This window comes from Fusarium solani (assembly GCF_023522795.1).
Source record: "Fusarium solani strain SB1 chromosome Unknown bctg00000015, whole genome shotgun sequence".
Lineage (NCBI taxonomy): Eukaryota > Fungi > Ascomycota > Sordariomycetes > Hypocreales > Nectriaceae > Fusarium > Fusarium solani.
This window is the reverse complement of record NW_027072143.1, coordinates 126,475-1,089,785: the sequence shown is the minus strand read 5'-3', so window position 1 is coordinate 1,089,785 and position 963,311 is coordinate 126,475. Positions and strand designations below refer to the sequence as shown.

Here is a 963,311-nt window from a genome sequence, read left to right as displayed (position 1 = left end):
CATTTAGTATTTTGTAAGGCCTCTCCAGATGTCGACTAGTGGATGGGAATTGGAGCCATCGCTCCCTACATCAGCTGTACCCACAAATCGGCGAGCTCCTTCGTTGCACGGCGGTATCTCTCGGATAAAGGCCTATAACTAACACGTAATGTTGCTTTGGGTAGGTAGCTCTCCAAACATGCATCTCTATTTCCGACATCTTGTGGCCGGAGAGGACCTACGTCCTATTATCGGCCTCTGCGCTGTGTCCTGTGGCGGACGTGACCTGTCATGGCCTTGGGGCACGGCACACGGCGAGCTTGTGGTAGGGTAGAATAGGGCGGCGAGGGAAGACAATTTACTGAACTGTTGACAATACTTCAAGTGTCGAGGGAGGTTCGAGTTCGTGGCTTGATAGCTCAAGTGTGCGCGAGCTTTATCGTGATTGTGCCGCCATGGCTCATGGACTACCTAGAGCTGACATGAGAGTCGATGAGCTCGAGCCAAATGACCTGAGAGTCGTTTAGGTCAAGGCTCCTGTTCGTGGTAAAACGTACCATTACGTGGGGCCTGTCCAGACAATAAACCACCACTTGCGACAATCTTCCTGTTCCATAGGTCCCCGGACCAAGCCTTCGGTTAGTGATGTCAGATCCTCTTCTTCAAGTCCTCGTGATACCAGGTCATCGCGCCAGACGTGCTCGGCTTCGGCAAAAGCAGCACAACAGGCCTACCAAGCGCATATTCCTTGAGAAGCGTTGCGGAGGACGTCAAGGAATTGGCCGAATCGATCGTAAAGAGCAAGGGGATTATCTTGGGGGGTCATTTTTGGGATGGTGCTGTTGCCTGGCGCACCGCCATGTGGTTTTCCAAGCTGTTGCAGGGCAACTTCAGCATCCATCCTCCATTCACCCCGCCTTCATCGACCTTTAACTCCCTGGATGACGCTTCTCAGAGCAAGGGGCTCGGGAGTCGGAGACACCAGCTGCAGTTCAGAGGTATGGCGCTCGAAGAATAGATCAAGGACAGGGAGCAAGTTGGACAGTTTCTGAATGCCATGTTTGGAGGGGTCGGGGCTGAAGGTCAGGCCGGATTCGACCGCACAAGCAGCGCTGAAAAGCCCAAGGGCGCTTATTGGCGGAGTAGCTATCTGACTTGAACTGAGCTCAAGCCCTCATCGTAAGCTGTTCAGGTCGGGGTCGAGGTGTTTGGTTTAACGGTGGATTCTAGCTGTGGTTACGAGATGTGATGATGCTACAGTCAAGTTGAGCGAGGTCCATAAAGTGTGTTTTAATATCGCACGACAGAATGACGCCAATGCGGAACATGTGTCACACGTGGTAAGTATTATTCGCGACAGATTTCACCAAACACCCGCAGCACTCAATACGCCAGCCTAGTTCACATTCCTGTCTCCATTTTGGCCAATAGCAAGAAGGAGCACGGATAAGGTGACTGAAAACGGGGACTCAAGGGCCATCTTTCGCCGACTGGGAAGAAAAGAAGAGGTGACTCGACGCAATCATGAGCTGACAGTTAATCTGCGGAGTGTTCCTGATGTCTCACAGAGAGGATATCCGGGCTTTACATTGCAAGTGGGCAGATAGTGCCTACCTTACGCTGACTATAGAGTTCATTAATTTACTTTGAGGTCCGAATTTGGTATGTAAGATGTGAGACACAAAGGGCTTTACGTCTCCACATCGTATGCTAAATTCAACCAAGAAAGCCTTGCCCGTCATGAGCCAAAATCGGGCAGGAGTGGTGGGTCAACGGATAGGGAGGAGCGATTTGGATGTGACGGTATGGCGTGGACGTGACGGTGCGGTGTGGACGTGACGGGGTGATTATAAACGACGGGTGCGACCGTGCTACGTGGGAACCGTCAGGGACGGCGGGGTTCTGCCTACGAAGATCACAGAGGGACGGCGGAGAATAGGGACTAGAATATTACTACGGAGTGTATATAGGGATGGGAGGAAAGCAAGTAAGAAGAAGAGAAGATAGAAAGACGAAGAAAAGAAGACGGAAAAGAAAACCAAAAAGGACATAAAAAAGAAAACAAAGAAAACAAAGAAAACAAGAAAATAAAATATAAAACAAAACAAAGAAAACAAAACAAAACGGAAAGAAACAAAAGAAGACGGAAAAAGACGAAAAGCAAAGAAGAGAAAAAGAGAAAGAGGCACGTCCACTCTAGTGTCAACTTTGAACAGAGTCCGTGATCATAGACAGCCCACGTTAGCACTGGCAGTCGACTCTTCAACACATCCAGTCAACGTGGGCATCTGGTTGGGTATCGGCAGTCGACTATTCAACACGTCCGATTGACACCCACACTGGCACTGGCAGTCGACTCTTCAACACATCCAGTCAACGTGGGCATCTGGTTGGGTATCGGCAGTCGACTATTCAACACATCCGATGGTTGTAAGTACCCGCTCTAACTTCGACCTGGGGAATAAATAGACTATTCGACAGGTCAAAGTGGGCATCCAGGTAAGCAAGCTCAACTGAACAAGCTCAACTGGCCAATGCAGTAATGCAAGGGCATGGCCAGATGAGGCTCAACTGCACAGGGCATCCAGGCCAGGCTCAACAATGCAAGGGCATCCAGAATGAGGCTCATGCTGAACAATGCAAAAGGGCAATGCGTTGTCGCAAGGGCATCCAGATGAAGCTCAACTGAACAAATAAAAAGTGGCCAATGCGTTGTCGCAAGGGCATCCAGATGAGGCTCAACTGAACAGTAAAATGGCCAATGCGTTGTCGCAAGGGCATCCAGATGAGGCTCAACTGAACAGTAAAATGGCCAATGCGTTGTCGCAAGGGCATCCAGATGAAGCTCAACTGAACAGTAAAATGGCCAATGCGTTGTCGCAAGGGCATCCAGATGATGCTCAACTGAACAGTCAACTGGCCACAAATACATCGCAAGTGGCCAATGAAGCTCAACTGAACAAATAAAAAGTGGCCAATGCGTTGTCGCAAGGGCATCCAGATGAGAAGGCTCAACTGAACCATGAAGCTTTGCTGAGAAAGTCTTCACCAGGACCTGTTAGAATGGCCAAGTGCATCAGTGCATTGTTGTTGCAATGGCGTCCAGATGAGCAAGAGCTCAGCTGAACCATGGAGCTTCCTTGCAAGAGTCTTCACCAGGACCTGTCAGAATGGCCAAAGCATAGTTCGCAAGGGCATCCAGATGAAGCTCAACTGAACAAATAAAAAGTGGCCAATGCGTTGTTGCAAGGGCATCCAGATGAGAAGGCTCAACTGAACCATGAAGCTTTGCTGAGAAAGTCTTCACCAGGACCTGTTAGAATGGCCAGTGCATCAGTGCCTTGTTGTTGCAATGGCGTCCAGCTGAGCAATAGCTCAGCTGAACCATGGAGCTTCCTTGGAAGAGTCTTCACCAGGACCTGTCAGAATGGCCAAAGCATAGTTGCAGTGGCATCCAGATGAGCAAGCTCAACTGAACAATAAAATGGCCAATGCATTGTTGCAAGGGCATCCAGATGAGAAGACTCAACTGAACCATGAAGCTTTGCTGAGAAAGTCTTCACCAGGACCTGTTAGAATGGCCAATGCAACAATGCCTTGTTGCAATGGCATCCAGCTGAGCAATAAAGCTCAGCTGAACCATGAAGCTCGGCTAGGAAGGTCTCCACCAGGATTTGTCGATAGACCTCCAAGGCTGAAGCTTTGCTGCCAAAGTCTTCCCCACGGATGAGTCAGAGTGGATATCCACTATAGGACATCGCGTGCTGAGACGGCCTTACGGCCGACCCCCCGCCTCGTCCATCTAGCTTCGGCTTTGTCAATCATGGTCAGTGCCGACTTCCATCGACTGCTGCCGTCCTGTCCCTCCGCCGAAAATCTAGATCTCGACTTTGTTTACTTGTGCAACGCCCCTTCGAACGAGCCAGTGACGTGGGACGCGCCTCAGTTTTGGGTCATTCGAGCTTTGTTGCGTAAACCCCGTCTTCCAACACCCCTCGCCAAGCCCGTGGCCCGGTGAGGGTGTGTTGAAGGAGAAGAAGAAGAAAAAGCAGGAGTGAGGAGAGGACGATGGGCGGAAATTTAAATGCACGTCGACGTTGCACTGGAAGACATCACCCATCTTAGCTAAGCAGCTTGGAAACCGTCCGAAATCGTCCCTTTACACGCAGAGTCTCCCAGAGGCCTTGTTAGGCCGTTCTGCTTGGGCCTGCCCTGTGCAGCTCATCGCTGTCAAACGGCCATCAAAGGCCGTTTGGCTGCCCGGCCCGCAGGTCTTTGCACTCTCCATCAAGAAGAGCCAGAATAGGCCGTGCCACCACCCCCTGCCATCCCATGCCACCCCCGGCCCTCCTGCCCGGTCTTCCTGCCCCGCTTCATCCACCGAGTCCCCGCTTCATCCACCGACTCCCCGCTTCCGCCAAAGAAGCCTTAAACGGCCCTCCCATTCACAGCGGCGGCCATCGCTGTCTTCAACGCTCCACCCTACCAGAGAGAGCCAATAGTTGGGAGAGACACGCATGCATGTTCATCGCTACAGGGTAGGGATCCCGTCTCGATCAATCTTTATTCCCTTTGGGCCGCCAAAGCCGTCCTTCTTCACCGTCGACACTCACCATCGACATCGACACAGTACCGGTATCTGCCAGCACTACCGGTATTTACCATCGTGCCTGTCACTCATCCTTAATTTTTTTCGCTGCCAAAAACCGAAGCACAACCCGGATACCAGTCGCGTGATTGAGGGACAAGCCCGCTGAGACCGCACCTGCACCTACCTAGCCTACGTCTGTTCTCCAACGTCGATTTTAGCTCCCCCCTGTCTCATCACGTGGCCATCCGCAACATGCGAGTGATGCGAGTGATGCAAGTGATGCATGACGCAAGCCGCCATGTCCGTGTTCGGCCCTAGAGCATCGGGGATTTACTACGTACTCATCGCGACAGCAAAAGTGGGGTATGCCTCTAAGAAGGAAGAGGGAAAGCGCCGAGTGACAAGGGAAAGAAAGCTGAGAGAGCCCAAGAGCCAGCGAGGGTCAGCGAGAGTCAACCAGACGGATTCAGGCCGTCTGCCAGCCTTCTCGGCCAACCCGGCGGCCAACCCGGAGATTGCTCATGCAGCAGAGTCAGGTACCCGTTGGCTCATATGGGGCTGTGGCGAACTGTCCCGTCCTCATTTCAATCCACCCCGCCTGGCTGTCCAAGCCCAAAGCCACAACTCGCCCAATTAGTCCGTGGACCTGTGTAATGTTCTGCTTAGCGTTTTTGTTCTTCTGGGTTGCTTGGCCCTGATCGTACCAGACGGTAACTTCACTCTTACCCGTTGCCAGTGTCGAAAGCGTATCATACTGTCCGAATACCATCGCCTACCCTATATCTAGAGGAAGGATGAAAAAAAAAAAAAAAAAAAAAAAAACGATCCCTCCTAAAAACCTAAAATAATGGACCGGTCCACTCTGAGTGGACCATCTTGTCGAAGACACCAATCAAGACGAGGGTAGATGAATAACCTGCAGCACATTCAACTATCATCGTAACGAACTAAACGTCGGCGGACCATCGGGGATGAGCTTCAATGCCTCTTCTGCTTTGTCTTGCCTTGGTACTGCCCCATTGTAATCTTGCCTTAGACGATAACCGGGCCAACAAGACGGGCGATCGAAATGATAATCGGCAAGCCCTTTTGACAGCGGCGGCGGTGTTCCTAAATTTGCCAGGCTAAACACAGGCCGGCGACGTGGAAGAGTGCAGTCAAGCGCGGACTGTCCGGAATGGACCGCAGCCGTCCGTTGCAGCAGGCACGCTCTCCTGGTGGAGAAGCGGGGAAGAGGGTGGCGGTCCCACTAAGAGGAACCTGATCCAACAAAAAGAACTGTTTTTGATAACAACACGCATAGCCATCCACGGAGCCCTGTTCTCAAAGAAAAGTATCATTCGAAATCTGGAAGAGGCTTGCTCCTGGTGGCCTATGTCGGTAATTAGAAATCACCCCCTCGCTTCAGAACTCGGCCTTATAGTTGTGGATAAGACCGCAAGGACCGTACAAATGACTGTAGGCAGCGCAACCCCCCCTCTTCTTCTCTCCCTTAATCAACTACATTCTACACGACCTGGAAACACCATATTACGGCTAGCCGAACGGTGCGCAAGAGAAAGGCGATGGAAAAACTTCAACTCTCGCAGAAACTACAACACTATGCCTATGCTGCCTTTTATAATACCGACGGGTTCTGGGATGGCTTCGTCCGTGCCCCTGACGGCGAGCTGCCGTCAGAAGCAAGCGAAATTGTACGTGCAAGTCGACGTATAGAGAGGCTCTGATACACAGCTAATGGCGGCGATACAGATTCGAAACATTCTTAGAAGACAGCTCGTGATTCCTAGCACGTTAGCTCGACGCCCCGCCAAGAAAGGAAAACAAGTTGTAAAGACAAAGGCCTACAAAGTACAGAAACAGACCGTAGAGCGAAATCTACTATCTAAAAGCCCAGAAGTGCATGCTCATCAAGAGCTGCACACCTCTCAGGCTCCCGATCAACACGATCACAAGGAGCGAGTCGGGAAGCACGGGTCCGGACAGCCCAGTGTTTACGGTGGCCAGTCCGCCTGACAATCGCGGCAACGGCGTCGCGGCGTGTCGGAATAAGTGGAAGCTTCCCGATTAGTTTCACAACTTACTGTTCAAGTCCTAAATTTAACAGAGGATGAAGTGCGGGATGGAAGTACAGAGGATCTAGACTCAGTAGACTCCCCCACCTCAGCAATCATTGTCACGAGCATATCAATGATGCCGAGTACACCCAGCGCCTAGGTGTTGCCCTCTTCGCGATTTCACCACACATACACTATATATATATGTGTGTGTGTGTGTATATTAATCTTTTAAATTTTCAAGTTTTATTTTTCAAATTGCTTTCGTCTTGTACATTATGCTATCTCACCTTTCCCATCTACACACTTCAGACCCTTGACGTCGTGTTTTTTCGGGCCGCTCCCAATAGCCTCAAGCCTGGCAATAAAGTGTTTAATCAAACGTGTCATAACCCTCATTTCAAAGACCGACTTCATTTTGGCCTTTTTGCGCCATGTTTGTTGCTCCTATGACAGCTGCGTCCTGCGACGTCGCTGTTGCTGCTACCCTATTGTTCAAAACGGCGACATTTGGTCTACAAACACGGTCTGCAACAGGAATAATTGGTACATATATTATCACCACATCCTGACATCAAGTCCTTCTTATCACAGAACCAACATGTGCGGCAAAGAATCCAGCCTCGACGCCTTCGTCAGGGGTGCCGAGTTTGGGGCCGTCACCAGCTCCAGCGCCTTCGGGACGAGGGGTATAAGGTTAGACTCGTCGATATAGCCTCCGACTACGATAGCGTGTGGTACTGGAACCGATACCCGGGAGCCCGTGTCGACAGCGCCGTGCCACACCATGAGTCTTCTGGTCCAGAGCTTTGGTGTGGATGGAACTGGAGGCAGCGGTTTCCCGGCACCGCAGAGATTCGAGGCTACCTACTTCTCATATGTCGCGGACGAGTGGTGCATCCGGAAACACACTGATTTCAACACGTACATCTCTAAGGTTGTTTGGGATGAGCAAAGTAGGAGATGGACTATCGAGAGCAAGTACAAGAAGAGATAGGTTGTGCCGTATTTCCTCTTGAATACTGGCTTTGCGGCCGAGAGACAAATTCTTGACTGGAAAGGGATCAACAAGTTCCGTGGCAGCTGTTTTCACCCTTCTTGCTAGCCGGCGGAGGAGCCGGACCGAGAAAGAGTGGGAGTTTGATCCTGTCGTCTGCGCAAAGGGGTTCAATATGTACCATCCCCGGAGGTCCGATGCAAATAGACATCAGCGGCATATCGGGCCGGAAACTCGCAGATAAAGGGAAGAGCGGCGCCAAAACGTGCCTTGGTATGGCTGTCGCTGGTTTTCCCAACATGCTCTTCATCTACAGACTGCAGACGCCCACAGCGCTCTGCAATGGGCTGAGCTGCGCCGAGTCCCAGGGTGAGTTTATCGTTATAGCATTGAATAAATTGTAAAAACAGCATCTCGCCCGAATGGAAGGTAATGAAGACGCCGAGGCTGAATGGAAGGGAGGGGCGGGTGTTCGTGAGATTGCCAATGCAGCTCTTCTACACAGCGCCAAGTCGGTATGCCACGAGATTCACACATCCTTTCAGAGAGAGTTTGAGCATGACTGATCTCTTTCCTAGTGGTATATGGGAGATATGTCCTAGGAAAACCGCGCGAGACCCTGATCTACCTTTGGCGGTGTTCTAACGTACAATAAACCCTTGTCCTCAATCAGGAGCATCGCCGCATCCTGCCCCACAATTTGCTATGCTCGACCCATTGGATTTGCGCGTATCTAGGTAACAACCACTAGGCTCCCATCAGTTGTTACGCATAAAAAGGGCCCGTTAGTAGGAATGTAGTTAACGGCCCAAACAGGGCGTCGCCAACGGCCGGAACAAGACATGACAGACATGAACGGCACTTTCCTCGCCCGTCCTATTTTGATGTTAATAAGGGCACTGGCGACACTGGCCTCCCGGTTACCGGAACAGGTGGCTGCTTAGCAGGGTGGGGGGTCGCATACGTGGCAGGGCGACGGCTTGAACTGTCACGGGAGTCTTAAAGCCAGAACTTGCCGCATGCAAGGGATAGGGTGTGTGTTGACAAGTCCATGGCCCTTCCGCTGCTGTACGTAGGTAGAATTAAAGCTCTTCCTTATGGAGCCTCCCCAAGGCCTGTGTAATCCTTGAATAAACCCTGAAAGCACAAGGTATAGTAGGGTAACTAGGTGATTGGCTGGAATGATGTATTGTGCCCAGAACCTACCCACTAGGCCCCGTTCATGCCAAGTCGCGTTGCGCTTCAACAATGTCGGGTTTTGGCCGTCTGCAATATGCCCATTTATTCGTCTTTGTGGCCCCGGCATAAAAGCTCTGGTTTTCTTACCGTCCAAACCATTATTCCCTATCTTCTCCCTCTCGACGGCACTCTCAGTGTGCCTGGTGTGTTCCATTGACTGACTGGATCGTCCTTTGCTATGTTTCATGCACCTCAGAGCAAGGCAACTTTCTCAGGATGCGCGCGAGACTCGTGCCATTTTGCTTCTCCGTCATCGTTACATCCTTGGTTTTGACCAAGTTGATTCATTTATCCGTCCATGCTCGGACCGTGCCGATGGTTGACTTTGGCCGCTTCTTACCCTCGCTACTACTACCCGATGTCGCGATCATTGGATTGTCGCGTCTCATAATGCGACGCAGCAAGACGGCTATTGCGAAGGTGGGCCGCTTGACGGCATGTCTATTTTCGTACGTCGTTCACAACCCTGCTTTGACTACTATCTGTTGATAGGCAACCAGCCTTGTTCTCTTAGGTGCTGCGTCGTCACAACTGGGCTTCTTCTACAAGACCGGCAGCGAGTTCAAGTGGACGGACGCCCAAAGATATGCCCGCGACAAAGATGGCCTCAGGATTTTGCTCAACGAGGTGGATGCTGCCCTCGCAGCCGGCCTTCTTGTTGTCACCGTGTCCTGGTTTGTCGGGGAAAGCGCGTACAGAGCCACTGGCGCACTGTTGGCCATGACTGGCATGCCCATTTTGAACAGTAGGTGGTAACCGCTTTCCTGCCTAGCATATCACACGTTGCCGAGCCGGAGCTGACGTTTGTTGAGTCTTACAACTCCTCAATAGCATAGAGATCCACTCTTATTCTCGCTACGTCAGAAGGTTACCTCAATCAGACGATCCAGACTGCGAATCCAGCCGCGACGACAGTTTCCATGCAGCACCAAGACGTCCGACTTTTGAATGTAGAGGCGGTCCGAGGGGTGCTTCTCGCAGAGGAAGCTGCTGGGTTTGGTCCGTCCTAGCATATTCAACGCTGACGGCCATCTATCGTCCATCATCGCCGTACTCTATGATGGCAGAGACGCTCCCCGTGGTGATACTAGACAGCCTCAGGTCGGCGGCGGATGGCTGCGGCGATACACAGGCTACACGCGACGGAAACCCGTGGCCTTTCCCGGACCTTGTAGAAGAGTCGAGGTGGGAAAGCCCCCGAGAACGTTTCAGAGGGTGGGCGCCAGGAAGCAACAGCGGTGGTGTGTGGCAGTATCGACAGCGCCGCCCTCCATGGCTGCCAGAAGTATCGCCCTCCGGCTTTTCCAAGTGGCCTTCGAAGAACTCGACGCAAGAAAATGCCAAAGAGGCTAGCGGCGGTGACGGCCGCAGCTGCCGCGGCGAACAATATGATGGCAGATTCTATAACCCTGTCGGTGATCCGCTCAAGATCACGAACCATGACAGCGAAATCCTGAGCGCGTTGAAGCCTGCGTTTACTAGCGGATCCGTCAGGATTAGGCACGTCGTGCTCATCATGCTGGAGAGCTATCGCGAGGAGCTCTTTCCTCTGCAGCAGGGCTCCGATGTTCATCGGATGATCGCGAGATCTCATGGGCGCAGAGACGACGATGATGAAGTCAATGAAAGGCTTTCCCATATATGCCCGATCGCCGAAAAGATCACGGGCAAGTCTGGACGCTGGAAGAGAAGGGACGGTACAAATTTCGGTCAGGTGCCTACCCCGGAGTGGAACGACACAACGCAGCATGGATTCGGCGGTATCAACGTGGTCGGCGGCCTGACGACGGCCTCCCTCTCCCTCAAGAGCATGACCGCCATCCTCTGCGGGGTCTGGCCCCTGCCGGTCGACAACTTTGAAGAGTCGGAGGCACAGAGCTACCAGCCTTGCATACCCCAGATCCTGCACCTCTTCAACCAACTCAAGGAGAACGAGTCGACGGACGACTTCTTGGAGCAGCAGTGGCTGTCTGCATTCTTCCAATCCGTGACTGACAGGTACGACCGGCAGGACAAATTCGATGGCAAGATTGGCTTCGACCACATTGTCACCAGGAAGCGGCTCGAGCAGGACGCCAAAGAAAGCACCATCTTGGAGAAGATCAACTACTTTGGATACCCCGAGACGACACTGAGACCTCACATTCGCGATTACATCGAGAAAGTACTGGCACAACGCAGGCGGATGTTCCTCTCCCACTTCACCAGCACCACCCATCACCCCTGGGGAGTGCCGAGGGCCTTCCAATCTACGGAGTACGTCAACACGCACGGGCCGATGGCATGGCACGGCGATTTCAACAGCTATCTCAACGCCATGCGATTCACCGACAAGTGGCTAGGCGAGCTGCTGCAGACCTTTGATGATTACGGCATCGCCGACGAGACGCTGTTCGTCTTCGTCGGGGACCACGGCCAGGCGTTCAAGGAAGACGTCGCCTCCAAGACGGGGACCTACCAGAACGGCCACATCAGCAATTTTCGCGTGCCCATCACCTTCAGACACCCTCGTATCCCCCGGGTGCAGTACAATGCCCTCGCCACCTCTCTGTCCATCCTCCCGACGATTCTTGACCTCCTGGTCAGTACCGGCTCGCTCAACGGCAAAGATGCGGTCGTGGCATCCGACCTCATCCAGGATTATGAGGGTCAATCATTCATCCGACCGTACAGGGATACTCACAACGGCCGGCGCGCTTGGAACTTTGGCATCATCAACAGCGGGGCTAGCATGCTCTCCGTAACGTCCGCAGATGCCCCCTGGAGGCTTGTGATGCCTCTGGACCAGGGTTCCCGATACCGACTCACCGACTTGAAGAGCGACCCGCTCGAGCTCGAGCCTCTTGAGAAGTGGTCCATGGGCGAGCTGGCATCCGAAGCAGGATCAAGGCATGGCGTGAATGCATCACGATGGGCCGTCGAGGCGGAGGCGGTGGCTCGTTGGTGGGCTGCAGAACGCAAGCGTCTCTGGGGCTACAAGCCTGGATAGTAATGGGGGAGGAGGGGAGGGTGAGGTGAACGAGGTGGCATCGTCAGTACCTGTGCATGTGAGGAGTGCCAATAATGCGCAGCCCCGCCAAGCGTAGCTGCGAGCTGGACTCCTGAACGTGCATTATGGGGTGGAAAGGTGGAAATGCTCAAAAAGTCTGGACGTCTCGAGTTTGCGTCTGCGTCTGTGGTGGTGAAAATACCGCTGATTTAGCGGGACTGCCGGGCCTGTCCAATCGACAACGTTCCGACGGGAACGAAAATTCTCCCCCGCTGCAGCACGCACATTGATTGGCTGACGGCGATTGGGGCCGATTCCGCAGTTATTGACCATCCAAGCGCAGCGTAGGTAGTCATGCGCCTAACGCCTCAAGACAGTAGTGAAGTTTGAATGAAGCTTTGAGGCTAGTTGTTTTATGGGGTTGATTGCTTCCGAGGGCTCGTGTTCAGGCATGCCTCATTCTCTTTGTCAAACATTCCAGGGCTATCGCTATGCGTGATGTGGCGGAGCCTACCAGAAGATGGGTCGCGTTCTCGGAGCAGGGCGGCGGCAGGCCCGTTCTTTCGCTAGCTTCCTGATGCATCTGAGCACAGCCTTGTTAGAACGACAGGACTTGTTTAAAAAGGTGAACCGTCTTACAGATCTGTTACCTTTTCTCTTCTACCCTTTTCCAAATTATTTAGCCAACTTATTTGTTTGAAACAATCAGGCATCCATCCGGCCCAGAGCCGCTTCTATCCTACTCTACAGACAGATTCGAAAACAACATGTGTGGCTCGTCGCAACCCAAGTCGCAGGTATCTAAAATGAATCTTTTAGCTGAAACCAAAGGCAAGAAAAATGGTCCTGGCAATCCCGGAAGGCGACCTGGGGGTCTGAAGGGTGACAGAAGTCGAATTTGCAAGAGAAGAAAACCAAAGGCCGCGCGGTGCCGGGCTACGGGTTCGAGGCGTCACTCTACACCGAGCTGCAGAACATCTGACACCGCTGACACCGCTGAAGAGGCGTCATCAGAGGCAGAGACGGAGATCCCGGATTCGGAATCAGACACATCAACGGATGTCATTCCATGCACTCAAGATGCACCTTCCTTGGTCTCTGTTGGCCATGAGAAGCATCATGAAGAGACATCGAATCTAGGACGACTGGTTGGTGTCTATAGCACCGTAGAGGTATGCTTAGATGATCATGTTGACGAAAAAAGTAGATGAAAGCTAACTGCGTTTCGACCCATCAGGTGATGCTTCACGTTGACGAGCAAACTGGAGTGCAGACAACTACAATGCTGTCAGCCTGTGGTGGATTTTACGTCAGATATAAAACCCCAGGGTGCAAGCGATGAAACGAGAATAGCGGGTTTCTTATGAACGACACACAGGCTGGGTTTATTGCCGGAAAGAAGCGCAACCTGCTTGTACAGAGATAGTAAAGTACCTAACTCCTGTTGGAAACACCGGTAGACTCTCGTTTATCATCTCAATCTGCATTAGCGTCAAGTAAGATCTGTGACATTCCAAATTCCAGCCCTTGGAGGAGCAGGTGCGGATGAGCTTGGTGGAATCGTATCAGGGCAGTATCAATGTTTTATTTCTTTCATTTCTTTCATTTCTATCAACTACTTATTTGCCCCCTTCTGACGGCCCATTGTTTCAAGGCCGCTGGCTGTCAGTGGCAAGCCACGTATATTGAGCTCCCGTACAAGCAGCACAGCGCTCTCGGGCACATGCCCAAGAAAGTCATCTCCTACCGACTGCCTTGACTGAGGCGAGGAGGATAGAAAGTGGGAGTGCACAAAGTCAAAGCAATGCAATAGTCCGCGGTGTTGACGTAAGCACCGCACTTTGTCCTCATTAAATATCGGCGAGTTCAGTGTTTCCAGTAGCTGGGATAAGACCCCACTGTGAATCCTGGCACCCTTCCGTAGAAGTAGTGCAGCAAGGCATTTATTCGTGTGGCCAATCGAAAGGACCATCTGCAGAAGACCATCGAGAAAGCAAGCCCGTTGCCTAGCGAAACGGACGGAGCTGCTGCGGTCCCAAGGCCCAGACCTGTCAACCAATTCTAAGAGTCTTCCTAGCGCAAGGACTTGTTGATTTTTATGGACTGGCGACGCTCGCTGCGTTGCGATTAGAGCGGCGAGCTCGATAATATCGTCGATACTTAGGATCTCGCTCACGAGCATGGAACCGGAGTCGAGCATCCATAGAATAGAGACAAAGGCGTGGTTTCGGCACAACTGCCTCATCGCTGGCATCGCCTGGGCTCCCATGCCCAGCAGAGTACGGATCATCTGTTCCCTCCTGTGGCAAACAGACAGAACCAGTGGCGTACATCCATAGCCAACATCAGCGTTGACGTCCAGACCGTCCTGTTCAACGATGACTCTCACAAGACATACCAGGTCTCTTCGTACAGCCGCCTTGAAGGCTTCGAGGTTTGGAGGGCGGAGGCCTATGGAGGCACCGCGCCGGACGAGTAGGATCGCTGTTGACTCTTGGTGGCTGACGATCGCTTCCATAAGCGGTGTTTTCTTGGAGGTGTCCGTATTCCCGGGCCGTCGGGTGGCAGGCCATGATCGAGGAGAAAAGACATGACATTGCCACGCCCCCTCCTAGCTGCCAAGCGCAGAGGGGAGTGGAGGGTCGCGTCGAGATTATACAGGGATAGAGGGTGATATTTCCGGGCATCCTGGCAGCGCTTGAAGTCTGCCCCATTCGCCTTGGCGGTCGCTAAGATTGCCAGGGCGTCACACTCGTCGCGGCTGTGAACAATGGCGTGGAAGACGGAGGAACATCGGTAGTTCTCGACGTCGTTTCTGTAGAGGATGGGGATGCAGATTTCGCAAAGGCGGCGGCATGAGCGGGAAAGCGACGCTTGGCTGCCGAGCGGGCATAGCTCTGCAATCATGCAGACAAGTTCTTGCGGCAATGAGAGGATCATGGCAAGGTACGGTGGATAGAGCCTTTGTGCTGTTTGTCGGGATGAAGGAGCTGATGGCAACGTGTGGAAGCTTTCAAATCGTCGCGAGTAGAAGGTAGCTGTTCTACATGCAACAAGGTGTGGATTGAAGGTGTAGAAGGGGGACATTGGCCGGCTGGCAGGATCACTTGTCATTTTCAACACGGGATTCGTTGGTGCTTAGCTCAATCGAGAGGAAGGATTGCAGTTTTGGACAAGGCGACAATGCGGCGAAAAAAGAGTGGTGTCGATCGACTGCCTGGTAGTAGCGGCGCAGCCCGAACAGGACGGTATCTTGTCAGTGGTCTACAAATATCACATCGGCCGTTTGTGCGGAGATCTGATGCCGTGATAGCGCCTAACTGATAGCATTTTTGGGCGGTATAGGTGTTGCCTGGGATGTAAAGTGTAGGAGGATGCAGGTGTGATCGATTGTCAAACGCTTATGGCGGATCTACCTTAAGTCACTGGCTTGTCCAGTGCTGGCCCATTGGACAGACGGTCGAAAAGGCGAGAAAAAAATAATAAAAAAAATGAACGAATCAAATCCTTAGCTGTAATCCGTGCTTTTGCAACTTGATTGTAATCACCGACCCCCTTCGTCTTCTACCACGGGAACCTACTATCCATTGGAGGTGGCAAGGAGGTAGCTGGGGCGGGATAAGCCTAGTCAACATTGTCGGCTATTTCCATGGCTAGGCTTCAGCAGAGGGCCAATACTTTCGGAAACACGAGAAGAGGAGGGCCGCAGGATACCCATAGACGCACAACTACACTCAGCCGATCTCTTCAGGCGCGATTGAACTACATGGTCTAGACTCTTCTTATAACCTTCTGACCTCCTTAGTCGTCCTCCGCTCTTTCAAGAATCACCGTGAAGTGCCTCAGAGTATCCGCTTCTTTCACAATTCGGAGACCGCGGCTGATGGTGAGTCGCCGTCCGTAGATGTCGATGAGAGCTTTAGCCACAACGTCCAGCTGATCATTCCCGTAAACTCTTCTTGGGATCGCAAGGCGCATGAACTCAGCCCTCGCGTAGCGATTGTGCCCCGTTGTTGGATCTCGGTCATTCATCAGGGTGCCGATCTCCACGCCTCGCACACCGCTCTCGAGATAAAGCTCCACCGCCAGTATTTGCGCCACGAACTCTTCCCTAGGGACAAGAGGCAGAAAGGCGGCTGCGTCGATGACGATCGCGTGGCCGCCTACTGGCTGCTGGATCGGAATTTTGGCGTCTATGAGCTTGCGGCCGAGCCGCTGGACTTGTCCAACTCGGGAGCGTAGATGATCCGCACAGGTGGCTTCGCCGAGGCCTACGGCCAATGCCTCCATGTCTCGGCCAGCCATTCCGCCATACTTTGTGTAGCCCTCAAACAGGATGACGTTTTCAGAGGCACGCTCGAACCAATCCCGGTCTCTCATCGCCAGGAAGCCTCCAATATTCACCATCCCGTCCTTTTTCCCGCTCATGATCATCGCATCCGCATACTGGTACATTTGCGCAATGATTTCTTCAATGGTTTTCTCCGCGTAACCAGGCTCGCGTTGTTGAATGAACCATGCGTTCTCGGAAAACCGTGCGGAGTCGAAAACTACAGGAACGCCGTACGCACGAGCTAGAGCCTTGACGCGGCGCATGTTGCCGATCGAGACCGGCTGCCCGCCGGTCTTGTTGCAGGTGACCGTGACGAGGACGAAAGGGACGTTGTTGGGCTGGGCCGCGAGGATATCCTCAAGCTTCTGGATGTCGAGATTGCCCTTGAAGGGATGGGGTTGGTCGATGCAGAATGCCTCATCAATGGGGCAATCGATGGCGGTGGCTTGTTGGCATTCAATGTGGGCTCGTGTGGTGTCGAAGTGGGAGTTTCCAGGCACGACGTTGTTTCTCTCGACGATCCGGGAGAACAGAACGTGCTCGGCAGCACGGCCCTGGTGGACGGGAAGGACGTATTTGAATCCGAACAGCTGCTCGACTTTGTCTCTGAGCCTGGAAAACGACGAGGACCCTGCATACGTCTCATCGCCAATCATCAATGCCGCCCATTGGCGGTCGCTCATGGCGCCGGTACCGCTGTCTGTGAGAAGGTCAATGAAGACTTGGTCGCTTTCGAGACCGAAGAGGTTGTAGTTAGCTTTACGGATCCAGTCCTCGCGTTGTTTTCTCGTGCTACGCCAAATCCGCTCGACCATCTTGACACGCCAGCTTGCTGGCAGCAGATCATGCTGAGACATGTTTGCGGCGAGCGGAGTGGATGCTTGCGACTCTCGCTTTGTATTGTTGATGGCAGAAGTTAGGTTGGTCCGTGGATAGTTTACAATAAGCTTGGGAAACAAAAGTTGGAAGAAGACGATGCAGCTGCATTGCGGCCTGCGTATATGTAGGTGGTCTTTTGTTTTGGAACGCGGAAATAGTCTACGGCTGTCCTTGGTGCATAAGAGGTAAGAAAAAGACAGTAGTTCCTCCCAGTAGGAGTCAATAAATATAACAACAAAGGCCAATTCATGTCGCGAAGAGGGTTACCTATTTTGTCCGGCCACGGTTCAGACGAGAGTGGGTAGAGTCGTTACTTGGATCGTTTCCTATCCAATACAAGACTTTTTTGGAGGGAGATATTGCTTTTTTTTTTAAACTACATTTGAATTTCACAAGCCATTTCTCGCGCCTATCACTACACCAGATGCGTCTATCGTTGCGATTAAGAGGTAACAGACTGGGTGTGGCGCCTCGCTAACATGTGCACTAGACCGGCTCTGACGCTTTGCCACCGCCATCTTCGAAAGCCAATAATGCGCGAGATATTTCCTTTATAGACGCAAAGCGAGTATTTCTACGGTAAATAGCGTATCAAATATCATTCTTCTTATGGATCTGATGAGATGCCAACAAATCTCATCAATGTAGGGGCTTTGTACTATTGTGGATGAAGCCGGTGAATGAAAGCTCGCCGAAAACAATGGAAACCGATAGCTCAGGCAATGAAGGTTTGGGTCTCGCTGGCACTCCAATACAATTTTGCGAGGCGGCTATTTCTCAGCTGCTCAGGCTGTAGACACGTCTCGTGTGTTAAACAAACTTGATATGTCTTGCGTAGAATCTAAGCATCTGCAATCAAGATGTCAGATCATGATTTTGATTTTTTGGGATGTTTTTTGAACCAACCTGTTGAGGACACCTTCTATAGACCTCTTCTCTATCATGCTCGGAAACTTGGCCATTTGGCCACTTGAGGAAGACATAGTACTTCTTCGTCGACTCGTCAAACTCCATATGGTCGATATCTGAGTAACTCCATTCAACATCATGCTCGTTCGATGTGTTTTTGACTTCGTGAGCCGAAGAAAGCTGGTTCAGAGACTGTTTTTGTGATCGAGTTCTCATATCTCTGGATATCTTAATGGCGATGCAAGCTGGGTTTTCAAATCTTGACTTTTTTTTACTTTTATTCTTTTTTTTTTTGGGGGGGGGGGGGGGTGTTAGGGATAAATGTTGCCGGATCTTTCCTCGTTTGAACCCCTTCCTTAAGCAAGCAGTAAAAGGTCCCTGATTGGCTCTTGAGGGCTAATTTCTCGCCAAATTTCATCCCTTGATTTGGTTACAAGTATGGACAAAGACGGCGTGTCTGGCATTGGCACAACCCAGCCTGGACTTGCGAGGTAGAGTCTTTCGTACGGTCAGCCCTGCTTAGTGTAACTTCATACCACCGGACTTTACGATTTAAACTCTCAAGGAATTAAATCATTAATACATACACTTATGACCACACACATATTGCTGAGCGGATACGAAAAGTAAACTTGATAAACCCACTAGCCGCTTGTATTACATGAACATGGCCAGGCAAGACGAGAATGATAGCATGTAAGGCGATCCAGGCTTCATGTCGCAGATTATCTTCTATGGATATTCAGACTAACTCGCAGCAGATACGCAGTCGATTCCATTCAGGATCATTTCGTTGATGAATATGTGGGACTTCACCATTTTCTTCTTCATTTCCGCACTTCCTACGTCAGACCCGCCTCCAAAGTTGAGACACGCCTGTTCGGCGGCCGCAATACCCTCGCAAGAAGAGAAAAAGTCCCCTTCTATCCGGAACAACAAAATCTCTATCATGGCCTGTCTGTACAGAACTGACATGTTCAAGGGCAAAACACATTTCCAAGTAAAATGGCAAGGCCATAAGAGTAAGAAGGAATGGACGTGGGAACCTGAGGAAAACCTCAGGCAAGTTTCCTGCTGTCCATGACTAGGTTACGTTCGGCTGATGATGGAACTCACCCGATAGAGTTGCAGGTGACACGCTTATTCGGACTTATTTCAAGAGCCTTGCTCAAAGATCTAAAAGAGTTCAAAAATCTGCGAAAAATTTTCATACTCCACGCAGCCGGAACAAATACGCACGTGGTCCTACAGGCCAAGGTTCACGCCACCATTCTCTCCCGAATCACGTTCCGGGCCAGAAATGGAGACCTCCTGCTGGGGACTGGGAACATCATATCCTTACAATTGATGGCTGTGACGAAGATGACACTGGAAGCCTTGTGGTTTACATCACTTGGTCTGGAGGTCAGAAGACCAAGCATGCAGCTGGCGTGCTTTACAGGAAGTGCCCACAAAAGGTTCTACAGCCCCAACTGGCCCTGAACAGTATACCGCAACAGTTCTAACAGAGCCAGATGCTTCGTTTCTTTGAACAATTTGTCCAAATGTCATGAAACATACTCTAACGCGCGCTTTTCTCGCCTCTTCTTCATCCATGAATCGTCGGCACTGAAGAGGGATTTGCTTCCATCTTGCTTTGGACAAGTTGTACCTAGTCTAGGCGATGAGACTTTGGCTAGAGCTTCAACATTTGCGTCTGATCAACATGCTGGGATGTATGGCAGTGTATTGACATCGCACGTTGATATGGAGCGCCCTGGTATCCCACAATCGATAGCTATAAGGATCAATTAAACACGACTTGATCGTCCAAAATGCACGTTGTCTTGATCATGATAATAGTGATAAAGACAGCATTGGATGTCAACAATTCTGTAGCGGTAGGTAATTCACGACTGGCCCGCTACCTTGGTTTGAAAAATAGGTCGGTACCCAACAAAGTCGAAATGGCTTTTTTCGGATCAAGTCCATTAATGTCCCTGTGATTATGTTTCGTAATAGAAGCCTAGAGTCGGTGTAGAGCTTAAACTATAAAATGACGTATCCAAGAAAGCCGAGATAGATTTTATTGTCTCTGTTAGTCGTTATTGTTGACTATCTCATTTGCAGCCTTTTATTTCATTGAGAAACCCTGCTCTATACACGCACCTAACTACACCATAATAATATCCCCTCTGATGGAACCGGTCGAGCTTAGTAACCACCATTCGACGAGCCGGATGATGGACCTGGCCCCTCAGCACGGGCTACATAATCATCGCGGTTCGTCAGATGATACGTCTCCTGCTCAGTCTTATCAGGCGGTTCGTCCACTTCCCAAAAGCCAAGAGCCTAACTCGGCTTCGAACAGAATCAAGTCAGAGGCTAAAAGCGCAATGGAGTGTGGTCCATGCAGCCTGAGCCCAAGCATGCAAGACAAAATTGTCAGAATGGGCCAAGACCTGGACGCCTTGAAGAGCACCATTTATCATATGCAAGGTGTACAAGACGCACAGAACAAGATCATAGGAAGACTCTTGTTAATGCAAAGACGAGGGTCAAAAGCTAAGGGGTCACTCAAGGACGAAACCGGAGGGTAACAAAGACGTCCGATTGCAGGTGGTGGACAATTGGGTAGCTTTATCCCTGGCTGGGAAGCAAGAAGGGATCGGTTCCTGCCGCATTACCGTAGTGTCTTTATCGGTTGGCGGGGTGGGAAAATGTTCGGATGTTCAGAATTGGCCATCTACTCTGGCAGAATCAAGACGCTAAAAGCGAGGCGGCATCCCGCAGAAGACCTAGTTGAAGTCAAATATCCTGAGCATGACATTTTTTATCCCTTGTTTCCGTTCCTATCACGAATCTGTATGATCTATACTACAGCAACCACAGAAGACTGACCTAAGAATAGATCCAAAGTGAAAGAAAGAAAGACGCCTAGGCTACAGAAGAAAGAGAGAAACACGGAAGGGTAGCCGTATGATGCTACTACTCCACACGGAAGGAAGCAACGGGCCAATGTACAGCATGGACGAAACGCGTCTCCTCGCTAGCTGCAGGGAGAAGCTTGCGGCGCATATTGGTAAGCAGAGAACCTCCAGAACATGGAATATTCACGCTGATAGGACCAAGAGCAGAGAACCGGGGTTAAGATAGAACCCGCTAGGGTTCGCCTAGTAACGATGCAGAGTGATGCCTATACTTGGGTCTACACAACTGAAGTCGCACACCTCTTTTCCAAGGATTTGGTCGACCACGGAGTCACAGCGTATCAACGACTCTATCTGGAGGTGGGACAGAGTTTTCACGCAGTGACATTTACGAACAAGGCCACTGTCATCAGTCAAGCTAGTTCCGCTCCCTACGTTTTGTCGGGCGGCCTGCTAACTCACAATATTTCGACGGCCCAGTTGGAGACAATGAAGCGCAAAGACCTGATTCAATACGCCTCACACATGGTTCAACAGCTATCCCAGATGGAGGAGAAGGCCGCTGTCGAAGCTGCCGCGATGGCGCGCATGCAGCAAGATGTGAAAAAACTGCACCACGAAAACGAACGTCTTGCCCAGGAAGTCAGACAGCAGTCGGAAGATGCAAGGCACCATCGCGACTTCTACTACAGGCTTCTGGAGACCACATGCCAGTTGAAGTCATCAGTAGAGGAGATTCAACAAGACTATATGAGAACCATCGACACTAGAATGTTCCCCAAAGATGAGTTCTCGATTTATTAAAGCCTCTGATCGTACAAGGTTGCATCAGCCTCACAATACCACGACAACAAAGTACCTACCCTGAACGCGGCTGGTGGAGCGCCGAGAATCTGTGGAGATCCATGCAACACGAGGCCTAGACAGCTTGAGGGATCTTTACGCGAGGCCAAGAAGACACAAAAAGCTCGGACTTAGAAATATATCCGCTCATTGCTATGGAGGAGGAACATGGTGTCTATAGTGATGAGGATAGTGCACTGGTTTATTAGAACCGACTTATTTTTTTTTTGTCATTTTCTTATGTACAAAAAATAACACCTGCTGTGGTGCCATCACGTTCTGAACAGAAAGTCTCAAGCATCCATAATTCTTTATGTTGAGGCCAAATTAGGCTATCCCTAACGATCTCTTATTCATGTCTGTTATCTCAAGAGAGAAATCATACAGCAGACAACGAACCCTGACTGATCCATAAGACACCTCGTGACATGTCATCTGAGGGGTAAAACGGAGGCTTGCAAACTAATCACCCGCCCAAAGCTATACTTGGCGTAAACAAAATGGGTGGTCTAGACACCTAGAGTGGTGATGACATTCACGTCTGTACTAGACTGGCTGTGCACACTGCCTACACCTTACGGAATTACAGTAACAGCACTCGAAGAAGAGACCGCACTCTGTAGTCTCACAAGTAGGGCAGATCCACTCCGCTAAGCATCCATTGGCCTTGATCATCCATGAATGCTCCGTTTCCTGTCTGGCAGAGCAATCGCTGTGCGGCCGTTCTGTAGTCGCAGTCAAAGCAGGTTGACTTGGCTCTGGTCGGTATGGAATATATGGATCATTTTCTGGTGGATGTTCTGCATTGTGGTGGCATTCGCAGCAACTATGTATCTTGTACTGTATTGTATTCATGACCCCTGGACCAAAGAGTCGTACATGTACTTGGACTCGTCAACTTGGCGGCACAACAGGTCACACAAGCGGCGGCGGAAAAGTAAAAGTAGAGTTTCTATTGAATATTTATAGCTTAACTAAAGCGCTTATTACGACCGCGACGTACGCACTTTTGTGTTTCACAACAAAATACCTTCTATCCTATATAGGGCGGTCCGACGTTCACAGAACCAGCCAAGATTTGAATACCGCCATGTTACCGCTTTTGCGTTACACTGGTCAATATCGGATAGAGATGAAAGAATTCTGTGTATTATTCATGCAAAAACATCTCTTTGGGCTGTTTCCTGCCAGTGGTTGGTGACCACTGTGCCTACAGCCATTCTAGGACGACTTGAGTAGGTCTACGTAGGAGACAGGTTTTGTACAGTGCCGACCACTTCCAGAGGCCTGGGCTGTATGTTTAGTAGATTCGTTCTTTGAAGTATGGCCGTGCTTGATGACACGTGACAGTGACAACCATCTTTGACAAGGCGGGGTAGATTACCACAGTCTTGTCATAGAACAAAACGCACTGTTGAGAAGCCACAACAGCCAGACTTCCTCTATCTTACAAAATCAAATGGCTGTTAAGTTAGCAAGAGGCCGAGAAACGCGGTACTCACAGTCTAGGGTAGCCTTGGATACATGAATAACCTGAAACCGTCCGTCTTTGAGGCCGCCACTAGGCTTTCAAGTTGATGATAAGCTGGCGTCCCATTAATCTTTATCTTGCTGGCCTGTCCTATCTTACGGGCCAGAGGTGTCAGACAGTACGTGTATTCGGTCCATTGGTTGAATCAGTGTATTCGTGTTGTGTTCGTGTTCTCCTGGAGTATCTGCCCCTGAAGGACCTGCTTTTAATCTTAGGATCCTTGACCCACACGTGACACCTGTGACGGTCGAGGTTCCCAACGTAGTAAACCGTAACCGAATAGGTTTATGTTGGCAGTTGTGACGGGGCGTAACGTACTGAGCGTAGGGTGGCGAATCACGTCTGATAATATCAAGAAGTATTCTTGAGTAATCAAGTTGTATTGAAAGCTGAGGTAGCGAGAGTGTCTGTCTAAGGGATGTTGTGTGGTTTTTTATAGGCAGGGTCTGGGGAGCATCTCACGATGCCCATCGTGAGATAGTGTTACATTCTCACTTGCCCGGAGTGAGAAAATGGGTCCCGCTCACTCGCACCGAGTGAGCGGAATACGTTGATCCGTGCCGTGTGGCGACACGCATTCGATCGCGGCATGGGCCGTGACAACACCCCACATATTCAACAAGAGGATCAGTTGAATCCGGTTTACGTGGTCTATCAAAGTCCCCAAACAACTACTGGTTTAAAGTATTTGCTTTGCAGCATGTATTTCTAACTTGAACTAGTTATAGCCATTTCGAAGAATCGCAGTGAGGCACCAAAATTTTTATGTTCGGTTTCACCCAAGTACTTCTAATAGTGTCATTCTAAAGGCTTGCTTTTCATCACTCACTTTTTTTTTTCAACCAACCTTTGTCACTCACCTTTCATCGCCCGCATTTTATCGCCCGTTTTATCTACATCTTTCTCACCGTTTCTCTACGCACCTTGGCATTTTCATTCCGCATCTCTCTGTATCACCTGTCTAATGTTACATCGTCCTGTCTACTGTCGCAGAACGCAACCACCACTGTATCACGACGCAGATGCTGATCTAGAGCTTCTTGTTTCCTTCGTAACGCAACCTTTTTGAGTTCAGTTGGGGAAAAATTTCGCTCTTGACTCAGCTGATGCAATGATGACAAGGCGAGGAATCGGGGAATGAACTTGGAGATTTGCCCGTACCTCTGACCCAGAGGCGTTAATGGTGAAGGGAGCTTACGTGGATGGCTGACGTGTATAGCAGAAAGTCGTCGTGTGAGACTATGACAATCAAAGTGAGGCATCTCACGTAAAGAAGGAGTTGAGAATCACAGACACTAAGTCTCTATGCACGAGTTCCTGATCATGTATCTTAACGATTTGCCCTTCCTCAACTGGGCCTCAGTTAGAATGGTAGTGGGTAAAAATCCGAAAGCCTAGGATGGCGAAGTTCGACAAGTTGCTCAACGTGACTAGCGGGTATAGGATTCTTTTGAGCCGAGCAAAGATCACAATGGGAATCTCTCCAACAACATTGATTTATGTTATGCAACAAACCCCCCACCATAGCAACCGAGGGATAAGTTCAACGTTATATTCCACTCGACTCCCCGTACACAACTCCCTCAGGGTTTAGCGCAGCCCGTGTCGCTCTGTCTCTCTGCCACACACTCAAACCTCACAACAGATATCCGCCTCCAGCGGGCATGGCAACTGCAGCAGGCAGGCACGCTGTCTCAACGCTGCCCAGTCTCAAATAATGTCTGGTGGCAAAAGTGGCTAACGAAGCTGCAAAATCTTAGTGATCCTAATTCAACTCATGGGAAGAGTCTGGATTATTCTTGATTCAAGTCGCCGGCATCAAGAGCGCCGCAGAGATGAAATCGAACCAGCAACTCCGGCTTTCGCCAGAATGTTAGCAGTTTCACCTGCCCAAACCAAACCAGATTCTTATCGACCAGTTCCCAGTCGTACGAGTACACCATGGCGGCGAGGATTATCTTGGCCTCGAGATATGCCAGGTTGACGCCCAAGCAGGCACGAGGCCCAAGAGAAAACGGGCGGCTAGCCTCCTTGATACTCCCAGAACCGTCTCCGATCCAACGATTGGGATTGAATCTATCCGGGTCGGGAAAGTTTCGCGTATCGCGAGACATGACAAAGTTGTCGACCGATACTTCCGTGCCAGGCGGGACATAGCGACCACTCACCGTCGCACCGGGACACGTCCGTGGAAGGCCGAGCGGGACTGGAGGAAATAGGCGGAGACCCTCCTCAACCACGGCGTGAAGATACGGGAGCTTCCTAGTGGAATCTCCATCGATCTCACCCCTGGCCGAGAAGGAAGATCTCACCTCGCGCTGCAGTTTCTTCAGCGCTGTAGGCGTTGTTAGTAGGTAGTAAGTTACTCCGGCTAGGAAAGTTGCCGTCGTTTCCGATCCGTCCAGCAGCAAGATCTTGGCCTGCTCCGCCAGCTGGTCCTTGTTGAAGCTGCCGCGGCGGAGGATGTGGGCGAAGAAATCCTCACGCTTGCTTGGATTGCTCATCGCGATGCGCTGGGCGACCTTGTCTTTCGTCAGCCTCTCGTGAAGGCTGACAGTCGCTCTAACGTCACTGGGCATGAGCCAAGAGAGAAAAGACTCAGGAATGGATAGTCGTTTGGCCGCCTGGAGCAGAGTGAAATGCCTCGTGAATTCCAGGATGAGCGAGACGTAAATATCTGGTTTCCAATTGGCGACAGACTTGAAAGATTCTCCAAACGTAAGCTCGCCTACGGCTGTTAGCCCTTCGCTCCTCGCATCAGTGGCACATCTTACCAATGATATCAAATGTGAGCCAATTGTACACAGTCGACATGTCGATGCCTCCACTCCCCCGGCTACCGTACTTGCCAATCTGCTCGACAAAGAGCCAAACGTGGCTCCGAATAATGTCCTCGCTCTCTCTCAGGGCTTTCGCGCTGAAGGCGTGAGAGAGGGATCGTCGCTGCGCGCGGTGCTGCTCGGGGTCGATGGTGAAAACGATGTCTGGGTGCACGACAGACGGGCCTCGATCGTAAAAGACTCTGCTCTTGAGGAATGGTTTCTTATCCCCGACAGCGTGGCCGTAGATGTCTTTGTAGGCTTGTGGAGTATTGAAGCTTAGCTCGTTGGGTGCAATCCTGACCACATCGCCGTATTTATCATGCGCCCGCCTCATGTCGAATGGATAGTTTCCTCCCACCCAGGCTCGGATGAACCAGAGCTGCGTCGTCCTGAATTAGCATCCGGTTTGCCTGGTCAAACATTGGTTCCGGCTCACCTGACTGCATGCTGCAAGCTTTGGACCGGGATATCCAGCAAGAGGGTGAAAGCAAATGCGATAGATGGCCAAAGCCAAGAACGAGAACCCTGCCTGTCGAATGGGAAAGGTTATTACGACAGATACGAGGGGAGTTGGGCCGTCTGGCGTACCGTTGTGAGCAAAAAGACAAGACCTAGAAGGACGGAACTCTGAGTGAGAATGGGTTGAAGAAAACCATTGTCCAAGACGATTCGAGACATTGCCAGTGCGACCGACCTACAAATCAAATTACCCAGTCTGTAGTTCCTTTGTTTAACTTGGAGAGCTTGAGCCTTCCAAGCGAGCCGAGGACTGCGGACATCTTATGTACCCTTCTGTGGATTGAGGAAGGGGTGACTTCTTAATACAGGACTGGCTGAAAATTGGCCGCTCGTTAATGAAGACTTTCGAGGCCTTTGCGGACCGGTCATGGATGAATGTGCCGTTAGTAGTCCCCGGAGATACTGTACTTGTGCCTGGCTGAATTACCGAACGCTACTTGTAAAGCATGTGCTTTGGAGTAAGTCCATCTACGGACGGAGTCCGTAATCTGCCGTTCACTTGACCTAGAGTAAGCCATCTGAGTTATCCGGCTCATGGCTCCCTGCCGTCCATGCGGGTAATGACACTACGCTGCCGCACACGTACGCAATGAGTTCGATGAGCGAGTGCGCAGTCTTTGTCCCAACTGTGTATGATAACCGGGAAAGGGGGATAATGGGTAATGAGGCGAGTCAAGAATCTATTTAAAGATCTTGCCCGAATTCAAATGTCAGCACTACCGACACTGAGGTGGTGTGATGTGCTACTTTGTAGGTGCATGCACTGGTGATGGCATTTTAATTCCCAAAAACTCTACATAAATTCAAAACCTAGCAACATCTTCATCTTGCAATCAGGGTGCTCTAACCTAGCCTCGTGGAGGCTTGCTCTGCTGGCTCTGGCTGTTCTGTCCATAAGATTGGTGGACCGTATTGCCGTTTCCAAAGGTAAGCCCTTACATGTTGCCCCGGTTGACACCCATCTGAACTCTGTCGTTCGTGGCCGTCGTGAAGTTGATTCCCTTTAGCTCTACATGGTCCTCCATTGTCTGAGAAGCCGCCTTCTGTAGGCGAGGATCGACGTCCCCAGTGGCCTCCAGAAGCGTCTTGAGACTGTCACCAATGGTCTCGGATTTGCTGTGGCTCAGTTCATCGAGTTTTCCCTCCAAGCCGACGGCGTTCTCGAGCTCCGCAATGAGGCCCAACAGCTTCATCGTGAGAGCTTCGCATTGTTCCTTTTTATACAAAGCCCATTTGGCGCCGCGGATACCGGCTGTGACTTGGCGACATCTTTTGTCGACGATATCGCGAATCTTGGCCTTAAGGCGCTGGAACTTTGGCCGAATATCGTCGTCATCATCCAAGTCCATGTCACTCCCATGGACTTCCAGTTCGCAGACTCTTTTTGGGCCTTCTTTAGAGCGTCATTGATGTTGCGCAGTATCTCTGTAATGGCTTCTGCTTCATCATTGATGGCAAGAGCCGACTGTCATTTCTGGGAAGCCCCGTCGTTAAGCTTGGCTTCATGCTTAGGGTTTAGACCGACAGCCTCTCCCCAGCGCGACAGTCTGAGTTGGATGATAGCAAGCTTAGTCTGATACAGGCCGGCTCCGCCCTCAAAGGTTCGGGCGACTTGTATGAAGTCGAATGCTTGGAGCGCTGTAGAAAAAAGATAAGAATCTGCGAGATGGGGTCCGGCGACATGATGATAATGTTGCTGGTCTGACAGATGGGTGTTTTGGGTCCATGCCAGCACGCATGCTCGCATTCTGGAGTTGTTCAAGGCGATCGCCAACAACGTCAAGCTATACGGCCGCCACCAGCCGAAGGCTGATATACTACAGCTTGTCTATGACTGGTTGTCTAACGAGCAGAATAGCAAATGGCTCATGATTCTGGACAGCTCCGATGACTATAACGTGTTATACGGCACAACTGGAAACACCGACAACGGGCGGCCTATGGCAGCGTACCTCCCACAGAGCCAGAATGGATCCATCATCCTTACCACCCGTAACAAGGCCTTGGCTTCCAGAATGACCGGTGCTCACGAAAATATAATCGAAATTGGCTTTGTGACACAGAAAGAGGCCCTGTTGCTTTTAGAGAACAGACTTGGCTCTTTCTCAGATGTGGACTTGGCAGCTGATCTTGTCAGGGTACTTGATCATATCCCGCTTGCTACAGTAGACACGAGGGCTAGAAGAGAGTCATTATATATACAAGCCCAGTTCAGTTTGTGGCTACCATGGTCCTGGGGAGTGCCAATCTGATCTTGATTCGGCTCTGTATCACACGTAGCGGCCAAGATAGAGATGCAGGATATACAGCCAAGCTGGCTGCGTAGTGCTCAAAATCGGACTTTTTAGGCCACTCCTCATTACAGTGAAGGAACAAGGTATAGACGCACCACTTCTGCAGCTTTTTTTAGGCACTTTATCGGTGTTGAAGGTAGCGGGACGGCATGGCGCGTGACCAGGTCTTTGTGAGATGCGAGGCCAACCACTGAGCTACTGAGATAAGGGCTGGGCACACCTACGGATGGGCCAACGCCCATTTCCGAACTTTTAGCTAGTGGGATAGCCAAACATATCATGAGCCAACGGGTAACGGCAAAAAACAGTGTCTCTAGTTTTCTGGACGACCGGGTACTTCGGACGCCTTTCCAACCTACTTATAAATAGCCGTTCAAAGCTCGTGCTGGATCCTAGGACAGGACTCGTTTCATTTCTTTAATCTTTGGTCGCTGAAAGAAAGTGGCCGAAATCTTTTTCACGCCACTGTTGCAAAACGCTCCGAATCTTGTGTTGCCGGTGAGAAGGCCTAACGTCATGTTTCACTCTAAGGCAATTCTCGGCCAAGAGCTCTGGAACAGCCACCTCGACATATTGGCCCCTGCATCCGAAAAAGAGATCTCCCTGCATTATGCGAGAGCAAGGTCGCTATGTCGTCACAGCGGTGCGTACAAGATCTTCATGCTGTGCTGTGCCCACTTAGGTACTAACTCAGTTATCTGACAGGCTTGTCGTTGCACGACATCAAGAACTTGACGCAGAAGTTCTGGGATTTTCATTTTGATCGTGAGTCTCAGATTCCATGGCTTGATTTGCATTTTAGTCTAACGATGTCGTGAAGTGGTTGCCGCCCGCGACATGACGGCTTTCATCATTGCCACGATCCACATAAATCTTTGCATTGGGACGCTAGGCTCTTTTTTCGAAGAGCGCCCCGACCTACATAACTTGCTCGACAGGCTTTTGAATTTTGACGTATGCGGCGAATTCATGCTCACTGAGGTCGGGCATGGGCTGGATGCTCGCAACTTGGAAACAACCGCGACCCTGCGGGCCGATGGCTCCTTCGATCTCCACACCCCTCACGCAGCAGCGTCAAAGGCAATGCCACCGACGACACCGTGCTGCGGCATACCTCGAGTTGCCGTAGTCTTTGCTCGCCTGATGGTAGGCGGGAAGAGCCACGGTGTCAAGCCTTTCATCGTGTTTCTCAGTGACGCGGGGACGATGCGGCCCGGAATCACGTCGCGGATCCTACCTACGAGACCAGGAACCAAGCCGCTGGATCATTCCATCACAACCTTTGATCATGTCCGTCTACCCCCGGATGCACTGCTCGGTTCTTTCTCCAAGCCAAAGAGTGAGCGCACTGAGTTCTTGCGTCAGATTTGGCGCGTCTCGGTCGGTACTTTGTCACTCTCCATCATGGGCATCTCTGCCATCAGGGTGGGAACGCGCATAGCTGCCGTCTACAGCGAGCGAAGGACTATCACGGCTGCTGATGGACGCTCCACTACGCCAATCATGAGTTTCAGCACTCAACAACGCTCGATCGTCGAGGGGTGGGTCCAGGGTAAAGTCCTGACCGCGTTTGCTCGCTGGACCGTGGATATGTGCCCTGACCCTACTGATGCGACGCAGCATGCGCTGGCAACGATTTTCAAAGCGACGGTCATCAAAGCTGCACGGCTTCTGGGTGACCTTGCTGAGAGGTGTGGCTGGCAAGGCCTGTTTGCGTACAATCAAATAAGTGAGCTGGCACTGACCTTCCAGGGCAACTGTATTGCCGAGGGGGATACATTGGTTTTATGTATACGTATGCACTTGGACATAACTCAGTTCTTCGTCCCAGGTCCTAGCTAATCTCTCTTGTAGGTTTAGTATCCGAGCTTCTTGGAGGGAAATTCAGGTTACCACGACCGCGAAATGAACTGACGGCTTTGGCACAATACGAACAAGAGCTGGTGGAAGGCCTTCGTGCAAGACTAGTTGAGATTGGAGGATATGGAGAGCATCGCGGTCCAGCTTTCGATCGGCACATCCTCCCTCGATGTCGGCCACTGGTTGAGGCGATCGGTCACCGCATGGCGTACGAGGCTGCCGAGCACTCCGGAGTTGCCCCGGACGTGCTCGAGCTGTACGGGCGCATGTGTGCTGACGGAGATCAAAGGTATTCACTTGGAGAAAAGCTTTGGAGCGGGCCCAGTGAAAAATTAGCGCCATCTGATGATCCATACGGCACTGTTTTGGCACAGATCAGAGCGGAGTCAGCATGTGGATCCGAGCTAGACGACTACGTCACGGCGCCCATCATGTCAGACGAGGCGTGGGTCGATTTTATCGACAGCCTGCGTGTATTCAGCCATCCAAAGGATACTAGAAGTAACTGGTCCAAGCTGTAGATTACCTTGTCGAGACCTGTACTTTCAACGGCCGTGAAGGAGCATTAGGTAGAGAATACAAAGGAATATTGGCCACAGAGTATTGTTGGCGTTCAACGAAGTACGTAGAAACACTACATACCGTAAGATCTCGCGAAATTCGAACAAAGTGGCGTCCTTATATTTCCACTCTTAGCCGCCTTACCTCTTAATCTAATTGGCTAACTTCTTTCCGGTTATTTCCAAAAGATCTGACTCATCAATTACTGTAAGCTGATTCGATAGCATAGCCAGCTGGCTTGCATTAGCCTGCATTAACTTGCATTAGTTGAACTTAGTTTTGTTCGAATTTCGCGAGATCTTACGGTAGTATGTGTCACATCAAAGATACTAGTAACAACCTCGTTCAGCAACAATGGAGCCCAAGGCGAGGTCGGGTCGATGTAACAACAATATTGGCACTGAGATCAGAGCTCTGAGAGAGCCAGGCTGGCCCAGGGCTCTGGCTTGCCTGGGCTTGGCTTGGGTCTGCTCGATACCTTACGAGACCTACCGGTACTAAAGCTGCTGCAAGGAGTGGGCAGACCGTCCGTTGCGAGCTCCACAGCGTGCCAGTATCTTTTGGGGAAAAGCCTGCCTTTTAGAGTCAGAATCTGGGCTTGTGCCAGTGGACTGCACTGCCAAGCGTGTCGATATCTCGAAGCTGGTCGACGACACTCGGCCATATTGGAGATTGCTAGTACATCCGAGAGTGTATTGAGAATCATTTCTACTACCATGGGCATCTACCTATTCCTTAACGCCTGCTACCCCTTGGTGGTGACCTCGCCCAGACGTTGCCTCCTCCCGTGACCTATGTGTGTTCTTCTGAATATTGTCTGTTACCCACCTACTCCTGCACGTATCCTGTATTCAAGACATCCAGCTTGGAAAACCCCTCCCACACCGTCGTTAAAATCTTTGCCTAGAGATAGGTGAGCTTTTTGCCGTTGTGCAATAGGATGATGAACATACAGCGCGCCCAGATAGTCTGATAAAAGACAGTTGCGCATGACGGGCCCTGGGATCCAAACGGACTCCTCATCTCTTGTGGGTCACCAACGCAATCTTTCACCCAACAGATAGAATACTCATACTCGACATCCCACAGATCCTTTTCCAAGCTCAAGAGGCACTCGTCACCAGCTTTCATGAGTCCTTTGGTGGCTGACCTGCCACACCAAGCCTCTGCAGTCATGCTGACTCGCGTGCCATAGACCTTAGCGTTGCCGGCCAAGACCTTGGTATCGTAACAGACGATATCTGACGGGCTGGTTTGAGCGGCCGAGGTTGTCGTTATCGTCTTTGTCTGGCTTCTTGTCAATGCTGACGTCAGTAATGTTGTTTTAGTGTCTGTAGAGGACGTTGTGGATGCTTTTGTGGTATACTGAGTGTATAGAGCAGTGCTCGAGGCGGCAGTCGTTTCCACGACAGAAGACGCGAGCGACGTCATCCCAGTTTGCGTGCCCGATCCCACATTCGTCGTATCTGGCTTGGATGCGAGATTGCTCCTTGTAGCGGATTCTGCTGTAGAAGTTTCCCGACCTGTTGGTTTCTGAGTTGCGGATGTAACCGACACCGTAGTTGAAGGTGTGACTGAAGTTGCCGAGTACGTGGCTGTCTCCATCGTACCTGTCCCCATCGTGTCAGTGTTTGATGCAGTTCCTGACGGTACTGTCGCATGTTTGGCCGTAGAGGAATCGCACGACCGATCCATGCTCCGGTCTGATGTTTCTTCTGACTCTTTCGAGACTGATGTTGTCGGCGGGGCTGTACTTAGCGTGGTCTCGCCACTGATGCTGGCCGAAGTGATCGGCGACGTGGCCGTTGTTCCCGTCTTTTTGGAATCTTTGATCGATGCTGTGCCCGAGGTAGAGATAAACGAAGTTGATGTTGTCTTTCCTTGTCGACTTTCCAACGTGGCGGCCGGTGAGTCTGTCACAGAAGAGTGGTCAGACCTTGTGCTCGTGCCGACATACGCTGACGTTTCCATCGACGCTGTCGAAGCCGCAGCAGATCCCTCACCATCTGTAGTGGAGACTCTCGCGGGCAGACCAGTGGACCCTTGACTTCTATTAGCTATTGATGCAGTTGTCTCTCTGGTTTCCATAGTACCAGTTCCTGAAGTCTCTACGTCGTCTGATGCCGACGTCTGTGAAGATCCTGCGGTACCGCCTGTTGGAAGCGAGCCCTGCGCTTGGCTTGATGGTTGGGTGGTTGGTCGCGTTGTGGATGTAACACCTGATTTAGCGATCGACTCATCCGACGATCCGGCCGTCGGTTTGCCCGTTGGGTCAGGGCGTATTTCCGACTCCGACACTGATTCTCGCATCGAGCTATGTGAGGCGGAGTCGATGGCTGTAGGAATTGGTTGTCTTGACAGGCTCGCGCCCAGGCCAGATGGGAGCTGAGACGTGTAGGATGTGCCAGCCTCAGTCTTAGTTTTTTCTTTGTCCTTCACTATACTGGTTGATAGATGCTGTGACTTGGGATACTGCGAGGTGGATGGGAATGCGGTGCTAACCAAACGATCAATTGTCGAGGTGGTCGCGCTGTATGGAGCATGTTCGATCTCGAGCAAAGGTGGACAGTCGTTTGTCCATGCACCAGAAAACTGCGGTACCCTATATGGCACGTTGTAGGGTACATGAGGATAGATGTCGTCAATGTCTACAGCCGGATTGAGAACCTCGATCTCTAGGCGGGTTACTCCCAGCTCTCTCATCACTATAGCAAACTCCTGGCCCTCTTCGGGTTCCCATATTCCATTATCCCAGTTGCATAAGGCGTAGGCCAATGGGGCCCAGCAGGTGAGAATGTAAAATTTCATTGCCTAGCTTAGCTCAAGGCGACACGGCGATTGCGCCCTGAGGTACAAGTGTGCTGGCCTGGTATATAGAGTATTTCTAGAGATGCGAAGCCTATGTTGGACTCTGAGGAGGACTGATTGGGACCCTTCTAGCCCCGATACCCTGTGAGCCTTTTCTAGACTGCCTTGGGAAGGAGGTTGGATTTAGCCTGGGTTAACATGGCAGATGTAGGCCATTGCATCATGTACTCCAGCAGTCGTTTAGAGGTTAGTCAGTTCTTACCAAGCGTCTCGTTTTTGCTCAAAAGATCACGTCACAGAGAAAAGCCTGATAGCGTCCTCTGGTTCTGGGTTCATTTTGGTGCTCATCTTGACACGCACATGCAGTTTTAGCAACATCTGACTCTAACGTCCAACGTTAGGCCGGTTTCCAAAGACACCAGCCATCATATACGCCGCGATTACAGTGATCCGCGTTCTGCGGTAGATCCTCAGAGACGCTGATGCGTTAGGAAGAATAGCAGACGTGGGGCGATCTTCATCAAGTGCAACTTTCCGATAAGACTGGCCTTGCACAGTAACACAGCCCACAGAGGTGTCTGCTTTATTTGAAAGTCTTGAATATATTACACTAGTCGGTCTTGTTTTATGAAACTTAGTAGAACATATGTCTTCGAACCAGCATGTTACCCATTCTTATGCCTTATCTTGTCCTGGCAACCAGCCCCTGACCCTCAGGCCTGAACAGGACACAAAGATACAGACAGACCCCGTCACCTTCTTTTGTGTTTTCACCCAATCCAGAATCTATGAATCACCCGATTTTACTTTAATCCGGTTAACGCAACGTCCACATAAATCGCCCAGTGGCTATGATGCCGGTTAATCTGGGTGACGCTCAGAAGGACTCGCATAGATGCTAGACGTTATCTAAAGGCGGAACGAGCTACCACACGCCTTCCCCAGTGCAGATTGAGGCGATGAATCGACGATAAGTGACAATCAGGCCTTCCGACTCCTATATCAGTTCATCAAATTGTCCCTCGGGGGCTAGTTTACCTGTTGGCGGCTTAGTGACGGAGCCGGTGATGGCGCCGGAGACCGCTTGAAGCGGCCTGACGACAGCTTGGAAAAATAGTGTAGTACTTCTGAGTGGAATCCAAAGCTGCGCTGGGCGCGCTCGGGACCATCCTTAATAGATGGCATGATGCTAGATTTCCCACCCTTGTTTCGGCCAATTCCGCTGCCGCGAGATAATCTGATGCAACGGCAATTCTTAGAGACCATCTTGCCTCAAGATCAAAATGCTCGGCCGTGCACATCGTCTTGTTCGGGGAATATGGGGCCCTAAATACCTGTAAGTGACCATGATTTGGCCGCGTTGGTCCCATCACTCGGATACTGCTGTACACTAGATAGCCGAGGACAGGGGAGAAAAATACAAGGAGAGTTAGAAGAAAAGCAAACGGCTGTCCAATGCGTTGCCTCACAATTTAGTTTTGAAGACCCTGATAATCTCACGATGGTACAGTATTGACCACTTTCATCTTCCTCTTCTACGATAACCTTTGTCGCTTAGAAGTGTCTCCACACAGTACTGATTACCCGACCTGTACAACCGTGCACATTAAGATCAAGCCTCGTGAAGCTTTGACCGTAGATTCCAGCAATTTTTGGTACTACAAGGCCGGGCTTGGGTAATGGCCCGGATGAAGCATGGGGGTACCAGGACGGATAACTCCCACTGTGAACTTGTACCCACCCACCCACACTTGGTCCCTGGCCATCAGGTATCTTTGGTACTCAAAGATACCTACCCGTTGGCCCGCCGTAAAGGGGCCTCAACTCCTGATGCGACAGACCGATCAAATGGAATTCACAGACAATGACCGAGCTAAAAATCACCGGTTTTGTACCTATGCCGAGATTATTCTTATCCAAATTAACCTGGTCAGTTGTGACGTGTAAAAAGCCGATTTGGTCAGTTACTGGCGGGGTGATTTACGGCCCTTCTTATTTTAGCCTGCCGTTGGCTGACGGCTGAAATGGCCAGGCGATGGTCGTAGGTCCACGCAAGTAAACAACAAGGTACTTGCAAAGTCCTGTTTTGGAGGTGCGGGCTCAGAAGACCTTCAATTGCGTGCCCTTGGCCGATGGCCGAAATAAGCTCTATCCGGCCAACAAGGGGTAGAGGTTGTGAGTATATAAGAGCCAAGGAAGAAGTCAAGACTTTTCAATCTCAACACACAAGCAACTCTACCAAGCAACTTCAGAATGGCCTCTAGTCAAGCTCAAGGGGTTGGTACAAAGCAAGAGCCGATGGATGACGTTGGAATGAGCGGAACCGAACCAGGTGGGGGGCAAAATGGAACTCCTCCCGCCGAAGATGGCAAAAACCCGTCAAGCGGGGGGCAAAATGGAACTCCTCCCACCGAAGATGGCAAAAACCCGCCAAGCGGGGATAAACAGCCACCCCCAAGCCAACCGTCCACCGGCCAAACACCCGCCGAACCGGGTCCTCCTAGTGGTGGAGGAGAAGGAGAAGGAGGAACCGACGCTCCTAACTCGAATGGGGAAAACCAATCACCCCCAGACAAAGATTCCTACCCTGAAACAGACCCTGACCAAGGCGATTCGGGAAAAAAGGCTTCCCCCTTGAATGCAGGGGGTATCAATTGGTTTAAGTCCGACTCCAACGGAAGTTCTCATGGAAACAAGAGGCAGCGGCCAGATTCGACGGAGATCGACAACTCCAACCAAAGCAAGCCCCTTTTCAAAGCAGGAGATGGTCTTTTCAACTACCGCGCTCCGTCTCACCTTCATAGCGACTTTGATGAAGACCTTCACGGGGATCTAATAGGGAGACAGGAGCCCCCCGTTAACATGAAAACTCTGGAACTGGTGAAGCGTGGCAAGACGCCAATGTATCTCAACCAGTTCGTTGAGGGTAACGCACGCATATTACGGATTCAGCCGATGAGGGACAATGAATTCTTCGAAGCAGGGAAGGAGCCCCTTACTTCTGACCATCCCCAAACCCAGGGTTACAAGAAATATTGGCGTGATGTGTACGACATACTGGGCGTAGCGATACCTGGCGATGAAAACAACCCATGGGAAACTTTGGCTAAGATTGACCCGGAGAATTCTGATGCATTTGAGTGTCCAATGAGCCTCTTCATCCTCATTCAGTGGAAGGACAACTCGACCTCATTTGTGAGTCGTCAATGGTGGCGCAACAATTACGTGCCGAAGTACATGCCATCAGCAGAGAAGCGAAAGACCTACTCCATCCGATCCACCGACTCTGTTGGTGGATATCGACAGAATAACAACGGATTCAAGGACTACAGGCTCCTGAAGTGGGCTGTGAAATACGAAAAAAAGTACTGGGAAGCCAAAAATCCGGGCCAAGCATTCCACAGTGGCCGAGACAAGTCGCCGTCTCCGATTGATGACGATATTGCCGGGCTTCGAGAGGCAACAATGCCGCCTGGAACAGTGCCTCCCAATGGCGTTCGAGAGGCAACAGTGTCGCCTGGAACGGCGCCTCCCAATACGAATATCGGCGTTCGAGACACAATTGAGCCTCTACTATCGCAGAACCCCACCACTCAGTACTACCCCCAGGTCCCCCCTCAGCTAACCCCTCAGCTATCCAACGCTCAGGCCGCTCAGCTACTCGCTCAGCTACCCCCTCATGTCCTCGCTCAGCTGCTCGCTCAGGCGCCCTACTCTCAACAACAGCCCCGTTCACTCAATTCACAGCAACTTCAAGCTGTTTCTGCAGCGTAAAGGTCTGAGAAAGCTGACGGGCAAGCGCCCTCGTCAACATCAGTATCACAACGGCACAGCCTGACAGGCCATCTGCCAGACAGCCATTCCGACCAGTAAGAGGACGGGGAAACAATTACATATGCAAGTTTGTTTTGTACGTTGTGTTACCAGCTAGCGCTTGGAAAACGCGGGGATGGTTGGGTTACTTTTCATTTCTATTTTGTTTGATTTTTTCCCTTACAAACACTCCTTAGAACCCTACGTGACTACTAGCTATCACGCCTGTAAATATTTGAGTTTTTCATTACTATCTGCGCCACTTTCAATTCAAGACTGGTGTATACCCCGAAGATAATTCATCCTGTGACGTTCACTGTTAACTTGCCACTTGTGTAGAATCCTCATTGATCAATCCTGCATCTACCATGAGAAAGAGGTAAGCCGCAGGAGTTGGAGATTACAGATATTAAGTCTAGAACATTAATGTTTCCTGATAGTAAGAATTTCATTTAGTAGTAATATGCTTGCTCCTGAGCTAGACAACATCCGTGACACCAATCCCACGACAACTTTGGATATCTTTGTAGCATTGTCCGAGCTACTGCAGATCGAGATGTCTTGATAGATTGTTCGGTACCCTCTGTACCTATCTGCTAAGCTTGACGTTTTTGCGGCCTGGATCGCCAAGGAGTGGCCTAATGAGCATACATCGACACCGCACCGAGAGCTATTCCGACGCGCCAGAGTTCTTGGTAGTGTTGACGTTGCAAATATATTTCGATGTAAAAGTTCGCAAGTTCAATTCATCAACCTAGCCTATTAGTAATATATGCGCAGGCCCGCATGGTGGTATTTCCATGTCCCGCTCTTCTGTGTGTGACAGCAATATTTCGCGATTTTGGTCTACTCAGTCGGATCTCACGCAAGCGGATGGATGGGATTTGCCATCAAGCCAGTGCAAAAATTTGACGATTTCGGTGTCCAATCTCCGTGATGTGAGCTGAACCATTACGGGGTCTCCATCGTTGGGCCAAAGTGGAGGCTTGGTTGGCTCATTTGGCCATTTACGTCCAGCACTTCAGCACAGACCGAACGACACAGGCCCTCCACAGCCGTTTTTGGCTCTCGAAAAGCTTGAGAAGCGGTACAGTCCCACACAGTTCAACATTGTCATATACAATGCGTACAACATATATATACGCACGTGCTAGCAGGCTGCAAATATAGGTATTCCAGACATCTCGGCTGTTGAATGAGGCAATCATTCTTCCTCCAGCTCCGCCACCCTAGAGCCACCATCCATATTTTGCTCTTTCGCCAGCCCTCATCCTCGACAAGCAGGGATCTGAAGACAGCCTGGATTTTATCAAATTTACATGTCCCGTTGTCATGCCGCGGGGCGCTGTGCACTCTATGAAGGAAAGAGCTGCTACGAACTGGCTGTCCAGAGCCGACTGGAGCCATCTTCAACTGGAGGCACAGACACAATACCTTATGATTTGCTCAGTCTACCTCTTGATCTTTGCCTATCATACGCGCCGCAGTCTTCCGGTTTATCGTGCCAATTCAAGTCAGAAAAGGTCTATGGCGTTGGCTCTGCATATACTGGCAGGAGCATTCGAGCTTACACGATACTACGCTCGAGCAGTGAAAGGGCCGGTCCTGCCAGATATCGCGGACACCGCTGCCTGTTTCGCTCACTCTCTCACCACTCTCATCCTCTCAAGGACACTGTTACGAGGTGACAAGACAACAAGGGCATCGTACCAGGCCCCTGCGCTGATGCGGCCGCTGCTCGCGTTGATTGCTATCAGCTACGAGAACGCCTTCATCCACGAGGCTTCAGTCAATCTTCTTCATGCCTTTCTCTACACCCGGTTGATCATTTTCCTAGCCAAAAGGATTGGAATGAATAGGGTCCAGTCATCCGCCACAGTGTACGCTCATGCGGTTTTTCTAGGCGCTGTTGTGGCCATCCATTACTCTGGTCTTCCAGGAGGTGTCCCCATATATATCGGGGCGGTCGGCGTCGTGATGGTCTTCAATCATCGTATGACTGCTGCTCTGTCCTATTCAGCAGAGTCGGAGCAATATTCACGGGACATTACAAGTCAATCAATCAGCAGACACATTGGGCAGGAAGGGATCAAGTCAGCATTTGGACAAGCTCTCATGCGGGTGTCCTTGTGGATAGGGCTGGTCGATATTGAGACTATCAAAGTACAAGATCGTTTTTCCATGACATCTTCATGGGCGGGCGACGAGTACATCGAATCGAGAACTAACGGACGAGGACAAGTGGTTCAGGCAAAAGTTAAATAGTATAGTGGCCGACGCGCGAGGTTGCAAAGCAACGAGACATTGCTGGAGAGAGGGCAATGGTGTGTATTGCCCGGAACTAGAAGAGGCGCTAGAGGCAAAGCGCGTCTTATTCATTCATCTCTATTGAACCATATCACTACTGGCTGACGCATGGGTATAAGAGGCCGGCCTTCGTCGCTTCTATAGATAGAATCAAGCAGCGCAATCGAATTTCTTCTGATCACACCTTCTCTTGCGCAACTAGCCTATCGATAGACCTGCCTGAACACTGAATGCTTCCCACTCCTCATACGGTAACCTAGTATTACCTAGCATAGCTCACGAATACGAACCCGCCGTGCTATACGTCGAGGTATGACCATATCAAAGAGGCTAAGAAATAAGCTAAGGAAGAAATATCAATATCACCGGTATTGACATGGTGTGAAAGAAGTCGTGGAACTCTCAGTGATAGACTAGACAGTGATACTGTGTCTAAGAGACCATATTTACCGCGGGTACAATGACGTCAATAGATGTTTGAAGGCGCATTGACATTACGTGTTGTACCTGAGGCGGCCCCTCCCTCGACATGCGCTTACGAGCTATCTGATGGCTTCTGTTTTTTTACGGAGCTCGTTGTGTTACGCAGGGCCAAACGAGGACAACATATTCATGCGGGTAGCTGGCAAGTATCCACGCCAATTCCAGTGTTCTCTGATAAGGTTGAGAATTCCTGTAGTCACATCATGGCGGCCATGGTGCAATTGGTGGAGGTATTAGCGCTCAATTCCATCGCTCTGATGTTAGCTAGAACGTGGAGCAAATCAAGCGCCCATTTTCAGAGTATTTGACTCAATGTACTCTGTAGGTACCATTCAGCCGTCATCCTATGTCCGCCCCACCCCCTGCATCTCATTATGGCGGAAGAGCCGATAAAAGCTGCCAACAACATCAGGCCTCGCTGTAGCTCCCGGCTTGGACATGGAGTCCTTTGTTATTTACGTTTTTTGTTCGAACTAGGCTGTCGGGATCCCATGCTATTCAAAACGGTAGGAATCCAAGGCCGGATGGCGAAATTGTCAAAGAAGGCTGTCGCGCCATGGGAGGCACCGTGGTATCGTAATGAGGCTTGATACTTCAAAGTCCCGCTCAAATCATCCCCGTCTTTCACTAGTTGTAGTTCCTCTCCATGAATCTGAAGTAGAGGTCTCCATTTTCTCTGCCCCTTCGCAAAGGGCTCCTCATCACCTCAAAACGTCAGCTAGCACTCATGGATCACGGACAGAACCAACAAAGCAACACCCAAAGCCATCAATGTCGCGACGAGGTCTTGGCTGAAAGCAGAAATCACGAGGTACAGGCGGTCATTTCTTATCAGCTATCGCTCCAGACAGAAAGCCTCTATCGTGAAGAGATCCTTCAACATCTGGAGTACATGCAGGTGTGTGCTGGGTGAAAGGGGTCGTTCACTTTCACCGTAGCTGACCAAGGCTAGGATATCACTCTACCAGATGCTGCTATGGTTGCAGCGCAGAAGGAAATCACATGGTCTACGCGATCACGCCTCATTGACTTTCTTGTCGGAGCCCACGGCCACCTTGGTCTCGCGCCTCAGGCTCTTTTCCTCTCCATCAACCTCGTTGACCGGTACTGCTCAAGGAGGAAGGTTCTTCGGGGCCACTATTGGCTACTGGGAAGTGCTTCCCTTTTGATTGCTTCGAAATACGGCGACAAGAGGCCCGGCGACACGAGACGGAATCATCCGTCAATCCGGGAAATAAGTGGGTTATGCTGCGGCGTCTTCAATGCGGCAACAATTGCCCAGATGGAAATGTCCGTTCTCAACACACTCGATTGGGTCGTTGGTCACCCCACGGTCGATTGCTTCGTGGAAATGCTGCTGTTGGGGGTAGAGCGCGATGAGGAATTCAAGAACATGGTAGCCTACATTTGCGAAATTGCCCTCTACCACCACGAATTTGTGTCTACCAAGCCCTCTATTGTAGCTGAGGCTTCTTTGTTGCTCGCACAGGAGGTTCTGCAGCAGGATGCAACATCGCGTGTGGGCACAAGTGACCTCGTACGCGGGACGCTGAAGACTTTGTCAGCACACCTTCGCCATCCCCGGCCCGTTCTCGAGCACAAGTTTTCGACACCCAAGCGATCCAGAGTAGCGCAGTTGCTTCTTAATTTTTGTCACCAGCATACACGATAAGGAATGTGAAGGGAGGGGCTGTGTCTTGTACTTGATTACCTAGGTAGAGCCGCACATGAAACTATGATGTCGTTCTCAAGCTTTCCTTATCTTTTTGCGTCGGGGCTTGGCGGTAGGCTCATCTCGGATTGCCCGACGCCGGACTACTGGTCTACGAGTGGCTATCGTACTAAACCGAGATCAGTCTAGATGGGGTCTTAGATTGCGCACTCATAGCCTCGTCACCTTGCCTTTGCCTTGGCGTAGGTATCGATTATTACTTTATTATTATTACAGTTAACCCATCAAGGGCCGGGCTTCAACTACAACAAAGAGTACATTATCAACACATCATAGCATCATATCCCAATGCTAACAGTGGTTATTAATATCTGCAATGATGATAAGAAGACATCAGCCACTACAGCAAAAAACACAAGTCATTAGTCCATGACGGCATCAAAACCCAATACCGTAAAACACCATAATCGGTATCGATCTACACTAGAATAACGTGGGAAGAGCAGACACGCAAGTGCACTTAGGAGCCACTTATCTGCCTCTACTATCCCCCGTCAATTGTTCGTGACCGCGGTGGCAATGAAGACGGGTCATGTGGTCCCGAAAGTAGTAAACGCGGTTGATGTGATCGCGGTGAGCAAGCCGTGAGTTTGAATCACGAAATGAACCACCGTATCAACCCATCGGTCCGGCTATGGATGTAAAGATATGGAAAGTGAGGCGCGAGGCCTGGCAGCGCCTGACCCAAAATGTCTAGCCAATCTCAGACCATTCTATCAATCCTAACAAGAATTGATTGAGGCACAAGCCTCTGGCAGCGAGTGGTGTGATATGGATGCTCAAAGTATCCTATCGAGTATGTCGCATTTTAGGCTTTCTCGAACCGGCTACGCAGGGAAAGCCCCCTGTGCTGCGCCCTTTTTTGTCGCCTTTTATGGAGTAGACGGCCGGCCAGTGTCGTAGATTTGAGGCAACTTTGAGCCGAGGACGCATTGTAAGCCAAGTTAGTTCTGGCCACAGGCTACTTTATAACTGGGAACTGTTCTCGCCTCAAAACTTCAACAATTCAGCTCCTATAAGCCTTTATCGAAATGCGTGTGGAGTCGCACCGCGCCAGTGCTGTTGCGTACCTATATGCTGTAGTTCCACTGCTAGCTTCACTCGCACCTGAAGGGCATGACGCCAGCAACATTAACCAGGGCTCACGACTGAAGCTATACCGCATGCTGATATCTTTAAGAGAGGAAGAGGCATACTGGTTCATTCTAGGTCAGGCTTGGGCTTGTGGAGCCATGGAGACCGCCATACTTCTACATGACTCTCCCGCCAAGATACGACTAGCGATTCTGGGTGGAATGGAGAAAGCCAAGTACTCTGAGATAATTGAGTTGTTCACTCGGATTGAAAGGCACAGAAAGCTGAACGATCCACACGGCATTTATCCCTCAGTTGTTACAGGAAGCCTTCTGAGTGGATTGCTAGCAACGGGTTTGCAAGACGTTTGCTATCTATGTAAGAGGAGTTTCGATAAGGAAGGTGACGACGTTGTATGGAAAAAGTGCAAGGCACATTGGATGCATGTCAGATGTTTTAAACATGAGGTTTGGGGGGGCGGCATGCCATTGTTCGGCCCTTGCGGCTGTGCTGAGGATGTTTCGTAAGGCCCTCACAATTTTACTAGCGATCCATGTTTATAGACGTTGACGCGGCCTGCCTCACTATGAGAATAACCAGGGTTTGCTCTTTGCTTTAGAGCCAAGCCCCAAAATTCTAACGGAGGTTACATCGCGCCGTGTGAACCATGTGGGAGCTCCTACCGGTATCTCAACATTAGCAATAGCTACCTCAGTGCTTATTAGGTACATCTGCAAGATTTGTTCAGTCGTACAATACTGGCCACGTAAAATGGAAGTATAAATAACATTTATAAGCTCAATATAGAGGTTGGTGTTTACGCCCACGTCCTTGCTCTCGCGCAGTACAATCTACCTATCGACGGGAACGGCTCTGACTCAGTCATTTACCCCCAGGCGGATAACAAATAGCTGCGAGAAGGCTTTGGCTCGGTGTCTTTTTTCCATATGATGATGAGTTCCAACATGAACATAACAGAGCACATACAGTAGCTTCTGATCAAATGTGCCGGATTTGCTTCATATCGGACAAGAGGAGCAGATCTTTTTTCATTATCAAAAAAGGGAAGAGAATGTCCATTTTAGGCCATGCTAGTAATTGAACCGAAGGAATGCAGCGAAAAGTTGAATCCATACCCATACGGTTCTCACTGTCACCATATCTGGGCATCTGAGTTGACTTATGAATTTAGATCTGGTTACCCAACTCAAATGCCCAGAGTACAGTGTGACCGTCACATAATTGAAGATTAGAGCTGCAGCTACAGTTGTGCATATGCCCCCTCCTCTACCTATTGTCTCTTTCCAGAAAGGTGGCGGAGACTTGAGATACGTGTAAGTGCTTTCCAGGTCAGTAGGGAGACAAAACTGGGCTATTCAAGAGACTGCGTCGGGTGCTACGCAGCCGTAATCGCCACATCATGTTCGACCACCAAATTAGGCTTATGCACAGTGGTTTCCATGGTGTGGTCAACGTATGCCATTTCGTTAGGTACATACAACAGAAGCCATATACTTACTGTTTTGTGACCTCGGGATGACCCCAGGGACGAAAATCTAACATTGCGCTCCTCATGGTGAGGACGTCCGCTTCAAGCCACAACTGTATACACATGTTCCTGCAACGGACGGGCACATGGTGAAGATGGAATGTGTTTTACTACTGTAGTCTCCGATCGGCTGTAGGCTATCATAATAGCCATAAACAGACCTAATATAGCACCTTCAGGTGTTGTAATGCAGAGCCAGAAACGACAGAAAGCTCAAATCAGGCCTTCTTGCCGCTTTTCGTAGGATGCGTATATAAACACAGGCAGCCGCATGGATTATTGATAAAGCAACTTACCACAGCAAAGCACTTTCATACGGCCATGGCTCCAAAACGGGGCTTAGACCCAGAAGATGATACTGGAGGCTTCCCTGTGCAAAAGAGGCGGATGACTGAGCTTCTCGCTGCCCTGTCAGACCTAGGGAAAACAAACGACACAAAGGTTAATCAAACTGATTTTGTAGAACATCATAAGCCTCAGGCTAATAGTACGGTCAACTCTTCGCGTCGTAAGCGACCTGCTCGAGACATAGAAGAAAGCTCTCTGCCAGAGCGTGAAGCCAAACGACCAGCACTTAATGAGACTCACCCGAAGGTTCTCAACTACAAGAATAGAGTGAAGATCTATCAGATTCTTCAGAAATGCACGGACTTGGACGACTTCTACAATATCTTGAATGAGGCTCATAAGTCTGGCGAGATGACGTTAGCTCAGGTCCTTCATGTCTCTCCTCCAACCATGCGCTTCAAGGCCCTGGAGCAGCTAAAGCCAGAATGGGGCAAAAGATTGATACGGATGATCACCGACATTGAACATGAAAAAGAGCATGAGGATCCTAGATGTCTCCTTCCTACAGTCGTTACTGAATTATTTCTTGACACTCTGTCCATTTCCAACGCCAATATGCGAGGAAAGGACATCTTATGCGTCATATGCAACAGAGGGTTCTGCGAAAAGAATGTAGAAAAGGTCGATATCGAGGAGGTGATTTGGAAAGACTGTGGAAATCATCTGATGCATACCGAATGTTTCAGGAGCAAAGTCCGTAAAGGCGGTATGCCCCACGCTGGCCTATGCCCATGTGTTGGAGTCTGATATGAGTTCTGCGAACACTCCTTAGAGCTTGGAAGAGAGTTTTCCAGGCGATAGGCGGCTGAGGTACTCGTTAATACCATAGCAAGGAATGGAAGAGGACTGCATGGAACGAAACTAGCTAGGTACCGGTATCTGTCCCGTTGTCTCAGTTCTTATAGTGATTATCGAAAGATGGTTCCAGCTTCATGCCCGCGAAAGACAGCTCTGGGTGATCTAGGTGACATTCCAATCCGACACAGTTCGTATCGGTTACCTCTTGGCATTGTCTTCAAGCTCTATGGTAACTTGGTGGTAGTTATGCTAGATGTAACTATCCTTCGATGAATCATTCTATAGTCATCTTCCGCTGTCTACGACTTGATAACATGCTCATCGACCCGGCCGCCATGGTGTATATTTCTCCAGTGATCCGTCCACTTCCAAGAGCCCTGCATGATGGCTGCATAAGCAGTACATACGAGCACAAATCCGGGTCTACCCTCTACGGTTTACCCGATACCGTAGTTCAAAGGCCGCACAGCGAACATTCAAGACGACCCCCAGCCAAACCGCGCCCAACGTCATCGTTAGCCTCCGATGGATTGAAAGGATAGCATGCTCTAGTAGCTCTGGAAGCATCGCTTCAAAGGATCAATCACTGTTATATGGCATGTCCTACACATCCATGGTCGATTCCTTGGTCTACTAGTCGGTCGCCGTTGGATGGGTACTTTTTTATTCGTCGAGGGCTGCAGGCCCCCGTTATCCGTAGTGTCAACGGCACTCGAAATCTGTAGGATATGATTCTATGGTGCTATGATGTGTTGATAACGTGTTCTTTGTTATAGTTGAAGCCCGGCCCTGGATGGGATAACTGAGCCAGAAGACAGACACTCGTAATCAATGTTTTAAGCCAAGTGCATGGTAATTCGGAACTCTGGCTGGCCGGCAGAATGGTACCAGACACCAAGTCCCGCTATGAGCAAGAACAGCCTGATGGTTCCCGGTTGCCCCAGCCGTTTACGGGCTAACCCATCAATGAAGCCCTGGAATAAAGGGCCACTCCAGTATCATTTTAGAGCCCGTTGCAGTCTGACATAAGAACGGACAGCTTTGGCGGTTCTCGAGCCTCAATTCTATGCAGTGATCCCCTTTAGCGTCATAGCCTACATCGGCCAATTGGGAAAACATCGTTAAAGACTGTTCGGCAGAGGCGACGGGGAATAGACGCAGGTGGCACGGGTCACTATGGATCACTGGGCGGGGTTGATTTTAGGGTTAGACGGCAAATGAGCCTTCAATACCTGTTTGCTAGAGGTCATCTGTTCAAAGCAGACTAGAGTAGCGCGGCCCAAAGCACCTCTAGACGACTCCACATGTAAAAGGGAGTAGTTTTATTGGGGTTGCCTCACGTGATGACCACACTGCACAATAGACTTCCCGGCTCGGAAGGTTCACTGAGGGGTTTTCTTCCCTCCTGCAACTGCCTCACGGGGAGTCAATTGCTCGCCTCGGCAGGTGTCTCGTCATCTCTCACGCAGTCAAGACTCGACTTTCACCCGCCCCACCTTCCCTCTGTATATAGCACTACTACAATATACAGACACTTGCCTCCCTACGAGGGAGCGCGGACGGGCCCTCTCTGACGCTGCGGTCTAACACGCTTACGCATAAGACCGCAGTGACAGGTGACCCGTTGCGGCCAAACTACACACACTCTGTCCCTCTTGACTGCGTGAGGTCACCAATAAAAGAGTATTTTGATCGTTTTGGACACACTTTATCCCAGGCGTCCCAGCACCAATCCCAACATGACCTCACGTTCTATTTAACCCCTACTCCTCGCCCTTCCTCCCGTCCCTCTTTTCCTTCTAACGCGCTCCTACTAGGCAAAGGTTTTGGTGAGAGGTATTGGTAGTTGGCACAACGACATTTGAATAGCCCAAGCCACTGGCCCTTTCCGAGGGAAGCCATGAACAAAATCGAGATCCTTTCAGTATCAGGGGAGGAGCAGCGTGGCAATAATCAATGAAACTGGCGCTACCTATAATTGACAAACTCGGCACCAGATGCGTGACGCAGGAGGACGGCCTTATAATCATCGACCAACCGATATACCGAAGAGGCTGACCATCTTTAAAGAAACCGGTCGCAGTTCTGCAACAACAACAGCTTCCGCAGCACCATAGAAAGTATAATCGCAATTGATCACCCGTTCCCATAGTAATTTGACCGTTCGATGGCAAAAGGCAGAGACTAGACGTCCTACAATCGTTCAAGCTGATAGAGCCGCGAGGCCCTCAAATATTGTTTTGTTCTTTTTTATTTCACTTCGTCTCTGCTTTTCTCTTTGTTCCTTTCTATTTTCCCCTTCTTTGGCTTCTTCTTACTTTCCGTTTACTTCATTTCTAATTTCTTTTCATTCCGATTTGGATGTGAGAGATGCGAGTCTCAGCCAATGAGGTGTGCGAATGCAATCGTGAGAGGAAGACGTGGTGTTATTCTGAGCCGGCTGGCTCGCGGACCTAAAGGGCCCACCGAGCCCGAGGCTCCACGTGACCATATGGATCACGTGGTACCCCCAAGATGCCTCTTTCACGCATCAGATTTCTTCCACCCCCATCCTATACGGCTTGGTTCCCCATAGAATCGATAGAAGCCTTCGAGGCAGTTAAAGCACCTACCGTAATTACTACAATAGCGATTATGGCCCAATCTTTTGCCCCATGGCGCAGTGGCTAACGTGCCCGCAGCTATAAGCCTATGACTGCCGCTACATGCCCGACTTTGCGCAAGCGAAGGTGTCTCACTGCTTCTTTTCCCATTCCTTAATTTCTTTCTCTTACCTCTCACCCTTCCTACAGGTAGCGCACAGTCGGCGACCTCGGAGTCCTTGCTCTCCCAGACGCTGTACATTAATTCGCATCTCGAATCGCGAGGTGCTATGTAGACCGCCTTGTTCTGCGTGGTTGTGTCTGATAAAATAAAAAGGGTTGGCACCTCAGAAGTCTGTTGGGTCCATATTTCAACAGTGTCAGACTACGGGATCGGCTGGCGACTCAACTCGTAACGTATGAACTTCTTCACCCCACCAGGAAATACCTGCGCTATTCTCTTTTTTGGCCACACCTAGCCTTTCTTTATTATTGTCTTCAATGACGGGTCTACGAGAGACCGTCAGCCACAATAGCCAAAAACACAGCCATTAATACATGACGACATCAAAGCCCAATACCATAAAACACCGTAACCTAACTATTTTGACTTCTATGGCAATAGCCATAGAGAATCAGAGGGAAAGGTGCGTATTCTGTACAAGATGACACCTTGTCCTCACAGAGGATAAATGCCCTGCGTTGCTTCTCTGGCTGGCCACCGACACCTTCATCTTCATCCTTATCTTGTCTGTCAGAATGACCGCTACAATTAGGGGTTGGTGGCAGAGTTCTGCTAATGGGATGAAGTAATCGGACTGGTGTCGATGGCGGAGACCGTTGACGAAGTCAAGCCGGGTAGGAAAAGTGAATCGCTTGCAGGAAAAGGCGCATTATGGTTCACAATGGACCTGAAAACAGGGCACTTAACCTCTCAGCCTTCCCACAATGGCTCAAGCCGGCATACTTCCGATCGTCTCATTTGCGTCTCTGTGTTGTGTGTAGCTGACCTCTGATTTCGGTATGGGAAAGCCAATATGGACAGCGTCCTGTACTGATTGTCAAACAGAACTAGCGAAAAACGGTAGCATACACTCGAACTCTTCCCAAGTGGCTATATGGTGTGGCCGACCCACCTCCGGAGCTGCCCCCAGTATACCGGCTTGTAAAGAACTGTTTAGGTTTACCTAATGCTTAACGCTCATTGGGACTTGGGGTGGCCTCGTCGGTCGTTCAGTCCACCATAAGTATCTTTGTTTCGAAACAGCCTATGATAGCTATGCAGGGATACTATTGTTTGAAAGTCGATTTTTGTCTCCTCGCATCCTACCTCAACCGTTGACGACGCCTTATTATAGCCTTAATGATGTCTTGTTTTGGGCGCTTACCACGCCTTGTTTCGGCCGTTCGTCATGTTCTCGGTAATGGATCTTTCATACGTGCACCTCTACACTCTCACCTCACTCCCTGCTTGACTTTCCAACGGCCTTCTTCAGCCAATACTGCTGGGTGTCTATTAGAGACTCAGAGTACCCTAATGTTGGACTCTCTTTGAGTCGGTGGTACGTCACAAGTTTACATGACTCATCTGCTGCACAGGTATAAAATCTTGCAAAGCGAGCTGGGCCACTTGGATTGGAAAACCCGTACTTGGGTCATTAAGTCCAAAGTTGATGTATGCCGAACTTTGTTTGGCAACTCGCCGAGATGTTGCATTCAAGCTACCTGATCCTCGCCGTACTCCTGATGCAGCTAGGTATGAGTCTTCTACTGCAGACAGCAGAAAGACTAAAAAAAGGCCACTGTGTTACATAGCATTCGGATATGATGGTACAGTATGGTGTGTTGATAATGTGTTCTTTGTTATAGTTGAAGCCCGGCCCTTGATGGGTTAACTGAGCCAGAAGACCGTAATAGGACTAAGTTAGTTTCATCCACATAACTTAACACAGAACAAAATATCTAATAAAGGAGCAGAAGGAAATCTCTTCGGGTCGCCACCTCCGTCTTACACCTGCCCGCTTAACAACCGATGCCAGGGAGTTTGCCCAAGAACACGCCAAACTATTAGCAAGCGACAAAACGTCAGATCACGAGGCTATATGGCTGGGGCCTTATTCCCACTAGGGATAAAGCCCCTCGAGGCATTAGACACGACGCGTGTGAATGGTTCCTTCAGCGTAGCCATCACGCCGCGTGGAGGAAGGGCCGCGGCTCGACGAGCGCAGACCTTAGAAGGACTTCAATCGACAAGCCAGTTCAGGTAATAGCAACATCATAGCCATAGCCGACCCGCCAGAGCTCGAGACCTCGCGACACAACCCGGCTACCGACATGCAGATAGCTCTCCAGGGCATCACCGGGAAAAACCGCACCACCCTCGAAGGCAAAATCAAGGCCACCAAACAACTTTGCCGCCGGATCAACAACACTGCCACCTAGTTCATCAGAAGGCCCTCAGCTAAACTCGCTCCTGCGCCATAAACACAACCCAAACAAAGGCCAGACAACATAAGCTTTGGTGGCTTAAGTCACGACATCCGAATTTGTATCAGACTCAAGGAAGAGCCCCCAGCACACGCCAGTGCTAGAGTGGCACAGTACGTCAACCCAAACGCTGGTCACAGGATGTAGCTACTGGGTCCCAGGGCGCTGACACCACGGACCAGACCTAATCCGAGGGTAAATCATGACCCAAACTGGTCTTTAACCGATCGGTATACGAACCTCACGACAGGACACACCGGATGAACCAACAAATACGGTTCTGGTCTCTGCCCTCAATCGACCACAATGATGTTCCCAGTTTCTTGGCACTGGCTAATATGTCCGTTTTATCGAGAGAGCCTGCCCATCCCCTAATGTGAAAGATGCTCGGACCTCCACCCACGCGACACGACGATGCCAGCACGAAGAGAGATGCAAAGGATACAAGAACTCCGTCACGAGGAAGAGTGCAGGTCAGTTCAATGTGCAAGCCATGCAAAAGAGACGTCTCGTCACCTAGCTCTTGATGGCCAATCTCCCTCCTCTCGTGCCTCGGCAAGGGACCCGAAAGACTCATTGCTCGGTGGACCACGTATGCCCCTGTCACCTGCAGCGTCCTACACCCTAACTAGATTGGTGCCTTCCCCAAACGCCCGGCTGTTGATCTCGCCGCTGCCGTCATATATGTGGTCGCATAGGCTGTGATGATCGGGAAGGTCGGGCAAGTCGTGACTATGGCCACCACGGACGTACAGGGGGGTCATCAATGCGGTTATGAGGAATAAGATGACACCTTGACAATAGGAGACACTGACGAAGGACACACCGCTCAACTGTGGGCTTACCTAGGGGTTCCTCGTGTCACCAATCTTTATCTATATCCAACTGATCTGCTTCGTCGGAGACATAGAGGGAGTCCCAGACTAATAGGTCATACATCGCCCCAGCCGCACAGCTCTGATGCACAGGCAGTCTTCTGGCTCAGTTAACCCATCAAGGGCCAGACTTCAACTATAACAAAGAACATATTATTTAACATCTACTTTGCCCGTCAGGCTGTGTTCCGTGAGCCATGAATGTATTAACTACGGCAATCATCTGAGCAATGGACTTGCCTTCCTTCTTTAGGGATGCCTTTGAAGCTAAGTCCTAGAAATGCTCGTCCACCACGAGCGCAAGCTGGGAGAGACGTCAGCTGGGCTCTCTACTTCTCGATTTACATTTCCCTAGACGACATCCTGAACCGTCAACTCAGCCCCCTCATTCTCTTGGTGGACGGTGGTTTGATATTCCCTAAGTCCCTTGTCGTTCAAATTTGTTCTTGGCATTCGCTCGTATCCTCCTTCCTGGACGCTTACGGCAGGTGGGTACTGCAAAGTACTTCGCGCCGGTTCTTCTGCTAAGCTCGCCGTTGAGTTGGTTGCAGCGAACACTGCACGCGTTTCCTCCGCGGTAGTGGCATATCGACATCGCAGACGCAAACTACCCGTCAATAGCATGGCAAGATCAAGTAGCACAAAGCCATAAGAAATAATCTAGCTCGTTAGTATCCGGTCCACAACGTTCGTCAGGGTAGTCTCACGAGCATTTCCGCATAGATTGAGGTCGACCATGGCCTAGCCAGACGAATCCCGAATGCTACACAGGTGACCCCAAGAACGGTGGCTTGCATCATCATACACAAAAGAGGCCCCGATCTCTCTATTGTATCCCTCAGAACCTTTCCCCATTCCCATGTAAGCCAGGCACGGTAAGCGCCGGCGGGAAGGACGATAAAAAAGATTCCCACTTTGGCAAACCAGATGCTCAAGATAGCGCCAAAAGTCAGACCGCCGGCAGTGCAAAGCCCCAATAGGTGCAGCCTGGAGAACGCATCTTGCTGAGGGTTTCTCGAGCTAATGAGCCATAAACACTGCCCGCCTCTTAGTATACCAACTACATACGTTTGGTGTATGGTTTGACGTACCTCTCTCAGCATACTTAGGAGAGCCGGCGTGGTACTGAAGGCAATCGCCCAGGTGCCCCCTTGAATGAAGGTCAGAACCGCCCATGCAGTCATCACACAAATTCCCAGAAAGACGAACGCGAGTGCAAGGCTCCTAAAGTATCGCGGGTGTTTCTGGAAAAATGTTGCGGACGCATCGAATAGCCGACCCTGCTTCACAAATCGAGATTGTTTGGGCCAATGGCTATTCTTGGGCGGAGGAGATGTAAAATACAGAAACCAGATGTAGTAGGAAGTTGTGCCAAGAGTGACAGCGAGTGGACCAAGGAGGATATACATTGCGATCAGGTGGCTTCTTGTCGGGTTCATGATGCGTTCGTTCGAGAATATGGAATCGTTCGTGTTGAACACGAAGACTTGGTGGCACTTGGGGGCTTTATATAAGCCTTCCTCGCTACCCAGGCTGTTGTACCAGCTCGCCCACGGCATTCCGTGAGAAAACCGGACGTCTGCCGGCTCTACGACCTGTGTGGGTCCTCCCTTACCTATATCGCTTACCCACATCGCGTGGCGCGACTTGGTCGGAGAAACCTCGCGAGTCTAGTCCAGAAATACCGGCTGGGTGGCCCATTTCAGGTCGAGTCTCTTTGCGCAAGGTCAGGATGCAAACAAGCGCCGTGTTGGCTGGAGCTGTGTTCATTGGACTACAGCAAACTTCCATGAGCTAAATTTTCAATAGTGCTGGGGACGCGGGTCCTGGGAAACACCGATTTGACCTAGAGCATACCATGGGCCATCTCCCTGTTAGGCACCATAAAGGAGAGTTGCGTAATGCGGCAATGCTGAAACCTGACTCTTTACTTGGCAAAATAACTTCATCGTCTGATAGGTATGAATGACCGACGTACCGTCAACTTGGCAATTTGGCTCTTGACTTGGAGGTTGTCGGTTCCCTCGGGTGATTTAGTGTTTGGAAAGTAATTTCACTAGCAAACTTACCCATAGGATCAGCATCTTATGCGTCTCTTGTTCTGGTGGGCGGTGGAGCCGTAGCTGGCTACTCTCTTCGAATATGCGGCCATCCCAGCATGAGATCGAGGTGAGCGAGTTGAATAACTGAACCCGGTGGAAGAAGACGTCGGCCGTTTCCTCCTTCAATTATGACTGTAGTGGTGGCATCTAATATTTGACCAAAGCATTGCTAGCTAAGTTTCGATCGCGTGCAGAGCTCGGAAAGCCCACCAGCATGACAAAGGCGGGGCCCTAAGGCTACTCTCTGTAGGTGCCTAATATCTTCATTTGGTGAGATCGTGGTAAACAGGTTCAAGTGATTCCAGCCGTGTGGAGAACCGGAGCTGCCGTGCTTCAAGAAGCTGGGTGACGTGGTCTTTCATTCTCTTTAAGATGTCAATAGTTTGATAGTAGGTCTTTAGATGGTTGATTCTAGGGTGGTCATCGAGTCAATCTGGGCTATTAAGCTCAAGCATGAGTGGCACCGTCTTTTTCATGACCCCCTCACACAGCTCACACGATTCACTAGTTGATACATCTTGTCCACCGGATGTGCAAATGAATTGGGTTGATTGCCACTCTGTGCCGACTTTTCAGGGCCCGACGGCTATATCCCATGTTTATCCGGGCCCTATCGTGGATTCTCCAGGTACAGCGCAGGGCGCTGTCTACCCATTGCCCTGGCAAGCTCCAAATAAGTCCATCCTTCAGTACTGAATGTTAGGTCAGATCTTGCACCTTCGTCTCGAAGGAGGCCAATGATTTCTATGGCCTGCTCCGACGGTAGGGCCAAGACGTAAATAGTTGGCGTGGCTCCTTCAGTGCCTTCGACATCCGGCTCAACATGATATTCGTCAATTATTCTCGTGGTTTCCTTGGTCGAGCCTCTTCCTGCCGCAGCGTGAAGAGCGTTGACACCGCTGCAGTTGCTGGGATGCGCCCCCTGTCTGAATAGGACAACTGCCATTCCAAGATTACGAAACCATAGCAAGAGAAATAGGGCCGTCAGGCCGGGGTATTCAGGAAGTTCGTTGACGTCTGAAAATTTGAGGAAGATGGCGAGGAGATCGATGCGACCATAGACGGCGGCGAGCTGAAGCGGCCTAACATAGATGGTCTTTTCAGATTCGGGCCTGTCTCTATCAAAGACGAGCCCTTTCGAGAAGTTATGAAGGGGCAGCACAACAATTTGCTTTGTGGTGGTTCTTTAAACGCTGGTCCAGTTCCTCAGCTCCTCCTCCGGTTGTCCAGTGATGGCGATCAGTGTTTCGGGCTCCTTGTATAGACCATTCATGATGACTGAGAAAAGAAAACGTTTGCAGTCCATCTTGTCTGATTGTACTGACTCAGTGGGTCCGGTTTGGGTGTCGTCGGAGTTGGAGGCATGTTTCTGAGAATGAAGGGGGAAAGAGATGGACATGGTGAGATTTCGAAGGGAAGCCTATCTAGATATTTATGTGCTATGTAACTAAGCCCCTAGACAGGCTCGTAACTATTCCGGTCTCAGAGCCGTGGAATGACATGGGACCTCCGACTTCAGCATTTGAGAAGGCCAGAGCCTTGCTTTCAAATGCCAAAGTCGGCGGTCTCTTGCCAGACCCCGGAGAATAAAGGGCGTACTAATGACTAGCCGGCAGTCCAGTGGGGAAAAATAGAGATAAGAAGCGATGTCGGGTCACATTACAGTGGAGAGTAGATTACCAAATAGCAAAGTTAATCCTACACTTATCCCTCTTGCATCCGCATAAAAGGTACAGTCAGCGCCCATTCCTTGATATCAGAAGCAGTACCTCCATGACCGTCTCGCCCATATTTAAACTTCAAGTCACGATGATGACACAAGCCCTAGATTTTATGAAGCTACCCCTGAAATACGCTGCATGATATGGATCCTGACGCTTCCCAGCGCTCGAGTCATCACTATACGCATGGAGATCAGGGATTCATTCCTCTTCAGTGTCCCAATACCTCCTGCGATGCACATCTGCCAAGAATCTCGCCGAGAGGCACTCAAGACCTTGACGCTCTTTGATCCCGCCGCGTCCAGTGGATTCGGACCTATTTACCTGGACCCGAAACACGACATCATCCACCTCGACATGCATGATCGTTTCGCGGTTGTCAGCAAACTCTTCCCTCAGCTCAATTACATGCACACAATCGCCTTTCCTCTCGACGCCATGTATACCTGGCCTTGGCGTAAAGGCCCTCCGGAGCCTTGCTTCCGAGGTATGAGAAAGCTACTGTTATTCGAACGCGAGACGGCCACTGCTCAAAAAGAAGAGCGCTGCCACATTGATATTAAGCTATTGTCGGCGGGCTGGGACTATGGACTATGGAAATCCCCGTGGAGGATCTTCATTGAGAAACACCAGCCATTTGGTGATTGCGTGCCAGAGATCCAGTTTGTTGTTGTCAAATGTAGCTGAGGGCACGACCAGCCAAAACGGCATCTATTTACCGTATTCTGTTATGTAAGCCTAATCAAACGAGGCAAACAATACACTTCCATCCGCCTTTTCACAGGACTCTTCACTCTGTTTTCATTTTTCATTCCGGTGCTTTTTCTTCTCCCCCCCCCCCAATATAGGGTTGCCCATTCTGAACTTATCCTCGAGCTCAATGCCTGTCCTGACGTTGTGGTCCATGATTCTTGACACCGCCACTTATTGGCGATATGTGCTGACAAGCTAATGTCTGAAGTCCTAAGAGAGTCGAGAACTCATGGCTAACAGAGGCCAGGGGGAGCAGGCGTTATATGAACTTGAGAATCGTCATGGGCTAAAGAATCAGCAAGCATATATATGTTACCGTCTCGTCTGCGGAAGCCTCTATGTGACAACATACAGCCCTCAAATAGTGGACCTATCAAGGCTGTCTAGCGGTAAATTGGAGCTCTGAGGAAAGCAGCTCGGCATGCTGTAGATATCTGTTGTCAGACTGAAAGGCGATACAGAATCAGGGTGAACATGCTGACTCGATTCCTGGCCGTAGAAATGCGTCGGCTCGAAACACCGAGGGTCGCTAAGAGTTATCGGAGGAATTACGGCCGCTGCCGGCATGGCGATAGTCCATAGAGAGCCAGGTACTGCCGTCGAATCAGACCCCGAGGGGCTCCATAGGGAGGATTCCCGACCACCCGGCTGAGCGACCTGTGCGAAGGTATTCATCCCGCCGCCGTAGGCCACCCCCTCCATTCGCACGCTTATGTTGCGCGTAAACTCATCAAACTCCTCAACATAACCTGGTGGACTCCTCAAGGGTTAGCTCTTGCTCAACAACATTAAATGATTCTATACAAACATAATGACGCGACTGTCTGGCACAGCATCGTTGTTGACCACGTGGCTCGGCTCTTCTACAAACCACGGCTGAGGACCGGTTGAAATTGGAATACAATCTGTGCCAGATGTGGTTGACCGGCAAAGCGTAGACTCCCCAAGCTTGTCTGATAGATTGCTGTAGCCGGGGAGGGTAAGTTTCATGCTACCATCAACTTCGGCAACTGACGCATCATATGTTGCTGCCGGTCCTGCCAGAGTCCCCCAAAGAGCAGAAGGGTACTGGCCAGGAGACTGCTGTATTTCATGCGGCATGGTTTGTGTAAGCGGTGTTAAATGCTGATCAACGACCTTTGAAGTTATCGGCCGGCTATCGACAATGCTCATGCTAGATGAGTTCTGACTGTGTGGTGGGTAATAGCATGGCCTTCCTGATTTGTTGCATCCGCTGCAATTTGGACGCGCTCTGTTACACTAGGGGATAGCTCGAGTCAGAAGATGCCGTCGGGAACATAGTAAACAAGGAAGACGACCTCCGCTCACCTTTTTCTTTCGCCTTCTGCATTCGGAGCAAACACTGAGGTTACGTTTACGGCGTATTGTTCTTCGTAGCGAATAGGAGCATGCTCGCCTCAGCTGGTCACATCGCCTACAAGTCGGGCGCACCATATCGCACTAGAGGTGGGAAATGTTAGAAGCCACATCCGAGAAATCTTGAAGGAGGGTTATATTGTGAGAACTCTGTAGCCTTACTTTGACTTTATGTGCTCTGCAGTAGGCGCAGTGTTTATCATCTCGTAGCAGCCCAGTCTTGTTTTCTCCGCGTAACAGCTCTAGTGCATCGCACTAGAATAGGAGAGATGATTGTAAACTGGCGTTCGGGATTTATCACTGGGGAAAATACTGCGTTTGCTTACATTGGCTTGTTCATCCACATTCGAGCTCTGGTCCGGATGCGTGTCGGGCGATCCGCCAGTACTCGGTGACGTTGTATCCAGTTCCGGCAAACCAAGGGCGCCGACCGTTGTCGGTCCGGACCGACTAGTTGCTGCGATGGCGTACCAAGGTTCCGAAACCAACTCGAGAGTTCTTGGACATCCATCTCTGGGTCCCACGACCTTTGATTCTGGCCGGATGTGCTCTCCGACTGGTTCTCCACAGGTATTTGCCATGAATTCACCAAGTCGTCGATAGTAAAGCTTGAACCCCAAGGGCTCGGAAGCGGACGTGAAGGTCATCTTGTCGGTTGAAGGATTGTTTGTAAGGGTTGACTGTGCACTGGAGACTATCCATCATCATACAATGAGGCCCTTTTTATACTTGATGGATCGAGTCCCATTCCCTCTCCTATCTCCCCCTCTCCTCTTCTCCCCACCCTCCTAACAGGCCCAGGCACAGAGGCCTTACCAAATATGCGCGTGTCCCCCGCCAACATACCCATCGGCGCTGCATGTTTCAGGGGGATATCTTTTCATCAATGCTGAGAGAGGCTTCATGTGCAGCGCCCCTCAGAAAAGCAAGCTTTGATGGTAACTGGCGAATGCTTAGGATGACTCGATGGTGAGCCAGGTCTGCCAGATACTCTTTCTCCGCTGTGACAGTGATATTATGCTCGCTCCATCTATTCTGCATTCCCACGCAGCAAACTGACGCTCTTTTCCATTCCTAAACCCCCAATTACACATTGTGATACACATGAATGATGAATGTGACGAGGTTTTGCACAGGATCGGCATCACCTCACCTGCGGGGGCGCAGGCACACTTTCCGGTGATAATGGAACCCAACGACCTAGCCAATTTCTGGAGAGTTTTGCCCCCCTCCAACAGAGATGCCAACTGTTTGGAGCTAGGCGGTTCCTCTCAGGACTCCACCCCTCATCAGGACGCGCTCATACCTCTTAGAGATTGTTAAGAATGCAGTGATGGAATCCAATGGGATGCGAGTGTCGCGTCGAAAGCAGACCATCAAAGTGCTAGGACTTTGCGGGAAATCAGAAACTGGTCAATCAATCAGTACTATAGCCAACCGGAGACAAAATAGTGCCACTGGGGTTCAGGATCATCCCCCTGAACGCGGAGTTGCAAAGACAACAACGAGATACTGATGCATGCATCGTCCTCACACCAGCCGGATGGAGGAACCCCCACGTATCTGATCTCCATCCTGTTTACGACTTTCACCCCCAAGCCTCATCGAACCGCAATGACCTCAGAGTAAATGAAGACAAACGAGTGAGTTTGCAGCCGCGCTCCGTTGAGTAAAGCAGAATTCTCATTTGCAAATGCCGTAGCAGCGCTCTCGCCTTCATCTACCACTCTCCTCTTGAGGAAGTTTTACTCAACGCAAGCTTATGGTATGTATAGTTCTCTAATGCCCACTCAAGCTCACAGCTTTTCGTCGTCAGAGCCTTTATCTTAAGCACAGTCGTCAGAAAAGTCTAGGCAAAGCTAACTATGGCAGGCGATTGGTCGAGCTATGGCTGCTGTCGACGCTACGACTGCTGCGGTCTGCCCGAATCGAAGATGTCGTTGGCTGTCAAGGAAGTGATATGGGGCTTGATCGATGTCACAATGAAAAACAGGATTGAAAGAAATGATGGTGGCGCGATGAGAATCAAAGCCAGTTGCAGTTGGCATTCGACGGATAGAAAGTCAAAAATGAGGCGGGTGGCGGGTGCATCAGCATAGTCAACTGAAGCATGTTCTATCCAATCAGCACACTCTTCTGGCGACCCAGAAGGTCGGCAAATCCCTAAATGATTGGCTGTCTCAAGCATGGTGAAACCTTTTTTTTTTTTCTTGCTCAATCTCTCGCCTTTTCGGAGAGGTGTATCACACCGAGCGCACTTGAAGTGCCAGAAGGTTAGTTAAAGAATAACGAGTAGCAGTAGTTAGTTAATTAATTTGTATCAATTTGTGTCTAAAGCACCTGTACTCCTTCTCATATATTTTTGCTCGAAGCAAGCAGCCCGATTATTAATTATCAAGTGTCGATGTCCCATGTCTCGTTGAGATCATGTCTATAACACCTTGTGGTCGACCCTCTCCTCCCCTCCCCCAACCAACGTATGTATATTTTTGTCTAAGGGCCAATCAGCCCGTAGGGTCCGACCTGCTAGGGAACAAAACATACTTTTACGATCCTTCACCATTCACCAAGCAACATCCGCGGGCGCTGTACGGGAGCTCATACTTGGACGTTCAATATGCTGAAATGAACATCAGGCGGCTGATGCCGGCCATGGTCAACATCGTCAGCGGTTGAACTGATGGAACAGGAACATTGCCACGAAGGGCCCTGACAGGAGGCATTAATAAGAGAAGCATGTAGAATACCGAGCACGCAAAGAGTCGAAGGCAGATGAAGGAGATGAGTAAATTGACAAAGCTGATTGCTGGGTAATATGACAGGTGTCACGGTCGCTGTCAAGATCAGGTCGTTCATTCAATAGTGTCACACGGATAGGGCCTATCCGAAGGATCAAACACACAGAAGTCTCAGCTCTGGCAGCAGACTTTAACTATAAAAGAGTAACCTTTAGACCCTCATTAGATACTGTAGAAAGATAAAGAGTCATTCCAAAATTCGTTCCGGGCAAGAACTTCAACTACGGAAGCACAATCCTCGGCTCTTTTTTTTTTTTTTTCTTTCGTCCTTTCCCTCTTTCTTCCCCTTTGTGCCGTAAGTACGAGAAACGGAAAAGGTGCCGGGGGGGCAAATAGTTTGTCTAAGATTAGGAGGAAACCGTCTGCGGAGAACATTGGCGTATTAAGGCCATCGTAAAATCAAGAGCCTGATGTGCCCCCCAAGGAAATATATAAATCAACAACTTCGCAACGCGATGACAGCTAGACAATACGGTTTTTGAGTTTACGAACCCTAACCCCATCTTCCTTGCAGATCGACCATGATGAAATCTAAAGGGCATTCAGCGCATGGTGCTACAAATAACAGCAAATCTAGGCCAACTAAAGGCTCTTTGTCTAATGCAGCCCGGGTTGGAATTATTATCGCCGGAATCATCTTTAGTCTTCTGTTAATCACATTCTGCTATTATGCGGTCAAAGGTTAGTCGATAACCCGTCGGAAGGTTTTTGAACTCCGATATAGCATGGCAATTAGGTACTGAGACAATAGCATAGAGCGGCGCCGTGCGCGTGACGAACAAGACACCTTCAGTTGGCACAAAGTGATTCGTAAGACGTTACGTGCTGCCATCTGTCTTTGGGTGTTTCTCCCGGTTTATACCGCGCATAAACGACGCAAAGCAGCCAAGGTTGGGTCGTGACAAAGTAAGCTCTAAAAGAAGTCTGAATGCTCTCATTTCCCACGCTTTCCCATGCAATTGCCTAAATAGAGGGGCAACGAAATAGAGTCTGGAGAGAGGGCTTTCTAAGTTGCTCTTGAGAGTATCTTCATCCAGCGCCTGGCTTTTATGGGATCGATTATAACTGTAGTACTGTCCATAGTTGGCAAATAAGTGATAACTATACCATTCAAATCCTACTATGAAGCACGTGGGAACAAAAGACACCATCTAATACAGTTTTATACAATTCGTTGCGCGATGGGTAGATGGAACCCCTCCGGGTCTGGATGCGTACACCTGAAGTATCGTTTGATCTCTGGCGACCGATTATCATGGTCTCAATCCTCCTCAGATACTAGAGTGGATAAGCAATCTACGTCATCTCGCAACTAAGAGCCCAGAATACATATTTTGTTCGGCAGGTTTTCAGGGTTGGAATGGGGTTGACCCTTGTTGTGGTCAGCATATGTCGGACCCGAACTTCACACTAACAGGTGTGGCTATATGTTATTTCATTCCCAGCCACTCTACTGTGAAAGCCTCGTTCCAAGTAGACTATCTAGATATGAGCGCACAGAATGTCATTCGGAAGGGAAATCGGACGGCTCGGCAATACCGATTTTTACGGCCAAATAGAGGCCTTGCGATCTCGCATTCTGCTCATATTGTCCTATTCCCGCCTATTCCCGCCTATTCCACGTCCAAAGTATGATAAAATACCAAACAGTGGCCCGCCTGGAGAATGAAAGAACCCAGAAAGCTGCCATTGGCAAGTGGTCGGGTCTGCACAATAAATCGTTGTGAATCTTTCGTTGCTCGACATGTCAACACTTGTTGATCCCTCTGAGCCATCCGCGCCACACCTGCTTAACGTTCAAGACCGACTTAGGACTCTACAAGAGTCGTTCAACTCGCTTAACAACGATTGGGAAAATGCTCGATCGTTAAACGACTTTATGTTGAATACATGCTCATTAAACAGAGCCACAACGCGTCCCGTATCGGAATCGGTGTTACTTGAGCGAAGAGACACGATAGCAGAAACTATAGTCTTCATGGAGGATCTGGGTTTCCGTTTGTTCTGCGTTCAACAACAGGCATATGATATGGAATGGGAGGGGGAAAGTGAAGACCAAACCACCCAGAAGCTTGACAGCCAATTCAATGAAATATCGGACATCATGGCACAAGTGAAGAAAAGCACCGAATCGTTGCATATTGAGACAAACGCCATGATCGAAAAAATAGTCAAGTGGATGATGCCATAGCAATATTACATCGTTTCTCAGGCCTCGAACTGGAAAGTACTGAAGCCGATAGATGGTAGCATTTTCCACATCAACGGCCCAAGGCAGGGTAGGACGTTTCGTGCCAGAGGGATTGTAACCACACCTTGTGGATGATTATTACGTATAATAGAGACCTTAGATGTTTTTGTAATAGATCTAGGAGCCAAATATCTCATACAGACCTAGTATGCCTCTAATAGCCCCGTTGTAAGAGAAAGCTCTCATTTCTCAAACAGCCCGAGGAAAATATCCAGCCCCTAACTCAGCTGCTTGTGACATCGAGGTTCAGTGATTCTAGGATTATTTTTACCCCATATTAAGCCGTCGTAAGCCGTAATTCACCGTCCCGTCTTTGTCATTAGTGAAGATCGCTATCAGGGTCAACCCTGACCCCGCCGGCCAGTTCGCCCAGTCAGCCTTCGAAAACGGCCACGCGGGGACATTTTTACAGCCTCATTTTTCTTTATTGTTGTTACAACACTTCTTTACAATGATCAGTAGCCTGGGGGGTTTCAAAATGTGGTCACATGGTTGGCCATTCTGCCGCGTTCTCGGTAAACTTCCGGTGGCTTTCATCAAGACACTACCTTGTGGTGGCTGTAGATCAGTTACTCTACAATACCCTGGCTCGTGGCTTGTACCTTGTGGTCGATAGTGGGGGGCGCCTCGCCAAAATATCTCTACCTACTGACGATGCCAAAACGGAGCAACTCATGCCGCGAATCCATCGTTCTCGGCTGTGAAGACATCTGGATCATCTCGCCCATATGGCACCATCGCAAATCCTTGATTTGCGAAAGAGTAGGTACATAGTGCTCACGGGTATCAAACTCGATCAAGAACGAGTCATTGTCTTGGGCAGAGCGAAAAGTCCATTCCTCCCTGTTGTCAGACGCTGTTATAAACCGAAATCCGCGAGTGACGTATTTTTCTACGGCATTTTCCGCCCTTTGATGGACAGCTTCAGGAACGTGCCAGCGAAATGCTCTCTTCCCTGATGCGAGACGGTAATACAGATGTAAAGCGACATGCTTGCTCAGCATGCACTGCACATGGCTTCCGTAGAAGGACAAAATGCTCCCAAACACCGTCTGCGATAAGCCATCGGTGATGGAGGTCATTCGACGATCGATTGTTCCGATCACTAACTGGACGGACACCGCACTTCCGTTCCGATGGGCCGTGCCAGAGAGAACCTTCGACACGGCATTCTCGGGATATCCATGGGTGATCTCTTCGTGCGGCTGCAGAAGAGTCACACGGCCGCCCTCCCGTATGAAGATGGGAACGAGGTCCCCCATCCAGCCGACCGAACCGTTCTCGCGAACGTGCATTGTCATATCCCTCAATGCTGGGTACATGTAGCGGACGCTATTGATCACTATCCGCTGCTCCACCGACCATGAACTTTTGTTAAAGAATGCCTCATAGGCGATAGAAATGATCTGGTTCTGGTTTAAGATCACTTCTGACTTCTGTCTCAAATGTCGAGCGGCCGACTCGAGACTGGATTCAAACCGCACACCCGACTTCTCCAGGGCATTCTTGACTGCTATGATCGATGGCAGGATAGGGGGCACATAAAAATCCCAATCGGAATCGTTTGTGGAAGACCCCGGAACAAAGTATTCCAGAGCTCTAGACCCGGAAAGCACTGCACCGTGTCTTGCCATCACCTCCAATAACTCGGGACTGTCGGCAAAAGGGCCCGTGCTTTGGAGGTATCGAGACGGATCGATGCGTTCAGCCAGAACCGGCAAGAGGTCATGTGTTGCGCGCTTCAGGGATACAACGTCTGCGATTGGCAAGAGACCAACGAGGTGCAGGATAATCTCGTTCGGTAGCAGCTCGAAGAGTCCCGTTGGTGTCTCTATCATCTTGATTGAACGGCAAAGCGGGATAGGTTGGTTACGACAAGGCCCGAGAACCGTTGGCACCCGGTCGTTCCCTATGACACTTGTTTCAGGTTATATGGGTTTCCCAAACTCGGCATTACCTAAAAGTCAACGAGACTCGGGCTTGTGTAAGCTTCCATGATACGCTTTTCAGATCTGAGCCTGCCCGCTTTATAGGGGGGCTTCCTCTTTCCGGATAGCGCATCCAAATTTGGCCGGGACTCAAAATGGTAATTGCGCGTCTCTACTGAAGCGGGCGAAATAGTATTAGAGTCCAAGGTCTTCACCGTAGATTAAGAGACCAATATTGGTATACTTAGTGACCAACTCACAACACGCAAGTAGGCAACGTCGCGCGCAAATAGCCAGACCACAGATCTCCATCCAAATGTGATGGATCAGACACCATTCTGGGTTGTGCCAAAGGACCGAAATAGGACTGTGTCTTATTTGTCCCAGTGTAGTCTAGGCCATGCGAGCGGCCTATTCATGGCTGCATAGCTCCTTTTATACATACTATTACTTCGCCAAGGGATTGTCCACCGACGCACTGGCAACTATACATTCCCACATAAGGGCCGATACTTTCGCAATGAACCCCGACGCTTCTGTCGTGCCGGGGGGTACTAAGAGCATCACTTCGTACAAAGGGAAAGGCAGAATAGACAAGAATGAGTCGCCGCAGATGTCAGTAGACCGTATATGGGCGAGATTCTCTAAACAGGAGTTTACTCAAGTTGTCAACGTCAGTCCTTCCGACGCGAACCCGGGCGCCCTCAATATTGCTCAGTCGAACAGGTTGCTACAAGATGATTATGCCCGAGCCGCAGCGGAATGTAGAAGAAAAGTCGAAAAGATTGTTGGTGAATGCAAGCGCGTCAATATGCGATATCGTGACTTGACCTGGGATCTGGTAAGTCCACCTTCTCCCTTGGCTCACCAACGCTGACTAACATTGCCTTAGGACTGGGACTTGAAGCGCGAGAGAGACTGTTTGAATGGTTTATGTGAAGAAAACTAGGACTTGAGCGTCGTGTCTCCGTCAAGCTCGGAGGGAAAAGTACGCAAGGCCGTCAAGCGAATCCACGAGATATTCGAGCAGCCCACATTCATGGAACGCATTCAGGGTGGCGACATTACACAGGGCAACTTGAGCGACTGCTGGTTGATGACGGGCTTAGTTGCTCTTGCCAACATCCCCGCCGCTGTCAAGCGGACCTGCGTTAGCTACAACACGACGGTCGGCGTCTACGGGTTCGTCTTTTACCGAGACGGGGAGTGGATATACTCCATCATTGATGACAAGCTGTACCTCAAATCACCCTGCTGGGACTCTCCGAGTACGCAGAGAGATCTGTTGGAACGAGTCGGCCAAGACGGCACCGAGAAGCTGTATCGGAAAACGTACCAGACAGGATCCAAATCTCTCTTCTTTGCCCGATGCAGAGATCAAAACGAGACCTGGGTCCCTCTCATCGAGAAGGCGTACGCGAAAGCGCACGGCGACTATTCTTCTCTTGCCGGTGGCTGGACCGGCGAAGGCTTGGAGGACCTGACCGGCGGTGTCACCACGGAACTGGCCACCTCTGATATCCTCGATACAGACCTGTTCTGGCACAGGGAAATGTCCAAAGTCAACCAAGACTTTCTCTTCGGCGCATCCACTGGCTACCTAGAAAACGGAAAGGGTGAGCGCGACGGCATCGCCGAGGCCCATGCCTACATCGTCCTGGAAGCGCGTTCACTGAAGAATGGCCAACGTTTGGTCAAGTTGCGCAACCCTTGGGGCGATGCTCGCAAAGGCATCTGGGAAGGTCCCTGGAGCGATGGCTCCAAGGAATGGACCAGAGAGGTTCAGGACGAGCTCGGCCACAAGTTCGGCGCCGACTCGGCCTTTTGGATTTCGTATGACGATCTCATGCGCAAGTTCTCCCTCCTCGAAGGACCCGTCTATTTCAAGACCCTGACTGGCGGTGCTGTCAGCGCTGGGTGAGCGTGGACGTCCCTTGGAAGGCCAGCTTCCAGGAACGGTTTCGCATCAAGGTGACGCAAAGCTCACCTCTCGTGGTTGTAGTATCGCAACTGGATCGCCGCTATTTTAGGGGACTGCACGGCCAGTACTCTTTCCGCCTGCACTTCCGCCTTCATTCCCAAGATAGCCCTGATGCCGATAGTTTTATTGCCCGGTCTCACGGCAACTACTTGATGAATCGGTCAGTGTCTGTGGACATCCCCGACATCTCACCAGGAACGTACCTCGTCTACCTGAAAGTGGCGGGCGAAAGAGACCATTCAGCAAAGTCGATCGAAGAGGTTATCCGGCAAGCATGCCTTGAGAGGATTGAGAAGGACAAGCTTATCCAAGTGGGCCATGCCTACAACCTAGCTCATGGAAAAGCTTCGCTCTATTTGAATAAGGTTGCCAAGCTGCGTCAAGACAAATCTTCAAAAAAAGCGTCCGAAAACCGACTAAGAGAGCGTCGTCGGCAATGGGCGAAACGCCGTGCTAGGCGCCACGCTACGAAGAAACAAAAGAAGAAGAACCTAGACAAATGTCGGCGGCGAGGTCTGGAGCCTGAGCCAGCCATTCCCGATGGCCAACGGAGCGGGGTGGGAGAAGTTGGCCTTGAAGGAAGAAGTCATTTCATCCAAACAGGAGGGGCCATAGAAGTGGAGAGCAATGCCAAATGCCCCGGGAGTATCGTCCTGAATGAGGGGCTCAAAACGAGCAGCAATAGCGACAAGATCTCGGCGGAAGATTTGCATACCGGTAGTTCCCAGCACATCACCCTGCAGAAGCTCTCGTTGCGGTGCGCCAGTGAAAAGGAAGGAAAACCCTCCGTCGTAGATGGTGTTGCTGGCAGAAGCCCAAGTCAACTGAGAAGAAAATGGGCTTGGTCGAGGAGACAAGAAGCGTCATCGTCGCAGATTCGTCCGCGCCAGTCTGTCGGAGAAAGCCATAGCGTCAGATCTCTGTACAGGACTGGAGATGGAGTACAATCCTTACACGACGCGTCGGAGGGCTCTTCGGACTCTCCGGTGGACGATTAGGAAGCGCTATACAGCAGTGACGACATGACCCATGAACCAAGAGACGATGACATTGGCAAGCCTTCATGGGCGGCAGCGCACCCTCGTCAAAAGAGACAGAGACAGCACAAGTTCAGTGAATCTTCGAGCGATGATCTTTACGACTCGGATGAAGAGGAGTCGTCTGATCCATGGAATGCAGTTTGCACTGTTGGCATCAGGGTATACTCGAAAGATCGAGACTTGGTCCTCCTGACGGTTGAGGATGGCATTCTGCTGGAAGAAGTACGGACGAAGCGGATTGTGTAGGTAGTGAATACACTTATTTTCGAAGAGCATGGTCTTTGGTAAGGATGTTGCCGACTGACTGCATGAGTATATCGACGTCCTGCAGGTCAGGGTAGCTACTCGCGTGAGGCTCCTAGTCAAATCAGGAGCCGCCAACCAATTTGTCATTTCGTCAGCCAACCCACCCAAAAATCTAAAGTCCACTCCTTGTCGATGTCGTCGATCTTGAAATTTACACTCGGTGGCACGCTGCTCGAGTTTGGGTTGTCTGGCGCAGATACTCCACCGCTACGAGATGTGTACGGAGACCTTCTCCGAACTTGTCGTCCTTCTTCACCAACTATAAGGAAAAGCTACACGCCCCGATCCGGCTCGGCAAACTCTCCCAGCATACCTTGGATGCAACTATGAGGACATCTCTAGACATCCAGAGTCAGAGAAGGCTTGAGAGAAATTGTTCGATGTCGATGCCGACTTCAATGAAAAGATCAAATATCGACTGCTGACTCCTTACGGCTGGTGAGCAACCAGCACTAGGAATACTTACGAATCCACCTCCCATGTATTCTAATCGATTTGGTGCCCCAGATGTAATTGTGTCAATTTCCTCGTTTTCTTATGATGTATCTACAAAACCGCCCGGTGATTTCCAGACACAACTCTCTCGACGCCGTAGGGATGTATTGTTAAAACAAAAATGGGGTTACCCCAGAAGACTGTTGAGACTTATACTTCAACATGTATGTATGTATCCCTTGAGTTGTGTTGAACCTCCCGGCCGTACCAGGCCCCACATGCCCACCATCTTCTAGGAGGTACATGGGTGGAACCTCGTGATAGAATGGGAACGTGAGCAGTGTGATGTAGCGATTTGTAACTCGAGAGATTGCTGGTACTTCTATCACAGGCTGAAATAGGGGGGCGACAAGTATCTTTTGATTGACGCATTTTAATTGGCTACACCTCCTTGCCGCGACCTAGCGGGAGGTTCAACACAGCTCAAGGGATAGTTTGACGCTTCAAAAATGATTCTGAGACGTTTTAGTCTAAGGTTACTGTCTAGCTGGTCTTGAAGGTAGCAGTTATGAAATGTACGACGAGGAATCCGGCCAAGCCTACTTGGGACGAAACTATGGCAAGTTCCAAGGGTGCCGAGTGGGAATGTCAATCAGAAAACCCTTATCCAACGTCCTAACGCGGATCTGGCCATTATCGGGCAGCTCTCTACCTTGTCCGCAGATGCTCACCCAGTAAAGTGGATTGAGGACGATTCGGCCACTCCTCAACTCGAGTGGCCAGTCACATATAAGGCAGACCCTTGCTCTAAGACATTAACATCGTCGCCGGGCCAGGACACGTCAATTCCCCATGATTCCAGAGGTCGACCCGCATCTAGCCCCGAGCTGGTGCGCATATTGTCTCGAATGTGATGTTCTCACAAGAGCGCAATGGAAACTTTGGGGTTTTCAAATGCGATACGTTACTGAGTCTGGAGGAGACAACGGTAGACCATCTAAAACATCCACGCGGTGTGATAAATGCGCCTCACGTTCGCGTAGCTCGGCCACACAGTCAGATCTGCTAGATATACGTGAAATTGCGAATTCCCCCCGCCAATCTGAGCGACATTGTACAGATCAAGATTGCTGCAGCCAGGGCAGGGCTCACGGCTTCGACCTCGCGGGTTGTGTCTGTGCTGCCTCGAGGCGGTGAGACAGAAATGTCGAGCCCGGTTGTACTTCAGGCAGCAGCCGTAGCTGCAGAAGATCTCTGGGCAGTGCATAACTGCAGAGGTCGGTCACGCAGCATGAAGCTACGGAAGGCAAAGGGTGATTGAGGCCCTATATATTGAGGGCCTGAGAGGGCCCAAGTGGTCGAGTAGCTGGCGGCTGCTGGTGTTGTCTGGGCAGCCGGGGCTGCCGAGGTCGGTCGTACGGGAAGTCGAAAGCTCGCGAAGCCGGAAAGTTGATGCTCAAAGAAGCCGGAAATACTACATAGAAAAGAGCGCCTAAAGGCGATGCCAAGAGTTCGCGAAGCTCAGTGTCGTTGGGGACAGGCGTCACAGAGAAAGGTCAACTCTGAATCCCTCTCTTTTGGCATCTGGTAGAGTTCCGTTAGTTCTGCAACGGCGCTTGCTGCCATTTTGGCCTGCAAATATTTTTGCCCTAGCAGAACGCTAACAGCGGGTGCCAAGGAAAAATTTTAACAGGAGAGAGTTGGGCAGCAGGTCAGGTGGTAGAGTAATCGAACCAGGGGGCAAGAATGACAGAACATTTCCTTAAACTGCTAGCGTTGCAATGCTTCAAAACATCAATCGATTCGTGCCCACGTTAGTCTCTTTCATCGAATCTGACTTAGCTTCGCAGTCTGTGCTACGGGACCGAATACCTGGCGGAGCGTAAAGCGCGAGCCCCCGTTCTCGTTGATTGATGATATCCTACGTGGTTACAGTCGTGTGTGCAGTTATGCCCGAATACTGAATGGCGGGGCCCCAGTACGGTTGCATATTACCACATGGGTGACAAAACCCTTTTGGGAAGCCTCAACCATGTTAAAATACTTAGTAATTTTGTGGACCCTTGCAAGACTACAGTACTGCACACTATCCGGAAGGTATCTCTCCATTTCGATGGCATCTCCACTAGGGAATATGTCGTGATAATTCCTGGTGACGCGTCACAATTTTTTCACTCACTCACTCACTCACACATACACACCAGCATCAATACCCAGCCCATCGCCACCTCGTAGCAGTCATGGGCTATCCCCATCCATTCCCCAAGTAAGCTCGGGTCTATCCATCATGAGATTGTGTGACTGACCTTGTCTTGTTCGTAGATATGCCCGATCACGTCCTATCGCAGATATGTCCCGATGTTCCGAAGACCGTGGCCCCTAAATCGTACCAACGGAGCCACGATTTCATCCGCGATAGCTACCCAGGGTCCAATCTTTGTCCATATTGCGGCAGACGTTGGCCCACGAGCATCCCCATCCTCGACAGCTCGCCAGTCCCGTTTCGAGACGTTGAGACAGCCTCCACCTCCTCCGCTATACAGTCTATCGACCTAACAGCCTCTGATCGTTCCACGCCCTCACAGACGATCTTCACCGGCTCTGGAGACGGCCCTGGCCGTATCCTCGCAGCATCGCGGCCCTCAGCCGTGTATCGAGATGCCAAACTTACCCAGAGTCGGATCGCGAGGGGCATGAGGGCGAGCTCGTCGCAACTCAGTGAGGCTGTGGCTAAACAGAGCCAAAACAAGAGCAGACGGAAGATCTCGATGCGTCTCACTGTCTTCCTTGCGAGGCCTGACCCATGGGAAATACTAGACGAAGACGAGGAGCCCTAGTGGTCTTTGGCTAGAGAGCTGCTGAAGGTCGCTTTGCGCCCCTTCGTCGATGAGGAACCATCTTTACCTGTCCACTTCTGGTTCGACAGCATCTTCTTCCCTCAGTTCAAGGACAAGCCTGCCCTCTCTTCTGTTCTTCAATTCGACAAGAGACTCGTTCAGAACGCCCATATTAAAGAGGGTATCACGGAGCTGAGCGACCTCGACTGGGAGAGACAGACAGTCGCAGAGCTTTTCGGCGAGGACTGCCCTTTTCGTTTCAGTAAAACAGAGGGCAGATATCTCCTTTTCCTTGTTTTCTATGAGCCATTGCCTCCTCGACCACAAGTCCCGGCCCCTCGTCATATCAAGACGGCGAGGTCAGCCGTAAAGCCGTTCAAGAAGGAGAAGGGAATCAAGAAAGAGTTAGTCAAGACTGAGGTGAAGGTACAGCCAGCCTTATTAATCGGGAGCGAGTTCAACTCGCCCTCCTTGAGCCCCTCTCTGAGCCCAGTTCTACCTCCTTCGAGAGCTAGCGCAGAAGACCAGATCGAGGTTATTACTAGCGACGTGGACGAGACCCGCGCGGGTCAGAAACGGGCTCGAGACTCTATAAGCTCAGCACTCTCGGTAGAGGCAGAGGATGAGGAGCTCTCGGCTGACCCTGCCTTCACTGCCCATGGTCCCGCTGCTGGAACCCGAGGAGTTGATACGAGGAGGCCAAGTAGTCGGCATCCTCGTAAACAGACGAGGAAATAGTAGTTACTCTAGCTCAAGGTGACCCAGGTCCCCCATCAGCTCGTCCACACTATTGATAATATCGCCGGGTAGCTCAGTTCCGGAGAGGCTATTGTTAATAGGCTCAAGGTAGTTCTGCTCGAGGAGCTGAAGCTAAAGCATTGTCAGCTAGCTTTTGAGTGCGATGGAGTACTTCTTTACGTACGAATCTCTCTTGCCCTCCAACTGGACTCTCTGGGATGCTCAGCACCGGACTTGCCCCGCAGTCGAGATGAACCTGAATCTTGTCTCTAAGCCGTAAGTAGATCGCGAGGTGTGGCCGCTTATGATCAAGCTCCCCATCTAGCTGACCATCGAACTGAAGATCCCGGAGCTATTGATCACACCAGTCCGTTGTTATTGGGTCAAGCAGATCGTCTATATCGATAGAATCGACAGCGGTCATCATCTGGGCAAGCCCATCTCGAGCCGCAGGCCCTAGATGGACTGCCCAGTTCTCCACTTCGCTTGTATTATACAGATCCATCGGGATCCCGGCGACGAGATGCTCCCTATTCTTCTGTGGCCGGATGCGATGGCCGTTCCACATCTCCGTGAAGTCCGCAACCTCTTGACGGATCATGGGTCCATAGAGAGCATACATCGCGATCTGGTGAGCAAGACGGTTTGGTTGGAAGAGGCCGCTATCAATCAGCTCGTGTGAGAACGCGATCCAGCGCTGACTGACACCTTTGAGTAGCTTTTCCCACCAAGACTCGATCCGTTGGTTAGATGTGCTTGGGCCCCAGATATGACAGGAGCTCAGTCTCGCTCCCTGCCTGTGGACTCGTTGGTCGTTATCCTCGGTGGTATACCGAAGCTCTGTCTGATCAAGGTCGGCGAGAATCGCCTGGGCTCCGGCCCAAAGAGGAGTCTCGATACCATGATCCGAGCGGGTGAAAAGGGGGCGGACCCCTGAGTACGACACAGTCCGTAGAAACTGTTTGAGTGAACTCAGCGCAGTCATGTTCCCCCCGCCGACATATATCCAGATGATGGCTCTCGAGTACGTGTCGATACAGGCGTAGATAGAGAAGCCGAAGTTCTTGAGCTTCTCGTACCCATCGAGAGACCACATAAAGTTAGGCCCAGGAACCTGGAAGTTCTTCCGGTGCTTCCAATCAGCAAGGCGTCTTTGTTCGGCCCGCTTCTTCCACTCTGGGTTCGTTTGGTACTCGCGATATAAGGTATTCTGGCCGACAAGGACGCCGGCACGGATGCGGACGTAATGGTATAGATACCCCCTGCCAAATCCTCTGATGCTTGAAGACTGACGGTCGTCTTGGAAGAGGAACTCTCTCGCTTTTTGAATAGCTTCCTGTCGTTCAGCCAGATCTCGGAAGCGCCGCTTCATGCCATGCTTCAGACGATACTCCTGTACAGTCCGCTCGGAGATCTCGATGCCGCGTCGCTTGAGATCACGGACGATGGAAGTGTCGCTATATCCGTATCGGTAGAAGTAGCCTTTGATCAGCTCGACGAAGGTGTTGGTATCAATCTTTGAGTGAAGGGGGGAGTACTCCTGGCCACCCCATTCCGCTAACCTCCTTTTCAGGGTTCTGACGTCGAGTACGTGCCCATCGTCGCGGAGATGGGCACATATAGTGTCAATGGATAGTCCTTCTCGCCGCTGCTCGAGGATCAAGTCCTTGACGCGCTCCAAGTCCTTACGGGGCCTCGGCATTGTGCGAGACGCAGACCAGGGGGTCGAGATCGTGGTAGAGGTCGGAGTTCATACCTCCTTCCAAGGCTTCCAGCTGCAATATCCCGCCCCCTCTGAACCGGCATTATCGGAGCTTCGGCGCCGATGGAATGGCATCAGCACCGCTTGGTATGGCATCAGCTCTGCTACATTAAAAACAGTGCGCTATCATATCAATACTGTAGCCCTATATAAAAACGCCTAAAGCCTATGTGCGAAATAGCTCCAGTCATTTTCGTACATGGTTTTGTCACCCATGTGGTAATGTGCGACCGTACCCCAGCGCAGAGCCGAAGCCTCTCGGATCAATGCTCATCCGCGGCACCCCACCTCGTCAACGATGTCAGGCTAGCTGGCCATCGATTTCCCGCTTTTCTCTTTCTCTAACCTCTCTATGTGCGCTTGTCGACTAGCCTCTATAGACACCAGCAGTTCTCGAAAAGCGCATGAATACCTGGTGTGGCCGGCTTGGAGGTTTGTGTCGCCTTATACGATACGCGCCCTGTCATGGGGATTTGAGATCATATAAGGAAGCCCCGCTTTTGCGCCACCACCTGAATCGATTGTTTATTTGGACTCGATAGCTTCTAGGCTTCAGCCCAGGTATATTCCTAACCGCTGCCAAGTGTTGAAGAGGATGACTCACAATAGGCGAAGCAATCTTGGGTCATCACAGTCAGGAGAGTGGCTCTGCAGTCCAACGGGATGCAGAAACAGAAAAAACAGCGAGCTGGCTCGCGGATCAAGAGAATCACTCAGCAGCGTAAGCGTCGGCTGCAACTAAACAACGAACTCTACAAAGTGGGTGCTTTGAAGGGCACAAGTCAGCCACCGCCCCAAGGCGATCCCAGCAGACATGTTTACATATATTTTGTGAACAGTAGCAGATACTGTCTGCAGGATGGCAACCGAAAGGAAGTTTGTTGGGAGAACGTCGAATTTAGAAAAGGATATGCGGCTACGAATCTGGGAGAATTGGCGGGCCTGGTGATTGGAAAGATAGTGAACCGGACTGAAAAGGAGTACATTTGGGGCGAAGTATAAGTCATCATCTCCGGCCACCTAGGTAGCGGGTACCTAGATGGAGACGGATATGTTTGAGATTAGCGATAGCCAGCATACGTCCCCAAGCTACGCGGCAAAGCCAGTCCAGTCAGCGCCCGCGTAATATTATGCAAATTATTTCTGGAAACGGATGGCCTTTGACTGGTCACCAGCCAAGGACCTGTTAGCAGAGGAAGTTTTACTACCCAAAGCACAAATTCTAGACTTTCGCCCGTGGGCGGCATGTGGAAGCATGTCTCGCTCGTGATCTTCCTTCCTCTGTCGTTTCATGTGTTGGCCGACTTCGAACTAGCTGTTGCCGGCCCTGGAAGAGAAGAAGCACTGACATGCGACTCTCGCGATCCACGGTAGTTTGGGAGTGAACTGTGGACATCCTATCGTTGATGATCCTGCATTGTCTGGGTTGATGAACATCGAGGCCGCACACTTCAGTCAATCCAGCCTTGCTGCGGCAGGGCAAGCACGGGTTCGGTGGTTGGTGGATGCTACTCACTGCTATTTCAACCTGGTCTGATTTCGTAGTATTTTGGGGGCTTTCTGTATTATTCGAGCCCACCTGGCTCGGCGGTGGCTCAGGATTGGGAACCGGTTGTTACGCAGCATGCATCATTTACTCGACTGCTGGAGAGATCAGTGTGGCTAGTCAAAGCAAATCCATGGCGTCAAAGGAGGAATGGCGATCAGCAGGTTAACAGCGGTCGACATCATCCTTGCATCTCTATACAAACACAAGGCAGTCGCACCGGTCACAGTTCTCACGCATGCCCTCTTCATGAAACGACATCTAGGTGATACTAAATTGGGTAAATTGGCAACTACCTCCGCTTTCCTAACCAAGAGCCCCTTTTCCTAATCAGTGACTCTTCCAGATAGTCATCGCCGGACGGAAGGGCCCCCCCCCCCCCAATAAGCGAGTACCCTTGGCCAAGCCTGAGCTTCAGAGTAAAGTCTCGGGCTCTTGACCTACAATGGCATCACCTTGATGCCGCTCTTTCGCTGCATCTTCCCGTTTGTCACGCTGCTGATCGTCGTGGCTGCCGTCGAAGAGCTGCCAGCCTTGCGGCCGGAGTCAGTACACTTCCGCTTTGCCACTCCACCCGTCCAGTTCTTGCCGATCCGTTTCTTACTCCCCGAACATTGCACGTTACCTTCACAGCTCCCGTCGGACATCCTCGGCCATTTGACTAGCCTGCTGCCAGTCGCCCCGTCTTCCGATACTTGAATCGACAACATCAGCTTCCGCTGTCCTGAGAGAAACAGGCGGTGTGTCGCTCCGAGTTTCAGGTACTGGATTGCCATGCCGTGATTCCCAACGTGGTTGTTCTCATCGAATGCCTTCTCGGCGGACAGTTTGTCGATAACTCGGATGAGCTCATGCTTCTTAAGGCTCCTTGCCATGCCATACCAGTTGTCCGAGAGATGAGCCGCATAGGGCGGATACTTCTTCCCCATCAGGATGTCGGCGCATTGCACCGCTGTAATCCGGCCCTGTGCCTGGACGACGCGGATGGCAGCAATCGCGTGCTCGGAAAAGTCCTGCTGCTCAAAGATCAAGCCCGCCTTGCAGTTGTCACACGTCCTGCGACACTGTCCTGCGGTGAATTCCTCGCCGAAATACCGAAGAATTTCAGCGCGCCGGCAATCAGACCTGTTGTCGCAGAACGCTGTGACACGGTTCAGCATAGACATCTGCCGCTCCTTCTGTTCCTTGCTCCCTTCGCCGTCGGCGATCAGCTTCTTCAAAACCCTTATATCCCCCTTGCCGTAGAAGAGAATGCAGTCCGACGGGTTGCCGTCTCGACCTGCGCGACCAGTCTCCTGGTAGTATCCTTCCAAGCTCTTTGGAAGTCCATGATGCATGACGAATCTCACATCCGGCTTGTCTATGCCCATACCGAACGCAACAGTAGCAACGACAACCTTGACCTGACCCCTTTGCCAGCCATCCTGCACCTCTACCTTTTCCCGAGGGTCCACGTGTGCATGGTAATGCCTGGCCATTATCCCCTGTTTCGTCAGGCTCTCCGCAACCTTCTCTGCATTCTTCCGAGAGATGGTGTAAACAATCCCGCTCTGATTCCGGTATTGCAGTCTGATCAGCGAGGCAATGCTGTCTATCGTCTTATTGTTTGTCGTCTTTGGGCGAACTTCGTAATACAGGTTTGGGCGATTGAAGCTCTGCGAAAACGTTTGGCACCTGTCCATCCCGAGATTGTGCCTAATGTCGGCGATGACATTCTGTGTTGCCGTTGCTGTGAGAGCCATGACCGGCACGCCAGGGTATCTCTGGCGGACCTGGCCCAGAGCCTTGTAGTCTGGTCGGAAATCGTGGCCCCATTGACTGATGCAGTGGGCCTCATCAATGACGATGCGCGCAAGCTTGCCTCTGCCATGCAGAGTTTGCATCCCATTGTTGAAAGCAGTGCTCTTGCTGACCATCTCGGGCGTAACATACAGGAGCTCAACATGATGCTCCGGGATTCCCTCCTCGAACGCAGCCATCACTTGCCTCTTGTATTCGGCAGAGCACTCGCCATGGAACGCGACAGCCTGAATGCCCAGCCTTTTCATGTGGTCGACCTGATCCTGCATCAAGCTGAGCAGCGGCGACACCACTATGGTGACACCCTGAGTCTTGCCAGTCTTGGCAACAGCCGGTAATTGATAGCACAGGGACTTGCCGCCACCCGTTGGCATCAGCACGAAGGCATCTTTACCCCCCAATGTGGCATTGATCGCCTCAAGCTGGTTATGACGGAACTCTTCCATTCCGAACCGGTCTTTGAGCATCCTTCGGACTTCAGGTGACCATGGGTGATTCATCAGCTCAGCAGGGATTGATCCTGGCGCCACCGAAGGCAGTGCCTTCCTCAACGTGGCTCGAGACCCTGCAACAACTCCGCCGTTGGTAAATGTCTCCGACTCCGAGTAGGCTTCTCCAAAGTCTTGCGAGACGGGAGCATGGGTCTGACGAGCCTCGTAATCTTGTGCAAAAGCAAGCATCTCCTCGTCGTCGTTAAATTCGCCGAATTCAACGCCGTCGGGGAGGTGATGTATCGCCTGAGGCCTCGTCTGACTATCCGGTACCAAGTTGCCAGAAGCTTTAGACACCGGCTGGGGCTGAGGTTCACCCAGATCGAAGAAGCCGTCATCATCAGCATCCAGCCCTCCTGCATCCACAAGCATGGAGTTCACCGCCGAGGGCGTCGTTGCCGGCTCTGGCCGGCATGGTGCACCCGTCTCTCTTGCCGGTATGGCATCCTTCGACGCCACAGGCGCTGGCACGGTGACGCTGTCCTGAAGCATGTGCTGACCGCCCATCACGACCGATGGTGCAGGAGGGGCGCCGGAGGTTGGTTCCCGGAAGGTCTCAAGGAAGCCAGCTACGTCCAGCCCACTACCATCGATTGTTTCGACAAGGCCCTGTTCCACCGCATGGATTTCATCAGTGAGGTCGTCAAGTCGAACCTCGTCCCCATCTGTGTCAAGGCCTTGGACGTAGGCCTGGGTAATGGTTTGGGCAAGCTCTTCACGATTCCTACAAAGCGCCCTGTACTCATCCGCCGTCGCAGCGAGATCCCTGATGGCCTTCTGTTGTCGTAACAATCGCTCCTTTTCCGACTTGACCTCGCTTCTTTTTTCCTTCGGCCAGCGTTCGCTCATCGCTTTCATGAACTTTGCACCGTTTTGCTCAATGAGCTTGTCCATCAACTCATTCCATCTGGTCAGGGCCGACGGTTCCGAGCTCAGCTGATACAGAAGAGCCGGCACTCGACTCGACTGGGAAGGGGGTTTACGGGGACGCTCGGCGGACGAACCCCCGGAGGTCGCCTCGGTGGTCTGCGAGCTGCTGCTTGTCGCCACGGCGTGCCCTCTGGAAGCCGCATTTGCAGGACATGTTTGGCATTGTGAGGGTGAAGCAACGTCTGCCAGGGCCCGAGGCACGGGTATCGGCGCTATGTGCGTACCCGATTCTGTTGTGCTAGTCGTGGGGATCTCCAAGAGAGCGATCGAGCTATTGTCAGGAGGCGTCATCAAAAACTTGTCGCGGGGCTCGGGAATGAACGGTTCATCCCTGCCATCTGTGAGCTGTGGAAGCGATCGAGTCTGATGAACGGTGTCGGAAGCTTCCGATCTTGTATCAGAGCTTTCCAAAGAGCTTGATGCTTTCTTTGCGGAAGGTCGGGTGCCAGTGATGGGCACCGTCTCCTGCTGGGATTGTCGCTCGCGGGCAAACTGACCGTGCACACGTCTTGACGGCGATGCTATGGCATCTGAGTCCTCCTCGCTGACGGGTAGAATTTCGGCCGAAAGAGGATGTTTGCTCCCATCGCGGGTTCGGTGTGTTTCCGTGCGGCACGATCCGCCGCCTCTTCCACATTTTCCAGATTGACCTCGAGGGCTCGGAGCAGGGGGAGAGGTACCGAGAAGCTGATAGATGTCTGGAAAGTCGCCCGAATCGCTCGATTCTTTCACGCCACTCCCTTTGCCCCGCCCGTCTTTACCGCTCGACGCGGCTGGCTTTGGTCGAGATGCGCAATCTTTGCCCCAGAGTTTCCCATCGCTGCCGAACGATAGCGAGCCGGAGGAGGCAATGGTGTGATAGGGAAGGCCCAGGTACGCCACACCGTCGGCGTTGAGGTCGCCGGACTCGGAGCTTCTCGCGCGAAGCGGTCGGGTCGGGGTCGGGGTCGGGGTCGGGGCCGGAGTCGGGTTCTTGGGTGAGGCGCCTTGCGCATGTGTCTTGCCAAGATCCGACCTCGATGTGCCTGGACCCTAAGTCAACATGGATTGTCTCTGCAGCACCTGTGCACTTACCGAGATTGGCGCGTTGGGTAGGAGTATCTTGTCGGGCTGAGCGATCAGCGGCGATGGAGATAGGAGCGAGAAACTGATGGGATCTTGAAATAAGACGAGGCTTCCTAGATTTCGAACTCGACACCAGGCGGGTCATGGTGTGTCGCCCTCCGATATCACCTCGTCCGTATCTCGAAAGCCGGCCCCGAGCTGGCCTGGTCCATTGGACGTGGTCGACGCGCCGTCGTTCGAGCACGTTCCGTCGTCGGGTCGATTTTGACAGCCCAGTACGAAAGCCTCGTTGTTCTTAGCAGTATGTACTAACGTGCATGTATGGTTTGTCTCGGCCATCTTCTCGCCACCCAGGCAGCCATCAGGGTGGTGTTGCCTAGCGCGTCACGTGTCAGCTCCTTTGGCAAGTACAGTCACGCCCAGGCTTGACAGGCCGCTTCGCGCACCTCTGCCAGCTCATGCCTCGACCATGTCGAGGGCATTTCCAATAAAAACTATTGTCTCTGATGGTCATTGGCAACCTTTGACTAAAATTTTATCAGATTGATTGGATTGATGCTCTATATCATCTTTCCGTGGGTTGTGGCTCAGTAATCGACCTGCGTGCTTCAAGAATACCCGCACTTTCGACACCAGCCAACCAACGAACGCACTATTCCTGTTCATTGTTTCTACCTAGTGTTCTTGCCCTTCTGGCACGCTCAGTGCGACCGACCCATCTCAATTCTCTCGAGGGCGTCCAGGACCGGGGCGGGCTCTGGACCAACTTTGTTGTACCTGGTCGAAGGCCCAGAACGAACAAACCCTAAAACGGCTAGCCCCTTAGCCACAAAGCTCAACAAGGAGGGACTCAGGCGAGAGCCCGATAGATACCTAGCCTTTTACAATTGTAGCTCATGTAAACAAAATTGTCGTCTTCGTCCGTCACCACTGGGTCGCAAGTCGAGAACCTCTGATGGACGAAGCTAATGCCCGACAGAGCCCGTCGCGAATTCAATATGCTATGTTGCTTTGTCTAACATGCATATGAGGTGGCATGAGTTGCAGCGAACCAGTGAGGTGGGATTCGGACTCCAATCCCCACAATGGCTGAAATGGGGCAGCGGGAGGTGCGAACCTGCTACTATTTCAACCACTTCAAAGAGACAACGAGAACGAGATTTTCCATTACCGTTCCGCCTTGCCTCCGCCAAGACGGAAGGGGTGGTTAGTATGGGCAAGCTTCCATTGTCTCACTGGCACATGCCGTCGACCAAAACGCACAGTGTAGTCGAGATGAGCTTGGCGACAAGCCTTGGGCCATCAGTCGGCCGGTTTTCCGAGCATAGCCTCTACGGATCTTGGGTTTGGCCAACAAGACCCCCGAAACCAGCATCCGATCTGGTAGGATAGTGGAAGTGATTCATGGGAATACTATAGCCCAATGTTGACGAGACATCCGGCACGGACATATCGGGGTGGCGTTGTCGATGAGAGTCGTCTTCTATCAATAGCTCAGGTGCAGTATCTAGATGACACAGCCCTATGTATGGCACCGCCTGGCCAGGGTTGTGTCGTGAATGAGTTTGGGAAGACGTTGATGTGTTGAGATTCATTGTTTAACGGATCAATGGCTATTCCGATCCATTGGTGGCGAGGATGTGGATGTCTTCTTGTCAATAGTTTCAGGTGGTTAACATCAATCTTTTCTTCTTCTTTAATACAACACAATATGCTCATTTCAACATGATGGCTGTCCGACTGCAGGAGGAACGTTGGAAGGAAGCGACCGTCCATATGCTGGACTGGGTTGAGCAGGCTGTCTTAGTTCCCACAAGGAGAAGCTACCCGCCGAAGCACTGGCAACAGACTCTTCCCTGCTTTCCTACGGGGACGCAACGCCAGAGACGACGGTAGGGAGAGGCGCAGACGTCCGAAGCGCCAGATCACGCTGAAGGGACCGAGCAGCCTCGTCGGGGGAGCGCGTGAAACGGAGCGTCGACGTTGGATCGGACGGAGCTTCCGCGGCGGAGTGCAAGTAACTAGAAATGCCGTCATCGCTGATACCATGCCAGGTTAAAAGGCATCGAAGTTGATGGTTCTCTTCCGAGACTCTTCTGGCCGCTCGCTGAATGTCGCAAGAGGCCTCAATTCCTTGGAGCTCGTGGGCGCCAACTCGCTGCTCGAGCTCCAGAAGATACTCCCTCCTCCGAGCTCGCGACCTCCTCTGATTGTGTCTTATCCGAGCAAGATTGTCATTCTATGGAGACGATGTCAATGTTGGCGAAACACGACAAGTGGTGGTTGGATCAAAGTAGGCCACATACTGCCAGTGTCGACATTGAGCCGTCCAGTGTACTAAAAAGGATGACTGGAAGAGAACGCACAAAGTTGCAGCGTACGTAAATCAGGCTGGGGTTCTTGTGATGGCAGTGGACGTTGGTAAGGACGCAGAGTTGGGAGAGTTTGAAAATGACGTTGAACGCGTTTGTCCTTTTTACCGGGTAGTTGAAAAATAGAGGTTCTCGGCAACTCACAGGGTTGCCAGCATCGCTGTCACATTGAACCGTTGTGAGGCCTTAAAGGGAGGCTTTCTTGGCAGCGATGTTGGATATGTGGGGGGCAACGATGGTGTAGGATGGGGCGACATCAGCAGATGATGGGCTTTGAAGTGACGCTCTGATTGATGCCTTTCTTTTTTTTTTTTTTTCCCTAGTGCCATTGTCTTTCACAGTGGCCGGCGCCCGCTACAGAGGCGCCCGGACGCGCAACTCTGGCCACAACACAACACAACTGCAGAGATCCGAGGCTGGAACAAAACGAATGGGAGAGAGTCTGGGCTTTCCCTTTGTGGTCGGGATTAAGACGGCGGAAGTGTAATTGGCTTAGCGTATCCAGCGGCCCTATGAGATTAGTTCTCCTGGGCGTAATAAAACTACCTACCTACCAACTTCCCGCTAGATATGCAAAGAAGCAGAGAACCCCGATAATATACTATACCCAGTACACGAGTCAATCTCCATCTTGCGCGACGTTTTGAACTTCATGATCCATTGAATTCATCCCACGTAAACAACTGCTTGCCCCCGCACGTTCAAAGATAGCTGTTTTTTCTGCTTACGTAAAAATTTTAATTGACCGAGGCTCGAGAACATGTCGCGATGGGGGATATGTCCTCGCCGAATGCCGTGAGTTGCGACGAGCGAACTGACTTTGCTGCGTTGTCGCTCCCAGCAGAGCAGGGGGCAGTGATAAGGCCCATTCCACTTTCCGAGAAGGTATTGCCGCCCTGGAACGCCATGGGATGCCAGTCCATATGACTAACGTGCAGCGTAGCCCGCAGTAGTCGAGGAACGCAACGGCGAGATAGAATTCCGCGTCGTCAACAACGATGGTGAGCGGGAGAGTGTCATCATCCTGAGCGGGTTGAAATGCGTTTTCCAAAAGCAGCTACCGGAAATGCCAAAGACCTACATCGCGCGTCTCGTCTACGACAGAGCACACGTGTCCATCGCCATCATGAGGAGGCGATTGGAAGTAGTGGGAGGCATCACGTACCGGCCGTTCGAGGACCGCGGGTTTGCCGAGATTGCCTTTTGCGCCGTCTTGTCGGATGAGCAGATCAAGGGATACGGAACACACCTCATGTCGCACCTGAAGGACTACATCAAAGCATCATCGAATATGATGCATCTTCTGACCTATGCCGACGACTCGGCCATCGGCTATTTCAAGAAACAGGGCTTCACAAAGGACATCACGTTGGATGAGTCGGTTTGGAAGGGGTGCATCAAAGACTATCAGGGCGGGGCTCTCATGCAGTGCTCCCTGCTCCCAAGGATCCGCTACCTGGAGCTGGGCCGCATGCTCTTGAAGCAGAAGGCATGTGTCCAGGCCAAGATACAGGCTCTTAGCAAGAGCGACGTGGTTCATCAGCCTCCCAAACAGTGGGAGAACGGTGTCATCCCCATCGACCCCCTATCCATCGACGCGATCCGGGCGTCGGGCTGGTCACCGGAGGTGGACGAGCTGATGAGACAATCGCGTCACAGGCCGAGCTACAGGCAGCTGTCGCGTCTTCTGAGTGACCTGCAGAAACACGAATCATCGTGGCCATTCCTCCAGCCTGTCAGCAAAGACGACGTCGCCGATTACTATGAAGCCATCAAGGAACCTATGGATCTTAGAACTATGGAGGCCAGGTTGGAGGCGAAGCAGTACATGGCGCCTAAAGATTTCATTAAAGATGCTCAGCTCATCTTTGAAAACTGTCGGCGATTCAATGATGAGAGTTCTCCGTATGTGAAGTGCGCCAACAGGTTGGAGAGGTACATGTGGGAGCAGATACGTACGATCCCGGAATGGTCACATCTGGAGTAGTATGATGGTATGGATTGGCTAGCAAGAGATGCCATGGTAAAATTTGGCCATCTTTGAGTCTGTAGGCGTGGACTACGGTGTACCCGTTTCTTCTTTTTCTGAGGTAACTGAACTAATCTAGGTTGATATTGATTTGGTACTAACGTGAGGTCAGGTTGATCACACTGGGAGGGCTAGTCTTACAGAGTCGCGATTCGATTTATGTTTGAATGCTGCCTATTTATTTTATATCAATACTCGTGAACCCGTGATACCGATCGCAAGATGTTCCCAACTGTATATCTATACGTTATCTAGATGAATACTAGCTCGTACTAGTAATAGTGAGTTGCCTGGCGCAGGGTCGACGCGACAACGTGACGGCCCAAGACGGCCGTTTCACTTTCCACTGGTTGCAGGTTGTTCTATATTTGCTATCCCCGTTCCAAACACAGCAGTTGGGTACGGGGTTCTACGGGAACCGCGCCAACTGTCTTAATCCACAAATGGGCACCTCCCTGATGGGCACTGCAACAACCACCGAGGCACCCACCTAAGTCTCAAGGTCCTAGGCGGAATCACATAGGATGGAAACCCACAGGAGACTCTCATAGAGAAGGACGGAGCGATCGTGGACTCAGATATGACGGTGTCTATATTAGGCTGATATCATCTGTGGACATGGCCTGCTTCTGCGTTAATGGGAGCATCAAGTTTGTAGCTTGCGGTTGGTAACGAGGTTTCCACCGCCGCAACCAGAGAATCCTGTGCTAGAAAGCTACCCACAGTTCCAAGCAGTGCGCCAGCTTGTGGATCATTTCAACTCCTCTGCTCTGTTAGCTTGAAATACTTGCAGGTAACACGATTACGGCTGACAGCTGGTTATGTGCTAACATTTTGTATGCTAAATCTTATCCTCCAAAGGCTCCACTACTAAGCGCCAGTTTGTATGTGCAGGCCATCTATGTTTCGTCTCGTTCCTACAAAGGTTGCATTACGGCTAGTGAGAGTTCACACCATGGTAGATTCGTGGGCAGGCCAGTTACCTTGATGCCGCAGAGGCCATTTTTTCGCCGTTCGACGCGGCCCCAAAATGTCCCAAAAAAAAAAAAAAAAAAAAAAATTAAAAAATTGAGCTTGGGTGCTCGACAAGGCCGCACAGAGTCGTCAATCAACCAGAAAACCTTCCCGTTGGAGCCAGGGTAAGATTCGTTTATCCTTCACAAACAACCGCAATCGCCCTGCCACGGCCAGTTCCGGACCATCCCGAATCGATTTCGCGGTGCCAACTAGAGACACGAAAACTATATCAACCCGACGCTGCTCCTCAATCAGCTAGATCTCTCATTAGCTTTGTCGCCCACCTTGATTCATCAGCATTCCCCAGGTCTCTCAACACAGCTTGGTTGCGAAGTTACAGTCCAACATCATGATGCTACCGGTCTGTCCACGAAGCCTCCAGAAAGGTGAACCTATACAAACGCCATGGTCCACTCATGTCGTCGTCAAGGAGATCCTCGTAACCACCCAGGTGGGCAATTTGACCTTTTACGGTGTCCGTGCCGAGACCCAAGACTCCTACCCTTGGGACTGGCTGAGCACAGAAAGCCTTCTCTGGGTTTTTGACGATGGAACAGGTCCTCGGATGTGGCAGCATCCGGCTCAACCAGTGCCGTACAGTTTTCAGGAGCCAGAAAATAACTTGGAGCGTATCGTAGGCCATTACGAGTCGAGGAGCGGGGAATGCTACGTTGCGGTCAAATGGAAGAACTGCTTGTCACCAACGTGGGAATTGGAGGAGAACATGGGCTGTCTTGCTGACGCCCTCACGTGCTATTTCAATAACATTTCAGACCAGAGCTGGGCCGAGTAGGCCGTGGAAGGGTGTTTCTCAGCGTTATGCTGGTTTTCTCGAAAAAAAAAAAAAAAAAAAAAAATTTGTTCCATATGCTGCCAGAAGCTCTGGAACGAGGGCATCGGGATGTAGAAATCGCCCTTAATGAACGTGCACAACAAATAAGAACGCACTGGAACTCACGCCACGGCAGTTCCCAAAAAGTTCTGAGCAGTGGGGCCAATAACATGGTAATCAAGTATCATGTTGCAATGTAACTCATACGATGTGTAACGGTGCACCTAAGCCGTCACGTCACAGGGCAAAAGATTGGGCTATAATCGCCATTGTAGCATTTACAGAAGGTGATTCAGCTGTCTATAGGGGCTTGTAGTGCTGTTGCGGGGGACCATGCCGTAATAGATCCAATCTCCTGGATCACGGCTCACATCGCGATACCCAAACACCACCGCCAGTACATAGTGCACACTTATTGCACTCTCTTATGTAGTAGCTACCTCAGCTATCAATACATCTTGGTTACACTCAATATCTTCAACACATTACCAGACGTGACTTATACCCCCTCGCTCAGGGCAACGCAACCCGATCCTCCGCCAACACAAACCCAGCACGACCGGTTTATCCCTTGGGAAATCACCACGATCGTCACGGCACTCGCTTGTCTGTTGCACTGGCTTATCACGCACGTTATATAGAATTCTAAGCTATTGCAGGCTTAAATTGGAAGATGAAGAATTTCTTTAATATCTTATTTTAAGGTACAAATATAAGTGCGGCACTCCCTTGACTGCGGCGCTCGCTTGTTAAGTACATTAGTTTGTTACAACCAATATATTAACACATCTAAGACGCGATCCAAATTTGCCTATCCTTGCGCTGGGAAAAAAGGTACCGCAGAGATGTTGATGCCGTCCTCGCGCGAGTCGCGATTTGGCTTGCTGAAATTATCGAGAAAAAGCGTAATTCATCACTGCCGCGTTCTTCCTTGTCAGCACCGCCTCTCCGCTGGGAGATGACACTCTTGGGAGAGGCAGGGCATACAGTAGCACTGCATGGCTTTGATTTCTAGATTCGGTGTGTTCTAATAGAGGAATGGTTCACCACTGAGCTTCTATAGTGTCATTCTACTCCTTTACCTTCCCTTCGTTCAATCCGCCGGATAAAGCGAGGCCCCTGGCCTTTCTTACCAGCTGTAAAAAACCAAAGTCCAACGTCCGGCGTGTCCTGCAGCCTGCCTTCAATCATAACTTTCAGAGCCATTGCGCGGCAACGTCACTGCCAGCTAGGTTTGCCGTGAATAACTAGGTACTTGCCGTACTTGCTTGGGCTGATCATCCGGGGAAGAAGGCCATGGGCCGGGAACATGCTAGAAAAGGCCAGCGTAGGGAGGCTCATGATCAAAATATCGATACTAAAGAAGCTTATGAAGTCGGTTTCATTCCTTATGTCACGATTTGACATGAACAGGCCCTCTGACTGCCAGGCATGAGAGCAATAAGCCCATGCCGACTTGAACTGAAACAAGTCTTTTCCATTGGCCCTTGAATTTTGAATGAATCTTGACATATTGTCTAATTTAGGACCTAGAAGCGCGTATTGCTGAGCGTAAACTGGCTGGATTTGATCCTGATGCGGGTAAAGTCCCTTTTGAGGCCATGGGGACGGTGGAATTCACGTAGGCGCTCGGCAGGGTCATTTCATTCCGTCACAACTCAAATATACTGATGCGTACTACAATATCTACATGAGAAGATAGATAGGAGCGTAATTAATTGACTGATAATACCAAGACAATTTTTCTTTTACTCCCGACCGAAAAAAAAAAAAAAAAAAAATTCTCCGATACAAGGCATCTAAACCCCTTGTCAAGATGAATACATGGGAGCCCAGAGAGGGGTTATTGGGATGTCCTGCGGCCGCGTCGGTTTTGAGTGGGAGGCATGTCAAATTCCCCTTCGTCTGGCCAGGCACTCGGCAAAGAGTCATCATTCATTGGCCCTTCATCCCGGAAGCAATGTTGCGGTATCTGGAGTTGGGGTAGTCAAGCCAGTTTTCGGTTTGATCGATCGATCCAAGGGATCTGAAGCTGGTCCCCACCAGCGACTCGGGCCCTGTTTTATCGCCCGAGGCCTCCCAGAACATGGTGCCCCCCAATCCCGCGTGCTTGACATATGCAACCTTAGCCTGAACGGCCTGAGGTGAGTCGTAGGAGATGAGCTCGCGCGTGGTAGCATCGTAGCTGTATGAGGCTTGCGCGATGTCGTCATAGAACGTTTCCCCTCCCTGCTTAGGCAGAACCTTGTACTCCCAAATACCACCCTCCCAATTGCCAGGTCCCGAATTAGGCAGGCCGACGCCGGAATAGGGCTCGCCGAGGCCCGAGGTTGCTTGGAATGAGCGACCGTAGGCCGGCATGCCAAGAATGATCTTTTCGGCCGGTATGCCGCCGTCTAGATATGCCTGAACGGCATCGTGCGTATTGAAAGGGGTGGAGCCGGGTAGGCCCGAGTTCTTGTAGAGGTTGGAAGTATGACTAGCGACGGAACCGAGGTGCAGGTAGTCGTAGCTCATGAGGTTAACGTAGTCAAGGACTTGGGCGAGCGCAGGAAAATCAAGCTTCCCATAGTGCCCAGGACCCGCTGGTGCGGCAATAGAGAGAAGGAAGTGATGGCCAGGAGCAAATTCAGCGGCATAAGAGTCAAGCTCTTCGCGCACAGCCCTGAGAAGCAGAGTGAGGCTGGCCGCTTCAGTCTCATCCTTGGGATACTCCCAGTCGATGTCTATGCCGTCGAAGCCCCAGTCCTTCATAAGGGTGACGGCAGACTTTGCAAACGTAGAGCGACCCTCGGCGGTGTTGGCAGCTTCGAAGCTTCCCGCCTGTGACCATGTCCAGCCACCAATGGAAAGCATGACCTTGAGGTTTCGATTGGCCATTTTGAGGAGATAGAGCTGCTTGACACATCCATAAGCATTGTCGTCTCCCTCATTCCATGCTACGCGGAGGCATCATAATACACGTTAGCGAATGAAGAAAACAGGATGTGCAGTCAAAGTGTGGAGGGCAAGCCTGAGGACGGGCGGAGTCCTCATGTGGGTGAGGGTTATAGATGGCAGACGATAAAGTGGAAAAAGTAGGAAAGGCTAGACAGGTATCTGGAAGCCTACGGAGCGTAACTTACAGTCGTTTTCATAGTGTTTCTCCAAGTCGGCGTAGCTGTCTGCTGTGTAGCTAGAGGCAACAAAAGTCAGATGCTCATACCCTTGAGTATTTTATACGGGACGTACACTGTTCCATTGGTTCCAACATTCATGAATGCGTAGAGAACGTGCGTCAGAGCTGAAGCAGGAAGATCGTGAGGTTGAAAGTTGCGTTGATAAATACCCCTGCCATCAAGCTTGGTCAGCCTGCTTCTTAGTCTAGTGTGTACGGTACCGCTTGACTATGCAGCCCGCCAACGTCATTCGCCGTCTCCGCCTAGTTTCCTTTGAGCAACGATCTATCATCACATCCATGCGCAAGGTCACTTTCCCTAGGACGAGTCATCATTGAGCACCTACCAGTTGACGAAGTAAACAGCGTTTACATAGCTGACGTCACGCTCGGAAAGACCAGCTCTTCGGGATGGCAAAAGGTCATCTGCGTGCCCAGTACCAAATAGGACTTGAAGAATCACGGTCCAGGCTATCGTCCTAAAGTTTGTCAGCCTCATGACTGCCATTGTGATTTCTCGTGAGATGGCGAGATGCAGCGTAGGGTTTAAAGCGCTCGGCTAGGGTGGGCTCTCTCGTTCATCTATATTATAGCTCAAAAGAATTCCGGCCTTTTTGTGGCGCTGACGGACATGAGGAGATTCCAACCCCGGGGCGGCCGTTTATAGTCGTTTCATAGAGTCTGGAGAGCACGACGTTTTGGATCGCCCGAGAACAGCATAAACACGGCGGTACTTGGATCTTTCGTCGGCTCACTGTTGTTTGTACTCGATAGCAAGATGAAGCGGATGTCTGGTTTGTCAAGTGCCGCACGCTAGAAGCAGGCTCGGTTACATCCAAAGGTAGAATTCTTTGGAGACTGGAGCTCTACCCTAAATCAGCGACATCAACTCGTGTTAGTGGATTGTTCAAGGGCCCTGAATTCTGTGCGTGATAAAAAAAAAGTCACGTCTTTGAGCGGATGAGCAGTGCGGGAAATCTTTGCCATCGAAAAGAAATGTTAACGATGGCTGTAGGCCTTTTTCGTCTTTTCTTTCTTTCTTTCTTTCTTTCTTTCTTTCTTTCTTTCTTTCTTTCTTTCTTTCTTTCTTTCTTTTTTACTTTCGAGAGTGCCAACGAGTGTGTCTATATACCTATGTAAGGAGCTCCTTACAGTCATGTGTCACTTGAGCCTTTCAACAACAACATGACCTGTTCAACACTCAGCAGCAGATTAGCCCAAGGCGGCAGAGACTGAACTCTGGAAACAGAAATAGATTTAGTCTGCTTGAGTTGAGTTTCTGAGATATTCGAAATTTTCGAATCCCCCATAGATAGGTAACGATACATCATAGCGCTAAGATGACGGTATATATTCTGCTCCCTAAAACTATGGCTTCATCCTACAAGACGCACCCCTGTCTATAGTCTGACACGATCAAACTGCATCTGATCCGGAGGACACAGGTCAAACGATACGACACCCTTTTCATCAAGAGAAGCGCCGCGGTTACACATGGAAACGTGGCGAGTGCCCCTCGCCGTCTGACGAACCTCCCAATCGCTTACCCCAAGATGATCCTTAGGTATCCACACAGTAGGCCGCCGAGCACGTAGGGCTCTGTGTTCAAATGCAGTGCGGACGAGCATATCTCTCATACATTCAGGCACATCTTCCAACCTTGTGGGAAGCTCGGAATATTCTGCAGTATCAGCGGCCACCTCAAGGTATCTGCGACTGGTGACTTTGTCGCTCAGGCTGCAGGCCTCGTCATTGACGTTGCACTCGGCAACGCGATGCTCCTGGGTGGATGAACCCCGGCGCAGCGTTTCTTTCAAGTAATCGCTCCCTTCTATTGGCAGATGATGGAAGAGAGGTGCAAAAGCTCTGTTGAGCCAGACCTGGTAGAGGACTGTAGAAGTGAATAGCAGAATCATGATCACGCCCTGCGCCGTGCAAGCGTGCCTCCCATCTTCGTCCTTCACTATGAAGAAGAGACCGGCGAGGCAGAGCTCCATCACGTACACACCAGTGAAGGTCTGATTGAGCGCGCGGGGTAGAGCACCCCTCCGGTGTCGTAGTCAGACTGGTAGACGTAGAATATCATGTACCGCTGAGCGGCCCAGAGAAGGGCGAAGGTGAGAATAGCAAAGGCAGATATGAGGGGAGAAATGATACAATACGTCAGGGCGATACACGCAAAGTTTGTGTAGGCAGGGAAAACCGCGCTCCATCTGACAGAGACAGGGCTAGTATGACGGAGCCATTTGGCACGAGGTGTTGAATCGAGCAGCGGCCCAAGAACGTAGCGTGTGATAAGAGCGCCTACCTGCAGGAGCGTCGCGGAGCTGGCTGAGAGCGACTGCAGGATCATGTAGGAGAAGAAGTAGTTGGCCGCCTTAGGCAGATTTCTAGACAGCATGTCGAGCACGTCTCTTGCTCTTTGCAGCTCTCCCACGTTGGCTGCCAATTCGTCGATCGACGCCGTAAAGAAGGAGGCGATGGAGACGACGAGGAAGATCTGGATATACAGAAAGACGAAGTAGAATCTCTGGACGAACTCATCCCTTAACGCGTGGGTCTTGACGCCCTTGAACTCGGCCAGGAGTTCCAGGAACAGCGGCAAGAGGTAGAGGAGAAGTGCCAGCAGTATGGTAGGCAGGAGGCCTGCGAATGCTTGGACGGCCGTTCTGAGCATCTGTCTGTCCTCCAAAAGCGACTCCCAGCGGCTCCCCTCGACAAGCTGGTCGATTTGGCTCAGAGCTCCCGTCCAGGCCACGGGAATGGACCAAAGCGAGATCATGGCGAGCAGAATGCCGTACGCCGCCATCGATCGGAACCAACTCGCCCGGTAGGATTGGCCCAGATTGGCCCAGATGACTCCCTTGGGACAGAAACCGATGATCCTGGGGTCATCTGCCCAGGGAGACGGATAATCTCGCTCTGGCAGGCCATGTGAGCTGCCACCTGGGTATTGAATTGGATGAATGCCGAGTCCAGGAGCGGAAAGCGATCTTCTGGATTCTTCTGCAGCAGTTCGATTTCCGAGTTCATAGCATCCAGCTGCTCTCGGCACCAGTCTATGGTGTCGACCCTCTTCGAGAATGGCGCGATCCCGGGAAGCCATGGCAAGCCAAAGAGCGGCAGCCGATGGGAGGGTCGGTCGTCTCTGCTCAGGATCTCCCACCAAGGCCATACCTTGTCATGTTTCTCGCAGTCGGTGCCGCCGCCGCCACCGCCGCCATCACCAGAGTCTCTCAAGGCTAATTTCCCTTGCTTCTCGGAATCCATACGACTGAGGCCTGGAACTCGGGGCATACGACACCCAGACGCCGATTTCGACCTTCCGTACCTGCTGGTTGCGACTTCCAAGACGCCGTCAGGTCTCAACACCGGTTTTCCAGCTTTTCTCCACGCCCGTTGTGTAGCCTTTATAAGGAGGGTTTCGGCCTCTTCGAGCTTACGATGGACTGCATCGCGGCGGTCAATCTTCTCTGCCAAAGAGGAGAGGTCTCTATTCACCCATACGTTCTTCACCCCGCCAGGAAACAGGAAGAATAGGTCCCGCAGCTTTTCTCTGGAGCACAGCGAAGCGGGGATTGAATTTACTAAGATGGTCCTTGCCGAAGGCTTGGCTCGGTGGTCGGCGCTCGTGAGGTAGCTCTGCCGCACCTCTACGTACCTCTTCAACTCGTGAAAGAAGATGAAGCAGACCCATGCCACGGCGACCACAGACAGTGAGAGGTGCGCCCAGTAGCGATGCGTGCTTGTCGGCTGCACATTTCCCCACGCCAATGTGTCCAACCCAGTGGTACGGTCTGGACGCCCGCCCGTCGAGTTTCCCCCTCCGTCCGAGTTGAGCTGGCTACCCCGTCCACCGATATAATTCAATGGTACCAGCACCGGTATCACCACTACGGCAATTGGGAAGAAGATAGCGAGCAGAGTCTGGAGGTATCGGAGGAAGAAGTACGCATCAAGCCCACACCTCTTTATTGTGTCTTCGTCACGCACGTTCCACAGCCACTTGACGGTGGTGACAAACCCGTAGCGTTGCCGTTCCGGCCGTTCGTGCGGGGGGGCTAGATATAATTTTGACTTGCTGATTGCGCGTATCAGTATGTTGTGTGGTCCCAGGTGGAAGCGAGCGAACTCACAAAATACGGGCTAGATAGTTTCTGAGGAATAGAAACAAAAGGAACTGGATGAGGAAGATGACAGATCCGCTGCCGACGGCGGTGAGGAAGCTAACAACGCCGATGCCTTGGTCGTTTTGCGCGCCACCAGGCAGTCTGTCACCCGCAGCTCTAGCAACGAGAAGAGCACCTGGAGATACTAGTTCTATCATATGTACGAAGCCTTTGATGCTGATGCGGCTGTCGCCTTCCGCCCTCGTGGTGCGTAGGGGCGACCAGGCACGAGGTGCAGTTGGTCCTGGGTGCCACAGATCTTAAGTATTTACATGCTCTGAATTTTCCATCCCCCTGGCCGAATTCTACTCAACTTCGGCGTTGGTCTAAATTTCTGCGTCCTTTGTCAGACCCGTCGGCTAGTATGTAGGAAGCATGGGACCTAGGGTTGCCCAAGATTGAAATACTATGAGGTCTTGAAAACCTACAAAGACGTTAGATTAGCAGGTCTATTTCGTACCAAGATACAACGGCCATTTCAGTCCCAAAACTCGAAGCAAGGTACACTGTCGCTACTGACGTAGTGTAGCAGAGAGATGTTTCACGCCCTGGCTTACGGGATCGGAGGTTGCTGTTGCTTTGTTGAAGTCGAGACGTTGAAGAGTAGTCACCATTGCCATGGGGCAGGCTTTGTTCTCCGAAACTAGAGTGAGACTAAATTGATGCCGAATTTTATTTTATTTTATTTTTTTGGTCTCTTATTTCTTCATCGGTAAATCCTACTGGCGGAGGATACTATTTAATCTGATCAATCGGGGGTCCCGGATCCACAAACTCAAAGCTTCCGCCCTTCGTCTCTCTCTCTCCCTCTTGCTCCACAACAACCAGTAGCCTAGGGCCTTCAACACCTAAAAGCAGGCCATATAATGAGCGATGGTGCAATTGTAGTCATTACGAGACCTGATTCTTCTTCCGTGATGATTGTGGTAGCTCCATGTAGGATACACGCCTAGATTCGAAGCAAATAGATGTATAATGTCTTCTGCGTTTGCACGTAGAAGCCTGTGCCAGGAGGGGGTTTTGCTACGCGATAGCTATCGATCCCTCGGGAAGGCTTCTCGGCTTGGCTCAATAGAGGCTCCAACTCAGTAGTCTGCAACGCTTTCTGGTACACGCGGCGAATATCGAATAAGCTGCGTACTGGACGGTCGAGAGGTTCACCGTCAATATGAATGGTCTTCACCCCACGTCGAGTGAGTTGAACATCAGTAACTCTCACTGAAATATGAAGAGTGTCATGGTGTGCTTTACTCATGTTGAAATGTATGCCGTGATGTGTTAGAAGTGTGTGGTTTGAGCGGCGCGAGGACTGGTATTTATCAGAGTGTGTCGATGTGAAGCGTCGAGGCTCGTATCGGCGTAACTATTTAGCACCTGGCCAAATTAGGCGGCTTGCTTCGTCAAAGTCGATGGGGGATACAATGGGCTATATTTAGAGTCGAAGATGAATGTCCAACACTCTCGCTCCAGCGATTCTATGTTGGAAATATTACGCAGGGGTGCTGAATACAGGCATAGATTGAACTTGATTATTATTGTTGAGATGAGAGTTCTTCTCGGGTTTATATCTCTAAATGATTCCATCTAGGACTTTGAACTCTAAGTCTAGGACTTTCAGACTGATGGTCTTAATCCTGAAGGGAAGGGGGATCCTCGGATTTCCAACAAGACCTATACATGGCTCAGTCCAGATTCCATATCATCTCCAGCTCCTCCACCATAGCTATTGCCTCTTTGAAACCCTGTCTGTTTCTGATATAGACCGCACCTAGCTCATAATCATATGTTACACCGTAGCGATTGAGCGCAGAGAGCCAGCAGTCTTTCAACGTCACCCCGTGAACTTGGGGCATCTGCTCGATTTTCTTCAACAGCGTCGTCCAACTAACCTTGTCATCCATCACCACTTCCCGAAGACTGATTTCCTCCAGTGTTGATTGATGGCGGAGAAGTAAGCCAGCCAGTTCCGATTCGGTGACTTCCAACCGGGCTAATTCCAGTTTCCGTAGCTGGGGGATTGACAATATGCTGTAAAGACATGGAGAAATAGTTTGGAGATCGAAGTCATTGCTGAAGGCCAAAGAAAAGTGCGCCAGGTGAGGAAAAAGACCAATGAAACGGGCAAGATTCTGACTCCAGGTAGGGGCGGAATCATTCTCCTCGGAGGTCTTCTCAAACGGTGGAGAAGCAAGTAACTTTAGAGTCGTAAGACTGGTGATGTCACTGCGACTCTCGGACTGCGCCATATGCCCCGGTGGCAAGTCGAGCAGGTGGAAGCCGATTGGGGACTTGGTCTGGGGCTTATCTTCCTGACCAAGGTAGATGCACAATTCCTCCAGAGGAAGCTTGCTTGCATTTGCAGCCGTAAGCATGACATGCAACACATGCTTCACAAACCGTTCGCTACCAGCATCGTCATAACCTAGGCCTCTGTCGAGTTCACCTATTTCCCTTTCCAACCGCGCGGCGCCCCAAGGAATGCATGCATCGGTCAGGAGGAGTGTTGTGCAGTTGCTGAGGCGACTCATGGCTCGTCCAAGTGCTTCGACATCCGGGCCTGATAGAAAGTCCTCTTGGGCATCGAAGTTTCGACGATATGTAGTTGCATAGGATTGGTTGAGGATGTCGTCGTCATCATCATCATCGTCATCCTCTGGCCACATACTAAGCTCCCCGCTAGGCCACAAGTCAAGCCCATCCGAGTCGGAGTATCCAGCCATAACGCTCCAGAGGCTTTGGCTTTCCCTCAAGTCATCTTCTGGTTCCGGGAAGTGATCGGTGCAGAGTCCCAACGTGCGCACTTCCGGCCCCAACAAGGGGTGTTCTGAGATGTGGATAAGCGTGTTCAAGCTTTCCTTTTCAAGCATTACATAACGCGTCTGGAAGTATGTACGCGCGAATCGACTAAAAGTCTTTGCATTTATATCTCGACACGTTTGTCGGAACGCACGGAAGTCATCGGCGGAGAGGTATCCTGGTATTAACTGGATAGTCTCCACCGGAAGCGATAGGAGGGTAGTCATAACCTGCGATGGGCGTGAGGAGTCGAGAAACATTGATCAAAACAAAGTCGAGCAAATTGGCTGGCGTTTGCGCGCCACGCGTTCTTCTTATGGTCTAAGCCGGTCTCGTCGCCTTGTTCAGTGCCCCTGACCGGGGTATCCCGAACTTTACATGCAAAATGAGGGGGTGGGCTTCAGGAGCGGGCACGGCAAGACCCACGTGAATTGGGGCAGGACACCAGTGTGGCTAACAGACCGACCGTCTGACAGACCATCTTCAGACCGCAGACCGACCGACCGGCAATTGTCATCAGACCGACAGACCGGAGCTGCTGGTCGGATTGGGTGGTCTGATTTGGTCTGGGTTAGGGGTTTCCAGGGCTCCCATTGGCCGACTCAGCCTTGGCGCACCCGTATCAGTCCCACTCTTTTTGCGGGTTCGAGTTCGCAGCGCCAAATTAAGTGGGGCATGGCAAAGGTAGCCAATGAGGGCATCAGAAAATCAGACCTAGACCGACCAGGTTGCTAACCCAGACAGACCTAGACCGACAGACCGAAGCGACCGGTCTGGGTCGGTCGGTCTGTTAGCCACACTGCAGGACACTTGGTTTTTATCAAGCTATACACAGCATAGAGCTACATCTAGGCCAAAAGGAATAGAAGATCGTAATTATATGATTGATACCACGAAGATCATCTTTCTCGTTCCTGACCAGGAAACTCGCAGCAGAAGGCCTCCGTCGCGCTGTGAAGAAGAGAGCATGGTCTGAGCGCAGGGGACTGCTTGCAGCTGCGCAGGCAATGCCAAGAGCTGACCTTCCCAGGATGCTCGTCTCAATCACAGCCAGGAGAAGATCTGATCAGAAGCCATTCCAGCGCATGATCAATGATGGGATCAATGATGGGTTTAGGTTGTCGGTTTTCGGTTGTGTTTGGAAGGGCTCAGCCAACGAACAGTCTCCACTCGGCGAGCGCAGTCCTTGCTGAGCAGCACTGCTGCTCTTTGAATGGTGCATGATATGATAAGATAAGATAAGATAAACTATATGCGGAGGAAAACGCGGCCATTCACAGTCAACGACGGATCAAAGCTTTGCCGGGGGTTGCCCGGTCCAGTTGCTAGCCAGAAACACGACATGGCATAAACACGACCTCCGCTCTTTCTTGGTTTCACTGAACGTGTCCCATCCGGCCATGAGAAATGAATTACAGTCCAAGGTCATTGAGGACAACCCTATTGGAAATGGCCTCGACGTCTTTCGTGCGTCTTTTGGTTCGATATGCGAAGGCGCAGGTGTCTCCTGCTGTGCAGACGCGTTAGAGGAACTTGACCAAGAAGGTGTGGCGCCCAACACTTTGTTGCAGCACTCCTCTAACTAGCCTCTAGATCTTCGAAATCTCACGCTCCCTCTCCTTTTCGCTCTACAAAGCCATACGGCCTCGGGCTTGCTCCTCACAAACACCGGTCGTGGCACCCTCCGAAGCGATCTCCTCAGACTCATTTCCGCTGCCGCCTCCGACGACTTTGACTTCGACCGCGTCAAACCTCTCCTGAAATCAGCCCTCGCTAGCGAACCTGATACCCTAATCTGGGATGAAGTCTACGTCGCCGTTACCGAATCCACCCCGCCCCCCCGATCGATAGCCTCGTCCCTCCAACAGACCCCATGGCTGCGCAACACAAGCAGCTTCGCAAACTCGTCCGAGCACCGCAAATACGTGGACGACGTGCTGAAAGAGGAGCTTGGGTCTATGTATGTCGGGCTCCGTCACTTTCATAACACGTACTTTGGAGGCGTGGTCGGCCTTGACGCAGTTTCCGAGGCGTTCTTTGACCAGTGCGTCGAAGGCAGCGATCCACTCTTTGAGGACGGTTGGAAGGGATGGCCCGAGAACGCGAACCAGGACGACGTGCTGAGCTGGTTTGCCGACTTCAGCGACAAGCTAGCGGCATTCGCGGACAGCCACGGGTCAATCTCGACGCATCAACATCGACGACGGCCTCTTGCCCAGCCCAACAAGCCAATTCAAGGTTCCACCGGAGAGCGCAAGCTGGACGTCGGTTTCGTCAAGGACACGAAGGCTGGAAAAGACTCGCGGTGCCACTGGTCGCAGATCTTGGTGCCTGGAGAGCTGAAGAGCAACCCATCCGCCGACAAAGCCTCGATGGCGTGGCTTGACCTGGGGAGGTACGCGAGGGAAGTGCTTACTGCGCAGGACACGCGTCGCTTCGTCTTAGGCTTTACCATCTGCGGGTCCCTCATGAGGGTATGGGCGTTTGACCGGCTCGAGGGCATCGCATCGGAGCAGTTCGACATTAACAAAGATGGGCGTCAGTTTGTGTCCACGATCCTTGGCTTTCTCTGGATGAACGAGGAGCAGCTAGGGTTCGACCCGACGATTATGACGGAAAACGGGGAGCGCTTCATCGAGGTCAACCGGAATGGTTCGACCGAGCGGATCATCATCGACAAGAAGATGCAGCGGGCACCTTGCATAGCTGGTCGAGCGACGACATGTTGGAAAGCCCACCCCGAAGGACAGCCGGAGATGCTGCTTGTCATTAAGGATTCGTGGCAGTATCCGGAACGAGATGAAGAAGGCGAACTGCTACGCGAGGTGACTGACAAGGGTGTCGTTAACGTAGCTCGGTACTATCACCACGAGACGGTCCAGATTCACGGGGAAGATGATGACATCCGGAATAACGTTCGAAGGGGGCTGGACATTACGCAAGCTGCAAACTACCGTCCGGAACGACCAATGCGGCGGAGCAACGTCGCGTCCGGCACATCGAGAGGGGATCGCGGCAGAGCCGGTGCCAGCAGGAAGCGGTCATCTAGCCAAATCGGTGCTCCTCTTCCTTCTAGCAAGCGGTCCTGTTCTGTGTCTCCAACAAAGGCCGCCAGCATAGTACCAAACCGGGTACATCGGCGTCTCATTGTCCGAGACTATGGAATGCCCATCTACAAGGCAAGCTCCCGGTTGGCTCTGCTTGCTGCGTTTGAGCGCTGCATCGAGGGACATGAGTCTCTGCACCGGGCAGGCTTGCTTCACCGAGACGTCTCGATCAACAATCTCATGATCAACGAGGATGACGACAATCCGTCGTGGCCTGCTTTTGTGATCGACCTTGACCTGGCCATCAAAGAGTCGCGAGAGGCTGCGTCAGGGGCAAAGGGGAAAACGGGAACACGGGCTTTCATGGCAATCGGGGCGCTACTGGGCGAGCAGCATTCCTTTATGCACGATCTCGAGTCGTTCTTCTGGGTGCTGTTCTGGATATGCATCCACTACAACGGGCCAGGCGAGGATAGAGTCGTCCAAGAGTTCGATAAGTGGAACTACGTTGATACTGGAGAACTGGCAAACCTAAAGAAAGGGCAAGTATCCCATGAAGGTGATTTCATCAAAACTGTAGAGGAGAATTTCACATCATATTATCAGCCTTTAGTACCTTGGGTCAATAGGTTGCGGAAGGTAGTGTTTCCGAATGGTGGGAGGTGGGAGAGAGAGGATAAAGGTCAGTATACTCGGGTGAGGGAGATCCTCGAGCAGGCGGGACGGGACCCAAAGGTGTTGGGCGATGAGGGGGGCACTGTACGCTTGTAGCGCAAAGATAGGGCGACCACATATCAAGAATATAGCACATGTCATGGGCGAGGATTACAACCATCGTGAATAGCTTCACGGTCAGCGTGAACGCCACACCATAACTAGCATCTGGCAACAGCCTGCTGCCTGTGAGATCGGCAGACTGAACACAGGTATGAGAGACTGACTCTCATCCCTCCTTTAGATAGAATGTCAAGCGCTCATTTGATCCTCACGGCTCATCAGTACCTGCGACAGCACACAGTAGCAGCACAACGAGCGTGATTCGCTATAGCAAGATGGTGCAGATAGCCATAGCTCTGTCTATCGTGAGCTCTAATTTTCTCTCATTAGATGTGTGTATGTTCTAGGTTGAGTCAGGGTTGGAAGTCGATCGTATAGATCGATCGATTCACAGGGCAGTATCTCCTGGCGGAGGCCATCCAAGAGCTGGAAAACCTCCGAAGCCAAGGGTGGGAGCTACAGTTCCGCTGGATCCCAGCGCATATCGGCGTACCTGGCAACGAAGCGGCAGACCAAGCAGCAAAAGAAGCTGCCGGGTATGACGCGGCCACAGGGGCACGCTGCGGACCACAAATCGAACCCGATACACTACGAATCCTAATGGCAACCACAAAACTCACCGTCCGTCAGGCCATGCAAGACGAGTGGGCGACGGCTTGGGGCTTAGCCAAGCATGGCAGAGAACTATACAAGCTCGGGGTACGGCCAGGAAAAGCGACACTCGACAAGCACCAGGGGATGCACCGAGCCATCAGCTCAGTGATCACCCAGATGCGTACCGGCAAGATCGCCCTCCGGGCCTATCTAAGCGCCATCAACAAAGCCGAGACCGACCAATGCCAGTGCGGTCGCGGACCCCAAACAGTACGACACATCCTGCTCGAATGCAGGAACTGGATAGAGGAACGACAAGAGATGTGGGCAGGCAAGCAACCATGCGTGGACATCAAGAAGATTCTCTGTAAATCGTCAATGGCAGTACAAGCAGCAAAGATGCTACTCACGACGGGGCTGCTCGGACAGTTCCAAGCAGTCCCGACCACAGTCCTCAACACATAAAGTCGACGAGCGAATTCGGTAAACAGAAGGAAAGGAGGGCCGAGAGGCCCGACACGTGCATAGATACAGAACAGATAAGTAGGCTAGCAGTAGAGGTATCCAGACTCGGGCAGAGGGGGAAGCAGCTCTGTAAGGACACCAGTTGACCAGACGGAGAGTCCTGACAGAAGAGGCTTCCTGCTGAAGCAAGAAGCGGGAACACCTGTATTGTAGTCTGTACGCTGCATAGCTGCCACTAGGGCGGCTGGGACAGTCTATGAATAAAACAAACAAACAAACAAACAAACAAACAAACAAACAAACAAACGATCGATCGATTCATATCGAGCGTCACCTTCAATCGGTCGATATCGATTGACGATCAAATCGATCACTGCTGGTCTTCATTCTTCATCGTCCCTATCTACGGTTATCCTGCCCACCAATTGAAGTACTTGCCTCTAATTATCCCCCTTCAGGAGGCTAAGAGGAAGAGTCGGCTGATAAGTACCGGCTTTGTTCCACGAACGAAGGCACGAGGCGTGGGAGACCATTTGCTTCCTTTTCTACCTAGGGGCGGCAAAGGATCTTGTCGTTGGGGATGGTTTGTGCACATACGCTGAGCTTGCAAGGGGTATGGGGAAGGATTGGCTGGCAGACAAGCGTGAGGAGGTGTCAGACGATGCCTCTAGTCGCACGATGGACTTTGAATAGCTTGGATCTCGCTAGGATGACTGAATTTGAACTTGATTCCCTTATTATCTCAGATGAAGAGAAGTCAGAATTCAGAATTGTCAATTTCCCATGAGATCTAGCAACTCCGCCACCGAGATAGGTTTGATGCGTGAGCTTATGCAGCGCCAGCGAGCTTGAACGGTCCTCGTCAACTCAGCCAGCTATATCTCTCCCGGGACATTGAACCAATAGACCCTTCTATCAATTGTTGACGGACCTCGCTTCGCACCTGTAGACTCGGCATATTTCGATACCGTCGACGGTATAGCACCAGTTCATGCGATATTGGTTTCAGGATTGTAAACGGGCCGGGGTCTGCAACTCCACAGGAATGATCGACTTCTTCCTTGACGGTGGAAGCGTCCTTCTCGTCTTGCGTTTGCGGAGTGATAGAGGCAGGAGCGGATACAGTATTGGGTGACGTGGCGGCGTTTTGAGGTCCTGGCCAAGCATTGATACCCCTCAACCGAAGCGGGCTGCGCAGTGATTGAGGCCAGCTGGGCTCAGCATCGGTTTCAGAGGTGAATATGGTCAGATGAGAGCCAGTTGTTTGTGAGTTGGGAGACGCGAGTAACTAAACACCAAGTAAAGCAACCATATCAGTTGATTCTACAAACTATCTGTTTTTGGGCTCCCACTTCCCTCAGTTATTGTCAACAATCGAGAAGTAAGTTAGCGAGAATAAAACAAGTCAAGTTAAACCAGCCTTTGTGGCCAGATGACCAACTTTTCTTTATACCTCTCTTACCGAGGTATTGAAACCTAATGCAACGGGCTCGTGCCACCGTTTTCGGCGTTTCGCGCGTCCCCTGAGTCCATAGAGGGCGGTAGCATAGGGGAGTCGTCGGCGGGGACATAGTCGCTGGCGGAATATTCTTCCAAACATACTCCACTGGGGAATCGGCAGTAGTCTTTGCCACCTCGGTGACGACAATCGGCCTTTTGGCAGACGTGCCCATATACGCAGTTAGCCTTCCTGCACCCGCCGCGCCTAGGGCACGGGACCGAGCGCGCGAGGCACTCGAGGGCCGGCTTGAGCTCCTCAGCGATTGGGTTGTGCTCGTACTTGCAGTCGTCATTTTCGCAGGCGCCAGACAGCTGCTTATTGTTGCAGAACCTCTTCTCGGCGGATAACGCCTTGAGTCGCTGGATGGAGTCGGCGGAAGGGGTGGGCAGTAAGGCGTCGAGGCGGTCGCCAACGCGGTTGATGGCGACAAAGCCTTCCGGGATACCTTCCCTCTTGGGCAGTGATTCGATATTGCCCTTAGAGAGGGAGTTGCTGGAGCCGCGGCGCCAGTCGCTGTCGAGGTTTCTATCCGGCCTTGGGCCATCACCGATAGAAGGAGGCGACGGGGTGCTGTTCTGGCTCGTATGAGACGAAGTTTTGGTATCGATATGGGCCAGTCGGCAGCTGTTTCCATATCGGCATTTGCCGAGGCTGTAAAACTGACAGACGGCATTGCCATCGTTGCTGGCGGTTCCCCCGTTAGACGGGTTCTTAGATGCCAGGTTGAGTTTGGTGGATGGGTTGTTGCGCTTGCTCTGAGATGAAGCAGCGTAGGTGAGGGGAGTCTGGCGGAAGACGCCGTGTAGTTCCTCAATGTTCATGCCGAGCTTCTCAAACTCCTTGTGGAAGAGCAGGCTCGGAGTGCGGATCAGGGTAAACCTATCTTGGTCACCCCTATAGGGAGTAAGATCCGAGACATAGCCCACGTCGTGGCAGGCGGCAAAGTAGATGTGCTTGCACTGGGCATTGTCGGCGTAGAGGCGGAGGATAGCTTTGAGCTTGAAGTCGGCATTTTCTTTTAGTTCGCCGGCGTCGACAAAGTCGGCGAGGCCATAAGATCTGTTGAAGCCCGCGACAAAGGACGAGAGGGAACGCTTTTCGACACCGCAGAGCCCGTTCTTCCAGAGGGACTTGGACAAGCCCACGAGGTTAGCGTAGACGCGCACCATGACCTCGCAGCTTTCGAGTCCTTTGCGGCGGAGGCTTCTCTTGACGCTGTCGACGAGTTGCTTCACAGCTCTGCTGCCGCCCTCTTCTCCCTTTTCTCCCACGCCGACAAAGTGTTCGTCAAAGACATAGCCGTCTCCGTCAATGACGACGAGGGCGAAAGGGTTGCGCTCCTGGCCGCGGGCGAGCTGCTTGTATCGCTCTCTTCCCTCGCGCTCCTCTTCGTAGTCGCTCTTCAGGCGGCGGTAGTCTTCAATGAGGACCTGATACTGGTCCAGGATCTCGGAGAGGGAATCATTGCTCCGATACGCGGCAAGCTTGTTAGCCGCCCTGTTGATCGTTTCATCAGGAAGCATGGTCGCGACAGAATACCGGTACCCTTGGCGATCGGCCCCGCATCGCCGGTTGATGCGCAACTAATCTCACAATCTCGACGAGATGAATGCTGTCGCAAGTATGCGCAGTTGATGATGCTCTGCTAGAAATGCCCAGGGAGAGAGACAAGATGACGATGTCGTCGCTGCTGATGCAGTGTTCGGGACAAAGGCTGCCTGACAACGAGGTGAGAAGAACAGGGGAGCCGATAAGTTCGTGGTACCCGCGAAGTTAAAATTTCGCGGGTATCGCGAAAATGACTAAGCACCGTCGCCGTAGCGGCCCCTCATATAGACACGACCGGTCGTGCCGTTAAGATCACGTGACTTTCGACACGGCCGGCCGTGCCAATAAGATCCGTTATGTAAGCACGATTTGTGTGTGAACAAGCGATAACCCTCTTCTCTTCAATCTACAGAAACAACATCGATTCATACAATTAAATAGATATGTGATTTGCTGTGTATACAGCTCTTCAGTCTGTAGTATGTCACCTATTGGCAGCGCACCAGTCTGCCCAGGGCCGCGAAGAACATACAATACCTACACTCGCATCATCCGACCACCACAGGTCAATAGGTATTAAGTGAATCACTTCAATGCGTGCAATATATAAAGAAGCCCTCTTCCCCTTGAAGAGCCCTTCTTTCCCTCGTCAAACAGTATCGCAAAGATGTATAACCGCAACCAAAGTCAGCGTCAAAACCCTCAAGACTTCCCCATCTTTGTTGACAATACGGCAACTCCAGCAGGGGCAGTCTATCCTTCAAATGCGAATATACCGGCCACTTTACACCCTGTTGCTAACAATCAGCAACGAGAGCGGCGCCCCAATGATCCTTACCCAGCAACCAACCCTCTACATATGCTCCATTGGTGGGTTCAACATACCTTGCCAAATGATCCAACTACCTCCAATGCCCTCTATGCCCAGGATCCTCAAGCCCTTGTGAGAGCCCAGAATACTCAGTATCTTCCTCAGGGGGCTCCTATTGCTGTGATCCAACGCCCATGGGGATATCAGGTTGAGGGAGAATGGCACGTTGCGTATTGGGATCAACGGCTTCAGCAACGGCAACAGCGTGCCAATCCTAATATTAATCCCCTCTGGAGTACACTCAACCTTCAGGCTATGGATCAGTCATATCGGAATCAGCAAATTGTGGTCCCAGGCACGAATTGGCCTTCGCCGGCTATAGGGATGACTACCTATCTGCCAACAATTGCACGTTTAGAGAATGCAGGGGTTCACGTCGCGAATGTTGACCAAAATGGCTATATTCAGTGGTATTGGCAGGGAAGGCAGTGATCTCTTTGGCATTGGTAGGTCTTTTGCTCTTTTAATTAACGGCTACTCGGCCAAATGAACCCAACATTGCAACTCAGTCACAACTCTATTAAATCGAGCCATTAGGTCATAATAAATATACTCGGAAATTCGCTTTTTCTTTCTCCGTGCAATAATACATACCAATTACATTTTCCATCAATCCTGCAAATGTTACAGGGGGGGTTCCCGCTTCTATACCGTTCCTCCTGTAATTCGAGGTCCCTTTCACAAGCATCCCAGATATGCTGCATCCCTCGCCGCTGTACGAAGGGCTGCCCTGCCCTCTCTTTCTCAACACTCTGTTCAACCCGTTCATTCTCAGCTTTATCCCAATCAAGATAACTCTCCTTCTCCTCCCTGGTCCACTCTCTGATGCCATTTCTCTCCCTGCAATGCCTCCCCATTTGCTTGTAGTCAAGGCACCAGTCAAGCTCTGCTTTGGAGTAACGCATAGGTAGCTTCATGGCCTTCCGGTATTGTTGATTAGTCTTGATGGCTCCCTGAGGCAATGTAGCATATCAGGCCTCCCGTGCTTCTTTGTATCGTTGGAAGATAGCACGAGGGTCATCAGCTCGCAAGGCAGGAACTGCTGTTGTACGTGCTGCAGTAACAGTTGCTGGTCCAGCTGCTAGAGGAGATAGTATACGAGTTGCCGTCTGTATTGTCGTATGTGTTGTTGTAATTGCTATAGTCTCAGATACTATAGAAGACCCTGACGGAGACGACGGGGACAATGAGCGGGTCACAGAGCGAGTAGATGTGTGTGTTGTTGTATGTTTTGTTGTAGAGGTGTCGGTAGAAGCCTGCAACAGATGTTCGTAACGCAAGGGGCATGCTTTCGACCTCATGTTGTGGCCTTGCTGGTGACATCTCGAACACTTTGGTGGTGCCTTTGGTTGTAATGCTTTCTCAACAGCTTCGAATGCACAAGGCTCACGCTGTGTGCTTGTTGGTGGCAGCGTTGAACTAGCTGCTAGGTGGTCGAACTGCTTTCGAGGCTCAATGAGAAGCTGGGGGCTTCCTGAGCGTTGGAGGTACCAATGTGAATGGAAATGATGTAGTAGAAGGGGCTGATACTCGTCCAGTAAAGGTTTCAGGCTATGAGCACAAGGTAGACCAAGAGTCTTAGTAAAGACCCCTGTACACGCAGGATGCTGTCTTGATAGTCGTTGCCGTTGGGCCTCAACCCTCCGCAGGGCTTCATGTGATATCCAACCACGGATGTTGCTATACAATGCCCCGGATAGCTGAAGAGGTATGGTGATATGCTGCCTGGCTTGGTTTGCCTTGAGCTCGGCCAGCTGATTTGCCAGAACAAGCTTGATGGTCCTCCAGGCCTCGAAGAGGTCAACTTGCGATGTTTTCAGGTGACCTTTGATGAGATTGTGAATGCCTTCGGCCCGTGATGTCACATATTGCTCGAAGTGAAGGTATTGATTAGCCCACGCCTTCACAAACCTCTCTTTGTAGAGATCTAGCCAGGTCTCCATGATATAGCCCACCTCGTTGATATGGCCAGGGATGTAACGGTCCTTGAACTTCTCAAGCCTCTCGTTGTAGATATCTTCAGTCGGTGAGGCTACAATCTCATGCCAAGAGTCGTAGAATTCCTTCCACTCTTTCTGCCCTTGAGGATCGTTTTTATCCTGAGTAAATGCGGGCATACAATAGGTCAGGACCGCTTTGTTGATATGCCATAGGCATAGCATCGGGGTTGACTGAGGGAAGCAAGAGGGAGAGGAAACAGCATTCATACAAGCAAGGCAGCGATCTGTAAGTATTACAGAGGGAAGGGCTGCTCCATGAAGCTCATACATATACCGTAAACGCTCAAGAGCCCAGATGAAGTCATGCTCTTCCTCGCCGCTGAGGAATGCAAATGCAATACAGAAGGATCGTTGACAAGCATCAACACCAACTATATCGAGAAGAGGCATCTTATACTTATTGGTCTTATATGTGCAGTCCAATATAAGCACTTCAGGGTACAGTTTGAGGTACGCAAGTGACGCAGGATGTGCAAACAATACTGCTGTAACCCTGCTACTCTCGTCGAGGCGTATTTGGCTCCAGAAGCCCTCACTCTTGAGCTGATCATTAAGGGCATGCATGTTGCTTTGACCTTTGGCAAGGTTTCGCTTGCCCTGTGCAATGCAATTGTAGATATCTTGCTGCGTAGCAATTGTATCCGAGTTCATACGTAGGTATGACATAATCTCCTTTGGTGCAACGCAGGCACTGGAGAGTTGTTGGACTGTTGATTGATCCAAGGATGAGAGCTGACGATGTATTGGATGTGCCACTTGACTGAAGCTTGGTTCGTGATTGTGTTGCTTGAAGTCAGCCCCGGAACGATGCCTCAGACTCCATATAGTCCCGCATCGGCTCTCCTTTGCCATGACAGAGAAGAGGCATCCTGTACGACGTGATACAGTCTGCCGTTGGGGATTCTTTGAGGGACGGGCATACCCTCCGCGGTCACAGCCGAAGATGACTCCAATTCTTTGATTGGAGGTCTTGGAAGACCTCCAGGATGTAAAGGCATAGCCTCGTGGCGCTGCCCAAGCATTGATCGCTGTATGTAGTTCCTCCCGTGAGTTGTAGTTGCCTTCAGGAGGAAGAACATCATCAGGGAAGCGGCGGGAACCCTCAATTGGGTTCATTATAGTAAAAGAAAGGCGCGATAAGTTGAATTGGTGCTGTGTTGAGCTAATGCTGTAGAAGCGGTTGATCATTGAATTGGCACTGAAGCTGTTGACCGTTCAATTGATGCTACAAAAGCTGGTGGTCGCCGAATTGATGGCACATGGGCTTTTGATGGTTGATTTGAAGCTATTGATCGTTGAATTAAAGCCACAGAAGTGTCAGACACGCGTGTTCGTATAATAATGGGGACAGATGGTTAGAAGATGGAGAAGTGAGAATGATTGTTTTAGGATAATGATCATGTCTGTGACTGATCTGTAGATGTGTTATCTCCTTGTTTTTTGTTCTCCCCCTCGTCTCTATATCTGAAGAGGCGAGGCCAAGATACTAGATCTGCTGATCCTGCAACAGGTCTATAACGCTGTTCAGACAATTCATGTATCACCGTGAGACATCTTCCCTTGAGGTAGCTGCCTGTGTAGCACCATTATGCATGCCACTTCTCCAACAAGAAGCTGTTGAGCGTTGAATTGAAGCCGCAGAAGGTATTGATCGTTGAATTGATGTGCCAATTTGAGGTTTGGAACCCCTTTCCGTGCTTATATAACGGATCTTATTGGCACGGCCGGCCGTGTCGAAAGTCACGTGATCTTAACGGCACGACCGGTCGTGTCTATATGAGGGGCCCGCCGTAGCGATTTTCAACCACTGACCTGGCGGCCTGCGCCACGACGCGGTTACCTGTTGTTGTGTGACGCAGGGATGCTGAGTGCACTTGACAAAAAGGTAGTTCTTGTTGTGGTGATTGTAATTATTCTCAGTTAAGTTTCTATGATCTCAATAAGAGGCCCTTTGGGGCCTTATATCTTTGAATGATCCCATCTAGGACTTTGAACCACTAGGAATTGATCCAGGCACCGCCGGCGGTGTGATTATAATCCGTTATGTAAGCATGATAGTTACGTGGGGAACCTGTATAGGCACGGCCCCGTACACTGCACGGGGCGGCCAATACATGGGCACCTGAGGTGCCCAAATAACCTTGGGCATCCCCCCTAGGGAACGTCATATAATTGGCTCGAGACTCCCCACACCATGACAAGGCAATAAAGCCTCAGCCGACCTTCATGACTCGTACCGCTGGTACAACAGCACTAACACCTAATGACATATATCAAGACATCAAATTCTGCGTGGATTCAACAATACCATCATTGATACATGGAGTTGGTGTTGAATTGAAACGAAACGGATATGGGCCAAAGAATATAGTCACTTTCTATTTTAATAGCCGAAATATTTTGAGCGGTGAATTGGCACATATGCGCTGTGCTCTTGCTCCTCACATTTGAATCTGTTTTGATCCTGCGCAGGCCGGTGTGTTCCTCGTCGATCTATAGAATCGTGCTCACGGCCAAATCATGTGTTCAAGACTTTAACTGCCGAATAACTCACACTTAAACTGCAGCAGTATCTTGAATTAAAAACTTTTTTCTTTCTCTCTTTCCTTTCTCATCAGTCCAGCAACAGCTCTCCAAAGTAGCCCCAAACCGTCTGTTGTATGTTATGTATTGGTTCCACGCTTAGTCAGGCGGCGCACCTGGGTGCGCAACTTTATTTGGGCACCTAGGTGCCCATGTATTGGCCGCCACGGTGGAATGGATGGATATGGATCCATTATGGATGTGAATCCACAATGTGGAAAGGATTTCCACATACCGGGGAAGGGAGTAAGTCCCGTGCAAAACTCAACCCCTGACAAATCGCCATTATTCCCTCCAAGGCTCTGCCAGTCTATGATCCAACTACCGATCAATCCTGCACGTAGCCAACTGCGTAAAGTCTGGCGGTAGCGAGTAGCATCATCGGAACAGCTGAACGGCCATTCCAGGTGCTAGACAGGGGACCAAAGTACAGGTATGCGTTGTCTTAGACCTGGTATATTAGTTGGTGTGCACTTCGGACTCAACCTATTAACTAGGGGCTCGGCGGTATTTGTAAAATCTCGGCTAAGATTTAAGGAATATCCACTGCATTCCACAATTTCCATATGTGGCCGGCTGCTGTGGAGTGGTAGTAAATCCACAACAGGGTCTGATGGAATGGAGTGTATTTGATATGGATCCATATGTGAATCCATATGTGGGTTTTCGTGGAGTGGCTTTGAACCCCGTGTGCTCCCGAGAAGCTAAAGGCTTTTGTCGCTCCTACCCTCGCCCGCAGTATCAGGGAATCAAGGCAAGGCTTCGCTTATTGTTGATTAGTATGCTTCCACCATTTGTTGTCGAATTGCGCAGTGATGCTGGGTGTGCTTGATAAAATCAAGGTTATTATTATTATTGTCATGGTGAGAGCTCCCTAGGGGTTTATATCCCATGCGATTCCATCTAGGACTTTCAACTTTCAATCTAGGACTTTGTGATGTGACCCTGAAGTGAGGGGGAAGCTCCCAATTATTCCAACAAGATATGGGATCTGTTCTTTAAAGACTACGAATGGTTGAATAAAGCACGCGAGAGCGGCCATCCGCCTATCCTAGTAGGAAAAGGCTTGAAGAGGATGTATCATGGCAGAATCAAAGGCTGGGAAAGAGAGCATTTATGTCTTCTTTGTGAAGGTTATGAGGATCTTAGGCTATTTAAGAAATGCCTGCAACCACATTTCCTGCATACACACGGAAGAATGGTGACATACGACTACGCCTTCGAAGCTCATCAGATCACGTTGAATGCATCGTGCGCTTTCAACGCCAACCTCGCAGACCCAGTCCTTACAAGGTGGCCGGAACGGCTAAGCGAGCTCATATCTCGAGAGCGGCAGTCATCATACCTTATCTACGGCGAAAAGAGAATAAGGGGCGCCCAAGTTTTTGGCCTAGGAAAGAACCTCCAAGCGGACGAGTCAGTTGCGCGGATATGTAAAATCATGATAGACTCCAAGGATGGTAAGCGGTTTAGTTGTCTAGTTTGCAGCCAGCCTCCTTGGCTTTTTACCCAAAATCAGTCATCTTACACTTTTGAATATGCGGACGACTATGATGAGATTTACCGAAGGCATATTCTGAAAAAGCTCAAGGAATACAACGAAGGCCCACGAACGAGAAAGTGCGAAGCGTGCACGATGAAAGGCGATGAAACTTTTGACCGCCTTTGAATTATATGTTTAGTCAAGTGATAATTTCATAGTCTATATACCACATCCTTTCATTTGCAAAACACCATTAGCATGTGTACTACTAAGAGATCAACGCAATCTCTAGTCAAATTCGCAAAAAAAAACTCCGAGACTTGGTATCCAATGGATCCGCATCCGCCGATATCAGTTATTGGATGCCGGGCGTTGTAGAATTATAGACGCAGCCACAAGGTTCTACCAGTCGTCACTTAGCATTTCCATGCCCATGCAGTTGTTGCGCCCCTCTAGATCCTCACAAATAGTTCCATAATCTCTGCGTTGCATGCCACCCTCGTCGCTACCTCCCATGTTAATTGCTTGGGAGGATACCCGACCCGATCTTCTAGCTCAGTCAACCTATCAAGGGCCGGGCTTGCACTATAACAAAGAACGCGTTGTCAATATATCATAGCACTATATCCCAATGCCAACACAGTGGACTTTCTTTAGTCTTCCTGCTTCCTGCAGTTAAAGACTCATGCCTAACTACATCATAAAAGGATAATCAACCTCTCTGCTTTGATCTCTATACGAAAAATAAGACAGAATTATCCCTTTCTATCTTCTAAACATATTTGTAATTTCTCAACGCGATGCCGAGAACCACGATCGTTCGGTTGTATAAGTCTAGCCACGCTATCCGCTACCGCTAGGTTTAGGAACCAGCACCGCCTCCTTCGTCCCCTCTCTCCACCGGCGATAGATCACCTGCACGAGAATACACAATTGTACTTATTTCGCGATATCGACACATCAAGGTCTGCCAACGAGCAGGTCATCAAGCCAGGCGACTACATCGACTCGCTGAAGGGTAAGATATTTAGACAGTAGCATATGAACTGGTTCGCGGACACCGGATGACTGAGGCATAAGACAAACTTGAAGCGATTGGCAATGGATTGTAAAGGGAAAGAGCCAAAGAGCCCTGCTCATAGCCTGAGTTCTAATCTAACCTTGAACTAAAGAATACTAACTGACATCAAGCCAAACGGCGACCCGCATGCGCCTTAGTCTATTGTCGGGGCCGTGATAGATTTGCTCGCCATCGAACCTCTCATATTTGGTCACAGAGTGGGTCATGAAGCGACCCGAGCCCTCTGCCATGCCCCGTACTGCATTGCATCCGCTCCGCCATCCCTTTGCGTCTCTGAATGCGAGCGGACCCTACGTGGTCTAGCCTATGTATCCCCTAGTAGCCCTGGGCCTTTCCCACCCCTGCCCGCAGCTGGTATACTACGCACCCGATGCGAATCGCTCCCCCACTACCACCCTGGCCTGGTCATAATTATCAGCAAGTTGCAGAGGGAAGCGAGCAGCGCACTTACATTGCTTCCAATTTTCGGTCATGATCGCGTAGCATGAGTCTTTATCATACCATAACGGCGAAAAGATATCTCGGTCAGGCCCGTCGCAGCCAAAGCTCCAAAAAACGGAATACTCGTACAACACCTTGTTGTGACGACCTATTCCGACCAGGCGATGGTCTCCGTTGCCCATCGACAAAGAAGAGTGGTTATTGCACCATTCTTTTGCCGTCTCGCTTACGCCTTCCTCACTTGTACCTTTGGAGTTTTCCGTATCGGCTTCATTAAAACAGCTTCGAGGCTGGATCCCCTTATTTGGGTCAGTCGTCGTAGTTGTTGTCGCCTGGCTTGTTGATATCAGAGTGCTTATCTGCTTCGTTTTCGTAGTCAGCGTAGTCAGTGGGCTCTTAAGTAATGTTCCTGTGCCTTGGCTTGAAGCTGGGGTGACGGCGGTTGATGACGCTCCGCTTCCCGTCGTCCCTAACTTAGATGGCTGTGTTGTTCCCCCCTCCCCTGTACTCGTTGTCAAGGTAACTGATAGAGCCGTGGATGGTATGCTTATAGCAGACGAGCTGGAGGAAGACGTTGCTTCGCTCGTCTCTTCTGTCTTAGTGTCCGCGGTAGATCCATTCTCGGTTGTGAGGGCGGACGAAGAGCCCGTTGACCCTTGCGTCCTGCGGCTCGTTGTCGTGGCGGCCTTGCTGGAGACGGCGGGCATATCAGAGGACGTGCTCGTTGCCATCTCGGTCGAGCCTTGTGGCTTCTCCGATGCATAGGTGCTTTTGGGTGGCGTGGATGGACTGCTCGTCGGCTCAGAGCTGGAAGGGCCTGCCGTAGACTGCGCCGCTGGCGGCAGAGATCCAGTCTTGATCTGATGTGCGCTGGAGCCTCGCGAAGGGTACTGGGATGCGCCAGAGATGAGGGTCGAGCTGGTAACTATGGCCTCGGACTTCACTGCCGCAGGGGATGAAGCCGCCGGCGTTGTGGTCGCCGATAGCTGGAGGGTTGGTGGACAGCCCGTCAACCACGTAGCCGAGTACTTGGGTTTCTCATAGGGCACAGTATACAATTTGTTTGGGAAAATATTATCTATATTCTCCTTGGGATTTAAACGTTCCACATCCTCACGACTGATGCCCAGCTCGTTGATCACTAGACCGAAATATTCCCCTGACTTTGGGGTCCAATGCCCGTACTGAAACGAGCAAGCGCGGACGAGAGAGAAATACGTGAAGATATAGAATAGTATCATGATTTTGTCTTCTCCAGGAGTCCATGGGGCAGCCAGCCTACCGAGATACTTATATAGCAGGCCCGAACAGGCAGCATGGCGATAAACAGACGCCTCAGCACAAGCTCACTGGGCCGCCAGCGGCAGCTTTGGTTGTATATGGCTATAATCGGCATTGCCGGTGATTTTTTTCCACTTCTATTGCGCCTGGGATCCCTTACAACCGCAATAGCAATCACCCCCTCGAATGGGCCGGGCGGGCCAGCCGTGTATGGCCCTTGAGGGTGGGGGAGACGCCAGAATCGGCCGAAGCCATGAAGCTCACTCCGTAGCCGACACCGGGGCTCGGCACGCTGATCGTGCAACAACAGCCGCTCTGTTCAAGGGCTCGAATAAGTAAGGGGGGGTGGCTTTGGAGCAACCCGACGGAAATGATAGCCGTAATACAACCGAAGCTTGCAACAAAGAAGTATGCCCAGTGATTTCAATAAGATGAAGTATAGATCTCAGAAAGGGAGGTATGGCTAATTTGACGATTGAGCTCGTGGTTATGTGGCCTATAGGCTATATACGATCTGTTTCTATAGAAGTCAGCTGAAGGCGTACGCTTGGATTTTGAGATAGCCTGACACAATTCATCCAGCTTGAAACCACTGACGCTACCCCCGAGCTTGGATGAAAGGTTCTTGGCCTGTTCAATAAACTACTTATACCAGCTGCTGAGAAAGAGTCAATTATTGGCTTATTGCTTCACTATCAAAACAGTCGGGTAAGAAATGTCGGTCAAATATGGTTAGTTAAGCTAGCAGGTCGCTTATGCGCCGAGAGCACTGAAGGAGTGTTATTCAAATTGTTGGCAGATGCGAGGAATGTTGCAAACGTGGACTTGCACTATGTTGGAGAGAATGGATGGATTACCATGCCATGGGCCAGTGGTTCGGGTTGGTGATTCTTCGAAGCCATTCTCGCCCTGGCGCAACATCGCAATGTGGATCTTTTGGCTCAGTTGACCCATCGAGGGCCGGGCTTCAACTATAATAAAGAATACATTGTCAACACATCATAGCGTCATGACCCAATGCTAACGCAGTGTCCTTTTTTAACCTTCTACTGCCGGCAGTAGAAGAGTCATACCTAGCTGGATTATGATGAAAGGTTAAGCCTCTCATAGGGTATTTAACTTTGCCTGCTTTAACCTCCGTACGAGAAACAAGAGAGAATTTTCCATCTTCCAAAGACTACAGTCTCTCAAGACAATGTCTGCCAACACAATGCCTGCGAGAACCACAATCAATCAGGGAAGAACGGTCACTCGGCCGTACGACATTGACGCCGCCGCCGAGTACAGGGACCAACCACCTCTCCCTCCTGCCCTCTTCGAACAAAAGAAACATCAAATCAAGCACAATACGGAATCTCTCTCTATTTATAATAGAGATACGACAATCAGGCTCCATGAGCAGCGGGCCGTGCTTCAGCCAGTCGACTATACAACCCGTTCGCCCCGATAAACTTTCACTTTTCTCTTTCTCACTCTGTTCACTAGAAAAACCATCCCTTTCGGCCTTCGTAGACTACATGACTTCTTACCTAATAGACACACCAACCTAACAAGGCGGCGAAGCCAAGCTACTAGATAAGATCATTCAAAAAGTCGTGGTAAACACTTCTCTATGACCATACAATATCAACCATCACTCCTCACGACACCCCTGCCAAGCGCTTTGCATCTCCTGTAAAGTTAGCTTCTCATAGAGACACCGCCGGTGGTGCAAATATGATCATTTAAGTGGCATATATATGAGAGAGAGGTATCCTCTCCCCCATCTCGAGAGACAGCATTCATATATGTAGTTAAGAAGAGTAAATGATTCACCAGCGCTGTGTGAGAAATGCATTGTATTTACAAAAATGGAAATATGGGGCAGAAATGCTACACGGTGATTGGTCAGAAGGGGAAATGCAATGCAGTTCTGGCGTGCATTCTCGAGTAGCGAAGACCACCACAAAGGGGCGTAGAATGTCGACTCAAAAATGGTGTATTGTGATAACTCAGGCGAAGTCTATCTTTGCGAGCACTCGGTACTCTACAAAATCCTCACCATTGATGGTAATACTATTCCCCTGTGACACCAACATGCCGTTGAGGTGCTCATTTTCCCGGCGAGTATAATCAACACCGCCGTAGCTCTTAATATCCTCAGGCTTGCACTGACCATTTTTGTTTTGTTCTGGCTTAGCATTCGCCTTACGTCCATGACGGGATTTATGTCTCGAGTTCCCAGATCCCAGTAGTGAATCTGACGCAGTTTCGCAAGGTCTACTGGAGGCTTTGGTGCCACTTGGACCCTCATAATTCCACTCACTGATATGCTTCACAGACTGTCCGCGACCGCAAAAATGATCATCGATATGGTCACATCGTTTGGTCCATGCTTTCTCCAGATCGTTGATGCCGCTGATCTCGATCACCCTGATGCAAAAGCCGCACCAGAATCTATTATCGCGATTGCAGTCTTTCTCAGCCTGGCAATGCTGGAGGCTCTCGTGTCTCTTCCAGTCATCTTTGCTGCCAAAGTTTCTTTGACAGTTGAAGAACGTACAACTCCATGGCTTTGCATGTCTCTTCAGATGTTTCCTAAGAGTGCGTGTAAGTAGAGCAAAGGAGGGCTTGTTGGTGCTGGGCAGTGCCTACTTGAGCATGCATTTTCTGGGCAACTTCTTCTGGCAAACTGTACATCCATGCATTTGCTTTCGGCTCGTACTAAATAGCACATTCTGTGTTGAGGCATCACTCTTGGATCCGGCAGAGTAATCTTTCAGGTGGCCTTTGGTGCGGGGTTTGGGTGTCCTATCGACGATCTGTTTCGGAGACTCTAAGGTTGAACTGACTGAGTCCTCCAAAGATTGTACTGGAGGAGCTAATATCTCTTCAAATGTGCCATCTGCATGAGCCATCCTGACATCAGGTTGATAAGATTCCTGATTGTTTGGGCCCTGAGAACCAGACGCATGCATAGGTAGTTGATAATTCTGTGGCATTTCCTCTACGGGCATTGCTTCGGTGCCGCCTCGCATTTCAGATCCAGAAGAATCATTGCCGGCTCTAGGGAATTTCTGTTGGATCGGGTTCGATGTTTGCCAACGAGTAGAGGGGATGGAAAGACGGTCCAGATCACATAATGGAGGTTTACTAGAACCGGTGAGCACGAATTGGGGAGATGGGTCAGTAGGCTTCAACATACCGACAATCATACATACTGAGATCCTCATCAGCATCATACTTTTTTCCATGAATTCGAAGCAGGTGCTGACGGAAGTTATCGGCTCTTGACCAGGCCTTGTGCTCCATCGTACAGCCGTTAAAATTGCACTTGTACAGGCAACCTCCGACTGAGAAATCCTTATGGACACCCCTCCTGTGCCTGTCGAGGTCCCCCTGAGAGGGGAAGCCTTTTCCCCACAGGCATCCCTCAACAGTACATGTGAACGGTAGGATATGCCTGAGCATATGTTTTCTGAGGACGTTTAGCGAGCCAGTCTCTGGGGTGTAGTGCGATGGTCATTTGACTGACCTTAACCTCGACTTGGACGGGTTGTCTTTTCCGCATTGGTCACAGCGGTGGCTGTTCGAATGCTCGTGGGAGGGCAGTTGTGGTTCCATGATGAAATTCTCCCCTAGTCCCAGCCAGACGACTGGAGCTTGACGGATGCTAAGATTCGTAGGCCGATCTTGGGAAATTAGGTCTATGGCCCAGTCGATTGAAAGATTTGGAGGATACACCGCGGTCTGGATACCGTCATCCATTAACAACTGTGTTTTGTTGTTGGGGCTGACGGTCTCTCGGACTTGTCACGGCAAATGACAAGAAAGAGGATATGCTAGGTGACTAGGTGGAGGTGTTAGCTTTATGACACTTTATGGAAATCATGTTACAAACAGCCCATACCGACACGAGGAACCGAGAAACGAAGAACAAGAATATTCTAATATTCAACCCCTGCTATAGGACGAGAAATTCACGCACGAGAATGGGCGATTGGGGTCGTGGAAGGTGGCCAAGAATAAGAAAGCAGAAGGCGGTTAGTTACTTATAGTTCTATATCAGAGTCAGCCTGAGAGCTTGACCATGGGGTCCCTGTGGGGTCAAGCAGGAGCTTAGAAAGCATTGATGGGTGTTAGATGCGTGGTGTTAAGATGGATCCCTGCATGAGGCAAGGGGAGTCGGATAAGAACAGGAGAGGCGATTAAGTGGGGGTGTAATGAAAGAAGTGTCCGAACTTGAACATGGATGTGCGACTCTAGGGAGTGTCTGACAATTAGTCGATGAGGGAAGGGAGGATGGCGTATATGGCAGTGGGACGATCGTAGTATTCCCAAGGGATAACCCGGCCGTGCTGGGTTTACGTTGGCAGGGGATCAGTCGAGTACTCTGAAGCAGCGGGTGTAAGTCACGTCTAGTAATGTGCTGAAGGTGTTGAGTATAACCAACTTATATTAATATCTAGGGTAGCTGGTACATAAGAAAGTGCTAATGAGTGTGTTTTATATATTTGGGCTGGCTCACGGTGAGTTGTGAGCAGCATCGTGAGTCCTGCTGAGACTCACGGTACGTACCGGCCCAGAGCGTGAGTCGTTAGTTGATTGGAGGATCTTGTGGGTCGCACGTGATCCCGGCGGTTTTCATAACCGGTGCCGTGACAGGTAGACCCGGCGAAGGGCCTGTTGGCTCACCCTAGGGATCTGAATCCGAAGGACCTACGATTCCTAAGCTAAGTAATATGCAATCGTAATTGTATTACCTTGATGCCTGATATCGCCTTGTGGGAAGAGCACTAGCCTGAAACTTCGCGTAGACCTGCTGCTAGTTTTGCGGTACTAAAAACGTCGATGATGACATACTGTCGCAGGGTAGGCATGATCTTCACGGCCTCATGAAGCAACTGCGTTAGTAATCTAGCCGTATGCTTCAAGTAACTCTGCGGGATGGAACACCCCGCACAAGGGACAACTTCAGACAACAATCAATCAACACACTGCTGCTGCCCATTATCGTTTACCTGACCCTTGATCCTTTTAGCACGCTCAGTGCGACACATACTCTTAGAAGTATCTATCGCAACTAAATCTTAGGTTAGTGCCTTCCTGTGGGCACCCGATGCTAAAGTTATCATCAGCTATTAGATAAACCAGAGACATAGCAAAGGCCTTATGCACTCACCATGTAGTACCAGTTTCATATTCATAACATCCGCTCAAGGCAAGATAATTACTAGCATCACCTTTTATGAACTGTATTACCTGCTGTCCGGCCTCCGTGACGACTCCGGTTGCTTGATGTCCTGTGGTAGTAGGAACCTTCACCCCATTATCCATGCCGGGCTCTAGATTAAAAGCTAGGCAGTGGAAGTGGCAGAGCGATGTACTGAGGACCTTGACTAAAATCTTACCCTCGTTCGGCTTCGGCATCTCCACATCGTTTCGTCTTTTTTCGCCAGCCCAAGCTTCTGCCCATTGTAGCCGTTGCTTGGTTGTTTCTTTTAATATAGGTATTCGCTGCGTAGCCCTCCATTTGTGACCTTAAAGTGCGCAGACAACTCGCTTGGTTGTCGTACGCGATATTTGACCACCTAACGCGCCACCTAACGCGCCACCTAACGCGCCATATGTGATCTTGCGGTCTTTTTTAAGTAACACAATAACGTACTTAATATCAGAAGGTGTAAGCCTCTTTGGCCGGCTTTCACGGGACTTCTTTTGGACCATGCCATCTTACTTCCGGTACGTTACAGTCTTAAACGTAGTTGATGGTGTTGCATTGAACTCTCGCGCCAAATCGCGATGGATTCTTCCCTTAGATATCTCATTAAAAATAAGGGCTCTTTGGACCTCATTGAGTTCATGGTTTTGTCGTCAATTTACGCTTATAGCGGCACCAAAAATAGGCTGTGAACACGCCATTTGAGGAAAGTGTGCAAGGTTGAAGTGCAACGCGTGTCGAAGGGCGACGGGCCGGATTACGCGGTGTCAGGTTTTGTTCGCAGACTTTTGGACCGGAATCTTTATTGTAGCTCTGAAGACCCAATCACCGTCCAAGATGTTGGGCTAACTTCCCATGGTAATGCCACTGTAATTGGCTACGAAGTCGGAAGCTTGTTCGCGGCCAGAGACCCTGTAGGGCACGGATGTAACGGATCCTAGTTGGGCTCCTACCCACTATCGTCTCTTTTCAGAATCACCCGCGCAGCTTGATAAATTATCCGGGCAGTGCAGTCGGAGGCGAGTCATACATGCACAGCTAGCTGTGCGTTTAAGACCACGTGACCTTTTGCACAGCTAGCTGTGCAGATAAGATCCGTTATGTAAGCCCGATTTGGTGTAACACCTCAAACTGGCACACCAATTCAAGGATCAACAGCTTCTGTGGCTTCAATTCAGCGATCAATAGCATCAATTCAACGACTCACAGCCTCTGTGGCTTCAGTCCGACGACCAACAGCTTCTGTGGCATCGATTGAACGAGCAATAGCTTCTGCGGCATTAATTGAACGATGTGACGGGAGCGTCCGGAGTGCTGGACCCAGGGTGGGGCCGATACATAGCTATGCGCACGGGGCAGGCCACAGGGACTGTCATACGCGTCTACGCGTCCACGCGCCTGCCCGCATTCTCTCTTTCCTCTCCATCGTAGTATTCTCGCAATACAGTGGCATTACCTCTTGAGTTGATCTCATCTGGCCCGTGACAAACGACCAGCAAATTCTGTGGCATCAATTCAACTTGCCGCGCCTTTCTTCTGCTATAATGAACCCAATTGAGGGCCCCCGTTGCTTCCCTAGTGATGCCCTTCCTCCTCAACACGACTACAACTCACTAGAGGACCTACGTGTAGCAATCAATGCTTGGGCAGCGCCACGAGGCTATGCCTTTGTGGTCTTGAGGTCTTGGAAGACCACCACTGGAAGAACTGGAATTATCTTCGGCTGTGACCGAGGAGGGCGCCCTCCTGACACAAAGAAACGGCAACGGCAACGGCAAACTGTATCACGTCGTACGGGATGCCTCTTCTCTGTGATTGCAATGGAGAGCCTATGCAAGACTACATGGAGTGTAAGGCATCGCCCTCTGGAAGGCTCTGATCAGCATAATCACGAACCAAGCCTCAGTCAACTGGCACATCCAACACATCGTCAGCTATCATCCTCGGATAGGTCAACAGTCCAACAACTCGCCAATGCCGGCGTTGCGCCAAAGGAGATTCGATCATACTTGCGTATGAACTCAGATACACTTGCTACACAGCAAGATATCTATAATTGCATTGCACGGGGCAAAAGAGACCTTACCAGAGGTCAAAGCAATATGCATGCCCTTAGTGATCAGCTCAAGAGTGAGGGCTTCTGGAGTCAAATACGCCTTGACGAGAGCAGCAGAGTTACAGCAGTGTTATTTGCACATCCTACGTCACTGGCATACCTCAAACTGTACCCTGAAGTGCTCATCTTGGACTGCACATACAAGACCAATAAGTATAAGATGCCTCTTCTCGATATAGTTGGCGTTGATGCTTGTCAGCGATCCTTCTGTATCGCATTTGCATTCCTCAGCGGCGAGGAAGAGCATGACTTCATCTGGGCTCTTGAGCGTTTACGGTATATGTATGAGCTTCATGGAGCAGCCCTTCCCTCTGTGATACTTACAGATCGCTGCCTTGCTTGTATGAATGCTGTTTCCTCTCCCTCTTGCTTCCCTCAGTCAACCGCGATGCTATGCTTATGGCATATCAACAAAGCGGTCCTGACCTATTGTATGCCCGCATTCACTCGGGATAAAAACGATCCTCAAGGGCAGAAAGAGTGGAAGGAATTCTACGACTCTTGGCATGAGATTGTAGCCTCACCGACTGAGGATATCTACAACGAGAGGCTTGAGAAGTTCAAGCAGCGTTACATCCCTGGCCATATCAACGAGGTGGGCTATATCATGGAGACCTGGCTAGATCTCTACAAAGAGAGGTTTGTGAAGGCGTGGGTTAACCAATACCTTCACTTCGAGCAATATGTGACATCACGGGGCGAAGGCATTCACAATCTCATCAAAGGTCACCTGAAAACATCGCAAGTTGACCTCTTCGAGGCCTGGAGGATCATCAAGCTCGTTCTGGTAAATCAGCTTGCCGAGCTCAAGGCAAACCAAGCCAGGCAGCATATCAGCATACCCCTTCAGCTATCTGGGGCATTGTATAGCAACATCCGTGGTTGGATATCACATGAAGCCCTGCGGAAGGTTGAGGCTCAACGGCAACGACTATCAAGAGAACATCCTACGTGTACAGGGGTCTTCACTAAGACTCTTGGTCTGCCTTGTGCTCATAGCCTGAAGCCTTTACTGGACGAGTATCAGCCCCTTCTACTACATCATTTCCATTCACATTGGCATCTCAAACGCTCAGGAAGCCCCCAGGTTCTCATTGAGCCTCGCAAGCAGTTCGACCGTCTAGCAGCTAGTTCAACGCTGCCACCAACAAGCACACAGTGTGAGCCTAATGCATTTGAAGCTGTTGAGAAAGCAGTACAACCAAAGGCACCGCCAAAGTGTTCGAGATGTCACCAGCAAGGCCACAACATGAGGTCTAAAGCATGCCCCTTACGTTACGAACATCTATTGCAGGCTTCTGCACAAACCTCTACAACAACGCATACAACAACACACACATCTACTCGCTCTATAACCCGCTCATTATCCCCGTCATCCCCATCAGGATCCTCTACAATATCCGAGATTATAGCCATTACAACAACACATACAACAACACGTAGAGCAACTCGTATACTATCTCCTCCAGCAGCCATACCAGCAACTATTACTACAGCAAATGAAAGAGCAGTGCCTGCATTACGAGTTGATGACCCCCTTGCTATCTTCCAAAGATACAAAGAAGCACGAGAGGCCTGGTATGCTACATTGCCTCGGGGGGGCATCAAGACCAATCAACAATACCGGAAGGCCATGAAGCTACCTATGCGTTACCCCAAAGCAGAGCTTGACTGGTGCCTTGACTACAAGCAAATGGGGAGGCACTGCAAAGAGGGAAATAGCACCAGGGAGTGGACCAGGGAGGAGAAGGAGAGTTATCTTGATTGGGATAAAGTTGAGAATGAACGGGTTGAACAGAGTGTTGAGAAAGAGAGGGCAGGGCAGCCCTTCATACAGCAGCGAGGGATGCAGCATATCTGGGATGCTTGTGAAAGAGATCGCGAATTACAGGAGGCATGTTATGGAGGCGGGAACCCCCCCTAAGAACATTTGCAGGATTGATGGAAAATACGATTGGTATGTATCATTGCATAGAGAAAAAAATAGGCGGTTTTCCGAGTATATTTATTGTGACCTAATCGCTCGATTTAATAGAGTTGTGACTGAGTTGCAATGTTGGGTTCATTTGGCCAAGTAGCCGTCAATTGAAAGAGCGAAAGACCTACCAATGCCAAAGAGATCACTGCCTTCCCTGCCAATACCACTGAACATAGCCATTTTGATCAGCATTCGCTACGTGAACCCCTGCATTCTCTAAACGTGCAATTGTTGGCAGATAGGTAGTCATTCCTACCGCCGGTGAAGGCCAATTCGTGCCCGGGACCGCAATTTGCTGATTCCGATATGATTGGTCCATAGCCTGAAGGTTGAGGGTACTCCAGAGGGGATTGATATCAGGATTGGCACGCTGTTGCCGTTGCTGAAGCCGTTGATCCCAATGCGCAACGTGCCACTCACCCTCAACCTGATATCCCCATGGGCGTTGGATCACAGCAACAGGAGCCCCCTGAGGAAGATACTGAGTATTCTGGGCTCTCACAAGGGCTTGAGGATTCTGGGCATAGAGGGCATTGGCGGTAGTTGGATCATTTGGCAAGGTATGTTGAACCCACCAATGGAGCATATGTAGAGGGTTGGTTGCTGGCCAGGGATCATTGGGGCGCCGCTCTCGCTGCTGATTGTTAGCAACGGGGTGTAAAGTGGCCGGTATAATCGTATTTAAAGGATAGGCTCCCGCTGCTGGCGTTGCCGTATTATCCATAAAAATGGGGAAGTCTTGAGGGTTCTGACGCTGACTGGTTGCGGTTGTACATCTTTGCGATACTGCCTGATGAAGGAAAGAAGGGCTCTTCAAGGGGAAGAGGGCTTCTTTATATATTGCACGCATTGAAGTGATTCACTTGTTCGGTACCGTATAGACTTGTGGTGTTTGGATGATGTGAGTGTAGGCATTATACGTTCTTCACGGCCCTGGGAAGACTGGTGCACTGCCAATAGGTGATATACTACAGACTGAAGAGCTGTATATACAGCAAGTCACATATCTCTTTAATTGTATGAATTGATGTTGTTTCCGTGGATCAAAGAGAAGAGGGTTATCGCTTGTTCACACACACACAAATCGGGCTTACATAACGGATCTTATCTGCACAGCTAGCTGTGCAAAAAGTCACGTGGTCTTAAACGCACAGCTAGCTGTGCATGTATGACTCGCCGCAGTCGGAGGCTTGCTGACATCAGCTCAGTCAGCGTCCCCCCTCCCCCGGGGGGAATGGGTTGACCCTGTCAGGGCAAAAACTCAAAGCTGCCCTACATTGCCTAAAGAAGACTGGCCTTATAAGACTACCAGAGTCAAAGCTGCTCCTTGCGGTCTCACGGCCTTTATCAGACCTTCAGAGAGTCAAGTTGGTCTTCTTCAGTTGCCGCTTGCTTAAACCTCAAACCATTACCGCACGCAGCGACCAAGATTTCGTCAGTCATCAGAAACAACTTCTAGATAACCTCGCTAGGCGTATCTGGTTTCGGCGCGCGGTTTCATTCTGGAGTTGGTCGGACTCCCTCTCTACAGTTGTCGTTGACTCGCTAGCGATGGCGAAGGGCTCGAAGAAGCGCATACGACGTTCGTTGCGTGCGATGGCTCTATTTGGCCTGGCCATCCCTCACTGAGTTGATGTGATCTGATGGATGAGAGGAAATGAATTCTAGAAATGGCACTATGCGATCGAAAAACAAAAGGCTGTTGTGAATCAATAAATTGTCCACCAAATCCGCTCCACGCGTCAGACCCAGCGTAGCGAGGAAGGGTCGGTCGATTGGGGGAAGATGCACCGATCTTTTCCCTGGCCATCATGCTCCCGAATTGGAGGCTGCAGCCCGGGGACGGGGCAGAGCGCGAGACGCCCAGTGAGTGAGTGTTAATTCATTACCAGGAAAAAGTAAAAAAACCGGCTCGGCATACCGGATAGTCCTTTGACCGATTGACGGATTAGGTGATGGGCTGGCTTGACTAGAAGCACCGGTCGCGTCTGTCTGTGCGTGCACTACACCTTCCCTCTCCTTCCGACGATTCGATGGCCAAAAGCTCACCGGACTACAAAAACTCTATTTTCAGGAGAAGGAGAACCGGGAGCAGACCGAGGAGCAACGGAGACAAGCCGAAGATGAAGCGAGACTGGACAGAGAACGCAACCGACCGACGGGAATTCATTCTCGCGATCGCTGAAAGTTGAAACGCCGTCACGCACGACCACAGGGAACATTCCTGCTCCTACGGGCAAGTACTGTCCGACTCGGCTTCGACCATGGGCGGACTGCCTTGCCCAACAACAATCTGTTTACGACTCCGTGCGCAACTACCTATAGCCGGCCGAGGGACCTCAACTACGATTATTCCCACCTCTGAATACGCTTAAGGAGTTCGCGAGGCGGTTCACCCTTCGGCCCATCAGCAACGAGTAAGCCGGCAGAGGAAGATGAGCGGCTCCCCGCTGTTGATGCCATGGCCGTCACGCAACCGACAATTTCATTGAATGGTTACTCAATGATTTTGCATGCCGCCTTCTTGCCGTCTTATTCTTCCCACATTCTTAATTCTATTAGCCTTGCAGCCCTTGCTGTCTTTGGCCGCTGAAGAATGCACACCGACGGGGATTCACGAAGTCACCGACGGCTGGAATCGATCATGCCACTCCACTTGGTAGGATAAGCTTCATCCACTGCTATCACAAGGTAAGAAAGAGATACGAATACCATCGCAGTGTGAAAAGCATCCGGACTATGGCCAGTCTCGGTATCAAAACCCTTCTTGACCCGATGACGACGAAGCCAGCACCACGTCCGCCGACGCCGTCCAGGTAATGGGCGAAGTCATAAAGATCATCAGAAACCTTTCCTAAGACTCCTAAATCATCACGACAGCTAAATAGAACCATGCTCAGGAGGTTACAGGACTGATACTTATAACTCTGACTGCCACAGGGCGAAGATTGAGGTGGGGATTGAGGTGGGGGTAGAGATGACACGAGCCAAAGGCGTCGTGCACAAGTACTCACGAGCGCTGGAGGGATGACCTCCATTTCTCCCACCCTAGACCATTCCTCAGTCCTGCGTGAAAACACTGGAAGCCGTTTACACAACAGCATCCACCCTAGACCAAAAAGGGTTGCGTCCTGTTTTTTTTTTTTTTCTTCTAATCGACCGTCCCCCATTGTGCTCATCCTTTCCAACGTGGGCGGCAACGGGGCCGATCGAGGTTTGAGGCCGGAGTTGTCGGGAAAAATGTTCTTCGAGAGGGCGGGATCGACCACCGGTATGGATCAATCTTCGCTCCCTAACCCCCGTCCATCTTGACGCAGTCTAACCCTAGATGGGCCGGGAGATGTCCCCTGGACTAGCCTCTGCCCTGCAAATAGGAGTGGTTGCTGGAGGCCTCGTCATCCCCCGAATGGCCGGTACTAAACCCCCCTTGGCTCAGCTGAAAATCGCCGGGGTGGATTCTTCCCAAGCTTTACCGAGCTGCCGGGCAATGCCTTCCGGTGTGCTGAGGAAAATGGGCCGGTTTTGTTTCTGAACTTATCATTTCCGTTTGACGAAGGATTGCGGGTAGAATCGACGTCGACACGTCTTCCATCGCATTCTCTCCTTGCCGTCGGATGGGATCTTGTTTGAGGTGCGGCCATGCTACAATGATGAAATCCCTCCCAAAGTCTAATCACTGACTCCTGAATCAGAGGGCATCACCACGCTCTCAGTTTACGTTTATCCAAGTTGCGCGCCGGCCGCTCTACCCACATCTATCAGCATGGCGAACGCGGGCGAAAGCACCGAACGATACCTCAAACCATCCTCTGTTAAACGCGTCTGGCGCTTCGCTCCCGCCTATAGAGGCCGCTGCTGTTGTGTCGTGAAGCTCTATTTGTTGATGTCGAGCCGGATTGAAAAGTTTGAGCGTGCTGAGCGACGAATATGGGAAGCAATGCACAGAAATCAGGAGGGATTTGAAGAGTACATGGAAAACAACTTGACACTGGAGAAGCTACGGCGGCAACGTCAGGCGGCTGTCACCGCGGCCCTCAGACAGGTACCAAAAGCGGAAAACAAGCGTGGCAGAGACCGCTATCGTGCATTCAAGAGTATTCGGAGATTAGTGAGAGCTATCAAAGAGTCTGACGCTGTCTACTCCAGTGGCCTACTGATGGACGCGGACAATCTTGGAATCGAGATTTTTGGTTCTGGAAAGGCGGCTCAGATGTGATCATTTTGTGGAATGGATCCTGGAGGTCGTTTCGTGGGCGCAGTGGGAATAAAGGCAGCACCTTGACGCGTTCATTGCATGTGTCTGCTTAGCGTTCGCTAGAGATTTGTTGAAATGTTTCTCACAGTCTCCCAATTCCTAGCTGAGAGTAATCCCGATCAGATTGAAGGTTCTATACACGTTGTTGTTCGTGTTCAGCCATGTCGAGTGCTAGGTATCTGCTGTCTCGTGGCACATGCCACAACCTGCGGCCACCCGTGAGCTGCGACAGGCGTCGGCCAAGCCAACTGTCGACAAGTGGAGGTGCCTTTGTCCCGCTATTAGGATAATGATGTGAAGTATGGTGCCGTGCTTCCCTGCACGCCGCACACCTGAAGGAGTACTTCTGGGAGCAACGTTGTCTTTTTTTCGCCATCATCTTGACTTTTTCGTTCGTAGGTATCTTGGACAGCGTGATTCGATGGTGTCTCCTACTCGCACGAGCGTTGATGTTGGTTGGACTCCAGATGGGTGATTTGCCGATGATGCGCAGAGTGAGGGCACGACAGGGTTTTCATCGTTTGTCCTGGGGCAGGCCGACTCTGTGTGGCCGATTGCCAGACTTGTTTCGCATCGCCGCATTTTGGTAGTAAACCTTGAAAGTCGAGTGTCTGATGGCAGAACAGGAGGAGTGAGGGAATGATGAATGATGGAGACGGGGCAACTTGGTCGTTTGTCGTGGCGAATGTAATTGCAAAGCCCGGGTAGACGGTGAGCCGGTTTTCGCTGCGAGATGTTGGTCACCAGGCGTTGCGATGCAGTGATTACGACAAAAGGCGATGGTTGGAGTGCTCTGAATGTTCAGGTCTCAACCAAGATCGAAAACTATGACTCTCAACAGCGGCCCCTGATCCTGTAATGTACCGGTACCCACCGCTGGCCTCGCAGCAGGACCGTTGGCGCTACATCAAACAAGCCTTGGCCTCAAAGCATCTCTGGCAACAAACTACGGGAGGACCTAGTATACCAACAAGGACATCTCATCGCCTGGCATGTGTGCGTGTGAGTGTGTGTGACACATCCTGACCCGCTTCCCTCCCATGGCGGTGACGTGTTGCCAAGTTCGTGTTGAAGCAAAGCCATATCCCTCCGAGTCAGTGGTCATGATCGCTCGGGCGTATCATCTCACTAGCCCAAGCATAACCCGCGGAGCCCAGGGCGATACCACCGTGCATCTAGCTCGAGTACTCTTTCCTATTTAGACAGAGCTGAGAGGCTTTGCCCGCAGCGGGCCAAACGGAACATTTCCCTTGGCACTTGCAGGTCCGGATTATGAAAAGTTTCAGGTCACGCCGTCGTAAAATGGTGGCGGGCACCTCTCTGACGGGCACCTCCCAAGGTGGTGTTTGGCAAACACCTCTGCTGGGCGAACAAGTGCGCCGGAGCAGAAGAAGGCACTGGCACCCTGCGTTTGCTGTAAACAGGAGTACCCATACCGCAATTTCCTCATGCAGCAAGGTAGGTACCTCCTTACGAAACTCCGCTTGCAACCTGCACTCCGATCCGCCATCCTCTCCTCCTGCCCGGGATATTCTGGCTCCATGGCGAGGGCACATCTCCCTTGTTCAGAGATCCTAGCCGATACTGTCTTTCACACACACCCAGTCCGTCAGTGGAGGGGCTGGTTGTAGCGAGCACGGGCTCGGGTCTCCTACCAACGCCGGGTCCTGCACCACAACGAAGTACAGGAGCTGGCCCAACCTCCCTTGGCGAACACCCCTTTGACAAGGATTCAAACTCGGGCTAGACAGAGTAGAGCTGGAAATGACAGCATGACCTTTTCTGGAGCTTGCGCGCGCTCTGACGAGGGCCGGGGAGGGGTGCGGGTGAGTTCTCATGCCGGGGGCAGGCGTACTCCTGGAGAACTGGAAGATGATCCAACCAAGCGTGGCTCAGACTCCACACACGCCTTGCACTGAGTACCCTGAGGTGATGACGGTGTCCCTTGCCCACCGTCGCGAATCGCTGTGGGTGTCTGTTCTCCCCGCCAGCCTCGTTCGTACCCCCTGGCGTGCAGCGTCAACACCCGGTGCTTCAAGTTACCCCGCATCACAAAGACGGAGACACTGTATAATAGGGATGGGTGTGTATGCAACACGGCTGTGTGTTGATCCGCCTTGTAATGACGACGAAGTCCTGCCTTGTGAGGCGACATTTCTACAACGCTACCCACTAGATATAAGGCTGCTATACAAGTAAACAAAGTAGTTATAAGATAACCACGCTAAATCAGGGTATTTTGTTCACTTTTTCTGCTTCCTATGGTTATATAGGCGCACTATGATGACCTTGAACTGCTTTCCTACTTTTCTCTATCCAGCCAGCCGCAGTGTAGACATTGCCAAAGTGATAATTGTTACGGCAATGGCCTCTTAGGTCACGAGAAGCTAGGTAGGCGAAATGGCTGTATTATGGCTGAAGCTTGCTAAGATCAAATATAATGGTGGCCATGGCGAAAGATAAAGGATTCCTTTGTGACACCCCGCCGAAAGGGCCGCGGCATGTAAGCCGTTTCGCGGGCCCGAACAAAGCCGCGTAACAATAGTAAAGAAAGCAGCCTTGAATATGCTCTCAAATATTATAGGCTCTAGGAAATCGCTAACCAGAAGCTATAATCTTGTAGATAAGAATAAACGCCGAAATCCTCTGCTACAAGAGCAACCTAACCGTTGCACCATAGGTAAAAGATGGAGCACCATAGGTAAAAGATGGAGCTACAGCCATTATGATAGCTATAACCGTTTTAGGGCCTGTTGTTACTACGGGGAACTAACCGTAACACCTACAACCAAATCTCTACAAGCTTCCCTTACCTCAATTATATATACAAGACGAGTTAACTCGCAATAGCTACCTTTATACATCATCTCTGGCCAGGAATACTAGGGGATAAATAGCGTATTTACAATAATTTAACACATCAAGTGTTCCATATTAAGCGTCTTCGAGTAAACGTCACACCTTTTTCTCTTATCTTAATAGCTCAATGCGCCATGATATTTCACGGCATCAAGATTAAACGTTTATAAACCTAGTGATAGAGGACCCATACTCAGGCTGGTACCAATTCAAACCCAAGTCGAAAGGGGAAAAAGCAAATAAGACATCCGAATGATTGGATAGGGATAATCTAATTAAGAGGCCATTTTGCTTACTTTCCTCCTTTCGACTTGAACCCGAATTGATTGCAGCCTAGCTTATACTCGACTGCTTGCATTTGACTGGTCACTAGTCAAAATAATACGAGACTAGCAGCAAGATCAGCGAATATAGCTTAATAATCTCACACCAATCTAGGTAGCTTCAAATAGGCTAAATAGATAGCCAACAAATCGCTTGCATGTGATGCGATTTTTCGCACTAGCCATAGCGAGCAGCGAGCCCGTCCGCGATTGGATGAGTGGCGTAAGGGGAGTAACAGGGGATCCGCTCTAGTGCGATCTGTCTCCGCAACTCCAGAGCAGATCCTCCAATTGTGTTTGCCCTTTATGACAGGGATAGCCAGTTCGCACCGCAAGTTTACTGGGTTGTCCGTGGCCAACTGACTGCGACGCACCGTGTACATTGCCAGGCGACTGCACACTGCTTCGATACCCGCCAGCCAGGACAAGAAACGGGCTGGTACCGACCGCAGAACTTGTGATTCTCTTCGATGGATGCGTGTCCCACATGGCCAGCTCGTCCTCCAGGGCGCCGACCAACACTGCAAGCGAAGGGAACTCCAATACCCCGCCAACAAACCACCCCCGGGGCCGATGAAGCCTTGCTACGCCGCGCTTACCTTGGAACTTTCAAAAAGTTTTCGAACAGACTTGAAATTTACAAGAAGCTAACCTGCAGAGCAAGGATCGTGCGTCTTGCACCGAGGGACAATCCACAGTCCCATGAGCAATGTTGATGCCCCTGCAGTATGGTCAGACAAGTATCTTATTTAAAGCGTCGTTTCCCTCGTCCCTGGTCTCTTCTCGTTGCTAATATAGATTGTGCGGTCGCGACGCTGCGGCTCGCTAGCAATGCCACCCGGCCGAGGTTCCAGAACTCTATCTACAGTTCGACCTACAGCATCGTCGCTGCCAATGCTTCACCCAGTGCGTCTGGGGAGAAGCAGGAAAGGCGGAGAAAGACCTCGCGGCCCAGGGGTCTCCAACGAAGCGACGGCACGGTGGTACCAGAGAGGCCCACGGGTATCACCTGCCGTTCCAGCCGGGCTTGCCCTGCATCCCAGTTCGTGCGGGTCAGACACGACCATCTTGTCACGTAGGTACCGCCTGCCGTTGGAGAAACGTGAGAAGAGGACAGGTGACAGCCACTGCATTGGCGGGCAGGAGGAGGTGGTGGCGGGAACAAATCGGGTTGAGTCATTGCTGCCCCAATTGTGACACTTGTTGGCGCTACACCTCTCCATGCCGTGCGGCAGGGGTGGTTGCTGGAGACGGTTGCCTTGCGAGGGTTTCCCTTCACCAACCTATTGGCCCAAGTAATAGCAAAGGCAAACGCCACAGAAGCCTGCATCCATACGAGCGGCCGGGCGTGCTCAAGGGGCTTGGTTGGCGAGACACCCAACGCGTCTGGGATGGGCCCTTCTACAGTTTGACGCGGACACGGACATGCATGGACAACTGGATAATGATATCCGATATGACGAAAAGGAATGGGCTTCTCTCGCCCTGCTCTTCGCACGCGCCTCGTAACGGGAGCTGGCGAGAACCGTGCTTCCTCGTCCTATCGTTCGCCTTGGTTTCAGACCGCAGCCTGACGCCTGTTGCCTGTTGCCTGCTCAGATGGCGGAGGCCGTAGTATCGTCTTCATTTCAACCGTCGACCGTCTGACACACAGCTACAAATATGGCATCTACCGTCTCACCAGGACGGCCAAATACACCCTCTGCCAATATCGACAGCATTTTGTAAGCCCCAAGCCTCCTTAATGACCCTCTTGCGGCCAGCCCCTTCCACCAACGTAACTGCGATCATGGCTACATCTTGCAACTGTACCAGTTTCGACTACAAGGGGCAGATTCTTGGTACGCTCCATTCCGCTTCTTTGCTTCCCTGGTCCCCATATCCCAGATCATCTCTTTGCTGATATTGAATTTTTTTCTTCTTCCAGTAAACTGCCGCAGTATCTATAGCCATGGTTCTCAGTTCAGCATCCTCACCCGGCGCGGCGAGACTGATCACCTCCAAGCCTTCGTGCTGAAGACAGAGAATGGAGAGCGTTCTATGATCCTGTCGGCCGCGGCCCATGACGCCCAAGGCGCGATCAAGGCTCTCCACGATAATTCGGCGAGTGCCGTTGACCGGTACATTGCCTGCCACGGCTACATCGTCCCCCCAGCACCGTTCTTCAGTCTCTGTCTGGCCTGGGTGGCAGTGACGCGAGACCAGAAGGCGTCTACGATACATCGGACACCGAGCCGTCCGGGTCCGCAACGGATGACTCAGACGACGGTATGGAACGCGGTATTGCCCGCCGAGGTCGTCAACGTGGTCGTGGGGCTGCCGAGCAGTGGGAGCCCGCCGCCATCAGCACACCGAGAAACTTGCCCGACAGCCAGTCCTGTATCGCCCTGCAACTTCCGGATGGTATGGCCCTCAGCCACTGCCAATGCCTACGCCTGTGCAGATGCAAGTTCAGCCCGCCCGCCCTCCAGTCATGGCAGGAGTGTCGCCTCCTCCCGGCCCACCAGTTTCTCATCCGTCTACCGGACAGAGTGTCTATGTCGCATTCCTCAACATCCACTGGTTTGGCAATGGCAAGAAGAGCATGGTTGCGAACACAGTGCCAACTAAGCAGTCACTGGTTCGGCTCGCCATCAATGAAACCCGGATACAGCCCCTGACCTTTGCCGACGAGGAGGCAGATTATCCTCTCAGAAGTCATGACAGACCCAATGCGCAAACCATAGTCCGCAGGGTGACGCTAGGCGATAAGAAGTTTGAGGTATCGGCCTTAGGTAACGACCTGAGTGCATCAGCTCAACCACCAGTTCCAGACGGGCTCGCCGGCGCCCGGGTCATTTGGGCACACTCTGACGCTGCAGTCTAACACGCTTACGTATAAGACCGCAGTGACAGATGACCCGTTGCGGCCAGACTATACACACTCTGTCCCTCTTCACTTCGTGAGGTCACCAATAAAGCGGTCATATGATTTGTCAGTAGAAGGGCGCCTAACAGTAAACCACAAATGTGCTTGGCTTACTTGAGGGTTGATCGATAACTCATCTGATGGGTAAACACCATCCGCTTGATAATTTACGTGTGACCCTCGATTGCGCCCAGAAACAGTCAGCGACAGGTGGTTTCTTGCCAAGGCGAAAGGATATCTAGATTCTGAATCTCACATAGAAGTTCGATAAGGATAGACGAAATCGAACAAGCATGGAGCCTCGCTTCTGGTCCATCAGACTTGGCCATGATTCTAGAGTTGCCACACAAAGTAGAGATAGGGGGGAGGGGTATCTCCTATACTGATGTACGGACGGCTTCACAGTATAGCAGGTATGAGAGGTGTCTGAGGTTAGTTCTCGACGAGTTTCTTGAGAATTGCAGCGCTTGCCAAGCAATCGGCTCCATTTATTATTCCCGCTTCTCCAGCGCAGGCCGTGTTGAGTTGGCGATCCGAGAGTTGTTAGAGGGCTACCACTGTGTTCGGGATCATTATGAACGGTAACATGTCTTTTCCTGCAGCTCACTTTTTCGGCCCTCCTTGACTCCGTCAACTGATTTGCTTTGCCACCTCTGCCACCGACACTGGCCCGGCCCGACTCACTCCAAATTGGAAAGGCTGGAGTAGATCTCAGCGCTGTTTACCTCGGTGCCCAGACTAGTGGCCCGCCAGTTCGGCCTGCCAGTTCGGCCTGCCATATATCCTAAACACGCCCTCTCTGCCGATTTACTCAATCACCCTCTACTGCAGCCATGTTTTACGCCAGCAGATAACTGACCATCGGGGTGCTGAAGAGTCACCCCGTTTCAAACCATTCAGATCATCCTCAACGGTCTTCATATTTGATCTAAGCTCTATTTTGAAACGGCGATAATGGACCATCGTCCTTGCTCGGTATATGAGGATATTCTTCTTGTCATCAATGATGTCTCTAGAAGAGGGCATCAGCCACAATAGCAAAAGACACAGTTATCAACACATGACGGCGTCAAAACCCAATACCGTAACACACCATAACATGGGAATATTACTATACTCACACCACCTCAGTTGTTGAACGCCGGGCACCCTTGTCAGTGACACAAGTAACGCGGTGGCCACAAAACAGGCCCTCCAACCAGGCGTTTCGGACGGTTCGCGAGTCCCATTTGGACGCCAGTGCCGCAAGATGAGGCTGCAACAATGGGCCCCCTGCCGCTTCTGCCCAGTAGAAACCCACAAACAGAGTGCCCAAGCTAGGGACCGGATTACACCTGCAGCCTTGGGCAAGGATCACAGGACAACGACGCCCAATATAGGCCCCCCCAAAGCCACAGGTGTAGTGTGTGGGGCCAGGCCTTGCTCGGCACAACTTAAGGCATTTCCCTCTCTCTGTTGGAGATCACAAGTGTGAGGCGACCAAGGCGGTGGCAAAGTACGGAAGAAGGAGGAACATTCTACAAGAGGTCGTGCCTGTACATAAACAGTGGTTCCCCTACCGCATTTTTAGAATGAATTAAGCAATATGTATCTTCTCATTTCAACACTCTCCCCAACGAAGCCCTTGCACTAGCTTCATCCAAAGAACATGACCCGGCGGATTCCATCATGCTGCCGGGGGATCACTTCCCCCGACCAACCACCAACTCCAAAGGAGGAACCCGACAGTAAAACGACATCTACCATCCGTCAGATACCATTCACGCCCGGCGCGGGCCTTACACGCGAATCATCTCAACCCCCGCCCCCTGCCAACTCGGCCGGCATCAAACGGGAGCGGTCTGGGCAACCCGGGACCCATGCCCGGAACCAAAGTTTCCGCGGCTCGCAGAGCTCGTGGTACGGATACAGTTCGGAGGATGACTTGGATAGCAGTTCTTCGACTAGTGGCAGCGATTCTGACGACAGTTCATGTAGCGATAGCGAGCATTCCTCGCCAGGCGCCGCCCAAGAATACGTTTTGCCACACGACCACCGGTTTCAGAGCTCTAGGCCGGAGCTTGTAAAGTCCGCCCTGGATTCTCTGGATGCTTGGATGAAATCCGCACGATATGTTCTACCGCCTGACGATAGGCTGCCCCCCGGAAGCGACTCCGGATATTACACTGGAAGGAGGGCGACGGCGGCGACGACAGCATCGACGGGTTCGTCGCAGTCTCCCCCGGTCGGATACTTCCACCTGGCATGCCCATTCTACGTTTACAACCCGGCCAGATACCAGCAATGCTTGCTGCAATACGACCTGCGGTCCATCGAAGACGTTATCCGTCATCTTAGGCGTCACCACATGAAGCCCCCTTACTGCCCCCGTTGCTCTCAGACTTTTGACACACTGTCCAGCCGGGACAGCCACATCTTGGAGAGAACGTGTGACCTTCGTGACCTACAGCCCATTGAAGGTATCAACTTCTACCAAGAGTCAAAGTTGAAACGACGAGATAAAATCTATCTCAACGAGGCAAAGCGCTGGCGACGCATCTATGCCACCGCCTTTCCCAACTCAGACCTTCCTCGTTCCCCATACCTAGACAGAGGCTGTGGGAAGGCGGTTTCCATGGCCCGAGACTTCTGGAGGGTAAATGGTCGACTCTGCGTTTCCCAATTTCTAGAGCGCAGCGGGTTTATTGGCGGGGAGGACGAGAGGGATAGGCTTGCGGAAGAGGCATTATGCAATTTGGCACTGGAGGATATGGTCCGCGTGATAGTCTGACGCTATGGCTATTGATATGAGGGCTTTGACAGGGCGAATAATACAGATAGGTAATTGAACTCATGATTTTCAGGCCCCTAGTAATCCGCAGGATTATGGTTATGAGCTACCTACGGATGGCAGAGTGCGACAGTTGGACCTCCGTATCACGGACGAGGCGCAGCATGCTCCACCTTCACATACCCTTGCTGATCCAGCCAGCCCGCCAGTCAGCCTTGTCTCTTCTGGCTTCCCTACTTAAGTCAAGAAGCCTTCCCGTTCATGTGGCTCTCTCTGTCTTGCTTATTCTTAGGCACATAGGAATCATCTCTGTTTGCTAAATATTCCTGCGCCCCGACTCACGCTCATCACATAATATATTCGTCAACAAAGACTAGGCGCCTTTCAGCCGGCGGCTGCGTTGGTCTGTGAGTCCGGGTCGGATGCGGTGTGATTCTCGGTGCCGGCTGGAACTGCCTGCTCATGGGATCCGGATCCGAGCTATGACAGGGAGGAATCGACCACAGTCTGCTTCTTCCTCCCAGCATGTCCAGCAAATGGCGTCAGACAATACAGCGCGCCGTCTTCAGAGCTCCTACTTGATGAATCACCGCCTGCCTCAGCAGTGTGAGCTGGGGTTCTGCCTCGACATACTCCTTCCCGCCCCAGATCTCTCCGTTCCCGGCCCAAGGCACCATGCACGAGTGGACTGCCGTCTTGCCCGGTGCGAGGTAACACTTGTGACGCTTGTGGCGAAGGATGGATGCTTTTCGCAATGGTCTCGTTGACGAAGGAGGCAACGCGATTCCTGAGTTGGTTGACGATGGGGATAACATCAACCAACTGTAGCGGGCCTTTTCTTCGTGCTTTGCCACGACCTGTTCGCGCGCGTGACGTTGACTCACTTGTCTGCTCCTGGACGATTGCCTCAATAACATCAAGCGACTTTTGCATCCATCGTATCGAAATTTCATCCACCATTCCATCCGACGGGCTTCAGCAAACAGAGTGGCGCGATCCAGTGCTGGAGCGCCGGGCTCAGACATGTTGGCGGGTGTGCTGGGTAGCTAGTGGAAAACAATGAGTGAAAGGGATGCGGCTCGATAGCAGTCTTAAGTATATTATACCTCTAAAATATATCCAAGCAAAGGGCACCCTAATCTCTAAAACTAGCCAGCACCCCGCGATATGTATGAGCAAACCCACTCTCAGTCTGGGATTACAAGCGGACGGTCGTGTGCGAAGCGCGCCTCTCATTATTCTCACTAGGTAGATCTTCCCCTTGTTCTTTAAAGGCTCATTGGCTCCTTCCCCTTCTCTCCCCGATGATGAACAGCTCTATGCCGATTAAGATCGTATCGTCTTGCATATGTCTTGCTACACTGTCCACACGGCAACCTCACCTTTCGATGGACAGAATTTTTGTGATCCTTGAGATCACAACTTTTATTGAATGCTTCGACACACTCGTCACACTCGTCGCATTGAAATCTCTTCCCATGAGCGCTATTTATATCTCGCTTGCAGCCACAAACGTCCACAAACGTCTGGGAAGAAGACTGGGAGGGAATTTCTTGAGGAGATTCCAGCCAGGATGGCTGCTGTCCGGGGGGGCAGATGGGTTAGGTGGCAATGAGTGAATGAAATGTCGTTGCTGAGACATTGCTGGGGGCGTTCTTCCCAGGCTGATACTAACAACGCAGGTTCGCTAAGGCAGTCCATCGCCTTGCGCGGTTAACTCCATCGAGAAATTTGATTGCAGTCGAGGCCAGTCACTTGCTGGGAAGGCAGCGTTCGCTCCACGACCCTGGTCCTGGTCGACATCTTTGATCTCGAGAGTCGCTGCCAGTTCGGATATATCTTGCTGCTCTCGAGTATTGCGTGTTCTGGCCCCCTTTCCTTCAAACTCTTGCTTGTAGGCCCTGCGAAATGGCCTACCGCTGACGGGGGCAGGGGTAAGTGACCGCCTGTCTTCTTCACCGGCGAGCGTCGTGCAGGATCCAGCATCTCCGTCGTCGGAGAGTGCAGTTTCGGGAGGGTCAACCATTAGGGAGTCGTTCAGTAGGTGGTCTGGGCGACCTGAGTGCTGGTATGGTACCATGGCCGAGGCCTCCTTGGAATAGTCGAGCTCAGATGTCAACCTGATATTGTCGTCTCCAGCTGTCAACCGGTAGCGGTGATGAGGGGGCCCGTTCGTCGAACATGGTGAAGCCGTTGGACCTGCTTGCCGGGGAGAGCGAGCCGGAGAAGGTTCTGGGTTGAGGACGTAGCTGAGGGGATTCGACTTGTAGCGAGTGTTCTCGATAACTTCCTGAGCTTTATTATGTGGCAGAACCCCTGATTCTGCCCCTGACAGCATCTGGCTTTCTGGTTCGTCTCTAGGATTCTGGCTCTGACTGCTGTCTTCTACCCCGGGAGTCGTTGTTGCTTCGGATGCGTTCTGCCTTCGGGTTTTCTGTCTTTTGTGTCTTTCCCCACGCCGTAGTTCACGTTTCCTCTTAAGGCTGGGTTGTTGATTAGTGGGTTCGGGAAGCAAGTCGTGATACTCGTCGTCGCCGTTGTTGTTGGGTTGCTGGTCAATGGGCTCAGTCGATGCATGGGTGGTCAGAAATTCTCTGCCAGTTGGTTGCGTGATCCTCCCTGGAGCAAGATGTTTCGTATTGGCTCGCATCCGCCCATTTTTGGCGATCTCAGCCTCCAAGCTTTTCCCATGGTGTTCTATGCAGTGCCTCCGTAGATTATCGCGCCTTGTAAATATTTTCTCACAGCCCGGAGCGTCGCACGAAAGGGATCGACACGGATGCCCTTCTGAGCAGCGTAATATTTGTGGGCAACGGCGTAGTGACGGACCATGTCTATCTCCTCTGCCTTTCTCACCTCGCAGTTTGGGTCTGCTTTGCAGCTGATGGGCTTCTCGTGAGTCTTGACATGCCGGCTGGAAGACCCGTGTTAGTCGAGGAATCACGTTAGAGGTAGCTATCTCACTTGTGTTCTCGAGTTTTTTTGAACTTTCTTCCGCAATACTTGCATATCTTCTCCTGTGCCACAGCTGATGGGGAGTTCATTATTTCTTTCAAAGGAGCAATATCGGGAAACCTGCTTGGTAAGCTGCTGGCAGAACTCCTCTTGGTTGGCCTCCTATTCTCCCTGCCTGCGTTGGAACTCGACTCGATCGAACTGGGTCTGGAAGAGGCAGCTATACCGCATGGCGCTGTGGCAGGTAAGTCGCATTTGCCACTGTTTACAGGCTGCGGGTTGGTGACTCCGTCGGCGTCTTGCTCCCGGCCGTGGCGAAGAGAGGGTTCGTTTGGATACGGTGAATTCGTTCGACCTGCTTGCCGGGGAAAGCAAGCCCGAGAAAGTTCATATGTATGATATGAGTCGTCGGTGAGAGCGGGCGTCAAGAATTCACTGAATGGCGCTGTTGCTGCCAGGTTGAGGCGAGCTGGCCTGCGAGCCCCCATGGCAGGTTGTTGGGGTTGATAATATAGTTGATCCCTTGATTCTGCCTCCGATGGCATTTGCTTTGCTGGTTCCGCTCCATGATAGTCTTCGTCGCCGCCTCCGGAGCTAGGGGTTATCGTGGTAGTTTCGTTCTGCCTGGTGGCCCTAACGTGTACCCCCAGACTATGTTTCTCAAGACCCTCGGATGTTTTGTAGGAGTTGGCACACTTGTCGCACGCAAACGCTTGTCCCCTATGACGGTTGCGGTCATGACCGTAAAGAGATTTAGGGTTTGCGAAGTCCTTATCACACGCGTCACAATGAGGTATTTGTCTGTGATCGCCTGTCTTATGCTGCCAAAGTTTTGAGTAGGTCGGGAACCTCGTCGTACACAGAGTACACTTCCATCCATTGTGTGATACCTTATGCGACACGAGTGCTGAGTAGGTTAAAAGCTTCTTCCCACACTCACATGCATGTGGAAGGCCGCTGTGGTCTTTTTTATGCTTCCAAAGGACTCTGCGGTCCGGAAAATTCTGGCCACCAGTGTCACAAATATAACTTCCGGTATTGGTACGCGGAAGCGGGCGACCACGGCCACTTGGACGACCACTCGGCTTTGCCTGGCGGTCAAGGGGTTTCTTTGAGACTTGGGCGAAATTCCTCTGCTGGGCCATGATGTGTCTGAGCATGAAGAGTCTCTTGAGGGCGCGGTTGTTGCTGGCGGTTTAAGCTCGCCGATGCGGGTTGGCCTTGTCCGGGCTTGCTGAGGATCCGAAATGGCAGGATCAATAGGAATATTGTCTTCTAGCGAAAGTCCGAGTTTGGTCGGGTGTCATGATGGCAACGGGACTTGGGTTGTTGAGAGCAGCGCTTGGGTCCCACCATCTGTCTCTGGGGACACCTGCGTTTTCATAGAATCACCGGGCCTTGACAGGGGCACCATGATCCGTGGATGCAATGATCTGCAGGCCCTTCAACTGGTGGGACCTGCGTCAACTTTCTTTTAGCGCGGAACACAGAGATGAGCAGTCATGCCGACCCCACTGCACTAGGCGATATGGTGGTGAGGCTCCAAATTGGCGTGCGAGCTAGCATATATTACTGGATGGCGAGGATCAGCCCAGTACGCTAATGCAGCTCAGAAAGAATGTGAGACAGGGTAGGCAAGCGCACTGGCGATTTCAGCAGGCTCGTGGGGCGCCCGGATATGGTCGGCTAGGCGGCCATAATAATGGTATTGGAAACTGGCTTCCTACAGCAATTCCAGTGGCTCGACACGAAAGTCATTATGGAAGATCACTCCAAATGGGCCAAAGGCCTTGCCGCCGTCAAGGTCGCGAGAGCGGCCAGGGAACTGGCAAGGAAACTCGCACACGTCAAAGACATGCTGCCAGCAACCAGACCACCATCATCGCTGATGGATTTACGCCTGGCCAGGCGCCAATAATGCTCCATCGTGTGTGAGGCATCCAGTACAACCTTCTGTCACAGACGCAATGTCGGGCCCATATCCCGACTACGCAGGAAGCCTTTTCCTTGGACGACAGCGAACTGTGGAAGGGAGGAACAGGGATCACACAGGTGCAGGAGCCAACTGTCAGAAAGTCACCACTGAGCCAGAAAGCGTAGCGCGCCACTTTAGTCAGTGGTGTTTCCCTTATTGCCTACTAAGTCGCCAATTCAACACCAGCAGGCAAGAGTCATTGCAGTACGCCACAGGGCAGCGGTCCCTGGGGGATCAACCGCCCCTTGGCGATACAGTGGATCGAGGGATGAGAAACCTACTGGAAAACTGAGAAAGCCGGGCAAGCTTTGGTATCTGGTATCGACGCGAGAAAACTGGGGGCAATCGGCCAGGGTGAGACTCAGAGGGTCTGCATTTGTTCACACTGTATGTCAGGGGGTCCAGCCTCTGGTGGGAAGAGGCACCCACCACAGTATCTAAGCAACTGTCACTATACTCCAACGCGAGAGCGCTAGGGCCAGTGGCGCAGCGTGGCCCCTTTGGGGCCCCTAGAAGGCGTAATGAATACAACAACAATGCAGCTATGGCTAACCTTCATTTCTTCCTTTTGCATTCGAACCAGGGAAACCCCCCCCCGGAAATATGTCCGCGAGGCGCAACTTATCCAGAAACGAAACGTCCTTCCAAAATGCCCAAGCCTTTGAGAAACTCGCACCCCCAGAGCCCCGACGTAGCACACTCATGCATTCACCTCAGCTGCGGAGTGTGTAACGGCTTGGCTGGGTAGAGGGGAGGCAAAGTTCAAAGTACCTAATGATGCACCTTCCATTTCCCATGTCCCCATCACCGCCCAACATGTCATCGAGCAGCACCATCTTAAGAATAATCTCTACGGATCCGAGCTTTGAGTCCTTGTTACACTGAGGCGGCGATGTCATCCCGTCTAAAGGCCGAATTTTTACCAGACATTCGCACGCTGCGAGCATGGCAAATCTTACACAAAAAGAGCCACTTCCATACGTTTACAGCGCGATACCATCACCCTCTCCTGCCTGATCCATGAACTTTCGGCAATTCCAGACGATTTACGAGACGTTAACGATCTTGCTAGACAAACAACATGGGAGATGAAACCCCCCCCGGATGCGACACACCCCACAGAATCATGACTGAGGAAAACGATGCGGGACTCTTACAGGGCGGCGACCGACACTTTACATAATGGCAGATCACTACCCTTTCTCCTACTCATATAGCAAGTCTAATAGAATCTCCCTCCTCTTCTTCGGCTGGGCCTATATTCTCTGTATGACCCTGCGAGAGAGAAGCAGCACATTTCGATGTGTTACTCAGGCAACATTTCTGCACTTCCTGATCATCAGCATCCACTCGGATGGCAAAAGCTCACGGTAGACGTCATACACGCTTCTGAAGAAGAGTTCCGTTGGTGGACTTCTCTCATCTCCCCAGGCTCGGGATGGTGATCTGCCAGCAGGAAACGGCCCGTACGAGCTGTTGCGTACGCTGGCAATATTGAGGTCCGACTTGCAGTATAGGTCCTATCGTTGGCATCGCCGAATCCAAGCCCCCCGTTAAGCAGCCAGACAGTGTAATTTCTCTCTAAATTCGCTTCCAGAAAAAATCTTGGTAACGAAATCCCTTGGCTCTCGCTGTGGCTTTGATATCCCCCCACACAACCAGGCGGTCTCGATGGTCGAACTATTAAGGATATTCTTACCATGCGAAATACTCCAGTAGCTTCTCTTTCGAACATCGAATGGAGTACAGCAACTTGTCTCGTTGCATGACACTCAGCTCCAACCCCACCTTCCTGTCGTTGATGCTTTGGGCGGTTTTCTAGGAGCGAGGGCCGGAGTGAAACCTGGTTAGTCATTAGTGTTATCTGATAATTGATATAGTTAAACCTTTGATTAACCAAGGCGGGCTCGAGATGCCAAGTTATGTTCTTGCGCCCGGCCGACCGAACGTTTCTCCTCTATGGTTTGGCATTGCCGCCTGTGGGCAGACCAGGACGATCTTTGCCATTGGACCCTGCCTCCAGAGTCTTGACACCCCGATATCGAAAGGCCGATACCGAAAGTTGCATTTTGGACAGGTTCTCCGCAGTCGTTCATGGACCTACATTGGTGAGGAGCTTATCTAGAATCAGGAGACCATGTTGCTCAAGCAGACGCATAGCGGTTTCGCCACGAGTGCTGGGATGTTGAACTAGAAGGCGCTCATTTGAAAATATATTTGCTCACATCCTTGGGCTGAAGGGCTGGTAGACCTAGAAATGGACGAAAACAACAAGACTGATTCGAGCTCTGGCTCCAGTTGGAGCTCTTCTCATTGTCGTACTAAGCTAGCCAAGGACTGGTTTATGAACACAGACGCCAAGTGTATGTAATCCCATTAAGCAAGGTAAAAACTAGCATATTATGGGCCTTGCTATTTCACTGTCACGACAAAGACCATTGGCAAAACCTAAGAAGCCCATTGACAGTTCTGTTGGGAAACGGGAGTTGCACATTGGATTTGTGAATGATCCTCGAGCTGGAACAGCTCAAGATGCCACTGGTCAAAGATACTCGTGCCAGGAGAGCTTAATAGCAGCACGTCCGCCGACAAAACTTCAGAGGCATGACTTGATCTTGGGAAGTACGCGAGGAAAGTGCTCGCTGCCAAGGACACTTGTCGTTTCGTCTTGGGCTTTACTATCTAGGTATCTCTCAACAATAGCCAGCCAGCCGTCAAGGTACAAGACGCACAAGACGGTGGCTAGAAGTCTGAGACACAGGCTACGCGATACGATGATTGGCACGTGTCTTCATCAACCCAGACAGAGATCTTCCAGAGAACTATTCAATCCTATCCCTCGGGATTCTTTTATCCGGCCGCTCGCTCAGGCCAAGGCATGACCATCGATCGGCAACCATGGCAGCAGCCTCCCTGTTGATCTGATGGCGCTGATTGCTGGGATTGTTGTAGCCAGAACGGCCGAAGGGGGCAGTGGGGGGTGCAAGGGTGAAGATGAGTGTAGCCATTGTCGGTGTTGACGCTGAAGCAGCTGTTTGTTGAGGAATAACATATGGGTTGCTAAGAAGCTTTATAGGTGTGTCTCATAAGAGCGACGTCTAGGCGAATTGTTAGACACCAGATATCAAAAATAAAATGCACCAAGGCAGATGATAAGAAGGACAGTGGCAGCCGCAAGAAGTGGAGGATGACAGGGGATCAAATGAAGAATGGACACCTGTTTATTGCGAACGACGGACTGAGTGGTCGCAAGTCTCAATTCAGGTATAACAGCCAAGAACTACGCTTTCAATATCTATCCAGGGGCCGTATTTGCCCGCCATCTGAAAAGAGAATGCGCCGGCTGTATAAGGCCAATCTATATCCTCTCACCACAGGACACACAGTCAGTTTCGTCCCATCGTGAAGTGTTCTAAAATGACCGGCGGTTTCCTATATATATGTACCTCCTCAGACTTACCCCAACAATCGCTACCTCTCTTCAGAGTGGATCGAACGCCAATCTAACTTCATCCTGTTTTCAAATTACAGGTTTGGCAGATGGTGCCTCACAGACTCGGCTAGCTATTGGGGGTAGTATGATGATTAGCAGCAAGCGAAGTCTTAACTGGGCCTCGTTTGGTCAAAGGTAGGAGCAATGAAGCCTCCGGCTTCAGGAGCACACACCCACTCAGTTTCCCTTGATCACAAAGGCTCGACAACAAGCCTAGCTTGCTAACCCACGAGACGAACAGGCTTTTATTGTACCCCTTGGCGGGGCTGGGGACGAGATTGAGGGAATGGCTGGCTTTGACTAATAAGTTCATTCCTCCTGTTCTATTCATCTTGCGGCTAATGCTTCTGACTTAGCGATACGAGTTTATAAATCCTGCCTTCTACTAAAGAGTGATATATTCTATTGATCACCACACTCAATAGATGCTCTCGCGTGGCCCGTCTATTTTTTATTTATTTTTCCTCCACGTTCAATCATCTTCATATTTGATTTTCACCCCTTTCGTTGTTGAAAGTGAAATTATTCTTCTCGGACCTCTTCTGCGGTGTCTTAGCCTCTATTACCACTGTGAGGTAAAGAGAAAAGATCTAATGTGACCAATAAGATATTCCCGTCTCTCCCTAAGCGGTCAAGTGTCACAATTAGAAATGGACCGGTTAAGAGGCAATCCAGCATTCATGATATCACCAAGCAAGTCAAGATAAGGAAACGATAGTAGGTTTTATCAAGATCCAGTATCCCTAACGACACGGCGACTGACCTCCCATTAGTTTCCTGTGACTCAACGGTCTTGTTATCGAAACGCAAGAGAGTAGGCATGCCAAGTCTCGTTATCCCCTGAAGTTTCCCCAATAGATAAGATCCAATCTTGTTGCTGTGGGGGTCTCTTCTTACGTGACGGGTCCCGGTTAGTATTCGTAATGTCGTTCAAGACCTGTCCGTCTTCCCGGCTCTTCCAAAATTAGTCATCCCCAGATCGGTTCGTCTCCGTTCAATCATGACTATTTCAGCAGGAACCTCGGATGTAGATAAACAGGCAGATACATGGGGCTGGTCGGTTTTCTATTTCAAGACACCCCATTTTACCAAATAGCAGCATGTTTTTACACCATCCCATCGGACATCGTCGGAGACAGATTGGAGGTGAGCGTACCCTATATCATGACACTGGAGGATACTTCATATGCCCTGGTGCCTCTAACTTCCCAAGTCGCGATTTACAGCCATACTGGTGAGTTCTTCCATGCACGCAACATGGCCGCCGTAGATCACGCTACAGGATTCTTAACGCAACAGGGCTGAACCTGCTTGGGCAAGTTTAGGTCTGGTAACACAAAGTCAAGTAGGTTAGGTTAGGTGTGCCTTCCCCCAAGTCTCTGATCCTTATATGTTCCATATCTTACTAGGCTCGACCCAAAATGAGACCATAGTGACGGTCAATTTTTTGCTCTTCTTTTTGCTGTTTTGGAGCATAGAATATGGAAGGACCACTCAGGCACCCTTTCCTTCGGCAGGGTGGATTCGGTGCTTACTGAGCAACATCTCACCTCGGGCTCAGGTAGTCGACCAAAACCGCCTAGAGGACTCATCAGAAATTTAAGGTACCTCCAAATCCACAGGCGCGTTTTCCAAGAGCGAGAGTAAGACATTAAGCAAGAACTTGTCAGGTAACTGTTAGTGAGCGCAGTAATGGGGCAGCGATGATGGTAAGCCTCTGCACTCTGGGCAAGCCTGTAATTATTCAGGTGGGATGTGAAGATCATCAGGATATTTGCAATGACCAGCAGCCATCAAATCTAACATTCACACCTTCATCGAAAGCCAATGCCAGGAATTCGGACCCAAAGGTTGCCACTGTCCTTGATTATTAGGCCTTCAGCGAATCTGGCCCTCAGTACAATAACCCCCATCGCTCGCTTTGAAGGAGAAAATGACCACCTTCATGAGCAACATGTTAAAACTTCTTTCCTAACACGAATATTGTGAGGCTGGTAAATATCATGTATTATCATGCTACATGGGATCCCAACTTGATACTAAAAGCTGATCTTCACAGGCTTCGGCGAGGGCTGCAAGGGTGGGTTGTTCATATCCTGCTCTGGCAGTAACGTCTCAGCCCCCCGATCTAGTCGCTTTCGAGACCTACAACTTCCCTTGGTGAGTACAACTTGTTAACAACGTCTTAGTCGTAACGGGGGACCTAACCGCAACCTGCCACCTTCCTGTGGCCAGGGCTGCTTAGAGTCATCGTCTTTTGCACTGCACAGGCATACCGAACAGACAGCAGTGTACTGGCGCGTCCATCTAAGTGGTTGCCAACACTAGTGAGTTTCACTCGGCTCCTCAGTTTCGCTGCTTGCGACGACGCTGTTTTTAGTTCCCTAAATCTTCATAGGGCACCACAGAACAAGATCAAACTTAGTCAAGTCCTCATCCATTGTTTACCTAAAGCCTCATCCTAAATATAAAAGCGATAGCGATCAGTGGTTCTTTTCTCAACTGCCCTCAGCAGACATGGTAGTCTCACCAATAACACCTCTGACCTCGACGCTATCCTTGGATAGCTCAACCCGCGAGTCAACGCTATGGGTGCCCTAAGTACTAGTCCCTGTTCTGCAAAAGAGATTGCCACAGCAAATCTATCAACCAGACAGCAACTGCTTCTACTTCTTCCTCTACTAGCACGCGGGGGTTTCGCCAATGTATTTCCCGTCTCAATAACTAATTGCACATATAGATCCTCTCCCTTGGTCGAATGAACATATCATCGCTAATTCTTGGATAATAGTTCTCTAGAGGCTTTAACAGGAAGCATTTAGACGGCCTGTTTTCTATATAGGCGGCTTCAGCGTTCATTTAGCACTCACGTATTTTAGGGGCATGGGCGATAAAGGTAAGGCGTTTACAGGCTTACCCCTCTGGTAACATCTCTTCTCCCATCTTGAGCCCAAATAGATTGCCAATCATCTTTACATTGGCAAGGTTCAACTATATAGGTACTGGCTTCCAAGTCTATAATCACCCATCTTCCTGAAAAGCAGCTGAATCTAAAGAAGTCTGTTGACCCTCACTTTTTATCACTCTTACTCTCAGAAACGCACTTCCAGCACCTGTCAGAAACCAATAATTACGTTGCAGAAATATCTTGGTATTTATTCTTCACCAACGCGATCGGGGCCTCAACAGGTTAGCAACCCTATCACGGACACTACCTTTTTAAAGTCGACCATCACGATGTATATTAGTGACCAGCAAAAACGTATCGGGAAGATACAACGAGAGGAAGAGGGCGTAGAGCCTGGAGCCGGTTATATGCTTCTCACACAGCGTCAGCCTACAAGTTCTTCTTAACCAATAGTGAGAAGCCATATTTGAACATCGTGACAGAGAGCACCGCCACCAGATTCGCTCTGTCCGCTCTATTTTTGTTCTAGAGATCAATATGTCGAAGAAGTGACCGCGTTTGAATTATGAATCCGACGCCAACAGCATCACAAAGGAGTCATGGTTCAATAAGTGGTTCCAACACAAAGGTGAGGACAAGCACGATTGATCTGTGGACGCACAACGCTATCGTATAACCGAACTACTCAGTTGGAAGACCGGCAGCGCCATGGTAGATATATAATTATCGCAGAAGGTCGGAAACTCTATATAGGATGCCGATTACGCCTCGAAGCCCATCAGCTAATAGACTAATCCACTCTCGCTGGCAGCAATGATGCCGTCATTTTCAACCTCTCGTCGCCACAAACCAGTAGCTAAGCCGATGCTTGTGATGGCTAGGCAAGTCCATACTACCATCGACCTTTGCCGCCAATAACCCTCTCATGCAAATCATCACCACAATCACGGCCTTGCCCGCCATGCTCTTCGCAGCTTCAGCAACGCGCATCATTTATCAATTCTATCACTCAAATATCCAGAGAGAAGAAGGTTCTAAGGAGCCGGTCTCACACGCCAATGCGGCAACGCGAGGCATCACAGAAACGGCTCTCTTAGCCTTCCCTCAAGCTAGAACAAACCTCCGCGGCCTCTAGGCCGGAAATTAGCCCGCTTTCTAATATCCCGACTTTCCTTGACATGAGCTTTCTGAATTTTGCCATTGCCTCTCCTTCTCGCCAGTGGCCGTGCTTCACGCCGCTCAGTCTTGAGCGAGTTGCTGGTTGGGGGCGGCGATGTCGAACTTTCCTCCACATGCTCTTCTTTCACAATGCGGCCGCAGAAATAGCCCTCTTTCTCCAAATACCTTGCAAGAGTCTGCCCGGGATGGGGTTTCTGCCCAAAACCAAACCATGTGCCTGTTGCGCCGGCTATCGTCAGCAACTCGCGGCCCGGGATTTCGAGCGTTTTGCCCTCCTCCATCCAGAATGTGGTGTCTATCTCACTATCGAGGAGGAGGTTTAGAATCATGAGGTCCTGGCTAGATATGCTAGTGCTGTTGGCTACCGCACAAATCTTGATAGCTGCCTCAATAGTGTTGAGTCCTGGTTGAATAGGGTAAGTGCCGAAGGCGTACAGGCCCCATGGACATAAAAACCATGAACTCGGTTGGAGGACCCAGGTTAATTTCCGAGTCGCGGAATCAACGTTCTGCAGGGTCGCTAGCCTCAAAGTCTCGACTCGAACCTGTTTATCATTGTTCACCTGAAGGTCTTGAGCGAGGCTTGCGTGATCTAGCAGTTGGCGGGATAGGCGACCTGGACGGCTGAATTCCCCGATAATAAGGAAGATCCTTTCACGAATAGTCCATTCTCTGCGGAAGCTCATACCCTGTCCCTGGGTGTGTATAAGCCCTTGATCGTGACATGTGTGCTAGAAAAGTACCATGATAAATTGGCTAAGGGTGTCGGCAGGTTGGCCGACGTCTGCGTAGTGGGACTTTGGTCTTTATCATCGATGGTGCAGAGGCCGGTGAGGTGGAAGAGAAGGAAATTCAAGGAAGACGAAGGATTGATGGAAGGTGGTTTATGCGAGGTGTGGGTAGGATAATCCTGATGTCCTCCCACTCAGGGCGAAGTATTGGTGAGGGGGAAGAGGAAGAGGAAGAGGAAATGCCAGAGTGGGAGGACAGCGAGTTTATATACCTGCGACACACAGGGTCTCTGGTGGGATCACCTGTTAGTTTTAGTCATCGATTCTACAGCCCTCACCCCCTTGACGGCTGGGAGCTAGTCCTTACAGTCACCACCCTCACTGATACAGGCATGGTCGAGTCGTAAAATGACAACCCCCACGAACTGCCCCAAGGCCCAGCTGATGCCTACAGGGGACTGTTGATCTAAAGACCGAGAACAAGCTCATGGCAGAAACTCTTCAGAGTTGTCGGGTCTCGTAGAATACCCTTTTCCCATTAGAGGCTTTGGTACCTCTGGGATGGGAGCGACCGTTGAAGCACGACGAGAATGGTCACAGTGCCAGCACCACCAATAGGTGCTCAATGAGATGACAACTACTGCTGGGTGACCCGGCTCGGGCGACGCGATTGGAGCGAGACGATTAAAGGAGTTGCGGTTAGGGTGCGAAGTCCTCATACCAACTTCCACAAGCCCCAACCCCTTTCTCGTCACCGTAAGGTGCGGGTGAGGCTGCGAGCCATCCGGTCACAGAGCCGGTTTTTCCGAACCCAAGACGCCAACAGAGCAAATCAGGGGCTCTAGGCCGTAGCAGATTGATTTGGGCACATGATGCTTGTCACCGGGTTGTCATGGCACGCAATTCGGGCTTATAAAGAAGCCGTATTAGATGGGGATGATGACTAGCCCTCGTGAATTGTACCTCCCAAATCGTATGGGGAGTGTGGTGGTCATTTCTTCGACCCGCCTACAGTCAGATATTCAAAGCCTGCCATGTTCAAAGAAGCCCAGGCCGTGACCCTCACCATCTGCGGCAACGGATCAAGGCAAGGCGGTCGTAACGAACGGGAGGTGCGGCATGCTCGACTTGCGCCTTGCCTGGGTGCTGCTTCCACACTTCCATGACCATCAACATGTCGCCCACGTTTTTCTATCTACCAATTGGTAGACCAATTGGTCCACCCATGTGCTTCTTTGAGCAGACGCCTTAGGTTTGTGATTACTGGCGCTGGGGTCGACGCAGACAACAGTGTAACAAAGATTGGCGAATAGGCGAGACGTGTAGACTCAAGTTCGTCTACAAGACCAAATCAGAACCCGGTACGTGCAAGCTCTGTAGCGACACCGAGAAGAAGCAGCGTCGGTCGGACAAGATGAACCGTGACGTCGAGCGTTGGCAGCGCGATGGCAATCGAAAGGCTACTGTTGAACGAACATGCGATGAGATGCTTGCTTTGATGAACGCAGTCAGTCGGATGAAAGTCAAGTACGAAAGAGAAGTCAAGATTGCTGAGATGATGTAATGCCCACGAGGCGTTCCGAGCCGAGACCAATGATGCACCAAGATCAAAACGTGGTCAACACTTGGCGGCGCCAACGGTGACGATGGCTCTCCAGGACAACTCCGGGAAGCCCGTGGACTGTGGAAAGTCATGGCCAAGAGCATGGATGCAAAGTAAGGCAGAGTGAAATCGAATGGCTCTCATCGGGGCACTTTTCATCATGATATCAGTCTCCTACCCCTTGGACGGCACAACAACCTCCCTTTCCTTCTCTGTTTTTCATTGTCTGTTCAAGAAGACGGACAGGCCCAATGCTCCTACACATGCTTCCGTCAGTCTGGACTAGTCTTGACTACCGGTACAACTTCTTCCAATTTCCCCTAATCAGCTAGATTCTAATACACATTTCATCCCAGGGCCTATCAAATATATAAATCTCTCATTACCACGCTGTCATCAATCCCAGAGTTCACGTCGCAACGTCTGCTGAGTCCTTCCCACTCCAACGCTGTCTCTTGGCGACATGGGCAGGCTCGTCTGCTGGTTCTTCCCCGAGGCTGCTCTTAGCCACCTTCCGTTTTCCTGTTACGTTCCTTGATTCCTCCGGAGCCCTCCTCCAAGTTTCCATCTCGTCAGCGTTGAAGACGCCAACGACATCTTGCCCAAAGGCCTTGCCGAGCCGCTCTCGAAGACCCAGGAAAGGCCATGATGGAACGCTTGGTGTATTCGATCTTGAAACCGGGCATGGCCGCGCCGCTGTCATCCGGTAACGCCTTGAATGGGTCGTGAAATTTGCGCAAGAATTCTTTCGTCATGTGTGCTGTGTATACGATGAACGCGGACGTGGCTGTGTCGTGTATGAGGATTTGCAGCTTGACATCCTTGAGGCTGGAGGATGGAAGGCGCCCCCTTCGGTTAAGACGACGCTTTTGCATATCCCTGGACGATAAGTGAGGGTAGAAATGGCTTTGGGCCATGGCGAGGAAGACACCCGCAAGGTACGGATCGCGCCTGGAGCTTGATGGCACGAGCTTGCGAGCGTTTACTTCCTGAAGACGGGCTACCGGATCGTTTACAGTTCCTCGAGGCCCAGATCTGACGCGCAAACAGCGGTTTCGAGAAGCGGCAAGTTGAACCATGTCGATATAGCAGATCATCCGAGGTCTGTTTCGGCTCGAGATGGGACAAGATTGGGAAGAGAGGGCGTCCGAGGTCAAGTTCCACATGAGCTCCGGGGTCGCCACATCGAGAAAGGTGGAGGTGCCGACATGAAGACTAAGCCCAACTGAACAAGACGGCTGGCTGAATGTGTTGGGCCAAAGTGTTTCAAAGACTGACCCGATAGCGCCAGTGACCAAGGCTCGCTCTGAATCGGGAGGAGCTTCCTGTATGCGCGTGAGCTTATGGATAAGCTCACGCGCGGTCGGCGAGGGGTCAAGATGTCTGCTTGACAATAGTGCGCTCGAAGAGGAAACTGGCCGAGGTGTGTCGCAAGGAGAAAGTTCCTGCCATCGGACGTCGAGAAGGTTCGTGTGAAAGTCGGTCCATTGATTGGGAGGCACGAACAGCCGGATTCCTTTATGTTCATGGAGGATATCATACAATGAGCCCCTACCCGCTCTATGGATTCGAGACCGTCGCTTCTCCCGCCGAAGAGGAACCAGTTTCTGCGGCGCACATGGCGTTGAGCTGGGGGATGCGCTGTCCAAGGTTTCGATTGGAGTCGGACATGTTGTCGACGAGGCTACCATGTCTTTAGTGACGCAATGGTTAATGAGGCTGCCGTCGTTACTGCCGCGATGCAGATTGCAGATGTGTCTGCGCATGAAGAATGAAGGACGAGCTCTCTCGTTGCGTTTCCGCTTTGTCGTGATGTATTGCTTCGGTTTATCTTGACACTGACATGATGCGTCTGCCCTACATATATGCACTCAACAAAGACGCGTCGCCAGACTGTCGTTGTGGGCGAAATAGACGCGAAACCGACGCGAGCTTATGAATGGGGCCGTTGGTTGGAGGGAAGGTTATGTGCCAAGAGGTCGGCCTAGACGCCACTGGGAGGACACAGAGGCTTCGTAGACGCAAGCCATAGGGTCGCATCTGTGCTCGTGGGAAAAGAAGAAAAACCTATAGGAGGGAACCTTCCAACACTTCCACGAAGGATCTAGCAGGTACAGTAATCGGCGCAGGGACAGGGTTCGTTATGCAACGAACCATGCCATCTACCATGTCAAAAGGGCTGATAAATGACAAATTTACGAGGGCATGGGAGGAGCAGAGTACCTGACCGGTAACAGGAACAGGAAAGCCTCGATACTGAATACGGTAATGCCTAACCCCACGTCGTGGCGTGGTCGATCCCAGAACCCCGCGCCATAGAGTACCCTAGAGCAACCAGAAGCAAGCCTGAGCGCCAAGGTCACTTCTTTGTCAAAAGGCTATGTACACAAGGGGGCGGGGGCCTCGGAGCAACTGAATAAAAATAATATATCTAATAGGAGCGCGGAATACATATATTTACATGTAGATGTGGCCTAATCCGATTAAAGTAAGAGAGTTTAAGACTCTAAATAAGGCTAAAGCTTTTAATAGCACGTAGCTGTGATAGGCGGGTATGCCTTAATAAATATAATTAATAATTAAGAACTAACTTAACTTATAATATAGTCTATGATTTAATATAAACCTTAGATAAGTAAATAATATAAAGTATTACTTATAAGTTTTATTTTTTATATTATAGATTTTTTAATAATAAATAAAAATACTTAAAGAGTTTTATAAGGAATTAAATTATAATTAATATATATAATAAGTAAGCGATATAGATGTATAAGTAATATGCTTTTTATTATCTCTTTACAAGTTATCAATATAAAAATACTATAAACTGTTTAATTAATTAAAATTACTTATTATATTTTTCCTTAGATATCTTAATTACTACTTAATATATTCTTATATTATAATTAGTCTTACTATAATATTATAATACTTAGTACCTAGTTATACTAACCTCTTTTAATTATTACCTTAATACTCTTTTCTATTATAATAGCTTAAAATAAAGCATAAAGGGTTAGAAAGAACTTAGTCTTTAAAATATATATTATAAAATATCTAATTAAATACTTTATTTCTTTCTTATTAGCTTTCTTAAGTATGCTAAAGTGTTTAATATTAAGTAGCTATAATAAATAAAAATAAAAGAAAATAATATTAAAAGATGGTTTAACCTTATAAGATACCTATAAGATACCTAAAGGTGGATTAGCTATAAAGTTAAACAATTTTTTAATAAAGCTAGATAATCTTATTATACTAGTAATATTTCTTAAATTTAATAAAATAATAACTTTTATAATTATTAAGAATTAAGAGATAATAGTAATTATTTAATTACTTAGCTATAAATAAGTTAAAGTATTTAAACTACTTAAGACTAGTCTTATTATTAGTCTAGCTATTTTAAGTTATTATAATTACTTAATTACCTAAAAGGTTACTTTCTTAGTATTAATTAGCGAGGTAGTATTAGCCTATATTAATAATAAGTAATATAATTAATTAGCTATTTATATTAATTACTTACATTACTCTAATTTATACTAAGTTTCTAAGCTATATTACTTTTAACTTTAAATACCTATCTAAGCCTACAATATTTATTTTACTTAGAATTATACCTATAAAAAAAAGCTAGTCTGATTAAAGTTATAAATAATATTTAATTAGATATTACACTTTATACTTATATTTAATATAAGCAGGGTTGTGATTTAGTTACTTTAGTCTTAGTCAAGGGCTGACTTTAGTTACCTTAGTCTTAGTTAAAGGCTGACTTTAGTCAGGCTATTTTAGTCTGACTAAGACTAAGACTAAGGATTTTTTAGTTAGACTAAAAAGTCATATCTTTAGTTACTATATAAATTACTTATTTATTAAAAAAATAACTTATATTAATTATAAATACTTAAATAACCTTATTAAACGTATATTAGTAGTATTCTTATAAAAGATATATATTGTATATTATAATAAAGATTTTTTCTTAATTTTATATAGCTTAATAAGCGCTATATAATTCAATTAAAAATTATATATCTTAAAAGCTTTAATTTGGCTCTTAAAAGAGCACTTAGATAGAAAATACTATAATTAAGCTAAAAAGACCTCTTTGTATAAGTAAAAAAAACTATAAAATAATTAAAAATATAAAAGATATATATTATATAATAACCCTAACCCTAATTAGATTTTCGAAATTATATAATACAATTAAGAATTTTGTATTATAGGGAGAAATACTTTTTTGAATTGTAATAATTTTTAGAGGCTTAGTAAGTAAGAATAAATATGCCTATAAAATAATCTTACCTTTTTATTATATATAAAAATTATAACCCTAGGGTTATAGTACTTAATTAGCGCTATATAATTTAATTGAGACTTATATGTCTTAAAAGCTCTAATTTAACTCTTAGAAGAGCATTAAGATAGAAAATATTATAACTAAGCTAAAAATACCCTATTTTTCTTAATAAAAAAGAGTACAATATAATTTAAATTATAAAGAATATATATTACGTAATAACCCTGACCCTAAATAGCTTTTGAGATTAATATAATAAAAATAAGACTTTTTTATTAAAATAAGTCTTATAATAATAGTAATACTAGGGAAAAATGCTCTTTTAAATTTTAATAATTTTAAAGGCTTAGTAAGAGAAAAATAAATATAAGTATAAAATAGTCTTACTTTTTTTAAATATATAAAGATTATAGCCCTAGGGTTATTATACTCAATTAGTACTATATAAATTATATAAAACTTATATCTCTTAAAAGCTTTAATTTAGCTCTCAGAAGAGTACTTAGATAAGAAAAGCTATAATTAACTTAAGAAAATAGCTACAATGGTAAAAAAAAGATACATAAATACTATTTATAAGATAATTATTAATATAAGCTTAATAAGCTTATTTAAGTAATTATAATTAATATAAGTGATGTTTTAAATAAATAAATAATTTATATAGTGACTAAATATATGAATTTTAGTCTGACTAAAACATTCTTAGTCTTAGTCTTAGTTACTATTTAGTCTGACTAAAAATTCTTATTAATAAATAGCTATTGACATTAGTCTGACTAAAATCTTTAGTTAAAAAAATAAGGTGACTTTAGTTAGACTAAGACTAAAAAATCACTGACTTTTTAGTGATAACTATTCTTAGTTAATTAGTTAGTGAATTAATCACTGACTAAGTCACAACCCTGAGTATGAGTATAAATTAGTTATAAATAATAATTAGATATTTATATTTAGCTTTTTAATAGTTATATATTTAATATATAATTATTTTAAGCTCTGAGCTTTACTTAATAAAGTTTAAAGCATAATGTATACTAATTAGTAACTTACTATAGTTAGTAAGTAATTAATTACTTAGTTATTTTATAGTATAAAGCTAAAAGGGAAATCCTTAAAAACAGAAGTAAAGAATAAGCTAAATAGAAATCTATTGTTTCAGATTAAATGGTTTTTATAATTTAGGGATAATAGTAAATTAAGCTTAAATACTATGCTAGGGCTAATATAGTCTTGGTTTACAAACCTAATAAGACTTTATAGCCTTTATGATACTTAGGTTTAAGTTATTTTAAAGAGCATAAAGGGTTAAAAAGCTTTTAGCCTTAATATTTAAGTTAAATATTTTTATTAATTAAGAATAGATTAATTAAATAAAAAGTTAAATGTAAGAGAGAAATGTATAATACGTATTTATTTATAGATCTTACTTATTATATTTATTAGCCTAAGGTAATTTATATAAGTATTTTTAATATTTTTTAAATAATTAAAGATTATATATTATAGATATAAAAAAATAATACTATTTAATATATTAAATAAAAAACCTTTTTTATTATCTAATTAATTTATAATTGCTATAAACTTTTTATATATAATTAATTACTTATAGAAATTACTTTAAGTTAATTATTAATATTAATAAAAATAGTTTCTTTATATAATAGCTTATATATATATTTAAATAATTTTTTATAATCTTTAAACTATTTATTAGCTTAGTAATTTATAAGATATTTTAAATATTATTAGAAAAAGTATTATTTATTTATTTTTATTTATTTTTATTTATTTTTATTTATTTTTATTTATTTTTATTTATTTTTATTTATTTTTATTTATTTTTTTTTTTTTTAGTTTTATATTTTAAAAGTATAAGTTTTAATTATGTTTAAATAATAAAATTAAGGATAGATTATATTATTATTATATTATACTTATCTATTTAATCTAGACTTATGATATCTCTATGTTTTAAGTATATATAAAAAAAGGCCTCTAGGGAAAGAAACTTATATATAATATATTATTATAGCATATATATATTAGGTATAGAGTTTTTATTATATACGTATTTATATATATCCCTATAAGTTATTTTAAAAGAGTAATAAAACTGAGATTAAAAATTAAATAAATTAATTTAAGATATAATTTTATTAATTATATTAATTCTTATATTTATTATTAATTTATATTAAAAAGGCTTAAAATAGTTAATTTATTTTTTAAAGATAATTTATTATAATATTAGCTGATAAATAATAATTAGTTATAATCTTATTTTATATCTTAATTTATATCTTAGTTTATATCTTAGTTTAAATCTTTAAAGATTTTTACCTTAAGAGAATTTAATAAGGTATTCCTTAAGTTATATTTTTTTATAAATAATAAAATAAATAAGTATTTTAAAAAATAAAGCGTAGTTTTAATTTCTTTAAGTTAAATTTATTTTAGTTATTTATTAAAAAGAAATTGAAGAGCTATAAAAAAATAGGCCTTAGTAATAAATTTATGAATAAAATGTTAAATATAAGCTAAATCTTTATTATATATATAAATTTATTTTATTTAATATTATATAATAAGGTAGTTATAAAAATTAAAAATACTTTTATATATATAACATTTAGCTAGAATTATTTTAAGTAATTATTACTTTTAAATATATATTATTTCTTTATATTAATAATTGAATATATAATATTAAGAATTAAAAGTTTTAAATATTATAGGTTTATTTAAAAGAATTAGCTCTTAGAGTTATCATGAGATATATATGAATATAAAAAGTAATAATATTAAGGCTTAATATTAAATTAAAGCTTAACAATATATAAATATTTATAAAGGTAATTAATTAATTGTATTTAACTCAATCTATAATATAAATATCTTAGTAGATATAAGTATATATAATAATTAGTTTTCTTTTTAATATTAGGTTTTTTATTATTTTATAATTTTTAAATACCTAAAGATATTAAGTTTATTTTTATATTAATATAAATTTTTATTAAAATTCTTAATATACTTAAAACTATTTATAAAGAGGTTAAATTTTAATTTAATTAATTAATTAAGATAGATATTATTAAGATAATTAATAATTATATATATAAATTATATTATTTTAAGCTTTTAAAGTTCTTAATATTAAGATTATTATAATATTAATTAAGATATTTTATTTCTTATTCTACTTAATAGAAAATAATAAAGTATTACTAATATATTATAAAATATATTAATATGGATTAAATTAAAATATATTAAAGAAATTTATTCAGAAAGTAATATATAAAATAATAAGTAAGTAATTTAGACTACATACTTTATATAGCTTTATAACTTAATTAATTAAAGGGATTAAAATCTAAGACGTTATTATATTATAATATTAAAAAAATTAAGATATAATATTAATTTTTATTAAAATTATAATATAAAATATAAAATATTAATTTTAAACTATTAATATATATTATAATTATAACTTAATTTATAGAGTCTTATTATATTATTATATAATATCTAATAAACAGATTAAGTTAAATTAAAATATTAAGATTTTAAATATAAATATATTAAATAATATAAGTCTTAATTATTAAGTAATATAAAAAGTAAAAATATATAAGATAAAGTTTAAAGCTATTATTTAAGTAATTTAATAAATTTCATAAATTATATAAGAAAAGAAATTTATATAAAATATAATTCATAAGAAATATCTTAATGAGTATTTTAATTTTTATAAAGAATTTAATTACATAAGACTTAAAACTTATATAGGTTTATAATAATCAAAATAAAAATAAAAATAACTGTATTATATATATAAGATTACTTAAATATTATTTCCAAATTTAAAAAATACAAAAATATTTTTATATTAGATATTTAGTAAAAGATATAGTTATTATATAATATAAAAAGTATTAATAAAGTAATAATATATAAGTAAATAACAAAATAATAAAGTTTTTAGGCTTTTTTAAAAAAAGTATATATATAGTAAAATAAAATATAAAAAACGCATAGTTTTTTATAATTATTAAAGCTATAAAAGAGAAATAAACTTAGGGAGATATATTAAGATAATATTAACTTAATTTTATAATAACCTTGAATAAAATAAAATATATAAACTTTTTATATATATATAGGCCTATTATATATATAGTATTAAAAAGGGGCAATTTAATATAAATTATAATAAAAATATAAGCTTTTTAAAAAAGAAATAATATATGTATTTATAAAAAATAAAAAAATAAAAAATTTTAATTAAACTTAAAACTTTATATAACTTATTATTATTATTATGATTTTTACTCATATTAATTAATTATATAAAGATATTAAAAAATAAAATAAAAATATGATAATTAATTTTACAAATAATTTAAATTTATTAAGAATATTAAATATATTAAAATAATATGAAAATTAAGTTTAATATATTGTATAAGTTAAAACTATATTAATTATCTTAGTATATTTTATAAATATAATAAAATTATTAATAAACTTAGTATAATATTTTAAACTTTCTTTAAGTAATAAACTTTATTATTAAAAATAACTTAATATTAATTTATAATAAAACTAATAATATAAGTAATATAAAAAGATAATAAAAATTTTTTATAAATAACTTATTTAATATAATATTATTATATTTATAAATTAAAACTTATATGTTTTTATAAGAGGCTAATAAGGTAATAAGGGTTATAAATAATATAAATATAAATAATATATATATAATAAGAGATAATTAAGAGAGAAATAATAAAGAGAGAATTATTAAAAAAAATCTTTTATTATAATACTTAAGAGTATATATATATAAGAAATATTTATATTTTATTAATTATTTATTTTTAATTTTAATATATTCCTTAAGTGTATTTTATTTTTATATTTTTTTTTATATTGAATATTAAGTAAAAATATAAAGAATACGTATAATAGCCTATATGTACTAATATTAATTAAAAACCTTTTAAGTTTCAGGATAAAATATTCCTTAATACTAAAATATTAATTAATTAAACTTTAACTTTAAATCATAATATTTTTTTTAATTATTTCTTCTTTAATTAAATATAATTTAAATAATAAAATTTTATATTTTAAACAAGACCCTTATATTAAAATAGCTTTTTAATTTAAGATATAATTAATATAAAATACAACTTATAAGACTTATAATAAATATTAACAACTTTATTAATGTTAAATAAAGTTTTAAAAGGATATCTTATAATTAACTAACATGTCGCTATATAATTATAAATATAATTATATTAAGAGATGAGCTTATTAATGTTATAAATTAGAAAAGGATTAATTTTAAGAGATAATATTAGAAAATATTAACTTAAATAATATTAATTATAAGACTTAATATACAATTTTAGTGGTAATAACAATCTTAAGGGCTAATTAAAGAAACTTATTTAATTTATTATATTATATACATATCTTAATATATAAAATATATATATATGTTAATAATTTTAATAATAAATATTTAATTTAAATATATTAAGTATTATTAAATTAAATATGAATTATACTTTAAAATTCTTTATTAAGGATTAGGTTTTTTATAATTATCTTTTATTTTATTAATATAACTTAATATAAGAGCTTTATGTTTATAACGATTAATAAGTAAAGAAAATATAGTATAAAGCTTATAATTAATATATATACAATTATTAATTAAATAATATACCTTATATTAAAGAAACTATTTTTAAGTTTAAAAATATATAAAAATAATTTAGAACATATTATAGATATAAAATAGTTTTTATAACTTTTACTTATAATCCCGGAAATTTAAATTAATAGTTCAAATATAAATAACTAATTACTTAATTATATTTATAACCCTAAGAGGCTATGTATTAATCATAATATTAATTATATATTTATTTGTATCTTTAAATTTACTTAGTAACATTAAACCTTAATATATGAATATAAATATTATATTTGTAAATTGATAATTCTTTATAATAAATATATTAATTTTATATTATTCAGCCCCGTAATGTTACATATTGTAATGTAATAAAAAAATATACATAAAGGAAATCTTAAAGGATATATTTTATATTATATATATTTTAAAATATACTCTTTTTTTAGGTTTTTATTATAATTTAAGTATAAAATATAAAACTAAAAAACTTATTGAAATAATTAAGATTATATTTCTTATCTTACATACATTAATCTTAAATATAAATATATAGCTATAAAGCTTAATAGTAACTAAAAGAGAGATTAAACCTTCAAGGTTCAAAGATTTTATAGATAGTTATTATAGCTACTTCTTAATTTAAATAGTTTAAGAAAAAAAATAAAAAGTATTAAAATAAGTTTTTAAAATTAAGTCTTAATGGCTTAAAATATATTAAAATATTTGAATAAAGTTAAATTAAATTCCCTCATAAATATTTTAAAAAAAAATCTAATTATAAAGTAAAAAGTTATAATAATAATAAGAGTTAATTTATGAAATATCTGTTAATATATAAATATTGACAAAAGTATAATAAAATATCAAGTATTTAAGGTTAATATAAATAGGGAATTAATAAGATAATAATTATAATAAGATTAATTATAATGGAAGGATATATAGAGTAATAATTAAGATACTAAGGTAAGAATATAATATATAATATTAATTAATACAATGATTTTTAATTATTTTTATTATAATACTTATGTTAAAAAAATACTTATATTATATATTTATATATCTATATTACTTACTTATTAGATATATGTTTTTTATTATTTGAATTAATAATATGCTTTGGTTATACTTATTACCTTAGTTATTATAGATAAGATAATATAAACCTTTTTTTAAAGTATAATTAAGATTTCTTTTATTAATAAAAATTTATTATATTTAATTTAGTAAGGTAAATTCATAAAAAAAAAGATACTAAATAAGGTTTTAGAATAATATGAATAAACTATAAGAAGTAATCTTAAAGAATTTAAATTAATCTATATATATATTTAAATTAAAGGTATTAATCTTAAAAGTATTATAATTATTATTTTAAATCTAAAAATAAATATTATTTTAATTAGGCTTAAATTTTATTATAATTTATTAATAATTTATTTTTAATAAATATTTAATTTATTAAGAGGCTACCATATATATATAAACGTATATATACATATATATTATAATATAATATATTAAAATAATATAATATTAATATAAATATATATATCTAAATTACTAATATTATACAAGCTTTTTTATAATACTCTACATAAATTATATTTATTAAAAGTATTTTTTAAATTATTTGTTATAATTAATAATATTAAGAGAATAATAGTTTTTAATTAATAATTATATTATAACTATTTTCTTTTAAAATAATTAGGTTAACTTATAATTTTAATCTTTAAGCTTTTAAATTAATTTTTTATCTAAGTTATAAAAAAAATAATTTATAATTTTTTTAAATTTTTTACTAAGGCCTTATAAAGTATATATTACTATATGAAATATTTTATTAATACTTTATAAAGTCTTTAAGGGTTTTATAAGTATTTAAGTTTAATTCTACTTTAATTATTTATTAAAAAGAAATTAAAGAATTATAAGCTAATAAATAAATCTTGATTTTACTTAAAACTTTAATTTATTTAATTTTTTATAATAACTTAGCTTTAATAATTTAAGATATTCTTATATATATAAGAGATAACTAAGGTTATCTTAATTAATTATTAACATCAATAATACTTTATATTTTTATAGTTAATTATTTTTTATTTATAAAGACTAAGATTTTAATATAAATACTAAAAGATATAATATCAACCTATAAAAGAAATCTTAAACATTTAATTATACAGATGAATTATAATATATTATATATATTATATAAAAATATTCTTAATTAGTTATAATTCAAAGATTAATAATAATAAAGACCTTTTTATTTAATAAATTGTATTTGAATATTAAATTAATAAATAAAAAAATAACCTATATGGTAAATAAATAAATAAATTAAGAAATAAAATTAAAATAAAACTAAGATTTGAGAAATATTTTATTAATATAACCTTTAATAAAGTTTTATACTATAAAAAGATAAATATAATACATAATTATATAAAATTACTAAATAATCTTTTATTAATAATTTTAAAAGTATATATTAAAATAATATTAAATACATCAAGTATATAAAAATTAGATAATTAATATTATAATAAATAATTAATAGCCTTACTTAGTTATAAATTAGCTTTATTAAGATTTATATAATAGTATATTTTAGTATTATATATTTAATAATAATATATTTTTATATTATATAATTAATAATAATATTTATTAAATATTAGTTAAATTACATTATACTACTTAATTCTTTAATTATTTAAGCTAATATAATAATCTAAATATTTATTTATATAAATTTTATTTTTATTATAAAAGCTAAGTAATAAAAAAACTAATAAGCTATTGCTTTTATATAAGGTATTTCCCTTAGAGATTAAGTTTACATTTACTTCTAATATTTTAAAAATATTAAATTAATATTATTTGTATTATTAATAATTTATATTAAGATATAAATTATTTTATGTAAACTATTTTAGCTTATAAATATGATTTCTTTTTTTTTAAATGAATATATTTTAATTATAAAAGCTTCCTGAGGATCTCTTATAAGATATTAAGTAAAAGAAGTGAAATTTATATATTATATAATTACTTAGTAAATTATTATTTTTAATATTATTTATAAGAATAAATATTAATTTCAGATTAATTATATAATATAATAATTAAATCTATTACTTTTTATTAAATATTAAATATAATATATATCTATATTATTTTATTTTATATTATAACAATTTAATATATAATTATAAGTTAATAGAAAAAGAATTATAATTAAATATAAAATATGATTATAAGCTTTTTATTTAATTACTTTTAAATTTATTATTACTATATTATAAATCCTGATTAGAAAAATAATATAATTTATTATTAACCTTAATAGATTTAATTAATTAACTTTTAGCAATTATATATATTTAAAAAAGATACTATTCTTAATTAGATATATATTAGACATAATAAAAATTTAAATAATAATACTTATTTATTTTTATTTTTTTTAATAAATTAAGGTATCTTAATATTAATTAATAATAATTAAGATTCAAAATGCTATTATTAAGTGTTTAATAATTAGTTTTTTTATATTTATTTTAAATTAAGTATTAACTAAGTAAAGTTATAAAAAAAACCAAGTTAATAGGAGAATAATTAAATAATATATCTTATAATTAATTATATAAGTATTATTATTTAATTATATACATAATATAATATTAATCTTATAAATTTTATTTAAAGTAAAATTAAAAAAAGGTTATGCTTTAATATCAAAAGTGTTATAAATATTTCTTATAAAGAAATAAAATTATATATTAACAACTTAATATTATTAATTAAGATTTAATATATTATAAAATATAAAGATATTAAGATTAAAAAAACTAAAATAATTTACTTATAGTGATTTAATTTGAGATAAGAATTCTTTTATAAGTAAGATTATAAGATGTTTCTTTATATGTATTAAATATATAGGTTTAATTCTTACTTATTTAATATATAATTTTAATATAATTTTTATATCAAATATTATGCTTTTATATTAATTTATCTTAAGTTAATTCTTAAGATTAGTACTTATAGCTTCTTAGGCTAATACAAAATAATTATACCTAAGTAGCCTTTAATAGTTCTTAAATTACTTATTAATAAATAAAATTTCTTTAATAATTTACTAATTTTATTTTTTATTACTTAAAGTTAAAAATGTTTATATTACTTTTTTATTAGTTAAAAATATATTAATATATATTTATTGTATATCTAATTTTCTCTATACTAAATATATCTTTATCTCTTTGATTAATTTTATACATCGTTTTATTTTAAAAAGGCTTAAAAGGATCTTCTTGGCTTATTATTAATATTATGTTATAAGACCTCTAATATCTCTTAAGAGTATTATATTTTTTTTAATTTCTTTACCTTACTTTAATATTAAAATCTTCCGTAAGTTTTAGAATTTTTATTAAAAGTTTATGCTTATGATATAACAATTAGAAGCCCTTTATGTTTACACTTAGACGTAATAAAAATAAAAACACATTATGATTATATATAAATTAGTAATAAAAGAAATATCTTAATAATTAAAAATTACTTTTTACTCTGTAATTAGTAGTGTATATTAAAACATTTTATTCTTAATATAGGCTAAAGTTAATACCTTTGTCAAGGCTATCTTAGGTATTTGAATTTAAGTAATAAATACTTAATAATAATTTATTATATACTTAGTATAATAACTTTATCACAAAGAGTAAAAATAAGCTATAAGATAATAAGAACTTTTAATAAGAATTAAAATCTTAAAGTATTACGCCTATTACTTAGGACTCTTTAGCAAATTTTAAATTTAATCTATTATTAAGTACTTATTAAGGTTATTAAAGACCTATAAGGTAAATTAGCCCGCTAAGTATATAAGCTATTAGCCTTGAAATTTATTATTAAATAATACATAATAGTAAAAAATCTTATATATAACGTATTGAAAAAAAAATAAACTATACAAATAGAGAGTTTTCTTATAGAGATGTTTTAATTATATATATAAACATTGAATTTAATATATAAACTTTTATTAATAGTTTAATAAAATATTATTACTCTTAAGGATAAGGCTATTATATACTTAATATATATATATATATAATTAAGGTTAGAATAAGGGTCCCCTTTATATTTTATAAAGACGCGCTATAAAGCTTTATTAATGATCTCATACTTATTATTATGACTCAATATTAAAGATTAAGAGAAGTAAAGGGTAATGCTTTAAAAATTATTAAGTAACTAAGTAACTTTAAATGAGTCTTTAGGTACTTCTTTATACTTAAGGTTAGTATTTTAAAATAGGATAATTTATATTTAATTATTAAAGACCTTAGAAATATAATACTATTCTTTTTATAACCTTTATAAACACTTAAGATATTAATTAAAAATCTATAAGTCTAAGAGTATTAATATTAAGTATTTATATAAAGGCCTAAAGAATTGTTAAAAGATATAAGGATTGTATTATTAATAACCTTAACTAATTATATTATAAAAAGAAATTAATTATCTGAGAGTAAAATATATTAAGAGTAAAGATTTTTTATTACTATTCTAATAACCTAAGAGTAAGGTATATATGTTGATATGTATAAACCTTAGTTTTTTGTAATAATTTAGTAATAAAATTACTATTAATATTAGTAATTACCATTATGTAACCTTATTAGCTACCTTTTTACTTACCTTATAGCTAATTAAACGAGGAGTTATTATATGTTAGATATAATAATTTAGCTAAGATATTATATAATTAGGTATATATATAATTAACTGCTATATGGGCAAATTAATTAAATTAATGTATTTACATTATAAGGTAAGGCCTAGGGAGGTAGATATAAATAGAAAGGAAATAAGGGCTAAGTATATAACTTAAGATTTATATATAGGGTTATATAATAATTAATATAATTACTAACATAAGCTTATTAAAGATATTGAAAGAGAGGTAATATTTAGCTAAATTATTATTATTATATATATAATTATATTTATGTTTTATAAATATACATTTATATTTCATAAGCTTATTAATTTATAATATAGTAAGAATTCTTTTTATATTAGTAAAATAATTATCTTAAAATAAGCTAAAATGTTATAAAGAAAAATACTATTATTAATTATTTAATAATAATTTATATTAAATACCCTTCTTATATTATTACTTATAAGGTCTCTTTTAAAATAATATTATTATAATAAAAGGGATTTCTTTAAGTTATAAAAGGCTTTTTAGAGTTTTAAGACTTTACTTAGCTTTTAATACGACCTTAATATCTGTATAAATATATCTTTGTCTAATAAGGTATATAGATATAAACACATTAATTTTATTCTATTTAAAGTATTTTATAATTAAATTAATTAATAATAATAATTAAGGTCTTAAATAATATAATTCTTAATATAATACTAGATATATCTCTTTTATCTTAATTTATTAATTTTTAAGAATTATAAGATATATTTTAATCTTAAGAAATTTAGTATATTTATTTAATTTATAAATCTATAGCTAATAATACGTTAAGACTTAATAGCTTTTTATTATTAGTCTTAAGACTTTTATTTATAAGTTTAATTATTTATAGCTTTCTTAGCCTTATAAATTATAGTTTAATATAAATAACTTTTTGTATTTATCTAAAAGCTAAGAAATTACTTTAACAGCCTCTAATATATATTAATATTCAGTTATCTTTTATTAATAAATATAAAGCTTTTTATACCTCTCTTAAGGACTTTTTATTTATTTATATCTAAAAAGTAAATTATATTTTCTCTTAATAATAATAACTTAAAATTAATTAGGCCTTTAAATATCTTTTATTAAATATTTTTCTAATACTTTAAAGACTAAAAGGTCCTTAAGAGAAATAGTATATTATAAAAGAGATATATATATATTTTATTAAAAATATTTTTACCTTTTTATATATATATTTTTCTTATTATATTTCTTTATATTTAGGCTAATAACCTAAGTATAAATAAGTATTACTAATAAAGAAGTAAATAGTATAAAGAGAACGTTAAATTTGGCTAATATTTATTATATTTATTTTAAGAGGTTTTTCTTTTTATACTTTTTTCAATTAATTTTAAAAAATGGCCTCGAGGTATTTTTGTTTTAATTACATTTTAATTTACTAATTCTATTAGGTTTTTTATTTAATACTTAGGTAATTTATTAGCTTAAGCCTTTTTATTTTATTATAAGCTCTTAGATTTATTTTTAAATTACCTTAAGAGCTTTTTTAAGGAAATTATCTCTTAAGGACTTAATTTAGCTATTCAAGAATTATTTTTGATTTAATATGATATCTCTTATTATAATTATCTCTTTATGAAATAAATTTTATATATAAAAAGAACTAATTAAGGCATAATTAATAAAAAAATCTATTTATATTTAGAAGGCTTATCTTTAAAAGTAATTTTATTATAATTAAGTATTGATAATAAGGGTATATCTCATGTAGCTAAATGCGTATAGGTATAAAAGATCTAATTTAATTATAGTTTTGATGTATTAATAAATATAAAAGACTTTATATAATAATTTCTTTCTTCTTTAAATTAAGAGTATATAATTATATAAGTAAATTATTACTTAGAGGTAGATATTTATAATCTTATTACTATATTTAAAGATCTTTACCTTAAGAGAGTATTATACCTCTAGGAGCTTTAAGACTTTTCTTATTATTAAGAGAATAATACTTATATAGTAATTTATAATATAGTAATCTTATAAATAATCTAAGACTTTATTTATAAGAATCTAAACAAAAGTATACCTCTTATAACCTTGAATTATTAAGTAAAAATCTATAATACTATATTTTTTTAGTTTTATTTTCTTTATTAATTCTCTAAGGCTTTTTTAAATTATTTACTAATCGTTTATTATATTATATATATTATAATTAATTATAATAATCCTTTTTAGGCCCTTAGGGCTATGTAATTATAGTTTTATACCCCTTAAGGTATTTACTACGTAATAAAAAACCTATAGCCCTAAGCGCCTTGGGTATTAATATTATATAAAAAAATCTCCTTTAAGGAATCTTTATATTAAGTAATTTATATATTTATATTTTCTTTTTATAAAAAGAAATATTATATTAAATATAAATATAACTTAATTAAGGTAATATAATTGAGTTATTTCTTAATACTTTAAGACTTATTATTTATATCTTTCTTTTATGTCTTTAAGAGAGCTATTATTTATTTTTCTTAGGTTATTTTTATTTAGTCTTATATCTTATTAAAAGCCTTATTTTCTTAGCTTACTAAAAAAAATTAAATTAATAATAAGATAAATATATAAAGTAATATTATAAAACTTTAGCCTTTTTATTAAGTTATTTATACCTTTTAGGCTGATAATAATATCTTTATAATTATTTACTAATATTTAGCTTGTCTCTAATTAAAAGAAATCTCTTATTAAGATAGCTTATAGGTTTTTAAGCCTTATGATATCTCTAAAGATATATAATATTACCATAGAGTTAAATAATATATTATTTCTTTAAGGGTAATACTTAACGACTAATAAGGCTATCTCTTAACTATATGAGTTAATAAGTTATAATTAAGTTAACCCTTTTAGCTTAATTTTTTATATTTAATTAACTAAGATATTTAACTTATATTTAAAAATCTTTTTTTATACGTCTTTTTAATAAATATTTAACTTATATTTCTTATATCTCTTCTTAAAAAATGTAGTATAATAATTAGCTAAGAGATATAAAAGGTTATATATTAAATTAAATACCTTAGCTACCTTAGCTATTTACTCTTATCTTTAGCCTCTTGGTGTTTTTTTTATATTTTTTAACATAATTCTTAGGTAATTCTTTTATTATTTAGGCTTATTAATTTCTTTTGAGTTATTTTTATTTATTCTTATGAATACTTTATATACTATTATTTTTTTAATAACCCCTTAATATTATCAAGAGCTTAATTTATATCTATCTTTTATCTTATTAATTATATTATATTATTGTATATTTTACTTATTAATAATTTAAAATAAGGTTAATTAATTTTAATAAGGGTTCATTAAGTAACTCTTATATACGTACCTTTTAGGCCTTTTATTTTTTAGTTATAGCCATTTAGAAGAATTCTTTATATAAAGACTTTACTTAATTCATAAATATATTATTAGGTAAATAATAATAATAAATAAATAACTTACTAATTATCTTATAGATTTAATTTTAAATCTTCATATCCTTTTTTTAAGGTTTTTAGGTTTAAATAAAAAATATTTATATAAGATCTAAAGAGAGTTATAAGCCTAGAGATTAATTAGTAAGAAATTTATAATTTTATTAACTCTTTAATTATTATTTATATTAGCCCTTAAGACAGAATTTTCTTCTTAAAGGGTATTATTAAAATCTTATATTAATAAGTTTTTTTTTATAATTATAAACTTAATTATTAGGCTTTTCTTTTATATTTTATATATTTAATTTTATACAAAGGTTTAATAAGAAGCTAAGCTTATTCTTAATAAGCGTGTTAATATAAATCTATAAATTATATTTTTTTACCTTTATCTTAAAAATATTAAATTAAATAATTTAATTATTATTAAAAGTTAATTTTATATTTATATTCATTATTATTACTTAAGGGGTAATTAATACAAAGTTTTTAATTTAATATTTTATTTATTAATTATGAATTAGTATCTAAAATTCTTAATTATTATAAATTAAGGCTATTTATATAACTTACCTCAATTTATATATCTTACTTATATTCTTATTTGTAATACTAATAACTTTTTCCTTTTTAAGCTATAATATAGCCTTTTGAATTAAGCCTAGTTTTTTATAAAGCTAGAGATTACTTAGCTAGTTATTTATATATATAATTACCCTTTAAGTTATTATATAAAGTCCTATTAAATTAAATCTTATGTAATAGCTTAGCGGGTAATTACATATATAAATAGCTAGCTAGGTAATCTCTAGCTTTATGATAAACAAGGCTTAATTAAGAAGGCTATATTATAGCCTAAAAGAAAAAAAGATATTAGTATTAAGAATAATAATAAAAATAATACATATAAATTAAGGTAATTTATATAAATAGCCTTAATTTATAATACTTAGAAATCTTATCTATTAATTAATAATTAATAATCAAGATATTAGATTAAAAATTTTTATTAATTATTCCTTAAGTAATAATAAGAAATATAAATATACAACAAATTCTTAATAATAATTAAATTACTGAGTTTAATATCCTTTAGGTAAAAATAAAAAACTAAGATTTATAGGCTTATATTAACCCTCTTATTAAGAATAAGCCTAGCGTTTTATTAAACCCTTTTATAAAATTAAATATATTAAATATAAAAAAAAAGTTTAAAAATTAAGTTTATAATTATAAAAAAAAACTATGTTTATATAAGAGTTTAATAGTATTTTTTAAAAAGAAAAAATTTTTAAGAGCTAATATAAATAATAATTAAAGTGCTAATAAGATTATAAATCTCTTAGTAATTAATTCTCTAAACTTATAACTCTCTTTAGATCTTATATAAATATTTTTAATCTAAATCTAAAAACCTTAAAAAAAGGATATAAAAATTTAAAATTAAATCTATAAGATAATTAATAAGTTATTTATTTTTTAATAATATTTAATTAATAATATACTTATAAACTAAATAAAATCTTTATATAAAGAATTCTCTATAATAATTATAAATAAGAAATAAAAGACTTAAAAGGTATGTAAGAGCTACTTAATAAAGGCTTATTAAAGCTATTTAATCTTTTTTTAAGTTATTAGTAAGTAAATTATAAAGTAATATAATATAATTAATAAGCTAAAAGATATAAGCTTTTAAGAAATTAAAAAATTAAATTAATAATTCTTAGATTTCTTTAAAGCCTTATATTTATTACTTTTTAAATTATATATTCCTATTTATATTATAATAAAAAAGAATAAGAAAATAAAAACTTATAATTATTTTTATAATTATACATATAAAAATAAGCCTTTAATAACCTTAAGAAATCCTTATAGAAAAAGGAAGTAATATATAAAATATTTGTAAAAGTAAATGAGTTAAAGGAAATTAATAAACTTAAATAATAATAAAAGTTACATAAGATTTATTTTAAAGAGCTAAAAAGGAGCTTAAAAGGCTAGAAATAAAATTAAATAAGTAAAATACTTAATATATAATCTCTTATATCTCTTAGCTAATTAGTATAATATATTCCCTGAGAAAAGATATAAGAGATATAAATTAAATACCTATTAAAAAGAGGTAATAAAACAAATCTTTTTAATATAAATAACTTAATTAATTAAATATAAAAGATTAAGCTAAAAGGGTTAACTTAATCATAACTTATTAGCTCTTATGATTAAGGGGCTAACTTAATTATATCTTATTAGCTCTTATAATTAAGAGGGTATCTTATTAAATACTAAGTATTACTTTTTAAAGGATAATATATTATTTAATTCTAAGGTAATATTATATATCTTTAAAAATACCTTAAGGCTTAAGAATTTATAAATTACGTTAATAAAAGTCTTTTTTTTAATTAGATATAAGCTAAATAGTAATAAATAGCTATAAAGATACTAATATTAACTTAAAAGATATGAATAATTTAATAAAAAGAGTAAAACTTTATAATATTACTTTATATATTTACTGTATTATTGATTTAATTTCTGTTATCAAGCTAAGAAAGTAAGGCTTTAAATAAGATATAAAGCTAAGTGAGAATTACTTAAGAAAAGTAAATAATAACCCTCTTAAAGAAATAAAAAGAATCTATAAATAATAAGTCTAAAAATATTAAGAAGTAGCTTAATTATATTAGCTTAATTAAGCTATGCTTATAACTAATAAGGTATCTTCCTTTTTTTATAACAAAAGATATAAATATATAAATTACTTAATATAAAAATTAATCAAAGAAGATTTTTTTACATAATATTAATACTTAAGGCACCTAGGGCTAAAGGTTTTTTATTAATTAATAATTACCTTAAGAGGTATAAAATTATAATTAAATAATAACCTTAAGGACTTAAAAAAGATTATTATAATCAATTATAAGATATATAATATAATAAAAGCCTAATAAATAATTTAGAAAACTTTTAAAAATTAATAAAAAAATAAAATTAAGGGAATATATTATTATAAACTTGTATTTAATTATATAAGATTATAAGAAACATATCTTTATTTAAATCTTTATAAATAAAGCCTTAAGTTATTTATAAGATTATTATACTGTAGATTATTATATAAGTATTTTCTTCTTAGTAATAAGAAAATTCTCAAAGCTCTTAGAGGTATAATACTCACTTAAGGTAGAAATCTTTAAGTATGATAATAAGATTATAAAAGTTTACCCTTAAGTAATAATTTACTTATAAGAGAGAGAAATATATTATAACCCTTTGATGTTTAATACTTAGGTATTAAATAATAAAGCTAAGAGGGCTAAGGTAATAATTATATAAAAAAGTAAAAATACTAAAAATAAAAACTAAGCTTTTAAAATATCTCTAGCTAGAGATAATAAAGGTAATAACTTATTAATATAAGTATATACCCTTAATTTAAAAAAAGAAATTATTATATGAAATCTCTTACATTTATTAATACTTAAAAAATATAATAAAATTAGATTTTTTATACATATAAGTATTTAATTATAATATATATATTTTTATTATTAATATTTAGTTATAATAAAATTATTTTTAAAAAAAAACTTTTTAAATATAAATAAGTTTTTTTTATTCATTTTACCTTAAGGAACTTTTTTTATATATAAAATTTATTTTATAAAAAAGCAATTGTAATAAGAGGTATTATATTTAATAAGAAATAATTTTTTAATAATTAAATTAAAACCCTAAGAGATAACTATTTTAAAAACAAACTTTAAGGTAATTTAAAAATAAGTCTAAGAGCTTATAGTAAATTAAAGAACCTTAAGCTAAGTAATTATCTAAGTATTAAATAAAAAACTTAATTAGATTAATAAATTAAAATATAATCAAAAAGAAAAAATATCTTAAGGCCCCTTTATAAAATTAATAAAAGAATTATAAAAAAAGAGACCTCTTAAATAAAAATAATATATATTAGCTAAGTTTAGAATCCTTTTTATATTATTTAATTCCCCATTAATAACATTTATTTATATCTAGGCTATTAGCCTAAATATAAAAAGCCATAATAAAGAAAATATATATAAGAAAAATAAAAATATTTTTTAGAAGATATATATAAATTTCTCCTTTAATATAATATTTCTCTTAAAGACTTTTTAATCCTTAAAATATTGTAAGAATACTTATTAAAAAATACTGAAAGGCCTAGCTAATTATAAGTTATTATTATTAAAAAGAAATATAACTTACCCTCTAGATATAAATAAATAAAAAATCCCTAAGAGAGATATAAAAAGCCTTATATTTATTATTAAAACATAACTTAATATTAATATATATTAAAAGCTATTAAAATAATTTCTTAGTTTTATTATACATAATGTACTTGATAAGTGAGCTGTACACTTTGAAATTTCTTAGTATTTATACCTTATTTTAAGGTCTTATAAGCTTAGATCTTAAACTAAGGTTTCTTGAAAAATCTAAGTTATATAAATGATCTTTTAGGATTTTTTAAAAAATTACTTTGTAAGTGATTTAAGAATTTCTTATTCGCACTGCTTTTTTTTTTTAGTTTTTTATATTTAAAAATTAAAGAGATTTTTTAAAAATCTTAAAAAATTATAAGCTTCTCACTTTTTTAGTTAGAATTATAAAAATACTCCTTGTAAATCTACAATTATTTAATATTAGGTTTTAGAGATTTAAGGTATATAATCTTTAGGTGCACAGTAAAGGGGTACAGCTCACTTGCGTGTACAGCTCACTTATCAAGTACGTTATATAATTTATAAGGCTAAGAAGATATACCATTAAAGCTATAAATAATTAAATTGCTAAGTAAAAATCTTAAGGCCAATAATAAAAGGCTATTAAGTCCTAAGATATTACGAGGTAAATATCTATAAATTAAATAAATATAATAAATTCGTTAAGATTAAAATATACCTTATAGTTTATAAGAATGAATAAATTAAAAATAAAAGAGATATATATATTAGTATCTTAATAAATATATTATTTAAGACCTTAGTAGCTATTATTAATTAATTTAATTATAAGATATTTTAATATAATATAATTAATACCTTTATATATACCTTATTAAATAAGGATAGATTTATAGAGATATTAAGAGGGTATTAACAGATAACTAAGGTCTTAAAACTCTAAAAAGCCTTTTATATCTTAAAGAGATCTCTTTTATTATAATAATCGTACTTTAAGAGAAGCCTTATGAGTAATAATATAAAAAATATAATTAATAAAAACTATTATTAAATAATTATTAATATTATTTTATTCTTATATATAAATAATTATATTTTTTAATATTTAAAATATAAATAAGAAAAAATAAAAAAATTAATAAAACATTTATAAAAATTATATTATTTTTTTAAAAAAAAACCTCCCTTTTATTAATTCCTAGGGATAAATATAATAGATGACTAAAAGAATTATTAGCTATACCTCTTTTAAGTTATATATATTAATAAGATGTATTATTTTCTCTTTAATACATTATCGTAATTTAAGATAATTATCTTAATAATATAAAAAGTATTCTTATTATATTACAAATTCATAAGCCTAAAAAATATTAATTTATACTTATCAAAAGTAAATATAATTATACATATAATAATAATAACTTAGCTGAATATTACTTTTGTAATAAATAAGCTTATAAGATTTAACTAAAACCTAGGCCCTTAATATTATGAGGCTATTAATTACGTCTTATGATATTTATTTTAAGTTAGGGATTATACCTTCAGGTTTAAAATAAACTAAAAATTTAAGAAAGATATATTTCTTACAGCTATTAATATTAATTTTATTAATAATATAAAAAATAAAAAAAGCTTTTAAGTATTTATTATAAGGCTATTTGAAGAAATAATTACTTAAAAAATAAATAAATAAAATATAATTATAATATTAATTATTAAGGTAAAGTTATTAGCTTTCTTTTAAGTTATTAAAAAAAACATTTTTGTTAGTTATTTATTTTCTTTTCTCAAGGTTAACCTTATAAGATTAGCTACTTAATAAGGCTTAATAATCATAATTAAAATTATAATCTAATATAATAATTAATACATAATTTATTTTATTAAAAAAAACTAAAATAATTATATATAAACCTAAATTATATAAATATATATAATTATTAATTAACGTAAAAAATTAAAAAAAAAAGAATTAAAATAAAATATATACTATTAAATAAATTTATTATTAATAGCTTAATAAAGGTTCTTTTATTAAATAAATTTAGATATCTTTATATTTAATTTAGCTTAAAAGATATCTTAATAAGGCTATAAAGAGAAAACGGTTAAGCCTTAGTAAATAAATACAAGATAAAAACGTAAAAAGGCATTAATTTTTATAACTTATAGATTTAACTAAGAGGCGTAATAACAAAAGTATATCCCTAGGCTATTAAGCTACTTAGCTAAATATATAAATTGAAGAAATAAGTTAATAAAGATTATTAACTTAGGGCTTAAAAAAAAACTTTTTAGTAATATTAATTAATACCTTTAAGAAGATTATACTAAGTAATTATATAAAAAATATAAGATGTATTATAAAATTATTATAAAAAGAGAATGAAGCTAATTTATATGAATAATAAGAGATAAAAACTTAAAAATAATAAATAGAAAATAATTAATTAGTTACTTAATAATAAGGCTAAAGGCGTATAATATTTATTAGCTATAAGAAAATAAATATAAAATATTAAGAGATTAGTAAAAAGATTATTAGCTTAGGGATTATTATTATTTTTATTAATTTAATACTACTAAGTTAAATAACCTGTAAGGGTAAGGCCTAAAATAGCTTACTTATAAATATCATAAATAAAAGGCTTCTTAATATATAAGATAAAATAATTAAGTATTAAATTATCTTAATAATTAATTAGACATTAACTAAATTTAAGGCTAATATTAAGAATAAGCTTATTTATATTAATCTCCTTAAGATAAGAGGTATTTTTATAAGTATTTAAATATAAGATAATTTCTATAAGTATATAAGTTAACAAGCTATTAGCTATATATAATAAAATAATAATTATTACTTAAGACTTAATCTTAGAAAGAAAAAGATTAATATTTACTTGGAGGGATTTAAATTAAAATAACTAAATATTAAGAAAAAAAAATATATATTAATTATATAAAGAAAAGTATTAATAATTAATATAAGAAAGCTAACTCTTAGAGAATTATTTTGTTTTTTAATATAGCTTTACTTAAAATATATAAAATAAAAGTAATTAGCTATTTACAGATTAAGTTTTAAGTTAACTTATAAATAATTAAGGTAAATATTATATACTTGACTTAATAATAAAACTAATTAGTATTAAAAAAATGTATTATTTTTAAAAATCCTTTATAGCCTTTTAATATATCTAAGTTATATATATTAACTACCTAATTACTGTTATAATTCTGAGTTACTTAAAAAGGCTAAAATTACTTTTATTATTCTTATAAAGTGGCATTTAATTAAATTAATAATAAATATAAATAAATAATTAATTAATATATATTTAGCTAATTAATTAATAATATATTAAGAATTATAGTAATTACTTTTTATAAAGACTTTTAATTAAATAATAAAAATAATGCAATTTATACCTATTAACATACCTTTTAATATAATTAAAATAACTTTATTAAAAAGGTCTATAAGCCTTATAAAGGCATAAAAAGTATTCATAATAAGCTGTAAGAAATAATATTTAATAAAGCCTTTTAAAATATTATATAAAATAAAAACCTTAATAATCTAAAATACATTAAACTTATAATTTTTAATTATAATATTTTTTTTATTTAGTTTTTTTTTATTTAATCATAATATTAATAAAAAGATTAATTGTATTAAAAAAAAGCTATTTTTATTTAAGTCCTTAAAAGAAGCTTAAAGAAAAAGAAGTATTATTATAAATATAGTTTTTTTAAAGATATATAAGATAATAATTAATATAAGTAAGCTTATAATTTAATTAATAATTAATTTATTAATTAATTAACTAAGATTAATTATAATTAAAAAATTATTAATTTTTTAATTAATTATTATTTAATTAAATTTATTTTATAATTTTAACTAAGGATTTTTATTAAACTAAAGTTAATAGCTATTTATAACTAAGAATTTTTAGTTAGACTAAAAAATAACCAAGGCTAAGACTAAGCTTTTTCAATTAGAGTAAAATATTAATCTTTAGTTAGTTAAAGAAAATAACTTATTTTAATAGTAATTACTTATATAAGTTTATTAGGTCTATATAAGTAACCTTTATATAAGGAATATATATATAACTCTATATAAAGCTAATTAGCTTGATTTTATGTAGCTTAATAAGTCTTATAAAAAGTATTTAAAGATTATATATCTTTAAAGCTCTAATTAAACTCTTAAAAGAGCACTAAGATAAAAACTACTATAATTAAGCTAAGAAAGCCCCTTTTTATAAATAAAAAAAGATATAATCTAACTTAAATTATAATAAATATATATTACATAGTAACCCTAACTATAGGCTTTTATTAAAACAGTTATAATTAAGATAAGATGTTTTATTATAATATATCTTATTATAATAGTAATGATATAAAAAAATACTTTGTTAAATTTTAATTAAATATAGAGGCTTAATAGGCATAAATAAAGATCGCTATAAAATATCTTTACTTTATATATATATATATATAAATAATAACCTTAGGGTTACCTTACTTGATAAATATTATATAAATTAATTAAAAATTATATATCTTAAAAGTTCTAATTTAACTCTTAAAAAAGCACTAAGATAAAAAAAGTTATAATTAGCCTAAAAAATAATTATAATAATAATAAAAAGATATATATACATTCTTTATATAAATAGATATAGATTATATAATTACTATAAAGTAACTATTTTATATTTTATTTAATGTAAATATTTATTATTACTAATATTATTTTTAATCTCAATAGGCTCTTCTATAGTAATATTATTCCTTTCCTTTGCTTTTAGCTCTTTTTAATACTCTTAGTTATTAATATCTTTATTAACTAATTTAACAACTAGGCTATTGAAGTCCTAAATTTCCTAGGTATTTTATAAAATTCGCTATTTTATTTATTTAAAAGAAGTTTAATTTCTATTTTTAATAATAATATTATTAGAAATAAAAAAATCCTTTTTGTAGTAATATAAATAGCTAAACAAAACCTGGTTAAAATAAATAAAATAAAAAACTTAGTAATATTTAGTTTCTATTATAATAAAATATTATTGTATTTATAATAAATATAATTTAAGTTATATAAGTTAAGGTTAGGGCTAAGGCTATAAATACCTTTTATTGTATTTTATTTCTAGTTAAGTATATATTATATTCCTTAGTTTTATTCAACTTATTAATATATAGCTCTTTATTAAAGTCTACTTATATATATCTAAAAAAAAAGACATTATAAATACAATTAGTATTTAACTTATTAATAGATTAAGTAAGCTCTAGATAGCCTTTTTTAGCCTTAATCTTACTATATATATTTTAATTAATATATATATACTAGATAAATAAATAAATATTTTTTAAAGGAATTTTAAATATAAATTTTATTTACTTTTTATAATTTTACTTAAAAAGTATAAGTATATAGTTATTTATATTAAAAAAAATAATATAATTTCTTAAAAGGCTTAAAATAGGCTAGTTTACACTTAGTGTTTAAGAGGGTTTTAAGGATAAAAGCCCTATTTAAATTAAATTAGTATATATATATATATAATTAATAATAAATAAAAAAGAATTACTTATTTACCTTTTTATAAATTAATGAAAGTAAGCTTATTAAGGTACTCTTTTTTTAGCTTTTTTATAATATTTAAGATATTATTAAAATAATTAATATAATAGCCCTATAAATAAATTAATAGTAAATATATAAATAATATATAATAAAATATTTACTTTATTAGGCAATTTCAATTTTTTTTATAAAGTTTTCTTTTATTTTTTTAAGGTTATTAAATAATTTATAAATATATAATAACCCTTTATATATAATTTAAAAAAGCTTGCCTTATAGCTTAATAAAAGCTTTTAAAAAGACTTATAAAATAAATTTTAAGTCTTTTAAAGTAGAAATATCTAAGAGTTCTGAGAGAATTTATAAAAAATTAATAAATATAAAATAAAAAACAACCGTTTTATTTATTATATTAGATCTCTTATAATTATAATTATACAAAATATAAGTTTTTAATTTATTATTAATAATATATAACAACTCAAATTCTTAATAAACCTAAGTAATATAATAAAAATAAGATATCTTATTAACAATATACCTAATAAAAATATAATTAAGATTAATAATAAAATAATTTAATTTAATAATATAAATTAAAGAAAGAGATATATTAAAAGATTAAAATAAAAAGATTATAAGAATTAATAGGTATTAAGAAAAGACTCTTATAATATGATATTAACTTAGGTATTAAATAATTTAAGCTTATAGTAAAGATAAAATAAAATAAGCCTGTAAGAAAAATTAATAAAATAAAAGAAATAAAAGTATTTTAGCCTAGGTCTCAAGGGTATAAAAGCCTAAGAGAATACTTAGATATTATTAGGTTTTACTTAAAGGCCCTTTAATAAAAGAAGCTATTTATAGATAATAATAATAATATTAAGGTAATGCCCTTTATACTAAAGAAGTATATTAGCTTAGACCCTATATAATAGCTTAGAGGAGAATTATATATATAAATAGCTAGCTAAGTAATTTCTAGCTTTATAATAAATTAGGCCAAATTAAAAAGGCTATAGTATAGCCTAAAAGGGAAAAAGGGATTATTATTAAAAATAATAACAAAAGTAATATATATAAATTAAGGTAATTTATATAAATAGCCCTAATTTATAATAGGTCTAATCTAATAATTATAAGCTAATTATTATAGCCTAAGATAGGCCTAGGCTATATAATATATAGCCTTATTATACCTAATTAATTAAAGAAAAAATTAAGTTATTTACTGTTATAATTATAAGTTAATATATAATACTTATTAAGATTATTATAAGTAGGCTTACTTAGCTTATTATAACCTTAATAAGCTATTCAATATATAATATATAATTATTTATATTTTTTTATATAATAATTACTTTAATTATGAATATAATTTAATTATATTTATTTAAATTTTCTTATATAATAATTACCTTAGCTATTAAAATACTTTAATTATATTTAATACCTTAAGTATATTATTAGATTTAATTTATACCCTCCTATTTAAGATAATACTAATAACCCTTTATTAATATAAACCCTAATATAATTAATTTATCTCTTAGAAAATATTTAATTTTATATGATTTAAAAAATTATAATTATAATAAAATTATTAAAATTAAAATTAAAATTAATTTTATATTAATTTTAAAATAATTTAATTTATTAATTAATTATACAACTATATATTTTATAAATTATTTTATTTATTTTTATTTTTTCTTAAGCAATTAAATTTTTTAATTTAAATTATAAAACGGTTGTTTTTATCTTTTAAAATCACCTTATTTCGCTTTTACCCCCTGAGGGTGGCCTAAGTGCAAACATTGATTCCAGACACTTCACGCTCTCGTCAACCGTAATATTACTCGGGCGGGGCCACTTTAGAACACAGGCTCGTAAAGCTCACCTGCAGCTTTCCAAATTCCCTCCGCATTCTTACTGGTAAGAGAGCCCTATCGCGTGTCTGCCGTAATATAATTGTCCCCCGGTGTTGCTGTTAGGGCCGTCTGGTTGATCCTAGGCACTTTGAAAGCATCTCATCGCTTAGGATTTCAGGGGGTGACGCACTGAAGACGGTACATAGCCTGGTCATTTTGAGACTGCTAGATGCATACCGAAGCACAATTGGACGTGCTTCCTGCACAACTTTCCCAGACACATCCTTGTTTCACTATTCAGCCACAGTGTTATGCATATTTATGAGTTACTTAGCTAGTAGCATATCTTTGTCCCGCACCGCGCCGCGCCACACAGGACCAGTTTCGCACACCCTCCCTGGTCTTACTAAAACACGGCGCAGGTGGTAATTTACTCTTGTTTGTGTAGACGCTTCCTCCCTCCCCTCACCCCTAGGAGGTGGAGGGGGGAGGTTAAGGTATAAGCATGTATTCCCAAGAAGTACCTGCCTTAGACGCTATTACACGGTTACGCAATAGAAAATAATTAACGCAAGTAAACCAAGCCAGGCAGTGCTGGCCACTCAACAGACCTCTGCGTAAGCCCAAAGCGAGCTAGCTACCGCCTAGGTTCTCCTCCTCCTTTTCTGTCACGGCCTCGGCCGCGACAGGCGGTTGGCCCCGGCAGAATCTCTCTGTATCACCTAGGGCCAATAGGGATACCGGGTGATGGGCCAGCTAGCCTGACGAATCACAGGAGGAGCGATGGAGCGACCAGCAGCGACGGCTTGAAGCATCAACGCTCCCAGCGCTCCCGGGGAACAGCACGAAGTGTATAGAACACCCTCACTTGCATTTTCCTATGTACCAGCTACCTCAGCTATCAATACAACTTGGTTACACTCAATACCCTTGAGCACATTACCAGACGTGACGTATACCCCGTTCAAGACAACGCCAGTATCCCCTGCCAACATAAACCCAGCACGACCGGTTTATCCCTTGGGAATAATACGATCGTCACAATTATATTCCATTGCTGTTCTCAGTTCGGTGTGCACTGCCAAATTCATACTCATTATAGGCGCTCGAACTATGAACCACTACGATATACTCATTGATGAAACACCTCACTCTAGTCTAGGTCTTATCACTGTGGGTATTCGGTTGCTCTTCCGTGCACTGCTTTCAGCCTTATAAGCTGATCATATATCACGGGGATATATGGTTAAGGCAAAGGCTAGAAGGGTAATACTCTATTGGGACGCACAGTAGATCACTATACAAACAACAGGCTAGACATATCTAATGCGAATGCAGAGTCCAGGGGGCTTGAGCTAAGCCGTGCCCAATTTCAAGACTAAAGGAGTCCAGAACGGATGTTATGGAAATGGGCACCGTGGTCGGACAGATGGGATTTTCACGCTTTCACCGTGGCCATAAATAGCTCTTACAGTAGTGCTTATATGAAGGCACTCCTGCCTATTCAACATTCCGTGTTCGATTTTAATGGATTACAAATATGACTTTGAAGAAACTCTGGGTCTTGACTTTGGCCGGCTAGCAAAGTGGGATAAGGCCTGGGGCGTCCTCGTCGGGGACTTCCCTAATCCTATGAGGAAGGCAGGGGACATGGGCTCTTATTAGGGCTCAAGCGAGCAAACGTAAGACTCCAACGCCCATAAGAAGCCCGTCCCCAGACATAGGATGGGACACCGTTGGGAAGCTGCTTGCATGAGCCTTAGGAGTCTCAGTAAGCACCTATGATGTCCGTGGAGTTTTCACATGAATTTACCATTGGTTTTTTAGACAATAAAGATTTTGATAGTTGGTGTTTTGATTATCTGCGGTATAAATAAGATTCCCATGATGAATAAGCAGGAGATGGGCCCGCGGTTTCTCATCAGTCGACAGAACGGGGAAGGGGTAAACCATAGGATTTCGGTGCTTCTGGAGGAGTTGCCTAAAGATTAGGCCCGGTAAAATTATCTTTCCTCTTAGGTATACTCTGGTTCTATTCTGGGCCCGGGGGGAGGGGGGTGTGGAGGCGGGAGAAATTACCCGTTAAGACAATGCCATTGATATCCTTCGAGGTTTCGGAACGCTGCTCAGCTAAGGGAATATGTCTCTCTACTTATACGTTGAAGTGTATTGTATGAGAAATGTCGTGCACATAAAGAGATAGCCAAACTCTTAGCGAGATGGCTGTAAAAGAAGCTGATGTATCCCACTGTGCCTCTTTACGTAGAGACTATCCATCAATATCTTACAGAACTTGATCATATAATATATCAAGGGATAGTTTGTTCTCCCTGAATAGCATGCCACGGTCATGAAATGGTCTCAATGCCGTTATTACGATAAAATCTCTGTCTATGTTATATTATGCCCTATGATGCTAAAGTCGCATCTTGCAAGCCATAGTCTTGAGATGAAGCAGGGAAGGTATATTTTCTAAGATAAAGATGGAATGAAGGTAGTAGATATTATAATCTAGCTGAGGAGTAGAGGGCCATGCACGTATGGCAGATATGATGCTTGTGTCTATGACTTGGAATGTTGAAATGAGAAGATGCAGGTTGCTTCAATTCATATCTCAAAGTGAAGTAGGGGAACCACTATTTATGTACAGGCACGATTTCTTGTAGAATGTTCCTCCTTCTTCCACACCTTGCCACCGACTTGGTCGCCTCACACTTGTGATCTCCAACATGGAAACCTAGATATATGATCGGCCTGGTTCCCCTGATGCTCTTGGACTATAACGCTGGCCGATTGCCCAGCCTTTGACGCCTTCCTCGTCATGCCATCAAGAAGTCCAGTCCAGTATTATGTGGTGCTAGATCTATAGCCATCCGATCCAGCACCAACAAGATTCATGCCGCTTTAATAAACTATATAGCATATAGTTAAGCAGTGAAGCAAGAACAAATAGACCTAGGAGAGTTATAGACGCGCGAGTTGCAGCCTAGCCATACCACGAGTATAGTCAACAAGACGAAAATGCTAGCCCCCGAGGCGAGTATGCCAACATGGAACGATAAAGGCATAATAAAGCTGGAATAAATCCTAACACTTTTATCTACAATCGGTTCTTATCTTCATAGAGGTGCTTACCTAGAGAGGCGCCGTAGGTACACCTGGAACCATACTTCCCGCTGGTCAACTTCTTAGTCCACCGTAGCTGCAATGCTTCTCTGACCTTGCACTCCTCATCGTTCTGTTCCGTCTTCCGGCCCCTCATTTTTTTTTGTTACATCCTCATAGCATTACTAGACAGCATTCGTTCGGTCTGGAATGCCTTGTCCCATGTTTGGACAGCAGACACGAACTTGTCTGAGATGTCTTCTTTACTCTACTCTGCGCTGCCTAGGAAAGTCGAGGCCACCAGCTATAAAGATGGAAAATCTTTCCCAGACCGTGACTCTTGCGGTTCTCACGTTACAGACTTTCCGGACCTGGAGGGAAGTAAGCAACTTCGAATATGTACCTCCTATCTCCAGCCTGCCGACAGGACTGGCGTCCTGCATCGCAGGGCAGACCAATTATATCACTCACCTGAGAGCCTCCCGACGATTGGGCATAATGGGGTTCTCCATACACCATCTAAGGTGCTATGAGATATGCATTACTTACTTGGCGTCCATCAGTGCGTGATGAAGCTACCCGTTTTGGACAGAATTCAGGTACTACGAACTCTCGCATAAGATCGGTAAAAATAACTAATTGTACTAGAAATAAAAGAAATATAATTGAAAGAACTCAGGTCGGCTATTTTTGGAGGGATATGAGTAATTTTGGCATGTTTTGTCTAGTTCTATCTAGACCAGATGAAAAGTAAGAGCCACAAGATAGGGGGTAATAAATCACCCTTCGAATAAAATCTTTTTAATGGGCAGTTAGACTATAGGGTTGCCTTAGACTTGATGAAATATGCACACGAAGTTCTGGATTTCTTTGTGGGAGCTTCGCCAAAGCACTCGCGCCTGTCCCACGATTTTTCGCTTTTGACGGATCGAGCTGCAAAGCTGCCAGGTGTGCAAGCCTGGGGATGTCAAACCGCATCTGAATGAATGAGAATCAGCTTTGTTGTTTTGTTGGGTTTGTTTGTATTGTATTAATTTCGGTGCCTTGACTTTTTTCATGTCTTCTATTCGCCGCGTAGCCTTTCTTCGGGTCCAAATATAGAGGCCTTGTGTGAAAGCGGTAATTTGTTGCCTCAAAAGGTATCGTGAGTACATTGAAGAGTTTGCTTTCATGGTATCCTAATCTACTAATCCCAATAGATTTAAGTGTCTGAAGCCCTGTCGGACACATTGAGCGGGCTGAGTATCCCCTGAGGCTCATGATAGTCGGTGACAGCTGAACCGAGCTGGCAGCCGGAAAGAATGATGTACGAACCTCTGAATAAGACAATACTGAGCAAAATAGCTCTGACCGGGGCGCAATAGGCAGGATGGATAGCAGGCATAGGTTGAATCACACTTTTTCTACTCTGTACTCTGTATTGAAGGGAGGATCCGCATGCCTCAAATGAGTCTTGATCTTGTGGTCAAATGTTACACAGCCCCGCTCCAAGTTTTCTTATTCAAAACTTGAACACTCCTACAACAATCACTATTTATACCCCAAAAGTGCCCAGATCGACTGAAGGACAGTATCAAAGAATGCCTTTGGTTTCTCCTTTCCAATATACGCCCATTCATTCACATCCATTGGCTGCGTCTTCATATCATATCCGGCTGCCTTAATAATGGAGAAATACTCTGCAATCTGTTCTTTTGAAGGGTGCGGAAATTTCTCAACTATCTCGCGTTAGAATAGGAAGCCCGCATGTGCTACTAAATGATCCCACCTTGATCTGCGAGGTATTCGAACTTCGCCCTGAGTGCAAGCGGAGCTTCTTCCTGGCTTTGTTTCAGTCGACTATAGTGGGTCGGCATCAAACACCATCCTCGCGTGTTCATCAAAGTTTCGTTATGAGAAAGGTATGCCGTTTCATCCATGCTGGCAATTGGGAAGAAAGAAGTCGGCAGAAAGTTAGAAGTGGGCGACTACGTTGACCAGTCGATGATTGGGAGGGTAATGGGTAGTTGTTTAGGATGAGAATGGGGATGCAGTCGCCCTTTTCCTGCCTTTTTATGCCGTGCGTCTAGGCCCTTCAAGCCACCTTTTTGTTTCTCATACAATTATGAGTTAAGCGAGTCTGCAGTAGTTTGCAGCTCGTCAGCTGCGTCACCCATGGTCCGGGACAACAGCGAAGGCAATACTGCCACCGTGTTACCTCGGGTATTGGTTGGAACTCGGCAGTTTTCCCCACAACCGAGTGTGAGTGGGCTCGCATGGCAAGCGCTTCGCTGTTGTGAAATGATAGGTCAACTGGTACTTGCTTAAGCGCCTCACGACCGACGGAATTTGGGACTTTGGGCGACAACAATGGCGAGAAGGGGCAACAATGCAAGAAGTGAGGCAACAAAAAGCAACAGAAGGCAACGGGGAGATAACATGGGTGGCTCGGAGCCTAGTGGGAAATGAAAGGTTATCAGAGGTGCCAGGATGTTGGCGGTGCACCATTGGACTAGCCCTTGTTGTTGTTGATGCATATCCAGTGCCGAGTATCAGAGCTTTACCGTTTAGTGGCAGCACTTGAAGCAATAGATCAGCAAATCCAAGGATCAAACGGTGGTCTCAAAGGACCCGCGTGTTGGATGGAGTGGGTGATGAAAAATAGGTCGATGGGCCCTCCATCGCTAGTTCGCCAGATGGACTCCGTCTTCTGGCTCAGTTATCCCATCAGGTTCAGGCACGAGAGCGAATTGGACACATTGAGCTAACCGGGTGCCACCGGACGTTGATGACAGTCGATTACTACCTGAACCGACCGTACAGCCCACACGAGTCTCTCAAGTCAATGATGCTGGATAAGCCCGCTGTGGTCTGGGCGAAGCAGCGAGGAGAGCGTTTATCCTCCTCGAAAGCAAGTGCTTGCAGGGTAAGGTGAACGATCCAGGCAAAATGAATATCGATGCAACAAGAAGAAGTGTAGTTTGAATCATTATGCTTCTAGAACACACTTTATCTTCAAAGGACGGTTCATACTACCCGGCCCCAGTCCGTAGACTTAGGGTAGGAGAAATCACAAAACACTCCTCAGCCGACCACCTACTATAGCTCACAGTACTCTCTGCGGTATGTTGGGCTTCTGGCTTGAGTCCTAATCGTATATCCACTTTCTCCTATCTCGCAAGTGCTTTGGAACTTCTTTCGAGGCCTTTAACTGTACTTCGAGCCACTTTTGAAACTCTTCTTCAGTAGGGCCTGGCAGGCTCCAAACTGTCTCACATTAGAAGACAGTCTATTTACGTTGTTTTGTGACCTTACGTATGGCTTGAAGCTCATTCGCCTTTGCAATCGATGTAGGATTCTCCGAAGCATACGCAAAATCTAGCGAGAGTTGGGCATCTGCGGTAACGCGCTGCTGCAGATGGAACCCCAAAGAATTCTTCGTGTTCACGAGGGTCTTTTGATCAAACATGGTGGATGTTTCAGCGAAATGAGAATCGAGAAAATAGTAGGCAAAGGAGGCCAGGAAATGAGAGATGCAGTGTGTGCCCTATTGGGATGAGAACAGGGGCAGAACAGCAATTTATAGCGCGAATCTAAGCTCTCCAGGCCACGGCCGGGGTCCGAAGACAGTTACATCATGGTTCTGTTTAACACATGTAGCCTTTCTATGGCTACGCAAAACAGAAGTCAAAGCTGACGATTGAGTCAAGCGGGTCAATATTGTAGTCTGCTGCCTATCAACTGCAGCACCCACGATCCAGGACACTAGCGAAGGCAATGCTTCCACCGTGGTACCTCGAGTATTGATTGGAACTAGGTAGTACCCCCCATAGCCGAGTGTGAGCAGGCTCGCATGGCAAGCGCTTCGCTGTTGTGAAATGATAGGTCAACTGGTACTTGCTTAAGCGCCTCACGACCGACGGAATTTGGGACTTTGGGCGACAACAATAGCGAGAAGGGACAACAATGCAAGAAGCGAGGCAACAGAAGGCAACGGCGAGATAGCATGGGTGGTTCGGAGCCTGGTGGGAAATGAAAGGTTATGAGAGGTGCCAGGATGTTGACGGTACGTCAGTGGGCCAGTCCTCATTGTTGAAGAGCATCCATTGCCGGGTATCGTCATCTTACTATTCCGAGGCATGTAGTGGATCAGTGGACCCAGGGTGAAGAGCCAGCATGTTGCATGGAGTGAAATAAGTCGATGAATCCCCAAGCGCCTCCATCATTGGCTCACCAGACTGACTCAATTGTGCCTAAAGGTTCGGGAGGCTTGATAAGCGCCCGTCTAAGGCACGATTCGAGGTGGGCCAACATGCGTCTTGCGTATGTGCCATTCCGCGGCATCAAATGGGCCGAGGCCGAGTTTGCAAGTACGTAGTGGGCGGGTAAGTCTTGCTACGGCCCGTGGAGGGTTTGATGTGGATCAAGTGTGAGAGCTTTGGTGGCCACGAATTTCTTCGGCGACTTCTCACAATGGAAAGTCTACCCCCGTAGCAGACACCGGCAAAACCGGAGAGGCTGGGAGGCACTCACCGGTCTTTGTCAAACCAAGGATGAACAGCGCTTGGCCTGAATCGCCTAAAGGGGCCTTTCCATTCTTGGTTTACGATGCAGCCATGCTACTGTACAGTACACCTCGATAGCGGCAGCCACATGATCGAAAAGGGGCGGACGGCGGGTGACCTGATCCACTTCTCTCCTCTGGCTTCAAGACGAGATTAGATGTTGGCCTGGGCAAGCTTCCCCCGTGTCACCTCTCATGCTCTCAACCGAGCCGATTCATGCAAGTCTCCTGCCTACATACTTCGTGCTTTCCAGCCCCTGCAGGCTTGGTAGCGCGACGCCGTTCGGGGAAATGTCGAGGAGGTAGGGGCATGACTGGTCAGCTTGACAGATGAGGTGTGGGAGGGCGGGCTTGACTAAGGTCGGCTGAAACCCGCCATCTCCCCGAGTCATACCATGCGGCTGATAACAGTGTGCTCGGATCCTTGGGGGCCTCAACCGCAATTGTAAGAGATCACCATCGCAAGCGGCAACGGGGCACATGTTTGATTTGGGTAAGCTAGACCGTCGACGCTGAGCCTTATTCACCTAAGCAAGGGAGCCTGCTTTAGCTGCCAGGTCACTTTAATTATGAGGCCAACGACCGAACAGGCTGTCCCTATGTGAGTCATGTATCTGCATCCTCCCACAGAAAGTCGCGATTTTCGCCCTTGCTCCGAGACCCCGGCGTGGAGGCAATCAGTGCACGGACTCTGACTAGGGGCGTGATGCCTGCCTTGGCGCTGTTTTCAATACCGCCGAGTCTTCTGACCCAGGGACTTCCTTCTGCTGGGTCTGGAGCGTGAGTCGGTGGCGAGTCGATCATTGGTCAAGGGAGCTAGATATGGAGACGAGTTGCTCAGTGAGCGGCTGTCACATATACAGACTATCCTCCAACTTGACCTGTTTTCTTCCTCTATCTGCACGCACATGCACTCGAACTCAACATGCCTTGCATATATGATAAAATCTCTTACACCGATGAGCCTCGACGCCCTCCTGGCTCGCAGTTCGGTGCTCCGCTGAATATGAATGCATGCCCCTGTCTTCCATTGCGAGTGATCCCATTTGCCAGATATCCCGGGCATGTACCTAACGCAGGTGCTAGAGCCAGATAACGAAATCAGCATTCAAGGAGAGCCGGGCCTGACGGAGATCTCGCTGTTACCAAAACTCGGAAAGGAGGTTTGTTAGGCAAGGAGAACCAGGGTCCCGACGAGGGGCGCCGCCGGATTGATGAACGAACGTGCGGATAGCAAGGCAACTGCATAACCCCTTTGCTTTTTATCTGCAGCCTTTGTTCATATTATGGCGAGGTCGCTTGCTCCGGGAAACACGGCACACCTCGCTAGACATCGATGGCTACATTACATGGGACCCATCTCATCAACGGACAGATCGCCCACTTTTTCTACGCCAACGGACAGATCGCCCACTTTTTTTACGCCAACGAAGGAACTGCCCACTTCTTTTACGCCAACGAAGGAACTGCCCACCTTTTTTTACGCCAACGGACAGATCAATCCACAACCTAATTTTCACGTCGGCCGACCCATGAGCCCCTTTTCACATTTCTCACCAACAGGCCATTCCCCACCCACACAGTGCTCATCGAGAATTAAGTACAGCCGTTGCACCCTCTCTCATCTCATTGGTACCCCGAGCCGAGTTAGGGCTCAGGGAATTGGCTGTGGAGTGCCGACGATTCACCATGGGCCTTACCGTCAGCAGCTCTGTGCGGGCAGTGAAGTGCGCAAGGTTAGTAATATCCCCTTGCATAAACGGAGCCTATCCTGAGCTTTAACCTGGAACGTTAATGTGACCCTCGGCAATGAGTCTGGAGATATGAGTCGAAACTCCCCGTGCTTTTATGGACACGTCAACACAAACGGGTTTCCCGCAGGGCCTAACGCAGCGCGGGAGAGACTGCAGCTAGTCTGCCTACACGGCTCCGCTACCCAGTAGCCCAATAAAAATGTTTGTGGGCGGCACTGGTTGCCGCCGCAAAGACTTTCAAGTAGCAGACGCTTTGGCTATTGCTCCATCACTGATTTCCGGCGAAGATATTCATGGGGTCAGGTGATGTTCTGACGCCGATACTGTCGTCTCTGTACCAAGCACGTCAGGCGTCGAAGACAGATGTGTGTTGGTGCATTTGCCGAAGGATCGAGCACTGCGAGGGTTGGGACTCGAGGGGGTGCTAACGCTACCCAGCTAGTATTCAATATGGCTATCTAGAAAGCTGGTGAGTGGACGGAGGAGACAAGATAGCGCTCCCCAGGGCTGTATATGATGCTCCCTTGTGTTGATCGTTTCGTTCCTGTTTGGGGGGCTCAGCTCTAAGATAGAATGAAGATGTCCAAATGAGCCAGCAGCAACCGTTTCTATGAACCCCCTTGCCAAAGCCCAAACATTTTCTTCCGTCATCAAAGTTTCCCGGTGAATCTCGCTCGGGCTGTTACTGATGGCCGCGGAAGGGTTTGTGCGCTCAATGCCTTTGGAGATGCTTGTTGGGTTGCCCAGACGGATAGTATTGCCTCTTTGCATCCAGAGCATAACATTACATCGGTTATTTGCACCCAGGGCTCTAGATTCTCTGTCGAGGGCAGCAAGGCTGCTATGGGATCTTGGCGATGTGGCTGACGGCTCACTCTGCTCAGGGAATCACGGCGGTCCATCTGATTAGCGTTGTGGACTGTGTTCAGATGAGAAGCCTTATCGGAGAATAGGGTAGACTACGGCTCTAGGCATGTCAGGCCGAAACTAAAGCAATCTGGCGCCGGTGGCCGAGTGGATTCAACTGATGTCTCGGTGTTGGTTTAGTTTATTGCGATGAATCGAGCGGGAAACTACTCTTGTTTCTTCTAGCGAATAAGAAGGCATTGTTATTGTCGTCAATGAAGGCCCCAAAAGAGGCCATCAGGCACATAGCAAAAAGACATGGTCATAGGAAGACGCATATTCAGAGTCAGGATCGGACGCAATGTCTCAAATGCAACAGGATAACAGGATGATACAACAGCCGCCTCAATGATGGCTTTGCTGCTGAGCAGGCCCTCTGTCCAAGATACTTTGGTGCTTATTTTCTATGAACAAGAGCAATTGGGCTGACTAACTTGAATCATGAATACTACCCCTGAGCTAAAAGTGACCTGTGTATCGCCTATAGCCGGAGGAAACACATCTCTGAGTGGGCGCAGTTTATTCCGTACCTCAGGCGACTGATGAGTGACTGACTTATCATACTTCGCCTTGGACACCCTCGGCGCTGGGCTCCCCGTCGTCAAGCTTGGTGGCACCCTTCTTGCCCATGCCCCTCCAGGAACTCATCGCCCTCCATGATAGTGTGGAGCTCAAGACCAGAGTCCTTGGAGTAGACCCGGATGCCAACGATGCCGACGGCATTCCATGGAGCAGGCGCCCCCTCTTCTTCGGTCTCGTCGTCGTCCTGGACTGCTGCTTGTTTATAGGGAATGCCGTGAGGCTTTGAAACTCTCTCATTGGCCAAGTGGACAACCTCCCAGTCCTCAACGGGAGAGTCTGAGGACTCGTCGGCGGAATTATAAGCAGGTCGCGCCCTGACAGGCAGGGGATCTTCCTCTTCAAAGAGACCAGGTGTTGCCCCGTCGATCGGACGCACCTCTTGCTTGTTCCTAGCGGCCCCATCCACAGATTCCACCGGCTTTGGGGTCAAGTGCGGTGAGCTAGTCGAGATAGACACTGCACCAGCAGTTTCAGCCTTAAGATTCTCAGAATACCCGGGGGTCTGTGATGTACGTACCTTAACAGGCCGACCCCACTCCTGCTGGAGAGGGGGTGACGAAACCCGTAAATCCGTCGAAACCGTAAATGCCTCATACAAACTTGCACGCGCACAACTCAACCAAATCGATTCCAATCAATTCGACATTTTGCATACTGAATTTCCAGTAAGTGAAGTTATTATGACCCAAGTTTCAGCGAAGTCCAGGCAGGCTGCGGCGCGGGCTGCGCGCGCCTATCTAGCCGGTGCGGGGTTCACGAAGACGACTCGGCGGAGCCCTTCACGCCCCTACAGCATTGAAGACGTTGCGAGGCTGCACAACGCCAACAAGCCTCTAACTGTGAAGTATCTATATCTCCTGAAAGCAGGAAAGCCGCTCCCTTCAGAGAAGAAGCGGCCTGCTAAGGGAGGACGGCCTGGGGCACTCACAGCCGCCGAGGAACGTGCCCTCATCGAGTTTATCCGTTCAGTCGAGAACTGTGCATTCCAGGTTACAGAAGCCTGCATCCTCAATTATGCCTGCTTCCTAAGGAAACACCGAGTTGGAGTGTCTGCGGCTCCGGTCTCGTCAGCTTGGGCTCGCCGGTTTAAGAAGCGGCATCCGGAGATTCAGTGTACCAAGCCGAAGGTCAAGGAGATCACCCGTGCCGGTGCAGAGCTCGATATCGAGAGAATGGACCTTTGGTATGACAACCTCGAGAGGACGATGAAAGAGAAAGATATTGTGCCTCGCAATTTCTGGAATTTCGACGAGTCTCCCTTGAAAATCGGTTGGGTTGACGACTGCCCGAGAATCTATTCCATCCGCAAGAGGAAGAAGTCTCGACCCGTGAGCTTCCAACCCGGCAACAAGGAGTCATTTACAGCGGTGGATGCCATCAGCGCCGCAGGGCTCGCTATCCCTTCATTCCTTATATTCCAGGCGAAATCGCTGCTCGAGGAATATGCCTTTGCAAACATCGATGACGAAGTCGTTCTGACGCACACGGAGACCGGCTTTAATAACCACCATCGTGCGTTCCAGTGGATACAACACTTCAACCGTCATTCCTTCTCTCGGAGCAGTGATTTTGACGGTTTCACTATCGAAACCTGGTTCGGATATAACGCCGATCTCACGAGAACTTCCTGGACCGAAGACATCGCCTTCAGGGCATCCAAGATGACACGGAAGTCGGCCCCGGTGCACAGGCTGCTTCTAATGGATGGGTTTTCCGCTCATGAAGATCCTGACTTTCTCTGGTACTGCAAGATGTTCGATATCACCGCCTTCCAGCTTCCCAGTCATACGAGTCACCTCACACAACCTCTTGACGTTGGAGTCTATCAGCACCTCAAAAAGGAACAACACAATGCTCTTACAGACTTCATCATCGGCGGCGGACTTCGGATGACACGTTTTGAGTTCCTTAATATGTGGGATCGTATGTATCGAGCTGCCTTCCTGTCCTGTCACATCTACACGGGCTTCCAGAAGTCAGGGTTATGGCCACCGAATAGAGAAGTAGTTCTCGCATCGCTACGGCAAGCAGCTAAGGATATCGAGGAGCCGATGTTCCCTAAGCTAATCCATCCAGTTACGCCGAGAAAAGCAAAGAAGGACCTCGCCTCTATCCGTCATAAGTTCACCGACTTCAGTAGCCCTACCAGGGCCAAAATCGAGCATGCCGAAGCCGCCTTGGACTACGCTATCGTCGCCAAGTTATCACATCAGAGGCTCGTTAGTCTCCAACGGGAGCGCATCCGCATTCATGCCCTGAGAACGCATACACTTCGACGGGTACCGAATCCAACCGACAGCGCCCTCTCCTTCGCCGAGATTCGAGAGAGAGTAACAGACCGAGCTCATGACGACTGGATTAAGGAGTTTAAGAGGCAGACTAAGGATCAGAATGCATGGATGCAAGAACTACGAGAACAGGAATCAACACGAGGAAATCCAACTACTCCAGCTCTCCGCGGTCGAGCGGCAGCTCGAGCAAAGGCAGCCCGAGCACTCGAAGAAGCACAACGACTAGAGGAGCAACGCCGAGCTCTGCTCACGAACGAGGAGCTCGAGGCCCAGGAACGTTTCTACTTGGAATGGCTTCAAGCTGACGAGGAAAGGCGTTCCCTGTTATATACAACAAGCCCAAAGAGCTTGGTTGACTCCATCCCCGAGATCGACACTTGGAGGGATGAACAGACTGCCCGCCGAGAGGCAGTGGAGGCTGCCGCCGGTGCCGAGGACGTTATTGTAGTTCAAGATCTTCCTTCCTCGCCGGGTGATTTTCTCTCGGTAGAGTCATCGCCGGAATTGCCTCCTTTACCCGACGACGAGTCAATGGATGAGGATGAGGTTGAGATCTTCACACAGCCACGGGTTGAAGGAACAACCGCAGTTATTTTAAATATTTCTCAGAGGCCATTTGCGATCGTAAGAGACGTTGAAGATGACCCTCAACTACATGAAGTCAATTACGGAGGATGGGGCTACAATCGCATGCCAACTCGCTACGACGATGCGCCTGAAGGCGGCGAAATTGAGGCCACCCCGGACGTCAGGATTGCTGCGCCGGGGTCGCAGCGACGGAACCGCCGACCGGCGCAGGTTGGCTACAACACAACCAGAAGTAAATGAAGTTCGTTCAAAGTGGGGATATCATTTATCCAAATTCTCAGATACATGCAGGTATTTTCATTTTAATTGTAGCATGCGAATTGATCGAATTGTGGTACAAAATAGTTATGTAAGGTATTTACGGTTTCGACGGATTTACGGGTTTCGTCACCCCCTCTCCAGCAGGAGTGGGGTCGGCCTGTTAAGGTACGTACATCACAGACCCCCGGGTACCTGGAGACTTCAATGGAATCCAGGACATCCTTGTCGGCACCAGGCTTGGTCTCAGCACCATTGAATGCCTCGCCCTCCGACTCGCCGTCAGCCTCCTCCACCGCCTCAGAAACCTTGGCTTCAGCCTTAGTAAGCCTCTTCTTCATCTCAGCCCTCTCGGCCTTCACCTCGGCAATGTACTCCTCGTCTAGGCGAAGCTGCTCGGCTTCCCAGGCCTCACGACGCCTCTGCTTCTTGAAAGCGCGCCCTCTGGTCCGGCGCAGATCCCAACTGAGGCGGCGCTTTTTCTGTCGGCACTCAGAGGCCTTCTCCCCGCGGCGCTTGATGAGCTCATTTATGTAACTCTTTGCCTTGCTCTGAGCCAGATCATGTGAGTGGCCGACCTGGACAAGCTTCTTGTTCTGATCCCTATTGTGGCACTCGCGCTTGACAACTTCCTCGACGGAACAGACATTAATGTCTCGCTTGGCAGTAACCTTGAGATGAACAACATAGTTGCCTGCAGGGAGTTCTGGAAGTTCCACTGACACCGATCTGTGCATGACATAGTGGCCATGGGGTCTCGCAATGTAGTCCTCAGCATCGGGGCTATCCTCTTTGTGAAGCCGAAAATTTAGATGGAATGAGTATTGTCCCCAGAGGCCGGCGTAGTACCGTCTATCGAGTTGGGACAGAACCAGGAAAAGGGGTGAGTTCTTGGTCAACTTGAACTGGAACCTCTTATAGTACTCTTCCTTCCATGGTATGTCGACGGCAATCCAGCGCTGACAGCATCGCCAGTCGAGGCCACGGAAACGTCGCATGCAATCGAGGTGGGTAAATGTTTTCATGAAGTCCTCGTACGACATCCAGAAGACAGAGTCGCTCCCAGGCGTATGGCCGAGCTCCTCAAGGACCTGGATTGTCCACTCCTTAGAACCATCACTCCAGGACCCTTTCCAGGTACCTTCGCCAACCTTGCCTCGAGGATCCCGGAGTTTCACCAAGCGTTCTCCAGATTCGAGCTTTCGAGCATCCATAACGACGTAGCTATGTGCTTCCAAGATACCATCGGACCGAACGTGCCTGCCTCCCAGATAATCTGTTGAGGCACCAAAAAAAAACTCGTCATTGGCTCTGGACATCTTATCCCAAAACCTGTCCCTGTTGAGGATGCTGGACATCTGCAGCCCGGTGGAGACATTGCCTGAGAGGTCTTCTAAGCCCTCGCTCATCCAGCCGTCAGACAAAGACGCATAGTCCCCGTGAGCTTTAGCATAGGCCTTCTCCATCAGTGGGACCCAGGTCTCGTTCTGGTCCCTACACCGGGCAAAGAAGAGCGCCTTAGAGTCGGTTTGGTAGGTTTTTCGATACACATCCTCGTTATCCTCATGGCCAATCTGCTCTAGGAGGTGTCGCTGGATGTTGGGAGGGTTCCAGTTGGCTGACTTGAGGTAGAGCTTGTCGTCAATGATGGTTTGGATCCACTCGCCGTCTCTGTAGAACACGAAGCCGTAGATGCCAACCTCGGTATCGTAGGCGACGCAGATGCGCTTCAGTTCATCTGGAGCATTGCCAAGAGCTGTCAGAGCGCCCATGATCCAGCAGTTGCTTAGATTTCCTTGTTGGACGTCGCCGCCATTCACATTCTTCATGAAGGTGGGGTTGTCGAAAATCTCAGGGACTCGCTTGACAGATCTGGGGGTCAAGGCTGAGGGGGAAAGAAGTGTATCCCTGTCGAGCTTAAAGCGCTGTGAACCAAGGCTATTCAAGTAATGGCCCTCCTTCTGTTCGAGGTCTTGTTCCTATCGCAGTTAGCAGAGGCATCCATTGTGTGCAGTATTCTATCTTACCAAAATCCAATCGTTGTCATCGTATCTCATGCCCGCTCTCTTGCATTCTTCGGCCCGCTTCTGCACTATACGCCTACACTTCTCCGCAGTGCGCTTGTACGCGTCCGCCAGCAACTCATTCGATTGACAATAATCAGCCGCACTGAGCGAGAGGAATCTAGAGGGGAGGACGGCAAGAGGTTTTCCAGGGTGGCGGCTGAAAAATCCATCCCAGGTGCGGTCGATGGAGGCCTGAGGCGAAAGTCTCTTCTTTCTCTTCTCTCGCTCGTTATTTCTGGTGATAGTGACGGTGGACTGCATTCGAGGGCGCCCAGAGCCATCTGACTCCTCCGACGAGCTATGACTGTGCATGTCGTAAGCCGTAGGAAAAAAAAGTTGGTGGCCCGGGAGAGGGTGTGATTCTGCTTAGGAGAAAGAAGAGCAGGTGAGGGAGCCAGTCGTAAATGGCTCTCTATACCTGACGCTTTTCCCTCTCGCAGATGGATTATTTGTCAGGGGTGAAGGGGCAATAGCCGACACCAAGTTGCAGGGGGCCTCATAATCTTGTCGATGCCAAGCGGCGGTGAATCCGGGTTTTCAGCCCTCATTCTGAAGGCATGGGGAACCTTGCAAGGCGCCTGCATTCGCGCCGACCACACAAATTTTACATGACAGTGCATTAATGTATGCACGATTGAGTCAGGCTCACTGCGCGTCACTCTAAACATTACTTTGGGTGGAGTACATCGCTGCCGTTCTCGTCGCGCAGATGCTACTTAGTTATCTCTTCCCTCTCTTGTTGACCCTTGGCGGCTGAGTGTTGGGTCCTTCACTCAGCCGCATAATGCAGGGGGCCGTACTTGGCCGGCATTGCTCTGCACAACAATGGCAAACACGCCCTTTGGCAATGCGTAACCCTTATTATATATGCTGGCTCTCAGCCCCTCAAAGTCATGTCTAGGACAACCTGGCACATTTCGCGCTCGACTGTCGCTGACTCATACCCTTCCGCCAAGGCTGAGACATAACCAAAAAAGGAACCACGATGCCTCACTCGCAGCATGACGAAGATGCTCCCAACATCACCGGCGGCCCTGATGCCCCCGTGACGCTTCTCACCGATTCCCTTGAGAAGCCATCGCTCGACGATCGTGACTACCGCATCATTCGCCTCGACAATGAGCTCGAGGCTCTTCTCGTCCACGAACCCGAGAGCGACAAGGCCAGCGCAGCCCTTGACGTCAATGTGGGAAACTTCAGTGACGAGTCCGATATTCCGGGCATGGCCCATGCGGTCGAACACGTAAGCCCACACCTTCGATGCCCTCAATTCCCTCTAGCGCACTGGCTAACGTCTCTGCTTCTACCTATAGCTCCTTTTTATGGGTACCGAGAAATTCCCAATTGAGAATGAATACGGTCAGTATTTGTCTGCTCATTCGGGAAGCTACAATGCCTACACCGGCCCGACCTCGACCAACTACTTCTTCGATGTCGCCGCCAAGCCAGCCAACGACCAGGATCCTTCAGACAGCAACCCTTCTCCCTTGCGCGAAGCCCTGGACCGATTCGCGCAGTTTTTTATCGAGCCGCTCTTCCTCCCCAGCACGTTGGATAGAGAGCTGAAGGCTGTCGATTCCGAGAACAAGAAGAACCTCCAGAATGACACCTGGCGGTTGCATCAGCTCGAGAAATCTTTGTCGAATCCCAATCATCCCTTCTGCCACTTTTCGACAGGCAACTTTGAGGTTCTCAAGACCCTCCCTGAGGCTCGTGGTATCAATGTGCGAGACAAGTTCATCGAGTTTCATGCCAAACACTACTCGGCCAACCGCATGAAGTTGGTTGTCCTGGGCCGCGAACCGCTTGACGTTCTCCAGAAATGGGTCGTGGAGTTTTTCTCTCCCATCGTCAACAAGAAGCTGCCACCAAACAGATGGCCCGGAGAGCTTCCATTCAGAGAGCCCGATCTCGGCATGCAATGCTTTGCAAAGCCTGTCATGGACTCGCGGGAGCTGAACCTTTACTTCCCCTTCATTGACGAGCAGTTCATGTTTGCCAGCCAGCCCAGCAGGTACATCAGTCACCTCATTGGACACGGGGGTCCTGGAAGCATCATGTCGTATATCAAGTCCAAGGGCTGGGCAAACAGCCTTAGCGCAGATGCCTATCCTGTCTCCCCTGGCACTCCCGGCATCTTTGACGTCCAGGTTCGCTTGACGGAAGAGGCACGCCATTTTCACATTCTGTTTATAACCAAGTAGTGCTAACATGACGCAGGGCCTTAAGAACTATCCTGAAATCGTCAAGATTTTCTTCCAGTACATTACCCTCCTTCGCGAGTCTCCGCCCCAGGAATGGATCTTCCAGGAGCAAAAGGGAATGGCGGACGTGGATTTCAAATTTAAGCAAAAGAAATCAGCCAGCCGTTTCACCAGCCGAATCAGCTCGGTCATGCAGAAGCCCCTGCCTCGAGAGTGGCTGCTCAGCGGTCACAGTCGCCTTCGGACGTTCGAGCCTAAGCAAATCAAGGACGCCCTTGCCATGATTCGCCCTGACAATTTTCGAATGGTTATCGTATCTCGCAACTATCCTGGCAACTGGGACCAGAAAGAGAAGTGGTATGGAACCGAGTATCGTTACGAGAAGATCCCCGAAGATCTTATGGAAGAGATCAGGCAAGCTGCCTCAGTGTCCCCCAACGAGCGCCTGTCATGCCTTCACTTGCCCCATAAGAACCAGTTCATCCCCAACCAGCTTGGGGTTGAAAAGAAGGAGGTCACAGAGCCGGCGCTCAACCCACGGGTGCTGCGCAACGACAGCATCGCAAGGACATGGTGGAAGAAGGATGACACCTTCTGGGTTCCTCGTGCCAACGTCATTGTCAGTTTAAAGACGCCGCTGACCTACTCATGTGTCGAGAACGTTGCCAAGGCTCGTCTCTTTTCGGATTTGTTACGCGATGCGTTGGAAGAGTACTCATACGATGCGGAACTCGCTGGCTTGCAATACAGTGCCAGTCTTGAATCGCATGGTTTGTGCTTGAACGTTAGTGGCTACAACCACAAACTTCCCGTGCTTCTGGAGCAAGTCGTTTTGACTGTGCGAGATCTGGATATTAAAGAAAACCGATTCGAGATTGTCAGGGAACGCCTGACCAGATGGTACAACAACTGGCAGCTTGAGTCGTCCTATCACCAAGTTGGCGATTATACCACCTGGCTGAATGCACCGGAGCGATACTTCACAGTGGAAGAGATTGCCGCGGAGCTTCCAAGTATCACGGTAGAGGACGTACGGCTGTTCCAAAAGCAGATACTAGGCCGGCTGTTCATCGAGGTCTACGTGCTTGGCAACATGTACAAGAAGGATGCTCTGAAGATAACGGACATGGTGGAGTCCATCCTGAAGCCTCAAACCCTGCCTAGAGCTCAGTGGCCTGTCATTCGGTCGCTCATCCTGCCGCGAGGGTCTAACTACGTCTTCAAGAAGACCTTGAAGGACCCTGCCAATGTCAACCACTGTGTCGAGACCTGGTTCTATGTCGGCAGTAGAGAGGACCGTGTAATTCGCACCAAGACTCTACTTTTGGGCCAGATGATGCACGAGCCCGCTTTCGATCAGCTCCGTACCAAGGAGCAGCTGGGCTACATTGTCTTCAGCGGACCCCGAGAGTTCTCAACAACGTATGGTTTCCGCTTCCTCATCCAGAGCGAGATGACTCCCGAATTTTTGGATTCCAGAATCGAGGCTTTCCTCAGGAGATACGTGGATACACTAGAGGAGATGAGCGAGACAGAATTTGAGGGCCACAAGCGAAGTCTCGTCATCCGTAGACTGAAGAAGCTTCTAAACTTGGACCAAGAGTCGTCTCGCCACTGGTCACAAATCACCAGCGAGTATTACGACTTTGAGCTCGGTGGGTACAAGCAAATGGAAATATCTAGGCACATGCTAACTGGCTACAGCTCAACGAGATGCTGAGCAAGTCAAGAAGCTGACGAAGCCGGAGATGGTGGAATTTTTCAACAAGTATTTCGACCCTGCCTCGAGTGAGAGGGCCAGATTATCGGTTCATTTGCACGCGCAAGGCAAAGCCGAGGGAGTGGAGAAGAGACAGGAAGAGGCTCAGAAGAAGGCCGACGAGGAGGCGCCGGCTGGAGATATCCCATCTGCCATTTCCACCGCCGTGGAAATCACCGACGTACGGGTCTTCAAGGCAAACCTACCAGCCAGCTCAGGGGCACGACCGGTGAAGGAAGTGAGCGAGTATGAGGATACGGAAGCGAAGTGACTACAGCTTTGTTAGACGACAGAAGTAGGGGCCGGATCCGGAGGTAGGTCTCTGCCGGGCTTGGTTCCACCTTCCGCGCCGTGTGGCTCCGTATCTCCGTCTTTACGGGGAGTACCTTTTTACGGGGAGTACCTTCACAGATTCACTGTGTTCCTTTAGTTTTCTTATCAATACATGAATCGTGATGTGTAAGATATGAGATTTCAACTACGTATTCATTGAATTGGCAGCCTTCTTGCTCCTTCTCGTGTTTATAAAGGAGGCAGCATCAACAGAGTGTAACCATGCCTACAATGATGCCCAAGCCTTGTCTTTGTCTCGCTGGGACTCCTGAAATGAGAGTGGCCCAACTATGGGTGGATTTCGTGCCTCGAAACACTGCTCCTTCCGTCTTCTAACCAAAAAGCCTCGCACCGAATTTTCCTTGTCTTTATGGAGTGTGTACGTGGAGCTTGACGAGTAAAGCTTGGCACGAGGGACAGCAGACATACTGAGGGACCTTCTTAATTGAAGCTGATAGGGAGATTCACTAAGGCCCAATGATCTCCATTCCCCTCACCACAGGCATATTTGGGGCACGAAGACCTGACTGCACCTTGCCACGGCAGGAGAAACCAGGCATATACGACGGCAGTGGCGGGCAGTAGTCGTGCAAGCAGTGACTCCTGGGTGGCATCGAACAAGGCGGAGGCTGAGGCGGCGTCGCTTGCTGGACAGGCAAGTGTGCAGAGTCGGCATAGGCATAGCGCAGGTCTCTACGAGAAGGGGCGTTTCTCTTGTCAACTGGGAGCCTTTTGAGGACTTGTGGAAGATGAGGGGGTACGCACGATTGTAGCACGCTCTGGGGAGGATGTCGCGCTGCGCTGGGGTACATGAACACGTCTTTGCAGCTCGTTCCTACGCCCTTGCCCTCTATCTTGATGCGGGTTTCGGGCAGGGATGGCGATTGCGGCACCGGGAACTGATGGGCGTCGAAGTACCGCGACCGTACGTGCTGTGGGGCTTGACTGGGAGGGAAGGGAAGCTGCCCTACGGAGAGCAGGCTCGCGCAGCTCGATCCTTGCCAAGATCCAGGGTCAGAGGTCTCTGAGGTGCTTCTGCGCGCCGGAAGAGAGAGCGAGGGGGGCGGAGGGGTGGCCCTGAGCGACTGCTGACGGCGCTGGTGGCATTTCTTCTTGTTGTACTTGCCAATGCCCCAGGTTCTAAGACAATGATGGTAGGAACGGATGCTATACTCCAAGTGCATGTCAGTGATCTTCTCTTAGATCCTATGTAGCTTTCTACAAGAATATAGAAACCTACGATGCCTCGAAGCTGTACTTAGTCTTCATAATGCCTCGTACCTCCTCGAGGGTCCTCCCCTCCTGGATGTATAGATTGGTAATTGTCGCACGGTGCTCGTTCCAGGGCTTCGCCATCATCTTTGCCTGCCGATGAGAACTCGACCAAAAACTTTGGTTGGTTTGAGGAAGGGGAGGAGAAGAGTGTTGTCGTGTCAAGGGGGAAGAGTTTCTCGAGTTGCTCTCTGTCTCAGTCCTGTGGGACAACGATGGCTGAGGTGATGGTAAGAAAGTCGACGGGCGTTGAGGTACGACAACGAGATGAATTGAATCTTTATTTCCCTTTCTCTTTTCCTGATCTTTTGGTTGTTACTGTATATGAGTATCGTTGGGTGGGCTTGCTGTTGTTCTTCAAAACCTTGTGGCGAGAGAAAATGGAAGGGAAAAAAAAAGATTGAGACAAACAAGATCAGGGGCGTAGCTCGCTATTGAGAGAAAATCACATACGTCTAAACTGAATTAAATAAAAAAAAAGGAGCTCAGAGCCTTATTAAGTACTTCGAAGAGTCCCGCGTGCCCTTAGAGCCTCGTTTTCGCAAAGTGTGGGAGGGGAAGGCTTCACAAGGCAGCTGCAGTAGCGAGGCAGACAAACAGGGGGGTGGTTAAATTGTATACCTATATTTTCGCCTTCCCATTCTTCCACTCTTGACCATGTGCATCCTCTTCTGCAGGACTTTCGAGATGATTGATATTAGCCAGGCTTGTGTTAAGGCAACACACACGTTGACGGGCCAGGCTGGTCGTTGGTGGCAGTTCAACCTCATCCTGCTGCCAAACGTATCATCAACAATCGTCGTAAATCACCCGATACTCTCAGATGAGATAAAAATGAGAGTGCGGTTCACATAGGAGTGGGAACAAGGTGAGAAAAGAAAAGAAAAAAAAGCCTGCTCGGCTTGGCCAGGCTGCCGCTGAGCTGGCTAACGCAAGGCGACCAGCCTACAGGGCGCGTGCCCGTTCATCCATGATGGGATGCTGTATCTTTGAGTGGTTCGCCCCGGAGCCTGATTCTCACTCACAACTGTGGGCGCGATCTTGTCTCCCCTGCAGCAGTAGGCTTGGCGGTACGCATCCTACGCAGGGGGTTAGCGTGAACGACAAATCCTCTCCTCTTCAGCGTGGCACTTGTTCCCGTTCAAAAAGGCTAGCAGCAAAGTGACCGCTGGCGAATGCAACTGATCATCTTGACCACCACACGCGGTGAATCTCTAACCCGGCGCAAGGTGCAGGGTGGCGGCTCAATCATGGTAGTGTGTCTATGTGTGTGCTTTTTCAACCTAGGCCATGATTGCTGCCCCTAAGCCACAGTGGATTGTCTTGCATGTATGACCTCGACGCTGCTCGGTTGAGCAATGGGGAAGGGGGCTTTGTGAGCTGAAGTTGTGGCTACCTCCACCTTGTCTCAGCTTGACTGGAACAGCCGGACGGTGTTCCGATCCTTGCGGCGGTTTGCCGTTGCCACTTGTACAAGCTGTACATGGGTCTCGTTTGATCTTCAAGCCTTGTTGTCCCCTCTCCCACCTCAAACCATGGTTGGTGGACACCATGCACAGGACTCATAAGCAGCCACATCTTCGGGCTGTCACAGAACACCTCGAATTCATGGAAAAGGCGTCACCATCCCCAGGCCTGTCTGCTCTTCGCTCCACTTTCAGCACCTTTCAGCATCCGACCCCAGATCTCCAGGGTTAGCTGACCACCTCATGAAACCTGTACTACTTGTTCTGTCAAGTCACAATACAGCGAAATGTCAACGCCGGCGGTATGTGGCCTGCCTTAGCCCAAGCCTCGACCTTTCCCCTCGACCCTTTCTTCTAATATTAGCATTTTCCTGTCTATAGCAAAAAGCCAATCTTGCCCGGATAAGGGATAACCAAAGGAGGTCACGAGCCCGGAGAAGAGAATATCTCCAAGAACTCGAGCAACGACTTCGAGTCTTCGAACTCCAGGGCGTCGAGGCATCCTCTGAAGTCCAGCAGGCCGCCAGGAGGGTGGTTGAGGAGAACCGCCAGCTTCGCGGCCTCCTCAACCGACACGGCATTACCGATGATGCCATATCTACTTATCTACACACCAGCGGCGCGGCAGCCCAGACCGACCCGACGCCAACCCCCCACTTCCCTTCGAGCAACCCTAGCGACGCTGTTCAATCACTCCAGCACGTTATGGCGCCGAGGAGACCTGCTCCTCTCGATCCCGGTGTTTCCTATGTTTTACCGCCGCAGGAGAGTCGCGAAATCCCCATTGCTAGCGTCTCAACGAGCAGCTCCTCCCCGTGGGGGCCAGAGCCAGCTTACTCACACGGCCCGGTATACGACCAGACAATCCATCCTCCATTAACGCAGCCGGTATCATCTCATATGCACCCACGGCAACAATGTTTCCCGGTCGTTCCGGTCACTCAAGCGCCACCAATTGGAGCCCACGACTCAGGTGCAGCATTCGCACGCCTGCCGTATCACTCACCCTTGCACTCGAGCGAGGTTGGGAAAACGCCGATGGAAAGTTAGGGACATCCCGCAGGGCGATGTTAAAAACTAGTCCTCTTCTAAAAGCGATTGCAGTTTATCCCAGAAAACAAACCGATTCTGCCAGTCCCTCTCGCATGTTCAGTGAAGTTGTCGACATGGCTCTCTCACTATTTTTCTCGAAGCTTGGAGGTAACCGATGCGTTGGCTCTCCACGTCGCCAGCTATCAATAAATGCAACTATACTACGCAAAGAATCCCCCCTTCGCTCTCAGTAATGGCTGCTACGAGCTTTTCCCACCAGGGATCCCTCTCACAAATGGCCTCTGGTAGAACCGCTAGAGGCGTTGGCGTCTTGATACCATTGTCGATCCAACACCAGGTGCGCTTCAGACTCTCTAGCAACAAAGGAACGCTCTGATCCAAGCTCATTAGCATCCTGGCCTTGAAGAAATCGTCATGGGTGCAAATAACATCTCCACTTACACTTCGAACCGGTGTCTTGAGGATTTGCTCAAACCATGTTTGCGACACCTTCTTGTGGTCGGTGCCAATGGCGAGCAAACCCAAGATGAATGCAGGCAGGAGGGGTGCTTGTGCTGTGAAACACGGGCCTGACGTAGGTATGATGCGAATGCATCTCGCGAGGTCGTCCATTTGGCCGACAACTGACGGATGATTTCGGGGCAATCTTGGGTTTCTGTCAGCGCCGTGGGCCTTCTGAGCCAAGGCAGCGAAGATAACAAAGGAATACTGATTCAGCAGGTCTCATTCGGTCCTTACCTGAGAAGCCGGCAAAAAGGTATATTATTGCTGTAATCCTCCAGGCTTCAGCTGTCACCTCTGCCACTTCCTCTTTTGATTCGGTGATCATGATATTCGACCTGGATCTAATCCATTCGATCGGCTGAGGGCTTTCTTTAGCCATCTCCCAGGATTTATATTCACGGCTCCACTGTCGGGTTGTCTCCAGATTAAGGAGAAGGTATTTCGGTGTCACCTGGAAAACAGTACTCTCTGGCTTTTGCATAAGGCAACTGACACAATACGACACATGTGCTATGCTATGCATTAGCCTCGTCGACAACCCGCATCCACCATGGATCTCCAATGTCTCTCGCTCATTGCCGAAAAGTAGCCAGTTAAACTCCGTGGCCTGTTCCAGTGGGTTGAATAGATCTGCGTCGGGGAGAGGCGCGAGTAGCTGGGAAAAAATCAGGCCACGGCCGACGATGACAGACAAGGCATCGCGGAGGTGACTGCGTTTGACGGCCACGTTCTCCCAAAACGGACCACCGGAATTTGTCTGGTGCAGAAAGTGTTTGCATTGCTTGTAGCCTTCCAGCCAGGATGGAGAGCCAGGTTTTCCATGGCGCTGCCGGACCTGGACAACCTGCAATAGCGTGAGAGTTGAAGGACAGTGATTTGGGATCACTACTTACATGAATTGTGGAAAGAACGACCCCGAGGGTAATAGACTCCTCTCCTTCCCCAGGCCGCTTGCTCTTTAGTTCTTTAAGTAGCTCTTGGTAATACTTAGCAGCCATTGTGTATCGACGGCAAGCTGCTTTCCGGATGCGCTCGTCTGCTAGGTAATCGTAAATATACATACCAGCCAAGCACCCGATAGCGCTGGCAATCGCTGCAGAAATAGCTGTGTTCCTGCATGCCTGCGCTAGGATTAGGAGCCATGGGTTCGTTTCGACAAGAACGCTCCGTCCGGGATACCAATTTTTCAGGTCTTTCATCAATGTCAGTATTTGATGCTTGAACAGGGGCGAACGGGAAACCGTTTCGTCGTACAGAATGTGAGTAGCCTCATGTCAAATCCGTCCTCCTGACTCCCATCCTCCTGACTCCCGTCCTTCTGACTCCCGTCCTTCTGACTCCCGTCCTTCTGACTCCCGTCCTTCTGACTCCCGTCCTTCTGACTCTGGAGTCCAGAATGCGACGACGGAAACATCGATTTGATCTGCGCGGGTCGGGCCTGAGGTTGGGCCCATGTTTGCTGACTCGTGATGTTTGCTGATGACACAAATGTCCAGTCTCTGTCGATTGTCACCGATGATGTAGATCCACTTGCTATATCGGACGGGTCACGGGAGATCGCAGTCTTGCTACCACAAAATGGCAGGCGCCCGGAGGCAGGAGTGCCCTGATTACTGTTCTTCTTCGATCGAGATGATATCCCCAGCGTTGGCGGCCGTCCTGAAGTTTCGGATGGGGGCCAATTTAACTTGATGAAACCATCTACTCTACCGGAGCTTGGTCGAGAGTATGGGGAATCGTGCTTGAGTAAAATGTCCGGCGAATCTTCAGGCAGAGTGAAAGGACTGTCGAGAGGTTTCACATCAGGCGATGTGGCTCTCTGAGGCTCCGCGTCAAGCTTTGCAGTTCCAGAAGTTGGTTTGGGTCGCAACAGACGCAGTCGGCGTTGTTGAGGGGCTTGTGAAAGGGGACGCGAACGCTTGCCCCGTAAGTCGGGAGGAGAGTATGATCTGACTGCGACGGTTGTCAGCACAATGGTCTACCATCCCATGCCTCAATTTTGACTCGCTTTCATACAATTGATGAAAACTCTTGGTTGGTAACGGTGATCTAGGTGGAGGCGACGACGCAATAGGTAGAAGAGGAGCAGACAGCTTGACATGGTTCGCATACTCACATTGGTGAGGCAGTAGGGTAGAAGGATTGGTAGATTCAGCAAGGCCAAAGGCCGAATCCGGCGAAGGTGCTGGTGTCAAAAGCTCGGCAGGTAAGTCAAAGACTTGAAAGTCCCATCCAATGCTGTTGCCGTAGTCGTTGCCGTTGCCCTCGTGGCCGTTCGCCCATGTAGGAAGGCTGTCAACATACTCAGAGTCAAACCTGACACGCTTGGGACACCTGGTCAACGCATTGGGGCTTGTCAAACACTCCATTAGAACTGACCGTCGCCCTGGCAAGGCAGCTAGTCGACAAGAGGGCCGAGGTCGGTTTGGGGTGTGCCGCACTCTGTGGGTTGGAGCTAGACAGCAATCACGCCGCCTGGACCACCGCCTGTCAAAGAGTTGGTTCGCAGGAGTAGTCGAAGTGCAATTTCTGGGAAGAAAAAAGACCGGTGAGAATTGAGAGGTGGATTAAGACGAGGGAACAAAAAGGCAACCGCAGGAGAACATGGGTTTATGCGAGGTCCTGAGCTCCGCCTGTCAATAGCAACGATGTACCTATCGCCATATTGCTCACGGTTGGGCCCAGATCAAGACATTGCTCAAGGTATCGATCGAAGGGAAGCGAGGGCGAGACCAATCCTGCCCAATCAGACGGATTTAGCTCGACAATCCAAAAGGCCCCACATAAACCGCGACTTTTAGCGCGACGATGAGCGTCCGGGGGTGCCCGGGCCCTGACCATCAGGCAAACCCCCCGCGGCCTTGGCATCACGCTAAAAATCGCGGATTTAGTGGGCCCCCATGCTCGGCGCGCCCAGGGGTTATCTTGGCGTTGGAGCTAAAAATCGGGGATGTGGTGGGGAGGTATGTCACAAGAACCTTGTCCCCAAGGCTGAGAGTCCATACCCGACGTGCATCACACGCCCTCTCTTTTGTGCAAAGCGGGAGAGGTCGGGAGGAGCTAAAACAAGAAACGCTAGGAACCCGCCGGTATCGTTTGGAGTGCACGAGGGGCAGGCCTCGTTGTGGTGACCGTGCCGGGAGGCCAGCTTCACGCTCGTCTTGGGCTGCGCTGGGTGGCTGAGTATAGAACAGTTTGGGGGGTGGGCGAAATAGGCCCGCCTATGGGCCAGGCACGAGTAGACAATCCTGAGGAAATGCTGAACGAGGACATCCGCGACGAGAGAGGGTAGCCTACCCAGAGAGCACGACCGGTGTATGCGGCAGGACTTGTTCCCTTTCATCCTCATCCTGCGGTTCTACGCAGCCAATGTAAGCGTGCTTGCTTGATTGACCCGTTGTCCGAGCCGTGGCTACTACAATATGCATGTGTCAGGCTCGTGGGAACAAATTAAGCCACAACGCATCAACACCTAGGCGCCGCCCCAGGAGCAGGTACCAGTTGGAGAGCGGTACGTGGCCCGACTTGATTTACAAACAGGGCTTGGTGGAGCAAGCTCGATGAGGCAAAAGTGCCCGAGTTACTCGCACTGGGCTGAGGAGACAACAGCGCTAAGATGGGTAGAGGCTCACCCGCCCCCTGCCAGGCCACGGTCTATGAGCCAATTCCCTTTACTCCGATCAAGAATTGTACACCTGTGCTCTCCAGCGCATGCTCAGAAAGCCCGAGGGCTTGCTTCCTCCGTTCGGGCGCCGCGGCAGTCGGCATGTCACTCTCTCTGCTACTGCATCCCCACAGCCTGGTCAGAAGGGAAGTACCTTGAAGAGGTATTAAGAGTCACGCCTACCCAACTGACACTGCTCTCTCTCCTCATCCCCAAACTCTCCTTCTCTTCTACCGCTCAGACAATCATATTATCACTTTGTGGCCGACATTATTGCACTCTGTCTATCCTCTATTGTTGCTCCTTTTTGCCAAGGCAAGCTTCTCCGAAGGTTACTGTACCACAGTTTTGCTGACCTCTCTACTCATAGCGCATGAAATGTCCGCTCCAAAGAGGCCCGATGAAGCCGTCCTGCGAATTTGGACTCAGATTATTGCATTCGATGCTCGGCTGGGGCAGTGTGTTGATTTGGATGAATACCGCGAGATACTTGTCGAAAACCCCGCAGAAGCTATCAACAAACGACTAGAGTTCATCGCGGAGTCGGTCAAGTATAAAGTGGATGAAAACAAGCGCCCCTCAGCGAACAAAATGTTCGAGAGACTCGTCGAGAAATTGAATAGCACGTGCGAGAAGAACCCTTTCGAAAAGGTTTCATTAGAAGAGAGGTCTTCTGAAAACGAGACGATTGGGGGGCCCAAGGACGACGACTGGCTGGCTATGGTACACGATGTTGGTGTTGCGTGCGGGAGTAGGAGCGAATATCCTGATTTTGAGGGTCAACCTGTCATGAGCTGGGGGGAACGCTATTTCAAGACACACGGGGGAAGGCCGAAGTATAAGGATGGAATGGGCGCTTTCCCTTGAGGGATACAAGAGTGGGCTGCCAAACACCGTGATCGTGGACAAATGTAGTTACCTCTCCATGTATCTCTCAACCACACCATCCTAGGGTCCATGCTGTTGCAACTTGGACTAGTGAGAATCAAACGCATTAACCTGTGCGCGCATTGACATCAGGGATGATACCGCAGCTCCTACTGAAAATAGTGCTTGTCGGAGGGTCAGAGATTCTACTGGTATGGTCATGTCATTTTCCAACGCAACGAGAGACTTATGATGGAATAAGACCGAGTCTGGCGTCGTCCAAAGCGAAACTATTGAAGAGAAGAAGAATATGAGCCCATAAACCACTATAGAATGCATAAACTAAAAGTAGTCTTTGTCCCTACCCAGGCCTCAAGTTGGGGATTCACTCGATTGCTTCGTCCCCTGACTCACCTTCCGGCTGCGACGGCTTCTAGTTCCGTAAGAATCGAGTGCGGCGTAGAACTCAGTCCAGTCCTCTAGTAATATTGCCATAAAACTGTGGTCTGCCAACCCTGAAGCGCATACTGGAGTCGTCGTTCCGTGCCTTGCTCCGCCGTCATATGAACAGCGAACATGGACATGCGTGCGCAGCTCGAGGGGATGACAGTGCGCATACACAATATGACGCCGATCCCTCATTCCAGCGCAGCGCGCGACCCGAAACATCAAAACTTAGTAGTGCTGGCATTGTAGAACGTGATGGTCTGTGGTATAGTTTCAAGCAGGGTCGATTCCAGTGCGCTCCAGAAGGAACCACTCAGGCTAACAACTCCGGGAACGTTCGTTGGGTTGACCACGTTGAGAAAGGCCGCCTTGCGGTGTAGTAAGTGTGCGAGGATGGCCGTCCGCTTCTGCTCGTCGCATGATGCTTGAACTTTTGCCATCTGCAGGCCCGTATATTGGGTATCCCGCTACTCCAGCGGAGGAGCCTGGTGGCTAGAAGCAAGTCCAGATCCTCGCAGACTGGTCCCAGATCTTGCTAGGCTGGGTTTGGCTCTTTGTTGTCGAACGCCAGAGAAATGCTCCGTCCGGAAGCTCTTGCTATGTGTGGCACATATGGATCAATCACTACATCGGACCGCGGGAGCTGCAGGACAATGACCAAATGTAGTGTCGCCCCTGGCAAGCTACTCGGCCTAATCAAGGGTAGGAAGATGCGGAACTTCTTCACCCACGGTAAGACACCCCCAACTGCTCGGGTCTCATCGCTGGAACTGCGGTTCCGCCTTGTAGGATGTGGACTTGTTGCCCCCTTCGTTGCCGCTGTCACTCCCCATCGGCGCTGTTACCGAACCGGATGTCGCCCCTTCTATCATGCCAGGCAAACATGACGAGAAGAGCGACTTGAAGGAAGCATCGGAAACCCGTGGCCACGGCATTGTAGACCGTATCAACTTCCGAGGGGCGGGGCACAGCTATAAGTTCGACAATAAAGAGCATCTCCTACAAGACCATGGTGGCACAGGACCGCAGGGGGGCATGTCAGGCCGGCTTCCCCGCCTCCTTGTTTTCGTGCTTCAGGGCCAAGAGAGAGTCGATCTAGTACAGGAGCGCGAGGGTATATAGGATCGTTGTCGCCACGGACCGAGCGTCGGGTAACTTGCCAGACTGGATGGTAAGAACTGTTATCAAGCCTATGTCGGTCGCTGAGACGGGGAATATGGCAGCCAAAAGCCAGAGAAAAGGTCTGGCATTACGCTTGCGCGTTTTGGCCTGCTTAGACTGAGCTCTGGGGAAGTAGAGGCAGGCTGTTGCGGCGGGGGTAGTCTGAGAGACCTCGAGGACGGCTAGGAGGTTCCATATGATGTTGAGCTCGGAAAGGTCGGGGGAAGGGTGATAAGAACGGGAGGCGCGGGGGGGTATGACCAAGTCTGTAAAACTGTTAGATCTTGACCTATTTTTTGTAATATCCTGTGAAAGCAAAGAAAGCTCACTGGCATAGAGTAAAGATTGAAGCCGCAAGCTAGATAGCATCCACCCACAAACCACTTCCAAATGGCTCCTGCCTACGGACGCATCGGGAGGCAGCGCCTAAGGATGCCTGTGTCGCTACAAAGCTGGAGACGTTCAGGCCTAGGGATCTGCGGCTTGCGTATCTCTTGAAGTCAATATAGTCGAGCAGACCGAGCTCTTGGTCCTGTTGTCAAGTTTGGCGACGTGGGCGTGGCACAGGGCAGTCCTGAATCTCAGGAGTTATCGTGACATCGTGGAAGCATGTTCCATGCCGGTTAACAGGGTAGAGACCAAAGGCCCTCCCAATCCTGCGGGTACCAGAGGAAATGGTTGTCTTGGAAAGTCTTGCAGTGGATGACAGTCTTTCTTTCTTTTTTCTTCTGGGCAGTTTCCCCAGAGTGAAAATGGCTGGGCTTTCACAGTGCCTCAGACTGACGAGGATGTTGCGGCACTGTTTTGCAGGCTCACCCTGACAAGCCAATATCCGCCGCAGACTCGCAAACAAATGACTTATCCGGATCTGATCAAATACTCGCCAAGACGTTGGACCCAAGCCGCCAATTGGACATCATGGTCCTGCTTGACGCTTGTGAGGTAGCGGTGAAGCAGGGGGGTACGTCTGGAAGAAGCGCGAAATCTCATGCGCCTGACACTGGACAAGCCGGATACAGTGCTTGATGGGATGAGGTGGGGGGTGCAAAAGTTCATCCGAATGATGGACGAGCTCCACCTGCACGGTGTTGTCGGACTTCGCACGTATGAGCTCGCGGTTCGCCGTCGTTCGTTTTCCCTCCAGCCTGATTTGGCCATCCGGATGCTGAGTACTCAGGTGCAGCAAATGCGCTATCCAAGGTGGCGAACTTTACCAAGCAGCACATGGAAATTCTTCAGGGGTAGTACGAGATCATCTCTCGACCACAGAGATCGCTTGATTTGACCTGCCTGCGCGTTCCCAATATCGTTTACGTTCTTTCCGCCGGACGCTTTAGGTGAGAAACGACAATAAGTAGATAAAAGGCGCTGTGCTAAGATAACTAAGGGGGTTTCCGACCCCCTTGGTTTCTGAACCCCCCCTCCCCCAGGGGGTGGATAAAACTGTTTGGCTGTCAAAACTTCCATGTTTAGTTAATTGATCGAGGCCAATTGGTATCCCTTGCCTGTCTCCAGAGCACTTGGAGGGGTCAGAAGCCAAGGGGGTCGGAAACACCCTTAGTTATCTTAATCGGGAAGCCGTGATGCCACTGAAAGATCGCATCGATTGCACGGCCAAGATGCACTGGGGGAACGGTTCACTTTCCGTGTTGACACTTTCTGCATATTCATCTCCCTAGACACTGCTTTTAGGGAGGCCCAGAACATGGCTGGTAGGGAGGTGGTTAGGCTAACACCACTCCTCCGGCACCCCGGCCTCCTTGATGCGTTCCCAAAGCTGCTCGACTGTCTCAAGGCCAAGGTTGGTAGATTCTCAGCGTGGTCCTTCCCTCCCTTACCCATGCTGACCAGGTCAAAGCGCAGCCTGGTCACCTCGAGAGTCAGGGATGGAGGATTGTCAATATGGATCATTGGAAGCCGTATATGTTTCGGCTTGAGCCAAATGCGACCTTGCCAGTATCCCAAGGCCACCTCAACGCCGTTGTACTCCTTCAGGAGTGTGGTATGTTCATCCTTGCTGACCACAGTGGCAAGGAGCTAAGGTGGGAACCGGACCAACTGCTCTATTACGCCGGGCAGAGTTTGCACTACAGGAACGAGAGGGGCAGACCCTTTTGCCTATTGATTCAGCTGGAGGTGGAGGGAAATTGACACTGCTTGGTCTGGAAGCGCCACGTCGGTGATCCTGTTTGACGAACTGGGAAGGGGGTGCGGATATCTGAGGGATCGGGCGAGAGGAAAGGAAAGCATGCTAGCTAGATAGGGATGCTCAACGCTGCTCATGCAAGACGTATCCACTCACTTGTGAGCCAATCCAACAGCCATAGACCTGAGACAGCCACACGATGATACTACAGACCGAATCTTACAGCTGTTACTAATGGGCCAAAGCATGGCAAGATTGGGGGCGGTCATGATGGCAGTTGAGTCCAAATTCCGTCCACCCCCAGTCTCTACCGCCGCCATTTATCGCAGAGCCGCTTAGAACGTCCATTGGTGTGGTGTTTTCCATGGCGAGGATATTCTCTTCACTCCAACCAACGGGCGGCGGTCTTCTCAGGCAGTTCCCCATAATCTGGGAGGCTAGCGGGGGAGAAAATACAGGAGGCTGAATCGACTGTGCCCTCACCTCCCTGAGTCTCGCGTTTTATGCCCCCCGCTGGGGAGGCCACAGAGGGATAGAACACACCCACAGGCAAGTTTCCTCCACGCCTCAAGAACAATCTCCTACCTCTGTTAGACTCTAATTCCTTCTAGAGAGCCCTCGACCGATGGCTTACCCGTAAATCGCCACCCTTCAGCTTCCCGCCGCCGAGTTCCCCGTCCCGGAGCTGCTATCACCGAGTCGCCCGCCCCATGTATCCCACCCCCGATTCTCCCTCCATCGGCTCGTATGTCTTGTTACTGTACCGCGACCCATGGCAAGCAACGTCCCGTCAGTCATCTCAGGCCCGGCAGCGCAGCGGTATTGACCAGCGCCAGTCATTCAAGGCCAGTACTACAGTCTATAAACCCCGTGATTCATCTGGCTCCGCTGATCGGTATCATGACAGACCCTCCGAGCACGATTGGCCACGACGCCCAGTTCGCCGAGTCTCGCGACGATGCTGTGACCACGAGAACAAAGGCGCGATAGGGTTTCCAAGGTGATGACCAGACTATGACAATAGGGCATGGCAGGGGCCTCTGGTGGTTCTTTTCCATGCGATCGGTCTTCGTCCCGTACCACTCTTGGACGACAATACCACGAGGGTTTCTATCAGCCGGAACAAATACAGCATGGCTATGAGCCTTGTTCATCCCCTCGCCGATCGAGCGTATAATTCCTTATAGGCCAACGAATGAGACGGTCCTCTCCCAATCCAAAACCTATCCTCCACTGGCGCCGGGCCAACGTCCTACCTATCATTGATCGCCGCTACTGTCTGGAGAAACTTCTTCAGAACGATATTGCGCCCTAAGAAGGCACTTTCTATATTGCGTGGAATCCTTCCAGGGCTCACCCCATCTGACAGTTACAGCAACCGTGTTGTCGGCGAAGCGTGGTGCCTCTTGGAAACGAGGGAAACAGAATGCATGGACAGTGGGCAGAGTTCTGTGAAGTATGGCAGAGGCTCAGGGGCAGACTAATGGATAGCAGGATCACCGTGTTCGAATCATGAGGGGAATCAATTCAAGATGGCGCGCAGGTTTCCATGCCGCGTCGTCAGCGACTCTTTCTGTGCAGTAACTTGCTCTGAATATAAAGCCAACGCCGCTCCTATTGCTTTTTTGTGCTCTCTTGCTGTATCCCGTAGATCGTGTCCCGACCCTGCTGTGAAACTATGTTGCATACCTGGGTTGCAGACTTATACCGTCATTTTGCGGACTGTCATGATGATTTTGTTCTTGGACACGCAGAGATCAACATCTTTATTAAGAGTGATGTGAATTCGTGCCATGAAAGACGGCAGAATCGATATCTTTTTTTCGAGATGCTCATAGAGAACCTCGCGTCCTGGCCATTATGGACGACGCTTTCGCCCATCCAAGGAAGCTACAGCATCCTGAGTCACAGCCGCAGCCCAAGGTCAGTCGAGCCACTGCTCCAATCGGTGTGCTCGAAACGTTTCTGGGAGACTCGCCCAATCAAGGGAGAAGATTGGGATGATTAAAAGCCGCACACCCAAGACAGGTTTGACCAACTGCATCATGAGCTCACACTGGGCAGGATTACTCGCGTAGAGCGTGCCGAGGTGAACTTAGAGGTACTTCTACAAGCATTTGCTGATGATTAGACTGTTCTGCTCAAAGTAACTCGATAGCAGATCCACACTATCATCTTTGTCGCCCGGCAGAGGTCGCGATTGGATTGGGCTCTCAAGTGTGAGCGATCAATGGCATGGTGACTGAGTGATGGGGCCCCGTAGAAGCATCGAGGGCAATTAGACTTGGTATGAGAAGATAGATCAAGGCCTCATATGAGCTCCGACTGTCGTGGCTTGGCCTTGCGGATGAGTTGCCTTTCCGGCATGCGTGATCCAGAAGACTTGGTCCAAGGCGGTACCTAATTTATCCACACAGGGAAGAACATTATCCACCCCAGAAAAGAAAAGTCCACGGGTGAGGATGTCAGAGTCCTCAGAGATGCACGTCGTTGAGGATCACGCGATGCTTCAAGATATAAGCGAGTATAATAACATATACCGAAAACTCCTGTAGAATAAACAGACCAAGTGTGGCTCTTTGTTCCCACCCAGTCCTCAAGTTGTAGATTCACTCAACCTCTTCTTCCACCTAGCCCACTTTCTGGCTCCGATAGCTTCTCGCCTCTTGAGAATCGAAGGCTGCGTCGAGCTCGCGCCAGTCTTTTGGCGACATTGCCATGAATTCTGCTATCGTCGGAAGGTAGAGTTCGCCGTCCTCGTCGAGGAACTTATTCCTCGTCGGCGCAGAACCAGTGTTGGCTTCCTCAGTCGCTCTAAGGATTGAATCATGCTAAACAACCGTCATGTAACTATTGATATATTTGTCTTGCAGAGCATGAGAAGCCTTTGTTTTGTCACAAGCTTACCTCTAATGAGCCGTCTTTTTCACTCCTCAGCTGTGCCACTGTTCTGTCAGTCTTGACAGCCTGTCGAGTAAACCCATTCGCATGACGGCCTCCCAGAGTTGAAGTATCTGGTACGTTCGCTTCAGCAGCTATCCGTCGCTGGTAACCTGCAGCCGTTTCCCCTTCGAAGCAAAGTTCGGAGCGCCTGTCTGTTCTATGTTAGTAATGGCTCATTTCGTAGTAACCCACCCCCAGATCACCCATACAAATAGCATTCAATACTAACATGTATAATCACCTTCTTCAGTGGCGGTAGTCGCCACAGAGTCGTGCATGGAACTGTCTGACGTGAGGCGTTGGAAATTCCCAGGTGCAGGCCCACGTTGGACTTGTTGTCTATCTGGGCTCGCAGCGCGGTGGCCATTGGGCCCATGTAGGTGTTCCATGATAATGCAGAGTATAGAGTTACAGAGTGTGGATGAAGAGTGATATAAATACTTTGGGCGTGGGCACTCGTAACACAGACCTGCGTGTCCGCGTGGGCCCGGCTAATATTGTTACCTCCTCCATGTCGAAAAAAGACACTCTGTCTCACCAACGCCATGGTCAAGGTATCTGCATCTTCATCCTACACTAAGAACTGTGTTTGAGGCTGGCGACGCGGAGCGTCAGATTGTTGGCAGTGCTGTTGTTGCCGGTGACGTTACGGACGTCCGATGTGTACTTTTTAATGATTAAGTATAGATACAGCTACTTTTTTAATGCTCGTTTACCAAGAAAGCCAGGAGGGAGTAGGCTGTCGTTGATGAGAGGTGCTGCAAGCTCGCCACCGTGGGGCAAGCTAGCATCCTGTAATGACAAGCAGTAGAAGAGTATGTGATGAATCTCATCGCGGAGCACAATAATTCACCCATCCAGAAGATGGTCGTTCCTTGCTTGTTCCCTGCTCTTGCTACTTTAACGATACCTGTGAGGTTTCTCAGCTGGCTTGAGCTAGATAAGTGGCTCTAGTCTAGCCATCTACAACCTAGCCTGCTTGGCCATGCGCTGACAAGACTCGTCGATGCACGTCCGCATCCCATCGTTGCCACATGATCACCGTTGGTGGGGGCCCTTCCACACGCGCCGAACGGACTCAGGAGGGAAGGCGCCCAACCAACGTTCCGCGAGCCCATCGGCTTTATAAAGCATCGATTATTCACTCGGATTGTCTTCACTACCCGCGACATTTCCGCTTCGAGCCACTCATCACAAATCTTTCCCACTGCCAGTAATCGATTGTCTTGTCCACTTTCCTTGCCCGTCTGCGGCTCGGCTAATATCATGCTTGTGCCACTTCTTCCTGCCTCGGCTGCTGCCTTCGCTCCTCGAGCCTCATCCGTCAGTGTCGTCCTGGGTTCGAAGGTTGAGCCTTGGCTCACACAAACCCTCAAGCACATCAACCGAGTAAAGCAGCGTCGCTTCAACAGTGTCCCTCAGCACGAGCGATACCTCACAGAGACTCTATCGTCACCCAATGCCATCTGGACCCTCACTTCGATCATGCTCCCCAAGACTCCCGAGGCCGACTTTAAGCGTGAGGCCAACAACCCCTTCGTCGAGGCCATCATGAATTACGAGATCATTCACATTGAGGGATACGTCGTGTGTATCGATATGGTTTTGCGCAACAAGGTCATCTACAAGCTCACCAAAGATACCATCGACGCCCTCATCGAGCATCACAAGGAAGTCTAAGGAGCGTTGACGTGGCCGAACATTTGTGCGACTGGCGGGATGGGGGGCAGTGGTGCAAGGAGCTTCAATGATTTGTCTTCCATTTGTTCAGGCCATTAACAAATTTGTCTTCCACGCCGACGTCTCGGCCCTCGAAGGACTTGAAGAGGGTGGAACTGGCGAACTTCTCAATGGCAAGAGCGAAAAAGTGAAGAATGAAATCCTCTCTCTCATGGAACATCCTCACCCGCGCGTTGGTGGTGTCACCCAACAGACTTCGGTGTTTCCTAAGGACAACGCGTGGTCGCAACATGGCATGTCGAGTAGCCAGCTGCCTGTTGAGCTGTGGGGAGTGCCCCCCTCGAGCTCCAGTGTTGCTTCACCTGCTAGCACCGATAACTGTCTTGTCTGTGTGTCTATGGCACAAAGCAATCCGGCGCCTGCCCCCGCTTTCACCCAGCCGCTCTCAACAACCCACCTCTCCTACAATTCGCCTCAGCAGACGGCCCTCATCTCCGCCCTGTCCCTCTCCAGTATGTCGGCTGCTACACATTACGGCGTTGGCATGGCAATGCCTGGAATGGGTGACAGTTGCAGCTTCTGCTCGGGTCAATGCCAGGAGTGTGCGGCTATGCATGTCTTTACCATACCCCGGGGCGACAGCCTTTCCTCAGTGGTGGTGTGATCAAGCAAATGCGCTTCTTTTCCCTCGTCCATGCCCAAAGCTCTCGGTTAGTTGAGGCCTCATGGCGTCGTGCATATCAGAGATAGTGCTCAGAAAGAAGTCTACTCATGTGTTACACAGTGACCACGACTGACACCATCCCGGATACTCACGTTTTATCGGCGGGTCCACGCCTCGCCCTGGAAGGAGCAAAGGCAAAGCGGGTAGCCAGACAGCGTGATGGATCATTTTTCACTCAAGCACCGTTTAGCTGATAGAGCTATGAAGTTCTTAATCTAGTTACGCCCAGGACAGACGCCCTGGCATCATGCTAGAGAAGAAAGGAGAGGCTAAGATAGATATTACGGTTAAGCTAAATACTTAGATAAAGTCATAAAATAAATAATAGGGTCGGGGGGTTAGGTAGTAAAGTATGAGAGGCTTCCTATTATTGACTCTCAGAGCAGGATTTAATCATAATCAAATTTTTATATACCTCGCATATGTTATAATTACTCTTTGCATAGAAATATTCCTTCATTTGAAAATACACAGAGCGATCGTCTTAGAATAATCATCGAGGGCAAGGCTTCAGATAGGTAAACTTCCCACAATAGGGCACCTTCACCACCATCTAGTTACATCAGCATAGCCCATTGCTTTTTCCAAACACTCTACTCTTTGCTTTGGCGTCTATCTACAGTGGTTTAAGGCTGGTTGGGCTCGCCTCTCTTGATTCTGTGCGACAGACCTGCTTGAAGGTCAGTTTCTCCAAGTGTTAACTTTAACAACTGAAGCATGATCTGACTGCTTGAGGATGTTGGGCGTTGGTACCGCCAGGTCTGGACCGCTAAACGCTGTTGATTAGGAAGTCATCCTGCCTCGTCTGCATAAAGTCTCCTCGTGTTTATGGCGAACTTAATCGCCGTCCGCACCGCCTGTAGATTACTGTAGGTGCCCATTTTGGGCCATCTGATGCTACCGAATGATCAGCGGCCTAAACGGTTCCTTGAGGTCGTCCTGGGCACTGTAGATAATTGTACCCCTGACCCGGCCAAGGGACAGCCCTGAGGAATAAAGACCATTTCAGTTGTAGGTAGCCTCCTAGATTGGGTCGGCCGTCTGGTCCAATCAGCACGAGTTATGGCAGGTCAGACAAGAGGGAAACAACTTATCCCATTGGCTGCTTTGAAGGCAAGGTTTTCCTTTGCGGCATCCTTTTCAATGTTTTGACTCGTAGTAGTCTCATAGTCCATGTGATAGTCGAGTTTCATGAGAACTAATCTTTCTAGTAAATCAATGACGGCTTGGTCATACACGTAATCACAAAACACTCTTGCAGACACACAGCAGCATTAAAACCTAATGCTGGAAAACACCGTAACTTAATACAGCCTTAAGCTTCTGTAGCCATAGAAAACCAATAATGGAAAGATGAGTCTCGCAGTGCAAGATGCCATCTTTCCATTTCCCGCGGGATGATATATATGCTGGTCAGTTCTTCTGACTTGCCATCGACACCTTCGTCGCCTCCCTTAACTTTCTTCATCAGATCTGCGGTACGAAGAATAAGGATCTGGACAATTCTGACAGGGATTGGTGGCGGAGGCGGTTATGCGGTCTGGTGACAGTGGCGGAGACAAGGTTGTCAGGAAAAGCATAATTGTTAATGGGGGATTCACGGGGGGGGTGGAAAAGTAAAACAGGACAAGCAGGAAGAGACCTGTTACTTTGATACACAATATATCCGAACACACGGGGAGAACTAATCTTTGGAAGTGGCGAACCAGCTTGTAGGGAGTTTACTGTAGGAAAGAAGCAGGCGTGTGTTATCTCTATGGGCAGATCCCCCTACATACCGCAACGCAACTCACCAGGCCGTGAGATTATCGTCTGTTACCCGGCTCTGACTCCATCCGTCGACGGAAGCTCGACTGGCCTCATATTTCATCAGTGGCTTGTCTAGAACGACGGCCTTTGGGAAACATTCTACAATATAGTCCCATTCCTCACGCTTAGAGGGTGAATAATCTTTGTCAAGCTCATCAGTGAAAGACACACAATTTAAGTCCAAGCTCAGCGAATTGAATCTAAGCAGAGGAATTGATCTACAGCGCTCGGATATGCACGGCCTATTAAATTTCGAGTGTGCCCCCCGCACACCCCAGTCAATCGCCTCATTAGGAAAATGAGCGTTTGACTGCCAAAACGGGGCTGTGAATAGCTTCAACAAAGGATACCGGAAATTACCGACTTGATCGAGGAGGTAAGCTTACTCAAAGAGGCGAATTGCCTCAAAGAAGTGGATTTTCAACGCTTAATCATCAACAATGAATCCAACAATATAACAAAAGCGGCCTATTTAATCACACAGCTATAAAAAGAGAAGTAAATCACAACCTCGGTGAATCTCAACTTCAACTTCGCATCCTTCTGCCTCTCTTCTTCTTCTTTCTTGAACAACAGTCGCCGATCGTGATGGTAAGTCTCTTTCTTGCGATCAGCGCGTTCAACGCTGATGAGCATGCTCGTTGACCTTTGTTGTATACTCCCGTTCGCAAGCCCGCCGGCTGCATTCGCCTTGGTGCCGTTGGCGCCTACAACTCTCGTGGTGGTGGTGTTCAGGGCTCTCGCGTTGAGCGCCGAGGCCCTGGTCGTCCTCGCCGTGTGAGAGTTCGCAAGCCTTCGCCCGAGCCCGAGCCTGTTGTCGATGCAGAGCCCATTGCCGCTGGTTCCCCTTCGCCTTTCTCCGAGTCCGAGTATGAATCTAATGGCAGGTTTTTCTTTGAGCCAGCTCAGCTTGCTACCACCTCCTCTGACTCTGAGTCCGACTCCAATGAGGTTGCTCGTGGTAGCCACAAGTGTGTTCCTTGGTAAGTCCCTCCACCTCTATGCCCACTCGATCATCGATAGCTAACCTCAATGCTCGCCAGTCGTCGTGTTCTCCTCCTCCTCTTGAAGGTCCTTCAGTTTGCCCTCGACGTGGAGGATCCTACCCGGGATCAGAAGAAGGTATGTCATTCCTCTCTTCACTCACTCCTCTTGCCTTCTAATGCTCTGCCTAGCACACCGCCAACCTTTGTCGTGCGTTGAATACCCAGATGGAGGTGTTGGACGAGGACCCCTCCTTTTTCGAGCCCATCGTGAACGGCCGCATTGATTTTGGCCTCGATGCTGCAGAAAAGGATTGCCTGCTCGTTACGCAGGTGGATGGTGTCCCCTCTGCTTCGATCGGCGGTACTGGTGTGGATAGTGCCACGGAGGCTGATCGTGTCAAGAGGATGCTCAGTGACGCTGTGAATGAGATGGTCTCATGAGCGGTGAGCTTTAATGTTGTGGTCTAGTGCTTGGTCGAGTTGTCAATGTCGGTTATGATGGTTTATGCGAGCGCGATAGTAGAATTCGAGTCCTCGTCGACTAGTCCGACTGATTGTTGATGCCCTGAATTCCTTTCCACCCGTGAGAGGTTGACCATGTTGAGCAAAGCTCGGAACTGCTCCAAGCGCCGACGTGATAAGGCCTTTGTGAGCCCATCAGTAGGCATCTGCCCAGTTGGAAGATATGTGATCTGGAAGGAGTCATTTTCGAACTCCTGCTCCAAAAACATGTTGTGGATATCAACATGACGCAGCTTTGTTGTGATTCGTATGCTCTCACCGATCACAAGACGAATGGTCTACGCTTGCGCGCGTTGTTATCCCTTGATATTAACTTACTCAATGACGGGATTTGGAATTGATGGATAGATAGCCATCGAGGGCAGATTTGCCAACATACTGAACCCCGAGGTACAGTACCCCTGTTCGGGGGTAGTGGGAATGAATTTCCAGAAGCCGACCAGGAACTCTAGGGTGTCTTTTGGCTCCCTGGGCCCGCCCCTGGTAGAGATCTCTAATATGTTAGTACCGCAGCGCCGTGCTTTAGGTGTAAACCACGCTTGTCCACCTACTACTCAAAGGTGGCATTAGTGCGGTCCTTTGAAAGGATTGAAAAGTGAAAGAAAACGGTCGAATCTGTTTGAAAATTTCGGTGGCTGTGGATGAACTGAATGCCGTATTCGGGTGCAGAGGGCCTCTGGCGCCATTTTTGGTACGGGATGGGCCAGCGCGTGAGAGGTTCCGTTTCTGGTAGATACACCGACTCGTAGTTGAAAATAAGCTTGCAAGTCGAATGTTGAATCCACTCGTGCTCAAAGAACTGCTTCTTTTCCGGGTTTGTTCCGGAAAAGACAAGGCAGCCAACCATTTGGGCCTGCAAATGACCGGACTTTTCTGGGTAGCGATCCAGGACCCTGAGCATAGTAGGTGGAATAAGGTCTTTGGGACTCTCAAATTTGTCCTTGCAGTTCCAGTATGTGTAGACAGCCGGGCTCCATACTTCTTGCACATCAGTCTCGCTCAACCAGACCCGCTCACCAGTGGCTAACATGCACTAAAGGTCATAACGTTCTCCTATCAGCTTGTGATCCGCGATGAATTGAATGCTGGCCAACCGAGGATCTTGGGCAAGCCCCGCCCCAACGCCGCCGGATACGCTACTTGCATCGTCAACACCATCGAAGGGAGAGTTAGTTGGCGGCTGGGCGCTAATTGATTCTTCTTTGGCATCGCTCGTGTCGTTCTCGGCAGCCGGGGCGTTGTCTTGACCGACCTGGCTGTTGGTAGCCCTCAGGGCAGCATGTTGCTTGGCGGTTTCGATTCCGTCGTCTATGTACTGGTTCATTGCCTCGCGGCTTGGGTCTTCGTGCGCCTCAGGCTGTGGTTAGGGACTTGCAAGTTGGGCTGGTGTGTCATATACTTGTCCCTCGTTTCCGGGCCCTTTGGGAGCTCATGGTCCTGGTTTATCTTCGTTAGTCTCAATAGGCCAACAGTATTGATTGAATAAGTAGACTATCGTCGAAGATGTGAGAGGAGGAGAAACGCGAGCGCCTTTATAGAAAGGATATGGGCATAGTTACGTGTAGGTGCCCATAAAACAATATTATTATAAATTGCGATCTGGTCGAAATACTAACCGTCCTGAAGGCAAAATTAAACTAATAAGCATAATCAGGGTGGTAGACCTCCGTGTAACCGCTATTTCTAGCATAGAAGCTTTCTTACTCGCAACCTAGCAGTGACGATTGTATGTTGCATAGATTATGTTTTGAGTTCCTTTTGCTAGCTCTTAAATCTCAAGTGACACTACTCTACTGAGTTCTACTCTTTCCTAGATATTTTGCCCAGCCGTCTCTTTGCTATCTCTTTCAACTGCCCGTCATCCATGCTGTCGATGGGAATCCATGTGCTTTCCCAGCTAACCTTCACTTCGCTACACTTATCGACGATCCTTACACCTTCGACTCCAGTGACCTCCCATCGGTCTTGTCCAATGTGGCACTTATTTTTGCTCACAGTGTCTCGCCTCCTGCGCAACCTGCGCAACCTGCGGCCGTCATGAGTTCCCCGCCGGGACCTGGCACGCGAGCCCAGGGAGAAGGCTGCAAGCTGGCCCGGGGGACAGCTGGCGGCCTTCGAGCTGGGTTCCATGACTCTCACTGTTCTTCTCGCCGGCACCATCTATCAGAAAACACAACTCAGCCGGAGACTGAACCGCGTGAAGTATCTCCTGCCGGCACATTGGGCAAGGGAAGAAGTAGTTGGCAAGGTGACCCTCTTGTTCCTCTAGACCAAGGCCCTTCAAACAATCCATGCAGAAAGTATGGCCTGTTTCCGCGGTGGCGCCGGATTTGCATGCGAGATACACCTTGGGCATCACCTCCTGACAAATCGTACACTCCTTCTCCCAGCCATACTGACGGACGAGGCGGTTTCCCTTTGCCTGCTTAGGCTGAGCACATGCGTTACAGAGGAGCTGTGTAGACACATTAGTTCGGAAGATTGAAACGGCAAATAAGACCTACTAGGGGTGAATCAACCGCTCGCCACTTTGCCCCGGGGCTCAGTTCTTCGAGACAGTCGCCACATCGCTTGTAAACATCAAGGTAACTAACGAGACGAAACATGTTGGCCAGGAAATCGCGAAGTGCGTGGAAGCCGGCCGCTTTCTTGTAAGAGAGTAGGAGAGGAAGAAGTGTGAAGGGAGTCTGAGAGACCCAGTACGATGACGTTGTTTACTTCAGCTGGAGAGCCAGGGGAAATGGAGAGAGTCAAGATTACATTCGTTTGCTCAGGCCCGGAAGTGAGTCTTATACAGGCAAAGGGAGGGTACCACCACGTGCAAGTATCGGAGGCCGGCTCGGTTGAAGCCACTTTGGAACACGAGAATTCTTTGGAGTGCGCCATGCTTATTGGGCATTCTTCAGGGGGTTGTCATGCCATGGCTTACTGAGGGTCTCACGATGGGTCGCATTTCAGCCGACCCCAGTGACGACTAGAGGAGTGACCGATGAGGAGACAAGCTGTAGTACTATGGCACTTTCCGCCGGAGCTGTAGCGGAGGGTAGTTTCATAAGATATGGACTACTAGAAGCCTTTCTGCGCGGGCGTGAAGGTCGGGGCTTGCTGGGGCGGCGCCCCTTTGTGATCCTTGATATCGTTTTGAAGATAGGACAAAATGGGAGTTGGTGAAAATGGACAATTGTGTGAACTAACGTCCGTGGAGGTGCCCGAATTTCCCTTTTAGCAGTGCTGTCCCTTTCTCAAGGCTGTCCCTCAACGCCCAGTGCTGTTTACGTTGTGTTCTCTGGGCTACGCTACCCCTGGGTTCGGGGGACGGGAACAGGGGACCGCAAGCTTCGTGGAGTGGAGTCTGCCACTTGGTGGCTATTGCATCCCTCTAGAGAACATGGAGTGGAGTCATCCATTTCGTGCTCTTGCTGGGTCCATGCTCTAAACGCAGAAGCAGGGGGGATCAAGCAGGTTAGCCACAGGTGCGTTAGCGTGCTGGACCTCTCCCCCCTCGCACGCCAAGTTGGTGGAGCCTCAACGCCGGTGCTGTGGTCTGTGTGCAGTGGGGTGACATGACGACTCATCTCCGTGTTCCGCGCTAAAAGAAAGTTGACGTAGGTTCCACCATCAGAAGGGCCTGCAGATTATTGCATCAAACTCATGGCGCCCCTGTTAAGGCCCGATAGTCCTATGAAAACGCAAGCGCCCCGCCAGAGACAGATGGTTGTCCCCAAGTGCTGCTCTCAACAACCCAAGTCCCGTTGTCACTATGGCACTAAACCAAACTCGGAATTTCCCATCTCAACCGGAAGATAATATCTCCATTGATCCTACGCTTGCTGATCAGCAAGACCCGATAAGCATTGGCGATATGTCCTCATGGATTCTTACACGTTGTGTGGACCTACGGTTTTACTGCGGTGAATGCGGAAAAAAATTCAACGAACCCAGTACGCTAAAAGAACATGCTACAACCCATCCTGCCCATCCTGCCAATCCTACAGAGGGGGTCTATGGGTGTAATAACCATGGCTGTGTCAGGCCACGCTTTCAGTCCTGGGAGGCGCTAAAGTAAGTTACTTGGGCGATTATGTCGAAGGTTTATTGACTCTTCCTAGAGAGCATAGGTGTTTGATCCCGATACCTAAGCCCTATGAGTGCATCAAATGCGGGCGAGGATTACAAAATTTGGACAGTGCACTGGGTCATCCCAGTTGTTGTCCGTTCACAAAGAACACAGCCAACCATAACCCTCAGCAGACTCCTCTGCCCTGCTTCTGTGCTTATTGCGGAGGCCAATTTCAAAATGCGAACAAACTTCAAGCCCATGTCTGGAGTCATTTTGATGAAGCAAGAATGCAGTGTTGTGGAAAAAGCTTCAGTAATGCCGGAAAGCTCAGAGCTCATCAAAAAGAGAAGGGCTGCGCAGTAGTTGACTTGGACCGCCCGCCACACAGACTCGAAGAAAACAGAAAACATAAGGATCTATTTGGGTGCTGCTGGATGGATCGATGCGGTCGTGTATTCCCAGATGTCAGCGAGCTGCGGCAAGTAACTCCATCGATTGTGGTCGAGCATTATGATGCTAATAATGTAAAGAGAGCATATGCTTATACATATCAAATGTCCTTTGTGTAGCCGTAGTTTCGGCCGCATTTTAAGCCTGACAATCCATATGAAAACGTGCCTCATGCGACCGGGACACGGCCAACGCACAACCGAGGACAGCGAAGATATGTCGTCGATGGCAGAACCTCTGCACCAGCCCCAGCAGGCTACCGTGAGGAGAGGGTTTCCACGCAGAGGATCTTTCCAGCCGCATAATGTACACGAAGCCACATCTACTCTTGAAATGCGAGAAGATACCAGCCAGGGAAGAGCGGGACACCAAACATCTCATCAACTTCCCAGTGCCCAACCGGCTGCCGAGAACGCTCACACGCTCAGCTGGCGACCTCAGAATCACAGCCAGAGCCAGAACGAGGGACCGACACTTGTTTCCTCCGATGAAGTCCAATCTTTTGGACCTCAGGCGACGTGGATAAGCAGAGACGGTGCGGCCATTCATGTATCGGTTGAGCCCTCAGACTACCTACTGAACGACTCTCCAACTGCACTCTTCGACGACGAAGAAACCGAATCCGACACGACTCTCGCTGGTGAGGAAGACTGGCGGTCACTTTCCCCTGCCCCCGTCAGTGGTAGGGCATTTCATAGGGCCTACAGGCAAAAGTTTGAAGAAATGGGAGCCAGAACACGCAATAATCGAGAGCAACAAGATATATCCGAACCGGCAGCGACTCTCGAGATGAAGAATATCGACCAGGATCAGGGCCATGCAGCGAACGATGGGCCTCAGCCACAACCAGCTTCCTCGATGGAGTCAATCGCACAAGACAACGAACCGTCTCAGCATGGACATATCTCGAACCCAGAAAGAATGCACCGGCGTCATTCCCCAACAACGTCACTTCATTCACCTGTTGCCACCCAACCACAACAACCTATCCGCCTCCCCGGCCAAGAGCTATCTCAGCTCGAAGCTCCTCAAAATTTCCCATGCGGCTATGACCGGTGTGTCAAAGTGTACAAGACCGACAAGATCCGTAAGCGGCATATAAAAATTGATCATAAGAAGGAGGTGGCTATATGTGACGTCTGTGGCAAGACACGTCGGACACCTTGGGATGTTAAGCAACATAAAATAATTGACCATTGGGGGGACAGATGGCCGTGTGGCCGGTGTAACGGGAAGTTCAAGCGCAAGAGTGACCTTCAGCGTCATATGAAGCATATTCATCAAGGGGCTCGCGCGCCTTTGGCGGACCGACGGTGACCCATGCAATAAGATATTTGCAACAAAAGTCAATCTCAGATTGCATATAAGAACTGCTCACAAAGGACCACAGGCAGGTTCAGAGTAATCTAGGAGAGGAAATAGCGTTGATTAAGATAGTGAGAACGATAAAAGCCACGCTCGCGCACAACTATTCGCTTACAATCCTAGACCGAGAGTGGGCCTGCTGCACATATCGCGGGTGCTAACCAGGTGCATTAACCAGGGTGCCTCCGCTCGGATAAGTCTCGGAGGTGTAACATACTCAAGCCTGCCATCAGGCCGCGCCCCATTCACTCATTGTTTCCCAGGAGCAACGTCGCACATCCGCCAACATGGCCAACCCCGGCACTCCAGCACCAGATCTCGCCGTGCTCTTAGCTAAGGCCCTTTCTCAAATCGATCAGGTACAGAATCACCTAATTGTATTGCGGCATCCATTCAGCAGCACACAGGTGAGCAGAGATCCAGCATACAACCTGCAACTCGTAGCGCAGCTCAAGGAAAAGGCATCAGTGAATCGGCCGTATGGACAAAGCTATCTCCGGCTTCAAGGAGGCCTGTGAGAAGATGGGTTCTCTCAAAAAGCCCTCCCAGGCCCTTGGTCCTCGTGGTTTTCGGTCCTTGAAAGCATGTGTTTAGGTGGAGGTGTGGCTGGGGGAGGACTGGGGGAAGGTTTGATGTTGGGGTAAAAAACGGCGGGAGAGGAGCTGCGTTTGCTCAAATCGTCAAATCCAGAATCTGCCATTGTCTGCTTGACGTGGTATAATATCGTAGCGTGCTCGGGAAGGACAGGAGCCGACGGACAGGAGGACGATGAGAAGCATTCAGATGGCGAGATTGTATGTCGGCGAAGAGACTCGAACGTGCTCGGGAAGATAGTACGGGAGCTGACAGAGTGGGAGTCGATGAAAAAATCGTGTTGGGTCGACATGCGGGAAGGCAAGGACAAGGAGCCTGTCACTTTTTGACTCCTGGGCGTTACATAGTGGGGCCAGATCTGTCTCAACTTCGGTCTAGGTCAGCGCGAAGCTCGGTTTTTCAACCCTTTGGTGCCCTCTTCACAGAGTCCTTTGAATAGCATGAGTATACATTCTTTCTCGTCATTTGATGTCACCTCGTCAAGAACTTCATCTCCGTCTAACAAAGAAGCACCGGTATTGGTTGATGGCGAGGGGCGGGCACACTTGAGGGAAAATGGGCCCTCGGTCATGAATACGGTTTTGGCACATTCTGGCTACTCTTAGTGCTATTCCAGTTGCAGGTAGCCTCCTAGATTGGGTCGGCCGTCGGGACCAATCAGCATGAGTTGTACCAGTTCAGAGAAGAGGGAAACAACTTATCCCATTGGCCGCTTTGAAGGCAAGGTTTTCCTTTGCGCCATCCGTCCCGTCCTTTTCAATCTCTTGAATAATAGCAGTCCCATGGTCCATATGATATACGAGTTTCACAAGACCTAAGATTGGAAATGGCCAACCGGCTTGTAGGAAGTTTGCTGCAGGGACCAAGCAGGCGTGTGTTATCCCTACGAGTAGATCCTCTTGCATAACACAACGCAACTCACCGGGCCATGAGACTATCGCATGTAACCTGGCTCCGGCTCCATCCGTTGATGGAAGCTCGACTGACCTCATATTTCACCAGTAGCTTGTCCGGAAAGAAGCCTTTAATAAGTATTTCACAATACAGTCCCACTCCTCATACTAGGAGAGCGATACACTTTGCCAAGCTCAAACCAAAGCCCCAGTGCCAAGATCCGGCCTGTCCGAAGCCGGAGTCCGCAGTGAGTCCGCAGTGCTTCCAAGGTGGCAGCGACGAAGTCAGATATCTCATCAACAGCTCCAGGAAGTCAGCTTTCTTATACATAGACCTCACTGACCTTGGCGTTCCTGCGGCTCAAGAAATAGCATCCTTATTGCATCTAGTAACCAGCGCCTCCTTCATTACTCTAGAACTGTCATGATGTTGTAGCCATGCCAAAACATCCTGGGTTGGACGAACAAGCGATGGAAGTCGTGTTCCAGACGAGGAGTGGTACAGGGAATACGTCATGTTGGGCATGAATTCTTGTTGCTCGATGCCGATTCTATGACAGGCTTGCTCCATCGTGGCCTTCCGTCCGCGAAAATCCAACTTACATCGACTTCGAAACAGAGGAACAGTCAAATAACACTCTTGTTCCCGCCTCATTGTCAAGTGCCCCAGTACGGCCGACCTTTTCAACTATATATTACCGTAGTCCAACTTGGTCCCCAGTATTCATTGCATTTGCTCAAGTTCACCTGCAGATAAATGTAAAATCGTCGTGATTTCGAATTGGAGCCGTGTCAAGTGGCTCCTGCCCAATTTGACCGGCCGGATCATAAAAGCAATGACAACAAACAATAAGCCAAGCTTTATATTGATTTCCTAGCACTACAATCAAGAACTATCGTAAGGATCCAGAATAAAAGAAAGTCTCATTCTTTTCAATGAAAAAGGCCACACTAGATCCTCGTTCGGTTGTATTGTGAGGGTTGTGGGTGTCGTGGTGACAGGACTAGCGGCGCTGTAGTGGCGAGAGTTCAAGCCTCCGTTTCCGTTTCCTCGACTGCCCTGGAGTGGTTCACTTCGGAGCCTCGGGGGCTGAGTTGGCGGTTGAGAGTCAGAACAGAAGGTGGTGTATAGCATCATCATCTTTCTAGACTTGCCCTGCTCCGCATTGTGGGGGCACGACGGGCCATTGAGATGCCTACGGAGCTCTCGTTTTGTGAAGCGGCACCAGCATTGGAGGCAGATAGCGGCACCGGCGTGCGCACTACCCTTGAAGTCGTTGTCCTTCCACGCCTGAATTGTGCGACATTTTTGACACTCCATAGCGTCACTAGGAAATTGGCGATCGCCGCGACAGACCGTGATGTACCTTCGACCACGGCGCTTGTATTGACCACTTCGAATGAGGCCGTGATAGGTAACGGCATGGCTGATGTTGTGGGATATCGCCTTATGACGGGACAAACAGGGAAGGTTGCCGGCAAACTTCTGAGGCTGGAATGCGGCAAAGAAGCAAACCTCTGTAAACCCCTCAAAGCCCGCTTCTGTGAGAGCCGATTGTGCGTTGATTGGGGTCGTTGGCTTTAGGGAGGAATGCATCTCGCTGGTGAAGATCGAAAAATAAGTATGACATAGAAGATTCTGAGTGTCCATCTGGAAAAGGCAAGTAGAGTTGTTGAAGTGGCTGGACTACCTCTGAGAGGAAACGTCAACAAGGAAAACAGGGCAAAAAATGAGACTGAAACAGTCAAACCAGTTGGAAAAGGTGGAAGGCGGACAGTTTTAACTGCCTAATCCACATCGGCTATGGTGGGGGTCCAGCCAGGCCTTTTAGCCTCCCTCGGTTGCTTCATCTCTTCAGTCTGACGACGGCCTCTCTGACGGCTTTGCCTTCGCAATCCTGCCTTCCACCCGTACCTCCGCCTGAGAGTGGACGGACCCTCCCCCAGAAACATCCAAGTCCTACAGCCTACGTAACATACAATAACGTGGCGGCCACATTATGAAAGGGTCCCCGAATCCCAGGAGTCGATGATATGGAGATCTTCTTGATGACCTGTGCTAATATTGCGTTGAACATGAGACTTGGAGGAAGGATCCCCTCAACATCCGTGATTGCCAGGGCCCATCTCCGAGCATCGATGAAGTGGCGTCGGTTCGCGGATTGAGACTCTCCACCCGGAGGCGGGGCCACCTGGGATCGCCTGGGTGCGTGTCTGTCAATCCTACCTGCCACACCGGGGTGGGCTTGCTGCTGGTGGATGCAATCCCATCCTGGCGTTGATCAATCATGGACCCCCTCCTGGAAGATTCTCGACACTGTGTTGGACACTGTGTTGACCACGCCAGGCAGAAAGGGTCTAATGGTGGACTTGCATGGGTGAACGCATGGTCGGACTAATGCAGGTTCCAATTTTATGCTTCCTTCTGGGCCGAGGAGCTGAACGACCATCTCGACAGAGGTCCTCATGCTTGCTTTTCGTGTGCGACATCCCCTCCGCCGTGCACCAGCCGGAATGGGAATGCCGGGCTTGGTAACCTTGTCCCAATTGCCCACGCACTCTGGCTTACATCAGCACCCAGCGTGCTTCCAGATGCTAAACACTCGAAGCACAAATTTAAGCCACCTCTCTCCTCTCTGCACCATCTAGCCCACCACGCACGCCACGAGGTCCCTGTTTATCGCCAGAACCACGATGGTCAACACCAGACGCACTCGCCGTAGAATTGTACCGCAATCTCGCGAACGATCATCGAGGCGCACAAGATGGCCGGTCCTTCTACAGTCTTCCATTTGCAGCGATTGCCGGCTTCGAAGTTCAACGATGCCGAACCGACCATCATCCGTTCCTACTGTGAAGAAACGTATCGGCTGTTGCTAAAGACTTTGAACGCCCATCAAGCCGCTACCCAACGTACCATCAATCCCGAAGACGATACCAAGAACCTTAGGCGGTTGGCCATCTCGCATTACATCTTGAAGCTGCTCGAGGACGCTGAATCCACCCTACCCTTGCCTCCGAGCTGTAGCCTCACGCTTGAGCAGCGTGTCAAGCGCATCCAGGGTCACTACCATATGGTGGAGTGCCCGCAATATGAGCGACCGGGCCTCACAGCATCACAAGCACTTATTCAGTTGCAGCACTCCGAGAGTCTCAGCGCTGACTACGAGAACTGGAGCCCTGACGAACCTCTCGACGAACCACGCCTCCATGCATTGTTCTTCGCATCGAGAGCATTCGGCGGTTTGTGCTGCCAGCTCCCACCTAACATAAGTCACGAAGACCCATGCCTACCTCTCCTCATCTCGCTCTACGATTGGCATGATCGGCACCTCAAGAACACCATGAAAAGCCATTATAAACAAGATATTGAGAACCTCTTCTGTACCTATGCCTCAATTCCGTTTAAGAGACCCGATCAAGCCAGCACTCCGAGGCACAATCCTTGTCCGCCTCAGCTTGCGGAACTCAACTCAGACAGCCGACAGATGTATCGCATCGGTTGCAGCAATGTGCCCTTTATGATCGTTGAAGCCCGGCCGTGGGGGGATAACTGAGCCAGAAGCCCATATCGATTGCAGGATGTCTTGAATAGGATTTGTTGTGAGGTAAATGGCCGGCGAGTAATAGGTCTTGCTACTCATGAGTAGATTTTTGTCGGCGCTGTCTCGCTATATGTGCGTCAAGTGTTGGAAGTGTTGGCTGGTTAGAATAGTTACTTTTTCAATGCTCGACGAAATGGCCTTACCCTATGGTCCCGGTCTCCTGGGGAGCTACTTCCATACCAGAGATGACACCGCCTAGCTACCTGCACCCTTTGGTATTCTTTCTGCGGCGCTGAGATACAGTCAACAGAGTCGGCACACGAAATATCCGTTTGTTATACGAGTCCCTTCTAGTCACGAGCTTGCCACAGTTGCCTTTGACTTGCCACCCGGTTATGCGGTATCAAGGTCTTCAGTCCGTTGTTCTCCGTCCCCGCATTCATCCTCTCCAATTTGGCTCTGTTTTCAGACCACAAAAGAGGCTCTTTGGACCACTCCGGAACGGCAAGTGAGGCCGACACTTTCGGAGAGGAGGATCGGTTTTTATGAAGGTATTGACGGCAGCGGAGCCTGAATGACGGCAGTGCGGTTCTGCGTGGAGTTTGGGTTGTGGTTTTGTTGGTGACCAGATCTAGTCACAGCCGAATACGACAGGGACAAGCCATCAGCCTAGGTCACACCAAAAGAGAGGGTGGGGCCGGGGCATGGTCGGGAAGACAACTCGCAGGCGGGGAAGTTCAGGCGCCCCCTTCACGATCAAAGCCTGTACCACTGGCCTCCACACCCCCTCAAGCGAGAGCCTGGTGGCCTGCTCGAGCTTTGAGTCAAGACTGAGATATCAGTGGGGCCTGGTTCTACTTTCGAGGCCCGAACTCGCAGCCTGATGCCACCGGTGTGCAGCTGAGGGTTATCTCGCAGATCGATGAGGCTCTGCGATGAGGCTCTGCTCAACCCCTTCCTGCTATAATGTGCTCCAGCCACCAATTATGGGCAGTTTTGTGCCATTAACCAGCAACAGACGGCGACCATATTTCCCAGTCGTTCAAAGACCTTATTTCACTTGTCCGTCCCAGCTCCAGCACCGTCATGAGCATCTTCCGCCTTCCAAGCGAGATGTTAGTCCTCATCATTGAGAATGCTGATATAGATAGCATATTCAATCTCGGTCTGACCTGTTCCCGCCTTAATCAAGACATCCACCGAAATGAACGCATCGGCCGCATTGCACTCAATGTGTGTCCCTCCCATATACACCTCCAATCTATAGGTCTGCTGATGACAGCTTAGAAGGCCAGCTACTCGACCGAGGCTATAGTGGCGAACACAACGAAGGAATTTGCAAGGGGCTTCAGACAACTGGCTAAGCGGCGAATGGCTGTCCGCTCTGCCGAGCCTTGGACGGTGGCCATCATCGCTATGGCAGAACGCTTCATCTATACGGATGGATATCTATGCTACACAATCAAGGAGCATCTGCGTATTCTCAACATACGTCAGACTCGTGCGATGGAGCTTGTGGTCAACACCCAGCTACTTATGCGTTGTGCGGTCCGCGACTTCAATCGATCTGCGCCGTATACCTTTGAGCCCCTTTACTGCGCCAAAGGCATCCTCTCGTGCCTGGCTACCCAGGTCGACGATGAATCAACGAGCTGCTGGCTCATCATCTTTGAGGCGAAAAACAATTTCAAATGGGTGGTCGTGAAGCCGATATCTTCGGAGCATCAGATTCTGATCCGGAACAATAAGGAGCACCTGTTCTGCATCACCAAGTCCCCCGCCGAAATTGACGGCTCCATGAGATGGGCTCTACAGCGGCTGGACCTGAGGACACGCCAGTGGTCAGATGACCAAATCATCCCCTGGGACATTGACGGCTCTAAAGCTGGAGAGGACATCTGCTTCGAGATCATCGACCACTATTTCTACTGTCTCTCGCTCGAGCGGAGACACCAGACAGACTATGAATTACGGGGCCGCTTCTACCAGGCTGTGCGGTTTTCCGTGAATGAAGCAACACCTGGTGGCCTCGAGAAGCCCCCAAAACATCACCTCTGGCGCCGCCATGATTCAGAGGGCCATATCCACAAGGGCTGGGCTTCCTTGCAACTCATAAAGGACGAGAGCACGGGAGACATCTTCATCGTCGAGATACGTCAAGAATGGCCCCCAGTGAGTGCGAGAAGCCAGCGGACGTGCTACAAGAAGCGACTCGAGTTCGGTCAAGGCCATGAGAGCTCCGGGGGAGCCCCTCTACTTACGCTGCCAATATCTAACGGAAACTCCCCCGTCGATCCGGAGCGGGAATGTAGAGAAGACTTCCGGGTACGCCACCGCGAGAACACCCACGTCGATGCCGATCAAATCGGTGCCACTACCTACACCCTTTCGCAGTGTCCTCTCCATACCTATAACCCATCTTGCGACGCATTCGTGGATCTTGTATACGGAGAAAACAGCACCGAACATTTTCTGCAACTCAGAGTACACCCAGAGGTGGATGTTGTTGAGCAGGACAAAACAGTAAAGCTGTGGCCAGAGAAACCGCATCCCTCCCAACCCGATGACGCCTTGGCTCAGGTTCATGAGATCATGAACCTATCACATAGTACTGGAGACGTTGAATGGGCTATGGATGAGCGAATTCTAGTATACTCACATAAACCAGCGCCTGGTCAACCACCTGGTCAACTGAGGCCCATCACTCTGATGTCATTTGACTCCAGCCTCCGATTCCCCGGTTTCCGAAACATCCCTCCCGCACCACAAACGCAGACCGTGCAAGTGTAGTACAGCCCGGAAAACCTGAGCTCTCGCAGGAGTCTGCCAGCGTTGGCCCAGGCGACGTTGCGTTACCATCACCGCCTGGCAGCTTGGGCGAGTGGCTGCCCTCTGGGTGTGGAGATGAGAGCACCTCGCCTTTCGTCAGGCTGAGCCCTCCACTCTACCAAAATATGAGCACGGGAGCCGGCACTCAACACGGCTTTGACATGTCATATGACAATGGAACTGCTGGTATTACTTAGGCGCCCTAGACATCGTTGGCGTCACGTTCCCTGATTCGGCTACCTCAAAAGCTCTGCGGCGTTTGTGGGATGGCTTTTGGGGAATCGGACGGCTCGATATCGTGGGAAGATGATATTTCCTTGACTTGGTTACAATCAACGTCATCGCTGTCACCTTCTTCATCATCTTCCATCGCAATGTTTGGGAGCTGCTCGTTTTGTCAACACCGCTGTCCGGCATGGAATTGTCCCACTTCAGCAATTTGTGTGTATTCAATCTTCAATATATATGCCATCTAAGAAACCGATTAGCCTAGACTGGTTCCGCAAAGGCCCTTCAATTGATCATCTTTCGCGATCCAGAACGTGAGAGATCACTCCACCCATACCCTACACCATGCGCACCGATCTGGAACATATGTAGTACACCTGCGGCCAATTCGTTATATAGAACCTAGCTTGACTCGGCTACAGGAGCTGCATTGCCCATTGTCAGATGTGGCACTCTTTTTTAAGAATGGCAATGTCACGCTCAGCTATCAACATTAAACTAGGGCATCTGGGTTGTCCCCAAAGAACATCGACCATCACATAAGCCCTGGTCTTGAATACACTCAACATTCGATGCAAACCATCTGCCACGAGAACTCCAACTGTTTAACACACAGAATCCAGAGGTAGTTTCGTGAAATCTACCAGTGCATGGTTAACAGACGACGCAAAGTCAACACTAATCGCAACACTGAGGCCGGCCACTGCGTCCTGAGATTGCCACGAACCATCCTATCGCCTCCCGTTAGGGACTAGGTAAGTGAAATGTTTCCACAATGTCCACAACTACCCTAATAGCTTGGAGTCTACCAAGTACTCGCCACCATACTTGATGGGGTCGAAATCCCAGCGTCCTGAGGCATGAACCACCTTGTCGAAGTATTTTTCGGGCTTTAACCCTCGTCGAAGTATTTTTCGGGCTGGCGCAAACAGGCGTCTACTGGTGGCTGGCTCCATGAAAGCTACGTGCGTCGGTGTCGAAAACTGGAGGGCTTGGTCGGTTCGGCGAAGTTTTGATGACCATTCGCCTGGTGAACTTCCGCCTCCATGGCTTTGGGGCCTTGTGGCCAAGCCATCCATTCCTCCAGCAATGTTGCTCGCCTGAGGCGCAAGATTTGGCTCTTGAACCAAATGACATAGCGATGGCACTCGCCTGATGATGTCCTGGAAGTCTCTTAATTTCTCTTCCATTTGCTTCTTCTCCTCTTCAATCTCTTTCATTTTCTCTTCCATTTGCTTCTTCTCCTCTTCAATCTCTTTCATTTTCTCTTCCATTTGCTTCTTCTCCTCGTGAAGCTCTTCCAACTCCTTGAGTTTCTCTTCTGTTATTTCTTTCTTCTTCTTTCGATGCTTCGCTGAAGCTATGGCATTTCGACTCCTCTTTTTGTCCGCCTTTTTCGACGCTTGAGTCGTATCGACCGGGACAGGTACTACCTTCTCGCTCCCTGGAAGCATTAAGTAACACTGTTCCTCTTGTACCCCAAAATAGCTAACCCTCATGCCGTTCACAGGTACACTCTTGGGGCAGAGCAATGCTGCGTTTTCCGATGGAAGTGAGCCTAGACATGGCTGCATACCCTGGGGGTACGTGGGTGAATCTTGAATCCACTGAGCGTTTTGTGGCAAGAGCGTAGTAGTTGGCGGTGGATAGATGTGCGCATCAAGAGACGCCATCGACGGCTGAGAGTGTGATCTTGCAACTGTCGATATTGGTACATGAGAGTCCCTGGCAATGCCGAGGGCAGGTTGGGAGTTCATCGATTGTAGTCTTGTCCTTTCGGGAGAGTCATACTGACATGAAGGCTTTGCTGAAGAGGCCCTAAATTTGGGTGTTAGCTTACGTGGATATCGTCCCGGAGTCGGCGACAGCAGATGACAGAGACCTAGAACTTACCAGGGTTGTTCCAGCCTTGATCCTTGCCTTGGGTCATCGATAGCAGGTAATGGAGAATTCATGGCCTGGGAGGTATTCACCAATGAAGAGCCACCGAGGGGAACCATGAACCCAATTGATGTAGTTGAAAGGGCTGCAGGCATGGACCGGCCAGGTCCGAACGGTTGCACGGTTGATCGTGACTCGGATGTTGCATGTGTATTCGCGGTAGATCCTCTATCCTCGTTCGAAAGTGAGTGGGCATTGGGGGGTTTATATTCAGAATTTCCACCGGTGCTTTCAGCGTCCTCTGAGTCTTGCGTCGGGTTAAGGAGGCTCTGTAAACGAAGAGCGGTCCCGGCTGTTTGTTGGCTCATGATTCAGACAAAAAGGCACACTCTTCAGCCTGAAATGAAACCTTCTCAAGATTCTTGAGGGAGGAGAGGTTGTATTTATAGATCGATGTCCCTGCTGCGCGAGATGTCCTTGAATGTTCCGCGCTGCCCTTAGCACCCCTGTCGCACATCGAAGAATAGCCCCCCTGTGATTCAGCATGAAAACTTTCCTGCTGACACTAACGAGCGGCTTCACAGTTCCGGCGAGGAAGCAAGCAATCAAATAACCCACAGCGACTGCATTAGCGTGCTGATTTTGCCCTCTGGTACCCTTCTCATCCCGACCCCCACGATTCCATGCCCTGGGTTCGAGCCGACACAGTGTCTGGCCAGGCCACCATGTGCGGCGAGGTGCAGCAATTCCGAGCTTGGATCCATCAGGTGTCATGCGTCGCGACTGGGATGGCAATGCTTATCGCCGGTCCAACAGCTTTAAGATCGAATGGCGTTCTTAATGTCAGCCGATTATCAATGAACTGAAGCTAGGCCGGATCAAGCACAGACATGAAGTGATACCGCCCACACTGGCAACCTGTGTGTCGGCTAATGTGCGTGGAAAGTGGTGGGATATTCAGGCGAGTCTGGTGCCCTGCTCTGAGCCTTGCTCTATCTTCGCTTTTTGTCTTTGCACCAGGGTGGCCTTGTAATAAACCCATGGAACACTGGACTGCTCTCTTCCTTGTATCACCCTCTGGGAATTTGGCTTTTGATCATGATGAACAAATGCACTGCGACTGCCTATTCATCGCACTCCCAGTTGGCTTGTCATCATCTACCCTAACTGACCCGTAGATGGCGCGACCCTGCTAAGATAGCGCTGATGCAGGTGGTGTTAAACCAGCAAGTGACAAACCATGTTAGTCTGGCTCGCGTTGTTCTCTCCCGCTCCACTACATGCCTCGTGGGGACGTTGGGTCAACACACATGTACGTGCAGGGACCACACACTACTACTTTGGACACGACTGTGCCGGGAAAGGAATCAAATGAAGCGCATGTGCCGCTCATTTGCATCGACGATGGGACCGCGATGGCTCGGCATTGGAGGCAATGACTCGCTGTGGCCCGCAAGCCCCCTGGTCCCAACCCCAAGGGGACATCACTGCGGGACCACCGACCCAGGCGGAACATGAACCGCAGTCATGACAGGGTAGGAAATGAGGAGTGGGCTCTCTCGGCACGTCATATCTGTGCCTTTTCTCGGGTTGGAGAAGCAAGGGTCCGCCAAAAGCGCATGCAGCTGCTTCGTACTGCAAGTCATACGGCTAGCAAGCAATGACGCGCACCGCTGCAGGGGAGCCCAGTTCAAGACTCGCAAGAGTATGGCGCCGTGCACAAGGAACTCTGTCCAGCTGAACTGGCTGTCCACTTTGGTGCAGGCGGTAGCACACAGCCACGAAGAGGCCTGGAAGACCAATGTGCTCGTCCCTGTGATCTCAAGCGTGTTTTGTCATTTATGAGCGCTGAGGAAGCTTCAATGATTGCGCCAGTCGCTCCTTGGGTGAATCTGCCCTCGCCCAACACATCGACGAGACAGGATATAAGATGAATCATCGCCCACTAGACGAAGCAATTGCTGCGGCAATTTACGATTGAATAGGTACTTTTAGATTCAGGGACAGAAAGAAAGGATGGGAAATAGCAAAGATGAAAAACACACCGCAGCTCCAAAGCCATCCTGGTGTCAGCATTTCCAGCACAGCTAGATGTGCTCAGCACCCTATCCAGGGCAGTATTCCGAAAGAATAAAGAACAATTTATCCATCGACACCACTCAAACAATCCGACTAAAAAGGAAATAACTAGATACGGGTATTATACATGGGTTTAATAGTCACAAAAGACAGCCTCTCCCAGCACCTCGGTGGCTATTGCTAGCCATTCTATGGTCCACGGTTCCGCATCGCCCGGGTCGATCGATATTGTAGCTTGGGGATCTCCATGTCGATACCCTCGTCGGCCTCCATGATATCTGGATCCACCGCTATCGGCACTGAAAGATCCATCTGGGCTGGCTCGGCAGCTTCTATCTTGCCGGGCTCCTCCTTGCCGGGCTCCAGCTTGTTCTCCTCCTTGGTAGGTGTCGGGCTGCCTTCCTTGAGGCCAACACTCATATCCCGGCGCATGCTGATGGGCCTTCTCGTGCGAACCTTGCCCATCTCACCCGTCTCCTTTGCGAGCTCAGGCTCCTCACGTTGCACACGCTCCATCTCCTTATTGGCCATCTCTAGGACCTCGGTGAGTCGCTTCTGAACCTTGGAGATCTCGTCGTTGCAGTCTCCGTCGCGGAGGAACTGGTGGGCGCCATGCTCGCACCTGCTTTGCACAAACTCAAGACCCTTATCCATGTTGTCGTATACATCGGGTGGTCCATTGTTGGGACCGTTTCGGGATGTTGACATGGGACCGGATCGTCCGATGCTCATATATCGCAATGAGGGGAGCTCGTCCTCGCCATTGCTTCCATCCTCTGACACATCCTGCTCGGCGAGCTTCTTGATCTGGGCAACTCGGGCGGCCATCTTGGCCTTGCGCATCAGGTTTCGGCTTGACGAGACAAATCTCACAAGCTCGTCAAAAAACCCTTGGACATAGCTGTCATAAAACACAATGATCAAGCTGTGTGTTCTATATGTCTGAGGGGCATCTTCGTTCGACATCATGGACGGTGACTTGGGCTTCTTCTTGACCCGGGCTCGTGCTCGGGCACGCGCTGCCTTGATCACTTCTTGCTGCTGATGGATGGATTCGGGGCTCGGTGTGTGCTTCGGAGGCTCTGCGTGAGTTTCTGAGGGCTGCTCCGCGTTGGTAGGGTCTTCGAGAATGGCATCCCCAGCGGGGGGTTCGGCATGAACTATAGGAGGGTCATCCTTGGGCTTGAGAGATTCAGTCGATCCCTTGTTCCGGAGGGACTTTGTCTCTGCATTCTTGCCCTCGGCAGCAGCGATGGCGGCCAGTTCGGCCTGACGACGATCTATCTGGCCGCTGAGGTTGTCAAGACGCTTGAGCCAGTCTGGGACTTTTGTGGAAAGGTTCTTCAGTGCATCCATTATGGTGCTTGGGAGGGACAGCGCTTGCGCTCGCGATTCGTACTGAGAGTGAAAGCAAAGATATCAATGATCGCAAGAGGGTAAAGATAACAGGACCTGCTCGGTAATGGTGGCAGTAATAAGTTGGGAAAGGACTGGCGACTCTGAAATAAAAACTGACGTAGAGCGTCGACTGTTGATGGAGGGACAGGGAATATTTGGAAGCGCGTCAGCAGGCCGGCCCCCAACCACAAGCACCTATGCCGCGGCCCTTTCGCGAACTGTTTGCTTTTTGGGTCTCCGCAATCCTCTGACTTCCGCGGGACCGTGGTCCCATGCCGGGGCCCACTCCGTTGATACCTTTCTGCTCCTGGCGCGACGAGTGGGCACGGCAAGGGTGGGTGGTGATGAGGTGTGGTGATCTCGGCCAGATTGGCGTGGCCTAGAACAGCCACGTTGTGTTCACGTGACGACCATGTATGCCTCACCCTTGGTCTTTTCACTGTTTGACAATTAATTGCCCTAAACAGATTGATCTTCTGGGTGTCTCCGTACCACGGTAATTTATCAACCTCTCCTCGCCTTCCATCAACCCGCTTTTTTTTCTTCTGAGAATGGTGCAAAGCGAGATGGGTCAGTTGTGAACGAAGCGGCGTCGACACGACATCGGTCATTGACCTGGACAAACGTCGCCTCTGTCGTTTCTGATATTCCCAATCTAGCCACAGACCGACGCTCTCCAGAAGCGGCAGATGTCTCACCCTTGCTTGACCCTGCGGTCCCGATCCCTCCAGAGCCCGTCATGGTTATCTGGCCAGTGCTGGTGTGGCCACTAAGAGCTGTGATCCCACTCATGGCAGTTGGTACATCAGCAGCACAGGTCCTACACAGTGCGCGGGACTGTCAACAGGGCAGGGCAATGGCTGGCGAGATTGCTGGGCGGGTGTGGTAGGGCGTGTTTTGCCCAGTTCGGCACGAGTAAAGCCTCAGTCTAGCCGAACACACTCCGTTCATGTCATGCCCTCCCCGATTCTCTCCCTCGTATGGCGCTAATGGCGCCCTGGCTAGGTGATTTAAGTAATCGGCAGTTCAGTGTGGGAGATCACGCGCAGAAGAGCAACAAGAGGTTCGGGGTCCAGCTCAGTAAATGTATTGAATGCTATCTTGGATGGCATTCATCGATCGAAGCAAGGCCGTTCCATCAATCATGAACCCCCTCACTGTTCGAAAGTTCAGATACGTCAAACGTTTGCGGCTTCCAAAGGAACCTCAATCATCAGGCAGTATAGTGGCTGAGGCTGAGGGCCGTCGAAGCCCACCTCTCTGCCCCATGGGCCCGGTGGAACACGGATGAATGTCCCTGTGTCCCACCGCAGGGTTAGCCATTCACCCGTCCCGGTTCTATGCTTGGCACAAGTGCTGGAATTGAACAACGGGATCAGCACCACAAAGGTGTTGGGCAGGACGGAGAATCCGTTATTGGTTAAAAACTGCATGACGGCTTTCAATTTAAAGTTCTTGGGGGCCTGATGTGCCGGAAGTCCTTTCTTGATGAATTCTCCCTGGTTACCCTCTTAGCATAGCCTCGGTATCAAGCTCTCCGGACGTACATGAGACTTCTTGAACGAATCGAAAAAGTCTTTTAGCTCCTGAGACAAGCTGTACTCATTCCAGTCTCTCATCTCTCTAGAGAACTGTAGATCGTTGGGTGGCGGCAGACGCTCCATCTTTTCCTTGAGAGAACTATCCAAGTTATCCACCTGAACCATGTCCATTTTGGGAATGCCGAACAAGTTAGTGACAATGTGTGATTCAAGACGGGTTTCGGGGCGTTGGTGATAATCTCTGCCCAGGCTGCATCCCCACCATGATTGGGCTTGACCAGATCACCGCCGCTAGGGGAAAATTGTCGGGCCGTCAGATCTTAGCTTATGTAATGCATCCACCGCTGCTGTGAACAGCAATAAGTGCTTAAGGGATCAAACAACACTCAAGTTACCCAAGTTACTCAAATGACTTACGGATGCTTCGCCCATGCCCATCCCCCAGCGGCAAGTCATTTCTTTGTATGCTGGTGGACATTGTTTCAGGGCTTCTGTCGAGCGTGAACAAGGCGCTAACGCTTGTTGGAGGCCCGAGGACGATTTCCCTGCATGTTGCGCTCGGACATCGGCGGCTGGGAATAAGCCAATGAAGGGCCACTTCCGCATCAGCCGAGGACAGCAAGGAGAGAATCGCCCACTTTTTTTGCGCTCAAGGGCAGATCCACTTCCGCATCAGCCGAGGACAGCAAGGAAGGAATCGCCCACTTTTTTGCGCTCGAGGGCGGATCCACTCACGATCTAATATTCACGTCCGCCAATCCGTCAGCCCCCTTTCTCACTCTTTTCTCCCTCTCTCACCAACAGGCCATCCGCCCACACAGTGCTAGCCCAGGACTGCAAGAGTTGCGTCGCGCATCATCCAATGTACCTGGCTGAGAAGAGGCTAGGGGAATAGGTCGTGGAGCGCTGACGACTCACTATGAAGCGTAAACACGACCAGCCCTGCGCTGGGCAACAAAGTGCCCAAGGTTAGTAATTCACCCTTGCATAAACAGAGCTTATGCTGAACCTTCACTCAGACCACCCAGATGTCACCTCAAGCGCCTTACAGCTACAAGCTGAGAATACAAGCGACACGTTGGCGCTGGCTGAAAACCTCCAATATTTTTATGAAGACGAATCTGTTTTCCGTAAAGCCCAGCAATGGTCACACGAGCCTGAGGCGTTTTTCAGATATGGGCTGCCCCAGGGCTGCGTAGCATGTCAGCTTTGGCAGGCATTGTCCAGCAAGTCCAGCAAATCCAGCAAATCCAGCAAATCCAGCAAGAAACGTAAACCCGGCCACCCCAACGAACAGAAATTACCGGACGAAGAGGCACCGATTAGGGCCATCAGGCTACGGATATATCTGGTCTTCTTTCACCTCTTACGCGACATGTTCCACAAGATATCCTACTCCGAAGGCAACGCAGACCCGTTGATAATCTATCTATTAAGCCATGGGATTGAGGAACAAGAAGGTCTGTCAGGGAAATTTCGCTATTTGAACAGGATGGGTCGTCGCTATCACAATCTCACCACTCGCACAGGATATAGTGGAGTCTTGCTGCTGTCGACGACTTTTGGCCTCAAAATGTGAGTAAGCTACGAAGCGTATTCCTCAGCGCCTAGTTCACCAAGTCATACTGATCATCCGAATAAGGCTGGACACGACGGCAGACTTCGAGAACATATTGGCTGCTGCTATTAATGATATTCAAGGTATAGATATCAGCGCCAAGCAGACCTATAAACAGGCTATGGATGGGATCTTCCGCATCTTTGAAGGACGTCTTGGAGAATGGATCGATAGCATTGCACAGAAGACTTATTGCCGAACATCGATTCAGCATCTCATCGACCTTCGAGTGCAACCTTCAAGCGACCAGGACCCCCCATGTCCCACTCCTTTCGATATACAGCTCTTTACCGTCCCAGAGACCTCTGCTGTCCCAGGGCCCTCTGCTATCCCAGGGCCCTCTATCCTAGGGACCTCTGCTGTCCCAGAGACCTCTGCTGTCCCAGGGCCCTCTGCTATCCCAGGGCCCTCTATCCTAGGGACCTCTGCTGTCCCAGAGACCTCTGCTGTCCCAGGGCCCTCTGCTATCCCAGGGCCCTCTATCCTAGGGACCTCTGCTGTCCCAGAGACCTCTGCTGTCCCAGGGCCCTCTGCTGTCCCAGGGCCCTCTGCTGTCCCAGGGACCTTTCTGGCCTTTCCGCAAACGAATACTGTCGCAGTGGGTGTTGATGGCATCACGCGGTATTTTCATCCGTCGCTGGTCCTATCGATACCGGACATATTTGGCGTCATAAGACAAGTATATGTCGGCGCATTGGCCGAAGGATCGAATATTCCCGTGCTCGCGGCACCACAATGGAAGTTCCTTCCATCCAGCGAAGCGGCCAATGAGCACGTATACAGTCCTATGGAATGGCCCGGCTTGACGGGATGAAATTCGCTTGAGACTTGAAGGAACGCATCTTCGTTGCAATCTATTTCACATTGCATATCCTCCGTCCCGTTTGGGTTCCCAGTGTCAAGATACAAAGTGAGGTGTCAGGACCGGTGAATAGCAACGGCTTCCTTGTGTTCATGCCCTCCTGTTCATGCCCTCCCATGGCGGTTGCTCTTGCTGTGACATCTTATTAGATACGTCCACAACCTTTGACTGCAACCAGAGATGATCAGTGTCCGTAAGTAAACGGCAGTAGCCAGTTTTTGCAAACCCACCTTAGTCTCAAGTTACACACTGATAAGAGCTTTAAGAGACCCTTGATGAAGATCTTAGCGAGGGCGCTGGATGAGTTTTCGATTCGACATCGGGCCCGTCGCCAACAGACACCCCAGTGAGAAGTATCGTGTCGTCCAAGCCAGTATCCGCCCCTTTTATGGGCATTGGTTGCCGGGCCGTAAGACAGAGCGCTCCTTGAACAGAGGCTGCGAGAGCAAATATCCCAAGGGCTGAGCAGATCATCAATGCTACAGAGAGCACAACCATGCTTATCCCAAACCCAATGACCCCGCAGGTCTGGGAACGAAGCTTATCTTCACTCCAAATTATCTTGCGATAATAAGCGTAGACGGTACATGTCACCGCCGTATAAGTTGTGAGAGGCATTATCGAGCTGAGGGCGAAGATGACCGTGGAGGCGCCGGTCCAACGAGGTATCAACAAGGAGATAACAATAGCAATACACTCGATAAGGAGAGCAGCAATTACCAAAACGTGACGATCAGGGCGTGAACTCCCTGACGAATGAAGGATGATCGTCGGCCTTAGTGCCAAGGTCTGGTGCTTGTTAGGAGGTCGATATTCCCGATGTTCATCGGACAAAGGTACCTGCAAGAGGGTGCTGAGAAAGAGACAAAGTACCCTCCAGATATTGCACAGAAGTTGTCCCGTCAAGGGCCCTAGGCGGGACGGTGAGAGGAAGCCTAGGATAGAAAGGCTCATGACTGTGATCTGGACCACAATCCATACCAGCCAGACAAGCAACAGCCTTCGTCCTTTGTTGCTGTGGGCGTACATGCCAAAGTGTATACATGACAGCACAGAAAGAACAAAGGCATCGGAAATCCGGTACTGTGAAGGAGGTTCCATGGTGTGATGGGACAAAACAAAGGTGGAAATGGGTCTGTTGGGTTCAATCAATTGAGGGTCTCAGCTGTTCAATGGGATTTGCTACACCGTCAGGGGAGTCGACTACATGAGATCTTATATACAACATCTTAACGCCGATGACACTGAACTGATCCGCCGTATCCGGGTCGCGCTAGCAAGGGGCTTTCCCAACCATGAAACTCAGCTGTACTTTCCTGGCGCCGAACCAGGAAGTCGCAATGGACAGTCTAGTGGACATGAAAGCTAATGGAACGACTGTACGTCGATCAAATTGCCAGTCAGGGTTAGGTACAGGGGCTCATGACGCCACAAGGGTCACTCGGACGAAGACAAATAGATGGTATCGATGCAGGTGCTGGGTAGTATTTGCTAAACAATAAGTCTCAAGACATCATAGCATTCACTTCTTCTTCGCCTTTCCGAAGTCTTCTACTGAGTAGGTCACCACTGTCTCGGCTTTATGTACTGATTCGAACCCCTGCGATTGGTCCCCAGTCTCTTTTGATCCGGCCTGTGAAGTTTCCTGTTGCTCCCCTGCCTGTTGCTCCCCGCCGTCTTTGTCGTACGTGGTGGATGGAGTAGTAGAAGAGGGGTTCTGCTCCGACATGGCTTGGGGTATTTAATTAGTTTCGATGCAGAGAGTAGACAGATCCAGAACTAACCTCGTCAAAGGGATATAGTCTGGCGACGAGAAAGTGGATGGCAACGTCAAGTTGATAAGCAGGGCTATAGAAGAATGTCCTCGAGGTGAATGGATTGAAGTCTTGCTGTTCAACTTTCAGGAGGTTCAATCCCGCATTTTATATTCGACGAGAGTTGTCCAGCCTGGCAGCTTGGCTGAGAAAGTCTGGTAGGTCGCAATGCTCAGCCAACATGGCCACCACAACGACCTGCAGCTGCAGCAAATACGTGTCAAGGCTCCCATGAGCAACAAGGGAAGGGATAAACTAGATCACACTTCTTAATTGAAGACACGGCATGTTAGCGCAGACCATCACATGCGGCCTCTCGCCCGGCCCGCACCAGTTCGCCCCTGCAGTTGCATGTCGGTCATCAGCCTCATTTTCATTCCAAGCGTCCAATAACCTGGCATGGCGTTCACTCCTTTCACGGAGTCAAATCCTTGGAGCGAGCAGAGGGGATGAGGTCTAGGCATACAGCATCCCACCACTCCGCACCAGTCGTGCCATTGACCAGTCCGCCTTGAAGACCCAACAGCTACTGTAGTCCATAGATACTAAGTGCAGCCCCTACCAACTTCTACGGATCTAGATCGAGATCTTGCCGCTCCAAGGAGACAACAAGGACCGATTCCTGACGTGACTGGATCAGACCCTGTCGCAACCCCGTCAAGAAGAGAGGTCATAGCATGCAGGTCAGTCTTCGTGTCTACTCGCCCGGTTCGTTCTGGCTTAATGCCTGGTTGCATGGCATTCATCTCTGTCTCAACCCAAACTGGCTCGCGTGAAGAACTTTCTGGGACAAGCCCATTAACTCACTGATCAGTTAGAGATCGGTACCGAGACACGCACAAGTGATTCTTGCCTAGTGATGCACCGGTACGGTTTTTAATCGCACGGCCCCTCTACGCATCAGTTTTGATACCCAGTAGCGTCACGATCCCTCCCTAACAGCCATGCCGTGCAATTAACTGACGGTCCGCAATGAACACGCCAGAAACCTATTCTTTGTTGTGTCCCCTTTACCAAACGCGAGAAGATCTCAGCCTGGTTGCATGCACGTTGGCCGCGACCTCTTTTGCGTTGCACTAACATGCAACAACTGCCAAAGGTGACTAGCATCCTGCCACCCAGCGTTCCAGAATCGCTTTCAGAGTAGCAACAACGTCAGTGGTACCGTTGGTCAAATTGCTCTTATGCTAACTTGAACAGGACAACCATGGAACCAAACACAGAGCATACGAAGAGCCCGACTTCGCGCGATGAGTCTTCGCACAACAAGGCACAAGTCAGTGACTCGTCAGTGACTCGTCTACCAATACAGGACAGGCTCATAGGGCCAGTGGTGATATCACGGAACCCGTGACGCCATCGAAGAAGGACAAAGAAGATGACGGAGGACAGCCCTCAACTCCGCGCAGCGAGCCTTCAATGAACAAAAAGGAAGTCAATGGATCATCTACCAGTCATGATATGATGGCGATCATGAAACCTACGGTACACAAAGAAGGAGTGGAAGAACATGGCAATGGCTCGAGCAAGGACGGCTCGGGCAAAGATGGCGCGGTCGATGAAAATAACGCTTAAAGCATGAGGAAACCTCTCATAATGGGCCGACAGTTGTTTGTAGCTCAGATATCTCTTGGGAATTCAAAAGAGTTTCCTTGTTGATTGGATGGTCTGCGATGGTTCGCCTACATACGGGTATGCCCAGCTTTGGCGGCGACCATATTCCTCTCACTCTCCGTTATTGCGTATCTCAGACCACGAGTCCCCGATACTTGTTACGAGCTGGACCGGCAGATCTTAATTGGCCAATCGGTAGGAGGGTCATCACAGGGATGTGGCGAACCAGTAAATGCCTACTCCCCACCAACTCCCTTCCCTGTCTCTCCCCTCTCTCCCCTTCTCCCTCTCTCCCTCTCTCCCTCTCTCCCTCTCTCCCTCTCTCCCTCTCTCCCTCTCTCCCTCTCTCCCTCTCTCCCTCTCTCCCTCTCTCCCTCTCTCCCTCTCTCCCTCTCTCCCTCTCTCCCTCTCTCCCTCTCTCCCTCTCCCCCTCTCTCTCTCCCTCTCCCCCCTCTCTCCCTCTCTCCCTCTCTTTCTTTCTCTCCCTCTTTCCCTCTTTCTCCCTCTCCTTTTCCCTCTCTCTTTCCCACTCGCTCTCCCAAGCCCAATTTTACTCTCACGTGATTATCACACGCGCATCATTGGGCCTTAGCACAGGTTGACCCACCTAACCCCGCTTAGGTAGTTGCTCCATTTGCGGCCCGAGGCACCAACAGTTCATGGCCCAAGACCTTTACATATTCACAGCTGCGTTCGTCAGAAAAACAACAAAACGAAAAAAAAATAAACAACCCCCGATGTCTCGCCATTCCCTTATTCCAGAAACTATTTAACGAAAAGCTACAATTTTGAGCGAAGATTCTCGATACACGATCAGCCAAACGGTCGCAGCACACACCAGGGTAATGAGACGTATCGCCGTCCCAAGGCCTTGTTCCGATGATGCACTCATTCAAAAATGCAAAGACGAGGTATTACCGCCTCTCTTTCTGACTGCGCAATGCTAATCCCATTTATAGACAGGGAAGGACTGTTCAGTCATCACATGGTCACGGCCCCCGGACCTCGACGAGTCAATCGCCGATGATACCTTAGTGGCCATAATTGTCGACTTGGATCAATCAACACAGGGTAGTGTACGAGTCTGGAAAGAGAAAAAATTTATTGGTGTGGTTGGTGACACTAAGGACTTGGTCATGATCCCATGGGAGAGTGGATGGACCTACATGTGCATTCGGCAACAACACATTGGCGAAGTCAGATGAACAAATTATGCTACATTATCCGCTTCCTTTTTTTCAGTATATCCTTCGCGATTGTTTCGCTACACTGAAATGTGATAAAGGGGCGAAATTCATGATGAGGCATCGTGAGCTTGACGTGTGGGTGCGGCTCACTCACGAGGGCGCCGATTGCATCCAAACGTTTAAGCACGTAAACGGATCCTCCCATCGGCGCTTGGAAGGGTCAGTATAGGCACTGAAAGAGTTTTGATACACACACCGTCTGTTGGCAGAGGTTCCGCTTCCGCCTCTTCAAGCTCTTCACTATCATTGTCCGAAAGCATTTCCTCACTCGCTCTTATATTTAGCGATTCATTCCCAGGGTGAACGGTCGGCAGATCAGATTCGTCGGTGGAGGTACGGCGACGTTTCGACGGTTTCGGCCCAAATGTGTCTTCGTTCAGGGGTCCTTTAGGAGAGCGGATTGTTGATGAATGAGAAACATCTACGAAGGAATCAGCCTTGACCACAACAGCTAAGAAATGTTCGCCTACCTAATTTGAAGGCGATATTGTGATGCGCCTTCCAGTTCGTGGCGTATTCCACGAAGTTTTCGGGGATCCCTGCGCCATTCAACCACTCTTTGTAATCCTCCACGAAACTGTCAACTGATTGCAGAGCACTTGATGACAATGCATGAACGGCAAAGAAAAATTCCGTGCGACTGAAGCGCTTGACAATGGAGTTGAGAATACTTTGCCCAGTCTTGTGCCTGTATGTTGCAGAACTTGAGAGCGATTCCCAATCATTGGGTGTTTCTTTAAGCAGCCTGAGGTTCCGGTCCCGCAAATCAGACTGTTTAGACGTTGGAGATGTCTCGTTCTCAAAGTGCTGGTGCATTTCCTCTAAAGATTTCTTTATATGAGGTTTCATGGTAGTAGGGCATAAAATAAAATACAAGGGAGAATATAAAAGAGGGAAAGAGAGAGAGGGAGGGAGAGAAAGAGGGAGAGAGGGAGAGAGAGAAAGAGAGAGAGAGAGAGTGAGAGAGAGAGAGTGAGAGAGAGAGAGGGAGGGAGAGAGAGAGGGGGAGAGGGAAAGGGGCGCAGGCAGGAATAAGCGCTAAAACAGTGATGCGAAACATGATTTGCTAGATTGAATCCCCCCTGTCACCTGGTCCCCTGAGGCATTGCGTCATAGCCTCCGATGCTACTTGTCCGGGGAAGGTGCCATTGTGATGGCCACAAGTTCCCCAAATCATGCATGCCGTGCTGAGGGTAAGAAAATGGGCGACAACAAAAGCAGGACCTGATCCAGCACTCCATAATTCCTTCGTACCTCATCTTGAAGCGGAAGCGACAAATCGACGAATAGCCGACGCAAAGGTTGTGCGAAATGGAGGTTGAGCGATATTAGAAAGAATAGGCGTGGAAGCTGTTGGTTTTGTCGCAGCGAGAGAGTTCTGGATGCGAGGAGAACGTGAGTGCGAAAGTGTCGCAGATGGGGTCCAACATTGTTGCCTGGCCAAGGTCGCCTCACACGGGGCCAGTGCACGTGTCAGTGCAGGCCATGATTTCCACACTAATCCCAATTGGTCATTTCGCTTTCCGCATTTTCCAATTGAAGTCGCTCATCCAGTTCGGTGGGGTACAGGATGCCGCAGAAGCCGAATCTGGCCCAATCGGAACGTTGTCTACTGGCTCCGCAGGGACAAGGCAAGCCGAGACGCTAACGATGCATCACTGATATCGCATCACCAACAGCTTCGGACGACGTTGGAAAGTAAAGAGAGTATTCAGGGTGCAGAAAGCGGACTTCAAGACGCCTCGTTCTTTTTGTTATGGTGCTCGGCCCCGCTATAGACTCCGAGCCTCACTGGATCGCCCCGAGGCTCAAAAATGAAGGTCCCTGCCGCGGAATCACAATATTTAAGGCCTACTCATCCTCTCTGTGCTTGATAGTTAAAAGATTATTATCTCGAGCACCAGCCCACAGCTCATGCCCACGACAATTCCTTTGTCCCGCGTTTCCATTCCATCCCCGCCCCCAACCCAAGCAATCCTTGAGTGAAATATCATTACACTCGCCATGGCTGTTGTTACACATCAACTTACTATGGACGTCGCTGGCCTTCATCGTGTGCCCACCATTGACGATCTGGTGGTGTCATCAAACGCGTGCGTCTGAAATGTCAATCCTTACAAAAAATGCAGTGCTGATAGACCCGAGAGCAGGTACAACCAGCTGCCTGATGATAGAGAGCAGCCGGCTGTCTCCGAAAACAACCTCGACGCCCTCGCCGTCATATTTTGCCGCCATAACATGTGGGATAAGTTCGGCTTGCATCTCGTTCACGGCCACTTCAAGATAGCTGCCGACAAAGTCATGCTAGGAAGCGCCATCGGTGACGGATTAGGATACTGGACCAAACCGACGAGCATTCGCGATGTCAACCTTGACCTTGTTCACGGCCACATTTTCGTGCTGTCAGGCGACAATAACCTGGTTGCCTACGAGTACCGCGAGGGGCAGGCTACCTCCTGGTCTGCCAAAGACGCAACCTTCCTGCAGGAGTTGATCGAGTATCTTCGGACACACAATCTCTCAAAACTTCTCGGCCTTCAGAGTCTGGCACCTGAGGAGCCTGGAAAAGCCATGGTCGAATTTGTGCTTGGAGGGAACTGTGGCACAGTCATGCTTGATCATGAGAAGGCAAACTTTCAGGGTGCTTACCGAAACACCGGATGGCGTGTTGAGAGGAGTGGCGACAAGCCGGTCTTCATTGAGCTGGAGAAGCATGCGAAGACTATTCGAGGCACTCATCAAGTCTTCACTGGCCCCGACGACAAGAACATCCCTGATGAAGCCGCGCTTAGTTCCGTATTGAAAGCCGAAGAACTTGTCAAGTGTGAGTGAGCGAGGACTGTAATAATGCAAAGTTGGAGCTTGTTTCGAATAGTCTGGTTTCAAGATAGTCTATGCCACAACTGCCCGCAGTTGTCACGATCTCTGCTCTCGACACACATATGTACCTTAGCCTAGTTAGGTACGATCAATGTTATGACGCTCCCTTTCTTGATTCTACTGACTCGAAAGTACTCGACCGGTCGCTATTCTGTTGGCTATAAGTGTTAGGTATTCTTGTCAATCCCCTGCGATGTTAGCTCCTGAAATTATCGTATCTTGATACCTGAGGCATGAACTAAATACCTACCCCCCAAAAAGCCCCACGCGAACTCGCTTCCCCTTCACTACACTTCCCTATTTTCCTATCAACCCCATCCAAATTATTCGCTTCTCCCGTTAAAATCACCGCCTATGGCCTCCGACCTTGTGTGTTACTCTCTGGACAATCAGATTAACACATTCTTCCGAACCTACACTTCAGTAACACGAGAACAATGCGATAAATACGCTGCCTCTGTCGCCGGCGAACCCGTTACGCCTGAATCAATCCAGGGTATGTGGAGCTACACGGTAACGGCAGGGACGAAGCGGTCCATCGTCCAATTCCGAGCCCCCTCGTCGTTCCTAGACATGAAGCTCTTGGCGCTTGCACGAGATACGCATGGAACCGTTGTGGCGAACTGCGCCTACTATGGAACCATTGGCCAATCGAGGCCGCTGCCCGTGTACGTCATGGAGAAGCTTCCTGGAGTCCCCTATATTCAAGTCCAGCCATCGCCCGGTCCCGGTAGGCCTATGTCTCCTGCAGCAGCGTCTCGAGTTATCAATACTGTAACCGACTTTGCAAGGTTGCTCCTAGTCTCCCCCATGGACCCTTTAACTTGAGCTAAGACTAATAGATTCTTCGCTTCCTCGTGGAGGAATCCGCAAGTAATGGAAACCTCTGCAATTGGAACCCTACTCACCGAATACCAACAGAGGCTCAGCCTTCTTGCCGAAACCTTGCCCTCCCGCTTTGCCGAAAAGCTGAGGTTGGTCGGTGCGGAGCTACCCTCGCTCTTCTCGTCACCGTATCCTCTCGTTCTCAGCCATGGCGACCTCTGTGAGATGAATATCCTAGTAGATCACCGCACCGGCCACATTACGGGCGTGATCGACTGGGAAGATGCTCGGATCCTCCCATTTGGCTTTTCACTTTGGGGATTTGAGAACGTCCTTGGTCACATGGACTCTGAGGGATGGCATTATTACGACAACCGCGACTCCCTCGTTAGCTTGTTCTGGCAGGCCTTTGACCGGGAAGTTGGATCGGTCTCGGATAGGCGGGCGATCGCGGTAGCCAGGTCAGTTGGAATCTTTTGCCGATACGGCTTCGCTTGGGAGGAGGGTCCTTGGGTGCCGGTAGACGAGTCAAACTATTCGATGAAATATCTCGACGCGTTTTTCAACACGTCGGTCTAGACGCTTGAATACATGTAATAATCCATAGGAGAATCAGCACTTAGGTTTTCAACACCACAACTGGAATTCCTTGTGTTTTTTAGTTTGATTGGGTACTTGTATGCCTCAATAGCATTCAAATGCATTTTTTATGTCTTAGATATATGTTGCTGTTGTACGATACGGTTAAACTCAATGACCTCGAAGGCTGTTAGAGAACGGAGTGCAGGTGAGCGTTACAATTTCCTTTTCTGGGTTAGTACACTTTTTGGCGTGAGCGTTACAATTTCCTAATTAGGTTAGCACGCTCTCACACCCCTAGTACCTCAATTTCTCAAGTGAAGTCAGGAGATGCCACCAGCAACAGAAAAGCAACAATGGAGTTTCGATTTAGGGATGAACATGACCCCGCTGCGCTACGTCGACGTCGCCTGCAAGCGGAACGTACCCAGAGGTGGCGGCAGCGACAGAGACAAAATATGGAGACCACAAATCATCAGGCTGAGTCGTCTCGAACAGCTGAGTTTGCGGTGGAGAACGTGCAGACGCGACCAGAGAACAGTTCGTTGGTCGACACTAGAGAGTTTGGACCTGATGAAATCTCTTCCGGTGACATTTTTATCACCCTCAGTCGGGAAGATGATGATCTAGGCATAATCGACACCGAGCCAGCCTATTACGACGAGGAACCAGTCGACGCCTATGGTGCCGAAGAGCGCGAAGATCAGACAGAGTCTGGGACTCCAGAGGTCTATGCTGAAGTGGAAGCAGACCTTCTCAATGGCAACACCTGGAGCGATTTACAACATGCCACACAAAAGTTTCTTCAGCAATATCTTGTTGGAATCCATGGTTGTGGCGCACAGGAGCATCGAGAATCTCTAGCAGCGCATATAGAAGCTGAGGGAACAACTAATCATCATGGGTTAGCAGAGCTATTCCCTCGCAGCGTGCCTCATACACTTGATAAACACCATTTTCTCGAATCGCAAACCGATAGCGAGAGACCGAGTCTGAGCCCCACTCAATGGCAAGAGTTATTCTGTGGCCATACATTTCGACAGTTCGAAGGCAAGCCCAAGCAGGCCTGTCTCCACACTGAACATTCACTAAATGCTCCTCCGGTTATTTCATTCGACATCGATAGCATCTTGGGTTTCGTGACTTCTCCTGCGACGGCGGCTCATGGGATTCGGTTCTATTCTGCCCCTCAGTATGGTCAGAATATTTCCACAGACGTCCACCTTACCTTGGATCGCGTGGATCCAGATCCGGCGCGGCCCCGGTTGATCCCGTCACGACTGAAAGACGTGCCGCATTTCATCTTCGCAAGGGCCGAAGGCGCTGATTTCATCACATTTCACCTATTCTTTCCACATTTGCCATGCTCTCGCGACTTCAATCGGTTAACTGACGAGCAGCTCTCGCGGTGGTTTGATGATATCTTCTATCCCGCTGTCCGTCAGGTCTATAATGTGGATAGACTCCAGGACTTGCCGGCAAGTTACCGTCACGCATTAGCTACCTGCCGTGCTCCTCAGGTAGAGGGTCGTCTACTCGAGACCCTTAATTATCAAGCCCAACTACGGATGTCCTATTACCTGCCGCGGGAAGGTTTGTAGCAACTATGGGACCATGTTCTCACAGCGCTACGCCGACCTAGATTACAGGACTTTCGCGATCCAGAGCTATTCATGGAGGCAAAGGGCACCAAGCTTCTATTTAAATACCCGGATGCGCCATCTAATCTGCTTGCGGTCATAGAGAACTTTGACTATAAGCTACACCATGTTCTAGACTTCTCCCACATATGCAGTGACCGGTTATACATCGATATGGGCAAAGAGACCTGCCCACTGCACGATAGTGTTCTATGGCCTAAAGCTCAGATATACCTTTGGCGACGTTGTTGCATCCGTCATCACCTTAGTCACCTCTATGATGGGAGCATTCCCAAGTCCGGCCAAAACTTCTACCATAAGTCAATGCTTCGGGATACAGGTGGCATAACCATATTGACGCCTCTGAGGTCTCGACTCCGTCGTGGAGGCATTCTTTATGGCCAAAAGTATAGCCTCACCAAGGAGATCATAGACACCGCTCGCATGTTTCCATTTCAGAATCCAGATCTATGGCACTTGGCATTAGCCCCTCAGCTTCGCAATGGTGTACAGAGCATTTATGGCAAGCCAATATCAGGCGAGAACATCACAGATCGAGCGTATCTGGCCAGCAAGCGCCGTTATCACTATGGCCTAATAGATTCTAAGGAACGATCCCTCGGTGCCCGGGAGGAATATCGTATTTCATGGGACTTATTCTAAAGCGTCCTGATAGTCCTACTCAAGAATTAAAGACCGAAACGGGGCCCGTTTCCACTTCTGAGCCAATCGTAGCTAGTAGATTCGTTCTTCCCTTTTCCAAAAGGCTAGCAAGACGCCAGACGCGTAACTCCTGCCATTCATAAACCAACCGCTAGCAAAGGACTCCAATAGCTCTTATCACACCCTACTCTCACAGAAATAGCCTTTCCACCTTCCCACTTACCTACCCTATGATGAACTTATCACGCAAGGAACCTTGGTGGTTAGAGAAGCTTGGCCTACACTTCAATGAGCCAGAGCACGCTATCCTATGTACCAGATGCGGGTTTGCCCTCAACCCCCAGAGCGACCGCATATCGAGACATCTTGGACAGAAACACGACATCTCTAATAAGGAACGCCGTGGGCTTAATACGTTTATCCGTTCCTTGCGGCTGCAGGATCCTGCTTTGCTCTAGTGGTGTTGTACAGTATGTACAACCTTGTTGTGCGTACGTACGTACAAAAAGAAAATGTACGTACGTGTACCATGTACGTACGGCTGGACTCACTATATCCCAACTATTAATAAGCGCAGCGCTGTATACGACGATGGTTTTAAGCCAGCAATAGCGTGACAGTGCCTCCTCAACCAGTGCTCGATTCTTGCTAGAGCAGCTGTAAAGATAATGAGCACGCTTGCGAACTCGGTACCCTCAGAACGAAGTTTCTCTGCTATTAGTTTCATACGCACGAAGGCTCGGAATCGCCTTACGCCCATGCACGCTGATATGTAGGCCTTCATTTTCATGAACGACCGCGTGTTGGATCGCCTTAAGGATCATAAGTACGCCCATAAAAAGCGCTGGGTGGATCTTGAGGAGAAGGACTGGCTAGAACTCGAAGATTCATACCTGGAGTTATTTGTGAATGCGCAGGGCAAGAAGGTCTGGATGGATAGCGCGATGGTGTCTACCAATGAAGATTGTGGGCGGGAAGGTGTATTACAGTCAACGGGTGACGTATTGGGGGTTGGCACTGAGGTGGAAACAGAGGTTTGAGGCTAGAATGGCAGAGGACGAGGACGGCGAGAAGGCTGTTAAGTTGCTAGTATTACTAGAAAGGGAAGGGGGAAGTTTGTATGGTACAACTTTGTACGTACAGCGGCTAAAATACAGTAGGTACGTGTACAGGAAATTGCATCACTAAATACACGATCTAGAAATCCATTTATAAACTGCTGAGATAGTTGTTATACAATCTAACGCTGTTGTTAACACACGACTTAAAGAAATAATCCATGTCATCAGGCTCCCATATTGATTCGAGGTCAATCAGCACGATTCTATCCCCCGTGATCAGAAGATTATCAAGTTTGATATCATCGTACATGACTCCCCTGGCGCGCAACGCGTCAAAGGCGACGCTGGCCCGGTCCTGAAAGTCCACAAGTGGCAAAGGGTCTTTCTGGTTGAATGGTTCAACTCCATTCACTTTGGAGAGAATCAAAGCCCGAGTGCCCTCGCAACGGCCCTCGCCGTGGAAAAACGGTATCGTGGATCCTTGTAGGTCCTGTAGCCTCTCATACATGCGCTTCTCGTTGTCGAATTCGTCATCCCAGCCCGGCTTCAGTTTTTTCAGGATCAGGCTTGTTGGTAAGAGCCAGCTGGGGCATAGAGGTCTAACCAGGCTCTGAAGTATTGAAGGGAGTCGCAAGAGAAGCCGACTCGCTGCTCGGATGAATGGGCTGCGCTGGAGAGTGAGGTGAAGCACATGGGGATGACTATGGTCGTTGTAATGTCCGATGGCTGTCAATTGGCTATGGCCAAAACCGAACTGATAGAGGAAGGATGAGTGATGTGACTCTTGGTAAATCGAGAAACAGCTTACCTTGATTTTACGAGAGCTAGAGTCATATTCGTCCATCACGAGCGACGATGGTGCGGGCGAGGTGGTGACTGAGGGATTGATGCACGTTGGCAATTAGGGGTGGCCAGAGAGTTTTCCCGTGAATCATTGGTGGGATCACATGACAGAGATCGGCATGCAAATTAGTCCGAGATGTTAGCCAGCATCCCCGCTGCTGCCTAACGAATACCTAACGAAACGTGCAAACCGGTGAATAAGACACCTACAATTAAATCGAAACCATCCAACGCTTTATTATTTTTATTCTACAGAGCTCTGTAGAGCGCTACGGATTATCGGATTATTTGTTAGAATCATGTCTTCCACAGTCTTTGACCTCCTCAACCAACATCCAACGAATCCCGTGAAAGTTACGGGCTTCCAATCAACGAGCAACAAGTCATGGACGAAATCGTACCCTGCCATCACCAAGCTCAACGTCCACACCACTATCCAGGGACCAGGCCATGTCGTGGCCAGCTACGACGCCGCTTTTCTAGAACCGTATGACGATGATAATGAGCGGCTTCAAACAGGCGCGTATCCCCCCAATTACAGAGAGTGGAGACTCAGCTCGGAGGAAGATGGCATCCAGTGGTTCCATACAGAGGTCTCTAACATCGTCCTCGCGGCATTTGGAGAGTATCCAACCATGCTTCAAGTGTCGCATGAGAAGCCACTCTCCGATACCAAGTTCGACCAAACAGTTGATGTTGCCTACTCAGTCAAGCACAATGGCAAGAGGAAGCATGTGACTATCGGAGAGTTCAAGAGAGGTCTGATACTGCCCGATCAATGGCAGGATGGCAAGCTTTCTGGAGGCCAGAAGAGCTTTTCTCAGGAACTCAGAGCGTTAGTAACCATTCTCTGCATCTCTGCACTGACTAAGGAGTGGATTAGATACGCATACATCTATTCGTGCCCCCAGATTTTCTGCTTTGACCATGAAACTTTTCTGCTGTTACAGTTCAGGGCAACTTCGAAGTCTGGTATCAAAGACCCAAATTGCGAGGTAGACTGCTGGGTTATTCCTCGAGAGAACCCCGGTGGCTCTACCTTGAGGGAGGCCTTGTATAAGCTCTTGGTGCAGGGCTTTCGGAGATGCCAAGGTGAATTTCCTTTGGGGGCGGACCTTTACGGGTATCAGCCCTCTCTTCGCGAGTTCTACAATGGACGTCCGCTTTGGAATATCAACCAGATGCTTTATTGGGAGCCTTGGGGCCATCGCCGTGTCGTGGATGCGTCACGGGGCGCATTCTACTGGACGGATGAGAACGGATCTAATGCCGCAACGGACGTAAACGGCAACGCGGTATGGGACACTGAGGCGTTCTGGACTGTGGATTAGCAGGTTGAGCAACATAACTGAGTCGATGGGGGTCTATACGACCAGCGCAGCCAATGCTGGAGCATAGACAAAGCCGCTGGCCTCGCAACAGGTCACCGCGTCAACTTTGGCCCAGTCACCTATGAAGTAAGTTCGCAGCAGAGATGCACACAGAGCCAGTCCGCCCGGTTGCAGGGAGATGTTCAGGATGTGGCGAAACTCGACGCCCGGGCGCGGAAAGTCGGGCACCACGCGTACCATACGTGCTAGCTTTCGCAGGTCCTTGTGTAAGAAGGGAAGTAGGTAGTGTTGAGCAAACGTTTTTGCCGCCTGGCTTCCACTCGAGTCATTCTCGAAAATGAGTGTAGGACAGTAGTTCAAGACGGTCCGATTCGACCTGCCATTGTTACTGCCCTTGCTCTCGTTCTTGTCATCGCCACCGCCACGGTAACCCTACTCAAGTATTAAAGACTGAAACGGGGCCCGAATCCAATGGCTATTCCATACAAGAAAAAAAGCGCTAATGAACAGGTGAAGCGAATCCATTGCACCCCAATGGATTTGGGTTACCCACAAGTTTTATCTAGTAAAATGCATTTTAATTAGATGCACTGATCAATTATATAAAGGATAGGTTATAAATTTATTTTTAGTGATAGAAAACCGTAATTGATGAATTGTAGTTAGGTGTTCCACATAGCGTGAATTGATCCGTGCTGGCCCACATTTTCATCGTTTCCGACTCACAGCCCCAGAGTGCTCGGCTAATATAAGCATTATTCTTAGTGCTGAGTGCTGGAACTCTTTCTTGTGCAAAGGAAGTTGCAGTGGCCGAGGGCTGACACAACGCGACATCGCAGTAGACGTAGAGAGAAACATGCAGACGCTCTACAACGCTGATCAAGATGTCTTGCCACAGGCGTTGAGCTTGACGGATGGCGGTGTAAACTACAATGAAAGGGCCAGTTTTCATCATTCTCCACCACTGCGACCCATGATGGTCAGGCCTTCATTAAGTGAATGAAAGAAAAGTAGCGGCAAGGCGTCACATATGTTCAATGTCAACTCTCCGCCCAATCCTCCACGTGCAGTCGCACCCCTTCTAATATCTTCCCCATGTGCGTTTTTCTGATTGACTGACAGTCCTGTCGTATCTTCGCGAATAAAATCTTCAAGAACGGAACGGGACTCTTGGAAAGCCCTGATCTGTTGATGCAGGTGTCCGTGTGCAGCATGAGTGGAATCCAGCCATCGGGCCCGAAGCCGACGGTTCCATCGGCAGCTTTCCACGCAAGTCCAAGAAAATCGCAAAGGTGGATGTAATCGTGGTAAGCTGGGAGATACAGCTGCCCGGAAAAGACGTTGAGTGGTGTAATGAGACTTCGTGGGATGGCGCTACAATTCTGCGTTTGGGGGACGGTGTAAAGGTTGAGATGATCCAGCGACTCAAAGCCGAGATTGACCCACGGTGAGTAAAGCCGAAGGGAGACGTGTTGGGACTTCTCGATATCCGGCAGAAGCTTTTGAGCTTCGTACGGGCTAATGACCAGGAGACGCCCGTTGAGGACCTCATCTTTGCTCGTCAATATCCACTGCACGGAGCGTTGGAATAAGTCCAAGTAGTTATCAGAGCCAAATGATTCCTCGACAACCTTGGAAAAATCCCGTGTCACCCACACATTGTTTTTGAACTCGCGTACGTCGAAATTCTTCGCCGCCGAGGTGAGGTGTAGGGTGGCAAAAGCGGGCTGAAATGCTGCGATGGATCCTGTAAAAACACCACTCTGGACGAACTTGTGCACGTCTGGATGTAGACTGTGTCTTGCCGGCTGCGCTGGGGGTGGCCTCTCCACTTGGCTTTCTTGTTCGGTTTCGGGTGAGAGTTCTCGCTCCTGTTCCTCTTGCAGTGAAGATGTGCGCAGCTCCGCCAGGCCGAACTGCTGGCAGAGTTCATACATCATCGCGCCAGAGCGAGACCCGACGTGGTCAAGGAGTGAAGAAACACTTGGGTGGCTTTGCTGCGGGTTATAACGCCGGTCCAGTGACAATGCCTCATCCTCTTTGAAACTTTGAGCGCATGCCAATCTGCTCAGATGATCGCCACAAGCATCTAATTCATCCCACAGGCGTCGTTGGTGATCGAAGCGTATGCCTTGGGTGAGCCACAATGGCACTTCCCGCCGTAAGCTCTGGCAGGTCTCGCTGATGGCCCAGCAAAGAACATCCGATACTGTTAGGTCGCAGGGGCCTGTTCGGACCCGACCCGTCAGGCGATGTATCTTTTGCTCAATCTCCCTTGGAATGCAGAACACCACACTCTGTCCTTTTCCGAGCTTCCGCATCCTCATGCATGCTGTGCGATAGGTTAACAACAAGACTCGTCGCTCTTACCCGCTGGAGGAAACGGGAGATCATACCTTGTACTAGTCTATCCTTCGTCAAGTTCGCGCCTAGTGTCACTGCCGCTCGATAATCGGTAGGGAGCCTAAGGTCTGTGCCTCTTGTATGGGCCTCGTCGAGAAACACAAGGCACTGGTCTAATTGATCCGCAAAGGGCGAGCCTTGAAGTTCTTCGACTTTACCGGACTGATTGAGCACCATGATATTATCAAAGTCGTCGAAAAATACGACAGCGCGTGTGTGGTCGTCGCTATCGTGGCACTTGAGCCACTCTTTGCAGAACTCGAGATTTGTGCGATCGACAACCTGGGCACCGACATCAAGGATGACACGGATGGGAGAGCTCATCCCGGCGACCATGGAGAGGAGACAAGTGCTGTCTAGTGCTGTACCTTTCATGTCCGCAGACATTACTGCAATGGTGTTCTCCGGTCTCAGAAGGTGATTCAGTACCAATGCGTTGGTGTGCTTCTGTTCCGGAAGATCAAGCTGCTTCATATCCAGAGGGAGAACATAGCGAGAGTCATTGGTGCCACTGAATCCTGTGGTTGCATTAGGCTTCTTCTTGCCCAAGTCCCAGCCCGAAGCAGACAATTTGTACGGAAACTCTTTACACTCCTTCGCAAAGACCATGTGAGAAAGAAAGTAGTCGATGGCTGCTTTGGAGAACCGAATGTGAGGAAAGATCTCCAACTTGCACTGCGTGTAGTCTCTGAGGTTGACCCCCTGGAGGTGTCTGAATGCGTCCGGCATCGTAGTAGCCTTGACCCAGTCCTGGTATTCCTGGTTCGCATCGTCCGACCGCACAAGGAGGTTGAATATCGTGAAGAGAGCCTCGTCATCTAGCCCACCATAGTAGTAGCTTAGACACGTGAGGACAATCACCACGTCGGGATGACTGAATTCTGACCGGGGTGTTGGATTGTCCTTAGCTCGGAATGGCACTGTAAGTTTCGTTCCTGTTTTCCTGTTTGGATCCAGGCCATAGTTGACTCTCCAACGTTTCTGGACGAACGCAAACGCGAGTACGCCAGATGCAAAGAGCCCTCGAAGAAGTAGTAAATGGCTCTCAGTGCTCTCATGCCAGAAGGAACTATTCTTCACAGTCTCGACCTCAACATCTGGCAAATCCAACTGGGTAATGTACCGGAAAACTGCGTCCCTGACGGCGGGAGGCTGACGTGCGATTGGAAATCCATCCATACCGGTCTTGCATATAAAATTTGCTACGCCCTCAAAGATCGTCGCTTCAACACCGCGGCGAAGAATTCGGACCCTGGGAACCCGACCAGGATGCTGTCGAGTGATGTCAAGGGATTGCGAGAATTCAACTTCAGCCTCTGTGCAGAAACGAAAGACCAAACCTAGAACTTCCTGAATGACTCTCCATCGATCTGGACTGTGATCGATCGGCCTCTGCTGGCCAACTGTGTAGACCAGCTCGAACTTGACGCTAAGGTTCTCGTCAATCTCATCCACCACATCTGTTGAGGATTCGTGAAAGAATTGACGAATCTCCATCATCCTCTCGGCGACTAGGCTCTTCTGATCGGCATGGCACTCCAGCTCCATCAGCTGAAAAGACAATAGATGTTCCGGCTGGACGAGGAGAACACCACCCTCTCGCATGCACCTGGTGACAAGCTTGTGGATAGTTCCTGCTTGAGATTCGTTCAGTCGAATGTCTCTGGAAAAGGGTAACTGATAGACTGGGCGATCGAGCAACCCGGCTAGCTTGGAAACGAGCATCTGGTACATCTGTTTCGATTGCGGCTTCGCCACGATAACACGGACAAGCCGTGAGCCATCGCCCTGGGCGGAAACAACAATAGGAACAATAACAGAAGACTTGCCCTCCCCCATATTCAACTGCAGTGAAGTGTTCACATCGTCTGGGGGCTGCATCATTTGTCGAGCAATCTGTTGTTGCACTTGTCGGATCATGATCTCGCTTTCGCACTCCAGAAGGAGCCATTCCGGGTACTCATGAACACTCCAGCCCTCATGGCCAGAATTCTCAAGCTCACGCACAAGATCTGCTTGATCCTTGCAGAAAGACACCAAGCGCTTCGCCTGTTGAAGAGCAGTGATCGCAAGTCCGTATTGCGCGATGGCATCCTGCCATGTTTTGGAGAGCTTCGGCCATCGTGATATTTTAAGTTGCTCCAGAAATAACGCGGGGCAGACGCGGGGTCTACAATGGGTGTCTTGAACGGCTTGCTGGATGGCTGCCGGGATATTTTGTCGGATCTGATTGACTGCGTCCAACAGCGCCTCATAGATCGACCTAACATTCGTCTCGCATTGCACTAGATGCTGTTGGAACAACATTGGTAGTGCTGATGCATGATCTTGGGCCAGCTCCCAACTCATGTGATCCTTCAAACTGGCCAGGCTCTGTCGTAACTCCCTCAAGTAGCGCCGTTCAAAGCCTAACTCGGCCTTGCTATCAAGAAATTCGAGGAGAGGAATTAACTTTGTGATCGCTTCAGAGCTTATTGATCCTCCTTCGAGGAGGTCACTGATCAAGGAACTTCGAGTTGGCATCGTTGGTGCTTGGCTGTGACACAAGAGGTCATCGGCTGAGACAAATCCCAAGGACTGGCTTTTTGGTAGAATATTTGGCTGCGCGAAAGAGTTGTTGACCATGCTTTTGTCCATCGGCACTTCTTTAATTCTCTTGATCAAGTTCGCTAGATATCCGAAAAATTCGCGGTTATCATACCAATTCTTCCACTCTCCGGCAACTGATCTCATTGCTTTTGGCGTGTCGATGTAAGAGGCGATATCTCTGTCCGAAGGTGCGTGGGGATGTTCACAAGGCCATTGACGGGAGAGCTCCGTCTTGAATAGTTCGACTGCCTTGTCTTTCTTATTCGTGTATTCTTGACGGCGGCGGTTCACGATTTGGTGGCCCTGCTCATGTGGCCGTGGTACTAGGCGTGCTGCAGGCGTTCTGTCGAATGAGATGGCAGCAGAATCGGCGATACTGCCAAGCCTCGTTTTATTAACTTCGTATCCGTGGGATAAATCATACGAGCTCTTAGAGGGCAGAGGAACAGCTGAGACTGACGAAGATAGGGCAATTGAGAGGAGTGCCTGTGTGACCTTCTGATCGTACTTGGAAGAGTACGCCACTGTCGCTATCCAAACCATCAGCTCAAATCTGTTGAGCCATGATTGATTGCTCTGAAATGCCTGGTGCAACTGGCACCAGTACGCCGACAAGAAGCTCGCAGGGCTGCTGAGCCACTTTGAGTCATAAAGCAGATCATCCTTTGGGGGTACTGTTCTCGGAGATACGATTGCTTCGTGGCTCAGGAGCGTGTACAAATGATTGGAGAATCTGGTAGCGACAGGCTCAAGCAAACTTGCATGGCCGCTGTACGCTCGGACAGCCATCTCCGCAGCACGGGCTGCTCGATCTGAAGACCCATTGTCTCTTGACTGGTAGATGACATCATGCTGAACAGAGAAGTCCTCTGCACCATAGCCAGACACACACTGGCGAGCCTTCCTGAGGATAGCTCGTTCAACCAGTTCGATCGTATTTTGGTTGAGTTTGCCTGGCCTGACGGTATCAGGGTAGAGAAAGCCAACCTCGGCAGATCGGTCGATAATACCCTTCGCAATCATGTAAAATCGGTCGTCTTGAGCGAGAAAACTTAGATCCGAAGACCAGGAAACCTGCTGCATAACTCTCTCGTGCTTGGGGTAGAAAGCCCGGACCGGGGAGAGAGAAGCGATTGATTGCAACCTGTCATGCTCTGTTGTAGACAGTGGACCGGGCGCTCGGACAGATGCAGAACCCAAGAGACGAATGGCTTCCTCCGTTCCTGTCCGCCCTAGGAATGGATCTGGAAGACAGAAGGACGTAAGAGCATGGACATAGGCAAGAAAAAGCTTGCTCTCAAGCTTCGTGTTCGCGACGAGACGTCGAAGGAGATCATCGATCCGATAATTCTGTATGCGCCTAGCAGTTCCATAGGTTACAGCGACAGTAGCATGACCTCTAGCCTTTTGGAAATGTACACGTCCTTCCGGAACGATCAACATTCTCACTGGCGGACCAGAATCACTGCGCAGGGTGAGTTTGCTCGTAAAACCCACCAGCGTTCCCACCGACTGGTCCGGATCGATGTGCATGCCACGGAACTGTCGGGATCGGATGGTTGACTCTCCAGCCTTCAAGAAAAAGTCGAGCTGTAACCGGGGCGCATGGACTTCCACAAAGCCGACGAATTGGTCATAGAGCATGTGGAGGTAAAGCGAGTCCTCGAGTGGCGATAATACTGCTGCCAAACAGTGCGCCATTCCACTGCACGGGGCGAGGAGACACGTGCTTACACCTTGTCTCAACGTCCAGAATTTGCCTGAACGGGAAAGGAACCAATTCCTCGAGTTCCTATCCCATGGATCTTTGAGCGGGCGAAATTCCACGATGCCCGTGTTAGCATGATACCAATGGGCATACTCGTCGACAAACGAGTGTGGCAGCAGCCCTCTCAATGTCCGCGGCGGGATCAAATCCGCACTGGACCCATCAGCCTCTAGCCTGACGAGCAGGTCTTGATCATGCATCCCAAAGTGAACAGTGTTGCCTCGAAACAGCTGCGCGGTACAGAAACGCATGCCTGGTAAGTTACTGGGCATGACTTTCAAGACAAGACCGCCGAACAGTCTTTTATAGTTGTCATGTCTTTCGTACTCTCTCGGAAGGCGTGCCAGGGGGGAGCCATTCACCAGCAACTCTCCCGTGAGAATATCAAGATGCACCTGCAGACCTTCACGGGTGGTTGTCTGCAACCAATAGCACGTCTTGTCAGCGAGCGCCCAAGGGCAGAAAGGGGCAAATGCTGGCCAGCATCGCTTCACAGCAATGTTGAAGCACGAGTTGCCGAGGGCGCTCTGTTCAACGAGCACACCACGGGCGCGATGCATGGTGTGCCTCCACCTGTCAAACAGGGCGTTTTGGAGAGGGTCGTCAGCCAAAATTTGTTCAGGAGCATTGTTGTGGAGGATGACTGAGCATTCAAGTAAGATGGATGCTCGCTCTGGGTCTGCTAGGACCTTGGCCAGAAAGCAATCATCCATATTGAATGAGTCGACACATACGAGCGCAATGCTCAGCATTGCCCCTAATAAGCCTCTTCGCTGGGCCTCGTCAGTAGCTGCCTGCGCTCTTTCAAGCACGATAGCTAACCATTGATAGGCGACAGTACGGCACTGGTCGATAAGGTCAATAAAGGGGCTGACCAGATCACTGGGAACTTGAGATAGGACCCGGGATGCCAAAAAAGTCAAGGAACATAAAGTGGTATAGGATTCCCAGTTTTCCCGGATGCGTGAAACACCTTTAGCCAAGTTCTCAAGAATCTTCTGTCCAAACTCGTGGTCGCTAAGCCTTGTGTGTGTCCACCTTGTAGTTACCGAAGATCTAGGGCCAGCTTGAAGGCTCATTTGAAATAGGAAAATAGCGGTCTCCATTTTATTGAAGTCGATCCTCGGCATGGCGAGCTGGTTCAAGATGCTCTTCCACTGGATGTTGTATCCATAAGGTAGTTCGGCCAATGCCTTGTACTCAGACAGAGGCATGTACTCCGGGCAATCTGACTGACTTGCGATCACCTCATTGGGGGTTTCTCCTTCTGGCTTACGCCAAGTGCGTATGAGAAAGCGACTCAACTTGTGGGCGCGCTCCGGAAGACTGAACGTGCAGAGGGGTGAAAGTCCCTCTGTTGGCAGGAGTTCCTTAAGGAACCAGCCTCGAGATCCGTCAAAGTATTGGTAGCGAAGCCCATTGTTGACACAAACATCGGATTCAGTACAACTATGCACATACAATGTTCGTCGATGAGTGATGATGTTTGGCTTTGTCTCAGAGAGTAGATGGACACGGTAGCCCCTGCCCGTTCGAAAGAATTCATAGAGCGGTGGGTAGTCGCGCAGCGGGTGAGATGATTGTGGACGAGGGGTTTCGGATTGCTCGCTTAGTAGCACATCGTTGATGACGTACAGGGTACTGTCTCGCCATTCCGAGAAGATGGCAGGGACAGAGAGCTCAAAAACAGTCGATTGGGCCTCAAAATCGTCTTGAGGCAAGGGCCACTCGTGCATATCGATCTGGAGGCTGTGCGCATTGTTCAGATACCCACAGCGAACACAGCTGTGAGAATGGTGCCAGACCGGAATACCGAACTCCTCTGTTGTGTATTCGTCACACTCCATCCTGTCTTGATACTTTTTCATCCACATTTTATACTCGTCTTTGAGTTGTCGTAGTTCCTCCTTCTTCGCTTGCCTTTGGGCCCATGCCTGAGCTTCAATCTCGGCTTTCAGTTGCTGATGCTCCGGAGAGGCAGAGAAATACTCCACCGAAAATGAACGTGAGCAGCCGTAAGATCTGAATATGGATGGTCTTCCCTCCCCCTGGGCAGCAATTTGGCGGTTCAGCAAGTATTTTTCAAGACGATGGAGTCTCTCTGCTTCAACCCCAGCGGTTAGCAAGAGCGCTTGCCATACCTCGATGGGGACCTCGGGCTCGTAAAGTTTCAGGGAGGGGAGGGCATGGACGGCAGCCTTGTCCATCGCCACCCATAGTTCGCCGATGGTGAGAAGCATCCTTGATGCACCTTCAGGGCGGTCAGAGTACTGACGGCTAGCCACCTGGTGGTACGACTGGATCAGCTCTCTCAACTCTCCACATGCATCTTCCTCTCTGATATGGTGCTCTAACCACAAGTCGAGATTAGCTGCGACCCATGATTCTAGCATAGCTAATCTGAAAGATAAATATCGTTCGCCTGTTTCAATGGTGGGAAGGCGGTTGCCATCGAGTAATTGCACATGTGGAATTGGGTTGAAGTGTGCAGGGTTGATGGTATTTTCTCTTGCCAAGACAGAGGCGACAAAGGTCTCTATTTCTGGGAGAGAAATCTGAATGCTATCGGCCAGTTTGAACTTTTCAATGGCTTTGAGATCCAGAGGCCCTTCGCTTTCCATGCAAATCTGGTCCCATCTGTGGGCCAGTGACTGCGATGTTTCCGATAGAATGTGACGGACGTGCGTCAGCCACCTGCCGTCACGTGGATGGTCCAGCTTGCAAAGTCTGCGGCAAATCTTGGTCGACATCGTATGAAGTTCATCGCTTCCGGCACCATGCTTTGTAGAGATATTGAGCACTTCCGCCATCAAGAAGACCATGAACCCTTTGAACATATCGCGACCTCGAGATGAAAATCGAACCATCGTCAGCTGCAGACCAACTCGAATGAGAAGCCAGAGTGGTGATCGTCTCCATGGAAGCTTGCTGTTGCTCCACATGACCTCCTCATGGGTGTTTTTGCTGATGCCAGTGACGCTGACGTGTTCTCCAGTACCACGAAGTATACTGGGCAGTAGATCGACAACAATTCGTGGGTGTACTGTCTCTCTATCTTCGACGTGCTTTTGCTTGGCCTTCTTGACTTTCTGTTTCGTCTCCTCGACAGTTTGGTGACTCATCTTTGCCAGGGTTTTGGCAAGCGCGGCCTGAAAGTCTTCATCCTCAAGATGTCGGCAGGGTATCTCGGTCGCGTTGGCTGGAAAGCGGCGAACTAAACGGCCTCGAGTTTCCACAACCGCTTTGTTGGACGGAGATAGCTCGAATGTCTCAAAGGTAACTGAGGCAGTGGTTTTATACACGAAAGCCCCGCTATTCTGAGCTGGAACGTGAAACAATGCAGAAGGGGCTATTGCTCGATTGTGTCAATATTTGAGTGAGGATATGTTGAAGGATCGTACCTTCAAGAGAAAGCTGCTGCAAAACGTTTTGTACGCCGCCCGCACTCAAAAACCCATGGGCATTCTTGGATTTCTGGAGACGTTCGATCATGGCTGAGCAAGCTTTGATTGCGGCACCAGCCTCAGGATCAGTCTTCATGAGAAAACTTTCCAGAGAGTGATGAACAAAGCCCATGAGAAGCCTCTCGTCCTCGGGGCAATTGTCATCTCCATTTGGAAGTTCGGCTGGTAAAAAGAGGTGATAATAAAGATATTCCATGTCCTTGTTTGTCAGGTTCTCTGAATCTAGATTGGTGTAAGGCATTTTGCAAGAACACAGATTGACTGGAAAGAGTTTGTTTTTGGTAATGGGATTGGACGTGCTGGCGGAGCGTGGCTCAATTTTCATCAGCCTTGGGATTAATGGGAATCGTGCCGAGGTGAGGACAGATCACAAAATGTTGACTATTGGCCTTTATGCTTCGCACGGCGACCAACACACGGTGCATTAGAGATCCCATTGAAGGTCGGTGGGCCTCCAACATCTTGATGTCGTAGAGATAACGAGGCGTGACGATGCTAATTCAAGTTAGCCGAGATGGAGGGCAGTTTGAAAAGGCCTCCACAGAGTGCAGAAGAAGTATTCACGTCAAACATCGATGGCATGTATCTGAACCTGTGTTATCAAAGTTCCCCTTGTATCCTGTACCATTGAGATACGAAGTCACTCAAGATAAGGGTCGAAGAATGAGTACCTGAAAGGCTTCTATGTCAATGAAATTTAATGACACCAAGTATCCCCCTCTTTGGCGGAACTTCTACCGCCGATACGAGAAGGTGGCGGAGAACTCGATGAGTTGTTCACTGACGGATGGGCGGGCACAGGACGTTGTCCTTTCTACTGCCGTCACCTTGACGAACATTTTTTCTGATTATCAAGCAGTATGGTTTTGGCCGCTTAACGCTTGATAAGCAGCTCGGCGATGAAGAGGGATAGCACTTCTCTCAATTGCATGTGATCTTCACTTCGGCCTAACCACGTCTTTGGGTTTCGTAAGATAAGCATTTGCCATAGCGCACTTCAACTGCAGGCTGGTTCCAGCTTTATCAGGGGCGGGAGCCTTGTGTTGTGTCAAGGCCGCGTCACTTGAGAAGTGTCGTGCTGTGGGCAAAACAAGAAAAAGTATGTGTAAAGCTCGTGCCAACAGAGCGTTGGAGTTTCAATATCAAGGTAAGTCTTACACTGACTGATGTCAATCTAGCTTATAGCTTAAGAGATTATTTCATGACGAGCTGCCAGGTTCCTGGTTAGGTTCCAGCCTCTTATTCGGACTGGTCGCGATGCGGGGAAGTAGACCCGAGGCATCTCTTAGGTTTGCAAGAAATGGCAGGAGCGCCAGATAAAAGAGCTGATAAAACGCACTGAGAGCATTGTGACTCGATCCATGACGTGTCGGGGAACTTGTGGGAAAAATTTCCCACCTCCTAGCGAAAACTAACACACATTATGTGTTTTCCTCCAGTTTGTCCCTTCTCATATTTTTCGAAGTCGTTGGCTGGAAAACCCTATGTAGCTCCTTATCGTTCCTTCACATCTGCCAATTTGCACTGCTTTTCATTATGATGATGATAAGAACGTTTCCTCAATGAGTCATGTCTACGGAGTAACATATTTGGGGGCTTCCTGTTTCAAAGCCTATAGCCACCCCTGCGTAAGGACACTTCCCACACAACTAAGCTTCAAGTGTATACACTTGGCTGCTCCTGCCACGGTGAGCTGGGTACTTGCGGAGACTGGCTGACGATGACGCGTCATAGTGCAGTCTCCGGGCCCCCCGCGGGGCCTTACAAAGGTCGAACCACTCGGCTCGTGATAAGTACAGTTTGATCGATGTTCCTTCCTTCCAACCTAATCCTGCATTGGCGTAAACTCTACCCGAATTCATGACCAGCCTACTTCGAGGTTGCTGCCAATCATCGCTCAGCTTTCATAAAGCTCACACTGTCAGTGAAATCGTGCCCAACACGGTCTTTACAATAATAAATGGAGGTAGCGAAAGGATTAAAACTCGCCCCATGCACGCTTTGATAACTGTACTACGCTCTGGTTTCGATTTTCTAACAATATTTTCCACTGATGCAGAGCCATTCCCCAGTTCGTACGTCGCCAAGACCATCAAGTGAACACGACAGCGCTGACGTGATGTCATTCACATCATCTTTTACATGCCCTACCCCCTCTCTTACCAACGATTTTCAAAACTCAGACGATGTCTTATCGTTCGACTCCATCCCTACCCCCGGCTTTTGGTACATCATTCGCATGCAAAAGTCAGACAAATATCTGTCAGTCATTGGTGGCAAGGTGTCTTTGCATGAGCAACCTCACCCTTGGGGGGGGTTTCGGTGGCGCTGTGTCAACACAAATGGTTGGGTTGGGTTCCGCGAGTTCACAACAGGACGATATCTTGGCCATTTCAAGGGTGATATTGTTGTGAAAGCTCTCTCGCATGGCGAGCAAGAGTACATGACAGTCTCGTATCAACTGGGAGGCGGGTATCACTTATCGGTCTTTGTTGAGGACAGAATTGGTCCTCAAGCATCGCAAACACGGGTGCGACAGTTGGAGTGTTTGAAATCTGACAACGGCGAGAGTTTGCTACCACTATACTCTAAAGGATCTGCAGCCATCTGGGAATTCTGTAAAGTTGAGACTCCAAGTTAGTAATTTTACATATTTCTTGCCATCCCAAAAGTGTACATGGTCATCCCTTAGCATACATCAATCTCGCTATCAAGATCTTATGGCCCTATTATCTAGATGTGATCTACCTAAGCGACAGCCAAGTTCCTCACTATACGTTTGATTATGTTATGGAACAATGAGCGATTGAACGTGCGAACTCCATGATGGTGCGGGATGGCCCTCAAACGAAGACTGTTTCATCTTTCTACGCGAGCCTATGACAGCAGGCGGATAGGTAGCTCAAGTTCTCGGGCCTTGTGTGATGATTAAGAGTATAGTATAAGGACTCTCTTAATGTTGAACTATGCTGCTGGTTTGGAGACTCTGAAATGGTCATCAAGATATTGCACAAGCTATCTGGAGACACTTTGGAAGGTGTTGAAACTGAGAACTCCAAAAGGCTAGCGCAGCAACCATGTCCGGTGTCCCTGGATAGCTGACAAGCACTGCAAGTGGGGTTTAAAAGCGCTGCAACAAATCTTTTGATTTCGCTTCCTTTATCGTAGATTGCATCACCTTTCAGGACAGGTCTTTACACGGGGTACCTAAGCTAGTGGTGTAAGTGTTGATGGCTGGCCTTGAGGGAAGCTTTCGTCTATAGGCAAAGGCCTTACTCCTGTTTTGTAAACTTCGAAATACCAGGGATATGTTAGAGCATCTGCAAAATGTGATAGACCCTATAATCAATTGTCACATGCCGGGTTTGAGGGAGTCGAGGTTAGATAAGGTTCTTTGTTGCGCCGACAAGTGTCCGTTTCAGCGTCATCGCAAGTCACGTTGAAATAAATAGACGAGCCAAGCGGCACAGCTCAAGCCATCTTCATTCATCATAAGGCCAGATTATTTCTAGAGACATCAGGGAACAATCGCCTCAAGGCCAGGGGGCCATGGGAACAAGACACTCGTCGTTTCAAATCCCCCGAAAAAACACAATCCGAGAACCCAGCGCCCGACTTGCAGCTGAGGAACTATCCTGTTGGCTTCTCTCACGGAACCCAGTTGTTGCACCTCCAAGGATACATGCCGATCTAAATCGGTGGCCTGATACACAGCAGAGCCCTCGCTCTTGGGGCAAGAGGCTGTGAAGATGAGGGAAGGCCCATTCGCTTGAACCGAGCGTCGTAAGCCCACCTTGTCAAATTCAACATCGCCATCGTCGTCATTGCAGATGAAGATACCCCGATACGAGGACCGATACGATGACCTCCGAGTCGAAGGTTCCCACATGCATGCTAATCTTAGCGTCAAGCCCTGGTCGATCGCGTCGGCGATTTCCGAAGCCATGGTTCGCATGTAGCTTCCCGCAAAGGTGTCAGCGAAGCGGTCATCGCATTCACCCCTTGCGTCACGTTTTAAAAATTTCCGAAGCTGGCCCTCGAGAGCAAAATGCCGAAGAACTCGGAGCATGTTCGCAAGTTGGGTGAGTCGCTTGCGATCATGCAGACTTATCTTCCCTGTTGGATCGTCGACCCATGAGGGCTGTCGATTTATCTCACGCGGGTGAATCGGCCTGCCCAGCTTCCACAAGTGGCCTCTTGTCAATACACCTCTGGGCGTGAGTTTGGCGTCAGGGAAACGACATCCTTTGTTGAAAGTCAGGCTGTGTCGGCTCAAGGGAGCATAGAAACCTTTGAAAGAATGTGAAGTTATAAATTCCAAGACAGTCATTTGGGACGGGGGGGCTGTGGCTTTCTTGTTACGGAAAATCTCTCCATTCAACAACCACAAGGCCAACATAGAGAGGCTGACGCTGTGCTCCTTCTGCTGTAACTCCCGAACGTCTAGGCGTGTGGAGTACTGGCAACAGTTGGCAGCTATTGCGAGTCGATCCCATTGCTGTTTTATATCCCTTTTACCGATGTCTGAGATGATGGTAGGTGACATTGACTCGTGTTTTTCCAGCAGGAGAGTGTACCTTCCAGCAGTGGTGGTGATCTGGCTAATGGCTTGTTGCGTTTGGGGCGACGGGAACTTTACGCCTTGGAAGGCCAAGCAAAGACGGGTGGCCTCGTAAGAAAATTTGACGAGATCGATACAAAGCTCGGCGCATATGTCGTTGAAGAGTGTGGTGCCAAAGGAACGCTTTAGCCTTTCCAAATGAGGCGGATGAGGAATGAGTAGACAGACACATTGCAGCCCCGCCGCGGTAGCTCTCCTGGAAAACCCAACCCCTCGTCCACCACCGATCGCTCGTCAACTTCTTTAGAAGCATAAGAGCGTCGGTTGCCTCTCTGGCATTTGTCTTTTCGGATAGTCTGAAGCGGGGTTTCCGTCGACTGGTGGAGACAAGATCACCGCTGAGAATCCGGACCAATAATTTGAGGTCGTTCCGAGCTTCGACAGGAGTCGCTAATAAAGCAACAGGGTGGTCGCTGTGCTTATAGACAAGATCCATGGCTTTTATGCCTTCGCGCTTCTGACTGCACTCCAGGTGACCGCATTCGACTTCGTCGCAAGTCTGTTGTCTGATGCTATGTCGATCTATCCACAGAAGCTTCAGACGGAACCTATGCATGTACTTGAGGATGCGGTCAAAAACACAGTCTCTGACCTCGGAAGAATCAAAACTGGTTCTGCCCCTGTCTCTGCTCTGTACTTTGTAACGACCGTGACTCAGATCCTCGAACTTGCATCCATCCCACGGGTATGATAAAGCGACGTAAGACGGATTTTCGAATGCGTCAACCCGTTGGCGGCATAGAAGAGTCGGTTTGTGTCGGTGTGGCCTTAGACATTCTAAATTCTTAAGAAACGGCAGAAATATCTTCTGCTCCACCTTGCATTCTTGGATGTCGATGAGGAGGGAAATGATTGATCTGCCATGGCAGTGGGCAATCTGCTGTAGAGATTGCTCAGTATCGCTTTCATTCGTGCTCATTTCGATAGATCTTCGGTAGGGGACAGCACTGATTCGGGATATTGGGTTTTTGGAGATGCAAGTAATATTGCGTTTGTTGACAAGTTCGGGTGTAAACGTAAACGTCGTGATATGATCAGGCAGCAACGGGGAAGCTTAGGTAACTGGGAGGATCCTATTGGCTCATGTGGGGCAAAGGCTGTGATTTGTCCCCTTTTCAATATATCTATATCACGAATGTTATGGCAGTGACTTAGACCCCAAAGGGCTATTTAAGCAAATGTATTGTGTCACAGCCTGAAATCCTCTCGCGTGCGTGACAAGGGGTGACCCGCAACCCGTCGCCAATCAACACAGGATCACGGCGGATCATGCCCAGGAAGGCGTGAGCCGGCCATGATCCTCAAGATGGATTATGATGGATCACGACTCGACCACTGCAAGCCTATGTGATCCGCACAAGACATCACAAGTATATAGAACACACTCATTCGCACTTCCCTATGTACCAGCTACCTCAGCTATCAATACAACTTGGTTACACTCAATACCTTTGAGCACATCACCGGACGTGACTTACCACCCTATTTACGGACAACGTCAGCATCCCCTCTGCCAACATAAACCCAGCACGGCCGATTATCCCTTGGGAACCTTACGACCGTCACATATTGTGACTGAGGTTTCATCGGATTAAGTTGGCCAAAGCCCTGGCACAGGACAAAGATCTCATTTATGGTGCTCCCATGCAGTCATTCGCCTAGAGCCTTCTTTTGCTTGCAGAGGACACTTCATCTTCCTATTCTTCATCACTCAAGTTGTAGTCGCCACGCTTCCTCTTCCGCTTGTTCTTTAGCTCACGGTTACCCTTCTTTATGGGTATGGTACACCCTTGTTCTCTGAGACACTTAGTGAGGCGTGTGCTTGCTTCCATGCCCGGGAAATCCTTTGCAGTGTAGACGGTGAAGACATTGCTCACGACAACAGCGAGAACTGGGAAATGCTTTACTTCTGCCGTTTGAACCGTGTCGACTTTGACTAGGCTGAATTTGAGACGTAACGACCCTGGGGTCCGACACGATAAGTCCGGGAAGCAAAAGAAGCATCCCTCCTTGTCAAATTCGTCTTTGCCAATAAAGGGTACGCTAACCAAAGAGCCCATCAGTCGTCTCTGCGGCTGGTGCTTAGGCATGACTGAAAAGTCCTGAGTCCCACTCTCATCATATTGAACAGCTCACCACGTAGTGGGGGTATTGAAGTAGTTCCCCGATCTCCTCTTCAATGTGGCCGAGACCCTCGATGTGAAGCTGAACAATAGGAGGTGGGTCAACCGTTCTTCTATCCCTCTCACCAAAACCGCAAGATCGAGCGGCGGCTGGCTGTTGTCGAACTCTAAGTGAGTATTTGAGATTGCTGTCCTTGCCTTTGCTAACGGAAATGTTGTTGGTGTCGTTGACGCTGCTGTCGTGGTTTTCGTCGGCTTGCAACGAGTTCAGACGTTGAGGTGTTCTCATCAGGTCAGGTCTCAAGTCTGCAGAAGAGACTGCATGCTCTCCGAGGTTTGCGCCGCCGATTAGCATGCCTACAGCTGGGAGAACTTGTTGACCTGGGTAGGGTGTTATGACGTGGCGAGTGATGGATGAAGAAAACCGGGCAGCGTGCGATAAAGAACTGCGACAGCCGAGAAGACCATGTGACCATAGGGATTCGTCAAAGGGAGAGGAAAGTAGTGGTTGTGCTGCGATATGATATCCTTGCTGGTTGACTAGAGTGCTGTGATGAGGCACGCCGCGCAACGAGGGTAGCGTAAGAGGAACGGGCAATGACTGGTGCGGGGCACAAGAAACTTGGTGATCATGGTAGGGTCTCGCTTGGCCCTCTCCCGGCTCGCCAGACATTGTTGGATTTCGATACGCCATAACATCGATACGAGAAGCTTCAGAGAGCGGTGCTCGTTCATTGAAGACAACAGTTGAGACGACAGAGCTGTATTTACGTGGCTCAACTGGCCCCATTGCATTAGCAGAGGACTATGGAACATCCGAGTCAAACGAAAACTTGTGACACAGCTGTTGTACAACGTTGGTAGCTTCTATCCTAGTGATATTGGTAGTGAGCGGGGTAGCTCAGTTGGTGTTACGCCACGGGCGCACAGACGCGATGACAATGTAGGAGGCCAGCCAAGTGTCCTATGTCAAGCGATGGAGCATGCACTAGCACACCACCCAGCCATTTTTTATTTTTTATTATTTTTATTTTTTTTCTTCGTGTGGTCGCATCTACCTGAGAGATGACGGAGAGCTACTCTCTTCCGTTCCGTTATTTCGCACAAATATCTTCTCCCTTGCTCGGGGTTCATCGTTTCGCAAGCGGACCTATGAGGCCCACAATGTGATTTGTTTCTTTTCGGCCCGTCATGGTAGTCCAGACCAACAATGGCAATCCACCCAATCCTCGACAGGCCTGCGTAGCCAAAGCCCCTGAAGCGCCACAGGGCTTGGTACAATACTCAGCCAAGTCAGCCCCTTTCCTCTTCCCTCTTTTCTCTGACATCAACAACAGGCATGATTTCCCCCGGTTTCGTCGCTAATCTGCGATGATAATAGGACTAACATACGGCACGGAGTAGAGTGGCGTTGTCATACTGCCCTCCACACCCGCGAGCATGCCAACCACAATGTAGGGTAGGACGTGCCTCGTTGAGGGCGGACCTGCCACATATAGATAGTTTGAATCTCCTTCAACTCCTGCTGTGTAGGCGGCATTTTTCTACCTCTAAGGATTTGTTCTACTTAGCGGATGATTGTGGATTCACGCTTCGGTGACCGGTCCAGGCTTCCCGTAATCGTTGTGGCTTCCAGGGTGGCTCAAGTGTATCAGGCACAGCCTGCTGTCGTAGCGGCCAATCCTACACGAATACATTTTATAGTTGACCAATACTCGACAGGCTAAATGCACACACCTCTGAAGCCTCTACTTATTTTCATGTAGGATGTGAGACAAGACACGCCTTGAGGGATTACGCCTTCAACCCTCAATTGAGAATGGAAGGGCCCCAATGTTATGGAGACCCCCTGGTTCCACATCCTCCAAGGTTGATCCTATATGAGTAGACACAAAGGTCGTCGGCAATGGAGCGGGATCGAGATAAGTAATGCGTCTCATCATTGGCTTTGTGTTAATCGATCATTGGTGTTGGGATGCGGGGAGACGCATCGGGGAATGAACAATGCATCGCCCAGAGCGGGGTACGGATGGATGGATGGATGGATTTTATTTCGCCCGGAGGGAAGTCCCTATAGGGCCTTGGCACAATCTAGTTCACATTTCAGTACATTTGGTTCCTGACACCCCAAGCCCCACGGATCGTCGTCTCATCGCTTGCTGCTCAACCTCGTCGCTGCTTGTTCCATGACAGGCCTGCTTGAAGGCCAAATTCTGCAAGTGTTCAGCATCCTATCCTCGGCAGCTGAAGCACGGTCTGCCAAAATCGAGGCTGCTTTTTGTTAGTATAGTCGCACGCTAGAGATTAGTTTGCCGAAGGCCGCTGGTCCGCATCGAGCCTGTTTGTCGCGATAGCAAATTTGATTGCCGCACGCACGGCCTGCATGTTTGGCTTCCACTTTTCGTTATCCGACGCAGCTTTTCCTCCCAAGAAGAACGATAAATTCCCAATCTTTGTTCGTGAGCATTTAAACATGACTTGCCGTTGCATTTCCCACTTTTTGCATCGGAAGAGGAAGTGCTCAATCGTCTCTGCTGCTTGTCCACAGTCGCATATGTCCGATTCCGCTGCCCCTATCCTGTGAAGATAACTGTTCAGTCGCGCCATCCCGGTCCGAAGCTGGGCTATCACGTCCGATTCTTTTCTTTTTAGCGAGTCGTATAGTGCACGGGTGTGCTTGCCCGGCAGCGCCTTGTCGATGCGCTTTGAGTACTGTCCAACCCCTTCCGGAAGTCGCCCACACTGCCGTTGTTGGAGGAGCGCCAGTCGAAGTGTTGTAGACCTTGCTTGGTACGACGGTGTCTCTACCATGCACTCTGCTTTGGTAGCTCTCTGCGCTGCTGCCTTGGCCATCGGTCCCAATGCAAAACCTTCGGCCTTAGCCGGCACCCACATGACTCTAACAGAACAGCCTCTTTTCCGAAGGCACTTGGTGCGGTCGTATATCTGACGGATAGTGCATTGACCGGATTGCTGCCGAGGCCTCCTGATCACTTCCACGGCCGATCGGTTGCTCGTCACGACCGTTACGTCCCGAAAAGGAAGCCTGGGCGACGTGCACTCCAGCGCCATCGCTATTGCTGCTAGCTCCGCTGTATACGGATTCTGCTCGTCTCCGGGCCCCAGAGTGACGGAATAGCTGGCAACTACCTCGCCTGCGCCGTTGCGAGTCGCGTCGCACACGACGCCTCCCATTCCCACTATGCCGCCCTTCTGCGAGCTAGACGTTGCTATGATGATGCCCTCGACGTCGTTTGGTGCCTTGGCCGCCTTCGCTAGGTCGTCCTCGCCTACCACTGGGATGCGGCTGGTCCATGGCGGCAACGCATACTCATGGATAACCTCCATTCGATCCATGTGGACCCTTTCCACAGCCGAGATCATCTTCTGCATTGGTGATATGAATCGCCTGCTTGCCTTGTTCTTCAAAGCTGCCAGCGGGTGTGTCTTCGGAAGGGTCCGAAGGTTGATGCAGAGTCTCGTTGCGGCTTGGCTGTGTCGTTCCTCTACCGTCTGGATACTGGCTTCAGCCTCGGCCACCGCCGTTGCGACAGTACGGAACGCTCCTGTAATTGCCTGCGCTCCCACTAACTGGGCTTTGTTCAGCCAGGCAGCTTCTCTGGCGCGGCGAGCGTGCGTCCAGACATTGGAGGCATAGTCCATTGCCGGCGCGACTGTCGCTACGAATAGCTGTCTCGCCACCCTCGGTGATAGCATCTTCAACCTTCTGAGGCACATGGCGGCGGTGAGTCCCTTGGCGGCGGCTCTAGCCATGTGCTCCTGGTACCGCAGGCCCACGTCCATGACCACTCCCAGAATTTTTGCACTGCTTTTAGGCTTGACCTCATTCCCCTTGATCAAAAACGGCAGGTCACTGTTGCGCGCGGAGACGCGCGTGAAGTGGATGACTGTCGTCTTGTCCGCTTCAAACGTTGCGCCGCTGCGTCTCTCCCACTCGAGTGCTTCGTTAATGATCGACTGAATACCTGCCCGGTTCGCCTCCGCAGTCGGGCCGGTCACCCAGGCCGAGTAGTCGTCCACGAAGGCAATTGAGCCACCTTCCGCCTTAATCCTTCTCTGCACCAAATCTGCGTTGAAGAAGAGGAACGAGACCGGTGACAGCGGCGATCCCTGAGGGAGACCTGCTTGGGGTAGCTCCCGCTGCTCAGACGTGTGTCCGTTTACCACCACCGAGGCTGTTCGTCCGGAGCAGAAGGCGTCCATCCACCTGACCAGTCTGTCTGGTATCCCTCTCGCCTTCATCCTCTCGAGTAATCGCTCTTTGCACACGCCGTTGTAGGCGCCCTTGACGTCGAAACTGATCAGGCTCAGCACTTTGCGGGCTCTCCATGCCTTGTAGATTTGTTCCTGCAGGAGCAGGAGCGCTTGCTCGGCCGACCGTCGCTTCCTCGCTCCGAAGTGGTTTGCGGGCAGGAGCCCGTAAGTCTCTACCGCGTAGGAAATGCGCTCAGCGACGACCGCTTCCATAATTTTACCAAGTGTTGACAAAAGCGATATCGGTCGCCACGCCTTCGCTACCGTGTAGTCTCCCTTGTCCTGCTTCTTCAGCGGAATGATTTTCGCACTTCTCCATTGGCGAGGCACTATGCCGTCTCTGAGCGACGCATCGAAGAGAGCCAACACCCGGTACTTTACCACCGGCCAGAGTCGTCTCCACACCATCGCCGGGAGGCCATCGTCGCCGGGTGCTTTCCACGGTTTTGCTGCCATGACCTTTTCCTCGATTTCTTCCAGGGTCAAGCCCGGCATGGGCACCGCTTTCCGCTGTGGCCGCTCACCTTCATCTTCGATTTTCGCTGGCAAGGGGGAAGAAAGTGCTGAGCAACTCCTCAGTTTGTTCTGCCTTGTCTTTGGTCATAGATCCATCTCCCCTCTTTAAGGGTGGCACCTTGTCGCCCATGGTGTACCTGCTAGGTTCGAGATACTTGGCTGCCTTCCAGATATTGACGTCGTCGGCCAGGAAGTCGTCCCAATGCGCTTTCTTCTGGTTCCGTATGGCGTCGTGGTACTCCTTGGCTGCTTCCTTGGCGCGTCGTTCCAGGTCTGGTCGCTGTTGGCCTGCTCGCCGTTGCGCCCTCGCTTGGTTCCGCCAGAACGTGTATGCCCGCCGCAGTCGTGTTAGGTCCTTTGTCCACCAGCGTTTCGCGTACGGTGGAGGTTGTGCTCGAGGCGTCAGCTCGTGGATTGCCTCTAGGGTGACCCGCATCAGCTGGTCCGTCTGCGTCTGCACGTCGACAGCCCAGGGGAGCGGCCGGAGGTTATCTTCCACTCTAGCTCCTATAAGAGTCCAAGGAGCATTCTTGAACAACAGCCTGTGCGTCGTGATTCTCTCGGGCATCGCAATGTCAAATATCGTCTGGATCGCTCTATGGTCTGACCCGTGATCGGTCGGGTGGGGGGCGCACGTCACCATCTCGTCTGCCAGTTCCGACGTTGCGAGCACCAAGTCGATGGTGCTCTCTTTGTCTGGGCCTTGCCACGTCTTTGTGCCCCTCGGAAGGAGGCTGCAGAGGCCGTGCTCGTTCATCAGGTCGATGATCGGCTCGGCTTCACCTTGTCTTCTCGCCGACACCTCGTCTCCGGTCCAGAGTAGGTCATGGCGGTTGAAGTCTCCAGCCAGCACCACGTCCGTACGCGTACCGGTGCCATTACGGAATCGCTGGATCAGGCCATGCAGAACTCTAACTACAGATGCTAGCGCCTCTGTATCCTTCCCCTTCACGTACACTGACACCATCAGGATGTCTCTCTCTGGCAGTCGAAGCACCGCTGCCGTGAGATCTGCCGATGGTATCGGCACCTGCTCCACCTCGATGTCGCTTCGCACCCAAAGCATGCTTCGGATCGGCCAGGGCGCATCGTGCATGTGCGTCGGTATTATCCTCGTCCAGTTGCTATGCCCCGCAGGGCTCGTTACCACCTTGCCGTCGATCTTTTTTGCGTAGGGTTCGGAGACCGCCAGCACTCCGTAGTCCTTGAGGTCTGCGTCGTTCATCAAACTTTGTTGGACCGGTTCTCGCTTTCGTACATTGAGCTGTAGGATGCGGAACGCCTTACACATCGCTCCGTCGTCCCACGGGGACCGTGAGTAGTTTACCGTCCATTTTCCGTGCCTGTGGTTCTTGGATCGCTATAACTGCAAGGTCTCGGAGTAGCTGGAACATCCTACTCATGCTGGGTTGGATAGAGTTTCGGGCAACTTCTGCTGAACGACTCATGCGGTCCGCCACAAGGCACACACTTGGGTACCTGCGTCTGGCACGCGCTATGATGATGGCCTTCGGCAGCACACCTTGCACATACCCGACTCTTGCTGCATGAAAAGGCCTTGTGGCCGAGCTCCTGGCAGTTGTAGCATTGTACCGGTCCGGTTCTCCGCTCGAACACGTTGGTATAAGCCGACTCACCCGCTACGAGGAAGTACCGTTCCTGTAAGAGTCTCCTAGCATCACTGTTTTTGGTAAGGTATACCACCATGGATCCGTATGCTTTCACGCCGTCCTTGCGGCTCAGCCAGGCCATCTTGGCAATCTGCACTTCGTTCTCCTGGCCTAGAGCCTCCATCGCTCCGAGAAGGACCTTGCCGTCCTGGTCAAGAACGGCTGTGCGGTTAACATTGTCCACTTTGACTGGGTACAGTTGGTCTCGGAGGACTCTCGTGCCCGGTGTTTTCTTGGCCTCAATGATATCCTTGATCTTCTTCAGTTCCTCCTCGTTCCTGCTTATAACCCTAAGACGGTTGGCATTTCTTCCATCTCTAGTCACTGCAACGCAACGCCAACTAGGCTGGTCGCCGGACGCTCGCATTTCCTGCTCGATGGTCTTGCGTAGCGCTGCTGGTGTAGCTTCTCCGGTGTGTTCTTCTGGCACCCCTAGACGTATCTACTGTGCAGAATACAGGTTCCGGGGTCGCCGATCGAACTGTAGAGGAGGTTCGGGTGGTGATGCTAATAGGCGGTGTGACTCTGGCAACATCTGCATATGAACGGCCAGCCGATGACGCTCCTTGAGCCCCAGTCATTGCGTCTAGCTGTAGCCGGGTGTGCTCCAGCTCGCTGCGAGCCTGAGTAAGCTCCTCTCGCGCCTGCGATAGTTCTTGTGCCATCTGGGCTGTCATCCTAGCGACTTCCCCAGCCATTCGGTCGCTAAGCTTTGTAAACTCAAGCTGGAACTCTGCTTTCATGATTTCGATTCTCTTATGAAAGTCTTGTTCCAGGAGTTGTTTCAGGCCCTGGATCGCCTCGGTCATACTGTCGGCCGCCTTAGATGTGGTCCTTTTCTTGGTTCGATTGTTCCTCGGGCACCCTCTCACTGCTCTCCTCCTCCTCCCATTCCATTTCACAATCTTGCTGCGCCGATTCCATTGCCCTCGTCGTTCTGGCTCTTTTGCGCTGGGGCCGATGATGTTCCCCTCCCCGGAACACCCGATTCGCCTTCCATGACGATGATGACGTCTGAAGCGGGGTTCACAGCACCAGACATCCACCAAAGACCAGAATCTCCGCCAAGCGGCTACAAGGTATTCCAAAAGATATAAAAATAAAAATAAATGATGAGATCGAGAAAATAAAAGCCTCAAGTCATGGACTACGGAGGCCGATAGGGAACACTGTTGCAAAACCCCCCTGTCAGTTGTCTTCTGGGTCCCTTCCCCACTCTTAAGCCAGAAAATCACCCCACACCTTATTAGTCCAGATACTTAGGTATGAGTAGTAGAGCAGGTACTGCGGACCAGCAGCGGGCCCGCGCGGTACATATCCGTCCCGCCCAAGCAACCCCCATCGCAAATACTGCGAAGTAGCAACGGGCCCGCGCGACGTTCTAGAATCTCGATCTACACAATGTGGTCTAAGCAGTTTAGTTCTTTTCAAGCAATTCTTAGCGAGCGATACGGTATTGTAATCAACCTGATTTTCATTGGCTGTGGTTGCAAGTCGAACGGCGCTGTGCCGGATGATAATCACTTTGTCCAGCTTCAAAAGCTGTGGACGTGTATATGCTAGCGTCCCCTTTTCTATAGCCTCAAATTTCAATTCAGAGACTCGCGTTGCGAACTCCATTTGAGTAACAGGCACAATTCTTGCATAAGCGATTTTCACTCCAGGTGCCAACATCTATGTGTGAGCACACAGCGTGATATGCCAGCAGCGGCTTAGCGCAGTGTTCCCCGCGCCGGGTCAGCAGCGGACTAGCGCGGCGATCTCATGCTCAGGACAGTCTAGTGATCATCATCCACCGTAGCAAAGGGCAGCATTGTTATGGTTTGTAAACATTAAATCTCGTTCCCAACGTCAGTTTGGTTCTTTTTTTGCCTCCATTTTCTCAACGTCTCTCTTCAAACAGAATGGCACCCCCAGACATCCCCCCTGAGTACGTCTACTGCGTCAAAGCTGGGAAGAAGCATCATGATCTCTTTACCACCATATACGCTGGCGAAAACTATTGTGGCCGTTGCGGCTTAGCCAACCCCTTTCAATCCCAACGCCGGGCCAGGTCTAGGACTCCAGCCCTTCCTGGCCCGTATGATGAGGTGGTTGAGGTGGATGACTCTCCGCCACACCCAGTCAGCCCGGCAAGTCAGCTTATGCGCAACAAACCAAAACCAGTGTCATCTGCCGGTATTGGGTATGCACAACTACTCCCCAACGCAGTGTCTGTCCCCAACGGGGTGACTGCGAATACACGGGCACGCCAACATCCTTTCAAGCCGTCAAGCGGTCCTCCCCATCCGCAGTTCATGGCGATTGCCTCGGCGGCTAGTCAAGCCATTCAGAACACTAAAAGCAGCACCAGAAAGCCTACGAGGCAGCGTACTGGCTACCAATGGGTCCACATCAGTCTCCTACTCATGAGCTTGGAGACCAGGTACTTCAATGGTCTTGCGGTAGAGGTCCCAGAGACAGTGCTGCCTCTAAAAGATACGGTGATCAAGTTCAACTCGGCAGACCTCCTTACCTGGCCCTCGTTCACTCAGACCTTATTCGAACACCTACATCCGCTCCCGAGCACCATCGACCCCACCAACCAAGAGCTTTGGAAGCTTTCTTACGCTTCGTCTTTCTCCGGAAAGAAAATCATCCCTGGCTCATAATGTCCTATAACAACCAATGGTCTCAGGAACGGCGGTACTTGAGCAAAACCACGAACAGTCAACCGGAACCCATAGCCCCGGTAGTTATTATAATGCGAAGCAAAGGACTGGAAGGCAAACTTATGCTGCAGCCCCACGCCTCACTCTCGAAGGCCAAAACGGACTAGGACGACACAGTTCTTGTATAGGAGGCGAACAGCTCAATTTGCCCTCAAAGGAGAATGGCGGTCCTATTTATTCTAGACATGTTTAACACGCATTTCGCGCGGGGTTCCCACGCTTTGCTGCTCACGACCTCGCTCAACCTTGTTCCCGGCTCCTTGCGCTGCTACATTGATCCAGCACGAGTCATCACTCAAAAAGCCCTATCATGCCTCCTCGACGGACAAGAGGTCGGCCGGCCAGGTCGAGAACAGGACGCGGCGACGTTCAAGGTATGTTCAGCTTCTCCTTGACCTAATTTCGACCTCGAAAGCTGAAAACGTAGGAACCAGCTGGCGATCCAGTGCCAATACGGGCAAGGCGGCGTTTACGACCAGGCACTGGTGCCCTTCAAGAGATTAGGGCGTACCAAGACACGACAGATCTCTTACTTAACACACTTCCATTCACAAGAGTTGTGAGTTGAACTGAAAGAAGTTTGTTCCATGCCGAATATCTATCTAATGGAAAACAGATCAAGGAGATCGCTGTTAACATGCGACCGGCAGGCGAAAGCTTCCGCTGGCAAACGCAGGCCATACAAGCACTGCAAGAGATGACTGAAGCCTACTTGGTTAGTCTTTTTGAAGATGCAAATCTCTATGCTATCCATGCCAAGAGGGTTACGTTAATGCTTAGAGATTTCCAACTTGCGCGAAGAATTCGCGGCAAATACAACAGCCTTCTCTAGTGCCACACATGATTTTGGCCGTTAGCAGGGTCGCTGCTATTAAGACATCGCATGACATGGGCCTCTAGGCAAAAACTATATATATGTCCCATACTGGAGGCCTGCCTGTTCTGGCCTATATAATGATGTGAAAAGATTTGCGTTGCGCAAAAGTCGCCTCCATGTGCATCAAGCTTCATAATAGCCAAGGGAGGCTAGGCACAGAATATTTTCGGCCCTTATGGACCAATAACGCTATGAGACCTTGGGTGTGTTTTATGGAGGGATGCATACTAACTGGGGAACTGTACGCTAGAAGAAGGCGCTATGGAATATGCTTAGGTAACTGTGCTAGTATCGGGTTACGACTCTATAGATGTGATGGGAAACGCGTTCTTTGCCATCGTTGAAGTTGAAGCAACCTGCTGGACACGACGCAGACTAGATGGCTGAAGATGCGGCAAGACCAGGCACAAAGAACATACTGAATGGTTGTTGCGATATCTGGGCAAGAACAAAAGTGACCTGTTTTAATTGATTCGATGATTGTGTTTTCCTAGCGATCTCCGTGCAAAAGGACTAAGAAAAGCGCAGCACGTACTTGTCGTGCATGTTAACTAAGTGTCATTGCTAAGGTTTCCGTGTAGAATATGAGACCCTATCTGTTCTCATCACAGCGCTTCGTGCTGTGGTCCTTGAGTTTCAGCAAATGAGCGAGTTTGGGCTGGCAGCTCTCCATAGCTCCTCTCTACTTCATTATACCCTCCTAGAACTCTATACCCCCCGTCTCGTAGGCCCTCAATCATCCTCCCTAAGTCATCCATTGTCAGGAAAGCCTTTAATACGAATGACTCGTACAGTTCCTTCTGCTCAATAGCTGCTTGCAACTGAGCTCTACAGTCTTGAAGCTGCTGGATGGCGAACTCGTGTTGTGAGCTTAGATTTAGGAGCTCAGTCCTCAATCGGCTCGATTCAGCCTCTTCAGCTGCCATACTGTGGCTGAACATGTCCGAAGAGTAACCAATTCCATGTTTCTGTGAACCTACATCCCCAACATTGCACTGTGGTGGGACGTAAACTTCGGTTGACGACTGAGAAGGATCAAAATTGTGGCCGTGCACCATTCCAGTTGTTGATACTGGAGCAGCCCTGAAAGTGTGGCCGACTTCCTGACTCAGCTGCCTATAATCATTCATTCTGAGTTTGCTGAGACTTTTCGAGAACAGGTGTTTAATAGAGTGGTTCTCTGAAATCCAGTAGTAGCCGTCTTTCTCTGTGTTGAAGAGCCGGACCTGATGTGATTGGATTGATAAGCCAGTCTGTTGGTCTAGAGTAGTCAGTTGATATGGATTTCCCGGAAACTTGAGCTTAACCACTCACTTATATGCGTCGCCAGCGTCTGCCTGCACCATTGTCGCAGAAATGTCCTGCTTCGGGATTTACCACACTTTGATGCCCCTGGGTCAGTCGCGGCGGCTTGGGGCATATCGATTCCGACAGTTGAAATGTACTATGACCCGCCACAAAAAGAGAGCTCCCTGATCTCAATTGCTGTGAATCTAAACGGCATAGCCAAGAGAGAAATGCACTTTTAAACATTGATGGGTGAATGTCGACAGCTCCAATTGATGAGTAAGCCATTCAAAAATTGACTTTGCAGCTGGATACGTACGTTCCTTGTAGCTCGCTGGCCGTATTTGGTTTCTACGATACCTAAATCTTCAAGGCACGAGGGGTAAGGCGTCATAATCTCTATTGGTAGCATTGGGACGTCATTACGGTACCTACCATGCTAGAAAGCTTAGATGCTCATGACTGCGGCGGATTCAGACGGATTTGTGGTTGACATCTTTCATATGGCTTGTGAGAAGAATAGAATACTGTCCGAACTGAGAGGTCTACCCGAGAAGATGCCTATCAGGCATCATAGCCCTAAGCCATTACGGGACGAGCCTGGGAACCCAGCTTTAGGCGCAACGAAGTGTGATGTTAGCAGACAAGTTCTAGGCCTAAATTATTATTCTCCTCCCCCTTTTTTGGCTGCTACATACAATGTGCCAAGTAGAGGATCCCTCTTTGCCAATGGTTCATTGCTTTGAATTCAATTAGCTTCTGTTCGCGACTGATGCAGCTCTACGCACCATGCCTGGGGCTGAGATGGACCCGAAACGCTGATGCTAGTTATCTCAACCATAGTTTGGCAGAATCTGTCTGATGACAGAGGAAACTTTAACGTATGCGTAGCGGGCGTCTTTGGATTGTCTCATTTTAACGCGGATGACCTTCTGGACGAACTAGATTGACGTCAAGTCTTTTGATGGGAGAGATTCCGATAACAGTCCATTTTTATGGTCGATACAAACCAAATAATCGAGGCAGTGGTAGGTCCAAGGATGTCGGATCAAATGCAACACAGCGAGCTAGCGCGTTATGTACAACATCACTTGGGAAATAAGGTGCAGATTTCAGTTGAAAGGGTCGAGGCCGCATGAGGCCATACGCTTGTGTAGGGTATACTCGGTTGGCTTGTAGCGGAACGGGAGTAAGTCTCACAAATCAGCATTGATGGATTTCCAGTATCCTAGGTACTGTAACTATTGCAAATCAAGCCTTATCTGGGTAGATATCTGATAGCTTGGTTGCTGCCGGACTGATCATCAGGCAGCCACCAAACTCAGGTCGAATGCACTGGTTTAATTCTTCTACCATCAATAAACATCGGCGTTGCGCGTTGGTTGAAGAGCTCATCTGTCAATGCGCTCCTACGGGATGTAAAGAAGGCTCTTTCGTCTTCATCAAGGCTGAATGCGTCTCGGAGCCATCTAATTGTATTGTCTTTGATTTTTGATATTTTCTGCCCAGAAGATAATCGACGGGTCTCGACAGTTTCGGTTTCAGAGGAGGTATCGAAATAACTCTTTTCTGCGCCATCTGTACTTAGAGGAACATTCCCGATAGTTTGCCGTTCATCCCAGGGATCATGGGTCTTTCTGATGGGCCTGGCGGCTGCGTGGTTGTAAAGCGTGTTTTCCAAGCTGGTATTCTCAACATTCAAGTGTTGAGGGCTAATTCCTAATAGAAAAGGATCTCTTACATCACTACAGGTCTCCGTTCTCGATTCGAATTTGACTTCTATGTTGTTATTCGATCTGGAGTGTGAATTGGGCAACGTAGTTGGTCGCCGCAATTGTTCGGTCCGAAAGTCACTAAGCTGATGCCCAACCCTTTTCGCTGAGCATATAGATGCTCGGAAATTCTGCTTTATCGTTCTCACAGGGGGCGAAAAAAGTGTTTGCGAGAAGGCAGAACGGCCGGTAGGAGGCTCGAATCTCGGTTCCAGTAACGGTTGCTGTAGTTCGTCGTTCAGGAAGGCTTGTGAAACATGCTGGTCGATTATGCTGGTATGGCGTTCGTTACTGAAAACGTCTAAAAGGTCGTCGATACGAGACTTCAAAGAAAGGTACATGGAACCGGTATTGGAATTTCTGGCGGTATCGTTGTTGGGCTGCAGGGACGGTCCCCCCTAAGGCTAGGGTTGTGGTCATGGCGAGGCATTGCTATCATGAGCTAGTGGTTCGACGTGTTGGGAAGTATCCGGGGATTCTGACTGCTACTATTTGTCCTTCCTTCAGTCTATTTTCTTGAAAGAAGTCGGCCCGAATATGAAAAATTCACGACGTCCTAGTTAAGAAAGAAAAACTGAAATCCACGTAGATGGGATGATTTGTTAAAGCCATAACAGTTCACCCATAGACCCACGGGTTACATGTCCAGTTTATTAAGATGAATAGTTACCATACGGTATAAACTTGACATTGAGGTTTGTCGTCCAAGACTAGATTTCGCGGTAGATGTGAGAAGGGTATCTGATGTATGGCGAGACTGAGGAGGACTGACGTTGCGGTTTTTGGACGTGTTGGGAAAAATAGGCATTCAGTCAGGAGTCTTAGGTGTGCATTTGACACAAGGTTGTTGCAAGCCATGAAGTGGCTTTTGACGAACTCCCGACGTCTAAGATTTGGGAGTTGTATTTTCGTCCTAGATGGTAGTGCTAGGTGATAACGAAGTTGACTGAATTCAGACGGCTACCGAACTGGTGGCTCCATAGTTGTAGCGGACAGTCAATGGCTATTTTGGTTCAGTATCTTAGCAAATCATCCTATGATACTTAAAGCGTCGTGATGCCTCTCCTACCACTAGCCCACTTCCTCCCGAGATTGCACCTTCTAGAAAGCTAGTCATGATGTCCGAGAACATCGGGAGACCAAATGCTGTTGCTTCCCTCCCTAATAGTTTCCTAGACCAGTTGCAACAATGGTTGGAATTCGGCAATCGATTGGAGGATGATAATCACCACTTGAAGCGACAAATTTCAGAGCTGCAAGCGCGTATAGATCGACTCATCACGTACGAGAATACATGTGGAGAGATGGCGGAGACACAAAATCGGTTGATTCTATCGCTAAGCGCCAGGACAGCTTGTCACGAAAGATCTCCTGAGCTACCTTTTGATCTACCAATAGATCCAAGCCTCCCTGTTATTCCTCTCGATGAAGTTACGCCGGGCTCGGGAATTCTTCCATCTGCAAATGATGCCGGGATCCGATCTTGAAGACCCCAACCCCTACCTGAGCATAAGAGTGGTATAATTCTCTGAGGTGAGCAAACCTAGAAAAAAAAATTCATTTGGTGTATCTAATTCTGAATCGTATAGGCATGTTCTGGGCTGAAGCGTACAAAAACAAAAGTAGGTTAGTCATCCGAACGGTTAGAAGGGGGCAAGATAAGGGGGAACAAAAAAAAACGAAGATTCAAACCAGAGCTAGCAGAATGATAACTTGTATGTACCCGGACCTATGGTCGGACCATAACTAAAGGAGGACTACCTGTTACCTTGTCGCGTTTCTATGGCGTAATGTCTGTTCTTCTGATGCCCTCATGCGCTTGATGAAACGCCGATCCAACCCAGGCCTTTGAATTCGCCACCCAGCCATTTAGTCGGTCGTGCCGATGGCCCAGCCTTGCGGTAGAGGGCTGTCTCCGTACCATGTCGAGGGGTGGTGATATTGACCCGTGACACTGATGCCCTGGGCCACTATAGCCTATTGACGGGTTTGAGACTGAGTCAATTTCATGCTGGAATGTAATTTCCCGGTTATAACGATCATCCATATTTAAATAATTTCCACTTCCCATCATAAAACTAGCCATATCAAAGTTGCACTAAGATATCTGACTCTACGATGTTATATTTGGCGATGATATCCCACACAAGTACAACGCGCAACGAATGGCTTCTGGGCCTCCGCACCCGGCTCCTTTATCGTCACACCCCGAAAATAACTCATCCTCAGCTCCGGTTGCCGCTTGACGAGGTTCGAGGCCTAGCGCTTGCCGACGACAAGTGCATCGCGATGGCCGAGTAGTTTATCGACTATCTATATCTTCCATATTACGGGGAAATGGTGAAACTTATCGAGCATCCAGGTCGAGAACGTATCGAACAATCGTCTCGTCCTCTAATTCGGTTAGTTTCCGGGATTTGGGCGCGTAGTCCTGAGGGTAAGTGAAGGGACTGTAAATTTTGGCTACCCGCCGAATACTGCGCTCGGGATCGTTTTTAATAGCCTGAACGGCCAGGAATAACCGAATCTTTTGATTCCCTTGATCCCATGTCCGCGGGTGAAGTGGTGTGTTGAAAGTCTGATGTTTGTGCTGTCCTGGGGGATTGTCCAGCCTGCTTATCGCGCCATGTTACCATGTACCGGTACGTTAAGCACCTAAGAGCTCGGGCGATGACAGAAATTAAAAGACTTGTTGAGATATTCACTGAATTCAAATTGTCTCAACTTTTAAAAAAGATCACCAGCATTTTGTCCTGCCGATCATTTCTTTTCTCGGTGGGTTGGAGTTGTACGTTTCCAACGCCCAACGTTCTTTTACCTTCGAGATGGTAACACAGCGCATCACACAAAAAACCCCGCGATCCCTTGGAGCGTGCTGTCACAGCCCGACATGCACATGTCACGTGAAGAAAGGCCTCACGCACATTTCTCACCAATTGGGACGCGATCACGCCCAACACCAAAACGATGACGATGATCATCTTCCTAATCACCGTGATCACTTACACGATCACCCTGATTAAGGCCCTAGAACATGGTGGTCAGACACCATGTCTTCAAGTATATAAGTACATACTCATTGCACTTTCTTATGTAGTAGCTACCTCTGCTATCATTACAACTTGGTTACACTCAATACCATTGAGCACATTACCAGACGTGACTGCACCCCGTTCAAGGCAACGCCAGCATCCCCTCTGCCAATATAAACCCAGCACGACAAGTTTATCCCTCAGGAACGTTACACGATCGTCACACATGCGGTGAAATCAAAAATTGGGTGCAATATGCACTGATGTCAAGGGCTACGCAAGCAAAAGGGAAGAGTACAATTAAATGCAATGTAAGCCCCGATTCGCCCCCACGCCGTCTCCACACGGGTGCCTAAAGTCTTCATCTCGGTTATCCTCTAGTTTTAGTGCCTGGTGTCCGGATGTGTGAATGGTCGAAGGAGAAGGTATAGGAGGACTGGCAAGCACGCCACCACACATGACCCAACCAAGAAGCCCAAACAAAACAGAGTAGTTCACGACGGTCGACCCCACGACGATTGTTGCGAGGACTAGTGTGGGCGCATGTTGTGTACAAAGAAACCATGTCATATTTCTCTGGCGCCTATAATAAACCAAGGCGATGGTTCTGGTTAAAGTTAGCGTGGGTGAAGACTTTTCTCTGAAGCGACTACAAACTGACAAGATGACTCGGCCAAGGATCCAAGCGGAACTATGGCGCCAAACCCACCACATCCAAAAGAACCCCATTAGCCCATGTTTTTGATAGCCCAGGAAGGTCATTGAGGGGGAAATAGACCCTAGAGTAGTCGAAAGGGCGCTGAAGCGCAGCCCACAAGAACCAAGGTTCCACAGTCGTGCTAGAAAGTTACATTCTGCTCGCTTCTTCATGTTGGCCAATTTAGAGACACCAATAAAGACGGTAGGCATTCTAGCCAGCGAGATTCCACTCCGAGACAGCCGGGCAAGCAGATCGATTAGCCCTAAAATCATGGAAATGAAATCTTCATCCTCGGGTGGCGTGGTGTTAGTTCTCTTTTTGTGAGTACTCATCCCGAATATTGTTCAAAGGCTACCACAAAAGTGTGAAGTGGGAAAGTGAAAAGAGGCAACGACAGGAGAAGTCGTGCTTTCGGGTAGTATTTAAATTGATGGTTAGCCAATTTGGGACTTGAGCCTCCTTCCGGCTTCTCAAGAGAAGGTAGGCAAATATGAGGACCTTTCAAATGCTCTAGCCGTTGTTGGATATTGGAAACAACATCTAATTAGGCCAACTTGCTCACGACCATTTTTGGCCTTGGTACATTATGGATCTGGATCGATCGAATGGCCCACTTTGACGACAAACGGAGGAAGAGGCTTTTCCGTGGATACGTCCTTTTATAGGAAAGCTATCAAAACTACCAGGAACCCACGCAAGTACGTGGTGTTGGATGTGTCTTGAGTCAGGGACGGAGTGATCTTGTTTCTCTGTGCGATAATTACATGCTCTTTTCCTGACCGGGCTCATCTTCCACATGTAGTAGATAGGTACTGAGTTTTCATTCAAGCGTTGGGTTTCAGATGTGGAGTATGCTGGAGCTTCAATGACTGTTGCTCTTTATTACAGTGATGCGAGCAACATGGAATGGGCGGCGATGACTTTCCTCAGTATAAATCAATTAAACCTATTGGCAAATAATATATTCCATCTACTGTGACTACCTCGTAAACTTCGACAAATCACACCCAGCTCGGTTTCTTTACCACGGATGAGTTTCATACACAACCTAACCAGAAACTGGCTCACGTGATGGCTTTACACAGTTCTCCATCGTAAGTGCTTGACCATCTACTACACCTGGTCATAAAAGAAAGACCACCAGATCTAGTTATAGGCTCTCATGAAAAAATTTCCTCTTTTTCCCAGCAACATTATGTACCTGCCAGTCCTGTTTTTCGAACTCTTTCAGTTGGTTTCGAAGGTTCATAGCCATGGCGTCGAGTCTTCCCTTCTCCTCGGTCAGGCGGCGCACATCGTGGTGCAAGGCAACAATGAGGAAGCATTGTGTTTTGATTGTGGCATCCCTTTCGTTTAGCTGATGGATTTTCTCCCGCAATAATTCCTTATGTTGATCAAGCTCTAGCTCGAGGATGTCGATCTGGATTTCTTGTTCATCAAACTTTCTTTCAATTTGCGATGAACTATCGATCGAAAGATCCTGTCGTGGCTTAGAATTCCCGGCAGCCTGTGGGAAAGGTGTCTCGGAGGATTGTGTTTGTCGGGGCCCAACCAACGTTGTATTTTCTTCGCAGCAATGCAAGGTGCTGGTTTTGCTGATAGTCATGATGGCCGTAAGTCCTTAGCATCCAGTACGCAATCCACTTGCTTCGATGCTGGATTCTATTCGTGCGATGAATGACCATCTTATAGGAAAGACATCTCAGTCGTAAAATTGCAGCCTATATGAGAAGTAAATTCTGGACTCACATGAAGCTACAAGAATTAGACATTAATCACTCCGTGAGATCGTTTCGCTGGCCATTGATACACGCTCGAAAAGGGGAAGGGGGAGGTGAGTGAGCCAACAGACGCGGCTTAAACCGGACCGTTGCGCAATATCAAATTAGGGCTGCTCTAAAAGGATCTCAATCCGAGAGTTGACCAAATTACTAGAGATATATCTCTAAATGCTATGATGTTATGTCCGTATATGATGAGCTCGACCTAGGCGCGTTGCGAAAAGCTGCAAGCTGTGAGCTGGGTTTTGGGGGGGCAATCGCATTCATCAAAATAATTTAAGGGATTTATGGTATTCACCGGAGACTAACGTCATGCACCGAATGGCCTTCGATTCTTACGCGAACGAACGAGCCATAGTCGGGAGCGCCAGGGAATGAATTACTCTTACGAATTACCTAGCCACTAGGCTCCAGGATAATCCTGTCTTCTACAGCCCACATCTCCGACTCAAACCGTTCACAAACTAACATGCCGTATAGCCCATCTTTCTTATGAAAATTAAAGAAAACTATGTCGTTGTGACGCCCCGCGCCGCCGTGAAACATTACGCCAAGTTGGATCTTCGAACGCTACGTTATAGTCAAACCCCTAAACTCTTGTTTCCCATGTTTCTTGGGAGTTGAAAGAAAATTCTAGTTAGAACAACAAGGCGTAGAGTCTCAAACTAGATATGAGCCCTCACAAGCTAGCATCTTTTTGCGGATCGCGAATTGAACCGCTCTTTGTAGAACTTGAGGACCACCGGCCTTAGAGATAAATGGGTGCTATATACAATCAGCCATGTTCGTCGATATTGACAACTTCTTACATCCATTGGTGGTAGTATGCCATCTTTAAGGAAAGTAGCGGCCGTTGCGGATAAATGAGAACAGCTTTGAACCATGGCTGCCATAACTTCTTCCAGATAGGCAACCAGATAGCCTTCATTCGCGTGGCATATGGTGCTTTCAGCGCAGACCTCCCAGTCCCAATCCAGCACTCCTTCTCGTCAGCCGGTATCCGCTCAGCGATATGTATGATTTGCCTCACCTATCTTGACAAAACCGTATTCATCCACTTGAATGTTATCGATGCCAAATAGAATGCAGAGATCCTTGAGATGATGAAGTCCCGAAATGATCTTCTGGGAGTTAGCAAAGCCATAAAAACCACCCAAGGGCGCTTCACCTGTTTCATTACACAAGTCACCTCTACCGTGAATAGTGGAAATAGGTCAAATAGATCCAAATGCAAATATTCAAAAATGATAAAGAATTCGTCATCTGCGTGATAAAAAGACCCTGGACGTACGACATTATTATGAGAAATGCAAGAAAGCTTCTGGACGTCAGATAAAGAGGCTCTTGGGAGTCGCTTAACGGCGACCATTTGGCGAGCGATCGCTTGGCGATGCTGGCCAACCCATTTCGTAGTAGAGTCATGAAGGTTGTGACAGCGATAGTAGTCCAAATCCGGGTGTCTATTTAGATAACACGGGATAGCTGCATGTTTGAAGCCTCGCCTCTTCACAACACAGAAGGGCCGTTTTCGTCGAAGTGGCGTACTCATGGTTACTGTTGCGGAATAAGGTAAGTGGCCGAAGTTATATATATCGTGTGTCGTCATACGCACCCCCTGAAAATCCGCCGCAAGATTCCGCCATCTCGTCCAGTATGGACTCTGAATATCGATCGTGTTCGAGTCTATACTCGGACGATTCGTTCCCCCTAGAACCTGTCCTTGCTACTCCTTCTTCCCCAATCATTGAGGATGAGAAATATGAGAAATATCGACCGTCTTCAAGTCTATACTCTGACGATCCGTTCCACCTAGAAAATGTCCTAGTTTCTCCCTCATCTCCGATCATCGAGAATCAAATGCAGCTAGCTAGCGAGCTAAGGCAGAAAATAACACTCCTTGAGTCCGAACTCCAGAAGTTACAAAGTATTTGGGCGTCCATATATCAAACTTTGGAGCTCTCTGCGGAAGTTGCATATCAAGTAGACCTGATCTGTGGGCATGCTGTGCGACGCATTACCTTGGAGAAAAGGAAGTGGCTGGCCAACTGCACGGCTTTCTAAAATCCGCAGTTATCCTTAGACGTGGGCTTTTAGAGGCTCAGGAAAATAGGTAGATAAGATAATCTTGTATCTTCATCAGCTACAGGATGATGATGCCTTGCTTACCAAAGTAATTGAGTCAATCTAAATGTGACTGAAGTCCTTGTTTGAGTATCAACACATCACCAGACAAAGCCCACTTAGCTTCTGGCCCAAGAGGGTTGTGTTTGACTCGAAACCTGATCAAATTAACTTAAAATGGTAGCCACCAAGAAGATCATACAAGTGAGTGCAATCTCATCATGTCCAGAGAACGACAAGGTGGCGCCCTCGACGAGCCAAATTAAGCCGAGTCAGAGCCTGGTGTCATTGCGGGTCTATTCCGGCGCTCTTATTAAATATGCTAGCCTCGATTCTAGCTTTTATATGGTGTACGGCCTGTTGTAGACCCAAGACGAACTACCAAGATGAGACGCCTTGTTTTTGTCCGGCGAATCATAGCAATCAATTGTGGAGGTAAATGGCTAGAATAATAAGCGAGGCTCGGAACACTTACCTGCCTGTGCGAACGGGATCAGTACAGGAGTTCCCCAATGAGCAAAATAATCCCTTTTGCATACAAATACCCACTACTTGGACCCTTTGCCAGGATGAAGCAGTCGTTTAATTTAGCACGAAGGTACCGTCAGACTGAAAGCCACCAAGATCCTTACGCCGTAGATATCTGGGTTGACTACGTACTGGGCCAGAGCCTAAATCTGGCCTAAGTCACAAGGGAAAGTAATAACAATCAACAGGATGAGAGCGATCCGTGATACAATTGCCAAGGTCGCAGCTTGGCTCCACGATATCTTCAGTTTGAGAACGGGCGCCATCCAACGCATCAGAGTACTGGGTACCTGGCTAAGAGCCATCACATCAAATCATCAGAATTAGTTCGTAACCGATGGGTAAACAATTATCTGGCTATTCAAATAGATAAATAAATCACAGGAGCTTATTCATAATCTTGATTCTGGATAGCGTTGTCCGTCTCTCTCTTCCTCTCCCCTATTTCCTCAACGCTGTTCCAGCGTTGATGTCGTTACAGTAACGTGTGTTGATACGGCAACATTGTTCCCTGGTTTGTAGGAGTCTGATAAATTTACCGGCGCGTAAGCACATGTAGCCCAATGCCCGCTCTTGCGGGTAGAAGTATTTGGTATGGTCGATGGACTACGGCAAGTCGTCGCACCTTGTATTCCAGTGGGCGTTAGAGTTGTCATATGTCCAGCGTCTTCGCTTTCTCGTGGGTCTGTCGGGATAGCCGACGAGGAAAAGAGGGGCTTCAGTCTCTGCTTCATCCAGCCCCAGATCACCGGAATACTAGAGGTGACAACAGCCACAAAGGACTCACGTACCGCCCAGGATGCCGCTTGCTGTGGGCCTTTTGTAGGATTCTGAGTTGATATTAGTACTCACTCGAGCGCCGTTTGGATGTATCAGCGAACCTTGATAATCAAGACGCATCGGAGGATCCCAGCAGCCATGACGAAAACTCCACCCGAGAAGAGGAGCATGAGCATTACTCGTTTAATCCTCGTGACCTGTGCTTTCCTCAGAACTGGGATTGGAAGGATTAAGAGATAGACGTCGGTGATGACGTTCAAGGTGAGCACAAGAAAGACCAGTAACTTTGAAATCGCTGGTTGGCAAAAGTCTACATACCAAGGCATTAGTGGAAAAGAATGCTAGGCTGAAAATGAGGCACAGGGTGATAGCGGATTCTTAAGGGAGTATAATAGAATAGCCCCCTGAGTGAGTTTCGAATCAAAAGAACTTTCGAATACGAAATCAAAGTCGATACTCACTTCCTGGATCGGGATATATCTGCCAGAGTCGATGGAGCGGCTGGCAGCCAAGGAGAATGACACCCAAGACGACTAGGTAGGTGGCAGCTATGAGAATAAAACCCCAACGGATTCGTCTTCTGTATTCTGGCAGGCCATTCTGGAAGAGAAGTCTATTAGACAAAGAGTGGGCTGTGAGCTATTCTCAGTGCGTAACCTACTGTTAGCCGGCTGTAAAAGGCACACATGGAACTCTTGATCAGCCAAAGAACTGTGGCGTAGACGGCCCAGCCCGCTACTTGAACCTTCGACCCTTTAACTCTTCGCGTTCACCACATGTTAGCGCCAAGATACTCGAGGCTCGCAAGACCTCATTAGAAGAATGCTTGCCTCCATTCATATTCTTCACTCGTACTTGGCAGCGAAACACGCTCGTCATCAGTCATTGCGTTGTTGGCAAGGCCATGAAATCGATGCCTAACCGTATAAGCAAGGACTATCTCCGCTATATAGGGTATGGTGGTGAGAAGCATGAGGTAGTCGTCAAGCGCCAGTTTTCGTATGCCTGCTAGCTGGATGCGGCCGTACGTCCGAACTCCGATGACCAAGGCCCCGAGGCCAAGAAGAGTGAATACTTCGACAGCGTACGCGTTTGATGCAGACATTTTCCCATGTACAATGTATAAAGTAAGGGGTAATACAGAGAGTCAGTTAAGTGGAGGAAGGAATGGACGAGAAGTACGGTCACGCAAGCTTAGAGCAGTACAAGAGGTCTGTAAAAAATAAAAAAATAACAAATGATAAAACAAAAGGATGGGGAGGTGGTTCCGTTGTGATTACCAGTAGTTAGTTTGATATGCATCAAAATTTCCCACAGCAAAACACGACCGTATTATAGATTTGACCTATCCTTATTCTTACCTTTGAAGCTCTTAAAAATGGCCAAAGATCCAAGCGCACGATCTGCAGCCAAAATCAACCCATTCACCATTACGACCCTCTTAACAATAACGTGCCAGTCGATTTACACGACGCAATATTATAGCTAGATCACTTAAGATAATGGAATATAAATAGTAAGCTCTTATGAAGAATGCGCCAAAGCTCATGCTCAATCCCTTTAGAATAAACTGTATGAAAGACATGACTAGCCAACGAGGTACTACGCGGAAGCGGCGTGTAGGGCGTTGGTAAAGGTAGAGAATCCATATTGTTAAATGCCGATCAACAGTCTATACATGATTACCTCACAACGGACAAGCAGAATCAAGGTTAAGCTGAAGGTTAGAGGGCTATTTAGAGTGGATAACTGTGATCCAAAGAGTGAGCGTTCAAAATTGAACTACCAGTAGGCATCACTCTACACATCATCCTTACCGCCTGGCACTATCGACCGACTAATACAGGTGGAGTGACCTTCTGTCAAACAGTACGTGTATTCGGTCCATTGGTTGAATCAGTGTATTCGTGTTGTGTTTGTGTTCTCGTTCAGTATCTGCCCCTGAAGGACCTGCTTTTCATCTTAAGATCCTTGACCCACACGTGACACCCCACATATTCAACACCTTCCGGCTAATCAAGTAATCAAAACAACCGATGATTCGTGGGTTATCCACGAAAGCGCTCTGGATCAACTTAAGCAGTTCCACGAAAGGAACATGTCCGCTGTTAATCTTCAACGGCAGCAAACAGCTGCTACTCCATCTTGGCTCAATTCTGCTGCAAGCAACATAGGTTAGTCATATTTTAGGCACGGCTAAGTCCTTGCTAACTCAGCTATCAGCGTTTCCTGCCCGTATGTGACTGAAAAATGCCTAAAGGAGCGTTAAAGAGGATGAACGCCTAGGGAACCTCCGTGGTAGTGGGCAATTTTGAGCCTGCAATGATTCTCGAACGCAGTCTATAAGCATAGTCTTGAAAGATTATTTGTAGACGCAGTTAATAGCAACTTGAAGTATCTTTATGGACTTGAAAAGTGCGTAGAGCCAAAATGTGTCCAAAAAAAAAAAGACTAACCTATCACGTCACGTCAAGGTCATCGTCTCTCCTACACTTCCTTCCAAGCTTAGGTCAAAATCAGCTTCAGGGGTTTTCTAGCATGATTTTTAGGAAAAAGAACTTAGGGAGAAAAGTGTTAAAAGGTTCCTCGGGCCTTGAGCTGTGCCGGAGCCACTAAAGCCTCGATTGCAGCACAAACATGAAACTTGACTTCGGCATTACCGACTGGTATGCGTTTGGATTAGCGATTATACTCATCCTACTGGCTCTGAGACGTGCCATCACGACAGTGTTCCGCTTCATATGCCCTCTTGCCTTTCAAATATGGGGTTTTCAAACTGTCTATCGCATCAGAAAGAGAGTCTCGCAGTGGTTAGTGAAGCACCTGGTATACAGGAGCTTTTTCCGTCATGGGAGTAGCCTGGATACATTTACCAGGGCCCATACCATTCTTTTTCTCTCGTATCTGGTATCGAACCTTAGCTGTGTTCTCATAAGCGCCTTAGACACCGCAGAAGCGTTCTCTCGAGCAGGTGTATTAGCAGTAATCAATGCCGTGTTGCTTTACGTCGGCCCGTGTCTCGATTTTGTCGCTACGGTCTTGCACTTACGCCTTCGGATTCAAAAACAGATTCATGCGACTGCCGGCTACATGGTTGCAGTACTTTGCACCATCCATGCAGCTGGAGCCTTTTCAAGATATGGATGGTCCGCGATGGATGAGACGCATAATCTACTTGCCGCTCTGGTAGTGGTCTTCCCGAGAACATGGCAATATGAGATGCTAACAACAGTCAGGCTATCCTTGGTGTTTATCTTATGCTGATACCTATGAAGGCCTTACCAGCAGTATTTCCTTACGAGTTCTTGCTGTTCACGCATCACTCTATGTCAGCCATGATCGGTTATGCCATATGGTGTCACATACCAGCAGACAATCACCGAACTCGAGTATTCCTCTATGGCATTGCTGGCATCTTTGTCTCTTCCCTCGCATTTCAGACTGCAGTGACTCTGTATAGAAATCATTTCTGGTTTCAATCGGTTTCCCTTAGCAAGAACGGGAGCTTTGATTACATTCAGGTCAAGCTGAAGCTTCGCAAGCCGGTCAAGGTCGAGCCCGGGCAGTATATCAACTTATGGGTACCTCTTGGCCCTATATCAAGCATCCAAAGCCATCCATTCACGGTTGCTAATTGGTCACCGGAAGCTCAAAGAGAGCTCAAGTTATTTGTAGAAGTCAATAGCGGCTTGACGAAGACGTTGCGGGATAGAGTGGAGCTCGAGTTGACGTCAAATATTGGCATTTTCACAGGACCTTACGGAAGAAGAATCCCTGTTGAAAATTACGAGACGGTCATATTAATAGCGACAGGTTTAGGCGTTGTGGCTCTCACACCTTACCTACAGTGGCTAGTGCACGCAGCCCGTATGCGTGAGGTCCGGATTGCACCTGTCCATCTAGTCTGGCAGATTCCATCCTGGAGTAAGCTTTTCTCTTTCTCTCTCTTTCAAACTCATGGCTGTCCATTTTGACTTATAGAATATGTAGAACAGTCACACACCGTTTTCGATGTCATCGACTTCGCCCTTGCTCTCGATGAAAGGGAAGACGATCTAGGGGATGGGAAAGAGGCGGGTGTGTTGCGCAAAAACCGTCCTCATGCAGTCAAGATCTCCATGTACTACGAAGAGGCAGAACCATTACCCCCGAAAGTACAACTTTTCATTAAGGACATGAAAAAGAAAGAGGAAGAAATGGGGGAAAGACGAGAGTCAAGGTATATGAATGCCAGCTACCTCTTATGAATGTACTCTTGAGCGAGACCGTTATGAGTTCGACCCTTGGACACTCCGGGAAACCAACTCTAATAGCAGGTAAGGCTTTTCCTGTAAGCACCTGGCATAGCTGACCATTTGCAAAGCATCAGTTCCACGAACTACGAGGAACACGCTTGTTGAGTTTGCCAGAGAACATTCTCGTGCCGTTGATCTAGTGTTTACAGATTATCAACCATAAAACTGCACTTCCCTTCGTCCTCTTGAGTCTCAATCCATAACCTCTGTCCCTGAGGAGCAGTGTTTTGCGAGGTTTCGTGAATGCTACATTGGTCTCTGCAAGTACGAGATTTAACATGGGCTGTAAACCAAGGCTAGACATAACTCGCAAAACGACCTCCTAGTTGAACAATATCTCTAAGCCAACCATACCTAACGTATCAGTGCAACTCACTATATGCTAAAGACTATCATTCAAAATTGCTCTACAGTTTCAGATGAGAAATATCTTTAATATGCTCCCTCGCTATCCATCTGTGTGTGAACTGAACTAAGTGTAATAGTGTTCCTACTTTTGGGGGTTTACTGGCCGTGTTCCAGAATTTATGCTTTACCATTGGTTAATTCGCGGCTAGCCGGATAGCACTGGACTTTGCTTACCGATATGATTTTCTCGAATCTGCTGTGCTTGGACTTGGCATTTGTCGTTTCTTGACCTTGTGGTTCACCCGTCGAATCTTTTTGCTTCTTCATGAACTCATAGAAATCAACAGCGTCTGGATAAGCCGTCCATTTGACGTAATCAATCTTCTCCAAGTCACCCTCATCGTAGCCGATCATGAGCTCGGCGGTGATACGCCAAAGACCAGCAACCAGGTTGTCGGCCATACCATAGCGGCAAAAATGTTGCCCCCCTGAAAACGATTAGCTACCTTATAATTAAATCCCATACAGGTGAGCATACAGATCTTGACGTGGCCTGAAGTATCCAACAGTATGTTTGAGCAGGTTAATTCTGGGTGACCCAAATTCAGCTCCTCGAGGTACAGGAGGCCGTCGAGGATCTTTTGAGTGCATGTCAATAATCCGTAAAGGTCCAAGGTCATGGAAGCACTAACCTGTTTCAGAATACAGGCCATCTCGGGACCTCGAAGCTTACGAGACGTGGCGATTTCCAAAAGAGATATCGGCAAAAACTCATACGCCACGATGAAGGCTTCTGGCGTAGGATAAACTCCTAGCCCTCTGACGAAGTTTTTGTGGTTGATTGTTCGAACCACTGACACTTGATCTCGCGCTGATGGCCCAGTTATATTCCAAAAGATAACGCTTGTCTGTTCAGGATCTGGTGCCGCTTGTTCCGTCGCCGCTATCACTAATTCCTCATGCCGGCCCAGGGCAAGGTTGAAGTACGGTTCGTAGTGTTGCTCCAACAAGCTCACCTCATTTCTTGCGACGCTTATGGATGAGGTATCTCCAACGTTCTCCCCATGTTTCTCAAAATTTGCCGTAGACTTGGTTTCCTCGTTAATAGTAGGCAGATCAGCAAAAGTTACCCGCTTCGGAGGTACTGATGGTGCTTTACGTTGGATCTCGGGCTGGCTCTTGGAGAGAGTGTTTGTTCTTTTTCCAGAGATACTAAAATCAGTGGAAACATTTTCTTGGGGAGCTGTCATCTTTGTTGGTCCATCCTGGATACCAGGAATGATCTCACTATCAGCAAAGTAATGCGCAAGCCGCGTATGTCGCTTGTTGACAGCCATGCCACGCCCATTGGTAGAATCCATGGCGTGTATTGACATACAATAATGGAAGGTGTTCTGCAGATGAGCAGCAATGTGTAATGATATACATTTTTCACTCCGAACATGCCTGTAGCCCGGCTTCCGTGTCTAAGGCCACGAAGCGACAGTAAACGGCGTTTTGAACGGGCAGAATCATGATCAGGACAAAAGTCCTTTTTTGCTCGCTCTTAAGCATCCATTCACAGCCTTTCCCGCCACCCTTTGCCCTTTCCTTTGACCCTATTTGTAGTTCTACCCCTCCTTCCAATCCACTACTGCAATCCTCTCTCCTATGCCCCCATGGCCTCCTTCGATCAGAACAGAAGATTGCGTGACGAGAAGAAGCGGAAATTCTTGGGTACAGCCAGTATCAGGTTTGAAGCCTTGGATTTCTCTTTATGTCAACACCAGAAACCACTGAGCGGTGGGCCCGACAAGGAAAATGTTGATAGCTTAGAAAACTTATTCCGGCGGGGGTGCGGCTGGTCACCAGATCAAATCAGCCATCAGATTCCGGCCTTGATTGACCCGGCAGAGCTTAGTGAAGCCCTACGGAACGCCGGAATCCCGGATGAAAGGCTCAAACGAGCGGAAGAAGATTTTGCGGAACTGAATTTCGCTCCCAGCGTCCGTGTCCATTGTCTGAAAGGCCAGCACCGGGTGTTAGCAGCCGACGCAACAGTCGCAAACCGGAATAAACGTTGGATTATACGCCTCTACGCAGCAGGTATAAAAGATCCTACAACATAAACTTGTGGGAGAAGGAATAAGACTCACGTGATGGATTAGATCTTAGCGAAGAGGCAAGAAATGACTTGACTGATGAGCAGTCAAACGAAAGACAAATCACTGACGCAGAATTATTCTACCGCATGACTCTGCACTGGCTAAGGCACGATTCCGAACTTGATCCATCATCTTTCAACAAATGGTTCGCTCTGCTAGGCCGCAAGTCTGAATCAAAAGCCAGAGATGCTAGACGGCTGTGGTTTGGTCCAACATCTTACAGGGATGTGTTCAAGCCCTTCCACGAGATCCCTGCGCTGTTCTGGGGACTCAGTATTGGTAGCACGGGCAAGATTATATCAATGCCAAAGCAGCAGGTGAGTGTCTAAATGGTAGCATCACACGTCCCGACCGCTTACAGGACAAGACCAAGAATCAGATCAAGCGTGTGTTCGAGTTCTGGGATGGCGTCTGTGATCATGATGTGAACAAAAAAATGAGGCTCGACATGAATACGATAAAGCAGGTTAGCGGGAAAGCACCGGGTGCCAGCAATGCGCATCGCAAAGAGCTTGCCGAGAACGGGGAGATCTTGAGCAATTTCAACGCAGAAGAACGACACACAATCTTGAGTCGCCTCCAGATAGCTACCCGAGACCGGTCAGTTCCCACACTCCAAATCTTTTACGGCAACGTTGTGTATTTGCAGAAAGTCGTCGACTGCCTCAGAAACCTTGTTCGTGCCGACTGCAAGCCTCGGGACCTGTGGCAAGACCTTAATCAAGGTTTTGAGGAGACAGAAGACAGTTTATGCTTGTTACAGGTGTCTGAAAATCGCTGCAAGCTGGTTGAAGCAGAAGGCGTTGACCGATTCGAGCTCGCTTGTAGACAGCTGTGGCTCTTTGCCCTACGCGAGTATCCCTCCATACCTCGGGAAACCAAACAACAACGGGCCGGGCCCAAGAGTCGTACGGATCAAGGCAAGCTCTTCAAGTTGGCTGTGCTTGCCCATAAACTTGGGTGTCGGTCGGAACAGATCTCCGACATCTTGACTACCACACGCTGGAAGCCATCGTCTACGCAGCCTGATGGCGTCTCGGACCCAGACTACGACACAAAACCTTACTTGTGTGGTAGGCCTCATCCCGGAGACCTGGATTTGTACAGGGGCTCGCTCTTTCTGTCCAACTTCCACAAGCCTTTTGATCCGAACAGTCCTGGATCCTCTTTTTTCTTTATACAGCGATCACTCTACTTCGATATGTTTCCAGATCATCCACGAGGCATCGACGTTCTAATTAACGGTGCTGCTGTCGTAGGTGAGCATGACCTTGTTGACGATACCTACCGGGCTAGGATTCAAGACAACAATGAAGATTTATTGCATACGAGAGACCAACTTCTTGCCCAAATCTCTGGACTGCAGGAAAGAATTAAAGAGGATCGAATCTTGTGTGAAGAACTCAATAGTCAGATCGGGGATATCCAATCCGATGGGTATCAGATGAATAAGTACAACGAAGAGCTCGGTAAGAAAACAGAGGCTCAAAAACTAAATTACAACCAGCTCTGCGGTGATTATCAGGCGCTTGCTTTGAAAAGCACTGCAGAGGCAGAAAATCTTAACAGAATCAGGATGGAAGTTGAAACGGAGAGCGCCCATCTTACAGAGCTCCAAAAACAAGCAGCGGGTGTTAGGGGACAACTGGTAACCCTAGAAAATGAAAAGAGCACACTGGAGTCCAAGATCCTAGAATTGAGCGGCCAAGCAAATCAACTGGTAAGTAGTTCAGTCCCAGGTCAGTTCCTTGCTAACAGGGTACAGCGCGAAACCATAAAAGAACAATCTCAGCAGGCCAAGAATCCAGAAACACAATTTCAGCAAGCAAATACTCAACAGGTAAGGGGAAAGTATCGAAACCGCACGAAATAGCAGGCTAAACAAGCCCTTACCAGGATGGTTCGGTTGCCATGGGCTCCGAACAGGCCGCCTTAACCGCCACACCACAGATATTCGACTACGAGCAGAGCAGAATGACATTTCTGGTCGAGTTAAGGAGGAAAACGAGGATTAATAAGGCAGAGGGAGAGTTAAAAGAATGGCTAGATATGTTTAGGCAAAACGGCTATAGTATGGTCGATAACCATGATAAGACGCTGGTACCTCATTCATGCTTTAAAGCACTGAAGAATGAGAAAGAAGAGGAGAACCGACTTATAGTTCTGTTCAAAGACCGGTTCATCTACGGGGAAAATGACTTCTTGGAAAAGAATAAGTTTGATACGCGACCAAGGAAAAGAGCAAAATTGCAAGAAAGCACCGGCGGGGATAAATAAACCACTCTCAAGGAAATGAACCAGAACGTGTGTACAGCTTCATAAAACGCAACATACCACTCGAGCCAGCACGTAAGAGGGACTAGAGCACGTGAGCCAGCCCATGGGACGTGTTTGCTCATATGAGCTGGCTCGAACAACGAGCTGGTACAGACGTGCCAGCAGGCCCTGTGTGCCAGCACACATGTGCTAGCGAACGGGCTGTACCGGTGCATTAATGCCAGTATATTGGCGGTGCCAGTGCATGTACGCTATCCCAGGCGCGCCGGCACACATAGCCAAGTTCGTGCGTGCCGTCCTAGATGTGCTGGCACATGTGTACCAGCGCATGCCTGCCAGACCGAGATCGCCAGCACGTATAGCCCGGTCTATATGTGCCATGGCAGGTACGCTGGCGCATACCATATCCCAGCTCATCCACTCTGGTACGGACGTGCTGGCTAGTCGGGCGTGCTGACCTATCTGCACCAGCACACCCCATGTGCTGGCATGGATACACCGGTGCAGCCCGTTCGCTAGCACATGTGTGCTGGCACACAGGGCCTGCTGGCACGTCTGTACCAGCTCATTGTCTGAGCCAGCTCAGGCGTGCTATCGCCTTCTATGAGCTAGCCCATGCGTGCTGAGGAATATTTTGTTCTAGTGTACACACGCCATCTCATATGCCTTTGCCACCTTAGTTTATTGAAGACCGCTCCTGCTTTATTCGCAACCCATCTAGCCTACAAAATCCCTCATGTCATGAACATAGGTAAAGGCATTACGTGCGTCAATGCATCATGTTATACTTATTTGTTTGTACTGACCTTGTCCTCCTTGTTCTTCTTCGTGCCGCCTCCTGTATCCAGGACTGAACTTACGTTGATGCTCTACTGACTACTTACCCTCATGTGTCATTCCGTTTAGGTCCATATTGGAGAAAAGGCCTTGTTGAAACTAGGAGTGGCTCTAGTCTCGGCTCTTTCGGAGTCCTCTACTCAAGCTGCTGATATCAAATAAAGCCGAACTCATACCTCAACAAACGAACCACAAAACATTCGGGTTGACTATATTTTGAATTATCCTACCGAGGGTGTGTCAAAAATTCACTTTGAAAAACGAAGGTAATTTAACCTGTGCCGGCAATCCCATAGTTGATGCGCTCAAAGCTAGCTTGAGCTGAGCATAATAGGTGGCAGAGAGTGGTGTCTAGAGAAGACAGGCGTTGAAACAAATACATATGAATACTCAGACGCTGGCAGCAAGATTGTGGTGGTTAAGTCAAAGAACAGTGAAGCATCGATTAAGACCAAGGGGAGATGAGATGTCCGATCAGGGATTGAGGGGTGCAGCGATATCTCCTAGATGATCTATCTCCTCTTGTATGTCTTCTAGGCAGCTTTTCAACCTATTTAGCGTCCCAATAGCCTTTTCAATCTTTCGTGGTAGAGAGCTATCCCAAGAGGCCTTTCTTCCCCGGAGACATGGGGACGATGGCGAACTCCGGTCTGAAGAACTTATCGCAGCATCATATAACCTACGCCTCCTATACCTCTTAATCCGGCCGTATCCGCCACTGAGCGTGGGTCCTGGGTTGATCGGGGTCTGTGGTGCCGGAGTCCCAGTGTCCTCTTCAGAGTCAGGGACTACAAAATCAACAAGACTGCCGGGACTATCACTATCGCCGGAGTCGTATTCGCTGTCTTTGTCATTAACCGTTAGACCCACTTGACTATTTCGGTACCCCTTCGTGCTCACCTGAGGCTCCAGAGATATGGCTCATCAAGTCGAAAAGTTTCTCGTGATTACAGAGATTGCGCTGCATACTTGAGAACGAGGGGGGTGCGTCACACTGCTTAATGCCAAAACTCCTTCCAGAGCGAGGCAGCGAGGGGGACTAAGTTAAAATACTCCAGCCAGCGGCCCAATAGTCCGTACTGCGTATGGGAATTCTGAGGCATGGTTAGGCCAAAAAGCGACTGGAAAGCCAGTATAACGATAATCCCGTACACTTGATCCAATTCCGGTGTGTAAAAACTTGCCTACAGCCCATAAAGGATTTTTACCCTCCGGAAATTTTCAGAGACGGCTTGATACAACCGATATTATTACGGATGATAGGTAGCAGTAGGTTAGGTTAAAATTAGCATTCTTTCCCTACTCTTCTATGAAGCCGTTGACCATAGTATCTTTCACGTAGACAGGAGCCAAGCTGTCTGCTGAGACTCCTATTTCGTTGCCAGATTACAATGAAAGTCGATGGAGCTCAATATTACAGCACAGGGCCCTAAATTCCAAGAGTTGCAGTTGTACAGTATATATGATAGCCAAGGCTATACCTACCTAATATCTCGTCCAACGGCGTCGTCAGAAACCACGGTACAAAGTGCGGATAAAGTATCCTAACTCGGACTGGATAACACTGGCCTGCGAAGCCATGGGCATAATTGCCGCCGTCTCAGAATATGTTACGGGAAGAGTGTAAAATTCCTAGTATATCCTATTCTACAATACGAGCTATCAAGAATGACCAGGATTGCAGGATTCGAGGCCTCTTTTCACACTTGTCAGTCCGAATCCTGCCTTGTGACCGCTACCAAATTGGATCGATCTATCGACCGAAAGAAGTTCATTTCGGACGGGCGCCAAACTGATAGAAACAGGTCGCATTTTTTGAATAAAATCGGGGTCCGCCCCAAGGCTTGGGGATAGTAGCTGCTGAAGTAGGAACCTCGCACGGGGCTTCGCATCAATGAAATCTCACGCTTGTCATGAATCTTGCGTCAGGATTTGTGGGGAAGTGTCATCATCCACCCAGGAAATAGATTATCAGGTACGCCGGCTTGGTGGCACTACAAGCGCTTTTCATCAATCCGCCAGCAGATTGCAACGCGAAGATAGTCAGGCTGCAATCCGACGAAGAATCACAGAATTGAATCGAGAGAACGGAAGCCTGCAGCATGAAAGCAACTACTTCTCAACTTTGGTTAGTGGTGTACTGAAGGAGCTCCTATCATCAGTTCATTGCCGCATCACTAGTTTGCGTTTCTCTATACATAACAACCGATTTGCGGTAGACCTAGATACCGTCATCGCTGGCGATCAATCACAAGCCCAGAGCGATCCTTGTTACAATCACTACGCTCGCCGTAGGCAAGATGGACAGCACAAGACCCAAGATCACGGCACTATGGTGCCAGGAGACAGCCGAGGAAGCACAAAGCCTTCTCGTGAGCCGAATTTGAAAGACCGCCCGTTACCAGAACCTCCCGGGGCCGGTCCCAGCTCCGTACTTGAAGCGCTAGAGATATCACTGATGCAGGAGAACACAAGTATGAGACAGAAAATTGCGTTGAATAGAAGCTTAGTTCATCGGGTACTACTACAGTCGATCCCGCAAATACAGCGACGAGTTCTTGGTCTTCGTTCGACCGTCAACGAGGGCAATACCGTTATTGAACAAGCAAACTGCACGTGGCAAAAGGATATGAATATCATTATGAATGGGCACATACACCCAGAACGAAAGAGTTCCAGTATGAGTTTGAGCCCTTGCTTGTATGCAGGCAAACAAAGAGACAGGGGTGACGCCTCCGTGCGGGCGGGAGCAAGCTGGGAAAGTGATATAGGGCACCGCCCCTTAGGAAGCCCACAAACGAACTGGAGGAGTTCCAGCATCGATTTGGATTCCATGGCGAATAAAGAACAGCCCAAAGAACCACTCCCTTTTGTGGCCCCTCTCCGAACGACCGCGGCAAAGCTTCGAGGCTCCTGTAATGGCCGCAGAGCATCTTCTGTAGCAGAACTCAGACAACACGTCAGGATCCTTCAATACGAGTGTTTCTACTATAAAATTCTGATCAACGAGGCGCTTGTGGAGCTCGTCCCTGCTTTAGAGTATCATGTGGATAAGCTCCAGGCCTTGTTGCGGAAGTGTAACGTGGAAGAGCGTCGACTCAGAAGCAGCATGTTTCGGCAGCGACTACAACGTCGAGCCAGTAAGGTTTGTAACCAAAATTCACAACCATGACATAATTTCAAACGTTGTTTCAATGGGCGCTACGGCAAATCGATACAGTCCTTCCCCAATGTCTGCCATTGCAGAGTTCACGGTATGATTAGCCGCAATGTCAGATTTCTACTAACATCGTCCCCTCATACTTACTTTTATCGCAATCTTGTGGAATCTAGTTGATTTTGTCTTTGTTTTCTCGTCTTTCATGTAAAAGGTACGAAAACTAGGTATGTAGCCGCGGGTGAGGAATCGTAGTCATTTTGAAGCTCCATTTCTACTGATGATGTGTCCTAGGTATAAGATGCAGCGCAAAGAGATTAATAAGGAGCACCAAATCGGGCAATTCCTGGCTCAGGGTATACATTTAGTACCACATGCTACTACGCGTGGTACCTTTAACGTCTGCCAAAGTTTCCTTATCATTGATTGGGCCATGTGTGTCCACGACACCTTGTCTTTTTCCATACAGCGTTTTCATTCCATTCACTGAATAGAATGGGCGTATCTGCGTTGTGGATGCTGTCATTAAGTCCCTGCTCCTCAGGGGCCCGCTTTTTTATCTCTTGACCCTTGACCCATGCGAGACATCCCAGCATATTCAACAAAGCCTCCGTCAATCCAATTGCCGTTCCCTCGATTGTTTATCAATTCAGAAGAATTCGCCACTTGATCTACCCTTGAAGGGGTCATTTGGTCTTGGCCTTCCTGCATGACCCGTATGTCCCTATCAAGGAACGCCTTTACCACAGTCTGGCTAAAGCGTTCCGGAAATGTATCCATACTGGGAGCTATTTGAGCAACCCCGAATAATTATCTCAAAGGTGGGAAAAGGAGCTTACTTTTTGGCCAACGACTCAACTCTATCATATAGGTTATGGTAAGAACAAGACAGCCACGAAGAGCAATAAACAAGCAGACTGCGGGAACTCACTTGCTACCAAAAGCTGCCAATCTACCCGATAGGCCATGAATATATTAGCAATTCATGGTTTGACGACACGGCGAAAGTATCAAATGCCCTTGTGGTACTCACCTGTTGTCAAAATCTGAAAATCTACCGAATAGCAAAGGTGTAAGTAGTCAAGAGTCGGTGGCATGAGAGACAGAATGAGCACGGGACAGTCTCTTACTTGCTTTCAAGGTTTCGGAGTCTACAAAGCGAAGGAATGAGTAAAAGTTCATTTCTTTGTGCCTTACCAAGGCAAGGTCGATGCGAGAGCGGACACCTGACTCACTGTGTACTTAAAACCACGACAGACTCTTCTATACTTTGCATGCGATGTTCAAAATATGCGTGGCTCAATAAAGCCTCTCCCTGGTCAGAGTCATCATCAGAGCATGTTCTGTGAAGTCGATTAGTTCTCCGCCGAAGCACAATTACGTTTTTCGAGGCGTAGGGGACAGACTCTTCACCCTGACACGGCGATGATTCGCTGTTGTCTTCATCAGGAGGGACAGGCTGTGGCTGATAATGATCTTCCGGGTCATAGTCTGCAGTCAACCGACCACGGCGGGCCTTCTTGTGCCGCACGTATTGGTGGTCTTCGTGGGAGTAAGTCGCTGGCAGTGGGTAGTCATGCTGGACATGCCGAAAGGGCGCTGGTAGTTTCCGTTTCCGAAAGTCCCTCTTCGGCTTCGACCTAGACTGGCGGAGGAGCGTTGCTGACAAGTTAGGAGGCGCGTTGGGGGGATTAGGATGTTTGTGGCGAGAGGAGCCCATGACACTAATCGGTGGCAAGGCATAGAAAGGAGAGAAGAAAGAAGTCAAAGAGGCAAAATAAGAAACCAAGGGATTGGAAGGCTGGCTGGCTGAGATTGAAGAGGGAAAAGAGCAAGAAAGGGCAAATCCAGTACTTTACCAAGAATATATACGAATTCAGAGCGTCTCTCAACTTTCTCGGTTGGACCCGGAGATTACTCACCCGACAGAGTCAAGTAGCTATCTTGGTCTTTTCGTACTCGATAGATTCAAATAATGGGGCCTGTTCTGTGCAACTCGTCGCTGTCAAACAGCCATTAAAGGCCCTTTGGCTATCCGGCTCATAGGCCCTTGCGCTCTTCTTCAAGAGCCACAATAGGCCTCGCCACCCCCTGCCATCTCATGCTACCCCGGTCTTCCTGCCTCGGTCCATCCCAGTCCCCGCTTTCGCCAAAGAAGCCTTCAATGGCCGTCCCATTCCACAGTGACCAGCTGCATGTTATTAAGCGGCGCGACATTGTCGCATCGTAGCAACAACATGTGAGAAACACTAATCCGTCCCTTTCACCATCTTCCATCACAGTAACTAACTATAATGGAGGTCCGTCTTCTGCCCCACGACAGTCTTCCGTCACTCAGCCAATGCTCCGTGCAATTGTGCTCGTTACCTGTCCTTGTTTTTTCACTACCGCGAATTGAAGCACAACCCAAACACCACCGCGTGCTTGAGGGACAAGCCTGCTGAAATCAAGCCCGCTGAGACCACGCACGCCTGGCCTGCGACTATTCTCCAACATTGATTTCAGTTCCCCCTGCCTCATCACATGGTGCCCCGCAACATGCGAGTGACCATAACAGCAAAGGTGGGGTAGGCCGCTTGGAAGAGGGAAATTGCCGAACAACGACAGGGGGAAGAAACGGAGTCAAACAGACGGATTCAGACCGTCTGCTAGCTTTCTCGGCCAGACCCGGAGATTGCTCACGTAACAGCCTCAGGTAACCTCTTTAGACTTTCCATATCCAACACATTTAAGCACCAACATACTCAGCTACCAGACCTCTTTCGGCGGTTCAATAAAGTGAAATAAACGTCCGACCGTTTGTTCATCGGTCCCCCACGTCGTTACGGTGGCGGCAAGCCGTCGCGCTTTGTGGGGGGGGCTCGGTTACAGAGTGCAGTCGAGCACGGACCGTCCGGAATAGACTTCCGTCCGTTGCGGCAGGCACGCCCGGGAAGAAAGTGTGGTGGTCCCACTAAGAGGAATCTGATCCAACAAAGAGAGCTGTTTTCGATAACAACACCCATGGCATGGAGCCCTGTTCTCAAGGAAAAGTGCCGTCTGAAACAGGCTCGCCCATGAGGACTTGTGGGAGTCACCGGAAGTGGCCCCCTTACTTCAGAACTCGGTGCAATCGGCGATTTAGGCCCTTCCGTCTTCTACAGTTAAGAGCACGGACATCTGCCTCTTCCCATAAAAAGATCTTTCTGGAAAAGCTAGGGAGGACTCTGAGATACTGGAAAATACTTGGCGAGTCAGCATGGAGTCAAAGAGTGGACTCAAGATGTGTATGGATCCCGCAAAGAGTGATCACTGGCTGGGCTCTAAAAGTCTTTTCAAGTATCGGTAAGTACCGCTCTTACCCCACTCACTGACCCACGTAAAGCTAGTGCGAGTCATCATCCCCATGTGCTGCTGGGACGTGAGGAAAGAGCGGATCCGATGTACGGAGCCGTGTGGGTCTACAGGGGCGCCCGAACGGGTTTAGGTCCCACGGACGGTGTCCGCGGCCACAGTCGTCGGTCCCCGGTTAAGAGGACTCGGCCTATCTATACGCACATCGCCATCGACATTGCCGATAGCCCCGACGTGTTTCTAATCTTGGAAGCGCTCACTCGTTTCCCTCAGCTAAAGACCATCATTATTGCCGTGTCGTCCAGCGCCGTTGACGAGTCTCTAGTTTGTCGAATGGCAGCAAAGGCCAAGGGGAGGCTCGTTTACTCTGGAGGGGAAATGACTCATTAGCAGATGGTCCATCGAGCGACGTCGGGTAGCACAAGGGAACGTTTCTTGGGTGGCTACTCCATAATTGTCTAGAAAACCCACAGGTGAAAGCGTTTTCCTCTCGGGATAGCAGTGCCCGTGTGAAGCTCCATATTGACCGGTCAAGATGGTCTCGAACGACGCAGGAAAACGCTGACCGCTCTTGGTCTGTTTTTATTTATTGAAATACTTTATTTTTAGTCGTAGTAGAACTTGATTATGAATTATGCCAGAGACCTTTGAGTGGTAACCCACCCATTGGTTTTCCAGCAGCCAAAGTACTGACTACCCTGTACTTTACTTTCCTTCATTCTTGCTCAATATTGGTTTCCTTTTTAGTTTCCGCTCTCCCCTTCCCCTACATCCTCGCACATGATGCTGGCTTCCTTCGTTCAACAGTGAGCCCCGAGTCGCTCAGCACCTCTCCACTCACTCACCCTTCGTATTTCACTTAAGCCACAAAAGGGATCGACAAGTTTACTGGTGTATGAGTTTTCTTAACCCGCCAGAATTTTGTTAGGGGCCTGAGTTTTAGCCTCTTTCACTGATCAGACCGACCAAAGCTCGTTGCATGGCCATCAACAACCCCTCCGGTGCATAGCGGTACAACGTTTGGGTCTTGGCGACGGGCGGGTTTGGTGGTTGTGCTGAGACGATTGTCGCTGGTTGCGATGCTCTGGCCGTCTCGCTGCTATAGAGTTTACAAACATAACAGCAGGTCATATGCTATTAAGCATATTAAGTGGCTCTGTTAATAATATTATGAACTCAGGGTTTATCTTCTTTAGGGTTAATCCCTTTATTACTTATTATGGCATTCTCATGTTTTGAATTGGCTATAGCCTTCATTCAAGCTCGAGTGTGATCTAGTTCTTACATCAAAGACAGATTAGACTTAGGGTTGGCGCAGCCAACCAGTCCAGCTCGAGAGTTGGCTGTGGTGTTGACTCGTCGGCCATGGGAGCGCCTTCGGACTATAGCTGCCCGGGGGCTCTTGCGGCTCGCCAGGATTGCCAGTGTTGCTGAGCATGCTCATGGCTATGTCGATGTCGAAATTTAGATCACTTAGGCCGTCCGCGCCAAAGTCCATCGTGCCCTGAAAGCCTACCATGTCTATGTCTCTGTCTATGTCTATGTTCATCCAAGCGTAGTCGCCAGCCATCACCGCGCTAAATTCGTGAGGCGTTGGCTGCTCTTGGAGCCCTTCGAAGTGGATCGCTTCGCCTGATCCATCATGCGTAAGGGCTGCTGCGACGCTGTCTGCCGTTTCGTAGGGCTTTCCCTCGCCCTCGGTGTTGTGTTCAACCGCAGGAGGAGATGTGTGTGGTTCCTGTTGATGACAGAACATATCCTGGTAATTGTCCGCCACAGAAGCGGTAGGGCCGGTCGGGGCAAGATCTTCGTCGAGGGCGTCATCCTCGGGCCCGTCGTGTTCGTCGTGTTCGTCGTTGTTGTCGAAGTTGTCGAAGTTGTCGAAGTTGTTGGAGTTGTCGAAGTTGTCCAGCGGTCCAACGATCGGGGACGCTGAAGTATCGCTCATGCTCCATATGCTCACACCTCGATCCCCAACTGTCGACTCGCTTCCCGGGACTGTGATCTGCGTGAGAGCTGGAGAGGTGTGCGACGCTCGCTGGGCATCCGCGGGTGGCTTTCTGCGCCGCACCTTGCGCTGTGTTGACTCCTTTTGCACTCCGTAAGGCTCTGCCTTGGCCATATCCCTCCTTTCTTTCGCCGTAAGTTGGACGAGCTCGCCATCAGACACGACCTGTCTTCTCATTATATTCCATATCTGCAGTCGCCGCCGTTCATTAGCCACCTGTTGAAAAGGGCGCGCCACACGGCTTGGTACGTACGATTGCGCTCGGATCGCGTGGCGGTTTGCCGTTTGGGGTATAGACTGAGCCCTCCCAGATGCCGTGAATAGTGTTGTAGAAGAAGAAGACGGCCGTGGTGTTGCATTCTTTGCCAAGTTCGTAACTCTTATGTCTCACGGTAACGCCTTTTCTTCGCATCGCCTGGCCCACCCGCACAGGATCCGATGGCCGACGCTCTTTTGCACGAGGCTCTGCTGGGACGGGGTCTCCTGGATGATCCTGCCTGAAGCCGGGCTTTCTAGGAGAACTCTTTTTGGGGCGAGGAGATGCCCTCGAACGAGGTTTTCTGCTGGCCATCCTGTGCGGCTACCGTAGATGTCTTTGGCGGACGTGTCTCCTCTTCTAGGAGAGAAAACAACTGCCATTCCAAACCATCTCTTCTCGGTAATCTAGCTGGTATCGTGCCCAATTTTTCAACAGTCGGTCGGAATCGTCGGGGTATGGTATCGAGTCCCCGATACGCCATTGCCAAGGTTGACCACTGTGAAGTCCATTCTGGACGACGCATGCTCTCTGTCGCCAGGTTAATTTCGCCATATTTGCTCGTTACCAGAATGTCGGGACGGTGTAAAGGAGGAGATAGGTCAGAAGATGGGAGGGAAGAAAAATGTGAAGAAAGTCTCCTTTAGATGTGCTTTAGAGCCAACAGAATGTGACAGTCGGCGAGGGTCTTTTCTCCCCCACTTGTCTCCCCCTTTGTTCAGTCGCTGCCGGATCCCCGTCAAGGGCACGTGCTAGATCTAATCTAGATTGGCTGTTGCACTCACGTATTGGAATCTCACTTGCGATTGAACTGCGAGGACGATAATCCCACACCCTCCGGTGCCCACTTGGTGAAAGCCACGAAGCGACATGCTGTATTACGGCCGAATCGGTGCAATCAACTAGTCATCACGGCCCCGAGGGGAACAAATACACCGGAATCATGTGGTTGTTGTTTGGTTGCTCCCCCACCAAAAGTGTTCCAGTGTTTTTTTTTCTCCCCCAACACGGGGAGGACTTCCGACCAGTCTTTGTTCCGGTCACGTCAACGAGTGGCGGCCCAGTAGTGGCCTCACTAGCTTAGCTGTGGAGCGAGATCTCCACACCAGCTGAACCATGGTGGTGTTGCCGTCAAGCGGTTGCACCGGCTCAGGGCTGACGCACGACACTGGCACCGCTGCAGCCACTGGGAGGCCTTGTTAGCCACCATGGGAAAGTGACAACTTGGTTCTCCGTTTCGCACGTTCAATTTTGTATCGTCGAGGAACGGGCTCAGACATACCATTTGCCGACCCCAGCGCGTTTGAGTGAAATAAAGGCCCTCTTAGACAACGATAGGGCTGTCCAGAGATCAGCCCACAGTTCAGCAAGATGTCGTTTCGTGCATACCCACTGCCTCATTTTGGCTTTTGCCTGACATGCCACATGTGACGACGTTCTGTCACTTACCGCTTTCACCATCAAGAAAATCATCTCCACCAAGGACCCCCACCTTATCGTGGGACCCCACCCCTGAGCGACATCTTTTGAACTCGGAGCTGCGCGCGTCATGTCCGAATTTGGCGATTTGCGCACATCTCTACAGCTTCCTTCCACACGAAGCCCTCCTCGCCTAACAACCCGGATCTCCCTATTCTCAAGAACCAAGTCAGTGATGTCGAGTACTGTGGGCAATTTCAGTACGGATATATTCATATCGTACATTCTCGATTCCATGACCAAGCTACCGAACTGTCTTTTCCTCCTTGGCTGTTGTATTCTAATGGCAACTAACGTGACTGTCCCTGCATGCAGGTATTATGACATGCAAGTTGGCAGCGGAATTGCCCCCTTGCAGAGCAAGCATGGATCGGCGGGGGTTCAACGGTCGGAAAATTCTTACGCGCGAGTCATGCTAACCGAGGCCCTTCCTTTTTCGACTCTCTCCTACAGCACATGGCGGGACCGTTGACGAACAGTGTAAGGCTAATTCTGGAGATTTTGGAGAAAAATCAAAATTGGTTCTCTCACGCTTTGCCCTTCTTTGACTCGGTGCCTCCGACCTGTCAACTTCCTTCATATGGGGCCGTTTACACTGATTTGTCATTTCGTAGTCACATTTCATATCACTCATCGCTGCCGATCATCCCCGATGGGATGATCAGTGTCCAGTGGCCCTGGCTACAACTACCGCCCGCGTTTATTGGAACCACTCTAATTTCAGCACCTCTCCACCCCGGCCCGCCAAGGATGAGTTCCCCGGAAGGCCCGTCGAATTCGCCGCTTTTCAGCTTTCAACATGGCAACGGCTGGCCTGGCGCCCACCAGCACGTACCAACCGAGGTACTCTCATGGACAATAGTGGCCCTTTTTTGCCCTTCCAATCCGAGCTACAGAGAATAGCAAGTAATGGGGTGAGGAATAGCACAACGACTGACAGTTGATGGGTAAAGAGCTCGCCGCTCGTTTTACAAACAATGGCAGCTCCAACGGGCGATTGTTCTTCCCGGGTGAGGGGACTATATAAGACAAGCAATTGCCCAAGCCTGCCAAGAATCATCCTTGCAGCCGAAGTGGGTCGACAAGTATGCGTTTGGAATACTGCTGATTGTGCCCGATAATCGAGCGGTTTCATGCACTGCTTCTTGTGTCCATTTTTCCTAGTCATCGTTTTTCACTCCTAATCTTGACCGTGCATCCCGTCATGAAACATCCGCACAAGCATTCATCAAAGACCCATGACTCTCGTGCACCATCCCCCCCCCCGCATCGGAGAGACCGGAGGTCACGTGCATCTCATGTTCAGTGTTATCATTATCAGGATATACTTAGGGGATTCGGTAAGCGAGTTCCGCAACCCCTCTGTTCATTCATCACAGAGAGGGCAACCTGTAACCGCGTCACTGCTGTAACCGCCTCGCACATCGTAACCGCCTTATTTCTCCACAACATAAAGTCCAATTTCAATGAAAATATACTCAATCAATAGTGCTTAATCTGATCAACTGATATTATCAATCTGAGCTTTATTGAAGCTACTGCCACATTATTGTGTGTAAGTGAATGTGATGCCTAGTCTCGGGCCCGCGACTGCGGCACGGGAATCGGGATCCCGGCCACCACAATGCACGGCTCGACCCTCTCGTTATCGGAGTAGTTATTTGGCACGCGATCATAGCCGAATCCGCCCCAATCTTCTCGGCGTAATAGGTCTTCTTCCTCGTCGCTATTTTCATGTGAAGAACCTCCTCTTCCGGCCGCAAAAGCGGCATGTGTGTAACCCTCGATCTGTGTGCTTATGGTGATGTCGACTTCGTCGCTTTCTGAGCCCTCGTTGCCGGGCAATAACGGCGTTAAACCTCCTGGTGATACCGAGAGCACATCTTCAGGTATACCATTGTGCTGACCCCATAAGGCTACAGCCTTATTAAGGTCAGCTAAATAGTTGGCGGCCTCAGGAATAGCTTCAAGTTCGTGACGACCCTAAATTCAATAGAGGAAGTCCCGTCTTCCCTTATTAGCCTCAATCCAAAGGCGCCGGCAATTCTCTAAGGTCCCCTTTTCCGTCTCAGACATTATTCTCTGGCGATTGGCGTCTTGTGAAGCTATCGCGGCGGCTTCTGCGGCGGCCCTCTCTCTTCGCTTTCACAGCTCCTCCTTCACGGAGGCGCGGCTTACCACTATCACGAAGCTTATCAAAGTCAGAATTCTGCTGCCGGCGTCGTCTATTATCCTCCAGCCTCTGTTCCTCTTGCTCTCGTGCTTCAGCCATCCGCCGATACTCTCCTATAGTAAAGGCACCATCTTTAATGCCCTTAATTTAGCGACGACTTCATGCTCGGCGTCCCTTGAGTCGTATACATTCCTTATATAACTCGATTACGGTTTTCTGTGACTTCTGAGTGACAATAGCAAGATGAAGGCACGCTTCAGCGTGCTAAATAATGTTGTTGAATTGCGCAGTGATGCTGGGTGTGATTGATAAAATCAAGGTTGTGATTGTCATTGTCATGGTGAGAGCTCCCTAGGGGTTTATATCCCATGCGATTCCATCTAGGACTTTGTGATATGACCCTGAAGTGATGGGGAAGCTCCCAATTATTCCAACAAATAACCTTCCGCGTTAGTGTATTAAGGAGGGATATATCCTTCTAAACAGAGGGATTAGCCAGCTGCTTTTCAACCCTCCTCGGTATCACCTTATCCTTATTTAAAGTCACTAGGAATAGTGGCTTTTCTCGCTCTTCAGCGTGCCGGCCAAGCGGGCCCAGTATGACTTCCGAGTGCAGAGGGAAGATGCCTGACTTCTCAAAGCCAACGTATATATAACAGGCTCTAAAGGCAGCAGTATACATACGGTTCCACTGGTTAAGAAAGTCGAATCGAGAGATCTAGAGACCTCCGGCCATCATGAAGCCCCTGAGAGCGCATTTCTGTTCATTTTTAAGGTGTTAATAGACGCCAACGTCAGGAGGTTGCAGACGATGATTTTGGCGACTTAGCAGGCGGTATGGGACAATATCGAACATACCACAATACCATATGAATTCAGGGTCCTCGTGAGCGGAAAAGGAGTCCAACAACAGGAGCCTATATGAGGTTGGCGCCTTCTTAACTTAGTACCGCGGTTTAAACGCATATTCCTCGTCAAATTGGGACTTCGTGATAGTCGTCGGGTAGCCAAACCACTCCTCAATAGAGGATCCGGCGAAGGTCTCGCTGGCGGCAAAGGAACAGCGGTTAAAGTGTTGTAGCCACTGGACAGCTCGATGAGAGTTATTGTAACCCGTATCCGTGAATGTGAGGATAACACGCTCGTCAATATCGGCACGCGTATATTCCACTAGTAAGACCTTCGCCGCAGTGATGTTATTGGATTGGAGGCAATTTGGATTGGACTGGATTTGTCGGAAAATGACTGGACTGGATTTGGGTTTCTCGAAGATTTGGACTGGATTGGATTGATTGGCAACCAGCTCCTGGAGCTCCAATGGTCTAACCTGATCAGGCAAGAGCTAACCCTAATTTGGTGGTCGTGACAGGGCTCCCGTCGCGGACTCCGACACAACTACGCCATCGTTAACATCCAACTCGCACATGTCCGCTAGCAAAACCATGGAAGCAATCGCGTCGCTCGTAACTTCAGCAGTCCTTCTGCTCTGGCAGACGTGTCTGAACAGGCCACTCACCAGCTACACCATGGCTACTATCTCCAGCTATTTCGGCCCTGGCAGCGGTCGCCGTCCTGATCCTGAAAGAGTTATTCTTGATCTAACGTATCTTAACCCTCGCCCAAACGACCACGACGGAATCCTGATCGAACCTGACGAATTCGAGCGGAATGGAAGCAATATATTCGCTACTCTGTCCGGCAATAGGGTATGGTTGACATACAATTTAAGCAGGACGCGCCTAAGTGGTTCTCATACTGCTATCTATGCCAACTACAACAGCGCCGAGGGAATTGTGTACATTGGAGAAGCAAGTTGCTAGGGAATATAATGAGCACTTATTTAAGTACTGCCATAACCACACACAAGAGCACAATTCTAGTTCTACCCGAAATCTGCTTATTCAGCGGCTCATTTATTGTCCCAAAAGGGTAACAATCTGACCTGGATCCGTTCTGGATATACTGGAGGCTGCCTGTCCCCAAGTCTGGACTGGATTGGATCGAGGCTCAGATCCAGCTCCAATCCAATCCAATAACATCACTACTTCGCCGTGAGTATCAGGAACGAAGGAATTGATCTCCCAGCTGCGCTGATGGCATCCATAGAGGTCAAAGACTCCTTGTTGCCGGGCTGAAAGACTGTCGTCCGTGTGTTTCGTTTCATCCGGGTAGAAAAGAGCTTCAGGCTACCATTTACCCACCTGGATGAAATCTGCTCCGTGGTTCTAGAGTATTCTCGGCGGATTAGTTACATGACTCCAAAGTGACTCGTGTAAGGGCGATCGTTAGCTCCAACCACTTTTTTGCCCCCATGGGCTTTGTGCTCTTTCTTTGAAAATTCAAAAGTCAGAATGTTCTGTCGTGTAGCATGTTGACTTGCCAGGAGTAAGTGACAACACCTTGAAAGGCACGGGCAGAAACCACAGGGCACACTCGTTGAAAGAAACAGTTCGAGTAAAGCGTGAGCCCATTATTGGATAAGTAGTTGAGGCCACGTTATCTTTTGGAGATGGCTTTATGAGCTTCCGGATTTACCTAGAACAGGACGCTAGCCAGCCAGGTGAGAAATTCTCTAGCTACGCATAGTGAAGGGCCTATTTCATAGTACTGTCCATTGTGCATACGCATAGATAACTCTTCTTCCGATGGTGCAACGGTCTATTGCGTTCCACAACTAGCCTGGCAACGCCAGGAGAAGCAGTCACGCTGGCGTGAAAGCGAAGTGAGAGAGAACTTCCAACAGCCCCGCCAGTACGCTGTCGTTGATTTAAAGTTTAACCTTTAGCTGCAAATGTCAGTCATGGTTCACAGGTCCATCAGAATCGGGTGACATGCAGATAACGAAGTCACGCCAACCGCCTTGTCGCCCGACGCCACCCCCACGCTCTCACATGCTCCTTGTTTCTTGTCCTTGAATCTCACAGCCAGGTCTTGTGCCGCGGCCCAACCACGACCGATTTACGACAGCTGGCGTTTGGCTGGGGGCTGAGGCAAGTACGGGGCAGGCACAAACACGTATAGAAATCCCACCACCCATCCTATCACGCATGGGAGATGTAGTGGCTATTTAGCATGTATTTAATACTTCTGTAGTGGTCCACCAGACCGGGCAATATTTCATATCTGCTTCTTCCCCCTCCCCCGCCCTCAACGAAGCCTTCGGAGTTGAACCGCTCGGGCTGGTGTGGGCAGTCCAGCCGTTTTGAGGATCTGGCTAGCTGCGTAGCAGTGACCAACGAACAAACTTGGACCGTTGAGGTGGGATACTTTGAATAAGAATAATAGACATGGGCACAGAGAGATGAAGGAGGAGGTTGGAGGACAAAGAGTGGGAGCCGGAGAATGAGGTTGGTGCAGTAAACCAGCCACACGCCCATCTGAAATTAGAAAAACATACATTACCCAGCCAAGTTATAGATAGTTTAAGATTTAGCACCAGATTTTGCAGTATCAAATTCAAGGGGTGGGAGGGTGGAATCATGCGCAAGACAACGGCTCATCTAATGACTCTGGTTGGATATTAAAATCGGAAGATCCAAGGTTGACTATGCTACGGCGATTAATCTCCGCCTTAGATATGCTTTCGCGTTGCTACTACGACGACCATACCTCTCAAGATATACTACTTGGGCGCATGTGAGTCAAGTCAGCCCTGCTTGGGGATGGGTGTGAAGTGTGGTAGCATGAAAGACCGCTTGCTCCATGGCCCAGTGCCGTGAGGGTTGGGCCCTTCCCCGATTCTAGTGATGCTCTGTCTATTATAGGACGTAAGACCCATGTAGCAGTGAGGCCCTGAGATCTAAATTTGCTAAAAACGATCACATAATAAGTGAATGTAGAATCCGCCCACGCATGGAATACGCACCACCATGTCACCATTCCTCTTAATATCTTTGCTTTTCATTCTCGTCGCCCACGCAGAACCCTATCTCGGCGACACCTCCGCGGCGGTTACTTGCTCTAAAAGTAACGACCGGGCTGAGAACTCTACCCTTGAAGGTCTCAAGGAAGTCTTCTGCGGCCAGGAGAAAGTGACTCAGGGCATCATACTACCGCCAGGAGGCAACATCGAAGGGACCTATGACATCGAGTCAACCTCGCATAAATTCTCAATCACCTGGGATACCCGTTGTGAAAGAAAGAGCCAGCTGGCGAACCACCAGCAGTTTTCGTGTGCGTGGTTAATGCAAAGGATTTGGGACATGTGTAAGTGATGGACCTTGAGTACAGCGTCTGTGGCTAAGCGGAGCTTATAGGTGAGGGCCAAACCGGTCACGTCGCTCTCGGATGCCTGTTCTATGAATACAACCGGGAAGCACGGCGATCATGCGCGGATTGAGCTTAGGATATTCTCAACGGTCTAAGAGCAGGTTGGGGCCACATTCATAGCTTTCTAGACCCACGTTGATATCGCCATCCCAGGACTCGTATGGCACTGCCGGGTATACTGCTAGAGGAGAGATCCCCTAATGACAGGCCACCACGATTAGCTGACCTCAAAGATGGTCTTTAAACAAGCTATATGGGGTCCTTGCTTACCGTTGAGACTCGGGCAGGGTGAAGCTATTTCCTTTGTTTTCAGATGATTATTGCTAAGAAACTCGAATTGAGGTCAAACAATCTTAAATGACATTTAGTTAGAAATGAGTAAGTGATACCCGCGACATAGATAGAAAAACTCATCTTGAAGCTTGAAGTAACGGGAAGTCGCCCATTGGTCCGCGCTCATTTCTACTACAGAGGACTATGTGATAACATACAAGAACGGGAGAGTCCATTTTAATACCCAACTTATCTATAGGCGCGAGAAGGCTGATATTCTCTGGTGAAAGTAGGTCAGCAAGTACCCAATGCTCCTTATATGGCTTCCTAAAGTTACTCATTAAAGAAGGCAAGTCTACTTCCCAAATTTCGAACTGTGCACTTTAAGAAACCTTTAAAGCGAGTCCGTGAGTAGCACAACCTATTCTTCGACATGGGCATCTATATACCAAGAGATCAGAGATGGAGCTAGTTGCTATTGTTAGTGATATGCAAGCTTGTAGTTTTGGCAGTCTCTTGGATTTTCTTTGGGAATAGAAAAGTATAAAGGTCAACGAAACGACCGCACTTTGCACTATCACAGACAATGTCAACAAGTATAAACATGCCAGGTAACGGGATCTCTTTCAAGCTCGTAAATAACTGTCCTCAGACGATTTGGCCCGCATTGTCTGGGACTATGTCCTATGAAGGAAAAACGATTAAAGACCCACTACCGCGAGGATTGGCTTTGAAACCATCAAAACAATTCCACACTCCTTCCTTCCCCTTGCCATGGTCCGGCGGAATCTGGGCCCGGCAACACTGCTCTCCTGGCGGTACTAACTGCTATTTAGGTGACTGTTCTCAACCCAGCTGCCGGGGTCTCTCTACCAAGGATGTCACACTTTCTGAGATCGCAACCGAGACTGGCACAATTTGGGATAATTTGGGTCTGGGTGAGTAGACAGTCACACAAGGGGGCGGGGAACAGGAATATTCGAGTGGTCTCAAGAGCCAGTTCTGACCATTTACTCAGTGGATGCTTTCACAATTGGCATGTCTGTGATCCCAGGCAACAAGAACTGCTCTCATTTAACCTGCAATGTGCCCCCGTTCCTTAGAGGGGAAGATGCATCAAGCACGCTATCCCCCGCAAGGAACTTAATCTTGTCAGGACTAGAGAAAAGGTTAGGAAATCTTGACCAAGTGTATGGATGTCTGTCAGACTGTGCCTTATGTGAGCAGGGCCAGTATGGCTGTAGAGGTTCATTTGCGGGCCCCGGCTCGCGCAAGTCGAGCAATGCATAGTTCAAGGAAGCTTGACCCGACGCTTACAGCTACGCATATCACGATCCCGCGGCGATTAGAAAATGTGAGTTGTCCGATATAACCATAACTCTTGACTGTAAGGGACAGCGAACCTAGGATAGAGGGTCAGCGCAGGAGTGTTGGGTTTTAGACTAGGTTAGGCCATAAATCTGAGAACAGAAGTTAAAGAGCGTTGTACAGTAAGGGCAGAAAGGATAAGTCTGAAATGTACGTAACACTAGGCTGCATAGTTCAGAGGTACCAGCGGCAAAGAGAAGTGATGGGAGGACCAGATGAAATGTAAATAGATACTGGACAAAATGGTGACCTGCTTGGCACGGCAGCACAAAGAGCAAGGAACTACGTCAACCGCCCCCCACAACCCCTTCCGAAATCAAGACTTTTGTGGTCAGTCTTTGAATGCGCCTTATTGGACGATAAGTGGGCCAGTAGAGAGCAGAGTGACTGTATTGAAGGTTTTCTTTTTCTTGTGCCCTTAACGGCGACTGTGGTTCGGCTTCATCGAGTCCGCTCGACTCCTTTGGCTCAATCAGGAAACGAGGTCACGAGGTCAGCCACAAGTTGGGATCCTCCCTAACAAAATCAATCCCAATGTCCCACAGCTTCACGCATGGGCTTTCAGTATCAAGAGGATATTTTTAACGTTCGAGTTTGCTGCCAAAGACGGACTATACTTGGAATCCAGTCCGACAGCTGTCAAAAGAAAGGGATTAGGGGCTTGGGGCAAAGTGATCCAGAGTGGTATCGGCTCGTTTTGTGTCTGAGTCCCGTTAGCTTCACAGCTGCGCTTGTTGCTAATCTGACTTGTAAGAATTTTTGCTTTAGCAGAACGCTGAAATTTTTTTACAAGAGTTGATATTAACCATCAATGATTCTAGATGCAGGACGCTCTAGGGTAGGATCCCAAGCCACTTCACTTGCGGATCGACGAAGCACGCACCTCCCAGCATGACACTACTGCAAACCATTTTACAACACCCGAGATTCGAACCTAGAATATATGACTAGAGGCGATGAAAGAAACCGAAACTAGAGCTTTGCGCCTCAAGGCTCCTTTGCGCAAACCGCGACCGATTTGCCTCTCATGTGATGAAGGAACTTCCGTCTGTGGGGCAGAATGCAGATCTAATTGGCAGAGCGTAGTGGATAAGCTTGGTGGCTTGAATCCGATTAGTTGGGTCCAGGCCCACAATGGGGGTTTTCCATCGTTGAAATACCGTTTAGGCCCAGATCAGGAACTGGGTTCTGGCAGATCCCCATTGCAAGAAGAGACAAGCCAGCGCATAAAATTAGCTTGGCCAGCGTCTCGTACTCAAACTCCGTTGTACGAATCTGTCTGTTGCACCCCCTCGCGGCGGGACCAGTTTGACTCACAAAAATTGGTATGATCTTCATCACATTGACCTCACAGAGCAACTCCGCAACGTGCGAGAGATCGTGGCAAGCGCATCTGATGGGCACTTATCCCGAAAGCCCAAACCTAGTCATCTCCCAGATTGCTTACCCTGATCCGGGCCTTCGATTATCGTTGCCTTTGCTATTAAGAGGAACAAGGCTGTAGGGGATCAATGGGCGGGGGTATACGGGAAGAAGATACTACATGATGAAAGAGCTCATTCAGCATCCTGAAAGCTAAGAGTATATTCAGCACAACCTGGAATCAGGTTTGCAGACTCGAGAGGCCAAATTCCCTCGCTTTAAAACGTTGAAGCTAACCAATTGGGCAGTTACAGTCGAAGTTGGAACTATTGCTTAGTACGGCCAGAATAAGCTGTTCCCCTTAAGCCGAAGTGAGACTACAGTTCTATTTGTACCTAAGTTCTAAGTGCTATGTGGTATTACACAGCTGATGACCCGCGAGCATTTAAGTCAAGGGCGGAACTAGCATAAGTGTCCGGTAAAACCTGCCTCGCAATTTAATTCAACCCGCATAGTTTGGCACTCGTTATTAGTCATCAAGAAATCAGGAACTATGGCTTTCGCTACTAGTGGAAAAGGAACGAGTCTATTCGTCATCCAGCTTTGTTGCTTGCTCCTCGTCTGGATCACCGCAATCCTCCGGGCATGGGTAGGGATAATTAGAAAGTCCTGTACTATAGATGACTGGTTCATGTACTTGTCTGTTGTAAGTTATTTCGATGATCTTGGTTTCTATCTTTTGATTAAGGGTATATGTGGATTTTCTCCTTGACCTATGCCTCCAGTCACTCCTGAAGTAGACCGAGGAGAAGATTTGAAAATAGGAAAATTAGAGCTGATCTGAGCTAGGGTCTTTATACTAGCTTGGCCATCTTTGTGTTTCGAGGCACGGTGGTTGGTGGTATTGGCAAACACACAGACAACCTCACCATGCACGAAGCCATCGTGGGTATGCAGTCGTGGTACTTCGGCGAGCTTATCTACGGAGTATTGTCGATCCTAGTAAGGGCCTCCATTGGCCTGTATATTCTTCGGATTTGCAGAAGAAGGACGCACAAATGCATCATTTATGCGGGCTTGGCTACTGTAAGCGTGGCATCGATCATTTACTTCTTCGCCAGCTTGTTTCAGTGTTCTCCGCCGGCATACTATTGGGAGCAATTCCGTAGTATCAGCAGCAAAGGCTCATGCGAAAGCTCTCGCGTGACAACTGCTGCGATAACCCTGAGTGCTATTGCTGGTATCAGTGACTGGGTCATTGCCTTGATGCCGGCGGTAATTCTTTGGAACATTCGCATCTCGCGGCGGTCGAAGATCATCATCATTGGACTGTCGAGCCTTGGAGTTTTGTAAGTGGCCTTTTGTTGATAGCTACCAGATGATTGAAACTCTGACTAATGCGACGAGCAGAGCCGGTATTGCTATTATTACACGGATACCGTTCATCAAGGGCCTAGAAATCACCAAAGAGTTTTTATATAAGACGGTGTGAGTTCCTTCTATCTATTCTTACTTCTTTGATGCTGAGAGTGGTTCTGGGACAGGGATGTGGCCATCTGGACCGTTATCGAGCCATGCCTGGGAATTGCGGCTGGGTGTCTGGCTAGCGCCTGTCCTCTTTTCACGGCCAAAATATGAGTTATGAACCACAATAATTAAAGGCGACGATACGCAAGCCCATTCGGCTATAGCCCACCTAAACGGACAGCATATAGGTTCGAAGAGGTTTCCTAACGGACGTAAACAAGTCGAGCGGCTTTATGCTAGCAGAATAATACGATATGGCCTCTGAGTCACTTGTAATAGATCCACCCATATGGGTGAGGCTTTGTCTCATGACCAATTTGTGTTGGGAGCTAGAGTGGTTAGGTGCTCTATGAAATGGGTTGCAGAGCTGTAGTTCTATTTACTTGATAGCCTCGCCATTGGTGTGACGTTTCAGGAGTGAGGTATACAACCTTCCATCACTTGGAGCACAACCTTCTTGATAAGTGAGTTAGACAAGAATCGCTACTTTCACCATACAATGTGAAATAAAAACACCATGTTAATCCTGAGGTATGACAGCAGCTATCTGGCGTGCTATGACTGATATTGCAGCATGTTTCTTCTACAACGCCTTCGGCAGCCCCAACTCTCCTCGGCCATCGCCTATAGACGATTCGCTCATCACCTGTGCATCAACAACTGTATCGGTTGATGACGTGCTCCCAGGAGCCTCAAACAATGCGTTGGTTTACTGGCCTATGTGTAGGCCTACGGTCTAAGCGCCGCACAACCGCGCCAAGAACAACCTTGAGGATGTCATCGGCTGTCAAGACATTTTCCCCGTCCGACTCAGTAGATCTCCGAGTAGCCGTGTCGACCAAGTCACGGATACCGAGAGAGGTGAGATCATCATCCAACTCGCGAAGAGCGTTGGCTACCCCGTTGTGGTTACCGACCTAGAAGAACTATATACCAACCTAGTGAGGAGGCGCGCCTATCTGGTCGAGCTTCTTGGCGTAGTGCACAATGATGCCCTCAGGGTCGTCAGTGGGGCCTCCGTCAGTTATAACAATGATATTGAGGGGCTTGGTATCGTCCATATTCCCAGGATGGTCGGCCAGATGGGCAACATATGGCTTAAGGATGCTGTCTAGTTGGGCACCTGTGGGAGTGGCACCGCAAGGACGAACGGACCCAAAGAGGCGCTGCACTTGACTAGCATCGCGGATGTTGGTGTATCCACAGGAAGCTTGGGTGCTGCTATCCGAGGACCAAGAGCGATGATTGAGGAAATAGATATCAACACCGTCCGGATCATAGGAGGTGCAGATCGAAGTGATGGTGCCAAGGACATCGCGGACTTCGCGCCATGAGCGGCTAGTCATGGACTCAGAGTCATCGATCACGAAGACGGTGTCAAATGTGGAGAGGAACGCATACTTGTCCTCTGAGCTGGTGGTGCTACCAAGGCCAGAAGTACATGGTGTGCTATGATCAAGGGCGCTCAGAGGTGGTGCCGTGGGACTGGTGTCGACGGTGGAATATGGTGGGGGAGTATCCTGGGCTTAGGCATGTGGTTTTAGCGGGGAACATCGACCTGTGCGTATTTCATGAGACTGCGGGGACTTACAGATACCTGGGGAGAGATGCTCGCTACTTACGTCGGCGTAGATTTGTCCAATTTTGCGTTGTGATGGGACCTGTGACGACACTGAAGATTGGTCTCGGCGCCGGAACTTCTCTTTGAGGCGATTCAACATCGCCTTCGGTGATGGAAAAGACTGAACTGTTGATTGAGGCATTTTAGCTTCTCTTAGCTCCCTGACGAACGTGCAGTGTAAGAGGTGTGGTTCATGAAGAACAATTGGGTGTTCGGAAAAGACTTGGTTGGAATGACTTGGCTTTTGACCTGTCCGCTGGGCTTGTTTTTCACACGCTAAATGTACGTTTGATTCTGCGGCTCGACTGACGGATGAACATGTCACTATTTATATAGGTACATGCAGAGCTGGGCGCATATAGACTTGATTACGATCTGGAGGGAACTGCTTCGACCGATTCCGTCTCGGAGGTTTCGCCGTTATTACCGGTACACTCCCGTCTCGAGGGGGAAGGGGAGATTCTCCTGTAGAGCATGAGTAAGGGACCGTTTCAAACTTTAATCATCGGAATGTGGGTAGTATGAAACCTTGAAAACAACGAGAAACAGTGGCCTTATTCAGGTTTTTGGCCACCCAAGTTTGGATTAGGACTGTTCCAGCTGCTACTAGTACCGAAATTTTGTCTGTTGTGGGCCTCGGGCTATAGAAGGACATGCGCTCTCACCACGCCGAATTTAGGTATATCCGCTGTTTTTCGGTCGAATTACGCCGTGGAGATGTCTTGGAATGCATAAATAGGTGTCCAACTCACCGTCTAAGGCAAGTTTTGTTCTCATGCCGTCCTCTATCCTACATGTAGGCCAGTCCGAGAGGTGGCGGCTGGGGCTCATCATTGGCATTGTTGCCTATTTCGTGTTGAAAGCTTGTGCAAGCAGCCTTAATTCGCATGGGTCGGACATTGTGACACCTCCCGTCGAATATTCCAGCACTGTTGGAGTGTTGGGGTGTAGGGTTGACACAAACGCCGTGGCTTACTCGCCTGGTTTTGTTGGTTGTGGCGATCGTTGCGTCAAAATCTGTCACCAACGTCGTCCTCTTCACCTCTTATGACATTTCTTACGATGCTTGGAATTACCTTGACTCCGACGTATCTACTACTGAAGGCCCTCAATTCGGAGGGGAAATACAGATGACGTATGATGTTGCAGATGCTTCAGAATGCCGGCATCTACTTAACGAGGGTAAACTCCCACTGTCTGCTACAAATAACGTGAAATACGTTGCATCTTGTCTCGGTCAGCTGACCCAGTTGAATTGCACAAAACTACTAATTGTGCAACATCAACGATGCTGTCTGCAAGTGCGGGGCAGCTGAAAATGCCATCCAGATCTAGCTATCAGTAATCAACGCACCTGCCTAAGCAGGTTAGATATCACCGCAGAGCATTGGTTGAGAGTATAAAACATTGCGGATGGTACGAGAGATATTGTTGCCGCTTAGACTGGATAGGCTAAGTCGGAGTTGAAGGATCGGGCAGTAGCATCATAAGTCACCAATGTTACGATTTCTACATAGGTACAAGCTCAACTGACTGCACGGAGTTGTTCGGATTAGCAGCATAGGCCATACGAATCGATGGCTCTTTGATAGATAGTGGAAGTTTGTAGGTGGCACGAGTGAATACAAACAAGAACACATAAGGCAGCATGTGACGAACCATGAGGCTTCAGTTTGATGAATCTCTTTCTGCTATCGAGGGCAAGCACTAATAGATCACGGCCATGACGAGCCGATTCATGTTCAGAACACGTAAACAGTGCCTATATATACCAGAGAGAACATAGTAGTGCATGGAAAGCTAGTAGATTGAAGACATGTACAGGTAAGAGGCTGACTTTCGTGCTCCCTCCGATTACCCACGTACTATCGGCGAGCTGCAGCGACTCGACACTTGAAAGACCCCCCTGTATCACTTTGAGTTACATTTCCGAGTTCATACAAAAGAACATACGCGCATCTTTGCTGTAGTCATTGATGATACTATACAGATTACCTACAACCATAATTGTTGAGTATGAAGAAGCAAGTGGGGAAAATGGCGCAGACATACCTCTAGGAACATTCCACGAACTCCCTTCGCTGATGCGGAATGGTTGTTGCTCCAACTCCACACATACCTTTCCAGAATGAAGAAAGAAGACTAGCTCTGATTCGCGGGTATTTTTTGCTTCTTTTCTTTTGCCAGATGGCAAGTGCAACATGCCGAAGCTCATGGGGGTTAAGGTGTCAATCCTTCCAAAGTGGAAATTCCGTTTTGCAGTGTACATGTTCAGGATCGCTTCGCTTGTGAAGGCAACCAGCCGGTTGGTGTACACTGCTCCATTGGCCTCTGAATCAGCAGCTTCGCGGTCGGCCTGCCAAACCTTGCAATTGGCGCTGACGGTACCAAGCTCTTCCCAAGGTTCTCGTTCTGTATTCGTTATTGATTGAGATCTCTTTCTGGCGGATTTGCGGCTATTTCCCCCTCGTTGTTCGCCTGTGGGTGATGCTCCCTCCGCAGAAACACGAACAACTTTGGTGATCGTAGGCAAAACGATTTGACCTCGCCCAGTTGCATCTGGGACGGACTCATACTCTTTCGCAACTGTATCGCCGCGCCAATCGTGTACAGGCGTATTACAAACTCGACCGGATCTTGTTGTGTAAGTATGGCCCTCGGGTCTCACAACCGTCTTGACTTTGCGCTGTCTTGTGCATTTACCGCCAAATTTGATTCCTTTCTTGGGTCTCCCCGCGGGCCGCCCTTTAGGTTGTGGCCCCTGTGCTAACACAGGGTTTGCCTGGGCTGACCCGTTCGGAACTGGAGTGGCCGTTTTGCGAGGCCTCTTACGCCCCCGTGCACAGTCCGCCTCCTCCGGCCTGAATTCGTCGCTAGAAATCTCTGGCCTGGCTGATGAAAGAGTTTCCAACTGCCGTTTTTGAGAATTCAAGTCTGCTTCCGGTCCTTTCGACTGGCTAGGAGCAGTATTATCTGGCCTGCCTCTCCTTTGGGGCGGAGCGATTTCCCTACTCGCTTGTTGCAGGAGCGTCGCCGTGGTGTCTTCATCGTGATTCTGTATTGTGCGAGGTGATGTGGGCCGCTCGGATTCGGCGTCTTCTGACTGTTGCGATGATGTTCGACTGTGACTGGTGGAGACTTTCTTAAGATGCCGTAAGGTATCTGCGCTCGTATCCTCGTGTTGACTGTCCTGGCACTCAATGTCTTCTGAATCCTCGTTACCAGATATCTCTGGAGAAAAGGCTTCTGCATTCGCGTAAGGCTCTGTGTCATATCTTCCAGGGTCGTTCTGGGCATCGTTTCGTTCTGGAGTGGAAAGGGGGTAAGCAATCGTCGAGTCGATCTGAACTGGTAGAATAGGCTGGAGCTGTAGAGGCGAGGGCTCGTCGAAATCCACCATGGAAGCCCCGAGCTCACGAAACAATAATAGACCTGGCTCATTATCTGAGATTTGGTTAATTTAGACTTTCCTGTTGGCCAATGTTGCGGTAGACAAACCCATTTCTTCGCCCGCCTCAGCTCGTCCACTGCCGTAACCTTGGTTAGATCCATGGTCACCGTTCCTACTGGTTGCCAAAACCACCCGATCTGGTGAAGAGAAATAGGCTCCCAATGGCTCCATGTCGTATTGGTCGCGATCTGTTATACTTGGTAATTGGATGCCGGTTTTCCTAGACAAAATTATGTCAGCGGAGTTGGAAAGACGGGCCTCAATGCTCGGGCGTTTCGGCCACGAGAAATGGTACTTACCGACCCCGAACTCCCAAGTTCCATAAATCTGGCTCATCGTGTTGATCGTAAGGGTTTAGAGGGGACATGGTGTCGTGGGCTGCTTGATGGCTCTCGGAAGTTATGCTTTAGCAGCCCTAGGATGACGTGTCCTTACAGCTCACGCGGGGAGAAAAAGCAACAAACATTCATAAGCTGAGGGAACAGGAGCAAAGAACAAAATGTGCAGAAGTTACGGGGGGTTTTATAACAGTGGGTGATTTGGCCAAGCCGGAGATGTCGAGTCACTTGACTGGGCGGCGGCATCTTCCATCAGTACAGAGTGGGGCTCATAGGCGTGGGAAACGCTTTTCTACTACACTCGCTTGGCTAGTTAGACAAGATGAGGAACCACGAATGTGACCAGTGCCGGCTCGGGGGTGGTCGGAGCGTCTACGCGACAAGGCAGAAGGCGAGAAGTCAAACCTAGTGAATTCATTGGCCGTAACAATATTGTCATGTGCGCGTGTGTTTCTTCATTCTTACCTCGATATCTCTCCCATAAACAGCAATAACATGGTCAACATAATCCCATAGCTCCCAAGTGTTGTCCTTACCCCACGTTAAAAAAGCAAAAGCACCCAGGAAGAGTGTTACGGCTTGATCCCCCGTAACGGCGCTATAGGCTCCTATAAGCAGCTGAAGCACCTTCTGTAGTTGCTACAATGGCGATTATCGCCCAATATTTTGCCTCGTGGCGCAGTGGTCAAGGTGCCCACAGCTGTGGCGGTTCGTCGCAAAGAGGACCAAGATATTCCAATTTCAGATAAGTGACGACCCATCCGAGCTCAAGCTGTCGCCTGAATCAGCGTCACTGCTGGAGGCAGTGCTGCGGTTCGGCCCCAAGTCACCGAGGCCTATGCACCCTCCTCTTGACTGTTTAGAGGCAGAAGGCTGCAAGGCCTGAGAGAAGTAAACCGAGCGTGAATGACAATTCCTGCCAGGTTATTGTCACCTCGCCGTGTCCCGCCCCTACAAATCGTCAATGTTCGCCATCTTGTACCACTAAATGAAGGAGAACTAAGCGAGATTCTACTGGACAGTACATGCAATTGGCCCATTGACCAAACTCAGTTTATTCGTGTTGCGTTGATGTTCACGTGAAGTCTCTGCCCCGAAGGGGCCTGGTCTGATTAAAAACGCGCCATGGCAACAGGATTTCCTTCGAGGTCCTGTGTGGCTAACCCCATCTGACGAGGCGACGGATTTTAAATTAAGATTGACGCAAGGTACTTTAATTCACCTTGAAAGGTCCATGTATTATTATCCTGTACCTTTTGTCGCACATGATTCCAACCTCCCTCCAACTCAAGTTTCTGGCACAATTCGTGATGATGCCCTCACGCACCTGACGAAGAGTGTGAGGAAGAAGTGACTATAACGCAGAAAAATGAGAGGCCTCAGACTATCCATCGCTCGGCATTAGTAGAGAAAGGGATGGAGAGGACCCCCAGCCAAGTTGAGTGGTATGAATCCCCTTAGGATTCGGGAAGACCCCTTATCGCGGTCTCAAGGAGTATCCTTGATCCTTTCGTGTTTTGGCGAGCTAGCCGCCCTCGGGGCAATGCATCCCTATAGCCGAGAGTGGGAGTCTAGGTGCCTTCTCTATGCCCTCTGATTCACCCCTAAATACCATAGAAAATGGGGTCTTTGAATGGAGGAAGCCAAAGCGCCAGAGACGGGCATACTTAGCCCGGCAGGGCAGGCTCTTACCTTACGAGCATTGCATTGATTTGACTTAGGAATAGCTTCACAATTGATCACGTGGTTTGCGAATAAAGAAGGCGGGCATTGAAATACATTTTAGGAGGGTAACGGGGTGCGCAGGGCTCACACGGGACCTCGACGGTAACCCATGACAACATAGCATAGTTAACGTACATGATAAGTGAGTCGGACAGACAAGCGAGTCGGACATGAATCGCTACGTTGAACATAGAATATTAAATAAAACACAACAAAGCATCTGATTAATTAAAATTAATCACTATACTCTTCTCCAAACATCGCAACAACTATTTGACATATTCTTGTGTTATGACCAGTCTTGCTGTCTGTTGGCCCGCAACCACGATGAACGGCTGGACCGCCCAGCCTTCCGCATTAATCATTTAGATGACTGTAACCCATTTATGGTTTCTAGGCTGGACTTATTTCTTTCAAGCTTATTTGCGCCTGTGACGACCATTCCGCTTGAAATAGTGCCCATCATAAAACTGGTCTCATCAAAGTTATAGATATCAGCAAGGGTGATATCATATTTCACGATTGTATTCGCCACGAGGGTAAACCAATCGCGGATAATCGTCGGATCTTCGCATTTGGCCCTCTGATAGTTATATTTACGATTAAAACGCATCCTGAGCTCTTAGTGTCGCTTGACGAAGTTAGAAGCCCAGCCCTTGCTAACAAGTGAGGCATCGCGGTCGGCGAGCAGGCGATTAGCCATTTTTTCCAAATCACGAAGTCGCAGGGGAAACCCTTGTGAGTCTAGGTCGAGAATATAGTCAATAATAATCTATTCTTCTAGATCAGATAATTTTCGTGATTTTGGGATAGTATCGCTTCGAGAAGGTCTACCGTGATATTAGTCATAGAGGGTGCTATGAGGGACTTTGCATATCCTTGCAGCGACTTGCATCCGTAATTTAGGGTCATTCTAAAGAGCCTAAAGGGCAAGAACAATATTCCCCTCTTTGCTTAATTATAACATTTTCGGTGGTTAAGAAAAATTGGTTGAAAAAAGAGGGGGGGGTTGAGGCATTTTTTTTTTCCGACTCGCTTGTCTGTCCGACTCTTATCATGTACGTTATTCAGGATCTTCATACCGCTATCTAAGATTTGCTCCAAATCAGTTCCTCAAATAGACCAATGGGGTTTCGTCTTTTTGCAACCATTGGGGCACTTCGGAGTCGTTTGATTGGTTCTAGAGAACAGGAGAGGCGACCCCATCAAGGGTTGCACTAAAGAGCATTGAGGAACGAAGCTTGAAGACAGTAGACATGTAGAGATACGGAATAGTCCGTTATTCATAAACTACGACAAATTACTTGCCAACGAAAATTGGTGTATTAATCAAGCTTGTCGCAATTCATTGGATGGTCCTTCATGTGACGTCGCATATTGTTTTCGCCGTCGACAATACTGCCACATTGAGAACATTCAAGCCCGTGATTCTCTCTCCAGTGTTCCTCCAGTTCATTTACTGAATTGAAGGACAAGATACAGCCGGAAACACCACATAGATGCCTGTCCTGGTGATCATATCTGTGGTGCATCCTGTATCCGCTTAGCAAGCTGCTAGTGCTAGTCCTAGAGATTCTACGTACCTCAAGTCCTCTACAGATATCATGGATACTTCACAATGCATGCAAGGCAGATTTAATCCTACTGTCTTGTCGTGTCCGATGCTATGACGGGCCAATTGGTCACTGCTGTGAAAGAGCAAGCCCCAAAACTGGCATCCATTTATAGCACATGCCAGATTATTGCGATCAAGATGCCCTTGGATGTGCTGCGTAAATTCTGGCGTTCGAGCCTCGGAAAACTCAGTTTGACAACGAGCGCTAGGGCATAAAATTACCCCGTGAACATAAAATATGTGAGTCCTGCGTTTCATGTTAGTAGTGACCTACATTGCCTCGACCTCTTAACAAACTTGAAATCTTGAGGCTCCACATTGTCATTTGGCAACGTAGACATGACACGCTGGACAGCATTAGAGCTGAGACAATCACTCCTTCGTCAAATCTCTCTTGCAAATTTCTGAGTATTGTACCAGTAACCAGCCCAGTAGGGCCATTCGAAGCGACCGGCAAGGGACATTGGATAGTTCTGAAAGCGAGGTCGGCCCAAACATCGGCTGTCAGAAGGCCACGGCGACATGCGTGAGATAAACAAACCAACAGAGAAGTTTCCCTAGATTTAATCAGCGCCTAGTCTTAAGACAAGTCAACGCTAGATCACACATGACATAGCGCTTCACGAGGCCATCGGCTGACAGAGTCGGATCCGATAACCAACGTGAAAACTGCTGCTGAAAAGCTCGGAGATATACACTCATCATGTGGAGGTGCAGATGATGGAAAACCCGCTCTTGGGTGATGGTCTCCTCAGACAATGGTTCGATTGCTGTTGGAATAGTGGCTATGGAGTGTCGCTGGGTTGCGAAAAACTGCAGCTGCCGCCACCTTTCTTGTGCCACAGCCCAGGCGAGGTGGCCAAACTCGCTTTTGAATGCGCCCTCGCCTGGGAGCATCGTGTTGGTTGGCCAATGCGGAGTGTCCAGATACATCGACAGAACCCTATGCACAGAGTCAATCAGCCAGACAGGACGGACTGGTATCGTTTACCCTCACCATTCGACCTGAGCAAAAGACCAGTCGATTGGCCGATGGGCTTGTGAGCATGCCATATCCTGGCCTTGGCCATAGCGTGATCGCAGTCGGCTGGCAGCACTGAAGGAACGCATCGCTTCGTTGACGTCCATTGAATAGATATCGGCCACGACCGCCAGTATTCCCGCGCGAAGGGAAGATAGAGCGTCATTGAGTTTTTCCAGTTCAAGAAAGGCATACCTCATTGAGAGATTAAGATCTTCGTCCATCAGGGTGTGTTTCTTGCATCTGGTGGGTTGATTGCTTGAAGCCCCAGGAACAGAATGAAAGGGATAAGATACCGTTCAGAAGCTTAAACAGCATCGCAACCTTTTTTTATGAATCCCATAGACTCCGTGTGGTATTTCCGAAGGCGCTGCGTCAATTCAAGCGGTATGATGGGGTAGAGGGTAATTGTTTCAAGGAAAGCAATCATGGCTGCCTCCTGGAGATTTGGCGAACTGACTCCGCCTGACGACATCGGCAGGAAAATTTTGAAGGCACAGGATGGATAATGGTGAATGGTGGCTTTTCGTTGTCAGGTGCTGGCAAACTTCGTCTGGGGGACAGAGACCCTTTAAGTATTGCACCGTGGCACACTGAGGGTCAGTAACACCACCCAACAGATTCTCAGCTCAGGGCCGAAGACCAGGGTCTATAAGGGCCGTGCCAGGCCATATGTGTGTCTGGTCTGTTGATTGACCTCCATGTATTCGTGTTGTTCGTGCTTTGTCGAGTCTGCCCCTTAAGGAACTTGGGTTGGATCTTAGGATGCTCAACCCACACGCGACATCATAGCATGTTCAAGACAGCCCCTAGGCTGACTAGTATGGCTTAGTCTGCACAGCTCACAGTCCCGTCGCCAAGGCAGCCCTACTTCTGACCTGTTCATGCCTCTTAGCCTCAATCAAGCTTGCCCTCCATCCTCAAGAAACTCTCCACAGTGAGCTTCTTAACCTGCTCTCCCGGATGATACCGAACCCTTTCCTTGATATCCACTAGGCCAACCTGCGTGACAAACTTCTAAAGCTGCCGAGGCTAATCGTGTCGGTAGTTGGAGTATATTGAACTAAAAGTCCGGTTGGTAAGTGGTTTCTATCGTAGCTAGTAGTAGTGTATATCGACGTGTAGAAGTCCAGTCCGCAGCAGGGCCACGTTGAACTAGTCGGTCAGCGCACGAAGTATGGACCTGTCCTTTCTGTAGATATGCTTGTTCCATTTGATGCACCAGTAGCAGCTTCTCTTTTGTAATTGGCGGTGTAAAACAATGTTGCAAGCGAAATCTACACGGTGAGATACATTGCGGAGCCGAGGGTGGAGGGGTACCTTGTGGCCCTTAGACGTGGATGTCAACGTCGCCGCCGTATATGGTCGCTTGTGAGTCTTCTGCGTAGACAAACTCTTCAGACAGTTCTGGTGGGCGGTCAAGGAATCTGCATATCTCGTTGAAAATGAGAATCATAGGACCAGAGTCGAGGGTGGCATACCTAGTGCTTGAGGGAGTAGGGGGTAGAGTTGAACGCTACAGCACGACTGCCCATCGCCAGGTAGGCCGCCTTGGTGCATCCCGTATCCCACCGAAGTCCCTCATCCTTAGTAGTCTTCTCCTTCTCCAGAGAGAGCCGTTTGAATCTCCCCCACAAACCTATCATCTTTCCCGAAGCGGTCATTTATCCATCGTAGCAGCCCCTGTCTTGATTCCTGACGGCCTGCCGCCGGGGTTGGTCATTCTAGCTTCGCACCGACCGTCGGTGGCTACCGCGTGGTAATTGGGGGCGTTGTTGAGAATTTGGGGGCGCCAATAGTGTCGGAACGCTGAGGCCAACAGGAAAGGACATGGCACATTGATCGATTCAGGTCTTCTACCCAACACCAGGAGTCGACGCCATCAGGGAACGTCCTAATGGCTTTTGTTATAGGATTTTCCTGCTGAGTGACCGAGTCGTTGAGCTTGTTGATTTTAGGGCCGCCTGTGCGACTTTGTGGTACTTGTCGCGTGCTTCCAGTCGGCTACGCTTGTTGTAAACCACTCCTGATCTTCGCGGCCCCTGGTACAACTTGTTCAACCGGTTTCCCGTAATTCAGCATGTCTTCTTGTACGTGGGCGAGACTGTTCTTGGGACGAACTCCACCAACTTCTGCTCCTGTTTCTTGGCCTCTCTATATGCCCTCTCTTTCAGAGAGAAGATCCTGAGATCATATTCTTATTCAATCTTTCCTTCAGTCGTGAGCTCTTCAAGTCGCCGGAGTGGTAAATAATTGGAGCCAGGCGTGATCGTGTCGCTCTCGGGATCGTCTGGGCCTGCCTATTCACGGTACCGGTAGTCTCGGATTTCTGGAAGATCTGGTTCGGTCGGTCGGGCCGATATACTGCTGCAGGTCATAGGCGTGTAACAGCTTTTGGAACTCGTTGAGTCAGATGCCCCATCTTCCGGAGATGAACAGGCGATGGTCCTTTCTGTTTGGCTTTTCCAACGTGGCTATGGAATGTTGTGATGAACCGAGGATCGTATGCGCTTCATTCCCTGGGCCGCTTAGATGAATTTGAGGCTCTTGATCGTCAGATGATACGCGTTCGGCCCGTTGGTCAAACTCAGTGCAGCCGTGTTATTCATATTCTGTAAAGTTCGCCCCGGAAGGGCTTGGCTTGAATATCGGGATTGACCCACACGTTACACTCTGGCATATTGAACACTCCTACATGGCCTTACCGGCCTGGCCAGTTGTCGAATCGGTGGTGGACGTAAGCTCGCATACTGCTGTTAATACATGACTGTCGGTGGGGCCTTGCACGACGTTGAACGTCACGGAGATCCAGACTAGCTCGACCAACTAACCGTACCAGGTGCCGCCGAAAGGGCCCATCAAATTTCCGTCGTCTACCTGTGGGCAGCAGCATCCCCATTCTCCGCGCCATGATTTATTTCGTTCGGGTCAGTTCATTCACCACTCTCGCTCTTCTATTCCATCCAACTTCCCAACCTCGACAACCCGATCAACCTCATGCCCGTGCGAATCCTCCCAGCTTCAGCCGCCGCCTTCGTTCCCCGGCCTTCGTCTACCCACGTTGTGCTGGGCCCAAATGTTGAGCCGTGGCTTACCAATACCCTTAAGCGCATCCGTCAGGACAAACGCCCACTGAACAATGCGCTTCAACATCAGCGATTTCTCAACGAGACGCTTTCATCACCGAATGCTACTTGGACTCTCTTCCATTATGCTACCAAACGCGCCGGAGAGACACTTCAAGCGGGACCAGGACAACTCTGTTCCTGAGGCCAGCCTGAACTGGCAGCTCATTCATGTTGAAGCTTACATCGTCTACGTCGACATGGTTTCTCGCCACGAAGTCGCTTACAAACTCATCGAGAAGACCGTCGATGCCCTCATCAAGTACCACAGGGAAATATACTGTATTGACGCCAAGGCCAATGCCCCTAACTAGCCAGATAAGGAGCAGCAATGTGAAGAGCTTCACGAAGATTTTGTTCGGGCCGTCCGCCGGTTTATCTTTTACGCTCCGGTCTCGGTTCTTAGGGGTCTTGAGAAGGAGGGGGCCGATGAGCTTCTCTATGATGGAAGCGAAAAAGTGAAGCAGGCGATCTTGTCTCTCATGAAGCCTCTCCTACCTCCTCACCCAAGCGTTGTTGAGGCTGTCCGACTACCAAAGCTGCTGCCCAGTCCCCCAAAGGACAGTATGCGAATGAAAACCATGACGCCGGACACCCCGCCTACTGTTGAACAATGGATAGCAAGATTCCCTTACGACCACTCTAGCAAGACTTTTCAATGCCGCTCTGCTCTTCAGCTGGCCGACCCCCACGCAACAGATTGCCAGCATGAAAATGACCCGAACAATCGGTATGGGCTGTTTTGGCTATGAATCATACCCAGGGTTTCGACCACGCCATGGCTATAACAGCTTGTGGGCATTGAAAGTTCAGCGGTGATATCTTGGATTGAACGCTCCGTACGCGCCATTTGCTAAATTCACAAGAAAAGCCCAAGGTCTCAAGTCGCCGGGTGCAGATAGCGGTGCGCCACTTATGTTTGGTGTGCGATTCAGAAAGTCACAAGCTCCTTTTGAACCAGCCAAAGATTGAATAAAGGTTCGCTGGCAGCCCTTCCGGCCTGTACACTAGGATGAGAAAGAGATCAATGAAGATCTGACAAGTGTGCTCACCAATTAAATACCTAAAGCAATAATTAGACCCGTTGCTTGATTCTTTTGGTCACTCGATGGAGATGCATTATTTTACTTAGTTCGCTGCTATTCACTTACTCGGCTAGATTACTATCAATGCTCATTCTTATTCTACACTCTTGCTGATAGACCAGCGTTGATACAGTGCCGACCGGTTGCAGAGGCCGCCTGTCGTTCAATAGAAAGATTCTGCGCATAGACAATCCCTCGATCACAGGGATGTCCTGAGCCAATAGAGATGTGAATGAAAAGAAACCGACAAGGAGTGCCTGCGAATATGTGACATTTGGGCCTCGGGCACAAGTACTTCTCAACAACGACAAGCAGGACTAATCCCCACAACCGCTCCACCGCCAAGATAGATAGTCTGTGCATAGAATCTTTCTATTAAACGAGAAGCGGCCTCTGCAACCAGCCAGCACTGTATGCTAATTCGAAGCAGTCTTTCCGGCATTCACTCGTTGTTGTAGTGTCCGATCTACGCTAGTTCCATTCGCCCACAATTACCTTCGTCGGGGAAAAGACGGGCTCCCATTCGCCGCTCGTTGCTGGACAACTGGACAAGTCAAACATCATGCCAGGCAGGGCGAGCATGGTGAACCAGGACCCTCGACTTCAAAGCTCTAGACTTATTCGCTGGATGCAAGGGAACTACACATGGTCTGCAGGCATCTGTGAGGCCAAAACTCTCTTCAATCTTGAGACTAGCAGCATAAGTGGTGCGGGAAGAGTACGACAACACCATGTCGGGGTTTGAAGGGAATACCAGTAGAAGGGAGAGTTCTGACTGGAGAGGTACCATGACGGAAGCCCACCGTCCTGGCAAACTGGATTTTCTCCTCATTCATGAAGACCGCTATACAAACTTCCGTAACGTTCCATCCACCTTCATCACCAGCTGGTCGGCACCGCAATACTATCTCCTAATGGTTGGAATATTGGTGCGCTCGCTTACCTATCATCTACATTACCGATGGTGTATCTCTACGGTAGGCAGGAATGAATGACGGGGATCACAAATGGCTATTTGTTTTCCTATCTAACTGAGCGACAAAAACCCAGTTTACTGATCCTACAGGAATCAGACAGTCGTTTGACGTTAATGACGGTGTAGCGTTGTTGTTGGCCATGAAACTACCAATTCGCAGCGGCTGTGATTATCTTCCCTATCGACACGGACCTACCATCAGCCGCGATGGAACATATTCACGACCGATCCCCACGGCGCCTTCCAAATTCTTCACAAACCATCACCATCACCCTAGAATCGAGACGTGGTCAGCTTGCACACATCCCCAACACCTCTAACAAGAAGGCGAAGAGGATTGTGAAGGCGGCTTCACCGCAGGAACTTCAACGTCAAATTCGGGAATGACAGTAGGGTTGCAGAAGAGCGCACTCACTCAGATCGTCGCCGAAGGCCGACACCTCAAACTTTTGACCACCTAGAGCCACTCTGCGGACTATGGCTTGACCATTGGGTTTTTCATGGCTTCTGAGAGGAAAATCTGCCTCCACGTCGGCAAAGGTCAGGGGCTGCATCCGGGTTTCCTTGATGGCGAGCCGAACCAGTGACTGCTTAGTTGGCACTATTTTCACAGCCATGCTCTTCGTCACATTGCCAATCCAGTGGATGGTGAGGAGCGCGGCATAGACATTCTGTCTGGTAGACGGATGAGACACTGGTGGGCTGGGAGGAGGTGGCACTCCTGCCACGACTAGAAGGCGGGCTAGTTGAACTTGCGTCGACTGCGTAGGCGCAGGCACGGGCATTGACGGCGGCTGAGACCCATACCACCTAGGAGGTACAGGGCGATGCAGGTCTGGCTGTTGGAGAACTTTTTCGGTGCGTTGGCGACGGCAGTCTGCCACTACTCGGGCAGCCGTACAACCATGTTGACGATCTCGACGGGCAATGCCGCGTTCCATACCGTATTCTGAGATACCATCGTCTGAGTCATCCGTTACGGATCCGGACGGCGACGTATCCGAGGTATCGCAGACGCCTTCTGGCCTCGCGTCACTGCCACCTAGGCCAGACTGAGACTGAAGAACGGTGCTGGGAGGGATTTTGTAGCCGTAGTAGGTAATGTACCGGTCAATAGCACGAGCCGAGTTATCGCGGAGAGCCTCGATCGCGCTTTGGGAGTCATGGGCCGCGGCCGACAAGATCATAGAATGCCCTCCCTTCTCCATCTTCAGTACGAAGGCTTGGAGGTGGCCAGACTTGTCGCGTCGGGCGAGGATGCCAAATTGAGAATCACGGCTCTAGATACTGCGGCAGTTTTCGGGGGGATCAACATCAGCAAAGACACGATCTGGGATAGGGGGACCAGGGAAGCAAACAAACAGGATGGAGCAAACCAAGAATCTGCCTGTTGTAGTCAAAGCTGGTCTGTAGCCACGACTGTAGCTGTGTTGGTGGAAGGGGTCTGTCTGAGAGCCAGGTGACAGCCACCTAGCGCTATCGCCATAACTCCTTCAGTATCACGTTGTTTTTCATATACTCTTCAACCCCCCTTCGATTCCCGTGTCTCGCTTTCCATATTCCTCGCTCGGCACGCTCAAACTTTTCAATCTTGCTCGAAACCGATATATAGAGTTCCACGACATAACTCCAGCGGCCTCTGATTCAGGAGTCAGTGAGTAGGTTTTAGAAGGGATTCCGTCATTGTGACATGGCCGTACCTCGAATGAGATCCCGCCTAAGGGCAAGGGGAGAATGCGATGGAAGAAGTTGTCCGCCGTGTTGACGTCGATTCTACCCACAATCCTTTGTCAGGCGGAAAAGAAAAGTTCAGAAACATCAACCAGCCCCTGCAACACACCAAGAGGCATTGCCCATCAGCTCGGTAAACCTTGGGAAGAATCCACCTCGGCGATTTTCAGCTAAGCCAGGAGGGGGTTCAGCACCGGCCATTTGGGGAATAGCGGGGCATCGAGCAACCACTCCTGTTCGCGGGTTAGAAGCTGGTCCAGGGGACGTCCCCTGGCCCATCCCCTTATTTAGGTTGCCAGGGCCAGACTGCGCTAAGATGAATGAGGATTAGCGAGTGAGGATTAATCGCACGGTGGTTGATCCCGCTCCTCTCGAAAAGCGTCTCTCCCGGCCACAACTCTGGCCAAAAACCTCGATCGGCCCCGTTACCGCCTACGTTGGAGAAGATGAGCAAAATGGGGGGCGGCCGATTAGAGAAACAAGAACAGGGCGCAACCATTTTTTGTCCAGGGTGGATGCTGTTGTGTAAACGGCTTCCAGTGTTTTCACGCAGGACTGAGAAATGGTCTAGGGTGGGAGAAGTGGTCATCCCTCCAGCGCTCCTCAACACTTGTGCACAACGCCGTTGGCTCGCGTCATCTCTACCCAACCTCAATCTTCACCCTGTGGCAGTCAAAGTTATAAGTATCAGTTCTATAACCTCCCGAGCATGGTCTAGTCGCATGGCATACTGGTCATCAGTCGATCGAAGCCAGCATCGCGGGTTGAGTGATTGACAAACCTCAATAACTTCGCTCGCTAGTTCACGATCTCATGGTCGAGAGTTTAGAGTGTCCCTAAAGTTCTTTGATCTCATAATGCGGCCAGAAAGTCGCCGGTCAAGGTGACTTTCGACACTCTTCGACTAAGTAGCGTAACAACGCTATTGAAGTACTGACTAGGCCTTGTCTGTGTTCTTCAGCTGCCATTCTATGTACATGTCTGCTTTTGCATTGCCTTCTTGCGTCTGGCGGCTGTGGTCGGTTCAGAAGCTCCTGCATCTAAGCAGGCACCTTCGCAATGTTGGTAGCCTTTGCGAATGGTTTTTTGCGATTAAGGATACATACATCGTCCTCTTTGGTCTTATTTACTCACTTCTATGATTCAAGAGAGACTGTGATTTGTTCTGGGCTACTAATGTAGTAGTCTGCTAGCCCATTCCTTGGCCAACTTTGGACATGTAAGGTCAAAATGTGCGATCGAGCTTGGTGAAAGAAGGAGGAAGACTTTCGACGGCCCTCTTTAGCTACCGTGATGATTTGGGAGTCTTGGAAAAGGTTTCTGATGATCTCTGTCACTTCGCCATTGCCTAAACGGCGTCGCCGGTCGTGGTTCTGGCTTCGTCGTTGTGGTCAAGAAGTGTTTTGATACCGAGACTGGCCATAAGCCGGATGCTTTCCACGCATCGAGATAGATCTCATGGTTAAATGGGCTGCCTACACCAAGCCTACATCGGTCACTTAGCATTCGTTGCAGGAAGGCTGTCTATCATTCGTGTATCGCTACTGGGATTCCTTTGGAACGCGTAAAAAAGTAACGGGGATCGATCTTTCGCGCTTTCAAAACCCTACGATGGAAAGTCAAGAATAAAGTCTTGCACTTGTCGGTACAGTGGGTTGGATACCCTCCCGGAAAGACAACATGGGGGACAGCGGCGAGGGTGGCACGTAACGCAAAAGAGGCTACGGAGGCATATTTAAGGCCGGATAGCCATATGGGCAAGGGAATGCCAACTGATGACTCGTAGGATCTAGTGATTGTCTTTGTGATTATACAAACATGGCAGTCATGCCCAGGTTTGGTGTATTAGCCTCGGCAAACAGGATCCCGGCAACTAATATCAGCGGACGTAAGATCCATGCAAAAAGTGAATCAGTCGGACTACTATGGCTCGGCCTTGTCCGAGAATCGTAGTGTGCATTGTGTTTGCGTTGGGGAAGTGATTTAATTGCACTGTTTTAACTTTTCCTCAAAAGAACCGGCCAAGGCCAGTCTCTTGAACCTATGTTCAACAATCGGAGAGCAACCTGATGCCTGACGCTAGTCGAAGCGTGAAATTGACGAGGATAGTGGTCTGTTCCATTCCAACAGACAAACCGTCGTCAAGACGAGCTAACAAGTGCAACCCGACGCTTGGGTATATCCATAGCAGAATGGGTAGCTTGAGGCCGCCTCTCATCTCAGTGAATACTCAGTCAGACGCAGAATTCGACGGTAATCCGATCTGTCGTTCCGAGTAAGGTGTTTGGCGGATGATGATGGACGATACCTGTTGCCTGGGGACGTTCAAGTACCAGTTATCTTGGCTGCAAAATTCAACTTGAAGGACTGGGAAATACCAGAAGTTCCATTACAATCTACCGTCTTTAAGACTAGCGGTTTCCAAGCGTACGAAGTCTCGAAACTTTTCTAACGGGTAAGCCATCCTTTTGTCCCTTCCTTTCAGAACCTGGAGCATGCCGTGACTGTCAACTGAAATGCAAAGTCTGCTCTGACACGGGCCCGTGGCAGAGAAGTCACCTACGGCGATGGTGCGAAGAGAGCGTATACCTCGAGACCCGAAAGCCCATTCGATGAAATCGCAAAACTCTTCCTGAAGGCGGTACATTGATGACGACAAGACACCACTAGATACTCTCTCCTTGCGCAATTGAGAGCCCCAATCCTCAACACCGTATGAAACGCCAGTTGGATCCGTCTCCTTGATATCGGTGGTCGCAGTTGCGGACGCTCCCCAGCTTCGATTTATGCATTCCCAAGCCCGGGAATCAAAATATGAGAAACGGAGATGGAGAAACTCGAGGCAACTTTTCGAAGCAAATGGGAGGAGCATAGTTCTCTTGAGAAAACATACGTCAGTTACGATTGAATGAAATGAAATCGTACGGCCAGCTCGGATGTACTATCGCTTCGGAGGATGCTCACAAGACGTTTGATTTCGTGTTCCAAACCTAGGCACTGAACGTCGAGAAAGCCCAAAGGATTAGAAGACGGGCACCTTTCCAACCGTAAGAAGAATTGTTCCAGAGTGGGTTCAGATAACCAACGGATGGCCCACAGTTCTTCCAAGACGCAATTCTGGAGTGTAGATCTATGAGTCAAGAGAGTTGACCAAAACTCATGTTTCGGGAACCACGGGCCTGGTGCTAGCCGCAATGCTAGGTCGGCCAGTCCGCCGAAGCAGCCAAGAAAACGTACGACCGCGTCTTCCAGCTCTTCCTCTTGACCGACAAAATCATTTAATGAATCGCTGCTGTAAATCTCAAACGCTTTGATTCTAGGTTGCACTCGTAGTTCCGCAAGAGTGGCGAAAAATCCGGGCAACCCATGGCAGTCTCGGAAGCGAAGCGAGGTCAACGTGTCGAAATCAAGTCCCCGAGCTAATCCAGGTCCGACAGTGGTCGATAAAAGGGACAACTCTCTTAGTTCTGGAAACATAGGTATAGACGGAGTGCGTTGGATGCGAAGAAGCTTTCTCAAAAATGCAGAATCCTGCATCACTGATTCCTGTACAGATAGAAGATATACATCCTCATCGTCATAGCATTCCCTTAAGTCTAGCTCAAGTCGCTCTAGATGTCGTCGGTTCCTTTTCAAGGCAGATAATAAGGCTGGGACGTCTTCTGAACGAGGTGCTCTCCATCGTAGGCTTTTCAGCTTCCGAAAGTTGCCCAAATCGATAGCCGACCCTTGAGTCGCCGGTATGGCTGGCTTTCCATGGCAACAAGGGTTTGTGATGATACTCAAAGCGCGGAGCAATCTCTGGCGTGTAGTAATAATACCTCGGGGCCCAAGAATGGCTTCTGGAATACATGTTTCCAGTTCCCAGCTGCCGCATGTCGTTAGAATGGGACGATTCAAGCATGTGTTCGCATTGCCATACCTGAAAGTATCCAGACGGTTATCACCGATCTTATTAACAATCAATCCGGCGGTAAAAGCAAGATGCTCAAAATCACGAGAATGGTCTGGCAATCCCTCATGTGAATCATAGTCGGACCGACTGGTCTCGCCGTCGGATGCGTCAAGATCAGACGCAGACTCGATCTCGGTCCACATATCATCCTTGGTGTATGACGCCTTATGAGGACAATCTGCCCACCACGGTTTATGAAAGTCCATTCTGAAATGGAGGTGCCTGACGTATTTCCAGGGCATTGTTGGCGGCAGGTTCTGTGGTAGTTCGTGCAACGAGAATGGCCCGGTAGGCTTGATGTCAACTGAGTGCCGGAACTTTGGCAGCGCGACGTCACGTATGGTTCTCGACACTTCAGTGAGTGACTTGCGGTCTTCGCCAATGGTGACCTAACCCTATTAGCTAATTGTGCCCTCTACAGCTCGCTCGCAGCAACCAGGCGAGGTAATTGCCAGGTGTTAAAGGGAAATACTCAACGTATCCAATAATCATGTTTAAAATCTCAACCGGCAATTTGGAGATCATGTCTGCCATGATGATTTCGCAACCCTAGAATATCAATACGCTTCGACTTTCCCGAGGAGACAGCTACGCGTCGATTACGCTGTCAGGTTGAACAGTACTGATGCGCAGCCGTCAAGAAACAATTCTTGTTTTTCAAGGGTGGAAAAGATGAAAAGAGAAACAATGGTTTTTTTTTCTTTTCTTTTTTTGGGGAAAAAAAATAGAGGATGTTGAAGACAAAAGACGGAAAGGCAAAATGAAAAGTGCGTACAGTTATCGTGAATTGCAAGAGCCAAATTCTGGCACTTTAAGGTACGATGTTTTCCACCCGTCGCGATGGTGGTCCTGTCGGTGTTAAAACTGGGCGCAATTGCAGGGCCAAAAGCGGGCGTACAGTTGGTCACGATGATTGTAAGGGGCTAGACCCTGCCGTACAAGGCATGCCTTTTAGGTCTGAGCACCGTTGTTACTTTGTAGAATGGTTTTCTGTCCCTTCCCCTTCCTTTTATTCTTCTTTCCCCAGCTCGAATGTGAAACGCATGAGGACTAAAGTTGTGAGGATCCTTTTGGTTCAGCCAAACGTAGAAGGAAATATTAACATGAGGCGGACGACAACTAAACTTGCTTCTCTATTCTTGAGACCCCGCTTGGATCTTGCCGTCCCATCATTGATAGAGACCTCTACTGAGGGTGAGGATAACGATCGGCGTGAATGACTTGATGGATCCAATCAAATTTAAATAACGGGCAGCATTCTGCTGCTGAGATGGTCAGAAGACTGAATGTAAGTATAAGGGATTGACTCTCGTCGCTCATTCGGATGGAAAATCAAAACGTTCATTTGATCTTGACTCTATCCGTGCGTGCGATGACCTCCTTACAGTGTTGCCTTTCCTCTCGTTCGATCTGGAATGGTGGTTCATCAGTTGATCCTTCTCCTTCGAACATCGATCTTCTTGCTGTCATGAGAGCCTCGGCGGTAAGCTGCTATGTTATGTACATGACGACTGGGTTTTCATCCGGTGACAAGGTTCACGCCCCGAGTTTTGAGGTAGTCGTCTGCGATATCCTCAGCCGCCTTTCGAAAGATAGCGAGCTGCATGTGAGACTTCCTGTACCTTCATTATTCATCGGCGGTGCCTGTACGGATCGGCCATCTCGTCTATGTGCGTGATGCTTTGTATGAACACCGTCAGGGGCTTCTCCATGTGGCGACACTATGGAGTCCTGTCTCGGATCGATTGGCTGGGGAGATGTGAAACTGCCTGCATCTGGCTGCTGGAAAGGATGATTTGCCATGCCAGCAAGTCGGTGTATTTCTTTGCCAATGTCCACTGACGGGTCTGTCCTGCTACTAGTTTTCGTGTTAAAATAAGGTTCCATGCATCCGTCAGTATCCTCATCGCTCACGGCGCCGTCCTCATCGTATTTGCCAACCGACAGGCTTAGAGTGTACAAGCTGTATCTGTTCTTCGACCGTCCTGCGAAGCGATGATAGGAACATCAGTTTTGGGGCCTCTTGGGGGTATAGCTGCCGGACCCTCTCGAAAGGGTGGCATATTGTTTCATTCGGTAGCTAGCTGTGATTGATAAAGGTTTGCTCGTTTCTGGGTCTCGCGGGGTGTCGGAGTGATGATGGAATTCTTCTCTGCCTCCTTCGCTCTTGCAACTTCATCGGCAACTTCTTTGTTTGCGGTTTTCCTTAATGTCTTGTAAATGCTAAGGAGGTGGCTAGTTCTATGCCGTGCTCAATATGCCAACTCCCGGGTACTGACGAGGTTATAAGCCATCTCAAAGGTAGTTACGGCAGCAACAGTATTACCAGCCAGTCCGTAAAACGTACAACAGACAGCTCCGTATACACGCCTACTGTACGACTTGCAATTAAAAAATGTCCTGATAGCTGCAGTCAGGCAAATCCGTGTAGTCTTCAATCCTCACACTCCTATAACGATCCCCATCAGAGCGCCTGAGTGCGACAGCACTTTGACCCACGAACTGCAGCTGGTCGGATCAAGACTCGTTTGCGTGAACTTCGGACTGTGTAAAGTTGTGTTGAGCCATCAGTCGGAACGCTACTTGCAATGCGGCTTTAGCTTCGGATTCGAGGGTGCCAGAATGATTTGCACGGCTGAGCCACTTTTTGATTCTTTGGATAGCAACATCTTCGTTGGCCATCGTAGCGGTGCTGGGCTCGCTTTGGTTTGGGACGCGCAAGCAAGTCTGTTATGGTCGCTTTGTTTGTATATGGGGGCCCCTGCCTTTGTCAGACACATGGGGGCCCCAGCTTCAACTTGTTGTAGTCGATGCGGGCAAATAGCCCTGAGAAAAGACTACTGGGACGACAACGAGGAGGGCGCGGATTGGGAGGGCTGCTCTGGTGCCGTTTCGCTGGGGCGAGTAGAAGGGTCTTTAGGCCCCAAGTCTCCAGTTCTGGGTAAAAGTGACAGTACATGGCCTTGACGGCTTGAAATCTGTTGGTATACGTCCCGATTATGAGCAAGAAACTTATTGGTGAACTGCTTAAGTTGAACTTCTTGCTTTACTAGAAAAGCCTGGGGCAAACATTGTAGTAGCTTCCGCAGTTCTTGGAGATTTCTGGCTCGCCCACCATCCTGATGCGGCTGTCATGGTTGGTATGACATCATCTAGAAGGGAGAAGGGCAATGTAGATGACACACTAAAATCTTCACCAGATAGTACCGGTATGTGTGTAGAAGATGCTTATTAGATATCAGTCAGGTCTTCTCGAGCATGTTTTGTTGGTGAGATAAGGGCGACTACATCATGTTTTAGGCTTAGCAGCACTCTCAACAGTAGTATATGGACTTAATGGTAGCCTCCGTTTGTCTTCCATTACACCTGGTCTAAACGGTCTATTGGACCTCTCAGGAATGGGACTGTCGAGTTTTACCCTATAAGTCTAGGGTTACACTATCAGCCCTTGCCATGGCCTGGAATGGTCAATATCGTACTCAGGATGTTATGGCCAGGTTAGCTTAATTCTCGGCTAGTGGACGTCATCGGTGCTCTGTCCCATTATTCCCAGCCATACCGCCGGGCAGGGTATCATAAGCTTGACTATTTTATCTATCGGTTCTATTCGGTTATGCTAGTTATCTCTGATGTTGTCACATCCACCAGCCTATCGTCAACATGCACACAACATATCTTTGCAAGTTAGACGTAGTTGTCATAGCTGAGACATTCATAAACCAGGTCATACGTGGGCAGCTTTTGCTGTTACTAAGGGGATCTACAAGACGACTCCATTGACCTGAGGTACGAAGGTTGGGGGCCTTTGACTTGTGCTGTATTGTGACACTGTATTACGAAACCTCCGATAGGTCGATATCCTGACCTTAGCCAGAGAGGGTGTGAGATGGCATAAAAACCCCTCTCGAAAAAGACAGGGCCGGAAGCATCAGAGATCAAGAGAACAATTCTCTTTTTGGGTTTGACATGGTATTGAATATCATCACCTTGATCGAATTGACCTTATCGAATCCAACGCACCGTTAAAATGAAGGTACATGTAAGCACATACACACCAAAGTGTGTACAGAGGTATCTTATTTTTGCAAGTCAAGCCCCCATCCCCCCTACGTGAGGTACGAAGGTCAGGGTGTCGTCTTGTAGCCTCCCTTAGTATTTGAAGCCGCCTGGTAATTAAGCCCGTCTTAGCATAGGCTCATGTTGTCTGTGGCTCGCCATAGACGACACCCGTAACCCACGAACTACAACACTCTGGTACATATTTTCAAGATCTTCTGAATCTCCCTCACTATTGTCTCCTGTTCTGAGGTACATAACGAGGGATCGGCCGAAGGGCTTTTCTGTGAATGCTGGTAAAAGTAATAAAATCATCACGATCGAAAGCCTCAAACGTCTTAGCCGTAAATACCTCGACAAACATAACGTGAGGTGGAAGATTGCCATCGACGATTGTTTGGCACAATTCTCCAGCTTGCCGCAAGAGGTCTGACAACGGGTCATCTGGGTTTCCTAGCCGAGCCCTAAGGGTTGACAGGGAGTCTGCTGAGAAACGCTGGCGTTGCGGAACTGCACAGAGAAGGGAATACGGTTTGATACCATTCTGGCCGCAGATGTCACATAATTCCAGCCACAGCTTCCCTTCCTCCTGAAATCGCCTTTTTCCAATTTTCTTCCGCCGCACTTGTTTTATGTAGGCGCCAACGTCGTGTGAGCCCTGTAGGTTGATTTTGTGGGCTCTTGCGCCTCTCGTGACCACATTTTCGTAAATACGGGTCTGGCAATATCGATAATGAAAGTCGCTAGCCGCTTTTCCCGCCTCGACTATATTGCACAATACTTGAATGCTTGTCTGCGACGATATTGAAGTTGAGCGGGCCGTTAATACAGCATCGCTGAGCACAAGTAACATGCTTTTCATCTCAGCACTCTCATCAGAGATGGGTCTTGGCAATACCTCTACGTGATGGGCATGTCGGGGATGTACCTGCCTTAGCATCGCTGGGGCATTCCTACATGACGCTTGTTGATCTATAGCATGGTACGCTTCTGTGTCGATTCTATGATTGGCAGGCACGTTGCTATGATCAACCGTTTCTAACATCCTGTCGTCTGGGTTGCTAGGGTGGAGGAGAGGTAGGTCAATACCACCATCGTCACCTAGGCCGCTCGCAGTTCCTAAAAGTGCCGAGTCAGGCGCAGTACCAGGTGTCGTATCAACAATGCCGTCGTCCAGACCAGACCCTGGCGGTAACACATTGGGATCTGGATACTCATCGCCCCAGGCAATGTCAAAGTGTGAGGAATGAATTGCCTGTTCCCTCTCTAGTAGATAAAGGACATGTCCATTGGCGGCTTCGAATGCGCGCCCATCAGGGTCTAATTTTTGGCAGCCAAGTTCGGCCAGCAGCCGGACTCGGAAGTGTGAAAGCCCCTCCTCGATAAGATCGTTGGATGCATGCGGCAGGCCGTTCGCGACCATCCGGATACCCAGGAGCATGATTACCCCAGTATCTTCCGTATCGAAGCGGCTGGGTCTGGGCCAATCTGGGAGGCTAGGTTTCTGTAGCGCCCCGCCGCTGTCGTACCAGTGAGTGCAGTCAGGATAAACAACCGCAAAGCCCCAGCTGGATGCAAATTGAACGGGGACTACCCAGCTTTTCTCGCGGTCAAGGGTATGGAGGAGGGAATCAAAATCTTCGTACAGCGTGACTGGAGCGATTGTCAATGCGGTGTTCGAGTTTCGAAGTAATCCAAGATACAGGTGAATGTCAGTAGCAGAAATCTCTCCTGTCTGTGCGAAACACCTCCTTGCCTCCGTCACTACATCGTCTGAGATATGGACTAATTCTTGGAGCCTAGTAGCATATTCCCTCCACGCACCATTCTGTTGCAGAAGGTGATTGCACGCGGCCATGGTCTGGTCGAGAGGACTCCAATTAGGCCAATATCTTCGGAGCGCTTCCACCACCTTCTGATACTTCAATAAATCTTTCGATGACAGAGGGTGCGATGAGACCTCACTCAGCAAATCATCCAGAACATTCATCTTTGCTGGTTGGAAGCAAAGGATGGGGCCTGTCCAACCTAAAAGGTCGTACGAAGGTCGAAAATAAACCTTTCAAAGTGGCAGATATAGCTCGAAGTTGTATGATTCGAGATCAAGCCCATAGTCCAGTTGTATCAGGCACTAAATGGGCGACAGTCGCCAAACCTCACCGGCAAGTTATCGAAAATTCGGCCGTGGCGGGGTCCATGGTCCGAGATCGTCTAAATTAGCCGGTCTATACGTTAGCTTTGCTCGCCGGTAGTTTGTTCATCGTTGTCTGCGTTTTAAAATCGTACAGCTGACCCTTGTTCGCAGCCCTCTTTCTATTGAAGCCATTATGAGATGCGAATGAATGGGATTCCTTTTGTCTAGAAAAGGCGTTCAATGCAAATTACTTTATGTGATACTCTTGATAAAGTAAACACTACGGCGGCAACAGACACCGATGGCACACCCAGTCTCTGCAATATACACATTCTATTATTTCTGCATCCGTCAATCGCCCTGACTGCCGTCCGTTTAGCATTTGATCGGTTGCACCCAGTGCTTCTGCGGCTGTCAGAGATGGTCGTCTCGTTGTTATTTACTGGTAGACTGACAGTTTCCCGGACGTCCGAATAATAGATTTCGTAATTTCTTCATGTTTTAGGTACGCATCATTCTTCGAAGTGGCACTTCTCGTCTAAAAGAGGCCTCCCATCGCCTATCTTATCCTACAGTTATAGTGCACCGCAAGCATCGGTCGAAATCGGAATGTTACAGTTTGAGAGGTATCTTCTGGTATACGACAATCTGCCGAGACGTCCCGCCTAGGTTACAAATAGGGTAATGGGTCAATCACAGATAAGTTTTGGAATGTGTAACGTGCATGATAAGCGAATGTCGCAGACAAGCGAATGTCGCACTTCGTATTTACACCTTAAATTGCAATTTTATAAAATTTATTAAAAATCAAAATCAAGCCTAAAAAAGCTAATATTTTTAATTTAGCTCAACTAAGAATACAATATATTCAGTAAATAAGTCTCATCTAGCGTAGCCTATATAAGCGCTAGAAACTCTAAAGAGTGGGTCATTTTGTATCTTTTTCGGGTTTTCTTAAGTTTATACTTCTTACAGAAATAGTAGAATTTTGGAAATATTTTTTCTTTGAAAGCCAAGTTTTGTTTGGCCTATCCGGAGAGTCTCAGCTGTTTTGACTCCAGGCTTGGTATTTGAATGTTGGTAGAAAATCAGCTATCCAAGGTGTAAATACCGAGTGCGACATTCGCTTGTCTGCGACATTCGCTTATCATGTGCGTTAACATGACTACCTCAACCTAGATATCTGCGACCCAACGCCAACCATTGTAACAGTGGTTGGCTTGATGATTCCGTTAGAGGGCCAGGACCTTCTGCGTAGGGAGTGGTGCAGCTTCTGTAGCAGCTCCCATCGTGTCAAGTGGAATTGTTTGCTCTTGTTTATTCAAGTGCAAGAACTGGGAGCTGTCCTTTAACCACGTAGCCGGAGCAATGGCAGTCTTGTATGGGATGGTGTAGGTCCTGCCTACGTCAACAGACCTTACGTCGCCCACTGAATTCAATTCTCTGATCTCCTCGTATCCAGATATGTTAAGCGCGTGACACACTTCCCATAAGTTGTCGTTCAAGCCAGCAATCCAAAGTCCGTATGATTGCGCGTGAGTGGCTTTTGCAAGAGCCAAAATAATAAGCCAAGCTGATCCCTTCATAATTGCTTCGAGGGAGAGTCTAGTTGATTGTACAGTTTCATATGAGTAAATCGTTCGCTATTGCGTTTATCTCAAGTCGGAGAATGTTTCGATTTAATAACAGTCTACGGTAGAGGAGACAGCAAAGAAAGAACTTTGAAGGGCTAAATTTGGACTATTCTATCGTCCCCAGCGGAGATAGCATCTAGGCACGGCGACTTTGACGCAGGGTTTTTTTAACTTTCTTAAAGCTTGAAATGGGTGTTATGCTTCGACTTATTGCCCTCAGCATAATCACCTTCATCATACTGTATTTCTCCGTGTTATCCTGAGGAGGGAGTAGCTGCGGTCACTTGTGAACATAAACACGGAGGTAGCTTCAATCTACGAGAACGTCACCTCTCTATGACTTGCTCTCACTATAGCTCAAGCTTTCTTAAGCTTTCTCATTACGAGGAGAGTCCTTTTTACCCTGTGCGATTGCCATATCTTCTTCCGCGTCTTCATACTTGGTTGGTTTCATGGTGGCCATCAAATCATGACTGGTGGTCGGTTCGTTGGATTCGTCTTCATTATCACAGAGAGTCGAGGGTTGTCCTTCCAAACCTTTCATCCTCGATTGGCACCATCACTGGTTCCGTGCTATCATAGCTCGCTCTATTAGCCTATCCCGTGTGAACTGGCTGAAATGACAGGCTTGTAGGCTCGAGGCGTGATCTGTTGCCGTAATTCATTTGAGTAAAATATATAGGGAATGCGAGAGCCATCCGTTTGCCTGTCCCATGGATGATGCAGCAAGGTATGAGTCTTCTACTGCAGGCAGTTGAAGGACTAAAAAAGGCCACTATGTTAGCATTGGGATATGATGCTATGATGTGTTAAAAGTGTGTTCTTTATTGTAGTTGAAGCCCGGCCCTCGATGGGATAACTGAGCCAGGAAGACCGCCTGTCCCATGGAGGGCAGACGGTTAGTCCAGATTGGTCGCTATCGATAGCGGAAGCTCTGGCAAATCGGCCACCCATCACAATGGACTCTACGTCACAACGAGCGTCGGAACTGCTTTCGCCCTGATCATTTAAGGGGTGACAAACAACCGTGCAGGTATCGGATCCGGCGCCATGGGATTCCATCGATTGTCTAGAGCCATGACTTTGCCATACACGCCGTTTTCCGCGCTTGCTAGAGATTGGTTGCGCCGTCCTCCTTCGCCTGTGCGCTTTGCGGGGAGAAGAGGGTCCAGGTGCCGTGTTGGACACGCCGAGAGGCCAGCGCTCGGTATTTGCAACGCCTGCTATTCTGTCCACTTAATCCACTAGATATTCGATGTTTGGAGTCTGGGTAGTGGCCCCCTGAGCTAGCGGTGTAAAGGAGTTGGTTGGCTCCTCATCGGCGGCAAGAATCCGTGTGGGCTGGTTGAGACTGGGCTCATACAAGGCAAGAGGAGAGCTGGGCTGATGAGGAATCTTTGGTTTTAGTAACCTAGTGGTGGCTTTTGCGAAGAGATAACGTCGCCAGTGTCTGGACCTAGTGCTGCTTCCGTCGCTCACACCCAAGCATGCCCCGTAGTCGCCACTGTGTCTGCCATCTAAAAGAAAATGTATGCCATCCACAAAGGCGTAATTTCCACATTGCAGCCAATCATTGGCCTACGGCCAACGGTACAGGCGTGGCGCCACCAATTCCACCGGTCTATCCTCCCAGCCAGCGTGTTCAGGGGCAGTCTCCTGCCCTTGCTGTCGTGGGTGGCGCCGTCATTGATGTCAAGGGGATCGACGTCACCAAATCCCAGCTGGGCCCGCGCGTGGTCCAGCTAGGGCTTCATGCCTTGGTAGTGTTGTCACGGCGGTTCGTGTCACCACCATTTCAGAGGCTTCTCAATGTCAAACGGGGTGTCCGGTGGCACCTTCTTCAGCGTCGGGGTCTGCGGGTGGTTGGTCGTGCATGTTCCTAACCCGGGGGAATACGGTCAGCCTGTCAGTTATCCAAAGGCGTTTTCACTTTGTTCAAAATCAGCCAGACTCACGTCCTGCTTTACTGATCCAACACCCAAAGACCTCGCGGAAATGCTCCATTCCGGCCTGTTTCCGCGCCCATCCCTCGAAGGTGTCCTCGGACGCCGGCCTGAATAGGGCCATGAAGCAAACCGATCTGCGACTACCATCTAGTCGCACGTGGGAGGCCATCTGGAGATGCGTGTCGAGTCGCTGCCGCGGATTATGGGCCCGATGCGTGCGGTCTAGGTCACCGACATAGTAAGGCTGGTGAGCTCCGCAGCCTCCTATGACCGTTGGGATAAAAAAGGCGGGTGCGTACCACACGGCGAGGCTACGCACGCGTAAGGAGATGCGGTGCCCGGGCGGCGAGTTGAGCACCTGTTCGAGTAGTCCCCAGTTGATACCCGCGCCCTCAAAAGGCTGCCGCCAGCGGGAGTTGTAAGCAGGGAACCGGTCCGAATACTTGCATTTAAACTGACTCAACTCTTCGCAGGTGAGGCCGTTTGGAAGTGTTGATCCCGCTGGTGCGTCGGCCTTGTTCACCCGCCACGGGTTAGTCCAGGGCTCCCACAACACCGGTACGGCGAGCATGCCTGACGTGCGGGAGCTGCTGCTAGCTCGGGCAACCAAAATGCATCAGACTCGGCCGTCCATGGCATCATCGCAGTTCGTCTGGCGAACTGGATCTTCGTCCTCTATCTCGTTCGGATCAGGAAACCGAAACAGGTCAATCTCTCCCGGAAGCTGTTCCATGAGAATGAGCTCTCTGTGAGCACTGACCCCATCCAGTACGACGTGGCAGTCGGGACACTCCCAGGTGCCTTGTTGACCTTGTGGAAGTCGCCGAGGAAGGCTGACACCAGCTCTCGGGGCTGGGCATCACCATCGCCCCGTAGGGTGCCGTACTTGAGAACCGAGAGCTCGTTCAGGCACTCCTCCGGCCTGGCCGGCCATCCCAGTCCCTCGGCATTGACGAGCGTGACGTGGTCGGGGAGCAGGTGGCCACGCTGAGCAGCAGGTAGCCCGCCTCGCGGAACACAGGGTCCGTTTCGTAGCACGCCTCACGCGCTTGGGTAATGGCCTCAATGTACATCAGGCTCGCGAGGGCGAATGCCTGGGCCTTGGACAATACCTAGGCCTCCGAGGCAGTCATCGGCGTCGTTGTGGGCGATAGGGGCTCCTAGAACCGAGGGCATAGGTAAGGTACTGAGAAGCAATCACTTCCTCGCTACCATGGGGCGGCGCAGGTACAGCATTAGTTGTGGCGCAGTGGCTTTCTGGTTCTGCATCGACCCCCAGCTAGTACCGGTTGGCGGGCTCCCACGACGAGTCAAGGGATTGCGGAGTGGTAGCTGGCCCAATTGGAAGAAGCACACCTCAACGCAGTCGACGAGCCCTCGGTTGAGATCGGCCATGAGTGTCGACCCCGAACAGATTGCCGTGGGGCCTTACGTAGCCCGGCGCGAGGAACAGATCTTCGAATCCGGTGATTTTGGGGAGCAGCTCCGACTTGTCGGCATCGTCCAGGGAGATGAACCACGCCTGTTCCAAGCGCTGTTTCAACGCCTCGCAGTCACTGTGCTTCGCGTCAAGCCAGACCTGGAACTCGGACGGGTCCCGCGGGACCCCAAAGGCAAGGGTTTCACCCAGCTTGTCTCAATCGCTGCGAAGAAGAAAAAGTTAACGAGTCGGTCGGCTGGCGGATTGAAATCCCTATGAACCACGCGAAAGAGGCGTCGCAAAAGGGAAGACAACTGCCTTGCTAGCGGTTCCGGAACACGCAGTACTTTCCGCCGTAACGAAATGCCCATAAACCCTCGGTGCCTGTGGTGAAAAGTTCGTAAGCGTCGTATGCATAGAATAAACAACCAACATGTGTGAGATACGTAAATAAAAATTCGAGTACCAGCTCAGCAAGCACGACCACAAGGTGCGTTTTGGCGTCTGAATTGTTTTCATGCAAGGTTGTACCTGCCCAATGGCTCTACAGGTCCAAGGAGAAGATGAGTTTGACATAATAGCGCTCAAGGCCGGAAACGGTGTAATTGGAACGCGCACTTGGGGGCGCGTGACGCGAACCCGTCGCGTTAACTGCTTGTGACGTGAAGGGGACTTCACTCTCGCTCCTGTTGCCGTGCGGTGCGCAGGGGCAGTGTGACCCAACAACGCCTCAACGGCAGGGGGTGCATCGAATTCGTGCAGGCTCCGCTCTCGGAGGGGACGTTGGTATCTCCCCAAGCCCCACTGTTCCATCATCGAGCGTTTAGGGAGAGGGTCTCCTTAATTTTGCCCGGCGTGTAGATTACTCCATGCATGAGGAAAGTCGTTGCTTTTGCTGCTTCCCGGTTAGTGCGTCGCCTGATAGCCAATCCTATGCTCTCCCTTAGTCAAACCGCGCGAACTGGAACTGGTGCCCAGAAAGGAGGTAGCACGCACCCTGGTGAGCTTCAACACACGGTTCGATGACTGCTGGCCTTCATAAGGGCCGCATTATCCCTTTTCATAAACCATCTTCCCAGCTCACTCTGCAACGTCTTCGTTTCGCCATCCCACTGGCCCGTTGTTCTGCGTTATACCATCTAGTACCCCTCACCCGGTCATACCCCTCACCCGGTCAGCCAAAAAAATATTCCTCCATACAAAATGCGATTTTTCATCATGCTGGCAAGAACCTGACAAAAATAGCAAAAATAAATTCATGTTTAGGATCAAGATCAGAATTGAATGTATTTTAATATCCTCTTGGTCTTTTAACTGCGCGGCCTGCGCGGGTCCGTACAACTGGTAATTCTTCCGCCTCCGAATCTGAGCCCTCATCCTCTTCCACCCCTCCCACCTCGATCACCTCCTCAACAGATTCTGCCTCTTCAATTACTTCGTTTGACTTGGAAATAGTCTCACCAGCCACTAGAGCCTCGGCTAGTGTCATGAACTTCCTGTTGGGATTCGGTATCGCTCTTCTCTTCTTGCCTCTGCTCAACCGCCCGACTTCCTCCTCTAAACTGGCTACTCTTGCGCTCAGCGAGGCGATCTTTGACTCTTGTGCTTCGAAACCCTTCGATATCACAGAATAGCGCCTTCTCGTTGAGGGGCTCTTGTTCTTCCCCAGATCCCTGATATGACGGCTGGTCTTTGGCGTGTTATCAGAGTCGCGTTGCCCGTCTCTGTGACCCTCTGACGCAGGTGTAGTTTCCTTCTTGTCTGGCTGAATCTTAGGATGTATGAGTGCTTTCCGTCGTGAAACCGGCCAGTTTCCAGTCACTCGCCAGCCCGAGAGGATGTTCTTCTTCGTCATACCCACCTCCCTGGCTTTGGCATAGGCCCTGATGAAGTTGACCTTATCCACCGGCGCAGAGTCGGTCAGGCTTGTCAGCTTTTGGAGTTCTTTGCGATAGGCAGCCTTGGATGCATTGAATGGGCCATTGTCGAGTGGCTGTAAGCCGTGGGAGCAGTGAGCTGGTAGGTAACAGCAATACACGTTGTTCAAAAAGCATGTAGCCATCCACACATCCTGGATTTTGAGTCAGCGACATTTTTGGTCCAGAAAGTTCGGAACAGACAGATACGCACAGATACATGGCTTCGATGGCCATCCAGTATGATAAGCCTCGCATCAGACTCATCTTCCGGTTGCGTTTGGGGAAGATAGACCTCTCTGAGCCACTCGACTGCGATGTGGTTGTCTGTCCAGCCGTTGTCGGACGTGATGTAATACCAGTCGGCCACCTCCCTGAGCTCATCGATAAACCACTGTTGCTGAAGCTCTTTGCCTTTGAATATAATCCCCGGTTTCAGAAGACGGCCAGTTGCAGTCGCGGCTTCGATAAAGCTAGTCCAAGTGCGGGACTGAGAGCCCTTGAGGAAGGTCTTCCTCCTGGGGTCGCTACTGCCAATAACCAAGGAATCCAAGCCTATGTTCCCAATGGATTAGCTCATTCAATGGCCAGAACGACTGATGCTCACCAAATCCGGCCATGATACCGCCCTCGTCAACGTTGACAGTGTTCTCGGGTTTGATCCAGCCATATTCCTTCTCCCGGATATCAAAGTACCAATTGACGGCGGTCGGGGTAAAACAATTGAATCTCGACGCCTCCTGGCGTTTTCCGATCTTCGTCTTTATGGACGGATGCCGTTTCATGAACCTGGCTAGCCAATGTACACCGATAGGCCGTTCCCTGCCTTGTTGTCGTAGGAGGGCAGCGACGGTGGCACGGACTTGACTGTGGGACGGAGCATAGCCCAGGGCCTCTTGCCGGAGTATCCAGGTTACCAACCTGGTCTCTTGGGACTTGGATAACAGCTGGGCAGGATGGGTGACTTCAGGTTTAGGCGGTATGCCTCTTAGTCGGTCAGAGAGGGTGGTCTGGGGCATGCCATGCTTCTGGGCGGCCTCATGCTGCGAGAGTCCATTATCTGTGACATCCAGCATGGCTTAAATAACATCATCCTCTGTATAAGGCGTCTGGGGCATTTTGAGCGTCGTTTTGGGAGGCTGGTGTAGAGAAAAATCCGATGAGACCTGGCGGAGGGAGGGTGATGAGGGAGGCGTTTCAAGACAGTTTATATTAGTGCCATACGGCTATACCGCATGCGTCACTGGGGAAGCAACGTTGAAATGTTAAATTCCATGCAATTTTCAATAGAATAGACATTTTTCCATGCTGATAGCTTCGCTTTTGTTCAAGAACTGTTCAAATGAAAAATCGCATTTTGTATGGGGGAATATTTTTTTTGCTGACCGAGTGAGGGGTATGACCGGGTGAGGGGTACCAGATGGTACTCCTTCTATCCGCGGACTCCTCCGTGTTCTTCTCACTCTGCCCTGACGCTGACGACAGAGCGCTCATTAGAAAGTGAATTCGCGAGTTTTCTATACAGAAGATGGACAACACCATAGCGAAACGGGTTGGTTACCTCCGGAACCGAGATCTCCAGCGGGAATCGACTATGTTGACCTGCCCCCAACGCAACGCCGAGCTTCGGAATTCCGAATCCTGGCGAGATTACGTCGCGTCAGATCTACAACACCAGCAAAGGTGGTCGACGAAGCAGGAGGTAGACGGTGCATTCAATCAAATTATTCAGACGTATATGCCCTCTCCCTACTGCAGTAGCCTTTTGCTGATACTTGTTGCTGCAGATCGACCAAAGCTAACGCTTCACGAAATGCACACAAGCGACGTGCTGGAGACGCACCCGCGTCCAGAAACGTTGCCAAGCCTGGTTATGACACGCGTAGGGCTGAGCGTCACCGTCCAATACCCGCAGGCCCTCAGGCACCATCAAGCCCTTCCCATGGCCGAAGTCGAGTCTGGCACGACTATGACCAAGGGAGGCCTCATAAAAACACGCTCGGGCGGCAGCTCCGGGTAAAGGAAGAGGGGGTGCACCCCAAGACACGGCAAAAGCAGGCTCGAGCCATGCCCATTTTCTCGCAAACACAAGCACTCTCCAGCAACAAGTCAACTGCTGTGCCGCAGAGTTCGCCTCAGCCCGGACAAGATGGCGACTTCACACCTGTCATAATCCCTCAGCCAGAGACTCGGCCCATCTCCCGAGATGAACTAGTTGCCGCAGTACATGGCATATATGCTGGTCTCATCATGGCTGAAACAAAATGTGCAGAAGTCGACAACGCACAATTCACCAACGCCGAGTCCAGTCCTAAACTCAATAACGACCAGTGGCAAGCCCTGATCGCTCTGCACAGAGCACTATTGCACCAGCATCATGATTTCTTCCTTGCCAGCCAGCATCCATCCGCCAGCCCTGATTTGCGGCGACTAGCATCTGAATATGCAATGCCTGCTCGTATGTGGCGCCATGGCATCCACTCGTTTCTTGAACTCCTGAGACACCGGCTCCCTGCTTCTCTGGAACACATGATTACGTTCTTGCATTTGGCATATAGCATTGTCGCTCTCTTGTATGAGACGGTGCCTGCCTTCCAAGATACATGGAGCGAGTGCTTGGGAGATTTGGGTCGATACAGAATGGCCATCGAGAACGACGGTTTCTGGGATCGTGAGACCTGGACTGGCGTGAGCCGTCATTGGTACAGCAAGGCTTCGGATAAGTCTCCCGCTACTGGCAGGCTTTACCGTCACCTGGCAATTCTGGCGCGCTCCAACGCCTGCAGCAGCTCTCCTACTACACCAAGTCGCTTTGTGGCCTAATCCCATTTCCGGGTGCGCGAGAGAGCATCATGACTCTCCTGGGCCCGGCAGGAAGCAAGAGCCCGAACCGCTTAGCGCCAATCGATGCTGAATTTTTGAGGGTCCATGGCATGCTGTTTTTTGGAGAGTGCAAGGAGAGATTGCAGGCGTCGATGGACAAATTTATAAAGCAGCTCGACCCCTACATAGAGCAGTGGTTAGACGCTGGGTGAGTATCTGATAACCAGACTTTTATTCACATCGTAGGGGATCCGCTGACTGAATCAGATACTATATCGGCATCTCTCTTGGCTGCTCTCTTCTTGGCTATGGCGTCGAGTCCAACGTGCTCATGCGAGCCATGCCACAGAAGCCCGAAGAGACAGAAGGTGTCATAGAGGCGAATCCGGGTGACTCGTTCAAGCAAGCCCTTGGCTTCACGGTGCGGATCACCGAGACGGCGATGCATCGGTGGGGCGATACCAATATCCTTCCATTCCTGCACACCATGCTGGTATTCGTGAGCCATATGACACGATTCCCAGCCGCGATTTCTCACATAGAAGGGATGTTCCCGTGGAAACTGACATCAAAGATGCTGAACTTCCTGCTGGCTTCCCTTGGGTCCGGGTATGAAGTCCACTCTGATTTCCGCCCCCTAGAGAAGGATCAGCTTCCCCGGCCTTTGCCCGAGGATTTTGCCATGCGTGGTCTAATCTACACAGAGAACTACTTCCCTCACGCGTGGCTTGACAACGACAAGACTGAAGAGTGCGAGAGATACATTGAGCTGGATTCCATGACACGGGAGCGAATGAATCGCCTCACTACCCTTGGCCGCAGGATTGCAGCTTCGGGACGTTGGCTCACCTGGAATGAAGAAACCCGCAGCTTCACAGTTTCAGGAAAGTATGAGACCACCGTGAAAGATCCTCCCGAGCCAATCAAAGAGGACGTGAAGAGCGACAACGACAGACCCCGGAGCGAGACATTGCGTCCGGACCCGCAGTACAGGTTGAAACTCATCTGTGTGAGGCTCGGGATGGCTCAAAACGTGAGTAGTGGTGCTCTAACTCGTAAATACTGCTGCTAACCTCCTTTCACTTATAGGACGACCTCTATTTCATCTACTGTTCAATCTTTTCTTGTGTAGCTAACCTGGAAAAGAGAGGCGAAAACAAGAAAGTCGACATGGAAATCAACGAGGCCATCGAAGAACTAACAAAGTTTTGGAGAAGCCTTGATGGCTCGGGAAACCTCGACGACTCTAGTTCTAGCTGTGTGTTTGGGTGCACTTATATGATAATGGGCATCCAACTTAAACTCAAGGGCTCTTTTGCCCTCGCCGCTTCTTACGAGGCTGAAGCCAAGGCATGTTTTGAGAAGGCCCTCCGCAACAGCTCACAATATGCTGTTCCAGAATCAACGACTGGAATCACCATTAATGGGTGTATGGGAGAAGAGGCTTGGTCGCGGCTAGAGCAGTGGCTGAGGAACTACAACTTATGGTTTGTAAATCCTGGTTCGGGAATTGGGGGTCGGTGATTAGTTGTTGGAGTTGGTTCCGTGAGACTGAAAGCTGTCACTTTCCTGTGCCAGCAGGCGAGGAAGATCGAGGGCGCATTTAATCGAAGCGAGAACCTGCGCGTTATTAGTCAATAGGTCTTTCCTTTGCGAGGTTATGCTTGGCCGATCGCCTCCTACGAAAGCAGGCAGATTGCTCTCCGAATTGCTGGAGAACGACTCGAGAATCCCAGGCTTTCGGCGAATTTGATCACCTTCAGGAAGCATCTTGTGGCCGCACCGTAGAGCTCTCATGATATGCTAATCCACCCTTTTTGCATGCACGCAACTGTGAAATTATTGGGTTGTAACGAAGATAGACTAACGTTCGATTGATGTCGGATGAAGCCTCAAAGGCAATTCCAGGACACGCAGCCTAAATCTGCTGTGGCATTGTATGGTACTGCAAATCCAGATACGTGACACCGACATTTACTCGTGTTTTCTGGTGATACGTCGTAATCAGGATCGGGACGAGTACATGAAAGCAAGCGACTTTTAAACAAGAGTGTCTAAAACGCTCGTAGGGTGGGTAGATGCATATCCATTCAACGAGGGTTCACAAAGTCCGTATCTTGGCGGTCAAAACACTCTACAAAAGTATATCTACTGCAGTCGGACTATGCACTCTCCTTTTCCCAGAACTAGTACGGCCTGGAGGGCATGCACCACAGATCTCGTTAACTGGCGGAACCTTGTGCGCCAACTGCCAGAGTTGTTGCTCAACAGCCTTTCTCCCTGTATTGGTTGAGTCATTGCCTTTAAGTACATTTTCTCTTTCGATCTCGCTAGAATTGCCCAGGCAAATTGGTACATGCTAAAAGTCTAAGTTTCGTCGCCCCTGAACATAACTAACCACCAGCCATAGATCGAACCGCAGATCTCGACACAGTTGCAGACATGAACTCAACCTGTGATATCGCCGTGAGCCTGGCGCCGCCTTCCGAGGAGTCTTTCCCTTGTGGTTTGATAGAAGTATGGCACCTGAATTCGCTCTATATCATCGTTTAGTAGTTAATAACTTGAATCCGCACTTTAGCCGAATGCTTTGGAGTACGACCGCGACTCTAGTTTCGCCTACTCTGATTCTGCATCGACATATGGCTTTGGTGAGGATTGGATTTTATTCCCAGACTTCATGGGGCCGTGCGAGCATGATGGGGACTTAGTAGGGATAGGACCGCATCCCTGCGACGCCGTTCATGCCCTTAGCTTTTTGGGAGCAAGCGATAAGTGGATGCAGAATATTGAGAACTATGTGCAGAGGAATTTGATTGAAAGACGTTCAGAAGCCAGAAACGGCAAGATCAAACGTCCTCTGAACGCTTTCATGCTCTACCGCATGGCCTTTCGCGATGTGGCTGAGCAGCTATACGTCACTAAAGACCAGCAGCGTGTGTCAAAGATCTGTGGCGAGAGCTGGCTCCAAGAAACCAAGGAGCTACGTACGTGGTTTCGACTACAAGCTCTTACGGAGAAAGAAAACTGTAAAAAGGCTTGGGAAGTAAGCTAAGGGCTAGTTTCTATTGAATCAACGATAAAAGAGTAGAACGTGCGTCTGCTATACTATGTCGTCGAAGGCCATGATCCGGCTTAAATACGAAGAGCTATGAGATATAAACGTCTTTCACTGTTCACTGGACACCACTATGTAAGATTAGGAGAGTAATTGGCTGGCGCATGTCCCAGTACCACATGGAACTATGACGCTAGCGAATGGGAGAAAGCCCGTTACACACAAAATGGCGTACAACACCTACGTACGCATACGAGACTCTACATACATCCTCAAGGAACTAAAAGACTTCTTTGGCTATCCGCTGTTCGAAGAGGTGTCACCCACATCGTTCTCATTAGGTAGAAACACTAGGGCCCACGGTCGTTTAAATGAGTCACGGATCGTCCCTGCCTTTCGTGCGTCGCCTTAGCAACATAAGGTGAATGTGTCTTTAAGGATATGGAAATGATCGAAAACGGCACCTCGTTAAGGTCCCTCAAGAGCTGCGTAAATGAGCCGTCCGTTCTTTTCCCACGTGGTGCGAGGTGCTTGATCTAGTGATCTCAATTCAGCTTTGCCAGTCGGTGGCCCGTTCTTCGTGTTAAAGACAAACAGGGGTAAGTCATCGCTGTTAAACCGTAGCTTCGTGCCAAGCCGCCTCCGGGTTGGCAGTCTGTTGGCACTCACATACACGTCCAGTATTGTCCTATACTTGACCCCGTCGTAATAGTAAGTGTCTACCAATAAGAGGTCAAGTAGTTGGTCCGCTAGTGACTTCGGGATTGCATCGGCATTCATGGTGGCTGAAGCTGGGTGTTGAAATTGAAGACAGAATCGTCTGGATGCGTTTACCTTGCTCGCCAGATTAAGCAGAAGGCTCGGCTTTAAAAATGAAGCACTCCGCCTGTCAGTCTTACCTCCGCCACAGTACCTCAGGGTTAGGGTTACCGCCATGGCTCGCAGTAAGTCCTACCTCAATTTCGATCAATAGCCGGCGAGTCACACTGACAGGCTGCCAATGAAGGGATGAGCATACATTCGATATTTCTTGTATGGCGACTACTACGACTTTTTGACACCGTCGCCATTTTCTCAGGATGGCTAGGAACCATCTCGCTTAGTCTCATTGTGTTACAAGCATCCAGAACCAATAACTTAGGGAGTCAATTCGACATAGCAACCGCCTTGTTGACGCTTGCTACTATCGCCGCAATTGCCAACATTACGGTCATTACCATGCTCAAGTTTGCGTTTAACAATCATGGTTTCCAGCCTAAAAGAATCGACTTCCTATTTATTTTGTCTCCGTTGGTCCTTCTGGATTTAATCATCGTCAGTGTGCTAGCTGGGCTTTTTCTCTTGTTAAATTCTATTCTACCTAGCTGGTTTGGTCCTTTTGCCGGTGCCCAACTCGTGTTTTTGTTCGTCTTCATTTTGGCTGTGTCTGTGCTGGTATGGAAAAGAGCCAGGGTCCCTAATGAAGCAGATGATGAAAAAAAAAGGTCAGGATGATTAAGGAGATTCAAAGCCCGTGTCTCCCATCCGATATGCCGCACGGGAGCCCATAGGCTCGCGGTACCCGCGAATTTAAAATTTCGCGGGTACCGCGAAAATGACTAAGCACAAGTTTCACGCCTAAGGATACTCTATTACGAGATAATCTTAACGGGCATACTGGTTCAATAATTAATAGAGTTGTAAAATGCACTTAATGGTAATATGATTATTTTTAGTAAGTCAACTGTAATATAGGTAGAAGTATCTTATCCAGCGATAGCCATCTCGGAGACAATAGCCTATACCCTTGCTGCTTTACTAGCCAATTTTGGAACTGGCAATAAGTAATCTATATGATATGGGGGTCCCAGGGGTTGCTGCCTTTCAAAAGCTAAAATCGCAGTGTTGCAAAGGAGTTAAATTGCGTTGTAGAGTATTGGTTGAAGAGATGCTGGAAATGTCCAGATTAAAAATAGAAATTATGGCAAAGGGGCACCTGAAGAAGCAAAAAGAAGTGACGGAGTGAAAGGAGCATGATTGTGACGGTCGAGGTTCCCAACGTAGTAAACCGTGACCTGATTGGTTTATGTTGGCAGTTGTAACGGGGCGTAACGTACTGAGCGTAGGGGTGGCGAATCACGTCTGATAATATCAAGAAGTATTCTTGAGTAATCAAGTTGTATTGAAAGCTAGAGAGCCAAGTGGAGATAGGAAATGTGCAAATGAGCGACTTTATATACTACATCTCTTTTGCGGGAGCGACGTTGAAAAGACGCTCCTGCGTGTTGGAGCGATACAGGGTGTCGCTCCTTCCATGATTGGCTGCTTACCTGGGGTCACGTGCAAGGGCAGTGGCGAGTTCTCGTGTGACGGGGTTGTAACAATGATGTCTTGTATTGGACTAATACACTTGTAAAGCAGTCCCATGCACCCAGTCTCATGAGAGAAAACAGTGTGAAAAACGAGAAATCGCTAGTAACTTAGCTTATATACACTGTGCTTAGTCATTTTCGCGGTACCCGCGAAATTTTAAATTCGCGGGTACCGCGAGCCTATGGGCTCCCTCACGAGGTGCCATAGGAAGGTCTTCTGGCTCAGTTATCCCTCAAAGGGTCGGGCTTCAACTATAATAAAGAACACATTTTTAACACATCATAGCATCATATCCCAATGCTAACACAGTGGCCTTTTTTACTCCTTCTGCTGCCTGCAGTGGAAGACTTATACCTGGCTGCATCATGAAAGGTTATTCTACCTCTCAAAGGGTATTTGACTACTCTAACCTTCCGTACGAGACCATCCCTTTCCATCCCCAAAAGACAGCTGTTTCTCAGTGTCTGTCAACACAATGGCTGCCAACACAATGTTAAGAATAACAATTGATCGGTCGTATAGTGGTAACGACGCTGCCGCTGCTGCTGCCATCGCCGCCGAATAAAGGGACCGATACCCTCTCCCTCGCCCCCTCGATCCTCGTGCCATAGGAAGATTGTATTTCATTTAGTTTCCAAAAATTAGAAAAATAGCAGCACAATAAGCCGAACCATGGTACGCCTGTGGAAACATTGCCCCAACAAGGCTACCACAACCCGATGATGGTGATATCAGCACATGAATTCTAAACATCTAAAACTTCGTGTGACCAATCCCATCAACTCGGGCCCCAGCCTGATGCACCATCGAGACCTGAATCATCACACTATGATTCTTAAAGCTACCATTTAGATATTGTTCATCCATGGCGAGCTATCGAATCGACTGCGATTGTTGTGCTACCTCTGACGCGTCTTGTTCTTCGCATGGTCGAGGCTCGCCACCAGCCCTCCTTTGTTGGAGACGTGAAACAAGTGTCCCGAGCCAATTTAATATTTCAATCGAGGCCCAAATTGCCCATGTTTTATGCTTACCGCAACTAGAAACATTTAGTCGGTCCTCAGCATCCAGCATGGTCTCAACGGGCTACCGAAGGTCGAGTGATGTACAATGTGAAGTGCGCTCAGGCTACAGTATTCAGTTTTAGTCGCCAGTTAACCTAATGCTGTTACCCATCATCTAGCCATAGGTTGCTAAGCTTATTTACCGAGTTATGGCATATGACATTTATGACTAAAATTTACCTAGTTCAAGCCTAACAAACGGCCAAGCCTGTTGATAAAAAGAAGATTGGCCTAATTACACGACCTCGACGCGCGTTGTCCATGGACGTGTAGGCCGTAATAATACTCTGGACTTAGCTCAACATCTATACTCCTTTAACAGCCCTACATATCCAGGGTTACACATCAGCGGCGACACTGTCATACATGAATACCGGTATTCGTAACATGAAGTTGATTGCGCTTTTATGGAACACACTACTTGCAGCAAACACTGCTGCTTTTCCAATAAAGATGCTTGAACGAAACCTACGAGCAAGTCAACGGCACGGAAAGAGCAGGCATGTTTGCGCACGAGGCCCCAATCCAGAATCAACATTCAGCAGGGATCTTTGAGAGCATTTTCCGTATACTATACGACTATCAAGGCTGACTAATTCTCCAGTCTAATGCTTTCGGCTGCTGTATTGCAAGCCTGACCCTTCGGAGCATAGGATTCTCTTCACATGGATTATCATTTGGACCGACGAAGAGCCGAAACGCTCGTCAGTGTAACCAAATGATCTGGTCTTGCATAAGCTGTTGGAATGAAGCCGTGCCTTGTTTCAGTCTTGTCCAAGATTCACGTGGCGGCCCATTCCACCAAGCAGTACCTAATGGTGTATGCTTCGCCAACATGGTCATCGCTTCCACATTTCATTCCCTCCTCTTATAACCGCAATTTTCCAATGCTAAGACGACCCCCCAAATTCATCAATCAATTCTTGAACAGCCCAAGCTATTTCTTGAATCATGTCTTCGGTCTCAAAATTGCTAGCAATTAGGGCTCCTTTCGCCCAAACCTCCACCTTCAAGCCCTGAATGACGACCCCTTAAAAAGCTGTTCTACAGGAACAGTACCATCCCATTGTACAAGCTTATCAGCTAGAAACTGCCCGATCCAATCCACCAATAAGACAAACTCTGTCCATTAGGAAACGAAATGCCGGGCTTCTTGAATCAACCACCTTTCCAGTATGCTGTGTCTAATGTACCGATCAACCAACTAGAAGAAAGGGAGAAATCTAAAAATGGTCAACTTCGTTTAAATAAAAACTATCCAAAACGGCCCATCACGTTCCTCAAAGAGCTCCTCCCACTTTTTAGAATGAGCTTCTTCTGGCAAAGCAGCAACAACTGCAACAGATGGTTGATCGAGCAACTCCAGAATTGCCTCAGACCAGAGAGTGTGCCCCGAGACTTAGGCTGTGGCCGAGTTGTGAAACCTAGTGAGGGCTGGGTTGAAGGAACACGATGCTACCATCTCCGCTATTTGTCTCGCCTCATGATGAGCATGATGAAGATGAGCCGCCATCTCTGTATGTTGTACCCGGTGAAGGCCGTTGTGTGACCTTCACATCAATCTGACCTGCGACAGTGTACAAGTTGCTGGTATATCCAGGACAGCGTTGCTGCACGCCATGGTAAAGGCCTCAAGGGCGGGACCAGCAGCCTCTGTTGGGATGACGGGTTCTGAAGTTTGTGAAGAAGCAGCAACAGCAGCAGCCACACCCCCCAATCTAGTTCATGGTCCTATGGCAGCATCGATGGCAAGGTTATTCATAGATTCGAGACGGTACGACGAGGACCATGGAAGAGGCGCGATGCAGGATGTGGTCACGAACATCTGGTTGGAAGCAGCACAGCGGAGGGCGGTGGACTCTCGTCTCTGACAAAGCACACATACGTATGAATAATATGATTTGGCTTCCATCAGATTTTGTGAGGGGAACCTTCACAAAGGCGGTGGCACTTGGTTTCCAGCTTGGGGGGCTGCAGGTGAGGGTTCCTCGGCCACACAATGTGGGACAGGGATACTTGTGAGACACCCGCTTGTCTGTGATGTAAATGAAAGATGAATAGTACATGTTTTCTGTTTTCTATGTGGTTCCTATCAGAACCGAAACTCTAGTCCTGTCTTGCGTTGCTAATGTTCTTGTTGGGTTCCTCCCCACTGCTTTGGCTGAGGTGACAACCACCTGATGGTTGTGAGCCTTCCGATGCTGTCGTCGGATGTTCGAGTCGGTTCGCTACCTGTCTCCGGCCGACGAGGCGGATGAAAGCGGGAACGACTGAGCGACGCATCATAGTATCAAGTCCAGGAGTGACTTGACCTTGTGGGAAATGCACTGCGCAGACCCAGAGGAGGCGAACGGGGTCCCAGCGAACCATGATACGGGCAGCCTGGCCATTTATTCCGAATCTGATGTCTTTGCTCTGCTGGGTCGCGCACGGCTTCTGGATTGCGGCCTTGTCCTCGTTATTGTAGCGATGTGGACTATTGGGGGTGAAAGAGGGCGGCGATGGTGAGCTTACGCTGCCGTACGTTGCTTCTTTGGAGGGTGGCGATTGTCTTGGGCTCGGCTGACTTGGGCTCGGCTGCCTCGGTGTCGTCCTGATGGATTTTTTCCCTCTGATGTTGTCGGTGTCTATGTCCCTCTTTCTCTTCAGCTGAGTGATCATTAGTAAAGCAGCGCTGGCAAGGGTTGAAAGTTTTTTTTTTTTTTTTTTTTTTGGGAAGGATTAGTAAAGAGTGAAGGAGAGTGAAATGTAAGACGAGAAAATGAAATGAAAAAAGAAAAAGAAGAAGAAGCAAAAAAATAAAAACAGAAAAAACAACTGCTTGACCACTTACCGCGCTTTCGCCTTTGGCGGTAGGTATGTTTGTAGCCGCCGGCGTTCTCTGGCAAAGCCTTCTCCTGCTCCTTGTGTTGTATTTGTTAGTAGAGGGCGTGGACACTTCCTCGACCACTGTCGCTGGCCGAGCTGCGGTGGAAGGGCAGTCGCTTTTATTCAAAAGTTTTGAAGTAGCCCCCTGCTCTTCCTGGGGGGAAGCAGTCCTGGTGCCAATCGCTGTATGACGGGCAGGCCTAGGATGTCGACCAAATCTCCCAGGATCCTTCCTGCCACCCCCTCGGCTGCCTCGCCCCGGAGCTTTTGCTTCCGGGCTATGATAGCCGCATGCTCGAGCTCGAGCCTCTCGATTTCCCGAGCATCAGAGAGCAATGCTTGCTGAAGAATGGCGATGTTGTCGTTCGAGGGGTTGAGGGCGAACTCTTCCAGCCTTTTCTTGGACCGATCACTGATCTTGTTTCGTTTTTCTTGAAAGACGGCATCCGGTTCATCGACCTCCCGAAGGTATTGATCCCAGCGGGCAAGGGAAGCCCGCAAGAGGTTGACTGCGTCTGGGTTCGAGTCGGCCATGTCGTTTCGGGGTAGTGTCTAGGAGACAATGTTGAGAGAGAGAGAGACGAGAGAGTCTGGGAGAAAGAAAGAGAGAGGAATGTTGTACGCCTTAATACTTGATTGAGCATAGGCTAGCAAAGTCTCCTGGGTTGGTTCCTGAAATTTAAGCACCTTTGCTGTCGGAGCCGCGTCCTATATTTGAAGCACCTGTTATCCGACTTTTGGTTCTGGATGAACCGGCCTGATCACAAACGTTTCAGATAGAGGCACGAATGGTTTGTTGAATATAGGACATGAGCGGCCAAAGTAAAACTCTTTGTTTGCGTGGCACTACCCAGGGGGAGGACAGACGACCCACCTTGGCACAATGAATTGGGGTTCCTGTGGAGCAGTTGCAGTACATACTATGTACATCTATTGGGCTTGAAGCTGCCGCCATCAGGCAGCCTTTGGCGGAGATTTGCTGTAAACTATGAGACTAGTCACCAAGGTCCGAATTGAGGATCAGACGGGTGGATGATTTCGGATCATTGTCTGTTGGGCTAACAGTGCATGTAGGGCCGCCTGCAGCCAAGCCCGATCTTTGTCGACTGCCGCTCAGCTAAGCAACTAGCTAGCTAGCCTCCAGCTACTCCAAACCACTGCAATGAGCGACAACGTCCCCGACTAGGGATCAGACTTGCCAACCTTTACATACTCCGAATAGAGAGAGTAGCGCAGCGACGATCCTGTACACTTCTTTTCGTGTCGGAAATCTATGCTGCGCTACAGCGTGACAAGCTTCTTTTGAGGAGCATCGGGACAAGCATAGAAAGACTCGGCTTTGGGGTCTGGGGGACGACATTCTAGAAAGGGGCTCGATTTGTCTACTTTCACTGTTGGCTGTGCTTGGAGGTGAACCCGTGCAAGATCCGGCAACAAGAATGCCGTTTGAGACACGGACAGGCGAACAGGGGGAAGTTCCGAGAAAAGACTTGTGATCCTTTCACATTTAATAAAGGCCGTCTTACACACCAATGCAATAGAAGATAATCTACCCTATTATCCAGCTCTCTGGATCTATCTTCCGCATGACAAATGGCGTCTAGCTTGAGAGATACGATTGGCATGGTTGCACCCGTAACTCTAACGGCAAGAGGGGAAACAGGGCAAAGGTTGTTGGATGGGACATGATGATGGATTGAAATTGCTACGGCCTTCTGTGCGGCATATTAGACAACACTGCTAAGAGGGTGGGGCAGGAAGAATTAAAAAGAGAAAAAGAAAGAAAAAAAAGAGGAGGAAGTGACAGCTAAAGGGAAAGTGGTTGGCATTGACAGTCTTTTACGTAGTTTCAAAGTCTACGTGCGCCTCTGAAGCGAATGGCCGATTGGAAGGCAAAGGACGCGGAAAAAACTGCATCGGACGTAAGCTAGCATGGGCCAATTTGCATCATGTATGGTCTTATTTAAGATGTTGCGCAGCACGAGCTTGGAGATACCATATACATCTGATTCACAGAGCCCGTGTTGAATAACGGCCGAGAACAGTCGCATGGACGAGAACGGCCGGTTTCTGTAGGCTTGAAAGTTCAGATCTAGTTTCGGAGGAGTGACTTGTGGGTGATTTATTTTGGCTTTAGCATAATCATTCCATGCCAATTTGGGTGACTGCTCTAACATATGGTGGGAGATGCTCGACCCGCACCACCCACACGCTTCTAGGTATTCTCTCGACCCTGGTCTCAGTACTTGACGTGAAGCTCCATCTGTGGGTAGTAAAGTGCTACCTCCGATCCTCGGCTATGTTGTGTCGTGCTTCGTATGTAGGAGGAGGTGGCTGCTCGTCCAGCGTTGCAAATCTGGACGTAGTCTCTCTTACAGCCGCCAGATACCCAGGCGGCGGCACCGTTAGGTCGATGCCTGCTTGGCACTGTCGGTCGACATATTGCGTGGGCAGGCCTTCGCCGCCATGGCGTGGACTACCCGCGTTTTGGGCATTGGAATTTGGACTTGGTCCTCTGGCTGCGTAAAGGCGATTGGGTTGGATCTTTGGCACGGCATCGGCCGTAACTTGGCTCTCGACGTCTGTGAGGTGCGGCTCTGGGGACTTTCTCATCTTGGACACCATGCATCGATACCGGTTACCAACGGCGGCCCATAGTGAGCGCCGCCAATTTTCGCCATCATCCTCTTGATGTCCTGGAGTCGTGGGGACGCGTGGTGAGGACGGGCGGAGCGTCATCAACCACAGCGACGGGACGGCGATGGGCCAACAAAACGCCAGGGCGAAATATCTGACAGCTGGCACGGGCCTGCTCTGGTCACATCTGCAGGCCGCCCTCGCGAAAAGTATGTGGGCAAGTAAAAGTGCCGGAGCGCCCCAGAAGAGGACTGCTACGACAGCGATGAGCACAGCCTTGGTCTGCTCCATGATCCTCTGCCTCGCACAGTTGAATCCGCCGTCGAAGAACAAAGAAGAAATAAATAAATAAATAAATAAATAAATAAATAAATAAATAAAAAAGAAAAAAAAACAAAAAAAGTCTGCTGCTGGCGTGACAAATGCGGGTATGAGCAAGTGTCCTTGATCGACGGGTTGTGTATTTCTGGGTGTGTGCGCTCGTGATTTATCGATAGCGAATCTTAGTTTGGAGTTTGACGAGAGGAAAAAATCCTTGATGCTATAAAGAAAGGAGAAGAAAAAAAAGGAGGAGTGGAAGGAGATGAACCGGTTTATATAACCAGAGCCGAGATGGAGAGTGTGTAAGTAGGTCTCTAGAGTCTGGCTTGGAGAATGCCTGAGTGGAGAGATGCCCGTCTAGCTTGCCATCTGAGTGGGGGCTAATCAACCTACTACGGGCCCTCAGGTTGCATAGCCTCAGTGCAGCGTGGCAGACACCTTTGGTTTGAAATTGAAAGGGGCGGAAGGTGTAGTAGTGTGCATGGTAGAGTCATTCCTTGTGCTGATCTGGAAATGAATGGACCAGCCGCAATCTTGCTAAACTACATCGCAGTAAGCACAAGAAGGGAGAGAAAAAAAGAAAGAAAGGAAGAAAGGGAACAAGGAGACTGACTCTTTCACCCTGAATAGGAGACATCTTGTGCTGGGACATCAGGGCAGGCAAGTAATGGTCGGATCACAGGCTCGCCCATGCCTCCCCTCGGGCAAGCCGCATATGGCTGGCAGTGAAAGTATCGTTAGCGATGGCCGAGCTCGTGCTGGCGTCTAGTGCAAGGCAGAATGCCGCAACGAGCCCGGCCAGCCGCTCTTTCTGCTCCGCTCCGTCGCCGTCACATTGCAGCATCTTGAGGGCCTCCCTCTGCATGGGATACGCGGTACCGCCCCCGACGGTGCCGACGGGCAATGATGGGAGATAGAGGCTCATGCTTATCGCACCTGTCCCAGGGTCGAGCTCCGAGGTTAGATGGCTCCAGGACGCCTCGGCTGTGCTGGCAGGATCCTGGCCGGTCGCTATGAACATGGCTGCGATGATGTTGGCCGTGTTGATGTTGGAGCCGAACTGGCCGTTCCTGATCCCGCCCTCCTTGAGTGTTCTCTGGGCAAGATACAGCTGCTCGGTGGTGCAGCCCAGCACCTTCTGGCAGGCATCAGGTGAGATTGTGCCCCAGGCAACGACCTCAACACCACGGGCCATCTTGACGTTCCCCCACGAAGGTTTCTTGTCTGACGCCAGCTGGCCTTCGATCAAAAAGCCCCGGATGCCGTACTTGTCTGTGAGCGTCTCTCGCAGCATGTCGCAGGCATACTGGGTGGCTTTGGTGACCATGTTCTGTCCCGCTGCGCTTCCGCAGCTGTAGCTACAGAGGACGTGGACCTGGGAGCCGATGATGGCAGGCTTTATCGTCTGGAGCCGGACATGCTTGCTCGTCGCCTCCGCCCATTGCGCAAATGCAGACTGCATCTTTGGCAACGCGTTGGCAAAGGCGACTGCCTGACCGGGGTTGTCAAAGACGAAGACGGGAGCTCGGGACATGCTGTTCCCGAGTGTTTCGATATGTATGCCTCCAGAGGCATTGAAAGCCTTGCAGCCCCGGGAGCAGCTGGCGACAAGTGTGGATTCATAAGTAGCCAGCGGGGCATAAACATCGCCGAGAGAGGCGGCAGGCCCGGCCAAGCGCAGCGGACCCGCGATGCCCAGGGGAACCTTGCAAAAGCCGACACAGTTCTCAACACGTACTTTGTGGAGCTCTTTCGACTGTAAAACTTCGGCACGGTTGAAGGACTGTGCCAGAGAACGCAGGACGTCGGCCTTGTGGTGTGGCAGAGAGGTCATGATGGGACGTGTGAGGCCAAAGGCTCGCTACACGTGATGGATAATCTCGCGGGGAAAGAGAGAAAGAGGGGAAGAGGAGAAGAATGGAAGAGTTATCCTGATGGAACAAGAGAGAGAGAGGTCTGTCAGCAATGGGGAAGAGTCTTTTATATTTTAATTAGCTAGTGGTATAATCTCGTGACAATGTTGGCTTGCCATCTAACTAGAGTTTTTGGTCTTTCGAAGCAGGCTCAAATAAATCGCAAGATAATAACAGTCGAACCAGCTACCGTATTCAGCTAATCTCGACCTGTTTCGGCGGGAATGGCGACGAAGGGAGGGCGTGCTTCTCGTAATCGTGACGAATGCGGGTCTCTCACTTTACACTCTTTCAAGTGAGCGATATACGGTCTTCTATTCGTAGGATTACCAAGCACTCTGGGAAGGGATTCCAGACAGAAACTAAGCCCAAAGGATAAACAGAGAGAGAGAGGGAAAAAAAGACATTCATAGCCACTTTTGAGTGGCGTATAGGTATTGGATACTGGCACAAAGCCTGGCCATGCTCTTCGACCTGCGGGATATCACACGGCAACCGATGCCGGTATGTACAAAGCCAGTATTTGGCCAGGCAATAAACCTCTTTCAGACAAATAGCTATTATGTACATCAAATCCACAATCGCTTCGGCCGCTGGGCGTCCCGGTCTGGACTTTTCGACACCTCGAAAACTGAACAGTTCTAAAACAAGAAAATGGTTGTAGCTTGTTGCATATCATCAGTCCAAAGCATGGTGTTTATTTATCTTCTCGCCGTTTCTGATATACTAGCTGACCTGTGCAACGATCATCAGCTGTCCCGGCCTCTGCCTATCACCCAACTTATCGTCATTCCCCTCCTTCCCCGTCTAGCTTCTTCCCATCATCATGAATACTCGCATGGCTAGTGAACCTCGCTCTCTACGCTTGTTCACGGACAGCCTGGCGAGCGGGGCAGCTTGTCTGATGACGAGGCATTGGAAGCTTGTTCTGATGGGCTATCTAGCGGTGATCCTAGCTGGCACCATGGCGTATGCCATCGTCGGTGAGTGAGCTTCATTAGACACCAATACGTCCAGCTGGCCGCTTTCCAGCTGACCATACAATGCCAGTGGCCAACGAGAAGCCCTTCGACCTGGCAAGACGGTCCTGGGGAGGATTTGATGAAAGGCCCATCACAGCCAAGTGTTATCGGCAGGAGAGGACAGCGCTGATTCTGTCATTTGTGGTGGGCACGCTTGGAGTCGATCAGTTCTACGCTCACCACTGGCCCTTGGCCGTGTTCAAACTGTTGACTCTTGGTGGCGGTGGTATCTGGTGGTTTGTCGATGTCATTCTGTGGATGGTTGGTGGTGTGTATGGCACGCCTGGATGCCCCGGAGGAAGCAGGCATTCCTGGCAGTACTAGCTGTGCGAGTGCCATGGGATGAACGAGGGTTAGTGGCCTGTCAGAAACGACGCCGCTGCCGACGTTGTCCGTTGGGAAATACTGGCTTCTACCGCTTGGCAGTATAGTCTCCAGTGACACAGGAATGCTAATGCTGCCACTGCCGGAGAGTTGGATTTGAAGGTGTCAAGTAGTTTCTCATCTGGCCGTCGAGCTATTTGTCTGCCTGACCTGGGAAGAAGATATGACCACGATGACCAAGCTAGTCATGAAGGTTCAGCAGCAGCAGCAGCAGCAGCAGCAGCAGCATAGAGGTTGCTCAGCGAGCGTCGGGTGGAGTGGTTGGTTGTGCAATAGTAATTCCCAGTAATTCCAACATTACTTCAGAATTTGTCCTATATTTCTTTTTCTTTTTGCCACGGCCATTGTACTCCCATGGATTCAGCATCTGACCAAAGAAGCAAAGGCCGGACAATCAGTTGCCCCATTGCGGAATTCAGTCGGTGACATCGGCGTCGCGCGACTGCCGCCGTACCCCCAATGCTGCTACATGCTGCCCAACTTCGCGCAACCACCTCACGATCGCAAAAGGTCGTAGAGATCGTCTCCCAGTCTGATTCGCCTCCGATGTCGTTTTGCGCCGACCGATGACGCTGTTGTAGCCTCACGGTTTGGCTGTTGGCCAGTTCGCTTATCGTGCCATTCATCCTGTATTTCCTGTGGGTCGGCTGCTCGCTTTAAGGTCGAAAGAATCAAGCAAATCTCAAGGTCGGAGTTGTTGATTAGGAAACACTCTTCCTCCCCTGCTGTTGTTGTTAACTGGGCCTCGATTCCTCTGACTCGTTGAATTTGCCTCTCTTGCTTACAGTATTGTGGGCCAAGAGGCCGTGGAAGCTCTGATGTTTGGGCCCACATAGTAACACAACTCGGGAGGAGAGTCTGCGGTGGGGTGAAAAAGCAGGTAATCGTCCCTCTTGGCTGACTGACGATGTCGAAAACGGACTGTAGCTATGATTTCCAAAGGCGTGTATGCCTACTTGGCGTTAGAGTAGTCGAAAACTACAGGGTAGTTGAGGTGTTTGAGGCGGTGCTAGTAGTGGTACAGACCAAGCACGGCTTGGCGACATTCGTGAGAATGGAAACCCCTAGTCGACGACCGTGCCCATTTCTGAAGCAGAGATATCGCGGGCCTGGCCTTTGATATCATGTTGCTGTTAACAGTTGGATGGACTTGTCGCTGTGCTCGCTAGGTGATAAAGCTGTCCGTCTGGAGACGGCATTGCATGCAAAGACGGTGCGCGGGAGATGTGCGCAGGAGTACTCTTTGGGCTGTGAGCCGATGGTGGGGCAAGTAGCCATGACATCGGACAGGCGGAAAATAGGCTGATGCGCGCTTTCAAAATCATCTCACAACGGTAGAGTCAGGACTCGGGCCTCGGGACATCTGGTAGCTTTCGTTTTGCCGTGAAAGGGACGTTTATGAGCGGTTGCAAATCATCCTGATTCCGCTTGATGGTATGAAAGGTATGTGGCTGCCGGTTTCTAATGTCTAGGTAAATGTCACCCTGTTCAAAATTGTCCTACATTCTTCGGTTCGTCCCAGGTTGCATTGCTGCCCGGCCCGTCTTGCCAATGTCTCCATCTAGAGACCATCTTAGGCCACTGGGGTGGCAGCCTGGATGATCCCAGCACGACAAGGGGAGCTGGTGGGCTTGGCCGAGAGGCCTGTGATGCAGCACCGTTGTTACTCTTCCGCTCAACAAGGATCCTCACAGTCTCGTAGCCGAACACCTGCTTGTCGAGAAGATTACCAATCTTGTCTATGGACATGCCATCCGCCATGGCGAGGGAGCACGTGAGTGTGAGTGCGAGCGCGCGCGAACTGCCTGCATGGATCGTGCGCGAGCTGACAGCAAGCAAACAGTCTATGCCGAGTTTCGAGCAGATCCAGGAGCTCAGCTCCTGCATGGTGGGGCTATATGCCAGCCCTGATATCAGTATTCTCTGCGTCTCTGCCACGTGTATGCCGGGTGGGATGTTCCTGATCCAGTCTATCTGATCTTCGCCGCCGCATCGCGTCAGCCCTCCGAGCGGATCGAAATGCAATCTGATGAATGTTGGCTTGACCGAGGTGCGATCTACGATCTCCAGCTTAATGCTCTCAAATCTGTTTGCGGCCGAGTATTCGAGAGGTGGGTGCAAGCGCTTCGCTTCTTGTAGCCCCTCTGCTTCTCTCTGTCAGCCGTGTCCGATCTTGGGAGAATCAAGCCCCGCGTAGGTTTCGGGGTTCGGCGCGCATGTTTTACTCATGCTTTATACATGACAGGCATCGTGTGGAAACGCACCGAGAGCTCGCCTAAAGGATTTTTCTGATCCGAGACAGACCCATCCAGAATTGCTTTCGTTGTGAAACTGCCACTCTTCGACCATACAGTCCCGTGGCCAGCAATCCCTGAGCCCTTCTACGCCCCCCGGGGGGACCTACTGCGGTGTAAGCCACGGAACCTGCGGTGGGGGGGCTTTTTGTGTAGGAGAATTTTACGTTGTATAGAGGTATATAATAGCGTTCGCTGTTGCGCCCTGCGGGGACATCTATGACATGTGTTGGCTGATGAGGAAGAAGGCCGGATATGTGTCCTCGTTTTGAGGGCCCGAGTGGCTCCATGAAGAGCTCGGCCAGGAAGTGTATTGATGCAATTGACGATCAGGTTCAGACGAGAGGTATAATACTTTGTATTAATCGGTATTGTATTCAGTGAGCTGGGGGATTGGATTTGGACGCGACAAGGCTTCTGGACCTACGTCTCCTACGGAAATATGTAGTTGAAACTGGTTACCAATTGATTTGTGGGGTTCTTGATGTCTGAGGCACCATCTGTGTGGCCTTGCACTTGGGGCTGTGGCAGTCGAGCCTTTTTATTCGGTTCCTCGTGTGTCCTCGTGTGTCCTTATCTGTCCTTGATCTTGTCGCAAGCCAATTCGGACGGCCGCCGTAACGCCTCCGTCAATGGGCCGAGCCTGTCCAACAGCCTCCGCAACCCTGACTTTGAGTAACACCTGGAGCAATTCGGGTTACTAAAGCCATATACGCATGCTGTATACATCGACGCTACGTAAATAAAATACAGCTCAAGCCGGTCTAGGCCACGATGCTACAGATACTGCATCCCCGTGTGCTTGATCACTGTCATCCTCATCCTCACCCGAGGAAAGCCAAAGACAGCGGAAGTCTTCGTCTTCTCCAAATTCACGACAAGCATGATTGTGGGAAAATTCAATGGAGATATGGCTATCTGTACAGTCGGGAGAATTTCTCGACTCGGCTTTGTCCTCCCCGCTCGAGCAGGGCGCATCCGTCAGCCGGCTCGTCGCACGATCACAGCCAAGCTGGGCTGGCCCGTCGGTCGGGGCCAGGTCACGATTAAGCGGCGACTCTGCCCGCCTCTTCATGAGGCTCCTGAGCTTCCTCCATGCCTCGGTCTGTTTTCTGGAACCGATGGGCTCATCTACTAAGCGGCGTCGTAAGCTCCCTCTGCCGTCGAGTCTGGTGTATCCGTCGCGAGCCATCAGTTGTGGGGGAAAGCCTAAGTTGTCGGCTGTTGAAGATGCAGCGCTGTTTTATGTAGGTACGGTATGCGTGCCGAGCGATAATAGTAGCCTGGCCGACGGGTTTAGACATCAATCGGGTAGGTTTGCGACTGTTTCCAACGCACAGGCTGACTCGAGTTGACAGCGGTGGCACGTTTACCTGCCTACTTGTCTTTTTTGACTGGCAGTGCCGCCAGGGGTGCCACATACGGCGGAACATGGGATGAAGCGGTGTAGCTGAGGGTCGTACATGGCCCAAGCAGACGGGGATTCAATTGTTGCCTCTTGACAAGACGTGAATGAGCAGAGGAAACAGGTCGAATTTAGACACACGAAAGCCGACTAGCACTCTACGCTTATGGTTTTCCCAACTCTCATTCGCGCTTACTGCACTCCGCAACACCAGCATTACGCAGCGAGACAGGCCATCTCTGGACATGGCCCGCAGGGCGAAACGATGGCGCCAAGCAGCTGTATCATCAGCCAGAACAAAACCTGCTCGACCGGGAACATCGCTGCGGCACGTATCACATACATCACACGGCTGTAATTGACTGGGGCAGGATTCACGAAGGATGACCTGTGAAGACGGCCAAGACTTTCTACAATGATTCCACTGTTAACTTAGATATCGAGCTGGCTGCACGCTGAAGAATGATGGCATGCAACGGAACTATATTTTGTTGACATTCCCTCCTAGAATTTTTGACTGCGTTTGACGAAAGAGTCAAGAAAAGAGACTAACAGGCTTTTTTTTTTTTAAAAAAAAAAAAAAAAAAAAAAGCATAAGGAAAACAAAAAGAAACAAATAAGTAAATACATGAAACAAACCACTCCATAAACAAAATCAGGAGTCCGAGAACAAGCCTGTAAATAACACCCTGCGACTCTCAATAATCGACGCGTTTCTCCATTCAGTGCCTTCCAGAATCCATGGCCTCCTTTAATCCCGTTGTCGATGACCACAGACCCGCTCCATTAAGAAACAGCGAGCCGGCGATGAGAAGCACATTAAAAACAGCCAAACATGTATTGCGCCAGCCACAGCGCTTGGCGCTCCTGTGAAGTGAGAATATGGCGCTGATCCCAAACGAGAACCACGCTACGGTGACCGCCGACGTCATCGACACGATGGAGTCGAAAACGGGAACTGCAATCGACAAGACAAAAGATAGGATCCAAAAGACAGTGACGATGCCCAGCCAGATCAGCCACGACCTTTTGTTGCTGGCTGTGATTTCTTGCGCAATGCCGAAATACTTCATGACCTCGACGTAAGCATACTTGATCCCCGTATGGCCGAACGCCAGGCCCTTTGTCAGGACAGATGGGATCACGAGGCCGTAGGCGACCCTGGCAAAGGCAACTGAAGTCGAGCCCAGCGCGGGCGACGCCGTGTACTCGCCGGCAAGGCAGTAGATCGTAACGGCGACGAAAACGTAGAAGCCGATGGAGCTCGCCTCGAGCCAGGCGAGTGCAGCGGCAAAGTCCCTCTGCGGGTCCGTCATCTCGGCCATGTAAGAGACGAAGCTGACGTTGCCGGAGAATGCGTAGCAGATCTTGAGGCAGGCATTGAGCCCATCCCTGAATGACGGCGCCGCAAACCAGACAGGTGCCCGCCTCCATCCGGCCGGGGCGCCGACCGGTTCCGAGACTGCGAGGCCGGCGATGAGGACGACGGTTGCGGCCAGAATGCTGACGCAAGACGGGATGCCGGTCCAGGAAGCGAATTTTGCCGTGCGAGGGACGCACAGCAGCCAGCAGCAGAGGCAGCCGACACCGATGAACCCGGTCGGGCTGAGGGCATTGTCACTGATGAGCGACAGCGCCACGGAAAAGGTCACCGATGCCGACGCGGCGGTCATCATGACCAGCAGGGTCATGCCGAAGGCGGCGACAATCGCAAATCCCCGGCCTCCGACGACGCGGGCCATGTCCACGATGTTGAGCACGTGTGGGTGACGGTCGTAAAAGAGCTTGAGCTCAAAGGCCGTGTACCAGGAGAGGCAGCCCAGGCCGATGATCGCCAGAGTTCCCGGGATCATACCAAGCGTCTTCAACACGCCTGGCAGTGACAAGACACCGAGGCCGACCTGGTTGGTCAAGAGGGCGAAGATGGTATCTCGGCGGCTCATGGTTCGGAAGCTGGATGCCGGCGCCGATTCGGAACTGCGGTCGCCATCTGCCGGCCGCCGTCTCCCGACAATCTGGTTCTGATTCACGCCTCCAGCACCGATGTTCTCGACGCTGGTAGTGTTGCTAGCCGGTTTGACCGAGCATGCTGGCTCCTTCGCGTCCTTCTCGAGGTAGCCCATGGTGTCGGCCTATAGAATCCGGCCCTGTCAGGGAGACTGACGGTGATTTAGGTTCCGGCAGCAGACTGTTGAGGTTCTGGCGAGTCTGGACAAAGGACGTCGACGCTGGATGGTCCTGGAGATGCATGTGTACATAGTAGTACCTCTGTCGAATGACTTGCTAGCCCACGAGATAATGGGAGGGCCCGGGGTTCCGCCTTGTTATAGACCTTGTTATAGATGTACACAGGATGGCACGACGACATCCGTAGGGTACCCTTTTAGAATCTCAAAAGCGTCAACAGAGGCGGCTAGACACCGATCCGTGGCCCTCGCCGGCTGTATTACAAGCAGTTTAAGACTAGGTGTAAGTGTTTATGATGCTTTAAAGCCCGCTTCTTGACCCTGACGTCCACTGACTAACAACTGCCCCAGCTCAGCTCCAATGGGCGGGGGTTGTGGTGGGGTTGGGGGCACTGTTGGGCTGTTTGTCCGATCATGTGTCGGGCTCTCCAAGGACATCTAGTTGAGTATGATAAGGAGCGATACATGGACGGTCTGCCATTGGAGATTTCAGGACAAGTAAACAAACAGACAAGAGAAAAAAGATGATGAACAGGTCACACGCCTCTGCTTAGTTGCGATGGTCCCGAAAAACAGACTGTCTGACGGACTGTTTCGTAATGATTGACTACAGGGCTCGAATAGCTCCGCTGTGTGTGCCTTTCCCATGCCTACAGGCGTGATGGCCATGCGGCCTACTAGGTACGAATGTATGGCCTTGTCACGTCCATTGCTGTAGCCGACTTCCACCCATGTTTCTGGGTAGTATTGCCCTACCCTCGGTCCTGGCTCTGTCTCGGCTGGGACGGATAAGTACATCGGGATTCTTGGAGAACACAAAACAGCCAGTTCTTATGTACCGAGACGATTATCACTATGAACTATGGCTGCTATCTACTCTTCCTGATCGATTCTCGCCAGCGATGATGAAGTCTTGCAGTTGACTGGAGGCGTGGCCTGCCGCGTGGTCTGCCAAACTCGCCTCTAGCCGGGTCTCTATCACAGCGCGCATCTCCACATCCTCCGATTCTTCTTCCATATTGTAGTCATCATCAGACGGCGGGTAAACCACAATCACTGGAATGCCCATATCTATGTCCCTCGGCTCATCTTCACTATCGACGTCCATTGGTTCCAGCGGAGCTATATGGGGATCCGTCATTTGTTTCGTCGGCTGAGTGTGATGTCGTAAACACGCTCGTCGCCCATCGGCCTGTTCCGATGGTGTGTATGAACTGGCCCTACTCCGGAATAACGACTGTATGATCGGCGGGGTCCTCGGACGTTGCTTGTTGGTCAAGTCCCTTGAACGCATTACGGGCTGGAAAAGAAAAAAAGAGGAAAAAGACGGGGTAAAGCGCGGGCGAGATCGCCGTGGCACAGAGAACACTACTTATATCGTGTGCAGCGTATTTGAGCCTATGGCTGCTAAGGACCCCGAGTAACCAGAATAGAGAGAAGTTTCCTTCTGGCCAGATGGTGCTATACTGCGTCGTTGGTAGTGTGTGCGCGGCCACAAAATGCCCCCCTTTGAGCGCATGCGCAGCGTCGGCAGGGCTTGGAATGTCACTGCCTGTACCGGGAGGGTAAGAATTGGTCAGCTCCGTCAGAAATTCCTAGTCTGAACATACCTAAATAGAGCGTGTTTCAGCAAACTACACGGATCGACTTCCTAGATCATACGGCCGTCACTCATTGGCCTCCCAACAGTCCCCAATGCGTCCGGCCTCGGGCGTTGACCAGGTACTGTAGATGAGGGTCAGCGCAACATCGCTGCGGAGGAGCTGCTGATGGGGTTGATGGCTGGCGAAAATGGCAGCTTGGGCCTTTGCCCCGCGGTTATGTAGTGCCTACGGAGATACATACAAAATACCCTAACTTGGATCGGATTTGTTGCATGAAACCATGAGTTACGGCGGCCCTTTGCTTCGTCGCATCTCCCGTTCCTAGATAAACAAAACCAACTCCAAACCACCCCCCTTGTGAGAAGGGACAGAAAAAGCTCCTGGCTGATGGATAAATGCATCAGCCGTCCCGAGAACTCCCAACTCTAGTCTTCTATGAGGGCCTGGGCACTTTTACTACATGTTATCGCTTCGCATCGGCAGTGACGGACGGGCACCTGCCCAACGGACACGGCAGACGAGAGAGAACACAGATGGGGATGCAGATGGGCCCCTAGAAGAAGACGCACTGAGTTTTGTAAAATTCAGCCATCTTCCGGCCGAGGTCCGACTGATGATTTGGCAGTCAACCTTCAACAATGTCGACGCCGCTGTAGCAGTCGGCTCCTTTCCTGACAACTGTCGCAGGATTTCGGCGTGCCATCCCCACTCTGCTGCGGCTCGTCGTTCGCCGCCCGTCGCTCAGGCGTGTAGAGAAGCAAGGAGAGAATGGTTCCGTTCAACTCAGGCCTACAGGAGGCCCGGCGATGAGTCCTTGGTACATCTCTTCCTCCCTCGCACAGTTTTTCTTCTCCCTCCCTGGGCCATCTTGAACTCTCAGCTGAGAGGGATTAGGCTATCGATAGAGCACGTTGCCATCGACATCGCCGAAAGCCCCGACATTTTCCTAATATTCGAAGCACTCGCCCGTTTCCCACGTCTACGCACCATCATCGTCGTCATACCCTCAGATGCCGTCGATGAAAGCCAGGTCGCAGAATGGCAGCAAAAAATACGGCGGGACCAAGATGTGCTGAGACGCATGGGTACCTTGGTGGACACGCCTTCGCGCGATGGCGAATGGCACCGACGCACTTATATGGGATGGCTTCTGCGAAACTACCTAGAAGGCCCGCAGGTTAGAAAGTACTACGCCAAGGAAGATGGTCCGAAGATCAGACTGTTTGTCGACCGGATAGCTTCGTCCGGGGTAGCGGGGGTAGGCATGGAGCAGCCGTGGGAACTCTATTTTTACTAAGAGAGAAAATATTACCGAAGTAATAATAATAAAAAATAAAAAGACAAGGGCAAAAAGAATTCTGCTTGACATCTGCATGCTACTACTGCACATACTACATAGGCGATTCAATCTGTTCTCTCCCCCTCCCCCAAATTTGTCCCGGTCCCTCTCCCGACAGACAACTGTTTATTTGTGAAAGATCGGCCCAGACCTTCAACAGACTGGCGTCGCAATCGGTGTGTCGAATCCGTGGTGGTCTCTCATCGACCAACCGACATCCTTGCACGACGACGAGTCCCATTCCGTGTTTTCGCGGCCATTCATCTTCTGGAGTGATTGTGTAATAACTGCCAACAGCTGGCTCCCAGTGACGTATATCGGTTGTTGCCAATTCTTTTCCACAGTCACCGAAGGGTTCGGCAGTGGTGCCGCCGAGCCGGGGGAAGTCGGGCCCACAGTTGGAGGCACCTCCTCGGCCGTAGCTCTCTGTGGCGCTCCGTGCATCCGGCTCTCCGCATCCGGCGTTGCGGCGCGGGGCTGCGGGGCTGCGGCGGCACTAGTGACGGTGTTTGGGAGTCCGCCGTTGCCCCGTCCGTCCTTGTGCTCTGAAAAGGCAAGATAGGGTGCCGCTTCCTGACAGGTCGAAGAAAGATCCATCAAACTGGGCGGCATGATCTCGGTGGGAATGCTCTCGGTGGGAACGCCTCAGAGGGCGCAATCTCGGTGACGGGCTGCACAGATTCGGTGATGGGTGGCATGATCTCGGTGGCGGGCGGTACACTGAATTGTTCCAACCAGCCCGTACTATCCACGTTCATGTCGATGTCCGAGCCCATGTTCCCAAAGTCATAGTCAAGCATGGAAGAAAATCCCGACGTGTCGACAAAGTCTGGCGCGTCGCCAAAGCCCATCATGGCCGAAGGCATCCAAACCTCATCCGCCATCATCGCGGTGAAGTCCACAGGTGCTGGCTCATTGCCAGGATCCGAAGTGACCATCACATCGTTGGCCCAGCTACCCATGGGAACAAGAGGCTCGTCTCGCCAGCCACAAAGCTCACCCTCGCCGTCCCGATCCGCAGTTGGGGGAGATTGGGCCACGTCGTTCGGACAGTATTGCAGATCTGCATGATGGCAGTACGGCACAAGAGTGCCCGACTCCATCAGCCTGCTGCTGTTATCAATATTGCCGCCGCCTCCTTCATCGTTATCGCCGCCATCATCGCCATCATCGTTATCGCCGCCATCATCGCCATCATCGCTATCATCGCCATCAACCTCATCACGGTCATCGGCAGTTCCAATGTTTCTCTCATCATTAGATATATCATCATCGCCCCGGACCTCGATCGTCGCCTCCGCCGGAGGAGTGCTTGGGATGTCCCAGATGCTCGCATCTCTGTCGTCGGCTCTAGTCTCGCTGCCCACAGCCATGATTTGTGTCAGGGCCGGTGAGACACTGGACATTGGAGGACCGTTTTCAGGTTGTTGTCTTCTGCTACGGAGGCTGCGCAGGTTGCGAGTCCGCGCCCGCGCCGGCACCGGCACCGGTGCGGGTGCCGGCTTCGTGACCTTACACGGCTTCGTGACTTTGCGCGGCTTCGTCTTGGTCGGCTGCTTCCGTTCTCTTGCCGGTCGTAGAACAAGCTCGCCATCCGATATGACCTGTCTCCGTATAACGTCTTCAATCTGAAACCACCAATGTTCTTAGCTACCTTTTCCCCATAAGTTCTCTTTTTTTTTTTTTTTTTCTTTCAACATACCACTTCATTCGTATTGTCGGGCAGCGATTCGCCCTCGGGCACATGGCCTGAGCCGTCCCAGAACCCATGGATCTTGTTGTAGTAGAGAAGGATAGAAATAGTGTTGCAATCCTTGCCGAATTGGTAGTTTTTCTTGATGGCTGTCGAGCCTCTTTTTCGCATCGTCGTGCTCACCCAGGTTCGATCATGGGGGCGGGCTACCCTGGGACGAGGCTTTTTGGGTGCCATTCTTTCTGCTCGTGTTTCGTTCGTACCTACCACAGGCAGGGTGGAAATAGAGACGAAAAACTATCACCGCTCGCTGTCTTCACGACCAGCTCACGCAACATCATCGACCGGACGGCCTGGTTGCTTTTTTGAGCCAGGACGCGGTGGAATCAGTCTGGAGGCGGACGGCACGCCATGCCCAGAACTGGACGTGCCAGTCATCCTGCGCAATATGGCCTATTTTCGCGGTCCTCTCATACGGGAGCCAAGGGCTCCCTAATTCGAGCCGATTTCCGCCGTTTTCGCATCGTTATCAAACTGTCAGGATGGGGCAGAACCTGACAAACAGCCATTTTCTGTCGATATGGGCGACCTCAGGACTCTCCTCGGCACGATTGAAGGTCATTCAACTCAAGGCCAATTTCCCAACTTTTGCTCGGTACCAGAGTGTCGGGACAAGAGAAGGGTCGAGATAGGAGGGCCGGTGGGATGGCAGAGGAATTATAGGGTAAAAGTCCAAAAAGGTGTGCAGCGGAGGTGGGTCAGGCCCGACAAGCAATTTCGAAATCCTGGTCACAGTCCTTGTCGCGCGATTCTCATCATGGAGGCCATTCTGTGTCTATGTTTGTTCCTTGGCCGCCCTGTATTTAGGTCCCTTTTCCAGCTGCCTCCGTCTCACTTGTTGCGGAGCCTCGACCTCGAGGTTCCATGGACAGACGGACTAAGAATCGAATCGTACTCCGCCAGCCCACAGACAGCCCCTCGTTTATCTCCATTGTTGATCTGCTTGGCGAAATAGTCCACTCACAGTAGACCGCTCCAGTTTTCGTTCCGTTTTAGTTCTTTGGGAGGGTCTCTTTTTTCGGGTCTCTTTTTTTTTTTTTTTTTTTTTTCGTCATTTTTCTACCGATATAGGGTAAGCGACGGCATTCGGGCACCGCCACGCCCCCCCGACACCGGCAGCGGGTAAAGATGAAGCTACCATTCGGAACAATTAGAGTGAAGCAACCCAGAAGGGGAAAACGGCCAGACGTTTATTCCACTTCATTGAACCGCCGCAAGAGGTCTGGTAGCAGAGCTTGTTGGCGCTTGAACGAGTCAGATACGAAAAGTCTAAAAAAGCTAACTAGCCCCATATGAGCCAACGGGTACCTGACTCTGCTGCATGAGCAATCTCCGGGTTGGCCGCCGCCGGTTGGCCGAGAGGCTAGCAGACGGCCTGAATCCGTCTGGTTGACTCTCGCTGACCCTCGCTGGCTCTTGGGCTCTCTCAGCTTTCTTTCCCTTGTCACTCGGCGCTTTCCCTCTTCCTTCTTAGAGGCATACCCCACTTTTGCTGTCGCGATGAGTACGTAGTAAATCCCCGATGCTCTAGGGCCGAACACGGACATGGCGGCTTGCGTCATGCATCACTTGCATCACTCGCATCACTCGCATGTTGCGGATGGCCACGTGATGAGACAGGGGGAGCTAAAATCGACGTTGGAGAACAGACGTAGGCTAGGTAGGTGCAGGTGCGGTCTCAGCGGGCTTGTCCCTCAATCACGCGACTGGTATCCGGGTTGTGCTTCGGTTTTTGGCAGCGAAAAAAATTAAGGATGAGTGACAGGCACGATGGTAAATACCGGTAGTGCTGGCAGATACCGGTACTGTGTCGATGTCGATGGTGAGTGTCGACGGTGAAGAAGGACGGCTTTGGCGGCCCAAGGGAATAAAGATTGATCGAGACGGGATCCCTACCCTGTAGCGATGAACATGCATGCGTGTCTCTCCCAACTATTGGCTCTCTCTGGTAGGGTGGAGCGTTGAAGACAGCGATGGCCGCCGCTGTGAATGGGAGGGCCGTTTAAGGCTTCTTTGGCGGAAGCGGGGAGTCGGTGGATGAAGCGGGGAGTCGGTGGATGAAGCGGGGACTCGGTGGATGAAGCGGGGCAGGAAGACCGGGCAGGAGGGCCGGGGGTGGCATGGGATGGGCAGGGGGTGGTGGCACGGACGGCCTATTCTGGCTCTTCTTGATGGAGAGTGCAAAGACCTGCGGGCCGGGCAGCCAAACGGCCTTTGATGGCCGTTTGACAGCGATGAGCTGCACAGGGCAGGCCCAAGCAGAACGGCCTAACAAGGCCTCTGGGAGACTCTGCGTGTAAAGGGACGATTTCGGACGGTTTCCAAGCTGCTTAGCTAAGATGGGTGATGTCTTCCAGTGCAACGTCGACGTGCATTTAAATTTCCGCCCATCGTCCTCTCCTCACTCCTGCTTTTTCTTCTTCTTCTCCTTCAACACACCCTCACCGGGCCACGGGCTTGGCGAGGGGTGTTGGAAGACGGGGTTTACGCAACAAAGCTCGAATGACCCAAAACTGAGGCGCGTCCCACGTCACTGGCTCGTTCGAAGGGGCGTTGCACAAGTAAACAAAGTCGAGATCTAGATTTTCGGCGGAGGGACAGGACGGCAGCAGTCGATGGAAGTCGGCACTGACCATGATTGACAAAGCCGAAGCTAGATGGACGAGGCGGGGGGTCGGCCGTAAGGCCGTCTCAGCACGCGATGTCCTATAGTGGATATCCACTCTGACTCATCCGTGGGGAAGACTTTGGCAGCAAAGCTTCAGCCTTGGAGGTCTATCGACAAATCCTGGTGGAGACCTTCCTAGCCGAGCTTCATGGTTCAGCTGAGCTTTATTGCTCAGCTGGATGCCATTGCAACAAGGCATTGTTGCATTGGCCATTCTAACAGGTCCTGGTGAAGACTTTCTCAGCAAAGCTTCATGGTTCAGTTGAGTCTTCTCATCTGGATGCCCTTGCAACAATGCATTGGCCATTTTATTGTTCAGTTGAGCTTGCTCATCTGGATGCCACTGCAACTATGCTTTGGCCATTCTGACAGGTCCTGGTGAAGACTCTTGCAAGGAAGCTCCATGGTTCAGCTGAGCTCTTGCTCATCTGGACGCCATTGCAACAACAATGCACTGATGCACTGGCCATTCTAACAGGTCCTGGTGAAGACTTTCTCAGCAAAGCTTCATGGTTCAGTTGAGCCTTCTCATCTGGATGCCCTTGCGACAACGCATTGGCCACTTTTTATTTGTTCAGTTGAGCTTCATCTGGATGCCCTTGCGATGTTGCATTGGCCATTTTTATTTGTTCAGTTGAGCTTCATCTGGATGCCCTTGCGATTGTTGCATTGGCCACTTTTTATTTGTTCAGTTGAGCCTCATCTGGATGCCCTTGCGATGTTGCATTGGCCATTTTACTGTTCAGTTGAGCTTCATCTGGATGCCCTTGCGACAACGCATTGGCCACTTTTTATTTGTTCAGTTGAGCCTCATCTGGATGCCCTTGCGATGTTGCATTGGCCATTTTACTGTTCAGTTGAGCTTCATCTGGATGCCCTTGCGACAACGCATTGGCCACTTTTTATTTGTTCAGTTGAGCCTCATCTGGATGCCCTTGCATTGTTGCATTGGCCATTTTACTGTTCAGTTGAGCCTCATCTGGATGCCCTTGCATTGTTGCATTGGCCATTTTACTGTTCAGTTGAGCTTGCTTACCTGGATGCCCACTTTGACCTGTCGAATAGTCTATTTATTCCCCAGGTCGAAGTTAGAGCGGGTACTTACAACCATCGGATGTGTTGAATAGTCGACTGCCGATACCCAACCAGATGCCCACGTTGACTGGATGTGTTGAAGAGTCGACTGCCAGTGCCAGTGTGGGTGTCAATCGGACGTGTTGAATAGTCGACTGCCGATACCCAACCAGATGCCCACGTTGACTGGATGTGTTGAAGAGTCGACTGCCAGTGCTAACGTGGGCTGTCTATGATCACGGACTCTGTTCAAAGTTGACACTAGAGTGGACGTGCCTCTTTCTCTTTTTCTCTTCTTTGCTTTTCGTCTTTTTCCGTCTTCTTTTGTTTCTTTCCGTTTTGTTTTGTTTTCTTTGTTTTGTTTTATATTTTATTTTCTTGTTTTCTTTGTTTTCTTTGTTTTCTTTTTTATGTCCTTTTTGGTTTTCTTTTCCGTCTTCTTTTCTTCGTCTTTCTATCTTCTCTTCTTCTTACTTCTCTTCTTCTTACTTGCTTTCCTCCCATCCCTATATACACTCCGTAGTAATATTCTAGTCCCTATTCTCCGCCGTCCCTCTGTGATCTTCGTAGGCAGAACCCCGCCGTCCCTGACGGTTCCCACGTAGCACGGTCGCACCCGTCGTTTATAATCACCCCGTCACGTCCACGCCATACCGTCACGTCCACGCCGTACCGTAGCGTCCAAATCGCCTCTCCCTATTTGTCAATTCCCCCGTCCTGCCTGTCCAATGCCCTATTTTGGCTTCTGGCTTCCTCACGCCCTGTATCTGCCTGATCGTCCGTCGTCCCATTTCTGTCCCCAACATGACCCACCCCTGCACCGGCTGCCGATTAGCCGGACTGATTTGGATGTTTCCGTTCAACCGAAACCCGATGGCGCTGCTTGCTTGTGACGACATGCCGCGGCACGCTCGGCATATAGATGTGGCAAGTAACAGCCTCTTACGGCGTGCATCCTGTCAAGCAGCGCCCATGGTATCCTAAGTGGCTAAATTTATCTCTACCCCTTGAAATGATTTCACTTGCTAAAACGGCTTGTATTGGGTTTCATAGCGCCAAGGAAGTAAAAACTCTCACTCCTTGTAAACCCCCCCCCCCCTTTTCCCCCGGCTAGTCTTGTCCCCGAACGGCCTCTCTCACAAGAATGTGGGCGAACTGTAGAATAGATGTAATGGCTGGAAAGGTCTGATTCATGCCGGTCCCCTGGTCGGAGTCTTTGCAGCCGTCTCATCGCAGCTGCTGGTATACCCAGTCAAGAGTACGCATCGGCTAGCTAAGAACCTGTCCACACACTCGGTCGAGCAACGCCTTCACGGAAGCGGCGTCAACGAACCTTCACCGGAGGACCTGGAGACGGCTGCAATGTGCTTTGTGCGGTCCCGTGATATATCTCAGTAGACGATTTAGCATCTCGGGAATTTCCCGATGAGCACAGGTCGCGCACTTCGAATCGGACAGGGTCTCCTTGAAAGACCAACCAGTCTTGGGAATGATGACGGCACACCTCTTTGGGCTCATGCCTCTGCTGTTCTCGCCGTCTAATTGCCTCCATAGTCAGTGATAATAGTCGGATCGGACTTTTTACGGCATTCTGAGCCGGACGGCGACTTCTTTTCCAAGACGGGGTCTCTACCATGGGAATGCCTAACCCTGTTCAAACAGTCAGAGCCACGCCGCCGTGCATTGATCGTCAAACCTGGGCTGGTAGCAGTTCGATTCGCCACCCGACTTTCCGAGTATGTTAGCTACATATCATTCCCATAGACACACACCCAGAAAATGACGCTCGTCATGTCCCATCAACCTCGCATTTGCTGTATTGTCATAATCCTCGATCAGACTTGGTCCTAAGACCTGAAGGTCCTACTAAAGATTTGCTTAGATTCCTGTATCGATCCTCTCCAGTGTCGCCAACGGTGGCCTGAGTCTTCTGCAAGCAGTGCAATGCTGATGTCTCACCCCTTGACCGAGTCTCGATACTACGCCTAAACTTCCCCTACCTAGAAGCTGCTTTTTCTATGCGAGTCAAGGGCTGGTCTTATGCGACTTGCACCGAATTCTTCTGATACATAGCCATAACTCAACAATTACTTAGCCGCGTTTGTTGTTGAGCCTAAGACAGGTATGGATGACTTTGTTACTGCAAATCTAGCTTAAGTAATGCGAAGTTGTTGGCTTGTGGAAAGCACACTGAGGCTGCTTTTCAGCGATGTATTCCTTTTCTGACTTGGTGTCATGGAATATCAGGATAAAAAAAATCTGGTTGTGATAATCCGTTTCTCCCCTGCCTCTCTACGTGTCTGGTCCTTTCTCCTTCGTTCCTGCGTTTAGATCGTCTCATAAAGCTATCTCCCTGCGACGCTGTGCTATCACCGCCGCCACGTTTTGGCTCTATTGTATCTACAAACACCGTGTGTACTTGAAAAAAGGAGGGAGGGGAAGGGCTGCCTTCGCAACTATCGCAGACCGTGTGCGCGTTGAAGGCTCAGAATGCCCACCCTTGATACCACAATTGGATAAGGCTCTGTCATACGACTTCACCATCTTCCTGGCATGAGGACTATAATTTAACGGCTAATTCGGTTATTTATGCTTGATGTCGGCAAGTCTAAGCCCATCGCATCCCTTAGCTGCGCTTGTTTGCGGCCCTTGCCTGGACCTGCCTCACTGAGCGACTTGGACAATTCTGATTCCTTCTAGCGGCACAACCGCGGGATCATGGCGATTGCCATGGGGCAAGTATACTACGAACGATGAGAAGGGTCAACCGTGCGACGCGGAAACTGGGGACGCACACGTTTGCCGGCATGTGGGAGAGGATTTCAAGCTAGCTCTCATCTGTGATCTGTCATACAGCTTAAAACGCTACCAATCATGATGATCGAACTGTAGTATTTGACCTATATAAATATCCTGCTACCAATGTCGACTACTTAGCCAAAGTTTAATACATGGCAATGGAATGAACAGCTGTTGCTTGGGAATCCGAACATCGTTAGCCTCACGCCGTACTTCGTTTTACCGAAACATCTTGGAGTTTCCATAAGAAAATCCCAAACAAACCCCAGGCTTACGGTGCTACACCTTTCAGTACTGGCCCAACTATCCCCTTCCGGGCCGCATGATTAATGTACGAGTAACGACTCGGACTCCAGCAACTGCGGCGCCTCAATTCGGCCGGAAGAAGAAGTTTGCCTCAGCTGGGCGCGTGGGGCCCCAGGGTTTGAGGAGGATGCGAGGCGGATGTGAGGCTAGGCCCGCCGGCCTTTATCGACCGCGTCGTCAAGGAGTACAATATGATACCAGGGATGAATGGAGCGAGAAGATCAACAACTGTGGATTTGCTTGGCAGTGCCCAAATAGGTCATAGTATGAGCCCAGTATGAGCTTATAAGTGTCATTAGACGAGATAGACACAATTCTTTAAAAGGGGATCTATCTCGTAAGCAGGAAAAGTCTTGGACGCTCCGAGCTCTTCACCTCAACTGTTCAGACATCATCAGGTCTAGGTGGAGAAGAAAGCAGATTGAACTGCCCATTAATACAGAAGACAAGATGCACAAGTTCCCGCAGGTCAGTAAGGCGCTACGACATGTCGTCGAGGGTCGAGTGGCTCTTCGTCGTCCAATCGCACATCTGAGCTAACACGTTTCGCTAGCCGGTTTCCCTAATTAATGAAGACAGGATGAGGAATCTCCCCACCCGCGACAATGACCTCGCCCAAATTCGACTTGCAAGTGGGATGGACTTGGAGAATATTGCGAGGTTCTCGTCAGATGATCGTCGTGCTATACTCTGCAAGTATCTGACCGACGAAAAGCCGATTGTGATACAGGAGCCTATAGCTTGGTCCGATGAGAAGAGCATAGGCAGATTTTTCCTACTAAAGAAGTTCCTCGAAGCGGACGAGTCCCGCCAGCAGCTTCTACAAGAAGCTCGACAGGTGTTTTATGAGGAGAATGCATTCATAGTCTCTTGGGCTGGCTTTTCCCGCTTCTTGGACGACATGCTGGGAGACTGGATCGAAGCCGCCCCGGTAGAATCACTGGTGCGTGACCTGACCGTCATAGTCGAGAGGCACGAGTGCCAGTGTGGACAACTGATGGAGTACATGGAACATGCTTCGCATTTTGCCAAACTACCTCAGCTACAGAGGATCTCGTTCGAGTGGCGTGACTCATTTGGCGGGGCGGGCGTAGATGCATCCGGCAGGAGCACACCGTTACGTTACGACATTGAGAACGACGCCAACGACGCCAACGACGCCGACGACGACACCGACGACGACACCGACGACAACACCAACGGCGATAACAACTCCACGAACGACGACTCTACAGATTATGACCAAGACTCAGACAGAACACTCATGTGGGACACATCTGACGACGACATCTGGAGTTTGGATGGAAACATGGAGAATTGAGGTCATTCACGGCCACACCCTTGGGGTCCCACAAGCCACTCACCCAACAACCAAGGGTAACGGCTGTACACAGTATTGTTGAAGCAAAGCCTAGATAGAACACAGCACCCAGCGGTCGAGTGGCCTGAAAGGCAGCACTCAATAGATCTTTGACGATAGATGTGGGATAAGAAAGATACTCCCTCAGATGGATCCGAGCGGCTGCAACTTCCTGTCAGCCGGTGAAGATCCGTTAACCAACTTATTCCCCCGGCCAAACTCTCCCAGCCCATCGCTTGAGCACTCGAACAGGTATTAATTGAAACAGAATGTAGATTGGCTTTTGATTTTAGGGGGCTCGTGGTCAGGCACCATTGCGTAGTGTACGAGTCAAGTACATGCTGATGATCTGGCAAGAACGCATGTCTTCTTCAGACGGCCAACGCCGTTGAAAGAATGGGAAAAAAGAGGAGAGTAGAAAATGACTAAATAAAAGGAATAAGAAACAAATGTCACGACGACCTGTCTACGTGCTAGTCACCACGGAACACTCTCTAAATTACTCATTTAGTATTTTGTAAGGCCTCTCCAGATGTCGACTAGTGGATGGGAATTGGAGCCATCGCTCCCTACATCAGCTGTACCCACAAATCGGCGAGCTCCTTCGTTGCACGGCGGTATCTCTCGGATAAAGGCCTATAACTAACACGTAATGTTGCTTTGGGTAGGTAGCTCTCCAAACATGCATCTCTATTTCCGACATCTTGTGGCCGGAGAGGACCTACGTCCTATTATCGGCCTCTGCGCTGTGTCCTGTGGCGGACGTGACCTGTCATGGCCTTGGGGCACGGCACACGGCGAGCTTGTGGTAGGGTAGAATAGGGCGGCGAGGGAAGACAATTTACTGAACTGTTGACAATACTTCAAGTGTCGAGGGAGGTTCGAGTTCGTGGCTTGATAGCTCAAGTGTGCGCGAGCTTTATCGTGATTGTGCCGCCATGGCTCATGGACTACCTAGAGCTGACATGAGAGTCGATGAGCTCGAGCCAAATGACCTGAGAGTCGTTTAGGTCAAGGCTCCTGTTCGTGGTAAAACGTACCATTACGTGGGGCCTGTCCAGACAATAAACCACCACTTGCGACAATCTTCCTGTTCCATAGGTCCCCGGACCAAGCCTTCGGTTAGTGATGTCAGATCCTCTTCTTCAAGTCCTCGTGATACCAGGTCATCGCGCCAGACGTGCTCGGCTTCGGCAAAAGCAGCACAACAGGCCTACCAAGCGCATATTCCTTGAGAAGCGTTGCGGAGGACGTCAAGGAATTGGCCGAATCGATCGTAAAGAGCAAGGGGATTATCTTGGGGGGTCATTTTTGGGATGGTGCTGTTGCCTGGCGCACCGCCATGTGGTTTTCCAAGCTGTTGCAGGGCAACTTCAGCATCCATCCTCCATTCACCCCGCCTTCATCGACCTTTAACTCCCTGGATGACGCTTCTCAGAGCAAGGGGCTCGGGAGTCGGAGACACCAGCTGCAGTTCAGAGGTATGGCGCTCGAAGAATAGATCAAGGACAGGGAGCAAGTTGGACAGTTTCTGAATGCCATGTTTGGAGGGGTCGGGGCTGAAGGTCAGGCCGGATTCGACCGCACAAGCAGCGCTGAAAAGCCCAAGGGCGCTTATTGGCGGAGTAGCTATCTGACTTGAACTGAGCTCAAGCCCTCATCGTAAGCTGTTCAGGTCGGGGTCGAGGTGTTTGGTTTAACGGTGGATTCTAGCTGTGGTTACGAGATGTGATGATGCTACAGTCAAGTTGAGCGAGGTCCATAAAGTGTGTTTTAATATCGCACGACAGAATGACGCCAATGCGGAACATGTGTCACACGTGGTAAGTATTATTCGCGACAGATTTCACCAAACACCCGCAGCACTCAATACGCCAGCCTAGTTCACATTCCTGTCTCCATTTTGGCCAATAGCAAGAAGGAGCACGGATAAGGTGACTGAAAACGGGGACTCAAGGGCCATCTTTCGCCGACTGGGAAGAAAAGAAGAGGTGACTCGACGCAATCATGAGCTGACAGTTAATCTGCGGAGTGTTCCTGATGTCTCACAGAGAGGATATCCGGGCTTTACATTGCAAGTGGGCAGATAGTGCCTACCTTACGCTGACTATAGAGTTCATTAATTTACTTTGAGGTCCGAATTTGGTATGTAAGATGTGAGACACAAAGGGCTTTACGTCTCCACATCGTATGCTAAATTCAACCAAAGAAAGCCTTGCCCGTCATGAGCCAAAATCGGGCAGGAGTGGTGGGTCAACGGATAGGGAGGAGCGATTTGGATGTGACGGTATGGCGTGGACGTGACGGTGCGGTGTGGACGTGACGGGGTGATTATAAACGACGGGTGCGACCGTGCTACGTGGGAACCGTCAGGGACGGCGGGGTTCTGCCTACGAAGATCACAGAGGGACGGCGGAGAATAGGGACTAGAATATTACTACGGAGTGTATATAGGGATGGGAGGAAAGCAAGTAAGAAGAAGAGAAGATAGAAAGACGAAGAAAAGAAGACGGAAAAGAAAACCAAAAAGGACATAAAAAAGAAAACAAAGAAAACAAAGAAAACAAGAAAATAAAATATAAAACAAAACAAAGAAAACAAAACAAAACGGAAAGAAACAAAAGAAGACGGAAAAAGACGAAAAGCAAAGAAGAGAAAAAGAGAAAGAGGCACGTCCACTCTAGTGTCAACTTTGAACAGAGTCCGTGATCATAGACAGCCCACGTTAGCACTGGCAGTCGACTCTTCAACACATCCAGTCAACGTGGGCATCTGGTTGGGTATCGGCAGTCGACTATTCAACACGTCCGATTGACACCCACACTGGCACTGGCAGTCGACTCTTCAACACATCCAGTCAACGTGGGCATCTGGTTGGGTATCGGCAGTCGACTATTCAACACATCCGATGGTTGTAAGTACCCGCTCTAACTTCGACCTGGGGAAATAAATAGACTATTCGACAGGTCAAAGTGGGCATCCAGGTAAGCAAGCTCAACTGAACAGTAAAATGGCCAATGCAACAATGCAAGGGCATCCAGATGAGGCTCAACTGAACAGTAAAATGGCCAATGCAACAATGCAAGGGCATCCAGATGAGGCTCAACTGAACAAATAAAAAGTGGCCAATGCGTTGTCGCAAGGGCATCCAGATGAAGCTCAACTGAACAGTAAAATGGCCAATGCAACATCGCAAGGGCATCCAGATGAGGCTCAACTGAACAAATAAAAAGTGGCCAATGCGTTGTCGCAAGGGCATCCAGATGAAGCTCAACTGAACAGTAAAATGGCCAATGCAACATCGCAAGGGCATCCAGATGAGGCTCAACTGAACAAATAAAAAGTGGCCAATGCGTTGTCGCAAGGGCATCCAGATGAAGCTCAACTGAACAGTAAAATGGCCAATGCAACATCGCAAGGGCATCCAGATGAAGCTCAACTGAACAAATAAAAAGTGGCCAATGCGTTGTCGCAAGGGCATCCAGATGAGAAGGCTCAACTGAACCATGAAGCTTTGCTGAGAAAGTCTTCACCAGGACCTGTTAGAATGGCCAGTGCATCAGTGCATTGTTGTTGCAATGGCGTCCAGATGAGCAAGAGCTCAGCTGAACCATGGAGCTTCCTTGCAAGAGTCTTCACCAGGACCTGTCAGAATGGCCAAAGCATAGTTGCAGTGGCATCCAGATGAGCAAGCTCAACTGAACAATAAAATGGCCAATGCATTGTTGCAAGGGCATCCAGATGAGAAGACTCAACTGAACCATGAAGCTTTGCTGAGAAAGTCTTCACCAGGACCTGTTAGAATGGCCAATGCAACAATGCCTTGTTGCAATGGCATCCAGCTGAGCAATAAAGCTCAGCTGAACCATGAAGCTCGGCTAGGAAGGTCTCCACCAGGATTTGTCGATAGACCTCCAAGGCTGAAGCTTTGCTGCCAAAGTCTTCCCCACGGATGAGTCAGAGTGGATATCCACTATAGGACATCGCGTGCTGAGACGGCCTTACGGCCGACCCCCCGCCTCGTCCATCTAGCTTCGGCTTTGTCAATCATGGTCAGTGCCGACTTCCATCGACTGCTGCCGTCCTGTCCCTCCGCCGAAAATCTAGATCTCGACTTTGTTTACTTGTGCAACGCCCCTTCGAACGAGCCAGTGACGTGGGACGCGCCTCAGTTTTGGGTCATTCGAGCTTTGTTGCGTAAACCCCGTCTTCCAACACCCCTCGCCAAGCCCGTGGCCCGGTGAGGGTGTGTTGAAGGAGAAGAAGAAGAAAAAGCAGGAGTGAGGAGAGGACGATGGGCGGAAATTTAAATGCACGTCGACGTTGCACTGGAAGACATCACCCATCTTAGCTAAGCAGCTTGGAAACCGTCCGAAATCGTCCCTTTACACGCAGAGTCTCCCAGAGGCCTTGTTAGGCCGTTCTGCTTGGGCCTGCCCTGTGCAGCTCATCGCTGTCAAACGGCCATCAAAGGCCGTTTGGCTGCCCGGCCCGCAGGTCTTTGCACTCTCCATCAAGAAGAGCCAGAATAGGCCGTGCCACCACCCCCTGCCATCCCATGCCACCCCCGGCCCTCCTGCCCGGTCTTCCTGCCCCGCTTCATCCACCGAGTCCCCGCTTCATCCACCGACTCCCCGCTTCCGCCAAAGAAGCCTTAAACGGCCCTCCCATTCACAGCGGCGGCCATCGCTGTCTTCAACGCTCCACCCTACCAGAGAGAGCCAATAGTTGGGAGAGACACGCATGCATGTTCATCGCTACAGGGTAGGGATCCCGTCTCGATCAATCTTTATTCCCTTTGGGCCGCCAAAGCCGTCCTTCTTCACCGTCGACACTCACCATCGACATCGACACAGTACCGGTATCTGCCAGCACTACCGGTATTTACCATCGTGCCTGTCACTCATCCTTAATTTTTTTCGCTGCCAAAAACCGAAGCACAACCCGGATACCAGTCGCGTGATTGAGGGACAAGCCCGCTGAGACCGCACCTGCACCTACCTAGCCTACGTCTGTTCTCCAACGTCGATTTTAGCTCCCCCCTGTCTCATCACGTGGCCATCCGCAACATGCGAGTGATGCGAGTGATGCAAGTGATGCATGACGCAAGCCGCCATGTCCGTGTTCGGCCCTAGAGCATCGGGGATTTACTACGTACTCATCGCGACAGCAAAAGTGGGGTATGCCTCTAAGAAGGAAGAGGGAAAGCGCCGAGTGACAAGGGAAAGAAAGCTGAGAGAGCCCAAGAGCCAGCGAGGGTCAGCGAGAGTCAACCAGACGGATTCAGGCCGTCTGCCAGCCTTCTCGGCCAACCCGGCGGCCAACCCGGAGATTGCTCATGCAGCAGAGTCAGGTACCCGTTGGCTCATATGGGGCTGTGGCGAACTGTCCCGTCCTCATTTCAATCCACCCCGCCTGGCTGTCCAAGCCCAAAGCCACAACTCGCCCAATTAGTCCGTGGACCTGTGTAATGTTCTGCTTAGCGTTTTTGTTCTTCTGGGTTGCTTGGCCCTGATCGTACCAGACGGTAACTTCACTCTTACCCGTTGCCAGTGTCGAAAGCGTATCATACTGTCCGAATACCATCGCCTACCCTATATCTAGAGGAAGGATGAAAAAAAAAAAAAAAAAAAAAAAAAAACGATCCCTCCTAAAAACCTAAAATAATGGACCGGTCCACTCTGAGTGGACCATCTTGTCGAAGACACCAATCAAGACGAGGGTAGATGAATAACCTGCAGCACATTCAACTATCATCGTAACGAACTAAACGTCGGCGGACCATCGGGGATGAGCTTCAATGCCTCTTCTGCTTTGTCTTGCCTTGGTACTGCCCCATTGTAATCTTGCCTTAGACGATAACCGGGCCAACAAGACGGGCGATCGAAATGATAATCGGCAAGCCCTTTTGACAGCGGCGGCGGTGTTCCTAAATTTGCCAGGCTAAACACAGGCCGGCGACGTGGAAGAGTGCAGTCAAGCGCGGACTGTCCGGAATGGACCGCAGCCGTCCGTTGCAGCAGGCACGCTCTCCTGGTGGAGAAGCGGGGAAGAGGGTGGCGGTCCCACTAAGAGGAACCTGATCCAACAAAAAGAACTGTTTTTGATAACAACACGCATAGCCATCCACGGAGCCCTGTTCTCAAAGAAAAGTATCATTCGAAATCTGGAAGAGGCTTGCTCCTGGTGGCCTATGTCGGTAATTAGAAATCACCCCCTCGCTTCAGAACTCGGCCTTATAGTTGTGGATAAGACCGCAAGGACCGTACAAATGACTGTAGGCAGCGCAACCCCCCCCTCTTCTTCTCTCCCCTTAATCAACTACATTCTACACGACCTGGAAACACCATATTACGGCTAGCCGAACGGTGCGCAAGAGAAAGGCGATGGAAAAAACTTCAACTCTCGCAGAAACTACAACACTATGCCTATGCTGCCTTTTATAATACCGACGGGTTCTGGGATGGCTTCGTCCGTGCCCCTGACGGCGAGCTGCCGTCAGAAGCAAGCGAAATTGTACGTGCAAGTCGACGTATAGAGAGGCTCTGATACACAGCTAATGGCGGCGATACAGATTCGAAACATTCTTAGAAGACAGCTCGTGATTCCTAGCACGTTAGCTCGACGCCCCGCCAAGAAAGGAAAACAAGTTGTAAAGACAAAGGCCTACAAAGTACAGAAACAGACCGTAGAGCGAAATCTACTATCTAAAAGCCCAGAAGTGCATGCTCATCAAGAGCTGCACACCTCTCAGGCTCCCGATCAACACGATCACAAGGAGCGAGTCGGGAAGCACGGGTCCGGACAGCCCAGTGTTTACGGTGGCCAGTCCGCCTGACAATCGCGGCAACGGCGTCGCGGCGTGTCGGAATAAGTGGAAGCTTCCCGATTAGTTTCACAACTTACTGTTCAAGTCCTAAATTTAACAGAGGATGAAGTGCGGGATGGAAGTACAGAGGATCTAGACTCAGTAGACTCCCCCACCTCAGCAATCATTGTCACGAGCATATCAATGATGCCGAGTACACCCAGCGCCTAGGTGTTGCCCTCTTCGCGATTTCACCACACATACACTATATATATATGTGTGTGTGTGTGTATATTAATCTTTTAAATTTTCAAGTTTTATTTTTCAAATTGCTTTCGTCTTGTACATTATGCTATCTCACCTTTCCCATCTACACACTTCAGACCCTTGACGTCGTGTTTTTTCGGGCCGCTCCCAATAGCCTCAAGCCTGGCAATAAAGTGTTTAATCAAACGTGTCATAACCCTCATTTCAAAGACCGACTTCATTTTGGCCTTTTTGCGCCATGTTTGTTGCTCCTATGACAGCTGCGTCCTGCGACGTCGCTGTTGCTGCTACCCTATTGTTCAAAACGGCGACATTTGGTCTACAAACACGGTCTGCAACAGGAATAATTGGTACATATATTATCACCACATCCTGACATCAAGTCCTTCTTATCACAGAACCAACATGTGCGGCAAAGAATCCAGCCTCGACGCCTTCGTCAGGGGTGCCGAGTTTGGGGCCGTCACCAGCTCCAGCGCCTTCGGGACGAGGGGTATAAGGTTAGACTCGTCGATATAGCCTCCGACTACGATAGCGTGTGGTACTGGAACCGATACCCGGGAGCCCGTGTCGACAGCGCCGTGCCACACCATGAGTCTTCTGGTCCAGAGCTTTGGTGTGGATGGAACTGGAGGCAGCGGTTTCCCGGCACCGCAGAGATTCGAGGCTACCTACTTCTCATATGTCGCGGACGAGTGGTGCATCCGGAAACACACTGATTTCAACACGTACATCTCTAAGGTTGTTTGGGATGAGCAAAGTAGGAGATGGACTATCGAGAGCAAGTACAAGAAGAGATAGGTTGTGCCGTATTTCCTCTTGAATACTGGCTTTGCGGCCGAGAGACAAATTCTTGACTGGAAAGGGATCAACAAGTTCCGTGGCAGCTGTTTTCACCCTTCTTGCTAGCCGGCGGAGGAGCCGGACCGAGAAAGAGTGGGAGTTTGATCCTGTCGTCTGCGCAAAGGGGTTCAATATGTACCATCCCCGGAGGTCCGATGCAAATAGACATCAGCGGCATATCGGGCCGGAAACTCGCAGATAAAGGGAAGAGCGGCGCCAAAACGTGCCTTGGTATGGCTGTCGCTGGTTTTCCCAACATGCTCTTCATCTACAGACTGCAGACGCCCACAGCGCTCTGCAATGGGCTGAGCTGCGCCGAGTCCCAGGGTGAGTTTATCGTTATAGCATTGAATAAATTGTAAAAACAGCATCTCGCCCGAATGGAAGGTAATGAAGACGCCGAGGCTGAATGGAAGGGAGGGGCGGGTGTTCGTGAGATTGCCAATGCAGCTCTTCTACACAGCGCCAAGTCGGTATGCCACGAGATTCACACATCCTTTCAGAGAGAGTTTGAGCATGACTGATCTCTTTCCTAGTGGTATATGGGAGATATGTCCTAGGAAAACCGCGCGAGACCCTGATCTACCTTTGGCGGTGTTCTAACGTACAATAAACCCTTGTCCTCAATCAGGAGCATCGCCGCATCCTGCCCCACAATTTGCTATGCTCGACCCATTGGATTTGCGCGTATCTAGGTAACAACCACTAGGCTCCCATCAGTTGTTACGCATAAAAAGGGCCCGTTAGTAGGAATGTAGTTAACGGCCCAAACAGGGCGTCGCCAACGGCCGGAACAAGACATGACAGACATGAACGGCACTTTCCTCGCCCGTCCTATTTTGATGTTAATAAGGGCACTGGCGACACTGGCCTCCCGGTTACCGGAACAGGTGGCTGCTTAGCAGGGTGGGGGGTCGCATACGTGGCAGGGCGACGGCTTGAACTGTCACGGGAGTCTTAAAGCCAGAACTTGCCGCATGCAAGGGATAGGGTGTGTGTTGACAAGTCCATGGCCCTTCCGCTGCTGTACGTAGGTAGAATTAAAGCTCTTCCTTATGGAGCCTCCCCAAGGCCTGTGTAATCCTTGAATAAACCCTGAAAGCACAAGGTATAGTAGGGTAACTAGGTGATTGGCTGGAATGATGTATTGTGCCCAGAACCTACCCACTAGGCCCCGTTCATGCCAAGTCGCGTTGCGCTTCAACAATGTCGGGTTTTGGCCGTCTGCAATATGCCCATTTATTCGTCTTTGTGGCCCCGGCATAAAAGCTCTGGTTTTTCTTACCGTCCAAACCATTATTCCCTATCTTCTCCCTCTCGACGGCACTCTCAGTGTGCCTGGTGTGTTCCATTGACTGACTGGATCGTCCTTTGCTATGTTTCATGCACCTCAGAGCAAGGCAACTTTCTCAGGATGCGCGCGAGACTCGTGCCATTTTGCTTCTCCGTCATCGTTACATCCTTGGTTTTGACCAAGTTGATTCATTTATCCGTCCATGCTCGGACCGTGCCGATGGTTGACTTTGGCCGCTTCTTACCCTCGCTACTACTACCCGATGTCGCGATCATTGGATTGTCGCGTCTCATAATGCGACGCAGCAAGACGGCTATTGCGAAGGTGGGCCGCTTGACGGCATGTCTATTTTCGTACGTCGTTCACAACCCTGCTTTGACTACTATCTGTTGATAGGCAACCAGCCTTGTTCTCTTAGGTGCTGCGTCGTCACAACTGGGCTTCTTCTACAAGACCGGCAGCGAGTTCAAGTGGACGGACGCCCAAAGATATGCCCGCGACAAAGATGGCCTCAGGATTTTGCTCAACGAGGTGGATGCTGCCCTCGCAGCCGGCCTTCTTGTTGTCACCGTGTCCTGGTTTGTCGGGGAAAGCGCGTACAGAGCCACTGGCGCACTGTTGGCCATGACTGGCATGCCCATTTTGAACAGTAGGTGGGTGGTAACCGCTTTCCTGCCTAGCATATCACACGTTGCCGAGCCGGAGCTGACGTTTGTTGAGTCTTACAACTCCTCAATAGCATAGAGATCCACTCTTATTCTCGCTACGTCAGAAGGTTACCTCAATCAGACGATCCAGACTGCGAATCCAGCCGCGACGACAGTTTCCATGCAGCACCAAGACGTCCGACTTTTGAATGTAGAGGCGGTCCGAGGGGTGCTTCTCGCAGAGGAAGCTGCTGGGTTTGGTCCGTCCTAGCATATTCAACGCTGACGGCCATCTATCGTCCATCATCGCCGTACTCTATGATGGCAGAGACGCTCCCCGTGGTGATACTAGACAGCCTCAGGTCGGCGGCGGATGGCTGCGGCGATACACAGGCTACACGCGACGGAAACCCGTGGCCTTTCCCGGACCTTGTAGAAGAGTCGAGGTGGGAAACCCCCCGAGAACGTTTCAGAGGGTGGGCGCCAGGAAGCAACAGCGGTGGTGTGTGGCAGTATCGACAGCGCCGCCCTCCATGGCTGCCAGAAGTATCGCCCTCCGGCTTTTCCAAGTGGCCTTCGAAGAACTCGACGCAAGAAAATGCCAAAGAGGCTAGCGGCGGCGACGGCCGCAGCTGCCGCGGCGAACAATATGATGGCAGATTCTATAACCCTGTCGGTGATCCGCTCAAGATCACGAACCATGACAGCGAAATCCTGAGCGCGTTGAAGCCTGCGTTTACTAGCGGATCCGTCAAAATCAGGCACGTCGTGCTCATCATGCTGGAGAGCTATCGCGAGGAGCTCTTTCCACTGCAGCAGGGCTCCGATGTTCATCGGATGATCGCGAGATCTCATGGGCGCAGAGACGACGACGATGAAGTCAATGAAAGGCTTTCCCATATATGCCCGATCGCCGAAAAGATCACGGGCAAGTCTGGACGCTGGAAGAGAAGGGACGGTACAAATTTCGGTCAGGTGCCTACCCCGGAGTGGAACGACACAACGCAGCATGGATTCGGCGGTATCAACGTGGTCGGCGGCCTGACGACGGCCTCCCTCTCCCTCAAGAGCATGACCGCCATCCTCTGCGGGGTCTGGCCCCTGCCGGTCGACAACTTTGAAGAGTCGGAGGCACAGAGCTACCAGCCTTGCATACCCCAGATCCTGCACCTCTTCAACCAACTCAAGGAGAACGAGCCGACGGACGACTTCTTGGAGCAGCAGTGGCTGTCTGCATTCTTCCAATCCGTGACTGACAGGTACGACCGGCAGGACAAATTCGATGGCAAGATTGGCTTCGACCACATTGTCACCAGGAAGCGGCTCGAGCAGGACGCCAAAGAAAGCACCATCTTGGAGAAGATCAACTACTTTGGATACCCCGAGACGACACTGAGACCTCACATTCGCGATTACATCGAGAAAAGCACTGGCACAACGCAGGCGGATGTTCCTCTCCCACTTCACCAGCACCACCCATCACCCCTGGGGAGTGCCGAGGGCCTTCCAATCTACGGAGTACGTCAACACGCACGGGCCGATGGCATGGCACGGCGATTTCAACAGCTATCTCAACGCCATGCGATTCACCGACAAGTGGCTAGGCGAGCTGCTGCAGACCTTTGATGATTACGGCATCGCCGACGAGACGCTGTTCGTCTTCGTCGGGGACCACGGCCAGGCGTTCAAGGAAGACGTCGCCTCCAAGACGGGGACCTACCAGAACGGCCACATCAGCAATTTTCGCGTGCCCATCACCTTCAGACACCCTCGTATCCCCCGGGTGCAGTACAATGCCCTCGCCACCTCTCTGTCCATCCTCCCGACGATTCTTGACCTCCTGGTCAGTACCGGCTCGCTCAACGGCAAAGATGCGGTCGTGGCATCCGACCTCATCCAGGATTATGAGGGTCAATCATTCATCCGACCGTACAGGGATACTCACAACGGCCGGCGCGCTTGGAACTTTGGCATCATCAACAGCGGGGCTAGCATGCTCTCCGTAACGTCCGCAGATGCCCCCTGGAGGCTTGTGATGCCTCTGGACCAGGGTTCCCGATACCGACTCACCGACTTGAAGAGCGACCCGCTCGAGCTCGAGCCTCTTGAGAAGTGGTCCATGGGCGAGCTGGCATCCGAAGCAGGATCAAGGCATGGCGTGAATGCATCACGATGGGCCGTCGAGGCGGAGGCGGTGGCTCGTTGGTGGGCTGCAGAACGCAAGCGTCTCTGGGGCTACAAGCCTGGATAGTAATGGGGGAGGAGGGGAGGGTGAGGTGAACGAGGTGGCATCGTCAGTACCTGTGCATGTGAGGAGTGCCAATAATGCGCAGCCCCGCCAAGCGTAGCTGCGAGCTGGACTCCTGAACGTGCATTATGGGGTGGAAAGGTGGAAATGCTCAAAAAGTCTGGACGTCTCGAGTTTGCGTCTGCGTCTGTGGTGGTGAAAATACCGCTGATTTAGCGGGACTGCCGGGCCTGTCCAAATCGACAACGTTCCGACGGGAACGAAAATTCTCCCCCGCTGCAGCACGCACATTGATTGGCTGACGGCGATTGGGGCCGATTCCGCAGTTATTGACCATCCAAGCGCAGCGTAGGTAGTCATGCGCCTAACGCCTCAAGACAGTAGTGAAGTTTGAATGAAGCTTTGAGGCTAGTTGTTTTATGGGGTTGATTGCTTCCGAGGGCTCGTGTTCAGGCATGCCTCATTCTCTTTGTCAAACATTCCAGGGCTATCGCTATGCGTGATGTGGCGGAGCCTACCAGAAGATGGGTCGCGTTCTCGGAGCAGGGCGGCGGCAGGCCCGTTCTTTCGCTAGCTTCCTGATGCATCTGAGCACAGCCTTGTTAGAACGACAGGACTTGTTTAAAAAGGTGAACCGTCTTACAGATCTGTTACCTTTTCTCTTCTACCCTTTTCCAAATTATTTAGCCAACTTATTTGTTTGAAACAATCAGGCATCCATCCGGCCCAGAGCCGCTTCTATCCTACTCTACAGACAGATTCGAAAACAACATGTGTGGCTCGTCGCAACCCAAGTCGCAGGTATCTAAAATGAATCTTTTAGCTGAAACCAAAGGCAAGAAAAATGGTCCTGGCAATCCCGGAAGGCGACCTGGGGGTCTGAAGGGTGACAGAAGTCGAATTTGCAAGAGAAGAAAACCAAAGGCCGCGCGGTGCCGGGCTACGGGTTCGAGGCGTCACTCTACACCGAGCTGCAGAACATCTGACACCGCTGACACCGCTGAAGAGGCGTCATCAGAGGCAGAGACGGAGATCCCGGATTCGGAATCAGACACATCAACGGATGTCATTCCATGCACTCAAGATGCACCTTCCTTGGTCTCTGTTGGCCATGAGAAGCATCATGAAGAGACATCGAATCTAGGACGACTGGTTGGTGTCTATAGCACCGTAGAGGTATGCTTAGATGATCATGTTGACGAAAAAAAGTAGATGAAAGCTAACTGCGTTTCGACCCATCAGGTGATGCTTCACGTTGACGAGCAAACTGGAGTGCAGACAACTACAATGCTGTCAGCCTGTGGTGGATTTTACGTCAGATATAAAACCCCAGGGTGCAAGCGATGAAACGAGAATAGCGGGTTTCTTATGAACGACACACAGGCTGGGTTTATTGCCGGAAAGAAGCGCAACCTGCTTGTACAGAGATAGTAAAGTACCTAACTCCTGTTGGAAACACCGGTAGACTCTCGTTTATCATCTCAATCTGCATTAGCGTCAAGTAAGATCTGTGACATTCCAAATTCCAGCCCTTGGAGGAGCAGGTGCGGATGAGCTTGGTGGAATCGTATCAGGGCAGTATCAATGTTTTATTTCTTTCATTTCTTTCATTTCTATCAACTACTTATTTGCCCCCTTCTGACGGCCCATTGTTTCAAGGCCGCTGGCTGTCAGTGGCAAGCCACGTATATTGAGCTCCCGTACAAGCAGCACAGCGCTCTCGGGCACATGCCCAAGAAAGTCATCTCCTACCGACTGCCTTGACTGAGGCGAGGAGGATAGAAAGTGGGAGTGCACAAAGTCAAAGCAATGCAATAGTCCGCGGTGTTGACGTAAGCACCGCACTTTGTCCTCATTAAATATCGGCGAGTTCAGTGTTTCCAGTAGCTGGGATAAGACCCCACTGTGAATCCTGGCACCCTTCCGTAGAAGTAGTGCAGCAAGGCATTTATTCGTGTGGCCAATCGAAAGGACCATCTGCAGAAGACCATCGAGAAAGCAAGCCCGTTGCCTAGCGAAACGGACGGAGCTGCTGCGGTCCCAAGGCCCAGACCTGTCAACCAATTCTAAGAGTCTTTCTAGCGCAAGGACTTGTTGATTTTTATGGACTGGCGACGCTCGCTGCGTTGCGATTAGAGCGGCGAGCTCGATAATATCGTCGATACTTAGGATCTCGCTCACGAGCATGGAACCGGAGTCGAGCATCCATAGAATAGAGACAAAGGCGTGGTTTCGGCACAACTGCCTCATCGCTGGCATCGCCTGGGCTCCCATGCCCAGCAGAGTACGGATCATCTGTTCCCTCCTGTGGCAAACAGACAGAACCAGTGGCGTACATCCATAGCCAACATCAGCGTTGACGTCCAGACCCTCCTGTTCAACGATGACTCTCACAAGACATACCAGGTCTCTTCGTACAGTCGCCTTGAAGGCTTCGAGGTTTGGAGGGCGGAGGCCTATGGAGGCACCGCGCCGGACGAGTAGGATCGCTGTTGACTCTTGGTGGCTGACGATCGCTTCCATAAGCGGTGTTTTCTTGGAGGTGTCCGTATTCCCCGGGCCGTCGGGTGGCAGGCCATGATCGAGGAGAAAAGACATGACATTGCCACGCCCCCTCCTAGCTGCCAAGCGCAGAGGGGAGTGGAGGGTCGCGTCGAGATTATACAGGGATAGAGGGTGATATTTCCTGGCATCCTGGCAGCGCTTGAAGTCTGCCCCATTCGCCTTGGCGGTCGCTAAGATTGCCAGGGCGTCACACTCGTCGCGGCTGTGAACAATGGCGTGGAAGACGGAGGAACATCGGTAGTTTCTCGACGTCGTTTCTGTAGAGGATGGGGATGCAGATTTCGCAAAGGCGGCGGCATGAGCGGGAAAGCGACGCTTGGCTGCCGAGCGGGCATAGCTCTGCAATCATGCAGACAAGTTCTTGCGGCAATGAGAGGATCATGGCAAGGTACGGTGGATAGAGCCTTTGTGCTGTTTGTCGGGATGAAGGAGCTGATGGCAACGTGTGGAAGCTTTCAAATCGTCGCGAGTAGAAGGTAGCTGTTCTAGATGCAACAAGGTGTGGATTGAAGGTGTAGAAGGGGGACATTGGCCGGCTGGCAGGATCACCCATCATTTTCAACACGGGATTCCTTGGTGCTTAGCTCAATCGAGAGGAAGGATTGCAGTTTTGGACGAGGCGACAATGCGGCGAAAAAAAGAGTGGTGTCGATCGACTGCCTGGTAGTAGCGGCGCAGCCCGAACAGGACGGTATCTTGTCAGTGGTCTACAAATATCACATCGGCCGTTTGTGCGGAGATCTGATGCCGTGATAGCGCCTAACTGATAGCATTTTTGGGCGGTATAGGTGTTGCCTGGGATGTAAAGTGTAGGAGGATGCAGGTGTGATCGATTGTCAAACGCTTATGGCGGATCTACCTTAAGTCACTGGCTTGTCCAGTGCTGGCCCATTGGACAGACGGTCGAAAAGGCGAGAAAAAAAAAAATAAAAATAAAAAAAAATGAACGAATCAAATCCTTAGCTGTAATCCGTGCTTTTGCAACTTGATTGTAATCACCGACCCCCTTCGTCTTCTACCACGGGAACCTACTATCCATTGGAGGTGGCAAGGAGGTAGCTGGGGCGGGATAAGCCTAGTCAACATTGTCGGCTATTTCCATGGCTAGGCTTCAGCAGAGGGCCAATACTTTCGGAAACACGAGAAGAGGAGGGCCGCAGGATACCCATAGACGCACAACTACACTCAGCCGAGCTCTTCAGGCGCGATTGAACTACATGGCCTAGACTCTTCTTATAACCTTCTGACCTACTTAGTCGTCCTCCGCTCTTTCAAGAACCACCGTGAAGTGCCTCAGAGTATCCGCTTCTTTCACAATTCGGAGACCGCGGCTGATGGTGAGTCGCCGCCCGTAGATGTCGATGAGAGCTTTAGCCACAACGTCCAGCTGATCATTCCCGTAAACTCTTCTTGGGATCGCAAGGCGCATGAACTCAGCCCTCGCGTAGCGATTGTGCCCCGTTGTTGGATCTCGGTCATTCATCAGGGTGCCGATCTCCACGCCTCGCACACCGCTCTCGAGATAAAGCTCCACCGCCAGTATTTGCGCCACGAACTCTTCCCTAGGGACAAGAGGCAGAAAGGCGGCTGCGTCGATGACGATCGCGTGGCCGCCTACTGGCTGCTGGATCGGAATTTTGGCGTCTATGAGCTTGCGGCCGAGCCGCTGGACTTGTCCAACTCGGGAGCGTAGATGATCCGCACAGGTGGCTTCGCCGAGACCTACGGCCAATGCCTCCATGTCTCGGCCAGCCATTCCGCCATACTTTGTGTAGCCCTCAAACAGGATGACGTTTTCAGAGGCACGCTCGAACCAATCCCGGTCTCTCATCGCCAGGAAGCCTCCAATATTCACCATCCCGTCCTTTTTCCCGCTCATGATCATCGCATCCGCATACTGGTACATTTGCGCAATGATTTCTTCAATGGTTTTCTCCGCGTAACCAGGCTCGCGTTGTTGAATGAACCATGCGTTCTCGGAAAACCGTGCGGAGTCGAAAACTACAGGAACGCCGTACGCACGAGCTAGAGCCTTGACGCGGCGCATGTTGCCGATCGAGACCGGCTGCCCGCCGGTCTTGTTGCAGGTGACCGTGACGAGGACGAAAGGGACGTTGTTGGGCTGGGCCGCGAGGATATCCTCAAGCTTCTGGATGTCGAGATTGCCCTTGAAGGGATGGGGTTGGTCGATGCAGAATGCCTTATCAAGGCGCTGCAAAGTGAAGGTATTGAACTAGGAAGTGTTTAGGACCTTTGGCCGGGCATATCAGACAGATCTGACGGATCACCTGACCCGTTGGAGGATAAGATCGATAGAATGCTTGCTTATTGCCATGCATCCAACTCCACCCGAGACCAGGAATACTGCGGGCGCCTCTTGCCGAGTTGATAACCATCTAATACAGTAAAAAAGAGGCGATTGACTCTAAACTGCCAAAAGAGACTCATAACTAGTGCTATATCACGCGTCATTTTACATCAATCTTCACATTCCAATTCAGGTCTGTTAGATACCGTACGACATAGCAGAGCTGGTAGGGTTATACGGGCTTGCCATGACAGAACGGCATAGAGTTGATACGGGCAGGAAATATAGATCAGAGGAAGGTATTCCAATCGCTCACTGTGGTCCTCTAATATTTAAAAGCACAAAGTTTTTGTATAGAAAAGAGTGGTGGATGAATGAAAAGAAAGACGAAAGGCAGAAAAATAATAATAATGTAAGCTAGGTAATATGTAGAGACCTTGAAACACAACCGGGCTTGGCTTTTTCTTTTTCTTTTTTTTTCCTTTTCGTTTCGACTAAGAAGGTGTATGGAAGACCTATCCAGCAGAAACGGGTAGTCGTGTACGGCTGTCAGGGCGCGGAGAGTCACTGACTGCCGGCAATTTTGCTACCTAAGGCAGATATCGTTTCTCATCGCATGTTGGTCCATTTTCCCTCAAGCCCCAGAGCGATCGCGTATCGAGATATCTCGGGAGAAAACCAATATCGCTACGAAGGAACACCGTAGACTGACGTGAGATTTACGGTGTTTTATGGCTTGGAAGGGGTTTCAAACACTACGAATATCGTCGTAGGTTGCTAGCACTGCATTTTGCCCGGATGCTTTTTGTCTTCCTAGCTTCGTCATCAGACAACCAGCAAATAGGGAGAGAACCTCCCCAGACATGGTTCTAGGTGTTGGTTCTGCCGCCTTGGATTTTTAACTCGCTGGCCGGTGTCGGATGGAAATGTGATAAGCAGCTATGATGCTAGGGGGTAGCTTTAGGAGATATGAGAGGACTAGACTTATGAAAAGAGAACTTATTAGAAAGGACAACTTAATATAAAACATATAAATTGCTCACAAAATTGAAGGTTGCTCTCGACCCTTCCCCCCAAGCCCTCACCGAGCGTTCTTAACCAAACCCACAGAACTGCCCGTGACATTATTCAAGTCAACTAGTGTGCAGTTAGGTCAAATATGAGTAAGAGCGCCCACAGGTAGCAAGATTCGACATACCCATAAAAGACTGAAACTGTTCTCGGTTGCAACCGAACTCATCGTTTTGGTTCCGTGAGGCATGTCGACATTCCCAATAAACTCCATACATCGAGCAATGCCACTATTTGGATGTGAATTTCCACTATCAAGACCCGGCTCTTCAATAGACCATCCTAGCCCAGTAGGTTCATCACTCCAGGTATTTCTACCAATATTAGCTTTTGAAGGAATCAGTTCATTCGCCACTGCGAGTCACCTGACTGATTCCCTAAAGAAATACCGTATCTCCATGCATTTCATTACCGGAAGTTTTAGCCATTAACGCGATCGTCTTTTGCGTCTTCGACAAAACTTCGCGCAACATTACCTTCTTGATTTTAATCTTATTGTCATCATCTATAGCACTAGGGACAATCATATCGGTCCACCAAATACGAAGTAAGAGAATGTAAGAATACTCGATCATTCAAATTAAGTTTTGCGTTTTTATGGCTTCTCCATCTGGAATTTCTGGGAGAGTGCTTTACCTCCAGTTGAGATCTTGGAGTTCAGAAGGTTTAATATAACGGGGTTTGCGGCGGACGCTGTAGATGCCGCGAGTTAAGTAGTGACGCATAGTGAGTGATAAGGCATAACTCTATGTACTAACCAAGTGGGTAGTATTTACTATTAAGTACCAAGTCTAGACCGGAAAAAAGTTTAGAAAACCGATGAAGTCGTACACTTCTGACTCTTTTGACATATTTGGACTTGCTTATCTGGCTATATTCGGCGTTTCGGCCAACATTCCAAAAGTGCTTAGCCGAATGACTGGAAGCCGACGAACCTGGGCGGATTGAATAGACCTTACATGGCTGTTATTTCTGTTGGGTTGGTCTAGCCCCGGCTCCCTTCCTAGGGGCTTCATAGAGCATATTGAGTAAGTAAAAGTCCCTAAATGGCTGTTTTCATTTTGCTTGAACAAATTCCACGCCCAGGTTAAGTAAATGGCATTTGATTTGGGCAGTGTAGCGACCGTATCGGGTCCTAGAGGGTGGCACTGACACCCTTACTTTGTCACGAATGTTTTCAAAACAGCATCTTATTAACCAAGCCATTTATGCTTTGCCGCGTAGCCAAGACCTAACCGACCATCCATGAGTGCCAATCATGACATCTGGCTGCCACCCACCCAAGTTAAAGTTTAATTCAACTCCCATCCATCCCTTTCTTTTCTCAAGTTATCACCTTTCAGCATCGAATAGATCCTGGGCTCACCCAGCGACACCATAGCCACCGCACGTTTTGTTTGGGACCTTCTACCCAACTGACATTCTCATCAAATGGCCAGGATGCAAATCGAACCTTGTCCCATGAGCTCACAACCCGCTCAATCTCGGAGTATGGCATGCCAGAACGCCACAGCAAAGGACTGGCAATATCGACCCCCTGATGTCAAGAATGACCAACAGCAAGGATCGACATCCAGGAATGGAGCGGCCAGCCTACCAATCCACGGCCCCGCAGAGATGGCTCCTAAAACAAGCTTTCACTGGAGAGACCGCCGCCCCGCCGTCTACACGTGTCTGCAGCCGGAACATCATTCCTATTTGCCGTCACTACCAACGGGCCCTGTCTATCCTGCCGGCTTAGAAACGCAGAGACAGAACCAACGTGAAAATTGTTGTATGAGCTGGTATGGAGCCTCTCCCGCCGCTGGAGGAGGAACCTCCCAGCCCCAGCAAGCTCAACAATCATCTCCAACGACAGCGTTGTGCCTGCCCAGAGCATCAAATCAGATGCCACCGCCTCTGATAAGTGACGAACCAGGAACGAATCGAATAATATCTGGCGATCAAGCTGGAAAGAAGCCTGGACCAGCGGCGCGTCCGACTCGAGCCGCATATCCCCACCAACGAAGCATGATGTTTATTTGGCGCGCTGAAAATCGTCAAAGTAGTCGGCCGCAGGCGAAGTCCATGCCACGACATGCAACGCACAGCAAAGACACGAATAAAAACCAAGCGTCGAAGGTACCTAATCGGACGGATAGGGTCTCGAAGGTGCCCTTCAATCGAGAGCGTCGGTTTGATCAAGCTGAGCCAACCGCTTTCCCCACGGACTTAAAGCGGGGAGCGATGGAACTCCCTCCTCTCAGAGAGCACTTTCGTGAGGTTTTTGCGAATGCCCTGAATCGCCGATAGGGCGGAGCAGGGTCGTGTACTTTGTAAAACAACCATAACATCGCAACTTTGCTTTGATCGCCTACCTCGAACGTCATTCCTGTCTAGGTCTGCGAACAACCAAGTCCTAACACCTAAGCTCTTTTTACATTATCTATTTGCAGTCCCAATCCGACTGCTCCATGTCTCATTCTAAGCCAGGGGCTATCCTTAAATTGCTGGCATTCAGGTTTACTGTCGGCCTGGCCGGCTGGGCCTCAGATAATTGATTCGGTCCCTTTGAGCGGAGCAAGAATTGCTTTCTACGGGAGATCGCCAGTTTGTTGTGCCGAGATCTTATCGTTCAATCTTTCCACTATCGGACGGCAGTGAACCAAAATGAAAAATGGTGATCGTTTGGAATCTAATGCCCAATGCAGGTGCTGCATAGTCGCCAATTAGAGTCTCTGACATGGTTGACCCTGGCTCTGCTGGAGTTCGCCCGCATTAAAGATCTTCTCGTCTAAGAGCTCTGGGTTCAAACTCGTCGGGCTACCGTCGGATTGCGACAGCGTTTGCTAGACAGCAGCACAGGCAGAGACCATAGTCGGGGGAAGGGTTCCGGCAGCGCCGAGAGATGTCGCTCTCAGAACACAAGCGCACATGTGCCCTCCACAGTGTAGAGACTCGGGATAGCCCCCCCCCATCTGACTGCGAAAACCTGAGTGCTTGTCCGCCAACAGTCTCTCTTTTCTTCAACCGTCACTAGTAGAAATCCGAATAGCATAGAACAGAGCGCGCTTGATGGCTCCCATGCAAGAATTTAGCTTAACTCTCGGGTCTCCCCTAAAATCTTTGGTAGTCATATTCGCCCTCTTGTGATGGATATCTGTTCCATGGCCGCATACGTCGTTCCAGGGTGTCATGAGCCTCCCCAATCGGAAAATATCTGGGCTGCCAATTGGGCTTCGGAGACCGATGTAAGCCGGCGGAAGCCCGGGGCCCCGGCTCAAGGGAGCAATGCAAGGGAAGGGAAAACGCAGCTAGTTAGCTGCTCGGAAGCCGGTCGGACTACGAAGATCTAAGGGCTACCACGTATATAAGGAAAAACGCACACATAGCAAGTAAGGCAAGAATCATGACCGTCATACCTTGTTACCTACCTGCACGCGGCTCCGTAGCAGCTTGACCTCTTCACTCTCTTCCACACCTTTTACAACTGACACAGGGCCGGATGGTGAATTCGAGTGCCTGCCTTGCGATTCCTACCTTGTCTGCCAAGGCGCCAATAGTGTCTGCTTCCTAAACGTGACCGCATCACTATGCGGCCTGGACTCCGCGAAAAACCGATTCCCTTGATTATCGACAACGATGGCAAATGGTCTCGAGATCTCTACAATCACGTGAGCAGTTATACATGCACATAGCCCTTTCGTCGCCGGGACTCCCCCAACCTCGCGCATCATGCACGTCTCTGCCCCTATACTCCGGCATCGAGCCACAGTGTGTCCACTTTTGCCTTGAGGGTTGCTCTTAGTGTTGTCTTCGTTGCCATATGATGAAAATCCAACATCTGATACTCCTAGGCAACCATCAGGGTCGCCCGTGGTTAGAAGCACACCGCGTAGTGCTCAAACTGTGGAAGTCTCCTCTTTTTTTTTCAGCGTGACGCCAAAAGCTGTGCCACCCTAGTGCCATAGTCCAACAAGGCCTTTTTTCGGTGTTTATTTCGATGCTCTGGTTATCTCTGTAGATAGATAAAAGTGGTCCAACAAGCGTCCCACCCATTGATGTTGGGCTTGAAGTAGAGAGCATAGCGAATATCCCAAGCGCATCCGGCTGATCCTGGGGAGGCCTTGAACGGATACACACGGGAGTGTCACTATACGAAAGTCCTCAAATCTGAATACCAAAGGCACCTCACCCTCATAGGAGAGGTATTCCCTCAGCTGTTGTAGAATTGCGCAGTGATGCTGGGTATACTTGAAAAAACAAGGTTATTGTCATGGTGAGAGCGCCGTAGGGGTTTATACCTATGTGACTCCATCTAGGACTTTCAAACTTGGAATCTAGGACTTTGTGATGTGACCCTGAAGTAAGGGAGGAGCTCCCAATTATTCCAACACTAGCGAACCTAGAGATTCTATGTCGAAGACGGCCGGATTGAGCGTATGGCCGCCGACTAGCAGTCCAATTTCCAGACATCCAGATCATTTCACTTGCCAAAGTTGTCTTGCTTCCGAATGCTTCTTGCCCTTCAACCAGGATGGTCTTGAGCCTTCCGACTGCTACATCGCCACCGACAATCATATTATCGCAAGTTATAACTCTGTCGAACGGATCGTGCATTGCTGGAGTATGGAGACGCCATTCTTTTCCGGGAAGGGAGTGATGAGATGACCTTTTCAGATTTCTGGTAGACGTGTAGTTAGAAGCAGCGAGCACACTTTAACTCGGGTGGGACAAGAAGAAAAGTCAGGCAGACTAATATCCCGCCTGGAAGACACAGCTCGCAGACCATGATACGTGATCCACTAGACTCAATGCCCCCTCTCTCTTTTGTTTGTCCTTTTCGGACGTCCTTCAAGATGCGTAGCGCTAACTTTAGACTGGGCGTTGAAGAGACGTTGTCAAGACATGCGCGGAGCACAGTACTCAGCCAACAGATACCTTACGTTGTTGCTTGGAAAATGCGTGTGCCTATTGTTGATGTTAATGACGCCACCAAGAGGAGTTGCCGAGCCCAATATAAAAGAAAACATTGATAGACACATAACAGCATTAAAACTCAATGCTGTAAAACACCATAACCTTAATATAAGCTTCTATGGCGGCAGCCATAGAGACTCAATGGAAAGATGAGTCTTGTCGTATAGGATGCCACGTTTCCTTTTCCTCAGAGAGGATATATGCCCTGGCCTCCTTCACTGATTTGCCATCGACACCTTCATTTCATCCTCCTTTTTCTTTCTCAAACTGGCCACAATACGAAGAGTCGCGATCCTCGCCGGCAGCGATAAGGGCAAAGACAACTGGTACGCCGACACAAGGGCAGAAATCACGCCCATGACCTCCTGCGAGAGACAAAAGTTCCAGAGGGAACTTAAACAAGCCGGCCTCTTTGGCCTTGGAGACGGGCCCCTTTGACAACCTGGACGATAGAATGCTGGTCACTGCCGTTCTCTTTCACATCGGTCTCGTTAGGAGCACGGCAAATGAAGCCCAACGTGAATACCTCAACGACGAGCAAGAGTAAATTGAGGAGATAGCAAACAGGCTATCTCAAGGCGAAGAGGTCGATGACTATGAACCCTTCCTCAACACTCTCGGCACATGTACGCAGTGGCTGAAGGAACTGTTGGATCTGGTGGAGGATCTGCAGCCTCAACGACGAGGATGAGGACGGTTATTCAGGCCGGAGTCGATGGCAAAGTTCTGGGTAAAAAGCTGGATTGTCAGGGGGAAGGGGCTTGGGAAGCTGGAAAGGGCATACATTTAAAAAGTCTTGCAGGAGGAACACTTGATTTGATTCACAATAAATCCGAACACAATGGCGTGTGCCTATCCAGTGGCCGATTTTTAACAGGTGCCAATTATTCTCGGCTTTGATAAGAGAACTATTAGCAGCCGCTTAGAGATGAAGGTGGGCTTCTAAGAAGCGGTCTGTGGGAATAGGACACGTCGAGTATAATTTCAAACACCCCTTTCTGAGCAGATTGACGTCCTCATTCTCCAAAAAAGGCCACAGGGCTATAACTATACTCTCTTTTGACGTATTGCAATACCCTAAACTTAGCCATTCGTTCCTTGCTTTCTAGTACTGCTAACTATGTTTGCTTCTACCGGGGCAGCCAGGAGTGCCGTAAACGCCACCAACCATCCAAAGAATGACATCAGCAAACCACCAGACTCCACCGCCACCAAGAGTGAGTAGCTTAAAAAGGGCTAGAGGCCAATGGTGTGCGTAGAACTGGTCTATTCCGAGCCAGCCCAGTAAAAATGACAGGATCATGGCTGTCCGCTCTTGCTGGTACCTAACATTTGCCAGTGGTTGGGCTCCCATCGGAACCTCCCCACGATCTCTTGGCCAGGTCGAAAGGCTTCACACCCGCTATCATGGTGCTCTATTAGCGTTTAGGGTACCAATATCTGTACCTCCAACTCACCGAATGTGGCGTACGTCATGGTGCCGGCCAGGACCATCGTCAAATAAGCCCAAAGAGCCAGCTTCCAGTGTCGGCGTACAAGATAGATAGCGGCTTTCGCTGGGTTTTGCGCGGCAACCCTTCTCGAAGCCGCTGATTCGGAATGTTCACGTTGCATTGAGATTGGGAAGGCCTAGTGGTGCGTCGGAAAGTAGGAACGAATGAATGATGCGGTAGGCTGAGCCTGAAAAGAAGAAGCAGGGACATTTCTATGCCCAAACAAAAGCCGAGTAACCAGTGGGTAGATTGCAAGCTACATAAAGTAACTTATTAAGTGATGAAAGTTTGCCCTGATGGCAATCCGGCCTATAACAGAGAGCTCGGGCATCCGAAAGATTCATTCCGTAGATGGGGATCATACGTCAGATATTGGCCCTTCACCCCATACGTAGCAGGCCTCGCTTTAGCTCAAACAAGATTCCATGGTGATTGACTAAAAATATACTCATGAATGTCGAGCAGCGCCTGGGTCCATATCGGCTTTACCAGTCATCTTTGGTGAATCTTCGCGGATAATCAAGCTATGGACTTTCATAGTCATGAGCACAGATATCTTCACCTTCCCACCAATGGTCTATTGGCGGGTCCATTCCTCGGGTGACGCTGCCCAACATAATCGAGTCTCCCATCGAGAAGCTCGATATATTAAGATACAAGACATGGCCTCTATAGAAGGGGTATCGGATCGGGCAGCGCGAGACTGGCCTCATCCTTTGTATATCTGTTCGGATTGACCATAATACGTCGTTTTATCCCTCAGAGGTTGCGTGGCTTTACCTCAAGCCTTTAGTTAGTCAATCGCCATCATCATCGTGACCGTGGGTAGCAAGTGTAACGAGAAGAAAACGATTAACCACCGAACATGAGCGAGCCTATACATAGTAGGCCACATTTGGACAGCTGACAAAAGGCCACCTATCCGTACCGGGGTATTTAACAAAGAGAGACGGGAAATCCGAGAATAGTATAAGAACAGCATTGAACCTCTCTAAGCGTATGGAGATCTGGACCTCGTATATTTGTGACAAACGATAATGAAACTGATACTCAGTCTCTTCTCTGTTTCCCTTGTCAGCGCCGCTTGCACCCTCGACTATGCCAGCTGGATCCCTCGTGATGGGGACACATTTGCCCAAGATGTCGGGCAAGCTTTGCCCGGTCTCGATTACGGGGAAGTCGAGGCGCTCAATTCCGGTATTAACATAAACAAGATTTACCCCGGAAGGACATACAAGATCCCATATGACGCCAGTATGGAGATCGTTCCCCCAGCTGCATGGTCAGGCGACTGCCCTAGGACCCTGCAGCTGAACCAAGATGCACATTCAAAACAAGCAGGCTCGCCTACTTCTCATGCTGTGAGCAGAAGCAGCTTGGATTCGACGGCCACGTCTACAGGGCTTTATAGTACGACAAATCCATCCAAGGCACCGACCGAAACGGATACTTCTGGAGATTTATTCAGTATCAGCTTACCCGAGGGCTTGAAGCCCACAGGCACGAAGCCCACAGGCACCCAGTCGACCATCACAGCGTCGGATGCCTCCACCCCCGACTCTGCAACAACAGCAACTGGCTCTCATTCTATACACGCACCGGCGGCAACAGGCACCGGTAGTCCGCTCGTTTGTTGGAAAGAAACCCACCCCGAAGCAGCAAAATTCAGTTCAAGCAAAGAGTCCAGGGTCAATTTCATAGAGTCGTTTTGTAAGCGGCTCGATACTTTCAAGATCAACGCCCAGCATCCCATAGAAGAGGTACCATACGATGACGTCTGGATCGGGATGCAGATGCTACCGTCCTGCACTGACGACGCCATCGGACCAGATCATAGCAATGCGTGCCGTGAGGTTCTAGAAAACATCAATGACAAATGCAACGAGGCGGGGGGTGTTTTTCAGACGGAATGTATCTTATATTACTTTGTAAAGCTTGGGACATAACCGAAGCGGTCGCCGAAATCGGTAACGGCAAGGTGCTCTGCCCACGTTAGTTGCAGCTCTAGGAAGTCACATCCATCGCCAGACATCTCAATGGGTACAGTACAATTATTCACTACAAAAAGGGATAAATACTCAGCCACTATGTGCATCAATCGGAGAGGCCTAGCGGACTTGGCATGGTTGGAAGTCGCAGCCACGATGTTGCTTATCGATGGTGCCCGCAATTACGTCGTAATTCGCTTAGACCACGTGACGACTTATCGCCCGCAAAAGGCGGCCCGTGAAATCGTGTGCGCGACGCCTGATAAGTGCGTTTGATAAGTCCCCCGCAACTTATCTAGCTCCGGACGGAAAAACGACACCACAGAGAAAGGCCTCGATCGACCGAGATGGCCGCAGACGACTCGTACACGGCCGCAGACGAGCGCGCCCGCGCCGCCCGGAGGGCGGGCCTCCAGGCGAAGAAGGACGAACAGCCGGCGAACACGGCGCGGAGTTACGCTGCGAAGCAGCGGGAGTGGAAGGCGCGTCCTCCCCGGCCGCCCCCCTCTCTTCCCCTTTCCCTTCCCTCTTTTTACGCAGGAGCCCCATGGACGGCTAACAGACGAAAACCTATAGGCCTGGTGCCGTACGCCCCGGGCTGCGGCAGACGGCTCACTCTATAGCTGGCCCGACGGCGAGCTCGTAACGCCGGACAAGCTAGCGGCGTGGCTCAAAGAGGATATCCTCTTACGACGCGTAGCGCCGCCGCAGAAGAAGCCACGGGTACGGGGTAGGGGTAAGGGTAAGGGTAAGGGCAAAGGCAAGGCGGTACAGTTACGGCAGCAGCTTGAACAGGAGCAGCTCGAGGCCGCGGCCCTGGCAGAGGCCGAAAGCCTAGCCGAAGCCCTAGAGGTCCCCCTGGCCGAGGCCGCCGAGCTGCTCGCGGACGACCGCGAGGGCTACGTGCCACCCACGGCCCTTGCGCCGGCTGCAGCAGACCTTGCCGAAGGATCTCTGCTTACGAAGGGCACTATCGACGCCTATATCGCGGCCGTTATCGAGCTCTGGCGGCTCCAGGTGGCCCACGGTAACGCGAACACGGAGAACCCCGGGGCGCCGCCGTACGGGGCTTCCTTGAGCAACGAGGCCGGCAGCGGGGATGCACGACCGCGCCTCCTTTAAAGACCGCGGAACCGACGGGATCCAGGCCGGCTATTCGCACGATGAATGGCTCCGGATCCAGGATCTCCTTCTCAGCGGGGCCGCATACATGCCGCAAAACCTCCGTACACGAGTCGACCTCCTATTCGGCCACTACTACCTCCTACGAGGGGAGAACCGCCGTAAGATGGAGCTTGCAGACCTGTCCCTACTCGACTATCCGTCTTCAGAAGGCCCGACCCCCTGTGGCTGCCTCGTGACCCTTCTGCGAGACGGTAAGCTGAACAAGACGGCAAAGAAAGAGTTCATGGGCGCCCTCCGGCATAAGGACCCCTTGCTCTGTACGCAAGGGGCTCTGGCACAGCTCTTCTTCTGGCGCTGGCACGTCGCCGGCGAGTCGCCCCCGTCCTTCCGGCGCCGCCAGGACTGGTATCGGATCAAGGTCCTTGTTGGACGGGACCGCGAGCAGGAGCTCTCGTACCCGACGCAGCTACAAGAGACCTGGCGCATCTTCGGCGCCGCTGGCCTTGTCGCGTCAAAGAAGACTCACCTCCCGCGCAGGGTAGGCGCCCAGGACGCTGAGACCCACGGCAGGTCGCTCGCCCAGATCTCGCAGGCCGGCCGCTGGAACCAGAGCGTGCTCTGCCAGGCCTATCTTACGCACCTACCGCGCCAGTTCATGCGTATCGTCGCCGGCTTCTCGGCGTCACCGGGGGACTACTTCCTCGCGCGTGCGGCTAATGAACCCCCGTACGTCTTACAAAAGCAGCTCTGGCCGTGGATCGAGGAGTGGGAGCCTCGCTTTGAGGCGCGCGCGCGCCGGCAGTGCTGGGCAGAAGGCGGCCTCGACGACGACGACCTAGCCGCCGACGGCTTCCTTAAGCTTATGCGACGCCTGCGCATAGTGCTCTTACAGGACCTGGCTGTCTTGCAGCCTCGCTACCCGTCGCTGCCCTTCTTCGCCCACGCCCCTTTTAATGGGCCCGAATGGGACGAGTTCGCCGTCGCCGTTCGCTCCGACGCGGCAGGGGCTACGGAGCCGTTAAGCCTGCTCGTACAACGCGCGCTGCCAGAGCTAAGCGGCGTGTTAGAGAGCACGCGCGAGGCCCTCTTACAGAATAACCAGCGACTCGCCATCCGGTTAGAGGCCCGGCTAGAGGGAATTCAGGGCGGTCTCGATTCCCTGCTCCAGGGCAAGGTCCCAATCACCTTTACCGGCCACTTTGGAGCCGGGCCAGCAGCGTCGCTGGCGCCGGCGCCGGCGCCGTCGACAGCCCCTACCTTGAACTTCAATACGGCTCCGGCTCCGGCTCCAGAGCTTCCAGTACCAGGTATGCCCGTCGTTGCAACCCTGGCCAAGGTCTTTACAGTGCGGGACGCCTGGAAGGAGTGGGAGGAAGGGATTGCAGGTCAGCCGGCTGTACGGGTGCTAGAAGAGACGTGGGGAAGCCGCTGGCGCCCGGGGAACGGGATCAGGGTGCAGTTCTGTCGCCGGAAGGTGATCTGGGACGAGCTCTTGGCCCGCACGGCGTCCGGCAAGAGCGAGGAGGAGGCAGTTGCAGAGCTAGAGCTCTTACGCGCCGGCCGGAGCTTGAACCGGCTCGTCGACGAGCTCAAACAGCGCCGCCAGCGGGGCCAGGGCCAGGGCCGGATACGGGTACAGGTAGGGACCCCCGTGCCCGATGACCCAGACCCGGGACCAAGGCCGACTCGGGGCCAGGGCCATCGGGGGCGCTGGGCTCGGCTAGGGAGGAGGCGGACCGCCCCTCGTCGACGGTAAGCTGGCCGTCAGGTAGGATCTTTATATATTTGTATAGCGGTAACTAGTCCGTATATATCTATCTATCTAGAAGGCGTATTTTTTTTTTTTTTTTAAAAGATTAAGGAGCAGTAGGATCAGCGCATTGCTATGTCGTAGTCCTTGCAGCGAAGCCTGGCCCCCCCAGCCGCTGCACACGCAAATATCTCAGCGCCCGCTCGCCTATATAGCGTCGCTCTTGAACCAAACGGACCGCCAGAGCGTAGCAGTCCTCCAGCCCTGGAATTGCATCGATTTGGCTCCTAACCGTCGAGATATTCGCGTGCGCGGCGCCGGGCACTTATCAGATGGTAGTTGTGTAATCACATACGATTTCCCGAAATTACTCCGCAAAACGACCCCACGATAAGTTCTGCTTATCTTGACGCTGGTGTACCGGCTGAGAAACTCGTTCTCGGGATGCCCATCTACGGTCGTTCGTTCCAGGGAACTGCAGGACTCGGTGAACCATTCGTCGATGTGGGCTTCGGCAGCTGGGAGAAGGGCGTCTGGGACTACAACGCGCTGCCCAAGGACGGGGCTGTGCCGGGCTTCGACCCCGTGGCCCATGGGCATTACAGCTACGATGCCACTACACGCGAGCTCATATCCTTTGATCCGCCGGAGGCTGTGCAGCAGAAAGTCGCCTATCTGAAGCAACTGGGCTTGGGTGGGGCCATGTTCTGGGAGGCTTCCGCCGACAAGAGCGGATCGGCATCGCTCCTCGAGACGAGCTTCCAATCGCTAGAGGTGCTTGACAACACCGACAACTGGCTTCACTATCCTAACTCGAAGTACAGAAACATCGCTTCCGGTATGGAGGAAGGGGCGTCCTGATCGGCGAGCCAATCATTATGTAGGATGGGATGTCGAGATTCGAAATGCAATGCTCTTAGGAAAGCTGGGTAGAAAGGCAAACGCAGAATCATCAATAATACACGCAAAGTGGCGGCCAATATCCACGCTTAGAACTAGATCTAGATCTAGCACACCATATCAATATCAGAAACAACGGCACGGCGACGTCTTCAACCCCGCTTATGATTTCGGCAATGCACTAGACTTCGGTCATGATCTGCTAGGCTATAGCATTTGGGTTATGAGAGCCAGCCCGGAAGCATCATGATTTTCTAGGGCTGTCTAACTCGAGCTAGCCTCACCAATGAGTGATTCTCTTACCAAACTTGATACGGACATCAAACAAGCGCAGATGAAGAAGTCATTTGCTGACGTCCGCCTGCCAAAGACGCGAGTGGTGGGTCCGCCCCGGAGGTTGGACAACGATTTTGTCCTTTTCGGCCGTCAGCGTACCGGCTGTGCTTCAATACCCTTCCAATCCTCCCCGAATACTTTCGGACCTTCTTCGCCTCAGTAATATCATCCAGGAGTCAAGGAACTTGTCTGAGGGCCTAGATCAACCAAATTACCGATCTCATCCAGGAGTCAATGGATTCATCTGAGGGCTTAGAACAACTGATCTTGTATACCTAAGAGGAAACGGCATAGAGATGAATTTAGGAAGTACAGCCGGAAACGTGATTTCCGACAATATCCCCCGCGGTCAGTGTAGCAGCTAGCCAAGTGCTCTATTTCCCGACCTCCCTTTCTCAACAATAGGGGGGGGCATGAAGCGGTCTGAAGCCCCGCGCCTGTTGCTGAAATCAAGTAGGCGGGGAACTAGATCTGGGCATCGTAGTTATGCATCCTACCTACGTTGCTTTGCGGCGCTGGCAACCCCACCGGAGCAAAGAGTTCTAGAACACAGCATAGTCTATTCCAACTTTATCGTAGTGGGCGCCACTGCGGCAAGAACGGCAGCTATGATGGGAGGAATCAGCTCGACGCTCTTTTTCGGCCCAAAGGTCGGGGTCCTTCGCGGCAGGATGCAGATGCTTCATCCTAACCGATCCAGACCTCCAGGGCCTGCTTGCACCCGTGGCTCAGCTTCTGGCCATTGTTCATCCCGGACAGCCTTTTGTTGCATATGCCTCTACCCAGACTTTCACAAGAGTGTGTACCATAAGAGTCAGAGTGGTGTTACAGATCTGTTACAGGTTCGGCAGGTCTTGTATCACACCCTCGCCTCGTCGAATATAATGAGGACGAGGAAGGACGAAGACGAGGAGGGAGGGGTCAATGAATAATCTATTCTTCTCGATCTTGAGATCATCATTTCGTCTTGACTTACCACCCTCGTATCCGACACCTTTTGAGAGGCGCTGAATGGGGGACGGGTGAGCGAACTCTGGTCTACCCTCCAGCAAACATAGTCCCAAGAGAGTTGAGGCACGCCATCGTCATATCTTTCGATCCCGGCACTTCACTTTCCCGGGTTCGCGAATTCCGCTGCAGCTAGCTCCAAGCCTCTTCATCACCAGAGCAAACGATTGACTTGTTTCAGGATCATACATACTGTCTGCAGCCCCCAAGCACATAACGTCCTGGATAAATGAGGCCAAAATAGAACGATGAAAGTCTTGATAGGTCAAGGCGTTCTGGCCACGGCGAGACTTCACTGCGATGGCGCTGAAAAGTGATACGTACCATATGATATGTGGCGGGGTCCGAAAGTTTCCAGCGCGCATGACTGATTAAACAAAGGATTTGGACTTTACAATGGTCAATTTTGGTCTAATTTATCTTCCATACACTCCCCATAACGCATACGCGGGTGTCGACAGAAGCTCCGTGGATGGCTACGAAGTGCCAAAGTAGACTTTTTTTATTTTTTTATTTTTTTATTTTTTTTTATTTTTTATTGTTTTTTATTCGGAGAGAGAGAAAGTGGAAGCTTATCGGGGTGAACTGGTTGGAGGAGTCGCAAATCGCCGTTCCAGCACGGCGGCTTTTCTAGACAAGTAGACCGAAGGCCGTTTTTGTCGGTCATCTGAGAAGATACACCGTTCACTGATGTTTAATATACACCGCCCCAGAAGGACCTAGTGAAGCTTTCGGCCTCATCCAGACTTGCCTATCCCGATATGATATTTGATATGATAAAATAATCCTGATATCCGGATAAAACGCTGTCCTGATATGATGTCAGCTTATGGAGAGAGCAGCGATGATATCAAACTAGCAGATTTAGCAGCACTAGCGGAGAAGATATAATAACACGCAGATATGCTAAAGGGCAGTATTTCATTCGATTCTAATCTAAACCATCGTGTAAAAACGTTGGCCGGATTCCGTCGACGTCAGTGCCGGTCCTGTAAGTCTACAATGAGTTATCACAGTAGGCCGAAGAGCGAACATTGGACCGCTGGAGGGCATATCCAGTTTTGCACGTATGACATTATTTACAGAAACTTACGCATTACATGTTCACACGATCGGCTCGTGCTGGATAGTCTGGCTTCTTTGACCAGGTAGATGGAAAGACACGACGGGAATTCACGTTCGGTCACATATGGAAATGATGGAAAATGTGAAAAAAAAAAAAGAAAAAGAAAAAAACCTCTTGCTGTCTTTTATTAGGCAAGAGGAAAAAAAACTTAAGGCCTATGAAAAAGCAGCAAAGCTGTCTATGCAGCAACTGTCTGGGAGAAAAAAAAGCCAGCTGGTAACAGATAATCAGGCCATTAATGTATGAGTGCCAGCTGGAAAAAAAACCAGATATGAGGTATTTTGGGCCATTCAGAGCGCTGTGACTCGTAAAATGTAGCAGTGGCCCCGAGAGCATTGCTCAATCTTCATCGCCTAGAGAGCATTGCTCAATCATCGTCGGCTGAAATGTAGTAGTGGCCTCGAGAGCATTGCTCAATCGTCGTCGCCTAGAGAGCATCGCTCAATCATCGTCGGCTGAAATGTAGCAGTGGCCTCGAGAGCATTGCTCAATCGTCGTCGCCTAGAGAGCATTGCTCAATCGTCGTCGGCTGAAATGTAGTAGTGGCCTCGAGAGCATTGCTCAATCGTCATCGGCTTGAGAGCATTGCTGCGAGTCCTGTGACTCCATCCGAACCAGCAACATCGTTGCTGCCCCGTTCTTCTTCCAGCTCGCCTCATTGGCAGCTGCAAGTGGGACCTCGCGTCATCACGGCCTTGGCTTGCGCCTCACCCGCTCTCGCTTCGTCCACCCAGGCATGCCTAGGTCTCGACCTTGTCCACACATCTCGATTACCATTGAAGGTGTCAGTGACTTGGGGCGTGCCTCAGTTTTGGGCCATTCAAGGTTCGTGATGCGGCACAAGGTCTTCCAACGCGTTCCTGCTTTTCCCCGCAGGGAAAGTTCTGCGGGAACGCGTTGAGAGAAAGAGGAAAGAAGATTCGGAGGCAGTACGGGGGGGTGGGGGAGATATTTAATTACATTCATGACGCCAAGAGGAGACGGAGGGAAAAGGGCCAAATCGGCCGCCAATTTTCTGTACGAGCGCGGTCTTCTGGCCGAGTGCGCAGAACGTCCCAAACGCGCCAAACGTCCCAAACGTCCCAAACGTCCCAAACGTCCCAAACATCCCAAATGAGCCCAACATTCCCCGTCTTCGGGAGTGGGAGGAAAAAGCGCCAAGTCGGCCGCCAATTTTCTGAACGAGCGGACCCACCATTAGCGTCTTCAATGGGGGTGGCCGGAAGAAGCGCTCGACGTCGGCAAATGACTTCAGCACCGCATTTGTCCGTGTTTTGACCAAAATTTTCAGCAGCGGGCGAGTGGATACTCACGGCGGAAATTTACGTTTTCTCCCCGAAGCACATGCACGCCATCCCAACACCCTGGCATCAATTTTCGACGCTTTCCCTACCACAAGAGGATCGACTGAGAGAGCGAGCGGGCAGGTTGAAAGCAGCTTATCACGTGATGAAACGTCCTTGCGCAAGAGCGAATCACTTTTGGATGCTACTTGAGGGAGCGATGGCTGCTGGGAAATGGCGGCTAAAACCGAGTAGGAATAGAACCTGAACCTGAACCTGAACCTACTTGAGGGAGCCTATATCGTTGTTCGCGTTCTTGAGGTATCTCAACCTAACACCTACACAACGCAGCTTGAGCCCTCCTTTGACAACGTTTCGCCTATGGCTTCCACGCAGGATCTCGAGCTGCAGCTGCAGCAGCTTCAAGAGCAACAACAGCTTATCTTGCAACAGCAAGAGCAGCTTTTTTGCGGCTCCAAGGGCAGCTTTCTCAGCAACACCGGGAGCTCCGTCACCAGCTCCTTCAGCAGCTCACAGGCACCCCTCCAAGGACCGCCTCGCGGCGGGATCTCCAACGTGCGTCAAAGACAAAACGCAATGTATCGATTCATGTGCTTCGATCAGTCGGGTGGAACGATCAGCAGATAGCTACACATCTTTGCCTACAGCTATGGCAAGTTCAACGCGTACCGGTACCTACTACAATCCATGATACACCTCACCATCCCTCTGGCCGCCCTCCCCTACCTATGGAGGCCCAAGTGGAAGAATCAATCAAGTTCGAATTTGCCTCTAAGAGACTAAGAGAGGTTGGCGGATGGCTTACTGGCGGTTATCACAGGAACGAGGTTGGGACTGCTCGGTCGATGCTGTCACCGGCGGCCTACGACGGGCCGGCTTGGCGAGACACATAGCATGCCGGAAGCCTCCGATCACAGAGCCAGCGCAGCAAAAGACACTCGCCTTTGCTACGCACTGCCTCGTCTGAATCCTTAGCGATTGGAAAGTTTTTCCTTGGCCTAATGAGACCCGGGCTACCGAGGAAGGCATACACGTACATAGTTCACGCACAGAACCCGGCGGAGAGCCCGCTCCAACCTGTAGTATTAGATAGCTTCAGCGGAAGAAGTGATGGGAGTTCTGGGGCGACTTTTCTGGGCTCTCAGGCAAGGGCCCTGGGGTCTACTGGAAGAAGGATCGGGGCTTGATAGGAAACTACTAGCTGTATTGAATATACCGTTGCGATATACCAGGGGTGGCATCATCTTCATCCGCATCAGTAGCCCTTCTCGCAATCACGTCAAATACTGGTTGGTCGAATTCTTGTTGCTGAAGTGCCAGGAGATGAAGAGGGACGGTCAATCAATCAAGGTGCTAAGACATCTTGGCCTGCACACGATCAATGCCATGCCTCGGAAGACGAGGGCCATCCTTCTTCATACCATTAAATCTTCAAAAGTCTACTCTCCTAAAGTCGTTTCTGGTTTTAGTGAAGCAGTGACAGCCCAAACAAAACCAAGTCGACGCCTAGGTAAACTCATTTGATGTTCCACGTAATGAGTGATCAAAAAATGGAGGCAAAGAAGGAAAAGACAATTCAAGCATCCAGACATCGCCACCAAAACACCTATTTCCCTTTATCTGTAGCTCCATTTGAACTGATGCTTACCCCATCCTAGGAAGTGGAGAGAGCCCACTCTGAAACCGCGAGGCACCGAGGTAACCCTACCACGAATCTACTCGATGAAATAGGGTATCCTACCCTGGATAGGCTACGTCACTTGGAGGTCCTTGTCTTAGAACGTGCCACCGACACGACACGAGACATCGATATCGATTCCTCGACTACATGAACAAAAAACGCAAAAAAAAAAAAAAAGAGAGAAACCCTCTGTTGGCCACACCATCATGATATCTGACTCTCATATGGTCTTTAGCAACGAGGTTCGTTGCCTTTAATGGACATCTCGACAGGGTCCATTGTTGCATGTTCTCCCGTCACGGAGTGACGCACTTGGTCTTGTTCTCCTTGCAATAGAGTCTCGGCCGTCTGAAAAAGGGGCAGCAAGATGTTCTCAACTAAATTATTCGGCAGTTCTCGTGCTCTACAAACGTTCAGCGTCTCAATATATTCCCTTTGAGATGAAAGATATCACTCACTCCTCGCGCATTGTCGAAACCCTGCAGGCAACCATGTCAGAAAAAAGGCAAAGCAGAAGTTCAAGGTCGATACTTACTGCTGTGCTACTTCCCTCATTCTATCCAACTCAAACGTCAGCAGGAGCGGCGACCCGGGGAAGGGGGAGGAAGGAGCCGAAGACTACTACGTACTGCTGAACCAATTCCCTCGTTCTGCCCGGTAAAATGGTTAGCATATAGAGGCAAGAAAGCGAGATCACTCGACCTATCCAAGTACTGACGTTTTGTCTATGTCATGAATTCTAAAGACATGAAGTGTCAGCGCACGATACGTCAAAGTGAAGCTAAGGCCAATCCAGAGGGGAAGGGTTTTTTTTTTGTTGGGAGAATCACTGTTTGCTTTGTACCCTGGCAATCTCAATAATCTGGTTCATGCGCTGCTCCAGCTCCGGATGATTCTGACACGCATTCTCCTCGCCGTAGTCGCCGACAAAACCGTCGCCATAGTTGCCTCTACGATTTGTTCAGCTCGTGCATATCAGAGAGGCTCTCTATGCTGGTATAACACGAACCTTTCATCTTGATAGCCGGGACCTTCGTCTCCTGCTGGCTGGTAAGCTGGAGACTGCGGATCAAGCCGGGCAACTGTCCTTTGCCTCAGAAGAGTCGACTGGGGTGGGCCCGCAAACTGTCGGTGCTGTCGGTGACGAGACCAAACATTGGGTCTGCATAGCCTCCGGGCTATCCGATACTGGGTCGTGGTGTATGGTTGCGCACGAGAGACATGGGCCCTATGGCGATGTCTTCGCGGAGGATATTTCATGATGAGACGAGCAGTGGAAATTGGGAATGAAAACGATGATTAGAGAGAGCGGACATGAGAAACTGCGGGTGAAATTCTTCGATCATCAAAGGTGCTCGCCTGAAACGCTAACGATGGCAGCGACCAACAGGTGCAACAAGGGGTAACCGCCGAGGTCCAGCCCGATGGGAAATGGTTCTTGGCAGGCTCGAACAGCTGTTTGTCTCGTAGTGTTCTACATACCACTCAAAAGGAGCAGATTGTGACTCGTACATCGGCGCGGAACCTGCCATTGTGGGTAAAACAAGGTGCGAGCCTTTTGTCCATCAACTGCCTGATATTCTGCCCATGCATCATTCCATTACCTGCTCATCTCTGTTGCTCAGATCCAAAAGGCAAGAAACGGCCACTATTGTTCCCGGGGCAGCCGGGGCGGGTACTAGTCAGTGCCAGGCCGGCCGTCCGTTGCGCGCCGGCCGATGATTGCCACGTTGAAAAGAGGCCAACTGATGGTCCTGCCGTACCGCGGGGCTCGTCTGGTGCGCCCCGAGTGGAGAGGTGCTGAAATTAGAGTGGGTCTGATAGAAGCTAGAGCCATTTTAACTGTGACAAGCGGACGTGATCACCACGTCGGGAATCAGCTGCAACGATGGATAATGTTTAATGTGGCTACGAAATGACAAATCGATGCAGATGGCCTGATAATATCGAAGTTGATAGGTCACCTAGATACGACACCGATCGGAGGGACAGAGGGCAAAGGGCACGGAAATTGCCTCTTGTTTCCCCACTGAAGAAAGTAATCACCCTTTGTCAAAGCGCCGAAAAAGGGATCGGGTACGACTCGTTTCCTCGCTTAGTCGTTTCCTCACTTACTCGTTTACGGATACAGGACCGGATCTTTGCCGCGGATGTTTCGGGACCGTTGGGTGACATACCGCCCCGCGGATCCGTGCAGGCTCTGCAAGGGTCCAATTCAGCAGCCATTCCTGCATGTCCATACGTAGTACTGCACGACATGTTCCGCACGCCATAGCTGCATGTAATACCTGCATGATCGCGCCGTCATGTTACTTGCTCCCATGGCGGAAAATTTCCCCAGACGTTCCAGTGGCTTGACCGCGAGGTCAAAAATGTACGATACCAAAATGCAAGCCCTGAAACTGCCCAAACCACGCGGCGCTACGAGTCTGATCCTCTCAAATGAAGCCCCTATAGGTCATTGAGCGGTTGAAAAGGGCGCTCTGTGCGTGACGGAGTTGTGGAGTTGGAGGGGCTGAACGCAAATGGCCAAATTCTAGCGCGAAGCGCAGGGCTGGGCTTCCGTGGCTGAATTCGCATCTCCGGACGGTTCCAGATCCCGTTCACAGTGGAAGACGACATGGTTCACAGCATGGCCAGAGACGCTAGACGTCCGAGTCAATGATGCGGATGGGTCGTTTGTAGGGGAAGGGCTTCCTAAGCGTGGAATGCAACAGCCGAATGAGTTCTTCACATAGCTCATCCAGCAGTGCATCTTTCAGCTGGTTTATCCACGCTTAAACCAGCCAAAATGCCAAATGAGCCAATTGCGAGAAACCTGCAATCCAGAAGCCGTTGTAAAACTTGTCAAGTCTGTAAAACCTACTGCGCCCTCAAACCGACCAATTTTGGCTTATCGGCCTACTAGGGTGTCCGATCATGCACGTATCGAACGTGGTTAACATTCCTGGAAAGCTCACTGTCGGATGTTTGTCCCGCCTGCTGTCAGCCTTGGCGCGGCTCGATGGACGGTGGCTGAAATTGACCTCATGTAGCCAAACCAGAACGTCGCACGCACCATTTCGGCCGTAATGTAATGCATCCCGATCCCTGCGCACTGCAGGCGTCTACGTGACAACAAAACCCACCGCCCTTGCTGGTTTCGGTAAGGATGTGCGCGCTTCATACAATGGGATCCATTGCACGCCCATTACGGTAGATTTTGGTCTTGTTGTCCCACGAGAAAAAAAAAGTCCGTTCGAGTGAAGCGCTTGTGGTCAAAAACGGCCGCCCTTGTAGTATGTATATCTGCGGCCGATCACGACTTGTCTATTAAGGCAGAATGCCACTTTTGTCCACGATTTAATCATTTACATGCATTGCAGTTTTGTCGAAAATCCCCACGTCGCGACACCATGAACGCTCAGGACCAGGCAGACAACCTTCACGCTTCCTCTATTGGCCCTATCCCTAGTCTCAATGACTTCGACCCTACCAACCATATAGTTCGGGAGCGGCCTGAAGACCTCAACCAGCACGATTTGGATTTGCGGAAGAACCAAGATGAGCTATCCCCGTCTAAGTCGGGGAGGAACTGTCTTCGGCCAGTCTACGCCCGAAAGTCTGGCTCAAGGAGGAACCGTCTTCGGCTAGCCTACGCCCTAAAGTCGAGTAAGAGCCTTTTGTCAAGGGCCATCGACCGAAGGAGGGATGGGAAAACTTCCTCCGTTGCACGCTTTTGGGACTTGAATAGCCAGTCTTGGGTGGGCACAAGATCCATTGCTGAAAACAATCCCGATGCAAATGCCAAGGTATATATTTTATTTTGTTTTGTTTTATTTTGATTTGTTGTTATTATTATTATTATTAATTTTTTTTTTTAAAAAAAAAAAAAACCTAGTTTTCATCCATCTTTTCTAGAGCAAATACTGAGAAGGCTTCAGAGCTTCCCCTGCCAGGCAGAACTCACTCCGAAAAGCGGTCGCACTCTTAAGAACAGAGCCCGCAAGCTCGGGCGCATGCGTGGCGTTCCTTATCTCGTATTCTACTACAGTCCCTCCACGCGGTGCTGGACTGGTCAGGCTTACGTGCCTTCGAACCAACCCACCCCGGACTGGAATTGCGTTGTAAGCTTGTTTGAGATCAAAATCTGACTCCGGTTGAAGCTAATAAGGACGATAGCTTGACACTATTTGAGGTTACGACTTATTTGCGGAAGGATGGCCAGAAGCCAAGGTTGGCCGGCTCCTGCTGTTGATTCCTTCTTGTTCTTCGTTCCTCCTCGTCTCTATATTTAAAGAGACGACGCCAAGATACTAGATCTGCTGATCCTGCAACAGGTCTATAACGCTGTTCAGACAATTCTTGTATCATCGTGAGACATCTTCCCTTGAGGTGGCTGCCTATGTAACACCATCATGCATGCCGCTTCTCCAATAATATCCAGATAGTATGGAGGGAAATCTTCTTTAAAAAGGAAAAAAAAAAAAACAAATAAAAATTTTTAAGTAAAATAAAAATAAATAAAAACAAAAAAGACTACTGAACAGAGACGAACCGAAACGGCGAGCCCCAAGCCCATTGCTGACTTTATTTCCTTCTTCTTTTCATCCGCCCCATACTGTACTATATTTTCCCTCAAACATCGTGTGGCTGACCTACCTGGGACTTTGGTGGCCCAACGTCCGATTCGCTAACCCAAGTATTGTCTGTGAACTTGAGGTTGTTTACATAACGCCATGATGACCTGACCGCAGGCGGCTAGAGATCAAATGCCTACCCTACGACATAGGCTGTTGGGACGCAGGGTAGTCAGTCTATTGGCTCGCTCCACCAGGAAACCACGCCAAGAGAGCACTATGGTCTTCCTCTAGCAGATCCAGTGAGCACCCGCCTCCCCCATTCCTGTGTGTAGACGTGGGCAAAAAAGCCGAAGCCAGCAAAAGTCCTCCACTCTTTGGAGGTGCTCGATGACGCCCATAATTGGCTTCACTATCCAAACTCGATGTCGTCGCAGAGACTAGGCAGAAGAAATGATATGACGCAGCGTGATCGGTAGTATGCACATGGTGTAGGACAAATTCACGCAGTAGAACTTGAATTCGTAGTTATCTCACTACATCAATATCGGAGAAATTGTGGGCAATCAAGCCTCATCCTCATTCTATCTTCCCCTCGTAGTTGTGTGTGATTTGGAGTTTTACCTACCCTACAGTTGGCACTCTACCATTTTGTGCCTCCATTTAGGTCTGGAAAAGTTTATTCTTCCCCGCAGCTGTTAGCGGATTGCTAGCGGACGGGGATTTTTCTGGCTACCCGACCATGCTTTTTGCCTTTGAGAAACCATCGGGGCCTTAACGGGCACGGACAAAAAGACTTTAGGAGAGCTCATCTCGCCGGACGTCGCGACTGCCTTTAGAACCAAGACAGATCGGGAGTATCGGAAGGCGCGCAAGGCCCTCCAAACAACGACGGCTAGTCGCAGATGCTTTTCTCCCTGACGGCAAGCTGCACGCCAGGCTTGGATTCCTTCCATGTGCCTGCTCGTTCGCTCCTCCTGTGGCAGGGAAGACATCCAAAAAAGATCCAGAGCGATAGGGTAGCGCGTCGGCGCTTCGGGAGAAAACGTAAATTTCCCGCCACGAGTATCCATCGACCCACTGCTGAAAATTTCGGTCAAAAAAAGGACGCTAAGGTCATTTGCCGACGCCCAGCACTTCTTCTGGTCACCTCCATTGAAGACGCAAATGGCGGGTCCGCTCGTTCAGAAAATTGGCGGCCGATTTGGCACTTTTCCCTCCCACTCCCGAAGACGGGGAATGTTGGGCTCATTTGGGACCGTTTTGCGCACTCGACCGGAAGGTCGCGCTAGGCCAGAAAATTGGTGGCCGATTTTGGCCCTTTTCCCTCCGTCTCCCCTTGGCGTCATGAATGTGATTTGAGTATCTCCCCCATCCCCCCGCACTGCCTCCGAATCTTCTTTCCCCTTTACTCTCAACGCGTTCCTGCAGGACTTTCCCTGCGAGGAAAAGCAGGAACGCGTTGGAAGACCTTGTGCTGCGTCACGAACCTTGAATGGCCCAAAACTGAGGCCCCGACCCAAGTCACTGACCCATTCAACGGCAATCGAGATGTGTGGACAAGGTCGAGACCTGGGCATGCCTGGATGAGGCGCAAGCCAAGACGGCGATCACGTGGGATCCCACTTGCAGCCGCCAGTGAGGCGAGCTGAAAGAACGGGGCAGCAACGATGTTGCTGGTTCGGATGGAGCCACAGGACTCGGAGCAATGCTCTCAAAGGCAAAGGCTACGATCGCACATAAGCCAACGGACTGGGCAATGCTCTCCGAGGTTACGATCACCTTTCACGAGTCACAGAACTCCTCTGAAAGGCCCAAAATACTTCATATTTAGTTTTTTTCCAGCTGGCACTCATACGTTAATGGCCTGATCATCCATTACCAGCTGGTTTTTTTTCCCCAGACAGTTGCTGTATAGACAGCTTTCCTGCTTTTTCATAGGCCTTAAGTTTTTTCTCTCTCTCTCTTTTCTCTCTCTTAACTTCCGTTCCTATCATTTTCACATGTGACCAAATGTGAATTCTTGCTGTCTTTCTACCCTATCGAGCCAATGGCTAGAACGCATAGTCCCTAACTCGCTCCTTTTTAAAACTTGCCGCACATGTCAAATTTCCTAAACTTCGACTTCTCGGCCTATGAGCGTAGCCGACGGCGTGACCGATCATGGATTCATGGGCCAACCTTGGCGACGGCGAAACTTGGCCAAAGTCCCTGGGAAACTCATTTTCGATGTTGGTCTTGCCCACTGTCAGCCTTTGCGCGCGCCTTAGAAGGCTGGTCGCTGAAGCTGGCCTCTCGTTGTCAAAGCGGCGCACCGCACGTATCATTTTAGCTGCATGAGTGGCGTTAGTAACGTGGGAGCAGGTGAGGAGCCGTCGGGTGGCGGTAGCTCTTGGACTTGATGTGTCGAGAGTGTGCGAACACATGCTTCCGGCGAGGCCTCGTCACTCTTGAGAACGCAGACGCGTAAAAGAGCCGGAGCAAGGCACCATGGTCTAAGATAGGCATATTCAAACATCATGTTATCCAGGCCATGGAGGCAGCCCATGAAGTGTGTTAGGTGACGATCAAGATAATTGAGGAAAGCGGACAGACAACCCACGGACCTGGTTGGATATGCGAAGGCGAAAGGCTCTAGAGATATCGCAGTAACGGACCCTCTATTTCCATGTCCCCATCATCCGTCCACTGAGACTAACCTCGTACAGTAGGACAAGCAGAAGCTTGGTCCGGAAACTTGGCACTTTTCACTCGGTGGTAAGATGGCTTCTGGCTGCCATTTGCTTACACCGTAAGATCAAATAGCTCTCAAAATCGGCATCTCACACGCCATGTTACTTACACCTCGTTCATCAAAGAAGTATTCTAGCAGCTCTTAACTCTACCCCTCTAGGCATATGTGACTCTTCCACAGTGTTGTGGGTACGGAGCTTGGCTGCTTGGCCTGCTATTAGGGGCTTGGGTATTCTGAACCCACAAAGAGGCAAGTCACTAAGGAGGGTCTTCCTTGGGCTGACCCAAACAAGACGGATGGCCAGGGACCCGCTTCGGAAGGCGAAGCTGGCGAACTCCACCCAGGCATACTGCAAGCCTGAATGCGATCGAGCCCTCACTATATATATCAGTGCAACTCTTGCCTTGACTTTCGCTCAAACCTGCCATCATCACACACCAACGTTTTCGTTTATCCACCTCCACAAGATACCTGCGATGCAGCGTTCAGCGCAACACCACTCGATGGCGGAGAGCAAACAGCCCTGCTTGGAAGGCCCGGATCGAGGCGAGAAAGCCGCCGCGCAGAGTCTCATTGGGGCTTACGATGCCGATATTGCAGCTCGAAGCCCCGGCAACCCCTTGAGCGCGGTGAACCTTTCTACTGCAAGTCCCAGCTCCATAGAAGAGTATGACGAACTGCGCAAAGAGGTTTTATTCCGTGAGAGGGCGCTAGACTTTGATTACAGCTGCCAGCAGGAGGCTACACCGCGTGAGCGGCTTGCTGATGCCATCATCCGAGGGCTGAGGGCCCAGGACGATGCCAATATCTACGGGAATGCTCCACCTAGGACGGGCTATGGGGGTCAACGTCACCCTAGGTTTGCCGGCGACCATTTCCTGTCCAACAGGGAGCTTATTGATCGAACGGAGTTATTCAAAGTCGCTCAGCGCATGCCCAAGGGCAGTCACTTGCACATCCACTTCAATGCTTGCCTGCAGCCTGACGTGCTGTTGGGAATCGCCAAGGGCATGGACCGCATGTTCATCATGAGCAATCTGCCCCTCGTTCCGGACAACGGCTACGAGAACTTTGATCGGTGCGAGATCCAATTCCAGATCATGAAACCGGAAAGGGAACGTCTGGGCGATTTGTTCTCCGCTACATACACTCCTTGGCAGCCCATGAGGTTTCAAGAGTTCAGGGACCGGTTTGGCCAATATTATAACAAGGCCACGGCCGATGACTGGCTACAGGATAAGCTCATGTTCCACGAAGAAGAGGCGCACAATAACCTGCAGACAGCATCCGGGTAAGTTCTGTGCTGCCTTTCCAGTGTGAGTTTCCAGGAAGCGAAAAACTGATACCGTCCAGGGCATGGGAAAAGTTCAACGGGCGAACGAGAATGATGAAGGGATTATTTAACTACGAGACGGCCTACAAAGCATACACAAGGCGGTTACTCGAGAACTTGCTGGAGGACAACATCATCTATGCTGAGATCCGACCCAACTTCATGATGAGCAACCAGCTATGGAAGGACGACGGTTCTGAGCGCATCGACAATGAGGGCATCATGAAGCTCATCATCAAAGAGGTGGAGAGCTTCCAGGCGAAAGTGAAGCGCGAAGGCAAGTTCTTTGGCGGCCTCAAGGTTATTTACTGCACGCCCCGGTCATTCAGTCCCGATCAAATTAGGGAAGCCCTTGACGAATGCCTTACGTTCAAGAAGAAGTGGCCACGGTGGATCGCGGGTGAGCAAATAGATACCCACGCGCAAGGGCTGAAACGCTGACTCCAGGATAGGCTTCGACCTCGTCGGCGAAGAGTCCAAGGGGCGGCTCATCAAGGACTTTGTTCCAGAGCTCATTGCGTTCCAGGAGAAGTGTGCGGATCAGAACGTGGAGATCCCATTCCTCTTTCACTGCGGCGAGACCTTGGACATGGGCTCGGATACCGACGGTAACCTGGTCGACGCGCTGCTCCTCAAGTCGAAGCGAATCGGCCATGGTTTTGCGCTCGCAAAGCACCCGTACATTATGCAGCTCATGAAGGAACGAGGCATCTGCCTAGAGCTGTGTCCCATCTCCAACGAGATCCTTGGGCTCACCCCGCGTGTCAGTGGCCATGCGATGTATCAACTGCTGGCCAACAACGTTCACTGCACCATCAGCTCAGATAATGGGACGCTATTTCGGTAAGCCACTGCTGGCAAGTTTCTGTCTCTGAATTTACTGACAGGTATCCAGGTCGACTCTATCACACGACTTTTACCAGGTTATGGTAGGCAAGGCTGATATGGGGCTGTTCGGCTGGAAGCAGTTTATCCAATGGAGCCTGCAGCACGCCTGCCTCGATGGCGCCGAACACGACCGCATTTATCGTCAGTGGGAGCAACTGTGGGATAAATTTATCAGGTGGGTGATTAAGGAGTACGGCAATGCATCCTCGAGAAATGGATCAAGCCAGGTAGAGGGCGTTTGATTCACCTGATGCCCAGCGTTCGAGGAAAGACCCGATTCCCCAGGGAACGAGACTCGGTTACGATGAGTTCTGTATTATTTAAGTAGCTAGGGGCTGCAAAGCAGGTTGGTAGATTTTGTCTGAAAGAAAGAAAGGCTTTCAACAGCGATGAAGTTGCTATATATACTCCAATGTGTCTAATATGGTGCATTACATGGTGTGACTTGCACAACACAGAATGTGGTCTATGGAGGTCTTGAAGACGTAGCTACTTCCAACACACTGTGCCGCCTTATCGTCTGATTATGTTCACTAGCAGCAAGATATACGTGCCAAATACAGAGGGAGCTGTATATACGACTAAAGTGAGTAGAAAACAAAGGAAGCCCCGGCTAGTTGCGTACAGTAATTCCTAGTTGCTGTAATATATCTTGCACTGAAGGCACATCTGGCCTGTCCTCCTGTGCTGCCACCAGGCTCGCGTATGCCATTTTCAGTTCTTTGTGCCTAGCCCATCTGCCTTCCCTCCTCTTCAAGTACCCTGAGCAACACCTCGAATGAGGTGGGTACGACTGGGGGAAATGATAGTGATAGAATTGCCGGTCGTCGTTGTTTGTGCTGCATTCAGCAAAGTTGAATAGGCCGGGCAGGTCGAGGGCCTTCGCATAGTCTTTCGAGACCATCGTTATTCCCCATTCCTGGAACGTCACCGCAACGGCACATTCAGCCCTGACAGACGAGGCAAATTGATGCTCAATTTCGGTCCTATGCAAAGCGCATGATTCGGGAAACACGTTCCAGAAGACTTGCAAGCGGCTTAGGCCACAGAACTTGGAAAGAGCAGACAACCTCTTCGCCGTCGATGTGTCGTAGTAAGACAAAACGAGCTCTATATCTTTGAACAGTGCTGTGTTGTATGAATTTGCAAATGACTCGAAGACCTTGGCCGAATCAAAACAAAGCCTTACTGGCGTTTTTATAATGCCAGCGTTTAGGTTTTCTCTACAAAACAGTGTCAGAACTGCCGAAACAAAAAAGGGACCTCCCTCGACCTACATAACTGTGCATGCCTTTCCGAAACACTTCGAATCTGCCACGCTGGAGGGTTTTTGGTTACAGGCGACGAAGCACAATGACTCCTCGCCAAACATGTCTGTTGCTGTTGATTTGACGTGTACCACCACGGGCTCGGGCACCGCGCCTCGATCGGCCTCGTACGTTGTCATTTCCGGTGCCTCACCCATGGCTGGCCAAACGGTCATAGTGGAAGCAAAGATTGGAGAAAAGTTTCCAGACTGTCGGCGGGCAAAAAGTGCAGATCCCTCTAAGAAGCTGACTAATGCCTGGGTTACTTTGGCCTAAATTGGCATAGTGCCTCCTACAAAAATCTTTTCTTTTGTGGTCAGGATCAATACGACGGAAGTGTAAATGGCTTAGCGTATCTAGCGGCCCTATGAGATTAGTTCTCCTGGGCGTAATCAAACATACATACATACATACAAAAAATCATATCACGTGATGAGCTTATTTCAACGTCGTCGGAGGCCGGTTAAGAAAGAAGAGAAATTTGAGTCTGGTGTTCGAGTATCGAATCATGCGATCACAGAGCTCAAATGGGACCGAAATGTGAGGTGGCAAATTGACGGAACATGCGGAACGTACCAAATGAACAAACAAAACAGCTACCGAGGCAATAAAGGCCAAAATGGGCCGGAAAGTATGAGTCGTTGAAATGGGCTCGCTCGCAAAGCCCGGGATAGGTGAAACGCCCCCAAAAAAAAAAAAAAAAAAAAAGTAAAAAGGACTCAAAAGTGAAAGCCAAACCGGACTGGCCGATCTCTATCTTCTGCTCGACATCAAACATCGAATCGAGACTCGAAAGTTTCAACGGCAAATCTTACCCGTAACCTTTAGAGCCCACTCTGTTCAAGCTCCGCCTTGGTATCGCGTCGACGGTTACTTGGTAGCCAAAATGGCACAAAAAGTTCGCAGGCCTAACGCTTGCCGAAGTAATTTTCCGTTTGCCGAGGCTAAACATCACCCCATGCCTTCAGTGCCAAGACGCGGAAGGACAGTAGGCTTGATTAGACTGAACGATGGGGAACAATTCCGCCAAACTGCTTTCTACCTCTCCACTCTCTCATCAAACAAGGCTCCATCAACCCCCACTCGGTGAACCCTGCGTACATATTGAGGTTACATACTATGTACTAAGTACGGTTGAAACGGGCATCATGCTAGTGATCAGCGGCCATCATCACTCTCATGAAACGATGGTGCATCTCCACCATGTGGGCGCTTCTTACGCACGGCCTAAAGTCAATGTAACGGCGGGTGCGCGCCGTGCTTGAAGAAATGGATATTGGCTTTCAAAAGCAATCTTCTTTTGGCTGCTACGTGGTGTCAGATAATCCGTACGGTACGAGATTAGCGGCCGAAGGAGAAGAGCACGGTCGTCAATGCAAAACACTTGTTCCCGACTTCTCGACCCGGTCTATCAAAGCCCTGAGTCCCATCTTTTCGGAAAAGTGGCTCCTTCTAGCTGACCCCTGGCAGGATGGGATGAAAGGGAAGAAGTTGGCCGCTAAGCCATTCGAAGTACTCGAGTGGCTGAGCCGAGCTACTCTCGGCATCATCGGAAAGGCGGGCCTCGGTTACGATATCGATTCCCTAGAGCATCTCGAAACCCCCATTAGAATAGCATATCGGCTCATGTTTCCGTTTGACTTTTGGTCCCATGCCTTCATTACCGACCAGGATGAATCGAGATATGGACCATGCGTAGGACATCGTAGTGGAACCCCCGTGCCTCAGGCATTTTGGCAAGGGGCGAGGGGGTTTGCAGCTTGCTCAGTACGTATGAACTCGGGCGCGACGACTCGACCGCCGTCCCGGAAGCGCTAGAAATGTGAAGAGTAGTGTTGCTGGCCCGGGACGGAATGCCCCTAAAGATATCGGCGATAGAGCAGTAACGCAGGACCGAGCATCTGCGACGACGGACAAGTAGCTGAGATGGTGCAACATTGTTTCTCTCGGCGCACGAAGGGGATACACAACATGGATGCATGCGGCGAATAAGACAAACGAAGTCAAGAAGTCTTTCGTTAATTGTTAGAGGGGAAGGCGCCGTTGAATGGGGAGAATCATGCACGCAAACTACGAGTTATACGGACGGCAATCAAGTCTCGGTCGAGACGGAAAGAATGAGTGCGAGTCGGGGCGCAAGGACATATGGCCCCGATTTGGGGATCATGCTTTAATTGCTGAAGATAGGATCTTGAACACTTGGAGAGGCATGCCTTGAGGAGTAAGGTCCGGCAAGGCAGCCAAAGGGGGTATAAGAAGAGAGAGGTAGGGCTTTTGGCTGGTACAAGCCCAATTGCTGCAATTTTATCCTACATATCCTACCCAGTGTGTTGTTCGGCCTTAGGAGGCTCGCCTGACACTTTGCAGGCTGTTCGGGGTGTGCTGTTTGTTCACTGGTGCATGGCCGGACCAAATCGGCTACATTATCCTGCAGATGGAACTGATAGAAAAGCATGTTGAAGATTGATACGGTGTTGAAACTTTAGCTAGAGGAGCCTATGTCTCTTTACCAAAGCCCTTGTCGCTGTTTATGCCTGTTTCGAATCTTGTCTCAGCACCTTCAACCACGCCGATACCTGCTTGTTGACCTCGGCAGGTGATTCCCATAGAGCCCAGTGGGATGCTTCGACCTCCCCACGAGTCAAGTCCTCAAAGTATTGGTCCATCCCATCCGACATGCTCGGTGGTGATTCTTCGTCCCTCGTAGCAGCGAGAAAGAGCGCTGGCATAGAAAACTTGATCGGCTTTAGCAAGAGTTGCAGCTCGTCAAAATAATTGTGCGCGCGTGTGCGATACCAGTTGAGGGGCCCCTTCAGCCTAGGTTCTCCCTTTCGAAAATACTTTGAAGTATAATGGTCCAGATCATCGCCCGAGATGAGTCGGGATTGGCCCAGTTTAGGGAGGTTGCCAAAGAGAACGCCCTCTGTGACGCTGAATCCGACCTCACCCTCAGGGCTGGTCCCTCTAAACATGGCATTGAGAAATTGTCGAACCCTTTCTTCGTCCCTTATCTTGTCTTCGATCTCGGTACCCCTAAATTGTGACTGGTACCTCGAATTTATCAGACCTTTGCTACGAGCAGCATCGTCTGGTGAAAGAAAGACCGACGAAGGCGGAGTGAAAGGGGTGCCGATGCTGAAGACGCCCTGAACAAGACTGGGAAACCACATGGCAGTGCGCCAGACCACGGCGCCACCCCAGTCATGTCCACCAAGGATGATTCTTTTGTCTTTGACAATCGCGTTTGCCAGTTCTTTGATGTCTTCGGCAATGCTCTTCAACGCATACTGGCTCGGCTGGTCAGGTGCATCAGTATCGCCGAAGCCGAGCATGTCCGGCGCCACGACCTGATAGCCCAGTGATGCGAAATGCAGAATCTGGTATCGCCAGCCGAAGCCCAGATCTGGAAATCCGTGGATGAGGAAGATTGTTGCAAGGGGCTCTGTTTCCGGATCAGCCCGCAGATAGTGGTATGTTTTGCCACGGATAGAAGCTGTGTCCGGCGTGACCCTCGGGTCGTTGGCCTCTAGCTTGTCGAACTCCATTTTTGCCTAGATCGAGGGCCTAGCGGTATTGACGCTAACCTGGCTGACAGTTGGAAAGACGGTGAAAAGGAATATCTTGCGCGTGACGGGAAATGTGATGCTGAAGAATGTGTTTAACAATGATAGTTCTGGCCTGAATCTTATACGGTAGAGGATGATTTATAAACCAGTACTTAATACGACGTATTAGGACTCTGGGTCGATTTTTGCTTTCGAAAATGTGTGTGACAAAGAACGGATGAGGCTCTGCATGCATTGGGGTCGATCGTAGCCTCGATATGGCGCAGCCAAGAGAGGTAACAACACTTAGCGGGGCTTAAGTGGACGAGGACGCAAAAGATGAAAGCCAATTTTATCCATAATACCACAAAAAGTGTCCTCTTTGTCCTACCATGTAGCCTTGGAAACATCCAAAATCATCCTACGCCTTCTGTGGTTGGATTTTCAGCTGGGTCATCCGACATGTGGATCTCTACGTCTACTTGGCGGGTCATGAAAGTTGACGATCGGGCGAAGAACACTGTAATGCAAGGCACATCGACACCAAACGTGCTATGGAAATCTGGTTCATGGGTAAAAAGCACCGACGCGGAGGCGGTATTCGGCGCCAGTTGACATGAAGGCGTGGCTTCGAAGAATAGTCTCGTCGAATCTGTCTCGTAAAAGGATAACATGACGCCCATCGTCACAGTAAGAAATCTCAGGCTCCTGTTTTCCATTCATTTTGGCCTCACTTGAATCATTCTTATCCAGCACTATCATCTGAACGAGAGACCAGAAGAAAGCAGCCCACGGCATCGCCATGCGGCAAACTTGATCCGGTTACGCCGACGATATGATGCCACTCTACTGGGCTCGGTTGTCGTTGGCAAACCCGGGAATAGTTTTGTTGTAATTCAAGGCGAACGGCCCATTTCATTGTCTCTACTAAGTAATATTCATGCCCCATCGTTCAGTCTCAACACTAAGCCATGCGAACCCAGCGTAATGCAGCTGCCGTACCGTAGAATAAAATCACTGCTTTGATCCCATGTCCCCCGATATCGTCTTCTGGAAGCAATCAAAAGATGCTTTCCAAAACAGTTGACTGCTCCGCGCATCGCGCGGTGAACTTATCATCGGTTTCACTGTTTCGAGCCCATTGACACTCATCACGTCGATGATGTCCACTGCTATGGTTGAGTTACAGGATCGAGGGGCGCCGCAGGGTTCAGGACTTACTATGATTAGAGGCAATGACTTCATGTGACCTGTGGAATATTTCTGGCCCATGACTGCGCGTCAAGTCTTTCATCACACGTTTCGGTATGTCTTCAGGCCAATACATCCAATATACTCGAGCAAAGACATGATACGGGTCAGCAGCCCTGATCTCCAGTATATAGGCAATCCAGTCTCTCTCGGGCTTTTTCGGATCCCCGACAGCGTGCTCTGTTGGGCTGTCCTGGCTCGCCAACCGGTTTGCCACCCTGACGAAGTCTCCGAGCCTGAATCGAGTGCCCCGAACTGCGTTTACCGATTAGCTAATTGTACGGCGTGTGGACATCGGGCGACTTCTCTCACAGAGGAAGCATCTGTAGCTCTGCAACCCGGACCACCGCGCGGCGGGCAGTACGCGGTAACGGTAAGAGACTTTTGAACTGGAGAAGGGAAATGGTTGTCGCTTAGTGACTTCGGCGCCCACGCTGCTGGAGCTTCGTGTCTTTCGCTTGCGCTTTGAGGGCAGGGGCTCGTTGCATTGAACGACCTTAAAATGGTACTCTTCTTCTGTAACTTTCGCCATTTGTAGCGCGTTGTATGGGAATCCACTAATCGAGTCAACACAAGTGTTGCGGAGCGCGGAACCGGCGAATGGAAGACGATGAACAAAGGTTAATGGCCCGGATGCTTTCCAGAGCAAGTGCGGAAACCCCAGCAAAGAGTTTTATAGATAATTGTCAGACAGTACGTGTATTCGGTCCATTGGTTGAATCAGTGTATTCGTGTTGTGTTCGTGTTCCCGTTAAGTATGCAGCTGCCCCTGAAGGACCTGCTTTTAATCTTAAGATCCTTGACCCACACGTGACACCCCACATACTCAACAATAATTTGCGGGGCTCTCGTTTCTCGGCTAAACCGACATCCGGGGTCCTCATTCCGATACTGCCCGAACGAATTTGGCCATTTCGCGATGCTGGCCTTGATAGACGCTGGCAAAACCGGGCCCAACTTGCGCATGCCCGTGGACCACCGCCACCACGACCGCTTTTCGCCGTGCGCTCCTCCAAGCCAGCATGAAGGGGGCGCCTAGTGATTGCTACGCATCTTGTTGACTGGCGGGCCTGGCAAGCGCCCGTTACCGGCACACTGGTTTCGCCGAAGCGTGCCACCAATGATCCATCTGTTGGCTGAAAATCTACCGTTGACGGCCGGCCTAGGTCTCGCCTTCATCAGAGCTCCCAGACACTGTCAATTGAGGATGACTCCTTCAGGATTCCGTCTGACTTGTCGTCATCTGTGCCATCGCCAACCGAGTCCTCCTCGACGTTGTTCACCTTCCAATGCTTCCAAGAATCCCACCACTCGAATGAGAGGCTTTCCAGATTCGGGGACTCGGCAAAGTGGCGGGTGCGCTGCAGATAGTCCCCAAGGTTTCCACATCCACACTCGTGCCTTTCGATCCTGACTGTGATTTTTCGCACCAGCGACCTGACCGGAGTGGCGTCGGTCCACCGGCCAAGTAGATCGTCGAAAAAGCGATCCAAGTCGCTCCAGAGGACTATGAAGGAATTTTCTTCGTAGAACACTTGCCGAGCCTCTTGCAGCAGACGCTGTCCAGCCTCGTTGTCTCGAGCCTCATTCTTCAGAAGCAAGAACAAGTCAATGCTCTCATGACTGGTCCAGGCAATAGGCTCCTGTATTAAAATAGGCGTCTTCTCAGCTAAGTAGGCACGGAATACACTACTTCGTTCGTGCTCGGGGAGCTTTTCAAAGTCCTCGAAGCTCTTCCCGCCTGTGAAGTGACAATAGTTGTCTTCGGGGTCCGGAAGGTACCACGTCGAAGGTTCGTCGAGCAGTGCAGGAAACTGGAGAGTCGCGTTAGAATCATTCATCCAAGCGGTGACCTAGCTAAGTACGAGACATATCGTAGGAATGCAGCTAGCGGCAATGCTACTTACCCTATGGCATCCAGCCATGATGGATGTTGAACTCCGGTATGGATGACACCCGTGACTTGGCGAGTTACACAGGTCCAGATTTCTTTAAGACAGTCTGTCCAGATAGAAAAGTATACAAAGAAGCATATACACACACAAAAGAAAAGTCTCAGGTCCCTCGAGTGTGTGTGCGGCGTGTTAGCAACTTGAAAGTGGCATTCGCAAGTGCAAGACATCAGGGAATGCCAAAGTCCACTCATATACTGCTTGTTGAAGCGATAAGAATGCCGCGGCTTTTGTCCGCTTCCCCCTTTGCTTCGTCGAAACAAGCGAGTGCCAATACAGGCTACCATGATTGAGGATACATGTTTTGCGAGAAGTCTGTCGTTACGCCTATGAAACGGACTTGGCGCAAAGCTGGGAGGCTTTCTCATCAAATAACTACTCAAACCGATCGACCGACCGTCGTCGTCGTGGTGTGTGGCCCTGGGAAGAATGGTATTCTATCCGCCCGCCTCTCTGTCTGTGGCTGCAAGTCACTACAGTACTCTCTTCCCAAGATGTAGATCATCATGGTTTTTAGAAGCAGATCCCGCCTCCTGGCCAACATGATCCTTTACGTTCATTGACAATATGATGCTAGAATAAATTTATTGTCCAGCCACTAGAAACCACTACATACTCTCTTCGCCTTAGTCGCTGTCTTGGGCCTTTCTGAAACCAGCTTCCAAATTTCAAAACAGGCATCACCTCTCTCGAAAGGATTCCTCTCCCCTTGTCGGCTGGCATTCTATTGCAATCTGTAAGGAATGTCCTTGAACCGTTGTGATCGCGCCTCGATTCCATACAGCAGGCATCCCTTTCCCTGATAAAGCTACACTCTCCTCGTAGATGGTCTTGTGTTCTCTCGCAAGCCCCAAAAAGTATTGTATGATTCACGTTCTCTTCTCCCGTGGCGTAGGCCATCTCCCAGTCATCAGGAACACGGACTTCGCCGTCTGGTGCATCGGACAGCAGCTCTCTATAGTTCAAGTGTCCCTGCTCCAATGGTTCTGCCAGAATTCCACCATAGAAAATGAAAGAAGGGTCCCACGGCATTATGATGGTTGGTGCAGCTCCCTCTGGCCAGTCGCTAGGGAAATCGGCAATTGACCTGGTAGAACCCCGTTGCTGGTTCATAATATCAGTGATGCCCTGGTTGTGCCCGGTTTCACTGGCCAGACAAGTAACACCATATTGGCATTGCTGTTGTTCTGGGTGTATGTGACAGACGGCAAGTGTTTGGTCGGGGACAGGCATGGTAGTCTCTTGGTCGACCTGCGAAGGAAGAGGGGCCACAGATCTTGAACTATCCTGCAGAGGGCAGCCTTCACAGGTGTGCTCCCGAGGGCCGAATACCCAGCTTTCCGTGAACATATCTGGTGTATCAGCCGCCAAGTGCCGCGCCTCGCTCACGCAAGAGAGAGTGGTCTCTTGTGCCCCCTCGAACACCCTCGATGTTGTAGAAAGAAGGGTGAGGCTTGGGTCAATATTTTCCGGTTGGCAGTAGTTTGGGCTAGAAAGGAAACTTCCATAATACATTGTCATCGGATGCATTTGGTCTGGTGATAATTGCTCCCTAGGCTGGAGTGATGGAAATAGACTCTGTGTCGTATCCTGGAGGTGTGACATGGCAGGATGTGAGGAAAGTCTTGGGAATGAGCGACTGGATGCGAGAACGTTTCGACACCGAACCTATGTTGAACGCCGCGAATATCTTTTTAAACCAAATTCGCCACGTAAGGCAAGCGAAGAGTTTCTGTCCAGTCGGTAGACCCAAGGTTATGAGGGAAGAATAGAGCGCCTTGATTGATGATTATGGAGGCAATGGCTTTTAATGATATGAAGGATGTAAAAAAGGGGTTGAGAGCTCGATGACATGTGGTTACCCACAGGGGGCACCTACCTTGAGCAACCGGTTTACCTCATGCTGATTCGACTGGTCACATGCCCGTCTTAATCACCAGCTTTCTGCCGTCGCTCGTCATCCAATGGCACATGTCAACGGACGCAGGGCGCTGTCCTCGTGGAGGGGGTTGCTGTTCGGAGAGGAAGGAGCCCGTGGACTTCGTCCTTGCCTCCACATCTCCCGTCCCTGCGCGGCAAAAATACAAGCCGGAAAACATCGGAACTGAACGTGGGGGATGTAAACCAGATAGGCCCATGTCCAGCAAGAAGGGAGGGTTCCGAGGAAGCCAGAGCCCCCTAGGGGATGGCTGGACCGCCTACACACTGTTACGCCTCCGCGCTTCTGTATTCATGCGCGGTGCTTCGCCAGTCTGGTCCGTCTCGAATATCCATAGAGGTTTCTGCTGAGGGGTCAAATATAGAGGCTCTATCTGCATCATAACCCTCGCAACCTTGTTCGGGGCAGGTCGCTTCTTCAACTCTCCAATGGCCCGGTTGAATGCCATCTTCACCTCGGCAAAGTCTTCATTGTCGAAAGCTGTCTCTTCCATCGAGAGCCCTGGCGTATGTATTCTCAGGAGTAGCCCTGATGCGCCAACATGGCTGAGTTGGGTCGCATGCATAAAGTTTGTGAGGGGGGTATCGGTGAAGTGTTGTTCCGGATTTCAAGATCTGCCGACAAGAGCGGGCGAACGTGATGATATTATAACATATTATAACATATTTGAGCCGTATTTTGGCCTCTGAAGTCTGGCTATCGCGATTATGCGATTCGCCATGGTCGTTCATTGGTTCTTCAAGTCGCTCTCGATGACAACGCGGAAGGGATGTGTCGATGACGGGCTTTGGTTTAAGTGTCGATGGAGATCTCGCCGCTGGTAGGAAGGACACTCGGAGTAATCAAGCAACTGCAAGGGAAAAACAGGGAACGGGAAGAGTGAGGAGATTAAAGGCACTGCATGCGATGGATATCTACTGTTCTCCATTTGCGAACCCCGTCGAATTGAGTCCAAAAGCGATGGGGCGGAAGTGGGAACCAAGCCGCTAGATTTTAGTGACATCTAAATGTACCGGTAACTCGGAGGGCTTAAACGTGTCCGGTGGCTTTGAGTTTAAACGTCCGAGTCCTCAAATGGCTGGAAGCGGGGACGGATGTCCTCAATCTTGGCCCGAGTGGGGGGGCAGAGGGTTTCTCTTGGCTGTGAAGAGCCAACCTCCTAGAAAAGCTGTCATGGTTTCTGGAAAAATTAAGACTGTCTGAAATTTCTTCATCCCTCGCCAAGCCAACGTCCTAGAGCGTAGTTACGGGATCATCCAGCCACGAGTCGGGTTCTTCTAGTCGCACATATCTATCAGTCCGCAAGCTAGGAGGTCGAGTGTTGGTCTGCACCATCACCGCGAGACGTTCGGAATCTCCACAGCGGCCCAAAAGCAAAAGCATGGAAGGCGCTGGCTCAGGTACAGGAAACATGCCTTCAGACCAAGCACTTGCAAACGAAACACTGTTCGAGTGGATGATGCTAGGACGTAGCCTCCAGGTATGACGATATTTCAAGCCGATAACAAGTATGAAAGCTGATGCTGAGCCTGCTTGCAGAAGGCCGATGAACTCACCCGGGTGAAATTCTGTTTATGCTTGCAGATTCTGGGCCTGAGCCTGCTTGGACATTACGACGGGGCCGCAGCATCTGAACTGCTGGCGCGGGATGAGGCTTCCTTACTGGCGCCCTTCATGCAAGTCGAAGGACACTTGAAGCCAGGATCTTTTGATTACGCTCAGGCCCATCATATAGTCGCCCTCGCGCGCGGCCTCCTCGAGGAGCTGGGCGGCGAACAGGATCGGTTTCAGCGCCGCTTCGACCTGCAATACTCCGCCCGAGAGAATCATGTGATATACGGTGCTATCGTCGACATTGAGGGGACCGGTTCAATGGAGGAGGCTGACCCGGAGCAAATGCATAAAGCAATGTCTCGGTCGAAGCTGATCAGAGATCAGAAATTGGTGTCTACAGAGGTTGTTCAACTCATGAACACGTGTCGGCATGTTCTGGAACAAGACTGGGTGTACGTGTAGATGTTACTATAAGGCATCTGAGGATGGTGCAACGTTAAATAGAGCGTTTTGAGAGACGAACTCCACGCCTCGCCCTTGTGTGACCAATACGAGAGTGGAAGAGGCAATACTAGAATGTATGGAACGACGAATAGCTTCTCGCTAGCTGATGGAAGGGAGGGGTCAGTCGGCGGGGATTTGAGTTGATGATTCGGGGTCGACTTGGTCGGGATCACATCTTGGTGACGGGCGCGGGGTTCTCTGGCCGGGAACAATGCTCGCAGGACATTTGATTTCAGGAGGGGAGCCGTGGGAATTGCTTAGGGCACGGTACATTGATGACTATCAGAGAGTGATAGCCACAGTGTGTGTTTAACTAGCCCCTTCGTGCCTCGTCCGATTGTATTCTACATTATCCCATACTTCACTAGTGGACACCACATGAGTCCCTCTTCCCAACGTAGCCAATCCATAACGGTCAGTATATTATATTTGACGCCGAATCTTGCGCTGTGGAAGGAGTGCTGGTCTAAAATTTGACGCAGACGCGCTTTCGAAGCTTGCCGGCTTCCATCATCTCTATTGCCTGCGGAAGATCTTCCAGCCCGATGAACTCCACAAAGGGCTTGATGCTATGCTCATCGTTTGAAGCTAATGCACTCTTCTAGGGTTCTGACAGTTCCGTTGCACGCTGTTTTTATGACGTATCGTTTGAAGATGATGTCCAACGGTTCGATCGTCAGAGGCCCATCGACAACCCCCACTACCATCAGGAGGCCACCCCATCTGATCATGCCGGGCATATCGTCATAAGCTTTCTCGGATGGCGCAAAGCTGACAGCAGCATCCACCCCATGTTCTGTAACGATCTTGATGTCATCTGCATAAGTCGGACATAGTTCTGGATTGAACGTGTAGTCTGCTCCTGCCATTTTCGCGGCATCTAGCTGGCCTCCATTAATGTCGACAGCGATGACATTCAGCCCCATGGCTTTGGCGTACTGAATGCCCATTTGCCCGACACCTCCGGCGCCGATTACAGCTAACCATTTTCCGGGGGTAAGCTGACATTCTTTGATTGCGTTGTACGCAGTGACGCCTGCACAACAAAGGGGTGCCGAAGAGGCGATGTCCAGATTTGCTGGGAGTTTTACGGCACTGCGGGCATCGACGACGGCGTACTCCTGGAAGTATCCATCGCAAGTAAACCCTTGTGCTTTCAAGCCTTGTGGACATCCAACGCTTGACCTATCGTCGACCATTAGATAGACCCGTCCTGCTGCGGCCGAGGCCTCGCGCACTTACCACGTGGTGCAGGCGTCACATTCAAAACACCCGCTGGAAGCAAGAAAACCGACGGCGTCCCCTTCCTCGAACTGCCTCACCTGCTTCCCGACCTCCGTGATGATGCCGGTTGCTTCATGCCCTAGGGTAGTGGGAATTTTCACCTCGTTCATGGCGAGGCCCGGATCGAAGGTTAGGCAGTCGGAGTGGCAGAGCGATGCACCGACGACCTTGACCAATATCTCGCTCTCGTTGGGCTTCGGGACCTCCACCTCGTTAAGATGCAGTTTCTGATCAGCCGGGTCATATCTGGAGGCTGTGTTAGAGACCGATACGCAGCAGAGGCAAGTATCCTCACATACTGCTGAGCCCTCATTGTGGCCTTGATAGACTTCGGGGGGCCATTACCTCGAGGGTGAGTATCCATGCTGGCGGAAGGAAAAGCGATCGCGAGGCGCTTCGTAAGGGCTGAGAGGCGGTGTGACGGCCCTTCCAAACGGCGTAGGGGTACATTTGGAATATGTGAGCGATCTGGATTCAAGAGAAATATAATATCCGGTTCAGTGATGCCATTGGAAATCGAAAATGGCCCATTGAAGCCGCCGGGTACTCGTATCAGCCGGCAATGGGCCTTCTATAATCCAAAGCCATGACCTAAAGTGGACAGGGCCAAGTATCGCTGCGAGACTTGGACCCAACGCATTCGGAAAAAACAAGTCGTCTAACAGACATGTTCAGATCGGCCGGAAGTAATGATACTTGCACTTTGTGGCGGTACTAGATTGGTTCATTATTGGTACCCGGCACCCTTCCTGCGCATGCCACCCCTGGCGTTTTACGAGAGTTTTCCTACAATTAACAATTCAGGCTCATAGTTCTCATTCATCGTCATGTAGAAATGCAGACCGTCAGGAATCTCAACTAGAAATATGCAGCTGGCGGAAAACTAATGCAGTTCATTGATTTTCTTCCAGCGTCCACTCCATGGAAGTATGTTTCTTCCAGTAAATCTTCGCAAGTCTATCCACGATGCTCACCAATAACCGTCGATGATTGGCGTCTTTGCAAATCTCTTGACATGTGCTCCTCCGCGCTCAGATATTGTAGCTCTGCTGATCCAATAACCGTCCACCCTGCTGGACCAACATCCAACTGCAGTGCCGCCGTGATTGGCTGGGAAGTGGGAGGCTTGTTCACGACTAGAACGGACTAACCTTGTACTGGTGCGTGGAGTCCTACCTGCGGTAGAAGCACCTGAATCTTTTTTCCCGACTATTGCCCCTGGAATCCTTCTCCCCTATCCGTCTCATTGCTCGCTGCCCCCGGAATTTGATTTGAAAACTGGTTCTGTATAGTGCCCTCTTGCATCGTAGGGATTTCGAACAGAGTATATCTGTAGCCTGGTCTCTGGGGAGTAGCTGTGTTCTGCTTCTACTCGTAACCGCCAGCACCGTTCAAGGTAGTTCACACGACCCAGCCCACTTGCCGAAATATCCCGGCTGCTCTCCGTAGAGTAATCCGATGCTTGGTAACATCAGCTCAGCCAGCATCTCCCCACTACGGCCTACATCCAACGAGGGCCGTCGAATCCTTCCTCCACCTGGCTTCGCCAATGTAAGAGACTAGTGATTGGAGGTGACACAATCGCCTCGTGCTCTGTGAGATTTATGAAGGACTTCAGCGCTAAAACTTCACGCTCTCAATCCTCTGGCACGGGTGCAGGGATGTTTGGTGGTAACGGTGGTGACTTTAAAAGGGGTCGAATTCCCTAGATCTTCCAGGCTGCTGATGCGTCCATCTCTCTTTGCCTTGACTCGCCCCATCCCACTCGATCATATTCCTCCCGAGAACTCGCCAAAGCTGCTGAGCGCACAAATTCAGAATGTCAAGCCCGCTCTTCACACAATCTTTTTTAGACGAGGACGAACTTAAACTCCGATCTCAGAACCGCTCAGCGAGGGAGAGAAGAGGACATAAGCAAAGAATCCGTCGAAGTCGCGAGTCGGTTTCGGGGGGTGTTACCGGACCAGGCTCAGCCTCCTCCACCACTGCACCAAGATCGTCCATAGAGGCGGCCACACCAACAGAGCCGGGCCAGGAACCGACAACGCCCACAAGGGTCGTTCCTTGCACCCCTTCCTCCTCGGCAAGCTCTGAAGGCGACGAGTGGCACGAACAGAGACGCAAGGTCAATAAATCACCAGTCACTATCGTTGTGAACATCACGGTAAGCTACAGCCTTATCTTCTAGCGAACAATGAAGAAGCAATGGAGCTAATAATACTTTAAATGTCTATTAGACATCCGGCGAGCACGCGACCGATACGCCGACAGCCAGATCGAACTCCAGTTTTTACATAAAGATTCAGCTAGGCCCAACGAGTGAGGTGAGATTGGAGGGGAGTGGCTGGGCTGTGACTGGCATCAACGTGGTCGGCGAAACTGGTTGTTGATAACCAGATATGAACTCAGCAGTACATTCTTAGATATGAAATAAGCTCTTCTTATGCGCGATTTATTGAGCATGACATGACTTGAGATAAGCCGTCCTGGAGATGAGGGAGACCCCAAAGCAGTTCCCGTTGGGAGGATGTCCCAAGAGGTGGTGCGTGCTTGTGTCCACGACCTGGGGAAGGCAACCTCAGTGAACTGAGCTACTTCGAACATTACTTTCGACCATCTTTGACCCTTCCCCCATTTGTGCCGTGGCTCTGCTTCATCACCCCTTCGTTGATAACGCTGGGTTGTTGGATTCGGCCCGAGCAATGAGAGGCCGCTCAAACTTCGCCCTTGTTGCAGCTTCCATCCGAGAAAACCGACGATGATGCAGACCTTAAACTCTTGCACTCCTGTTCGGCCCTCAGTACGCTATCCATGCCGCACATCGTCCACGTTCTATGGATTACCAAAACAACATGGTTCGCTCCTAGAATGACGACTCTGGTAGATGCCTGATCTCGGGCCAAACTCGAGGTGCCAAGAATAATACAGCCAGCCGTGACCAGCGTGTAGGCCCTCCAGCGATCGCCAGACTCGTCAAAGATGCTCAAGTAACGAAAAGACCGAGCCATGCTCAAAACGCAGCCGAGAGCCATCCACATGGCCCATGCGGCCGGCCAATAGGCGGGCAGTGTGATTCGTAGAGTGACGGCGACGAACGTGGCAATCACGAAAGATATGAGAGGGACGGTGGAGATCTGCAAGACTGGCTTATTTTGATCCCAAAACTCTTTGTACGAGCTGCTGGCATGGAGGGCTTTGGCGGCTGAAAGAGCTTCCTCTGGTAAGGAAAATATCTAAGCAGTTAGCTCTTGCTCTGCATGCAATGGAAGTCATATCTGGCAAACCTGAAATAGAGACGAAGATAGGATAATAAGCCCCCAGAAAACCTTCTGCAGTTCTTCGATTTGGTAGTACCAAGAGACCACCAGAAATATGGATTCCATGGGCGTTGATATGGCGCCAAACCACACCTGTCCTCGAACAGCGGCCTTCATCCTTTGAACGCCCTTCGGGTGCACCGCTTTGGATTCGGACACAGACTTGAAATTGCGGCCATACAGGACAATAGCCGAAATAGTTTGAACTGCCAATGGGATGACCGTCGCGACGGCAAAGATACTAAGCTCCAGCGATGCGTCCATCTCGATGGTAGAAATACGTCTGAAGAGGAAACCAACGATTGACGTAAGGATGTGCATGTAGAAGAATGATGGTGGTGGGCGCCAAAAGGAAATTCTTTGAGACTGCTTGTGTTCATGCCAGAGAGTTGACGGTTTCCGCCGGTATTTATTCCGAAGTGGTGGCGAGAAAGTGGTAGACGAGTGGTTGGTTGCATTCTCCGCAGGTCCTCGCGCGAAGCTAAACATGCGCCAAGATGGGGATAGTGACGGATGAAGCACATCGCACACTGTTTTGAGACTCGCAACCACCATGCCTGCCGCGTCTTTCGGAAATCTCTTGATCCGACTCTATGGCAGAGCCTGTTTCCTCAGACGCAGCCGGACAACGGGCACATTCGCGTGCACCCGTGTCAACATCCAACTCCTCCATTTACCGGCATGTAAGTATAATAGCTATCAAGAGCACACTTGTATCACCAGAGAAAGATGTTAGACGCGCTTAAGACGCAGCAAGGAACGTCGCGTCATGCGGGAGCTAACTAGTCAACACAGACTAAGCCGCACTGCCGGACTGCGCTTCCCGGCTCCCTTCCCTAGCTATTCTGAGACCCATCCTCTGGATTCCCCTGGCTGTAAGTGGCAAATCGAGCCGCTTCAACTCGTGCACGAGTCGAACGGCTTGATTCGGTACGTTCTCGACGAAGTAGTCGATCGTGAAACTCCTTTTTGTGGGCGCAAGGTTGACGCAGTAAGAATATACAAAGTCAAAGCTTTGAAGGAGCTTGGGATAGCGACGTAGGCAGCGCGAAGTGTCCTTGGAAAAGGTCGATGAATTGAGGGCATCTATAAGCTGCAAGAAGATGCCCACTCGAATGCGGGCACCATGCTGCAACAGTGCCGACGCGATAGCTGCGTCTGCGCGATTAACCGATAGCACTCTCTGCAGGAGGGCATCCAGGAAGCGATCTAACTCATCAGTCGGGAGCGCGGGTCCCGAATATACGGCAGACTTTTCTCTCTGCAACAGATCCAGCAGAGTGTGCAACGCGGCCACCTGCTGGCTCTTCTGAATCGGCGCCGCCTGTTCCATGACGACGGATACGACGAGGTCAAGGAGCCCTCTGGGGCCCAGGTGTTTCCGCAAGGCTACGGCACCCGCTTCCAAGGTCCACAAAAGAGACGCGAACGAGTGAGTCTGGCTAAAATGCCGCAATGCCCCTTTCGCCTCGGCTCCGAGGTCGAGGAGGACGCGCAAAACTCGACTCTGTCTGTAGTACGCAGCCAATAGGAATCCCGTGCAACCGTACCCAACATCAGAGTTGACATCGATGCCTTTTGCCTTTACGATGATCTCTGTGAGCTCTGCAAGGCCCTGGCGAATGGCAGCGCAGTATGCCTCGAACTGCGGAGGCTGAAGCCCGACGGACGCACCTCGATGAACTAGAAGGATGGCAGCCGACTCTTGGTTGTGTAAGATGGCCTCCGCGAGCGGCGTTCTTTTTACATCCTCCGGTCCATCTGGGGGGATGCCTTGATCGATAAGGAAGGAGACGATGCCGTCCAGTCCGCGCCTGGCTGCCAGGTGGATGGGAGAATGGAGCGTCGCGTCGGAGTGGTGGAGGGACGCGGGATGATGATTACGGGAATCACGGCATCGCCTGAAGTCTGCCCCACCTGCCTTGGCTGCCATGAGGGTCTTCAGGGCAAGGACCTGGTCGTGGCACCAGGCTATAGCATGAAACACAGAAGAACACCTGTGGTTCCGAGCGTCGTTGCTGTACAGGATGTGATTGCATATTCCATGGAGCCGGACACACAAGCGTGTCAATGAAGCTTGATCTCTCAGTGAGCACTGCTCTGCAATTATACATATGATCTCTTCTGGTAACATGAGTAGCATGATGAAGGAGACTTTGGGGGGTTGGTTGATGTGGGTTTGCTGAGCGGTGGAAAAATTGCGGGTGGCGGCCGAAGTTATAATCAAGCCAAAGGGCAAGAGAAAAGAAGCAGAAGCAATAGAACCATGTAGATCACGCAGTCTTCTGACCCGTTATGAGTTGCAAGCGATGTCTTATCTTATAAGGTCGTCTGGTGAGCATATCATAGGATATCATGGACAAACAGCATGTTTGGGTCACTCCGAATGTCCCGAATCGACGGTAGATGCTCCCATACGCGCAATACAGGCGCAGAATGGGCCGTTGAAGAAGCAGTCAAGCTGCAGATAGAGAATATTCAGACGGCGATGGGGAAGCAGTCTATTTTCCTCCTCCTTTTCATCCTTGACCAACTCGCCGGGTACCTCATTCGACCGGGAGCATTACTCAGGCGTAAGCAAGCCAAATAAGAAGTAATTAAATTTCCGAACCGCAGTCTAGGTGGTGGGTATCGACTTGTTGCATTTTTCTACCCGGATGCCTCTACCTATCTGCACCAGAAGGAGCTCATCCCAGTGTCTTTCAAACTCATGAGACCCTTCGAGATATGCGATCACGTCCCCGAGGCCGTCTCATTCACCAAAATCTCGTTTTATTTCTTTCAGAGCTTAATTCCCGAACACAGAATGATCAACTAGCTATGCGGAACCCTCAACCACCATTGGCACACGGCACTGCAACCCCAGGACGCATATTGACTCCTAGAAGAGACGGCTATTAGCCAAGGCCCGAATTGGGCATTTATCTATATCCTTAAGACGGCTATAGAGCCTAAAAGTGCCTATTTAAGACGATAATCTTTGTCCACGTTTCTACTCAAAATATGCGGTAGGTACCGGTAGTGCTAAACAGTGGTAGGGAAGGTGAGGCAAGAATTAGGCGAGCTGAAGGAGACAATCCACTACATGCGGGGCCTGCGGGACGTGCAAAACAAGACTATCGAAAGATTGCTCTCGCTGCACAGACCAGGCACAGGAGTTGAAGATCTGGAAGAAGAGTATGAGGATTCTGTAGAGTAGTGAGCACGTTCATTTTCCTGTTCAAGATAAGCTAGTATTTATCTAACCGATTAGGGCGACTTTGAGGTACGAAAAGATACTTTATAAGCAGATGCGGCGTCAGAAATATGCCATGTGATCTGCTTGTCAACAGTTTTCAACCATATGATAAGATGTAAGCGTTCAGTACTGTATTGTTTCCAGTAGACGAATTTTGTATCTAGGATACGTACACTCCATTCTTGACTGGATAACTGTGACTGATTACTTAAACGGGCAAAGAAAAAAAAAAAAGAAAAAAAGCTTATCCGGCCTTGCTGAATAAAACATGCTTTAAGTAGTTTTTGTCCTTCTTGTTAATACCCAGAGAGCTAATATTTGCCTACAATCCGAAGTTAAATATACGACCACACAGCACATATTAGTAAATTCATAACTAGGCAATATGCAACCGAATAGATCCGAAGCCTTGCCCATTCCGCCTTATCTTCCTTAGGTTACCCTGAAAAGCCCAGCATCGGTGGCCTACGTACCAAGCGAATCGACCAAAAGGATCCAAGCCTGCGATTATGGATGATCTTGCCGTAACATCCCATGAGCGGGAAATAAATACTCTGGGCCAAAACCAAGCAATTGAAGAACGGCGCTACCTCGTCAAAAAATGCAGGGAGAAACTCGCCGCCCACATAAGTAAGACAGGTTCCATCGGGACAACTTAACAAGTATGCTGAATGCTGACTCTATTGAAGAAAAGCGGACAGGCATCACGATCGAACCCTCGAAAGTTCGGCTCGTAACCAAACAGAGTGATATGTACACCTGGGTTTATACGGCAGAGGTTGCTCATCTCTTTTCAAAAAACTTGAGTGAGCATGGCTTGACGGCGCACAAAGAACTTTGTCGGGAGGTCGGGCAGAGCTTCCATGCAATCACCTTTGCGAAGGCCGCTATAAGCGCCGACCATCCGAGCCTCGGCATATATCGCGCATCGACCTATCCGCCAGCCTCTAGCGTTCTCTCCGCCGAATCCGAGGCAATGGTGCGTGAGGAGCTGTGCGCTCATACTACATGCCAGCTGCAAATGGTCCAAGAAAATTTGAAGGCGGAGACGGTCAGAAGAGAATGCTTGCAGAAGGAACTAAAGTCTTTGAGTGCAGAGTACGAACATCTCGCTCAGCGATTCAGGCAAGAGGCTGAAAAAGCTGGCCAGAGCGAGTCAATGCTGTACAAATGCCTCCAAGTCATCAACCAGGTGGCATCACTAGCGGAGGAAGTGCAACAGGATTGTAGAAGCACGGAAGATCCCATTGTATTTCCAAGATAGCAGCGCAAGCGAGACTCTGTGTTTCCTGTGCACAATATGTGGACAACTCTGCATTGGGGTGGTGAACTTCATAAAGGGTTACAACGGTGTTAATGAGTGTGAATAGTTTGAGGCCTAGCAAGGTTAATAAATACCGACCATGTATCAAGCGATTAATACGATTATACAATACTCGGGCTCTAGGGCGTTACCGATAATCGAGTCATCAAGGATGCCGTACGAAAACCTCAGCCCCCACCATTGCTATGACTAGGTACCACTGCCATTGCACCTCGATACCCAGTACTCGGGCCGATCTCAGAAGGTATGATTGCGAGCAGTCCGCTCAATCAAAGCTTTGTTTCTTCCGATGTGTACGAAACCCGACACTCAAGTGTCGGAGCTAGGAACGTGTTGAGGTTTGGCACAAACCCTACACCTTTTGAGTGCACAATAGTGGCACTCGAAAAAGAGAGCAGGTTCTACGTTTCTGCAGGAAGGACAAATCCATTCGATTAGATACCCGACCCTGATTAGCCAGGAATGTGTGCAAGCCTCTGGCGTGGGGCGTGTGGTAGTGGCCCGTACAACTGACGTATTTAGACCTGGACTATGAGGATAACTTTCCGATGGATCATGTTCTTCACTCTCTTGATTGTTGCCACCCAGGCAGCCAGGGTATACGAGAGAGCATCCATAGTTTACAAGACGCAGAAACACATTACCTACGCAACTCATGCACAAGATTACTGAGAACGGGTCGGTCGGTCGGTCTGTAGCCCATAGGTTTAAGGTTGCATGCCGCGAAGGGGAGGTTTGGTATACTACCTTGAGGTAATAGGCCTGTTTCCCCTCTGCAAGGTCCGAATCAAAGTTTCAAAGAGGACGAGACAGCTCACGACGGTCGGTCCCATGACGAATGTGGCGAGGCCCAGAAGCCCAGCCTGGTTGCCTAAGAAACTGAAGGGAACAGGTGCGGGTCGTGCTGGGCGGTACGAGGCGGTAGGGCTTGCACTGGTTACCTCATGTCTCGGGGTGGAACGGCTAGTATACTTACATTGTAGCGCGACGAAGAACCAAGGCAAAACTGCGCTGCCAAATCCAATATATCCAAAGGAGTATCATGACTTCATCCATGGGTGAGCTGGGCATTCGATGTTCGAGAGTGAGGGCTCTCGTGCTCGTAACCAGGCTACTATACGTCTCCTTGGCTGCCTTGAGCCAATGAAGGTCGAGGTTGTAACCTTGGGGCAAAGATGTGGACAGATAGTGGATCATCGGCTTTGTCCGATTAAGAAATAACGTTGGTGAGAGTACATCCAGCTGGCGAAAGGGAAATTTACCCCGTGAAATTTGGTCAAATAGGTCGTAGAATTTCCATATCAGAACAACAAATCTTGTAGAATTGAGGGGTGTAATGCTGCGAGCTCCTTCTGTCTTAGCGCTAGCTTTGGTCATAGTCCCGATCATAGGTCGTTCAATAGAAATCACTAGACTTCAGTGCCAACGGGTTCTTTCAGGGCTATAAGTACATTTTCATAATGGTCAATCTTGAACGTCGAAGCTCAGCGACTTCGGCAAACGTTGCCATCATTGACGCATTCCGCACGTCCTGAACAACGCCAAGCACCCGAGCACCAAACTGGGCCACGCATTTCAAGGGGCTTCTCTAAGCGTTGGTTCTGGATGGAAGGAAAGCAGACTTTCGGGGCATGTCTAATGTCGAAGGATACCTTCGCTGACAGCTGTTGGTCGTGTCTTCAGTGTCAGCTGAGTCGGGGAGGGGGGCCAATTTTGGCCCTTGATCTAAAGATAAGGTGGAGGCGGGATGCCTATTTTATCTATTCACCATGGCCGTAAGAGACAATCATCAGATTTACTTCGAGTTTGGTTTTTACATACGCACTCTTCCACACGTTCTTTCCCTCTTCGTCTCTTCCTGTCAGGCACGCCCTTTCTCCTCTCCCCCATACGGCGAGTATTATCACAACATATGTATCCAGTTTCGCTACTCTCACCATGAAAAAGACTCAAGCTGTTGTGGTATCCGTTCGTTGCTTTAGATGCGGATGTTTGATAGAAGCTATGTCTACGGATGAACTCCCTGTAGTAGAAGTATCGACGAACCTATTCTACTGTCTAAGCTGTGATCACACCACAGGCTACTCCAAGGAGGTTTTAGGGAAGCAAAAAGCTTCGCGCAAGATAAAGGACTCTAGCAGCTCAAGGGGAGCATAATATGAGTTGAAGTTGCATGTCAACGCCTGGGTCTAGAATAGGTACCATACCTTACCACGTTGAACCAGATCGCATGACTAACAAGTATTTTAGGGCGGATCTCATCAGGTTAGCACTAGCATGATCATTGATATACATTCATTACTAAATGCAAAATTAGGCAATTCAAAGAACTCTCAATGTTCTTAGCAGCATCACTACCTGGGTGGAAAGTAGAATTTAATATTGTTAGTTACGGAAGATCAATTCATCACAGACATTCGTGGCTATCTCTTAACAAGGTAGCTCAAGCCGGGCTACTTGTGTAAGCTCGAGGCTTTGCTTCACAGCCAGCTTCTTCTACTAAATCATGCACGTATGCCAGACAGTGAACCTAAAGGACTACTATCGCTAACGTACAGGATTGTCTCCTGAGTTCCTTTGAAAACCATGCGAAGCCATCTTCGTATTTATTACTCCTCGTAACTATGTCTATTCATCTGCCAGGCCACATATGAACCATTGTTTCTAGAAAGCTAACCTGGAGGCTAGTAGGCTGTAGTAACGTAGAAATAAAATAAACAATTTTTCTTGTATTTCTCTCTTAACTTCCTTCCCCTTACTGTCGAGAGACTCTGCCAACAGCTCCCGTTAAATTGCTACAGATCACCTCTGAAGTAGCTACTCATAGTCATACGAGGAGAATTTTCCTCTGTCGGCCTACAGGACTACGCTACCTACCCATGGCGGTTTCAGTACTTGAACACCCAGAAAATGCCGGTGGGCTCGACAAACTTCACAGGTCCAATTTTCGCTTCTTCCCGACCCCGGCAAGGTTCTGCCAATCCTCATCCGTAAACCTCCACAACTGGTTGCGAAGATCGTAAAGGACATTGTTCAGTTTCGATATCTCATCGGTTAACCGACATACGTTAGCCATCTCAAGCCAATCCCCGGCGCCTCTCCTTTCATGGCCGATTATGCACGCAAGCCTCTTTCACGATGAAGCATTATCATGGCCATCAGCCGTGCCCACGCGCCCGGAATGTCTGGCAAGCCGATGCACTTCTCTGCTCCGACATCTGGCGGCGACAGCCATCATTGCATATGCTAGGTACACCCTTCATGCAACTGCAGGAACAGAACCCTAGGGACACTACGCGTTTAGGACGGTTCGCGAGCCCCATTTGGACGCTAGTGCTGCAAGATGAGACTACAAAAAATGGACTCCTTGCCGCTCCTGCCCAGTAGAGACCCACAAAGAGAGTGCCCAAATTAGGTACCGGATCACACCTGCGGCCTTGAGCAAGGATCACAGGACAACGACGCCCAATATAGGCCTCCAAAGCCACAGATATAGCGTGGAGGGCCAGATCTTGCTCGGCCACATTTGTGCAGAGCGCAAAACTGGATCAGCCATTAAAGCCAGGAGCGATCACCTTGCTCGGTACAATCTAAGGTCATTCCCTCTCTCCCCGACGAAACCCTTGCACTAGCCTCATCCAAAGAACATGACCTGGCGAATTCTATTATGCCAGGGGAAGTGTAACCCCAGCCAACCACCAACTCCAAAGGAGGAACCCAACACACAAGCAGCATCTACCATCTGTCAAATACCATTCGGTCCCAGTGCGGGCCTTATACGCAAATCATCTCAACCACCGCCCCCTGCCAACTCGGCCAGCATCAAACAGGAGCGGTCTGGGCAACCCAGCACCCATGCCTGGAACCAACGTTTCCGCGGTTCGCGGAGCTCCTCGTACCCGTACAGCTCCGAGAACGACCTAGATAGCAGTTCTTCGGCCAGTGGCAGCGATTCCGACGACAGTTCGTGCAGCGATAGCGAGCATCCCTCGCCAGGCGCTGCCCAAGAATACGTTTTACCACACGACCACCGGTTTCAGAGCTCAAGGCCGGAGCTTGTAAAGTCCGCCCTGGATTCCCTGGATGCCTGGATGAAATCCGCACGATATGTTCTACCGCCTGACGATAGGCTGCCCCCCCGGAAGCGACTCCGGATATTACACTGGAAGGAGGGCGACGGCGGCGACGACAGCATCGACGGGTTCGTCGCAGTCTCCCCCCGGTCGGATACTTCCACCTGGCATGCCCATTCTACGTTTACAACCCGGCCAGATACCAGCAATGCTTGCTGCAGCACGACCTGCGGTCCATCGAAGACGTTATCCGTCATCTAAGGCGCCACCACATGAAGCCCCCCTACTGTCCCCGTTGCTCTCAGACCTTTGACACATTGTCCACCCGGGACAGCCACATCTTGGAGAGAGCGTGTGAACTTCGTGATCCACAACCCATTCAAGGCCTCAACTTCTACCAAAAGTCAAAGTTGAAACGACGAGATAGAATCTATCTCGGCGAGACAAAGCGCTGGCAACGCATCTATGCCACCGCCTTTCCCAACTCATGCCTTCCTCGTTCCCCATACCTAGCCAGGGGCTGTGGGAAGGCGGTTTCCATGGCCCGAGACTTCTGGAGGGCAAATGGTAGACTCTGCGTTTCCCAGTTTCTAGAGCGCAGCGAGTTTCTCGGCGAGGAGGGCGAGAGGGATAGGCTTGCGGAAGAGGCATTATGTAACTTGGCACTGGAGGATATAGTTCCCGTGATAGTCCGACGCTATGGTTATTAATATGAGGATTTTGACAGAGAGAATACTATAAATAGGTGAAAGAACTCACGATTTTCAGGCCCTTGGTAACCCGCAGGATTATGATTATGAGCTACCTACGGATGACAGAGTGCGACAGTTGGACCTCCGTATCACGGACGAGGCGCAGCATACTCCACCTTCGCATACCCTTGCTGATCCAGCCAGCCCGCCAGTCAGCTTTGTCTCTTCTGGCTTCCCTACTTAAGTCGAGAAGTCTTCCCGTTCATGTGGCTCTCTGTCTTGCTTGTTCTTAGACACATAGGAATCATCTCTGTTTACTAAATATTCCTGCGCCCCAGCTCACGCTTATCGCATATTGCATTCTTCAACAAAGACCAGGCGCTCAATGTCGATCGGTGATCTCGGTGAGAGCTCGCCCCTTATGAGGTCGGCCCCTAGCCCCGTTGGCGTCCCTCCTCATGGCAATGGTGACGACCGCGTCAGCCTCCGTCAAGGCTCGAGCACCGTGCATTTTCTCCTAGACTCGAAATATACACCGGGTCTCGATAGCCGGAACTCTGCCCTGAGGTATCTCGCGTACTCATGGCACATCACCAAGGTCACCCTCCTCAGCAGTATGTTTGCGCTCGACTCTGAAACCCCACGTTCCGGGTGTCGACGCGACTGACTTGATTCCAGGCTATGTCAACTTCCTCCTGGTTATGGTCCCCGTCGGCATTGCTGCCGGAAAGCTGGGCTGGAATCCCATTGCCGTCTTCACCATCAACTTCATTGCCATCATGCCCCTCGCTGCTGTCATGTCGTTTGCGACCGAAGAGATCTCTCAACAGCTGGGCGAAACAATGGGTGGCCTGCTGAATGCTACCTTTGGAAATGCCGTAGAGCTAATTGTGCGCCTCGCCTGCGAAAACCTACGTCGAAATCGAGATGCTAACCATGACCGCAGGTCAGCATTGTTGCGCTCATGGAAAAGCATATCGACATTGTCCAGGCCTCTATGCTCGGGTCGATCCTCTCCAATCTTTTACTGGTGATGGGCATGTGCTTCCTGTTTGGTGGTATCATCCATCGCGGTTCGACTGGCAACGGTACAGAGCAGGTCTTTTCTTCGGCTACAGCACAGACTACCTGCTCGCTCATGGCACTCTCGTCTGCCTCGCTCATCATCCCCGCTGCCGTACGTTTCAACTTTCGCCACTCTACAAGGAACAAGCTGACTGATCGTTGGTATAGCTGTCTGCCGTCCTTGACCAGAGCGGCTTCAGGGACAAGGACCGGAGCATCCTCGCTCTTTCGCGCGGAACCGCCATCATACTGCTTCTCCTCTACGTCCTCTACCTCGTCTTCCAGCTTCGTACTCACAGTAACCTTTTCGACGCCGAGAACCAGAACTCTAACGGGCATGAGGAACCCGAGGAGCCCGAGGAGCCCAGCCTGGGCACCTTCAGCGCTGTCGCCGTCCTTGTTGTCACCACCATCATGGTCGCCATCTGCGCCGACTACCTTGTGGGAAGTATCAACGGCCTTGTCGAGACGTCAGGCATAAGCAGGGCTTTTATTGGCTTGATTTTGATCCCCATTGTCGGAAATGCCGCCGAACATGTCACCGCCGTCGTCGTTGCAGTCCGGGACAAGATGGACCTGGCCATGAGTGCTGCCGTTGGCTCCAGCATTCAGATCTCTCTTCTCGTCACTCCTTTTCTCGTCATCGTCAGCTGGGCCCTTGGCTCAGATATGAGCTTTCACTTTGAGGCTTGTAGGTTTAGAACAACCCGCAGCCGTGCCGGATGTTTGTATGTTAACCTGTTACCCCTCAGTCCAAACCGCTGTCTTTTTGGTCTCCGTTCTTGTCGTTACGTACACCGTGCAAGACGGCAAATCCAACTACCTTGAGGGCGCTATGCTTCTCGGCCTCTACGCCATTATCGCCCTAGCCTTCCTCGTCATCCCCAGTAACCTCGTTAGCGGAGAGCTTCAGGCCTAGTAAGGCGCATCTATCACCCACCCGGCCTTCTCTCACGCGTTGTGGTGCCCGGGGAGGGGGGAGGGGGCTCTGGCCCAAAAAGTGAAGGCGAATGCGCACGTCGGGCACAGGATTGTTATCGGCCGGAAGCCTTGATCAAGTCAGTTAATTATCGTAGCTAACGTTATTGGAGAAACGTCACGCCGTGTCGCTATCGAATAAGGGCATTTGGGTATTTTATAATGTCTTAATAGGACGTTTCTTGATTCTTGTTGCGCCAAACCGACGATAAAATATACCAATAAGGCTATGAAAATGGTTCTGACTGATTAGCGGTTTTATATCGTCATTGACTACCGATTTGTTATGTTATTTTACCCACTGTTGTGGTGGAATTCCCATATATTACTATTGTTTATTCCGCCAGGCCGTCAGATTTCGTTGCCTTAAAGGTTCTATTCCTTGATCTGGAAGACAGAATCGCTACATCCCCTATTGTATAAGCACTATTACTACTTGCTGTGCAGCTCATTCACGAAAGACAAGCGTTGGCCTTCTGAACAGGCTACATTGGGTTTCCTCCCGCAGCCCGCTCTCGCACATGTCCGTTCCCATTCACTACAAAGCGTGTACTGCCATGAGGCGATGTTTCAGGCATCACATCGTCTATTAAAATCCGTTCGCCGCCTCCTAACCCCTGCGCCTCCCTTCCTCATATCCCTTCCTGGACGAACTCGTCCTTCACAGGCCGGGGTGGCTTTGAACAACGATCGTACTTTTTGACCACTTCCAGGTCAGCCAGCCTTAGCCAGAGCATCACGGACATCAGATTTCTTTGGAATATCTGTATTCTAGCTCACCCCACATATAATCTACACATCCCATTGGCTCCTTGACAAAATGTTGATGTGGGTTGAATTAAGTTGAATTGAATTGAGTTGCTTGCATCCTTGGACAGTATATCGAAGGCCATTTTTGCTAGCCGTGGCAACGAATCCTGGTGCTGCCGCCACCACTCTAACGGGTCCTTCACAGGCAATAGCGGCCCCGAGAAGTAGGAAGTAAGCTCATCCTTCTGTGTTAAGTCCTCAGGCTTATCGTAGAAGTTGTCATCGATGAGGTAACGTGTCTGGGCCTGATCAACCGGCTGGTTATCTCGAAGGTCAAGCTTGTTGTATTCGTCGTCGAAGAACTTCGTGAAGGTGGAAAACACGTGTTGAGCATGTTCTTCATCAAGGTTCTTCTCAGTCCATCGCTTCTTGAGGCCAGGGTGTAGGATCATCGCTGCCCAGTAGGCAGGCGAGTGGTCGAGAGTAGCAATGTATTTCTCAATTTTAAAGATCGCTACTGAAAGACTAGCACGCAAAGCGTGAAGGTTCCTATCGTCAGAGAAAGTAGGATCTTCGGAATCGCCAGATTCGCCAGATTCGCACATAATAGTGGCTCGGATCGTGCCAGGTAACTTCATGGCGCAACCTCCGTATCGCTCCGGGAGTCGTCTTTCGCGCTGCGGTCGCTGCGATTGGGATTCCAGCGGTGTGGTCGGTCGCAGAGCCGGAACTTCATCACCGATGAATATGGAGCGGCCGGCATATTCAGGGCCGGTTATTTCTTGATTGACAAGTCCGTTGGCGTAGACCTTTTTCTTCTCGCGGAAGTGGTTGAGGAGATAGTATAACGAAGCCGCTACTTCCGCGAAATGAGGCGCCCTGCTTTCGAATAGCTTCGTGAGCCGTTAACAAGGCATGAGTATTTCAATCGCGATCGCGAGGAAAGACCAGTCGTCGTCATGCAATACGTATTACGCTGGGAGGCGGCGTTTGGCGTCCCTCTCTTGAAGCGCCCTCCTCTGGAAAACCTCGATCGGATCTTTTAACTTCATCGCTCTCTCTGCAGAGGCGAGGAAAGAGTTCCATCTCGTATCGTTGTCCTGCTTTACCATCAACCCGCCAAGGTCGCGAAGGTTCTAGAGCGCCGAATTCAAGGAGCTCCTCCTCCGTAAGCTTTCCGTAGGTGAGGTCGAGAAACCGCTCTCTCCGCTGCGGAGATCTTCTGATCCAGCTCATCAGGTTGTGTAACCTTTGAATTGCCGACGATTGACGCTCTTTACACTGCGAGCTCGGCGAAGAACTGAAAAGGCGCCACCACTGGCGTGCGGATGTTTGTGAGAGAGCCGGAAGACTGACTGGCTGACTGGCTGGGCGTCAGGCTCGATACCGACGAGGAATCGTCGGGGTTAGCCATCTTGACGATGTTGGCGATGGGCCCATGTGCAAAAATTTGACTGGAAAAGTGGATTTTTGGGCCTTCGGAAGCACTTACCTACCTCCCTCGGAACCCCACCCCTGCATTCTCATAGTCTGCAGATGGAACGGCTCAAGGATATGCTTGATTTCTGCCAAGAGCCTCCAGTCATTCCCCTTTAACATGTCGGCCTCGGGTAGCCATTTCTCCACTTCTGGATGAACCAAGAACGCCCTAATATCTCCCTGCTTGACGAGCGCTCGAGAGATCATGAGGTAAGTCTCGCCCGAATATCCGTCGGGCCCATTTCTGCGTCAAGATCTCCGTAGAAGTTCAGAAGGCAGGTGTCGTTCGAAGATGCGTTGTCTGAGATCACTGTTCCGACTCGATCCTCTATCTTCCACTCACGCACAACTCGCCCAAGCGTCACCGCAAGATTTTCCCCGCTGTGACACCCGAGCTGGCGTCGAAGTGCTAGTAGACGCGACTGGTGCTTGCCTACGCGGTCAAGAAAATGAGCTGTAACCGCCATGACAGCGTGCCGATTGGGTGAAGTCCATGTTGGAATAATTGGGAGCTTCCCCCTCACTTCAGGGTCACATCAGAAAGTCCTAGATTGAAAGTGGAAAGCCCTAGATGGAATCGCATGGGATATAAACCCCTAGGGAGCTCTCACCATGACAGTAACAATAACAACCTTGAGTTTATCAATCACACCCAGCATCACTGCGCAATTCAACAACAAATCTGATGCTCGAGGTTTTGCTAGTGGCGCACTGAAGACGTAGCTCTTTCTTCCGAGGCTGGCTGCCCGCCCACACAGGGCGGCATCGAACCGGTTGACAGCTTGAACGGGGTGCTGGCTGGTGGATGGCGAGATAACGACTTGGGTAGCGTAGAGGAATTCAAGGAACACAAAATCCTAGAAAGCCAAGCTAGAGAAGCCTGGATGTACACGAATCCTTTCCTAGCCAATTTGCCTCGTCAAGACCTCTAATAAGACCTGGTTTGGGCATGCAGCATTATGTCAGACAGTACGTGTATTCGGTCCATTGGTTGAATCAGTGTATTCGTGTTGTGTTCGTGTTCTCCTTGAGTATCTGCCCCTGTAGGACCTGCTTTTAATCTTAAGATCCTTGACCCACACGTGACACCCCACATATTCAACACATTACCCGTTGGATCATGTGGGGCTAGGGCCAACGCTTGGCTCAATGGCAGTACCAACTGTGCTTAATGCAGCTAAGCCCGTCTGCGAACCGCTTTTGGACAAAAGCCAGACCCCGCAACCCGCAACCCAAAGTCAAGGGTTCATCCAGCGCCATCCAACGAAGGCGTAGCTGCAGACACAGAGCTCCCGCACAAGAGCATGCCTAAGTGCCATAATAACCCAGCGGCATAATTAACTAAGTAGGTGACAAAGATGGTCCACGTGGGGTAATCAGAAGCAACTAGGTACCGAGAGTTACTTAGGGTCACTACCAATAACAACCCTGTATATACGTGCTAGCGAGTTGATCTGGTTTAATTCTATTGGAGTATTGGAGATTAAGGTTCTGCACCCACCAACTTTGTTTGGGTCAGTGTCCCTCCAATTTCCCGTATGACAACTTTGAGCATAGCAACCTATTACTAAATGCCAAGCAACTGTCACTTTCATCTGCGAGATTGCAACCATCTACTCCTACATAAAGGCTCTCTCAACCAGGCCTGTCTGACGCCGGTCGAATCCAATTCCTCCGTCATGTTTCATCAACCGAAATCCAGTGCCTCCTCTACTAGAATTGTGCACCGGTCATCATGCAAAAGTCATGCCCTAGAATAGTCCCATGCATTCCCCCCTCGCCATCGAGATATGAGGAGGAGGATGGGACGTGTGGCAACGATAAGCCGTTGCTAACCCTGCTCAACATTCAACCATTGACTCCCTAGAAGCCAGTACATCAGATATATGGATTACAAGCACCTTGGAAACGTAAACCCCATAAAAAGCTCACCGGTGAGATGCATCTCAGGCTCATCATTGTCACCTTTCACTCTAAAGTTAGTCGTTAGCAAGGGATGGCATGTTTATACGGGCACAGACAGCAAGGCAGAATCAGGAGAAGGTTATTGTCTCCAATGCCATACTGAAGAGAGAAGAGGGATCGCCGACAGCTCAAGCTTCATAGCATGTTTGCAAGAGGTTGGCAATGCGGCTGAGAAGGCACATCGGGGTGGTCAATGGCAACAACTGCATAAGGGTAAGGGGCTGGTCATCTGAATATGTGGTTGAGGGTGCACGCTGGCATGCCGCGGCAGTTGGTTGATTTCGCGCGAGAGCGGAAGAATACCGACTATCTCGAGCATGTCGAAGTCTGAAAGCAGCAATATGACCTGAGCACAGTCGAAACCGTGGTTAATCTGTATGCACCAAGCCATGCCGACAGGATACAGACAATGACACTATTGAGAGCCCATCTTCGCCCGCCAATAGGCACGGAGGGCGCCCAGTCCAGTCTAGCAGCTTAATCGCCTAACTCAAAGGCCAACATCACCCGTCTAAGACACCGCTTTCCATATCAACAGTCACAATCAAGTAAAGGTGCTCTACGCAACATACTTACCAGTGTACTCGATGAAAATACCTGCCTTTTCGCCCGTGGCGTAAGCAAAGGATAGGGTATCGCTGCCGCTAAGACCACTCTATCTGTTTCCATCCAATGCGCCGGCAACATGGACACTAAACTCTGGCCGCCCCCCGTCGGCATCGCTTGCACGATTAGTCACTGGCTTCGCGCGACCGCCCGAATAACCTGTTCCCGAGGCCCCCCTGACCTCGGCCATCATCCGTTTCCAATTTCCTTGCGTGTCGATGCGGTGCAAATCGGCCGAACCGTCGGCGCAACATCTCCTTCAGCTCGCTGTCGAATTAGGCCGGCCCTGCTTCGCTACCCCGCCCATCGCAAACCCCATCTAGAATAAGGATACTCAAAAGTCCGCATTGTAGATATAGTTGTTTTCTGACTACTTTCTAAGTTCTACTTAATAACTATGAAGTCCAAAAGTGGATCAATAATTTAAGTTATATATTCCCTCGCCAGGTTCCATCTAGCCTTCTTCGTACCCTTCATACCAACTTACTACAATGCCTGCTTTAAACCGCGATATCTGGCATGACATCTCACAACACCTCCTCCCTCGAGATCTACTAAGCTTCATGAGCACTCATAGTGATGCCAAAGACATCATTGGTTCGCATCAAATTCAACATATGAAGTATTGGGGACAAATTTTCAAAGATTTTGATTGGCTCCCAGATGCAGTGGCTCAAGGTTCAAAACCTGTCTTGATATTTCCGGACAAGCATGAGTACGACAGTGAGGAAATGTATATATGCCTTGGTAGGACCGACGAGAACCGGACTGCCAAGGAAACCTCACCGGACCGTGTACTCCACAAACGAATGATAAATTCCTTACGGTCAAACACTGTTGGTAAACAACCATACGAAAGAGTGTTTGACAGTTTTACCCTAAATATCGGGACACTGCTCTATGGCGATCTACCCACTCCAATTGGAGACTTGAGCTGGGCACATCAAGGGAAGATGAGACTAGTAGTACTCCAGGGGGCTACTTATAAGACCAAGGCCGAAAAAGTACTCGGCTGTGCCATCTTGGCGCCTACAGCTAAATGTGGTATTGTATTTTGTAGATCGCCAACCATCGCGCATGAGTACTACCTAGGTAAATAGAGACATCATAAATGTAGTAGCTGGTTGGCATGGCTCAAAACACACGCAACCACGCGACATAGACACCCTTCTTTTTCTCTACCAATCTCAGGAAGATCACTCTCTGAGTAGCCCGTACAAAAGGAACATGGCTTAAACCACGATCCATCTGTAAGGATCAATGTCTATGTTGTGATCCTCTAGAATCACTCCAAAGTATATAGCACACGCTCATTTGCGTTTTTCTATATAGCACACGCTCATTTGCGTTTTTCTATGTAGCAGCCACCTTGGCTACCAATACAACTTGGTCACAATCAATATCATTAAGCACATCGCCACGTGGATACCAATCTCTTGCTCAGAGCAACGCCACTGATCCTCTGTCAACGTAAACCAAAACTACCAGTTTATCCCTTGGGAATACCCTCTCATCACGCAGCGTGCATATAGACGACCCCACAACGTATGCGGGCAAGTTCAAACGTTAGTGTATTTGAACGAATTACCAGTAGGGTTGAAAATCTTTCATGCTTCCTTAGCGCCGTTTCCTCTTCCGATTTCGATCGTTGACATTAACAAGCCTGAGAGGTTCTCGGGCATGGATCTCTACTTGTGTCAAATCAACAATCATTCATCTACCAGCGTGTTAATCATAGAGCACACTGCGTGGCTCTGCATCACGGTGGAGGTGTTGGAATAATTGGGAGCTTCCCCCTCACTTCAGGGTCACATCACAAAGTCCTAGATTGAAAGTTGAAAGTCCTAGATGGAATCGCATGGGATATAAACCCCTAGGGAGCTCTCACCATGACAATAACAATGATAACCTTGATTTTATCAATTACACCCAGCATCACTGCGCAATTCAACAACAGGAGGACTTAATGCTAATGCAATCGACTGAGCGCGGTATGGACCCCGTTGCTAAGATCCCCATGGACTTCCTTCCCCTAGGCCCTTTCAGATCGGCCGCCTGCCGCAACCAACGTGAGAAACTCATACACATCGCTACCGTAATAGCATGGGTTGATAAGCTCGACGACGCCGAGACAGACTGGGATGTTTTCTCCCTATCGGTCACGATCTTCTGGCTCAGTTAAGCCATCAAGGGCTGGGCTTCAACTATAATAAAGAACATATTATCAACACATCATAGCATCATATCCCGATGCTAACACAGTGCCCTATCGGTTACGAAGGTGCTTGTATACCCAGTTTCCTATTGTAGAGGCTTTACATCCGTGGCCTCCACGCCTTTCGCCACAAGCGTGTAGCTATGTGACGATAGGTGGAATTTGAAGAATGGCCCATGTGATCCTAATAGGTTGAGTGGCACTCAATCAGCCTTTTCTCTGCGGCTAATTGCTAGTTAATCGCACCTTAATTGAAGAAACTCGCCTCAGCAGAGGGGAATTGAGTTATGGCGACACAATTGGCACAACTCGCTTGGGTTACTACAGGCTTCGCAGGCTTCGCAGGCTTCATGCACGCTTCGAAGCACAAGCTCAAGCTAGCTAAGCCAGGTACGTATTTGGCGCCAAAAGTACCTAACAGTGCCGTACCTTGCATGCCCCCGTGCCCATGCCTTTTGGCTGCTTTCTGCTCCTTTTTTCGCTGCTCTCACCCCCAAGCCCCCTCCCGATCAGCACCAGATACCAAGCCCGCGATGGACCCAAGCTACTCTTCTAATCCAGCCTCCGAACAGCGTTCCTTGGATGAGGTGCGTGGTGCTTGGAGGTGGTGAGGCAGAGGCGTTTTGGTGATTCGCAGTGCATCGCAGGACGGAGCACAGCAGACGGTCCTTGAGGCATCATGCACCCCCTCGGCCCAGAGTTGCTTGGGGATCAATCCCACAGGCGATTCTCCGCCAAAGGACAGAACAGGGAACCGCAAGAGTTGAGCTGCGCTGCTGTGAAAGCCAAGTCTGAGAAACTCACTCCGAGGAGTGCCAGGATCCTGTGGCTCCTCCTCGTGGTGGGCGCGCGACCGTGGCCGTGGGTGTGTGACTGTTGAAGTATAAGTCTCAACAGTCTTCTGGGGGTAACCCCATTTTTGTTTTAACAGGTTATGAGCCCGGATAGCCTAGTGGATGGAGCGTAAAAGCTAAAAGAAAGCTAAGCCCGCAGAGGTTGCGAGTTCGATTCACACCGAAGCCACACTTCTGCTGCCGGAGAAATAGGCCACGAAATTCAAAAATGCCCCGGAAGAGAGACCTGAGACCCGCTAGAGTGCCAGAGAGCCACTGAGCCAGAAGCCTATTGAGCCCGCGGGAGTGTTGAAGTATAAGTCTCAACAGTCTTCTGGGGGTAACCCCATTTTTGTTTTAACAGTGACTCCTGGGGGCCTCCTAGCAGGGGCCGCGTCTGGGTACCTCCACCCGCTGTTGCCCGGCGCGCAGGTACCTGGTCAGCGACCCCGTACGGTACCCGCAACCGGTACCCGTCCCAGAAAAACCAAGGTCAAGCCATCCTTGGATGAATGGAGGGATGGATCCACGGAGCTAGCCAGCCAGCCAGGCCAGCCAACCTATCTACGCTGCGTCTAGCTGCGTCTCTGCGTACTCCTCCCCTCCCGGCTACTGCTGCAGGCTGACTGGGCTGGGCTGGTTCCGTTAAAACTACTCGTGTACCTCACCCAGTCCTTTTCCCTCTTCTCCATCCTCCTCCTACCTCTTCATCCGCATCCTCCCCCTTCCGTCTCCTGTCCGATTAAAGGTCAGGGCGAAACTCGAAAAAAGGTTGTGAGACGAAACCAAAAGAAAAAAGGCCGGACTAGAAAAGTGAATCAAAAAACGCCTTTGCTGGTATTTCACTCTTCCTTCTGGTACCCAAGTTAGCCCTTTGAACTCGACATTCTCCTTTCGACTCTTGCCAAATTCCAAGGTCCGTCGACCAGGAATTCCGGTCTCCTCCACTCCCTGTCGCCAGCCGCCGACGCCGCCTATCGACGCACTCGCTCCCTTCACGCGAGACGATCTCTTTTGCTGCCCTTCCCGAGACTGGTTCATCGACCCTCCGGCCGGACTAGCCTGTTCAACCTTGGTCGAGCACTAGGGCAGACGAATTTACGACGAGTGACGACTGTGGATTGTTGAAATTCTTGAATCTTGATAGCCTCGAGGTTCAAACTCACTATCCCACCACTTGAACTACTCGGCTGCCCTGTCAACCCTGACCCGGTAACCGACATCGATTTCGAAGCGTCAAGAGGGTGAGGAAAGTATGTCTTAGAGTCAAGACCCTGAGGTTAGATTGTAATTCTAATCCCCCCTTCCAGCTGCATGCCGAGGATCCTTCTTCCGCATACCGCCGTCCTCTCCACAACCTCCACGCTTCACCATCTTCCTTGAGCTTTGCCCCGTGGGAGACGTTAACTCGTTGTTCCCACACAATCTCAGGGACTGTCTCATCTCCCGACTGAGCTGTCCACCTCCACGAGCTGTGGCGGTAAGCCTCCCTCTCCCCTCGATACGGCACTCTTGCCAATCGCCCCAGTCCCTCCTGCCAGCCCGTCCCCCATCACCCAAAGGATGCCCGCTTCCAACAGCCCACGATTCTATTCATCGGGCCATTTAGCACTGTCTTGGCAGAATCGAGATGCCGCACGCTAGCATGGAACCTCGTACTGACGCATATCCCGTTTCTAGAGCCCTTCAGTCGACTAGTCTTTCAACGACCCCTTTTCTAATCCCTTTCCTTGCCTCTACATGCTTCTGGTCTCATTACCAGCTACGTCGCTTTCTTCCATCACACTCTTTAATATTTTAATAACCTAATTTGGTGTGCATCACTCTCTTGCACACTTTACCAAACGCTCCTTCACATCAACGAGTTTCCTGGCGAACCGACCCGTCTCTCATTTCATCAAGCCTTTAACTCTAGTCATTTGATAACTTCAACCACCCAATATGGCTTACTCTCACGACGACGGCTCCTTCTTTGTCGAGTCCGATGATCATCACCAGAGAATCTCTACTCAGGAGACTATCAAGATGCTCGCCCGCCAGCGCCACGATATGATTGCCGGCGAGCTCTCCCGGTTAGCGGCCGATGAGTACCTCGAGGATATCATGCGGCACTTGCTACGGATGGAGGCATGCTGAACATTGCGCACTGCTAGGCATCTTTTGCTGACCTCTCACAGGAAGAGACTCTCCCCGATGCTTCCTTCATTGACATGCAGCACGAGATCCAGTGGTTCATGAGGCCCTACCTCATCGACTTCCTCATCGAGGCCCACGCCGCTTTCGCCCTCCTCCCCGAGACTCTGTTCCTCACCGTCAACCTCCTCGACCGATACTGCTCCAAGCGAGTGGTGTACAAGCAACATTACCAACTTGTCGGATGTGCCGCCCTCCTCATCGCTGCCAAGTATGGGGACAAGAAGGATAGAGTGCCTCAGATTCACGAGCTTAACAACATGTGCTGCGGATTCTACGAGGCTGGAATGTTTACTCAGATGGAGATGCATGCTCTGAACGCCCTGGACTGGACCATAGGACACCCCACTGTCGACCTGTTTTCTCAGCTCATGGTGACGGAGGAGGGAGACGACCAGGAGGTTAAGCACATGGCTGCCTACCTCTGCGAGATTGCCATGTACTACCGCGACTTTGTCTCTACCAAGCCCTCGACGATGGCTCGATCTTCTCTCGTCCTCGCACGTGTCATCCTCGCCCGACCCTATGTCAACGATGGAAAGTGGGATCACACAGAGAACATGACCCTCCTGACACTGTCGCACCACCTCCACCAGCCCTCGGCCACCCTCGCCCGCAAGTACTCGACCCCCAACTACTCTCAAGTATCTCAGAAGCTCGTCAAGTTCATGGCTGAGCAGGCCGACCTCGCGCGTCGAGCTGCGAATCCCACCACACCGCACACCAACAACATTTACAGCACATCTCAAGAAGGCCACAGCGCCACGATGGGGTTTGACGGATACCCGACTCCCCCTATCACCCCTGACTGCTTCTCATTAAGGGGCAACAGCCACAACATGGCCAAGGACTGCTACGGTCTGCCCCCTTGGTGCCCGGTAACACCAACCCCTCACTACCACGCCTCGGGCCACGCGCAACAACAACACTACAACGGCTTCGTGAACCAACACGGCATGAACCAATAATGGAACTCGTGACGACTCGGCCTTATTGACCTGGCTGCCAACCCTGGCGGCATCGACACAGCCAACCTACACAATCCTTCCGACATTTGTTCGAACCCATTGCATGCTGCACAACGGAATGATCGATCTCTCATTTACTCTCATCTTTTTTTTTTCTTTTTGGCATTAAGCCACTGCCATCTAGGTTGCCATGTACCCCCGCCCGGGAGCATGGCCTTGATCCCCGTTGACCCGGAATGATCTTCATTGTAAATCAACGCTTGGATTTGGGATAGCGTCGTTGATCTGCCAAAAGCTTTTATAAATCCTGGCTGATATATTCCGTGACTGCTTTGAGGGAAGCTGTGATGTCACTGGGGTTTCCGTACGTGAGGCGTTGATCTTGCAACTGACTAACCTGGCTTGTGGTCGTTATCGCTTATCCTCACGTCTCTTGGTCGGAATAAGTTTGGGGCTTGGCGGTGGTGAAGTGAGGTCGATCACCATGGAGCGGTGTTGATTTTGCTGCTGGGGATGGGCATCGGTAGCCCGGCAAGCCAGTTCCTCTCGACACTGAGGTTCAACATCTCGACATCTCAAGCACTCTCTATAGCGCATAGTAGAGAACTTAGTTTGCCAAAAACAGATCCATTCGTCCTTATTACTCTGAGGAGACAGGCCGTGGCGAGAGCAGTTTGCAACGTGGGTGGGAGCGTAATATAGAACTGCTCGTCAGAATATGGATTTTTAAAGTGATACCTGCTTGCGTGCCTGGGAGATTGCCCTTTTGTGGTTAGGTTGGTGCCCTACTGAATTCTTATTATGCTTTGCTAGCTAAGGGATTGAGATATTCTGAAAACCCATGTCCTGGCCCCTATTCGCCCCCCAAAGCTGCTGCCTATTCGCCACCAGGCCATCCCAGCTAACAACATGAAGCCTCTGCCACTATTGGGTTTAAATGTTGTTTTGCCAATCAAATTTTGGCAATTCGTTGCCGTGTTCTTCGCCGTACTTCTCCCCAGACACAACCCAAACCTTTCCGTCCGTAAGCCCAATCCCTTCGATATCCGCTTAGAAGGCGGAAAAGGATGGTTCCCCTCTCGTTTCTCTCAAGAAGGTTAGAGAAGTCAAAGCCTCCCGAGAGGTGAAATAACCTCCCATGATACAGCTAGGTATGAGTCTTCTGCTAAGGCAGCAGAAAGACTCAAAAAGAGGCCAATGTGTAAGCATTGGGATATGATGTTATAATGTGTTGATAATGTGTTCTTTGCTATAGTTGAAGCCCGTCCCTTGATGGGATAACTGAGCCAGAATACCGAAGGCTGTTGCAAGCTGCTGTTCCAGACTGTTGCAAAGTGCCGTTGAAGGCTGTTGCAAGCTAGATGTGAATCTCAGGCATCGAAATTGGCTTCGCTGGCCTTTGACAAAGGGTTGCTGTTAGAAACTTTCCTAGTTTTAGCTGAGTTATATAGAATGCAGATCTCATGACAGACTTAATAAGAGCTAGAATCAGCCACTTAATAACAGTCATTCTCGGACATTTATTATCTCTTAGCTATATATATTCATCTATCTACTTACTGCGCTTTAAAATATCTATGATAATTTTCTATGCCGACGCAGTATGAGAAAGCTTCATATCTTAGCCCTTGCATCATTTACCCAAGCCTGCTCTTTCGAATACGGCCTTTGGGTTCCCAAAGCGGACCAAACTTTCGGACTAATATTTAATGAGTTAGGCGTTAGTCGGGAAGAAATTCAATCATGGAATCCCGGGGTAGATATCGATGAGATTTACCCAAACACGTTTTATAGGATTCCATTTAAAAAGCCAAAATACTCAGCTCTTTGGAATAGCGATTGTCCTCCTTTACTTTATTTATCTGAGAGTACATGCAAAACTGGAGATTTATTAAATAGTAAAGCACTGTCGACGGTTACGCCCAAAACGATAAGAACCATAGACCCTACTCAGATATCAGCGTCTACTTCCACAGATACAAGAGCATCACAAACGATATCGTCCGGGAGTCCCTCTCCTCCATCTGCTTCTCAACGGCTGACTACTTTAATCACATCCCAGTCAGATAAAGCTGAAGCAACGAGAGCAACAACCTCCAAAGCAACGAAAGTGACAACGAGTAAAGCAACGAGAGCAACAACCTCCAAAGCAACGAAAGTGACAACGAGTAAAGCAACGAAAGTGACAACAGCTAAAGCAACTCAGTCAACTCTATCAAACAAGACCTGCCTAAGCCCAAAGGAGTTGCCGGGCCACGCCAAGGAATACGGGTCACGCGTAAGGAAAGCTGCACAGACCTGGTGTGGAGCTTTCATGGGAGAAGGGAAGCTAGGAGCTCCAGTCGGCAGCATCAGTGCTGGAATATCCGACGGCTGGGGAGTTAAATTTGACTTTTCTATTTCGTGGCGCCCGGGCTGTGAGGGTGACGACCAGGAAAAGCGGCTGCCACTTGGGCCAGAAGGTCCATCGTGTGTATCTGTCTTTGAGCAGATTTGGGAGGCCTGTAAGTTATTATCGTTTATTAGCAAAATACCCATGCTTACGCCCTTTTAGGTCAAGATAGTGTTGGAATCGAAGGGACGGCTCAGGCCAGATGTCTGGTATACGAAGTGAAAGCTACGAAGGAGTAACATCGCTATTTGCAAGATGCTCTATTGGCTGCTGAACTTAAAGGGAAGGACAAACAGATTAGGAAGTAGACTCAGTTTAGTTTAGGTTTGTATTAAAGTAAATTCATCGGCCCTGCTCGGGAATGTAGACTTACTAACTTAATTGGTTCATTACATCAGGCTGACGCTCGAAGTAGAAGTACTCCTGTGTTGCCTTGCCACGCCAACCCTCGACGCATTCTTCCCACTCAAGCTTTTTATCCTTTCACTCTCCCCCATCTCGGTCAATATTGACCCACCGTAGATTTGGAACCTGATCCACCGCCATCAATAACGTAAACACAGCCCGGCGGGTCTTATCGCAGAATCTCTTGTGGTTGCTATGCTCGTAGCCATTGCCGTCTCCGTAAAAGCGCAGCGTCTGGATCGTAGGTGGAAGCACTCCGGCTAAGGGCGCGATTTGCTCCTTCTCAGTCTCCACAAGATAGGTCAGGCGAATTTTGAGATGTGAGAGACCGTTGAGACCACGAGGCGTCGTCCCAATATACCCCATAGGGGTATGGGCTCGTTGGGATGGTCGCAATAAAGGTTACAAAATTCCAGGCTCCGGCCCAGCTTCTTCAGGACATTGCCGAATTCACACAGGTGGAGATTCCAACTTCCATCGTCCCGAAAGTTATATCTTCTTTCGCCGGCCGATTCCATCGATAACCGCTTCAGCTTCTTGCAGCGGGTCAGAATGATCTTCAGACTAGAATGGTCAAATAGACATTCCTTGAGAACGAGATATTCCAGGTTGCATGGTTCGTGGTGGAACTTGAAATTCCCGATCGAGTGCTCTAGCAAGGAGACTCCGTATAGACGCAGAGTTGTGAGGGTAGGGTGGAGCAGGACTGGCTCGAGGACATGGATGGGCACGTTACCCTCGGTAGAATCTTCAGTTCTGATGCGCGCCTCCTCCAGGTTCGGTAGCCCATAGTCTATGCGGAGTGGGTGTTATGCGGTTACCTCGTTGCCCCATCCCAGATTTGCAGGCTCGTCTGGTATATTGATTGGTGTTCTGATTCGGATGATTTCACAAGTCTCAGGCCGTAGCTGACGCACACCTTCGTGATTCCTGGGCGACATGGTGCAGCCAGCTATCAACCTGAGATTAAACCGATTCAATCGAGAAGGCATCAGGTCAGACAAGCAGCTAGCGTCAAGGATGGTAATAGAACCATGCCCAAGCCAAGACTTTCGCAGAGGAGGAACTGATTCGACCAGGGCATTTGGCAATTTCTAAGCTTGGCCGATATGCAGCTCTGCACGTGGTTTGGCGTGTTGTTTTGTTCGTGATCCTGGCCACGGCCGAACGCGACAGTGGCAGGACGCCAGCGTGAGCCATGAAAACAGTTGAGTGAAAAAGCGCAACAGTCGGAACAGCAGAATCATGATCGTGACCACAAGGGAGGTAAATGCTGCTCCTGAGTAGGGAGCACATCGTCCCTTCCTTTCAGTAACCAAGCGGCAGATGCCGCTCGGCTCGATATGATCAACCATGACTAGTCAACCATGATTCAGTCGATAGGGGACTTGGCCTTGGCCATGATAACTTCAGCTTCTGAGGGCCAGTTTCATGGTGGTTCTTTTATAAACGACTGATAACCACGACGTGTACAAGCCTTTTTCTTGCTTCTCCAGGTTCAAGGGGCAGGCGGGTGATCATATGCGCCCTAGCTAGCACCTCCACCTACCAACCCAGATCTCCAGTGTCCTCGTGAAACGGACTCGACCTCTCACAAGAGCGTGCGGTTGAAAAAAAAAAAGATGGCCCGGGAGTGTGATTGGCTCCGAGGTTTACCTGTTCGAGCTCTCTTGCAGCTCGTCCAATTCCTCCTCATTATCTGTGATAACAACCGGAGGCGATTCACTGGCTGCATTTTACATTCTACTCACGCCCTGCTTCAAGGGTCTGCAGGCTCAGTTATCCCATCGAGGGCCGGGCCTCAACTGTAACAAAGAATGCGTTTCGAGTTGCTCAGGCAAGCGCCACGATCAACCACAAACTGCTCAGCTCTGCCAACCGTCTTTTCTCACTTCCCCGTCGCATTTTCCCTTCTGGGTATCTCTCCCATTGTTGAATTGATATCATGTCGGTCTGCCCATGACTACCACTCTATCAGGCGACAGCTCCTCGACACATGGATACATTGTCGCTGATCATGCTCACCATGAGCCGAACAGAATAGTTACATCACCGGTTTCTAAACACTGCCACATACGCTCGGGATTGGCTTCCGGTCAAGTTACGTGAGATACTTCCCAATGCCTTTTGCAATCTCCGCCGTCAGTTGAGGGGATCTAGACATGATACCGATGGTACGCAAGCTTCAAAGAACGATTTCAAGTTAGTTAACTTCATGTCATATCCAAAGGCAGATCAAGGCAACCCAGCAAGAGAAATACTGTTATCAACACAATTATTTGTGATAGGTATGGTAACTCTATATAAGATACACACCTAGATCCGAAGCAGGCAGACATGTCCTTTCTTCCGCGTTTGCATATAGAAACATAGGCCAGGAGGGAGTTTTACTTTGCCATCGGCAATAGTCCCTCTAGAAAATCTCCCGGCGTAGTCCAATAGAGGCTTCAACTCAGTAGTCTGCAGCGCTTTATAGTACACGCGACTAATATCAGATAAGCTATGTATTGGATAGCTAAGGGGTTCACCATCAATATGAATGATCTTTACTCCACGTCCAGTGACTTGGACATCAGTAACTTTCACTAAACGGGTTTCATGGTGTGGTTCATGCATGTTGAAATCTGATGTGAGCGGCGCGAGCACTGGTATTTATCAAGGCGCGTCGATGTGAAGCTTGTATTGGTGTTACTATTTACTATCTATCCGAGTTAGACTCTAATTAGGACAATGCAAACAAACCAAAATTGGCCAGTCCATTGTTTTGTTTGAAACAATGCAGGGTGATATTGATTTGGTATTGGTTGCGTACCAAAATGCTACCATGAGCTTAGTAAATCGGGAGACAATCAACAATCATTGGACCTGTACGCAGCCATCACAAGGCAAAGGAAGGGCCGTTCGGAAGACTTCCTCACTGACGGGTCCAACATCTGGCAAGCTGCCGAGTACCTAAGACCGGGAGACGAAACAAACGGCGATGAAGTGCCTCCTCTGAGAAGAGTAGTCGGGACCACGACGCAGGATAAGGCCAGACAAGCAGAAGAGCTCCTCGGCTTGTTCTTCCCACCATTACTGGCCAGCATAGAAGACGAAGGCCCGCAACCGAGGCGCAGGGAAGTAGCCATGCCGCACCTGACGGGGAGGTCGAGGAGAAGGTGATGGAACCTAAGCAAAGATGCAGCAATACACCAGCATGGCCGGTCAATACTGAACCCTAAACGTAGTCGGGAAAATTCCCGAGACGATACCAACCCCAGACAGTTTTTCGTATACCAGCGTGAAGAAGTGACTTAGAAGGACAGGTGTCTGGAATCATGCACCAAGTATAGACCATTATGAAACGCCAGTGAACGTCATGTCGTCGCACATAATAGACAGTGAGTCATGTAACAATGTTTAGAATTCCGTGTTCTGATGGAGCTAGTTGACGGATTTCTCTTCCAGTTGAGAACAGGATTAGGCGGAAATGCCAAGTGGAACTACAGAAGAGAAGCACACAATAGGCGCACGAATAATAGTTGTATTGATAAATCAAATTAGCTTTCTTGTAACTCCCATCCTCGTCATGATGATGCTTCGTCATTCCCCGATGATAGACAAGGATGCTTGTACGATCATCAACCGTTGCCGTCGTAGCCATGGACTCGATCATCTCTGGAGCAAATGTTTCATGTCCTTGATCCGGGCAATAACGCCGCTCCGAAAGTTGAGTTATCAACTTATAATGTAAAATTTGAGCAGAAATATTCTAGGGCCCTGCTCAGTGGTGTTTCCCGAGGTTTGGCCTGTTCGAGTTTTCTCCGAGCCGTCGCCACTCCCAGTATCATGGGGGGTATTATTTCTGATAAGCTTGCCGATAAGGGAAATTGGTCGCGCGCACGTCGGCTTAATGCGCGGGAAAGCCTCCAACTTTGGCTCGTGGGTGTTAGCATTGTCCTTGAACTCCTCCAGGCTCTCACTATCGTCCTCAATCGCATAATCATCAAGCGAGCCGGTCGTAGGCAGAGTTGCAGTTACAGTACATGTTGATGGTAATGGAGAGGGATCATTTGTTGTCAAGGTGATCTTGGCAAGATCTTGCGACACTTCTGAATCTTTGACCAGGCTAGGTGACTTCGTACGAACACTCTGCTCATCAATAGGCTAGTCGTGGTGGGATGAGAAAAGGAAGTCCTCGTGTCTGTTCGAGGCATAGCAGCGGCATCAGTCTTTGGCTTGACACCAATAGCGCAAGAATCGACAGTTCGTGTAAGCGCAGTCGCGATGCTCGTCCGAGTGTTTCCGAACACGGCGATAGGAGCAAAAAAGCGGAGTCGGGCAAGAAGAAGGCGAACAAGGCAACTTGAGGCTCACCAGGCGAACCACTAGCACAGGGGCCTCTTTGCATTTTTATAGGACCACCGGACCTTGACAGGGGTACCCACCAACGCAGATAGATATTCACACCCAAACTTTCGTAAAATGATATGTGATACGCAAGCGGAGGGTGTTCCATGTCTCCCATGTCTCAGGGATCAAGCAGGTCAGCCACAGCGGCGTTAGCGTGCTGGGCCTCTCCCCTGCACGGTGGAGCCTCACCGTCTCCCTGTGCAGTGGGGTGGCATGACGGCTCATATCCGTGTTCCGCGCTAAAAAGAAAGTTGACGCAGATTCCACCAGCTGAAGGGCCTGCAGATCATTGCATCCACGGATCATGGTGCCCCTGTCAAGGTCCGGTGGTCTATGAAAACGCAAGCGTCCCCAGAGACAGATGGTAGGACCTAAGCGCTGCTCTCAACAACCTGAGTCCTGCTGCCGTCATGACGCTCAACCAAATCGAGAATTTCCGATCCCAATCGCAAGACCAGATCCCCATTGATCCTGCGCTTGAGGATCCCCAGCAAGCCCCGACAGGGTCGATTTGTGTAGGCGCCGTCGGCCTGCCACTAACAAACACGCCCTTACGAGACAACGGAATCCATCTTACATCTCAAGCACCTCCAAAAGTCGAGATCGGACTGGCGCAGTTTCGCTGTGGTATATGCAACTCGCCGTTCAGGGAGGCTTACCGCCTACGTGAGCATGCGCGCATACAGCATCCTGATAAGGATGTCGCCTTCGGGTGTAATAGCCCTGGATGTCATGGGTCGCCGTGTTTTGACTCACCATGCTCTCTTTTGAGCAACCATGATTGTCCTAATCCCGTACCCAAACCCTATTCTTGTAGTTTATACAAGAAGACATTTGCCAAGTTGGATAAGGCACAATACCATGTCAGGAGGCTCCACGCAGATGCAGTTGAGCCCCCTGACCGGCAGCCCGTCAAGGTTCCTTTCGTCTGCAATTACGTTGGTTGCAAAACATCAGTCTCAATACCTTCGCAGCTTCAACAACATATATGGAAGCATTCAGATGACACGCGGGAAAAGTGCAAATGTGGAAAGACGGTTGGTAGTGACCGCCAGGCATTTAAGAGTCATGCCGCCGACTGTGGAGTACTTGACCGGGCACGCACGCCTACTTTTCGCATCGAATGTGACAACATCTATGGGTGTCGCCGTGATGGATGCGTCGAGGATTTTGGGCAATTTCATGACCTACTGTGAGTTTTGGGCGATCATATTTAAGCATCATACTGACTGACAATTGGAAGGAGGCATCTCAAGGCGGCGCATTGCAAGACACAACGCCCTCACTGCGGGCTTAACTACAGGGACAGTAGGCATGTCGACTCGTGCGAAAAAGGGCCATCGAAAACCCAGATGGGAAGCAACATGCCGTTGGGGGAGGATCAACCACATCACCAAGCCCAGCAAGTCGTAGGGGACATCGTTCAAAGACAGAACCTCGGAGAGGATAACACCTCTTCTACAAAATTCTTCTGCTATCATCCCGAATGCCATGGCAAGATCAAGCGATTTGACCGGTGGGGAAACTTACAGCGACATGTCTGGACCCATTCAAAACGGAGGCGGCGAGAGTGCACATGTGATGATGGGGGGCCCCGTCTCTACGAAAAGTTTAAGAGCCATCTCGAACAAGGCACGTGCCGGAGACGTGACCCAGACCGAATACCTCCTGATTTGAAGGGCATGATGGTCTACGGATGCATCAAATATGGGGCAGCGTTTGCCTTCGATAGCAGAGATGCGCTACGGTAAGTTACTTAAGACGTAATTGAGAATCATAGTGGCTAACATTTTGAAGGAAGCACCTAAAGAGCTCGGCTACACCATGCCCGCGCTGCGGGTTTCTGTTTTTCAGGATAAAGAGGCATCTCCGAATGGGGACATGCCTTCGGTCCCTCGTTGATACTAAGTGCGATTACTGCCGAAAACACTGGAAGACATTGGATGATTACCGTACGCATCTCGCCAGTTGCCCAAACAATCCGGACAATCAAAGCCCGGACAGTGGTCCTATATTAGGCGGCGAAGACGACCACGAGGACGACGACCGCGCTTCATCTGGAGGTGGTGATGAGTATGCTAACTACGACTGCGATGGCGGCGGCGGCTACGGCGACGATAACACCCCGCCCAGCGGTGATGAAGATGGGCAATCTGCCCTTCACCAAGGGGCCGAACATGGCAGGCCCTGGGACCAAGACCATATGGAACCAGGAAACCAAATGCAACCAGAGACAGAATCAAGGGTTCACCCCCCGCCAGCAGCAACCTCATTCCGTGGATTATTGACGCCCAGATCGACTTTCGAGATGGGAGAGAACATCGCTCAGTGTAGAGCGATGCCAGCAAGCGATCGTGGCGCCCCTGATAGCTCTATTACCACCCAACCTGAGCAGCCCGCTAGGCTCGACGCCTACCCACCCGAGGACGGCGAGGAGAGCGGCACCGATTCCAGCCGATCGCTTGTTGGTGACAGGCAGTCACTCCCCCTGCCACCGCCAGTGGCATTGCATTTCACGGGGCCCGTAAGCAAGAATTTCATCCGATAGGAGCCAAGAGACGGAAGATTCAAGAGGCCGAACATGACATACACAGGGATATACCATCAGAGACAGAATCAGGGGCTCCACCGCATTATCGACCCCAGCAAGTTGTCGAGAACACTACCCGCGGCTGGTTTTCCGTCATCCTCAACTCACCGGCAACAATCACTTCCGATCATAGCATACAACCTCTGGCCGACGACTCAGGTCATACGTATGAACCTTCTCAGGCTCGCTCTCCTCTGCAAGCAAGTCCAACGGCTTCACCATATTCGACAAACGAGCTCCCTCGTCACCGCGACCTACGGACAGCTAGAGACGACACTGTCAGGTTGGCATCCGAGCTCGACTATTCTAAGGAGGCCTCGGCCACGGTACAGCACTCAGGTCACCCAGTGACAGCACTCTCAGCAGTCGCGCAATCTACAGAGGGAGAGGCAGGGCCCAGAGCGGCCAAGCCCGACAGCTCAGGTCAATCGACTCAGCCTACCGAATCTCGACGCAAATTTAGGCCCCGCAATGCTATCAAGTTACTCACTGCCTCCCCGTTCAGAGTAATCTAAGAGAGGAAATAGCGTTTATTAAGATAGTGAGAATTAATGAGAGCCGCGCTCCGCGCATAACCGTCCGCTTGTTACACAGACCGAGAGTGGGCCTGCTGCACATATCGCGGTGCTGACCAGGTGCATTGACCAGGGTGCCTCCGCTCGGATAAGTCTCGGAGGTGTAACATACTAAAGCCTGCCATCAGGCCGCGCCCCGTTCACTCATTGTCTCCCAGAAGCAAGCTTGCACATCGCCAACATGGCTGAGCCCGGCACTCCAGCACCAGGTCTTGCCGCGCTCTTTGCTGCAACCGCTGGGTCAGTTCTCAAATCAAACAGGTACAGAATTCACTTAAGTCTATTATAGCATCCATTCAGCAGGACACAAGTGAGCCAAGATCCAGCACGCGACCTGCGACCCGTAGCACAGCTGGAGGAAAAGGCAGCAGTGAATCGGCAGTATGGACAAAAGCTATCTCCGGCTTCAAAGAGGCCTGTGAGACGATGGATTCTCTCGAAACTACTGCGGAAGCCCTCATCACTTCAGTGTCACAGCTATCACAAGAGTCGCGAGCTCGTGCCGACGGCAGCCCAGTGCATGATGTTGGAGATCACAGGTGTGAGGCGACCAAGGCGTGGTAAGGTGTGGAAGGAGGAACATTCTACAAGATATCGTGCCTGTACATAGACAGTGGTTCCCCTACTGCACTTTTAGGAGGAATCAAGCAATCAGCATCTTCTCATTACAACATGAATTGCAGACGACGCGGTCTCGTTGCGCCAAATCCTTGCAGGGTTGACGAGCCGGGGACTCGCCATGGTCGCTGTTTTGCATCGAGATTCAGGATATTAATCCGAGAGCTTGCAGCATGCGGTGGAAACATTTTCTGCGGCCCTTGGGGGTCATGGTTGCATTCCGCCAGACAAGAAACCCTAACATTACCAGGGCCTCTGAAAAATGAAAAGTAAAATTCAGCTTACAGATGCCCTACAATCGACGCCCCTGCCCACCCCATCCTTCGACCGCCGAAGCGCACCTCTATCCGCGCAAATAAGTGATCGTATCGATCCATGGGCCGTCATCCAAAAGTCATCAACTGCAGTGAAGCGAGCCTAAACTGCATTAGCCTAGCCGAGTCAGCTCTCTTGTCTCTGCGAATTCACCATTGGTCATCCTTATCATCCCCTTCAGGCAAGAATGCCCACATCTGACTTCAGGGGCACCATGGTTAACAGATATATCAAGTGCCATGGGGAGTGATCTGAGCGCGGTTGGAGAGGGGGAGGTTAATCGCTGAGAAAGGGTCTCGTCGAAACTCGTGTCCGGAGCGTGGAATCGAAGCTTAAGTGACTTCTCTAGCGTGCTGTCTTCCGCGACTGTAAATGATCGGCTCGGCTTGGTTCCTACCCTCCCAGAAGTCTTTCCATTGCCGCTCTAGAATCGTCGTGTTAATGGTAGAGTATGTGCGTTCTACACCGGAACAACAGACTATCGTAATCGTGCAATGAAGGGTACGCGCTAGATAATGGGGTTGTCTTGGCGGATTTTTTTTTTTTGGTTTCGATAAAAAGATAGGCGTAGTACTATCGGCTTGAAATCCTAATTACTCCTTTCGACTCGGCCAAACGGCCTACAATAAAGAATGGCCCATCGCTTAACCCTTCTTCTCAAGATTCAGTCATCGTCAACCCATTCCTACTTTGCTACCGCTATGACAATTAGGTAGAATCTCTAGGGTCGGTCCGGCTTTGTGGCACCATAGTCAGCAACCTATGAGCAGTAACAATCTCTTCTTCGAACTCACCTCAGAATGGCCAAAGCAGTTTTCGCATGAGAAGGTGGAGGATCTCGTAATTTCTTCCAAATGATCACAGTAGATTTCGTGCACATCGGCCATGTCAGCCTGTTCTTGTTGTGCCTCTGGGCAGCGGCGTCTTTTCTCTCTCAAATCTTTCACTTCGTCGGGGATGTTTTCATCGGGAACGATGTCTCCGCAGACGTCGCAGTAAGTCACGTACTGGAAGGTTTTACGCATGGCCAATCGTCAGGGCGTTGAGGATGGGTTGAGACTGTTTTGGGGTATGAATTAGGGTTTGAGTCGATATTGGGAGTGATGTGTGGGAAATTGAGAGGGCGAGAGAAATGAATTTATATTAGGTAGGTCCGATGAGGGAGCACGGTATCAGGGACGACGTGGGAGCAACTAAACAACAAAGGCAGTGGTCAGGTGGAGGATACATGACTAGCTTGAAATGAGATGACCACTGTGCTAATTTGTCTTCGCTTCACCCTACTTGCGCTTGGCAGCGCCCAAAACTCATGCAATCCATCGGCTCCTCCGTAGCCACAGCCCTCGCCCGTCACGGCCCTTTCGACCGGGGCTGCAGCCTGGCTTACAATGGTAATAAACAAACCGAAGTTAGGTAGTCACAGCAGTCAAGATCACACCTACGCAGCTTCTCGGCACGGATGATCCTCATGGTCTCCTCTCATGCACTTTCCGGTGGCTTGACCCCTGGAAAGACAGAGTCCTCAGAGATACTGAACTAAACCAAATCTTATGGCTACACAGGGTTACAGAAATTCATCGCCGCTCTTGAGACTGGAATTGGCGACATAAAGCCTGACATTAGGGAGGAGGAACAACTCGATCATCATCTAGGTAATCCTAGAGATTGCCATGTCTAGCCTCGGGGAGAAGAATGCCGCCCTGCACTTGCGGAAACCGAAAAGGGCTATCTATCATTTCTTAGAAAGTTTTACGGGTAAATGCTCAAATGAGGGCCCAGTTTCTAAAAAGCTGTATTTCAGCGGCGAAGGAGTTGACGATAGCATTTCTGTGAGTCGGCGGTGATCGGTTGCCCCTGTCAAATACGGCAAACCCCAATGGTGAGGGGTAGCTCCGTAACTGGAGATCCGAGATGAAACGGAGCCCCAGGACGTACAAAAAAAAAACCCCCCATTGTAAGAGGGACAAAAAATTCAAAGGGAAAAGGTAAACCCAACCGAGAAAAGAAAAAGCTCAAGAGAAAAGCAACAATACCGAAGGAGGAGGGCAGGTCCCCTTCTCAAACTCCATCCCTCCACCCCGCCATCCGGACCAGCCGCCAAAGCACAAGCAAGTAGGTGGGATGGATGCGTAGTTGCGCGTCCAAAGTGTCAGTAACCAAAGGGGGAAACAGGCGTCAATATCAAGGCGGTTGGTCCGAAGTGCCGTGGCGCAATACAGCCGCCAACCCCCGCGCCCTGATTACAAGGGTCACATCTCTTTGTCGTATCGAGTGACAAAACACTACCCGTGTCATGTCAAGAGGGTGCCGCAAGTCACAGTCTGTGCTAGACGGACGGCTTGAATCTTTATCGAGCTCCGCCGCTCCCGCTGGCTTCTTCTGAGGCTTCGTAGAGGTCCAGACAGTCTTCGAGAACTATGCGCTTCTGTTAGCCATCACGAGGTCGGGCCTTGGTCAGGAAAGTCTTGGGCATACCGGCAGTTATCTGTTCCTCCCACACCCCGTATTGGTAGTCGACGAGTCCATGGCGCTCGATCCCGTCGCATAAACGTACCAATTCGTTACCCATCTTCTTAATCATGGCCTTTGACATGAGGCTCTGCGATCTCGATGGCTGGGATGAAATCATCAACTCCATCTGGCGCTGGCCAAGGCCTAACCAGGCGTGATTGAAATCGTCCCATAACTTGATTCGATCGGCGTGGAGGTTTTTATCGTCTAAATTGAGGCCTGCAATCTTGGTCAGCCATGTCGTCCTGTCCTGATGCTCTGCTCACACCCATGCTCTTGGGGTTTGTGACAGCACATACCAAGGTCTGCCACCTGAGACAACAGCCAGCTGGTGACGCTCAGCAGCGTCTCGGATGCGCTTTCTAGGGATCCATTCATGATCTCTTGGAATATGGTGCCCAATTGTCTCTGGTAGTTGACCCATTTTTCCTCTAGTGCGCCATCTGGGCACTCGTGATCTTCTGCCATGGAAACATCGGCGCTCGCGGTCGCCTGGGACATTGCGCCCACGCTCGACATGTCGCTTGCATCATTCACGGCATTGCTCTGCTGGTACACGTTTGCTGATCCGCTTGAGCCCTGCGCCGACTGTTGCAGGCCCGGACCGCCTGTGCTTCCCGTCTCGGATCCGAAGTATGTCGAAGCGACATCCGGCGTCATCATCTGCAAAGCTGCAGGTTGCCGTGATCCAAATTGCTGCGCATCGTAGACGGGGTTTTGCACCCCAGGCTGGGCGACGTTGTACATCATAGTCGCAGCTGTGTTGTAACCGCCAAAGCTCTGAGGCTGCTGGCGCGAGTCCTGGCAGTACTCGGGCCCGTAAGCCATAGCTGTCCCAAGCATGTTTGCCGTCGAGAAGGGTGCGCTAGGTTCAGGATAGCAGCTGCTGTAGTTGCCCGAGCCCCCTATCCCTCGCACTGCTGCTGAAGGAGACGATGAAGCAAGGGACGCAGGCCGGTACCTGTTGCTGGAGACTCTGGTGAGAGAACGGCGCGGCTGGGAGGGATCGTTGAGCGAATATCTCTGGCTGGGTGATGCTGGAGGGGTCACCGCGGGGTCGTTGGGATAAAGTCCACTCGGTTGGAGTAGTCGCGATGATCGATGGTCGGGGGGTGGTGAGGCAGGGAATCGATGGCTAGGCGAGGTAGTAGTCGAAGTGAAAGAGCACAAATGAGTTTACAAACAGGGTGCCGCTGGCCTGTTATACGCAACCAAGCCCAACTGATTCACTGGTCAGGGTCGCGAGAAGAGAAGGAGGGGTGTGGGTGTGTGTGTGTATCCAGGCTGCTGAGGCGGGCGCTCGCGCTGAACAACGGCTCCAACATCTGTCTGGTTCTCAAGGGCTCGGAGTCTTTTGAGGTCCAAGCTCTGATCAAAACTTCTTGACCAGCGAGTTCCATTCCTATCTTGCCGGTGAGTGGCAGCTGAAAATTGCGGCAACCGAGAAGCAATGCAAACAGGGCTGAGAAAACAAGGCCGAGTGGGGTCCAAGCCCACACACTATCCTCTGAGATCACGCCCGATGGTGCTTGGCCAAGGTGGGAACGCGATGGTATATCGAGCCACTGACCCGCCCACTGGGAAGACATGGGCTGTGAAACGATACACACGCATCGAGAACATCAGGCGAGAAGTCAATGCGAGGTGGACGGATGCATGCTGAGGTTTGAGATGAAAGAAGAAGAAGGGCCGGGAGTGGGAGGTGAACTTCACAGAAAACCTAGGTTTGGGGGGAACAGGATGGACTGGCCTGACGTGGACCACCTCTCGGACCCAGTTCAACAAAAATAGCCGCCCTGAAAAGAGAGAAGAAAAAAGGACTAAATTAAGAAACAATGATGTCAGGCTAGCCCTCAAAGCGACACCTGAATTCGTCAATTGCGGCGGCCGCGGGTCACCTGAGGGGCGTCAACACATTCAACGCCGGAGCCCGGTCATCCCGGATCGGACTGGCTGTGTGGAGCCGGTGGCCGGTGGATGGTGTGCCGGAGCCCGGTCATCCCGATATCCCTCGACCGGGCGAGTGCGGGCTCAAATTGCGGGATTTAAAAGTTCAACGTCGGATCCAACCCTTTGGCCCAAAATCATCGCTTAGGAAAAATATAAAATTCAGTATATCCCTCGAATACACACCATGCTCGCAACCTCGCCTCGCAGTTATCAACTCTCTACGATGCTCTCGATGAGATAGTTGGATATGTCGGACAAATCCGTTTCATGGCCGCAACAGTAGAAACTGCGATTGCAAGGTTCCGTGAGCGTATCGAGCTGTTAGAAGAAAAGGTGCTCTCCCCTCTCAGAGACGATAGTACATCAAGTTAAAGTCCAGCAGGTGGCTACCGAAGCAAGCTCCATTCAAGCACCAACCACTCCTACCGCCCCGCCGGTGCCATGGAAAGAATACGAGACGGATTTCGAGGGGAGGACGAGAAGATATACAAGGGGGGTTGTTCCTAAGGGTTTACTATACGCGAAGGCCATGGTGGGCTGAAAGCAGTGGGCAAGGAGGCCTCCCAACTAGGCCTCCAATCTATCATGCTTCTTTTCCAGCTCTTTGTACTTCTCCAACAAGATATCCCATATCGATAACACGCGATCAGCATCATCCCCCTTCCAGACAAGTTCGTGGAGATAGTCAAGGCCCAGGATCACGCTAGTTTCGTGGGAACCCAGTTCAACTTCTGTACAACGAAGACACCGTACATCGAATACAACTGAAGCCCCATCTATAACCTGGTGGACTATAGGATCTAGAGGTGTAGCAACCACGACCACCACACGTTCGCCGAACTCTGCGTCACGGTTAGCCCAGTTTGTGATGTTGCATGGGGACCATGCCTTCCGTCAGTTCAGAAGAGGACTGGCTTTGCCCTTTTTGTTGACGCGGTCCTGATATGCAGCTGCAGAGATGGGCGAGAGGACTATTCATGATGCAGGTGATAAGGTGACTTCTCAGGATGCGCCAGGTAGCGAGGGCACCTAGAAATACACCCGCAACCAGACATCCAAGAACGATGGCTGTGAGTTGAGTCGACATGATGAGGGCCTACTACGGCTGCGATCGAAGAGGAGCTTGGGCGGACGAAGTGTTTGGGCGGACGAGGTGCTTGACCGAACCAAATCTAGTGTGTGGCTGGTCGCCTTGCCGGGGCCGCCCTCCCATTTTATTCATGTTTCACACCAAGTCAGGCGTCAACGGACCGCAATCACCTCCGAACTGTGGGGGTGATTTGATATCGGGATCGGCAAGCGCGGGCATACAGAGTCGAGACACCTTTGTCAAAACGGATGGAGTCACCTTTGTCAAAACGGGTGGAGTCAAGTCACCTTTGCCAAAATGGGAGTTCAGATAAAGCTGTCACATTCAACATCCTTCTGGCCGATCCACTCCACTAGGCACTGTACATCAGATGTGTTGACCCCTCTACCCCCTGCTCCCTACGGTTGCATATTACCACATGGGTGACAAAACCCTTTTGGGAAGCCTCAACCATGTTAAAATACTTAGTAATTTTGTGGACCCTTGCAAGACTACAGTACTGCACACTATCCGGAAGGTATCTCTCCATTTGGATGGCATCTCCACTAGGGAATATGTCGTGATAATTCCTGGTGACGCGTCACAATTCTTCCACTTACACATCCACACCAGCGTCAATACCCAGCCCATCGCCACCCCATAGCTGTTATGGGCTATCCCCATCTATTCCCCAAGTAAGCTCGGGTCTATCCATTATGAGATTGTGCGACTGACCATGTCTTGTACGTAGATAGGCCCGATCACGTCCTATCGCAGATATGTCCCGATGTTCCGAAGACCGTGGCCCCTAAATCGTACCAACGGAGCCACGATTTCATCCGCGATAGCTACCCAGGGTCCAATCTTTGTCCATATTGCGGCAGACGTTGGCCCACGAGGCAGACGTTGGCCCACGAGCATCCCCATCCTCGACAGCTCGCCAGTCCCGTTTCGAGACGTTGAGACAGCCTCCACCTCCTCCGCTATACAGTCTATCGACCTAACAGCCTCTGATCGTTCCACGCCCTCACAGACGATCTTCACCGGCTCTGGAGACGGCCCTGGCCGTATCCTCGCAGCATCGCGGCCCTCAGCCGTGTATCGAGATGCCAAACTTACCCAGAGTCGGATCGCGAGGGGCATGAGGGCGAGCTCGTCGCAACTCAGTGAGGCTGTGGCTAAACAGAGCCAAAACAAGAGCAGACGGAAGATCTCGATGCGTCTCACTGTCTTCCTTGCGAGGCCTGACCCATGGGAAATACTAGACGAAGACGAGGAGCCCCAGTGGTCTTTGGCTAGAGAGCTGCTGAAGGTCGACAGCATCTTCTTCCCTCAGTTCAAGGACAAGCCTGCCCTCTCTTCTGTTCTTCAATTCGACAAGAGACTCGTTCAGAACGCCCATATTAAAGAGGGTATCACGGAGCTGAGCGACCTCGACTGGGGTCGCAGAGCTTTTCGGCGAGGACTGCCCTTTTCGTTTCAGTAAAACAGAGGGCAGATATCTTCTTTTCCTTGTTTTCTATGAGCCATTGCCTCCTCGACCACAAGTCCCGGCCCCTCGTCATATCAAGACGCCGAGGTCAGCCGTAAAGCCGTTCAAAAAGGAGAAGGGAATCAAGAAAGAGTTAGTCAAGACCGAGGTGAAGGTACAGCCAGCCTTATTAATCGGGAGCGAGTTCAACTCCCCTCCTTGAGCCCCTCTCTGAGCCCAGTTCTACCTCCGAGAGCTAGCGCAGAAGACCAGATCGAGGTTATTACTAGCGACGTGGACGAGACCCGCGCGGGTCAGAAACGGGCTCGAGACTCTATAAGCTCAGTACTCTCGGTAGAGGCAGAGGATGAGGAGCTCTCGGCTGACCCTGCCTTCACTGCCCATGGTCCCGCTGCTGGAACCCGAGGAGTTGATACGAGGAGGCCAAGTAGTCGGCATCCTCGTAAACAGACGAGGAAATAGTAGCTACTCTAGCTCAAGGTGACCCAGGTCCCCCATCAGCTCGTCCACACTATTGATAATATCGCCGGGTAGCTCAGTTCCGGAGAGGCTATTGTTAATAGGCTCAAGGTAGTTCTGCTCGAGGAGCTGAAGCTAAAGCATTGTCAGCTAGCTTTTGAGTGCGATGGAGTACTTCTTTACGTACGAATCTCTCTTGCCCTCCAACTGGACTCTCTGGGATGCTCAGCACCGGACTTGCCCCGCAGTCGAGATGAACCTGAATCTTGTCTCTAAGCCGTAAGTAGATCGCGAGGTGTGGCCGCTTATGATCAAGCTCCCCATCTAGCTGACCATCGAACTGAAGATCCCGGAGCTGTTGATCACACCAGTCCGTTGTTATTGGGTCAAGAAGATCGTCTATATCGATAGAATCGACAGCGGTCATCATCTGGGCAAGCCCATCTCGAGCCGCAGGCCCTAGATGGATTGCCCAGTTCTCCACTTCGCTTGTATTATACAGATCCATCGGGATCCCGGCGACGAGATGCTCCCTATTCTTCTGTGGCCGGATGCGATAGCTGTTCCACATCTCCGTGAAGTCCGCAACCTCTTGACAGATCATGGGTCCATAGAGAGCATATACCGCGATCTGGTGAGCAAGACGGTTTGGTTGGAAGAGACCGCAATCAATCAGCTCGTGCGAGAACGCGATCCAGTGCTGACTGACACCTTTGAGTAGCTTTTCCCACTAAGACTCGATCCGTTGGTTAGATGTGCTTGGGCCCCAGATATGACAGGAGCTCAGTCTCGCTCCCTGCCCGTGGACTCATTGGTCGTTATCCTCGGTGGTATACCGAAGCTCTGTCTGATCAAGGTCGGCGAGAATCGCCTGGGCTCCGGCCCAAAGAGGAGTCTTGATACCATGATCCGAGCGGGTGAAAAGGGGGCGGACCCCTGAGTACGATATAGTCCATAGAAATTGTTTGAGTGAACTCAGCGCAGTTATATTCCCCCTGCTGATATATATCTAGATGATGGCTCTCGAGTATGTGTCGATATAGGCGTAGATAGAGAAGCCGAAGTTCTTGAGCTTCTCGTACCTATCGAGAGACTATATAAAGTTAGGCCTAGAAACCTAGAAGTCTTTCCGGTGCTTCTAATTAGCAAGGCGTCTTTGTTTAGCCCGCTTCTTTTACTCTGGGTTTGTTTAGTACTCGCGATATAAGGTATTCTGACCGACAAGGACGCCGGCACGGATGCGGATATAATAGTATAGATACCCCCCGCTAAATCCTCTGATACTTGAAGACTGATGGTCGTCTTGGAAGAGGAACTCTCTTTCTTTTTGAATAGCCTCTTATCGTTTAGCTAGATCTCAGAAGCGCCGCTTTATGCCATGCTTTAGACGATACTCCTATATAGTCTGCTCGGAGATCTCGATGCTGCGTCGCTTGAGATCACAGACGATAGAAGTATCGCTATATCTATATCGGTAGAAGTAGCCTTTGATTAGCTTGACGAAGGTGTTAGTATTAATCTTTGAGTGAAGGGGGGAGTACTCCTGGGCACCCCATTCCGCTAGCCTCCTTTTCAGGGTTCTGATGTCGAGTACGTGCCCATCGTCGCGGAGATGGGCACATATAGTGTCAATGGATAGTCCTTCTCGCCGCTGCTCGAGGATCAAGTCCTTGACGCGCTCCAAGTCCTTACGGGGCCTCGGCATTGTGCGAGACGCAGACCAGGGGGTCGAGATCGTGGTCGAGGTCGGAGTTCATACCTCCTTCCAAGGCTTCCAGCTGCAATATCCTGGCCCCTCTGAAGCGGCATTATCGGAGCTTCGGCGCCGATAGAATGGCATCAGCACCGCTTGGTATGGCATCAGCTCTGCTACAATAAAAACAGTGCGCTATCATATCAATACTGTAACCCTGTATAAAAACGCCTAAAGCCTACGTGCGAAATAGCTCTGGTCATTTTCGTACATGGTTTTGTCACCCATGTGGTAATGTGCGACCGTAGCTCCCGCCCAGTTGAGACATGGTCCTTGCCGCCCCTGTCTTTACGCTAGTCCAGATACGATGGGATGAAAATCCCGATTATGGAATGGTGGCTTGTCAGCTCTTCAAGGTCAAGGTTCCCTCACTACCCCTGCTTAGAAATTGGTTCGCAAATCAAGGAGATACTTACTTGGATCTGACTAGAGTCTGAGGCATTAGCACGGTGGTTCGGCCGTGCCACTGATTCTTTGTACACTTAGTACCAAGAGGGCAGATGCAGCCCGCTGAGAGGAGGCTTGAAATATGCTCCCCTGATGGTGTTGGCTTGGGCGGAGCTGAGGAACCACTTATGGGGGAGGCTTTGGCAAGAGAGTCACCTCGTGATTGCGAGCTTAATGAAGTCATCGTGGGGTTCAATGGCGACGAAGACAAGGCGACCGCATTTGAAAACCGCAAGGCAGCAGCCGCACTTATATGGGCATTATCCTGGGGTGCCAGATGACCAACAGCTCCATACGCACACACCCTCCAACTTCATTTCATGTTGACTCTTTTCTCCAGTGAGCCAAGAAATCGAGATGAAATGTGGTTAGAGCGAACGGTCCTCGACTTGCTGGAGTGCTTTGCAGGTAGCATGTCTCACCATGGGGGACTCTTTGCTTCTGCTGCTTCCCGGCAATTCTCATTCCAGCCGAGGCCCAGTGGGCCGAGTTATTCTATTGAGATGGAGGAGCTTCCTGTCATACATACGAGCCATGCCCTGGATCCCTCGGAAGTGAGCGCCAACGCGTTAAATTCTCGTACTGGTGGGCGCTATTGTGCGAGTGGTGAAGAGAATCGGTCCTGTTGTTTGGAAGGCATCCCTGTCTCAACCCACGTCCAACCAATGATTGCTCTGGATATTAAGCAGCTAACAATGGCATCTGCCGATTCCATTGGGCCAACCAAGACAGGATACCGACTTTATTCCGGTTGCAAGGACGGACGAGTAGCTGAGGCTATGTACGACCTCAAGGTTATCGGTTGGTGTGGCGAAGCAATATATACCATTGGTTCCTGTACTTCTAGTACGGGGGCCTCCTCTTTTGTGGTATTTGGTCCAATGGTCTATTGTCACAGTTGGTGTCTCCCAAAAACGCCACATTCTGCCTCTCATCCGCTGGTTGATTTGACTGTGATTGCTACGATCATCCCTGGTTCGACCGATCTCACACGCGGTGGTATCCGAGAAGGTTCCCTGGGTGGGCTGAGTGGTGATCAGCCAGCCACTCGACGCCGTCCACGCCAATACATGACTCCGTCTCAAGCGACCGCCGCTCATGACACTTACTTCGCCTCTGCCCGTGTCATTTGGGGCCACCAACTCGGCTTCTTCTCCGTAGATCCGCCAAGCGTGGTCCATCAAGCGTGAATGCAGCAAACCCAATTCAGAAGCAGTCAGTTTGAAGTCACTTTGCTGAGTCGCAACCCATGTACACCAAGAACGATGAAGGTTTAACAAAAGTCAGGCTATCCCTAAAACTCCAGCGCAACTCGTTCATTGACAGACACTATGTAAGGGGTCCACCATTCGTAATATTCCCGTCAAACCGTGCTCCATGTACAAGATCAACAATAGCAACAACGACAATGACCATAATCATCAACTAGGAAATTCTTTCCGTATCGATGTCGATTGTGCATGAATTTGAATGACATAAGCAGCCTGCGTAACTCAAGAGACCTCTCCAGGAGGAGACGTATCATCTGTGTAGAAAACCTGGGGAAAACTTTTCGAAGAGTTCGTTAACAACCCCCCATTGGGATGGCCGTCACCTGTTTCATCGTCTGGCTGATATTCAACTCTTCGTTGGGCTGGAGGGAGGGTTTGGCTATTGCCTTGTTCAAGAGCCCCAAATGCAGTCCTGTAAAGCCTTTTCAGTGTAGGCTTCTCGGGAGCTTGACTGTCAGGTAAGGTCACATTCTTCACCAGGTCCTCCCCGTCGTCTTGGTCTGGAGGTAGGCCCTCCCCATCAGCAGAGAGAGCAATTTCGGTAGATTTCCCGTCCCCAAGACACTCTAGCAGGACCGCATCGCCACTCGTGGCCCAAGTCCCCCCGGCCTGTCGTCCTCGTGGTTGTTGGTTGTTGAAGGCATGTGTTTAGGTGGAGATGTGTCTGGCGGTGGACTCGGAGAAGGTTCGGTTTTGGGATAAAAAGGCTTGAGGCCGGGACTGCCTTTGTCCACGCTGTCAAGTCCAGAATCCGCCATTGCCTCCTTGATGGGATATACTATCGCAGGGTGCTCGGCAAGTGCAGGAGTAAATGGTGGAAAGGAGGGTGGCCAGAAGCATTCAGATGACGAGATTGTATATCGACGAAGAGACTCGAACGTGCTCGGGAAGATAGTGCAGGAGCTGAGAGATCAGAGTGGGAATCGAGGAGGAAAATCGTGTTGGGTCGACATGCGGGATGTCGCTTTTTGACTCCTGGGCGTTACATAATGGGGCCAGGAGACCGGCCCATCTGCCGAGCCTGATCTCGCGGAGAACACTTGGAATGTAAGCCATAGGAGGTCAGCTTGACGCCAAGTTCTGTTATCAACAGATGCTGCGCTTTGAACCCGCGCTCGTCATGTAGAGGATAGCCTGGTGGCCGAGGCACGGTTATTTCCATCCACCACATCCCAAGACACCTCCACTTTCCCTGGATGCCTTTATCCGAACTCCGGTCAATTCTTTCGACTATGCTTCCATTCCAGCCTGTCCATATAGTCTAAGTGATCGGGATATTGGCCCCGCACCGGACTCAACCCCGGCGCAGTCCACATCACCACATGAAGATGACAGGGTGAAATTATCCCAGATGTTGCAACGGTTTCGTACAGAACACACACACATAAAACAGTGATTCTTTTGCATAGTACATGGAGCCATCTGTCCTTCTTATCTAACTCAATTTGGTCTCATTCGACGAGAGCTTAACCCCCTTTCGCAAACCACTTTTAGGAGGGCAAAAGAGCTTTTCTCCTTGCTCTCTCCTTTCGCTATGATAAGAATCCCAGTCTTAATAACGGCGAGAGAAGCGTATGTGGTTGATAAAGATTCGGTATACCGGTAGCGTATGGAAAATGGGCCAGTTCGCGACAATGCGACTTCGGCACATGCTAATCACGCTCAGTGTGATACTTTTTGCTTGGCTAGATAGAAAATAAAAGTACTTACCGTAGATGTCTTTCTCCGATGGCGGAGAGCGAGGTCCGCGTTTGATGGCTGCATCACAAATTTTAACCGTCAAATCAAGTAGGCCGCCTAGTTTGTTTTCGGCCTCAACCCGGAGAAGCTCAGACGACCCAGACGACTGGAGAGAGACGACAATTTTCTTTGGGATGACTTCGTTATCGTTGTTTCCATCGTCATTGTCGTCGGTATACTCGATAGAAAACCCCGACTCTTCCTCGAAGGCGATCGCGGCCACGTCTAAACAAACGACAATCAGCACTGGTTCTGCCTCCTGTTTCTCGATCAAGTATGGAATTAAAAGCTCACTCTTGATGGCATTCACGAAGTCGGTATTTTCCGGTGATGGTGGAGTCATGGTGCTAGTCGGAGGTTCCTTGGAGTGCTAGCTGTAGAATAGCTTCAGTCTAAAACAGAAAGGGGAGATATGGAGGCCTCGAGCAGCTCAGCAGTCAACTGCCAAAAGGCTCAAACACTGGTAGCTAAATCAAAGCGACAAGAACCCACAAAGACCGGCACCGTCTGGGGAACGAAGAGAGTAAATACACATGAAAAAAAAAAAAAAGGAGGCTGCGAATGCCAAGGATCTGCAGAGCAGGCAGTACATCCCCAACTTCACGAAGCCCAGATAAGACAAACAAGCATGAGATAACCAAGGTCCATTGGTCACAGTATGAGATATGAGGTAATTCCATCACTATTGGCAAGGCCCTTCAGGACCACCGAAGCATGATGGCGTCGGTAAACAATACACTTTCAAGCCCCCAGGCCCCTCCTTATCTCCAAACGCCATCCAGTCAGACAAAACCCTTGACACTCACGACATTAGTTCTTCCGGAACGGGATGCTGCTGCATACAGAGAATACAGCCCTGCAGTGACTTGCGTTGAGGCCGGTGTGGTGGGTTGGAAATCGTCCCTGGTGGTGTTGATGACTGGCGGTTTTGGATGCAGCCACAAGGACAGAACTTGGTGTTGACCGGCGGACATTGTGAAGGTGACGCCTTGACAATCCTCGGAGGCTGGGGTTTGCCGTGGCCTGATGCGTCGAAGGCGTGCATGAAACACACCGCTCTTGTCAAATACGATGTTGTTGGCTGAGCTATCATACTCGCTTGTTGCGTCGTGTCGATGAGGAGACGGGATTCCATAACCTGTCAATTTTGCCGCCTGCTAGTGCCTTGGTCTTGGGAGGTGGAGGTCCCGAATGGGATGACAGGACACCAGTCTCATGCCAGTAAGCATGTAGGTCTCGAGTTCAGTTTCATTGCCAAACTGCCCTGTTTGAGTGACAAGAAGACATCCAAATTTATGGCGAATACTTGGTCTCTAGGGGCAACATCATTGTACCCTTTCCACGAACCCTCTGCTTTCTCTCCTCTCCTCTCCGATCAGCGCGAGCAGGTAGTCAAGTTCAATATCCAAGTCTAGGTTAGTTCTTGCAGCAGTTGGGTTTGAGCCTCCTCAAACCCAACTGCTGCAAGAACTAAAGTACAATAAAAGACAAATCGCATTGTTGTGGTCCCATGGATCCAATGTCAGGAAATCTGTCTTGTGCTGATGGGCAGGGTACGGTGGAGGGAAACCGAAGAATGGCGTTGATGGAAGCAGTCGAATGGCGAGAGTCTCTTTGCCTCCCGAGGTAACTGCTTGGACGGGCTTGGGGCTCTATGAGAATGGTCATCGACAATCGGGAGCTGAGAGCCCTTCAGTGGATGCTGTGGTCCAACCTCCTGTCACACAACACGACACCCAATGTGGGAGATTAAAACACTAGCAAAGCCCAGCTCCCACAAGGCACGTCTGCCTTGGCCTAAGAAGGTAAGGACGTTGCCATCCGAAAGGAAACATGAGATAAAGCAAGCCTCACCTGTATTACCTTGAAGAAGTCGCGACGCGTCGTCTTCGTGCGAGACCATGATTGGCGCTACACGCGAGCCCCTGTCCGGGACAGTGCCGCTGAATACTGTACTGCAGGGGCTCGACGGTTGGTTAGCTCCTGGGTCGACGTATTCCCCAGCATCGATGCACAGCATGTCTAGCGATTGCAATGCCATCAAGGGAAAGGATCAGTCGGTCCTCCAGAATGGGCGCGGTCGCTAGGCTGTCTCGCGTGCACCAGCATTCACCGCAGGAAATGGTCCCTAGCTTGCAGAGAACACATGTCAAGGATATTCTCCTATCGATCACATGCATCTCGACAGAGGGAAGCGGGCTCATATCTGAATGGGGAATAGTAGAGTGATCCATCTGAGACCCGAGAATGAGACCATCGCACAGGCAGTGAAGCCATCGACACCATCCAAGCCAAGGGGCTGATCGCTGAGAACGGACTGCTCAGTACGGTGGCTTGTTGGGATTCGGAAATCCCCGACCCAAGCCCACGCTCTTCTCCCCAGTGATATGCCGGTGAGACCAGGGGCCGGGCGCCGGGCCGCCCAAACAGATCTTTCTGGGCTCTTGTAGTTAATAATCCAGAATCAATACCAATTAATTGAGTGATAGTAACTACCGGTCTGAGAAATTCTGACTTGCGTCTCCCATGAGATCTAATCAATAAACTCCCAATGTCAGCAACGGCCGAACCATATGCCACTACGGCTTTTGGCCGAAAACCACCTTGAGGGGAAGGTATGCGTGGGCTTTCCCTGATCGCAGCTCTTTCCGAAGTTGAGCGGCAAAGATAATAGCCTCTTCCAAACTCCATCCGAGTACTTCCACCGCAGGACGGAGCAGGAGCCCTTCAAGATCCACATCGAGAGCGGCATGAGTATACAGGCCAACCTCTTTCGGCCGCGCATCTTTCGGCCAGCCACCAACAGGCATCTGAAGGCATTGCCATCCTCGTCAACACAGGTATAATTGTCTTGGGATCACAAACTCACCTTGTAAACCCGTGTCTTGATATCCGTGAACCCCGCCAACTGCATTGACTTCTCCAGCCTGCGGCCTTCAACGACAGTAAATGACCGGCCCGACTTGTTTCCCACATCTTTCCAGAAGTCTTCCCACCGTATCATCGACTCGCAGTTCTCGTGAGTTTTGTCGTCGCTTCTGAAAGACATCGATAGCTCGTGGCACTCAAAGTATCCGCCGGGTTGTAAAGCGGCAAACGCTTTTTTGGCGAATTCATCCCAGTCTGTGATACTCCCAACCATTCTCCGACCGTATATGAATTCGAAACGTTCTTTAAAGGTCCATTCTAGGTTAGCATCATCGAGCTGGCTATGTTCCAAATCAGCATTCGTTCTGTATTGAAGTCGGTTCGACGTACAAATGAAGGTTAGGTGGGATCCATTCGGGTTGGATGAGGGAAATGTCGGTGCCAATAACTTGAGCACTGGGATGTTCGTCGGCAAAGTCTCTGCTTGGTGGTCAGCCCCTAACCTCGCAATGACTTGGGAGTCACACATAGCCCAGATACCTAGAGTCATTTGCCCATCAGTCCAAGATTTCGTAAAAAGTCGATGCTGTACTCACCTGTCCCAGTGCCGACTTCAAGGGCGTTCTAGGTGGTATTGTCAGTTCGGGCAATCGCATCTACAAGATAATAGAAGATACCTGTGCATTCTTCTTGATAGGCGCAAGGCACAAGCTGCCTTTCAGCAAAAGGAGAAAGGCGTGATGACTGCAAAAACTTGTGAGTAAGGCTCTGGACACTTCCTAAGCTCCGATCGTACAAGATGTCCAATGCTTCACATTGCCGTTCGTCGTTCGGCCAACTTGTGGACTCGATTAGCTGGTGGTAGTTGCCTCGGCATGCACTCCACTAACCAATACTCATGGCCGGCTTGGTACCCCCTCCCATGTTTGTAATCGACCTTGCGGTTCTCCGAGGCCACGGTCAACGTGGATTCATCGTCTCGGCCGTCATTGTAGTCTGACGTCGCAGACAGCTCAGATTCGTCGTCTCGGTGGATGCTGAAGTACGATGCCGCCGCAGAAGATGCGTCTGTGTCACTCTGGTCGAACACGAAGATGAATTCATTATCCCCCTTGTCAATCAATCCTCCCCCTTGCCCAATGTCGAAGCCATTTTCGTCCCTCGAGTCATGGTTGGCGAAGGACTCGGCAGTAGATTTCGACGATACGTCCAGGGAGCCGTTGGGCTGTGGTTCATTCGTCGCGTCCGCCGCGCACGCGGGCATCGGAAGAGAGATCGTCGTGAGATACGTCGTACGGTGGCGCCGGACTGTCGCATAGCGGGACGTTTTCAACGTCGTCAAACGCTCGTGCAACTTCTACTGTCGCAGGAGACTATTGCATTGGCGTTTGGGTGCGATTGTCCATGTTGATTCGGGAGGGAATTCGACTCCGGATGGCGAAACGTTCATTTGGTCAAACCGTGGAGGCTGGTCCGGTCAGTACATCAGTGCACAACAACGAAGGAGAACACGAGGGGAGAAGAAAGGTCAAGAGTGCAAGAAAAGAAAGACAAAAGTAGGAGGAGGAAGACGGTTTTGCGCAAATCTTTGTCAATGGTCATCAAACCAAGGACAAAGGAAGGAGAAGGCCGAAGAATGGCTGCGACAAACAACCGAGGCACTAATTCCTAAGGGTCGCGTTCACAATCACGGCACGGAACTTGACAGGGCGGGTGCGGGTGAGGATGGTGCCAGCTGGAATCACCGAGTCAGACGAGGCCACGCTTACATGGCGAGATGGATCGAAAGGAATCTCGAGCCTGAGACAGGCCATTGCCGGCCGGTGGCATCGAGGCACCGTGCAGTGGAATTTCATCCTCATGTTGTAGGAGTGACAGCATGACATGTTATCATCGTCACTGGGCAGCACTCAGAGTCGACTTGGACCGTTCGAGTCGATCCAGGAAGCAAGTTGGCACTGGTCATTTCACGAACGTCCTCAGATGGGGCTGGGGAGAGTTTTTATTCCTCTTTCTAAAGTTTACACCGCCATTCAGTCCCGGCCATCCTGGTATTGAGGCCTTCTATCTGCCTTGTTCGCCTTCTTCACCCACTGTCTTGTTCGCCGAGAGCGTGGCCGTGAGTGGTCTTTATCCACTCCAGAAAGGAAGCAGAAACCAAGAAGGTTTTTTCCATAACCGAGCGCATCTCACATCCTTGGGGGGCCTGATTTAATGAGCGTTGCTGTTCCCAAGGGCCAGTTGGATGACTGATAGTTACCGTGCATGCAATTATGGCCGAACTCTCGTGTTCAGGCTTCTTCACTGCTGTGCAAGACATGGTTCGCAACGATCGGCGCGGAGACGAGTTAAGGCAACAAAGCAAGGGCAGCGTGGCTTGCAGGAAAGTGCAATTGAGACTGCAGTATTGCCTGTTTATACATCCCCATTTCCGTTGATGCGCGACACCGGGGGCCAAGGGGGTAATGTCTAAGAATAGGTGGGCAGGGGACCCTGGGTGGAAAAGGCCCCAACATCTCTCCTCGTGTACCGCCCCCGCCTGGGTGCGCCCCAGCTACCGCAGGTGATCCCCGTTCTCTCAGCACTTATATCCAGTCGCACGAACCTTATCTGCGCTAGCCAATTTGGGGAATCGTCACGCTCTCTAAAAACTGTAGTAATCCAAAAGGAGGAGATCGTCACGGTCGAGCGATGACGGCATTGTTTCTTGGGGTTAACAAGCAGCTACAACAGGAATATAGATCTAATCATAAAAAAAAAGGTGTTTTCGTTTTTCTAGTGGCTGAGCTTCCGGAAAGAGTTGCATAAGATAAGGAATCTTGGTTGTAGTGTTGAAAACCTAAGTGCTGGTTCCCCCCTGGAAGATAGTGAGATGAAGATCGAGGCTAATGAAGTTGGCTCGGGAGTCGAGTCGAGATCATTTTCCAGTACCGCCACCTCGCCAAAAGCTTTGGGGGTGTTGACCCCGAGGTCAAACTTGTCTTTCGGTGTCTCGCCATAGATCGCCGTACATCGGAGCAGCATAGTAACCAAGTTTATCAGCAGCGGCCTCCATCGTCCCCCCCACCCCCGCCGCCACCCCTACGACCTCCGGAGATGACTGCCAACCCACCCTACGGGGTCCCCTGAGACAGAACGCCATCCTGCAAAGCATGGCATACCCGTTCACCCTGTCGATAAGTTGCGTAGCCGCAGCAGTTCGATCCCATCAACACAACCCTTCGTATCTCTTCCTCCTCAGCCTGCGCCCAAAGCAGCAGCTGCAAGACTATCCGGAGTTGATGCGGATCCCAATCTCCCCCCGGTATTCCGAACCCAGACCGCGCGTTCGCCACGTACTCCGATTGGCCTTGGTTGGCTAAGATCGCAATGACGCCGTTCTCGTCCGCCAGCTTTTTGATCTGTAGGGCTGATGCCTCCGGCCAGTAGCCGTCCCCGTATGCTACCATGACAAGACCTTTAGCTCCTAGGCCGATGGCAGCCTCCACAAGATCTGCGCCAAAGTCTTGATGGGCTGACAAAAGTTCTACTCTAGGGAGTGAAGTTCCCGGCGGGATGCTGCTGATATTGAACTTGACGGGGGCGCAAGGGCCTGGAAGCCAGCGGAGAAAGGGTTTGGAATCCTTGATATCTCCCAACAGTGACCTCGGCCCCGGTAGAAACTGATTATCCTCCTTTTTGGTTCCCCGGGAGGCCATAACCTTGTCCTCAATTACAATCACGACATTGCGATTTTCTGAGCTCCATCCCCTTGTTGCCGCTGTTGTTACTGCCGCGACAAGATTGCTAGGGCCGTCTGCGCCTAGTGACCCGTGCGGCCGCCGCGCACCGGTCACCACAATGGGCTTCTTGCTTGTTACCACGAGACTTATAAACTCAGCCAGGTAGGCCAAGGAATGTGTCCCGGTCGTCACGACGACTCCCTGCGTAGCCTCTTTGTTGAGTTCTTCCGCGATGTGCTGGCTTAGGCTGGTTGCAAATGAAGAATTTATGTTGATGCTGTCAATATTCGAGAATTGATTGACGTAAACATTGGCAACGCCACGCAACTGATCCTCAACGCTCCGGATCACCTCCTCAATGTGTAAAACACCAGCTTTATAGTCTGTTGTCTTCTCGGGAGAACTTGTTGCGCCGGCTATTGTTCCTCCAGTCGCTATGATTGTTATGTTGGGAAGGTGGCTGGTTCTCTCGCTCGGTACTAGGGGTTCGTATGGAAAATACCCATCCCGATCATTTGAGGCGATGACGGCCTGTATACCTAATAGGAGGAGCGCCCAGATAAGACAGCTCGTTGCCATTTTGTACGTTTATCAGGCTCGGTGTACCTGTAATAGGAAGTCAGTTCATGCTGCTCTCGTTTTCTATTAGCCGGCAAAAGAGCTCACACGGAGGGGAAAGCAAAGAACTAATGGCACTGAAAGAAGTGAAGGTGATGAGTGTACGTGACAGTAGATTGAAGTCGGATCGTGGAGTGAGGACTGACAGCCACGGGGAAATATATAGGCGGGGGGCTGTGGAGTGCCTTGGCAGCGTCAAGCTGAGATCGCCACAGGGTGATTGGAGAGATCAGTGGTGAAAAACTGCACATGGTTGTCGACGTGAAATCGCAGACGAATGGGCTGATTGTGCCGAATCCTTGTGAGACGGGCAAAGCGAGAGACGCGGAGTAGAAGTCTCAAGAAAACAGCTTTAATATATTGCTGATTCTAGTTACAAATTAGTCACTGCTGACCTTATCTTCTATCTCATTCAATGCAGCTCCTGACGCGCTACCTCCGTCCAAGTTGGTGGCTGATACCCATCAATGACTATCTTGGATCCCATTCACTAAAATCTTGTCCATATGTGATTGGCAACGTCGCGAACTTGAAGAAATCTTAGACCGCTTTGGATGACTGCAATCAAGGGAGGGCTTGCTTACCGATAGCCTTCGAGAAACGCGAGTCGGTTTACAGTTATTTGATATACTTCCAGTATGCGTAGTAACATTCACGACACGGGCACTTTCCGTTTTCAATCCGAGAACGGCTTTGCGTGGATGTTAAGGCTGTACACCCTTTTTTGCCGCAATCTATCGTCTCTGTTTTGGTCGCCGAGTATTGCTCCTCTGCAACGCAATTCCCATACGCGATAGTCACCAAAACACGCCGGCACATGGCTTCTATTATCAAATAACAACCATTAGACAATAGAATTGTGGTATTGACGGTGACTTACTTACAAGGTGGCACAGAAGCGTGTAAATAATAGATAGTTTTCGCGATGTTGGATAATTTGTTTGAGATAGATGGCTGAAAAGAACGGGTGCAAGTTTACCTTAAATATAAATACTTACCCTTGGATTTTCTTATTACCGAATATGACGAGCGCGTCTACCGACAAGTAATGAATTCGTGGCTGCTGTTTCCGAGAAGGAATGACGGCGGGTCATTGTCCGAGAGTGTGATGCCTCTGTTGAGCTCTCATGTTGGGCCGCAACGTGGCGTTGGGTGACGGCAGAAAGTGCAAGCTCACCTGAAACGTGGAGGGACGAAACTGTAGAGATGAAAATTCTTACTGCGAGTAGTCTAACAGTGCCACAAGCGTCGAGTTGCTTCAATTGTCTCCCCCCATCACTAACGCTTGGGAGTGGGAGGTGAGGGTTTACGATTTTATGAGCTTCTACCATACAGGTGTCAGGTATATCCACTATTTCCCGGGGCTTCAGGCCCATCCTGACCGGGCAATCCACTCCACGATCACATTCTTTAGGAATGTTATCTTTGTGATCCGATTCGCCGTAGGAGTACTTGACTACCCAGGTCCAACACATCTTCTAAACGTCTCCGTTGTCTTCTCGAGAATACCTGCTCCGTAATTAGCTCTTGACCACAAGGCGAGCGCAGTCTGCCAGGGAGATATACTCTCTGCAGAGTTTAATCGATCGTTAGTATTGTGGTTCTTATTGCTGTTCCCACGCTGGCTCGAAGCCAGGATTATGCTGCTCGCGTGAGTTGGGGCCCAACACCAACCTACCCAGCGGCGTCGGTTATATGGAGGAGTTCGGTGCGGGCAGCGTGCCATGGCATCTCATATACTTATAACCCAGCGGATATTCAACCACTGGATGAGATTACCCACTCATGCATTGAGGGGTAGGTCCACGGGTGAGTTACAAGATTAAGGAGAGAGGTCGCCGCCATGTTGAAGGTGGGGGGAACTGAAAACTGGATGATGTTGCAACCCTACCAAGATCAAGTTTAACCTGAATGGCACTACCAAGTCCCTGTCAGCCCTCGACAAGCGGGCAAGCACCGCGCCAAATCCAGGAACCGAGTTTAGAACAGCCAGCGCCAATACCAGCTCCAACACCTCTCGGCCTCCGTAGCCAGCAAAGGTTGTAGACAAAAAGAAGTCTGGACGGCAATGTCGATGTGAGAGACTATTCGAGGTAGCAAACTCGAAGGCTTAGAGCCAAGTCCATCGTTTCATCAGGCCCTTCCATCACATACCTAATCTTCGTATCGACCGGCAACCAGCAACCAAGCACCAGCTCCATGCAACGTGTGCGCCAATGTACTGCCCTCTCCGTAGCCTGTCCATCGTAGCAGCTCAGTGCCGAAGAGCATGCGTCTAGGCAGTTGTGGCGGCGAAACCTAGGGAGGCCGTAGTTGTAACTTCTGCAACATCCATACCCAAAGAATTCACCCTGACGTCGGCAGAATCCCAACACCGTAGCTCGGAATCAGCTTCTGGCACGTCCACACGGTCTGAGGCCCCGGCGGAATCACAGCCAGGGTCGAGTGCTAGAGAATAGCGCATTCTGATCGTCCACACATGTTGCATGCCGTCTTTTCTTTTATATCCAGTGGATGAGAGGCTCCAACCTTCGAGGAGGTCTAGCCCGGGGTTTATTGTAGCCTCGTAATGAAGACGCCTTCTCATAGAGCACGTGTCCAAAGAGAGTACTGGAGAATTTGGCGGGTTTGTAGGGCACATGTCGTCTTCTCGTTCGTTCGTTGATTGGGCGATGAAGTACTCATCGTCGGCATCGCAATTGGACAGTTGAGTGGGTTTCTGCGTAGTGCCGCTGGGCCGGTACGCGCCTCCGTTCCGAGTATCCAACGACAGACACCGGTCCGATTCGGATACAGAGGAAGTGGTACCACTTTTCAACACCGGCTGTCGGTTCTCGTGAGTGTTAGTGTAAGAAGACTCATTGCTCCGGATGGGAAGCTCAACTCATACGTTACCAAGGTCAGGGCGGGCGGACAAGGTGGCGCTGCCGTTGCCATTGAAACTGTCTAGGCGAGACGGAGGACTCCGGTCCCGGTCGCTCTCATGCTTATCCAGAGACTCGGCCATGGTGACGCTCGTGCTTGAGGAAGGGCCGTTGCAGGGGACCTGTTTTGCTCCATCTCGAGCGGGGATTTGGGGGTATATGAGCTTCTGGGTTCCTGTTACTCAAAGAACCTGCACCACACAGTTGGGAGATGTCCAGCAGCCCTCGAAGGACATGGTTGTGTTCCCCAAACGAGAGATCCCGGCGTTCCTCGGTAGATGCCGGGGCCCTCCAGAAGCGGAAAGCAAGATTGAGCTGACTGATCCCGAAGATCGACGCCCCTGCTCGCCACTCAGCACGAGCCGTAATATCGATCTGTTCCACACCCGCCCGCGATGGCGCCTCCCTCCGCGCAAACAAGGAATTGTTGACTCCCCTGCCGCCATCCAAAAGGCAATACGTGCAACAGAGCCAGCCCCAGCTGCATTAGCCTGGCCGAGTTGCCACTCCGCGACCCTCCGTCAGCACAGTGCCCACACCCTACTGCAAGGGGATCACGGTCCACCAACACCTTGATCGAGGCGCCCACTAACCTCGAGTGCCAGGACGAGGGCCGATCGCTGAGAACAGACCCGCTCACCCCATGTTGCGGGTTGACCAGGCCAGGTCGCAAGGTCAAGCTTGAGCAGCATCCCAGCCGCAACTTCCTCTTCACCGGCGATGAGTTCGTGAGACAGGAGGGGCAAGTCTGGGCGGCCAACTCTTTCTTGTGTTTAATTAGATAGAATAGGATCTAGACCGATTATTAAATAATACTACCCAGTCTAAGGCACACTTGAAGAGGAGATCCCACGAACCCACCCAACGCCCGCAAACGGCAGAACCTCAACTTACTCCGGCTTTTGACCGTAGATCACCGTGACCAACCTCCATAGATGAAGCTTCGGCGATCGCAAGCCCCGACGAACACCATGCGCTAAATCAATAACCTCTTGATAACTCCGTTGGAGTACTCCAGCGGCTGCTCGTAGAACAAGCCCTTCGAGATCGCAATCTAGGGCAGCAAGATGGTACCGACCAGTTTCTTTTAACCGTTCATCTTTCGGCCAGCCACCGACGGGCATCTGCAGTGTCCAATACTCGGTCAGCACAAGTCAAATCGCCCCAAGGTCATGGAATCACCTTGGCCCAAGTCCTCTTGATATTCGTAAATCCAGCCCGCTTCATCGCCTCCTCCACCTTGCCGTCTTCCACGATTGTCAATGACCGATTCAACTTGGTTCCTGCATCCTCTAGGACATTTCCCCATTCGTTCAAATCAGTATAATCTTCGAGACTTTCGTGGTCGCTCTGGAAACGCGGCGATATGCCCCTGTACTCGAGGTATCCGCCGGGGTTCAAATCTTTATACCGTCTCTCCATAAACACATCGCAGTTTGAGATGCACCCATCCATGCCACGAACATGTATGAAATCGAAAGGTTCTCTGAAAGTCGATTCCAGATTGCAGTTGTCGACTTGGCTATGTCCGAATCAGCGATTCGCTCTGTATTGAATTTGTTACGACGTACAAACGGAGGTTTGGGGGGGTCCAGTTGGGTTGAATGGGGGAAATGTCGGTGGCAATAACGTGAGCACTGGGATGTTCGTCGGCAAATTCTCTGCTTGCTCATCAGCTCTTGGTTCCCAGATCTAAGCACCGCTTTGGCCATACATAGCCCAGATTCCTAGAGTCGTTGGCCAATCAGTTCGAGAAATCAACGCATTGAACCGATGTGTTGCTCACCTGTTCCGGTCCCAATATCAAGAACACGCTCCATGGTATCGTCAGTCCACGCTCCATGGTATCGTCAGTCCGGACCGTCGCATGTAGGGGCTCACGAGGAATACCTGTACGTTCCCGATAGGTGCCGAATATAGTTTCCCTTTATCAAAGCGCAAAAAGCCTTCATGGCTGCAGAGCTTTGTTGTGAGTAAGGCATCAGTTGAATCCACGGGGTCCCATCTTACAGTATGTCTAATGACTCGCTCTGCTGTTCATCATTCGGCCACCTTCTCAACTCAATTAGCTGACGGTCACGTAGTAGGTATGGGCTATACTGACAAATACTTATCGCCGTTTCCAAGGTCAGCATGATACGATCTTCCATTTTCATGTACAAATTCCAAACATTTGGAATCGAGAGACGACGTGGAGTCGGCATCCGAGCCGTCGTCAAAGTCCGATGTGGCCCCTTCATCTGAGTTAGGGTTCACAGGTTCGCCATCTCGGCCGTCAACAGCAAACGACACGAAACTGCCGTGTTCGCCGTGGCCAAATCCAGAGTCCCATGAGCCATATGACGTAAATTCGGCGTCCGCGTCGTCAGCGTGTCCCGATGCACATTGCAACGCGAGTCTTTTCCCTTCTTTGGAGCTAGAGTCATCGTCGTCGCTACGTTTGCGTTTGTTGGTTACGCACTTGGCTGGTGAGTTTGGATGGTCGCCGACCTGTGGTTCGTTCGCATCGTCCGCCGCGCGCTTGGTATTGGAGGAGGGCTCATCGCGGTCATCCCGTGACGGAGCGCCTTCAGCGGATCGTAGAGCTAGTGAAACTTCTCCAGCTGCTGGGACGCAAACACACATGTTGATCTCGGAGGGTATTCGGTCGATGTTCGCAGAGCATTCCTTGGTTCAAACTCAAGGGCGCGCCGGTCAGCACACAAGGAAGAAGAACGCGAGGAAAGGACGAAGTAAGAATGATATACTACGCGCCAATCTCTTCCCGAGACGAAAGAAATACACGATAGAGGTGGAACTAACCGGCACATGACCTGGGGACGCCGCGGCCCGAGTTGAGGCGATGAGCTAGCGCCATACGAGATTAGGCGGGATGATGATTCGCGATTCAATATTACCGAAGCGCTAAAGTCATGCCTTCCGGTGCAAGACACAGCTAAACTCCGAAGCTAGGTTTGACTCCCGTCGGCTGCCGTCTGCTGGATTTAGTGTGTGCTTGGAGAAGGGCATCAAAGAGTGCTCAAAGGCGCTATCATCACTTTACCGGCAGACATTGCCAGCATGTCTCGCTCCGGTCTCCTCGGCACGCGTCCAGCGATCCCCCGCAACGCAGGACCCCAGCCGCGGAGATTTAGGACAGCTAGGTGACAGATTGGGTGTGGTGGACAGAAAACGGGTCCGAGGCGCTGATGAAGGCGAGCCGAAGCCCTCGTCGGGCCACCCCAACAGAACTGACCTCTACATGGCTGACATGTTGACTTCCGAGCCGGTATAGCGACGCCCAGTGCCACGTCGCTTGCGAGACTTGCTCATGATCCTATTGTTCAAGGAATAAAAAATCATGGGTAGCATTGGATCCTTCATGGCAGACGATGGGTGGTTATAATATGCTCAAATGAGGCTGAGAAGATTCTCATCCCCACTGCTAAATATGTACGTGAGGAGTTTCAAGTCACACCGACATTCAGTCATAAGCATCCGATTGAATGTGCATTTCCAGAAGGTAACATTGAGATGCACGAAGCACCCCTAATGTTGTTCTAAGCCCCTAGCAGACACAGTTTCTCCCCAGGGTCTACAGCGTCTATACCACAACAACACATCACTCCAAGTAGAGAATTCAGTAAGCCAGTTAATATCTAGCCAGAGCCGGGAGGTAGTCGATTGGTCATCCTCGGCGACATCGATCCGGGGCCAACGAACGCGCTCCTCCGAAACCACACTCAAGCTTGTCTGAGGAAGGCTACATGTGGACTGCCCAATCCCAGAGGATGGATTCATATGAAACTCAAAGTTTCAGCGCACCTCAATTCGTTTCCGAACCCAGATTGTCCCGTCCCGTGTCGAGTCGCTGGGGTGACAAATAATTCTCGGGCTTCATCTGGCTCGTAGCCAAAACAGGCCGGCAAGGCAATCTAGGCAACAACAGCGTGGTTTGCTGGAAAGTGCATCCGAGGGAGGCACTGCTTCGTGATATATGCAATCAAAGCCAAGTACTGCCCCTGAACATGATCCCTTTAGCTCCTTCCTCCCCGAGTCTAGCCTATACCCCTGTGATCGTTTTTTCAAAAAACGATCACAGGGATATCCGGGTGGGGCAGCTAGCAAGGGATTCGTCACAGCCAACTCGGGGTCCACTAAACGGAAAGGGGCGAACGGGGCAAGAGCCACTCAGTTGTTTCTTTCTAACATCAACAGTTCTTTCCACTATGAACCATGGCCTTCGATCAGCTCGATGGATTCAGCGTACCAGTCAACCAGGACGCACGTTACATCACGAGAGAAGACCAAGAAGCCGCTACCCGTCTGGAGGAGGAAGGACTCTCTCGGCCTTTAACGATTTCCACCGCGACAGCAACATCTATCTACCTAGTGGTATGGCATGAGCAACATGAAGCGGCAGTACAACTGAAATTATCGCCATTTACCCTTCCTCAAGTTCCACAACAAACTTTTTATCACGCATTCTTTTGGTATATACGATGCTGCAACGACGGTCCGGCGGAAGATTATATCACGACTGTCGTGGGACGAGTGTACCATATCTACTTTCCACTCGGCAAATGCCAGTTCGGCGAAGATAAGTAAGCGACACGATATCTTTCATGCCTCGTTCATTGCACATATACTTACATGAGGGTAGCCGGCAGGAATTGCCCTTTGTCAATGCTGTGGAGGGAACAAGCTGCCACGACAGGGCACAACTGGGCCTCGATCATCTACAGCAGCCCCCTCATTCAGCGCTCAAGAGGCGGGAGTATGACGGCTCGCACAATCTCATAGCAGCGTACGATACTGCAGCAAAAGGAGACCTCGGACGATCACCAAAAAGACGCCAACTACTTACCAACGACCTCGAGTCGGGCTACGGGTCGGATAATTTACAATACGGGCCACAACAAGCCGAGCCAGAGGATGACAATCTGGAACAGGATGAGTTGGAACAGGACGAGCCGGAACAGGACGAGCCGGAACAGGACGAGCCGGAACAGGACGAGCCGGAACAGGACGAGCCGGAACAGGACGAGCCGGAACAGGACGAGCCGGAACAGGACGAGCCGGAACAGGACGAGCCGGAACAGGACGAGCCGGAACAGGACGAGCCGGAACAGGACGAGCCGGAAAAAGGAAGCTAGAACAACGCGCGGCGACGGTGAAGAAAGAAGCCCAAGCACTGGTAAAGAAGGCATCAGCAGGGTTGAAGGAGTTAGGCGTCAAGGAGTTCATCACAGCGTTGCCACTTCAGCTGACCGACGGTTGCGTTGAAGTCAACATATCCGAGGATCAGTACAGCTTTCAAGACTCAACAGTGATGTGGGAATGGGCCCAGGAGTTCGGCATTACAGCCCAGGGGACGAAATGGACGGTGTTCCTAGTGTCGAGCTGCTTGAGAATTGTTGAGAAAAAATTGGGAAAGAATGTCTCCGCGCTTGACGAAAGTCAAGAATTAAAGAGAAGGAGGTGGGCAACAGGTGTCCTTACAATGAATAGGATAGTCAATCAGATGGGGATAATGGGGCTTCGGCTTTATGATGTCTATGCCAGTAAGTCTATGTCTACAGGAGCTTGGGCTGTACTAAACCAGAATTCAGAAAAGGATTTTATGTTTCATAATTGCTCTACGAAAGCGGAAGAGGTTCGGAATGCTGTTGCCGATATGACAGCTAAGGCCCTATCTACAGTGGAAATACTCATCTCTACGGATGCACGTGTTCTCTTTCTTCCGTATCTCATTTGGGCCATTTTAGACTCCAAGCTTGAGGAAGGGGAAAAGTTGCCGTAAAGAGACCCTCAACTCCTTCTACGTCTTGATAATTGACACCTTTTGACAGGCAAGCAGATGTCTGCAAAATCCTCGGCTTGGGCGAGTTCGCTAATTTCCAAATCCACTCGCCATTTGTTCCGTTCGATCAGCTGTACTCGGAACAGGAGCGGCTCCAGCGGCCCCCGGAGCAGCATTCGGTCTCTGCCGGAAGCCCGGGGCCCGCTCCTTTGAGCCAAGAGGCATCAACCCAATTTGCAAGCTCGCAATCGAACCGAAATACACAGTCTTTGGCTCCACCAGAGTCAGAGCCAATCGCTATCCGGAACCATGTAGCCGAGACCCCAGGGCTACAGCCGGTTTTGGCAAGTCCTCCTACGGCCATCTCTGGTAACGAGGCAGAGACGCTGACGTCTTCGGGCCCCATGATGTTTGATGTCAGACGACTTCAAACAGGTGCCTCGGCCAATGCCAGGCCTTCCTCAGAGACTTGGTCGGAGAATACAGGGTTACGGGACCGCGTTGTACCCCACGAGGCCTCAGAGAGCAGGCGTTTCCTTCAAGGACTGCGGGATAGCGTGCCACACTCACCTGCGTTGCCGGTCGACAGACTTCTGGATACATCGCCAAGTTCGCCGCACATGACATCAGTCCAACAGCAACAACGGGTTCTGGAATCGAATCAGCCTCTACAATTTCCGGTTCCAAGTTCCGACAGGGCCCTCCCGGAGAACGGCCCTCGAGAGATACTGAGCCATAGCACTAGCATGGCACCCAACAGCCAAGACCAGAGTGAATACATCCATACACGCCAAGATCTATCCGCTTGCAATCACGCCCCTGGGACCCAAAACCATAACCACCCCGCCACACCAAGCGTACAAGAACAAGCCGACTGTCGAGCACAGATGCAAATCCCGGGATTTCTACCAGGCCAGCCTGAGTCTTCGCAGCCACGGAGCCATGCCACGGAAGCAGCGGGTGTAGAAGCCCCCGAAGGAGGTGATGTATTAACCCGAGCATCTTCGCGTGACACTCCTAGAAGTGCGTATAACAACCCGTTGGATGATACATCATTTTGGGACGATCTCCTTGATGAGAAGGAGCAGGCCAGCATGGATACGCTGTTCAGTGTTCTTGATGCGAATGTGGTCGACTGAGATGAGATATTGAGCTCTGTACAGAGGGGATCTTGAAATGAGATCAAGGGTCTACACAACTGCTGACCGATAGTCTCGTGGGCAAAAGATCAAGGTGCTTGTGCTTAAGGCTCTCTAGATACATCCAGTCTTTCTAAATCGTCTCCCGGTTCCTCGTTGCTCACTTCACTTTCCCCACAGAATCGCAACATGTAAGCCCGAATCGGCCCTCCTTTTGTCGCGAAAAGGACGCCGGCCTCAAGCATATACGCCTCTGGTTCCTTCCATTCAATGGCTGTGTTCAATTTGGGTTCCTTCCGTTGCAACCCCACGGTGACCTTTTGTTCGGACGGAAAAGGCCTGGGAATGATAATAGCCCTTTTGTCCACAGGCGTCGTTATTCCCCCCTTTTCCAGAACGACATCTAAACCTCGCCAGTAAATGGGGCAGGCTTCTTTGCCGGGCCAGTTAACGATATAAGGGTTCTTCTTAGTCAGTTCGTCAACATATCATTCTGAGACTCATCAGCCTTACCAGTTCCCTTAGAATATTTCGAGCGGCTGCCTTTTGTGGAGCATCTAATGGTCGAACAAGTGTTTTAACTGATCTCAGGACGACTTCTTGGCGTCTGTCGGGTTCCTGTGGTTCGTTGTGTAGTTCATCTGCACCGTCGAGAGAATGCTGTTGGGCGGGGGACAAAGTGAAGTGCGTGTAACCGTCGTAGGCAATGGCTTTGGACATGATGGCTGTGGTGAATGATGGAAAGCCTCGCAAGGGTATTTATACCTAGCGCTAATTACAAACCAAAACGCTCCATGTCATAGTTGCTTGGGCCGAGTTCGAGGTGAGCGAAGCCCGATACCCATTGTTAATGACGCACGAATGCCTGACGCCGGTCGGAACAAAGAATGACCGACAGCCAGGCGGATCACAGTGAGTACAGTGTGTGAAGTTTTGAGTTAACCACCCTATACCTAAACGGGCAACCAAGTATAAGACAAAGTCTCCTTGATCTGCGAAGGCACATACAACAAAAGCCATATCTCAACTCTCACGAGGATTCCTTGGACTCTGACGTGCTGTCTGATCTTCGTGTCAGCAAGTTGGAGTTAGGAGTTCATTCTTAACTCACCGTCAGAGTCAGGCAAAGGTTCCTCATCAACTCCAGGTACTGCATTGATAATATCATCCATAGATACTACTCCACTTCCCTCCCCGACTGTCGAATGTTCTGTGCTGCCTTCTCCATTACGAGGGTCTGGTTCGCTCGTAGACATGTTGCCAAAGCGTATTTGAAGTTTGAGGGGCGTAAGCGTTGTGATGGAGCTTGAAAGTCCGTTACCGAAGTCGTCTAGCCAAGTTGGAGCTGTAGGTTAGCGATTAATGTCCCAAACAACGGCAGCAAGCAAAGCAAAAGTGTGATGCAGCCTTTCGAGCCTTGGAAAAAAGCAAATGTCAAATACAAGATCAAAGTTGAATCGGCCACTTGCCAGAGAGCAAAGTTTGGAGGTTGGTGGCGGAAGTAAACAATAACGAACCTAGGCGAGAATGAAACGTTCAAGACAATGCAGGGAACTGGTGTTCGAGTTTGGGCTGTGCGAACTCAGAGCTTGCCCTTCATCTTAGATGGGGAGGAATCTCCCGTCTTATACTCAGCGAGAGCATTTCAGCAACCCCCGAGAGCTGAGCAACTCTGATGGGCCGGGCCACTCCGCCAACATGAATATCACAGCAACCCTGCAGTTGCAGCAGTGAACTCGCGGCAACCCTCAAAGCAGCATGATGGAGGGATTAGCTGAAGGCAATTGATCAATCAAACGCATGGCGAGTTGGTCCGCGGGTCAGCTTATGCGGCCTCTTTCGCGGACCGTCCTAGCCTGATACTTCGTTGCGTATCGTTCTCAGCCCGGAAAGTTGTTCTTGTTGTCTCCCCTCTATTGAATGCGAGAAGATCTCCGTCTAGCTGCATGCAGGTTGGTCGCGGCCTCGCTCGCCTTGAGTTGATCTGCAGCAACTGTTGAAGTAACTGGGACGAGCCACTCCACGACATGAATATCACAAGAACCCTGCAGTTGCAGCAGCAAAGTCGTGACTATCCCAAAGCAGCATGATGAAGGGATGAGCCGAAAGCCATTGATCAATCAAACGCACGGGGAATTGGCCCGCAGGCCACCTTATGCGGGTTCTCTCCTGCTTTGATCTAGTCTGCTACTTGGTTGCGTGTCGCTCTCAGCCCTGTTTTGATTACAGCCGACTCGTGCGCTCTCGACCCGGGATGGACGTTGTTTCACTCCTGTGATCATCAAAGGCGGTGCAGGTGCTTGGCAAACATGGCCAACTAAAGGCAACCGTGCAGAATTAGGTAGTCTATGCAGGAAAAGGAACAATAAATTGAAGGTTGATAAGAAAGAATACATACGCGAGGGCATCGACTTACAGGGCTACATGCGACCTCTTGCTTTTTTCTCATTTAGTTTGGCTATGAGTTGTTTGGCTCCAGCCCCAATTATGATCTCCTCTTGTTGGTTCTCTCTACTGGCCCCTGGCTTAGAGCGAACCTAAGACATTCACTCCATGCAGCGCTTTGGCCATTGCACTACCTGCCCGGCCAGATGTGCGGCCGGGTGGGGAGGTTGGCTATTTCGTTCCTAAGAGGTATGTGATTGCGTAGAAAGCTTGCCAGTAGCCATACGGAGGAGTAAGTCGAAGTCGAATATATCATATGAACTCGAACACGTAATTTAAAATACCAGAGCAATTACTATTTTAAAAAGTTCTCTATCTAGATGAGTTAGTTGTGTGGCAGCCTAGCAAGATAGCTGGGTTCAAGTCAAGTTTTCGCACCTCCATCGCACCGTCCACACAACCAGCAGTGGGTCCATCGCACCTCCATCGAAACCCCTCCCCCCCCCCGGCTTCTCGATCGCTCATTAATCGCTCATCAATCGCACCTCCATCGCACCTCCATCGCACGCCCATCGCACGGCCCACACATCTGCATGTGTGGGCCATCGCTCCTTCATCTGTCCTCTATCAACCACCCACGCCTCGTAGTGAGTCCACAGGCACCATCGCCCCTCCCCAGTCGCCTTCCGTGCTTCTTAAAGTGGGGCCTGAGGATACTGGCCTAACATCATGTGCCTGCTTAGGTTTCCAACTTGACATTGGGCATGAATTGACAGCGGAAAATTTGGAATAACCATATTATCGTGCAACGGGCAGCGTATCTGCCTATATCTAAATCTGCTGGCTACACTCTCGAGAGACTGCTCGGCAAAGACCTGTAAGCTCCAGGACGCGAGTTTGAACCACACAGCCCGATGGTACAGTTCACAGCCCTCGCCGATGTTCCCCTCATTGACAACTGTAGGACATTCAACCGCTCGACCGGTCACAATTCGACCAGGCCACACTCCGGACAAAAGAGGGGCCGATTGACGGAGAGAACCAACTTGTGCTCTGGGAAGGATGCAAGAATGCACAATGGAAGCTGAAGGGCGGAGATTGGGTTACAATCAAACAAGAAGGACAGACGAAACTCAGGACTGGTCAAATGCTTTACTTGTACAAAGGTATCGTCAAGGAGATCATTTAGCTCTAGTATCGCGGCCACAGGTGTCGCCCCAACCCTGTCAACGTTTCAGCTTCTAAGATCACATGGAGCTTGCTTGGTGAATTGGTGTCACCCAGACTCAACCTCAATAAACGCGTCATTCTATTCCCCTCTTTCAACTCTCGGCGACGTTGCGGATTGTTATCGAACATAGTAGACACCAGTTTCCCCAGCAGAGGTTTCATGGACAAGTCTTGGGCGCGGTCAAACGTGTCTCCGGGCCTCATCGAAGCCTCAACACCATCGTCAAACGTCAAAACCCACACAGCCTTGTCCTTATTGTAACTTATTCGCTTCTGAAAAATCTCACCAGCTACGGTCGACGCCCCATCTGTAGTCAAGCCGATATCTAACGAACATTGAGTAGCATCCTGCTGCCAAGATAGCGTGACGCAGGCGAAAACCTCGTAGTCGCGCTCATGTTTGTTTCCTCGGGTGTGTTTGAAAACCCCGTCGCACAACTTCTGCGGGAAGACCGAGGGCAGTATTGCAGCGTCAGGCCACTCGCCGGAGTTGGAAGAGGTATTTGTGGAGTCGATTGTTTCGTGTGTTTCGACCGGTACAAGGGTAGCGGGGACGTTAGATTGATGCCCCGTGATTTGGAGATCCGAGTCGGAAACGACAGCAGAAGGCATGGTCGAGGGCGGGGGGCCGAGGCGAGGTTGTTTAGAGGCTCTGGTGTCGCCGGGAATCGAGAAGTTTGCAACGCATTCGTCGAGGACAGCTAGTGTTATGGCAGTCAGTTGGAGTTTATGGAAGCGCGTGGCGAGGCCGGTTGGGACTAACCTCGTCGTTTTTTAGCCCGTTGGGATATCTGGAATGTTTGCTGGAATACCGTTGAGCAAGCCTCATGTTCCTCGAGCTTAGAGGCTATGGTAGTGATGTGTGGCAGATCAAGCCGCTCCAGCAGGTCTCCAATGACTTTGTCGTAATCGATTGCAAACCTCACTGATGTCCAGGCAGGAGGAGAAGCGCGAAACAGCCTTGCGCTGTTGGTGTCAGGGTTGGTCAAACATGCACGAATATTCTCTTCGATCTTAGAAGGCGCCCTGTCGTGTTTCCCGTCTTCAATGGCCTTGAATACCCGATCGAGGAATCCTTGGTGGGTAATCATTTAGGAAGCCTAACCCAACAAAATGACGACGAGGATGAGATTGAAAGCGGGGACAACGCACCTACGATGGAGGTGCGATGGAGGTGCGATTGATGAGCGACCAAGAAGCGGGGGGTTCGATCAAAACTCAAATATGACACATGGCAGTAAGCCGGATGATTCCGTAACCGCCCGGACAACCAATCGGTGCATGCGTCCTTCAGCCAATGGGATGACGAGAAAGGGAGTCTTGAATGTCTGACTCAGGTCAGACGACGCGACGAGGTTCAGCCAACCCCGATGCGGATGCGGCCCATCCAAACGGAATGATCGGCAGCGACTGATTCGGTCTTGGCTAAATTTCCCTGGGAAATGAGACCTGTTGTCCCAACTGTCCCATCCAGGGCCATCTTGACTCCTTCCTTTTAGAGGAAAGTAAGGCCCTTTTACCCCTTGTTCATATGCTTGCTCCTGCAAAACGCGCTCCGTCCAACACCTATCAACACCTCCCCACGCATTGCCCTCTTTTTCGAATGCCATTGATCAGCCGATGCTGGACGACACGAAGCTGCTCGCAGCGCACGGTTGTTTCTCTGCAACCAGTATCAGAAGTCATTCCATCGTAAGGACCCGCAAAACCAGTATTCCTCCCCATTCCCGTTGTCCACGTAGCGTCACGAACTGACGATCGGAAATCCACACTGTAGGGCAATCAGAAAACGTTTATTGGACGATCTACTGACCACTGGGCTACTCTATCAACACATCCCATCGGCCCGACCTATCAGACCGAAGGCACCATCTCTTGTGCCGACCTCGAGGGCTGGTTTGACTTGGGAAATGGCCAAGAAACGGCTCCCTGAAGGCAGCAATGCTGAAAGCCAACGGGATGATACTGCGTCACTCAGAAACAAGGACAACTCTCGCAATATCATGCGGCCGGTGTTGCCTTTCAATATCCTACCCCTGGAAATCCGATGGATGATTTGGGACCTATCTATGGATGGTTGCATCCACGTTCCGCATGACTTGCTACAAAGGAGGAGGGCATATCCTAATTATAAAGTTGGGATGCCTTCATGCTCACGAGTCTGCAGAGATGCTCGCGATATTGCTCGTCGCAAACGAGAATGGGCCCACATCTGGCAAGAACAGGAGAAAGAACCTATCGGTGCCCTTGTAGACCCGGAGCGCGACGCACTATACTACGACGGTAACTTGGATATTGGAGGTGGCTTCGAAGAAATCAAGCATGTTTTTAAAACCATCATCATCAACCCAAGGCACGGTATCCTAAGTGTCATCCTCCTGCGCGAGTGGTGCGCCACATTTGATCTATCCCCCAGACTTGAGAAAATACAGGTTGTGTGCCAGGCATACGACTGGGAAATCCCAAGACGCTCGGTTGGAACCGTCAATGATTTCCTCATTTTTGATCTCGACGAAAAGATCGACATGGAGCGGTTATTAGAGCTACGAAGCCTTCACCCAGATTCGAAAATATCCGACTACCTCAACCCCGACTCCGAGACGTCCGATTACTCAGTCTCTGAAACTTCCGGTTACTCAGTCTCTGAGACGTCCGATCACTCGGATATCGAGATATCCTGGGAAGCTGTTGACGAGGACATACGACGTCTGCAAACGGGCAGCTTCCCCCTTCATATTACTAATGGGACAAGTGAGCGTTTGGAACCCTCTGGAGAGTGTCCTTACCTATGGCTTAAAGATTGCCGCGGTTCTGGGGGGAGTGATCAATATGTATACTTGCCAGAGGGAGCCACTGTGGAACTCCAGGAGAATGCCTTTTACGAAAAATATGAGATCGAACTGTCGTGGCTAGCTCTCAACGCCATCCTAGGCCAGATATGGAGCAAGGATCTAGACAACAAACCGACATTTCAGCGTGTTATACAATTTTATTTAGGGTAATAGCTTGTCGATCTTAAACAGTTGGCCTGGCAGCTTGGCCCTTATTTGTCTAGCCAGGTGTCTTAGAGCCGACCAGTGATGACCCGTCTGCCGGATGAAATGGACAAGTTGCAGGAGGGTCCTCGCCAAAATCCATCTCGGGTTCGACCTGTAGACCCTGCCCAATCGAGGTCGAAGCGGGTAATATGCTACTTGCCTTGATGTCTCCAAAAAGCCACTGGAAAACAGGATATTAGTCAAACTCTCCCTACTGTAGAGTTAGAGCTAGGTCTCATACAGCCCACCTTTTGGCATGAAATGGGATTTCTCGATGGCGAGAACTCAGCAGTGTGACAAAGCTTCTCAGAGGGAGCCAGCCATTACTTGGCCTGTCTACTGCGAAGGTCGTAATGAGCGTCTCACATGGATATGAACAAAGTGAAAGTGCCCCCAGTTGCCATCACCCACTGCAGGTGGCACAGGCCATCAGAGAGCTGCCCGCCGTTCTTTGCTTCACAAGGCTAAGAATCAGAGAAATTAGCAGTGTTGTCGCAGTGGCATAATTGCATTGATATCTCGGCCATGCGACTACTCTCGATGGCGAGCATGTCTCCAAGATTGCGCGGTTCTCTCCTGAAATTTTGGCCGAGATATGCTGTTCTTTAGTGAAGAAATACTTTCCTAAAAGCATTCACCTACATGGCAGCTTGTTGTTAGTATCGAGGGGTTTGTTACGCCTACTCCTACTATAGAACGTGCCCATAGATCCAATGTCATTGCCAAGGGGGGTTGGGGCAGCTTCTATGTGTCGACAACAGATGCCGCCAAGGTGGTTCTCAAGGGCTATCGAAGCCAGGAGGATAGGAGGCGCGTTCCTGACTGTTTTTAGGGCCTGGAAACTGCTGAAACGTCAGGCGATGCTGGCATGTTGAGAGAGCGTGAGGTCTACAAATATCTGGGCAACCATCCATTGATCGTCCATTCCAGAAAAGCGCAGTGCTGTTATCTAAGCTGCTGCCACTTACTACTGTCCGAAGGTCGCGGGGTGAAGCTTGACGACTTGATGCCGCCTTAATTGAGGGCCGCGGCTTTCTAGAGATATCCTGCGAGGAACTATAGTATGAGCTTCTATTACGAGGTCGTGATTTTAATAATCGCCCTAGCCAGAAAAGAGATGCCTTTGCCTTTGGTTTAGCCATCTATGAGATCACGATATGGAAATGGACGTGGTAGGGTCTGTCGGACGATGAGGTTTGCAGAAAATATAGCAGAGAAGAGTTCTTAGCTGTTGATGGCAATATAGTAGGGTCTATTATCTTAGGATGCTGAAAGGTAGCATATGACACAATGGATGATGTTGTCAAGGACTCGGAGCAGAGATACAGGACCCTGCTACGAAAGAATGAACATCTATGTGATTGGCCCCAGAGGATAGATGGGAGTAACCCGAAGGCCTCTAACGTGTTCCACCACGGCACCACCACTCTTCAGGACCACCTTCGTGATGTCTTAACCGCATCATCATGCGATGCTGTTCCCTTTCAGGGCGTTATCAGTCCTCCTATCGCTCTCCCTCCGCTTCCTAGAGGTATCCACGACCGAGATGTTGGCCTCGTCGGCAGAAGTGAGGCGTTCGAACTCTTCCCCTTCCTATATGCCCATACCAGCTCCTCCAAGTCCCTAACAACCTCATCTGCATTGGCGTATTTCTCTTCCCAACAGCTTGTGATAATAGATCCTGCTACGTTGTCACCGACTTCGGGAAAATCTTCTCTCCCGTATCTCGCCTCAACCTCGTCATCTTCGAGACCCTCCCATGGGCGTTGCCAAGTGGTGATTTCATAGATGGCAGAGCCAAGAGCGAAAAGTTCCCTTTTTCGGGCTGGTCGACTCTCGAATTCTCGCCCTCGTAATGGAAGCTCGTACTGTGTCTCCTCGCAGAATCTCTCAGGGAAATATCGTCCCTCGATCAAGGCGGCACCAAAGTCGCCAAGCTTCACATGGAAGTTGTCGAATAGCATTAGATTGCGGCAGCTTAAGTCGCGGTGCTGGACTTGTTTTGAGTGGAGATAAGCCAGGCCTCGGGCGGTGTTTGCAGCCATACGTAAGCGTATCGCTATAGCAGGAGGCTTGTTGGGATGTTGTTTGATGTAGGAGCGGACATTGCTTAGAGGAGCTAACTCAAGGCGAAGAGAGTGAATGCCAGTATCAAGTTCTTCAAGGCCCAGGAACTGGAGGATAAGCGGATGCTTGCCGAGATGTTGGTAGACGGCAGCCTCTCGAATTATATTTTGATGAAACAATATTGCGGGAGTGAAGATGATGTGTTCTTGAAAGGTCTAAGTTACATGTATCTGAGAGGAGCTCAGCTCCTCACTTAGTATCCACATCCCAGCCATCAGCAGATCGGACCATCTTAGTCATACGGTCTCAACATATTTTCCTCACCAGATGTTCGGGGATCCCTGGGATACCCATAGAAATCGAGAAAACATCTCCCATCTTCCCACACTTGATACCCCTTGAGAACCACCTGGGCGTCATCTGTTGTCGACACGTAGGAGCTGCCTCCCACGGCCAGAACTTCGAACCTGTGCGCACGCTCCCTGGTAGGAGTAGTTCTAAAGGAATCCGTCATGCTGGCAGCAAGCTGTGATTCTTGGCGGGTAAAGGTGCTTTCAGGCGGCGGGGCACGGCGGGGCAGGATCAGGATCTGTTGTGCAGAGCGCCAGGTAGCCTTGTAGCATGATGTATGTATGTATGTATGTATATTTTTCGTCCGGGGGGCCGTGAGGCCCCAGAAGTCTCCTGAGGGAGCACAGGACGTGCTGAGCTACGGGAGTTTACCTATGATCTAGCCATACAGTGTCCCCTATCCAGCATATCATCGGCACAAATGGCACATTACATCGAGCCTGTTACCCGTCAGCGGGCGGTCCAGGCACGGCTAGTAAATAGTAGCCGCGGGGCAGCTCATGACTAGGATAGTCATGGTGGAGGGTTGTGGTTAAGGATGGCCGCAGCCAGACAGAGAGCGTTGCGGCTCCCTGCCTGGCCAAGCCTATATAGTAGAAAGAGGTAACAAAAGAAGAGAAAGGAGAATAAAGGAGGGGGCAGACGCCACTGCATCTCAGGTCGGCCCCTGTCTAGTAGCGAGGGCAGATCCTCTCAAAGAAGGCGCTTGTCTTGGCCAGCTTGACGAACTTATCAAAGTCTTTTCCTAATGCCAGATTCACTGCCGTATTCGGCGATGGAGCGAGCCTCGCTCGCTTCCGTGGCGGTACCTTTCTGCAGTAGAAGATATGGTCAGATGTTTTGCGTCGATTGCATGAGCAGAGTACTCGTGCTTCAGTATGATTGAACCTCTCGTGATATGCGGCAAAATCCCCGTGAAGGGACCTTGCAGCGAGTAAGTGGTGCAAGACTGTACGCGGGAGCGAGAGCTCCGGCGGGCAGGCTATTGTCGCCTTGAGATTCAATCTCTTATATTGCTCAGGGGAGGCGGAGGGCCACCAGGTTCTGAATGCTTCTTTTGGTTTCTGCCTCGCGATTCTTCGCAGGTAGGCCAGCGTGGGTCGCGCGCCCTCGGGCTCGGGCAGCGAGGATGCTGCTTTTGCTAGTTTATCGGCTTGTTCGTTACCAGGGATTTTGGTGTGACCGGGTACCCAGCGCACTTGAGTGGCCCCATGGGATGCTACTAGGGACTGGAACTCGAGAAAGACTTCCTGGGAGGAGTCTGATGGTGTGCCCCGCAGGCATGTAGCGGCAGCGAGGTTGTCTAGGCAGATGAAGATGTCTCGGGTTGCTGATTCCTGCAGGTGTAGGGCGGCTTTCAAGCCTTCTAATGCCCCTGTGGCTTCGGCATCAAAGACCTCAGCCGGTCCAGTCGTCCCGATCCATCAAGGACCGGGAGGCTATTTTGGTGGACGGTAAAGCCGTAGCTAGCGGCCCCGTCCGAAGACAGGGAGCCATCTGAGTATACGACCAGGGCGAGTGGATTGAGTGTCTGGACCCAGTGAAGGAAGGCCTCAGCCGTCTTCTCTTTCGATGCTGTCTGCAGCGGTGTCGTTTGCTCTTCGCCAAAGCGTTGCTGGATGAGCTTTGGTCGTGCGCAGGGTGCGAGGAGCTCGTCGGTGCGTTGAAGCCGTGTCCTGAAGCTGCTCTCTGGCGGTGCTTGGTATTTTCGTTTGATAAGGTCGTGGTAAGTAGGTTGGCGGGGTGGGCGTGTCCGGCTCGCCAGTGGGTGAGCCTCATCGAGCGACTTGAGTCGTGCAGAGAAGCGGAGCCGCCGTGCTTCGAGAAGCTGGGCGACCGGTGGTATTCCGCTTTCCCGGTGGAGGGCGGCGATGGGTGTTGTCTTCCAGACAGGTAGGATGGCTCTCATGGATTGGTTCATGGCCTCGGTCATTCTCTGGATGAGATGCTGGTTGCTCGATGGTACGTCTTTGGATGGTTGGTTCCACCGCGGCCGGCTTGTGCCCGGGTACCACGCCTCGGCGCCGTGGAGCAGCACCGGCTCGACGCATGCTCTGACGGCGCTTCGCACGGCGCTCGGCAACGGACCGTGTTTCGTGCTGGCGAGTCCCCGCAAGTGGTAGGCCACCGCCTTCGCTTTTGCTGCCCACTTTTCTACGTGGACTCGGAATGATAGTCTGCTGTCAAGCCAGATGCCCAGCCAGCGCAGGGCCGATTCGGGCTGTTTCACGACATCGCCGTGGCGTATCGCCGGCGAGAGCCTGAGTTTGCTGCGAGAGAAGTGCATGACTTCGGTCTTTTCGGGGTCGAAGGAGACACCGTTTGCCGCACCCCAGCGGATCATTTCTTCGATAGACTCGGACGCCGCAGCGGCGGTCTCATCTACCGTGTCGCCTGTGAACAGGATGGCTGTGTCGTCTGCGTAGCCGAAGCGGCCTTGGGGGTTGCCTAGACGGTAGATGGGCTCCGTGTAGAGCAGAAATAGGATCGGCGATACCGGCGACCCTTGAGGGAGGCCACACTGTAGAGGAGAGGAAGCGGTGACGGTGTCTTGGTATCTGACACGGGCAGATCGGCCACCCATAAAGGATCTAGCCCATCTGGCCAGATGATCGGGCCAGCCTTGCTCGCGTAGGCGACGGACCAGCCTGTTGCGCATGACGGTGTCAAACGCGCCTTGGATATCCATCGTGACCAATGTGGCCACCTTGTTGCGTGCGAATGCCTCTTCGATGTCGTGGATCAAGGCTGTCACTAGGTCCGTTGCAGACCTCTTCGGAAGTGCCCCGGCCTGTTGCGGGTGGAGGGCTTGGTAGTGGATGGCTGCCCATGCTAGCCGGCGTGCAATTAGTCGTTCTAGCCCTTTGCCGAGGCAGGAGAGCAGTGAGATGGGCCGCCACGCCCGCGGCTTCGTGAGGTCCCTTCGTCCCGGTTTCGCAATCATGACCACTTCCGCCTCCCTAAATGGTTCTGGGTGATGGCCTATAGTGAGGCATGCCTGAAATAGGCGGCGGACGTGCGTCCCGATGATATGCCACACGGCCTCGAGGAGTTTGACTGTGATGTTGTCTGATCCTGGGGAAGTGTTTCCCGTATGGAGGGTCGCGTACTGCGCCTCTTCCAGGGAGATTTCTAGTGGGAATGGTATCGATCTAGGAGGGTGCACCTCGATCCAGGGGTCCTGGATATCGTCTTCTGCGGTTCGTCGCTCTAACGCAGCCCTGCGGAGTGCGTTTGCCTTGTCTATCTGGGTTTCGTAAACGACGTCGCCAACCTGCAGTGGTGGTGGTTGGAAGGCCCCTGGGGACTTTAGCCATCGCACTGCTTTGAAGACAGAGCTACTATCCGAGAAGCTATCGATGAGGTTCCGCCAGTAGAGTCTTTTCGCTCGGCGGACGACACGGTGGAAGCCTCGTTTGGCAAATTGGACTTCTTGGTTAAACCCGAGGGGGTAGAGTCTTCTTATGGCGCGGAATTCGGCCGCGGCGCTGGCGCATTCTTCGGTCCACCAGGGTGCAGTACGCGCTCCCTTCCGCGAAGGTCGGCCGGCCGCTCTTGCCGCCGATGTTAGGAGGTTCACAAGCCTCGAGGCGAGCTCGTCAAGCTCTGATGGGGACGAGTCTGCGAGGGGATTTGTGCAGCTCCGAGCTCTACGATTTCGGCAAAGCGTTTGAGCTCGTCTTCTGTTGTCACGCGGATCCGGCCTGGTTGCATCGGGACCGGTGTTATGTCGGGGAGGGTGAGCTTGAGTGTGAAGTGATCAGAGCTGGTCGCGAGATGGTCCTCAATTGCGGCTTCAGCCAGTGGTATATTGGTAAAGGCGAGGTCGATGGTGTTTCCATGTGGGTTTGTCGGGATATCTGGGGTATTCAATAGGCTTAGATCGTTTTCCGAGGCCCAGGAGGCGATGTCCTGTCCTCGGTTGGTAGTCTGTCCGGTCTGCCAGGTATGATGTCTGGCGTTGAAGTCGCCAGCAACGAGACAGCGCTCCGGGACAGGCCATCGTAGCAGATTGTTCAGTGCGTCTTTCTCGTCGCTCTGGCGGTAGAAGTTGACCATGGTCACTTCGTTAACCCTGAGCCAAAGAGTGTCTCGGGTCTGAAAGGGCCGGATCTGGTCCGCTAGGAGCCTTGGGTCCCGTCGGACATACGTCATAACTCTGGGCCGAGTGTCGTTGCTGTTCCATGTGTCGACTGGCGCGAATGTGTCGTACGCCGGGTGTGTTTTGGTGATGCATTGCAAGCTTGTGAAGGCCGTCCATGGTTCCTGTAGGAGGACGACGTCGTATCGTTCGGAATCGGCTAGTGCCAGGGCGCAATCGTGGGCCGGGGGGATCTTACCGACGTTGGCCTGAAAGATCCTGAGTGGCTGTCTATCCTTCTTTAGTGTTTGCAGATATCTATTCCTGGTCATGAGGACGGGTGATGAGGACTATGCGGCGTTTCCTTGGTGAGCCAGGTCTGGGATGCTCCGGTTCCTCCTCTACTTCGGAGGTTGTAGCCACCATTATGCATGAGGGCGCTCTTGATGCGGTTGGGCTAGATGCGTGAGCGTCCAGCTGTTCTTGCGGTGTATCGGTGTCGCGTTGCGGTTCTGGGTTGCGCTGACGGTACGTCTCAGCACCTATCGTCCGGATATGTTCTCTCTGCTCCCTATTTAGTCGGCGAAAGACGCCGTGCACTTTCCTCGGTCGAGCCGGACACTTGTGGAAGTTGGCCCGGTGGGGGCCCGAGCAGTTGGCGCACTGCTCTGCTGCGACACAGTCATCCAGGGCGTGGCCCGTCTTGCCGCATCGTTGACAGCGAGGCTGTCTACGGCACATCCGGATGGGATGGTAGTCCCAGCATGTTTCGCACTGTCTGGGGCGGTCGGTTTTGTCGAAAAATCTAGCCGGACGGCTGCCAAAGACAGACCAATATTTCCTGATTGGCTTTAGGAAAGACACAAGCAGGGTCTTGGTCAAGGGGTCTTCCGAGGCCTGTCGCGAGGGGCGCACGTCGACGGGCTTGAGCCCCGTCTGGATCTCTATCTCATCGCTGACAATACTGTCAACGTCAACCTCCTTGCCGTGGAAGTCAGTCAGTCTTCGGGGAAAGTCCGAGATCACATAGGTGAACCATGTCTTGTTAGTCTCTATGGCCGTGGCGCCCAGGTCCGCCGCCCACTCGGACTGCTTCTCTACGAGGTAGTCGCGGGTCTCAGGGTCGGCGGTCTGGACGGCCCATCCCGATCTGACGGGGAATACCTGCCGGATCTTGTTTGAGATGGCGCCGAGTTTTTCGCAGATGTGGGTCCGGATCGCGTAGCAACTCTGGGTCCGGGCCGGGGCGCTAGGTTCTAGGCGGATGAAGACGCGGAGGTCCTCGCGGGGTGGGGCGATAGTCGCCGGTCGTCCCTGGCAACGCGGGGCGTCAGATTGTTGTCGATGTTGTTGTTGTCGTTGGCGTTGGCGTTGGGGAGGCAGATGGCCGGGATCAGCCGCAGGAGGTGAGGCAGCGACGCTGCTGTACGTAGGCTTGGGGGTTGGTCCAGCACCGGAGAGCTCGCGGCTCCAGGAGTCTAGAAAGCTGTTGGCGAACTGTTGGGCGAATTGTCGTTCCGGTCCAGTGGTAAATTGTTGCGCAGCTTCTTCGAACTTGGCACAGAAGGCCTGGAAGACCGTCAGTTTGGCGTTATACTCCTCTACACGTTCGCGTGCGAGCCTATTGGCTGACTCGACAATAGAGACTGGTCGTTGTCCAGGAGGTGATGAGGGGGGGTCAGGGCGAGCTCCTTCCGTAGCTGCGGCAGTGGTGGTGGTGGCATTAAGTGGCGAGGACGGCGTTTGAGCCATGCGCCCGGGATCGGATGAGACACCAATTGGGCCGTTCACGATCGCGGGGCTGTTCTGCAAGAGAGCTGCACGGGCTCCTCGGTTCAGGTTGGCGGGGGTGTGGATACCCAGGTCAAAGGGATCCGGAGCAGCAGGCGGGTTCGGCGTAGACGATGCCATCGCCGCCGCGTGCGGCTGCGCAACGCGCAGGTTGGGACGTTTGGTGTGCGATTGTTAAGGATTAAGGTGTAGATAAGGTTACTTTCTTAACACTTGCATGCCAAGAAAGTGTGATTACAAGTAAACGCCTTGTAGCATGATAAACGATAACTGAATGTCGCAGGGTAGGCATGATCTTCGCGGCCTCATGAAACAACTGCGTTAATAATCTAGCCGTATGCTTCAAGTAACTCTGCGGGATGGAATACCCCGCACAAGGGACAACTTTAGACAACAATCAATCAACACACTGCTGCTGCCCATTGTGCTTTACCTGACCCTTGATCCTTTTAGCACGCTCAGTGCGACACTGAAAGAGCCCCGATTCTCCCAAGTGAGAGTATTGCCTAATGCGGCTGACAGCCCCTATAGTGGGCCTGCTCTGACCAATAATATCGAGCTATTGTTCAACATCAGCCGCCGTCTGCCATAATATTTTTGACCCCCTTCACCTGAACTAATTCAACTATTCAGCGCTTACTGCATAACTCTTCATACCCGACAAACCTGGTGAATTGTTTCTTTTTGCAAAGCAACGACACAGCAGGGGAGGAGAGTGGTAATGTCCTCTTGTTTGCGCAGACGCGCCCTGACTCATGAGGAGGTCGAGGGGAGACGCTCGGGGTGTACCCTAGAAGTACCCGCCTCGGAGCTGTCTACCGGGCCTTGGAGCAATGGTCGCCTTTTTCTCCCCCGTTGCGCGGCTGCGCAATGAAGAATGATGGATGCGAATCGAATCAAGGCTGGCAGCGCTGGCCACTCACCAGATCCTCTGCGCAAGTCGGTAGCGAGCCAGCCGCCACCCAGGTTATTCACCTCTTGGGACCCGGAAGCGCTCGGGTGGCTGCTCACTGTTGGTTGTGATTTCCTTCCCAACTTCCGGTCACGACGTGGGGAGGAGTCCACTCTAGATCGACTCTTGTTGGACGCGTCAATTGTCAAGGCTCTTGTCCCCGCCATGATACCAAGACCGACATGCTCCTTGAAACAAGTACCTGGGCTCCGACTGCAAGACATGAATCTGCTCGCGACACTGTCGTTTCCTGCATTCCACCCCCTTCCCGCGTGCTTCTCTCGGCCCTAGGCACAGTGATGCCGAGCAACATCATTGACAATGTCCGTCAATGGCTCGATTATCTCCTCCCCCAAGCCCGAACCTGCGAGCGACATCGTCCAACACCCTTCCGGGGCACACTCCTTTCCTACCGCCACAGTGACCAGCGACGACGACAGCGACGTCGTTCCCAACTCGGCCGGACCTGCTCCTCCAGCCAAGGCGCTTTCGACCAAGACCCTAGACCAGCTCCAGTCTCAGCCCACGGTAGAATTGTGAATACACAAGCCCACATCTCAGCCCAGAAGTCAACACAGTTTCTTCCTGTGCCTGAATTCCACTTCATAAACTCAGAGAGGGTGGTTCCATGCTTGGATGCAATGGCAGCTCAGTCGTTTTTCTCCTGGGCAAGGTAGAACTTGTTGCAGCTTTCAACAAGCTAGATAGGATCAGGGGTCTTGATGTCTGGCATAACACGTCAGCACAAATTGCACGTCTCATCAGATGTTGGCAAAAAATGTCGTACCATCTGAAGGGAGGGTTGGCGAATGGTTAGGCTCCTCGGTCACTGCCAGCTCCGACTCTGGATCTGAGTTAGGACTGGACCTGAAAATGTCTTCAAGATGGTAAGATTAGGCTTGCCACCCTGCGAAACAGCTTACTGCTGATTTAAGCTGAGTTTATGTCTTGTTTATGCCTGAAACCGGCTTCCTGGGCCTTTCTTTCCTCTTCCTCTGATCATTTGCATTATGGCATTGGACGTACGGTTTTGTGAACCTGCAACACGCGTAGATCAAGAGACGCGGGCGGCCCTACCCTACAGTCTTCAGTGGTCTTCCCGCAAGTAGATTTTCCAACAGCCCTCGACCGGTGATCCCGCTGATGGGCTTAGCTGGATTAGGCATGGTTGGTATTATACTATCTTCAATCTCTGAAAAGCCTGGGATTTATTTTTGAAGTCCAGGACTAGTGAGACTGTAATTCTGTTTCGGAGCAAATGCAAAACCTGTCACGCCTCGCCCTGTCATAGTAGAAACCACGAAGCAACTCTCTCGTTACAAGCAGACGAAGCCTTCCATTGAGTTCGACTGTCTACTACCCGAGGCGACGAAAGCCGCCACCGGGTGGCGGACTGTAGACAAGGTCGGCCGTAAGACAGGTAGTCGATTCTAAACATCAATATCATTAACTTGAGAGGCACAAATATGCATAGCCGACTACCAAGCAAGCCTCCTTTCATAAATTGCATAAAACATAATAATTATCTAATTATGACAGATTGCATCTTGTGTAACGGTCAATCATAAATGGAGGCGAGTTGTGCACTGTACTCATCACCAACTAGGAAGTACAGAATAAGCAGCCACGAATCATCCGGAGAATCAGAGGGAGTAGTTTTATTGGGGTTGCCTCACGTGATGACCACACTGCACAATAGACTTCCCGGCTCGGAAGGTTCACTGAGGGGTTTTCTTCCCTCCGGCAACTGCCTCACGGGGAGTCAATTGCTCGCCTCGGCAGGTGTCTCGTCATCTCTCACGCAGTCAAGACTCGACTTTCACACCCCCACCTTCCCTCTGTATATAGCACTACTACAATATACAGACACTTGCCTCCCTACGAGGGAGCGCGGACGGGCCCTCTCTGACGCTGCGGTCTAACACGCTTACGCATAAGACCGCAGTGACAGGTGACCCGTTGCGGCCAAACTACACACACTCTGTCCCTCTTGACTGCGTGAGGTCACCAATAAAAAAAGCAATTATACCTGGGTTGGGCAACAACCTCCACATCACATTCGAGGCTGTGTGGCTGAAGATACCTGCCTGTGGCTTGTTCACCAGCCCCCTCCTCTATTGAGCAACCGCGTCGCGTAGGAACGCGCTCGACCAAGTTCGCGGCTTTGACCAACATCAGTGACGCCCTACTACGCTATCACTTTGCCGCATCAACCTCAATCACATACCCAGAGCAAACGAGAAAGGAGATTATATCCTGCGCTCCCGTGTGTTGCTTCAGGTACTGTCTCGGCGCAAACCTCGTCATCGCGCGACATCAAGCTGACCGTGATTAGACCCCTACAACGTTCATGCTTCACTGCTGAGAGCCAGGGACCGGACAATGGCTACAGGTACTCCCACCAAGGAGGGTGATGTCCCCACGGTTCGCGACAAGAATGTCGATAGTCGCAGGGTGTCGTCTGATGCTGGCACCGGAGCTCATAGTAAAGGCCTGAGAAGAAGTCTCAGAGGAACTTCCAACATCGGCAACCCCGCCAAAGACAACGTCGATGGCCTCACACCTGGCGCCGCCGAACAGAACGAGCCGAAGAGCACCAACGAGCAGAGGGGCAAGAAAGATGCCGGGGTGGATGGTGACGCCGCTGCCGCACCTGCCTCGATGGATGAGTCACAGGTTAACAAGTTCAATGCCCATCGCGTCGATACTGAAGCCTCGACTGTTGAGATTCAAGTTGAGTGGGAGGGTGGTAAGACTACTTGGGAGGCGGAAAGAGATCTGCAGGAAGACGTCCCAGCCCTCGTCTACAAGTACTGGGACGGGCTCGGGGGACGCAAGAGTGCGACTAACCTCGAGCTTCACCACGTTTTCAAGATCTCAAAGCGTGCCAAGGTCTCCAAGAGCCCCCAGCCTTCCGACAACTCCAAGGACACCCAATACACGTATCGGGTCCAGTGGGTTGGCTTCCGCCGCACCGACTCAACGTGGGAGCCTGAGTCCAAGCTCCGAGAGATTGCCCCGGATGAGTTCGAAAAGTTTGAGGCCAAAGAGTCTCGGAAGCGCAAGAATATCCGTGGCCCAGGACGATCACGCAAGAAGGCTAGAGGCGCCAATAACTAATGACTGGGGGTCTCGTTAAAGTCGGTTCATTCCCAGTGAGATAACTCGGCGAGGCCGTTCAGTACGACGGGTTTCGTAAGAGTATGCTTTCCATGTTTGAAAGTTGGGTTATTAAAGATGAAGATGACATGCTCCCATATATGTACAATATAGCTTTCGGTAATCTTCGTGCTTTCGCAGTTGCCTGATACGATGCTTGTTCAAACAGGTCCTGCCGCAACGGCCCCGGTTCTGTCATGGGGCACATTGATGTTGCCTCGCCCAGCGAAGCGGGCGAGAAAGTATGTCATGTTCTTCCACGTTCCTCACTTGTTTTCGACGAAGAATGCATCGAGAGCGCCGACCATGAGCGCCGTATCACCAATTACTCGCTCTTCTGCCTACATCGCCCCCCTCGTCCACCCGCCCGAAATCAACCAACTGCCGCGGCATGCCAGCGTGCACCCTCAACCACACATTCAGATGGCCAACCCCTCACCCTTATGCAGTTGTTGTCATTAACCACCCAAATGCGCCTTCTCAGCCGCATTGCCAACCCCTCAGAAACATGCTATGCAACCTAAGCTGTCGGCGATTCCCTCTGCTCTCTTCAGTATGGCACCGGAGACAATGACCTTCTCTTGATTATGCCTTGCTGTCTTTTCCCGTGTAAATATGCCATCCCTTGCTGACGACTAACTTGAGCGTCAAAAATGGCGATGATGAGCCTGAGACGCATCTCACTGGGGACTTTTTATGGGCTTTACGTTTCCAGAGTGCTTGTAACCCGTATATCTGATGTACTGGCTTCTATGGAGTCAATGGTTGGATGTTGGGTAGGGCCAGCAACGGCTTATCGTTGCTACACGTGCCCTTCTCATGCCCATGGCAAACTCGATAGCGAGGCCAAGATTGAGATGAAAATCAACGACTAGCTTGAAGTCAAAAAAAGCTTCCTTTATTTGACCGACGTCGTACTAAGGATGAGAGAAAGCGTGGGACTGTTCTGGGGCATGATGATTGAATGACCAGTACACAATTCTGGTACATGAGGCACAGTGTGTTGGTGTTGGAATAATTGGGAGCTTCCCCCTCACTTCAGGGTCACATCACAAAGTCCTAGATTGAAAGTTGAAAGTCCTAGATGGAATCGCATGGGATATAAACCCCTAGGGAGCTCTCACCATGACAATAATAATAATAACCTTGATTTTATCAATCACACCCAGCATCACTGCGCAATTCAACAACAGTTGGTTGATCAAGCTTGACAGCGGAATCGGATAGCCGACCGGCGTGATAACGGCCCGGTTGAGGGAGCCTTTATGTAAGAGTCGATGGTTGCAACCTCACAGTTGAAATCGACAGTTGCTTGGCATTTAGTGTAGAGGCGAGATGTAATAGAATTTGATGCTCAAGGTTGTCATAGCAAATCGGAGACACGGATCTAAATGTAGTTGGTAGGTGTAGAGCCTTGATCTCCAATTCTCCAATAGGATTGAACCAAATCAACTCGCTAGCACGCATATACAAGGTTGTTATTGGTGCTGACCCTGACTCTCGGTAGTTGCTTCTGACTAGTCTCGGTGGACCATCTTTATGAAATACTTATGCCGCTGGCAGACATCACAACCCCGAATTGCACCTCGGGCTCCAATCCTATTCTTGGACAGTCCATCTCTCGACTCAACGCTATTTGATACACATGATCTCTTGGTGGCGACCCATTTTCAGCCTCTGCTTTTCGAGACACAACGAAGCCGTCTCGATGTATCTCTACTTTTACCCTCATCCACCAGTATACCGGAAAATCTGACGCGAGCGTAGGCTGAGAGGTGAAGTAATGGCCCAAAATGCGACACCTGGCGTTGCGCGTGCCTGAGTCTGGTCACCGATCTACCCAAGAGTCAGCCGAGGGCGGCTTGCGCGGCAACACCGCGGTTTACTACCAAGGAAGAACAAGAAAAATGTTACACAGGATCTTCGGGAAGCCGCAGCTTCACTGCAGATTTAGGTGCATCGCAAGGGAGCAAAATACTGTGTTGGTAGAGTATGGCAAAGCCGAGTGACAGCTTGCTAATTCAATCTTGATCTGTGAGCCAAGCTCAACGGGCACCAACTTCTGGCCTGATGACAGTAGGAAACTAAAAAAGAAAAGAAAAAAAAATTGGTTCATAGCATGAGAAAAGCGGCCTTGACACAGACGTCCAGTTCCCGGGCGGACGGAAACCTCTCCTCGGACGACGCGGAGTCTACGGACTCGACGAAGGTCTTGTAAGTCTGAGGTGGGACGAGGACAGGATCGCCTCACTCGTTCATCTCACAGAGGCGATGAAAGACCGCTATGAGGAGACGGCAAGGAAGAAGACGACGACAACAAACAGGGCGAGGATAGGGAGTTCACCACGTAGATGAATGACCTAGATGAAATGAGCGATGGCGAAATACCAGATGAAAAGGCCGGTGCTGGTGCCGCTAGAAGATCCCCCGAAGAACTAGTTGAGTTACTCTTTGGCCTTTGATTGTGGAGTCGCATGGCTGCTATAGTTGTTATGGTCGTTGGAGGACTCGTCCGGAGTGGACGCTCATCTTCTTGATATTGACTGCCCTCTCCGATAATCGAATTGGCCTGAGCGAGCTCTTGTTGATGAGGAACAACTACGATAAGAGAAGTTCTCTAAAGGAACTAGCCAATAGTGTCGCTTTGCTGTTGGCATCTGTCGAAGTTTTGGGCCTGTCATTAGGCCAATCGCATGATGATTTTGAATATGTACCAGACTCACTTCATTACTCTGCTCATCTCTTCGAAGATTTCTTTACGCTTCACTTGGAAACGGACATGTTCCTCGAAGAAGCCATTCGAGATCAAGTCACAGTTATATCTCTTCAGGTGCAGCATACTCACGGACTTGAGGAGCTCCTACAGGGACATCCAGGCCTCAGGCAGTTCACGATTGCCCTTGACCTTATTCCCCCTTTGGAAGAGGACTGGCGGGCTCAGATGATGATGGTATTATTGAGAGGTCACCTAAACAACGAAGATGCTACGGCATCAACCCGCGCAGCTTACAAGGAGGCTACTCACGGGGGCAAGTTCGCAAGGCTTTTAGCATCCGTCCTCCGCCAAGTAAACCGACTGTTGGGGGACAGCACAGACACGTAAAAGGAGGTTGAGCGACACATCGAAGTCCATTTTACACTCGCGAGGAATGCATGGATAAAGGTTTGGGGTCACTGGCTGACTAAGACACTGTACGGGAGAAGCACTCAACTTGATATCGAGATTATCAAGTGGAAAGCCATCCTCCTTAAAGGTTCATTGTACAGTTCTTACTGCTATCGACTCTCATATCTTAACCAACACACAAGACGTTCAAAGCCCCATATCATTTTCCGGGAGAATGCTCCTAGGATCTGTAACAGTTGAGCGATATTACACAAGCCTATATACTTTGTGTGTAGAATTACGGGCCATAGTATCAATGGCAGCCGGACTTTCGGTGAACAATGTTCGTGAATCCGGCATCTTCGGCCCAACCTTGGGGTCTCGGCCTTGACAAGACTCTCGACCCAATTTTGTCCTCGCTACAGTGATGAAAAGCTTGATCCGCTCCAGGAAGTGGTAGATTTACGCCTTGCATTGATGAATCGCAGATGATTAGTTTTTGATGGGGAATTTTTTTAGCAGTCGGTTCAATAATACGCCGTCATGGAGGAGATCTACGTGAATGTAGGAACAGAGTGGCCGGAAAATGATTTTTTGCCTCTAGACTAGTCAAATTGTAGAGGAGTCAGAGCAGCGCAACAGAGACGATATTACTAGTGACAAAATTATATTCAATGCCCAAGTCTTTTCTATTCACCAATAGCTAAGCCATTTGGGAAACCTGGACTTGGAAGGAAGAATTTACCTCTCAAATCAAGCTTCAAGACTGGCAACTTGACCAAAGCCTGCAGGAGATCGAAAGGTCCCTAGAGTTAGGACAGGCACCATTTTATCTACCCTATCCAATGTTGGCTTTATTTTGCTTGAGACGCGGCAAGTATGTGGTGAAATGTAGGACTCGTAATACCTTGAACCGGATCGCTCCGTTCTGGAATACCATGTTGGTGAGGTGAAGGTGTCGACCATGTTCACGGCCGAGGAAATGCTATAGCCGTCATAGGGCTTCTTTATTTGTGGCTTCAGAATGCCGTGCTTGCTCAGTTCCTTCATCAAGGAACCCAAGAGCATGCTTGAGCATTCGTAGGAGCATTCTGATTCCTGGCATAGAGTGTCGAGTGGTTTGTATATTGTCGAAAAGATTTGAGCAAGCGCATTCTGACGCTCTTCGTCAATCCGTTCTGGAAATATTGCGAATAAAAACAATAAAAAGCACAGCAAAAAGTGATGAAACATACTGAGAATCGCATGAGGGATTGGGACACCCTCTACTGTGATCAACCTCTCGCTTTGTCTCAACGCAAGCCCGGCCATCTTTTCAAAGATATCTTGACGTTGGAACACCCCTGATACGAGAAGCCAGAGAATGGTGTCTTTGCCGTAAGTGCTTGGCTGGCTTTCCGCCAGTGCGTCCACCCAAATACCAGCAAAGACTTCGACAATCTCCAGGCAATCGTAGTAGTCCACAATCGTGGCGACTTTTGCCATCATCTCAAGGGTAAGCTGCCGTGGAACGCTTCGGTTGTGACCGTGCATGATGTCGAGGACAATTACGAGAGCTTCGGGGTCCCACCCAATTGCTGTGATACAGTAAAGTCCTTGGCTATTTGCAATCGCCTCGGCAAACGAACCGTTGAGCATCTTTCGAAAGACAGGTGAAGCTTGGGCCAAATGAGACGATGATACCAACATTTGGTAGCACACCTGCCCATGCTCAGTCCCAGGGCTCTTTCCAAGGGTCCGCTCTGCCGTCTGGGTAGTAGAATACATGTCGATATTTCCGTTGTTGATCGAACCACATCTTACTAGAGACGATTGATCGCCATGATGAACAACCTTGCTCTGTTCACCGGCAGCTGGCGCACTTCTCGATGCTTCGTCGACGTGCCCTTCTGGTGGCCCTTGTTCAACTGCTACCGATACGGCTGGGGCTTCCTCAACTGTCCGCATCTGGTCAACAGCTGGTACCTCCTCCTCAATGGTGGCGTCATCGATAGGCAGGGTTGAAAGCCACTCCACTCAATCCACTGGCTGCTCGAGTGGTGTGGGTAGATCATAATCCACTGAATATCTCAGTATAGTGGATCCACTGGAAGCTATCGTGGATTGGGTGGATTGGGTGGATTGGCAAGTGCCTCTATTCTTGATGCCATGATGGTGAAGCTATTCCCGAAGCCCTTGCCCACGTACGTCCCTTATTCCAACTTCCACGTGAGACTTATCTCCAACTGGCTTCCATCTCGTCTTGAACGCCCACCACCTGAGTGAGCCACTTTGTTGCCCATCCTTCAAGCTGTTGATCTGACATCTGAGCCAATTCGAGGTTGACTTTTTCTTCGTCTACCGAGATAAAAAGGGATCTAATTCATGAATAATACCTGCCCTCAGCCATGAATGCAATACCTGGCACATCCCGATAATCTGGGCTTCAAGCCGGTGGCGCAGAGGGTTCACCATCCGACCTGCTGCTGAGAAAAGACGCTCACACTCAGCAGACATTGGTTGTATCGTGAGAAAATCGAGCGCCATTCGCGATAAGTTTGGATACTTGAATCGCTTCTCGTGCCAGTAAGCGAGAGGATCGTCAATGGAGCCATCGCCACTTTCGCAGTGCGTAATCCAGTGGAGGTATTCGTCTTCGCCTGGCGTGAGGCCATCGTGACCTGCTTCTGGCGCTGTGTAGCGGTTTCGTTTAAGGTATTCCTGGAACGGATTGTCCGAAGTCTTCCGCTGCTTGGGAACTGGCTCAACGGCTGATGGCTCCTCTCCAGGCAATACGGCCTCCCGATACTCAAAACGCCAGACATCATGAACCATGTTTTTTGCCTCGTCAATCCACTCAGGGCGGTCAGTCCAGTTGCGTTCAAACCATTTCCATCGGTATGCCGGATGGAGCGCTAGGCCAGTGTAGTAGATGGGCGTCTCGCTTAATATCTCGTAGTACTCATTCAACTTCTGCCAGCCCAAATTGATGTTGATCCTGAAGTGTTCAGGATCAGGGAAGTCCTTCGCGATATCCTTGAAGCGTTCAAGCTGCTCTAGAAGGAATTCGAAGCCTTGAATAACGTCCCAAATATTGCCATATGACCCAGTCCACCCACGCTTCCGCTTGCGGATCTGGCCGTCGCCTTCAAGCATTTTGATCGTGGCTTCGTAGTAACCAAGGATTTGCGCAAATAATTCGACCACCTCCCAGTCCTTATCGGATAGCTGGTTCTCTGGCTGGCAAATGAAGGGCAATGTGAGTGACTTCTTAGGGCCGCCCCTCTTGGTCTTGTTCTGTTGTTCGAAGTCGATTCGATGGTGGGCAACGAGTCGCTCGATATGGTCGCGAAGCAGTAGACCTCGTCGTATCATATATAACTGTGATAACCATCTGGTATCGTTGTCCAAAATAACATCCAATGGCTTTCTGGCTTTGAGTTTGGGGTCAGTTGACTTGTTGACGGCTTCTTGTTGAATATTGCGAAGCATGCCAGTCAACAAGTCAGATCTGTGGATAGCTACCACAAGATTGTGCAATTTGCCTGCTGGCCCCTTCTTGCGCCAAATCAAGTGCTCTGCTTCAGTAAGAGGCTCTGCCCCTGATATCCGCCGCTCAAAAGCGTCAGCATCGTGCCCGAATAGAACGGCTTTGGCGGAGAGGTTCAAGGTATGCCCAAAACAGCGTCCTCGCCTGCGGGCGCCTACGAAGCCGAGCTCTCCACCAATAATCTCCATAGCGGTATCATTGTTTTTTTTCGCGTTGTCAAGCGTGAAATAGCCAATCTTGTCTTGGATCTGATACGATTCAATTACGTCGAGGATTTCGGCGGCGATATTAGGCCCAGTGTGCCTGGCGCTGACTTCGGGGAGCCCGAGCGTAATCTTGCAAGGTTTGTTGTTTTCGTCCCTAAAGAAGCAACAGATACCATATAAGGCGTGCCGGTTTCCAGACCGCCAGCCGTCAAAGGACATGTGGATAAGGCCAGGCGCCTTGCTCAAGGCCTCTATCACCTTCTGCTTGTTTTGTTCGAACGCGGCGACGATCTTTTCTCGAACTGTTGTGTGGGTAATATTGGCTTTACGTGCCGTAACTGACGGGTTCAAGTAATCGAAGATAGCATGGAGTTCTGCCTCCTCGGCAATTGAAAAGGAGTGATTCCTGGCCACGATCCAGTCGATCAGAAGCCTCCGGAAGTGTTCCTTGTCGAAGCGTTTGATGAAGTCGTTCGCAATTGCTTGTTCTCGTGGGTCGTGTAGATCGAGCTTCATGGATTCAGCGAGAGTCCGCTGCCCCGGAGGCTTTCTGCCCTTAGAATTCGCCTTCTTTTCAGCAGTTCCTTTGGTCATCCCAGGAGGAGCGCGAATCCCGTGGTCGTTGAACAGATGATTGTACGCGTTGTGAATGCCATCAGCTTCGAAATGACGCGGATGTGGATTATTCTTGCGAATGCACGCTCGACATATCCATCTGCGGTCGTCTTCCTTTTGGATGTCATATCCAAATTGCCAGGCCCGGCAGCGGACCCGAAGCCGCTGTCGGAAATGTCGAAGCAGGAATCAGGCGAGGTCATGGTAAAATAATCTCTTTGTCATGTCGAAATCGCAAAATATGATGCAGTGATGGGTTAACAACAGGCCGTCAAGTAAGCGCGCGTGACGCGTCCAACGCGGTCAGTTGGCACAATAGGCCCTTATCCCGCAGATGTTTCAGATACTTCCTTTCAAGCTAATTTGTTGTGGACAAGCACGTAGCCAGTGTCATCTTGGGGTCGCGTAGTAGATAAGTCCCTAACAGCCTTCAAATCACGAGCTTGACGCGAGTAGTGTCGCTTGCAATTTTTCGCGCAGTATTGAGAAATCGAGGGATCTGGACGCGTTTTTCGAATTAGCTTGCCGGAAGTTATTTAATAGTATAAGTGTTGCGTTATAAATCCAAAATATGGACAGTCGAACCTGATATGTACTGGAAATGTCGTTATGTAACAGGAAAATATATAACTCTTAATGGCTCTCAAGACGATATGGCACTCACGGAGCAAAGCTTAAATATACCTATCGAGACTTATATTGCCCTAATGAGAAAGCCAAGGACATTCCAATGATACTTCCTGAATTTTATGCATTCTAAAATTGCGTTTATTTAGAAGCTTCATGGTGGTTTTGACATAGGGTAGCAACATTGTAGAAACGTAGGGGCACATCAGGCTCTGTTAGAGGCATTCTGCCAAAATATATGGGCGCCCTTAACTACCCCACTTCTAATCCACCCAATCCACCCACGACATCGTCGAGTGGATTCGGTGGATTAGCCAATCCACTGGGATTTTGCCAGTGGAGTGGACAGTGGAATCCACGAGTGGATCCACTACGTGGATTGAGTGGAGTGGCTTTCAACCCTGTCGATAGGATGTGAGCCCTCGAGAGCTTCGGCGTTGGTGCCAATTAAGGCTTCAAAAAGTGCGTCAGCCCTTGTCCTACGACGCTTCTTGCTCTTCTTCCCCTTACGCTTCAAGCCACCATTCCCCAATTCTTGGTTTTTAGGAATCCCAAGATGATCATCGATCCATTGATAGTAATCCAAAGTGCATGTAGTATCCCTTCAATTGTCGAGGAGTGTTGAGATCCATTGTTTAACGGATCAATGGCTATTCCGATCCATTGGTGGCGAGGATGTGGATGTCTTCTTGTCAATAGTTTCCGGTGGTTAACACTAGTCTTTCTTCTTCTTTAACACAACATGCTCATCTCAACAAGGAGCTCCGGTCGGGTCACAGCAGGGGTTGGCAGCCAATAAAAATGCATCGGATTGAACCAGTATCAGTATCAGTAGGGAGTAGTTTTATTGGGGCTGCCTCACGTGATGAGCCCCCACCAAGTAGTCACTTTCAGTTTCTATACCTAGCAATTTCGATTAACGTACATGATAAGCATATGTCTCAGACAAGTAACGTGGAGACCCCCACCTTTGGCCAGTACCCCCCTTTAGCCACATCATCATAGACTTCATCCTTGGCGATGCGAATAATTAAGTCGGCCACAGAATTATCATTTTACGTCATATGAAGCTCAAAATTATATTATTATAATCGGAAATAGATAAAGAACGTGAATATCGAGTTTCTTGCGCTCTCAAAGACCTCAAACACGCTCCGCTCTCGCAAGTTGCTTCTACGCACGCCATCTCACGCGGGAGTCTTCGCAACCGCAAAAAAGGCGGCACCAACGCTCGCGATGCTCAAATTCCGGCTCAAAAGTTAAATCCGGACCAAGAGAAGAATCTAGTCAGTTGGATTTTAAACGAAGAAGCTGCTGGCCGCGGCCAAAGCAAGGCAAATATACGCAAGTTTACGGACCTCATACTTAAGCACGATAGACGAGACAAACACGTCGGCCATAACTAGGTCAACCGCTTTATTACGCGCCATAAAGACATCAAAATGAAGCCATCACGACCTACAGACGCCGTACGAGCGAATAAGACTACGGAGGAGCAGTTACAGCGCTTTTTTCGACTCCTAGAGAACCAAATCGAGGATAAAGATATCGACTAGACCACGTTACACAATATCGACGAACATAGAGTTACTAAAGGGGAGACTAAGGCCGGAAGAGTCATAGGGACTTCCTTTACATCCTTCGCAACCGTCTCAGCGAGCGATTCTCGTACCTAGGTCTCAATAATCGAGTGTATTTCAGCTTATGGCACCAGTACGACGCCGGTGGTGATTTTCACCGGTCAGAACCTTCAGGGCCAGTAGTTTGACCCTCCGTGGCCGGATTGGAAGTACAACTGCACATCTTCAGGAAATGGTCGAATAGCTTGATCTTCAGGAAATGGTTCATCGAGGTGTTTCTACCAGAAACAGAGCCTACTCCCGGGAAATGGCGACTCCTTATTCTCGACGGCCACAGCTCTCATATGACAGTAGAGATAATGTTCCTAGCTTGGTTAAATAAGGTACAGCTTCTTTACTTACCGCCACACTCGTCTCATACCACACAACCTCTCGACATTGGGATCTTTGCGGTTCTTAAGCGATTTTTTCACCAGGAGACTGAGAAGTATGCAACCTTCGCAGCCAGGTCTCCTATTCAAAAACGACGCTTCATATACTCTTATGAAATAGCTCGAAAGAAAGCCATGACCGAGGGGAACATCCGACACTCATTCCGGGGCTCAGGAATCTATCCTATCGACATTGAGAAGCCGATAAAGCAGATTGTCAATACCAAGCGCCCTCCCCCGCCGGATTTGACACCATCAACACCAAAAAAGCAGAAGCTACTAGCTCGTGATAATCTTCGTACGCCAAAGAACGAGAGGGATATCAAAAGACGGCTAGATCAGGCCCGGTATAGCGATGGCGGCGTCAATCGTGAAGCCCGACATCTGATTAACCAGAACGGCAAGCAGATCACTCATTTAAACAGCATTATCGCCAGCCAGAAGCAGAGAATTAAGTTCCTAGAGGATAAGCTAGAGTCGCAGAAGCCCACCGGCAGGAAGGCCATTGATTATGGCCCTAACGAGAGGTTTGCGCGCATCAAGGAAATTGCGTACGCTCATTATGAGGCGGCGAAGGCACCTACTAAATACCGCGACCGTAAGGCGCCTAAATTACAAGATAATTCCATCAAAGCAGCAGAGAAGAAAGAGCAAGGTCTGCAGAGTGTATTCCAGGTTCAACTGAATTGATTGCATTATTTTTCGTTGAGAAATAGCTGATTTACGTGATGTATGCATTTTGGTGTTGAGGCAATTTCCACTGGCCAGAGGGGGGTGGTGGCCAAAGCTAGGGTCCCACTGTGACGGTCAAGGTTCCCAACGTAGCAAACCGTAACCCAATTGGTTTATGTTGGCAGTTGTGACGGGGCGTCGTACTGAGCGTGGGGTGGCGAATCACGTCTGATAATGTCAAGAAGTATTCTTGAGTAATCAAATTGTATTGAAAGCTGAGGTAGCGAGAGTGTCTGTCTAAGGGATGTTGTGTGGTTTTTTATAGGCAGGGTCTGGGGAGCATCTCACGATGCCCATCGTGAGATAGTGTTACATTCTCACTTGCCCGGAGTGAGAAAATGGGTCCCGCTCACTCGGTGCGAGTGAGCGGAATACGTTGATCCGTGCCGTGTGGCGACACGCATTCGATCGCGGCATGGGCCGTGACACGATGTCTCCCCTCCGTTGGTCTTGTCCCCAAGGCCACATATAACTTTCGTAGGTTCGTCAACCTTCTTTCGTTTTGTCTGCTATGTCGTGCTGACGCGATGTCTAGCCGTGTTCCGAAACGAAAGGATACTCAAAACGTCAGTCCTTCTTCTCAAACTCTCAATCGTCAAGATAGGGCGGTTGCCATCGATCAATTCGGCTTTCTCGTTATGCCTTGTTCCCGTTGTTCTTTTCGCGGGGTTCAGTGCAAGATGATGGAAGGGGCTAAGAAATGTGGCCTTTGTACCCGACTAGGCCGTCCCTGTGATGTTTCTGGTGTCCCTCTTCATTGTCGTAGGTTCAACCATTTGTGTGAGTGTGCTTGCTTCCTGATATTGTTTCTAGTTTCGCGAGTCACTGAGGAGGACAAGAAATTGGAGGTTGAAGAGGCAGAGGCGGAGAGCCATTTCTTGGCTCGTCGCGAGGCCCTTCGTCGAGCACAGCGGGAATTTGATGCTTCCCTTGACGCGCTGGAGTCTCTTCGTCGCAAGCGTCGAGTCCTGAAATCGCAGGGCGAGGCCATGATCCATTCTGTTTCTGACCCTTCCGAGGAGTCCGCAGAGGTTGGGCGAGAGGCGTCCGAGGCGACCTTTGACCTGCAGTCCTTGGTTCACTCAGACGTTGATTGGTCTGCGATTGGCGTTGACTGGGCTTCGCTGAGATTGGGTGACGACTTCGCGGACGTGGGTCTTTCGGTGCCTCCTACCGGCGAGGTCGTTGGTGAAAGTTCCTCAGCAAACGTTGAGCATTGATGAGGTGTTTGGCTGGTTCCCAGGTATTTTCGGCGTCGGTGTACCCTTTCCACTTGACCAGGTATTCCAATCGATTTCCCTTTTCCTTGTTTCTTCGTGCGTCGAGGATTTTCTCTGCCTCGTATTCCCGTTCGTCTTCAACTTCCATATCGTCGTCGTAGCCTGTGTCGACTTTGATTGTTCCTTCTGCTGATTCAAGTAACGAAATGTTAAAGACTGGATGGAGCTTAACCTTCGGTGGTAAGTCCAATTTGTAGGTGCTATCTGAGAGCTTCTCGAGAATTTTGAATGGTCCGAGGTATTTGAAATCGAGTTTTTTGCTTGGGCGCTTTGTTTCGATGTCTTTTGTGGATAGGTAGACCATGTCTCCCTCCGAAAAAGTCGGTCCTTCCGATCTTTTCTGGTCGTAGTAGCGCTTCATTCGTTCCCGTATGAACTCGAGCTCTGTCCTCAGTTCTGCGTGTAGTTCTCTCAAGTTGTCTGCTTCGAGGATTGCTTTGACGTTTTGGATTCCATCGTATGAGTCTCTATACGGGTCTGGTGTGTAACCAAATAGCGCGTAAGCCGGTGTGGTCTTAATGCTTTCTTGCAGCGAGGTGTTGTAAGCGAACTGAGCCATAGGCAGTAGTTTCGCCCAGTTGTTCTGCTCGTAGTTGATGTAGCATCGTAGGTATGTCTCCACAATCTGGTTGACTCGTTCTGTTTGTCCATCTACCTGAGGTCGGTAGGCAGTTGACATTCGTGGGTGCAGTCCTAGTTGAGCCATGAGGCCTCTCCAGAACTTAGAATCCAATGTTGGTCCTCTGTCAGAGATGATTTCGTCGGGCATTCCGTGTATGCTAACAATATTTCGCATGAATATATAGGCAAGCTGTTCGGAATCCGTCTGTTCATTGAATGGTAGAAAATAGGAAAACTTCGTTAATCGGTCAACGATTACGAGTATGCTGTCGTAGTGTATTCTCGTAGAGGGATCTTCCGAAATCGGTAATTTGGTGATGAAATCCATAGTGATCGACTGCCACGGTCGCTCTGCGACTTCCAATGGCTTGAGCTTGCCGTAGGGCTTGTGTCGTCGTGCTTTGGTGCGTGCACACAAGTCACATCGTTGTAGTACCGTTCTTACCACGTTTTTCATTTTCGGGAATTCGTAGGTTCGTTTGAGTCGTTCCATCATCTTGGCTATTCCGGGATGTCCGTGCAATCTGTGTTCATGGATGTGTTTGATCAGGGCTTCTTGAAGGTGTGTTGGTACTTGCATTTTCCCCGTTTTTTCTTCTTCTGGGATGTCCTGGTTGTGTTCATAGATCCCATGGAACAGTTCTTCTTCCGTGATCTTGTCGATGAAAGCGATTCTTCGAGTTTCCATGAGTTTTGCCTGCTGGATGTAGGCTATTTGTCGTTGTTCATAGTGACCTTCTGGTGTCTGGTGCAGGATTTGATCTTGCACAATGACTTGTTCTGTCTTGAAGTCACTTCGTCGGCTGATAGCGTCAGCTCGTCCGTTCTCTGATCCTTTCCTGTGGATGATGACGTAGTCGAATTCAGAGAGGTATTCAGCGTATCTGAGTTGTCTTCCGCTGAGCTTTTGCGTCGTTGCAAAATGGGATATGTTCTTGTGGTCTGTGTAGACCTTGACCTTGTGCTGACTTCCTAGGAGGTAATGTCGAAATTCTTTGAAAGCATTGACAATTACAAGAAATTCTTTGTCGTAGATGGGATAGTTGAGCTCAGCTCCATGTAGCTTTCGTGAATAGAAGGCTATTGGATGTAGTTTGCCATTCTCATCTCGTTGTCCAACTTGGGCCCCCAATGCATAGTCTGACGCATCAGTTTCTAGCTCGACTTCTTTGGTGGGGTCGAATGTGGCTAGAACAGGTTCTTTCAGGATTGCCTCCTTGAGTGCTTGGAATGCTTCTTCTGCCTTTGGGGTCCAGATGAATCTTGTCTCCTTCTTTGTGAGTTCAGTCAGCGGTATTGCGATCTTCCCAAAATTGCGTATAAACCTTCGGTAGTAGTTTGCGAATCCTATGAAGGATTGTACTTCCTTGAGGTTCTCTGGTTGTGGCCAATCTCTGACGGCCGCGATCTTCTTGGGGTCCATTCGGATTTCGTTCGGGCTGATGATGTGTCCCAAGAATTCTACTTCGTGAGTGTGGAATGTGCTTTTCTCGGGTTCAACGAGTAGGTTCGCGTCTTGGAGTGCCTTGAGCACTTTATGGACGTGTTCCGTGTGTTCTTCCTCCGTTTCCGAAAAGATTAGGATATCGTCCAGGTAGCAAACTACAAAGTCGTCGAGATACTCCCGTAGCACATAGTTGATCATTCGCTGAAAGGCTGCTGGTGCGTTTGTCAATCCGAAAGGCATGACAACGTACTCGAATAACCCGAATTTCGTTCGAAATGCTGTTTTCCATTCATCTCCTTCCTTGACACGGATAAGGTTGTAAGCTCCCTTGAGATCCAGAGCTGTAAACCATTTCTTGTTGTGTAGTCTGTCTCGTAGTTCCGTGACTAGGGGCAGCGGCGTTCGATCCTTGAGGGTAATGTCGTTGAGTTGCCGATAGTCGATAACGAGTCTGAGTTTTCCATTCTTCTTTGGCACAAACATGACTGGGTATCCAGCCGAGGACTTGGAGATTCGGATGTATCCTTTTCTCAGCATGTCTTGGAGGTATTCTTTTAGCGTTCGTAGCTCCACTTCGTTGAGGTTGTAGATGGGATAGAACTTTGGCTTCGTTCCGACTTTTAGTTCTATTTCGAGATCCCATTCGCTATGTTCTGGTAGTCCGGTTTCCAGTTCTTCTTCGAATAGCTTCTGATAGATGCGGTATTGCAAGGGTATGTTCTTGAGCCTTTCTCGTTTGTCGGTTGGTGTGTGTCCTTCTTCGAAAGCTTTCTTCTGAAGCTCGAGGACTTCATCCATTTGCTTGAGTTTGCGTTTGACGAAAGCAATGGTTCTTCTAGTGCGGTTTGCTTCCTTTCTCGCACTGATATGTCGTGTCCCTTTGGGTGGTGAGGAGGTTCTTTCCTCATGCCATCCTTCTCCGTCGTCATCGGTAGAAGGTTGAGATCTCAATTCATCGTCTGACTCGTCGTCATCGCTGGAGAGTGCGTCGTCCCATTGTCGCACCTGGCCAGTTCTCCAATCGATCCATGGGTTGTACTTGTACAGCCATTTGTAGCCTAGGACCAAATCGTGACTCATGGCAATCACATCAAACGTGATTCCTTGATTTCTTTCGTCGATTTGGACTTTGAGGTGATCAATCTCTCGGTCTACTCGTCCTCCATTCGAGGTGAACGGTTGTCCTTCCAGGTTCTCGGCCCTGTACGGTTTCTTCTTGTACTTCCATCTGAGTCCAAGTTCGTTGACCACTTCGGGGTCCATGTAGTTCTCTTCTGCACCGCTGTCTACCAAAGCGTTATACTCCCTTCCGCGTATTCGTACTGAGAGGTTGAATGACTTCTGTCGTTGTCCGGGTTTTCCTGCACTTCTGAGTGCCTTTGTAGGGAGTTCTTCCCTGATTTCGCTCGCCTGCGGCCCTCCTACAGGTGGCGTTCGTCGTTTGGGTTGCGTCGTGCTTCCTCACGGTTCCGGTGTCGTCGTTCTTGGCGAGACTTCCGTGCCTGGGGTTGGAAGATCTCTTCCAAGGTCTTGAGTTTGTCAGGGGCTTGTTTTCGTAGTTGGAGGTACCACTCTCTGTCTCCGATTGTCGTTCCCCTTGCTTCTCTGAGGTTGAACCCTCTTAGATGCATTTCGATTATGCGTCCGTAAATTTGTCCTTTGTTCTCGTCATGAATTGGACATCGTGTCCGCCCGCATCGTAGGGCGTGCTTTTCTTTGCATGGAGTTTCTCCGTAGATAATTCCATAGTCGTATACCCAGGCTGAGTTGTCTGGTTCCGGGTATTCCTGGCGAATGCGCTTCATCCTTCGATGGAATGCCGCCAGTTTTTCCGTCGAGTGTACTTGGCACTGTTCGTGGGGACATTCTTCCCATTGTCGGTCACCGTTGATGCATTCAAATTCTTTGGGATACATTCGTGTAAGTGTCCCGAACAGATTTTTATCCCATTGTTCGTGTTCCTCGATCCATTGTTGACAACCATCGTGGTCGTGAGATCCTGTGGTTGTCGCGCTGCTTTCTCCTCGCAGGGTTCGTTCCGTCAAAAGTCGGGATTTTTTACTCGTGATTCCGTCCGCATCCGACGGATATTCTGAGTCTTGTTCGGACTGTTCCTTGGAGTCGTTCTCTTCGTTACTGGTTTCACGATATTCTTCCGCTGAAGTCCTTCGTACCATGGCCACCGTACGTGTTCGTGAAGACTCGGGTCCCTTGGTAGGTTTCGGGAAGATAGCATTGACCACTTTTTCGTCCAGGTGATCGAGACATTTGTCGTCATAGCAATGTATCCATCCGAGATTCTTGTGATCAGGCTTGGTCGTTCTGATTGCTCGAGGTGCCTCTTCGTCGTCCTGGTTCTGGACTATGTTAACCTGTTTCTTACCTTGGCTCCTTGGCTTCTTCGGCTGTTCGCAGTTAGACGAATAATGCCCATACTTGTCACAATTGTAGCATTTGATCTTGCTGATGTCTCTCGGTTTCCTTTCTCTCCCTTTCTGAACGTTCCCCATGTTCATGGGTCCTGGTTCGGTGCCGTGAGAGGTGTCAGGCTCTCTCTTTTGTCCGTGGTTGGACTGATTCTTAGCCTTGCATTGGGGTTGGCCATAGTTCCCCTTCTTTTCCTGGCGTCTCGCGAAGTTCCGATTGTCGATCTTGACTGCCGTCTCCATGTAGTTATCCAATGTCATCATAGCCTTGTCGACCTTGCAGAGTTCGTCCTTAACGTCTTCTTTGAGGCCTCGATAGAACCTATCCTTAAAGTATGTCTCATCCCAGGGAATCCTGGAGGCTATCTGAAGGAAGTTGGCGACATACTCAGATGCAGCCTTCGTTTGCTTCAGTCTCATCAGTCGATCAGTAGCCGCCTGTACTTCATCCACTTCCCCGAAGACTTTCTTCATCCTATCTTCGAAAACGTCGTAGTCTCGAAAAATTGTCACGGTCACATCGCTCGGGCTTCCTCGGACGTAGTCGCTGAGGAATGGTTCGAACCATCCTAGCGCGCTTCCGGTGAGGCAGCTTCCTGCGAACTTGACACGGTTTTCGTGCTTGAAGAACTGCGTGGGATAGTAGTGAAAGTAGGTGCGTAGTTCCGTCAGGAATGTTTTGAGCTTCTTCTGGTCTCCGCCAAACTTGGTTGGTTTGTGAGGCTTGATGATTTCTCCAAGATCTTTTCCTCCGTTGGCCCGGTTGGCAAGACTTTCCATGGTGTTGATTTGTTCGTTCCTGTGTCGGTTCCGTTCCTCATAGGTCCCGAGGAGCTTGTCGACCTGTTGCTGCAGGTTCTTGTTACTGTTCCGGAGCCTCTCGGTTTCTTCTGCCTGCTGTGTCTTGCTAAGCTCGAACTGGGTAAGGTTTCTTTCCTCGATCTCCTTCATTCTTTCAATGGCTCCATGCTGACTTTCGACCACCGCCATGAGGCTCTTGACACGCTCATGTAAGACTCGGATTCTCTTGTCATCGTCTTCATCCGAATCAGACATTCGAACAATGTCTTCCTCATGGTCCTTCGGTGGGGAGTCCTGAGGCTGCTTTCCTACAGAAGATTCTCCGGTAGTACCGTTGGCAGGCATATTGTCGAAACTTCGCTATTGCTCAGCGTGACGCGGCGTGCAACTGAACAAGAGCTTTCAACGTGTGACGGTCAAGGTTCCCAACGTAGCAAACCGTAACCCAATTGGTTTATGTTGGCAGTTGTGACGGGGCGTCGTACTGAGCGTGGGGTGGCGAATCACGTCTGATAATGTCAAGAAGTATTCTTGAGTAATCAAATTGTATTGAAAGCTGAGGTAGCGAGAGTGTCTGTCTAAGGGATGTTGTGTGGTTTTTTATAGGCAGGGTCTGGGGAGCATCTCACGATGCCCATCGTGAGATAGTGTTACATTCTCACTTGCCCGGAGTGAGAAAATGGGTCCCGCTCACTCGGTGCGAGTGAGCGGAATACGTTGATCCGTGCCGTGTGGCGACACGCATTCGATCGCGGCATGGGCCGTGACACCCACGTTATGTGTCACAGTAAGATTTTCACCTTAAATCGCGATTTTTAAAAAAATTCTTAAAAACTGAAATTAGTTTAAAAATAACCTAAACTTTAGGAATAACTTTCTTAACAGTATATAAAGTAAGCTTAGTTTTTCTAAGATTTTTAAAAAAAAACTCCTATTAAGTTATTAAGAAAAAACGTATTTGCACTGTTTTTTTAAGCCTTTTTTTACTTTATAAGCTAGATAATTTTTTGAAAATTCTAGAAAAAATACTAACTTTCTAACTATTTACTAATTAGGTTAAAAATGCTTGTTTTAAGTTTATAGCTATTTTATTGTAGTTTTTAGAAAATCTAGCTTTTTTACTTTTAGCTGCACAGTATTAGTGTGACACATACTTGTCTGTAACATATGCTTATCATGTACGTTAGTTAATACCACTTGCTTTGATTACACTAATAACGTGCATAATGAGCGTGCGGATCAAACAAGTATGCGGATCAAAATCTTCACCATTAAAAAAAACTAACAAGGCGGGCCCAGGAGGCCCATTTCGGTCTCGCCGGCTGAGTGAAATAAGTTAGGCTAACAAAATAACCAGGTAGGTTCAATTGCACGGTCAGACGGCAGGCAGTCCTTCCGACTTCCCGTTGAAAAGTAACTTGATAAAGGACAGTCTACGCCGCGATCCCTATGAGTTCGTTGAGCACTCCCAAATCTGTCCGGAAGCAACACCACAGAGACCTACACCGTCGTCTTCATACGCCTCAATCGGTCTGCGGGTTAATCGTTCACCATGCACCCAACTAAAGTTACAACTATAGCGACAGTCGTGATCCTATTTCTGGCTATACCTGCCGTGTTCCCTGCTCGCAAACTTTTTATCTATGCTACTCAGAAATGGCCGCACCTCCGTGGGAATGTTGGCTTGACGGGCCTTGCTGCTGTTGCTGCCTTCGTCCTGGCACTGTTATGGCCCATTGCCTTAGTTTGTCGCATCTAGCGTCCGTACGAACCTGCACACCTGCCTCCTATCCAGCGAGACGGATCCTACCCGTGTCGACCCATCAATGTGGGTGGTATCTGTTATGCTATTCGAGCGTGCTAGACGAGCGAAGATGCTCCGCCAGCGTATCCGGGAATTTGGGAAGAAGTGGACAAAGTTGCCATCCCAGATGGTCAGCACCCTCTGCCTGCTTATCAGCCCTGATGACCTTTCTGCACAAGGAGGAAGATGAGGGGGAAGCGAAGAGAAGGGGAAGGTCATGGGGGTTCAAACTGACTCGCACCACGTAAAAGAATAGAAAGTCAATAACTAACCGACACGTACTCGGGCTCAGATAGTACCAGTTGCAAAAAAGTTGCAAATGTTGATGTCTCATACAGTACATGTTACCTATTGAATGTACGCTCATGTCAGGGGCAAAAAGTGTAGAAGAGAGGGAAGAGGTCAACCTGCTATGTGACTGCGTGCAGGTAGATAATGAGGTGTCATGGTCCTGATTCTTGTGCTACCTGCCATGTATTTACTTTGCCTTATATTCTTGGTAGCCCCTTGATCTCCTTCGTTCGACTGGTTTCTGAGTTGCTAACTAGCTTCGTTCCTCGGCCTTTACTTTGCTTGAGGCCTCGGGTTTCTGTCGGTTTCCGTAACCCAAGGACATTTCCCGATTAGGAGGCTTAGGAAGCTCAAGCCAATCAGAACTCGGATCTCACCTTAACCTCGACGGACTAAACATGCTGCGATTGGTGGTGGTTTAATCCGAGACCAGAAACCACTGACGGCTCCTGTCATGTCACTTGCCCAACTTTGCAAAGCCTACCAGTCACGCGTATTACCGAGGCAAATTATACTATCCACGGCATTCAACACTAAAAGGTTTCTGATGCACAATCAATTGGCGGCTTATAACCTCCTTGGCGCCTGATCTCCTTGTGTCTCCTTCCTCAGGCTCTGCTCTGTCAAGTCAATTTCTCTTTGGTGGCGAGCCTTTGTGTCGTCGTAGAGAGGGCACTTGTCCGGTTCACGGCGATCAGGCGAGGGGTCGAAGTGGCTGTAATCGCAAACATCGGAGCAGATATAACATTGGACTACGTTGCACCTCTCGGAGGGGCACGTCATCTTGTTACATCCGTCTAGCTTCATAAATGGCACTTTACCTAAAACCAAACCATGTCAGTCATTTGTATGTGGGGGGAAGGGAGCATACTCACATCCTTTGCAGCGTCGTATGACAGCATCTGATTGTGCCTCCTCGATTCGTCGTTGCTCCTGCCGCTGTAAGTCCGCGTCTGCCGCTCCTTGATTGGTCTGGCCCCCCTCGGTATCTTCTCTGCGTCCGAACCGGCTGACGTTGTCGCACTCAGGGCAGTGAAGTTCTTGGACCGCCTCATGTGGCTGGGAAAACCCGACGAAATCACAGAATGAGCAGTGAACGAGGCCTTCGATACCAAGAATAGCTGCTCTCGCCTCCAGCTTATCCAATGCTTTAAGGAGATCAAGATCCAGACCCTTTTTTCGCTCTTGGTGTGAGAATCCAGCATTGCAGCCGTCCGTGGACATGCATGGGATCTCGTAGCGTAGCTTCCCGACAACTTCCCAGGCATGGCCGGAGAAAACACTTCTTGCAAAACCACTGGGAAGAGTCAGTCAGAGCACCCAGGAAAGTTCAGGCAGTAATCGAATGAAGCTTACATGGCCTTCCTGAGCTTGGCAATGCACCATATCCAATTGAGAGGTTTTGTTGTAACAGCATTCGCAATTGCGTAAAACAGGAATTCTATTCCGTAAACGCTTCTGACGGAGCCGTGCCAGTCTTGACAGCTTGGCACGGATCCGGTGTTTGTCGCCCTCATCGATGTTGATGTCTATCAGATGCTCTCGAAGCTCGTCTTTTACCTTCGGGCTCATTGTATGAGGCCCGATTTTGAAAGGTGGGTTGTCGACGTCCCAGCAGTCGACATCATGGCCCAGGTCAAAGTAGGATTTTTCGAGGTCGTACCCGCTCCGATCCAGGGCCTGTCGAATGGTATTGGCGGGAATGTTATCATATTCGAGGCAGAGATACTGTGCCCTGCCACCAGGTCAGTCCATGAGGCACCACCAAGTAGGCTGAAGATCTTGGAGAACAAGGTTTTGCAGCCTGAATATTCTCACGTGAACGCTTGGCTCAGTCCTCTTGCCCAATTGGAAGTAGGATGCACATCCTCCTGCTTGACGTTGGTAGTCATTCTCGATAATGCCGGCTGCTGTCAACTGAGTATGGAGTACGGTAATATGATGCAGAAGTAGAAGGAAAGTCAAGTTGTCATGAAAAGGGAGCGGTCGTCGCTGTTTATATAGAGATGGATATCATTATCGGGTTCTTGAGACAGCGAGGGGATTGTCAGGGGTTGATAATCATGTAATAAGAACCAGACAAGATAAACCAAGCCCCTTGAGGCCCACGGGACTCATGCTCATGTACGTGAGTCACTGGCCTCATGCCCAAGGCATACGGGGCCGCCAGGTCAAGGGTCAGCAGTGCGGCCTATGGAGTGTGATCTCAAAGGTTGGCTGGTTTTGCATGGAGCTAATGGACGGCACTAACGGCATCCCTACTACAGTGATTGCGGCGAACACGCTCCAGGGGTTCGCGGGTCCCTTATCGTTCCCCTATTTCTTCATCACCACATGACGCTTCATAAAATTAAAAATGCTTACTTGCTTTTTATTCCTGGCTGAGCTAAATCTTTGAAGTTGCGGCTATTTCCAGGTGCTCCAGTCTAGCACTAGACACCTTTTTACTCATTTTCCTGAAACCCTCCCATGGCGAGGTGCTCGGAAATTTCAACAGTTGATGATGGATTCTGGTGTGTCCGGGCTCAACATTATCAATCGACTTGCATTGCGCAGCCATGCCCCCTTCTTCTCCAGAGGGACACAACTGACTGACGGTTAAGGGATATGACACTGTGAACCGGGTTTTGCGGACAGCATACAATTTGGCGTCAGCAAGATAGTAGAGGATGACTGGTTCTTGACCGAACACTGAATTAGTTCACGTGGGACTGGCTCTCTGTGGTACCATGAACTAGAGCAGGCGTCTGGCAGTCATGTGTTGCCGTTACATCCAGCACAATATGGCCGAAAGAAGAATGAGGGATAGGTGATCGACTGCATTTCCAGACGGCGGCTAAACAAAGTTGGGCTTCGGGTTGCGGGTTGACACGTCTGTTGCGAAAGGATAATGTTGACCTAGGCGTTCTCCTTTTCCAGCGAGTCCAGCAGAGCGACAACCTCGTCCGCTTCAAACTTGATCGGCGCCTCTAGATCGTACATCTTGATGCCCGAGTCACTCCTCCTGAAGATGAGCGTGCCCTTTTGGTTTTCAACTTGGACGTAGCCCTGTTTTGCGTCGCCGAATCCGGGCTTGAGGGCATATAGGAATGCTGTCAGGTCTGACATGGGGGCTTTTCTGTCTGCGTAGTTCTTGTCCAGTGATACTTGGTTTCTCGCCATCTTGAGGGGCTCCTCGCCGCAGTTGAAGCCGAGGCATCTTCTTTCCATTGTTGGACCGCCTTCTTTCTTGAGTCCGACGAGAGAGTATTGGGCATTTTGTGCACTATGCGATGGGACTACCACAAAGTCGGCGAAGTCGCGAAAGTGCTCGAAGACGAATTCAGCCGCTTTGGGGTTCAGGGCAATGTTGAACTGGTTGGGGAATAGGTTGAGAGCAAGGTCGCATGTTCCCTGTATACAATAATTAGAAGGTGCTTGGGAGAAACGACTCTCGGGGTACTCACAATTTGCAGATGGCATTTGACCTTGTCAGCGACACCTTTGTTGATGAACCGCTGAAGAATTCCGAGAGACGCGCCACCGAGGAATAGCACGCTCTCTGCAGATTTAATGGTTTCACAGAGTGAGTCAAGCTCGAGTTGCCTAACTGAGTTTCCGACGCCTCCAATTTCCTTCTCCGCTGTCTTTGTGCAGGTCTTATACCACTCTCTGAGGCTGTCCAGTCGCTGCGGTAGCGGCTCATTCATGATGTTTCCATAGCGAAGAAGGTCTTTTTCGCTGCGAGCGACCAGCTCTTCTTGTCGGTGGAAGAAGAGATTCACTGGGTTGTGGACTTCTTCAAAGCCGTCGAGATCAATGAAAACCTCGACAGGAGCGTGAAGCCATTCATTTAGTGCCGCTGCGTGATCCCAAGCGACAAGTTCTCTGTGTAAGAATGCATCTTCTTCGGGCCCGTAATCAGGCTTGATGGCTAAGCGAAGCTGTGGTTGAAAAATTCATGTCAGCCTCAATATTTGCGCCATCCAACAAACTCCTCACTCACAGTTTCTTTGTCCTCCTCGCTCAGCCCTGGGACGCTTTGCACATCCTTTTCAGTCAAAAGACCACCGAGAAGCACCTTGAAGGGCTTTCCACGATCTGGGAAATGCTCGATGATGAGCTTTAAACAACGGCTCTGCTGCTCAGCCGACTTGTTCAAGCCCAGAGATACCTGACGAGGCTCAAAAATCCAGATGATGCGCGTATTGGACTCCCTGGACGTGGCTCTGATGACAGCTCTCTGGGCAGCCCAGTTATCAGAGTCGATCGAGTCATTGTAGAGAATGATGATACGTTCCCCCATGGCTACTACAGCGTCTTGTTTTTTCTTTGCGATGGGCGCTGGGGACGGGGTTGAAAGAGTTGAGATGCTTTATCTATCTGACAGGGACAAGGTGGGGGAGTTGTGACATCATCCACCACGCGCGGGGCTTGTCAAGTGCTTGCTGCCTACCCTTATAACCAACTCTACTGTGCCTTGCGCTTAATAACCTCCAGCTATTAAGAAGCCGGGATTCATAAACTGTCGGTTTTTACAATTATCTCCGGAAAAGCATAGCATAAGCTCACTATCTCGTCCCTCACAGTGACTCCTCGCCTATGGTGCGGTGTCATGCCCTTTTCTCTTAGCTCGAGGCTGTTGTTGCCTCTGTTGCCTAGACAAGGTTCTGGCTAGAAGGATACAAAATGGCGCCCGAGATTGTGACTTGCGCCCTTGCCCAGTCAATCGGGTTTCAGCCTTGCGGCTAGGTATCCATTGGGTATCATCTTTCAATGGACGTCTGTATCAGCCACAGAATACACCTTGCACCAGCCCTACCGACTAGTGCGTGCTAGAATACTGAACTACTGGACTCCAAGCCTCCAAGACTCTCAGGCAGCTGGTGAGACTTTGACTACTAAAGGCCGTATCTCGAATGATTTGGCGAGGCATGACCACAGAACTGTATTTGAACTAACAGGGTTACAGTTGCGCAGGGCGTCATCAACTTTTGAGTCTGGGCCGTCGGCACTTGGTAGCAAGATTCACGGGAGAGCATCAAGTCGTTCACGGTGCCTACTGTACGCAGTCGTGACGGTAATTCGTTCAATTACACAGAAACTGGCCCTGCACGCGTCGCGTCTATTATTGATCAAGCACAGGGGTCCCTAGCAATAGTTACCTCTGTTTCTACGGATCCTTCGCCTTAAGATGTATGCATGTCCACAAGCTCACGTATGAGTTCCTCCCTGACGTCGGTCCTTGCTTAATCGGTAGTCACACCTCCCTCTGAGGTCATTCGTGATAATTCCTCTAGGGAGAGACGTCAGTGATTCGATGAGGTCAATCTCTTCCTTTTTCACATTTTTTTATATTAATGAGATACTCTCTGCTCTCTTCAGGCCGTAGCCCTATTCCACACCTAGAGGCTACGCGGAGCGAAGATTAGGTCGACTATGGTGGACTTATTAAGGGTAAAGGTGTAACTGTGGCTAATTCCTTAATATTTATATGTCAAGAAAATTTAGGGAAGAGTAAAAAAAGGTGATGGTAGAATGTATGTATGCATGTATATTTTTCGTCCGGGGGAGGGCGCCCTCCTCCACGGTCACATTGGAGGTTGACGACTTTCCTTCTATTAGGAGTCTTCTTCGATACTCCGATCATGAAGGCATAACCTCATGGCCCTGCCCAAGTATTGGCTGCTACACGTAGGTCCTCCAGGGAGTTGTATTGGCCTTTAGGAGGGAGGGCATCATCAGGGAAGCGATGAGGAGCCTCAATTGGGTTCATTGTAGCGGGAGAAAGGCGCGGCAAGTCGAATTGATACTGAAGAAGCTGTTGACCATTGAATTAGAGGGCCAAATTGCGATCTGTTACCCCAGGGGGCCCTATAGGGACAGGGGGCCCTATAGGGACCGCCTAGGCGCGCCTCCACTCGCACTCGCGAACGCGTAGGCGCGCCGCCGTTCCCCCAGTATCAGTATTTATTACGCCCGGGAGAACGGCTACGCTAAGCTGTCTTCACTTCCCCGCGCCGCCGTTGGTGCACGTAGGGGCTGCCAGTGTCACCCTGGGAGCTGGCGACGCGTTTATCATGTCACCACGCTCCTATTTTTAGTACCCACCCGTAGCTCCCCGCGCTTTTTCGCCACCTCAACCCCACACCACATACCCGCAACCCTCCATTTGCTCGCTTCGATCGCAGCCCAGTGGCGGCCATGCTGAGCCATGGCCCAGAGGCCGGCGATAGTGCGCGACGGGGCGACAGCAAAAAGAAACAAGACGCGGCGACGGAAGGCACAACCCTCGACGGTGGAGGACCAGACGTAGCCAACAAAGCTCAATCCTCATCGGACTTGCTCGACGATGGGCCAAAGACCCAGGTCAGTCGTGATGAATGCAGCTCCCCAACCTGAGACGAGGGTCCTGACAGATAGCTGCCTCTGCCAGGTCAAACGCTTCCTCTCTCTGCTTGTTGATAACTCTCCCAATGGCGCCCCGAAGAGCAGCACTCACTTCGCCTCGCTCGCCCAGCCCAGCTTCAACCAGCTCAACCCCCCCGACCGCCATCAAGCCATGGCGGACCTCCCCCACGAGATGCCCAAGCTGCGAGCCGCCAACAACTTGGCCAGAGTCCGCCGCCACAACCAAGCCCGTGGCCAACGTCAGAGAAAGCACATCGACTTCCTTGATCAAGCATGGGCGGGGCGCGAGAACTGGGCGCCTCGATGCACGTCCCCAACTCGTAGACCCTGAGCATCAACACCACAACTGCCCTCGTGAGCATGACCAAGCTAGCGCAAGAGAAAAACATGGTGCTCGCCCACTTGTGGCAGCTCGGCGGCGAGCTCTACCAAGTCAGTTGCGAGGGCAGCAAGAAGTAGCTGTCCAAGGCCGGAGCCATCGAGGCCCATCGTACTTTCAAGGCCCGCGTCGCTGGCTTGGGCGTCGAGGCTGAGATAGCTAGCGACCATGAGGATCAGGATACCGGTGCCGCCGATGGCTCCCCTCTAGGACGTGTCCCCAAACGGCTGCGTCAATCTCGCTCGCCAAGTTCATCCTTTCGACTCGACCCTTCGCCCTCCCCAGAGACTGGCCGAGGCGGATGCCGGCTCATTCCAAGAGAGAAGGCTCCTGCGCTTGGAGACGCAAGTAGCCTGGTTGGTAGCGCCATCGATGACCATGTCGAGGACGCCTCCTTGCTGACGGGCCATGGTAAGTACTTCTTATCTATCTCCCAACGGGCTCTCTGCTCTACCCGCCTGATTGTCTAACGAACCTCGTTTCTCACTAGACGTCCCTACCCTCAAGTTGGGCGAAACAGACCAAGTAAATGACGACTTTCCTGCCTCGACCTCGACCTCGACCTCGACCTCGACTCTGATTCCGGCTCTAGGCACCATTCCGACTCGATCGAGCTGTTGCAAGACGCTGTTGTCGCAGGCCACGAGCCGTTGGCTCCCCCCACTGTCTGGGCAAAGGTTGTGCAACAATTGCAGGACCAGCGGGCTCAACTCACCGACGACGTGCTGGCAGCGTTAGTAGCGCTCGTTATAAGCGTCGGCGGGACACCTACGGCAAAGATCCTCGACACGCTGTGGATTCAGGTGGATAGAAGCACCCATGATAGCTCACCCCCAAATCGCTTCTCGGTCGTTGCTCTCTGAGAGACGGTACTATACATTCCCCTCCATCATCAGGCGGGCGCTCACCACTGGACCCTCGCCGTTGCTAGACCCGGTCAGGCTCTCATCGTTCATTACGACTCCCTATGGGACTCGGCCCGAGAGACTCGCGTTGAGGCCCTTCTACAGCGCCTTTTCCATCAGGCCTTGCCTGCCTCTCAGTTCCGCTTTTCTTCTGGGGTACGTTGGCTGGCGGCTCGCGTGACGTTGGTTCAAATCACTAACACATCCGTCCCTTTAGTCATGCCCACAGCAGTCTGACAGTGTGAATTGTGGAGTGTTCGTCCTTGCCATGCTCTCGTGCCTTCTCAACAATGAGGCCGTTCCGCGCTCCATCAACGTCGTGGACGTGAGAAGGAGATTGGTCAGTCTTGTGCCAAAAGCTGCGACTTCTCCTGGCTCGCAACCCCGTCCAGCTGGAGCCACTCACGATGGAGTAGAGAGATATCCCATTCCTACAACCGCATGCCAATTCCCTCTACTACGACACTTCCCCCAGACTCAGGTTCTTGCTCGATGGTACAAGATGCGGCCGCTCTGAGTGCAACTGTTTCAAGCTGGATTGCGCGCAATTCTCGACTAGACCTCAAGGACCGGGGTTAGACACTCCGCGCCGAGTTGGAGAAGCTGACAGCGCTTTCAGGGGCCTTCCAGACGAGAAGAGTGCTCTTCAACACCTTGTCCTCGGCCCTTGATCACACACGCGAGGTAGAACGTGGGGGCGACGCGGCCATCTGGTCATCAAAGGCAGAACAACTGGAATGGAAAGCACACATCGACTCCTTACAGGCTCTTATTGACTTGTCCGATCGCCGTTTCAACCCAGGGGTGATTGGGGACAGCTCGGCAGACGAGGTAGAGCACCGCTTACGAGCAATCGAAGAAGAGCTGCGACAGGTTGAGTGCGAGGCAAATCGAGCTGATGCGGTGGATTCCCTGAGAGATACAATGACCAAAGTAGAACAGGCGTTTGGATTGAGAAAGGATTAGAGCAGGCAAGGGTCTTGATCTATGGGCACGAGGTCAGTAAAGGATTGAGTGGTGGGGCCAGCGGTGCCGCCAAGTCAAGTAAGTCAAGTTAGCCCCCCCAACTTGACTACCGGAACCCTTGGTGGCCGGGAATAAACGCTGGCTTGCCGGCCTTGGTTCGGGAGTGGCACACCAAAGGTCTCGCACGAGAGAATCGTCCAAGTTTCTGAACAGCGACAACGGACTAGAGAGCAACAAGCATGGCATAAGTGCAAGCCACGACTCAGACCGCGGAGACTGCCTAGGCCTGTTAGAAAGCCAATCAAACACAGTGGGGATTCCAACACGTGAGAAATGGGCGGCACGAGGTTGAAGTTGAACATGCAGATTCATCGCCTGGCCAGGCCAGTCGATTCTCTTTTTGTTGCCTTGTTAAGCTATATGAAGCACATACTGCTTATACCACGGCCAAAATACCTCTATCGACCATCTCCTCAGCCGACTCAGCCCCGCCATGATCTGCAGCACACCAAGCGACGTCATGGTCGAGCCAAACGAAGCGCTTGCCCAAAGCTCCTATCCCGGCATCAGTATACATCATGAACAACGGCCGTCACGGTGGGCCACTTACTGTCTCCTCATTCGTTCTCGTCGTCGCAACAAACTTCCACTCGTGTCCCTGCACAATAATGCCTGGAAGGAAGGGCAACCTGCTAATGGCACCGCCCGCTTGGCCCGCCAGCATGGTCCACTGCGCAGCTTGCCAAGAGCACAGCTGCAGGTCAGCCTTCTTAAGGTCTCCGCCGTACTTCTTAGTTTCCACGCTAAGGCATATAGGAAAGCTGCGCAGGGGGTCGAACGCCGTGTGGTTAATAGAGTTTTCTACAACGCTGTCCTGGAGCTGTTGGACGGCTGCATCGGCGCCTGTGTCGAGGTCTAGAGCGGGATTGATGTGCAAGACATAGTCCACCTTTGTCGAGGGAAGCGGGAACTTGTGGAAGCGTGCTATGACGGATGCATTCATGCTGAGCAGGGTTAGCAGTAGAAGCCATGAGGAAAAGAGGAACGCACCAAGGAGAGTACTCTATCAGCGAATCACCTGACCACCAACTCTTGTTGAAAACGGCGTGAAGGAGAGGGGTATGCACCAGATGGTTCCACCCCGTCTCGTCAAATCCCAACGTCTGGCACCGTCCTGCTTGGTCTACTATGCTTTCGGCAGCGGATAAGAGACCCGATGCTGATGCCGGGTCCTGAGGCTCTGGACTAGAGTCATCCGGTGGAATGTATGCAAATGGACGAAGCCGCTGTAATGATCTATCACTGTGTGATCGCTTCTCTCAACTTCTGGCTGGATGAACCACTTAGCATTTGATAGGACATGTTACGTAGAGGTACCGCCCACCTGTAGATAAGCCGGGATAAAACCATAGCACATTCCGATGTCCTCAATCTCTCCCAGCAAGGCCAACAACGCCGGCGGCATATCACGCTGGTTCGGATTTAGCGTCCGAGACGTCAGACTATGAGTTCCGATGCCCTGGATGGGAAAGTTCTTGACGGGCGACGAGCGGCCAGACCGCTGGCTGCTCTGTGAGGACAGATCTGGGATGGAGCTGGCGTTGGAGGCGATCTTAGTTGGCCGGGGGGTGTCGTCGTCGACGGTTGCTATATCGCCGGCTTTGCGCTTTCCTGGCGTCTCTGGTGTCATCCTTCCGGTCACCGATGCTCGAATGAACGGTTTTGTATTGTCTGCAGAGCTGGCAGTCGACCTATCAGGAGACGGGAGGTGATTGCTTCGGTTATGGATCTTTCGCTTCTTGGCTGGCGGCTGGGGCTCGTCGATGAGAGATTGATCGTTTGGCTGAGGAAGACCCTCTAGCCACCGGTTGATTACTGTAAATAACTCAGAAGCCATTCGCGGCGTGCCCCTTGCGATGCCTGATTCGCTAGTGATGCCGATTTATTTGGCGAGGTTGATGATGTGTTGTTGGTTGGGAACGGTTGGTTGGCCGAGAAACTCGGAGAGGGACCACGGTCTATTGTTATTGCGTGCCCGGCACTAAGTGACAGTGAGCGGGTCTGTGCCTCCGCGAGTTGAGCCAATGTGTCACGTGGTGGGCTTCTTATCGCCCTTCGCTTATCTGAGGACCGGCTGGGAAATAACCTGGTCTGACTGGGGCCCCATGTATGTATGTATGTTTTATTACGCCCGGGAGAACTAATCTCATAGGGCCGCTTGATACGCTAAGCCAATTACACTTCCGTCGTGTTGCTCCTGACCACAAAAGAAAGCCCAACTTCTCTCTCCGATTCTTTTTGTTCCAGCCTCGCTTGACTCTGTTTGACAGGCCTGCTTGAAGGCCGATTTCTCCAAGTGTTCAGCATCCTATCCCCAGCAGCTGAAGCATGGTCTATCAACATGAGGCTGTTTAATGTTAGTAGTCAGCTGTAGTGTTGGTGTTTAGTATGTTCTGTTTCCCTTTTCACCTCAGTCTTCCCGTCGCCATTGCAAACTTTACCGCCGCTCGCACCGCCTTCAGGTTAGGTGTCCATTTTGGTCCGTCCGACGCTGACTTTCCACCAAGGAAGTAGGAAAGGTTTCCCATCATGCTTTGTCCAGCTTGTCGCATGACTTCACGCTCCGTCTCCCATCTCGTGCATCGGAACAGAAAGTGTTCCATCGTCTCTGGTGCTCGTCCGCACTCACACATGTCCGATTCGGCGGTTCCTATCTTGCACAGGTAGCTGTTGATCCTCGCCATTCCCGTGCGGAGCTGCGAGAGCACGTCAGCTTCCCGTCTCTTTAGGCCGTCATATAGCGCTTTCGTATGTTCGCCTGGTAGAGCTCGATCGATCCGCTTGGAGTAGCCGCCTACTTTGTCGGGGAGTGCCCGCTGCCGCCGCAATTGCGACGTCGCCAGCCTGGTCCGTGTCGACCGAGCCTGGTACGGCGGCGGCTCTGGGGTGCATCCTGCTTGGGTCGCTTTCTTGGCTTGTCTCTTCGCCTTGCGGCCCATGGCGAAACCGTCGTTTCGGGACGGAGCCCAGATCATCTTGACCCTGTTGTTTCCTCTCGCCAGTCGTTCGATGTGTTCGTAGATCTGTCGGATGGTGGTCTGGCCAGATTGCTGTCGCGGTCGTGCGATCGCTTTCAGTGACGACTGGCAGCTTGATATCACGGTGAGCTCTCGACATTGCAGTCCGTCAGGCATGCATCGTAACGCCATCGCTATTGCCTCCAGTTCGGCCGTGTACGGGTTCTGGTCGTCTCGCGACCCGAGGGTGACCGAGTACCTGGCCACCATCCTACCAACTTGACCAGTTGACTCTTGCGTGACGAAGCCTCCCATAGCTACAAACCCTTCTCTGTCAGAGGCACTGGTCGCGATGACGATATCTTTGGCATCGTTAGCTGCTGCTATCGCCGCCTCACGGTCGGCCTCGCATACCAGTGACACTCGGTTGTGCCACGGCGGTACTGCATAGGCTTGGATCGTTTCCATTCGCTCGATTCCGCTCTTCTCAAATGCAAGTGCCAACCTCTTGAGCGGTGACAAGTATCTCCGGCTCACTGATACTTTGAGCGTTGCGAGCGGATGCGTCTTTGGCAACGTCCGGACGTTGATGTACAGGTTCATGCCGGCTTGGGCGTGTCGTCCGTCTACTGTCTGGATACCGGCCTCCGCTTCCGCGACCGCCCGCGACACTGTCCGAAAGGCTCCCGTGATGGCCTGTGCTCCCATCTTCTGAGCCCTGTTGAGCCAGGTCAGTTCCTTCTCGCCACGTGCGTGCGACCAGACGACCGAGGCGTAGTCCATGGCCGGCGCCACAGCCGTGATGAAGAGCTGCCTAGCCGTGCGTGGGGACAGCATCTTGAGTCTCCTCAGGCACATGGCTACCGAGAGGCCTTTGGTGGCCGCCTTGGCCATGTGTTTCTTGAACCTGAGCTTCGCGTCCATGACCACTCCCAGGATCTTGGCCTCCTGCTTCGGCTTGATCTCCTTCCCTTTGACCATGAACGGCGTGCAGCTGGTACGCTCGGCCACGCGTGTGAAGTGGACGATGGTCGTCTTGTCACATTCAAATGTCGCCCCGCTGCGCTTCTCCCATTCCAGTGCGCGGTCAATAATGGCCTGTATTCCGTCTCTGTTCGCTTCCGCCGTCGGGCCTGTGACCCAGGCTGAGTAGTCGTCGACGAATGCGATCGAGCCTCCCTTTGCGTCTATCTTGCTCTGAACCAGGTCTGCGTTGAAGAAGAGAAAGAGCACGGGCGACAGTGGCGATCCTTGCGGAAGGCCAGCCTGTGGCAGCTCCCGTAGCGCAGAGGTGTAGCCGTTTACCGTGATGGTGGCCGTGCGACTCGAGCAGAATGCGTCTATCCATCTCACCAGCCCCTTAGGGATGCCCCGTGCTTCCAATCTTTGCAACAGTCTGTCCTTGAACACCCCGTTATAGGCCCCCTTGACGTCGAAGCTGACCAGGCTGACCACTTTGCGGTTCCGCCATGCTTTGTAGACCTGTTCCTGGAAGAGCAGCAGCGCCTGCTCTGCCGACCGCCGCTTTCTCGCACCGAAGTGGTTGGTAGGCAGGAGTCCGTATGTTTCGACGGCGTGTGAGATGCGATCCGCCACTACTGCTTCGAGGATCTTGCCTAGCGTCGACAATAGCGAGATCGGCCTCCACGCTTTTGCAATTCTGTAGTCAGCCTTGCCCGGCTTCTTGAGCGGAATGATCTTGGCAGTCCGCCACTGGTCCGGCAGTCGTCCTTCAGCCAGTGATGTATGGAACAGATGTAGTACCCGCTCCTTCACCACCGGCCACAGCTGCTTCCACACCATCGCCGGCAATCCGTCCTCTCCGGGTGCCTTCCAAGCCTTGGCCTCCATGACTTTCTCCTCCACCTCCCCCATCGTCAGGTTCGGCATGGCCACTTCTCTACGATGCGGCCGTGGGCCTTCATCTTCTATGTCGGTCGGTAGTGGTGGGAAGAACGCGTTGAGCAGTTCCTCCGCCTGTTCAGCCTTGTCTTGTGTTGTTGCCCCGTTTGTTCTTTTCAGCGGAGGCACTTTGTCGCCGTTTGTTTCGTCTCCAGGCTTCAGGTACTTGGCAGCTTGCCAGATGTTGGTCCCGTCGGCGAGGAAGTCTTCCCAGTGTGCCTTCTTCTGCCTTCGGATGGCGTCGTGGTACTCCTTGGCTGCTTCTTTGGCTCGGGTTTCCGAATTGTCGATTCGCTGACCAGCCCGACGCCGGGTCCTCGCTAGGTTCCTCCAAAACGTGTAACTTCTTCGGAGCCTTGTGAGATCTGTCGTCCACCATCGCTTCGCGTACGGCGATGGATTTGCTCTTGGGACAAGTTCGTGGATCGTGTCTAGGACCACGTCCATCAACCTGTCAGTCTGTTCTTGAACTCCACCGCCCCACGGGAGTGGTGCCAGCTTGTCCTGCACTTTCGCCCTGATCGCGTTCCATGGTGCGTTCTTGAACAGCAGCCTCGAGCCCGCCATCCTCTCTGGTGTCGTGAGATCAAATTCCGTCTCGATGGCCCTGTGGTCTGATCCATGTTCAGTCGGATGGATCCCGCAGTGAACCATCTCGTCTGCCAGTTCAGCCGATGCGAGCATCAGGTCGATCGTACTCTCCCCACCGGGTCCTTCCCACGTCTTCGTCCCCCGCGGGAGGAGACTGAGTAGGCCGTGCTCGTCCATGAGGTCGATGATCGGGCTCGCTTCGCCTTGCCTCCTGCCTGTCACCTCATCGCCTCCCCAGAGCTGGTCGTGGCGGTTGAAGTCGCCGGCCAGGATAACGTCCGTTCTTTTCCCCGTGCTGTTGCGAAAACTTGTGATTGTCGTGTGCAACTGTCTCATGGTAGTGTGCAAAGCGTCTTCATCTTTTCCTGCCACGTACACTGACACCACCAAGACTTCTCGGTCGGGCCATCTAAGTATCGCCCCGGTCAGGTCAGCCGAAGGGATGGGCACCTGCTCAGTCTCCAGATCGCTGCGTATCCAGAGCATACTCCGGATCGGCCACTGCGTCTCGTGTCTCTTTGATGGTACGAATCTCGTCCAGTTCCTGTGGTGGTTCGGTGTCGTCATCAGCGTCCCCTCGACCTTCAGCGCGTATGGCTCGGCCACCGCCAGTACTGCATAGTCCTGCAAGTCCCTATCGTTCATCATGCTCAGCTGCACCACATCTCTCTTCCGCACGTTGAGCTGTAGGATCTGGAGGTTAGTGGCCATCGGTCATATGCAGTTGTCGCATCCGACAGTTTCGGCTGAGCGACTCGTGTGGCCCTCCACAGAGAATGCACTTTGGCTCGACCGCCTGGCAGTCTCGGTGTCGATGGCCCGTCTCCGCGCACTTGCCGCATCGTTGCGCCTTGCTGCATGCGAAAGCTTTATGGCCAATCTCCCAGCAGTTGTAGCACTGAGCCGGGCCTTGGCGCCGCTCAAAGACGTTGGTGCTGGCCGACTCTCCCGCAAGGTGGAAATACCCCTCTTCAAGCAGCCGTCGCGCATCGCTCGCTTTGGTGACGTAGATCACCATCGAGCCGTACATCTTACCATTCGCCTTGTCGCTGAGCCAGTGCATCTTGGCGATCATCACCTCATTTTCCTTCCCTAGTGCCTCCGCCGCACCCGGCAGCACATTACCGGACGAGTCCAGCACCGCAGTCCTGTTTGCGCCGTCGACCTTGACCGGGTATAGCTGGTCCCTGAGCACTCTGGCGCCCTTGACCACCGTCTTCTCCGCCACCTCTCTGATGAGCTGCACCTCTGCTTCGTCTCGGCACACCACCTTGATGCGGTCTGGATTCCTCGCGTCTTTCACCACGGCTGCGCACCGCCAGCTCTGTTGGCCTTCCCTGACCCGCACCTTCTCTTCGATCGCTTGACGAACTTCTCCAACTTGCACCTTGCCTCTGTCCTCTTCGCTGACCCGCGAAGTGTCGATGGTGCAGAACAAGGTATCTGTGAATGAGGATGGAGTCGTGCGCATGGACGATAGTGTGTGGATATTGCTTGGCTGGCTCGTAGGCGGGGTGCGGGCTACGTCTGCATACGATGGCCGTGGGCTCATCTGAGCACTGCTGGAGATGCTGTCGGCCATCGTGTTTAGCTGTTCCTTCACCTGTTTCATTTCTTCTTTCACTTGCTTCAACTCCTCTGCCGTCTGGGGTTGTGTTCTCCCTAGCTCTTTCATAACTTGCTCTCGCAACTGCTCAAGGTCTCTTGCAGCCTGTTCACGCATGGCTTTGAGCTGCCTGGTGGCTTGTTCGTGCGAGCGTCTGAGCTCGTCCACCTTCTTCGATTCCTCGGCTGCCTGGGCCTTGATCGTCTGGATTTCCTGCTGGAGTTGGCGTATCATCTCCAGCTGTTCGCTCATCATCCGCGTTGCCGTTCGCTGGTTCTCCATCAACGCGTCCCAGAGCCTCTCTAGCATCTTCCTCTGCTCACACATCAAATGGGTCGACGTCTCCTGGAGCATCGCTCGGAACATGATCTGCATGGGCGACGCGTGGTTGCCCGTCGCGCCTTCCGTCATCTGCGAATCTCTGGCCCCGTCGACCAATCCAGTCTCGCCTTCATTTTCACCATCCCGCGGCTGTTGTGGTCCGTTCCTCCTCACTGTATCATTCCTCTTCTCAATCGCCTGTAGCCTTTCCTGTAGTTTTGCAGTCGGCTTCACGGGTCTCGAGGACCGACGCGCCACGGTGATTGAATCTCCACCTCGCACCAGGATCTCGTCAGTAGTCGCGTCCATTTCGCGACACCACGCCCACGGTCGCACCGACCTCTACGTCCCTCAAAAAGATTGTAAAGATTGTAAAGATTTATTTATTTATTTATTTATTTATTCATTACGCCCGGCGGCTTAAACCGAAAGGGCACTAATCACTAATATATCCGTACATTTCTCAAATTGTGTCCTTGTCTCCTTGAGCCCATACCGTGCCCGCTTGTTGCTTGTGTTTCCTTACCTATTCTCTCTCTGCGGATTCCCGTGGTTTGGTAGCGTTATTAACGAACTAGCTTGAAGCCTATTCTCCAAGTGTTCAGTGTCCTATCTACGGCGGCTGAAGCGGTGTTCGCTTTTATTGGCACGGGGTGAGGGTCGAGTGAAGTTGGGAAATAGTTGGTTGGTGGGAAGGGTTTTTGTTTTGGGGGGGTTGGGGGGGGGGTTTCCTCTCCCCGGTTAGCTTGCATCAAGGCGGCCCGTGGCCAATGCAAACCGGATTGTCGCTCGAACAGCTTCCAAGTTTGGCGTCCATTTTTGGTCATCAGATGGTGACTTTCCTCCAAGATAGAAAGAGATGTTGCCTCTCTGCGTATCGGTGCATTGAAGCATCTCTGTCCGGTATGCTGTCCACTTTCGGCATCGGAAGAGGAAATGTTCAACTGTCTCTCTCGCTTGTCCACAATCACACCGGTCCGATGGTACCGCTTTGATGTGGAAGAGATATGCGTTCAATCTCGCTATGCCTGTTCCGAGCTGGGCGAGCACACTAGCTTCTTTCCATGACAGCTGGTCGTAGAGTTGTCTCGTGTGTTTCCGTGGGAGTGCCGCATCGACTCTTTTAGAATGTCTTCCAACCTTGTCTGGCAACGACCCATTGGCGTTGACTTTTGATCGTGCAATCCTGAGCGTTGTCGATTTCATGCCAGGAAACCACTTTTGAGGAATGGCTCCTTGCTGTGTTGCCTTCCATGCCTCTGCCTTGGCCTGCTTCAGAAGCTCGTTTTCATCGCTTGAGGGTAGCCACAGGACCCTTACGACGTTTCCGTCTTCCCGCAGGCCTTCAATGGAATCGTAGATACAGCGTATGTATTCTTGCCCGGACTGCTGACGGGGTTGCTTGAGCGTAAGCGCAGCAGCCTTGTTGCTCGTTAGCAGTGCAAAGCTGCGATATTTCACCCTTGGTGGAGTTCGCCTTAGGGCATACGCCATCGCCGCTAGCTCTCCGCTATATGGGTTCTGTTCTGTTCTCATACCAAGAGTAAATGAGAAGGTCTCGAGCTTTGGGCCGCCTCGCACCGAAAGCGGAATCTGGACTGCTCCACCAACACCCACAACGTCATTTCGCGCAGAGCTGCTCACTGCGATGCGTATGGCCCAGCCTGCTTCCGACTCTCCTGGGGCTGTATCGTCGGTGATGGCCTCCACTCTTTCCTCCCATGGCGCTAGTGCGAATGGTTGAATGGTTTCCAGCTGTTCCATTGGTATATCTCCGAGTGTCGTTGCTACCTGGTAGAGTGGTGACCGGTGAGCCCTTCTGAACGCTCGTATGTGGGATGTCATCCTGCGAAGAGGGTTGGTGCTGGGCAATGCGTGGATATCCGTCCACATCTTGACTGCCCTCCTCCAGAACCGCTGTTGTGCTGAAGCGATATGAGCTTCTGCTTCCGCTACGCTCGTCGCCACTGTACTAAACGTTCCAACGATAGCCTGGGCTCCCGCTCTCTGAACCCTGTTAATTGGTCCCATGATTCTGTCCTGGCACCTGTGCATCCACACATTGGAGGCGTAGTCCACAACCGGGGCTACTGTAGCTGTGAATAGCTGTCTTGCTGTCGCTGGTGATAAGCCTCTTAACCTCTTTAGTTCCATTGCTGCTTTCAGCCCCTTGGATGCTGCCCTGGCGATGTGTTCCTTGTACTTGAGCCCGGCGTCCATGATAACTCCCAGGATCTTGACACAGTCTTTCGGTTGGACTGTCTGCCCCTGATCATAAAGGGCTCTGAGTCGGACTTGGACTCCTTCCGGGTGAAATATATGATAGCAGTCAGGAGAGGAGTAGTAATAGTAGAAGCAGTAGTAGAGAGATGTCTCTAGACGCGATGCGTGCACGGGCCATATTTAAGGTAATTTGATGAAATACAACAAGACGCGACGCGTGCACGGACGACCCAGCAACGTGCACAGACCAGTTTCTGTGTAATTGATCGAATTACCAGCACGACTGCGTACAGTAGGAATTAACTTGGTTGGCACGGACCAACGCGACGCGAAAACGGGCCCCGTTTCGCGACGCGGTTTTAGAGTCAGAAGTGAGAACGGGCCCCGTTTCGATTTTAGAGAACCCCTGTAAGAATAGAGAGTTTTGGTTGGTCCAGAGCTGGAAACGGGCCCCGTTTCAGTCTTTAATACTTGAGTAGGCTAATATTGGACAATAGGTTCCGCGGGGATCATTGATGACGCTAGTCAATTGATGAGAATTTCTAAAGAGTAAAAGAGATCAAGCATTCGTGTGTTCGGGAATATTTGTTCCTGTCTACCGGTATGTCGTTAGAAACGGAGTCCCTGATGCAATAAGTCGAACGCGCGAAGCCGGGAGCATGACCCCAAAGTACCGGCGGCGTTTCATATCCAGACGCACGAACCTGGGGGTGGGGTAGCTTATCTGCGCTAGCCAAATTGGGGAATCGTCACGATCTCTCAAAACTGTACTAATCCAAAAGAGGAAATCGTCACGGTCGAGCGATGACGGCATTGTTTCTTGAGGTTAACAAGCAGCTACAACAGGAATATAGATCTAATCATAAAAAAAAAGGTGTTTTCGTTTTTTTAGTGGCTGAGCTTCCGGAAAGAGTTGCATAAGATAAGGAATCTTGGTTGTAGTGTTGAAAACCTAAGTGCTGGTTCCCCCCTGGAGTTAATTTGAAGACGTTGTCGAGCTTCCGCCGTGGCGCCGCTCCACCGTTACGCAGAGCACTTTTGTCTCTGCCGCCCCGTTGTGGAACATCATTTTTGCTGACTAATTCAGCCCGAAGGGCGTTTTACTCAGTCAGAAAAAAAAGCATAAAACCTTTTCTGATTGGCTAATTGGCATGGCCTGTGCTCAACTCGTGCTGGAATTGGTCGGCTGCCGACGCTCATAACGCCATTACATGAATGCCTCGTCACGAACCCCTGAGCGTTGACTAGGTAACTAGCTACAGAGTACTCCGTAGCTTGGCAAGCTCTCTAAGAGCTTTCGGGTTCTTCGTTCCTTCAATGCAATCATTGTTGAGTTTCTAAGCACGATGCTGGCCGGACAAGTCCTGTGCCTCTTGCTTACACCATCCTTTCCCATCAAGTCTACCAAACCTATCACGTTGCTAACGGTGTCAGGCTCACATATCACCCCGTAGCCGACCTACCTCTCTACATTCCCAGTCGCCTTTCCTCCGGCCAAACAGTGCAGTGGCCTGTTTCTCTGATCATCCAGACCTAATCTAAACACCTTAAAGCAACCTCCCTATCGAATCTGTCACGGTATTGGACTTCTAGGCTGTCGGACAACTCACTTGCACAGGGCGAAGTCTCCCTGCCCAAGTGATATTCAGAAGTCTAGGTGGGTAAGAGGTGGATGTACATGCGGCCAGATGGAGGACGACATACCACAGGCAGTTCGGAACTGCCGTACCTGCAAGCAAGACCTGCCCGAAGTCGAATTTCGAGGCGTCAAGGACCCTACGAAGTTTACAGGACAGTGTAGTAGCTGCAGGGCGCGCCAAAAGGAACGGGCGACCGAATCTCGAGCCGCGGTTGCCGCCATGCGGAACATCGTCTCAGGGCTGTCGCCGCGCAGAACGGCGAAGAGGACCGATTCTCAGGCTCACTTAACGCCTCCACGGCGAAATGCGCCAGCGCCTGTATCCATTAATAGCTCACAACCCCCTGCAACGCCTGCTGTATTCCGTGGTCTGGCGCCCGTCCTCCAGGGACTGCCCAGACCTCTGCTGGACCCCTCTACCTCAAGCGTGGTGGAAGGAGTCCTCCCTATCCCTCCCACCCCCAGCCCGCCAAGAGTAGTTCTGGGCACGCCGATTCCTAGTGACACCGCCCCAACGGCTCCTATTGTGCTAGGCACGCCTGTACCACAGGAATCATTCCCTACCACTGCTTCATTACTGCCACAGGGTCATCGCCGCGGCCGCTATACACGTCAAGGCATCGTGAACCGACGGCCACGGCCGCAGCTTCAAGAACGACAGTTTGATCAGATAGTCGATCCACCTTTTACAGGGGACCTTGATTTGCCTACCCTTAGTGAGGAGGATCAGGCCCTTGTGCGGGAGTTCTATACTGCCCTGAATGACGACAAGATGCATAGTTGCATTCGCTGCCGGGAGCATTGGTTCGATATGAAGAAAAACAGCTTGGGAGTTTGCAGCCGCTGCATCAGTCGAGATAGGGAGAGAACCCCCGATGAGCCCTACTTCTTTAGCGCTGCCAATAGCCTTGACTTCGGGGAAGTCCCCGGTAGTCTACCCAGCCTAACGATGGTTGAGGAGATGCTGATTGCTAGGGTTCACGTACACGTGAAGGTCCTACAGGTACGTGGCTCTCAGTATAAATACCGCGGCCATGTTGCCCACTTCCTTCGCAATGTTGGTAGGCTATTTGAAGAGCTCCCGGTCCTACCTGAAGAGCTAGATATCGTGCTCCTGCGGCCTCCTGACATGGAGGGCGACCCTCACTTCCAGCAGCAGTTTGCTCGCGATTTCCGGGTACGCCGCTCATGCCTGTTGACCTGGCTCCATTACCTACAGCGCCACCACCCGGGCTATCGCGATATCGTTGTGAGGCAGGATCGCTTGCAACGGCTTCCTCTCGACGGCAGCATAGTTGCTTCCGTTGCTAGCCAAGTGGCTGACATACCTGACGGCGAGGCCCCCCAAGGTCCGGTTGAGGAGGATGTAGAAGAGGATCCAGCAGATGCAGATGCATCGGCGATCCCGAATTTGCAGGTCACCGATACCGAATTAAACGCCCTGCAATCCCGATTCCTTCATGGCACCCCTGACCCCGAGCGTATGGCCGATCTTGAGCATATACCGCCTAATGCGCAGGCTCAACACCAGATACCACTACCTTCCATTCGCAGGACTCCTATCAACGAATTCAACCGTTCCCAGCCGCTGATGACGCTCGCGTTCCCCACCCTCTACCCTGACGGCAAGGCCGACTTCGTGGAGCCTCGCCTACGGAGCATCACGTACCAGGACTACCTTGCCCATGCGATGAGATGGCAAGACGGACGTTTTGCCCGGCATAAGACGTGGCCTTTCGTCGCCCTCAACACGCTATTACGTGCGCAGGTCAGAAAGCGGAGCAACTACTCGGTCAAGCAACACGAAGGCCGCCGCCGTCAGCCCCTTACGCGCGCTGACATAGAGGAAGCGATGGCCAAGCCTGACGAGCCAGAGGCTCAGGCCCTGATCCAGTCGATCACGCGCCAAGCGGCCGTAATCAGGGGCACCCGCCCATATTGGTATAGGCAAAGGAAGGAATTGGAGGCATACGCCTTCAATCTAGGCAGGCCTGGCCTTTTCGTCACAGCAAGTGCGGCTGATTACCACTGGGAGTCCCTATATCGTCACATGCCTCGATTCCAGGAGTGGAAAGCGGCTCCTGAGGCGGCGCGGATGGCTCTGTCCCGGCAACTACTGCGAGACAACGCCCATATTGCCGCCTATCACTTCCATAAGCGCTATACGCTCTTTAGGACTATTGTCCTGAAGCAGAAGTTTAACCTAACAGACTTTTGGGGTCGCTACGAGTGGCAGGGCAGGGGCTCCAGTCACCACCATGGCCTATATTGGCTAAGTGGCCACCCGGACTTGGATCCCGATGACAGCCAGTCCCGGGAGCGATTTGCCCGAATCTGGGGATATCACGTATCCGCTGTCAACCCAGAGCCTCAGAGGGTGCAGGCACCTGGGGAAGGGAATCCCTTGATCAGTAATCTATTGGAACGTCCCCTTACCGTCCAGTTCCTGTCGATGGTGGTAAACCGAGTGCAGCGCCATCGCTGCAGCAACTACTGCATGCAGCTCAGCAAGCATACCAAGCAGGTAGAGTGCCGCTTTGGATTTCCTCACGGGCAGCGCCTGCTAGCCTCCCTTGAACAGGTTCCTCATTCTAAGCACTGGAGCTTCAGGGGCGAGCGGAACGATAGCCAGATGAACCACTACAACCGTTTACTTGCCGTCGCGTGGCTAGCCAATACAGATGTGTCACCCTGCACGAGCCTGCAGCAGGTGATCGATTACGCAGCTAAATACTGCTCCAAGTCGGAGAAGAAGAGTGTGTCTTTTGCCCAGATTGGGAAGGCCCTGATGCCCCGGGTCAAGGACCACAACCCGCTGATTTCCTTCACGTCAAAGCTCCTAAATCAGCTAGTCGCTGAGCGAGACTACTCGAAGCAGGAGGTTAGCCACCTGCTCCTCGGCCTGCCGCTACAAGAGGGTTCACGAACCTGCTTACAAATTGATTGCCGTAATCCTGACATGCATTCTCGCTTCCTGCGGATTGACGCCGATGAGGTTGACGAGGCGCCCAACGTCTACGAAAAGTACTGTCAACGCCCCGAAGCCCTAGAGGACCTGACGTATGTTTCCTTTCTCAAGTACTGGAATTTCCACTCTAAGAACCCTTCCAAATGGAAGCAATGGCAGCCAGGCAACGTCAACGGCAGGCCGCGTGTATTGGTCTACTTTCCTCGCTATCAGGCTGATCCAGAAGGCCAACAGTGGCCAGAGTACTGCCGCGTAAAGCTGACATTGAACCACCCACATCGTCGGCATGATGAGCTCCTTATGTTTGACGGCCATCGTTTTAATTCTCACGCTCAGGCCTTCTCCTATTGTTGGCAGCACCACAGTCATGGTGATGACCATTACGGCCGGCCAAAAGAGGCTCAATTGCAACCTCAAGAGGATCAGTACGAGGCTCTGCCAGTAGAGGAAGAATTTGATGACGAAGACTGGATCCGCCTCGCCGCCCTTTTATCTGACAACCCCCTCACCCAGGAAGATCTTGACCTACTTGGCCGCCGCGATATCGATGTCAATTACGACTGGACACGGCATGTGGGCACTTATCCAGAGTTTCGAGACAGCTACTGGAAAGGCGTTATCGCCAGCAACCCTATCGCCAACGATGTGGAGGTTCTTGACCCTCACTGGCGTGACCAGCTCAACCCGCAACAACGGTTAGTGTACGATACCTTCATGGGTCACTTCCAGGCGCAAAATCCCGCTCAGATCCTTCTCCACGTTGACGGCGGTGGTGGCACGGGCAAGTCCTTCCTTATCAAGGTGCTTTCCTCCCATCTTCAGGCGGCTGCGCTGCCCAATCCTAGCCCTATTTGCCGCGTAGCGCCAACAGGCGTTGCGAGTAACCAGATACAGGGCAGCACCATACATTCCCTGCTCCGTCTCCCAGTAGGCGGTGCCTTTACCGAACTTCGCCCAGCTGACGCTGCTGCCCTTCAGTCCCGCCTACGTCACGTCAAATACCTCGTCATTGACGAGAAGAGCATGCTAGGGCTTGAGCAGCTCGGGCGAATTGATTCTCGCCTACGACAGGCCTTTCCACAGCGCAGCCTCGAGTTCTTTGGTGGTGTGAGCGTCTTGCTTGTGGGGGTGATTTCTTCCAGCTACCACCCGTCCGACAAAAGCCGCTGTATTCAACCGCCACCACTGGCCTGTCTTCGTTGGAAAAGAGAGGACAGGTGGCCTACCGGTTGTTTGACCGCACCGTCTTCCTGACGACGGTACAGCGCCAGACTGGTGATGATCAGGCCCGGTTCCGTCAGGCCTTGCAAGAGCTGCGGGAAGTCAAGTTATCTATACCCTCCTGGAACCTCCTCAGCAGTCGGGTGCGGGCCAAGCTAACGCAGAGCGAGGTTGACAGATTCAAGGCTGCTATGCGGGTGTATTCCACAAAGGCCCGGGTCAACGAATACAATTACGAGCATATGGTGCACCTCAACGCCCCGGCAATACAGGTGGAGGCAAAGAACCAGGGCAAAGGCGCGGGGCAGGCGGCAAGCGACAACGCTGGCAATCTATCCAACAAGTTTCCTATTGCTAGAGGCGCCAGGGTAATGCTCACAACTAATTTGTGGCAACCAGCTGGCCTGGTCAATGGCGCCCAGGGTACGATATATGATGTCTCTTGGAATGAAGGCGCCAACCCGTGGCAAGATCCCCCGGACGTCATCATGGTGGACTTCGATACCTATGACGGACCGCCGTATCTGACAACTGACGAGGGCAGGAAAATCGTACCCATCCTTCCCGTCACGCGTGATTTCCTCAGTGGGCAACGAGACCTGCTCTCGCACGCAGTTTCCCCTGATCGTGGCATTTGCCATCACTGTTCACAAATGCCAGAGCCTAACGAAGGATCAGATAGTCGCTGACCTCGCTACACGCGACTTCCAGGCCGGTATTAGTTATGTTGCGGTCTCACGAGTTACCTCATTGCAAGGCCTGCTCCTCGAGGCCCCTTTCGATCGTCAGAACCTCTATAACCACACGCCCACAGAAGGTGTATACGCCTGCGTTTTCTACAAGCCGCGTTCATGGCTAACTGCAGGGTAGGGATGAAGATGCGCCTTGCTGACCAACAACGCCGTCAGGCTCAGCAGCTGATCAATCCGCCGTATCCACCACGGTACATTGACTGAATGACGTTTTCCTATACGCTACAGGCAAGGGGGAACTCGATATACGGTATATAGTTGATTGGGCCTGGAAGGAAGTGGTAGAGGGACCCCTATGTCTATCAGTCAACTCCCTTACTACAGGTTTGAAGTGGTTTTGATAGCTGGTTATCAACTTATCGCCACAGTCGAAGGGAGGCCTCCCAGAAGAGTTTAATAGCGAGTTTAATAGCAGGTAGACGGTATTTACCCTTCGGGCTGAATATTCAGCCGTTAAGCCCCTGCCTTGGCAACTTAACGGGTGTTCGAAGTATTTTAATACATTCGGTGGATGCATTTTAAAAATAAACTCGCCATCATGAGTTTCTCTGTATTTGCTTTCACGAGGGTCGCATCCGATATGGAACAAAGTCTTGTCCTCATCCCTGCTGCTTTCTGGGACAGGGCCATGAAACCAAAAGTTAGAGAGTGTACTAAGGCAAAACGCAAACGCCGCTACAACCCTACCCTTGCTGAGGTAAAGAATTGCGTGACCACAGTCTCGCAGAGAGCTATATTTCGTTCGTGTAGTTGACTGACCGCGTACTCTCTTGTAGGGGCCGCCACGACATGTTCAGCCAGTACTATGAACCATCTTGATCACAATAGCAAATCAAACTATAGCCAATATCAACTACACCAATGTGAGAAACAACTTGGGGGCACTACCAACATCCGCCGAAAAGCATTGTGCCACGCCAACCCTCACCCAGACAACCCCCTCCCCTTGTTCCTCCTCCTTCCTCTCAACTAGAAGGCAATGCGCGAACCCAGCCGCGCAATCGCTCTTGTGGTCGCACTCTTTGTTCCCACATCCAACCTGCGCAATAAAGAGCGCGTAGATGCCTGCCAGGTCATCAAAGTCGTGGTCGGCGTCGTCGAAAATAGCATGGGGCACAAAACATGCACTCCTCGAGTCCTCATTCTCGCGGAGATGCCGGCGGTGCTCGGGCTTGAAACCGTCTAGCTTGTCGAGGCTCTTTATGCGAGCCTTGAGAATCAATCTCTGTGACGGGTTGATGCCTATGATCTCGGCGTCTCCTGCCGAGGCCCCGCAGCAAGATACGCCGTTCCCAGACTTTCCAGGCATGGAATAGGCGTGTACAGCGGCGTCGACGTACGAATACTTGCTACTAGGGTATACAACCGGGCCATCTAGAGATGCCCATGACCATGAAGGAGCTCGCGGGCGGTCGAGGCGGATCGACCTCGATTTACTCTCGTATGTCCTGTGGCCAAGCCCGAGGGAACTCCAGAGAAGCCCCTCCGGCAGGCCATGAAGCCACAGGCCGTTCAGATAAGTATCGCCCGTCTTCTTGGCGAATGCCAATGCTAGTCCGGCGAGAGCGGCCAGCTTGTCGCTGGGAAAAGTAAGTTGCCTCCGGGAATAATCCAAAAGCACCTCATACCATGTACCGTGAGGCTGGAGGCCATAAAGCTGGAGCATGGGTAGTGGTTCGGATTCGAGGGCGCTAAATTGCTCATCGGTCCCCTGCCATGTTTTCCATGTCGTATCTGCGAGATCCAAAATAGTTTTCGGGCCCGGCCTTGGAATACTCGGCTGGAGCTCGGTTTGGAAAATCTTTCGCATGCGGATGGGCCTTGGATCTCTTTTGTCCTGGTGGCTATAATTGGCGCTCCAGGCGGCGCTTAGGCATTCCCAGTGAGTTTGAGAGGCACCGAAGTGCAAAATTCTTCTCGACAGAATTCGTTCCTGTAGACACCACCCGCGGTCGCTCAGTGTGCCATGCTGAACATCGCTACTGAAGGAGGAGCAGTTTCGCACAGCAAGGGAGAATTTCGCAAAGGGTTTTCCACCAATCGACCGAGCAGTAAGGGGAACAAGAAATACGGGGTTTTGTTTGAAGAAGAGGCCAGAATCAGCACACTCAGAAGCGGATGCGGAATAGTTAGGGCGGCGTTTTCGTACACACCCGCCATGCGTGAGGCTTCTCGCCTCCAGTCCTCCTTGGAATCTTGGATGATGCACAAGCTGTCCACCCAGAGATACCTGTATCCTAGACATCGGGTCATGGTTATGGTGTCTCGGATGGTGCTCGACAGACGTGCAAAGGGAATTGCTGTCCTGTGCTCGGGAAGATTTCGACGTCAGCGTTTTACTCATGTTCGCACTTCCCCAGCGGTACGTCAGAGCCACATAGTCTTCGGCCATGCCATTTCCATCTTCAAGCCACGGGTCCAGTCCTTCCTCGGTCGGCAAGCGAATTACTCTTGTTGGCAAGGCCCGCTTGGGACTGGCAAAGTGACAAGCTTTATGACTCTCCGAACATTCCTTTTTATCCAGCGCAAAGCCTGGCTAGGGTCATCAGCGGGCACGACCGGACGGCCCCGGATTCCTAATGGCCAGGTAGCTGCAGGCTCGTCTGAGAACCATCGTCGTCAGTATTTTGTTACTTGAATCAACTGTTCGGAGCCAAGACGATTGGGTTCCCCCCAAAAAAGGGGCAAGAGGCATAAATGTACTCACCGTGTTCGCAGACGACATCGACGATTCCAAATCTGGTGACTTTGACGCCTGGATGGAACGAATCAAGTTCCGGAAATCCAACTTCAATATGCCGAACTGCTCTATTTGACTTGGCATCATCCCTTGAGTCGGGGCGAAGAAGGAGAGGACGTCCACTGTCAGGGACAAAGTCTTTGGGGTCTGGGAGGGCGGCGAGTATCACGGCACAAGCCGCGCAGCATATAGCAGACTTCTGAAGTTCGGGGAAGGTCTTGTGAAAAACTTGGTGTCCGTCCTTGGGCCGTTCAATGGCAGCCAGGGCAAGATTAATCTCCCCAATCTGTCAATATCTTCGCCCGAGGAAATGATTCCCGGGAAGAGAAACCCGAAGTCAAACGTTTCGCATTCCAAGCAGAGTTGCATCGGGTCCGGGAATGAGGCGAGGATCTCTGGCGATGGTGCTGTCCCCCCAATGTGAACAGAGAACACATCTACTTCGGCGGCAGCACCGTCCTTTCCTGATCGCAGAATCTCAACTCGGCCATCGGGACGCACAAACAAGCAGGTGGTGCCTTCCGGTATGGCGTCATCGATATGGTGCTGGCAGGCATCGGTGCATGGTTTTAGGATAACCTCCTCAGCAAAATCGCCGGCTGTGAAATTGACAATTCTGGCATCCTGCCCCCCTCCACAGAATGATGTTGTGGTGTCTCCCTCGGCAAAGACGTAGGCCTTCATCGACTTCAGCCCATGTCCGAATCTTTCCCATATCGCCATCACACTGGGAAACTTTTCGTTGGGCGCCATTGCGCATTTGAAACGTAAGGACTAAAGGGTGGAAATTATGTGAAATTAGAGCGATAGATGGTGGGGAATGGGAGCGGAGAGAAGACGAATGGAGAAATTTTGAGACGAGTATTTGACCCTCAAAAGACCTGCCATCAATTGGTCGTGAGAATTTCTTAGTGCCTGGATTGGGCCAATAAAAAATGTGCCGAGTCACGCTGGCTAGAGAGGCTGTTTCAGCTGTGAGCGCCACAAACCCCTCAAATCCTCAGGCCACTAATCCAACCCCCGTTAAAACGCCTTGCCCAACCCCTGAGCGGATTGATATCGCCCAACTTCATTTCCGCGCAATACGAAGACCATACGAAGACAACGGCCTTTTTTCGAAGTTGGATCATTAGTTGTCGGACATGGAACGACCGAACGAGCTTATTACCTAGCTTCGGGTATCTACCTACCTCAGCATCATAGAGAGCGCCTTCGTCTCACAGCGAGGATCCTGATGCTAAGATGTCGACTACGACTGAGCAAGAGTACCATTTCCACTACATAACGACCAATGAAGATTATAAGCACGATCCGCTGGATTCTGAGTCACATATACGCACTCTCCTCCTCCATCCCAGGAACATAGCCTTCGATGACGCCGCCGAGGAGCCATTAACGGCGACGTTCTTCGAAGAAAATGTCACAGGTGCCCGATATCGGGTCCTCTGTCCCATTCCCGATACCCAGGGTGCCACAAGAACCATCGACACACCCGAGGGATCGCTTTCCATTACCCCAGCGCTACACAGCGCACTCTCGGTCCTCCGAAGGATGGCTACTTCCAATCTCTCTCTGTGGGTTCCGGATCTATGCATTGACCCAACCGCCGCCGATGAGAAGAAGAGTAGATCTCGCCGCATGAAGATGATCTACAGTAGCGCAGAGGAGGTAATCGTGTTCCTTGGCAAGGACGACGAGGACACCGGAGATGCGCACGAGCTGCTCGCCAAGATTGCCCGCTTGCCCATATCATCGGTACCTCAAGACGCCGAAGATTGGAAAAAGGCAGGGCTGCCTTACCCAAGCGACAGTTCCTGGGCAGCTCTCGACCGGTTCATTTGTCGTCCATGGTTTCGTTCCATCGAAGCTCTCCCTGCCTGTGTTTGGGCAAAAAATCTACGCTTCGTTGGTACGGGCTGGTCCCTCCCCGCAGACATATTTGTTACGGCATTCATCAGGGCCTGGTTTACTCCTATTCCCATGTTTGGTCGGGGCTTCTGGAAAGAAGAAATGGAACGTGGTGCCCTCTGCTTTTCCTTCTTTTCGCGAATGAGAATCATTTGCCAGCACACTTCTGCGCGATGTGGGTTCGTGGAGTTATGGCGCCAATGCTGCGCTGCTGAGGCGAGCTCACCCGCCGAGAAGTTAGCCATCCTGCTAAGAATTTCGGTACATGGTGACAGCGAGGCCTTGTGGGAGATAGACGATGGTTTGGATGAGAGTGAGCAAGTATTACGAATCTTTCGCTTTCTCTTCGGTGAGACAGGAGAGGCTGTCGAATTGCTGTCCGAAGCAAGAGGCTGCGCGGGAAGCACGGATATGCCGTCTTGGATGCCGGACCTATCCACGACATACCCACGAAGGCAGAACCTCACCCGCCACGACTTCCGCACCGCTGTGGTAGAAGACATACACATACCCTTTACCATAGACGGCGATAAACGGCTAGAGGCATACTGCGCGCCGTTGCCGTGTGCTTGTACGGGACACAATGTAATAGTTGCGACGGCCGAACTCCCAAGCGAAGCGACTAGAAGAACCGAAAGTTCGAGCATCATGTCCGTCCTCCTGCGGTGGCAGCACGCGCAAGGAATGCTGAGCGTGGCGAAAAATCAAGACGGGGCACCGTTCACGCACTACCCAGATAGTGGCCAGCGTGCCCTCGAGGCTCTGTGGGAGATTTTCAGCAAGGGGGAGCGGGACGAGCCGATGCCCGCGCCACTCGCACAGTCCATGGCTTCCGCCAAGGCAATCTTCATGGCGTTGTCGCGGGAAGACATGCAGACGGTTATGACGGAGCATTTCGAGCAGTCCAGGGCCGCCATGGAACACCTGGCGGATGGCCTGGAAGGGTGGAAGTTTTGCGTCATGTTTACCGGGTACATGGGGCTTGTGCCGCTCGAGGCGCAGGAGGGCGATGTGGTTATGGCGGTCCTGGGAGCGCGCGTACCGTTTGTCTTCCGGCCTGTGGAAAGCTCGCGCGAGTTCCGAGTGGTCGGCGAATGCTATATCCATGGTGTTATGTACGGTGAGAAGATGTCAAAAGAATTCAATGGTACGATTACAGTTTTGGTTTAGATAGCTTCAGGCCGCCTGGAGACGGGCAAATCACAGCAAAAAGGACGTCCTGACCCAACTAGCGGACGAGCTGCGGATGGACCGAACAGAACAATCGTAGCCTGTGACTTCGGAGAATTGTTTCTCTATGGTGATTTTTTTGTTCTTTGAACGTATGGAGCTCGAAGACTATGACGCTCCCAGCTGCCTAATTAGAAATTTAATAATACAGTAATCGCGGACGCACTGTTGCGATCAGAGCCCCTACTTGCAAAGATGATCCACAAAAGTGATCCACAAAATGCCAAGAGCCATCAGGCTGCAACGACGGAAGGAAGTCCCCTCCGGGCCCAATGTCACGTCAGGATTCGCGTCTTGAGCAACACAAAAAGGGGCATTTGGTCACTGACACACCGCTCGGACCTCCTTCAAACGTACTGCAGTTGATCAGGTGCCCCTGCAACCTGACAGTGCCGACTCAGCTCGACAAAAGCAATGTGCAATTCGGCCAGCAAAGTCTATGACTGCTTTGGTGTGGCCGCAGGCTTGAGTATCAGGCAGCAATGGGTCGATGAACTTTCAGCAATGTTGGTTGAGAAAATGCCGCAGCTTGTCGGTTTTATCCACCTTGGCTGCCGCCGTACACGAAGCCACTCATCGGTATTCATAACGTGTGAGGCCAGACATGAAGCTCGGTTACAGCCAACACCTGCAATGCAGGAGGAAGTGCGATCACCGAGAAAGTGGCGCGGCGCTTGCCGCCCTTCTCCACACGAGCGGATCGCTCCGTGACTTGAACAACTTAAGGCCACAATCAATAGCTCCCACAGCCTCACCACTGCCGATCCAACATGTTGGGAAATGATTGGCTCAGCCCTACTGAACAACCAGACATAGACGTCCATGACTTGCTTCTTCCTTCAAGCCACTGCGGTCCGAGTGGTGTCATGGGTACAATACTAGCCAATTAAACCTTGTCCTCGAAGCGCCTGTCACCCACCGGCAACCAACGCGACGAATAAAAGAAGCAATCACTCCATCAGGCCGTCAGCCCCAAGTAACTCCACGCTTATCGGGCGTGTTGGAGAGACGGGTGAGGTGGTCGACGGGTGATCCAACGCCCCTCCTTATCTCGTGACGGGGGCTTGCGAGGAAGTCCGGTGCCTCGAAGAGGAGAAAAATGAGGCATCAATTGTCGGAGCGTATTAACTGCGAATATTCTGCTTGATTTTGCGACTTAGATAGCTACAGAAATGAGAGGCAGAGAGATAATGAAAACAAAGCGGGGATAATCGAGTGACCGTGATCTGTCTGCTAGGAGGCCTCCATCCTTAACACAGGCGTCTAGAAGGTGGGCTAAAGGGGCATCTAACGAGCTTTCCTTTCCAAAGTTATTGAGGTGGCAGCGGCGGCGTCGATAGTGGTGGCGGTGCATACATAGGTAGTAGATACCGCCCCTAGCTGCCTAACCCGCATTCAATTACCCGTGGGCTCGGCTTAAAAGGAGCCCACTATTCTAGTGGGCGGCAAAATCTTGGGACAGGTGCATTATTATGGGACAGGTTTTTTAGCCGGGTCCTCACCAAAATCAGCCCAACTTTTAACATCATAAATAAATACGAGCAAAATATCTACGATAAAATTAAGAACATAGACTTACTTATCAAAGCTTTTTCTATTACTATTTAAATTTTTAAAAAAGTAGTTCTTAAAACTGGTGGTTTCACTAAAATCATCAAAATCTCCTCTTTTTTAGTAGTTAGTCATTTCATACAAATCACGACCCAGGAGAAGCCTCAATTTTAACAACATATTTCTCAACAGCCACGCATCGCAGAGAAAAATCAAGATAATTTCTAATAAGCCTCAGGTCAGCTCTATTAGCTAGCATTTTCTCTATTTATTATATGCCGGAATAAAGCCAGAATTGACTGTCCCATAATAATGCACCTGTCCCAGAATTTTGCCGCCCACTAGAATAGTGGGTCTCTTTTCAATCTAGACCCACGGGTAAACAACCTTAGAAGAGAAGCAGCCTATCGCATCTATAATGGTCCATCCAAAAGGTGCGTATTGCTAAGCCTTATTTCAACACATTAGCCTATTGAATATGTTTTAAACTCAGCTACCGTGATGTTCAGCCCATTTTCTACCGGCCAATGACGTGACTCTCGTAGCCACAATACCTGCAGGCTGTCTGCCTTGGCCACCAGGGTTTGTAAAGGATCCTGCAGCGTCCAGGCTGCGGAGCCAACCGTGAGGAAGTCTTGCAGCCACAGCGGCTATTCGGTGTACCACATCGATGTCCTAGAAGGGGTGCATCCATTTTTAGAGCGGAATAGACCGTTGGTGTGACGGAATATCATGAAACTCGGTGTAAAGAGACACATTGGGCTCTGACCTTCTTCCACAATTGCTTGAAAAGTGTCACCCTCTTCTTTTTTTTTCTTACCACAATCCTCCCGCAGAGCCAACTCAATGACTTCGGAAACAAGACCCAAAGTCTGCCTCGATGTGGCTATCGACCACCGGATCCGACGACTTTTCAAGCCCGTCGCTCACTACCAAACAGAGCGCTCTAATCATGTCTCCCGCATCGAGGCTCGGGGACGGTTCCTCAGGCGATCTAGCGACGAGATAAAAACCACTGCAAAGCTCGCAGGCCCAGCAGTCAAGGGCGGCATCGCCATCACCCTACAGCAACCCCGACACAATCACCCATTCGAGGAGGGCCTCGACGCCGTTATTGGGGACTGTGAGTCCCTTTATGCCCTGTACGACGTTTTCAGGGCGGTATCCTGTGAAACCCTCGACATTCGGACCGACATTACCATCGTCGACTTGCTGCCATATGTGTCTGAAGACGTTGCAAAGATCCGAGATGACGAGCTCGAAGAGTCATTTCGCACGTCGACGCAGATCATTTGCGACAAGGAGCCCGATGTTCTGCTCTGTGCGGGCAAGATATGGTTGCCAAGCGCGGGCAAGTCCGATAACCGCAAGGGAGATGCCTGGAAGTTTGAGAGTCTCAGGCTCGGGGAGAGCTTTGGTAGTACACCTAAGTTACCTGTTACAGTGAGGGTCCGTCCTCCAGGAGGGCGTGGATTCGTTGCCATTCCAAGAGTCAATGGCTTCCATCCAAGTCACGCGATGAATTACCACTCCCATGCCAGTCTTCTGAGGCAGCTGCAGATTTTGATCGGAGCTGAAACTTGCGGCATGTTGAGGGGTGATTGGGAAGACGAGCAGTGGATGGCTGAAATGAGGCGCCGGTGCATGGAGATTTCCAGATCACTCTCAGGTGAGGGACAACTTTCACTTCCACCCCAACCCGTCCTCATATTCGTCGCAAACAATTATACCCATACTAATCATGTACCCTAATAGCGTCACCGTCTACGTCTCCTCCACCACAAAGTCCCGGCCAAAGCTCAACCAGACGCAGTTGCACTAAATATCTGCCAGAATACCAAGGGCTTTACTCTGACGCACTGCTTGATCTGCAAAACTGTGCCAAGCGGGTCATTTCGAGCCAAAGGTTAGCCAGGTCACCTGGAACGCATTACAATACTCTGCTTTCTAGTGGTTTGAGCGAGATTTGTAACGACGTATCGCTTATCCTGCGGCAAATGTTGCGTCTCCAGCGCAGAGGTTGGCCCGACGCCGTAGCGTGGAAGAACGAGAACGCTCTAAGGGATGCCGCAACTGATACAGTCCGATTTGCCGCGGATTTATTCAAAGCTGCGAAGCAGGACGTGGAGACGCAGCTCTTAAAGATCATCCAGCAAGGGGTCGGGTCCGTTCTCAAATGTGTCACAAGTACTGGCGGCAACCGGCCCGAGTATACCCTTAGCTTGAGCAAAGCATGCGATGCCTTTCTTGGCCTGGCTGTCAATGTCGAGACACTGCTTTGGAATCTCCTACTGGACAAGGAGGATGCACTTAGGGCGATGGGTCAAGAAGAGGTGCTGTCGAGTCTGATGAGCAAGGTGACGCTGACATCGACAGCGGTCAACGTGTCGCCGCGCACTTGATCTGTTGATTGGCTTGGGAGGTTTTAGGGCTGTCTGTTTCAAATCTTTTATGTTTCTGATATGGCCCCTCAGCTCAGTTGTAGAGGACTGCACCATCTGTCAGCCAACTTGCTCTTCCTGCACTGGCGCATGTGTTAAGCGGCTGTTTGAACCGCGGTCACATTGGCCCGGTTTTCTTGAAGTACCCAAGTTTGCAGCAGTGTAGCCCCCCCTTACAGTGATTTAGGAGGGCGGAGGATCTACAGCCTACCAGGTATTCAAGTCGGGAACGGGCCCCATTCCCGCTTCGGCGCCAATCACCTATCCCTAACCATCCTTGTCAGATACCACCTCAGGGAATGGGGCCCATTCCCAAAATCAGTGTGGCTAACAGACCGACCGACCCAGACCGGTCGCTTCGGTCTGTCGGTCTAGGTCTGTCTGGGTTAGCAACCTGGTCGGTCTAGGTCTGATTTTCTGATGCCCTCATTGGCTACCTTTGCCATGCCCCACTTAATTTGGCGCTGCGAACTCGAACCCGCAAAAAGAGTGGGACTGATACGGGTGCGCCAAGGCTGAGTCGGCCAATGGGAGCCCTGGAAACCCCTAACCCAGACCAAATCAGACCACCCAATCCGACCAGCAGCTCCGGTCTGTCGGTCTGATGACAATTGCCGGTCGGTCGGTCTGCGGTCTGAAGATGGTCTGTCAGACGGTCGGTCTGTTAGCCACACTGCCCAAAATCCATCTCATTTCCCAAATTATCAGGGATCATTTGGGAATGGGGCCCGTTTTCCCTAGTGAGACTAATGCAGCCAATCATCATCCTGTTTAAGTCCAGAGTAGGCATAGGAGCCATCGCGGCAGTAGGTAGGCCCCGCAAGGGAGCAAGGGATCCCTACCTACCGGTAGTCATGTTCATATGGTTTTGTCACCCATGTGGTAATGTGCGACCGTAAATTCCTTCCGGGATGAAACTTTCCGTACCCCGCCCGTCCTCTGACGATGACAGGGGGTAATGTGGGCCCGTGACCAGCCTGAAGTCTTAATACAGCAGAGGGGATAGCTGTCAACCTAGCACTGATACACGAATGCAGACATTGAAAATAAAAGATCAGTGTAGATTTCATTGCTCCCCCATATCTAAGGAGCGACGAAAGGTGGTCTCTTATACTTGTGTTCAATCTGTTAATCTCATAGGCAGCAGGCTGCTGCCAAGCCGATGAATTTCTTGAGTTTCTTCGGTATGTATCTGGAGATATCTCATTTGTTGTTGCCTCTGGCGGGTGAGTCATCTCCTCGTCACTGTGGTTGCTGGATATTTACCGCCACGAACCTTCCACCGCCGAGGCATACAAGAACCCAACATCGAGGTGCTTTGCTCTTTAGACTCTTATCTGTGCCGGCCTTCTTGCTTACAATCTCACGGCGAGTATTGACTGAGAAGTTTATCTACCGCAGCCATATGTTTACATGCATTACTATCCGCGATGCAGCTTCCATCCTCCCTCGTCTTCCTCGCGGTAGCCTCCACCACCATACTAGTCTTGACTGGAGCAGCAACGAAGGATGAAATTTGCGAGAAATGCAGCACAATAGAGACTGTGGCATCTTCTCAAGAACTCGCGGTGGAAACCACCGAGTCTCCTGCATCTACTACAGATAATGGCCCTTTAATAGAAAATGTGGAAACGGCGAAAGAAATCACCGAGCATTTTGAGTCTACCACTGAAACCAGTCCTTTTTCAGCCTCTACATGGGGTTCGTCTCCACTAGGGCCTATTCCACTGAAGGGCGATGATGCCGAACTCGCCGAGAATGCACAGTTCATATGGTCGACGGGGAGATAGTCATGTAAGTTATACCGGTACCTACTTAACGCGCGCATTATACTAACATAAGGTCAGTCGGCTGTCTCCCCCGAAAAAAAAATGGGCATATTGCAGCCTCAAAGCCACGGAGATATTCCCACTCGGGTTTCTCGTAAAATTTGCAGCAACTATCAGAGTATCGACAAACGACCGACGGCGTGGATCTGCCCTGCGAGGAGAGAAGACCGGATCTCGTCTCCAAATCAGGGTGAATGGCAAGTCCGTTTATGATGAAGAGCTTGTCACTACTGGTGGCAAGTTCCAAGAAGTCGCAAGCGACACCTTCGCGTCATCAGAGAACCCAAGGATTGACATGGTGCAAAAAAACGGCGACAAGATCATTGACCTTACTGTCAAAGGTCCCGCATTGGTATTCGACAGCGAAAGCAGTAGAACGGAACTTCCGGAATCTACTTCCACGGACTCGAGCCTTAAAGTGACAGGCTCCGGCCCTACTGGGGCGGATTCTGCTGATAGAGGTAGGAGTTCTTTCCCGCCGTTTTGTACTTTATCAGAACTCATTGCCGAATCTTAGAGACCCACTCGAGCATGGCATGGATAGCAGGACCCGTCATTGGAGGATGTGTGGGACTGGCACTTGTTGTAGGGGTTGCATTTCTCTTCAGGCGAAGGCTAGCCAAAAGGACGAGACCTGAAGATGCTGGCGGCCCTGGCGAATCGTACGAAAAGCCCGAACTTCATGCCGACTGCGTAGCTCAGAACCCCCAAGAGGCTGAGGTTCAAGCGGTCTACGAGATGCAAGGGTCCATTCCGCAGCCTAGTGAGATGGCTACTAACGAGGTGCGGTCGCAAGAGCTGCCAGGCAAGGCGACATGAGAGTTTGAATGGGACTATTGGAGGTGGGAACTGCGAATACCATGCGCTACCCGCCCGTTTCTGGTGGAAAAACCCAGGGGCAAACTCCATGGATTCTGATTGGTTCAGAAGTGGAAACGGACCCCGTTTCCAGTCTACATTCTTGAGTAGGATTGAGTTCAAACATTGTGTTGTTGTTAGTATGGACAAGGGCCACCAGAAGGAAGAATCTCGAAAGACTTACTACATCCTAGTTGTTCGAGAAAAACAAGGTGGAGGAGGATATGAAAGACTCGGAGTTGGAAAGGTGCAAGCGCGGTACGTTTCTAACGAGAGCGATGCTGGAAAGCTTTGGTAAAACTGGCCTTATGGGTTGATATTATGAGACGTGATTCGCCACTCTACGCTCAGTACGCCACGCCCCGTTGCAACTGCCAACAATAAACCAATCTGGTTACGGTTTACTACGTTGGGAACCTTGACCGTCACATTGAAGCTCTCAGAAAGAGTTGCACCGTGTAGCAAGCGACTTCGAAAGCCAGCCACGTACAAGTGCGTTCGAACCTGCCGTAGACCTTCCTCCTCCTCCTTCATGGATACTCTCATCATCTGAGTTGAAATTATCGAGCCATTCATGGTTATAGATATCTCGTTCCGCAACAGGGAAGCCGTCTGCCCCTCGCATCCAATTAAACACAGTGCGCGTAACGACCTCAGAAAGGTCCTTTTCTCGATCCAAATGGTCGTAGTTAATTTCGATAGGGAGATAGTTCAATAGCCGTAAAGGTGTAATTTCAGGGAATATCACACGCTCGTCGACGACTTCTTGGACTTCTCGTCTCCCTCCAGTGCAATTCCAGCTGATTTTGGAACATCTTATCCTATGGTTGCCGGGGCATGTTGCATGGAGTCGAACATCAATGTCCAAATCCTCGACCGCGGTTCTGCCCGGTGGCGGGTAAGGATAGAGTGGCGGGAATTTATACTCAGAAAGTCCCTGGGAGAGGTATGCCAGCCTCCATTCATCCGCCCGAGCAATGGAGTTGGCATCATGAGGGAGGCGGGTAACAGGCTCCTGAATAAATGACACGACAGTTCCAGTCCAAGCAGCTTCATGGAGGTCGATTTCGTCAGTTACTAAGAGTCCCCGAGGATTCCTGAGGAAGTTCTTGTGCGCGCCAGTAATTATGGCACCGAGCCATAAAAAACTCAAATGTGGGCTTCGAAGGAAGAACATGCGGGCAAGCACATCAACACCCTGCGTGTGTTTGGAATGGAGCAATGCAAAGGTGCCTTGCAACCATGCTCCGCAGACATTGCAAGGCACATCGGGCTCGTAAAAGATGCTGCTGAGAATGGACTTTATGCCCTGCGTGTTGCAGCCTAGCGTCAGGAGCTTATCGAATTGGCGTAAGTCCTGCCCCCAAATGGGGCCATGTGACGTCGTACCCAATGCTCTATCCAAGGGCATTCGAGGCAATGGGAGACGGACCTTCCTCCTGTCGAAATTGGCAAGGGGAAGAAGTAGTGCTGTAGCGAAAGCCGCACGGTTTTGTTCGCTGGCTGCGTGCAATGCAGAATACTCCGCGATGTACTGCGCGGCAGCCTCGAAGGACGGGCACGTTCCCAAAGCAGGTGAGGCGGGCTCCGAAGCGCTAGACAGTAGTATTGGATACGTTGCATCCAAAAAAACGGCCCAGGGAGATAGAAGTCGATATCGTTTATGGGGGATTGAAGCTTTCCAACCTTGCCCTGGAGCGAGAATGGCTGCCCACCACCGCGCGGCCTCATCACTGACAGAGCCCAGCTGAACGATCACTGACCCTTCAGCCTTGGATATGCGATGGGTTCCTGCCCATTTTGCTTGACTGGTGGTATACTCGAGCGGTGCTGCGCTTGAGATCATCGATGTCCAACGTGCGGACAAAACATAGGCCCATGCGAGCACAAGCACCGTGAGATGGCTGTCTTCTTTTCCGAACCATTTTTGGAGCGGTATATTTGAATCGGTCGTCGTCAAGATAGTAGTGGGTTTCCCAATAGATGGGGTTACTTGAAAGCGCTGCTCGAAGGCAGGCATACCACAGCATCCGCTTGTCGGTATCCAGGTAGAAGTAGCTGTCAACAAGCCAGAAGGATCAAGATCTAACCCCACAGGAAAGTAGGGATGCTGAGGGAAGATGTGCTCAAGGTCCAGACAGGCCGAAGGAAGCTCGGGGTCTGTAGATGCCTGTTTCCAGAGGACCCACCACGTACTGTAGGCCTTTTCGTAGACGGATTTGTATGTGTCATTATCTGGCCGAAGCGCATCGCCTCCCATGTTGTAGAATGTTGTAGAATGTTGGACCAGGGCACGGAGTAATCTGAGATTCTGGGTTGTTACGCACACCGCATCAAGTTTTATTTGTTGGCGGCCTGACTTCTATGTCCCTTTACATATATATATGCGATAAAATAATATCAGACCCACACTTATGCGATTACAGGCCCTCATACAGCTATGCCCTCGATCGGAATATGCTGTGGCCGAGTCTTTGATAGGCCCGCATGCACTACATCCTGAATTGGACCACTTCACCCCTGTAATCAAAGTCAAGGGCAAGGATCACGCCCATCGTGAAGAAGTTCACGGTCAGCGTGAAAGTCACACCACTACTGTAATCAATAGACCGCCGCCTATGAGATCGGCAGGCTGAACACAAGTATAAGAGACCGATATTTGTCAGTCCGAGAGAGAGAAAATCAAGCGACATTCGGTCATCATCATCATCCGTGCCTGCGACATAAAGCAAGCAGGCACATGCATCGTCACATTCTATACAGTTCTTCTCACCAAACCCCAGTGAACATCCAACCAGACGCGAGAGAAGGCATATTCATGTGGCTGAACGAAAGAGCCATATCTGAATACTAGCCTCCTTCAGTTCCGCTGACTCAGCCCATTGATCGATCGCCAACAAGTCTCCAAGAACGATGAAGTCGTCCAACTCGGCGGGGGATTGTTCGGTCTGCCGCCACTCACACAAGAGACATGTCTATGAAACATGTGCTGCCAAACACTGTCGAAACAAGATCAAGGTCTGTGGGGCTACGCTCCACTACATCCCGTCGGCTGAGGTTCCCAACCACAAGGGCTGGGTGGTATGTAAGCCGTGTAAAGTTCACGGCCGGGAAGGCAAGGACACGGACTACAGCCGCTACCCTATCGTCGGTAGGGACTTGGAGGACAGCATCATCATCCTTCAAGAAGGTCTTGACACTAGTGGCTCGGACGAGGATCTGCCTGAAAGCACTACAAATACCTATTGGGAGCAAGCTGAAACGAACCTTGAAACAACTCTAGCAGCACTCACTATTGATGATGGCAATCAACAAGGATCATCAAGCTCCCAGGCTGCGGATGCGACCCCAACGTCTGTTGAGGTGGACGTGTATTACAAGAAAGATCTTGTTTGTTTCATGTACTCAAACAAGGAGGTCAAGACCAAACCCGATCGCTGGTCTGAGTATGAGGCTGGTGACGTGATCTACTACATTTTCGATAGCAACGATTATGGCTTGAGATTCTACACCTTTGAGTGGCCGGAGAAGGAGTTGCGCGGCAAAGGAAAGAAGAAGAAATAACACTGTTGCATAACGTGGCTGTCATGGGCCTAAGACGGGAATGCCTTCAAACGATCGGCTCCGGCCAACCAACTTCCGGGGGCTACCCGGCTGCGAAGGCTCGGCAGCATCGCTATGAAGCTGCCGTATACAGGGCATAAGTACGGGCTTCAGGGCATCAGATAGAAGAAGAGAATGAATGGGCTTTCTCTCTAGCTATTAGCCAGTTTCTATCCGTGCCGCTGCGACCTCGTCACTCTTCCTGTTCAGACTTTTGACAGTGGCGCAGCAGTCGACAATCCAATGTCGGACCGCTTATTAGCCCAGCACGAATATACATTTTCCTATTGATCCTCTTATTTCTTCACTACCCGCATTCTAGATTCTTGAGTAATCGCGGACACGCTGCTGTGATCAGAGCCCCACTGAGCTTGGTGTGATCCACAATGCCAAGATCCATCAGGCTGTAACGACGGAATCACGTCCCCTCCCCGGACCCAATGCCACGTCAGGTGATGCCTCTTGAAACACAAAGAAGGTCATTTGGTCAATGGCCAACGCTCGGGCCTCCTTTGAACGTACGGCAGTTGACGAGATGCCCCTGCAAACTTGCAGCTAGCCACCTCAGCTCCGGCAAAGGCAATGTGCAATACGGCTGGCAAAGTGCATGACTGCATTGGCATTGCTGCAGGTTTGTGTTTCAGGCAGCAATGGTTCAATGACCTTTGGACAATGTGAGTTGAGAAAATGCCGTATCTGGCCGGTTTTATCCACCTTGGCTGCCGCCGTATATGAAGGAACTTGTCGGTATTTATAGTGTGTGGGGCGAGACAGGAAGCTCGGTTACAGGCAACACCTGCAATGCAGCAGGAGGTTTTCTTTAAGGGCGAATCGATAATACAAATCATCTGGTCGGGCCTCACCGATCTCTGTGGAACGGGCCGGTCTGCCCAATGACGACTTTGATGCTGACATAGTGTGGGGGGTAAGCGTGTCACCTCACTGAGGCAAGGCAAGATACTACAACCAATGATTGCCTATTTCGGTCCCCTCATTGCCCTGCCGCAATTCTCCTCTCGCCAAGCTGAACAAACCCTTCCTGCCTTTGAGTCGCTTGCCTGCATTTGTCAGTCTATCACAAGTGTCACTGGACGCACGATGGCCCGGTGCATCTGCTACGTGGTCAGCTACCCGCCATTAAGCCCCTGGGTAGCGTGTGCCGTAATCTGCCTTGCTCACCCTTTTGTGGCCGGTCAAGCCAGCCCGTTTTTGCGTCTTAGACAGGGTTTGCGCCAAAACCGAAAACGGCGATGGACCGAGGCTGTTTTCTCTTTCCATCCCATCAGCGGCCCTTAGCCCCCCACTCCACGGCTGAGCCATGCCCTTGAGAGCTTTGGGAACGGGACAAACAACACTGGAGCTATGCTATGAATGTGAGAGCGAGATCGCCAAACCAAGGCCTTTTTAGCTTTTATCTTTCCAGAAGAAACAGCAGGCATCTAGGCCGAGTTGAATTTTATCATCTCCTTGTGAGGTCATCATCCAGTATTTTCTCTTCCTTAAAATCGAGCCGATCAAGCCGCTTCCTAATTATTTGCGGCGACAGGGAATTACTACGTGGTAGTACCTTAAGCCGTGGAAGCTGGGGAAGGTGCACGGGCCGAGTTTTCTTGTGTTCGGACCCACACCATGTCCGAGGAGCGCGCACGGACCAGAAAAATGGTATTGGGTGTCATTGCCAGTGGTAATTGGTACAGTAGGGTTTAGGATAAGGAAAAAACACGCCAGAGGTTTGTCTCGATGACTTGTTGCCATTGAGCCCTGGCAAGGGCAGAGGCGGTAGGGCGTTTAAAACCCAACCAGCGTGCACGGATAAATAGTATATAATTCCATGAAGATAATCGTGGCAGGGGTCGACGCACGGACAAAAAGTGTGTAATTTAGTAAATTACAAGCTGTCCTTGGCACAGTAGGGCTGCACGGGCTCCTCGGTTCAGGTTGGCGGGAGTGTGGATCCCCAGATCGAAGGGGTCCGGAGCAGCGGGCGGGCTCGTCGTAGGCGAAGCCATCGCCGCCACTTGCGACTGCGCGAAGCGCAGATTGGGATGCTTGTTGTGCGCTTGTTAAGGATTAAGGTGTAGACACGGCCACTTTCTTAACATTTGTATGCCAAGGAGGTGAGATGACAAAGGAAGGTTGCGGAGTCGGAGCATATAGATGATCCGGAAGTTCTAGGGTAACCGCTCTCTGTGCAAGGGATATCAGATATATCAGATGTATAGACGCTTGTATCTGAATTGATTGATCTGATTGATATATTTGATTGTTAACCTGATCTGACGGCAGCCCTGGGGTCAATTTCTAATCACGCTGGCGGAGTGTTACCGCTGATTGGAAATAATATTTGGTCATACAAATGCTGCGAGCTGCGCCCTCAACAGAATTCTCCGGTACGTTTATTAGCTAACGGCTCAAAGGCGTCCCCAACAGGTCGCCTTCGGACGCCTTGCGTGCAGTTCGCCAACGCGCCGCGCAGCCTGCCTCAAAACGGCTCAGCCGCCGCTAAAATAATTTCGCAGGCCGCAATACTTTCTGCGACGAATATCCCGCCAATCCACGCAAATCGCAGTGACGATGTCCAACAAGCCTGAGCCTAGCATCTGGGATCCGTACATTCAGGATGTCATCTCTCTTTATTGCACGCAGAACAGGACCGCCGAAGAAACTATTCAGTATTTGCGCGACACATATGGTTTCAACCCGAAGTCAGTTGAATGCAGTCCCTACAGCTTTCTATCTCACAGGCACTAAAGTGGATTGCAGCTTGAGCCAATTCAAGTACAAATTCGGCGGGAAGAAGAAGATTACGGAGAAAGAGTGGACGACGGGTATCATTCCAGTAGTTAGGAAACGCGCTCTGGAAGGCAAGGAAAGCGATGTCCATCTTTATGGCAACAAACTTGACCTTAAACGACTCAAGAGAGGCATCGGCCTATATTCGGCCAGGGTGAGCCGAGATTTCATGGAAGCCGATGCATCAGCTGGTAAGTATTTGGCTGCATTTTCCTTTGTCTCAGCACTGACGCACTGTTTCTAGTGATCGGACAGAATCTCAGCGATCGGCTGTGCATTACAACTCCTCCATGCCATTCACCATTGCCACCTCTTTCCAACCCTCATCCCGGAGTAGACCAGGATGTTGCGGAAGTCGTCTTCCCAGAGGCACCAACACGGATTCCACGCTGTGCCTCCCGAGGTTCTATAGTGCTATTATCGCCTTCTAGGGGGAGCCGTTTCTTGCCGCATGGTTTGTCCCACCAATTTCCCTAACTAATTTCTACGTGTACTCATGCAAGGCTGTGTGACTTTCATAGACGGGAGCTATTTAGACTTCAATTTCGACGAGTATCCTCCATTTCAGTTTGGTACACCCACCGCTCCTTCGGAGTGTATACCCGACACGGATATGCAAGGAGCAGCTAACCCTCAAACTCCGCAACATTCTACAAACAATGTGTTTCCGTTGACGAACGCCGACGCATTGCTGCAGTTGCCATTCGAAGTCACACCCGTTTTAGGCGACATGCAAGTCAGCCTTGTCGAAGACTTGCCTTACTTCCAATTAAAGGGCCTTGTCATGCAACACAGTAAGTAACGCAGCCCTACTTCTTGATGGGCTTCGATGTGACCTGACGTGGAATTGAAGATGTGGCGGCCTACAGCCCAAGGATGGTTGATCTACTTCGTCCTGGCCTTCCCCTCAACGCCCCGTTAACTGACGGTTCATTCGATACACCAACGACTACAGGCCAACCTTCAAATGGCCTTCAGTCTATGCTCGCAAAAGTTATGGGCATCCCCTATAATGGTCAATGTACGGATATTATCCCTGCTCTTGTCACAAAGCTCCAGGCTCTTGTGCCAGAATGGTACCCTGGAGAGCTCAATGTCCAAGCCCAGACGCTCTTCGATCCATCTCAAAAGCCACCCATTTTTCAAATCTTTGAAGTCGCCGCTTACTTTTGTTCCAATAACATGTTGGGAGAGGAGCAAGTGGCGATATTCGTCAAATGGGTAATCGAGCACAATCATGTAAAGTCCCTCACGCTCTTCTTGCGAGAGCGATGGGGCATGTTTACTGTGCAAGCATTCGTTTTCAGGCTTCTTGAAGCTGGCAGTCATGCACAAAACAAAGACTTCCTACGACAACTCCACGCAATTGGTGCTAAATTCGGCGGCGTTGCGGAACAGCTCATGAAGATTAATGATCCGGAGTTCCTGGACTTTGTTCTATCCACCCTCGGTCCAGAGCTACTCGAAGGAGAGTCTGGAGGTCGGCTTCTCCGAATCATAGCGCGTACACCACACATTGCACTAGCGGAACGCCTAATAGAAGCCGGGGCCGAAGTCAACATTGGTTTGTCAGAGGAGGTGTGGTCAAGTCCTCTTTGGGAAGCAATTGACTGCGCTAACTTTGAGATGGTCAAAGTGCTAGTTAGAGCTGGCGCGGACGTGAACAAACACTGTCACGGGCCACTTGCAGGTTTTGCTACTGCGCCCTTGCCTCTTGCTGTGTGGAAAAAGGATGCAAGAGTCGTGGAATACTTGCTAGACCAGAACGCGGCGATAAGGGGGTCCGTGAACAACAAGCCACTTCTTCAGTACGCGGCGGAACATGTTCCCCATGTTTACGAACTTTTGCTGAAGCAATCACGGAGCGCATCTTGGGTTACAGTTGGCCAGTTACTGAAAGCCGCAGATTCTGATACTCGAGTTTTGTCAGAATTCCTTTCCCAACATCTCCAAGTCTCCCAACAAATGCTCGAGGAAGCTCTGGTCGAGGCATTGGCGGAGCAAAAAACCAAGGCAGTCGTCAATCTCCTGCAGCACAGGGTCGACCCCGATGGTCCTCTTCTTCCAGGAACCAGATGGCGCCCTTTATACACGGCGGCTACTACACCGCATCCCGAGTCAGTCAGACAACAATATACGGACCTCTTGATTTACGCCAAAGCAGACGTCAATATCGATGGCCTTTTGGAGGCCCTAATGTGTCCAGAAGATTTCTCTTGTCATATTATTGACAAGCTCATCGGTGCCGGACTTGATCTCTCACGGTATGGTCCTGCTGCAATTGAGGAATCCATGGGCGCAGTAGATACGGAACCCATAATCTTCCTACTTGAGCGGGGCGTCTCTGTGAATAGCTATGGACGCAGAGCTACTCCTTTTCAAGCAGCTGCCCTGATGCAAGATCTTGAGTTCCTGCAATATCTTTTCAGGCGAGGGGCCGACGTCAACAAGCCACCTTTTCCCATCCGAGGGTGTACGGCCTTACAAGCTGCAGCTAACGCTAGGTCAATGGAGAAGATACAGTTTCTCCTTGGCGTCGGCGCTGACATACATGCCGCCCCAGCTGTAATCGGTGGGGTGACAGCCCTTGAAGCGACGGTCCGGCCATCGGCCCTGCTGTTTGATGACTACGATGAAGACTATTATGAGGAAAGTGGGCATACGGAGACTTTCGTGTTCCTTCTTGATAAAGGTGCGGCAGTAAATCGTCCAGACGGGTCCAGTAGTCCGTTACTGCACGATATCATCGAACGCAGGAGCACTCATCTACTTCTGCTGGCCCTTGGAGCGGGAGCACATACAAACCATCAGTGGGGAACGTTATCCTCATCAGGGTGCGAGAGAACGCCGCTTCAGCTGGCCGCTGAAATGGGCCAGGTGGAGGCTCTGAAGCTTCTTCTGGATCACGGGGCAGATCCGAATGCTTCACCAGCATTTCACCACGGGAGAACAGCTCTCCAAGCCGCAGCGTCTTCTGAAACAGCTTCCCTGGAGACGGTAAAATTGCTCCTGACTGCAAATGCCGCGGTCAACGCAGACCCGGCTGCTGTAGGTGGGATCACTGCTCTTCAAGGGGCCGCAATCAAGGGTCACTTTCAGATAGCGCTGTTCCTGATCGAAGGAGGAGCAGATGTCAATGCTCCTGCTGCGATCAAGGACGGACGCACGGCAATCGAAGGAGCTGCAGAGCATGGGCGATTGGATATGGTACAAATGCTGCTCAACGCAGGCGCAACCGGAGATGCCATCCGGAAGACCGGCTTTATGAAGGCTATCAGTTTAGCCAGAGAACACCGTCATTTTGCTGTTGCCGATTTACTTGAGTCTCACGCAATAGCGTGAATTCTATCCTTAAGAAAGCTGATACTTCTATCTACTACATACTTTATTAATATATAAGCATTGGCATCTGGTGTTTACCTACTCGCTGCGCAAAACTGTTAGCGGCGGAAAATAACTCGTTCTGGAGAAGATGAGAGGCTACGTTCGTATCTGTTCTGGTTTAAAATAATGTGGTATCCGAGGCCAAAGCATCGAAAAAGTTGGTTAAGCTTTAAGCCTCCTAAGTATTATGACACTTACACCTCAAAGAGCCCCTTTGACCGGGCGGGACTGGATATGTGTCTCGCTGCTCCACAATAACGCAGGGCTAATGACCGGCGGTTGATGTCACAAAACAGGTCGTCATAGTCTCATCAGCAAATATCAACATGGCGCACTTCACTTGCAGTCCGAAGCACGCAAACCCTACCTTTGTCCTTCAAATAGAAAGCGAATAACTGCCAGCCACAGTCGTGGCGCGGCTCCCCTTATTAACCTGAAGAACCAACTCTCGCCAAAGGACATTCCAGACGAACATCTGCCGCAACCAACACCATCATCATGAGTGGACCAGCCTACGTCGTGATGCCCGTCCAGGCCGATGATGCTCAGCATTCCGAACCAGACACAACGAAGAGTAAGCCTTCACGGATCTGCCAAAAGTGCCAGTAGTTAAATGGTCACATTCTTTGTTTCTAGTCGCTTCAGCAATTCAACAGTCGCTGTACGAAAAGACGCATCCTGAGGACCATGACGGACAAGGAGACATTGGACCATTGAAGGAGATCATTGGTACGAATCATATGCGAAGCAACATCAAGGAAACAGAGCATCGCGCTGACACGTGCGATACCACAGCTCACCAATATAGCCTTTACAAGTATATCAGTGTAGGTCCTTTACTCAAACTCACTGATTACAGACCTGACTGCTCATATTGGCTGCAGTGGGAGGATCCAATTCGCACCCTCGGCTCATACATCGGTGCTCTGAGCATCCTATTCGGAGCACACTATCTACCTATTACACAATTGGCCCTGAAGGCCGGAGCGGTCACTTTTGGAGGTATAATAAATCGCACCTGCCAACGCTCTCTGGAGATGAACGCACATTGTCTCTGACCTTCACTGCCAGTAATGTCTGTCACGGAATTCGCCAGCCGGTCGTTTGGCCCCGATACCTTTCTCTCCCGTCTACGACCCAAGGAGTATAGGAAGATTCCAGAGTCCACCCTCAACGCCACGCTGAAATACATTCATGACTTCGTCCAGTATGCCGTAGTCCAAATCCAGAGAATCATCTTTGCTCAAGACCTAGACAGAACCTTCGCTGTAAGTTGCAATGCAGGATATGGATCGCCTGTATGAAGCAACCTTTTGACTGACGCAGGGCAGGCTTTCCTCGGGCTCACCACCTTGTATTGGCTAATCAAAGTCATACCTCCGTTTGGGTTAGCCGTACTGGGTCTGACCTCGATCTACATGGCTCCCCTCATCACTTCGCCCCGGGGTCGTGAGGTAGCCCATGATGGAATGGCGCGTGCTGAGGAGTTGACCAATGCGGCTGTTGAGAAGGGAAATACCCTTGTTCAGGATGGCAAGGCTAAGGCAGTCGACTTGCCTTCCAAGGCGCAAGAGACCGCTGGAGGCATGAGGCGACACATTGGGGATTTGGCTCAGAGCGCAAAGCAAACTGCCGCTGACCTGCCCAGCCAGGCCAGGAATACTGCCTCGGATGTGTCTGGAGCTACCGCTGAGAACCTTAGGAGGCTGCCGGAAAAGGGCACCAACGTCATCAACAAGGCTCCGGGTATTATAAAGTCGGCCTTGAGCGACGCACAGCAGCAGTGACTAGCACTCCAGACGGGATGCCACAGACGTACCAGTTCAGAAGTTCTACCTAAGGATTGGTTAGTATTGATGAAGAAATATTGCGGGAGTGGGAGGTGATATGCTGTTGAAAGGTCTAAGTTACATGTATCTGAGAGGAGCATAGCTCCTTACATAGTATCCACATCCCAGCCACCAGCAGATCGGACCACCTCAGTCTTACCGTCTCTACACTCCCATCGTCAAGAAATAATCCTTGCAAGGGACATATGGCAAAACAAAGTTTGGGCAAAGGATGAATGGAATACAGGACTAGGGTACTTAACACTAGACAACGTAGAAAGTAACGATAGAGCCATGGAAGTAATGGGTGGTGAGCTTGGGTTTGAATGGCGCTGGATTCCCTTACAATTCAGCCCATGACTGTGCCGCTCGTGGCGATGCTGAATGCGGCAATGTTAATCAGCGTGACCTCCACTCTCTTGCACCTCCTTAATCGGTTGGCTGAGGGGCTTGGAGTGATCCTCAAAGCATTGATTTGCGGCCACCCGAATACTCCGCTATGGCCATCTATAACGAACTCATTCCAAAAGCTTTGCGCTGACGTACTGATCCTTAGCACCGATATCAATGTCTGCTGCTCTATCCTTCTCTAGTGGCAGCTTCAACCACCTTATACCCCTGACTCCGCGGACAGTATGGTCGAACAACTCTATCGCGGGCCGCATCAGATGGCTGTGAAGTGATGCGGGGGCGTCTCCTAGGAGGTGGCGGCGTGTACAAAGAATGGCCGCACCGTCCTCATTCGAACCGGAAGCCCGTGATCCAGAGTCCCCCTGGTCCCATTCTGACATGGGTGTGGAGATTTTGCGCCAAAGTCTGCTGCTAATTCTCCTCCAGCCCACAACCCCTCTATCACCCGGTTGATCCAACGACATATAAGACTGCACGAACCCAGGTAAGATCGAGTCCTCCATGAGCTCATGGACGATCTTGACGGCCTCATCCAATTCTGATGGATGTGGAGGAAGTCCAGAAGGACGTAATCCAAGAAGTCGAGTCCTAACTTCAGATGGAAGGTTGACCTCGTGATGTCCGTTAGGAAGGATATAAGTGCCCAGAAGATCTTCCCATAGTCGCTGCAGGTAATCGTAATGGCGCTTTAGAGATACCCGAGGGATTTGTTTACCCTCGACTATCTCTGCGTAACAAGCTCGGTATCTCGATGCGTCTTGGATAAAGTGGAGGGTTTCTAGGCAATGATTTTTTGAAAGATAGGCCTTAAAATCGTTGAACCTCCATGGGTCTGGAGACAAATCAGAAATAACGTCAGCTAATGATGGCATTATAAATTGTGTCTTCGGTATAAGGAAGAGCTTGTAATCTAGCGCTGTCGCGCCTCGGGCCTTATCTTCTTATAGGATGGATATCCTCTTCTCTCGCCACATACTTGAGAAGGCTCCGGCTCCATGCTTTCATTGGAGGACTGTGCTTCCAATTGCGTGTCTTGGTTTCGAACAGAAACCTCCGGCCCGTTTGATTGGATGCTTGTTAACGCTCCCGCGCTCAAGTCCCAGTTCATGTCTCAATCTTCGGAACATAGCGTGATGTTATGCTTGCAACGATTGAAATCCCCTTCAAAAGGCTCACTTGGCAAGCCGGCCCGTTACCGAAAGAAAGCTGCAACGGTCTTCCCGGAGCTCTGCTTCCCTTGTCCAGTTTAATTAGCGGGCGATCTAGATTCTGGCTGTGCTGACTTAAAGTCGTTTTGGTCAATCGTGGCGAGAGGCCGTTTCGACAAAGCAAATCTTTCTGCACACGCGTATGCCACGAGGTTGAAAAAAATTTCTGCTTTGGGTGCGGCTTGCATAAGGAAATGGACCTGGGAAACCTTCGTCGACCTCCGTATCGTTATTCGCCGTAATGTCGTAAGACTTCAAAACTCTGTTAGCCCACTTTCAATGGATTGTCTCCACTGGACCAGGTCTTCGGAGATCAATTTTCAAGCTGTCGGGAGATCCCCGATGTTGCCCTTTGCTTCACTGGAGGACTCGATTTCGATGGAAAAACCGCCCGATAACCAATCAAGGCTTGAGAGTATGTCACCACCACCACCACCACGACGTGCTAAACTAGCTCAACGCCCAGTTAGGGGCCGCTCCGGCCCCATTGGCCTGGATGCATTCTACATGACGATGGCTTGTCCAGCTCGGAGCCACTTCATTACTCAAAGCGTGGGTAGTTCTGCATCAGGCCGAGACCGGAGATGCGTGGTTCTTTAGGTTTTCATGACTCGAGATTTCCCGGAACAAACATAACTGCATTTGCTATCATCTTTTTCACGATCCTGGCCGTGGGAAATGCTCTCTTGCTCGGGGCAAGCCGAAGGCCGGCTTCTGATGGCGGTTGGCCATTATTGTACCAGTGAACGCCGCCAGGAGGGACACTCGCATATTGAGGCGAACGGATTGAGGGGTCGTGAATCGCAGTCCTAGCACGGCGGCTGTTTTAGACAAGTAGGTCGAGGACCGTTTTTAGTCCGTCGTCTGAAAAGAGGATATACGGTCCGCCAAAGTCCAATTTACACCGCCCCACAAGGTACCTAGTCAAAGCACTACTCTTTCCGCCTCATGGTGAAGTGTCCTAAAACGGCTTGCAGCTTCACCCATATATGCCTACTCAGGCTTGGTCCCTAGCATTCGCTACCTCTCCTCAGGCTGTTTGCGGGGGTGGAAAGTGAATTCGTTGTGATTCCCAACTGCAGGCATGTCAAATTCTCGCGAGTTTGACTATCTGAATGATAGAAGCAATGGCAATCAACAACAAGCAAAGCCTTAACCTGATTTCCTTGCACTGCAGCCAAGGATAGGAGCAACAGGAACCTTTGGCTTCTCAGAAGTACGCACTCGCTCAGTTCCTCCTGGTGATTGAGGTTAGAGAACGAGCCAACGAACTCACTCACTCACGACAAGGGTAAGGCCTTTTCGCTTAACCCTTGGCGCGGTTAGGAAGGAGAGTGAGGGAATCATTTGCTTTACCTTCAAGAAGCATGCGCCTTGTATTCTTTCGCTTTCGCCAGCCAGGGCTTTAGATCAAGCGATACGAGTTTTGTAAAATCCTTACTTCTGCTTGGGAGGGATCCAATTCGGTTGGCATACTCCAAGAAGCTTTCTGTGCAGGCGGCCTCGGCCGATATGATGACCAGCGGCGCCGACCTGGACGACCCTGGCGACCACACGTGGTGTTTCAACTCCACCTTGCCGAGGCGAACGGGCATGTTACTGCGGAGGGCCACCGTAGGTAATATCAATTATATAGCCTGCGAGCCACCGTCAGCAGGCCGTCCTCCTTCTGGGTCGGCCTTGTGCGAAACCGCGCCTTCTTGCAAGCATTGAGCGACCCCTGTGCCTGCGTCTCTGATACCGTCTGCGGCCGCTTCTCCTGGAGAAGTTGATCGACCCGGAACAGGGAGCGCCAGCTCTGCGATGCCCGGTAGGCGCGATGGAGCAGTGTGCTCATTGTCAGCGTCGTGCTGCCAGCATAGGCATGGTTGAACGTGCGATAGCTACGGTTGCTCATTCCGGCCAGGTCCGCGACGGCCGCCTCATCCTCGACTTCCTCAGCTGCCGCGATCTCCCCCAGGTCAAAGTTGGCCCGCTCCTTGGCGCCGAACTTCTCCTTGGCGATGGAAGCAGCAGCCTGGCGCCACCACACCACCTGGAACTGCGGTACCTCGGCGCGCGCGTAGGCCTTGCGAAGGCAGGATGAGACCGCAGTGTCCCTCCAGACCTCGCCGTCTAGGCTCGACTACAGGTACGACGACAGCAGAGCGCCGGGCTTTCTCTGACGAAGGAAGACCTGACGCAGTGGCGGCACCAGAGCCAGATATGTCAGGAGCAGATCTCCAATCGCGCGGGGCAAGAAGCGGATATTCTCCGTCTCGGCACCAACCTGTTCCTGGCTCTCGTGATACCTCCCTACCCTATCCGAATAACTAGCTTCTACTGTAATAATCTTATCATCTTAGGCACGAAGTAGCCTCTATCAGCTCGATGATAAGATTATCTATTCTAGCCTCTAGTTAATACTAAGATGCCTAGCCTTATTATAGCCCTCCTGGATAATTGCCTGCCAAAGTAAATTTACAGCTGCGAGAGCCTATATAACCTATAGGTCGGGGCAACCGGGCAGGGCAGGCAAAGGCAGAAGCAGCCATTATAACCTATAGGTTGCGAGATGACTGACCTATAGGTTATAGAGGCCGCCCTCGGCCGCCCTCGGCGTCCTATAGGTCATAGACCCCTCGACTTGGCCTCCTCTCTCTAAGCCAACAGAAGTGCCGCCACACGATTTGCCTCTATACACCTGGCTCAAACGGCTTCCCCTCTAACCTATAGTAGAGATAGCAGCCCATTATCGTCTTGAGTTCCCTCTCGTATTGGCTTAGCACCTCCGTGCAGACCCGAATATAATGCCCAGCCTTGCGTGCAGTTCTTTAGGGCTATTTTGCCCCTTTGCCTATTAATCGACTCGACCTCGAAGTACTTGATCCTGCTCTTTGCCGTCGAGAATGTCTGCATAGAGTATGATTTATAGTGGCCTGTTTTATAAGCTCCCATCGGCGATATACTAAGCTGATGTATCGAAAGATGGCCATGTATTTTCGGTCGACGAATAGTAAATAAATGGCAGAGATTGCATCGGAAAGCTTCCTATTTTTGGAGGCCGGGGTGGCGGCAACCTTCTCCCGCGGAACCTCGAGCTCCTTAAATGGCCGAAGGGATAACTTGCTTAGCCGCTTAAGCAAGTCTTTATATATTTGGCCGGAGATGCGATGCTATTTGTTTAGGTGACTGTAGAGGGATGCTCGCCCGGGTTGGATTATTGACTCGCATGCCACGCATATGAGGATCCTATACTGGCGATTAAAGATGAAACCGTCCATCGCGTCTGTTCCGGGGTGGCAGCACCCCGGACTGGTCTATATTTTGCACCTTTCTTTTCTTCTGTGCCTGCGCGTCCTTGGGATAACTTCCTTGCCTCTTCTGTTTCCCGGCGGATGGCATCGTAGACGGAGGCGGCGGCGGCGACTCCTCGGTCCATGTAGTAGTCTCGGAAGTACCGCCAGTTCCAATTCCACCAGAGGGTGGAGAGCTGGCGATACATCTCAAGTAGCTCCGACTGCAGCCGTGCGGGCAAGGCGGTGTCGATAGCATAGGCCGTAAGCAGCGTGCGAGGGTGGTGGCCGACGCCTGCAGCGATCATGCGAGTTGGCGTGCTGGCATCGGAAGGGTAGTAGAAGTTCCTCTTCGTCATGAGGTCGCTTATATACCGCTTGGCGATGGCGAGCGCCGCCTGCCGATAGAGCGATAACGTGCACGGCGTCCGCAGACTTCGGGTTAGGCTCCGGAGGGCTTTTGTCGCCTGCACGGGAGTTAGATGCCTCTTCGCATGCTTTGGATCCGGGTCCGGAAACAGAAACTCGGTGCTGAGGTACTGTGATAGCTGGAGCTGGCTCGCTAGGAAATCGAGGAATAGCCGGATATAGGCGAGGTAGATGAATACGTATGGGCATAGGCTGTTCGGAAAGTAGCGCACGGTATAAAGAGCATGGTCGATTGAGGCCCGAGCTTTGTTGTAACTGAGGACAATGAGAACCTGTCCTTCGCGGACGAAGAGGTTCCTGATCGCTAACTTCGTGTTTCGAAGCCGGATGCTTGTTACCTCGGGGCCCCGGCTAGGTAGCCCTGCGGTTAGGTGGAACGCGGCGAAGATCATCGTGGTGAGCTCGGCGCCTGCTTCTAGATATGCCTGGCAGGGGCCGGGCAGCCAGTGGCCGGTCTTGGCAAGGGCCTGGCCGCGAAAGGAGGATGACCATGCACGGCGCGCTATCGCCTTGTAGAAGCCTGTCAGCCCATTCTCCGCCTTCTCGAGGAAGCACCAGCCCGGTAGCCGGCAGGTTAGGTCGTCGCGGATCGCGGAAAGATCCACCGCCGGCTTCTACCCTAGCATTATCTCGTCGACTCGCTCTTATACTCGCGTGATAGCGGCGTGGTGGGTTGCGCAGAAGTCAGAAAGCTCCACCACCTTGTCGTTGCTAATTATAAACGATCGGCTATCCTGGGCCTAGGTTAGGTTGCCCGTGGACCTTTCTTGCTTGATGATGCTCCTTCCAAAGGCATTTAGCTTTAAGATCTCGCCGAGAGGTGAATAACAACCTCGGAGCATGTACTTCGTCCGGATCGCCTCGAGACGTTCTGGCTGCGAGGGGTAGGCATCCCGGGCCGGCCAGACGGCGTGCGCGAGGGTAGTGTAGCTATATAGAGGCAGGCAGTATTCGAGGAAGAACAGTCGCCCTATCCATATGAAAGCGGCGAAGCCCGGCGTTGAGTTATATGCGCATCGGTAGGCGAGAGAGGAGGGTGGATCCCCATGACGGCTGTCAAGTGTATCAGTGCCGAGGAGGCCATGACCCTAGCTTGGCATTGGTGCGTCCAAAATATTATCGAGAGCTGGAATAGGGCCTCGGAGAGTTCGAGTCTGGTGCCGCGGGAGACGCGGAAGGTGTGCTGAACCGAGGCATAATCCTGCTCGTCTTCTCCTTTCTCATCTTCCTCTCCGGCCCCATCGTTGTTATGATAATCTCCTCCTTCGCCATCGCTCTCATTATAGCCATCTGCCTCTGCCTCTGCACCGTCCTCATCCTCTTCCTCATCCTCTTCTTCGTCCCCCTCGCTGCTTTCCCCCTGGACGCTCCAATCGCTGTAGCTAGCTTGAACGTTCTTGCCGTTGCCAGCATCTTTCTCTTCCTCTTCATCTTCCTCTTCCTTCAGCTGCGATACGAGGTCTAGGATGCGGCCCATCATCGCAATCTCGTCTGTACGTAGCGGTATGTTGTACATCTCTCGGCGCTGCCGTGGCTCTAGCGCAAAGGCCCGGAAGAGGTAGCAGGTAAAGTGCTTCTATCTTGACTTATACCTCTCTCTAGTACGTCGTGGCAGAATACGGAGCGCGCGGTTCCCGAACTATTCCTTCCGGTAGCTCCATAGCTAGCAGCGTGACCGATAGGATGTGCATGCAAGGGTAGCCTCGGCTCGATCAAACATATCATCGATAGCTCGCATCAGCAGCCGCAGCCGCGCCTCTGCGGCAGCGGGACTCCGAAGCGGGATGCCCCGCCAGACCCCTAGCACATATTCCTCATTGTTTTGGTTAGGACCTTGCGCAGGCTGCCGCGTAGAGGCCGCAATGATATCCACCGGTCGATTCCGGAAAAGCTCTGGCCATTTTGTGTGCTGGAGCCATGGCGTCGTCTCGTTGTCTTCGGCGCATGAGTATTCTTGAGTATCCCGCCATATCTGCTCCGCCTGAGCGCGTAAACGACGGTCTTCAGCCGCCTCCTGCGCAAGCAGGATATGTTCGTGGTGCGGTTGGTGTTGCATATGCCTCTACCCAGATTGTCACAAGAGTGCACCACAAGAGTCAGAGTGGTGTTACAGATCTGTTGCAGGTCCGGCAGGTCTCGTATCACAGCCTCGTCTCGTCGAATATAATGAGGACGAGGAAGGGCGAAGACGAAGGGACAGAGTTGAATCAATCACTAATCTATTCTCCGTCTTGAGATTATCATTCATCTTGACTTACCACCCTCGTATCCGACAATTAAGAGTCTCATTTGATCTCTCGAGTTAATCGCGCATCTCACGATACGAGTCGACCTGACTTAAGATGAACGAGACCGCCCAGAAGACGATCGTGTTCCGATCCGACGATGATTGGGACAGATGGAGCCGACATTTCCAAAGTAAGGCTAACGATCTCGGAATCTGGATCTACCTTCGACCAGATCATCCTCAACCGTGGCCGCGCAAGCCGAATCAACCAGCTTGGAAGGATTTCCTGCAGAACACTGCGACTAACGATATCGACAACACCGACGCCGACGATAGAAGCAATAGACCAAGAGGCAGATCATCGACACAAGGACGAAAGAACGTCCCATCGACAGCTCGAGTACGACCCTCAAGATCTAATACTCGAGCCCAAGCGAGCCAATCGACCGACATTGCAGACTCGATTACTGTTGATGATGGTGACCCTACGAGCGACTCGGGTCAAGGCCCAGAACCTGGTGTCAGTACTGAACCAGGAGATGATTCTGATCCCGATACATCCGAGACACGACGCATGTCTCAGAACGCCAGTGCGGCATATAACGCAGCTTGGATCTCCTACCGAGAGAGCCAGAGAAAATGGGGAAAACTCGCAGATGCGAACGTGAAACTACGCGAATGGGTTCGCAGCTCGGTTTCGGATGAGATCTGGATGAATATCCTAGACCCGATTGCTGGAACTCGTGCGTGGTACTTGGCCTTGAAAGAGAAAGGAGTAATTGCGATGGCTCACAGTCAAACTGATGCGCTGCTGGAGTATCGCGATCACCTACGGAACGTACCATCATCGCTGAGTAAATTGAGCAAATGGGTCAGGGAGTGGGAGAACCTAACGGCCGTCGGTATTCGATACGGCGCCTCGGATACAACGAACCCGCAGACCTGGGCCCAAGACATCCTTACGACACTACGGCCGATCATGCCAACTTGGGTCTTGAACACCCGTCAGAATTACTGGGAGGACCTTGTCAGCAGAGATTACACCTATACACAACTGGCCGAGGAACTGACTCGTGAAATCAATATGGAGCTCAGAGCAAAGCCAACCAGGATTCACAAGGCTGGCTTCGTGACCCTACATGGGCAAGAAGCAGATGATGACGGGCAGCCTAACGATCAGCCCCCAGAGCTTGCTAGCCATTCCGGTAGAGGCAGCAGTAGGGGTCGTGGTCGTGGAGGTCGTGGCCGTGGAGGTCGCGGAGGAAGTTTATCATCAGGAAAGCGGAAACGACAGGATCCTCTATCCGAGTATGAGAGCTCTGCGAAGTGCAATGCGTGCCTATCGAAAGGTCATACTTTAAAGAAGTGCTTCTACATCAATCATAAGATCCGTCCAGAGGGGTGGACACCGCACCCGATAATCGAGCACTTTATTAAAGAACGTCGCCAAGAACATCAGAGCCTAGAGGCGGAGATCCAGCGAGTACTGAAAGAAAAGGATAACGAGTCAGATTGACGCTTCCCCAGGGCAGCGAGGACGAAAGCCTGTTTCCTCGTTAGTGCGGGCAGCCCGAAGGGTGCACTCAATACATCACCATACCCGCTCAGGAACTCAGCGATCCTGGACTCTGGTACAACGATACACATCTTCAACACGATCACGAGATTCCTCAACTTTCGCTCCGCGCCTCCTGAAGATTTTGTCTTCGCTGGAGATGTTCAGGTCCCCATCCTAGGATACGGAGAGGTCGATCTCCAAGTCAACGGACCTACCGGCGGACATATCATGCGTCTGCATGATGTTGCATTCTGTGAGAATTTTGCCTGCAATCTCGTGTCCCTCCGGCTATTGCGAAGGAAAGGATACTGGTGGGATAACAAAGTCCCAAATAACTACCTACGCCGGAAAGATGACTCGATCATCTGCTCTCTGATTGATCGACACGACCAATTCGTCATTGAAGATATTCAAGAGCCGATGACGAAGGCCTCTTTCGGAGCTCGAAGGAATAGGATCAACTCCTGGACCGAACGGTCGCCGAGTTCAGCCAACGGACATATCTGGCATCTACGTCTCGGTCATCCGGGACCAGCAGCAATCGATCATCTGCCGCATCACTCTCGGGGGGTGCGAATTAAAGGTCTATTAACTGCCGAGTGCGACGCCTGCGGCAGGGCCAAGGCCAAACGACTGATCAGCCGACGCCCACGAGAGCGCCCGAACAAGCCGGGTCAGCGACTAGCAGTAGATTTCCTCGACTTCGAACCTGATCCTAAGGGATACTGGTGTGCGATGTTGATTACGGATCGATACTCTAACTACGTGTTCGATATTTACCTCATTTCCCGAGACACAAATGCACTCATCAGCGCATTCAAGGAGCTATTGGGAAAGCTCGCTAATCAATACCAACTCTTCCCGGAGGCAATCGAGTGCGACAATGAAATCAGGGACAACCACAGACTAGTAGCCTTCTTCAATCAAGAAAGACATATCCGATTGGAACCTTCGGCCCCGTACACACAAGAACAGAATGGAGGAGCCGAACGTTCGGGGTGTGATTAAGGCGATGGCCGCTGCGATGAGGGCAGCAGCAAAACTGCCGCACTTCCTGTGGACTGAGATCGTTAGAGCGGCGATCTACCTGAACAACAGAACTCCCAAATACCTGATCTTCTGGCAATCACCGTACGAGTCATTCTACTCATACCTGGCATTCCGAGACGGCATTGTTGTGAAGGATCGGAAGCCGGATCAAACCCACCTTCGAGCGTATGGATGCAAGGCCTACGCAATGTACACCGAGGCGATGGCGAAGAAGAACCGACTGCTGAAGCTCAAACCTAAGGCCTGGATTGGATATCTCGTTGGATACAACTCCACGAATATCTATCGGATCTGGAATCCGCTGACCAAGAAGGTCTTGGCAGTACGAGATGTGATCTTCAACGAGCGAGAGTTCTTTTCTGGCGATATCAAGGACTTAAAAGATGATCTGCTAACGGTGACAGAAGATGAGCTCACTGAGCTACTACAAGACCACACGGTCGCAGAACCCGATTCGTTTCCTTTGAGTATGTCTACTCAGGAAGAAGATGAAGAGCTTCGCAGTTTCGGTCTTCCGGAGCACCCAGCGAGGGATGGAGTGGTCCTGCGTGGCATGAAAGGCGGTGAAACAGCTCAGGTTGTGCTGGAGCCTGCTGTATGCGAGCCTGATCAACTCTACACTACAGCACGGTTCCAGCCAATGCTGACCCCAGCACCAACTCCTCCCCCTGTGGCAGCAATGGCGACTGCGACCATCAGAGAGCTTACAGAGCATAAGGAAAGTGCCATGCTAGCTGGCGGCCGTTGGGAGACAAATGAGTTGTCCCCGTATGCTCTGGCCGGCCCTGACTGCCGGGCTATCCGAAATCGTGCTTGCAACTGGGAAGCGGCATTTAACGCCGGAAGGCTAGCTGCACGAGTTGTGGCGATTAGTGGTAGCAAGCGGGCTTTAAGCAAAGTGCAGCTCCACAAGCTTGTGGGTGAGACTGCGGGCGGCCCTGGTGGTAAAGAGTTCAAGCGCAAAGCTAGGGCTTTAAGCAAAGTGCAGCTCCACGAGACTGTGGGTCAGACTGCGGGCGGCCCTGATGTTCCTGCATCGAAACCATTCAAGTTGTCGGGTAAAACCCATCGTCGTCAAATGCCTCCGCTACCCAAGACGCACAAGGAGCTTCAGACCCATCCATTGGGATCAATGTTCCTAGAGGCAGAAAAGAAACATCTCCAGAGCCACGCAGAAATGCGCTCATGGATTGAGGCAGACAAGGAAACCGCGAGGGGTCACCAGTTATTAGATTGCATGTGGGTATATGTGTACAAGTTTGACAAGCACGGGTACTTTACGAAGTGTAAGGCACGCCTTGTAGTTCGTGGTGATCAACAAGCCAAGTCGATCTACGAGAACACATATGCATCTACATTAGCTGGGAGATCCTTCCGGACCTTGATGGCAATCGCAGCACGATTCGATCTAGAACTCATCCAGTACGACGCCGTCAATGCGTTTGTCAATGCCCGGCTACCGTATAATATCTACATGCGGATGCCACCTGGATATCGGTTGCGTGGAAAGATCTTGCATCTCCAGAAAGCTCTATATGGGCTGCGCGAGTCACCACTCTTGTGGCAGAAGGATTTTACCTCAACGCTCGGTAAGCTTGGCTTTACCCCTGTGCCTCATGAACCTTGCTGCTTTGTTAAAGAAGGCGTAATCATCTTCTTCTACGTTGATGATATTGTTGTGGCATATAGGAAAGCGAACCAGCCGAAGGTCGATTTCCTGATAGAACAGCTGAAGTCAATCTATCAGCTCACTGGCGGGGACGAGCTCCAGTGGTTCCTAGGCATCGAGATTGTGCGAGATCGCATTCAACGACTGATCTGGCTGTCGCAAGCTGCGTTCATCGACAAATTGGCGAACCTAATCACGAACACGAGCGGTCCATACCCGACGACCCCAATGAAGCAGAAGGAATTGTTCCCCTTTGATGGCCGAGCATCACGTCAGTCGACCAACCTATTCCAGCGACGCACCGGATCTATCCTTTATGCTGCTGTGATTACCAGAGCAGATGTGGCTTTCCCGATTTCCCGGTTGACCAGGTTCAACACGAATCCAAGCCCCGAACATCTGGATGCTGTCGAACATCTGATCAGATACCTCCTTGGAACCAAGTTCTACTCAATGCAGCTCGGAGGCTCAGATACTTTCGAGACCTGGAGTGATTCTTCATTTGCCGACAATACCCTAGATCGAAAGAGTTCACAAGCCTACGTCATGAGATTGTTCGGAGGAACTATCGGATGGCGAGCGAACAAGCAAGACACAGTGACTACTTCTACAACAGAGGCGGAGTTGTTGTCTCTTGCTCAAGCAGCCAAGGAGGCAATGTTTGTATCGAGGTTGATCAAGGAAATCGGCATTGAGCTAGACTCATCCCGGATCAATATCTGGTGTGATAACAAGCAGACCATCCGGCTCGTCAACGCAGAGGTTGCGCTACTACGCACCAAGCTCCGGCACGTCGATATTCACAATCATTGGCTGCGGCAGGAAGCTGAACGCCGGAGAATTAAGGTCTCTCATGTCTCAACGGATGACATGTTGGCCGATGGCCTCACCAAGACATTACCGGCGGACAGGTTCATCAAATTCCGGGATCAGATTGGGTTGGTGGATATCAAGCAGCGGATCGAGTGTCGCAAGCTGAAGGAACTGACGATGGAAGATTTGGATGAGATGGAAGGTATGCTTCCTGGAGGGGAATCAGAATGGCAGACGATCTGATGGACTTGAGTGATCTTGCACGATAAGGAGCGGGCTTGATCTAGCTTGGACAGGTAGCTGCTTGGGCAGCTACCTGGGGGTGTGTTGCATATGCCTCTACCCAGATTGTCACAGGAGTGCACCACAAGAGTCAGAGTGGTGTTACAGATCTGTTGCAGGTCCGGCAGGTCTCGTATCACAGCCTCGTCTCGTCGAATATAATGAGGACGAGGAAGGACGAAAACGACAGGAGAGAGTTGGATCAATCACTAATCTATTCTCCATCTTGAGATCATCATTCATCTTGACTGACCACCCTCGTATCCGACAACTTCTCCAACAACTAATCGCGCACCTGGGCACGCGAATTTAATGAATAATGACTAAGCGTAGGTTTAAATACCTTATAACTAATTAAATATTTAAGATATAGTGATTAAAGTAAGTTATATATATAGATATAAGATAATAGATATCACAGATATTTTTTCTTAATTTTTAAATAACGTACGTGATAAGCGAGTGGATCAAACAAGCGAGTGGATCAGCCATACTGTGCACCTAAAAATCATAAACCTTAAATTTCTAAAAACTTCTATAAAATAGCTATAAATCTAAAGAGAGTAATTCTATAAATTTAACTAAAATAGCCATAAGCTTATGATTTTCTTAGATTTTTAAAAAATCTCTTTAATTTTTCAAAAATAAAAAACTATAAAAAAAGTGCGAATAGGAAATTCTTAAATAACTTATTAATAAGTTATTTTAAAAGTCTAAAAAAATTACTAAGATAATTTAGATTTTTTAATCAACCTGATTTTATATTCTTAGCATATATAGATTTTAATTAGATTATTTAGAAATTTTTTAACCTGTTTTAGATTTAGGTGAGATTTACACTATCTCCCCAATGCGTGCGGACCTCCGCAATGTCGCTCGCCCCACTTATCTCGGTCACCTCAGAAGTACGTGAGGGGTACGAAAAGTTTAATCCAAAGAAATTAATGCCGTTTTACACCCAAAACACCATCAAAATCATTTCGATCTCGTCAATGAGCTCCCCTCCGGTTCTAGACGAGATACAGGTCATCACTTCCTATGATGATAAGAGCTTTCTCGATGAACGGCACAGCCGCCGTATTTGGCCAGATGATTCTACCCGGGCCACGGTTTTTCCAAATCAGACTGCCTAGCCTGTCAAGGGTGTCGGCAGGGGCAGCTAAGAACAAAAGCCCCGGAATGGAGCCCTCTTACGGAGGTCAGCGGCAATGAGGAGAAGAAGAGGAAGCGGCCTAAGGTGCGTAGTCAGACCACCTTCGGATGCCGTATCTGTGATGTTGCGATTTGTCAAAGCAAATATTGCTGGGACTTCTATCACCACCTAATTTAGCAGAGGAATTCTGTACCCTTTATTTCGTGCATTTTAATTGGCCATAACCCCCCGTCGTGACCACAGTGGAGGTCCGCACGCATTGGGGAGATAGGGTAAAAGTGATCCACTCACTTGTTTGATCCACTCGCTTATCACGTACGTTAAATTCTATCAATTTTGTAGAATTTAAAATGTAAAAAGTCTAAAAGCGTGCCCGGGCGCCTCTGTTGTCAGACACGCGTGCTCGTATAATGATGGAGTAAGTGATCAGAAGATGGAGACCCAAGGATGATTTATTGATGATCCTGATCTCTGTCCTCCTTCGTCTTTTTATCTGAAGAGACCAGGCCAAGATACTAGACCTGCTGTTCTGACAATTCTGGTATCATCGTGAGGTCATCTTCCTTGAGGTGGCACGCCTGTGTAACACCATCGTGCAAGCCACTTCTCCAACATCTGTAGCGGGCGCCGGTTGTGGTTGCTTGATTACGTAACAACCAACCACAAGTAAGACCTCCTCCGACCAACCACAAGCAAGCCTTTTTGGCTTACTCGAGTTAACCTGAAGTTACTCGACTAAGTTACTGGATTGGGAAAGTGGCCAAGAAAGTCTAACCTTAATAGGGCAGGCTGGGACGGCAGCGCATCCTGATTGGCCCAGCCTTTAAATGAAATGGGTGCGCTTATGACCCCGAAGGATCTCCTTTTCTTTCTCCTCAAACCTTTCCACAGAGCCAAGGCTGCCGATTTGGTCCAATAACTTGAAAAATAAACCAAATATGTCTTCGCGCCCATTCTTTAAGCCTCATAGAAGGCTCGAAAAAACCACCCCTCCTAGGACTCCTTCTGAGTCGCTTGGTCCCGCCTAGTCGAGCACTCCTAGCTCCACCTCAACTCAAACCCACGTGCCCAATAATAAGCCCTCTCCTTCAACGCTTTCTGACGAAAGAGGCATGCCGGACGCCTCTCAGTGCTCTTTCCCTATCGACTGGGACAAAATCCGCTACAACAAGAAGCTAGTACCATCCATTCGATACCGCCAGCCCCATAAGCGCGCCATCAACTCCAAATCCCAGCCTTTAGTAATCTATAGGCACGGCGCATAACTTACCATAGACGGGAATAATAAGTTTTGGCTCTGCAAGTATTGCTATATTAGTGGCCATCACGATGCTGCGCTGTTTGCTAGTGAGAGCACGACTAGCATTATTTACCACCTTAAATAGCAGCATAGACTGGAAGAATTCGGTTACAAAGCAACTGGATCTGATCCTTTCAGCATAGCGAAGAGGACAACAAGTCTCACGCTATACCTCGGAAGCCGGCGCGCGGTGTTCAACGACCTGAAATTCAAGGACGATTTTACGGACTGGGTGATTGACCTTAACCTCACATTTCGTCAGGCGACTAATCAGCGCACGAATGAGATTTTTATCAATTATCTGGAGGATATTGATAAGATCCTTCCTAGAAGCCCGTTTACTCCTAGCAGTTGGGTCAAAGAGAAGTGGGTTGGCGATGGTGGGAGACGCGTTTGGCTAAGGGCAAAGCTCCATTCCGCCAAAAGCAAGATCCATATCTCGATGGATGTATGGATATCTGAAGAAGGGACAAACTATCTTGCCGTTGTCGCTTACTTCCTGGATGAGCGCCATAAGTTACAAACAGCTCTTCTAGACCTTCTACCTCTAAAGGGTCCTTATTCCGGTGAGAATATTGCTAAAGTGTTGTCGACCGTCATCGACTTTTATGATGTCTCGCTAATCGTTGGCTTCTTCATGATGGATAACGCTATAAGCAACGACGTATGTATTCAGGAGCTAGCAGAATAGTACCCTATAATCCGACGCGAAAATCGCCTTCGGTGCGTCGGTTATATGCTGAACCTTATCGTCAAAGCTCTTCTCTTTGGCAAGGGCGTTAGCAAGCTAGAGAAACAGCTCCGCGCTGCATCTGATGACGAGCGGTTTGAGATATGGAGGAAGCAAAGCTGTATTGGCAAGCTCCATAACTTCTGCGTGTGGATCAACAGAAGCGACCAGAGACGGGAGCGGCTGAAACAGTACATCCTGCGGGCTTATGACGAAGGCAGTATCGAACACCTCTACACCAGGGTCCTGGTCGATGGTGGTATCCGCTGGAACTCTGTATATTCCATGATTGAGAGAGCTCTGAAACTCCGCCACGCCATTGATCTATTCTTTCTCAACTATCGCCGCATCGTCGCCGAAGGATACGATATCTCACAAGATATCCTGACTCCGCAGGATTGGGCCGATCTCGACCACTTCCTCAATATCCTCAAACCTTCCAAGGATCTAACAAAACGCATGGAGGGCCGAGCTAACAAAGCTGGCTCGGAAGGATCACATGGCTCACTTCACGAGACTCTCGAGTCGCTGGATGTGCTCTTCAAGAAGCTCCAGGAGGCTGGGAAGTTCGCAGATGATCACCCTGACGTGGTGTCAATATACTATTCCCATGCTATTGATGCTGCTTGTATTAAGCTTGAGGAATATTTTGGCCTCATAGATGCTAGTCCTGCATACCGGTGTGTAGTTGCCCTGCATCCGGCCAATAAGTACCTATTTCGAGCTTAAATAGAGTCACAATACCATCCGCCACCACTTCAAGAATCACCCCACTTAAAGCATAGCACAAAAATTCGTCTCCCCATATAAATTCTACGATATTATTTGCATCATATTTTATTATAATAAAATCATTTAGAAAAACAAAAAATTGCAGTGCATTATTTTTTATATGCTGTCTTACCCCGGGCCTTTTTTTATCTGACTTTGCTACCTATAATGGGAGTTTCAGTACTTTGAAAATTTTGCATTTTTCTCTCCCTTATCTTTCTACTCCCATAAAGTTAGCAAGGCTCTCTACGCAGCTTATAACTGTAAAATATCTCCAAAATGGGTCGCTATATTTACACCGAAAAAGACGTTATTGATGCCATATTCGATATTACTGACGGTTCTCTATCACAGTACCAGGCCTCCGAGAAGCATGGAGTGCCTCAGCCGGTCCTCTCGAAGAGACTTTCGGGCCAGAAGAGCAGGAAAGAGTCTACACACCCTCATCAACGTCTTTCCCCCAGTCAAGAGGATCGCCTTGTTCGTTGGCTTCTGCGGCAGGAGTCCCTCGGCTACGCTCTCTCGCATAGCCAACTTCGAAGTTGCGTCGAAGCCCTCCTCCGTCAACAGGGGGATAACAAGCCATTGGGCCAAAACTGGACATCCAGGTTCATCAAGCGTCATTCGAAACTGTCTACAAAGCTTGGGAAACGCCAGGAATCTGCCAGATTTGACGGCTTCACACCAAGGTCGGTCAATTGGTACTTTGATATCCGGGAGGACGAGTACGGCTGGATCAAACCCGAGAATACGGTTAATGTGGACGAGGGCGGCATAATAGCCGGTTTCGGTAAGTCATTTGTAACTCCTCTACGTGTTTTTATAGGTTATAACCGATTGGTTGTCCACAAGGCTTGGATAGCCTCGTAATCGGGAGCTCTGACCCGAAGAAGAAGGCGATGTTGAAGGGCTCCCAGTCGCGCACTTGGACCTCATTTATCGAGGCCGTCACCGCAACTGGCCGCGCTTTAAAACCGGGGATTATCTTTAAAGGAAAGGAGCTATAGAAATAGTGGTTTCTGGACGAGTTCAAATTGATGGCCGACTGGTACTATATCACATCGCCCAACGGCTGGACCGACAACCACATAGCTCTCGAGTGGCTAAAAGACGTCTATCTACCTCAAACGGAGCCTCGTGATGCATCGGATGCGAGACTAATCATCCTTGACGGTCATGGGAGCCATGCACAGGTGAGCCTTTGGGTGTTTTCGCCGCACAATTATCGGCTATAGGGTCGTTGACGAGCAGCCAGGACGAGTGGATGGCGACATGCTTTCTGAACAATGTCTACTGCTGTTACCTCCCAGCACACTGCTCCCATGGTTTGCAACCGCTGGATAATGGAGTTTTTAACGTCGTCAAAGGTGCGTATCAGAAAGAACTGCAAATGCTGGCTAGTTTGACCGATTCTGCGCCGGTTGATAAGGTGAATTTTATCCGGGCCTACGCCAAAGCCAGGGAGGCGGGCATGAAGAAAGAGATTATCTTGTCCGGCTGGAGGTTTACTGGAAATTGGCCAATAAATCGTCATAAAGCTCTATCGCATCCGGAAATTCAACCGGACAGAGAAAAATTGCTGGAGCAACTCAAGACGCCGAGCCCTCCTCAGCTGTACTCAGATGACACGCCGACGACGAGCCGGCAGGTGAGAGATTTGGCCAAACACCGAAGTCGTCCGACGAGGAGGAAGTATAGAAAGATCGCCAAGGGGGTGGAAGCTTTAGAAATGAAGGTGGCTGTTCAGAATAGGCGGATCGCTAGCCTTGAAGAGCAGATGGCCCAGTTGCGGCGAGGGAAGAAAAGGAAGGCGGTAGCGAACCCGAACAGACGGTTCATGGTTCTTTCAGAGGCTCTAGCGTCTGGAGAAACTCTTGGTGAGCCAAAGGAGGCAGAAATAGAGGTGGATGTGGACGAAGAGGTCGAGTCGGTGATTGAGGTGGGTGTCGGATTAGAGGACGAAAGTGAGGACGTTACGGTCACAACAAAGCACTGCCAGCGGACACAAAGCGGCTAGGAGGTCAAAAAACCACGCAGAGAGTAAACTTCAAGTAATTCTATATAGAACCCCGGCGTGATTTCATTTCTCACGGACAAAAGTAGTTAGTTTTTATATACATCAAATATTAGATTTTGTATGGGGCAGCGATTTTTTATGCTATGCTTTAAGTGGGGTGATTCTTGAAGTGGTGGGTTCGCCATGCATCTGACTACCCTATTCTGTCCAAGATGGCGTTTGACTTGTTCAGTTGCCCAGCAATGAGCGCTGAGTGTGAGCGTGTTTTCTCACAGACAAAGAAGGTCATCACGGATGAACGGAACCGGCTCAGTTCGGACACTGTAGCAGCGATCGAATGCCAGAAGCACCTGCTTCGAAGTGGCATGTTGGCGTAGATCTACCACTAGGGGCAGAAAGAGGAAAACGAATATAGATGGTATACAGTCGAGTAATATCAACCAACCAAGTAAAGGATGGCACTCTCGTCGAGTAAACCAAGTCAAGCAAGGGGGTATTGTCAACCAAGTCAAGGAAGGGGTCCGATTTTTGCTTTACTTGGTTGTTGGACACACTGAATGCACTATCCGTCAGATATACGACCGCACCAAGTGCCTTCGGAAAAGAGGCTGTTCTGTTAGAGTCATGTGGGTGCCGGCTAAGGCCGAAGGTTTTGCATTAGGACCAATGGCCAAGGCAGCAGCGCAGAGAGCCACCAAGGCAGAGTGCTTGGTAGAGACCGTCGTACCAAGCAAGGTCTACAACACGTCGACTGGCGCTCCTCCAACAACGGCAGTGTGGGCGACTTCCGGAAGGGGTTGGACAGTACTCAAAGCGCATCGACAAGGCGCTGCCGGGCAAGCACACCCGGTGCACTATACGACTCGCTAAAAAGAAAAGAATCGGACGTGATAGCCCAGCTTCGGACCGGGATGGCGCGACTGAACAGTTATCTTCACAGGATAGGGGCAGCGGAATCGGACATATGCGATTGTGGACAAGCAGTAGAGACGATTGAGCACTTCCTCTTCCGATGCAAAAAGTGGGAAATTCAACGGGAAGTCATGTTTAAATGCTCACGAACAAAGATTAGGAATTTATCGTTCTTCTTGGGAGGAAAAGCTGCGTCGGATAACGAAAAGTGGAAGCCAAACATGCAGGCCGTGCGTGCGGCAATCAAATTTGCTACCGCGACAAACAGGCTCGATGTGGACCAGCGGCCTTCGGCAAACTAACCTCTAGCGTGCGACTATACTAACAAAAAGCAGCCTCGATTTTGGCAGACCGTGCTTCAGCTGCCGAGGATAGGATGCTGAACACTTGCAGAATTTGGCCTTCAAGCAGGCCTGTCATGGAACAAGCAGCGACGAGGTTGAGCAGCAAGCGATGAGACGACGATCCGTGGGGCTTGGGGTGTCAGGTACCAAATTTACTGAAATGTGAACTAGATTGTGCCAAGGCCCTACAGGGGCTTCCCTCCGGGCGAAATAAAATCCATCCATCCAACCGTACTTGCGTCTCCTTAACGCCACCATCTCCATCCAAATCATACACCTCCCTAGGCACCACCCTGGCACCGCTCCTCGGCTGCCGCCGCCGCTTCTGCCGATAACGACTCCCGGAGCCTATCTATCAGCCTATCCAGAATCCACTCGCTCTCCTCCTGGCTACCCATCAGAGGACTGCGATCCCCGACCCACGACCACGTCAGCTCCTTATCTGAGTCCTCATCGTTAGGATCCCGGCGCTTTCCCTTTGGCTTGACCTTGCGATGTGTCTGTGCGTTGTGTTCGTCTTCACCGATGAGCTTGAGGTACCAGGACCATTGGTCGAAAGTGTAGCGATGCGGCTTGGATTCTTTGAAGTGGGTAACAATGATCTGGATCTCGGAGATAAGGAGGAAGTGGAAATCGGTGCCCGTAGGAAGCTCATCGTGGGGATTACGGAGGTAGGAGAGCGATCGTCGGGATGAAGCGCGAGTGCATTGTGGGCGACGGTTCTGTGAAACCCTTTGATCGACAGCGGAGGCACTGGGGCACCCTCTGCCATTGTCCTGGAGAGTTTGTTCGTAGGCCTGGGCCATTCTCCCCTCTAATCGTTGATTGATGCTCTTCGAGGACTCCCCTAGCTCCGGAGATGCAGAGTCTAGATAGTGTGGGTAGGCTTTGCCGAATGTAATCTTGCTGATGATGTGCTTCATATTACCGAGAAAACCTTCGTCGCCTGGCAGGATCGTGACATTACCCAGTCGAAGAGTACCATTTCGGATCAACTTGACCACAGTCTCACTAGCGTGTGAGATAAGCACCGTCATAGTAGGCAGGGCTAAGAGAGACCAAAAGACAAAGAAGGATTTGCCTGCATTAGATATAGGGGAGAGATCACCGTATCCTATAGTAGTCCAGGCCTCGAAGCAGAAATAGAAAGAGTCGAAGTATGACCAGTCTTGATAGGGCTTCTCAGACGCCTCAAAGATAACCGCACCTACTAGCCATAGAACGAGCCAAGAGCTAGTAGCGATGGCCATGGCCATCCATCTTCTGCGAGATGAAGATTGGTCTTGTATCTTGCGCATTAGAGCAAATTCGGCCCTGCGGCGTTCAAACTCGGTTGCCGGAATTTTGACTGATTGTGTGTGAGAGATTTCAGACTCTTCGCGGATGGGCGTAAGGATATCATCGTCACCCCTGCGTGTTATGGTCCGGACCATCCTGCGTCGCGACTTCTCTTCCATCCGGGCTGCGAAGCGGGGTCTTTCACGCTCGAGGATTAGGTTCCTGACTGAGTTGATGACCAAACCAAGACTGATAATACCAAAGAGGGCGTATGGGATCAAGAGAGCTTGTCCAAGGGTAGTTGTAGGGGCGTAGTCACCGAAGCCGACTGTGAAGAGAGTAACATCTGCCCAGTATACGGCATCGAGGTAGTTCCAGCCTTCGACTGCAGAGAAAACACGGGCGCCAAGGAGGAGGTACAAAAGGAACATAATGGTCTGCAACATCAGAGTGCGTTGACTAAAGGTTAGCATGAAGTCCTTCGCGTAGTGACCAGATGAAGCACCCCAGAAGGTCATGGCCATCAGAGAAGCATCGACGAAGTACAGGATGGCCGCCCATATGCCATAGTAAAATGCTTGGGACCAGATGAACTCGTTTTCGGGAAACTTGATGTCTTCGAGGAGCGGCCCAGCAGCAGTAGCGCCTAGAGAGATGCGGCATATAGCTGAGATGTACCTGTTAATCTTACGTTAGGAGTATACCCCTATTGCATGGAGTTTTTTGTGTATCACCATCCGACTATTGTGATGGGTTGTGCCAGACTAAAGCGGACTCTTCTTGCCATGTTGAGGAGTAGAAATATGTTGGAGGTGACGGCGATAGCAAGCTGGATGACATTGGCAATCGTCAACCTATAGTAGCATATATCAGAGAAAAGACTCTCTAGGCATTCATCAGAATAACCCTAGGGTTGCAAACCAGGACGGGTTGGCGACGAAACGGGCTTCCTGGACATCCCCCCCGGGAACGAGATGCTGTCGCCATGGCTGAACTAATGCACATATACTAAACGCTGAAGCCACAGGACCGAGAGTCCCTGCGATCATGGGGAACGCCGATGAGAGGAACCACCAACGGCTGCGACACGAAGAAAGGGCATCGTGTTAGTAACGGCTGAGAACGGCTGAGGCATGCTCCTTGGGATGTGTATTTATGTTCCTTGTGGCTCACCTAGGTTCTAGATGCACACCGTCACTTTGAAATCTTTTCTCACGAGAGACACAGCTCTCGGCGGCCTGGGCTTCCCGGTCGATGTTTTTGCCCAAATCTGTGTCGTCCATAATAGACATCTTGTCTCGTCCCAATTGGCGACGTCGCCGAAGCTCAAGGAGGTAAATATCAAGTTTCTCGATCCGAAAATTGAATAGGAGGCGAGATAAGAGGAATAGAAGGGATCATTCAAAGTTTAAGGATAAAAGCCCTCTCCTCTCTTATCAAAGAGTCGCCTTCATGGCGCCGGATACGTGCAGAACATAATGTTACATGTTGACTTCAGCGGGTGATAGACGCTAACGAACTTAGTCCCTTTAAGCTTTAGGGGGTTCTAGCCAACACTATCCGCTAAGCTCGGCGCTTGATAGCCGGACTTGGTGTGGGATATAATACATGAGACTCATTTGGCTGGACTGTCGCTTCAGCGAGTCTCGTGTTTTCTGTCCCCCGCGGGCCGGGGTAGGCTGCTACTTTCACTAACTCTAGCACCTTGTCACTGACCGTTTTAGATTGGGCCATTGTTCCCCTTTCGAGTTTATTACCGTTCGAGACCATCTGGCTAAAATTCCACAGCAACTCTGATCGTTACTAAATCAGTTTATGTATTGTTAGTCGAAGGCAGACTGTAGGCCTGTCTACCACTGCGACGAATAGACGAGAGCGCAACCCTTAAGCTTTCTAGCAGTCCACCCTAACTCGCAGAGGCTGCGGCACCTGACACTCTTTTTGCGTTGCTGGGGCCGCGATCAGCTCACTCCAGGGCTTCAAGAGGTTTTGGTTGGTCGGAGGATATTTGTGGGTGGTTGTTGGATACGCGATGGGGTAGGGGTGAATTCAGTAGACTGTGGGCCAGAAATTGATGATTTTATTGATTGAAGTCGATGACCTTCATCTTCTTCTTCCTTCCTTCGTCATCGTGCGGGGGCGTTGGTCCATTCTTGAAGCTTTCACCGCCACAAGCCACACATTGTTATAACGAAGAGCAAACTCCTGTTAGATTGGCGCCTGTGTGCGGATAGAAGGGAGTTTTGCTCCTCGTTATAACAATGTGTGGCTTGTGGCGGTGAAAACATCAAGAATGGACCAACGCCCCCGCACGATGACGAAGCGAGCAAGAACAAGATCATCAAGACTTCAATCAATAAGATCATCAATTTGTGGCCCACAATCTATTGAATTCACCCCTACCCCATCGCGTATCCAACAACTCCCTTCTATCCGCACACAGGCGCCAATCTAACAGTGGTCGATGTCTCGGATAAGTATATGAGAATGAGATGATGGAGAGTTCGGCGAGCACGCAAAGATACAAGGACAGAATTTCACGAACCCTGCGGCTTCAATGCGATGCGATTTGCCGGGACGTGGGGCTGCCGAGGGGAAGTGTAGTCTGGAGTTGTAATTGCCAAACGCGGTGAGAGTGGGTGTGGGCAGAAGAGATTGGATTTTTCGCTACTTTCTTCTATCTCAGGGAGCGACGAAGGTAGGCTTCTTATACCTGTGTTCAGTCTTCCAATATCATAGGCAGTAGCCTGCTGCCTGATGCTAGTTGTGGTCGTTCACGGTGATCGTGATCGCTGCCTATTTTTGGCCCTATTCCAACACTTACGGCCGGATGACCCGACCCGGGTCGCGGTTTTTCCGACTGAAAATGACCGAGGCACCAGCTTCGAGCCCTTCCACATAGAAACACGCAATTTTCACATCAACACACTGCCTCCAACGCCGCTACAGCTATTCCCTCTTTTCCTACCTATTTCCTTGAGAAATGGGTCTCTTACACCAGGATCTGAGTCACGTGGCTCAAGAGAAATGAAGTTGTTGACAGCTGGATGGGCCAAATGGGGAAACCTCACGCCTGCGCCGTTGGAAAGTGTCACATTTGACGAGGGATTTTGACTGTGCGTTGAAGCTCTTGATTTCTAACTGAATGAGTGACTGAAGTTGGTCTGTTTTATCCTTCCTTGGATCCCTCGTATTCGTCAGCTATGACGGAGTGTTCACGATCTGTTTTATCCAGGTTTGATCTTTCTTGGTCAGACAGCCCGTGTGTCAGAGCGGCCTTGGTCATACGATGTGACACAGAGAGCTGTCACTCAACTGAACGCGTTGAGCTTCTAGACCGTACATGGGAATGGGGAGGCGCTCGCGCTATGAGAAACGCCACTGCACGCCCTGGCCAGCCATGGCCTGGTTTGACATCGGCGCAGCCATACCATAGGGGTTCGTCTGCGGATGGAAGGGCTCGACGACCTGCGACATGAAGGTACCGTGGAGTCCTTGCTGCTGAGTAACTAGACAGTCCTTGTGGGCGAAAAGAAGTGTCTTTAGGTTAACTGCCTCTTCTCTGAGCTGGGTGACTTGCACCGTCAAAGCATCGTTCTCCGTATTGAACATCTCAACCTTGGTCTGCAGGTTAGTAAGCCATCGTTTCTTCCTCTGACGACACTTGAGGGCAGCGACGCTGGTTTAAAGAGTCAGTAAATATGCCCCAATACAGAACAATCAAGTGTTTAAGAAAATACCGATTGCGTTCGAGGAAGTTCTTTCGCTTCTCCTCGTCCGTCATCTTTAACTTGGATCCGCCCTCCTCCAGTTTCATCTTGGACTCGTCATCAGAGAAATCCATGTCACCATTGATAGCAGCGGCATTGGTCTTGGATTTCTTATTAACGGGAGCCTTGACTGGGGGTTCATCCGCCTTCCGTTGACCGTTGGTGGGAGAGGGGTTTCTCTTGCCCTTGCCTCGCGTATTGGGCCTGGCCTGTTCGCTCTTATCCGAAGCAATACTGCCCTTACTCATGCTGCGAGCAGAGCCGATTGAGCCTCTATTAACACTCGACACCTGCGGCAAAGTGTTCATATTCTGTGGAGCGACAAGAGGAGGGTGAGCGTGGCCGGGGGCGCCTGAAGTGACGGCGAATTGGTTCGTACTCTGGGCACCGTTCCTACTTTGGGCCAACATGAATAGACCATTCGCAGCGTCGTTATCGTGAGGGTCAATAGGGCCCGATGCTGGCTTCGCCTCGGGTTTGGCAGTTGTCGCACCGTTGGACATTTCTTGGGGTTGAGAGGTAACAGATGGTTGCTGTTGCTGAGGTGGGGGTGGTGATGGTTGTGATCGCGGAGGAGCATTGTGGGGAAACATGCCAGACAGAGATGGGGCGCGAGGAAAACAGAGGGCGACGCGGGTCTGGGTCGCGCTAGGGCGGCTGATAAAAACCCACTAGCCACTGAAGGCCTCGCACGGTGCCGACTGTGCTGCAGATTGCATCGTCCCGATTCTTTCCCCTCTTGGCAAAGTGGAGTTATGCACGCTTCTGCTCGCTAATGCACCCAAAATGGGTTAGAGGAGAGGGCCTACCATCATCTACCCAATCACACATAGTATAGGGTACCCTTATCCCCTTCGTATTTCCAGTGCAGCCATTCGCTGATCATGCTTTCAACTGTATCCACTTTGCCAAGAGGGCCAATTTCTCGAGTTTCTACGGTATAAGCCTATACCAGTTGACATGGGGCCCCTACCTTTTGGCATATGGTGCAGTGGTTAGAATTCTCTCACCGTCACTAACACTGGGACCATATCTTCCACTCGGGTTACATTAGTAAGTGGTTCCTTAGACGCCATGGCACGTGCCTAGTATGTAAGGCACGCATGGCAGACCTGCGTATTTGGATATGATATATCGATATCAACTGTGCTATCTGGATATATCGATATTGATATATATCGATATCGATATAACTCTCTGCTTCTTAAATGGATATCCAGATTGATATCCACCTAAATACCGCTCTCTGATTGGCTGAAAAGATCTTATCAATTGATTAGATGATGAAAAGGCTTCTGTCGCATATCACCACTAGGTTCGTGCGACTGGATATGAAACACGGGGCGTACCTTGGGGTCGCGTATCCGGTTTCACATCTGGCCTGTCGCATAATCCTAACATGAGCTTAAATAGCTGTTCCCGAACACATGGCTGTTCGATTTCTTTTGTTCTTTAGATAACTCTCATCAATTGACTGGTGCCATCAATGATCCCTGTGGAGCCAATTGTCTGACAACTTCTCTCAATTTCAACATCAGCACCACCATCTCAGTACTCGTTCAAACGGCCCTAGGTATTCTAGCACAATTGGCTTATCCAGGTGATTTATCGACCATGGCATCATCTCAGACCACCGCCGCCTCTACGCCCTCGATTTCGGACCAGCCCATTACTGGGACGTCTCTGGACTTTTTCCTCTTCTTCAAAGCAACGTATCCTGATGAGGACACCCAGAACGCCACCGGCGGGTCACGTAAGCGCAAATCTAAGGGTATGGTGATGTATCGATGTCTCCATTGCCCTGCCGATAAGCCCTGGGCGAATCGGAAGCGGGACAACGCATGGCATCACGCCCGGCGGTGCCATGCCGATATTATCTCTTCCCTCGATCGCACGCTCATTGGGGGCAGTTCTGATGTTCTAGATGATGAAAGGGAAGCCAAACGTCCTCGGATTGATGCTTTCTTTCCCTCTCGTTACTCGGATGTCTCTCTCCGCCGTATGTTCGACCGCGATCGGTATTTAGATGCAATAATCAGCCTAATCACACGCCGCCGGCTTGCCTTCTCAGCAATTACCTGGGATGAGATGCAAGAGATTATGCTAGCAGCTAATCCTGCTATAGAGGACCTTTTAGTGACCAACCGAAGTGCTCTAATGCGACTAATTGATGCCACATATGAGTTATATTCTTCTCACTTCTCAGCTCATGGCAACTCTTGAAGCTTCCATCTCAAAGATCCATATCCTCTCTGATCTCTGGACATCGCCCCATCGCCATGGGATACTCGCCATCTCTGCGCGATGGGTTGATCAGGATTATCAGCCACGAAGGGCACTGCTAGCGATGCCAGAATGTCGCTATAGCCATAGTGGTGAAACCCAGGCATCTCTAATTATCGATACACTGGCAAAGTACGGCATTGCTTCTAAAGTGGGCTACCATGTAGGGGATAATGCCACTTCAAATGATACCTGCTTGTCTTATCTCTCACGGCGGTTACGAGAAGACTATGGGGTACGATAGCCCTTCCCTTATCTCTGGATTAGGATTAATTGGTTGCTAGTTGACGTTTGATCCCTCTAAGCGCCGTATCCGCTGCGTCGCCCACATTATTAACCTATCCCTTCAAGCATTTCTTCTCGCGTCTTCAAAAGAGGCACTAATCGCCGCTCTTGATGCCACCGATGATACCTCAAACGATCAGTTGTTTGCACAGTTCTACGACACCTTGCACGACGCCGGACAGACAACAGGAACAGATGAGGCCCATCAGAGAAGAAGAGCTTCGCGAAGAGGCAATCGTATACTTGAGAACTTCACTGGATGGCAGCATATCGCGCCCCTACGGAAAGTACACAACATCGCGGTCTGGATACGTAAATCTACGCTTCATTCGGCTATATGGGACGATGAAATAAAGCTCCGACTAGGCATAGATAATGCCACACGCTGGAATTCATGGTATCGATTGTTGGATAATTTTCTGCGGTATCAATCCCGTGTAAAACAGTTCCTAATTGACCATGATAGAGAGCTTCAAGACGATATCCTGCTAGCTTCAGAGTGGGAGTTTATTGAACGGACGCATCGTTTCCTACAGCCGTTTGCCTCAGCTACGTTGTTGGCCGAAGGGGCGCGATCTATACTCTCCCAATCACTCTCGATAATGGATGTTTTATTGCGACAGTACGAGAAGTATAAGGTCGGTGGCGATGTTTTTTCTTTTATCTAATTGATCGGCTAACTAATTGTCTTATTTAGGAGCTTTATAGTTCAAAGGAAAACCATGATCCCCACATGGTACACTGCATCGATATGGGCTGGTTTGTACTTAATAAGTACTACACCTTATCAGACCAGACACCTGTGTATGCCGCCGCACTCCTTCTCGATCCCTCGAAACGAAGAAAATACATTGAGCGGAATTGGCAAGAATCCTTGCGGGTGCCTCTAGATGTGTCCTCTTCATCTGGGAGGCAGCGCAACGAGCTGGATGAGTTGTTGAGCGATATTGCTGTTACTGGCCCTATCTTAGACGACGCCGATGACTTCGAAACCTTTATTGATGCACCACCGACCCGGATAACTGGCTCTCCTCTCCAGTGGTGGCTACATCGAGATCAAAGGAAAGCATATCCGCGGTTATCCCGCATGGCAATTGATATCCTCTCAATCCCTCCTGAATCATCTGATGTTGAGTCTCACTTCTCATCGGCGCGGCGTACGCTATCATGGGATAGAGAGAGCATGACCTGCGAGAACCTGGCGAAGGTTGAGTGTGTGGGCAACTGGATGCGTGAGGGTATCATTGTGCCCAAGTCTCACGGTGGCAGGGGCGTTATTTCCAGCGTTGCTGTTGAATTTAGCGTTGAAACAGAGGCAGAGGACTTTCTAGATTAGGGTACTTTCTTGTTCTTTCTTCTAGCCTACAAGAATTATATGTGGTTTATCTGGATATCAACCTTGCTAAAGTGGCTATGTGGCTGTATGGATATCTACCTGGATATATCGATATCCAGATAATTTCTCCCACTTATCTGGATATCGATATAATGGCCAGAATTTCGGTGGATATCGATATACGCAGGTCTGACGCATGGCAGCGGAGCGTTGAAGCTATTGAAGGAAACGAGAAAAAAAGCAAGCGCTTGGTGAATAGCCAACAGACTGAAGCCAACTTTAACAAACGCGGTGACCTTCCCAAACCTATCCGCTGTTCCCTAAATGCCCGCCTTCGACCCACTCATCTGTACGATCTGAGAATAGCCCAAGACTGACATCATATCAACCCCGACCTCTCTCACGTATGATTCGAACACTCTCGGCTCCATGCCTTGATTATGACTTTCATTCATTCTCCCTAATATCTGCTGGATCGCATCCATCCACAAGCTCAGCACATACTCACCATATCGAGGCAAGGCTTTCATAGCTCTACGGCGACTATGGAGATATTTCCCCACCCCACAGCTTATCCGTTGTCATTGTCTGACCTTTGGACTTAATGACTTGTCTGGATTCTCGGGCGAGGGGTGTCGCTGGGGAAGCTATCAAGACTAGCGTTAGCAATCTCCTCTTTATCTTTAGTTTGGCATGATCAAGTTGGACCTTACCCTTGGCCGGCCCCGGTGCTCGTCTGTGCCCGTCATCACCTGAATTGCTCGAAGTCGCCCTTCTTCATACCTGGCGCTCAATGTCTTCCCGTGGTGTGTCAGGTCCTCATCATTGATGAGGACGATGGGCATAGAGCAGAACCACATTTGCGGTGTTCGCGAGGTCTCAGTGATGGTATCGCCCTGCGTTTGGTCATGCGTTCGGAACGGTCCTAGAGGGAAGCTGGCGCATCTGTTCGAATATACGGTAAAAGGATGGAGGACATACGTGTCGTCATGGGTAAGTCTATGAGACAACACACAACACATAATACACACACACCAATGTACGGAAAAGTTAGATGTAAGGTACGTCAGTATGGAAGCTTCCCCTAGACACATCACGATCCATCGCTCATCGTGTGGTCATGTAGGAACCCCTGGCTGCACGACCTCCTGCGAAGTTTGATCTCCCCCCCCCCCCAATGAAATGGTCTCGACCGTTGCGTTACCAATAAGGCATTACGGAGGCGCTCCGAAAGCCCAGGTTTACGGTTTGTCGCCGATCAGGTGGTGCCCGAGACACAAGCCTCATTGGTTTGAGCCATCTCACCGAGGCGCTTCCGAGCGGGGGGGTTCCCCGATCGCGTCCTTGGCATCTTATAACAGCTCGGCAATCACTAAAACATGGGTTTTTGCCACGGATGTGGCTCAATCACTCGGAATCCGACCTTGGATAACAGCTACGTAACGATGAGCCGTTTCTAAACATAAAATAAAAAAGGGGAGGAGTAACATAAGGAGAAGATGGGAGAGTTCATTTTTACATTTATAAATCCCATCAATAAAAAGTCAAAACCCACACACCACAAAAGTTTGGTTCGGATGTGCGCGACGTGGCAGTAGCATTATCGGGTTGCAAATCTCGATCCGTCTTGTCTTTGGAGGGCCATATTCGGTTTGGCAATCCCGCTCCGTGAGAAAGCGCAGCGGATGATGTCGATATCGTTCGCAATTCACATGACATCATCGTTCATAATTCATAATTAGACTTTCTTACGGTTGAGAGCACGGGCATCTTCCTCTTTGCACTAAAAGTGTCTGTACAGGGATCTACTTTGTACGCGGTCATAGCGACAAAAAGAGACTGACGTCAGCAATATCAGGCGTGAGGTCCATTACGGGCTGGATGGCAGAGGTACTCTTTGGTACTAGTAAGTATAGCCAGCGTCCTATCAAATTCGTGCCCGTAGACTGTGTGAGTCATCAACCACAGTACCTTGCTTGAGTCGCTGAAGTGCCCCCTTGCTTACGGCAAAGTATTATTCTAAAAGTCGTCGAAGCCGCTCTTAAATGTATACTGTGTTACAGACCTTGATAGTGACACTGTGTGGACCCTGCCTTTCAAATCTCAAACTATTGTGAAAGAGGAAGATATCTGTGCTCGTCTGCATGAGCCGTCATTTTCTCTCGAGTCTTTATTGGCGTTTTGCATTTCTCCTAACACGACACCTGGATATCCAGGGAGATTGCCCAATACGGGTTTGCGATGGTTAGTTAGCTACCACCACAATAAAGAGGCAGGCCACTATGTCCACCGGTAATCAACGTGTCGATATAAGATCCGCCCTAGCAACCCACCACACGCCATCTGGCGCACGTGCCGGGCTGGCCACCCGACGGACAGCGGCGGTCGCCACAGGTCGGGGATGCATGGATAGTTGCTGGCTAGAGTGCTTGTTTCAGCTCTTACTGGCTAGCGGGAACGGATGTGGTCGAGATCAGTCTGTGAGCTTCGAAATCGATCGATTGAGGGTGACGATCGATATAAATCGATCGATCAGGGCTCGGAATCGATCTATGCGATCGATTTCGAAGCCTGGTCTGTGCCAATGGCGAGCACGGCTAGGGCATATAACGGTCAGGGTTAATTCCTTTATCTCCTCGGCGGTCTTATGCCTCCAAGCAGGTCACGGCGGGGGCTCAGACGAATCAGAGCACACGTTAGTGCCGATACCCTATTCTCTACTCTCTTTTGCGTGAGACGAAAGTAGCCTCATAATAAGGCCCTATCAATCACACTTTCCGAGGCCCCCTATAGCAGGGGCTAACTGTTAGAGGAAAAAAACAGTGGGGCAAAGTACGTCTTGGAGGCTTAAGACCGCCGAGGAGATATGGAGGTCTGCTAGGATCAGGCAATGGCGGCGATGGCGCACCCTCATCTCCTCTCGCAGTCGTACTTCGTACGGCCAGAATGGAACCCGGCCATGTCCGACTGGTCTTCGATTCTCTTCAAGCCGCTAGGGATGAGGCCACCCCCCATGGGCATGTGGGATGATTAATCGGGCTTGGTAAGGTTGTCCTGCGTCCGCTTGTTCAGACACCCTTGTCGACGGAACGAGGCCCAACTGCTAATCGACAAGGTAACAGCAGGTGCACGATCTCGATCGTGCACCCGCAGTGCCAAGCCTTTCGGGGATGAGCAGCAGATATAATTATCCCGGTCCCATCTCACCATCTCCTTAGTATATCCGAGCGTGCAACGAGTCAATTCCTTATTTCAACCTTCACCATGAGCTCGCCACGCACGCCACCCCCGTTTGATTCCGAGATGATCCCCATCAACGACCATAACGACCTTGATATGTTCTATCTGCAACAAAACCAATTCCAGGTGAGCTACGTCTTGGCCTGCTGGGATGAGAGATACCTGACCGTTAACTAATACCAACCACCAGATGTCACTAGAGTCACCATGGCATTGGGACCAAGGTAACCCCCATCTTTGAGATAACCAGTCGAGCAGGCACTTACTAGATCTTCACGCAGCTACTCTATCGGCAGCGATTTGGGACACGGACAGATCATCTAGTCCTGAGTACTTTGCCCAAGATGCTGCCTTGGCTTACGGAATTTCTGAGGTCCTACTAGCCGGCGAAGGGAACCCCAGCAGCATTGACAGCTACAGTGTCAGCCGTGACCAGCCGCCTTTAAGAAGCAAGCCGCCTCCGCCGGATATCTCTATACCAGACTCCCCAGTATTCAAGGGAAAGGGTCGCCCTGGTCGCGCCGATACCACGCTCCGGTCCGCGTCCACGAAGCCTAAGCGGTCTACCCGCCGTAGACCAGCCGCGTCACCGGAAGAGGCCAACTCCCGCGAGTGCCATAACCTCGTCGAGAAGCAGTACCGCAGCCGCCTGAAAGCACACTTCGAGGCTCTACTGGCTGTGCTGCCGGTAGCGCAGCCGCTCGGCCACGCCGACCAGATCGCCGCGGTGAGCCCGGGCCAGTGCTTCAGCAGGGCGCAGGTCCTGGACGCGGCGAGGGAGACTATAATGGGGCTGCAGAAGGAGAACGAGATCTTGACTATAGGGCGTGACCAGCTAGCGAGGGACTTGGCAACCCTGGAAAAGGTTTTGCAGCGACAAAGGTAGAGACTAAGACTGAACCCGTCGCTCGGTGAGAGGATAAAGTTTCTCATTGGGGATATAGTTGTGGTGTAGCGTTCACGCTGACTGTGAAGCTATTCACGATGGTTGTGATCCTTGCCCTCGACAATTCAGAAGGGTTGTGCCTTCCAAATTGAACAAATCCGTGGTTCCCACCACCTCCCATCTCCTTCCCACCAGGAACGAAGCTCTTGCCATACTTTCGACCAAGTCCTCGAGCCCATGTCTCCAGTCGATAAAACAAACGATCTCTCCATCCTTTCCATCAAGGATTTGTCTTCCGAACCAAATAATCCGATGCCCGTACTCTTCGCGTCCATTCACTATGAGATAGTCAGTCACGTCTTAACAGTCACCAAGGAAAACATAGTAGAAGGCGCGGGCAGTAGAGGTTAGAAACTGACCTCCAACTTCCATCGTAAACCTTGCGTGAGTCGGAAGAGCCGAATTGTGCTTCATTCAGCGCTGTTTCAATCACATACGCTGTGATGCTTGTTCCGCTCGAGATAATCGGCTTGTGGGGATCCACACCTTTCGTTTTGAATAGTTTCACAAGTTGATCAGATGGCAAGAATGCTTTCGTTTTCGGATCCAGCACTAAGTCGTATGGAATATTTATCGAGCCGGGCATGTGTCCTGACGGTGAGTCTGGTCGTGGTCCCGGATACTTTCCGCTGAAGTCGTCGCTGGATCGCGAGTCCAGAACCTGTATGCCCTCTCTACCCTCCTTGTTATGGTCCATGACTGCTTCGCGTACTTCCTCATAACTAGCAATTTTCCCCCCATCTATCTGAGGAACCGGGTAGATACAAAGCATGCGACTGTTGAGGCTAGGTAACTCCCCTTGTTCTGTCGGAAGGCCTTGTTCCACCCACAGCCGGAAATTATTGAGGATGTGCACCTTCGGGTGGCCAAAAACCTTCAACATCCACCCTACCCTTGGTGCCGAGAAGATACCTAGTTCGCTTGTATCGTACACTACCAGAATGTCCTCCCTGCGAATGCCCAATCCGCTCATAGAGGCGGCGAAGCCCAAGGCGCTGGGCAGCGCTCGCAATAGTCCAGACCATTTGGACTATTAGTCCAGACTGCAGATCAGGGCAGGGAATACGGACGCCCGGTGTGGATGCTAAGTACGCTAGGTTGTTGGCATGGTGTTACAAAACCAGGGTACCCATGATTGTTGCTGCGCCAACCATTTTGTTTTGGATATTTCTGATCAATTTACTGGTGCGATCCGGATCAACAAGGCTTGTTTCAAGGGACGCATCATCCTAGTCGTCAATCCACGAACGCCCGTCGTGGATTGATTATTGATCTTGGATTGCAGTCCGGACTAATAGTCCAAATGGTCTGGACTATTGCGAGCGCTGATCCGGGCAACAGAGAGGTCAGGGATTTATATCTGGAACGTTGATCCGAATGGGTATGTTACGTGGATTTGGCAGGGCACACAGTAAATAGTTCAATAGGTAATATTATCGTGTTGTTGCTATATCGCGACTTATCATACCTATGAGCGATTACCAAGCCCACTCTGCACTACATATGAACTCGGCCATAGCTCTATTCAATTAAGCAATTGGGTCACCATAATTATACTCGGAGATTGGCATTTTCTTTGTCTTTATAATGATATATATTAATTGCATACCGTACTATTACTACAAATATTAATTGGGGGGGTTCCCATTTCCGTACCATCCCTCCTGTACTTCAAGATCTCTCTCGGCAGCATCCCATATTTCCTGCATACCTCGCCGCCCCGAGAAAGGCTGCTCTGCCATCTCTATCCCTACGTTCTGTTCAACACGCTCATTCTCAGCCTTATCCCAATCAAGATAACTCATCATCTCCTCCTTGGTCCACTCTCTAATGCTTCTTCCTGCCTTGCAATGTCTCCCCATTTGCTTATAGTCAAGGCACCAGTCATAGTCCGCTTTACTATAGCGGGTTGGCAGCCCCATAGCCCTCCGATATAGCCTTGGTGCCGAATGTGAAATCTTTGCTCCACCGTCACATGATATATGCAGTCCCACTCTTTTCTAATTTCACCAACTGCGGTCCGCTGAGATATCCTTGATATTGTGTTTGAGGAATCCGAGCCGGGACTCCTTAGCGTCGCGATCGTCTCCCAGACCTGAGGGTACTATATCCTTGCCCTTCCACAATCCTCCATCTCGTCCATATTGTGCTGGTTCTTTTTCTTGACATCCTTGACCACTAGGATTGATAGTAGGTTGAGCTTCTGGCACTCCAGGCTAGAAAGCATCAATTAAGTCATGAAAGTCATGCGTATACAAGGCAGGCTTGGAAGGCTCAGCTGGACTGCGGTCCGCCGTGATGAGGAGCAGCGTCGACTGGAGAACGACAAGTTGAAATTTGACAATATCTCATTAGCCTCATCGATGTCGATGACCTCAACCACCCATCCCATCCGACCCCTTTTCCCCCTCCCGCCATTCTTTTGGATATATCCCCCCTCCGGTATCAGCTCCTATCTTCCCACGGCACCCTCTTGGTTCCCGACCTCCGGAATCGACGGCAGTGCTGTCGGCGGGTAATGGCGAAAGGGCCGCGGCGAGATCGCCGTCCCTGGCCCCAGCGACTGGATGCTGGGGATGTTCCCGAGCGGAGGCATCTCCTGGGTATCCTGTTCCCGATGCGTTAGGCCGTACGTTGGAAGCAGGGACGAGTGCCAACTTAACTCTTGGTCCGCGGCGGCGCTGCGCCCAGAGTGATGTCAGGAACAGCACCCGGCGAGGTCGCGGGAGCAATTCAGAAGGGACAGACAGGAGACCAATGGCAACACTGGCACGGCTATGGCGAGTAATCAGTCGTCTGCAAAATATCTTTCTATGGGTTCCATACCAGAGAGGACAAGTTACGGAACGCCCCAGCAACCAGGGGTCGATGCACCCGGGGTGGAATCCATGGCCGCAGGGCAGCGAGCGGAGGCTGTCGTCCTCCCAGAAGCCCTCTGTGCAAACCGAGCAGCTCTGCGACCGTTCCATCGGCAGCTGGCCTTTGCTCCCCTGCGGTGCCCGATACCTGGTGATGGGCAGCAGGTCCAGGGCCTCCGCGGTGAGACAATCGGTCCTCTCGCGAGAGATCTGCCTCGGCCGAGTAGAGAAGAACCGCCCGAGGCCCGTCTTAGTGAGGAGCAGGGGGGTCAGGAACATCAGCATGCACACCAGGATGGCCAAGATGATGGCGACCTTGGGCGGCCCGTCATTCCTGGCGGGGTATTGCTCAGCGCGCGCCCTCGCAAGTAAGTTTGGAGGTAGAAGCATGCCCGGGGAGAGATTTGTTGTTCGAGGGAGCGCGTGTGCAAAGGGAGGAAGGAAATAAAATCAGTGTCAAAGACGCGGGATCTCAAATCTCTTATTAAAACAGATGGCATAGAAATTTGCGGGGTACTTCTGGCAAAGTTCGGATGCTGTTTGCCGTGAGGCTTTTTTCCTCATTTCCTTGGTTGGCGGGGAGCCATGCCTAATGAGACAGATGGGAAGTACCGGGTACTTGTTAACAACAGCCGTGTAATCAACCCCGGATTGGTCGATTCCGAGGCATCCTGGCAGAAGGGAGGACGTGTCTTGCATCCCTGGAAATTTGGCCACAGCAGATCATATGATTCAGCAAGCCGGATATCATTGAGGCTCCCGGATGCCAAGACACCCGCGGCTCTAACAGTGCTGTCGACCTAGTAATCATGCCAAGTGTCCGTTTTACTTTGAGCCGTGACTGCCAGAAACGGGGTGGCTTGGGCGAACAATCCCTCGCAAACCAGCAGCAGGCCAGCACAGCATCGAGTCATCAATGCGTCAGCGGCTTGGCTTGTCTCCCCAGTTTGAGTGTGAGTCAAGAGGCAGACGGGGTCCAGAAACGCTCACGAATCTCAATCCAGAATTCGACTGGCTGGACTTGGCGAGGAGACTGCCCTACCACACTAACGTCATAGAAACATCGCATGCAAGCATTAAACCCTTCCGACCACGAAAGGCTCAATTTAAGGCCCTCGGCACGAGGAATTTCCCATTGCACCAGGTGAAGCAAGATGGGCTCTAACTACCTAATCCCATGACTCCAACTACTGCAATTTGGCGCGAGAAGACAGTCATCAAAAATTACAGTCTCTGGCGCCACTGTTTGCTGCAGGAAGGGAAGAACAAACTATGAAGCGGCTTCGGCGGACCTTTCTATGAGATTCTCATCCGGCAGCATGATGGCGCGGTCCAGGGCATAAGGCAGGCCCCGATGACGCCCGCGTATCATCATCAAGCAAATAACAACTTTACCAAAGGTCCCGAACATGCCACAAAGAGAGGTGGCGACTGTCGGGTAGCCAAGACTGAGGCCGACGTTTCCGCTAAAGAGGCGCAATTATTATCATCTGATGCAGTGCTGTAAGGGACTTCGGAGACTCACTACGCCGAGGTGACTTCGAAGAGGACAGAGAAGACAGAAAAGGCCTGGTTAAAAAATCAGCTAGTTATCACAACAAGGGGGCCAGATTCCGCCCTTACCGGCTCCTCAACATCGGCGATCCTCTTGGATTCGGCGACGCAGATGCAAAAGGTTCCCAGGAAAATGTACCAGAGATCAAACCCAAGCTGGTTCTTCATGTGCGTCATCAGATACGACTTGCTATTCCCTTCATTCAGGGGGCCGTCCTCCTCCCAGATTCCGAGCGACTTCTCTTCGTACGTGTTGGAGACCCGGATGCTCAGGGCAATGGGGAAAATGGCAATATACATCATGATGAGCAGGCTGAGCTGCACAGCCGGGTTGACGTTTGCCAGGTTGAAGGTGGCGGTGCCCGTGTGACGTGCCGAGGCAGCCTGGAAGATGGCGGCTGGGATGCGCGCGGCGAGGGGCAGGGAGGCAACCTCCGGGTTGTGGAGGTCGAGGATGATAATGAGCAGGATGTCGACAAAGTTGAGGACAAAGATGATGGCGAAGAGGATCCAAGTCGGGCTGCTGGGGAAGAGCAGAGTGTAGCACCTGCGCGGGTGATCAAGGAGGAACGAGAGAGGCTCCTGCGTCGGTGAGTCCCTGGGGATGACCTTGGACATGGTCCATATTGCCAGGCGTAGGAAGACGGGATAGAGGGTGTTACCAGCGAAGGCGAGGAAGCTCATGAGCACCATGGGAAACTTGGCGTCGCGGAAAGAGATCATGGAGTCAGGGGTCAAGGTGAAGCCGAGGTTATCCACCATTGTCTGGGCGGAATAAAAGGCCCTGGGAGAGTCAGCGTCTGTCAGCCAGGCAAGGTCGGGAAAGCTACTCACCACCAGTTCTTATCCTGTCCAGTCGACTGCAGATACTCTGTGTACTTGGGATTAGCTGTCTGGATCCAGCCCACCAGGCAGATGGCGCCAAACAGATGGATGCCGAAGAAATAAGCTTGCGCCCGATTAGCATCCTGTAGTACCAGTGTCAGGCGACTTACAAGTCACAATCTTTAGGAGAAGCTTCAGGCTCCGGTACTCAATACCACCCAGCAACTCGAGATCGTGCGACGTCAGGTTGTGGAACTGCGAGTTGCGTCCGATGGTGGCCTGCCGCGACAGAAAAGGCCTGTCGTTGAGCGCCGGGGGCCTCTGGGAGGAGCCGGACACGGAAGAACGGCGCGGGGGCCGCGCAGTCTCGGATCCGAGGATAAGCATGGACGCGGCGACTCCGGCGACACGGTCCATGGACCGAGATGTGCTGATTTGCAGGCCGTCACCGCTTAGGCGGCGGCGGCGGCGGCGCATGGACTGGCCAGCCTTGTCAGAGGTCGAGCTGGACACTGCCTTGACACCGTTCTCTTTATAAAAAAAAATACGTTAGCCTTTGTCGGGGGTAGTCTTGGGGTTGGGAAGCATGCCGTGGTCGTTCTCGTCAGTGTCATAGTCCTCGTTCCCGGTCTTGGCGACAATGGGGTGCCCTTTTGTTTGGTCAGCGTGTCATATCGTAGAGCGTGGGCTATGAAGGGGGTGTTCTTACCACGATCACGATCCCGGGGCGCCGGGATGTACAGTGTAGAGTTATCCTTGGGCAGTTCTGTAGAAAGGTCAAACGCGATGGTCGTAGGTCGCACGACGCGTCCGTCACCATCCGGACCAGCCGCCGGAGATTGGTCACCGGCCTCGCCAGTCGTTGTAGCATCATTCCCGCTGGCCACAGCGGTAGGGATCTTGGTGTTGGTCCCCGGGATTTTATCCAGTTCATCCGGGCCGTCTTCTATATCAGCATCAACAGCAGCGCGTCGTTGTAGTTGAGGCGCTGAGAGCCATTTCCAAGGTCAGCCAGGCCCGCACATGGTGTCACACACCACCGTCGGCGTCAGACTCAATCTCAACTCACCAAGTCGTTTCAAATGTCTATCGAACCAGAACAGGCGCACGACGACAACTATGATATTAATGAAGCCGAGATTGGTAAAAATGGGGATGAAGTAGAGATAGAGCTGCTGGTAGGTCTTGAGTTCCTTGACATCAACACTATGCCAGAAGTCAGCGACGAGGCAGACGGGCACTTAGGGACGAATTTTTGCGAGGAACGTACGTATTCAGGCCAGACTCGGTCGACGCGCTGGCGCCGAAAAAGTAGGCATCGATCGCTTTGAGATTGCCATAGGGGTAGAGAATTGGCAGGGCGAGCAAACCCATCAGGATAATGTATGCATCTAGGCAAATCCAGCATCAGCCATCAATATCACGACAACCGTGCCCGAAGTGGGTAGCATCACAATGCAATGTCAGAAAATTGATCGGGGGGTGCCACATGATGACGGATGCTATGGACCCAGAGTCCCGGCAAGGCAGCTATTTTAGGGGATAAAGATTTGAATAGGCGGCGAGAAGGAGAGAGCGACGAGAAGAAAAGTTGAGGAGGGAAAAGGGGTGGAGGCCGACTCTCAAATTTATGAAGTGAGCCATTTATTTTCCCACGCGCCTGCCGCCAGGCTCTCGGTGAACTTCTCTTGTCTGGCCAATAGCAAGGATGGTACCTCTGTATCTCCCCATTGGGGATAAGTCCTCCAGCAGGTTAGTACCGGCCCAGTATTTGGGACCTTTTAGGACCACTCGCCCCGTGAATCAGCCACACTCTGTTATGACCTTAGCGTGCAGAGACCTGCCACTGACGCCGGTAATAGTTGACGAACGAGGTACCCTCAGGTTGATCCTCTATGATTGGATCGAATCCCTGGCGCCCCACTGAGGAGATTGGATTTCCGCTTTGGACTAATACGATGCTTAAATGCCAAGCAAAGCTTGTTTCGACCCACCTCGAGGGGGAAACAAGGCTAATGACTTCTCGGCGAGGGAGATCTGACGACGGTGGGCACAGCCTCCACGCCTCCTCCGACAAGAAACATCCTGTTGGAGGCCTCGGGATGCCTCAAACGGATGACGCTTGTCGACCTCCGGCCACGTGCGTGGGAGGTGTGGGCCTGAGGCCCCAAGTCCCCTCCTCTTCAGCTCACCGTAGGCCGGAGCTGCTCAGCCTCCAGGGGTCGCCAAAGGCATGTCGCTTGCGACGGATTTTGCTGTCCCGCGGCTGTTCGCCTTCGGTTGATAGGTAGCCCAGATGCGGTTGCTCGGCTCTCCTTCGTCGCATGGTCATCCGCGCGTGTGGAAATTTGTACAGTCCTCTTTGGGGAATTGGGCTGGTGATGATGCTCGAGGCTGCTTGGGCGCTTAATGAATCTTGGCTATATTTTCAGATTCGGCAGTGTAGGAAATGTTAGAATAGCAAGAACCAGAGGGAATGGAAGCTTTTCCCCCCTTGAGGTGACGAGGTCTTCCAAGTTAGGGCCGGATTTCGTAGCTTGGGCTGAAGACGAGAACTCGGCTTCAAAATGAGCATCAGCAAAGCCACCAAAGCAAACTGCTAACAGCTGCGGGGAAGGAAGAATTTTTCCAGGGGAGTTGTTAGCCGCTTGGGTTTTGGCTTGCGAAGGTCTAGGGTAGCTCGCTATGCGGAGACTGGAAGCTACTCTTGGAACTGCGAGGATGACAAGAAGACTACCACGGTCCCGGTGGAATCCGCCTCTAATAGTTCCCTGGTCCGGATGGATGTTGTTTGAAATAAAAGATGTCCGAATAGGCCCATTCCTCATCCTTATCTTTTCCTTTCGTCCAAAGGGATCAAGGGTTTGATCATGCAGCAAACTGAAGAGGGTAGCTTTGTGTTGAGATCCATTGTTTAATGGATCAATGGCTATTCCGATCCATTGGTGGCGAGGATGTGGATGTCTTCTTGTCAATAGTTTCCGGTGGTTAACACCAGTCTTTCTTCTTCTTTAATACAACACAATATGCTCATTTCAACACTTTGACCCCCTTGTCCCGAAACTGGCAGCATCGTCATTCCCCGGAGGGCTCGCTGCCGGTTCCATGGGCGTCGACCCTGCGGTTCTGGCGAATGCAGCCAGCGCAAAGAGCAGGGGCGCGCCCAACATCAAAAGAGTCGTTAGTGCAGACACGACGGTCCTCACCGCCGTCCCAGTCACCCCAGAGGTAGGTGTCACAAGCCCAGGTCACGTCGACAACGGCATCACAGTTGGAGTTGTATTCCCGGGGGATGCCATCGCCGTCGAGACTGACGTCGGTGCAGGAGAGATAGACGGAGGGAGCGAGAGCGAGAGCGAAAGCGATAGAGTTGGTGTACATTTGGCATGTGGTGTAGAAGAGGGTGGGTCGTTGTGAGTGGTATTGATGTGTAGGCTAGACCTTGTGAATCTATGCGGCTGAGACGATGTTGTGGATGATGATGATGAAAGTGTTGATGTTAGGCTGATCTCCAACGCCGCCAACACTACGGCAGCCGGGCTGATGCCACCGCCAGTCAGCACAACGACCTTTCGTGAGTGTTTGAGAATATTCTCGAGGCCCTTCAATTCGCTATTGCAACCTGGCTACTCACAACTGATTTGATTTCGTGCGCGAGATGTGCTAAAGCATAATTTCCTCAAAGGAAAAGACAGTATACCTCGACATAAGGGTTCGCCTTTCGATCAATATTACGATTCTCCCATGCCACCTTGTAGGTCATCAACATGCCTTGGCCGGATGCGCTAGCTCTTTTCAGTCCGACAATTGAAAGAGCCCCTGCTCTACAGCGGGAGGCATCTTAAAGGCCATCTTCGCCAGCCTTGCAAAGCTGAATTTCACGAACCCACTCAGACTTGAGGACCTGAGCGGCCGTCAAACGGCGGGTAGGGTGAGGGTCCAAGACCGAGTATATAACGTTTCGACAACGAGCCTGTATGATAAGTTAGTCCCGTGAGAGTTCTTTATTATGTAGCCAGGATGTGTAGGTACACGATGTAGAGATTCAATGGGGCCATAGCCCTCCTCGTGACGACGCCCTTGTAGATATCGGGCGTAAACCTCGTCCTCGTCTTTCTTAGCTAGGCGCCACGGGTGCCGGCCAGTTCGCATGGCCATGTAGACGACACCGCAGGCCCAAACGTCGACGGCTCTGGCATCAAACTCCTTGTCCATGTATTCCTCAGGGGCGATATAGGGTACAGAGCCGCATAGGCCAGAAACCATATGAGCATCAGTCTCCCAGGCCATTCGGATACACTCGCTATTGCCGAAGTCGGTAATCTTGAGGGCGGCGCGGTTAGTCAATAAGAGATTCTCGGGCTTCAGGTCGCGGTGCGCAACACCCATCGCATGCAGGTACTCGACACCGCGCATCATCTGCTTGAAAAAGCAGTCGGCTTCTTGAGCCTCCAGTTTATCGCTGGATTCAATGAGGGCGCATAGGTCACCGCCAGTGCAGAACTCCATCACCTCGCAGTAGTCACCCTTGGCGTCCTGAAGGAGGTCGAGGGTGTAGACGACGTTGGGGTGGCGAAGGGACGATGAGATCCAGAATTCTGCGGTCAGGCGCTTGCTGTACCCCTTCTCTGTCTCCTCGGGTCGTCGGCGTAACTCCTTGACGGTGAAGAGCTTGTCTCCGCTGCCGCCCAGCTTCTTACGGGATATCCTCACGACGCCGAAGGCGCCACGACCAACCACCTCCTGACACTTGCCATACTTCTCCACCATGGCCGACGTCACACTGGGGCCGCCCTTTCTATCGCCGGCGCCCTGTTTCAGGGAGGCAACCAAGTCGGATACAAGCGGCAGACCGTGATCTGGGGCCTCCTGCTTCTTGCCGAAAATGCTCCTCCACATATCGGATAGCTTCTCCTGTCTCCGACTAGACCCAAAGTGGTGCTCGTGACCTCCTGGGACATCGGGATTGAGGATAAAGCGCTGCGACTGTTCCTTGACCCAGAGATTCTTGACTGGCCTGACTGAAGGAGCGGGCTTCTCGGTAGGCTTCGTGACCGTCTCGTCCGGGCCGCTCTTCTCTGGAGACGATTCCATGCCCGGAAGCGGTGATGAGGCGCCATTCAAGAACAAGTCATTAGGTTGGGCGGCAGGATCGGGGTTTCGGGTGTGACATCCTTGCTGGAGAAACATACGGGTGAAGCGCTCATTGATGAAGGCCTTCCTGGGAGATTTGAAGGCCTCTTCGGTTGGGGCGGATCCGTTGACTATGTTGAGATCCATTGTTTAACGGATCAATGGCTATTCCGATCCATTGGTGGCGAGGATGTGGATGTCTTCTTGTCAATAGTTTCCGGTGGTTAACACCAATCTTCTTCTTCTTCAAAAAAATATAACATGCTCATTTCAACAGGTTATGAGCCCGGAAAAGCCACCTTACAGCTGAGTTTCCTCCTAATCATGATTTCCAATATAACTCGAGGTCTAACCGCCTCCTTCCACTGCGTTAAAGATACTCATCACACCATACCCGAATTTTCACAGAATACTGCTAGCCGCCTTATTTAGGAATCAAGTGCTTGATTTTGCACACCTCCCGGCCTCATCCGTCACCAGCCTCTCGACCAAAATCCTTGCGCAAAGGTTTTACTCGAGACCCGGCCTCATGATGGCCTCACACGACCATAATTTGAGAGCTAGACCGCTCTAGAAACCGACCTTGTTTTGTTTCCTCCACAAGCAACATTTTCCTCATCGTGTCGCTGACTTTGACGAACGCTCCGCTGTCGAATTCTGTTGATGGATTGCACAGGACCTTTGAGACCTTACATCTTCGAGTGGTCCTCTCTAGGACTGGAGTACTTGATGCGACAAGCCGGACGTGAAACCGCATGTGAAACCGGATGAAACCGGATACACGACCCAAGGTACGAGCCGCGTTTCACATCGGTCGCACGAACCTGGCGGTGATATGCGACATCCTACGATCTAAGTGAACCCTCAGTCCTTCCAACAGGTCCTAGGGCAATCCACTTCGACACCGACGACTCGCTTTCAGACGCAAGTTCAACCAGCATTTGGGACCCTGAAGCTGCCTCAATTGCCTCATCAGAACCAGAAGAAACCCACGTTACATCCAGTGGGAGTTCCGACGTACCCGTTGCCGATACCATCGACAACGATCAGAATTCCAGCCTCGCGCTCGCAAGAGACATCGCTACGCTGAAAAGGGAAGATTCACCTGAGCCTACCTCACACTCTTCCTACGTCTTCTCTCGTCCAGCCATCAAGGAATTCATCCCTAAGCATGTCGGCCTCGAAGGAACCGACAGGAACACTTGGCAACCTAGTCAACATCCCGAAGCTAGAATCAACAGCCGGATGGATCAACTGGAGCCGAGAAATGAAGGACCATCTCACAATGTCGGGATACGGGGACTTATTCAAACGAAACAAGGACAAACCCACCGGCACCAGCGCCGCGATCGTCGAAAAGATCGACAACTGGCTCTCCAAGCAGGAACGCGCGTGCGGAGCCGTCCTCAATCGACTTGGATACAACGCCAGGGAGCAGGTAAAAGACAAGGAGACCGTCACGGAGATGTTCGATGAGCTTGAGAAGCGCTTCAAACCAAAGGGAAGTGCGGTTTTCCAAGAACTCGATCGACGATACAACTGCCTCACCCTAGACCAATGCTCGGGAGTCATGAACTTCGCGGAACGGCTACGAGAAGCTCAATCTGAACTCTTGCAACTAGACGAGACATGCAAAATCGGCACGCCTCAATTCATCAATAAGTTCCTAACCGGACTTGGCCCCGAATACGAAGTGTTCCTCACTGCTTTCTACCAAAACCACAATTTGCTACCCGAGCGAGGCTCCAACGGAGAAGTAATCAAACCTGCTGTCACATTCGAAATCGCCCTTGCCGCCGCAGAGCAAGAGGAGATGAGCATTCAACAGCGAGAAAAGGCCAAGACACAAACAGCTCTGCTGGCTAGAATGCGTGGTCCTGGCAAAGACCGAGTGGCTCAGACGTGCGGCCACTGCAACAAACCAGGTCATACCAAGGCCGGATGTTTTGGCCTACACCCCGACCTTCTTGAGGAGTTCAGAAGAAAACGAGCACTTCGGAGTGGACGACGAGAAGCCAAGGTTGAGAAGAGAAAGGAGAACACCTCGTCACTGCAACTCGACGAGGATCACACTGCCGCCGTCGCCTTCTTAAACACGGCCCTTCTATCCTTTCAACACCAGTTTGGCCTGGCTGCATCAGAGCCGTCCGGGCTGCTCGAGCGAATTCACGTATTGGACAGTGGCGCCTCCTCCCACACGTTCTGCCGTCGACAGAACTTTACGTCACTCGAGAAATTCACCGGCTCTGCCATCAACGGCATAGCTGGCTCGGCCATTATGCCCGCGGGGCAAGGCACATACACCCTCAGAACCATACGGAACAGTGCCAAAGGAACAACGATCTTTCATAAGGCACTTTACGTCCCAGACGCTCACTGCAACCTTGTCTCGGTCTCAGCCCTCGAGGAAGATGGAGCAACTATTTTATTTCGAAAAGGACGAGCCGTCATTACAAGCCACGGTAAAGTCATCCTCAGCGCCACTAGGAAATTTGGTCTGTACGTGATCGACGAGGACGACCAACAACTGCACACTGCCATGGCCGCATACTCTGTCAGCGACCCCAAACTGCAGATCTGGCATGACCGACTCGGCCATTTGGGAGAACAGAACGTGCATTTACTCATGAAGATGTCCACAGGCATCACTCCTCTATCTGACTCCAACGTCTGTGAAGCGTGCGTAAAAGGGCGCATGAAGGAAAGGCCTCACCGCGGATGCATTCGAAAAGGAACAAGACCACTGGAGAGCCTGCATGGCGATATCGCTGGCCCCTTCCCAGACGAAGGCATCGACGGCCATAGATACTGGGCCTGCTTCATAGACGATTTCACCAAAATGACCTGGGTCTTCCCAATCAGGCAAAAGTCCGAATTTGGCAACTGCCTTCGACAACTTCTGGAACAAGCCGAGACACCAACCCGTCGCTGCCGTTACCTCCGCCTCGATCGAGGGGGAGAAAACCAAGCTGATGCAATCACTCTCTACTGCGAAAACAAGATGATTGAGATGATCTTTTCTGCTACCGAGCAGCACGAACAAAACGGGGTGGCCGAAGTAGCAAACCGTGTCCTACTCGAGAAGCTCACAGCGACTCTCATCCATTCAGGACTGGAAAAGAAATTCTGGCCATACGTCCTCAAAGCCATGGCATACGTACGAAACCTCTCACCAGCCTCGGGGCGTCAAATCACACCTTATGAAGCATGGCACAAAGGAAGTGCCGGATCTCTCCCATCTCCGAGTTATCGGCAGCCGAGGCTTTGCAAAGATGCCTTCAGCCAAACGGAAGAAGATGGACGACAAGACAGTCCCCTGCCGACTCCTCGGCTATCAAGGGAGCACAAACTACGTCTTAGTCGACGACGATGGAAGAATATTCTTTGCGAATAACGTCGTGTTCGATGAGAAATCCCTGCTGAGAAAACGAATTGCATCCGAGCAACCAACTGACGAACCCAACGCAAAACGGATGGATCTCACACCATCTCTTCCAACTATACCCCTAACTGAAAACATCAGAACAGACGAAGAGATACAGTCAGCCCCCAGCCAATCCTATCAACTGAATCAAGACGAGCCAGGCTTCCATGTGGAACTGGGGACTCCAGAAAGAACACAAAGCTCCGACGGTGCAGTCGACGAACACCAAGTCGTTGCGGAAACAGCCGACGGTCATCCCCAACAACGTTTTCCAGTACGGGAAACCCGAGGACAAATTCCATCAAGATACACAGTCCTAGCTCAACAAGACCCATCAGCCCAACAAAACCAGTGGCGCTTCACCATGATCGCCATTCACCTGGCTATGATCGCCAACAACCTTGAACCGACCGAACCCAAAACCTTTGCCGAAGCAATGAACTCGCCTCATAGCGAACAATGGATGCAAGCCATGATTGACGAAATCGACTCCTTAACGAGAAACGGGACCTTCATACCAGTCAGCCTGCCTCCAGGAAAACATACGCTCCAAGGCAAATGGGTGTATAAGCTCAAACGGGGAAAGGATGGCGAGATTACCAGATTCAAAGCTCGCTTCGTCGTCAGAGGCTTCGAACAAAAAGAGGGAATCGACTACCACGAAACGTTTGCCTCCGTGGTCAAGCCGATGAGCTATAAAATGATCTTCGCTATCGCTGCGGCCCTAGACCTTGAACTGGAACAGATGGATGTCAAAACTGCCTTCCTTTACGGCGGCGTCAAAGAAGAAATCTACGTGACTCAGCCACAGGGTTTCGACGACAAGTCAGGCAGAGTCTTCCGACTGCGGAAAGCTCTCTACGGCCTCAAACAATCTCCCCGAATCTGGTACCAGACTTTATCTGATTTCCTGGAAACCCTCGGCTTCAAACCACTCAACGCCGACGTTGGCGTCTTCATCCGTGGCACAACCTACATCGCCGTCTACGTGGATGATCTCCTAATCGTTGGTCCCGATAAGGAAGAAATCCGCCAAATCAAAGCCGCCTTGAGCGAGAAATTCGAAATGACTGACCTTGGCCCGTGTCAGTACTATCTGGGAATGTCCGTCCGGAGAGACAGACGCAACAAGGCCATCTTCCTCTCCCAACGAGCATATGTCGAGAAGGTCCTACGGGAATTTGACATGTGGGAGAGCAAGCCAGTCACAACTCCCCTGAGCACGTCAAAATTCCAACCTGTCCCAGACGAATACAGAGCTTCTAAAACGACGAAACTATGGTACGCAAAAGCAATTGGGTCACTTATGTACGCCATGCTTGGTACTCGCCCAGACATCGCATTTGCCGTCTCTCTCTGCAGCCGATATCTGGGAAACCCAACCAACGAACACGTCCAAGCCGTCAAGCGCATCATGAGGTATTTGCGAGGAACGATCGACTTGGAACTCGTTTTCAGCGGACCACTCAGACCGTTAGTTGGGTACACCGACTCAGACTGGGCTGGCGACCACGACACCAGACGATCAACGGCTGGTTATGTCTTCAACGTCGGCACAGGCGCCATCAGTTGGAGCTCCAAATGACAATCAGCGGTCGCACTATCATCCTGCGAAGCGGAATACATGGGGCAAACACAATGCACCAAAGAAGCGATCTGGCTACGAGGGTTGCTGCGCGAACTTCTGACCCAACACAAACATGGAGACCTTCAAACAACTATCCTCTACGGGGACAACCAAGGGGCAATTGCAATGGCCAAAAATCCACAGTTCCACGCCAGGACTAAGCACATTGATCTTCAATGGCATTACGTTCGAGAACGAGTCTCGGATGGAGATGTTGAACTCCAATATGTCCCAACCGAGCAACAAATCGCAGACGGACTTACGAAAGCTCTCCCAAAAGACCGGTTTATCGTGTTTCGCAACGCGCTGGGCCTCTCCAACCCATGATTCGCTGTTGGTCACGCAAGTATGGGTCATGAGAAAAGGAGGTGGCCGGGAACACCTGGCCAACTGACACTCCGCGATCTCTCGACAACCAAGTGACCTACCAACAAACTGACTTGGGATTTGGAAGCAGCGGCGTCGAAAGTCTATTATATCAAGTTCACACGATTTCTCTTTTCTTTTATCCCTTTTCATCATGCCCCAAGTGGGAGAAAATGGGTGCCCAACAGTCTATCTCATTCATCGAGCCTCCAAGCAACCCACAGGTCCTCAGCTCGGAATTCCCCGACTTCTTATAACAATTCTACAACAATTCCAGCTATAACTGAACGCTCAATACGTACATACAAGAGCCATTTCATTCAGAAACGGATCACACAGGATCCAATTGCAAAAGAATCCCATTGCAGGTGCACATGGCCGAGCTGCAAAACTACAAAACTACAAAACTACAAAACTACAAAACTACAAAACTACAAAACTACAAAACTACAAAACTACAAAACTACAAAACTACAAAACTACAAAACTACAAAACTACAAAACTACAAAACTACAAAACTACAAAACTACAAAACACAAAAACACAAAAGCACAAAAACACAAAAAACGCAGCGCACGCCGCTGGATTGGCTTCTTCAGCCTTAACAACCACAGTCCTACGAGACATACAACGGAACCTGCTCAATCGGATCCGGCCAAAGAAAGCAAGACAGTTCGACTATCGTAGTCAGCCGTCAATATCAACAAAGGATAGTATCAATGTCCTCTACATTTATTTCGGAAAATATAAACCTAGAATGAAGTGGGAGATCTGGAGTGCTAAGGCTCCAGTGATCGAAGATTCCAAGGCTTCATTCAAACATCAAACATCAAACAAACGTCAAACCTAGGATGAAGTGGGAGATCTGGGGTGTTAAGGCCCCAGTGATCGAAGATTCCAAGGCTTCATCCAAACATCAAAACCATCTGTCCGTGATGAAGTGGGAGATCTGGGGTGCTAAGGCCCCAGTGATCGAAGATTCCAAGACTTCATCCAAACATCAAACTACCTGGGAGATCTGGGGTGCTAAGGCTCCAGTGACCAGAGAATTCGAGGCTGTTCGTCTCACAAATTTATCTATCAAACAATTCGGGAGACCTGGGGTGCTAAGGCCCCAGTGACCGAACAATCTAACACAGGTGTGGTAATAGAAGCTCTTTCCTGTTTTTCACCCACGAAGGTGTTTTTGAGGTTTTAATGAGGCCACACTCTGTTACGCAGAAACATCTCGCACCAATGGCTCGAGTGGGAGTGTTGAGATCCATTGTTTAATGGATCAATGGCTATTCCGATCCATTGGTGGCGAGGATGTGGATGTCTTCTTGTCAATAGTTTCCGGTGGTTAACACCAATCTTTCTTCTTCTTCAAAAAAATATAACATGCTCATTTCAACAGACTACCCCATCGACTGTCATAAACCTCCAACGCGGTCACGACAGGGGGGTCGACCCAATTAAAATGGCGCAAAAAAAGGTACTTCTCCTCCCCACCTAAATTAGCCTATGGTAGAAGTCCCAACAATCCTTCGAGTTACAAATCGCTACATCGCACTTGTCGCATCCTTTCCATGACTGCCGCGGCCGCCTTGGCCTCCTTCTGTTGCCGCTCACACCTGCTAAGGGCTTCCTTTTTTGGCTTTTTGACCTAACCTCCCCAACCCGAAGGCCCTGACAAGGAATGCAGTCTGATTTTTTCCCTCTTGAGACGTAATTGTGCTGTTGAACAGGCGTAAATTCGTCCCCAGCTCGAAACCTTTGCCGCGACTGACTGTCATGGTGGAAAGCCTTGAAGATATCATTATAAAGCCGCTCACGCCACTCAACCTGACTCGTATATCTCTTCCAACTTGGCTGCCCGTGAAGCTGAAGAATATAGCTATTCACAAGGATAACCTCTAAGAGGAAGTGCCAAGTTAGGGCCTGCCAAGCGCCCCGGCGGACAGGGTGATCATAGCTGTGATATGACCTCAATTGGTCGCCTCGATCTACATGATTCATCTCATTATTGTACTCAGCGGCAACTGTAGGAATGCTAATTAGCTTGACGGTCTCATCACCAAAGAAACGCTGTATCGGCCGTGCCCGGATGTGGTCTGTTGACGGCTTCTTCCTCTTACACTCAATTCTCTCGTTCCCCTTAAAAACGGTCGACAGAAACAACACGAGGGCATTATCCTTCCACGCGATTTGGTTGACCTAGGACGAAGAGAGAACTTAGTAAGGGAATCATATATAATTCCATCTTAGTTACTTACCTGATTATCAGCTGTTGGTATGACCCGGATCTCATTAAACTCGTAGCCTGATTTCCCTAACTTATCCTTGTTTTTTGAGACTGCGAGGTCTTTATAGATACCGCAGTTAGCACGGGCTGTGCCTGTAGCCCCGTGGCCGTGCTGACGAAGGGAGAGGAAGAGGTCGGACGACGAGAAGAGGTTATCCATAAAGACGTGGTATACGGCCGGCGGCAGCATATTGATAAGGGAAATAACCACGCTCTGAGTCGAGTTCAGAGGGATGACCTTATCCCTTTCGGTCATAACCTCTATAACCTCTATAACCTCCTTAACCTCCTCAACCTCCCTCGGCCTCGCCGGCCTGCCTCTGCCTCCTCTGCCTCTGCCTCTGCCTCTTCCTCTTCCCACTCCACTCCTCCTCTTCTTAGTAGGTTCAACGCCTACAGGGCCGTATTTTAGACCGGGCTGGTGCCAAATCCACCGCAAAAAGAAGCCCTTTTGGGCTACAACCCAAACCTTGAACCCCGTGTTGATCGGCTTGTTCTGTACGGTGGTTTTCTGGTGAGGTCTCCCCTCATATTGGATCATGCCCTCATCCACAGCGAGATGAGAGCCCGGCTCTAAGAGCTGCGTTGATACGTATTGTATATGGTCAGACCACGGTTGTGCGCACTGGAATACTTCAGGGAAGCGTTCATCAGGTACGAATTTAGTGTGGTCAAAGGGTCGGAGGTGGCGGTGAAGAAGCTGAAACTTATTGTAGGTCATAAACTTGATGATGGAGTAGGTAGGACGCTGGTCCCCAAGCGAAGAGGTTTTCCAATGGTCCTCGATCCTAGTTTCCTTGTGGAGTCCAATATATATCAGGATTCCAAGCCAGATGTATACATCCGAGGCCTTGAGCCTCGTCCACTTTTGCAGCCTTGAGCCATCTTTCAGTTCGTGGTTTTGGCTGTCAATGACGCCACTCTCATGCAGTGATCGGAATGGTCTGGTATGAGTTGGTATTGGTATGGTATGTACCGCCAAGACTTGGTATGGTTTGAAGAAATCTCAATACCATGGTATTACCGGTATACCAAGTCATACCGGTAAGGCTAAAATAGGCTAAAAATAGGCCGAGTTGGTGGCGCTAGGCGGCTGGGTTATGGACTAAACTGGCTAGCGCCTCCTTACGGTTAACATTTTCTCGGCTTAGAACTTATCTCCTCTGCTGTGCTAAGACTACAGCAGGTCACGAGCCCCACTTGGCCGCGTCATTGACAAGGTACCTTCCGCTACCTGCAAGTTGCCCCTCGACGCAACACCATAGATTTTACTAAGGGATATCGTCAATTTCCTATCAAATTGAAACATCAACTATGCCGTCGGTACCTAAGGAAGCACCAATTACTAATGCCTATGATGACAATAGCTTTATTGAAGACCGTAATTGCAGCCGGCTGCAGCCCGACGATGTCACGTGCAGACCTAATCTCCCCGCAACCACACAGAGAGGTGTCAACCTAGCACCGATACATGAATGCAGACATCGAACAAAAGATCAGTGTAGATTTGAGGATTAAAAATGAGCGTGTCCTTTTTTATCTAAAGGAGCGACAAGAGTCGGTCTCTTATACCCGTGTTCAGTCTGCCGATTCATAGACAGCAGGCTGTTGCCTGACGCTAGTTGTGGTCGTTCACTCTCATCGTGAACAAGTTCACGATGATCGTGATCCTTGCCTCCAACAGTAAGCGAGGGTCTCCGGAGCTTGACAAGAGGTTACAACTTTCAACCACAACACATCACTTATCGCGCCTTACGGGTCAAAGAGCTGCCTAACGAGCCTCTAGACTTCTTCTTGCACTTTATCCCTTATTCCCTCGTTGAAAGATGGGTTCAATACACCAATATCTGGATCGCCGGCCTCCTCCATGAGCGACCACTTCGTCCGCAGGCCCGCCTTCGCAAGTGGAGGCCAACAACGGTTCCTGAGCTTTACATCTGGTTAGCGATACTCCTCTACATAGGAAGCTTCAAAGAAAGCAAGGTTGAGGATATTTGGAAGATCGCTGACTCTAGCCACCAACGGCCAAATCACTCTATTATCAAATATATGACTTTTGACCGCTGGTGGCTCCTCTTCCGGCATCTTCGCATTTTCCCACTTCTCGATCACTGTGATAACATTCCTAGAGTCTTTCAAGCTGTGGCCGAGTGGTCTAACATTTTCCAGAGCGTCACTTTATCTTTCATTGAGCTAGGGAGTCATATTTCTGTTGACGAGGGAATGATCCGATACACAGGCCGGTCCAAGCAGAAAACCAAGATGAAGAATAAGCCGATAAAGCAGGGGCTCAAAGCCTGGGGTATTGGTCAGCAGGGAATCCTCTTACGGTGGCTTTGGCACAGTCCAGGGAAGAAACACGGTCCCGTCGGCCTATCACGAATCACACACTTCAACAGAAGCATCACGGCCTATGGCCACGGCCAAGAACGTTATCAGAAGCTACGAAAGAAGAAGGGAAAGAGCGAGACGACGAAGAAGCAGAAGAAGATAACCCTCAACCCCACACAGAGCGTTGTGCCGGCTCTCGTCAACCTCCTTCCCCAAGATCATCACTATCACGTCTTTTTTGACAACCTTTTTAACTCACCAAACCTCCTACGAGTCCTCCGCATCTCAGGCCACGCCGGCACGGGTACGGCACGTGTGAATAGTGGCATTTATCGCCCCATACGGCAGCTCAAGAAAGACGATACGAACGGTGCCCGGCTTCTCAGATTCAACGAGGTGGTTGCAGTCCCAACAGAGGATAACCTTGTACGCTTTGGAGACGCGTTTTAGCTGCGTTTCCCCTACTAATTTGTCGTCTTCTAGGTCAATCAAATCGCTTGGAAAGACAACGCCCTCGTGCTCTTTATGACGACCTTATACACCGGTCAAGAGCGCATTTTACGGAAGAGGAAGAGGCCCAACACCATACACACCCGTGCCCGGCCGATCCAGCGGTTCTTCGGCAATGAGAAGATCAAGGAGTTCGAAATCCCCTCTATTGCCGCCGACTATAATGACTGGATGAACGGTGTAGATCGGAGCGACCAGTTGAGGGCATCACAGGGTTATAAACACCCGTATCGGCGCGGCGCTTGGACGAGCCGTCATTACAAGCCACGGTAAAGTCATCCTCAGCGCCACTAGGAAATTTGGTCTGTACGTGATCGACGAGGGTTACCGCAACAACTGCACACTGCCATGGCCGCATACTCTGTCAGCGACCCAAATGGCAGATTGGCATGACCGACTCGGCCATTTGGGGAACAGAACGTGCATTCTACGATGAAGATGTCCACAGGCATCACTCCTCTATCTGACTCCAACGTCTGTAAGCGTGCGTAAGGGCGCATGGAAGGAAAGGCCTCACCGCGGATGCATTCGAAAAGGAACAAGACCACTCGTAGAGTCACCTGGCGATCGCTGGCCCTTCCTAGACGAAGGCATCGACGGCCATAGCACTGGCTGGCTCCATAGACGATTTCACCAAAATGACCTGGGGTCTTCCCAATCAGGCAAAAGTCCGAATTTGGCAACTGCCTTCGACAACTTCTGGAACAAGCCAGACACCAACCCGTCGCTGCCGTTACCTCCGCCTCGATCGAGGGAGAAAACTTGAAGCCACGCAATTAAATTCTACTGCGAAAACAAGATGATTGAGACGGATCTCCGGCCACCGAGCAGCACGAACAAAACGGGGCGGCCGAGATAAACTGGTTCCTACTGAGAAGCTCACAGCGACTCTCATCCATTCAGGACTGGAAAGAAGTTCTGGCTATATGTCCTCAAAGCCATGGCATACGAATGAAACCTCTCACCAGCCTCGGGGCGTCAAATCACACCTTATGAAGCATGGCACAAGGAAGTGCCGCACTCCCATCTCCGAGTTATCGGCAGCCGAGGCTTTGCAACAACGCCGCCAGCTAAAGAAGATGGACGACAAGACAGTCCCCTGGCCGACTCCGCTATCAAGGGAGCACAAACTACGTCTTAGTCGACGACGATGAAGAAGATCCCCCGCGAATAACGTCGTGTTCGACGGTAGAAATCCCTGCTAGAAAACGAATTCGCATCCGAGCAACCAACTGACGAACCCAACGCAAAACGGATGGATCTCGACACCATCTCTTCCAACTATACCCCTAACGAAAACATCAGAACAGACGAAGAGATACAGTCAGCCCCCAGCCAATCCTATCAACTGAATCAAGACGAGCCAGGCTTCATGTGGAACGGGGACTCCAGAAACACAAGCTCCGACGGTGCAGTCGACGAACACCAAGTCGTTGCGGAAACAGCCGAACGCCGTTCCCCAACAACGTTTTCCAGTACGGGAAACCCGAGGACAAATTCCATCAAGATACACAGTCCTAGCTCAACAAGACCCATCAGCCCAACAAAACCAGTGGCGCTTCACCATGATCGCCATTCACCTGGCTATGATCGCCAAGAGCTTGAACTGACCGAACCAAAACCTTTGCCGAAGCAATGAACTCGCCTCATAGCGAACAACTGGATGCAAGCCACCATCGACGAAAATCACTCGGGACCAGAACGGGACCTTCATACCAGTCAGCCTGCCTCCAGGAAACATACGCTCCAAGGCAAAATGGGTGTATAAGCTCAAACGGGAAAGGATGGCGAGATTACCAGATTCAAAGCTCGCTTCGTCGTCAGAGGCTTCGAACAAAAAGAGGGAATCGACTACCACGAAACGTTTGCCTCCTGTGCCTAAGCCGATGAGCTATAAAATGATCGCTATCGCTGCGGCCTAGAACCGTGAACTGGAACAGATGGATGTCAAAACTGCCTTCCTTTACGGCGGCGTCAAAGAAGAAATCTACGCGACTCAGCCACAGGGTTTCGACGACAAACCAGGTAGTCTTCCGACTGCGGAAGCTCTCTACGGCCTCAAACAATCTCCCTAAATCTGGTACCAGACTTTATCTGATTTCCTGGAAAACCCTCGGCTTCAAACCACTCAACGCCGACGTTGGCGTCTTTATCCGCGGCACAACCTACATCGCCGTCTACGTGGACGGACCTCCTAATCGTTGGTCCCATAAGGTAGAAACTCGCCCGGTCAAATCAAAGCCGCCTTGAGCGAGAAATTTAACTACCTACCTTGGCCCGTGTCAGTACTATCGGACGTTGGTCCGGAGAGACAGACGCAACAAGGCCATCTTCCTCTCCCAACGAGCATATGTCAATAAGGTCCTACGGGAATTTGACATGTGGAGAGCAAGCCAGTCACAACTCCCCTGAGCACGTCAAAATTCCAACCTGTCCCAGACGAATACAGAGCTTCTAAAACGACGAAACTATGGTACGCAAAAGCAATTGGGTCACTTATTACGCCATGTCGCATCGGCCCAGACATCGCATTTGCCGTCTCTCTGCAGCCGATATCTGGTAAAACCCACCAATGAACATGTCCAAGCCGTCAAGCGCATCATGAGGTATTTGCGAGGAACGATCGACTTGGAACTGGTTTTCAGCGGACCACTCAGACCGTTAGTTGGGTACACCGACTCAGACTGGGCTGGCGACCATGAACATGCCAGACGATCAACGGCTGGTTATGTCTTCAACGTCGGCACAGGCGCCATCAGTTGGAGCTCCAAATGACAATCAGCGGTCGCACTATCATCCTGCGAAGCGGAATACATGGGGCAAACACAATGCACCAAAAGAAGCGCATTGCGTACGAGGGTTGCTGCGCGAACTTCTGACCCAACACAAACATGGAGACCTTCAAACAACTATCCTCTACTGGGGCAACCAAGGGGCAATTGCAATGGCCAATCGATTCCACGCCAGGACTAAGCACATTGATCTTCAATGGCATTACGTTCGAGAACGAGTCTCGGACTGGAGACGTCAACTCCAATATGTCCCAACCGAGCAACAAATCGCAGACGGACTTACGAAGCTCTCCCAAAAGACCCAGTTTATCGTGTTTCGCAACGCGCTGGGCCTCTCCAACCCATGATTCGCTGTTGGTCACGCAAGTATGGGTCATGAGAAGGAGGTGGCCGGGAACACCTGGCCAACTGACACTTGCGTATCTCTCGACAACCAAGTGACCTACCAACAAACTGACTGGGGATTTGGAAGCAGCGGCGTCGAAAATCTATTATCAAGTTCACACGATTTCTCTTTTCTTTTATCCTTTTCATCATGCCCCAAGTGGGAGAATGGGTGCCCTACAGTCCACTCCATTCATCAAGCCTCCAAGCAACCCACAGTACCAGCTTGCAATCCCCACTCCTAATAAGATTCTACAACAATTCCAGCTAGACCTACGTCTATACGTACATACAAGAGCCATTTCATTCAGAAAATGATCACACAGGATCCAATTGCAAAAGAATCCATTGCAGGTGCACATGGCCGAGCTGCAAAACTACAAAACTACAAAACTACAAAACTACAAAACTACAAAACTACAAAACTACAAAAACTACAAAACTACAAAACTACAAACTACAAAACTACAAAACTACAAAACTACAAAACTACAAAACTACAAAACTACAAAACTACAAACACAAAAACACAAAAGCACAAAAACACAAAAAACGCAGCGCATGCTGCTGGGATTGGCTTCTTCAGCCTTAACAACCACAGTCCTACGAGACATACAACGAAACCCGCTCAATCGGATCCGGCCAAAGAAAGCAAGACAGTTCGACTATTGTAGTCAGCCGTCAATATCAACAAAAGGATAGTATCAATGTCCTTGACATTTATTTCGGAAAATATAAACCTAGAATGAAGTGGGAGATTCTGAAGTGCTAAGGCTCCAGTGATCGAAGATTCCAAGGCTTCATTCAAACATCAAACATCAAACAAACGTCAAACCTAGGATGAAGTGGGAGATCTGGGTGTTAAGGCCCCAGTGATCGAAGATTCCAAGGCTTCATCCAAACATCAAAACCATCTGTCCGTGATGAAGTGGGAGATCTGGGGTGCTAAGGCCCCAGTGATTGAAGATTCCAAGATTTTCATCCAAACATCAAACGACCTGGGAGATCTGGGTGCTAGGCTCAGTGACCAGAGAATTCGAGGCTGTTGGTCTCACAAATTTATCTATCAAACAATTCGGGAGACCTGGGGGTGCTAAGGCCCCAGTGATCGTACAATCGTACACAGGTGTGGTAATAGAAGCTTTTTGTTTTTTATCTATGAGTTTTTGAGGTTTTAATGAGGCCACACTCTGTTACGCACAACATCTCGCACCAATGGCTCGAGTGGGAGTGTTGAGATCCATTGTTTTAATGGATCAATGGCTATTCCGATCCATTGGTGGCGAGGATGTGGATGTCTTCTTGTCAGAGTTTCCGGTGGTTAACACCAATCTTTCTTCTTCTTCAAAAAATAGAACAACATGCTCATTTCAGCATAATGATCCTATTGACTGTCATAAACCTCCAACGCGGTCACGACAGGGGGTTCAATCCAATTAAAATGGCGCAAAAGGTACTTCTCTCTCCACCTAAATTAGCCTATGGTAGAAGTCCCAACAATCCTTCGAGTTACAAATCGCTACATTGCACTTGGCGCCCAGCATCCTTTCCATGACTGCCGCGGCCGCCTTGGCCTCCTTCTGTTGCCGCTCACACCTGCTGAAAGGGTTCCTTTCTGGCTTTTCGACCTAACCCTCCCCAACCCGAAGGCCCTAGAATGCAGTCTGATTTTTTCCCTCTTGAGATGAATTGTGCTGTTGAACAGGCGTAAATTCGTCCCCAGCTCGAAACCTTTGCCGCGACTGACTGTCATGGTGGAAAGCCTTGAAGATATCATTATAAAGCCGCTCACGCCACTCAACCTGACTCGCATATCTCTTCCAACTTGGCTGCCCGTGAACGAAGAATATAGCTATTCACAAGGATAACCTCTAAAGAGGAAGTGCCAACGCCTGCCAAGCGCCCCGGCGGACAGGGTGATCATAGCTGGTGATATGACCTCAATTGGTCGCCTCGATCTACATGATTCATCTCATTATCTTAATTTAGCGGGATGAGGAATGCCAATCAGCTCTGACGGTCTCATCACCAAAGAAACGCTGTATCGGCCGTGCCCGGATGTGGTCTGTTGACGGCTTCTTCCTTATTCTCACTCTCTCGTTCCCCTTAAAAACGGTCGACAGAAACAACACGAGGGCATTATCCTTCCACGCGATTTGGTTGACCTAGGATGAAGAGAGAACTTAGTAAGGGAATCATATAATTCCATCTTAGTTACTTACCTGATTATCAGCTGTTGGTATGACCCGGATCTCATCAAGCCCTAGCCTGATTTCCCGACCATTGTTCGTTAGACGGCGAGGTCTTTATAGATACCGCAGTTAGCAGGGGCTGGTGCCTGTAGCCCCGTGGCCGTGCTGACGAAGGGAGAGGAGAGGTTGGACGACCAGAGAGGTTATCCATAAAGACGTGCAGACGGCCGGCGGCAGCATATTGATAAAGGAAATAACCACGCTCCTAGTTGAGTTCAGAGGGATGACCTTATCCCTTTCGGTCTATAACCTCTATAACCTCATAACCTCCTTAACCTCCTCAACCTCCCTCGGCCTCGCCCGCCGGCCTCTGCCTCCTCTGCCTCTGCCTCTGCCTCTTCCTCTTCCCACTCCACTCCTCCTCTCCAGGTTCAACGCCTACAGGGCCGTATTTTAGACCGGGCGGTGCCAAATCCACCGCAAAAAGAAGCCCTTTTGGGCTACAACCCAAACCTTGAACCCCTGTTTATCGGCTTGTTCTGTATGGTGGTTCGTGAGGTCTCCCCTCACAGGCATCATGCCATCCACAGCGAGATGAGAGCCCGGTCTTGAAGAGCTGCGTTGATACGTATTGTATACATGGTCAGACCACGGTTGTGCGCACTGGAATACTTCAGGGAAGCGTTCATCAGGTACGAATTTAGGTAAGTGTGGTCAAGGGTCAAGGTGGCGGTGAAGAGCTTAAACTTATTTGTAGGTCATAGTCTCATGATGGAGTAGGTAGGACGCTGGTCCCCAAAGCGAAGAGGTTTTCCAATGGTCCTCATCCCTAGTTTCCTTGTGGAGTCCAGATATATCATAAATTCAAGCCAGATGTATACATCTGAGGCCTTGAGCCTCGTCCAGTTTCTCGGAGTGGCTGATAGCCATCTTTCCAACTCCGTGGTTTTGGCTGTCAATGACGCCACTCCATGCAGTGATCGAATGGTCTGGTATGAGTTGGTATCGGTATGGTATGTACCGCCAAGACTGGGTACGGTGTCCCAGTAAGCTCAATATCATGAGACCAAACCCGTACCAAGCTCTACTGGTAAGGCTAAAAGAGGCTAGATAGCCAGTTGGTGGCGCTAGGCGGCTGGGTTATGGACATTAACCCCGCTAGCGCCTCCTTACGGTTAACACTTGGCTTAGGCTTATCTCCTCGCTGTGTGAAGACGAGGAGGCCGACGTAGTCACTTGCCCTGAAGGGTCATCAAACAAGGTACCTTCCGCTACCTGCAAGTTGCCCTCGACGCAACACCATATTGACGAAGGGACTTGTCAATTTCCGATCAAATTGAAACATCAACTATGCCGTCGTAATGAAGGAAGTAGACCGCAATTACCTTATGCCGATGATGACAAGAACTCTATTGAGGTCTACCTTGCAGCCGGCTGCAGCCCTACTATGTTACGTGCAGACCTAATCTCCCTGCAACCAGAGAGGCGTCACTCAGCACCATACATGAATGCAGAGAAACATTTAACAAAAAGAATTAGTGGAACATTTTAGGATTAAAATTAGCGTGTCCTCTCCACTCAAAGGAGCGACAAAAGACTCTGCTCCTTATACCCGTGTTCAGTCTGCCTATTCAGTAACAGCAGGCTGTTGCCTGACGCTAGTCGCGGGGTCGACTTTGACTTCATCGTGAAGAGTTTACGCAATGATCGTGTACTTGCCAAAACAGGAAGCGAGGGTCTCCGGAGCTTGACAAGAGGTTACAACTTTTAACCAATATCTCACTTATCGCGCCTTACGGGCTCAAGTAGCTGCTGAACGAGCCTTGATACTTCTTCACTTTATCCCTTATTCCCTTGTTTAAAGATGAAGTTCAATACACCAAGATTGGGATCGCCTGGGTGGCCTCCTCCATGAGCGACCACTTCGTCCGCAGGCCCGCCTTCGCAAGTGGAGGCCAACAACGGTTCCTGAGCTTTACATCTGGTTAGCGATACTCCTCTACATAGGAAGCTTTAAAGAAAGCAAGGTTTAAGGCAGCATCCGTGTATCGTCATCCTAGCCACCAACGGCCAAATCACTCTATTATCAAAGATGAACTTTTGACCGCTGGTGGCTCTTCTGTATTTTGCATTTTCCCACTTCTCGATCACCGCTAATATTTGAGAGTCTTTCAAGCTGTGGCCGAGTGGTCTAACATTTTCCAGAGCGTCACTTTATCTTTCATTTTAGGTAGCCACTTGTCCGTATACGTCCCACAGTCGTCCAAGCAAGAACCACAACGTCGTGGTAGCTCGATAAAGCAGGGGTTAAAGCCTGGGTATTGGTCAGCAGGGAATCCTCTTACGGTGGCTTTGGCACAGTCGAGGAAGAAACATGGTCCGTCTGGCTGATCACTAATCACACACTTCAACAGAAGGATCTCACGGCCTATGGCCGCTGGCCAACGCCATCAGAAGCTACGAAAGAAGAAGGGAAAGAGCGAGACGACGAAGTAACAGTAAGCAGACCCTCAATCCCTACAAGCGTTGTGCCGCTTCGTTAACCTCCTTCCCCAAGATCATCACTATCACGTCTTTTTGACAACCTCTTGATCACCAACCTCCCACGAGTTCTTCCCGGCATCTAGGCCACGCCGGCACGGTACGGCACGTGTGAATAGTGGCATTGATCGCCCCATACGGCAGCTCAAGAAAGACGATACGAACGGTGCCCGGCTTCCCAGATTCAACGAGGTGGTTGCAGTCCAACAGAGGATAACCTTGTACGCTTTGGATGCGTTTTAGCTGCGTTTCCCCGATGAATTTGTCGCTTTAGGTCAATCAAATCGCTTGGAAAGACAACGCCCTTGTGCTCTTTATGCTTACCTTATACACCGGTCAGCGCATTTTACGGAAGAGGAAGGGGCCCAGCACCAGCACACCCGCGCCCGGCCTATTCAGCGGTTCTTCGGCAATGAGAAGATCAAGGAGTTCGAAATCCCCTCTATTGCCGCCGACGAGACGACTGGATGAACGGTGTAGATCGGAGCGACCAGTTGAGAGGGCATCACAGGGTTATAAACACCCGTATCGGCGCGGCGCTCTGGCAGGCTCTCGCGTGGTCCTTCTTGCTCGAGATCATGATCGGCAACAGCTACAGTCTGCAGCTTTATGGGCAGCCTGCTTGGGATAAGATCAAGGTGCAACGGAAGTGGCGAGAGCTCATAATTGATGGTTTAATTGCTAGGTTTCACTCACGAAGTCAGTCAAGGCGAAGATACCGATCTGGAGACGAAATTACGCCTATTTCCCTGCATAAACGCGTCTCACGAGGAAGCCCGTCAGCCTGCCTCGCTTGTCAGCATCAACAGCTAGGAGAAATCAGGTCACGAAGCAAGAGGCCGCCGTTGGTGAGCATCAACGGCAATGTGAGGCCGCGGGCCAGGGTGCCGCAGTCACGAAGTGGCTGCGAGCAATGCAATGTCGCACTTTGTAACAACGCAGATTGCTGGGACTTTTATCATCATATAAATTAGGTGGGCTAATAAGTACCTTTCATTTTGCGCATTTTAATTGGGCTGACACCCTGGTCGTGACCCCGCTGTAGTCTTAGCACAGCAGAGGAGATTGGTGGTGTCACGATGCTGTGGATATGATCAAGTTTCCAGCCTGATTGACACGGGAGCCGCCGAACTCACGTCGCTCAGCGGCCTCAAGGTTCAGCCACAGAGTCTGTTGTTGGTTCCATGATCTGATGCAAAGTCTAAACAATACCACTCAGACCAAGCCATCGGGCGTGCGAAGTCATGGCACAGGTACTGTGATCTTTGGGCGTCACTTGTTCGAGACTCGGCACTGGCTTGCCCGGTGCAGACCAAGTTAAAGCAGGACCGCAGCCCGCGTCGAACTCCTTGTTGAGAGGACAAGCTGGATACGATCGCAGCAAGCACCCTGCCACAATCAATCATGGCTTCAAAGTTTCAGATCTCAATCGTTGGCGTAGGCCAAGTTGGCGGCGCAGCAGCCTACGCACTCATCCTCAGCTCCCTCGCGGGCGAGTTGCTGCTGGTTGACACGGATATCGAGCGGAGGAACGGCCAAGTCCAGGACCTCCGCGACGTTGCCTACAGCTGCAACAACGGCACGCACGTGCGGGCGGCCTCACACCGCGAGGCAGCCAAGGCCGACATGGTGGTAGTGGCGGCTGGGTCAAAGCACACCATAGGTAGGGATGAGAGCCATAGTTGAGAGCGAGGGCTTACTCGACTACTCCCCAGGTCAAACCAGCCTCGACTACACTTCGCGGAACATATCGATTGTCCGTGAGGTAGTCGAGTCGATGAAGCCGTTTGGGCCAGACACCATCCTGCTCATTGTGGCAAACCCCGTCGACCTTCTCACGTCGCTGACCCGCGAGCTCTCTGGTCTCCCGCCCTCGCAGGTCTTTGGCTCGGGCACCTATCTGGACTCGGTTCGGCTTCGCGGATTGGTGGCTGAACGGTCGGGAGTAAGTGCACCATGCGATTGTGCGCCCTGAAGGGTCGTGTACTGAGCATGCTCCAGGTTGCAGCGGACACGGTAGACATCTCCGTACTTGGCGTCCACGGAGATTCTCAGGTCACGGCATGGTCAACTGCAACAATCGGCGGCACGCCCATCGACAAGTCGGCCGCGGCCAAGGTTCTCAACCGTGACGAGCTGGCGGATGAGTGCAAGAGCCGGTCACAGAGCATCATCCGAGCCAAGGGTGCGACCCCGTTTGGGCTTGGCTCCATCATCTCCAGCATCTGCTCCTCTGTGCTCCTGGATAAGGGTGATGTTCGCCCAGTCAGCCATTACCAGCAGGAACTCGGTTGCTGCTTAAGCCTGCCAGCTGTCATTGGACGAAAGGGAGTTGTCAGCACCATGCAGAGACCTCTGGACAGTGAGGAAGAGTCCAGGATAGCCCGGTCAGCCAAGGATCTGAAGGGGATCATTGAATGGGTCCATTGTAGCTACTGAAGAGGACCCATTGGGATAGGGCGTTTTGGAACAGATTGAAGTCCATGTAATTAGGTCTAGTTGAGTCAACGACCATGTCTGCCACACCTGTCGTGCAACCAAAGATGACCGCTGCACCATGCACCAAGAGGTGGAAGGCCCTAATGACCTGGGGGCGCTTTGTTTTGGCATAATGTCCTTGATGTTCTTTCGTCTCCTCATCTCATGATAGGCCGGCCGCAACGTGGGCAGATAGGAGGCAGCAATTCACCACTGCAATCCATGCATGCTTCAGCATGGAAAGCCAATTCTGACATGGAAAGAGAATACGGCATTGCCAACTATTGAAAACTAAAACTGCAAAGCTCAAGAGCCTAGTCTTACAAGTCCCTGATATCCTACCGCGAGATCAACGCACCCAACCAGACCCTCCCTCACTCAGGCCGCTCGGCAGCTACTGCATGCCTTTTGATGGCGACAAAGCTGTCGGGACTCACCGAGATGGAATCAATGCCGGCGTCGACCAGGAACCTTGCAAACTCGGGATGGTCACTCGGCGCCTGGCCGCAGAGGCCAATCTTGCAGCCCCTCTCGCGGGCGACCGAGATGACGCGGGCAATCATCCACTTGACGGCCTCGTCCTGCTCGTCAAACAACTCGGCCAGCTCGCCCGAGTCACGGTCTACACCCAGCGTCAGCTGCGTCAGGTCATTGGAGCCGATGGAGAAGCCGTCAAAGTGCTCGGTGAAGCTCGAGGCCAGGATGACGTTGGAGGGTATCTCGCACATGACATAGACCTGCAGGCCATTCTCGCCGCGCCGGAGCCCGTTCTCTGCCATGACGTCGAGGACCCTCTTGGCCTCGCCGACGGTCCGGCAGAAGGGGATCATGACGATGGCGTTGGTCAGGCCCATCTCCTCGCGGACCCGCTTGACGGCGCGGCACTCGAGCGCGAAGCCTTCCCTGTACAGCGGTGAGTAGTAGCGCGAGGCGCCGCGGAAGCCTATCATGGGGTTGTCCTCCTTGATCTCGAACTGTGCGCCGCCGATGAGCCCCGCGTACTCGTTCGTCTTGAAGTCACTCATACGGATGACGGCGGGCTTGGGGTAGACGGTGGCGCAGAGGGCCGCGAGGCCGCGCGACAGCTTGTCGACAAAGTAATCGGGCTTGGTCTCGTAGCCGGCTGTGAGCCGCAGGATCTCTTGCCTGGCATCCTCATCTCTGAGCTGGTCGAAGTGGACCAGGGCCATCGGATGCACCTGGATGGCGTTGCTCACGACAAACTCCATGCGAGCGAGGCCGATGCCGTCGGCTGGGAGGCGCCACCAGCGGTACGCGGCGCCCGGGTTGGCGAGGTTGAGCATGATCTTGGTGCGCACCTGGGGCAAGCCGGCCAAGTTGACCGTTTGAGTGACGATGTCCGAGATGCCCTCGTACACGAAGCCCGTGTCCCCCTCGGCGCACGACGCCGTCACGTCCTGGCCGCTGTGCAGCACGTACGTGGCGTTGCCGGTGCCGACTATGGCCGGGATGCCCAGCTCGCGGCTGACGATGGCGGCGTGCGAGGTGCGTCCGCCGTGGTCGGTGATGATGGCGGCGGCGCGCTTCATGATGGGCACCCAGTCCGGGTCTGTGGCCTCGGTCACCAGGATGGAGTCGTCGACGAACTGGTCCATGTCCCTGGCAGATTGCACCAGGCAGAGCCGGCCGGAGACGGCCTTGTCGCCGATGGAGAGACCCGAGACTAGAACTCGGCCCTTGTTGCTGACCGAGTAGGTTTTGAAGACGGCGGTATCACGGCGCGAGTGCACCGTCTCGGGCCGGGCCTGGACTATGAACAGCCGGCCCGTGACGCCGTCCTTGGCCCACTCCATGTCCATGGGGCAGCCGTAGTGCTTCTCAATGGCGCACCCCCAGCGTGCCAGCTGGAGGATCTCGCCGTCACTGAGGACGTACGCCGCCCTCTCCGCCTTGGAGGTGGGCACGTTGCGCGTGCGACTGTTGCGGTCGCCGCCGTAGATCATCTTGGCGTCCTTTTCACCGCACTTCTTGGACAGGATCGGGGACAAGCTGGTGTCGGAGAGCAGCGGCTTGAAGACTTGGTACTCGTCCGGGTTGACGGTGCCCTGGACGACGTTCTCGCCGAGCCCCCAGGCAGCGTTGATGAGCACCACCTTGTCGAAGCCGCTCTCGGTGTCGATGGAGAACATGACGCCCGAGCCACCCAGGTCGGAGCGCACCATGGCCTGGACGCCGACCGAGAGGGCGTTGGTCGCGTGGTCGAACCCCTTGGCCTGGCGGTAGCTGATGGCCCGGTCCGTGAAGAGGGACGCGTAGCAGCGCCGGCAGGCGTCCAGAAGGGCTCGCTCGCCCGAGACATTGAGAAACGTCTCCTGCTGGCCGGCAAAGCTTGCGTCCGGGAGGTCCTCGGCGGTGGCGCTGGAGCGCACGGCAACGCTGAGGTTCTCGACACCGAGCTTTGCGCACAGCTCGCGATACCCGGCCTTGATGGCGTGGGCCGTGTCTGCCGGCCAGCTGCTGTGGCGGAGGAACAGGCTGCGCATCGCGTGGCCCGCCTCAGCCAGAGTGATGCGACCGTCCTGCCACTGAGCGATGAGGGCCTCTATCTTGCCCCGGATGCAGTTGGCGTCGACAAAGTGCCAGTATGCGTTGGACGTTGTCGCGAACCCGGGCGGCACTGCAATGCCTTCCGGGCCCAGGGCTGAGATCATCTCGCCCAGAGAAGAGTTCTTGCCTCCAACCAGGGGGCCATCTCTGCGCGACAAGGTCTCGAAGTTGCGGACCAGTGGCCCTTCGCTCTCTATGTCGTTCATAGTGTTTGATGCTGGCTGGTCCTGACGCATCTTTGAGAAGCCTGCTTGCTCTGCGGCTCCGGGTCGGCGGTATAAATATTCGGGTCGTTGGACACGACGGCGGAAGACGTCTCGCGGGACCGGTTCGAAGCGGCATCTGACAAGGGGGAGCCACAGCAAAGAGAGAGACGTGCTTGCACTAGCCTCTGGTATTGCCCGTACCCGAGCCTCTCATGATAGATCTCGCGGGTCGACCATTCACAGTGGCATGGTGAATGATACAGGAATGACGCACAAGACAAGCTGCACGGATGGCACTGCAACCCGGGGTCTTGCTACAGTACATACTCTATGCCATTATCCCAATCTCATGATCTCCAGTGTCCTTGATGATACCACCCGGAACGCGGAGCTGTCCGCCCGTCCGGCGGAGGCCAACTTGGAGGTTGCAACTTTGTCTCTCGTCAACTCTGTCCACCAATAGGCGCTCGCCGACGTCAACCACAGACTTTACCACGGCGCCGTGTCTGCGTCTGGCTTCGGGGGTTGATCATATCATGCCCCCAAACCTCAGTTCATGATATGTTGCACCTTCTCTCGCCAAAGACGATGGCAACATTCGGGCTCCTATGCCATCGGCTGGCGGCGAGGGTTGCCGCCGTCAACACTCCCAGCATCATGTCCATGTAATCCTTTGTCATGCTACTCAGTCGGCAGTTTGGGCCGTCATTCCAACAGCAACACTTGTATGTATTTCTCCCCGAGACGACTGGTCCTGTATCATGTCATCCAAGGCTGTATCCCCTCAGCGGCAGGCTCACTTGATCCAAGTGACACCTCGACAAACTCGGCCTTTACCATCTGACATAAATGAAGGCCGCATCACCAGTTCCTCACCACAGGGCAACTTAGCGGTTCCAGGCCCGCAGCAGCACCTCTGCAGTTACCAGTGAATGCCTCGCCTGCGCACACCATGGCCCAGTTCACGGTTGGCGACTATCTCGCCGAGAGGCTTGCGCAGATCGGCATCCGCCATCACTTTATCGTGCCCGGAGACTACAACCTCATCCTCCTCGACAAGCTGGATGCGCACCCATCCTTGACCGAGGTTGGCTGCGCAAACGAGCTCAACTGCTCTCTCGCAGCCGAGGGCTATGCCCGCGCCCACGGCGCCGCCGCATGCGTTGTCACATACAGCGTGGGCGCTTTCTCCGCCTTCAACGGCATCGGGAGCGCCTATGCCGAGAACCTGCCTGTCATCTTGGTCAGCGGAGCACCCAACACCAACGACCTGGGCCGTCGTCTCCTCCACCACACGCTGGGGGAGTACGATGTGAGCTACCAGTTCGACATGGCCAAGGCCATCACCTGCAGCGCCATAGCCGTGCGCACCGCTGCCCAAGCGCCAGAGGCCATCGACCGCACCATCCGGATGGCGCTCTTGAAGCGGAAGCCGGCCTATCTCGAGCTGCCCACGAACCTGTCCGGGGAGCCGTGTGCCCGGCCCGGGCCCGTCAGCGCCGTCCTTGAGCCGATGCCGAGCGACGGGCCGACTTTGTATGCCGCCGTATCCAGGGCATCCGAGTACCTGGGCACCATGAAGAAGCCCGTCATCCTCGTCGGGCCCAAGGTGCGAAGGGCTGGTGCCGAGAAGGAGCTGCTCCACCTGGCAGAGGCCATCGGGTGCGCCGTTGTCGTCCAGCCGGCGGCAAAGGGCTCGTTCCCCGAGGACCATGCCCAGTTCGCGGGCATCTTCTGGGGACAGGTCAGCACGCTCGCAGCCGACGCCATCGTCAACTGGGCCGACGTGCTCATCTGCGCCGGCACCGTCTTCACCGACTACAGCACCGTCGGATGGACGGCTCTGCCCAGCGTCCCGCAGCTGATTGCTGATATCGACAGCGTGACCATGACGGAGCCGGCCGCCTACTTCAGCCGTGTTCGGCTGTGCGATTTTCTGTCCAGGCTGGCCGAGACAGTCGGCTGGAACGACTGCACCATGGTCGAGTACAACCGGCTGCGCCCTGATTCACCCTTGACGTACCGGTCCAACGGGCATGGCAACCTCACCAGGAGGGAGCTTGAGAAGCAGACCCAGATCCTCCTGACATCAGAGACGACAGTCTTTGCCGACACGGGTGATTCGTGGTTCAACGCCATCCAACTGCGCCTCCCGACGGGGGCAGACTTTGAGATCGAGATGCAATGGGGCCACATCGGGTGGACGATTCCCGCCTCATTCGGCTACGCCCTGGCGAAGCCGGAAAGGAGAGTCATCGTCATGGTCGGTGACGGCGCCTTTCAGATGACCGTTCAGGAGATCTCGCAGATGGTGCGATTCCGCGTGCCCATTATCATGCTCCTGATGAACAACCGAGGCTACACCATCGAGGTTGAGATCCACGACGGGCTGTACAACCGGCTTCAGAACTGGGACTATGCGCAGCTGATGCAGGCGTTCAACTCTAAGGAGGGCGGAGGGCGTGCTCTTGGCCTCAAGGCCCAGACCGTCGAGGAGCTGTCTCGCGCTCTTGAGAGAGCAACGGCGCATACCGAGGGGCCGGCCCTCATCGAGTGCAACCTCCACCAAGATGATTGCAGCAGGGAGCTGATTACCTGGGGCCACTTCGTTGCGGCGTCCAATGCCCGGCGCCCGGCCAAGGACTGATGGACAGGGTTGTTGCTATGTGGGAGGGAGACGTTTCTTGCGGCTGTTTGCAGGTGTTGGGGTAAGGTCTAGGAGAATGCAGCTTAGTTATTCAGTTTAAAACAGCTTTCATCTTCTCATTGCATTTTCCTGTTCTATACTTGTGAGTCATCATCATGCCTGTAATCCTCCCGAGTCAAGGAACTGACCCCATGGCTTTATAACATTGGTGCACATTCTCATGGCAAACCCCATGCAACCGGGCGTCATGATCCATATTCATATTTGTATTGAATGCACTAATCGCAACTGCAAATGACCTACATCAAGAGATGCCCAGCTTCTGCAGCAAGCTAGAATTGTTCCCTGAGACCCAGTACCAGCACACATCATTTGTTTGTGTCGACCACGTACCGGCCCGCAACCTCGTCCTTCAGCATCATGGCGTATACCTCTTGGAGCTGGCTCAGTCCCACAAGCTTGTGTGGCGCCTTGATCAGTCCGAGTCGAAAGAACTCGATGGCCTCGGCCGCGTCCTGCCGGTTGCCAACATAGCTCCCTCTGATGTTGACCATTCGCACGACAGTGTCGAATATCGGAGCTTTAAGGAGGCCTTGGGCGGGCATGCCTATGCAAACGACGCTGCCGTGCGACCTGACATAGCTGTGCGCCTCTTGGAACGGCTGTTCATGGGTTGCGAGCACGAGAACCGCGTGAGGCCCGAAGCGCCCCGGGACAGCCGCCCTCACGTCGCGGGCGACGTCGGATGAAGCCTTGAAATCGACAGTCGCCGATGCGCCCAGGCTTCTGCAGACGTTGAGCTTATCCCCCCTGTGTCGACGGCGATGCTGTGGATGCCCATGGCCTTGGCGAACTGCAGAGCAAAGCACCCAAGCCCGCCGCCTGCGCCGACTATAGCGACATACTGCCCCGGGCGAAGGCCAGCCTCCTTGAGGCTCTTGTACACGGTAAGGCCTGCGCAGAGTATCGGGGCGGCCTCCTCCAGGCTGCACTCGGGAGGGATTCTGGTGGCGTGTGCGGCCTTGGCTATGCCATATTGCTGAAAAGTGCCGTCGACGGTGTAGCCGGATAGGAGTGCCTTGGGACAGAGCGGCTCGTCTCCTTGGAGGCAAAAGTCGCAGTTGAGACAGGACCCGTTGAGCCACTTGATGCCGACGTGGTCGCCGACATCGATGTTGGAGACGAGCCCACCCTTGGCCACAACAATGCCCGCGCCCTCGTGGCCGCCGATGAGAGGCATCTTCCTCTCCAGCGGCCAGTCGCCCATCATGGCGTGCAAGTCTGTGTGACACACGCCGGAAAACCTGATGTTGACCAGGACCTCATCAGGGCCAGGTGTGTGCACAGGGACTCTCTTGTAGGTTACAGCTATGATTTCACCTGTGTAAGCAACCACTCGGAGTCAGATAACAGGGGTGAGGCGCCTACATCCTCCGGGGGCTTCAACAACCTGAGCCCACTGCTCGGTGGGAATATCGAGCTCGGCCATGGTGCGAGTGCGGGAACCAAGTGATGTCAATAACGATAGACGAGTTTCCTGTCTCGGCAAATAAGTAGCTACATATCCTGATAGTCACATGTCATAGCAATATGCTTAAACGGCACGGGCATGCCAGCTATCATATGATTGACACGATCCATCGTTGGCAACATTTTGTCGCATTGACGAAGCCTTCTGGACACTTACTTCCTAGCCCCAACTTGTGTGCCAGCCACCCTGTACGCAGATCATCATGACGTGTCTGGCTTGGCTGCGACTTTGGGGATCCTGCAGTACTACCCGCAGTCAAGACTCGACTTTCACCCCCCACCTTCCCTCTAAATAGCACTACTACAATATACAGACACTTGCCTCCCTACGAGGGAGCGACCAACAGGGGAATCTTTACAATCTTTACAATCTTTACAATCCTTTTGAGGGACGTAGAGGCCGGTGCGACCGTGGGCGCGGTGCCGCGAAATGGACGCGACTGCCGACGAGATCCTGGTGCGAGGTGGAGATTCAATCACCGTGGCGCGTCGGTCCTCAAGACCTGTGAAGCCGACTGCAAAACTACAGGAAAGGCTACAGGCGATTGAGAAGAGGAGTGATACAGTGAAGAGGAACGGGTCACAACAGCCGCGGGATGGTGAAAATGAAGGCGAGACTGGATTGGCCGACGGGGCCAGAGAATCGCAGACGACGGAAGGCGCGACGGGCAACCACGCGTCGCCCATGCAGATCATGTTCCGAGCGATGCTCCAGGAGACGTCGGCCCATTTGATGAGTGAGCAGAGGAAGATGCTAGAGAGGCTCTGGGACGCGTTGATGGAGAACCAGCGAACGGCAACGCGGATGATGAGCGAACAGCTGGAGATGATACGCCAACTCCAGCAGGAAATCCAGACGATCAAGGCCCAGGCAGCCGAGGAATCGAAGAAGGTGGACGAGCTCAGACGCTCGCACGAACAAGCCACCAGGCAGCTCAAAGCCATGCGTGAACAGGCTGCAAGAGACCTTGAGCAGTTGCGAGAGCAAGTTATGAAAGAGCTAGGGAGAACACAACCCCAGACGGCAGAGGAGTTGAAGCAAGTGAAAGAAGAAATGAAACAGGTGAAGGAACAGCTAAACACGATGGCCGACAGCATCTCCAGCAGTGCTCAGATGAGCCCACGGCCATCGTATGCAGACGTAGCCCGCACCCCGCCTACGAGCCAGCCAAGCAATATCCACACACTATCGTCCATGCGCACGACTCCATCCTCATTCACAGATACCTTGTTCTGCACCATCGACACTTCGCGGGTCAGCGAAGAGGACAGAGGCAAGGTGCAAGTTGGAGAAGTTCGTCAAGCGATCGAAGAGAAGGTGCGGGTCAGGGAAGGCCAACAGAGCTGGCGGTGCGCAGCCGTGGTGAAAGACGCGAGGAATCCAGACCGCATCAAGGTGGTGTGCCGAGACGAAGCAGAGGTGCAGCTCATCAGAGAGGTGGCGGAGAAGACGGTGGTCAAGGGCGCCAGAGTGCTCAGGGACCAGCTATACCCGGTCAAGGTCGACGGCGCAAACAGGACTGCGGTGCTGGACTCGTCCGGTAATGTGCTGCCGGGTGCGGCGGAGGCACTAGGGAAGGAAAATGAGGTGATGATCGCCAAGATGCACTGGCTCAGCGACAAGGCGAATGGTAAGATGTACGGCTCGATGGTGATCTACGTCACCAAAGCGAGCGATGCGCGACGGCTGCTTGAAGAGGGGTATTTCCACCTTGCGGGAGAGTCGGCCAGCACCAACGTCTTTGAGCGGCGCCAAGGCCCGGCTCAGTGCTACAACTGCTGGGAGATTGGCCATAAAGCTTTCGCATGCAGCAAGGCGCAACGATGCGGCAAGTGCGCGGAGACGGGCCATCGACACCGAGACTGCCAGGCGGTCGAGCCAAAGTGCATTCTCTGTGGAGGGCCACACGAGTCGCTCAGCCGAAACTGTCGGATGCGACAACTGCATATGACCGATGGCCACTAACCTCCAGATCCTACAGCTCAACGTGCGGAAGAGAGATGTGGTGCAGCTGAGCATGATGAACGATAGGGACTTGCAGGACTATGCAGTACTGGCGGTGGCCGAGCCATACGCGCTGAAGGTCGAGGGGACGCTGATGACGACACCGAACCACCACAGGAACTGGACGAGATTCGTACCATCAAAGAGACACGAGACGCAGTGGCCGATCCGGAGTATGCTCTGGATACGCAGCGATCTGGAGACTGAGCAGGTGCCCATCCCTTCGGCTGACCTGACCGGGGCGATACTTAGATGGCCCGACCGAGAAGTCTTGGTGGTGTCAGTGTACGTGGCAGGAAAAGATGAAGACGCTTTGCACACTACCATGAGACAGTTGCACACGACAATCACAAGTTTTCGCAACAGCACGGGGAAAAGAACGGACGTTATCCTGGCCGGCGACTTCAACCGCCACGACCAGCTCTGGGGAGGCGATGAGGTGACAGGCAGGAGGCAAGGCGAAGCGAGCCCGATCATCGACCTCATGGACGAGCACGGCCTACTCAGTCTCCTCCCGCGGGGGACGAAGACGTGGGAAGGACCCGGTGGGGAGAGTACGATCGACCTGATGCTCGCATCGGCTGAACTGGCAGACGAGATGGTTCACTGCGGGATCCATCCGACTGAACATGGATCAGACCACAGGGCCATCGAGACGGAATTTGATCTCACGACACCAGAGAGGATGGCGGGCTCGAGGCTGCTGTTCAAGAACGCACCATGGAACGCGATCAGGGCGAAAGTGCAGGACAAGCTGGCACCACTCCCGTGGGGCGGTGGAGTTCAAGAACAGACTGACAGGTTGATGGACGTGGTCCTAGACACGATCCACGAACTTGTCCCAAGAGCAAATCCATCGCCGTACGCGAAGCGATGGTGGACGACAGATCTCACAAGGCTCCGAAGAAGTTACACGTTTTGGAGGAACCTAGCGAGGACCCGGCGTCGGGCTGGTCAGCGAATCGACAATTCGGAAACCCGAGCCAAAGAAGCAGCCAAGGAGTACCACGACGCCATCCGAAGGCAGAAGAAGGCACACTGGGAAGACTTCCTCGCCGACGGGACCAACATCTGGCAAGCTGCCAAGTACCTGAAGCCTGGAGACGAAACAAACGGCGACAAAGTGCCTCCGCTGAAAAGAACAAACGGGGCAACAACACAAGACAAGGCTGAACAGGCGGAGGAACTGCTCAACGCGTTCTTCCCACCACTACCGACCGACATAGAAGATGAAGGCCCACGGCCGCATCGTAGAGAAGTGGCCATGCCGAACCTGACGATGGGGGAGGTGGAGGAGAAAGTCATGGAGGCCAAGGCTTGGAAGGCACCCGGAGAGGACGGATTGCCGGCGATGGTGTGGAAGCAGCTGTGGCCGGTGGTGAAGGAGCGGGTACTACATCTGTTCCATACATCACTGGCTGAAGGACGACTGCCGGACCAGTGGCGGACTGCCAAGATCATTCCGCTCAAGAAGCCGGGCAAGGCTGACTACAGAATTGCAAAAGCGTGGAGGCCGATCTCGCTATTGTCGACGCTAGGCAAGATCCTCGAAGCAGTAGTGGCGGATCGCATCTCACACGCCGTCGAAACATACGGACTCCTGCCTACCAACCACTTCGGTGCGAGAAAGCGGCGGTCGGCAGAGCAGGCGCTGCTGCTCTTCCAGGAACAGGTCTACAAAGCATGGCGGAACCGCAAAGTGGTCAGCCTGGTCAGCTTCGACGTCAAGGGGGCCTATAACGGGGTGTTCAAGGACAGACTGTTGCAAAGATTGGAAGCACGGGGCATCCCTAAGAGGCTGGTGAGATGGATAGACGCATTCTGCTCGAGTCGCACGGCCACCATCACGGTAAACGGCTACACCTCTGCGCTACGGGAGCTGCCACAGGCTGGCCTTCCGCAAGGATCGCCACTGTCGCCCGTGCTCTTTCTCTTCTTCAACGCAGACCTGGTTCAGAGCAAGATAGACGCAAAGGGAGGCTCGATCGCATTCGTCGACGACTACTCAGCCTGGGTCACAGGCCCGACGGCGGAAGCGAACAGAGACGGAATACAGGCCATTATTGACCGCGCACTGGAATGGGAGAAGCGCAGCGGGGCGACATTTGAATGTGACAAGACGACCATCGTCCACTTCACACGCGTGGCCGAGCGTACCAGCTGCACGCCGTTCATGGTCAAAGGGAAGGAGATCAAGCCGAAGCAGGAGGCCAAGATCCTGGGAGTGGTCATGGACGCGAAGCTCAGGTTCAAGAAACACATGGCCAAGGCGGCCACCAAAGGCCTCTCGGTAGCCATGTGCCTGAGGAGACTCAAGATGCTGTCCCCACGCACGGCTAGGCAGCTCTTCATCACGGCTGTGGCGCCGGCCATGGACTACGCCTCGGTCGTCTGGTCGCACGCACGTGGCGAGAAGGAACTGACCTGGCTCAACAGGGCTCAGAAGATGGGAGCACAGGCCATCACGGGAGCCTTTCGGACAGTGTCGCGGGCGGTCGCGGAAGCGGAGGCCGGTATCCAGACAGTAGACGGACGACACGCCCAAGCCGGCATGAACCTGTACATCAACGTCCGGACGTTGCCAAAGACGCATCCGCTCGCAACGCTCAAAGTATCAGTGAGCCGGAGATACTTGTCACCGCTCAAGAGGTTGGCACTTGCATTTGAGAAGAGCGGAATCGAGCGAATGGAAACGATCCAAGCCTATGCAGTACCGCCGTGGCACAACCGAGTGTCACTGGTATGCGAGGCCGACCGTGAGGCGGCGATAGCAGCAGCTAACGATGCCAAAGATATCGTCATCGCGACCAGTGCCTCTGACAGAGAAGGGTTTGTAGCTATGGGAGGCTTCGTCACGCAAGAGTCAACTGGTCAAGTTGGTAGGATGGTGGCCAGGTACTCGGTCACCCTCGGTCGCGAGACGACCAGAACCCGTACACGGCCGAACTGGAGGCAATAGCGATGGCGTTACGATGCATGCCTGACGGACTGCAATGTCGAGAGCTCACCGTGATATCAAGCTGCCAGTCGTCACTGAAAGCGATCGCACGACCGCGACAGCAATCTGGCCAGACCACCATCCGACAGATCTACGAACACATCGAACGACTGGCGAGAGGAAACAACAGGGTCAAGATGATCTGGGCTCCGTCCCGAAACGACGGTTTCGCCATGGGCCGCAAGGCGAAGAGACAAGCCAAGAAAGCGACCCAAGCAGGATGCACCCCAGAGCCGCCGCCGTACCAGGCTCGGTCGACACGGACCAGGCTGGCGACGTCGCAATTGCGGCGGCAGCGGGCACTCCCCGACAAAGTAGGCGGCTACTCCAAGCGGATCGATCGAGCTCTACCAGGCGAACATACGAAAGCGCTATATGACGGCCTAAAGAGACGGGAAGCTGACGTGCTCTCGCAGCTCCGCACGGGAATGGCGAGGATCAACAGCTACCTGTGCAAGATAGGAACCGCCGAATCGGACATGTGTGAGTGCGGACGAGCACCAGAGACGATGGAACACTTTCTGTTCCGATGCACGAGATGGGAGACGGAGCGTGAAGTCATGCGACAAGCTGGACAAAGCATGATGGGAAACCTTTCCTACTTCCTTGGTGGAAAGTCAGCGTCGGACGGACCGAAATGGACACCTAACCTGAAGGCGGTGCGAGCGGCGGTAAAGTTTGCAATGGCGACGGGAAGACTGAGGTGAAAAAGGGGGAAAAGAACATACTACTAAACGCCAACACTATAGCTGACTACTAACATTAAACAGCCTCATGTTGACAGACCATGCTTCAGCTGCTGGGGATAGGATGTGTTGAATATGTGGGGTGTCACGTGTGGGTCAAGGATCTTAAGATTAAAAGCAGGTCCTTCAGGGGCAGATACTTAACGAACACAACACGAATACACTGATTCAACCAATGGACCGAATACACGTACTGTCTGACAGGATGCTGAACACTTGGAGAAATCGGCCTTCGAGCAGGCCTGTCAAGCAGAGTCAAGCAAGCGGGGCTGGAAAAGAGACGAGCTGGAAGGAAGAGTGGGGCTCTTTTGGGTGGTCCGGACGAATAGCGGAGAAGCGAAGACAGCTTAGCGTAGCCACTGGCCCTATGAGATCCGTTCTCCCGGGCGTAATAAAAATACTACTACTACTAAGGCCCTGTAACCTACTTCGTACAATAACCAAAATGGAAGACCTCCCGCCTTTTCAATATTATCACTCACGAGACGAGCTTGAGCTTGATCTTGCAATTTACGCAACAATTGGCGGATATAAATGGATTATTCGACGCTCACGTTCACAATGGAGAGGCTCTGAGCGGCCTTCTATCCTATATGCTTGTAATCGCTGGCGTCAAGGCTGCCAATTTTCAATCCTAGCGAAAGAAAACTCGTACGAGCTATGGCATCTCCAACAACGCACCGAAGCCCGATTTTCCCACCATAACCACGGGCCCCGAGAGCCCCTAAGCCAGCAGCCAGCAGCCACAAGAGCCCCCCAGCCAGCAGCCGCAAGAGCCATTAGAGAAGAAACTGCCTACCTGTAGTAAATGCCATAAAGAAGGCCATAGAAGGGGTGCAAAAAGCTGTATTTTACGTGGTCAAGATAGCCCATAGGAAGGAGTTACAGTGGGTTATTGCTGACTAAGGCCCGGCCGTACGTGTACGGGGCCGTACATGAATGAGATCCCTACAGTAGGGGTCAGACTTATGTCACCTAACGTTATAAATTAACCAGAATCTATTAACCTCCTCGTTGCAAGTTATGGTAATAAACTGATTAGTCACTTAGGCCTGGACGCTGTACAAGAGCTCTGGCAGCTCCTGAGACGAAAATCTGAAGATAATCACCCTCCCTGAACTACAGCCGATTACGACACTGGATCCTGATACTCTCGACTCACTCGGCCGAAAGCTCGCTGGTAGCCAGAGCAAGTTGTTTCCGTTCCATGTAATCCAGCGACGATCCTGGCTGATACCATAGCCTGAGCGATAGCCTGAGCGATAGCCATTAATGGCCTTAGGCTCCCCAGAAGAATACATAGAAGTCGTGCCATCTATAGAGATAGCGCCAACATCGGTAAGTAGACGGAAATTAGTAGTTTCAAATGATAATGTTGTGGAAAGAACGCCAAGGTAAACCTCTTGCATACACTCGCCTGTATCGGCACGCCAGATCCGTACCGTCTCGTCCTGTGAGGCCGATGCGATGAGCGCCGAGTTGTGTGAGAAGGCCACGGACTCGACCGCCCAGCGATGGCCTTCGAGTTCCCGCACGAACTCGCCTGTGTTAGTACGCCAGATACGCACCGTGCCGTCGAGCGAGGCTGATGCGATGAGCGCCGAGTCATGCGAGAAGGCCACCGAGCAGACCTGGTCACTATGGCCTTTGAGTTCCTGCACGCACTCGCCTATATCGACACGCCAGATACGCACCGTCTGGTCGAATGAGGCCGATGCGATGAGCGCCGAGTTGTAAGAGAAGGCTATTGACCTGACTGCGTTGCTATGACCCTTGAGTTCTCGCATGCACTCGCCTGTATCGACGCGCCAGATCCGCACCGTCCCGTCGGATGATGCTGATGCGATGAGTGTTGAGTTATGCGAGAATACCACTGAATAGACCTTGTCACTATGGCCCTCGAGTTCCCGCACGCACTCGCCAGTGTCGGCACGCCAGATCCGCACCGTCCCGTCGGATGAGGCCGATGCGATGAGTATTGAATCATACGAGAACATCACTGACCAAACCAGGCCGCTATGGCCTTTGAGTTCTTGCACGCACTCGCCAGTGTCGGCACGCCAGATACGCACCGTCTGGTCGAATGAGGCCGATGCGATGAGCGCCGAGTTATGCGAGACCACCACTGACCAGACCTCGTCGCTGTGACCCTTGCGTCTTTGCATACCCTCGCCTGTATCGGCGCGCCAGATCCGCACCATCTTGCTGAATGAGTCCGATGCGATAAGCGCCGAGTTGTGCGAGAAGGCCACGCTAGCATAACCCTCGAGTTCCCGCACGCACTTGCCTGTGTCAGCGCGCCAAACCCGCACCGTTCCATCGAGGGAGGCTGACGCGATAAGCGCCGAATCATGCGAGAAGGCCACTGACCGGACCATGCCGCAATGGCCCTCGAGTTCCTTCACGCACTCGCCTGTGTCGGCACGCCAGATCCGCACCGTCGCGTCACCCGAGGCCGATGCGATAAGTGCCGAGTCATGCGAGAAAGCCACTGACCAGACCAAGTCGCTATGTCCCATGAGTTCCCGCACATATTTGCCTGTGTCAGCGCGCCAAATCCGCACCGTCGTGTCTCTTGAGGCTGATGCGATGAGCGCTGAGTCGTGCGAGAAGGCCACTGAGCAGACCCAGCCGCTATGACCGTTGAGTTCCTTCACGCACTCGCCTGTGTCGGAACGCCAGATCCGCACCGTCGTGTCTCTTGAGGCCGATGCGATGAGCGTTGAGTAGTGTGAGAAGGCCACCGAGCAGACCTGGTCGCTATGGCCCTCGAGTTCCCGCACGCACTCGCCAGTGTCGGCACGCCAGATACGCACCGTCCGGTCGGATGAGGCTGATGCGATGAGTGTCGAGTTGTGCGAGAACACCACTGAGCAAACCAGGCCGCGATGGCCCTTGAGTTCTCGCACGCACTCGCCTGTATTGACGCGCCAGATCCGCACCGTAGTGTCTCTTGAGGCTGATGCGATGAGCGCCGAATTGTGCGAGAAGGCCACTGAATGGACCTCGTTGCCATGGCCCTCGAGGGTCTGGAGACATTGGCCCCAGTCGTTTTCTGCTTCTGGCCCTAGAGATATCCAATGAGGGATTTTGCTCTCGAATGTTGCCCGCACATTGCTGCTTTTGGGTGCAAAGGCTAGTAGAGACGAATATATCTGGAGAGGCGTGCTGTCGATGGCCGAGATGTGGGCAAGAATAAAGCGCGAGGCGTCCTCAAGGAAGCCAGACAGCTGTTTGTTATACTGAGTCTAGATCGGAATTAACGATTCTGCGGTGCCTGCGATACTATATCGTCTTTATCTACCTTGAAAAGCAATTGTAATGTCTTGATGAGACCAAGGATGTCTGAAGTCCTCCCTATGAGGCTCAGTGCTTCCACCCAGTGGAGAAAATGGCGAGTAAGAAAACGATAGACTTGTTCGCTATGGGCATCATGTCTCTCCACGTGTTGCATATGGTGTACCCAATGCAGGCAAGAGTACTGAATGTCTGGCGGGAGACAAGCGGCTATCGTCTCGGGCTTGACAGCTGATCGAGGCGTACCTGGGGATTGAATGCAGCAAAGGTCCGGTTTAAGACTATCCATTATACGCAGGCAGTTAGCTGCCATCTCCGCGTGAGCTTGTTTCTCGTCTATCCAGAATGGATTCTTTTCGCGCTGCTCAGGGCCCACTAGGAAGTCGCGGAAGGAGAGGTGAAGTAGCCTCACGGGCGACTCTGCCGATGATGGGACGCTTAGGACCGAATGAAGCATGTCCAATTGATCATCAATAGTAACCTTAGACACGTTGAGGATCTGACCTAGGGCAGATGTTGAAAGGGGACTCGCAAGAACAACGATAAAGCCGACGGTTTTCCGAAACCGTTCAAGAACCTTGTCCCGTTGCTTAGTAGATAAGCCAACAATCAGCTTGTTCAAGATAGGCAGATACAGTGCATCCAATTGAGACTCCTGGCTCCTTGTTTGAAAGCGCAGGACATCATTTAGTTGTTCATCCGGGCTCCCACATCTGCGATCAGCGATAAAGCGGCATACAGTAGCGGCAAAGATGAAAAGAGGAATTGCCATCGTTACCAGAGTCTGGATGTTGGGTTGACCGGGCCAGCTCGCACATAGTTGTCGATCTTGGGGGACGGAGGCATTGTACTCGTGTCGGATCCTCGCCAGCTCGTGCTCTAGGAAAATTGAGATATCATGTTTGATGACACCAGGCGGTATTTCATGAAGAACAAGATCTTGATATGAGCCTTTCACGGCACCGAAGCCAAAGCGAATTGGTAGTTCTGGCCTGCTTGTGACGAAGATTCTTAGCTTTGGAGACTGCAGGTCCTTGGTGCGAGAGAAAAGCCGGATGACGAGTTTAACATCTTCTTCCTGGTCGCACTCATCAAGAGCATCGATAATAAGCATCAATGTATCCAGTCCGACAGCCCGTTGCTGAGCATTTTCTAGTGGCTGCATAATAAGTTTATCAAATTGATCTCCTACAGCCTTTCCTGCAATATTAGGATCAGCATCGATAGCAGCCTTGATGGATGACGCGATGGCGGGCACCCTCTGGGCCAGTTGGGTTGCGATAGAGGTGAAAAACATGGACAAGCTTGCTCGGTCAGCCTCTCCTCTCTTGAAGAAGAAGCTAGCACCGAGGTGGCCAGACCTGGCGAAATCCCGAGCGACAGTGCGGGATATGGTAGACTTTCCCGTCCCAGCCATGCCGTTGAGCCAGAAAAGGGCCTTAGCGCAAGGGTCATTCGCCCATTCATGTAGTTGTCGGAGGAGGTCGAGTCGGGTATTGGGCAGACAGGTCGCGTTATGTTCCTCGGCACGTGAATCGAAAGAGGCTCCGGCTGCAATAGGAAGACGATCGAACACCGTTTTCTGGTCGACAACAAGTATGGTCGTACTGGTTGAAAAGCTGTAAGTCATCGAGGCTCAACGAGAGGGATGTTCGCCCTTTACCGAAGACTTTGCACTTCTTCCTTCGTAGCCTCTAAGATATTACTAACTTCAATTCCGTAAGTAGGCACATCTAACTTGCACTAGTTGACTGACCACTTGCAAGAAGTTCAATAATTCTCTTCTCATTCTCAACCTTGCTCGGAAGGATCCGTAAGAGAAGGTCTTTGGCATATGCAGCCGCTGCCATGGCCGCATACCCTTGCCACACCTCATTCTTGTGCGAATCGGAATAGTCGCAGATGCCTCGAATGACAATACAGGGGAAATGGTTCATCAACCCTGCCGCCTCCATCTCGAAGCATAGTACGCCTTTTCCTGACACAAGCTTGTTGCGAATTAAGGCGTCCTTCATCAGCTGGTTGGCTGATGCGATGGTACCGTAGTGAATGGCAGGATTATCCTCGTGTTCGGTCCGTTCGCGTCGCTGCACCAAATTGGATGGATTAACAACGCAGAATTCCGCACAACCCCTTGGGTCGTGAATAAAATCAGCTTGAAAAAGCCTGTCTGTGTCTGGCGGCGGTCGCTGATAGTCCTCCTGCAACCTCGGGTTCTTCTTAAGAACTGCGTCAATAATCTGTTCGAGCTGATGCCCCTTTCTCTTATACTGGGCCTGGATCCCCCTTACGGCAGTTCGAAGTGTTGTCGGGGGCTGGTTCAGGAATCGTGTGGTTTGAAAGGCCTGATTCTGTATAGTCTTGCCAAAATCGTACTCGAAAACACCGCTCTCACCGTCGCGAGGTGCGCTAACCACAATGTCGCCCAGGCGAACATCATGCTTTTCGCTTGGAGCACCGCCGCCAATGCCAACCAGTAGGCCTATTCTGACATTTGGAAAGCTGCTTAGCATGTTCGTGGCTACACTAGCAGCGGAAGCCGATCCGTATTCACCGTCAGGCAAGACAGCCACGACAACGTTGTGTTTTCCGATTCTACCCAATGTGTAGTCGTTGTTATCGTTGGGTTGCACAAAGTCGGGCGCGTCGTGCTCCTCGTCGAGGAATTCTTGTGCGGCGACATATTCTGTCAGGATCGCGCAGATCCACCCGACGGTATAGTTCTCAGGATTGGACATGTGTCTTGAATGGAGATGGGCGATACAAGAACAGCTTTGCCTGTAGGACCAAAGACGGTGATGAGCGACGTTAACAGGATTAGAGTTGGGCTGCAGGATGAGGAATTTGCCTGCGGGGTAATGATGCCTAACCACCAGCTTCGTGCGGCTGAAATTGTACAAGATGTTTCAGCCATCAGCCACTGCTCAACGGGCCTTATGAAACAACAGCACTTAGTAACCAAGCTGTGTGCTTCAAGTAAATCTGTGGGCTGGAGTACTCCCCACTTTAGACATCAATCAATTAATACACTCCTTCCTGCTGCTCATTATCTTTTACCTTACCTTTGGTCCTTTTTAGCACGCTCAGTGCGACAACGATCCACTCCCCGATCACATCAATCAACCAGTGTGAAGCTTCAACCCGGGCGCAATACGGTATGTCAGGTCTAATAATGCTGGTAATTAATATGCGATATGCCATTGACGTTATCTTTTGGGAAATCCACTTAAGGGCAATTTTTGCTGATAAAATATCTACGAGTTCACCTATCGGGTTTTTAATGAGCTCACCCTTGTTCATCAATAGCGCCATTTGAAATTGTATGGGGTTTTCTACGAGTTCACTACTGACATCGTAACAGGGGCAAACTCTATAGATGCTAATTGGTTAAAAAGTGGAAACGGGGCCCGTTTCCACTGTGAATACTTGAGTAAGGTTGGAATTCGGTCCCATTTCAACACTCCATACATGAACTCATCGCAACCCCTTAATTAAACTCATATTATATAATATGCGTTTCAACGGATATGCAATTGATCCGGTGCTGCTTGAAGGAAGGTTTTAAAAAGCAAATACGGATGCCAAATGAGGCATGGCGTCTATTGCCATGCACTAACCCAAATACGGTGACTGCAAAAACTAAAAGCGGTTGAGTTTGACCGTTAAAATCTGATTGGCGGCAGCACTTGAGTTGACGACGAGGTCAACAACTTGCAAGACGAATATAACCGCAATTACGAATATGAACTTATCAATACATGGATAATATAAGTTTAAAGACCCTATTGTATGCTTTAATTCTATCATTAATAGTTTTATCGTAGGTTTGGGGTCTAGTTTGAGTCGGCAAATATATGATGGGTTGCGGTATCCGGACTATCCCTTATCTTATCAAACGAACCGGGGTACCGCGCTGTTTAACAGGGATAGCGTTCGATTTAAAACCAATGCGTACTAGTTCCTGAAATCGACAAGGGTGCTGTTCGTCGAAGGCGCGATCTTATTGGCTGGGTCCTCCCGAACACAAACGAAACCCGACACCCTAAACCCATCATTGATCCTGTTGCGACGTTATTGCTTTTTCCTAGGCAACAAGTTTCGGACGACCCTGCTAGGATACGGAGCTATTCCCTTCTCTTGAATATTTCTGAGCCAAGGCTTTTCGAGCGGGTCCGCACTATTCTACTTTCGATTTTTTTTCTGAGCCAAGACTTTCTTATGTCATCAACCATTTTGTCGAGCTTCAATCCGACAATTATTTCAAACCACGATAACTTACGCCATGAGGTAGTGAAAATTATGGGACTAGATGCATTCGGTTAAGATTTTATCGCTCTATTATATGTACCAATTTTACTTTGTTTTGGGAAAATTTGGTTTTCTGAACAACCCGTCATTCCCTGACCCCATGATCTCCATATGACTGGACTAATAAGGTGTGGGGTGATTTCTGGCTTAATAGTGGGGAAGGGGCCATAAAGACAACTGACAGGGGGTTTTGCAATAGTGTTCCCTATCGGCCTCTGTACTTGACCAAGCGATGAGACGACGATCCGTGGGGCTTGGGGTGTCAGGTACCAAATGTACTGAAATGTGAACTAGATTGAGCCAAGGCCCTATGGGGACTTCCCTCCTGGCGAAATAAAATCCATCCATCCATCCATCCGTAAGCTACGCCACTCTGCCGCCCAGGGGCCAGCTGACCGATTCTGCCTTATTCGACCGCCTGGCGAAATGCGCGGGGAAAATGCCTCAATCCGTTTAGTAGAGTTCGAGTCTGTGAACGTTGAATTACTAGAGCCAACTTCCGACTTCGAAGCCGCTAACTAATTGCTTCCTAATAGAATGGATCCAATCACGGCATTTCAAGTTGCTGGTACCGTCGTCACCTTTGTCGAGTTTGCCTACAACCTTATATCAGAAACACGCACTATATACAAATCCCCCGATGGCAGGAAACCTGATGTTGCTCCCTTATCTACCGTAATCAAGGACCTCGCAGGAATCGGTGATCAAGTCACCAAAGCTCTTGATGCCTCCACTTCCCGAGCATCAACCGCCTCTGACGAAACCCTTATCAGACTGTGCCGGGAATGCCAGGACATCACAATAGAAATCCGAACCGTGCTAGGATCTCTCCAGGCTAGAGGGACCTCTAGGCTGGACCATGCCAAAGCCAGCGTTGTCATCGCCGCGAAGTCTATGTGGTCCAAAAGCAAGCTTGAAAAGCTAGAGCAACGACTCCAGCAAATCCGGTCTGAGATGATGATGGCTATGCTGGTCGCTCTCTGGTGAGTACCTAAACGATCACGAGTGACGTCCGTCTTACAATCCATCTAGGGAAAAGGAGAGGCTCCAGGGAGCAAACAGTGATCAGGGTCTAAGCTCCCAAATTCGCCAAATTTCGCAGGCTGTCGATCGCAACAACGCCAAACTTGATGACTTCTTCCGAGACTTGGACCAAATGACAACTACGGATGAGGTTTTGGGGCCAGCAAAGCGTGAGGCACTCTTCAGAAAACTCTGGGAAGCAGAGTGGCGACCGTCCGATGCCCATGTGCGACACAATCTTCAAGTCTCGGCGGGAGACGGCAAGCTCGACGAAAACATCCAGAGTCAGATTATACAGAGTCCCCAGTTCTCTGACATCGAAGCAAGAGAAAAGGCAATACCCAAACCCTACGACAACACGTATCGGTGGATTTTTCGCAACCAACTTCATAATACCCAAGGGGGCAATCGCCAATCCTTTCGCCGGTGGCTCCAAGAATCGTCCAGCAAGGTATACTGGATCACCGGCAAGCCAGGATCCGGCAAGTCAACCTTGATGAACTTCATCGTCAACCATTCCTTAACCAAGCAACATTTACAAGCCTGGGCGGGAACTTTGCCTCTGCTCCGAGGGTACTTTTACTTCTGGGAGGCCGGGCAGAACAACCTACAAAAGTCAAGGGAGGGCTTGTTGCAGACGCTTCTCTGGCAGTGTCTGCGGTCTAGGCCGGATATGGTGGCCCGAGTGACGCCGCAGAGATGGACAGTGCATCATATCTTGCGTGGACTGGAAACACCTGGACCGGCTTGGAGCTGGGACGAGCTCCGGTCCGCATTTTCCAACTTGGTATCCGAGAACGGCAAATCATTCAAGCTAGCGCTATTCTTGGATGGACTTGATGAGTTTGAGGGCGAACCGGCGGTGCTGATCCAGTTTGTCCGGGACTTGGTCACCAACCATGGCGTCAAGGTATGCGTGGCCAGCCGTCCGTGGACGGATTTTTCAGACGCCTTTGATCAATACCCGATGCTGGCAATGCAATCCCTCACGCAGAATGACATTTCATCATTCATCAGGGATAATTTCGAAGCATGCCGAGCGTTTCGAGAACGACGGGCGCTTTTCCCAGAACAAGCCAAGGATTTGCTTCAAGAGATCTCAAACAAAGCACAGGGGGTGTTCCTATGGGTCTTCTTGGTGGTGCGAGACCTCATCCACAGTCTCTCCCGAGGCCGAAGCCTCAGCGATCTTCAAGAGGTTGTCAACGATCTGCCAACCGATTTGTTCAAACTGTACAGCAGAATGGGGGAGAGGGTCGAGCCCGAGGACTTTGAGAACTCGGCTCGTTACTATCAACTCATGATTGCCACTCTGAAGCCGTTGCATGCAGTAACACTCTGGATGGCGGATGGAGAGGACCTGCCAGAGGGTGGCAGTTTCACCAACGAGATGGAAGAAAACATGAACTTGATTGTGCAGAGGCGCTTAGACAGCTCTACCAAAGGCCTCTTGGAGCTGGGTGACAACGGGATTGTGACCTTTCTTCATCGCACTGCACGAGACTGGGTATTACAGACGACTGAAAGTGAGAGACTACGTGCTCAAGCACCAGAGGACTTCAACCCAAACCTGGTCTTGTTAGAGGTCTTGACGAGGCGACTTGGCCAGGACAAGATCCACCGACATCTGGGCTTCTCTGGGTTGGCTTTCTGGGATTTTGTCTTCCTTGGATTTCTGTACGCGACACAAGTCGTTGACTCGCCATCCATCAGCCAGCGCCTCGTCCGAGCAGTCGACAAGTTCGACGCCGCCTTGTGTGAGCGGGCAGCCAGCCTCGGAAGAAAGGGTTACATCTTCAGTTCGAAGCTGGCAACGCCTCAGGCATCAGCTTTGCCGAAAGCAAAACCATGGTTTTCTCTCTGGGGCAAACGAAAAAAGGGATCCAGCGCCTGTGCTAACCATTGGTCGCTCACACAAGAACACTCTGACTTCATTGGAAATAACAGGAAGCGTACGGTTGGCATTGCTGCCCAGTTCGCCGTCGTCCCTTACGTCAGGGTCAAGGTGGAAGACGACAAGAGCCTTATCAAACCGGATGCGACTAGCAGGCCTCTGTTGGCAAATGCAATTTTTGGCTGGCAAGATTGTAGCTACCGCACCTATGAGGACATGTCTCATTACGGTCCTATTGCGAAGCGACTTCAGGAGCAGCTCATATGCCAGAGGCTTGAAATGGTGAAGACGTTGCTCAGTCTCGGGGCACAGCCCAACGAGGCGGGGTGTTACCTTTTGGACACAGTGGAAGAACTGGGGGAAGATGTAAAAACGACACCTTCTCAGGAGTATTGGGATCAAGTATTAACTCTTTTACGTGCTGGAAGGAGACGAAGTCGCTTTGGAATTAAGTAAGGTAGCTAGGTAGCTTATAGTAGGTAATTGTAATCAAGTTGGGGCTACCATGCACAACCACCCTTTCGACACCACCACTCTTTCGCCACGCAAAACAAAAAAAGCACCACCAAAAATGAGCAACTTTACTTACACAGAACTTGACCAAAATGATAGATATGCGCAAAATTTTTCGTTTTATAAATAAAAATGCACATATCTATTGAATCCTCGGTCTTTTGATAAGCCGCCCTGATCGCGTGGTTGGTTGATGGGGTATGGTTTCCTCTCTGACCTCAATGACCGAGGCAGCCTCCGATTCTGACTCCTGCTCGCCTGAACAGCCACCTTCCACCACAACAGGCATATTTTGAGTCTCCTCTTCTCGTATGGCTTCTCCACCAGCTAAGGTCTCACCAAGAGCCATAAAACGTTTGTTAGGATTCGGCACCGCCTTCCTCTTCTTCCCTCTCTTCAAGCGAGCCAATTCCTCCTCTAGGCTAGCAATCCTCGCAGTATGCGCCGCTACCGTCTGCTGTTGAGCCTCAAACCCCTTGGCTATTACGTTGTACCGTCTTCGTGTCTTTGGCGTCTTGTTCAGCCCAAGATCACGGATTTGACGGCTCGTCTGTGGTGTATCGTCCGAGTCAAAATACGGCCTGGGTTCGGGAGTCGCTCTTGGGCTGCCATCTGGCCCATCTTCTTGGATTTCTGGGTGCCGTAGCGCTTTGGCACGTGAGATCGGCCAATTCCCAGTAACCCTCCAGCCAGAGAGTATGTTCTTCTCGGTCATTCCAACTCGACGCGCCTTGGCGTAGGCCCTGATGAAATTAACCTTGTCCATCGGAGTGGAATCAGTCAACGAAGCGAACTTTTCCAATTCTCGTCGATATGCGGCTTTGGAGGCATTGAATACTCCATTATCAAACGGCTGGAGCCCATGAGAGCAGTGTGCTGGCAAATAGCAACAATAAACGTTGTTCAAAAAGCACGTGGCCATCCATTCATCCTTCCGTCGCTCAGTAGTGATCTTGGGCTGAAGAGAACGAAGAACATACCGTTGCATGACTCCCATGACCATCTAAAATGATCAGTCTCGCATCAGAGTCGTCGGCAGGCATGGTCTGGGGCAGATAGACTCTTTCAAGCCATTCAACGCCAATGTGGTCGTCAGTCCACCCGTTAGGCGAAGTTATGTAATACCAGTCTGCTATCTTCTTAAATTCTTCAAGAAACCACTGTTTCTGGAGTTCTTTCCCCTTGAAGATTATGCCAGGGATCAAGGCGCGGCCGTCAGCAGTGATAGCCTCGATAAATGAAGTCCAATTCCGAGTCTGTGGTCCCTTGAGAAATGCCTTCCTCTTTGGGTCCGCGCTTCCAACAACCAGGCCGTCTAAGCCTAAATAAAAAGGATTAGTAAGTCAAATTTCAAGCACTGACAAGGTATACAGATAGATGCTTGCCGAAACCAGTCATAATACCCCCTTCGTCAACGTTGACGGTGTTTTCAGGCTTGATCCAGCCATACTGGCCCTCCCTGATATCAAAGTACCAGTGAACTGCCTTGGGTGTGAAAGAGTCGAACCTTTTAGCTTCTTGGCGTCTACCCATCTTGGTCTTGAGGTCTGCACGGCGATTGATAAATCTGGCCACCCAATTGCGTCCTAACTCGGGATGTTCGCCCTGCTGTCTCAACAAGCCCATGACGCAAGCGCGGATCTGATCGTGGGACGGAGCATAGCCTAAGGATTCCTGACGGAGTATCCAGAAAGCCAGTCTGTCCTCTTGATTCTTGGATAAACGTCGGCGAGGCTGAATCTGCTCTTTCACGGCTCCCCGGCCGTTAAGTCTGTGTCAGACAATTGGCTCCACAGGGATCATTGATGGCACCAGTCAATTGATGAGAATTATCTAAGGGGCCATTGTACTATACAAAAGAGAAAGACGTTGCTGTCTTATATAGAAGACGGAAATCCGTGTGGAACGGAAATTCCGAGTGGAATTCCGGAAATAATCCGGTGGGCTATGCCGTGTGTGCGACAGGCTGATATGCGACACACCCCCCAGCGTTGAGTGATCAAGTCAACGCTGACGGAAGCTATCACTATCAGCCACAGGATCACCATCATCATTCCATAGGCTTCTCTTCCAGATCCACTTCCCTCTTGATGTCCATCAGGTTCAGCATCGATCGAAAGTGCTCGAACTTTGCTCTCGATAGGGCTTTTGTCAATCCGTCTGCTGGCATCTGATCTGTCTTGAGATATTCCACCAGAAATCTACCTTTCTTGAATTCCTGCTTCAGCCACATGTTCTGGACGTCAACATGTCGCAACTTCGTCGTAATTCTCTGGTTCTCCTCAACCACAAGTCGGATCGACTGAAGATTGTCGCAGTATATCTTTAGGGGTCCAAGATCAAGAGAGATGTCCCTGAGCAGGCGGTCTAGGGCGTAGCTCTCCTTGGCTGTTCTCTCTAGACTCAAGATTTCTGCTTCGGTTGTAGAAGTCGTGACTGTGTCTTGGAGACCAGCCTTCCATACGACCGGTCCGTTGAACAGTGTCATGACATATCCCTGCGATGAGCGGCGGGTCTCGATGTCATCTGCAAATGACGCATCGCTTGCGATCACAAGAGCCTCTCCTGCGTGCATCCCATCATAGACAATGGCAAGGAATCTCGTCGCGTAGAGGTAACGGATGCACTGGTTGGCTGCAGCAAGGTGTTCAGGCGATGGGTTTGTCAAGAACCTTGCAAGCTGGACTGCTGCATGGGCTATGTCCGGCCTGGTCATAACTGCGATGTACATCAAAGACCCAACTCGTTCCTGATACGCCTTGATTTCTTCCTTGGAGGCTTGTCCGTCATACTTGACAAGAGGGATCGTTGTGATCGGGATCGATGGCACTCGAAGTTTCGAATCGCAGAGCTTGAATTTTCGTGCGATTTTCTCAACGTAAGCGTCTTGGCAGAGGTAGATCTTCCGATTTGGTCGATCCCTAATGACTCTGATGCCAAGATACCATTTGAACTCTTCTTCGCGCAGGTTGTATTTGGATTGGAGATGTTGAACGAGGTCGCCAACTACCTTCTTTTCTTGCCGGGGGCTGAGGATCAGGATATCGTCAACATAGATGAGAACTAGGATCTTGCCGTTGGTAAAAACGCAAGGTTCTTCATCCGTGCGATCGATCCCTGCTTGCTTTAGTGTCTCAGAAATCTCGTTATACCAAAGGAGTGGAGCCTCGCGAAGACCGTAGAGGGCCTTGTCGAGTTCCGCAATCATGGTCGACGTTTCCCCTGGCTTCAGGAAACCAAGTTCCACATATCCCTTAGGAAGCTGAACGTAGACGGGTTGGTCCTTCTTGAGGTCGCTGTAGAGGAATGCGTTCCCAACGTCGAATTGTCGAATCTCGAGATCGAATCGTGCAGCTGTTGCCATCATGATCCTGAAGGTCTTTGCTGCGAGCGTGGCGGCATAAGTTTCCAGTCCCCCATCATCATCTTGGAGATCCCCACGGACACAGATGCGAGCCTTGCACCTTTGGAGGTAGCCATCTTGATCGAACTTATAGGTGAACACCCACTTCAGTGGAAGGGGTAGTCCACGAGCTTTTTCGCGTTCGATCAGTCTCCAGGTGCCTCGTCGTAGGAGATCGTGCAACTCCTTCCTTATGGCTGCTTTGAATTCTGGACCCATTGGGTGGTCTTCTAGATCCTGATATCGCTTAGGAAGTCGTACAAGGTCATCCCGGTGAAATCGGTGATCTCGTGCCGTCTTGGAGACTGCGGCGAGAAAGACGCTATGAAATGTTGCGAGGTTTCCCTCTGGATGTTGGTCGGTTGGAAGCAGGGTAGTGAAAACGCTGTGCACGTAATCATCATACCTCCGATTTGGCTTTGGTGTCCGGTCGCTCTTGCGAGTCGGTTGGTCACCGTAGAGTTCCTTTTGGCTGCGGCGTGTGCGCGTGGTGCCGCGAGCTTCAGGAGTTGTTTGGTCACCTGACGGCTGCTTGTCCGGTTGCATGCTGTTGCCTTCTGAGGAAGGTCGCCGGCGTGGGTTCAGCGGTTGAACTACGATCATGTCCCGGGTGACTCCTTCAGGACTAAGATCGCGTGACTCAGTTGAACTTGAAATGTCATGACTTGGCTCGATGTCTTCGAATTGGCCATCTGGTGGTGGCGCAGCTGATCTTCGTGTCGTGGTGTCATGATATTCGTCAAGATCACTGTCTGGACCAGCCTCAGACCGTTGTGCAGGTGAGCTCGGGTCTGCTGGCAACGGCGGGTCTGGTGTTGAGGTGTTCGAGCCGGTTGACCCGGAAGCTGGTGAGGCGTCCCTACTGTCCAGCTGTGGTGTTGGGTCCGGCGTCGGAAGAATTGGTGGTTCGCCCAGAGGTGTGAGAAGTCTTTGCGATAGAGGCTGTACAGGCTGTGACGTGTTGTCTGTAGTTCCTCTAGCGTCTTCCACCCCCGAGTTCGAACCGTCTGGGCTGAAACCCAAGATGTGGTCATCGAACTCATAGAGAAATTCGTCCAAGATCGTGTCCCAGTCTCGCTGAGGAAGTGGCTCCAATGCCTGCGGTGTTGGCCTGTATTCCGCGACCGCTTCCGTCTCGAGCTGTTCCTCTTGCTCTGGATCAAAGAATTCCCCCTCATTGAATCGTACGTCTCGGGACAGGATAACCTGATTGAGCTTGGGGACCCAAATACGATAGATATTGCTGGCATGGTAGCCAACGAGATATCCAACGTGTGCTCGTGGGCCAAGCTTGAATTGATTGATGTCTTTCCCGGCCTTATACCCAGCTAACCGAAATCTAGTAACATTGTTTCTCAACAAGTTTGATATTGGCCAGGACTGCGTTGTTAGTATTGGTGTCTGCATTTTTTTTCTAAGCATGTAAAGCTTAAAAGCGCACACTCTAGATCTCAGTATACTCCGACCAAGCTTTCACCAAATTTGCAATGCAGTTGAGAGATGTTCATATGGATATCATACCTAAGCCTTTGTAGAGGACAAAGCATCCCGGTCTCCGTGACGATTATGGATGAGTTGATAAAACGTGAAGATCCGAGCCAGCTGGTCTATATCTAGCTTCAAGTGCCACCAAAGAATCTAGCAATCTTCTGATCTTGTCCTGGGACAAGAGAACCCCAATTTCACTCTATACATTGCAGTGGAGAATCATATAGCTCATGTGTCGTGCGGTTTTACTTACTTAAGAAGACTTTTGCCCTGCTTTTCAACCACTCTGGCTGTCGAGGTTCTTGATAGCATCATTCCATCCTTTCCCACATCCTTACCACCGCCGCCCCAACGCTCTTATTTCGGAGAGCCCTGATATCGTTTCCTCTTTTCTTTAATTCTCCAAATGGCCCACTGTCTCAGCCTTATTTTCCTTCTTCCTTTTCTTGCTTGCTAGCCGAATACCCACCGCTATGCATTGTTTCCCAACCGCCTTGTCATTGGTTGAGCATTTCAAGATGTTTCCACTCCCCTTCCTGCTTTTGATAACCTTGATCTTCTTTTTCTTCTTCTTTTTCCTCCTCTTAGCTGATTTGAGTTCACTTTGCTGCGTGTTTAAAACGGGTGAATTGGCTGCTGAACCCACACTTGGTTCTTCTGATGGCTGCTGTTCATCAATCAGGTCATGCTCTGTCATTGTCAACGATTTACCTTGAAATAATTACTGACTTGCCGCTTTTTCTCTCCCTTGATCACTCTCCAGCGTGTGAAAATGTCCTGTATCCCAAAGTTCTTGGTCCACAGGGACGACTTGTCGTTGGGCCATATTTCATACTTGAAGTTCTCGGCCTTTCCTCCCACAGATGGATGAACGACTGTGATCTTTTGGACAGGCCTGTTGCCCATCTCGCCCTTGATGATAGGCTCTTCTACTGTTTGATAGAATGTCCGCCCGGAGGGATGGAACCGTTGTGGTGGAGGCTGCGACAGGACCGTTACAGAGTCTCCCTGAGAAATATACCAGGCAAATAAGACTGAAGCACCGTGAATGTATTTACTCCACCCGGCAGATGATTTCGGATGATAGGGACAATGGGGGTGAGAAGGGTTTAGGAGGGTTCCCAATGCTGTTGTTAACGTCTGAAGCCGGTGTTTTTCTGCCCATTGTTGCGCCTTTTCACGGACCATTCCGCTCCACAGGACCTGGCGGTTTCTGATGCAGGATTTTTGGAACTGTTGGTAGATGTCCTTAGCTTCTTGGATGGTCAGCCAGGAGCGAACCAAGGCCTTGATTGCATACGATGGTTCCTCTGGGCCGAAGATACCGGGAGGAAAGTAGGATGGGCTTGCTTTTTGCTGTTGTGATTTAGCCATCAGGTGTAATTTGCGTTGCTTGCAGGAGTTGCGTGGCATGAGACCGGCTTGGGTTATTTAGCCATACTAAATACCAGCTGCGTAAGAACTACGTCAGAGGAGTGGGAGGCCGGCGGTTGATGAAGGGGCAGATGAATCTCCTGATCGTGGCAATATCTCAATACCAACTGTGAATAGTGATGCATTTTTCTGTACACGTACGTACGTACGTACTGTATTTTGGGTAGCTGTACGTACGTACAACTTTTCTGTACGTACAAAACTGTACCATACAAATTTCCTCCTTCCTTTTTAGGCAATAGTTGAGTACGAGCATTCATACAGTCCTGGTCTCCTGTCACTCTAGTCTCCAACCACTGATTCCACTTCAGTACCAACCCCCAATATATCACCTGTCGACTGCAAGACACCTTCCCACTCGAAATCTCCATTGGCAGAGGCCATCACACCATCCATCCAGACCTTCTTGCCCTGCGCATTCACAAACAACTCGAGGTACGAATCTTCAAGTTCCAGCCAGTCCTTCTCCTCAAGATCCGCCCAGCGCTTTTTATGGGCGTACTTCTGATCCTTAAGGAGATCTAATACGCGATCATTCATAAAAATGAAGGCCTGCATGTCCGCGTGCATGGGCGTAAGGCGATTTCGAGCTTTCGTGTGTATGAAACTGATAGCAGAGAAACTTCGTTCTGAAGGTACGGAGTTTGCAAGCGTGTTCATTACCTTCACAGCTACTCTAGCCAGAATCGAGCCCTGGTTGAGGAGGCACTGCCACGCCATTGCTACGCATTCGGAAGCCATGTGTATGAAGCGCTGTGCTTATTGGATAAGCCGTCTGGGCACGGCCTGTATACATTCGTCGTCATTTTCCAGCTGTGAATTCGGAGAGGGCACGGTGATACTCGTCGTCATTTTCCAGCTGTTTCTGCAAATATTCTTGTACGCGTGCAAAGACGCTAGGCGGAAGTTGTCGAGGAGGCTCTAGAAGAGGATCCTAGCGATGCCGACGCCTCAGCGGTCCCGAATTTGCAGATTACCGATACCGAATTAAACGCCCTACAGTCCCGATTCCTTCATGGTACCCCTGACCCTGAGTGTATGGCTGATCTTGAGCATATGCCGCCTAACGCGCAGGCTCAGCACCAGATGCCACTGCCTTCCATTCGCAGAACTCCTATGAATGAATTCAACCGTTCCCAGCCGCTGTTATCGCTCGCGTTCCCTACTCTCTACCCTGACGGCAAGGCGGACTTCGTGGAGCCTCGCCTACGGAGCATCACGTACCAGGACTACCTTGCCCATGCGATGAGATGGCAAGACGGACGTTTTGCCCGCCATAAGACGTGGCCTTTCGTCGCCCTCAACACGCTGTTACGTGCGCAGGTCAGAAAGCGAAGCAACTACTCAGTCAAGCAACACGAAGGCCGCCGTCAACCCCTTACGCGCGCTGACATAGAGGAAGCGATGGCTAAGCCTGACGAGCCAGAGGCTCAGGCCCTGATCCAGTCGATCACGCGCCAAGCCGCCGTAATCAGGGGCACCCGTCCATATTGGTATAAGCAAAGGAAGGAATTGGAGGCATATGCCTATAATCTAGGCAGGCCTGGCCTTTTCGTTACAGCAAGTGCGGCTGATTACCACTGGGAGTCCCTATATCGTCATATGCCTCGATTCCAAGAGTGGAAAGCAGCTCCTGAGGCGGCGCGGATGGCTCTGTCCCGGCGATTACTGCGAGACAACGCCCACATTGCCGCTTATCACTTCCATAAGCGTTATACGCTCTTCAGGACTATTGTTCTGAAGCAGAAGTTTAACCTAACGGACTTTTGGGGTCGCTACGAGTGGCAGGGTAGGGGTTCCAGTCACCACCACGGCCTATATTGGTTAAATGGCCACCCTGACTTAGATCCTGATGATGGTCAGTCCCGAGAGCAATTCGCCCGAATCTGGGGGATATCACGTATCTGCTGTTAACCCAGAGCCTCAGCGGGTACAGGCGCCTGGGGAAGGGAATCCCCTGACCAGTAATCTATTGGGGCATGCCCTTACAGTTCAGTTCCTATCAATGGTAGTCAACCGCGTGCAACGCCACCGCTGCAACAACTACTGTATGCAGCTCAACAAGCATACCAAGCAGGTAGAGTGCCGCTTTGGATTTCCTCACGGGCAGCGCCTACTAGCCTCCCTTGAAAAGGTTCCTCATTCTAAGCACTGGAGCTTCAGGGGCGAGCGGAACGATAGCCAGATTAACCACTACAACCGCTTGCTTACCGTTGCGTGGCTAGCCAATACAGATGTCTCGCCCTGCACGAGCCTACAGCAGGTGATCGATTACGCAGCCAAATACTGCTCCAAGTCGGAAAAGAAGAGCGAGTCTTTTGCTCAGATTGGGAAGGCCCTGATGCCCCGGGTCAAGGACCACAACCCCCCTGGTTTCCTTCACGTCAAAGCTCCTAAATCAGCTAGTTGCTGAGCGGGATTACTCAAAACAGGAGGTTAGCCACTTGCTCCTCGGCCTGCCGTTACAGGAGGGCTCACGAACCTGTCTATACGTTGACTGCCGTAATCCTGACAGGCATTCCCGCTCCCTACGGATCGATGGCGATGAGGTTGACGAGGCCCCCAACATCTACGAAAAGTACTGTCGACGCCCAGAGGCCTTAGAGGACCTGACCTACGTTTCCTTTCTCAAATACTGGAATTTCCTCTCTAGAAACCCTTCCATGTGGAAGCAATGGCAGCCAGGCAACGTTAACGGCAGGCCTCGTGTATTGGTCTACTTTCCTCGCTATCAGGCTGATCCAGAAGGTCAACAGTGGCCAGATTACTGCCGTGTAAAGCTAACATTGAACCACCCACATCGCCGGCTTGATGAGCTCCTCACATTTGACGGCCAGCGTTTTAGTTCTCACGCCAAGGCCTTCTCCTATTGTTGGCAGCACCACAGTCATGGTGATGACCATTACGGCCGGCCAAAAGAGGCTCGATTACAACCTCAAGAGGATCAGTACGAGACTCTGCCGGTGGAGGAGGAATTTGATGACGAAGACTGGATCCCGTCTCGCCGCCCTTTTACCTGACAACCCCCTTACCCAGGAAGGTCTTGACCTACTTGGCCACCGCGATATCGACGTCAATTACGACTGGACACGGCATGTGGGCACTTATCCGGAATTTCGAGACAGCTACTGGAAAGACCTTATCGCTAGCCACCCTATAGCCAACGATGTGGAGGTTCTTGGCCCTCACTGGCAAAAACTTCCCTCCTGCACAACACTTCCTTGGCACCTAGTGTTAAGGAAGTCGCCCGCGGCACACCAATTCCCTTAACACCGTACCCGGACGCCCTCGTGACGGCTTCGTCGCCAGCCACGAGGAGCACTTTTGAGCTCGGCGAGCGCACGCCTCAGCACCTCAGCCAACTCGCACGACAAGCCGAACTATATGGCTCTGAAGCCAATCTGTACGAGGCACCAATCAACCCTCCCGGCGATGCGCAACGCACTCCACGCGCAAGACAACATCAGGAAGATGCGCCGCCCAACGGAAACGCGACCGACCGAACCACCGACCAGGAGCAAGAGCAAGAACAACAACAGCCACGACAACCGAGCCCCCCCAGCAGCGATGTCTTCGGATACACCCAAGCTACTGGCCCTGCCATCAACACTTTCGATGCTGGCGGCCCAATTGCCAGCGAAGCCAGTGACAGACTCCAAGCTAGAGTCCAGGTCTTCGCGACACTCTGCAAGGCAAATTGACGAGGCCACCAAACAATTCACCACCGGACCGGCGTACCATGCCGCAAAGGAATTCTCTGAGACCTTCCTCGAACACTGGAACAATACATTGAATGGCGAGCCGAGCGCAACCGTCGCCGAAGCCCAGACTCGTCTTAAGTCCAACACCTACGCCGACTCCCTCAGACGCCCAGCGCATGGGGCCCAGCGAGACCCCGAAAATACCCAACCGCGCACGTGACAACCAAAACAAAAACAGCAGTGTGCCCCCCCTGAAGTGCCAACTGACGATATCCGCGTTTTCATTCGTCTAGACCCGGACTCCCCTGCCTGGGGAAATGAACCATTTGCGATCCGTACCTTTGTCGCGGAACACTGCAACCTCACGATCGGAAAAATTCCGCAGGCGACTAGGACCAAGACCGGCTGGGCGGTACGGCCCGTCGACGCCACCACCCGGGACCATATCCTTGCAAAAGCCAGCACAATTGGAGCGAACCTCGGTGCCGACAAAGTCGAACCGATGGTCAAGTGGCACACCTATGTCGTGCAGGACTGCCCCACCGGCTTCCAATCCCTAGGAGGCGAGAGGGTAGACCTAATCGAGAGAATCCAAGAAGAGGTACAAGCCCAGACTGGACTTAAGCCAGTAAAATGCCACCCCGACGAAGAAGTCCCTAACCGCCACTGGACTCGCCAACGTTGTCGTCGCGTTCGACCAGAAACCGAAAAGCCGCTTTTGCCTCTTTGGCACTAGCAAGCTCGCGCGACCAATCACTAAAGTGAGCAAACCGAAACAATGCGTCAATTGCTGGGACTTCCACACTCAACTGAACTGCACGAGAATCACCAAGTGCCGGATCTGTGGAGGAAACGGACACGACGCTGAAACATGCCCCAACCCCGAGCGGATCCAGTGCGCCAATTGCGCTGCACCACACGCCGCCGACTACAATAAGTGCCCAGGGGAGACCTAGGAGAACGCCCCAAGGCACTACTCGACGACTGACGAAGAAAGAGAAGACGCTGGTCCGCCGGGCCGGCGCGAAGCAGTACCGACAAGCCAACCCTCCGGAGCCACTATTGATTCCGAGTCGTGACCTAAGGCCATCCTCTCCATGCGAACAACAGACTGCCAGGCGTGCTGCCGGATGGCGCACCCAGCCGACCTCTTCTGGCAGTAGCGGATGGGAATAAACCGGCGCTCCCACACCAAACGAACAAACAAGCCCATCCGGATCTTCCAAGCGAACGTGGCGAAGACCCGGGAGGCGCACAACACCGCGCTTGCCCTCGCGGAAAGGAACGGCTTCGACCTGGTGATGATCCAGGAGCCACTGACCGAGATCATCAACGGAGAATGCAAAACAGTGAACAACCGAGCGTACGACACGTACGGGCCAGTGCACAAGTGGAAAGACACCGACACACGCCCCAGGGTCATGACCTACGTGCGGCGGGCAAGCTGCCTACCGGCAGAGCAGCTTGAGTATGACAAATGCCGGGACATCCTTATCCTGCGGGTCGCGCAGGTGACATACATCAACATCTACCGCCAAACACTGTTCGATGGCGCCCTCGAACTCCTTTTCGCCCGGAATATTGCTGGCCCACACGTGGTAGCAGGTGACTTCAACGCCTGCCATCACTCCTGGCAAGCGGATACCCAAAGACACAGAGGAGGTGAGATCGCCCGGTGGGCATCACGAAATGACCTACTGATACTGAATCCACCGAACCAACCAACCAATCCACACGGCAACACAATCGACCTCGCCTGGTCAAATATACCGGGTGCTGATGCCACAATCGAAGACCATCTAGCAACCAGCTCAGACCATTTTACGATCGCAATCTCGCTGCCGATCACACGACCGGAGCTTCCTGAGCCCACTAGGATCAGGATTACAAGCCCCGAGGACGTCTAGCGCTTTGCAGAAATCGTCGAGGAAGGCGCCCTCTGGCTTCCCGGGGCAGTAACGACCACAGACGAATTAGATGAAGCCGCAAGACAGCTCTCGGAGCTACTAGCGGACGCGATCAACACGGTGGGTCATCCACCAAAGAAGAGCTCCCCATCGACGAGATGGTGGAACGAGGAGTGCACCGAAGCCCACGAGCACCTGCTAGAAGTCCGGCGGAGACATCCGTTGGGCTTCTGCAAGGAAGTACAGTCCGCCCGACGAGAGTTCCGACGTGCCTGCCGACGGATCAAGCGAAGATCCCTCAACGGCTACATCGACAATATAAGTGAGCCCAAGGACATCTGGCCGATGTGCAGATGGGTTCATAGCCGCGGGGCTTTCCAGTCCCCGCCGATCGAGTTCAACGGGGAAGTCTTTGTGACGCAGGCCGAGAAGGCCAGGGCGCTACGGATGGTGACCCTCGAGCGAAGGACGGCGGCGGACGACATCGAAGACCCCTGGAGGGACATCACGCCCAAACGAAAATTGCAGTTCTGCACGACAGTTACGTACGAAGAGGCTCAGCACGCCGCCACCTCGACGGGAAACACCTCCCCAGGCTCTGACAATATCACGGTAGCGCTTATCAAAGCGTGCTGGCTCTCTATTGGAGAATACACTCGGCGACTCTACGAGGCCTGCCTCCGCCTCGGGCACCACCCTCCGGTGTTCAAGCAAGCAGAGGTCGTAATGATCCCCAAGCCGAACAAACGGGACCTGACATCCCCCCGGTCCTGGAGACCAATCTCACTCCTTTCCTGCCTTTCGAAGGGGCTGGAACGACTGATTGCGGGACGGCTGGCCTATGCTGCGATCGGGCAAGACGTCCTACACCCCCAACAAATCGGCGCACTGCCGAAAAGATCAGCGGTCGATCTTGTTGCCGCTCTGATACACGAAATTGAAGCCGCTCTGGACGCCGGACTGGTCGCGACCCTTGTGACGATGGACGTGGTAGGCGCCTTTGATGCGGTGATGCGGAACCGCCTCCTTCTCCGCCTAAGGGAACAAGGGTGGCCGCCATCTCTCGCGAGGTGGGCCGGCTCCTTTATGACCGACAGAAGAGCCAAGGTCCGGCTACAAGACACCGTAACAGAGATGGCGCCTCTCAGCTGCGGACTTCCACAGGGCTCACCTGCCTCCCCGATCCTCTTCTTGCTCTACACCGAGCCAATATACCGACTTGGTGCGCAAACCTTCTCCCACCCGAGTATAAAGGTCACTGCCCAGCCAGCCCGGCGCTTCGGCTACGCGGACGACACGGCGATGCTTAGGATCGGCCGCACGTTGAAGGACACAGCGAACGAGTCAGACGGCGATATCAGTGACCTAACGGGCTGGGGAGAGAGAACGGAGTGACCTTTGACATTGAGAAAACCGAAGTAATGCACTTCTCGCGCAAGGGAAATAAAGATTCCCCCGATCCACCACGACGGTACGGCGAAGTACGCCGAAGAAGCGATGAGGTGGCTAGGGGTCTGGCTCGACCGAAAACTCAGCTTCAAGACGCACGTCATGAAGTGGGCTGTTAAGGCGCGCAAAATCACTAACCTCCTACGAAGCTTCACGAGCACAACCAGAGGCCTAGGCCCTGCGGCGGTCCAGAAGGCGGTAAGAGCATGTGTTGAACCGACCCTCCTTTACGCTGCGGAAGCATGGTATGCCGGCCGTACGGTCCAGCGGATAATCCCCTCACAACCACAAGATACACGCACGGTCAGCACTTGCTCGGAGTCCCTCATTAGGTACATCGATAGTACTATCAAGACCTCGATCCGAGCTGTGCTTCCGGTCTGGAAGACCACGCCACTCGCCGCAATCCACCGCGAGAGCGGGATCCCACCAGCCGAGCAACTCCTTGAGTCTGTTCGTCAACGGTTTTCTGCCAGAATCCAGTCACTTGATCAAAAACATCCACTCACACAGAGGGCCACGGCGGAGGTCCTCCAAGGCGCTAGGCGACGAAGAGGCCCGACCAAACTACAGCGCACCGCGGCCCTCCTCCCGCGCGCCCCCAGACCAATCCTTCTACCGAAGAAAAACCTCCGCCTTCCACCGCTGAAAGGCGATTACACGAAGAGCCATGGGGCCCCTGATCTTCCGCGCCTGGCTCCGGTCGACAAACGGGAAAGACCTAGTTGTGTACTCTGACGGGTCACAAGCACCTTCGGGGGCCACTAGCTACGGCTACGCCATCTACCGCCGGAAGCTTCTGGTCGACGAGGGTTGCGGCCGGCTAGGGCCAGCCGAAGTCTTCGACGGGGAAGCGGCAGGAGCGTTGGAGGGGCTCAAAGCCGCGGCGCGGTTTGCGGGTCCCACCGACCGAATCTGGGTCTGCCTGGACAACACGTCAGCGGCCGAGTGCCTGCGAGGCAATCCCTCAGACTCTTCACAATCTATATTCCTCGAATTCCAGGCCATCGCTGCGGCGCACGGCCGGGTTAGAGTGAAGTGGTGCCCTGGGCACGAGGGAATCGAAGGCAACGAACGAGCCGACGCCCTTGCAAAGGCTGGAAGCACACTACCAGAGCCACCTGGAGCCCAGCCTACGCTGGCCTTTGTACGCCGCCAAGCCAAGGCAAGACCGAGGGCCAAGTTCAGCACTTGGTGGGCAGCAAATACGCCAGAAGCCTACAAGCCGTTGAGGCTCAAGGCCCTGCTGAAATGCCCCAAGGAGCTTCAAGTGCCTAGAGGCGCCCTGCATCACCTTCTGGCCGCGCGATCGACACACGGAGACTTTGCCGGATATCATGAACGTGTTGAAATGAGAAGATGCAGGTTGCTTAATTCATATCTCAAAGTGAAGTAGGGGAACCACTATTTATGTACAGGCACGATTTCTTGTAGAATGTTCCTCCTTCTTCCACACCTTGCCACCGACTTGGTCGCCTCACACTTGTGATCTCCAACACTCCCACTCGAGCAAGGCGGTGGGTACTTAGACTATCTAAGATCTCAGCAGTCTCATTAAAACCTTAAAACACCTTCGTGGGTGAAAGAGGAAAGAGTACTGTTGGACCCGTCAAGGCTCGACACAGTCCTGGGCGCGTGGGGAATATTGTCTTAGATATGACAAGGCTCCCACTGCAGCCCACCTCCGTATCGTCCTCAATGAGCGCTATATGCGCTTCTAATACATTATACTTCCCGGCTTCGGTCCACTGAATACAGCCCCCGAGCCTTCGAGTTCGTCATTTGCCGGATCCATTACGCCGTGTTAGCAGCGCTCCAGGCCGTGTTAGCAGCCTCGGGTCCTTGGTGCTCGTTGGCAATCACTGCGGCTGCTGGCAGTACCAAGGTTCCATGGTCCGGTTCGGGACTTGCAACCCAAGCAGCGGCCTTCCCGGCTTCGGTCCACTGTGTACAGCCCCCAAAGCCTTCGAGTCGTCTTTTGCCAGATGTCTGGGTCTTGGTCTGGTCGGGAATTGCAACCCATGCGGCCGGGCCATTTATTGGCCTTCTAGCGGTGGTTGAAGTGAGTTGGACGAGCTGCCGTTGTATGTGATAATCGGGTAGTAGACTCCCACTGGATCCTCGCGGAGTGAGCTAGGGGTAACAATGTGTTGAATATGTTCCAGAAATCGCACAGCCTCGTAGCGTGGATCCCCTTTCTGGCCCGAATAGCTTTACTCGTCCGATCCGACAACTCCCAGAGCCTTCCGGAACAACTGGAACCGGTCCTTGGGAAGTGCTTTTGTAAGTCCATCAGCCACTTGTTTGTCGGTTGGGATATAGTTCATCTCAACTTCTCCGCTGGCCGTCTTTTCTCGCACAAAGTGTTCCTGAATCGCAATGTGCTTTGTGCGGGAGTGGTATTGGGGTTCTTAGCCATTGCTATTGCCCCTTGGTTGTCTCCGTAGATAATTGTGGCAGCGATTTGGTCTGTGGCGTTTAGACCTCCCCAGTAGTTCTTTTAGCAGGGTTCGCAACCAGATGGCTTCCTTGGTTGCTTGTGTCTGCCCCATGTATTCAGCTTCGCAGGTAGACAGCGCCACTGATTGTTGTCGCTTTGCGGCCCAGCTTATCGCACCGCTGCCAACATTGAAGATATATCCCGCAGTGGACCTTCGAGTCTCAGTGTCTCCGGCCCAGTCCGAGTCCGTGTAGCCGGTCAACGGGCGCAGATCTCCTCGGAACTCGAGTTTGAAGTCGCAGGTTCCTCGTAGGTACCTCATTATGCGCTTTACTGCGGCTTCGTGGACCTTAGTGGGCTTTGCGAGATGGCGGCTGCATAGGGAGACGCCGAATGCAATGTCTGTCTGGTCTGGTCCCTAGCATTGCGTACATCAGACATCCGATCGCTTTAGCGTACCAGCGCTTGCGATCTGGGTGAGCTTCGTCATCGTCAGGAGCGGGTTCTAGCTTCGCTGTTGCCACTGGGGTCGCAGTCGGTTTGGAGTCCCATAGTCCGAATTCCTTGAGGACTTTCTCGATGTACCCTTTTTGCGAGAGGCTCAGTATTCGCTGTCTGCGGTTCCGAGTGATGGACATCCCTAGGTAGAAGTGGCAAGGCCCCAGGTCTGTCATGCTGAACCGCCGGTTGAGGCTTTGTTTTATCATCTCGATGTTCCCTTTTGATGGTCCTGCGATGAGCAGGTCATCAACGTAAACGGCAATGTAGGTTTGGCTCTTAACGAAGACACCCATGTCGGAGACGAGAGGCTGGAATCCCTGATCTTGGAGGAAAGAAGAGAGAGTCTGGTACCATATTCTAGGTGATTGCTTCAGCCCATATAAGGCTTTTCGCAGTTTCCAGACTCTTCCGGTTCCGTCATCGAAGCCCTCTGGTTGCCCAACGTAGATTTCCTCGTCGATTTTCCCATAGAGAAAGGCAGTTTTGACATCCATTTGTTCGAGCTCGAGGTCAAGCGCTGCGGCTATAGCAAAAATTGCCTTATAAGTCATAGGCTTGACGACTGAGGCAAACGTCTCGTTGTAGTCGATTCCTTCTTGTTGCTCGAAGCCTCGGACCACATAGCGTGCTTTGAACCGCAGGATTTCTCCATTAGCTCCCCTTTTGAGTTTGAACACCCACTTGCCCCTCAGTGCCTTTCGGTCTGGTGGCAGATTTGCCAAGGTGTAGACTCCGTTCTCCTTAATGGAGTCTATCTCGGCAGTCATTCCCTTGAACCAGTTCTCCCACTGAAGAGAATCTCGGGCTTCTTTTATCGTTCGGGGCTCCGCCTCGTCTTCTACGGAAGCCGCAAGATTAACGTGGGCGCACATGAGGTTAGTGAGAGTATTGGTTCCTAGGAGCAGGTACCTCGAAGGAAGTTTTGCTTTGGTTGATCTCTGTGAGACTCGGAGCTCTTCGTCCTGGTCTGTCACCCCGGTCGAGTCATGGCGAGGCTCGGATGTTCGTACATGAATAGTGTCTGTTTCATTCTCCGACATAATCTCCTCAGCCTGTGGGTTGGTATCGTGTGGTGGCAGAGCTGTCTTTTTGCGTGGAAGTTCTAACTCCGGGTACAAGGTAGGTCCTTCGTTTCTCGTTCTCTTTGTTCCAGTAGATGTTCCTGGTACCTTGTGGAAGCTGGATTCGTCGAAGATGACATTGTTGGCGATGAAGACTCGGTTGTTATTGTCCACAACAATGTAGTTACTGGAGCCTTGATATCCAAGAAGTCGGCATTGAATCGTCTTTGCACGCAGCTTTTGTCTCTTGACGGATGGCAATATTGCCCATCCATTCGCACCAATAACACGGAGGTGGGAGAGGTCTGGTTTGTCTCCGAACCACGCCTCATATGGCGTCTTGTTCAGGGCCTTGCTAGGACTCCTGTTCCGTACATACACAGCCGCGTTCGAGTGTACATACACAGCCGCGTGTAGGTGTAACCTTTTCTTGAGTGTAGGTGTAAGGCCTTTTCTTGCAGCACTCGGTTGAAGGCCTCCGCATTCTGCTCATGCTGATCGGTCGCGGTGTAGTAAATTGTTGTGATGCCCTTGCTATCAGAGGGTGCAGAGGGTGCATAGCTGATCACTGCGGTTTTCGCCACCCTGGTCGACGTGGAGGTAATGGCATCGACGTTCCGGTCTCTCGTATGTATCGAGGAGATGTTTGAAACGCCTTGTGAACTCAGACTTTTCCTTGACTGCGTATGCCCAGCCCATGCGGGTAAAATCGTCCACGAAGACAACCCAATATCGCGAGCCGTCATATGCTGTGTCTGGAAATGGTCCTGCAATGTCTGCATGGACGCATTCTAGCGGATACGTCCCTTTCCGGATTGACTTTCGGTGTGGTCTCTCTTTCTGTTTTCCAGCTATGCAAGGTTCGCAATTTTGTCCGCGTAGAATGGGGTGAATGCCGTGTGCCATCCCCCTCAGTGCCTTGATTCCGCTCTCGCTTAGATGTCCAAGTCTTTCGTGCCATATTTGAAGTTCGGGGTCGCTAATAACAAGTGACGCCAAGGCAGCGTTGATCGCTTCGTCTGGTTGGTCCACAACATAGATCCCTGATCGTACAGTGGCTGTCAGGATTACTCGATTGTTGTGTATCACCCTGGCTTGGTTGTCGTCGAAAGAGATTTTTGCGCCCTTCTTTGTTAAGGCAGATATCGAAACAAGGTTGACACGTCCTTCTGGGGAGTATACTGAGTTGTCGAGCGCCAGGTGTCGCGGACCGTCAAGTCCTTTTTAGCCGCAGGATGTAGTTTCCCAGACCCTGAGGAGTGATTTGTGTTTCGCCGATTCCAACTGTCTGTCCGCCGTTCCAGGGGTGAAGGGTACTGAAGTTTTCTCTTTTGCAAAAGGTATGCATCGAAGCTCCGCTGTCCAGCACATGTACTTGCTCGAGTAAATCGCTCACCCTTTGGCCCTGGTATGCCATCAGCTGTATGACGGGTTCCGCATGGATGGCGAGAGCATTTGTAACTTCGTCCTGGTCCACGTCTCTGGCTCGGTTGTTGGTTCTTGGATGATCTTGGCGCTGCTTTCTCCTGAATCGCTTGTCGTTCAGGCGTCTCTTGAGCTCTGGATGAAGTAACCAGCAGGCATCTGAGGTATGCCCAAGCTTCTTGCAGCCGCTGCAGGTCGTGAAATTTTGCTCCCTGATGGCAGCGACCATAGCAGCGTGCTTGATTGCCTCTTGGTCTTGGTTTTGTTGTTGCATCCGCTGACTGTGTTCCTCCTGCTCCGCAGCTCTAGTAGCTTCTTCAATAGTAGTAGCTGCCTTGATGATGATGCCTTCGAGGTTCCGTTCGGGTAGCAGGCTGTGGCTCTGAAGAAATGCAGTAAGGAACACTTGATATTTGGGTCCAAGTCCATTGAGAAACTTGTCTATCAGTTGTGGTTGTCCAATCTGACTAGTTTCGTCTAGTTGAAGTATTTGGTCTCGGGTCTTCTGTAATTGCCGAGAGAAGTCGGATACACTTTCGCAGTTGTCAAGAGTGAGCCGATCAAACTTTTGCTGGAGGTCGTGGAATACACTGCTACCCTTGGGTTTGAAGTGCTGCTCCAGCGTTTTAAGGATGTCCGCCAAGTTGCTGAGACCTTGGACTTCCTGTTTGGGACGGAAACCAAGCCGATATCGAATTGCTCCGCACGCCCGTGCTTGTCTATTGTGCCAAGCATCTAGCTTTTCTTCGAAGTCGACGTCCGAGAGATTGCCTTGAACCGGTGGGTCTCGTTTTCTCTCCAGGAGATCGTCATAACCGGACAGGGCCAGTAGATCTCGGATTTCCTCGTTCCAGTTGATCCAGCCTTCAGAGGATTCAAGCTTGGCAACTCCGGAAAGATTTCCGCTCAGATTCGAGTCTTTGCCGTCTGACATATTGAAGTAGTGTAATGTGCTGATGTTGTTTCGTGAACTGAATCGCAAGAGCGAGTCCAGGGCGTGCTTCTTATGGCCAGTGCCTGCCAACACAGAAGGTGATAGAAGCCCAGTGGCAAAGAGAGCGTTGACAAACCGAGGGGTTAGTGTAGTCAGCTAGAAGGTAGTAGAATCAGCGAGAGTGTAGTGTAATCAGTGAACGAGAAACTGGTAGAATCTGCGGGAAGCCCTTGACTCCTTGAGTCTCCGCTGCAGTGGAAGGGGACTGTGAAGTCCTTGTGAGTAAGAGACAAATAAGTAGGTAGGAGACTCAGCTTTTTTTTTTTTTTTTTTTTTTGAGTATGGTTTAGCTTTCCGGGCTCATAACCTGTTGAAATGAGAAGATGCAGGTTGCTTAATTCATATCTCAAAGTGAAGTAGGGGAACCACTATTTATGTACAGGCACGATTTCTTGTAGAATGTTCCTCCTTCTTCCACACCTTGCCACCGACTTGGTCGCCTCACACTTGTGATCTCCAACAGAACGGTTCCAACACGAAGACGCCCGCCTCAACTGCTCCTGCGGCCGGCGGAAATCGCCCGACCACCTTTTCTACTGCCGTAAAATCATCCCTTCCAAGCGGCCGCGGTTGGCCCCCGCACCCAGGAAGGCGATTGAGCGCATAATAGGCCGAGACTTCGAGGACTATATCAAATTTACAAAGGCTACCGCGTTTTTCACCGTGGTCTGCCCACGCTATTGATAAGGACCTCCGCTTGCGCTGGAAGCAAGCTGACCACCCCCCCCTAGGCCCTTTACTTTTACTTCTTCTTCTTTTATCAATATTTTCCCGTGGCGACGTCTGACGCGTTATCCTGCTACATGTTAGCGTGGAAAGAAGGCCGACGACGTACCGCCAACACAGGCTGCCGGCAGCTCCCTGATTCTGGTTTGCAACGATTTCATCGCCTTAAAAATCGGATGTCCCTGCGGCGAATGCTGTGTCTGACGCTCCCGCTGACGGAAGCCAGACCCACGAAAAACCGCGGCCCTGGTAGCCGAAGCTTTGCTAAATAACGGGGGAGAGAGTAGGAGGCGGGAGACTCGGTATACATCTGCGGATGGAGAAGGGAGACCACGCGACCTACCCTGTATCTCCAGCCGGAGAAGGAAGTTTGTGCTTAGCGACTTGCCGGAGTGGGAAGGAGCTGCCCTATACCTATGTATCTACCTACGTTAGCTTAGCACGTCTCTTTGCTCCCGCGCGGAGATTGGCTGGGGGAATCCCAGTGGGACGGAAAATAATACAACAACAACAACAACAAAAAAAGGTTTGTTTTCCTTGTTCCACAAAGGGCGGCTTAGTCCAGCTTACAAGGTGTGTCCCAGGATATTCCTCCCTAAGATCACCTCGCACGCCCAATCCGCTGCCAGACCTCCCCACCTCCTCCCAACCTTCTTCGCCATCCATGGCAGAGGGTTCGTGCTCGGCCGGGAGTAGGACAATGACGAATGGAATTCCGCCTTCGCTTCGCGGCACGGTGCGCTCGTTATAGCGCTCAACTACCGCAAGGTTCCCGCCCACCGCTTCCCAGCGGCGGTGTACGACCTAGCCGAGCTAGTAGAGCTATGCCTTGCCGCCGCTGCGTTGCCCATCAACCGCTCCCGCGGCGTCGCGCTCACGGGCTAGTCCGCCAGTAGCACCCTAGCGCTGAGTCTGGCGCACCTCCTGCAGCAGAAGGGGAGCCGAGTGCCAGTTCGCGCCGTGCTGCCTATATATCCTGCCCTTGATCTCGCTGTGCTAGCTGTGCTCAAGGAGGCAATGCGGAGGAGGAAGCCCGTCCTGGGTGGGTTCCGCGCGCGCGATGCCAATATGACATCTAGGATAGCACCCGTGTTCGACTAGGCTTGTGTTCCTGCTGGGACGGACCGCCGCGACCCGATGCTGAGTCCAATTTGCGGGGTCGACGTAGGCGCGTACACCGGCCTAGACATCTTCTTGGTATCGTATGAGCTGGACAGGCTGGCAAACGAGAGGTGGCGTTTGGCCAGCCGCCTGGCCGAGCGGACGATACCGGGACTATAGGCAGGGAGGAACCTGCTGTCGAGGGCGAGCAGATTCTGGACGATGAGAGATTTATGTTCGAGGGGAAGAGTAAGGGCGGAGGTAGGTGTAGGTGGCTATTAGCGCCGGGCACAGTCCATGGGTATAACAGCTTAGAGAAGGAAATCAATGATGCGGAGATGAACAAGGATGCAAAAGAGAAGGTTGATAAGGTTATTGGCATGACCGGGGAATGGCTCCTGGCAGGGCCGTTAAGTGGTGCGCCAGTATCATGAGTGGCTGGTGGCGGCTCCATCACTATATAGCAATGCAGGCCACCGCGGAGAGCATCTAGGAGAGTGAAAAGTTCAATGTAAGATTCAAATAGCGACCGAACAAAGGGGAAGAGGATACAGAGTGCCTGAAACAGTTTTGCCAAGTCGTTCATTTAGTAATACATTCAGCTCGAACTATTTTCTGCACCAGCCTCTCGCCTTACCTTGGCATGAACTTCTCCAAACTCGATCAATCTCTCCCCCTATGCAATGCCTTTATATCACTCTGGTTTCATACCCTATCTGATTTCAGAATCTATATGCTCCCTTTTCTTTTTCAGCTCTAATCATGACGAAAACGGCGATGTCGCAGTTTCAGCGATAACCGTTCTTAGAGGTGAGACGCGCATGGTGGTAGCCATTGTGTAGGAGCCATCAGACTTTCTCCCACAGCCTACCTTTGGTCAGGTACAGTCTGGCAGCGAGATAGAACGCAGCTCCAGCACCAAGCATGCAGCCAGTAAAAACTTGGAGCTTCCAGTAGCTCCCGTCTGCTCCCGAGATTAAGGCACCCCCGATTGGGCTGCCAGTGAGGGCAGCCACAGACATGAACGCGTACATGGTTCCGGAACGGGTGCCTATCTCCTTGAGGTCTGAAATGTCCGCTACTAAGGCCGGGCTGATGGCTGTATAAGTGCCGGAACTGAATCCAAATAAGGCGGCAAAAGCGATGGCTGACCCATGACTATGCCCTGGCAGCCACAATGCCAGCACAAAGATGGTCGAAAGAGTCGCGGCTGCCATTGACACGTTGAAGCTGCCAACTTTGTCTGCTATGTATCCCGGTAGAATACGCCCAATTCCACTGTTGCAGTCAATATCATGTCGCTAGGCATGGGAAAGAGTAAATCGACGCCTTCTGTGTAGGTAGATATGGGGATGCCCGGATTTTACTCACCTCGCCGCATTGAAGATTGAGACCAGGTACCCAGCCATATCATCTGACAGGCCGACATATTCACCATAAGTTACCATGAATGTAATAGGGATGAACATGCCCATGGAGTAGAAGAAGCCCGCCAAGGAGGTTAGCACAAAGGAGAGCGACGTAAAGGGGCGGAGATAGGCCATGATACCGGTCTCCTTTGGTTGTGGTGGGACTCGTGATCGAACGGTTAGATTTGTCAGAAGAAGCAGGCCGAATAAGAGGAAAGCGCAGACACGCATCGTCCACCCAAACCCAATACGTGGTATCAAGCGATTGACCAAAATAGGCAAGATAGCGCCGCCGAGACTCGAGCCACTAGCGGTGATTCCCAGGGCCAGAGCACGCTTTTGTCGGAACCAGGTGGCGACGCAGCTGAAGGACGGATACAGAACCATGCTTGCACCCAGGGGGCTGCAAATCGCCTGGGACAAGATGAACTGGTAGTACTGAGACGATATCGAGGCCATCATCAAGCCAAAAACGTGTAGCAGTGTCCCCACAAGGAGAAGGTAGCGCGGGCCGAAATTGTCAAATGCTCGCCCCACGAAAGGTCCCTGAGTCATAGCTTGAGCACACGTAACACAAAAGACTTAAAATCAAGACCTACAGCGATGAACATCATAAACATTGATAAGGCCGGAATCCATGAAACAGTGCTGGGTGACAAGTCCCGCAACTGGTTTGCCTCGTAGTATGCCTGAAAAACGCCGACGCCTGCCTTACATGTTAGCGATTCGCAGTCTTATATTCTAGACAGCAACAAGGGGAAAATTGTCGCACAGTTGGTCCAGCCAAAGCTGGCAAAAAGTCCAAAAAAGGCCCCCAAGACAGCCAACCAAGCCTTCAACCCCCCATCTGGGAATTCGGTATTAGGCTTGGATGACTCCGGTTTCGGTTCCTCGACCCTTGGCTCTTCAGTGTCTGGGTCCATGGCAGTTCTGTCAAGCGTGTGTGGAAGTTACTTTGATCGAAGAAAAGTATGACAAAGAAATGGACGCAAATTATACCAGCCAAGAGACTCGAAAAGGATATTGAGAACGTATTGCGTGAGTCACTGCAAAACTTCCAGGGACAATATGCCGATATAAATGGCTGATGCTGGATATTTTCTATTACGTGATTGCAAGCCACTGTCTTTGCGGCCCTAGTGAAATTACCTCGCCAGTAATGCATTTAAGTCGTCAGCTAGAGGGCGCGAAGTGGAGGCTCCGCGGAGGTCCGAGTCGGCCAATGGCAGCGGATTGTGGGGCTCAACTAAGTCAGTGCCTCTTTAGCAAGCCGCTCGGGGGTCCGAATGAGTTTAATGTTTTCCTGAATGCTACTCTCCCCATCCTCATGCCACTTCGGCGAGTCGACGCAGTATCTTACCTTGCTGCCCAAGTTTCGGCCCACTCAAAGACCAGATGAAGCGCTCGCTATCAGAAAGCAGACGTAGCGCCTGGCAACAGCCGGCTTCTTGCGAGTTCTGCCGCTCCAAAAAGATTCGCTGTGACAAGGAACGGCCTTGTTCGAACTGTACGACTAGACAGCTAGAGTGCCGATATGTTTCTGGTATGTTCAGAGCGAAGAAAAGCTCGTTATCGTGACGGGGTGTGAATTCTGGTCGACGCTAAAAACCAGACAGAAGATGCAAACCCGATCACTGAATCGGAGAGGGAGGATTGTGGTGCCGGATACTTGTCATTGAGACGGTAGGCTTACGGAGAAGATAATATCACAGGTATGGCATATTTTGCTAATATTCAAAAGGCACGTCCAGGAATTACAGAGTCGAGTTCAAAAACTGGAGAGCTTGGCTTCTTGCCAGCCTGGATCCGCCCTGAACATAGCGCAACATCGGCCTGAGAAACGAATCCCCACGGTCGGCCAGCAAGAAGACATATCACATACTTGGAAAAGTTTGGAAGAATTCGCAGCAACCCCCCAAGCCGAACCCGCAGCGAAGCCATTGATCTCGCTCGCGCCAAATTGCGCTGGGCCAACCGTCGCGAATTCTACGGGAGCCAGCAGCTCGATCGCCGCTCAGCTCCCGCATGCACGGCTTGCTCGACTATTGTTCAAACATTATGTGCAGACAGCCGACAGCTTGCATAGGGAGATACACATTCCTTCCACCGAAGCACTCTTAGATACTACGTATGCCCAGCTGTCAGCTTCATTGCCTGTACCCACTGAGACCTTGGTCTTATTCTGCAGCATCTTCGCCTCCAGCTCTTTCTATGTGTGCCATAAGCACTCACATCAAGTGCATCGCGAGCTCAAGGATGCTCATGAGTTGCATCCTGTATGGAAGAGGATAGCACTGGAGTTGGTCATGAGTCACGATGCGGCTGCCTCCTTGACTCTGACATCGTTGCAGTCTATATCCATCATGATGTATTTGACGTGGGATTCCGAAGGCCAGTCAACGACATTCCATACTCTACGGAGCCTGGCACATACGAAAGCTATCCAGATGAAGCTTCACCGATTGGATGCAGATACGGCAACGGACGTTGTCCAAGCTGAGTTGAAGCGACGACTGTGGTGGCATCTTGCAGCAACAGATTGGTGTGTAAACTCGGTTTCGTCTGCACTTGTCAGCCAATGCTAACTCTTAAATAGGTTAATTGCCAGCGTGCCCGGTCCGCAGGAAGGCATCTATAGCTTCCATACCAAACACATGTGTGTTCGGTATCCTGCCAACCTTGACGACGAAGACATCCGGCCGGATGGGCTTTATACAGAAGGCCTCCCAGCTGATCAGCTGACGCAAATGTCATATTTTCTTCAGCGGTTGAAGTTTGCAGAGCTCTGCCGCGACGTTATGGACAGCCTCCCAAGCGGTGAGGCGAGCCTACCCTACGATCAGGTCTTGAGAATGAGCAGCCGCTACACCGACTTCATGGACCGTCTTCCCTGGTTCTTTTGCGCCGATGAGAAAAGTACAGCCCAGGCCGCAGTTCTGGCAAGCCGACGCCCCTATCTTCTCCGCCAGAAATTCGTGCTGTTGTACGGCATATATTCACGTATCGGTCGTCTACACCGACCGTTTCTGCTACGAGGCACTGACGAGAAAGAATTCTTTTCTGTTTCTCATTCCTTGGCCATCCAGTGCGCTGAGAGAATGATCGAGATCCGACGCATGGTCGAGCCTGGCGACCTCTGCCTGCACGTCCATTCTCACAGCATGGACCAGCACTCGTTCAGTGCGCTACTGCTGTTGTCCATGGGCATCTTGGGGGAAAAGGACACAGAACTCGCGCAGAAACGCAAGGCGAACCTGCTCCCCATCTGCAGCATGCTAAAGGAGAAACAAGGATCGCTAAGCCGAGCCGGCCATGGCATTTCTGCTGCCATCGACCGCTTGGTGGAGATCTTGGAGAGGCCGAATCCAGCGCATGATTGGCCGGGGGCTCACCTAGACGGACCATCGATCCAGGATGTAGCCACACTCTGGGAGGAACTAATCAAAGAACTGCCCAGTCCGTCAGACATTCCATGGGACGACTTTCTCGACTGGCAGGGTCCTTAGGCTCACATTCCCCTATGGAATGGATGTATTGCGCCCGTTAGAGTCATGGACAACTACCGCTTAAATGCATGCTCCTTTCCGTCGCGTATCTTTCGCTACTCGTGTTGGAAGAACTGAGAGTTCCCCCTTAACTTCAGGATCAAGATTAAAGTTTGAAGTCCTACGATTAAGGTTCAAAGTCCTCGATGGGATCATTCAAAGATATAAGGCCCCAAAGGAGCTCTTATTGAGATTAGGAAAAACTTAACTAAGAAAATTACAATCTCGATAACAAGAACTACCTGTTATCAAGCGCACTCAGAATCCCTGCGTGACACAACAACAGGCACAGAGGTGGCTGCAGACCATCAGTCTCGTCATGTTCAGCTTGAAGAAAGTAAACATGAAATAAGGGGTTAGATGAGTTATTAATACTGAGAAGTAGTCAGGGTAAGTTGGGTAAGGAATTTTTATCTTTGGTTCTCCAAAGCTATACGCAATGGATTACTTCGTACACGTGCCGGAATACCGGCATCTCGATTGCCACTCCTATCTGATCATGGTAACTCGACGGCGTATCAAAAACCATTTTCAGAGTTTTCCCCACCGTGCCATTGCTGAGACCAAGGAAGTACAGACGTGGGCATTTAAGCTTGATATAATCCAAGATAAACAAGAGATTCACGGTAGTCTTCCGTTATATAGTATAGATAAAGAGTCAAGCTAGAGGTTTTTGACAAGGACATAGGTTTCGATGCATACATGTCATTACGAGTGTGCACTGTGGAGGGGAAAGAATCGCGACGATGCGATCCGCAGCACAGTAGGCACCGTGCGAGGTCTTCAGCGGCCAGTGGGGTTTTTGTTAGCCGCTCTAGCGCGACCCAGACCCGTGTTGCCCCATCTCTGATGTGTTTTCCTAACCTGATCCTTTCACAAATCCTTGTCCATCGACACAATCCCGCCGCAACTCTACACGACGAGGAGCTATCTCAGTGACTCTTTTATAATTCCTTTTTCTCCTTCCGCTATTTTTTTTTCTTTTGCTACACCTAACGCTGTCTACACCGTGCCTCGCATCGTTTCTTTACGCTCTCGCCCTTGGCTCCTTGACGTCGAGTGTCGAGTACTGAATATACCAAAGACAAATTTACTTTCTGCGCCTGCACCTCCCCCAAAAGGTTCTCAGCAACGCGTGTCCCGGAACTGAGAGACGAGGTTCAAAGCCGTATGCGTACGTGTACTGTGCGCCGTAAGTTATTGACTTGTCGAAACTTCCAACTCACCCCCGGTCTATCTCTTTGGCCGCCCTGTCCCATATCGTCGCAGTTGTAGCCGGCTGCTAGGCTGCCCTTTTTGCCGTCGTCACCTCTGACCTCATTTGACTTTTTGTCTTGCTCCATCCTCGCCTCTTGCTACTGCCACCCACCCCACTCGTCCATTTGATCAACGTTACCGCCTGCCCCAGATATAATACATCATCGTCATCATAGGGACTTCAACAACTGATGCTTCTGCCGCAGGTGAATCAAAGCCCCCAAAGCGCTTGCGCCTCGTCCTCGACCGGGTCAACAGCAAACTGGCAACACACCTGACTACTTCACAGTTCAGCCCGGCGGATCTCAGTCTGGAGCCCAATCCGTTCGAGCAGTCCTTCAGGGGCGCTCTAGAAACACCAGGAGCAACCAGGTTGCCCTCGGTCGCTGCATTGACGTCACCTTCATCTCTCCTGCCCAACAGTAACATGACGCCGTTCAACTGGGGAGGAGATTCGTTGCGGACCGGGCCTCTGAGCCCAGGGATGCTCTCTGGGCAGGCCAATGATTACCTTGGCGATACCCCTCACCTTCGTGGCGGTTCCCCTACACCCAACGAGTCCTCTCTAAGTACGGGCTTGACACCGGGCGGCAGCGGTTCTATGTTCCCTTCCCAAAGCCCGAATTCTCAACTTTCTGCTCAACTCGCTAGCGGCGGAGCTACGCCCAGCACTCTCGACTTCCACCGAACTGCTATGAGCGCTGCGGCCAAACGTGATCAGAACGGTGCTCCTCCGCAATCACGAGGGCAACAACCACCACCTCCGCCTCAGCAACAGCAACCGTCTGTTACCTCTAAACCCCAAGAAATGCCCAACGGCGTGACAACCGCCAAACGGGAGGCGAAGCCTGCATCGGGCACTTTTGGCCCCCACAATAACGACGCTGCGAATGGCCTATTCATGTTTGCCCAAGGTAGGAACGGTGCCCAGAGTACGAACCAATTCGCCGTCACTTCAGGCGCCCCCGGCCACGCTCACCCTGCCCCCGTCGCCCCACAGAATATGAACACTTCGCCGCACCTGTCGAGTGTTAATGGAGGCTCAATTGGCTCTGCGCGCGGCATGAGTGAGGGCAGTATTGCTTCAGACGAGAGCGAACAGGCTAGGCCTAATACGCGAGTCAAGGGCAGGAGAAACCCCCCTCCCGCAAACAGCCGACGAAAGGCGGATGGGCCCTCAGCCAAGTCTCCCGCTACTAAGAAATCCAAGACCAATGCTGCTGCTATCAATGGTGACATGGATTTCTCTGATGACGAGTCCAAGATGAAACTGGAGGAGGGCGGATCCAAGTCAAAGATGACGGACGAGGAGAAGCGAAAGAACTTTCTCGAGCGCAATCGGCATGTTCTTGAACCCTTGATTGTTCTGTATTGAGACATATTTATTGACTCTTTGAACCAGCGTCGCTGCCCTCAATTGTCGTCAGAGGAAGAAACGATGGCTTACCAGCCTGCAGACCAAGGTTGAGATGTTCAATACGGAGAACGATGCCTTGACGGCGCAAGTCACCCAGCTCAGAGAAGAGGCGGTCAACCTAAAGACACTTCTTTTTGCCCACAAGGACTGTCCAGTTACGCATCGGCATGGTCTCCACGGTGCCTTCGTGTCGCAGGTCATTGAGCCCTTCAATCCGCAGATGAACCCCTATGGTATGGCTGCACCGACGCCAAACCAGGTCATGGCTGGCCAGGGTGTGCAGCGGCGTTTCTCATAGCGCGAGCGCCTGCCTATTCCGCCGTCCGGTCTAGAAGCTCAGCGCGTTCAGTTGAGTGACTGCCCTCTGCCTACCGGGCTTGGCAGATCTCCGCGTCTAAAAGCTGGACGGGATCAGTCTCTTTTGGACAGTCAGTTGCTTGATGGACCTATCCACCCTTTGCTTGCTCAACTTGCTCAACCAGGGGACGATGACGTCCCCCCGGGGTAATTCTTATTATACACATATACAAGGGGCCCTAGGGGTTGCTGTTCCGAAGGCCAGCTGGCTCATATATTCGCTTCACCTTCTGGGCTGTACAACAATTGATGATGAACGGAACATCCGGAGGGGGATTGGTGTCTGGGGTTCACGGATAGCGGACGAGTGTAATTGGAGACGAGTTCGCGGTACCATGCAGTACCCACCTGCCGGTACCATCCAGTACCCCTCTGCCGATAAGACCCCTCTACTGATAAGCAAAAAAAAAGTTTCCCCATACAAAATGCCCAATTTCACTTACACGGTGCTTGGCCAAAATTGAAGTTACTTACGTGAAACAAGTTGTGTCTTATTGAGAGTTTCATGCTGTTTCGTATTATGCTATTGTTGCTTACGCTATATGGGCGGTTTGGCCGCATGGAACTATCGCAAAATTTCTATCCATGCCTCCTCCACGAACACTCCTCCCCCAAAGCTTGTAGGACCTTTATCTGCGCCGGCCTTCCATAATCGCCTTGAAAAATGGCTCGAGCTTCTTACACAGAGGATGACATTATTGAAGCAATATTGGATGTCACAGATAACGGTCTCTCGCAGAACCAATCCGCCCAGAAGCACGGCATCCCTCAGCCGACTCTTTCGAACCGATTAAGAGGTGTACCGCCAAAGTTCGAGGTCACCCATCCCGCCCAGCTGTTATCCAAGTCTCAGGAGTCCAGATTAGTTTCCTGGATACTTCGACAAGAGGCCTTGGGCTATGCTCCTTCTCACAGTCAAGTTCGCGCCACCGTCGCTGCCCTCCTACAACAGCAAGGCAGGGAAAAGCCTATCGGCGTACATTGGCTAGCCAGGTTTATGAAACGACATCCGTCCATAAAGACGAAGATAGGAAAACGCCAGGAGGCGTCGAGGTTCAATTGTTTTACCCCGACCGCCGTCAATTGGTACTTTGACATCCGCGAGAGCGAATATGGCTGGATCAAACCTGAGAACACTGTTAATGTTGACGAGGGTGGCATCATGGCCGGATTTGGTGAGTATTTTGTCGTTTCTTTCATGAGACAAACTAACCAGCTGCCAATGTAGGCTTGGATTCCTTAGTTATCGGCAGTAGCGACCCCAAGAAGAAAGCCTTCCTCAAAGGCTCCCAGTCCCGCACTTGGACCAGCTTTCTCGAAGCCGCAACTGCAACTGGCCGTCTTCTGAAGCCGGGGATTATCTTTAAAGGCAAAGAGCTTCAGCAACAGTGGTTTATTGATGAGCTCAAGGAAGTGGCTGACTGGTATTACATCACGTCCGACAACGGCTGGACAGACAACCATATAGCGGTCGAGTGGCTCAAACAGGTCTATCTTCCCCAAACACAGCCGGAAGATGAGTCAGATGCGAGGCTTATCATCTTAGATGGTCATCGAAGCCATGTATCTGTTCGTATCCGCCTTTTCCGGGCCACCTGGGCCGGGGATGTCGCTGACCGTAAATCTAGGATGAGTGGATGGCTACGTGCTTTTTGAACAACGTGTATTGTTGTTACCTGCCGGCTCACTGCTCCCACGGCCTACAACCACTCGACAATGGTCCATTTAATGCATCCAAGGCGGCCTATCGCAAAGAACTCCAAAAGCTGACAAGCCTGACCGATTCTGCGCCGGTGGACAAGGTAAACTTCATCAAGGCCTATGCCAAAGGCAGAGAAGTGGGTATGACGAAGAAAAACATCCTTTCTGGTTGGAGAGTGACCGGAAACTGGCCGATTTCTCGACGGAAAAGCGCTCATACATCCTGAGATCCAGCCTGACAAGAAGGAAAACGACGCCCGCATCAGACGGCCTCAGCGACGGGCAACGCGACTCTGATAACACGCCAAAGACCAGCCGTCACATCAGGGATCTAGGTAAGAACAAAAGCCCTTCGACAAGAAGGCGCTATTCTGTGATATCGAAAGGTTTTGAAGCACAAGAGTCAAAGATCGCTTCTCTAAGCTCAAGAGTAGCCAGTTTAGAGGAGGAAGTCGGGAGGCTGAGCAGAGGCAAGAAGAGGAAAGCGATACCGAATCCCAACAGGAAGTTTATGACACTGGCCGAGTCTCTAGTGACCGGTGACACTATTTCTGAACCAAACGAAATGATTGAAGAGACAGAGGGTGTCGAAGAGGTGATCGAGGTGGGAGGAGTGGAAGAGGATGAGGGCTCAGATTCGGAGGCGGAAGAGTTAGCTGTCACACGCACGCGCGCAGGCCGTGCAGTTAGAAGACCAAGACTATATTAAAATACATTCGATTCCAAGCTGGAAAAATAGGAATTGACTTGTTTTTCGTATTTCTGGTGGCTCTTTGTGAGGGGGTTGAAAATTAGCAGTTTGTATGGGGAAACTTTTTTTTGCTTATCGATGGTGCCCGCAATTACGTCGTAATTCGCTTAGACCACGTGACAACTTATCCCCCGCAAAAGGCGGCCCGTGAAATCGTGTGCGCGACGCCTGATAAGTGCGTTTGATAAGTCCCCCGCAACTTATCTAGCTCCAGACGGAAAAACGACACCACATAGAAAGGCCTCGATCGACCGAGATGGCCGCAGACGACTCGTACACGGCCGCAGACGAGCGCGCCCGCGCCGCCCGGAGGGCGGGCCTCCAGGCGAAGAAGGACGAACAGCCGGCGAACACGGCGCGGAGTTACGCTGCGAAGCAGCGGGAGTGGAAGGCGCGTCCTCCCCGGCCGCCCCCCTCTCTTCCCCCTTTCCCTTCCCTCTTTTTACGCAGGAGCCCCATGGACGGCTAACAGACGAAAACCTATAGGCCTGGTGCCGTACGCCCCGGGCTGCGGCAGACGGCTCACTCTATAGCTGGCCCGACGGCGAGCTCGTAACGCCGGACAAGCTAGCGGCGTGGCTCAAAGAGGATATCCTCTTACGACGCGTAGCGCCGCCGCAGAAGAAGCCACGGGCACGGGGTAGGGGTAAGGGTAAGGGTAAGGGCAAAGGCAAGGCGGTACAGTTACGGCAGCAGCTTGAACAGGAGCAGCTCGAGGCCGCGGCCCTGGCAGAGGCCGAAAGCCTAGCCGAAGCCCTAGAGGTCCCCCTGGCCGAGGCCGCCGAGCTGCTCGCGGACGACCGCGAGGGCTACGTGCCACCCACGGCCCTTGCGCCGGCTGCAGCAGACCTTGCCGAAGGATCTCTGCTTACGAAGGGCACTATCGACGCCTATATCGCGGCCGTTATCGAGCTCTGGCGGCTCCAGGTGGCCCACGGTAACGCGAACACGGAGAACCCCCGGGGCGCCGCCGTACGGGGCTTCCTTGAGCAACGAGGCCGGCAGCGGGGATGCACGACCGCGCCTCCTTTAAAGACCGCGGAACCGACGGGATCCAGGCCGGCTATTCGCACGATGAATGGCTCCGGATCCAGGATCTCCTTCTCAGCGGGGCCGCATACATGCCGCAAAACCTCCGTACACGAGTCGACCTCCTATTCGGCCACTACTACCTCCTACGAGGGGAGAACCGCCGTAAGATGGAGCTTGCAGACCTGTCCCTACTCGACTATCCGTCTTCAGAAGGCCCGACCCCCTGTGGCTGCCTCGTGACCCTTCTGCGAGACGGTAAGCTGAACAAGACGGCAAAGAAAGAGTTCATGGGCGCCCTCCGGCATAAGGACCCCTTGCTCTGTACGCAAGGGGCTCTGGCACAGCTCTTCTTCTGGCGCTGGCACGTCGCCGGCGAGTCGCCCCCGTCCTTCCGGCGCCGCCAGGACTGGTATCGGATCAAGGTCCTTGTTGGACGGGACCGCGAGCAGGAGCTCTCGTACCCGACGCAGCTACAAGAGACCTGGCGCATCTTCGGCGCCGCTGGCCTTGTCGCGTCAAAGAAGACTCACCTCCCGCGCAGGGTAGGCGCCCAGGACGCTGAGACCCACGGCACGTCGCTCGCCCAGATCTCGCAGGCCGGCCGCTGGAACCAGAGCGTGCTCTGCCAGGCCTATCTTACGCACCTACCGCGCCAGTTCATGCGTATCGTCGCCGGCTTCTCGGCGTCACCGGGGGACTACTTCCTCGCGCGTGCGGCTAATGAACCCCCGTACGTCTTACAAAAGCAGCTCTGGCCGTGGATCGAGGAGTGGGAGCCTCGCTTTGAGGCGCGCGCGCGCCGGCAGTGCTGGGCAGAAGGCGGCCTCGACGACGACGACCTAGCCGCCGACGGCTTCCTTAAGCTTATGCGACGCCTGCGCATAGTGCTCTTACAGGACCTGGCTGTCTTGCAGCCTCGCTACCCGTCGCTGCCCTTCTTCGCCCACGCCCCTTTTAATGGGCCCGAATGGGACGAGTTCGCCGTCGCCGTTCGCTCCGACGCGGCAGGGGCTACGGAGCCGTTAAGCCTGCTCGTACAACGCGCGCTGCCAGAGCTAAGCGGCGTGTTAGAGAGCACGCGCGAGGCCCTCTTACAGAATAACCAGCGACTCGCCATTCGGTTAGAGGCCCGGCTAGAGGCAATTCAGGGCGGCCTCGATTCCCTGCTCCAGGGCAAGGTCCCAATCACCTTTACCGGCCACTTTGGAGCCGGGCCAGCAGTGTCGCTGGCGCCGGCGCCGTCGATAGCCCCTACCTTGAACTTCAATACGGCTCCGGCTCCGGCTCCAGAGCCTCCAGTACCAGATATGCCCGTCGTTGCAGCCCTGGCCAAGGTCTTTACAGTGCGGGACGTCTGGAAGGAGTGGGAGGAAGGGATTGCAGGTCAGCCGGCTGTACGGGTGCTAGAAGAGACGTGGGGAAGCCGCTGGCGCCCGGGGAACGGGATTAGGGTGCAGTTCTGTCGCCGGAAGGTGATCTGGGACGAGCTCTTGGCCCGCACGGCGTCCGGCAAGAGCGAGGAGGAGGCAGTTGCAGAGCTAGAGCTCTTACGCGCCGGCCGGAGCTTGAACCGGCTCGTCGACGAGCTCAAACAGCGCCGCCGGCGGGGCCAGGGCCAGGGCCAGATACGGGTACAGGTAGGGACCCCCCGTGCCCGATGACCCAGACCCGGGACCAAGGCCGACTCGGGGCCAGGGCCATCGGGGGCGCTGGGCTCGGCTGGGGAGGAGACGGACCGCCCCTCGTCGACGGTAAGCTGGCCGTCAAGTAGGATGTTAATATATTTGCATACCGGTGACTATTTTGTATATATGCATCTATTTAGAAGACGTATTTTTGAAGATTAAGGAGCCGTAGGATCAGTGCATTGCTCTCTCGTAGTCCTTGCAGTGAAGCCTACTCTCCCCCCAAGGCGCTGCACATGCAAATATCTCAGCGCCCGCTCGCCTATACAGCGTCGCTCTTGAACCAAACGGACTGCCAGAGCGTAGCAGTCCTCCAGCCCTGGAATTGCATCGATTTGACTCCTAACCGTCGAGATATTCGCGTGCGCGGCGCCGGGCACTTATCAGATGGTAGTTGTGTAATCACATACGATTTCCCGAAATTACTCCGCAAAACGACCCCACGATAAGTTCTGCTTATCTCAACACCTTCTCGCATCATTCTCGTCAGTCCTCGTCTCATCCTTCAAGCTTCGCCATAATCGTATTTGACATGTCCGAAAGTCATGCCGGTCGATATCGTCCATTGCTCCCTGGACCAACGCGCGGAGACCTTCCTGGGGCTCCACCGCCAAGAATCGCGACCCGGAAGCGCTCCGTTGTCAAGACAGCTTGCGGAGCGTGCAGACAACGCAGGGTCAAGGTTCTACATCAATGCTACTCCCCCCGAGCCAAAAGAGCGACTAACCGAAAGGGCCAACATAGTGCGATAAAAGACGCCTCAGATGTTCTGCGTGCGTCGCGGTCGGACGGGAATGCCAATATGCTGCTTATCCGTATGAGTTACAGGCGGCCGCCATATAACGGAAACACGATAAGCTCCAGGAGCAAATGGCGGATCATGAAAACCTGTATAACTCACTCCAGACGCGACAGCCTGGGGAAATGGAAGAGATCCTTCGACAGATATGGGGTGGCAGGGACGTGAAGTCGGTGATGGAGGACATCCAGGAAAGGAGCCTACTCCACCAGCTCACTTCAGCTCCGGCATTCGGTAATCAACCGTCAGTAGCTTCCGGGTCTCATTAGCCAAATATCGCGTTTCGAGGACCTGCGACCGGTCATTCCATCTCCGGTAGCTCCCAAGGACAATCTCCAGCAAGCGCACGACGGTTCAGTTTTGGTCATCTCCGCACCCCAGACTTACCTCCCCGTGAGTACCATATGCTTATGCAGTCAAAGTTGCAAGTATATGTTTGTAAACTGATGTACTTTCTCAGATACGGCCATCCAGAGCACATTTTCGAGAAGACTTGGCGGGATACACAACATACATATGCCGAGGATAACATCCTTGTCGACATTCCAGGATACACACTTCCACTTTCGCGATGGACGACTATCTCCAGCGACGATAAACCCTTAAGCTATCTCTTGCTGCTCTATTGGACATGTGATACAGTCTGCAGTCGTGTCATCGATCGGACCATCTTCGAGGAGGACCTGAAATCACTTGATCCCCCCTCAAGCCAGCCACACGCGTTATGCTTCTGCTCCCCTTTTCTTGTCAACGCGCTTTTAGCCGTCAGCTGTTTACATAGTTTACTAATGTGGCCACATATGAAGCCTTTACTGACGAGAGCTTCAGCTGTACACAACGAACCAGGCGACTTTTCGTCAGTCCAGCGACCCAAACACACGAGGTCGGGCTTTTGCCGAAGAAGCAGCACGACTCTTACCTTTAGAAGATATCTGCCCGTTCATTACCAGTAGTACAGGGCCTGGCGTTAATGTACGTCTACGAGGGAGCTCTCGGCAATGGGGAGACGGCGTTGAGTTACCACAGTCGTATGCAAGCGAGATACCTTACGCTGCGACTCGATGATGTACCGCGCTCCACTGGCGTCGCCATCACCGGAGCCCGGCAGCGCAGAGAGGCACACGGGTTTTCATGAATTTCATGGGGGTTCCACGTCTGGGATTGGTATGTTACGACCTCTGGCCATGTTCAGACAGGAGGCCTAACCATTGCCACAGGATTACCAAGAAACCGAATAGACCAAAGACCTGGCGTGACGAAACCACATCGCCATTGTGCAAGAGAGACAATCCGGATTACTGGTGGTTCCCATACCCAGTGTCTGTGGTTCCACAAAAGGCGTTGAAACGAGAGATATTTGACGCGGAATATGACCTTACAGAGATTACAGAACAAGTCCTCGAGTTCTTGATCCTGCCCGAGGAGGGCCGTCCGCCTCGCCGGAATACGAAGAGGGCTATGGAACTCTACACAAGGCTTAGTGAGTGGAAGTTTTCTCTTCCAGAACCACTTCAGGCGGAGAATGCGGTGCTGCCAGCCGCTATACTACTCCAGTATGTTAGTAATCTCTGAAGTTGCTTTCCATCACTAACTTAAATGCCGTTAGCCTCAGCGTCGAACTCATCATCATCAGCATACTCAGGCCGTTTGATGGTTTAACTAAGGAAGAGTTTGGGCCGTTTGACCCAGTTACAATGTGTCACGCACACGTACACAACATAATGTCGACATTGTGGCACTTCCGAGCTCTGTATACTCTCCGAAACGAGCACTGGACGATTCAAGCTGCTTCGGCCTGTGCATTTCAGGTGTTATTCGACATAGAGGCCAGTCCGATCCAACTTGAGGCGTTCATCAAGGCTTCCTGGGCGCTGATTGAGCTGGGAGAGTCGTTTCCGGTTGCCAAAGATGTCACTCTCGATAGAGTCTGTTACAGGCTGAAGCCAACTTTAACATAAACGCGGTGACCTTCCCAAAGCTATCCGCTGTTCCCTAAATGCCCGTCTTCGACCCACTCATCTGTACGATCTGAGAATAGCCCAAGGCGAGCATCATACCAACCCCGACCTCTCTCACGTATTATTCGAACATTCTCAGCTCCATGCCTTGACCATGACTTTGTCCATTCATTCTCCCCAAGATCTGCCGGATAGCATCCGTCCACCAGCTCAACACAAATCCACCATATCGAGGCAAGGCCTTCCAAGCTCTACTGCGGCCGTGGAAATATTTTCCCACCCCACAGCTTATCCGTTGTCAGTGTCCGACCCTTGGACTTAATGACTTGTCTGGATTCTCGGGCGAAGGGTGTCGCTGGGGAAGCTATCAAGACTGGCGTTGGCAATCTGCTCGTTATCTTCAGTCTGGCACGATTAAGTTGGATCTTACCCTTGGCCGGCCCTGGTGATCGTCTGTACCCGTAATTGTGTGAATTGCTCGAAGTCGCCCTTCTTCATACCTGGCGCTCAATGTCTTCCCATGGTATGTTAGGTCCTCATCCTTGATGAGGACGAGGGGCATAGAGTAGAACCACATTCGCGGTGTTTGCGACGTCTTGGTGATGGTATTGTCCTGCGTTTGGTCATACACTCGGAACGGCCTTAGAGGGAAGTTGGCGCATCTGTTCGAATATACTGTAAAAGGAAGGAGGATACGTGTCGTCATGGACCCGCCTGAGACACCACACAACACATAATACACGCACACCAATGTACGGAAAATTGGATGCAAGGTACGTCGGCATAGAAGCTTCCCCTAGACACATCGCGATCCATCGCTCGTCGTGTGATCATATAGGGACCCCGGGCTGTAGGACCTCCTGCGAAGTTTGATCCCGCCCCCCGCAACGAAATTGTCTCGACAGTTGCGCTGACCACTAAAACATTACGGAGGCACTCCGCCAGCCCAGGTTTAGGGTTTGTCGCTGATAAGGTGGTGCCCGAGACATAAGCCTCATTGGCTTGAGCCACGTCATCAAGGCGCTTTCCGAAAGGTGCTTTCCGAGAGGCGGTTTCGTCGAGGGGGTAGGTTTCCCGGTCGCGTCCCTGGCATCTTTTAACAGCTCAGCAATCACTAAAAACATGTGTTTTTACAACGGATGAGGCTCAATCACTCCAATCCATCAGGGTACCTTGGATGGCAGTAACGTAACGATAGGCCATTTCTGAAACAAAATAAAAAAAAAAAAAAAAAAAAAAAACGGAGGGTGAACACGAGGAGAAGACGAAGTTCATTTTTACATTTATGAAGCGCATCGATGAGAAGTCAAATCCTACATTACTACAAGGGTATGGTTCGGGTGTGCGCAACATGGCAGTGGCAAGTATCTGGTTGCAAATCTCGATCTGCCTTGTCTTTTGGGAGGCTATATTCGATTTATTGATCCTACCACGTGAGAACGCGCAGGGGATGATGTCAATATCGTTCACAATTCACAAAAGAGTTTTGGCTGCGCCCCCCTCATGCCTAACATTACCAAGGTGGCCTGCACAGAGTTAGCCAAAGCCAAAGAGTAATGGCCGAGATACAACATGCAATGTATATGCCGAAGGTATCTCCCTCACTGGGAGGGATACCTCGCATAACACCCAGACAATCGTACTGAGACATGTAAATAAGGTCCCCGATTGAATACTACAAGCCGCCAGCGGCAAATAATTCGAATTGCCTGCAACTAAAACGAGGACGGCTCCGATGGAATATGACGCTAATATAGATGATCCTCATCCCAGCTTAAGGTATCTTTCCCGTTTCCCCACTCCATCCTCAAGCTTTTAGATCGGCTCCTCGTCCCCCTCTCATCTCGCTCTCCCGCCCGTTGCTCGATATATCGCCCATTATGGAAGACCCGTGCAAGTCGTCGTCGTACTCGGTCATCCCAAGAATCCGCTACAACACTGTCGGCGGCGTCAACGGTCCCCTCGTCATCCTCGAGCATGTATGTCGTTATGCCAGGGTCCAGTTAGCTTGTGCCTTACCAGCTGGCAACAATAGGTCAAATTCCCGCGATACAACGAGATCGTGACGCTCACTCTTCCCGATGGCACTGAGCGATCGGGTCAGATCCTGGAAGCTCGAGGTTTGCGCCGCTACTAAACAACCCCTGGAAGTAATGACGCGGGACATGCTGACAGTGATTAACAGGCGACCGAGCGGTCGTTCAGGTACTTCCTCGAAACGCGATGTATTTCAACAGGGCGATTGACGAGTGTACCAGGTCTTCGAAGGCACTTCCGGTATCGATGCCAAGAAGGCAGGCAGCAATGCGAGCTGTAATAAGAAAGTTAGGCTGAGACGCAATAGACTAAGGTCGAGTTCACCGGCCAGAGCTTGAAGCTCGGTGTGTCTGAGGACATGCTTGGTCGTATCTTTGATGGATCTGGACGAGCTATCGATAAGGGTCCCAAGGTACTGGCGGAGGACTACCTCGACATCAACGGCAGTCCCATCAACCCTTAGTCTCGTGTAAGGCAGGCGCTCCGGGCGTTCATTCTTGACTAACAACCCTAGGAATATCCCGAAGAGATGATCTCGACCGGTATCTCCGCCATCGACACCATGAACTCGATTGCCCGAGGACAAAAGATCCCCATTTTCTCCGCCTCCGGTCTGCCTCACAACGAAATCGCCGCCCAGATTTGCCGGCAGGCTGGTCTGGTCCAGAAGCAGGGAGTTACCAACAAGGGCGTCCACGATGGTCACGACGAGAACTTCTCCATCGTCTTTGGTGCCATGGGCGTCAACTTCGAGACTGCACGTTTCTTCACTCATGATTTCGAGGAGAACGGCAGCTTGGAGCGTGTCACTCTCTTCCTGAACCTCGCCAATGACCCTACGTAGGCGCGGTCATCCATGATATCATGCAATCGAGACTGACCCTGCCTAGTATCGAGCGTATCATTACTCCCCGTCTCGCCCTCACCACTGCCGAATACTATGCCTACCAGCTCGAAAAGCACGTCCTGGTCATTCTTACCGATCTCTCTGCCTACTGCGATGCCCTTCGAGAAGTGTCGGCTGCCCGAGAAGAAGTGCCCGGTCGACGCGGTTTCCCCGGTTATATGTATACTGACTTGTCCACCATCTACGAACGAGCCGGTCGTGTCAAGGGCCGCAACGGATCCATCACCCAGATTCCCATTCTGACCATGCCCAATGACGATATTACTCACCCCATCCCCGATTTGACTGGCTACATTACTGAGGGTCAGGTGTTTGTCGACCGAGCTCTGGACAACCGCGGTATCTACCCTCCCATCAACGTGCTGCCTTCGCTGTCCCGTCTGATGAAGTCTGCCATTGGTGAGGGCATGACCCGCAAGGACCACGGTGATGTGTCGAACCAGCTGTACGCCAAGTACGCTATCGGTCGTGATGCCGCGGCCATGAAGGCTGTCGTCGGTGAGGAGGCTCTGTCGCCTGAGGACAAGCTGTCTCTGGAGTTCTTGGAGAAGTTTGAGCGCCAATTCATTAGCCAGGGCCAGTACGAATCGCGAACCATCTACGAGTCTCTTGATCTCGCATGGACCCTCCTCCGAATCTACCCCAGGGAGATGCTCAACCGTATTCCCGCCAAGATCCTCAACGAGTTCTACCAGCGAGCCGCCAAGGAGGCGAAGGCCAAGGTCAGGGTTCGGGCGGAGACCGAGACCCGGGGTCAGCAGCAGAACAAGGAAAACCTCATTGACGCCTGAGGAGCCAATTTGTTCGCGTTTCGATTGGTAACAGTATCCCCTCAATTGTCGAAAGGCTCCCAAAAGTACCTTGCCCCACATGACCCCTATTACATGACAGGTACATGAGGGGAACCTAAAGATGCATCATTAACTATTCTCGCCAAAATCGTCATATAAATCATTTTAAAGTCATCTATGAGTTCTTAATTAATACCGGGCGAGGCCCTCAATGCATATAATGATAGCAGCTTCATCAGAGAAGATGACAGCCGGTCAGCAATAATAAGAAGAGGCCTCAATTAAAGAAAAAGAAGCATCAATCAATTTGGGGGTGTGAGCAGTGTGATGTCGCGATTTGTAACTCAAAATATTGTTGGGACATCTATTATCGGCCAATTTAGGGCAGACATCCCTGGAGTGACCTGGCGGGAGCCTTTCGACAATTGAGGGGATAATGGGCGCGCAAGGCAGAGGTAGGACTCGTAGGGAGAGCAACTTGTTTTCAATGGATCGTTCACATGCTGGAGGACTCGTCTTGGAGGAAACTGTAGCGCGCAAGAGAAGGTCTTGGGAGTGAACATAGGTGGCCGAGTTAATTCCATTCAGTCAAGTCCTAAGCCGATACTTCAAAGTTTCTAACAACAAGTGATCTTTATGAGTGTTTGACTGACTTGACAAATCTGGAAAGTGGGCGGTACAGTGCCAGAAATTCGGGTTTTCATTGCGCCCAACTTTTCATTCTGCAAGTCTAGCCAGACTGATATGAAAGCGAAACTTAAGAAACCGGAAAAATCACTCGAATTTTCTGTTTCTTACTCTTCTGTACTTTCATACCAAGAGGAAATGGAGGAGGACCGGCGACAGACCGACCTTGGCACGGCGGCCGATATCGAAGAAGCCCAGCTCGCTAAGTCGACTTCGCCCCCCGGCGCCGAAACTTAGACGGCACCGACGACACAGAATAAAGGAACGCCATTAAGACAACCAAAGAAGATATTCGTGGGTCGACGAGCCGCGGCTGAGGCTGCGGTGAAGACTGGAGGATCAGGGACGCCAGGTGAGAGTGGTGCTGTTCAGAGTTTGCTTACCGCTTCATGACAACCAGTTTCTTTCTCGAGTTTGTGAGATCAAAGTATGAGTGAGGATCATATAGCTCACATATCTTATTATTATTGCTACTAAACCTCGAAGAGCACTCAGATTCTTGAACCGAGTTCCCAAGGAGATCCTCGAAGATCCCAACTTCAAGGCCACTATCGCCCTGCTGCCTGCCAACTACAACTTTGCGATGCCCGAGACGATCCATCGCATCCGTTCCTCAGGTGCCCAAAAAGTTGCACTGCAGTTACCGGAAGGCCTACTCCTCTTTGCCATCACCATCTCCGACATCCGCACCCAGTTCTGCCCAGGCAATCGAGACGCTTATGGGTAACGTTACCGACGGCGCATACCGTATTGCCGATCACACGGCGCGGGCGCTTGGCTGCGATCTGCTCGTTCATTTTGCTCACAGTCTCATCCACGTCGGCGTGACTAAAATCAAGGCTCTCTACGTCTTGTCGAGATCATTATCGACGCGTCACATCTTCTCGCGTCCCTGGAACGCAACTTTGCCAGCGGCAACCTAAGTTGAAAGTACTGGTTTCTAGCTGTGGCTAGCTTAGCCGTCTAAGTGAATTTGTTTGGATTAATCGCTCCTTGAATTCGTACAGTAGCGCAGCAGAAAGGCCCTGATACTCTGTTCCGGAAACTGCGTCAACTTCCCTCCGTTCCTCGTTTATCTCTAGGGTTCTGGGCTCCCTTTAACGTACGTAATCAGTGAGTGGACCAAAAATCTCAATCCTCAATAAAGAGTTTATAACAAAAACACAACAAAGCAACTAATCAACTAAACTAATGGCTCTACTCTTAGACGTCTTAATAACAATCTGACACGTTCTTGCGTCATGACCGGTCTTGCCGCACGTTCCACAGCGCCTTTCCTTCGGTTACGCCGACGCTCCTTGTCCACCGCTTCTCGACGATTCGGCCACCACCTGCGTATCAATATCCATTTGGTCATTTACTTCCCTACCCTCATCTAGAGTCACCTTCCCTCTATTCTGTAGGCGGGCTCTCTTTGCTTCCCGCCGCTTACTAAGGGCCTCATTTGAGTCGAAGGATCTGGATCTCAGACTTCAATAATACCATCTCATGCATTATTGCCTTTGTTGACTTAGAAAATGACTTCAGCGCCTCAAGTACAGATGCCGAAGAGCTACTCTGATACCTTCTGATTCGTCTTTCAAGATATTTAGACTGTCTTCGAGCTAGCCTCAAGGATGGTCTTTGGTCTTTCAAGTCTTCGAGACCCAAGGGTCTAGCCTCAAGGAGGCTTGCCTCCTCCTTGGCAGGCGTTGGGGTCCGTAGCTGCACATCAAGCTTTGATATGACACTTTCGGGGTCTAATGGAACAAGCCCGGCTCCTCTAAAACCCCCCTTGATATTGCTTGTTGTCATGGTGGCCTGGTAGGCGGCATAAAATGCTAGGAAAAACTCGGTTTTAGAAACGTGGGTGATAGAGCATCTGATCAGATGCTCCATCTCTCGACCGTATGCCTTTTTGAGCGGCCCAAAGCACCCGATGCCAAGAGGCTGGAGCAGATTAGACGAATGAGGCGGCATACAAAAGCGTAATAATCTTGTTTTCCTCGCAATACTTCTCGAAGTCGAATGAATGGTGACTTTCGTGGCCATCAAGGATTAGAAGACGATAGCGACCATTTGATCGGGTCGTTGTATGCCGATCAAAGTGCTTTAACCACTCGAGACCCGTCTCGTTATCAGTCCAGCCATTGTAAGTCGCGGTGATAGCGCAATCGCCCGGGAGGTTGCTTTCCCGGCACCAGCTGGCGAGGTGATATTGGCCTGCAACCACGATGAACGGCTGGATCGCCCACCCTTCGGCATTGATCGCTTGGATGACTGTGGCGCATTCCCGATTTCCGGTCAGGACTAATTTCGGTCTTCCACGCCTTTCGGCGCCTGTAACGACCATTCCGCTTGCAATCAGGCCCATCATAAAGCCGGTCTCATCAAAGTTGTAGATATCGGCGAAGGTGATACCATATTTCGCGATTGTATTCGCTACGAGCGTAAACCAATCATGAATAAGGGTCGGATCTTCGCATTTAGCCCTCTAATAGTCATACTTGCGAAAGAAACGCGTCTTGAGGTCTAGATGTCGCTTGACGAAGTTTGAAGCCCAGTTCTTGCCAACTGGTGATGCGTTACGGTCGGCAAGCAGTTGATTAGCCATTTCTTCAACACCACGCAGTCGCGGGGGAAACCCTCGCGAATCTAGGTCGAGGTTAAATTGAATAATGATCTGTTCCTCTAAATCTGATACCTTGCGTGATTTGGGTATGGTATCGCGATGAGAATGCCCTTCTGTCGGCAATATAAGGCCCAAAAACGGACCTGGTAGATGCTTGCAGCGCGTCGGAGACTTAATTTTCGGTCATTTTGAAGGGCTTGAAGAGCAAGAAGCATATTAGCCTCGTTATTAAATTGAGACATATCTGGTGGTTGAGAATCAGCTGATCAAATGGAAGAAAGAGAGATTGAGGGAATTTTTGTTGCACTTGCTTGTTTGTTGCACTTGCTTGTTTGTTGCACTTGCTTGTTTGTTGCACTTGCTTGTTTGTTGCACTTGCTTGTTTGTTGCACTTGCTTGTTTGTTGCACTTGCTTGTTTGTTGCACTTGCTTGTGGGGCACGTTACGTTATTTATTCGTGGTTTTGCTTCACGCGAGACATCCTCTACCAAACCAAGGCACGCCAAATCAGATTTCTGCCACACATTTTACCCCCCCTTACTGAACTGCCTTCTCCAACAGAAATCACATCCCAAGTTAAGTCAGCATGACTGGAGGCGAAACTACTTAGTACTCCTAATTAAAACATGGGTCGCATCCCAGAGTGTGCATCGCTTGCATTTACCGCCAAGCACAGCAACGATAATGAACGAAATTCCACAGACGATAGCTAACCGAATTGTAATGTAGGCACGGTGTCCGAGGCGTATATGATATGGCCTCCAATGCGGCACTGGTTAGCGAATTTGGCACTTATTTAAATGAGGTCATTTAAATGAGGGTGTCATCAAGGGAGATCTTGGAGAAGGGCTCCATCCAGCGATCTGAGGTCGGTTTGCCCGGTTCCTCCACCTGCAAGAGCTCAACACTAACGCCGTGTGCCTAACACATGCCACCGCGCTAGGGAACAAGGAACGACACGCGAGGAACCATGGTTGCCCACCAAATTGTGAGAAAGTCCAGATGCCAACAGCTGGATTCATGAACTCCGTGGCTTCCGATCATAGTAAATGCGATGTCATCTATAGCATTAGCCCCTCCCAACTCAGGCATGGTTCAACACTATTACTTCTGCGTACCGGAGCGGTGCAACTTCATCGTCAACGATGAAATATTTTCCAGCCGGTCTAAGTATTGGCAATAATTTCAAATCTTCCTTTCATAAATCACTCTCGCTCTAGAAATCGCTAGAACATGTGTCAGACCGTGAAGTCTTCGGTGGCGAAATAATGAAGTTGGTGCTACGCCCCATCAGGGATTGTGTGCAGACCTTACCAATATTGTGTATTCGCCCTGTCGCCTGTGGACATTTGCTCAGATCGTTTACCAGACAAAATAATCGCGTCATTGTTCGCTTTTATGCTCCTAGTTTAGAATATTCTTTGCTAAAACTTCCTAAATGTTGTTTGAGCTTCAGATAGCGCTGCGCAGAAGCTTTAGTATCAATAAGAAAGGATGACGGTGCAGTGATGATGTCCTGACAAGGGGAGCAGACGATGCAAGCCATAGCGTTAGGCCGGTGCAGGCGGCGTGCATGATGAAGACGACGCTGCTGGGTCCGTAGATCTTCTCGTGGTGGAGTGGAATCCGAACTACGGATACGGGTGCTGGGCAGCGGTAGCGATGGGATCCGGTCTTGCGCGCATCGTGGGTCCCGGGTTTAGGCCCTGATCAGGAACGGGGTTCTGACTGATCCCGACTTTGAGTTTTCGGGATAAATGCCTATCAGACGCACCAAGCTCAATCCAGCACCAGTCCCAGCAGGCAATAGAAGCATCAACTGTCCTAAGAGCATATGTGCACATAATGATAAGTCTCTTTCTCGCCACCTTCTCCCGCACGTTGCGGACTTGCTCAATGAGGTCAAAATTATGATGATCATACCAGAAATCGTGAGTCAAAATGATTCACCCCGTGAAGGGGTGTAACAGAGTGTTCACGCAACGGGGTTTTGGTACGGGACGCTGGCCAACCTAATTTTATGCGCCAGCTTGTCCCATCTTGCAACGGGGATCTCTCAGAACCCCGTTCCTGATCAGGGCCTTTAAGAATGACTCAAGTAACGAATAATAATGATAAACCTCCTTCCGTCCATGGAGAGTGACACATGACCGAAACCGTATTAATTTATGCGGTCAAGCACTGGGATCCCAATACGGTGTGATGATAGTCAAACGCCTTCGCCATGCCATAAAAATGCGTTGCCGCAGCGAGCAGGACAAACATGTGGAAGATCTGATGGGAGCTGCCCCAGATGTCGAATGCTCCAGGGAAACTCCTCTCCGGCCATCGAGCCTACATTCCCAGTCAGTCAGTCAGTCACCGTCACTGTGGGAGTCGATTGGGACGCTTGCGCCTGACCGCGTAGAGAGCTGCGCCGAAGATATACATGGCGCCGTGGATGATGATACGGGTGACGCTCATCCTGTTCTCGAGCCCCTTGTAGCCGTAGATAGTAATGCCGTGGATAACAGGGATGAAGCCGGATAAGCCGAGGCCGATGAACATCATGGCTCGGTATGGTCGCCATTTTGAAGTGCGGAACTGCTCTGCCCACGAGACAATGGCGCATCCGGTGCCAAGCAGACAGATCTGGGTCTTTGTCAGTGGCCGTCACCGTTACGTCACGTCCTCTCAAAGTCAAACTCACCAGGCACAAGTACGCCGTGAGGAGTGTAGGCTTGCAAAAGAAGCCATAGTATAGCGCCGGCACAAAACTTCCCACAATCAATACGACAATTCCCGTGTAATCCAGCTTATTCCCCCACCGCGCGACCTCCTTGCTGTGATTTAGCACAGCGTGGAACGTCGCGCTCATGCCAAGGCACAGTACTGCGCCGCCAATAAAGCACGCGAAGACGAGCACGTCGGACACCGTGGCAGAGTCGTAGCGCGGGCGGATGACGTAGTACAAGTAGGGCGAGCCAGCGATGGCTACAATGGCGCCGACGAGGTGCGACCAGATGTTGACGGATTCATTGTGTAGATAGAAGAGGGAGCGCAGCGAGTGCAGGTAGGAAGGGCAGATTTGGCAATAGGCAGAGTAAATGAAGGCGTTGTCGCGGCGCCAGGGGGGAGGTCGTCCCAGAGGAGGAGGAGTGTTTTCTCTGCTTTATCCTCGATGGCCTTAATTGTGTTGATAGATTCTGTTGATAGGCCTGTCGCTGAGAGACGGCGGTGGCGCAATGCTACTTCCTGGGGCGCAGACTGTGAGCTTCTCATGGCGCTTTGTAAACAAGATGTTAGATGAATGGATTGATCAGATACGATTTTTAGGGTAGAAAGAACTCACTCGGTCGCGAGTCGTGTGTTGAGGTCTTGAGTTTTATTTAGTGGATGGGGTGGCGTTTTTCGTCCTGACACGTTACTAATCTGGGTTCCTAGACGGAAGTACAACTGTACCAAGGACTCGTAGTATTTTTTGTCAACATGCCATCGTTTCGGCCGTACACACGTGATAGGTTCATTTCCTCTGTTATCCACCATCGCTGCAAATCCCAGTCAACGGTTTTATTGATTGGCAATATACATGTAAATGGTGTTAATCATCATCGTCCCCCCTCAGAGCGAGCAGGAAAGCTCTTGCACATCGAACCATCCTCCAGCGACTATGCTCCATTCCATCATTATCAGGGACTGTTGGACCGGAAGAGAAGAGAAGAATAAGATGTCGATGGTCCACTTCGCTGTACTAGATCAACCGTCGAGTAAGCTGCCACAACTACGGCGAGCTTCCTTTTCCACGGGATCATATCTACTCCTTAATTCTTGGCCAACCTAGGACTGTACATTGATTCGAACGCTCGAGTTTTGATCTGTTGTCACGAGGAGTGTCGAGATGCCCTCTGCACTCGCCGTGCGCGAGTGACCACGCATCTTAGGGATAAGCACCGGATCCCAGAGGAAGCAAGAAAGGGGTTGATGAAGTACCTGAAATCGTGTAGCCTTCGTGACCCTAACGAGTCGCCTCTTCGTGATGATGGTTCGCCGAGCGCCGCTAGCTTGAGGTTTATGATGGGTTTATCTGTCTTGGCTTGGGTAACTATCGCGTAATTAACCTCCGATCTATTAAGGACTGTTTCTCTGACCCCCTGGCAAATTCTTGCCCTAATAATGGCATGGCGCGGCATGGGCGTGATATTGACGAAATGATTATGTTAACTTGCAGACGTGGGGACCGGACCGAAGAGAAAACACTACACCATCCAGCGAAACAGGACCTTAGTCTGACCACTAGATCGTGCGGAGGCCTACTAATAATACCTTTAGTTGATCCTTAAAACGTGGACTTGACTAAGGGAAGATATTAGAATAAGTGTAAGGCGCCTTAACCTCGTAGCTATCGGAACTTACTTTTGCTAAGCAACGGCCGTAGTCCGTAGATAAGAACCAGCGAGGATAAGATATATAAGCACGTCAGTCGCGAGCTTCTCTCTGCCCTTATTAAACTCCTTCTTTATCATCCCGGTAAATTTTGCTACCTCGCACGACGTGACACTAGTGGCCTGTCTGAGGACTTAGTGAGTTTACCGGCAGACGAGCGAAGAATAGCTTTAATTCTTGATCTAGAGGACTCTGCGATAGACCAGTGCGAATACACGGCTAAGACGACGAGCCGTAGTATCCTTTGCTGGTTAAAGAGCACTTGCCCTCTCCCGAGCTACTCGAAGCCCTTCACGCTTATGCGCCTTCCGTCGACTACGGTTAAAGTATCGGCGGCTATTTAACTAAATTCGTCATAATATTCCGAGTGTATAGGCTGCCGCCTCATATCTGCGACAGGATGGCAGGCATCTAGCTAAGTAAAAGGCAGGTATGAGTCCCGAATAGGATCTGGAACCACGCTTTCTAGACGTAGACCGACTATAATAGTAATCCATCATGCAGCCTTGTTAAGTCGCTGGCGGTGGACGAGGGAATGAGCTATGCTGATAGGTGTGAGGATGAACTCTTGGAGGAGAGCGATTGCAGTGATAGTGACGACCAGGAGGATGATCAAGTGGTGGTAGGCGAGGACACAGACGATTGGGACGAGCAAGGAGAAGACGATGCTTTTGGAGAGGCACATGAGAACCATCGAAGCGTGGGCGATGCTGGTGAGGGATCGCCGTAAGTACGGGGATGACGGGGCTAACGAGGGTCTAGCGGAGGACGTGCTGGAGCTCTTTTTCGGGCTGAATTAGGCACTTTATATGCAACCTCTCACTGATGACCGGCTAAGCTCTATAGCGTTGATCTAATCTTGCGGTAGGCTTGAATTTTCGCTTTATTCGAGCAGTTTTCGCTCCGCTAGCTCCTCCACGATATATCTATCGGCTCTGATATATATATAAAAGCTCCTGTTTCTCGAGTATGCCCTTCGGCTGAGTGACTATCTAAGTTTAGGCGCTACCTGCCGTCCGCAAACGAAATTGCTCGAGCGGCGGGAGCCTGTACTGAAATGATATATGGTGATGGGCTCTTAATCGCCATTTGAGAAGGTGATGAGTCTTCGAGAGTACGGGCGCTAAATCGGCCGTTCGAACGCGCCGCTATTTCTTCTTTACTGGACGAGGATGGCGAAAGGGTTTCTTGCGGGGGATAACATTGAGATCTCCATAGGTTAATTGCAACTCTTCCCTGAGCATTTCATCGAGCAGGCTAGCTGCCTGTGCTCTGAACTGATGTTGGGCTGGGACCCCACTGCCAATCTGAACAAGATTGAAGACGACATAACTAACGCTGATGAAGGCTATTCCTTTGCGCAGTATCCCGATAATGGGCTTTAGGAGGTCTACCTCGAGTTATGCAACGAAGGATATACGACCGAGAAGGAGAGCCTTTCTCGCGGCGGCATATAGGACTGGCATGCAGTATTTGAGTAGCTTAAAAAGGACGAGGCTTTTCGCAGGTCCAGGTGAGGCTATCTGTACACTGGGTGCGGTTGGATTCTAAGATGTAAGGAACTGCCAAGTCTATGGTACGTAAACTGCGAACTCAGCCCAAGAGGCTTCTACAATGATAATAGGTCGATCATATATAGTACGCCACCATAAGGCGAAGAGCTCTATGATCGACAGTTAATCCCTCCTCTAATGCGATTCGCGCCAATTCCTCTGTGGAACAGGACGTCAGTGACTCGATGATATCGTCTTCTAGAAGCCCTACCATGCACAACCACCCTTTCGCCAACCCCACCCTTTCGCCAGGCAAAAAAAAAAAAGCACCACCAAAACTCGTCAATTTCACTTACACGAAAGTTGGGTAAAATAAATAGCTGCCTAAAAGAAGTTACCTCTATTGATTATAGAAATGATTGGAGGTAATTGTTTTGGCTCTGTATAGCTGTGCGGGGTACGCGATATATGCAGGCCGTGCTATTGAAATATTGTTAGTTTAATCACCAAGCTCCTCACCGCTCTTTCTCGTGTTTTTTAGTCTTTGCCTTTGACAGCGAGAAAAAAAAAGCCTATCTCGCGGCTTCGATGGGAATATACAGAGTACGACATGGCTGAGGCTATATTGGATATTACTGATAATGGCTTTTCACCCTCTGAAGCGGCCGAGAGACGGGGAGTGCCCCGAAGGACTCTCATCGACAGACTTAACGGCCAGACAGCCGTGAAAGAGCAGATTCAGCCTCGCCGACGTTTGTCCAAGAATCAAGAGGACAGATTGGCTTTCTGGATCCTCCGTAAGGAATCTCTGGGCTATGCTCCGTCCCACAATCAGATCCGCGCTTGCGTCACGGGCTTGTTGAGACAGGAGGGCGAACATCCCGAGTTAGGACGCAATTGGGTGACTAGATTTATCAAGCGCCGCACAGACCTGACGACCAAGGTGGGTAGACGCCAAGAAGCCAAAAGGTTCGACTCTTTCACGCCTAAGGCAGTTCATTGGTATTTTGATATCAGGGAGGGCCAGTATGGCTAGATCAAGCCTGAAAACACCGTCAACGTTGACGAAGGGGGTATTATGACTGGTTTCGGCAAGCATCTATCTGTATACCTTGTCAGTGCTTGAAATTTGACTTACTAATCCTTTTTATTTAGGCTTAGACGGCCTGGTTGTTGGAAGCACGGACCCAAGGCGGAAGGCATTTCTCAAGGGACCACAAACTCGAAACTGGACTTCATTTATCGAAGCTGTTACTGCTGACGGCCGCGCCTTAATCCCTGGCATAATATTCAAGGGGAAAGAACTCCAGAAACAGTGGTTTCTTGAGGAATTTAAGAAGATAGCAGACTAGTATTACATAACTTCGCCTAACGGGTGGACTGACGACCACATTGGCGTTGAATGGCTTGAAAGAGTCTATCTGCCCCAGACCAGGCCTGCCGACGACTCTGACGCGAGACTGATCACTTTAGATGGTCATGGGAGTCATGCAACGGTATGTTCTTCGTTTTCTTCAGCTCAAGATCACTACTGAGCGACGGAAGGATGAATGGATGGCCACGTGCTTTTTGAACAACGTTTATTGTTGCTATCTGCCAGCACACTGCTCTCATGGGCTCCAGCCGTTGGACAATGGAGTATTCAATGCCTCCAAAGCCGCATATCGACGAGAGTTGGAAAAGTTCGCTTCACTGACTGATTCCACTCCAATGGATAAGGTCAATTTCATCAGGGCCTACGCCAAGGCTCGTCGAGTTGGAATGACTGAGAAGAACATACTCTCCGGCTGGAGGGTTACTGGGAATTAGCCGATCTCACGTGCCAAAGCGCTGCGACACCCAGAAATCCAACAAGATAGGCCAAATGGCAGCCCAAGAGCGACTCCCGAACCCAGGCCGTATTTTGACTCGGACGATACACCACAGACGAGCCGCCAAATTCGCGATCTTGGGCTGAACAAAACACCAAAGACACGAAGACGGTATAACGTAATAGCAAAGGGGTTTGAGGCTCAACAGCAGACGGTAGCGGCGCATATTGCGAGGATTGCTAGCCTAGAGGAGGAATTGGCTCGCCTGAAGAGAGGGAAGAAGAGGAAGGCGGTGCCGAATCCTAACAAACTTTTTATGACTCTTGGTGAGACTCCAGCTGCTGGGGAAGCCATATCCGAAGAGGAGACTCAAAATATGCCTGTTGCGGTGGAATGTGGCCGTTCAGGGGAGCCGGAGTCAGAATCGGAGGCTGCGTCGGTCATTGAAGTCAGAGAAGAAACCACACCCCATCAACTAACCACGCGATCAGGGCGGCTTATCAAAAGACCCAGGATTCAATAGAGAGATGCAACTATTATTAACAAGACGCAAATTCTTGCACGCACCTATCAATTTGGCCAAGTTCTGTGTAAGTAAACTTGTTGATTTTTGGTGGTGCTTTTTTTATTTTGCCTGGCGAAAGGGTGGGGTTGGCGAAAGGGTGGTTGTGCATGGTACTTCACAGTATATCACAGGATGAATCAGTCTTTACATGAGAAATTCAGTAAGTCATCCCTCCTGTGTACTGACTTTTAAATAGTTATGGGAACTGCTAAATCTCAGTCAAAAGGCCAACGACAGACGTGGGTATCCTCAAGTGTATCCGCAGTTACTGGGGGTACCTGCTCTATTCTATTCACGAATCCATTATGGGTTATTAAGACTAGACTCATATCTCAGTCCACCATCTCTACAGACCACGCTCCGAAAGAATAGAAGTCTGCCATAGACGTCGCTTGGAATATGTGCTACCGAGAGGGCATTACTTCATTCTATTCAGGGCTAGCTCCAGCTCTGCTTGGGGTGACACACTTAGCTCTACAGTTTCCATTATATGAGCAGTTCAAGAGGGACTTGACTGGAGCAGGGCTTGGGAATTGGCATGAGGACCATGGATGGCTCCAGGTTCTAGGGATTATAGCAGCTAGCTCCGCGAGCAAAGCGTGTGCGATCGCAGCCACATATCCTCACGAAGTCATTCGAACAAGGTTGCAAACACAACAGAAGATATGCCCCTTTACACCAGTGGAACCGTCAAGACCGAGCAAGACCCTAGACCCATCCGTGCGTGGGAGTGGTCCACGAAGGGAAAAGTGCTGTGATGGAGGAAGATCATGCGAGAGGTTGCCCCTTCGATACCGGGTAATTATCAGCGCGTTCAAAACAATTTTACGGGAAGAAGGCTGGCGTGCCCTATACTCTGGTATGGGCACTGGTCTAATCGGAGCGGTACCAGCGTCTGCCACGACAATGCTAGTTTATGAAACAGTGGTGCGAGTACTCAAGAAGTCGAGAACGCAAGGGAAAAGAAAACTCGAACTACAGGATACCACTGAACAGAGTGGTAGCCCCTAACACAAAGAATTGTAAACACAGAGTGAAAAACTTGTTGGTGACGCGAGCCGACGGTTTACGCAGCGTCGAGAGAATACGATATGAAAATGTATACAATCGCGAATAAAGCTGCACGGGAATTGAGAACAAGCAAGCTTCTATCCTGCTTTCCATACGTTGCATGCCTGTGAATCCTTTCCTAGACACGTCTGGTCTTAACGGGCGAAAGCAGGTCCGGCGTGCCTTGATTCGAGCGTTGGACGGTCTGCATGAATCTGACGGGGGTAAACACTGGAGGCTTCGCACATTTGAAAGAGATAAGTACGACCAACCACCCAGCTGCAATGCACCGCAGGAAACGACAATGGACAAGCTACCGCAGGTATATGTTCACATAACTTAGGTGTAGAGGTACATCGGCTGGCGTGCCCTCCACCCACAAAAGGCAATCTGCCAGGGGTGAGCCGGCTCCCCACAGCGAATGGTCCCGGAGCGCAAAAAGTTGGGGAAGGGTAGGAAAGATGTTGAGTCGACTACACCCATCCGTCAGCAATCGCCTGTAGTAGCAACCGCAGAAACTGGGTACCTTATCTTGTAACGTTAGGTGTTACATTCGGGGGACCGAACTTGACCTCGGCATTTGTTCACGACTGAATATATATATTAGCCCGATATGTTGACAATCAAAATGGCACTGCTTTCAAAGGTCTAGAGAAAAGTGGCTAACCCACTCCGTTGCAAGTTCTTGCGCAGTGACGCTGCACTGGCCGTCGAGATATGGGACCGACGGGTTTATCGCCAACCCTCAAACATGCGATTCACACCTACACATGATACGTACACCCCCTATTGCTAAGCTGTGTGTTATAGTTCTGACCCTTTCGTCGCAGCAGCGGGAGCTTTTCCCACCCAAACCCGGCGGCCCGGCCGGCGCGCGGGTCCAACAAAGTTTGGAGGTGCCACTTTGTTGAGTCTTTGGGTGCAACGTGTTCCCGTCGGTCCCAACCCCAAGGTAGGTTGGTAAAGAGTGGGATTGGAAAGCAAAATACAGGAATAACACAGCGACACACATCACTCACTCACTCACTCACATGTGAATCCCCAGTGTGTGGACGATCCATCTCGCATCACCTTGCTCTCAACTTCTCCTTCCTGTCCCTGTCTTTTCGCCTTCCTTCTCCCGCATCTTCATTCTTTAACATCATCACGAGCAAGGATGTGTTGTTTTCGACTCCTCCCCGTTCCTGTTGCGCTGCTAACCCAACTCCCAAGGGAAAATTGCCTCCTGTAACCCACATACTCGCCTGGATTCGGGTCTGACGTGAAGCCTTTTGGCACCACCCCAACAAACCGACGACCTGCCGATCCATCCTTTCTCTCCCTCTAGTGCGCCTTACTATCTATATCCTAGCTTCCACCTCCCATTTCGCTTTCGGAATACCACCCTCATCGTGGTTTTTCGCATTGGGTGAAGAGTCCTGCTAGTTCCTCGTCGTGGTCGACTCTCCCTTAAGCAGTCCCACCACTTGTTTGACCACCGCTCAAGATGTCGTCGTCGTCTTTGGCCAGCAAGGAGGCCGCGGCCTTCCCGGACGGAACCATCGAATACGAGCCGCTCCGAAGCAACACCAAGTATAATCCCAAGAAGGTTCACATTGCCGACACTCCAATGACTTGGCCCAACATCCACCTCCACATTAACTGGCTCAACACCACTCTCATCATCATCATTCCCATCATCGGCTTTATCTCTGCCTACTGGGTCCCTCTCCACCTCTATACCGGCATCTGGGCCGTCATCTTCTACTTTAACACCGGCCTTGGAATAACTGCTGGTGAGTCCGTTGTTCAAATGTGTTCCAATCAAATGTCCTCTCCTTCCGCTGGTTGTTGATACTGACCTTCCCACCATTTTGTAGGTTACCATCGTCTTTGGGCTCACACCTCCTACAAGGCCACTACTCCCCTCAAGTTCTACCTGGCTGCTGTCGGTGCTGGCGCTGTTGAGGGCTCTATCCGCTGGTGGTCTTACGGCCACCGTGCTCATCACCGGTACACCGACACCGAAAAGGACCCCTACTCCGTCCGCAAGGGTCTTCTCTACTCCCACGTCGGGTGGATGGTCTTTAAACAGAACCCCAAGCGCCAGGGCCGAGCCGATATCACCGACCTTAACGAGGACCCTATCGTTGTCTGGCAGCATCGCAACTACTTCAAGTGCGTCATTTTCATGGCCCTCGTTCTGCCTACCATCGTCGCTGGTTTCGGTTGGAGCGACTGGCTCGGCGGTTTCGTCTACGCCGGTATCCTCCGAATCTGTTTCGTCCAACAAGCCACGTTCTGCGTCAACTCCCTCGCCCACTGGCTCGGTGAGCAGCCCTTCGACGACCGAAATTCACCCCGTGACCACGTCATTACCGCTCTCGTCACCCTAGGTGAGGGCTACCACAACTTCCACCACGAGTTTCCTTCGGACTACCGAAACGCCATCAAGTGGTACCAATATGACCCCACGAAGTGGTCCATCTGGATCTGGAAGCAGCTCGGCCTTGCCTACGACCTGAAGCAGTTCCGCCAGAACGAGATCGAGAAGGGCCGTGTCCAGCAGTTGCAGAAGAAGCTCGACCAGAAGCGTGCTACCCTCGACTGGGGTATCCCCCTGGAGCAGCTCCCTGTTGTCCACTGGGATGACTTCGTAGCCGACTCCAAGAACGGAAAGGCCCTCGTTGCCATTGCTGGAGTCATTCACAACGTCGCCGACTTCATCAAGGACCATCCCGGCGGCAAGGCCCTCATCTCTTCCGCTGTTGGTAAGGATGCCACCGCCATCTTCAACGGCGGTGTATACAACCACTCTAACGCCGCGCACAACCTCCTGTCAGCCATGCGTGTGGGCATCCTCCGCGGTGGCTGCGAGGTTGAGATCTGGAAGCGCGCCGAGTTTGAGAACAAGGACGTCACCTACATGAATGACTCGGCCGGTCAACGCATCGTCTGAGCTGGTGCCCAGGTCACCAAGGTCACCTAGCCCATGGCCAGTGCTGCGCAGGTGTCCGATGGTTGTCAAGCTTTGATATCCCCCGGAAAGTGCGCTTGACCTGCCCCGGCCCCCGGCTGGCCTGCGCACTGTCGGTCGCTCTGGGTTCCTGACTTGGCGAGGCCAGCCCTAAGACCGAAGGGTTGGTGATGATGATTTTCTTTTTTTTTTTTCGAGGATGTCTTTGAGGTGTCGGCGGCTAGGTTTATTGTAGCGCCTGTTGCTGTTGGTTGCGGCTGCTTTTCAGCGGGAACACTTGCACCGTTACTTGATCTGAGGTGTGTCTTTCGAGGAGTCCGTTCAACATCTGGGCGGTGCCGCCCGAGTGGGGGGACGGCGACTCATTGATGGACGTGCATCCTCTTTCTCGAAGTTGTCGGCTTTCCTTTTACTGCTGGAAAACTTCTTGTACATATGTTGTATCATCGCAGTTAAGTTGTCGTCGATGGCGGCTGCTGAACTGCCCGAGGAGGCCAGACGTTCTAGGCCGAGACTGGCAGTGAAGGCAGGCGAAGAGACGCCGGATGCTACTCATGATAGTTCTGGTTTTAGGGTATCCCCCATACTCCATGCAAAATCTCACATTTTGGAGAGAGGTTCTGTATTTTGTAGTGTATTCATGTGACACAGAGCGTCATTAGATCATCCTGATCGCCCAGCGCTAAATGCTCTGATCGTGGATCCCGCGAATCCTTGTGACTGAGGTGTTCATGGATCTTGATCCCCATCATACAACTCTGCTCGCGTTATACGTGTGACTATGGGGCGAGTAAGTCCGACATTGGGCTGTTACTTCGAACCATGTTGTTACTAATAGATGCCTCGTCGAGCGAACACCTAAAGCAACAATACGCACATAAAGCATTCGTGCTAGGATATGAATCACAATAGCGGTGTCATTGTTCTCCTCTCCTTTGCACGTCTCCATCTTTTTTCATCATCTCTCATCTTTAGGGCGAATTCTTCAGACACTCGTCGATTTCCTTCTTGAACTTCTCACGAATGACTTTCCGGTTCAGCTTATGCGTGGCAGTGACAAGTCCCTGGGTATCGGTCAATATGGCTGCACCTAGATAGCTCTGGGTTTTTGAGACTTACGCTTGGTGGGGTCCACTCCTCATCAGTGATGACGACGCCGGACACAATTTCCATACCAGCTAGGCCAGAGCGCTTGCCGGTGCTCTGAAGATACTTGAAGATGAGGCTGCGGACCTTAGAGTCGTAGTACATGCTGTGCTCATCTACGCCTAGGCCCTTAATCTTCTCAACGAGAACGGTCTCGTTAGGCATGATGACTGCGATGGGGCGGGAGTGTTGAGAGTCGGCGTGTACCATAACGTTTATTATGGTTTAGGTGCCTCGGTAGACAGACTCCAGCTTCTCCAGGGCGATATACTCACCGCCCTGCGTCTTGACAAGATTCTTGACACGGTCGATGACTCGCAGATGGCCATTGTCGTCGAACTCGCCGATATCACCAGACTTGAACCACCCATCGCGAGTAAGGGCCATATTCGTCTCCTCGGGGTTGTCATAGTACTCTTTCATGATCGCAACACGCTTAAGCCATATCTCACCCTGAGGAACCTCTGCGTCCGTCGAGTATCCAATATCGGGAGTGGAGACCAATTTCACTTCAATAGCAGCAGGGACAGGGCCAATTGCATTGGGTGAGTACTCAAGTGGGCAACCCAAGGCGCCGTTGGCACAACTTTCAGTGAGGCCATAACCAGCCAGCATAGGGGCGAGGACCATGGACAGGAAGTGCCTGGTGCCGGCGGAGATGCCGCTAGCACCGTTCATGGTGAATCGAAGTCGGCCACCAGTCAGTTCCCGAACCTTGCTGAAGACGATGTTGTCAAATATCCCAGCTCCGGGGAGCTTGTTTTTAGACATGAAGGTCTTAAAGCTGAAGGCGCTCCAGAAGAGCGCCTTGACGACAGGGCTAGAGGCGTCGAGCTTGGCTATGACGCCCTTCTTGACGGTTTCCCAGATCTGAGGAACCCCGACCATGACAGTGGGCCTGAACTCCCGCATATCACCAGCGCAGTTTTTCACTGAGGAGTCGGCGAGCGTTCTGGGGTTACCGTATCCGAGGGCTCCGCCAATGAACAAGACAAGGTTCTCAAGCGCCATCTCGAAGACGTGGGCTAAAGGCAGGTAGGCAAGCACGTCCTCCTTGTCGCTAACGCATTCTTCAACACAGGTATAGAGACCGGTAACTATAGCCGAGGGAGTCAGTCAAGCCCGTACATGGGGCAAGTAGTATGCAAGGATAGGATTGCGAATATACCTCCAGCAACGAGCGCCTCGTGCGTGATGCAGACCCCTTGGGAGGACCGGTAGAGCCGGAGGTGTACATAATGCAGTAGAGGTTGGGGCCTTTGGCCGGCACCGGATCGACCGGGTTGTCCTCGCCCATCTTTCGCAGCTCCTCGAATGTCACAACCTTGAACTCGGGGTGGGCCTGCTTAAACTCTTCTATCTCATCCCCAGTCGCGAATATGCAGCGCTCGTTGACAATGATGGTCTTGACGTTAGAGTTCTTAAGGGGGCGGGCGGCGATCTGGAGGAGATGAGGGTCGACGTACATAGCGTCGGCCTTAGTCTGGAGGAGGGTGTGTTCAAGGCCGCTCTCGCCGAGTGTATCGTAGGCGGTGACTATAGAGATAGACTGGGAGGCGCAGCCGTGGGACATGGAAATCCAGCTTATGCTAAGGAGATTGTGAGCGCGATTCAACGTGAGTTGACCACAGGAGAAACATACCTTGTGGTACCGAAGAGATGAAGCTTGTGCTTCGATGTCAGGCCTAATCTGCGCAAGCCATAGCCAACCTGAAGTGCAAGCTGCTCGTACTCCTTGAACGTCAAGTACGAAAATTTCGAGAGCTCAAATAATTGCCACTCCTTCTCGAGCTCCTGGATCTCGCCGTCAACGACCTTCTGGACCTTCCTCCTCTCCTTGTGCAACTTAACGAGCTTCCGGGAGCCGACGGCGCGGTGGTTGGGGTAGACGCGCGCGCTACGGCGGACGATATCGAATACGGTGTGGACATCGTTGACGGGACGGTTGATAAGGCCGTCCTTGGCTCGGGGATGGCGACGCGGGACGGTCTCACCAGGGACCTTCGCGTATCCGGGAGCTTCGATGGTGAACGGCGGCTTATGTACCTGGTTCAAGGGTATGAGACCCGACGTGTAATCCATCATAGCAACTTCGATAGTACGGCGGGGGTCGAAAGATTTCAGTCTATTCTATAGGACGTTTTGTATGGAAAGGAGGCGGGTTTGGTCGTGCATTCAGAGTCTGAGGGGAATAATATGGAGGTGTATTAGCGCAGGAGCGATATGTGGCAAGACTTTCAATGCAGCAACCGCTGGACGGAGGCCAGCGCAGACTAATATATTGGAGTATGATAACCACTGACGACATTCTGACAGCTCCAAAGGTAGATACATTTATCTCCTCTGCTGTGCTAAGACTACAGCAGGTCACTCGCCCCGCAGTTAGTATCTTAACTAATCTGAGAGCAGTAGCTAGATATCATAATAGAGCATTAACTTCTCGGTACTCGCCACTCCTCCTGAGATGAGTGCTTCATAAAGTCGCGAAGAATACGCTGGCCTTAATTGGGTTAGATCCCTGCGGGTGACTCAGCTGTAGTCTTAGCACAGCAGAGGAGATATGAGCAGCAGCTGATGCGCAAGCCTCTTGGCTGCAAATAGAAACTCTGTCTCATTCGGGCTTAGCGAGGCGTGGCGCTTCTTAGTCAACGTAACATACCCTTCGGGGAGAGATTACGCGGCAAATCAAGCCATTGCCTAGCAAGACGGTTATAAATATCGATAACCCAGGAGCTTAGAGATGCGCTGCTAGGTATACTATACGGGATGGGAAAATGTGAGTAGACTTCGTCAGTCGGCGGTAGGGACGCATATTCACCCGTTTAAATTAAGAACGCAGCTAGGTGTACGCCTCGTCGTGCTTATACTACCATCCTGTAGTAATTCCTTATGGATGCCGCAGTTCTTGCGGGTCGTGCCGGTGGCTCCGTGACCATGGTTGCGAAGACTTCGAAAGAGATCTGACGGCAAGAAAAGGTTGTCCACAAAGACGTGATATGTCGCTTTTGGCAGTATATTTGCCAGGGCAACGACGACGGCCGGGGCCGAGTTCAGGGATACAGGCTGGTCTTCTGTGTCAGGGGTCTTCCCTGCGGCCTTGGCCAGGCCCCTGCGTTGCTTGCTTGGCCGGCCTTGCGTAGATGACTTATGTGTTGTGACATATGACGCCGTGCTCTGAGTCCTTGATGTGCCATAGCCAACAGATAAAGAAGCCCTGCTGGGCAATAACCCAGATTTTGAAGCCAACGGGAATAGGCTTGCCCTTGATAGTTGTTGTCTCGTTGGACTTACCTGTAAAGCGGACCATACACTCATCCACAGCGAGGGAAGACCCGGGAGTGAAGATCTGTAAAAGCACTGCTTGTATGTGCTCAGACCACTCATTGGCACCTTGGAAAGCTTTCGCTAGAGGCCCAATCTCATCAATCTTGGTGTGATCAAAGGGACGAAGGTGCCGATGTAGGAGCTGAAACTTAGTGTACGGCATAAACTTGTCGCAGGTACTGATGGGCCATGAGGATCAATGAGCGCTTGATTTTCTATCTAAAGGAGTGACGAGAGTCGGTCTCTTATACCTGTGTTCAGTCTGCCGATCTCGTAGGCAGCAGACTGTTGCCTGATGCTAGTTATGGTGTAGCATTCACGCTGACCGTGAAGCTATTCACGATGGTTGTGATCTTTGCCCTTGACAAAACTTGATAAATGAGTGTTCAGGGCGTTGGTGACCGGGTCGAGGCGCTTGCCAATAGCTCCTGATAGTCCTTTCCTTGTGTAAGCCCATGTATATTAGCACTCCAATCAGCACATATATCTCTGAGGTGGTTGTTCCTTCACATTCTCGCAGCTTTGATGTCCGACCCATCGGCTTTTTCCAGCTGTCAACGATGCCGTTGTCTTTGAGCCACGAGATCCAGTTCTGGGTGTAAACGATCCATTTCCCAACGAGTGATATAGGTAGGAAAAGTTGGAATAGCTGCAGCGGCGTTGGTGGCAATGTGCTGATTTGAAAGTTGCGTGTTTCTACGTGGAAAGGCTCGAAGTTGGTGCCGCGATCCTTTTCGGCCGGAAAGACCGCGGCCCGGGTCGGGTCATCCGGCCACAGCTTATGGCTGTGCTCTTCTTTGACGAAGCTATTGTCGTCATACGCATTGATCGTATCTGCCTCTCGTGGAATCAATTGAGTACTCATTGCTGATATCGAAATGCTTCAGGGCTCTTTTAGTGGTGTTTTGGGGGGTTCAGGTTGACGGATCAAACTTTTTGGTACCCCGCTCGTACTCTCGTCATCGGAGGGATTATGTGGGGCGAGGTACGTGATGGAGGTTTAGTAGTAGTAGTAGTATTTTTATTACGCCCGGGAGAACGGATCTCATAGGGCCAGTGGCTACGCTAAGCTATCTTCGCTTCTCCGCTATTCCTCCAGACCACCCAAAAGAGCCCCACTCTTCCTTCCAGCTCGTCTCTTTTCCAGCCCCGCTTGCTTGACTCTGCTTGACAGATGGAGGTTTACGACAGCTACGGAGATGTACTCAGTTTTAGTGCATAATAAGCAAAAGTAGACTACCACGAACTATCTCGCAATCGTGATGTCACCCCGCTACCGACGTACATCATATTGGTACCCCTTTCCGCCCCAGGTCGTCTTCCAAAACATCTTCGCTATATATTCCCTTTCAATTGCACATGACTGCAATCAATTCTCCCTCGCCGTAGACTCTCTCCTACCTCCCTTCAGTATGTTTCGCAATAGACTTCGACAGTCCATTCGCACTGCCGCCTTTGCCACGATCAGGAACACCAATGTAAGTGTAGCCCAAATTAACCTTGGCCCCACTCTACTAGTTATAACTTTTTCGGTGTCGTACACACGGGAAGCAGCTTATTCATCCTTCCAAAAATGTGTCCTCGTGTTTACACCGAATAACATTTTCTGTATCCCGTTAATTTACCTTTTAACTTGGGCTCAGAATACAGAGTTAGTGGCTGCCAACCCCTTCTCGATACTAGTTCGACTCTATATTCCTGAGACCACCACAACGCTTTCACCCTCACCCGAACAACGAACTCGCGGCTAGCCATGAAATCATGACAGGCGGGTTAGTTATACCATGTGTCCTAACTTGACGCGTGTGCAGGAACGACGTTGCCCGCGTGCATGGCATGGCCAATGCCCAAGCAGAGGAGCTTATCCAGTATATTTATTATCTGCTTAGGAGGCAGCTTCGGAGCTAACGTCGAAAAGATTTGCCTCTGGCGCCAAGGGAATGTTTATGAACCTCGGTTCCGACCGTCTTGTCAGGCAAGGTGAGACTGTTAACGGTACCGGAGAACTCGTGGGTGATCGGACCTCGTAAAATTGTGATTAGGTATTAACTTTTCCTAGGTGGATGTCCCTGTGGGCCCCGAGTTGCTTGGTCGTGTAATTGATGCTCTCGGGAACCCCATTGATGGAAAGGGCCCCATCTACACCAGGAGGAAAAGCGCCGAGCCCACGTAAAGGCGCCTGACATCCTAACCCGTTGTTCCGTAAACCTGCCGATCCTGACAGGCTTCAAGTCCATTGATACCTTGGTTCCCATCGGACGTGGTCAACGTGAGGCGATTATCGGCGATCGTCAAACCGGAAAGACCGCCATCGCAGTTGAAACCATCCTTAATCAAAAACGGTGGAACGACGGCTCTGATGAGACTAAGATGCTGTACTGCATCTACGCCGCCATTGGGCAGAAGCGATCTACAGTTGCGCAGCTTGTTAAGATGCTGGAGGAAAATGACGCCATGAAGTACACTGTTGTGGTGGCTGCGACTGCCTCTGAGGCTGCGCCTCTCCAATACCTCGCCCCCTTCACTGCCACCTCTATCGGCGAGTGGTTCCGTGATAACGCCAAACACTCTCTGGTTATCTATGATGATCTCTCCAAGCAGGCAGCCGCCTATCGTCAGATGTCCCTTCTTCTCCGTCGCCCTCCCGGACGTGAAGCTTACCCCGGTGACATCTTCTATTTGCACGCTCGACTTCTCGAGCGTGCAGCCAAGATGAATGACAAGCATGGCGGTGGCTCAATGACTGCCCTGCCTATCATTGAAACTCAAGGTGGAGACGTGTCTGCCTGCATTCCTACTAATGTAATTTCCATTACTGACAGCCTGATCTTTTTGGATGCCGAAAAGTTCTATAATGGCACCCGATCTGCCGTTAACGTTGCTCTGTCTGTATCGCGTGTCGGTTCTTCTGCACAGCTCAAGGTCATTAAACAAGTCGCAGGACCCTTGAAGCTCTTCTTGGCCCGGTATCGTGAAGTGGCTTCCTTTATCCGGTTTAATTCCGACTTAGATGCCGCCATGAATCAAACTCTCCGCAGAGGGGAACGTGTGAGCAATTAAAATCTGTTCTTTGTAAAACTATGAAGCTAATCATAGTATCAACAGTTGACTGAACTCCTAAAGCAGAAGCAGTACTCTCCTATGGCCGTCAACCAGATAGTTCCTGTTATCTTCGCTGGTGTTAACGGTTACATCGATAACGTCCCCGTCTACAGAATCCTGCGATGGGAAGCTGAGTTTCTGGCGCACCTTAAGGTCAACGAGTTGGAGCTAATGGCTGCTCTGGATACGGGAGGAACGATCAGCAAGGACCTAAATGTCAAATTGCGGGCTGTCATCCGTAGTTTCACCCAAAGCTTCCTAGGTTAACAATTGGAATAATTTTGATGGTCTTCTAGCTGGAGCGGCTGTTCTAAGTAGTCTGGACTCCAATAGGACATGGAGGCCCGTTGCTGCAGGCCAAGAACATCATGCCGAGCCTAGACCCCAAGCCCATCCAGGTCTGAAACGTGAAGTTTTTGGCTCACAGAATTAAGCACTAACGCATCGTTGTTGCTGGACGACTTCCTCGAGAAATTCCTTCAACGTTTGGTCATGTGTGTAAGCAAGGCAGCAGTTCTGGACCATGTACACATGAGGCAGGATCATCAAGCGGGATATCAGGGCGAGTGGAACAGATGAGTTGGCTCCAGGGTGCATTGTGTTTATCGTACATTGTGGCTAAGACTACAGAAAGAAATAGGGGAAGTATTGTCCCTCGCGAATATGTTACATCATCTCCAAGTAGTCCTTCAATTCCTCCGACTCCTCTAACATACTGTTGAACGAGAATGGTGCAAACGGCCAACCTCCAAACTCTGCGAACTTAGAGAAGGACTCAACCCACGCCAATCTGAGCGAATGCAACATGGCACTAGTACCCTCCATGCACACCAAAATGGCAATCGCTACAAAACTTGTCAGTGTCCATCTTGTCGCAGTGGAATTGAAGGCAGAGCTTAGCTTACTGAGGGAGAACCAGATATAGAAACAGACGACAATCATAATGACGCCGATAACGCCTCCCGTCTTCAGAGCAGGGCCTAGAGTCATGTTCCAAAGCACCACGCTCAGTTGCTGATGGGCTAGCGACAAAGCCCAGAGACGCAGGTACGAAGCAGTGTGGGAAACGCAGTTCAAGCAAAACTCTATAAGCACAGGTTAGAATTCAATGTCCCCTCGATTGCAGATAAAGCAGCAGCTTACCAATAGTGTGGATGACTTGGTGAATTATTACCTCGCTAAACTCAAACTCCTCGTGATCTTCGCCAATGTTCTGGGTAATCATTGCAACACCCTCGCCATCATCGTCAAAGTTGTCGCCGTGTCCATTGATCAAGGCCTCGCTCTCATCGTCGCCATCCAGGGCGCTAACACGGGAGGTTTCGCCGATGCCGCGGTACCCGGCAGCACGGGTACGGTTGTGATCCCAACGGAGAAAGAAGGGCTTGAGGAAGAGCAGGATCGGGACCTGGACAAAAGCTATTAAGAGCAGAATGACCTGAACATATTCTTGGCCAGCGTACAAGCGCTCGTCAAGGGTTCCAGGCTGCAGGAACATGTAAATCAACATGTTCAGAAGGCTAGGAGGCTGCGCCCCAGTGTCAAGCCAGTCCACGGACCACTTGTAGATGATGCAAAAGACGAGGTAACCGAAGATAGCCTGGAAAAAAATCATTTCAGGAAGGAAGTTACCCCAGATATCAATAGGCTTCTTGAGATGTCTCGCGTTGATGTACGAGAAGCAAAGCGAGTACGTCATGTGAGCCCAGCCGAGGATGATGCTCATCTTCATCTTGTAGCTGTTGCTGAATAGAAGATCGTTCTCTGTTCCATGCCATGCCCAATCTAGACCGAATGGATAGCGGTAGCCGTTGTCTAACGTAGCAGAAACAGGCATTTCTTCTTGCCAGCCCTCGGGCTTCTTGAACGTCCAAGCACTGTCAAATAGGGTCATAGACTTGGAAAAGGCGTCATTGTAGATGAGGCCAGTGAATAAAGAGAAGACGGCCATGGTCAGGGCAATGTATCGGCCGTAGAAGATCATGGCAAACAGTTCGAATGAAACCTTCTTCAGAGGCTTCTCCCAATAGATCATGGCCAACGCAGCAGAGAGCATGATAACAGCGTGTCCAAAGTCGCCAAACATTACAGCAAAGAGGAAAGGGAAGGTAACAATGACCGGAATTGCCGGGTTAACCTCCTGGTAGGTGGCTGTACCATACGCATTGACAATGGTCTGGAAGCCTTCGGTAAATTTGTTGGTTCTTAGATAAGTAGGTGGCTTCTTGTTGGTTCGAATCTCATTGATGATGGACGTAACGGAGAGGCCAGCTCGGTTGGTAACGTCCTGGAGAGTAGTCCTAATGAGAGGCAAATCATTGGTGGGACACCAACACTCAGCGATGAGGGTCCGGAGGGCAGGATCGTAAGAGAACAGATTGAGGGTGGTGTATACAGACTTCTCCTTTGCAATGAGCACCATCCAGGCAGACAGAGACTGCGCAATTTGGTTGAGCTCTGCCTCAAGAGTAGCTTGGGTGTTGCGAAGGACGCTCTGAACGTCCTCGAGACGATTGTTCACCGTGTGAATCTGATCACGTCGGAGGTCGCTGTTCTCGTCGACATTGTATACTTCAGCTCCCATATATTCAGCGATCTTCCGGATCTTTGCGGCAATCTCTTTGCCATGAGCGAAGATGAGAAAGACATTCCTCTTGACAGCCTCGTTGTTCGTGGGGTCAGTCAGCGGCTCCGGAATCTCCGACTGTTTCATGTACAGGTTGCCACGAAGAGTTCGCCAGAGGATCCGCTCAAAGGTAGCAACCCGATCCCTGGAGATGACGCCAGCGACGAAGTCGATTTTCATGCCGGAATATGACCTCTCGACGTCAGGCGCAGCGCTATGCTGCTCGAGGTCGGAGAGCAACGGCGCGTCATCGTTGTGTGTAGAGGCTCGAATCTCCTCCACGTTGCCGGGGGCGCGATCAAAGAAGCCACCAGCCTCCCACAGCACCCAGCGCCATTCAGTGAGGTCGCGCTCACGCTTCTTGAGGGTCTCGTAGCTGTCGTTTAGTGCGGAGATGCGCTGCTCAAGCTTCTGGCTTCGCCCGGCGAGTTGATCAATTTCCGAGGGAGAGGGCGATGCAAGCCTCTCAGCATCAAGATCAAGTTTTCGAAGTGTGATTCCGGCCTTTCTCATCTGCGAAAAGAAGTAACCTGCGTCCCGTCTCATTAGGCCGAATGCTTTCCAAGGGTTGCAATGACGTACGCAGCTGTCGTTCGACATTGTGAAGGCGTCGGATCTCCTGGGTGAAAGTTCGCTGAAAGGAGCTGACATGCTCATTGAGCTGAAATGACATGAGTATCCTGCATCGAGGACTTGGCGTGGGCATGGAGGCTTACGTCACGGAACTGGCACAATCCCAGCTCGCCTAGGGCAGTGACAACCTCCCGATCGATTTCGTTGGAGACATACAGTTGCACCATGCTCATGTCCGCCGAGCGGAATGGGGTATCCTGCCGTGGAGCCATGGTGATGCAGCCTCGGGGCACGAAGACCCCGACTCGAGGTTGTGGTGTAGCTCGTTAACGAGTAAAGGGAAGCCTGTTTACGTCTTGGTTGATCGATCAATCAAATCATAATCAAAACCCTTTCAACCAGATGTCGGTTTTGGCCGGGCTTTGTCTGCACCTATACCTGCAGTGCGGGGTTTGACTGCCTTTCGCCACTGCAGTGTTCCCACCCCACTTCGTCACCAAATGCGCCTTTCGGCAACTTTGTGTCCCCCTATCACCCTCTCTCGCTAGAGGCTAAAAGGCGTAGCACTGACAGTGTCAAACGCCCCTTGACGTCAATCTTTGTCTTCTCTTTGTCACGCGCTATTGCTAGCAGGTGTCAATGTGCGTGGACACATGGTGAGGGAAACTCAGTGTACCAGTAAGTACATGAACGTAAAATGTTACGCCAAAAGTCTGACAACACCAGACCCACATCACCACCCCCCCGTCTTCACACATCATCTTCATCCTTTAATTACGCAACAATAAGAAGTCCAATGAAGCCGAAAAGTATATCAATTAAAAGCCCTTGATCCGTAGATTAATATTTGTATACCAACCCCCTGCCCGACGTACGGCTTGAAGCCGGCGCTCCATTGACTGCGTTAGCTTCTCGACGAGGCCTGGATCCAATGCATCCCACGCTTCCTTGATCCACGACACCATTTTTGCTGTATCAGCCTGACTTTTGCCTAGTCTAGTAAATTCAGGATGTAATCTTCGTAATTTGGACTTCAAAGCTTTCCAAAGGTGCTCTATGGGGTTGAGATCAGGCGAGTTAGTCGGCCAATTTATGGGCCTGATCCCATGGAGAAGCAGCCAGTCTTTGGACTTCTCTGAAGTGTGAATCCGGGCATTGTCTTGCTGGAAAAGCTCAAATTCGTCGATGAAAGGAAGAAGACCTTCTGATAGTGCCTTGATATAGCTCCAGCTTGTGTAACCGTTCCTCTTGGCCTCAGGATCCCTCGTCATGACGATAAGAATAGTCTTCTTCTTTCCAGCTATGCCAGCCCACACCATAATAGACTGACGAGCTTTTCCGTGTTGTTGAACATTGACTAAGTCCTTACGAAGCTTTTCATCAGGCCGGCGAAAGACCCAGCCGTCTGGGTTATTCGGAGCGTTTTGAACTATGCACTCATCTGTGAAGCAGGCCTGCGGGAAAGTCAGCGGTAGAACCCTCTGTCTTTCAGGGCTAATTTACTAGCAAAAGCTCGTCAATCCGAGGGATCCAATACTCAGCAAATTCAAGCCGCTCTTTTGCATCGTCCTCTGATAGTGCGATACGTCTTTTGGACCGCCATTTGCGGCGCCAATAGCTCTGAAGCCGTCGCTGGAGGGTCCTCTTGCTTATATTCAAATCGAGCTCTAGAATCAGGTCGTTCCACGTCAGGTGCCGATGCCGGTTAATAAAAGAATTCATCCTCACAATCTGTATAGCCGTGAGTTTCTTTGGCCGCCCTCCACGAGGTCTCGAGTGGTTGTAATGGTGTTGTTCCCAGCGCCGCTTTGTGCGATAGACGGTGCCCGGATCCGTGCCGTAGTCATCTGCGACATCCCGATACGATTTACCGGCATATATCTCAGCTACCATCGCAGATCTTTGCTCGGGAGTAAATTCATGATTTCTTTGGCGATTTCCGCTTATTTCAGTGCCAAAATTGCGTGTCTCAGGTGCCATTTTGGGTGGTTATTCTCGTGTTGAAATTGAAGCCGGTGTCGCGAAGTCGCATCGTGAAGAGGGGTCGGGCCGGGGGGTGTTGTCAGACTTTTGGCACGTGATTTTAGAAAAATTCAAAATGCTGCTACCCCACTTCAAGTCCTGGCGCACAGTGTCGCAGCGCGGTGCCCTTCGAAATGCACACCAATCATGCATTTGCGGTCGATGCAAAAGTACCCTACCGTAAAAGGATGGACGTCCATGTCGCCATGCCAGGCGAGTCAACCTAGCTTGCGAGGTTGGATCGCCTATGTAGATACTAACGGGTAGAAGCTTCCCCTAGACACATCACGATCAATCACTCGTCGCGTGATCACGAAGGACTTCTGGCTGCAGAATCTCCTGCGAAGTTTGATCTTGTCCCCACAACGAAATTGTCTCGACCGTTGCGTTGACCAATCTCCTCAGTGCCCACAAGCCTCAATTCCCGTACTGACAGCGGGGTCGGTCCAATTAAAATGCCTCAAATAAGAGGTACTTTATTGCCTACCTAATTTCTATTATGGTAGAAGTACCAGCAATTCCCGTTTGTCAGACAATTGGCTCCACAGGGATCATTGATGGCACCAGTCAATTGATGAGAATTATCTAAGGAGCAATTGTACTACAGTTGAGAGTACGGACACCCTCCTCTTTCACGACAATTGAAGTTTTCGAAACGAAGCCCACACAGTGTTTTTTCGGCCTTTTTAAACACAGTATACAGTAAGTCTTGAACCCCAGGCTAGGAGGTGTACGTACCCTAGCGGCTGAAGCAAGGTCATGGGGATGATGACTCGCACTAGCTTTACGTGGGGTCAGTGAGTGGGGTAAGAGCGGTACTTACCAATACTTGAAAAGACTTTTAGAGCCCAGCCAGTAATGACTCTTTGCGGGATCCATACACATCTTGAGTCCACTCTTTGACCCCATGCTGACTTGCCAAGTATTTTCCAGTATCTCAAAGTCCTCCCTAGCTTTTCCAGAAAGATACTTTTTATGGGAAGAGGCAGATGTCCGTGCTCTTAACTGTATACAAAAGAGAAAGACGTTGCTGTCTTATATAGAAGACGGAAACCCGTGTGGAACGGAAATTCCGAGTGGAATTCCGGAAATAATCCGGTGGGCTATGCCGTGTGTGCGACAGGCTGATATGCGACATTGACAGTAGGTACTGTAAGCAAATGCCGGAGATTGTCTGGAGCCTGGTGATCTCATTGGCAATCACATGCCTGGATTTAGCGCAGCTTCGCACTTTGTTGAAGGGCGGGGAGCTCCACGAACCCAACAACAACAGTTCAACACATCCATAAGTTATCCTATAAGAACGGTCTCGAGGCCGCACAATCGCCTCTTGATCGAGGCTAGACGCCAAAAGCAGTCGACGTCGGCCTGGCATGTGGCATTGGTTGTTATTTTCCCCGACGACCATGACCTAGTTAGATGCGCGTGATCCTGCCGCGCTCGAACCCGACCCCTTCGGCCCTCTTCGATGGTGCTTGTGATCGTCCCTCGGCAACGATAATGGGGGTAGTTGTCGCCGTCTGGGGTGTCGTCGTCGACGTTGCCAGCTTCTGGCAGAGGGTAACACCCCTTCCCTTGGCTTGGCTTTACTGGCATCTCGTTTCTGACCATGTTGCTGCAGAAGCTGCGCAGTTGGTACGCGCGCAAGAGCCCTGTCGAGCTGTGGCTAGACATCTTGCGGACTGCCGAGGCTTTCGAGGACTGGGAAGAAGCCGCAATACACCTCGATAACCTCCTCGGCCTTGATCTATGGTACCCATCTTCAGTGACGTCAGTGACGCTTGTGCGACTCGTGCTAACACGCTGACGCGCAGGAGGAGTAACCCGGCGTCCAAGTACTACGACTGGCGACTCATCGCAGAACGACTCGACTCCCTCGCGAGCGCCCGCGAAGATGGCAACTTCCAACAGCTCGTTAACCTCTTACGATCCGGTCTTGTCAGAAACCTAGGGAACATCACCTCGCCCAAGCTCTATAACCGATCGTTTGCCGGCACGAAATATCTTATCGAGGAATACATTACACAGATCGCCGAGGCAGTCGAGGACATTCGCGCCCTCCCGACCAGTCCATCGGCTATCCATGGAACTGGGCCGTCTCTGACGACGCAAATGAAGCTGGACTGCATCCATGACACGAGGCAGGCCTTTGGGAGGAGCACGCTGGTGCTACAGGGTGGTGCCATATTTGGCATGTGTCACTTGGGCGTCGTAAAGGCCTTGTTCTTGCGCGGCTTGCTCCCACGCATCATCACTGGCACTGCTACAGGCGCCCTGATCGCGGCCCTCGTCGCGGCCCACACAGAGGATGAGCTACCTGCTGTCCTGAGTGGCGATGGCATCGACCTGTCGGCGTTTGCGCCCAAGAGCGGGAACGAGAATGGCGACGTTTCGACATTTCATTCACGATGGGAAACCCTGCTACGGAGCATCCGTCGCTTCTCGAGAGGGGGATACTTCCTTGAGGTTATTGTCCTGGAGGAGTGTGTCCGGGCCAACGTGGGTGATCTAACGTTTGAGGAAGCATACAACCGCAGCAAGAGAGTTTTGAACATTACGGTAGCGACAGAGGGCCAGGGAGGCGTCCCGACGCTCCTCAACTACCTTACTGTACCCAATGTGGTAGGTTAATCGCTGGGCTTCTGCATATGTCATTGCTAACTTGTGACAGTTGATTTGGACAGCTGCCGTGGCGTCGAATGCGTCCTTGCCATCACTGTATGGTCGCGGCAAGACAACGATGCTCTGCAAGGATGCTCAGGGGAACATTGTTCCTTGGGCGCCGGCTAGCACAATCGACTTTCGACATTGGACGCACACGTCCCATTCTGACCGCGACTCCCCTCTGCGCCGCATCGCCGAGCTGTTCAACGTCAACCATTTCATTGTCAGTCAAGCTCGACCATACCTCATCCCTTTCATCCAGTCCGACATGCATGGGCCGTCCCTAGTCGAAGCCAGGAGCAAGACGACCCAGGTGTCTGCCTTTCTGGTTCGTATGCTTGGACTGGAAATAAGACACCGTCTGCGCCAGCTGGACACGCTGAGCCTACTACCTGCAGGCATCCGCCGCTTCCTGGTTGACGAACAGGTCCCGGCCGCTTCGATGATGCTCGTGCCAGAGGTGACGGTGGGAGACTTTGTGCGATTGCTGGAAACGCCCACGCGGGAGACGCTCGACTACTGGATCTTGAGGGGTGAGAGAAGCGTGTGGCCTGCCGTGGCAGCCCTAAGGATCAGGTGCGCCGTCGAGAACGAGCTGGACAGGTCGTACCAGGTTGTGAGGAAGTTCAAGGCCCCCGGCCTACGGCGAAAGGGGAGCATGGCGGCGAGTATGGAGGCTGAAAGGAGAGAACGCAACGGCGCGTTCGGGTCGGCTGGTACGGACATTGATGCAAGTTGAAAAGAAGACTCAGGCGTAACATGGTGTAGTTGACGGGTAGCCTTGTTTTCGTTTAGGACACAATTGTGCAGCATACTCTTGAATACGAGCAAGTATGGGATAAGGGACGGCTTTCAAAAACTCGTAAAGTTATTGGCCTTGGCTTCATACCTACTCTATTATTAAACAGCCTTTGATGTCATGTTAGCATTCACTCCCAATTCGTACTTGAGTCCCGGGAGCCCCGTTCGTCTTCCCGGATGGCCCGCTCGCGTGTCCCACCAGCGGCCGGGACTGGTACGCCCTCGAGTACCCCCAGCTGGGGTGCGGGGAGGCGGCGAGCCTGGATCAGTGGCAGCACGTCATGTACGCGGCGGAGCAGGTCGACATGGTGCATTGATCACATCGAACCAGCGTTCGACATAAGTAAAGTAATTGCAAGTAAGTAACCAAGTAAGTAAGTAATAAGTAAGTAAGTAAGCCCGGCAGCCAAGTAAGTAAGTAAAGCCTCCAAGAAGCAAGTAAGCAAGTAAGATCCAAGTAAGTGGGGCAAAACCGCAAGCGCCGTGCGACCAGATGTGAAACGCGGCCCATACGTATAATACGTTGGGGTCATGTATCCGGTTTCACATCCAGCTTGTCGCATCAAGGGCTCTAATCCTAACGACATGAGCTTAAATAGTCATACCTGCACACATGGCTAGTTATTCAATTTCTTTTATTCCCAAGATATTTCTCATCAATTAACTGGTGCCATCTCTGATCCCTGTAGAGCCAATTGTCTGACAGGATTCCCTCCCATAGTTGGTCCTTATCGCGCAATGTCGCATATCACCACTAGGTTCGTGCGACTGGATATGAAACGCGGCCCGTACTTTGGGGTCGTGTATCCGGTTTCACATCCAACTTGTCGCATCAAGGATTCCAATCCTAACGATATGAGCTTAAATAGCTCTGCCTGAACACATGGCTGTTCAATTTCTTTTGTTCTTCAGATAATTCTCATCAATTGACTGGTGCCATCAATGATCCCTGTGGAGCTAGTTGTCTGACAGGGAACCTAAGACGCATCATTAATTATTCTCACCAAAGTCATTAGTTATATAAATTATTCTGTAACCGTTGAGCTCTCAATCGATCCCTGCAGAGGCAGCTATGCCTATGACGACCTGTTACGAGTAGGAAGATCAACCAGGATACGAACGGAAAACGTCGGAGCTCGGAATGGAACAAACAGACCCCGGTGGAAGTGGTGTGTGGTCGAACGGGTCGAACGGGAACGAGTTCGACCACGTTCGATCAAAAGTGAAACCTTAACCTTGAATGGTCGAACAGGTCGAACGAGAGCCCGTTCGACCATGATCGACCAAGCAAATCAGAATAGTATATATAGCTTCGCTCATTCTCACTTCCCTATCTAGATAGCTCTCTAGCTTTCAATACAACTTGATTACTCAAGAATACTTGACATTATCAGACGTGATTCGCCACCCTACGCTCAGTACTACGCCCCGTTACAACTGCCAACATAAACCAATTAGGTTACGGTTTACTACGTTGGGAACCTTGACCGTCACACGACCGCACCTTCATCAACGAAGATAACAGCCGCCGCGAGCATGAGTGCGATAGTACTAGGCGGCCTGTTTTTCTGTCTTCTGAAACCCGGGGCTTTAATTTACCACTTTTTAATATAGAAAGGCGCGATCTTAAGGTTAACTAGCTGCCCTAAGAGCCGCTATACCTGTTCCAATACTTTGTGCCTTTTTTCCTAGTCAATAGCTGGGTTTAATATACTAACAGCTGGGTTAATAGCTTGCTAGAAAGGGGCATTATTGATAGCCGGGACCATGAATTGAAAGACTTGTCACGGCCGTAAGGCTGGAAGCCTACCTGCGCCGTAGAAGTATATATCTAGCTTGGGATCCTAATTTATATAGGAATTCATAAGGAAATTGCGATCGAAGACCATTGGAAGACTCCTAAGCTAGAAGAGTAGCGCCCTGAGCACTAAATTATTAAGTTTATGACGTTTGACCGATTTCAACTCTTTTACCGCTACCTTCGCCCCTTTGACCATACTAAGTTTGAAGATAGCGAGAGCTTCCCTGTAGTCTTCTAATGCGCATAGCCGTGGTCTGAGCATATATAGCAAGCTATAACGCAGCTCTGTGAGCCAGGCTCTTATCTCGCTGTAGATGAGGGTATGATCCGCTATATAGGGAGGAACTCAGAGCAGGGTTCCGCAGCGATCGATGGAAAATCGATATCGATCGCCATCGCTATGGCGATAGGGGTCGATGGCGATGGTGATGCAGGGTCCCCATCGATCGTCCTTATGTCGATATTCAGGGGTGACCTCAGGGGATAAGTAGTAGGGGCTAGAATTCAATATCTCTGCCTCAACAAGAGGCAGAAATGAGTGGCTGGCAAACAGGCCAAGTCCGAAGGCTCTTGAGTCTTCGGTTCATTAGTTTTGATGGGATTTTGTACGTGGCAAGATGTCGCCCTGTCCATGCTTTCCAGTTTACTGTTAGACTTTTAGTCTGGACTCAAACAAGGAGCCAGATTTGTTTAATTGGTCAAAGGTCGGTTGTAGTTGCAAAGACAAGCTGAAGCTTTAGCAGCGCAGGACGCCAGTCAGAAACCAACTGCGGCATATCATTATCACGCACGACCCAATGCCTTCGTTCTTGGTGCCAGGAGGGCTTCTACAAACCCACTATCCCCTTAGATATGTTCCAAGGCGTGCTACAGCGGGCCGGAGATGGAATAGAGAGCGTCCCTAACAGCGACAGCACCATAGAATGGCACTTAATTGAGACGAGATGCAACTTTCGAAAAGCATCATGCCTTCCCGACTTGGTAATAAGTGGGACAACAGGGGGTTGGCGATAACTTCGATATCGATCACTCCGATGGCGATATAGGGTCCTAATCGATCGCCATCGCCATCGACGCGGACCCACATGTCGATGGCGATGGCGATATGGGGTCCCATCGCCATCGATCGATCGATGCGGAACTCTGACTCAGAGGTTATATATATACCAGGCAAGCCTACTGACATAGGGTTCAAGGTGTGGGTTGTGGCCTAACTTGGTATCTTTCTGAGGTGTACCCATACTTGGGCATTGTAGAGTAGAGGGAGCTCTACCCACTTCTCTACCCTACCCAGGTAGAGGAGTGGTCTCCTCTACCCTACCCGGGTAGAGTGGGTAGAGTGGTGGGTAGAGTAGTGGGTAGAGTGCCGGTAGTGGGTAGATTGGTGGGTAGACCATAAGGTAGGTAGGGAAGGTAGATGCTGTATATATGTTCAATTCTTCGAAATATGCCACTTTATATTATACATCCCAATCCTCCTCCTCGAAATCAATATTCATCTCATCATCCATCTCCACAACCTCTACCATCATCGCTAGCAGCTCCTCCGAAGAGATGAGCTTCCTCGCAAACCAGTTGCCCATGCACTCTAACCTCTGCAGGTTCTCTGGCGATAACCTAAGCCTATCCCAGCTCTGTGTACGGCGTGCGCCCGAGAATTGTTGTTCTGGTTCAGCGGATGAGGGTGCGATTGAGAGGATATTGATGGCCATACGGTGGAGACGAGGATAGCGCCGGCGCTGCTCTGGAACTAACCACCACTGAAGAGGAGTTATCTTTAGAGCATCAAGATCGATAGTTTTATCTTCAATAAACGCCATAAACGTATCTTCATCCTCTTGCGAAGTAGGTTGAACTCTTAGACGACGTTTCAGCCGGTCTAATTCATTCTCTACCCTCTTCTTCGAGGATGGATGAGACGTATCGATATCAGCAGCAGTAGCAGGGAGTGATTCATGAGGGAGATGCGCGTATTCCTTCTGCCAGATCGAATAAGCAGCATCAATAGTCTTCTGATGCCACTCTTCAGGCCAGTTCTGAAAAAGATAATGCTTCCGCTTCGAGGGATCGAGAAGCATCGCGGCGGCGTATACTGGCGTTGACTCAACGAGGGCATAGTATTTATCAAGGATAAACCAGCCCATCTCAATAGAATGAACCATGCGGAGGTCCTTCTCTGGGCCTGATTTATATAGCGCCTATAAAACATCAGCTTTAAGCATTGTTTTGATGAAATAGGATAAACCTTCTGATCCTCAAAGAAGGTGAGGATAGCATCCATCAGGGTAAGGCTCTGGGATAATGAAGCCTCACTGCCTTCAACCCATAGCGTACCACTAGCAAATACGGAGAGAAACCTCTCCGTACGCTTAAGTGTATCCCACTCAACACCATTGAGTCGAAAGTTATCGCATTCAGGGTGTTTATCAATGAAGTCCTTAATCTCTCGCTCCTTGCGTGTCGTACGCTTGATGAGATGATACCATGAGGACCATCGAGTGTCGTTATCAATCCCTAATGTAATGCCGACAGCCTCTATCCATCGGTCATGATGGATAGAGCTGTTTCGAAGCCATACAGCTAGGTTATGAAGCTTCTGGAGCGCAGTAGTAGCACCCCAGCCTTCGAAACCTTTATGCTTCGCTTTAACTTTACCCCCTCTTCTCTGGGCTTGTTCATGAGCTCTTATTGAGGCCGGATTATCCTCAACAACCGGTACATCAAGATAGGCGGAGAATAGCTCGTAAGGGTCGGTGTCTTCCGTCTCTTCAATAGCCGCAAGAGCAGCTTTGAGTGCTTCTTTTGAGGTGGCAAGGAGAAAGGCTTGAAGGGCAAGGTTAAGAATATGATCAAGGCAGCGGATGCGGTGCGTAGTTGGATCATAATCAATCTGTTCGATATAAGTGAATGCCCATCTAAAAGCTAGTGTATACAAACCCCAAATTCAAGTTTTAGAGACCGAGAGAGCTCTATGAGTAGAGTATCATTTGAAGTGGCGTTATCTCCAGTGTGATAGCCGAGTTTAGTTGTTATCCCGAATGATTTAAGGGTGCGGAGGATGATAGCTGCCTGGATCTCTCCAGAGTGGCTAAAGAGCACCTGTGGGAGTGCTAGCATCCCGTGTTTGAACTGGTAATCCTGGGAGATCCACCTAACACAGATGCAGAGGTATGCCTTTCGAGCTGGAGATGTCCACATATCTGTTGATATATGGATATCCCCAATAGCTTCCTGGATGTTGTTCTGGAGTATTTGACGATATCTCTCGTAGTTGAGAACCAGGGCACGAGTGAATGTTCTTCTGCTAAACTGTGCAAGATCCGAGATCTCTGGATTAGCAGAGAGGAGGAGATCATGGAGTTCTGGCCACTCAATAGCATTGAGAGGAAGCCTCCTTCTGGCACAGAGTGCTAGCAACGCCTGGAGATGTCGCGGCCGATCATAAGCCTCTCGGAGGACCAGTTCTCTCGAAGCCTCATCCTTTTGAAACAAAAAAGAATTCATGACCTGCTGGCCAGGCACTAATTTAGGCTTGGAAGAGGTTTGCCGGTCTTCCCATATCCAGCCATCTCTTCCACAGAGATGGGTGATTGAGACGAAGATGATCCCGGGCTCCTGATGTGTATATTGTACTCCAACTCTTCTTCTTATTATCCCAACAGGCGATGCAGTAATGTAGGCGTTTATTTGAGGACTTCCCCCTTCGATTAGATCTCTCTTTTGGCCTGAATTCGGGCTCCGAACCTCTGGCATATCGAAAGAAGGTCTAGATTGAAAGTTTCTGGGTGGGAATCGAGGCAATACTCGGAGGAGCACTGGAAGCAACACTGGGCGCCGGCAAGGGGAGGTTCGGCGTGGAGGGCGTTGTAGGGACGGTAAAGGATAATGAATCCTGTGAGAAAGACATGGTTAGAGATGTATATAATAAAGATTGGTATAAAACAATATCTTCGTGTGGATGCCAGTAGTAAGAGGTGTCACATTCACTAGCAGGGTGCAAAGGAAGTCATAGGAAGCTCTTGATTTCTATCTAAGGACTGTAACAGGGTCGGTCTTTTATATATGAGTTCAATGACCTCCAGGGCCTCTGTGTTACAGAACTTGCTTTTTGGGAGACACAGTTGATACCAACCTCTGACTGGAAGTCCGGACCTCCGGGCAGCCGGTTCGATCAATCGTATGACCCTCGTGACAAGAGGCAGGGAAGGGGATAAAACTAGACGACTCCTCAAGGACTTCAGCATCCACAATCTTACAATCTTATCAAATGATAAGATCTAATTGACCAATCAGGAGTGGGTAGAGTGGGTAGCTCTACCCACTTCTACTCTACTCTACCTGGGTAGAGTAGAGGAGATACCTCCTCTACCCTACCGGGTAGAGTGGGTAGAGCTCCCTCTACAATGCCCAAGTATGGGGTGTACCATGCCCCACCCCCCTTTCGGTAACCCCCCTTCGGTAACCAAAAAAATCGCCTTCCCATACAAAACTCACCAAGTTCACTTACATATATTTCAGTCATTCTTGAACCTATTCACAAGTCGTCGCCTTCAACGTATAAAAAAGTGGCTAGGGTTCACTTTTAAAGGTCAGCTCGTCACGTGGGGCCGGTGGTCCGTGGTCACCCTGCACTTCAAAATTTGCAATTCAGCGCCCTAATCTCCTCCTGCTTCCTGATGATTTCTCCTCTTGCCAGTACTCCACAATTCACCCAAAATGGCTTCACAATGGCATCGGAGTGTTTATACGGAGGATGAAATGGCTGATGCCATACTTGATATCACAGAAAACGGCTTATCGCAAAACCATGCCGCCCAGAAACACGGCATACCTCAGCAGTCCATTTCCGACAGATTCCATGGCCAGACAGCCTTGGATGATCAGGTTCAACCTAACCGACACTTATCCAGGAATCAGGAGGCTAATTTAGCTTCCTGGATCCTCCGCCAAGAGTCCCTGGGTTATGCTCCCTCCCACGGTCAGATCCGTGCTTGCGTCGTGGCTCTCTTGAAACAACAAAACAAGAAGCAGGAATTGGGACGCAACTGGGTAGCCAAATTCATCAAACGCCATCCGAAGCTCAAGACCAAACCTGGGAGACGCCAGGAGGCCAACAGATTCAATTCATTCACTCCCAAAGCGGTGCACTGGTACTTTGATATCAGGGAAGAGGAGTATGGGTGGATTAAGCCGGAAAACACAGTGAACGTTGATGAGGGCGGTATTATGACTGGTTTTGGTGAGTGTCTAACTTTTCATTCATGAATCTAACTAATCAGGCTTGTTTGCTAGGTCTGGATAGCCTGGTGGTTGGGAGTTCAGATCCAAAACGAAAGGCCCTACTCAAGGGTCCCCAGTCCCGTAACTGGACTTCATTTATTGAGGCTATCACTGCGGACGGCCGTGCTTTGACGCCTGGCATCATATTTAAGGGCAAGGAACTTCAAAAACAGTGGTTTTTGGAAGAATTCCGGAAAATAGCTGATTGGAATTATATTACTTCGCCTAATGGATGGACAGACAACCACATTGCTGTCGAGTGGCTTGAGAGAGTCTACTTGCCTCAGACCCAGCCTGCCGACGAATCTGATGCCAGGCTTATTATTCTGGATGGACATGGAAGTCATGCAACGGTGCGTTTTTTTATCTATATGCCAAAGAATCAATGTTGATTTGAAACAGGACGAATGGATTGTAACGTGCTTTTTGAACAACGTCTACTGTTGTTACCTCCCTGCCCATTGTTCTCATGGCCTCCAGCCGTTGGATAACGGTGTTTTTAATGCTTCGAAGGCGGCATATCGGAAAGAGCTTGAAAAACTAGCTTCTCTGACTGATTCTGCACCTGTTGACAAGGTCAACTTTATACGGGCTTATGCCAAAGCACGTGAGGTCGCGATGACGTCAAAGAATATATTGTCCGGTTGGAGAGTCACTGGAAATTGGCCAATTTCACGAGCCAAGGCATTGCGGCATCCAGAGATTCAAGCAGACAGGATAGAGACGACTCCCGACCGCGTCCCCTATTTGGGCTCGGATGATACACCAAAGACCAGCCGCCAAATTCGTGATCTTGGCAGGAACAAGTCTCCTAGAAGTCGAAAACGATATGCTGTGATAGCCAGAGGCTTTGAAGCCCAAGAACAGGCCATTGCAGCACATGCCAGCAGAATTACTAGTCTGGAGGAAGAAGTGGCTCGTTTGAAGAGAGGGAAGAAAAGACGAGCTATTCCTAATCCGAACAGACGGTTTATGACACTCAGCGAGGCTCTTATACAAGATAAATCTATTCCCGAAGTTGGAGATCAAGGAGCGTCTATTTTGGTGGATTCTGAATCGGAGGAGGAGGTGGTCTCAGACATGGAGACAGCTTCGGAGATTGAGGTCACGGCCGCACCTGAACCCCCTCAAATAACCACCAGGTCTGGGCGGCTTATAAAAAAGCCTCGACAAGAATAAATACTTCAATTCTCTACAGAATGATATATATTTTATGTTTATAGACTCAAAATTTGATGGAAATCTAGCCGGTATAAAAAATAGATTTTGGGTGGGAAGGTGATTTTTTTGGTTACCGAAAGGGGGGGGTTACCGAAAGGGGGTGGGGCATGGTATTTGGTACTAGCCTGGTGCAAAGCACGGTCCTGTTGGCGTTGAACGTCTGAACAAGGAGAAACCAGCATGATAAAGAAGGAGAGGCGGCCGCGGCAGAGGAAGTGGAAGAGGCAGCCGAGAGAGAGAAGCTAGCGAGGCTGATAAGGTTGAATAAGTTATCCATGTCCTCATAGACGATGAGGATAAAGTCATCGCGTTGAACTCGACTCAGAGCGTTGTTATTGCCCTTATAAACCTACTACCAAAGTCGACATATCACGTCTTTGTGGATAACCTCTTCTCGTCGCCAGACCTCTTCCTCTCTCTTTGTCAGCACGGCCACGGTGCTACAGGCACAGCCCGCCCTAACTGCGGCATCTTCAAGGAGCTCGTTGATGCCAAAAAGAACGATAAATCAAGGAAAACAGGGTTCAAATTCAACGAGATCAAAGTCATCCCTACCCCAGATAACCAGGTAGAAAGCCTTTACCCTATTATCTATGAGTTCCTTACTAACTTATCTTTTCTTACTGCAGGTAAACCAAATCGCATGGAAAGATAATGCCCTCGTGTTATTCCTATCAATTGTGTTTAAGGGCGATGAGAGATGTGAGCGCTGGAGGAAGAGGCCATCAACGAAGAAGGGTACGGCACGGCCGACACAGCGATTTTTTTAGTAATAAGGCAGTCAAGCTGATACCAATCCCTACAGTGGCTGCTACTTATAACGATGAGATGAATCATGTCGATCGAGGAGACCAGATGAGGGCATATCAGGGCTACGATCATGCTATTCGCCGAGGCGCTTGGCAGGCTCTCACTTGGACCTTCCTGTTAGATGTGGTCCTTGTGAATAGCTTCCTTTTGCAACTCCACGGCCAGCCGCATTGGAAGCGATATACAAATCAGAAAGTCTGGCGCCGGCGCATTCATAACGACCTATTCAAGGCGTTCCACAATGAAAGTCAGTGTTGGAAATCCGAGGATCCCCCTTCCATCCAGGATTCAGACTAGCAGTCTGAAAGTCCTAGATTTAGAGTTCAAAGTCCTAGATGGAATCATTCAGAGATATAAACTTGAGAAGAACTCTTATATTAATAATAATAATATAATCAAGTTCCAAAAAAAAAAAACATCTTCACCCAGCACAGCTGCACAATACAAACAACAGTCAGTCCAGACGGAAGTTTCGGACCGGGGACGAATTTACGCCTGTGGCACAGCATAAATTTGTCCGAAGAGGGAAAAAAAGATAATGCGTTGCTTGTCAGGGTTGTCAGCTTGGGAGGCCTAGGTCAAGGAGCTCAAGGAAGCCTTTGGGGCTGGTCAGCAGCAATAAAAGGAGGCATCAATCAAGGTGGGGATGTAAGCAGTGTGATGTCGCGATTTGTAACTCGAAATATTGTTGGGACTTCTATCACAGGTTAATTTAGGTGGGAAATAATGTACCATTCATATTGGGAGTAGTTTTATTGGGGTTGCCTCACGTGATGACCACACTGCACAATAGACTTCCCGGCTCGGAAGGTTCACTGAGGGGTTTTCTTCCCTCCGGCAACTGCCTCACGGGGAGTCAATTGCTCGCCTCGGCAGGTGTCTCGTCATCTCTCACGCAGTCAAGACTCGACTTTCACCCCCCCACCTTCCCTCTGTATATAGCACTACTACAATATACAGACACTTGCCTCCCTACGAGGGAGCGCGGACGGGCCCTCTCTGACGCTGCGGTCTAACACGCTTACGCATAAGACCGCAGTGACAGGTGACCCGTTGCGGCCAAACTACACACACTCTGTCCCTCTTGACTGCGTGAGGTCACCAATAAAGTGCAGTTTTATTGGTCAGACATCCCTGTAGTGACCCGATTGGAGCCTTAACACAGTCGAGGGGATACGACCAGCTATCGTAGAAAGAGGCCAGCGTGCTAACACAGCTTAGGACCGGAATAGCCCGGCTTAATGGTTATTTGTATCAGGTTCGAGCTGCGCCAATAGATAAGTGCCCGTGCGGACGGGCAAAAGAAACGGTAGAGCATTTTCTCTTCCGCTGCGTGAATTAGACGACACACCGCAAAAAGATGCTTCAATATATAGACCCAAAGCGCGGTAATATCTCCTTCTTTCTGGGAGGGAAGGCAGTATTAGATAGACAGAAGTAGACACCTAACATGAATGCTATACGAGCGATAATCAGATTTGCAATCGCTCGGGTCGCCTTAATCAGAGATGATCTAAGTTCAACTCACCCACCAAACTACCAATGCTAACTATCAAGTCCTCATATAATCGAAAGCACGCACTGCTTCAGCCGCCGAAAATAAGAAACTGAACACTTAGAGGAATTAGGCTTCAAGTTCACTTGCTACTAACCCCATGAGATGCCGCTGAAAACGTCCAAATTGGCAATAGGAACGTGGAAAGCAGATCTTCGGACGGGTTTTAGGAGACCATGGCAAATTGACATGAAGAGATTGTGTAATTTAGCAAGAGTGCCGTTTAGGCTTAGCCCGGGCGTCATAAATATATACATGCATTCGTATGGCCGATTCTGGCAGAATCGCCGGAGAATAATACCTAGCGTGAACCCGTAGTAGAGACACCGGACGTGACATACCGGACACTCGTCTGTAACTTTATCTAACCACTAGGGTGAGATTAAATGCCTTGAGGCATTCCACGCCTCCTTGTTAATTATACCAAAATTCTTATGTATCTAGGGGGAAGTTGCAGTATATACACCCCGGCAGGATCCCCTCGTCAGAAGCCTTTCTCAGTAGCTCAATTGACCCTAATTGCTTCTTTCCACACCTTCTGTTGAACCCCCTGGTCCCCCTCTTTTGAGGAGAAAGGCTAGATTGAGCTAGTCAACTTTAGTTATCGTATCTCTGAGCGTGGACGAATCAGCACTGAAGCTATCACCACTAATGTCTCATAATGACTTCATGTGAAATGGGGCTATGGACAAGAGCGGCTCCGCATAATTAATTCAGGAAGGCTCTGCTGCGCGCGTCCAAATCTCTGGACTCGCGCTAACGACGATGCTGACTCCGAAGCCCAACGCAATCCGATAACCATCACTTCCACGGTCGACCAGGAGCAGAGGTGCGCCAGCTGAGAGTCAATGTTGACCGAGTCTTCTCAATTGGGGACGCTTCACCATGGCGCTCAATCGCATCAAATCCCACGGGCCCGGTCATGTCGCGATTGACGACGCGAATATCGGCAACGGGCCATCGAGCGACGTCATCGGCGATGGACGCGTACGGGTCCAGTTCCACGACAACCCGCAAGCGCTGGCGACATGGTGCGACCGATTCCAGGGATCCTTTGCCGGCGAGCTGCCAGGCGTCGAACATTTGGAGCCTCCGAAGCCGCGAAGGACGAACAGCATCGCGTTTCTGCCGGACGTCGAGAAACCAACTACCAGCCCGCGCCTCAACATCGCCATCCATATCGTTGGCTCCAGAGGCGATGTCCAGCCGTTCATTCCCATCGCCCAATTACTCATGAAGCCACCGTGTGGCCATCGCGTCAGAATCTGCACGCACCCCGTCTTTAAGGATTTTGTCGAGGCCCAAGGCGTCGAATTCTTCAGCATTGGCGGGGATCCAGAAGCTCTCATGGCCTACATGGTCAAGAACCCTGGCTTACTGCCCAGCCGAGAAAGTGTCAAAGGAGGCGACGTGGGCAAGAGGAGAAGGGAGATGACTGAGATTATCAATGGCGCCTGGCGGAGCTGCATCGAGGCCGGTGATGGGATGGGAGAGCGAGTGACGGCTGCCAACGTGCAATGTGCGGGGGACCTCTTCATTGCGGACGTCATCATTGCCAACCCACCATCGATGGCTCACGTTCACTGCGCCGAGAAACTGAGCATCCCGCTACACCTGGTCTTCACCATGCCATGGTCACCAACAAAAGCATTTCCTCATCCCTTAGCGGCGATGAGATATGGAGATGCTGATGCACGGGTTGCTAATTACCTCTCTTTCATGATGATGGAGTTGTTGACGTGGCAAGGGTAAGTATAGTGCGAGACCACCAGAGAAATGAAGCGAACAAAATGCATTTACTAACTTTCCACATTAGTCTGGGAGACTTGATCAACAAGTTCCGCACCCAAACACTACACCTCGACCCGGTCAGCCCAATGTGGGGGTATCAACTGCTCTCCAGGCTGCGAGTCCCATACAATTACCTCTGGTCCGAGTCTCTGATACCCAAGCCATCCGACTGGCCTTCTCATCTCAACATCACAGGGTTTTCCTTTCTACGGCTCGCAAATTCGTACACGCCTCCTCCGGACTTGGTCGAATTTCTCGAGAAAGGGCCAATGCCAATCTATGTTGGATTCGGCTCTATTGTTGTGGACAATCCACAAGCTCTCACTCAACTCATTTTCCAGGCCATCAAGATTGCCGGTGTTCGCGCCATCGTGTCAAAAGGCTGGGGTGGTGTCGGCGGGGGAGATGACGTCCCTGACAGTGTGTATCTGATCGGAAATTGCCCACATGACTGGCTTTTTCAGCGCGTTTCCGCGGTTGTGCACCATGGCGGTGCAGGTACGACCGCAGCTGGCATCGCCGCTGGTCGACCGACGGTGATTGTTCCTTTCTTCGGCGACCAACCTTTCTGGGGCCAAATGGTGGCAAGGGCTGGCGCCGGTCCGACATCCGTACCGTTCAAAGAGTTGACAGCGGGGATTCTAGCAGAGAGTATCACCTTTGCTCTGCAACCGGAAGTACAAGAGGTGGCACAAGGGATGGCAGAGCATATTGCAGAAGAGGATGGAGCGAGCCAAGCGGCTAAGGATATCACCAATCGCTTAGAAGTAAACAAGCTACGCTGCGATATCTGCCCTGAGAGACTGGCAATCTGGCTTCACAGGAAAACGGGAGCCCATCTCAGCGGCTTCGCAACCTCCTGTCTTGTTGACAAAGGGTTGATTCAACCACCAGACCTCAAGTTGCTTCGTCATAAGCACTGGTATGTCGATGAAGGCGCCGAGGACCCCATCATCGGTGTCATAGCTGCAGCCTCGGGCTTTGTCGCGGCCGTGGGTACCGCAACATCTGACTACTCCCAACGGTTGAAAAATCCAGCTCCACTAAGGCCATCAAAGAGACGCCTGAGTTCAAAAAGAGACAAGCACTTCACTCCCATAGAAGAGCATCGAGCTCATGACGGCATCTTAAGACCCGTCATCGGACCGGCTGCCCTAACACTGACGGACATGGAGAACATCGCGATGAAGATGGCTACTAAGTCGCTTCGCAACGCTGACCCGGCCATAGCGACCTCCAAAATAGCACCCTCTATCCGCAATAGGCACAAGGCCTCGTGGCGAGCTCACGAAGAAGGCAAAAACGGCCGTGCTTACTACGTCACTCGTGCCACCGGAAGATATGCGTGCGACCTGGCCAAGGCTGGCGCCAAAGCTCCTGTGGCACTCTTCTATAACGTCGCCAACGGGTTTCATAACGCCCCTTCACATGGGTTTGCTGGCGTGGAGGTGCGACGGCGCGATGAGATCACGGGGCTCGGAAGTGGGCTCAAGACAGCTGGGAAGGAGTTTATGTTGGGGATTTGGGACGCCTTCAGTGGGCTCGTTACAAAACCTTATGACGATACCAAGCAACGAGGCGCAAAGGGCCTAGGTAAGGGTATGTTGCGCGGTGGTCTGGGGTTTATCAGCAATTTGGGCTCAGGTGAGTACTTTCAATTATTTCCCTATCTTCGGTAATGATCATTGCGATCTCGCAAGCCGGCACTAGAACAGACGAGCCGCTGACGCAGCAAAGCAATCTTTGGGCTGCCGGGTTACACACTCAAGGGCATCGAGAAAGAACTAGCAAAGCATCACCTTACGAAGCTGAAAGCAGAGGTTCTATTGATTCGGCTGAGACAGGGTATTAATGACTGGCGGGAGGCTCCTGTAGAGGAGAGGAAAGAGGTTGTGCGGAGGTGGAATGCTTTGGTGTCTAAATAACTATCCCTTCGAATATGCAAAGGCTCCCAAATGTACCTGGCCCCATACCAACTCTGTCACATGATTAGTACATGAGGGGAACCTCGCTTTGCATTATTAAACATTACTACCAAATCCTCCTACAAATCATTTAACAATCATCCATGAGCTCTCAATCAATCCCTGCAATGCCTATGATAACCGTAGCTTTATTAACAAAGATAATAGGCGCCGCGAACATGACTGCGATAGCACCCGGCGGCCTGTTTTTCCGCCTTCTGAAACCCGAGGCTTCAATTTTAAACCTTTCAATGTGGAATGGCGCGAACTTGAGGTCAACCAGCTGCCCCAAGAGCCGCTATACCTCTTTATGCCTCTATCCCTAGCGGAAAGCTGAGCAAATCATACTAACAGCAGGGTTAATAGTTTGCTGGAAAGGGGCGTTATTGATAGCCGGAACCATGAGTTAGAAGAGGGTCGCGGCTACAAGCTTGGCAGCCGGCCACAGCAGCAAAGGTATGTATATGGCTTGCAATCCTAATTTATTTAGGAATCAACAAGGAAATCGCGATTGAAGGCCATTGGAAGACCCCTAAGTTTAGGAACCAACGCCCTGAACACTCAATCATCAGGTTCATGACCTCTGACCGGCTTACCTCCTCCATCGTCACCTTCGCCCACTTGATCACACTAAATTCGAGGATTATGAGGGCTTTCCTGACGTCTTCCAATGCGCACAACGCTGGGTCTGAGCTTATCCAACTTGCTACAACGCAGCTATGCGAGCCGGGCTCCCACGTCGCTATAAATCAGGGCATGATTCGCTATACAGGACGGAACTCGCAAGTCACATACGTACCCAACAAACTTATTGACACAGGGTTCAACGTGCGGGTTGTGGCCCATCTTGGCATCTGTCTGAGGTGGATTTGGCACCAGCCCGGTGCAGAACACGGTCCCGTTGGCGTTGAACGTTCAAAGAGGAAGAATTCGGTATCTCAAAGAGACAGAGGCCACCGCCACGGCCGAGGGAGAGGGAGAGGGAGAGGGAAAGACCGCCAACAGAGGGAAGCTAGGGAGGCTGATGCGGTCGAGGAAGTTATCCATGTCGTCACAGACAGCCGGGATAAGCTCACCGCGTTGAATTCGACTCAGACCATCGTTGTTGCTCTCATGAATCTACTGCCGAATTCGACACATCACGTCTTTGTGGATAACCTCGTCTCTGGACCTCTTTCTCTCTCTTCGTTAGCACGGCCACGCTGCTATATTCGAAGAGCTTGATGATGCTAAAAGGAACGATAAGTCAGGGAAATCCGGTTTCAAATTCAACAAGATCAAAGTAATCCTTACCCCAGATCAGGTAGACAGCCTTGACAATGTTGGCTATGATTCCCTTGCTAACTTGTATTTTCCTGCTATAGGCGAACCAAATAGCGGGGAAGGATAATGTGGTCGTGTTCTTCCTCTCAGCCGTGTTTAAGGGCGATGAGAAATGCGAGCATTGGAGGAAGCGGCCGTCAACAAGAATACCTACAGCACGGGCAATACGGCTTTTTTCTTTTTTTGGCAGTTTACTTGATTTCTGTCCTGGAACATCCGACACATGGTAAGATGAGCCGCCCCCAGTGACTATGCGTTGTCATACATCCGGCACTCTAGTGACATTAATGTCACGAAGAGCAGCAGTGAAACATGAAGAATGAATCTCCAAGATGAACTTCTAAAACGGTAGGCGATAAAATTGACCCTTATCAAATGAACCAACTGAGCGGCTTCAACGCCTGCTCAATCTCAAAAGAATGAACCGAGTGGATGTGTATAAGTCATCCAATCCAAGAAGATATTCACCGTTTCGCCAAAGCATTTTCAGAACTTTTTTCCTGAACCAACCCTCATTTTTTGGCAGCCTTCGTCTTCTTTCCATCTTCCGTCAAATCCTTATCCTTGATGTTGTTGAAATGCCAAATGCCCCTCTCCCGGTCCTCTTGAAGCTGCTGGATATCCTTGTCACTGACAGGAACTCCCTCGATGGCCTTGACCTTCTTTCCTTCAATGAACATCATGATTCCACCGACGGCGGCAACCACACACGCGAGACCAACAAAGAGACCGGTTGCCCAGCTAGGTCGATTATATCGGTTCATTCCCCACATGAAGCCGGCGAGACAGCACTGAAAGAAGGTATTCCAGACCATTAGCCAGATGACGGCGTCCAGCTTCCAAATTGGTGTGGCCGGTGCGCGTCGTTCGGTAAGGGGGGCGTCGGGGATCTTATCCTCGGGGAATGGGCAAGCGATAGACGAAGCGAGCTTGGGCGAGCTAGACACATTCTTCGGCCCTATGTGAGGGTTGAGCTCAGCGGAGCCCGGGAGTCGGAACCAGCCTCGGTGAATTCCACCCAGGCGTCGGAGGGGGATTTCTTTCCCTTGCATTCGGTATTGAAGCAGGTACCAAAGGTCGCGAAATCTCCAGGGAGCAAGCCCAAAGCCAGTAACGCAGAAAAGAGCGTTGAGGATCTGCGAGTCCCATTCAATCCATTTTCGTCTGGGAGAGTCGATATCATTGCAAGAGGGGTGACACATGGCAGGGGCAGCATTACTGTGATAAATTCAGTAGAGTTCTTGTATGATGGTGGAAGGGGCGTCACCTTACCAGAGCAGCAAGAAGAGCATGCCACCCCAAGCAACAACATTCAGACCGTAGATGGTAACGCAAAAGCCTAGAGGCGTCACGAAATAGTTCCAGAATGCGATGCAGCCAGACTTTGTCGATTGCCAAGCGGAGTGCTTAGGGGGGAAATGGTACCCATTCTCAAAAGGTGTAGCAGTAGCTGGCTCTCCCGTGAAAGCCCTGCTCGCAGATGCGGCGCTCGGACAATCCGTTTCCTCAGGAGGCACCTCTTCACTAACAGCAGGAAACGTGCTCTGTCTCGAAGGATCTCCAGCAGCGGAACTTTGTTGCATCGGTATCGACGAATTCGAGGAAGTACGCGGCACGGCTTGACGTGTGAAGATGGATGAGCAGATGGTTCCGGTGGCGGCCATGAAGCCCTCCGGGGGATTAGACACTTCAAAGCTTTGGGAGGCGCGACGAAGGCGACCGCTTATCGATGATGAGGCGGCTGGGCGATTCTCGACGGGCGATGAAGGGGCTGTATTGTCGGCGCGCGGTGATGCATCTTCGATGGATGGAAAGGGTTCGGTCTCGGTCTCGGTCTCGGTTCCGTGATTGGAGGCTTGTCGAGAGCGCATTGTGGCGGTGCCTACTCTGATGCTACCTATGACCTACCGCTCAGATTTGGGCAGGTAATGTATGTAAGATGGTTAGCGCTGATGAGCAAATGCGAATTAATCGGTGTAAAGGTGTATGAGCAAAGGTAAAGGAGAGGGAATACGATTGTGATATGATGCGCTAGGTACACAATACCGAGCAACGGGGGACTGGGGCAGTTTTAAAAGCGAATCTTGGAGTCTGAGGGCCGCTACTTGCATACGTGGGCGTCGAATAAGTTTATGAATTGATGGCGACGGTTTCTGCGCACCGAACCTGTCGCTACGGAATTGTGATGAATTCAATCTCTGCTCTTGTGATTTGGTCATCATCCAAGCTCAAAGGTTTACTGGATTTTCGCAAGATGGTGATAGGCTGGCTTTCGTTCTTCTATCCCTTGAGTTGTGGAAAACCTCCCGGCCGTACCGAGCCCCACATCCCCCCACTTCTCAGAGGTACATGAGGGGAACCTTATGACGCGTCATTAATTGAATCCGCCTACATTCCCATAGAAATTCTTTCAGATTGATCAATGACTTCCCAATTGGCACCTATAGAGATATCGGAGGAGGCGCTCAACGCATATGATAATAACAGCTTTATCAATGAAGATAATAACCCCAAGAGCATGAGGGTGATCGCACCCGGAGACCGGCTTTTCCGCCTGCCGAAGACCGAGGCTTCGATTTTTAACCCTTCGAAGTGCCGTGACGAGAGCTTCTCGTCAAGGAGCTACCCAGGACCCGTTATCCGTCAATCAATTTGAGGATGTGAGCAGTGTGATGTAGCAATTTGTAACTCGAGAGATTGCTGGTACTTCTATCATAGGCTGAAATTTGGGGGTTGATTAGGTACCGTTGATCCGATGCATTTTAATTGGCCGCAACCCCCTGCCGTGACCTGGCGAGAGGTTTTCCACAGCCCAAGGGATAAGGAAACGGTGATGTAAGAAGTTCGTCATAGAAGGCGAGAGGGCAGCCGTTGAGTGGGGTTCGTTTGAACCTTAATGAGTCCCCACCCCAAGAAGTTGCGCACCACTCAAGCTTCATAATCACTCTCAATTTAAATAACACTCCAACGTTATGACAATATTAAATCTGGCATCGCTGTAATCTCTAATTACACTCATGAAAGAGGTTCTTTTTTTTTTTTTTTTTTTTCCCCGGTTCTTTGGCTTCATTCCCTCTCTCTCACGCCTAAAGAGTAATAACTCTTGTTCTTGGCTACCATACGCCACCACCCTTTCGACAACCCCACCCTTTCGTCAGGCAAAAAAAAATAAAAAATTTCATCTACCAAAACTCAACACTTTCATTTACACGCAGCTTGACCAGAATAAAAGTTATTTGCAAATGGTTGCTTGGTGTAAACCTACAATTGATGCATCTATTGATTTTTAGGCCTTTTTACTAGCCTCCCCGACCGGGTGGTGTGCTGAGGTGGTACGATTTCTTCTCCGACTTCAATTACCGAAGCAGCCTCTGATTCTGACCGAAGAGCTATAATTCGCCACAACACCCTTCCTTCCGCTTCCTTTTTCGGTAATCGCTTCTCTAGAGGCTAGAGCCTCACTAAGAGTCATGAACCGTTTATTGGGATTCGGAAGTGCCTTTCTCTTCTTCCCTCTCTTCAGACGGGCCAGTTCCTCCTCCAGACTAGCAATCTTCACGGTATGCGCCATTAACGTCTGCTGTTGAGTCTCAAAGCCTTTGGCTATCACGTTGTATCGTCTCCGTGTCTTTGGTGTTTTGTTTAGCCCAAGATCGCGGATTTGGCGGCTGGTTTTTGGTGTATCGTCCGAACCAAAATACGGCGCCCGCTCTGGAGTCCTCCTTGGGCTGTCATTCGGCTTATCCCCTTGGATTTCTGGGTGCCGCAGAGCTTTGGCACGTGAAATCGGCCAATTGCCAGTAACTCTCCAGCCGGAGAGTATATTCTTCTTCGTCATTCCCGCTTCACGAGCCATGGCGTAGGCTCTGATGAAATTGACCTTATCCATCGGAGCAGAATCGGTCAGGGAAGCGAAATTTTCCAACTCTCGACGATATGCAGCTTTGGAGGCGTTAAATACTCCATTTTCTAATGGCTGGAGTCCATGGGAGCAATGTGCTGGAAGGTAGCAATAGTAAACGTTGTTCAAAAAGCACGTAGCCATCTATTCGTCCTTGGCTCGGTTAGCAGCAACCTTTGGCAAAGTAAACCAAGAAAGTACCGTTACATGACTCCCATGGCCGTCTAGAATGATTAATCTTGCATCAGAATTATCGTCAGGCTTGGTCTGGGGCAAATATACCCTGTCAATCCATTTAATTCTAATGTGGTTGTCGGTCTACCCGTTAGGTGAAGTTATGTAATGCCAGTCGGCTATCTTCTTGAACTCATCAACAAACCACTGTTTTTGGAGTTCTTTCCCCTTGAAGATTATGCCAGGAGTTAAGGCGCGGCCGTCAGCAGTGATAGCTTCGATGAACGAGGTCCAATTTCGAGTTTGTGGTCCCTTGCGAAGAGCCTTTCGCTTTGGGTCCGCGCTTCCGACCACCAGGCTATCCAAACCTAAGGAAGAGAGTCTAGTTAGTCAAATTTCAGGACTATGGAGAAAATAGAAATGGAGGCTTGCCAAAACCAATCATGATACCCCCTTCGTCAACGTTAATAGTGTTCTCAGGTCGAATCCAGCCGTACTGGCCCTCCCTGATATCGAAGTACCAATGAACCGCTTTAGGCGTGAAGGAGTCAAACCTATTCGCTTCTTAACGTCTACTGATCTTAATCTTCAGGTCTGGACGGCGCTCAATGAATCTGGCCACCCAGTTGCGTCCTAATTCCCGTTGTTGTCTTAGCAAGCCCATGACGCAAGCGCGAATCTGTTTGTGGGACGGAGCATATCCCAGAGACTCCTGACGAAGAATCCAGAAAGCTAACTTGTCTTCCTGATTCTTGGATAACCGTTGGCCAGGCTGAATTTGCTCTTTTATGGCTGTCTGGCCGTTAAGTCTGTCGATTAGAGTGGTTCGAGGCACTCCCCGTCGCTGGGCCGCCTGAGGGGTGAAAAGCCATTATCGGTGACATCTAGTATGGCCTCGGCCATGTCATCTCCCGTATATTTCCAACGAGGCCGCGATGAAGGCATTTTGATCGTGTTGTGAGAGACTAGCAGGAGAAATGTTGGGAAAGAGCGGTGGTGATATTTCCTTACAGCGACCCACATATATCGCGTGCCCCACTCAACTGTATGAGACCAGAAACAAAAATTTCTATCAATTCTATACTTGATAGAAGCAACCGTATTCAAACAACTTTTATTCTAGTCAAGCTGCGTGTAAATGAAAGTGTTGAGTTTTGGTGGGGGAAATTTTTTTTTTTGCCTGACGAAAGGGTGGGGTTGTCGAAAGGGTGGTGGCGTATGGTAGTTAATAGGGCGTTCTGTCGGTCTACACTCTTGCCAATCTTCCCTAGGAAAAGACGCATTGTACCATCGAGCTTTGACTCCGAGGGGATGCTGCCAAGTGAAACACGGAGCTGCCTAGATGACTGAGGGGTCTGAAAAGGTCTTGGAGATGGCAAACGCGCTGGTTTTGGCGGGGTTTTGGGGACTCGGGTAACGTATGTGATAAGCAGAACTTTTGGGGAGGGTGTTGTTGCTGAGCCCAAGGGTGGGGAGGTTTTGGTCAAGATTCACGCCGTGGCTTTGAATTATCGCGATACTGAGGGTGAGTGTGGACTTGAGATACCAAGTTGTTGCTTGAGTGCTAACTGTTTATAGTCATTGCGGGCGACTACAATCACCACATGTCCATCAAGGATAGCAACCCCCTCGTGCCCTGCTCCGACATGTGCGGCACCGTCATCGTGTCCCGGTCATCTAAGTTCAAGGCCGGCACGCGCGTCATGTCCATCTTTAACCAGACGCACCTCACGGGTCAAGTCACCGAAGCCGATCTCGCCTCCGGACTTGGCCTCCCTCTGTCCGGTGTCTTGACCGAGTACCGCTGCTTCCCCGCCGATGGACTCGTCCCAGCACCTGCATACATGTCGGACGAAGAAGCTGCGTGCTTGCCTATCGCTTCAGTCACGGCTTGGATGTGCATCAACGGCATGCGACCCATCGGCCAACCAGCCGACGGCACTAAAAGAAGGAGACGGTGCTCCTCCAAGGCACAGGTGGCGTAGCAGTCGCAGGCCTCCAGATCGCAAAGGCAGCAGGCCTCGACGCAATCATAACATCCTCGTCAGACGAAAAGCTCGAGCGCGCAAAGAAGGACCTCGGCGCCGACACGGGCATCAACTCCCGCACGCACTGGGAGTGGCAGGATCCCGTCATGAAGGCCACCGACGGCCGAGGCGCAGACATTATCTTTGAAACAAGTGGATCTCGCACGTTGCGCAAGTCCTTTGAGAGTGTTGCCTTTGGGGGATTGATCAATTGTATTGGATATTTATCCAGAAAAGAAGAGGAGCAAAATACCGGAGGAAAAGTAAGCGTCAGTGTCCTAGCGCTGAGGCGAAACGTGACGCTCAAGGGAATCCTCAACGGACCTCGGGATCGGTTCGAGGAGATGGTGACGTTCTACGAAAAGCACAAGATCAAGCCCGTGGTGTGCAAGGTGTTCGAGATGGAGAAGGGAAATGATGCGCTCAAGTTTTTGGCAGAGGGGGGACACTTTGGAAAGGTTGTCGTGAGGGTTGCGGGTAAGGAGTAGATGGAGGTCAAGGGGAGAGATGAACGGTGGAGGGATGGATCATGGGTTAGATTATGATATACGAGTAGAATGTAGAGCAAGATTGTTTTGTTTTGTTATTGACTTGTAAGTATTGGTGCATGTTTTGTCTCACTTTGATGTTGGTGTCAAGGGGGTATAGCATTCCATCTATCCAACCATCGCCTTTCCCTTTATTCAACATATCGGCTTCTATGACATGTCATAACCGTCGCATTCATATTGTCGTCTGATGACAGCATTCACACATCACAATGCCACAACGGACAAAAACGGTACCTCGGCCTACGCCGCAAAACCTTCTATTACCCAAAGCCAAACGTTTAAACGAAACGGCCCGAAGCGAAACCCAATGTACGCACAGTTCGGCCGTTAGAGATGTATATGTATGTACAAGGGCATATTGCATTATACTTGTATATTTGTTCACAGCGCCTTGGGCACTACCCTCGCGTTGGGATCAACAAGGTCCAGCCTGCTGATCAGCGGTGCAAAGATGAAATCCTGAACAGGCTTCCGGATGAGAACCATCCGGTTATACCTCCACCCCAAAAGAGGCACCAATGCTCCGATGAAGGCGTCGGTTAGGAAGTGGTTCGCAGTCGCGACGATGGTGACGATCATGGCGGCAGGCCACAGCGGAGCGAGAACACGCATGAACCGGTGGGGAGAGAAGCGACACATGCAAACGGCAAAGAAGAGCGCCGTCCCGAAATGCAAGCTCGGCATGGCCGCTATCGTGAGCTGGAACCTGTTGTTGTTCCACGCGTTTGCGCCGCCCGCCTTGCTGTGCAGGATATCGACGAACCCATACTCCTGCGGCAGCAACCTCGGCGGCGAACACCTCCAAGCAGTAACAATGACAAACGCAATGGCGTTGTCAGCGGCGATGGTCCTCCTGATGCGGCGGAACGTGCTCGGCGGGAGGAACGTGTAGATGTAGACGAGGAAGCACACGCCAACGCTGATGTGCGAGTAGTAGATCCTGGCGAGGTAGGGCATGAGCCAGGCCTGCTGTGTCATGACGTACGACTGGAAGCGCTGTTCAATGTCGATGCCAAAGAGGTTCTCTAGGTCTAGAATCTCGAGGGCATGCTCTTGGGCGCGGGTAAAGATTGCTTCGTTGCCCGCAATCATTCTCGCAGAAAAGGCTCTCAGACCTTGATATATCCTACCCAAGTTAGTCACCTACACCTAAGCATAACCAATTTACACACCAATAAGTCATGTTCCAGTACCAAATCTCGACCAGAAACGGAAACGTATTAAAGAACTTGGACAGCAGCACGAAGATGAGATTTGGAGCCCTCCTCCTCACGGAAGGCTCGGGTTGTGCGAGGAGCGACGGTTTCAACGGCGGAGAGTCGACATAAGCCCCTCCGGCCTCGATATCATCCTCTAGACAGTCGGCATAGTCTTTCCGGTCATTCCGGCGTCTGTTGATGAGGCATCCTGCTGTGAAGGCGAGGACGATGACTAGGGGGAGACTGTTATTACTGGTGGTTTGTCTTGAAGGGGGAGAATGGGAGGAGGGACTTGCAGGCTGGTTCGACGACGTTTTTTAGGTTGCCAGACATGATTTGGAGTTTATCAATGAATGGACAAATCTCGAGTTGGTGGTTTATAGTTAAAATCAGACCTATTTCCCCGTTTATCTAACAACGAGTGTAGAGGGAAAAAGCCAGTAATAAAGAAAAAGCCAAGAGAATGGAGAGACACAGTCAGAGTAAAGAAGAAGAAGAAGAAGAAGAAAAAAGGCACGACACACTTGGCGATGCAAACCTACTTTTTACTTGGACCTGACCACACGCATCGCATTGTATGCACGCCCTAGGGAGAGGGCGTCTACCTTCCAACGGAGAATAGCAGGGGGTGGGTGAAGGTGATTGACCGGGGTTCCGGTACTTGGCTCTCGCTCTGCTCGCGTGGTCGATTACGCAGTTATACGCGCGTGTTCCATGGCTTGGTATGGGATGCTGTTGGCTGCATACACCGTATAGATCACACTTGTTGGCTGTTTACTCTGACATGCATCATGTAGGATTCTAAGCCTGTTGTTCTCGAGGTTGAATCGATAAGCTTATTCCCTCCCAAGTACATACAGTAGTACACATCACGAGAGACAGCCTCCCTCGCTTCCAAGCGGATGGGCCCGAGCGTGCTGGCCCCCATCCTCAAGTATCCAACTGCCGCTCGACGCTAGCGATGAGTCGTTGACGTAGAAAGCGTGTCACCAAGCGCACAAAGATGCCCAAAAAGCCGGCTAGATCAACTGTGGTAGGGTTGCACGTGTTGTGGAGGGTAGATTCAGAGCACCTCTTTCTCAAGTTTCTCATTCATCAGATCTTTTACAAGAAATCCAGACAAATCTTGGCAGGCACAGAACATCAAAGACGGCGGTGGATCCCATCGGCGGCTCGGCCTCGAGTACAACTCCGTCCCTCCGAGATTAAAACCATCGGCGGCCCGGTAGTCGAAACGCCGTTCTTCGCTCCCCGCCGGAACGGCGTTTTACTAGGTACTACATCATCCATGATGACGATCAATAGAGAAAAAACACCATGGAGTTTATTATCAATGTGTGCCTCGGCATGGCCCATGACATGACATGACCACCAACTCATCTCTTCAGTGCGCAAGGACCTCCGCTCCGTACCTCGCCCCACATGACCCCAGTCATCCTAGGGGTACGAGCGGGGTACAAAAAGTTTGTTCAATATAGCAATTACAGCCAAAACACCATACGATGAGCGAGTCGAGCGGAAGAGGAAGAGGCCGTCCTCGCGGAAGCCAGAGGCCAAGCCAATACGCCGGGTTTTTGGTGACAAAGCCGTCAAGGTCATAAAAATCCCAGTAGTTGCTGCTGCTTATGACGACGAGATATGAACCATGTTGATCGAGGTGACCAATTGAGGTCATATTATGCGTATGATCATCCCCTCCGCCGCGGCCCTTGGTAGGCGCTCTGTTGGACTTTCCTTCTTGATGTGGCCCTTGCGAATAGCTACCTTGCTTAACTAAAGGGGCCGCAGCTAAATTGGAAGAGATATACGAATCATAGGGAGTGGCGAGAGTGCATTTATAACGAGTTATTCAACGCCTACGGCGGCAACAAGAGAAGGCATCACGGGCGAGGCGGGCAGACTGTGTAGGCTGCAAGTTATGCGAAGTTGCGATTTGTAACAATCAAAATTGCTGGGACTTCTTTGTTTGTTTGTATATTTTTCGTCCGGGGGGCCGTGAGGCCCCAGAAGTCTCCTAAGGGAGCACAGGACGTGCTGAGCTAAACTATCTACAATTGCTGTCTCATTTGACTTCACCTAGAATACCCGCAATGTCCACTCGCATCAACGGAGAGCCTCTCGAGCTCCTTCCCCCGAGGGCACCTTCCTACTCGTAGCCCGCACTACGGTAGGTTCAAGCACATCATCTTGGATGTCAAAGCAGGTAATTCAGGACATGTCCCTATGCGGCTGCGATTCCGTCTAGTTCATCCAGCATATCATCGGCACGAAGGCGCATTACTCTCAAGAGGGCATCCCGTCAGCGGGAACATATCCCTCTCCGGCCGAGAATTCTCTTGCACAGATAGATCAAGTAGCATTCCACACCCTAAGGTAGGAAGTCTATGTCCTCTAAGATCGCCAGTAGCTGCGATCAAAGCTGTGCATCCTTGGGGAAAACCCTCGCAGGAGAAAAACCCAAGGCGGCCAGAACGCTGCTCTGTGGACGAGGCAGCCGCCTCGTTCCACGGTCTCCAGGTAAGCTCTGTACCGTTTTGACCCAGCGGTTGTGTCCAGTGGTCTCAGCAAGTGAGACCAATCGTCGGGGCCCGGTTGCGACCCGGGCGGCAGCCGAGGCTGCAGAAGAAAAAGGTTCTCTGGGCAGTACACGACTGCAGAGATCGGTCATGCAGCTCCGAGGCTGCGAAAGGGCAGTGGGGCATCGGTGCCCCATGCATCGAGGTGGAGGGCACAGGAAGGCCCAAGGAGGTCGGGCAGCCGAAGCTGCAGAGATCGGTCGAAGCAGCACGAGGCTGCAGAAACCAGGGCGCGGAGTCTCGGAAAGGCGAGGGCAACGAGGCCAAGAGCGTCAAGCATCAGGGTGCCGCGCGTGTCATCTGGGCAGACAGAGCTGCAGAAGTCGGTCGGACGGGAAGTTCGGGGGAGGGCGCGAAGCCCAGAATGTCGGAGGCTCGCGAGGCCAGAAAAGTCGAGGCTCAGAGGAGCCAAAGGCAGGACAAAGGGAAGGAGGCCGGAAGGCAATGTCGAGAGCTCGCGAAGCTCAGTGTCGTGGGGGCAAGCAGCGAGAAGAAAGGTCAACTCTCTAAATCCCTTTCTCTCTGAATGGTTTTCTTGTGGCAGCTGTTACGGTCCCGTCAGGCCCACAGCTGCGCTTGCTGTCGATTTTGGCCTGTGAAAACTTTTTCCACTAGCAGCGCGCTAACAGCGCGTGCCAAGAAAAAGTTTTTACAGGAGAGAGTTGTTGCTGGGACTTCTATCGTCATACCGGTATAGCACAGGGTAGACTGATAGCTGGCAGCCATAACGATGACTGAAGGCATGGTGATCCCTAAATGATCGCTAGCAAGCTTTTTCTAAAGCTTGGGCAATGGTTATTTTCTTCCGACCTCTCGTAAATATTTAGGTCGTCGAACGTTTGATTGCTATCTCATTGGTCAAGGCTAATAAATGAGCATCTGGGCACTTTCTGCTCGGTAAACAGAGGGTAACGCCTATGAAGCTTGGTATGCCGCCACACTCGAAATTATTGTGGGCCATTACGGCGCAATGACGAAATTAACATGCTATTTACATCGCTATTCAGCACCGAATTGTCGGGTTGCCTAGCCGTCGCTTAGCTCTTTTCTAGGCGTTAGTGGATCGTTGACGAATCGCGAAGCTGAAACTCAGCGAACGCTCTCGTGTGGTGGAGGAACGGGCTGACTTGGTGTCACGTGGTTGTCAGCCGTTGACGGTATTATGAATATCATTTGCAGCCCTTCTATCTCTTAGACTGCGCGAAGGCATCCAACGGGTACCAGACAGGGATCTGAGCCAATCACGGCCAGGCGCTGATTTCTCCCACTACAAATGCAATAAGATGAGATCAGGATGACACCAAGGCATCGGCAGCAGCTGATAGTGCTCTAGCAGTGGGGCGAGTGACCGGTTGGATGCCTTCGCGCAGTCTAAGAGATCTCCCATGGTTCGTTTGCACGATCGATCATCATCGGTTGACTCTTCTCGGTTAGCGCGGAGATTCGATGCGGAGGTGCGCGATCTACTTAAGCCACCCAGATTTGCCTCACCAGCAATCTTGCCGTATCAGCAATCCATCACCCTCTTGGTCATTCGCGCAAGGACGCCCCACGAGAACTTCCCCAGCTGCTGCGATGAATCGACACGTGCTGATCCTCGGCGGCCACGGAAGGATCGCACAGATCCTTACGCAGCAACTGTTGAAGAAGTCATGGACTGTTACTAGTGTCATTCGGAGCCAGGACCAAGTCTCTCAGATCGAAAGCCTAGCCGCTGCTGGCCAGGGAAAATTGAACGTGCTGGTCCGCAATTTGGAACACATTAAGGATATTTCCCAGGCCAGATCGGTCCTTGATGAAGTTACACCGGACGCTGTTGTTTGGAGTGCAGGGGCAGGTGGAGAGGGAGGCCCTGATCGAGTAAGGAATTTGCCAACGCAAGGGAAGATCACTACTGATATTCGCCCCAGACTTTTGCCATCGACCGAGATGCTGCCATTAACTTCATCAAGGCGGCAGTCCAAACGCCTACCATCAAAAAATTAATTCTTATCTCGTATCTTGCCTGTCGTCGAAAGCCACCCAGCTGGTGGGATAGGGATGCCTGGGAATACGCGCAAGAGATGCAGAGTGGCGGTCTCTTGAGCTACTGCCAAGCCAAACTAGCAGCAGATGAGGTAATTCTTCAGGAAGCGTCCAACCGAGCCGATTTCTCAGGAATAAGTCTTCGCCTGGGCATACTGTCGGACGAACCCGCAGGACCGATTGAGCTTGGAAAAACCAGAACGTCAAGAGGCAATGTTAGCCGGGCGTCCACGGCTAAAGTCATTGTGTCGCTACTGGAGCATAACATGGTGCGGACATCCTGGCTGGATATGCTCGATGGAGCTGAAGATATTGAAACTGCAGTTGAGCGAATAGTAAATAACTGGGAGGATGCGGCCGAGGAAGAAGGAAATCAAACGCAGACCTAGGCGGCTGCAAGTTGACTCCTGAGGACACAAGGTCCTGCATGGCTATCATTGATCATTGAATGGGGCTCGATGTTTGTGTGGCAAACTTGAAGTGCGGCAGAGTTGACTTATGGAAACTAACTACATGGGCATGTCACATTGGTTATTTGCTATCTACACACTGCAGATCGTTGAGTTCTACTCTGGTAGAATCATCTTTCGTCTCAAGTATATGGGACCCGCAAGCTTTGTTCTATGGCAGATGATATGGCCCACATGTCGCTTGCCCCTACCTACTTCATGGTACCTGAGGCAACATTATACCTGTCCCTTGTGTGTATCATACTTCATACCATCAGAGCGTGTACGTGACAGAACAGGGGTGTAAAAGAAAATGAAATGCGTACGGGTTCTTCGATACTAGGTAATCATGACCTCACGAACTTTGGCCCGCAGAAGTTGTACTTGTGGGGGCCTCCAATCCGGCATCCCCATGGTCGCTGCCGCTCCCACGGGGGGCGCGCTGACCAGCAAAAGGGGCCCTTGACTCGCAAAATACTTGCTGTTATATATAAATTACTACTAGAGGCGAAGTACCGCGGAGCAGCTTTATGACTATTAGCGAGTATATGAATATAATGAGGCGCGGGCAGAAGAAAGTGACCCAAGGGCCCATACCCATTGGCCACCGGTAGGTGCACAGCCGGCTGTGCAAATAAGATCACGTGATATATCGCACAGCCGGCTGTGCGAATAAGGTCTTGTCAGGGGCATATGTCAAGCTCCGGAGACCTTCACTTACTGTTGGAGGAAACTTGTCAAGATCAGGTTGTTGGAATGGGGCCAAAATTAGGCAAGGATCACGATCATCGTGAACGACCTCAACTAGCATCAGGCAGCAGCCTGCTGCCTATGAGATCAACAGATTGAACACAAGTATAAGAGACCAACCTTCGTCGCTCCTTAGATATGAAGGGGGGAGCAATACAATTTACACTGATCTTTGATTTTCAATGTCTGCATTCGTGTCTCAGCGCTAGATTGACAGCATACGTGGCCTTGTTGAAAAGCCTCAACATACTGCAAATTGACCCCCTATTTCAACGACCAATAGCTTCAACATCGCCAATTCAGGTTGCCGCGCCCTTCTTCTGCTATAATGAACCCAATTGACGATACACGTTGCTTCCCTGATGATGTCCTTCCTCCTGAGGGCGAATTCGGCTCACGAGAGGAACTGGCTATGGCGATCAACGCCTGGGCAGCGCCACGAGGCTATGCCTTTGCAGTCAAAAGCTCTTGGAAGACCCCCAATGGAAGAACCGGAGTTATCTTCAACTGTGACCGTGGAGCAGGGCGTGCCCCTTCCTCCTCGAAGGCACGGCAACGGCGGACTGGAACACGCCGTACAGGATGCCTCTTCTCTGTCATAGCAAAGGAAAGCCTGTGTAAGACTATATGGAGTCTCAGGCACCGTCCCGGGGCTGATTTCAATCACCACAATCACGAACCAAGCCTCACACAAGTGGCACATCCAATACATCGTCAGCTATCATGCTCAGACGAATCAACAGTCCACCAACTCGCCAACGCTGGCGTTGCGCCAAAGGATATCAGGTCCTATTTACAGATGAACTCAGATACACTTGCTACACAGCAAGATATCTACAACTGTATTAAACGGGGCAAGCGGGACCTTGCTAGGGGTCAAAGCAACATACATGCTCTTGCTGATCAGCTCAAGAGCGAGGGCTTCTGGAGCCAAATTCGCATTGACAAGAGCAACAGGGTTGTGGCAGTATTCTTTGCACATCCGAAGTCATTGGGATACCTCAAATCATATCCCGAAGTGCTTATATTGGACTGTACCTACAAGACCAATAAGTACAAGATGCCTCTTCTTGATATAGTTGGTGTTGATGCTTGTCAACGATCTTTCTGTATCGCATTTGCATTCCTCAGCGGCGAGGAAGAGGCTGACTTTATCTGGGCTCTTGGGCAGCTACGGTATCTATACGAGCTTCACAGTATAGCCCTTCCAACTGTGATACTCACAGATCGCTGTCTTGCCTGTATGAATGCTCTTTCCTCCTTATCCTGCTTTCCTGAGTCGCCCTCGTTGTTATGCTTGTGGCATATCAATAAAGCAGTTCTCAGCCATTGTATGCCCGCTTTCACTCGAGATAAAGGCAACCCTCAAGGGCATGAAGAGTGGAAGGCGTTCTATGGCTCATGGCATGAGATTGTGGCCTCAACGACTGAGGATATCTATAATGAGAGGCTTGAGAAGTTCAAAGAGCGCTACCTCCCTGAATATCTCAATGAGGTGGGCTACATTTTGGAGACCTGGCTAGATCTCTACAAGGAGAGGTTTGTTAAGGCGTGGGTCCAACAGCATCTTCACTTCGAGCAATTTGTTACCTCACGCGCCGAGGGCATTCATCAGCTCATCAAGAGTTATTTGAAAACCTCTCAAACTGATCTCTTCGAGGCCTGGAGGATCATCAGACTTGTTATCTCGAACCAGGTTGCCGAACTCGAGGCAAATCAAGTCAAGCAACAGACCACCACACCTGTTGAGCTATCTGGGGTGCTGCATGGTAATATCCGCGGTTGGATCTCACGTGAAGCCCTGCGGAAGGTTGAGGTTCAGCGGAAACGACTCCTAGGAGAGCTTCCTGCCTGTACCGGAGTCTTTACCAAGACTCTTAGTCTCCCTTGTGCTCATGCCCTTCAGCCTTTGCTAGAGCAGAAGCAGCCCCTCCAACTACACCATTTCCATTCACATTGGCATCTACAACGCTCAGGAACCCCCCAGCTTATTATTGAGCCTCATAAGCAATTTGATCGGCTGGCAGCTAATTCAACACTGCCGCCAACAAGCACACAACGTGAGCCCTCTCTATTTGAGCTTGTTGAGAAAGCAGCACAACCAAAAGCACCGCCAAAGTGTTCGAGATGTCACGAGCATGGCCACAACATGAGGTCTAAAGCATGCCCCTTACGCTATGAGCATCTATTGCCGGCTCCTACCCAAACCTCTACGACAACACATACAACAACGCATATATCTACTCGCTCTGTAACCCGCTCGTTATCCCCGTCATCCCCATCAGGGGCCTCTATTGTATCTGAGACCATTACAACAACACATACAACAACATACACAACAACTCAGGTACTATCTCCCCCTACAGCCACACCATCAACAACTATCCCTGCAGCAACTGCCACAGCGGCGCCTACATTACGAGCTGATGACCCCCGTGCTATCTTCCAACGATACAAAGAAGCACGAGAGGCCTGGTATGCTACGCTGCCTCAGGGAGCCTACAAGACCAATCAACAATACAGGAAAGCTATGAGGCTGCCTATCCGCTATAGCAAAGCCGAATATGACTGGTGCCTTGACTACAAGCAGATGGGGAGACATTGCAAGGCCGGAAGCAGCATCAGGGACTGGACCAAGGAGGAGATGATGAGTTATCTTGACTGGGATAAAGCTGAGAACGAGCGGGTTGAACAGAATGTAGGGATAGAGATGGCGGAGCAGCCTTTCTCAGGGCGGCGAGGTATGCGAGATATATGGGATGCCGCTGAGAGAGATCTTGAAGTACAGGAGAGATGGTACGGGAATGGGAACCCCCCCAACTAATATTTGTAGGAGTGATGAGACATGTAATTGTTATCTATCATTACAAAGAGAAAGAAAAGGCAAAACTCCGAGCATAGGTATGGTGACTTAATTGCTTAACTAAACAAAGCTGTGGCCGAGTTCACATGGAGGGTTAAGTAGGCTCGGTAATCGCCCATAAGATAACTAGGGATATAACAACAACACCACAATATTATATCTACTAAACGATTTACTGCGTTCCCTGCCATATCCACATAACATACCCATTCTGGTCAACATTCCAAATGTGAATCCCTGATCTCTCTACTGCCCGGAGGGTTGCTAGGTTAGTAGTCATCCCCACAGCGGCTGTTGGCCATATCGTGCCTAGAGAGCTTCTTCTACGAGAAATGGCCCTGCTTTATATATTGCACGAGTTGAAGTGATTCACTTATATTCGCTTGCAACGTATTCTCCGGGGCGTTATTCACGGCCTTGGATAGAGTCATACGCTGCCAATAGATGATATATTATCCTTTGAAGAGCCACATATCTACTGAATCAATCTCTCACTTCAATTGCGTGCGTAGATGCTATTTCTTTGGATCAGTGAGGGTTATCTCTTACTCACACGTATGCCCCTGACAGGACCTTATTCGCACAGCCGGCTGTGCGATATATCACGTGATCTTATTTGCACAGCCGGCTGTGCACCTACCGGTGGCCATAACGAGAGCGACGACCACTAGGTTCGAGACAATCTTTACAATCTTTACAATCTTTACAATCCTTTTGAGGGACGTAGAGGCCGGTGCGACCGTGGGCGCGGTGCCGCGAAATGGACGCGACTGCCGACGAGATCCTGGTGCGAGGTGGAGATTCAATCACCGTGGCGCGTCGGTCCTCAAGACCTGTGAAGCCGACTGCAAAACTACAGGAAAGGCTACAGGCGATTGAGAAGAGGAGTGATACAGTGAAGAGGAACGGGTCACAACAGCCGCGGGATGGTGAAAATGGAGGCGAGACTGGATTGGCCGACGGGGCCAGAGAATCGCAGACGACGGAAGGCGCGACGGGCAACCACGCGTCGCCCATGCAGATCATGTTCCGAGCGATGCTCCAGGAGACGTCGGCCCATTTGATGAGTGAGCAGAGGAAGATGCTAGAGAGGCTCTGGGACGCGTTGATGGAGAACCAGCGAACGGCAACGCGGATGATGAGCGAGCAGCTGGAGATGATACGCCAACTCCAGCAGGAAATCCAGACGATCAAGGCCCAGGCAGCCGAGGAATTGAAGAAGGCGGACGAGCTCAGACGCTCGCACGAACAAGCCACCAGGCAGCTCAAAGCCATGCGCGAACAGGCTGCAAGAGACCTTGAGCAGATGCGAGAGCAAGTTATGAAAGAGCTAGGGAGAACACAACCCCAGACGGCAGAGGAGTTGAAACAAGTGAAAGAAGAAATGAAACAGGTGAAGGAACAGCTAAACACGATGGCCGACAGCATCTCCAGCAGTGCTCAGATGAGCCCACAGCCATCGTATGCAGACGTAGCCCGCACCCCGCCTACGAGCCAGCCAAGCAATATCCGCACACTATCGTCCATGCGCACGACCCCATCCTCATTCACGGATACCTTGTTCTGCACCATCGACACCTCGCGGGTCAGCGAAGAGGACAGAGGCAAGGCGCAAGTTGGAGAAGTTCGTCAAGCGATCGAAGAAAAGGTGCGGGTCAGGGAAGGCCAACAGAGCTGGCGGTGCGCAGCCGTGGTGAAGGATGCGAGGAATCCAGACCGCATCAAGGTGGTGTGCCGAGACGAAGCAGAGGTGCAGCTCATCAGAGAGGTGGCGGAGAAGACGGTGGTCAAGGGCGCCAGAGTGCTCAGAGACCAGCTATACCCGGTCAAGGTCGACGGCGCAAACAGGACTGCGGTGCTGGACTCGTCCGGTAATGTGCTGCCAGGTGCGGCGGAGGCACTAGGGAAGGAAAACGAGGTGACGATCGCCAAGATGCACTGGCTCAGCGACAAGGTAAATGGTAAGATGTACGGCTCGATGGTGATCTACGTCACTAAAGCGAGCGATGCGCGACGGCTGCTTGAAGAGAGGTATTTCCACCTTGCGGGAGAGTCGGCCAGCACCAACGTCTTTGAGCGGCGTCAAGGCCCGGCTCAGTGCTACAACTGCTGGGAGATTGGCCATAAAGCTTTCGCATGCAGCAAGGCGCAACGATGCGGCAAGTGCGCGGAGACGGGCCATCGACACCGAGACTGCCAGGCGGTCGAGCCAAAGTGCATTCTCTGTGGAGGGCCACACGAGTCGCTCAGCCGAAACTGTCGGATGCGACAACTGCATATGACCGATGGCCACTAACCTCCAGATCCTACAGCTCAACGTGCGGAAGAGAGATGTGGTGCAGCTGAGCATGATGAACGATAGGGACTTGCAGGACTATGCAGTACTGGCGGTGGCCGAGCCATACGCGCTGAACATCGATGGGACGCTGATGACGACACCGAACCACCACAGGGACTGGACGAGATTCGTACCATCAAAGAGACACGAGACGCAGTGGCCGATCCGGAGTATGCTCTGGATACGCAGCGATCTAGAAACTGAGCAGGTGCCCATCCCTTCGGCTGACCTGACCGGGGCGATACTTAGATGGCCCGACCGAGAAGTCTTGGTGGTGTCAGTGTACGTGGCAGGAAAAGATGAAGACGCTTTGCACACTACCATGAGACAGTTGCACACGACAATCACAAGTTTTCGCAACAGCACGGGGAAAAGAACGGACGTTATCCTGGCCGGCGACTTCAACCGCCACGACCAGCTCTGGGGAGGCGATGAGGTGACAGGCAGGAGGCAAGGCGAAGCGAGCCCGATCATCGACCTCATGGACGAGCATGGCTTGCTCAGCCTCCTACCACGAGGGACGAAGACGTGGGAAGGAGCGGACTGCGAGAGCACGATCGACCTGATGCTTGCATCGACCGAGCTAGCAGATGAGATGGTCCATTGCGGCATCCACCCGACCGAACACGGATCAGACCACAGGGCGATCCGAACCGAGTTTGACCTCACAACGCCTGAGAGGACAGCGAGCCCGAGGCTGCTGTTCAAGAACGCACCGTGGAATGCAATCAGGGAGAGAGTGAACGATAAGCTCGCACCACTCCCGTGGAACGGCGGAGTCCAGACGCAGACGGACAGGTTGATGGAGGTGGTCCTCGATGCGATCGACAAACTAGTTCCACGAGCAAAGCCGTCACCATACGCAAAGAGATGGTGGACAACCGATCTCACGAGGCTTCGTAGAACGTACACGTTCTGGAGGAACCTGGCAAGGGCCCGGCGTCGGGCCGGTCAGCGAAGCGAGAACCTAGAAAACCGAGCTAAGGAAGCGGCCAAAGAGTACCATGACGCCATCAGAAGGCAGAAGAAGGCGCACTGGGAAGACTTCCTCGCCGACGGGACCACCATCTGGCAAGCTGCCAAGTACCTGAAACCCGGAGACGAAACGAACGGCGATAAAGTGCCTCCGCTGAGAAGAGCAGACGGGACGACGACGCAGGATAAGGCCGAACAAGCGGAAGAGCTCCTCAGCGTCTTCTTCCCACCACTACCGGCCAGCATAGAAGACGAAGGCCCGCGACCGCGGCGCAGGGAAGTAGCCCTGCCGAACCTGACGATGGAGGAGGTCGAGGAGAAGGTCATGGAAGCCAAAGCGTGGAAAGCCCCCGGACAAGACGGGCTGCCGGCTATGGTGTGGAAGCAGCTGTGGCCGGTGGTGAATGAGCGGGTGCTGCATCTGTTCCGTACATCACTAGGCGAAGGACAACTACCGCACCAGTGGAGGACTGCCAAGATCATCCCGCTCAAGAAACCAGGTAAAGATGACTACAAGAAAGCAAAATCGTGGAGACCGATCTCGCTGCTGTCGACGCTGGGCAAGATTCTCGAAGCAGTAGTGGCGGACCGCATCTCGTACGCCGTCGAAACGTACGGACTGTTGCCCACCAACCACTTTGGCGCGAGAAAGCGGCGGTCGGCAGAGCAGGCACTGCTGCTCTTCCAGGAACAGGTCTACAAGGCATGGCGGAACCGCAAAGTAGTCAGCCTGGTCAGCTTCGATGTCAAGGGAGCCTACAACGGTGTGTTCAAGGACAGGCTGACGCAGAGGCTGGAAGCACGAGGCATACCCCAGACACTGGTCAAGTGGATAGGCGCGTTCTGCTCGGACCGCAGGGCCACCATCACGGTGAACGGCTACACCTCTGGGTTACAGGAGCTGCCGCAGGCGGGCCTCCCACAAGGCTCGCCGCTGTCGCCAGTTCTCTTCCTCTTCTTCAATGCAGACCTGGTGCAGAGTAGGATAGACTCGAGGGGAGGCTCGATCGCGTTCGTCGACGACTACTCAGCCTGGGTCACAGGCCCGACGGCAGAAGCGAACAGAGACGGCATACAGACCATCATCGACCGTGCACTGGCGTGGGAGAGGCGTAGCGGAGCGACGTTTGAGTGCGACAAGACAACCATCGTGCACTTCACACGCGTCGCCGAATGCACCAGCCACACACCGTTTACGATCAAAGGGGAAGAAGCCAAACCGAAGCAGAAGGCCAAGATCTTGGGAGTGGTCATGGACACGAAGCTTAGGTTCAAGGAGCACATGGCCGAGGCCGCCACCAAGGGTCTCTCGGCGGCCATGAGTCTGAGGAGACTGAAGATGCTATCCCCGCGTATGGCTAGACAGCTCTTCGTGGCGACCGTTGCACCAGCCATGGACTACGCCTCCGTCGTCTGGTCGCACGCACGAGGTGAAAGAGAACTGACCTGGTTCAACAGGGCTCAGAAGATGGGGGCACGAGCCATCACAGGCGCCTTTCGAACGGTCGTGACAGCAGTGACGGAAGCGGAAGCTAGCATCCAGACGGTAAGCGAGCGACATGCCCAGGCAGGCTCGAGATCATACATCAACATCCAGACCCTGCCAAAGACGCACCCGCTCGCAACACTTCGGGTGTCAGTGAGTCGTAGATACATGTCACCGTTGAAGCGTTTGGCACTTGCGCACCAAGGGAGCGGCATCGAGCGGATGGAAACAATCCAGGCTTATACGGTACCACCGTGGCACAGCCGTGCGTCGACGGTATGCGAGGCCGATCGTGACGCGGCGATAGCAGCAGCCAAAAGCGCCAACGACATTGTCATTGCGACCAGTGCTTCCCAGAGAGAAGGGCTCGTAGGTATAGGCGGCATCGTAGCATACAGATCGCCGGACCGGACAGACAAGATAGTGGCCAGATACTCGGTCACCCTCGGGTCGCGAGACGACCAGAACCCATACACGGCCGAACTGGAGGCGATAGCGATGGCGTTGCGTTGCATGCCCGATGGGCTGCAACATCGAGAACTCACGGTGCTGTCAAGCAGCCAGTCGTCACTGAAAGCGATCGCACGACCACGGCAGCAATCCGGTCAGATCACCATCCGACAGATCTATGAGCACATCAAACGACTGGGAAAGGGAAGTAACAGGGTCAGAATGGTATGGATACCATCCCGGGACGATGACCTCGCCATCGGCCGCAAGGCGAAGAGACAAGCGCAGAAAGCAACTAGAGCAGAATACACGCCGCAATCGCTGCCATACCAGGCCCGCTCCACTCGGACCAGGCTAGTAGCATCGCAGCTGCACCTGCAACGAAGACTACCCGACAGAGTGGGCGGCTACTCTAAGCGGGTCGACCGAGCCCTACCGGGCAAGCATACGAAAGCGCTTTATGATAACCTAAAAAGACGAGAAGCCGACGTGTTCTCGCAACTTCGTACAGGAATGGCAAGGATCAACAGTTACCTGAGCAAGATAGGAGCGGCAGAGTCGGACGTGTGTGAGTGCGGACGCGCACCAGAGACGATGGAGCACTTCCTTTTCCGATGCTCGAGATGGGACACTGAACGTGAAGTCATGCGACAAGCGGGACAAAGCATGTTGGGAAACCTTTCCTTCTTTCTGGGTGGAAAATCGGCGTCGGACGGGCCCAAATGGGCACCTAACCTAGAGGCGGTGCGAGCGACGGTTAAGTTTGCAATGGCGACGGGAAGACTGAGGTGAAAAAGGGAAACAGAACATACTAAACACCAATACTACAGCTGACTACTAACATTAAACAGCCTCATGTTGACAGACCATGCTTCAGCTGCTGGGGATAGGATGCTGAACACTTGGAGAAATCGGCCTTCAAGCAGGCCTGTCAAGCAGTCAAGCAAGCGGGGCTGGAAAAGAGACGAGCTGGAAAGAAGAGTGGGGTTCTTTTGGGTGGTCTGGAGGAATAACGGAGAAGCGGAGACAGCTTAGCGTAGTCATCGGCCCTATGAGATCCGTTCTCCCGGGCGTAATAAATACTGATACTGATACTGATGGTCTACGTGGATTTACAGTGTAGTGGGTCCGACCCTTGGACCAGCCTTCCTCCACTTCAATATATCAGCGTCTGAAGGCTTGATATATTCGCTCGTAGTGTCCATTTTAACCTGGTTTTTCGTAGGGGCTTCGTCGGGTGCGGTTTTTGGGAACATAAACGCATGAGCCGCTAGATTGATGGTATGACCGTTACAACGAAGGCGGTGATGTTTCGCGTCGTATATGATATTGTGCCTCTCGTTCAACACTATTAATCATTGGTATTGGTCTCTCAATAAATTGATAGAGGCGTACATTTCTGTAGAGAATTCATCAACGCATCATTCGAGTCTGCATTGTCTGAAACAAAGTATCCAATCTGGGTGACAATTCCGTAGTCCTCGACGACATTCATCACAATATGGGCCTGATTCTCTCCTGAATGCTTGCCGTGTACCTCTCGTAAAGCGACACAATATGAAACCAGCTCGCCGTTGCTATAAATGGAGTGTGCAACAATACCAAGGATACCAAGCTTATTTGGAGAGGACCATATATCGACGGTGGAGTGTATTCTCGAGATAGCTGATTGGAGAACTTGTCGTATACGTCGCTTTTGCGTCTCAAACGTTCGCATCACCCACTCGCGAATCGTTTGATGCGATGTAGGTAAAATCGAGAGGACTCCAGGATTGAGGAATTTGAGCAAGCTAAAAGGGCATAAGATTAGTATATGAACCATTAATATTAAGTATATTAGAGCGCTTACGCTCGAAAGCTTTCTCTTGTTGCCATACGAAGTGCAATCCCGCAGTCTGCAATCCACTCTACATACAGTTGCTCAAACTTATCAGCGTCAAGATCTGTCGTTTCGTCATCGTGTCGACGGCGTTTGAGGGGATTCGTGTTCTGAGACATCCGTGAGAAGGCTTCCTGAAGGTGATTCCTTGTTTTAGCAGCCCTTTCTTCATTAGGCGTTAATATATCGAGAGTAGTGTGAGATTTAAGGTGCTTGTAGATGTGTGCCGTGCCTCCATTTTCGAGATATTCGGCAGGCTTCCCTTTACAGTACTTGCAACGCCATATAATCTGACCTTCCGTATTACGGACGATCTGATTCCTTCCGAAGGGCGTATGATCCCATATCTTCGACGTACGCTTCTTCTTCTTAAATTGAGAGGTTAACAACGGCGAAATACCGTAGGATCTCGAGAAATTCGGACACTCTAGCTCCTCCACTTTTCCACTTTTTAACCTCCAAACCGTCGAGTTACCATTGGTTAATTGGCTGATACGAAGTTTTGTGGCGACGCTAGAGTGTCCGAATTTCTTGAGATCCTACGGTACCTTCATTGTAAGCTTCGGAATCGGCTTAGTCCACTTAGCACTGACCAAGTCACTTTCATCTATATGAATAGTCGGGTGCTAAAGAGCTTAAGACGGTCAAAGATAATCCGGCAGAACCGATGGCTGTCAAAAACTGGGAGACAGTTGATGTTGCTCGGCTGATGAAGGTAGAAAACACCTTCCAAGACTCCATATTTGTGGATGGCTGGGGTTGGGAAGAGACCGATTTAGAAAATAGTGGAGAAGAAATGGACATCGGCCAATGAGAGGTTTTTGTCATGCAAAATACCTCGAGGTTTCTGACGTCAAAAACCTTGGTCAGATAGGTAAATTACCGTTCGGTAAATTACCTCGACGGAACCCTAGCTCCAAAGCCTGTCGTCATCACTTGCATAATCATTCTGCCCGGGGTCGGCCCGTCCCGAGCCTCTTGCTATCACTCTTATTCTTGTTTTTGTTCCTATTCTTATTTTCCTCTTTGCTTTGTTCGTCTTGAATCCAGATGATCTGCTTGAACGCGCGGTTGAGGGGGGAGCGGATGTTGGGAACATCCTTCCAGAAGTCGACGGTCGCGACGGCACGCTTAGCGATACCCTCGGGGGTGAACTCAAACTTCTATAGTCGGGGTTAGCAAAGGATTCTGGGGATAGCGATCCGGGGAGCCACCTGGCCCAAGCTTAACTTTGCCAGGGGTAGGGGGTAACTTGCCTTGTAAACATCCTTGTAGGCACCAGAGGCACCGAAGCGGTTGATGCCAAACTGCTCGTGGGTGTAGCGCTCCCAGCCCATGGTGCTCATCACCTCAACGGACAGCGAGGGGGTACCATCGGGGAGGACAGACAGGCGGTACTCCTGGTCCTGGAGGTCAAAGGCCTCGAAGCAGGGCAGGGAGACGACACGGGCCTTGAGGTTGTGGTTCTCCTCGAGGACCTTGACAGCATCGAGGGCAATGGCAACCTCGGAACCAGTGGCGACGAGGGTGATGTCAGCGCCCTCAACCTCGCGCAGGACGTAACCACCCTTGGCAGCCTTCTCGATGGTCGAGCCCTCGAGCTGGGGAAGGTTCTGGCGAGTCAGAGCAATGATGCTGGGAGTCACCTTGGAAGTCAGGGCGACGTAGTAAGCACCGCTGGTCTCGTTACCGTCGGCAGGTCGCCAGACGAGAGTGTTGGGGAGAGCACGGAAGTGGGCAAGAGTCTCAATAGGCTGGTGGGTAGGACCATCCTCACCGAGACCGATGGAGTCGTGGGTGGCGACCCAGATGGTGCGGACGCGGGACAGGGCAGACAGACGGACGGCACCAGCAGCGTACGAGACGAAGTTCAGGAAGGTACCGGCGTAGGGCAGGATGGTGCCGTAGGCAGCGAGACCGTTGAGGATGGCACCCATGGCGTGCTCACGGACACCATATCGGACATATCGGCCGGTGTAGTCGCCGAGACCGGTCGACTTGGGCTGGAAGTCGACAGCATCCTTCCATCGGGTCAGGTTGGAGCCAGTCAGATCGGCGGAACCACCAAACAGCTCGGGGATGGCCTCGTGGACCTTCTGGAGAACAGTCTCGGACAGCTTTCGCGAGGCGATGGCGGGGTCGGAGGGGCTGTAGACGGGGAGGTTCTTCTCCCAGCCCTCGGGGAGGTCGCCAGTCTGTCGTCGCACGAGATCAGCGGCCTCGGCGGGGAACTGCTCCTTGTACTTGGCGAAGAGCTGGTTCCACTCCTGCTCAGCGGCGGCACCCTCGGACGAGTGCCTGCCATAGAGATCGTAAACCTCCTGGGGGACGACAAAGCTCTCCTCGGGGTTGAAGCCGAACTTCTCCTTGAGCTGCTTGATGTCGTCAGCCTTGAGGGGAGAGCCGTGGACACCGTGGGTGCCCTGCTTCAGGGAGCCGAAACCAATGGTGGTCTTGAGCTGGATAAGGGTGGGCTTGTCAGTGACGGCCTTGGCCTCCTTGATGGCAGCCTCAATGCCCTCGAGGTCGTGGTCACCGTCCTCGACGGTGAGGACCTGCCAGCCGTAGGCCTCGTATCGCTTGGGGACATCCTCAGTGAAGGCGACGGCAGTGTCACCGTCAATGGTGATCTTGTTGTCGTCCCAGATGGCAATCAGGTTGCCGAGCTGGAGGTGACCGGCGAGAGAGCAGGCCTCGCTGGAGACACCCTCCATCAAGCAGCCATCGCCGAGGAAGACGTAGGTGTGATTGTTGACGAGGTCGAAACCGGGCTTGTTGAAGGTAGCCGCGGTGTGAGCCTGGGCAATGGCCAGACCAACGGCGTTGGAGATACCCTGGCCAAGAGGACCAGTGGTGACCTCAACACCGGGGGTGTCATGGGCCTCGGGGTGACCGGGAGTCCGGCTGTCGACCGACTACAGCAACGATAAGCATGCAATGGCGAGAAAAGACGTCAGAATCACGTACTCGGAAGGCCTTGAGGTCATCGATGGTGAGGTCATAGCCAAAGAGGTGGAGGAGGGCATACTGAAGCATGCAGCCGTGGCCGTTGCTGAGGAGGAAAATGGTCAATTTTTTTTTCTTGGAATGAGTTTGTGGCGTCGGTCGCCGGGTAAAAGACTTACGAGAGGACGAAGCGGTCACGGTTCAACCAGTCAGGGTTCTTGGGGTTGAAGGTCATGAACTTGTTGAACAGGACGTGGGCAACAGGGGCCATGCCCCTTGATAAGAGAGTCAGTATTCATGTATTTTGTTGTAGAAGCTCATCGGCGACGAAGCGGAGGGTAGGAAAACTCACATGGGAGCACCAGGGTGTCCCGAGTTGCTGTGGAAGGTCGCATCAACCTGTTGAGAGCTGGTCAGTTGACGTTGTCCTTTGTTTGCTGCTCGTTATGAGAGCTACAGAGCTGCCAGGCACACGCCCAACACGATGACGATACGAGAGCCAGCGAAACAACAAAACCGATGAGGCGGTGACGCTCTCTTGCGATGGTTGTGACACTGTCTCTCTCACCACATTTCTCTGCGCGTTCCCCCCAAAGCCAAGGTGAATGAATGGCGGGGCAGGCGTGGCGGGGTAAAATCCAATGCACAAGAGCTGGAGGGGAAGAGGAAAAAGCTTACCGCAAGGGTGCGGATGGTGTTGATGGCCTTCTGATCGATCTCACAGTAACCCATTTTGCCGAATGTTCGAGAGACTGGTTCTATGAAGGAGGAGAAGGAAGAAGAAGAGAAGGAGGAGGAGGAACAAGGGAAGAAAAAGGTCGAATGACGGGGAGATGAACGGAACAAGTCTGACGTTTGCTGGAGGGGTCGTGTCATGTATTTAGCGGTCTCCAGTTTTCCCAGTCTCAAAAAAAAAAAAAAATGGTCGGCCGGGCGGTATCCCGCAGCCCAAGGCCATCATCGCCTCGAGAATGCGCGGGCATTGGCTGAGACGAGGTACATGCCCGAGCAGGTACAGTCTGAATCGAGGTACATTGACGTTGGGGGAACAACAAGATTGCTCATCATCCAGATGGTAGCTCTAGTACAGTGGGATGCAAAGAGTATGAAACTTGTATCTTGTACTGGATCGCTAATTTAGGGGAATTATACCCTGTCAATATGGGCCGCTCCAATCAAAAGAGCAGTGTAAATAAATAAACTGCCCAGTTAGGCCTAGATAACTTTGGCCGGTACGGATACAAGATAACAGTCACGTCGTGAGTCATCCCTGGCCGCAGAGTTACTTAAAGCATACGGCGCCGTCTAGGCGCACAGGTCCTGTAGTAGTAGTAGTAGTATTTTTATTACGCCCGGGAGAACGGATCTCATAGGGCCAGTGGCTACGCTAAGCTGTCTTCGCTTCTCCGTTATTCCTCCAGACCACCCAAAGGAGCCCCACTCTTCCTTCCAGCTCGTCTCTTTTCCAGCCCCGCTTGCTTGACTCTGCTTGACAGGCCTGCTCGAAGGCCGATTTCTCCAAGTGTTCAGCATCCTATCCCCAGCAGCTGAAGCATGGTCTGTCAACATGAGGCTGTTCAATGTTAGTAGTCAGCTGTAGTGTTGGTGTTTAGTATGTTCTGTTTCCCTTTTTTCACCTCAGTCTTCCCGTCGCCATTGCAAACTTATGTATGTATGTATGTATATTTTTCGTCCGGGGGGCCGTGAGGCCCCAGAAGTCTCCTAAGGGAGCACAGGACGTGCTGAGCTACGGGAGTCTACCTATGGATTAACCATACAGTGTCCCCTATCCAGCATGTCATCGGCACAAATGGCGCATTACATCGAGCCTGTTACCCGTCAGCGGGTGGTCCAGGCACGGCTAGTAAACAGTAGCCGCGGGGCAGCTTATGACTAGGACAGTCATGGCGGGGGGGGCCGTGGTTGCCGATAGCCACAGTCGGATGGAGAGCGTTGCGACTCTCTATCTGGCTGAGCCTAGATAATAGAAAGAGATAACAAAAGAATATAAGAGAGGATAAAGGAGGGAGCGGACGCTAGTACGTCTCGAGTCGGTCTCGTTTAGTAGCGAGGGCAGATCCTATCAAAGAAGGCGCTTATCTTGGCCAGCTTGACGAACTTATCAAAGTCTTTTCCTAATGCCAGATTCACTGCCGTATTCGGCGAGGGAGCGAGCCTCGCTCGATGCCGTGGCGGTACCTTTCTACAGTAGAAGATGTGGTCAGGTGTTTTGCGTCGGTTACATGAGCAGACCACCCGTGCTTCAGTATGATTGAACCTCTCGTGATATGCGGCAAAATCCCCGTGAAGGGACCTTGCGGCGAGTAAGTGGTGCAAGACTGTACGTGGAAGCGAGAGCTCCGGCGGGCAAGCTACTGTCGCCTTGAGATTCAATCTCTTATACTGCTCAGGGGAGGCGGAGGGCCACCAGGTTCTGAATGCTTCTTTTGGTTTCTGCCTCGCGATTCTTCGCAGGTAGGCCAGCGTGGGTCGCGCGCCCTCGGGCTCGGGCAGCGAGGATGCTGCTTTTGCTAGTTTATCGGCTTGTTCGTTACCGGGGATTTTGGTGTGACCGGGTACCCAGCGCACTTGAGTGGCCCCGTGCGATGCTACTAGGGACTGGAACTCGAGAAAGACTTCCTGGGAGGAGTCTGATGGTGTGCCCCGCAGGCATGTAGCAGCAGCGAGGTTGTCTAGACAGATAAAGATGTCTTGGGTTGCTGACTCTTGCAGGCTCAGGGCGGCCTTCAAGCCCTCTAATGCTCCTGCTGCTTCGGCATCGAAGACCTCGGCCGGCCCGAGGCGACCGGATCCATCAGAGATCGGGAGACCGTTCTGGTGGACGGTAAAGCCGTAGCTAGCGGCCCCGTCCGAAGACAGGGAGCCATCTGAGTATACGACCAGGGCGAGTGGATTGAGTGTCTGGACCCAGTGAAGGAAGGCCTCAGCCGTCTTCTCTTTCGATGCTGTCTGCAGCGGTGTCGTTTGCTCATCGCCAAAGCGTTGCTTGATGAGCTTTGGTCGTGCGCAGGGTGCGAGGAGCTCGTCGGTGCGTTGAAGCCGTGTCCTGAAGCTGCTCTCTGGCGGTGCTTGGTATTTTCGTTTGATAAGGTCGTGGTAAGTAGATTGGCGGGGTGGGCGTGTCCGGCTCGCCAGGGGTGAGCCTCATCGAGCGACTTGAGTCGTGCAGAGAAGCGGAGCCGCCGTGCTTCGAGAAGCTGGGCGACCGGTGGTATTCCGCTTTCCCGGTGGAGGGCGGCGATGGGTGTTGTCTTCCAGACGGGGAGGATGGCTCTCATGGATTGGTTCATGGCCTCGGTCATTCTCTGGATGAGATGCTGGTTGCTCGATGGTACGTCTTTGGATGGTTGGTTCCACCGCGGCCGGGTTGTGCCCGGGTACCACGCCTCGGCGCCGTGGAGCAGCACCGGCTCGACGCATGCTCTGACGGCGCTTCGCACGGCGCTCGGCCGCGGACCGTGTTTCGTGTTGGCGAGTCCCCGCAAGTGGTAGGCCACCGCCTTTGCTTTCGCCGCCCACTTTTCAACGTGGACTCGGAATGACAGTCTACTGTCAAGCCAGATGCCCAGCCAGCGCAGGGCCGATTCGGGCTGTTTCACAACGTCACCGTGGCGTATCGCCGGGGAGGACCTGAGTTTGCTGCGAGAGAAGTGCATGACTTCGGTCTTTTCGGGGTCGAAGGAGACACCGTTTGCCGCGCCCCAGCGGATCATTTCTTCGATGGACGCAGACGCCGCAGCGGTGGTCTCGTCGACCGTGTCACCTGTGAACAGGATGGCTGTGTCGTCTGCGTAGCCGAAGCGGCTTTGGGGGTTGCTTAGACGGTAGATGGGCTCTGTATAGAGCAGAAACAGTATCGGCGATACCGGCGACCCCTGAGGGAGGCCACACTGGAGGGGAGAGGAAGCGGTGACGGTGTCTTGGTACCTGACACGCGCAGATCGGCCGCCCATGAAAGATCCAGCCCATCTGGCCAGATGATCGGGCCAGCCTTGTTCGCGTAGGCGCAGAACCAGCCTGCTGCGCATGACGGTGTCGAACGCGCCTTGGATGTCCATCGTGACCAATGTGGCCACCTTCTTGCGTGCGAATGCTTCTTCGATGTCGTGGATCAAGGCAGTCACCAGGTCCGTTGCAGACCTCTTCGGGAGTGCCCCGGCCTGTTGCGGGTGGAGGACTTGGTAGTGGATGGCTGCCCATGCTAGCCGGCGTGCAATTAGTCGTTCTAGCCCTTTGCCGAGGCAGGAGAGCAGTGAGATGGGCCGCCACGCCCGCGGCTTCGTGAGGTCCCTTCGTCCCGGTTTCGCAATCATGACCACCTCCGCCTCCCTAAATGGTTCTGGGTGATGGCCTATAGTGAGGCATGTCTGAAATAGGCGGCGGACGTGCGTCCCGATGATATGCCACACGGCCTCGAGGAGTTTGACTGTGATGTTGTCTGATCCTGGGGAAGTGTTTCCCGTATGGAGGGTCGCGTACTGCGCCTCTTCCAGGGAGATTTCTAGTGGGAATGGTATCGATCTAGGATGGTGCACCTCGATCCAGGGGTCCTGGATATCGTCTTCTGCGGTTCGTCGCTCTAACGCAGCCCGGCGGAGTGCGTTTGCCTTGTCTATCTGGGTTTCGTAAACGACGTCGCCAACCTGCAGTGGTGGTGGTTGGAAGGCCCCTGGGGACTTTAGCCATCGCACTGCTTTGAAGACAGAGCTACTATCCGAGAAGCTGTCGATGAGGTTCCGCCAGTAGAGTCTTTTTGCTCGGCGGACGACACGGTGGAAGCCTCGTTTGGCAAATTGGACTTCTTGGTTAAACCCGAGGGGGTAGAGTCTTCTTATGGCGCGGAATTCGGCCGCGGCGCTGGCGCATTCTTCGGTCCACCAGGGTGCAGTACGCGCTCCCTTCCGCGAAGGTCGGCCGGCCGCTCTTGCCGCCGATGTTAGGAGGTTCACAAGCCTCGAGGCGAGCTCGTCAAGCTCTGATGGGGACGAGTCTGCGAGGGGGATTTGTGCAGCTCCGAGCTCTACGATTTCGACAAAGCGTTTGAGCTCGTCTTCTGTTGTCACGCGGATCCGGCCCGGTTGCATCGGGACCGGTGTTATGTCGGGGAGGGTGAGCTTGAGTGTGAAGTGATCAGAGCTGGTCGCGAGATGGTCCTCGATTGCGGCTTCAGCCAGTGGTATATTAGTAAAGGCGAGGTCGATGGTGTTTCCATGTGGGTTTGTCGGGATATCTGGGGTATTCAGTAGGCTTAGATCGTTTTCCGAGGCCCAGGAGGCGATGTCTTGTCCCCGGTTGGTAGCCTGCCCGGTCTGCCAGGTATGATGTCTGGCGTTGAAGTCGCCAGCAACGAGACAGCGCTCCGGGACAGGCCATCGTAGCAGATTGTTCAGTGCGTCCTTCTCGTCGCTCTGGCGGTAGAAGTTGACCATGGTCACTTCGTTGACCCTGAGCCAAAGAGTGTCTCGGGTCTGAAAGGGCCGGATCTGGTCCGCTAGGAGCCTTGGGTCCCGTCGGACATACGTCATAACTCTGGGTCGAGTGTCGTTGCTGTTCCATGTGTCGACTGGCGCGAATGTGTCGTACGCCGGGTGTGTTTTGGTGATGCATTGCAAGCTTGTGAAGGCCGTCCATGGTTCCTGTAGGAGGACGACGTCGTATCGTTCGGAATCGGCTAGTGCCAGGGCGCAATCGTGGGCCGGGGGGATCTTACCGACGTTGGCCTGAAAGATCCTGAGTGGCTGTCTATCCTTCTTTAGTGTTTGCAGATATCTATTCCTGGTCATGAGGACGGGTGATGAGGACTATGCGGCGTTTCCTTGGTGAGCCAGGTCTGGGATGCTCCGGTTCCTCCTCTACTTCGGAGGTTGTAGCCACCATTATGCATGAGGGCGCTCTTGATGCGGTTGGGCTAGATGCGTGAGCGTCCAGCTGTTCTTGCGGTGTATCGGTGTCGCGTTGCGGTTCTGGGTTGCGCTGACGGTACGTCTCAGCACCTATCGTCCGGATATGTTCTCTCTGCTCCCTATTTAGTCGGCGAAAGACGCCGTGCACTTTCCTCGGTCGAGCCGGACACTTGTGGAAGTTGGCCCGGTGGGGGCCCGAGCAGTTGGCGCACTGCTCTGCTGCGACACAGTCATCCAGGGCGTGGCCCGTCTTGCCGCATCGTTGACAGCGAGGCTGTCTACGGCACATCCGGATGGGATGGTAGTCCCAGCATGTTTCGCACTGTCTGGGGCGGTCGGTTTTGTCGAAAAATCTAGCCGGACGGCTGCCAAAGACAGACCAATATTTCCTGATTGGCTTTAGGAAAGACACAAGCAGGGTCTTGGTCAAGGGGTCTTCCGAGGCCTGTCGCGAGGGGCGCACGTCGACGGGCTTGAGCCCCGTCTGGATCTCTATCTCATCGCTGACAATACTGTCAACGTCAACCTCCTTGCCGTGGAAGTCAGTCAGTCTTCGGGGAAAGTCCGAGATCACATAGGTGAACCATGTCTTGTTAGTCTCTATGGCCGTGGCGCCCAGGTCCGCCGCCCACTCGGACTGCTTCTCTACGAGGTAGTCGCGGGTCTCAGGGTCGGCGGTCTGGACGGCCCATCCCGATCTGACGGGGAATACCTGCCGGATCTTGTTTGAGATGGCGCCGAGTTTTTCGCAGATGTGGGTCCGGATCGCGTAGCAACTCTGGGTCCGGGCCGGGGCGCTAGGTTCTAGGCGGATGAAGACGCGGAGGTCCTCGCGGGGTGGGGCGATAGTCGCCGGTCGTCCCTGGCAACGCGGGGCGTCAGATTGTTGTCGATGTTGTTGTTGTCGTTGGCGTTGGCGTTGGGGAGGCAGATGGCCGGGATCAGCCGCAGGAGGTGAGGCAGCGACGCTGCTGTACGTAGGCTTGGGGGTTGGTCCAGCACCGGAGAGCTCGCGGCTCCAGGAGTCTAGAAAGCTGTTGGCGAACTGTTGGGCGAATTGTCGTTCCGGTCCAGTGGTAAATTGTTGCGCAGCTTCTTCGAACTTGGCACAGAAGGCCTGGAAGACCGTCAGTTTGGCGTTATACTCCTCTACACGTTCGCGTGCGAGCCTATTGGCTGACTCGACAATAGAGACTGGTCGTTGTCCAGGAGGTGATGAGGGGGGTCAGGGCGAGCTCCTTCCGTAGCTGCGGCAGTGGTGGTGGTGGCATTAAGTGGCGAGGACGGCGTTTGAGCCATGCGCCCGGGATCGGATGAGACACCAATTGGGCCGTTCACGATCGCGGGGCTGTTCTGCAAGAGAGCTGCACGGGCTCCTCGGTTCAGGTTGGCGGGGGTGTGGATACCCAGGTCAAAGGGATCCGGAGCAGCAGGCGGGTTCGTCGTAGACGATGCCATCGCCGCCGCGTGCGGCTGCGCAACGCGCAGGTTGGGACGTTTGGTGTGCGATTGTTAAGGATTAAGGTGTAGATAAGGCTACTTTCTTAACACTTGTATGCCAAGAAAGTGCGATTACAAGGGAAGGGCCATTGCAAACTTTACCGCCGCTCGCACCGCCTTCAGGTTAGGTGTCCATTTCGGTCCGTCCGACGCTGACTTCCCACCAAGGAAGTAGGAAAGGTTTCCCATCATGCTTTGTCCAGCTTGTCGCATGACTTCACGCTCCGTCTCCCATCTCGTGCATCGGAACAGAAAGTGTTCCATCGTCTCTGGTGCTCGTCCGCACTCACACATGTCCGATTCGGCGGTTCCTATCTTGCACAGGTAGCTGTTGATCCTCGCCATTCCCGTGCGGAGCTGCGAGAGCACGTCAGCTTCCCGTCTCTTTAGGCCGTCATATAGCGCTTTCGTATGTTCGCCTGGTAGGGCTCGATCGATCCGCTTGGAGTAGCCGCAGAGGTCAGGATAAAGATGCTTAACCCCTGAAAATTGCTCCCTTGGAATTACGTCAAGATGGATGCTTAGTCAGGGGACTGTGCCCCTAGCCTGACGACAGGGGGGCTGTGCCCCGAGCACACAGGACCTGTGCGCCTAGACGGCGCCCCGAATGTAGTGGATTATTACGTAACTGAGCGCCGGCAAAGTTGATGTAATAGAGATGGGCCACTTATATGTGGTCCACGTGGATATGCAGTGTAGTTGGTCCGACCCTTGATTGAGGCTTGTGGGCACTGAGGAGATAGGATGCTGCTGAGAGAGATCTTGAAGTACAGGGGAGATTATATGGCGATGGGAACCCCCCTAACTAACACTTGTAGAAGTAGGAGGAAATATAAGAGAAATCATCCTCTTCCTTCAATTATGAGGGTAAATAGATAGAAGAGAGATCGCTCTTGCACACACACACACATGCCTCTTACATAACGGATCTTATTTGTACAGCCGGCTGTACATGTATGAGAGGCCTGTATTGGGAAAAGGATTTGAAATCAAGTTCATTAGTAATCCAAACCGAACGCTGTGGCACCCGCTACATCCGCGGAAGCGGCAATTATATCAGCATTCACCGCCCACCATCAGTATAGTGACAGGGACTATCACCACGTAGCTTTCAACTGGGGCGTTTAGACCAGAGCGGCGACGAGGTATCAGTTACCCCGGGTACTTGAAAACAACGCCTACTGCATCTCACCATCTGTTCTGCGCTGGGTGGGCGATAACGTAGAGCGTGTTGTTGCCTGGATTACGGGTTAGGATGCACGAATTCCATTTAAGATCTATATTGCGGCTACCCTCCGGAGGAGCATACTGACATGTAGTACGGCAACCTACCCACACTGCCCAGATAGCTCTAATACCATGAAGTATGAAGCTCAGGAGCTACGGGTTACTCTATAACAGTTTAACAATACCGAGGAGCCAAGCTGGTCAAACTGTTGGCCTGCCCGAAGCTGCCACTTCATCCATCGACGGCAGTGACGCCTCACGCGACAGGAGTATATATAGTGTCGAACTTCTCATATCCCACACCCTGGACGAATGTCTGCATCCACGGGCCCTGGGTCTTGGCGTGGGCCAGCTTCCAGTAGAGATCCGCATGTGCGTCAGCGTCGACGCGGTATTTGGGCTGTCCGTCTGGCTTCCGTTCGTCGGCATAGTAGAATCTTCACGGCGTTAGTCTCCCAGGCAGGAATTCCCGAGACGGATCGAGTGCTTACTTGTATCCACGGTCTTTGTACGCTGCCGAGGCCGCCCAGATCATGTGAGCGGCGCCCGACTTGCCGATGCCCGCGGCGACAAATCGCGGGAGGATGGCGACGTTCAGGACATTGCCGGTGTAGATGAAGGTGCGCGCGGCCGAAGCCGGAAGCTCTGCAAAGCCCGAGACGGCCTGTTGCGCGGCGACAAAGGCACTGTGGATGTTGATGGTCGTGTCGCGACTGAAGTCGGCAAGGGAGAGGGCAAAGGGGTCGTCGGCCGGGGTGAAGTTCCCGGCGCTGGCTGCAGAACGTCAGTCGGCCAGCAACGGCACCGTTGGGGACGAGGGCTTACCATTGTAGATGACGACACTGGGGACGCCGAACACCTTCTTCACCTTGGTAAAGGCATTGACCACATCGTCGGTCTTGGAGAAGTCGCTTGGGATGTTCAGCTGGTTGTCGGTGCTGTCGGCCTCCTTCAGTGAGCGGGCAGCAAGGGCGATCTTGTAGCCCTTGGAGGCGAAGGTGCGGGCGACGGCCTGGCCGATATTGGAGCCTGCGCCGAGGATGAGGACAACGGGGACTTGGCTGCCATGATTTGATGCTGGGTCGACTATTAAGGATCAGTTACTTGGGGGTATTCCGTACTTGGTCGTGCCTCAAAGGGGGAATAAGTCAGGCGCAAATCCCATTAAATACGAAGCCTTCAGGCCGCTATATAAAGCCGAGTACTTGGATAAGGTCGTACTCGGCGTCGCAAGGCGGCTATGGGCGAACCAATGCCGCATTGCTGCTCAAAAGCCGCGGCCTAGGTTCAGCCGAAACCATTTGTCAGCCCAAGTAACTTGTCGAGCAGAGAGTAAGAGAACGCGTCCTCCGTTGGCCGAATGAATGATTAATCATAAGCTCGAGCTATGCACAGCAAAGCACACCTTACGGGGCTTTCGGGAATACTTGCTGATGTTTGGTCAAGCGTGGCATGATTTCTCATCGAATGTGACCAGGCTTGTCAATAAATAAATTCAAATCAAATTGACCCTAGTTGGATTTGATTTGGATACAGATGACTCGATTTGGATTTGATTTGAATTGATTTGGGCACATTTGGATTTATTTGGATTTATTTGGATATCTCATTGGCCCCACTTTTCTCCCACGATGAGATGCACCACGCTGCTCCGACAATATCTGCTTGCAGCCGTCTTCTCGGAGGCGTGGCCATCTGCCCTGCAAGACTGAATATCCGTTCTGGCTCAGAAGACATCGAGGGAACTGAAACAGGTCAATTGCCATTCGTGACAAGCGCGGATACTGCCGTCGTCGGAGAAGCCAGTATTGAATCGGATTATCCACCAAGCAATCGCCAGGGTCGGAAGTGGACAACCACTCGGCGTACTCATCTCGTGTTGGTGGTGCCGAGGACGCACGCCGAGTGGTGAGCTTCCTGACTGACGCCATAAAATCATCCAGGTCTGTTGTTTTTCTCGCAGCAGTCGGCTGTTCCGGTATCGTATCCTGCTCGACGGGCAATTTTCAATACTCCGGCCGCGGTGTCGAGATCGCTGTTGGCTGTAGAAGGAGTTGTTGAAAGCAGCGCTGCTGAGATGTTGGTATTCGTAGACGGAGCCATTGTAAGCGAGAATGGGACCCAATTCTGACTGAATGCTGCAGGTAGCAACACGTGGCTACGTCAGGCAACACGAAACGCGACGGATGCGTGGGTCAACCTGTCATGGGTTACCAGCCGTGATTGGCCAGTGCTTTTATCCAAATGAATCCAGATATCCAAATAAATTGACCCTGCGATTTGATTTGATTTGAATTCGTTCCGACTCGATTTGATTTGATTTGGATTTGGATTTATTTGGATTTATTTGAACTCATTTATTTGTTGACAAGCCTGAATGTGACTAGGCAATCGAGGCCTGTTGTTTGGCCACACACTCGTGCTTGGCTCCGGTCGGCGTTTAGTTGCATGATTGGTGATCAGTCAATATGAACGCGTGGATGGTTCAACCAATGACCATCGTTTAGTTTGGGTGGTGCATATGATCTAGTGTGTTGGCAAGTATTTCCGAATGATGACTAACTGCATCAGGTTAGGCGATCAAGGTGTCCCTCGACACCTTGTACTGGTTGCTGGGGAATATTGTAGGGAAATCAACGACATGGAAACAGTTTAAGGGCGAGGAAGAATATAAAGGCTTGACGAAATCGCTTCAAAACATATTCACCTACTTACAATCTCCAGAGCCGAAAAGAGCACTCCTCGTCCACCAGCAAAATCCTTTTCATCTACTTCCAAGCAGATTCTGTCAACATGCCCTTCATCAGACTAGTCGTGGCTGGCACCGGCGGCCTTGCCAAGCTTGCCATTCCTGCAATTCTGAGCTCAACCCAACCGAAATTCGAAGTCACCATCCTTACTCGGAAGACTTCCAGCACCCCGCCATCCTTCCCTGGTGCTAAAGTGGTCCAGGTTGACTACAGCAACCATGCAGAGCTTGTACGCTTGTCCGCAGGTGCCGACGCCATCGTGTCTCTCGTCAACGGTGGGATCAGCAGAATCGTCGACAGGCAGCTACTCGCGGCTGCCCAGGAGGCGGGAGTTCGGCGCATCTTCCCTTCCGAGTACTCGGTGGAAATCCTGCACCCATCGGCGCAATCGCTTCTGACACTGGATAAGCCGTGGCCCGATAACCTCGCGGTAGTGCCTCTGGCAAAGGAATTCGTGGATCTTGCCAACAAGGGTGGCCTGACAAGCTTCACCACCATCGTTCCCTCGGCTTTCATCGACGAGTGGGTCGAGGGATCATTTGCCCTGTTCGAGCCGAAGAACAACAAGGTGACGGTCCTTGACGGTGGCGATCATCCTTTCACTGGCAGCTCTTTGCCCTTCATCGCCGGTTGTCTCGTGGCTGCCCTCAAAATGGACGAAGAGAAGACAAAGAACAAGCGCCTTCACGTCAGCGAGGTCCGCACAACTGTCAACGAGATCATAAGCCTCTACGAGAAGATTACAGGACGCGGGTTTGAGAGGGTTCCCATCACGACGCAGGAACTGACTGAGCAGCGCAACAGGTACTTTGCGGACGGCCAGAGCTTTCCGGCCATTCTTACCACCATCCAGATTGCTGCTTTTGGCGGTGGCGGCGCAGGGGATCTCGAAGATGGCTTGCAGTTCGATGGTGATGGATTCTTGGATGTGAAGCGGAAGAGCATTGAACAGCTGGTCCGTGACGGTCTTGAGAAGATTGGGGTTGTCTGAGCAGAGGAACGCTTGGGTAGAACCGGTGAAGTGTTATCAGGCTACCTCGATATGAAATGAGAATCATCTAAGCAATGCAGTCGGAATCGAGACTCAGGCGAATAGAGGCAAAGATGGTGCCGTTGAAAATACAGCATGAAGCGTCTCGACATAACTGACGTCGCTGTCAGCATTCAGATCGTTCTGGTTCCACACTGCTTCCACCATGCTCCGAATCAGCGGGACGTGATTCACCCGATGCAGTGACTCTTGTCCCGTCTTTGATAGAATGTCTGACATTTGCAGACGCTCCTCATCGTTGCTCGCTTCGCAAGCTAAGATAAACAAGGGCCAGGCGCTCTCGCAGGAGCCAAGGTAATGTAGGATGAAGATCCCCTCCCTCACCAACCTTTTCTGCTCAAATGAGGAAGGTGATACGTTCGCTACCACACGATTGAAGTAGATTAGTGCAGCGCAAGTGTAAAGATACGACATCATATGTTGCCTGGTGATTGGAGTTTCTGAAATGTCATAGAAAGGACCTGTCTCTCCGATAGTCTTCTGAAGGTTTCGTTTGAGCTCCTGCATCCGCTCCATATCTGCGGTACTGTATATCGGTGGTCGCTTGCATACGTTCCAAATAAGGTCGAGGGCATCCATGGGACACGTTGTATAGCTTCGGACCTGTGAAATGCATTAGAAAGTCGTTACACAGGGGCGGCCAAGAACTCTAGAATAACGTACTGTAGACACATCGACTACTAGCTCTTGAGATCTCCTAGCCTGAGGTGCTTTGCAGGGGCCGGTTACAGAGTCGGCATCCGCCCAGTGCCGCAAACTAAGCTCCGCTGATACTTCGTGGTAGTAGATCCAGTCCATCAAGATGATATTATCATCTTGGTATAGCCAAGCCTTATGGACCAAGGCGGAGATGATCTTCTTCGCACCGCAGAGGAATACACGCCAGCCAATTTGAGGGTTTGTCGTGGTGAGAAGCTAATTCATGTTAACATGTTAACAACCTATTGGTACGGCTGTGCGCGTAGACATTGGGGGCGGGGGTAATAACCTCGTACTGGTAAAGAAGCATCGTGGCAACAAGGTTCTGTAACACGCTGTTTCTGTCGGCGTGCCGCAAAGTCTTTTGAAGCATTGAGATGAGCCTTGAGCGACGGTCTAGGCTCCTTGAGCGCCCGTGTAACCGCAGGGAAGCTATGATGAGCACGCCTTCTAGAATTAAGTTGGAAGAATTGGAAGAATTGTCGAGCGCAGCTCTCAAGATGAATTGGGCCAGTGCTTCATCCATAATGGGTGACAGGATCTGCGATCGGGATGCGTTGACTAATAACTATGTGTTAGATTGCACTACAGCAGTCATCATACGCGTTGTGACTCACAGAAATCAAGCAGAAGAGCGTTGCCCCCAGAAAGAAGTCGTGGCGGAAGGTATGGTAGGTGTGGAATATGCAAGGTGTGGGCATGTTGACCTGTAGGCGAGTTATTAACATACGCATTAAGGACTTGGCAACAGATAAGTATAGACTCTCACCAACACCTTTCCTCTCCTGGAGCATTTCGGACAAGGACACGTCCCAGGGGGAGGTATTTAAGAACAAGGTGTTGCTGTCGGAATAACGCCGCGCCGCCGCCGCCGCCGCCGCCGGATTAGCGACAGAACAGGTCACAGCTCTTCTCTTGTCCCCCACCCGGGGCCAGGACAATTGGACGCCGTATCCCTGGCAGGGTTTCCTTGCCTTAGTGCAGTTGCCGCATATAGGATGGCCAAGGTCACACCGAACCTTGCGCGCTGGAATTGAGAACAAGCGTCATCAGCCACGGGGACGCTGTTTTGGGGGACAGATAGCATACCTCTACATGTCCAGCAGCCTTTGATGCCCATCATGTACGCAATTCTTGATTTCCTTTTGGATGCGAATGGACCAAAGGGTTAGTGAAAGAAGCACGAGACTTGACTCTATCTCTGTCGGTGTGGAAACACCGAGGAGGCGCCTTAACTACTCCGCAAGCCCGCACTTGGCCTCCTTGCTGACAAATACTGATAAAAAAGCAATGGCAACTTTTCCGACTACCCGTTGACTCATGCGGGGCGAGCCCGGGTGAACCAACTTAGCAAGCTAAGTTGGCCCCAAAACCCCGGGTGTCACGACCTATGCCACGACCGAATGCATGACGCTGCACGGCACGGATCAACATATTACCGCTCACTCCGGAACCCGTCGTCCCGCTCACTCTCACTCTGTGCGAGTGAGAATGTGGCGATATCTCACGATGTCCATCGTGAGATACTCCCCAGATCATGCCTATAAAAGACCACACAACATTCCTTAGACAGACACTCTAGCTACCTCAGCTTTCAATACAACTTGATTACTCAAGAATACTTCTTGATATTATCAGACGTGATTCGCCACCCTACGCTCAGTGCGCCACGCCCCGTTGCAACTGCCAACATAAACCAAATCAGGTTACGGTTTACTACGTTGGGAACCTTGACCGTCACACCCATATTCCCATATGATTTGGTGGGCTGGGTTGACTATACTGTGAATACCCGCAATATCTCCTCTCTCACAACGCAAATAGTAAAATATGAATCTGTCCGGATTCATATTCTGCTATTCTATTGCACTCAATAAAGCGGCCAAGAAGAAACCTAATACAGACCTTAACGGGCAATCAAGGAGTCTCCCTCCCTTTTGGCTAAGCTTCTTGGAATGATACGCTAGGCTCTATGTGGGTTAGCAGCTTTACGCTTCTGAAAATGGATGGCTTTTGACCGCGAAATTTGTGATTGGCTGAATTTCGGCCCCGCCTTTCCGAAAACGGCCAGATTTTGACCGCTAAATTCTGATTGGCTGCAACACATGAGTCGACAGCAAGGTCAATAACTTTACGAGACGAATATAACAACAATAAGAAATAAAACCTAATATTAAATAGGTAAGATGAATTAAAATACCCTATTGTATACTCAGATTTTATACTTAGTAGTTTTGCTGTAGATTTAGCGTCTAGTTTGAGTCGGGTAAAACATGATAGTAGCTCGCATCAGCAGCCGCAGCCGCGCCTCTGCGGCAGCGGGACTCCGAAGCGGGATGCCCCGCCAGACCCCTAGTACATACCCGTGGGCTCGACCAAAAAAGGGATCCCACTATTCTAGTGGGCGGCAAAATTCTGGGACACTTGCAAAACTCTGGGACAGCTCGTTCTAAGCTCAAATCTTAGCTAAAATTAAGATTAAGACCTCTCCTAAGTAGAACTAATTAAGGGCTTTCTAACGGTACTCTTAGGATTTTGCTACGATATATAATCGTTGAGAAATTAATCGTTAAAGTTGAGTTTTTTTTTCTTAGGCGTTTTTCCGCGAGTTTGGCTGTTTGAGTGAAGCCAGCCCCGCCAAAGTGACTGTCCCAGAATTTTGCAAGTGTCCCAAAATTTTGCCGCCCACTAGAATAGTGGGCCCCTTTTTTGGTCGAGCCCACGGGTAGTCCTCATTGTTTTGGTTAGGACCTTGCGCAGGCTGCCGCGTAGAGGCCGCAATGATATCGACCGGTCGGTTCCGGAAAAGCTCTGGCCATTTTGTGTGCTGAAGCCATGACGTCGTCTCGTTGTCTTCGGCGCATGAGTATTCTTGACTATCCCGTCATATCTGCTCCGCCTGAGCGCGTAAACGACGGTCTTCAGCCGCCTCCTGCGCAAGCAGGATATGTTCGTGGTGCGGTTGGGGCGTTTGCGCTGACTCTCTGAACGGGCCTTCCTTATGCGGCCAAGAGGCAGGGCTCGTGGGAGGCGGAGTCGTCGGATAGGTAGGCTGCTGCGGCGGCGGCAGTAAGCCAGGCCGAAGGGTAGGTAGGGACATATCAGCAGTTGAGGGATAGATAGATAGGATACAGTTGGAGGGAGTGAGAGCCGGAGCGTATCGTATCGTATCGTATCTATCTAGATAGTGGAGAGAATGGTAGATAGAGAGAGAGAGGCATAGGCTGGGAAGATAAACCCTAGAACTCCTCCCCTTCTTCTTCTTCTTCTATCTATCTATCCGTATATACGCGTCTCTCATTTCCCGGGGGTGGGGAATCTCCGAGCGGGCCGGCCTATGGGGATTTGCTCCACGCATGCATGTTCGGGGTCCGCCGGTAAGGCAGGGGCAGCAGCGGCGCCATCGATCGGTATCGGATCGGAGGAGAAAAAAGAGGGGGAAAGGTAGTTTACAGTGAAAAAGCAGGCCCCTGTAGTGGCAATGGCTTCATGTGATTGGCTAGGACAGCATGGAGGCGAATAGCAGGGTCGCGGAGCGACAGGGGGGACAGGGGAAGGCAGGGGCTCAGGGGGACAGGGGTCTGACTTTTCGGCGGAAGAGCCGAGCGGAATACAGACAGTAGTAGTATGCCAACAATGACAACCGGTGAGTTCACCATAGCGAGACGAGAGCATATGGAATAGCCATCCTCGGTTGCTCGAGAAAGCGCGCCATCGATCATTCTTTAATGACACTTGGGCCAATCAAGGGCCCAAATAAAAATTGCGGAGGAACTACAGTACCGTTTGAGACGATCCTCCGTTAGCTCCCAGACTGTCGGAAGCATGAGACCCTCCTCGGAGGAACTTAGCCCCACTGACCCCGCACGGCTCGGAGGATGTAGCTTCCTCTGTGCTCCCGAACATACATCATTGTCGATCCACCAAGCTCCCAGATTTACATAATATCAATCGCCGCAACTCACTCCAGAGCACCCGACAAGAATCCAGACATCTTCGTAGTTGTCAGTTCGAGCGATACGATTCTCTTTCTCCGAAAAAGAGTTGGCTGAGCGCCTTGAGCGCATCGAGAACACCTTGGCAAGGGCCATCGCCCTCAGAAAGAGCATAGACCCCTCCTCGCCTCCGGCTTCTGGTGCCGCAATGCCATCCCCATCGACGATAGCCCAGGCGCCGGATGAATGCTCCGCGAGCCTTGGGGAACAGTTTGCCGCTTACGAATCAAACCATCCTTGGCATATTGCATCCCCTAGCGCGCTGAGCACTAGCAACATCCCAAATGGACAGATTCACCTTGCAGGATGTCACCTGGGCCACATCACCTGCCACGATGGGGTGCCACTGTTCTCCGAGGAAGGCCAGGCGTGGATTTTCTCCCGAACTGGCGAGGCAACAGCATTTCAGAAACTAAAAGCCTTGAACAAGCGTCAGCAAGTCCAACCACCCACCTTGTCACTCTCCCACCTCCACGGTTCTCTTGAGCAACTTTATGAGTTACCAGACAGGAGCATCGTCGAACAGGGGATATATTGGTTCCAAAATTCTGCGTTCAGACTGGTGTTTCCTGCAATTGACACTGTTCTCTTCCAGGACAGCGTCACGATGGCCTATGAGCCCTGGGAGGGACCGCTGTCGCTAGAACGCATTGCCGCTAAAGGCTGTGTGTTGGCCTTTCTCTCTATTATGTGCGTTTTTAACGGGGATTCGACATGGCGCCCCATTGTGGATAGCGATGCATGTGCTACCAAAGCGCACTATTTCCTATCCGATATGGTTGAGGACGCCAGTATAGTGACCCTCCAGGCCGTCTTCATGCTGGTAAGTGTCGGATCCCCGTCAAAACATAGCTCGACAAGCTGATAGCTCATTCTGCGATAACAGCACATGCATCAAATATTTTCCGGCCGCTTGCACTCTGCCGCTCTGCTACATGCGGTTGCCTGCCGCATCATCTTCATGCTTGGTGGACATACGCAGACGAATATCAAGCCTTACGGAGCAGCAGTCACTCGCAAGGAGCGAGAGATCCGCCAGCTCCGTATGATCTTTTGGCTTTGTTACATCTTCGATCAGGACACCGCGTTACGAACTGGCCAACCCCCTATCATGTGCCAAGAACACTGTGACCTTACGCTGCCGAACGGATACCTAGAAAATTGCTTTCGTCTTCCAGCCCTGAGCAACGGCATAGTGTCCCCTTCATTTGCGGACGAGAGCCTGTTTCCATATCTTCCTGGAGACTTACGTCTTGCTCAATTAAAGGAAAAGACTTTTCGACTACTCTACTCGGTTCAGGCCCTCGGGAAGTCTGATGCTGAACTACTCCGTGATATTCGGGAGCTGGACAATGAGATTGAGACCTGGCGGTTATCGATTCCACTTAAATTTCGCCCTGCGCTCTCAATTTCTCAACATCCGCGTTTGGTACCAGAAACGAAGTTACCACAGAGCATGCAACACATCGCTTTGCGCCTGGAGTACCATCATCTCATGGCGACGATTCACCGAGCAAGTGGCAGATGCTACCCTAGCAGTCCAGACGTGAGCTGTTATGAAGGAGAGAGAAGCGGCGCTATTGACTCAAGCCTAGCGCTGGCCTTGGAGGCGAGCCGATCGACTTTATATTATCTTCAAGCAGCGATTGATGGACTTGCAGGTGAAGCCTTTTGGTAAGTGAAATGCGCCTCTCATTCTGCTTCCTTCCCCCTCCTTCATTTCTCTTTAAGCCGAAGAGGGCAAGACATTTGAGCCCACCGAATGATCGACGAGAACATTCTAACGGTTAATCGTCAGGATAATTGTCTTCTATCCCACAGCCGCAATAATGACTTTATTCTTCAACGTCCTACTGAACCCGCTTGACACGCAAGCGAAACTCGATCTGGAGCTTCTTAGCTCCGCAGCGGATCTCATCAGAAGCATGCCGATACGGAGGCTAACAGAATACGAAATTGAACACCTCAAGATGGTGGATGATTTTGTGGCAGAGTTGATACGGCTGGGTAATTGCGCGATTTGCAAAGCAGAAGAGGAAAGGGAACGAGTGTTGAGATCCGTGGTTTAACGGATCAATGACTATTCCGATCCATTGTTGGCTGGGATGTGGATGTTATCTTGTCAATAGCTTCCGCTGGTTAGCGCTAGTCTTTTTCTCTTCTAATCAACTCATGTCGCAATGAGCGTGCTGAAAGGATCAAGAGTCAGGTAAACGATAATGAGCAGCAGCAGTGTGTTGATTGATTGTTGTCTGAGGTTGTCTCTTGTGCGGGGTACTCAATCCCGCAGAGTTACTTAAAGCATACGGCTAGATTACTAACGCATTTGTTTCATGAGGCCGTGAAGATCATGCCTACCCTGCGACACAAGTCCAACAGCAGCTCGAGTGGGAGTGTTGAGACCGTATGACTAAGGTGGTCCGATCTGCTGATGGCTGGGATGTGGATACTATGTAAGGAGCTGTGCTCCTCTCAGACGTATGTAACTTAGGCCTTTAAACATTACCGACAATTATTCGCTTCATCAGCGAGATGCTGATGATGATGGGCCCAACCATGTTATCAAAGTTCTTACCACTCCGCTCCATGTCGCACACACGGCATAGCCCACCGGATTATTTTCCGGAACCCCACTTGCAATTTCCGTTCCACACGGATTTCATCTTCTATATAAGACAGCAACGTCATTCTCTTTTGTATAGTACAATTGCTCTTTAGATAATTCTCATCAATTGACTGGTGCCATCAATGATCCCTGTGGAGCCAGTTGTCTGACACTCCAGAATCATGGTTCTCCGCACCCTCAACATCGCATAGCCCCAGACGCCGGCAAAGATGGCGATCAGGACGTAGACGATGCTCATGGTCTCAGCAATGACATCCTTGCCCGCTGCCGTGTACAAGCCTACTCCCAGGCCGCACTGGAGGATGCAGATGTGCTGCCACTTGAGAAACGTGCGCTCGTTGGCGAACCACAGCTTGGGTTCCACCTTGAGCTCACTCGCGTTCTTGATCCACTCGGTGGGCTTCACAACGCCCTCAGGCAGCACTTGTGACGCCCGCTTGGCCTTCGAGTACTTTGACAGCGAGGTGCCCGAGACCGCCGACGACAGGGTTCCGTAAGCCCTCTGCTGCTGCTCCAGCTGCCCGCAGGCTTTCTAACCATACGCGTATGGTTTAGTTAAACCCATATATTGCCCATATATTGCCCATACACCTACTTGAGGGGGCCTATAGTCCGGCCTATTCCCGTGACTCGGTCTTCCGCAACTCCGTTGTGCTTGGAAGACTAAGCACAGGGGGTACGTTAACTAAGGAAATGGTCGGTTGATTAGGGAAACTAAGAAAGATACTTCTATTTCTATAGAGATTCTTAATAAAAATAAGTGCCTAAGTTAATTAAGAAAACTTACAAAGTCTAAAATTATCTAAGTAACTTAAGATAAAAAAGATATAATTACTTATTAAAAGATATTAGATAATAAAGTCTTGAGTTATTTAAGAAGATATATTTTATGTAGTAAAAAGTGACTTCTTTCTCTATATAAAAAAATATATAGAAAAAGAACTATCTTTTTCCTCAATCAACCGGCCATTTCCTGAGTCAACGTACCCCCCGTGCTTGGTCTTCCAAGTGCAACCGAAACCAAGCACGGGGGACCGGGCCGGTCTCTAGGCCCCCTCAAGTATACCATACGGCCTAAGGCGTATGATCATATATGGCCATACGCGGGATGAAGTTGCTCCGAGGTAAAAAATGGCCACGTAAGGAAATCGGCGGCGCCACGACACTTGACCACCCTCCTAGTCCTGAAAGGCCTCTCTTCCCGGTAGATCCATTAGGTAGAGAGGATACTTGAATGGCAAGTCAGTTGCTTAAGCTAGGCCTGGGCAACTTGGACTGCTGTTCAATGTCTCCGTCGCTCCGACCCTGGGCAACTATCAAGGTCGCTCAGAGTCACATTGTCAGACTTCATGTCAAGATCCAGTCGCTCACTTATAGCAAACAGGCAGTGCGACCCTGCCTAGTATGCAACAGCTGCTGCCTTGCAGGCAGCAGCAGTATTCCAGAGCATATAGTCTCATACGATTCCGCTCCTTTAGATAGAAATCAAGAGTCATTCGTTACCCGATTCACTGAGGGACCTTCTGCCCTGCCATTTGCCAGCTACCCATCTCAATCCACGCCGTTATCCCGTTGATTGCTTGCGATGGACTCCTTCCTCATCAGCACGCCTAGTGACCGCGAGCCCTCCATAGCCGCAACAGTCGAGACCGCTTCTGAAGTACCTGATGGGCGGAGCTTACCCTCCGTTGAATCTTCCGCCTCAACAACTCCAAAGCGCAAACGTATCACTACGGCGGATGCCACGTGGCAACACACTCGAAAACCTCAAGGATCCGAGCCCGAGCGCGCTGGGCCAAAACAAGACTTAGTATTCTACTGCAAATACTGCAGCAACCCACCATACTCCACATACGTGTCTACCACATTCCGCAACCACCTACTTAAGATACACTCAGTTGAAGCCGCTGGCTCAGAGCCAAATTCAACCAAGAAAGCGCGGACCAGCCTCATTAAAGAGGCTTTCAACAAAGCTGGCGAGATTGAGGTTGCTAAGCTTCAAGAAAGAGAGGAGCAAGTGCTTCGGAACGCACTGAATCCAAAGGCTGCAATGGAAGCCTTAGTCCAGCTGGTTACTGTCCGCAATCTTCCATACAATTGCAACACATGGCCAGAGTTGCACGCTCTGCTTATGGCAGCAAACTATACGGCAGAAGAGCTTATCAATACCTCCCACGGCCATGTCCAAAAACTCTGCTCAAACTCATACGCGATCCACAAAGATATTCTTCGAAAAAAGCTGCAATCATCACCTGCCAAGCTTCACCTCTCCGCTGACGTATGGAGCGCACCAAACCATAAAGCCTTCCTTGGAATATGTGTGCAATTTATGCAGGAAGGCACGAAAAATCCCTGCCAAGCACTGCTGGCCTTACCTGAACTTCCTGGCATAGACGGCCCTGGAAGCCACAGCGGAGCTGAGCAATGGAAGCTCCTTCAGCCAGTTCTTGAGGAGTACGGCATCTTACGCCAGCTGGGCTATATTACAGGAGACAACCACGGTTCCAATGACGCGCTCTGTCGTCTATTGAGCCACTTCCTTGAGGGACGAGGCATCGCCTGGAATGCAAAACACCGACGAATTCGTTGCCATGGCCACGTTATCAACCTTTGCGTCCAAGCCTTTCTCTTCATGGATAGCAAAGAGGCTGTGCTTGAGGCCTGCAGGCAGATTGAAGAGATGGACCAAGCTTCATTCAACATGGACATGATGCAGGGTTGGAAGAAGCGAAAGGAGCGCCGCTGGAGTCAACTCGGTCCGCTCGGCAAGTTGCATAATACTGCTATCCATATTAGAGCGAACGATTACAGGTACAGCCTCTTTCGGAGGCGTGCCGGCAAAGTCCTCGGGCTCGACAACGATACACGTTGGAACTCATGGTTTCTCCTGTTGGATACCGCTCTTGATAAGGAAGAGCATATCAAGTGGTATCAGGGCAAGTACTACGACGCTCTTGTGGACGACTACTTAGCCCCACAGGACTGGCAAAACCTCCGCGAGACACGGAACTTCCTACAGCCGTTTTGGAAGATAACTCTCCTTACTGAGGGCTATCGTTCAACGCTTGATCGTACGTTATTTACGATGGACGTCCTCCACAAGCACTACCAGCAAGCTTTCAACAAATACAAGATGAACCAACAGCTACTCGGTCCAGTGCTGACGAGCTGGCATGTCTTCGACAAATACTACCAGCTCTCCGATGAGAGCCCGGCATACGGTGCAGCGCTTATTCTCCATCCATCCCGAGGAAAGGCTCATATACAGAAAAATTGGCCAAAGTCATGGCATAAGAAGACCTTTACAGGAGTGAAGAAGTTATGGGAAGACGAATACAAGAACCTGCCAACCGTTTATACTACTCCTTCCCTTATTCCGGCACTGGAACTGGATGAGTATGATCTGCTTGCACAGGAGCTTGATGTCATAGGCACAGAGCCCGACGTTGACGAATACGAAACCTACACCTCCCAGTCACCCATTCCAATCGACTGCTCCCCCCTTGCCTGGTGGCTCCGCGATGAACAGAAGGAGCGCTTTCCTCGATTATCAAAGATGGCAATAGACATTCTCTCAATACCCGCCATGTCTGCTGACCCCGAGCGTACATTCTCTGGAGCACGGCGTACAATTTCATGGGACCGAATGCTCCTTGGAGCATCGACAATTGAAAAGGGGGAGTGTTTAAAGAGCTGGATTCGCAGCGGCATAACGGCAGGGCTACAAGTAGAGGAGGTCAAATAATACGAGTACATAGCAAAGGAGGGAAGCACCAGCGCTCTAGAGGAAGATATGGGCCTTTGACGTCATTTGCCGTATTGGCAATATATGGTTTAGTTCGCCATACGAGAATAAACCATACACCATAAACCATATAGGTCCGTATGGCGTATGGCGTATGGTTAGAAAGCCTGGCTGCCCGGAGTTGCCCTCGGCCGCTTCTTCCTCATTCGACAGTCTCGACGCTCGGTTGTTGAAGGATTGCGCCGGGGAATCGGTCCGCATGCGTCCCGTCAAGTACGACTTAGCCACGGGTGAGCTCAGCGCGGGCTTGTATGAGCCCGATTTGGCCCCGATCAAACTCCCCACCGCCATCATGTCCTCGGCCCGCTGGGCGCGACACTGCTCCGCCTCCTCGAACGCCTTCAGGGGATCTTTGCGGATGTCAATCTCTAGGTCGGTGAGCCAGAATGGCAGGTTGTTGACGCAGTCCTCAAACAGGGACGCGACTCCATGGACGAACTTAGAGAATCGCGGCACGGGGTGGACCAAGTGGGACGACATTAGGTCTTTGACCCACGATGGCGGCTTCTGATGGCCGTCCTCCTTGAGTTTGATCTCCAGGAGGGCGTACGGGAATCGATTGACCTCGCTCTGGTTCACTTCCTTGAAGGGATATGATATTTCTCTGTCGTCAATATCCAGGCGATGCCACTCGTCGGGGTCGCGGGTTGGACGAGCCTGGTCAAGAGTATCCTCGCGGATGAAGGTCAGGTTGGTATCGATGGAGATGCGGATGCGGTCGGCGGCGGGTTTCTGGAAGGCGCTCCGGAAGTAGCTGGCCCTCAGGACGGGGCTGAGTCCCTTTTGCTGCACGAAATCCTGGATCACTGCCACGGTCGTCTTTAAGGCCTCTGTCTGTTCCACGGTGAAGCTCTGTCTCTTCATCTTCTGGATCGCCTTGTCCATGTCGTAGTCGCCTTGTAAGGACTTGACAACTTGTCCTTGATGGAGAACTTGAGTTCCTGGTTGCCGCCCTTGGCGTCCACCGTCTTCTGCTCGACAAAGATCTCGGGGCGAGAGCTGAGCTGGCCGTGCCAACGCAAGCACAGGGATGAGGCCTTGGGCCGACGACTGACCTTTTCTGAGTAGAGCTCTAACTCGCGGTTGTCTAAGTAGAGCGAGGTGATTGGGGGCGAGTTATTGCTAGCTAGCTCCTTGGAGGCTTTCTCGCTGTAGACGAGGGCTGGCAGGTATCGAAGGATGTCCACCTTGACCTCAAGGAGATTGTCGGGATGGACCCAAACTGCGGAGGCATGTTAGTTGATTCGTTTCTAGTGGTTCCCCGTGCTCTTGTGGAGCGGGAGTGCGGGAGACCTACACTTGTGAGTGGTATAGCGCTCGCCATGGTGCGCCTCACTCGGGGTCTCGAGGTCGAAGGGCGGAAACTGCTCGCCGCTGCCCTCGAGCTGATGGCGAATTGCAAAATACATGATGGACAGTTTGTTAAGAAGGGGTGAGTAGCCCTCCTCCGAGTTAAAGGGCCGCTGGGCGAGGCTCAGCTGCATCATGGGGCGCAGCTTGTATCGGTCGCCGCGCTTGCGATCATGCTCCTTGACAATCTTGAGGAAGCCGGTGTAGTTGATGTTGCTGTATTTTTTCAGCTCGCGGATCTCGTTAATGATCTCGTCGAGTTCCGTCTCGAGGGCGCGGAGGTGGGAGGCGGAGATCTCGTCCTTCTGGGGAGTGACATTATCGTCGGAGGGCTCGACGGGTACGAGCTTCTTGAGCTTATCACAGGCAGAATCGACGCGCTGCTTAAGACCAATGACTTGCTGTTCCTGGAACTGGGTGACCTTTTCGAGCTGGATGTTGAAGATCTCGTCGCAGAAGCGGCTCTCGTCGTCCTCGGTCCATGGGTTGGCCTCGTCCTCGGAGCGGTCCCCGCGAAGCAGGCTATTGAGCTTAGCGTAATCGATGTACTTGTCCGTCCACGGCGCATAGACGCACTCGTGGTAGGTTCTGTCGGCTATACATGTCATCGGGCGAGTCTCGTCCTACGTAGGTAGTGCCGCGGGGTCAGCCTTGGAGACGAGACCAGACATCCCAGTAATGAATATATATTTATTGTTAAGGGCATATTTATTGTTAAGCTTATCCATAAGGATAAGAATATAGACGCTGCCAATAAATATATATTGTTAACTATTAATAATATGGACCCGCTATTTTCCAGGGCCAATTTCCCCAGCGTGTTTCAGGTTAAATTGCAGTCCTGTTCGCATATTGCTGCCTATCAGGCCCCTAGATAGGAGGTGAACTCCTCCAATGTTCGTAACTCCTAGCAACCGAAACTGCTGCTTCGCCATACCCGTCACGTTGCAAGTACGCTGTTAGAAGTACATCAGCGACATATCTCCACACACGACAATGGACGTCAACATATCCTCACTGCCCCAATTCAATGCCCCGTCAAGTTCTTCCTCCGTGCTACCCTCTGACAGTGCCTCACAAGTTGCCAGCACACTGTCGGAACCCGAGGCGTCGTCAGCTCAGCATACGGTCAAGAGAAGGAAACTGAGAGCCACATCAACATGGGATCACTTTCGAGAAGCTCAAGGCGACGAGCCACGCACTATAAGCGGGAAATTACTCCACTACTGCACGCGTTGTCGCAATCCATCCTGGTCAACCCACATATCTGGCAACGCCCGCTATCATCTCGAGAAGGCTCATCACATACTTGTTCGAGAGGATTCAAAATCTCAAAACAGGCGCCAACTAGCCATCGAAAATGCCTTCGCAAGAACAACTGGCAAGCAGCTGCAGCAAGCCAGGGAGAATGAGATACACTCTACGGAGTGTAATCAATGTCGATGCCTTTCGAGAGGCACAGATGCTGCTATCCGCACATAAACATTTGCCGCTCAACTTCGTAACGTGGCCGGAATACCAGGCACTTCTAGCCGCGATAAACCCTGCCGTTGAAGAGTTCCTGACTGATTCCGGCAGCACAGTTGCGGCAGACTTGAACAGGGCCTACGATGCGCATCAACAATCCGTAAAGGAATGGCTAGAACGTGCCCGGAGCCTCGTACATATTGCCATGGACGTATGGTCTTCTCCTCAGCGCAAGGCCTATATCGCTGTTCACGCCCAATGGGTTGACGAGGCCTACAAACCTCGGAAAGCATTGCTAGGGCTACCAAACCTCCGCCGCTCTCACGCCGGAGCGGCTATGGCACCTCACTTGATGACGATTATCCGACAGTACAACCTAGCGCACCGAATCGGCTACTTCACTGGGGACAATGACGCAAAGAATGACACCTGTCTCCGCCAACTTGCTGTTGAGCTGTCGCAAGAGTACGGCCTTACACTTGATCCAGTGTCCTCTCGAACGCGGTGTGCCGGCCACATCATTAACTTATCCCTTCAAGCCTTTCTCTTTGCAACTAGTGAGGACGCTCTGCAGGCCGCAATTGCGCAGGCGCAACACGAAGCAAATGATGTAACAGTTGCGGACGCGCTACACGACCAGATTCAGTCGAATACTTACCACAAGAGTCACGACAGGCGCAAGAAACGCCATGACACTGCCGGCTGGAGGAGCATCGGCCCAATGGGTAAACTCCACAACATTGCGGTGTTCATCCGTAATTCCACGGTGCGCAACGATGCATGGGATGACATTGCAGGAAAGGCGCTTGGAATTGACAATATCACCCGTTGGAACTCATGGTTCAAGTTGCTTGATGCGGCTATCAGCCAAGAGGGTCCATTGTCAATATTCCTCAACCAATACCACAACGAGCTGGAAGACGACATCCTCACGCATGATGATTGGCAAGTACTCAAAATGACTCACGAGTTCTTGTAGCCGTTTTACCAAGCGACCTTGGAGCAGCAAACGGAGTGGGCATCAATAGATCAGGTGCTAGAGAATATGGATATTCTTTTCATGCAGTTTGAGAATGCCAAGGTAAGTCATAGACGGCCAGTACGATCTATTACCAGACCTGTACTGATGTTAAAGCAGGTCAAATACGCCAGCAACGCGCGTATGGTTCATTCCATTCACATGGGCTGGTGGGTTCTCTCGAAGTATTATGAAGAGAGTGACAGAAACCCAATATATGCCACGGCATTATTGCTCCATCCAGAAAAGCGCCGGAGGTACCTTGACCGCCACTGGGCAGAGGAATGGAGACAGACCGCCATTGCTGGGGCACGGCAGCTTTGGGCGAAGTACAAGGACCGGCCACTCCCGTCGGAGTCCGCGGCTCGGCTGAACGACGAACGACGGGAAGTAACACCGTACGAGCGTATCAAGCAGTCAATGAGTGTCTTGGATGAACCCGGAGATGAGGATGAATTCGAAAAATTCGTTAATTCTCCGCCAAGGCCTATGACGACAAAAACACCGCTGGAATGGTGGTGCCGAGAAGAACAGAGGATTGAGTATCCACGTTTACACCAATTAGCCATTGACATACTAAGTGTACCGGCGATGTCCGACGACCCGGAACGGGTATTCTCTTGCGCAAGGCGGACAATTTCATGGGACAGAGCACGGCTCTCGGCTGATACTATCGAGAAGCTTCAATGCCTGAGCAACTGGATGAAGAATGACTTGATCCGCAAAGTCTACGTGGCAGTAGATGACGAGGTTATGGAAGTCGTAAGCGACGACGACGATATAAGTGGGCCCTCAACTTATATTAGGAATAATTCATAAGCTTAAGAATAGATAAGAATATAAGGGCACGGCTATGAATACATAAGAATATGGCATTATTATGTATTTATTCATTATTGGGATGTCTGCTGATGGGCTTGCTAGTGTCCTTTCCTATACGTGAAAGGCGACGTATGGTGAGTTGTGTTGCAGATGGCTGCACCTCCAACGCACTGAGGCGGCCATTCAATCGCCGTCCCAAGGCACGGAATTGCTGCAGATTTGCTTCGTTGTGATACGGCACGACCGTTTGAACGAATTTCCCACTGACGGAACAGCAAGTGTTGTCCACAAGCAGCGCTTTCAGTGGGCGAGGATAATCATAGCTTTCGTCTGGACGCTCCGACTTCGTGAACGAGTAGTGTCGTCGCGTCAGTCACGGAAAGATTTCCTGTAGTGGTCAAACGGGGGACGAGTTCCAAGTAGACGTCGAGCAACAAGGCGCATGAGATGGACTCGATGCGGGTTTTAGCTAGACGTGGGAGATGTGTTGAAATGAGAAGATACTAATTTCTTAATTCTATCTCAAAGTGCAGTAGGGGAACCACTATTTATGTACAGGCACGATTTCTTGTAGAATGTTCCTCCTTCTTCCACACCTTGCCACCGACTTGGTCGCCTCACACTTGTGATCTCCAACAAGATGGGACCAGGGATGATGAATAATTGGGTTGAAATGCGGCGCAAAGAGGCAAGGTTAAAGGGAAGTTGGAATTAATAATAAGAGGGCTTTCGAGGATGATATCGCTGCCGGCCCCATTAAAGCAACTGCTCGCTGATGGGCCAAAATAAGGTTCGGAATGCTCGTGAAGGACCAAGCAGTCAATTGGATGGTGCTGCCACACGTTGGGCGGCGGTGGCGCGTGATATCAGGTGAAGAATCATGGAGTGGACTGAAAAATACTCCTGTGAGCGTAGTTGTCATCATGCTTGATACCAAGTGCATTAATCCTCTTTTCCCCAAGGCTGGGTAGCAAGAGCAGTCGCCAGGTTGAAATCTTAATTTTGAGATTCACTCCCAGCATCCTTGGACCAAATGGCATCGCAGAGTTCTTCCATTCTATTCCAGCTTTTGCATTCTGGAGAATACAGCGACTTTACCCTGGTGTGCCAAGAGCAGCAGTTTTATCTCCACAAAGCCATTGTTTGCCCTCAGTCCCCTGTTATAGCTGCTGCCTTGCAACGAGAATTTCAGGTACTTTACCCCGCAAGGCGCATCAAGAATGAGCATGGTAAGCTTACAGCGAGTGCAGGAGGCTAGAACGAAGGTCCTGAATGTGGAAGCATTCGACGTCGCCACCCTTCGGCGCATGGTCAACTTTATGTACACTGGGGAGTACGAAGTCGGTTATATGCTTGAGACGAGCTGCTCCGCTACGGATCACGAAACCGAAGTGTCACGGCCCAGGGTCGACGTCACAGAATGGCACCCGCCGCATCAGCAAACAGAGAGGACCGAGGTGACTGAAGCATTACTCTGTCACGTCCGTGTGAACGCGATCGCCGATTACTACAACATCCCAAAGCTGGCCCAGCTGGCGAACTCCAAGATACAATCCATCCTCCGAGACTGTTGGTCAGCAGAGTCATTCTCTCATGTCGTCAAGGAAGTTTCGGCTTCAACGGGGGATGTTGCATTGCACGATATTATCACCTCGACTGCTGCATACCACATTGAGGAGCTTGTTGAGTCCCAGAGCTTTGCCGACTTGGAAGTTATGAGCGAATTTTCCATCAAACTCCTGCGCGGCTGTGCGCGACGGATACGCGAGTTCGAATTCCAACTTCAGCATAACCTGTCAGTACACAAGAAGGAGGCTGTCAGAGCTGATCGCGTCATCAGCAATATTGACAATTGCTTGCGAACCCTGTCAACATGTAGTAACGATTTAGTCGTAATCCAAGGGGACCTCTCATGAGCCAGCAGTGTCTGGACATGCAGTGGTCTTGGAACAGTTGTGGTTCTAGGCTACGGTAAGCGCTAAAGGAAGGCTGTCAGGTATAATTGGATTTCAACTGCATCTGGCGCATCGACGAGCTCTACAGCCCATGATACCACGAGGTGGGCATGCTGAGGGCTGATCAATCCAGCTTCGGCGACGACAGCATTGCCGCCTACATAGCCATGGGCGTCAAGAACAACTCCGAGTTTCTGTCCGTACAACTGAGCGTGGGCTTTGCTGAAGCAGACAAGGCGTTGGGGACCGCGGTGCAGGCAGCCGTCAACATGGGAGTCGAGTACGTGCTGGGGGAGATGAGCAGCCTGGCCTTTGGGGTCCAGGGCCAGTGTATGGGCGTGGCGCGAAGGGATGGCAGGACCCTACAGGAGGACAAAATACCACGTATCTTATTCCCCAGATGCAAGACCTGAAAAGGGTTTCGATCGACTCTAAGGAACCCCACGCTGCATTGTTGATTGTATGCAAATGACTTGTGAAATGAGGCATGTGGGGTGGGCGGATGATTCCTGTTACCTACTCCATTGCGCGAAGGTCTTAATCGAACATAATCGAGGCACAATGCACTCTAGGACATCTCAGCATCCTCTGGCTTGCGGCCCCATACAACATAGAACTTCTGATAACCATGCATTCTCTGATCTGCTAAATCTTTCCTCACGTCGACAAGGTTGACCTAGTACCTATTAGTTGAGTGCTAGATTTATTAGGTAGTCGAAACTCACCTCGATCTCTTCCTTAGTCATGCCTTTGACGCGATGCAACAAGCCGTAGCTAAGCGCCTGTAGTCCTTCCACCACGTTCGCATGCCATAGCTCTCCAAATCTCTTAAGCCTGCGGTTCTTAGGCCATCCGTTGATGGGAATTTTGTATATCTTTTCATGGATATCCACGAATCCGGCCTCTATGAACGCCTGCTTCAAACTTGCAGCACCGGGCAATGGTCGATCGGCGGTTATGCTGGCGTCGACAATGTCATCGCACCACTTTTTGAAAGCATTGTCTTCTCTGACCGAACCGTCGTCGCACTCCAAGAGGCCCTCTAGTTCTTGGCATTCTATCCATCCACCAGGCTTCAGCCGTTCAAAGGCCGGCTGAATGATTTGTTTAGCCATATCAGACCAGCAGCCCATGGTTACCCTGGTATGTATCAGGTCAAAGTTACACCAGTCCCTGCCTTGAGGCCACTCATCGGTTCTATGATTGTCAGTTTATGTGTCAAAGGCAAGGGCTAGGGGCAGTTACGCACGCATCGTCAATTATGAATTCAACATTAGGAGGAACTAAGTCGCTCTGGATAGGAGACAGGTCCGTGCCGATGATTCGGGCCTCGGGGAACTCATCTCCCAGATCGATGGCCCAGCAGCCGGATCCTGTGGCGATATCAAGAACCTTGCGTGGAGGATTTTCCTGAGAGAAGGGAGCAAGGCAACTCCTGCCATCTAAGAGGATTTTGAGAGTCTCATGTTGAGTATTCAACCGTTCAACCTCGATCATGTCATTGGGATAGTAGTAGGCTGCAAGTTTAGCTTCTATTGCACATGAGATGAGACATGAGAGCAGAACGTACAGCCAGCGCGATAGGAATGGTATGTTCGCCCATTCTCCTTGTGGAACTCGTAGATGCTCTCTGCCACGGATGCGGTGTCTCTGCGATACATTAGCCCTGAAAATGAGATACGTTGGCAATCGAGGGCCGAGGGCTGACAGCGTGGGACGACTCCAAGGATTTGACTATGAAATGTGAGCATACGGTGGAATGAGGGCCAAGGCTTCCTTATGAGACTCACGTCGACTTCAATTCCTGTCGTATAGTCAAGGTACGCCTCAAAGCTGAATTCATAGTCGGAAAGACTGTCTCTCGGCCCATTAGTGCTCGACATCGGGATCCTCAGAGTCATAACCGAGTTGTGGGTCGCTGCCGTGAAAACTGGAGGCGTCGCGCGGACCGACACGTCGCGCCCTAACAGGGATTTCAAGAGTGGAGAGGGATCAAAGGCAGGAGTTTGCGTTGGGGAGGGGAGAGGGAATTGTAGGGTCAAGTGGTGGTGCGTGCTGCGGTGGTGTGTTTTCTGTGACGAGGGGAAGAGGGGTTTCAGCGAGACACCGACAGACTGGGTCTAAGGCTGAGATCGCTGAATAAGACACAGGGTCGACCCGACGGGTTGGTTGCCAAGGAAAAGCTGATACACGGTGACCCAGAGGATCGGGACGGGGGATTGGAGAGTGCGTGATCCAAGACAGGGGAGGCAGTTTTTATTGGGCAATTTCTCGTGTTGTTTTAGGGCAAGCCGTGAAGCAGGGGTTGTGAGGGTGGCTGGTACGCGGGTAAGCGGGGTAGGAGAAGCCGATCACAGTAAATAAGCACCGCTCAGACACTATCTTAATTATCAACAGCTCCTTTGCCGCCATTTTGTTCCCTTTCACCAGCCAGAATATAACACACGGGCCACTTTATCCGCTGGGTGCAACATAAGTGACAAGTAACCTTGCCATTATTAGAGACCATGTTAATCTTGGTACCTCCTGTGTCGAAGTTGTTACTGCTCCTCACACCCACGTCCCTGTCATTTATGATAACACATACAGTGGCTAGGCGGCGGTCGGGACTTTTTCATTGATTCATTTTGCCTGCCTGTGGCGTGTTCTAGGCCCATGATCTGCAATCGGTTTAGGTCTAGACACTCATCTCAATGTCACCCGACGGACCGTCATGTGTGGCCGAGCCCCGCACACGCCAGAACCTTCACCGACAATCGCGTATGACCCTTGGGCATCCATCTGAGCCAGCAAAACTCCAGCCAAAAAAGTTGAAAACATTACAGAAACAACAAGTGTGCCTTGGGAAATAGACTTTTGAAATCGGCATATTCCAGTCCCTTCCTGACGATTACATTCTGGATTCATGACTCATGACAATCCTACTTGTGGGGGCCTCCAATTTGGCACCCCCGTCGTCGCTGCCGCTCCCACGGGGGGCGCGCTAACCAGCAAAAGGGGCCCTTGACTCGCAAAAAAAAAGGTACTTCTGAACAGGAGGGGTTTCCACAAATTTGGAAGTCACTTCATTATGAGAATAATATGTGATATTTGCGACCGGGGGCATGTCATGTATTTACACCAGTCAACTTGATACTTCAACTTCCTCCTCCTTTGGCATCGCAAATACGCCCTGACTGACTTCAATGCAGTCTTCAACTGTTATTTCCAAGCCGTCAGCCTCCAATGTAAGCACCTTGCGACCTGCACGGCGTTCCCGTTCCTCCAAAGTGAGGAATTTGACTGCCGACGCAACGGTCTCAGCGTCATACTCAGGGGGCCAAGTTATCCCGGTCAACCGTTCCAACGGGGCTTGCAATTCCTGTGAGAACTCGCGAATGAGGGCATATCTATTACTCATATCTTCATTTGAAGATAGGAGCTGCCGGCGTGCCGCTTTCACCCACCAACCTCGCCTTGCCTCGACCCCTGATGCCTCGTTAAAGCTGGCTCGAACAATGTTGCGTACATCTTTCATCCAACGATGTATATACTTCACTTCGTCAATTGCTTCTTTCTTCCTATATCGTCGTTCTTCTTCAGCCTGAGCAGCTCGTCGATGGTAATCGTCCTTAGCAATGCAAAGTCTCGCATCACTAACGCAAATTAGGCCGTAGTTACTTACAATAAATGTCCCTTCCTGTAATACCCGTCGACGCAAATTCTTCTCTTTCAAACGTTTCATCTCCTGAGTCGACGTAATGCCATTTATCATGAGAACTTCAGTTGCATTCCTCGACTTCTCATGAACACGGGCAACTGAGGGAGTCAGCCGGATGCCGGAGACGATAGATGCCTCGATCCGTAGGGCAACATACTCCTGGTAACGCTGGATGACACGTATGTTGAAAGGTGGCGTGTCGACGGTGTTCCAGTTCATCATTTCTGGTGTTTTGGGTGTCTCTGGTTGCTCCTCCTACTCTCAGCGTCATCGCCGGCTTCGGTATGACTTCCGGTCTCATCTCCGCCGTCAGAAGCGCTATCAGAAGTCTCTCCAAGTGTGATATAACCAGGGAGGTCTTGCTCGTTGACTTCTTGGCTCAGAGATGGCAACGGATCGACCATCTGATCCAAAACAACTGACGGGTCGAAAGGATAGATGCCGCACTTCCTCCAAGCAGAGACTATCGTCGATTTCTTAAAGGTTCGATTCCTCATCTCCTGAAAGTGGAAGAGGAGGTCAGCCTTATTAAAGTCGGTAGCACCATCACTGATTTCCCGATATAAGACATGCTGTTGCCAGGGATGGACATCTTACGAACGGGAATCGAATCGATAGATTCATTCGATGCCAAGTCTTACGAATATCGAATCGAATTTCTTGGCGTTCGATTCGATGTCGAATCTGCCACAGGCCCGTTCGATTCGATGCGAATCGAACGTGGAATGTCTCATTCGATATTCGATTGCGTCGAATCGAATGTGGTGGTTCTCATTCGACATACGAATCGAACAGGGCACATTTTATTCGCTATCGAATCGAATGGGCCCAAGCGTTCGATCGAAAATCGATCGATTCGGTCGAACGAGTGACGCGGTTCGCTGAAACTCACGCGCGGCTCGTTTTAGCGTCACTTCTTGAACGCGTCAACCGGCCCCTGGCGGTACCTGACGCGACCGAGCGTGATTTGTCGTCTTGAAGGCCCAGGGTCCGTGTAAGTGCTAAGATGTGTTAGTGTATACATCTAAACCCCCGAGATTTACAGGTCAGAATAGGTATCGTGCAACTGCAGTAATCATGCTTGGCCGCAACCCACAAACGACTGCTTTCTAAAATATCAAAAGTAATTTATTGAATGGGACCATTTCATAATTTCCACGAGGACTATGTCAAGCGTGGGCGAGGTTGAAAAGCGAATCCTCGCGGCCATGAAATGCGACTAGTGCTGTTTAGGGGTTACTTGCGTAGCTGTGGGAGAATACGTGAGTACCCTGGTATCTTTCTAGCACATTGGTATAGGGTAGGCCCGTCTTGCAATTACTCCCACCATGAACATCTAAACACATGCCGATTTTCTGTAGATTGGAAGTAATGCAAACAAAAACTGCTCCATTTAGACATCTCCCTCAAGAGCTTTCTATCGGCGCCAGTGTTCTCACGCTCAGAAGACCATTTCGACCTTGAAGTCTCACATGTCTGTTGCATCTTCAACCTGTATTGGTCGACTAACTGTCCAGACCCAACATAGTTATTCCCCGCTTTGGTCAAAGGAACTTGCGGCCAAACCCAGCCAGCCCCTAGGTGGATATACTAGCGACTTCATAATCCTCCCGCAGCTGCGACCACTTACAGCATTAAAATTACGCCCTCACCGCTACACCTCACGTGGCAACACGACGAGCTCCGGCCAGCTCAAACGAGCTTAAGAGCCCATTCAGAGGCGACGCCAGGATGGAACGAGACGGGCCAGCGCGGAAGGAAAGTTCCAGTTGTGTGCCTCGGCGGTCTGTGCACGACGACATGAGCCAATAGGGGCACTTGAAACGAGATGACCAGGGACCATACCAGACTGGGCTGTCAGAGTCTGCCGACTTGAGTGACAAGACCTTCGATTTAATTGGTTGCTAGCGCAGGTGTATATAGCACCTGGAGAACCGTCGAGCACCAGTGGTTGAGCCAAGAGGCGTCTTCGCGTGGGCCGTCGGACATGGTGCGCGAGGTCATCATTCTCATTGCTGGCGGATGCCCCTTTCATTCGTACAAGACTTAGCCAATGTAACGGAGATGGCGACCTGGGATTTTTTTTTCGTTTTCGCGTCGACAACGTGCGTACATACGCGTTATGCTGGCCTCACTGAGTTTTGCTGTCATGGAAGCGGTATAAGTTGGGCACCGGCGAAGCCTCGATGACTCCAACCTTCCTCTACAAGCTGGCTCGATTCGCGCGACCGACCTAACGTCACGATGTCCGAACCATTCTCTTCAAGCCGTCCCCCATCGATTGGGTCAGGCGCAATGGAGTGCGTCGAGTACTCGTCTTCGCCGCCTGTGTCTTCTCCAGGAATCTCGTTACCAGCGACACCATCACCCCGTTCTCGCGGAACGGCTGCCGACTTTATTCAGGTTGATTGGACACTTTGGGGCCGCCAAGAGTGGGCCAAATGGCCCGGATTCGAGCGCTATACTGGCGGTCAGGACACGAGGGCGTGGTGGCAGCAATATGGGTATCGTGTTGAGGACCGTTCCACCTCGCGGCAGGGCAATAAGCTCAAGTGGATCTGTGCCGACTGCTTCGCCCGAGGCTTCAAAAAGAAGTCAGACTTCTGCTTCGTCTGCTCGACCGGAGCCGCTATCAAGAACCACCTTCGCAACGCCCACGGGATTTTGGTAAGTACGTGCCTTTCGTGGATAGCTCAGCAACATGCGTGTTCATTTGGCAGGCCCCAAACGACGTTGCCCGGGGCGTGCGAACCTCATCTCTGGGCGGCCAGACTATCACCCACTTCATCGATGCCGACTTGAATAATCCTCACGACCAGTTTCTTGTCAGCAAGCTGCGTGGAAGATTCAGCAGCAAAGGCCTCCGAATACTCCTCCTCGACTGGATTACCTACCATAATCTGCCGTTCAACATTGTCAATACCGAGCGGTTCCAGCGGATCCTTCTCTACGGCAATCCCCTCATTGATGTGACCCACATTCCCTCTGCGAAGACGCTGCTTCGCATGCTCGAATCCGAGTATAGGGGTGCCGTTGGGCCGGTAACCGAAGTATTGCGCAGCGCTCGATCCCAGATCCATTTCTCCTTCGACGGTTGGACATCCAAGTCGTACACTTCGTTTCTTGGGATCAACGCTCAATTCATTGATAACCACTTTGTCCAACACCGAATCCTCCTTGGGCTTCGACCTCTCTCGGGCAGACACAATGGTGCTTCACTTGCTGATGAGGTCGCTGATACGCTCGCATTCTGGCAAATCAACGACCCGGACAAGATTGGCTACTTCACGCTGGACAATGCTGCCAACAATGACACCTGCATGGACGATCTTGCCTTTGAACACGGCTTCTCACCTGAAGAGCGACGGATTCGCTGCGCTGCGCATATCTTCAACCTCTGCGTGCGGGCAATGCTATACGGTTCGAAGCGAGAGAACTTCGCGGCAATCATCGCTGCCGATGGTGACGATCAAGATGACGATGAGGAGCTTGTTGATCAAGCTATCGACGAGGCCCTGGATGTAGAGATGGAAGACGGCACGGACGAAGACTTTGAAGCGAACACTGCCGTTGGTATCCCAGAAGAGGACCTCCTATCATCCCACCCAGCTCCGGAGGAGATCAATGGAGCCACTTTCAGGGAGTACAGCCAGAACGGCGCCCCGGGAATGCTTCACAACACCGGGATTCAGCTGCGAGCGAGTCAACAGCTGTACGAGCAGTTTCTTCAGTCTCAGCGCAAGGAATCCGGCCATGAATCAACACTACACTGGGTCTTCAACAATGCCACCAGATGGAACTCGGACATGCGGATGATGGAGAGGGCACTTCGTCTCCGCCCGGCTCTCAATACCTTCTTCAATGACGTTCAGAACCGTTGGGAAACTGAGGGCCTTGGTGACAAACCGAAACCGGCAGTTCTGCAATACCGCTTAAGTGCGTACGACTGGAAGGTTATCGAGGTACTTGTCAAGCTTCTGAAGCCTTTTGAAATCGCCACCAAGCAACTTCAGGGCGACGGTATTCCCGGCGCGAGGTTGACGTGTGGTAGTTTCGATGAATACTTCCCTGTCTTCGAGATCCTACTTGACCACCTCGAAGGTGCTATCGAAGGTACAATCTTTGAAGAAGTTGAGGATCCGGTGAGCAAGGAGAAGAAGGACGTCGAAGTCGCCATCTACGACGGGCTCGATAGCAGAACCCGTAGATTGCTCAAGGTCTTTATCAAGCTCGGATGGAAGAAGCTGCACAAGTACTACAACCGTCTGACTAGCGCAGCTTATGTCGGCGCTGTTGTCTTCAACCCGGCGAAGAAGTGGCGCCTTCTCGATCAACTGTGGTCTCGAGTGCCTTCTCGTAAGGCTAAGAGTTGGCGATTAGAGTACGAAGCCAAGCTCAGAGAGATCTGGGAGAGTTACAGGGAACGCGACGTTGACTGCGAAGTCTTCGCTACGTCTGACGAGGCCTCAATGGATTACATTGAGCGGAGACTTGCTAGGAGTGTAGCTGGGTCGCCATGCGCCCAGGGTTCGTCCTTGGCAGCGTCCAGTGCCCGCAAGAGCACCCGGAAGACGAAACACACGACGGCGGGAGCGACTGCTGATGACGAATATGCTCGGTACTGTGCTGAGGATGTTGTCAACAGTCACTACTACAGGAGTAGACCGATTGACTGGTGGAAAATCAACAGGAATCGGTACCCGCGGCTGTCTCTGATGGCGGTTGATATGCTCACCATCCCATCGTCGTCTGCGGAGAGCGAGAGGACGTTTAGCAGTGCAGGGCGTATGACAGCACCATTGAGAAGCCGGCTGAGGAGGGAGATAGTAGCGATGGCTCAGTGCATTCGATCGTGGAGTAAAGCTGGAATCTACACGCCTTCACTGCCGCTGGTTAGCCTTAGTGATGATCAATGGGTTGACGCACTTGCGTCGCTGAAGGGGACGAGTGACATTTAATCTGCCTATTACCTGCCTTTGCACAATTGAAAATGTTCTGCGACGCCTCATCTACAGCCGTGATGTTCTCTAAAACCCCTCTGCATCTCTTACCCTTCGTACGTCGGGGTATGAAGTCACGAATGCCTGGTGATGATGACAACGATCCATTTGGTCCTAGGTCCTATTGGTGTTTCGGTCTCCGCCGGGATTAGGTCTACGTTCGATCGAGTTCGAATCGAATTCGATCGAATCTTGGCATTCGATAGATATCGAATCTACGGAGGACACATTCGATTCGATGCGAATCTACTGGAGGCACATTCGATTCGATACGAATCTGCGGGAGATGCGTTCGATTCGATTCGAATCAACGGGGGTCACATTCGATTCGATACGAATCTGCGGGAGATGCGTTCGATTCGATTCGAATCAACGGGGGTCACATTCGATTCGAACGCCAAGGCTTGGCGTTCGATTCGATAGATTCGTAAGATGTCCCTGCCTGATGAAAACGGTAGAGTTTTCGTCGCAGATAAAACGGGTTTTGCAGTCTGAAGACAATCCACAGAAGCAAGCGACGAACAGGGCAGGCGACGATCTAGAATCGAAGAGTAGGGAGAAAGCCCAAAAAAAACAAAAAAAGTCCTGCCATTCCATGATATTAATCCTACAGCGGTCCTAGCATCAGTCTTATCGTATCGGGCTGACTAGACCCCAAAGTTACGGGGCTTATTGTAAGAACTGCTGTAGCTAACTTACTGAAACTTTTAAATGACTTTAGTACGTAAGTGTTCCTTGTAGCGAGTGGCTACATTACTCATGTGTCGATTTCTGGGGCCCGTTGATCTGCCACACGAGAACCTCGTGCCCCTCAACTGGAAAGCTTGTGCTGCCGAGCCAAACTCTGTTCATGATAAGCGAATAGAGCGTCTCTGGCACACCAGCTCTGCAAACTCAGAGATCCCTTCAGACTGTTTCCAAGTGGGCCCGGTTACCCAGCTTATCTTCCGTATGGACACTACCCTTAGCGTCCGACTCCACCTCAATGGCTGGTGGGTTGCTCTTTGTGTCCGAAGCGACACCGAAGAGCTCATCCATAGCCTCGAGTGAAAGACCTTTCAGGTTTTAGTTACCTACAATAATGAGAGTAAGGTGAAGCTTGGTTACGTACCTTTCGTTTCCGGAATAAAGAACCAAACGAATGGGAACCACAGGAAGCAAAACGATCCAAAAATGAGATAGGTTCTGATCAGTTGCAATTAGTTTCCCCAACTTTCTTTTGGGCGTCTTCTGAATGACGCATGACAACTCACCCGTAGCCATGATTACCGACGGTAACCAGCATTGTAGGAACAGCGCGTGCCGAGACGAAGTTGAACAACCACTGTGTGGCCGCAGCCAGTGACACATTCATTGCACGAAGTCGCGCGGTCGGAATTTCCGATACGTAAATCCAGCATGTCGCGCCCCAACCGAACTGGAAAAAAGCGGCGAACAGGAAAATGCAGACGAGTGCAACGTAACCTTGCGGAGGGATGTCTTCACCAGCCACGGGAGGTGAAATGCGCACGTAGAGACCCATGTAAAACATGCACAGCCCCTGGGCGATTGACGTCCACAAAAGGGACCGACGGCGTCCAAGAGTATCGGCGAGGAAGAGCAAGAAACAACTACAGGCGATGGTCTTAACAATTCCGTAAATTCCGGTTGCAAAGAGACCTGTATCGCTACCCGTGATGCCCAGGTTTTTGAAAATAATAGGAGCATATTGCGTGATAGCGTTTGTGCCCGTCATCTGTTGACATATCATGAGAGCAACGCTAATCAGCGCTCGTCGCCGGTTGCCAGGGATGGTCCACATCTCGCGCATAAGCCCCCAAAAGGTTGCATCTCCAATCAGCTCGCGTTCGTGTTGAAGTTGGTTCACAATGTCGGTGAACTCCTTCTCGATGTAGGGATGATCCTCAGGAAGCGCTCGAAGGGTCGCAAGGAGTCTCTTCGCCTCTTCCCACCTGTCCTGCTTCGCAAGCCATCGGGGGGACTCATTGCAGAACAGCATACAAACAATAAGGAGGACAGCCGGGAGGCCCTGAATTGCAAGCGGGAACACATACTGCATCTTCCCAGAGAAGTGTAGCAAGGCTCCGTAGTTGATTCAAAACGCAATCATACCACCCGCGACGATGAAAAGCTGGTATAGTCCGGTCAATGCTCCACGAATGGCGCGGGGAGCGTTTTCTGAGATGTACAGTGGGTTTACCATCGAGGACGCGCCCACTCCAAAACCGGCAACAAATCTAAACCCATTGTTTAGTTCGGACAGCCCGGCGTATTCCACAAGTGCAAGGACATCTTACCTTCCAATGTAGAGAACGGCAATGTGACCCCAGGCGTTGAACTGGAAAATCACACCGATAAGAGTGATGATGCCAGAAATGATAAGTCCGGTTTTGCGGCCAAAGTAGTCACTCATGAATGATGCCGCAAGCGCTCCTAGGAAGCAGCCAGCCTGCAAAGTTGAAACGATGTTTGCTTGAAGGTTGGCCGTTTTGACATTGTTGTTGCTCTCGAGGCCATAATCCCTTCGGGTAATCATCAGAATTTCAAAAAGAAAAAAAGTAAAGGAAAGGAAAGTGGCCCACGTACTCCATAAACTGGGGCAAAACAATGACACCACTGATTATAGAACCGTCCATTCCGAATGATGCTGCACCGAAGCAAGCCTGTTTTCCAGTTTAGTCAATGAAGCATAACCAGTGGGAAGTGCCGTAGACTGACGGAGACGGCGAGGACAACGCATCTCCACCCGTAGATCTCGGGCGGGTCCGAGGCCATCGCCTCGTTGCGAATAAATCTCCGGAGAAAGCTCATGACTGGTAGGTGGTTACAGAAAGAGAAATCTAAAAGACTGAAGGGGTTGGATTATACTGGGCGGATGCTGCCTTGAAAAAACACACAAAAACAGGTGTACTTGGCTCCTATTTTATATCAACAGAAGGGCAGAACTTTATTACAATCAAACGGCAAGCACATAAACCAACGTTGAGAGGCGAGCGATTTTCGATTCCACGAATCCCCGATTCTCTACGCAATGTTCGAGGTACCAAACCGGGGGCTGGGGTTTCTAGTCCCTGTCAGATGTCCAGTGTTGGATCCTTGTGGGGGCAAGTCACAAGAACTGTTACAGTACAGGCAGATTAGACGCGATTCGTGGAAATTTATAACTGCGTTTATTGAGCGGGGTATGATGTTCAGCTGCTCGATACAATAGCCTATTTGGAAGATACAACACCCACTCCGGTGCTTGTTTGCTATGAGAATCATCATTTCCATTCGGCACAATGCCGGGTGACACCCTGGCGAAGAGTTTTGTGGAGTTGGGCCGTTCTACTAGGTCAACCAATGGCACATCGCTGCAAGCACGTCCCGGGGTTAGCCGAGAAAAAGCTCCTAGGGCAGATCCAGGGTGGAGATCAGAGGGGAAACGGCATCCCCTGTCAATACCCCCCAAACTTGTTCCCTTAGCGCAGTTCATGGTGGGCCACCGTACAATAAGCGGAGTGTACCACCACCAATAGCCAAAACCCTGCTACTAAGTTTCGTCTGTTAATCATGCGTCCATACGCGTATAGAGCTAGCGGCTAGCCCCGCATGCATTTCACTGCAGGTACTTGGTAGGAGTCAGCGCGAGTGAGTCGATGGCCCATGAGAAATAAGAGGCTCTCACATGGACTGGGTCCTGTGTGGGCGGAATCTTTATCCTCTGGCTTTCCGTCAATCATAATGCCCATGAGAAACGATGGCTAGGAGAGAGCTACTCGCTTTCATATATAGTGGTATGAGAGGAGACTAACATCTTGGAATCGACAGTAGTAATAATCATTGTGCTCCTCCCCCCCATTATACACTTTCGCATGCTTTTCTATTGAAGCAATGTTGCCCGAACCCATCGTTACTGTCCTGGGAAATGACTCGTCATACCGTGTGAAGTATCTCAATGGCAATACGTTCCAGCAGGATGCCATCGCTACTTTTCAGGGATGGCAATATGCTGCCTATTATTCGCCTCTAGAGTCACGCTCAGACAATGCGCTGTTCGTTCATGTCGCCCGACGCCGTCTTCCTAGTCAAGAGTGGGAACGTCTCGTTTTTGAGGATTATGAACAGACAGCAGATGACCCCCACAACACCGTGCAACTCGGTATCTGCCCAGGGGACGGAACTATTCACCTCTCGTACGACCACCACTGTGACCAGTATGTGGAATATCCTCCATCACGTACGAATATTCTCAACTTCTAACAATTACCTTCAGCCTGAGATACAGAGTTTCTGTGCCAAACCTGGCATTGTCCCCTGAAGACTTTGCTTGGAGAACCGAGCAGTTCAGCAGTTCTATTGATCACTTGCCTGGTATTCCGAGTGATCATCCGTTGCTGCAGGAAGTCACATACCCACGCTTCGGGTGTCTCGACAAGGACATGTTTTTGTCCTTCCGGACCGGAAGGTGAATGACGATCCTAAGCTGATCAACATTTTCCATGCTCCTCAGCTAACCCGGAAATACAGGGCGGGTTTGGGCTCAGACCACTTATTTGTCTATTCTGGAGAATCAAGCACTTACAAGTGTCTTGGAACTAATCTTACTGGCATCATGAATAACCCATATGTGAATGGCATCGATTACAGAGACGGTAAACTACACATTACCTTCACGTACCGCGGTTGGATTCACTACGAGGGATGGGACGACCCCCTGGATACCAAGCACAAGCAACACTCGGGTCCCAACGGGATTGGGAATAATTATGACATCTGCTACGTATACAGCGAGGATCAAGGGGTTACCTGGAAGAATGGGGCAGGTGATGTCATTGCTGTTCTAACAGACCCATTCAGCAACTCAGTCAGGCCCGATTCCCCAGGGATCACGGCGTTCTCCATCCCAAAGCACACAGGACTCTCGAACCAGGAAGCGCAGGTTGTTGATCACGCTGGAGGTGTCCACATTCTCAACCGAGATCGCACCAGTGGGCTGCAAATGTGGAAGCATTACTACCGTAATCCTGCAGGTGAGTTTACCCGCGTTCTCCAAACTCAAACCAAGCGTTAACCGGAGCAGGAACTTGGACCAGTCGTGGACTTCCCAATGTAGATGGCAGACTGGCAGGTGTCCGTGGGCAAGTGGCAGTCACCAAGTCCGGCGATCTCTATTTCGTGCTCCCTGGGAACGATGCGCCGGGAACTCTTAAGATCCTCAAAGCAACGAAGGAGAGGGACTATCGTGACTACGAACTGGTTTGGGAGAAACCTGGATTTCCATGGGAGCCTCTGATTGATCGCTATAGGCTGGATGAGGATAATGTTCTATCAATCTTTGTTGTACGGAAGGACGGACCTACTGGTCCTCGCAAGGTGGTGGTGCTTGATTTTGCTGTCTAGATCTGGCACGTGGGCAAAACGCTTATGTTCTACTGTATTTAACAAGTCGCCAAGACCTACAATGCACACTCGTTTCAACCAACTGTGTTAGTAACATAAAGCAAAAGAGTAGAAAGTGTTTAAATAGTTCGTATCTGCAGTATTAGAAGCGACTAAGGTTTGCTCTAGGTCGAGTGGAGCTAAAGTATTTAAAACGTTTAGAAAGATAGCTATTTATCCATGCTAGAATCTTTAATATAAGCCAGTACTAAGTCTGGTATAATTTTACTTTAGTAGCATATAATTATTATTATGTTAGATATTAGTGTGTATTATAAATCCTTTTATTAACTAACTTATAATAATAATTCTACCCCTCCTAATTCCTCTAAATCTTTGCTAATCTAATCTTTCCTCTCTAGCATATATAACTACCCGTGGGCTCGACTAAAAGGGATCCCACTATTTGTTGCATATGCCTCTACCCAGATTGTCACAAGAGTGCACCACGAGAGTCAGAGTGGTGTTACAGATCTGTTGCAGGTTCGGCGGGTTTAGTATCATGGCCTCGCCTCGTCAAATATAATGAGGACGAGGAAGGAAGAAGACGGCGGGACAGAGTTGAATCAATCACTAATCTATTCTCCGTCTTGAGATTATCATTCATCTTGACTTACCACCCTCGTATCCGACACTATTCTAGTGGGCGGCAAAATTCTGGGACACTTGCAAAACTCTGGGACAACTTGTTCTAAGCTCAAATCTTAACTAAAATTAAGATTAAGACCTCTCCTAAGTAGAACTAATTAAGGGCTTTCTAACGGTACTCTTAGGATTTTGATACGATATATAATCGTTGAGAAATTAACGTTGAAGTTGAGTTTTTTCTTTCTTAGGCGTTTTTCCGCGAGTTTGGCTGTTTGAGAGAAGCCAGCCCCGCCAAAGTGACTGTCCCAGAATTTTGCAAGTGTCCCAGAATTTTGCCGCCCACTAGAATAGTGGGCCCCTTTTTTGGTCGAGCCCACGGGTATAGCTGTTGGAGAAGTGGCATGCATGATGATGTTACACAGGCAGCCACCTCAAGGGAAGATGTCACCACATGATACCTTAATTGTCAGAACAGCGTTACAGATCTGTTGCAGGATCAGCAGGTCTAGTATCTTGGTCTTGCCCCCTCAGATACAAAGACAACGAGGGAGAACGAAGAACAAGGAGGACGAACACAAGAAACCTGATCAATACACTCAAGATCATCCCAATATCATCTTTAATCATCAGTTAGTTACCTAGTGAGGGCGCGCTGTCTAACATCTATCTCTATATCTATACCAGCAATAAAAACACAAAGATCACTAATCAGAAGCTCTGTTTTTCGTCTTTAACTTTATCTATCTATTTGACCCACTTTTACTATATATGCTTTATCACCTAGCCAATCAGACCTTTTTTAAATCTTCCTCCACTGTCTATTCGCCTCCTGTTATAATTACCTACTCTATGGCTTTTACCTCCGTTATTATTAATATTATTCAGTCTTTAACAAATAACTTATAGCTAAGAATATAATTTGCTATTATCAGGCGTATCTATATTATACCAGCTATAACATGTACGAGTGAACCTCGCACCATCAGAATAGCTCCCTGTTATTAATTTAAAAGCAGTCGTCCAGCTAATAAAGGGAATGAGGGATTTAACTATTTGGATGGCTCGAGGTCGAGAACCTTAGGGAACTAATTTAACCCTAAGTAATAGTCGGAGAGCAAGAAAACCATTTCTGCGACACAGAGGGAGCATGACTATAGCCGAGGGTCAGGGCCTGGAGGGAATTTGTGACGGTCAAGGTTCCCAACGTAGCAAACCGTAACCCAATTGGTTTATGTTGGCAGTTGTGACGGGGCGTCGTACTGAGCGTGGGGTGGCGAATCACGTCTGATAATGTCAAGAAGTATTCTTGAGTAATCAAATTGTATTGAAAGCTGAGGTAGCGAGAGTGTCTGTCTAAGGGATGTTGTGTGGTTTTTTATAGGCAGGGTCTGGGGAGCATCTCACGATGCCCATCGTGAGATAGTGTTACATTCTCACTTGCCCGGAGTGAGAAAATGGGTCCCGCTCACTCGGTGCGAGTGAGCGGAATACGTTGATCCGTGCCGTGTGGCGACACGCATTCGATCGCGGCATGGGCCGTGACAGAATTGACCTTATCGGAAGCACTGGCATTCATCTCTTAAGGAGCTGTCATCTTGTACTCTAGGTTTAGACCCTTGGACAGTTCCGCAAAGGCTTATCAACTAAGCTTCTATTCAGTCCGTCATAAAGATGAATGGTGATCCAGCAAAATAGCTCTAAGTATTTAATATAGTGCAAAAAAGTTGAAGTTTTTGAGAGACCCAAGCCAACAGCTCCTTCGCTTACAACCCACCCTTAACTGTCAGACTACGTAGTAGACATCTGACACGGTCCGTATAGTGAGATAGCAAGATATTGCTTCGTTGGCGCATTAGTCGTACTGGGAACAGAACTCAATCACCGCATCAGTAAGTTACTTACCAAACCAAACCGCCACAGGAACGGGTGAGTAGCGTCTGGGAGGCGTCAGCGGTGAGCGAACCCTGCTTGCCAGCTTGCCTCGCTGCTACACCCAAGCCGCAAAGTTCACTTTCACCCAAGATGATTTGAGGGAAATTAGATCCCGTTCCCTACACTAGGGACCTCCTTCCCCCTGCTGCATAGTCCTAACTTCAGAGGTCAACCTGTAAAGTTGGTAATAAGCACAGAGGAGAGTTTGAAGCAAGTCTCCATCGCCTGATCGATTTTCCCTCAAGGACAACGGTTCAGCTTACCAGGTGGCGGCAAGGTTCGGCGACCATTCTTAGTCAAATGCGTAAGCAGCCAATCAAAAACTTTGATTATAGTTCCGCTTTTGCCGAACTATACGCGTATTCATCCCTGTCGTCGATCGACATTCAGAGTGCGGAGATGCGGCTAAAAGCAAAGGCTGGCCTACACTACGAATCGAAAGCGCTCAGGTCCGGCTCGACAGGACGGAACAATTTATTTGCATTATCCCTCCAATTATCAGGGTTCGATGCGATGTTCTAATTACACAATCAAGCAATATTGTTGAGACTCGGGGATGCGGGAATGCGGGGATGTCCAAGTGGACCCCACCCCCGAATTTACAGGACATTTGGGGGTTACAATCAGCCTTCTACAGGCCGGGATGTTTTCCTTGAAACGTGTTTTTTTGGAATTTCAGTTGTTGTACCTAGGAGTAAGCGGATTACTCCTAGGACTTTCTTTGCGGATGTAAAAACTATAAGAGGGTCAACATCTTCGACAATGATGTCCATGAAGCACTGTTGTTCGATTTAATCAAGAGTCGCACCTAATATCTTCTTTATCATCTATCACTCTCATGCCCAACATGTTGCAGACGAAGACGATTTTCATCTCTAGTCTTATTGGAGTATGTTGCGCTGGCACGACGTTCCGCGTTCCTGCTTCTGGAGGAGCGGATAAGGTCAAGTTAGATGCAGCTCCTGTTGCATTGTCGTACGTTCAACTGTATGTAAGACAAAGACGAAAACTAATAAAGCTAGGTTCGAGTTCACCGAGTTTGCAAATTATTTTCTGAATTACGGCAACACCAAGCCTTGCATGTCCAACCTGAAGCAGTTAACCGGTGTCTGGCCAAGAATCCGCATTGGCGGTACATCCCAGTCCGTATGCAATTTTAGTGTCGATTAGTACATTGCTGAATTTGTAAAGAGACGAATCGCTGTATGATGCAAACCTCGACGAGCCTATCATCAAGCAGGGATCTGGTTTCGTATTCGGACCCTCTCTTCTTAAGATTGCTGGGGAATATGAAGGGGCCATTGTCCTAGGTAAGACACTTGTCATAAGATAACTTGTTACAATCATTGATATACGAAGGTCTTAATCGCGGCGGTAATAACATGACAAACACTATCGAAGCAACTGATGCTGCCCAAGACCTCATTCCAAACCTGTACGCTGTGGAATTTGGCAATGAACCCGTAAGCAACACAGATCAACTTTAACCAGATGCCGTGACTAACATCATAATAGGATAGTAGGTTTAGCCGGATGTCCAGAGTTTAGCTGCTCACTGACTGTTAGTTTTTCCGTATTTCCAATTTCCCATTGTCGATGAATATGACACTTGGAACCATACAACCGAGGCCGCAAGCGAATCGAGATGGCAAATCGGCGTAGGGGAAGCAACCAAAAGCAATAAATTCGTCCAGGCAGGCAATTATGTCACCATGAACTATACCGCCGAAACATTGTTCGAGGGTCTTGGCCCCGCTGCGCTGAAATATGTTCGGACATTCTCGCATCACAACTACCCACAGACTGTCGCCAACACGACCACCTTTCCTCCAGTTAACCTGAAATCCCTGATGAGCCATGTCCAAATATCTGGAAATGTCGGATCATATGCCACAGATACCCAAGTAACTCGGGAGCTGGGACTTGAATGGGTATTTGGGGAGACAAACTCAGGTACGCCGGTCTTCTGACAATCAATCTTCCGTCGCTGAGGGGCCAAATAACTAAGACGAGCGCAGTTTCCGGTGGAGGTAGCCCGGAGATTTCCAAGACATTTGGAGCAGCCCTCTGGGTTCTTGATTACGCGCTCCGCGCCGCAAGCGTCAATGTCGTCAGAGCGTACTTTCATCATGGTTCCTATGACACTTGTTTTTACCCATGGTGGACACCCTTTGGCGTCACCTCACCCTACTACGGCGGCTACGTGGCAACCAAAGCAATGGCAGGTGGTGCATACATCTCTGCCCTTGACGACGGAACTTCCAACTATGCCGGCTATACCATTTATTCTGCCGCTGGAAAACCAATCAAGGCGGTCCTAATCAACTCTGACTACTACGACGGTACTGGAATGCGGGCTGTTCGGACTTTCGAACTTCAAGGGCTGCTGGGCCGCACCATCGGCGCAACCAGACTGACGGCCACGAGTGCATTGTCGAGACAGGACGAAGGAGACGCGCCCACTTTCGGAGGTCAGGTATTTTCAGACGAGACTTGCCAACTTCAGAATCAGGCTGTGAAGGAAAGGGTCAAGGTATCTAACGGTGTTGCAAAGTTTAAGCTTGCTTCATCAGAGGCTCTACTCCTCGACCTGTAGTGTGTCATAAATTTATTAAGAAATGAGTCTTGTGTCAGGCAGATCAAGATAGTAGTCACGAGGCATTACCTTCTCAGACCAGAGCTTTAAGTGTTTAACCACAAGTGGTATTAATATTATTATTATTCCCATTAAAGATAAAATAAAACTAACATAACGTACGTGATAAGCGAGTGGATCAAACAAGCGAGTGGATCAGCCATACTGTGCACCTAAAAATCATAAACCTTAAATTTCTAAAAACTTCTATAAAATAGCTATAGATCTAAAAAGAGTAATTCTATAAATCTAACTAAAATAGCTATAAGCTTATAATTTTCTTAGATTTTTAAAAAATCTCTTTAATTTTTCAAAAATAAAAAACTATAAAAAAACAGTGCGAATAAGAAATTCTTAAATAACTTATTAACAAGTTATTTTAAAAGTCTAAAAAAATTACTAAGATAGTTTAGATTTTTTAATAAACCTGATTTTATATTCTTAGCCTATATAGATTTTAATTAGATTATTTAGAAATTTTTTAACCTGTTTTAGATTTAGGTGAGATTTACACTATTGTTACAACCCCCGTCACACGAGAACTCGCCACTGCCCTTGCACGTGACCCCCAGGAAAGCAACCAATCACAAAAGGAGCGACCACCCGTTTCGCTCCAACACCCAGGAGCGACTTTCTGATGTCGCTCCCTCGAAGAAGGAGCGACTTTTCAATGTCGCTCCCGTACAAAGAGATGTAGTATATAGAGTCCCTCATTCGCACATTTCCTGTCAATCTAGTTCTCTAGCTTTCAATACAACTTGATTACTCAAGAATACTTCTTGACATTATCAGACGTGATTCGCCACCCTACACTCAGTACGCCACGCCCCGTTGCAACTGCCAACATAAACCAAAGCAGGTTACGGTTTACTACGTTGGGAACCTTGACCGTCACACTTATCATGTACGTTACACCAATATCTCGTTGCTTTCCGGATTTTGGTGGCATCACCCCTGTTATCATCACCTCTGTTAGTATCAACCGGTCGTAAGGGCCGCCGCCTTTTCTGACTTTGTGACCTCACTTGACCTTGCCGAAAGCCCTGACAGGCTACACAATCAGAGGAACTGTCCCGGCGGACAAGATTGTGCTCAATTGGCCGGGTTTCAGTGCCCTCATCGTCCAATTCCTCGCCAGCGCGATATCTCTTCCTTGACTGACTTTCGTGACCGTATGTATTGAATAATGCGTTGTAAATGCACTCCCGCCATTCCCTATGATTTGTATATCGCTTCCAACGTGGCTGCCCGTAACGCTGAAGAAGATAACTGTTAACAAGGGCCACATCGAGGAGGAAGGTCCAGCAAAGTGCCTGCCAAGCGCCGCGGCGTAGGGGATGATTGTATGCATAATATGATCGCAACTGATCACTGCGGTCAACATGATTCATTTCTTCATTGTAAGCAGCAGCGACCGTCGGGATTTGAACCATCTTGACAACTTCGTCACCAAAGAATTGGCGTATTGGCTTGGCCTCGGGCTTGCGTGATGACGGCTTCCTCCTTTGACGTTCAACGCGTTCATCGTCGGCACCAGTAAACACGGTTGTCATAAATAACACGAGCTTATTGTCTTTCCAAGCGATATGGTTGACCTAGGCATACAAAATAACCACAGATTAGTAGGGAATTTCAAAGCAAAAGTGTTAGAAATTCGTACTTTATTGTCAGGGGTCGGTATCGCCTTGACCTTGTTAAATTCGTAGGATTTCTTGACTTTGCCGTCGTTCCCCTTATCGTTAGCGAGTTCCTTATGGATGCCGCAGTTCTTACGGGCCGTGCCTGTGGCTCCGTGGCCGTGATTTCGAAGACTGCGAAAGAGACCTGATGACGAGAAGAGGTTATCGATGAAGACGTGATATGTCGCTTTTGGCAGTAGATTTGCTAGGGCAATGACGACAGCTTGGGTCGGGTTCAAGGCGACTGGTTTCTCTTCCTTAGCCAGCTCTTTCCCGACGGCCTTAGCCCGAGAACGGGTGGATGACTTCTTCGGTGGAAGCTCGATACCAACGGTGCCATAAGTCGCATCTCTGATGTGCCAAAGCCACCGGAGGAAGAAGCCCTGTTGGGCGATAACCCAGATCTTGAAACCCACTGGATCTGGCTTGCCCTTGACCGTTGTTTTGGCGTCACATTTCCCCGTATAACGCACCATGCACTCATCGACGGCAAGGTTAGACCCCGGCCTAAAAAGCTCGGCTGAGACTGCTTGTATGTTGTCAGACCACTCTTCAACGCCTTGGAACACCTTTGGCAAGTGTTCCACATCGGTCTCATCGATCTTGGTGTGGTCAAAAGGGCGGAGATGACGGTGGATGAGCTGAAACTTCTAGTACGGCATGAACTTGATGAATGAGTGTTCTGCGCCCTGCAGGCCGGGTTGAGGGGAAGACCAATAGGTCTCGAACTTCTTTTCTATGTGTATTCCCATATAAATCAGTATTGCAATGAACAGGTAGATCTCTGAGGCGTAGGTTCCTTCCCAATTTCGCAGACGTGATGTTCGACCCATCGGCTTTTTCCAGCTATCCACGATCTCGTTGGCTTTGAGCCACGAGATCCAGATCTTGGTGTAATGCACCCATTTCTCAACGAGGGAAATAGGTAGGAAAAGCTGGAACAGCTCAAGAGGCGTTGGAGGCAGCGTAGCGATGTGAGATTCGCGCCTTGGTACGTTGAAAGGTTCAAATTGCGTGCCGCGGTCTTGGGCAGCCGGGAAAATAGCTATGCAGGTGGGGTTGTTAGGTTACATTTGATGACTATGCTCTTTTTTAATGAAGCTCTTGTCGTCATAGGCATTGAGAGCCTGCGCGCCCTCGGGAATCAATTGAGTACTCATTGATGATATCGAATTGCTTCAGGGCTCCTTCAGTGGTGTTTTGGGGGGTTCAGGTTGACGGATCAAACTTCCGGTACCCCGCTCGTACTCTCGTCATCGCAGGGGTCATGTGGGGCAAGGTACGGAAGTGATGCGTTCGGACCGCTCAGGAGATTCAGCGGTGGTATATATCGCAAGAAGATTTATTTACAGACATCAATATATGGGCAGCAACTCGAGGCTTTACATTTATTATACGGTCGACTATTGGCAAATCTGGTCGGCCTACAATTACATACTCATGCAATCGATTCCGTTCTGGCTGCCAATTTTCAATATTAGCGAAGGAAGAATGGAGCGAAAATGCACCGTACGGAAGCCCGATTTTCTCAACACAATCACGAGCTAACGTACATGATAAGCAGAACTTATCGTGGGGTCGTTTTGCGGAGTAATTTCGGGAAATCGTATGTGATTACACAACTACCATCTGATAAGTGCCCGGCGCCGCGCACGCGAATATCTCGACGGTTAGGAGCCAAATCGATGCAATTCCAGGGCTGCAGGACTGCTACGCTCTGGCGGTCCGTTTGGTTCAAGAGAGACGCTGTATAGGCGAGCGGGCGCTGAGATATTTGCGTGTGCAGCGGCTGGGGGGCCAGGCTTCGCAGCAAGGACTACGACATAGCAATGCGCTGATCCCGCTGCTCCTTAATCTTCAAAATTAATCTTCAAAAAAAAAAAAAAAAAAAAATACGCCTTCTAGATAGATAGATAAATATATACGGACTAGTTACCGCTATACAAATATATAAAGATCCTACCTGACGGCCAGCTTACCGTCGACGAGGGGCGGTCCGCCTCCTCCCTAGCCGAGCCCAGCGCCCCCGATGGCCCTGGCCCCGAGTCGGCCTTGGTCCCGGGTCTGGGTCATCGGGCACGGGGGTCCCTACCTGTACCCGTATCCGGCCCTGGCCCTGGCCCCGCCGGCGGCGCTGTTTGAGCTCGTCGACGAGCCGGTTCAAGCTCCGGCCGGCGCGTAAGAGCTCTAGCTCTGCAACTGCCTCCTCCTCGCTCTTGCCGGACGCCGTGCGGGCCAAGAGCTCGTCCCAGATCACCTTCCGGCGACAGAACTGCACCCTGATCCCGTTCCCCGGGCGCCAGCGGCTTCCCCACGTCTCTTCTAGCACCCGTACAGCCGGCTGACCTGCAATCCCTTCCTCCCACTCCTTCCAGACGTCCCGCACTGTAAAGACCTTGGCCAGGGCTGCAACGACGGGCATACCTGGTACTGGAGGCTCTGGGGCCGGAGCCGGAGCCGTATTGAAGTTCAAGGTAGGGGCTGTCGACGGCGCCGGCGCCGGCGCAAGTGACACTGCTGGCCCGGCTCCAAAGTGGCCGGTAAAGGTGATTGGGACCTTGCCCTGGAGCAGGGAATCAAGACCGCCCTGGATTCCCTCTAGCCGGGCCTCTAACCGGATGGCGAGTCGCTGGTTATTCTGTAAGAGGGCCTCGCGCGTGCTCTCTAACACGCCGCTTAGCTCTGGCAGCGCGCGTTGTACGAGCAGGCTTAACGGCTCCGTAGCCCCTGCCGCGTCGGAGCGAACGGCGACGGCGAACTCGTCCCATTCAGACCCGTTGAAAGGGGCATAGGCGAAGAAGGGCAGCGACGGGTAACGAGGCTGCAAGACAGCCAGGTCCTGTAAGAGTACTATGCGCAGGCGCCGCATAAGCTTAAGGAAGCCGTCAGCGGCTAGGTCGTCGTCGTCGAGGCCGCCTTCTGCCCAGCATTGCCGGCGCGCGCGCGCTTCAAAGCGAGGCTCCCACTCCTCGATCCACGGCCAGAGCTGCTTTTGTAAGACGTACGGGGGTTCATTAGCCGCACGCGCGAGGAAGTAGTCCCCCGGTGACGCCGAGAAGCCCGCGACGATACGCATGACCTGGCGCGGTAGGTGCGTAAGATAGGCCTGGCAGAGCATGCTCTGGTTCCAGCGGCCGGCCTGCGAGATCTGGGCGAGCGACGTGCCGTGGGTCTCGGCGTCCTGGGCGCCTACCCTGCGCGGGAGGTGAGTCTTCTTTGACGCGACAAGGCCAGCGGCGCCGAAGATGCGCCAGGTCTCTTGTAGCTGCGTCGGGTACGAGAGCTCCTGCTCGCGGTCCCGTCCAACAAGGACCTTGATCCGATACCAGTCCTGGCGGCGCCGGAAGGACGGGGGCGGCTCGCCGGCGACGTGCCAGCGCCAGAAGAAGAGCTGTGCCAGAGCCCCTTGCGTACAGAGCAAGGGGTCCTTATGCCGGAGGGCGCCCATGAACTCATTCTTTGCCGTCTTGTTCAGCTTACCGTCTCGCAGAAGGGTCACGAGGCAGCCACAGGGGGTCGGGCCTTCTGAAGACGGATAGTCGAGTAGAGATAGGTCTGCAAGCTCCATCTTACGGCGGCTCTCCCCTCGTAGGAGGTAGTAGTGGCCGAATAGGAGGTCGACTCGCGTACGGAGGTTTTGCGGCATGTATGCGGCCCCGCTGAGAAGGAGATCCTGGATCCGGAGCCATTCATCGTGCGAATAGCCGGCCTGGATCCCGTCGGTTCCGCGGTCTTTAAAGGAGGCGCGGTCGTGCATCCCCGCTGTCGGCCTCGTTGCTCAAGGAAGCCCCGTACGGCGGCGCCCCTGGGGTGCTCCGTGTTCGCGTTACCGTGGGCTACCTGGAGCCGCCAGAGCTCGATAACGGCCGCGATATAGGCGTCGATAGTGCCCTTCGTAAGCAGAGATCCTTCGGCAAGGTCTGCTGCAGCCGGCGCAAGGGCCGTGGGTGGCACGTAGCCCTCGCGGTCGTCCGCGAGCAGCTCGGCGGCCTCGGCCAGGGGGACCTCTAGGGCTTCGGCTAGGCTTTCGGCCTCTGCCAGGGCCGCGGCCTCGAGCTGCTCCTGTTCAAGCTGCTGCCGTAACTGTACCGCCTTGCCTTTGCCCTTACCCTTACCCTTACCCTTACCCTACCCCGTGCCCGTGGCTTCTTCTGCGGCGGCGCTACGCGTCGTAAGAGGATATCCTCTTTGAGCCACGCCGCTAGCTTGTCCGGCGTTACGAGCTCGCCGTCGGGTCAGCTATAGATTGAGCCGTCTGCCGCAGCCCGGGGCGTACGGCACCAGGCCTATAGGTTTTCGTCTGTTAGCCGTCCATGGGGCTTCTGCGTAAAAAGAGGGAAGGGAAAGGGGAAGAGAAGGGGGGCGGCCGGGGAGGACGCGCCTTCCACTCCCGCTGCTTCGCAGCGTAACTCCGCGCCGTGTTCGCCGGCTGTTCGTCCTTCTTCGCCTGGAGGCCCGCCCTCCGGGCGGCGCGGGCGCGCTCGTCTGCGGCCATCTCGGTCGATCGAGGCCTTTCTATGTTGTGTCGTTTTTCCGTCCGGAGCTAGATAAGTTGCGGGGGACTTATCAAACGCACTTATCAGGCGTCGCGCACACGATTTCACGGGCCGCCTTTTGCGTTACCTCAGGTACTCAGACCCACTCACTAAGCGCACAGATCACGTGCTTCTGTGAGAGGGCCTGAGTGGTTTCCGACGTGTTTTGGTGCGAGTGCGACTATCTCCCATACGAAATGGGTGCAGTGAGTGCGGCTATGCAGAGGAGAAGTGAACGCCATCAAGGCATAGCGCCTTCATTCGACACTTTTCTTTACAGTTAATATTTCATAAAATCCTACAGGCCCCAGGTATCTGCTCATGTGTTTTTTTGTTGAATTGGAACCCGTTCTTGTGCAATATCACCACGAAAGAGCCAGTCGCACTCACACCAAAACGCGTCGGAAACCACTCAGGCCCTCTCACAGAAGCACTTGATCTGAGCGCTTAGTGAGTGGGTCTGAGTACCTGAGGTAACCTTTTGCGGGGGATAAGTTGTCACGTGGTCTAAGCGAATTACGACGTAATTGCGGGCACCATCGATAAGCGAGTGCACCGGACAAGTGAGTGCACCAGAAATCCCTCAACCTACATCACTTCCATTTGATCAATTAATTCTCAACGACCAAACATGCCTCAATCAAATAAAGAAGCTAGATTGCTTCTTGCACTTCAAGCCCTTCAAAATAACCCAAAATTAAAGCTGCGACCTACTGCAAAACTTTATCAGGTTGACTATTATGCCTTGCGTCGTCGGCACAATGGCATTCAGTCTCAGCGCGATACTACTCCCAAATCACGCAAATTATCCGATCTAGAGGAACAGATCATATTTCAGTTCATTCTCGACCTAGATTCGCGAGGGTTTCCCCCGCGACTACGTGGTGTGGAAGAAATGGCCAACCGACTGCTCGCTGACCGCGACGCGCCACCCGTCGGCAAGCGCTTGGCTTCCAACTTTGTTAAGCGACACGATGAGCTCAAGACGCGGTTTTTTCGTAGATACGACTACCAGAGGGCCAAATGCGAAGATCCAGCCGAGATTCGAAAGTGGTTCAAGCTCGTGGAGAACACAATCGCGAAATATGGTATCGACCTTGCCGATAACTACAACTTTGATGAGGTTGGCCTTCTAATGGGCGTCATTGCAAGCGGAATGGTCGTCACGGGCTCCGAAAGACGTGAAAAACCGAAATTAGTGCAGCCTGGAAACAGGGAATGGATTACTGTCATCCAGGCGATCAATGCGGAAGGCCGAGCGATCCCGCCGTTCATCATAGGTGTGGGCCAATGTCACCTCGCCAACTGGTACCGAGACAGCAACCTCCCGGACGACTGGGCTATTGCAACGTCTCCCAATGGCTGGACCGATAATGAGCTAGGGCTTGAGTGGCTGAAGCACTTTGACCGGTGCACAAAGACGCGATCAGTTGGTCGCTATCGTCTTCTGATCCTCGATGGTCACGAAAGTCACCATTCTCTCGAGTTTGAGAAATATTGCCAGGCAAACAAGATTGTTACACTCTGTATGCCGCCTCATTCGTCTCACCTACTTCAGCCCCTTGAGGTCGGGTACTTTAGCCTACTCAAGAAGGCATATGGTCGGGAAATCGAACATCTGATCCGATGCTCGATAACCCACGTTTCCAAGACCGAGTTCTTTCCCGCCTTTTACGCCGCATTCCAGGCCACTATAATGGAGAAAGACATCAAGGCGGCTTTTAGAGGGGCCGGGCTTGTTCCACTTGACGCGGAAAGCGTGATTTCGAAGCTTGATGTGCAGCTACGGACCCCGACGCCGGTTGAGGAGGAGGCCGGCCCCCCTACCACATGGGTTTCAAAGACGCCAAAGACCGTCCTTGAGGCCGAATCTCAGTCTGAATACCTCGATAGACGAATCAGAAGGCATGAAAGTAGCTCTCCAGAGTCAATTCTGGAGGCATTAAAGTCTCTTTCTAAGGGAACAAAGGCAATGATGCATGAGAATGCCTTATTGAGGGCAGAGAACCGCGACCTTGGACAAGCAAATGACCTACTAAGTCGACGCCGGAGGGCAAAAAAGACCCGATTACAAAAAGGAGGAGTGATGACGGTAGGGGAAGCAAGGGGAGCAATTGATCAGATTAGTGTAGATGGGCGGGTAGAGGGCGAATCGTCGAGAGGTGGTGGTCAAGGAGGGTCAGCGAGACCGAGGGAAAGACGCTGTGGAGGATGCGGAAAGACAGGACATAATGCAAGAACATGTCAGATAGTTGTGGAAATATCTGAAGAAGAGTGCAGCGATTAATTTTAATTAATTAGGTGACTTCTTGTGTTTTTCTGGTGATTCCTATTTTAAAGGTTAAGATTTTTGGTGCACTCACTTGTCCGGTGCACTCGCTTATCATGTACGTTATATCAACATAAATCAAGTCAAGACCAGCCTCGAGACGAACCTCAAGACGAGCCACATGACAAGCCTCAAGACAAGCCACATGACAAGCCTTAAGATAAGCAGAACTTATCAGGCGTCGCGCACACGATTTCACGGGCCGCCTTTTGCGGGCGATAAGTCGTCACGTGGTCTAAGCGAATTACGACGTAATTGCGGGCACCATCGATAAGCATGTGCACCAAACAAGGATGTGCACCAAAAATCCCTCAATCATCACCAATGCCATTTAATCAATTAATTATCAACCAAAAATCATGCCTCAACTCTATTCTGAACGTCAAATCCTTCTTGCGCTTCAAGCGCTCCAAAATAACCCAAATTTAAGTCTCCGAGGCGCTGCTAGGCTATACCAAGTTAACTATTGGGCCTTACGTCGCCGGCACAATGGCATTCAATCTCGACGCGATTGGATTCCTAAATCACGCAAACTATCTAATCTAGAGGAACAGATCATTATTCAGTTCATTCTCGACCTAGATTCGCGAGGATTTCCCCCGCGACTGCGTAGTGTTGAAGAAATGGCCAATCGATTGCTCGCCGGCCGCGACGCGCTACCCGTCGGCAAGCGCTGGGCTTCCAACTTCGTTAAGCGACACCTAGACCTTAAGACGCGTTTTTTTTCGGAAGTACGACTACCAGAGAGCTAAGTGCGAAGATCCAGCTATTATTCGTAACTGGTTTACGGTTGTGGCGAACGCAATCGCGAAGTACGGCATCCGAGTAGAAGATATCTATAACTTTGATGAGACTGGCTTTATGATGGGTATAATTCAAAGCGGAATGGTCGTCACAGGCACAGATAGGCGTGGAAAGCCAAAATCAGTCCAGCCTGGAAACCGGGAATGGATTACAGTTATCCAAGCGATCAATACGGAAGGCTGGGCGATCCCGCCATTTATCATCGGTGCGGGCCAATATCACCTCGCTAACTGCAGCGCTCATCATAAATCAATCAAATCAACTTTGAAGTAGAAGTTGATTTGTTTAATTTGATTGGCTCGTCTCAATCAATTGTATGGGAGGCCTATATATTGAGTATGTGAAGGTATTACGCCGGATCCAAAGCCTCAATTACCGACCCAACTGCCCAGCTTTACCCCGCCATGTCGGACCCAGTTCCTCAGACAATGAACTCGCTCCAGCGTGTCTGCGCCCATTGCGAGCCTTTGCGATGTTAGTGTCAGCTTGGCTAGGCTGAACTGCCTCTCGCAGTCGGTTGCCATAGCCGGAATGGCAAAGACATCCAAGGCAAAGCTGCTTAGCACCGGGAATGAAGGCTTGTGGTCCCTCCACCATGTTGGAAGAACTGAGAGTTCCCCCTAAGCTTCAGGATCAAGATTAAAGTTTGAAGTCCTACGATTAAGGTTCAAAGTCCTAGATGGGATCATTCAAAGATATAAGGCCCCAAAGGGCCTCTCATTGAGATCATAAAAAGATAACCAAGAATAATGATAATCACTACAACAAGAACTACCTTTTGTCAAGTGCACTCAGCATCCCTGCGTGACACAACAACACACCATTGGATTGGCTCTTGCGTATCTTGCGGCTCAAGACGGAGGTATTTGTCCATCCCGCTAACACTGCTGCTCGTTGCAAATGCCTTTTTCGTTCTGCTGTTGATCCATTGCGTGTAGTGATTATCCTCTTTACCTCTGTTCGTTAATGATGAAGCAGACTTCGACTGTAAGTCGTCCGTCCGCTGGTTCGATTGATACCACCGCGCGAAGTAGTCCTTTATGCCCGCCTTCGCATCGCGAACCCAGGCCAATTGCTCCTCAGTGGCCCAAGTAGCCTCCAACCAGCTGATGCCGAATCTCGGATGAAGGATGACTGCTGCCGCAAACAAGGGAGATTCTCCGAGCTTGCTGTAGTACTCATCCAGCTTCTTCCAGCCGTTGTTGATCGATGCCCGAATATATGCTCGGTGGTCTGCTGGTAATGAGCTCTTCCGGGAAATCTTAGACGCCGGTGGCTTGTCAAACGCCGCATGCTCAGCCTGAGAATGCTCCGGCAAGGCAGCTACCGTGAAAGTCGGCGCTTGACTTCGCTGTTGGGATACATAGACCTCTTCCCCATCGAAGCGAGCAGGGCGACGGCGGGAACGGGCCGACCGGATGTTAGTCCCCCTCAGAGGCGCAGACGCTCTTCCAATTAGTTCGGGATCATTTAGATTCGTCGCCCTTATTGTTTCGGTCGTGAACTCATTGTAGAAGCCTTTCCAGTCTTCAAAATGCTCGAGCAGGTATTCCATTCCTACCAGAACTTCCCACAGGCGCCCATGGCTGTCGCCTTTACCCCAGCCTTGGGTTCGCATCGTCTGATGATATAGAGGCGTAAGTATCTCGTTGACCTCACCAAGCACGCGCCAATCCTCGTTGGATAAGATGTCATCAGCAGGGATACGTTTTTCTTCGTCTTTCTCGCCTTCGAGTGCAAAGATGTAGGCCCTGATGCCAGTCTGCTTCCGCAAAGCCCTCTCTATCATCATATAAGTAGAGTTCCACCGCGTCTCATTGTTCAAGATGACCTCAAGCTCGGCGGTTGATTCCTCGCAAAGATGGTATCCTTCGTCCTCCTGCTCGTGAGCGATGCGCTTGAAATATTCGCTGCGCTGAGGTGAGGATCTGATGAACTTGACGATATTGTGCAGCTTCCCAATTGGGCCCTTCGAACGCCAATGGCGAAGATCCTGCTCCTGAAGACCTCTCATGCCGTTGATATCTGACTCTAGCTCGAAAGATTCGGCGTCTTTACCGAAAAGAAACGCGCGGGCGACAAGGTTAAGAACGTGGCCGTAGCAACGCATGCGACGGGCCTTGATATCAGCAGGCCGAATCGAAGGGTCGATCTGCCGGTAGAGGTAAGAGAGACATGTATCGTTCGCGGTCACGTTGTCAGAGATGATAGTGCCAACCTGTCCTCTGATATCCCACAGTTGAACGATTTCTAACAGTGTCTCGGCAAGATTCTCACCACTGTGAATACCTAGCTGACGGCGTAGAGCGAGCAGCCTGGATTGTTGGTCCCCGAATTTGTCGATGAAGTGTGCAAAAACTGCTATTATCGCAAGACGATTCGGTGATGTCCAGAGATCAAAGCTGATGTGTATTTTCGTTAGGGCGCTGCCCAGCTCCGCTTTGATGGTATCCGCCTTAGACTCGAAGATCTTCTGAAGCTCTCTGGTGATAGAACTGCTACTCCAAGGAATTTGGAGTGCTAATTCATGGTCGAACTGATAGAAGAGCTCCTTCAGAAACTTGTGCTCGAATATTGTGAAGGGCACATCACTGTCAATGACGAACCCAACACTAAGTTCTTGTACAGCTTTGACCTTTGCCTTTGGTATCATGCTCTGGTCAAGCCGCGGCCGTTTGGGGGTTGCATGGGACTGGAGATTGATCGCGCTATCATCGCTGGAGCTTGATTGACTCGCTGGGGTGATCCGATGGGCTCTGTGCAAGTCAGTATATGGGATATGTTGGTATAGAGGATGGATCCATACTTGCGAAGATGATCTGCTGCAGAAGATGTCGCTTGTACTGAGAAGAATTCTGGCCGACCCTTCGTGTCGCATCGGCTGCAGCACCACACATGACCGATGGGCTGATCCTGGTGATTCAATTCAATGAAGAACATGCCGTGCGATCTGATCCAACTTTTTCTGCCTTTTGCACCTTTCCGAGCTAGCGAAGCTTCTTGAACGAAGCGGCGGGTCTTCCAGACGACCTTCGGTAGATCCTCAATAGTCGGGTTAGGGGGCAGCTCCCCGACCGAAGCCTCCTCGAGCTGCTTGGCCACGTCCAGGTTTAATCTTTTTGGGCAGTTCAGATGCAGCATGGCATATATCAACTTTATCAAATAATGTCAACTTACAAATCATTGGAATTGATTTGATTGAGGCAAGGAATTGACTAAGTTGGTTGATTTGATTGGGGTGATTGATTGATTGAGTTGATTTAAAATACTTCGAACACCCGTTAAGTTGCCAAGGCAAGGGACTTAACGGCTGAATATCCAGCCCGAAGGGTAAATACCATATACCTGCTATTAAACTCTTCTGGAGGAACCCCCTAGATCCCCCTTTCGACTGCGGCGGTAACCAGCTGTTAAAACCACTTCAAACCTGTAGTAAGGGAGTTGACTGATAGACATAGGGGTCCCTCTACCACTTCCTGTCAGGCCCAATCAACTATATACCGTATATCGAGTTCCCCTTTCCTTGTAGCTTATAGGAAAACGTCATTTAGTCAATGTACCGTGGTGGATACGGCGGATCGATCAGCTGCTGAGCCTGACGGCGTTGTTGGTCAGCAAGGCGCATCTTCATCCCTGCGTTGTAGTTAGCCATAATCGCAGTACGTAGGAAACGCAGGCGTATAAACCTTCCGTGGGCGTGTGGTTATAGAGGCTCTGACGATCGAAAGGCGCCTCAAGGAGTAGGCCTGTCAGCGAGGTAACTCGTGAGACTGCAACATAACTAATACCGGCCTGGAAGTCGCGTGTAGCGAGGTCAGTAACTATCTGATCCTTCGTTAGGCTCTGGCATTTGTGAACAGTGATAGCAAATGCCACGATCAGGGGAAACTGCGTGCGAGCGCAGGTCTCGTTGCCCACTAGGAAATCACGCGTGACTGGAAGGATGGGTACGATTTTCCTGCCCTCGTTAGTTGTTAGATACGGCGGTCCATCGTAGCTATCGAAATCCACCATAATAACGGCCGGAGGGTCTTCCCATGGTTTGGCGCCTTCATTCCAGGCGATATCGTATACAGTACCCTGGGCACCGTTAACTAGGCCAGCTGGCTGCCATAGATTAGTCGTGAGCATTACCCTGGCGCCCTTAGCAACAGGAAACTTGTTGGATAGATTGCCACCATGGTCGCTTGGCGCCTGCCCCGCGCCTTTGCCCTGGTTCTTTGCCTCCACCTGTATTGCCGGGGCGTTGAGGTGCATCATATGCTCGTAATTGTATTCGTTGACGCGGGCCTTCGTAGAATACACCCGCATAGCGGCCCTGAATCTGTCAACCTCGCTCTGCGTTAGCTTGGCCTGTACCCGATTGCTAAGGAGGTCCCAGGAGGGTATAGATAACTTAACTTCACGCAGTTCTTGCAAGGCCTGACGGAACCGGGCCTGATCATCGCCAGTCTGGCGCTGTACCGTGGTCAGGAAGACGGTGCGGTCAAATAACCGGTAGGCCGCCTGTCCTCTCCTTTCCAACGAAGACAGGCTCGTGCTAGTCGAATACAGGGGCTTTTGCCGGACTGGTGGTAACTGGAAGAAATCGCCCACAAGCAAGACGCTCACACCACCAAAGAACTCGAGGCTACGCTGTGGAAAGGCCTGCCGCAGTCGGGAATCGATCCGCGCCAGCTGCTCAAGCCCTAGCATGCTCTTTTCATCGATAACGAGGTACTTGACGTGCCGTAGACGGGACTGAAGGGCGGCTGCGTCGGCTGGGGGAAGGTCGGTAAAAGCACCACCTACTGGGAGACGTAGCAACGAATGTATGGTGCTGCCCTGTATCTGGTTACTCGCAACGCCTGTTGGCGCTACGCGGCAAATAGGGCTAGGATTCGGTAGGGCAGCCGCCTGAAGATGGGAGGAAAGCACCTTGATAAGGAAGGACTTGCCTGTACCACCACCACCGTCAACGTGGAGAAGGATTTGAGCAGGATTTTGCGCCTGGAAGTGGCCCACCGTTGTTGTGGGTTAAGCTGGTCACGCCAGTGAGGGCCAAGAACCTCCACATCGTTGGCTATAGGGTGGCTAGCGATAAGGTCTTTCCAGTAGCTGTCTCGAAATTCCGGATAAGTGCCCACATGCCGTGTCCAGTCGTAATTGACGTCGATATCGCGGTGGCCAAGTAGGTCAAGACCTTCCTGGGTAAGGGGGTTGTCAGGTAAAAGGGCGGCGAGACGGATCCAGTCTTCGTCATCAAATTCCTCCTCCACCGGCAGAGTCTCGTACTGATCCTCTTGAGGTTGTAATCGAGCCTCTTTTGGCCGGCCGTAATGGTCATCACCATGACTGTGGTGCTGCCAACAATAGGAGAAGGCCTTGGCGTGAGAACTAAAACCCTGGCCGTCAAATGTGAGGAGCTCATCAAGCCGGCGATGTGGGTGGTTCAATGTTAGCTTTACACGGCAGTAATCTGGCCACTGTTGACCTTCTGGATCAGCCTGATAGCGAGGAAAGTAGACCAATACACGAGGCCTGCCGTTAACGTTGCCTGGCTGCCATTGCTTCCACATGGAAGGGTTTCTAGAGAGGAAATTCCAGTATTTGAGAAAGGAAACGTAGGTCAGGTCCTCTAGGGCTTCTGGGCGTCGACAGTACTTTTCGTAGACGTTGGGGGCCTCGTCAACCTCATCGCCGTCGATCCGTAGGGAGCGGGAATGCCTGTCAGGATTACGGCAATCAACGTATAGGCAGGTTCGTGAGCCCTCTTGCAACGGCAGGCCGAGGAGCAAGTGGCTAACCTCCTGCTTAGAGTAGTCTCGCTCAGCAACTAGCTGATTTAGGAGCTTTGACGTGAAGGAAATCAGGGGGTTGTGGTCCTTGACCCGGGGCATCAGGGCCTTCCCAATCTGAGCAAAAGACTCGCTCTTCTTTTCCGACTTGGAGCAGTATTTGGCTGCGTAATCGATCACCTGCTGTAGGCTCGTGCAGGGCGAGACATCTGTATTGGCTAGCCACGCAACGGTAAGCAAGCGGTTGTAGTGGTTAATCTGGCTATCGTTCCGCTCGCCCCTGAAGCTCCAGTGCTTAGAATGAGGAACCTTTTCAAGGGAGGCTAGTAGGCGCTGCCCGTGAGGAAATCCAAAGCGGCACTCTACCTGCTTGGTATGCTTGTTGAGCTGCATACAGTAGTTGTTGCAGCGGTGGCGTTGCACGCGGTTGACTACCATTGATAGGAACTGAACTGTAAGGGCATGCCCCAATAGATTACTGGTCAGGGGATTCCCTTCCCCAGGCGCCTGTACCCACTGAGGCTCTGGGTTAACAGCAGATACGTGATATCCCCAGATTCGGGCGAATTGCTCTCGGGACTGACCATCATCAGGATCTAAGTCAGGGTGGCCATTTAACCAATATAGGCCGTGGTGGTGACTGGAACCCCTGCCCTGCCACTCGTAGCGACCCCAAAAGTCCGTTAGGTTAAACTTCTGCTTCAGGACAATAGTCCTAAACAGCGTATAACGCTTATGGAAGTGGTAAGCGGCAATGTGGGCGTTGTCTCGCAGTAACTGCCGGGACAGGACCATCCGCGCCGCCTCAGGAGCTGCTTTCCACTCTTGGAATCGAGGCATATGACGATATAGGGACTCCCAGTGGTAATCAGCCGCACTTGCTGTAACGAAAAGGCCAGGCCTGCCTAGATTGTAGGCATATGCCTCCAATTCCTTCCTTTGCTTATACCAATATGGACGGGTGCCCCTGATTACGGCGGCTTGGCGCGTGATCGACTGGATCAGGGCCTGAGCCTCTGGCTCGTCAGGCTTAGCCATCGCTTCCTCTATGTCAGCGCGCGTAAGGGGTTGACGGCGGCCTTCGTGTTGCTTGACTAAGTAGTTGCTTCGCTTTCTGACCTGCGCACGTAACAGCGTGTTGAGGGCGACGAAAGGCCACGTCTTATGGCGGGCAAAACGTCCGTCTTGCCATCTCATCGCATGGGCAAGGTAGTCCTGGTACGTGATGCTCCGTAGGCGAGGCTCCACGAAGTCCGCCTTGCCGTCAGGGTAGAGAGTAGGGAACGCGAGCGTTAACAGCGGCTGGGAACGGTTGAATTCGTTGATAGGAGTCCGGCGAATGGAAGGTAGTGGCATCTGGTGTTGATCCTGCGCGCTAGGCGGCATTTGCTCAACATCAGCCATAAGCTCAGGGTCAGGGCTACCATGAAGGAGTCGGGACTGCAGGGCGTTTAATTCGGTATCGGTAACCTGCAAATTCGGGATCGCCGATGCGTCTGCATCGCTAGGATCCTCTTCTACAGCCTCCTCAACGGGGCCTTGGGGGACCTCGCCGTCAGGTACGTCAGCCACTTGGCTAGCAACGGAAGCAACTATGCTGCCGTCAAGAGGAAGCCGTTGCAAGCGATCCTGCCTCACAACGATATCGCGATAGCCCGGGTGGTGGCGCTGTAGGTAATGGAGCCAGGTCAACAGGCATGAGCGGCGTACCCGGAAATCGCGAGCAAACTGCTGCTGGAAGTGAGGGTCGCCCTCCATATTAGGAGGCCGCAGGAGTACGATATCTAGCTCTTCAGGTAGGACTGGGAGCTCTTCAAATAGCCTACCAACATTGCGAAGGAAGTGGACAACGTGACCGCGGTATTTGTATTGAGCGCCACGTACCTGTAGGACCTTCACGTGTACGTGAACCCTAGCAATCAGCATCTCCTCAACCATCGTTAGGCTAGGTAGATTACCGGGACTTCCCCGAAGTCAAGGCTATTCGCAGCGCTAAAGAAGTAGGGCTCGTCAGGGGTTCTCTCCCTGTCTCGACTAATGCAGCGGCTGCAGATTTTCAAGCTATTTCTCTTCATATCGAACCAATGCTCCCGGCAGCGAATGCAGCTATGCATCTTGTCGTCATTCAGGGCAGTATAGAACTCCCGCACAAGGGCCTGATCCTCCTCACTAAGGGCAGGCAAGTTAAGGTCCCCTGTAAAAGGTGGATCAACTATCTGATCAAACTGTCGCTCTTCAGCATGTGCGCTTTGACGTGTATAGCGGCCGCGACGATGCCCCTGTGGCAATAATGAAGGAGTGGTAGGGAACGATTCCTGTGGTATAGGCGTGCCTAGCACAACAGGAGCCGTTGGAAGAGTGCATTGAGGAATCGGCGTGCCCAGAACTACTGTTGGCAGGCAAAGGTTAGGAGGGATAGGGGAAGGTCCCTCTACCGCGCTTGGGGTTGATGGCCCCAGCAGAGGTCTGGACAGTCCCTGGAGTGCGGGCGCCATGCCACGGAATAAGGCAGGTGTGGCAGGAGGTTGTAAGCCGTGCACAGACGCAGGCGTTGGCGCAGCCCGCCTTGGAGGCGTCAGGTTAGCTAGAGAATCGGTCCTTTTCGTGGCTCGGCGTGGCGATAGCCTCAAGACGATATTCCGCATGGCGGCAACGGCGGCTCGGGATCTGGCTTCCCGTTCCCTTCGACGTGTCCTACAGCTAGCACACTCTCCTGTAAGCTTCGCAGGGTCCTTGACGCTTCGAAATTCAACTTCGGGCAGGTCTTGCTTGCAGGTACGGCAGTTCCGAACCGCCTGGGGTATATCGTCCTCCATCTGACCGTATATATATCCACCTCATACCCACCTAGACTGCTAGATATCACTCGGGCAGGGAGGCTTTGCGACGGCTTACGTCCAATACCATGATAGATCTCGATAGAGAGGTTGTCTTTGGGGTAGTTAGTTCAGGTCTGAATGATCAGGGAGAAAACTGTACTGCTTCCCGGAGGCAGGGTAACCGAGGAATCTTGAGAGGTAGGCCGGCTGCGGAGGTAGTACGTGAACCTAGATACCGTTAACAACCTGATGGGTTTGACTTGATAGATTCGACGGAAAGGGAAGCAGCCGCCACGTAGGTTAGTGTAAGGAGCAAGGGGCACGGGGCTTATTCAGTCAGAATCGTGCTTAGAAACCCAACATATTGATTGCATTGAAGAAAAGAAGAACCTGAAAGCTCTTGGAGAGCTTGCCAAGCTAGTTACCTAGTCAACGCTCAGGGGCTTGTGGGCCTTCATTTTGGTGGCCGACCAATTCGTGCACGAGTTGAGCACAGTCCAGGCTAATTGGCCAATCAGAAGGGGTTTTATGCTCTTCTTTCTGACTGAGTAAAACGCCCTTCGGGCTGAATCAACAGTCCGACAACTCTCTAGTGCCGGCATTGGGGCAAAGGAGATTAGATCCTACTTACTGATGACCTCAAAAACACTTGCTACACAAAGGGATATCTACAATTACATTGCAGAGGGCAAACGAGCGCTTGCCAAAGGTCAAAGCAACATACATGCCCTTACTGATCAGCTCGAGAGCGAGGGCTTCTGGAATCAAATTCGCCTTGACGAGAGTGGCAGAGTTACGGCGGTGTTATTTGCACATCCGAAGTCGCTGGGATACCTCAAATCATATCCCGAAGTGCTTGTATTGGACTGTACATACAAGATCAACAAGTACTGCATGCCTCTGCTCGATATAGTTGGTGTTGATGCTTGTCAACGGTCCTTCTGTATTGCATTTGCGTTCCTCGGCGGCGAGGAAGAGGATGACTACACCTGGGCTCTTGAACGGTTACGGTATATGTATGAGCTCCATGGAGCAGCCCTCCCATCTGTGATACTCACAGATCGCTGCCTTGCTTGTATGAATGCTGTTTCCTCTTGCTTCCCTCAGTCAACCTCGATGTTATGCTTGTGGCATATCAACATGGCAGTTCTGGCCCATTGTAGGCCCGCATTTGTTGGGGATAAAGGCAACCCTCGAGGGGAGGAAGCGTGGGCTGAGTTCTACAGCTCTTGGCATGAGATTGTAGCCTCGACGACTGAGGCAATCTACAACGAGAGGCTTGAGAAGTGGAAGAAGCGTTATCTTCCCCTATATGTTGAAGAGATGAGCTATATTATGGAGACCTGGCTAGACCCTCACAAGGAGAGGTTCATCAAGGCCTGGGTTCACCGATACCTTCACTTGGGGCAATTTGTTACGTCACGGGCCGAGGGCATCCATCAACTTATCAAGAGCCACATGAAGCACAACAAGATTGATCTCTTTGATACCTGGAGGATCATTAAGCTTGTTCTATCGAATCAGCTTTCTGAACTTAAGGCCAACCAGGCCAGGCAGGAGATTACTATACCTCTTGATATCTCTGGGGTATTATTTGGTAATATCCGCGGCTGGGTATCACATGAGGCCCTGCGGAAGGTTGATGCTCAACGGGCACGGTTACTAAAGGAGCTTCCCGTGTGTACAGGGGTCTTCACGATGACTCTTGGACTACCTTGTGCTCATAGCCTTCGGCCTTTATTGGTAGAAGGTCAGCCCCTTCAGCTACATCACTTCCATTCACATTGGCGCCTCCAGCGCTCAGGAACCCCCGAGCTTATTATTGAGCCTCGCAGGTTATTTGATCGCCTAGCAGCCAGTTCGACATTGCCACCGTCAAGCACGCAGCGTGAGCCTTCTGCGTTTGAGGCCATTGAGAGAGCATCACAGCCTAGGGCGCCGCCACAGTGTTCAAAATGTCATCAGACTGGCCATAGGATGAACGCCAAAGTGTGCCCGTTGCGCTACGACCATCTACTCGAACCTCCTCCTCAGGAATCAGCCCTCCCCTCAAGTTACGACGACAACGCACACGACAACGCATACATCTAGTCGCTCTGTAACCCGCTCAGTATCGCCTGGGTCCCCGTCAGGAGCCTCTATTATCTCTGAGACTATTACGACCATACATACAACGACACATACAACAACCCGGGTCTTATCCCCCGGCAGCTATGCCGGTAGCTACTGCGGAGGCACCTGTGTTGCGAGCTGGTGACCCCCGTGCTATCTATCAACGATATAAAGAATCACGAGCGGCCTGGTATGCTACGTTGCCCCGGGGAGCCCCGAAGACCAATCAACTATATCGGAAAGCTATGGGGCTGCCAATGCGCTACAGCAAAGCGGAATATGACTGGTGCCTTGACTATAAGCAGATGGGGAGACATTGCAAGGAGGGAAGAAGTATTAGAGAGTGGAGTAAGGAGGAGCAGATGAGCTATCTAGACTGGGATAAAGCTGAGAATGAGCGAGTTGAGCGTAACGTAGGGATAGAGATGGCACAGCAGCCTTTCTCGAGGCGGCGAGGTATGCAGGGAATATGGAATGCCGCCGAGGAAGATCTTGAAGTACAGGAGAGATGGTATCAAAGTGGGAACCCCCCCATTAACATTTGAAGGGATAATATGGCACGCAATTCATATATATCACTATGAAGACAAAGAAAATGTCAATCTCCGAGTATAATTATGGTGACCTAATGGCTTGATTGAATAGAGCTATGGCCGAGTGTATATGCAGCATAAAGTGGGCTTGGTCATCACTCATATTTATAAGAAGTCACAATATAGCAATAACGCCATAAGATAGCCTTTCAACTATCTACTGTGTGCCCTGCCAAACCCACATCACATAGCCATTCCGGTCAACACTCTGGATATAGATCCCTGTCCGCTCTACCTCCCGGAGAGTGGGCAAATACGTCGTCATCCCTGTGGCAGGCGTTGGCCACGCGAGGCCTGTATATGTGTGCCAATTTGGACCGCGGTACTCTCTATCGAGAGCCTCAAGCACGCTGCGAGTCCACCTTGGGTTCACATCAGGGAGAGGGCGGTTATACCGTTGGTTAAGGGCCTCGTCGAACCACGCGGCATGCCATTGTCCCGCAGCCTCCCATCCCCACGCCATCAAATCGACGACAATCGGCTGACCCTGAGGAGGATATCGGGTAGAAAGGGCTCTTCCATAAGCCCCGGGGTTCGTATCGAGATAGACCCTGGCCGATCTCTCATCTGTGGGCAAGGTATTCTCCGCATACCAATGCTGGACCGCGAAGGGAAGCACTGCATTATGGTTATAACGCCCCGGTGCCTCCACGTGCTGGTTATTCACGATGGGGGCTAGCACCCACTGGTCGCTGGGTGCACTCGTCGCTGGGGTTACAGTACTGTCGACGAAGATCGGGATATCAGGAGGGTTCTGACGTTGGCTTTGACGACGATTGTACATCTTGAAGATGGTATTGTATATGAGAATAGAGAGCATCTTTCTGTAGAGAAGTCCCGGCCTTATATATCTCACACATTGAGTCGATTCACTTACATCGTCATCGTCACCTTGGTCTGCTTCACGGCCTCGGGCAGCCTTATCCGCTGCGCATAACCAACGCCAATGGATAATATATAATTCATTGAATAGCTGCACTCCTACTGAATCACTCACTATGTTCAATTTCACGCATCACGGCTGCTTCATTAGATGAAGAAGAGGATCTCTCACTCATACACCTTGGCGGGCTTACATAACGGATCTTATTTGTACGGCAGCCAATACAGACACCGCCGGCGGTGCAAATAATATCACGTGACTCATGCACCGCCGGCGGTGCAAGTAAGATCTGTTATGTAAGAGGCATATGTGGCCTTATTGAAGAGGGATAACACACTTCAAATAAGCCCACCAATTCACCGATCAACAGCTTCTACAGCGTCAATTGCATGATCAACAACTTCTACGGCATCAATTTAACTTGCCGCGCCTTTCTTCTGCTACAATGAACTCAATTGGACCTCACCGTCGCTTCCCTGCTGACGCCCTCCCCCTGAAGGCCAATTCAGCTCACGGGAGGAGCTGCGTACGGCGATCAACGCTTGGGCGGCGCCGCGAGGCTATGCCTTTATAACGGGGAGATCTAGGAAGACTCCCAGTGGAAGGACTGTGGTTATCTTCAGCTGTGACCGTGGAGGGCGCCCACCGCCCCCCCCAAAGACCCAAAGCAGCAGAAGCGAGATACCATAACACGCCGTACAGGATGCCTCTTCTCTATTATAGCGAAGGAAAGCCTGTGCGGCGGTATATGGAGTCTGAGGCATCGCCCCGAGGCTGTCTATGGTCAACATAATCACGAACCAAGCCTCAGCCCGGTGGCACATCCCTCGCTTCGCCAGCTTTCACGCGAGGATGAATCAACGGTCCAACGACTCACCAACGCTGGCGTTGCACCAAAGGAGGTTAGATCCTACCTACGCATCCACTCAGATACACTTGCTACACAGCAAGATATCTATAATTGCATTGCACGGGGTAGACGGGACCTTGCTCAAGGCCAAAGCCACATACACGCCCTCGCTGATCAGCTCGAGAGCGATGGCTTCTGGAGTCGAATTCGCCTTGACGAGACTGGCAGAGTTGTGGCAATATTCTTTGCACATCCGAAGTCACTGGGATACCTTAAATCATACCCCGAAGTGCTTATATTGGATTGTACGTATAAGACCAATAAGTATAACCTGCCTCTTCTCGAGATAGTTGGTGTTGATGCCTGTCAACGAACCTTCTGTGTTGCATTTGCCTTCCTCAGCGGCGAGGAAGAGCATGACTACATCTGGGCTCTTGAACACTTGCGGTATATATACGAGCTTTATGGCATAGCCCTTCCATCTGTGGTGCTCACAGATCGCTGCCTTGCTTGTATGAATGCGATTTCTTATCATTCTTGTTTCCCCGAGTCAACCTCGCTACTGTGCTTATGGCATATCAACAAGGCAATCTTAACCCATTGCAAGACTGCTTTCCTTCAAGTTAGGGGCGACCCTCAAGGGCTTGAAGCGTGGAACAAATTCTATAGCTGCTGGCACGAGGTTGTTGCCTCACCGACTGAGGTTATCTACAACGAGAGGCTTGAGAAGTTCAAGAAGCGATATATCCCTGACCACATCGACGAAGTGGGCTACCTCATGGAGACCTGGCTGGATCCCCATAAGCACAAGTTTGTCAAGGCGTGGGTTAACCAATACCTTCACTTTGAGCAATATGTCACATCACGTTGCGAGAGCATTCATAAGCTTGTGAAATCCCACTTAAAAAACTCACAAGCCGACCTCTTCGAGGCCTGGAAGGCCATCAAGCTTGTTCTGTCAAACCAGATTGCTGGGCTTGAGGCCAACCAAGCTCAGCAGCATGCCAGCACACCCCTTCAGTTATCTGGGGCATTGTATAGTCATATCCGTGGTTGGACCTCACATCAAGCCTTACGGAAGGTTCATGCTCAACGGGAACGACTATTAAAGGAGTATCCTGCCTGTACGGGGGTCTTCACCCGGACTCTTGGTCTGCCGTGTGCTCATATCCTTCAGCCTTTGCTGGAGCAAAAGCAGCCACTTCAACTACACCATTTCCATTCACATTGGCATCTCCAGCGCTCGGGAACCCCCCAGCTGCTTATCGAGCCTCGTAAGCAGTTCGATCGCCTAGTGGCCAGTTCAACGCTGCCGCCGACAAGCACACAGCGGGAGCCCTCTGCTTTCGAGTGTGTTGAGAAGGCAACACAGCCAAAGGCGCCGCCAAAGTGTTCAAAATGTGGCGAGGTTGGCCATACTTTGAGGTCTAAAGCATGCCCCTTACGCTATGAGCATCTATTGCCGGCCTCCACCGAGACCGCTACGACAATGCATACAACAACACACACATCCACTCGCTCTGTGACCCGGTCATTATCCCCGGGATCCCCATCAGGGGCCTCTATTGTCTCTGAGACTATTACAATAACACATACAACAACACACACAACAACCCGGGTGCTGTCTCCCTCGGCAGCTAAGCCAGCAACCGCCAAAGAGGCGCCCGTATTGCGAGCTGATGACCCCTGTGCCATCTATCAGCGATACAAAGAATCACGAGAGGCCTGGTATGCTGCGTTGCCTCGGGGAGCCCCTAAGACCAATCAGCTATATCGGAGGGCTATGGGGCTGCCAACCCGCTATAGTAAAGCGGACTATGACTGGTGCCTTGACTATAAGCAAATGGGGAGACATTGCAAGGCAGGAAGAAGCATTAGAGAGTGGACCAAGGAGGAGATGATGAGTTATCTTGATTGGGATAAGGCTGAGAATGAGCGTGTTGAACAGAACGTAGGGATAGAGATGGCAGAGCAGCCTTTCTCGGGGCGGCGAGGTATGCGGGAAATATGGGATGCTGCCGAGAGAGATCTTGAAGTACAGGAGGGATGGTACGGAAATGGGAACCCCCCAATTAGTATTTGTAGTAATAGTACGGTATGCAATTAATATATATCATTACAAAGACAAAGAAAATGCCAATCTCCGAGTATAATTATGGTGACCCAATTGCTTGATTGAATAGAGCTATGGCCGAGTTCATATGTAGTGCAGAGTGGGCTTGGTAATCGCTCATAGGTATGATAAGTCGCGATATAGCAACAACACGATAATATTACCTATTGAACTATTTACTGTGTGCCCTGCCAAATCCACGTAACATACCCATTCGGATCAACGTTCCAGATATAAATCCCTGACCTCTCTGTTGCCCGGATCGTTGGTAGGTAAGTGGTCATCCCTATAGCGGCTGTTGGCCATATTGTGCCCGGGATCGTGACATTCATACGACGGTATGAATTATCGAGAGTCTGAAGCTGGCTGCGAGTCCACATTGGAGATGTATCTGGAAAAGGGCACTGTTGCTGTTGACGCAGAACGCTATTGAGATACCCAATATGCCACTCTCCCCTAACCTCATATCCAAATGACGATACCTCTATAGTAATTGGTTGCCCTTGGGGAGGAAATTGGATGGCTTGAGCTCTTGCAAAGGCCTGGGGGTCCGCTGTATATAATACAATGGGAGTTGTTGGATCTGTTGGCAAGGTCCTAACAGACCGCCAAACCTCAACTGGGAATGGCGTTATTGATGCATGATGAAGGCGCCCCGGGGCCTGTGCCTGTTGGTTATTGGCAATGGGCCGTAGAATAAACTGGTTGTTATTATTTACTGTTAAAGGCCCTGTTGGTGTTGCTGTATTATCCATAAAGATGGGGATGTCTTGAGGGTTCTGACGCTGACTTTGGTTGCAGTTATACATCTTGATGATGATGTTGTATATGAGAATAGAGTGTATCTTCTAATAGAGAAGGCCCTGCTTTATATATTTCACGCGTTGAAGTGATTCACTTACATCGTGATCGCCGTGGTGTTCTTCACGGCCTTGGGCAGCCTGATGCGTCGCCAATAGATGATATATTATTCATTGAACAGCTATATGCCTAGTGAATCATTCACTCTCTTCAATTGCACGCATCAATGCTGTTTCTTTAGCTGAAGGAGAGGATATCTCTCTCTCACACATATGCCTCTTACATAACAGATCTTACTTGCACCGCCGGCGGTGCATGAGTCACGTGATATTATTTGCACCGCCGGCGGTGTCTGTATTGGCTGCCTATTTGTACGACCGGCCGTATGATATATCACGTGATCTTATTTGTACGGCCGGTCGTACATGTATGAGGACCCGGGCCGTGAGTGTACGGACCCGTGCATCTATTGGGACCCTTTGAGATCGGTTCTTTCGAAGACGAGAGGGTTGCTCCTTCCACAGGTAAAACGGGGCTTGAGCGGGACCTTTCTTGTCGGACAACCGCTGAGTCAGCGGTAGTTGGAAACATGACAGTTCGCCGCCTCCGTGTTACCATCCTCAGCTGAGCCCTTCATTATCTTGAAACTCGTTTTGGAAATTCAAAGTCTTCGCGATCGGAGTTTGAGGAAAATTTTCGCCGACTTACCGATTCTGCCTGCGAACTGACACATATGTAGCTATCTTATCCGTCGCCTCCGAAAACACCAACTGTTGCGGCGATAGGCCTGTCCGTCTCCCCCCGGACCCTTCTTGGCTGTTGTGGCATAACCGAGACTGGATACCACGCAACGAGACCGCTGGAGCTTTTCTCTCTCTTCATGTCTGCATGTCATCTCTGATTCATCTCGTTCTCCGTCATTGTACAAAAAAGGGCTTGCGATGCCTGTAATAAGAGAAAAGTACCCATGCCGATCTCGGGCTTCCCACATGTTCTTGTGCCCATTGAAGGGATCAAGTGGGTCGCATGAAGAGATACTCCGACCGAGTTGCTCCGGTTCTAGATCCTCGCCCCCGGTATATGTGTATGGACGCTCAACTCGGACCTCAGTATCGCTAGCTGTTTCCACAATCGGTTCCTGAGACTTGACATGGTGGCGGTTGAATACATTTGAGTGTGGGATCTTAAATGATACCTTCCGCCGTCACTGCGAGTGTCTCTATCAATGTTTTATGTGAATCCCTCAACCTTTCCTACTTGCTAAAATGTCGTCCTTCTCCCATCTGACCCGCTTCGAATGTGAAGAGGACGATAAGGCCTACTTTGCCGACCTCGGACTCGATTCTGATCGGTTGCCATCTCCAGGAACAAAGCTGGGTGCATTCAAGTCGTTCGATGGCCTCATCAACAAGCGCGAGAAAATCATGACTTTACGGCGGGTATGTCTCCCAACAGTCCTTGCCTCCCGATTCTCGAACCTCAAAGCCCAATGGTGAGACGTTCTAACCTGCACCAACAGCTACTAACCCCTCTTCCGCGAGAAGGTATTCCAATATATTGTGTGGGCCTCAATTATCGCAGCCATGCTGCGGAAGCAGAAGTAGGGATTCCCTTGATTTGATGTCCTCGCAGTATCTGACACACTTGGAAAACGAACAGCTCCCAATTCCGTCGTATCCTCCACTATGGACGAAGCGAGTTGAGTCTATCGCACACCCTTTTGGAGGAATTCCGGTCAATGACTTGTGCGCTAATAGTCTCCTCGATTACGAAGTGAGTGATTGGAGTTAAAGCTCCCATCACGTTAACACAATAATTGACCACCCTTTTCAAGTTATAGGGGGAATTGGTGTTCGTCACCTCGAAAGAATGCCGAGATGGGTCGCCAAAAGATGCTAAGAACTATATCCTGGGTTACACCATTGGGAATGATCTATCTTGTCGCTTATTCCAGCTTCCCAAAAACCCTGCGGGTCAAATTTTTTTTTTTTTTTTTTTGGCTAAGGCCTTTGACAAGTTTGCGCCTATTGGCCCAACATTGATCAGCCTGGAGGTTTTTGCCGACAATACATCTGCTTACGTCCTCACACGGGTCAACGGCGAGATCCGACAAAAAGCGGATCTGCAAAAAGACATGATATTTTCCCCAGAGATCGTTCTTAGCCATATAAGCCAAGGTGGGATCATCCTCAAGATATCCTTGACCGTTAGGGAAAGATGCTTAATTCTATAGCAGGAACAACGATTCCAACGGGTACGGCAGTCATGACAGGCACAGCAGCGGGAGTGGGCGCCTCAAGCCCAAGCAATTCCTGCAACATGGCGATGTTGTAGAGGTTGAGATACAAAAGGCCGGCACTTTGACCAATACGATAAACTTTGAGTAGGCGTTGGTAATACAGCAGTCGCTTCCTCCACTATCTCCTGAGTGCGTGAAGGCCTCCAAGGCGCACGCCGCCCCAGTGTTTTGCCTTTAACAGCTAGCGCCCTTTATAGGGGACCTCAGGGAGCGTGACTGTTAAGGTTTTACCATAGGTCTACTTACAACCTTGGGCGAAAGATAGGCGAGAGTGAGGTATCGCTTTTAACGAGAACTCTGATTGGCCTGATGCCCTTGTCGTGACCGCATTGGAGGGCTTCACGCACTCAGGAGATAGGTGCGGGCCAATAGCACCTCGCCAATTGGTACCGAGAAAGCAACCTCCCGGGCGATTGGGCTATTGCTATGTCTCAAAATGGTTAAACCGATAACGAGATAGGCCTCGAGCGGCTAAAGCACTTTGACCGGTGTACCACCAAGCGATCAAGTAGTCGCTATCGTCTTCTGATCCTTGATGGCCACGAAAGTCACCATTCCGTCGACTTTGAGAGATATTGCATGTCACATTTGACGAGGGATATTGACTGTGCGTTGAAGCTCTTGATTTCTAACTGAATGAGTGACTGAAGTTGGTCTGCTTTATCCTTCCTTGGATCTCGTATTCGTAAGCTGTGACGGAGTATTCCTCACGATCTAGGTATTTCATCCTACCCGGGGCCCGCCTAGCAAGGGACCCACTATTCCAGTGGGCTGCAAAATTCTGGGACACTCGCATTATTCTGACAGCTGATTATGAGCGCAACCCTCATCAAATATAACATATCAATATGCCAATCGATAGAGATTTTCGAGAGCTTTTCAAAGGTCTTAACGTTATATATTTTTGATACGTTCTTGTTGAGAAAAACGGGGTTGAAATTGGGAGCTTTTCCTGGGATCGATTTGTTCGAGAAGAGCACTCGAAAAGGCGATTTCTACGGTCTTGAGAAGAACATCATGATCTACAAGACGAATTTATTAAGACCTCTAGAGACAATTAATTAAGTCTTAAAAAATGAGAAATGTTCTGCCTCATTTGTCATATCTAGTTTGTAGATTTATTTATGGATTTTTGAGGTTTGGTCTCTTTTGGTGAGAGCCTCATACCAAAATGCTGTCCTAGAATAATGCGAGAGTTCCAGAATGTTGCAGCCCACTCGAAGAGTGGGCCCCCGTCAGGTCGAGCCCACGGGTAGTTTAATACTTCTTGGTCAGACAGCCCGTGTGTCAGAGAGGCTTTAGTCATACGATGTGACATTGCAAGGAGAACAAGATCATCACGCTTTGTATGCTGCCTCATTCGCCTCATCTGTTTCAGCCCCTTGATGTCAGGTGCTTTGGGCTGCTCAAGAAGGCTTATGGTCGAGAAATAGAGCATCTGATCAGATGCTCTATAGCCCACGTTTCAAAGACCGAGTTCTTTCCGGCCTTTTACGCTGCCTTTCAAGCCGTAATAGTAGAAAGTAATATCAAGGGGGGTTTTAGAGGAGCTGGGCTTGTTCCGCTGGACCCGGAAGCTGTGCTATCCGAAGCTTGATGTGCAGCTGCGGACTCCAACACCTGTTGAAGAGGAGGCTAGCCTTCCTAACCCTTGGGTCTCAAAGACCTCAAAGACCCATCCTTGAGGCTAGCCCCCAGCCTGAACACCTTAAAAGACGAACCAGAAGGCATCAGAGCAGCTCTACAGCATCCATCCTTAAGGCGCTAAAGTCATTTTCTAGGGGAACAGAGGCAATAATGCATCAGATGGCATTATTGAAGTCTGAGAACCAGAACCTTCGACAGGCGAATGAGACCCTTAGCAAGCGGCGCAGAGCAAAGAAAACCCGCCTACGCAACGGAGGGAAGATGACTGTAGATGAGGGATGCAATTGATCAGAGGGAGGTCAATGCGCAGGTAGTGGCCGAATCGTCGAGAAATGGTGGTCAAGGAGAGTCGGCGCGAGCGAAGGAAACGCGCTGTAGAACGTGCGGCAAGACCGGTCATAACACAAGAACATGTGAGATAATTGTTGCGATGTCTGGAGAAGAGTATAAAGATTGATTTTAACTAATTAGATGCTTTGCTGTGTTTTTATTTAATATTCTATGTTAAAGGTTGAGATTTTTGTCTCACTCACTTGTCAGTTTCACTCGCTTATCATGTACGTTAGTGTTAATAGATATGTATCGGTACCTGGTTCCACGGGACCCGTGAAACTAATAGAATTACGTGTACCCGGGAACCTATGGGCTTCCCTTGTCGGGTGGGAGGCCTACATCATCACATGCCTCCAGTGTGGCTAACAGACAGACCGTCTGGCAGACCGTCTGAGTCCGTCTGACAGACCGCAGACCGACAGACCGGCCAATTCTCGTCAGACCGTCAGACCGGACAGGCCGGTCTGACTGGGTGGTCTGAGTCGGCCTGGGTTGGCCGAAATGGGCTAGTGTGTTTCAGTGCCGCCACTGGCCCCCTATGCCCCTAGGAATCAGGGGTAGGTTTTTGTTTACTCACCTGGCGCGTCGGCACTTGCGAACAAACTATTACAAACATTCTCGCTCATGTTCTGTATGTGCGCATCCATATCCATACCCGCATCATGATATCTTCTAGCAGGAATTCGAGCCCCGTGCCGTCTATACCACAGTCCCTTACGTCTTATTTGCCTTCAACCTCGACCGATACCACCCCGGGGACCACGGCAGGCGATGCTTCCCAGTGTGAATTCAACATCGATTGGGAGAATATATGGCACTGTGGAAAAAGACTTGTGGGCGTCAAAAAGAGACCTCGTCATAGACGGGTCGTCGGCACAAAGATGAAGGAGTCATGGATATATCAACATGGTGCAAATTTAGAGCACAAGGGGGTACGTTACTGGCTTTGCAGACTCTGCCATGAAAAGAGGAGCTATTCGACGGCTCTGTACGCCTCATCGGGGACAGCCCACGCCGCGAGGCACCTACTCCGTCAGCACCAGATCACAGAATTTGGTGGCATCAATCCCAGCTTGACAACTCCGTTTACCTTGGCAGCCACGTCAACGCCCTCTTCTGTGCGTCCTTTGTCGCGACAGGCCAGCCTAGGCTTTCAGCTGGCCTCCCACTTCGATGAAAGGTCATGGAAATCTCGCTTCGTGGATTGGGTCATCCTCGAAGATATCACCTTCCGGCAAGCATCAAGCGAGCGGCTTCGGTGGCTGATAGCAAACGGTGGGGAGCTTGCGAGTCGGCTACTTCCTGAGCATCACACAACGGTCTGCTCGTGGATCCGTCAAACCTTTGAATCCAGACAACAGATCATCTTCAATCTTGTTCAGGGCGCAAAGAGCTCCACTCACCTAAGCTTTGATCTCTGGACTGCTTCAAACGGGTTCCACTATATCGGCATTGTCGGTCACTTTGTTGACAGCGAGGGCGAAAAGCGGGATGTCCTTCTTGGACTGCCACGCCTCGTTGGTCCACACTCTGGAGAGAATATGGCTCCGTATGTCAAGGAGGTAATCGATCGCTATGAAATGGGGTCAAAGCTTGGATACTTCATGCTTGATAACGCCGAAAGCAACGATACTTGCCTAGAGGCTCTGGCTAGATGGTTCCCGATGGACGTCGGCCGCCGTCGCTTACGCTGCATAGGCCATATTATCAATCTGGTTGTCCGGGCTGTTATCTTCGGCTCAAACGTCGCTAAATTCGAGGCGGAGCTTCGTGGGGCTACGGATGAATTCAGTTTCGATATTTGGGCTAAGAAGGGGGGCCATTGGTCGGCTCCACAACCTTGCTACCTATATCCGTCGGACGGACCAGCGACGACAGGCGCTGCGGCGTTTACAGACCGAGCTCGCAGGGGACGATGTGATATTTACATTGGAGGTCGTCGTTGATGGCAAGACACGCTGGAATTCCATTTACATTATGATCAGACGCGGTAAATTTCCGTCATCCGCCTCTACTGGACGTTTTTGCTGACGTAGGACCGGCTTATCCTAGCACTTGAACTGCGCAGCGCCATCGAGCTCTATCAATCTCGCTGGCAAAAGCCCAAAAGTGATCCTGTTCACCGTGACTTGACGAAAGATTTCCTGAACGCCACGGACTGGGCTGAACTGGAGCGCTTCCACGACTTCCTGAAGCCGTTTTACATCCTTACGAAGACTATGGAGGGCAACGCCAGTAAACCGGGCGCAGAGGGCGGGCATGGTGCCATATGGGAAACTCTCAAGACCATGGACTATTTGTTCGTCAAATTCAAGCAGGCCGCGGAGGAAACTCGGTTCGAGGAAGCCTCCCACTTTAAGTCAGGAATTGACTGCGGATGGGCGAAGCTTGAAGACTATTACGTCAAAACGGACCATACACCCGTCTACCGAGCAGCGCTAGCGCTTCACCCATCTTATGGGTTTGACTACTTTGAGCGGCACTGGAAAAACGCGATGAATAGACCGCAGTGGTATAGCGACATGGAGTCCGCTGTGGGTGGCCTATTTGATGAATACGTTCGACAGGATGAAGTTGAAACTCAAGCCCAAGCGGGTCTTTGGGAAGACGAACCCGATGAGATCGAAGCTGATGTTAACGACTACAGTTCATTTGGGAAGAGGTCAATCCGCTCATTGCATACACAACGAAAGAAGGCCAAGGCAGTTAGCGAGCTTGACTTGTTCCAGGCACGGCCAATCTACCCCCAAGATCTAGACGTTGCAAACCCTCTTGAATGGTGGAGCCGACATCAATTAGAATATCCAGTCTTGTATCGAATGGCGCTAGATCTGTTCTCAATTCCTGGCATGAGTGCTGAATGCGAGAGAGTGTTTAGCCAGACAAAGAAGATGATCACGGATGAGCGCAATAGGCTAGCACCTGATATAGTCGAGGCAGATCAACTCCAAAAGCACTGGTTGATGAGAGGGCTAGTAGTGTAGGAGTTAATGCTTGGGTACGAAGAGCAAAAGGGTTTCATTTTGTAGTCATTTGACAAGCCCCCCTTTTTTTTAAGCAGTACGTGATCAGACTGCCAGACCTAGACCGACCGGGCCACTGAAGCCAGGCAGACCTAGACCGACAGACCGGGGGCCCCGACAAACCCAGACCGACAGACCGGAGGGGTCGGTCTGGGTCGGTCGGTCTGTTAGCCACACTGTGAGAGATCATCGCCGCCGATCGAGCTCGGCACCCCGTGCCCGACACAGGAGTCAGAGTCACAGGCAGAGATGCCCTCTCTTCCGCCGCTGCCGCCGCCGCCACAGCGGCTTCCTCTTTGGAAGCAGATTGATGTTATATTAGAGCCTTGGAGAGTCGAAAGAGCCAGTCGGGCCGGCCCTGCTGGTCAAGATCACATATAATTTACACCAAGGGATGACCAAGGCCACAGGCCGGGCTGAGCGAAGGGACAGTCTTATGCGGCCTCTCAGAGGGCCAAAAATGCGATTTCCGCTATTTCAATTGAAGAATCCACTTTGAAGATAGCTATAGTGCTCATCTTGAGCCTCATTTTATGATTTAAAGCTATGCAGACGCAGTTGTGAATCAATTCATTAAAAAGGCCTGTTTTTACACCAAAATTGAGACGTTTTGGTGTCCACGAATTTTGGGGCTGTCCACGAATTTTGGCCCCAACTAAGAGGGAAAAGCGAAGCGCCTCTTTAGTTGGGCCCCACAGGGCCGACCAACGGGTACCATAGAAACTCGAAAAATCCACCCTCTTGGCAAAGTGGGCCTCATCAAATTCACGATCAGCCAATGGCTGCTCTGGATATACAAGAGGGAGATAGCAAAAGCGTCCAGGTCTCTGATTTGAGCAGCCTGGGGCGTGGCTGGCCGCTAGGCTGTTTAACGTGCATAATGAAGTAAAAAGTGGAAATGCCAAGAGGGCGGGTTTTTCGAGTTTCTACGGTAGTGAATGTAGCGGGAAGGTTTTCTGCCAACTCGACAAGCGACCCAACAGCATTTTCATGTCTCGTGACGGAGGTCCGTGAGCGTAAATAATAAGTTAGGAACTAGCCGTGAGAGGAAATACCAGCGCCTTCACGAGGAAGCATCGCGAATTGCCACTAACTGAGAGATCCGCAGATCCCGTGTGGCTTGTGAAGTTCGCGGCTGGCGAGCACCAGACTGGCTGGCACTATTAAGACCTGCTAAGACGAGCGGGGCTTCAAAACTTTGTTTTGGTGTTGGCAGGGCCGTCGAATACACCAAATGTTGGGCTTCTGACACCAACGGTAACCGCAGCCGGCAGCGTGGTGGTCACAAATAGTGTGCGTGCGCTGATTATCGTCAGATGTCAACATCGCAGGGGGATTTCACCCAATGTTTTTGAGGTCTGTTTGCGATATGAAGGCGGTTAGCCCACGCCCGGCCATCTTTAGTCGGAGAGTTTCGCGACGCATCATCATTACGACGGCCCTTTGAACTGCCCTAGTAACCAGTTAGTCACGCACCACGCGGCAATTTTCGCCTGCCAGAAGTACTAGACAGGTTACCTGTTCAGCCGGTGCAGCCACCCACATTATCCAAGTGACTCTCGCTGAGCGAAAAGTCGACATTAAGTTCGCTAGAGGTCTAACAGCACCTTAGGAACGGAATGTGCATGTCACCGCAATTTGGTGACGCAAAAATGGGGCGATTACATACCTTTCTGCGAAATTCTCAGAAGGGCTCAGAAGAGCCATCTCTAACCTTGTAGCATGGTTTGGGTGTCGTAACCCACATTTCCTGCCTGGAGGGGGGACGCGAAACGAAGTCACTCTAGGTACTTTCCAACGGTTATAACTTCCATGTGAAAATTACGATGACTTGGAAGATCCCCTCGCCAACATAGCCACACAGGAGGCTTAAGCGCACGGCTGATCATTAGTTCTAGGCCAGGTATCTCGATCTCTCCATCCCCGATGGTGTCGTAATGCCGTGACGAAGCGTGTTTCCCATTGCAGCTCCATTGAAAAGCAGAGGGCAATTGCCTAGGATAGGGACTTGTATGTTGTCGAGATGGACCCTAAATGCTCTGCAAAGATACTCTGTACGATGGACAAGAAGGCAGTGCATTTCGGCGCTGGAAACATTGGTTAGGCCCCTCCCCTGCTTCCGCAAACAGCAAGAATATCTCGCGCTAAACTCATTAGGCCGGGGCTTCGTTGCCTGCTTCCTGCACAACTCAGGCTACGAAGTCGTGTTCGCAGATGTCGCCGACGGGCTGGTCGGCCAGCTTAACACTAAGAAATCATACAAAGTCATCGAAGTTAGCAGCGAGGGGACCAGGGAAACGATCATAACTAACTACAAAGCAATCAACCCAAGAACGCACGAGAACGATCTGATCCGGGAGATTATGTCTGCTGATGTCGTTACCTGCGCGGTCGGTAGGGACAATCTCAGGTTTATCGCGCCAATTATCGCCCGAGCTATTAGTATGCGGCCTAGCGACAAGATCCCGTTGGCCATCATCGCTTGTGAAAACGCCATTGGTGCCACAGATGCCTTGGCGGCAAACATTGGGCATCTAATCACTACAAAGGAACATAGACTCGACGACCACTACAAGAGAGCAAGATACGCAAACTGCGTCATCGATCGCATCGTTCCAACTCAGCATCCGGACGCAGAGTTCGATGTCAAACTGGAGGAGTTCTACGAATGGGTTATAGATCGGAAGCCCTTTGCAGATGACGCTGTTCCAATGATCAGGGGGGTCAGATGGGTCGACGACGTGCAGCTGTATGCCGAGAGGAAGCTGTACACAGTCAATGCCGGACATGCAGCAGCAGCCTACTATGGCTATAACCGCAACAAGGGATTGGTTCATAATGCGTTGCAAGACCTCTTTATTCTCGATCAGGTAAAGAAGTTGCTTAGCAATACGAGCACTCTTATCGTTGACAAGTACGGTATCTCTGAGCAGGATCAGGAGGAGTATGTCAGGAAAGTCATTATACGAATCAGCAATCCTCATCTCGAGGACACCGTGGAGAGGGTTGGCCGCGCGCCTCTACGGAAGTTGGGTCGCACGGAGAGGTTTATCAGGCCAGCGTCTGAATTAGTCGAGAAAGGCTATGACTGCTCGGCGCTGCTCGATGCGGTTGAAGTGGCGCTCCGATTCCAAAATGTGGAGGGAGACGAACAGAGCAAGGAACTGGCCCGGATCATTGCTAGCCAGACACCAGAGACAGTAGTGGCCAGTGTCTGTGGCTTACAGCCAAGTGAGAAGTTGTATCCTCGGGTTTTGGAGATTGTCAAAAGGGTTCAAGCGGACAGACTGACGGCATAGATGTTTTGCGGTTTCTTGAGATACGAAAAATCGCAGCACAGCTTAAGCAATCAGTGTATTATCATTCATTTGAGACTATGGTTTCTGAAAGTGAGAAGAATCATTGTACTGTGACGCGTGATGTTGGGAGCTGCAAATAAAGGTGCTTTTGAAACTTCGAATTCATGGATTACAGCACTGTCGCCCGGGCTGACAGGATAGACAGAAGAACTCTTGATTTTGATATCTAGTGAGTGGCTATAGTTCTGGCCTTTATACATGTGTCTACTTATCTAATTAAGGATAGATAGGGGTTATGTTCGTCAGCTGTGGCGAGGTTCCCCCTGTCGATCGCCCTCACGATGTTAATCGCTTGATTCCTCTCATCGTTTGATAAAATTACGGTTCCACACTAATTTTATCTTTGATTTAACGCATTTTAATTAACTAGACCCCCCTGGAGTGACCGTGGTGGAGGTTTACAACACTCAGAGGGAAAACAAGCGCGTTGCCGCCAGTGCAACCGCTGCCAGAACCCGAAAGGCAGAGGAAGGCCTAAGAAGGATGGCCTGGACTCTATGCCCGAGGTACCATGGAAAACAGACGTCCAGTGTCAACGGTTTTTTCCTTCCAGAGCTGCCAGCGGATGGTTTGGAATCTTCCATCATGTTCCTGCGCAGTCATTCTCTGTTTCTTGGCGATCCTTTATTTTCAACTCTTGTCTTCGTCGTCGGCTTATCTCTCGCCATCCGCATCGGCTTTGAAATCGAGTGGAGTTTCCTGGCTCGACGAGGACATTGTACCATCAGAGGTATATCCCTTTAGCCGTCGGAGGTTTCCATGAAGCTCGAGGTTCTCGCGTTCCAACTGAGCGCGCTCTTGCTCCAGTAATTGTATATGCTTGCGAGCCATTTCCAGAACTTCACCCTTGCTCACACGGCGGTCCGCATACATGGGCACTTTCGTTCGTTCGTTCGTTCGTTCGTTCGTTCGTTCCGTTTAAAACGTTTATGCATGTTAAATCGTTTAACCGTTTAAGGGTATCCTAAAACCGTTTGAACGGTTAAACGATTTTCCAGCCCTGGCACTCGAAAAATCTTTCAAAATGTCAAGCTCCGGAGACCTTCGCTTAGGTCAAGGGCAAGGATCAAGACCATCGTGAATAGCTTGACGGTCAGCGTGAACGCTACACCATACTTAGCGTCAGGTAACAGCCTGCTGCCTATGAGATCGGCAGACTGAACACAGGTATAAGAGACCGACTCTCGTCGCTCCTTAGATAGAAGAGATGGTCTTCAATCTACACCGATCTTTTGTTCAATGTATCGGTGCTAGGTTGACACAAAGCCAATTGATATCGGGTCTCAATCCATGATACCAAGTTCAAAATCTCGCCTTTTAACTACCAATATGTCATCTGACACATCGTCTATTATTGGTGCTACAGAAAACCCCCCAGATGTCAATGGATTGCCGTCAAACTTCCTCTCAATCATGGACATCACGAAGGACCGTTCAAATATACGCGGACGCAAGACTGGAGGTAAAACCATCTATACTTGCACTGTGTGTCGAGATAAACGATACGACCATAAGGCAAATGCTGCCAATCACGTCAGAAACAACCATCCCGTCGCATCCAGATCCACCAGGTCTATATCGGGCACCCAGCGCTCAATCTCCGCACATTTTCGCCCTGTAGCAAGCGAGGACGCACTTCGAAATGTCTTCAACCCGCAAGCATATCAGGAAGCATTGATCAGCATACTCACGCGTCGGAGAGTGCCCTTTTCGGCTATTGAATGGGACGAGTTTAAACAACTAGCTCTCGCGTGTAACCCATACATCAAAGACTCCCTCATTACCTCACGGCGTACGATGGTCCGATATATTGCAGCAAACTATGATTTTTACAGCAGCGAGATCAAGGACAGTCTCACCACCGCGTCAAGTCCGATTCATATCTCAACAGACCTCTGGACATCACCGCATAGACATTCTCTACTTGCTGTGTGTGTACAATGGGTAGATAAAGACTACAAGCTTCGTAAGGCACTACTATCTCTACCAGAATGTGCAGAGAGTCATTCTGGAAAAGCTCAAGCGCAGGCTGTTATCGATACTTTAGAAAAGTATGGGATACAGTCAAAACTTGGTTGGCACACGGGTGACAACGCGACATCAAACGACACATGTCTTGAGTCTATACAACGCAAGCTAATGAGTAGACATAAGGTTAGTTAACTACGCAGTTTAGGCTATAGGCTGACATTGAGTAGACTAAAATCAACGCAAAAGGACGTCGTATACGCTGTATCGCGCATATCATTAATCTATCCCTTCAAGCCTTCCTTCTCGCATCTTCTAAAGAGGCTCTAGTCGCAGCACTCGAGTCAGCATCCGGTGTCACTGGAGAAGAACTTCTCTCCCAGTTTTCCGAGGTCCTAGCCTCTCATCGAAAGAAGGCTGCCGCCGAACGAAATACAGCAAAGAGAAAGAACGGAGAGCCGGCCAGAAAGCACAAGCGCAAGGGCGGCACGGCTAGCAATACGTCCGTGATATCGGCTGACGACTTTAGCGGCGTTGAGAATGTCCCTGCATTACGCAAGCTTCATGGATTAGCTGTGTGGCTAAGTTCATCAAGCCTCCACCAGAATGCGTGGGATAAGGCAGTGGGACTGCGTTTAGGGATGGATAATCGTACCCGCTGGTCGTCCTGGTATCAGGTCATTGATCGTGCGATTAGAAAGAAGGACAAAATCCAGTCTTTCATGTCTGGTAACGAAGAGGCCATCGGAGACAATCGGCTATTAGTTGGAGATTGGGAGTTGCTAGGCAAAGTACATATGTTTCTTCAGCCATTTGCTTCAGCAACATTGTATGCAGAGGGAGATGACTCGTCTATCTCACAATCGTTGATGCTGATGGATATGTTGTTACTCCATTACGAAGAACAACAGGTACCCTTCAGTCTATCCACATCAAGTCGATTACTAACATTGTATCAGAAGATATATCAGTCGGATGAACACTCCGACGAACGGATGGTTCGAGCCATCGATATGGGATGGTTTATCCTCTCTAAATACTACCGCCTAACTGACGAGGTTCCCGTATACGCCGCCGCTGTCCTCCTTGATCCCCGTAAACGCATCGCGTATATCAAGCAGAACTGGCCAAAGGAATGGCATGAAGATACTATTGCCTCGGCCACAGCATTCTGGCAAAAGGAATTTAATTACGAGCAACCCAGCGACCATCCCTCCACCCCCACGTCGATGCCACCACCGCTGGCAAAGAAGCCAAATCAACTCGCGATACTATCAAAGAAGCTGGAGGTTAGGACTATTAACGCGAGTGTCAGGGATGATTTCACTAGCTTCATCAACGTTGATGCAACAGATATCCCTCCGGATTGTACGCCTCTGGAGTGGTGGTGTCAACCACAGCAGAGAAAGCAGTATCCGAAACTTAGCCGCATGGCTATTTGCATTCTTTCTATCCCAGCAGAGTCATCGGAGCCGGAGAGGACGTTTTCTGGGGCAAGAAGAACATGTTCATGGGATAGATTACGAATCACATGCAAAACTATCGAGATGATTGAATGTACGGGCAATTGGTTGCGTCAAGGACTCATACGGCCTCTGCATGAGAATGGGATGGGTCTAATCGGAATCCCACGGCCGGAGGGTGACTCTCAGGACGTTGACGATGATAGTGGGCATTATTTCGACTGGTATTAGAGCAGGCGCGGTGGATATTTCCCACCGCCATAAATCGTTCATTCGTTCGTTTAAATCGTTTATTCGTTCGTTTAACCGTTTGCAATATTTTTGAACCGTTCAAACGTTTGAGGAAAATATTCGACCGTTTAAACGGTTTGCCCATGTATGAGAAAAGCCCTTGAAGATGACGAGAATCCTAGGATGCCACTGAAGAAGACTAGCAGAGTAGAACTGGGCTGGCCATCGGTCACTGGCTCAGTGCACAACGATAGGCTTAGCCCAAGAAGCAGCTCTAGAAGTTCCTCTGGTGCTTGCTCATGCCCTGTTCGTTCTTCGTTCACGGATCGTTCGGTGTCCCCACTAGAATTCAACCCGGTATCCCGTACAACTTCGTCTTCATCGCTCCAGCACTCGTCATCTTCTCCAGAACTTTCTGTCATATCGTCCTCCTCGTTGTGCTCCTCACATTCCTCCTCAGAGTCGTCACGGGGCCTCCGTCTTTCGATAATCCCACCTTGGAAGCTTTGCTCGGATTCAGGTATCCGTAGTTCCATACGCGGGGATTGGGCAGTGGGATTAGCTAGCAACTCATGATTCCAAATCGACTCTAGGAAACGTAGCTGCTTCCTCTTAAACCGGATGCCCGTGAGTCTTTCCCGAGTACTCGGGTCCATGCGATATGATCGGAAAAGTAGCACAAGACAACGCTTGAAGAGCACCCGATATTTTCTTCTACTCGAGGAGTGATGTACGAGGACGAAAGGTTTCGGATAACCCGCTAGAGCTTGTGTACTTCTGAGCCAACAGAGAATACTTCTACTCGTCTTGCGAGCTGTTTCCTCGCATCGATCTAAAAGCACGTCCATCGCTTCGAGAATAGCTGCGATTCTTCTTTCATCTTCCACGGCGCTAACAATGTCTTCGTGCAACCCGTTGGTTCCGCATTGTCCGAGAAGATGGGGGTTGGAGCCTAGCCGAGAGAAGAATACCGCCGCAAGGGCCGAAAGCACATCTCGACTTTTCCCGCGATAGGTCTTATCCCAACCTGTCCTTTCAATCCAGGGCGACTGCTCTTCGAATCTCAGCTGGTCTCCTTCGTGGTTCGTCGCAATTCTTCCTGTGTTTTTGAGGGTTGGTGTGCCGCCAGTGCCGTTCCGAGCTCGTTCTTGCTCCTTTATGGATGCAAGGTGAGCCTGAACACCATCACTGGCCCGTATAGAAGACCCCCACGACTGATGATCCAGTACCTTCGAGACTGGTTTGAGCCTGCCGTCCATGCCTGCAGCCATACTTCATCATAGAAGCCATCAAGCTCGCGCTGGCCAGGAGGCTGACCTTGAAAGTACTGGGTGGAAATATGGTGGGTTAAGGATGAGAAGTTGGTGGTACGGAAGGGGCATTTTCGGCAGGCATAATTACCCCTCCCAAACCCGCAAGTCAGGATGTTCAGGGGAGCCGTCCTTAGGAAGTGGCGCAACACTGGGATCACCCAAATATGACTGGCCTAGACCTCTTAGGAATTCAGTTAAGCCCTTTCGCTCATCCTGATCAACTTCGTGCTTCACCCTCAGATGCGTGGTAACGGCAGAGCCTTTGACAAAGAGTGCGTATCGGCAATCTGGCCGACAGCAAATCAGTACCCGTGCATCCGGGTCGATGTGCAAAGCAAGTCGATTGAGAATGTCGAGTCCGGGCGCAGCTGGATCCATTATCAACTGTTGAGGGCCCGAGGACTTCGCGGCAGGAGGGTTTCATAAAATGAGTAAGAAAGTAAGGTGTCCAGTGCTGGGCTGGAGCGCATGGGGGTAACCGCTACTTAAGAACTCAGCTTGGCCAGGAATAAAAAGCAAGCAAGCACTCTCAGTCTCATGAAGCGTCGTGTGGTGAAGAAATAGGTGAACGACAAGGGTCCCGCGAACCCCCAGAGCGTGCACGGACGAAAAGTATGTATTACGACGCATTTCGTGAGAAATTGGACGGACATCGCGCGTGCACGGGCCAGATTGTGTGTATTGCGTCGCAATGTTCGCAGCAATCACTGTAGTAGAGAGCTTACATCCAGAGAAGATGGCCTTCAAATTATTCGCGCTGCATAGATAGATCCAGAAAGAGGGAAAAGAAATAGTAACAAGACTCTTCGTAACACGATAACATCCCTTTCTGTCCGGCGACGCCCATTCCTTCCACCATCTTTTCTCTCCGTACTCATCCTGTCCTACCATCTAGAATTCCAGTTCCCGCCGTGGCCCCTCTGTTCATTGCTCTAAGCCGCCTTGTCGCGATGCAAGGCCGTTGCGCTTCCAAGTCCAGTCCTTGAGAAAGGGTGGGTCCACACCCGTCGCAAAAGCCTCGTTACGGGCCTGGATCTGGGCGTTGAGGAGAGCCTGACGGGCTGAAGCACCACAGTTGTGAAGCTGGGGCATACGGTCGATGGCGTCGATGGCGAGACTAAAGCGGTCGGTTTGGTTGCGAATGGCGAGCTCGAGAGGTGTGTTGATGTTGCCCTTCTCCTTGTAGCCGCGAACATGCAGGTTCCTGCTGCCGGGGCGCTTGTATGTAAGGCGGTGCACCATCCAGGGGTAGCTGTGGAAGTTAAAGATGATGGGGGTATCATCGGTGAAGAGGCTGGTCCACTCAGTATCCGAAAGGCCATGGGAGTGGTCACTGGGGTGGATGAGCTTGAAGAGATCGACAACGTTGACGCAGCGGATCTTCAGTTCGGGGAAGTGCTCGAGCAGGAGATCAATAGCCGCAAGCGACTCGTGTGTGCTGACGTCACCGCAGGCTGCCATGACGACATCAGGATCCTGGCCAGCGTCGGTGCTGAACTGAGGCCAGATGCCGATGCCCTTAGTGCAGTGCTCGATAGCGGCGTCCATAGAGAGATACTGAAGATGCTCCTGCTTATCAGAAACGACAACGTTGACATAGTTGACTGAGCGGAGGCAGTGATCCATGACTAAGGTTATATTAAAAGTCTGCAATGATAAGAGGCATGCTTTCAACATACCAGAAAGCAGGCAGTTGCCATCAGGAGGAAGATATATGCGGACGACTTCGGGACTCTTGTTGGTGACGACATCGAGGAAGCCAGGATCCTGATGGGTGAAACCGTTGTGATCCTGACGCCAGACCACAGCAGTCAAAAGGATGTTGAGGGAGGCAACCTTGGCGCGCCACTCAACTTCAAGACACTTTTCGATCCACTTACAGTGCTAGAGATGGTGTAAGAAGAAATTCTCAGCGTAATGAAGTTGTTACATACCTGGTTGACCATCGAGTCAATAACATGGATGAAAGGCTCGTAACTGTTAAGCAGTCCATGGCGACCACTCAGAATATAACCCTCAAGCCAACCCTCGCAAGTGTGCTCAGAGAGCATCTCCATAACACGGCCAGACTTGGCAAGGTTGCCACCGTTCTCATCCTCCTCAAAGTACTCACCCATCCAAACCTTCTTGCCCGCAGCATAAACGCCACCGAGCTTATTGGATTCAGTTTCATCAGGACCGAACAGACGGAAGTTTTTTTGGTTCTCAGCAATGACATCCTTCAAAAAGATAGCCATATTGGCCATGCTGGCGTTCACGACATTTCCGGGGCTATCGACCTTGATGGCATAATCTCTAAAGTCGGGCATCCTCAAAGGCTTCCTCAAAAGACCGCCGTTGGCGACAGGGTTGGCGCTCATTCGTCGGTTGCCTGAAGGAGTGAGAGCACGCAGAGAAGCAAGGGGGGCGCCAGACTCATCGAACAGACGTTCAGGCTCGTAGCTTCGCATCCATTCCTCGAGAAGCTTCAGGTGAGCAGAGTTAGTGGCGGGGTCTGTAATGGGGACCTGATGAGCACGCCAGAAACCGGCCAAGTAGTTATTATCGACCTTTCGGGGGGCGGTCCAGCCTTTAGGACTTCGAAGAACAATCATGGGCCAGATGGGACGAAAAGCCTCGCCGCTCTCCCGGGCCTGCTTCTGGAATTTTCTGATCTCGGTCACGCAACGCTCCAGGGTAGCAGCCATAGCCTGGTGCATGGTATCCAGGTCATCACCTTCAACAAAGTATGGCTGCCATCCATAGCCGAGGAAGAGGTTCTCGAGCTCCTTATGGGAAATCCGGGCAAGAATAGTCGGGTTGTTGATCTTGTAGCCGTTGAGGTGAAGAACAGGAAGGACAGCACCATCAACGATGGGGTTGAGGAATTTGTTGCTGTGCCAGGCGGTGGCAAGAGGACCGGTTTCAGCCTCACCATCACCAACCATAGTGAGAGCAACTAGATCGGGGTTATCGTAAACGGTACCGAAGGCGTGTGAGATAGAGTAGCCCAGCTCACCACCCTCGTGAAGTGACCCTGGGGTTTCAGGAGTGGCATGAGAGCCAATGCCGCCGGGAAACGAGAAGCTCTTGAAGAACTTTTGCAAACCCTCAGCGTCGAGTGTCTTGTCCGGAAAGACCTCAGAGTAGACACCCTCGAGATAAGACTGAGACAGAACAGCAGGGGCGCCGTGGCCAGGTCCGGAGATAAAGATGGAATCAAGATCATATTTCTTGATCAAGCGGTTGAAGTGCATATATGTGAAGATTTGACCAGGAGCAGAGCCAAAGTGACCGAGCAACCGAAGCTTGAGATGCTCGGGCTTAAGAGGGTCTCGAAGAAGAGGGTTTTCCTTCAGGTAGATCATACCTAAGGATAAGTAGCAGCTGGCCTTGAAATAGTCATTGGACTGCTCAATCTCCTTCTTGGAGAGCGGGGAGCTCTTGATAGTAGAGCGGGCGGGGCCAAAAGACCGGATAGACTCGACTTCGGCCATTGGATCAGGTTATAAGAGGCGATGAGTAAAGAGCTGGGAGTGAAATCTTTGGAAAAGAAATGAGGAGAGAAGAGAGCAAAAGAAAGAAACTACATGTGCCACAGACTCGAAAGGTTTCTAATATGGGAGACCAGAGGGGTTGCCAAGAAGGAGGGCCGGGAGGGAGGAAGGTAGTTGGAGTATAATGGAGAGTGCGGTGAGAGAAAAACTGATGGCCTTTACTGCAGATTGGGTACGGTAAGCAAGGGGTCTAAACAGCGGCCGTTGACGAGATCAGCAGACAGGCTACATTGGAATGAGAGAGCACCAAAGGCAAGAGAGAGGGCAGCTGCTCGCAGCTGAGAGCGTGAATGTAATTGTTCTCCGGCGTGCAATAGTGACGAGCACTGTCCAGCATGGTTTCCTCGCCGAAAACGAAATGGTGGCGTGCGTAGGGTAGCTTTCGAGGGAGCCATAGACGGGGGACGGAAGGGCAAAGACGGGCCGCACAATGGGCAGCAAGGTGCCCAGTATGTAATTGTCAGTAGTCGTCACTTAATTTTTGTCTCAGCGCCGGCGTAAGTAAATGGGTCAATCAGTTTCTTCTAGACCTTGCGAACATGTTGGTGAGGAATAAGCAGAAGCACGGCAACAAGGTGGATGGTCCGCTTGGTGCTGGGTTGGGCGATGGTGGTTGTCAAAAAAGGTGGTCTGATCTTTTGAGAGTCTTTCAAGGCGTGCCAAAGACGAACGCCATAGCCCCATCTCCCACTTTCTCACGGACACTCAGAAAGGCGATTATCGGGTTAATAGCCTCTAGAATGTTTTCGCTAGCATGGTAAAGGGCAACACGTGAGTACGTGCTCGGAGGCTTGTAACTTGGAAGGCGAGGCGGGGTCCGACAAAAGGCAATCTGTAGTGATACAGCGCATGACTGTTGGAAGCGTCAGGGTTGAAGGGTGGCATGTTATCCAGTCGAGCTTTTTGCGTCATTATGACGAAACGAGACGACATATGGGATGCAGGTCGAGATGGGCATCTGACGGGCATCTGACGGGCATCTGACGGGGCAAAATGACTAAGTTGGAGACCAGCTGGAGGGCTGCGACGCTCGATGGAGTCAGATGTGTACAGTTTACTGTGGGTGGTTGTTTATGTATGTATGTATGTATATTTTTCGTCCGGGGGGCCGTGAGGCCCCAGAAGTCTCCTAAGGGAGCACTGGACGTGCTGAGCTACGGGAGTCTGCCTATGATCTAACCACACGGTGTCCTGTCAGACAATTGGCTCCACAGGGATCATTGATGGCACCAGTCAATTGATGAGAATTATCTAAAGAACAAAAGAAATCGAACAGCCATGTGTTCGGGCACAGCTATTTAAGCTCATGTCGTTAGGATTATGCGACAGGCCAGATGTGAAACCGGATAGTTACATCCGGTCACACGAATGTTATGCGACATGTCCCCTATCCAGCATATCATCGGCACAGATGGCGCATTGGATCGAGCCTGTTACCCGTCAGCGGGCGGTCCAGGCACGGCTAGTATATCTCCTCTGCTGTGCTAAGACTACAGCGGGGTCACGACCAGGGTGTCAGCCCAATTAAAATGCGCAAAATGAAAGGTACTTATTAGCCCACCTAATTTATATGATGATAAAAGTCCCAGCAATCTGCGTTGTTACAAAGTGCGACATTGCATTGCTCGCAGCCACTTCGTGACTGCGGCACCCTGGCCCGCGGCCTCACATTGCCGTTGATGCTCACCAACGGCGGCCTCTTGCTTCGTGACCTGATTTCTCCTAGCTGTTGATGCTGACAAGCGAGGCAGGCTGACGGGCTTCCTCGTGAGACGCGTTTATGCAGGGAAATAGGCGTAATTTCGTCTCCAGATCGGTATCTTCGCCTTGACTGACTTCGTGAGTGAAACCTAGCAATTAAACCATCAATTACGAGCTCTCGCCACTTCCGTTGCACCTTGATCTTATCCCAAGCAGGCTGCCCATAAAGCTGCAGACTGTAGCTGTTGCCGATCATGATCTCGAGCAAGAAGGACCACGCGAGAGCCTGCCAAGCGCCGCGCCGATACGGGTGTTTATAACCCTGTGATGCCCTCAACTGGTCGCTCCGATCTACACCGTTCATCCAGTCATTATAGTCGGCGGCAATAGAGGGGATTTCGAACTCCTTGATCTTCTCATTGCCGAAGAACCGCTGGATCGGCCGGGCACGGGTGTGTATGGTGTTGGGCCTCTTCCTCTTCCGTAAAATGCGCTCTTGACCGGTGTATAAGGTCGTCATAAAGAGCACGAGGGCGTTGTCTTTCCAAGCGATTTGATTGACCTAGAAGACGACAAATTAGTAGGGGAAACGCAGCTAAAACGCGTCTCCAAAGCGTACAAGGTTATCGTCTGTTGGGACTGCAACCACCTCGTTGAATCTGAGAAGCCGGGCACCGTTCGTATCGTCTTTCTTGAGCTGCCGTATGGGGCGATAAATGCCACTATTCACACGTGCCGTACCCGTGCCGGCGTGGCCTGAGATGCGGAGGACTCGTAGGAGGTTTGGTGAGTTAAAAAGGTTGTCAAAAAAGACGTGATAGTGATGATCTTGGGGAAGGAGGTTGACAAGAGCCGGCACAACGCTCTGTGTGGGGTTGAGGGTTATCTTCTTCTGCTTCTTCGTCGTCTCGCTCTTTCCCTTCTTCTTTCGTAGCTTCTGATAACGTTCTTGGCCGTGGCCATAGGCCGTGATGCTTCTGTTGAAGTGTGTGATTCGTGATAGGCCGACGGGACCGTGTTTCTTCCCTGGACTGTGCCAAAGCCACCGTAAGAGGATTCCCTGCTGACCAATACCCCAGGCTTTGAGCCCCTGCTTTATCTGCTTATTCTTCATCTTGGTTTTCTGCTTGGACCGGCCTGTGTATCGGATCATTCCCTCGTCAACAGAAATATGACTCCCTAGCTCAATGAAAGATAAAGTGACGCTCTGGAGAATGTTAGACCACTCGGCCACAGCTTGAAAGACTCTAGGAATGTTATCACAGTGATCAAGAAGTGGGAAAATGCGAAGATGCCGGAAGAGGAGCCACCAGCGGTCAAAAGTCATATATTTGATAATAGAGTGATTTGGCCGTTGGTGGCTAGAGTCAGCGATCTTCCAAATATCCTCAACCTTGCTTTCTTTGAAGCTTCCTATGTAGAGGAGTATCGCTAACCAGATGTAAAGCTCAGGAACCGTTGTTGGCCTCCACTTGCGAAGGCGGGCCTGCGGACGAAGTGGTCGCTCATGGAGGAGGCCGGCGATCCAGATATTGGTGTATTGAACCCATCTTTCAACGAGGGAATAAGGGACAAAGTGCAAGAAGAAGTCTAGAGGCTCGTTAGGCAGCTCTTTGACCCGTAAGGCGCGATAAGTGATGTGTTGTGGTTGAAAGTTGTAACCTCTCTGTGTGGTTGCGGGGAGATTACCTAGGTCTGCACGTGATATCGTCGGGCTGCAGCCGGCTGCAATTACGGTCTTCAATAAAGCTATTGTCATCATAGGCATTGGTAACTGGTACTTCCTTAGGTACCGATGGCATAGTTGATGTTTTAATTTGATAGGAAATTGACGATATCCCTTAGGCCCTGATCATGAACGGGGGTCAAAATGAATCACGTTCTACAGAGGGACATGCTGGCGCATAAAATTAGCTCGGCCAGCGTCTCGTACCAAAACCCCGTTGCGTGAATCAGACAGTTCCCCCAGTTTCACCCCTCACAGGGTGAATCATTTTGAGTCACGATTTCTAGTATGATCTTCATAATTTTGACCTCATAGAGCAAGTCCGCAACGTGCGGGAGATCGTGGCGAGAAGGAGACTTATCATTATGTACACATATGCTCTTAGAACAGTTGATGCTTTTATTGCCTACTGGGACTGGTACTGGATTGAGCTAAGCGCGTCTGATAGGCATTTATCCCGAAAACTCAAAGTCGTGATCAGTCAGATACACCTTTCATGATCAGGGCCTTAGTAAAATCTATGGTGTTGCGTCGAGGGGCAACTTGCAGGTAGCGGAAGGTACCTTGTCAATGACGCGGCCAAGTGGGGCTCGTGACCTGCTGTAGTCTTAGCACAGCAGAGGAGATAGTAGCCGCGGGGCAGCTCATGACTAGCATAGTCATGGTGGAGGGCTGTGGTTGAGGATGGCCGCAGCCAGACGGAGGGCGTTGCGGCTCCCTATCTGGCCGAGCCTATCCCCTCAATTGTCGAAAGGCTCCCGAAAGTACCTTGCCCCACATGACCCCTGTCACATGACAGGTACATGAGGGGAACCTAAAGATGCATCATTAACCATTCTCGACAAAATCGTCATACAAACCATTTCAAAGTTATCTATGAGTTCTCAATCAATACCAGGCGAGGCCCTCAATGCACATGACGACCAAAGCTTCAACAGGGAGGATAACAGCTGCCGGGAGCATGAGTATGGCCAGTCAGCAGCAATGAAAGGAGGCATCAATCAAGGCGGGGATATAAGCAGTGTGATGTCGCGATTTGTAACTCAAAATATTGTCAGGACCTCCATCATGGCTTAATTTAGGTACGGGATAATGTACCTTTCATTCTTGCATTTTAATTGGGCAGACATCCCTGGAGTGACCTGGCGGGAGCCTTTCGACAATTGAGGGGATACAATAAAAAGAGGTAATAAAAGAAGAGAAGAGAGAATAAAGGAGGGAGCGGACGCAACTGCGTCTCGGGTCCGTCCCGTCTAGTACCATGCACAACCACTCTTACGGTGGGCGATAGGGGTCACTGTTGCAAAACTCCCTGTCACTTCCTTTTGGGCTTGGGCGCTCTGGCCCTTAGTCATCCGAGTACTTCATGTCAGCACGAGATATGTACCGCGGACTAGCAGCGGGCCCGCGCGGTGGCCTTCTCCAGTCCGATTGACAGCTCGCAGCATCAGGTCCACAAAGGTATCCGGTTTGCAAACCACCCGCTACCATATTGACGCGCACAACGCGATATCTGGAACTTGGTTCCGACGAGCTGAATTGATTCTTCCAAAACGAGTTCACCAAACGTCTTTAGTTTGCCATTATCCTGGCCGAAGGCGCGCCTGTACCAGAAACAAGGAAAGCCGAGTCGCAGCCCCTACCCTGGATGGTGCTGGAAATTTGTAAATGTCGACGCCCTATGGAGTAGGAAGAAAATATATATATATATGGAAGCGACTTTGAGAGCTTGACCTTTTTTGTTATATGATGGTACTGGGTCGAAATTTGGTGTTCAAAGTCTTAACTCTGCGTTCGTAGCCACGACCATTGTGTAGTCTTTATCTTAACGTACCCCCAACTCAGAATGAGGAGCGGCACACTGAGGCAGCAGAGGATTACCGCAGTAATCCCGCGTCTGGTCAGCAGCGGACTAGCATAGCATCCTCCTGCTTAAATGGGCCTAGCGACTTTATCCGCTGCGACAAAGGGGGATATTGTTTTGTTTTGCTTAAATTAAAATCTTGTTCTTAAACCAGATTCTATTTCTTCTCTCCTTTTCCTACTTTCACCGTCTCTCTTCAACTGAAATGGGCCCTCCAAAGATTCCCCCTGAGCATGTCTATTGCGTCCAAGCTGGAAAGAAGCACTATGACCTCTTCACCACCATATATGTTGGCGCGAACTATTGCGGCCGTTGCGGCTTGGTCAATCCCTTTCGGCCCCAGCGTCGAGCCAGGTCAAAAACTCCAGCACTTCCTGGCCCATATGATGAGGTGGTGGAGCTCGAGGACTCTCCGCCACGGCCTGTGAGTCCAGCAAGTCAGCTGATGCGTGACAGACCGAAACCAGTGTCATCCATCGGCATTGAACGTGCCGCCCAACTACTCCCCAACGAACTTTCTGCCCCTGGCACGGTGAATACACGGGCACGCATACCGACGTCGAGCAATTCTCAGTTCATGACTGTCGCTTCAGCGGCCAGTCGAGCCATTCAGAACTCCAAAGGCAGCACCAGAAAGCCTGCGAGGCAACGAACTGGCTACCAATGGGTCCATATAAGTCTTCTGCTTGTGAGCTTGGAGACCAAGTACTTCAATGGGCTTGCAGTGGAGGTCCCAGAGACGGTGCTGCCTTTGAAGGATACGGTGATCAAGTTTTCCTCGGCGGATCTTCTGACTTGGCCCTCGTTCACTGAGATTTTAATCGATCACCTCCGTCCGCTTCCGCCCTCAATCGATCCTACGAACAAGGATCTCTGGAGCCTTTCTTACGCTTCGACGGTCTCTGGCAAGAAGATCGTTACCGTTCCAAATACCGACAAGTACACGACACCGTCGAGCATGCTCGCTTCGGGGCACTTTTCGAACAACCAAGCTGGGCAGTTGAAGGTGCTAGTCGTCCTGACATCCACGGATGTAGTCGATAAGCAGGAGCCGGCCACACCGCTGAGGCCAGATGAGTATTCAACGCCAGCCAAGGAAGACAAGAAGCGGAAGGTCAAGCAAGAGGACACAAGTCCATACTCCGGGCGCAAGAAGCGTGTCAAGCAAGAGGCGCAGGTCAAGGAAGAGAGGGGCACTGTGGAGACGGATCAGGTCGAGCAGGAGATACACGTCAAGATCAAGCAGGAAACGCCTGTTCCGGCTTCCTCCTTCCAGAGCCCGACACAGGACGAGCTTGGAGATACTGCTAAAGATACCGTTGGACATGGGGATGTGGCAGATCTTAGTGAAGTGGAAGATCCACCCTGCGATCTAGGGTTTGACAGTCTGCCTGATGGGAAAGGAGGCGAGGGCGTGTTCGACGACGAAGATGAAGTGGATGAAGAATATTGTGAGGAAGAGACAAGTTTTATTCCAGAGTTCGTAAGAAACCAGACCACCTCACCACTGAGCTAAGAACTGACCCTAACAGGTAAACCCGGAATTGATTCGTCGAACCGTGGGGGAAACTCAAGCACAACTATTCGACACTGATACTGCTAGAGCCCTTCCACCGGCCCACTCTACACGCTTCAAAGGCACTAAAATCCCCACAACGTTTGCCGTTCGCTATGGGAGAAGGAAGGATTGACTACTCAGGCTCCCCATTTGAACTGTCGCTATCCTCTCCGTCATCACTTATTCCCTCAATGTCGTTTCCTTCCTCATCTTCAAATCCCAGTTCCACCAGTGGCTGCTCTGCTGGTTCCCCGTCTCCAAGCTCTTCTCCTCGGGCTTGATTTGCTCGTTCAAGCAATGCTTGCTATATGCGTTTAGATTGGTTTACTAGCAAACAAATAGTGTGGCTTACATATTCGGCAACGCCCCCCGTTGGCGCTTTACGGTATGCCAGCACAGGTTGTTGACCACTTTCGATGTGTTGAATGATTCTATCTCGAAGACCAAGGTAGAAGCGCTTGAAAGGCCGCAACTTGTCCGGCTCCTGGCGAGTTCCAAGGACTACCTGATCGTAGCCCATTTCGAAAAGAACTTGGCGACACCAATTCTTTGTCTCCGGCTCCAAACATGTGCTAATGTCGATATCAGCCAATGGTCGCTCCATTTCACCTAGAACTGAGCGGTCAATGGGGATACCCCAGTTGCATGCCTTGTCTGGATCGGGGTAATGGTAATTCATCCAGGGCTGGCCGTGAATCACGTGTGGACGGTTCTTCTGAAGGCGAATTCGATGAAGATTCCACGCCTCCACAAAGTCGAAGAGTTCTTGGCGTAATACATCTTCGAAGACGGCGTAGATGGCAATCTGATCCTCCAACATATCGCTGTCAAAGTCCCCGTCCCTGGCGAGCTCCCCAAAGTAGTCTACCCACTGCCGGGACGAGACATGCAGCATGCGCTCCCACCAACTCTCAATCTTAACATTCTTCGTACTTGGAGCCGCCTTGTACGAATCTTTCAGGCGCTTCCCTTGCTGGAACACTTGCCCATGCCATTCCACTCGCCCGTCTGTTGCCAAAACAAAGTTCCAATGTGCTGCTGCGACCAATGGCGTTTCGCTGCCCCTGTCTGCTTGCAAATACCATGGCCGAAAGCCGTAGGCATCACATGCGGCCAAGTACTGCTTCAACACGCTCAAAGCAGTTGTAGCAGTGTGGCCAACATAGAACCAGATAATGTTGCGCGAGTAGGCGTCTATTGCGGCATATATCTCGAATCCATACGCCTTGAGCTTGTCATGACCGTCAATGCACCACTGGTAGTTTGGTCCTGGGACAAGGAACTGTCCCTTCTTCCTCCGAAACATCCTTTTCCGGAGTTCGACCTCATTTGGGAACATGATTTTGTACATCGCAAAGAGAGGGTCTCTTGGTACCCAGAGCTGCTTTTTCTGACGAAGATAAGGCTGGAGAAGGCTTTTGCCATATCCCGAAATAGCATTAGAGCGCCGCGTCATTTCGATGATGACTTGCTCTGTCTTTTCCAGCAACGCAAGGCGCTCCTCGTCGCTATTGATCCTGCGTACCCAGCGGCGGTCCGGGTGAAGCCTGATGCGCTTTAGACCTCGTTTCGTGATCGGCCAGCCCTGTCTCTGCAGAACGCCCAGCGTCTGCTTCTCGGTAAGCCCAACGCGAAAGATCAGGTCGCGGGTGGCCTCTATCAGCTCTGGGGTTTCTTTGGTACGGGCTTGCTGGCGCGGGAGACCCCAGCTTGCGATTCGGCGAGAGATTGTACTGAGATTGACTGCGACATGATATTGCTTCCGAAGCTTATACTGAATCCTGCTTCGCGAGACACCGTTAAGGTAGAGATGAGTGACATAGTCACGGTAGTGATCGATTGGATTGGGCGGACGTGCCATTGTTGGCGGTAATGTCGAAGGCGTGGGCGATTTTCTTGGTCCTCACGACAGGAAAAAGGGGGGACGGCGATGGCCTGGTCTCACTATACCCTAGCACGTTGACTCACCGCAATACCCCGCAGCGGTGTTGCAACTGGCCCGCTGCGGCTTAGTGTCAGGGGTTTACTGCTGGAACGTTGCCAAACCGGGAACAGGATCGACGCTGCTGACCTGCACATATTTACACAACCCACATCCCTTACAACCCTGGTTCCTACCTTCCCTTCTGTATCGTCGTATCCGTTGGAAAAGCCAATGGTCAACAGCGTTGTCATGCCCACAACCGATCCCGTCATTGTAAGTGAAACTGGTGCCGGTGACCTGACGGAGGGGGACTCGCCCAGCAGGAGTTAACATAGTCAAGAAGGGCAGAGGATTGGTCCGACCCAACGCCCGCAAATCCACGGCCAAGGTTACCGTACGATCCAATAAGTCCTCATGTGGCGAAGAGACGGCTGCTAACACGCTCGTCCGAGCAGAAGAAGAAGCAGACGAAAAAGGCCCCTCCCATCGGCTCGGTGCGTGACTTCCCATGCCGCCCCTGCGTCACACGCGCCACCAAAGCCCCCGGCCATGAATGTGCCTCCCAAGACAGTATGTTGGGTTGCCCCAGGATCATACACCTGCTACGCTGACATGCACGGAATAGATACTGGTGCTGCGTGCTGGGACTGCGCAAAGAACGCTCACACCTGCAGGCCGGTAAGGCATATCTGCTTGCTCTCAGGTATCGAGCCACTGACAAAGCTGCATCTCTAGGTCCCGGTTGGTGCTCTTGCTGCTGTGCGCGCCTTTTGGGAGCTGAATCGGCAGCTCAAGCGTGCGAATTCCGATCCAGACGATGCCTGGCGGACTGCTGCACAGCGCGCAGCACAACAATTACGAGCTTGCGGTAGTGGTGCGGCTCTTCCTGCCGCTCCAGGACCAGCTCCCGCTTTGGCTTCGTTCGGCGAGATAGCTGAGAAGAGCCCCGAGGAGCGAAAGATCATGGCGCTGGAGACCATCGCTGAGGCTGCTCGGCTCTGGATTGTGAGCGGGATCAAGTCGTCAGATACATTTCCACTACTAACTCGATGCTCAGCAGCTCAATAAGCCGGACGAGGAGGACGAGGAGGACGAGGAAGAGATGGAAGAGGACAATTGAGCGTTGGTGTTGCCCAGTTCGACCGCCATGGTGGTGGCCGATGTCTGTAGGACGTGATAGAAATCTGCTTTGCTGGTCCGCTGCGGTCCCGCTGCTTTGATTACATTTTCCGTAACGCGAAAAAAATCCAAGAATCTACGCTGAGGTACACGGAGCAATGTACTGCGGGGTGGGTTGCCCATCTCGCTAACCCGTTTCGTCTCTCTTGCGGTGGTTTGTGGGGTTTTGCAACAGTGACCCCTATAGTCTGCCGTACACTCTTTCGCCAACCCCACTCTTTCGCCACGCAAAAAAAAAAAGCACCACCAAAAATCAACAACTTTACTTACACAGAACTTGACCAAAATGATAGATATGCGCAAAAATTTTCGTTTTATAAATAATAAATGCACATATCTATTGAATCCTGTGTCTTTTGATAAGCCGCCCTGATCGCGTGGTTGGTTGATGGGGTATGGTTTCCTCTCTGACTTCAATGACCGAGCCAGCCTCCGATTCTGACTCAGGCTCGCTTGAGCTGCCACATTCCACCACAACAGGCATAATTTGAGTCTCCTCTTCGGATATGGCCTCTACAGCAGCTAGAGTCTCGCCAAGAGTCATAAAACGCTTGTTAGGATTCGGCACCGCCTTCCTCTTCTTCCCTCTCTTCAGGCGAGCCAATTCCTCTTCTAGGCTAGCAATCCTCGCAGTATGCGCCGCTACCGTCTGCTGTTGAGCCTCAAACCCCTTGGCTATTACGTTGTACCGTCTTCGTGTCTTTGGCGTTTTGTTCAGCCCAAGATCACGGATTTGACGGCTCGTCTGTGGTGTATCGTCCGAGTCAAAATACGGCCTGGGTTCGGGAGTCGCTCTTGGGCTGCCATTTGACCTCTCTTCTTGGATTTCTGGGTGCTGCAGCGCTTTGGCACGTGAGATCGGCCAATTCCCAGTAACCCTCCAGCCGGAGAGTATGTTCTTCTTAGTCATTCCAACTCGACGCGCCTTGGCGTAGGCCCTGATGAAATTAACCTTGTCCATTGGAGTGGAATCAGTCAACGAAGCGAACTTTTCTAACTCTCGTCGATATGCGGCTTTGGAGGCATTGAATACTCCATTGTCCAACGGCTGGAGCCCATGAGAGCAGTGTGCTGGCAGATAACAACAGTAAACGTTGTTCAGAAAGCATGTGGCCATCCATTCATCCTTCCGTCGCTCAGTAGTGATCTTGGGCTGAAGAGAACGAAGAACATACCGTTGCATGACTCCCATGACCATCTAAAATGATCAGTCTCGCGTCGGAGTCGTCGGCAGGCGTGGTCTGGGGCAGATAGACTCTTTCAAGCCATTCAACGCCAATATGATCGTCAGTCCACCCGTTAGGCGAAGTTATGTAATACCAGTCTGCTATCGTCTTGAATTCCTCAAGAAACCACTGTTTCTGGAGTTCCTTCCCCTTGAAGATTATGCCAGGGATTAAAGCGCGGCCGTCAGCAGTGATAGCCTCGATAAATGAAGTCCAATTCCGAGTCTGTGGTCCCTTGAGAAATGCCTTCCGCTTTGGGTCCGCGCTTCCAACAACCAGGCCATCTAAGCCTAAATAAAAAGGATTAGTCGGTCAAATTTCAAGCACTGACAAGGTATACAGATAGATGCTTACCGAAACCAGTCATAATACCCCCTTCGTCAACGTTGACGGTGTTTTCGGGCTTGATCCAGCCGTACTGGCCCTCCCTGATATCAAAGTACCAATCAACCGCTTTGGGTGTGAAAGAGTCGAACCTCTTGGCTTCTTGACGTCTACCCATCTTGGTCTTTAGATCTGCGCGGCGACTGATAAACTTGATCACCCAGTTGCGTCCTAAGTCGGGATGTTCGCCCTGCTGTCTCAACAGGCCCATGACACAGGCGCGAATCTGACTGTGGGGCGGAGCGTAGCCCAAGGACTCCTGCCGGAGTATCCAGGCAGCCAATCTATCCTCTTGGTTCTTGGATAAGCGTCGATGAGGGTGGATCTGCTCTTTAACGGCCCCGCGGCCGTTAAGTCTATCGACTAGAGTGCTTCGAGGCACTCCCCGTCTCTGAGCGGCTTGAGGAGGTGAAACGCCATCATCAGTAACATCCAAGATAGCCTCTGCCATGTTTTCCTCTGTATATTTCCATCGAGGTCTCGACCTAGGCATTTTCTCGTCGTTGTCGCAGATAAAGGTCAAAAAACACGGGAAAGAGCGGTGAGGAGTTTGATGATTAAACCAACAGTATTTCCATAACACAGCATGCATAGATCACATACCCCGCACAACCTAAGAGAGCTAAAGTCGTTAACTCCAATCATTTCTATAATCAATAGAGGCATTATCTCCTAAGTAGCTATTTACTTTGGCCAATTCTGGTATAAGTGAAGTTGGTGAGTTTTGGTGAAGCTTTTTTTATTTTGCTTGCCGAAAGAGGGGTTGTGCCGAAAGAGGGGTTGTGGATGGTAGCGAGGGCAGATCCTATCAAAGAAGGCGCTTATCTTGGCCAGCTTGACGAACTTATCAAAGTCTGTTCCCAAAGCTAGATTCACTGCCGTAATCGGCGAGGGAGCGAGCCTCGCTCGCTTCCGTGGCGGTACCTTTCTGCAGTAGAAGATATGGTCAGGTGTTTTGCGTCGATTGCATGAGCAGAGCACTCATGCTTCAGTATGATTGAACCTCTCGTGATATGCGGCAAAATCCCCGTGAAGGGACCTTGCAGCGAGTAAGTGGTGCAAGACTGTACGCGGGAGCGAGAGTTCCGGCGGGCAGGCTATTGTCGCCTTGAGATTGAATCTCTTATACTGCTCAGGGGAGGCGGAAGGCCACCAGGTTCTGAATGCTTCTTTTGGTTTCTGCCTCGCGATTCTTCGCAGGTAGGCCAGCGTGGGTCGCGCGCCCTCGGGCTCGGGCAGCGAGGATGCTGCTTTTGCTAGTTCATCGGCTTGTTCGTTACCGGGGATTTTGGTGTGACCGGGTACCCAGCGCACTTGAGTGGCCCCATGGGATGCTACTAGGGACTGGAACTCGAGGAAGACTTCCTGCGAGGAGTCTGATGGTGTGCCCCGCAGGCATGTAGCGGCAGCGAGGTTGTCTAGGCAGATGAAGATGTCTCGGGTTGCTGATTCCTGCAGGTGTAGGGCGGCTTTCAAGCCTTCCAATGCCCCTGCGGCTTCGGCATCAAAGACCTCAGCCGGTCCGAGTCGTCCTGATCCATCAAGGATCGGGAGGCTATTTTGGTGGATAGTATAGCCATAGGCCCATAGCTGGCGGCTCCATCCGAGGATAGAGAGCCATCTGAGTATACGACCAGGGTGAGCGGGTCGAGTGTCTGGGCCCAATGGAGGAAGGCTCCAGCTGTCTCTTCTTTCGATGCTATCTGCAGCGGCGTCACTTGCTTATCGCCAATCACGTTGCTGGATGAGCTTTGGTCGTGCGCAGGGTGCGAGAAGCTCATCAGTGCGTCGAAGACGTGTCCTAAAGTTGCCCTCTGGCAGTGCTTGGTATTTTCGTTTGATAAGGTCGTGGTAAGTAGGTTGGCGGGGTAGGCATGTTCGGCTCGCCAGGGGGTGAGCCTCATCGAGCGACTTGAGTCGTGCAGAGAAGCGGAGCCGCCGTGCTTCGAGAAGCTGGGCGACTGGTGGTATTCCGCTTTCCCGGTGGAGGGCGGCGATGGGTGTTGTCTTCCAGACAGGTAGGATGGCTCTCATGGATTGGTTCATGGCCTCGGTCATTCTCTGGATGAGATGCTGGTTGCTCGATGGTACGTCTTTGGATGGTTGGTTCCACCGCGGCCGGCTTGTGCCCGGGTACCACGCCTCGGCGCCGTGGAGCAGGACCGGCTCGACGCATGCTCTAACGGCGCTTCGCACGGCGCTCGGCAGCGGACCGTGTTTCGTGTTGGCGAGTCCCCGCAAGTGGTAGGCCACCGCCTTTGCTTTCGCCGCCCACTTTTCAACGTGGACTCGGAATGACAGTCTACTGTCAAGCCAGATACCCAGCCAGCGCAGGGCCGATTCGGGCTGTTTCACGACGTCACCGTGGCGTATCACCGGGGAGGACCTGAGTTTGCTGCGAGAGAAGTGCATGACTTCGGTCTTTTCGGGGTCGAAGGAGACACCGTTTGCCGCGCCCCAGCGGATCATTTCTTCGATGGACGCAGACGCCGCAGCGGTGGTCTCGTCGACCGTGTCACCTGTGAAAAGGATGGCCGTGTCGTCTGCGTAGCCGAAGCGGCTTTGGGGGTTGCTTAGACGGTAGATGGGCTCCGTGTAGAGCAGAAACAGTATCGGCGATACCGGCGACCCCTGAGGGAGGCCACACTGGAGGGGAGAGGAAGCGGTGACGGTGTCTTGGTACCTGACACGCGCAGATCGGCCGCCCATGAAAGATCCAGCCCATCTGGCCAGATGATCGGGCCAGCCTTGTTCGCGTAGGCGCAGAACCAGCCTGTTGCGCATGACGGTGTCGAACGCGCCTTGGATGTCCATCGTGACCAATGTGGCCACCTTGTTGCATGCGAATGCCTCTTCGATGTCGTGGATCAAGGCAGTCACCAGGTCCGTTGCAGACCTCTTCGGGAGTGCCCCGGCCTGTTGCGGGTGGAGGACTTGGTAGTGGATGGCTGCCCATGCTAGCCGGCGTGCAGTTAGTCGTTCTAGCCCTTTGCCGAGGCAGGAGAGCAGTGAGATGGGCCGCCACGCCCGCGGCTTCGTGAGGTCCCTTCGTCCCGGTTTCGCAATCATGACCACCTCCGCCTCCCTAAATGGTTCTGGGTGATGGCCTATAGTGAGGCATGCCTGAAATAGGCGGCGGACGTGCGTCCCGATAATATGCCACACGGCCTCGAGGAGTTTGACTGTGATGTTGTCTGATCCTGGGGAAGTGTTTCCCGTATGGAGGGTCGCGTACTGCGCCTCTTCCAGGGAGATTTCTAGTGGGAATGGTATCGATCTAGGAGGGTGCACCTCGATCCAGGGGTCCTGGATATCGTCTTCTGCGGTTCGGCATTCTAGGGTGGCTTGTCGGAGTGCGTTTGCCTTATCCATCTGGGTTTCGTAGACGACGTCGCCGACTTGCAGCGGTGGTGGTTGGAAGGCCCCTGGGGACTTTAGCCATCGCACTGCTTTGAAGACAGAGCTACTATCCGAGAAGCTGTCGATGAGGTTCCGCCAGTAGAGTCTTTTTGCTCGGCGGACGACACGGTGGAGGTCTCGTTTGGCAAATTGGACTTCTTGGTTAAACCCGAGGGGGTAGAGTCTTCTTATGGCGCGGAATTCGGCCGCGGCGCTGGCGCATTCTTCGGTCCACCAGGGTGCAGTACGCGCTCCCTTCCGCGAAGGTCGGCCGGCCGCTCTCGCCGCCGATGTTAGGAGGTTCACAAGCCTCGAGGCGAGCTCGTCAAGCTCTGATGGGGTCGAGTCCGCGAGAGGGATTTGCGCAGCTCCGAGCTCTACGATTTCGACAAATCGTTTGAGCTCGTCATTTGTTGTCACGCGGATCCGGCCCGGTTGCATCGGGACCGGTGTTATGTCGGGGAGGGTGAGCTTGAGTGTGAAGTGATCAGAGCTGGTCGCGAGATGGTCCTCGATAGCGGCTTCAGCCAGTGGTATATTGGTAAAGGCAAGGTCGATGGTGTTTCCATGTGGGTTTGTCGGGATATCTGGGGTATTCAGTAGGCTTAGATCGTTTTCCGAGGCCCAGGAGGCGATGTCTTGTCCCCGGTTGGTAGCCTGCCCGGTCTGCCAGGTATGATGTCTGGCGTTGAAGTCGCCAGCAACGAGACAGCGCTCCGGGACAGGCCATCGTAGCAGATTGTTCAGTGCGTCTTTCTCGTCGCTCTGGCGGTAGAAGTTGACCATGGTCACTTCGTTAACCCTGAGTCAAAGCATACTTGCCTATCCTGATACGCTATCCTGATATCATCTCTGCTATCCTGCTATATCGGATATGATATATATCGGATATCGGATATAGCTAAGCTAGCTTATCCTGATATCAGGATAGCTATCAGCATAAGCGACCGGCTCTGATTGGCCAAATGTTATCTTATCAGCTGAAAAGACCCACATTTTCTCTGTTGGCTGTGTCTCCTGTCAAGCTCCGGAGACCTTCGCTTACTGTTGGAGGTATCAAGGGCAAGGATCACAATCATCGTGAATAGCTTCACGGTCAACGTGAACGCTACACCATCATTAGCGTTAGGCAACAGCCTGCTGCCTATGAGATCAGCAGACTGAACACAGGTATAAGAGACCGACTTTCGTCGCTCCTTTAAATGAAAAATCAAGCGCTCATTTTTATTTTGTGGTCCTCAATCTACACTGATCTTTTGTGTCTATTGTTATATCATCTCTGCTAAAGCTGCTAAAGCTGCTATCCTGATATCATCTCTGCTATCCTGCTAAGCTGATATCATATCAGGATAGTGTGTTATCCTGATATCAGGATAATTTATCATATCAGATATGATATCAGGATAGGCAAGTCTGAGCCAAAGAGTGTCTCGGGTCTGAAAGGGCCGGATCTGGTCCGCTAGGAGCCTTGGGTCCCGTCGGACATACTTCATAACTCTGGGCCGAGTGTCGTTGCTGTTCCATGTGTCGACTGGCGCGAATGTGTCGTACGCCGGGTGTGTTTTGGTGATGCATTGCAAGCTTGTGAAGGCCGTCCATGGTTCCTGTAGGAGGACGACGTCGTATCGTTCGGAATCGGCTAGTGCCAGGGCGCAATCGTGGGCCGGGGGGATCTTACCGACGTTAGCCTGAAAGATCCTGAGTGGCTGTCTATCCTTCTTTAGTGTTTGCAGATATCTATTCCTGGTCATGAGGACGGGTGATAAGGACTATGCGGCGTTTCCTTGGTGAACCAGGTCTGGGATGCTCCGGTTCCTCCTCTACTTCGGAGGTTGTAGCCACCATTATGCATGAGGGCGCTCTTGATGCGGTTGGGCTAGATGCGTGAGCGTCCAGCTGTTCTTGCGGTGTATTGGTGTCGCGTTGCGGTTCTGGGTTGCGCTGACGGTACGTCTCAGCACCTATCGTCCGGATATGTTCTCTCTGCTCCCTATTTAGTCGGCGAAAGACGCCGTGCACTTTCCTCGGTCGAGCCGGACACTTGTGGAAGTTGGCCTGGTGGGGGCCCGCACAGTTGGCGCACTGCTCTGCTGCGACACAGTCATCCAGGGCGTGGCCCGTCTTGCCGCATCGTTGACAGCGAGGCTGTCTATGGCACATCCGGATGGGATGGTAGTCCCAGCATGTTTCGCACTGCCTGGGGCGGTCGGTTTTGTCGAAAAATCTAGCCGGACGGCTGCCAAAGACAGACCAATATTTCCTAATTGGCTTTAGGAAAGACACAAGCAGGGTCTTAGTCAGAGGGTCTTCCGAGGCCTGTCGCGAGGGGCGCACGTCGACGGGCTTGAGCCCCGTCTGGATCTCTATCTCATCGCTGACAATACTGTCAACGTCAACCTCCTTGCCGTGGAAGTCAGTCAGTCTTCGGGGAAAGTCCGAGATCACATAGGTGAACCATGTCTTGTTAGTCTCTATGGCCGTGGCGCCCAGGTCCGCCGCCCACTCGGACTGCTTCTCCACGAGGTAGTCGCGGGTCTCAGGGTCGGCGGTCTGGACGGCCCATCCCGATCTGACGGGGAATACCTGCCGGATCTTGTTTGAGATGGCGCCGAGTTTTTCGCAGATGTGGGTCCGGATCGCGTAGCAACTCTGGGTCCGGGCCGGGGCGCTAGCTTCTAGGCGGATGAAGACGCGGAGGTCCTCGCGGGGTGGGGCGATAGTCGCCGGTCGTCCCTGGCGACGCGGGGCGTCAGATTGTTGTCGATGTTGTTGTTGTCGTTGGCGTTGGGGAGGCAGATGGCCGGGATCAGCCGCAGGAGGTGAGGTAGCGGCGCTGCTGTACGTAGGCTTGGGGGTTGGTCCAGCACCGGAGAGCTCGCGGCTCCAGGAGTCTAGAAAGCTGTTGGCGAACTGTTGGGCGAATTGTCGTTCCGGTCCAGTGGTGAATTGTTGCGCAGCTTCTTCGAACTTGGCACAGAAAGCCTGGAAGACCGTCAGTTTGGCGTTATACTCCTCTACACGTTCGCGTGCGAGCCTATTGGCTGACTCGATAATAGAGACTGGTCGTTGTCCAGGAGGTGATGAGGGGGGTCAGGGCGAGCTCCTTCCGTAGCTGCGGCAGTGGTGGTGGTGGCATTAAGTGGCGAGGACGGCGTTTGAGCCATGCGCCCGGGATCGGGTGAGACACCAATTGGGCCGTTCACGATCGCGGGGCTGTTCTGCAAGAGAGCTGCACGGGCTCCTCGGTTCAGGTTGGCGGGGGTGTGGATACCCAAGTCAAAGGGATCCGGAGCAGCGGGCGGGTTCGTCGTAGACGATGCCATCGCCGCCGCGTGCGGCTGCGCAACGCGCAGGTTGGGACGTTTGGTGTGCGATTGTTAAGGATTAAGGTGTAGATAAGGCTACTTTCTTAGCACTTGCATGCCAAGAAAGTGTGATTACAAGGGAAGGTTGCGGAGTCGGAGCATATAGATGATCCGGCAGTTCTAGGGTAACCGCTCTCTGTGCAAGGGATATCAGATTGTCAGACAACTGGCTCCACAGGGATCATTGATGGCACCAGTCAATTGATGAGAATTATCTAAGGAGCAAGAACTCAATGGCAAGACGCGTTGAGTCGTGCAGCTCTTTATACACAAATGAAAGTGTTGCCTGTTTAGGCAGTAGCAGCTGCATTGCAGGCAGCTGCGCTAGTGGGGCCAGGGCTTGATATGCGACACAGGGTCATTTGTGCAACAATGCGGGATTATTCATGAAAAAGAGGTACTTCTATTTTGGCGGTATCAGCTCCGTTGTAGAGGTATCTTTTCTTTTTGCGAGTCAAGGGCCCCTTTTGCTGGTCAGCGCGCCCCCCGTGGGAGCGGCAGCGACCACGGGGGTGCCGAATTGGAGGCCCCCACAGGTATGCTTTAGGCAACTCTGCGGGACGGAGTATCCCCCACCAGAGACAACCTCAGAAAACAATCAATCAGCACACTGCTGCTGCTCATTATCGTTTACCTGGCCCTTGATCCTTTTAGCACGCTCAGTGCGACACCCGGTTACTGCTCTGACACGGCTGAAATTTTCTCATATGCCAGTAAGCAAGCATGAAACCACCCCAATTGACAAAGGGAACCGTATCTCTTATTAGCCTCTGACGAATAGAGATCATGGGAATACTGGACAAACCCGGCGGAACTCACTGTCGGTATTTTGAACAAGCTGCCGCTACCCGGTTAAATGTCAACAGAACACATTGAAGTCCCTTTCCTGGCCAATCTTGCTGCCACATACTTGCACAGTGCGCTCCCAACTCCTCGGCCCGAGCCTTCTCATGAAAGAATCCGAAAACCGGCAACTACTATCAGCCTCCGCCTGTTCGAGGTTCCCATTTTTGATGTAAGTGCTCTGTTAAGCTATCATGGTTTAGAGAATGTTAGCTGAATGGAACAGAAGCCGGTGAACTACAGCGCGTTCACGGAATGGGCCTTCTTCCCTTCCCCAGACCTTGTCCCTGCGACGTGCCCGAACATTACCGTCACCGTGGGTCCCTCCCAGCCTCGTTCAGCTTGCTTCATTGGTTCCCACTTAACCCAGCCCCATCGTCCCTGGACTTGGCCGGTGGTCGTCGATTCCTCATCCCTCGACCACGCTTGCGGATGAACACATCTTGATCATCATCATCATCATCGCCGTCGTCCATGTGGCTGCGAGACATGGCATTTCCCCCAACCCCACCGCTGTGCTCGATATCTTCTAAACTGTCGTCAGTATCCATGGCCTGCGGCCTTGGCAAGCCAAGTGCCGTCACCACTGGTTGTGTCACTTCGGGAGACTCAGTACGAGGCCGATCTGGTGTCATGGCAACTGATTGCTCGGGCATCGGGGCGGGAGCGGGCTTGGACGCCCTGTGCGGATACTTTCTAGGCCTTCCACTGCCGGGTCTGGCTCCGCCCCGTTTTCCCCGTGTCTTGGGCTCTCGAGACTTGCCCATATGCTCGGCCATTGCTGACTTCAGAGGCTGACGTGCTCGTTTTCGAAGCCTGTCCGAACCCTTCCCTAACGCAAAGTCCGAGTCAGTTGCTGACGGAGACCCGGCGCAAGACCCAGCCGCATCTGTTGCCGTTGGATGATACTCGTCCTCCTCAGAGTCATCCTGTACCTCTCGCTTCCGCTTTCGCGGTAGTTTAGGTATGAATTCGGGCGACTCGTACATTTCCGAGTCATCGTCTTCAAGGACTTGACGCGAGGCCTTCTCGCCCTTGCCAGGATTCTTTTTGTCAGACTTGGGAGCTTTTCTTGCTACTCCCTGTCCATTATCGGCGCGGTTTGGACGGCGTGTCCGCTTCTTGGCCTCGTCAGACATCTCTCCCGCCTTATGGTCGAGCAGCTTCTTGGTCAGATTGGGGAAGTTCTTGCCATAATTGAAGAAGAGTTCCTCGCCAGCCTGAATGTCACGCGTCGCAGTGAATTTGATCCGGTATTCGCCATTGACGTAAAGAATTCGAGGCGTAATGTTGCAGCCACGCTTGTCGCCGTCTGACTTCTCCGACGCATGGTTGATATAGCGGCTCAGGTTGCCATACATAGCCGCGTCCACCCAAATGCCTTCATTTTCGAGAAGCGTAAAGACGTATGAGGTGTTAGATTCTTCATCGAATACATCACCGCGTCTGGCCTCTCTCCGGACGCCTTCGTCATGGGTGATGAGTTCTCCAACATACTCGATGATGAAATCACCCTGTGCGATAAATTCAGCTGCGAAAAGCCCGTAGCCAACTCCCTCTAGCTGGCTTTGGCCTAACGCGAGAGCCCTGGTAAGACCCCGCTGTAAAGAACAGTTCTGGCAGCCAGTCGCGTGGAGGAGTTCATCTTCGGCATTTTCAGGATCAGCCCTCTTGAGAACGCCACAAGTACCGCAGAGATCTGGATCGCACTCGCGGTTCAGCTGCACACAAACACATGGTCTATCCTTTTGTTTCGAAAGACAAGTTTTGCCTTGCGAATGGCAGGCGCAGCCAGTGAATTTGTACGCGCAATTCTCCACCGTGCATCCGCAGTACTTCTCACATAAATATCCGTACTGGACGCAAATGCAATTTTCCAGGGTACATGGTCCTTCGTGAGAGCAGGGCTCAATCAGCTCACGCTGTTGATGCTCCTGGCTGCGTGTGCGATTTTCCCAGTCGCCAATGAGCGCCTTTTTGAAGCGATCATACCATGAAACCGTCCTAGTTGGCGTCTTCCTGACTGGCTCAGGCGGAGGCAGTCTGATACCGAGGTGTTCATACTCGTGGAAAACATCGCGACAGTCGCGGTCGAGAAGGTGGGCCACAATGCAGAAGGGATCCTTTTTGACGCGACTGTGGTCGGCTGTCGCAACCGTGGATCGCATAACGATGTGCTCTTCCGGCGTCCAAGGCCGCTGCGCAGAGTTTACCGCGAAAGTGGTCGATGTTTGGTAGCAGTTGCGTTTGCACGGTTTAAGAGGATGCCCGTTGGCGATGTTGGCCCTGTCGGACAGAATGCGTCTTCTTCGCTTAAGGGTATCTGAGAGGCGAGGAAGCATCGAAAGGTTTCGTTTGCAGTTGGAAGCATCATACTCTCCATGCTCGCAGGAATGACTGAAGCAGATGAGACAGCCAAGAATACAATAAGTTCCCAGATTGAATTCGGCAGCCTCGAATTCGTCCTCGTATTGAGAGTCAGAACCATCCTTGGCCGTCTGTTTAGTATCCATGATGCTGTCGACAGACTCATCGAGTAGGAGGACGTCTCGAAGCGTAATCTGCTTCGTCGAAGGCTGGTTTTGGTGGAATACACGGTAAAATGCTTCCGTGAACATTTCGGCAGCCCTGTTGGCCTGGGGGTAGGTAGTGGACTCGGCTAGGCGATGGGAATTGAGGATGTCGGACTTCTGTCGGGGCGCGATTGCATCATCGGGTGAGCGACTTGCCATGTACCGGATCAGGGTTGATTTATCGCAACCGGGAAGCCTGAGCCTGTCCAGCCAGTTTTCAAGGTAGAGCGAGACAGTCGAGGCGAATTCCGAGCGGACAGTTACGCGCACTTTTTCCTCGCGACTCATTGGCTTAAATCCGGATTTGCGGTCAATGTCCTCCAGCTCCTGCAACCAAACGTTGTACTTTGACTCCTCAGAACTCTCAAGGTCCCTCAGGTGGGGAACAAATGTCAGCATCGTATTTGGAGTGAGGATGCTCTTTTTGATTTCCACGTGGTGAAAACGATACCGGGGAACGCGCTCTTCGTCGGTCTGGATGCGCATAACCTCATAGCGATCCTCACGTTTGTTGTTCTTGGGGTTGAAGTGTTCCTTTTTTTTTATGTCAGTATCGATTTTATCAAAGTATATGGGGCCGACTACTTTGAATTTGATTCTTATCGTTTCAGCCTCGTCGTTTGACGCAGGTTTGCTGCTGAGGCCGGCAAAGAGATCGTTGCCAGTGAGAACACGGCGCTCCGTAGCCTTGGTGGATTCGATGATGTAGGACGTCATGCGTGCATGTCCGTCTTTGATATCTTGGCGAAATGTGGTTAAAGCTTGAACGATGCGAGAGATATCCCATTCTGGCTTTCGCAGGGTTTGATACTTGAGGCTTATAGCTTTGGCATTTTTAGTTGCTTTGGGGGAATGATACTCCAAAGTCGGCGTCACCTGTCGATGCCCCAAATTGGGGGATCGCACGCCAGATAACCTCGGCATGTCTTGGGCATCATCCCATTCATCATTTGACGTGGTTGCCTTTTGTGCTGACCTAAACGTCGGTTGCGACGGGTGAGGTGGCTCAAATGAATGAAAGCTGAATTGGCCTTGGCCAGGTCGTTTCTGAGGCGGACTGACGGGCGCGCAGCCGGTACCACTAGCGGGATCGTGCAGAACAAATCGGGCATTAGTCGTCTCGAAACGAGCCGGCCGTGGCGATGGTGATCGTCGTGGAAGAGGAGAATTATCCCCAGGATTGCTTGGATCGTCCAGGGTCAGGTAGGTTACCTTGAGTTGTGTGGGAGGATGAGCAGGACCAGGAGCAGGAACTGCACCCGGAATTGGGCCTGGAGCCATGGCTGCGACTAACTTTGTCAAAGTTTTCTAGGATTGTCCCTCTCCTTCAGTCACGGCTGCCTGCACCATTCCGCAATGAAAACGGTCTCGTGCTAGATGATAAAGTGAAAGGAAGGGCGACGCAATCTGCGAGTTTGCCCTGTCAGTCGGAAGGAGGTTTGCATAGGTTGGGTCCTGAGAACCTGAACGAAAGACGCGCGTGGCCAACTGAAGGCACAGGTCCTAACTGAAAAGCGAGCAGGTGCGGTTAATAGCACAAGTAAACCCACTAATCCAGTGAATGTTTCGCAAATAATCCCTCATGCGACGAGCCAACGATGCCGGCCAATCTAGTTTGCGCGTCAGACTTTTGTTGGGTTGCCTGTGAGGCTCGAGATGAAAGTGGTGATGATTGATTGACAAGCGGGCGTTGAGAGTCTGCAGGACTGGACAGGGGAACGCGTTCGCCAACAGAGCTTAGCGCGTCTCGCCGGCCACACCCCTGTCAGTCGTCTTGAGGGCCCCTTCCCACTATTAACCCCGATATCACCCCACACCTTATTAGTCCAGATACTTGGGCATGAGTAGCCGAGCAGGTTCTGTGGACCCGCGCGACGTTCTAGAACCTCGATCTACACAATATGGTCTAGTAGTAGTAGTTTTTATTACGCCCGGGAGAACGGATCTCATAGGGCCAGTGGCTACGCTAAGCTGTCTTCGCTTCTCCGCTATTCCTCCAGACCACCCAAAAGAGCCCCACTCTTCCTTCCAGCTCGTCTCTTTTCCAGCCCCGCTTGCTTGACTCTGCTTGACAGGCCTGCTCGAAGGCCGATTTCTCCAAGTGTTCAGCATCCTATCCCCAGCAGCTGAAGCATGGTCTGTCAACATGAGGCTGTTTAATGTTAGTAGTCAGCTGTAGTGTTGGTGTTTAGCATGTTCTGTTTCCCTTTTTCACCTCAGTCTTCCCGTCGCCATTGCAAACTTTACCGCCGCTCGCACCGCCTTCAGGTTAGGTGTCCATTTCGGTCCGTCCGACGCTGACTTGCCACCAAGGAAGTAGGAGAGGTTTCCCATCATGCTTTGTCCAGCTTGTCCCATGACTTCACGCTCCGTCTCCCATCTCGTGCATCGGAACAGAAAGTGTTCCATCGTCTCTGGTGCTCGTCCGCACTCACACATGTCCGATTCGGCGGTTCCTATCTTGCACAGGTAGCTGTTGATCCTCGCCATTCCCGTGCGGAGCTGCGAGAGCACGTCAGCTTCCCGTCTCTTTAGGCCGTCATATAGCGCTTTCGTATGTTCGCCTGGTAGAGCTCGATCGATCCGCTTGGAGTAGCCGCCTACTTTGTCGGGGAGTGCCCGCTGCCGCCGCAATTGCGACGTCGCCAGCCTGGTCCGTGTCGACCGAGCCTGGTACGGCGGCGGCTCTGGGGTGCATCCTGCTTGGGTCGCTTTCTTGGCTTGTCTCTTCGCCTTGCGGCCCATGGCGAAACCGTCGTTTCGGGACGGAGCCCAGATCATCTTGACCCTGTTGTTTCCTCTCGCCAGTCGTTCGATGTGTTCGTAGATCTGTCGGATGGTGGTCTGGCCAGATTGCTGTCGCGGTCGTGCGATCGCTTTCAGTGACGACTGGCAGCTTGATACCACGGTGAGCTCTCGACATTGCAGTCCGTCAGGCATGCATCGTAACGCCATCGCTATTGCCTCCAGTTCGGCCGTGTACGGGTTCTGGTCGTCTCGCGACCCGAGGGTGACCGAGTACCTGGCCACCATCCTACCAACTTGACCAGTTGACTCTTGCGTGACGAAGCCTCCCATAGCTACAAGCCCTTCTCTGTCAGAGGCACCGGTCGCGATGACGATATCTTTGGCATCGTTAGCTGCTGCTATCGCCGCCTCACGGTCGGCCTCGCATACCAGTGACGCTCGGTTGTGCCACGGCGGTACTGCATAGGCTTGGATCGTTTCCATTCGCTCGATTCCGCTCTTCTCAAATGCAAGTGCCAACCTCTTGAGCGGCGACAAGTATCTCCGGCTCACTGATACTTTGAGCGTTGCGAGCGGATGCGTCTTTGGCAACGTCCGAACGTTGATGTACAGCTTCATGCCGGCTTGGGCGTGTCGTCCGTCTACTGTCTGGATACCGGCCTCCGCTTCCGCGACCGCCCGCGACACTGTCCGAAAGGCTCCCGTGATGGCCTGTGCTCCCATCTTCTGAGCCCTGTTGAGCCAGGTCAGTTCCTTCTCGCCACGTGCGTGCGACCAGACGACCGAGGCGTAGTCCATGGCCGGCGTCACAGCCGTGATGAAGAGCTGCCTAGCCGTGCGTGGGGACAGCATCTTGAGTCTCCTCAGGCACATGGCCGCCGAGAGACCCTTGGTGGCCGCCTCGGCCATGTGTTTCTTGAACCTGAGCTTCGCGTCCATGACCACTCCCAGGATCTTGGCCTCCTGCTTCGGCTTGATCTCCTTCCCTTTGACCATGAACGGCGTGCAGCTGGTACGTTCGGCCACGCGTGTGAAGTGGACGATGGTCGTCTTGTCACATTCAAATGTCGCCCCGCTGCGCTTCTCCCATTCCAGTGCGCGGTCAATAATGGCCTGTATTCCGTCTCTGTTCGCTTCCGCCGTCGGGCCTGTGACCCAGGCTGAGTAGTCGTCAACGAACGCGATCGAGCCGCCCTTCGAGTCGATCTTGCTCTGAACCAGGTCTGCGTTGAAGAAGAGAAAGAGCACGGGCGACAGTGGCGATCCTTGCGGAAGGCCAGCCTGTGGCAGCTCCCGTAGCGCAGAGGTGTAGCCGTTTACCGTGATGGTGGCCGTGCGACTCGAGCAGAATGCGTCTATCCATCTCACCAGCCCCTTAGGGATGCCCCGTGCTTCCAATCTTTGCAACAGTCTGTCCTTGAACACCCCGTTATAGGCCCCCTTGACGTCGAAGCTGACCAGGCTGACCACTTTGCGGTTCCGCCATGCTTTGTAGACCTGTTCCTGGAAGAGCAGCAGCGCCTGCTCTGCCGACCGCCGCTTTCTCGCACCGAAGTGGTTGGTAGGCAGGAGTCCGTATGTTTCGACGGCGTGTGAGATGCGGTCCGCCACTACTGCTTCGAGGATCTTGCCTAGCGTCGACAATAGCGAGATCGGCCTCCACGCTTTTGCAATTCTGTAGTCAGCCTTGCCCGGCTTCTTGAGCGGAATGATCTTGGCAGTCCGCCACTGGTCCGGCAGTCGTCCTTCGCCCAGTGATGTATGGAACAGATGTAGTACCCGCTCCTTCACCACCGGCCACAGCTGCTTCCACACCATCGCCGGCAATCCGTCCTCTCCGGGTGCCTTCCAAGCCTTGGCCTCCATGACTTTCTCCTCCACCTCCCCCATCGTCAGGTTCGGCATAGCAACTTCTCTGCGATGCGGCCGTGGGCCTTCATCTTCTATGTCGGTCGGTAGTGGTGGGAAGAACGCGTTGAGCAGTTCCTCCGCCTGTTCAGCCTTGTCTTGTGTTGTTGCCCCGTTTGTTCTTTTCAGCGGAGGCACTTTGTCGCCGTTTGTTTCGTCTCCAGGCTTCAGGTACTTGGCAGCTTGCCAGATGTTGGTCCCGTCGGCGAGGAAGTCTTCCCAGTGTGCCTTCTTCTGCCTTCGGATGGCGTCGTGGTACTCCTTGGCTGCTTCTTTGGCTCGGGTTTCCAAATTGTCGATTCGCTGACCAGCCCGACGCCGGGTCCTCGCTAGGTTCCTCCAAAACGTGTAGCTTCTTCGGAGCCTTGTGAGATCTGTCGTCCACCATCGCTTCGCGTACGGCGATGGCTTTGCTCTTGGGACAAGTTCGTGGATCGTGTCTAGGACCACGTCCATCAACCTGTCAGTCTGTTCTTGAACTCCGCCGCCCCACGGGAGTGGTGCCAGCTTGTCCTGCACTTTCGCCCTGATCGCGTTCCATGGTGCGTTCTTGAACAGCAGCCTCGAGCCCGCCATCCTCTCTGGTGTCGTGAGATCAAATTCCGTCTCGATGGCCCTGTGGTCTGATCCATGTTCAGTCGGATGGATCCCGCAGTGAACCATCTCGTCTGCCAGTTCAGCCGATGCGAGCATCAGGTCGATCGTACTCTCCCCACCGGGTCCTTCCCACGTCTTCGTCCCCCGTGGGAGGAGACTGAGTAGGCCGTGCTCGTCCATGAGGTCGATGATCGGGCTCGCTTCGCCTTGCCTCCTGCCTGTCACCTCATCGCCTCCCCAGAGCTGGTCGTGGCGGTTGAAGTCACCGGCCAGGATGACGTCCGTCCTTTTCCCCGTGCTGTTGCGAAAACTTGTGATTGTCGTGTGCAACTGTCTCATGGCCGTGTGCAGAGCGTCTTCATCTTTTCCTGCCACGTACACTGACACCACCAAGACTTCTCGGTCGGGCCATCTAAGTATCGCCCCGGTCAGGTCAGCCGAAGGGATGGGCACCTGCTCAGTCTCTAGATCGCTGCGTATCCAGAGCATACTCCGGATCGGCCACTGCGTCTCGTGTCTCTTTGATGGTACGAATCTCGTCCAGTTCCTGTGGTGGTTCGGTGTCGTCATCAGCGTCCCATCGATGTTCAGCGCGTATGGCTCGGCCACCGCCAGTACTGCATAGTCCTGCAAGTCCCTATCGTTCATCATGCTCAGCTGCACCACATCTCTCTTCCGCACGTTGAGCTGTAGGATCTGGAGGTTAGTGGCCATCGGTCATATGCAGTTGTCGCACCCGACAGTTTCGGCTGAGCGACTCGTGTGGCCCTCCACAGAGAATGCACTTTGGCTCGACCGCCTGGCAGTCTCGGTGTCGATGGCCCGTCTCCGCGCACTTGCCGCATCGTTGCGCCTTGCTGCATGCGAAAGCTTTATGGCCAATCTCCCAGCAGGTGTAGCACTGAGCCGGGCCTTGGCGCCGCTCAAAGACGTTGGTGCTGGCCGACTCTCCCGCAAGGTGGAAATACCCCTCTTCAAGCAGCCGTCGCGCATCGCTCGCTTTAGTGACGTAGATCACCATCGAGCCGTACATCTTACCATTCGCCTTGTCGCTGAGCCAGTGCATCTTGGCGATCATCACCTCATTTTCCTTCCCTAGTGCCTCCGCCGCACCTGGCAGCACATTACCGGACGAGTCCAGCACCGCAGTCCTGTTTGCGCCGTCGCCCTTGACCGGGTATAGCTGGTCTCTGAGCACTCTGGCGCCCTTGACCACCGTCTTCTCCGCCGCCTCTCTGATAAGCTGCATCTCTGCTTCGTCTCGGCACACCACCTTGATGCGGTCTGGATTCCTCGCATCCTTCACCACGGCTGCGCACCGCCAGCTCTGTTGGCCTTCCCTCACCCGCACCTTCTCTTCGATCGCTTGACGAACTTCTCCAACTTGCGCCTTGCCTCTGTCCTCTTCGCTGACCCGCGAGGTGTCGATGGTGCAGAACAAGGTATCCGTGAATGAGAATGGGGTCGTGCGCATGGACGATAGTGTGCGGATATTGCTTGGCTGGCTCGTAGGCGGGGTGCGGGCTACGTCTGCATACGATGGCTGTGGGCTCATCTGAGCACTGCTGGAGATGCTGTCGGCCATCGTGTTTAGCTGTTCCTTCACCTGTTTCATTTCTTCTTTCACTTGTTTCAACTCCTCTGCCGTCTGGGGTTGTGTTCTCCCTAGCTCTTTCATAACTTGCTCTCGCATCTGCTCGAGGTCTCTTGCAGCCTGTTCACGCATGGGTTTGAGCTGCTCGTTCGTCTGCTCTCGCATTATCCTCAGCTGCCTGGTGGCTTGTTCGTGCGAGCGTCTGAGCTCGTCCACCTTCTTCGATTCCTCGGCTGCCTGGGCCTTGATCGTCTGGATTTCCTGCTGGAGTTGGCGTATCGTCTCCAGCTGCTCGCTCATCATCCGCGTTGCCGTTCGCTGGTTCTCCATCAACGCGTCCCAGAGCCTCTCTAGCATCTTCCTCTACTCACTCATCAAATGGGCCGACGTCTCCTGGAGCATCGCTCGGAACATGATCTGCATGGGCGACGCGTGGTTGCCCGTCGCGCCTTCCGTCGTCTGCGATTCTCTGGCCCCGTCGGCCAATCCAGTCTCGCCTTCATTTTCACCATCCCGCGGCTGTTGTAACCCGTTCCTCTTCACTGTATCACTCCTCTTCTCAATCGCCTGTAGCCTTTCCTGTAGTTTTGCAGTCGGCTTCACAGGTCTTGAGGACCGACGCGCCATGGTATTGAATCTCCACCTCGCACCAGGATCTCGTCGGCAGTCGCGTCCATTTCGCGGCACCGCGCCCACGGTCGCACCGGCCTCTACGTCCCTCCAAAGGATTGTAAAGATTGTAAAGATTGTCACCAGTTTCGTCGAAAGGGTGCACCGAGAATGAAGCATCGCAGCTCGGCACGTACGTCTTGCTTACCTTGGGTCTCTCGGTATGGCAAACATTCCACGTGTTGCATGGGCAACGGCAATCCTCCATCATTCTGCCTCGATTCGCACTAACACCGACGTCGCCCAGAACTTCATTGCTCTCCCCTTGGCCTTCCTTATTGGCAAGCGCTACACAATCATCATCTCTCTCGTCGTCTTCCTCGCCGCCAACATCTGGAGCGGGGAGGCGCAGTCCTACCAATCCCTTCGGAGCGCCCGCATCCTAGGTGGAATGGCCGGCGGCATGATCGAGGCTCTCGCCCCGACCATCGTCACCGAGACGTTCCCGAAACGCCAGCTAGCCAGGGCCATGGTGGTCTACGTCGGGTTCCTTGCCATTGGAGCAGCGCTTGGTCCCATCATTTCGGGTGCCGTAGCCCAGGGCTTGGGAGAATGGAGATGGTTCCAGAGGGTCATGTCCATCGCAGTGGCTGTCAATCTCGTGTTGTTGAATTGCGCAGTGATGCTGGGTGTGCTTGATGAAATCAAGGTTATTATTGTTATTGTCATGGTGAGAGCTCCCTAGGGGTTTATATCCCATGCGATTCCATCTAGGACTTTCAACTTTCAATCTAGGACTTTGTGATGTGACCCTGAAGTGAGGGGGAAGCTCCCAATTATTCCAACATCTCGTGTTCAGCATCATCATGCTCCCGGAGACGACGCACGAGGGCACGGACTACGGTTGCATATTACCACATGGGTGACAAAACCCTTTTGGGAAGCCTCAACCATGTTAAAATACTTAGTAATTTTGTGGACCCTTGCAAGACTACAGTACTGCACACTATCCGGAAGGTATCTCTCCATTTGGATGGCATCTCCACTAGGGAATATGTCGTGATAATTCCTGGTGACGCGTCACAATTTTTTCACTCACTCACTCACTCACACATACACACCAGCATCAATACCCAGCCCATCGCCACCTCGTAGCAGTCATGAGCCATCCCCATCCATTCCCAAAGTAAGCTCGGGTCTATCTATCATGAGATTGTGTGACTGACCTTGTCTTGTACGTAGATATGCCTGATCACGTCCTATCGCAGACGTGTCCCGATGTTCCGAAGACCGTGGCCCCTAAATCGTACCAACGGAGCCACGATTTCATCCGCGATAGCTACCCAGGGTCCAATCTTTGTCCATATTGCGGCAGACGTTGGCCCACGAGCATCCCCATCCTCGACAGCTCGCCAGTCCCGTTTCGAGACGTTGAGACAGCCTCCACCTCCTCCGCTATACAGTCTATCGACCTAACAGCCTCTGATCGTTCCACGCCCTCACGGACGATCTTCACCGGCTCTGGAGACGGCCCTGGCCGTATCCTCGCAGCATCGCGGCCCTCAGCCGTGTATCGAGATGCCAAACTTACCCAGAGTCGGATCGCGAGGGGCATGAGGGCGAGCTCGTCGCAACTCAGTGAGGCTGTGGCTAAACAGAGCCAAAACAAGAGCAGACGGAAGATCTCGATGCGTCTCACTGTCTTCCTTGCGAAGCCTGACCCATGGGAAATACTAGACGAAGACGAGGAGCCCCAGTGGTCTTTGGCTAGAGAGCTGCTGAAGGTCGCTTTGCGCCCCTTCGTCGACGAGGAACCATCCTTACCTGTCCACTTCTGGTTCGACAGCATCTTCTTCCCTCAGTTCAAGGACAAGCCTGCCCTCTCTTCTGTTCTTCAATTCGACAAGAGACTCGTTCAGAACGCCCATATTAAAGAGGGTATCACGGAGCTGAGCGACCTCGACTGGGAGAGACAGACAGTCGCAGAGCTTTTCGGCGAGGACTGCCCTTTTCGTTTCAGTAAAACAGAGGGCAGATATCTCCTTTTCCTTGTTTTCTATGAGCCATTGCCTCCTCGACCACAAGTCCCGGCCCCTCGTCATATCAAGACGGCGAGGTCAGCCGTAAAGCCGTTCAAAAAGGAGAGGGGAATCAAGAAAGAGTTAGTCAAGACCGAGGTGAAGGTACAGCCAGCCTTATTAATCGGGAGCGAGTTCAACTCCCCCTCCTTGAGCCCCTCTCTGAGCCCAGTTCTACCTCCTTCGAGAGCTAGCGCAGAAGACCAGATCGAGGTTATTACTAGCGACGTGGACGAGACCCGCGCGGGTCAGAAACGGGCTCGAGACTCTATAAGCTCAGCACTCTCGGTAGAGGCAGAGGATGAGGAGCTCTCGGCTGACCCTGCCTTCACTGCCCATGGTCCCGCTGCTGGAACCCGAGGAGTTGATACGAGGAGGCCAAGTAGTCGGCATCCTCGTAAACAGACGAGGAAATAGTAGCTACTCTAGCTCAAGGTGACCCAGGTCCCCCATCAGCTCGTCCACACTATTGATAATATCGCCGGGTAGCTCAGTTCCGGAGAGGCTATTGTTAATAGGCTCAAGGTAGTCCTGCTCGAGGAGCTGAAGCTAAAGCATTGTCAGCTAGCTTTTGAGTGCGATGGAGTACTTCTTTACGTACGAATCTCTCTTGCCCTCCAACTGGACTCTCTGGGATGCTCAGCACCGGACTTGCCCCGCAGTCGAGATGAACCTGAATCTTGTCTCTAAGCCGTAAGTAGATCGCGAGGTGTGGCCGCTTATGATCAAGCTCCCCATCTAGCTGACCATCGAACTGAAGATCCCGGAGCTGTTGATCACACCAGTCCGTTGTTATTGGGTCAAGAAGATCGTCTATATCGATAGAATCGACAGCGGTCATCATCTGGGCAAGCCCATCTCGAGCCGCAGGCCCTAGATGGACTGCCCAGTTCTCCACTTCGCTTGTATTATACAGATCCATCGGGATCCCGGCGACGAGATGCTCCCTATTCTTCTGTGGCCGGATCCGATGGCCGTTCCACATCTCCGTGAAGTCCGCAACCTCTTGACGGATCATGGGTCCATAGAGAGCATACACTGTGATCTGGTGAGCAAGACGGTTTGGTTGGAAGAGGCCGCTATCAATCAGCTCGTGTGAGAACGCGATCCAGCGCTGACTGACACCTTTGAGTAGCTTTTCCCACCAAGACTCGATCCGTTGGTTAGATGTGCTTGGGCCCCAGATATGACAGGAGCTCAGTCTCGCTCCCTGCCTGTGGACTCGTTGGTCGTTATCCTCGGTGGTATACCGAAGCTCTATCTGATCAAGGTCGGCGAGAATCGCCTGGGCTCCGGCCCAAAGAGGAGTCTCGATACCATGATCCGAGCGGGTGAAAAGGGGGCGGACCCCTGAGTACGACACAGTCCGTAGAAACTGTTTGAGTGAACTCAGCGCAGTCATGTTCCCCCTGCCGACATATATCCAGATGATGGCTCTCGAGTACGTGTCGATACAGGCGTAGATAGAGAAGCCGAAGTTCTTGAGCTTCTCGTACCCATCGAGAGACCACATAAAGTTAGGCCCAGGAACCTGGAAGTTCTTCCGGTGCTTCCAATCAGCAAGGCGTCTTTGCTCGGCCCGCTTCTTCCACTCTGGGTTCGTTTGGTACTCGCGATATAATGTATTCTGGCCGACAAGGACGCCGGCACGGATGCGGACGTAATGGTATAGATACCCCCTGCCAAATCCTCTGATGCTTGAAGACTGGCGGTCGTCTTAGAAGAGGAACTCTCTTGCTTTTTGAATAGCCTCCTGTCGTTCAGCCAGATCTCGGAAGCGCCGCTTCATGCCATGCTTCAGACGATACTCCTGTACAGTTCGCTCGGAGATCTCGATGCCGCGTCGCTTGAGATCACGGACGATGGAAGTGTCGCTATATCCGTATCCGTAGAAGTAGCCTTTGATCAGCTCGACGAAGGTGTTGGTATCAATCTTTGAGTGAAGGGGAGTACTCCTGGGCACCCCATTCCGCTAACCTCCTTTTCAGGGTTCTGACGTCGAGTACGTGCCCATCGTCGCGGAGATGGGCACATATAGTGTCAATGGATAGTCCTTCTCGCCGCTGCTCGAGGATCAAGTCCTTGACGCGCTCCAAGTCCTTACGAGGCCTCGGCATTGTGCGAGACGCAGACCAGGGGGTCGAGGTCGTGATAGAGGTCGGAGTTCATACCTCCTTCCAAGGCTTCCAGCTGCAATATCCTGCCCCCTCTGAACCGGCATTATCGGAGCTTCGGCGCCGATGGAATGGCATCAGCACCGCTTGGTATGGCATCAGCTCTGCTACATTCAAAACAGTGCGCTATCGTATCAATACTGTAGCCCTATATACAAACGCCTAAAGCCTATGTGCGAAATAGCTCCAGTCATTTTCGTACATGGTTTTGTCACCCATGTGGTAATGTGCGACCGTAACGGACCTCTGCGGAGGAGCGGTCTTAGAGGGGCAGAGAGAAGCGGCGGAGACAAAGAAGACGGAGTGCAAAGCTGAGGAGAGCATGGTCGAGAACACCACGAACACCGCGCAGATCTCGTCGCCGGCTGAACAACCGACGCTGAATATGGAATATGTACGGCGATCCTTCTCCCTTCGCTTCGTCGAACTGAACTGGAAAGCCTCCCTCTTCTCCTTCTTTCAGCCCTTTAAGCTCATCGTCCTGCCCCAAGTCTTCGTCACTGTTGTCATATTCGGCCTGACCATCGGCTGGACTACCATCACTTCCATCCTCATCTCTATCATCTACGCCCAGCCACCCTTCCTCTGGGGCCCGTTGTCTATCGGTCTACTCAACGCCGGGTCGCTGGTTGGTATTACCATTGGCCTCCCTATCGGCGGTGCCCTCGCCGACATGCTCTTCAACCGCGCAACCCGACGGTCCAACGGTGTGACCAACCCAGCGACCCGTCTCCCGGCCCTGCTGCCTGGTGCCTTTCTCAGCCCTGCTGGCTGCGTAGTCATGGGCTTTGCGCTACGAGACCCGGGCAATTACATTGTGGTATGCGTGGGCTGGGGCATGCTCTGTCTCGGACTTACGAGCTCGGCCAACGTGCTGCTTACGTATGCTGTCGACTGTCTGCCGACGCGGGCCGCACATATCGGCGCCCTGGCCAACGTGACAAAGAACAGCATCGGGTTTGCTGTGTCGTATGGTGCTGTGGACTGGTTGCGGAGGATGGGCCCGGTGAATCAGTTCTCCACCATGGCGGGCGTACTGTGGGGGTCGTACCTCCTCGCCATTCCCCTTTGGGTGTTTAGCAAGACGTTGGTGAGAAAGACGACGGCATTTGCGTGAGTGTCGAAGGACATAAAGGAGTTTTATGTTGCAGCGGAGAGATGGGGTTAACTCTAAGCCGCCCATGGAGATCCGGATCCGGATGAGCTGTCTATCTATGAAAGACCGACCTTCAGTCACTCATTGGATAGAAATCAAGAGCCTCTCATTATGCCGATTCATCCGCAGTTGCGATATACAGCTGGATGCTGATCTTGGTGGCTTGGCTATTGTAATGCGTGGAATGCGTCTCAGAGGTATGTAAGTGGTATATATGAATGGCCTTTTAAGCTGTAGTATTGGCTGATAGGTAGGCATGAAGATGGGCAGCACGGGGACTCTCATCACGCCGACGTCAATATGGGCAACAAACCCACCATCACCCTCGCTCGGACGTCAATCCTGTAGGGTATCCAATCGTCCCACTCTCCACTCCATCAGCTTTCCCCGCCGATGCTATTGACATCGCGGGAAGCTCTTGGCGGTTGAGCTTGCCTCACAACCTCGCGTCTGAGACTTGATGCCTATTATTGAATACTTCCACATAACACTATAGTCATATTCTTGGGCTATCTAGTCTACCTTGGGGTTTGTTAAGATCTGAATTGGAATACGTCCGGCTTATATGAATGCCATTTCAACGTCTAGCCAGCACTCCCTATGTGTTGCTGATTGGAGGCTAGTGCATGCACCGTTGTTTTTCAAAGACAATCTTATTTCTCAACACGCCCACATTCGCGATTTCCACTTCGACAACGTCGCTGTCCGTCAAGAGACGGCGAGGGTTCTTGAAAACTCCAACGCCTGCCGGCGTACCAGTCATGACTGCTGTCCCAGCAGGGATAGTCGTGCCTTTAATCACAAGCGCCAATTAGTCGAGTGCTGATGCAGGGGAGAATAAGGTAAAGGCACCAATTGGCGACATACCCTGGCTCATCCAACTCAATATCTCGGCCGGCTTCCATATGAGGTCTTTCATAAACTCTGCCTCTTGTACAGTCTCTCCATTCAGACGTGTGATGAGTTTGAGGCCTTCCCCTTGTCCAATGACCTCCGGGTGTACAAGCGTTGGCCCGATGGGGGCAAACTTGTCGAAGGCTTTGGCGAAGTAGAATTGACGCCCACACTGCTCAGGAAGCTGATACAAGCGGCATGATATGTCATTGCCCACTGTGTAGCCAAGGATGCATGACTGGGCTTCCTTCGCGTTCACGTCGCGACATGCCCGAGAAGTCACGAACACAAGTTCTCCCTAGAACCAAAGCCGGCTGTTAGCAGGAGATTAATGTTAGACGGCTGAAGTGATATACCTCGTAGTCCGGTAAACTTGAAGCGCAGAATTTGTTCATCACTATGTCCTCGTAGGGATCTGCTAAAGCTGCAGCTGGCTTGGTCCATAACGGAGGGTGTTGTGTGATCGCAAGCTGAAGGACACACAGTGTCAGTCTTCTTTGTGTTCGGTCGACGCTAGCGTTCCAGCATGTAGAGTGACATACCTTTGCTTCTTCCGCGTGCGACTGGTAGTTCAAGCCAACGCAGTAGATGGGTACTCCGGTTCGAGGGACAGGTGCAAGGATCTGTCTTGATTAGGACCAAGTCATTACGTAACTGACCGCCTACCTTTCCGAGTCTGACGGGTCTCCCGCCATCTCTTGCTATTAATCCTTCAACGGAGGCGTAGCCATCGACTTGCGATACGACACCAAGCTGCTCCAGGCCATTAACACCCAGGTCAGCAAAGTATATCAGGTTGTCGTCGGCAGACTGGAACCGGACGAGGCAATGAAACGGCGGCATTGCTAATGACGACGAGGAACGTGGTCCCGAGTGGAAGTTGAAGGACGGAAGACTTAGTCAAAAATAGGAGGGGATGGATGAATATCTTACTGAGAAACAAAGAAGGTTTTATGATTGGGTGCGACAGCCCAGGGCTACGGGGGAAATGAGATACTCCTCGGAGCAACTCACAAGCTCCGCCGAAAACGTGGGCCATCGACAAGCCCGGCCTCTCATTTGCGCCGCCAAACCTCCGACGCCAGCCGGAAGAATGGGGAAAATCCGCCAGTAAATTCTAGAGGTTGGCATCGGGACGGCGTTAATGCGGTGGCTTGCGAGCAAGGTTGGTGCGGACGACGCGGACTCGGGACTGAATCGCCGCTTACTGTACGTGATCACTGCGTGGTTGGATGGATCTCTGTCAGACAATTGGCTCCACAGGGATCATTGATGGCACCAGTCAATTGATGAGAATTATCTAAGGAGCAAGAACTCAATGACAAGATGCACTGAGTCGTGCAGCTCTTTATACACAAATGAAAGCGTTGCCTGTTCTAGGCAGTAGCAGCCGCCCTGCAGGCAGCTGCACTAGTGGGGCCAGGGCTTGATATGCGACACCCACTTCTCTCTCCGATTCTTTTCTAGCCTCGCTTGACTCTGTTTGTGTTGAAATGAGAAGATACAGATTGCTTAATTCATATCTCAAAGTGAAGTAGGGGAACCACTATTTATGTACAGGCACGATTTCTTGTCTTGCCTGAAGAGGTAGTGTTACGTAACGCCTCGCCCTCTGATTGGTTGAACACAGCCCCTATTGTGGAGTGCTCTGTGGCACATTAAAACGGCTCTTCAGCCACTTCCTATGTAGAAGAACAAGGCTCTTTATTATCCTCTTCAAGATGCTCGGCTAGTGCGAAATAGCTGTTAGTCACACTCTTAGTTGGTGTGCCGGTGGCCCGTCCACCCTTACACCAACGGGTAACCCACTCTGTCCTTGACTTTGCGGGGCGGTGGCCGTGGAGAAAAATACAGTGGGCGGCATAAGTCTTAGCCCCATGTTAGGTATCCGGTGTGGTTGAAGTGTTAGGTCTCCCACCCCCTACCACCTCTCCGCTAGGGTGGGAGACCTAACAGTTCAGCCCACCGGTACCTCATAGAGGGCTAAGACTTACTGCCACCCATCGAGCCCTGTCGGTTATCATGAGCCGAGTCAGAGCTTGCACGGTCCTCCGGTTACAACTCGCACGCCGCAACGGCACCGCAGCGGTACCGCTTGGCCGCCACTTGGCCGCCATTTGGCGCTTGGATCGCCCCGGCCTCAGTACGGGTGCGGGATAGGCTCGAGCAATAGTGATGGCGGCCGTGTTTGAGATTACATAAACTCAAAACTTCGGCCTCGTGCGCGCGTTTAGCTTGATGAGGGAGGAGCAAGAACAATCAGGGCTGGGCCATGTTCGACGAGAGCCACAATGTGATGTCTTAAAGGCCTTCTAGGTTGTTACTTACAAATCTTGAGAATTCTCCGGTGTTCCCAATACCAATACACTAGCCGCAAGGAAGCCATCACATTCAGGATCTTCATTGGGCCTTGAGGGTTTTGTGCCGCTGACTGGGCGGAAAGTTCTTGCAGCGAGAGCTGTCACTTGAGATAGCGCTAACACCAACATCCTTGAGTCATGTCCAAAATGCCGGAGCGGATCGGAGACGCGGACAGAGGCTTTGCTTTACGGGCACAGATTTGGCTTTTTTTGGTGCTAATTGATAGACTCGAACTGTTTAATACGGAGGAAATGGAGTTGAATAAAGTCTAACGGCCGCTAATGGATCCCAGGGGTTATGATAAGGATGAAAAGTGTGCTCTGTACTAGTGGGAGGTTTGGATCGTTATATATTTCCGCTTAGTCAGCGATAGTTTCTCCGAGGGGGCCAATAGGACTTTTGTCCGAAAAAGGCTCATGACCTCAAGTTTGGACAGGCTGCCTGTAGTGTCTCTGAAGTTTCAAGCCACCTCGCCGTGGTCTCTAAGCCGTTGTTGAGAATGAGCATGATGCATATAGAATTAAGTGCACCAGTACTGGGGCCATAGCCATCAGCCATGATATATCAACGCCCAACCATACGGGCACTCAGGCTATATGCGCAAGTATCATCACACCCAGAATCTGCATACGACAATTTCTATATACCCAACTCTGCACGCAGCGATTTCTTCGCTCTAGGGACTCCTCTTCCACTTTACTTTCTTTCCCACGACAAGAACACGCACATACATACACACCAAAGGACAATCATGTGCTTTACCAACCTGGGCACACTCATCTGCCAGGCATGCAGGCGGCGTATAGGTGAGCAGCCCGTAGGGATGACGCCGTGCAGGGCCATGTGCGGCAAGTTTGTATCGAGGATGACACGCGAGGTGATTCAGGGCGAGTGTGGTCTTTGTCGCGATGCGAGGGAGGAGAGAGCCGATCTAGCGCGGAGGATAACTCGGGCATCTGGGAAGCAGTAGAGGGAGGGATCCGGCCGGTCATTGCGACGCTGGTGATGGTCACGGTGCGGGTGGGGTTTATCCTAGGGACGAAGGGCAAAGAAGATAGCGGAGGAGACGGAGATGGCAATGGCGACGAGTTAGTGAGTTGTTTGTCCTCTTGGAGTTAACCATCACTAACGATGTCTCGTAGCCAATTGCGACAACGTCACTCCTCTTTCCAGGAAGAATTCAGCCACCATGACGGGCCGAAGTCTCAGGAGCTTCATGGTGTCTAATCCGGCAAACTGTTTACATAGCAAATATAATTGTTCACTGATTCGATATACCCGGATATGGATAGGAACTTGTTGATGCAGGTCAACCGGTTGGCCATGGTGAAGCCGACGGCAGGAAATATGGGCGGGATGAACCTTGGTGATGTTGATAGCGGGGACCCGAAACTGGACTCAGTGGTCAAGAAACAGGGCCACTGAGTCCAGTTTCGGACCCCTGCCCATCGCACGATTTCCTAAAAATAACAATTCAAATTGCATTCCCCGATTAAACCTAGAACCAGTGTCTGCTAGCACACCCAGAATCATCTTATCGTGCAAACTCCGAGCTGACTATGGACAACAGCATGTATCCTTTCCGAAAACTAATACATACTCGTTATTGTGCGTACTGCGCGCTCTAAAAGTACGAGGTAAGGTTGTCAACCGCTCCAGCTCCCTGAAAGTCCCGCTGGAACTGTTCCCTTGCAGAAATGGACTCATTGAGATGAGTCGCGCACACCACAGTCTCCTCGTACTGAGCCATTGATTTAGCTACGAAAACCGCATTTCTAATCTGTACTAGTGGTTAGAATGTCGCCCTGCCACGCAGGTGGTGACTCACCTCTCGGCCGTTCAATTCCTTCTCCGCTAGCTTGTCAACTGCATCCTGGGGACAGTCAGGACTTCCGTGCTTAGTGTTCGCTTGCCCCAAGAAGAGCTTCCACACGGCCTCGCGCGCATCTCGTCCGAGTGGATTGTACTGTAGAGCAAGATGAATCCTACTAATCATTGCTTTGTCGAATGACTGCACTCGGTTTGTCGTCAGGAACAGAATGCCATCGTACTGCTCTAGTTCGCGCAAGAAGACCGATACGAGGGCATTGAGATGTGCATCGTTCGAACGTTGAGCTAGAAATACATCCGCCTCGTCCAGAAGCAGGATGGCTTTCCACCGGATTGCGACTGGTCAGCAAAGGGCGTTTAGAAGCATAGTGGGAAAATCCTTACGGTGTAACGTACATGATAAGTGAGTGGATCAAACAAGTGAGTGGATCAAAAATCCTCACCCTTCTCAATTGAAATTTCTATAAAAACACAACAAATCATCTAATCAATTAAAACTAGTGGCTATACTCTTCTTCAGACATTGCAACAACTATCTGACATGTTCTTGCATTATGCCCCGTCTTGCCGCATCCTCCACAGCGCCTTTCCCTCGGTCGCGCCGACCCTCCTTGACCACCACGTCTCGACGATTCCCCCTCTACCTGCCCATCCACATTCATCTAATCAATTGCTTCCCTTACTTCCCCCACTATCATCACTCCTCCTTTCTATAGTCGCCTCCGTTTTGCCCTCCGCCGCCGGCTTAGTGTCTCATTTGCCTGCTGAAGATCGCGGACCTCGGCCCTCAACAAGGCAAGCTCATGCATAGTTGCCTTTGTTCCCTTGGAAAGCGACTTTAATGCTTCCAGTATTGACTCTGGCGAGCTACTTTTATGCCTTCTGATTCGTCTATCGAGGTATTTAGATTGAGATTCGGCCTTAAGGACCGTCTTTGGCGTCTTTGAAACTCAAGTAGTAGAGAGCCCGGCCTCCTCCTCAGCCGGCGTCGGCGTCCATAGCTGCACATCAAGCTTCGAAATCACACTTTCCGGATCAAGAGGAATAATGCCAGCCCCTCTAAAAGCTGCCTTGATATTTTTCTCTGTCATGGTGGCCTGAAACGCTGCATAAAAGGCGGGAAAGAACTCGGTCTTAGAACGAGGGTTATTTATCTAGCCAAATTTGCTGGGCAGTAGCAATAGCAGGCGCGTGCCAGGATTCTTGCCACTTCCGCTCAATGTATTTTCTTCGTTTCGAGGGATCGAGAAGGAGTGCGGCGGCATACATAGGTGTCTGGTCTGATAAGGTGTAGTACTTATTAAGTACAAACCAGCCCATATCGATGCAGTGTACCATGTGGGGATCATGGTTTTCCTTTGAACTATAAAGCTCCTAAATAAGACAATTAGTTAGCCGATCAATTAGATAAAAGAAAAAACATCGCCACCGACCTTATACTTCTCGTACTGTCGCAATAAAACATCCATTATCGAGAGTGATTGGGAGAGTGTAGATCGCGCCCCTTCGGCCAACAACGTAGCTGAGGCAAACGGCTGTAGGAAACGATGCGTCCGTTCAATAAACTCCCACTCTGAAGCTAGCAGGATATCGTCTTGAAGCTCTCTATCATGGTCAATTAGGAACTGTTTTACACGGGATTGATACCGCAGAAAATTATCCAACAGTCGATACCATGAATTCCAGCGTGTGGCATTATCTATGCCTAGTCGGAGCTTTATTTCATCGTCCCATAACGTACATGATAAGCTTATGTCACAGACAAGCATGTGTCACAAAAATGCCTCATTCTCTTCTCTTTACAGTTGATCAATTGATTCTCAACCATTAAAGATGTCCCAGTCAAATGATGAAGCAAAAATTCTTCTTGCCCTGCAAGCACTTCAAAATGATTCAAAATTAAGCATCCGAGGCGCCGCATCAATATACCAAGTCTGTCATCAGAAGCTAGGTCGCCGCCAGCGAGGCATGCAGTCTCGACGCGATTGGGTCCCTAAATCACGCAAACTATCTGATCTAGAGGAACAGATCATAGTTCAGTTCATCCTCGACCTGGATTCGCGAGGATTTCCCCCGCGACTGCGTGGTGTAGAAGAAATGGCCAACCGATTGCTCGCTGACCGCGACGCGCCACCCGTCGGCAAGCGCTGGGCTTCTAACTTCATTAAGCGACACAAAGAGCTCAAGACGCGGTTTTTTCGCAGATATGACTACCAGAGGGCTAAATGCGAAGACCCAACGGAGATTCGAAAGTGGTTTAAGCTCATGGAAAACACAATCGCGAAATATGGTATCGACCTGGCTGATATCTATAACTTTGATGAGGTTGGCTTTCTAATGGGCATGATTGCAAGCGGAATGGTCGTCACAGGCTCAGAAAGGCGTGCAAGACCAAAATCAGTGCAGCCTGGAAACAGGGAATGGATTACTGTCATCCAGGCCATCAATGCGGAAGGCTGGGCGATCCCGCCGTTCATCATAGGTGCGGGCCAGTATCACGTCGCCAACTGGTACCGAGACAGTAACCTCCCGGACGATTGGGCCATTGCAACGTCTCCCAATGGCTGGACCGATAATAAGCTGGGTCTGGAGTGGCTGAAGCACTTTGACCGGTACACCAAGACGCGATCGGTTGGCCGCTATCGTCTTTTGATCCTCGACGGCCACGAAAGTCACCACTCTCTCGAGTTTGAGAAATATTGCCAGGCAAACAAGATTGTTACGCTCTTTATGCCGCCTCATTCGTCTCATCTGCTTCAGCCCCTCGACGTCGGGTACTTTAGCCTGCTCAAGAGGGCATATGGTCGAGAAATCGAGCATCTAATGCGATGCTCTATACCATGCAGTACCCACCTGCCGTACGTACCCACCTACCGTACAGCAAAAAAAATTTTCCCCATACAAAATGCCCAATTTCACTTATAGAGTACGTTGTCAAAATGAAAGATATTTTGATGAGAAAATGTCTGTTATATTAAGAATTGCATGGAATTTAATATCTCCACTTTGCTTCCACAGTGACGCTTGCGGTGTGGTCGCACGGAACTAATATAAAATGTCTCAAAATGCCTCCCTTACCAACCAGCCTCCTCGAAGCTTCATCCAAAATTTTCTCTTCCCCATCTTTCCTTGGTCACCTCAAACATGCCTCAACCATCTTATACGGAGGACGATGTTATCCAGGCCATATTAGATGTCACAGAAAATGGCCTCTCCCAGAACCAGGCCGCCCAGAAGAACGGCGTGCCTCCGACCACTCTCTCTGACCGATTAAGAGGCCTACCGTCAAAATCCGAGGTCACCCAGCCTGCTCAGCTGCTATCCAAGTCGGAAGAGTCCAGATTGGTTATCTGGATACTTCGACAAGAGGCCTTGGGCTATGCTCCTTCTCACAGTCAAGTTCGCGCCACCGTTACTGCCCTCTTGAGACAGCAAGGACGGGAAAGGCCTATCGGTGTACACTGGCTAGCCAGGTTCATTAAACGCCATGACGATATCAAGACGAAGGTGGGGAAACACCAGGAAGCTGCAAGGTTCAATTCCTTTACCCCAATGGCCGTCAATTGGTACTTTGATATCCGCGAGAGCGAATATGGCTGGATCAAGCCGGAGAACACGGTTAATGTTGACGAGGGCGGTATCAGGGCTGGATTTGGTGAATATTGATCATTTTTTCTACCAAACTCACTAATCCACTGAAAAATATAGGCTTGGATTCCTTGGTCATTGGCAGTAGCGATCCTAGGAGGAAGGCCTTCCTCAAGGGCTCGCAGCCCCGCACTTGGACTACCTTTATCGAAGCCGTCACCGCAGATGGTCGTCTTCTGAAGCCGGGGATTATATTCAAAGGTAAAGAGCTTCAGCGACAGTGGTCTATCGACGAGATCCGGGGGATCGCCGACTGGTATTATATCACGTCCGACAATGGCTGGACGGACAACCATATCGCAGTCGAGTGGCTCAAGGAGGTCTATCTGCCTCAAACGCAACCGGCGGATGAGTCTGATGCAAGGCTCATCATATTAGATGGCCGTGGAAGCCATGTATCTGTGAGTATCTACCTGTTCTAGATCGGAAATACCACTGACGGCGCTGACTGAAAATCCAGGATGAGTGGATGGCTACGTGCTTTTTGAACAACGTATATTGCTGTTACCTGCCTGCACACTGCTCCCATGGGCTGCAGCCGCTGGATAATGGCGTCTTCAATGTATCCAAGGCTGCCTACCGAAAAGAACTGCAGAAACTCGCCAGCCTGACCGATTCTGCGCCGGTAGACAAGGTCAACTTCATCAAGGCCTATGCCAAAGCCAGGGAAGTGGGTATGACGAAGAAAAATATACTCTCAGGCTGGAGGGTGACTGGAAACTGGCCGATTTCACGGCGGAAAGCGCTCATACATCCTGAGATTCAGCCGGACAAGAAGGAAACGACGCCCGGGTCGGACAGCCACCGAGACGGGCAAGTCGACTCTGATAATACGCCAAAGACCAGCCGCCACATCCGAGATCTGGGGAAGAACAAGAGCCCGTCAACAAGAAGGCGCTATTCTGTGATATCGAAAGGGTTTGAAGCTCAAGAGTCAAAGATCGCCTCTCTGAGCACCAGAATAGCCAGTCTGGAGGAGGAAGTTGGGCGGTTGAGCAGAGGCAAGAAGAGGAAGGCGATACCGAATCCCAACAAAAGATTCATGACATTGGCAGAAGCTCTGGTAACTGGTGAGACTATTTCCGAGGCAAACGAAGCAATTGAAGAGGCGGATGCTGTTGAGGATGTGATCGAGGTGGGAGGGATGGAAGAAGTTGAGAGTTCAAATTCGGAGGAGGAAGAATTAGGTGTGGTACGCACACGCGCAGGGCGTGAAGTCAAAATACCGCGAAAATATTAAAATCCACTTCATTCTAAAACGAAATTCGAAAATCATTTCACGGGTTTTATTTTTGGTGAATTTTCAACATATGGTTGAAAAATAGCATTTTGTATGGGGGAATTTTTTTATTGCTGTACGGTAGGTGGGTACGTACGGCAGGTGGGTACTGCATGGTAACTCACGTTTCCAAGACCGAGTTCTTTCCAGCATTTTATGCAGCATTTCAGGCCACCATGACAGAGAAAAACATCAAGGCAGCTTTTAGAGGGGCTGGTATTATTCCTCTTGACCCAGAAAGTGTGGTCTCAAAGCTTGATGTGCAGCTGCGGACTCCAACACCTATCGAGGAAGAGGCTAGCCACCCCAATTCTTGGGTTTCAAAGACCCCAAAGATGTTGTCGAATTGCGCAGTGATGCTGGGTGTTATTGATAAAATCAAGGTTATCATTGTTATTGTCATGGTGAGAGCTCCCTAGGGGTTTATATCCCATGCGATTCCATCTAGGACTTTCAACTTTCAATCTAGGACTTTGTGATGTGACCCTGAAGTGAGGGGAAGCTCCCAATTATTCCAACAAAAGACCGTCCTTGAGGCTGAATCTCAGTCTGAATACCTTGAAGGACGAATCAGAAGGCATCAAAGTAGCTCCCCAGAGTCTATTCTAGATGCACTAAAGTCTCTTTCTAAAGGAACGAATGCGGTTATGCATGAGATGGCATTGATGAGGTCTGAGATGCGAGACCTTCGACGGGCAAATGAGACACTAAGCCGGCGCCGGAGGGCAAAAAGGACCCGCCTACAGAAAAGAGGGACGATGACTCTAGAGGAAGGTAGGAAAGCAATTGGCCAGAAGGATGTTGATGCGCAGGGGGTGGCTGAATCGTCGAGAAGTGGTGGTCAAGGAGGGTCGGTACGAGTGAAGGAAAGGCGTTGTGGAACATGCGGCAAGACAGGTCATAATACAAGAACATGTCAGATAGTTGTCGTCATGTCTGGGGAAGAGTATAGCGATTAGTTTTAATTGATCGGATGATTTGTTGTGTTTTTATGGCGATTTCTATCTTAAAGGGTTAAGATTTTTGTAACACTCGCTTATCACGTACGTTATATTAAGTATATTTGCTGTCTATTCACTCCTTGCTTTTGCTGCTTTTATGCAGTCAACTCCCTACTTTTTATTTATACTACAGTCATGTACTGGGCTAAATTGCTTTAATACCTCCGATTACTGTACGTATCGTCTGCTCACTCGTTCAGATAACCCGATCAAGACTGCGTTAAATGAGCTTTTACCGATGCGTAGATATATAACTTGGCAGAGTTCCTTGTCGTTGCCCGAGGCCCCCTATGCTGTGGAAGAACGGGACTTGTTACGTGGTGAGGCCGCCTTACCTCGCCCGGCGGTATTCGGAAGAGCACGTCGGGGCTTCCGTGAGGATTGCCCAGGAGACGACCGTCTTCCCAAACCAGCAGTTCTCAGCATGTTGATTCTCTGAATGGTCTCGGTGGTGGAAGTAGAGTATGAATGCGCCAGGTTGGTGCTGTGCAGAAGAAGTATTCATTTGCTGAGGTTGGTTTGTATGTCGTGGAGATCTACGTGCCCCAAAGATGGATAATTAAATAATTGGCAAGGTGCGATGCAGTCGGGGCATGATCTGACGTTGGCACAATCCGATGAATTGTGCAAACACGGCAGCACTCGATAAAGTCCAAGTAGTAGCAATGCTCCTCTTCTACACACTTTCCCACGCGACGGACGCCGACGAGTTTTGTGCTTCCATTGGTGGATGACAAAAAACAATGCATGTCAAGAGGGAGGGAGACAAGACTTCTCGGTTAGAAATGTGGCGGTGGATGGCTGCATTGGTACCAAAGCACGTTGTCTGTCCGCCATGGCACAATGCCCACCACCCAAGGAGCAGTGATCTAGAACTGGGCCCGGAATTGGCCAGGTGAGGAGGTATTCAGAGCACGTTACGATGCTGTCGGGCGACGCCCTCCGTCGGCAAGTGGATGCATGGCATGATAAGAGAACTAACCGAGTTGTACTGTAGGTTGTAAGCCCCTTCCTGGAGACGGGATCTAACGCTCTTACAGTATACATGAGCCGACAGTCATGATCGGTCACATTGCGTCACTAGCGCCGCAACTTCCGCCAATAGAATCCCCCGGGAAGGAGATCGATCTCTTGTGACAAGTACGCACGTACGATCAATCAGCTGATCTCACCTCAGGTGATGAGCGAGTACCTGATTCTGGATGCACGAAACCGGTGGCTGTTTGGATTTCATGCGCACCAAAACTACGATGTTGGGGAAAGGAGGTGGCGAAGGCGTTCTAGAAAACGCCATCAGACCACCATCCATGCTACGAATGCACATCTCGAGGGAGTGAAAGAATTGTCAACAAATAGCTAGTTCTATTATGCTCTTTGGTTTTCACGTCATGCAGCTCAGCACGCCGTTTTAGTGTTGTTATAGCGGAAACTTACGACCTTACACTCAGTCAACATCGGTAGACACCGCGTTTGAGCCCTTGTATAAGAACAAGACGAAACGGAGTCTTCATAATTCATATCCCACTATACAAGGCGAGAATTCCACATAAATTTATCGTTGAAAGTCACAGCTCATGAACCACATCCCCCAGGTAACTCGGAAAACCAGAGCGACAATAATGACCTGTTGAAAATCAATTTCGAGAGGTTGGGTTAGACTAAGAATAAGGTGAGCGAAGGTGATGTGCAGTAGGGCTGATAGCCAGCCAGAGACCCAAACAACTCAACGTAATCAACGAGTTGATCAACTCGTTGATCAACGGCCAACTCAACCAACTCAATGGAGGACTTTATTAGTAAGCTGCCCAACTCAATATTACCTTGAAATTGATGGATCTCGTTGATTTCGTTGATATAAAGTGGGTCTACTAGCCACTATTAGTGACTGTAACTGCGGATTGGTATAAATCCTAACGGCGACCCGTAAGGTACCTTAACTAAGGCTATGTGTGGCTTGTACGTATGGCAGATCACCTAATTTCCCTGGCCGCCACCTCCTTTTAGCCTCTGTTCTGCCCTCAATTCTGCTTCCGACTTCCACATAGATTTCAACAGTTACACCGATTGCATTGCGTAACTAGCTCAGGATGAGTATTTTATCGGATTCTGACGCCATCACTGCTGTTGACGATGATGGAAATTTTAGGTCGTCTCCAGCGCCTTCTACAGCTTTCACGCCATTCTCGCCAGCATGACGTTCTAAGTCCACCTCGCCAGATTCCACTACCAAAGAGCGGCAATATGAAGAATCTCTTTGGCGCCATTTCCCCGGCTTCACGTGGTCTCAAAGGGTTAGAGATACTAATTCCTGGGCCTGGGAGTATGGGTACGATATCCAGAAAGGCAACGACCGGAAGTGGGTTTGCAAAATTTGCATCCGCAAGAACACTCTTAAGCCAAGGACCTTCACATCAACGGGCATCCAGAATACCCTAAACCACCTCTATGACGATCACAGGATTTGTGCGCCTGCAGGGAAGACGAAATCAGCCTCGCAGCTGAGAGCAGAGGGCCAGAAGGCCAAGGGACAGTCAACCATCGCCGAGCTGATGAAGCTTAATACCAATAAGCCCAGAGAACAAGCAATTGCGAATGGCTTCATTAAGAACTTCGACAAGAAGTTTTTCCAACGACTTCTAATGGAATGGATCGTGGAGGCCAACCTGTCGTTCGAAACGGCAGAACACGACAAGCTCAGGAAGATTTTCGCATACCTGAACCCTTGCGTAAAGCTCTGTGACGCCAATCTCTCCGCAACCTCTATTCGCAGGAAAATCGTGGCATCATACGAGCAGCACAAGACGAAGGTTATGGAGGTCCTCCAGAGCTCCCCCGGTCTAATTCACGTCTCTTTTGATGGCTGGAGGTCCGGAAATCGGCACGCGTTATATGGGATTATGTGCTTCTTCCAAGACGAGAAAAACAATCCCTGCAAAATCGTCCTTGGAGTACCCGAGGTCTCTACTCGCCATTCTGGCACCAATATTGCAGCAGAAGTCCTCGAGATTATCGATTCATATGGTATAAAGAATAAGATCGGGTATTTCACGCTTGACAACGCCGAAAACAACGATTCAGCAATGGCTGTAATCGGAGGAGAGTTGGGCTTCGATGGACGCAAGCGCAGAGGTCGATGCTTTGGCCACATACTCAACCTCTCTGCCAAAGCACTGCTTTTTGGCTCCAATCCAGAGGCATTTGAGAATCAGCTTTCCGGCGCAGCAGCGTTATCTGAAACTGAACACGATCTTTGGAGGAGGAGAGGACCAGTCGGGAAGCTCCACGACCTCGTTGTTGACATCGACAGATCTGATGTGCTGACTTACCTTCTTCGAGGTGTTCAGCAGGCTGATATGGACCAATCTATCGATCCGAGAGTTCGAGCGAGGAAGCCTCTGAACATCGTCGTCGATAACGATACCAGATGGCTGTCCCAGCTCTACATGATCCGCCGCGCGATCAAACTCCGTCCTTACCTCGATGTGATGATTCTTAAACACAAACAAGCTTGGGAGCAGGACAATAGGTCGAAAAGGACGGGCCTGATGCGGAGGTCGGCTGTTCAACCGCAAATTTGCCTACCCGAAAACCAGCTTTCAGACAAGGACTGGGACGTCCTCGAACATCTCGCCACGATTCTTGGATTCTACGAGGTCACCGTCAAAGCCCTTGAGGGAGACGGTATTCAACGCAAACGAAAGAGAGGGTGGGTCGGCTCGTACGGAAATATCTGGGATGTCATCCAAGGCTTCGAATTCCTAATGGCAAAACTGGAGGAGTACAAGGCAGTCGCGGCGGATTATCCTGATCCCGAACACTTCAGGATCAACATCAACCTAGGGTGGCAGAAGCTCAACAAATACTACACAATTCTCGACGAGACACCAATATATTACGTGGCGTTGGCTCTCCACCCTGCGTATCGATGGGGTTGGTTCGAAGAACACTGGGGAAAACATCCGGATTGGATCGCAACTGCGAAAGAGATGGTTCAGGAGGTATGGGAGACCGAATATCGCAACCTCGAGGTGGTATTGAGCCCAGGAAATGAGCCCGTTGCTAAACGGCGAAGGAAGTACCAAAATGCCTTCGAGGAATACTGCGAACAGTCACGATACGAGCCATCAAGCCGGTTATCAACGCCTACGACCACGCCAGCT

The 963,311-nt window shown here is 50.3% G+C and overlaps 256 protein-coding genes across 256 annotated transcripts in view; 126 read left to right on the top strand and 130 right to left on the bottom strand.

The window, feature by feature from the left end:
- Nucleotides 1-6,135: 6,135 nt before the first annotated feature.
- On the top strand, nt 6,136-6,586 carry MRS44_018266 (uncharacterized protein; the record flags this gene model as incomplete). The annotated part of the gene is made up of 2 exons (XM_065616461.1): nt 6,136-6,264; nt 6,323-6,586. The coding sequence occupies 2 exons, from the start codon at nt 6,136-6,138 to the stop codon at nt 6,584-6,586; spliced, it is 393 nt and encodes a 130-aa protein (XP_065472533.1).
- A 642-nt stretch (nt 6,587-7,228) lies between these two features.
- Nucleotides 7,229-7,624, top strand: MRS44_018265 (uncharacterized protein; the record flags this gene model as incomplete). The annotated part of the gene is made up of 2 exons (XM_065616460.1): nt 7,229-7,316; nt 7,359-7,624. The coding sequence occupies 2 exons, from the start codon at nt 7,229-7,231 to the stop codon at nt 7,622-7,624; spliced, it is 354 nt and encodes a 117-aa protein (XP_065472532.1).
- A 1,629-nt stretch (nt 7,625-9,253) lies between these two features.
- On the top strand, nt 9,254-11,852 carry MRS44_018264 (uncharacterized protein; the record flags this gene model as incomplete). The annotated part of the gene is made up of 3 exons (XM_065616459.1): nt 9,254-9,283; nt 9,356-9,615; nt 9,695-11,852. The coding sequence occupies 3 exons, from the start codon at nt 9,254-9,256 to the stop codon at nt 11,850-11,852; spliced, it is 2,448 nt and encodes an 815-aa protein (XP_065472531.1).
- A 2,451-nt stretch (nt 11,853-14,303) lies between these two features.
- Nucleotides 14,304-14,792, bottom strand: MRS44_018263 (uncharacterized protein; the record flags this gene model as incomplete). The annotated part of the gene is made up of 1 exon (XM_065616458.1): nt 14,304-14,792. One exon carries the CDS (start codon nt 14,790-14,792, stop codon nt 14,304-14,306), a length of 489 nt encoding a protein of 162 aa, XP_065472530.1.
- Nucleotides 14,793-15,653: 861 nt separating this feature from the next.
- MRS44_018262 (uncharacterized protein) lies at nt 15,654-17,042 on the bottom strand (the record flags this gene model as incomplete). The annotated part of the gene is made up of 1 exon (XM_065616457.1): nt 15,654-17,042. The coding sequence occupies one exon, from the start codon at nt 17,040-17,042 to the stop codon at nt 15,654-15,656; it is 1,389 nt and encodes a 462-aa protein (XP_065472529.1).
- A 3,937-nt stretch (nt 17,043-20,979) lies between these two features.
- MRS44_018261 (uncharacterized protein) lies at nt 20,980-21,686 on the top strand (the record flags this gene model as incomplete). Its single annotated transcript, XM_065616456.1, has 2 exons — nt 20,980-21,034; nt 21,175-21,686. 2 exons carry the CDS (start codon nt 20,980-20,982, stop codon nt 21,684-21,686), a joined length of 567 nt encoding a protein of 188 aa, XP_065472528.1.
- A 3,363-nt stretch (nt 21,687-25,049) lies between these two features.
- Nucleotides 25,050-27,946, bottom strand: MRS44_018260 (uncharacterized protein; the record flags this gene model as incomplete). Its single annotated transcript, XM_065616455.1, has 5 exons — nt 25,050-25,984; nt 26,031-26,457; nt 26,515-26,607; nt 26,667-26,772; nt 27,537-27,946. 5 exons carry the CDS (start codon nt 27,944-27,946, stop codon nt 25,050-25,052), a joined length of 1,971 nt encoding a protein of 656 aa, XP_065472527.1.
- A 1,574-nt stretch (nt 27,947-29,520) lies between these two features.
- On the top strand, nt 29,521-31,272 carry MRS44_018259 (uncharacterized protein; the record flags this gene model as incomplete). The annotated part of the gene is made up of 4 exons (XM_065616454.1): nt 29,521-29,534; nt 29,586-29,656; nt 29,712-30,686; nt 30,746-31,272. The coding sequence occupies 4 exons, from the start codon at nt 29,521-29,523 to the stop codon at nt 31,270-31,272; spliced, it is 1,587 nt and encodes a 528-aa protein (XP_065472526.1).
- A 943-nt stretch (nt 31,273-32,215) lies between these two features.
- On the bottom strand, nt 32,216-34,120 carry MRS44_018258 (uncharacterized protein; the record flags this gene model as incomplete). The annotated part of the gene is made up of 1 exon (XM_065616453.1): nt 32,216-34,120. The coding sequence occupies one exon, from the start codon at nt 34,118-34,120 to the stop codon at nt 32,216-32,218; it is 1,905 nt and encodes a 634-aa protein (XP_065472525.1).
- A 2,253-nt stretch (nt 34,121-36,373) lies between these two features.
- On the top strand, nt 36,374-37,894 carry MRS44_018257 (uncharacterized protein; the record flags this gene model as incomplete). Its single annotated transcript, XM_065616452.1, has 1 exon — nt 36,374-37,894. The coding sequence occupies one exon, from the start codon at nt 36,374-36,376 to the stop codon at nt 37,892-37,894; it is 1,521 nt and encodes a 506-aa protein (XP_065472524.1).
- A 1,371-nt stretch (nt 37,895-39,265) lies between these two features.
- On the top strand, nt 39,266-40,198 carry MRS44_018256 (uncharacterized protein; the record flags this gene model as incomplete). The annotated part of the gene is made up of 1 exon (XM_065616451.1): nt 39,266-40,198. One exon carries the CDS (start codon nt 39,266-39,268, stop codon nt 40,196-40,198), a length of 933 nt encoding a protein of 310 aa, XP_065472523.1.
- Nucleotides 40,199-41,450: 1,252 nt separating this feature from the next.
- On the top strand, nt 41,451-42,395 carry MRS44_018255 (uncharacterized protein; the record flags this gene model as incomplete). Its single annotated transcript, XM_065616450.1, has 2 exons — nt 41,451-41,621; nt 41,676-42,395. 2 exons carry the CDS (start codon nt 41,451-41,453, stop codon nt 42,393-42,395), a joined length of 891 nt encoding a protein of 296 aa, XP_065472522.1.
- Nucleotides 42,396-45,399: 3,004 nt separating this feature from the next.
- MRS44_018254 (uncharacterized protein) lies at nt 45,400-46,173 on the top strand (the record flags this gene model as incomplete). Its single annotated transcript, XM_065616449.1, has 1 exon — nt 45,400-46,173. The coding sequence occupies one exon, from the start codon at nt 45,400-45,402 to the stop codon at nt 46,171-46,173; it is 774 nt and encodes a 257-aa protein (XP_065472521.1).
- Nucleotides 46,174-54,880: 8,707 nt separating this feature from the next.
- MRS44_018253 (uncharacterized protein) lies at nt 54,881-55,669 on the bottom strand (the record flags this gene model as incomplete). The annotated part of the gene is made up of 2 exons (XM_065616448.1): nt 54,881-55,352; nt 55,596-55,669. The coding sequence occupies 2 exons, from the start codon at nt 55,667-55,669 to the stop codon at nt 54,881-54,883; spliced, it is 546 nt and encodes a 181-aa protein (XP_065472520.1).
- Nucleotides 55,670-56,177: 508 nt separating this feature from the next.
- On the top strand, nt 56,178-56,678 carry MRS44_018252 (uncharacterized protein; the record flags this gene model as incomplete). Its single annotated transcript, XM_065616447.1, has 1 exon — nt 56,178-56,678. One exon carries the CDS (start codon nt 56,178-56,180, stop codon nt 56,676-56,678), a length of 501 nt encoding a protein of 166 aa, XP_065472519.1.
- Nucleotides 56,679-57,542: 864 nt separating this feature from the next.
- Nucleotides 57,543-58,768, bottom strand: MRS44_018251 (uncharacterized protein; the record flags this gene model as incomplete). The annotated part of the gene is made up of 2 exons (XM_065616446.1): nt 57,543-57,929; nt 58,448-58,768. The coding sequence occupies 2 exons, from the start codon at nt 58,766-58,768 to the stop codon at nt 57,543-57,545; spliced, it is 708 nt and encodes a 235-aa protein (XP_065472518.1).
- A 5,043-nt stretch (nt 58,769-63,811) lies between these two features.
- On the bottom strand, nt 63,812-65,008 carry MRS44_018250 (uncharacterized protein; the record flags this gene model as incomplete). Its single annotated transcript, XM_046271310.2, has 1 exon — nt 63,812-65,008. One exon carries the CDS (start codon nt 65,006-65,008, stop codon nt 63,812-63,814), a length of 1,197 nt encoding a protein of 398 aa, XP_046128768.2.
- Nucleotides 65,009-65,618: 610 nt separating this feature from the next.
- Nucleotides 65,619-68,077, top strand: MRS44_018249 (uncharacterized protein; the record flags this gene model as incomplete). Its single annotated transcript, XM_065616445.1, has 3 exons — nt 65,619-65,939; nt 66,048-67,015; nt 67,129-68,077. The coding sequence occupies 3 exons, from the start codon at nt 65,619-65,621 to the stop codon at nt 68,075-68,077; spliced, it is 2,238 nt and encodes a 745-aa protein (XP_065472517.1).
- A 3,107-nt stretch (nt 68,078-71,184) lies between these two features.
- On the top strand, nt 71,185-72,435 carry MRS44_018248 (uncharacterized protein; the record flags this gene model as incomplete). Its single annotated transcript, XM_065616444.1, has 2 exons — nt 71,185-71,640; nt 71,698-72,435. The coding sequence occupies 2 exons, from the start codon at nt 71,185-71,187 to the stop codon at nt 72,433-72,435; spliced, it is 1,194 nt and encodes a 397-aa protein (XP_065472516.1).
- Nucleotides 72,436-72,438: 3 nt separating this feature from the next.
- On the bottom strand, nt 72,439-74,137 carry MRS44_018247 (uncharacterized protein; the record flags this gene model as incomplete). The annotated part of the gene is made up of 3 exons (XM_065616443.1): nt 72,439-72,567; nt 72,620-72,787; nt 72,851-74,137. 3 exons carry the CDS (start codon nt 74,135-74,137, stop codon nt 72,439-72,441), a joined length of 1,584 nt encoding a protein of 527 aa, XP_065472515.1.
- A 2,046-nt stretch (nt 74,138-76,183) lies between these two features.
- On the bottom strand, nt 76,184-80,174 carry MRS44_018246 (uncharacterized protein; the record flags this gene model as incomplete). Its single annotated transcript, XM_065616442.1, has 2 exons — nt 76,184-79,989; nt 80,039-80,174. The coding sequence occupies 2 exons, from the start codon at nt 80,172-80,174 to the stop codon at nt 76,184-76,186; spliced, it is 3,942 nt and encodes a 1,313-aa protein (XP_065472514.1).
- Nucleotides 80,175-81,893: 1,719 nt separating this feature from the next.
- MRS44_018245 (uncharacterized protein) lies at nt 81,894-82,559 on the bottom strand (the record flags this gene model as incomplete). The annotated part of the gene is made up of 3 exons (XM_065616441.1): nt 81,894-82,268; nt 82,336-82,501; nt 82,546-82,559. The coding sequence occupies 3 exons, from the start codon at nt 82,557-82,559 to the stop codon at nt 81,894-81,896; spliced, it is 555 nt and encodes a 184-aa protein (XP_065472513.1).
- Nucleotides 82,560-83,169: 610 nt separating this feature from the next.
- MRS44_018244 (uncharacterized protein) lies at nt 83,170-84,388 on the top strand (the record flags this gene model as incomplete). The annotated part of the gene is made up of 2 exons (XM_065616440.1): nt 83,170-83,286; nt 83,345-84,388. The coding sequence occupies 2 exons, from the start codon at nt 83,170-83,172 to the stop codon at nt 84,386-84,388; spliced, it is 1,161 nt and encodes a 386-aa protein (XP_065472512.1).
- A 1,408-nt stretch (nt 84,389-85,796) lies between these two features.
- MRS44_018243 (uncharacterized protein) lies at nt 85,797-86,240 on the top strand (the record flags this gene model as incomplete). Its single annotated transcript, XM_065616439.1, has 1 exon — nt 85,797-86,240. The coding sequence occupies one exon, from the start codon at nt 85,797-85,799 to the stop codon at nt 86,238-86,240; it is 444 nt and encodes a 147-aa protein (XP_065472511.1).
- A 1,974-nt stretch (nt 86,241-88,214) lies between these two features.
- On the bottom strand, nt 88,215-89,944 carry MRS44_018242 (uncharacterized protein; the record flags this gene model as incomplete). Its single annotated transcript, XM_065616438.1, has 4 exons — nt 88,215-89,218; nt 89,405-89,454; nt 89,511-89,630; nt 89,784-89,944. 4 exons carry the CDS (start codon nt 89,942-89,944, stop codon nt 88,215-88,217), a joined length of 1,335 nt encoding a protein of 444 aa, XP_065472510.1.
- Nucleotides 89,945-90,836: 892 nt separating this feature from the next.
- MRS44_018241 (uncharacterized protein) lies at nt 90,837-94,219 on the bottom strand (the record flags this gene model as incomplete). Its single annotated transcript, XM_065616437.1, has 5 exons — nt 90,837-91,327; nt 91,441-92,613; nt 92,709-93,517; nt 93,573-93,849; nt 94,126-94,219. 5 exons carry the CDS (start codon nt 94,217-94,219, stop codon nt 90,837-90,839), a joined length of 2,844 nt encoding a protein of 947 aa, XP_065472509.1.
- Nucleotides 94,220-95,287: 1,068 nt separating this feature from the next.
- MRS44_018240 (uncharacterized protein) lies at nt 95,288-96,472 on the bottom strand (the record flags this gene model as incomplete). Its single annotated transcript, XM_065616436.1, has 1 exon — nt 95,288-96,472. One exon carries the CDS (start codon nt 96,470-96,472, stop codon nt 95,288-95,290), a length of 1,185 nt encoding a protein of 394 aa, XP_065472508.1.
- Nucleotides 96,473-97,801: 1,329 nt separating this feature from the next.
- MRS44_018239 (uncharacterized protein) lies at nt 97,802-101,284 on the top strand (the record flags this gene model as incomplete). Its single annotated transcript, XM_065616435.1, has 4 exons — nt 97,802-97,946; nt 97,995-100,207; nt 100,293-100,374; nt 100,620-101,284. The coding sequence occupies 4 exons, from the start codon at nt 97,802-97,804 to the stop codon at nt 101,282-101,284; spliced, it is 3,105 nt and encodes a 1,034-aa protein (XP_065472507.1).
- Nucleotides 101,285-102,760: 1,476 nt separating this feature from the next.
- MRS44_018238 (uncharacterized protein) lies at nt 102,761-104,308 on the bottom strand (the record flags this gene model as incomplete). The annotated part of the gene is made up of 1 exon (XM_046277634.2): nt 102,761-104,308. The coding sequence occupies one exon, from the start codon at nt 104,306-104,308 to the stop codon at nt 102,761-102,763; it is 1,548 nt and encodes a 515-aa protein (XP_046125871.2).
- Nucleotides 104,309-106,175: 1,867 nt separating this feature from the next.
- MRS44_018237 (uncharacterized protein) lies at nt 106,176-108,320 on the bottom strand (the record flags this gene model as incomplete). Its single annotated transcript, XM_065616434.1, has 3 exons — nt 106,176-106,313; nt 106,369-106,547; nt 106,595-108,320. The coding sequence occupies 3 exons, from the start codon at nt 108,318-108,320 to the stop codon at nt 106,176-106,178; spliced, it is 2,043 nt and encodes a 680-aa protein (XP_065472506.1).
- Nucleotides 108,321-112,666: 4,346 nt separating this feature from the next.
- Nucleotides 112,667-114,033, bottom strand: MRS44_018236 (uncharacterized protein; the record flags this gene model as incomplete). The annotated part of the gene is made up of 2 exons (XM_065616433.1): nt 112,667-112,752; nt 112,803-114,033. 2 exons carry the CDS (start codon nt 114,031-114,033, stop codon nt 112,667-112,669), a joined length of 1,317 nt encoding a protein of 438 aa, XP_065472505.1.
- Nucleotides 114,034-116,412: 2,379 nt separating this feature from the next.
- On the top strand, nt 116,413-116,965 carry MRS44_018235 (uncharacterized protein; the record flags this gene model as incomplete). Its single annotated transcript, XM_065616432.1, has 2 exons — nt 116,413-116,662; nt 116,919-116,965. 2 exons carry the CDS (start codon nt 116,413-116,415, stop codon nt 116,963-116,965), a joined length of 297 nt encoding a protein of 98 aa, XP_065472504.1.
- A 3,852-nt stretch (nt 116,966-120,817) lies between these two features.
- MRS44_018234 (uncharacterized protein) lies at nt 120,818-122,832 on the top strand (the record flags this gene model as incomplete). Its single annotated transcript, XM_065616431.1, has 2 exons — nt 120,818-122,549; nt 122,684-122,832. 2 exons carry the CDS (start codon nt 120,818-120,820, stop codon nt 122,830-122,832), a joined length of 1,881 nt encoding a protein of 626 aa, XP_065472503.1.
- A 4,298-nt stretch (nt 122,833-127,130) lies between these two features.
- Nucleotides 127,131-127,583, top strand: MRS44_018233 (uncharacterized protein; the record flags this gene model as incomplete). Its single annotated transcript, XM_065616430.1, has 1 exon — nt 127,131-127,583. The coding sequence occupies one exon, from the start codon at nt 127,131-127,133 to the stop codon at nt 127,581-127,583; it is 453 nt and encodes a 150-aa protein (XP_065472502.1).
- A 4,883-nt stretch (nt 127,584-132,466) lies between these two features.
- Nucleotides 132,467-133,670, top strand: MRS44_018232 (uncharacterized protein; the record flags this gene model as incomplete). The annotated part of the gene is made up of 4 exons (XM_065616429.1): nt 132,467-132,528; nt 132,754-132,924; nt 132,996-133,207; nt 133,255-133,670. 4 exons carry the CDS (start codon nt 132,467-132,469, stop codon nt 133,668-133,670), a joined length of 861 nt encoding a protein of 286 aa, XP_065472501.1.
- A 1,690-nt stretch (nt 133,671-135,360) lies between these two features.
- Nucleotides 135,361-136,723, top strand: MRS44_018231 (uncharacterized protein; the record flags this gene model as incomplete). The annotated part of the gene is made up of 2 exons (XM_065616428.1): nt 135,361-136,464; nt 136,556-136,723. 2 exons carry the CDS (start codon nt 135,361-135,363, stop codon nt 136,721-136,723), a joined length of 1,272 nt encoding a protein of 423 aa, XP_065472500.1.
- Nucleotides 136,724-138,169: 1,446 nt separating this feature from the next.
- Nucleotides 138,170-140,317, bottom strand: MRS44_018230 (uncharacterized protein; the record flags this gene model as incomplete). The annotated part of the gene is made up of 4 exons (XM_065616427.1): nt 138,170-139,101; nt 139,245-139,396; nt 139,447-140,258; nt 140,306-140,317. The coding sequence occupies 4 exons, from the start codon at nt 140,315-140,317 to the stop codon at nt 138,170-138,172; spliced, it is 1,908 nt and encodes a 635-aa protein (XP_065472499.1).
- An 8,605-nt stretch (nt 140,318-148,922) lies between these two features.
- MRS44_018229 (uncharacterized protein) lies at nt 148,923-149,738 on the bottom strand (the record flags this gene model as incomplete). The annotated part of the gene is made up of 2 exons (XM_065616426.1): nt 148,923-149,687; nt 149,736-149,738. 2 exons carry the CDS (start codon nt 149,736-149,738, stop codon nt 148,923-148,925), a joined length of 768 nt encoding a protein of 255 aa, XP_065472498.1.
- Nucleotides 149,739-150,757: 1,019 nt separating this feature from the next.
- Nucleotides 150,758-151,287, top strand: MRS44_018228 (uncharacterized protein; the record flags this gene model as incomplete). Its single annotated transcript, XM_065616425.1, has 2 exons — nt 150,758-150,835; nt 150,976-151,287. 2 exons carry the CDS (start codon nt 150,758-150,760, stop codon nt 151,285-151,287), a joined length of 390 nt encoding a protein of 129 aa, XP_065472497.1.
- A 611-nt stretch (nt 151,288-151,898) lies between these two features.
- On the bottom strand, nt 151,899-152,997 carry MRS44_018227 (uncharacterized protein; the record flags this gene model as incomplete). The annotated part of the gene is made up of 2 exons (XM_065616424.1): nt 151,899-152,709; nt 152,945-152,997. The coding sequence occupies 2 exons, from the start codon at nt 152,995-152,997 to the stop codon at nt 151,899-151,901; spliced, it is 864 nt and encodes a 287-aa protein (XP_065472496.1).
- A 35,579-nt stretch (nt 152,998-188,576) lies between these two features.
- MRS44_018226 (uncharacterized protein) lies at nt 188,577-188,897 on the bottom strand (the record flags this gene model as incomplete). Its single annotated transcript, XM_065616423.1, has 2 exons — nt 188,577-188,695; nt 188,744-188,897. The coding sequence occupies 2 exons, from the start codon at nt 188,895-188,897 to the stop codon at nt 188,577-188,579; spliced, it is 273 nt and encodes a 90-aa protein (XP_065472495.1).
- Nucleotides 188,898-193,253: 4,356 nt separating this feature from the next.
- Nucleotides 193,254-193,887, bottom strand: MRS44_018225 (uncharacterized protein; the record flags this gene model as incomplete). The annotated part of the gene is made up of 2 exons (XM_065616422.1): nt 193,254-193,736; nt 193,831-193,887. 2 exons carry the CDS (start codon nt 193,885-193,887, stop codon nt 193,254-193,256), a joined length of 540 nt encoding a protein of 179 aa, XP_065472494.1.
- A 27-nt stretch (nt 193,888-193,914) lies between these two features.
- MRS44_018224 (uncharacterized protein) lies at nt 193,915-196,353 on the top strand (the record flags this gene model as incomplete). The annotated part of the gene is made up of 1 exon (XM_065616421.1): nt 193,915-196,353. One exon carries the CDS (start codon nt 193,915-193,917, stop codon nt 196,351-196,353), a length of 2,439 nt encoding a protein of 812 aa, XP_065472493.1.
- A 118-nt stretch (nt 196,354-196,471) lies between these two features.
- Nucleotides 196,472-198,749, bottom strand: MRS44_018223 (uncharacterized protein; the record flags this gene model as incomplete). The annotated part of the gene is made up of 3 exons (XM_065616420.1): nt 196,472-196,531; nt 196,575-198,350; nt 198,399-198,749. 3 exons carry the CDS (start codon nt 198,747-198,749, stop codon nt 196,472-196,474), a joined length of 2,187 nt encoding a protein of 728 aa, XP_065472492.1.
- Nucleotides 198,750-199,422: 673 nt separating this feature from the next.
- MRS44_018222 (uncharacterized protein) lies at nt 199,423-202,671 on the top strand (the record flags this gene model as incomplete). Its single annotated transcript, XM_065616419.1, has 4 exons — nt 199,423-199,680; nt 199,751-200,587; nt 200,658-202,296; nt 202,346-202,671. 4 exons carry the CDS (start codon nt 199,423-199,425, stop codon nt 202,669-202,671), a joined length of 3,060 nt encoding a protein of 1,019 aa, XP_065472491.1.
- Nucleotides 202,672-203,200: 529 nt separating this feature from the next.
- On the bottom strand, nt 203,201-204,092 carry MRS44_018221 (uncharacterized protein; the record flags this gene model as incomplete). Its single annotated transcript, XM_065616418.1, has 2 exons — nt 203,201-203,873; nt 203,974-204,092. The coding sequence occupies 2 exons, from the start codon at nt 204,090-204,092 to the stop codon at nt 203,201-203,203; spliced, it is 792 nt and encodes a 263-aa protein (XP_065472490.1).
- Nucleotides 204,093-205,556: 1,464 nt separating this feature from the next.
- MRS44_018220 (uncharacterized protein) lies at nt 205,557-206,521 on the top strand (the record flags this gene model as incomplete). The annotated part of the gene is made up of 3 exons (XM_065616417.1): nt 205,557-205,698; nt 205,744-205,773; nt 205,860-206,521. The coding sequence occupies 3 exons, from the start codon at nt 205,557-205,559 to the stop codon at nt 206,519-206,521; spliced, it is 834 nt and encodes a 277-aa protein (XP_065472489.1).
- Nucleotides 206,522-206,719: 198 nt separating this feature from the next.
- Nucleotides 206,720-209,397, bottom strand: MRS44_018219 (uncharacterized protein; the record flags this gene model as incomplete). Its single annotated transcript, XM_065616416.1, has 5 exons — nt 206,720-207,232; nt 207,522-207,872; nt 207,922-208,220; nt 208,283-208,981; nt 209,145-209,397. The coding sequence occupies 5 exons, from the start codon at nt 209,395-209,397 to the stop codon at nt 206,720-206,722; spliced, it is 2,115 nt and encodes a 704-aa protein (XP_065472488.1).
- Nucleotides 209,398-217,943: 8,546 nt separating this feature from the next.
- On the bottom strand, nt 217,944-218,534 carry MRS44_018218 (uncharacterized protein; the record flags this gene model as incomplete). The annotated part of the gene is made up of 3 exons (XM_065616415.1): nt 217,944-218,144; nt 218,221-218,408; nt 218,486-218,534. The coding sequence occupies 3 exons, from the start codon at nt 218,532-218,534 to the stop codon at nt 217,944-217,946; spliced, it is 438 nt and encodes a 145-aa protein (XP_065472487.1).
- A 988-nt stretch (nt 218,535-219,522) lies between these two features.
- MRS44_018217 (uncharacterized protein) lies at nt 219,523-219,936 on the top strand (the record flags this gene model as incomplete). Its single annotated transcript, XM_065616414.1, has 1 exon — nt 219,523-219,936. One exon carries the CDS (start codon nt 219,523-219,525, stop codon nt 219,934-219,936), a length of 414 nt encoding a protein of 137 aa, XP_065472486.1.
- Nucleotides 219,937-220,003: 67 nt separating this feature from the next.
- Nucleotides 220,004-220,600, top strand: MRS44_018216 (uncharacterized protein; the record flags this gene model as incomplete). Its single annotated transcript, XM_065616413.1, has 1 exon — nt 220,004-220,600. One exon carries the CDS (start codon nt 220,004-220,006, stop codon nt 220,598-220,600), a length of 597 nt encoding a protein of 198 aa, XP_065472485.1.
- Nucleotides 220,601-223,057: 2,457 nt separating this feature from the next.
- On the top strand, nt 223,058-223,896 carry MRS44_018215 (uncharacterized protein; the record flags this gene model as incomplete). The annotated part of the gene is made up of 4 exons (XM_065616412.1): nt 223,058-223,060; nt 223,142-223,452; nt 223,513-223,591; nt 223,645-223,896. 4 exons carry the CDS (start codon nt 223,058-223,060, stop codon nt 223,894-223,896), a joined length of 645 nt encoding a protein of 214 aa, XP_065472484.1.
- Nucleotides 223,897-224,527: 631 nt separating this feature from the next.
- Nucleotides 224,528-226,583, bottom strand: MRS44_018214 (uncharacterized protein; the record flags this gene model as incomplete). The annotated part of the gene is made up of 5 exons (XM_065616411.1): nt 224,528-225,010; nt 225,113-225,334; nt 225,913-225,941; nt 226,117-226,432; nt 226,482-226,583. The coding sequence occupies 5 exons, from the start codon at nt 226,581-226,583 to the stop codon at nt 224,528-224,530; spliced, it is 1,152 nt and encodes a 383-aa protein (XP_065472483.1).
- Nucleotides 226,584-228,643: 2,060 nt separating this feature from the next.
- MRS44_018213 (uncharacterized protein) lies at nt 228,644-230,370 on the top strand (the record flags this gene model as incomplete). The annotated part of the gene is made up of 2 exons (XM_065616410.1): nt 228,644-229,574; nt 230,075-230,370. The coding sequence occupies 2 exons, from the start codon at nt 228,644-228,646 to the stop codon at nt 230,368-230,370; spliced, it is 1,227 nt and encodes a 408-aa protein (XP_065472482.1).
- Nucleotides 230,371-232,225: 1,855 nt separating this feature from the next.
- On the bottom strand, nt 232,226-232,936 carry MRS44_018212 (uncharacterized protein; the record flags this gene model as incomplete). Its single annotated transcript, XM_065616409.1, has 1 exon — nt 232,226-232,936. One exon carries the CDS (start codon nt 232,934-232,936, stop codon nt 232,226-232,228), a length of 711 nt encoding a protein of 236 aa, XP_065472481.1.
- A 1,168-nt stretch (nt 232,937-234,104) lies between these two features.
- Nucleotides 234,105-234,896, top strand: MRS44_018211 (uncharacterized protein; the record flags this gene model as incomplete). Its single annotated transcript, XM_046277623.2, has 1 exon — nt 234,105-234,896. One exon carries the CDS (start codon nt 234,105-234,107, stop codon nt 234,894-234,896), a length of 792 nt encoding a protein of 263 aa, XP_046125815.2.
- Nucleotides 234,897-235,970: 1,074 nt separating this feature from the next.
- MRS44_018210 (uncharacterized protein) lies at nt 235,971-237,910 on the top strand (the record flags this gene model as incomplete). Its single annotated transcript, XM_065616408.1, has 3 exons — nt 235,971-236,117; nt 236,172-237,624; nt 237,675-237,910. The coding sequence occupies 3 exons, from the start codon at nt 235,971-235,973 to the stop codon at nt 237,908-237,910; spliced, it is 1,836 nt and encodes a 611-aa protein (XP_065472480.1).
- An 816-nt stretch (nt 237,911-238,726) lies between these two features.
- On the bottom strand, nt 238,727-240,190 carry MRS44_018209 (uncharacterized protein; the record flags this gene model as incomplete). Its single annotated transcript, XM_065616407.1, has 3 exons — nt 238,727-239,385; nt 239,518-239,759; nt 239,835-240,190. The coding sequence occupies 3 exons, from the start codon at nt 240,188-240,190 to the stop codon at nt 238,727-238,729; spliced, it is 1,257 nt and encodes a 418-aa protein (XP_065472479.1).
- A 1,900-nt stretch (nt 240,191-242,090) lies between these two features.
- Nucleotides 242,091-243,257, bottom strand: MRS44_018208 (uncharacterized protein; the record flags this gene model as incomplete). Its single annotated transcript, XM_065616406.1, has 1 exon — nt 242,091-243,257. The coding sequence occupies one exon, from the start codon at nt 243,255-243,257 to the stop codon at nt 242,091-242,093; it is 1,167 nt and encodes a 388-aa protein (XP_065472478.1).
- A 1,220-nt stretch (nt 243,258-244,477) lies between these two features.
- On the bottom strand, nt 244,478-245,011 carry MRS44_018207 (uncharacterized protein; the record flags this gene model as incomplete). The annotated part of the gene is made up of 2 exons (XM_065616405.1): nt 244,478-244,798; nt 244,847-245,011. 2 exons carry the CDS (start codon nt 245,009-245,011, stop codon nt 244,478-244,480), a joined length of 486 nt encoding a protein of 161 aa, XP_065472477.1.
- Nucleotides 245,012-245,759: 748 nt separating this feature from the next.
- MRS44_018206 (uncharacterized protein) lies at nt 245,760-247,272 on the top strand (the record flags this gene model as incomplete). Its single annotated transcript, XM_065616404.1, has 3 exons — nt 245,760-245,808; nt 245,860-246,300; nt 246,500-247,272. The coding sequence occupies 3 exons, from the start codon at nt 245,760-245,762 to the stop codon at nt 247,270-247,272; spliced, it is 1,263 nt and encodes a 420-aa protein (XP_065472476.1).
- Nucleotides 247,273-250,341: 3,069 nt separating this feature from the next.
- Nucleotides 250,342-250,709, top strand: MRS44_018205 (uncharacterized protein; the record flags this gene model as incomplete). The annotated part of the gene is made up of 2 exons (XM_065616403.1): nt 250,342-250,410; nt 250,452-250,709. The coding sequence occupies 2 exons, from the start codon at nt 250,342-250,344 to the stop codon at nt 250,707-250,709; spliced, it is 327 nt and encodes a 108-aa protein (XP_065472475.1).
- Nucleotides 250,710-253,999: 3,290 nt separating this feature from the next.
- On the top strand, nt 254,000-258,582 carry MRS44_018204 (uncharacterized protein; the record flags this gene model as incomplete). The annotated part of the gene is made up of 7 exons (XM_065616402.1): nt 254,000-254,088; nt 254,134-254,819; nt 255,137-255,244; nt 255,300-255,666; nt 255,718-256,161; nt 256,581-257,872; nt 258,056-258,582. 7 exons carry the CDS (start codon nt 254,000-254,002, stop codon nt 258,580-258,582), a joined length of 3,513 nt encoding a protein of 1,170 aa, XP_065472474.1.
- A 2,203-nt stretch (nt 258,583-260,785) lies between these two features.
- Nucleotides 260,786-261,817, top strand: MRS44_018203 (uncharacterized protein; the record flags this gene model as incomplete). Its single annotated transcript, XM_065616401.1, has 1 exon — nt 260,786-261,817. One exon carries the CDS (start codon nt 260,786-260,788, stop codon nt 261,815-261,817), a length of 1,032 nt encoding a protein of 343 aa, XP_065472473.1.
- A 33-nt stretch (nt 261,818-261,850) lies between these two features.
- On the bottom strand, nt 261,851-272,282 carry MRS44_018202 (uncharacterized protein; the record flags this gene model as incomplete). The annotated part of the gene is made up of 5 exons (XM_065616400.1): nt 261,851-262,249; nt 262,544-262,560; nt 262,938-264,149; nt 264,214-271,926; nt 271,979-272,282. The coding sequence occupies 5 exons, from the start codon at nt 272,280-272,282 to the stop codon at nt 261,851-261,853; spliced, it is 9,645 nt and encodes a 3,214-aa protein (XP_065472472.1).
- Nucleotides 272,283-275,558: 3,276 nt separating this feature from the next.
- On the bottom strand, nt 275,559-277,581 carry MRS44_018201 (uncharacterized protein; the record flags this gene model as incomplete). The annotated part of the gene is made up of 2 exons (XM_065616399.1): nt 275,559-276,792; nt 276,833-277,581. The coding sequence occupies 2 exons, from the start codon at nt 277,579-277,581 to the stop codon at nt 275,559-275,561; spliced, it is 1,983 nt and encodes a 660-aa protein (XP_065472471.1).
- Nucleotides 277,582-278,359: 778 nt separating this feature from the next.
- Nucleotides 278,360-279,575, bottom strand: MRS44_018200 (uncharacterized protein; the record flags this gene model as incomplete). Its single annotated transcript, XM_065616398.1, has 2 exons — nt 278,360-278,731; nt 278,799-279,575. 2 exons carry the CDS (start codon nt 279,573-279,575, stop codon nt 278,360-278,362), a joined length of 1,149 nt encoding a protein of 382 aa, XP_065472470.1.
- Nucleotides 279,576-281,089: 1,514 nt separating this feature from the next.
- On the bottom strand, nt 281,090-285,989 carry MRS44_018199 (uncharacterized protein; the record flags this gene model as incomplete). Its single annotated transcript, XM_065616397.1, has 4 exons — nt 281,090-283,649; nt 283,714-284,936; nt 285,110-285,688; nt 285,729-285,989. 4 exons carry the CDS (start codon nt 285,987-285,989, stop codon nt 281,090-281,092), a joined length of 4,623 nt encoding a protein of 1,540 aa, XP_065472469.1.
- Nucleotides 285,990-287,150: 1,161 nt separating this feature from the next.
- On the top strand, nt 287,151-287,897 carry MRS44_018198 (uncharacterized protein; the record flags this gene model as incomplete). The annotated part of the gene is made up of 1 exon (XM_065616396.1): nt 287,151-287,897. One exon carries the CDS (start codon nt 287,151-287,153, stop codon nt 287,895-287,897), a length of 747 nt encoding a protein of 248 aa, XP_065472468.1.
- Nucleotides 287,898-288,142: 245 nt separating this feature from the next.
- Nucleotides 288,143-288,789, top strand: MRS44_018197 (uncharacterized protein; the record flags this gene model as incomplete). Its single annotated transcript, XM_065616395.1, has 3 exons — nt 288,143-288,331; nt 288,385-288,516; nt 288,574-288,789. The coding sequence occupies 3 exons, from the start codon at nt 288,143-288,145 to the stop codon at nt 288,787-288,789; spliced, it is 537 nt and encodes a 178-aa protein (XP_065472467.1).
- A 650-nt stretch (nt 288,790-289,439) lies between these two features.
- Nucleotides 289,440-290,180, bottom strand: MRS44_018196 (uncharacterized protein; the record flags this gene model as incomplete). Its single annotated transcript, XM_065616394.1, has 2 exons — nt 289,440-289,950; nt 290,149-290,180. 2 exons carry the CDS (start codon nt 290,178-290,180, stop codon nt 289,440-289,442), a joined length of 543 nt encoding a protein of 180 aa, XP_065472466.1.
- Nucleotides 290,181-296,738: 6,558 nt separating this feature from the next.
- On the bottom strand, nt 296,739-297,231 carry MRS44_018195 (uncharacterized protein; the record flags this gene model as incomplete). The annotated part of the gene is made up of 2 exons (XM_065616393.1): nt 296,739-296,771; nt 296,827-297,231. 2 exons carry the CDS (start codon nt 297,229-297,231, stop codon nt 296,739-296,741), a joined length of 438 nt encoding a protein of 145 aa, XP_065472465.1.
- Nucleotides 297,232-303,472: 6,241 nt separating this feature from the next.
- Nucleotides 303,473-305,082, top strand: MRS44_018194 (uncharacterized protein; the record flags this gene model as incomplete). The annotated part of the gene is made up of 4 exons (XM_065616392.1): nt 303,473-303,645; nt 303,712-304,021; nt 304,072-304,759; nt 304,826-305,082. 4 exons carry the CDS (start codon nt 303,473-303,475, stop codon nt 305,080-305,082), a joined length of 1,428 nt encoding a protein of 475 aa, XP_065472464.1.
- Nucleotides 305,083-305,562: 480 nt separating this feature from the next.
- On the bottom strand, nt 305,563-306,839 carry MRS44_018193 (uncharacterized protein; the record flags this gene model as incomplete). The annotated part of the gene is made up of 3 exons (XM_065616391.1): nt 305,563-305,597; nt 305,667-305,966; nt 306,017-306,839. The coding sequence occupies 3 exons, from the start codon at nt 306,837-306,839 to the stop codon at nt 305,563-305,565; spliced, it is 1,158 nt and encodes a 385-aa protein (XP_065472463.1).
- Nucleotides 306,840-307,136: 297 nt separating this feature from the next.
- Nucleotides 307,137-309,637, top strand: MRS44_018192 (uncharacterized protein; the record flags this gene model as incomplete). The annotated part of the gene is made up of 5 exons (XM_065616390.1): nt 307,137-307,563; nt 307,626-307,939; nt 307,984-309,342; nt 309,388-309,462; nt 309,509-309,637. The coding sequence occupies 5 exons, from the start codon at nt 307,137-307,139 to the stop codon at nt 309,635-309,637; spliced, it is 2,304 nt and encodes a 767-aa protein (XP_065472462.1).
- An 8,892-nt stretch (nt 309,638-318,529) lies between these two features.
- On the bottom strand, nt 318,530-319,805 carry MRS44_018191 (uncharacterized protein; the record flags this gene model as incomplete). Its single annotated transcript, XM_065616389.1, has 2 exons — nt 318,530-319,399; nt 319,488-319,805. 2 exons carry the CDS (start codon nt 319,803-319,805, stop codon nt 318,530-318,532), a joined length of 1,188 nt encoding a protein of 395 aa, XP_065472461.1.
- Nucleotides 319,806-322,541: 2,736 nt separating this feature from the next.
- MRS44_018190 (uncharacterized protein) lies at nt 322,542-323,241 on the bottom strand (the record flags this gene model as incomplete). Its single annotated transcript, XM_065616388.1, has 2 exons — nt 322,542-322,885; nt 323,148-323,241. 2 exons carry the CDS (start codon nt 323,239-323,241, stop codon nt 322,542-322,544), a joined length of 438 nt encoding a protein of 145 aa, XP_065472460.1.
- A 1,343-nt stretch (nt 323,242-324,584) lies between these two features.
- On the top strand, nt 324,585-324,962 carry MRS44_018189 (uncharacterized protein; the record flags this gene model as incomplete). Its single annotated transcript, XM_065616387.1, has 1 exon — nt 324,585-324,962. The coding sequence occupies one exon, from the start codon at nt 324,585-324,587 to the stop codon at nt 324,960-324,962; it is 378 nt and encodes a 125-aa protein (XP_065472459.1).
- Nucleotides 324,963-327,011: 2,049 nt separating this feature from the next.
- On the top strand, nt 327,012-327,481 carry MRS44_018188 (uncharacterized protein; the record flags this gene model as incomplete). The annotated part of the gene is made up of 2 exons (XM_065616386.1): nt 327,012-327,348; nt 327,399-327,481. 2 exons carry the CDS (start codon nt 327,012-327,014, stop codon nt 327,479-327,481), a joined length of 420 nt encoding a protein of 139 aa, XP_065472458.1.
- A 5,398-nt stretch (nt 327,482-332,879) lies between these two features.
- On the bottom strand, nt 332,880-333,704 carry MRS44_018187 (uncharacterized protein; the record flags this gene model as incomplete). Its single annotated transcript, XM_065616385.1, has 2 exons — nt 332,880-333,466; nt 333,533-333,704. 2 exons carry the CDS (start codon nt 333,702-333,704, stop codon nt 332,880-332,882), a joined length of 759 nt encoding a protein of 252 aa, XP_065472457.1.
- A 1,723-nt stretch (nt 333,705-335,427) lies between these two features.
- On the bottom strand, nt 335,428-337,380 carry MRS44_018186 (uncharacterized protein; the record flags this gene model as incomplete). Its single annotated transcript, XM_065616384.1, has 5 exons — nt 335,428-335,468; nt 335,516-335,557; nt 335,615-337,006; nt 337,061-337,233; nt 337,313-337,380. 5 exons carry the CDS (start codon nt 337,378-337,380, stop codon nt 335,428-335,430), a joined length of 1,716 nt encoding a protein of 571 aa, XP_065472456.1.
- A 7,471-nt stretch (nt 337,381-344,851) lies between these two features.
- MRS44_018185 (uncharacterized protein) lies at nt 344,852-345,809 on the top strand (the record flags this gene model as incomplete). Its single annotated transcript, XM_065616383.1, has 3 exons — nt 344,852-345,099; nt 345,244-345,567; nt 345,704-345,809. The coding sequence occupies 3 exons, from the start codon at nt 344,852-344,854 to the stop codon at nt 345,807-345,809; spliced, it is 678 nt and encodes a 225-aa protein (XP_065472455.1).
- A 1,460-nt stretch (nt 345,810-347,269) lies between these two features.
- On the bottom strand, nt 347,270-348,106 carry MRS44_018184 (uncharacterized protein; the record flags this gene model as incomplete). The annotated part of the gene is made up of 1 exon (XM_065616382.1): nt 347,270-348,106. One exon carries the CDS (start codon nt 348,104-348,106, stop codon nt 347,270-347,272), a length of 837 nt encoding a protein of 278 aa, XP_065472454.1.
- A 3,596-nt stretch (nt 348,107-351,702) lies between these two features.
- On the bottom strand, nt 351,703-352,790 carry MRS44_018183 (uncharacterized protein; the record flags this gene model as incomplete). The annotated part of the gene is made up of 3 exons (XM_065616381.1): nt 351,703-351,759; nt 351,867-352,497; nt 352,552-352,790. 3 exons carry the CDS (start codon nt 352,788-352,790, stop codon nt 351,703-351,705), a joined length of 927 nt encoding a protein of 308 aa, XP_065472453.1.
- A 4,783-nt stretch (nt 352,791-357,573) lies between these two features.
- On the bottom strand, nt 357,574-358,630 carry MRS44_018182 (uncharacterized protein; the record flags this gene model as incomplete). The annotated part of the gene is made up of 2 exons (XM_065616380.1): nt 357,574-357,612; nt 357,659-358,630. The coding sequence occupies 2 exons, from the start codon at nt 358,628-358,630 to the stop codon at nt 357,574-357,576; spliced, it is 1,011 nt and encodes a 336-aa protein (XP_065472452.1).
- Nucleotides 358,631-362,220: 3,590 nt separating this feature from the next.
- MRS44_018181 (uncharacterized protein) lies at nt 362,221-363,530 on the bottom strand (the record flags this gene model as incomplete). The annotated part of the gene is made up of 4 exons (XM_065616379.1): nt 362,221-362,261; nt 362,364-362,941; nt 363,115-363,341; nt 363,426-363,530. The coding sequence occupies 4 exons, from the start codon at nt 363,528-363,530 to the stop codon at nt 362,221-362,223; spliced, it is 951 nt and encodes a 316-aa protein (XP_065472451.1).
- Nucleotides 363,531-363,567: 37 nt separating this feature from the next.
- MRS44_018180 (uncharacterized protein) lies at nt 363,568-364,053 on the top strand (the record flags this gene model as incomplete). Its single annotated transcript, XM_065616378.1, has 1 exon — nt 363,568-364,053. One exon carries the CDS (start codon nt 363,568-363,570, stop codon nt 364,051-364,053), a length of 486 nt encoding a protein of 161 aa, XP_065472450.1.
- A 1,012-nt stretch (nt 364,054-365,065) lies between these two features.
- On the bottom strand, nt 365,066-366,766 carry MRS44_018179 (uncharacterized protein; the record flags this gene model as incomplete). The annotated part of the gene is made up of 3 exons (XM_065616377.1): nt 365,066-365,790; nt 365,841-366,245; nt 366,298-366,766. 3 exons carry the CDS (start codon nt 366,764-366,766, stop codon nt 365,066-365,068), a joined length of 1,599 nt encoding a protein of 532 aa, XP_065472449.1.
- Nucleotides 366,767-367,284: 518 nt separating this feature from the next.
- On the top strand, nt 367,285-368,513 carry MRS44_018178 (uncharacterized protein; the record flags this gene model as incomplete). The annotated part of the gene is made up of 2 exons (XM_065616376.1): nt 367,285-367,424; nt 367,478-368,513. The coding sequence occupies 2 exons, from the start codon at nt 367,285-367,287 to the stop codon at nt 368,511-368,513; spliced, it is 1,176 nt and encodes a 391-aa protein (XP_065472448.1).
- A 29-nt stretch (nt 368,514-368,542) lies between these two features.
- MRS44_018177 (uncharacterized protein) lies at nt 368,543-371,652 on the top strand (the record flags this gene model as incomplete). The annotated part of the gene is made up of 6 exons (XM_065616375.1): nt 368,543-368,721; nt 368,781-369,546; nt 369,603-369,942; nt 370,924-371,030; nt 371,095-371,500; nt 371,636-371,652. 6 exons carry the CDS (start codon nt 368,543-368,545, stop codon nt 371,650-371,652), a joined length of 1,815 nt encoding a protein of 604 aa, XP_065472447.1.
- A 5,441-nt stretch (nt 371,653-377,093) lies between these two features.
- Nucleotides 377,094-378,389, bottom strand: MRS44_018176 (uncharacterized protein; the record flags this gene model as incomplete). The annotated part of the gene is made up of 4 exons (XM_065616374.1): nt 377,094-377,435; nt 377,512-377,636; nt 377,821-377,890; nt 378,048-378,389. The coding sequence occupies 4 exons, from the start codon at nt 378,387-378,389 to the stop codon at nt 377,094-377,096; spliced, it is 879 nt and encodes a 292-aa protein (XP_065472446.1).
- Nucleotides 378,390-380,135: 1,746 nt separating this feature from the next.
- MRS44_018175 (uncharacterized protein) lies at nt 380,136-380,783 on the bottom strand (the record flags this gene model as incomplete). Its single annotated transcript, XM_065616373.1, has 1 exon — nt 380,136-380,783. One exon carries the CDS (start codon nt 380,781-380,783, stop codon nt 380,136-380,138), a length of 648 nt encoding a protein of 215 aa, XP_065472445.1.
- A 706-nt stretch (nt 380,784-381,489) lies between these two features.
- On the bottom strand, nt 381,490-382,647 carry MRS44_018174 (uncharacterized protein; the record flags this gene model as incomplete). Its single annotated transcript, XM_065616372.1, has 1 exon — nt 381,490-382,647. The coding sequence occupies one exon, from the start codon at nt 382,645-382,647 to the stop codon at nt 381,490-381,492; it is 1,158 nt and encodes a 385-aa protein (XP_065472444.1).
- Nucleotides 382,648-383,769: 1,122 nt separating this feature from the next.
- Nucleotides 383,770-384,363, top strand: MRS44_018173 (uncharacterized protein; the record flags this gene model as incomplete). Its single annotated transcript, XM_065616371.1, has 2 exons — nt 383,770-384,020; nt 384,195-384,363. 2 exons carry the CDS (start codon nt 383,770-383,772, stop codon nt 384,361-384,363), a joined length of 420 nt encoding a protein of 139 aa, XP_065472443.1.
- Nucleotides 384,364-388,553: 4,190 nt separating this feature from the next.
- MRS44_018172 (uncharacterized protein) lies at nt 388,554-389,954 on the bottom strand (the record flags this gene model as incomplete). Its single annotated transcript, XM_065616370.1, has 1 exon — nt 388,554-389,954. The coding sequence occupies one exon, from the start codon at nt 389,952-389,954 to the stop codon at nt 388,554-388,556; it is 1,401 nt and encodes a 466-aa protein (XP_065472442.1).
- Nucleotides 389,955-392,081: 2,127 nt separating this feature from the next.
- Nucleotides 392,082-392,918, top strand: MRS44_018171 (uncharacterized protein; the record flags this gene model as incomplete). The annotated part of the gene is made up of 1 exon (XM_065616369.1): nt 392,082-392,918. One exon carries the CDS (start codon nt 392,082-392,084, stop codon nt 392,916-392,918), a length of 837 nt encoding a protein of 278 aa, XP_065472441.1.
- A 195-nt stretch (nt 392,919-393,113) lies between these two features.
- MRS44_018170 (uncharacterized protein) lies at nt 393,114-394,890 on the bottom strand (the record flags this gene model as incomplete). Its single annotated transcript, XM_065616368.1, has 3 exons — nt 393,114-393,561; nt 393,603-394,564; nt 394,663-394,890. The coding sequence occupies 3 exons, from the start codon at nt 394,888-394,890 to the stop codon at nt 393,114-393,116; spliced, it is 1,638 nt and encodes a 545-aa protein (XP_065472440.1).
- A 7,250-nt stretch (nt 394,891-402,140) lies between these two features.
- MRS44_018169 (uncharacterized protein) lies at nt 402,141-402,881 on the top strand (the record flags this gene model as incomplete). Its single annotated transcript, XM_065616367.1, has 1 exon — nt 402,141-402,881. The coding sequence occupies one exon, from the start codon at nt 402,141-402,143 to the stop codon at nt 402,879-402,881; it is 741 nt and encodes a 246-aa protein (XP_065472439.1).
- A 7,519-nt stretch (nt 402,882-410,400) lies between these two features.
- Nucleotides 410,401-410,796, top strand: MRS44_018168 (uncharacterized protein; the record flags this gene model as incomplete). Its single annotated transcript, XM_065616366.1, has 2 exons — nt 410,401-410,488; nt 410,531-410,796. The coding sequence occupies 2 exons, from the start codon at nt 410,401-410,403 to the stop codon at nt 410,794-410,796; spliced, it is 354 nt and encodes a 117-aa protein (XP_065472438.1).
- A 1,630-nt stretch (nt 410,797-412,426) lies between these two features.
- MRS44_018167 (uncharacterized protein) lies at nt 412,427-415,030 on the top strand (the record flags this gene model as incomplete). Its single annotated transcript, XM_065616365.1, has 4 exons — nt 412,427-412,456; nt 412,529-412,785; nt 412,872-414,297; nt 414,398-415,030. The coding sequence occupies 4 exons, from the start codon at nt 412,427-412,429 to the stop codon at nt 415,028-415,030; spliced, it is 2,346 nt and encodes a 781-aa protein (XP_065472437.1).
- A 1,617-nt stretch (nt 415,031-416,647) lies between these two features.
- MRS44_018166 (uncharacterized protein) lies at nt 416,648-419,988 on the bottom strand (the record flags this gene model as incomplete). Its single annotated transcript, XM_065616364.1, has 3 exons — nt 416,648-417,931; nt 418,872-419,825; nt 419,881-419,988. 3 exons carry the CDS (start codon nt 419,986-419,988, stop codon nt 416,648-416,650), a joined length of 2,346 nt encoding a protein of 781 aa, XP_065472436.1.
- Nucleotides 419,989-428,460: 8,472 nt separating this feature from the next.
- On the top strand, nt 428,461-433,147 carry MRS44_018165 (uncharacterized protein; the record flags this gene model as incomplete). The annotated part of the gene is made up of 7 exons (XM_065616363.1): nt 428,461-429,271; nt 429,358-429,414; nt 429,470-429,677; nt 429,737-429,997; nt 430,035-430,438; nt 430,506-432,175; nt 432,626-433,147. 7 exons carry the CDS (start codon nt 428,461-428,463, stop codon nt 433,145-433,147), a joined length of 3,933 nt encoding a protein of 1,310 aa, XP_065472435.1.
- A 6,320-nt stretch (nt 433,148-439,467) lies between these two features.
- Nucleotides 439,468-439,901, bottom strand: MRS44_018164 (uncharacterized protein; the record flags this gene model as incomplete). Its single annotated transcript, XM_065616362.1, has 2 exons — nt 439,468-439,591; nt 439,651-439,901. The coding sequence occupies 2 exons, from the start codon at nt 439,899-439,901 to the stop codon at nt 439,468-439,470; spliced, it is 375 nt and encodes a 124-aa protein (XP_065472434.1).
- Nucleotides 439,902-442,036: 2,135 nt separating this feature from the next.
- Nucleotides 442,037-442,817, top strand: MRS44_018163 (uncharacterized protein; the record flags this gene model as incomplete). Its single annotated transcript, XM_065616361.1, has 3 exons — nt 442,037-442,432; nt 442,565-442,747; nt 442,803-442,817. The coding sequence occupies 3 exons, from the start codon at nt 442,037-442,039 to the stop codon at nt 442,815-442,817; spliced, it is 594 nt and encodes a 197-aa protein (XP_065472433.1).
- Nucleotides 442,818-446,410: 3,593 nt separating this feature from the next.
- MRS44_018162 (uncharacterized protein) lies at nt 446,411-448,397 on the top strand (the record flags this gene model as incomplete). The annotated part of the gene is made up of 4 exons (XM_046281797.2): nt 446,411-447,225; nt 447,288-447,667; nt 447,720-448,110; nt 448,163-448,397. 4 exons carry the CDS (start codon nt 446,411-446,413, stop codon nt 448,395-448,397), a joined length of 1,821 nt encoding a protein of 606 aa, XP_046123515.2.
- A 371-nt stretch (nt 448,398-448,768) lies between these two features.
- MRS44_018161 (uncharacterized protein) lies at nt 448,769-449,620 on the bottom strand (the record flags this gene model as incomplete). The annotated part of the gene is made up of 2 exons (XM_065616360.1): nt 448,769-449,378; nt 449,433-449,620. 2 exons carry the CDS (start codon nt 449,618-449,620, stop codon nt 448,769-448,771), a joined length of 798 nt encoding a protein of 265 aa, XP_065472432.1.
- A 1,111-nt stretch (nt 449,621-450,731) lies between these two features.
- MRS44_018160 (uncharacterized protein) lies at nt 450,732-451,280 on the top strand (the record flags this gene model as incomplete). The annotated part of the gene is made up of 1 exon (XM_065616359.1): nt 450,732-451,280. One exon carries the CDS (start codon nt 450,732-450,734, stop codon nt 451,278-451,280), a length of 549 nt encoding a protein of 182 aa, XP_065472431.1.
- Nucleotides 451,281-451,990: 710 nt separating this feature from the next.
- Nucleotides 451,991-453,007, bottom strand: MRS44_018159 (uncharacterized protein; the record flags this gene model as incomplete). Its single annotated transcript, XM_065616358.1, has 1 exon — nt 451,991-453,007. One exon carries the CDS (start codon nt 453,005-453,007, stop codon nt 451,991-451,993), a length of 1,017 nt encoding a protein of 338 aa, XP_065472430.1.
- A 2,429-nt stretch (nt 453,008-455,436) lies between these two features.
- MRS44_018158 (uncharacterized protein) lies at nt 455,437-456,183 on the bottom strand (the record flags this gene model as incomplete). The annotated part of the gene is made up of 2 exons (XM_065616357.1): nt 455,437-456,111; nt 456,166-456,183. 2 exons carry the CDS (start codon nt 456,181-456,183, stop codon nt 455,437-455,439), a joined length of 693 nt encoding a protein of 230 aa, XP_065472429.1.
- Nucleotides 456,184-456,934: 751 nt separating this feature from the next.
- MRS44_018157 (uncharacterized protein) lies at nt 456,935-458,642 on the bottom strand (the record flags this gene model as incomplete). Its single annotated transcript, XM_065616356.1, has 3 exons — nt 456,935-457,018; nt 457,084-457,699; nt 458,413-458,642. The coding sequence occupies 3 exons, from the start codon at nt 458,640-458,642 to the stop codon at nt 456,935-456,937; spliced, it is 930 nt and encodes a 309-aa protein (XP_065472428.1).
- Nucleotides 458,643-459,560: 918 nt separating this feature from the next.
- On the top strand, nt 459,561-460,165 carry MRS44_018156 (uncharacterized protein; the record flags this gene model as incomplete). The annotated part of the gene is made up of 2 exons (XM_065616355.1): nt 459,561-459,629; nt 459,689-460,165. 2 exons carry the CDS (start codon nt 459,561-459,563, stop codon nt 460,163-460,165), a joined length of 546 nt encoding a protein of 181 aa, XP_065472427.1.
- A 617-nt stretch (nt 460,166-460,782) lies between these two features.
- On the bottom strand, nt 460,783-461,855 carry MRS44_018155 (uncharacterized protein; the record flags this gene model as incomplete). Its single annotated transcript, XM_065616354.1, has 3 exons — nt 460,783-461,392; nt 461,450-461,737; nt 461,791-461,855. The coding sequence occupies 3 exons, from the start codon at nt 461,853-461,855 to the stop codon at nt 460,783-460,785; spliced, it is 963 nt and encodes a 320-aa protein (XP_065472426.1).
- Nucleotides 461,856-463,369: 1,514 nt separating this feature from the next.
- On the bottom strand, nt 463,370-465,129 carry MRS44_018154 (uncharacterized protein; the record flags this gene model as incomplete). The annotated part of the gene is made up of 4 exons (XM_065616353.1): nt 463,370-463,581; nt 463,963-464,296; nt 464,335-464,724; nt 464,776-465,129. The coding sequence occupies 4 exons, from the start codon at nt 465,127-465,129 to the stop codon at nt 463,370-463,372; spliced, it is 1,290 nt and encodes a 429-aa protein (XP_065472425.1).
- Nucleotides 465,130-465,604: 475 nt separating this feature from the next.
- On the bottom strand, nt 465,605-466,951 carry MRS44_018153 (uncharacterized protein; the record flags this gene model as incomplete). Its single annotated transcript, XM_065616352.1, has 2 exons — nt 465,605-466,805; nt 466,869-466,951. The coding sequence occupies 2 exons, from the start codon at nt 466,949-466,951 to the stop codon at nt 465,605-465,607; spliced, it is 1,284 nt and encodes a 427-aa protein (XP_065472424.1).
- Nucleotides 466,952-473,017: 6,066 nt separating this feature from the next.
- MRS44_018152 (uncharacterized protein) lies at nt 473,018-474,379 on the top strand (the record flags this gene model as incomplete). The annotated part of the gene is made up of 3 exons (XM_065616351.1): nt 473,018-473,571; nt 473,643-474,097; nt 474,189-474,379. The coding sequence occupies 3 exons, from the start codon at nt 473,018-473,020 to the stop codon at nt 474,377-474,379; spliced, it is 1,200 nt and encodes a 399-aa protein (XP_065472423.1).
- Nucleotides 474,380-474,556: 177 nt separating this feature from the next.
- MRS44_018151 (uncharacterized protein) lies at nt 474,557-476,119 on the top strand (the record flags this gene model as incomplete). Its single annotated transcript, XM_046279014.2, has 5 exons — nt 474,557-474,749; nt 474,814-475,025; nt 475,082-475,312; nt 475,369-475,891; nt 475,953-476,119. 5 exons carry the CDS (start codon nt 474,557-474,559, stop codon nt 476,117-476,119), a joined length of 1,326 nt encoding a protein of 441 aa, XP_046125802.2.
- A 773-nt stretch (nt 476,120-476,892) lies between these two features.
- Nucleotides 476,893-478,614, bottom strand: MRS44_018150 (uncharacterized protein; the record flags this gene model as incomplete). Its single annotated transcript, XM_065616350.1, has 4 exons — nt 476,893-476,949; nt 477,132-477,807; nt 478,209-478,382; nt 478,421-478,614. 4 exons carry the CDS (start codon nt 478,612-478,614, stop codon nt 476,893-476,895), a joined length of 1,101 nt encoding a protein of 366 aa, XP_065472422.1.
- Nucleotides 478,615-486,236: 7,622 nt separating this feature from the next.
- MRS44_018149 (uncharacterized protein) lies at nt 486,237-487,187 on the top strand (the record flags this gene model as incomplete). Its single annotated transcript, XM_065616349.1, has 1 exon — nt 486,237-487,187. The coding sequence occupies one exon, from the start codon at nt 486,237-486,239 to the stop codon at nt 487,185-487,187; it is 951 nt and encodes a 316-aa protein (XP_065472421.1).
- A 7,599-nt stretch (nt 487,188-494,786) lies between these two features.
- On the top strand, nt 494,787-497,481 carry MRS44_018148 (uncharacterized protein; the record flags this gene model as incomplete). Its single annotated transcript, XM_065616348.1, has 4 exons — nt 494,787-495,568; nt 495,620-496,123; nt 496,174-496,854; nt 496,971-497,481. The coding sequence occupies 4 exons, from the start codon at nt 494,787-494,789 to the stop codon at nt 497,479-497,481; spliced, it is 2,478 nt and encodes an 825-aa protein (XP_065472420.1).
- Nucleotides 497,482-500,902: 3,421 nt separating this feature from the next.
- MRS44_018147 (uncharacterized protein) lies at nt 500,903-502,599 on the bottom strand (the record flags this gene model as incomplete). The annotated part of the gene is made up of 3 exons (XM_065616347.1): nt 500,903-501,204; nt 501,285-502,120; nt 502,556-502,599. The coding sequence occupies 3 exons, from the start codon at nt 502,597-502,599 to the stop codon at nt 500,903-500,905; spliced, it is 1,182 nt and encodes a 393-aa protein (XP_065472419.1).
- A 2,192-nt stretch (nt 502,600-504,791) lies between these two features.
- MRS44_018146 (uncharacterized protein) lies at nt 504,792-505,490 on the top strand (the record flags this gene model as incomplete). The annotated part of the gene is made up of 1 exon (XM_065616346.1): nt 504,792-505,490. One exon carries the CDS (start codon nt 504,792-504,794, stop codon nt 505,488-505,490), a length of 699 nt encoding a protein of 232 aa, XP_065472418.1.
- Nucleotides 505,491-505,961: 471 nt separating this feature from the next.
- On the bottom strand, nt 505,962-507,712 carry MRS44_018145 (uncharacterized protein; the record flags this gene model as incomplete). Its single annotated transcript, XM_065616345.1, has 5 exons — nt 505,962-506,090; nt 506,143-506,659; nt 506,792-506,891; nt 507,038-507,048; nt 507,648-507,712. The coding sequence occupies 5 exons, from the start codon at nt 507,710-507,712 to the stop codon at nt 505,962-505,964; spliced, it is 822 nt and encodes a 273-aa protein (XP_065472417.1).
- A 2,554-nt stretch (nt 507,713-510,266) lies between these two features.
- Nucleotides 510,267-511,509, bottom strand: MRS44_018144 (uncharacterized protein; the record flags this gene model as incomplete). Its single annotated transcript, XM_065616344.1, has 3 exons — nt 510,267-510,465; nt 511,027-511,078; nt 511,137-511,509. 3 exons carry the CDS (start codon nt 511,507-511,509, stop codon nt 510,267-510,269), a joined length of 624 nt encoding a protein of 207 aa, XP_065472416.1.
- A 2,236-nt stretch (nt 511,510-513,745) lies between these two features.
- Nucleotides 513,746-515,298, bottom strand: MRS44_018143 (uncharacterized protein; the record flags this gene model as incomplete). Its single annotated transcript, XM_065616343.1, has 7 exons — nt 513,746-513,976; nt 514,036-514,375; nt 514,425-514,514; nt 514,562-514,574; nt 514,631-514,658; nt 514,712-514,778; nt 514,925-515,298. 7 exons carry the CDS (start codon nt 515,296-515,298, stop codon nt 513,746-513,748), a joined length of 1,143 nt encoding a protein of 380 aa, XP_065472415.1.
- A 1,849-nt stretch (nt 515,299-517,147) lies between these two features.
- MRS44_018142 (uncharacterized protein) lies at nt 517,148-518,335 on the bottom strand (the record flags this gene model as incomplete). Its single annotated transcript, XM_065616342.1, has 1 exon — nt 517,148-518,335. The coding sequence occupies one exon, from the start codon at nt 518,333-518,335 to the stop codon at nt 517,148-517,150; it is 1,188 nt and encodes a 395-aa protein (XP_065472414.1).
- A 2,193-nt stretch (nt 518,336-520,528) lies between these two features.
- MRS44_018141 (uncharacterized protein) lies at nt 520,529-523,118 on the bottom strand (the record flags this gene model as incomplete). The annotated part of the gene is made up of 9 exons (XM_065616341.1): nt 520,529-520,672; nt 520,725-521,198; nt 521,265-521,465; nt 521,892-522,060; nt 522,193-522,422; nt 522,481-522,820; nt 522,870-522,959; nt 523,013-523,025; nt 523,085-523,118. The coding sequence occupies 9 exons, from the start codon at nt 523,116-523,118 to the stop codon at nt 520,529-520,531; spliced, it is 1,695 nt and encodes a 564-aa protein (XP_065472413.1).
- Nucleotides 523,119-523,392: 274 nt separating this feature from the next.
- MRS44_018140 (uncharacterized protein) lies at nt 523,393-523,923 on the bottom strand (the record flags this gene model as incomplete). Its single annotated transcript, XM_065616340.1, has 1 exon — nt 523,393-523,923. One exon carries the CDS (start codon nt 523,921-523,923, stop codon nt 523,393-523,395), a length of 531 nt encoding a protein of 176 aa, XP_065472412.1.
- Nucleotides 523,924-525,513: 1,590 nt separating this feature from the next.
- On the top strand, nt 525,514-526,433 carry MRS44_018139 (uncharacterized protein; the record flags this gene model as incomplete). Its single annotated transcript, XM_065616339.1, has 2 exons — nt 525,514-525,881; nt 525,941-526,433. The coding sequence occupies 2 exons, from the start codon at nt 525,514-525,516 to the stop codon at nt 526,431-526,433; spliced, it is 861 nt and encodes a 286-aa protein (XP_065472411.1).
- A 377-nt stretch (nt 526,434-526,810) lies between these two features.
- Nucleotides 526,811-528,219, top strand: MRS44_018138 (uncharacterized protein; the record flags this gene model as incomplete). Its single annotated transcript, XM_046281742.2, has 3 exons — nt 526,811-526,841; nt 526,890-527,076; nt 527,130-528,219. The coding sequence occupies 3 exons, from the start codon at nt 526,811-526,813 to the stop codon at nt 528,217-528,219; spliced, it is 1,308 nt and encodes a 435-aa protein (XP_046124479.2).
- A 104-nt stretch (nt 528,220-528,323) lies between these two features.
- On the bottom strand, nt 528,324-528,939 carry MRS44_018137 (uncharacterized protein; the record flags this gene model as incomplete). Its single annotated transcript, XM_065616338.1, has 2 exons — nt 528,324-528,686; nt 528,733-528,939. The coding sequence occupies 2 exons, from the start codon at nt 528,937-528,939 to the stop codon at nt 528,324-528,326; spliced, it is 570 nt and encodes a 189-aa protein (XP_065472410.1).
- Nucleotides 528,940-531,785: 2,846 nt separating this feature from the next.
- MRS44_018136 (uncharacterized protein) lies at nt 531,786-532,925 on the bottom strand (the record flags this gene model as incomplete). Its single annotated transcript, XM_065616337.1, has 3 exons — nt 531,786-531,827; nt 531,973-532,535; nt 532,598-532,925. The coding sequence occupies 3 exons, from the start codon at nt 532,923-532,925 to the stop codon at nt 531,786-531,788; spliced, it is 933 nt and encodes a 310-aa protein (XP_065472409.1).
- An 819-nt stretch (nt 532,926-533,744) lies between these two features.
- Nucleotides 533,745-534,836, top strand: MRS44_018135 (uncharacterized protein; the record flags this gene model as incomplete). The annotated part of the gene is made up of 1 exon (XM_065616336.1): nt 533,745-534,836. The coding sequence occupies one exon, from the start codon at nt 533,745-533,747 to the stop codon at nt 534,834-534,836; it is 1,092 nt and encodes a 363-aa protein (XP_065472408.1).
- A 1,435-nt stretch (nt 534,837-536,271) lies between these two features.
- MRS44_018134 (uncharacterized protein) lies at nt 536,272-543,282 on the bottom strand (the record flags this gene model as incomplete). Its single annotated transcript, XM_065616335.1, has 7 exons — nt 536,272-536,346; nt 536,480-537,144; nt 537,264-537,552; nt 538,100-538,627; nt 538,744-540,894; nt 540,945-541,721; nt 541,777-543,282. 7 exons carry the CDS (start codon nt 543,280-543,282, stop codon nt 536,272-536,274), a joined length of 5,991 nt encoding a protein of 1,996 aa, XP_065472407.1.
- A 1,153-nt stretch (nt 543,283-544,435) lies between these two features.
- MRS44_018133 (uncharacterized protein) lies at nt 544,436-544,654 on the top strand (the record flags this gene model as incomplete). Its single annotated transcript, XM_065616334.1, has 1 exon — nt 544,436-544,654. One exon carries the CDS (start codon nt 544,436-544,438, stop codon nt 544,652-544,654), a length of 219 nt encoding a protein of 72 aa, XP_065472406.1.
- A 1,842-nt stretch (nt 544,655-546,496) lies between these two features.
- Nucleotides 546,497-547,234, top strand: MRS44_018132 (uncharacterized protein; the record flags this gene model as incomplete). Its single annotated transcript, XM_065616333.1, has 1 exon — nt 546,497-547,234. One exon carries the CDS (start codon nt 546,497-546,499, stop codon nt 547,232-547,234), a length of 738 nt encoding a protein of 245 aa, XP_065472405.1.
- Nucleotides 547,235-549,392: 2,158 nt separating this feature from the next.
- On the top strand, nt 549,393-550,376 carry MRS44_018131 (uncharacterized protein; the record flags this gene model as incomplete). The annotated part of the gene is made up of 2 exons (XM_065616332.1): nt 549,393-549,487; nt 549,761-550,376. 2 exons carry the CDS (start codon nt 549,393-549,395, stop codon nt 550,374-550,376), a joined length of 711 nt encoding a protein of 236 aa, XP_065472404.1.
- Nucleotides 550,377-551,132: 756 nt separating this feature from the next.
- Nucleotides 551,133-554,708, bottom strand: MRS44_018130 (uncharacterized protein; the record flags this gene model as incomplete). Its single annotated transcript, XM_065616331.1, has 3 exons — nt 551,133-551,557; nt 551,615-552,389; nt 552,780-554,708. 3 exons carry the CDS (start codon nt 554,706-554,708, stop codon nt 551,133-551,135), a joined length of 3,129 nt encoding a protein of 1,042 aa, XP_065472403.1.
- Nucleotides 554,709-556,798: 2,090 nt separating this feature from the next.
- MRS44_018129 (uncharacterized protein) lies at nt 556,799-558,057 on the top strand (the record flags this gene model as incomplete). Its single annotated transcript, XM_065616330.1, has 3 exons — nt 556,799-556,825; nt 557,071-557,096; nt 557,166-558,057. 3 exons carry the CDS (start codon nt 556,799-556,801, stop codon nt 558,055-558,057), a joined length of 945 nt encoding a protein of 314 aa, XP_065472402.1.
- Nucleotides 558,058-558,921: 864 nt separating this feature from the next.
- Nucleotides 558,922-565,019, bottom strand: MRS44_018128 (uncharacterized protein; the record flags this gene model as incomplete). Its single annotated transcript, XM_065616329.1, has 3 exons — nt 558,922-559,156; nt 559,274-562,816; nt 562,873-565,019. 3 exons carry the CDS (start codon nt 565,017-565,019, stop codon nt 558,922-558,924), a joined length of 5,925 nt encoding a protein of 1,974 aa, XP_065472401.1.
- Nucleotides 565,020-566,226: 1,207 nt separating this feature from the next.
- Nucleotides 566,227-566,668, top strand: MRS44_018127 (uncharacterized protein; the record flags this gene model as incomplete). The annotated part of the gene is made up of 2 exons (XM_065616328.1): nt 566,227-566,399; nt 566,470-566,668. The coding sequence occupies 2 exons, from the start codon at nt 566,227-566,229 to the stop codon at nt 566,666-566,668; spliced, it is 372 nt and encodes a 123-aa protein (XP_065472400.1).
- Nucleotides 566,669-567,336: 668 nt separating this feature from the next.
- On the bottom strand, nt 567,337-568,661 carry MRS44_018126 (uncharacterized protein; the record flags this gene model as incomplete). The annotated part of the gene is made up of 5 exons (XM_065616327.1): nt 567,337-567,590; nt 567,645-568,066; nt 568,126-568,210; nt 568,263-568,504; nt 568,588-568,661. 5 exons carry the CDS (start codon nt 568,659-568,661, stop codon nt 567,337-567,339), a joined length of 1,077 nt encoding a protein of 358 aa, XP_065472399.1.
- A 1,006-nt stretch (nt 568,662-569,667) lies between these two features.
- Nucleotides 569,668-571,054, bottom strand: MRS44_018125 (uncharacterized protein; the record flags this gene model as incomplete). Its single annotated transcript, XM_065616326.1, has 3 exons — nt 569,668-570,162; nt 570,216-570,692; nt 570,755-571,054. 3 exons carry the CDS (start codon nt 571,052-571,054, stop codon nt 569,668-569,670), a joined length of 1,272 nt encoding a protein of 423 aa, XP_065472398.1.
- Nucleotides 571,055-572,952: 1,898 nt separating this feature from the next.
- Nucleotides 572,953-573,490, top strand: MRS44_018124 (uncharacterized protein; the record flags this gene model as incomplete). The annotated part of the gene is made up of 2 exons (XM_065616325.1): nt 572,953-573,117; nt 573,185-573,490. The coding sequence occupies 2 exons, from the start codon at nt 572,953-572,955 to the stop codon at nt 573,488-573,490; spliced, it is 471 nt and encodes a 156-aa protein (XP_065472397.1).
- A 29-nt stretch (nt 573,491-573,519) lies between these two features.
- Nucleotides 573,520-575,409, top strand: MRS44_018123 (uncharacterized protein; the record flags this gene model as incomplete). The annotated part of the gene is made up of 6 exons (XM_065616324.1): nt 573,520-573,591; nt 573,661-573,953; nt 574,131-574,341; nt 574,480-574,599; nt 574,661-574,924; nt 575,023-575,409. The coding sequence occupies 6 exons, from the start codon at nt 573,520-573,522 to the stop codon at nt 575,407-575,409; spliced, it is 1,347 nt and encodes a 448-aa protein (XP_065472396.1).
- Nucleotides 575,410-575,515: 106 nt separating this feature from the next.
- MRS44_018122 (uncharacterized protein) lies at nt 575,516-583,155 on the bottom strand (the record flags this gene model as incomplete). Its single annotated transcript, XM_065616323.1, has 8 exons — nt 575,516-575,632; nt 575,866-575,964; nt 576,020-576,413; nt 576,460-576,695; nt 576,794-577,284; nt 577,728-577,816; nt 577,879-581,612; nt 581,713-583,155. 8 exons carry the CDS (start codon nt 583,153-583,155, stop codon nt 575,516-575,518), a joined length of 6,603 nt encoding a protein of 2,200 aa, XP_065472395.1.
- Nucleotides 583,156-583,587: 432 nt separating this feature from the next.
- On the bottom strand, nt 583,588-585,066 carry MRS44_018121 (uncharacterized protein; the record flags this gene model as incomplete). Its single annotated transcript, XM_065616322.1, has 1 exon — nt 583,588-585,066. The coding sequence occupies one exon, from the start codon at nt 585,064-585,066 to the stop codon at nt 583,588-583,590; it is 1,479 nt and encodes a 492-aa protein (XP_065472394.1).
- A 1,691-nt stretch (nt 585,067-586,757) lies between these two features.
- MRS44_018120 (uncharacterized protein) lies at nt 586,758-591,586 on the top strand (the record flags this gene model as incomplete). The annotated part of the gene is made up of 2 exons (XM_065616321.1): nt 586,758-590,783; nt 590,942-591,586. 2 exons carry the CDS (start codon nt 586,758-586,760, stop codon nt 591,584-591,586), a joined length of 4,671 nt encoding a protein of 1,556 aa, XP_065472393.1.
- Nucleotides 591,587-592,502: 916 nt separating this feature from the next.
- MRS44_018119 (uncharacterized protein) lies at nt 592,503-595,142 on the bottom strand (the record flags this gene model as incomplete). Its single annotated transcript, XM_065616320.1, has 3 exons — nt 592,503-594,181; nt 594,357-594,675; nt 594,831-595,142. The coding sequence occupies 3 exons, from the start codon at nt 595,140-595,142 to the stop codon at nt 592,503-592,505; spliced, it is 2,310 nt and encodes a 769-aa protein (XP_065472392.1).
- Nucleotides 595,143-595,631: 489 nt separating this feature from the next.
- Nucleotides 595,632-597,467, top strand: MRS44_018118 (uncharacterized protein; the record flags this gene model as incomplete). Its single annotated transcript, XM_065616319.1, has 1 exon — nt 595,632-597,467. One exon carries the CDS (start codon nt 595,632-595,634, stop codon nt 597,465-597,467), a length of 1,836 nt encoding a protein of 611 aa, XP_065472391.1.
- Nucleotides 597,468-599,924: 2,457 nt separating this feature from the next.
- On the top strand, nt 599,925-601,480 carry MRS44_018117 (uncharacterized protein; the record flags this gene model as incomplete). The annotated part of the gene is made up of 3 exons (XM_065616318.1): nt 599,925-600,747; nt 600,912-600,984; nt 601,030-601,480. 3 exons carry the CDS (start codon nt 599,925-599,927, stop codon nt 601,478-601,480), a joined length of 1,347 nt encoding a protein of 448 aa, XP_065472390.1.
- Nucleotides 601,481-602,949: 1,469 nt separating this feature from the next.
- Nucleotides 602,950-604,167, top strand: MRS44_018116 (uncharacterized protein; the record flags this gene model as incomplete). The annotated part of the gene is made up of 3 exons (XM_065616317.1): nt 602,950-603,293; nt 603,367-603,809; nt 603,866-604,167. 3 exons carry the CDS (start codon nt 602,950-602,952, stop codon nt 604,165-604,167), a joined length of 1,089 nt encoding a protein of 362 aa, XP_065472389.1.
- Nucleotides 604,168-604,645: 478 nt separating this feature from the next.
- Nucleotides 604,646-606,466, bottom strand: MRS44_018115 (uncharacterized protein; the record flags this gene model as incomplete). Its single annotated transcript, XM_065616316.1, has 1 exon — nt 604,646-606,466. One exon carries the CDS (start codon nt 606,464-606,466, stop codon nt 604,646-604,648), a length of 1,821 nt encoding a protein of 606 aa, XP_065472388.1.
- A 653-nt stretch (nt 606,467-607,119) lies between these two features.
- On the top strand, nt 607,120-607,770 carry MRS44_018114 (uncharacterized protein; the record flags this gene model as incomplete). Its single annotated transcript, XM_065616315.1, has 1 exon — nt 607,120-607,770. The coding sequence occupies one exon, from the start codon at nt 607,120-607,122 to the stop codon at nt 607,768-607,770; it is 651 nt and encodes a 216-aa protein (XP_065472387.1).
- A 2,613-nt stretch (nt 607,771-610,383) lies between these two features.
- MRS44_018113 (uncharacterized protein) lies at nt 610,384-613,944 on the top strand (the record flags this gene model as incomplete). The annotated part of the gene is made up of 5 exons (XM_065616314.1): nt 610,384-610,514; nt 610,573-610,793; nt 610,847-611,056; nt 611,124-611,396; nt 611,456-613,944. The coding sequence occupies 5 exons, from the start codon at nt 610,384-610,386 to the stop codon at nt 613,942-613,944; spliced, it is 3,324 nt and encodes a 1,107-aa protein (XP_065472386.1).
- A 540-nt stretch (nt 613,945-614,484) lies between these two features.
- Nucleotides 614,485-615,773, top strand: MRS44_018112 (uncharacterized protein; the record flags this gene model as incomplete). The annotated part of the gene is made up of 5 exons (XM_065616313.1): nt 614,485-614,560; nt 614,623-614,813; nt 614,871-614,988; nt 615,058-615,254; nt 615,318-615,773. The coding sequence occupies 5 exons, from the start codon at nt 614,485-614,487 to the stop codon at nt 615,771-615,773; spliced, it is 1,038 nt and encodes a 345-aa protein (XP_065472385.1).
- Nucleotides 615,774-616,333: 560 nt separating this feature from the next.
- Nucleotides 616,334-617,098, bottom strand: MRS44_018111 (uncharacterized protein; the record flags this gene model as incomplete). Its single annotated transcript, XM_046274103.2, has 1 exon — nt 616,334-617,098. The coding sequence occupies one exon, from the start codon at nt 617,096-617,098 to the stop codon at nt 616,334-616,336; it is 765 nt and encodes a 254-aa protein (XP_046128893.2).
- A 1,960-nt stretch (nt 617,099-619,058) lies between these two features.
- MRS44_018110 (uncharacterized protein) lies at nt 619,059-622,654 on the bottom strand (the record flags this gene model as incomplete). The annotated part of the gene is made up of 4 exons (XM_065616312.1): nt 619,059-619,549; nt 619,601-619,729; nt 620,747-621,752; nt 622,226-622,654. The coding sequence occupies 4 exons, from the start codon at nt 622,652-622,654 to the stop codon at nt 619,059-619,061; spliced, it is 2,055 nt and encodes a 684-aa protein (XP_065472384.1).
- Nucleotides 622,655-623,055: 401 nt separating this feature from the next.
- Nucleotides 623,056-628,698, top strand: MRS44_018109 (uncharacterized protein; the record flags this gene model as incomplete). The annotated part of the gene is made up of 4 exons (XM_065616311.1): nt 623,056-623,262; nt 623,490-624,871; nt 624,974-625,798; nt 625,899-628,698. 4 exons carry the CDS (start codon nt 623,056-623,058, stop codon nt 628,696-628,698), a joined length of 5,214 nt encoding a protein of 1,737 aa, XP_065472383.1.
- A 2,304-nt stretch (nt 628,699-631,002) lies between these two features.
- On the top strand, nt 631,003-632,649 carry MRS44_018108 (uncharacterized protein; the record flags this gene model as incomplete). The annotated part of the gene is made up of 3 exons (XM_065616310.1): nt 631,003-631,131; nt 631,276-631,854; nt 631,966-632,649. The coding sequence occupies 3 exons, from the start codon at nt 631,003-631,005 to the stop codon at nt 632,647-632,649; spliced, it is 1,392 nt and encodes a 463-aa protein (XP_065472382.1).
- Nucleotides 632,650-632,970: 321 nt separating this feature from the next.
- Nucleotides 632,971-634,708, top strand: MRS44_018107 (uncharacterized protein; the record flags this gene model as incomplete). The annotated part of the gene is made up of 2 exons (XM_065616309.1): nt 632,971-633,481; nt 634,002-634,708. The coding sequence occupies 2 exons, from the start codon at nt 632,971-632,973 to the stop codon at nt 634,706-634,708; spliced, it is 1,218 nt and encodes a 405-aa protein (XP_065472381.1).
- Nucleotides 634,709-636,245: 1,537 nt separating this feature from the next.
- On the bottom strand, nt 636,246-638,534 carry MRS44_018106 (uncharacterized protein; the record flags this gene model as incomplete). The annotated part of the gene is made up of 3 exons (XM_065616308.1): nt 636,246-637,920; nt 637,977-638,096; nt 638,416-638,534. The coding sequence occupies 3 exons, from the start codon at nt 638,532-638,534 to the stop codon at nt 636,246-636,248; spliced, it is 1,914 nt and encodes a 637-aa protein (XP_065472380.1).
- Nucleotides 638,535-640,608: 2,074 nt separating this feature from the next.
- Nucleotides 640,609-641,605, bottom strand: MRS44_018105 (uncharacterized protein; the record flags this gene model as incomplete). The annotated part of the gene is made up of 2 exons (XM_065616307.1): nt 640,609-640,921; nt 640,983-641,605. The coding sequence occupies 2 exons, from the start codon at nt 641,603-641,605 to the stop codon at nt 640,609-640,611; spliced, it is 936 nt and encodes a 311-aa protein (XP_065472379.1).
- Nucleotides 641,606-642,626: 1,021 nt separating this feature from the next.
- Nucleotides 642,627-644,916, top strand: MRS44_018104 (uncharacterized protein; the record flags this gene model as incomplete). Its single annotated transcript, XM_065616306.1, has 4 exons — nt 642,627-643,148; nt 643,219-643,530; nt 643,580-643,892; nt 644,372-644,916. 4 exons carry the CDS (start codon nt 642,627-642,629, stop codon nt 644,914-644,916), a joined length of 1,692 nt encoding a protein of 563 aa, XP_065472378.1.
- Nucleotides 644,917-648,180: 3,264 nt separating this feature from the next.
- On the top strand, nt 648,181-649,042 carry MRS44_018103 (uncharacterized protein; the record flags this gene model as incomplete). The annotated part of the gene is made up of 3 exons (XM_065616305.1): nt 648,181-648,282; nt 648,347-648,380; nt 648,438-649,042. The coding sequence occupies 3 exons, from the start codon at nt 648,181-648,183 to the stop codon at nt 649,040-649,042; spliced, it is 741 nt and encodes a 246-aa protein (XP_065472377.1).
- Nucleotides 649,043-651,206: 2,164 nt separating this feature from the next.
- Nucleotides 651,207-652,350, bottom strand: MRS44_018102 (uncharacterized protein; the record flags this gene model as incomplete). The annotated part of the gene is made up of 3 exons (XM_065616304.1): nt 651,207-651,280; nt 651,567-651,877; nt 651,929-652,350. 3 exons carry the CDS (start codon nt 652,348-652,350, stop codon nt 651,207-651,209), a joined length of 807 nt encoding a protein of 268 aa, XP_065472376.1.
- Nucleotides 652,351-653,230: 880 nt separating this feature from the next.
- Nucleotides 653,231-654,816, bottom strand: MRS44_018101 (uncharacterized protein; the record flags this gene model as incomplete). The annotated part of the gene is made up of 5 exons (XM_065616303.1): nt 653,231-653,426; nt 653,486-653,529; nt 653,584-654,298; nt 654,349-654,463; nt 654,510-654,816. 5 exons carry the CDS (start codon nt 654,814-654,816, stop codon nt 653,231-653,233), a joined length of 1,377 nt encoding a protein of 458 aa, XP_065472375.1.
- Nucleotides 654,817-654,888: 72 nt separating this feature from the next.
- On the bottom strand, nt 654,889-655,713 carry MRS44_018100 (uncharacterized protein; the record flags this gene model as incomplete). The annotated part of the gene is made up of 4 exons (XM_065616302.1): nt 654,889-654,989; nt 655,049-655,327; nt 655,409-655,545; nt 655,610-655,713. 4 exons carry the CDS (start codon nt 655,711-655,713, stop codon nt 654,889-654,891), a joined length of 621 nt encoding a protein of 206 aa, XP_065472374.1.
- Nucleotides 655,714-657,414: 1,701 nt separating this feature from the next.
- MRS44_018099 (uncharacterized protein) lies at nt 657,415-657,720 on the bottom strand (the record flags this gene model as incomplete). Its single annotated transcript, XM_065616301.1, has 1 exon — nt 657,415-657,720. One exon carries the CDS (start codon nt 657,718-657,720, stop codon nt 657,415-657,417), a length of 306 nt encoding a protein of 101 aa, XP_065472373.1.
- A 460-nt stretch (nt 657,721-658,180) lies between these two features.
- MRS44_018098 (uncharacterized protein) lies at nt 658,181-659,619 on the bottom strand (the record flags this gene model as incomplete). The annotated part of the gene is made up of 2 exons (XM_065616300.1): nt 658,181-658,312; nt 658,372-659,619. 2 exons carry the CDS (start codon nt 659,617-659,619, stop codon nt 658,181-658,183), a joined length of 1,380 nt encoding a protein of 459 aa, XP_065472372.1.
- A 1,138-nt stretch (nt 659,620-660,757) lies between these two features.
- Nucleotides 660,758-664,481, top strand: MRS44_018097 (uncharacterized protein; the record flags this gene model as incomplete). The annotated part of the gene is made up of 2 exons (XM_065616299.1): nt 660,758-662,629; nt 662,679-664,481. The coding sequence occupies 2 exons, from the start codon at nt 660,758-660,760 to the stop codon at nt 664,479-664,481; spliced, it is 3,675 nt and encodes a 1,224-aa protein (XP_065472371.1).
- Nucleotides 664,482-668,832: 4,351 nt separating this feature from the next.
- On the top strand, nt 668,833-670,288 carry MRS44_018096 (uncharacterized protein; the record flags this gene model as incomplete). Its single annotated transcript, XM_065616298.1, has 3 exons — nt 668,833-668,857; nt 668,961-669,931; nt 669,989-670,288. The coding sequence occupies 3 exons, from the start codon at nt 668,833-668,835 to the stop codon at nt 670,286-670,288; spliced, it is 1,296 nt and encodes a 431-aa protein (XP_065472370.1).
- A 7,469-nt stretch (nt 670,289-677,757) lies between these two features.
- On the top strand, nt 677,758-678,395 carry MRS44_018095 (uncharacterized protein; the record flags this gene model as incomplete). The annotated part of the gene is made up of 4 exons (XM_065616297.1): nt 677,758-677,760; nt 677,798-677,881; nt 678,168-678,198; nt 678,265-678,395. 4 exons carry the CDS (start codon nt 677,758-677,760, stop codon nt 678,393-678,395), a joined length of 249 nt encoding a protein of 82 aa, XP_065472369.1.
- A 933-nt stretch (nt 678,396-679,328) lies between these two features.
- Nucleotides 679,329-680,363, top strand: MRS44_018094 (uncharacterized protein; the record flags this gene model as incomplete). Its single annotated transcript, XM_065616296.1, has 3 exons — nt 679,329-679,587; nt 679,640-679,869; nt 679,926-680,363. The coding sequence occupies 3 exons, from the start codon at nt 679,329-679,331 to the stop codon at nt 680,361-680,363; spliced, it is 927 nt and encodes a 308-aa protein (XP_065472368.1).
- A 413-nt stretch (nt 680,364-680,776) lies between these two features.
- MRS44_018093 (uncharacterized protein) lies at nt 680,777-683,206 on the bottom strand (the record flags this gene model as incomplete). Its single annotated transcript, XM_065616295.1, has 1 exon — nt 680,777-683,206. The coding sequence occupies one exon, from the start codon at nt 683,204-683,206 to the stop codon at nt 680,777-680,779; it is 2,430 nt and encodes an 809-aa protein (XP_065472367.1).
- Nucleotides 683,207-684,128: 922 nt separating this feature from the next.
- On the top strand, nt 684,129-685,823 carry MRS44_018092 (uncharacterized protein; the record flags this gene model as incomplete). Its single annotated transcript, XM_065616294.1, has 1 exon — nt 684,129-685,823. The coding sequence occupies one exon, from the start codon at nt 684,129-684,131 to the stop codon at nt 685,821-685,823; it is 1,695 nt and encodes a 564-aa protein (XP_065472366.1).
- A 368-nt stretch (nt 685,824-686,191) lies between these two features.
- Nucleotides 686,192-687,312, bottom strand: MRS44_018091 (uncharacterized protein; the record flags this gene model as incomplete). The annotated part of the gene is made up of 3 exons (XM_065616293.1): nt 686,192-686,609; nt 686,729-687,191; nt 687,252-687,312. The coding sequence occupies 3 exons, from the start codon at nt 687,310-687,312 to the stop codon at nt 686,192-686,194; spliced, it is 942 nt and encodes a 313-aa protein (XP_065472365.1).
- A 471-nt stretch (nt 687,313-687,783) lies between these two features.
- MRS44_018090 (uncharacterized protein) lies at nt 687,784-693,175 on the top strand (the record flags this gene model as incomplete). The annotated part of the gene is made up of 5 exons (XM_065616292.1): nt 687,784-689,186; nt 689,406-689,531; nt 689,713-692,237; nt 692,318-693,059; nt 693,127-693,175. The coding sequence occupies 5 exons, from the start codon at nt 687,784-687,786 to the stop codon at nt 693,173-693,175; spliced, it is 4,845 nt and encodes a 1,614-aa protein (XP_065472364.1).
- Nucleotides 693,176-694,148: 973 nt separating this feature from the next.
- Nucleotides 694,149-699,137, bottom strand: MRS44_018089 (uncharacterized protein; the record flags this gene model as incomplete). Its single annotated transcript, XM_065616291.1, has 4 exons — nt 694,149-696,350; nt 696,407-698,006; nt 698,063-698,108; nt 698,156-699,137. The coding sequence occupies 4 exons, from the start codon at nt 699,135-699,137 to the stop codon at nt 694,149-694,151; spliced, it is 4,830 nt and encodes a 1,609-aa protein (XP_065472363.1).
- A 2,107-nt stretch (nt 699,138-701,244) lies between these two features.
- Nucleotides 701,245-704,080, top strand: MRS44_018088 (uncharacterized protein; the record flags this gene model as incomplete). The annotated part of the gene is made up of 2 exons (XM_065616290.1): nt 701,245-701,690; nt 701,740-704,080. 2 exons carry the CDS (start codon nt 701,245-701,247, stop codon nt 704,078-704,080), a joined length of 2,787 nt encoding a protein of 928 aa, XP_065472362.1.
- Nucleotides 704,081-704,279: 199 nt separating this feature from the next.
- MRS44_018087 (uncharacterized protein) lies at nt 704,280-705,763 on the bottom strand (the record flags this gene model as incomplete). Its single annotated transcript, XM_065616289.1, has 3 exons — nt 704,280-704,990; nt 705,118-705,458; nt 705,541-705,763. The coding sequence occupies 3 exons, from the start codon at nt 705,761-705,763 to the stop codon at nt 704,280-704,282; spliced, it is 1,275 nt and encodes a 424-aa protein (XP_065472361.1).
- Nucleotides 705,764-706,187: 424 nt separating this feature from the next.
- MRS44_018086 (uncharacterized protein) lies at nt 706,188-711,182 on the bottom strand (the record flags this gene model as incomplete). Its single annotated transcript, XM_065616288.1, has 5 exons — nt 706,188-708,868; nt 709,754-710,384; nt 710,608-710,614; nt 710,661-710,689; nt 710,781-711,182. The coding sequence occupies 5 exons, from the start codon at nt 711,180-711,182 to the stop codon at nt 706,188-706,190; spliced, it is 3,750 nt and encodes a 1,249-aa protein (XP_065472360.1).
- Nucleotides 711,183-711,201: 19 nt separating this feature from the next.
- Nucleotides 711,202-714,899, top strand: MRS44_018085 (uncharacterized protein; the record flags this gene model as incomplete). The annotated part of the gene is made up of 7 exons (XM_065616287.1): nt 711,202-711,297; nt 711,363-711,955; nt 712,004-712,320; nt 712,454-712,812; nt 712,865-713,409; nt 713,695-714,133; nt 714,405-714,899. The coding sequence occupies 7 exons, from the start codon at nt 711,202-711,204 to the stop codon at nt 714,897-714,899; spliced, it is 2,844 nt and encodes a 947-aa protein (XP_065472359.1).
- Nucleotides 714,900-715,329: 430 nt separating this feature from the next.
- MRS44_018084 (uncharacterized protein) lies at nt 715,330-717,465 on the top strand (the record flags this gene model as incomplete). The annotated part of the gene is made up of 2 exons (XM_065616286.1): nt 715,330-715,825; nt 716,081-717,465. 2 exons carry the CDS (start codon nt 715,330-715,332, stop codon nt 717,463-717,465), a joined length of 1,881 nt encoding a protein of 626 aa, XP_065472358.1.
- A 724-nt stretch (nt 717,466-718,189) lies between these two features.
- Nucleotides 718,190-718,915, top strand: MRS44_018083 (uncharacterized protein; the record flags this gene model as incomplete). The annotated part of the gene is made up of 1 exon (XM_065616285.1): nt 718,190-718,915. One exon carries the CDS (start codon nt 718,190-718,192, stop codon nt 718,913-718,915), a length of 726 nt encoding a protein of 241 aa, XP_065472357.1.
- A 398-nt stretch (nt 718,916-719,313) lies between these two features.
- MRS44_018082 (uncharacterized protein) lies at nt 719,314-722,014 on the bottom strand (the record flags this gene model as incomplete). Its single annotated transcript, XM_065616284.1, has 4 exons — nt 719,314-719,566; nt 720,004-720,333; nt 720,392-721,872; nt 721,925-722,014. The coding sequence occupies 4 exons, from the start codon at nt 722,012-722,014 to the stop codon at nt 719,314-719,316; spliced, it is 2,154 nt and encodes a 717-aa protein (XP_065472356.1).
- A 44-nt stretch (nt 722,015-722,058) lies between these two features.
- MRS44_018081 (uncharacterized protein) lies at nt 722,059-723,880 on the bottom strand (the record flags this gene model as incomplete). Its single annotated transcript, XM_065616283.1, has 2 exons — nt 722,059-722,702; nt 722,773-723,880. 2 exons carry the CDS (start codon nt 723,878-723,880, stop codon nt 722,059-722,061), a joined length of 1,752 nt encoding a protein of 583 aa, XP_065472355.1.
- A 2,735-nt stretch (nt 723,881-726,615) lies between these two features.
- Nucleotides 726,616-727,563, bottom strand: MRS44_018080 (uncharacterized protein; the record flags this gene model as incomplete). The annotated part of the gene is made up of 2 exons (XM_046273105.2): nt 726,616-727,045; nt 727,139-727,563. The coding sequence occupies 2 exons, from the start codon at nt 727,561-727,563 to the stop codon at nt 726,616-726,618; spliced, it is 855 nt and encodes a 284-aa protein (XP_046125843.2).
- A 1,147-nt stretch (nt 727,564-728,710) lies between these two features.
- Nucleotides 728,711-730,682, top strand: MRS44_018079 (uncharacterized protein; the record flags this gene model as incomplete). Its single annotated transcript, XM_065616282.1, has 4 exons — nt 728,711-728,719; nt 728,789-728,859; nt 728,918-729,718; nt 729,773-730,682. 4 exons carry the CDS (start codon nt 728,711-728,713, stop codon nt 730,680-730,682), a joined length of 1,791 nt encoding a protein of 596 aa, XP_065472354.1.
- Nucleotides 730,683-732,169: 1,487 nt separating this feature from the next.
- Nucleotides 732,170-733,693, top strand: MRS44_018078 (uncharacterized protein; the record flags this gene model as incomplete). The annotated part of the gene is made up of 3 exons (XM_065616281.1): nt 732,170-732,184; nt 732,268-733,323; nt 733,436-733,693. The coding sequence occupies 3 exons, from the start codon at nt 732,170-732,172 to the stop codon at nt 733,691-733,693; spliced, it is 1,329 nt and encodes a 442-aa protein (XP_065472353.1).
- A 723-nt stretch (nt 733,694-734,416) lies between these two features.
- On the top strand, nt 734,417-741,716 carry MRS44_018077 (uncharacterized protein; the record flags this gene model as incomplete). The annotated part of the gene is made up of 12 exons (XM_065616280.1): nt 734,417-734,927; nt 734,996-735,370; nt 735,492-735,788; nt 735,840-736,138; nt 736,691-737,176; nt 737,263-738,873; nt 739,828-739,954; nt 740,040-740,113; nt 740,679-740,845; nt 740,938-741,273; nt 741,327-741,645; nt 741,699-741,716. The coding sequence occupies 12 exons, from the start codon at nt 734,417-734,419 to the stop codon at nt 741,714-741,716; spliced, it is 4,620 nt and encodes a 1,539-aa protein (XP_065472352.1).
- A 1,842-nt stretch (nt 741,717-743,558) lies between these two features.
- On the top strand, nt 743,559-745,413 carry MRS44_018076 (uncharacterized protein; the record flags this gene model as incomplete). Its single annotated transcript, XM_065616279.1, has 6 exons — nt 743,559-743,657; nt 743,714-743,798; nt 743,864-743,883; nt 744,023-744,127; nt 744,230-744,555; nt 744,606-745,413. 6 exons carry the CDS (start codon nt 743,559-743,561, stop codon nt 745,411-745,413), a joined length of 1,443 nt encoding a protein of 480 aa, XP_065472351.1.
- An 825-nt stretch (nt 745,414-746,238) lies between these two features.
- MRS44_018075 (uncharacterized protein) lies at nt 746,239-746,827 on the top strand (the record flags this gene model as incomplete). Its single annotated transcript, XM_065616278.1, has 2 exons — nt 746,239-746,306; nt 746,596-746,827. 2 exons carry the CDS (start codon nt 746,239-746,241, stop codon nt 746,825-746,827), a joined length of 300 nt encoding a protein of 99 aa, XP_065472350.1.
- Nucleotides 746,828-748,039: 1,212 nt separating this feature from the next.
- MRS44_018074 (uncharacterized protein) lies at nt 748,040-748,926 on the bottom strand (the record flags this gene model as incomplete). The annotated part of the gene is made up of 3 exons (XM_065616277.1): nt 748,040-748,573; nt 748,628-748,783; nt 748,855-748,926. 3 exons carry the CDS (start codon nt 748,924-748,926, stop codon nt 748,040-748,042), a joined length of 762 nt encoding a protein of 253 aa, XP_065472349.1.
- Nucleotides 748,927-750,342: 1,416 nt separating this feature from the next.
- MRS44_018073 (uncharacterized protein) lies at nt 750,343-751,972 on the bottom strand (the record flags this gene model as incomplete). Its single annotated transcript, XM_065616276.1, has 5 exons — nt 750,343-750,535; nt 750,975-751,045; nt 751,112-751,342; nt 751,401-751,533; nt 751,722-751,972. The coding sequence occupies 5 exons, from the start codon at nt 751,970-751,972 to the stop codon at nt 750,343-750,345; spliced, it is 879 nt and encodes a 292-aa protein (XP_065472348.1).
- A 3,264-nt stretch (nt 751,973-755,236) lies between these two features.
- Nucleotides 755,237-755,662, top strand: MRS44_018072 (uncharacterized protein; the record flags this gene model as incomplete). Its single annotated transcript, XM_065616275.1, has 1 exon — nt 755,237-755,662. The coding sequence occupies one exon, from the start codon at nt 755,237-755,239 to the stop codon at nt 755,660-755,662; it is 426 nt and encodes a 141-aa protein (XP_065472347.1).
- Nucleotides 755,663-759,538: 3,876 nt separating this feature from the next.
- MRS44_018071 (uncharacterized protein) lies at nt 759,539-760,990 on the top strand (the record flags this gene model as incomplete). Its single annotated transcript, XM_065616274.1, has 2 exons — nt 759,539-759,827; nt 759,912-760,990. 2 exons carry the CDS (start codon nt 759,539-759,541, stop codon nt 760,988-760,990), a joined length of 1,368 nt encoding a protein of 455 aa, XP_065472346.1.
- Nucleotides 760,991-761,979: 989 nt separating this feature from the next.
- MRS44_018070 (uncharacterized protein) lies at nt 761,980-762,319 on the bottom strand (the record flags this gene model as incomplete). The annotated part of the gene is made up of 2 exons (XM_065616273.1): nt 761,980-762,072; nt 762,128-762,319. 2 exons carry the CDS (start codon nt 762,317-762,319, stop codon nt 761,980-761,982), a joined length of 285 nt encoding a protein of 94 aa, XP_065472345.1.
- A 60-nt stretch (nt 762,320-762,379) lies between these two features.
- On the bottom strand, nt 762,380-764,239 carry MRS44_018069 (uncharacterized protein; the record flags this gene model as incomplete). Its single annotated transcript, XM_065616272.1, has 3 exons — nt 762,380-763,251; nt 763,370-763,743; nt 763,797-764,239. 3 exons carry the CDS (start codon nt 764,237-764,239, stop codon nt 762,380-762,382), a joined length of 1,689 nt encoding a protein of 562 aa, XP_065472344.1.
- Nucleotides 764,240-765,299: 1,060 nt separating this feature from the next.
- MRS44_018068 (uncharacterized protein) lies at nt 765,300-766,343 on the bottom strand (the record flags this gene model as incomplete). Its single annotated transcript, XM_065616271.1, has 2 exons — nt 765,300-765,620; nt 765,948-766,343. The coding sequence occupies 2 exons, from the start codon at nt 766,341-766,343 to the stop codon at nt 765,300-765,302; spliced, it is 717 nt and encodes a 238-aa protein (XP_065472343.1).
- A 547-nt stretch (nt 766,344-766,890) lies between these two features.
- On the top strand, nt 766,891-768,847 carry MRS44_018067 (uncharacterized protein; the record flags this gene model as incomplete). Its single annotated transcript, XM_065616270.1, has 6 exons — nt 766,891-766,956; nt 767,162-767,250; nt 767,290-767,346; nt 767,397-767,458; nt 767,703-768,526; nt 768,575-768,847. 6 exons carry the CDS (start codon nt 766,891-766,893, stop codon nt 768,845-768,847), a joined length of 1,371 nt encoding a protein of 456 aa, XP_065472342.1.
- A 399-nt stretch (nt 768,848-769,246) lies between these two features.
- On the bottom strand, nt 769,247-772,051 carry MRS44_018066 (uncharacterized protein; the record flags this gene model as incomplete). The annotated part of the gene is made up of 5 exons (XM_065616269.1): nt 769,247-769,425; nt 769,486-769,665; nt 769,724-771,736; nt 771,789-771,867; nt 771,923-772,051. The coding sequence occupies 5 exons, from the start codon at nt 772,049-772,051 to the stop codon at nt 769,247-769,249; spliced, it is 2,580 nt and encodes an 859-aa protein (XP_065472341.1).
- Nucleotides 772,052-772,597: 546 nt separating this feature from the next.
- Nucleotides 772,598-773,759, bottom strand: MRS44_018065 (uncharacterized protein; the record flags this gene model as incomplete). Its single annotated transcript, XM_065616268.1, has 3 exons — nt 772,598-772,606; nt 772,655-773,233; nt 773,283-773,759. 3 exons carry the CDS (start codon nt 773,757-773,759, stop codon nt 772,598-772,600), a joined length of 1,065 nt encoding a protein of 354 aa, XP_065472340.1.
- Nucleotides 773,760-775,410: 1,651 nt separating this feature from the next.
- MRS44_018064 (uncharacterized protein) lies at nt 775,411-777,204 on the top strand (the record flags this gene model as incomplete). Its single annotated transcript, XM_065616267.1, has 3 exons — nt 775,411-775,571; nt 775,616-776,423; nt 776,473-777,204. The coding sequence occupies 3 exons, from the start codon at nt 775,411-775,413 to the stop codon at nt 777,202-777,204; spliced, it is 1,701 nt and encodes a 566-aa protein (XP_065472339.1).
- A 3,323-nt stretch (nt 777,205-780,527) lies between these two features.
- On the bottom strand, nt 780,528-782,571 carry MRS44_018063 (uncharacterized protein; the record flags this gene model as incomplete). Its single annotated transcript, XM_065616266.1, has 3 exons — nt 780,528-781,265; nt 781,313-781,957; nt 782,005-782,571. The coding sequence occupies 3 exons, from the start codon at nt 782,569-782,571 to the stop codon at nt 780,528-780,530; spliced, it is 1,950 nt and encodes a 649-aa protein (XP_065472338.1).
- A 1,212-nt stretch (nt 782,572-783,783) lies between these two features.
- MRS44_018062 (uncharacterized protein) lies at nt 783,784-785,526 on the top strand (the record flags this gene model as incomplete). The annotated part of the gene is made up of 3 exons (XM_065616265.1): nt 783,784-784,306; nt 784,360-784,700; nt 784,750-785,526. 3 exons carry the CDS (start codon nt 783,784-783,786, stop codon nt 785,524-785,526), a joined length of 1,641 nt encoding a protein of 546 aa, XP_065472337.1.
- Nucleotides 785,527-788,818: 3,292 nt separating this feature from the next.
- MRS44_018061 (uncharacterized protein) lies at nt 788,819-792,912 on the top strand (the record flags this gene model as incomplete). Its single annotated transcript, XM_065616264.1, has 3 exons — nt 788,819-789,681; nt 789,750-791,368; nt 792,179-792,912. The coding sequence occupies 3 exons, from the start codon at nt 788,819-788,821 to the stop codon at nt 792,910-792,912; spliced, it is 3,216 nt and encodes a 1,071-aa protein (XP_065472336.1).
- Nucleotides 792,913-793,523: 611 nt separating this feature from the next.
- Nucleotides 793,524-794,882, bottom strand: MRS44_018060 (uncharacterized protein; the record flags this gene model as incomplete). The annotated part of the gene is made up of 2 exons (XM_065616263.1): nt 793,524-794,229; nt 794,284-794,882. The coding sequence occupies 2 exons, from the start codon at nt 794,880-794,882 to the stop codon at nt 793,524-793,526; spliced, it is 1,305 nt and encodes a 434-aa protein (XP_065472335.1).
- Nucleotides 794,883-797,975: 3,093 nt separating this feature from the next.
- Nucleotides 797,976-799,601, top strand: MRS44_018059 (uncharacterized protein; the record flags this gene model as incomplete). Its single annotated transcript, XM_065616262.1, has 4 exons — nt 797,976-798,043; nt 798,520-798,611; nt 798,665-798,969; nt 799,035-799,601. The coding sequence occupies 4 exons, from the start codon at nt 797,976-797,978 to the stop codon at nt 799,599-799,601; spliced, it is 1,032 nt and encodes a 343-aa protein (XP_065472334.1).
- A 444-nt stretch (nt 799,602-800,045) lies between these two features.
- MRS44_018058 (uncharacterized protein) lies at nt 800,046-801,196 on the bottom strand (the record flags this gene model as incomplete). The annotated part of the gene is made up of 3 exons (XM_065616261.1): nt 800,046-800,790; nt 800,837-801,106; nt 801,156-801,196. 3 exons carry the CDS (start codon nt 801,194-801,196, stop codon nt 800,046-800,048), a joined length of 1,056 nt encoding a protein of 351 aa, XP_065472333.1.
- A 2,331-nt stretch (nt 801,197-803,527) lies between these two features.
- On the bottom strand, nt 803,528-804,183 carry MRS44_018057 (uncharacterized protein; the record flags this gene model as incomplete). Its single annotated transcript, XM_065616260.1, has 2 exons — nt 803,528-803,983; nt 804,067-804,183. The coding sequence occupies 2 exons, from the start codon at nt 804,181-804,183 to the stop codon at nt 803,528-803,530; spliced, it is 573 nt and encodes a 190-aa protein (XP_065472332.1).
- An 831-nt stretch (nt 804,184-805,014) lies between these two features.
- Nucleotides 805,015-805,853, top strand: MRS44_018056 (uncharacterized protein; the record flags this gene model as incomplete). The annotated part of the gene is made up of 2 exons (XM_065616259.1): nt 805,015-805,299; nt 805,350-805,853. 2 exons carry the CDS (start codon nt 805,015-805,017, stop codon nt 805,851-805,853), a joined length of 789 nt encoding a protein of 262 aa, XP_065472331.1.
- Nucleotides 805,854-806,991: 1,138 nt separating this feature from the next.
- MRS44_018055 (uncharacterized protein) lies at nt 806,992-809,487 on the top strand (the record flags this gene model as incomplete). Its single annotated transcript, XM_065616258.1, has 1 exon — nt 806,992-809,487. One exon carries the CDS (start codon nt 806,992-806,994, stop codon nt 809,485-809,487), a length of 2,496 nt encoding a protein of 831 aa, XP_065472330.1.
- Nucleotides 809,488-810,286: 799 nt separating this feature from the next.
- On the top strand, nt 810,287-815,810 carry MRS44_018054 (uncharacterized protein; the record flags this gene model as incomplete). The annotated part of the gene is made up of 4 exons (XM_065616257.1): nt 810,287-811,689; nt 811,909-812,034; nt 812,216-815,563; nt 815,627-815,810. The coding sequence occupies 4 exons, from the start codon at nt 810,287-810,289 to the stop codon at nt 815,808-815,810; spliced, it is 5,061 nt and encodes a 1,686-aa protein (XP_065472329.1).
- A 77-nt stretch (nt 815,811-815,887) lies between these two features.
- MRS44_018053 (uncharacterized protein) lies at nt 815,888-816,773 on the bottom strand (the record flags this gene model as incomplete). The annotated part of the gene is made up of 3 exons (XM_065616256.1): nt 815,888-816,123; nt 816,171-816,565; nt 816,625-816,773. 3 exons carry the CDS (start codon nt 816,771-816,773, stop codon nt 815,888-815,890), a joined length of 780 nt encoding a protein of 259 aa, XP_065472328.1.
- An 825-nt stretch (nt 816,774-817,598) lies between these two features.
- MRS44_018052 (uncharacterized protein) lies at nt 817,599-820,332 on the bottom strand (the record flags this gene model as incomplete). The annotated part of the gene is made up of 6 exons (XM_065616255.1): nt 817,599-817,817; nt 817,869-819,569; nt 819,622-819,706; nt 819,780-819,875; nt 819,953-819,999; nt 820,279-820,332. 6 exons carry the CDS (start codon nt 820,330-820,332, stop codon nt 817,599-817,601), a joined length of 2,202 nt encoding a protein of 733 aa, XP_065472327.1.
- A 1,329-nt stretch (nt 820,333-821,661) lies between these two features.
- MRS44_018051 (uncharacterized protein) lies at nt 821,662-826,982 on the bottom strand (the record flags this gene model as incomplete). Its single annotated transcript, XM_065616254.1, has 4 exons — nt 821,662-822,673; nt 822,778-825,422; nt 825,478-826,641; nt 826,680-826,982. The coding sequence occupies 4 exons, from the start codon at nt 826,980-826,982 to the stop codon at nt 821,662-821,664; spliced, it is 5,124 nt and encodes a 1,707-aa protein (XP_065472326.1).
- Nucleotides 826,983-828,507: 1,525 nt separating this feature from the next.
- Nucleotides 828,508-830,354, bottom strand: MRS44_018050 (uncharacterized protein; the record flags this gene model as incomplete). Its single annotated transcript, XM_065616253.1, has 5 exons — nt 828,508-828,688; nt 828,743-829,025; nt 829,077-829,337; nt 829,894-830,221; nt 830,265-830,354. The coding sequence occupies 5 exons, from the start codon at nt 830,352-830,354 to the stop codon at nt 828,508-828,510; spliced, it is 1,143 nt and encodes a 380-aa protein (XP_065472325.1).
- A 690-nt stretch (nt 830,355-831,044) lies between these two features.
- MRS44_018049 (uncharacterized protein) lies at nt 831,045-831,992 on the top strand (the record flags this gene model as incomplete). Its single annotated transcript, XM_065616252.1, has 1 exon — nt 831,045-831,992. One exon carries the CDS (start codon nt 831,045-831,047, stop codon nt 831,990-831,992), a length of 948 nt encoding a protein of 315 aa, XP_065472324.1.
- A 93-nt stretch (nt 831,993-832,085) lies between these two features.
- On the bottom strand, nt 832,086-833,545 carry MRS44_018048 (uncharacterized protein; the record flags this gene model as incomplete). Its single annotated transcript, XM_065616251.1, has 5 exons — nt 832,086-832,655; nt 832,716-832,967; nt 833,020-833,312; nt 833,369-833,458; nt 833,521-833,545. The coding sequence occupies 5 exons, from the start codon at nt 833,543-833,545 to the stop codon at nt 832,086-832,088; spliced, it is 1,230 nt and encodes a 409-aa protein (XP_065472323.1).
- Nucleotides 833,546-836,387: 2,842 nt separating this feature from the next.
- Nucleotides 836,388-839,802, top strand: MRS44_018047 (uncharacterized protein; the record flags this gene model as incomplete). The annotated part of the gene is made up of 5 exons (XM_065616250.1): nt 836,388-836,397; nt 836,761-837,569; nt 837,633-838,420; nt 838,545-838,753; nt 839,564-839,802. The coding sequence occupies 5 exons, from the start codon at nt 836,388-836,390 to the stop codon at nt 839,800-839,802; spliced, it is 2,055 nt and encodes a 684-aa protein (XP_065472322.1).
- A 1,155-nt stretch (nt 839,803-840,957) lies between these two features.
- MRS44_018046 (uncharacterized protein) lies at nt 840,958-843,117 on the top strand (the record flags this gene model as incomplete). Its single annotated transcript, XM_065616249.1, has 1 exon — nt 840,958-843,117. The coding sequence occupies one exon, from the start codon at nt 840,958-840,960 to the stop codon at nt 843,115-843,117; it is 2,160 nt and encodes a 719-aa protein (XP_065472321.1).
- A 36-nt stretch (nt 843,118-843,153) lies between these two features.
- MRS44_018045 (uncharacterized protein) lies at nt 843,154-845,135 on the bottom strand (the record flags this gene model as incomplete). Its single annotated transcript, XM_065616248.1, has 3 exons — nt 843,154-844,176; nt 844,233-844,399; nt 844,475-845,135. The coding sequence occupies 3 exons, from the start codon at nt 845,133-845,135 to the stop codon at nt 843,154-843,156; spliced, it is 1,851 nt and encodes a 616-aa protein (XP_065472320.1).
- Nucleotides 845,136-845,887: 752 nt separating this feature from the next.
- MRS44_018044 (uncharacterized protein) lies at nt 845,888-850,202 on the top strand (the record flags this gene model as incomplete). Its single annotated transcript, XM_065616247.1, has 6 exons — nt 845,888-846,943; nt 847,001-847,075; nt 847,133-847,796; nt 848,854-849,026; nt 849,085-849,629; nt 849,923-850,202. The coding sequence occupies 6 exons, from the start codon at nt 845,888-845,890 to the stop codon at nt 850,200-850,202; spliced, it is 2,793 nt and encodes a 930-aa protein (XP_065472319.1).
- A 155-nt stretch (nt 850,203-850,357) lies between these two features.
- Nucleotides 850,358-851,672, bottom strand: MRS44_018043 (uncharacterized protein; the record flags this gene model as incomplete). The annotated part of the gene is made up of 6 exons (XM_065616246.1): nt 850,358-850,465; nt 850,515-850,986; nt 851,039-851,306; nt 851,360-851,439; nt 851,498-851,523; nt 851,580-851,672. 6 exons carry the CDS (start codon nt 851,670-851,672, stop codon nt 850,358-850,360), a joined length of 1,047 nt encoding a protein of 348 aa, XP_065472318.1.
- Nucleotides 851,673-852,913: 1,241 nt separating this feature from the next.
- On the bottom strand, nt 852,914-853,711 carry MRS44_018042 (uncharacterized protein; the record flags this gene model as incomplete). Its single annotated transcript, XM_065616245.1, has 1 exon — nt 852,914-853,711. The coding sequence occupies one exon, from the start codon at nt 853,709-853,711 to the stop codon at nt 852,914-852,916; it is 798 nt and encodes a 265-aa protein (XP_065472317.1).
- A 2,022-nt stretch (nt 853,712-855,733) lies between these two features.
- Nucleotides 855,734-858,447, top strand: MRS44_018041 (uncharacterized protein; the record flags this gene model as incomplete). The annotated part of the gene is made up of 2 exons (XM_065616244.1): nt 855,734-856,156; nt 856,210-858,447. The coding sequence occupies 2 exons, from the start codon at nt 855,734-855,736 to the stop codon at nt 858,445-858,447; spliced, it is 2,661 nt and encodes an 886-aa protein (XP_065472316.1).
- Nucleotides 858,448-859,395: 948 nt separating this feature from the next.
- Nucleotides 859,396-861,300, bottom strand: MRS44_018040 (uncharacterized protein; the record flags this gene model as incomplete). The annotated part of the gene is made up of 8 exons (XM_065616243.1): nt 859,396-859,544; nt 859,601-859,674; nt 859,743-860,441; nt 860,491-860,542; nt 860,602-860,726; nt 860,787-861,011; nt 861,076-861,152; nt 861,208-861,300. 8 exons carry the CDS (start codon nt 861,298-861,300, stop codon nt 859,396-859,398), a joined length of 1,494 nt encoding a protein of 497 aa, XP_065472315.1.
- A 1,062-nt stretch (nt 861,301-862,362) lies between these two features.
- Nucleotides 862,363-863,871, top strand: MRS44_018039 (uncharacterized protein; the record flags this gene model as incomplete). The annotated part of the gene is made up of 4 exons (XM_065616242.1): nt 862,363-862,685; nt 862,745-862,936; nt 862,999-863,501; nt 863,552-863,871. The coding sequence occupies 4 exons, from the start codon at nt 862,363-862,365 to the stop codon at nt 863,869-863,871; spliced, it is 1,338 nt and encodes a 445-aa protein (XP_065472314.1).
- Nucleotides 863,872-867,277: 3,406 nt separating this feature from the next.
- MRS44_018038 (uncharacterized protein) lies at nt 867,278-869,026 on the top strand (the record flags this gene model as incomplete). The annotated part of the gene is made up of 7 exons (XM_065616241.1): nt 867,278-867,405; nt 867,453-867,572; nt 867,622-867,740; nt 867,790-867,865; nt 867,946-867,953; nt 867,997-868,383; nt 868,449-869,026. 7 exons carry the CDS (start codon nt 867,278-867,280, stop codon nt 869,024-869,026), a joined length of 1,416 nt encoding a protein of 471 aa, XP_065472313.1.
- Nucleotides 869,027-869,506: 480 nt separating this feature from the next.
- MRS44_018037 (uncharacterized protein) lies at nt 869,507-875,239 on the bottom strand (the record flags this gene model as incomplete). Its single annotated transcript, XM_065616240.1, has 9 exons — nt 869,507-869,511; nt 870,114-870,660; nt 870,726-871,385; nt 871,599-871,789; nt 872,183-872,201; nt 872,837-874,453; nt 874,540-874,827; nt 874,872-874,906; nt 875,155-875,239. The coding sequence occupies 9 exons, from the start codon at nt 875,237-875,239 to the stop codon at nt 869,507-869,509; spliced, it is 3,447 nt and encodes a 1,148-aa protein (XP_065472312.1).
- A 671-nt stretch (nt 875,240-875,910) lies between these two features.
- Nucleotides 875,911-878,360, top strand: MRS44_018036 (uncharacterized protein; the record flags this gene model as incomplete). Its single annotated transcript, XM_065616239.1, has 2 exons — nt 875,911-877,192; nt 878,155-878,360. The coding sequence occupies 2 exons, from the start codon at nt 875,911-875,913 to the stop codon at nt 878,358-878,360; spliced, it is 1,488 nt and encodes a 495-aa protein (XP_065472311.1).
- A 424-nt stretch (nt 878,361-878,784) lies between these two features.
- On the bottom strand, nt 878,785-886,834 carry MRS44_018035 (uncharacterized protein; the record flags this gene model as incomplete). Its single annotated transcript, XM_065616238.1, has 8 exons — nt 878,785-879,037; nt 879,234-881,168; nt 881,219-881,527; nt 881,973-882,045; nt 882,099-883,401; nt 883,461-885,857; nt 885,900-886,073; nt 886,148-886,834. The coding sequence occupies 8 exons, from the start codon at nt 886,832-886,834 to the stop codon at nt 878,785-878,787; spliced, it is 7,131 nt and encodes a 2,376-aa protein (XP_065472310.1).
- Nucleotides 886,835-887,641: 807 nt separating this feature from the next.
- On the top strand, nt 887,642-889,099 carry MRS44_018034 (uncharacterized protein; the record flags this gene model as incomplete). Its single annotated transcript, XM_065616237.1, has 1 exon — nt 887,642-889,099. One exon carries the CDS (start codon nt 887,642-887,644, stop codon nt 889,097-889,099), a length of 1,458 nt encoding a protein of 485 aa, XP_065472309.1.
- A 771-nt stretch (nt 889,100-889,870) lies between these two features.
- Nucleotides 889,871-890,497, bottom strand: MRS44_018033 (uncharacterized protein; the record flags this gene model as incomplete). The annotated part of the gene is made up of 1 exon (XM_065616236.1): nt 889,871-890,497. One exon carries the CDS (start codon nt 890,495-890,497, stop codon nt 889,871-889,873), a length of 627 nt encoding a protein of 208 aa, XP_065472308.1.
- Nucleotides 890,498-899,520: 9,023 nt separating this feature from the next.
- On the top strand, nt 899,521-901,623 carry MRS44_018032 (uncharacterized protein; the record flags this gene model as incomplete). The annotated part of the gene is made up of 2 exons (XM_065616235.1): nt 899,521-900,464; nt 900,708-901,623. The coding sequence occupies 2 exons, from the start codon at nt 899,521-899,523 to the stop codon at nt 901,621-901,623; spliced, it is 1,860 nt and encodes a 619-aa protein (XP_065472307.1).
- A 2,098-nt stretch (nt 901,624-903,721) lies between these two features.
- Nucleotides 903,722-904,961, top strand: MRS44_018031 (uncharacterized protein; the record flags this gene model as incomplete). The annotated part of the gene is made up of 2 exons (XM_065616234.1): nt 903,722-903,761; nt 903,820-904,961. 2 exons carry the CDS (start codon nt 903,722-903,724, stop codon nt 904,959-904,961), a joined length of 1,182 nt encoding a protein of 393 aa, XP_065472306.1.
- Nucleotides 904,962-905,675: 714 nt separating this feature from the next.
- Nucleotides 905,676-906,097, bottom strand: MRS44_018030 (uncharacterized protein; the record flags this gene model as incomplete). The annotated part of the gene is made up of 2 exons (XM_065616233.1): nt 905,676-905,899; nt 906,064-906,097. 2 exons carry the CDS (start codon nt 906,095-906,097, stop codon nt 905,676-905,678), a joined length of 258 nt encoding a protein of 85 aa, XP_065472305.1.
- A 253-nt stretch (nt 906,098-906,350) lies between these two features.
- MRS44_018029 (uncharacterized protein) lies at nt 906,351-908,508 on the top strand (the record flags this gene model as incomplete). The annotated part of the gene is made up of 4 exons (XM_065616232.1): nt 906,351-907,175; nt 907,220-907,900; nt 907,949-908,357; nt 908,453-908,508. The coding sequence occupies 4 exons, from the start codon at nt 906,351-906,353 to the stop codon at nt 908,506-908,508; spliced, it is 1,971 nt and encodes a 656-aa protein (XP_065472304.1).
- Nucleotides 908,509-908,811: 303 nt separating this feature from the next.
- On the bottom strand, nt 908,812-910,374 carry MRS44_018028 (uncharacterized protein; the record flags this gene model as incomplete). Its single annotated transcript, XM_065616231.1, has 2 exons — nt 908,812-909,955; nt 910,085-910,374. The coding sequence occupies 2 exons, from the start codon at nt 910,372-910,374 to the stop codon at nt 908,812-908,814; spliced, it is 1,434 nt and encodes a 477-aa protein (XP_065472303.1).
- Nucleotides 910,375-910,920: 546 nt separating this feature from the next.
- On the bottom strand, nt 910,921-913,472 carry MRS44_018027 (uncharacterized protein; the record flags this gene model as incomplete). Its single annotated transcript, XM_065616230.1, has 3 exons — nt 910,921-911,624; nt 911,676-911,880; nt 911,931-913,472. The coding sequence occupies 3 exons, from the start codon at nt 913,470-913,472 to the stop codon at nt 910,921-910,923; spliced, it is 2,451 nt and encodes an 816-aa protein (XP_065472302.1).
- Nucleotides 913,473-915,133: 1,661 nt separating this feature from the next.
- MRS44_018026 (uncharacterized protein) lies at nt 915,134-917,035 on the bottom strand (the record flags this gene model as incomplete). The annotated part of the gene is made up of 4 exons (XM_065616229.1): nt 915,134-915,244; nt 915,406-915,795; nt 915,853-916,922; nt 916,969-917,035. 4 exons carry the CDS (start codon nt 917,033-917,035, stop codon nt 915,134-915,136), a joined length of 1,638 nt encoding a protein of 545 aa, XP_065472301.1.
- A 1,993-nt stretch (nt 917,036-919,028) lies between these two features.
- Nucleotides 919,029-920,339, top strand: MRS44_018025 (uncharacterized protein; the record flags this gene model as incomplete). The annotated part of the gene is made up of 1 exon (XM_065616228.1): nt 919,029-920,339. One exon carries the CDS (start codon nt 919,029-919,031, stop codon nt 920,337-920,339), a length of 1,311 nt encoding a protein of 436 aa, XP_065472300.1.
- A 175-nt stretch (nt 920,340-920,514) lies between these two features.
- On the bottom strand, nt 920,515-922,242 carry MRS44_018024 (uncharacterized protein; the record flags this gene model as incomplete). Its single annotated transcript, XM_065616227.1, has 2 exons — nt 920,515-920,685; nt 920,734-922,242. 2 exons carry the CDS (start codon nt 922,240-922,242, stop codon nt 920,515-920,517), a joined length of 1,680 nt encoding a protein of 559 aa, XP_065472299.1.
- Nucleotides 922,243-922,554: 312 nt separating this feature from the next.
- Nucleotides 922,555-923,425, top strand: MRS44_018023 (uncharacterized protein; the record flags this gene model as incomplete). Its single annotated transcript, XM_065616226.1, has 5 exons — nt 922,555-922,578; nt 922,761-922,875; nt 922,931-922,983; nt 923,041-923,310; nt 923,366-923,425. 5 exons carry the CDS (start codon nt 922,555-922,557, stop codon nt 923,423-923,425), a joined length of 522 nt encoding a protein of 173 aa, XP_065472298.1.
- A 396-nt stretch (nt 923,426-923,821) lies between these two features.
- On the bottom strand, nt 923,822-929,279 carry MRS44_018022 (uncharacterized protein; the record flags this gene model as incomplete). The annotated part of the gene is made up of 6 exons (XM_065616225.1): nt 923,822-924,532; nt 924,660-925,000; nt 925,065-925,579; nt 925,698-925,707; nt 926,165-926,749; nt 926,831-929,279. The coding sequence occupies 6 exons, from the start codon at nt 929,277-929,279 to the stop codon at nt 923,822-923,824; spliced, it is 4,611 nt and encodes a 1,536-aa protein (XP_065472297.1).
- A 951-nt stretch (nt 929,280-930,230) lies between these two features.
- MRS44_018021 (uncharacterized protein) lies at nt 930,231-931,816 on the bottom strand (the record flags this gene model as incomplete). The annotated part of the gene is made up of 2 exons (XM_065616224.1): nt 930,231-931,475; nt 931,514-931,816. The coding sequence occupies 2 exons, from the start codon at nt 931,814-931,816 to the stop codon at nt 930,231-930,233; spliced, it is 1,548 nt and encodes a 515-aa protein (XP_065472296.1).
- A 1,232-nt stretch (nt 931,817-933,048) lies between these two features.
- Nucleotides 933,049-936,555, bottom strand: MRS44_018020 (uncharacterized protein; the record flags this gene model as incomplete). The annotated part of the gene is made up of 1 exon (XM_065616223.1): nt 933,049-936,555. One exon carries the CDS (start codon nt 936,553-936,555, stop codon nt 933,049-933,051), a length of 3,507 nt encoding a protein of 1,168 aa, XP_065472295.1.
- Nucleotides 936,556-937,095: 540 nt separating this feature from the next.
- On the bottom strand, nt 937,096-942,478 carry MRS44_018019 (uncharacterized protein; the record flags this gene model as incomplete). Its single annotated transcript, XM_065616222.1, has 3 exons — nt 937,096-937,426; nt 937,490-941,214; nt 941,264-942,478. 3 exons carry the CDS (start codon nt 942,476-942,478, stop codon nt 937,096-937,098), a joined length of 5,271 nt encoding a protein of 1,756 aa, XP_065472294.1.
- Nucleotides 942,479-942,953: 475 nt separating this feature from the next.
- On the top strand, nt 942,954-943,475 carry MRS44_018018 (uncharacterized protein; the record flags this gene model as incomplete). The annotated part of the gene is made up of 1 exon (XM_065616221.1): nt 942,954-943,475. The coding sequence occupies one exon, from the start codon at nt 942,954-942,956 to the stop codon at nt 943,473-943,475; it is 522 nt and encodes a 173-aa protein (XP_065472293.1).
- Nucleotides 943,476-943,974: 499 nt separating this feature from the next.
- Nucleotides 943,975-945,225, top strand: MRS44_018017 (uncharacterized protein; the record flags this gene model as incomplete). The annotated part of the gene is made up of 1 exon (XM_046277626.2): nt 943,975-945,225. The coding sequence occupies one exon, from the start codon at nt 943,975-943,977 to the stop codon at nt 945,223-945,225; it is 1,251 nt and encodes a 416-aa protein (XP_046125832.2).
- Nucleotides 945,226-945,228: 3 nt separating this feature from the next.
- Nucleotides 945,229-946,925, bottom strand: MRS44_018016 (uncharacterized protein; the record flags this gene model as incomplete). The annotated part of the gene is made up of 4 exons (XM_065616220.1): nt 945,229-945,357; nt 945,410-946,487; nt 946,539-946,682; nt 946,786-946,925. The coding sequence occupies 4 exons, from the start codon at nt 946,923-946,925 to the stop codon at nt 945,229-945,231; spliced, it is 1,491 nt and encodes a 496-aa protein (XP_065472292.1).
- Nucleotides 946,926-947,304: 379 nt separating this feature from the next.
- On the top strand, nt 947,305-948,099 carry MRS44_018015 (uncharacterized protein; the record flags this gene model as incomplete). Its single annotated transcript, XM_065616219.1, has 1 exon — nt 947,305-948,099. One exon carries the CDS (start codon nt 947,305-947,307, stop codon nt 948,097-948,099), a length of 795 nt encoding a protein of 264 aa, XP_065472291.1.
- A 658-nt stretch (nt 948,100-948,757) lies between these two features.
- On the bottom strand, nt 948,758-949,875 carry MRS44_018014 (uncharacterized protein; the record flags this gene model as incomplete). Its single annotated transcript, XM_065616218.1, has 5 exons — nt 948,758-948,930; nt 949,006-949,330; nt 949,389-949,502; nt 949,575-949,655; nt 949,699-949,875. The coding sequence occupies 5 exons, from the start codon at nt 949,873-949,875 to the stop codon at nt 948,758-948,760; spliced, it is 870 nt and encodes a 289-aa protein (XP_065472290.1).
- Nucleotides 949,876-955,056: 5,181 nt separating this feature from the next.
- On the top strand, nt 955,057-956,272 carry MRS44_018013 (uncharacterized protein; the record flags this gene model as incomplete). The annotated part of the gene is made up of 2 exons (XM_065616217.1): nt 955,057-956,081; nt 956,242-956,272. The coding sequence occupies 2 exons, from the start codon at nt 955,057-955,059 to the stop codon at nt 956,270-956,272; spliced, it is 1,056 nt and encodes a 351-aa protein (XP_065472289.1).
- A 95-nt stretch (nt 956,273-956,367) lies between these two features.
- MRS44_018012 (uncharacterized protein) lies at nt 956,368-958,569 on the top strand (the record flags this gene model as incomplete). The annotated part of the gene is made up of 4 exons (XM_065616216.1): nt 956,368-956,878; nt 956,932-957,272; nt 957,332-958,063; nt 958,285-958,569. The coding sequence occupies 4 exons, from the start codon at nt 956,368-956,370 to the stop codon at nt 958,567-958,569; spliced, it is 1,869 nt and encodes a 622-aa protein (XP_065472288.1).
- A 2,823-nt stretch (nt 958,570-961,392) lies between these two features.
- Nucleotides 961,393-963,311, top strand: part of MRS44_018011 (uncharacterized protein) — a gene marked incomplete at both ends in the record, with an annotated part of 2,363 nt that continues 444 nt past the window's right edge. The window contains 2 exons of the mRNA XM_065616215.1: nt 961,393-961,442; nt 961,610-963,311. The exon at nt 961,610-963,311 is cut by the window's right edge and continues 444 nt beyond it. Coding sequence (XP_065472287.1) covers nt 961,393-961,442; nt 961,610-963,311 — 1,752 coding nt within the window. The remainder of the gene's footprint in view (nt 961,443-961,609) is intronic.